This window comes from Macaca thibetana, chromosome 10 (assembly GCF_024542745.1).
Source record: "Macaca thibetana thibetana isolate TM-01 chromosome 10, ASM2454274v1, whole genome shotgun sequence".
NCBI classification, from domain to species: Eukaryota; Metazoa; Chordata; class Mammalia; order Primates; family Cercopithecidae; genus Macaca; species Macaca thibetana.
The window spans coordinates 17,805,189-18,946,726 of record NC_065587.1 but is presented as its reverse complement, the minus strand read 5'-3'; the positions used below and the strand labels follow the sequence as shown (position 1 = coordinate 18,946,726).

Below are 1,141,538 nucleotides of genomic sequence, written 5' to 3'. Positions count from 1 at the left end.
TATAAAACCACTGTGATTTTGCCACCACTTAACTAGAACTTTTTGGTGACTTAAACTTCAAAAATCTTAGTTGCAGCCTACATGGTCCTGCACAATCTGGTCCTGTGGGCTGTTCGTACAGCCACCCTGGCCATCACACATTCCCTGGAACATCACAAACTGTACCAGCTCAGATGCTTTGCACTTGCTGTTCCCTCTGTTCCATCTGCCTAGAATATTCCTCCCTCCATGCCTGCTCTGTCTCACTAACTCCTGGTGGTCAGCCATCAGCTCTTAGCTCAAATGTCACTTCTCCAGAGAAGCAGAGTTGGTGGCCCTGTTACATCCGCCCACAGCACCTTGTACTTCTCCAGCATGGTGCTCAACACGTTTATACTCTACCATGGCAGAAGCTTCTCTCTTTTTTTTTTTTTTTTGAGATAGAGTCTGGCTCTGTCACCCAGGCTGAAATGCAGTGGTGCGATCTCAGCTCACTGCAGCCTCCACCTCCCAGGTGCGAGTGATTCTCCTGTCTCAGCCCGTGAGTAACTGGGATTCAGGGGCCTGCGACAGAACCCAACTAATTTTCCTATTTTTAGTAGACACAGGGTTTTGCCATGTTTGCCAGGCTGATCTCGAACTCCTGACCTCAGGTGATCCACCCGCCTCGGCCTCCCAAAGTGCCCAAGGTGCTGGGATTACAGGCGTGAGCCATCACACCCAGCTTTTTTTTTTTTTTTTTTTTTTTTTTTTTTTTTTTTTGAGATGGAGTCTTGCTCTGTCCCAGGCTGGAGTGCAGTGGTGCAATCTTGGCTCACTGTAACCTCTGCCTCCCAGGTTCAAGCAATTCTCCTGTCTCAGCTTGTGAGTAGCTGGGATTACAGATGCACGCCACCACAACCAGCTAATTTTTGTATATTTTAGTAGAGACAGGGTTTCACCATGTTGGCCAGGCTGGTCTCGAACTCCTGACCTCAGGTGATCCACCTGCCTTGGCCTCCCAAAGTGCTGGGATTACAGGCATGAGCCACTGTGCCCAGCCAAAGGTTCTCTATTTTGTTCATCTTTTTGGTGTCACGTGTGCATGATAATAGTAGATGTTGGAGAAATGGTTGTTGACTGAATGTATAGTAAGTGAATGAACTTCGGATTCCAGGGGTGGGCACTGGATTTTTTTATTTTATTTTTTTAAGAGACGGAATCTTGCTCTGTCACCCAGGCTGGAGTGCAGGGGTGTGATGGCTCACTGTGACTTCTGCCTTTGGTTCAAGCGATTCTCCTGCCTTAGCCTCCTGAGTAACTGGGACTACAAGTGCACATCACCATGCCCGGTTAATTTTTGTATTTTTAGTAGAGACGGGGTTTCATCATGTTTGCAAGGATGGTCTCGATCTCCTGACCTCAGGTGATCCAACCTCCTCGGCCTCCCAAAGTGCTGGGATTACAGGCGTGAGCCACCGTGCCTGGCCTGGGCACTGGATTTTACATCTGAATCTGCACCTTCCTAGCTGGGCTCCTTAATTACTTCACAGAACTTGAACTTATTTAGAACTTAAAACGCAGCTATGGATGCTGCATGTAATGATTTTGAGAGAACAGGTTTATTAATACATGTGAAAGAGCACTGGATAATTCCTGGAAATAGAGCAGGACTTTGATAAAAACCTGTTTTCTTTTCCTTTTTCACCTTCCCTTTTCTCAGATATGCCAATCCCCTCATCTATGAAATGGGAAGCTATCTCCCCGGGTGGTTGGAGAATCAGAAGACACATGTAGTTGGGCACGGTTGGCCCACACTTGAAATCCCAACACTTTGGGAGTCTGAGATGGGAGGATCGCTTGAGCCCAGGAGTTTGAGATCAGCCTGAGCAACATAGGAAGACCCCATCGCTACATTAGCCGGGCGTGGTGGCGGGCGCCTGTAGTCCCAGCTACTCCGGAGGCTGAGGCAGGAGAATGGCGTGAACCCGGGAGGCAGAGCTTGCAGTGAGCCGAGATCGCGCCACTGCACTCCAGTCTGGGCGACAGAGCGAGACTCCGTCTCAAAAAAAAAAAAAAAAAAAAAAAAATTAATTAATTAATTAAATTAAATTAAAAATTAGCTTAGGGCTGGGTGCAGTGGCTCACGCCTGTAATCCTAACACTTTGTGAGGCCGAGGTGGGCGGATCATGTGAGGTCAGGAATTTGATATTAGCCTGGCCAACATGATGAAACCCCATCTCTATGAAAAATACAAAAATTAGCTGGGCGTGGTGGTGTGCATCTATAATCCCAGCTACTCGGGAGGCTGAGGCAAGAGAACCATTTGAACCCAAGAGTTGGAGGTTGCAGTGAGCTGAGATCATGCTACTGTACTCCAGCCTGGGCCACAGAGCAAGACTCTAAGAAAAAACAAAAGTTAGCTGGACATGGTGACTCGCACCTGTCTTCCCAGCTACTTGAGAGGCTGAGGTGGGGAGATCTCTTGAACCCAGGAGGTCTGCAATGAGCCGTGATTGCACCACTGCACTCCAGCCTGGGTGACAGAGTGAGACCCTATCTCAAAAAAGAAAAAAAAAAGCCACGTATATGAAAAGTCTTACCAAAAGAGAGTAAGCAAATGTCTGCTCTCAAACAGCTGAACAGCTGCTCTCACATTCCTGGATGGGAGTCTCCATTGTGCTGTCAAGCCATTGAGTGATGGTGCTGGACAAAGCAGCCACTGGCCTGTTCAGATCACATACGAACTGAACAACCACTTGCGATCCTCAGTGTCCCATGTGTAAAGACAACAATTGCCCCTGCAATTGCCCAGCAGAAGGCCCAGAGAATGATTTGGTGGAAGAAGGGGCGGCTGGTGAGTTAGGATGCTGGGTCACTCCCCCAACAGAGCGGAACCTGAAACTCTCCTGCCCATGGGCCCCAGTGTCCTGCTGCCTACTTTCCTGATTCCTCCTCTCTCTGGTGGGCACCTCCTTCCACCCACTTGTCCAAGCCAGAATCTGGTAGTCAAACTCGATGCCTTCCTCCTCCATCATCCTCCAGTCCTCCCATCCATTCATCCCACCTGTCTCTCAGACCCATCCACCTTTTTGTAGGTACAAAGCTCAGCCCACAGGGAGTCTGGTTTGGTCAGACATGGAGGACATGTGCATGCTGATCAGGAGCCTGTCACCAGATTATATAGGCCGGATGCAGTGGCTCACGCCTGTCATCCCAGCACTTTGGAAGGCCAAGATCACCTGAGGTCAGGAGTTTGAGACCAGCCTGGCAAACATGATGAAACCCCATCTCTACTAAAAATACAAAAGTTAGGGCGGGGTGCAGTGGCTCACGCCTGTAATCCCAGCACTTTGGGAGGCCAAGTGGGTCGATCACCTGAGGTCAGGAGTTCGAGACCAGCCTGGCCAACATGGTGAAACCCCATCTCTACTAAAAATACAAAAGTTAGGGCTGGGGATGGTGGCTCACGCCTGTAATTCCAACACTTTGGGAGGCCAAGGTGGGTGGATCAAGAGGTCAAGAGATCGAGATTATCCTGGCCAACATGGTGAAACCCTGTCTCTACTAAAAATACAAAAATTAGCTGGGCGGCCGGGCGCGGTGGCTCACGCCTGTAATCCCAGCACTTTGGGAGGCCGAGGCGGGCGGATCACAAGGTCAGGAGATCGAGACCACGGTGAAACCCCGCCTCTACTAAAAATACAAAAAATTAGCCGGGCGCGGTTGTGGGCGCCTGTAGTCCCAACTACTCGGGAGGCTGAGGCAGGAGAATGGCGTGAACCCGGAAGGCGGAGCTTGCAGTGAGCCGAGATCGCGCCACTGCACTCCAGCCTGGGCGACAGAGCGAGACTCCGTCTCAAAAAAAAAAAAAAAAAAAAAAAAAAAAAAAAAAAAAAAAAAAAAAAAAAAAATTAGCTGGGCGTGGTGGTGCGTGCCTGTAGTCCCAGCTACTCAGGAGGCTGAGGCAGGAGAATCACTTGAACTCGGGAGGCAGAGGTTGCAGTGAGCCGAGATCACGCCACTGCATTCCAGCCTGAGCAACAAGAGTGAAACTTCATCTTAAAAAAAAAAGTTAGCTGGGCATGGTGGTGGGTGCCTGTAGTCCCAGCTACTTGGGAGGCTGAGGCAGGAGAATCCCTTGAACCTGGGAGGCAGAGGTTGCAGTGAGCCAAGATTGCACCACTGCACTCCATCCTGGGCGACCCATCTCAAAAAAAAAAAAAAAAAAAAAAAAAAAAGGAAGGAGTACATAATGTATGCCAGAGACTTTGTGCAAATCCGTGTGGGCTTGCTGAAGCAGATAGGAAATACTGGGACGGAATGCTGAATAGAAGCCAATTTACAGGCCTCTTCAGTTACCCAGAAAACTTGAGAAAAACACAGAATAACAATGGTCACTCCATTGAGTGTTTCCTGTGTCCTGGGCAATGTGTCATACACCTTTTCATTGCGTAATCTATTTTTTGTTGTTGTTGTAGTTGAGACGGAATCTTGTTCTGTTGCCCAGACTTGGAATGCAGTGGCAGAATCTCGGCTCACTGCAACCTCTGTCTCCCAAGTTCAAGCAATTCTCCTGCCTCAGTCTCCCCGGTAGCTGGGACAATAGGTACATGCCACCATATCCAGTTAATTTTTGTAATTTTAGTAGAGACAGGGTTTCACCATCTTGGTCAGGCTGATCTCAAACTGCTGACCTCAAATGATCCACCTGCCTCAGCCTCCCAGAGTGCTGGGATTACAGGCGTGAGCCACTGCACCTGGCTCACTGCATAATGTTATCAACATACCAGCTGAGGGGTGGAAGGCTCCAGTAAGTAGGGTCCACGCCCATACACTAACAAACAGCTGGGCTGGGAATCAGGTTCATGGGAATCAGCCCAGTCACCACCAGTTGTGCTGCCTCCTTCGCCTCCTGGTGGTGCTGTGTCGATGAGATGCCACCCACTGCTCCATCCTGGGTTCCTGCCTGGGGACCCCTTCGTTCCTTTCAACTGACTGCCTTACATGTATGGTGAAGCTACAGGGGTACAGATGTGGTGTAACATGGTCTCATATACAGGTTCTCTGGTAGGGAATGGGCAGTGACTCAGTGACTTTGACACAGGACCAATGGCCTTTCCTCCCTGCCAGGCTTCTATCAGGAAGGCACTGTGTGTGCCCTCTCTTGTGGTCTGCAGCTGTGGCTTCAGCCTCCAAGTGCTTCAGGCAGCTCCTGGCCTTCAGACTGTGCCACACACTTGCCCTAAACCTGACCTGAAATGCCCGGGATGTAGCATTTGCGTGTAGCGAAAGCTGGTGCCAAGTACTCAGTCCTACCAGCCCTCAGATTTGACCTCCATCTGCTTCTCTGGCTGGAGCAAGATTCCTCTGTTTCCTCAGTGAATCAGCATATAGTCCTTCCAACAAGAAAATCTATTTTCGGCCGGGCGCGGTGGCTCAAGCCTGTAATCCCAGCACTTTGGGAGGCCGAGACAGGCGGATCACGAGTTCAGGAGATCGAGACCATCCTGGCTAACACGGTGAAACCCCGTCTCTACTAAAATACAAAAAAAATTAGCCGGGCGAGGTGGCGGGCGCCTGTACTCCCAGCTACTCGGGAGGCTGAGGCAGGAGAATGGCGGGAACCCGGGAGGCGGGGCTTGCAGTGAGCTGAGATCCGGCCATTGCACTCCAGCCTGGGCAACAGAGCTAGACTCCGTCTCAAAAAAAAAAAAAAAAAAAAAAAAAAAAAAAAAAAAAAAAAAAGAAAATCTATTTTCCCAAGGGGATGAGGGGAGATGGGGAATTGCTGTGCAATCTCTGGAAAAGCCTTTTCTCTCTGCGCCCCAGAATTTTCATCTGAACTCATCTGGGAGAAACATTGGGGACCACAAGATTATAGACTTTCTCCCTTCTCAACCAACAGGATGGATGAGTGCTGAGGGGGGAATTCCAGTCCGTTTCAGTCCCACAGTTGCCACTGGAATGCAGTTTCTTTCTTCCTGTCTGTGCCCTTTTTTTGAGACAGGGTCTCACTGTGTCATCCAGGCTGGAGCACAGTGGCACAACCTTGGCTGACTGCGATCTCCACCTCCTGGGTTCAAGCAATTCTTGTGCCTCAGCCTCCTGAGTACCTGGGATTACAGGCATGTGCCGCCATGCCTGGCTAATTTTTGTATTTTTTTGTAGAGACAGAGTTTTGCCATGTTAGCCAGGCTGTTCTTGAACTCCTGGCCTCGAGTGATCCTCCTACCTCAGCTTCTCAAAGTGCTGGGATTACAGGCGTGAGCCGCTGTGCCCAGCCTCTAGTGAGTACTTCTAAAAAACCTACAATGCTCAGGATAGACCTTACAGCAAAGAATTATCCAGCCTCCAATGTCAATTGTGTCAGCTTCAGACACCATGAACTAGACTGTGGTCAGATAAGAGGTTTAGAAGGGGACTCCCTCCCTCCTGTGACTTTGGAAGAAGAGGCATCTGCCACTTGCCCCTTCCTGTGATCTGAATCCAATGGCAGCCCCATCGTCAATTTACAGCAATTACTCTTGCTGGGTTCCAAGGCCAGAGTGGCTAAGAGGCCTGCTTAGAGGCATACAGCAGGTTACCACAGCACCAGGATTAGAATGCTGGCCATATGGAATGCTCGCTTGCTGGGACATGGCTTCTGTGTTTCTCTTCCACTTTACTTGTTCACATAGCTTGTCTCTCCCATCGAATGTAAGCTCTTTGAAGGCAGAGAACACATCTTGCTCATCCTTGTATCCCCCACGGCAAGTGCCCATCACACATTTGGCACTTATTTAGAATTTATTGAATTCATTCATTCAGCCAACATTTATGCAAGGTTGAACCAATGTGGGCCTTGCCCTCCTGGTGGAGGGAAGCAGACATGCAAAGCAGCCACCATAGCACTCTAGAAGAGGTCTCAGATTGGCTCTGTAATGCAGTACAGAAACTGGCCGGGTGCTAGCCGAGCGCGGTGGCTCACATCTGTAATCCCAGCACTTTAGGAGCCCGAGGTGGGCGGATCATGAGGTTAGGAGATCGAGACCATCCTGGCTAACACAGTGAAACCCCGTCTCTACTAAAAATACAAAAAAATTTAGCCTGGCGTGGTGGCGGGCGCCTGTAGTCCCAGCTTCTTGGGAGGCTGAGGCAGGAGAATGGCATGAACCTGGGAGGCGGAGCTTGCAGTGAGCCAAGATCATGCCACTGTACTCCAGCATGGGCAACAGAGCAAGCCTCCATCTCAAAAAAAAAAAAAGAAAGAGGCCGGGCGCGGTGGCTCACGCCTGTAATCCCAGCACTTTGGGAGGCCGAGGCCGGCGGATCACAAGGTCAGGAGATGGAGACCACGGTGAAACCCCATCTCTAAAAATACAAAAAATTAGCTGGGCGCCGTGGCGGGTGCCTGTAGTCCCAGCTACTCAGGAGGCTGAGGCAGGAGAATGGCGTGAACCCGGGAGGCGGAGCTTGCAGTGAGCCGAGATCGCGCCACTGCACTCCAGCCTGGGCGACAGAGCGAGACTCCCTCTCAAAAAAAAGAAAGAAATTGGCCAGTGTGATGGCTCATGCCTATAATCCCAGCAATTTGGGAGGCTGAGGCAAGTGGATCACTTGAGGTCAGGAGTTTGAGACCAGCCTGGCCAACATGGTAAAACCCCATTTCTACTAAAAATACAGGAAGAAAAAATCAGCCAGGCATAGTGGTGGGTGCCTGTAATCCTAGCAACTCGGGAGGCTGAGGCAGGAGAATCACTTGAACTCGGGAGGTGGAGTTTGCATTGAGCCAAGATCGTACCTCTGCACTCCAGCCTGGGCAACAGAGCAAGACTTGGTCCCAAGAAAAAAAGAAATAGAGGAGAGGGCTTCATTCTGTGTAGGGGAGCTGGGGAAGACTAGAGAAAGGGGCATTTGGGCTGGGACTTGACAGCTACCTAAGAGTCCTCCTAACAGGTGAGGAGTATAGGGTGGGGAAGGGGATGATGGAGGGCTGGGGGGCTTTGGCAACAGAACAGTCAAGGGAAGACGACTAAAAACTGAAAGAACCACAGAGAGAGTTCCCCGACCTGCCTCACCCAGCCTGCCCTTTCAACAACTAGAGGTGAGTGCTGGCAAGTCCCAGGGTGCACACTGGAGCCAACAAATGGCCCATTGTCTGGAAACCCTGAGCCAGCCTGTCCCCTGGGGTCATGCCACATGGGGCCTTGATCACCTGTCAGCCTTTGCTCTCCCTGGCCCCAGATCTAGGTAGAACAATGGCCTCTGAACACACCCAAGCTCCACAGTGGTGGCTGGTGTCTCTGATAGGACAAGTAGGGAAATGATCTCTTTCATGTTCCCTTTCATGTTCCCTTTCTCTTCAGGGAACCAGAAACCCTGTGCCCAGGTTCAACCTGCTATTTCTTCACCAGGTGACCCTGCATAGCCTTTTGAAACCACCCTGACTGACCCTCGTCCGTCTAGTGACAAGATGGGAATCATCAAGACTTCATTACATAACTGGAGAAGTCAATGTGAGAACCTGGGAGATAAGGGTTGTTGGGCTGGGCGCAATGACTCATGCCTGTAATTCCAGCACTTTGGGAGGCCAAAGCAGGCAGATCACTTGAGGCCAGGAATTCGAGACTAGCCTGGCCATCATGGCAAAACCCCATCTCTACTAAAAAACCAAAACTTAGCCAGGTGTGGTGGTGCATGCCTGTAATCTCGGCTACTCGGGAGGCTGAGGCTGAGAATCACTTGAACCGGGGAGGCGGAGGCTGCAGTGAGCTGAGATCGCACCACTGCACTCCAGCCTGGGTGACGGAGGGAGACTCTTTCTCAAAAAAGAAAAGGGTGGGGGGGTTGTGACGGCCCTTTGAGAACTAAGTCTGAGGAAGAGTCATTGTTACTCTTGTCTGATAGTAGTGCCCCCTGCCTGTGATCCTGAGCAAGTCCAGTCACCTCACTCGACCTCAAGTTTGAGGGTGCAGTGATGACGGTATTTTCCCAGTTTCCTTCGAGGGATCATGGTGGGGACCCGATGCAGTCGGCTTTGCAAAGGTGTCCGAGTGGCGCAGGGTGCTCCTTCATTTTAAGGCAGTGCTAAAAATGCTCCCATAACGGAGGCCAAACATTCTGGTTTTCTATTTTATTTTATTTTCAGACAGGGTCTTGCTCTGTCACCCAGGCTGAAGTGCAGTGGCATGTTCACAGCTCACTACAACCTCTGCCTCCCAGGTTCAGTTGATCCTCCCACCACAGCCTCCCCAGTCGCTGGGACTACAGGCACATACCACCACACCCTACTAATTTTTTGTGGAGACAGGGTCTCACTATGTTGCCCAGGCTGCCTCGAACTCTTGGGCTCAAGCAATCCACACACCTTGGGCCTCCCAAAGTGCTGGAATTACAGGTATGAGCCACCATGCTTGGCCTAAACATTTTGTTTTGAACGTGACCAGAAGGTGTACAAGGAACATGATATACCACCAGCTAGTCTGAAGCTTGGGAAAAGAGAGAAAGAAAGCAGAAAAAAGATAATAGCAAGAGCTTACTTGTATATTGAACCCCAAAAAAGTGTGTGCCCACCAACCTGCTAGGGCCTGAGGACAGCCCTGATGGAGGTGAGTGGGTAATGGGGACCCCCACTTCTCAGAGGAGAAACTGAGTCTCAGGGAAGTTCAGGACTTGCCTGGGGTTACTGAGCGAGCACACAGAGCAGAGGAGGGATTGAACCTGTCTGCATTCTCCCGACCCCTCCATCCCCCCTAGCCAGGCTGGGCTTTTCCTCACAATGAGATGGGGCGTGGGAGACAGAAACCCAGTGAGAGAGGCCTCTCTGGAGGGGCAGCCATGCAAGGAAGGAGGCAGGGGAGGGCCTGGGGCCAAGCTCCCTGCACAGCCATGAGAGCCATGTCCCTGGTCCCAACTCCCCAGGGTCTCCTACTCCTGGTCACTGCACTGTTGGTGGTTGGCCCTGGGAGAACAGGAGCACTCCCTGGGTAGTCTGACACACAGGATGTGTCTCGCCTCAAAGCAGAAGTGAAACCGGCACAGTTCTCCTTGTGAGACACCCCCTCACCACCTTCGTGTCTCTTCTGCAGGAACCAGGAGAGTGGCTGCCACCACTTGAAGCCAGATTGGAGGACAACAGAGAAACTGGCCAGCTCTGGAGTCTGACCTATGCAGGGAGCTGGGTGTCCACCCCGCACTGCACACATCTTAGGATTGCTTTGTGCATGCCCCCTTGGGCTGCCTGTCACAGTGATGGCAAGATACTGTTCCTATCAGGTTTTATGATGTAGACTCTAAGGGAGCTGCCCCTTTATACAAGTCCCTGTGTCCCAGTGGAATCGCAGCCAGCCCATTGCCACGGGAGGGAGATTTGTTTGTGGTTTACTCACTCGTTTGTTGTTCACAGGTTCAGTCACCATGCTGCCCACACATATGTATTAACAGTCTCCCACGTGCCAGGCATCGTGTAGATGCAGGAGGAAGGATATTAAACAAAAAATTACACAAATAACGATTTTTAGGGTTGTGAAGTAATAAGTATAGTTGTGAAAAGTGCTCAAAAGACAAAGTAGAGGCCACTGTGAAAGGTGTAAGGGGGACCAGGCGCGGTGCCTCACGCCTGTAATCCCAGCACTTTAGGAGGCCGAGGAGGGCGGATCACGAAGTCAAGATATCAAGACCATCCTGGCCAACATGGTGAAACCCCATCTCTACTAAAAATAGAAAAATTAACTGGGTGTGGTGGCATGTGCCTGTAATCCCAGCTACTCAGGAGGCTGAGGCCGGAGAATCGCTTGAACTCAGGAGGTAGAGGTTGCAGTGAGCCGAGATTGCACCACCACACTCCAACCTGGTGAGACAGAGCGAGAGTCCGTCTCAAAAAAAAAAAAAAAGCCAGCGTGGTGGTGGGTGCCTATACTATAATCCCAGCTACTGGAGAGGCTGAGGCAGAGAATTGATTGATCCCGGGAGGCGGAGGCTGCAGTGAGCTGAGATCACACCACTGCACTCCAGCCTGGGCGACAGAGCAAGACTGTCTAAAAAAAAGAAAAAGAAAGGTGTGAGGGGGAGCCTGACCTATTCTGGGGCCCAGGGAAAGCTTCTGAATGTTTCCGTGGAGACCTGATGGATGGCCAAGGGAGAGGAAGGGGCAGGTGCAGCAGGAGAAGGAAGCAGAAGCAATTGCGCAGGACCATGTGTGCTGCGGAAGGGTGTCCTCTCTTTGTCTTGAAAAGAATGAACGTCTGGAAGGCTGGGTGACCTTAGGCAAGCCTTCCTCTTCTGTTGGCCTCAGTTTCCTCATCTTTTCAGTAGGGACATGTTTGCCCTCCTTGCAGGGTTGTTGAAGAGCCCTTCAGTTAAGCACCTAGCACAGCACCTGCCACCTTGGAGGTGCCCAATAAATGGAGCCATTAGCCTAATGGTTGTGACAGAGGCGGGACAGGAATCCAGGCTGCCTGCCCAGCTTGCCTTCCAGCAGCTGCCCCTGCAGTCCCTGCCTTCTTCCAGGGCTGCTTCTAGGAGACACTGAGCCAGGAGCTGTCACAGGCTGAACACATTGGCCCGAGTTGCAGCTCACTCTCTGTATAGTGTTCCCCTGCTGTCATATCACTGCCCTTTGCCAGCCAGGTTAACGCAACCTGGGAAAAGGCTGGGGTGAGTCTACAGCTATGGTCAGCCTTAGAAGCTATTGTTCTCCCTCCCTCCTCCCACCTTCCACAGTGCCCCAGGTTCCAGCTAGATGACCTAGTCAGTCTTTGCAGATCCCTAATTCCTGTGGTTAGCTGGGTAGCTATGTGTCCTGCAAGTGAGACGCAGGGTAGCACATAGCTGGCAGCCCCAGGCTTGACCAGCAGCAGGACTACATTATTCTGAGAGTGAAGTCAGTTTGGACTCCCTCTCTCCTGATTCAGGAAAGGAGTCTTCCTAAAGCAGGAAGGAGCTGATCGTTGATTGCATGCATGCCTAGAGCCATGCAGGATGCTTTGCTTGCTACCTGGCTTAGTTCTTTTTTTTTCTTTTTTTTTTTTTTTAATGAGACAAGAGTCTCACTCTGTTTCCCAGGCTGGAGTGCAGTGATGTTTTCTCGGTTCACTGCAACATCCACCTGCCAGGTTCAAGTGATCCTCCCGCCTCATTCTCCCAAGTAGCTGGGACTACAGGCACATGCCACCATGTCCAGCTAATTTTTGTATTAGTAGAGATGGAGTTTCACCATGTTGGCCAGGCTGGTCTTGAGTTCCTGACCTCAGGTGATCTGCCTGCCTTGACCTCCCAAAGTGCTGGGATTACAGGTGTGAGCTACCGTGTCCAGCCATACCTGGCTTAGTTCTAACAACAGACCATCGCTGTAGGTCTTATTTGCATTTTACAGATAAGTACCTGAGGCTTGGGGGTCACCAAGCTGGCAAGTGACAAAAAGGCTGGATTCTATTCCAGGTCACTATGACCTTACCCAACCCCAACTCTGAGTGGCGGACCTTTGGGCTATGTTTTGTTGTATTTGGGATTTCATTCAGTCCCATTGTACGAGTCCTGGAAACAAGATGGGGGAGCCTGAGCTTTGATTTCTTCCTGTGGCAGGTGGCTTCAGGAACTGCTGCTGCTGTTTCTCAGGAGTGTCCCAGAATGATCAAGCTGGAGCCACCTCAGTGATGAATATGGCTATCCCCTTGTCCACATAGGGGAAACTGAGGCCCAGAGAAGGGAAGCAACTTGCCTGAGGTTACAAGGTTGGTCAGGGGAGCTGGGGCTCTCCCGGGGCCCTCCTCCTTTGGCTTTCTGTCTCACCCTCCATTGCTGGCCTCTGTGCAGCCTCCACACATTGGAAGATCCCAGTCTGTGGCTCTTGGACCTCTTTTCTTCATTGCATTTCCCCAGTGACCCAATCCTGAGATCCTAATTACCATCCACATGCCCACAAGTCTGAAGATCTCTAGCCCACCCCACCTCTGAATTCCAACCTATCAGTCCAGTTGCCTTCTTGGCCTCTCATTAGAGATCTAAGAGGAACAGTGAACTTGATGTGTCTAAAACACAACTCTTGATTTAGCTCTGTACCCAACCCCCAGCTCCCACCCAAACCTGTTCCACCCACAGTCTTCCCGGATTTAGTAACTGTACCATCATCTACCCAGTTATTCAGGCAGAAAGGCTTGGAATTATCCTATATTTCCCCTTCCCTCATCCCCCACATCTAACCCATTAGCAAAAATATATTGTAATCTGACCCCTCTCCCCATCTCCACTTACGTCTGATGCGACACGTTAACTGTCCTCTTGCACCCTCCTTTGACTTCAGGAATGTATTCTCTCTTTTTTTCTTTTTTTTTTTTTTGAGACGGAGTCTCACTCTGTCACCCAGGCTGGAGTGCAGTGGTGCTATCTCGGCTCACTGCAAGCTCCGCCTCCTGGGTTCATGCCATTCTCCTGCCTCAGCCTCCCGAGTAGCTGGGACTACAGGCGCTCGCCACCACGCCCGGCTAATTGTGGTTTTTTTTTTCAGTAGAAACGGGGTTTCACCGTGTTAGCTAGGATGGTCTCGATCTCCTGACCTTGTGATCTGCCCGCCTCGGCCTCCCAAAGTGCTGGGATTACAGGCGTGAGTCACCGCTCCCTGCCCAGGAATGTATTCTCACAGCAACCAGCATGCCCTCTTTAAAATACAGAACAGGCCGGGTGTGGTGGCTCACGCCTGTAATCCCAACACTTTGGGAGGCTAAGGCAGGCAGATCACCTGAGGTCAGGAGTTCAAGACCAGCCTGGCCAACATGGCGAAACCCCCATCTTTTTTTTTTTTTTTTTTTTTTTTTGAGATGGAGTCTTGCTCTGTCGCCCAGGCTGGAGTGCAGTGGCGTGATCTTGGCTCACTGCACGCTCCGCCTCCCGGGTTCACGCCATTCTCCTGCCTCAGCCTCCGGAGTAGCTGGGACCACAGGCACCCGCCACCACGCCCAGCTAATTTTTTGTATTTTTAGTAGAGATGGGGTTTCACCGTGTTAACCAGGATGGTCTCAATCTCCTGACCTCGTGTCGTGATTGCATTTCCCCAGTGACCTCGGCCAGTGACTTTGGGAGCCAGTGACTTTGGGAGCCTCGGCCTCCCAAAGTGCTGGGATAACAGGCGTGAGCCACCACGCCCGACCAACAAAACCCCATCTTTACCTAAAATACAAAAATTTGCCAGGCATGGTGTCACGTGCCTGTAGTCCCAGCTACTCAGGAAGCTGAAGCAGGAGAATCACTGGAACCCAGGAAGTGGAGGTTGCATTGAGCTGAGATCACACCACTATACTCCAGCCTGAGGGACAGAGTGAGACTGTCTCAAACAAACAGACAAGCATAGAACAGGTTGTATCATTCCCCTGCTTGAAGATCCTTCAGCGACTTCCCATCAATTCAGGATGAAACCTCAACTCCTTGCCAGGGCCCATAAGGCCCTGTGAGGCCTGCCTGAGCTTCTGGAAGTTTCCATTCTCCAATCTCATCTCCTCCTACTCACTCAGAATGATGCAGCTTTTCCTGTTTTTTGTTCCGTGAACACCCCAAGGTTGCTCCTGCTTCAGGGCCTTTGCACGTCTCTTCCCTCTTCTTGAAACCCTCTTCCCAAGATTGTGACTTGGTTGGTTCCTCATTGTGGGTGTCACTCGTTGCCTTCTCAGAAAGGCCTTCCCTGACCACCTTGTCTAGAAAGCACCACCTCTGTGTCCTCTTGTCTCTTCCCCGTAGCCCTTAACATCATCTAAAATTTTCTGCATTATCTGCCTGCTTCTGCATTGTCTTGTCTTTTTTTTTTTTTTTTTTTTTTTTTTTTTTTTTTTTTTTTTTTGAGACGGAGTCTTGCTGTGTGGCCCAGGCTGGAGTGCAGTGGCGCGATCTCGGCTCACTGCAAGCTCCGCCTCCCGGGTTCACGCTATTCTCCCGCCTCAGCCTCTGAGTAGCTGGGACTACAGGCGCCCGCCACCACGCCCGGCTAGTTTTTTATATTTTTAGTAGAGACGGGGTTTCACCATGTTAGCCAGGATGGTCTCGATCTCCTGACCTTGTGATCCACCCGCCTCGGCCTCCCAAAGTGCTGGGATTACAGGCTTGAGCCACCGCGCCCGGCCCTGCATTGTCTTTTCTGCTCGCTGGAATGTAAGTGCTGGGATTGGTTTTGGTCCCTGCTATAGCCTCAGTGTGCCTAGCATGTAGCAGGCACTCCATGCATGCATGCTTATTGACAGAACAAACCACATGGATTAAGGGCCTAAGTTACAAACCAAGTTTCTTTCAAGTTGTTGTCCCTCAGACTCTTTCTTTTTTTTTAGACAGAGTCTTGCTCTGTTGCCCAGTCTGCAGTGCAGTGGTATGATCTCTGCTTACTGCTATCTCTGTCTCCCCAGCTCAAGCATTTCTCCTGCCTCAGCCTCCTGAGTAGCTATGATTATAGGCGCCTGCCACCATGCCCAGCTAATTTTTTTTTTTTTTTTTTTAGACAGAGTCTTTCCTGTCGCCCAGGCTGGAGAGCAGTGGTGCAATCTCAGCTCACTGCAACCGCCACCTCCCGGGTTCAAGCAATTCTCCTGCCTCAGCCTCCCTAGTAGCTGGGATTACAGGTGCGCACCACCACGCCTGGATAATTTTTTGTATCTTTAGTAGAGACAGGGTTTCTCCATGTTGGCCAGGCTGGTTTCAAACTCCTGACTTCGTGATCTGCCCACCTTGGTCTCCCACAGTGCTGGGAGTACAGGCCTGAGCCACCGTGCCCGGCCTAATTTTTGTATTTTTAGTAGAGATGGGGTTTCGCCATGTTGGCCAGGCTGGTGTCAAACTCCTGACCTCAAATGATCCACCTGCCTCAGCCTCCCAAAGTGCTGGGATTACAGGGGTGAGCCACCACACCCGACCCCAAACCCTCTTTCATAGCACTTCCCTGTCCTGTGACTTATTTAAGAGAGTAATTTTTTAGGTGCCCAGAGGTCACTCACTTATCTGCCAGCTCTACCATCTACTGTGTGACCTTGGGTGAGTTTGTCTGTCTGTGCCTCAGTTTTGTCAGCTGTAAAATGGGAATAACAATGTCCACTTCATCGTATATAGCATTTAGTAACATGACCTCTCTCTTATTTTGGAGACAGTCTCACTCTGTCGCCCAGGCTGGAGTGCAATGGTGTGATCTCAGCTCACTGCAACCTCCACCTCCGGGGTTCAAGCATTTCTCGTGCCTCAGCCTCCTAAGTAGCTGGGACCACAGGCGCCTGCCACCACGCCCAGCTATTTTTTTGTATTTTTAGTAGAGACTGGGTTTCACTGTGTTAACCAGGATGGTCTGGATCTCCTGACCTCGTGATCCGCCCGCCTCAGCCTCCGAAAGTGCTGGGATTACAGGCGCCCAGTCTAGTAACATGAGTTCTCTTACTATTATTACTACTATAATTAATTTTAGAGAGAAGGTCTCCCTCTGTCACCAAGGCTGAAGAGCAGTGGCATGATCGTAGCTCACTGCAGCCTGAAACTCCTGAGCTCAAGCAGTGCTCCTGCCTCGGCCTCCCAAAGTGCAGTGATTATAGGTGTGAGCCACCTGTGCCCAGCCACTTATTATTTTTTAATCATTATAGTTTTGTTCTGTTTTTGAGACGGAGTCTCGCTCTGTCACCCAGGCTGGAGTGCAGTGGTACGATCTTGGCTCACTGCTAGCTCTGTCTCCTGGGCTCAAGCAATTCTCCTGCCTCAGCCTCATGAGTAGCTGGGATTACAGGCATGCACCACCATGCCTGGATAATTTTTTTTATTTTAGTAGAGACAGGATTTTGCCATATTGCCCAGGCTGGTCTCAAACTCCTGACCTTAAGTGATCCGCCTACCTCAGCCTCCCAAAGTGCTGGGATCACAGGCGTGAGCCACCACACCCAGCCAATCATTCTTTTTATTACCACCACTATCATGATCAGTTTGACTTCTGGAAGAGGCAGCTGTTGTTTCCTCTCTGCCTTAATGCCACTTTTCACATTCAGTGCCCTTCAGTGGCTTCCTGTTTCACTCAAGAAAAGGAGAAAACCCCACCTACCTATCCAGCAACATGTGAGCCTCCACCTACCTCTCCAGCCTCATCTTGCATGCTCTTTCCTATTGCTCACCGCCCTGCAGTCATACCAGCCTCACTGCAGTTCTTCATGTGATTTATGTTCATTCCACACCAAGCACTCTGCCTGGAATCTGCTTCCCCTCCTTCTTCACCTGGTGAATGCATACTCTTCCTTCTTTCAATCCCAGCTTGGCCATTACTATGTCAGCCTTCCATGACCACCGACTAGGGGAACCCTCCTTATATCACACTCTCAGAGTAACATGTGCCTCTTCTGTAGCCTTCATCACAGCCATCAGTTTACACTTATTCCTTCAACTTGAATTAATGTCAGCCTTTTCTAATCAATGCTAAGCTCCATGGGAACAAAGACCAAATCATTCTTTGCTTGCCTTGGTACTCCTAACATTAGAACAGTGCCTTGCACATAGAAGATATTCAGTAAATATTAAATGAAAGAACGAGTAATGAGAAAGCCTTTGGGTTAGAGGGTCATCCTTCAGACCAAGCCCAAAACTTCCCCAAGAGAAAATCTGCTGCCTTTGAATAAAACCAGCTTTTCTCACTGGCCTCCTGCCATGGGACATAAACAGCCTTCTTGACTTCCAGTGAGTTCTGCTGGCTAGAGACGTGACCTTGGGTGGTCACAGGGTACCCGTGGAGTAGGAAAAACCTTTGCCCCTCTAAGCTGAGATAGAAACTGGATATGAAACCACAATGCAATGGAGAAGTCTGTCTCACTTCCTGAGCTCAGCCATTTCTCAGTGCCAGGCACTTTCAGCTCTTCCTTCCCTCTTCAAACAGGGTCACTTACTGTGTTCTGATGGTGGAATCCTCTACTTTGGGTTTTCTGGCCAGCAGTGTTTTCTTTAATGGGTTGAAGCAAAGGTTCTCAAAGGCCTACAGACCTGGGCCAGTCCCCCACAGAGTCAGCACCAGGACATGGTGAAATGAGAGGAACAGGGACAAAGTCAGGAATTTTCATAAAGATAAATTAATTCTGAAATTGTCTGCCCTACTTTTTTCTGTGTCAGGATGCCCTTTCTTTTATGAAACAAGGGTGCTAGGAGTTGGCCATTTTTTTCAATGTCCTTATTTGTCAAAATCACCTATTTAATTTTCTTTTGGAACTTACTGGTCTGTGGACAGTGGCTAAGCCAGGATGAGAACTTGGGTTTTGTAGTTCCAGGTTCGTAGTCTCTCCCCTCTCCTGCCCCTCTCTGGAGAGGATCAGATGCAGGGGAGACAGGAGGGCTGGCTATAAATTATTGACAGGCTGCCATGTGGAAGAGGGGAAGTACTTGTTCTGTAACCAGGGAGCAGAGTCAGGGTCACTGGGTAGCAGTTTCAGAGGGGCATATTTCAACTGGGTGAGAATAAACTCTGACAGGTAGAAATTCAACAATAGAATGGGCTACCCCACCCAGTGGTGGTCAGGCATGGGTGTAGCAGCCATATTTGGGCTGTTGGAGGGACTATCCCAGCCTGGGGATAGTGGTTAAGGATTTTGGCCTTGGATTCAAATCGACCTGGGTTTCAGCACTAGTTTTACCACTTTTTATCTGTGTGACCCAGGGCAAATCAGTTTCCTGCTATTTAAAATCGGGGTAGGCCGGGCGCGGTGGCTCAAGCCTGTAATCCCAGCACTTTGGGAGGCCGAGACGGGCGGATCACGACGTCAGGAGTTCGAGACCATCCTGGCTAACACGGTGAAACCCCGTCTCTACTAAAAAATACAAAAAACTAGCCGGGCGAGGTGGTGGGCGCCTGTAGTCCCAGCTACTCGGGAGGCTGAGGCAGGAGAATGACGTAAAAACCCGGGAGGCGGAGCTTGCAATGAGCTGAGATCCGGCCACTGCACTCCAGCCTGGGCGACACAGCAAGACTCCGTCTCAAAAAAAAAAAAAAAAATCGGGGTAAATCACGCTTCCCTCAGAGTCCTGTGAGGATTGAAAGAAGAGGTGCCAGCCGGGCACAGTGGCTCACGCCTGTAATCCCAGTGCTTTGGGAGGCCAAGATGGGAGGATTGCTTGAGCTCAGGAGTTTGAGACCAGCCTTGGCAACATAGTGAGACCTCGTCTCTACTAAAATAATAATGATAATAATAATAATAAACTGGGCATAGTGGCACATGCCTGTAGTCTCAGCTACTCAGAAGGCTGAGGTGGAGAATTGCTTGAGGCCGGGAAGTCAGCTGCAGTGAGCCAAGATCGCGCCACCGCACCCCAGCCTGGGCGACAGAGTGAGACCCTGTTTCAAAAATAAAGAAAAGAAAGAAGGGGTGCCCACGCCACAAAAGGGTGTTTTGTGAGATGTGGACACATTCCTGGCACATGTGTCTCTAGGGAGTTTACTAATTCCTGGGGAATAAGGAATGCCACTCTCTGGTGGAGAGGAAGAAACTCAGAGAGCCTGGGTGACAGAGCAAGACTCCGTCTCAAAAAAATGTATACATAGAAAAAGAAAAAGAAAAGCAGTTTATGAGCAAAGACCAGCAAGAGCACCCCAGACTCACATGCTGGGGCAGTTCTGAGGATGGGAGATCAGCCAAGGACTGACTGACCAGGGAGGAATCCTTGGAGGAGGCCACACCGAAGCTGAACTTTGAGACACCATCAGGCTTCTGGTTTCTTCTACTGGATTAGTAGACAAAAAGGAGTGAGAGCTTCTCAGGAGAGCCTACCGTGGTCTCTGGCACAGAGTAGTAAAACAATTTTTTTTTTTTAGACAGGGTCTCACTTTGTCACCCAGGCTGGAGTGCAGTGGCATGATCTTAGCTCGCCACAACCTCAATCTCCCAAGTTCAAGAAATCCTCCTGCTTCAGCACCCCCAGGTAGCTGGGACTACAGGTATGTACCACCATGCCCAGCTAATTTTTGTATTTTTTTGTATAGATGAGGTTTTGCCATATTGACAGGGTTGCTCTCGAACTCCTGAGCTCAAGCGATCCGCCGTGGCCTCCCAAAGTGCTGGGATTACAGGCATGAGCCACTGTGCCTGGCCAAATAGTAAATGTTAATTGGAAGTAGCTGTTATTATTATCTAAGTTTCAAGGGTGTTTCAAGGCATGGAAATACCTCTTTCTTTGGGTTCCCACAGCACTGTGGGCATATTCCTGGCACATCAGATATGCTTGGTGTATATTGAATGAACAGGTGGAAGGCTAGTGGGCCACAGACTAGAGGGAGATATGGTTAGATCTAAGTAAGCTAGGAAAAATGGGAGCATCCATCTCTCTATACACCCATCCATCCATCCATATATCCATCTCCATCCACCCACACATTCATCCATCCACCTATATATCCAACTCCTTTTCATCCAAACATCCATCCATCTAGCCATCCATATATACATCCATCTATTCATTCATGCATCTATACATATATATATTCATCAAATTCTTGTCCATCCATCCATCCACCTATTTATCCAACTCTTATTCATCCAAACATCTACCCATCCATCTACTCATCCATCCATTCATCCATGCATCCATCCATCCATATATATATATACCTACATACACTCATTCACCCATCTATACATCCATACATCCATATACCTATTTATCTAATTCCTGTACATCCATGCATCATCCATCCATTCATCTACCTATTTAACTCCTGTTCATCCAAACATTCATTCATTCATCCATATACCCATCCATCCATACACCTACTGATCCAACTCATGTTCGTCTAAACATCCATCCATCCATCCACCCACCCACCTATTCAACTCCTGTCCATCCACCCACCCATCCATCCATCCATCCATCCATATTTCAAGCAAATAACAAGGTAAAATCACTGCATTCATGAAGTGTGAGGCAGAGCTTACAGATATAAATCAAATAATGGTAAATAAGAGTAAAATTGTAACTATGATAACTGCTACAGACAAAAAGGGCACATGGTGCTGGGAGAGTCCATCACAGGGCAATCTGACCTAGTCATGAAGGTCAGCAAAGGCTCCCCAAGTGACCATAGAACTGAGGGCTACAGAGTGAGCAGGATTAAACAGAAGAACTGGGGAGGAAAAAATGTTCAGGAAGAAAGGGAAGGGCATGCACAGGGCAAGATAAAGTCAGGAAGTAGGCCTGACCATGCAGTGCTCTTGGGCATGCTGAAGATTTTGATTTTTATTCTTAGAGGTTCTAAGCAAGGAGCAGGTGACAGGATCAGATTTGTATTTTTAAAAGATTATTTTGGCTGTGGTTATAGAATATGGAAGCAGGGGATGGGATGAGCAAGTGTGAAAGCCGGAGGCCTGTGGGAAGCCAATGTAGATGTCCAGGAAATTCATGATGGAACCTTGGACTGGGGAGGTGATGGGGGAGGGGAGGAGTGCATGGACTTGGGGGCCATTTAGGAGATAAAACAGACGTGATTGGGCCATGGGTTTTATGGGAAGGATAAGGGTGAGGGAGTTATCCAGGATGACACCCAGGTTTCTGGATAGAACTGTTGCCAGGCAACAGAAAGAAAGCCAGAAGGGAGTGGGGAAGGGGTGGGACACACTTTCCCTTGCAGTTGTTTTTATGCCCGTGTTTGCAAAATAAAGGGTGTTGGAGGTGTGGGCGTGTACAGCTCCCTGATTGCCCACCCAAGGATGATAAGACTGGTTTAAGAAGATTGCATGATGCAGGGTAAAGGGATCTAGGTCTTCTACTCTGGGCTCTGCATGCAGGTAGCTGTGTGACTACAGTCCCGTGGCCCGGGGCTCTGAAACAGACATCCCTCCTTGTCTGGCAATTTCATGGCAAAAAGCAGCCTGCGTCTTATTTGTCCACTCATACTATTTACAGGACTCCTCCTTGGGAAGTTATTTCTTGTAGATCCACTTTATCCAGAGCCTGAAGGTGAAAAAGCATCAAGTCTAGAATGTGAGATCTGAAAGGAATCACAGAGCCCATTTTCCCAATCTTCTAATTTTACACTGGGGCAGCCCCTGTGTCTGCCCCATGTCTCTATGCTACTCCACTACCTTGCCTGCAGGAAGAGAGATTAAGGAGTTTGTCCAAAGCCACAAAGCTATTGGGCATAAGGAGGTGACCCCACATTCCTTTTCTTACTTTGGGGGTGGGGATTTTTCTGCAGTCTGCAGTTATTTCCTAGGACAGATGGGGCTAGGTAGAGCTGTGGGGATGAGCTAAGATCATAAACACAGGTGATGCTGAGCATCTGGGGGAATAATTCATCTGAAGCTGTGCCCTGCTGAGTTTGAGTCCTTTCTGACTCTTCAAAGGTTCTTCTTGTTATGCACCCCATCGTGACTCCTGAATATCCTCTTGGGGTTGCAAGATGCTCTTTGCAAAAAAAAAAAAAAAAAAAAAAAAAAAAAAAAAGGAATGCAGAAAACCCAGCCCACCTCCTGAAAATGAGACATAGAGACAAAAAACATGGTTTGAACCTCACTGCTGAGCTTTCCATGGTGGCTCCACTCTGCTGCCCTTCCCATTGGCTAGGTGTCCTGCTCCAGCTTTAGCAACAGAGACTCAGATACTCATCTCCTTCCTGATTGGCCAGGCTGTGCTGCAGTGCCATGGTAACAGAGGCAGGGGGACCAGTCCCTGCAGAACAACTTGAGTCACCATCTACCTGGGGTGGGCTGAGATCCAGAGGACTGCTTGTGGGGGATGGAAAGAGGAACAGGTAGCCCCCACCTAAGCTCACAGTCAGGTGGGGACCTCCCCACCACCGGTTGCCCAGGGGTTTTAGGGGCTGGTGGGCTTCTCCTCCTCATCTTGTCTACCCTGTATCTTGTAGCTTCTTCCAGCCTTTTCTTGCTTCACAGGTCCTGTGTCTTTCAGAAGAAAAATCATACCACTAGCAGTGCCAGGGGTTAACTCATTTGCCCAAAGTCGTGCAAGTTACTAATAAAAGCCAGGGTTTGAACTCATATTTATATTGCCTGGTTTAAAGGCTTTAGAGGGGCTTTGCTAGAGAATCCAGGAGTCCTTTCAGTTTTAATATATATCCCCTTTTTATTCACCAAACAGCAAATGCATTTCAAAGCACTCTTTCATCTAAATTAGCTCATCAGCTCAACAACCCTATGAGTTCGGTAAGTCAGAGATGAATGACCCATTTTATAGATGAGGACACTAGAGCCCGGAGAGGGCAAATGATTTGTTCCATGTCACACAGCACATTAGTGCCAGAGCTGGGCCTTTAACCCAGGCCTTCTGAATCCTTGTCAGGGCTCTACCTCCAAACCACTGACCTATCTATACCAGTGGGGTTCCAGGAGGATTGGAGGCCCTCTGAGGGCTTCTCTGAGTGGTCATCTCATCTGTTAGAGAAGCCAGTTAGAATCAGGCAGTCTATTGTGGACCAAGGATTCATACCATAGTCCTAGTCTCGGCCAGGCAACCCCTAAATGTGGCCCTGGTCTCCAGGAAGGGTCTGCATTTAACTGCAAACCTTGCTCTTCCCCTCAACCCCCATGTGCCAACAGGTGAAGAAGTACTCATAAGCTTACCTACAATCGGTTTTACTGTTTCCGTGTGCGTGAAGTTGTGCTGGGCATGCATGCTCTCATTAAATTCTCATCACAACCTTAGGAGTTTGGCCTTCACTGTCCAATCCTAATAGATGCAGAAACTGGTGCTCAGGAAGGTCAAGTCACATCCCCAAGGTCACACAGTCATGGAGACGTAATACCAACACAAGTCCACCTAACTTGAAAGTAGCCTGGCTTGAACCATGGTGATGCTCTCTCTGCTCCTACAGAATGCAGAATGGTAGCTTAAAGAGGTACCCGGATCATACCTGTTATCCCAGCACTTTGGGAGGCCGAGGCAGGTGGATCACAAGGTCAGGAGTTGGAGACCAGCCTGAGCAACATGGTGAAACCCCGTCTCTACTAAAAATACAAAAATTAGCCAGGAGTGGTGTCACGTGCCTGTAATTCCAGCTGCTCTGGAGGCTGAGGCAGGAGAATCACTTGAACCTGGGAGGTGGAGATTGCAGTGAGCCAAGATCGCGCGACTGAACTCAAGCCTGGGTGACAGAGCGAGACTTCGTCTCAAAAAAATAAAAAAAGAAAAAAAAAAAAAGGAGAAAAAGAAGGCACCCGGGAGCTGATTCTTTTTCTCTTGGGTATGTATTTTTTCCTCAACTGAAGCTGTGGCTGCTGGACCAATTCCTTGGCACTGGAAAAAGCAGACTCTGAGGACTCTGAGGGACTTGGAAATAGTTGGCCCGTGGGAAGTGACTTGGTGTCCCCAACACTCCCTCCCATTGCCCAGTTTCTCAGCTTGGTGATCTTGCAGAAGGGCGTGGCTGGGCTGCTGGCAATGCGCAGCTGACCTGGAGGAGAGAAGCCCTAGTAACTTCCTTGGCCTGAATCTAAGCCCGTGCTGAAAAGGAACATTTTGGCAGTTTCCTTTTCTTTCTATTCAACTTGGGCTCCCTGAAGCTTTTGCCCCTGAAACAACCCAGCCACCCGGCCTGCCCTCCTGCCCTCCCAAGGGCACCGGTTTTGGAAGACACGACCAGGCAGGAGCTCTCACCTGCCACGCTGCTCCCCCAGGCACCACAGCAGCAAGGGGCAGGCACACGATCTCTCTATCAACAACAATTACAGCAGCTTCTCTGTGCCAGACACCACACACACAGGCTCGAGGGAGATGGCAGGGAACAAACCATTCTGGCCCCTGCCCTCATGGAAATTGCAGCCTCATGGAAATGCACTGCAGGTCCATAAGTGAATACATCATGGTTTCAGACAGTGATAAATGCCTTGGACAGGATGAAACAGGATAATGGCATAAACAGCAATTGGCGGGGGTTTGAGCGCGGAGGGAAGGGACTGAAGGGAAAGGGAGCAGGCACCTGAATGAGGAGGCAGTTGTCTTGGTTATCTATAGCCGCCTAACAAACCCCCAAACTTAGTGGCTTACAACAACCATTTTCATGAGTCTGGTTGGCCTGAGTGGTTCCTCTGCCCGTTTCTCCTGGTCATACTTGCAGCTGCATTCAGTTGGAGTCACAGCTGAGCTGGAAGGTCCAAGAAGGCCTCGCTCACACATCTGGTGGCTGGCGCTGGCTGTTGGCCAGGGTGTCTCAGATCCCTATCACATGGCCTCCTATCCTCCAGCTGGTAGACCAGCTGCCTTATGTGGTGGTTTAGGAGCAGCATTCCAAGAGGGGGAAGGCACAAGCTTGCAAGGTCTCTTGAGGCCTAGGCTCCTGAACTCATAAAGGGTCACTTCTGCCACATTCTGTTGTCAGAGCAAGTCACAAGCCTGCCCAGATTCAAAGGGCAGGTAAAGGGATGCCACTTCTTGATGTGGCGGTAGCAGCAAAATATTTGTGGCCTTACTTATGGGACATGATCAGCCGGGTGTGGTGGCTCACACCTGTAATCCCAGAACTTTGGGAGGCCAGGGTGGGCAGATCATTTGAGGCCAGGAGTTCAAGACCAGCCTGGCCAACATGGTGAAACTCCATCTTTGTATTTTATAAATTTATAAATGTATATTATATTTTATATGAAAAGAGACATCATCTACATTGCAGATAGTAACAAAAATGATTTTGAAGTGTACCAAAGTTGTGATTAGTATGAAATCTTTTTTTTTTTAATTTTTTGAGACAGGGTCTCACTCCATTTCCCACGCTGGAGTGCAGTGGCACGATCATAGCTCACTGCATCCTCAAGCTCCCAGGCTCAAACAGTCCTCCTGCCTTGACCTCCTGAGTAAGCATGCACCACAACACCGAGTTAATTAAAAAACTGTTTTTGTGTAGAGATAGGGTCTTGCTCTGTTGCCCAGGCAGAACTGTAGCAACACAATCATAGTTCACTGCATCCTCAAACTCCTCAGCTCAAGCAATCCTCCCACCTGAGCCTCCTGAGTAGCTGGGACTACAGGAGTGTGCCACCCTGCCTGGCTACTTTTTTCTTATTTTTTTTTGTAGCAATGGGGTCTCACTATGCTGCTCAGACTGGTTTTGAACTCTGCCTGGGGCTGTCCTCCTGCCTTGGCCTCCCAAAGTGCTAGGATTACAGGTGTCAGCCACCACACCTGGCCTATGTGGCCATCTTTAATCTGCGACATCATCCATGTCAAGATCTCTGGGAAGAGTGTTCCAGGCAGAGGAAGAGCAGGTGCAAAGACCCTGGGGTAGGATGGCATCCAGAGACCTGAGCCTTGAACAATGGTGTGATGGTTGATACTGACTGTCAACTTGATTGGACTGAAGGATACAAAGTATTGATCCTGGGTGTGTCTGTGAGAGTGTTGCCAAAGGATATTAACATTTGACTCAGTGGGCTGGGAAAGGCAGACCCATCTTTAACCTGGGTGAGCACCATCTAATCAGCTACTAGAATATAAACAGACAGAAAAAATGTAAACGAGAGACTGGTCTAGCCTCACAGCCTACATCTTTCTCCTGTGCTGGATGCTTCCTGCCCTCAAACATCGGACTCCAAGTTCTTCAGTTTTGAAACTTGGACTGGCTCTCCTTGCTCCTCAGCCTGCAGACGGCCTATCGTGGGACCTTGTGATCATGTGAGTTAATACGTAATAAACTCCCCTTTATATATACATATACATACACATACATATATATACACACACATATACATATATACACATATACATATATATACACATATACACACATATACACATATATATACACATATATACATGCCAGTAATTATGTCCCTCTAGAGAACCCTAATACAAATGGGTTCCTCTACTCCCTTAGTTTCCTGTCCTATAAAGTGGGAACTAAGGATGTCTCCCTGCCTCCTTTATAGGAATACAGGATGTAAGATGCTTTGCTTCAGGGCTGGGTTAGGATTTTGGTTATTGGCCAGTGGCAGGGAGGAGAGGCCAATACAGGAGCTCAGCTTGGCTTCCCCCAAGCTCACCAGCGTTTGTTGAGAAGCACTGTCTGTCAGGAAGACACAGTGCTCACCACCACAGGTCATAGCAGGGGAGTCTGAGGGTTGCTGATCTTGCCAAGCTTATGGGATAAAAAGATTGTTTGCTGCCCCAGATGCGACTGAGACATACCAGATGCATCTCAGAAGAAAAGAGCTTCTGAGGGAGTCCTCCCCACAGGGAAGTCTATGGGGCTCAGGGAAGGCCTGGAGGAGATAGGGTTCCAATAGGGCTTTGAGGGGCACACAGGATTTGGCTGAAGGAGGGGAAACTGTTGATAGGAAAAGTGTAAGGGGCTGTGGAATTTAGTAATTCACTGCAACAAATGTTTGCGGAACCCCTGCCGTACCTCACGTGAACAGGACAGACAGAGAGAGGCACTCCTCCACACAGAGCAGATACAACACAGGCCTCGAAAGGAAGTGATGATGCTTCAGAGGCCTGAGGATGAGTCAGGTCAAGCACTGTGGGGCACTGGGAGGAGATGATACCAAGAGGGTTCCAATGAAAGGACATCTGCAAAGGACAGAGAGGGGGAGGAGGGCTTGAGTTTCTCAAGTAAAGGCAACAAGCTGTGTCTGAAGCAGAGGGTCCATATGGAAGAGAGCGGAGGGATGAGCTCAGGGCCAAACTGGTCTCATGGGCTAACTAAAGACTTCATCCTTTATCCTGGCCAGGTGTGGTGGCTCACACCTGTAATCCCAGCACTTTGGGAGGCCAAGGCAGGCAGATCACTTGAGGCCAGGAGTTTGAGACCAGCCTGGCCAACATGGTGAAATTCTGTGTCTACTATAAATACAAACATTAGTTGGGCATGGTGGTGTGCGTCTGTAGTCTCAGCTACTCAGGAGGCTGAGGCAGGAGAAATGCTTAAACCTGGGAGGCGGAGCTTGCAGTGAGCCGAGATGGTGCCACTGCACTCCAGCCTGGGTGACAGGCTTTTGAGATTCCATCTCAAAGAGAAAGAAAGAAAAAAAAAAAAGGCTTTGTCCTTTTTCCTGAGGGCAATGTATGTAGGAACACCAGATTTAGCAAATTAAAATATAGGTTGTCCTGTTAAATTTGGATTTCATATGAACAACAAATAATTTCTGTAGCATGTGTATGCAATATCTGGGACATTCTTATACTAAAATATTATTCATTGTTTATCTGAAGGTTTTTTTTTTTTTTTTTTTTAAAAGACAGGGTTACACTATGTTGCCCAGGCTGGCCTCAAACTCCTGGCCTCAAGCGATCTTCCTGCCTCAGCCTGCTGAGTAGCACTATGGGTGTGTGCCACCATACCCAGCTTGAAATTCAGTTTTAACTGAGCCTCCTGTATTTTCTCTGGAGACCTTAAGTGTGGGATCATGGAAAGGTTTTAAGCAGGGTGAGGACAAGGTCAGATTTACATTTTGGGAAGCTCCCAGGATTCATGGGAAAATAGACTGGAGAGAGACCAGGAAGGGGCGGGGGATGAGGTTCCTCCTATTGTCCAGGCCAAAGAAGTGGAGGTCACCACCAGGAATGGGGCCATTGCATCATGTCTTCCAACACATCTGCCTCCCCAGCTAGGCATGTGGCCTTGGATAAACCCCAGCTAATGAAGCCCCAGAGGGCTGCAGGCCAGTGAGACCCCAGCTCTGCTGTGTGAGCCACCGGCATGGTTTGCTCCCTCCCGGATGCTCATCTGCCGAAGGGGCCAGAGGATCAGAGAGATTGTCCATGAGGGCCCTTCTGCTTCTGCTTCCGGGGCCCTCCGCCCATCCTGGGGCCCCCCGCCCATCCTCTCTCTGATACCTCTCCTGGCGTGGGCCCACCAGGGTGAAAAGTCCAAATCTGAGATGCCTGGCTCCCAGATCATCCTTCCTGTGCCTCCTTGCTCCTTCTTCCCTCCCATCATCACTCTGCCCGATGAATGCCTGAAAGGGCCCCGCATCTCCTCTCTCCAACCTCAGGTGCCAGGCTTGGTTTTGGAGAAGGGTCTCAGCCTGTGTTGACAGCCTGCGATGTGTGAAGCTAGGTCTTCAGCATCACTCGTTTTACTGAATCCTCACAGCAGTGCTACGAGGAAACCATCATCCCCATTTCACAGATAAGGGGGACTGAGGCTCAGTGGTCCATTTGCTGACCCAGTCACACAGCTGTGCAGGGGGCAAACCTGGAGTGGAGTCCAGGTCTGGCTGGCACCAGTGCTCTGCCCTCCCCCTGTCTCCATGAAATGTACCCAGGAGCCCCTAATCCCCCATTGATTTAGTGCTCGGGCTCGATCAGCAGTCTTCTTGTTCCACTGCAGGCATGTGCAGCCCCGGCTCTTTCTGAGTTAAGCCAGGGACTGAAATGGGTCAATGATGCTCATCTGTTGGGAGCTTTATGGTTTATGAAGCCCTTTCCCATTTGTGCCCTCCTCACAACCCCACGGAGACTCTGCACGGCCCCTCCAGCTCTTGGAGGCTGCATTTTGCCGCAGTGAAGGCCACATAAAATATTAACAGGGCAGCTCCTGGCCCCGCTGTGACGTCAATTACGGGGCTGCTTGGTGAGGGCTGCGGATGCCTTTCCAAGGTGAAGCGGTGACCGGAATTCAGCTGGCTCAAATGGTGTCCCAGGAGGCTGGCTGTCAGGACTTGGAGAAGATGCTGCTAATGTGAGGCGTGGCAGGAATCCAAAAGCTTTCCTCTGATCTTCCTGTCTCCCTCAGGGCCTGGTGGCATCCTGAGGCTGGCGAGATGCATTCAGTCATTTGGCAGGTATTTACTGGGCACCTGCTGTATGCCAAGCACAGTGCGAGGCTCTGGGGAGACGGCTGTGAACGTGATGAGGTCTTTGCATAGTGGTGCTCCCTGTGTGGTTGAAGAAAGGGAGAAACCCAGCTCTGTGGGCTAGGGCAGGTGCCCACTCCAGCCTGAGGCCAAGGGATCCTTCCAAAAGAAGTCAGGGTGATACTGAAACCTGAAGAAGGAGCCCAAGTTAGGTAGGGAAAGAGGAGGGGTGAGAGAACAGACATAGAGAATACCTTTTGAGCTCGGATCCTGGTTCTACCTGTTCCTAGCCATTTATCTACAAATTAGGTTCCCACCACGCAGGGTTGTTGTGAGGACCAAATGAAGCCGTTGCTAGCAACAGCACAGTGAGGTGCCCAGTGGCTCAGGGGTAACTGCTGTGAAAATAGCTCCGGGCCACGCATGGTGGCTCACACCTGTAATCCCAGCACTTTGGGAGGCTGAGGCGAGAGGATCGCTTGCATCCAGGAGTTCAATACCAGCCAGGGCAACATATTGAGACCCTGTCTCTATAAAAAATAGAAAATTAGCCAGGTGTAGTGGTGCACAACTGTAGTCAGTCCCAACTACTTGGGAGGCTGAAGTGGGAGGATCACTTGAGTCCAGGAGGTCAAGGCTGCAGTGAGCCAGGATTGCGCCATTGCACTCAGCCTGGGTGACACAGGAAGACCTAGTCTAAAAAAAAAAAAAAAAAAGGAAGGAAAGAAAGAAAGGGAAGGAAGGATGGAAGGAAAGAAAGGAGAAAGAAAGAAAGAGAGAGGGAAAGGGAAAGAGAAAAAAAGAAAAGAAAAGAAATAGTCTGTGTTTTATATGATTCCTTTGCATTGCCAGGAATTCTTGCCCTCATTTTGTAAGCAGAGAAACTACTGAGGCTCAGAGAGGTCAGAGAGGTGACCCGACATGGCCAGGGTTATACTGTGGATTAGACCCCAAGTTGGACATGTGACCATAGGCTCTGACTTGGGCTTTTTGCCATACTCTATCCACAGGCAACCCAAGCAATTGTTTCAGCTCAGTGAGACACAGAATCCCACTAGTGCTTCCCAGTATGAGTTCCTTGGCTGCATGTCCAAGGGTAGTCTCAGCCTTCTTTGCGGTAAGGCCACAGCTGTCTGATGCTTAGCCCAGGGTTGGGCTTTGGGAGGCCTGGGCATAGGCTTGATTTCACTAACCTGCTGTGTGACTGTGGGTGAATTACTTTCCCTTTCTGAGCCTTAGTTCCCACAGGGCCAACTGAATGACCAGCTGTTATTGTCTGGGTCTCTGATCTTCCCAGTAGTGCTGTGGCAAAGGAACTACTTTAAATTCCATATTAAAGATGAAGAACCAGGACAGGCGCGATGGCTCATGCCTGTAATCCCAGCACTTTGGGAGGCTGAGACAGGCGGATCACTTGAGGTCAGGAGTTCGAGACCAACCTAGCCAACACAGTGAGACCACGTCCGTACAAAAAGTACAAAAATTAGCCGGGCATGGTGGTACATGCCTGTAATCCCAGCTACTCAGGAGGCTGGGGCAAGAGAATTGCTTGAATCTGGGAGGCGGAGTTTGCAGTGAGCTGAAATCACGCCACTGTACTCCAGCTTGGGCAACATGCGAAACACTGTCTCAAAAAAAAATAAAATAAAATAAGGAACCAGTGGTCTGAGATGGACAAAGTGGCATGCACAAGGCTACACAATTACCAAGTGGGGGCCAGGATTTGGGGATAGCCCGTTGCTGGCAGAGCTGGCCATCAGTCCACCATGCTGTGCTGCCTCTTGGAGTAAGAAAGCCAAACTGAATTGTCTCCAACATCTTTATTATGGGCCTGTGATTCTGTGAGTTCCCTGCTGCCCCAGGCCTTCAGGGCTCAATGACTTCATGGGGAAGCCATTTCAGGTTAAGCTGGTCCTCCAACTGTCCCCATTTAAAGTAGGTAACAGCCCAGTAGTCAGCACTCCCTCCCTCCCTCAGACACAGCCTCATTCCTCCTGAATGAAGAGGTCTAGCGAGGACAGTGACATGCCCTTTTTATTCTCCCCCACCCCCCTCCACCCCGCCTCCGACATGCCCATTTTATGGAAAAGAAAACTGAAACTCAGAGAGGTCCAACAACTTGCCTGGGTTTCCCCAGCTACTATAGAAGAGCTAGATTTGAGGCTGGGTCTGGTAACTCCATATCTTGTACTCTGAATAGCTGCAAGCTGGCCAGATTCAACAGGACAGCCCTCCTCCTTCTCTGGGCTCCCTCCTGGCTCCTGCAATCCTGCCTGCCTTCCCCCTTGCTCCCTCCCTTTTCTTGCCTTTCACTCAGCTGTCACTTAATGTTAGCTGTCAGCTGATTTCAGGTGTTCCCCTTCCTGGGGTGGAAGGGGAAAGGACAAAAGATCTTGGCAACTCACAAAGGGGGCTCTGGTGATGGGAGTTTTGTAATACGCAGAAGGTGTAACTGAATTCAATTTAGCATTCATGGAGCAGTGCCTGGATCCAAGACACTCAGCCAGGCATCCCAGGGGCTCAGATGGTGAATGAAACACAGGCCCCATCCTCCAGTGTTTACAGTCTATTACAAAGGACAGGGCTGTCTCCTAAGGAAGTGGGAAGCAGAAGATGTATGTAACAAAGAGTGTGAACCTTATAGTCAGAAAGACCTGGGTTCAAATCCTAATTCTTCATTTAATAGCAGCGTGACTTTGGGTAAGAGGATGCCTCCCTGAGCTTTAATTTTTCCATCTGTTTAATGGGTGTAAGAGGAATAGCTCCCATGAGGATTAAATGAGACCTTATACTACATTAAATGACAAAACATAGTGCTTGATGCCCAGTAGCAAGCCACAGACATTCCTACCAGCGTCACTCTAGGCAGACAATGGATACCAGAGTCACAGTGGGAGTAGGTGGAAGGCGAGAGCACTTCTAAGTTGGAGAAACTTACCTCCTCTTTAGAGGAGCTAAGATTTCAGTGGGTATTAAAGGAGTGTAAGAAGCAGAGAATGAGGTGGAGGGATGGGAAAGAACATTCTGGAAACTCATGGGCAGAGTCTGGGAACCTGGTGGGCCTAATGTGTCCAGGAAGTGGGTGATGACCTTGAGAAGATGGGCCAGGGGCAGGTTATGAAAGGCCAGGTAGAGGAGTTTGTATCTTTAAAGAGGGAATGGGTCCTACCCACGACCCCAGGGGCAGCTCAGTGCTGTCTCTGCAGAGGCCAGCCAGCCTCCTACAGGAGTCGGCGTTCTCATGTGGCTATGGTCCTCTCAGATCTCTTTATCTCCTGAGTCGGGGCCAGCCTGCCACCATTATCTACAAGAAGACAGAAGGCTATAACAATCTGCTTGCCTCCTACTAACATACTGGGGAGAAAAAGATGTTTTTTAGCATAGTTGCCTGGCAGAGAACCATGGTGAAAATTCAGCGACCCTCTCCCTTGCTTCCCAGGGTACAGTTTCAGCAGCAGCTGATGACAGTTATGCTGATAGCTCAACAGCTAAAAGAATGTTCTCAGGCTCTCTGCAGGTCAGGGGCAGTGGTGGGAAGAACGGTGAAGATGGAGCAGAGCCCCTGCTCTCTGTGCTATAGCTGGGCAAGACACTTAACCTCCCTGGGACTCAGTTTCCTCATCTGTAAAATCAAAACAATAATACTGACCTTGCCTTAACCAAGAGACAGCATAGTAGCAAACTGCTGGCCCATGGCCTGCTTGCTATGAAGTAGGAGTTCATTACCTTCTTCACTCCAGGTCTTGACATGGTCCAAACACTTGTCTTTTGAAGCAACCCTGTTGTATCCTCTTGAGTTGTCATGACATTGTCTGCTGGTCTTCCAATGGTGAAATATCCTAGACACTCAGAGCTGAAAAAAAAAAAAAGGTACTTTGCCATTCATCATTGCAGCCTCTCATTTCACAGATAAGAAATCCAAGGCTCGGGGCGAAGGAACAGCCTTCTCCAGCTTTCCCGGACTATGCACAACAGCCCCTCCCACCCCAGCCCACCCAGTGGGAACCATGTGAAAGCTTGAGGCAATTATTCAGATGGTTCAAGCCAAAAGATCTAGAAAATTCTTGCTAAGAAACACAAGCTCCCAGACCATCTGCAGAACTGAAACAAAAGCCTCTTTCGCCCTCATTTTAACTGCAACTCAATAGGTGTTGGCTTTGCCTTCTCCCCCAGAGCTGAGCTCCTCTGAACAAGCTGGTGGGGGGCGGGCGCTGGGACTGGGGCTCTGAGCTCCACCAGCTCATAGAACCAGCTCACAGATTGCAGCTAACAGGACATTTTCGCACTTCTTAATGCCAAAAGCTGCCTTGGGTGCTGGTTTGCTTCCAAGGCGGGCTTTGAAAGAGGGTTGGAAGGTTCTAGATGATCCTGAAATCTCTGCGCTCAGGATGCTCTTAGTTAAGCAAGGGGTGAGATTTGGTGTCAGCAAAAGGATATTGGGGTCAAAGTAGATAGCGCAAAATGGAGTTGAGTGGGGAAGGCTTCAGATGACTGCAAGAATCCGACTCTTCTAGGCCTCAGTTTCCTCATCCATATAGTGGGGCTAACAGCCTCCTTCCAAGTGAGGATGTGGGGAGATAATATGAGAGTAAAGTGTTCATCCTCAAATCAGGCAGAGGGTAAGTGATTAAAAAACAAGAGCTGCTGTCTGTCTGTGTTATTGCTGGTGGTTTTATTATCATTGACTGGGTCAGTAAGGTCACCTTGACTGCAGGTGGCCTACAGTGGGAGAAAAAGTTAAAATCCTATCTGGGTGACATTAATAATTTGTGGACAGGCGGCTACTCCAGCTCAAGATGGTAACCATGCCAACATTGCAAACGCCATCTCTCCAGAACAATATCATGTCTCCTTTGTAATAGGTCCCTTGGTGTGCAGACTTCTCAGCAGCTCAGAGTGTCTCAGAGTATCCAAGAGGGGGGAAAAAAAAAAAACCAGGACGTGCCTTTTCTGGGTCATCTATTCACTGGGCTCTGGTGGAGGGTTCTGGCAACGCTTTAGAAATGCAGTCCCACGTGAAGAGCAGTCCTGACCACTGGCTCTGGGTGGGATGCAGGTGAAGAATTCTTTTTTTTTTTTGAGCCTTGTTGTCCAGGCTGGAGTGCAATGGCGTGATCTTGGCTCACTGCAACCTCTGCCTCCGGGGTTCAAGCGATTCTCCTGCCTCAGCCTCCCGAGTAGCTGGGATTACAGGTGCCGGCCACCACATTCGGCTAAATTTTTGTATTTTTAGTAGAGATGGGGTTTCACTATGTTGGTCAGGCTGGTCTCAAACTCCTGACCTCAGGTGATCCACCCACCTTGGCCTCCCAAAGTGCTGGGATTACAGGCGTGAGTCAATATGCCTGGCTTTTTTTTTTTTTTTTTTTTGAGATGGAGCTTCACTCTGTTGCCCATGCTGGATGGAGTGCAATGGCATGATCTCAGCTCACTGCAACCTCCGCCTCCCAGGTTTATGCGATTCTCCTGTCTCAGCCTCCTGAGTAGCTGGGATTACAGGCACATGCCAACACACCCTGTCAATTTTTGTATTTTAAGTAGAGACGGGGTTTTGCCATGTCGGCCAAGGTGGTCTCAAACTCCTGACCTCAGGTGATCTGTCCACCTTGGCCTCCCAAAGGGTTGGGATTACAGGCATGAGCCACTGCGGCTGGCCAGTTTTTCTTTCTTTTATTTTTTTTGACGGAGTCTCATTCTGTCGCCAGGCTGGAGTGCAGTGGTGCGATCTCGGCTCACTGCAACCTCTGCCTCCCGGGTTCAAGCGATTCTTCTGCCTCAGCCTCCCAAGTAGCTGGGACTACAGGCGCCCAACACCACGCTCAGCTAATTTTTTGTATTTTTAGTAGAGACAGGGTTTCACCATGTTGGCCAGGATGGTCTTGATCTCTTGACCTCATGATCTGCCCGCCTCGGCCTCCCGAAGTGCTGGGATTACAGACGTGAGTCACTGCGCGCGGCCTAAGTTTTTCTTTTTTAAAAATATTTTTTGTAGTCCCAACTACTTGGGAGGCCAAAGCAGGAGAATTGCTTGATGAACCTGGAAGGCAAAGGTTGCAGTGAGACGAGATCATGCCACTGCCCTCCAGCCTGGGTGACAGAGAGAAACTCCATTAAAAAAAAACACACAAAAAACCCCCTATGTGTGTGTGTGTGTGTGTGTGTATATATATATAGGGTTTTTTTATATATATAAAATATATATACACATATTATATATGTTATATAAATATATATGTTATATAAATATATTATATTTATATAACATATATAATATGTGTATATATATTTTATATATAAAATATATAATAATATAATATATTTATATATGATATAAATATCTCATATATGATATATATTTATATATAATATAAATATATCATAATATATGAATTATGATATATAATATATGCAGGACATTTCGCACTTCTTAAGGCCAAAGCTGCCTTGGGTGTTGGTTTGCTTCCAAGGCGGGCTTTGAAAGGGGGTGGAAGGCTCTAGATGATCCTGAAATCTCTGCGCTCAGGATGCTCTTAGTTAAGACACAGGGGTTGAGATTTTGTGTCAGCAAAAGGATACTGGGGTCATATCATATATTATATATATAAATATATAATATATAAAAGTATATCATATATATGTAAGCATATATGTGTGTGTGTATGTGTGTGTGTATATGTGTGTGTGTGTGTATTTTGTTTTTGTTTTTTGTAGAACTGGGGTCTTGCTATGTTGCCCAGGCTGGTTTTGAACACTTGGCCTCATGTGATCCTGCCACCTCAGCCTCCCAAAGCTCTGGGATTATAGGCATGAGCCACTGTGCCAGGCTATTGATCCCTTTTTACAAGTGACTTGCCTGAGGGTCCTCAGCTGGTGCACTGGCAGAGTAGGATTTGAACCCATGACAAGAACCATGTTCTTTCTCAAATCACACCACACACATGTGTTCAGGAACCCAGGGGGATTTTGTTCTGTTCCCCGAATGATACCGTGCACTAGGAGAAGACACAGACTTGGCTTCTCTAGTGGGGACCTGCTCTGAGCCCTGAGGCAACAAAGTGTGTTTGACATTAACCATTGACCTCCCTCAGCTCGCTCAGGTGCTCTCTTTGAAGTTGTTCAAAGGCCCTGTTTATCGATAGGAGGTATAGCCTTAGGAATAGGTGACCTGTCCCAGGTGGTGACCCTGGTTTTTACTGATGAGGCTCTTGGGCGTTAGCAACTCTCTCCTAAGGGCAAAGAAGATGGGTGCTGGTAAGAGTGTGTGGGATGCTCGGTGGGAGGCTTATGTATTCTTTGTATAATCTGAGTGACCCCAACAGGGGAGTCACACTTTGAGCTCTTCTCAGCTGACATCAGGGGGCAGTGTGAGGCCCTCAGACTTGGGCGTCTGACGGACCTGAGTTTGAATCCTTGCTTTGCCCATTCCCAGCTGTGTGACTTTGTTCAAACCATGGAACAGCTCTGTGTCAGTTTCCTTCTCTGTAAAACGGGAAAGGAGGCCGAGCTCAGTGGCTCACGCCTGTAGTGCCAGCACTTGGGAAGCCGAGGTGGGTGGATAGCTTGAGCTCAGGAGTTCAAGACCAGCATAGGCAACATGGCGAAACCCTAGCTCTATTAAACAAATTAAAGAAATTGGCTGGGCGCAGTGGCTCACGCCTATAATCCCAGCACATTGGGAGGCTGAGGCAGGAGGAACATTTGAGGTCAGGAGTTAGACACCAGCCTGGCCAACATGGTGAAATCTTGTTTCTATTAAAAATACACACAAGGCTGGGCGCGGTGGCTCACGCCTGTAATCCCAGCACGTTGGGAGGCCGAGACGGGCGGATCATGAGGTCAGGAGATCGAGACCATCCTGGTGAACACGGTGAAACCCCGTCTCTACTAAAAATACAAAAAAATTAGCCGGGCGTGGTGGCGGGCGCCTGTAGTCCCAGCTTCTAGGGAGGCTGAGGCAGGAGAATGGCGTGAACCCAGGAGGCGGCAGAGCTTGCAGAGAGCGGAGATCGCACCACTGCACTCCAGCCTGGGCGACAGAGCGAGACTCTGTCTCAAAAAAAAAAAAAAAAAATACACACACAAAAATTAGCTGAGTGTGGTGGTGCATGCCTGCAGTCCTAGCTACCTGGGAGGCTGAGGCAGGAGAATTGCTTGAACCCAGGAGGCAGAGATTGCAGTGAGGCAAGATTGTGCCACTGCACTCCAGTCTGGGCAACAGAGCTAGACTCTATCTCTCAGGGGGAAAAAAAAAAAAAAAGACTAAAAAATACATTTAACAGATGAAGCATAAGAGTTTAAATAATTTTCTCTGAAAAAATTAGCTGGGCGTGGTGGTGTGCGCCTTGTAGCCCTTGTAGCTTTTTAAAATAAACGATTTTGTTTTTTGAGAAAGGGTCTCCCTCTGTCACTCAGAGTAGAGTGAAGTGACATAATCATAGCTCACTGTAGCCTTAACCTCCTGGGCTCAAGGAATCCTCCTGCCTTAGCCTCCTGAGGATCTAAGCTACTTGGGAGGCTGAGGCAGGAGGATCGCTTGAACCTGGGAGGCAGAGGTTACAGTGAGCCAAGAGAGTACTATTGCACTCCAGCCTGGGTGACTGGGTGAGACTCTATCTTAAAACAAAACAAAAGAAAAGCAAGCAAACAAAAAAACAGGAAAGGAAATCGGACCAGCCTTACAGGGGTATCTTGAGGGAAAAAAAATGCCCAGTTCTGCAAAGCACCTTGCTTGGTGCTAGGAACGTGGTAGATGGTTCCTTAGAGTGCATGAAGATGGGGTCACCAAGGATAAGGCAGTGTGTGAAGAGGGCTCGGGACAAAGCCCTGAGGAACCCTAGTATTTCCGGGTAGACTAGAAGACAAGCCCACATAGCAAATAGAAGAGTAATGGCTGGAGCAGCAGAAGGGAAGCTGGGAGAGCCAGTCAAGGAAGGGTGAGCAGTCATGCCCAGTCCAGCCAAGAGGGCCAGGGAGGTGGGCACTATGAAGTGTCCTTGGCTTTGACAACAAGGAGGGCTCTGGTGGCCACACTGGAGGAGTGGGGACAGGGCCAGAGCACACTGAGCTGATGGGTGGGTAGGAAGTGAGGAAGAGGAGATGGGGAAGTTTGGTGAGAAGAAAAGCTTCATGGGAGAACCAGAGTGTCATTTACACATGTCAGAAATCAATTATTTAGAATGTTCCAGCTCTACCTAATTTTCACTGTTTTGAAATCAATCTTAGTCCAACCTGATCAGAAAAGCTGGAAGGGTTCTAACCCCTCTAAGAGCTAGAAGGAACTGAGGAGGTGCCCCCATCCAGGGCTGGCCCTCCTCCCACCTCTCACTGGGACCCCATCCTTCTGGGGGGTGGAGTGGATGATTCATTACTATCTAGAATGCTCTTTAAATATATTCACTAGGGGAAAGATCAGACTGGTTTGTTAACCTCGATTCCAACAGCAAAGGTGACTCTTCAAAGCATGGTGAAGCCTGGGGTGGGTGCCTCCTCCCAGGCCCACATTCAAATCCTGTTTCATGGGCCCCCAAAAGTGTGATCGTTTTAGCATCACAGCAGGAAGAGGAAGGCCTGGGAGGCAAGAGACCTGGTATGGAGGCCCCAGCTCTGGTCACTCGCTGTGCAAACTAGGGCCAGCCCCTCCTTTCCCTCAGACCTCAGTTTCCCCTTATTCAGGACAAGGGGTTAGATAGGGGTGATTCTAAGGGTCCTGCCAGCTCTGACATTCCAGCATGTGGATATCTATTCTTTAGTCCTTGAAACAGTTAAGTCTAATTCTCCAGATGGAAAACAAGTCCAGAAACGGCCTAGTCTCCAGTTCCCTCCCTTCTCCTTTCAAACACGTCTTACTCTCTAGAGCAAGATTCCAGGCCTGAAATATGGCTTCTCAATTACCTAAGGATGAAGCCTCAAATCTTCCACCTGGCATTTAAAACATTCCGTAATCTTGTTTTACCCAACCTCACTTCCCATTGTTAGGCCTCTCTTCTCACCATCTCCCAGGTCACTGCCAAGCCTTTGCCCATGCTGTACCCCAGGCCTTAATCTCTTTCCTGACTCTACTCCAAGATCCAGCTTATCCCTGCGGGCTGAGCATGCAGTAGATGCTCAGTAAATTCTCAGCGAGCCCAAGGCCCCTTCTCCTACACTGCCTTTGGCATGTTGGAAGTCAGTTGGGGCCCTGTTTTAAGCATTATATTCCTAGCTTGTCGGGCAGCCCAGCCCAGGGCCTGGCACAAGGAACCCTCAGTATCCAATGCCAGCCAGGATTGGGAGGGGCTCAGTGACCAGCCAGTTGGGCCACCCCAGCTCTTTGCCACAAGAGGAAGTCCAGCCTGGGTTTGGACTCAGATCCTGGCCCCACCACTTAACAGGCTGTGTAAACTTGAGCAAGTCACTACCTTGCTTTTCCTCAGGTTCCACATTTTAAATATGGGGAGACCAGCTGTGTCCACGTGGGCTGGGTAGTGAGGATTAAAGAGGAGAATGCTCGTACGGGACTAGCCCTGGGCTGGCTCCTAATGTGTCCTGAATATTACTTGTCTCGGCCTGGTCATCCAGTCCCCTCTGGTGGAAGGCACAAGCCTGCCCAAGGCTATGTCTCAGGATGTGTGCGACTGCATGTGTCTGTGTGTGTGGCGGGGCCGTCCCCGAGGGTCGGACTCGATTCTGCCCGGACCAGTGCAGACCCAAGCACAGGGTGTGGCCTAGCAGAACCCACGGACAGGCAGGGCTCGGGGCGGGCGGGACGGCTGGGGCGGGGCGGGGCTGGGCTGACCCGCCCCTTGGGGCACGCGGCCTCCCGGCTTCTCCGCGGGTAGGTTTGCTTGCTTTTGGGGCCCTTCTCAAGCCACATCGCTAACGTGGTTGAAGTGGTGCGTTTCAGGGTGGCGCTATGACAATGCACTCCCCGTGCAGCCGCCATCACCGCGCCGCCTCCTCCGGCTCCGCAGCCTCCTGCCTGGCTTTCCCTTCTCCACCTCCATCTCTGCGGCGGTAAAATGCAGCACTCGCAGAGCGCCTGCGCGGCTTTCAAGCGGGGCGGCGGCGGCGGCGGCTATTTATAGTAGGTGACGTCACCTTGAAATAGACCGTTAGGGCCGGCCCGCCCTTCCCCCCTCCCACTCCCGCCGCTCCCCGCCGCCCGGCCTGGCCACTCTCACTGCGCAGGCGTCGTTTCGTCCTCCCATCCCCCAGCGCGACCGCCTCTCCTCCCTTGGCGGTGTCCGCGGCGCGAGCCACAGCGCGCGGGGCGAGCCAGCGAGAGGGCGCGAGCGGCGGCGCTGCCTGCAGCCTGCAGCCTCCGGGTCGGCCGGCGAGCCAGTGCGCGTGCGCGGCGGCGGCCTCCGCAGCGACCGGGGAGCTGACTGACCGGCGGGCGGGCAAGCGAGCCAGCGGCGTGAGGCGCGAAGCGAGGCCGAGCCGCGAGCGACATGGGGGACCGGGAGCAGCTGCTGCAGCGGGCGCGGTTGGCCGAGCAGGCGGAGCGCTACGACGACATGGCCTCCGCCATGAAGGCGGTGAGCGCGCCGGGAGCCCAGGCGGCTGGCCGGGGAGGCCTGGCGTTGGGGAGGGACGGGGATGGCCGCGGGCGGCGTTCCCCTCCCGGCCATGGGCGACCCCACGACCCGGCTGGGCGTGGCCGCCCGCGCTTCCCGCTCCCGCTGGGCGCCCCGCCACTTCCTGAGGCTGGGCCCGGGCTGGGGGATCCGGGAGGGTGCATCTCGGGGTCGCGGCGGCAGCCCCGTTGGGGGCGGGCGGGCCGGGGTCGCCACATCTTAGTTCGGATCCCGGGCGGGGGCAAAGGGTGCCCTAGGGGTCGTGAAGGAGCCGCATTCCTCCTCCTAGAGCGTTTCACCGGACCCGGGGGCTCCCCCTCTCGTCTTCCTCCGTTCCCCAACTTGGAATAAAGAATCACCTAGTGAGTGGCGCCCTGTCTCAGCTGGTTTTCTCTGCTACGACCTGAAGTCTGTAATTCCGATCTGTTTTGCTCTGCTTGTTCGAATTGTTCTGGTTTCATCTTCCCACTCCTGGGGGTCTGGCTTTGTGTGCGAAGACCCCTTTCCTGCAGTCTAGGCGTGGACGAGGGCGAGAGAGGGGGCGGAGGGTGTGGGGCCCATCACAGCCCCAGGTTTGCTGCTGCGCTGTCTGCCTGGAGATTAAAATGAAACGTGACTTCTAGGTGAGACTAATCTGTGTGCCTTTGCATTCCCGAGACCCTCATAAATCGATTCTGCAGCCTCTTCTCCGGTGGAGGAGTCGTGCCCAGCCACACCCTAGCAAAATACCGTGGGTCACACACCACCTGCATTTCTGAGTTCCGGTTACCATCTCACTCACTCTTCACGTTATTTTACGTTTTCTCTAAATGAGTATTTCCTCTCACTGTGTCAAGGTCACACAGTGATAGAACTACAGCTGCGGCCACCATCCTGCTATGTTCAGTGTACAACCTCCTGAGACCTGGGAGGAGCCCCTTGAACCCCGCCTTAGACCTACAGATGCAGAAATTCGGGGGTGAGACTCATATCTGCATCGTAACCAGCTCTCACAGGCGATTTTTAGCTGGCTTAAGTCTGAGAATTACTGCCCATGACTATAGTAAATGTATCCTTTGCTGGCCTTTTGGAGGGAGTTGCGAAAAAACTGCAAATACAAAGGCTCCCTAAAATCTTAAGTCATTTGGAAAGCTCATTTGAAGGCTGTTGACCTTAATGTCAGACAAAATATGTAGTTGGGGCTAATATTTAGGATTGTTCAGGTAAGAAAGGTACTTGAAGAGTTGCCTTTCCTGTGGTGTCCTTGTTACACACAACTGGGTGTGTTTGGAGACCAGCCACACTGTTGCCCGGATGTTGATTTGTGGGTGATCTTGACTTCAGCACTATTAGCATGCTGTTTTGGTGAGGCAGGAGGTTTTCTTCCAAACCGGGGGGCCGTCTAGGTCTGGAGGCTGAACTTCATGTAATTCAGGGGGTCCTTTAAAAGAAAATCTAAAATATAATTTTTGCATATTGTACAGAAATGGGACTGACTGAATGCATTTCCTTGGAAGGGATCCCGAACTTTAATTTTCTTTGGGATACAGCTGCCTCTGTCCACAGCAGGTCACACTTAAAACTCTCCTCCCCAGTTACTGAGTGGTGCTGGGATTATGCAGGCTGAGGCCTCGCCACACATTTTCATGAAGTGGTTGCTCACCCTCTTAAGTGAGACGTAAAGACTGCAGTGTTAGGAGCCCTTTGGGAAATAAATGTGGTGAAAAGAAAGGAGGGACAAGGTTTAAATGAAGGGGAATGGAGGTGAAGGAAAAATGGCTAGAAGGTGCGTTCTGAAACAATCAGAAACCTGAAGCAACTTGAAATGGGGGAAAAAGGCAAGAATGGAGAGATGTTACCAGAACAAAATCTAGTTTGAGTAGAGAAAAAGATTGGCTTTCTAGTAGGCTTGTAAAATGCTTTCCTGCAGCTAGCTACTAGTGTCCATAGATCTTCTCTGGAGGGTTAAGGTAGCCTTTTGTAAACCAAAGGAATCTATAATATCTATATTTGAAATAATGAGTTGGAAAAGCCAGCCAGCATTGAAGAGTCAATCCAAGCTTTAATTCTGCCATCTCAGAATTGTGAGAAACCATTTCTCCTCCATCATCTAAATGTAATATATTGTGCTTATAGATATTTTCTTTAAAAGAAAAATAATATGTTGGAAAGGACTGGCAGGAGTCACTTTCCCTGCTAAATTGGTGTTTGTAGATTAAATTCTTAATGTTACTGGGATGACTCAGTCTCTATTTTATTAATCTCTTTTGGAAAAGGTGTAAATTTCAGTAACCCTCTGGGTTTACCTGGGCTTTGTTCAGAGCTGTGGAGGTAAGTAGCCTGTTGTAGGGAGGATGGAGCAGGACACCTGTGTTGAGGATATATTCTGATGCCACCACTCTGTAACCTTGAAACTTAATCTTGGCTTTAGGTCCTCTGAAGTATAAAAGTAGTGATGTTATTAATAAGTCAGTTTTGCCTTCGGTCTTCTAACTTGCTTTCTGTTTCCTTCACAATTAAAATGCTCACCTGATAATATTGCCTTCCTGTAATGATTGATGTTCCTTATTCTACCAGCGTCACCTGGAGGACAGTGTTGGTAAGCTTGAAGAAAAATCGTGCATATTGGAAACAATGGTCTTGCCTCAAACCTGTTGAGAACTTCTCTTCCCTGCTTCTCTCCATAATTTGAAGAAGCAAGAAATGTTTCTGAAGTGAAGCATAAAGGAGTATCTTCAAGCTCTCTTTATCTTATACCTACCAGCTTGCATAGAGTATAATAGTGGGAAGAAACATTGTGAAAGATTGTAGAACCTAAGTCCTTTCTAGGCTAGGCTTTGAATGACCTTACCCAATTTGTAGTCTCTGTAAGTACCGTTTGATAACTGAAATAAACCTATAAAGTGGGATTAAATGTTAGTCCGGAAAACTAAGTGATTTAAGGAAAGAGGGAAAATAACCAGATAGATTTCTGGTGGATATTCATAGACATAATTTCATCATGTCTTATGGCCCTAAGTAATCTATTTTATATTAAAACATAGGTGGTAATTGTGAAGTTATCAAATGTAAAAATTACTGGAATAGCATGGTGTTTTAACACTGATAAATCAGTTGATTACAGTGTTGACAGAAAACGGGGAGAAACACATTTGAAGTACTTGCAGAATATATATATAGAAATCTTAAGTGCAGGAAACAAAACTACAGTTTAAGGAAACAGGAGTCGGAGAGGAAGGGCACTTGGCCCAACTACTGGCAAAAGGCTGTTGTTGCAACAGCTGTGAGATTCTGGGAAGTAGGGAAATGAGCAGGTGCTGTGTAAAAGTGCACCGCTGACTGCCCCAGGTGAGACAGATCAGTGTCACAGTAGGAGGATTTTGAGGTGTACCAAAATTGTGATTAGTATGGTTTTTTTTTTTTTTTTTTTTTTTTTAAAGAGATGGTCTCGTTCTGTCGCCCAGGTTGGAGTGCAGTCGTGGGACTATCATAACTTGCTGTAGCCTTGAGCTCCTGGGCTCAAGTGATCCTCCTGAGCAGCTATGACTACAGATGCATGCCACCATGCCCAGCTAATTTTTAAGTTGTATAGACAGGTCTCTATATGGTGTCCAGGTTGGTTTCAAACTCCTGGTCTCAAGCAGTCCTCCTGCCTCAGCCTATCAAAGTGCTAGGATTACAGGAGTGAACTACCACACCCAATGAGTATGAAATCTTAGAGCCACATTGATACTATAGTTTGAAATATGTAAAAACTAGGGAGCTATGTTTCCCACTAGGCATTTAAAATGTAATCGTCTTGGAGGAGGGAAGAAGGCCCTGGAATTGTAATAGTTTGAATTTAAAGGGTCTTTCAGGTGGGCCACCAGCTTACATGGCTTTCTTGCTCTGAAGTAGGAACTGTGGTCCCCATGTGGGTTTGGGTCCCTGAATTATCCCCAGAAGAACTTCCACAGGCCAGAACTGACTCCCTTAAACCAAAAATGTATTTTCTTTGATGGGGATTTTTTTTTTTTTTGAGACGGAGTCTTGCTCTGTCTCCCAGGCTGGAGTGCGGTGGTGGGATCTCAGCTCACTGCAACCTCCGCTTCCCGGGTTCACACCACTCTCCTGTCCCAGCCTCCCGAGTAGCTGGGACTACAGGCGCCCGCCACCATGCCTGGCTAAGTTTTTGTAGTTTTAGTGGAGACGGGGTTTCACCGTTTTAGCCAGGATGGTCTCGATCTCCTGACCTCATGATCCACCTGCCTCGGCCTCCCAAAGTGCTGGGATTACAGGCGTGAGCTGGGGATTTTCTTTAGTTGGTCTTTGTCTGGGATTTTATATTAGTGACAGACTACAGTGTCCCACTTTTCCAGAAATGTGGTTTTGGAGAGGGTACCCCCAATTTTTTTTTTTTTTTTTGAGACAGAGTCTTGCTCTGTGGCCCAGGCTGGAGTGCAGTGGCGCGATCTCCACTCACTGCAAGCTCCGCCTCCGAGGTTCAGCCATTGTCCTGCCTCAGCCTCCCGTGTAGCTGGGACTACAGGTGCCCGCCACCGCACCCAGCTAATTTTTGTATTTTTTTAGTAGAGACAGGGTTCCACCGTGTTAGCCAGGATGGTCTTGATCTCCTGACCTCGTGATCCGCCCGTCTCAGCCTCCCAAAGTGCTGGGATTACAGGCGCGAGCCACTGCGCCCGGCCTGTTTTTTTTTGTTTGTTTGTTTTGTTTTGTTTTAATGTGTGTTACATTTAGCAAGTTTATAGAACTTATTTTACTTTTTTTTTTTTGGAGACAGAGTTTTGCTCTTGTTGCCCAGGCTGGAGTGCAGTGGCGTGATCTCGGCTCACTGCAAGCTCCGCCTCCTGGGTTCACGCCATTCTGCCTCAGCCTCCCGAGTTGCTGGGACTACAGGAGCCCACCACAATGTCCAGCTAATTTTTTGTATTTTTAGTAGAGATGGGGTTTCACCATGTTAGCCAGAATGATCTCGATCTCCTGACTTAGTGATCCGCCCGCCTCGGCCTCCCAAAGTGCTGAGATTAGGGGCGTGAGCCACCTCGCCCGGACTTCCGTATTTTTTAGTAGACAGGATTTCACCATGTTAGCCAGGATGGTCTCGATCTCCTGACCTTGTGATCCGCCTGCCTCGGCTTCCCAAAGTGCTGGGATTACAGGCGTGAGCCTTTGCGCCCCGCCTTTTTTTTTTTTTTTTTTTTTTTTTTTTTTTTTCCTTAACAAAGTATTGAATTTGAGTTTCTCCTGAGTTAAGATGTGCAGGACTATGGGCCGGGCGCGGTGGCTCAAGCCTGTAATCCCAGCACTTTGGGAGGCCGAGGCGGGCGGATCACAAGGTCAGGAGATCGAGACCACAGTGAAACCCCGTCTCTACTAAAAATACAAAAAATTAGCCGGGCGCGGTGGCGGGCGCCTGTAGTCCCAGCTACTCAGGAGGCTGAGGCAGGAGAATGGCGGGAACCCGGGAGGCGGAGCTTGCAGTGAGCCGAGATCGCGCCACTGCACTCCAGCCTGGGCAACAGCGTGAGACTCCGTCTCAAAAAAAAAAAAAAAAAAAAAAAAGATGTGCAGGACTATGTTACATTTTATTTGGGGTATTTTAAGCAATTATTTCATATTCTTTTTTTTTTTTTTTTTTTTTTTTTTTTGAGACGGAGTCTGGCTCTGTCGTCCAGGCTGGAGTGCAGTGGCCGGATCTCAGCTCACTGCAAGCTCCGCCTCCCGGGTTTACGCCATTCTCCTGCCTCAGCCTCCCGAGTAGCTGGGACTACAGGCGCCCGCCACCTCGCCTGGCTAGTTTTTTATATTTTTTAGTAGAGACGGGGTTTCACCGTGTTAGCCAGGATGGTCTCGATCTCCTGACCTCGTGATTCGCCCATCTCAGCCTCCCAAAGTGCTGGGATTACAGGCTTGAGCCACCGCGCCCGGCCTATTTCATATTCTTGACACCAGTTGTTTCTCCATATTGCCTTTAATGTATTTTTCTCCCTGCACCCTTTAGTATATTTTTATGCAGGCCCCAAAATTTCTGTCTCTAGGTTGCTGGTAAAATTCCTCCTAGTGTCCCAAGTGGAGGCAGCTTGTCTTCTGCCCCAGCATTTTGGTGCTCCTCCCACCCTACTCCTGGCTGCAGTGGCATTCCTTTCTGCGGTGGTGAGTGTTGGCACTTCCAATGATCCGAACCTGGCACAGCTTCTGAAGCCTTCAATTCTGATGCCTCTAGGGACAGTAGCATGCAGTAATGCCATTCAGATGCTGTTGTATTTAATCCTTGCCAGTCCCCATGAAAATGTTCAATTATGTCAAAAGCAAGGCAAAGGCAGTCTCTTGACTATACTAGGGCAGCTGTTTTATTTGACTAAAATTTAGCTTAGAGTGGATGTAACTTACCTGAACTTGCCTGCTCTGAGCTTGAAGTTTAGCCTATAGTAGCGTTACAGAATTGCAGCCTCATCCTGATAAGGATAAGGGGCTCAGCCTGACCCTGGCTGGCGATGTTCTTGCACAGTGGCCCATAGGACTTGGTCTGTTGGTGGATATCTTGCCAGCTTGGGGCCAGGCCAGGCAAGATCCTCACTTCCTAAGCATAAACTTGGGAAAGAGCTCAGCAAGTTTTCATCCCTCTAGCTCACTTTTTTTTTTTTTTTGAGACAGTGTCTTGCTCTGTCCTCCAAGCTGGAGTGCAGTGGCACAATCTTGGCTCACTGCAACCTCCACCTCCCAGGTTCAAGCGATTGTCATGTCCCACCCAACTAGCTGGGATTACGGGCACACGCCACCTTGCCTGGCTTATTTTTGTATTTTTAGTAGAGACGGGGTTTCTGTATGTTGACTGGGTTGGTGTCGTACTCCCTGGCCTCAAGTGATCCACCTGCCTTGGCCTCCCAAAGTGCTGGGATTACAAGTGTGAGCCACCATGCCTGGCTCCTCAAGCTCACTTTTAACACACACACGTACACACGTACTTCTTCCAAAGAAGCTTAAAGATTTTATGATGTGGTTATGTTTACTTAATCGTGAGAATCATTTACTTACTCATATCAAAAGCAAGCTGGTTGGTGTAGATGTGGGTAACTATAAAGGATGAGCCCATAGCATATGTGGAGCTGTGAAGGATGGCAGCATGTTTGAGTGAGGTGACATTACCCCTAACTTAGGCAGCTATGGCCTGGCAGCTTGGGGGTGGCATTTTGTTTGCTCAGTGTTACTTTTGATGTTGGGTGTTTCCAAGATTAAGAACTTTAAATTTTCCTCAATAGTCCCCGTACTATTTTTGGCGGTGGATCTGTTTTTACTCACACACACATAGTTGTTTGCCTTGTGAGTAGTGGGAGGAGGCCTGCAGGGGTTTTTGGGTAAACGAATAGTGTCATAGGAAGATAAGTGAATGATCAGCAGGCCAGGTCATTTTTGACATTTAGCAATGTTGGGTAGTCCTGGAGCAGAGAAAATGTGAAATGAGTGCCCTGGGGTGGGGACTAGGTGTAGCCAAAGGCTGTTTGGTCAGGACATTAGTAAAACTAGCTGGCAGGGAGTCCAGTCCTTAAAATAAATGGAGAGGAGGGCCTTTGTGCATGGGAAGAGCTCATCAGTAAGTTTGTCATTCAGGAAGGGTGTAAGTAGGATTACAGAGGGTGGGAAGGCAATCAGGACACCTAGAAAGCAGAGAGGCTGTGAGCAGAGGTGGCAAACCCCCTGGTTTGTGGCCAGTTGAAGACTCAGTGCCCAGCGTGGCTACACTGAGGGAAGGTGCCATGTGGCAGAAATGACTGTCGTAATCCTGGTGTTAAAGAGTGGAAAGAAGGCTGAAAACTATTGTCTAGGCCTGTCTCTAAAATTGTATGTCTTGTTTTTGCTTCATGTTCCTGATTTGTAGAGATGCAATAAATCATTTCATTAGGTTTTGCAGCTGGTCATAGGTGGCATGGTTGCGACCTGGAGAGCATCCATTACTCTGTGTTGCCACCCAGTGTTTGCCTCTGTTAGTACAGTTTATGACTGAACTTTTCATTAGTTCTCCTGGCGCCTGTATTTTGGTATTTGATGTGTTGGGAACTGGTTCTAAGTATCATCTATCAAGATTGGCTATAAATCTTTTTGTTTTAATGGACCATCTGATTTTACATGGGTCTATAATTTTCCAGTCTGGGAAAAACTCAGATTTCTTTAGTTATCTGTTCAAGTAGTAAGCCATCTTCATTTAATGTTTCCTTTTGTCAACTGAATTATAACCCAGGAGTATTAAAAAATACTGTATTTAAATATATCCAGTTATTTCCTAGTTAGGCTCTGGCTGGGGTATGAGGAACAATATTTGCTTGCTGAGATATGTTAGTCACCCTTAGCTAATGCTGATAGTGATTCATTCAGACTGGCAGGCAACCAGATGATTGTTACATAAACACTACTACTCCCAGTAAATGATTTTTCTTGTGAAGGTGTCATAAATACTGCCCAGTAGCCTTTTTGGCAGTTCAGTCCTGAGGGAGAAAGAATACTCTTACAGATAACACCCAAACTTCACATTAGTAGGATCAACTTCATCATGCTGTGCCACACCTTTTATTGGTGCACAGGAAAAATGAAATCATGGAATGTTGGAGCTGAAGGAGGCCTTGGAGATCATTTGGGCTAATCCTGCTTATTTTACCTTTGATGTCCAAAAAGGTTGTGATTTGTTTAAGGTCACATAGCTAGCTCAGACTAAACTCCAGATGTCTTGGGTTTAATAATTATACTGCCTTTTGTGTTATGCAAGCACTCATACATACGTGTATTTCAGATATGCACTCTCTTTAAATGACATACTCTGGGAAGTTACCTTGATGTATCTTTGCCAGTTTCACAGAAGCAGTTTTGTTAGTCACAGGAGGAAGTATATTGTGACTCCTTATGGATATTATTTGCATTTTAATGCCAAATGGCCTTAGTTGGATTTAATTACTACAAGAGCAAAGGAGCTCTCCAAATTCTGTTATTGTCTCATGCTTTATTAAATGTTGCTCTAGAAATGCAAGTCATTCTAGAGGATTCAAGCATTCTGAAATTTATCAGAATATTTGGGATGGAATTTTGATTTAGAAGTGTGGCTCCCTTAAAAGACTAAGTAGTTATTCATCTTTTTGTAGTTAATAAGTGTGATGATTGGGTTTTGACATGCATGTGTGAGGTGTGCCACCCTCAAACCTTGTTACGATGTAGACACATGACCCTCTGATGTGGGGAGAAAAAGACTAAGTTATTAAATATTTACAAAGTCTATTTTCTTTTTTTTTTTTTTTTTTTTTTTTTTTTTGAGACGGAGTCTGGCTCCGTCGCCCAGGCTGGAGTGCAGTGGCCGGATCTCAGCTCACTGCAAGCTCCGCCTCCCGGGTTTGCGCCATTCTCCTGCCTCAGCCTCCCGAGTAGCTGGGACTACAGGCGCCCGCCACCTCGCCCGGCTAGTTTTTTGTATTTTTTAGTAGAAACGGGGTTTCACTATGTTAGCCAGGATGGTCTCGATCTCCTGACCATCCGCCCGTCTCGGCCTCCCAAAGATGCCCAGTCTACGAAAGTCTCCTGACCTCGGGCGCGGTGGCTCACGCCTGTAATCCCAGCACTTTGGGAGGCCGTCACAAGGTCAGGAGATCGAGACCACGGTCCCCGTCTCTACTAAAAATACAAAAAATGCTGGGATTACAGGCTTGAGCCACCCAGCGCCCGGGAGCCTACAAAATGTCCCGGGAGGCGTTGCAGTGAGCCGAGATCGCGCCACTGCACTCCAGCCTGGGCGACAGAGCGAGACTCCATCTCAAAAAAAAAAAAAAAAAAAAAAAATGTATGTAAGTGTTTAAAGGCACTTACTAGAGGAGGAAACTAGTCGGGTTATAGGTGTTCAACGTGATTTAAGGGGAGCATTGATTTTAGATTCATGGTAGACTGGAGCGGATCACAGTGAGAGGTATGGAGACTACTGATGAATATGTGAGGATGAATAATGAGAACCCTGGCTTGACGGGAGTGGAGGCGGCACCCCTGGGAATGGTGAGGATAGCTGTTAGCCAAAGACCACACTGAAGAAAGAAGTGGGGTTTGGTTGATGGGTAGGCAAAGGAGAGACTTAATCCTATGTTTGTAGCAGAAGAGTAGGGGTTCTGGGGACAGGGAAATGGAGACATTAAGAGTGAGCTGGTATTTTTATTTTGTCTGGGGCTTGGGGGTAGGGAGGACTCAGACAATTGCTTGTTTTACTTTGTAAGAACTTGGCACAAGTTTTCTGATTTTTACATGTAATAATGATTACACTTGCTGCTTATGTCCTTGAACCACTAATTCCCCAAATAAACCATCATTGTTCAGGATTTCTGATACTCCACTGCTCAGTCTTCTCAATTCATTTTAAGTGTGTCTATTTGAATATGCTATTGATAACTTTCCCCATTGAACTTGGCTTTTTCCCTCTATTGGAGGTTCTGTCCTTACAGACTGGTTTAAGTAATACCTTTTTTGTTTAGTGTTTTATGGTTTCCTAAATGCTTTGCTTTCCTTTTTTTTTTTTTCAGTGTTAAAATTAAAGACCTTTACCAGTAGGTCATACTAAGGAATCCCTCTACTTTATAGACGACACACCATCTTTTAAGGGCTTGTGAAATGTCCTGGGTCAATTTAGCAAGTCATTTTCTGTGCTTGGGCCCAGACCAACTCTATTAGGAACTCTATTAGGAAACTCTGTTAAACAGTTTCCTAGGGGTTGCTGAACCTAGTACGACAAACTGGATAGCTTAAAATAATAAATTTATTCTCTCGTAGTTCTGGACGCTAGAAGTTTGAAAGTGAGGTGTAGGCAGGCCACATTCCCTCTGAAGGCTCTAGGGAAGAATCCTTCCTAGGCACTCTCCCAGCTTCTGGTGACTTCTGGCAACCCTTGGTGTTCCTTGGCTTGTAGATGCATAACTCCAGTCTTTGCCTCCACTGTCACATGGCATTCTTCCTGTGTGTGTGTGTGTCCAAATCTCACTATCCTTATAAGGACACCTGTAATTGCACTTAGGGCACACCCTAATATCCAGTATGACTTCATCTTAACTAATTACATCTGCAAAGACCCTATTTCCAAATAAGGTCACAGTCACAGGTGCCTGGGGTCAGAACTTCAGCATATCTTTTGGCGGGGGACACAGTTCAACCCACTGCAAAGTCTAATAATGCTCTTCCTACTAACTGCATAGCTAGTTCACTTGTAGCTGGCATCAGGGAGAACGAAGGGAAGTTAAAGCTTGTGAAATTTAACTCTCCCACTTAAAATAATTGATGCTTCCATCCTTGATGACCAGAGTTTCCTGTGAGGTAGGTCAGAGTACAACTTGCTGCTGAGTAGCTGTGCTTCTTTTCACCTGGAGCTGGGGGCACTTTCATGTCACTAATGAATTCTTCTTCATTTTGGTTTGGGAGAGGGCTGGGAGTATCAGTCAGGGTTCCATGTGTGGCCACACAGGGTGAAGCTCTGGCCACTGGATCTGTGTGATGTTCATCTGATCTGTGGAGCCCCACCACCTGTTAATGTGTATTTGAGGAGTGGTTGGTTCTTTCCAGAATGTAAAGCTGGAAGCAGAGTCTGGAACACTTCCAGTCTGTCGTCTTTGAATATCTGACAAAGGGACCGCATGATCTTACTGTTCCGAGTTTTTTTTTTTTTTCTTTTTTGAGACAGAGGCTCACTCTGTTGCTAGGCTGGAGTGCAGTGGCGCAATCTTGGCTCGCTGCAACCTCTGGGTTCAAGCGATTCTCCTGCCTCAGCCTCCCAAGTAGCTGGGACTACAAGCGCACCCCACCATGCCTGGCTAATTTTTGTATCTTTAGTAGAGATGGGGTTTCACCATGTTGGCCAGGATGGTATCGATCTGTTGACCTCATGATCTGCCCGCCTTGGCCTCCCGAAGTGCTGAGATTACAGGCATGAGCCACCGCGCCCGGCCTGTTCAGAGTATCTTTTGCAGAGTAGCTGAAGCTTGAGGTTTTCTTCATTGTGTACTGCTGCTGTACAACCTTTTCATAATTATCCTGAGTCCCATTCCTGTACCACCATGAAAGCAACATCTTATGAGACCTCATTTATGAATTTCTCAAGCCCCTATGATTTTCTGTTTTGGGTGCCAAGTATTTATCTCTTCTATTAGACTACAGTCTTTTCTTCACATAGGATTCATGTCTATATTGGTTTTGTCCATGGGTGGTTTTTATTCTCCAGAGTGACTGACTTGTTCATAATCCTGTTCTTGAGAAGGATTGTTGATTATGTTGAAGGGAAGGCTTCTTGCCAAGATTTTCAGATTTTCCTTTCAATGTTTATCTTCTTGGGGTTTTGCAGGTGACAGAGCTGAATGAACCTCTCTCCAATGAAGATCGAAATCTCCTCTCTGTGGCCTACAAGAATGTGGTTGGTGCCAGGCGATCTTCCTGGAGGGTCATTAGCAGCATTGAGCAGAAAACCATGGCTGATGGAAACGAGAAGAAATTGGAGAAAGTGAAAGCTTACCGGGAGAAGATTGAGAAGGAGCTGGAGACAGTTTGCAATGATGTCCTGTCTCTGCTTGACAAGTTCCTGATCAAGAACTGCAATGATTTCCAGTATGAGAGCAAGGTGTTTTACCTGAAAATGAAAGGTGATTACTACCGCTACTTAGCAGAGGTCGCTTCTGGGGAGAAGAAAAACAGTGTGGTCGAAGCTTCTGAAGCTGCCTACAAGGAAGCCTTTGAAATCAGCAAAGAGCAGATGCAGCCCACGCACCCCATCCGGCTGGGCCTGGCCCTCAACTTCTCCGTGTTCTACTATGAGATCCAGAATGCACCCGAGCAAGCCTGCCTCTTAGCCAAACAAGCCTTCGATGATGCCATAGCTGAGCTGGACACACTAAACGAGGATTCCTATAAGGACTCCACGCTCATCATGCAGTTGCTGCGAGACAACCTCACCCTCTGGACGAGCGACCAGCAGGATGAAGAAGCAGGAGAAGGCAACTGAAGATCCTTCAGGTCCCCTGGCCCTTCCTTCACCCACCACCCCCATCATCACCGATTCTTCCTTGCCACAATCACTAAATATCTAGTGCTAAACCTATCTGTATTGGCAGCACAGCTACTCAGATCTGCACTCCTGTCTCTTGGGAAGCAGTTTCAGATAAATCATGGGCATTGCTGGACTGACGGTTGCTTTGAGCCCACAGGAGCTCCCTTTTTGAATTGTGTGGAGAAGTGTGTTCTGATGAGGCATTTTACTATGCCTGTTGATGTATGGGAAATCTAGGCGAAAGTAATGGGGGAGATTAGAAAGAATTAGCCAACACAGGCTACAGTTGATGTTTAAAAGATCCATTTAAAACAAGCTGATAGTGTTTCGTTAAGCAGTACATCTTGTGCATGCAAAAATGAATTCACCCCTCCCACCTCTTTCTTCACCTAATGGAAAACTGTTAAGGGAAGCTGATACAGAGAGACAACTTGCTCCTTTCCATCAGCTTTATAATAAACTGTTTAACGTGAGGTTTCAGTAGCGCCTTGTTTTTGCCTCTTTAAATTATGACGTGCACAAACCTTCTTTTCAATGCAATGCATCTAAAAGTTTTGATACTTGTAACTCTTTTTTTTTTTGGTTGCGATTGTTTAAGAATCATGGATTTATTTTTTGTAACTCTTTGGCTATTGTCCTTGTGTATCCTGACAGCGCCATGTGTGTCAGCCCATGTCAATCAAGATGGGTGATTATGAAATGCCAGACTTCTAAAATAAATGTTTTGGAATTCAGTGGGTAAATAAATGCTGCTTTGGGGATATGATCTCTGTGTATGGTCTTGATTTTCCCTCTCAAGGTACTGTTTAACCAGTCACAAATTGTGGTTTGAATCTCTCAAACATGAAAGCATTTGTAGTACTTTATCCAAGTTTTCCTGCCCTCTGATTTCATTACATATTTTGCAGCATATACATAGGATTCATAGATTTTAAATAGTTTTCTGTGAACCCAGCTAACATAGTCTTTCCGATCAGTTTTCCTGGTAACTGGTACTTTTTAATGAGCCTCACAGAACAAAATGCAGTCTTCCACAGTATAGCACCTCTGAAAGGCTGTGGTCTCTGTTTAACTTGAGAGTGTATTTAACGCTGAAGGTAAATACTGAGCTTATACATGTCCTCAAATTTTCTTAATGTAATAAAATATTAGGGGCACAACTTGCATCCCTGAAATCTTTAGTGATTATTGTTAAATGGTTAGTATTCTTTAAAATAGAAAAGCAAACCTCACTGAGTTAAAAGAAAAAGCCTAACCTACCCCTTAAATACTTGCTTGCCCCCAAGGTGTCTCTCTTGAGACTCGGCATCACTGGCCGACTGTTCTTGAGTGAGGTGGTTTCCTGCATCTCACGATTTTAATCACCTGCAGAGTGGCACCTAGGAATAACCATGTTTGTTAGGTAAGTTGGTTCAGTAACACAGAACCCTTAAACACCTTTTTCTGTTTGTTTTTTTGAGACGGAGTCTCGCTGTGTCATCCAGGCTGGAGTGCAGTTTCATGATCTCAGTTCACACGCAGCCTCCACTTCCCAGGTTCCAGCCATTCTCATGGCTCAGCTTCCTGAGTAGGTGGGATTTCAGGCACCCACCACCACACCAGGCTAATTTTTTTTTTTTTTTTTTTTTTTTTTTTTTTTTTTTTTTTTTTTTTTTAGACAGAGTCTCGCTGTGTCTCCCAGGCTGGAGTGCAGTGGCCGGATCTCGGCTCACTGCAAGCTCCACCTCCCGGGTTCACGCCATTCTCCCGCCTCAGCCTCCCAAGTAGCTGGGACTACAGGCGCCCGCCACCTCGCCCAGCTAGTTTTTTTTTTTTTTGTATTTTTAGTAGAGACGGGGTTTCACCATGTTAGCCAGGATAGTCTCGATCTCCTGACCTCGTGATCCACCCGCCTCGGCCTCCCAAAGTGCTGGGATTACAGGCTTGAGCCACCGCACCTGGCCACCAGGCTAATTTATATATATTTAGTAGAGATGGGGTTTTGAATGTTGGCCAGGCTGCTCTTAAACTCCTGACTTCGTGCGATCCGCCCACCTTGGCCTCCCAAAGTGCTGGGGTTACAAGCGTGAGCCACCGTGCCCAGCCTTAAACACCTCCTTGACTAAAGTTTGGCATTAGACTGATGGAAATGGCCATGACACAATCTCTGTCCTTGATTTTGTGGAGCACATAGCTTGTAAGCATGTAAGTTTAACCTATTTTCTTATTTTGAAGTAGAGTATGAGCCCCCCATGTGCCGATGAACACTGCTCAGGAAGCCTGTTTCAAGTTGACCTAATTTTTTTTTTTTTTTTTTTTTTTTTTTGAGACGGAGTCTCGCTCTGTCGCCCAGGCTGGAGTGCAGTGGCGCGATCTCGGCTCACTGCAAGCTCCGCCTCCTGGGTTCACGCCATTCTCCTGTCTCAGCCTCCCGAGTAGCTGGGACTACAGGCGCCCGCCACCGCGCCCGGCTAATTTTTTGTATTTTTAGTAGAGACGGGGTTTCACTGTGGTCTCGATCTCCTGACCTTGTGATCCGCCCGCCTCGGCCTCCCAAAGTGCTGGGATTACAGGCTTGAGCCACTGCGCCCGGCCAAGTTGACCTAATTTTAAGATAAAGTGGTTATTGAGTTTCACTTCAGTTAGTAGGTCAGGTGTTTGAAAGTCAACAAGCTTTACATGGCTAAGACACTTGGTTTTGATAAACATGTAGACAAAAGGTTGCCGGACTGTGGTAGTGTGCGCCTGTAGTCCCAGCTGCCTGGGAAGATGAGGTGGGAGGATGGAGTCCAGGAGGTCCATGCTGCGGTGAGCTGTGATTGTGCCACTGTACCCCAGCCTGGGAGACAGCAAGACCTTGTGTGTGTCTCTCTCTCCTCACACACACACACATACACACACACAAATAATTGCTCTTACATTTTTTTTTTGTTTGAGATAGGAGTCTCTTGTCACCCAGGCTGGAATGCAATGGCACGATCTCAGCTCACTCTGTGCCTCCCAGGTTCAAGCAAGTCTCCTGCCTCAGCCTTCTGAGTAGCTGGGATTACAGGCACCCGCTGTCATGCCTGGCTAATTTTGGTATTTTTGTGGAGATGGGGTTTCACCATGTTGGCCAGGCTGGTCTTGAACTCTTGACCTCAAGTGATCCTCCCACCTCAGACTCCCAAAGTGCTGGGATTACAGGCATGAGCCACCATGTCCGGTCGCTTTTCCATTTGAAATGTCCTTTGCAGTTGCTAAAGCATTTACATTTACATTTCACAGCTGTCTTCTGAAAGGTTTCGTCCCACTTCACAGATGAGGAAGCTAAAGTGTAAAGGTTGTGGATCTTGAGAATTTATACAGCTGGTAAGCTACAGAGGACAGCTTCCACCCAAGATTTATTCAGAATTTTAACGGCCCTCTGGGGGGCCTGGGGAACCTTGGCAAGTCATGCCACCTTTGAGGTTCAGCTCCCTCGTTTTTTAAGCGTAGGATTTGGGTTATATGTTTAAATTTAACTCTTAAGTTCTTTGTGTGTAAGGCACCGTATTTGGGAATGAGGTATGGGGAAGTATGGACATGCATGATTAATATTAGCCACACAGGCCGAGTGCAGTGGCTTATGCCTGTAATCCCAGTACTTTGGGAGGCTGAGGTGGGTGGATCACTTGAGATTAGGAGTTCGAGACCAGTTTGATGAACATGGTGAAACCCCGTCTCTACTAAAAATACAAAAATTAGCTGGGCATGGTGGCTGGTACCTGTAATCCCAGCTATGAGGGAGGCTGAGGCAGGAGAATCACTTGAACCCAGGAGGCGGAGGTTGCAGGGACCCGAGATTGTGCCACTGCACTCCAGCCTGGGCAACAGAATGAGACTCGGTTCAAAAAAAAAAAAAGAAAAAAGGATGTCAGCCACATAAATAATAAATGAGGCTCTTTGAGAGGACCTAAGAGGGAGCTATAAATTACATGTGGCATAAGCTTGGAAGTCTTCACTGCTGCATGGTTTTTTTTTTTTTTTCCCAGTTCTACTTAAAACGTTTTAAAACTTGTCAAGATAACTTTCTCAAATAGTTAAGAAGGGGTCATTGCAATGTTACAGCACGAGAAACTAAAGTCCAGAAAAATGAAATAGCTTTCTAGGTCATGGCAAAATTGGTGCATCTGGAGTAGCATTCAGATCCTCCCTGGTTCTTTTTTTTTTTTTTTTTGAGACGGAGTCTCGCTCTGTCGCCCAGGCTGGAATGCAGTGGCCGGATCTCAGCTCACTGCAAGCTCCGCCTCCCGGGTTTACGCCATTCTCCTGCCTCAGCCTCCCGAGTAGCTGGGATTACAGGCGCCCGCCACCTCGCCCGGCTAGTTTTTTGTATTTTTTAGTAGAGACGGGGTTTCACCGGGTTAGCCAGGATGGTCTCGATCTCCTGACCTCGTGATCCGCCCGTCTCGGCCTCCCAAAGTGCTGGGATTACAGGCTTGAGCCACCGCGCCCGGCCCACTCCCTGGTTCTCTTAACTGCCATGCTCTTTGGGTTGAGACTAGAAAGAAAATGAATACGACACATCCCATTCTGAGGACACTTTCAGTGTTTTTAATGTTTTCACTTAGAATGGAAGAAATTATACTTGAAAAGGGATGTTTAAATTTATTGTTGCTGGCCGGGCGCGGTGGCTCACGCCTGTAATCCTAGCAGTTTGGGAGTCCGAGGTGGGCAGACCACCTGAGGATGGGGAGTTCGAGACCAGCCTGACCAACATGGAGAAACCCCGTCTCTACTAAAAATACAAAATTAGCCAGGCGTGCAGGCGCCTGCCTGTAATCCCAGCTACTGAGGAGGCTGAGGCAGGAGAATCGCTTAAACCCGGGAGGCGGAGGTTGTGGTGAACCGAGATTGCGCCATTGCACTCCAACCTGGGCAACGAGAGCAAAAACTCTGTCACCCGCCAAAAAAAATTATTGTTGCTATTGCTTCAGATTTCCAGTAGCTACTCAAACCCTGCTCAAAAGTCCATTTCTTTGAGTTGGGGGAAGGCGTAGGATTCTTGATAATGAAGCTATTGTTGAGTAAATGCTTAGCTGTCTTAAATCGTTTGGGATCAGGGAGCTAGGATTCCGCTTGACTCTGTAAGATTAAATAGGCTGTACATGGGCCATCAGGCCCTCCATACCTTCCTCCCATATACCCTTACAGTCTGTCTGCCATGCAGAGACTGAGAGGGTCCTCGTCTTAGGAGATGTAACTATCAGACAAGCACAAACACTATAATTCAGAGCTGGGTGTGACACGTCATCTTTCATTTTAAAACCCAGTCATTAGACTGGCTAATAAAAATTACCATCACAAACACTGTGTTCTGGGCACTTCAAGTGCATGGTCTGAATCTTTACAGCAGCCTTGGAAGTTAGAAATGTTAGTATTGTTAACAGATGAGGAAACCAGGTATTAGGTGATATAAGGTACATAGCTAGTAAGAGGCAAGGTTGAGACTGAAATAGACTGTCTTACTTTAAGGTTCTTTCCACTACGCCATGGATATTTTGATCACCAACTAGAGAAAAGGAGTCCTAGAAACGTTATAACAGGCGTGGCACGGTGATTCACACCTGTAATCCCAGCACTTTTGGAGGCCGAGGTGGGAGGAGGATTGCTTGAGTCCAGGAGTTTGAGGCCAGCGTGGGCAGCACAGTAAAAGCCCATCTCTACTAAAATTACAAAAATTTAGCTAGCTGTGTTGTTGCATGCCTGTAGTCTCAGCTATTTGGGAGGCTGAGGTGGGAGGATTGCTTGGTCCTGGGAGGTTGAGGCTGCAGTGAGCCCTAATTGCACCACTGTACTCCAGCCTGGGTGACAGAAGGAGACCCTGTCTCAAGCAAACAAACCCGAGGGAATCTATTGTCAAGTTCATTTCCCAAAGTTCTACTCCCATGCCATTCTGTACCAGGAAGGGGAGGGGAAATAACATTTGCTGTCTTTCGTGGGTGAGTCAGTCACCCGGCTAAGTGAAGCTTTATATACATTTTTATTTAATTTTTGAGACAGAGTTTCACTCTGTCGCCCAGGCTAGAGTGCAGTGGCACACTCTCAGTTCACTGCAACCTCTACCTCCCAGGTTCAAGTGATTCTCCGGCCTCAGCTTCCTGAGTAGCTGGGACTATAGGTGCATGGCACCACACCCGGCTAATTTTTATGTTTTTAGTAGACAGGGTTTCACCATGTTGGCCAGTCTGGTCTTGAACTCCTCACCTCAAGTGATCCTCCTGCTTCAGCCTCCCAAAGTGTTGGGATTACAGGCATAAGCCACTGCACCCAGCCTTTTTTTTTTTTTTTTTTTTTTGAGACAGAGTCTTGCTCTGTTGCCCAGACTAGAGTGTAGAGGCACGATCTTGGCTCACTGCAACCTCCGCCTCCCGGGTTCAAGCGATTCTCCTGCCTCAGCCTCCTGAATAGCTGGGATTTCAGGTATGCGCCACCATGCCCAGCTAATTTTGTATTTTTAGTAGAGACAGGGTTTCTCCATGTTGGTCAGGCTGGTCTCGAACTCCTGACCTCAGGTGATCCCCCCGCCTCGGCCTCCCAAAGTACTGGGATTATAGGCATGAGCCACCACACCCAGCCAATGCCCAGCCTACATTTTAAAGTTCAAGCTAATAATCTTGTGAATTAGGTCATAGCTCCACTTCAGCAGCTCAGAGAGGAAAAGTGACTTTCTATGGTCACATAGCTGAGGAGTGTTAGAGCATGTCTTTGCGAAGGGCCTCAACATACTTTTCATGATGTCATGTTGTCTTTAGACAGGGGCTGAAAGCCTGCCACTCCAGGTCTTCCTTGGTAAGACCTCTTTCTTTCTTGACAGCCAGCCTTTGTTCAATCACCTTCTTTACATTTGCCTTTTAAGCCAGATTGGTCTTTTTTGCTGCCCCACCCGCATCTCCAGGCAATCTGGACCTCAATGTGCTTCTTACTCCTAAACCTTGGAGCTCCTTCACTTTAAAAAGTGAGGTACTGCAGTTTACAGTATAACTCAAGAGATGGATCAAAGCACCAATTGGAATCTTTCCAGCTGTACCCAGTTTGTTCAGCCTGCTCTTACTTTTGCTCAAGCCGTTACTCTCCCGTCTGGCTTTCTTCTCTTGCCCTATTCTAATTCTATTTATGAAATCTTACCTCCTCCCTGTCAGCTACTGCAGTCCCTTCTTTGGGATCCAGTACTGTGGGTCTGTACCACACAATGGCATTTATCTGTCTTCATTCATTCAACAAACACATTGAAGAGCTGCCACTACAGGGTAGACACTGAGCAGGTGGCTGGAGAGACCTTAATGAATTACACAGACATGGACCTTGTCTTTGGGGGACTAACCCTAGTGTTAGAGTGGGGAGATACAAAAAAAGTGGGAACAATACATTAAAAAGATATAAAGTAACTGTGAAAATGTCACTCACGTTCCTCTCCAGGCCTAGCACATAAACTCACAGTAATTAATTCATGAATAACTCATTGATTAGAGGCCAGAATTTTTAAAAAGAAGTGACTGAGACTGGGCATGGTGGCTCATGCCTGTAATCCCAGCACTTTGGGAGGCCGAGGTGGGTGGATCACGAGGTCAGGAGTTCAAGACCAGCCTGGCCAACATGGTAAAACGCCATCTCTACTAAAAATACAAAAATTAGCCGGGTGTGGTGGTGCACACCTGTAATCCCAGCTATTCGGGAGGCTGAGGCAGGAGAATTCCTTGAACCCAGGAGGTGGAGGTTACAGTGAGCCCAGATTGTGCCGCTCCAGCCTGGGCAACAGAGCAAGACTCTGTCTCAGGAAAAAAACAAAACAAAACAAAAAGAAATGGCTGAAAGGAATCTTTTATTCCCCCATCCAAACCTGAGAGTCACGCAGCCTTGGGCTTGGCTCTAACGTTACCTGCCAACTGGTGGTGAGACCTTGAGCAAGTCCTGGCCTCTCAGCAGCCTCTGTAAAAATGAGGTTGTTGCATTTAGTGGTCTCTGGGGACCTTTCCATTTCTGAGATTCTGTATATTATTTTCAACTGCTCTGGGATGGTCCCCTTCCTCTTCCTGGTTTTTTCCTGCATTCCTCCCCCTCCCCCTTTCCTTCCGCTCTTCACATTTGTCCCTTCTGTATCCGCCCTCAGCCCCCATTTCCTGGCCACCCCCCAATTCCACCGAGATAGTTACCATGGAAATCATCTCCTGGAATTGACATCACACATCTCCTAGGCAACTGTTTCCAGGACAGTGACATCATTTGATCGCCATGGCAACCCTCCAGAAGGCCACTTCTGCAGTGAAATGGGCAGACAGAATTTTTATGTTTTTCTGGAGATTGAGGGCAATGCAGGGAAATATTAACAACAACAACAAAATCTCAGGAGTTAGAAGAAAAAGCTTTGAACTTTGCACTTGTTGGAGGCAAGTGGGAAACCAGTGTGGGGCTGGGACAGAATAGAGGCTCGGGGCGAACCCCTTCTCCTTTCCAATAACTACGTTGATCTTATGTCATCAAATTGGGACATTTGGGAGTGAACAGGACACCATTATTATTGTGTGGGAAAGACAAGTGAGCCTGGCCTCCCCAAGCAAACCAGGGCATGTGGCTCCCTGCCCATAATCTTCCTTCAGCTATGGCTCATCCAACAAGCTTTGATTCAGTTCCTCCTGTGTATGGCTACTGGGGATACCACAGTGAGTAAAACAGCCCAGATCCCTGTCCTCATGGTGCTCAGGGTCATGCGTCTGTGGTGGGGTGAGGGTGATCCCACAGTCACCCAAATGCACACAGTGGTATGGACTGGGCACGGTGCTCAAAAGGGAGGGCACTTGAGGGACATGTGTTTTTTTTGGTTTTGTTTTGTTTTTTTGACGCAGTCTCTCTCCGTTGCCCAGGCTGGAGGGCAGTGGCGCAATCTTGGCTCACTGCAGCCTCCGCCTCCCAGGTTCCAGCAATTCTCCTGCCTCAGCCTCCCAGGTTCCAGCAATTCTCCTGTCTCAGCCTCCCAGGTAGCTGAGACTACAGGTGCTCACCACTACACCCAGCTTTTTTTTTTTTTTTTTTGAGATGGAGTCTCACTCGGTCACCCAGACTGGAGTGCAGTGGCGCAAACTTGGCTCACCGCAAGCTCCACCTCCTAGGTTCACGCCATTCTCCTGCCTCAGCCTCCCGAGTAGCTGGGACCACAGGCGCCCGCCACCGCGCCCGGCTAATTTTTTGTATTTTTAGTAGAGATGGTGTTTCACTGTGGTCTCAATCTCCTGACTTTGTGATCAGCCCGCCTTGGCCTCCCAAAGTGCTGGGATTACAGGAGTTAGCCGCCATGCCCGGCCTAATTTTTGTATTTTTGTAGAGATGGGGTTTCAGTATGTTGGCCAGGCTGGTCTTGAACTCCTGACCTCAGGTGATCCACCCACCTCAGGCTCCCAAAGTGCTAGGATTACAGGCATGAGGCACCGCGCCCGCCTGAGATTTTGTTTTAATGCAAACAGGATTGTTTCTCCCACAGCTCAAAACATGTCCACAGGGCTTCCCAGTGCTCAGAAGATGGAGGCCTCCAAGGTCCCTGCTGCCCTGCCCATGTCACCTTCATCTCAAATTCCTCTCCAGCCTGTTTCCTGCTGGCCGCCAGCCTCCTTTCCACGCCTGATACTTTCCGTGCTCCCTTTGCATTCCAGTGCGCACCACTGCGCTCCAGTCTGGGCTACAAACTGAGACTCCATCTCAAAAACATAAAAAAAACTCACCTGGCTGTTGTGTGGGACAGGTGGGAGAGCAGTTTGCTCCAGAGAGAGCTTGAGTGGCAGGCACCTATGTGGTAGTTGTAAGATCGAGGGACATGGTGGATACATATTTAAGAGGTAGAGTTGACAGGATTTGCTGAAGGACTGAGTTTGAGGGTTCGGGCAAGGAAGGACTCAGGCTACCCAGGTTTCTGTTGTGAGTAACGTGGCATGGGGAGGGATGCTGCTCTTCTTTCAGATAAGGCAGGGGTGCAGGGCTGGGCCTAAGGTGTGCAAGAGAGGTGCCTAAGGCGCAACATATATATATTTGTTGTTGTTGTTTGAGATGGAGTCTCACTCTGTCATCCAGGCTGGAGTGCAGGGGCACAATCTCGGCTCACAGCAACCTCCTCCTCCAGGGTTCAAGCGATTCTCCTGCTTCAGACTCCTGAGTAGCTGGGACTATAGGCGAGTGGCACAACGCCTAGCTAATTTTTTTTGTATTTTTAGTAGAGACAGGGTTTCACCATGTTGGCCAGGCTGGTCTTGAACTCCTGACCTCAGATGATCGGCCCACCTCTGCCTCCCAAAGTGCTGGGATTATAGGCGTGAGCCACCGTGCCCAGCCCATGACATATTTTTTTAAATTTTTAAATTTTATTTATTTTTTTAAGAGACAGGGTCTCACTCTGTTACCCAGTTTGGAGTGCAGTGGCGAGATCATAACTCACTGCAGCCTGGAATGATCCTCTGACCTCAGCCTCCCGAGTGGCTAGGACTACAAGTGCACACCACCACAACCAGCTGATTTCTGTAGAGGTGGGGTCTTGCTATGTTGCCCAGACTGTCTCAAACTCTTGGGTTCAAGCAATTCTCCCACCTAGGCCTCCCAAAATGCTAGGATTACAGGCATGAGCCACCATGCCAAGTCTAGGGAACATTTAAGGAGGCACACACTCTCAGGGGTGGTCTTAAAAAGGGGTACCTTTTGCCGGGCATGGTAGCTCACGCCTGTAATCCCAGAATTTTGGGAGGCCAAGGCAGGTGGATCACGAGGTCAGGAGATCGAGACCATCCTGGCTAACACAGCGAACCCCGTCTCTACTAAAAATACAAAAAAGTTAGCCGGGCGCCACAGCTTGCGCCTGTAGTCCCAGCTGCTAGGAAGGCTGAGGCAGGAGAGTGGCGTGAACCCGGGAGCAGAGCTTGCAGTGAGCCGAGATCGCGCCACTGCACTCCAGCCAGGGTGACAGAGCAAGTCTCCGTCTCAAAAAAAAAAAAAAAAAAAAAAAAAAAAAAGAATGCCTTTTTCAACGCTGTACCTTGAGAGAAGCAGGTTTTTGGATTTTTTTTTTTTTTTTTTTTTTTTGAGACAGAGTCTTGCTCTGTCACCCAGGATGGAGTGCAGTGGCACGATCTCGGCTCACTGCAAGCTCTGCCTCCCGGGTTCACGCCACTCTCCTGCTTCAGCTTCCCAAGTAGCTGGGACTACAGGCGCCCGCCACCACACCTGGCTAATTTTTTGTATTTTTAGTAGAGACGGGGTTTCACTGTATTAGCCAGGATGGTCTCGATCTCCTGACCTCGTGATCTGCCCGCTTCTGCCTCCCAAAGTGCTGGGATTACAGGTGTGAGCCACCGCGCCCAGCTGGGATTTTTTTTTAGAGGGATTCGGGGTTGTGTCTTTTCAGCAGTAGTAATGACACTCTTATGTTAAAATGGGGGCTTTCACTTTTACCAGCCCCCTAAGAAAGGTGGAGAGAGCATTGTGTGCCAGCTGTGTTACTGTCCCCACAGGAGCTCTGTGAGGGGGCTCTGCACCCACTGGCCCATCTTTTTTTTTTTTTTTTTTGATGGAGTTTCACTCTTGTTGCCCAGGCTGGAGTGCAGTGGCGCAATCTCGGCTCACTGCAACCTCCGCCTCCAGAGTTCAAGTGATTCTCCTGCCTCAGCTTCCCGAGTAGCTGGTAATACAGGTGTGCGCCACCACGCCCAGCTAATTTTGTATTTTTAGTAGAGACAGGGTTTCTCCATGTTGGTCAGGCTGGTCTCAAACTCCCAATCTCAGGTGATCCGCCAGCCTTGGCCTCCCAAAGTGCTGGGATTACAGGTGTGAGCCATCACGCCCAGCCATGGCCCATCTTACAGATGAGGAAATCAGGCTCTGATAGGTTCCAGAACTTCCTGAAGGTCCCATAGCTTGCAAGTGGGGGCACCAGGCCTCAAACTCAGGCTTGCTGACTCAGGAGCCTACTCTCTTCCCACCACGTGATGTTTCTCCAGCCTCCCCAGTTTCCTGGTGAAAGGAAGATAATTCAAGAGCCCGTAAAGTCCCAGGTGCTTTCAAGCTGGCCAACTCCTTGTTGCTCATTGCCATCGAGTGTGCAGAGGAGCAAACCAAGGGTCTAGGAAGTGACGAGACCTCTCAGCTCAGCAGAGCTTCATCATGACAGCCACTTTCTCTCTATTACAGGTGCTCTCCACCTGCCTTTAAAGTTCTGCCCGGCCAGGTGCGGTGGCTCACACCTGTAATCCCAGCACTTTGGAAGGCCGAGGCGGACAGATCACGAGGCCAGGAGATCGAGACCATCCTGGCTAACATGGTGAAACCCTGTCTCTACTAAAAATACAAAACAATTAGCCAGGCATGGTGGCGAGCACCTGTAGTCCCAGCTACTCGGGAGGGTGAGGCAGGAGAATGGCGTGAACCCAGGAGGTGGAGGTTGCAGTGAGCCGAGATCACACCACTGCACTTCAGCCTGGGCGACAGAGTGAGACTCTGGCCCCCCCCAAAAAAAGAATTAGGGCAGGCGGGCAAGCGGTGTTTGTGCATGACACATGAGCCTGTGGGGTAGAGGTGGGAGAGGCAGGGTACAGGGACATGTGGGACTGATTGTTGCTGGGGGAGAAGCCTCCTCCTCACCAGCTGGTTCCCAAGGACAGCATGCTTTGTAGCTCTCTTTTCCAGGCCTACATCGAGCCAGGGAGAAGAGGGGAATGAGCAGGCACATCCATGAAACTGAGGCCTCAGGGGGCAGGACTGGTGGAAGGGGCCCTCTGCCCCTAGCTACCTCATAGCCCAGCCCTACCAATAAATAACCATGGTTTTGCTAGTGCCTCCAAGTACTGGACCTCAAAAGTCACAAACTATCTGGAGCTTAAAAAGGAGTGAATAGGCTGGGCACGATGACTCACACTTGTAATCCCAGCACTTTCGGAGGCCGAGGCAGGTGGATTGCTTGAGTTCAGGAGTTCGAAACTAGCCTGGGTAACATGGCAAAACCCTGTGTCCATAAAAAATACAAAAATTAGCCAGGCCTTGTAGTTCCAGCTACTCGGGAGGTTGAGGTGGGAAGATTGCTTGAGGCTGGGAGGTCGAGGCTGCATGTGCCAAGATGGTGTCATTGCAATTCACCCTGGGCAACAGAGTGAGACTGTCTCAGAAAAAAAAAAAAAAGAAGTGAATAAACATGAAGATTAGGCCCTGTGACTCCCAACACACACACATGCACACGCACATGCACACGCACATGCACACGTGCACACACACACATTCTTTTTTTTTTTTTGAGATAGAGTCTCGCTCTGTTGTCTGGGCTGGAGTGCAGTGGTGCAATCTCGGCTCACTGCAACCTCCGCCTCCCAGGTTCAAGCGATTCTTGTGCCTCAGCCTCCCGAGTAGCTGCGATTACAGGTGCGTACCACCATACCCGGCTAATTTTTGTATTTTTAGTAGAGACAGTTTCACCATGTTGGCCAGGCTGGTCTCAAAACTCCTGACCTCAAGTGATCCGCCTGCCTCGGCTTCCCAAAGTGCTGGGTTTACAGGTGTGAGCCCCTGCGTCCGGCCACACTGCTTCCTTAATGTATTAGTCAGGGTTCAACCAGAGAAACTGTACCAGTAAGGGGATACAGATGAAGAGATTTGTTACAAGGTGATTTGCGTGATTGTGGGGTTGGCAAGGTAAGTGCAGTAAGTGCAGGCTGGAACTCTTGTCACGGGCTGAAGCTGCTATCCACAGGCAGAATTTCTTCTTCAGGAAAACCTCATCTGATTTTAAGGCCTCTCAACTGAGTCTATCAAGCCCACCTAAATTATCTAGGATATCCTCCCTTTATGTAAAGTCAACTGATGATGGACTTTATTTGCATCTACAAAATAACTTCACCAAAACATCCGGTTTCTTGCTGGAATAATTGGGGCCTTCAGTCTAGCCAAGTTGACACAGTAGAAGGACATCACACTCAGCTGGGCATGGTGGCTCACTCCTGTAATCCTAGCACTTTGGCAGGCCGAGGCAGGAGGATTGCTTGAGGTCAGGAGTTCCAGACCAGCCTGGGCAATGTAGAAAGATGCCATCTCTGCAAAACATGAAAAAAGATAAATTAGCTGGGCTCCATAGCGATGCCTATAGTCCCAGCTACTCAGGAGGCTGAGGTGGGAGAATCACTTGTGCCCAGGAGTTCGAGGCTGCAGTAAGCTATGATCATGCCACTGTACTCTAGCCTGGGTGACAGACTGAGACCCTGTCTTGAAAACAAACAAACAAAAAACAGTGGAACATTGATTTACATATATTAGAGCACTTACCACATGCCCTGTGGTGATTTGCATGCAGCATCTCAGTTAATCTCAAAACATCCCGTGACGCAGGTATCCTTCGTGTCCCTAATTTTACAGGTCAGGAAATGGCCTCAGAGAGTTAAGGAGACGCCCACAGTAGCGTGGTGTGGTGCACCTGAGTTCTGAACTGTTACTTGCTATGGCGTCTCCCTGTGAGCCTCTCTTTACTCTGCCTTGTCTCCTTGTCCTGGGGCAAGAAATTAGGGTTTAAGACCCTTTGGGATATGAGGATGTTTCTGCCACTCTGGACCTTAGTTTTCTCCCCTAAGTGGCTCTGTCTCTCCTGGCCTTTCTGAGTTTGGAAGGGAGGCGCCATTCTGGTACGACTTTCTCAGGCCTGTGCTGCCACCTACGGGGCTCGAAGGTGCTCGCCACGCTCCAGACCGACCACCTGGCAGGCAGGTGAGCTTGCAAGTGTTAAGAGCAGCGGGATGCGAGGGAGGGAGCAAATGGAGTTGAGGGCTATTTCTGGGCCTAGTAACCAATAATGCAAATATCGGCTCTTATCCTCAGCTGCTCGCTCAGGCCCCCCAGAATCCTCTAGCATTTCTGGGGATTAAGAGGGTGGTGGGGTTTTCACCTCTATCACGTCTGCTGCCAGCCTGGCGCCCAAAGGTTCGGCCGTCACTTGCCCCAGCGGGTCCCTGGAACCGTCGGGATGCCCAGGCTGCCAGGGAGTCTAATGGGAAACTGGGAGTTTTTTTCACCCCATCAGGCCGCAGGATAGGTCTGCAGTGCGACTCAGGCTCCAGCGGGGACCCGCCCACTCGGAAGCGGGAGGAGGAAGAGGCTCCAGAGACGAGCCAAGGAGGCTGGGAAGAGGAGCCGCGTCGCGGGAAAAGGGATGCGGAAGCTCCCGCCGACGCTCCACCTGTAGCCCCGCCCCTGACCCCGCCCACTTCCCAGCCCCTCCCTTCCAGGCGCATCCTCGAGGTGGCGCCGTGGAGCAGCGCCGGGGCTCTGACGACTCTCTGAGGGAGCTCAGTCAGGCTCTGTGCGTTTTGGTTCAGGCGCCGGTTAGTGGCGGGAAAGGCCACGCGGTGAGTTGGCTTGAGGCAGAGGCAGGCGGAAACCGAGGCTAAGAGGCTGGCTGTCGCCGCCACCCCGCAGCAACCCCAGTGCAGCCGGTCAGTCAGTCGGGTCCCCAGCCCGACTCACAGCGCTCCTCCGTCAGTCCCTCAGTCAGTCCCTGCGTTTCCTTTCTTTCTCTTGCCTTTCTTTCTCTTTTTTCTAGTCTTTTCTTTCCTTCTCTCTTTCTTTCTTTTCCTTCCTTCTCTCTGTCCCTCACTTTCTTTCTCTTTCTTTCCTTTTTTCTTTTTTTGAGAGGAGTCTCCTCCCTACGTCACCTAGGCTGGAGTGCAGTGACGTCATCTCGGCTCACTCAGATTCCACATCCTTCCACACATTGGGCTCAAGCGATCCTCCCGCCTCGACCTCCCAAAGCTCTGGGATCACAGGCGGAGCCACTGCATCGATCCAATCGTTGCGGTTCGTGTCAGGTGGTCGGCTGGCCATCACCGTGCCCTTGTCACCTGTGTCCCCGGGCCCTGCACACCGTGAGGGTGAGCAGAGTCCATGGAGGATGGTGAGGGGAGGGAATATGTGGCGCCTAGGCCTTGCTTTTTCCGTTTGTTTTTTTGTTTGTTTGGTTTTTATTTTTTTGTCTTGCTCTGTTGCCCAGGTTGGAGTGCAGTGGTGCCATCTTGGCTCACTGCAACCTCTCCCTTCCGGGTCTACACGATTCTCCTGCCTCAGCCTCCTGAGTAGCTGGGATTGCAGGCACTCGCCACAATGCCTGGCTAATTTTTGTATTTTTAGTAGAGGCAAGGTTTCACTATGTTGTTCAGGCTGGTCTTGAACTCCTGGCCTCAAGAGTCCGCCCGCCTCGGCCTCCCAAAGTGCTAGGATTACAGGTGTGAGCCACCGTGCCTGGCCATTTTTTTGCTTTTGGTCAGAGTTACTTGTCAAAGGGCCTTGGTTTTTTTCCCCTCAGGATCTCCCAGGCCCTTAGGGGGCAGAGGGGACAACGATGCCAACCCACTCCTGAGGTGGCGCTGGGCCGGCACAGCTGTCCCTGGAGCAGAAGAGTGGCAGTGGAGGGGCCAGAGCCCTGGCTCTCAGTGGCTGTACTGAGAGTTACTCCACATTCAGCCCTTCCCCACCCGACCCTGATTGGCTGTGGGCTGGGCCTGATCCTTCCCGTACCTGGAGCAGCTATAGGCTGGGCCTGATCCACTGACCGCCTTCTGTGTCAGAGCTGGCAGCATGGGGGCCCAGACCCAGGTCCTTCCAGGAGGTGCCAGGGCAATGGGACCCGGCCCTGAGCTGGAGAGAGCATTCCTGGGCTGGTCATGGCAGTGCTTCCACCTCACTGTGTGTGCCTGTGCAGGTCACTTCACCCAGGCCTTGGTGTCACCATGGACAGCTTTCAGAAAGGGGAAACAGCCTGGACATGGTGGTTCACACTCATAACTTCAGCACTTTGTGAGGCCAAGGTGGGAGGATCACTTGAGGTCAGGGGTTCAAGACCAGCCTGGGCAATGTAGTAAGTAACCCCATCTCTAAAGAAAAAAAATTAGCTGGACATGGGAGGCTGAGGTGGGAAGATGGGGCTTGAGCCCAGAAAGTCGAGGCGGCAGTGATCCTCGACTGCACTCCAGTGGTGCATTCGATTGCTGGGTGACAGCGAGGAGACCCCTCTCAAACAAACACACACAATCCCCCTGAACCAAAACCTGCCACCTACTTCCTTGCCCTGCCCGGTACTGTGGGTTTGGAAATATAACCATGGAGGTGAAAGCCCAGGTGTGAGGAAGTTATAACCTGACCTCTCGTGGGCTTCCTGATGCAGGGGAGGAAGAATGGAAGAAAGAAATGAGAAAAGGCAGAGGTGGCCTGAACTCCTGGGCTCCAGGGGACACTGTGTCTGTTACCCCCACCCACAGGAGCCTGGGGTTCTGGCCTTGGCTGTATGACCCTGGGCCTGTCCCTGCTCCTCTCTGGGCAGTGAAGAGCTTAGGTTCCATGATCTCTAAGGCTTGAAACTTGAGTGGAAGGGTTTCTAACAGAAATCCTGGGGCCATGATGTTCGGAGTGCAAGAGCTAAGCTGTCTGGTACAATAACCACTAACCATATGTTGCTGTTGCACACTTGACATGTGGCTTCTATAATTTCAGGTGTGCCCAAGGATATTGTAGAACTCTCTAGCGACAGTGTGGGGATGGGAGCTCCCGCCGACAGACTCTTGCTTTCTGGCTTGGTAAGTGGGAACACTGAAGTCCTGGCTGTGAGCTCCACCCATTGGTGTTGGGATAGGTACTGGGGAGGGTGGCAGCTGGGTCAGAAACCCTCCCTCAGCCCAACCTGGGTGGACTCCTGGGACCCTTGTTGGGAAGAGGGATCTGATGACCCTGGGGGAGGGAGGGAGGGAAATTGGCAAGACTCAGATGTATACTCTGGGGACAACGATCCTCTCTTTCTGCCCCAGTCTTGCTCCTTTCTTTGAAGCTGGGGTGGTCAGCTCACATCATGCCCAGGCAGCCTCAGTGTTCCAGTAAGGCGGGAGCTACAGCTCCTGGAAATCAGAGGTGACCAGGGCGAGGCAGATTTTTTGTAGGGACTTGGTGGGATACTCCCAGGGGATTGTTCTCCTGGGCAGACCTGGGAGGTCCCAGGAAGAGTTAGTTATTCATTCACAACCGGTGTTTATTGGACATCCACCACATGCCAGGCTTTGTGCTAGGCAATGAGTGACAGGAGTTAACTGTATAGACATTGACCCTGTTTATGGAGTGCAGAGTCTAGAAGTGGTGATAAGGGCAGTGAGAGAAGACAAAAAAGAAAGTAAACGAATTGGTTAAAGTCAAAATTGTGAGGCCCGGTGCAGTGGCTCACACCTGTAATCCCAGCATTTTGGGAGGCTGAGGCGGGCGGATCACCTGAGGTTGGGAGTTCGAGACCAGCCTGACCAACATGGAGAAACCCCGTCTCTACTAAAAATACAAAATTAGCTGAGTGTCATGGCGCATGCCTCTAATCCCAGCTACTCAGGAGGCTGAGGCAAGGGAATCGCTTGAACCCGGAAGGCGGAGGTTGTGGTGAGCCGAGATTGTACCACTGCACTCCAGTCTGGGCAACAAGAGCGAAACTCTGTCTCAAGAAAAAAAAAGTTAAAATTGTGGTATGTGCTATGAGGGTAGCAAGGAGAGTACTAAGATAGGGAACAAAGCAGGCCATTCTTGGAGGACTCTCTGAGCAGGTGACACTTAGCCTAAGACCTGAAAGAGGAGGAGCCAGCCATGGAATGGAGAGAATGTTCCAGACAGAGGGAATCACATTCATCCACTCACACACTCATGCATGTGTTACTCTGTGCTAGATGCTGTTCTGTTTGCTCCAAAAACAGCGATGAACAATACAGGAGAAATGCTTTCTGTCATGGAGCTTATGTTGTACTGGAAGAAGACAGAAAGCAAATAACCAATTAGATAAATAATATCAGGAAGTGATGAATGCTCTGGAGAACGTAAAAAGATGATGGGCTAGCAAATGACTAAGGATGAAGGGACTATTGCAGATAAGGTGGAGAGGGAAGGCCACTCAAGAGACCCGAATGATGAGAAGGAGCCAGGCATGGAAGGATCTGGAGGAAGAGCATTCCGGAGAGAGGGACCAGGAAGTGGAAATGAGTTTAGCAGATTTGAGGCATATGGCCAGTGGGAGAGTGATGGGCAGTGAGGTGCAGGGAGCAAGTTGTGGAGGGTATGGCAAAGCTAGGCCAGGAGTTTGGATTTTAGTAGAAGGCATCAGGAAGCTGGTGGAGGGATGTGGGTAGGGGAGTGGTCCAGTCCCTCCGGCTGCTCTGTGTGGGTGTGGAGTGAGAAAGTGGGAAGGTAGGAATTAAACTAGTTAGAAATCATTGAGGCTGGGCGCGGTGACTCATGCCTGTAATCCCAGCACTTTGGGAGGCTGAGGCGGGCAGATCATGAGGTCAAGAGATCGATACCATCTTGGCCAACATGGTGAAATCCCGTGTCTACTAAAAATACAAACATTATCCAGGCGTGGACAGAATTGACAGGACTTTATGACCATTTGGATGAAGGAAGAGTGTGACTCCTTGGATTTGACTTCTAGCAACTGGGTGGACTGTGGTGCCACTGACTGAGTTGGAGTGGGTTGTGGGAGATACATTTTGGGGAGGAAAATACAAATGCAGTTCTGATGAACTTACAGAGATTTCTGTAAGACAGGAAAGTGGAGATGACAAGCAGGAAGCTGGGTCTCCGAGCTTGGAGCACAGGGAACAGGACTGGCCTAGAGATAGATTTGGTTCGGGGCACAGGCAGCTCTGGTTAGGCCCACAGAGACGGTACTGTTCAAGGGACAAGCACCACAGAGACAGTACTGTTCAAGGGACAAGCACTAAGTTGTCTGGCACAGACACTAGGCTCTCCAGCACAGTAGCCATGAACCACATGTGGCTGTTGGGCACTTGACATGTGTCTTGTCTGATTTCAGGTGTGCTGGAAGTATAAAGGACACGCTAGATTTTGAAGAGTTAGCATGGAAGAAAGAATGTAGAATATCTCATTAATAATTTTTTTACTGGGCCAGGCATGGTGGCTCACAACTGTAATCCCAGCACTTTGGGAGGCCGAGGTGGGTGGATCACGAGGCCAGGAGATCAAGACCATCCTGGCCAATGTGGTGAAACCCCGTCTCTACTAAAAAATACAAAAAATCAGCTGGGCGTGGTGGTGTGTGCCTGTGGTCCCAGCTACTAGGGAGGCTGAGGCAGGAGAGTCACTTGAATCCGGGAAGTGGAGGTTGCAGTGAGCCAAGATTGTGTCACTGCATTCCAGCCTGGGGACAGGAGAGACTCCGTTTCAAAAAAATTTTTTTTTTTTTTTTTTTTTTTTTTGACGGAGTCTCACTGTGTCGCCCAGGCTGGAGTGCAGTGGCGCGATCTCGGCTCACTGCAAGCTCCGCCTCCCGGGTTCACGCCATTCTCCTGCCTCAGCCTTCAAGTAGCTGGGACTACGGTCACCCGCCACCACGCCCGGCTAGTTTTTTGTATTTTTAGTAGAGACGGGGTTTCACCATGTTAGCCAGGATGGTCTTGATCTCCTGACCTCGTGATCCACCTGCCTTGGCCTCCCAAAGTGCTGGGATTACAGGCTTGAGCCACCGCGCCCGTCCAAAAATTTTTTTTTTAATACTGATCATATATTGAACTGCTAATAGTTTGTATATACTGGGATACATAGAATACATTAGTATTCCTATTATTTTGTAGAGATGTGGCCTTATTATGTTGCCTAGGCTGGTTTCAAGCTCTTGAAACCAGCAAGGAGATCCTCCTGCCTTGGCCTCCCAAAGTGCTGGGATTACAGGTGTAGGCCACTGTGCCTGGTCATAAAATAAATGTATTATTAAAATTAATTTCACCTGTTTTATTTTTCCCTTTTAAAATGTGGCTACTAGAAAATGTAAATCATATTTTTTTGTGGTTTTTGTTTTCTGAGACAGGGTCTTACTCTGTTGCTCAGGCTGGAGTGCAGTGGCGTGATCTCAGCTCACTGCAACCTCTGCCTCCTGGGTGCAAGCAATTCCCCTGCCTCAGCCTCCCGAGTAGCTGGGACAGGTGTGTGTCACCACACCCAGATAATTTTTGTATTTTTAGTAGAGAAGGGTTTCCCCATGTTGATCAGGCTGGTCTCGAACTCCTGACCTCAAGTGATCCACCCGTTTTGGCCACCCAAAGTGCTGAGATGTATTTCTTTTCTTTCTTTCTCTCTCTTGTTTTTTTTTTTTTTTGATACGGAATTTCTCTCTTGTTGCCTAGACTGGAGTGCAATGGCGTGATCTCGGCTCACCACAACCTCTGCCTCCTGAGTTCAAGTGATTCTCCTGCCTCAGCCTCCCAAGTAGCTGGGATTACAGGTGCATGCCACCACGCCCAACTAATTTTGTATTTTTTTTTTTTTTTTAGTAGAGATGGTGTTTCTCCAGTTGCTCAGGCTGGTCTTGAACTCTGACTTCGGTGATCTGCCCGCCTCAGCCTCTTAAAGAGCTGGGATTACAGGCATGAGTCACCGCGCCCGCCCGTTGGGATGTATTTCTAATGTTCCATAGGGTAGGGCTGGTGGTGTGTAGTAGGGTATGGCAGATGAGGGCACCAGGGGGCAGCAGTGGCTAGGAAAAAGAGAGGCATTTCCGATGAAAACAACCTAAGGGAAACCCAGAGTAGGGGTTGGCCTGGCTCTCTCTGGCTCCCTTCCTGACACCTTGTCAGAGCACAACCGTGGCACACCGCTTCAGACTTCCCAACCCCGTGGCTGTCTCAGTTGGAGTTGAGGAACAGGTAGGAGAGGTCCCCATGAGATGGTAGCATCAACCACTCAAGAAGCTGCTGGTACTTCAGCCTCTGACCTCATTCTCTTCCTTTAACTCCAGCTGATATCACTGTGCTAGGGGAACATTTCCACCTCTTGGGCTGAGCAGGGTATGCCAACCAGCAGCTGGGTAGTCAAGGCGACCAAGGCAATAAAGCTCACAGAGGTTCATTTATATGAAATAAATGTGGCTGTAACTGGTTTTCATCCATTATAATTCTAAACATCATGTTCAAATTGCCTGTAGTGTTTTTAGTTGGCAGGAAAACTGACATTAGGGAAAAAAGAGTAGTGGGATGACTGGGGGCGAGATTGAATTCACTTCAGTGGGTTTGGTGTGACTTTTGTGAGTGTCGCCGTGTGACTTTTGTGAGTGTCACAGTGTGCCAGACTTTTGTGAGTGTCGCAGTGTGACTTTTGTGAGTGTCACAGTGTGCCAACAACCAGTTGGGTTGTTCACTGTGCAGTCCTCAAGGAATATATGTCTCAGCAGTTTAATACAGGGAGAAATGTGTAGAGGGATAAATAGAGACCCATGAGAGCTCAGAGGAAGTGCAATTAATGCTTGTGCCTGGGTGTGTGAAAATCTGAACTCAGAGAAGGTACTAGGTAGCATCAGAGCAGAGAGTCAGGATTTAGCCATGCAGTGGAGGGGTGGAGAGTGGGTTCTGCAGGCACTGGGACAGCAGGAAAGGACATGACTCAAAGAAGGACAGGGAGATTTGTTTGGCCATGTGGAGCAGGGTCCTAGGAAAACAAAGATAGTGCCAGATCTTGAGAGGCCTTGGTTTCCAGGTTAAGGAAATTGAATGACTATTTTATTTTATTTTATTTTACTTTATTTTATTTTATTTTCTCTCTTTCCATAATTCAGAGAAAGAGAATGGACTTTGGATTTGTAGGTACTTAAGAGCTTTTGAGGAGGGCCTGAGCTGGACAACACCGTGCTTAGAAAGAAGAAACCATACAGTGCTTCAGTTTTTGTGGAAATAAAATAAAATATGAAAAAAGAAGAAAGCATTTGCCTTTTTGTTACTCAGAGGGCAGGGTAGGAGAGGAAAAGGAGCTTGTGTGTTGAAAACAGGGAGGTAAAGAGCCCCTTTGGGATTAGTCAGTTGGCAAATAAGGCAGAGTGGTGGAGCAGTTGGGAGTATTTGTTTTGGGAATGGGAAGACCTGGATTTGATCACGAATCCTATAATTTTTTTTTTTTGGTAATAGCTTTCTTGAGATGTAATTCACATGCCATATAATTCACCCTTTAAAGTGTACAATTCGATATTTAGTAGGTTTATAATTACACAACCATTACCACAATAATTTTCCTTTTTAAAAATAGAAATTCAACTCACATACCATAAAAGTCACCATTTTAAAGTGTACAATTCAGTGGTTTTTGGTATATTGATAAGGTGGCACAATCATTACCCACTGTCTAATTCCATACTATTTTCTTTTTCTTTTCTTTTTTTTTTTTTTGAGATGGAGTCTCGCTCTGTCGCCCAGGCTGGAGAGCAGTGGCGCAGTCTCGGCTCACTGCAATCTCTGCCTCCAGGGTTTATGCCATTCTCCTGCCTCAGCCTCCCAAGTAGCTGGGACTACAGGCGCCCGTCACCACACCCGGTTAATTTTTTTGTATTTTTAGTAGAGATGGAGTTTCACTGTGTTAGCCAGGATGGTCTGGATCTCCTGACCTCATGATCCACCCGCCTCGGCCTCCCAAAGTGCTGGGATTACAGGCGTGAGCCATCACACCTGACCTTTCCAGACCATTTTCATCACCCCAAAAAGAAATCTTTACCCATTAGCAGTCACCCCGTCGATTCCCTTTCCTCCCAGTTCCTGACAACCGCTGATTTACTTTCTGTCTCAATGGATTTGCCTATTCTGGGCATTTTCTATAGATAGACTCATATAATATGTAGCTTTTTGTGGCTGGCTTCTTCCACTAAGCATAATGTTTCCAAGGTACATCCATGTTGTAGCATGTATCATTACTTCATTTCTTTTCATGGCTGAATAATATTCCATTGTATGGACAGACTACATTTTGTTTGTACATTCCTCATTTGATGGACATTTGGCGTGTTTCCACCTTTTGGCTATTCGGCTATTATTAGTGATGCTGCTGTGAACATTCTGTACAGGTTTTTTGTGGACATGTGTTAAATTTTTTTTCTTTTTTTTTTTTGAGATGGAGTCTCGCTCTGTCCCCCAGGCTAGAGTGCAGTTGCCCTATCTTGGCTCACTGCCAGCTCTACCTCCCGGGTTCACACCATTCTCCTGCCTCAGCCTCCCGAGTAGCTGGGACTACAGGTGCCCGCCACCATGCCCAGCTAATTTTTTGTATTTTTAGTAGAGATGGGGTTTCACCATGTTAGCCAGGATGGTCTCGATCACCTAACCTTGTGATCCACCTGCTTCAGCCTCCCAAAGTGCTGGGATTACAGGCGTGAGCCACTGCACCCGGCCGTGTTAAATTTTTTTTTTTAAATTATGTATTTCAAGAGATAGGGTCTCACTTTGTTGCCCAGGCTGGAGTGCAGTGGCGTGCACTGCAACCTCGAACTCCCAGGCTCACAGGATCCTCCTGCCCTAGCATCTGGAGTAGCTGAGGCCATGGGCACGCACTACCATGCCCCACTAATTAAAAAATAAATTTTTTTGAGATAGGTCTCGCTCTGTCACCTGGGGTAGAGTGCAGTGATGTGACTATGGCTCACTGCAGCCTCAACCTCCTGGGCCCAAGTGATCCTCCCACCTCAGCCTCCCAAATAGCTGGGACTCACATATCACCACACCTGGCTAAATTTTTTATTTTTTGTAGAGATGGGGTTTCGTCATGTTGCCCAGGCTGGTCTTGAACTCCTGACCTCAAGCAATCCACCTGCCTTGGCCTCCCAAAGTGCTGGGATTACAGGTGTGAACCGCTGCACCTGGCTCCTTAATTTTTTTTTAAAATAGAGATGGGGTCTTGCTATGTTTCTCAGACTTGTCTTAAACTCCTGGCCTCAAGTGATCCTCCTGCCCTGTCCTCCCAAAGTGCTGAGATTATGCGCATGAGCCACCATGCCCAGCCCCCATTTTTATGTTGGAATTATTTATTTATCTTTTTATATTTGAATTGTGGGAATTGTTCGCCCCTGCCCCCCGTGCCGAGATGGAGTCTTGCTCTGTCACACAGGCTAGAGTGCAATGGCTCCATCTCGGCTCACTGAAACCTCCGCCTCCCAGGCTTAAGCGATTCTCCTGCTTAAGCCTCTGGAGTAGCGGGGATTACAGGTGCATGCCACCACGCCCAGCTAATTTTTGTATTTTTAGTAGAATCGGGGTTTCACCATGTTGGCCAGAATGGTCTTGAACTTCTGACCTTGTGGTCTGCCCACCTCGGCCTCTCAGAGTGTTGGGTTTACAGGCGTGAGTCACCACATCTGGCCAAATTGTGTGAGTTCTTAATGTATTCTATATACTAGACCCTTATCAGGTATGTGATTTGAAAATATATATTTTTTAGTTACTTGTGCTTTAGGTGTCAGAGCTAAGAAACCATGAAGATTTACATCTATGTTTTCTTCTCAGAGTTTAACGGTTTTAGCTCTTACATTTAGGTTTTTGATATATTTTTAATTAATTAAAAAATTTTTTTTTTGAGATGGAGTTTTGCTCTTGTTGTCCGGGATGTAGTGCAATGGCATAATCTCGGCTTGCGGCAACCTCTGCCTCCTGGGTTCAAGTGATTCTCCTGCCACAGCCTCCCGAGTAGCTGGGATTACAGGCATGTGCCACCATACCCAGCTAATTTTGTATTTTTAGTAGAGACGGGGTTTCTCCATGTTGGTCAGGCTGGTCTCGAACTCCTGACCTCAGGTGATCTGCCCACCTCAGCCTCCCAGAGTGCTGGGATTATAGGCGTAAGCCACCACGCCCAGCCTAATTAATTTTTGTATATAGTATGAAGTAGGGGTCTACTTTATTCTTTTGTTTGTGGATATTTAGCTGTGCCAGTACCATTTGTAGAAAACACTATTCTTTCGGCCGGGCGCGGTGGCTCAAGCCTGTAATCCCAGCACTTTGGGAGGCCGAGACGGGTGGATCACGAGGTCAGGAGATCGAGACTATCCTGGCTAACACGGTGAAACCCCGTCTCTACTAAAAAATACAAAAAAAAAACTAGCCGGGTGAGGTGGCGGGCGCCTGTAGTCCCAACTACTCGGGAGGCTGAGGCAGGAGAATGGCGTGAACCCGGGAGGCGGAGCTTGCAGTGAGCTGAGATCCGGCCACTGCACTCCAGCCTGGGCGACAGAGCGAGACTCCGTCTCAAAAAAAAAAAAAAGAAAAAAAAAGAAAACACTATTCTTTCCCCATTGAATTTTCTTGGTACCCTTTTCTAAAATCAGTTGCCCACAAATGTATCCCTGCCACTTTTTTCCCCCCAATCCTTCTTCTTCTATAACCTACCACTTTTTAGCTTTGTAATTTAAGCCTCAGTTTTCTCATCTGTGAAATAACAGTAGTATCCAGGACTGACTCATTCATCAGGCACAAGAGGCTCACTATTCTAGGTCCCATGGTACTTTTAAGGGTCCATAAAAATGTTTTAGTTATTTTTTGGCCAGGCACGGTGGCTCACGCCTGTAATCTCAGCACTTTGGGAGGCCAAGGCAGGCGGGTCACCTGAGGTCAGGAGTTTGAGACCAGCTTGGCCAACGTAGTGAAACTCTGTCTTTACTAAAAATACAAAAATTAGCTGACATGGTGGCATGTGCCTGTAGGCCCAGCTACTTGGGAGGCTGAAGCAGGAGAATCACTTGAACCCAGGGGGTGGAGGTTGCAGTGAGCCAAGATTGTGCTACTGTTCTCCAGCCTGGGCGACAGAGTGAGACTCCCTCTAGGAAAGAAAAAAGAAAAAAAAAAGGGTCGGATGCGATGGCTTATGTCTGTAATCCCAGCACTTTGGGAGGCCAAAGCGGGCGGATCACGAAGTCAGGGGTTTGAGACCAGCCTGACAAACATGGTGAAACCCCGTCTCTGCTAAAATTACAAAAATTAGCCAGGCATGGTGCTATGTGCCTGTAGTCCCAGCTACTCAGGAGACTGAGGCAGGAGAATCGCTTGAACTCAGGAGGTGGAGGTAGTAGTGAGCCGAGATGGCGCCACTGCACTCCATCCTGGGTGACAGAGTAAGACTTTGTCTCAAAAGAAAAAAAAAAAGATAGTTTTGGTTACTTTTCACATCTGAAGAAAGAAACGAAAATGTAGGTCAAAGAAAACGTCTTGATATATTAAGACATTATTAAATATACTTTTATCAATGCAGCTGTAAAATATAATTTTTAGTATTTATTTTTATAGAGGAAGGGGCCCACAAAAGCAACGGTGTCTCAGATCCACAAAAATCATACTGTGGCCTTGACTTGACACCGTCTGTTTCATAGGGTTATCATGAGGATGCAATGTGATAATCATGTTGAATCCCATGTACTGTGCTGGCCCATAGTAAGCCATCAGTACGTGGTCAATGTTTATGGAGCAGCAGAGAGAATCTCCCTCATCAGCCTGGGCCCCTTTAGCAGGAGAGCAGTAGGGGGCTTTTCTGTCCTGCTAGCACCTTGGCAGGCTGGTGAATTATTGACTGTGCAAACCCATGAAGCTCACTTAGTGAGCTCGAGGAAAGGTCAGTGCTAAGGAGCTGGCCCTCTGCCCCAGTTTCCTGTCCTGACACCTCTGAGGGTTCAGGGGCACCTGTGGCAGAGAGAGAATTGCTGAGGTGGAGAGGAGGCAGGCAATGGAGGGGGTCTGTGCCTCAGTGCCTGGCAGGGTTGGTAAAGCTCCCTAGCTGCAACTCCCTGCCTTTCTTGGGCAGAGAGACCTGGTGTCCACCTGGGTGGAGAAGGCAATGACCATGAGTGACTTAAATGGCTCTGATAGCCAATATTCATTTTTTTTTTTTTTTCTTTTTGAGACAGGGTCTCACTCTGTCACCCAGGCTGCAGCGCAGTGGCGCAATCTTGGCTCACTGCAACCAATGTTCTTCTTTTTAAAAAAAAATAAATTAAGATGAAATTCACACAACATAAAATTAACCATTTTATTTATTTAGTAGAGATGGGATCTTGCTATGTTGTCCAGGCTGGAGTACAGTGACTATTTACAGGTGTGATACCTCTACTGATCAGCACAGGAGTTTTGACCTGTTCAGTTTCTGGCCTGGGCTGTTCATCCCTCCTTAGGCTGCTGGTTGTCCCTCGCTCCTGGGAGGTCACCATACTGATGTCAAACTCAGTGTGGATGCCCAACTGGCAGAGTGCATTATAGCCCAGAACTCATGGACTCAAGTCAGCCTCCCAAGTCCCTGGGACTACAGGTATGCACCAAAATTAACCATTTTTAAAGTGTATGATTCAATGGCATTTTAGCACATTTATGATATTATGCAACTATTACCTCTATGTAGTTCCAAAATATGTTTATCATCCCAAAAAGAAACCTTATACTCCTTAAACGGTCACTTACCATTCCTCCCTTGCCTTAGGCCCTGGCAACCACTCATCTGCTTTCTGTCCCTATGAGTTTACCTACTCTGGACATTTAATATAAATGGAATCATACAGTATGTGACCTATTGTGTTTGGCTTCTTTAACTCAGCATAATATTTTTTTGTTTTAAAATTTTATTTATTTATTTATTTATTTATTTTGAGACAAAGTTGTGCTCTGTCGCCCAGGCTGGAGAGCAGTGGCGTGATCTCAGCTCACTGCAACCTCTGCCTCCTGGGTTCAAGTGATTCTCGTGCCTCAGCCTCCCGAGTAGCTGGGATTACTGGCATGTACCTGTACACGTGTTTCATGTGCTTGTTACCTTTGTTTACTATGCCCAGCTAATTTTTTTTTTTTTTTTTTGAGACAGAGTCTCACTCTGTCGTCCAGGCTGTAGTGCACTGGCGTGATCTTGGCTCACTGCAACCTCTGCCTCCCAGGTTCAAGTGATTCTCCTGCCTCAGCCTCCCAAGTAGCCTGGGACTACAGGCATGTGCCACCATACCTGGCTAATTTTTTTGTATCTTTAGTAGAGACGGGGTTTCACCATGTTGGCTAGGCTGGTCTTGAACTCCTGACCTCAGGTAATCTGTCCGCCTCGGCCTCCCAAAGTGTTGGGATTGCAGGCATGACCCACTGGGCCTGGACTTGTTTGTATTTTTAGTAGAGATGGGGTTTCACCATGTTGACCAGGCTCAGGCAATCCTCCTGCCTCAGCCTCCAGAAGTGCTGGGATTACAGGAGTGAGCCACCGTGTCTGGCCCAGAATAATGTTTTTGAGGCTCATTCATGCTGCAGCATGTATCAGCATTTCATTCTTTTTGTAAGTTGAATAATAGTCCATTGTGTGGAATATACCACCTTTGGTTCATCCATTCATTAGTTGATAGACTTTTGAATTGTTTCCACCCTTTGATGATTGTGAATAGTGCTGCTATAAACATTTTGTATGTCAGGTTTTGTTTAAATACCTGTTTTCAGTTCTTCTGGGTATATACGTAGGAGTGGAATTGCTGGGTCATGGGATTACTCTCTGTTTCACATTTTGAGGAACCTCTAGACTGTTCTTTAAAGCAGCTGCACCATTTTACATTCCCACCAGCAATGCATAAAGTTTCTTCACGTTATCATAAACACATTATTATTATTATTATTTTGAGACAGGGTCTTGCTCTGTTGCCCAGGCTGGAGTGCAATGGCATAATCATGGCTCACTGCAGCCTTGATCTCCTGGGCTCAAGTAATCCTCCCATCTTAGCCTCCTGAGTAGCTGGGACTATTCCACCCCAACATGGCATGCACCATCATGCCCGACTAATTTTTTGATTTTTTGTAGAGATGGAGTCTTGCTATGTTGCCCAGGCTGGTCTTGAACTCCTGAGCTCAAATGATCCTCCCACCTCAGCTTCCCAAAGTGCTGAGATTACAGGTGTGAGCCCTGCACCCATCCATTATTTGCTTTTTTGATTACAGCCATCCTAGTAAGTGGGTGGGCAGTGGTATCTCATTGTGGTTTTGATTTGTGGTTTCAATTTGTATTTCCCGGCCAGGTGTGGTGGCTCATGCCTGTAATCCCAGCACTTTGGGAGGCCAAGGCAGGCAGATCACCTGATGTCAGGAGTTCAAGACCAGCCTGGCCAATATAGTGAAACCTCGTCTCTACTAAAAATACTAAAATTAGCCGGGCATGATGGCGGGTGCCTGTAATCCCAGCTACTCAGGAGGCTGAGGCAGGAGAATTGGTTGAACCCGAGAGGCTAAGGTTGCGGTGAGCTGATATCATGCCATTACACTCCAACCTGGGTGACAGAGAGAGACTCCGTCTCAAAAGAAAAAAAAATTTTTATTTCCCTAATGACCAATGGTGTTGAGCTTTTTTTCATGTGCTTGTTACCATTTGTTCTTTTTTTTTTTTTTGATCTATGCCTGGTGAATTCTCCACCAGTCCCTATAAGAAAACCTTGCCCCGGGAGATGGAGGTTGCAGTGAGCCAAACTTGCGCCACTGCACTCTAACCTGGGTGACAGAGCGAGACTCTGTGTCAGAAAAAAAAAAAAAAAAAAAAAAAAAAAAAGAGAAAACCTTGCCCTGTAGGAGTCCCCTTCTCTGGGCAACAGCTGGCCTTAGATGTTAAGTGCCCTCTCGGCCTCACGTGCTCTGCAGACTCCTTCTCTACCTGGCTCATCCCGGATCCTGCCCTGGGTCTTGGGCCTTTCCTGCTGGCCTTAACATTCCCAAAGGGGTGACAGTTGTGTCTTTGGGAGCTCTCCTCTTTTGCCCTGACGAATTCCTTATTGTTTGTTTATCTGGAACTTGTTCATTGTAGTCTCTGCCCACTTGGGCCTCACTGAATTCTTCTCTCCACCTCCTACTGATTCTTGCTTATCTTAGATTCTGTAGCCTCTGATGTTTTCTAGACTCTCCCCCTTGGTCCTGGTGGACTCTCCCTAGTGCACTCAGTTGGCAAACTTTCCAGCGTTGGGGGCCCTGCTGTTCTGGCACAGCTAGGGAGAAGGGCAGGAGGCTGGCTGGCCTCTCTGAGGGTATTGGGGTGGCAGATGATTCACACTTCACTTCTCACCGGAGTGGTGGGGAGGCCTCTGGAGGACCCTGGCTCTGGAGAAGGAGGGGGTTGCCATGCCAACCCTTGTGGCAGGAGCATAACAGTGGTAAAAACCCACATGTCGTTTGTGAGGTACAAAGTCCTGGTCTAGTTTGGGCCCAGGGATTTTTCCTTTCTGCAAGACGGCTCTCTCTCTATTCCATCTGTTGCTCACTCGCGGACTCACTGACAACATACATTTACTGAGTGCTGACTCTGCAAAGCCCTGTACTGGGCCCTGAGACTAAAAAGCTCAGCATTTGAGCCCCTCATGGTGTACAGAGATAGACAAGATAAACGCATAAATGCAGTATGATGTGGTGTGTGTGATAGCGGGGTATGTATGAAGGCAGGGGGAACCCAGCTGAAGTAGGAATCATTCTGCCTTGAGAGAAAAAAATGGGTAGCTTGAGCTGCAAGGAAAAGGTGACATTTGAGCTGGGTCTTGATGGAGGAGAGACTGACATAGGGGAGAAAGGCATTCTAGGTAAAGGACTCGGGTTCTTCAAAGGGACTCGGCTCAAGAGTGATTTGGGGGGAAACTCAGAAGTCCACTGCATTTCCTTTCATCTTTCTCCGCAACTACACTGGGAACACCTTGAAGTCGAAAGACCCAGTCTAAGGCCAGGTGTGGTGGTTCACACCTATAATCCCAGCACTTTAGGAGGCCAAAGTGGGTGGATCACTTGAACCCAGGAGTTTAGGACCAGTCTGGGCAACATGGTGAAACTCTGTCTCTACAAAAAAAAAAAAAAAAAAAAAAAAAAAAAAATTAGCCAGGCATGGTGGTACACACCTGTAGTAGTCCCAGCTACTCAGGAGGCTGAGCTGGGAGGATCATATGAGCCCTGGAGGTTGAGGCTGCAGTGAGCCAAGATCATGCCACTGCACTCTAGCCTGGGTGGCAGAGTGAGTGAGACCCTGTCTTCTCTGGCCTGGGCCCCAGACTGTCTCTTGTCCTCCATATAAGTTCATCTGTCCTATGTTTCCAGATGCAAATGACTGATGAGATAAACTCACTCATGTTTTGTGTTATTGGGAACGGATGGGTTTTTTTTTTTTTTTAATTTATTTGAGACGGAGTTTTACTCTTGTTGCCCAGGCTGGAGTGCAATGGCACGATCTCGGCTCACCACAACCTCCGCCTCCCTGGTTCAAGCGATTCTCCTGCCTCAGCCTCCCAAGTAGCTAGGATTACAGGCATGCGCCACCACGCCTAATTTTTTTTTTTATTTTTAGTAGAGACGGGGCTTTTCCATGTTTGTCAGGCTGGTTTCAAACTCCCGACCTCAGGTGATTCTCCTGCCTCAGCCTCCCAAGTAGCTAGGATTACAGGCATGCGCCACCACGCCTGACTAATTTTTTTTTTTTTTTAATTTTTAGTAGAGACGGGGCTTTTCCATGTTTGTCAGGCTGGTTTCAAACTCCCGACCTCAGGTGATCCTCCTGCCTCAGCCTCCCAAAGTGTTGGGATTACAGGTGTGAGCCACCGCACCCGGCCTTTTTTTTTTGTTATTTTGAGATGCAGTCTTGCTCTATCGCCCAGGCTGGGGTGCAGTGGCGCAATCTTGGCTCACTGCAACCTCTGCCTCCTGAGTAGCTGGGACTACAGGTGCACGCCACTATACCCGGCTAACTTTTGTATTTTTGGTAGAGATGGCGTTTTGCCATATTGGCCAGGGTGGTCTTAAACTACTGAGCTCATGTGATCTGCCTGCCTTGGCCTCCCTAAGTGCTGGGATTACAGACGTGAGCCACCAAGCATGGCCGAGGTTATTTAATTAATTCAATAAATAATTATTTCACCCAGCATTAATTTAGGCTTAGTATGTGCGAGGCATAGAAAAGATTATAGTGTGGTGCTTAAGGGACAGGCTTAAAATCAGAATGGCTGGGTCTGAATCTTATTAATTAGCTGGGAGGTCTCATTCAAGGTAGGTACTTAACCCCTCAATGTTCTCCTCTAGAAAATAGGAATAATAACGCTCCATAGTGTTGTGGAGATTCAGTAAGAGAGCCCACATGTGAACTCAGCATGGTGCCCAGTATAGTAAATATTAATTAATGGTGGTATATACAGTATAGTATATATGTCTGTGTGTGTATATATACACATGCACACACATGTATATTATAAATATATAAACAATATATAAGATACACATGTAGTATTTACATATAAAGTATAAAAACATATACACGTACATATATGTATATGTACTGTACATATACACATGTACATATATTACTAGGTAGTATATGACATATATGTGTGTGTTTGTGTGTGTGCCTGTGTGTGTGTATGTATATGTATGTATGTATATATCCATTCTTATTAGGGAATTTAAAGACTTCAAATGGGAAAGAAAACCACTCAAATAACCAGAAAATTATAATGTATTTTTCCCAGGTGATGTATTAGCGTTTGAAACAGTGACTTTCTGGAGTCATTAATCAAAGGACAGTTATTCTTAGGGAGATTCTTTTTTTTTTGAGAGAAATTAGGATTGATGAATGGAAGGAGGTAGACTTTTGTCTCAGTATAAAGGAGACATTTTTAACAGAGCATCTTGCCGGGCGCAGTGGCTCATGCCTGTAATCCCAGCAGTTTGGGAGGCCGAGGTGGGTGGATCATCTGAGGTCAGGAGTTCAAGACCAGCCCGGCCAATGTGGTGAAACCCCATCTCTACTAAAAATAAAAAAAAATTAGCCGGGTGTGGTGGCAGGCGCATGTAATCCCAGCTACTCAGGAGGCTGAGGCAGGAGAATCGCTTGAACCCGGGAAGCGGAGGTTGCAGTGAGCCAAGATTGCACCATTGTATTCCAGCCTGGGCAACAAGAGCGAAACTCCATCTCAAAAAAAAAACAAAAAACAAAAAACAAAAAAAGAGAGCATCTTGGAGGTAGTGAGCTCCTCATGTCCTGGAAGGTGACCAAGCACAGGCTGGCTATTGGTAGAGAGGCTTCCTGGATTCTTTAGGAGGTTGTATAGGGGATTCTAGGCTCCTCAGAAGCATTTTGCAAAGGGCTGTCTTTCCCAGCCATGTTCCTGAAAGCCTTTTCTCTCTCCCTCTTTGGATACCTCCCTCCTTTGGCAGGACCTGGAACTCCGTACATATAATGGTGCCTGAGGCAGCTACCAGGGCAGGTGCTTCGTGCAGGTGACCTGGCACCTTATCTCCCCTGCCCCCGTCTCTCTCCTGTCTTTTCTGGCTTAACTCTTAGAGCAGAAATAACCCAAGGCCAAATATTAACTGTGAAACCATAAAACCATGTGAAGGCCAGGTAGCTTCCAGTGGCCTGGACTCTTGGTGCCCTGTTATCGAGAAATGCTCTCTCACCTCTCAATGGGTGGAGAGGGTGGAGTGGCTGGGATGATGATGAGGGACCCAGAACTTTAGCCTTCCACCCAAGTGGAATGGTGGGCAGAGGCTGCCTCTGTTGCCTGAGGCTTCCAGGGGGATTGTTGGAATCTGTTCCTTGGGGCCTGGGGAGAGACAACCGCAGCATCTTTTAGCATCAACAGATGCTAAAGATGCAATCAGGAACTCTCTTAGCTTGTACAAAGTTTTCACAGGCACCTACATAGTACTGGAATACGCATCTACCCCTCATGTACCCTGGTATATACTCATCTGTATACTGTGTCTTACTCATCTTCAGAACTTGGCACAGTGCCTGCAACACCAACCCATCTTTGTTGAACTGATGAGTGAACAGTGAATGAACAAATATTTGTGCCCACCCACACACTCATCCACACATGTAGATATTTGCAGGAGGGTACCTGTAGATACACATGCACGTTCACATTATACCTACACAACATGCACACACATTCAGACCAAACACAATAGCATAAATGTACCTGTCCATACACACCAGCACAGAACAGTCACATGCATATGAATATGTATGTAAATTTACAGATTCCTGAATGACCCGGCAGCATGGCAGAGGTGGTGGCTACTGATATGGCTCTGATGACGGGAGGAAGACCAGGGTCCTTGGTCTTGCGCCAATGTAGGTAAGTGACACGGACACACATGGAGTAGTTTTAAGGAGCAAAAAGTTTAATAGGCAAGAAAGAAGAAAAAAAAGAAGAAAACGGCTTCCCTGTACAGAGACAGAGGGGGGGGGGCTCAGAACAAAGAGGAACCCCATGTGTGGCGGAAAAAGTGGTTGCTTATATTGGGATGCTGGAGGAGGAGGTGTCTGGTTTGCATAAGGCCCAGGGGATTGGTTTGGCCAGGTGTGTCATTTACGTAGCCCGAGAAAAACCTGGCCCTCCCACCTTAGACCCGAATGCGGGTCGCCATGATGTTCAAAACATCATCTTTCGACTGGAAAGACCACCTGTCGGTTGTATGCTGGGAAGCCTGCACACACTCTGTTATGAACTGAATTGTGTCCCCTGTAAAATTTATATGTTGAAGTCCTAACCCACAATACCTCAGAATGTGACTATATTTGGGGAGAGGTCTTTTAAAGAGATTATTAAGGTTAAATGAGGTCACATGGGTGGGCCCTGATCCAGTCTTACTGACATCCCTATAAGAGGAAATTTGGGCCAGACGTGGTGGCTCTCACCTGTAATCCCAGCACTTTGAGAGGCCGAGGCAGGCGGATCATCTGAGGTCAGGAGTTCGAGACAGGCCTGGCTAACATGGTGAAACCCCGTTTCTACTAAAAATACAAAAAATTAGCTGGGCGTGGTGGCGCATTCCTGTAATCCCAGCTACTCTGGAGGCTGAGGCAGGAGAATTGCTTTAATCTGGGAGGCGGAGGTTGCAGTGAGCCAAGATCGTGCCACTGCACTCCAGCCTGGGCGACAGAGTGAGGCTCCATCTGAAAAAAGGAAAAAAAAAAAAAAAAGAAGAGGAAATTTGAACACACAAACAGGCATCAAGGATGCATGCAGACAAAGAAAGACCACGTGAGGATCTGTGAGGAGACGGCCCTCTGCAAGCCAAGGAGAGAGGCTGAAGGAGAAACCAAACCTGCTGCCCTTAATTTTGGGCTTCTAGCTCCCAGAACTGTGAGCTCATACATTGCTTTTATTTAAGCCATCCAGCCTGTGATATTTAGTTATGGCAGCCCTAGCAAAGTAATACATACTCCAGAACTTTCATCTCTCTCTTCTCTAGATTTTGTACAGCAGGAGGAGGGACGGGGCTGAGGAGACCTCACCACTACAAGTAGGACCAAGTTCAGTGTCTCTTGGCTTCTTGCAATCTCTTGAAGAAAATGTACTGGGCTGGCTGGAAGCTGCCCTTGGCTGTTGTTTCCTTAAAGAATCATGATAGGGCCAGTATGGTGGCTCATGCCTGTAATCTCAGCTCTTCGGGAGGCCAAGGCAGGACAATTGTCTGAGGCCAGGAGTTTGCTGCCAGCCTGGGCAACATAGCGAGACCTCATCTCTACCAAAAAATAAAAAGCCAGCTTAGGAGAGGTGGTTGGTGCATGCTTTTGTAGTCCCAGCTATTTGGGAGGCTGAGATGGGAGAATCACCTGAGCCCAGAAGTAGGAGGTTACTGATCACACCACTGCACTCCAGCCTTGGAGACATAGTGAGACTCTTGTCTAAAAAAAAAAAAAAAAAAAAAAAAAAAAGATCGATGACAATAGGCGGAGGAAAACAGTCTTAAATTCTAAAGGGGTGAATCCCCAAGCAGGCTGGAGCCAGTGTGAAGATATTTATGAAGTGTTTGTATGTGCACATGTTGGTGTGGAGGCAGCCCCAGCCTGCAGTCTTTTTTCTTAAAAAGAGGGTGATGCTATGATTTCACTGTGTGCTGCGCATTTCAAAGTCGAGGACTGGGAGGCAAGAACTCTGGCTTGAGTTTTGGGTTCTACCACCAACTTGCTGCATGGACTTAAGCAAATTGCTTCACTTTCATGGACTCTGGATTCTCATTTACATGGTTGCTTGTTTCATGGGGTTCCTGTAAAGGATCCAAGGAGCTAAGGGAGCTACAGGCGCTTTGAAGAGTTAAGAACATTAAGGACTTTTCCTAGCAGCCAGGACTTACTTTTCAGTTGGGTGAAAAGCATTTCAAATAGTCCGGCATCCTCAAAAATGAACCTGTGCCGAGTCCTGTGACGTTCATACAATAAAGGGCTAAACACAGCATACTTTCTGCTCTCAAGGGGGTAGGCCAACCAAGAATACCCACAGAGGCTGGTCACTATGACCCCAAGCAGTCAGCCGTATACCGGGATAGAGTATAGTATAGAGAGGTGCTAAGGATGCTGTGGTCTTGGGGCTTTGAGAAGTCAGAGGAAGTTTCATGGAGGTAGTGAGGATTGGCTGAATTTGGTTGGGTAGATGGTGGGAGTTGGAGGTAATGGAGTATTCTGAGTGGAAGAGTCAGGATGGCCGTTGGTCCGTGGAGGCAGGAGAGGAATGATGCCACATCAGAGTTACAGGTAAAGATTAAAAGGGAAAACCAGAGTGATGAGGTTAATTTTTGAGTCCTTCCTGGAACTGCCCCAGCCCAATGGTTAATCTTTTTGGCCCCTTGGACCCTGTCCCAGGCATACATACACACAACCTGGGGATCCAGAGCAGCCCAGGGCAGAGCTGAGGGGGAACTTGGAGGTCACCCTGCTCAAGCCTGACCCCATTCCAGAAGCAAAACAGAAGATAGAGGGACTGGGGTTTCACAAGGAGTTAGTTGGTAATGCAGAGATTTGAGCTCAGGTCTCCAGAGACAGTCTAGTACCTTTTCTAGGTGATCACCTGGGTCTTAAAAGTGGACTGGGTTTCAGAGGCTTTTACCTAGTGTTGGGGAGGGTTGCGAGTTTGGATCCTAACTTGTAAGCGTAGCTGTATTTGTTGATTGTTTCTGGATGCAGAGCCTAGGATTGCACACTGGATAGGCTCCTGCAGGTAACTGAGGTAGGCAGTTCCTGTGCCTCGGGACTTCAGGAGTGACCAGCAGGCCCTCCGTGTTCCTGCCTGGCTAACTGATAGCTACCATTTCATTAGAAGGGCTTCATGCCCACAGCTGGAGGCTTTGATCTTTTTCACAATGCTATTTTGCTCTGGGAGGGACATTCATAGCAAACTTTGAATCAGTTGATGATATAACTCAGTGTAAAGTGTGGTGTGGGGGAAGGAACAGATCCTTTCCTGAGAGCTAATTTTGATGGGGAAAGAAAGCATGAAGGTATTTAGTGCAATGAAAAGACAAAGGCAGCCAGGGAGGCCTGGCCTTTAGGATCTAGTCTGGAGGTTCGGAGCTTGGTTTCAGAATTAGGCAGATTTTTCTTTTCCTTGTTAAAAAAGCAGTATCACCTAATTACAGATTAATCAGAAAACACAGAGAGCAATGATAGCAGAAGAAATAATCCCTACAGTCCCATTCTCCCCTTCTCCCTTAAATGGCCATTATTAGTGCCTAAGTATAGTCCCTCTAGTCCCTTCTCTATGCATATTTTATGTATGTGTGTGTACATATATAATGTACATGTGTGAGTTTCAGATTTCGAACCACCAGAACTGTGAAACAAGAAATTTCTTTTTCTTTTTTTTTTTTTTTTGAGACAGAGTCTTGCTCTCTTGCCCAGGCTGGAGTGTAGTGGCGTGATCTTGCCTTACTGCAACCTTTTCCTCCCAGGTTCAAACAATTCTCTGCCTCAGCCTCCTGAGTAGCTAGGATTACAGGCGCCCACCACCACACTCGGCTAATTTTTGTATTTTTAGTAGAGACGGGGTTTCACTATGCTGGCCGGGCTGGTATGGAACTCCTGACCTCGTGATCTGCCTGCCTTGGTCTCCCAAAGTGCTGGGATTACAGGCGTGAGCCACTGCACTTGGCCAGGAAAATAAATTTCTATTGTTTAAGCCACCGGTTGTGGGACTTTGTTATGGTAGCCCTAGCAAATGAATGCAAGTGCCCTAGAGCTGTGGTTCTTAGGTTCTTGGACCAACAGCATCAGCATTACCTGGGATTTGTTCGGCAACGTGTGTATATACATTGATATTATTTATATGTCTACTATATGTATGTGTATATAAGTAAAAAGTAGCATATAACCTTGCTTTCACTCTGATCTGGAAAGTTTGCTGAGCTGTAGACTGGGCAGCACGTGCTTGTGGACATCTCAAAGCAGGTCCCTCTTGTGCCAATTTGTTTTTATACCCTCTTCTTGTCTCTCTTCATTACCTTCTAGAGCAAGCGTTGGTAAACTTTTTCTGTAATAGGCCAGCTAGTAAATATCTTGTTTTGTGGGCCATATGGTCTCTGTCACAATGACTTGACTGCCATTGTAGCACAAAAGCAGTCATAGATAATATGTAAGTGGATGATCGTGAACATGTTCCAGTCACACTTCATTTACAGACAATGAAATTTGAATTTCATGTGATTTTCATGTGTCATGAAATAGTCTTCTTCTTATAATTTTTTCAACCATTAAAAAAATGTGAAAATCGGCTGGGCATGGTGGCATGCAATCTGTAATCCCAGCACTTTGGGAGGCTGACCGAGGAGGGTGGATTGCGCGAGCCCAGGAGTTCAAGACCAGCCTGGGCAACATGGTGAAAGTCCATCTCTCCAAAAAAATATACAAAAATTAGCTGGACATGGTGGTGACTGCTTGTAGTCCCAGCTACTGGGGAGGCTGAGGTGAAAAGATTGCTTGAGCCTGGGAGGTGGAAGCTGCAGTGAGCAGAGAGTGCACCACTGCACTCCCTGTCTCAAAAAAAAAAAAAAAAAAAAAAAATGAAAATCAAGCCGGGTGTAGGTGGTGTGTGCTTGTAGTCCCAGCTACTCAGGAGGCTAAGGCAAGAAAATTGCTTGAGCCCAGGAGTTGGAGGCTGCAGTGAGCTATGATAGCGCCATGGCACTCCAGCCTGCGTGACAGAGCGAGACCCCATCTCTTAAAAAAAAAAAAAAAAAAGTAAGTAAAAATCATTATTAGTTTATAGACAACACAAAAAACCATGGTGGGCTAAGTTTAGCCCATGGGCCATACCTAGTTGATCCCTGCTCTGTAGTAGTGATGTCTGATAGAACTTTCTGTTCTGATGGAAATGTTCTATATTTGTGCTGTCAAATACAGTAGCCATGAGCCATATGTGGCTACTGAGCACTTGAAATGTGCCCAAGGTGACTTGAGAAACTCAGGTTTCAGTTTTATATCATATTAATAAATGTAAATTTAAATAGCCATTTGTGCCTGTGACTCCTGTATTCAATAGGGTGTTATTTTCTGAGGGCTGCTATACCAAATTATCACAAATTGGGTGGCTTAAAACAATGCAAATTAATTTTTTCATAGTTCCAGAGGCTATGAGCAAATAAACCAGGTGTTAACAGAGCCATACTGCTTCTGAAGGCTCTAGGGAAGAATCCTTCCTTGCCCCTCTTCCAGCTTCTGGGGGCTTCTGGCATCCTTGGTGTCCTTTAGCTTGTGGATACATCACTCCAGTCTCTGCCTCCATTGTCACATGGCATTCTCCGTGTGTGTGTGTGTGTGTGTGTGTGTGTGTGTCTCTAAATCTTGCTATCTTTATAAGCACACCAGCCATTGGATGTAGGGCCCATCCGAATCCAGTATGACCTCATCTTTACTAATTACAACTGCAAAGACCCTATTTCCAAATAAGGTCACATTCTGAGGTTCTAGGTGGACATGAATTTTGGGAAGACACCAATCAACCCAGTATAGCTAGAGTAGCTCTAAAGCAGTGGTTCTTAAATTTAGTGTGCATCAGAATCACTTGAGGACTTGCTGAACCATAGCTTGCTAAGCCCTATCCCCAGACCTTCTGATTGGTAGGTCTTGTTTGTCTAACAAATCCCATGTATTTTGATGCTGTTGGTTCAGGGACCACACTTTGGGAACAATTGCTATAGTACTCTTGCATTCATTTCTAGGGTTACTATAACAAAGTCCCACAAACCTGGTGGCTTAAACAATAGAAAGCTATTTTCTCACAGTTCTGGAGGGTAGAAGTCTGAAATCAAGGTGTTGGCGGGGTTGGTTCCTTCTGAGGGCCTTGAGGGAAGATCTATGCCAGGCCTCTCTCCTTGGCTTATAGATGGCAGTCTTCTTATTCGCATGGCATTTTCACTGTGTGTGTGTCTCCGTGTCCAAGTTTCCCCTTTTTATTAGGACAACAATCACATTGGATTAGGGCCCACCCTAATGACCTTATTTTAATTTGATGACCTCTCTAAAGACCTTATCTCCAAATAAGGTCCCATTTTGAGCTACTGGGAGTTAAGATTTCAGCATGAATTTTTTTGAGGGATAAGACACAAACGCATAACAGAGCTTGACTATGCTTTTGGCACCTTGAGCTAAGGGGTACCTTCTTGGAGCTCCTGTGTACAAGATAACTGTGCTTCTCTTGTCTTTGAACTCGGGATAGAAGCTGGCCTGGATGAAAGTTTCTAGGATGAGGAGGCAGGAATCTTGGCTTTGCTCTGCTGACACCTGACTGGGGACTTGGACAAATAACTTGTCTCGGGGACTTGGACAAACAACTTGTCTCAAGGTCTTAGTATATCCTTGGTCTTTGGTGAGCTCTGATAATCTGTGATTCACAGGTGACAAGACCAGGTTAGTTTTTGGTTCATTCTTGGCCTCCGTTCTGTCTGTAGGCCCTCAATTTGTGCTAGTGAGACCAAGGCTGGGAATTTGATCCTTTCGGGCTCATTGATTTTTTTCTATGCTCACTTTATCAATATTTTACTCATTCATTCAACAAACACTTATTGAGCATCTCTTGTGTAGTAGGCATTGTGCTCAACAGGACAGGGTCTTGGCTCTTCTTAGCTCAGTCTGGTGGTGAGAGACATATAACCAGATAATCAGCAATACTTTTTTTTTCCTTGAAGAGATAGGGTCTCCCTGTGTTTCCCAGGCTGGTCTTGAACTCCTGGGCTTAAGCGATCCACCTGTCTTGGCCTCCCAGAGTACTCAGATTACAGGCATGAGCCACTGTACCCAACCTGAGAAACACATTTGATGAGTGTTATGGCTACTGTTAATTTTTTTTTTTTTTTTTTTTTTGAGGCAAGGTCTCACTCTGTCACCTGGGATGGAGTGCAGTGATGTGATCATGGTTCACTGCAGCCTTGACCTCCTGGGGTTGAGTGATCCTCCCACCTTAGCTTCCCTAGTAGCTGGGACTATAGGGCCATGCTACCACATCTGGCTGATTCTTGTATTTTTTTAAGAGATGGGCTTTTGCCATGTTGCCCAGGCTGGCCTTAAACTCTTAGGCTCAGTCAGTCTGCCCACCTTGGCCTCCCAAAGTGCTGGCATTACAAGTGTGAGCCACTGCACCCAGACAAAATTTTTAATTGGGAAGCCACTAGGCTGACATGGCTCCAGCATATTAAGTCCCAGTGTAAACAGTAAAACATAATTAGAGAATTCATCAATCAGAAACTTCTAACTAACTTCTAAATAGGGACTTTTTGCTCTAACCAAATATGTTTTCTTTGTCTTTCTTCCACAAACACCTTATGAAAGTTTCTCACCCCCATCCCCCAGTGCAGTGCTAAATTGCTTGTGGTCTGGTGCTGCCTGATTCGTGAATCACTGTCTGCTAAAATAAACTCTTTAACACTGTAATATGCCTAAGTTCTTTTAACATTATGTGATAAACATAATGTGCTATGGGAACTAGGATGGTAGGGTGGGTAGTTCTGCCTGGGGGGTGTCAGAAAAGGATTTAATGAAGAGATGAGCTGTATTATTATTATTTTTTAAGAGATGGAGTCTCACTTTGTCATCCAGGCTGGATTACAGTGGCGTGATCATAGCTTACTGCAGCCTCAAACTCCTGGGTTCAAGTGATCCTCCTGCCTCAGCCTCCCAAGTAGCTGGGACTACAGGCATATGCCACTGTGCCAAGCTAATTTTAACATTTTTTTGTAGAGACAGGGTCTTGCTTTGTTGCCCTGGTTGGAATGCATCTTAAAGGTTGAATCATAGTTCTATGGGGACAGAGGGCCAAGAGAGGAATTCTAAGAAGAAGAGGAATTCTAAGAAGAAGAGGAATTCTAAGAAGAAAGAACAGCTTGTGCTATTCCTGGCAGGTATGAAGAGTAACTGGGTATGTTTGGTGCTCCAAGACATGTGGACTACTAGTGGCAGATGAGGCTGAAAATATGGTTTCAGAACAAGGAAGGATGTTATATGCCAGGCCAAGGAGGTTAGACTTCATCCCGAGCCAAAAAGGAACCGTGAGGGTTTTTACACTGGGGGAGTTACATGTTCACATGTCTGTTTTGAGAAGCTGTGTCTGGCCTGAGGAGTCTAGAGGCAGGGAGGGCAGTTAGGGGGTCAGTCCTATGGCTCAAGTGACTGATGACGAGGTCTGAACCAAGGCGGGGGTCATGGTGGTAGAGAGGAGAGGACAAATTCAAGAAGATGTTTAAGGTCTTTAGCTTGGGCGACTGCGTGTTTGGTTGTGCAGTGGCTGGCCAGGGAAGAGGAGGAAGAAGGTTTGGGTGGAGAGAGTAATGTCTTGTTTTGGACATACGACATTCAAGGGGTCTGGGCACCACCCAGGGAGGTGTCTTCAGTCAGCTTGTGAACTGTAAGTCTGGAGCTCCAGAGAGGGACAGGGCTCATCGCAGGCATCTCCTCCTGCTCATTGCTCCAGCCACGCTGCCCTTCTCTTCCTTCTTAGATCATTCCAGCCAAGTTTATTCCACCTTAGGGCCTCTGATATGACTCTTCCTCTGGTTTTCCACATGGCTGGCTCCTTTCATTCTTTTTTTTTTTTTGTAATTTTTTTTGGAGATGGAGTCTTGCTCTGTCACCCAGGCTGGAGTGCAGTGGCACCATCTCGGCTCACTTCAGCGTCCGCCTCCCAGGTTCAAGAGATTCTCCCATCTCAGCCTCCCAAGTAGCTGGGATTATAGGTACCTGCCACCACATCCAGCTAATTTTTGTTTATATATTTATTTATTTATTTCAGAGTCTTGCTTTGTCGCCCAGGCTGGAGTGCAGTGATGTGATCTCAGCTCACTGCAACCTCCACCTCCTGGGTTCAAGCGATTCTCCTGCCTCAGCCTCCCCAGTAGCTGGGATTCCAGGTGCGCTCCATCACTCCTGGCTAATTTTTGTATTTTTAATAGAGACAGGGTTTCACCATGTTGGCCAGGCTGATCTTGAACTTCTGACCTTGTGATACACCCGCCTCGGCCTCCCAACGTGCCGGGATTAAAGGCATGAGCCACTGCACCTGGCCAATTTTTGTATTTTTAGTAGAGGCGGGGTTTCATCATGTTGGCCAGGCTGGTCTAGAATTCCTGATCTTAGGTGATCCACCCACCTCGGCTTCCCAAAGTGCTGGGATTACAGGTGTGAGCCACTGCACCTGGCCTCACTGTTTAGCTCTCAGCAGTGTAAGGGCAGAGACTTTATTTTATTTGGTGCTCTATCCTCAAGGCCATCTGCTATGTGCCAGGAGCTCAACGCATATCTGTTGAATGAATAAGTGATTGGCGGCTAAAGTCTGGGAGTGAAGCAGGGGGAGAGGATGCACATTAACATTAGAGGGATCTGGCTAGGTGTGGTGGCTCATGCCTATAATCCTAGCACTTTGGGAGGCTGAGGCTGGAGGACCACTTGAGACCAGGGGTTCGAGTCCAGCCTGGGCAACACAGTGAGACCCCATCTCTACCAAAAAATTAAGAAAATTAGCCAGGTGTGGTAGCATTCACCTATAGTCCCAGCTACTTGGGAGGCTGAGGCAGAGGGATCACTTGAGCCCAGAAGTTTGAGGCTGCAGTGGGCTCTGAACACTCCAGCCTGGGAGATAGTGTAAGAGTCAGAGTGCCTGAACTCAAATTCCCCTCTTACTAGCTGTGTTAACTGAGACCAGTGCCTCAGCTTCTTCATCTGTAAAATGGGGATAATAATGGTATCTACCACTCTGGGTTGTTTTAAGGACCAAATGAGACCTCTCATGGCATGTTCAATAAGTGTTAGCCATTATTATTAATTAAATACTACCTTATGCCAGATAATATGCAAGGGACTTCCAATGCAATTTTTTTAATTCTCACAATAACCTGTTGAGATAGGAATTTAAAAAAAAATCCATGTTTTACACTCAGAAAGAGGAAGTCACGGAATCACACATTTACCAGTTGAGAAGTAGAGGTACTGGAAGTTAAGCCCGGGTTTGTTTGACTTTAATGCCTGTGCTCCTAACCATTACACTGCTCTCATCTGCAGATGTGACCTTGGAGTCCTGGTGTGGTAAAGTGAATCGGCTGCAGAGGCCTGCCAGAACTCAGAGGTCCTGCCTCCTAGAGCCTTAGCTTCCCTAATCCGGCAGAGATCCTCTCCAGAAAGGGTATCAGCAGCACAAAGGCTGTCTCAAGATGAGGTGCACCCTGAGATCAGTCTTCCTACCTCTGACTGGGAAGACTGGCAGCGGACCCGGGATGCCTTGTGAAATGCACAGCCTGGTGATCCACACCAACCTACAGACCAGAATTTTTATGACCAGTCATCACATTTCTCTCCAATATCTAGAACCTTTGGGTAGGATAAGAGACTTCAATTAAAATGCAATCTTCCCCTTTGACCAATTACTCTTTAATTATCTTCCTACTCACTAACCTCTGCTGATACCATGATAAGTAAGAGAAAATGACTTTTGAATTAGTTCATTGGTGACAAAGTCTTCTAAGGAAACAGTGTTTTATATATATCCATAGATACACATGCACACACCTGCTCAGCTGCCCATGTGCAAACACGTGCCTGCCATGGAGCATGTATCTACATAGGTCTACATATTCCCTAGAACACAAATAACCTTGCAGAGAACTTGCTACATGTGCCAGGGTTCTTATCTACCCAATTGTGCATACATAGCAAAAACAAACAAAAAAACCCTAATACAACCACACACCCACAAGACAAAACCAAAATCCAAAACCAAACCCCAAACCCACCAAATCCTCAGATGACTCTTAAGTTTGGAGGGACAGAGATTAAGCAAAAAATTAAGAATATTAGTTTTTGGCCGGGCACGGTGGCTCATGCCTATAATCCCAGCACTTTGGGAGGCCGAGGTGGGTGGATCATCTGAGGTCATGAGTTTGAGACCAGCCTGGCCAACATGGCGAAACCCTGTCTCTACTAAAAATACAAAATTAGCTGGGCGTAGTGGTGTGTGCCTGTAATCCCAGCTACTCTGAAGGCTGAGGGAGGAGACTCGCTTAGAACCTGGGAGGCGGAGGTTGCAGTGAGCCGAGATCACGCCACTGCACTCCAGCGTGGGCAACAAAGGGAGACTCTATCAAAAAAAAAAAAAAAAAGAATATGAGTTTCTATTCATTGCTCGCTCACTAAATGCTCAAAACTGTACTAAGCACTTTACATATACTGTCTCACCTAGTCTTCATAACAACCCCATGAATCAGATATTAGCACTCCAATTGTTTCTTGCAGGAAGACTGAGGCCATGGTAAAGTCCCAGTACCCCAAGGGATTATAGGCACATCAGTCTTTTTTGTTTTTTGTTTTTTAATTTTACTTTAAGTTCTGGGATACATGTGCTGAACGTGCAGGTTTATTACATAGGTATACATGTGCTATGGTGGTTTTCTGCAGCTATCAACCCATCATCTAGGTTTTAAGCCCCACATGCATTAGGTATTTGTCCCTTCCCTTTGCCCCTACCTCCTGACACATCAATCTTTTTGATATAGCTTGCCAAGGTCACATAACTGGCAATTCACAGAAGCAAACTTTGATGTGCAGCTGTGTTCTGACTACAAAACCTTTGTTCTTAACCACTAGGATCTTAACCATTTGTGTTTTTTAAGAAAAAAAATCCAATGACACTGGTTAAAGCACTGTAACGAAGACTTTTTTTTTTTTTTTTTTTTTTTTTTTTTTTTTTTTGAGACGGAGTCTCGCTCTGTCACCCAGGCTGGAGTGCAGTGGCCGGATCTCAGCTCACTGCAAGCTCCGCCTCCCGGGTTCACGCCATTCTCCTGCCTCAGCTTCCCGAGTAGCTGGGACTACAGGCGCCTGCCACCTCGCCCGGCTAAGTTTTTGTATTTTTAGTAGAGACGAGGTTTCACTGTGTTACCCAGGATGGTCTCGATCTCCTGACCTCGTGATCCGCCCGTCTCGGCCTCCCAAAGTGCTGGGATTACAGGCTTGAGCCACCGCGCCCGGCCACGAAGACTTGATTTTCAAGACCATCATGATAGGTATAAAAACAATGGGATATTGTAGTGGGAGGGAGAGAAATTGTGTTTAACTCTGAATATAGCATGAACAAGTGGGAATTAGTGGCCAAGGGGCAGGGTGGGGGGCCAGTGAATGGAAAATTACTAAGAGGAGTTATTGGGGGAAGAGGGATTCTGGCTAAACTGACCTAACAGGATTCCTGCTGAAGACAGGCCAGGGTGATCAGTCATTACCTGACGGATGGTAGAGGATGAGGAACCTGATCAGATATTGAGGGTGATCAGATGTCAAGGGTGGGGGTGTTCTTGCAAAACTTGACTTAGTAGGGTTCTTTGCTAAAACTGTATTTTATGAGGAAGTACACATATATCGACCTAGGAGAAGGTTCAGGAGCCTGATTAAAGTTTGGTCAAAGTCGGGCACGGTGGTTCATGCCTGTAATCCCAGCACTTTGGGAAGCTGAGGCAGGTGGATCACCTGAGGTCAGGAGTTCGAGAGCAGCCTGACCAACATGGAGAAACCTCGTCTCTACTAAAAATACAAAATTAGCCTGGCGTGGTGGTGCATGCCTGTAATCCCAGCTGCTTGGGAGGCTGAGGCAGGAGAATCACTTGAACCTGGGAGGCGGAGGCTGCAGTGAGCCGAGATCGTACCATTGGACTCCAGCCTGGGCAAAAAGAGTGAAACTCCGTCTCAAAAAAAAAAAAAAAGTTTGGTCAAGCAAACCGTCTTTGTCAATTTCTATGTCAGGCCTAGAGAGAAGAAATAAATTTATTTTTACTTTTACTCTTATTTTTTGAGTGAGAGTCATACTCCGTCACCCAGGCTGGAGTGCAGTGGTACCATCTCAGCTCACTGCAACCTCTGCCTCCTGGGTTCAAGTGATTCCTCCTCCAGAGTAGCTGGGATTACAGGTGCACACCACCATGCCCAGCTAATTTTTTGTATTTTTAGTAGAGATGAAGTTTCACTATGTTGGCCAGGCTGGTCTTGAACTCCTGACCTCAAGTGATCCGCCTGCCTAGGCCTCCCAAAGTGCTGGGATTACAGGCGTGAGCCACTGCACCTGGTGTGAATTTAATTTTTAATGAATAGCAGCATGAGACATCTTCCACCGCCATCATCCTCAATTTAGAAGGAGAAGCTAGCTATTTAAAAAAAAAATTATAGCAAAATATACACAATATTAAATTTACCTAGTAAACCATTTTTTAAGTAAACTCAGTGGCATGAAGTACTTTCTTTTAAAAAATTATTTTCATTGATACATGATAATTAGACATATTTAAGCCAGGCGAGGTGGGATTATGCCTGTGATCCCAGCACTTTGGGACCCCGAGGCGGGCAGATCACGAGGTCAGGAGATCGAGACCATCCTGGCTAACATGCTGAAACCCTGTCTCTCCTAAAAATACAAAAAAAATTAGCCAGGTGTGGTGGCAGGTGCCTGTAGTCCCAGCTACTTGGGAGGCTGAGGCAGGAGAATGGCATGAACCTGGGAGGCAGAGCTTGCAGTGAGCTGAGATTGTGCCACTGCACTCCAGCCTGGGCAACAGGGGGAGACTCCATCTCAAAAAAAAGATACATATTAAAGTGTTCATGTGATATTTTGATACAGGCATACAATCTGAAATGATCAATTTGGGAGTAATTAGGATATTCATCACCTCATTTTTTTTTTCTTTTTTTTTTGATACAGAGTCTTACTCCAACACCCAGGGGCTGGAATGCAGTGGCATGATCACGGCTCATTGCAGCCTCAACCTCCCAGGCTCAGGTGATTCTCCCACCTCAGCCGCCCAAGCTCTTGGAACTACAGATGCTCACCACCACGATTGGCTAATTTTTTTTTTTTTTTTGAGACTGAGTCCTGGTCTGTTGCCCAGGCTGGAGTGCAGTGGCATGATCTCGGCTCACTGCAACCTCTGGCTCCTGGGTTCAAGCGATTTCTGGCTAATTTTTGTATTTTTACTAGAGATGGGGTTTCACCATGTTGGCCAGGCTGGTCTTGAACTCTTGACCTCAAGTGATCTGCCCACCTCGGCCTCCCGAAATGCCTCATTAGGCATGAGCCATGAGCCACCGCACCCACCCGTGGCTAATTTTTTGTATTTTTTGTAGGGATGGGGTTTTGCCATGTTGCCCAGGCTGGTCTTGAAGTTCTGGGCTCAAGCCATCTGCCGGTCTTGGCCTCCCAAAATGCTGGAATTACAGGCATAAGCCACTGTGTGCAGCCTCACCTCAAACATTTATTGTTTCTTTGTGTTAGAAACATTTCAAATCTTCTAACTATTTTGCAAAATACGATGTTATTGTTAACTATACTCACCCTATTGTGCTATTGAACACTAGAAATTATTCCTTCCATTTAATTGTCTGTACCCATTAGTCAACCTCTCTTTATTCCCCCTGCTACCCTTTCTGGCCTCTGGTATCTACCATTCTAGTCTCCACCTCCATGAGATACCTTTTCTTAGCTCCTGCATATGAGGGAGAACATGTATTTGTCTTCTGTGCCTGGCTTTTTTCATTTAACATAATGGCCTCCTGTTCCATCTAGGTTGGTGCAAATGACAGGACTTTATTCTTTTTTGTGGCTGAATAGTATTTCATTGTGTATATATACTACATTCTCTTTTCTCATTTATCAGTTGATGGGCACTTAGGTTCCTTCCATATCTTACCTTTTGTGAGTACTGCTGCAAGAAACATGGATGTGCAGATATGTCTTTAATGCACAATTTCCTTTCTTTTGGGTATATACCAAGCAGTGGGATTGTTGGATCATATAGTAGATCTATTTTTTTTATTATACTTTAAGTTCTAGGGTACATGTACACAATGTGCAGGTTTGTTACATATGTATACGTGTGCCACGTTGGTGTGCTGCATCCATTAATTCATCATTTACATTAGGTATATCTCCTAATGCTATCCCTCCCCCCTGCCCCCACCCCACGACAGGCCCCAGTGTGTGATGTTCCCCACCCTGTGTCCAAGTGTTCCCATTGTTCAGTTCCCACCTATGAATGAGAACATGCAGTGTTTGGTTTTCTGTCCTTGCAATAGTTTGCTCAGAATGATGGTTTCCAGCTTCATCCATGTCCTTACAAAGGACATGAACTCATCCTTTTTTATGGCTGCATAGTATTCCATGGTGTATATGTGCCACATTTTCTTAATCCAGTCTATCACTGATGGACATCTGGGTTGGTTCCAAGTCTTTGCTATTGTGAATAGTGCCGCAGTAAACATACGTGTGCGTGTGTCTTTATAGTAGCATGATTTATAATCCTTTAGGTATATACCCAGTAATGGGATGGTAGATCTATTTTTAGTTTTTTGAGGAACCTCCACACTGTTTTCCACGGGGGCAATACTAATTTCCATTCCCACTAGCTTTTCCCTTTCTTTGCATCCTGACCAGCATCTGTTATTTTTTTGTCCTTTTGATAATAGCCATTTTAACTGGGGTGAGATGATATCTCATTGTGGTTTTAATTTGTATTTTACTGGTGATTAGTACTGTTGAATATTGAGCATTTTTTCACCTCTGTTGGTCATTTGTATGGCTTCTTTTTTCCTTTTTCCTTTTTTTTTTTTTTTTTTTTTTTAAATACAGGGTCTTGCTATGTTGACCACGCTGGTATTGAACTCCTGGGCTCAAACCATCCTCCCACCTCAGCCTCCCAAATATGTGTGTCTTCTATTGAGAAATGTCTATTCAGATCCTTTGAGTGGTGTTAAGTACTTTCATGAGGTTGTACAACCATCATTACTATTTCCAGAACTTTTAAATCATCCCAAATGAAACTCTGTATCCATTAAACAATTCAACTTCCCATTACTTCCCCTTCCCCCAGCTCCTGGTAACCACTAGCCTATTTTCTGTCTCTGTGAATTTGCGTGTTCTGGGTACCTCATATAATGTTGAATATTTTCAAGTTTTATCCATGTAGTAGCATGTAATGAGGTGTAATATGATTGGATCTTGCAATGAGGTGATCCTGAGAGGCATTATCTGACCGGATCCTGCTCTGGGGTGATACCAGAGCTCCATCTGATTGGGTCCTGGATCCCTGCTATGTGGTGTCCACTTTTATTTATTTTTATTTTTTTAGAGACAGGGTTTCACTCTGTCACCCAGGCTGGAGTGCAATAACGTGATCATAGCTCTTCATAACCTTGAACTCCTAGGCTTGAGTGATCCTCCTACCTCAGTCTCCCAAGTAGTGAGGACTACAGGTGCATGCCACCACACCCAGCAAATTAAAACAAAAAAAATTGTAGAGAAGGGTGTCTCACTGTGTTATCCAGGATGGTCTCAAACTCTTGGGCTCAAGTGATCCTCTTGCCTGGGCCTCCCAAAGTTCAGGCATGAACGACTGTGCCCAGCCAGTGTCTGCTTCTCAATTCAGTCCCTGCTCTTGGGTCTGAGCAATTAGATTCCCCCTATAGTTGCACACTTCGTTCATCTGGACATGCTCAGGTTACGTGATCTGAGGGTCCATGGCAACTGAAAAACAACTCACAACTTTGTTACATAAAAGTTGAACCAGATTGGGAAAAAAAAAGTTGAACCAGATTGGTCCAGTGCAGCTACATCTCAATAAATACATGTTGACTCAAAGAAAGAACTAAACCAGACTCGAAAAATTATAAAGTCAAGCCAAGTTTCCTTCTGCCTTTTTTTTTTTTCTAATGCCTTTCCCCACCTCTGTGATGCCCTCTTTTCTTTCCCTCCTCTGTTTCTCCAAGAAAACATTCTTAGGACAGGACCTAATGAGTAGAACAGTAGAAGGAACCCTGGACTGGAATCAGGATACCAGGGTTTCACCCTGGCTTTGTCACTGCATAATCATAAATTCTTCTCTCAGGGATTATACTCTCCATGAATAACAGAAGAGGATTTGCTTGGCTAATCTTTAGGTTTCTTTCCGGTTCTGGCTTTCCAGATTTCAGGCTACACTCAGACTAAGATGACAGGGTTATTTCTTCCAAGGGTATTTTGCACTGAAGCACAGGACAGAGGAAGAAAGGAAGAATGGTGAAATTCTAGGCATCCTCATGTGGCTGGGAGAGGTATTTTCCTGTCATCATGCACCCTAGGAAAGTAGAAGTAAGGCAGATCCTTATCCCAGCCCCTGAAACCTGCCAACTTGTAAATTCAGCATTGACTCACACTCAAGGAAGTAGCAGAGGACACTGTGGAGCAATTCCTGGGAGCAGGGCACTTGCCTGGTTGGTGTGAATCCCTGTGGGCAGCTGGTATGAATGGGTCTGGTCCTGGACACTCCCTGGGACTTCATTAGGAATTAGTAGGCCATTTAGGTACGCTGGTCATTGGAGAGGCAGGAGAATTGGGGTTTAGTCCGGAGCCTGTCACTTGCCAGTTGTGTGGCTTGAACAAGTCTTTTCTCTCTGGGCATCAGTTTCTCCATGTACCACATTAAGGAGTTAGATGCTATGGCCTCCCTCCACACTCTGGCTACCTGAACCTTCCAGTTCCTCAGACACATCATGGTCTTTTCGTGTCCTGGGCATTTGTTCACCTGGAACACTCCCTCAACTCCATCTCCTACCCAACTCACCTGATTCACTCCTTCATGGCATGTCCTTCAGGTCCAGGCTACCTCCATACGAGAGTGTATTGAGTGGAATACAATGTGGAATGGTGGGGACTGTGGAAAACTGCAGACTGTATATTCCACTGAAGCTATTCAAGTACTTAAAAATTATTTTCTTTCTTTTTTTTTTTTTTTTTTTTTTTTTTTTTTTTGAGACGGAGTCTCACTGTGTCTCCCAGGCTGGAGTACAGTGGCGTGATCTCGGCTCACTGCAAGCTCCGCCTCCCGGGTTCACGCCATTCTCCGGCCTCAGCCTCCCAAGTAGCTGAGACTACAGGCGCCCGCCACCACGCCCGGCTAGTTTTTTGTATTTTTAGTAGAGACGGGGTTTCACCATGTTAGCCAGGATAGTCTCGATCTCCTGACCTCGTGATCCACCTGCCTCGGCCTCCCAAAGTGCTGGGATTACAGGCTTGAGCCACCGCGCCCGGCCAAAAATTATTTTCTATTGTAGTAAATACACATGATATACAATGTAGTATCTTTTTTTTTTTTCCTTGTGAAACAGTATCTATCTCACTCTGTTGCCCAGGCTGGAGTACAGTGGCATGATCATAGCTCACTGCAACCTTGAACTCCTAGGCTCAAACAATCCTCTCACCTCAGCCTCCCGAGTAGCTGGGACTACAGGTGTATGCTACTATGCCTCACTATTTTTTTTTTTTTTTGTAGAGATGGGGTCTTGCTATGTTGCTCAGGCTGGTCTTGAACTCCTAGCTTAATGATCCTCCCACCCTGGAGTCCCAAAGTGTTGGGATTATATGTTTGAGCCACTGCACTCAGTCTTCACACTTATATATTCTTAAACATTTCAAAATTCTTCAAATCTGTGTTCTTATTGTGAGGTAGGCCTAGAAGGCATAATTATACTCATTTTATAACTGAGGAAAGCAGAGACTCGAAGTTAGAGTTACATAGAGCTCTATAGCAATATAACCTTCTCTAGGGTATATTGTTACTCCTCCCTTTTAAACCTGAGAATGATGTCGTAGTCATTAATGGCCTTCTTTCCGCTGATCCAATACTCTGTCCCAGAATCCTACTTATCACAATGTTCTAGTTAGCTACTACCAATTAGGTGAAGTTGACACTTGAGAGAAAAACTATTTGCCATCCATCTGTGACTGATGTTCCTTGCTTTTGCTATTAGGCAGTTTTAAATATTTTCTTTCTTTCTTTCTTTCTTTCTTTTTTTTTTAATTGAGACAGAGTCTTGCTCTGTTGCCCAGGCTGGAGTGCAGTGGCGCCATCTTGGCTCACTGCAACCTCCCTCTCCCAGGTTCAAGTGATTCTCCTGTCTCAGCCTCCCAAATAGCTGGGATTACAGGCACACGCCACCACGCCCGGCTAATTTTTCTATTTTTAGTAGAGATAGGGTTTCACCATATGGTCAGGCCGGTCTTGAACTCCTGACCTCAGGTGATCCACCTGCCTCTGCCTCCCAAAGTGCTGGGATTATAGATGTGAGCCACCATGCCTGGCCAGTTTTAAATTTTTTTAAAAAGTTAATGTATTTTTCTTTTTCTTTTTTTTTTTTCTGCATCAGGGTCTTGCTCTGTCACCCAGGCTGGAGTGCAGTGGTGTGGTCATGGCTCACTGCAGCCTTGACGTCCTTGGCTCAGGTGATCCTCCCACCTCAGCCTCCCAAGTAACTGGGATTTACAGGTGTAAGCCACCATGCCTGGCTTTTCTTTTTAGAATTTTCTGTGGTGATGGGGTCTTCCTATGTTGCCGAGGCTGATTAATGTATTTTTCAAGAAGGTCCGAGGCTCACAGATAATAAATTCTACTTTATTTCCACTACTTGGACACACGTGTATACTACTACTCCTGTTTTCCCCCATTAACTTGACTTTTAGGCTTTCTGATTTTTGTTTTCTTCTTTTTTTGGAGACAGAGTCTCACCCTGTTGCCCAGGCTGGAGTGCAATGGTGTGATGTTGGCTCACTGCAACCTCCACCTCCCAGGTTCAAGCGATTTTCCTACCTCAGCCTCCCAAGTAGCTGGGATCACAGCTACCTGCCACCATGCCTGGCTAATTTTTGTATTTTTAGTAGTGGTGGGGTTGCACCATGTTGGCCAGGCTGGTCTCAAACTCCTGACCTCAAGTGATCCATCTACCTTGGCCTCCCAAAGTGCTGAGATTACAGGCAAGAGCCACTGCGCCCAATCAGGTTTTCTGATCTTGAATGTCCTGATCTTAACTGAAGTATGTTAGAAAGAAGGGAGGCCACCAGTACTCCAAGGGAGCTCCAGAACAAGGCCTTCTGACTCTCGGTCATGTCTGTTCTTTACTGTAGCTTGTAGCTTAGCTTTTTTTCTTTTTCCCATTGAACTTTGTGTTAAATGGAGTTCATGAAGAAACAGAAAATCTGAATAGACCAATCATGAATAAGAAAAGTGAATCAGTAATAAAAAGTCTTCCATCAAAGAAAAGCCCAGGACCTGATAACTTCACTGCTAAATTCTACCAATTATTTAATGAAGAAGTATACTTCCCAAACTCTCCCAAAAAATTAAAGAAGATGGAATATTTCTGAACTCTTTTTATGAGGTTAAAATTACATGGTACCAAAGCAGTAGAAGGATACTACAAGAAAACAAAATTATAGACCAAAATCCCTGATGAACATAGATACAAAAATCCCAAACAAAATACCAGTAAACCAAATTCAACAGCACATTGAAAAGATCATTCACCATGATGAAGCGGGATTTATCCTTTTGATGCAAGGATGGTTCAGCATATGCAAATCAATAAGTGTGATACGTTGCATTAACAGAATGAAGGACAAAAAATGTATAACCACCTCAAAAGATGCAGAAAAGGCATTTGACAAATTCAACATTCATGATTTTTTTAAAACACCTCTCAACAAATTAGGTATCAAAAAATGTATCTCAACACAATAAATGCCATATATGACAAGCCCACAGCTAACAAGATACTTAATGGTGTTCTTATAAGATCAGGAACAATACAAGGATGCACTCTCTTGCCACTTCCATTCAACAGAATACTGGAAGTCCTGGCCAGAGCAATTAGGTAAGAAAAATAAAAAATAAAAGCTATCCAATTCAGAAAGGTAGGAATTAAATTCTCTGCTTGCAGATAACATGATCTTATATATATAAAATCCTAATGACTCCACCAAAAAACTGTTAGAACTAAAAAATTTAGTGAAGTTGCAGGATGTAAAATCAACATATAAAACTTAGTAGCATTTCTATACACAAACAATGAACTATCTGAAAAACTGAGAAAACTGTCCCATTTACAATTGCTACAAAAAATAAAATAGTAATAAATTTAACCAAGGAGGTAAAATATCTGTACACTAAAAACTATAACATTTAAGTGTTCTCACCACAAAAAAATAAGTATGTAAGATAATGGATATGTTGACTAACCTGATTTAGCCATTCCGCAATGTGTATATATATATCAAACAACATGTTATACACCATAAATATATACAATTTCTATTGTCAATTAAATCAATAGATGAATAAATAATCATAAAGACCAGAAGATATTGGAATAACATTTTCTTTTTTTTTTGAGATAGAGTCTTCCTCTGTCTCCCAAGCTGGAGTGCAGTGGCGCTATCTCGGCTCACTGCAACCTTCACCTCCCAGTTTCAAGTGATTCTCCTGTCTGAGCCTCCCGAGTAGCTGGGATTACAGGTGCACACCACTAATAGAGACAGGATTTCACCATGTTGGCCAGGCTGTCTCAAACTCCTGACCTCAATGATCTGCCCACCTTGGCCTCCCAAAGTGCTGGGATTACAGGCATGAGCCACCGCACCCAGCTGGAATAACATTTTAAATGGATGAAAAAAAGGAACCACCAACTCAGACTTTTTAAAATAAAGATGGGGTCTCACTATAGTCTCACTATGTTGCCCAGGCTGGTCTCAAACTCCTGGTCTCAAGTGATCCTTCTGCCTCAGCTTTCCAAAGTGCTGAGATTATAGGCATAAGCCACCATGCCCAGCCAACCCAGAATTTTATATCCAGTAAAAATATTATTCAGGAAGAAGGTGAAATAAATACATGCTCAAGCTATGGAAAGTTACAGAAATTTGCCAGCAGACAGATGCTTGGCTCACTGCAACCTCCGCCTCCTGGGTTCAAGTGATTCTCGTGTCTCAGACTCAGAGTAGCTGGGATTACAAACGTGTGCCATTACACTTGGATAATTTTTTGTATTTTTAGTAGAAACGGGGTTTTGCCATAATTGCTGGGATTACAGGCGTGACACCTGGACCACAGAACAAGACTTCGTCTCAAAAAAATTTGTATATATGACTTTTGTGTATATATATAAAATATATATGTATATGTAAAATTGTAAAATGTATATATATTTAATACAGATTACACCTATAACATAAAGGAAAAAGAGTAGATGAATCTATATGGTGGTAAGTTTTCTATCCTTTACTAAAATAAAACAGACTGTGAAAAGTATGGTATGTGTATTATAATATCTAGAAAATTCAACATAAAAAAGATGTCAGTTCTCCCAAATTCAACATTACCTATAGATTTAATGCACTTCCTCCAATATTTTATATAGACAAAAATAACCCCATTCAAAAATTTATAGACACAGACCCTAGAATAGCTAAAACAAAACAAAACAAAGAACCAGTCTTAAAAGAGAACAAAGTGGGAAGAAACTCTACCTGATATGAAGGCCTAACTATATAACTAAGTAATCAAGAGAGTATGGTACTGGCAGAGGTATAGTGTAGAGATTAATGGAGCATAACAGACAACCTGAAAATAGGCCCACATAAATATGCCCAACTGATTTTCCACAATGGTGCAAAAGGAGGAAAGATAGCCTTTTACACCTCTTCAACAAATGGTGCTGGAGGAAATAATAAGCTGTTACAACAAGGTTATAGAATACAAGGTTAATATACAAAAGTCAATCACTTTCTCATATACCAGAAAACAAGTAAAATTTAAAATTAAACACATAATACCAATTTATATTAGCACACCAAAATGAAATACTTAGGTATAAATCTAACAAATTATGTACCAAGAACTGTATGAGGAAAAGGACAAAACTCTGAAGAAAGGAGAACTAAATAAATAGAAAGACTCGATATTGTCAAGATGTCCAGTTCTTCTAAGCTTGATCTATAGATTTGATGCAATCTCAATCAAAACCCCAGCAAGTTATTTTGAGCTATCAACAAACTGATTTTAAATTTTATATGTAGACAAAAAACCTAGAATAGCCAACATATTGAAGATGAAGAGGACTGACACTATAAAGCCATAGTAAGCAAAACAGTATAGTGTCATCTGCTTCCACTTATATGCATTTTTAAAGCACCAAAAACTGAGTGAACACAGTGGCTCATGCCTGTAATCCCAGCACTTTGGGAGGCCAAGGCAGGCAGATCACTTGAGGCCAGGAGTTCAAGACCAGCCTGGCCAATGTGGTGAAACTCTGTCTCTACTAAAAATACAAAATCTAGCCAGGCATGGTGGTGTACACCTGTAGTCCCCCTACTTGGGAGGCTGAGGCATGAGAATGGCTTGAACCCAGGAGGTGGAGGTTAGAGTGAGCCAAGATAGTGCCACTGCACTCCAACCTGTGTAACAGAGTGAGACTCTGTCTCCGTAAATACATAAATAAGGCACGAAAAACTTTATCAATGTGTGTATGTGTTTTATGGATAGACAAAGACAGAAATAGAAGGTTCATGGGTGCAAACATATGTAGAAATGAAGTATGAAATGACCATAGAGATGATAAGTGGTAACTTCAAGATAATAGTTACCTCCAGAGAGGGAGAAAGGTTCAAAAGCAGAATGTTTATTAAAGCTATACAGTGGAATTAATTGTTAAAAAGGACAGAGAGACAGCCAGGCACAGTGGCTCACGCCTATAATCCCAGCACTTTGGGAAGCCGAGGCGGGTAGATCATGAGGTCAGGAGATGGAAACCATCCTGGCTAACGCAGTGAAACCCCGTCTCTACTAAAAATACAAAAAATTAGCTTGGTGTGGTGATGGGCGACTGTAGTCCTAGCTGCTCAGGAGGCAGAGGCAGGAGAATGGCGTGAACCCGGGAGGCGGAGCTTGCGGTGAGCTGAGATGAGACTCCTCTCAAAAAAAAAAAAAAAAAAAAAAGGACAGAGAGATCTACACTAAAAGGCACACACAAATAAGCACAATACAATACAAGGAGTGTGATAATCTCAGAACAGATGAAAACAGAGACAAAGAGAGAGAATAATGGACCTGGGAAGCTCTAGGAAGATTTCTTGGAGGGGGCAGCTTGGAACTGAGCCTTGAAGGGTGGGTAGGATTTCCGTAGGCTGAAATTGAATGAGGGAGAGATGAGCAGCGGCATAGAGATGTGAACACAGAGGCAACTGGAGAAAAGCAGGTCATACCAGCTAAGGTGAAGGTGGGAAGAAAAGGGGGTGAAGGGATCCTCCCCATGGGTAAGAGGACTGTTACACTCTTTTTTGCTAGAAGGCTTCCCAGAAGGTATTATGAGCCACCTGAAGGCCAAGCCTCACCTTTTCATGACCCCACTGCACATATGACAGTACTTTACATATACATATACCAAACATCATAAAAGGATTGAATGAGAGCAATGTCATCTAAGGGGAAAGAGGAATTTAGGATTCCTAGAGTCTTGTAATAGAGTCTGATTGCAATAACCAGATTATTGCCTCCATTGTGCCTCTTTTACAAAGAATTTATAAGAGGGAACCTAGGGTGTAGCAGAAAGTTGTGGGAAGTTCATATGTATAAAGTTAGGGTTAGGATTTACAGCCCTGCCCTTTCTAGTGTAACACATTGCCATTATCTTAGAAGCACTGCAAGGACACAAAACTATTTGTAACTGTTTGAAATCTCACAGAACTTGAAATAGGATAGTCAGTTACATCATCTGTTGAAATTGTGGGCCAGGCCCAAGGCTCCCAGCACTTTGGGAGGCTGAAGCGGAGGATTGTTTGAACCTGGGAGTTTAAGGCCAGATTGGGCAACATAGTGAGAACTCATGTCTACAAAAAAAAAAAAAAAAAGAAAAAAAAAAGAGCCAGGTGTGGTGGCACACACCTGTAGTCCCAGCTACTTGGGAGGCTGAGGTGGGAGGATCACTTGAACTGGGGAGGTTGAGGCTGCAGTGAGCCGAAATTATGCCACTGCACAGCCTGGTTAGTGGAGTGAGACCCTGTCTCCAACCAACCAACCAACCGACAAACAAAAACTAAAAAGAAAAAGAAGGCTGGGTATGGCGGCTCATGCCTGTAATCCCTTTGGGAGGCTGAGGCGAGTGGATCACCTGAGGTCAGAGAGTTCGAGACCATCCTGACCAAAATAGAGAAACCCTGTCTCTACTTAAAAAAAAAAAAAAAAAAAAAAAAAAAAAAAAAAAAATTAGCCAGGCATGGCGTATGCCTGTAATCCAAGCTACTCGGGAGGCTGAGGCAGGAGAATCACTTGAACCTGGGAGGTGGAGGTTGCAGTGAGTCGAGATTATTGCTATTGCACTCCAGCCTGGGCAACAAGAGTGAAACTCTATCTCAAAAAAAACAAAAATCAAAAAACAAAAAAAACCAACTGCTTTTGTCGTATCTTACAAATTTTAGTATATTGTGTTTCCATTTGCATTTGCCTCAAGATATTTAGAGTTTCCCCCTTTTTTGAGCCATTGGTTCTTCAGAGACATATTGTTTAATTTCCATATGTTTGTGAATTTTCTGAAATTCTGTTATTGATTTCTAGTTTCATACCTTTCTGGCCAGAAAAGATACATATTTGATACGATTTCAATCTTCTTAAATTTGTTAAAATTTTTCTTATGACCTAGCATGTGCTCTATCCTGGAGAATGTTCTATGTGCACTTCAGAAGAGTGTGTATTCTACTGCAGTTGGGTGGAACGTTGTGTACATTTCTATTAGGTACATTAGGTATATACAGTGTTGTTCAAGTCTAGTGTTTCCTTATTGATTTTCTGTCTGAGTAACCTATCCATTATTGAAAGTGAAGCATTGAGGTCTCCTACATATTGTTGCATTGCTATCTATTTTTCCCTTCAGATCCCTTAATGCTTCTTTTATATATCTAGGTACTGTGATGTTGGGCACATATATAATTGCTGTATCTTCCTATTGAGTTGATACTGTTGTCATTGTGTAACGACCTACTTTTCACTCTTGACAGTTTGTTTGTTTTTCAGATGGAGTCTCGCTCTCTCACCCAGGCTGGAGTGCAGTGGCGTGATCTCAGCTCACTGCAACCTCTGCCTCCCGGGTTCAAGTGATTCTCCAGCCTCAGCCTCCCGAGTAGCTGGGATTATAGGTGCCTGCCACCACGCCCGAACAAATTTCATATTTTTAGTAGAGATGGAATTTCACCATCTTGGCCAGGCTGGTCACGAACTCCTGACCTCAGACGATCCTCCTGCCTCAGTGTACCAAAGAGCTGGGATTACAGGCGTGAGCCACTTGTGACAGTTTTTGACTTAAAAGTCTATTGTGTCTAGTATCAGTTCCCACAGTTGCTCTCTTTTGGCTACCATTTGCATGGGCCTTTTTCCATCCCTTCAATTTTAGACTGTGTGCTCTTATATCTAAAATGAAACTCTTGTAGATAGCAGGTAGTCGAATCTTGTTTTGTTTTTTAAAATCCATTCAGCCACTATATGTCTTTTGATTGGTGAGTTTAATTCATTTACATTTAAAAGTAATTATTGATAGGTAAGGACTTACTGCTGTCATTTTCTTGTTTTCTGTTTTGTAGATTCTTTGTTTCTTTTCTCTTACTTTCTTTTTTTTTTTGAGACAGAGTCTTGCTCTGTCACCCAGGCTGGAGTGCAGTGGCCGGATCTCAGCTCACTGCAAGCTCCTCCTCTCGGGTTCACGCCATTCTCCTGCCTCAGCCTCCCGAGTAGCTGGGACTACAGGCACCCGCCACTTCGCCCGGCTAGTTTTTTGTATTTTTTAGTAGAGACGGGGTTTCACCGTGTTAGCCAGGATGGTCTCGATCTCCTGACCTCATGATCCGCCCGTCTCGGCCTCCCAAAGTGCTGGGATTACAGGCTTGAGCCACCGCGCCCGGCCTCTCTTACTTTCTTTGTGATTTGATGTTTTTTTTTGGTAGTGATACACTTTGATTATTTCCTGTCAATATTTTGTGTATCTACTGTAGGTTTTTTGTGTTTACCCTGAAGCTTGCATAAAATATAGTTATAACAGTTTATTTTAAAGCTGACAAAGTTATTATTATTATTATTTTTTGGGGCCAGAGTCTTGCTCTGTCGCCCAGGCTGGAGTGCACTGGTGTGATCTCAGCTCACTGCAATGTCCACCTGTTTGGGAATAGGGAAAAGAACCGAATCCACTGTCAATTGTCCCTGATCCCTGGGATTTTCTAAGGGTCTTAGGCAAACTCCTCAACAGGGTTTTTCCAAGTTTGGGAAATCTTACCAGGAAATAAGAAAAGAAAAGAGGAGTGTCATTCTCATTACCTTGAATGACAAAGAGCAACAATCAACAGCCTGGGGCGTAGCCTAATGTATCCAATTAATCCTTTAATCTCAACTTTAACGTCTTCAGAGATGCTTCCTAACCTGCACTTCACCCCTAACCTAGATATCTCAAAGATCCCTGTTCTCATCCTTCCTAAACTTTTCCTAATTTTCAATTTACATGTATTTGTATAACTATACTTTTAATATCTATGCTCCCCGCTAAACTATAAGCTTCATGAGGACAGTGCCAGGTTATCTTAGCCATCGCTGTGCCTAACACTGGGCTAGCACATAATAGATGCTCAATAAATATTAGCTGTGTGAATAAATGAATTAAAATAATGAACATAAACCACTATAATGTGATAAATGCTGTGATAGTGAGACAAGGTGAGGCAGAATATACCTAACTTGTCTAACATGTCTTGCTGTGGGAGGTGGAGAGAGATGCAAAAGAGACAACCTTTAAGAGAGAATATTTGCACTGAGTCTTAAGGGGTAAGTAGGACTTTCTGAGTCAACACAGTTGGGAAAAGGTATGAAGATGTCAGAGCATGTGGTTTACATATTCAGAGAACTGGAAGTGCTTGTGGTCTGCATGGCTGAGCAGAACAGCAGGAGATAAGGCCAGAGATGTGGGTAGAAACTGAACCACCAGGGAGGTTGGGCAGTGTGCATACTTGAATTCATCTGATCGAACACTTGACTAGTGAGCCAGAAAAGCAAAGGTTTCTAACCTAAGACTCATGGATGGACCCCCTCTGAGGGGGTTTCAGACATTCATTTACCCCTAAAACCATATGCACAATTGTCATATTTGTGTTTTCTTGCAAAGAGGGTCTATGGTTTCTATCAGATTCTCAGAAAGATCAGTGACCCCAAAATAGGTTAAGAACGACCACCAGCCAGGCACAGTGGCTTATGCTTGTAATCCCAGAACTTTGGGAGGCAGAGGTGGGCAGATCGTTTGAGCCTAGGAATTCGAGACCAGCCTGAGCAACATAGTGAAACCCCAGCTCTACAAAAAATACAAAAATGAGTCGGGTGTGGTGGCACACACCTGTAGTCCTAGCTACTCAGGAGACTGAGGTGGCGGGCCCATTTGAGCCCAGGAGGTAGAGACTGCAGTGAGCCGTGATCATGCCACCACCACCTTCCTTGGGCATCCTAATTAGCAAATCCCATCCCCACCCCAGTCTGTGACTTTCATAGTACTCATAACAAAATATAAATGTATTGTTTATTTCTTTGCTTACTTGTTTATTGTCTGTTCTCTCCACTATAAGACAAGCTCTGTGAGGTCTAGGACTTTTTCTTATTCACTGCTCTATTTCCAGTGCCTAGCACACATGGCGTGGAACTTACAGAAGCTCAACAAATCCTTGCTGACAGTAAATCTTATTGTAGGTTTTTTTTTCATTTTGGTAAAATACACATAACATAAAATTTACCTTCATAACCATTAAGTATCTACTTCAGTGGCATTAAATACATTCATACTATTGTGCTACCATCTCCACCACCCATCTGCAGAGCTCCCTTCATCTCACAAAACAGAAACCTATACTGTTTAAACAATACCTATTAAAATAATAACTCCCTAATCTCCCACCTCCACCCTGCCCCAGTTGCCCTAGTAACTTTCTGTCTCTATGACTCTGACTACTCTAGGTACCTATTATAAATGGAATTACATAGTATTTGTTTTTTTTTTTTGGGACGGAGTCTTGCTCTGTTGCCCAGGCTGGAGTGCAGTGGCTGGATCTCAGCTCACTGCAAGCTCCACCTTCCGGGTTCACACCATTCTCCTGCCTCAGCCTCCTGAGTAGCTGGGACTACAAGTGCCCGCCACCAAGCCTGGCTAATTTTTTGTATTTTTAGTAGATACCAGGGGTTTCACCGTGTTAGCCAGGATGGTCTCGATCTCCTGACCTCGTGATCCACCTGCCTCGGCCTCCCAAAGTGCTGGGATTACAGGCGTGAGCCACTGCGACCGGCCTCTTTTTTTCTTTTTTGAGACGGAGTCTCGCTCTGTCACCCAGGCTGGAGTGCAGTGGCACGATCTTGGCTCACTTGCAAGCTCCACCTCCTGGGTTCATGCCATTCTCCTGCCTCAGCTTCCCGAGTAGCTGGGACTACAGGCACCCGCCACCACGCCCAGCTAATTTTTTGTATTTTTAGTACAGACGGGGTTTCAACGTGTTAGCCAGGATGGTCTCCATCTCCTGACTTTGTGATCCGCCCGTCTCAGCCTCTCAAAGTGCTGGGATTACAGGTGTAGACCACCGTGCCCGGCATCCATATTAAAGCATGTATCAAAATTTCCTTCCTTTTTGAGGCTGAATAATATTCCATTGTATGTATATACCACATTTTGTTTATCCACCTGTTAATGGACAATGGGGTTGCTTTCACCTTTTGGCTATTGTGAATAATGCTGCTATGAACATGGGTGCATAGGGATTTTTAGTCCTTTTTGAAAGCAAGGTAATCACAGAATTGGTGGATGGATGGATAGATACATGATTAGATGGATGGATGATAAATGAATGGATGGGTAGATGGATGGATGGATGGATGGATGGCTAGATGAATAACAGATGGATAGATAAATGAAAACACTCTGAACCGAGAATTAGGAGAGCTGTTTCCTGTACTGGTTGTGATACTTTTCACATGTATAACACACCAGGCATTAGAGATACTGTGAGGTAACAGTGATCCCATTGTAACTATGGTAGTAGTAGTGAGTTAAAAGGAGTTTCAAAATATTTATAAAGATGAGTAACTCTGTGATAATTCATGATCACAGTTGGCATGTGTCAGTAAAAGGATTGTGTACTAGAACTAAAGGCATTGCTGACTAAGGAGAATGGGGTTTCCCTGTGTGATAACCCTGGGAAAGAAGAGAGTGACTCATGTTGGGTAGAACCACATTCAGTACCAAGTATAGAACAACTGGAACATTAGTCAAAAGAACATAAACAGTATCAATGAAAATTCAGGAGCTTGCGCCACAGAGGATACTGGCAGTGAATGAGTACAAATTCCAGAGAAGCTTGTATAAATGAAGAGTTCAGAGAGAGGAGATCTTGAGGATATTGAGCTCTGTGCTGAACTGGCCCACAGGATTTGCTCAAACATAGTCTCACCATCCACGGCAGCTATAAGAACCAATCTCAACAGAAAAAGGAAAGAAAACAAAGTTCATATCGAAGGAAATACAAATGGCATAAAAACATATTGAAATACACCAAATCTCTCTCTAATAAGATAAATGCAATCAAAACTACAGTGAGATACTATTTTTTACTTACTAGGCTGGAAAAGATCATAAACAACTTGATGACACATTATGTTGTGAGAGGAAACATGTACTCCCACACATCACTGTGGGGAGCATCAATTGGTACCACCTGTAACAGTAATTTGAGACCATCTATCAAAATTATATCAAGGGAATGAGAAGATAAGCCACAAAGTGGGAGAAAATATTTGCAAAATATGTACCTGACAAATGACTGTTACCCAAAGTATGCAAAAAACCTCTTAAAACTTAATAATAAGAAAATTAACAACCTAATTTAAAAATGAGCAAAAATCTGAACGTCTAGACACCTCACCAAAGAAAATATATAGATGGCAAATAAACATATGAGGAAATGCTCGATGTTACATAATTACAGAATTACAAATTAAAACAAAAATGAGATGCCACTATACACCTATTAGAATGGCCCAAATCCAAAACTTGACAACACTAAATGTTGGCAAGGATGTAGAGCAACAGGAACTCTCATTCACTATGAGAATGCAAGATGGTACAGCTACTTTGAATAAAAATGTGGCAGTTCCTTACAAAGCTAAACACAGTCTTTCTGTGCATACAATCCAGCAATCATGCTCCTTAGTAAATGAGTTAAAAACTTATGTCCACACAAAACCCTGCACATAAATATTTATAACATCGTTATTCATAAATGCCAAAATTGAAGCAACCGAAATGCAAAATGTCTTGCAGAAGGTGAGTGGATAAATATACTATAGTATGTCCATACAATAGAATATCATTCAGTGCTTAAAAGAAATGGTCTATTAAGTCATGTGAAAGTGTGGAAGAACCTTAAATGCATATTACTAGGCGAAAAAAGTCAACTGGAAAAGGCTACATACTACATCATTCCAACTATATGACATTATGGAAAATATGAAACTACAGAGACAGTAAAAAGATCAGTGATTGCTAGGGGCTAAGTGGGGAGGACAGGGTGAATAGACAGAACACAGAGGATTTTTAGGGAAGAAAAGCTACATTCTGTATGATTCTATAATGATGAATGCACGTCATTATACATTTGTCAAAACCCGTAAAATGTACAACATCAAGAGTGAACCCTAATCTAAACTATGGACTTTGGGTGAGAACAAAGTGTAAATGTAGATTTATCAGTTGTCAAAGGTACCATGCTAGTATTGGATGATAGTGGGAGAGGCAGGGCATGGGGTGGGCAGGGGTATATGGGAACTCTTTTTACTTTCCACTCAATCTTGTTCTGAACCTAAAACTGCTCTAAAAGAATAAAATTCATTTTTTAAAAATTATACATTCACATATCCTTTGACCTACCTATTTTACTTCTAAGAATGTATGCTACAGGCCAGACATGACGGCTCATGCCGGTAATCCAAGCACTTTGGGAAGCCAAGGCGGGCGGATCTCCTGAGGTCAGGAGTTTGAGACCAGCCTGGCCAACATGGTGGAACCCCCTCTCTACTAAAAATACAAAAATTAGTCCAGTGTGGTGGTCTGTGCCTATAGTCCCAGCTACTTGGGAGGCTGAGGCAGGAGAATTGCTTGCACCCAGGAGGCAGAGGTTGCAGTGAGCTGAGATCGTGCCACTGCACTCCAGCCTGGGCGATAGAGCAAGACTCTGTCTCAAAAAAAAAAATAAAGTTAAGTGTGTAAAGCAACATATAGTATGCTAACATTAGTGTAGAACATGAGGAGGTAGAGGAAGAATATAGGTACATATTTGCTTATATGTGCATTTAAAAATCTCTTGAATACACAAGAAATTGACAAAATTGATTGCCTTCAGGGAAAAAATTTGGATGACTGAGAGGCTTTCTTTCTATATATGCTTATGTACCTTATGAACCACGTGAATGTATTATTTACTGCATCAATAGATGGTAGGAGAAACGGAGGGGAAAAACAATAAAAAGGGAAAGAAGAAGAACGAACGCGACTCTAGGATCACTGGCTATCCGAGCAGTAAGGGACCTTAGCAATCTTCTGGCTTGACTCCATAATACATTCACTGACTCCACAAATATATCTTCAGTGACTCATATATGCCTGACACTTCCAGGTGCTGTAGATAGCAAGATGCAAATGTATAGAGGTAAACAATCTAATGGAGAAAGATCTTACAGTTTATTAGTAAGAAACTGAAGCCCAGAGAAAGAACAGGCCTTGGCCAAGATCACCAGAGACTTGGTGGGAGAGCTAGGGCTGAAACTCAGGTCTGCAGTCTCTGTTTGGTTTTATTACCTATTCTGGGCTTAAAGTACAGCAAAGGAAATGGACCTGATAATGCAGTCAATGTTTATGAGCATAATGATAACTGAACCACAAAACTGGCTTTCCTCTCCTACATCTACTTTCTAATCATCATAGTCACAGCCAATGGAAAGACCTCTCAGTACTAATTAACACTGTTTCATCCTCCACCTACAGAAACTATTATGTAGACGTCATTATAAATAAATAACGCATGCACACACACCTTTCTGAGTGATGGTTCATCTGTCCCTGCTGAGACACGAAAAATGGTAAGACAAAGCATTAAGGCAGATACTCAGAGAATGATCTTCTGTTTGGGAATAGGGAAAAGAACTGAATCCACTGTCAATTGTCCCTGATCCCTGGGATTTTCTAAGGGTCTTAGGCAAACTCCTCAACAGGGTTTTTCCAAGTTTGGGAAATCTTACCAGGAAATAAGAAAAGAAAAGAGGAGTGTCATTCTCATTACCTTGAATGACAAAGAGCAACAATCAACAGCCTGGGGCGTAGCCTAATGTATCCAATTAACTTTGATTTCAGTATTACATAACACACATGAAAATGGAATCATATACACACAAACACATATATAAACACTCCTATAAATATATGCCCACTTAGACATGTACACAAATATCAACTACAAAACACAGAATAAAAGTCTGAGATGAAAAGCCATCAGTTCTAAAGCCATGATGATCCAAAATATGAAATCGTAAAATCTCTGTCTTTGGAGCGATTCTATTATTGGAGAAGGGGCTGCTGATTGAACTCTAGCTTCAGTTTGGCTCTGAAGGGTAGGGGTAAAGAGGAATAGATCCTTGCTGAGATATCAATTGCTGATGGGAGAGAGAAGATGGTTCAGGGTTGTGCTTGAAAAGAGCAAAAAAGTCAAATTGAGGTTTTTTCATATGGGCTTAGGCTGTGCCTTCCCCCGCACCACCTCCCCCCCATTTTTCTTAGAGATAGGGTGTGGCTCTGTCACCCAGGCTGGAGTGCAGTGGCACAATCATAGCTTACTGCAGCCTCAAACTCCCGGGTTTAAGTGATCCTCTCACTTTAGCCCCTCAAGTAGCTGGGACTGCAGGTGTGTGTCACCATGCCCACCTAATTTTTTTATTTTTTACTTTTTGTAGAGACAGTCTTGTTATGTTGCCCGGTTTGGTCTTGAACTCATGGCCTCAAGCAGTCCTCCTGCCTTGGCCTCCCAAAGTGCTGGGATTATAAGCATGAGCCACTTCGCTCAGCCAAGCCTCATTTTTAATGGAAGACCACTTGCAAGGCCCATTTTCTCTGCTTTCCAAACAGAAGTCATCCTGGGTCTCAGTTTAATCTCTTGTTTTGACTCATCCTGAGTCACTCACTGCTTGCTTCCCACTCCTAGTCCTTGAGAAAGCACCTGATCTGCAATGGCTTCCTTCAGTGCAAAGTATACTCCAAAGTTACTGTTCCATGTGAAAGGCTATGGGTTCTATGGGGCAAAGGCCTCTTTAAATTGCAACTGTTATTAACATTGTGATTACCCCCACACATGCCTGATATGGGAGAACTGTTTGTACTTCTTGAACACAGGTAGCTGCTGGTGAGGGGCCTTGAGGGCCAGTTCCTCTAATACCTGAGTCAGGCATACATCAGGTTTTGGATTTCCACACCTCCAAGAATAACAGACTCTTCACACTTAAAAGGGTTAAGAGCATTCAGCCAATCCCCTCATTCTGCAGTGAGGAAACTGAGACCCAAGGAGTAAGAGTGACTTGTCCACGTGTATGCCCTGGTCTCAGAGTTCCTAATCCAATGCTCTGCCATCTCTGAAAACATTGTTCATCACACCTGTAATCCTAGCAATTTGGGAGACTGAGCTGGGCAGATCACTTAAGCCCAGGAGTTTGAGACCAGCCTGGGCAACAGAGTGAGACCTCATCTCTATTTTATCAAAAATAAAAGTAAAAGAAAACATTGTTAAAAAAAAAAAAAAACTCCTACAATTTCTTCTAAATCTTAACCTACATCCCCTTTGACTCAGCCTTTCCACCCCTAAGTATTTACTCAGGAAAAATGAAAACATATATCCACAAAAGACTTGTACACGAATGTTCATAGCAGTTTTATTCCAAGTAGTCAGAAACTAGATACAACCCAAATGTTCATTAGCAGGTAACTGGACAAACAAAATGTAGTGTATCAACTCAATGGAATACTACTCATCAATTAAAAAACAGAACAAGCTACTGATGCATACAGTGTGGACGAATCTCATAGATACTGAATTGAGAAAATAAGTCAAACATAAATGAGTACACACTGTATTATTCCATTTATATGCAGCTCTATAACAGGCAAAACTAATTAGTCTATGGTGATAGAAAACAAAGTAGTTGTTGGAGGCAGGAGAGGGATGATTGGCTGCAAAGGGGTATGAGAGAACTTTATAGGGTTCTGTCAGTGTTCTACATCTTGATCGAGATGGTGGTTATGTGGGTATATTTGTCAAAACTCACCAAACTGGGTGTGGTGGCTCGTACCTGTAATCCCAGCACTTTGGGACGTTGACGCAGGCGGATCTCCTGAGCTCAGGAGTTCAAGACCAGCCTGGACAACATGGAGGAACCCCATCTCTACAAAAAAGTAGCCAGGTGTGGTGGTGTACACTTCTTATCCCAGCTATTTGGGAGGCTGAGGTGGGAGAATCGATTGAGCCCGGGAGGCCAAGGCTGCAGTGAGCCAAGATCATGCCACTGCACTCCCACCTGGGTGACAGAGGGAGACCCTGTCTCAAACAACAACAGCAACAACAACAACAACAACAACGACAAAACCCACAAAACTATATATTGAAGAAAACATTCTTGTATATTGATAACTGCCTCATTTTTTTTTCCAGTGGCCACTACTATTCCATGGCATGTATGTGCAATAATTGATTGTGACATTTACCTACATATGGGCATTCAGATTGTCTCCAGGTATTTCGTTTTGTATTTTGAGACAGTCTTCCTCTGTTGCCCAGGCTGTAGTGCAGTGGCATGACCAAGGCTCACTGCAGCCTGGACCTCCTGGGCTCAAATGATCCTCCCACCTACCAGGCCCAGCTAATTTTTAAATTTTTGGTAGAGATGAGTCTATGTTGCCCATGTCTATGTTGCCCAGGCTGGTCTCAAACTCCTCGGCTCAAGCGATCCTCTCACTTGCCCTCCCCAGGTGTTCTTTGAGAAGAATGACAACTCTGTTGGTGAAAATACATGTGAACTAAATTGCAGTGAACTGAACTGAACCAAACTGAAACATGGACAGTACCAGGTTGGCAAATATTTAAAATAATTCTTTAAAAATCACACAAAAAGATGGTTGTCACTAATTATTAGGGAAATGTGAATCATAACCACAATTTGATCCCTTCTTACACCCACTAGGATGGCCATTTTAAAAAAAAGCACAGAAAACAACAAGTGTTATTGGGCATGTGAGAAAATTAGAACTCTTGTATGCTGCTGGTGAGATTGTAAAATGGTGTAACCACTCTGGAAAACAGAATGGCAGTTCCTTGAAAAATTAAAAATAGAACTACTATAGTATCCAGCAATTCTACTTCTGGGTATATATATTCAAAAGAATTGAAAGCAAGAACTCAAACAGATATTTGTATACCCATGTTCATGACAGCATTATTCATAATAGCTAAGAGGTGGAAATAATCCAAATGTCCATTGACAGGTGAACGGCTAAACAAATGTGGTATATACATACAATGGAATATTAGCCTTAAAAAAGGAAGGAAATTCAAATATATACTACAATATGGGTGAGCCTCAAGGATATTAGGCCCAGTGATATAAGCCAGACACAAAAAGACAAGTTTTTTTTTTTTTTTTTTTTTTTTGAGATGGAGTCTCACTCTGTTGCCCAGGCTGGAGTGCAGTGGCACAGTCTTGGCTCACTGCAACCTCCACTTCCCAGATTCAAGTGATTCTTCTGCCTCAGCCTCCCGAGTAGCTGGGATTACAGGCACCCACCACCACACCCAGCTAATTTTTTGTATTTTTGGTGGAGATGGGGTTTCAATATGTTGGCCAGGCTCAAACTCCTGACCTTGTGATCTGCCCGCCTCAGCCTCCCAAAGCGCTGGGATTCCAGGCATGAGCCACTGCACCCAGCCTAAAAAAAAAAAGACAAATTTGTATGATTCCACTTATATAAGATACCTAGAACAGACAAATTCATTGAGACAAAAAGTCAAATAGTAGTTACCAGGGACTGAGGGGAGGGGAGAACAGACAGTTATTGCTTAATGGGTACAGAGTCTCAATTTGGAATGATGGAAAACTTCTGTAGATAGATAATAGATACTGATGATTGCACAACAATGTGAATGTACTTAATACAACTGAATTTTAAAATGGTTAGAATAGTAAATTTTATCTTATATATATTCTACCACAATGAAAAAAATTCCATCAAAATGAGTGTCATCTGGGACAGTCACCCCACAGGGCAGTTTGATGACATATATCAGTCTTAAAAATAGTCAAGCCCTTTGATTAACATTCTGTACTAGGAATTTCTCATAAGAAAATAGACGAGTGTGGGCCGGGCGCGGTGGCTCATGCCTGTAATCCCAGCACTTTGGGAGGCCGAGGCGGGCAGATCACTAGGTCAGGAGATCGAGACCATCCTGGCTAACATGGTGAAACCCCGTCTCTACTAAAAACGCAAAAAATTAGCCGGACGTGGTGGCGGGTGCCTGTAGTCCCAGCTACTTGGGAGGCTGAGGCAGGAGAATGGCGTGAACACAGGAGGCGGAGCTTGCAATGAGCCGAGATTGCGCCACTGCACTCCAGCCTGGGCGGCTGAGTGAGACTCCGTCTCAAAAAAAAAAAAAAAAAAAGAAAATAGACGAGTGTTAGAGGGACATTCATCTCAGCAATATCTACAATAATACCTCTAGCTGCCCTAAATGTCCCAAAATACAGAATTTATTAAGAAAATATAAATATATCAATATGCTAGAATAATTTGTAGTCATTTAAAAATACGTTGTAGATCTACAAAATTCAATGCACAGTGCAATCCAATTTTGCAAATATGTGGTGCTTATTTATAAATATATATTAATGTATGTAATATATAGCTATATTATATTTTATATATTTGGTTTGTTTGTTTTTTGACATGGAGTCTTGCTCTGTTGCCCAGGCTGGAGTAGAATGGTGTGATCTCAGCTCACTGCAACCTCTGCCTCCCAGGTTCAAGCTATTCTCGTGTCTCAGCCTCCCGAGTAGCTGGGATTACAGGCATCCACAACCGCGCCTGGCTAATTTTTGTATTTTTAGTAGAGATGGGGTTTTGCCATGTTGGTCAGGTTGGTCTCGAACTCCGGACCTCAGGTGATCCACTTGCCTCGGCCTCCCAAAGTGCTGGGATTACAGGCGTGAGACACCGCGCCTGGCCTTTTATTTCATATATTTTAAAATCTGAAAGAACATATATTCCAAATGTTAACAGTGACAATTTCTAAAATATGGTCTTAAGAATAAGACTTTCAGCCAGGCATGGTGGCTCACACCTGTAATCCTAGCACTTTGGGAGGCCAAGGCAGGAGAATTATTTGAGACTAGTTGTTCAAGACCAGCCTGGTCAACATAGCAAGACCCCATAAAATTTTTTAAAAGAATAAAACTTTTTTATTTTTGGCTTATCTATATTGCCTTCTTGGGTTTTTCCTCAAATAAAATAATATACTTCAGGCATAATTAGAAAAAAAACAAGTGAATTTGGGCAAAACTCACATCTAACCTTTCTTTATAATGCTGGATGTCAAAGAGGCTATCTGTGAAACAAGAGGTGACTCTACTGGCAAGTTTTCCCTTGGTTTGTTTTTTTCTTTTTTCTTTTTCCATTCAACAAGAGGATAACTTGACATTTTGGCTTACCAGTTCAAGGTTGCAATTTTTATAATGCATTATAAGAGATGTACACCTCCATAGTACAGGTGTAGGTGGGAGATGACAGTAGCAGGTGATTTGGTATTCTGAGTTTAACACGTCATTTAGCAGTATCTTCTTCTTTTTTTTTTTTTTTTTTTTTTTTAAGAGAGAGATGGAGTCTCCCTCTGTCACTCAGGCTGGAGAGCAGTGGCAGGATAGTAGCTCACTGCAGCCGCCAGCTCGCCTGTAATCCTAGCTCCTTGAGGATTGCTCAAGCAATCCTCCCATCTCAGCTTCCTGAGTAGCTGGGATTACAGGTGTGTACACCAGTCCCAGCATTATCTTTGAAGAACCAAGAAAGGCTTTACAGAGGAAGCAACAGTAAAATGCCCATTTAATATATAAAGCCTCTCTGACATGACAGAATGAATTGCATGGGCAAAGGCAGGGGAACCTGAATGGTCCAGTTTGGATGGATATTTACTATATCTATTCATACAATTCAACAAACAGTTATTGGACATTTAAGTGCCACACATGCTCCTCTAGGCACTAGAGGTGCAGCAGTGAAGAAAACAGTCCCTATTCTGATTCTAATTGTGAAAGATAGGTTTTAAAAAGCAAGCAAATGGCCAGGCGCGGTGGCTCACGCCTGTAATCCCAGCACTTTGGGAGGCCGAGGTGGGTGGATCATGAGGTCAGGAGATCCAGACCGTCCTGGCAAACATGGTGAAACCCTGTCTCTACTGAAAATACAAAAACTTAGCCGGGTGTGGTGGCAGGCAACTTTAGTACCAGCTACTTGGGAGGCTGAGGCAGAAGAAGGGCGTGAAGCCGGGAGGCGGAGCTTGCAGTGAGCTGCGATTGCACCACTGCACTCCAGCCTGGGTGACAGAGCAAGACTCCATCTCAAAAAAAAAAAAAAGCAATCAAATAAGAACATGATATGTTCAGCAATAATAAGTGTTAGGAAGGAAAATAAAGCAGAATAAGGAGATAAAGAGGGCCAGGAAGAAGAAAGGTGACCAAGGAGGGTCTTTTCTGATGGTGTCAAAGGAAAGAGAAATTAGTTAAGCCACATGGATTTCTGGGAGAAAGGCCTCCTAGATAAAACAGCAGGTACAAAGGCCCCTGACGGGGAAGCATGAAGGGAATGAGAATGAAGGTTGGAGAGACAGACCTAGGACTGTGTGATTAAAGTCCTTGGATGCCAATTAATCTAGCCACAGGAATTCTTCTAGGAATATAAAGGCAAGAACACTGGCCTAGGAATCAAGATTTCTGGAATTAAGTCCTGAGTCTGCTACTAACTTGCTTTGTGTCCTTGGATGAGTCACTTCAAGTCCCTGGGACTCAGTTTCCCCATGCATCAGGTGCCAGCAATCATCTTTACTTATCTATCTTCAGGTGAGGCTCAAAGGAAGGTGGAAGATGTGGAAGAGTTTAGAATGTATGCCGTTCTCTTCAAGGGGGAAGGAGTATGACTGTTACGTCCATAGAGGGGCTGGGAGAACAAGGGGCCCTCACTGTGTGGAAGGAAGCACTCTAGAAGTAAGGTATTGAACAAGGGAGTTGGCTATCCTAAAATTGGGAAAAAAGAGGTATCTTGGGTACCCTGAAAATCACTTTGGAGTCCCCTCCCAAGGTCAGGCAGAAACCAGGCAGAATGAGAGGGATTGTCTTTGGAAACCTCCTTCCAAAAAAATGCCTACATGACCTGAAGGTGGCTTGAAGCTCTCTCAATTTGACACTTTGTGAGTGTGTGTGTGTGTGTGTGTGTGTGTGTGTGTGTGTGTGTTAAGGGACAGAGTCAGGACAAGTCCAACATGGTGAGGGAAGGAAAGAAAGTATACAGGACAGTGGAGCAGGTCCAGGGAAGAGGGCGAAGTTCAGGACTTTGCACCAAACCTTCTCTCCCTGAGACCAAAGCAATGGTTCTCTGAGAGACCATTGTTAGAAGAAGAATAAAAGAGCTATCATTAATCAATTCCTTGCTAGCATTTATAGAGCATTGCAGGAAGTGCTTTGCAAGCATTATCTCCTTTAATCTTCACAAAACCCCTATGACATAGGTGCTATCATCCTCAGTTTGTTGATAAGGAAACTGAGATTTAGAGAGATTAAGTAACTTGCCCAAGATTGCACAGCTAATGAAGGACATAACTAGATTTTGAACCCATTGCTCATAAATGCACATTAAAAATATGTGTTGACCAGGTGTGGTGGCTCATGCCTATAATCCCAGCACTTTGGGAGGCTGAGGTGGGTGGATCACTTGAGGTTAGGAGGTTGAAGCACCAGTGAGCAGTGTTCACACTCCAGCCTGGGCTATAAAGTGAGACATATATGTATACATATATATGTATATGTGTATTTTTTAAACATATATACATATATATTTATTTACATATGTTTATATATTTACATATATTTTTTGAGACAGGGTGTCACTCTGTACTTATACATACATATACACATACATTTACACACATATGTGTATATATATGCCCAGAGAGGGTGTCCTCAGGGAAAGAAAGAATAAAGAAACATCTGAGAAGGAATTCAAAAACTCTAGCTTCCAGTCCTTGTTTCACCTGACACACTGTGTCACCCTAACAAGTCCCTTCCCCTCTCTGCTTCTCAGCAACCTGCCTCCACCATCTTCCTAATTTCTCAGCCCATTGGCCTTTAAACTTTCTGGGGTTCCTGCATCATGCTACTGGGGCCTCTTGCCACATCTCCAGCTGTGTCAGAGTCAGGTTCTGGATGGAACCTGAAGCCTTGATGGCCTGTGGGTGGAGGAACTGAGAGGAGACTCCAGGGAATTCTCTAGATTTCTGACACTTTAGATCTTTCTCTGGGACCCTTTGCAAGTCCCGTAACTTGAGCCTTATCGACCAGTGGGTTGGTACTTTGAGAAGTCAAGAAGCCACACACTCCCCTCTCTGGAGGTACACAATTTAGGCAATAACCTAAGTCATGCCAACATACCTCTGCTGCAAAAAATGCTTAAGGGAGCAGAGCAGCTAACACGGTTATTGCAGTTTCCTGACTATCCATATATAACAGTATACATGGATACTCAGTTACCTCACTGAGTTAGAGAGGAGAGGAGCCCAGAGAGGAGCTCACAGAGGAGCCCAGAATCAGCTCACCACCCCAAGGAAGCCAGCTGGTCTGCACCCCCAAAATCTGCTTGCCTCAGTCACAACTCGCTCAGCGTCTTTTGAAGACCAGGAAATTAGAGAGTACTTTGAACATAACCCCTGGAAAAGCCACTAGACATGGCATAACTCATCCCCTACCTTTCACAAGTGGGACAGGGAGGCCCAGGGAGGCTGTGTCACTCAGCTGGAATCAGAACTCAGGCCTTCTGACCCCATGCTGTTTCTTTGACTCTTGCCCTCATTTCACCCCTTACCAATTTCTGGACCCCATGGAGTCTTCCTTTGGAACGCTTCTCCTAGTGTTTTTCTCGTCACTAAGCCCAACAGCACCTCAGGCCAGGCCACATCATCCCTCCCTGGATTATTGCAACAGTCTCTTCTGGTCTCCCTCCTCCAAGTCTCCCCTTCCTTCACTCATCCTGCATAATGAGCCATGTCACTCTGACCCAAATTTGTCAGGGGCTCCCCACCTCCTCCACTGAAGAAAACCCAAAGGCCCCAGCCTGACATTCAAGGTCCTCCACCACCTGGTGCCAACCTGCTTCTGGCTTCCCATCCCCCCACCTCCCCTCCTCACACATCTTTAGTCCAACCCAGCTGGACTGGTTGCTGTTCCCAGGATCTCCCTTCTCCTGCATTTCATCAGTGCTGTTTCTTCCAATGAGTTCGCAGGACTACCTTGCCTACTGCTCCATCTGCCACCTTTACCTGTCCGAATTCTACCATCCTACTTGGCTGGGTTCAAATGCACTCTCACACCATGAAACCTCCTCACACTCCACTCCCAATGGAAGAAATTGCTCCCTTCTCTGGACCTCAAAGCACTATTATGACCCTATTATGGGTGGATCTACATTAGGCCTTAGTATTTATGTACCTGTTTCCTCATTTAGCAGGATGCATTAGTAAAATACATAAACAACTGATCTGTATGCTTCCCATAAGCCCAGTATGGTGCCTTTTGCTCAGTGATTCATTCCTTCTTTCAGCAACAATTTCTTGAACAGAGACTGGATGTGTTGGCTCACACCTGTAATCTCCGAGTTTTGGGAGGCCACAGCAGCAGAATTGCCTGAGGACAGGAGTTTAAGACCAGTCTGAGCAAGATAGCAAGACCCCATATCTCCAAAAACTTTAAGAAATTAGCCATACATGGTGGTGCACACTTGCAGTTTCAGCTACTTGGGAGGCTGAGGCAGGAGGATCACTTGAGCCCAGCAATTCAAGACTACAGTGAGCTATGATCATGCCACTGTACTTTAGCCTACACAGCAGAGCAAGACCCTGTCTCTAAAAAATAAAAATAATAATTATTAAAGAGAGTTTTAGAGTCCAATAGACCTAAGTATGAGTCTAAGCTCTATCACTTGCTAGTAGTATAACCTTGAACAAATTAACCATTGTAAAACAGGGGTCACAATATCTATTTCACAAATGTATTGTAATGAATAATGAGATAACATATGCATTGTGCTAAGCATATACCATATGTTATATCATTAGCATGTAATAGTGTTAATAGTATTAACTACTAATATTGGCTTATTAATTGGATAATATAATTATCTCATTAGCATGTAATAGTATTACTAGTATTAACTATTACATATTGGCTTATTAATTGGATTGTTATGTTATCCAATATTACTATTAAATAATCATGCTCCTACTATGTGCCTGGAATTGTGCAGGGGCAACCCGGAAGAGCCAGACAGAAGAACTACACAAGACAAGGAGCACAGAGGCAAGTTGGAGCACCATTGCACCCTGAAAACAGGTGGTGCTTGGTAAGTTATTTGCCAAATAAGAGGGAACCTGTGGTGCAAAGCAGAACCCTGGGAGTCTCTGACACTGTCATGACCTGTGACCTTGAGTAAGACTCATCTCTTTCCTGGGCTCAGTGTCCTCAGATGATCCACTCATCTGCCCCAGTTCCGTAATTCCAAGATATGGGAAGTAACACTGGGCCTTTGGATGATATTCCTTCATTCCTCCAACTCAGGCAGGAGCATGTTTTTACCTGCTCAATTCAGGAGTTTGGCCCACAGAGGCTGGTACCACCCACCGAAGAGGTCACACCTGTCTCTGAAGCAAGAAACACTAATCACTCTACAAGGTCCTGCCCTGTCATCCAGGCTGGAGTACAGTGGTGCCATCATAACTCACTACAGTTTCTAACTCCTGGGCTCAAGCGATCCTTCTGTCTCAGCCCCCAAAGTGCTGGGATTACAAGTGTGAGCCACTGTGCCTGGCCTGGTTTTTGTGTTCCTGGAATCCCAGCCTCACTGGTAGGTTGACTGAAGGGTGGTCAGCTGGCAGTGTGGGGGATGAAGCTCACAGGTGAGTGCCATGGTGAGGTCCTCAGCAGTACCTGCAGGCCTGTGGGCCACCTCCTGTCAGGAGCTCCTTCTCTGCCTCATCTTACATTGCAGAGGGAGCTGAGGTCCATGGGGTAATAGTCACACTGAGGAATGGCTCTCAGAGAGCCGACTTCTGCAGGTCCTGAGTGACATCTCACCTTCCCACTCCACCTGCTCTCATCCTGGGCTCTGAGTTTTCAGAAAAGCAAGGTGTTTGGCAGACAATGATGCCTACGTTACACTGCTGACTTTTGCCTGCATTTTTAATAATTAATGACTCATTGAAATACCTCAGACTTTCGTACAGCTGGGTCCAAGTGTCAAACTGGAGGTGAAGTGGGAGAAGGGCTAGAGGGATGCTGGTTTTGGAGTAGCCTCAGAATCGGGACTAAGGCTTCACTTCTCCTTGCTGTATCTCCTCCTCTTCCTCCCCTCTGCACTAGTGGCTTTGGTACAGGGACTTGAGCGCCAGCTTGGCCATTTACCAGCCGAGGGATCTAGGACCCAAGTAACTTAACCCTTTTGAGTCTCAGTGCTCTTGTCTGTAAAATGGGGATAGCAATAGGGTCATTGTGAAGACTGAAGCTGTACCACTTGTCATAAGATATAGTTCATATATTCTTTTTTGTGTCTGTCTCCTGCTCTATGAGGTCAGGGCCCCAGCTCAAGACTCCATCTTTGAGTCTAGATAAGGTGACAATAATAAGAAAGATAAAAGTGAATCATTTTGTTGAACATTAAATATGTGCTTAGCAGTGTGCCGAAACATTTTCCATATGCTGTCTCATTTATCTTAAATGTTATTATCTCCATTTTGCAAATGAGGTCCCCAGAAGTTACATAATTATTGTGAGGTTACCTAGATAATGAGAGGGTGAGCCAGAATTGCAGCCAAGTGTGCCCAACTGTGAAGTCCCTGCTGAGTCTGTTGGGTGATAAGTGTTCAGAGAGAAGCTTGCTGCTCTACCAGCAATGGTCATGTTCCCACTTTGTGTTTTTAGAAATGGTGGTGAGCAATAGGAAATGTCATCCTTGGGGCTGGCAGATATAGTAGGGGATGAGACTTAGGATGAAGTAAGATTGACATGCACCTATCCAGTGCTTATTGTCCCCAGTGAAATAAGCAATAAATGGAGGCCCAGAGAGCTTCAGGAGCCTGGTTAGAGTCAAAATTGGCACCAGGATCCTTCTTAAGAGACCAGCTGGTCAAGTTCTGCCAAATTTGACAGGTGCAGAGACAGTTTCAGAGTGATCTGCCTAAGGCCAGAGGAACTGGCTCTTGAACCCAGGCCTCCGACTTCCAGCCAACACATTCTTCCTGCTGCCCCAGATTGAGAACAGTGTTGAGGCAGTTCCCTGTAAAGGACTCTGGGGAAGGTAGGCTGGGTGTCTTGCAGCTTCTCACCCCATGGCTCCTCTCTGAAGCCAGTCTGGGATTTGAGATCTAGAGGAAAGAGCTATAGGAAAGATCTAGAGTTTGAGGCAGTTCCAGTAACCTGGGTTCTGGTTCCAATCCAAAACTGACATGCATGACAGGCACTAAGCAAGCCTTTATTAGATCAAATTTGATCCCCACTGTCGAGGTGATACTCAAAGAATACAGAGGACTTGCCTAAGGTCACTCAGCATGTCAGGGGCTGAGCTGGGGCTCAGATCCTCCAGAGGTTAACCTCTTATTGACTTCAGCTTTAGAGGAAGGGTCAGGAGCACTCTGTCTCTTTCAGCTTTCCATCTTCCTTCTTCACTGCCCCCATGCCTAGACATCAGCTTCCAAGGGTAGCCTGAGGCCAGCTCAATAGTTTCCTTTTCTGGCCCCTCTCTTTACCTGGTAACCTTTTGGCTGTTACCCATGGACCTGGATTCACCCCCTCCAGCAGCTCCTTCCCCTACTTCAAAGCATCTCCAATTCTGCTTTCTCCAGCAAATCCTTCCCCATTCAGATTTCTGACTGTAATAGCCTTGAGCTGTCCACTCAAGGATATCAGGTCCTAATCCCTGGCACCTGTAAATGCTACTGTGTTTTGAAAAAGAATCTTTGCAAATGTGGTAAAACTAAGATTTTTTTTTTTTTTTTCCAGATGGAGTCTCATTCTGTTGCCCAGGCTGGAGAGCAATAGTGTGATCTTGGCTGACTGCAACCTCTGCCTCCCGGGTTCAAGCGATTCTCCTGCCTCAGCTTGTAGAGTAGCTGGGATTACAGGCACCTGCCACCATGCCCAGCTAATTTTTGTATTTTTAGTAGAGATGGGGTTTCCCCATGCTGGCCAGGCCGGTCTCAAACTCCCAACCTTAGGCTATCCGCCTGCCTTGGCTGGCCTCCCAAAATGCTAGGATTACAGGCGTGAGCCACCGTGCCCGGCCTAAACTAAGAATCTTGAGATGAGGAGAGATCATCCTGGATTATCTAGGTGGGCCCTAAACGCCATCAAAACTGGCTTTATGAAGGAGAGGCAGAGGGAGACAGACAGACACAGAGAAGACGGTGATGTGAAGACAGAGGCACATTGTGACTCCACTCATAGGAGGTACCTGGAGTGGTCAAATTCAGAGAGACAGAAAGTAGAACAGTTGTTTCCAGGGGCTGGGAGGAGGGGGAATGGGAAGTAAGCATTTACAGTATGGAGTTTCAGTTGGGGAAGTTCTGGAGATGGATGATGGTGGTGGTTGCTCAACATTGTGAGTGTACTTAATGCTACTGAACTGTACACTTAAAAATGGCTATTATGGTAACCTTTATGTTATGTTTATTCACCCACCCCCACAGAGGCAAAGATTGGAGTGATATGGTACAAGCCAAGGCATGTTGGCAGCCACTAGAAGCTGGCAAGGAAGGACTGTCCCCTAGAACCTCAGTAGTGTCACTAGAAGCTGGCAAGGAAGGACTGTCCCCTGGAACCTCAGTAGTGTCACTAGAAGCTGGCAAGGAAGGACTGTCCCCTAGAACCTCAGTAGTGTGGTTCTGCTAACACCTTGCTTTCAGCCCAGTGAAACTGATTTCATACTTTTGCCTGCCAGAACTATGAGAGAATAAATTTCAATTGTTTTATGCTGCTGAGTTGATGGTAATGTGTTACAGTAGCCAAAGGAAACTAATGTAGCTGTGTACTACCTAACAATGTTTCCATCAATGATGGACCGTACATGCAACAGTGATCTCATAAGATTATAATGGAGCTGAAAAATTCCTGACATTGTAGCTGTCCTAGTATGGCAGCAGGACACATTTCTCACATTTTTGGTGATGCTGGTGTAAACAAACCTATTGTACTGACAGTTGTATAAAAGTATTAGAAAAATGTGGAACCAGCCCAAATCCCCATCAACGAACAAGTATATAAAGAAATTGTGGTATGTATGTATATATATGATGGAATACTACTCAGCCATAAAAAGGAACAAATTAATGGCATTCACAGCAACCTGAATGGAACTGGAGACTATTATTGTAAGTGAAGTAACTCAGGAATGGAAAACCAAACATAGCATGTTCTCAGTCATAAGTGGGAGCTAAGCTATGAGAATGCAAAGGCATAAGAAAGATACAATGGACTTTGGGGACACGGGGGAAAGAGGGGTAGGGGGGTGAGCAACAAAAGACTACAAATTGGGTTCAGTGTATACTGCTCGGGTGATGGGTGTACCAAAATCTCACAAATCAACAATAAAGATCTTACTCAGGTAACCAAATACCACCTGTTCCTCAAAAAACTATGGAAATAAAAAATAAAGAAGTGCATTTGCACATTAAAAAAGTATAACACATAAAATTATCTATAGTATATAACACTTGATAATGGTAACCAATGACTATGTTACTGGTTTATGTATTTACGATGCTTTTTTCATTGTTTTATAGTATACTCCACTTATAAAAAAAACAGTTAACTGTAAAACAGCCTCAGGTAGGTCCTTCAGAAGGTGTTTCAGAAGAAGGCACTGTTATCACAGGAGATGACAGCTCCTTGTGTGTTACTGCTCCCTGAAGACCTTTCAGTGGGGCAAGATCCTGACCTTGTGCAGACCAAGGGTAATGTGTGTGTTTGTGTCTTCATTTTTAACAAAAAGTTGAAAATGTAAAAAAAAATTTAAGAGAGAAAAGCTTATAGAATCAGGATATAAAGAAAGAAATTTTTTTGTACAGTGGTACAATGTGTTTGTGTTTTAAGTTAACTTATTACAAAAGAGTCAAAAAGTAAAACAAAAGATTTGTACAGTTAAAAAGTTATAGTAAGTTAAATTTATTATTCAAGGAGGAAAAGTATTTTAAAAATAAATTTAGTGAACTTAAGTGTCCAGTATTTATAAAGTCTACAGTAGTGCACAGTAATGTCTTAGGCCTTCACATTCACTAACCATTCACTCACTGACTCACCTAGAGCAGCTTCCAGTCCTACAAGCTCCATTCATGGTCAGTGCCCTATACAAGTGTACCATTTTTATCTTTTGTTTGTTTGTTTGTTTCAGGGTCTCGCTCTGTTGCCCAGGTTGAAGTGCAGTGGTGTAATAATGGCTCATGGCAGCCACGACCTCTCAGGCTCCCTCCCTCCCTCCCTTCGTATCACCATGCCTGGCTAGTTTTCCTTCCTTCCCTCCCTCCCTTCCTCCCTCCCTCCCTCCCTCCCTCCCTCCCTCTCTCCCTTCCTCCCTCCCTCCCTTCCTCCCTTCCTTCCTTTCTCTTTTCCTTCCTTCTTTCCTTCCTTCCTCTCTCTTTTCCTTCCTCCCCTTCCCCTTCCCCTTCCCTTCCTCTTTCTCTCTCTCTCTCTCCCCCTCTCTTTCTTTTTGTTTCTCAGAGATGGGGTTTCACCATGTTGCCCAGGCTAGTCTTAAACTCCTGGGCTCAAGCAATCTTCCCACCTTTGCCTCCCAAACCGTTGGGATTGCAGGCATGAGCCACTGCTCCTGGCTCCATTTATTGTCTTTTATACTGTATTTTTACTGTACCTTTTCTGTGTTTAGATAACAAATCATTACTATTATGTTACAGTTGCCTACAGTATTCACTGCAGTAACATGCTGTACAGGTTTGTAGCCCAGGAGCAACAGGCTAGACCATACAGCCTAGGTGTGTAGGCTATCCCTCCCATCTAGGTTTATGTAAAGACACTCTATGATGTTCCCACAAGGATGAAACTTCCTATGACGCATTTCTCAGAACATATCCTGTTGTTAAGTGACACATGACTGTATGCTAATCAATAGCCTGCTTCTCTGGGCTTTCCACACCTGAACTCCCAATGAGAAAAAAGGAAAGAAGAAAAAATTATAGCAGCTCTCTTCATCCCTCATCTTTGCTGGTGTCTCACTGTCAATGAGACCCCTTCACACCCATCATATGAGAGAGTCATTGCTGTCAATGCTGTATTACAAATGTTCGAAGGGAGGGTTGCAAATGCCAAGTGAGCTGTCAATGGTCTACTGCTTATTGGTAGCTGAGCTGACAATCGAACTAGCCAAGTAGCTTCTCTCTTCAACCCTTGCTTCCCTAAACTCAAAATCTCTGCACCTAGGGCGTTGACTTCTTTGTGTGACAAGAGTTCAAGAGCTGGCCATTCCACTGTGGGGTCCTTTGCCAAGAAGCACAGTTCAACCAGTGAGAGGTGGACACTGTACCCTTGGGACCTTCTCGGGAGAAGCTCCCAGGCTGGCAGGAGAGGTGGGACCCCCAAGGGTCCTGGACAGATGAGTGTGGAGGGAGGAAGAGGAGACAGGACAGTTCCTACTTAGTGATGAGTCCTTACCCTCCTAATGCTGGGTTCTCCTTGTCATCTGTAGACACTAGTGACCTCAGAGTCACTTGAATATTTGTTCTTCTTCTGACAGTCAGATACAGCTGTGGCTCTGTGGGCAAATGTCTTTTTAAATGTGGAACCCTCATCTGACCACTGATTGTAAACTTATGTATACTTGGATAGGGAGGGGGCTGCTTCCTGCTCTCAGCTCTGTCTTTCCTTATCAGCCTCATCTTTCCTATGGCCTGAGTGTCTGGCTGACTTTTTTCTTTCTCGGGGGTTCTGCTAACAAGGTCCCCTTTAGTGACTAGATCCTGGTTTTGATTGGCACCCATGAGGGCAAGAGAGAGTCCAACAGGATCCTACCACTGAGCAGTGGCCCAGCAGCTCAGGCCAGCTGCATGGGAGCAGGTGCATGTCACACTGTGTTCTCCTGGAAGCATCCATTCGGGGCAGTGGGTTTAAAGTGTCCTTTTAGAAGAGACCAATGAAAAAGAGAGATGGCAAAAGGGCCTCAGGCAGCCTGGGGAATGACTGTGGTAGGGAGTTTCTTACAGTTGACATCCTTTTTATATATGTTTATTTGTAGCCCCTGCTAGTCCCTCCCTAAATATTGTAACCCCTTCCCTACTCCTCATGCTTGTCGTCTTCTGGAATGTCCCTCACTCCCACCTTACCTGGCTTATTCCTCCTTTTCTTTCAGGTCCCTGCTCAAACCAGAGCTTTCACAGATCTTACTCTAACCTCACCTTATCCCCAGGTCAAATTCCTTGGTAGGCATTTGGGGTATTAGTATTTCTCCTTCAAAGCATGTGTCACAATGGTAATTTCATAGGTAGTTGTCTCATCTTTGATGCTGATCTATCTCTGTCATTGGTCAGGAAGCTCTGTGAGGGAAAGAGCTGTGTGAGTCTTTTCATAGTGGTATTCCAGGGTTGGCACATATGACCTGGCACATAGAAGCTGCTCTTTTGTTGCGAGAATAAATGAGTGCATGAATGGATGCATTTTCTGACCTCTACCTGGGCCCCATCCTTTCCTTTCTTTACCCATTTATGTTTGGCTCTCCTAAAAACATCAAAGAATGGCTCTGTCCCTCCTTTGAAGTCTTTTAGTATTTCCATTTCTCTCTCCTGCTCGCTTCACTTTCTATGCCTTGTACTTTTGGAACTTGGCATGGTCTGGCTGCCTGCACCTGCATCTGTGTTCAGGGCTGGACTTTTCCTGTGGGTGTGTTCACTTCCAGACTAGAACAGAAGCTTCCTAAGGGCAGGGACTCTTCCTGGGATACATCCAGGTGAAAAAACTGGCTGAATGCAGGAACGAATGAACACAGGCAAAAGGCGAGTTGCTCCAAGCTGCAGCTGACAGCTGAGCTCTAAGTCTTGGCAGGCATTCACAGCAGTGAGCACCTGCTTTCAGATTCCTCGGAAGAATTCCTGCTTCCCCTGGGCAGGCATTATACTGGCCCCAGGACATAGCCTTATGTAGTTTGCAGTCCTGGGGGATGTGTGGGGGAAATGGGGAAGACCTGTGGGGATGATGTCCAAATAATGATTCTTCGTCTGCAGCTTCGGTGGGAAGAACAGGTGCTGATACGGAAGGAGGGGAAGCAGACCTCTGAAGCACTGAGTGCAAAGGAACAGGATGCTCACATTTGGTGAGTGGGTGGTTGTCTAGCAGTGGGCAGGGAGGGCCTGAGGCAGACCAGAGTCCTGGCAGAGTTTCTGTGGCCCCCCACCTCCCTGCACCTCTCCATCAGAGCAAGGCCCCCCTCTTTGGGAACAGCCACTTCTGGCTGCTCTGTGGCCTCTAGAGCCAGCCCCTGAGAATACCCCACAACCCTCCCTCTGAACCCTGGTGTGGGCTGCAGGGCCAGCTCTGCCACTGGCTTACTGTATGACCTTGGGCAGGTCATGCTTCCTCTCTTGGTCATCTTTGTTCTGAGCCCTGGCTTGCGGTTTAGACATGTGTTTCCAGATGGGTGAGCTGAGTCCCCAGGAAGGTCAGGGTTTGATGAACTCCTTGGAAAGAGTTCTCTAGTATCCCTTCTGCTGCCTCTGGAGGGCCCTGCATCATTACTGGGAGAGGGACAGGGCAAGGAAATAGCTCGCAATGAGATCCCTTTCCTCAGTCTCAGTTTCTTCCTCTTTACAGTGGGCATAACAGTGGTCCTGGGGGCTGCAAGGCTGTGGAGGGGGAGTCAGGAATGTGGGTGGGTGGGTGGCTGTCCTAGTGGCCAAGAGATTAGGATTGTGCTGATTTTCTTCCAGCGACAACCAGAAACTCTCTATCCTCTCAAGAATGTTCTCCAGGGAGAACAAGACTTGACTGATTCCTCAGAAGAGTGCTGCACCCATTTTACAAGCGGATAAGCCAAGTCCTTAGAAGGCCTGGGACTGGTCCAAGGATGGGTGGCAGGTGATCTGAAGCCTCTAGGCCCCCAGCCTGAGGTGGCCTGTTCCCTCAATGGAGCCACTCCAGCTCTGGCAAGGGCAGGTGTGGTGGCGCTGCTTGTGCCTGCTGTGGGAGTACAGTGGGCCTTTGTGCCAGGCAGGCACCACCCCCTGGCTGGCCCCTCCCCATTCACAGGACAACTCTTACCTGCCCAACCGCCGCCCCAGCCAACAGCTCAGCCAGCTGCTCCTTCCTGGGCTCCACGCCCGGAGCTGCTTCCCGACGGTGCAGCCTGCAAGGCATCACAGGGGCCCCACGCTACTGCCCTGCTCCCTCAACGTCCCAGGTCCCCTCCCCCAGTGCTGATCATTAACCAGGAGGCCGTATAAGGAGCTAGTGGCCCTGGTGAGAGGGAGGGACACAACGCTGCCACCATGGACAGTAGCACCTGGAGCCCCACGACCACCGCGGTCACCCGGCCTGTTGAGACCCACGAGCTCATTCGCAATGCAGCTGACATCTCTGTCATCGTTATCTACTTCGTGGTGGTGATGGCCGTCGGACTGTGGGTATGCAGTGGGTCCTGGGACGCGGGCGGGGAGGGTGCTCACGGAGGAGGAGCAACAGCCTCGCTGAGCTGCAAAGGGCAGTAGGCTTAAGTGTCAGTGGAGGGGAGAGGAAATGACTTGGAAGCACTTTAGAAGCACTCAGAGGCACAGCATGAAGGGAGGAGGGCAAGCAAGGATGAGCAGAAGTGAGAAGGGTGCCCAGGGCAGCCTGCCAGGAAGGACCAAGGAGGATACCTGGGCCTGTGAGCAGAGGAGGAAGGTGGGGGTTTGAAGAGACCACTGGAAAGTGTAAGGAGCAGGGAAGGGGCCACTTGGAGCTGCAGCGAGGGCTCCGGGGCTTGGGAGATGAGCCTCTAGCAGGTGACTACTGTCCTACCTTTTAGTCATCCAGTTTCAGATGGGAAAGAAACGGTGTGGAGTGGGAAAGCCACAGCCTCTGCCAGCCCCAGAGATGAGGATGCTGAGGTGGCAGACAGTGGGATACTGACTCCATGCCCCCATTCTGGGAGAGGTTAACCCAGAGGCCTTGTGCGTGAGGATCCCAGGGGCTGGAGCAAGTTAGAGAAGAGAAAGATGGGTGGAAAAGGAAGAGGAGGAGAAGGAGGAGGAGGAGGAAGATCTGGGGGTGACCTGGCACTGGGGAGAGGGAAGTGTGTGTCTCCTTTTGGGACTCTGGGGACACAACAAACCAGAGAAACTTGTTCTCAGCCACCTGGAACATGGACATTTCACTTATGACAGACTCTGGCACGCCCAACAACTAGAGGAGGAGATGTTTTAAAAGTGTGCAGGACCGAGTGTGATGGCTCACTCCTGTAATCCTAGCATTTTGAGAGGCCAAAGTGGGAGGATTGCTTGAGTCCAGGAGTTCGAGATCAGCCTGGGCAACATTCTGAGACTCTGTCTCTACAAAAAATAAAAAAATTATAAAAAGTATAAAAAGTTTGCAGATATTCCAGCCACTCTCATGATTGTTATGGAGGTGGAGGTGATAAGCCCAGGGAGGCTGCTGTACCAGCTGGTAATTGTGTTGAACTCTTTTGACTTAGAGGAGAGGAAGATAGGCATGAACCCTTCTGTGGACACACAGCTTTTTCAGGGACAAAAGGAAAAGGAAGTGTTTTTTTTTTCAAAGGAATTATAGAGACTACATGTGGCAGAATGCCTCCCAAGTGTCACATGGGGTTAGTATGGCTGACTTTCCCTCAATACTCTCAGCTTCCCAGACATAGTGGAAACTGACCAACTAGGAGCCAGGATACTCAAGGTCACTACTGGCTTTCATATGGTTCGAATTCTGCAACACTGGGTAACTTCCCTCAGCCTCCGTTTACTCAACTTTAAAATAGGTACACTCTTATCTATTCTAATGACTCCCCCATGGTTGTGGTGAGGATATGCAGAGGTGAATCTGAAAGCTGTTTACGGATTCTGGGATTAAAAAAAAAACTACTATTGTCATTTACCTTCCATGGTATGATCTAGACTCTGAACAATGTTTGAAAATGGGCAGCAGTGGTCAGGTGGGTAGTATATTTTTACAAAAGCCACAAGACAGGGAAGGCCAGAATGCTAATCCCCATTTTACAGAAGAGGAAATTGAAGCCTCATTTGGTTGTGATTTGCTTAAGGTTACAATCGATGAAATTGTTCTTGGAACTCAGATCTCTTGGCTCCTGATTTTTTATGGTACCAGGCACTCTGCCACTGTGACTGATTTCCTCCTCCCACCCACCCCAGCTTATAAGTGCTGGAGCCAATGTGTGAGCCTGTCATCTGCTGGCTATACAGTACTGCCTGTTTCCCAGACAATCTCTGATAATCTCGGTTCTCTTAACCAATCTCATTTTAGCCCTGCCAGTCCAGTAGGTGTTTATACTTTTTAAATGGTGTTTACATGTTTCAAGTATCTGTGAATCAGTATCACTTGTCCTGCTAAATGCTACTTAATAGCTTGTTTAGTATTTGTCTATGTTTAATATTCCCCCATTAGACAGTGCCTCTGGACCCTGGTCATTTAATGCATTGGATTTCTTCCAGTTTGTCCTCCTCTGTTTGCTGTTAAAGTGTCAAGAGTGACTTGATTCAGGGGTGGCCATTCTGACTCCTTCATGATCTCTGGGCTGCACAGGCAGAGTGGTCCAGGCCCATTGTGTTTCTTCAACTTAGAAAAGACCTACACTTGAGTCAATGTCCCTCTGTCACCTTCTCCATGTCTTCCAACATTATTTGGTTCTGTTTTGTCCTTTTACAACTCTGCCTCCTCCAATCATATTTTAGGCTTTGGCTTATTGCTTCTTCAGAGTTAATTTCCATTTTTCTTTCACCACCTATCAGTTTGTTTCTTAGGGAATTTTATATCCTTTTAAGCTGGATCTCTGACCTTATTCTTCCTGGAAGAGTTCATCAAGCTATCCTGAAATTCCCTCAAGCCAGGGGTTGTTAAACTATGGCCCATGGGCCACATCTGTCTCACAGCCTGTTTTTGTATGGTCCATAAGCCAAGAATGGTTTTTATACTTCTGAAGGGTTGTGAAAAAGAAATAACAAAACAAAATATGAAGAATTTGCAGCAGAGACCCTGTATATTCCACAAAGCCTCAGTATTTACCATCAGGCCCTTTTTCTTTAAAGAAAAAAATATTACTGACCCCTGTCTTATGCAGTCATTTGAACTGATAGCATCATTGAATGACTGAATTGGAATGGCCCTTGAAGGAGCCCAACCTTTCTGTTTTACAGATAAGGATCCGAGAGGGTGACCAGAAGTCATTCAGATGAATCAGTCCCAGAGCTGGGACAAGAATCAAGGTCTTATGATGCCAAAGCCAATGCTCTTTCCACTATTCTACCTTTCTCACTCCCCAAGACACTTGCCTTTCTGGGAATACTCTCTCCATGGTCCTTACTGTCATTGCATTGTTGTGACAGTGTCCTGGTGGTGCTGAATTCCTTTGCTTTTTTTTTTTTTTAAGTTGATGCTGTTCTTTAGATCATTTGACAAAATCAACTTTAGACTAGTTGTCAACAGCCTTCACTTGAATACTTCCAGTGGAAACTCTCCTAAGTGGCTTTATTCCATCTCTGGACAGCTCTGACAGAGAGGATATTCCTTTTGGCTGTGGGCTCAGACCTGATGTCCTGGAACTTCTGTCATTTTGTCTGGTTGTGTCCTATGTGGGCCACACCAAGCATCATGTCTGTCCCACTTTACATTTCAGAAGACAATAGGCTGCATTTGAGGCTTCTCTTCTCCAGGCCCAACATCCTCAGCTTCTTAAGTTGTTCCTCTTCTGGAAAGAGGCCTAAAGTTCTTCCTTTCTGCTCAGTGCTCTTTGTATTCCGTGGAGATAGAACCCAAGTAAACCCCAAACCAAAACATTGTGGGTCAGTAATTGTCCTTCTTTTACCCCAGCAGCTTGGAGTTGTGAGTTCATTCTCTTCTAGTTGTAGAGTGGACAGGTGAATGTAACACTGTGGTTTACAAAGTGGTGTCTGGAACTTTTAAAGTTATCCTTTGAGCATCTCATGCTCACAGAACAGTGATTTTCTGTGCACAAAGCATTATGCCCAAAGCATTATGGGAAATTAAAAATTTGTAATATGGTAACACAAAGTAAAAAAAAATTGTAATGGCTGTGAACAAGGCATAAGTGAAGTCATCTGGGTGTTCAGACACTTTCACTTGGAGAAGGGAGGAGGCTGTAGGGAAGGAGGAGGTTTCCATGGGGGAGTGTCAGGTAGGGTTTCATGGGGGAAATGGATTTTGAGGGGCCTTGAAGAATGAATAGGTAGTGTCTGGGCTTGCATGGATGAGGGGATGAAAATTCCGAAGAAGAAAAGCCTTGGTGCACACACACCTCTCTTCACCTTTTGTCCATCCCCATCATCTTTCCTGAATTATTTCAGCTCCCCACTCTAGTCTCTGCCCTCACATTCTTCCTCTAAGGTCTTCATTTCTGAGACCAACTGGGGATATCAATCTTCTTCAACTTCACAGTGGCCTTCAGAATGGCTTTTCCTTGGTCAGTTGCTATAGCTCGGGTCCTTGGGATTTGTTTCTGTTTTGGCCCTTAGCTACCTTTTCTGATTCTTAGATCTCTTGCTATTCCCAAAAAAACTGCTACAGAGGACTTCACAGTATCTCCTATGGGAGGAAGGACCCTGCCAGGAGTCCAGAAAGACCCAAGCCATGCTCTCCCGGGTACTGCCCAGCACATGGGGGAGCTCAGCAAATCTGTGTTGACTGATGGGACACAATAATGGCCCTGCTTCCTAAAGGACTAAGTTCAATAATACATTGTTGAGTCTGAGCACCTAGCAACATGTTATCTGTCTCAGGCATGTTTGATGACTAAATTACAAGTGTCTAAGTGCCTGAGATGTCACCATCAGGGGTTAATGCCTTCGGAATAGTGATGCTTTTTAGCTTAGTGGTCACCTATGAAAATGCAGACATCGGCCGGGCGTAGTGGCTCATGCCTATAATCCCAGTACTTTTGGAGGCTGAGGCGGGCAGATCACCTGAGATCGGGAGTTCAAGATCGGTCTGGACAACATGGCAAAACCCTGTCTGTACAAAAATTAGCAGGCGTGGTGGTGTGTGCCTGTACTCCCAGCTACTCAGGAGGCTGAGGCATGAGAATTGCTTGAACCCGGGAGGCGGAGGTTGCAGTGAGCCGAGGCTGCACCACTGCACTCCAGCCTGGGCAACAGAATGAGACTCCATCTAAAAAAAAAAAAAAAGAAGGCACCACCTCTGACACAGTTAAGTCACTATCAGCTACTAACATTTTCAGGGAGGTTAGCAAGTATCCGCTAAGAGGAGCCAATAACATAGAAGAAGAGGGAAGATGGCCAGGGGCCAGGAACAGAGGCACTGACCCTATTTTCTGCTGGAGGACTGGCCCTGGGCCTGAGCTGGACCAGAAATAATCTGAAGGCTTGGAGGCAACATCCCAAGGGATCTCTGGGAGGTGCTAGTCATCGTATATTGAAGATGCATGTCATTTTTCTCCTCATGAACCCTCAGTGGCTCCCTACTGCCTATGCAATAAAGTCTGCACGTTTTAGCCTGGCATTTGACTGTGTGTTCTGCCCCACTTCTCACCACTTTCTCCATTCAAATGCCTCAGCAAAGCTCACCAGATAACACTGTTCGCCATTCTCTCCTTCTCCATGCTGGGTGAGGTTCCACCTCTAGATCTGCTGTTCTGGAATATTACCACATTCCTCCCTCTTCTCTAATAAAATTCCATTCTTTCTTCAATCAAGATTTGCTGAAATGCTGCTAGCTCTGTAAGCCTTTCCTGGCTCCCTGGTCTGACAGAGTCCTCTCCTTCCTCTATACTAACACTATAGTCATAATATATTGGCTGTGTGTGGTGGCTTACTCCTGTAATCCCAGCACTTTGGGAGGCCAAGGCGGGCAGATCACTTGAGGTCAGGAGTTTGAGATCAGCCTGACCAATATGGTGAAACCCATCTCTACTAAAAATACAAAAATTAGCCGGGTGTGATAGCACATGCCTGTAGTCCCAGCTACTCAGGAGGCCGAGGCACGAGAATTGCTTGAACCCAGGAGGCAGAGGTTGCAGTGATCTGAGATCATGCCACTGCACTCTAGCCTAGGTGACTGAGTGAGACTGTCTAAAATATATATAATCATTCTACATATATGATGATGATTCCAGCAACCTGCTACCTACACCCTCAGAGAGGAAAGACTTGAATTTGTCTGGTCTTTTATTTAATATTTAGTACAAATGCCTTGCATTCTTAAGAGCATTTTTTCACTTTTCTGGTAACAAAGATATCATTCATATCCCATATGGTACTTTAAAAAAGTATGATATTTCTTTTTCTTTTTTTTTGAGATGCGTGTTGCTATGTTTCCTAGGCTGGTCTTGAATTCCTGGGCTCAAATGATTCCCCCACCTCAGCCTCCTGAGTAGCTGGGATTATAGGCATATGCCACCATGTGGCTGTAATCCCAGCTACTCAGGAGGCTAAAATAAATACAGCATGCATTAGGCACCTCAATATGCTTGTAAGAAAGGCATAAAAAGCTCCATTCCTGCCGTTTAACAGACAAGCAAGCAGATCCAGGTGGAGTGACTTGCTGGAAGCTAATTTTGCACTAGCCCTAGAGTAAGCTGTATATGTCCTCTGAGCCTCAGTTTCCTTGTCTATCAAACGTAGGTTCCTGGCTCCTTCATCTTAGTCTTTTGAGGCTGCAGGGGAAGAAGGAATATGAAAGTGTTTCACAAAGTGGAGTGGGTAGAAGAAGGTGCACACATGGGGAGGTATATTCTTTTGGCTGGCAAAGCCACTCTTCTAGTTTTCTATTACATTTTTGACCCTTTCCTCCTCAGGCTATGTTTTCCACCAATCGTGGAACTGTTGGAGGCTTCTTCCTGGCAGGCCGAAGTATGGTGTGGTGGCCGGTAAGTTTTCTCTGAAATACTATTTGCATAACTGCTTAACTGATGAGTTCCTTTAGGAACTCATTTTCTTCTTGGCTTTGGGTGGTGGTGATTCTAGGATACAAAGATCCCAAAAAGATTCTTGACAGTGAGTCTCATGCTCATCGGGTCTCCTGGGCACCCTTAATCTCTTGTCGTAAGGGAATAGCCTTTAAATAAATCACCCTTAGAGTCCTCCAAGGAATAAATAAAGGAAGAGACTGCACAAGGTGGGTGGTCAGAGGAAAGAGCACACAGACCGAGGTGATCTTGGGCAATTCTTGAGTTTCCATTTCTATAAAAGGGGGATTTACCTTCCAGGAATGTTATGAAAAGTGGAGACCTCTTATGTTTGTGGGGGAGCTCAATAAATAGTGGTTCTTTTGCTACCATGTTCCTACTTTAAGTCCCATGGAAAAGAGGTTTTATCTGTCCTACTTCAGAGCCTAACGAAATGCCTGATACATGGAGCCCCTAGATACTCATTTAATGGATGAAGGAGGTGCCCCCTGCTGTTTCCAATTACAGTTTTCCACTGGATGAGGATTCCTCTCTCTTGTTGGATTTTGTGTTTTGTACATGGGTGGAACTGTCACAATCAAAGGACATGTGCATGGGTGGAAGAGAAACCAGGAAGTTCCTTCCATCATATCTCAGGGCTCTGGCCAGTTTACCAATTCAGCCCCATGACCATTTTGATTGAGTTCTCATTTAAGTGACTGGTTGAACACATTGGCCAAACCGTGCAATTTCTTGGGCTTAAGATACAAATAAGACTGGCTGGTGAAAGCATAAGATGATGAAAAGTACATACAATGAGAAGGGAGTGACGGCTGTGAGCTGGCTGAAGGAAGCAAGAAGGTAAAGAATGCCCCTGTCAGGGTAAGTACAGCCAGAGAGAACTGTACCAGGAAATCATGCCACATCCTGCAGTTGGCCTTTGATCAGCTATTTTGGGATGAATTTTTAAATAACTGGCATCTTCCCAGTTGCTTGGGTTATCCTTGAAGTCATTTCTATTGTTAAAAAATTTTAATTTTTTGACAACTAAAATTTGTATGTATTTACAGTGTACAATGGAATGTTTTGATGTATATACAAAGTACAATGATTAAATTAAACTAATTAATGTCTCTATCACCTCACATACTGCACTTATTTTTTATAGTGAGAACATTTAAGATCTAATTTCTTTTTTTTTTTTTTTTGAGATGGAGTCTCGCTCTGTTGCCCAGGCTGGAGTGCAGTGGCCAGATCTCAGCTCACTGCAAGCTCCGCCTCCCGGGTTTATGCCATTCTCCTGCCTCAGCCTCCCGAGTAGCTGGGACTACAGGCACCTGCCACCACGCCTGGCTAATTTTTTGCATTTTTAGTAGAGACGGGGTTTCACCGTGTTAGCCAGGATGGTCTCGATCTCCTGATCTCGTGATCCACCCATCTCGGCCTCCCAAAGTGCTGGGATTACAGGCTTGAGCCACTGTGCCCGGCAAGATCTAATTTCTTTCTCTTTTTTGTTTTTTGTTTTTTAAAAAGAATTGAGATGGAGTCTTGCTATGTTGCCTAGGCTGATCTCAAACTCCTGGGCTCAAGCAATCCTCCTGCCTTGGCTCCCAAAGTGTTGGGATTACAGGCATAAGCCACCAAACCCAGCCTTAAGATCTAATTTCTTAGCAATTTTCGAGTTTATGACATATTATATTAACTATGGTCATGGGGCTGTAGAATAGATCTCCAGAACTTAAATCAACCTACCTGAAACTTTGTACTCTTTAGCCAGCATCTTCCCATCCCCCTCCACCCTCTTCTGCCACAGCTCCTGCCACAGCTCCTGGTGGGCACCATTCTACTCTGTTTCTATTGTTTTGTTTTGTGTCTTGAGACGGAGTTTTGCTCTTGTCACCCAGGTTGGAGTGTAATGGCACAATCTTGGCTCACTGCAACCTCTGCCTCCTGGGTTCAGGTGATTCTCTTGCCTCAACCTTCTGAGTAGCTGAAATTACAGGTGCCCACCACCATGCCTGGCTACTTTTTGTATTTTTAGTAGTCACAGGGTTTCACCATGTTGGCCAGGCTTGTCTTGAACTTCTGAATTGTTTTGGTTTTTAAGGTTCCACATAAAAAAGAAACCATGAAACCATTTCTATTTTATTCTTAAGGTGGCCAAGAATATTGGACAGATGCTGACTTCTGTGGTTGGCCCCTCATGGTGGTCTCTCCTGACACCTTGCTTGGTAGAGGCACATATATTTGGATGCCTCCTTTCAGTTTTGCGTCAGAGCTTTCTGTCTTCTCAATGCTTTGGACTTTTGTGGTTTCCCAAAAGCTGGTGTTAAAGAAGTATCCCTTATCCCAAAGTTCAAGACAAGACTGAGTAGTCTCTCTAGAGCTGTGCTGTCCAATATGGTAGGCACCAGCCACACTGGCTGTTTAAACTAAAATTAAAATTAGATAAAACTAAAAATTTCCTTCCTCAGTCACATAGCCATATTTCAAGTGCTCAAAAGCCACAGGTGGATAAGTAGCTACCTAGAGTGCAGATCTAGAACCTTTCTATCATTATAGAACATTTTATTCAACAGTGCCAATCTGTGGATTTCAGATCTAAGGTTGGCATGAAATCTCAGTGGACTTGAGATTTACTGAATTAGAGAGCTGAAAAGGACCTTGGAGTTTATTTATTTTGAAAACAATGCACCTCCCACCCCATCGAATGCTTCTGTGCCCCCTATAGCAGGCCTCCTAAATGCTCATCCAGCCTCAGTCTGCACCTAACTCCACTTTCTCCTCCCTACCCTACCTGATAGGAAACTCACTACTTTTAAGACAAACTATTCCATTTTCAGACAGGCTATTTTTCCATCCATTGACTATAATCAAGATGAAAACTTTTAAGGTTGATATACTGGGGGTAAGATTTCAGCTTCCAATTTCTGTGTCTTGGAGAAGAACAATGAGACAGGGAGGCATGAAGCAGAACCACTCTTAGGAGATATGCATTTTGGGCTGGGCCTGAGAACACATCACATCTTAACTAGAGATGATTTTTTTCTTTCTGATAGTGCCCCAGTCTGGATCTGGGTTGAGGGTTTGTTGAGGAGAGGGACTGGTCCCACCCAAAGCAGATAGGGTTTAGTGGTTTACGTAAAGTTTCCTGTAGGTGTTTTCCTTATGCATGCATGTCTCAGTATCAGATTTTTCTAACCAACAGAGAAACATGGCGTCATTTTTCTTCTTTTGTGCAGAAATCACTGCTTCCTTGATGAGGCTGACATTTGACTCTATTTCCTCCAACCATAGTTTCCATCTAAGGTTTCACAAGATTACGTTAATAGATTCTAAACCTCTCCATGTATTAGAATCACATGAGACAATGCATGTATAGCACTCAACACTGCCTACTGAATGATCAATAAATGGGAACGTTAAGAAATGGAAGGAAGGATAGGAGTGCCGAGGCAACCTCTCCAGTTGCCATCTGTCTGGTGCACAGTACTTAGTAGTGCTCAGTGAATGGAAGCTGGCGTTTACCTGAAGCTACTGCTGCTGATTCTCTTAAATTTAACTTTCAAGTTGACTGTGTGAATTCACATGATTTATATGTATATTTATACTACTGTAAATAATCAATTCTAGCTACACATTGACCATCTTTTATCATCTCTGAAATCGGGTCAATCAGTGGCATTCAGTGGCAGTGTTTTTCTTTCTTTGTGCTGCTTGGTATGTCTTACAATAGTTCATGCCTTAGATTAAATAAAGTATGGTTGGCCAGGTGTGGCGGCTCATGCCTGTAATCCCAGTACTTTGGGAGGCTGAGGCAGGCGGCTCACAAGGTCAGGAGATTGAGACCATCCTGGCTAACACGGTGAAACCCCGTCTCTACTAAAAATACAAAAAATTAGCCGGGTGAGGTGGAGGGCGTCTGTAGTCGCAGCTACTCGGGAGGCTGAGGCAGGAGCATGGCGTGAACCCGGGAGGAGGAGATTGCAATGAGCGGAGATTGCAGTGAGCCGAGATCGTGCCACTGCACTCCAGCCTGGGCAACAGAGCGAGACTCCGTCTCAAAAATAAAGAAAGAAAGAAAGAGAGAGAGAGAGAGAAAGAAAGATTATATTCTAAAGTAATTATTTTTAAACTATTTTCCCTACAACTCTGGGGCTCTGCAGAAGTGCTTCTAGGGCTGTTCTCCTTTCTCTAACCCCATCAACCCAACTGTTATTTATTTTATACAAGAGGAATCTACTAAGATTTTCTTTGAAAACAAGGTTCTGCTGACTTGCAAAGTTTAAAAACTGATAATTTAAAAGACCAATAAGCGTGGTGATTTCCATTCTAAAATTTAAAATGATTTAATAACAACATAGCAATGCATACCTGGAAGAAGAAATCAAAGGAAAACACAGCATGAAAGAATCTAAGCACTTTCCCTCCAAAGTTAAAAAGATTTGAAACCACATCGAAAGTTGCTTCTAGATTTCCATTTGAAATAAAATACAAAGTTGGTTCAAAGCCTATCATTGGTCCATAAATCCATAACCAGAATATCAGTTCTCAAATGTGCTGGCCCAAGGTACATTTCACAGGGGTCAGAGACTCTGCACTGCTGACATCTCTCTTGCCCTTTGCCAGTCGCTTTGTGCCATAGGAAGAGTGGGCAGCAGAGAAGCTTCTGCAAGAGAATCCTGCGGGATTTTAGGAAGGAACGACTTGTATTGACCTGTGTTGATATACCTGAGACAGGGAGGATTTGGGTTGTCACCCACAAGAAAAGTAGGAGAAAGTCGGAGCTCATAAAGTCTGAAAACATATTGGACAGAGGAGAGGCTGGTTTTGGGCATTTCTGGGGCTTAGGGGGCTTTGAAAGGAATGGTTATGACCTTTCCTTTCAGATGAAGATACAGAAACTCTGGAAACAGACTCTGTTCCTGAAAACTGAATGAAGCCCAGACAGAAAAACTGTTTTGTGTGTTGGCTTGAGGATAGAAGCGAGGGACAATCAGAGGGAAGGAGCAAGGACTCCAGGATTGAAATTACAAGAGGAGTCAGCTTACGTAGGGATCCAGGCGGGGAGGTCCCCGGAAGCCTGAGTCATGCTTGAGGCAAGCCAAGGCAACTCATCTGAGTAACACGAAACCATGAAACTGTACCTTATGTAACTGGGCTGGTTGGTGGCCCAGGATTCCCTTTTTCTGTGGCACCAGGGTTTGGCGCCCTTCACTCACAGCTGTCTGTGTGGAGATGCGAGGGCAGGAAAGCTGTGCAACTCAGGGGCTGCGCTTTGAAGGGGAATTCCCCACTCTTTGGACATTGGCAGCAGAAATTACACAGAGAAGTGGGGCCCCAGGTACATAGCCCAGTGAGAGACTCTTGTTTTGGAAGAGAGTTTGATCACACCTACCAGGACTACTGGCAGAGCCAGTTCCATGAGAGCAGCTCCCTTAGATTCAGGAAGAAGTATTTCAAAGAGCAGGGAATGGGAAATGCACACAGGATTTAGCTTGTTCCAGCTTTGTGACATTGGGCAATTCATTAATCTCTGAGTCTCTGAAAGTCTCCTCTATAATGTGGAGATGGTCAGAGAAGGAATCTCAAAGGCTCTTCCAGGACTAAAATTCTGAGTTTCAGCTAGGCACGGTGACTCACACCTGCAATCCAGGTATTTTGGGAGGCAGAAGTGATAGAACTACTTGAGCCCAGGAGTTCAAGACCAGCCTGGGCAACATAGCAAGATCCCATCTCTACAGAAAAATTAAAAACTAGCTGGGCGTGGTGGTGTGCACCTGTAGTCCTAGCTAATTGGAAGGCTGAGGTGGGAGGATCACTTGATCTGGGAAGGTCAAGGCTGCAGTGAGCCATGATTACGTTACTGCCTTCCAGCCTGGGGGACAGAGTGAGACCCTGTTTCAAACAACAGCAGCAACAACAACAACAACAAAAAATCAAAACCAACAACAACAAAAATCCCAGACCCAACAACAACAAAATAGTTGACAAACTTTTTCTGTAAAGGGCTAGATAGTAAATATTTTTGGCTTTGCTGCTATGTCATCTCTGTCACAACTACTCCACTCTACTGCTGTAACACAAAAGCATCCAAGGAAAATGGATGAATGAATGGATGTGGCTGACTTTATTTGCAAAAATAGGTGGAGGGCCAGATTTGTTGTTTTGAGGACACACACACACAGTCTCAGAACAGAGCCTGGCACACATGAAACTCTCAGGTTTAGCTCTTGTTCTTCTTTGCAACTGAAACCTGTTGAAGGACTGTCATATCACTTATCTGATTGAATCCTCAATGATCTAGTGAGGTAAGTACAGTGAAGATGATGATTAACCCCATGGGTTGCCCACGTTTACACAAGCTAATGACAGAGCTAAGACTTCCTCTGATCTTCTGGTTATTCAGGTCTCTTTCTCCTTGTCTTTTGAGATGGAAATTTTTGAGGCAATTGGTGTGGCCTAAAGATTGGTCTGAAAACCAAGAAATTATTTCATTTAGGGCTGACCAGAGACGCTGATGAAAATTTTCCCTGAAGAAAGAGGACAGGTTCTCAAACTTTTCAAGTCCTCTTGGATAAAATATATCTGATTTTATCTTTATGTTTCTAAAACCTAATGATCAGATCAAAGTCCAGTCACTTATGATGTCACCAGAGGGGCCAAAGGGTGTCTTAGAAAAACCTGGTAGTCCCAATACATGGGTGGGAACTCACGGATTGGAGAGGAAGAGAGGGAACCAGGCAGCTGGACATGGGAGAGGCAGGGATGCACCCCACGAAGAAGTGAGAAGGAAAGATAAGTACTTGACTCTTCATAAGCCTGGGGGAAGCAATTCCTGCCTCCTCTGGCCCAGGTCCATTTGGCCCTCTCTCCCTGCTCTACTCGTTTTTACCTGCATGTGCTCTTATTTATCCCAGTGCCCTGTGATGAAAGCCAGGCCTACACTTTTCTTAATTTTTTTTTTAGGCCTCACAACACCAACGCCTTGCACTGCAAGAAGGCACTTGACAAATATGGGCTGAATTAAAGAGAAAAGAGGGAGGAGAGGGACATGTCCCCAGACCCTCATGCTGGTCTCCCTTGGTGGTGTCACCTGAGACCTGAGTCTATATTCTGGCTCTGATGCAGGGGCCACACAGTGCATACAGTGGTAAGAATTCAGGCGGTTAGGAGGGTGCTGGGTCTAAGTCAAAGCCTGCCTCCAGCAGTGCTCCAAATTTCTGTTTTTATGCACAGAGGAAAACTGTTGTTGTTTAGGCTCATGGGAGTAAAACTGGAAAAGCAAGCCCTAATCAGAGTTCCCAATTTCAGCCCACATTGGACTCCTTGGTAAAGTTCAGTGTGGCTATCTTTCCTCACTCTCAGGCCATTTGTTTTCTCAGTTTGAGTCGAGGTTTTGCAAAACTTGGCAGTTCCCCATTGTATTTTGGGTGGGAGCTTTTGGGTTATCACAGCAGTGTCTGCTTTGCTCTCTCTTCTTCCTCCTTCTTTTTCCTCCCTTTTCTTCTCTTCCTATTACTCATTCTCCTTTTCCTATTCCTCCACCTTCTCTTCCTTTTTATTCTCCTCCTCCTTCTCATTCTTTCCCTCCTTCCCTTTCTTCCTTCTCTTTTCCCTCTCTCTTCTCTTTTCCTCTTCCTCTCCCCTTCATCCTTCTTTCTTTTTTTTCTTTGATGGAACCACTTCCCTCCCATTCTTCATGGCTTAGTCTCTCCTCTGAGTAGTTTCTCTGATTAATATACAGCCACTCAGCACTTCATGTGTTCTTGGTGTTTCTAGGCATCAATTGATTGATGTGTAACCAAGTCCCTGCCATCTAGTTGGTACCTAAGCACCTGGCTTCTCCTTTCTCACTGGCTGCCTTCCCAGCATTTTCTTTTTTTTTTTCTTTTTTTTTTTTTTTGAGACGGAGTCTCGCTCTGTCGCCCAGGCTGGAGTGCAGTGGCCAGATCTCAGCTCACTGCAAGCTCCGCCTCCCGGGTTCCCGCCATTCTCCTGCCTCAGCCTCCCGAGTAGCTGGGACCACAGGCGCCGCCACCACGCCCGGCTAATTTTTTGTGTTTTTTAGTAGAGACGGGGTTTCGCCGTGTTAGCCAGGATGGTCTCCATCTCCTGACCTTGTGATCCGCCCGTCTCGGCCTCCCAAAGTGCTGGGATTACAGGCTTGAGCCACCGCGCCCGGCCCTTCCCAGCATTTTCTAACAGATTAGTGCTTCTGTAGACAGAGAAAAAAATACATTTTTATAATCCATATTTCTGGTTGGTAGAAATCAGAAGAGGCAGAAAGGTGGTGAAACTATCAGTTAAAATGAATTCGTTGGATTATTCATATTAGAAATATATCTGGGATTAAATTAGTTAATACATGTAAATCTCTTAGGACACTATATAGTTTAATGCTGTCCGAGGGATGGCTATCATGATTATGGTCATTATAATTGTTTCTCGGCTGGGTGCAGTGGCTCACGCCAGTAATCCCAGCACTTTGGCAGGCCGAGGCAGGCAGATCGCCTGAGATTGGGGGTTCGAGACCAGCCTGGCCAACATGGTGAAACCTCGTCTCTACTAAAATTACAAAAATTAGTTGGGCGTGGTGGTAGGTGCCTGTAATCCCAGCTACTTGGGAGGCTGAGGCAGGAGAATCGCTTGAACCCGGGAGATGGAGGTTGCAATGAGCTTAGATCGCACCACTGCACTCCAACTTGGGCAACAGAGCAAGATTCCATCTAAAACCAAAAATAAAACAGTAATTGTTTCTCATCTCCAGCTTCTCCTCCTTAAGCTGTGAATTGAATCATTCATCTATTTATGTAGTATTATTCTTTCATTCCACAACTGCATGTTGATACCTACTATGTGCCAGACGCTGTGTAGGTGCTGGTATATATCTGTGTGCATGTGTGTATGTGTCCCTCACATTCTTACAAAATACATGTAAAATTAATAATAGTTAAGTGTCCAGAGAAAATATATTTGAGTCAAGGGTGAGGTTCAGTGGGAGGGAGAAGGGTCTTCCTTATTCAACACAGGCTCAGAGAGGGCCTTTCTGAGGACTGAGCATTCAGGTTGAGCCTTGAATGATCAGAAGGAGCCAGCCATGTGAAGATTCTGGGATGAGCAACCCAAGCGGAAGGAACAGAATGGCCAAAGGCCCTGATGTAGGAAGAAGCTTGGGATATTTGAAAAACTGAAAGGGGGCCAGTGTGGGGTAGAGATGGTATACATATTTATTTATTTGAGACAGGGTCTCACTCTGTCGCCCAATCTGGAGTGCAGTGGTATAATCTTGGCTCACTGCAACCTCCACCTTCCAGATTCAAGAGATTCTCCTGCCTCAGCCTCCCTAGTAGCTAGGATTACAGGGTTGTGCTACCATGCCTGGCTAATTTTTTTGTATTTTTAGTAGAGATGGGGTTTCACCATGTTGGCCAGGCTGGTCTTGAACTCCTGGCCTCATGTGATCTGCCCACCTTGGCCTCCCAAAGTGCTGGGATTACAGGTGTGAGCCACTGCACCTGGCCAAGATGGTGTATTTAGATCAGGTGCTTTGAATGAGTGACCCTGAATTGCTGATGATTTCAAAGACGGGCTCATCTCGATGAGAGGATGGATTGGTCTTCAGCCTCCTGAACCTCTAAATGCCAGCGGAAGACCTCACCTGTCTTTTGTGCCAAAAACTGGTGGGAAAATGTCAGTGGTTTCTTGAGTTCCTGCCCCTTTGGTTCTTTGGGCAAGGAGAGAATTTCATGAAGGTAATGAGTGAAAGAGGACCATTGTCCATGGGAACAGGAGTTGGCCGAGTAAATAGAGACTGTGATGACTCTGGAGCAAAGCCTGTGTCTAAATATTTACTAGAGTCTCAGAAATAAAATATTCTGAATATAGGAGCTCCATCTGATTTTCTGTCCCAATCCAGGAAGTGTGATCCTTGAGATGGCAAGGATCCAAGATTAAATCTTTTCAAACTCCCTCTGTGAAAAGAGAGCTTACTAAGGGAGACACTAATCATGATGAAAGACAAATTCCTGAGAAGGTGAAGAAGGAATATGAAAACATGATACAGATGAGCACGTGCCACTCCTGAGTTTACGGTGGGATGGGTAAGAGGGTCTCACCCCACTGTGCCCCTTCAGGGACATTCAGAAGGGAATATCCCGGGAAAAACCAGAAAGTCAGTGTGTGCCACAGCCTCTCCCTGTGCCCCTGGGACTTCAGTCACCTTTGGCTATAAGACCTTGGGCAAGTCACTTCAATCTTCTGATCCTTATTCTCATCTGTAAATGAAGATCAGAATAATACCAACCTCACAGAATTGTAGTGGGCATTAAAAAAGAAAAAGCAAATGAAATACATGGCCCAACCCTTGGCCCAAAGGCGGTGCTGTGAAAGTTAGCATTCTCCTCTCCCCTTCTTATTCTCCCAGGATGGGGCTCTCAAACTGTGGTACCCAGACCAGCAGCATCAGCAGGACCTGCACTCTTGTTAGAAATGCAAAATTTCTAGCCTCAAACCAGACCTAATGAATCACAAATGCTAGGAAATGGGGCCTAGTAATCTGTGTGGTTTTTTGTTGTTGTTGTTGTTGTTTGTTTGAGACACGGTCTTGCTCTGTGGGAGTGCAGTGATGTGATCATAGCTCACTATAGCCTTGATCTCCTGGACTCAAGCGATCCTCCCACCTTAGCTTCCTGAGTACCTGGGACTACAGGTGCATGCCACCACGCCTGGCTAATTTTTGATTTGTAGTAGAGGTGAGAGCTCGCTATGTTGTGCAGCCTGGTCTCGAACTCCTGAGCTCAAGCAATCTTCCCCCTTTGGCTTCCCAAAGTGCTGGGACTACAGGTGTGAGCCACCATGCCTAACCAGTCTATGTTTTAATAAGTCCTCCAGGTGATTCTAATTAGGGTTGCCAGATTTAGCAAATAAAAATACAGGATGCCCAGTTAAATCTGAATTTCAGGCAAACAATACATACCTTTTTTTTTTTTTTTTTTTTTTTTTGAGACGGAGTCTGGCTTTGTCACCCAGGCTGGAGTGCAGTGGTGCGATCTCGGCTCACTGCAAGCTCCGCCTCCCGGGTTTACGCCATTCTTCTGCCTCAGCCTCCCGAGTAGCTGGGACTACAGGCGCCCGCCACCTCGCCCGGCTAGTTTTTTGTATTTTTTAGTAGAGACGGGGTTTCACCGTGTTAGCCAGGATGGTCTTGATCTCCTGACCTCGTGATCCGCCCGTCTCGGCCTCCCAAAGTGCTGGGATTACAGGCTTGAGCCACCGCGCCCGGCCACCTTTCTTTTTTTTGTCTTTTTTTTTTTTTTTTTTTGCATAAGTATGTCCCATGCAATATTCGGGACATACTTACACTACAAATGTATAAATAATGAATGTATTATCTGTGAACCTGCATATTCAAGATAGGCAGATTTAACTGTATATCTTGTATTCTGGTTATGTTAAAGTTTAAGGACCATGATTGGAGGATATCCCAATGCAGGAGTCTAACACAGCCTAGAGAAGGGATGGAGAAGAGGCCCTGGGATCTCCCGATATCCCTTAAAGAGAAGGACAAAAGCAGGGAGCAGAAAGCCATCTCCAGAATTCTGGACATTCTGGGTCTTAGATGGTTCATTAACAAAGAAAAAGGTTTCCTGAAATTGGCTGAGTGCATTTTCCATTTGGGCTACGATGACCTTGTTTCCTCAAGGAGAAAATGATGACTCTGTTTCTTCCAGGAAATTCAGGGTAATCTGTGAAAACATGGGCTGTGTAAAAGCATTAATATTTCTTCAGAATAGCATGTCTTTGTGGAGCAAAACTTTCTTAAATTTTGTCACATCATTAAAGTTCAGTAACACCCTTTAGGGTAGGCCAAAAAAGATTCTTATCCTTGGTTTATAGTGGAGGAGACTGAGACTAAAAGCAGTAAAGTGACTGCCTCAAGGTCACATAGTTTGCTATGGCAGAACCAAGATTAGAACCAGGTTGGAAAGTTCTCAGTGTGCTTTGAAGGAGGGGAGGAAAAGGATGTCCATGCCACTTAACTGTACTTTCAAGTATGGTTATTGATACAGGATCCTTTTTAAAAATCCCCTGGCTGCCTCTGATTGTGAAGCCAGTTGTCCATTGCCCTGGGCAATTCTTTTCATTGTTTTTTTTTGAGATACGATTTCATTCTGTTGCCCAAGCTGGAGTGCAGTGGTGTGATCACAGCTCATCAAAGCCTAGACCTCCTGGGCTCAAAGGATCCTCCTAGCTCAGCCTCCTGAGTAGCTGGGACTGTAGACAGTGCCACTGCACCCAGTTATTTGTTATTTTTTTGTAGAGATGGGGTCTCACTATGTTGCCTAGGTAGGTCTCAAACTCCTGGATTCAAGTGATCTTGCCACAGCCTCCCAAGGTGCTGGCATTACAGGCGTAAGCTACTGCACCCAGCCCCCAGGACAATTCTTGATGCCTGGATTTGTGATCCTGAGTGTGCCCATGCTGCCTTACTGTCCTTAGGGTGTGGAAGTAAAGATAAAATTAATGTGTAAATGTGAATCACTTTCTTCCTCTGGGCTACAATTTTATTTTCATTGGAAAATAGCAAGGTCAGCTGTAATCATTTCCAAGGTAATTCCAGCTCTAACATCACATGAGCTGGATTAAGATGTCAGTTTTCTATTTCCATGCACACAAAACATAACTGTAGTTAGCACTCGGTGACATTTTCATGTCTTTTTCTACATCCCCCCTCAACAAAAACACATAACTTACATGCCTACTTTGCTTTCAGTCCTCAGGCTCTGCTAGTGAATCTGAGACAGCTCTAGAATTATTGTCCCTTATTCTTACAGATTTTAAAGGATTTTGTTCTGATTATAAAATTATACAAACCCCTTGTGAAAAAATTGGAGAAATATTTTAAAAATGCACTCACATTGTTTTGTCTTCCCAAGATAATCATTGTTAAATTTGGATATATTTATGTATACACAGGTACACACACACACACCCCCCCACACCCTTATGCATATATTTAAACATTTTGGGACTCATATGGCATATAGGTTTGTATCTCCTCATGTCATAATAAATTCTTCAAAGCTATAATTTTAATGGCTGCACAATATTCCGTCATATGGCTGGGTGCAGTGGCTCATGCCTATAATCCTAGCACTTTGGGAAGCCAAGCTGGGAGGATAGCTTGAGGTCAGGAGTTCGAGACCAGCCTAGTCAATATAGTGAGATCCCATCTCTACAAAAAATTTTTTTAAATTCCATCATAAATATGAACTTGAATTTATCTAATTGTTTTTCTATTGTTGGGCCCTTACGTGGTTTCCAACATTCCTCTGTTGTAAATGACGTAGCAATGAACATACTGATGAAATCCTTATATCTAAATCTTTGTCTGCATCTGTGATAATTTGCTTAAAACCGAGTCCTAAAAATAGGGTCGTATAAGTGGAAGGAGACAAACTTTTAAATGATTGTAATGTGTACCAACCAACAACTTTCCAGAAAAATGGTATCAATTTACATCTCTACCAGAAATATGTGGGAGAGCCTATTTACTTGCCAACACCAAGTATTTAACATTAAAAAAAGCCTATTTGATGGACTAACCTATAAGGTCAGTTCCCCTTGTGGTCTTGTTCTTATGAACACTGAGCTTATGGGTTGCCTGACTGACATTTCACAGAGCCACTTCATAGTCTCCAGTATACCCTGCTGTTCTTATGGACCCTGGGTAGGCCTGGCAGGCTAGGTTTATTGCCTCTTCTTCCAGAGAGAGTGGTCCTTGGCATGTCCCTGAGAAGCATCCTTACTCCATGCCCCAGTGGGAACAAATGCAACTCTCAAGACATTTGGTTGCTATGGTTTTTGTTGTTTCCCCAAGTGGAACGTTCAAGGATTTGATATCACTTACTCACTCAGCAGAACTTTACTGAGTCCTTGCCATGCACAAAGAATGTCCTCTGTTAAGTGGAAGCAGGACTGGATTGCAGAGAGCCAGGAGTACCTGAAATTCGTCTTCTGAATTTCATGCCACAGCTGAGAGGCAGAGGTCACAGTGAGCTGAGATCACGCCACTGCGCTCCTACCTGGGCGATAGAACAAGACTCTGTCTCAAAAGTGGGCTCTTTGAAGGCTAGAAGGTATTTGGGGCAATAGACCTGTGTGGAAGCAGTTATCAAAGTGGGGACGTGACACACACCAGGAGAGGGGAGCAGACAACATGTGAGGTAAGAGATGGGAGGATGGAGATCGGCTCTGGATGGTGTTAGTGGAGAGGTGGGACGGGGCTTCATTTTGAAGACGAGGGAAGCATTTTTATAGACAGAGCTTGATGAAGAGGGCATTCCAGGAAAAAGAAAAATCTCATAAACGAAAGCAGGAGGCAGGAAAGCACAGAGCATATCTTGGAAATAGAGCCAGTGTGGTTTTGCCAGAGTGGAGGTGACATGGCAGGGCATGACAAGGCTGCTGAGATTGGAGAAGGTGGGACTGACTTTATTGCAGAGAGCCTGGAGTGCCTGTAATACCTCTTCTGAATTCCATGCCACAGCTGAGAGGTAGAAAAGTGCTCTGGTCAATAACCTTTGTTGTCTCTGGTGGTTGAGATCACCTCTGAGAACTCTCACAATCCCATCTCTTGAGGAGATAAATTGTTTGTGGAAGGATTTCCCACCAAGCTTTTGAGTGGCTTCAGTGGATTTCCAGTGGAAATATCTTTGCTTTCATAACTTTACTGCGGCCTGATGGTATCCTGGAAGTCTTGATTCTACCAAGCCCTCCAGTTCTGAGGTCTCCCTGGTGAGATCGGTCAAAGTTTCTTTCACTCCATGTTCTATATATTGGCATGTGGTTGAAGTGAAAATGCCACCCACTGGGTAGCACAGGTGCCATGTATACCTGTGTATACATACATAGGTGTGTATACACACACACACACACGTAGATGTATATACAGACACACACACACACACACACACACACACACACACATATATATATATATATATATATATATTTTTTTTTTTTTTTTAAAGAGATGGAACTTTGCTCTTGTTGCCCAGGCTGGAGTCCAATGGCACGATCTCGGCTCACTACAACCTCTGCCTCCCAGGCTCAAGTGATTCTCCTGCCTCAGCCTCCCGAGTAGCTGGGATTACAGGCGCCCCCCACCACATCTGGCTAATTTTTTTGTATTTTTAGTAGAGATGGGGTTTCACCATGTTGACCATACCTGGTCTCGAACTCCTGACCTCAGGTGATCTGTCTGGCTCATCTCCCAAAGTGCTGGGATTACAGGTGTGAGCCACCGCGCCTGGCGGGTAACAGAGCTTTAAAACTCTGGCAGTTAAGCAAGTGATTTTGGAGAGAACCTCTTTCACTTTTTGCCCTCCAGATCTTAGATTTTGTTTATTTTTTGGTGGGGGACATGGTCTTGCTCTGTCCCCCAGATTGCTGCAGCAGCATGATCATACTCACTGCAACCTTGAATTCCTGGGCTCAAGTGATCCTCCCACCTCAGCCTTTAAAAGAATTTAAGTGATACAGCCACTGTTTTGTTAAGGCAAACCAAATTGGTCTTTTCAGTAATCTAAATTGCATCGGGAGGAAATCTGTTCTTGCTGAATGTTCCAAATAACAGAGAGGCAAATTCTTTAATAGTGATAGCAATTAGAGGGACTGGCCCAGGTCCTCCGTACTGCCAAGAACTCATGGCTGAGTGACAGGTTTCAACGGGGATTTGAAGGTGGATGATGTTAAAATCTTACGGGAAGTCAAGAGGGGCAGCTTGCTTCATTCTAGATGGCTCATGTTTGGAATGTTAAAACCTTACCGGAAGTCAAGAGGGGCAGTTTGCTTCATTCTGAATGGCTTATGTTTGGAATAGTCTATTCAGGTCTGAGGTCCACTTTGGGGACAGAGATGGGACTCAGGGAGCAGAGAACAACAAGGGTGATGAGAATCAAGTCCATTGTCAATGAGGAACAGACACATAAGAAGAGGAACAGACACATGAGAAGTCTGGGGAAAATTTAAGCAGGGAAACCATCCCTGTCCTCAGATATTGGAAGGGCTAACTTGTGGAAGAGAAATTTGACTTGTTCTGTTATACTCTAAAGGGTGGAAGTAGGACTGATAGGTAGACTTCAGCTCAAATAAAGAATGACTTTTTTTTTTTTTTTTTTTTTTTTTTTGAGAAGGAGTCTCGCTCTGTTTCTCAGGCTGGAGTGCAGTGGCGCGATCTCAGCTCACTGCAAGCTCCGCCTCCCGGGTTCATGCCATTCTCCTGCCTCAGCCTCCCGAGTAGCTGGGACTACAGGTGCCCACCACCACACCCGGCTAATTTTTTGCAGTTTTTAGTAGAGACGGGGTTTCACCGTGTTAGCCAGGATGGTCTCGATCTCCTGACCTCGTGATCCGCCTGCCTTGGCCTCCCAAAGTGCTGGGATTACAGGCGTGAGCCACCGTGCCCGGCCAAGAATGACTTTTTAACAACTAGAGTTGTTCCACCACAGATTCAGCTGCATTGTAAGGTAGCGAGTTTTCTGTCACTAGAGGTATGCATTAAGAACTGACCATCACTTGGGAGGTGTTGCAGAGGGGACTTAAGCTGTGGCATCCACAGACCCATTCTACTCTGAAAGATTCAATGATTGTTTAATTTCTCCATACATCTCCCCTCCCACCAGCCTTCCAGGATAGGACATCTAGGTAGTAAAATGTGACTACAAATTCCCTAAAGTCAAAAGAATAAATAGCCTTTCTGCATTTTGTGATGTGACATTATGTTGTTTTCCCAATTCCCATGCTCTCAGACCTTCTAGGTTTGGTCAGACTCAGTTCATCTTGCACAACAAGCAGCAAAAGTATCCACATACTTGTAATGGCCTTTCGAGTCCCATCAGAAGGTGAGGAGGGTTGGGAAAGAAGTTAATGAGAGGTGAGGTCAAGTTGGGGAAATTTTAGATAAAGTCTGAAATCCTGAATTCATAGGAACGCGGGGGGAAATTCTAGAGAATTACAGAGAATGGTGATTCATGGCACTGGGTCACTCCCTGCATGGGAGTGGTGCCAATTCTCAAATGGGCATGAGCGTGGGTGAGGAGTGGACAGAGAAAGTGTTTGGGAAATTGGCATGATGAACGCATTGTTGGTGAGCTCCAGCAACAGGAGGAGCAGCGTAAAAACCTGGCAGGGGAGTACAGGCCATAAAACAATGGTGTCTGTCTTAGTTGGCTCAGGCTGCCATAACAAAATACCACAGACTGGGTGGCTTAAACAACAGAAATTAATTTTCTCATAGTTCTAGAAGGTAGAAGTCAAAAATCGAGGTGCCTTCAGGGTTGGCTTCAGGTGAGGCTTCTCTTCCTGGCTTGTAGATGGCTGCCTTTTTGCTGTGTCCTCATACATGGCCTCTTTACTGTGCATGTATAGGGGGAGAGACAGACAGAGATTTCTGGTGTCTCTTCTTATAAGGACACCAATCCTATCAGATTGGGGCTCCACCCTTATGTGCTCATTTAACCTTATTATCTCCCTAAAGACCCTATCTCCAAATACCATCACCTTGGGGGTTGGTATTTATGAATACCAACTTTAACATATGAATACAGGCTTTAACATATAAATTTTGCGGAGAGGACACAATTCTGTCTATAACAGTATCCATTGTAGCTCTTGCTAATTGTCTTTGCCGGTGAAGTAATTATCCTCTTGGAAGGAGAAAGGAGGGAAGGGACACTGATAAGAATCAGCTGTGTCAGTCACAACTGGTTCATAATTTCATTTGACTCCTGCACCAACCCTGCCATGAGAGAAGACAGAGGCTTGTAGATGTTCTAATCACCCAGATAGTAAGAGGTCAATAAATCATTCAAACTTGAGTTGTAAAGCTCATGCTGTCTTTGCACTTGAGGGAAATTTACCTTGAAACCTTGCTATATTCCTAAGACTGTTTTTAGGCCTGTAGCTGTCAGAAAGACCACTTGACAGACCCTTTTGGGTGTCCAGGAGAGTCTCTGAATAGGTCAGTGTTATGATCAGAGTTGTGCTTTGGGGAGGTTGCTTGGCCATGTGGGTGGGTGGGGAGGTGACTGATGAAAAGGAGAGAATAGAGATCCTCTAGCAGCCCGTTACTTGGTCCTGTTGAGAGATAGTGACAGGCAGCAGAAGGGTCATCTAGAAAGAGCTAGGTGGCCATAATATTGTGAAGGCAGAGTCAGGGTTTCGGTAAATGATTAAGTGTAGGTCATGGGGTAAAGGGAGGAAGTCCAGAATAAGGAAGGTGGTTCCCCTAATAAAATGAACAGAACCTGGGCTCAGGTCATTCTGGTACCCCGAGCTCTCCTGGCCTCATTCCACTGTCTTCTCAGATAGTGAGTGGGGACTTCAGGACAGCCTGACATTGCTTAGAGTACAATGTCCCTGTTTGGGAGAGAGATTGGAGAGGACTTTCTGAACTTATGACTCATCTAATGCAGTTAATCATTTCTGGTAATTATGTCCTTAATAGTACAGCATTAGGCTTAATTATTTATCAAGCAAGAGGTGATAAATGAAAAGATAGTGGGTCAGGGCAGGTAGGCCACTTGCAGAACAAAACTTTTGATTAAAAGTGGACTGTTAGGCCGGGTAGGGTGGCTCACACCAGTAATCCCAGCATTTTAGGAGGCCGAGGCAGATGGATTGCTTGAGACTAGGAGTTCGAGACAAGCCTGGGCAACATGGCGAACCCCCATCTCTACAAAAAATACAAAAATTAGTCGGGTGTGGTGGTGCGCACCTGTAGTCCCAGCTACTTGGGAGGCTGAGGCTGGAGGATCACTTGAGCCTGGGAGGCAGAGGTTGCAGTGAGCCGAGATGTGCCACTGCACTCCAGCCTGTGACAGGAATAAAACGCTGTCTCAGAAAACAAAACAAAACAAAAAAGGACTGTTATCCCCATCAAGCTTTGAGTAGAAGGAGGTAGATGTCTCTAAACACCCTGCCTTCCCCTAGTGTCCCCTTCTTAATGAATGGCATCCACCCAGTTACTCAAGTTCCAAATCTAGGAGTTACCTTTGATTTTTCTGTCCCACATTTCCCACATCTAACCTATCAACAGAGCCTGCCAACTTTGTTTCTAAAACACACTTCCTAATCTCTACCCTTGCCTTTGTCTCAACTGCTGTCACCCTAGTCCAAGCCACTGTCCTCTCTCACCTAAGCCAGTGATAGTCTCCCACCTGGTTGTTCTATTTTCTCCCTTGCTCCCAACACTGCACTCTACACACAACTTACAGCAATTTAAAAAAGTAAATTAGGTGCTGTCCCTCTCCTGCTTCAGATCCTCCAGTGGCATCCCATCTCACTTAGAATAAAACTCACTTTTTTTTTGAGTCAGGGTCTCACTCTTACTTTGGCTGGAGTGCAGTGGCATGACTGATCATAGTTCATTGAAGCCTGCAAGTCCTGGGCTCAATTGATCCTCCCTCCTCAGCCTCCTAAGTAGGTAGTACTACAGGCATGCACCACCATGCCCAGCTAAGTTTTTACATTGTTTTTTTTTATAGTGGCAGGGTCTCACTATGTTGCCCAGGCTGGTCTCCAACTCCTGGTCTGAAGCAATCCTCTTGCTTCAGCCTCCTAAAGTTCTGGGATTAGAAGCATAAGCCACCACACCCAGCCTAAATGACTCTGTTTTAAAATATTAAGATCACAAATCATTATCACATATCAACCTTCTTTTTGCTTCTCAACTATGCATATCTTTCCCACTTGTGGGGTGTCAGGGGGTCTTTGCTTAGTGGGAATGCTATTCCTGTGGTCTCTGAATGATTAACTTTTTTGTCATCCAGATCTCAGCTTAAAGGTCTGAATTATAATAGTAATTCTTTAATATTAGAGAAAGTCCATAGAGTGACCTTCTCAGACTCTTCAATCTAATCACTCTATCACACCCTCTATTCTCTTCATAGCACTTACCACTCTCTGATCATTGTTTTTGTCATTTATTTATTTATATTTACAGCATTTGAATATAAGCTTCTTGAGACCAGGGATTTTGTCTGTGTTATTCACAGCTGTTATTAGTGCTTGACACGTGCAGTAGATGGCTAAGTTAATATTTATTGAGCAAATGTACTAATGCACCTACACCAACCACTGTCTCCTCATTGTCATTCTGAGAACTTCTTCTGGCTAGGCCTTCAGAAATCTCTCTCTCCCCTGACTTAATATTTGGCACTAAGCACCAGCTGCCTTATACTGGTAATAGGGGCTGGTATAGTTAGAATAGTTTCTTGGCGTAATCTGTCTTTTGGGAAATAAGCGTTTTGTTCCAGGTTTGGACCATCTTTGGGACATTAGATAAATAACAACAAGCCTCTCCCCATCTGCTTAGCAAGAATGAGGATAATTACACTTGTTTGATTCTTATCAAATGCTGCTGTACCTTCTCCTCTTGGATACAGAAGGACGTTAGAACTTTCTGGAGTTCTTTTTGACCTCAAATGCAATTGAGTTGCTGACACAGTATTATGATTGGTTAGTGCAAGATCCCTCCCTTGCTTTACCTGACATTTTCTTTTTTTGTCTCCCACTCACAGTCCTATTCTCCTTTCCCCTTCCAGTCTTCCACTCCTGGGTATTTGATATATGTGCTTCCAATCTGTCTTCTATAATCTGTATTTAGACATGTGTGTATCCTTGAAAAATGCACTGTTTTGTGTATGTGTCCGTGTAGTCCCTAGAACTTTTGTAAAAATATCAATGCTACATGATCTAGAGAATTATTATTATTATTAATATCATCTGTTACTTGGGAGTTCATGGAGTCACATAATTTAACAGCTAGGAATCACTTGCAAATCATTGGCTCCACGCCGCTCCTTATTTGACCAGGTAACTAAGGTCCAGAGGCTTTCTTTGAAATGATTTCTTTCAAGAAAATTCTCAGTGTTTACTGAGAGCCTGTATTGGGCAAGACCCTAAGCCACCAGGCATGCTGGGGAATATGGAGATCAAGGACTCATGTCCTAGGCACACAGCCTTGAAGGAGATTTTTAGAGAGGCCTGGTGGCTGTGGGACTTTCCATATCTTCTTCAGGACTGGACACAGGGCCCATAAAAGACTCACAGATGATCTGGTTTTGGGATACATCCCACTGCTCCTTCCCCAATCCTCTCCTTTTCATCTTTTCTATTTTCTAAGTTTCCACATCTGCCTTCTGAACCAACTGTCCCTTATGATTCCAGAACAGTTGTGCTCCCAGCCTGCCTCTGCTCTTTCTTGTCCTTCTCTTGACTGACATGTCTCTTCTCTCTTTGACCCACTCTGAGTGACCTGGTGGAACACAGAGCCCTTACCTGACTTTCTTTTGCATTTCCAGATTGGAGCCTCCCTCTTCGCTAGTAACATTGGAAGTGGCCACTTTGTGGGGCTTGCCGGGACCGGAGCAGCTTCAGGCATCGCCATTGGAGGCTTTGAATGGAATGTGAGTAACACTGCAGCCATGGTGCACTGGGGCTGGAAGGAGTCTTAGCAGTCAACCAGTTCAATCTATGCTCAGAGGAGCTGAAGGTGTTAGGGAACCCTTCAGGGTCAACCCAGGGTGCAGACAGAGGAGGGGCATGGCTACAGGAGCCTCAGGGCCCTGCTCGCCTTCCACCAGAGTAGCATGAGAAAACCACTGGTATGACAGCAATAGTATTTTTTCTGTTTTCCCTTCATGTTAAAAAACCAAGGCCCTTCTAGTCCTGTTTGAGGTTTGGAAATGCTTACCACCAGATTTCCATTATTATTATTATTATTTTTATTATTTTATTTTTAGAGACAGGGTCTTGCTCCATTGCCCAGGCTGGAGTGCAGTGGTGCAATCATAGCCTACTGCAGCCTCAAACTCCTGAGCTCAAGCGATGTCCCCACCTCACTCTCCCAAATAGCTGGGACTACAGGCATGTGCCACCATGCTTGGTGAATTTTTTAATTTTTTTAGAAGCAGGGCCTCACTATGTTGCCCAGGCTAGTCTTGAACTCCTGGCCTCTAATAATAATAGTAGTAGTAATAATAAATGTAATTATTTATTATTACTATTATTGTTGTTATTAAAGCTCTCTAAATGGCATTTTACTCTGTGTAAACCAGGGAAGAGGTGAAGGAGAACCCAGTGCTCTCGCTGTGGCCCAGGGCTGTGATGGTGATGAGCAGCCTCCTGGGCTCCTCTCTGCTGTTTTCTAACTGCTATTTCCATGGGTCAGTTAGGCAGCCAAGGCCTCCTCCAGTCTCTAATGGCTCCTTAGGGGAGAACATGCTGGGTAATTTTTCTGCAGCAGCTGAGGGGCCCTTCAGGTGGCAGGGATGGGCTAAGGTTCCTCCTAGTTTGAGTCCACCTTTTGTGTTCATTTCAGGCCCTGGTTTTGGTGGTTGTGCTGGGCTGGCTGTTTGTCCCCATCTATATTAAGGCTGGGGTAAGTATCTGCTCTGTTATTTCATTTCCTGCTGGCAAATGTATCTGTCAGCTTGGTCTTCCTAGAGGGCAGAGGAGACATTATGGGATAAATGGCAGAAAAATCTGTGGATTGGCTTTCACTCCCAGGTTATAAAATTTCTGACTGTCTGCAGTGGCATTATATATATATATACCTCCTCCAGGGCAAGGGTCTGGCTCCTTACTGATGCCCAGTGACAGGTTTATTGGGCTGGGATAACATCTAGCTACTCCTACAGTGGTAGGGCATATGGGATTAAAATTAGCAAATGGCTGGAGGTCAGGGGCCATCTGGCCACCTCGCAGACTTCCCTGGCTAGCAAAGGTTATGAATCCTTGACCACACTTCTGTGGCTCGTACACCAGGATGGTGTCACTGTTCTGTCTGCTCTGGGCCCTCTGGTCACTGTGGCTGGCAGTGACTTCCCTCACACCCCATGCAGGTGGTGACGATGCCAGAGTACCTGCGGAAGCGGTTTGGAGGCCAGCGGATCCAGATCTACCTTTCCATTCTGTCCCTGCTGCTCTACATTTTCACCAAGATCTCAGTAAGTCCACAGCCCCGGGGAGCTGGGCTGTCTCAGAAGCTGCCACTCTCATTCCTCATCACATGCTGCCCACCAAGAGGTGGCTCTATACATTTCTTTCCTTTTTTTTTTTTTTTTTTTTTTTTTTTTGAGACAGAGTCTCGCTCTGTCGTCCAGGCTGGAGTGCAGTGGCCGGATCTCAGCTCACTGCAAGCTCCGACCCCTGGGTTTATGCCATTCTCCTGCCTCAGCCTCCCGAGTAGCTGGGACTACAGGTGCCCACCACCTCGCTCGGCTAGTTTTTGTATTTTTCAGTAGAGATGGGATTTCACCGGGTTAGCCAGGATGGTCTCGATCTCCTGACCTCGTGATCTACCTGTCTCAGCCTCCCAAAGTGCTGGGATTACAGGCTTGAGCCACTGCGCCCGGCTGGCTCTATACATTTCTATTAACTTGGCCCCTTAAGCCTTCTTGCGCCTTGGAGTAAAGTCCTATTTCTGCATTGAGGAGCCAACGGAGTTCAATGGAAATCTGTCCTCCACTGTGGTGCAGGCTGAAAACACAAACAAATTTGTGACGGTTCAGGGAAAGCAGTTCTTAATAATAAGATTAAAAGGGAGTTAGGGATAGAACTCTGTATGATCCAGCAATCTCACTACTGAGTATATATCCAAAGGAATTGAAATTAATATATCGAAGAGGTATCTGCACTCCCATGTTCATTGCAGCACTATTCACTACAGCCAAGATATGGAATCAACGTAAGTCCCGTTAACAGATGAATGGATAAAGTATACGAGGTATATATACACAGTGGAATACCACTCAGCCTTAAAAAAGAAGGAAATGCTGTCATTTGCTGTGAACATGCTGTCCATGTTCATAATGTGGATAAACCTGGAGGACATTATGCTAAGTGAAATAAGCCAGGCACAGAAAGACAAATACAGCGTGATCTCACTTGTATGTGGAATCTAAAAAAGTTAACTCAGAAGCAGAGTAGAATGGTGGTTACCAGGGTCTGGGAGTGGGGGGTGGGGAGTTGGGGAGATGTTGGTCGAAGGATACAAAATTTCAGTTAGATAGGAGGAGTAAGTTCAAGAGATCTATTGTACAACATGGTGACTACAGTTAATAACAATGTGTTTTGAAAATCACTGAGAAAGCTGGGCGTGGTAGTGTGTGCCTGTAGTCCCAGCAACTCAGGAGGCTGAGATGGGAGGCCCAGGGGTTTGAGGCTACCCTGGGCAATGTAGTGAGACCCTGCCTCTTAAAAAAAATGATTTTTAAGTATTTTCACCACAAAAAAAGATAAGTATTTGAGGTAATTTATATGTTAATTAGCTCAACTGAGCCATCCTATAATATATACATATTTAAAAATATGTAGTACATGATAAATATATATAATTTTTATTTGTCAATTTTTTAAATAGGGGGAGTTAGGGATATCTAAGGGTTGGCCCCAACTTTAGAGGCAGGCATGGGCCTTTGTGCCCTGCCAGTGTATAATCTGACTCTATGTGATACTTCTCACACACTTAAACACAAGCAGCCAGTACCAAACTGGAAGGCGCTGCTGAGATTCTGTCTTCTTTTATGGACAGATAAATGAAAACCCTGGAGTTGGAACGAACCTCTGAATCAGGAGTAGAACCCAGGTCTCCGATTCTCAATTCACTGTCCTTTTCTCTGCACAAGGCTCCTGCTTTTTCTTGGAATCAGCTGTCTGGGCCTTTAATTGCTAACTCTCTGGGGAATTTTTACTCTCTCTTTCTCTCTCTCTCTCTCTCTGAACCCAACCACTGGGGCTGCCCCTCTACCATTTAGCCTGCTGTACTTGCCAACCTAGAGCTGTAGGCCCACTTTGCAGAACTGAGATTTCTCAAGGATTGGAGGGCCACTGGGGTACCTTTGAAAGCTGGGCAGAGTTCTTGGCTGACCTACTGGAGCAAACATTATGTTTCTCCTCCTCCTCTTTCCTTCCTTTTCCTTCTTCCTTCTTTTTTCTTCTTCCTTCTACTTTCTTCTTCCTTTTCTTGAGAGAGGGTCTTGCTGTATTACCCAGACTGCCAGACTGGAGTGTGTGGCATGATCATAGCTCAGTGCAGCCTTTACCTCCTGGGCTCAAGCGATCCTTCCACCTCAGCCTCTTGTGTAGCTGGGGCTACAGGTGTGTTCCACCATGCCCAGCTAATTAAAAAATTCTCTTGTAGAGATAGGGCCTCACTGTGTTTCCCAGGCTGGTCTCAAACTCCTGGACTCAAGCAATCCTTCTGCTTCAGCCACCTAAAGTGTCGGGATTATAGGCATGAGCCACTGTGCCCGACCTTGTGTTCCTTCTTTACTTCACTTTTTCTTCCTTGAAAGTGTTCAGGTCAATTCCTCTTGATTGCAAAACAAAACAAAGCAACAACAACAAAAAACACACAAAACAACCAGGAAACCACTAAACTTCTGAGATATCTTTCTGACAGCCCAGAAGATGGAAGGAAGAGAAGAATTTGCTTATAGATTTCAGTGTGCATTTTTTTTTTTGTCCCCAAGGTGACTGTCAGTCTGCTAAAGGTGAAAGCAATGGTATAAAAAGAAAAAGAAAAGAAAATGTAAATGATAAGGAATAAGAGAAAGAAAATAGGACTTTGGTAAGAAAACTACCTTGGAGAATAATTGAAGAAACTGGCTCCTAGTCTGTTCCCCTGCCCACACTAGCGGGTGACCTGGGGCAAATGTCATAAAAGCTCTTTAGAGCTTAGCTTCTTTATGAGTAAGATGGGGATAATAATTTCCGCCTTGCCTGGATCACTGAGTGTTGGTGAGCATCCAGTGAATTTATTTGAAAGCACAAAGTGTTCTTGAAATGTAAGATATAATGGTAATGAGGCCGGGTGCAGTGGCTCATGCCTGTAATCCCAGCACTTTGGGAGGCTGAAGCATGACGACTGTGTGAGGCCAGGAGTTTAAGATCAGCCTGGGCAACATGGCGAGACCCCGTATCTACAAAAAATAAAAAATATTAGTGAGGAATGGTGGTGTGCACTTGTTGTCACAGTTACTCAGGAGGCTGAGGCGGGAAGATCACTTGATCCCAGGAATTCAAGGTTGTGAGCTATGATCGCACCACGGCACTCCAGCCTGGGTGACATAGTGAAATCTTGTCTCTAAATAAATAAATAAATAAAGATATAATGATCATGAACATGGTTGAGAGCCTTCAGCACTCTCTGCAAGCAGCTCTCTGGGTTGCAGCGGGGCGGAGAGAAAGGTGGTGTTTTCTGAGATCACATAGGGAGTAGCTCCAGCTTTTCCCCTTAGCCAGCAGTTGCAAAGTGCTCATTGCTCTATCAAAAGGGTTGTCTTGTTGCCTATAATCAGTTTTTCTCCCTCTTGTTGTTCCCCCCTATCCTGCACCCAAAGGCGAGATTGGTCCAATCTCAGTATCTTGCAAAAGATCTGCCCTGGCTGAGATGTGAGTTGGGTTGGATCTGAGTTGAGCCATCTACTCTAGCTAGGTAGGGTTCTGAAAATACAGTTGCTAGTGTTTCTATTTTCCTGATTACGTAAAGTTGAGACAACAGCAACATTAAATAACATTTGCAATTTTTTTTTATTATGGAAAATTTCAAACATACGTCAGCAAAGATAGAATAGGATAACAAGCACTCATGGACCTAACACTGATCACTTAGCTTTAACAATTATCAACATTTTGCCATTTTTGGTTCATCTATCCTCTTCAAATTTTTTCCCCAGTAGTATTTTGTTTTATTTTATTTTTTCCAACTTTTATTTTAGGATCAGGGGTACATGTACAGGTTTGTTATATGGTTAAATTGCATGTCACGGGAGTTTGGTGTATAGATTATTTTGTCACCCAGGTCATTAGCATAATACCCGATAGTGTTTTGTTCCTCACCCTTCTCCCATCCTCCGCCCTCAATAAGCCCCAGTGTCTATTGTTCCCTTCTTTGTGTCCATGTGTACTCAGTGTTTGGGTCTCACTTATAAGTAAGAACATGCAGTATTTGGTTTTCTGTTCCTGCATTAATTCTATTAGGATAATGGCCTCCAGCTCCATCCATGTTACTGCAAAGGAAGTAATCTCATTCTTTTTTATGGCTGCATAGTATTATGGTGTGTATGTGCCACATTTTCTTTATTCAGTCCACCACTGATGGGCATGTAGGTTGATTTCATGTCTTCACTACTGTGAGTGGTGCTCGGCAGTATTTTAAATAAAATCTCAGATACCACGTGATTTCACCGTAAATTCTTCAGAATGTACCTTTGACTTTTAAAAATACAACCATTGTGCTATTATCATATCTAACAAAATTTACAGTAATTTCTTAATTTAGGTAGTTTAATACCTGGCCCATATGAAGATCTTCCTAATCATCTCAAAAATGTTTTCTTACAGTTTGTTTGTTTGAACCAGGATCCGAACAAAGTCTAGATCACATTGCATTTGGTTCTTTCTTTAAAGGAAATATACATATATAAGTCTTCAGCCTACTACAGTTATTTTTCCCTTTTACATTATTACCTTCCTGTCCTAGCCTACATGAATAAACTATTTTTTATTGGGTTACATGTCTATTTGTTGTTCAGTTGTGAAAGTTCTTTATATATTCTGCATGCTAGACCCTCATCAGATATATGACTTGCAAAATTTTTTTTTCCTATCCTGTGGGTTGTTTTTTCACTTTCTTGATTATGTCCTCTGATGCACAAAGGTTTTAAATCTTGGTGAAGTTCAATTTATCTATTTTATCTCTTGTTGCTTATGCCTTTGGTGTCATTTCTAAGAATCTATTGCCAAATCCAAGGTCAGGAAAATGTACCCCCTTGTTTTCTCCTTAGAGTTTCATAGTTTTAGTGCCTATATTTAGGACTTTGATCCATTGCAAGTTAATTTATGTGTATGGTATGGCCATGTGCTACCATGCCCAACTTCATTCTTTTGCATGTGGATATCCAGTTCTCTCAGCACCTTTTTTTTGAAAAAATGATTGTTTTCCCACTGAGTGGTCTTGCACATAAGTTTTTACTGAACTTGGTGAAAACATGCTCTTGCTGATAATGCTGTTAAGGTTTTGTCTTGGAGTTGGGGCCAACACCTAGGAATAGTGCTGCCTCCTTGTGTAGCTTCCTGACTCACACTGCTTCTGCCCTTGACCCATGCCTTTGTGCTTTCTCCACTAACGTCATGATTCAGCCTCATTTACTTTATCCTTCTCTGCTTCAGGGTTGGTGTTTTTGTTTTTGTTTTTTAGATGTAGTTTCACTCTCGTTGCCCAGGCTGGAGTGCTGTGGCACGATCTTGGCTCACTGTAACCTCCACCTCCCGGGTTCAAGTGATTCTCCTGCCTCAGCCTCCTGAGTAGCTGGAATTACAGGCACGCAACACCATGCCCTGCTAATTTTTGTATTTTTTTTAGTAGAGATGGGGTTTCACCATGGTGGCCAGGCTGGTCTCGAACCCCTGACCTCAGATGATCCACCCACTTCGGCCTCCCAAAGCGCTGGGATTACAGGTGTGAGCCACTGCGCCCGGCCCCCAGGTTGGTTTTTAGTTGTAAGATGAAAAGCCTGGGCTTTCCCATTTTATTTGATTAGAGATCCATGTGCAGAGCCTGGACTGGGAAATGCTGGGAAGGCTAGAGAAATAGGGCTTTGGCCTCCTGAGGAAGGGCAGTGCATCCATCTAAGAATAATAAAAGGTAATGTGAGCAGGAGGGTGAGGAAGTCAGACTGCAATGAGCAGGAGGGTGGTACCTGTCTACTGTGCACGTAGAGAAGGGTGCTGGGCCTCCCCTTCTCCCAGGCAAGTGTCCTCCAAGTCCACAGTTCAAGCAGGTGAAAGTCTGTGGACTGCAGTTGCCATGGTAAGAGCACTCTTTGTCCTCAGAGCTGGTGCAGGGGTGGCAGGGGTGGTCATATAAATAAATTAGGTGCCCAACCTCTCTCTCTGCCTTCTCTATCACCTCACCTATTTTTCAAGTTACTGATTAAACCTTCTTGGACTTGGGAGCCCCCAGGGAGCCGAGGGACAGCCTCTTTTAGCTCAGATCCGGATGGAGCCCATCCCCCAGGAGCCTGCTTTTTCTAAATTTGGCTTTTGAATTATATCTGTTGTGGGCTGTTCCCTGTGTGTGTGATTTTTGGGGCTCCTTACCCTCCTCACCCTCCTGCTCACATTCCCTTTTCTCTTCTTGGACAGACGCACTGCCCTCCCTCAGGAAGCTAAAGCCTGATTTCTCCAGCCTTCCCAGCATTTCCCAGTCCAGGCTCTGCACACTGGTCTCTAATCAAATAAGACTGAAAAGCCCAGGCTTTTCATCTTATAATTAAAAACTAACGCTGAAGGAGAGGAGGAGAAAGTGAAGGAGGCTAAATCATGATTTAGTGGAGGCCATGACCAACATTATACTTACTCCATCCATTGCCTAAGACCAGGGATCCCTTGACAAACACATAAGAAGTTTGATAGCTGCCCTCTAGTTAGTGCCAGTCTCTTCATTTAGTCTCCAATAGGGGTTTTACTTACACCTTCTCCAGTTCTCAGAAGAGTACAGCATGGGTAGAGATTTCTATTATTTGTTTGTTTACTGAGATAGGGTATTGCTCTGTTGCCCAGGCTGGAGTGCAGTGGCATGATTATGGGTCAGTGCAACCTTAAACTCATGGGCTCAAGTGATCATCCTGCCTCAGCCTCCTGAGCAGCTGAGACTACATCCATGTGCCACCATGCCCAGCTATTTTTTACTTATTTTTTTAGAGATAGGGTCTCACTGTGTTACCCAGGTTAGTCTTGAACTTCTTGCCTCAAGTGATCCTCTTGCCTTGACCTCCCAAAGTGCTGGGATTACAGGTGTGAGCCACCACATCTGGCTGGGATTTTTATTTTATTTTCCATTTTATGGGAGAGAAAACTGAGTCTCAGAGAAGTTAGGTAATTTCCCCCAAATTACACAGCTGTTATGTGGCAAAGCCAGGACTTGGACCAGGGTCTCTCCAGTGCCAAAGTCTGTCCTCAGAGTTCTGCCCTGTGCTTGGATGGGATGAAGGCATAGAATGAGGGGATGGGATAGATCATGTGGTCTTATGTCCTGCATTTTCATTTTACAGATGGGGAAACTGAGGTCCAGACAGGGGAAGGGACTGTGAGGGGCTAAAGAAGCAGAACTGGGATGAGAGGCAGATTTGTGACCCTGAAATCTAAACCTTTTGACATTATATGCCCCCTACCTTCTAAGTCTTTCATTCTTCCAGTACAGAGTAGGTTAGCATTCAAGACCCTGGGAAAAATGAAGACAGCCAGTTAAATGAACCTCACAATATAAATGAGTTGCCAACAGTAGGATTTGAGAGGACTGTGAGGAGAGAACATCAGCTGCACACTGGGTATATGAAGGATCTGAAGGAGGAACATCTGGACAGAGGGTAGGGTAGGGAGGGATGCAGACAGGCAAGGCTTTGTCTTTGTAAATTCGGCTGGTTTTAGGTTCACCTTGGGTCACAGAGCATGAAATTTAAAAAATAATTACATCGATATCAACTGTACTTTCTAGAAGCTCACTTCAAGACGCACAGGAATGCAGGGCTCATGGACAAAAGAAAATAACTGTTCATTAACAAAATATGGTGATAAGGCATTTATATTGCACACAAACCAAGATTCATCAATTGTATGTGTGTGTGGAAGGACACGGATGGTTTGTGATGGGTGAGAAGAGAGGAGGGATGGTGTGAGATTCCCATCCAGAGAGCAAACATCCAGGGACCTGCCACGAAGGCTTGGGAAGAATGTAGGGATCCAGTGGGGGTGTAATTAATGGGAGAGAGGAGAAAGTACAGGGCATTGTAGCTGCAGAGCCCAGATATGGCCCAGACCACTGGGCAGCTGTGATGTGGAGCCTTGGCTATGGCTACCATCTTTTGGTCACATATTTTTGGGCTCCGAGACTCAGAACTGATTGTCCTTCCATGAGCTCCTGAATTTTATTGGCTCCCTTGAGCGCCTGCCTTATCAAGCTCTGAGAAGCATTCCATTCTGTAAAATTTCCTGACATGTGCATCTTATGCAAATGTGCACAATCCCTGGCGATAAAGCCTCAGATTTTATGACTTACACGTGATGACTGAATGTTCACGTCCCCGTCTGTGTTTCCTGGGGCTGTTATCACAGATCACAGCTACAATAAATGTTTACAGCAATTCTGCTGTCCATTTTGGATCCTTGGGTGAAAAGAAGAGCTTTGGCTTTTGCTTAAGATTTGAAGGCTCATTCCCAGGGCCGCTCACTTTCACAAGTGGGAAGAGAAATGTGAGTAATGGGGCTTCACCATCTGAAACCTCGAGGCTAGGCAGGATTTATTGAGTGCTCAAATACATCTTGGTTAGGACCAGAATGGACAGCAAACACACGCATATAAAATCACTGGATCTCAAAACATCAGAGCCAAGGTGAAGCAACATGCCCAAAGCTCCCAATCAGAGACTCAGTTACTTGCAGATGCTTTCCAACTGGGGTCTGTATTTTTATTCCCCATGAGTCCCATGGACATTGTTCAGCCAAATTTTCAAAGTGATAGGAACAACACCCCTGGGCTAAATCCAACACATGATCTATTTTCGTAAGTAAAGTTTTACTGGAGTCCAGCCAAGACCATTGTTTGTGTTGTCTGTGGCTGCTTTTGTGCTTTAATGGCAGAGTGTGACAGAGACAGTAAATGCAAAGCATAAAACATTTACTCCCGGGCCCTTTACAGAAAAAGTTTGCCAATCCTTGACCTAGAGGACCGTAATTTTTTATTTCACTTCAAGTTGGTTTTGCTTACAGCATTGTAGACATTTTCTTCTTTCCCTTCCGTCTCCTCTTTCCCCCTCTCTCTCCTTCCTTCCTTCCTTCCGTCCCTCCCTCCCCTCCTTCCCTCCCTCCCCTCCTTCCTTCACTCCCTCCTTCTCCCCTTTCTCTCTCTTCCTCTGTTACCTTCCCTTTCTTTCCTTCCTTCCCTCCCTTCCTTCTCTCCCCCTTCCTTCGCTCTCTTGCTTTCCCTTCGTTTCCCCTTCTTCCTTTCACTCTCTTTCCTTCTCTCCCTTCCCTTTGCTTTCCCTCCCTCCATCCTCCCCCCTACTCTCTTTTAAGGACTAACATTAGTTTAGGGAAAGAGCAATCTGGGATAAGCTGTGAAACAAATGGTCTCATAGGATTACAGGACAGTTCTTTTATATCAAAGGTGGTTCTGTATTCTTTATACAGTCCCCTATTTTTATAAATAAAAAATTTAATGAAATACTTCAAACATACAGGAATGCAGAAAGAATATAGCAAACACCCTTATATCCACCACTCAGATTTTATAGATCTTAACAATTTATTATCTGTAGAAAAGAAATATAACATTACAGATATAGTTGAAGACCTATTTATACCCTTTCTTGGTCTCATTTTCCTCTTTCCTGAAAGGTGAATGCCGTCTTGCACTTGGTATGGATTCTTGTAGTCTATGTTTCTATATTTTTACTACATATGTATGGGTACCCAGATAGCAGTAAAGAATATATTCTGTTTTAAAATTTCTGCTTCCTGCACTTTTGAAACTGTAGGAAAAATGTAACATTGGCATTTAAAAATCTTGGGGTGGGAGATGCCCACTGGAACTGCAGTACCAATATTTTCATATTTTGGCCTTGCTCAAATTGTGTGTATTATTTCACAAAGTTGCAATGAGAATATGCGCACCATTTTGTTGCCTTCTTCCCACCCCAACCATCAAATTGTAAACGTTTTCTAGTTTCAATTTTCATAATTATTATTTTAGGGGCTGCAGAACATACTGTTGACATATAATTTTTAGAAAGCCATTTAAAAATCCTCTCATGGACAAAAATCTCTTGACAGTGGTCACTTTTGGGCTACTTTTACTTTTCAGTGTGTAACTTCTATGGTTTCTTTTTTATTTTTTTATTTTATTTATTTTTGAGACAGAGCTTTGCTCTGTCACCCAGGCTGGAGTGCAGTGGCACAATCTCGGCTCACTGCAACCTCTGCCTCCCAGGTTCAAGCAATTCTCCTGCCTCAGCCTCCCTATTAGCTGAGACTACAGCATGCGCCACCACGCCTGGCTAATTTTTATATTTTTAGTAGAGACGGGGTTTTACCATGTTGGCCAGGCTGGTGTCTCAAACTCCTGACCTCAAGGGATCTGCCTGCCTCAGCCTCCCAAAGTGCTGAGATTACAGGCATAAGCCACTGTGCCTGGCCTGTGTTGTTTATTTTAACTCCCCCCCATACATTATTTTATTTGAGATTTTATTTTAAAAGTAAATTAAAAACTTTTTCATTGTTGTTAAAAAAGACCTTGCTGGCTGAGCATGGTGGCTCAGGCCTGTAATCCTAGCACTTTGGGAGGTTGAGGTGGGTGGATCACAAGATCAGGAGATTGAGACCAGTCTGGCCAACAGGGTGAAACCCTGTCTCTACTAAAATACAAAAAAAATTAGCCAGGCGCGGTGGCACATACCGGTAGTCCCAGTTACTCGGGAGGCTGAGGCAGGGGAATCACTTGAACCTGGGAGATGGAGGTTGCAGTGAGTTGAGATCGCACCACTGCACTCCAGCTTGGCTAACAGAGCAAGACTCTGTCTCAAAAAAAAAAAAAAAAAAAAAAAAAAAAAAAAAAGACCTTGCTCTCTGTAGAAAATATTCCAGAAAGGAGGTCCCTTACTTGTCGATGTTTTGAGGATCAAAATAATGCATGTGCCTAAAAGTCCTTGGTAAACTGTAAAACTCTCTGAACATGAAGAAAACAAAAATACGAAAAAAAAAAACCAAAAAAAAAACCAAAAAAAAAAACACCCTAGTGGGTTTGTTTGGCAGCTAGGAAGAACCAAAGACTAATGTCAGAGCACCCAGACTGCAGTGGCCTTGCTCAGCTGGAGTCACCTACATGAGCTTAGCTAAGGTATTCCCAGCCTGGCCTTTGGCATGCCAACGGCAGAATTCTTCTCTGAAGCTAGAATGACTCATGTGAGGAAGAATTTGTCCTAGGTTTCTTCAATTCACCAGGGAGCTTTCCTTAGAATTCTTTATCTGGGCCGGGCACGGTGGCTCATGCCTGTAATCCCAGCACTTTGGGAGGCCGAGGCAGGCGGATCACAAGGTCAGGAGCTCGAGACCATCCTGGCTAACTCGGTGAAACCCTGTCTCTACTAAAAATACAAAAAATTAGCTGGGCGTAGTGGCGGGGGCCTGTAGGCCCAGCTACTTGGGAGGCTGAGGCAGGAGAATGGCATGAACCCGGGAGGTGGAGCTTGCAGTGAGCCGAGATCGCGCCACTGCCCTCCAGCCTGGGCGACAGAGTGAGACTCCGTCTCAAAAAAAAAAAGAAAAAAAAAAAAAAGAATTCTTTATCTGTACTGTTAGAAGGAAATAGAGTATCATAAAAACAAGATTTCCATTAGCCCAACACTTTACAGACGTCTTTGAGGTCCTTTATAGCATTATCTTAGAACTTACGTGTTACTTCTTTGTGACTAATGACAGCAAGGCACGTATTAATGAGGGTATCACAGTCTACTATGGCGTGTTGTCATAAAGCATTAAAAATTAACTACTCTGGAAAATAAACCAACCAAGGGCAGTTTAAAGGCAGTATCAGCTTTGTAATCTTTTCCTAGCTTATTTACACTTATTAGCTAATCCACCAAATCAAAAGGGTGTGCATTTAACAGAATTTCACTGCAATCAGTGAATGGGACCCCTTGAATTTAAGAAACTTTATGGGACTGTATAGAGGCATGAGAGGAGAGGGACCAGCATTATACATACTCATTACAATTTCAAGTGACCCAGTGTGCAGAGTCAAGAAGAAGTGGCCATTTCACCTTTGGCAAGACTTATGCACCACAGGGGACCCTTCCTCCTCTTGGGCTACTGCAGAGGGCAAGGCAGAATGGAAGCGGTCCAGGACCCAGGAGGAGAATGCTTTCCTCACTGCTGACCTTTCCCACTTCCACCACTGAGAATCACAAGCCCCTGGAGCCAGGACTTCCTGCATAAACACAAAGACACGGAGAATTAGAGAGGAGAAATGTTTTACCCAAAGGCTTGCAGGCCTAGAGTGGTGGCACTGGGGCTAAAATGCTGGTTATTCTGACTGCTAGCTCCAGGGAGAGAGGAGTTTCTTTCTAACTCACCATCTCTCCTCCCACCTCCTGGCTCTGCCTCCCCTCCTTCACCAGGGAAGACAGTGATATTCGGTCCCCTGGGTGAGAGAATCTTCAGGGGAGGTCTGGGCAGAGGGGAACTAAGGCATCAGGTCCTCAAAAGACCCACCTTGGGGGAGGGGGTCGAATCACCCTCCAGGGCTCACGTGTTAGCTCAGAAGCATGGAGTTGGTATTAGATGTGCTCTCTGCTAACTAACCGAGGGAGGGAATAGGAGATTCTCATAGGAGGGACAGGCAGGTGTAGGGGGAAACCTTAAACACTGGAGGGCCCTCAGGAACAGCAATGTGATGGGGACTGGGAAATGGGACTAGAGAGGAGATGCAAAGTGTAAGAGGAGATGTGAGAAGTGAGAGTCCAACCCTACTGGCCCATCCCCAAGGCTCCGTCTGGGCGCTGTTTGCGTGCCGTGAAATGTTAGGATTTGTGCAGTGAAACAGCTTGTGCATTCATTCCATCTAGGGGAAGTCCAGTTTCTTCCACACCTGGAGATTTGGAAACAAAAGACTCAGCTGGGCGCAGTGGCTCCACCTGTAATCCCAGCACTTTGGGCAAGGCAGACAGATCACGAGGTCAGGAGTTCAAGACCAGCCTAACCAACATGGTGAAAGCCTGTCTCTACTAGAAATACAAAAATTAGCTGGGTGTGGTGGCACACACCTGTGATCCCAGCTATTCAGGAGGCTGAGGCAGGAGAATCGTTTGAACCCGGGAGACAGAGGTTGCAGTGAGCTGAGATCACGCCACTGCACTCCAGCCTGGGCGACAGAGTAAGACTCTGTCAAAATAAATAAATAAATGCAGTAAATAAAAAAGACTCACCATGATCATCCCTTAATACGACCCTCCCTGGTATTGTTTTGGAGATGACATGAACCTGTATTTGGGGTGACCCTGGTGCTCTCTGCTGGTTTATATGAGCAACTGCACATTCCCGCCAGGTAGAAGGTTCATTAAGACAGGAAGGAGGAGAAATGGTGAAAGTGGAAGAACTGCATCAAGAATTCAGGAGTGAAGAGGGAGCAGTTCTCCCAAAAATTACATGAAATAATCTAAATAAAACCAGCAAGTACCAAGGCTGCTACATAAGAGGTGCTTGGTGATGTTCTGGTTGTGTTTGAGTCAAGATGGACTGCATCTGGGTTGAGGAGTTAAAATTACAAACTTGCTAAGTTTCTCCCCACTCCTGCGGGGGCTGGTGTTTCTCACCAGGACTCAGACTTGCTTTTGGGAATGAGTTCTGATAAACCTGTGTACACTGAGGTGCAAAAGATGGACAATAGCTCAGAACAACAGTCTACAGGTGACTTGCAAGGAACATCTAAGTGTTAATAGTTGTTTCTTGGCAAAAATAGTTCCATAGTTCAATGAGTTTGTGAGATGTCATGTACCATGTTCCCTCCCTGGGGATGACCATACATGGCATATATTAAAGGCTCAGAAAAGTTGTGTGGCGAAGAAACTGCCTTAACTCTGTTTAGCATTTTACAGACCTTTTTGACCATGGAATTCTTTTTCTCATAGAACACCTATTATCATCTTGAATGAAGCTTGCTTGGAAAATCAGGAATAGAGAGACCATAGGCCCTGTAGGCAGCTGACCTCCCTCCCTCCTAACTCTGCTTCTCCTCTCTTTCCAGGCAGACATCTTCTCGGGGGCCATATTCATCAATCTGGCCTTAGGCCTGAATCTGTATTTGGCCATCTTTCTCTTATTGGCAATCACTGCCCTTTACACAATTACAGGTGAGTTCATTCAAATAAACCAGCACCTCAAACCCAGTTCGGGATTAGGCACTAGTGAAGGATAAAGGGAAGTAGGAGAGGTGTTTTTTCCTCCTGAGGAGGAGACATACACTCAGGTAACAGTTTGGGATTGCGGTATTTGCTTAGTCCCCACTCACAGACCCTACAAGTTATACGAGTGGTTTCAGAAAGCTGTGGTGTTGGCTGGGATAGTCAGGGCAGCTTCTCACAGGAGTGCATGCAGAGCTGGGCCCTGTGGGTTGCAGAGATGACTTAGCTAAGGTGGGAGAATCAGGGCAGTGGCAGGTGCAAAAATAAGTGAGCACAAGGGGAATGGAGGCAGGTTGGGCACGCAGATGCTCTTGGCTGGAGGAGGGTGGCCACTGAAGGATCCTGTGTGGGTTTGGGGGGACCATACAGCTTGATAGTTCAAATGAGGTCACAGTATAGGGGCTCTGAAAGCCAGACAGAGGCCTTGGATTTGATGTGTCAGGGACTGGGAACCCCTGTAGGGAGGGAGAAAGGAAGTGACTCACATACAGAGGTTTTAGAGGAAGACTCAAGTGGTGACCCAAGAAGCTGGTGCTTGAACAGCAATCGGGCTCCTTTGCAGAGGGGTCACTCTGCCTCCTTGGCGGGGGTGGGAAGGATCAGCTTTAGCACTTGCTGCTTGACTGGAGCCCCACAGCTTTGGGGACTAATAAAAAGGTAGACATAGAAGTGGCCCTTTGAAATGTGCCAATTTGGTGATGTCTCACCATCTCCACAGCTAGCTCTTTGCTCCTCCTTGCCTTGTGTGTGGAAGATGCTTCCTCTTACCACAGAGGAGCCATCTCCTTTGAGCCATCTTCTGGCTCAAAAGGGTCACACCAGACTCTTTCCCCTCAAGTAGGGAGAAGCATTCGCTACTTCTATGACAGGTGGAGTTGTGGGAACATGCTGAGTAGCAGAATACTGTAACAGGACGAGAGGGTGAAGGAAGGAAAGGCAGACGGACGACTGCAGGGGTGTTCTCAGAAGGCCAGCAGGAAGTAGAGGGTGGAAAGTGGGGAAGGAAGCAGGTAGACAGGTTGCTCTCCACACGAGGTCAGATGTGTTGTCTTCTTGCCTGCTTAGGGGGCCTGGCGGCAGTGATTTACACGGACACCTTGCAGACGGTGATCATGCTGGTGGGGTCTTTAATCCTGACTGGGTTTGGTAAGTGGGGCCAGGGCAGGCTGAGGAGGTGGGAGCAGAGGTAGAGGGCCTCAGGAATAGAAAGGCAAGTCCAGCCTCTCTACCTGTTGCCAGACTAGGCAGTGAGCTGAGGAGTGCTCTGCCCTTCCAAAGGGAGGGTCCAGCCCAGATGGGCTGTCATAGTGAGTATGCAGGGTCAGTTTCCTCATCTCTGGAAGACTGAGGTTGGGTCTGGTCCTGGGTTTTCTGCTGCCCTCTTTCACCAGTCTGGGCTAGTGGCTGTGCTGTGAGCCTGTGATAACATGGTGTTCTGTTTGCAGAGAAACTGGACAAAAAAAGGATAAGGCTAAATATCCATCAAGCTAAATCTATTCAAATGTTGTGTCTTCAATCTTAGGCTGTATCTTATCTACATTTTGATGTCAAATGTCCTTTTATGAATTGTTGATAGTGGGTGATAATGTTCCTTTTAATGCCCTTATTTGGCAAAATTAAAAACTTGGCTCCTCAGTGTTGGCCCTCCAATTAATTTTTTCTTTTTTTTTTTTTTTTTTTTTAACTCGTCTATGAAATCTTAAAGACAAGACTAGAGAACCTAGGTAAGGGTACTTATTATGGGAGGATAGAAAGTACATTTTATTTCTAGGTGCTCAAGGCCCACTTTGTATCCTGCAAAGACTCGTATTTGCTCTTCTCTCTTCTGTTTTCTAAGGACTTTCATTTGGTTTTCCCCAACAGGCCCTGGGTGTTAGCAAGGCAGGCAGTGGAATGACTTATTCAAGGACACACAATTGAGAGGTGGCAGGTTCCGGATTTCTCACCCATTCCCTGTCCATCCCACCACACTGCTGGGTCCAGGGGTGGTAGGTGTGAGTCCGAGGTCCCAAAGGCCACTGTGTGTGTCTAGGTCTGTGTGTCTCTATGTCTGAGTCCAAGGCTCCAAAGGCCATGACTGACAGCAGAGGGTGAGGGAAAAAAACAGAGTCTTTGTATGTGGTCCCAAACCAAGGTCTTTCTTTGATTAATGAAAGTCCCTTCCCTTTTATAAAGAGGTTTACAGTTGGAGCACTTTTACAAGTTATTGCTTTGGTCCCCATAATAGCCCCCGAGGGGGCTAGGCAGGGCTACTAATCTCATTCTATGGATGAGAAAGCTGAGGCCCAGAATGGGAAGGTGACTTGCCCAAGGCCACTCAGTAAGGGCTCTGTCCGTGGGTTGGGTCCTCTCAGTTTCTCAGGCATCTATGGAAAGAAGCTGCTATGAAGAGCTGAAGGTTTCAGAATGTTCATTTCTGTACCAATGTTTTCCAGCTTTTCATGAAGTGGGAGGCTATGATGCCTTCATGGAAAAGTACATGAAAGCCATTCCAGCCATGGTTTCTGATGGCAACAGCACCTTTGAGGAAAAATGCTACACTCCGAGGGCCGACTCATTCCACATCTTCCGAGATCCCCTCACGGGAGACCTCCCATGGCCTGGGCTCATCTTTGGGATGTCCATCCTTGCCCTGTGGTACTGGTGCACAGATCAGGTACCCAAGCTGGATGTGCGGGACGGACAGAGTCTTCCCCAGGGCGCTACAGGAACTCCTGTCTGTCTGTGGTTTGTAGGGTTGGGACAGGGAGGGGAGAGCTCAGGTGGTTTGTGAGTTGCCATGCCCCAGTGATACAGGAGTGCCAAGTCAAGGACCTAGGATGGCGAAGCTGGGAAGTGCAAGAGTGTCACAGGGTCTCTGGTCTGCATACCTCCCTTACTGGGCTTTTTCTGGCAGGTCATTGTGCAGCGCTGCCTCTCAGCCAAGAATATGTCTCACGTGAAGGCCGGCTGCACCCTGTGTGGGTACCTAAAGCTGCTGCCCATGTTCATTATGGTGATGCCAGGAATGATCAGCCGCATTCTGTACACAGGTAATAACTTCTGCTGGACCCACAGGCCGCTCTCCCTTTTTCTGTCTCCAAGTCACTTCTAAAGCTCTATAGCTTCCAGCTTCCTTTTTTTTTTCTTTTTTTTTTTTGAGGCCAGGTTTCACTCTGTCACCCAGGCTGGAGTGCAGTGGTGTGATCATAGCTCACTGCAGTCTCCAACTGTAACTCCTGGGCTCAAGTGACATTCCTGCTTCAGCCTCCTGAGCAGCTGCGACTACAGGTATGTACCACCATGCCTGCCTCATTTTTTATTTTTTTTGTAGCGATGGGAATTTGTTATGTTGCTCAGGCTGGTCTCGAACTCCTGGCCTCAAGTGATTCTCCTGCCTTGGCCTTCCAAAGTGCTGGGATGATAGGCATGAGCCACCATGCCTGGCCCTCTAATATATTATGGTCATATCCAAGCATTATTGTTTCTGTGCTAGACAGTGAGCAACTTGAGGGAACTTTTGGAATTGTCTTTCCTGGTCTCTTACATTGACAACTGTTTTCTCCTTTTTTTTGGTTTCAAATCTCCTAAAGTTATGACATGCCTCCAGGTCACTTCTCCCTAATAATATTTGCTCAACTGTTGCTCAGTCTCTTGCTCCCTCCCTCCCACCCTGAACGGTTCTTTGATTCCTTTCCTCCTTTTCCTAGAAATTGTCTTTCTTCCTTAGTCAGAGCTCATCAGTGTGTCAGGGCCAGCAGGGCGGGGCAGGCACCAAAGGGCTCTGTGGAGAGCTGCACTCCCATGGAACCACTTCAGGGCCTTGGAAAGGAATATCCTGTTTGAAACCTTGTTTTAAGAAGGTGAATTTTGGAAATATTTCCCCAATGTCTGCTTGCTGACATGGCTCTTCATCTCTTCCCAGACAAAATTGCCTGTGTCGTCCCCTCAGAATGTGAGAAATATTGCGGTACCAAGGTTGGCTGTACCAACATCGCCTATCCAACCTTAGTGGTGGAGCTCATGCCCAATGGTGAGAGTCTTTCTTGGGAGGCTGGTTGGATTTAGGCACCACCTAGATTTCTGTGGACCTTCTGGGCAAAGCCATTTCTTAGTCGGGGGGTTACGAAGGAAAGCATCATTGTGGGTGTCCTCAGTTTTTGGACATGTCCTTTCTCAGTGGGAAGGAGACATATGACTTGGTTGGGTTCTATGAGTTCTGGGACTTGCCCATCAGTCAGGCTTGGAAAGGAGATGATCTGAACACTTGTTAGAGAAAAACATGACTTTTCCATACTCATAAAGAAGGTCTTTCAAAGCTCTCCAACAGTGGATGTAAATTAGCACACTCTTTATGGAAAACTGGATGGTAGTCCCTCAAAAAATTAAAAATAGAACTACCATATGATCTAGCAATCCCATGACTGGGCATATAGCCAAAGGAAATGAAATCAGTGTTTTGAAGAAATATCTGCTCTCCCGTGTTCACTGTAGCATTGTTCACAATAGTCAAGATGGGGAATCAACATAAGTGCCTATCAATGAATGAATGGATGAATGGATAAAGATGTAACATACAGTATATACACAATGAGATACTATTCAGCCTCAAAAAGAAGAAAATTATGTCATTTATGACAACGTAAATGAACCTGGAGAACATTATGTTTAGTGAAATAATTTAGACTCAAACAAATGCCACATATTCTCACTTATATGTAGAGCCTTAAAAAGTCAAATTTGTAGAAGCAGAGAGTAGAATGGTGGTTACTAGGGGTTAGGGTGGGGATCTGGGAAGATGTTGGTCAATGGTTACAAAATTTCAGTTAAGAGGAATAAGTTCAAGAGATTTATTGTACAACATAGTGACTACAGTTAATAACAATGTATTATACACTTGAAAATTGCCAAGAGTAGATTTTAACTGTTCTCACCACAAAAAATGATAAATATGTAAGGTAATGCATATATATGCTGATTAGCTCAATTGAGCTAATGTACAGATATTTCAAGACATCATATTGTATACCCTCAATATATACAACTTTCACTTGCCAATTAAAAAATATTTTTAAAAAGCCCTCCAACAGATGTTAACATGAAGGCTTGAACTAGGTCCAAGGGGTTTTACCTGGAGAATGAATTGACTTTTATGCTCTTCCAAGGAAACACATGGGGAAAGAGGCAAGATTTCAGCTCTAGGATGAGGGGGTCTGAGGCAGTAGATGGATGGGATTCAAGGCGGCTTGTCACCATAGAGAATCTGTTTCCCTAGGAGATTGAGTGAGTACTTAGCTGTGACTCCCAAATAGCTAGAGTTTTGTAGTTGACCTGTGGGATTACAGTCATGTTTCAGAAAAATCTCCTAATTCTGGCTCAAGGGATACAAATCTGGCTAGGGGATTAGGTTAGGGGGTTTCAGGAGCACAAAACTTCAAAGTTATTACTCAGAAAAATTTAAGATAAACCTATAAAATTGTATTACTGAAAAGAAACTTAGAGACTAGTCAAATCCCTTCATTTTACAGTGGGGGAAACGGAAGCCAACAGAGGGGACGTGAGTTTTCCAGGGCCAGGCAGGAACGTGGTATCTGGCATTTGGCCTGCTTAACGCTGCTCAAGGCTGGAATAGAGGAATTCAGGAGAGTCTTTTAAAAAATTAAAAAACTACAAACTTCATGCATGACTTTGGGCAAACCACTTGCATTTCAATTATATAAAAATGGGAGCAGTAGTTAACTAGTCTACTGAGCTGGGCTGCTTATTCATTAAGGTTACAATTAGCAGGAGTCATAGTGACTCTTCTAAAGCTCTGGCGTGGATTGCACTGGCCTCTGTGGAGTGTTTATGTTATTCCTTTAGGTGGGCAGACCCTCCTAGTGAGGACTGGAGCTCTAAACATTATGCGGGAGTGTACTGTGCACAACAGAAAGATGTGTGGCATGCAGAACAAAATGCTGTACTTCCCTGTGCCATTGCCAGTCCTTCCTCGTGGCTGTAATCTGGCTTCAGTAAATACTGCATTCCTTTTTTTTTTGAGATGGAGTCTTGCTCTTATCACCCATGCTGGAGTGCAATGGCGTGATCTCGGTTCACTACAACTTCCGCCTCCTGGGTTCAAGCAATTCTCCTGCCTTAGCCTCTGGAGTAGCTGGGATTACAGGCACCTGCCACCACGCCCAGCTAATTTTTTTGTATTTTTAGTAGAGAAGGGGTTTCACCATGTTGGCCAGGCTGGTCTCAAACTCCTGACCTCAGGTGATCTACTTGCCTCAGCCTCCCAAAGTGCTCGGATTTACAGGTGTGAGTCACCACACTCAGCCTACTGTATTCCTTAATGACCTCCCTGTGCTAGACTAAATAGATATTTTCCATTTCTCACCTTACTGGACCCCTCAGTGGCATTCAGCATTATCGATCACTCATCCTTCTTGAGCTGTTCTTTTCTCTTGAATTCCATCATACTGTATTCCCCTGTTTGTCTTTTTAAATTTTCCCTATCCTCTCTGGCTGCTCCTTTTCATTCCATTTGCAGATTGAGCCTCCTCCACTCAGCAAGTAGGTGATCCTCCCACCAATCCACATCAGCTTGTGTCTATTTTGTCTCCTAATATACATCTCTCTATTTTTTCTTCTGTAACCCTAGTCTGGTAGACCATTATCTTTTGCCTGGACCACTGTAAAATTATGTTCAGCAAATATTTGTTAAGTAAATAAATGAATGGAGTCTGATAAGAGTGTCATACAGAGTGGAAAGTTCTATCCCAGCTTACCAATTTCAATGCAAAGTAACCCTGAACAAATGGCCAAGCTAGGGCTGAAAGCCCTTCCTACTAACTCCTTGAAATGGACCTTTATCAACTGAAAAATGAGATAATTGGACTTGATGATCTTTATAACTTCTGTATCTCTGATAGTTTGTGATCTACACTACACAAACTCAGAAACAGCCATTTAAAAAAACCTCCAAACAAATGACAAAATAATTAGAATAGGCAGCATTTATACTTCATCTTGCAAGGCTGTAAGTGAGACCATAAATTATTAAAACATATAAAACCTAGAGGAATGACAGAATCATGTTCCAAAAAGATCTCAAGAGGCACGAATGCTGACTCAGATCTAACAAGCTGAAGTTTAACAGAGGTGTAAGTGAAGTTCTAAACATGTGAGTCTCCTAAATGCAGTTAGATATGAATATAGAGAAGAGAGAGTTGAAGGGAACATGAGTTGTCTTTGAATATGTGAAAGATGGCAAAATGGATAAGGGGTAAGACCTGTTCTGTTGGGTACCATGAGGACTACATTTGATGCTACAGAGAGGTAGATTTCAGCCTACTCAGAACTGTCTGAGGGCAGGTTCCCTGTAGGGTAGGAGATTTCCTGTTGCTGTAGAGTTGGGCAGCGGAAGTGTTGTGGAAGGGATTCATGTATCAGATGGATGATAGGTCTAGGTGATCCTAAGGTTACTTTTACTCCTGAGACTGTAAAACTCTTGTTAGTGGGTCCTCAGCTTGGCCTGGCCTTCTAGCCCCAGCAGGTGCCCCCCTTGCACTCCTTGGTATGGGAAGAATAGTAGAGATTATAGCCAACCAGGCTTGCCATAATTGGGAAAACTTTAATAACAAGAATTCCGTATTCTGATTTGGGAAGGTATCCCTGTTTAACACGTCAGAAATGAGGCCTAAAGCTTGATGTAACTTGCTTAGGATCAGAGTTAGAAATACAGCCTTGTCTTAAAAACAAAAACACTTAATTGAGCTTAAATTCACCTACCCTACAATTCCCTCATTTAAAATGTACAATTCAGTGGCTTTTTAAGTATATTCACAGAGTTGTGCAAGCATTGCTGAAATAAATTTTAGAAAATTTTTGTCACGCCATAAAGAAATCCTATACCTGTTAATGAAATGAGCAGTCTCTCCCTATTTCACCCCAACCTCCCAGTCCTTGGCAACTACTAATACACTTTCTGTATTCCTAGATTTGCCTATTCTGGATATTTCATATAAATAAAATAATATAATATGTGTTTTTTTGTGACTTGCTTCTTTTATTTAACATAATGTTGGCAAAGTTCATCTGTGTCATAGCATGTATTTTTATGTCATTCCTTTTTATTGATGAATACTATTCCATCACGTTTACCCATTTGTCAACTGTTCATGTATTTTGTTTATCCACTTATCATTTGGTGGACATCTGTGTTGCTCCTCCTTTTTGGGTATTATAAGTAATAATATTACAAACATTAATGTATGAGTTTGTAAGTGGACATATGTTTTCATTTCTCTTGGGTAGAGAGAAATGAAATTCCATCTAGGAATGGAATTGGTGGGTAATATGGTAGCTGAATGCTTAACCATTTGAAGAACTGACTGACCCAGACTATTTTCTGCCGTGGCTGTACCATTTTACATTCCTGCCAGCAATATATGAAGGTCCCCATTTCTCCACATCTCCACTCACACTTGTTATTTCTGTTTTATAAAATTTATTATTATAGGTATACTAGTGGGTACAAAGTATTAACCCACTATGGCTTTGATTTGAATTCCCCTGATGTTAAGCATATTTTCATGTCATTATTGGCTATTTGTATAGCTTTGGAGAAGTGTGTATTCAGATCCTTTGGCATTTTAAATTGGGTTATTTGTCATTTTATTATTGAATTTTATATGTTCTATATACTAGACTCTTATCAGATATATGATTTGCACGTCTTTTCTCCCAATCTGTGGATGTCTTACTTTCTTGAGAGCCTGATCTTTTGAATCACAGTTTAAATCTCTGTTATATCATAAATATTTCGGGTGAGAGACCTTATAAAAATCCCCTCAGATGGAAACACACATACATTCACTCTCACACACACACACCCCATCACCTTCACCATCACCACCATCATCATCATCGTCCAGTTGCAAAGTATTTACCTCAAGTATGTTGTGTCTCCAGCTCTCTGTGGCTGCTGTGGGCTTATAATGGGCTAATAAATGTAAAGCCATAGACCACTTTTTAAAGCTTCTAGTCTTTTGGGGGAGATAAATTGGATAACATGGCATGGTTTCAGAAGGCCAGCAAACCTTGAGTCCTCATATATTTTCCAAGTACGAAAGAGCTGAAGGTGCTGTATGTGCCACTCAAAACTCTTTCTCTTCCAGGACTGCGAGGCCTGATGCTGTCAGTCATGCTGGCCTCCCTCATGAGCTCCCTGACCTCCATCTTCAACAGCGCCAGCACCCTCTTCACCATGGACATCTACACCAAGGTCCGCAAGAGAGCATCTGAGAAAGAGCTCATGATTGCCGGAAGGTAAATGTGGCTTCCCCCATGCCACAAAAGCTTGAATGATCGGAGAGGTTCCATCTGTGTTACACCTCAAGCTAGGGAAGATTGGCAGATACCTGGGTAGAATGGGAATAATTTCTGTGGCTGGTTATATTTGCCATTTGGTGGCATTTAACTTTATTTATTCTTTTATTCTTTTTAAATTTTTTATTTCCATTCATGTTTGGGAAACAGCTGGTATTTGGTTACATGAGTAATAAGTTCTTCAGTGGTGATTTGTGAGATTTTGGTGCACCCATCACTCGAGCATTATACACTGAACCCAATTTGTAATCTTTTATCCCTCACCCCCTTCCCACCCTTTTCCTGAGTCCCCAAAGTCCATTATATCATTCTTATGCCTTTGCAACCTCATAGCTTAGCTCCCACTTATAAGTGAGAACATATGATGCTTGGTTTTCCATTCCTGAGTTGCCTCACTTAGAATAAGTCTTCAGTTTCATCCAGGTTGCTGCGAATGCCATTAATTCGTTCCTTTTTATGGCTGAGTAGTATTCCATCATATGTATATATACACCATAATTTCTTTATCCACTTGTTGATTGATGGGCATTTGGGCTGGTTCCATATTTTTGCAATTGTGAATTGTGCTGCTATAAACATGCATGTGCAAGCATCTTTTGTCTATAATACCTTCTTTTCCTCTGGGTAGATACCCAGTAGTGGGATTGCTGGATCAAATGGTAGTTCTACTTTCAGTTTTTTAAGGAATGTCCGTACTGTTTTCCATAGTGGTTGTATTAGTTTACATTCCCACCAACAGTGTAAAAGTGGTCTTTTCACCACATCCACACCAACATCTATTATTTTTTGATTTTTAAATTACAGTCATTCTTGAAGGAGTAAGGTGATTATTTTTTCCTTGCTAATTTGTTTGAATTCTTTTGTAGATTCTAGATATTAGTCCTCTGTTGGAAGTATAGATTGTGAAGATTTTCTTCCACTCTGTGGGTTGTCTGTTTACTTTGCTGACTGTTCCTTTTGCTGTGCAGAAGCTCTTTAGTTAAGTCCCACCTATTTATCTTTGTTTTTGTTGCATTTGTCTTTGGGTTCTTGGTCATGAAGTCTTTGCCTAAACCAATGCCTAGGAGGGTTTTTTCTGATGTTATCTTCTAGAATTTTTATAGTTTCAGGTCTTAGATTTAAGTCCTTGAATTATCTCGAGTTGATTTCTGTATAAGGTGAGAGATGAATATACAGTTTTATTCTCCTGCATGTGGCTTGCCAATTATCCCAGCACTATTTGTTGAATAGGGTGTCCTTTCCCCACTTTATATTTTTGTTCGGTTTGTCAAAGATTAGTTGGCTCTAAGTATTTGGGTTTATTTCTGGGTTCTCTATTCTGTTTCATTGGTCTCTGTGCCTATTTTTATATCAGTACCATGCTGTTTTGGTGGCTCTGGCCTTATAGTATAGTTTGAAGTCAGGTAATGTGATGCCTCCAGATTTGTTCTTTTTGCTTAGTTTTGCTTTGGCTATGAGGGCTCTTTTTTGGTCCCATAAGAATGCATTGTTTTTTCTAGTTCTGTGAAGAATGATGGTGGTATTTTGATGCGAATTACATTGAATTTGTAGACTGCTTTTGGCAGTATGGTCATTTTCACAGTATTGGTTCTACCCATCCATGAGCATGGGATGTGTTTCCATTTATTTGTGTCATCTGTGATTTCTTTCAGCAGTGTTTTGTAGTTTTCCTTGTAGATGTCTTTCACCTCCTTGGTTAGGTATATTCGTAAGTCTTTTTTTCTTTTTCTTTTTCTTTTTTTTTTTTTGCAGCTATTGTAAAAGGGGTTGAGTTCTTGATTTGATTCTCGGCTTGGTCACTGTTGACGTATAGCAGAGCTACTGATTTGTGTACATTAATTTTGTGTCCTGAAACTTTGCTGAATTCATTTATCAGTTCTACAAGCATTTTGGAGGAGTCTTTAGGGTTTTCTAAGTATATGATTGTTCATCAGCAAACATTGACAGTTTGACTTCCCCTTTACTGATTTGGATACTGTTCATTTCTTTCTTTTGTCTGATTGCTCTGGCTAGGACTTCCAGTATTATGTTGAATACAAGTGGGTAAGAGTGGGCGTCCTTGTCTTGTTCCAGTTCTCAGAGGGAATGTTTTCAACTTTTCCCTTTTTGGTATTATGTTGGCTGTGGGTCTGTCATAGTTGGCGTTTATTACATTGAGGTGTGTCGCCTGTATGCTGATTTTGCTGAGGATTTTAATCATAAAGGGATGCTGGATTTTGTCAAATGCTTTTTCTGTGTGTTGAGACGATTATGTGATTTTTGTTTTTACTTCTGTTTATGTGATGTATCACATTTATTGACTTGCGTATGTTAAACCATCCCTGCATCCCTGGTGTGAAACACACTTGATCATGGTGGATTATCTTTTTGATATGTTGTGAGATTCAGTTAGCTAGTATTTTGTTAAGGATTTTTGCATCTATGTTCATCAGGAATATTGGTCTGTAGTTGTCTTTTCTTGTTATGTCCTTTCCTGGTTTTGGTATTAGGATGATACTGGCTTCATAGAATGATTTAAGGAGGATTCCCTCTTTGTCTATCTTGTGGAATGTTGTCAATAGGATTGGTACCAATTTTTCTTTGAATGTCTAGTAGAATTCAGCAGTGAATCTGTCTGGTTCTGGACTTTTTGTTGGTAATTTTAAAATTACCATTTCAACTTTGCTGCTTGCTAATGGTCTGTTCAGGGTATCTAATTCTTCCTGATTTAAGCTAGGAGGGTTGTATCTCTCCAGGAATTTATCCACCTCCTCTAGATTTTCTGGTTTATGCACATAAAGGTATTCATAGTAGCCTTGAATTATGTTTTGTATTTCTGTGGTGTCAGTTGTAATATCTTCTGTTTCATTTCTAATTGCGCTTATTTGGATTTTCTCTCTTCTTTTCTTGGTTAATCTTGCTAATGGTCTATCAATTTTACTTATCTTTTCAAAGAACCAACTTTTTGTTTCATTTATCTTTTGTATTTTTTTTTTGTTTCACTTTCTTTTAGTTCTGCCCTGATCTTGGTTATTTCCTTTCTTCTGCTGGGCTTGGGTTTGGTTTGTTCTTATTCCTCTAGTTCCTTGAGGTGTGACCTTAGATTGTCTATTGTGCTCTTTTAGACTTTTTGATGTAGGCATTTAGGGCTATGAACTTTCCTCTTAGCACCACCTTTGCTGTATCCCAGAGGTTTTGATAGGTTGTATCACTATTACCATTCAGTTAAAAAAATTCTAAAATTTCCATCTTGATTTCATTGTTGACCCAGTGATCATTCAGGAGCAGGTTATTTAATTTCCATGTATTTGCATGGTTTTGAAGGTTCCCTTTGAAGTTGATTTCCAGTTTTATTCCACTGTGGTCTGAGAGAGTACTTGATATAATTTCAGTTTTCTTAAATTTGTTTAGACTTGTTTTGTGGCCTATCATATGGTCTATCTTGGAGAATGTTCCATGCACTGATGAATAGAATGTATATTCTGTGGTCGATGGCTAGAATGTTCTGTAAATATCTGTTAAGTCCATTTGTTCCAGGGTATAGTTTAAATCTATTGTTTCTTTGTTGACATTCTGTCTTGATGACCTGTCTCGTGCTGTCAGTGGAGTATTGAAGTCCTCTACTATTATTGTGTTGCTTTCTATCTTATTTCTTAGGCCTAGTAGTAATTGTTTTATACATTTGGGAGGTCCAGTGTTAGGTGGACATATATTTAGGATTGTGACATTTTCCTGTTGGACAAGGCCTTTTATCGTTATATAATGTTCCTCTGTTTGTCTTTTAACTGCTGTTGCTTTAAAGTTTCTTTAACAAAGACAACAAAAGTTGTCTTTTTCCACCCTTTTGCCTTAAGTTTATGCGAGTCGTTATGTGTTAGATAAGTTTCTTGAAGGCAGCAGATACTTGCTTGATAAATTCTTATCCATTCTGCAATTCCGTATCTTTAACATTAGTATTGAGATGTGAGGTATTATTCCATTCATCATGCTGTCTGTTGAAATACTTCTCCAGTGATCTGGACCTTCAGGTTCCCCAGTGAGGGTCTGTGTTTTGGGGCGATGATCCCCCTATCCCACGTTCACAGTTTGGGCTCTCACAGTATTTGGGCTGTCTCCCGGGTCCTGCAGGAATAATCTGCTACCTTCAGAGGGTCTGTGGATCCTCTTGCGCTTTTCTGGTATATTCCTGCAGTAGTTCTTGGAGCAAAAGTTCATGATGTGAGTCTCTGCATGATGCTCTGTCCATCTGAGTGGGAGCTACAATTTAGTCCTGCCTATCTGCCAGTTTTTCTAGATCCTCCAGTGGCAATTTAACTTTAAATTGGAGATCATTGAACAATGCCCCTCTGGAGTTGGGACACTTAATTTACCCCTCAGGCTGTCATTTGGGTTGAGGCTCATCCTACCTAAATCCAAACTGTCCAGACAGTGGCAGAGACAGGACTGGAATCTGCAGCCACTGAGCCCTTGTCCAAAGCTCTTTATACTGCTACACACTGTCTTCCTCAGCCCCTCACACTGCAGCTCTCCACACTGGCTGTCTTTGAGGCCCACATGCCTCTGATTCCTCGACCCCTTGACGCAACATTTTGCAGAACCATTGTGAAGGCTCAATTGTGCTTGTGAATATACTCTGTAGAGCCTAAAACACCAAGTGCTGTGCACATTTCTTGTTGTCAGATGGGCTAATAGATGCAATAGGGTCCTGAAAGCATTAAAGTATCAACACCTGGGTCAGGTGTGCTCATTATCATGATTATCCATGGAGCAAATGCTCTGGACAGAGGATCAACAGGACCCTTGCTTGTTCTTCTATGGGGCTAAGGCAGGTCAACCTCCTTAGGGCAGGTGGACCAAGTCCCTGGGATGTCAGCCAAGGGAAAATTTGCCAGTGAGTGCCGGAGGGATATGGGCTGCTACCTCATAGGTCTCATTTTCAAGATTGGAATGAAGGAAGAAAAGCAAACATGGTGGGCCACTTTCAATTAACAAGATACCTGGCACCCAAAGGAGATCTGACTGTGCCAGAGGATCTTTACTCTGAGCCATAGAAAGTAGCACTGTTACCTTGATTGATTTTTCCTTAGAAAGGCACTTACTGACTTTTCCAGTTATTTATGTGGATCAAATGCAAGATGCTAAAGAAAATATTTTGTTGCCTTGTGTAGGGATGAATCCCATGGCACTGAGACTATGTTGGGGCTCACATTTTTGTGTATCCTATAACTACTGCCCTGGGGCTTGTCCCAGTCCTGGATGAGCTCACAGTGATGTGAAACCATTCCAAACTCTGCTGTGGGGACTGTAAGATCACCCAGGGGCTCAGATAAGGGAGTGATGAGTGTGGCATGCGTGGTTGGGAAAGGCTCCTGGGGAAGGGAGAACCTGAGCTGAGTCCATAATAGTCGGTGGGATATGGAAAAGGGGGACAGTTGAAAGGCATTGCAGAGGGAGAAATGTGTGAGTGAAAGCATTGCCTTGTGGAGGTCAGTTTAAGTTACAGGTAAGTGAGAGAGGGAATCACAGTCATCTTTCTCATTCTATCAAGAGCACAAGTAAGAAGAGCTTGCAAGGACATCTCCGATCTTTTCAGGACTTGAAGTGAAACTCAGCAGGAGGAGAGGTGGAAATACCTGGTAGCGTTTCTTCCTATCTAGACCATTCCTTTATAAAATCATCTTGCCTAGTGTTTTTATTAATAACTTCATTATTGTGAAGAAGAAGACAAAAGGGAAGGAGAAGGAGGAGAAGAATAAGATAATAATAATAGTTTTTACTATTTGTTGAGTGCTGCTATTTGCAAGGTTTTACTCTCACTTAGTTAACTATCACTTAGATTAGTTTTGCTATCACTAATTCTTTTTTTATCGGAATTTAAAACTTCTGTTTATCAAAGACACCATTAATCAAATGAAAAGGGAGAAAATGTTTGTTAAACATATATCTAACAAAGGATTTATATCCAGAATACGTAAGCAGCTCAATAATAAAATAACCAAATTAAGAAACAGCCAAAAGACTAACAAAGCACATTAAAAAGTATTCAGTGCCATCACTAGGCATCAGGGAAATGGAGATCAAAACCATACACACTAGAGTGACTAAAATTTAAAAGATTGATATCAAATGTTGGTGAGGGTGTAAGTCAAACAGAATTCTTATACATAGCTGCTAGCAATGCAAAACAGTACTGGCACTTTGAAAATCAGTCAGGCAGTTTCTCATAAAGTTGGATGTCCATCTACCCTATAATCCAGCAGTATCTGTCCTTGATATTTACACAAAAGAATGAAAAAATATGTTTGTAAAAAACACATGAATATTCTTGCTTAAGTGTACTGCTGTAGATCTTAGTTTGTACTGTACACATGATCATATATGGCCTTGTATTGAGGTCATTGGGGTGTATGTCTTGTGACTCCCACAGAATATTCAGTGCATGTGTGTTTGTATCACTACTACTGTCACTAATTCTTATTCCCACCTTGCAAGGTCAGTCCTATTCCCAGTTTACAGATGAAGAACTTGAGACTCAGAGAGGTTAAGAAATGTCTCCTATGTCACACAGAAATAATAAGAATTTGAATCTAGGACTATCAGGCTCCAAAATTCATACCTTGTTCCCATACTCTTGCCTCTCAAAATGAGATTGTCTTATGGTGGTGGGTGGGCCTAGGCTACTATTGAAAGTCAAGTGTGTTTCACTAATTCATAGGTATGAATGATTTTCCTATAGGCAAAAAAATCTTCAAGCATACATTTTCTAATTATTTTTTTCTTGCTGTGGTCATATTTGCTGGTGGTGGTGGTGGTGGTGGTGGCAGTGTGTGTATGTATGTATGTATACATATAATACATGGCAATATCTACTCATGTAGAGCTACTTATTGACACTTTGTTGTGGGGGCTTTAATTTCAGGTTGTTTATCCTGGTGCTGATTGGCATCAGCATCGCCTGGGTGCCCATTGTGCAGTCAGCACAAAGTGGGCAACTCTTCGATTACATCCAGTCCATCACCAGTTACTTGGGACCACCCATTGCAGCTGTCTTCGTGCTCGCTATTTTCTGGAAGAGAGTCAATGAGCCAGTAGGTATCATCTGGGCATGTCCAGAAAAGTCATGCTGGCAAAGAAGTTTCCATGTGGGTTTGCATATTCTCTGTGGGAGGGAGTCTATTTCCCAGAGATCTTGAACAGACACAGATGTGCTACTGAGGGTTTATAGGGAAAGCCTCCAGGGATCATGGGGCTCTCTGTTGGAGTGAGCTCCTCGGGAGTTGGTATGGGGGTCCACATTCTCTCTGTCTCCTCTGTCCAAGATTAGATTTTCTTATTTTTTTTTTTTAATAGAGGTGAGGACTCACTGTGTTGCCCAGGCTGGTCTTGAACTCCTGAGCTCAAGTGATCCTCCCACCTTGGCCTCCCGAAATACTAGGATTACAAGCCAAGATTAGATTTTCTATCTGATCTTGGTGATTTTGACCTGACTGCATGGCACTCCCTAGGAATTCTGTAGCCCCTAGGTGAGCGAGAGAAAGTCCTAGCACAACGTACCTCCAGCACTCTACTGTGAACTTGGCTTTCCAGCCAGCACCTCTCAGCACTCAGTGAAGACAAAGTCCTGGCGCACAAGCAGTTTATACATACAACAAAGTGCGTAACAAGTAAGGGATACAATACAGCACATAATATGAGCAGGAAGGGATTTAGGAAAGACTTTATCAGCAGGGGCTGAAACTGTCAGGGAAGGCTCCTTGGAGCAGCGGGAGCTGGAAGAATTTGAAGTTGGAGAGGGAAGACATAACATTCAAGTCAGAGAATAGTACTGTCCAGACCTTTCAGGCAGAAGTAGGATAAGAGTGAGGGTGAAGGACTTGTATGGAATCTCGCCTGGCTCAAGGGGAGTTTGTGAATGTGAAAGATGAAAGTGTGGCTAGAAAGGTAGGTCAGGGTTTCATTAACAGTGACCCCTTTGGTGGAATCTTTAGGTTTTTGTAAATATGAGATCATATCATATGTAAATGAGGCCAATTTGACTTCTTCTTTTCCAATTTGGATGCTCTTTTTCTCTTGCCTACTTGTTCTGTCTAGGACTTGCAGTACTATGTTGAATAAAAGTGGTGAAAGGGTATATGAAAAAATTTTGAATTTTTAAACATTTATTTCATGGCAGATTTATTGACTTTTTTTGAGACAGGAATCTCACTATGTTGCCAAGGCTAGTCTCAAACTCCTGAGCTCAAGTGATTCTTCTGCCTCAGCCTCCAAAGTAGCTAGGACTACAGGCACACCCCGTGCCCAGCTAAGCAATAATTTTTTTGAGTGAAATAGCGTATGGGGGATGAATAGGGAACATATTTTTTCTTTTTCCTTATTTATTTCTTCATCTAGAAGTCACTTCCAGATGCCAGCATAGGGTGAGGCACTAGCAACACAAAGTTAATGAAACCTGCTTCCTTCCCTGGGCAACCCCCCAGTCCACACTGGGAGACAGAGAACTATTGTGATTCCATGGCAGTGGGGTTGGTGCTGGCCTGGATCTGTGTCCACAGTGCTGTGGCCACAGGGTGCACAGGGTCCACCCACCCTGTGCAGCTTTTTCTATTTAAGCTAGAACGAGGTTACCAGGAATAGAAGAGCCCATATTCTCCCAGACAGAATGAGCTGTACAAAGACCTGGAGACAAAAGCACATGTCATGCCATGTGTGGAGGATAGCTGATAATTTCATACACTTGGAATAGAAAGTGTAGGGATACCAATGGCTAGCAAAGGGGCTGACCAGCACCTGATAAAACTGTGAAAGCTCTTTTGGGCCACCCTTCTAAGAGCACATTCTACTTTGTCACTGGCCTGCCAGAGTCAAACCTAGTCCTTTAGGTGAGGACTTACCTAACGGAAATATAGAAAGGAAAAAAGGAAAGAGGGAAGGAAGGAAAGAGTAAAAAAAAAAAAAAAAAAACCCTGAAAAATCATCCCCTCATGTTTCTGGTCTCTTCAAGTCTTCCATATTCTAATATACAAACCCAAAATTTAATGTAAAAACACCGTATAATTTTATGTTCTCAAACTAAAAATAGTTCATAAAATAAACTATAAAGAGGGCTAAAAAAGTAAATGTTATTTATATTTTGATGGAAGTTTCTTTCTCCTTCATTTTCCAAAGACCCAAATTCTTTTCCCACGTCTTTGTGAAACACAAATTACCTCACAAGTAATTACTTTTCATCTGAATATGCCTAAATCTGGAGATTGGTATTGATAGTAGCTGCAGGTGGAAAGGCTCAAATTATTTTTCAAATTAAAGGGAATTTTTGGAATCAAGCCTGTAGGTTGACATTCTATTCCGGTTATTAGACACTTTACCCCATTATGTTATGGCTCCTTGTTTAATGATCGAGGTGAAATCATGTTGCTGAAACATGATAGACAGACACACTGAAGGTCTTCCATAGCACTCCTAGCCATATTCTGAACTTCAGTGTTCTGGGTTCAGACAGCCTGGAGCTACCACTTCTACCTCTATCCCTTTGCCTCTGCCTATGCCTCCCTGAAGAATGTTAGAAAGGCTATCTGTGTTTTGTGTTCACCATGAGTTAACCCAGGGTTTTCTTTCACAGGGAGCCTTCTGGGGACTGATACTAGGATTTCTGATTGGGATTTCACGTATGATTACTGAGTTTGCTTATGGAACCGGGAGCTGCATGGAGCCCAGCAACTGTCCCACGATTATCTGTGGGGTGCACTACTTGTACTTTGCCATTATCCTCTTCGCCATTTCTGTCATCACTATCGTGGTCATCTCCCTCCTCACCAAACCCATTCCAGATGTGCATGTGAGTATCCATTTAGGGGATCTGTCCTTGTTTCATGTTCATACTGCAATGTTCTTTAATTTTTAAAAATCTTTTCATTATTATGGGTACATAATAGTTGAATATAATTATGGGGTACATGTAATGTTTTGATACAGATACCCAGATTTCATCAAATCTGGGTAATTGGGGTGTCCATTGCCTCAAGCATTTATCATTTCTTTGTGTTAGGAACATTCCAATTCCACTCTTAGTTATTTTAAAATGTAGAATATGGTGGCTTATGCCTGTAATCCCAGCACTTTGGGAGGCCAAGGTGGGAGGATCGCTTGAGTCCAGCAGTTTGGGACCACCCTGACAACATAGTGAGACTCTGCCTTTAAATTGTACGCATATAATAAATTAAGTATAGCTACCCTATTGTGCTACCAACTACTAGATCTTCATTCATTCTAACAATTTCTGCACCCATTAACCATCTCCATTCTGTCCTCCATCCACTGCTACCCTTCCTGGTCTCTGATAACCATCAATCTACTCTCTATCTCCATGAGTTCGGTTTTTAAAACTTTTAGCTCCCATATATGAGTGAGAACATGATAAATTTGTCTTTCTATGCCTGGCTTATTTTACTTAACATAATGGCCTCCAGTTCCATCCATATTGTTGCAAATACGGGATCTCATTCTTTTTATGGTGCAATAAAACTCTATTGTATATTTGTACAACATTTTCTTTATCCATTAATTGGTCAATGGACACTTGGATTGATTCCATATCTTGGCTATTGTGAATAGTGCTGTAGTAAATATAGAAGTACAAGTATCTCTTTGATATACTGGTTTACTTTCTTTTGGATATATATCCAGTAGTAGAATTGCTGGATCATATGGTGGCTCTATTTTTAGGTTTTTGAGGAACTTCCATAGTGTTCTTCATTGTGGCTGCACTAATTTACATTCTCACCAACAGTGTTTCAGGGCTCTGCTTTTTCCCCAACCTCACCAGCATTCATTATTGCCTTTTTGATAAAAGCCATTTTAAATGGGGTGAGATGATACCTCATTATAGTTTGATTTGCATTTCTCTGATGATTAGTGATGTTGACATGCCACAACATGCTTGGTTGGCCTCAGCAAAATTATACCTCTTACATTCACATTCACATGACTTGCCATTGGTTTCATGTGGAAGGATACATGCCAGGAAACATGGTGTGCCAGCAGGCTGATATCAAGCCCATGTCTTTAGTTGGAATCCTCACAGTTGTACACCCTTTATTCCAGGGCTTATTCTCTGAAACCTGCTCCCCAAGTGCAGGCTCAGGTGCACAAGATCACATGGGTGGTACAGGGCTACCTGGCTTAGAAGCCTATATTTTAAATAGAAACTGGTATTTCTCTTGACAGTCGTGTGGTCAAAGCTTTCAAAGGTCCCAGCAAAGCACATACCTAGTTACAAAAATCAGTCTACTCAGGGATATCCATAATATAGTTTGCCTCTTGATTTTTTTCCAAATTAATCCACCAAAAATTGACCATAGGATGTAAAACATTTCTAACAACATCAAAGCCTAATTGATTCAAGACTTCAAAAGTTGCAATTACTCTTCTTTAACTCTAGATGCCCCCATTGGTTTAGAATTCATTCATAGCTCTCCCAATTTAGATAAAGATGACCAATTATGAGCCATTTTTATTAGTAGTCTGCTAACCCAACACAGATTTCCAGGTTTCCAAGGGAACAGAGCCAGAAAGTTAACCCAAGGTCATATTTATTCCTAGAGAAATCAGAAGGATTTTGTTAATCCTTTACTTTACTCATGCATGCCCATACAAGTGCCTGTGGAATCCCTAAGAGACCTTCAACTTCATTGCCAAATTTTTAAGAGCTGTTACAAACCTAATGTCAAACAAAGGCTGCTTTTGTAGCAGCAGAACTGCATCACATCTGTTGGCTGGACCTGTCACAGACTTTCTTTGTGTGGTATCAACTGCTTCCTCATGTCTCAAGTCTTTGAAAGTATTATACCCCAAACACATTTCTAGTTCATGCCCTAGACCAAGTTCATGCTGTAGATGAAGTTTTTGGTTCATGCTCTTAACTATGTCAATAGAAACTGTGCCTTCAGCTCTACTGTATTCTATTAGGGCTCATGATTCTAGATTCTTGTCCACATAATGTGACATAGTGCAAAAATCTAAACTTACACTCCTAACCTGGAGAAATGGCTTCTTACTGCCAGTGCTAAAAGGAACAAATTATTTATCACACACATAAAAGAGTTCATTCAACAAGCATTTCTATATGAGGCAGTTTTTTGGCTCTGAATATGCAAATATCATAGAGGCTAGTGTATACATGTACATTACTTTCATCTAAGTTACCAATGTTTTTAGAGATAATGTTATGGATGGGAATGTTGTGTATGTTCTTCTTAGTACTGAGAGGCCACATTCCCTTCCCTTCCTTGATGCATATCTCTTTGCCACCCCCCAACTTCTTGTCCCAAGATGCTATTTGGATCTTTCTGTTGACCTGTTCTGCCTTCTCTGCAGCTCTACCGTCTGTGTTGGAGCCTGCGCAACAGCAAAGAGGAACGTATTGACCTGGATGCAGAAGAGAACATCCAAGAAGTCCCTAAGGAGACCATTGAAATAGGTGATTTATGACCCAGAGCAGATCCTAAACCATAAAAGTTACTCCTACAACAACAAGACAACTTTACTGAAGCCCTTCCCTAAATGACTTTAACAGAGCTCAGATGTCCCCGCTCCAGGGCAGTGAGGAGCAGGGTGGGGATGAGATGGATAAGTGGGTTTGGGGAAAGTTAACTCTTGAGTTCAAGGGGAGGAAAGGGTACAGAATCATTCAAGCTCCCTGACCCCTCATATTTAAAAAAAAATTTTGTGGGTACATAGTAGGTGTATATATTTATGAGTTACATGGGGTATTTTGATGCAGGCATGACAAGCACATCATGGAGAATGGGGTATCCACCCCCTCAAGAATTTATCCTTTGAGTTGCAAACAATTCAGTTGCACTCTTAATTTTTTTTTTTTTGAGACTGATTTTCACTCTTGTTGCCCAGGCTGGAGTGCAATGGCACAATCTCGACTCACTGCAATCTCCGCCTCCTGGGTTCAAGCGATTCTCCTGCCTCAACCTCCTGAGTAGCTGGAAATACAGGCTTGCACCACCATGCCTGGCTAATTTTATATGTTTTTAGTAGAGACAGAGTTTCTCCATGTTGGTCAGGCTGGTCTCGAACTCCTGACCTGAGGTGATCTGCCCGCCTTGGCCTCCCAAAGTACTGGGATTACAGGCATGAGCCACCGCACCCGGCCTTGCACTCTTAATTTTAAAATGCACAATTTAATTTTCATTGACGATAGTCACCCTGTTGTGCTATCAAATAGTAGGTTAGTCATTCTTTCTATTTTTTTTGTTGTACCCATTAACCATCCCTACCCCATCCCCAGATCCCCACTACCCTTCCCAGCCTCTGGAAAACATCTCCATGTCCATGAGTTCAATTGTTTTGATTTTTAGATATCACAAATAAGTGAGAACAGAACATGAGATGTTTGTCTTACTGTGACTGGCTTATTTCACTTAACATAATGATCTTCAGTTCCATCTATGTTGTTGCAAATGACAGGGTCTCATTCTTTCTTTATGGCTGAATAGTATTCCATTGTGTATATGTACCCATTTTCTTTATCCATTCATCTGTCGATGGACACTTAGGTTGCTTCCAAATCTTAGCCATTGTAAACAGTGCTGCAACAAACATGGGAGTGCAGATATCTCTTCAATATACTAATCTCCTTTCTTTTGGGTATATACCCAGCAGTGGGGCTGATGAATCATATGGTAGCTGTATTTTTAGTTTCTTGAGGAACCTCCAAACTATTCTCCATACTGGTCATACTAAGTTTCATTCCCACCAATAGTGTACGTCCTCACCAGCATTTGTTAATGCCTGTCTTTTGGATATAAGCTGTTTTAACTGTGATGAGATGATATATCATTGTAGTTTTGATTTGCATTTCTATGATTGATTAATGATGTTGAGCACCTTTTTAAGTACCTGTTTGCCATTTATATATCATCTTTTGAGAAATGTCTATTCAAATCTTTTGGCCATTTTTGATTGGATTCTCACCCCTGATATTTGACAGCACTCAGTGAGTAAGTGTGGGTGAGGAACTTGCCACCTTGCCTTGATTTGAGGAATGGCAGGGGACAAGAGAAGAGTTGGAGCTCTTCTGACATAGCCTGTGAACTAAGGGCAGATGGAGCCAAAGCTATGGTCAGTTCTAGTGACATCAAGGTGAGGGGATAGAGGCCCTTGGGATCTTATGTCATACTGGCTTACAATATCAAATGTAGAAAATCAAATTTCTCTGGAAGACCAATGAAATAATGCTTAGTCAGTGCCTAGAGACTTATCCTGTAAGTTAACACTTTCTTCTACTTCAGTATTGCAACTTTTCCTCTATGTGGGAAACGTGCACACGTGGAGGATGGTTGTGGAGGTGTGTGGTGTGCAGGGCTATGGGGGCTCAAGGTCATATGTGCTTTACCTGGTGCTGGGCTGGAGGCCTCATCACTCCATCTGAAGGAGAGCACAGGTGTGTGTAGCTCAGAACAAGTTCTGAATCTGGCCATCAGGAATACCATAGAATCCTAACTCGGGAAAGAGATCTAGAGATCATTTGGTCTTATCACCTCATTTTATAGACATGTAAATTGAGGCTTAGGGAGGGAGACGATGTGCCTAAGGTCTCAGCTTTGTTACAGTCTGCTCTTGATCTTCGGGGACCTTTCAATTCTCAAATTTGTGATGCTGCAAATACTGGAGGGAGCCTGGAGCCTCAGGAGCTGGCCATGGTGCTGAAAACAGCCCCTTCCTGCTTCCCTGGAGCAAGCAGGCAGGAACATGCCCTCTACTTCTCCTACCTCCAAAAATGTCTCCACACTGTGTGAGAATATCATAGATTTTAAAGGGACATGGATTAAGAGTATTTTGAGTGTCAAAAGGTCTTATTATGGAAGAAGAGATTATTTTTATGCCAGAGGGCAGACTTAACACTGGTGGGTGAAAAGAATTCATCCAATTTTAACTCAGAGTAAGGAGGCAAGGTAGTGCAGAGACAGACTGTGAGATTTGGCATCAGGAAGAACTGGGATTGAATCATGAATTCTCTTCCTACTACTCTGGGAAAGTGATTACATTGTTCTAAAGCTCAGATTTGTCATATTAAAGTACTCTAAATGAAAACCCATGCCTCTTATACTCTGCTATAAGAATTGGCTCTAATTACCACCATCATGATTGCTTTGAAGGAAGAGTTTTCTAATTGAGTTGGTCTGGACAGGGATGAGCAGTATGTGTACATCTGTCAAGGATTCTGTAGAAGGGACTTCCATACTGGCTAGAGATTTGACTTAGTGACTTATGAAGTTCACGGCAGCACTCAAATTCTGTTGTGTCTTCAAGAACTTAGGGTGAAATCAGACTGAACACCCTACGCTATTAAAGCACAATAAACTAAGCTCTCTTGAGGGCTTTTACAGACCATAAGTGTCACATTCACCATGTGAATGTGACAGCAACACAAGGAAGCTTTGCAGGTGCATCATTGTCCCTTTATCATCATCCTCACCACCACCACCACCATCATCATCATTGATAACAGTATGATCATAACATATTTTAATTGCAGACACTTTAGTGATTCATTTCAGCACTGCGTCATCCTCTTAAGGCAGATAATGCAAGTAAAATTCTTCCAATTTTCCTGCCTCTCCAGAACAGGAAAATGTGACACAGAGAATTTCCTAAGATCATTCAACTTTTTTTTTTTTTTTTGAGACAGAGTCTTACTCTGTCAACCCAGGCTGTAGTGCAGTGGTGCAATCTCGGCTCACTTCAAGCTCTACCTCCCGGGTTCACACCATTCTCCTACCTCAGCCTCCCGAGTAGCTGGGACTACAGGCACCCACCACCACGCCCGGCTAATTTTTTGTTATTTTTTTTTAGTAGAAATGGGGTTTCACCATGTTAGCCAGGATGGTCTCAATCTCCTGACTCGTGATCCACCCACCTCGGCCTCCCAAAGTGTTGGGATTACAGGCGTAAGCCACTGTGCCCGGTTGGCCATTCAACTTTTTATTGACCCACAAAGCCATGTATTTCTCACTTGAGGTGGTCAGTGATCCTAGCCTCTTAACTCCTTCTTCCCCACTCTGCTATTTCGGTGGAGTGAGTCAAAGGGGAGAGGTGTGAGTGTGTGAGACAAAAGAGAGAATGGAAAGAGACTTACACTTTTTGACATCTACTGTGTCAAGGGACACGGATTAGGAGTATTTTGAGTGTCAGAAGGTCTCACTGTGGTAGAGGCTGTACCACAATAAGAGCTAGAGGCTCTCTCATTAAATCATTAAATTCTTCGTTAGTACAATGAAGAAGGTATTATTTATCCAATTCTTCTGATACCTGAAGATAAGGGAGGTAAATTAACAAGACCATAAAGCTAGGTTTTGGCCCCAATTCTGACTCATGTGTGAATTTGGTCACTGGGATTCTTTCCAGTTCTAAAATTCTGTGACGTTTTAAAATTCTGTGATGTTTTAAAGCTAAAATTCTGTGAGGCTGGGCATGACTTATATCTGTAATCCCAACACTTTGGGATGCTGAGGTGAGAGGATTGCTTGAGTCCAGGAGTTCAAGACCAGCCTGGGCAACATACTGAGACACTCTACAAAAAGAAAATTTTAACTGGGCATGGTGGCACGCACCTGTAGTCCCAGCTTAGCTACTAAGGAGACCGAGTTGGGGGGATCATTCGAACCCAGGAGTTCATGGCTGTAGTGAGCTATGATTACCCCACTGCACTCCAGCCTGGGCAACAGGGCAAGACTCTGTCTCTTAGAAAATAAAGATAAAATTCAGTGACTTGTAAAAATGGGAAAGTGCTTTGCAGGGTCTGTGACTGTGGTGCTGAAAACACAGTGGGCTTGATCTCTTATCTAGTGAGTGGCAGAGTGGGCATTTAAAACCAGGTTTGTCTACCTCCAGGGCCACACCTGGGCTCAGAGGAGGGAATCAGTTCCCTTGGTGGGTATTCACTTTGAGCATCAGGGCCAGGTGTGGACAGTTTGACTAAGCAGTGTTGATATGTGACATTAGATCCTAAGCCCGGGAAGTATTGCTCATTGCTGCACTGCATCAGGAGCTGTTCAGACCAATTCTTATCACCTGGCTGGGTCTGTTGTGAAGCCTTAGAACTGACAGATATAACTAAAGCATTCCTGAGTCATGCCAGCCAGCCAGATTGCTTTCTGGTGATGTAGTGAACAGATACGAGATTTTGTGTTTCAGAGTTGAGTTTTCCTTCCTATGGCACAATTCCTCAGTCTATTATTAATATGCCTTTATTATAAACTATTATTTGATCTGACTGTTCCAAATCAAAATGAATTTGCACTGGGCCTGACAGAGATAAAACTTAGGCTGGCTGATCCTAAGGATGTAGACAGTAAGATCGTTTTGTCATTAAGTTTATCGGAACATTTTCTACCATTTTCATTCCTTAAAACAAGAAAATATGGGGGAAATTTTGGGAAATTTTTCATTTTTGGGAAATTTCTGCAGAATAGCAGATACTTCATGGTATGGCATCTCCTCTGGAAACTTTTCTAATCCGTCCTGCTTCTGTGTCCAATAATTCTTCTATGCCTTTGACCAGACACAGAAGTTCCTGAGAAGAAAAAAGGATTCTTCAGGAGAGCCTATGACCTATTTTGTGGGCTGGAGCAGCAGAATGCACCCAAGATGACTGAGGAAGAGGAGAAAGCCATGAAGATGAAGATGACGGACACCTCTGAGAAGCCTTTGTGGAGGACAGTGGCGAACGTCAATGGCATCATCCTGGTGACCGTGGCTGTCTTTTGCCATGCATATTTTGCCTGAGTCCTGTAGATTCACCATGGCTGGACTCTTCCTCACCTCCCTTTAGTCTCGTCCTGTGGTGTTGAAGGGAAACCAGCCAGTTGTAAATTTTGCCCAGGTGGATAAATGTGTACATGTGTAATTGTAGGCTAGCTAGAAGAAAATCATTAGTTTGCTGTTAACTTATGCATTTGAAGCCAGTGTGATGCAGCCATCTGTACCCACTGGAGCTGCAGAAGGACAGTCCACTCAGTCACATCCAGAAAAAGGCAGACTAAGAATCAGAAGCCATATGATGTCTGATGTGAGTCTGTCTCAGGTAGATTCCGGGTGTCAGTGTGGTTTATAATCCTTGAATATTGTTTTAAGAACTTTGGTCTCCCTGGTTCCTGCCACTTTTTCTGTCCATCCTCCTCCCCATTTTTTTTAAAAAGAAAACTATTTTCCCCCATCATATCCCTCTCGAGTTTTGCCTGGACTTTCCCTCTCAAGTGTGTCAATCGGATAAACTGAGGAATGCATGGAAGCTGAGGATGGAGCTTGATGGGCTCCCTGTCCTGGGTGTTTGTTCTTTGAAGTGGAGGCCTGAGGAAGTTAGTACTTCCACAAAAGGGAGGGACTTGGGTCCCAGCCTCAAGCTAGTTGGGGAGGCAGATAGCCTGAGTCCAGGGAATTTTCTGGGCTTCTTAAAATGTCCATTGTGAGTTTCCTGTGTTTGGGATTCCACTCATTTTGGCATTCACAGTGCCTGGAATGTCTTAGATTTTCAGCAATGCTTGTTGAATAAATGAATGACACAGGCATTTATTTATGAATCTTTGCTTTCTTTTTACATAAGCCTGGCCCTTAGTTAACCTTTTTGTGGCTACACAAAATACGCCCACTGGTTACTAATGACTTGGGATGCATTTGTCAAACTGATTATATCAGTTTTCTAGGGGTGTCATAACAAAGTAGCACAGACCAGATGGCTCAAGCAGCACACATTTATGTTTTCACAGTTCTAGCCACTAGAAGTTGGAGCCCAAGGTGTCAGCAGGGTTGGTGTTTACTGAGGCCTCTCTCCTTGGCTTGCAGGTGGTCATATCTCACTGTCTTCCACAGCCTTCCTTTTGTGTCCTAAATCTACTCTCTTATAAGGACATCAGTCATATTGGATTAGGACCCATCCTTCATTTTAATCACCTCTTTAAAGCCCCTACCTCCAATACAGTCACACTGTGAGAAACTGAGGGTTAGGAATTCAGCAAGTGAGTCTTGAGGAGATAGATATTAAACAAACCCACAACACAGATAAAGTATGCATTTTGGGGATTTCCAAGTCAGAGGCTCCCGTTAAAAAGGTAAACTGAGGCAGATATTTTGCAGCAAAAGGAAATAGAATTACAAACTGAACATACATGGGTGAGGCAAGGCGGGGGGTGGGGGGCCAAGGCCTTTGGGTAGGCTGATCACAGGGTTTTTCAACAATAAATCATTGGGAATGCGTTTGTTGCTCCCAGGACCCTGGCACCTTGACTCCGGGACTATAGCACGTCAGCAAATACAAGTAAAGCCCAGCACTCTGATTTGCACTTATGCCAATCTGAAATATCTGGTGTTTAGTTTGATTTTTTGAGTGCAGGTTCATTCAAGGACCAGCCTTCCCTTGTGCTCAGGGTGAAGTAGAACCAGAAAACATTATTATCCATTCCCAGAAGTCTTGGAAGAGCCTTAGTAGAAAAGCAGAAGCTGCTTTGACTGTGAAAATATTTGATTCCTATCAGTTTTTGGTCAGAAGATATCCACCTAGACCAACCTGAGGAGAAGGCTCAGAGTACAGATATACTCCGAGCAATGTGATCAATGTCCCTGAACCTTCATTTTTCATCTGAAAACAGAGATATAAATGCCTGACTCACAGATTTAAATGTTATACATTGATAGCATTTATCAATATAACATTTATTTAAATAAGTAGGTGCTCAATAGATGTTGGTCTTCTAACTTTCCATCCCCATTCCAGGGTCTTCAGAATTGAAAGAGAGATGTTGTATCACTGTTAGAAGGCTGCCTTGGGAAATTCTGCAGCAGGGAGGAGTGATTCTCAGCCCCTGCACCATGACTGCCAAGTTCCTCACCTTGGCTGAGTCCCTAAATCCCTCTGAACCTCAGGTTCCTCCAAGCACAATGCAGACTTCACAGAGCTGTTGTAAAGATTAGATGAGGTCAACTGATACTGCTTAAAAGGCCTGGTCCATAGAAGATGCCCAATAAACATTACTGCTTTCCCCCTCACCCTACTGCCTGAAAAAATATACCCGTGAGACTGACTTTGAGGACCAGTGTGGGCAAGGGGTTGCGCATATAAAATATTTGATGAGTACCAAGCACAAAAATCAAGCTGGTAAAATATCAGGCCTTGCCCCAGAAAGACAAATACCACATGATCTCACTGATATGTACAATCTTAAAAAGTCAAACTCAGAAGCAGAGAGTAGAATGATGGTTATCAAGGGCTGGGGGAGGGAGGGACTGGGGAGATGCTGGTCAAATGATACAAAGGTTTAGTTGGGTGGAATAAGTTCAGAACATCAATTGTACAATATATCAGTTATAGTTAACAGCAATATACCACATACTTGAAATTGCTGAGAGTAGTGTAAGTGTTCTACCACAAAAAAATGTGCAGTAATAGATGTTAATTACCTTAATTTAGTCATTCCACAATATGTACATATATAAAAACATGTTGTATGCCATAAGTATATGTAATTATTATTTGTGAATTTAAAAAATAAAAATAATTTCCAAAAAATGTGACAGGCATTGGACATGTAGAGGAGAGGCCAGAATTAAGCAGATGGGCCCTAAAAGTCAATGGAGTCAGATTTTTCTTTCCCTTGGTGTTATAACGTGCCTCAGCCATACCTACACACCTTTGGCTTCAGAAAAGACTTTTGGTCCTAACACAGCTCTACAAATCTCAAAGGAGGAACTGGGGAAAAGGTTTCTCCATTCTTCCAGTGTTGGTGAGGAAATGTAGCCCCTTTAGAAGTTAACTGTATATAGTGGTTTTCAAAATGTGATCTTCAGACCAGCAGCTGCAAAATCATCTGGGAACTTGTTAGAAACGCACATTCTCAGGCCCTATTCCAGACCTACAAAGTAAAAAACGTCAGGGGAGGGGGTGCGTCCCCCAAATCTGTGTTTCAACAAGCCCTCCAGGGGTTCTGATGCAAGCTATAGTTTGAGAATCACTACTCTAAGCAGCCCTTGGTCTGGTTCTGAACTGCATGTGTGTGTGCTGCCAGCACTCTTGTGTGAAGAAGGCCCCTTTATCAGATGGGTTTTTGCTACCAGTTTTCCAAGCATGGGATAAATGGTATTAAATTGCCTGTTTTTTCACTGAGTGGCTCTCAGGACTTCAAAAGCTGGCTGGTTTAAGGATGCAACTTGGGGCTCTAGGGCTGAATGGTACTTATCTGAGTCCCTTGGAGCCAGTCACACAACACTGGCCCCACCGACCTCATCCACACCTCCCTAATCCCATCCCCACCAAACTACCAAGACAATGCCACCTCACTGAAACAACTTCATCCGTCAAATTATAATTTGGAGGTCAGGTGAGATTTTCTTTGGACAGGATAGGACGGATGTTAAGAAGCCCCTCTCTTCCAGGCAAGCACACTTACACTTTTCTCTTGAGGTTCACTTTTGTGAAGGAGGACAAGAAAACACAAGCTGCAGCACCTCTTTTAGGAGATGGTGACTTTAGCACTAGGAAAGAGTGTTCCAGTGAGTTCCAGAGTAGGAATGTCAGTGAGGGAACAGCAATGCCTGGCACAGCTACACACAAGCAAAGCAGTGGTCTCAGGTAGGTCAAAGGCCCCAGGACCAACTTCACTCTGTAGCGACAGAGGCCTGGCTTTGCATTTTGAGAGATTCCTTTTGAAATAGGCATCTATAAAGATTTTGCCTGATAAGGCATGATTTTTCAGTTCTATAAACTGAGGATTGATAAGCAGTCATTCAATCCCATATAGAATACCATCATCTTCTTTTTTTTTTTTTTTTTTTTTGAGACAAGAGTCTTGCTCTGTTGCCCAGGCTGGAGTGCAGCGGTATGATCTCGGTTCACTGCAACCTCCGCCTCCTGGGGTCAGCAGGGGTGATTCTCCTGCCTCAGCCTCCCAAGTAGCTGGGATTACAGGCATGTGCCACCATGCCTGGCTAATTCTTTGTATTTTTAGTAGAGACAGTGTTTCACTGTGTTAGCCAGGATGGTCTCGATCTCCCCATGTCATGATCCACCCACCTCGGACTCCCAAAGTGCTGGGATTACAGGCGTGAGCCACTGCTCTCAGCCTAGAATACCATCTTCAATTTGAGGAAATGAATAGTGCCCCTGAAATTATTGTAGCATAATTAATCATTTGCTCACCATAAGTAACTCAGTATATTCTAATGGGGCATTGTACAGGCAGTTACTCACCTCATGTTTACTGGTGGCTCTGCAGTTGAAATAATCCCTAAACTTACCTATATTTTAAAAAATTGTTCAAGTTGCTAGATCCAATTATCAACTATCCTGGCCTCCTGCTTCCTGACCCATATCTTGTGCTAACTAAGCTCACCATAGATATATTTAGTATTTGTCTAAAATCTCTGGAGAACAGGGAATCAGGATGTTATGGGGTTTTAATGTTTTTATTTTTATCAAAGGAATACATTTTAATTTATGGGACTATAATGCAGGTTAATATAGCATCTGCATGGCATCTTTCGTGTATGTAGCTCCCATCCCGTTTTCAAAGAGTCCTCATCACAACCACGAGGTAGGGAGATGCTACAAGCACCAAGGTCCTCATTTTTCAAAAAACCAAAATACACAGTTGAGACAAAATAATTTGCCAAAATATACACAGCAAATCATTGGCAAAACCAGAAACCGAATCCAGGACAGTCTAGATATTTTCCACTATCCACCCCTTCCAGTGGCTTTCCTTCCTCTCCCTTTCAAAACTCAAAACATAACACAAGCTTCATGTCAGATCCAGTCCTCCAGGGAATGCCAGCCATGTGAAATTCTTCTCTTTTCCCTCTCCTCTGCCTCACTTCAGGAGACTGAGAAGGCACTACAAATAGCGCTCTGTGGTTTCCTTCCTTCTATGAGAACAAGCCATCCCTTTACCTCGTGAACCATATTTATATGCAGGAACCACTCTCAGTTCTTTTCTAAGTTCTCCTGAAACCAGCCAATACTAACATCATGATTTTTTCAATGGGATTATATTACAACATAATTGAGATTTCACAAGTGTAATTAAAAGAATGAATTAAATTTAAATGAAAGAATTTCCTCCTAAGAAAATGGTTCAACAAAAAGTACACATCTGTCAGCTAGAAGTGTTAGGTGCTAACACTTGGAACAGAGATCACCTACCCTAATCTTTGTCAAACTGATTAGATTCTGTTCTGTGTTTTCTTAAGATTCTGTATTTGTCCAGTTGGTATCAATTTATCACACGGCCAATGAACTCTATTTATTATTTTCTTGATTCTTGATGCTCTGGTATTTCGGTGATCATGCAGACTCAGGGAAAGACTGCTTTTCCCAGCAGCTTCTGCTTTTCTACCTTACAGATGTTAAGGTCTGCTTTTCTATCTTACGGATAGGAAAGAGCTTGCCTGGGAGCGTGTCTTTCGTATACAAACCAACCAGTCCCAAGTCTATCACCCCAAATCAACTCCATATCCAACTTCCACACACCAAGCCAGTATTTCCTCTGCACTGAATAATCCTGGGACCAGGCACGAGGCAACTGGAGACCAATTCAATAGTCCAAAGCCCACTGGAACTGTTCAAACTAGTCAATCCTAAACCATTTACTCTGCCCTGTTCTGCCTTTCCCAAGGAAACTCCAACTAAGGTGCTGGCCCATTCCTTTACTCCTTTCTGCCTCCTAACGACACCAGTGCTTTCCCTATGGCCCTATGTGGCATATGACTGTCCCCTCTCTGGGATCTGAGAGTATAATAAACTTCATCCTTTCAGACCTTGTTCTCTCCTCCTGGGGCCATACCAACTTGACCATATCTTACCCAACACCTACATGCTTAGAACAAAATCCCTTCCACTTCCTATAGTTAGCTCAAAGGGCTGCAGGACACCGTCAGCGTGTTGATCAGGAATTGCACCATCATTTCCTTAAAAGGCCATCCATCTCTTTCTCAACCTTTCTTCTGGCCCCTTTACCTTCTCTTATTCTCTCTTTGTGCCCATTCTTCTCCACTCATTCCTTATTTCCTGGTCCAGTTACTTTATGGACCTCAGTGAACATACATCACCAGTCTCTACCTTCACTTTTCATCCCTTTCCTCCCATATGCTGCGGAGCCCTCTGAAATTATTCAAACTAGCCAATCCTGCTTACCTTGCTTTATGCATGTCTTCGCACAAAGCCATAATAAATGCCCTTGTCCATGTTTTTCTCCCATTCCCCTGCCTCCTGAGCAACCCTGGGTCTTCCCCATGTGGACTTTTGTGGTGTGGTGTGCCCCTTCGCCTTAGGAACTATAAATTACAAACTATCTTTCCAATGGCAATTGTCTTCTGATCTGTTGGCCTCACCATACCTCAATAATAGCAAAAACTACATTAAAAAAAGAAATGGAGTTCTCTATGCTTTTGAAGTTGATAATTTAAAAGAGATTGTGGTAACTTTAGGATGTTAAATCGAATCCCCATGGTCATCACAAAGGATATATCTAAGATTATACATAAAATGAAATGAGAAAATAAAAAGTTTACTATAAAAAATCTAAACACAAAAGGCGACAGTAATGAGGGAAATAGACTAAAAGGTATAACATATAGAAAACAAATAGCAAAATGGCAGAAATAAGTTCTTTCTTATCAGTAATTTGTTTGTATGTAAATGAATTACATCAAAAGGTAGAGATCATCAGAATGGGTAATAAAAACACGATTAAACTGTGTGTTATTCATGAAGCATCCACTTTAGATCCAAAGACAGAAATAGACTGAAAGTGCAGGGATGGAAAAAGAGATTCCATGCCAATGGTAACCAAAAGAGAGTTGAGCTATATCAGAAAAATTAGGGCCGGGCACGGTGCCTCAAGCCTGTAATCCCAGCACTTTGGGAGGCCGAGACGGGCGGATCACGAGGTCAGGAGATCGAGACCATCCTGGCTAACACGGTGAAACCCCGTCTCTACTAAAAAATACAAAAAACTAGCTGGGCAAGTGGCGGGCGCCTGTAGTCCCAGCTACTTGGGAGGCTGAGGCAGGAGAATGGCGTGAACCCAGGAGGCGGAGCTTGCAGTGAGCTGAGATCCGGCCACTGCACTTCAGCCTGGGCGACAGAGCGAGACTCCATCTCAAAAAAAAAAAAAAAAAAAAAAAAAAAAGAAAAATCAGAAAACAAGACCTTAAAAACGGTTAAAAGAGGGCTGGGCGTGGTGGCTCATGCCTGTAATCCCAGCACTTTGGGAGCTGGAGGCAGGTGGATCACTTGAGGTTAGGAGTTCGTGACCAGTACGGCCAACATGGTGAAACCCCATCTCTGCTAAAAATACAAAAAGTAGGCAAGCATGGTGGTGGGCACCTGTAGTCCTAGCTATTGGGAGGCTGAGGCAGGAGAATCACTTGAACCTGGGATGTGGAGGTTGCAGTGAGACAAGATCCACTCCAGCCTGGGTGACAAAGTGAGACTCCATCTCAAAAAAACAAAACAAAACAAAAACTGCTAAAGGAAACAACAACATTATATATATTGATAAAAGGGTCAGTTCATTAAGAAGATATAACCATTATAAACATATTGATAAAGATCCTCTCAAACAAACTTTAGTCAGGCTCCTCTGAGCCCTCTGTTTGACTAGGCCCAAGATTTGGGCTTCCATGTTCATCTTGGCATCACCCAGTTTTAGCAAGAATCCTTTCAAGTCGATTTAGCCAGACTCCCCCATCCTCAATATCAGATCACCTTTGATATCTGATCATCCTCCTCATCTCCCACCGTTCTTCAGGTGATATCTGACTACTTTGGCCTGTCTTCAGCAAAAATCCTGTTTGGTTAGTTTAGCAAGCATCACCTTATGTGCTTAGTAATTTTCCATCTACTAACTCTCTAACCCTCTGTTCCATTTTTCCTTGTTGTATTTAAAGTTGAACCCAATCTCTCCCCTACTGCAAAAACCCATTGCAGTAGTCACTACACCTATTGCAATAGTGCTAAATAAGGTCTGCTTTACTGTTTGAACAAGTGCCAGAATAACATTTTTTCTTACACAATGTGCACCAAACCACAGAGCTTCAGCACACATGAAGCAAATATTGATAGAATTGAAGATGATAGAAGAGTTAGATAATTCTACAATAATAGTTGGAGACTTCAATATACCACTTTCAATAATGCACAGAACATCTAGAAAGATCAAGAAGGAAATAAAGGACTTGAACAACATTATAAACCAAGCCTAACATATATTCAGTCTAACAGCAAAATGCACATTCTGCCCAAGTGCACATGGATATTCTCCAGGATTGACTGTATGTTAGGGCATAAAACAAGTCTCAATAAATTTTAAAAGATTGAAGTCATCAAATTATCTTTTCCAACCAACATGGAATGAAATTACAAATTAATAATAGAAGAAAAAACTCAAAAATTCACAAATATATGGAAATTAAATAACATGCTCTTAAATGACCAATGTGTCAAAGAAATCACAAGGGAAATTAGAAAATACTTAGAGATGAATTAAAATGAAAATGTAACATACCAGAACTAAAGGGATGCAGCTTAGGTAGTGCTCAGAGCACAGCTACTCAAGTATCTAAATATTTATACAACTATTTTTTTTCCTCATCTTTAAAACAATGATGGGCTGATTATTTTTAAAATACAACACACTGGGCAGGGCGAGGTGGCGCACGCCTGTAATCCCAGCACTTTGGGAGGCTGAGACGGGCAGATCACGAGGTCAGGAGTTCAAGACAAGCCTGGCCAACACGGTGAAACCCCCTCTCTACTAAAAATACAAAAATTAGCCAGGAATGGTGGTGTGCGCTTGTAATCTCAGCTTCTCAGGAGGCTGAGGCAGGAGAACCGCTTGAACCCGGCAGGCAAAGGTTGTGGTGAACCGATATGGCACCACTGCACTCCAGCCTGGGCGACAGGGCAAGACTCTGTCTCAGGGGAGGGGGGGAATACAACACACTGACAAGTGGTCTATTTTAAACTCAGTTCTGGATTGTTGTCTGTTAAGGCTATTGCTTGGGATAAAAAAAACAAAGGGAGGAGGAGAAACAAGAACAGATACAAGAAATAGAAGCAGTAGCATAGGAAAATGAAAAGAAACAAGAAAATAATGACAAGCAGAAGAAAAACCAGACTGGAAAAAAAAGGAAAAAGAACAGGCAAGGAAATCAGGAGGCCTATTCTACATTTTGTCCCCTCCCTGATTCATGAAATTTGAAAAAGTCCAAGACTATCCCAACAGAAAATAAGCAAAAAGATACACAAATACCCCCTCCTCCAAACTTTAATAATGACGCAATGCTGCCACTGACACCTGTCTCAGGCCCCAGCAGGAGAAGGGCGTCCTCAGGGAGAGGAGGACCGCGCCTCTCTTGGAGACCATCGCTGTCACTAATGCCTCCATCGCCCACCACCGGCAGTGCAGCCCCCGATAGCGCCCCATAACTCGTCCCCGCCTAGGACACTGCAGCACCCGATTGCGCCTGCAACCTGCCCCCTGCCACTGGCAGTGTAGCCCAGGATAACGCCCTCAACCCGCTCCCTGGTGTTGGCAGTGCAGCCACAGATAGCGCCCCCAACCAGCCTCCTCCCACGGGAAGTGACTTCCTGGATAGCGCCCCCAAACAGACTCCCGCCTCGGGCAGTGACACCCGGGGTAGGTCACCCAACCCAGCCCCTGTCGCAGAGAGTGCAGCACCAGATAGCGCCCCTAACACGCCCCCCGCCACGGCGGTGTAGCCCAGGATAGCGCCGCCAACCCCCCACTCGACGCGGCAGTGTAGCCCCTGATAGTGCACCCAATCTGCCACCCACCCAGCAGTGAAACCCCGAATAGCGAACCCAACATACTCCCTGCCGGGCAGTGCAGCTCCCTAATAGCACCCAACTCGCCCCCCAACCCCCGCCACTGGCAGTCCGCCCCTAATAATGCCCCCAACACATTCCTGGCTGTGGGCAGTGCAGCCCATAGACAGCACCCCCAACCAGCCTCCAGCCACGGGCAGTGACACCTCGCATATCACACCCAACAAGTTTCCCGCCATGGGCACTGATGTCCCAGGTAGCACCCCAACCTGTGCCCCGCCGCCACCAGCGTAGCCACGGATGGCACCCCCAACAAGCTCCCCACGCCACTGCGGGAAATGACACCCGGGATAACGCACCCAAGCCTCCCACGCCGTGGGCAGAGCAACACCCACTACTGCCCCTAACACACTCCCCACACAAGATGGCGCCCCCAATACTCTCCTTGCTTCTGGCAGTGTAGTTTGCGATAGTGCATCCAACCCGTGCCCCCTGCCCCCGCCGCCCCTCACCCCTCGCCCCTCGCCCCCTGCTGCAGGCAGTGCGCCCTGGATAGCTCACATACTCCACCACCTTTCTACCACTGTAGCTGCACTGTACTCTCCCTCACTGCCACCAGCTGCAGCCAGGAGAGCCATGCTGTTGCAGGCTCAAGCCTCCAGCGTGCAACCGGGGATGACTCCTCCTCTAAGCTGGGGTCGGAGCAGACGGGTGAGCAGAAGGAGAAAAACCCGGACTGGCGAGACTCTCTCTTACCAGGTTATGCAAATTAGGTTTCTGGACTACATGTTCTGATTGGATGAGAGAAAACTCTTTAGGTCTACTATGATTGGGCTTTATTTTCATGTTCTGACTGGATGAGAGGAAGTCTTAGGATAACCAATCAGAACATGATAACAAAGTCCAGAATCTGGGCCCATATGTCAAAATAATAAGGTTTTTTGGAACATTGATCTGTCTTTAACAAGAAAAAAAATTGTAAAGAGTTATAGTTACGAAAATCCTACCTTATAGTCAAATTAATTAAAACTGGATAGATTTATAAATTTTATTAAAAAGTAACTTTAGCATTAAAGATGCATTAATGCAAAAATAAAATTTAGTTTTGTGTTGAATTCTTTCTTTTGAGAAATCCAAGAACTCTTTCTTGGGGTCTGGATTAGGACCCCTTTGCAGTAACACCGCCACCCCCAGCCCTCGCCTCCTTCCTGGCCTCCACTGGGAGGCGCTCCCCTGGAGAAGCAGCTGCCGCTGGCCCCCACCAGACTCAGCACTTGGCTCTCTGGGTCTGTGGCCAGTAGCCACAGAGATGGAGACTCGGTTCCTTCAGCAATGTGTGTTCCTACTGTGCGTCTGGCACAGAGCGAGGTCCTGGGGGTGGGGCCCTGTCCTCCAAGAGCTCACCCTAAGTCACAGAAGCCCATTTTTATGGAGGATTTACTATGCAGACTGTAATTCTTACCACAACCCAGTCATCAGTGCTGTTATTATCCCCATGTGAAGTACCCAAAAAACAAGGTCCAGAGAGGGGAAGGGATTTGTCCAGGTTCACACAGCTCATCAATGTTGGAGCTGATAACAAATCCTCTGAATTGAACCATTTATTAATAGGCATTGATGTTCTTTTTTGTTTGTTTGTTTGTTTGTTTTGAGACAGAGTTTCGCTCTTGTTGCCCAGACTGGAGTGCAATGGTGTGATCTTGGCTCACCACAACCTCTGCCTCCAAGCGATTCTCCCACCTCAGCCTCCCAAGCAGCTAGGATTACAGGCATGTGCCACCATGCCTGGCTCATTTTGTATTTTTAGTAGAGATGGGATTTCTCCATGTTGGTCAGTCTGGTCTCAAACCTCCAATATCAAGTGATCTGCCGACCACAGCCTCCCAAAATGCTGGGATTACAGGTGTGAGCCACCGCGTCAGGCCTGGGCATTGATCTTCTAGAGACAAAATAAACCATGTTGTCTTCAAGCATATTGAGTTTGCTGTTGATCACCACAGCTACATCATCTTTCTGTTTCATGAGTGATTGCCTGGCATATCTGCCCAACATCTCTGTGTATTTATACTGACGTGTGTCTTCTATAGTTTATCCAATCTTCATTTCTAAACTCTTCTGTGAAGTCCACAGAAATTAAGTATGAGTTTCTTGTACTATAGAAAGTTCGGCATTCCTTGGGTAGGTATTGTTTAGGTGCACTTGCTTTTCTGGGTCACCTTTTGCTGAAAAGTGTCAGTCTTTGAGAGGAGGGGGGTGTCCTTTCCTGCCAGGGTGTCTTTGTGTAGATGGAGACGCAGACAGTGTTGTGTGACGGTGAAGGGTCACAGTGGGCTGCAGAGGTTTAAAGGCGACCCACAGGCAGGTCCAGCCAAGGCAGAGGTTACAGAAAGGACAAGCAGATGTGAGCAGGTCCCTGGGGCATCATGAATACAGTGGCCCCTTCATCTACTCCCTTGGAAAATGGATTTATTCCAGGATAGACCATGTCTATCCAAAGGCAAAACAGTCAGTAGTTCTAGGTGCCCCCAACCAGTCCTCAGTGCCGTCTATGGAAGTCCAGTGAAAAGAGCCTATGGGGACAGCGCTTGCCCATCTACTCATGTGGACGAGGACTGGGTGCTTTGTGAGGAGCGAAGAAGACAGTATGGAGGAGTTCATGGAGTCAGAGGGACTCGACATGATCATATTCCATGGCTCAGAGCAGCCACACATGGGACATTCAGCATCTGTAAGGGGACCATGCAGCAGAGGCTGACAGTGGAGAGTACAGTACACACAAAGACACGCCAGTGTTTGGTGAGAGCGACTTGATCCAGATCAGCAAAAGAGAAGTGATCGATATACACAGCAGCATGCAAATGGCGACTATGGGATAGCAATGGCTGATGTCAGGCTGCTGGCAGAGAGCGCAAGACATGACTGAAACACCATTGGCCACAAGTCCACAGAGGTCTTGGAGCTGACCTGGATGCTTCCTTTGAAGTTGGTAAGGTTGTACATTTATAACTATGATATTGGCTGCTTTTTTTTTTTTTTCTTTGACGGAGTCTTGCTCTGTCGCCAGGCTGGAGTGCAGTGGTGTGATCTCGGCTGACTGCACCCTCCGCCTCTGAGGTTCAAACAATTCTCCTTCCTCAGCCTCCCGAGTTGCTGGGACATCAGGTGCACACCACTACGCCCAGCTAATTTTTATATTTTTAGTAAAGATGGGGTTTCACCATGTGGGCCAGGATAGTCTTGATCTCTTGACCTCATGATCCACCCACCTCCGCCTCCCAAAGTGCTGGGATTACAGGCGTGAGCCACCATGCCCGGCCAAGCTGCTGGATGCTGTTATTATCTGCAGTTATGTCCCCACTCCCACAGGTGCAAGAGAAGATCTGTTTGCCTACTGAGAAGACCCGATACCTCCTGAGAGGCGAACAGAGGTGCTCAGGCTAAGCCAGTTTGTGACACAATAAGCATATCCACATTGGTGAGAAGATAAGAAGAGCCCAGTGGATGTGGAGCTCCATGGAGAAGGAGACCAAGGTCAGGTCAGGATGGGGAGGCTTCCCATGGGCAATAATGTGCCTGGGGCCACCCCCTGTGCTCATGGCAGTGGGGAAACAATTCTTGCTGTCTCACACATAACACTGTGCACATGGTAACACACGCACTCGCTTGATCACGGCATCTACTGGGACTGACCAAGAGGCTGAACAGCCACAACCATAACACTAGAGGGCCACATGACTGTGCTTGCAGGAACTGAGATGATGCAGAAACCCTGTTGCCGAGACTTCTGGAGGTCCAGGATTGTCTCAGCCTTGAAGATTAGAGAAGACACAAAATGAACAGGGCTGTGGCTAGAGAGTCTCCCAGCTCAAGTATGAAGCCACAAAGAAAAGGAAGAACGGGCCGGGTGTGGTGGCTCACGCTTGTAATCCCAGCACTTGGTAGGCCGAGGTGGGTGGATCACGAGGTCAGGAGGTTGAGACCATCCTGGCCAACATGGTGAAACTCCGTCTCTACTCAAAATACAAAAATTAGCTGGGCGTGGTGGCATGCTTCTGTAGTCCCAGCTACTCGGGAGGCTGAGGCAGGAGAATCACTTGAACCTGGGTGTCAGAGGTTTCGGTGAGCCAAGATCGCGCCACTAGCACTCCAGCCTGGCAACAGAGCTAGACTCCGTCTCAAAAAACAAAAACAAAAAAGAAACAAAAAAAAAACCAAACAGCTGCCTGAGGCCGAGTGCGGTGGCTCATGCCTGTAATTCCAGCACTTTGAGAGGCTGAGGTGGGTGGATCACTTGAGGTTAGGAGTTCGAGACCAGTCTGGCCAACATGGTGAAACCCCATCTCTACTAAAAATACAAATATTAGCTGGGCGTGGTGGCACATGCCTGTAATCCCAGCTACTCAGGAGGCTGAGGCAGGAGGATTGCTTGAGTCCAGGAGGCGGAGGTTGCGTAAGCCAAGATTGAGCCACTGCACTCCAAACTGGGCAATACAGCAAAACTCCATCTCAAAAACAACAACAACAACAAAACAGGCTGAGTGCATTGGCTCACACCTGTAATCCTAGAACTTTGGGAGGCCGAGGCGGGAGGATCACCTGTGGTCAGGAGTCTGAGATCAGCCTGCCCAACATGAGGAAACCCCATCTGTACTGAAAATACAAAAATTAGGCGTGGGGGTGCATGCCTGTAATCAATCCCAGCTACTCGGGAGGCTGAGGCATGAGAAACACTTGAACCCAAGAGGTGGAGGTTGCAGTGAGCTGAGATCACACCACTGCACTCCAACCTGGGTGACAGAGCACGACTCTGTCTCAAAGACAAACAAACAAGCAAAAAACCAAAACACCTGCTGTAGTGGAAATGGATTGAGGGCCTGGAGCTTCACCTGGCAAGCTCCTCTTTTCCAACCCCCATCCACTCCCAGTAGCCTCAAGGAGATCAGCAGGAATCCCCTAGCTCTGAGAAGCACAGCTGATAAGCATTGAAGTGAGCTGCTGTTGCTGGTAGACAGGGGCTGCTGTGTTAAGAAGCTGGGAATGCTTTCTATGGCTAGGCACTTGGAGCCAGGTCTTTCTTGTTTTTCTAAATGGCAGGCACACTTGGTTTTGTTGCAGTTTGCAGAGGAGTCAGCAGGGTGAGTGCTTGGAGTGGATCTCGTTGCAGCTCCAGACCCTGCCCATTGGGTCATATTCCTTTCAGGATATTTGACCTCTGACCAGCCAGCGTCATTAGCCCACTGCCCCCTGGCCTGTGAGCAGCACCCCCAACCTCTGCCCCTTCTTCCCTCTCAACCAGGTGGTGGCCAACGCAGTGGCAGCGCTCTCAGAGATCGCCGAGTCTCACCCCAGCAGCAACCTGCTCGATCTGAACCCACAGTCCATCAACAAGCTGCTGACAGCCCTGAACGAGTGCACCGAGTGGGGCCAGATCTTCATCCTGGACTGCTTGGCCAACTATACACCCAAGGACGACCGCGAGGCCCAGAGGTGAGTGGGCTGCCTTGCTTGCCAGCCCAGCCTGAGGACCCTGGTTCTCAGGGGCTCCAACCAGGCACTGGGCCTCAGGCCTTAGTGAGCCCCTTTCTAGTGCCTTGCCCCACAACCTACCCTCAGACACACCTAAAGGGAGGCCTGCCTGCTTCCCACCTCTCCAGAGCCAGGCAGGCAGGAGAGCTGCCTTAGGCAGTCAGCTCAGTGCCTGCTGTGGGCATAGGCCTGGCCTGGGAGCTCGCAGAAGCCCTGGGCACCTCTGTTGAGTTCAGTAGATGGGTAGCGCCAGAGCCACTGCCCATTGAATTCTCACTGGGTGTCTGGGGCTCTGCCGGGTGCTTTCCACACACTAGAGTCTTTAATGCAACTTTCATCATCATCCTTCGCTTTCTAGATGAGGGAGCTCCAACTTAGAGAGGTGGAGGGAATTGTGCAGGTCCCCCAGCTGGGGCTCACCTGACTCATGGTCTTAACCACAAGATACCCTCCAAGTCGGAGGAAGTGGGGAGTTGGCATCTATACAGTATGTACTACATGCCAGTACTGTGCTTGTTCTTTTTTTGTTTGTTTGAGGCAGGGTTTCTGTCCCCCAGGTTGGAGCTGCAGCCTCAACCTCCGGGGCTCAGTTGATTCTTCCAGGTAGCCGGGACTACAGATGCATGCCAATATGCCCAGCTAATTTTTATATTTTTTGTAGAGGCAGGTTTTCACTGTGTTGCTCAGACTGGTCTCAAATGCCTGAGCTCAAGCAGTCCACCCACCTCACCCTCGCCCGGCCTTGTTTTTTACATGCGTTATGTCAGTTAAGCTCCTAGCAACCCTGCGAACTAGGCATCACCATTTGATTCTATAGATGAGGAAACTGAGGCTCAGAGTGATTTGAACCTGCTGGGGGTTAGTTAGCAGGCAGCAGAACCAGGATTTAGATCTTTCTTCTACAAAACACTTGTTTGTTTTTTGTTTGTTTGAGACAGGGTCTCGCTCTGTCACCCGGGCTGGTGTGCAGTGGCACAATCACAGCTTACTGCGGCCTCAAACTCCCTGATTCAAGTGATTCCCCTGCTGTCAGCCTCCCGAGTAGCTGGGATTACAGACACGCACCACCATACCGGGCTAATTTTGTGTATTTAATTACAGATGAGGTTTCACTATGTTGGCCAGGATGGTCTTGATTTCCTGACCTCGTGATCCGCCTGCCTCGGCCTCCCAAAGTGCTGGGATTACAGGCATGAGCCATCACGCCCGGCCGATCCTCAGCCTCTTAAAGTGCTGGGATTACAGGTGTGAGGTACTGCACCCGGCCTCCAAGCTTCCAGCTTGTTAATTCCTGCCCTAACAGTCGTCCCTCACTGTTGCCTGGCCCACCGAGGCCAGGCGCCTGAAGCTGCCCTCACCAACAGCATAGGATGTCTTACGTGCCTCCCTCTGGTTCTTCTGGAAGTTAGATACCGGGAATCGTCCCCTGCCAGGGTAGGGAGGGATCGCTCATGCCTCCTTTCCTTAGGGGAGATCTTCGAGCTGAAGGCAGAGCTCAACAGTGACAAGAAGGAGAAGAAGAAGGAGGCAGTGAAGAAAGTGATTGCATCGATGACCGTGGGCAAAGATGTCAGGTGTGCAGGAGCAGGCCTGGTGGCAGCTGGAGGCGGCTGACAGGGGAGGGTTTACAGCTTGGGTCCACTTCAGTCTCTGCCTTCGGGTGTCTAGGGACCCATGTCTCCCCTCATACAGCCCCCTTCGTAAAACTTTCTTCCCCATCGAAGGTTTTGTTTACCCGGGAATCAGGAGCCCAGATGCTGACAGTCAGGTGGTGATGGAGTTAACTGGAGTAGGTGGGAAAGGCAGCAGGGGATGGAGTGGGTGTGGCATGAACCCTTTCAGAAACTCCAGAGGATCATTACTGGCTGGGGAAGAGGACCCAGTGTGGCCAGGTCTTCTGGTTTTTAAAAAGAACGGGAAATCTGGGTCAGGCGTGGTGGCTCATGCCTGTAATCCTAGCACTTTGGGAGGCCCAGGTGGGCAGATCATGAGGTCAGGAGTTGGACGCCAGCCTGGCCAATGTGGTAAAATCCTGTCTCTACTGAAAATACAAAAATTAGCCAGGCGTGGTGGCGTACGCCTGTAATCTCAGCTACTCGGGAAACTGAGGCAGGAGAATTGCTTGAACCTGGGAGTCGGATGTTGCAGTGAGCCGAGATTGCACCTCTGCACTCCAGCCTGGGTGACAGAGCGAGACTCTGTCTCAAAAAAAAAAAGGGAAATCTGAATTTTTCATTTTAAATATCCCTGTCTTAAGTGGCCAGATGATAGTAAACACTGTGCGGTGTGAATAAAACACACGTGCAGATTGGATTTCTCCTAATGTGTCACCGGTGTGCAGCCTCTGTTGCACCTGATGGCTAAAGCAGGTTGTGTGTAGAATGGCTGCTGCACCTTGGCTCATGCTTCCTCTGTGGGAGCACCCAGTGACCCAGCTTGTCTGCCCAAATCTTTAAAAACCCATTCAAGGCCAGGCACGGTGGCTCACACGTGTAATCCTAGCACTTTGGGAGGCCGAGGCGGGTGGATCATGAGGTCAGGAGTTCAAGACCACCTGGCCAAGATGGTGAAACCCCATCTCTACTAAAAATACAAAAATAAGCCAGGCGTGGTGGCAGGCACATGTAATTTCAGCTGCTCAGGAGGCTGAGACAGAGAATTGCTGGAACCCGGGAGGCAGAGGTTGCAGTGAGGCGAGATCACGCCACCGCACCCCAACCTGGGCAACAGAGCAAGACTCCCTCTCAAAAAAAAAAAAAAAAAAAAAAAAAAATCACGGTCTGCCTTCCCCACGTTCCTGCCTTCCCTCATCACCCCAGCCCACTATCCCAAACTCAAAGCATTTGCTTTCTGTTCCCATCACCCAGCACTAAATGGAGACTGTTGTCTTGTTATGTGTGCTTGTGTTTACCTGCTCACCAGATTGTAAAATCTCAAAGGCAGAGACTGGATTTTACAACAGTTTAATATTTGCACAGTATTTGAGAGTCTGCACAGAACATTTTGAGATTTGTTTTCTCAGTAGTTCCTTACAATTCCCATATTGTAGGTAAGGACAGTTTTACTGCCAAGGAAATAAAAACATAAAGTGACTGCCTAAGAGTCACATGGTTTGTGGCAGAACTAGGACTCAAGCCCAGTTCTTCTGAAATCCAAATCCAGGCTGCTTTCACTCACGGCCTCGTGGTGCCCAGCCTTGTGCCTCATAGTCCGGGTGCTGAGGTGAAGCAGCTGCCGTCCGGGTCCCAAGATAGGCTCCCACTGCTCCAGACGTCCCCATGGATTGCCCCCCAGCAAGGACCTCCTGCCAGCAGCTCTGGGAAGGAGCTCTGCAGAGAGCCCTTTGGAAGCCAGAGCAGAAAGGGAGCAGGCACCTGCTGGACAACTGGGCCTCCTTCCAAGTCAGATTCCTTCCAGGACAAAGCTGCTGTCCTTCACCCAGAACACCACTGTCACCTCCTCACAGAGGAGAAACATCTTTGTTCCTCCATCTCAAAAGAGCTGGCTTTGCTGATACGACGGGCCCCAAAGAGCGAGTTGGCCTCATCAGCGGTTTTTCCTCCTCCCTCCTCCCCATTCTTCCTGGGGCATCATCTTCCAAGGTGATACATTTTGGCTTTGGCAGGACTCCTGCCTGTTGGGGCTCAGGAAGTTCACTTTGTCCTCCTAGGTCTCTACGTTGACACGTCCTTGCCTGTAAACACATAAGAATTGAGAGGGGATATGATGATTCCAGAGACAGAAAATTGATCTCTAACCAAATTTCACATCTGAAGAAGGCCTGTAACTCTGGGACCACGGGTACCACGTGGCTATGAGCACGGACCTTGTTCTCGGGCCTGGCTCCTCCAGGCAGGTTATTTGATATTTATGAACCTCAGTATTCTGTGAAATGGGGATCATCCCCTGACTTCTAAGGGCAGTTAAATGAGATCAAGTATGCAAGGTTCTTAGCACCAAGCCTGGCGTATGGTGTGTGCTCCATGCATGCCGTGCTGGTTCTTACTGGGTGCCAGAGCTTGTGGTGAAAGCAGCGTGAACCATCCTGCTTCCCTGCGACCCTCCAGAACCAGCAGCCCAAGGTAAGGGGCCACGTTAAGTATCAGAGAGGGAGAAAGGATCGTTTTCATTACTCAGTATCTCTCAGATATCAAGGACCAGATACTTAAGTATGTTGTCTCATTCAGTTATCATGAAGGCCCTGTGAAGTGAGTTTCTGTTGCACCTTTCTTTAGGATGGTCAGATGGGTCTCTGCTAAATATCAAACACTGTGACATAGGCTCATACAAAAACTACTCCCTACAACTCCCTGTGCCCCCCTCCCCAGCCCCCACCTGCCACTGTGATTCAGGAAATCGGAACCACTGACTCCGGCGGGCATTTGCTCAGCAGAGTGTCCACACCCCTGCCTGCCCTTCTCAAGCTGAGATGAGACAGTCAGCCCCACACACGCAATGACGGGACATCTGGAAATGCAGAGGCCCAAGGAAGTTCGTGTCTGGATCATGTTTTCCCTTTAACTGTGGCCCAGGAATGGGAATGGGCTCCTGGGAGGGCGTTTGCTTCCCTAAGGAGGGAAGTGGCATGGAAAGGGACAGGAATTCTCTACACTACAGGGTAGTTGTAACCCTGATCTCTTGCTGTGACCACAAAGTAAGAGCAGGGAGGCATCCTCAGGCGTCCCCAGTGCCCCAGAGAAGGGACAGCTTGTTCCAGAGTCTCAGCAGCCATGGGAAGGTCCAATCTGACCACAACACAGCTCCAGGGGTCGCCCTTCCATCCTCCCTGGTGGTGTCTTAGTTTGGGATGGGTCTCGCCAGGTGTAAGGAAGTCCAGCCTCAACCTCCAGGGAGAAGTTGGAAGCAAGCTCCTATCGCCCTCTCAGGGTCTCGTGTCCATTTTGGGTGTGTTTGGGGTGTCTGACTCAAAAGGGCTGTGCGAGTAGCAGCCCGAGTGTGATCTCTAAATGCCGCTTCCCACTTCAAGGAACCGGTCCACTTGGGGTTAATGGGTAACTTCAGGCATGAAGCAGGAGAAAGATGGCCCAGAATGAGGACAGAGGCCATTCCTCTTACTGTCTCCTCTCTCCAAAGAAAAGGAGGAAGTAAAAACTGAAAAATAACAGACTGATCGGGGCCATTGGCCAGGCCTGTGGGCTAAAGATTAACCCCCACCCTAATCACTTGTGCTATCTGTAGATCACGTACCCACCTGGTCATGTACCCCAAGCTTGCTCAGCCTATCACGACCCTGTCACGTGGACGCCTTAGAGTTGTAAGCCCTTAAAAGGGCCAGGAACTCTTTCTTCAGGGAGCTCGGTTCTGTTCTTGAGATGCAAGTCTATCGATGCTCCTGGCTGAATGAAGTCTTTGGAGAGCTCAGTTCTGTTCTTGAGACGCAAGACTGTCGACCTCCTGGCTGAATAAAGCGTCTTCCTTCTTTAACCTGGTGCCTGAAGACTTTTGTCTGTGGCTCATCCTGCTACATTTCTTGGTTCCCTGACCGGGCAGTAAGGCAGCCCCTTAGGCGGCTTAGGCCTGTCCTGTGGAGCATCCCTGCAGGGGACTCCGGCCAGCTTGAGCTACGTGGATCCTGAGCATGCTCCTGGGCAGGCATTTGCCCTGGTGGAATGCCTCGTCAGAGCAGTGCACTGCAGGCCCCCGCGGAGAATCAACACACTGGTTGAACACCGGGAAGGAACCGGCTCTTGGAGTCCAGATATCTGGAATACAGTAGGACCGGTCTTGGGAACTTGCCCACTCCATTTGAGTGGAAGCGTGGCCCGATCACCCATAGCATGCCTTTATCGGCACTTTTGGGTTTTTTGTTTGTTTGTTTGTTTTTGTTTTTTTTTGAGACGGAGTCTCTGTTGCCCAGGCTGGAGTGCAGTGGCCAGATCTCAGCTCACTGCAAGCTCCGCCTCCCGGGTTCACACCATTCTCCTGCCTCAGCCTCCCGAGTAGCTGGGACTACAGGCGCCCGCCACCTCGCCCGGCTAGTTTTTTGTGTTTTTTTAGTAGAGACGGGGTTTCACTGGGTTAGCCAGGATGGTCTCGATCTCCTCACCTCGTGATCCGCCCGTCTCGGCCTCCCAAAGTGCTGGGATTACAGGCTTGAGCCACCGTGCCCGGCCCTTAACTGATTTTTAAAAAGAAATGGTTATAAGTCTTTATAAGTCTTTTTTTTCTTTTTTTTTGAGACGGATCTCACTTTGTCACCCAGGCTGGAATGCAGTGGCCGGATCTTAGCTCACTGCCAGCTCCACCTCCCGGGTTTACGCCATTCTCCTGCCACAGCCTCCCGAGTAGCTGGGACTACAGGCGCCCGCCACCACGCCCGGCTAGTTTTTTTGGTATTTGTTTAGTAGAGACGGGGTTTCACTGGGTTAGCCAGGATGGTCTCGATCTCCTGACCTCGTGATCCGCCCGTCTCGGCCTCCCAAAGTGCTGGGATTACAGGCTTGAGCCACCACGCCCGGCCTGATTTGGGTTTTGATTTTGACTTGGTTTGAATTGCTTGACAGGACCAGTCTTGGGAACTTGCCCACTCCATTTCGGTTGACGTGTGGCCTGATCACCCATGGCGTGCCTTTATCGGCACTTTGGTTTTGGTTTTGATTCTGATTTGGTGTGAATTCCTTGAACCCAGTATCCCACAGATGGTTCAAATGCATTCAGTCTGTAGCGGCAACTGCTTTGCTAACAGAAGAAAGTAGAAAAATAAATTTAGAGGAAACCTAATTGTGAGCACACCTCACCAGTTAAGAAGTATCCTAAGTTAAAAAGAAAAAAAAAAAGAAAAGAAAAAAAAAGAAAAAAGGTAGCTTACTAACTCAAAAATCTTCAAGTATAGGGCTATTCTGTTAGAAAAAGATGATTTAACATAAACCCCTGAAAATGCTCTTAACCCAGCAGATTTCCTAACGGGGGATTTAAATCTTAATTGCCATACAAAGGTCCGACCAGACCTAGGAAGAACTCCCTTCAGGACAGGATGATTGACAGTTTCTCCCAGGTGACTGAGGAAAAAAAACCCACAATGGGTATTCTGTAATTCAGTGAAACTCTTGTAGAAGCAGAGTTAGAAAAATTGCCCAATAATTGGTCTGCTCAAATCTGTGAGCTGTTTGCACTTAGCCAAGCCTTAAAGTACTTACAGAATAAAGCCATCTACACTAATTCTAAGTTAATTTGGACTAAACAAAGTCTTGTTAATACAAAGGATAATTGAAATCCCACACTTAAAAGTTTTCAACAAAAGTAAAGTTTGCTAAAAGTTAACAATGTAACATGTATTATAGTAACTTCTAATCTGTGGCCTTAGACAGTCTAGTCCACAGATATGAAGGAAGTCTGCTTTGCAAAAGAATGGTTATCATCTTTGAAAACAACAACAACAACAACAACAACAAAAAAGGGGGGGGCAGAGTTTATATAAAAAGGAATGTTATATGGAAAATTCTGTTTTCCATATGTTATATGAGGCATGTCGAAGAATTGTCTGTGAAAGTCATAAAAAAAGTGTCAGAAAAATTTATGAAAGAAATGATGTATAATTTAAATTAATCCTCCTGAATGTAAAACTATTGAAGAAACAGTTTATGTGCAAAGTGTATAAGGAAAGTAACATATGCCTTTGGTAAAAGGATTATAAGGAGGCAGAAGAATGTTTATTTTTACTTACATTAAAAGGTTAAAAATTGTTTTGAAGGTTTAAGCAAGTTTTGAAACATTAATTATAAGGAAAATTCTGTGTGTAAACATATTGGCTACAGTTAAAGGGGTATCATCCAGTTTTTCTGTGAATTGGACATTAAAAGAAAAATACAACGGGTTTTTCTGAAAGCACTAGCCTGCTCTTTGACAAAAATTATAAAAGGTTAAAAAAGTCTATAAAAATCTTATCTTATGGTCAGACATTAAAAATTGAATAAATATGTTTACAAAGTTTTATTAAAACTAAGTTGAACATTAATAACACTAATATAAAGGTGAAATCTAGCTTATCTGGTATAAACATACAGGAAGCATTGTCAAATATAAAATGGTGTTTGGATTTCTTTGGTCTTAAAAACTAACAAAAAAAGATGCTAAAGGAAATTTCTCGGTAAGAAGGCCCCAAGGACTATAAAGTTCACTGCTGATGTCCCCACATTTAAAACAAAAGGTCCATTTCTTAAAAATTATATACTTGATTTGATCTTTCACTTTCCTTTCCCTCAAAACTAAAAGTCTTTTAGCACATGTACCACCCCTAGAATTTCCGGTAAACCAGCGCCAGCCTGAAGATCATGTTCTCATCAAAGGGTAGAAAGAAGGAAAAGTCGAGCTGTATAAACATGTGGCTGCTGGGCCATTGCATGGTGGCTGTTGTGATGAGGTTCTGAATTTTTAATTGTATATATTTAAATTTATTTAACCATGAAGAGGCACATATATGACTGAGAACCACACTAGACGGGACAGCTCCAGAGATCCAGAAATGAGGAAGATATGACTCCCTTATCCTGGAGTTTTTCGTTTGTTTGTTTTTTTGCAGAATCATTTGCTGCTCGGATTCTAGCCTACATTTAAGGTTACTTCCTGGGCATCTGCACAAGGGTCAGTCACTCTGTGGGGCTGGGGATATGATCATGAGGACAATATCCAGGTCCAGATGGATTCCAGCAGGGGGCGCTCTTGCACCCAGTGGACGAGCATGGCTCTGCACGCCCTGTTGAGACAAGATCAGAGCAGCAGGAGCAGAGGGGTAGGGGCATCTCGCCGTCCTCAGGAGCTCACCCTCATCTCCAGCGACCCTGACTCAGAAGCTGGGCAGGCTCCAGGATGAGTGTGGGGCTCAACAGGCTGAGAAGAAAACCCTTCCACACCTGCACTAGATCCCAGCCTGGGGGCGACCTAGAGCTCATCCTAGGGGGTGTGTTCATTAAAACATCCATGGGGCCTAACATGTCTCCCCCAGGACTGAGCTCTGGGATAAGGACAAACGAGGAAGAGACAGTCACTGCCCTGGCAGTAAACACCCATGGCCAGGGTTCCTCTTCCATCTGCGGGAAGACTCCGAGCGTGATACTGACGATGTTAAACTACCTCCAAAGTAAGTGGAAACTGAGGTGTTGCGGATTCCACAGAGGAGTTGCGAGGATGACCTGAACTCTAGGGTCAGTCCCCACGCCTTTGCTGAGCTCACCCTGTGCTGGATCTCATGTCTCTCCCCACCTCCCCTGCTACTCGGGAGCGCTGTCACTGCCCTGGCCAAGAACTGGGGGGCTACGTCTAGTTGAAACACATTTCTGGGCCAGAAATGTGTTTATATTATATATAATATAACATATATTATATATTTGTATTATATGTAATATATATATTATACATTTATATTATATAGTATATATACAATATATTATATAGCATATATAATGTTATCTACTATATTATATATAAATATATTTTTTGAGACAGAGTCTCCTTCTGTCTCCCAGGCTGGAGTGCAGTGGCGCGATCTTGGCTCACTGCAAGCTCTGCCTCCTGGGTTCACACCTTTCTCCTGCCTAAGCTTCCGGAGTAGCTGGGACCACAGGCGCCCGCCACCACGCCCGGCTAATTTTTTGTATTTTTAGTAGAAACGGAGTTTCACTGTGTTAGCTAGGATGGTCTCAATCTCCTGACCTCGTGATCCATCCGCCTCGGCCTCCCAAAGTGCTGGGATTACAGGCGTGAGCCACCGTGCCCAGCCATATGTATTCTATTTCTATTATATATATACACACTTACAGTGGGCTGGGCGCGGTAGCTTACGCCTCTAAGCCCATATATATACACACTTACAGTGGGCTGGGCGCGGTAGCTCATGCCTGTAATCCCAGCACTTTTGGAGGCTGAGGTGGGGGGGATCACTTGAGATCAGGAGCTCGAGACCAGCCTGGCCAACATGGTGAAACTCCGTCTCTACTAAAAATACAAAATACTAAAAATAGAAAAATAGCCTCATTTATAACACAAGCCCCCAGTATATTATGTTCCCCACGTCTTACCATGATTTCAAACAACTTTCAGATTTATTTTCAGTTCCTGATTTCTACCACTCAGACTGGGCTGGAGGAACTCTCAGAAACGGACTTTGTCCAAATTTGGGCTCCCCTTCCTCCCTCATGCAAACGAACTCTTAAAGATTAGTCCACCAAGTCTTCTAGAGATGTCTACACAAGTCTGAATTTTAGGGTAAAAGTGGCTGAGGTTTAAGTTGAGAGTCTGCATGGCAGGCTCCTGACTCTTAAAGGTTTTTAGTTTGAAGAAGATAAAATGCATGAATCATACTAGGGCAGAAAGAGTTCACAATAGGTGTTTTGGTGACAAAGCACTTGTCCTACATAGCCCAAGGGTAAATGCCAATGCATATTCAGAATGGAGCAGGGAAATTGAAAATAAATTTGAACCCATCTAATATAAAGCTTCTGTTTCATAACCTGGCTCTTAGCAACTGAGTGACCTTGGGCAAGTTATTTAACCTTTCTGAGCCTTCATTTTCTCACCCTAAAATGGAGGTAACAGTATTGTCCCTATCACTCCCAACCCCCTTACTGTTTGGTAAGAATTACATGAGATAAAAGGATATGTAACTAGTACAGTGCCTGGTACAAAATAAGGAGTCAGTTAATATTACCTCTTCTTTCTCCCCCAGCTCAGCTCCTTTCCTCTTCCTTATCCAGGAAACACAGAAATATATGGATTCACCGTAGAAGCTGGACCCAGCTCCTCAGATGCAGCAGATGGATGGGCACACCCTGTAATGACCCAGGATGGGGCGGGTGTTCTCCTGCAGGGTGACTGAGAATGTGAGCCTCAGAATGAAATGTAAGAACACCAGGCTCCCTGAGGACTGGCTACAGCCACAAACTGCAGGTCACTGTTCACAGGTGCTCAGTAGGAAGAGAAAGGGGTTTGCGATGTTTTTTTTCACCCAGATGGAAATATGCATTCATAAAATGATGGTAGCTGGGGGTGGTGGCAGGCGTCCCTGATCCCAGCTACTTGGGACGCGGAAGCCGGAGAAGTCCTCGAACCTGGGAGCTGGGGGATTCCTTGAGCCGAGATTCTGCCATCTCAGCCCAGCCTAGGGGAAAAGAACAAGGCTTCGTCTCAAATAAAAAACAAACAAAATACACACACACACACACACACACACACACACACTTACAGAGGTAAGCTTGGCGTCTCTCCTTTGCCTGCAATAGGAGAAAGGAAAACACTATGAGGATCAGATCACATGGAGTCCTGTTGGCACAGATCTTTTATTTTTTTTGACGGAGTCTCGCTCTGTCGCCCAGGCTGGAGTGCAGTGGCGCGCTCTTGGCTCACTGCAAGCTCCACGTCCCGGGTTCATGCCATTCTCCTGCCTCAGCCTCCCAAGTAGCTGGGACTACAGGTGCCCGCCACCACACCTAGCTAATTTTTTGTATTTTTAGTAGAGACGGGGTTTCACCGTGTTAGCCAGGATGGTCTCAATCTCCTGATCTCGTGATCCGCCTGCCTCAGCCTCCCAAAGTGCTGGGATTGCAGGCGTGAGCCACCACGCCCGGCCAGCACAGATCTTTTATTCACTTGGTGACATTACAAAACAACATGTCAAACAGTGATCAAGTCACTGGCCCCGTGAAGGAAGCATAGACGATGCTTGTGGAAAAGGCAATGGGTTTTCATGGAATATTTAGCAAGTCCATGTTGGCTGGCAAATACAAAATATTTTTCAAGAAGCAAAAGTTGCTACTGAGAAATATGCTCACTACAAGATAGTTTGTAAGTGATGCTGTCATTTTTGACCACCATCATCCAACAGGACTCAGTTGGTCATAAACTCCAGTGACCAGTCACTAGAGTCCATGATCAACTAAGACCTGATGGACGACAGCCATCAAATATGGTATTCCCTTGATATTCCAGCCAACAAAAAAATTGCATTTGTCTTCTATAATGTACTTGGTCAGATTTTTGTATCTTCATTTCATTAATAAGGCAAGAGGAACCAGGAGAAACATTTCTTCAGACAAAGAAATGCATCTTACCATCTCCGATGTCATGAGATCTTCAAGACCACCAGATGGACCCTCACTGAGATCTTCGACCAAATCTAGGAGAAGATAGAGTGACAGTCAGTGCATTGGTGCTGCTGAGGAATCTCACAAGGAGCCTTGGGGGCTGTGGACCGGGGCTGGAGTGTATGGAGGTGGGCCGTTGACTAACATGGACTGAGCTGCTGCTGCTGGACCATTCTCCTTGGTGTTGAAGGAAGGCAAAGGAGAGGGGCAGAAAGAAATGAAAGAGCCTTGGCTTTCTACCTAGGGCAACCTCATCAATGTGAAATAGTCACCTTAAGAACCGGTTAATACAGAAAGCCACTGTACTATAGAAACAGGAAGTAGATTCGAGGCTGCCTAGATCCAGGGGTGTGGGAGTTGGGAAAGACAGAGGAGTGACTACTAGTGGGGTTTCTTTGAGGGGGAATAAAGAGGTTCTCAGATGAGATTGTAACAATGGTTGCACAACCGTGTAAATATAGTAGAAACGCTGAATCACCTAATTTAAATGAGTAAATTGTTTTGCACGTCAACTACGTTTAAATAAAGCTGTTAAAAAAAAAAAGAATACGTACAGAGTTGAGACTGGGTTTTCGAAGTGCTCTGCAGTAAGAGAAAAAAAAAACAAAAAACAAAAAAACAAAACAGTAATCAGGTAACTGGCCCCGAAAGAAAGCATAGAGGATGCTTGTGGAAAACGCAATGGGTTTTTTTTTTTTGAAATATTTAGCAAGTGTCCATGTTGGCTGGCAAATACAAAACTATTTTTCAGGGAGAAAAGTTGCTACTGAGAAAGACACTCACTACCAAACAGTTTGTAAGTGATGCGGTCCTTTGACTGCCATCGTCAATCAGGCCTCAGTTGGTCATAACCTCTAGTGACCAGTCACTAGAGTCCATGACCAACTGAAGCCTGATCCATGATGGCAGTCAAAAATAATATTCACTTGATAGTCTAGAAGCCCCAGAAAAAACAAAAAACAAAACAAAAAAACATTTCTCTTCCAGAGAAAGAAATACGTCTTACAAGTTCTGATTTCATATCCTCCACGCCGCCATATGCAGGCTCCTGCAGATCTTCATCAGAAACTAGGAGAACACAGAGTGACGGTCAGTGCATTGGTATTGCTGAGGAATCCCACAAGGAGCCTTGGGGGATGTGGACCAGGGCTGGAGTGTATGGAGGGGGGTGGTTGACAAGCATGGACTGAGCTGCTGCTGGACCATTCTCCTTGGTGTTGAAGGAAGGCAAAGGAGAGGGGCAGTAAGAAATGAAAGATCCTAGGCTTTCTAGCTAGGGCAACCTCATCAATGTGAAATAGTCATCTTAAGAGTTGGGAAAGACAGAGGAGTGACTACTAGTGGGGTTTCTTTGAGGGGTAATAAAGAGGTTCTAAGATGAGATTATAACAATAGTTGCACAACTGTGTAAATATAGTAAAAACGCTGAATCACCTACTTTAAATGGGTGAATTATTTTGCATGTCAACTACATCTAAACAAAGCTGGTTTTTTGTTTTTAAATACGTACGGTCGTCATACTCAGCTGTAGATAATTCCTGCAAAAAGAGAAAAGAAAAAGAAACACCATGAGGATCAGATGATGCTGGGTTCTGTTGGCAAAGGCCTTTTATTCACTTGCTGAAATAAAAAACCGGACGTCAAGCAGTGATCAAGTCACTGGCTGCCAAATAAAGCATAGAGAATGCTTGTGGAAAATGCCGGGGGGGGTTTTTTGGGAATATATAGCAAGTGTCCATGTTAGCTGGCAAATACAAAATTATCTTTCAAGGAGAAAAGGTTGCTACTGAGAAACATACTCACTACCAGACAGTTTGTAAGTGGTGCCATCCTTCGACTGCCATGGTCAGTTAGGCCTCAGTTGGTCATAAACTCCAGTGACTGGTCGCTAGACTCCATGACCAACTGAGGCCTGATCCATGATGGCAGTCAAAAATGATATTCATTTGATAGTCTAGAAGCCACAGAAAAAACAAAAACCAAAACCAAAAAACATTTCTCTTCCACAGAAAGAAATACGTCTTACAAGTTCTGATTTCATATCCTCCACGCTGCCATGGGCAGGCTCCTGCAGCTCTTCAACAGGACCTAGGAGAACACAGAGTGACAGTCAGTGCATTGGTGTTGCTGAGGAATCCCACAAGGAGCCTTGGGGGATGTGGACCAGGGCTGCAGTGTATGGAGGGGGGTGGTTGACAAGCATGGACTGAGCTGCTGCTGGACCATTCTCCTTGGTGTCGAAGGCAGGCAAAGGAGAGGGGCAGTAAGAAATGAAAGATCCTAGGCTTTCTAGCTAGGACAACTTCATCAATGTGAAATAGTCACCTTAAGGGTTGGGAAAGACAGAGGAGTGACTACTAGTGGGGTTTCTTTGAGGGGTAATAAAGAGGTTCTAAGATGAGATTGTAACAATGGTTGCACAACCGTGTAAATATAGTAAAAACGCTGAATCACCTACTTTAAATGGGTGAATTGTTTTGCATGTCAACTACATCTAAACAAAGCTGTTTTGTTTTTTGTTTTTTTTTTTAAATACGTACGGTTGTCATACTCAGCTGTAGATAAATCCTGCAAAAAGAGAAAAGAAAAAGAAACACCATGAGGATCAGATGATGCTGGGTTCTGTTGGCAAAGGCCTTTTATTCACTTGCTGAAATAAAAAACCGGACGTCAAGCAGTGATCAAGTCACTGGCCCCCAAATAAAGCATAGAGAATGCTTGTGGAAAATGCCGTGGGGGTTTTTTTGGTTATATATAGCAAGTGTCCATGTTGGCTGACAAATACAAAATTATTTTTCAAGAGGAAAAGGTTGCTACTGAGAAACATACTCACTACCAGAGAGTTTGTAAGTGGTGCCATCCTTTGACTGCCGTCATCAATCAGGCCTCAGTTGGTCATAACCTCCAGCGACTGGTTGCTAAAGTCCACGACCAACTGAGGCCTGATTCATGACGGCAGTCAAACATGATATTCACTTGATAGTCTAGAAGCCCCAGAAAAAAACAAAAACAATTTCTCTTCCAGAGAAAGAAATACGTCTTACAAGTTCTGATCCCGTATTCTCCTCCACACCGCCATGTGGGAACGCCTGCAGATGTTCAACAGAACCTAGGAGAACACAGAGTGATGGTCAGTGCATTGGTGTTGCTGAGGAATCCCACAAGGAACCCTGGGGTGTATGGAGTGTATGCAAGTGGGCGGTTGACAAGCATGGGCTGAGATGCTGCTGGACCATTCTCCTTGGTGTCGAAGGCAGGCAAAGGAGAGGGGCAGAAAGAATTGAAAGAGCCTTGGCTTTCTAGCTAGGGCAACCTCATCAATGTGAAATAGTCACCTTCAGAACAGTTTAATACAGAAAGGCACTGTACGGTTCAGTGACAGCATCTCGTCACACCTCCTCCCCATTTGAAGGTCCAGGCAAATCCCCAGTTTTATGAAACGTTACCAGATCATTTAACTTCTGTGGATCTACATACCCTGCCACTATGTTTATCATCTACCCTGTTGTATTTTTCAAGTTGTACTAAAGCATACATCTTTATAATTTTAATTATTAAGTGTGCATTTTAATGAGATTACATTCAATGAGTTACATTCAGGATACTGTGTCAATAATCAGAAAAATCAATTCATAATTTATAATCTAAGCTTCACCTTAGGCAATGAGAGAAAAACAGCAGTGTAACATAGAACAGGTGATAAATAAATAATGATTGCAGAATACAATGGAATAGAAAACAGGAAATCCAGAGAAAATCAACAAAATCGAAAGCCGGTTCTTTGAAAAGATCAGTAACATTGATAAACCTCTACCTTGGCTATCCACAAAGGAAAGAAAGAAGTCACAGTATACTAATAATATTAGTTTAAGAGGAGTCAAATCAAAAACTAGTAAATAATAAAGGAATATTCTGAACACATCTGTGCTCACAATTGGATACAGTAGATGAAATGAGCTACTTTTTAAAATCTATTTTAGAGGACCAAAAGTCTTCTCAGGAGAAAGAGATCATCTGAATAGGCCTATATTTATTTTAGAATTTTAGATATTCAATCAATGATTAATATCTTTTCATAAAACTAAAACACTATATTCAGATGATTTCACTGGTAAATTCTACCAAAATTCTTACAAAGAAAAATATAGTCTTACCATACAAGCAAGTAATCATAATCCGAAGTATTTCCTCAGTTACATTTTAAAAATTATGTTTCCAAACAAGACACAGGAAGGTTTCTAATAGCTGTATTCATAATTGACCAAACTGAAAGCAAATGTCTAAACATTTGAGATGTCCTTTACTGTCAAAAGTGAACCCAGCCTGGGCAGAATGGTGAAATCCCTTCTCTACAATAACAATAATAATAATAATAATAAACTTGTTATAGTGGCATGTGACTTATGGCCAGCTACTTGGGAGGCTGAGTGGAAGGATCACCTGAACCTGGGGAGGTCAAGATCGCAGTGAGCTGTGATCGCACCACTGCACTCCTGGGCAACAAAGGAGACCTTTTCACAAAAAAATAAAACACTGAAAGAAAGAACTGTACTCTAAGTTGTCAATGTTACTTTACTTGTGTAATTGTGTCACCCATCATTGATTTAATGCATAAATTGGCACAAATGAAGTAAATGAAGAACATGACACAGCATTTACTGAGTTTCTCTAATGTGGGGCACTGAATGAATAAACTGGAATTATTTGCTTAAGTGAACTTAATGATTTAATTTCCACACTACCTTTATTTCCTACAGGCCAAATTTTGTTCCGTCTCCATAGTTTTGGTGTCCAGCGCTTGGGACGGGCGGCCAAACCTGCAAGGTAGAGCAGACTTCTTATAGATTCTAGGAAATGTATTATAATAAAGACAGCGCTTGACATTGTTGCTGGCAGAGGACAGCAGAGAAATTAGTAAAAACTTATGCCCAGATGGAACTTTTGATCCCAGTTTTAACCGTCTGCTTTTCAACTCTACCTGAATTAGATTTGGGTTCCAGGAGGATTTTGCAAGGTTCATTGCACTTAAAACGGACTGTATGTGCAGGCAGATACCTTTATTTAGATGAGACAATATAGAAAAGCAGCAGATGCAAGTCACCAAGAATGGCCTGGGTTCAAATCCTACTTAGAATCTGCACATACCTGGGAGAGTGAAATGAACCCCTCTGTGCCTCAGTTCCCTATTCTGAGATGTGGGAATGTTAGTAGATCTATGCTATAGACCTACTAAGATCTATTGGGCTAAAAACGATGAGACACAGATAAAGGCTTAAGAAGACTCATGCTTTGTAAATGCCCAGAAGTGTTCAATCATTCAATGTCTGGAAGGATAGTCCAGATACTTGGTAGTGGTGGGATACAGAGAGGGAGCGTGTATGGCTCCCAGGCAGGGGAGGGTGGAAAGTGACTTCACTGTTTCCATGGGCACGATGCTTTCCGGCTCGTGAAAGAAATCTGCCATTTCCTTGATCCCCAAATTATCCCCGAGGGATGGGCAGAGCAGGGGCTACAACCCGTATTTTCCAAGTCAATGAATTAAACCTTAAGACGTTTTGAGTGACTTGCCCAGAGTTACCACAGTGAGGCATGAAGATCTGGGGCAAAAATGTAGTTATTTCCCTGGGGACAGAGGTCCCTCAACACCTGAGTCCTCTAGATCATGCCTTGGACCCTGAACTGAGAGCTCTTCTCACAAGCTTTGTCAAATCCTGCTGCCCCAATATTTCTATGGGATGATTGATGCCCTGGAGAGGTGGCAGGTGGCTTACTGCATTTACTCACCTGCTCTATTATCCCTGTGTTGTCACTTTGATTAGCGTTATGACCCATCAGACAAACACATAAATTCTCTCAGTTGCAATGCACAGTCTGAGATTTTACCTAAATCCACTCTTTCCACCCATCAGGTGATTCTCATCTGCTGACCTGGAGGTGGCCTGCCATGTAAGAGGACACACAGCATACCGTGGAGCTGCTGCGTGCCCCAGTCCTGTGCACACTCACGCCTTGCTCCTGCTTTCCCAGCTCTGACAATCCCAATTCTGGCTTCCAAAGCAATCCTGTACTTCCCTCTCAGTTCTCAGACTTGCCTGAACTGTTCTACGTTTTAATCAATGTTGTAGTGACCATGACTGAGCTGTGACATTTGACATATCATAGTATATTGTTATCTACTGATAGATTTAACAGCATGTAACTTCATTTTTCAGACTTTTAGGAACATTTCTGGGCTAGGTGTGCTGGCTCATGGCTGTAATCCTGACATTTTTGGAAGCTAAGGCAGGAGGATTGCTTGAGGTCAGAAGTTTGAGACCAGCCTGGGCAACATCGTGAGGCTTCTTCTCTACAAGACATATTTTAAAAATTAGCCAGGTGTGGTGGTGAGCTCTGGTATACCTAGCTCCGTGGAAGACTGATGTGGGAGGATCATTTGAGCCAAGGAGTTTGAGGCTGCGGTGAGCTATGATCGTGCTACTGCACTCTAGCCTGGGTGACAAAGCAAGACCCTGTCTCTTAAAAATAAAAAGCATTACTGAGTTACAAGTATCTCCATTTTATTTCTCATTATCTAATGTTACTGTTTTAATCCTGAGGCTTAACTACTTTAATAAACTAAAGGAAAGATTTTTTTAAAAAGGTAGTATCCAAAGCAGCCCATATGTACCTTTTAATAAATTCTAGTTTTATATGCCCTATGTCTAGAATTTACATCCTTGATTTGACTCTTATTTTTTCAAACTTCAAAAAACTCAATTTATACTTAGAACCAGACTTCTCATGTGACACAAGTAAAATTCCCATATAACACCTAACTTAAAACATTGAGAGGATCAAATAATATGTAAGAGCCGTCTATATACTACATAATGTACAATCAATTACAAAGCAAAACTTTCTCAAATTAACTCAAAGGTCAAAAGTAAACAGTTAACATCCTTTAGAAAACCACAACAAAATAATATTTTGAGAAAATACGCACTTCGGCTACCCACTGAAGTTAAGGAGAGAAAACAGTCCCATCATCAAGAATGCCCCAGCGTTGTTTTTTGTTTGTTTTAATAATCACACATTATTCCCCCTGCTTTCTTCTGTGTATATTACTGCGTGTTCTCCCTTTTTCCTTTTCTGTATAACCTATCTTGGGAATCAGTCGGTAGCAGTAAAAAGACATCTTACCCTTGTTTACAGCTCCGTAGTTCTCCTTTAGGCGGAAGAACCAGTTAATTTTACTAGGCCCTTACTAGACATTTCAGTTATTTCCCATATTGAGCTACGGAAAACAATGCGACAAGGACTTTCTGCATAGGTTGTTTCATATTTATGGAGTATACCTTCAGGATAAAACGCCTCCAAGTAGTGTTTCCAGTTTAACTGTATCTGCAAGGTTGTGAGATTGTGCCAAATTCCCCTTCGTGGAGTCGAGCCATTTTGCATTTTCACCAGCACTATATGAATGCAACTTCCCTTACAGCCAAACCAAAGAATGTATTGCCGTGTTCTTGGAATTTCCCTCAATAGGAGAGACACTGCAGTATAGTTGTCATTTGCCTTTCTCTTATGTGTGAAGACGTGTTTAAGGATCATCTGCATTTCTTTTTCTGTGACTTGTCTATTTACCACTTTATTATCTTTCAGGTCCACTTGAATCTAAAGATTCTCAAGTCAGCCTATTTCAGGTCATTATTGTTTGTCTCTTCACTGTTGACCCTCACCTGAACTACCCAACCAGCCTCCTAGCTGGTCTCCCTGCTTCCACCCTTGCCTGCATTACAGTGTATTCTCACAGAGCCGCTGGTCAGTCTTTTTCTTGGAGAATTAACTGTGATCCCCAGGCTAGAATCCTCCAGTGGTCTCCCATCTCAACTAAAGTCCATATTCTTTGTCAGCGCTCACTGTGTGCACAAGGCCTTAACCCATCACATTCATTTCACTCTGCTGCAGCCACCCTTGTGTCTTTCTGTTCTTTGCCCAAAACAAGTTTGTTCCCATTTCAGGAATTCCATGGAAGATATTCCTCTCTGGAAGCCCCTCCCATCATCCTCACAAGACTCCCCCTCACATTTTTATTCATTTTTTTAAAACAAATAAGATGGGCTCTCTCTCTGTCTGTGAAGGTGGGGATCTTCTGTCTTATTTCAAAAAGAAAGGGAGGCAACAAGCTTCAAGAGGCACAAAAACAGTCCTGAGAGTGTAGTCAGAGCTTCTCATTCCACTGCCAGCTACCAACTGAAGGCTGCTGGCCCTGGCTGATGCTTTGTACCCACAAAGCCTCCTATGTCACCTGGTTACCAGGAAGCAACCAAGTCAGGCTACTGGCTCACAATGCCCCACCCCGCAGACCCACCCAATGGCTCACAATGCCCATCCCTGCTGCTGCCCACCTTGTGGCCACCCTGCCCATCTATGGTGAGTGCACTGTTCGTCCTGGGCTGCCTGAGCTTTCCAGTCCCGAGAAAAGTGCAGAGTAGGGGGGTTGTTATTGGAAGTCACCCTGGGCAATGAACGCAACAGAAAACCCTGGTTACTGAAGTCAGTTCCGTTAGCATCTCTGTTTTTCTGAGTCCGGCAGCTTTCATTTGCTCACAAATGTAGTTACACACAAATTTTGAACTGCTTTTGTAAGTAAATGCTTCTCTCCTGTCTTACAAGTGTTAGTTTTTGTCTTTAACTTGACCATAGCCACTCCCAGAGCCCTGGTCACACTGTCAGTAAACAGTGATGACTGTGACTTGAATGAAAGCCTAGGACACATGACACTTTCCGTTCCTTGTCTATAAAACAGGGACTAAACTGTAGCAGATCTGAAGAGACATTCATGTCAAAGTGGGAATTTTCAAGTCATCAGAGCTCCATGGCTAAACTCCTTTGGGTAAAACCAAAACAAAAACAACTTCTTTACGGCTCGGGCAGTAACATGTCATACCTTTCGGGGTCATTTTAAGCATGTCCCCCAATTTGTTTTTCTTCTTTGTTCAAATTACAATTGGAAGAAATAAAGAAGCTTCTGTCAATGTGACTCACTATTAGGAATAGCATATAGGCCGGGCGTGGTGGCTCAAGCCTATAATCCGAGCACGTTGGATGGCCGAGACGGGTGGATCACGAGGTCAGGAGATCGAGACCATCCGGGCTAAAACAGTGAAACCCCATCTCTACTAAAAAATACAAAAAAAACTAGCTGGGTGAGGTGGCGGGCGCCTGTAGTCCCAGCTACTTGGGAGGCTGAGGCAGGAGAATGGCGTAAACCTGGGCGGCAGAGTTTGCCGTGAGCTGAGATCCGGCCACTGCACTCCAGCCTGGGCGGCAGAGCGAGATCCATCTCAAAAAAAAAAAAAAAAAAAAAAAAAAGGAATACCATATAATCTCTTCCATGGCAAACTCTGTTTTGAATTTAAGAATTCTCCACATATTGGAGTCTGAATTATCCCAGTTATTAGCTTACCTTGAGGAATGGGAGAAAAGAAACAACTGGGCCCTTAACTGGCTCGTTCACTTAGGACCCAGACCAGCTGCATAGGTAAGGACAGAGAATGGGATGGGGACTCCAAAACTGGAGTATTTGAAATTTTACTGAGAAAAGGGAGGGACTAGGCCAAAAAGGCCTCAACTAAGAAGGCTCAACAACAAAGACAGAGGCAGAACCAGCCTTTGTCCCCCATGCCGAGCCCTGGGAAAGCCGGCTGCGGGCAGGAGGGAGCTGGAAGCTGAGGATGTCTCTGAGGGGGAGGGACGGCAAACGGGTGGGGGCGGTGGGGGCCAGAGAGACGCCAGAGAGCAAATGGCACCCATGGCTTCTTTACCTGTGGGGAGCTCGGGGTTGCTCTGGTCCTGCACGGGATGGACCTCCGTGGCTCCCAAATTCAATCTGGCAGGCTCTGCAGCGGTGGATGCTGGTGCCGCGGCTGCCACAGCCTCAACAGTCTCAGATTCATTGCAGGGTCCCACGTTCAGCCTGCAGCAGTCACAGCTGAGGCCACAGCAGGGGCCCATGGGAGAACTCAGTTTGTTCCCTATGGGGCACCTGCACTGCTGTTTCCTCTCTCCTTAGTCCAATGCACTGTCTTGCCCAAGTGGTGTGACCCCAGGCGAGCCTGGAGCCTCAGCCACCACCTCTCACAGTGGCTGCTGTGAGTTGGGGAATTTTCCTGGATTGAAGGATGTCAACCAAAAAATGCTAAGGGACACAAAAAATGCTGTCACAGAATATAGTCGGAGCTCCTCCTCCTTACCCTCCCAGCTACCGACTGAAGGCTGCTGGCCCTGGCTGATGCTTTGTACCCACAAAGCCTCCTATGTCACCTGGTTACCAGGAAGCAACCAAGTCAGGCTACTGGCTCACAATGCCCCACCCCGCAGACCCACCCAATGGCTCACAATGCCCATCCCTGCTGCTGCCCACCTTGTGGCCACCCTGCCCATCTGTGGTGACTGCACTCTTCGTCCTGGGCTGCCTGAGCTTTCCAGTCCCGAGAAAAGTGCAGGGGAGTGGGGGTTGTTGTTGGAAGTCACCCTGGGCAATGAACTCCATAGAAAACCCTGGTTACTGAAGTCAGTCCATTAGCATCTCTGTTTTTCTGAGTCCGGCAGCTTTCATTTGCTCACCAAATGTAGTCATACACAAATTTCTGACTGCTTTGGTAAGTAAATGCTTCTCTCCTGTCTTACAAGTGTTAGTTTTTGTCTTCAACTTGACCATAGCAACTCCTAGAGCCCTGGTCCCACTCTCAATAAAGAGTGATGACTGTGACTTGAATGAAAGCCTAGGGCACATCACACTTTCCCTTCCTTGTCTACAAAATAGGGACTGAATTAATCCTTCCCAGTTCTGAAATGCTAGGACCTACCAACTCTCTTTTCTCCCTCTGTTTCTTCCATGGCAGGGATATTCAGATATTTCTTTTACTAACAAGGCATAAGGCATGTTTTTCTTATACAAAATTGAGAACCACACAGTGGGATACCACTGTCCTCATTTGATGAAGACGAATAGTAAACGTCTGGCAAGCCTGACAGTGTTCCAACTGTGGCATACTAATTTAACCCCCAGAAACCATTCCATTTTATGGATTTTACAGAATCAATCTAAATGGAGAAGTTAAGTAGCTTCTCCAAGTTTCCATGACTGCTCAAGATGGGGCCACAATTTAATCCTGAGTAATCTGGATCCCCACAAGCCGATCACGATTATCAGAAAGTAAGGGCAGAAGTCCTGCTTGGAGGGGAAGTGACATAGTAGATTAGTGTTTTTTTTTTTTAAAAGAATAACAGTTTTTTTATGTGGATTTTAAAATGCCTCCCCTTCATTCAACATTAAGTGTCTTGTAAGTTCCAATACTGCACGTGTGAAACAGTCCCAACCCTCAGTGAGTTCAGGCAGATGAGCAAACAAAGGGTTTAATTGTCTGAGTCTACACTGCTGGACAGTGAATCAACCTGGAATAAAAACGCAGATCTGTCTGACCCAAAATTTGGTGCTGGGGTAGAGTTTGAATTTTATTCTGGAAACGAGAGTCACTGAACCACACAGGGGCGAGGAGTCTCTCTCAGATGTGTTTGCAGTGACGTCGCTCTGCACAATGGAGAGGACTTGATGAAAGCAGTAGGGCTGATTAAGAGACCCTATGTTCATCTGGAGAACAGTAAGGCTAAAGGCAGTGGCAGTGACTGAAGTAGAAGGAAAAGTTTTGTGGTCATTTGGGAGATAGAACAGGAAGTGCTTGGTGATTAGACGAGGAAGAAGAGGGGGAGGAAAAACAGGCTGCTAAGGCCCTAGTTTGATGGACTGTGTAAATGGCAGTGATTCTCCCCTAGACAGAGAATGTAGGAAGAGGAATAGGTGTGCGGAATGAGACAGTTTTGAACTCTTTAAGTGTCACATTGAAATGGACCCCTCAGGTTGAAAATTGGATATAAACCTCTGTAGGCTAAGTCCATGCTGTGACATCCCAACTCATGTTTTCAAAAGTAACACACACACAGTAACTCAAACCATTAAGGAAATTTCCTACAATTTATATACTAAGAATATGACAATTTTTTAGTGATTACTTTCTTAGGGAAACTTTGAATTTATGGTTGTACAAATGAGGTGTCGCGTAAAATAAAACTGTTATATAAGAACAACATTTAAATTCTATTGTCATAACAGCATATAGAAAACAATGGAAGCCATGGGTATGACCATGATTGCTTTAAAAAGCTGTGCCTAATAAGGGGAGGGGTTTGGAGAGAAAGGAGACTTGGGGAATGGGGAAATGTACGTGGCATGAAGTAAAGCCTGCAAATGTGGAAAGTGAGAGTCAAGGCACCTGAGTGTTCATCAGAAATGGCTGATCTGGTGAGTCTCATCAGAATGGAGGTGGTGTCTACTTCTCATTTCTGTGATGGCTGCACCTAGCGTAGTGCCTGGTCAGTAGGTACTTTATACCTAATACCCCAATGAACAGAGTCATATTTTGCCAAGAAGGCAGAAAAGCCCCAAATGCCATTGCCTGTGGCAACTCAGTGATTGTGGATGTCTGTGAGTAAGCTGAGTGTTAGCAGTGGGGAGAGAGTGAACCAGAGGTGAGAAAGTAAAGATATCAACTGAGGGCTTCTCCTCCTAAAAGTTTGGCTGAAAGGGAGATGGGGGAATAGTTAAAGGCAGATATATGGTTAAAAAAGCTTTCATTTCCTCCCACCCCCCACCGAATAAAGGTGAGTATACTTTTATGTTAAGTGGTAAGAACCAATAAAGAAAACATGTTTACAATTGGAAGAGAAGGGAGAATTAATAACACATCATGCCCAAGAACGCACAAGTTCATGCAATCCACAATGAGGACAGATTAGCTTTGGACTGATACAAAATCAAGAAGGGAGGAAGCACCGTGTGACTAGAGACATTTCTTCTAGAGGAGAGGTTTAGAAAGAGCTCTTTTCATGACCAGTTTCTCTCTGTTTCAATAGATTTTTCAGATAACTACTCTAGGAAAGAGGCAATTACGTATAGAGAAGTCTGCACTTTAGAAAAGCTTGATACACGGTACAAACCCCAAACAGTGTCTTTCCTCAAGAGTGAGTAAACTGAAAAGCAATTTGAGCAAAACCAAGCGGCTCATATACAAATAGGTGCATCACAGAAGTTGAAGAGGGGTCTAATTAACTCCCTCAGAGTTAAAAGAAAAAGCAACAACTGGGGGAAGAGTGAAAAATAAGAATAAAAGTATATGTAGTTGGAAAAAGTACGAATGTTTACAAACCCTGTGACCACAAGAGAGACCACAAAAGGGGCCACAGGGAGTGTGATCGCAGGAAGAAAAGGGTTGCTTCAAAAAGCAGAGGAGCAGGGCTAAGAAAGATTCCACTTAGTTGAAAAGATTTAAGTAAAGTTTGAGGACAGTTAGGTGACATGTTGAAATGTGGAAAACCACAGTGGAAGGGGAAAAGACCCGATAAAGTTCAGTTTCAACAACCAACATCAGATGAAATCCTCAGGACCCAGTGACTGCATTCTATGTAAATAATAATATTAGCTGAGGTCCCAGGAATGTCATTAGATACCATTTTGGATGATTCTTACGGACTCGAGGGGAGGTCTATTTTGTTACAAATCAGTACCTGCATTTAACAGCAGGCATACACAAAAATACTTATCCATGACCATGAAAATCTTACTATTTTCCCTAGCTCACACTTTATCACATAATAATGAATTTCTTCTTTAAAAAAAAGAGACCTAATTTTGGTCCGCTTTAATATGATTCCTTGGTTGTGTGTGGTGGATCCTGCCTGTATTCCCAGCGTTTTGGGAGGCCGAGGCGGGCAGATCCCTTGAACCCAGGAGTTTGAGACTAGCCTGGGAAACATGGTGAAACCCTGTCTTTACAAAGAATACAAAAATTGTGCTGGTGTTGAGAGGTGACAATGTGCTAGCAGCCCTCACTCTCAGCGCCTCCTCGGCCTCGGCGTCCACTCTGGCGGCGCTTAAGGAGCCCTTCAGCCCGCCACGGCAACATGGGAACCCCTCTCTGGACTGGCTGAGGCCGGAGCCGCCTCTCTCTGCTTGCCGGCAGGTGTGGAGGGAGAGGCGCGGGCGGAAACCCGGGCTGCGCGCGGCGCTCGCGGGCCAGTGTGAGTTCCGGCAGGCGTGGGCACGGGCTCGGCGGACCCCGCGCACCGAGCGGCCGGCCGGCTCCGCCGGCCCAGGGCGGGGAGAGGCTTAGCACCTGGGCCAACAGTGGCAGAGGGTGCACCGAGTCCGACAGCAGTGCGGGTGCACCGGCGCTATGCTCGAATTCTCACTGAGCCTCAGCCGCCTCCCCGCGGAGCAGGGCTCGGGACCTGCAGCCCGCCATGCCTGAGCTCCCCGCCCTGCAGTGGGCTCCCACGCGGCCCGAACCTCCCCGAGGGGCGCCGCCCCCTGCTCTGTGGCGCCGCCCCCTGCTCCGTGGCGCCCGATCCCAACGACAGCCCAAGGGCTGAGGAGTGCAAGCGCGGCTCAGGACTGGCGGGCAGCTCCGCCTGCAGCCGTGGTGCAGGATCCACTAGGTGAAGCCAGCTGGGCTCCTGAGCCCGATGGGGACTTGGAGAACTTTTATATCTAGCGGGAGGATTGTATGTGCACCAATCAGCACTCTGTATCTAGCTAATCTGGTGGGGACTTGGAGACCTTTTATGTCTAGCTAGAGGATCCTAAATACACCAATCAGCACTCTGTGTCTAGCTCAGGGTTTGTAAATACACCAATCAGTACTCTGTGTCTAGCTCAAGGTTTGTAAATACACGAATTGGTACTTTGTATCTAGCTAACTCTGTGTCTAGCTAACGTAGTGGGGACTTAGAGAACTTTTCTTCTAGCACTCTGTGTCTAGCTCGAGGATTGTAAACGCACCAATCAGCATTCTGTGTCTAGCTCAGGGTTTGTAAATACACCAATCAGTACTCTGCGTCTAGCTCAAGGTTTGTAAATACACCAATTGGTACTCTGTATCTAGCTAACTCTGTGTCTAGCTAACCTCGTGGGGACTTGGAGAACTTTTCTGTCTAGCGCTCTGTGTCTAGCTCAAGGATTGTAAATGCACCAATCAGCACCCTGTCAAAATGGTCCAATCAGCTCTCTGTAAAGTGGACCAATCAGCAGGATGTGGGTAGGGCCAGATAAGGGAATAAAAGCAGGCTGTCAGAGCCAGTCAGCGGCAACGAAGTTAGGTCGCCTTCCGTGATGTGGAAGTTTTGTTGTTTTGCTGTTGGCAATAAATTTTGCTATTGGTTACTGTTTTGGTTCGTGCTGCCTTTATGAGCTGTAATGCCGCAAAGGTCTGCAGCTTCACACCTGACAGCCAGACCACAAACCCACCAAAAGGAAGAAGCTCCAGATACATCTGAAGGAACAAACTCTGGACCCACCGTTTTTAAGAACTGTAACACTCACTGTGGGGGTCCATGACTTCATTCTTGAAGTGAGAGCAAGAGCCAACCAATTCTGGGCAGTGTGGTGGTGTGCACTTGTAGTCTCAGCTCATGTGAAGACCTGAGAGAGACTGTCTCAAAATAAACAAATAAATGTGGTTCCTTAATGACACTGGATGACTCAGACACGGGTCTTGTTTTTGGTTCATTTATTCTTTTTCTCATTACTGTTATGTTGACATGTAGTAACTCTACATAGTTATGGCATACAAAGTGATATTTTGATATGTGTGTACAATGTGTAATAAATCAAGGAAATGAACATCCATCACCTCAAACGTTTATTATTTCTTTATGTTGGGAACATTCAGAATCCTCTTTTACCTATTTGAAAATATACAATAGATTAGAGTGAACCCAATTTATTTCACAGTGCCACGGAACACCAGAAGGCATTTCTCCCATCTAGATATAATTGTTACTGTATTAAGTAACCAACCTCCCTCCATGCCCTTCCAAGCCTCTATACCCATAATTTTAATCTCTGCTTCTGAGAGCTCATAATGGTGTTTTTTTAGCTCCCACATATGAGTGAGAACATGTGTTATTTATCTAGCTTTACCTAATTTATTTTACTAGACAGAGACTCAGGTCTTGACCAAGAGAAATAAATAAATCTGCAGATACCAAAGGCTAAATGATTGATTTGTACTTAATTTATAGAATAACAGCTTTGTTTCAAATTTTAAATAACTTGAATATAATCTTACTATTCCCCCTTCCTACAGATACATAACATATTAAATACATATCCCATATATACAGAGAAGAAATACATTTTTAATTCATATATCTATAAACACATGTATATTTTTTAAGACCTGAATTTGGTCCTATTAAAATACGATGCATATTGGGGTAAAATGACTCCTTGGGATTCAATGTCTGAGCAGGAAACAAGGCTTGGGAGACGGTATTGTATGTGATTGGAATAAGTTGCATTCCGATTATAAAGGAATCATTTAGGGCTTACTTTTTGCTAGATTCAGAATGTAAACACAGAGTCCAGCCCTGATGTATTCTCTAAGTGAGAAAATCTCTTCCACAAACAGAAACTATATCCTGATGTAAAGACAGAGTCGATACCTGTTGTATTCACCAAGTGAAAAAATCTCTGCCGTTAACAGAAACTTGTTTTGCACTGGACACAATGTGAAACAGAGCAAGGATGACTTCACAAGATGATTCTATGAGCTATTCCAGGCAAGGGGGACAGAACAGACAGCAAGATAAATGTGTAGAAGAGGATGTGATGTCAATAAGACAGTGGTGCAGGTCAGGATGAGGCACCCTGAGCACAGAAATACAGCCAGAGTCACTCAGACAGGCCTGGGAGGGACTTGGGGCAACAGCCCAGAGAGGGCCTGGCTTCTGTGCAGCCCTTACCATGAGACAGCGTGGATGGGGAGGGGACAAGTGTTTGGGGTTCTGCTCTCAAGGTGCTCCCTATCAGAGGGTAGGGAGCCGTGATAAAGGGGTATCACATGGCAGTTATTTTGTGGTGATGGAATAGTTTTGTATCATGACTGTGTTGATTGTTGCACGAATCTATATACATGGAAGAAAATGCATAGCACTACAGATGCCCGCGCACACACACAGCGAACAAATGTGTGCCTGTAAAAACTGGTGAGAACCAAACAGGGTGTTTAGTGAACAGATTGCACCAGAGTCAATTTCCTGACTCTGCTAATGTGCTATAGTTATACAAAGTCATACTGGGGGAGCTGCCTAGAGTTATGGGGATTCTACTTACTATTGTTGAAACTTCCTCTGAGTCTATAATTGTTTCAAAATAAAAAGGTTTTTAAAAGGAAAGAAAAAAGAAAACCTCTCCTGAGCTCTGCTTCTCTGACAAGGTCTCATTCTGTTGCCCAGGCTGGAGTGCAGAGGTGCGATCACAGCTCACTGCCGCCTCGACTTCCCAGGCTCCAGTATCCTCCCACCTCAGCCTCCTGAGGAGCCAGGACCACAGGTGTGCCACCACACCTGACTAAATTTTGTATTTTCTGTAGAGACAGGGTTTCACCATGTTTCCCAGGTTGGTCTTGGATTTCTGAGCTCAAGCAATCCACCTGACTTGACCTCCCAAAGTGCTAGGATTACAGGCGTGAGCCAGTGCACCCGGCCAGAAGTGGGCACCTTTCTCCAGAGGAGCTGAAGTCAGAAAAATGCCCCTAACCCAGTGCAATTCCAGCCCTGGCTCTGAGATGAAGGTCCCCACAGAGTTCTTTTACTGGGATGAGGGTGAGGCAGTCAGGTCTTCTCACTTTTTTACATAGTATCAAAGATCTCTGACAGGATGTCCAATCTAAGTTCGGAGATGACGGAAATGTTCTCCATGCTGTTCAAAAGGAATGGAACCAGCCCCATGTCACTGTTGAGATGCAGAACTTAAGCATAACTGACTCCCTTTGGGTTTGGTCTGTTGGGAGCCCAGTACAGGAGCTCAGTCCAAGTCACTGGCCTCCCATAAATTGTATTTAACAAACCTAGGCTTATTGGAGTCCAGGCCTTGCACCGGGCACTGGGAATATGATGTGCTTGAGAAACCCACAGTCCAGTCACCACAGTCTCATAAAGAAAGTAGACAAGCAAAGAGGGTATGAGTCTAGATTTAAGCACCCCAGGGTGCTATGAATCCCCGTGCTGGTGACAGCGCTACAGGAAGGATCTGGTGGTTTTCTCAGAGATTGCCTGATTTGGACTTTGGATTACCTAGTAGATTAGTCCATTTTGACCCTGCTATAAAGAACTTCCCTGAGACTGGGTAATTTATAAAAGAAAGAGGTTTGGCCAGGCACAGTGGCTCACACCTATAATCCCTGCACTTTGGGAGGCTGAGGCAGGTGGATCACCTTAGGTCAGGAGTTCGAGACCAGCCTGACCAAATGATGAAACCCTGTCTCAACTAAAAATACAAAAAATTAGCTGGGCATGGTGGCATGCCCCTGTAGTCCCAGCTACTTGGGAGGCTGAGGCAGGAGAATTGCTTGAACCCAGGAAGTGGAGGTTGCAGTGAGCCGAGATCGCACCACCGCACTCCAGCCTGGGCAACAAGAGTGAAACTCCGTCTCAAAATAAAATAAAGAGGTTTAATTGACTCAGTTTCCACATGGCTGGGGAGGCCTCAGGAAACTTACAATCATGGTGGAAAGGGAAGCAGGAATCTTCTTCACAAGGCGGCAGGAGAGAGAAGAGCGACAGAGGAACTTACAAACACTTATAAACCACCAAATCTCTGAGAACTCACTCACTATCACGAGAACAGCATGAAGGAAACTGTCCCCATGATCCAGTCACCTCCCTCCCTTGACATGTAGGGATTACAAATCAAGATGAGATTTGGGCGGGGACATAGAGCCAAACCATATCACCTAGATTTTTCCAGGTGATGGAATCAGGTGTTCCTGGAAGCGCGAATGGCACAAACACCTGGATGCATTCATTAACAATAATCAGTACAACAATCACTACAGTTTCTGATCTGACATCATATTCATGTTCCTGATGCTCTCTGCTCTACAAAAGCATGCACCACAGCTAACAGGGCTTATGAGAAAGTGAGGCTGGGAAAGACCCCTCAAGATCTATGGAACTGGCTGGGTGTGGTGGATCATGCCTGTAATCCCAGCACTTTGGGAGGCTGAGGTGGGTGGATCACCTGAGGTCAGGAGTTCAAGACCAGCCTGGCCAACAAGGTGAAACGCTATGTCTACTAAAAATACAAAAATTAGCCAGGCATGGTGGTGTGTGCCTGTAATCCCAGCTACTTGGGAGGCTGAAGCAGGAGAATCACTTGAACCTAGGAGGCGGAGGTTGCAGTGAGCTGAGATCAAGCCATTGCACTCCAGCCTGGGCGACAACAGCAAAACTCCATCAAAAAAAAAAAAAAAAAAAAAAAAAAAAAAAAAGATACATGGAACATCAAAACTAGACCACTAACCAAACAATGATCATGATAAAAACTTCCTCCCCAGTTAAACCTCCACCAGCATTTGTACCTGGCCTCACAACGAGGCAATGTTTGCGGCTTTAAGCCCCAAGTCCTGATTCTTCCTTTGAGATGTAGGTCCTGGAGAGCTTTTGCTTTTAATAAAGACTGTTTTCATCACAATTAAAATCAGATCCAGGATGTAGCCTTCTTCATGAACCCACTATTTTAATACAGCAAGAAATGTCTTCACACTCTCCTCATCTGCACTCACGGTTTCACCAAAGAGTTGACCATCATAGAAGCTCAGAGGCTCTTGGAGGTGCTAAACCAGTCACAACTTACAGAGAAGGGGGCAGATGGGAGCTACTCAGGACTGTGGAGTGTCGGGAGGAGAAAGGTGGTCCCATGGTCCTGTAGACTGTCAACTTTGCCAAGTCTTTAAAATTAAGAGCCTGGGCACTAGCCTAGGCAACATAGCAAGAACCCATCTCTACAAAAAATAATTTAAAATTACCCAGATGTGGTGATCCACATCTGTAGTTCCAGCTACTCGGCAGGCTGAGGTGGGAGAATTGGTTCAGCCCGAGAGGTTGAGGCTGTAGTGAGCTATGATCTTGCCACTGCACTCCAGCCTGAGTGACAGAACGAGACCCTGACTCAAAAAAAAAAAAAAAAAAAAAAAAAAAGGGCAACTATTTGTGCTGCATTCACTTAGCACCTATTATATTCCAGACCTCCTGCTCAGAGCTAGTGATGCCCTGGGGTCTGGGGTTGGAGTGCAGGAGGAGCCACAGATGAGCTCAGACTGGAGAAGTAACTGAAGCTACATAGCAAGTTAGTTCCAGGACCGGGAGTAAGGCTTTGGGCTTGCGTGTCATCCTGGAGACCTCAGCTGGTTCCCCACAGGAAAGGAGGCTGGACAGTGGGTTATGGCTGGACTTGGGCTGTCCTCTGAGTTAGCCAGTGGAGGGATGGAACTGAGGTTGAGAATAGAGCCAGCCAATTTATTTCCTCTGTGTGATTTCTTTCTTCTTTGTTTCGGCCTCCCAAAGTGCTGGGATTATAGGCATAAGCCATAGTGCCCAGCCTTTGTTTGTTTGTTTGTTGTTTTTTTGAGACAGAGTTTCGCCCTTGTTGCCCAGGCTGGAGTGCAGTGGCACGATCTCTGCTCACTACAACCTCCACCTCCTGGGTTCAAGTGATTCTCCCGCCTCAGCCTCCCAAGTAGCTGGGATTACAAGTGTGCACCACCATGCCCACCTAATTTTTGTATTTTTAGTAGAGACAGGGTTTCACCATGTTGGCCAGGCTGGTCTTGAACTCCTGATTTCAGGTGATCCACCCACCTCGCCCTCCCAAAGTGCTGGGATTACAGGTATGAGCCACTGCACCCACTTGGCCTCCTCTGTGTGATTTCTGTTTCCCTTGAAAGTGGGTGTTGGATACTAGAGGGAGGGTCTGGTTACAGCTCAGTAACAGGGGTCCTTGGGTTGTCGGCGACCAGCATCACCAGAGGTGATAATAGCTGGATCTCACTGGCCAGTGATCCTTGGGGGATAGAGAGGAGGATGGCTTCCCTCTCACACTAAAGTAAAGCCTTTAAAGAAAGAAGTATTGTCCCCATTTGACAAAGAAGAAACCGAGACATAGGAGTTTCAGGTAACTCGTCCGAGGTAGAAAGCCTGCATCCAAACCCAGGTTTATTCGACGGCTCTTTTGGAGTCCTTGTTCCCCTGAGAATGGAGGGGGATGTGGGGGAGTGAGGATTCTCCAGGCTCGGCATGGGTTCCCAGACTACTTGGGGCATGATCAGGTGACCTTAGAAGGCAGCAGCCGTGGGCCATGTGCATTTCTCTGGGCACTTTGGAGGAAGCAAAGGAGGTAGAGGTAGGACATGGAAGACCGGACACCTGGCCCTTTATTCCAGTGGTCTGGTCCCATGGGAATGGACTTGGGTGACATCATTAATGTGACATGGGTTAGAACCGCCCCCAGGAACCTGCCCCCTCTCTAGGCTGCCCCTAGGGTGCTGTTACTAAGGCCTGACAAGGGAAAAGGATTTTTTTTTTTTTGAGACAGAGTTGCACTCTTGTTGCCCAGGTTGGAGTGCTGTGGTGTGATCTCGGCTCACCGCAACCTCCACCTCCCAGGTTCAAGCAATTTTCCTGCCTCAGCCTCCCAAGTAGCTGGGATTACAGGCATACACCACCACGCTTGGCTAATTTTGTATTTTTAGTAGAGAGAGGGTTTCTCCATGACGGTCAGGCTGGTCTCGAACTTCTGACCTCAGGTGATCCGCCTACCTCAGCCTCTCAAAGTGCTGGGATTACAGGCATGTGCCACCGTGCCCGGCCACAGGAGGAGGATTTCTTCTGAGATAAAAGAAGCCCAGAAATTGTTTCATCCATCTTGTCTCTGAGCACCTCCTCTTTCCTGCAGGAAAACTGAGGCTTTGGGAGAGGAGTGACTTGTCCAGGGTCCTGTGATGGGAGACTGAGCAGGTAAATTGCAGGACTCCACCTCTCTGGCCCTCTGTTCAGGCCTGTGAGGTGATGGGATTAGAAAGAGACTGTGCTGTGTGTCCCGAATGGGAAAGATGGCCCACGCTGAGAGGCTTGGGTGGGTGCTGGGTTGGTGGGAAGGATACGTTGCAGAGTGGTGTATGCAGCGTGATGCCAGCTTTGCAATCACAAGATTAAAAGTCAAACTGTAGGGCACATGTTCTCAGGATCTCCTGGAGCTATGTTGTGGGGAAAAAAATAGAAAATAAATTTTTAAAAAGTAAAAGAGAAAAAGTCAAACTATAGCTATGTGAGTGTAACTGTGGGAGTGTGAGCTTAGACCTCTGTGTTTGTCGAAACAGAGACAACCAGGCTGCTACAAGTGGTTGGGGACAATTAGTTGGGGATGGAATAGAATCCCATTTCTTACTTTAGAAACTTTGCGATTGGCCGGGCGACGTGGCTCAGGATTGTAATCCCAGCACTTTGGGAGGCCGAGGGAAGAGTACTGCTTGAGCCCAGGAGCTTGAGACCAGCCTGGGCAACAATGTGAAACTCCGTCTCTACAAAAAATATGAAAAATTAGCCAGGCGTGGTGGTAGGTGCCTGTAATCCCAGCTACTTGGGAGGCTGAGACAGGAGAATTACTTGAACTCAGGAGGCAGAGGTTGCAGTGAGCCAAGATTGTGCCACTGCACTCCAGCCTAGGAGACAGAGCAAGACTCCATCTCAAACAACAACAAAACCCCGAAAGCCCTACATGCTGTCCCTGAGGGCCTCCACTCCTCGAATGGCCTCAGCTTCCACCTCTGTTCTTGTTACACTTGTCTTTCTGCTTAGGTTTCTGTTCTGATCCCGTTTCGGTGTCCCAGGGGCCCCTGACTCCCCGCGTGTCCAGAAAGAGCGCCTTATCATGTGCCTCTCCCGGAAAGCCGACTCTCCTCCTCCGTCTGTGTCGCGGCTGACACATCAGTCATTCCGTTTTCTGAAACCCAGGTCTCTTGGTGTGTTTAGCTCTCGGCCCCTCCTTTACTTCCCTCACCAAGTCCTCTTAATTTTGCTTCTGAAATGCCTCATGACTCTGACCCTTTCATTTCTGTGGCTGTGAGCACAGTGGAGTGCAGGGCCCCTCGGCCCCATTTCATTCTTCACCTGGCGCCTCCCTTCCAGCTGCTCCGTTCTCTCTCTGCTGCTCACACAGTCCTCCAGCAAAGCCCTGCAGGTTACGGGCACCCCGCCTTGGGCCCCTTGGCTTCCTCCCTTTGCCCCTGAGAGAGAGTTCAGTGTGTGGCACCTTTTTCCAGTGTCACTGTCCACACAGCACGGTCACTGTTTGTCCTGTGTGTGCGTCACCTGTCTCAGGGACGTAACGATTTCCTTTAACTGGTTCAGGTTTTAAAACTTCAATGAACTTATTTCAGAAGGCACCTTTACGTCACTACCATAAAAGGAAAATCAGGGTGGCCTGCCACAAAGAGGGTCTCTGTCAAAGCTCAGTAAGTGACTACTACAGTGAAGACCACCCCAGGTGCCCTTGGGGGCCAGCAGGGATGCATGCATCCACTCTGGGAAGCCGTGGGCTGTAGGAGCTCCTCTGCAGCGGGCTCCTTCTCTTCCTCAGTGTAGCACCGTGGTTCAGACCGCGGACCCTGGAGCAAGGCCAGTGTCCAAGCCTCACTCCGCTACTTTCCAGCAACATGACCTTGGGCAACTTAACCTCTCTGGGCCTCATTTTCCCTGTCTGTAAAAGGGGTTAATACTATTTCCTTCAAGGCCAGGTGCAATGGCTCACATCTGTAATCCCAGCACTTTGGGAGGCCCAGGCAGGTGGATCATGAGCTCAAGGAGTTTGAGACCAGCCTGACCAACATGGTGAAATCCCGTCTCTACTAAAAATACAAAAATTAGCCGGGTGTGGTGGCGTGTACCTGTAATCCCGGCTACTCAGGAGGCTGAGGCAGGAGAATCACTTGGACCTGGGAGGTGGAGGTTGCAGTGAGCCAAGATCACGCCACTGCACTCTAGCCTAGGTGACAGAATGAGACTCCATCTCAAAAAAAAAAAAGAAAAAAAAAAAGAAAAAAAAATGTTTCCTTCAATGGATTGTGGGAATAAGTGAGATTACAGTGTACATGGATCACTTCACGCAGTGCCCTACCCCCCACCCCTTTTTTTTTGGAGACAAAGTCTCACTCTGTCGCCTAGGTTGGAGTGCAGTGGCATGATCTTGGCTCACTACAACCTCTGCCTCCTGGGTTCAAGCGATTCTCCTGCCTCAGCCTCCCAAGTAGCTGGAACTATAGGCACCCACTACCATGCCTGGCCAATGTTTTGTATTTTTGGTTGAGATGGGGTTTTGCCATGTTGGCCAAGCTGGTCTCAAATTCCTGACCTCTAGTCTCTCCTGGGCATCAGCGACACCGGTGGTCTCTCGGTCGTGCTGGTCACCTTCCTCCTTGTCCTGCCTCTGTGCCTCCCCTTCACCATTTCTCTCGCAGGTCACTGCTGGCCTCTTCTCGAGGCCTAGATCAGCCGTTGCCAACTGTGAGATCTCATAGCTGGTCTCCCAAGGAGAGCCAGCCCTCTCCTCCCTGTGACCTCTGGGCACTGATTCTGCATCTCTTGTTTTACCCCATAACCCCACAATTCATGTGTGGCACACGGATCTTTCATGTGGGTGTGCCGTGCTGGCAGGATGCTTTCTTGCATTTTCATCTCCTGCCCGGATCATTTTCTCAAGTGCTTGTGAATCGCACAGACGCCGCCTCCCAATGGGAGTCAGAGATCTCAGGGGGAAGGTCCAGCTCTCGTATTTTCTGACTCTGTGACCCCAGGTTCACACTGAACTCGGAATCTCTGCTGGCTTGGGCATAAATCATAAAGCATGCGTCAGTTCTAAAAGATGTTTGTCCAGTAAAGGCTTAATTTTCCCAGTGTGAGGATTTACCTATGTGGGTAGATTTGGTCCATCTCTCTGAGATATGTGCAGAGGAGGCCCAGACCCCCAACCAGAGGCCTGCAGAGGGGCTGCAGAGGTTCTCTGGGGTGGTCTGCCCATATGATCCTGTTCCTCCTGGCTCCTGCCCTTTCTCCTAGCCCTGGTCCAGTTAGGACTTCAAGTCTTCTAGGGAAGGACAGTGCTGTCCTCATCCAATGGACCCGGAGCGCAACTGGAGTGTCTCCTGAAGCTGCAGCCACAGAGTCTGGCCCAGGCCTCCCCTTGTGCCCACATGCAGCCTCATGGTCTTCTGGCATATCTTCCGCACATCCTGGGCCTCCTACTCTCCCTCTGCTCCATGCAGGGGACCTGTAGTCCCCTTGACCCCCTTTTTCTTCGGTCCCCTGGAGCCCGACTCGGGGAGGGCGGACGGCAGGAAACGCGGGAGGCTAAGGCGAGGCTGCTCAGCGGCGGCTCGGGCTGCCTCCAGCGACGGGGACTAGCCTTGCGCGCCCGACTCGGGGAGGGGAGGCCTGGCGCTGTGACGACCGCGGGGAGGGCCGTCTTTCCAGCACACGCACACACACGCCCCCGGCCCTCCGCCGCTCCGGCTGCCGCTGCCCGCTGACAGCTCACCTCCAGGCACCACAGCGCCCGGGAACAGCGATCTGGGAACAGCGACCGCGCACTGGCACACGCAGTGACCCCTGCCGCTCCGCCGAGCGCTGCCTGTAGCACTTGCACGGTGGTGTGGAACCGCTTCTCGGAGGTCTGGCTAGGAAGGTCTGGGCAGGTGAACGTTCCACGAGGGCATCCCAGAGGCATCTGCAGCCTGCGCTCTCCCGTTCTGCTCTGGCGCCCACGAGCCCCTGACAGAGTCCAGAGGGTCACCAAAGACGGCCCACCAGTGCTCGAATGCCCGTTGGTGCCAGGCTGCCCGGCCCTTAGCGCCTTGCCTGAGGACACACCTCTTTCCTCCCACCGGAAGGAGTGACCGCCCTTTGCCAAACTCAGGCAAAGCTGGGGTCCCAACATTAAGTGCGCTACTGCCCCCTCCAGGCATTTGACCTCCCCGCGTCCCCATTCTTGAGGAGCCCCACCCTAGAAGTCTTGCCGGGTGGGAGCACCATCCTCAGGCCAGGGCGGGGCTGTGGGCGCCCCTGGACTTGGCTCTCTCTCTGCCAGGTCTCACTGGCCAATCTTAGCCAAAGCAATCCCTAGCCAGATGTACCCGAGTGAACTGACCTAAGACCTTGGGTTCCTTGTGCCTCTGCATACTTAAAGAACGGGAATCGTGGTTATCAATCTATAAAGTCCCAGGGGCTGATTAAAGCGAGGAACGCAGTAGGACATCAAATCACAAAACATACTTGAGCCTGAACCAGGGACTGTCGGAGATATCGACGACCTTGTAACAAGAATGGGAGTTTGACCTTTGCTGAGTACTTACTATGTGCATTATAATGTAATCCCCACGACGGCCCTGTAAGCATACTGTGTTACTCACCCTTACTTTAGAGGTGAATACACTGATGCGCAGAGGTTCTGTAGCTAGTGGAAGCACACAGAGCTACTAGAGGACCAGAATCCAGAGCCAGAAGGAACTCCGTGCACAGTGCAGTGGGAGCCAGGCATGTGGGACAGCAAGTCTCCTCTGCAGCACTGCCCTGACTCAGTTGCTCTGGACAATAGTTCCCTCCTGCATATGGTGAGGGATTTGGAGTGGATGATGGCCACACACTAGCTCTACTGGAGTGAGGCAAGGGCAACCCTGAATCCAAGCGGAGTTACTAGGAAGCATGAAGATAAGATTGGAGGTTGAGCAGAACTACTAGAAAGTACCTTGGACAGCGCCAGGGAAACCAGGCGGAATTCTCCTCTGCCCTAACTTCTCTTTCTAGGTTTCTGTAGACACCACCTCTCCCGGCTCCACTTGGCGTTTCCTTTTCCCCAAGCTGGAGGGTTTGCATGAGCAGAGCTCACCTGAGCGTCTCCCCCAGGAAGGGAGGAAGGAAGGGAGGAAAGGAGGGAGGAAGGGAGGGAGGGAGGGAAAGAAATGGTCCAAAGGACAATTGTAATCCCCAGATATTTGCTCAACTGCTGTCTCACTTGACATCACAAATATCCTCTAGTCATAGGCTTCTGGCACCTGCCATTCTTCAAACCTCAGCTCAGGTTTCTGAATGAACATTGTCACTTGTTTTTTTCATTCTTTCCTTTAGTCATTTGTGTTCTCCTTGCAAGCTGTGCCAATATAGAGTGTCCACTGACACTTACACCTGGGAATAAGTTGAAAGCTGGTAACTTTGCCTGACATTTACTAAGGGGATAAAGGCTCTGCCTGACATCCTGCCCTACAGCCCCTCTGTCTCCACTTATGGTGTGGTGACCTGCCCCAAGATGCATGAGCTGGCATCTGCCCTGACCTGGAGGGCACCAATCTCACTCTCCATCGGCATGGCTCCAGGCCAGTCTCTGATCTCAGAGCCCACTCCTGATGCCTGGGCATCCCTCTGGTTCCAAGATCTTATTCTGGCCTGGTGTTACAGTTTGAGTAACTGGGTCCTTGATGTGCTTCCTGAGTCTGAGCTCCTGCCTCAGTCACCAGCCTAGAATGCACGTTCCTCCAGAGCTGGGGTCCAGCCTCTTGCTTTATAATAATCATTCATTCCTTCGACAAGTGTTTTGAAGGGAATATTACCTGCTGGGCAGTGTCCTAGGAGCCAAAGATATAGGAAGGAAAAAACCAGACCAAAATCCCTGCCTTTGTAGACTTGACATTCTAGTGGAGAAAGAGAGACAATAAGATAAGACAATAAGGAAGAAGATATGTTAGTATATCTGTTTATGAAAAGTGCCACGGTGAACAAAAACGCAGGAAAGAGGATTGAGACTGGCAGTGTGGGGCTGCAATTTGAAATAGGGAGGTCAGGGAAAGACACACTAAGGTGACTTCTCAGCAAAGACACAAAGAAGGTAAGTAAGAAAGACAGGCGAATAGTGTTCCATGCAGAGGATCAGCAAGAGCAGAGGCTCCGAGACAGGAGTGTGCCTGGCATTTTCAAGGAACATGTGGAAGCCAATGTGGTGGGGCAGAGTGGGCAAGGGAAAAAGGAATCGGACCCAAGGTCAAAGGTAGGTGGGACCATGTGGGGCCTCAGCACTGGGAGGACACACGAAACAGGAACAATGGGAGGCTACTGGGTAGAGCAGTGCCATGATCTGATGTATTTTAACAGGATCACTCTGGCTGCAGAGTGGAGAATCCTTAGTGGAGGAAAGAGTATGAGCAGAAATACCAGTTAGGAGACTCTACCACAATAAGCACATTTGGTGGCCAACCCAGGTTATAAGCAGAAGAGAGGATGAGAATTGGCTAGAGTAATAATTGTGCTTCTTATCAATGGGAATAAAGTGCATTGACCAAGTCCCAGGATGTGGAAAACACTTGATTCCCATGAACACATCTACCTTCTAAGAGATGTAATAGAGACCTAGAAAGCAACGTGCTCAAGTTGCATCTCCAGGAAGTGATTCAAGATCCATGTTATCCCAGGTCTGTATGGCTCAAATTATTATCTTGTTTCCATAATCCTGTTTCCTTAGCAGTCTTTTCTCCCAAACCCTCTGCCTACACACAGAAGTCAGTCTCCAAAACCCAGCTCAGAGGTTGAGAGATGGTGCTCGCTTCCTTTCTGGGGATTCTGGGGCTCCGTGGTCCATCTGGCTGCCTGTCAACAGGACACTCCATCCCTTGGAACAGGATCCTGTCCCTGGGAAGCTAACCAGGCCTCTCTCTGCTGTCTGCTGTCCTTCCTCATTGGGCTGACACACCCTGCCACCCAGAGCTGCTCAGATCTGCCCTCCAGAGCTACCTCCTCCCAGGAACTGGGTCCAGTTTTTAACATCCTTTTCCCAATTTGATTGTTATCCATGCCTGCCTCTACTCTAACTCCTAACAGCAGCAAGGTCTTACCTTACTTTCTTCTTTAAAACAAAACAAACTACACATACACACGCAAACATATTTATATATATATATGTGTGTGTGTGTGTGTATATATATATATGTGTGTGTGTGTGTATATATATATGTGTGTGTGTATATATATATATGGTTGGTGAAAAAGTAATTGCAGTTTTTGCCACTGAAAGTAGTGGCCAAAACCGCAATTACTTTTGCACCAAACTAATATATAGTCTTGAAACTGGCAGGGTGGAGCTGCAATTATGTCCCATGGTTTCACCCATATTTTCATACATGCCATCTTTGCAGACATCTTCCATGTTATTTCTCATTCGTGCATATATGGAAATGTTTCTTTCAACCAAGTAGTTGGTAGCCTATTTTTTTCTTGAAGTACATTATTTGTTTTCATTTCTTTGCTTTTTTTAAAATGGTAAGTTATGAATGATGGCTCTAAAAAAGACTAGCTGAATGAATCTAAGTTACATATCCCTTTTCATAAGGCATGTTTTTTAAACCATAAAGGTATGTTTCAACATCAGATGTGTTCTAGTGACACAACTTGAGTAATAACAGTAGCTACCATTTATTAAACACTTACCTACTCTGGGCCAGACGCCTTGATATGCATCATCTTAATCTTCACATCTGCCTAAAAAATTGGTGTTAGGATCCCAGTTTTGCAAATTAAGAGACTAAGGTCCAGCTTGATGAAATGGTGTACCTAATGATACTTGGCAGAGGCAGTGAGGTGGCCCAAACCCAGTCCTGTCTGACCCCAAATTCCTGCATTTGTCTCTGCTCCACTTGCCTTTTCTTGATGATGCCTTTATAGAACTGAATAGACAGCCTTAATGAGGCAAAGAACATTGCTGAAGGTTCAGACCAGCAAGAAGTGAAATGAGCTGGCCAGGGCACTCCACTGGATTAAAGAGAATCTGGATCTTTTGGTTTATCAGGGAGGAGAGTGTCTGGCCTGGAGAGTCTGTGACTAAATCCTTCAAGAGTCAACGGCAAGCCTAGGGCAGTCCAGCAGAACCTGGAGCCTCCTCTCTCCATACTCCTCATGTGGTTTGAGAACTGTGGAAGACTGATTCAGGTCAGTGGGACTGGTCCTGAAAGATCACAGAGCGGGCATTTCGCTTGTAACTGGGTGGTCTCCAGAAAAGCACAGACTGGCAACAGGGATAAAATCCCCTCTCATTTACAGGCTTCAAAAACAATCAGATTATTAACAAAGGGGACCAGGATGGACAAGAGGCGCAGTTTTAGAACAGAGCCTTAGATGAAGAACAGGCTTAGGAAGCCTCTGTTCCTACCCTCTCCAAACATATGAGTCCCTTTTTACCCTTTAGGGACAGTGGTACGCTTTGGAGTCAGGCAGCCCTGGCCTCAAGTTCTGGCTTACTAAGTATTAGTGGTGCAACTTTGAGCAAGTCACTTAACTTCCTGAGCTTCACTTTCTCCATCTGTAAAATGGGGACAATAATGGCTCCTCTTTCATAGGGTTATTATGAAGATTTGATAATGACAACAGCTAACACATAGTGCACATTCACCTGTGCCAGACACTGCTTTAAACATTTTACATGTAATTATCTCCCTCGCTAAGTAAGATAATGCATATAAAGTTCCTAACACAGTACTGGGTACTTATTAGGCATGTGATAGATAATTATATTACTGCTAAAGATGACAAGATCAGTGCCTGCTGAGGTTCCCACTTCATGACTTGATTCATGAGGTTTTCACACATTTTTTTTCTTAGGCTCCACCAGTCAGTCTTCCTATAGCTTTTACCTGGCTTTAACCTGTAGCAGGAGTCCACAGTGCTCCCTCTCACCCATGGCAGTTCTTTCCCAGAGACAGTTCCTAGGCACCCTCCTCACTCTCCACCTCTAGCCAAGTCTTCCTATGTGGGACAAATGCCCCCATACTTCCCCTGGCCATGAGTCTAGAGTCTGCTTATGGCTCTCCTCAAAAACATTACCCAGAACCAACCACGAAACTCTCCACCTGGGCCAGGAAGCATGTAGAGTATGGCCGCCCCTCTGTGCTCAGACCTCTGGACTGCTGTCCCCACTGTTCTTACAGTCCAGATTTACCCACATTTTGCTAGCAGGCACATCACCCCTTTGGCTTATAGGAAGCTCGTGGTTCTCCAAGAGCCCTAGGTTTGTTTTCTATGGGGATATTGTTGCTGACGCTTCAAACGAACAGCAAGCCATATCTCTCTAACGTTACTTATAAGCTGTTTAATTTGGGGGCCTCTGAATAGGATTGAAACATTTCACCTTTGACCATGTCCTGATGTTGCAGCCTGTTGAAGGCATCCTGCATGGTGAGTCTGTTGTCACTCATATTCACCATCTCTCTCAGTTAATGCCATTGCCATTGCACAATCAGATTTTCTTTCTCGTCCTAAAGCATTATTCAAAATGTTAAATAGGAGAATGCCAAAGGTACAGCCCTGTGACTGCCCACATTAGGGATCATCTGCCCCCTCTGGTCCTACAATGAAACCTACTGAAAATTGCTCCCAGCTTCCACATTCTGCAGTCCTCATTTCTGTGTCTTGCACCCCCCAAAATCAAGAAAAGTCTTGCTAAACCCGTGCGGAAACCTTGATACATGCTATGTCCTAATTTCTCTGAGCTGTCAGATGAATAATTCCATGAATAAGGGTGATTGTAACTGGGCTGCCTCTTGGTGAACACACCCACTCTTAGGGAGCTCTGCTCTTCTTTGTGTGATCACACGTCGTTTGTACAATCAGCTCTTCTCAAATGCTGCTGATGATAAATACCCGAATCCCCTATTGCTGAAGTCACCGTTTTAGGCTCTCAGGAAACCTGAACTCTGCTGCATCCCCTGCCACCTAACCCTTCCCTTCACTTACCTCCCAAAGATCCTTCAGGTGCTCTTTCTGGATCCCAGCTACAGTGTCTTGCTGTCTTGACAGGTACTTACTCTGGCCCTGGAGACATAGGCTTATTGAAAGCATCTAGGTGCCCTCTAACAGTCTCCTCGTCTTTCATTTCATGCTTGTTCCACTATACTGTTTGCTGGTCATTCTCTACCAGTACATCCTGTGTGTCTCTGTGACAGACCTGGAGATGAGGAAGTTTTGCATTCTTTTCAACATCCATCCATGCTTTCTCCTAATGCACCACACGAAGTCCCTTTTGTGGTCCATGGCATTATCCCAACGCTTCAGCTTATTCTGGGATTGAGCATCTGCAGGGTCCAACAGCTTCCTGCTACCTCCATTCCAGATCCTGACTTCCAGTTTCTCTCCATGGTCCTAAATATGTTTCGTATATTGTATTGAAATATAACAGACAGTTCAGTGAATTTTCCCAAAGTGAACACACTCATGTAATCAGCATTAAGAACCAGAACATTACCACCACCTAAAAGTCATGTTGCTGTCCGGTCACTCACCTTCCCAAGGGTAACCACCATGCTGGCTGCTAACACTGTAGATTGGGTTTTGCCTCTTCTTGGGCTTGATATAAATGGAATCTCTGTCTGTCCTCTTCGTGTCTGGCTTCTTTCACTCAACATTGTGAAATTCACCCATATTGTTGTATATGATTGTAGATCTTTTATTCTCATTACCGTATGGTTGCCTTAACCTTTCAAAAATCTGATGTCATTACAAAGATCCGAGTGTATGGTTTTCTCTCCACCTACCCCCAACCTGGCTGGTTGTGGTCTACCTGTATTTATTCCTGTCTATCTATTCTTACACTTCTCCATGCTATCCTTCATTTACCCTGCCAAACTGACCTTTCCAAATCATGTCACCGCCCCCTCCAGCTCAATGCATTCAATGGCTCCCTATTACCTCTGGGGTACAAACTCCCATGCTTGGTATTATAAGCCATTTACAATGTGGCTGCAATGTTTCCAGCTTTAGCAACCAACTCTCTCTCCCCGCACCTTATTTATATTCTAACTACTTAGAATATATTAGCTGGCCCATAAACATGGACCCCTTTTCTGCCTCCATACCTTTGCTCATGCTATTCCTTCAGCTTGGAACGCTCTTCCCACTCTTTCTTCCACTGACAAAATCCTTTGAAACTCAGGTCAAATGTCACCTCCTTTGTGATACCTCCTCCAGTCACTCCAGCAGAAATAATTGCTACCTTTTCTCAGCATCCATAGTAAGGCTTGGTTCATGCTGAGACTTAATACTAATTACTTCTTTAAAAGTTAATTACCACATTTCACCATTCTAACACAGACATTCTTATTCACCTCTGGAATCAGGATGCACTTTGCCATTCGGTATCTTGTAGTTGGAAGTATTTTTTTTTTTTTGAGACGGAGTCTCTCTCTGTAGACCAAGCTGGAGTGCAGTGGTGGGATCTTGGTTCACTGCAAGCTCCGCCTCCCAGGTTCACGCCATTCTCCTGCCTCAGCCTCCCCGGTAGCTGGGACTACAGGAGCCCGCCACCATGCCCAGTTAATTTTTTGTATTTTTTTTTTTTAAGTAGAGACGAGGTTTCACTATGTTAGCCAGGATAGTCTTGATCTCCTGACCTCGCGATCCACCCGCCTCGTTATCCACCTGCCTCGGCCTCCCAAAGTGCTGGAATTACAGGCGTGAGCCACCACACCTGGCCGGAAGTATTTTATTTTCTTTCTTGTTGATACATAGAATAATGGTGTTTAAGATTCAGTGAAACATAATATTTCATTTTTATCTCAGCATATTCTAGGAAAGCTTGTCACACTGCATTGTACAGTTAGTTGTCTACAATTCTGTGTTCCTTTTCATGTGTGAGACCATAGACACACACAAAGCCAGCAATCTGTTGAATGAAAGAGATGTGTACCACGCACTAGTACCTGAACATTTACTAGGTCATGGGAGGCGGCGTGGCAGGGAAGACCTCTGAGTGTGGTTTTTCATGAGGTTCCTCACAAGGTTGAAAGAGTTACCCTTTCCTCCTGAGGTGCTGAGGCCCAGGAGACAGTGGTGGAGGGCTGGAGAGAGCCACAGAAGTCTCTCTTCCTTGTGGCTGGCTGTCATGTCAGCTTGCATCAGGGCAGGGGAGGAGAAGTTACATAGGATTAGTTTAATGCCCAATCCTTGATCAGCAAAGCAAGCTTCATTCAATTATAACATCATTCCTATTGGGTAAATAGGATTTGCTTCTCCGGGATCTGATTTATGGCCTGGTTTACTGAAGCATGCTGTGACAGAAAGCAGTAGCATGCTGTTGTGCCAATCTTATCCCAAGCCTCTCTTTTTGAGTAACAACAGTGAGTCTTTTTTTTTTTTTTTTTTTTTTTGAGACAGAGTCTTGCTCTGTTGCCTAGACTGGAGTGCAGTGCCACAATCTCTGCTCACTGCAAGCTCCACCTGCCGAGTTCATGCCATTCTCCTGCCTCAGCCTCCCAAGCAGCTGGGACTACAGGCGCCCGCCACCACGCCCGGCTAATTTTTTGTATTTTTTAGTTGAGATGGGGTTTCACTGTGTTAGCCAGGATGGTCCCTCGATCTCCTGACCTCGTGATGCACCCACCTTGGCCTCCGAAAGTGCTGGGATTATAGGCGTGAGTAACCGCGCCCGGCCAACAACAGTGAGCCTTTTCCTTTGCTTTTTCCTAAAGAAATCAATTATTTCTCCTGCCCCCACCACTCTATGTTTTTTTTTTTTTTTTTTTTTTTTTTTTAGACGGAGTCTCGCTCTGTCGCCCAGGCTGGAGTGCAGTGGCCAGATCTCAGCTCACGGCAAGCTCCGCCTCCCGGGTTCACGCCATTCTCCTGCTTCAGCCTCCGGAGTAACTGGGACTACAGGCGCCCGCCACCTCGCCCGGCTAGTTTTTTTTTTTTTTTTTTTTTTTTTTTTTTTTTTTTTTAGTAGAGACGGGGTTTCACCGTGTTAGCCAGGCTGGTCTCAATCTCCTGACCTCGTGATCCGCCCGTCTCGGCCTCCCAAAGTACTGGGATTACAGGCTTGAGCCACTGCGCCCGGCCCACTCTATGTTATATTAAATAACAAAGGACACAGATAGGCTGGCATCTGACTCTAGTGGTATTTCAGTTACCTTTTGCCCATTTCTTAATATTTCAGACTTTCAAATTTCGTAGGTGGTTTAGGTAAAAGCCAGTATGTTTGTCTTAGTCCATGTGGGCTGCTATAGCAAAATACCTTAGACTGGGTAATTTACAAACAGAAATTTACTGCTGGCAGTTCTAGAGGCTGGAAAGTTCAAGAGCAAGGCACCAGCAGATTTGGTGCCTGGCGAGGACCTGCTCCTTGTAGATGGCGCCTTCTGTGTTCTTACATGGAGGGCAAGACTCCCTCAAGCCTCTTTCATAAGGGCACTAATCCCATTCAAGAGGATGGAGCCCCCACGACCCAATCACCTCCTAAAGGACCCACCTCTTAATACCACTGCAGTGAGGATTCGGTTTTAACACTATTTTTTATTTTTTTATTTTTATTTATTTATTTATTTCTGAGACAGAGCCTTGCTCTGTCGCCCAGGCTGGAGTGCAGTGGCGTGATCTCGGCTCACTGCAACCTCCGCCTCCTGGGATCAAGTGATTCTCCTGCCTCAGCCTCCTGGGTAGCTGGCATTACAGGCACACACCACCACACCGGGCTAATTTTTCATATTTTTGGTAGAGACGGGGTTTCACCATGTTGGTCAGGCTGGTCTCGAACTCCTGACCTCAAGTGATCCACCACCTTGGCCTTCCAAAGTACTGGGATTACAGGCATGAACCATTGTGCCCAGCTGGTTTTAATACAAATTTTAGAGGGACATAAACACTGGGACCGTAGCAGCGTCCTATCGATTTTTCACACGCTTCTGAAATTTGGAATTACAACATAGTCAAATGCTTTGGGATGATTCACTTTATCTGATGAATGATACTCTCATATGTTGTGCAAGATACTACACTATCCTGCCTGCACAAGACCCCATGAATTCAGAAGAATCTGTGGCTGTGTTTCAAGGATTGGTTGAGGAGAAAGTTTGCTCCTGTGTTCATTAGGATTACTGAACAAGGTAACAGTTTTACAAGGTTTCCTCCAGTTTCAGGCTGGCTTTATAAAGAATCACTATATTTATCAGGTATTGCTTTCTGTTGGGTGGTTTTCCTGGGTATTTCAAGGGCATGGGGATTGCCAGACCTATGAGCATGATAAAGTTCAATTGCGTGGTCATCTGGACTTCCTCTGAGGAGTTTCTTTGATAGATATCTTTATTTTGTCAGGATCCAGGAAAGCACTTAATTCTTTCATATGGTGTTCATTATCTTTTAGCAAATTAGATGCCTCTGGGAATTTTCTAAATTCCATCTTCTCCTTCAGAAAATGGATACCATCGCTTGCAATGTGAAAAACACAATAAAAAGTTTCCTTCTGCCAAGAGTAGCAAACTCTGGCTAATAGGTCTAAGGATAAGGAATAACTGGGGTGGGGGGAGCAAAAACAGATTTATTTTTCACTTCATACCCTTCTATACTGTTTGAATTGTCTTTTACCATAGCATATATTTCTTTTTTTTTTTAAAGGTTCTTGTATCACTTTGCCGTTTTTTTTTTATTGCTTTTGTTTCCATTTTTCTCCTTTTTTTCTTTTCCTTTTCTGAAGTTTGTGCAAAGGATGATAAATTCAGTTCATTTAAAAAAAAATCTCCAACAACAAAACAGCAACCGACCCAGCATATTTGGTTTCTGTATTTACTATTGATTTTCGTGTTTCAGTTTTCTTTTTATCTCTGCTCTGGTCTTTCTCAATATTAGATTTACTCTTATGATAGAAATAAAATTATAAAAAAACGATGTCAGCATCTCTAAACTTTGGGAGGGGGAGCTGTTAGGAACGCTTTAGAGAATCTGAGTGGAGGGGTGGGGGTGGTAGCTCATACCTGTAATCCCAGCACTTTGGGAGGCTGAGGTGGGCAGATCACCTGAGGTTAGGAGTTTGAGACCAGCTTGACTAACATGGCAAAACCACATCACTACTAAAAATACAAAAATTAGCTGAGCATGGTGGCATGCACCTGTAGTTCCAGGTACTCAGGAGGCTGAGGCAGGAGAATCACTTGAACCTGGGAGGTGGAGGCTGCAGTGAGCCAAGATCACACCATTGCACTCCAGCGTGGGTGACAAAGTGAGACTCTGTCTCAAAAAAAAAAAAAAAGAAAGAAAGAAAGAAAAAGAAAAAAAACCCCACCTATTTCCTTCAATGGATTGTGGGATTAAATAGTGTATGTGGATCACTTCACATAATGCCCTAATCCCCTTTTTGTTCTTTTTTTTTTGAGACAAGTCTTGCACTGTCACCCAGGCTGGAGTACAGTAGCGTGATCTTGGCTCACCGCAACATCTGCTTCCTGGGTCCCGGGTTCAAGCGATTCTCCTGCCTCAGCCTCCCAAGTAGCTGGGATTATAGGCGCCCACCACCACACCTGGCCATTTTTTTTGTATTTTTAGTAGAGACAGGGTTTCGCCATGTTGGCCAGGCTGGTCTTGAACTCCTGGCCTCAGGTAATCCGCCCACCTCGACCTCCCAAAGTTTTAGGATTACAGGCGTGAGTCACCATGCCCCGCCCCTCCTGGAGACTTGCTGCTCACTTCCCGCAAACCTGGCCTGAGGTGATTTGGAAATGGGGCCCCTTCCTTGGAGAAGAGAAGAGAGGCTTGATGTGGGGTTAGGGCAGCTCCCTCGGCTCTCCAGCTGCCATGTGCTTGTCTGCATAATGAGGCTGTTAGATGGCATCTGATGCTTTCTCCCATGGCTGGTGCTCTCTTCTTCCGTGAACTCTGGGATTGAATTAGGAGTGGGGATTGCCATTTTGCAATTTCTAAGGAGTCCTTTTTTTTTTTTTTTTTTGAGACAGAGTCCTGCTCTGTCACCCAGGCTGGGTACAGTGACGTGATCATGGCTCACTGTAGCGTTGACCTCCTAGGCTCACTGTAGCGTTGACCTCCTCCCACGTCAGCCTCCTGCATAACTGGGACTACAGGCACGCACCTGGCCAATTTTTCATTTTTTTATAGAGATGGGGTTTCACCATGTTGCCCAGGCTGGTCTCGAACTTATGGGCTCAAGCAATCCTCCTACCTTGGCCTCCCGAAGTGCTGGGATTACAGGCGTGAGCCACCTCGCCTGGCCATCTGGGGAGTTTTGAATCATCAAAGGTCTAGAGTTGGTGCCCCAAATCTCTGGAATCCTCTTAGAGCGTGTGCTGGGATGGGCTGTGACCCCAAGGTCAGCCCTGCCAGGTGCGAACAGGTGAGCAACACCTGCTCCTTCTCAGGCCACCCATTCACTCCACCTGTTGGAGTCTTCGTTCCTGGATCCAGTGCCCTCTTCCCTCCCCAGCACTCTGCCAGGTCTGCTGGGCTCATGACCTTTCTCCCTTCCACATTGGCCCCAGCACAGGCATGAGGGTCATCAGGACTCTCATCTCCATGTCTGTCCCCTTGGAGCTTGGAATTGAGCCATGTGCATACACTCGGGGCCTGGTGGTTCCCACACTGCAGCTGGGCTCGCATGTCCCTGCCTCTCAGCTTAGCATCCATGGTATGTGGGGCAGCAAGTGCCCAGATCTGAAGACATCCCTGCCCCTGTCCACCTCTGCCTTCTGATCAGCTTTCTGCCTTGGCCTGTCCTCTTCCTTGTCCATTCTTCCAGTTGACTTGAGCCTTGGCAGCAACCACCACCCCCACAAGGTGACCAGCCATTGTGTTTTTGCCATGTACCAGGCACTGTGCTAAGTGCTTTCTGGGTGTTATTCTTAACACCCCATGAGGTAGGTAGTAGTCACACCGTTTTATAGATGAGGAAACTGACGCACAGAGAGGTGAGATAACCTGACCACGTAGCGAATCAGGAGTGGTGCTGGAGTGTTGATTAGCAGGAGCGTTGATTAGCAATTGCGTCCCATTCCCCTCTCCCTGCAGCCCCTCCCTGGCAACCACTTATCACCATTCTGTCTGTGGATTTGCCTGTTCTGTGCATTTCATGGAAGTGGAATCACACAACATGCGGCCTTTTGTGCCTGGCTCCTTTCACTTGGCATCATGCTTTCTAGGTGCATCCGTGTGTAGCATGCATCAGGACTTCATTCCTTTTCTTTCTGTTGTCTTTATAGTCAAACGCTATCATTGTTTATTTTGTTTATTTTTATTTTTGAAAACTAATTATTTTTACTTCTTTTTATGGGTGAACAATATTCCACAGTATGGAACAACCGAATTTCATTTATCTGTTTGTTGGCAGATGGACACTTAGTTTTCCCCTTTTGGCCATTATGAATCGTGTTTCTTGTTCCTTTTGGTTTGGTTTTCCCGAGAAACTCTTTGCAGTGCCCAGTTGTCTGTATTCCTCTAGCTTGGCTATTTGGAAAGCAAGAGAAAGCATAGCTGAGCGTGGGTGGGTGGATGGTTAGGAGGGGTGTGGGGAGGGATGCAGAAAAGGGGAGTTGCAGGCTTTGGGAGAACCCTGCGCTGGGGGGAGCCTTACACCTGGCCCCAGAGCCATCTGCTGCTAGGCGAGTGTTTTTCCTGTGGTTGATTATTAATTAGGGACCTGTCTTCATCTCAGGCAACTCTTCCCGAGCACAAACTCTGTCTTTCCACACACCTTGGAATAAAAGGATTGGAGAAAGAGAGTGAAGGGGTCCCTCTGATCAGTGGTCCAGGGCATGATACAGAGGTCTCAGTTGTTCAGGAATCTCTGTCTCTGGGGAAGCAAATTCATTTCCCCCCAAGATCCTTCACTCATTGGAATCGGATTCTGCAAATCACTCACCATCTCTAAGTGATACTCAATGCCCCCCACTGGAAAATCTGAGCGGCGGCCCCTCCTCTGCCCACCCTGCCGGGCTGATGTGGGGATTCCCGGAGATAATAGCAGATGTCCTCCAGAAGTTGTAAGGCAGCACACCCACGTAAAAGATGAACAGGGACCCATCCTCCACTGGCCTGGAGCCACCCAAACAGCCTCTCCGTGTTCAGCCACTACTAAGTGTCCAGCTTATTCCTTCCGGCATTTAGTAAACCCTTACATATCACTACTGAAGTTCTGATTCTCTTTCTTAATATTCTCCTACATGTAGTGATTTTTCTAGCCCCATACTGTGATATTAATAAGTAGGCCCTATGAACGTTTTAACATAACAGTGCAGAGATCTGAGGATCGAGGGATTGCATGACCTTCCCAGGTCCACGTGTCTCTAGTGGGACTGGGGTCCAGGCCCCCACTACACCAGCCCTCTGCCTTTCTGTATCGCCTCATCTATGTGAAGGCATCGCCCACGCAGTCTTTCTAATCCACGTATAAAGTGCTCACTGAACTCCATGATCTTCCTGAGACCCAACTTTGATTCAGATGACCCTGTTTGGAAGCCAGTAAACAATGGGATCAGAAGTTAGAACTCAGAACCAATGATCGCAGTTCTCCCTCTGGTCTTTCTGTCAGTAACATATCAGTGGCTCTCTGCATTGCAAAAAGATTAACCAGGATCTTCTCTGATAGAGACTTTAAGAAGATACAGCGTCTACACCAAGAGGCACGTGACACAACCTGGACTCTGGGCAAACCACCGGGTGCACCCATATGAAGGTACCGTGGAAATTTATTACATTGATTTAAGAATAACAATTGTGGATTATACCCAGTGTCCCATATGTAAGAGGAAGCTATGAATAAGTTAAGCCATATGTTCAAATGTGCCAGAGTTTTTATTTGCCTAGTCAAGAAGTATTGCTAAAATCACAAAATTAAATACACATTTAAAAGTCAATTTTCGTTCACATTTAATAGTAAGACAATCTTTCCAGCTAATGTCTAGACATGACTCAATTGTTGTACATTATTGTGAAGAGATCTCCCTGAAACAGTGATGCTATATTACAATTTAAAAAATGAATATGTTTCTTTAACCAAGAGTTTTAGACTGACATAAAGATTGAGCATGTGATATACAAAGTTCCCGTATTATTCTATTCTGTCACCCTACCTTATAATTCCACCTAACTTTCCCATCTTACATTACCGTGTTGTATTTGCTAAAATTAATGTGCAAATATTGATACATTCGTATCTAAAGTCTACCATTCACATAGTGTTCTTTCTTCCTATTACACAGTTCTATGAATTTTGAAATATTTGCCATGTTATGTTTACCATTTTGATCTCCAAAACTTCCCTCTTCTTTACTTATGAATCTCTGTCCTCTTTCTCCAGAAATCTTGCCAACTACTGATATTTTTACCATCCCCTTGGTTTTGCCTTTTCCAGAATGTCATATAGTTGGAGTCATATATTAGGGTGGTGCAAAAGTAATTGTGGTTTCCCCATTCTTTTAATGCCAAAAAGCGCAATTACTTTTGCACCAACCTAGTATTATGTAGCTTTTTCAGATGAACTTACTTCACTAATCAATATACTTAAAGTCACCCTGCTCTGCTGCCTTTCTGTATGGTCTCATCCACTTGAAGCCATGCCCTTACAGTCTTTCTGATACATGCCTTTGTCTTTTCTATGCCTTGATGGAGAACTCCTTTAAATGACAGAATAATATTGTGTTTTATGGATGATTATTTTTTTCATTCACCTCTTGAACATCTCGCTTCTAGTTTCGGTGGTTATAGATAAAGCTGCTGTAAACATTCCTGTACAGGCTTTGTGTGGACGTAACTTTTCATCTCAACTGAGTACATACCTAAGAGCACAATTTTTGGATTGTATTGTGAAAATATGTTGGGATTCGTAAGAATTTGGTGGATTTCATATGAGAAATCATTTGGTTCTGGTGTTGTCTTTTTTGGAAAGTTCTTAATGTTAATTCAATTAATAGGCAGAGGCTGTTCAGATGATCTGTTTCTAGTGCGAACTTGGGAAGATTATGTCTCTCAAGGAATTGATATATTTCACCTAGGTTATCAAACTGTGGGAATAGAGTCATTCATAACAGTCCCAGATTATCCTTTTAATGCTCAACAGTTTGGTAGACATGGCCCCTCTTTTATTTCTGATATTAACAATGTGTGTCATCTTTTTTTGCTTTGTTAGCCTGCATATTTATTAATTGTAACAATTACAATTAATAATTACAATAATTAATTGGGGGAATTATCATTGTTAATGTAGATGAACGCACATCCAGGAAAATGCTACCTACACTGAGCAATGATGGCGACAACTTGTCTTTTCAGTTCTGGATAGGACATAGGCATTTATCCAGCTCTCTGTTCAAATACACACACATGCACCACTCATGTATACACACACACTCACACTTTTACTATGAATAAAATCTATTGCACTCTTATCATTTATAAAATCACATAATCCGGCTGGGTGCGGTGGCTCACGCCTGCAATCCCAGCACTTTGGGAGGCCGATGCAGGTGAATCATGAGGTCAAGAGTTCGAGACCAGCCTGGCCAACATGTTGAAACCCTCTGTCTACTAAAAATACAAAAAATTAGCTGGGTTTGATGGTGAGTGCCTGTAATCCTAGTTACTCAGGAGGCTGAGGAAGGAAAATCACATAATCCATTAGGTGATATTCCAATGTTTATTTAACTCATAACTTCTATAATACATTAATTTGAACTTACAGAAATAAAAAAGTAAAGCATTTGGAAATTGATCCCAGAATACAGGACATTTCTATAGGAAATAAGATGTGAACATAAGACTCAATGAGTTGGATGGTGGCAATAATTAATACTTAGGACTCAATTTATAATCTAATCAAATTAGATTAAGTACAATCATGACATGTCCCGTATTTTTCTCCTATGACTTTGTATAATGCTTTTACCAAGTAGAAAGTTTCCAAGTCTACCCACCCAAGTAATTTTCTTACCCTGTTTTTTGTTTTTTTGCAGTGGGGGTTTGTTTGGCCTCCCCAGGATGGACTGGAGCATCAGTAGTGCCTGGGTTCATCACAGGACAGATACTCAAGACACCCTGATCACCATTAGGTGGAATTGAAGGAGCCAAAAACGGGCGCAGTGGCTCCTCAGCAGAGACTCTCCTGAATGTATAGACATGGGAACCACCTTCAGCATCAAAAAAGGAAACGTTCTGCATGCCCATATCCAGAAAAATCCCCACTCGCTGTAGCTTGCCATCTACGAAGAGGAAAGTCAGCGGCACCGTGCTGGCAGAGAGGCGGCTTCCAGCCCTCAAACTCACAGTCCAGAATCCATGCTCTGTGGTCAGCTGGATCCTCCCTTTGCGGTGAACAGATTCTCTGCAGATTCCCAGGTCCCATTCTGTGCTTGTTCCCACGTCTACCTCCCAGTAGTGGCGGCCACAGGTAAAGCGAGAGGAGCCCAGGACACAAATGGACAAGTCAAATCTCTCGGCAAAGTCTTGCCGATTCTGTCTGATGCGCCCACTTCGGACGCTCCTGAGGTCATCAGAAATGAGGAGGAAGTTGTTGGCTGTGTTGGCATCCAAGGTCATATCCACTGTGAAAAGGAAAAAAGGTTGCTCAGCAAATGGACCGAAGCCCACCCCATGCTTCTCCTCTACTTCAAAGGCCCAAATGTCTCTTGACTTTAGTTTCTTTAATTCTCCCCCAAAATCAAAACTTCATGAGGCAACTTCCTTGACTAGTTCAAATTCTCACAGGTATGCTTTGTAGCAATACCGACTCTTATTCACGGTAGCAATTCTTATTTTACTTTATGTCACATGTTTGCTTCATTGGACTTTTCTTCATTTAGAGTGGAGGGTCTCTGAAGGCAGACACCATGACCCCCTTTCTACCACCTTGATGCAGGAACAAATAAATAATAAGACAATGCAAGTGGTCGATATTAAATGATATTTGTTTCCACGTTTTATTGCTTCAATTTAAATAGTATCTAAAGCATGATTCCAGGCCTTTGTTTTCCATGTTTGTAAACAAATTAATTGTGCACAGTTCTGACAGCAGATGGGACATCTCTGCAGCTGACAATGTGATGACAGAGGAAGGAGGCGGTGAGATCTGGCCTAGAGAAAATTAATTGTCCAGAACATTCAGAAAAAGAAATCTACAGAACGTATAATCCTTCAAGTCAAAAAACTGATATGATCACCAATGTAGATTTTATAGATTACAGTAAAACTTGAGGGGATTGATTGCTGTTTGATGGTGAGTTAGGGAATGAAATGAATGAACATGGGCAAGGAAGGAGGAAGATGGTTCCAAACATGACTTGGCCAGGGTGAATGTGTCCTCCATATTTCAGCAGAGAGACAGGTACTGGTAGGTGGAGGAGTAGAGATTGTGTCAGGGCAGAAGCTACTAGTGTCAGGGACATCATAGAGGCCCACCACCATTTATAGGTGTAATTCTTTGCCCAGGCTGACCATAATCTGTTCATTTAAATGTCCCTTTTCTCCGGAGTTATGGAGAGTGATAGTATTTTCTGTAGCCAGGACCCCTGTTGAAGCCCATGGTGCATGGATGAGGAGACCAGCGTCTGCAGCTCTCCCCACAGTCACAGAAACCACAGGTGCTCCATTCCAAACTCTTCCCAACCCTGGGGTGAGGTTGTTTGGTGCAATGGATGCCAATATTCACTGTGCATTAGAATTACCAGGCCCATTTTAATGTCAGAGAAATTTACCTTTGCTAAAGAGAAATTCAAATTCAGTTGCTCTATGTTTTTGCTACTCAGCAAAGTCCCTAAGCCAGTGGGAACAATCCTGAGACCTCCTAGTTCAGAATCTGCCTTTTAACAAGATTTCCAGGTAATTTAAGCACACTAAGTTTAGAGAATCCCTTGTCTAACCCATGACATAGACATCGCGTTTTTGTTTGTTTTTGTTTTGGAGATCACCAGGTGATTCTGTGTGTTGTCAGGGCTGCGAATCTGATGATGAAGAAGCATCTCAATTTTAGATGCCAGACAGCAGCTAATCCCCATATGGAATGGGGGGCCAATTGCACAAATGATTTTTCCTGGTCTGGTCGTGGGAAGGGGGCAGGGTATATAGATTCCTTACCTTGGAACTTGCTCATCCTTGGGTTCATCTGCAGAATCTTCTTCAGCTTGGGCTCCAGTTCCTTGATGTGGGAAACCAGCCTCTCTAGCTGCCGATTGGGCCTGACTTTGTTCTTCTGAGAGACCGCAGAACAGCAACAGCAAAGTAGGTCCTCCCCACGGGGCTCCTTCTGCAGTGAGTTGATGCACTTGAGGCAGACGCTGCATCCACACTCCAGGGACATTGGTTTTTCTAGATAGTCTGAGCAGACGGGACAGCTGCTCGCTTCTTGGAAGAGTGCAGCCATGTCCACTGCCAGGGGAAAAGTGCACAAGGGAAGAAAATTTCCATGAGATGAAAGCCTGTCAGTTGTGACAAGTGACAACCTTTTCATGCATACAGGTATTGTGTTCCAGCTTTGTCACTCCTAGAACAAGGCCGTGAGTACAAACACTCAAGTACATCCCCCCACCCCCGTCTTCAGAGATCTGAAGTTCTACTGGGAAGGAAGTCACAAATCATCACTGTGCTCTAAGCTGAGGTGGAGGAAGGGTTCATTCTCCTGAGCCAGGAGACCCAGCAGCTGAGTCTGAGCCAGTGACACGGCAGCACCCATGTGAGGAGCAGAGAGCTGGGGTCACTTCACCTCCTCCTAGGGCAGCCCGAGCGAGAGACTGATTGATGAACATAAGAATTAGGGGTTGGGAGGCCAGGCGTGCCTGTAATCCCAGCACTTTGGGGGGCCGAGGTGGGTGGATCATCTGAGGCCATCAAAAGTTTGAGATCAGCCTGATCAACATGGTGAAACCCCATCTCTACTGAAAACACAAAAGAATTAGCCAGGCGCGGTGGCAGACGCCTGTAATCCCAGATACTTGAGAGGCTGAGGCAGGAGAATCGCTTGAACCTGGGAGGCAGAGGTTGCAGTGAGCCGAGATTGTGCCATTGCACTCCGGCCTGGGCAACAGAGTGAGACACCATCTCAAAAAAAAAAAAAAAAAAAAAAAAAGGAAAAGAGGTGCTGGATGCAGTAGCTCACATCTGTAATCCCAGCACTTTGCAAGGCCGAGGCAGGAAGATCCCTTGAGCCCAGGAGTTTGAGACCAGTCTGGGCAACACAGGAAGACCCTGTCTCTACAAATAATACAAAAATTAGCAGTGAGCAGAGATCACGTCAGGTCTCTCCAACCTGGACAACAGAGTTAAGACCCTGTCTCACCAAAAAAAAAAAAAAAAGAAAAAAGAAAAATTACATCCTTCTCCAGCCTTGGAAATGAATACCAAATTGACTGCCACCACTCCTAGACTGGGGATCCAGGGTGACTGGTTTCTAACTCTGAGGCAGCGCTCAGACAGCCCTTGTTGAATTCCTTACTTACAAATTTCTCTCATTCATTCCCCCAAGTCATAACCCCCATTTCTAGACATCTAAGGAGGAAAAACACACACAGGCATGGACTCACCTCTTCTGCTGGAAGCTCCTCTGTCCTCCAGCTGCTTCCACCAGGAGCTCAGGTCTTGTGGGGAAGGGGCACACGAGGGCCTTTCATTGGTGAGATTCCCACCTCCCACTGGGTCACACCCTGCCACGCCCTCTAACCTAATGAGGCTTTGATTTGATTATAACCGGGAGTTAGGTTTTTATTGGTAATATATCTCCAGTTCACTGTAACTTTACTAAATCCTCCATCCTGACAGTGTATTTTTCTTTCATATGAAGGTAAGATTAAATTGCCTTTATATTAAATTAGGCTTAATGTACTAACTTCAAAAGCTTATTTTAGAGATGTTTCCATCAGTTGTCAGGAAAGATAATTCCTGTAATATGTTGTAGGCTTCAAGCTTTGCTTGGAATCCTAAAGTATTAAGTATGATTGGATTTGCAATTTTACAAAATGGTTTAAATTCGTATACATCAGACTCAAAGGTAATAAGGGCATGCATCCCATTGAGGAAATTCTAGGTAATTTTTTTTTAATTTCCATTGGTTTTTTTCTGGTTTTGAAAAAATTTCATAATTCTTAGGAAAAAATTGGATAATTACTATTTTGACAAATGACCCTTAAGCTTCTTGGACCTTGAGTACTTCAGAAAGTGTTAGGATAAAAACCACAATTAAAAAAAAAAAAAAAAGATGATTTTCTGGTGAAACTTGAGTTCTCAAATAGAAATTGCTACCCGTGATGTGAGTTGTGCTTTCTTCCATTTGAATCAATCCCGAACCTTTTCCTTTTCATGCCTTTCTGTGTAGTGGGATCTTTACTGCTTTGTTTTCAAATTTCAAATAATTTGAATATAATCTTATCATTTTCCCTATCCTCTTTGGCACATATTAAAGGAATTTTCTCTTTTTGCATAATTAAAAATAAAGACCTAATTTTGGTCAGCTTTAAAGATGATCCCTCATGGGATTAGAGGACTCTGAGACACTCAGGTCTTGTTTTGGTTTACTTTTTTTCTCTTTACTTTCAGTTGACATGTAATAATCGTACATATTTATGGCACACAGTAATATTTTGATACATGCATAAAGTGTGTAACAATCAAGTCAGGATAATTAGCACACTCTAAACAATTTTTTTTTTTTTTGAGACAGAGTCTCGCTCTGTTGGTCAGGCTGGAGTGCAGTGGCATGAACTTGGCTCACTGCAACATCTGGCTCCCGGGCTCAAGGAATTCTCCTGCCTCAGCCTCCTGAGTAGCTGGGATTACAGGCATGTGCCACCACGCCTGGCTAATTTTTTTTTTTTTTTTTTTTTTTGTATTTTTAGTAGAAATAGGGTTTCACCATTTTGGCTAGGCTGGTCTCAAACTCCTGACCTCAGGTAACCCGCCTGCCTCGGCCTCCCAAAGTGCTGGGATTACAGGAGCGAGTCACCGTGCCTGGCCAACATTTATTATTTCTTTGTGATGGGAGCCTTCAGAATCCTCTTAGCTTTTCGAAAATATGCAAGCATATACAAGTAACCATATTTACCTAAACTGCAGTTGTGTTAGAGCCCATTTCTCCCAATTAGCTGTAATTTTATATCCAATTACCAACCTCTCCCCAAGCTCCCCTCCCCCTTACCCTTCCCAGCCTCCACCAGAGCCCATTTCTCCCATCTAGTTGTAATTCTGTATCCAATAACCAACCTCTCCCCAAGCTCCCCTCCCCCTTACCCTCCCAGCCTCTACACCCACGATTCTATTCTCTGCTCAGCGTTTTTCTTTTAGCTCCCATATAGGAGTGAGAACATGCGGTATTTATCTTTCCGGAGCTGATTTATTTTGCTTAACATCATGTCCTCCAGGCTGAGACTCAGGTCTTGACCGAGAGAAGTGATGAATCTGCAGGTATCATGGAAATGGCCAGGTTAGAACTTAATTTGTACTTAATTCATAAAATAATAGCTTTGTTTTCAAATTTCAAATAACTTGAATATAATCTATTTCCCCCTCCTAAAGTGTATCACATATTAAATGAAGAGTTTTTCTTTGTATATATATTTTTAAAAGACCTGCATTTAGTTCTATTAATAATGATGTACAATGGGACGAGATCACTCCTCGGGATTCAGTGTCTGAGCAAGAAAACAAAGCTTGGGAGACAGTGTGTAGGGAGCCCGGTGAACTTTACGTGATTGGAATGAATTGGATTCCGGTCATAAAGTAACCGTTTGGGGTTTGCTCTTGGCTGGATTCTGGGTCACTCCACATACACGTATAAAGACAGAGTCCAGCCCTGGCGTATCCTGTATGTGAGAAAAACTTTCTGCCAAAACCAGGCTGGATACAACGTAAAGAGTGTGAGAATGACTTATGAAATGAGTCAGATTCACAAGATGATCCTTTCAGCTGCTCCAGGGAAGAAGGAACAGACAGACAGCAAGATAAATTTGCAGAAGAGTTATGATGTCAGTGAGCCAGCGGCACAGTGCAGGGTGAGGCAGCCAGAGCACAGAGAGGCAGCAAAAGCCACTCGGACAGGTGTGGGAGGGACACGGAGCCACGGCCCATAAAACCCAAAGGACAACTGTAACAATACTTTTTAGTATTTAAAATGCAATTTCTTATTAATCTACTTCATTGACGTTCATAGTTTGAGATGTTCCATATTTTTCTGCTGTAATTTTGTTCCATTATCTTGTACCAAGCAGAAAAGTTGCTAGCATTGAGCATAAAGTGAGTGTCTAAATGGTTTTGTGGCTAAAAGTTTATTTGCCCTGCTCAGGAGAAACTGTAGATTTGTCAGTGCCAAGATTAATCACAGGACAGATACTCACGAAGCCTTGGTCATCGATAATTGAATCTGCAAGAGCAAAAAATGGGCACAGTGGCTCTGCAGCAGAAATCTTAGCAAATGTAAAGATATGGGTCCCATCCTTAATGTTATAAAAGGAAATCATTCTCATACCCATATCCAGGAAAACGCCTACCCTGCGTAGCCCGGGACTCACGCAGAGGGTAGTTAAAGGCACAGTGCTGGCTGCAAAGAGCTTTTCTTTCCTCACACCCACAGTCCAGAAGCCAAGTTCTTTTTTTTTCTTTTTGTTTTTACTTATTTTTTTATTATTATTATTATACTTTAAGTTCTAGGGTACATGTGCACAACATGTAGGCTTGTTACATATGTATACATGTGCCATGTTGGTGTGCTGCGCCCGTTAACTCGTCATTACATTAGGTATATCTCCTAATGCTATCTCTCCCCCCTGCCCCCACCCCACAACAGGCCCCGGTGTGTGATGTTCCCCTTCCTGTGTCCAAGTGTTCTCATTGTTCAATTCCCACCTATGAGTGAGAACATGAGGTGTTTGGTTTTCTGTCCTTGTGATAGTTTGCTCAGAATGATGGTTTCTAACTTCATCCATGTCCCTACAAAGGACATGAACTCATCCTTTTTTTATAGCTGCATAGTATTCCATGGTGTATACGGGCCACATTTTCTTAATCCAGTCTATCATTGATGAACATTTGGGTTGGTTCCAAGTCTTTGCTATTGTGAATAGTGCTGCAGTAAACATATGTGTGCATGTGTCTTTATAGCTGCATGATTTACAATCCTTTGGGTATATGCCGGGCGCGGTGGCTCAGGGTTGTAATACCAGCACTTTGGGAGGTCAAGGCAAGAGTACTGCTTGAGCCCAGGAGCTTGAGACCAGCCTGGGCAACAATGTGAATATATACAATGTGTGTGTATATACACACACACACTATATACATATACATACATATATATACATTATACATACATATATATATAGAGAGAGAGAGTGCAGGGAAGCCCAAGTCTGTTTCTTCCTATCCAAATCCAAATGCACTTCAACAATTGTGTTTGTCTTTTTCTCATTTATTTATGGGAGCTCTTTTTTTCATGTTTTGTAATATCTTTTGGACTCCACATTTTCAATTTCATTTGTGCTGCCTTTTGATATACAAAATGTCAATGGTTTATTATTTTTAGGTTTCCTGTTTTAAGAATGTTCCTCACCTTAAACCACCTGATAGAAAAATAGGAAAAGGTTATAAATAGGAAACTCACTGAAGTTAAAATAACTGATTAGTTAGCACTCCTGTGAGATAGCACTATATATATATATATATATAAAAGCAACAACTTTTGTTGCTACTGAGCCTACAGGGGAAACAGTCCTCCTGCTTGTTCCCTGTTGATAGGAATGTGAATTGCATCAACTTTTTGGAAAGTAACTAATCAGTATCTATTAAAAGTGTAAGTAAACATAGCTATGGCTGAGTTATACCACTACAAAGATTCTATCCTGTAGAAATGAAATCCTCCAGTGTGAAAGATGATAGCTACAACACTATTTGTAGTGGCAAAGGGTACTTAACCTGAATGTCCATATAAAGGGGAATTGTTGGCTGGGTGCAGTAGCTCATGCCTGTATTCGCAGCCCTTTGGGAGGCTGAGGTGAGTAACTTGAAGCCAGGAGTTCAAGATCAGCCTGGGCAACATGGCAAGATCCCATGTCTAAAAAAAATAGGGTGTGGTGGCATGTGCCTGTAGTCCCAGATACTTGGAAGGCTGAGGCAGGAGGATTTCTTTGACCCAGAAGTTTTTCTTTTTCTTTTAATTTCTGGCCTTACTGAATCACTGAGCCCAGAAGTTGGAGGCTGCAGCAAACTGTGATAGTGCTACTGCATTCCAGCTTGGGTGACAGAGCAAGAACTTGTCTTAAAAAAAAAAAAAAGAAAAGAAAAGAAAAAGGGGGATTTACTAAGGAAATCAAATACACTCAATATTATAAATTATTAAGCAGAAATTAAAATAAATACATTTGATCTACATTAGTTAGGCTTAGTAATGTCCACACTGCAGTATAAAGAGAAAAAAGTGAATTGCAATATAATGTAGGATTTCATGTATGTCATTTCAAACAAAACAAAGACAACAAAACCCTAAAAAGACAATTGAAAGTAAGTCACAAAACCCACAAGCCATAAGAAAATGAAACAATTTGACTAAATATAAATAAAAGCTTCTGTACAATAAAAGACAACATAAAGTTACAAGGCAAGACACAGACTTTAAGAAAAAATATTTGCTATTCATATACAAATAATATACAGAATATGTAAAGAATATCTGTAAATGACTTAGAGAGTTGGTAAAGGATATCAAGTAATTCACAGAAAAAGTATGAATAGCTAATAAATACATGCAAACATATACAATCTCACTAGTAAGTGGAGAAACACCAATTTAAAAAATGAAATTATTTTTCAATCAAGTTGACAAAAATTGACTACGATTGATAATATACCCTGTAGTCAAGCATGTGAGTAAATAAAAACTCTCATACACTGATGAGAATATAAATTGGCAAATCTTTTTTGAAACATAATTTTTAATCAAAATATTAATGCTTGTACCCTTTGCTCCAGTATTCTATTTCTAGGAAAATAGAGTTAAAGAAAATAAAACTAGCAAGTATGTCAAAAGATGAATATACAGGTATGTCTCTTTGAGTATTGTAGATAATAGCAAATAATTGAAACCAACATGAATGTTCCTCAGTAGAAAAGTGGCCAAATTATGGTGAACTATCCTATGGAACAATAGTGCAACTATAAGAAAAATGAGGGGGATCTATTTGTACAGATAGGCAAAGATCTCCAAGATATATTTTATGTGAAAAAGCCAGTCACAAAATAACACATAAAGGAAGATTACATTTTGTAAATGTATGTGTATGTTTACATATGTATATAAATGAATAGAAAAATTACTTACTAGAACGTATGTTTTAACCTGTCAACACTTCTTTGGGAAGTTAGTGACAGTAGATGAGAGGATTGGGTTGTCAGTGAAGAGTATTATATTTAATTCTACAGACCCAAGGGCATTGTTTGGATTTTTATAACAATATGATAGATGTGTTTCTTTAATTTTTATTATTTTTACCCAGGAAGAGACAGTCTCCAGCATGTGCTGAAAGTGCTCTCTGTTCCATGTTTTTTTTTTTTTTTTTTTTTTTTTTTTTTTTTGGGACGGAGTCTCACTCTGTCACCCAGGCTGGAGTGCAGTGGCACAGTCTCGGCTCACTGCAACCTCCGCCTCCTGGATTGAAACTATTCTCCTGCCTCAGTCTCCCGAGTAGCTGGGACTACAGGCGCGTGCCACCACGCCCAGCTAATTTTTTTGTATTTTTAGTAGAGACAGGGTTTCACTATGTTGGCCAGGCTTGTCTTGAACTCCTGACCTTGTCATCTGCCCACCTCATCCTCCCAAAGTGCTGGGATTACAGGTGTGAGCCACTGCGCCCGGCCCTCTTCCATGCTTCTTACGTAATTTATTAAAACATATTTTAGTTTGTTGACTTGCTTACAAAAAGGTGTTTTAAACCTCTCTACAATTCTACATAGAGATAATTGTCATTCACTGTGTTAAAACAGAAATAAAGACAGAGGAATACGTATATTCAAGGATGCCAATAGGATGTTAATATCTAAAATTAGATTTTGATAATTATTGGAAAACTCTGTGAATATATTAAAATACACTGAATTATATGCTCTAAATAGATACATTTTATACTATATGAATTATATTTTAATGAAGCAGTTAAAAATCAATGGTTTGATGTTTTAGTATTTAGTGACAAATGACTTTAAGATGTAAGCAATAATTTCCAGTATATTTAAAAGATATTTACAATGGATATTTCTAGTTCACCCCCATCAACTATTAGAAAATATTTTTATTTTTTAAATCCTTGAAGTAACTGAGTGAAAGTCGCTCCACAGGAGAAGTCACTGTTGTATAGATGAGGAGGTTACTAGGTGAGGCAGAGTTGGAAGAGGCATTCTTTTCAAATGGAAATCTCTGGAAACTTCAGAAGGCAAGCATGAGGTAGGGCAATTTGCCTGGTGTATTAGTCTATTCTCACACTGCTAATAAAGACATACCCAAGACTGGGTAATTTATACAGGAAAGAGGTTTAGTGAACCCACAGTTCAGCATGGCTGAGGAGGCCTCAGGAAACTTACAATCATGGTGGAACAACACATCCTTCTTCACAAGGCGGCAAAAGAAAGAAGTGCAAAGTGAAGCGGGGGGAAGCCCCTTCTAAAACCATCAGATCTCATGAGAACTCATTATCACAGCAGCAGCAGCATGGGGATAACTGCCCTCACAATTCAATTACCTTCCACCAGATCCTTCCCACAACGCGTGGAGATTATGGGAACTACAGTCCATGATGAGAGTTGGATGAGGACACAGCCAAACCATATCACTTGGTCATTTTCATTTTCAGGCTTCACATATAAGTGAGATCCTATAGCATTTGTCTTTCTGTGTCTGGCTTATTTCACTTAGCATAATGTTCTGCAGGTTCATCCACATTGTTACAAGTGGCAGGATTTCCTTCGTTTTTATGGCTGAATAGTATTCTATTATGTATATATATAACATTCTCATCATTCATCGATCACAGCACACTTAAATTGTTTCTGTATCTTAGCTATTGTGAATAGTGCTGCAGTGAAAAGTTGAACTCATCGAAGCAGAGAGTAGATGATGGTTGCCTGGGGTGAAGAGGTAGGTAACTGGGGAGGTATTAGTCAAAGAGTACAAACCTTCACTCATAAGATGAATATATTCTGAGGGTGCAAAGGACAGCATGGTGACTATAGCTAATAATACTGTATTGTGTGCTTGAAATTTACTAAGAGTCTCTCAGTTGTTCTTACCACACACACAGAAAAGGTAAACATGTGAGGTGATAGATGTGTTAACTTGATTGTGGTTATTGTTTCAGAAGGTATACATATATCAAATCATCACATCGTACATCCTAAATATAAACTATTTTCATTTGTTTACTGTACCTCAATAAAGCTGGAAAAATAAAATTTAGACCTGTGTGTCTTGTTTACACACGTAGAGGTCACTTCACAGTTTTATATCAACTCTTAGTGACACAAAGGAACAACAAAAGCAAAATATCAAGTCTGTAGTCATCTCATTGGATAAAATTACCAACTGCTGATTTTTTTTTGCCACCCAACATACTATAAAATGAAAATCACTCAAATTATCCTTTGGTTCATTATTAAGAATTATTCATTATTCTAATGGCTCAGATACAGTTCAGGCATAGTAGCCATAAATAAAGACCACCACAGCCAGGAGGAGGATGGCGTTGATGTTCACTATTGTCCTCCACAAGGGCCTCTCAGATGTGTCTGTGAGCTTCTTTCTCAAGGCTTCCTCTTCCTCCTTGGTTAGCTTGGGTCCCTTCTGCAAACCGCAGAACAAGTCATAAGCTTTCTTGAGGCATCCACGTGATTGCTCAGGATAATCTGGAACAAAGATAAGCAAATGGTTGCAGAAGATCTAGATCACAAAAGAACTAGAAATCCTTGTCAGTGTAGTACCTATGACGGTAAAAAATGATCACAATCACCTGGGACTGTTAAGAGGAATCCCTGAGAAAATGTAGATAAGTTTAATCATATAAAAACAGGCAACTTTTGCATGGCATAAAGTTCAATAAACAAAGTAAAAACAAATGACAAAATGGGGGAAACATTTGCATATTCTATTACAAAGGGTTTAATATCTTTAATATATAATGGGTTTCTAAAAGTCGGTAAGAAAAGGCTATCAACAGCTCATGTCAGCATATTAGAGAGATGAATAAACAGTTGAAAGAAAAAAGACACATGGTTCTCAAGCTCACTCAAAAAAGAGAAATTTAAACTAAACCTATACCACTTTCTCATCTATCAGTGGGAAAAATTCCGAGGTTTCACAACATACTATGCTGGTGAGTTTGCGTGGAAATTAGTAAGGGAATTAGTAGCATATTGCAAAATCATATAGGCATGAACCCTTTGACCCAACAACTAAACTCCACAAAATCTATCCCCAACTTATACTGGCAAAAATACAAAAAGACTCATATATATGGCTATCTGTTGCAGCACTAGAAAATTTAATACTTCTAAACTCGAATGTTTATAAAAATCATAAAGTAAGATTATACTTAAAAAATAAATGGTAATGAAAATTATACAAATTAAAAGCTGTGAGATTTAAAACAGTATTGCTTTGAGGAAAATTTATATGGCCTTAGTTATTTATATAGAAAAGAACAATCAAAGAAAAATCAAAAGAAAAATCAAATTTCCACAGGAAATGAATGAGTTAATATCCAACTTAGTAAAAAAAAAAAAAAAAAAGAGAGAATAAACCCAAATAATGTAAATGGAAGGGAATACAAATAAAAACAGGAAGGATGAAATAGAAAAGAAGGAAAATAATAGAAATGACAAAGCCAGACGTTAGTTCTTTGAGAAAAGTAAACTAGACAAATCTTTAGTAAGATTAAGAAAAAAGATAAATCACAAAATATACTAGAGATTGAAAGGGTAACACAACTATAGAGGCAACATAGATGGATAAGTAGACACTATGAATAACTTTATGCCAATATATTTAAAATGTGCACTAAATGGACACAATCCTAGAAATACATAATTTTCCAGAAGTGATTAATGATGAAATGGAAACTCTAAATCGTTCCATAGCCATTATATAAATTTGATCAGTAATTAAGATGTGCAACACACACACACACACACAGAGCCCTTATGGTATTATTGGCAAAATACCAAAATTCAATGGCAACATTATTTCAATCTTATTGAAATATTTTAATAAAATGGAAAAATGGGCTAATTTCTGATTCATTCTATGATAACTCTATAATCTTAATACAAAAACCAAAAACTTAGTACAAAACCAGAAAATGATAGGCCAGTCATACTCAGGAACACTGATATAAAAAATCAAAAGGAACAGAAAGCATTGACTCTTCCTTCACTTTGAAGAAACCAAACCAAAACAGACAAAGCAATTATTGTCCAGTTTAAGACAACATATTGTGAAGTGCTAAACCTTATCTGAGGTTTAAAAAATATTAGGTAAACAAAGAGCCACAGGGATGACTTGATGGAGAAATTTTCATGAAGGAAGTGAGATTAGAACTTAGTTTTAAAGAATAAGCATTTTTTCTCTTAGACAGGAGGTAGAAATATTTTAGGGAGCTTGGCACTTGTGGGGAAAAGTCAGAAAAGCTGTCTGCCTGGAATAGAGGGTATGTTAGAGAAAATACTGAGAAATAAAGTTGGAGAGAAGGTGGGGCTAGATGCTTATTTGCAGTCAATCAAGATTGAACACTCACTATGTAACTAGGAACAGGCGAGTCTGTAACTGATTGTCTGAGATCTCAGTAACTACGGATGGATGATGGGTGGACAAACCAATGGACAGGCAGATGAATAGACGGATTTAATAATATTGCCTTGATTTTTGGAAAGGTAAAAATTTAAAGTTTCAGTTTATCATAAATCTAACAGCCTTTTCAGAAGCTGGATTTAATGACATTAAAAGAAAACCATTAAAAAAGCCTGTGCACAGAGTTCCTACATGAAAACCAAATGTAAATCAAATATTACCTTCTTCAACACCATCATCTGTTTCTTCCTGACTTTTCTCTTCTGCATCTATATCGATTCGCTCCTCTGTACTGTTCCGAAGAACCCAGCACAGGCGGTACAGCTGAACAGGGACCATACGAAAATACATTAGTAATAGGCAAATGTTTGCAATAACATAATACAACGGTACCTTTGTTTATTGTCTGGTTTTTTAAAAAGTCAAACCACACAGGAGAATATAGATTGCAAAGAAAAGGCCTCCTACCACAGTCACTCACCAAAACACACTAATCATTTAAAAAATTTTTTTCTGTTTTTAATTCTTCTGGCTGCTATTCAGAACCTCAAATGATATACTTAAAAATACCTACTTCTGAATTTGTAATTTCAGCAAAGTTGAAGATTTAGCTAACCTACACTATACGCCAGTTTCACTCATTGTCCTTAACATCCAACAGTTATTAGCCACATCATTATTTCATCATTATTTCATTCAGTTTATCTAGTCTTTGCTTTTATAACTTTCAAACTATCTTCTTAAATTCATTTCTGGATTCATCACATTTGGCTGGTATCTATGTGCTATTCTTGAATTCCAGTTGCAATTAGTACGCTTACACACCCCTTTTCCTAACCCACCTCCAAACTGCTGTCAGCTATACCATCATTTTAAACTATTATGCTTTATATAATTTTTATTATTTTCTGTAAATATATTAAGATTTCCATAGTTAGTCTGTATGTTGATTTAAGCATTTGAAAATAAATAGAATTGATGCTGTATGTACCGATTGGACACAAGAAGTAAATAAGGAAATTGCTCTAAGTATCAATGGCTTTTTTCTGTTTGTTTCTTTTTAATAAGATGGAGTTTCTATCTTGTTGCCCAACTGGAGTGCAATGGTGCAATCTTGGCTCACTGCAACCTCCGCCTCCTGGGCTCAAGCAATTCTCCTGCCCCAGCCTCCCAAGTAGCTGGGATTACTAAAGGTGGACTGCCAGCATGCCTGGCTTATCTTTGTATTTTTAGTAGAGATGGGGTTTCACTATGTTTTTGACCAGGCTGGTCTCCAGCTCCTGACCTCAGATGATCCAACCACCTTGGCCTCCCAAAGTGCTGGGATGACAGGTGTGAGCCACTGTGCCCGGCCTATCAATGGGTTTTAAACCTTTATAATCGATCATATTCTAAGTTATGCCTCATTTTAATTTAGCTCATGACTTTCTTGTGCAAATTTACTAGAATTTGTAATTGGTTTTATTTGTTCTTGACATATGCCTTCACCTTCTCAATAAGATTCCTAATCATATCTTCATAAGCTCTTATTCACAGGATTTCTTGTACTAGATCCACTTTCTTTGTTAAAAACTCTCTTCTTGGGAGTCCTTCAACTTCTTTTTAACTTGCATAGCGTAATTACTAGTTTTGCTGAAAGACTATCATCCTGGGACATCTCATTTTTGCACTGTTAGGCTAGATTCACAACAGTTTTCATGGCTTTCTCTGAAATAACCATGATATTTATCGTCTATTTTGAAAGTTAAACCTTGCAGCATATTAATGAAACAGAAACATAAATCAGAAAAATGATCTCACTTGGTCCTTCAGACAATATTTTTTTCCTAAAAATTTTTTCCTAAAAAAATTTTTCCTAAAAAAAAAGATTGGTTATTTCTATCAGCAAGTAAGAATTTAACATATATATTTATTGAAAAACTGTGTTTTCTAGTGTTCTTTCATCTAACTCAATATTCAGCATAAATATTTAGTTAGGAATTTCAGTGACATGTCCTTGGTAAAACATTTTGAACTGTGCTTATTTCAGGTTTTCCATCCACACACAATCTACTGGCCGCTTCTCAGGAAAATACATAAAGAAGCATTGCTTCAAAAATAATGAGTGATACATTCAAAATATATAAAAGCTACACATATTTAGTCATAAATTCAAACAATTCAAACAATATTAGTATATAAGCAGTATTTATATTTTAAAAACAATTAATTAATATTTGCCAGGCCCCTATAGTGTCTCCCCACTCCCTGAAATGCCTCTTGTTGAAAATCTTAGGTGGATATGCTCTAAGATTTTTTTTTGTATACTTAGACAAACATCTATATGCCTACATGTGTTTTATTTCAGAAAGTGCTATTATACATTATATTATTCTGCACATATTTTTCCACTTAATCATATTATGAACATTTTTTTCAAAGCAAATAATAGAGCTCCCTCGTGTTTCTAAACAGCTGTATAACGTTCAATGCACTGTGTTTGTGTGCTCATTCCTTTTATGATGAAATCTGGATTTTCTCCCAGCTACTTCCTATTTGAAAACTTTTGCAGAGAAAATCCTTATACACATTTTTCCTACTTGAACAAGTATTTATACACAATAAATTCCTAAAACTGGGATTGCTGATTCATAAGTATTCGTAAGTATTTATCCATAAATACTACCCAATTGCTCTACTATCAATTATAAAATCTATGTACTTTCCAACAGTTTTGGACTGTGAGAATTTTCCCACAATGCTAATATTAACCACTAACATTAAATATTATTCATATTAAACATTTTTGCTAAATTGAAAGGCAAAAATGCATCTCATTATTCTATTCTTTCTTTTCCTGCCCCCTGGTACCTTTTACTTTCCCCTCATCTCTGTGCCAGTCAGTGTTCGTGTGGTATATGAAATCCTGTTGGCCCAAACAGGCACAGCCCAGATGACAGCCGTGCTGTGAAATCTTTCCCAGTGTCTTTGGAAACACCAATTATTCTCTTCCTGGTGTCCTATGACAATGCTGTAGATTGACTTACCAACTACACTGTGAAATTTACAAGATATAATGTCCATTTTCTAATCCCTTACTTTTTAATTCACTGCAATTTGCATAAACTAAGTGCAAACTTTTCTTTATTTCAATGACTGAATGAAAATCTTAGGGTTCTTCTAGCTCTAGAGGTACAGTAAATACATTTCCTGGAACTCATACACTAAAAGGTAAATAACTCTTATTTTAAAATTAGCATATATCCATTACTCATCACTCACATGTACATCAGGAATGGGTTTTGTTAAGAGGGAAATTCCCAGGACGACCAGCATGGACCCAAAAAAGAGAATGATGGAAAAGTAGAGATAGTGCACTCCACAGATAATCTTGGGACAGTTACTGGGAGCCAAGCAACTCGGTGTTCCATAAACAAACTCTGTTATCATACGAATGAGGCCCATCGCAAGTCCGACCATTAGACCCCAGAATGCTCCCTGCAAAAGAAGCAAGAAGAAAATCAGAATGTTTAGAAAATATGAGAAGCTTATTCAAGTAAGTCATAATTATAATCCTGCCTGCTTTCTCAGTTAAGGACCCACAAATGGCTAACCTTGGGCACAAGGTTACCGAAGTAGAGAAAATTGCAAATACCCGTGCTTGTTAGTTGGATGCTGCTTTCCATGGTCCTGAACTGTATATACCACTGCACCGTTGTTGATTCTCCAATACTAGGACACTACTGTCTACACTGACCCAAGCTGAAGTTTTCCTTGACTTTTGTTTCACAGTTAGATCAAAACACTTGTGATTTATTTGATAAAATAAGCAGAAGTATCAATTATGTCACACAATTTCCAGAGCTGGTATTAGGTAGTTTTGACAGTTCTGTGAAGCTCTTGATAATTTATTTCTGTGAGGAGTTGATGGGGATGGAAACATGTGTCTGTTCCTCTGCTCAAGATGTTATGCTTTAGAAAAACAGTATTGCATGGAGACTAATGGTATGAGCTTTGGATGGAAGAAGATCTAAGCCTGAATACCAAGATCCCACTTACTAATACTAAGTAACACGTGGAAAGCACATAGATACTAACCCCTCTGCGCCTGTTCCTCATCTGAAAATCATAATAGTAAGGCTAGTACTAAGGAAACATGTAAAGATTAAGGGTACATGATGCCCAATAATCAATTACTTACATATATCAAAATAGCAATGAACACATTTTGAATTCTTACTAGTGTGGTAGGTTTTCTTCTAAGAATTTCACATATTTTATCTCACTTAATCCTCACAACAATCCCATAGGATAGGTGCTATCATTATCTTCATTTTAAAGAGACTCAAGTAATTTGCTTAGGATCACAATACGATTAGGTGGTATAGCGATGATTGGGCCCTGGCAGTCTGCCTCCCAAACATGTTCCTCAACTCTGCACCGTGTATGTATGTAATACTTTGTAATAAACACATAAAGACTGTACTATGAATGTGCGCTATATTTTTATACTTTAGTAAGGATCAGGAATTGTGGCTGACCTCAACTAAAATTAAGATGGGCCATGACTTGCGTAAATAGGGTAGAAAGAATGTATTTTGATACCCCAGTGAAATAAACAATTTTTTCTCACTCCAGCAGGGAAATTTTTTTCCAGTTTTCATTTACCTGTTCATTGACTCTTTTACAGAAGATGGCAAGCACATAGACAGCTGCAATTGGAGGTCCAAGGTAGCTAGAAATTGATTCTGTGTAATGGATTAGCTGTCCATTTTGAGACACTTGTACCAATGGGACCCACACAATGCTCACAACAGTTAATAGAAGAACAAATATCCTGAGAAGAAAACAACATAATTTAAACATTAAACAAAAGCACTATAAGTACTTCCACTGTGCTTTAGTTCTAGAGTTCATTCTTGTTGCCATTCATTGATTTTCCAAACAAAATCAAGCTCCTTGACCATACATAAACCCATGCTGTGCTTAATGGTGATCTTTTAGTAAAATGCCATAAAACAATTGCCTGTCTATAATCAATCATAATAGCTTCATCTATGAGATTAAATATCTATTCATAAAAAGTTAAAATATCAGCGATTAATAACTCCAACACACTATATGTAGTATATCAATTGGAAATAAGTACCACACTATTTCTATTAACCAGCAATTATTTGTACAATAAAGAAAGCAGACTTCCATTTTTTGTTCTTTTCCTAGCTTGCAGGGAACAAAGTTGATTTGCATAGGTTAGAATGGAAACAGCCTCCATCTCAGAATGTTGAGTAAATCGGCAAGAAATGCTAACTTGTGCATTTTACTACTTGAGTACTTCAGCAGATAAAAAGCGTGTTAAAGGCTCCTGTTGTCCAGGGAGCATGACTTCTTCACCTTTCCAAACTCCAGCGTTGTCTGTGCTTGTTGTGTGAGTAAATGAACCAACATAATTTACTAGAATGTGCATAAAAGGCGATTCATCTCTCTTTGCTCACATGAAATAGAGAAGCAGTTGTGGGGCGGAGGAAGGAACAAGTATTTGGGCATTTAAACATTTAAAGGAGACAAATGTCTCCTTTAAATGTTACAAAATCACTGCATCCTTGCAACAACTAAATGTGATAAACTATGGGAAGTCTTAGCATAATGCCTAAACCACAGTAAGGATTCAATAAATTACACTTACTGTTGGTATTTATTTTTTATCACCATTGGAAGGCAAATCACGTGCTTTCCCAACTCATTCAGTTACAGTTTCCTATCACATGTAGAATAAAATCCTGTCTTGTTATGACTTCAATGGCCCTGCATGACCTCGCCTCCAGGCACCTTTCTGACCTTGCTCTTCACTCTCCCACTGGCTTCTCATGGACGAAACTCACTCCTGGTTGTTCTCAAACATACTACATATGTGACTGTAGGAGGAAAGCAGCCCTCATTGTTCCTTCCCCGAGAGCACCATGGGGTTCACTCCCACACTTCCTGCAGGCTCTGCTCAGACACCACCCCCTCAGAGAGGACTCTCTGAGCACCTGGATGAGGTTGCTTCCATCCTTTCTTCCTGCTTTGTCTTTCTAGCGCCTCTGGTCACCTGAGGTAGCACACCTTTATTATCTATCTTCCTGACAAAGGCATACATTCCATGAGGCAGGAATTTTAAAAGCATATGTGTTTTTTTCTTATTTGTGTTTTGTGAGATAGTAGGCATTTGATAACACAGAGAGAGAGGGGAAAAGAACAAGTCATTGTTTTATCATTGAGACTTAAGGAGGATGTGTGTCCAAGATCATATACCTATTAGTGGGACGACTGCATCTTGGGCCTCCTGAACACCAACCAGTACTTTCTCTACTACAGGTATGCTCCTGCCTTCCTGTACTCCCTCTCCTACAGCATTTGTCCAGAGTCAAGCTCTGGGCCAAGTGAGACCTTTGGGTTTTTCCCCAAGTGTTTAATTTGCTAAAGTTATTGTTACTGTCAACAACAAAGGACAGTCTTTTAAATAGTTGGTCAGTTTCTCTTGATACCAATTTCTTTGAAAAGACTAGACAAATTCTGATATCTGACTACAGCGGAACATCACAGAGAAAGAAAATGATTATACTACAACTACACATAGCAACACGGTTGAATGTTGCAAACATAACATGAGCAAAATAAGCCATATTTCAGCAGGTGGCAGTGGCTCACGCCTGTAATCCCAGGACTTTGGGAGGCCGAGGTGGGCGGATCACGAGGTCAAGAGATCAAGACCATCTGGCCAACATGGTGAAACTCCGTCTCTACTAAAAGTACAAAAATTAGCCTGGTATGGTGGTGGGTGCCTGTAGTCCCAGCTACTCAGGAGGCCGAGGCAGGAGAATCGCTTGAACTTGGGAGGCAGAGCTGCAGTGAGCCAAGATCGTGCCACTGCACTCCAGCTTGGTGACAGAGCAAGACTCTGTCTTAAAAAAAAAACATCGTATTTCAAGGGATACAAATGCAATTATTCTACTTATAATAGCATGAAGTTGGAAAAGACTAAGCTATAGCGTCACAAGTCACAGTGGTTAGCTTTGGAATGATGTAGACCAAGACGAACTTCTGGGTGCTGGCAATTTCCATGTCTTGACTTGATCGATGGTTACATGGTCCTCATTTTGTGACGCATCTCTGAGCTGTGCATCCATGTTTTAACTGTTTTCTTTATGTGTGCTGTACTTTGATTTTTAAAACATTTTACAAAATGCTACGACAGGCCAGGGGCAGTGGCTCACACCTGTAATCCCAGCACTTTGGGAGGCCGAGGAGAATGGATCACCCAAGGTCATATTTGTATTTGGGACCAGCCTGGCCAACACTGTGAATCCCTATCTCTACTAAAATACAACAAATTAGCTGGGCATGGTGGCGGGCACCTGTAACCCCAGTTACTCAGGAGGCTGAGGCAGGAGAATCGCTTGAACCTGGGAGGCAGCAGTTGCAGTGAGTTGGGAGTGTGCCATTGCACTCCAGCCTGGGCAAAAAGAGTGAAACTCTGTCAAAAAAAAAAAAAGCCATGATAATATAGGGTCTTCTCGAAAATTGTGAAGGGGAAGAAGGACATTCTGGTATCCATTTTTTCCTCATTTCCTTCCATCTCACTCCCACTATCTTCAAGGCCCCCAGGCTGCTCAGGGTCCCCTGGGTTGACTTAACTCTCCAAGCATCCTCTTGGAATTAGTCTCTTCCCTGCTCCTTTGTAACACAGCCCAATCATTCATGAATATGACTGATAAAGTCCTCTGTGTTCATGTGTAGAAGACATAATCTGTTACCTCCATGTGATATACACAGAAACTGCTAGAGACAATGCATTCACCTATCAGAGTAGGTGGGAATTTTACACCCCATTAAAATACTAGTGGACTTTTATGAAGATGTGGATAGGGGGGTGATGTGAGGAGGGGAAGAAATAAGAGCCATTCAGAAGCATTTGAAAGACCGAAAAAGTGATTATTTCATTTAAAGGTATGGTTCAAATTTTTGTATCTGGAAAGTGATCACTTGAATTCGATGTACTCCAATGTCTCGTCCCCGTATCCAGATGCTAGGATTACTTTCACCAAAGTCAAAGGCAAGGGAACTCTAGTTCACTTCTACATCTGCACTTCTCCAGAGGATTCTAGGTGGGAACTCACCGTCCAGCTATCAGGATCTCTTTCTCCGACGCTTGCTTTCGCACCTTGGTGTAGAGGTCAATAGCGAAAAGGGTGCTGGCGCTGTTGAAGATGGAGGTCAGGGAGCTTATGAGAGAGGCCAGCATGACCGAAAGCATCAAGCCTCGCAGTCCTGGAGCCGGGAGAGGGTACAAGCACTGGTTAGTGGCTGGACAGCGCCTTGCTAAACCAGAGAGCGTTGAAAGGTAAAAGCACCATCTGGAACATTGGTTAACTGATGTCTTTATCAATACACATCAGCATGTGGAGTTTCCTGCATATTTTCCTGGTCACCTGAGAATAATCCAGTATAAATAAGTCAGGCACAGAAAGACAAAACATCACATGTTCTCACTTACTTGTATCGTCTAAAAATCAAAAACAATTGAACTCATGGATATAGAGAGCAGAAGGATGGTTACCAGAGGCTGGGAAGGGTAGTGGGGGACTAGGGGTGATGGCGGGGATGGTTAATGGGTACAAAAAAGAGAGAAAGAATGAATAAGACCTACTGTTTGATAGCAAAGCAGGGTAACCATAATCAGTAATAAGTTAATTGTACATTTTAAAATAACTTAAAGAGTGTAATTGAATTGTTTGTAACTCAAAAAATAAATGCTTGAGGGGACAGATTAAAGCAAAAAGAATTTTAGTCCTAAACATGAACTTAGAGATCATCTACTGGAACCTAGTTTTAGAAGAGAGGAAACAACATCACACCATCTTTCTTCGGGTAGGGGCTGTTGGCTTCCTGAAGACTTAAGAGAACTGGAGAGGAAGAAGTCCAGTAGGCGGTTCTGCTAAACAAGTCTTTGGAGGGGCAAAGCCAAGAGTTTTGAGCCATGATGGGAACTTCATCCTCCAGTTCCCTCTGCCCATTAGTAATGGCCCTAAGCCTCCTAGGACAGAGTGTGTGTGGATGGGGAGTATGTGGTGTCATGATTGTGGGCCCTGGTCCCTTCCTCCCTCCTGTGTGTCAGGGTGGAGGAAGGTGGAAGAAGTGTAGCCAACTCTTGATGGGGTACGGGATCACCTGGTCAAGTCCTGAGCTCTGTACCCTGCTCCATTTCTGTTCACCACAGCAATGATCACCTTCTGGCATCCTAATAATTTATGTATTTCCTATGTGGTTTATTTTCTATCTCACACTACTAGATTTTGAGTTCCAAGAGGTAGGGGACTTTGTGCCTATTTCACTGATGTTTTGTTAGCACCAAAGCAGTGCCTGGCACTCAGTAGGCACTCAATAAATAGTTGCAGATTAAATAGATTGAGATCTATTATTTGGTTATCACTAGCCCCAAAAATGCCCTCCAAAAAGAAGGATAAATAGTTTATTCTATTTGGTTTATTTGGTTATCACTAGCCCCCAAAAAGCAGAAAAAATAGTTTACCTCTAGGTCTCGTGTTTACAAGTTTATGACTGTGCAACTCTTTTATTGACAAATGGATCATTTAATTTGTTCTTGGCTGCCTCAGAAAACAGTCTTGAATCTGAAGGAGTAAGAATTCTTCTAACAGTAGTTGTACCCGGTTCATCTCTGAAATGTTCAGGCCTAGCACAGAGCTGGTAGCCTGTGGAAGGTGCTCAAGAAATGTCTGATGAGTTGGATTGAATTAATGGAAGGTACAAGAATTGCACCATAACCCTTCCACGAGACCCATCTGTAAACAGGGCTCTGGGGCTGTCCCAGCAGGGACATTTTCCTACCTTGGGGCATCAGTTCCAGCACCATCGTTGGGTATGCATAGTTAGTGCAGCCAACATCAACGCCACAGTGTTTCACGCATTCAGAAGGTACCACACATGCTACCTTATCTGAGGAAGAATTCAGAAGTGAGTCCAATGAGGCCAAAATAGGCAAAACCAACAACCATTAAACAAAGAGAAAAGTTGTAAGATCATAAGGAAGGAAAGATATTTGCCTGGAAACTGAAGATTCAACTTTGAACTCCATACCACAGATCTGGCCCCTCTATTCCCAAAACACAACCCTAAGTATCTCATCCCTGTAGCCCCCTTACACTGACCAATGGGACAGGGGCTCTCTTGGGATGTGGCCTAGCAAGAGCATTTGAGCAAAGAGAGGGAGTGGACCCCATCCTCTGGGAAAACAGCAAAAAAGTCATTCTTCCAGGAACACAGAACTCAAGAGATTGACAAAAATAGCAACGGGAAGTTAGGTCCTGAGTGTAGTCACATTTAGCCTAGTATCTTTCACCTGCATCTAAGAAGAGGTGACACTTGTGATGGTCAGTTGGGTGACTGTCCCATGTGTCATGATGCCTCACCTCTGTGGCAGTTGCACAATACCTTGTTGGTTTTTTGTTTTTGCTTAAACGACATTATGACAACAGACAGGGAGGCTTGATAAAGAATCACCCAGAAAAATAACACCTCAGCACATTAGCTTCTTTTCACTACTTCCTAATCCTTTTCTATACAGAAATGTCTTTTTTGTAAAACTATGGTAGTTGTTGAGACATTATTTTTCAAGTTTCTTTTTACACTTAGCATCCTAACCTCAGCATTTTCCCAAGTTTTGAGATAGTCTTCAGTCTCCTGTTTTCATTTTTCCATAAAGGAGGTGCACAGTAATTTCTTTGGCCATTCCCCACTAGTTAGATACCTACGCTTTTTTTTTTTTTTTTTTTTTTTTGAAGAGATGGGATCTCACTTTGTCACCCAAGCTGTAGTGCAATGGTGCAATCATAGTTCACTGTAGCCTTGAACTCCTGGGCTCAAGCAATCCTCCCGCCTCAGCCTCCCAAGCAGCTGAGACTATAGGAACACACCATCATGCCTAGCTACTTTATCTTATTATTTAGAGATGGGATCTTGCTGTATTGCTCAGGCTGGTCTCAAAGTCCTGGGCCTCAAGCGATTCTCCTGCCTCAGCCTCCCAAGTAGGTGAGATTATAGGCATGAATATTCTTTACCCTTATAAAGAATATTACAAAGCTGCAATAAGAAGGATGCTGGTCCCTTGATGTTCACTTAACAATATTTCAGTGAAATCAACTGATGCCCAGTTGAGAAAACATGATGTGGATTTAGTGTTATCTGATGGATTACCCCGATAAAAATGATTCCTTGATAAGTCAAGAAAGATTTGGTTATATTCTCTTCACTTTTCATAATAAAGGAAGTTGAATTCAACACTAGCAGTTACTCTCAGCTGACTCAGAAATTTACATATCCTCAAACAGCCTGATTCCAAAGCAGTGAAAACTGATTCAGTTCTCCAGTTTTCTCAGAGGGACCAAGACCTTCTCAGTCAGAGATGTCACCAAACTCAGACGGTACAGCTCACTTGACTCAAATTAACCCAATCCTACCTCATCCTGCAGTGTCGTTTTGCCATATTCTCTGGACTTCCTTAAATCTAAGCAACTCATGAAGACAGAACTCACAGACTCAAATGTCTATGAGACAGGCAGATGGTATGACAAGGATAAAGGAACAGAGCATCCAATATGCCACATTTTCCTGCCTTTGACCGCTGTGCAGGCTGTGCCCTCCACCTGGAATTCTGCTTTTACTTCCATCCAGAATGGATTTTCTCAAGGCTTTATGACATTTTAAGAACACTTCTCAGAATACAAGCATAAAGAAAAGAGAGAACATACAGATTCAGGGCTTACCTGTGTACAGGATGCGGCTGATCATCCCCGGCATCACCATGAGGAACATGGGCAGCAGCTTCAGGTAAGCACACATGATGCAAGCAGCCTTCACGTGAGACATGTCCTTGCCACTCAGGCAGCGCTGCACGATGACCTGCCGGGAGAACGTGACACACTCATGAAACAACCAGGGGATGATTTCCAAGGCAGTGAGTGTCTCTTTCCAGAGTTTAATGTTGCAATAAGAAATGATGTGGACCAGTATACCAAAGAGCTATCTGCACTCCTATGTTCACTGCAGCACTATTCACAATAGCCAGCATGTGGAATCAGCCTGAGTGTCCATCAGCGGATGAATGGATTAGGAAAATGTGCATAATACACAATGCAAAACCATTGTGTATAAAACACAATGCAAAACCACAGGGCACACAACAATGAAGCCCTGTCATTTGCAGCAACACGGATGGAACTGGAGGTCATTACGCTAAGTGAAATAAGCCAGGCACAGAAAGACAAATATCACACATTCCCCACTCATTCTCACTTCCTGAGGCCTAGCTCAGGAAGATACTGAAGGCTTGGATTTGCCCCGAAAGACGGAATAAACGAAGAAAGAAGACAACTGGCGGTACTGGAAAAAGGAGAAATAACCTGAGTAGGGCAAAAATGAATTCCCAAAGATGACAGTGAAGGGGTCATTGGATAAGTTAATTGGGCACCAGAGGGAGTGCTGCCAGACTGTGAGAGGGCAAAAGACTCTAGGAGAACCTTTCATTCAATGAGTAATAATTAGCAAGAAAATTCAAAATGAAAAATTAAGAATTGGCCAGGTGCGGTGGCTGACACCTGTAAGTGCAGCACTTTGGGAGGCTGAGACAGAAGGATTGCTGGAGTCCAGGAGTTTGAGACATAGTGAGACCCTGTCTCTATTCAAAAAATAATGTTTTTTAAAAAAGAAAGAAAACAAGACTTAAAATTATTAATTCCAGGAACAACAACAACAAAAAAAGCTAAGGAAAAGTCAGGCAGTATAATCACATGGTTCAGCTGTGAATTACATTCAGGTAGTCACAAAAATGGTGGCACCGAATGCTGATCTCTCCAAAATTGTGATTGACAGCTATTGGGAGGATGGGGGAACAGGTGTGCTTGCATGGGGCTGGGAAGGGAAAGTTGAAAGACAGCTAAACTCTCATCCTTCATCATAGGGAAGCCAACAATAAAATCCTAAAACTAACAGGGAGCAACACAAGCATTTATCTGAATCACTTGGGGATCAAGTTAATGAGCAGATTCCAATTCAAAGGGTCTAGATAGGGTTATAGGGTCTGAGAGCATTTATTCCTAGTGAGCTCCAAGGTGATGTCCATGTTGATGGCTCACAGACTGCACACTGAGCACAAGGATTTAGGGAACAGAAATAAATGCCAAAACACTTACTTAAAAGAGCTGAAAGCATTTGCCTCTGAAGGACAAGAAATAGAGTAGAAAGCAGGGTACCGTGCAGCTGTTTTTAAATAACAAGTTTTGTAGAAGTGTTTGACTCTTTAAGCTGGATGTGGTGGCTCATCCCTGTAATCCCAGCACTTTGAGACGCCGAGGTGGGCAGATCACCTGAGGTCAGGTGTTTGAGACCAGCCTGGCCAACATGGTGAAACCCCGTCTCTACTGAAAATACAAAAGTTAGCCGGGCATGGTGGTGTGCACCTGTAATCCCAGCTACTCGGGAGGCTGAGGCAGGAGAATCACCTGAACCCGGGAGGTGGAGGTTGCAGTGAGCTGAGATCATGCCACTGCACTCCAGCCTGTGTGACAGAGTGAGACTCCATCTAAAAAAACACAAAAAACAAAAACGAAGAAGTATTTGACTCTTTAAACGATGTGTGTGCAAAATGGAAACTAAATGTTTTTCTATGAGACAAGAACAACAAACACATGTACACACACAGACACACACACAGACACACACACACACACTTCACCTGATTTGTGCACCAGTACCACAAAGCTGTAATGGGCATTCCAAATATAATTCCGGGCCATGGAATGTCCCCAGTCACAGGATCTCGGAAGATGTGGAAGGAGTCCTCCCGAGGTGTGTAGCAGCTGGCACTGATTGTCAAGTTGTCCCCCTCGACTACGGACGGGATGGCATTCATGTACTTCTCGGTAAAGCTCTCGTAACCTCCAACTTCGTTAAATGCTAAAAAGGCATCAGAGTAAAACGAGATGTCTTACTGAAATCTAAGACATCCAATGTTTATGATGACTACTTTTTGGTGGAGGTACACAATCACCTCCCATCAGCCCAGTCCAATCCTCAGTCACCCTCTCCCAGGTCCATGTCTTTCTGGTACCTCCACTGGCACTGGCTATGCTACCAGATTGACTTTCACGAAGTACAGAAAGCAAATACCTCTGACTTGTCTTCCTATATTGCTCTTTGAAATTTTGAGTTAGTGTCTCTTTTAAGGTAAAAACGAAGCTGTTATCCAACAGGCCGGCACTGATATCTCAGAACCATTTAGAGCATAAGCAAACTGGAAGGTGAACTAACAAAGTGAGCCCCATGAAATTATCCATCAGAAAGCCCCAGCTCCTCTGAAAAGATCAGGAGGCAAAGGCCTCTCTTCTTGACCCAGAGCTTGGCTCTTTTGATCTTACTTGCAATCTGGTTTTCTGGTGCAACACTATATTTTGCCTGTTACAATAAAAAAAATTGGAAAGATAAGAAGCAGAAATTGGGGGTGGCAGGTTAGATGTGACAAGGGAAAATGATGAGACTCAGCCTGTTCGGGTCTGGAAAGGCCAGTCAGGTGCAGAAGAGAATTGTGGTTGCTCTTAAAAAGCTGAGCCCAGGCATCTGGGGTAGCTTAGTATAGCTTTAAATGATGAAAAATTCATCAGAGTATTATACAATTGTAGGGTTGAGTTAACATTAATCTACTTCATTATTTAGCTGAAGGACTACTATGTGCCAAACACTGTGCTAGGATCATGTACAAAATAAATGTGCAAGGCAGGAACTTAGCCGAGTGGAGGATACAGACAATACGAGGAAGTTGCTTTGATTAGATAAATATGGATTGTAACAAAAATACATAGGAGACTCTAAGAGATGAGAGTCCCCCTCTTCATCCTAAAGATGGCAGAATTGAGGTTTAGAGACCTAATGCCAGGGAGTGCATCACTGAGGCCAGAAACCAAGGCACCATGAACAAGAACAGCACAGAAGTTCTAGATAACTGAATAGAAAGTACACAAAGAATTGGTGCTAACGACTAGCCTCTGGAGTGGCACTGTGCAACAGAAACATTCTGCAGTGATAGAACTGTCCTGTATCCATGCCGTCCAGTATGGCTAGTTTTCCTATGCAAAGATAAATACCATAATAAGAGAAAACAAATATTGGCAAGCTGTAAATTAGGTCAATATTGCTTGATGGCAATGAACTGAATGATACTAATAAGTGAGCATTATTAAGAAAACTCCAACCTGTATTTGTGTATTGTCACAATGCAATAGATTTCCATCCAAAATAGTCATAATGAGGTTACGGATGTTTTGGATGAAAATCCACTACAATACATTGTTTGAGTACACAAACATAGGTTGTGTATTCTATGTCTGTGTATGATTCAGTTGAACTAATATTCAGTTCTCAAATTTTTTCCTACTATTTAATCCTTCATTTCATAAAAATTCTATGTAAATGAAAGGTTTCTAGGCTTTGAATCTAATGTACAAATACTTCTGTAAAATTATCAACCCACTGCTACTGATTTTGTCTGTCCTTCACACAAAGAAATTAAGGTTAAATGAGATAACTTACCTAAGCAATAATTTTTTTTTTTTTTTGAGACGGAGTCTCGCTCTGTCGCCCAGGCTGGAGTGCAGTGGCTGGATCTCAGCTCACTGCAGGCTCTGCCTCCTGGGTTTATGCCATTCTCCTGCCTCAGCCTCCCGAGTAGCTGGGACTACAGGCGCCCGCCACCTCGCTCGGCTAGTTTTTCGTATTTTTTAGTACAGATGGGGTTTCACCGTGTTAGCCAGGATGGTCTCGATCTCCTGACCTCGTGATCCGCCTGTCTCGGCCTCCCAAAGTGCTGGGATTACAGGCTTGAGCCATCGTGCCCGGCCAGCAATAATTTTTAAAAGAAAGTAATGTTCTTTTCCCCACCATCCATTTCCTTATGCTGAGATAATAAAGCAAGAAAGAAGTCAGGCAGATATTTCAGTGATGGGGATTATATAAATGACGGGAAAGTGTGACGAGATGAAACTGGAAGGCATCCCAATAAGGAGCAGACAGACTGAACAGAAACAAGCCCCGTCACTTCCGGCCCCTGGGCACTGCACGCAGGGTCATCACTTACCAAACCCCATGAGAATAAAAGAGCCAATCAGCATGATGATGGTCTGGAGGGTGTCTGTGTAAATCACTGAGGCCAACCCCCCTGGTGAGAGAAAGAAAAGAACCAGGGCATTTTATCCATGTGTCCCCATGTATTTGCCTTCACCACTGGGTTCTCCTCCACCCAGAACCCTGGAAATGACCCAGTAGAAGACATCAAAAGCTCCTAGGTGAGCCACAAGCTTGTCCTGACATCATAATCTCCTCAGCACTGGTTCTCCTACTTCCCTTGCTTTGCCCTGATTCGAAGTTTCTATGAATTACAGTGAAGTTTCATCTTTGTGTGAGTTTTTGAATATTAAGCAGGGGAAAAGGCAGCACTTTAATACCATGAAAGTTTCTCTTAACAATCCCTCAATTTACAGCCATTCAGCACAGTGCACCTGCTCTAAAATATCTAGCGAAACCACTTTTGCTCTAGTGCTGGAACGTATTATTGTTTCATTAATTCAGTACCAGATATAGTTACCGTGTTTTGTGTTTTGCTGTAGTGTTGAACAACAAAAAATCCCAAACCCAGCTTATTTTTCAAGTCTAGACTGTTCAGTCTCAAAAAAAATCCCAAACCCAGCTTATTTTTCAAGTCTAGACTAACTAAGCTGTCAGTCTAGTTAGTCACCAGCACCTGCAACAAGATATTCCCTTTATGAGAGTGTCATGAGAAAATAAGATGAATCCTGAACACAGAATACTCATGCCCTTATCCCTCCCTTATTCGGAAACACATGCTCTGTGGAAGTGGTCTGTACCAAAATAGAGACACTTATGCCAAACCCTAACAAAATGGGGCTGGGAGGTCACGCAGGTAGGGCCCTCATACACCTATGCCGGTAACAGGAACTGTTGGAAGACATTATTATGAAGACTGTCTCCTAGCAACAGCCAGTACCACCAATGAACAAACACCAGCGCCTGCAAGAAGCAGGTGAAACAATCATCTTTGTTTCAGAACAGCTTACGTGGGCTCTCCCTCTCTGTCTTTAAAAGCCTCCCCTTTGCCCCAACCCCCTTGGAAGTCCTATGGTCTGCCATAGGACATGTATCCTGGTTTGCAATCCCTCACTGTTCCCCAAAGAAACTCCTCATTTTGGAGAGTTGGTCTCTCTGTCGCTTATTTTAGGTTGACAGTTCAAATGCACGGAAATGGCCCCAAAACTGTTTTGACCGTTCTAGCTGGTATTTTTCCTTACGTCTTCCAACTCAGCTGGTATACTTTAATTTTTATGTTAGTATGCATGAGAAGCATATCAACATACCTGGTTCATGAGAGCCTGCTTGGACTATTGTCACACATCGTCTCCTGCCAGCAACCCACTGCTCCAGTTCTCCTCTCTCAACTGCACCATTCACGGCCAACGCCATGCCCTGGCATCCTGTGTTCATTTGAACCTCACCTTTCATTTGCTAGTCTCCTATCTGAGCTGCTATTTCCTCCCAACCGTCTGTGTGGATGATATGCTAAATTCTAAGTGCCAGTCTGGGTACCAAACACATAGCTGAACCAAATGACCCGTTTCCCACCCCATTCCCCATATATTCCCTTCCATCAAGATGCTCACTTCTAATATCAAGGATTCTGTGTTCTATGCTGTAGTTGTGTTTCTGGTGCTGTGCTTGACTCTCATAGTGGGAATGAAATGGTGCCTTTACCTCGGCAGCGACAAGGCTAACACTGAGAATGCTAATTGCAGGTTGGGGTGGGATCAGCAAAAGACAGTCCGAGTGAGCAAAATATACAACATACTCACCAGTGATGGTGTAAACAGCAGTCATAGCCAAGAGGATGAAGATTGCCAGGTAAAGGTCCAATCCCAAGGCCAGCTTGATGAATATAGCTCCAGCAAACATGTCTGACTAAAAAGGGAACAGTCAGGATGAGAAAGAAACATGCATTTGAGGCCACTGGTTTCTCTGCTCCAATGTCCACTCTTCTTAACCCTTCTTTTTCTGATAGACTCCTACTTATCCTTCAAGAATCCACTGGGATGGCCCCAGAGTAATACCTTCCATAAAGCCTCAAAAATGATTTTCACTGTCTTCACTCTCTCCTATATTCTCATAGAAGTTAGTTCTTTGCTCAATTGAGGTGCTTATTACATGAGGTGACATGTCCTGAGAACTTTTTCTGTGCCATGAGGCTTAGAGAGGCTGAGTAATTGCTTATAGGAAGCTCCTCAACTGTGATGGAGTATTTAGAAATATATCTTCTCCTTGAGCCCGGGAGTTTGAGGCTGCAGTGAGCGGTAATTGGATAGAAAGTATGTACCAAGCGGCCGGGCGCGGTGGCTCAAGCCTGTAATCCCAGCACTTTGGGAGACTGAGGCGGGCGGATCACGAGATCAGGAGATGGAGACCATCCTGGCTAACACGGTGAAACCCCGTCTCTACTAAAATTACAAAAAATGGGCCGGGCATGGTGGCCGGGGGCTTGTAGTCCCAGCTACTCGGGAGGCTGAGGCAGGAGAATGGCATGAACCCGGGAGGCGGAGCTTGCAGTGAGCCGAGATCGCGCCACTGCACTCCAGCCTGGGCGACAGAGCAAGACTCCGTCTCAAAAAAAAAAAAAAAAAAAAAGAAAGAAAGAAAGAAAGAGTATGTACCAAAATAGAATACAACCAAAGAACATTGTTTCATATATATTCCAAATATATATGTGCTACAATGATTGAAAATTGGTTTGAATTGGGGGGTCAGTTATGATTATTTTTGAAATTGAGGGAAAAATGTAGAATTAATTTAGATTATGCAGACTGTGCTGTAAAAGCATGATGCTGGCTGGAATTCAATTAATTACATGTGTCTCTGACCCTCCTAGGGCCTTTAGGTCTAACCATAAAAAAGGGAGATTATGATCAACTTAGAAATCTCTCTAAGGCAAACATATTTCAGTGGGAAGTACATTTTCCTATCTACAATATTTGGCTCAGCATAATTAACATGAATAATTTAGGACAATTTCCTGCTAGTTATTATATGTGTGTGTATATATATATAAAACTAATAAGATATATGTTCTTAAAATTAGTATTCTTGTTTGCCAATGAGGATTTTTATAATTATCTGTTCGTTTTAATTTTCCTAAAATTATTAACAGAACTGAGTCCGTTTTTAAGAGACGAATTGGGTAACATTTTTTTCTCTGTTCTGGAAAAACTTAAGCTGCCAATGGATCATCTCTTCCTTGAAACCTTGACAGAATCCACCCCTACCCTTCTCCATGTCCCCAAACTACCTGTCAGGTAGGCATTATTGTCATCATTTTGCATCGGAGAAAACGGAGGCTTAGGGAATTTGTCCTGGATCACCCAGATAGAAAGTGGTAAGCTCAGGATTTAAACCTGTGTGGTGTGACTCAGAAGCTTACATGGTTAAGCACTTTGTTATACTGCTATGTGGAATTTTACTTAGTGAAATATGTGGGGAACACTTAGAGAAGTATAGACAAATTATTCTAGGAAGATGGTGAATGTGGCAGCATGGTTTGTGAACTTCCATGACTCTCTACATTAGACAGAGCAAGTTTATGGCAAAACCAACAAAATTAGATGACCGGGTATTTCCATGAGGCCCAAAAGGCAAGACAGCAGGTGCAAATCAACCTCAGCCGCAAGACCTGCATGACAGCAAGATCTGGGAGGAGGCAGAGAGAAACAGTAGCTTATCTGAAGGAACTTAGACATCCCCACAGAGCCACCAGGTGACCGCTGAGAAGCACAGTAGGACAATTTCAGAACTACAGCAGAGCATAGAAGAGGCTTTGCTTTAATAACCAGTGGGCAACTATAAACGCTACTTGATAAGTTCCAAAAGGGTTCAGAGTAGTCTGGGTCAAACAAGCTCTCAAAACCAACAGCCAAAGCTGCCTTTCAGAACAGGGACCTACACCGATGAGAAACTTCTAGAAAAGGCAAAAAAAATTGGCAAAGTGAGGAACACCATGTTTGATGATACACTAGTCTTCTGGTGGGGATGGAGGAGAACTGCAAATAAGTTCTGAATTCATTTTTAGTTTGTTTGTTTGTTTGTAACAGCATGGGTGAGGCAATTCGGAAATAATTTTCTTGTTAAAAATATTTACTTATTGGCCGGGCGCAGTGGCTCAAGCCTGTAATCCCAGCACTTTGGGAGGCCGAGACGGGCGGATCACGAGGTCAGGAGATCGAGACCATCCTGGCTAACACGGTGAAACCCCGTCTCTACTAAAAAATACAAAAAACTAGCCGGGCGAGGTGGCGGGCGCCTGTAGTCCCAGCTACTCGGGAGGCTGAGGCAGGAGAATGGTCTAAACCCGGGAGGCGGAGCTTGCAGTGAGCTGAGATCCGGCCACTGCACCCCAGCCTGGGCGACAGAGCAAGACTCTGTCTCAAAAAAAAAAAAAAAAAATTTACTTATTTTTGTTTCGGCCAGGCACAGTGGCTGATGCCTGTAATCCCAGCACTTCGGGAGGCCAAAGCGGGTGGATCACTTGAGATTTTTTTTTTAATTTATGCTTTTGTTATCTGTGGTTTTGAGGTCTTAGCCAAAAAAATCTTTGCTCAGGCCAATGTCCTGAAGCATTTCTGAAACCATTTTTGATGCATTATAGGATTGAGCAAACAAACTATATATATATGTGTGTGTGTGTGTGTGTGTGTATGTATATGTGTGTGTGTATATATATCTGTGGGTGTGTGTATATATATATATGTATATGTTGATGACTTAGAGGGCCAGGAGTCTCAATTGTGGAAGAAGGAACATATAAATATAGAATTGCAGAAGGCAATAAAATGCTCTATAAAGCTGGATTGGAATTGGAGGTATTCGTGTGAACTCATGATTTCTAAACTGTATATGTATGTGTATAGCTGCCTAGAAAGTATATGTATGTGTGTGTATGAATATATCTATTTCTGTGTGTGCATTTACATGTGTGTATGTATGCATTTATTTCCTAATTCTGTCAGCTAAAAGAGTCAAGAAAAAAAGTCAACCCAATAAGCACACTTAGCACCCAGATTTTTGTTTCTAATACCGTTCCCCACTAAAGGAGCCAGGGCTGTCCCAGAAAAACAGGTGATTCCAGGGCTGGAAAAGGGTTGGTACAAGACGAGTCTGAAACATTTCGTTAGGCCAGAATTTAAGAAATTGCTCAACAAAATGATGGGATCATGCTCCATCCTTTACACAGAATCCAGTTTGAGGAACTCTCACTGGCCAAATGTGGTATAAGTATCAAAATAACTGGCCGGGCGTGGTGGCTCATGCCTGTAATCGCAGCACTTTGGGAGGCCGAGGCAGGCAGATCACGAGGTCAGGAGTTCGAGACCAGCCTGACTAGCATGGTGAAACCCGGTCTCTACTAAAAATACAAAAAATTAGCCAGGCGTGGTGGCAGGTGCTTGTAGTTCCGGCTACTCAGGAGGCTGAGGCAGGAGAATCGCTTGAACCTGGCAGGCGTGGAGGTTGCGGTGAGCTGAGGTCGCGCCACTGCACTCCAGTGTGGGTGACAGAGTGAGACTCTGTCTCAAAAAAAAAAAAGTATCAAATAACTGCATATAATAATATTGGTAAACCACTGATAAATAGGAATGTATCAGTCCAATATCAGTAATAGATAAACAGAGAAGGGAAGACTCCTGCCCTCAGTAGCCTGCTGAATGCTGGCTGGGAACTACGGAAGGAGTGCTAGAGTTGGAAAATTATTATTTGGCAACCATCATAGTAAAGACTGGATCTAATAAGAATCATTTATGAATGTTAAATCTAGTGGAAAAATTTGAAGAGGAACTGGATATTTCAATGGTTTAAAGCATCTGTCACAGACCGTTTATTGGTTACAGGGGAAAATAAAACAGTAATTCTATAGTGGAGAAATTGGGCAATACTTTGACCAGGTGATTAAAATTAACATCACCATTGAGGAACAGATGGGCACTGAATACTTCTAGACAGGATACTTTTAGTAGGATATATCACTTATGCAGTATTCCAGCCAAGAAGAATGCATAACCTGAATCCAACCATGAAGAAATATCAGGCAAATCCAAAATAAAGATTGTCATATTAAGAAGGGTGGAGTAGGGACTCTATCCTTCAAAATGTCAGTGTCATCAAAGACAGAAAAGGGATATGGAAATATTCCAGAAGAAAGGAGGCTGAAGACCTTTGGCAACTGAATGTGGCACCTAACCCTAGACTGCATCCTGCACTGGAGAAGAAAAGATGATAAAAAGGATATTACTGGGTCAATTGACAAAGTTGGAATATAAATGGTAGATTAGTGTATCCATGTTATGTTTACTCGAGTTGATAATTCCACTGTGGTTTTGCAAGAAATTATCCCTGCTCCTAGGAATAACGATATACAGAGAAGGCTTAGTTTAAAAAAACCATCATTTTACAACTGCCACAGTAAAGACTGGATCAGGTAAAAATCACTGGATCAGGTAGAATCATCAATGAGTGTTAAATCTGGGGGAAAATTTACATTGAAATTTTTGGGGTTAAAGGGCAATGATATATATAACAACCTCAAATAGTTAAAAACATATGAGAGACACTTTGGGAGGCTAAGCAGGGTGGATCATTTGAGGTCAGGAGTTCGAGACCAGCCTGGCCAACATGGTGAAACCCCATCTCTGCTAAAAATACAAAAAAAAACATTAACCGAGCGTGTTGGTGCGTGCCTGTAATCCTGGCTACTAGGGAGGCTGAGGCAGGAGAATCGCTTGAACCTGAGAGGCACAGGTTGCAGTGAGCCGAGACTGTGCCACGGCACTCCAGCCTGGAAGATACAGTGAGACTCTCTCTCTGTTTCTTTGCAGAACTTGGGACTGGAAACAGGTGTAGCAGGAGACGGTTGTATTTTTCTCTAAGATTTGAAATAAAATCTGACATTTTATCATCCCACCCGATATTGATGTTGGCCAAAAACCTGTTCTTGATTTTCTGAGCCTAGATCCCAACTCACTTGTACAAATACAAAGTACTTTCTGTAACTCTATTGCACATTGGGGTTTTCCAGGAATACTAACTAATATCGAGGGAACATTTCACTTTTAAAAAAATGTTCAGCATTTCAGAAAGAGTGTTACTTGTGGAGGTGCCACACATGCATATCTGCCTCTGTCTGCATTTATAGCTGTCTTCATTCATACTGCTTTATCCTCATCCACAGAGGGGTGAGTATTACACCACAGCATTTTGACTTGATGTGTAGTTCTACTTAATCATTTTCATATTAAAACACACTATCTTATAATGGATTCCTTGACCTTTGTTTCTATTACATAGTACTATTAAGGAATTAAATCCATGGTTTTGAAATTATATATAAGTAGTCGACATATTATCAATGATTTTTTTTCTAAAGAAATAGGGACTACTCCAGGTCACTCAGGCTGGGGTGCAGTGGCATGATCTTAGCTCACTATAACTTAGCTCCTGGGTTCAAGTGATCCTTCTGCCTCAGCCAAAGTAGCTGGGAAAATAAATGTGTGCCACCACACCTGGCTAAATAATTTTTTTCTTTTTTTTTTTTTGTAGAGACAAGGGTCTCACTGTTTAGCCCAGGCAAGTCTGGAACCCCTGGCCTCCAGTGATCCTCCTGCCTCAGCCTCCCGAAGTGCTGGGATTGCAGGCAGAAGTCACTGGGCTCAGCCACCAATGACTTTTTTTTAAATTGTGGTAAAACATATATGACATAAAATTTACCATTTAACCATTTAAGTATATAATTCAGTGGCATTAATTACACTAACAATGACTGTAAAATATTTCTCATAATAAAGAGGAATTGCAAGGATCAGAATTTTCTTTTGCTATAAAGGACTGTATTAAAACGATAGTCAATATCTGAATAAAGACTGTAGATTAGGTAATAGTTTGTATCAAATCTCAATACAAATGTTATTGCAGTTTGAGAACCAGTGAACAAGATGATCTTTTCCAACCTGGGCAGAGGAGAGTTATGAAAACTGTACTGTCCTAATGTCTCATAACGATCTGTTTAATAAGTAACTAGGACACAATCCGTTATCACAGTGTAAGAGTACACAAAAGGTCATGTCTAAGGTTAATCATTATCAATGTCACTTAAGACATAAACTTGCAGGCAAGAATGGACTCCTGCTAAGGTGTCTTTCCAGCCAACCATGGACTCTGCACAGCCACGGACCCATACATGGCTTCCCTGCACCCACACTCAGATCACCAACATTCTGTCCCTCCCTATCCACCAGCAACCCTCCAGCCTGGGAGGTTGCATCCTTCGGGGGCCCCTTTCACTGTGCATTGTCCTCTGTTCTCTGTCTTCATGCCTGCTCATGCTCTTTTTTTGAAAAAAAATTATCTATTTACTTTTTTGAGACGGAGCCTCGCTCTTGTCGCCAGGCCGGAGTGCAGAGGTGTGACTTCGGTACACTGCAACCTCCGCCTCCCGGGTTCAAGCATTTCTCCTGCCTCAGCCTCCTGAGTAGCCAGGACTACAGGTGCATTCCACCATACCCAGCTAATTTTTGTATTTTTAGTAGAGATGAGGTTTCACCACGTTGGCCAGTATGGTCTCCATCTCTTGACCTCATGATCTGCCTGCCTCGGCCTCCCAAAGTGTTGGGATTACAGGTGTGAGCCACTGCCCCTGGTCTGCTTTAGAATCATAAAGCTGTAGATGTCAGCACCAGAGGAGAATTGGGAGATTAGCAAGTCCAACGATTTAAGAAACGTGTGAACTCTAAGCCCCTGACACCTGTAAGCTCCTCTGCTTCCCTCTGCCTCACCTAACCTTCCCATCCTGGGGAATACTTAAGTACCCTCTCCAAGAGTACGACCCCCAATGCCATCCATCAGGGAGTATCCTCTTCTCTGGGTGTGCACAGCACATTTTCTGTACTTGTCCGTGCACTCTAGTTCAGCATGTATTTTAGTACGTTTGCATGTATTGTCATACGAGACTAATTATTTCATGTGCAGAATTCTTATCTCCTTAGCCAGATGGTAAACTCCCATTGCTCAAGAATCTTTGCTACACTCACACACAGCTCAACAATATGCAGTCAGTGCTGGGCAATGCTCACATTGCATTGGGAAGGCTCATGCCATCTAATCTAAGCATCTAGTTCACTTCCAACAACGACTCAGCACAACAGAGAAGCAATAGGAAAGGTCAGCCTTTTCTCTCATGAACTCTCAGACACCTGCCTAGACTGTGAACTTGAGATTATTTTGTTAGTCACTGATACATGAGGAGCAAATAAGTTACTCTTTGTTTTTTACATGTGCTGCTGAATCTTCAGATTCCTTCTTTCCTCACTGATTATCTCCCCAAAATGTAACGTTTGTTTATTTGTTTGTTTTTGAGATGGAGTCTCGCTCTGTCTCCGAGACTGGAGTGCAGTGGTGTGATCTTGGCTCACTGCAATCTCCGCTTCCCAGGTTCAAGTTATTCTGCCTAAGCCTCCCAAGTAGCTGGGATTACTGGTGCGCATCACCATGTCTGGCTAATTTTTGTATTTTTAGTAGAGACGGGGTTTCACCATGTTGGCCAGGCTGGTCTCAAACTCCTGACCTCAAGTGATCCACCTGCCTCAGGCCTCCCAAAGTCCTGGGATTACAAGTGTGCGCCACTGCACCAGGCCCCCCAAAAATGTGACTTTATTTAAAAAGTACTTACAATGTACTTTAAAATTTTTTAACACTTATTTGTGACATATGTCTTACCATGGTGGTCTTAGATAGAGTGAACTTAAGAAAAATCAGTATAATAATACAAAGTACTTTCCTTGTGGTTCACGTGTCAGATAATCAAACTGAAAATGAAAATATAAATCTGGACATGGTCTGAGAAAGAATATAAAGGTTATCTCGCAATGGAAAAGGCAGGAGACCAAGTCCTTCTCTTTACTACTAAAGAGCTGTGTTTGGCATTTATACCAGTGCCATCCTCCACTGCCAGCCTCCCCAGATATACACAAGTTCTTGAATGAGACGTTTTGTTCTTTCTTTACATCCATTTTTTCATATCCTTGATAAGAGGGGAGATTTATACCCTAGAGCCGCTCACGACTTAAAAGTCTACCACTCTGTGAACACAGGATCTTGGAAGCTCCCTTTTTTCTCATTAAGGCTTTGAAGAGACACCCCTGCGAATTTAAGACATCCATAACCTTGACCCTTTAAAGGCTGTTGACAGTCTACACATCCAGCTTGCTGATATTAGCACTCTGGCCCCATCTGACAACCTCTTGAAGTTAAAATGCCAGGAGGCTCTGAACTCACAGCAATTAACAAAACCACACAGATGAAGAGGGAGAGGATGGAGAGGTAGACCTGGAGTCGCTCCCCACCAAACCGCTTCTTGAGATATTCCGGCATGGTCATCACCTGCAGAGACAGACATTAACAGGGACTTACCCTTAGCGCCCTGTGCATTCAGATTACTCAGCATTTCCTAAGCACCTGTGAGTGAAAGTGCTGTGTATGGCCCCTTCCTGGTGATGGAACCATGGCTTCTTATTCATAGAGGTACCCCTGATGCCAGGCACAATGACTGTGCCTGGCAGAGGGTGGGTGCTCAAACCATGCTTCTGAAGAGATGGACACTCCCATGGATAACTCCAGCCAAAGTCTCTCTCCTGACCCATCTGCAGATCTCACTTTCCCACTGCCGGCTGGGCATCTCCACCTTAGTGTCCTGAATGCACCAAACACTCATCCTGTTGAAAAGTGAAATCATCATTCTCCTTGTCATCCATCATCTGCCTCTGATCTGGAATCTTTGGCTGCATTAATGGTGGCCTCGTGTACTCCAACCCTCGAGCTTCAAGTCTTAGAGCTGATCATAATGCTTCCCCCTCCACTGCCTTCACCTTTACTCTGCCATCAAACCTGTCATCTCTGCTCCAGGGTCATTATGCAGGGGCACCACAGATTTCCCCGCTGGCTGCAGCCACGTTCTATACCAGAAACCTCTCTAGTCAAGAAATCTGATTTTTTTGTCTCTCTGTATATTTCTAGCAATAGGCCAGGTGAAGGGCAGGGACCCATGTTTCATGATCGAAGAGAAAAAATAAGTAAATAAATGAATGTCTGACAGATTTACCCGAACACTAAGGATATGGAACTGGCCCGGTTGTCCCACAGAACTGATGTCTGTGGTTTATTTGAATAAGCATAGAAACTGATCCTCCCACTGTTACAAATTGAGAAAGTTATCTTTGTCTTATCTGAGTTCCTCTCTCAGGAAATCAACCATCAGTTCTCCCAGATAGGGTCAAAGAGCTGAAACTCACTAGATCACCACACCTGGACAGTGAGAAGCCAGACCCCTCGCCCGTTATAATCGTCTAACCCACCACCTGCTTCCTGTTGACTGACTTCTCTTCCTTATCCCCACCCCTAATTCCTGTTTTCCTATATATGGTTACATATCTTCCCTGTAATATAAATCCCTAATTTTAGTCCATCAGGAAGATGGATTTGAGACTGAGCTCCCATCTTCTCAGCTGCAGCACCCAAATAAAGCCTTTTTTCCTGGCAATACTCATTGTCTCAGTGAGTGGTCTTCTGTGCAGTAAGCAGCAGTGCCTAGGACTGAACTCTGGCATTTTGGTAACAGATACTCACCCCCGACTTGATGTAGATGGGGACAAAGATCCACCCGAGAATTGGCAACATTACTGAGGACTACAAGGAACCAAAATAAGAGACAGTGAGACGTTAAAGAGGCTTGGCTTGTGGACCTTCTCCTTATATGACCTCTGAGTTTGGATATTAAAAAAAAAAAAAAAGTTGGCTTAATCCTGTCCCATTCAAACAATTACAATCCCGATATAATTGTGAGTTCCTTTTTTTTCTGTTTCTATGACTTAGGGGCCACCATTTTCTGGGGATTAAGTTGTGGTGAAAAAGGGAAAGAAGATAAGGGTTCTGATCCCAGTGGAACCCCTGGAAGATCATACAATCTTGGCCAAAGGGAATTTTTCTTGAGTTGCATAAATGATAAATGGAGTGACAAAGCAATGAGAAAGGAACCTGGAGATAGAAGAATATCACCAGTGCTCCCTAAGTCTTCCCACATACAATGATGATAGTAATACAATCTAGCATTAATATGCAACTTTTACAGAGTCTTCACATATATCACTTACGCTGCTCTCAGCCTAAGTGAGGCAGATATGAGAAGCACAGTTATTCTTATCTTACAGAGGGGGAACTTGAGCCTTACACCTTACAGAGATTAAGGGGGCCCAAGGTCACAGTGACAGGGGGAGCAGCTGAGTTCTCTGCAGCTGGCTCGTCACACCCACTTGGTCCATAGGTCATTCTGGTCACGCCTCTGGAGACTGGCTTCATTCTGGTGTCCATGGCACTATTAAAACAAAGCTCCAGGCAAGGGCCTATCTGGAGGTTGGGTCCATCCTGGACTCCTGGATACTACTGAAGTAAATGTAGGGGCAAAATCTTCAACAGTGGAGGGGCACAGGCATGTATGATCACTCAAGATCACTTTCTGAGTTCAGCCAGGGATGGTCTGTTTAAACTTTCACTATGATACAACTTTCCTTTAAATCGTTTCCACAGGCATCGTCTTCTGCCTAATATGCACATGCATGTAAATGAAAACACCAGAAAGAGTAAGACAGAAGAATAGAAAAACTCAGGCAGCTCAAGAGCTACTGGTAGCATATCCATCACGTGTCCAGCCATGTGCTAGAGCAAACTTGTCCAACATGTGGCTCAAGCTTGGTTTGAATGTGGCCCAACACAAATTTGTAAACTTTCTTTTAAAATAATAAGGTTTTTTGGTGATTTTTTTTTTTAGTTCATCAGCTATCATTAGTGTTAGTGTATTTTATGTGTGGTTCAAGACAGTTCTTCTTCTTCCAGTGTGGTCTAGGGCAGTCAAAAGATTGGATACCCCTGTGCTAGAGGATGGGCTGGACACATAGTGGGAACTCAGGGAGGAGAGATGAAAAGGAGAGCTAAAATGATCAAGTGAACATAGAGATCGAGGCATATAGAAATGACATTCCTGGTGGGAATAACTGCTTGAGAAAAATCTTAGAGGTGAGCAATAATGTGCATGGAATGGGCTAGGCAGAATGGGGCCACAGAAGTGCTGAAGGTCAAACAAGAGGTGGAGGCTGGGTGCAGTGGCTCACACCTGTAATCCTAGCATTTTGGGAGGCTGAGGTGAGAGGATCACAGAGCTCAGGAGTTAAGAGACCAGCCTGGGCAACATAGGGAGACTCCCATATCTACAAAGAAACAAAAACCTAGCTGGGCAGGGTGGTGCACACCTGTGGTCCCAGCTACATGGGAGGCTGTGGTGGGAGGATTGCTTGAGTCCAAGAGGTCAGTGAGCCATGATCCTGCCACTGCACTCCAACTTGGGTTACAGAGCAAGGCTGCGGGAGTGTAAATTAGTTCAACCATTGTGGAAGACAGTGTGGCGATTCCTCAAGGATCTAGAACCAGAAATACCATTTGACCCATCAATCTCATTACTGGGTATGTACCCAAAGGATTATAAATCATTCTACTGTAAACACACATGCACATGCATGTTTACTGCAGCACTATTTACAATAGCAAATACTTGGAATCAACCCAAATGCTTAACAATGATAGACTGGATAAAGAAAATGTGGCACATATCTACCATGGAATACTACACAGCCATAAGAAAGGATGAGTTCATGTCCTTTGCAGGGACATGGATGAAGCTGGAAGCCATCGTTCTCAGCAAACTAACCCAGGAACAGGAAATCAAACACCACATGTTCTCATTCATGAGTAGAAGTTGAACAATGAGAACACACGGACACAGGGAGGGGAACATCAGACACTGGGGCCTGTCAGGGGGTGGGGGGCAAGGGGAGGGAGAGCATTAGGACAAATACCTAATGCATGCAGGGCTTAAAACCTAGATGATGGGTTCATAGGTGCAGCAAACCACCATGCCACATGTATACCTATGTAACAAACCTGCAGGTTCTGCACACGTATCCCAGAACTTAAAATTGACGAAGAAAACAACAACAAACAAATAAGCGAAAAAAAAAAATCAAACTAAAGAGGCGAACATTCTATACAGACACCCAGAAAAACCTGGGATATGGCTTTCATTAATATGCCTGGATGCTATGGTTTCAACTTGGTGTACCACCAAGTTCATGTGTCAGAAACTTAACCCCCAATGCAACAGTATTGAGAGGTTGGACAATTAAGTGGTGATTAGGTCATGAGAGCTCTTCTCTCATAAATAGATGTTTGCCATTATCAAGATAGTAGGTTGGTTATAGTAGGAGTGGGTTCCTGAATTTAAAAAATGAGTTTCACCCTCTCCTCTCCTCTCCTCTCCTCTCCTCTCCTCTCCTCTCCTCTTCTCCTCTCTTCTCTTCTCCTCTCTCTTTCTTTCTCTCTCATCCTCCATCCCTCTCTCCCTCTCTCTCGTGCCCTATTGCCCTTCCACCTTCCACCTTCCACCTTCCACCGTGGGATGACGAAGTAAGAAGCCCTTGCCAGATGTGGGTCCCTCAGCTCTTGCACTTGCCAGCTTTCGGAGGTGTGAGAGACACATTTTGTTCTTTATAAATTACCCAGCCTGTGATATTCTGTCTTAGCAGCATAAAACATCCTAAGACACTGGATATGGTTTTGATTTAAAGGAAAAAGCCTATGATGTCACTTACAGTCCATTCAAATGTGACAGTGGCGACTCCTGAAGCTGCTCCTGTCCCAGCCAGCCCCACATAGTGGTTGCTGCCGATGTTACTGGCAAAGAGAGAGGCGCCCATCTGGAATGCAAGAGAACAGACCAGGGTTGGGGTTAAAAGATCCAAATCAGACTTCTTGAAAATAGATGCTGAGATGTTTCAGTCACCACTCCTCAGAGCAGGAGTCAAGCAAACGACGGCCGCGGGCTAATCCAGCCCATGGTCAGTTTCTGAATGGCCCATGAGCCAAGAATGTGTTTTTACATTTTTGCATTGTTAAATAATAGTTAACAATCTAAATAAGCAAAATATTTTGTGAAATGTGAAATTGTAAAAATGTGAAATTATGTGATTCAAATTTCATTGTCTGAAACACAGCTACGCTCATTGGTTTTCCATACGGACTTGGGCTGCTTTTTGTGCTACAATAGCAAGGTTCTGTGGCTGCAATAGACGATATGGCTAGAAAACCCTAAAATATTTACAATCTGGCCTTTTACAGAAAAGCTTGTTGGCCCCTGTCTTGGGAGAGCGTTGGTCAATCTACTAAAATGCTCTGAGTTGAGCCTGTCCTTGGCCAAGCACTGCCAGATCTCCCATCAACTCTTGTCCCCTTAATCATATGTAAAGACCCCAAGCTGTCTAGGAGGGAATTTCTCTCCACCCTCCCAGCCACGGGACCCTCTTTTCATTCATCCCCTCACCATCACAGCGCCTGCTGTTCTAAAGACCCAAAGATCAAGAGAGGTCTCTTGAGTGGGCGTGGATGAGCACCAGTCCTGGCAGAAGAGAATTGGGGTATGGCTCTTCCCACTTTTTAAGGCCTCTGTAAAATCACTTTCTCTACTCAGCTACATGGGGCCAGAGGATGGGATTCAGCTGCTTTTTGGTTTCAAGATCGCTTGAGCCTCCTTGTGTGTTTCACTAAACAGTCCTAAAAATGCAATGTCTGATTGGATGCCCCAAATAAAATTCATTTCAAACTTCCAGTTGCTCTGCTTCCATCACCCCAGCCAGGACAGTTGCCCATCTCCACTTCCCCTCATACCATTTAGAAAATGAGTCAGACCTGTGAAGGAAGCATTTGCCAAGCACCCACTGTATAATGTGATGCCGGGCTGACACTCTCCAGGTGCAGAGGGGAAGATGCAGCCTCTGCTGCAGTGGGACCCTGGCTGAGGGGGCCGCACATCAAAACCCCACAAGAACACCCACTGGGCACGAATCAGGAGGCATCAGCATTAGCACCATCACAGGGAACACAATCAATAACTGCACGGGACGTAGGGACCCATGGGGAGAGCTGGGCGGCTCCTCAGATGAGGAAGGGCTGAGGTGAGGGATTGAAGGAGGACAGCAGACAAGGGAGGGCCAGTCCTAACGAGAGGGCCAGCATCAGCTCAGGACTGGCAACAAAGCAGGAATGTGCAGAGCTCATAAGCCAGGAGAAGACTCTTGATAAGGAGCAGAAGAAAAGAACATGAGGTGGCGCTGGACTGGGGTCCTTCAGTGCCAGACTGAACCTGCTGTCATAATAGGTGACATATTGTCATGTCCTGGAATTACAGAGAGGAGCCATGAGGTCAGGGATTTAGGAAAGCAGTCCCAGCGAGGAGGCAACTAATGTACGTCAGAACTGTTCAACATTCCCAATGTTTTCTACATTCACTGTTTTTTTTTTTTTTTCTTTGAAATGGAGTTTCACTCTTGTTGTCCAGGCTGGAGTGCAGTGGCATGATCTAGGCTCACTGTAACCTCCGCCTCCCAGGTTCAAGTGATTCTCCTGCCTCAGCCTCCTGAGTAGCTGGGATTGCACACATGCACCACCACGCCCAGCTAATTTTTATATTTTTAGCAGAGGTGGTTTCACCATGTTGGTCAGGCTGGTCTCGAACTCCTGACTTCAGATGATTTGCCAGCCTTGGCCTCCCAAAGTGCTGAGATTACAGGCGTGAGCCACTGCGCCCGGCCTACATTCACTTTTAAGCACACACTCAGGAAATTTATCTCCAGAAAACTTCGGTCCGCTTACCGGTCCAGAAAACTTACCGGCCACCAGGCCACATCACGACCAGCGAGGAAGAAGCCTCCTATAGTACCTCGGTTGGTCCTCAGCATCGCCTGAGTGGAAGGGAAGAGAGATGAGGGTCAAGCCACAGCAAGTGCACCCAGATACCCCAGAGGCTCTGGCCAGGGTGCTGACGGGGGTGACTTCAGTGCTCCTACAGAGAGAAGCATTTCGCTGGAAAGTGTTCTACAGCATCAAGTTTTAAAGGACTTCAAAAACAATCGCTCCGTAAAAACCCAGAGCCGGAAGAACTTTAAAAAAAAATCATAATCCTCAACTTCTGTCTTAACTGCTGTGATTATTCTCACTTACAAAAACCATGTGAGGTATCACTGAGCCATGCTTGCAAGAAAATTTGCAGTCTCAAACTTATTAAAAAGAAAAAAAGTCAACGTAAATGAAGAGTCCAACTCACTAAATCAGAAAGTGAGCAAACAACAAAAGAAAGTGAAAGAAATGCAATAATAAAAAATACCATCTTTGTCCATTATGCCAGGTGTTGGGGATGCAAAGTAAATCTGAAGGTCCCGGTGCTGGCTCTGTGCACACGATGGGGTCGTTAGGAGAACACATTAGCTCATTGTAAGCATTATTTATGCAACACACAAGAAAATGATTCTGATACTAACACGACATTTGTGAAAAGCTTTGTCACGACCTCACCCCTCCCCCCCTTAAGATGCCCCCTCCCAAACCTTGTGCCCACCCTAAAAGCCACTGGGATTCCACCTACCCACAGCCCAACAGCCATCACCACCAGAAAATAGATGACAATGACTGAGACGTCAGCAGCATTTCGGATGCGATCAGACAATGGAGGTGGCTCTGGGGTCTCAGTCGTGGTGCTGGGGCTAACCATACTGGCCATGGCTGCAGGCAGTGCTATATCCATTCCACAGCATGAGCCATCTTTATATAAGTTCTGGGTTAATTATCAGCCTCAGGCAGGTGGGGCGAGATATCAGAGCCAGCTCCTGGGTATGGAGACCTTTAAACCTCTCCTCCAAAGATATGGCACCCTAGCCCTCCACCAGTGAGTGCTAGCCTAGGTAGAGTGTGAGAATGAGGGATGCAGGGCCAGAAATGAGGGGAGAATCTGAGGTGGAGCATGGGGCGTTCTCTCGAGTGCAAAGACAGGGTCTTTAAGGAGATCTGACCAGGTGGAGGCGGGATTTGAGAGAAATGAAGACAGACAAGGAGGGGAGAAGGACAGAGGAGAAGGAACCAGAAACCAACCAGGAGAGGCCGAATGCAATGGTCCCTCAGAGAACAGATACAATTTCTGACCAATGAGCTATATCCCTTGACAATGAAGTGAATTATGCCTTTCATGGATTCCAAAGTCCCACATTTCTCTGAAGTGAGTTTCATATGCCACAAAAAGACATTGGTGGCCTGTATAGGAAAGGAAGTGGCTCTTCAGGCACCATATGTGGAGAGTTGAGGGCAGAGCTGTGGAGAGCGCTGGGTCAGAGGGTTGTACAAGAAGTGAATCAACCTGGAAGCATGTGATGGGGATCACGAGGACTCAGGAAACAAGACCCCTGGACCACAGCTAAGAAGAAGTTAGAAGTAAAGCCTACGTGGTGGCTGACACCTGTAATCCCAGCACTTTGGTAGGTCAAGGAGAGAGCATCACTTGAGACCAGGAGTTCGAGACCAGCTTGGGCAACATAGGGAGTCTTTGTCTCTACAAAAATTAGCTGAGTGTGGTGATGCATGCCTGTGGTCCTAGCTACTTGGGAGGCCGAAGAGGGAGGATCACTTGTGATTGGGAGGTCAAAGCTATAGTGAGCCATGATCATGCCACTGCACTCCATCCTGGGCAACCAAGTAAGATCCTGTCTCAAAAAAACAAAACAAAACAAAACAAACAAAAAAACTGGAAAGCCCAGAAATTCTTCTTTTATAGTTCATTTTTTTATTGTGGCAAAATATACATAGCATAAAATTTACCATTTTAATCCCTTTTAAGTATACAACTCATCGGCATTAAGTACATTTACAGTGTTGTGCAACCATTACCACTATCCATTTCCAGAACTTTTTCATCATCTCCAAACAGAAGTATGTACCCACTAAAAACTAATTCCCCATCTCTCCCTTTCTCTATGCCCTGGTAACCTCTGTTATTCTTTCTTACTTATATAAATTTGCCTATTCTAGGTACCTCATACAAATGACATCATACAATATTTTCCTCTTTGGTTTATTTCACTTAGTAAAACATTTTCAAGATTCATCCATATTGTAGCACATATCAGAATTTCCTTTCTTTTTAAGGCTGAATAATATTCCAGTACATGCATAGGCCACATTTTGTTTATCCATTCAACTGTTGATGGGCAGTTAGGTTCTTTCTATACTTGGCTATTATAAGTAATGCTGCTGTAAACATTGGTGTGCAAGGATCTGTTTGAATCCCTACTTTCAATTATTTTGAGTATATATGTAGAAGTGGAATTGCATGTGACAATTCTGTTTAACTTTTTGTAGAACTGCCAAACTGTTGTTCATAGCAGCTGCACCATTTTACATTCTTCCCACAGTGCATAGGAGAGTTAATTTCTCCATATCCTCTTCAATACTTGTCATTTATCTTTTAATTATAGACATGCTAGTAGATATCAAGTGGGTATCACAATATAGTTTTGATTTACACTTCTAACACAATCGCTAGTAATGTTCATGATTTTTCATGTGCTTATAGCCTTTTGTGCATCTTCTTGGAGAGATATATATTCAACTTCTTGGCCCATTTAAAAACTATGTTGTATTCTTTTTTATACCGCTTCTTGTGGAGCAGGACCAACTCATAGGCAGTCTGCGCAGAATAGCCTTATGTTGTGTTTTTGTTGTTGTTGAATTGTAAAATTTCCTTTTTATTTCTCAGAGACAGGGTCTCATTTTGTCACCCAGGCTGGAGTGCAGTGAGGTAAGCATGGCTCACTGCAGCCTCAACCTCCTGGGCTCAAGTGATCCTCCCATCTCAGCCTCCCCCGTAGCTAGGACCACAGGCACATGCCACCCATGCCTGGCTAACTTTATTATTTTTTTTTAGAAGGGGGGATCTTTTACTATGTTGTCCACGTTGGTCTTGAACACCTGGGCTCAAGTAAGCCTCTTGCCTCAGCCTCTCAGAGTACTGGGATTACAGGCATGAGCCACTGCACCCAGTAAAGTTTTCTTTTTCTTCTTTTTTTTTTTTTTTGAGATGGAGTTCGGCTCTTGTGCAATGGCACAATCTTGGCTCACTGCAACCTCCATCTCCTGGGTTCAAGCAAATCTCCTGCCTCAGCCTCCTGAGTAGCTGGGATTACAGGAACATACCACCATGCCCGGCTATTTCTTGTATTTTTAGTAGAAACGGGGTTTCATCATATTGACCAGGCTGGTCTCGAACTCCTAACCTCAGGTGATTCTCTTGCCTCGGCCTCCCAAAGTGCTGGGATTACAGGTGTGAGCCACCATGCCCAGCTAAGGTTTTCTTTATGTATTCTTTATTTTATTTGTGAGACAGAGTCTTGCTCTGTTGCCCAGGCTGGAGGGTGGTGGTACAATCTCCACTCACTGCAACCCCCACCTCGTAGGTTCAAGCGATTCTTCTCCTGCCTCAGCCTCCCGAGTTGCTGGTATTATAGGCATGCGCCACCATTTCCAGCTAATTTTTGTATTTTTAGTGGAGACGGGGTTGTGTCACGTTGGCCAGGCTGGTCCTGAACTCCTGATCTCATGTCATTTGTGAATAGAGATGATTTTACTTCTTTTCCAATTACAATGCCTTTTAATTATTTCTATTTCTTACCCGCTTATTCTGGCTGGGACTTCCAATACTCTGTTGAATAGAGGAAGTATGGTTGATTCCAAAATATAAAAGAATCACCCACAACTCAATGGCAAAAACAAAAAAAATTAATAAGCCAATTAAAATGGGCTAAAGACTTAAATAGACATTTCTCAAAAAAACACATACCAATGGCCAAGAGGTATATAAAAAATTGTTCAACATCACTAATCATTGGGAAAATGTAAATCAAAACCAGTATGAAGTATCATCTCATACCTGTCAGGATAGCTATTAATTATTAAAAAAAAAAAAAAAAAAAAAGACAACAAGTGTCCAGGATGTGGAGAAACTGGAACCCTTGTACACTGTTGGTGAGGATGTAAAATGGTGCAGCTCCTACGGAAAACAGTAGGAACTTTCCTCAAAAAGTTAAAAATAGAACTACCAAGTGATCTAGCAATTCCATTTCTGGGCATGTATCCAAAAAAACTGAAATCGCCATCTCAAAAAGATGTATCTGCACACCCATGTTCTTAAGTACTATTCACAAAAGATACAGAAACAACCTAATGTCCATCAGTAGATGCATGGATAAAGACTATGTGGTATATGCATCAATGCAATATTATTTAGCCTTTGAAAGGCAGAATATTCTACAATATGCGACAATGTGCGTGAACCTTGAGGACATTAACGCTAAGTGAAATCATCTGTCACACGAAGTCAACTATTGTGTAACTCCACTTACATGAGGTACTCCAAATGGTCAAATACATAGAATTAGTGAGTGGAAAGGCAGTTGCCAGGGAGCGTGAGGGTAGGTAAATGGAGAGTTGCTAATTAACAGGCAGAAAGTTCCAGTTAAACAAGATGAATAAGTGGCAGAGATCTGCTGTACAACATTGTACTTATAATTAAAAGTACTGTTTTGTACACTGAAAATTTTGTTAAGGGGGTAAAGCTCATGTTAAGTATTCTAATTGCATAATTTTTTATTAAAGTCATGAAAGTGGACCATATGGTCTAGATCATAATCTCAGGGGAAAAGCTTTTAGTCTTTCAGCATTGAGTATGATATTAGCTATAGACTTTTCATATGTGGCTTTATTATGTTGAAGGAGTTTTCTTATATTCCATGTTGGTTGTTTTTTATCCAAAAAGGGCTGAATTTTGTCAATGATTTTTCTGCACCAGGTGTTTTTTTCTCCTTTGTTCTATTAACGTGGCTGCTTTTCATATGTTGACTGATTTTCTGATGTTGAACTATCCCTGCATTCTGAGAAAAAATTCCCCATGTTCTTGGTGTATAATTTAAGATGCTGCTATATTAGGTTAGTATTTTTTAGATGATTTTTGCATTAGTGTTGATAAAGGACACTGCTCTGTATTTTTCTGTTCTTGTACTATCTTTGTCTCTTTTTGTTATCAGGGTCATGCAAGCCTCCTGTAATGAGTTAAGAAGTGTTCCTTCCTCTTCAGTTTTTTGGAAGAGATTAAGGTGGATTGGTGTTAATTCTTCCATAATTGTTGGGTAGGATTCACCCAGGGAGTCATTTGGTGAAGGGCTTTTCTTTTGAATTTTTTTGAGAATACACACCAAGTTTTATTGGGAGAAGGGAGTACTCACAGGAGTAGGTAAAAGAAAGGAAGTCACACAGGGTGGAACGGTGGGATGATTGTGGGTACAAGGTAGACAGGGGAACACAGAGCAACGCCTGCTCCCACCCCAACCCCAGGAAGGGCAGGGGAGCAGTGAAGGCCCAGGAAGATTGAGGCCGGTGAAGGAAAGCAACAGGGTCCCTGGGCTGGGGACTCAGGAGCTAGTAAACACTGACCACTCTCAGAAGGGGATGAGGGTGGGAGAGGGCTCCCCCTATACTTCCTCACAGGGTTAAGGCCTCTCCAGGTTCCTGGGCCCCCTAACTCCGATGTTTCTTAGCTGGAGGTAAAGAGCAGAAAGAGACAGGAGGAGTGCCCCACTTCCTCTACATTGGCTGCAGCAGAGCTGGGGGTGCTTACATTCAGTCACAACAGGAATCTCCCCCACACCTGGCTAGGGGAAAGGGGGAGCTGGGGGCGGCAGCAGCAGTCACTACCCCCGGCTGTTACCCCTTATTGCTTTAGAGAAAAGATTGTCTTTTCATGGACAAATGCTAACACTGTCGAAACCAGGGAGAAACGGTGGAGGAGCGCTACCACCCAAGGCCAGCTTGAACCCCCAACACCAACCCAGTTGCCACTTTGGTGGGGAAAAAAAAAAAAAACCCACAAATCACCTTTCTAGGATAGATAGGGAAAGAAACAAGCCACTCTCCATATCCCCAGGGCAGGAGGGAGAAATCTGTTCACGGAGGGTGGCAGTGGCAGAACCGTGCCCTAACAGTGCACTCTGAGCAATGCGGTCTACGGGAGGCGTTAGATGAAAAACCTAAAAGACAAAACAAACTATCACAAATCTGAAAACGGATGGAGACAAATCCAGGTATGGGACCAGGAATAAGAAGTCATGAGGCCGGGCACGGTGGCTCACGCCTGTAATCCCAACACTTTGGGAGGCTGAGGTGGGTGGATAATCTGAAGTCAGGAGTTCGAGACCAGCCTGGCCAACATGGTGAAACCCCGTCTCTGCTACAAATACAAAAATTAGCCGGGCATGGTGGCAGGTACCTATAATCCCAGCTAGTCAGGAGGCTAAGCAGGAGAATCGTTTGAACCCAGGAGGCAGAGGTTGCAGTGAGCTGAGATCACACCATTGCACTCCAGCCTGGGCGGCAGGGCGAGACTCTATCTCAAAAAAAAAAAAAAAAAAAAAAAAGTCATGAGCACTAGAAAAGGCAGCCTCCCCTGACCCAGGAGACCCACACTTCTCTTCACCCCACCGTCAGCCAAGGCTAAACAATGCATCAATATGCACAGGGGAGAACACTCGCTCCTCTCCCGTTTGGTCAGTGGAGGGGTCATCTGCAGAGTTGGGTGGCCCACATCCCAAGAGCTGGCTGCAGTTCAGGTCCTGGGTCAGAGCCCCCTCTGCCATTGCAACCTTAAGCTGCCCACTCCTTAGCCTCTGAAAGTCCATCCTCCTGCCCCCTTCACAGGCCCCTACTCAGTCCACTTAGCTTTCTCTCTGCAGCCCCCAAAGCAATTGTCCACCCGTTGTTCCCAGGAGTGAGACAGGAGCGAGGCATGAGCAAGGTGGGTGCTTGTGGTGCAAAGAATACATTCACATGGCAAGGCAGAGAGCTGGAACTTTCAGGTCCACACCCAGAGCGTTCCACTAAATGGCATTGGTTGGGGAAGCCCCTTAGCAGAGGCAGGGTCAGAGTCCTGCCGCCCCGAACTTCCAGCCAGATGAAGTTGGCACAGCCTGGCCAGCACAGGATGGTCGCCCAGGGTGCTGGGCCACTAGTCCAATTTGTACAACTCTCCCCCAAAGGAGCAAAGCCAGGGGGCAACTTTGTGTTTGTTTTTTAACGTACACTTAAATTAATATTGACTCTAGTCACCCTGTTGTGCTATCAAATAGTACGTTTTATTCATTCTATTTTTTTGCACCCATTCACCATCCTCACCTCCCTCCCAGCTCCACAATACCCTCTCCAACCTCTCATAACCATCCTTCTATTTTCTATGTCCATGAGTTCAACTGTTTTGATTTTTAGATCCCACAAACAAGTGAGAACGTGAGATGTTTGTCTTTCTGTGACTAGCTTATTTCACTTGACATAATAATCTTCGGTTCCATCCATGTTGTTGCAAATGACATGACTTCCTTTTTTATGCCTGAATAGTATTCCATTGTGCATATACATCACATTTTCTTTATCCATTCATTTGTTGATGGACACTTACGTTGCTTCTACATCTTGGCTATTGTGAACAGTGCTGCAATAAATACGGGAGTGCAAATATCTCTTCAATACACTGATTTTCTTTCTTTTGGGCATATGCCCAACAGTGGGATTGCTGGATCACATGGTGGCCCTAATTGTAGTTTTTTGAGGAGTCTTCACACTGTTCTCCATAGTGGTTGTACTAATTTATATTCCCACCAATAGTGTGTGAGGGCTCCAAGGGACTACTTTGGCCCCACCCCAAGACACCTCTGCCAGTCACAGCCACAGCCACAGGTTGCTGCTCACAGCAGGTCTGATGAGAGGGACTCGGGGGGGCCTCACTGTGAAAACTGATGGCTGGCAGCTTCTAGTTACCCTGATGGCCCACCTTCTGCAGGCAGGTGGGTAAATGCAGCCTCGGGGGCCAGGCAGGACAGGTCCAGGGGGCCTGTGTCCCCGCTGAAGGGCTCTTCTTTATCAACAAGTTTTTGATTATCGACTCAGTCTTCTTACCAGTTCCAGGTCTGTTGTTTCCTTCCTCATGACTCACAGCTGGTGGACTGCATGTTTCTTTTTTTGTTTATACTTTAAGTTCTGGGATACATGTATAGAACGTCCAAGTGCAAAAAACAAAAGAAAGTTCAAATTCCTACAGTCAGAAATAAAAGTGCATACATTACTGCCTTTTTTTTTTTTTTTTTTGAGACGGAGTCTTTCTCTGTCACCCAGGCTGGAATGCAGTGGTGTGATCTCGGCTCACTGCAGCCTCTGCCTCCCGGATTCACGCCATTCTCCTGCCTCAGCCTCCCGAGTAGCTGGGACTACAGGTGCCCGCCACCTCTCCCGGCTAGTTTTTTGTATTTTTAGTACAGACGGGGTTTCACCGTGTTAGCCTGGTCTCAATCTCCTGACCTCGTGATCCACCCGTCTCGGCCTCCCAAAGTGCTGGGATTACAGGTGTGAGCCACTGTGCCTGGCCCTACATTTTTTTTTTTTTTTTTTTTTTTTTTTTTGACAAAGTATCACTGTCGACCAGGCTGGAGCACATGCACAGCCTGCTGAGTAGCTGGGACTACAAGCATACACCACCATGCCTGGCTAGTTTTTGTGTTTATTGTTTTTTGTTAGAGACAGGGTTTCACCATGTTGTTCAGGCTGGTCTCAAACACTGGGTTCAAGTGATTCAGCCTCCCAAAGTGCTGCGATTACAGGCATGAGCCACTGAGCCCTGCCTCAATACTGATTTTATAAAAATTTAAAATATTTTAAGAGAATACTGTAAACATTTGTATGCCAACAAGTTGGTTAGCCCAGATAAAATGAACCGGTTCCTTAGAAACATGCAGTCTACGCATTTATGCGGCCAAGAAACATATGAAAAAAAGCTCATCATCACTCGCCATCAGAGAAATGCAAACCAAAACCGCAATGAGATACCATCTCACACCAGTTAGAATGGCAATCATTAAAAAGTCAGGAAACAACAGATGCTAGAGAGGATGCGGAGAAATAGGAACACTTTTACACTGTTGGTGGGAGTGTATATAAGTTCAATCGTTGTGGAAAACAGTGTGGCAATTCCTCAAGGATCTAGAACCAGAAATACAGTTTGACCCAGCAATTCCATTATCGGGTATATACCCAAAGGATTATAAATCATTCTACTATAAAGACACATGCACACGTATTTTTATTGTGGTACTGTTCACAATAGCAGAGACTTGGAACCAAACCAAATGACCATCAGTGATAGACTGGATAAAGAAAATGTGGCACATATACACCATGGAATACTATGCAGCCATAAAAAGGATGAGTTCATGTCCTTTGCAGGGACATGGATGAAGCTGGGAACTACCATTCTCAGCAAACTATCGCAAGAACAGAAAACCAAACACTACATGTTCACACTCATAAGGGGAGTTGAACAATGAGAATACATGAACGCCGAACATCATATATGGGGGCCTGTCAGGGGATTGGGGGTTGGGAGAGGGATAGCATTAGGAGAAATATCTAATGTAGATGATGGGTTGATGATGGGCACAGCAAACCACCATGGCAAGCGTATACGTATGTAACAAACGTGCATGTTCTGCACTTGTATCAGAACTTAAAGTATAATTTTAAAAAAATTTAAAAAAAGAAATTGCCCTGAAAGCACTTAAAACTGGATGATGACCTTTCTTTTTTTGTATTAGAGAATACAATAGAACTAAGAAATCTCAACCAGGTGTGGTGGCTCACGCCTGTAATCTCAGCACTTTGGGAGGCCAAGGCAGGAGGATCACTTGAGCCAGAGGTTCTAGACCAGCCTGGGCAACATGATGAGACTCCTATCTCTACAAAAAATAGAAAAAATTCATTGCGCATAGTGGCATGTGCCTGTGGTCCCAGCTTCTTGGGAGGCTGAGGTGAGAGAATCATCTGAGCCCAGCAAGTTAAGGTTACAGTGAGCCATGATTATGCCACTGCACTCCAGCAGCAGTGGGTGACAGAGACCCAGTCTCAAACAAAACAAAGCAAAACAAACAAGAAACCAGAGAAAAAGAGATAAAGAAGACATCTATTAATCAGACCGAAGTCCCAAAAAAGAAATAACATTTAATCAGACTGAAGTCCTAAAAAAGAAATAACATTTAAAAAGCAGACATCTAGAGTTGTAATAAATCATATCCCACGTGTTTTATCCAAGCCTAGAATTCATATTAACACAAAAATATTACTGATGGCTGTTCTACACTTTTTTATAGCCCTTGTTAACACTAAGAATGTATGTATTTTGAACCTGTTGTTGGCTGACAAAATGTGTGAACCCCACATGTTTATAGTCTGTTGAAAGAATAGACCTCAAATATAGTCACTGTCTCATATTTTCTTTCTTTTTTTCATCGCAAGTTTGGAAATGTTTGAAAAGCACATGTATAATGAGAATTGTAGTCTCTTTCTTCTCAGAAAGGAAATCACAAATAATTTACATAGAATCTTAATATTTCCACTTACTGACGTACTACAACTCAGATACACTTCCTTTGCGTTAGTCTTTGGATGACGTAAAATCAAATTTGCTTCCTTGCCAGGTTTGGTGGCTCACACCTGTTATCCCAGCACTTTGGGAGGCCAAGGTGGAAAGATTGCTTAAGACCAGTTCTGGCAATATAGTGAGACCCTCATCTCTACAAAATAGTTTAAAAATTAACCAGCCTTGGTAGCACACACTGGTAGTACCAGCTACTGGGGAGGCTGATGCAGGAGGATGGCTTCAGCCCAGGAGTTTGAGGTTACAGTGAGCCGTAATTGTACCACTGCACTCCAGCCTGGGCAACAGAGCAAGATCCCCTCTCAAGAAAAAAAATTTGCTTCCTTAAATTATGTTTTTGTTTTAGATGACCTCCAGAGAATCATGAAACTGCAAGGAGGATGAAAAGCAAGAGGAAATATGAAGGAAACCAGATTGATTAAATTATATATGGATCCAATAGTAATTATTTGTTGTCTATTTTTTGGTAAATATTTTTCATATTTCATATCCAAAATGTAGGCCACACACTTTGGGAGGCTGAGGTGGGTGGATCACTTGAGGCCAGGTGTTCGAGACCAGCCCAGCCAACATGGTGAAACCCCCTCTCCACTAAAAATACAAAAATTAGCCAGGTGTGATGGCACACGCCTGTAATTCCAGCTCTGCGGGAGGGAGAGGCACGAGAAACGCTTGAACCTGGGAGGTGGAGGGTTCAGTGAGCTGAAATCATGCCACTGCACTCTAGCCTGGGTGACCGAGTGAGACTCTGTCTCAAAAAAAAAAAAAAGAAAAAACAAAACAAAAACAGAACAAAATGTAGGCCACAGACACAGCTCTCAACTGTCTCTTTTAAGACCACATCAATACAAATAAGAATAGTAAGAGATTCTGTTACAAGTGTTTATAAATTGTCAGGGGAGAACAAAAGAGAAAGGATCCGCCTTGGGGCAAAAGGAAAGGCTCCTACAGGAAGAAACCCTTCATCAGCGCATTGGGTGCAGGGGAGCTTAGCCATTTAGCCATGTCATTCAGGGATAAAGGTTTCCAGGGAGCAGGAAGGGGGAAACTTTGCCTTTGAATTTAAACTAGTATAATTTGTAATGATCTTGTGGGGAGCAGGTAGTCAGGATATCCTCAGCTATTAAAAAACAGAAATGATGACTAACCGAGTGGTCATGAGATGCCAGGGGTCCGTGGCTTTTGGTGGGCATTTCAGAAAGTAGAATGGGAACAGAAAGCTTGAATCCGGACCGGGTCTCTTCGTAAACTTCCACCCAGCGTCACCTGGAGACAGAGAAGAGGGAGGCAGCTGAGAGAAAACCCCAGGTAGTTTCACTATCACTTCACTCATCAAATGTGGTTAAATATGTCTGCAAGAGTCATGCAAAAACTAAAACCTATTCACACTTCACAGATTAAGCACAAGCTATTTACAAATATAGGGAGTAATATTAATGAAATTAAATGTACAGGAATGATTTTGTCTGAAAGCAAAGAAAAAATTATAAATATTGGCCACAGGTAATGTCCTTGAGATTTTTAGATACAGCTAACCCTTAAACAACGTGAGTTTTAGAGGCACTGAGCCCCCGGCAGTCCAATATCTGTGCATAACTTTTGACTTCCCAATAATAAGGATGAATTGGAAGCTTTACCATAATATCAAGTCAGTTAACACATATTTCGTATATGTGTTATATACTGTGTCCTTACAATAAAGTAAGCTAGACAAAAGAAAATGTTCTTAAGAAAATCATAATGAAGAAAAAATATATTTACAATGTATTATGTGGAAGTGAATTCAACCTCTTCTAAACGTGTATCTTTACAAGAGTAAGTCCTTTTTGATAAACGACTGGTCTAATGAATGTGGTTTTCTCTGAGTAAGTTTGACTAATTTTCTTAATCAAACTATGAGTTTTTATTTTCATGATCAAAAACAATTTGAAATTAGCTCCATTCATAACAATTTTGATGCCAAATATTTTGTTTGAATAGTTTCAATCCCGATCCCAAATCTTATCAACACCCACCATATACAAGACCTAATTTAGAATTATGTGGCAATATTTGTCCATATCACCTTTGAAAACCTTTCAGTGAGGATGATCTCCTTTGTGGCAATCTGCTTATGACTTCAGTAAAAATCTAATATATGGCATAATTAAATCAAAATCTGATTGGATTAAGAATGATAAGCAGGATGTGAATAAGGTGGGAGGAGGGATACTTTACACAAAAACCCCTTGTAAGTGGAGCTCCCTCCAACTGAGTTGTCAGTGGAAGCAGTTGGAGGCCAGGGGACAACCTAGCAGAGCAGAGGTGAGAATAAATTAAGAACAAAATTAAAATTTTAACACAGAAAATGTTATTTCAGCATGAAATCCATTTTAAAATTGTTTTTAAGAGACAGGGTCTCCCTCCATCACCCAGGCTGGAGTGCAGTGGGACGATCACAGCTCACTGTAGCTTCAACCTCTTGGGCTCAGGTGATCCTCCCGATGTAGCCTCCCAGGGAGCTCCCAGGGTGCTATAGGCACATGCCACTGCACCCAGCCAACCTTTAAAAGTTCTTGGCTGGGCGTGGTAGCTCATGCCTGTAATCCCAGCACTTTGGGAGGCCGAGGCGGGTGGATCACAAGGTCAGGAGATCGAGACCATCCTGGCTAACATGGTGAAACCTGGTCTCTACTAAAAATACAAAAAAATTAGCCGGGTGTGGTGGCGGGCGCCTGTAGTCCCAGCTACTCGGGAGGCTGAGGCAGGAGAACGGCATGAACCCGGGAGGCAGAGGTTGCAGTGAGCTGAGATCTGGCCACTGCACTCCAGCCTGGGCAACAGAGCGAGACTCCGTCTCAAAAAAAAAAAAAAAAAAAAAAAAAAAAAAAGCAAAAATAAAAGATCTTAACAACATCCTTTACATTCTCTATTTCTCATTACATTTTCCAAATCCATTGTGCATTTTACGCTGAAAGCACATCTCAATTCTAGATGCCCCATTTCAGGTGCTCAAGAGCCACATGTGGCAGGACAGTCCAGTATAGACACTTTTACCACATCAGTTTCCCAAAGAAAGAATCCAGTCCTGGCCGGGCGCGATGGCTCATGCCTGTAATCCCAGCACTTTAGGAGGCTGAGGGTGGCGGATCACGAGGTCAGGAGATCGAGACCATCCTCGCCAACACGGTGAAACCCCGTCTCTACTAAAAATACAAAAAATTAGTCGTGGCGGGCGCCTGTAAGTCCCAGCTACTCAGGAGGCTGAGGCAGGAGAATGGCGTGAACCCTGGAGGCGGAGCCAGTGAGCCGCACTGCAATGGTGGACAATGACTACAGCAGACAGTGCTGCTTTGTGGCCATCTTGCTGACATCACGTAGAAGGTGCACCCCATCATCTGGTCCCTCACCAGCTACCCACTGACTGCATGCAGGCTCTGGCCGTGCCCAAGTCCATAGGTGGGGTGGTGGTCTTTGTCGTCAGCTTGCTATTCTGAACCAGAGAGTTCCCCCATAGGGCGTGGCTCTCAACAGCCTCACCACAGGCGCCATGGCTTTCCCACTGCACACCCAGATGGCTGTGCAGATCATCCTGGACTGTGCCCAGGCCACCTTCATCTTCTATGACAAGACGGTCATCTCCTTCAAGCACGGTGAGATCTAAGTGCTGACCCTCATCACCGATGGCATGTGCAGCATCCAAGCGTTCCACTTTTGACAAGGCGGTGACCAGCGTCCTCACCACCAGCATGGTCACCATGGAGCCTGTGTACCTGTTCCTGGGTTCTCACCTGGGCAACTCCCTCCTCCTCAAGAACACGGAGAAGCTGCAGGAGCCCCCGGCCAGTGCCATCTGTGAGGCTGCTGACAAGGAAGAGCCTCCCTCAGAGAAGAAGTGAGTGGACACACCGTCAGCTGGTGAGCCAGGGACAAGTCCCTGTCACAGGACGACGTGGATGAGATTGAAGTGTACGGCAGCAAGGCCCAGTCGGGCACACAGCTGGCCACCTACCTTTGAGGTGTGTGACAGCATCCTTAACATCAGACCCTGCACCAATGCCGCCACGGGCAAGGAAAATAAGCAGCCTATCTGAGGCCATTGTTTGCAGACCCTTGATTTCAGGCATTTTGTGATGTGCTGGGTCAGTTTCACTTAAGTATGGTAAAAGGGGCTTGACAAAAACTGGCATGCAAAGGGGCTCTTGGAATAACACACACACAAAGACATACACAGTTTACTAACCAACTGGGCATTATTAAAATCCTCTACTTACCACAGCGTCGTATCACCTGTTCTGTCCCATACCTTCTCAATGAGACACTCAACTGGACAATTCCTTTAGAAAATATGGCACTACCTATGTTAAGGGACTTTTATACCTCATCAATGGTCTGTTTGATTCATTAGTTCTGGAAATGTGAGGTGAATCAGCAGTGATAGAGATTTGCACTGAAGTGGTTCACCTCCTGAAGGGTTCCAACTTTTCATGACAACACTCTTGCTTTTATCCTAAAATTTTTACTTGACACACGTTTTTGAGGGTTTGTCAATCAACTTCCTTATAGCTCATATCCATGATCAGATCAATAGAATGGCTGTGACTACACAGAGAAGTATAAACCAGAGCACAAATTTAATTTTGGAGTTTGAAGTTATCTAAATCTCTCCATTTAAAAAAGCATCCATTATATGTTTTCGGTCAACCCACAGGTGAATGCAGAGGGACTATTCTTTTAAATTACTCAAGGAATAGCCAATATTTCACATATACAACGCAATAGAGATTGCTAAATTAAGTCACAGGAATTGAGGAAGAATTGAGTACACAGATTTAGTTGCATACAAAAATAAAACAGGCACTATATATATAGGTGATGAGTAGGATTTATATAATTTCATAATTCTATTCTTACAGAAAGACACTAAGTTTTAAAAATTTAGTTTATATTACTTTTAAAAATTTAGTCTGGCACAAATTTTACACTGTTTGATGTAGAAAAGTTTGATAACTCAGGAATAGTAGAAATGAGGGGGATGGTATTTCTAATCAAGAATGGAACCTCTTTTTTTTCCAACATGCTATCTTTGTCCCTTTTCACCCTGAAAATTTCATTATCAACTGTATATGAGGAGCAGGTCATTTTTTTTCTGTTGTAATTGATTTTCATAAACAGAAAATAACAATGTGTGGGCTTGGGGTTCAGGCTTTAAAACCAAACATGTACTCTTATGTGACATAATTGTAAATGTAAAACTACTACACCTGTTTAGATAGCAGCAGTTGGACCCCCTAGTGTGGTGTGGTGTGGTGTGGCCTCTAGTGTGGCCTCTGTTCACTTTAATATTCTGTAGGACCTGTTGCCATGGTAATGTGGGGGGTATACCTCTTGCCTTCCATTTCAACCGTTACTCTTGAGAGTGGAGAGGTTGAAATTCATAGCGATTGCAGAGCTCTCAACTTTATTGATGGGAATTGCGGTGCTCTCAGCTTTATAACACGATTTCTTCCAGATGGGCCATCTAAATTGCTGATCGGGAGCTATGGCCATTTTGATCTTCTGACTGCTGTTTCTTCAGATGGGCCAGTTACCATGTACTCAATATATTTCAAATTTTTTACTTCCTCCTTCAACATTTTGTGTATAGATTTATAAATGTGTTTTATAGTTTTGTTGGATTAATCAATTTGTATTTTTAAATCTTCCATCAAGTTAGTTGCCTTCAATTTAGAAAAATGTACTATTTCCTAATGCCAACTTTGTACACACTCTTCTGGAGAACAGGGAACGGAAGAAACACACCCACATTGCCTTCATCAGATCAGGAGAATCTTGATACGAAATGCAAGGTAGACTTTCCAGGAAAAGAGAATTAGAGGCCAAACTCTTCTGAATGTAGATGTCAACCTCTGAAGCCACATGTTACAGCAGTCTGAGTCTAGAGAGTTTTAGAAAGGCAAGAAACTGGAATTTCATGGCAGAATTACCACGGGGTTGATGACAACAGGATCACTGGCTCTTTGAGTGATGCCTGGGAAAGTGGTGAGAAGGGACAATGCCATTGGGTTAGTGAAATGGACATTTGGTGACAGAGGAAAGGAGGGCCTGACTGGGCCTCAGGAAGGTCCTGGGATGGGTTCTCCAGGCTGTAATGATGTCCATCTAATAAGAAAACGGGCTCTGCCCTCTACCTGGGCAGGGCCTAGGGATGCATGAGGACCTTGAATAGTAGAGCCTGAGTCTTAGTGAGAAAGGACATGAGCAGGAAGGTGCACAATCTGTGCTGGAGCAACTGCCTCCCATTCTCAGCCAGGCCTTAGTCCAGGCTGCTCACACAGTTGCTGAGATCAGAAGTCAGTGAAACAGTGGGGGTCACAGACTCAACCCATTAAACCACATAGCACCAGTTCAGCAGGCCACATCCCAGTTAATTTCTATTAACTGCTCATCCAGGCTTGGTCAGTGGAAGGGAAGTTAATTCTTGGCACGGCCATCCTGTGGCAGTTGGTTTGTAATATCCTCAGTTCTGAGCCAGCTTGGGACCTAAGCCAAACAGTGGTCACTTGGAGTGATCAGCTAGCTGATCATGGGGAGGCTCCCCACGAGGCAGCTGATGGTGCAAAGATGCTGGGGAAGGAGGTCACACAATTGAACTTGCCATTTTGAGAGGCTTTGTTTGAAGAAAACTGTCAGATTTTAGGGTAGGGTTAGAGACCTGCAGGCAAAAGGCTGTGTTATAATTTGAGATTTTGCCTCTGCCCCCTCCTCCAGGGCATCAACCTTCCTGAAGAAATATTGGGGCAGGAAGATTTGACAAAGCTTTCAGAAGCATTCCCAGGGAACCAGCTACATTCTTTTTTGTTTTGTTTTGAGATGGAGTCTCGCTCTGTCACGCAGGCTGGAGTGCAGTGGCACAATCTCGGATCACTGGAACCACTGCCTCCTGGGTTAAGGTGATTGTCCTGCTCAGCCTCCCAAGTAGCTGGGACTACAGGCGTGCACCACCACACCCGGCTAATCTTTGTATTTTTAGTAGAGATGGGGTTTCACCATGTTGACCAGGCTGGTCTTGAACTCCTGACCTCAGGTAATCCACCCGCACTGGCCTCCTAAAGTGCTGGGATTACAGGTATGACCCACTGCGCCCGGCCTAACCAGCTACATTCTTATCCCATATCCATCACTCCTAACTGTTGTGACTCTTGGCAAGTCACTCAAAATGTCTACATTTTAATTCACTGATCTGAAAAATATGGGTTGTAGTCCCTGCTTTGCCTATCCTTTGGGGCTAGTGGGCAAAATTACCACAAATTCCTTTGTGGGGATCACAGGAAATCACAGATATTGTCCATGAGCTGGAAAGCATTATGCCCACAAAATGAGCGAAGTAACCTTCCACCCTCCACTGCCCTGGAGCTATGCAAGCTCCCTCTTGTATTCAACCACTACCAAGTATCTGGTTTATTCTTCCAGACACTTAATAATTGAGCCCTAAATGTCGTAAGACATTCATGAAGCATGCATCTTCTTAGGGCTTTATCTGTATTGATTTTTGACCCCATACTATAGCATAGACCATATTAACATTTCCATGTCTCAGAATAGGGAACTGAGGCACAGAGGCGTTCACATCACTCTCCCAGGTATGTGCAGATTCTAAGTAGGATTTGAACCCAAGCCATTCTTAGTGTCTTGGATCTGCTGCCTTTCTGTATTGCCTCATCTAAATAGAGGTATCTGCCTGCACAGTCAGTCAGTTTGGTTTTAAATCCAACCAAACTTTCGAGATCTTCCTATGGCCCAACTCTGATTCAGGTGGCTTTGCTATGCAGATGGTGAAAAATGGGATCAAAAGCTATGTCTGTGAATAAAGTATCACTAATTTCTCTGTGGTCTTCTGCAAGCAAGATATCAACAGCTCTCTTTATTATAATACATTCCCTAGGATTTTTCCTCAAGAATATGAGGCTGTGTCCTCAGTGTTCCAAAAGATCTGCTGCCTGCCCCAAGCAGTGGATGAAGAAAAACTGCATCTGGACACAAGAGAAAATCCACCATGGTGGACAATTCATTGATGGTCATGTGGAAATTCAATTACTAAGTTTATTTAAGCAAATGATTCCACTTTACTCTGTGTTCCATGCTAGAGTCAAGAGTCTAAAAATGGTATGTCATATTCCTCTTTTATTTAATGAGTGCAAATTTAACTATATTAAGTCAACAAATAGTGGTATGATTACACATTGAGAATTAAAATTTTGGTTAACTTCTATGGTAAAGTACATCTCAAATGTTTAGAATTTGCTTTCAGTTTGGGAAATTATCAATATCGCTATTATAAACCTTTCTGTGCAGTTTTTTTTTAACATAAATTTACTTACTGTAACTAAGCAAACACTTAGGTTTATGATTACTTGCTAAGTGTGATAAGACTATGTTTTCCTTGTACAAATTTGATGGAATTTCCCAGTGAAGCCATTTAGACTCAGTGGGTGTTTTTTGAAAAGTTTTTATTGATTCAACTTCTAAAATAGGTATGGATTTATTCATTTTATCTGCTCCTCCTTAGAAGACTTTTGGTAGTTTCTGCCTTTGAAGGAATTGGCCTATTTCATCTAAGGTATCAAACTGTAAGCATAGATTTATACAAACTATTTCTTTATTATTATTTTAATGTTAATAGGTTCAGCAGTAATGACTCCTCTTCAACAGATATTATTAGTATATTGTGACTCCTTTCTTTGCTTTGTTTGGTAAGCCAGGGTAGAGGTTTAATAAGTAGAGTGTACTATCTGAACTTTGCTGTATTTGGATCCATTCCGGCTACTATGAGAATTTTCTTGCTCACAAAACCTGTTCCTCTTGTACATGTGAGAAATGAATAATGAACTTATATTTATCACCAAAACCTCTTTGATTCATTATGAGGATGGATTACAGCAGCTTCAAGGAGACAATACCCAAACATGAATACTAGGTTTATCTAAACTAAAAAACTGAAGACTTTAAAAGAAGCCATTAAAGTGACTGAAGAATGTGGAACATTATTATTAGCTTCTGATGGAACAGGAATTTATAGAACACCTGGAAAATTCTCATCAAAAATGGCACCTAAAAATGTCATCATGATACCCAGGATGGAACTCATTAGTCACAATGACACACATACTGTATAACCTTGATCTCTCGACTGCCATAAAATCTTTCTTGCATGCAACTCAAAGTATTATTCTGTAGTTTAACTTCTCCATTTATTTCTGTGCTCTTATTAAAAATTTAGTATTTTTAAAAATGTGGTTGCAAAGGGTTACGAAATTTCATTGTGATTATTCTTCCCTTAAGCGGAAAATCCCTAATCTTTCCTTAGAGATTTGGAATAGACCGCTACTTGCCTATCAATAACAAATTGTTATTGCTGCATTGGTCACCATAGAGATATGATTATGGTTTTTCTTTGAGTCTCCCCGATAGCCAGGTATGGCCATATGACTAACCTTTAAGCCAATGATTTGTAGGCATTGTGCTTTATGGAACTTCCACAAAGTCTTCCTTCTTCTTCCTTTCCTCCATCCTGGTATCTGGAATGAATATACGAAAGCAGACACCCTAGGCCACAAAGATAGCAGCACACTGTCTGCTGACTCCCTTACTAGACAAGTTACACAAGAACAGAAATCTTGTTTATCTTGGTCAAAGCAACCTCCACAAGACTTCAAAGTGTGTGTCATGTGCTAAGGATGCAGGTATTGAATGAGTATTGAATGGATGAATAAATGAATTTACTCCAGACCCACTAATAAATAAGGTCTCAGCTTCCTTCACAGAATATAACTCTTGATTAATTTAAGTCACATTACTTCTATTTGCCTTCCTTTACTCTGCCAAACTTGCACCTGCCATAGAAGGATAGTGTTTTTTTTAAATGTGCTCCGAAATTTCCCTCAAAAAAATGTTTTAAAATCTATTTTCATAACAGTGCTTCTCAGTATATTCCTGCTTAGCAAGTTTTAAATTCTTCAGTTTTCATGGTCATGCATGCGTATTTTTGTGTATGTCTGCTGTTAAATGCAGGCACTGATTTGTAACAAAATAGACCTCACCTCAAGTCCATAAGAATCATTCAAAATGCTATCTAATGACATTCCTGGGACCTGAGCCAATATTATTATTTACATAGAATGCAGTCACTGCATCCTGAGGATTTCATCTGATGTTGGTTGCTGAAACTGAACTTTATCGGGTCTTTTCCCCTTCCACTGTGGTTATCCACATTTCAACATGTCACCTAACTGTCCTCAAACTTTACTTAAATCTTTTCAACTAAGTGGAATCTTTCTTAGCCCTGCTCCTCTGCTTTTTGAAGCAACCCTTTTCTTCCTGCGATCACACTCCCTGTGGCCCCTTTTGTGGTCTCTCTTGTGGTCACAGGGTTTGTAAACATTCGTACTTTTTCCAACTACATATACTTTTATTCTTATTTTTCACTCTTCCCCCAGTTGTTGCTTTTTCTTTTAACTCTGAGGGAGTTAATTAGACCCCTCTTCAACTTCTGTGATGCACCTATTTGTATATGAGCCGCTTGGTTTTGCTCAAATTGCTTTTCAGTTTACTCACTCTTGAGGAAAGACACTGTTTGGGGTTTGTACCGTGTATCAAGCTTTTCTAAAGTGCAGACTTCTCTATACGTAATTGCCTCTTTCCTAGAGTAGTTATCTGAAAAATCTATTGAAACAGAGAGAAACTGGTCATGAAAAGAGCTCTTTCTAAACCTCTCCTCTAGAAGAAATGTCTCTAGTCACACGGTGCTTCCTCCCTTCTTGATTTTGTATCAGTCCAAAGCTAATCTGTCCTCATTGTGGATTGCATGAACTTGTGCGTTCTTGGGCATGATGTGTTATTAATTCTCCCTTCTCTTCCAATTGTAAACATGTTTTCTTTATTGGTTCTTACCACTTAACATAAAAGTATACTCACCTTTATTCGGTGGGGGGTGGGAGGAAATGATGAAAGCTTTTTTAACCATATATCTGCCTTTAACTATTCCCCCATCTCCCTTTCAGCCAAACTTTTAGGAGGAGAAGCCCTCAGTTGATATCTTTACTTTCTCACCTCTGGTTCACTCTCTCCCCCCACTGCTAACACTCAGCTTACTCACAGACATCCACAATCACTGAGTTGCCACAGGCAATGGCATTTGGGGCTTTTCTGCCTTCTTGGCAAAATATGACTCTGTTCATTGGGGTATTAGGTATAAAGTACCTACTGACCAGGCACTACGCTAGGTGCAGCCATCACAGAAATGAGAAGTAGACACCACCTCCATTCTGATGAGACTCACCAGATCAGCCATTTCTGATGAACACTCAGGTGCCTTGACTCTCACTTTCCACATTTGCAGGCTTTACTTCATGCCACGTACATTTCCCCATTCCCCAAGTCTCCTTTCTCTCCAAACCCCTCCCCTTATTAGACACAGCTTTTTAAAGCAATCATGGTCATACCCATGGCTTCCATTGTTTTCTATATGCTGTTATGACAATAGAATTTAAATGTTGTTGTTATATAACAGTTTTATTTTACGCGACACCTCATTTGTACAACCATAAATTCAAAGTTTCCCTAAGAAAGTAATCACTAAAAAATTGTCATATTCTTAGTATATAAATTGTAGGAAATTTCCTTAATGGTTTGAGTTACTGTGTGTGTGTTACTTTTGAAAACATGAGTTGGGATGTCACAGCATGGACTTAGCCTACAGAGGTTTATATCCAATTTTCAACCTGAGGGGTCCATTTCAATGTGACACTTAAAGAGTTCAAAACTGTCTCATTCCGCACACCTATTCCTCTTCCTACATTCTCTGTCTAGGGGAGAATCACTGCCATTTACACAGTCCATCAAACTAGGGCCTTAGCAGCCTGTTTTTCCTCCCCCTCTTCTTCCTCGTCTAATCACCAAGCACTTCCTGTTCTATCTCCCAAATGACCACAAAACTTTTCCTTCTACTTCAGTCACTGCCACTGCCTTTAGCCTTACTGTTCTCCAGACGAACATAGGGTCTCTTAATCAGCCCTACTGCTTTCATCAAGTCCTCTCCATTGTGCAGAGCGACGTCACTGCAAACACATCTGAGAGAGACTCCTCGCCCCTGTGTGGTTCAGTGACTCTCGTTTCCAGAATAAAATTCAAACTCTACCCCAGCACCAAATTTTGGGTCAGACAGATCTGCGTTTTTATTCCAGGTTGATTCACTGTCCAGCAGTGTAGACTCAGACAATTAAACCCTTTGTTTGCTCATCTGCCTGAACTCACTGAGGGTTGGGACTGTTTCACACGTGCAGTATTGGAACTTACAAGACACTTAATGTTGAATGAAGGGGAGGCATTTTAAAATCCACATAAAAAAACTGTTATTCTTTTAAAAAAAAACACTAATCTACTATGTCACTTCCCCTCCAAGCAGGACTTCTGCCCTTACTTTCTGATAATCGTGATCGGCTTGTGGGGATCCAGATTACTCAGGATTAAATTGTGGCCCCATCTTGAGCAGTCATGGAAACTTGGAGAAGCTACTTAACTTCTCCATTTAGATTGATTCTGTAAAATCCATAAAATGGAATGGTTTCTGGGGGTTAAATTAGTATGCCACAGTTGGAACACTGTCAGGCTTGCCAGACGTTTACTATTCGTCTTCATCAAATGAGGACAGTGGTATCCCACTGTGTGGTTCTCAATTTTGTATAAGAAAAACATGCCTTATGCCTTGTTAGTAAAAGAAATATCTGAATATCCCTGCCATGGAAGAAACAGAGGGAGAAAAGAGAGTTGGTAGGTCCTAGCATTTCAGAACTGGGAAGGATTATTCAGTCCCTATTTTGTAGACAAGGAAGGGAAAGTGTGATGTGCCCTAGGCTTTCATTCAAGTCACAGTCATCACTCTTTATTGAGAGTGGGACCAGGGCTCTAGGAGTTGCTATGGTCAAGTTGAAGACAAAAACTAACACTTGTAAGACAGGAGAGAAGCATTTACTTACCAAAGCAGTCAGAAATTTGTGTATAACTACATTTGGTGAGCAAATGAAAGCTGCCGGACTCAGAAAAACAGAGATGCTAATGGACTGACTTCAGTAACCACGGTTTTCTATGGAGTTCATTGCCCAGGGTGACTTCCAACAACAACCCCCACTCCCCTGCACTTTTCTCGGGACTGGAAAGCTCAGGCAGCCCAGGACGAAGAGTGCAGTCACCACAGATGGGCAGGGTGGCCACAAGGTGGACAGCAGCAGGGATGGGCATTGTGAGCCATTGGGTGGGTCTGCGGGGTGGGGCATTGTGAGCCAGTAGCCTGACTTGGTTGCTTCCTGGTAACCAGGTGACATAGGAGGCTTTGTGGGTACAAAGCATCAGCCAGGGCCAGCAGCCTTCAGTCGGTAGCTGGGAGGGTAAGGAGGAGGAGCTCCGACTATATTCTGTGACAGCATTTTTTGTGTCCCTTAGCATTTTTTGGTTGACATCCTTCAATCCAGGAAAATTCCCCAACTCACAGCAGCCATCGTGAGAGGTGGTGGCTGAGGCTCCAGGCTCGCCTGGGGTCACACCACTTGGGCAAGACAGTGCATTGGACTAAGGAGAGAGGAAACAGCAGTGCAGGTGCCCCATAGGGAACAAACTGAGTTCTCCCATGGGCCCCTGCTGTGGCCTCAGCTGTGACTGCTGCAGGCTGAACGTGGGACCCTGCAATGAATCTGAGACTGTTGAGGCTGTGGCAGCCGCGGCACCAGCATCCACCGCTGCAGAGCCTGCCAGATTGAATTTGGGAGCCACGGAGGTCCATCCCGTGCAGGACCAGAGCAACCCCGAGCTCCCCAAAGGTAAAGAAGCCATGGGTGCCATTTGCTCTCTGGCATCTCTCTGGCCCCCACCGCCCCCACCCGTTTGCCGTCCCTCCCCCTCAGAGACATCCTCAGCTTCCAGCTCCCTCCTGCCCGCAGCCGGCTTTCCCAGGGCTCGGCATGGGGGACAAAGGCTGGTTCTGCCTCTGTCTTTGTTGTTGAGCCTTCTTCGTTGAGGCCTTTTTGGCCTAGTCCCTCCCTTTTCTCAGTAAAATTTCAAATACTCCAGTTTCGGAGTCCCCATCCCATTCTCTATCCTTACCTATGCAGCTGGTCTGGGCCCTAAGTGAACGAGCCAGTTAAGGGCCCAGTTGTTTCTTTTCTCCCATTCCTCAAGGTAAGCTAATAACTGGGATAATTCAGACTCCAATATGTGGAGAATTCTTAAATTCAAAACAGAGTTTGCCATGGAAGAGATTATATGGTATTCCTTTTTTTTTTTTTTTTTTTTTTTGAGATGGATCTCGCTCTGTCGCCTAGGCTGGAGTGCAGTGGCCGGATCTCAGCTCACGGCAAACTCTGCCTCCCAGGTTTACGCCATTCTCCTGCCTCAGCCTCCCAAGTAGCTGGGACTACAGGCGCCCGCCACCTCACCCAGCTAGTTTTTTTGTATTTTTTAGTAGAGATGGGGTTTCACTGTTTTAGCCCGCATGGTCTCGATCTCCTGACCTCGTGATCCACCCGTCTCGGCCATCCAACGTGCTCGGATTATAGGCTTGAGCCACCACGCCCGGCCTATATGCTATTCCTAATAGTGAGTCACATTGACAGAAGCTTCTTTATTTCTTCCAATTGTAATTTGAACAAAGAAGAAAAACAAATTGGGGGACATGCTTAAAATGACCCCGAAAGGTATGACATGTTACTGCCCGAGCCGTAAAGAAGTTGTTTTTGTTTTGGTTTTACCCAAAGGAGTTTAGCCATGGAGCTCTGATGACTTGAAAATTCCCACTTTGACATGAATGTCTCTTCAGCTCTGCTACAGTTTAGTCCCTGTTTTATAGACAAGGAACGGAAAGTGTCATGTGTCCTAGGCTTTCATTCAAGTCACAGTCATCACTGTTTACTGACAGTGTGACCAGGGCTCTGGGAGTGGCTATGGTCAAGTTAAAGACAAAAACTAACACTTGTAAGACAGGAGAGAAGCATTTACTTACAAAAGCAGTTCAAAATTTGTGTGTAACTACATTTGTGAGCAAATGAAAGCTGCCAGACTACGAAAAACAGAGATGCTAACGGAACTGACTTCAGTAACCAGGGTTTTCTGTTTCGTTCATTGCCCAGGGTGACTTCCAATAACAACCCCCCTACTCTGCACTTTTCTCGGGACTGGAAAGCTCAGGCAGCCCAGGACGAACAGTGCACTCACCATAGATGGGCAGGGTGGCCACAAGGTGGGCAGCAGCAGGGATGGGCATTGTGAGCCATTGGGTGGGTCTGCGGGGTGGGGCATTGTGAGCCAGTAGCCTGACTTGGTTGCTTCCTGGTAACCAGGTGACATAGGAGGCTTTGTGGGTACAAAGCATCAGCCAGGGCCAGCAGCCTTCAGTTGGTAGCTGGCAGTGGAATGAGAAGCTCTGACTACACTCTCAGGACTGTTTTTGTGCCTCTTGAAGCTTGTTGCCTCCCTTTCTTTTTGAAATAAGACAGAAGATCCCCACCTTCACAGACAGAGAGAGAGCCCATCTTATTTGTTTTTAAAAAAATAAATAAAAATGTGAGGGGGAGTCTTGTGAGGATGATGGGAGGGGCTTCCAGAGAGGAATATCTTCCATGGAATTCCTGAAATGGGAACAAACTTGTTTTGGGCAAAGAACAGACAGACACAAGGGTGGTTGCAGCAGAGTGAAATGAATGTGATGGGTTAAGGCCTTGTGCACACAGTGAGCGCTGACAAAGAATATGGACTTTAGTTGAGATGGGAGACCACTGGAGGAATCTAGCCTGGGGATCACAGTTAATTCTCCAAGAAAAAGACCAGCGGCTCTGTGAGAATGCACTGTAATGCAGGCAAGGGTGGAAGCAGGGAGACCAGCTAGGAGGCTGGTTGGGTAGTTCAGGTGAGAGTCAACAGTGAAGAGACAAACAATAATGACCTGAAATAGGCTGACTTGAGAATCTTTAGATTCAAGTGGACCTGAAAGATAATAAAGTGGTAAATAGACAAGTCACAGAAAAAGAAATGCAGATGATCCTTAAACACGTCTTCACACATAAGAGAAAGGCAAATGACAACTATACTGCAGTGTCTCTCCTATTGAGGGAAATTCCAAGAACACGGCAATACATTCTTTGGTTTGGCTGTAAGGGAAGTTGCATTCATATAGTGCTGGTGAAAATGCAAAATGGCTCGACTCCACGAAGGGGAATTTGGCACAATCTCACAACCTTGCAGATACAGTTAAACTGGAAACACTACTTGGAGGCGTTTTATCCTGAAGGTATACTCCATAAATATGAAACAACCTATGCAGAAAGTCCTTGTCGCATTGTTTTCCGTAGCTCAATATGGGAAATAACTGAAATGTCTAGTAAGGGCCTAGTAAAATTAACTGGTTCTTCCGCCTAAAGGAGAACTACGGAGCTGTAAACAAGGGTAAGATGTCTTTTTACTGCTACAGACTGATTCCCAAGATAGGTTATACAGAAAAGGAAAAAGGGAGAACACGCAGTAATATACAAAGAAGAAAGCAGGGGGAATAATGTGTGATTATTAAAACAAACAAAAAACAACGCTGGGGCATTCTTGATGATGGGACTGTTTTCTCTCCTTAACTTCAGTGGGTAGCCGAAGTGCATATTTTCTCAAAATATTATTTTGTTGTGGTTTTCTAAAGGATGTTAACTGTTTACTTTTGACCTTTGAGTTAATTTGAGAAAGTTTTGCTTTGTAATTGATTGTACATTATGTAGTATATAGACGGCTCTTACATATTATTTGATCCTCTCAATGTTTTAAGTTAGGTGTTATATGGGAATTTTACTTGCGTCACATGAGAAGTCTGGTTCTAAGTATAAATTGAGTTTTTTGAAGTTTGAAAAAATAAGAGTCAGATCAAGGATGTAAATTCTAGACATAGGGCATATAAAACTAGAATTTATTAAAAGGTACATATGGGCTGCTTTGGATACTACCTTTTTAAAAAAATCTTTCCTTTAGTTTATTAAAGGAGTTAAGCCTCAGGATTAAAACAGTAACATTAGATAATGAGAAATAAAATGGAGATACTTGTAACTCAGTAATGCTTTTTATTTTTAAGAGACAGGGTCTTGCTTTGTCACCCAGGCTAGAGTGCAGTAGCACGATCATAGCTCACCGCAGCCTCAAACTCCTTGGCTCAAACGATCCTCCCACATCAGTCTTCCACGGAGCTAGGTATACCAGAGCTCACCACCACACCTGGCTAATTTTTAAAATATGTCTTGTAGAGAAGAAGCCTCACGATGTTGCCCAGGCTGGTCTCAAACTTCTGACCTCAAGCAATCCTCCTGCCTTAGCTTCCAAAAATGTCAGGATTACAGCCATGAGCCAGCACACCTAGCCCAGAAATGTTCCTAAAAGTCTGAAAAATGAAGTTACATGCTGTTAAATCTATCAGTAGATAACAATATACTATGATATGTCAAATGTCACAGCTCAGTCATGGTCACTACAACATTGATTAAAACGTAGAACAGTTCAGGCAAGTCTGAGAACTGAGAGGGAAGTACAGGATTGCTTTGGAAGCCAGAATTGGGATTGTCAGAGCTGGGAAAGCAGGAGCAAGGCGTGAGTGTGCACAGGACTGGGGCACGCAGCAGCTCCACGGTATGCTGTGTGTCCTCTTACATGGCAGGCCACCTCCAGGTCAGCAGATGAGAATCACCTGATGGGTGGAAAGAGTGGATTTAGGTAAAATGTCAGACTGTGCATCGCAACTGAGAGAATTTATGTGTTTGTCTGATGGGTCATAACGCTAATCAAAGTGACAACACAGGGATAATAGAGCAGGTGAGTAAATGCAGTAAGCCACCTGCCACCTCTCCAGGGCATCAACCATCCCATAGAAATATTGGGGCAGCAGGATTTGACAAAGCTTGTGAGAAGAGCTCTCAGTCCAGGGTCCAAGGCATGATCTAGAGGACTCAGGTGTTGAGGGACCTCTGTCCCCAGGGAAATAACTACATTTTTGCCCCAGATCTTCATGCCTCACTGTAGTAACTCTGGGCAAGTCACTCAAAACGTCTTAAGGTTTAATTCATTGACTTGGAAAATACGGGTTGTAGCCCCTGCTCTGCCCATCCCTCGGGGATAATTTGGGGATCAAGGAAATGGCAGATTTCTTTCACGAGCCGGAAAGCATCGTGCCCATGGAAACAGTGAAGTCACTTTCCACCGTCCCCTGCCTGGGAGCCATACACGCTCCCTCTCTGTATCCCACCACTACCAAGTATCTGGACTATCCTTCCAGACATTGAATGATTGAACACTTCTGGGCATTTACAAAGCATGAGTCTTCTTAAGCCTTTATCTGTGTCTCATCGTTTTTAGCCCAATAGATCTTAGTAGGTCTATAGCATAGATCTACTAACATTCCCACATCTCAGAATAGGGAACTGAGGCACAGAGGGGTTCATTTCACTCTCCCAGGTATGTGCAGATTCTAAGTAGGATTTGAACCCAGGCCATTCTTGGTGACTTGCATCTGCTGCTTTTCTATATTGTCTCATCTAAATAAAGGTATCTGCCTGCACATACAGTCCGTTTTAAGTGCAATGAACCTTGCAAAATCCTCCTGGAACCCAAATCTAATTCAGGTAGAGTTGAAAAGCAGACGGTTAAAACTGGGATCAAAAGTTTCATCTGGGCATAAGTTTTTACTAATTTCTGTGCTATCCTCTGCCAGCAACAATGTCAAGCGCTGTCTTTATTATAATACATTTCCTAGAATCTATAAGAAGTCTGCTCTACCTTGCAGGTTTGGCCGCCCGTCCCAAGCGCTGGACACCAAAACTATGGAGACGGAACAAAATTTGGCCTGTAGGAAATAAAGGTAGTGTGGAAATTAAATCATTAAGTTCACTTAAACAAATTATTCCAGTTTATTCATTCAGTGCCCCACATTAGAGAAACTCGGTAAATGCTGTGTCATGTTCTTCATTTATTTCATTTGTGCCGATTGATGCATTAAATCAATAGTGGGTGATACAACTACACAAGTAAAGTAACACTGACGACTTAGAGTTCAGTTCTTTTTTTTTAGTATTTTATTTTTTTGTGAAAAGGTCTCCTTTGTCGCCCAGGAGTGCACTGGTGCGATCACAGCTCACTGCGATCTTGACCTCCCCAGGTTCAGGTGATCCTTCCACTCAGCCTCCCAAGTAGCTGGCCATAAGTCACATGCCACTATAACAAGTTAATTATTATTATTATTATTATTATTATTATTATATTGTAGAGAGGGATTTCACCATTCTGCCCAGGCTGGGTTCACTTTTGACAGTAAAGGACATCTCAAATATTTAGACATTTGCTTTCAGTTTGGTCAATTATGAATACAGCTATTAGAAACCTTCCTGTGTCTTGTTTGGAAACATAATTTTTAAAATGTAACTGAGGAAATACTTCGGATTATGATTACTTGCTTGTATGGTAAGACTATATTTTTCTTTGTAAGAATTTTGGTAGAATTTACCAGTGAAATCATCTGAATATAGTGTTTTAGTTTTTTGAAAAGATATTAATCATTGATTGAATATCTAAAATTTTAAAATAAATATAGGCCTATTCAGATGATCTCTTTCTCCTGAGAAGACTTTTGGTCTTCTAAAATAGATTTTAAAAAGTAGCTCATTTCATCTACTGTATCCAATTGTGAGCACAGATGTGTTCAGAATATTCCTTTATTATTTACTAGTTTTTGATTTGACTCCTCTTAAATTAATATTATTAGTATACTGTGACTTCTTTCTTTCCTTTGTGGGTAGCCAAGGTAGAGGTTTATCAATGTTACTGATCTTTTCAAAGAACCGGCTTTTGGTTTTGTTGATTTTCTCTGGATTTCCTGTTTTCTATTCCATTGTATTCTGCAATCAATATTTATTAATCATCTGTTCTATGTTACACTGCTGTTTTTCTCTCATTGCCCAAGGTGAAGCTTCGATTATGAATTAAGATTTTTCTCATTATTGACACAGCATCCTGAATGTAACTCATTGAATGTAATCTCATTAAAATGCACACTTAATTAAAATGATAACTATGTATGCTTTACTAAAACTTGAAAAACACAACAGAGTAGATGATAAACGTAGTGGCAGGGTATATGTAGATCCAAAGGAGTTAAATGATCTTGTAACATTTCATAAAACTGGGGATTTGCCTGGACCTTCAAATGGGGAGGAGGTGTGATGAGATGCTGTCGCTGAACCATACAGTGCCTTTCTGTATTAAACTGTTCTGAAGGTGACTATTTCACATTGATGAGGTTGCCCTAGCTAGAAAGCCAAGGCTCTTTCCATCTTTCTGCCCCTCTCCTTTGCCTGCCTTTGACACCAAGGAGAATGGTCCAGCAGCATCTCAGCCCATGCTTGTCAACCGCCCACTTGCATACACTCCATACACCCCAGGGTTCCTTGTGGGATTCCTCAGCAACACCAATGCACTGACCGTCACTCTGTGTTCTCCTAGATTCTGATGAACATCTTGAGGAATCTGCACAGAGCGGTGTGGAGGAGAACATGAGATCAGAACTTGTAAGACGCATTTTTTCTCTGGAAGAGAAATTTTATTTTGTTTTTTCTGGGGTCACTAGAGGTTATGACCAACTGAGGCCTGATTGACAGTGGCAGTCAAAGGATGGCATCAGTTACAAATTGTTTGGTAGTGAGTGTATTTCTCAGTAGCAACCTTTTCTCCCGGAAAAATAGTTTTGTATTTGCCAGCCAACATGGACACTTGCTAAATATTCCCAAAAAAAAAAACCCACTGCATTTTCCACAAGCATCCTCTATGCTTTCTTTCGGGGCCAGTTATCTGATCACTGTTTTGTCGTTTTTTTTTTTCTCTTATTGCAGAGAAAGTCGAACGCCCAGTCTCACCTCTGTACGTATTCTTTTTTTTTAAACAGCTTTATTTAAACGTAGTTGACATGCAAAACAATGTACCCATTTAAAGTAGGTGATTCAGCGTTTTTAGATCTACTAACATTCCCACATCTCAGAATAGGGAACTGAGGCACAGAGGGGTTCATTTCACTCTCCCAGGTATGTGCAGATTCTAAGTAGCATTTGATCCCAGGCCATTCTTGGTGACTTGGATCTGCTGCTTTTCTATATTGTCTCACCTAAATAAAGGTATCTGCCTGCACATACAGTCCGTTTTAAGTGCAATGAACCTTGCAAAATTCTCCCAGAACCCAAATCTAATGTAGAGTTGAAAAGCCGACGGTAAAAACTGGGATCAAAAGTTTCATCTGGGAATAAGTTTTTACTAATTTCTCTGCTGTCCTCTGCCAGCAACAATGTCAAGCGCTGTCTTTATTATAATACATTTCCTAGAATCTATAGGAAGTCTGCTCTACCTTGCAGGTTTGGCCGCCCGTCCCAAGCGCTGGACACCAAAAATATGGAGATGGAACAAAATTTGGCGTTTCGGAAATAAAGGTAGTGTGGAAATTAAATCATTAAGTTCACTTAAGCAAATAATTCCAGTTTATTCATTCAGTCCCCCACATTAGAGAAACTCAGTAAATGCTGTGTCATGTTCTTCATTTACTTCATTTGTGCCAATTTATGCATTAAATCAATGATGGGTGACACAATTACACAAGTAAAGTAACATTGACAACTTAGAGTTCAGTTCTTTCTTTCAGTATTTTATTTTTTTGTGAAAAGGTCTCCTTTGTCGCCCAGGAGTGCACTGGTGCGATCACAGCTCACTGCGATCTTGACCTCCCCAGGTTCAGGTGATCCTTCCACTCAGCCTCCCAAGTAGCTGGCCATAAGTCACATGCCACTATAACAAGTTTATTATTATTATTATTATTATTGTTATTGTAGAGAAGGGATTTCACCATTCTGCCCAGGCTGGGTTCACTTTTGATAGTAAAGGACATCTCAAATGTTTAGACATTTGCTTTCAGTTTGGTCAATTATGAATACAGCTATTAGAAACCTTCCTGTGTCTTGTTTGGAAACATAATTTTTAAAATGTAACTGAGGAAATACTTCGGATTATGATTACTTGCTTGTATGGTAAGACTATATTTTTCTTTGTAAGAATTTTGGTAGAATTTACCAGTGAAATCATCTGAATATAGTGTTTTAGTTTTTTGAAAAGATATTAATCATTGATTGAATATCTAAAATTCTAAAATAAATATAGGCCTATTCAGATGATCTCTTTCTCCTGAGAAGACTTTTGGTCTTCTAAAATAGATTTTAAAAAGTAGCTCATTTCATCTACTGTATCCAATTGTGAGCACAGGTGTGTTCAGAATATTCCTTTATTATTTACTAGTTTTTGATTTGACTCCTCTTAAACTAATATTATTAGTATACTGTGACTTCTTTCTTTCCTTTGTAGGTAGCCAAGGTAGAGGTTTATCAATGTTACTGATCTTTTCAAAGAACCGGCTTTTGGTTTTGTTGATTTTCTCTGGATTTCCTGTTTTCTATTCCATTGTATTCGGCAATCATTATTTATTTATCATCTGTTCTATGTTACACTGCTGTTTTTCTCTCATTGCCCAAGGTGAAGCTTAAATTATGAATTAAGATTTTTCTCATTATTGACACAGCATCCTGAATGTAACTCATTGAATGTAATCTCATTAAAATGCACACTTAATAATTAAAATGTTAAAGATGTGTGCCTTACTACAACTTCAACAATACAACAGGGTAGATGATAAACATGGTGGCAGGGTATGTAGATCCACAGAAGTTAAATGATCTTGTAACATTTCATAAAACTGGGGATTTGCCTGGACCTTCAAATGGGGAGGAGGTGTGATGAGATGCTGTCGCTGAACCATACAGTGCCTTTCTGTATTAAACTGTTCTGAAGGTGACTATTTCACATTGATGAGGTTGCCCTAGCTAGAAAGCCAAGGCTCTTCCAATTCTTTCTGCCCCTCTCCTTTGCCTGCCTTCGACACCAAGGAGAATGGTCCAGCAGCATCTCAGCCCATGCTTGTCAACCGCCCACTTGCATACACTCCATACACCCCAAGGTTCCTTTTGGGATTCCTCAGCAACACCAATGCACTGACCGTCACTCTGTGTTCTCCTAGATTCTGATGAACATCTTGAGGAATCTGCACAGAGCGGTGTGGAGGAGAACATGAGATCAGAACTTGTAAGACGTATTTCTTTCTCTGGAAGAGAAATTTATTTTGTTTTTTCTGGGGTCACTAGAGGTTATGACCAAATGAGGCCTGATTGACGATGGCAGTCAAAGGACGGCATCACTTACAAACTGTTTGGTAGTGAGTGTATTTCTCAGTAGCTACCTTTTCTCCCGGAAAAATAGTTTTGTATTTGCCAGCCAGCATGGACACTTGCTAAATATTCCCCAAATAAAACCCACTGCATTTTCCACAAGCATCCTCTATGCTTTCTTTCGGGGCCAGTTACCTGATCACTGTTTTGTTGTTTTTTTTTTCTCTTATTGCAGAGAAAGTCGAACGCCCAGTCTCACCTCTGTACGTATTCTTTTTTTTTTTTTTTAACAGCTTTATTTAAACATAGTTGACATGCAAAACAATGTACCCATTTAAAGTAGGTGATTCAGCGTTTTTAGATCTACTAACATTCCCACATCTCAGAATAGGGAACTGAGGCACAGAGGGGTTCATTTCACTCTCCCACGTATGTGCAGATTCCAAGTAGCATTTGATCCCAGGCCATTCTTGGTGACTTGGATCTGTTGCTTTTCTATATTGTCTCATCTAAATAAAGGTATCTGCCTGCACATACAGTCCGTTTTAAGTGCAATGAACCTTGCAAAATTCTCCCAGAACCCAAATCTAATGTAGAGTTGAAAAGCCGACGGTAAAAACTGGGATCAAAAGTTTCATCTGGGCATAAGTTTTTACTAATTTCTCTGCTGTCCTCTGCCAGCAACAATGTCAAGCGCTGTCTTTATTATAATACATTTCCTAGAATCTATAGGAAGTCTGCTCTACCTTGCAGGTTTGGCCGCCCGTCCCAAGCGCTGGACACCAAAACTACGGAGACGGAACAAAATTTGGCCTATAGGAAATAAAGGTAGTGTGGAAATTAAATCATTAAGTTCACTTAAGCAAATAATTCCAGTTTATTCATTCAGTCCCCCACATTAGAGAAACTCAGTAAATGCTGTGTCATGTTCTTCATTTACTTCATTTGTGCCAATTTATGCATTAAATCAATGACGGGTGACACAATTACACAAGTAAAGTAACACTGACAACTTAGAGTTCAGTTCTTTCTTTCAGTATTTTATTTTTTTGTGAAAAGGTCTCCTTTGTCGCCCAGGAGTGCACTGGTGCGATCACAGCTCACTGCGATCTTGACCTCCCCAGGTTCAGGTGATCCTTCCACTAAGCCTCCCAAGTAGCGGGCCATAAGTCACATGCCACTATACCAAGTTAATTATTATTATTATTATTATTGTAGAGAAGGGATTTCACCATTCTGCCCAGGCTGGGTTCACTTTTGATAGTAAAGGACATCTCAAATGTTTAGACATTTGCTTTCAGTTTGGTCAATTATGAATACAGCTATTAGAAACCTTCCTGTGTCTTGTTTGGAAACATAATTTTTAAAATGTAACTGAGGAAATACTTCGGATTATGATTACTTGCTTGTATGGTAAGACTATATTTTTCTTTGTAAGGATTCGGCAGAATTTACCAGTGAAATCATCCGAACACAGTGTTTTAGTTTTCTGAAAGGATATTAATCATTGATTCAATTTCTAAAATAAATATAGGCCTATTCAGATGATCTCTTTCTCCTGAGAAGACTTTTCGTCTTCTACAATAGGTTTAAAAAATTAGCTCATTTCATCTACTGTATCCAATTGTGAGATAGATGTGTTCAGAATATTCCTTTATTATTTACTAGTTTTTGATTTGACTCCTCTTAAACTAATATTATTAGTATACTGTGACTTCTTTCTTTCCTTTGTGGGTAGCCAAGGTAGAGGTTTATCAATGTTACTGATCTTTTCAAAGAACCGGCTTTCGATTTTGTTGATTTTCTCTGGATTTCCTGTTTTCTATTCCATTGTATTCTGCAATCAATATTTATTTATCATCTGTTCTATGTTACACAGCTGTTTTTCTCTCATTGCCCAAGGTGAAGCTTCGATTATGAATTAAGATTTTTCTCATTATTGACACAGCATCCTGAATGTAACTCATTGAATGTAATCTCATTAAAATGCACACTTAATTAAAATGATAACTATGTATGCTTTACTAAAACTTGAAAAACACAACAGAGTAGATGATAAACGTAGTGGCAGGGTATATGTAGATCCAAAGGAGTTAAATGATCTTGTAACATTTCATAAAACTGGGGATTTGCCTGGACCTTCAAATGGGGAGGAGGTGTGATGAGATGCTGTCGCTGAACCATACAGTGCCTTTCTGTATTAAACTGTTCTGAAGGTGACTATTTCACATTGATGAGGTTGCCCTAGCTAGAAAGCCAAGGCTCTTTCAATTCTTTCTGTCCCTCTCCTTTGCCTGCCTTTGACACCAAGGAGAATGGTCCAGCAGCATCTCAGCCCATGCTTGTCAACCGCCCACTTGCATACACTCCATACACCCCAGGGTTCCTTGTGAGATTCCTCAGCAACACCAATGCACTGACCGTCACTCTGTGTTCTCCTAGATTCCGATGAAGATCTGCAGGTATCTGCACAGAGCGGTGTGGAGGAGAACATGAGATCAGAACTTGTAAGACGCATTTCTTTCTCTGGAAGAGAAATTTTATTTTGTTTTTTCTGGGGTCACTAGAGGTTATGACCAACTGAGGCCTGATTGACAGTGGCAGTCAAAGGATGGCATCAGTTACAAATTGTTTGGTAGTGAGTGTATTTCTCAGTAGCAACCTTTTCTCCCGGAAAAATAGTTTTGTATTTGCCAGCCAACATGGACACTTGCTAAATATTCCCAAAAAAAAAAAACCCACTGCATTTTCCACAAGCATCCTCTATGCTTTCTTTCGGGGCCAGTTACCTGATCACTGTTTTGTTGTTTTTTTTTCTCTTATTGCAGAGAAAGTCGAACGCCCAGTGTCAGCTCTGTACGTATTCTTTTTTTTTAAACAGCTTTATTTAAACGTAGTTGACATGCAAAACAATGTACCCATTTAAAGTAGGTGATTCAGCGTTTTTAGATCTACTAACATTCCCACATCTCAGAATAGGGAACTGAGGCACAGAGGGGTTCATTTCACTCTCCCAGGTATGTGCAGATTCTAAGTAGCATTTGATCCCAGGCCATTCTTGGTGACTTGGATCTGCTGCTTTTCTATATTGTCTCATCTAAATAAAGGTATCTGCCTGCACATACAGTCCGTTTTAAGTGCAATGAACCTTGCAAAATTCTCCCAGAACCCAAATCTAATGTAGAGTTGAAAAGCCGACGGTAAAAACTGGGATCAAAAGTTTCATCTGGGAATAAGTTTTTACTAATTTCTCTGTTGTCCTCTGCCAGCAACAATGTCAAGCGCTGTCTTTATTATAATACATTTCCTAGAATCTATAAGAAGTCTGCTCTACCTTGCAGGTTTGGCTGCCCGTCCCAAGCACTGGACACCAAAACTATGGAGATGGAACAAAATTTGGCGTTTCGGAAATAAAGGTAGTGTGGAAATTAAATCATTAAGTTCACTTAAGCAAATAATTCCAGTTTATTCATTCAGTGCCCCACATTAGAGAAACTCAGTAAATGCTGTGTCATGTTCTTCATTTACTTCATTTGTGCCAATTTATGCATTAAATCAATGATGGGTGACACAATTACACAAGTAAAGTAACATTGACAACTTAGAGTTCAGTTCTTTCTTTCAGTATTTTATTTTTTTGTGAAAAGGTCTCCTTTGTCGCCCAGGAGTGCACTGGTGCGATCACAGCTCACTGCGATCTTGACCTCCCCAGGTTCAGGTGATCCTTCCACTCAGCCTCCCAAGTAGCGGGCCATAAGTCACATGCCACTATAACAAGTTTATTATTATTATTATTATTATTATTATTATTGTAGAGAAGGGATTTCACCATTCTGCCCAGGCTGGGTTCACTTTTGATAGTAAAGGACATCTCAAATGTTTAGACATTTGCTTTCAGTTTGGTCAATTATGAATACAGCTATTAGAAACCTTCCTGTGTCTTGTTTGGAAACATAATTTTAAAAATGTAACTGAGGAAATACTTCGGATTATGATTACTTGCTTGTATGGTAAGACTATATTTTTCTTTGTTTTTGGTAGAATTTACCAGTGAAACCATCTGAATATAGTGTTTTAGTTTTTTGAAAAGATATTAATCATTGATTGAATATCTAAAATTCTAAAATAAGTATAGGCCTATTCAGATGATCTCTTTCTCCTGAGAAGACTTTTGGTCTTCTAAAATAGATTTTAAAAAGTAGCTCATTTCATCTACTGTATCCAATTGTGAGCACAGGTGTGTTCAGAATATTCCTTTATTATTTACTAGTTTTTGATTTGACTCCTCTTAAACTAATATTATTAGTATACTGTGACTTCTTTCTTTCCTTTGTGGGTAGCCAAGGTAGAGGTTTATCAATGTTACTGATCTTTTCAAAGAACCGGCTTTTGGTTTTGTTGATTTTCTCTGGATTTCCTGTTTTCTATTCCATTGTATTCGGCAATCATTATTTATTTATCATCTGTTCTATGTTACACTGCTGTTTTTCTCTCATTGCCTAAGGTGAAGCTTAGATTATAATTTATGAATTGATTTTTCTGATTATTGACACAGTATCCTGAATGTAACTCATTGAATGTAATCTCATTAAAATGCACACTTAATAATTAAAATTATAAAGATGTATGCTTTAGTACAACTTGAAAAATACAACAGAGTAGATGATAAACATAGTGGCAGGGTATGTAGATCCAAAGGAGTTAAATGATCTTGTAACATTTCATAAAACTGGGGATTTGCCTGGACCTTCGAATGGGGGGGAGGTGTGATGAGATGCTGTCGCTGAACCATACAGTGCCTTTCTGTATTAAACTGTTCTTAAAGTGACTATTTCACATTGATGAGGTTGCCCTAGCTAGAAAGCCAAAGCTCTTTCAATTCTTTCTGCCCCTCTCCTCTGCCTGCCTTCGACACCAAGGAGAATGGTCCAGCAGCATCTCAGCCCATGCTTGTCAACCGCCCACTTGCATACACTCCATACACCCCAGGGTTCCTTGTGGGATTCCTCAGCAACACCAATGCACTGACCATCACTCTGTGTTCTCCTAGGTTCTGTTGAACATCTGCAGGCGTTCCCACATGGCGGTGTGGAGGAGAATACGGGATCAGAACTTGTAAGACGTATTTCTTTCTCTGGAAGAGAAATTGTTTTTGTTTTTTTCTGGGGCTTCTAGACTATCAAGTGAATATCATATTTGACTGCCATCATGAATCAGGCCTCAGTTGGTCGTGGACTTTAGCGACCAGTCACTGGAGGTTATGACCAACTGAGGCCTGATTGATGATGGCAGTCAAAGGATGGCACCACTTACAAACTGTCTGGTAGTGAGTATGTTTCTCAGTAGCAACCTTTTCCTCTTGAAAAATAATTTTGTATTTGTCAGCCAACATGGACACTTGCTATATATAACCAAAAAAACCCCACGGCATTTTCCACAAGCATTCTCTATGCTTTATTTGGGGGCCAGTGAGTTGATCACTGCTTGACGTCCGGTTTTTTATTTCAGCAAGTGAATAAAAGGCCTTTGCCAACAGAACCCAGCATCATCTGATCCTCATGGTGTTTCTTTTTCTTTTCTCTTTTTGCAGGATTTATCTACAGCTGAGTATGACAACCGTACGTATTTAAAAAAAAACAAAAAAAAAAAAACAGCTTTGTTTAGATGTAGTTGACATGCAAAACAATTCACCCATTAAAGTAGGTGATTCAGCGTTTTTACTATATTTACACGGTTGTGCAACCATTGTTACAATCTCATCTTAGAACCTCTTTATTACCCCTCAAAGAAACCCCACTAGTAGTCACTCCTCTGTCTTTCCCAACCCTTAAGGTGACTATTTCACATTGATGAGGTTGTCCTAGCTAGAAAGCCTAGGATCTTTCATTTCTTACTGCCCCTCTCCTTTGCCTGCCTTCGACACCAAGGAGAATGGTCCAGCAGCAGCTCAGTCCATGCTTGTCAACCACCCCCCTCCATACACTGCAGCCCTGGTCCACAGCCCCCAAGGCTCCTTGTGGGATTCCTCAGCAACACCAATGCACTGACTGTCACTCTGTGTTCTCCTAGGTCCTGTTGAAGAGCTGCAGGAGCCTGCCCATGGCAGCGTGGAGGATATGAAATCAGAACTTGTAAGACGTATTTCTTTCTCTGGAAGAGAAATGTTTTTTGGTTTTGGTTTTTGTTTTTTCTGTGGCTTCTAGACTATCAAATGAATATCATTTTTGACTGCCATCATGGATCAGGCCTCAGTTGGTCATGGAGTCTAGCGACCAGTTACTGGAGTTTATGACCAACTGAGGACTAACTGACCATGGCAGTCGAAGGATGGCACCACTTACAAACTGTCTGGTAGTGCGTATGTTTCTCAGTAGCAACCTTTTCTCCTTGAAAGATAATTTTGTATTTGCCAGCCAACATGGACACTTGCTATATATTCCCAAGAAACCCCCACGGCATTTTCCACAAGCATTCTCTATGCTTTATTTGGCAGCCAGTGACTTGATCACTGCTTGACTTCTGGTTTTTTATTTCAGCAAGTGAATAAAAGGCCTTTGCCAACAGAACCCAGCATCATCTGATCCTCATGGTGTTTCTTTTTCTTTTCTCTTTTTGCAGGAATTATCTACAGCTGAGTATGACGACCGTACGTATTTAAAAACAAAAAACCAGCTTTGTTTAGATGTAGTTGACATGCAAAATAATTCACCCATTTAAAGTAGGTGATTCAGCGTTTTTACTATATTTACACAGTTGTGCAACTATTGTTATAATCTCATCTTAGAACCTCTTTATTACCCCTCAAAGAAACCCCACTAGTAGTCACTCCTCTGTCTTTCCCAACTCTTAAGATGACTATTTCACATTGATGAGGTTGCCCTAGCTAGAAAGCCTAGGATCTTTCATTTCTTACTGCCCCTCTCCTTTGCCTTCCTTCAACACCAAGGAGAATGGTCCAGCAGCAGCTCAGTCCATGCTTGTCAACCACCCCCCTCCATACACTCCAGCCCTGGTCCACATCCCCCAAGGCTCCTTGTGGGATTCCTCAGCAATACCAATGCACTGACCGTCACTCTGTGTTCTCCTAGTTTCTGATGAAGATCTGCAGGAGCCTGCATATGGCGGCGTGGAGGATATGAAATCAGAACTTGTAAGACGTATTTCTTTCTCTGGAAGAGAAATGTTTTTTTTGTTTTGTTTTTTGTTTTTTCTGGGGCTTCTAGACTATCAAGTGAATATTATTTTTGACTGCCATCATGGATCAGGCTTCAGTTGGTCATGGACTCTAGTGACTGGTCACTAGAGGTTATGACCAACTGAGGCCTGATCGACGATGGCAGTCAAAGGACCGCATCACTTACAAACTGTTTGGTAGTGAGTGTCTTTCTCAGTAGCAACTTTTCTCCCTGAAAAATAGTTTTGTATTTGCCAGCCAACATGGACACTTGCTAAATATTTCAAAAAAAAAAACCCATTGCGTTTTCCACAAGCATCCTCTATGCTTTCTTTCGGGGCCAGTGACCTGATTAATGTTTTTTTTTTTTTTTTTTCTCTTATTGCAGAGCACTTCGAAAACCCAGTCTCAACTCTGTACGTATTCTTTTTTTTTTTAACAGCTTTATTTAAACGTAGTTGACGTGCAAAACAATTTACTCATTTAAATTAGGTGATTCAGCGTTTCTACTATATTTACACGGTTGTGCAACCATTGTTACAATCTCATCTGAGAACCTCTTTATTCCCCCTCAAAGAAACCCCACTAGTAGTCACTCCTCTGTCTTTCCCAACTCCCACACCCCTGGATCTAGGCAGCCTCGAATCTACTTCCTGTTTCTATAGTACAGTGGCTTTCTGTATTAACCGGTTCTTAAGGTGACTATTTCACATTGATGAGGTTGCCCTAGGTAGAAAGCCAAGGCTCTTTCATTTCTTTCTGCCCCTCTCCTTTGCCTTCCTTCAACACCAAGGAGAATGGTCCAGCAGCAGCAGCTCAGTCCATGTTAGTCAACGGCCCACCTCCATACACTCCAGCCCCGGTCCACAGCCCCCAAGGCTCCTTGTGAGATTCCTCAGCAGCACCAATGCACTGACTGTCACTCTATCTTCTCCTAGATTTGGTCGAAGATCTCAGTGAGGGTCCATCTGGTGGTCTTGAAGATCTCATGACATCGGAGATGGTAAGATGCATTTCTTTGTCTGAAGAAATGTTTCTCCTGGTTCCTCTTGCCTTATTAATGAAATGAAGATACAAAAATCTGACCAAGTACATTATAGAAGACAAATGCAATTTTTTTGTTGGCTGGAATATCAAGGGAATACCATATTTGATGGCTGTCGTCCATCAGGTCTTAGTTGATCATGGACTCTAGTGACTGGTCACTGGAGTTTATGACCAACTGAGTCCTGTTGGATGATGGTGGTCAAAAATGACAGCATCACTTACAAACTATCTTGTAGTGAGCATATTTCTCAGTAGCAACTTTTGCTTCTTGAAAAATATTTTGTATTTGCCAGCCAACATGGACTTGCTAAATATTCCATGAAAACCCATTGCCTTTTCCACAAGCATCGTCTATGCTTCCTTCACGGGGCCAGTGACTTGATCACTGTTTGACATGTTGTTTTGTAATGTCACCAAGTGAATAAAAGATCTGTGCTGGCCGGGCGTGGTGGCTCACGCCTGCAATCCCAGCACTTTGGGAGGCTGAGGCAGGCGGATCACGAGATCAGGAGATTGAGACCATCCTGGCTAACACGGTGAAACCCCGTCTCTACTAAAAATACAAAAAATTAGCTAGGTGTGGTGGCGGGCACCTGTAGTCCCAGCTACTCGGGAGGCTGAGGCAGGAGAATGGCATGAACCCGGGACGTGGAGCTTGCAGTGAGCCAAGAGCGCGCCACTGCACTCCAGCCTGGGCGACAGAGCGAGACTCCGTCAAAAAAAATAAAAGATCTGTGCCAACAGGACTCCATGTGATCTGATCCTCATAGTGTTTTCCTTTCTCCTATTGCAGGCAAAGGAGAGACGCCAAGCTTACCTCTGTAAGTGTGTGTGTGTGTGTGTGTGTGTGTGTGTGTGTGTGTGTGTGTTTTGTTTGTTTTTTATTTGAGACGAAGCCTTGTTCTTTTCCCCTAGGCTGGGCTGAGATGGCAGAATCTCGGCTCAAGGAATCCCCCAGCTCCCAGGTTCGAGGACTTCTCCGGCTTCCGCGTCCCAAGTAGCTGGGATCCGGGACGCCTGCCACCACCCCCAGCTACCACCATTTTATGAATGCATATTTCCATCTGGGTGAAAAAAAACATCGCAAACCCCTTTCTCTTCCTACTGAGCACCTGTGAACAGTGACCTGCAGTTTGTGGCTGTAGCCAGTCGTCAGGGAGCCTGGTGTTCTTACATTTCATTCTGAGGCTCACATTCTCAGTCACCCTGCAGGAGAACACCCGCCCCATCCTGGGTCATTACAGGGTGTGCCCATCCATCTGCTGCATCTGAGGAGCTGGGTCCAGCTTCTACGGTGAATCCATATATTTCTGTGTTTCCTGGATAAGGAAGAGGAAAGGAGCTGAGCTGGGGGAGGAAGAAGAGGTAATATTAACTGACTCCTTATTTTGTACCAGGCACTGTACTAGTTTCATATCCTTTTATCTCATGTAATTCTTACCAAACAGTAAGGGGGTTGGGAGTGATAGGGACAATACTGTTACCTCCATTTTAGGGGGAGAAAATGAAGGCTCAGAAAGGTTAAATAACTTGCCCAAGGTCACTCAGTTGCTAAGAGCCAGGTTATGAAACAGAAGCTTTATATTAGATGGGTTCAAATTTATTTTCAATTTCCCTGCTCCATTCTGAATATGCATTGGCATTTACCCTTGGGCTATGTAGGACAAGTGCTTTGTCACCAAAACACCTATTGTGAACTCTTTCTGCCCTAGTATGATTCATGCATTTTATCTTCTTCAAACTAAAAACCTTTAAGAGTCAGGAACCTGCCATGCAGACTCTCAACTTAAACCTCAGCCACTTTTACCCTAAAATTCAGACTTGTGTAGACATCTCTAGAAGACTTGGTGGACTAATCTTTAAGAGTTCGTTTGCATGAGGGAGGAAGGGGAGCCCAAATTTGGACAAAGTCCGTTTCTTAGAGTTCCTCCAGCCCAGTCTGAGTGGTAGAAATCAGGAACTGAAAATAAATCTGAAAGTTGTTTGAAATCATGGTAAGACGTGGGGAACATAATATACTGGGGGCTTGTGTTATAAATGAGGCTATTTTTCTATTTTTAGTATTTTGTATTTTTAGTAGAGACGGAGTTTCAGCATGTTGGCCAGGCTCTCTCGAGCTCCTGATCTCAAGTGATCCCCCCCACCTCAGCCTCCAAAAGTGCTGGGATTACAGGCGTGAGCTACCGCGCCCAGCCCACTGTAAGTGTGTATATATATGGGCTTAGAGGCGTGAGCTACCGCGCCCAGCCCACTGTAAGTGTGTATATATATAATAGAAATAGAATACATATGGCTGGGCACGGTGGCTCACGCCTGTAATCCCAGCACTTTGGGAGGCCGAGGCGGGTGGATCACGAGGTCAGGAGATTGAGACCATCCTAGCTAACACAGTGAAACTCCGTTTCTACTAAAAATACAAAAAATTAGCCGGGCGTGGTGGCGGGTGCCTGTGGTCCCAGCTACTCTGGAAGCTTAGGCAGGAGAAAGGTGTGAACCCAGGAGGCAGAGCTTGCAGTGAGCCAAGATCGCGCCACTGCACTCCAGCCTGGGAGACAGAAGGAGACTCCGTCTCAAAAAATATATTTATATATAATATAGTATATAACATTATATATGCTATATAATATATTGTATATATACTATATAATATAAATGTATAATATATATATTACATATAATACAAATATATAATATATATTATATTATATATAATATAAACACATTTCTGGCCCAGAAATGTGTTTCGACTAGACGTAGCCCCCCAGTTCTTGTCCAGGGCAGTGACAGCGCTCCCGAGTAGCAGGGGAGGTGGGGAGAGACATGAGATCCAGCACAGGGTGAGCTCAGCAAAGGGGTGGGGATTGACCCTAGAGTTCAGGTCATCCTCGCAACTCTTCTGTGGAATCCGCCACACCTCAGTTTCCACTTACTTTGGAGATGGTTTAACATCGTCAGTATCACGCTCGGAGTCTTCCCGCAGATGGAAGAGGAACCCTGGCCATGGGTGTTTACTGCCAGGGCAGTGACTGTCTCTTCCTCGTTTGTCCTTATCCCAGAGCTCAGTCCTGGGGGAGACACGTTAGGCCCCATGGATGTTTTAATGAACACACCCCCTAGGATGAGCTCTAGGTCGCCCCCAGGCTGGGATCTAGTGCAGGTGTGGAAGGGTTTTCTTCTCAGCCTGTTGAGCCCCACACTCATCCTGGAGCCTGCCCAGCTTCTGAGTCAGGGTCGCTGGAGATGAGGGTGAGCTCCTGAGGACGGCGAGATGCCCCTACCCCTCTGCTCCTGCTGCTCTGATCTTGTCTCAACAGGGCGTGCAGAGCCATGCTCGTCCACTGGGTGCAAGAGCGCCCCCTGCTGGAATCCATCTGGACCTGGATATTGTCCTCATGATCATATCCCCAGCCCCACAGAGTGACTGACCCTTGTGCAGATGCCCAGGAAGTAACCTTAAATGTAGGCTAGAATCCGAGCAGCAAATGATTCTGCAAACAAACAAACAAACGAAAAACTCCAGGATAAGGGAGTCATATCTTCCTCATTTCTGGATCTCTGGAGCTGTCCCGTCTAGTGTGGTTCTCAGTCATATATGTGCCTCTTCATGGTTAAATAAATTTAAATATATACAATTAAAAATTCAGAACCTCATCACAACAGCCACCATGCAATGGCCCAGCAGCCACATGTTTATACAGCTCGACTTTTCCTTCTTTCTACCCTTTGATGAGAACATGATCTTCAGGCTGGCGCTGGTTTACCGGAAATTCTAGGGGTGGTACATGTGCTAAAAGACTTTTAGTTTTGAGGGAAAGGAAAGTGAAAGATCAAATCAAGTATATAATTTTTAAGAAATGGACCTTTTGTTTTAAATGTGGGGACATCAGCAGTGAACTTTATAGTCCTTGGGGCCTTCTTACCGAGAAATTTCCTTTAGCATCTATTTTTGTTAGTTTTTAAGACCAAAGAAATCCAAACACCATTTTATATTTGACAATGCTTCCTGTATGTTTATACCAGATAAGCTAGATTTCACCTTTATATTAGTGTTATTAATGTTCCACTTAGTTTTAATAAAACTTTGTAAACATATTTATTCAATTTTTAATGTCTGACCATAAGATAAGATTTTTATAGACTTTTTTAACCTTTTATAATTTTTGTCAAAGAGCAGGCTAGTGCTTTCAGAAAAACCCGTTGTATTTTTCTTTTAATGTCCAGTTCACAGAAAAACTGGATGATACCCCTTTAACTGTAGCCAATATGTTTACACACAGAATTTTCCTTACAATTAATGTTTCAAAACTTGCTTAAACCTTCAAAACAATTTTTAACCTTTTAATGTAAGTAAAAATAAACATTCTTCTGCCTCCTTATAATCCTTTTACCAAAGGCATATGTTACTTTCCTTATACACTTTGCACATAAACTGTTTCTTCAATAGTTTTACATTCAGGAGGATTAATTAATTTAAATTATACATCATTTCTTTCATAAATTTTTCTGACACTTTTTTTATGACTTTCACAGACAATTCTTCGACATGCCTCATATAACATATGGAAAACAGAATTTTCCATATAACATTCCTTTTTATATAAACTCTGCCCCCCCCTTTTTTGTTGTTGTTGTTGTTGTTGTTGTTTTCAAAGATGATAACCATTCTTTTGCAAAGCAGACTTCCTTCATATCTGTGGACTAGACTGTCTAAGGCCACAGATTAGAAGTTACTATAATACATGTTACATTGTTAACTTTTAGCAAACTTTACTTTTGTTGAAAACTTTTAAGTGTGGGATTTCAATTATCCTTTGTATTAACAAGACTTTGTTTAGTCCAAATTAACTTAGAATTAGTGTAGATGGCTTTATTCTGTAAGTACTTTAAGGCTTGGCTAAGTGCAAACAGCTCACAGATTTGAGCAGACCAATTATTGGGCAATTTTTCTAACTCTGCTTCTACAAGAGTTTCACTGAATTACAGAATACCCATTGTGGGTTTTTTTTCCTCAGTCACCTGGGAGAAACTGTCAATCATCCTGTCCTGAAGGGAGTTCTTCCTAGGTCTGGTCGGACCTTTGTATGGCAATTAAGATTTAAATCCCCCGTTAGGAAATCTGCTGGGTTAAGAGCATTTTCAGGGGTTTATGTTAAATCATCTTTTTCTAACAGAATAGCCCTATACTTGAAGATTTTTTAGTTAGTAAGCTACCTTTTTCTTTTTTTTTCTTTTTTTTTCTTTTTAACTTAGGATACTTCTTAACTGGTGAGGTGTGCTCACAATTAGGTTTCCTCTAAATTTATTTTTCTACTTTCTTCTGTTAGCAAAGCAGTTGCCGCTACAGACTGAATGCATTTGAACCATCTGTGGGATACTGGGTTCAAGGAATTCACACCAAATCAGAATCAAAACCAAAACCAAAGTGCCGATAAAGGCACGCCATGGGTGATCAGGCCACACGTCAACCGAAATGGAGTGGGCAAGTTCCCAAGACTGGTCCTGTCAAGCAATTCAAACCAAGTCAAAATCAAAACCCAAATCAGGCCGGGCGTGGTGGCTCAAGCCTGTAATCCCAGCACTTTGGGAGGCCGAGACGGGCGGATCACGAGGTCAGGAGATCGAGACCATCCTGGCTAACCCAGTGAAACCCCGTCTCTACTAAACAAATACCAAAAAAACTAGCCGGGCGTGGTGGCGGGCGCCTGTAGTCCCAGCTACTCGGGAGGCTGAGGCAGGAGAATGGCGTAAACCCGGGAGGTGGAGCTGGCAGTGAGCTAAGATCTGGCCACTGCATTCCAGCCTGGGTGACAAAGTGAGACTCCGTCTCAAAAAAAAAAAGAAAAAAAAGACTTATAAAGACTTATAACCATTTCTTTTTAAAAATCAGTTAAGGGCCGGGCACGGTGGCTCAAGCCTGTAATCCCAGCACTTTGGGAGGCCGAGACAGGCGGATCACGAGGTCAGGAGATTGAGACCATCCTGGCTAACCCAGTGAAACCCCGTCTCTAATAAAAAAACACAAAAAACTAGCCGGGCGAGGTGGCGGGCGCCTGTAGTCCCAGCTACTCGGGAGGCTGAGGCAGGAGAATGGTGTGAACCCGGGAGGCGGAGCTTGCAGTGAGCTGAGATCTGGCCACTGCACTCCAGCCTGGGCAACAGAGCGAGACTCCGTCTCAAAAAAAAAACAAAAACAAAAACCAAAAAAAAAAAAAACCCAAAAGTGCCGATAAAGGCATGCTATGGGTGATCGGGCCACGCTTCCACTCAAATGGAGTGGGCAAGTTCCCAAGACCGGTCCTACTGTATTCCAGATATCTGGACTCCAAGAGCCAGTTCCTTCCCGGTGTTCAACCAGTGTGTTGATTCTCCGCGGGGGCCTGCAGTGCACTGCTCTGACGAGGCATTCCACCAGGGCAAATGCCTGCCCAGGAGCATGCTCAGGATCCACGTAGCTCAAGCTGGCCGGAGTCCCCTGCAGGGATGCTCCACAGGACAGGCCTAAGCCGCCTAAGGGGCTGCCTTACTGTTCGGTCAGGGAACCAAGAAATGTAGCAGGATGAGCCACAGACAAAAGTCTTCAGGCACCAGGTTAAAGAAGGAAGACGCTTTATTCAGCCAGGAGGTCGACAGTCTTGCGTCTCAAGAACAGAACTGAGCTCTCCAAAGACTTCATTCAGCCAGGAGCATCGATAGACTTGCATCTCAAGAACAGAACCGAGCTCTCCAAAGACTTCATTCGGCCAGGAGCGTCGATAGACTTGCGTCTCAAGAACAGAACCGAGCTCCCTGAAGAAAGAGTTCCTGGCCCTTTTAAGGGCTTACAACTCTAAGGCGTCCACGTGACAGGGTCGTGATAGGCTGAGCAAGCTTGGGGTACATGACCAGGTGGGTACGTGATCTACAGATAGCACAAGTGATTAGGGTGGGGGTTAATCTTTAGCCCACAGGCCTGGCCAATGGCCCCGATCAGTCTGTTATTTTTTAGTTTTTACTTCCTTTTCTTTGGAGAGAGGAGACAGTAAGAGGAATGGCCTCTGTCCTCATTCTGGGCCATCTTTCTCCTGCTTCATGCCTGAAGTTACCCATTAACCCCAAGTGGACCGGTTCCTTGAAGTGGGAAGCGGCATTTAGAGATCACACTCGGGCTGCTACTCGCACAGCCCTTTTGAGTCAGACACCCCAAACACACCCAAAATGGACACGAGACCCTGAGAGGGCGATAGGAGCTTGCTTCCAACTTCTCCCTGGAGGTTGAGGCTGGACTTTCTTACACCTGGCGAGACCCATCCCAAACTAAGACACCACCAGGGAGGATGGAAGGGCGACCCCTGGGGCTGTGTTGTGGTCAGATTGGACCTTCCCATGGCTGCTGAGACTCTGGAACAAGCTGTCCCTTCTCTGGGGCACTGGGGACGCCTGAGGATGCCTCCCTGCTCTTACTTTGTGGTCACAGCAAGAGATCAGGGTTACAGCTACCCTGTAGTGTAGAGAATTCCTGTCCCTTTCCATGCCACTTCCCTCCTTAGGGAAGCAAACGCCCTCCCAGGAGCCCATTCCCATTCCTGGGCCACAGTTAAAGGGAAAACATGATCCAGACACGAACTTCCTTGGGCCTCTGCATTTCCAGATGTCCCGTCATTGCGTGTGTGGGGCTGACTGTCTCATCTCAGCTTGAGAAGGGCAGGCAGGGGTGTGGACACTCTGCTGAGCAAATGCCTGCCGGAGTCAGTGGTTCCGATTTCCTGAATCACAGTGGCAGGTGGGGGCTGGGGAGGGGGGCACAGGGAGTTGTAGGGAGTAGTTTTTGTATGAGCCTATGTCACAGTGTTTGATATTTAGCAGAGACCCATCTGACCATCCTAAAGAAAGGTGCAACAGAAACTCACTTCACAGGGCCTTCATGATAACTGAATGAGACAACATACTTAAGTATCTGGTCCTTGATATCTGAGAGATACTGAGTAATGAAAACGATCCTTTCTCCCTCTCTGATACTTAACGTGGCCCCTTACCTTGGGCTGCTGGTTCTGGAGGGTCGCAGGGAAGCAGGATGGTTCACGCTGCTTTCACCACAAGCTCTGGCACCCAGTAAGAACCAGCACGGCATGCATGGAGCACACACCATACACCAGGCTTGGTGCTAAGAACCTTACATACTTGATCTCATTTAACTGCCCTTAGAAGTCAGGGGATGATCCCCATTTCACAGAATACTGAGGTTCATAAATGTCAAATAACCTGCCTGGAGGAGCCAGGTCCGAGAACAAGGTCCGTGCTCATAGCCACGTGGTACCCGTGGTCCCAGAGTTACAGGCCTTCTGAAGACGTGAAATTTGGTTAGAGATCAATTTTCTGTCTCTGGAATCATCATATCTCCTCTCAATTCTTACGTGTTTACAGGCAAGGACGTGTCAACGTAGAGACCTAGGAGGACAAAGTGAACTTCCTGAGCCCCAACAGGCAGGAGTCCTGCCAAAGCCAAAATGTATCACCTTGGAAGATGATGCCCCAGGAAGAATGGGGAGGAGGGAGGAGGAAAAACCACTGATGAGGCCAACTCGCTCTTTGGGGCCCGTCGTATCAGCAAAGCCAGCTCTTTTAGGATGGAAGAACAAAGATGTTTCTCCTCTGTGAGGAGGTGATAATGGTGTTCTGGGTGAAGTAGAGCAGCTTTGTCCTGGAAGGAATCTGACTTGGAAGGAGGCCCAGTTGTCCAGCAGGCGCCTGCTCCCTTTCTGCTCTGGCTTCCAAAGGGCTCTCTGCAGAGCTCCTTCCCAGAGCTGCTGGCAGGAGGTCCTTGCTGGGGGGCAATCCATGGGGACGTCTGGAGCAGTGGTAGCCTATGTTGGGACCCGGACGGCAGCTGCTCCACCTCAGCACCCGGACTATGAGGCACAAGGCTGGGCACCACGAGGCCGTGAGTGAAAGCAGCCTGGATTTGGATTTCAGAAGAACTGGGCTTGAGTCCTAGTTCTGCCACAAACCATGTGACTCTTAGGCAGTCACTTTATGTTTTTATTTCCTTGGCAGTAAAACTGTCATTACCTACAATATGGGAATTGTAAGGAACTACTGAAAAAACAAATCTTAAAATGTTCTGTGCAGACTCTCAAATACTGTGCAAATATTAAACTGTTGTAAAATCCAGTCTCTGCCTGTGAGATTTTACAATCTGGTGAGCAGGTAAACACAAGCACACATAACAAGACAACAGTCTCCATTTAGTGCTGGGTGATGGGAACAGAAAGCAAATGCTTTGAGTTTGGGGTAGTGGGCTGGGGTGATGAGGGAAGGCAGGAACGCGGGGAAGGCAGACCGTAATTTTTTTTTTTTTTTTTTTTTGAGAGGGAGTCTCACTCTGTTGCCTAGGTTGTAATGCGGTGGCGTGATCTCGCCTCACTGCAACCTCTGCCTCCCAGGTTCCAGCAATTCTCTGCCTCAGCCTCCTGAGCAGCTGAAATTACATGTGCCTGCCACCACGCCCGGCTTATTTTTGTATTTTTAGTAGAGATGGGGTTTCACCATCTTGGCCAGGTGGTCTTGAACTCCTGACCTCATGATCCACTCACCTCGGCCTCCCAAAGTGCTAGGATTACACGTGTGAGCCACCGTGCCTGGCCTTGAATGGGTTTTTAAAGATTTGGGCAGACAAGCTGGGTCGCTGGGTGCTCCCACAGAGGAAGCATGAGCCAAGGTGCAGCAGCCATTCTACACACAACCTGCTTTAGCCATCAGGTGCAACAGAGGCTGCACACCGGTGACACATTAGGAGAAATACAATCTGCACGTGTGTTTTATTTGTACCACGCAGTGTTTACTATCATCTGGCCAGTTAAGACAGGGATATTTAAAATGAAAAATTCAGATTTCCCTTTTTTTTTTGAGACAGAGTCTTGCTCTGTCACCCAGGTTGGAGTGCAGAGGTGCAATCTCGGCTCACTGCAACATCTGCCTCCCAGGTTCAAACAATTCTCCTGCCTCAGTCTCCCGAGTAGCTGAGACTCCAGGTGTATGCCACCACGCCTGGCTAATTTTTGTATTTTCAGTAGAGACAGGATTTCACCACATTGGCCAGGCTGGCGTCCAACTCCTGACCTCATGATCTGCCCACCTGGGCCTCCCAAAGTGCTAGGATTACAGGCATGAGCCACCACGCCTGACCCAGATTTCCCGTTCTTTTTAAAAACCAGAAGACCTGGCCACACTGGGTCCTCTTCCCCAGCCAGTAATGATCCTCTGGAGTTTCTGAAAGGGTTCATGCCACACCCACTCCATCCCCTGCTGCCTTTCCCACCTACTCCAGTTAACTCCATCACCACCTGACTGTCAGCATCTGGGCTCCTGATTCCCGGGTAAACAAAACCTTCGATGGGGAAGAAAGTTTTACGAAGGGGGCTGTATGAGGGGAGACATGGGTCCCTAGACACCCGAAGGCAGAGACTGAAGTGGACCCAAGCTGTAAACCCTCCCCTGTCAGCCGCCTCCAGCTGCCACCAGGCCTGCTCCTGCACACCTGACATCTTTGCCCACGGTCATCGATGCAATCACTTTCTTCACTGCCTCCTTCTTCTTCTCCTTCTTGTCACTGTTGAGCTCTGCCTTCAGCTCGAAGATCTCCCCTAAGGAAAGGAGGCAAGCATGAGCGATCCCTCCCTACCCTGGCAGGGGACGATTCCCGGTATCTAACTTCCAGAAGAACCAGAGGGAGGCACGTAAGACATCCTATGCTGTTGGTGAGGGCAGCTTCAGGCGCCTGGCCTCGGTGGGCCAGGCAACAGTGAGGGACGACTGTTAGGGCAGGAATTAACAAGCTGGAAGCTTGGAGGCCGGGTGCAGTACCTCACACCTGTAATCCCAGCACTTTAAGAGGCTGAGGATCAGCCGGGCGTGATGGCTCATGCCTGTAATCCCAGCACTTTGGGAGGCCGAGGCAGGCGGATCACGAGGTCAGGAAATCAAGACCATCCTGGCCAACATAGTGAAACCTCATCTGTAGTAAAATACACAAAATTAGCTAGGTATGGTGGTGTGTGTCTGTAATCCCAGCTACTCGGGAGGCTGACAGCAGGGGAATCACTTGAATCGGAGTTTGAGGCCGCAGTAAGCTGTGATTGTGCCACTGCACACCAGCCCGGGTGACAGAGCGAGACCCTGTCTCAAACAAACAAAAAACAAACATGTGTTTCGTAGGAGAGAGATCTAAATCCTGGTTCTGCTGCATGCTAACTAACCCCCAGCAGGTTCAAATCACTCTGAGCCTCAGTTTCCTCATCTATAGAATCAGATGATGATGCCTAGTTCGCAGGGTTGCTAGGAGCTTAACTGACATAACGCATGTAAAAAACAAGGCCGGGTGAGGGTGAGGTGGGTGGACTGCTTGAGCTCAGGCATTTGAGACCAGTCTGAGCAACACAGTGAAAACCTGCCTCTACAAAAAATATAAAAATTAGCTGGGCATATTGGCATGCATCTGTAGTCCCAGCTACCTGGAAGAATCGATTGAGTCCCGGAGGTTGAGGCTGCAGCTCCAGCCTGGGGGACAGAAACCCTGCCTCAAACAAACAAAAAAAGAACAAGCACAGTACTGGCACGTAGTACATACTGTACAGATGCCAACTCCCCACTTCCTCCGACTTGGAGGGTATCTTGTGGTTAAGACCATGAGTCAGGTGAGCCCCAGCTGGGGGACCTGCACAATTCCCTCCACCTCTCTAAGTTGGAGCTCCCTCATCTAGAAAGCGAGGGATGATGATGAAAGTTGCATTAAAGACTCTAGTGTGTGGAAAGCACCCGGCAGAGCCCCAGACACCCAGTGAGAATTCAATGGGCAGTGGCTCTGGCGCTACCCATCTACTGAACTCAACAGAGGTGCCCTGGGCTTCTGCGAGCTCCCAGGCCAGGCCAGGTCTATGCCCACAGCAGGCACCGAGCTGACTGCCCAAGGCAGCTCTCCTGCCTGCCTGGCTCTGGAGAGGTGGGAAGCAGGCAGGCCTCCCTTTAGGTGTGTCTGAGGGTAGGTTGTGGGGCAAGGCACTAGAAAGGGGCCCACTAAGGCCTGAGGCCCAGTGCCTGGTTAGAGCCCCTGAGGACCAGGGTCCTCAGGCTGGGCTGGCAAGCAAGGGGCAGCCCGCTCACCTCTGGGCCTCTCGGTCGTCCTTGGGTATATAGTTGGCCAAGCAGTCCAGGATGAAGATCTGGCCCCACTCGGTGCACTCGTTCAGGGCTGTCAGCAGCTTGTTGATGGACTGTGGGTTCAGATCGAGCAGGTTGCTGCTGGGGTGAGACTTGGCGATCTCTGAGAGCGCTGCCACCGCATTGGCCACCACCTGGTTGAGAGGGAAGAAGGGGCAGAGGCTGGGGGTGCTGCTCACAGGCCAGGGGGCAGTGGGCTAATGATGCTGGCCGGTCAGAGGTCAAGTATCCTGAAAGGAATATGACCCAATGGGCAGGGTCTGGAGCTGCAACGAGACCCACTCCAAGCACTCACCCTGCTGACTCCTCTGCAAACTGGAACAAAACCAAGTGTGCCTTATAAGAGACTTAATGTTAAGTGAAGGGGAGGCATTTCAAAATTCACATCAAAAAACTATTATTCTTTTTTAAAAAAACCTATGTGACTTCTACTATGTGACTTCCCCTCCAAGCATGACTTCTACCTTTACTTTCTGATAATCGTGATCGGCTTGTGGGGATCCAGATTACTCAGGATTAAATTGTGGCCCCATCTTGAGCAGTCATGGAAACTTGGGGAAACTACTTAACTTCTCCATTTAGATTGATTCTGTAAAATCCATAAAACGGAATGATTTCTGGGGGTTAAATTAGTATGCCACAGTTGGAACACTCAGAGGCTTGCAGACGCTGACTATTTGTCTTCATCAAATGAGGACAGTGGTATCCCACTGTGTGGTTCTCAATTTTGTATAAGAAAAACATGCTTTATGCATTGTTAGTAAAACAAATATCTGGCCGGGCGCGGTGGCTCAAGCCTGTAATCCCAGCACTTTGGGAGGCCGAGACGGGCGGATCACGAGGTCAGGAGATCGAGACCATCCTGGCTAACACGGTGAAACCCCGTCTCTACTAAAAATACAAGAAAAATTAGCCGGGCGAGGTGGTGGGCGCCTGTAGTCCCAGCTACTCGGGAGGCTGAGGCAGGAGAATGGCGTGAACCCGGGGGGGCGGAGCTTGCAGTGAGCCGAGATCGCGCCACTGCACTCCAGCCTGGGGCACAGAGCGAGACTCCGTCTCAAAAAAAAAAAAAAAAAAAAAAAAAAAAAAAGAAATATCTGAATATCCCTGCCATGGAAGAAACAGAGGGAGAAAAGAGAGTTGGTAGGTCCTAGCACTTCAGAACTGGGAAGAATGAGTTCAGACCCTATTTTGTAGACAAGGAAGGGAAAGTGTGATGTGTCCTAGGCGTTCATTCAAGTCACAGTCATTACTCTTTGCTGAGAGTGGGACCAGGGCTCTGGGAGGTGCTACAGTCAAGTTAAAGACAAAAACTAACACTTGTAAGACAGGAGAGAAACATTTCCTTACAAAAGCAGTCAGAAATGTATCTATAACTACATTTGGTGAGCAAATGAAAGCTGCCAGACTCAGAAAAACAGAGATGCTAATTGAACTGACTTCAGTAACCAGGGTTTTCTATGGAGTTCATGGCCCAGGGTGACTTCCAATAAAATCCCCACCGCCTGCACTTTTCTCAGGACTGGAAAGCTCAGGCAGCCCAGGACGAAGAGTGCAGTCACCACAGACGGGCAGGGTGGCCACAAGGTGGGCAGCAGCAGGGATGGGCATCGTGAGCCATTGCGTGGGTCTGCGGAGTGGGGCATCGCGAACCAGTAGCCTGACTTGGTTGCTTCCTGGTAACCAGGTGACATAGGAGGCTTTGTGGGTACTAGGCATCAGCCAGGGCCAGCAGTCTTCAGTCGGCAGCTGGTAGTGGAAGGAGGAGGAGCTCTGACCTCATTCTGTCATGGCAGTTTATGTGCCTCTTGGCGTTTGTGTGTGTCTTTCTTCTTTAAACAACACAGAAATTAACCACTTTCATAGACTAGCCAGTTCGAGAGGTGGCGGCAGAGTATGGGCTGAGGCTCCAGGCATGTCTGGGGTCACATCACTTCTGCAAGTGGGGGACCACCCAAACTAGTGTGGTTGCTAGAGCAGTGCAGTCCGTTTGATTGAAGGCTCAGGCAGGAGGCAAAGAGTAGTAGTGAAGGTGCCCCATGGGGAACGAACTCAATTCTTGCATGGACCCCAGAATTAGCCTCAGCTGTGACTGCTGCAGGATGGACGTGGGACCCTGTGATGAGTCTGAGGTTCCTGAGGCTGGGGCAGCCGCGGCACCAGCATCCACGACTGCAGAGGCTGCCAAATTGGATTTGGGAGTGTGTCTTTCTTCTTTAAACAACACAGACGTTAACCACCTTCATAGACCAGCTAGTTCGAGAGGTGGCGGCAGAGTATGGGCTGAGGCTCCAGGCCCGCCTGGGGTCACACCACTTCTGCAAGTGGGGGACCACCCCAGACTAGTGTGACTCCTAGGGCAGTGCAGTCGATTTCATTGAAGGCTCAGGCGGGAGCTGAAGAGTAGTGAAGGTGCCCCATGGAGAACAACCTTAATTCTTGCATGGGCCCCAGAGTTAGCCACAGCTGTGACTGCTGCAGGCTGGACGAGGGACCCTGTGATGAGTCTGAGGTTCCTGAGTCTGTGCAGCCCCGGCACCAGCATCCACCGCTGCAGAGGCTGCCCAGTTGGAATTGGGAGCCACGGAGGTCCATCCCGTGCAGGACCACAGCAACCCAAAGATCCCCAAAGTTAAAGAAGCCATGGGTGCCATTTGCTTTCTGGCATCTCTCTGGCCCCCACCGCCCCCACCCCTTTGCCTTCCCTCCCCCTCAGAGACATCCTCAGCTTCCAGCTCCCTCCTGCCCGCAGCCGGCTTTCCCAGGGCTCGGCATGGGGGACAAAGGCTGGTTCTGCCTCTGTCTTTGTTGTTGAGCCTTCTTCGTTGAGGCCTTTTTGGCCTAGTCCCTCCCTTTTCTCAGTAAAACTTCAAATACTCCAGTTTTGAATTCCCCATCCCATTCTCTGTCCTTACCTATGCAGCTGGTCTGGGCCCTAAGTGAACGAGCCAGTTAAGGGCCCAATCTTTCTTTCTGACATTCCTTAAGGTAAGCTAATAACTAGGATAATTCAGACTCCAATATGTGGAGCATTCTTAAAATCAAAAGAGAGTTTGACATGGAAGAGATTCTATGGTATTCTTAATAGACGGTTTTAAGTCACATTGACAGAAACTACAGGGAAAAACATTGGGGGACATGCTTAAAACGACTGCGAAAGGTATGACATGTTACTGCCCGAGCCATAAAGAAGTTGTTTTTGTTTTGGTTTTACCCAAAGGAGTTTAGCCATGGAGCTCTGATGACTTGAAAATTCCCACTTTGACATGAATGTCTCTTCAGCCCTGCTACAGTGTAGTCCCTGTTTTATAGACAAGGAACGGAAAGTGTCATGTGTCCTAGGCTTTCATTCAAGTCACAGTCATCACTGTTAACTGACAGTGAGACCACGGCTCTGGGAGTGGCTGTGGTCAAGTTAAAGACAAAAATTAACACTTGTAAGACAGGAGAGAAGCATTTCCCTACAAAAGCAGTGAGAAATGTATCTATAACTACATTTGGTGAGCAAATGAAAGCTGCCAGACTCAGAAAAACAGAGATGCTAATGGAACTGACTTCAGTAACCAGGGTTTTCTATGGAGTTCATGGCCCAGGGTGACTTCCAATAAAATCCCCACCGCCTGCACTTTTCTCAGGACTGGAAAGCTCAGGCAGCCCAGGACAAAGAGTGCAGTCACCATAGACGGGCAGGGTGGCCACAAGGTGGACAGCAGCAGGGATGGGCACTGTGAGCCATTGGGTGGGTCTGCGGGGTGGGGCATCGTGAGCCAGTAGCCTGACTTGGTTGCTTCCTGGTAACCAGGTGACATAGGAGGCTTTGTGGGTACAAAGCATCAGCCAGGGCCAGCAGCCTTCAGTCGGCAGCTGGTAGTGGAAGGAGGAGGAGCTCTGTTCTCATTCTGTCATGGCGGTTTATGTGCCTCTTGGCGTTTGTGTGTGTCTTTCTTCTTTAAACAACAGAGAAGTTAACCACCTTCATAGACCAGCCAGTTCAAGAGGTGGCGGCAGAGTATGGGCTGAGGCTCCAGGCATGTCTGGGGTCATATCACTTCTGCAAGTGGGGGACCACCCAAACTAGTGTGGCTGCTAGAGCAGTGCAGTCCGTTTGATTGAAGGCTCAGGCAGGAGCGAAGAGTAGTGAAGGTGCCCCATGGGGAACGAACTTAATTCTTGCATGGACCCCAGAGGTGGGGTCAGCTGTGACTGCTGCAGGCTGGACGTGGGACCCTGTGATGAGTCTGAGGTTCCTGAGTCTGTGCAGCCTCGGCACCAGCATCCACCGCTGCAGAGGCTGCCAAATTGGATTTGGGAGTGTGTCTTTCTTCTTTAAACAACACAGACGTTAACCACCTTCATAGACCAGCCAGTTCGAGAGGTGGCGGCAGAGTATAGGCTGAGGCTCCAGGCCCCCCTCGGGTCACACCACTTCTGCAAGTGGGGGCGGGAGACGAAGACTAGTGAAGGTGTCCCACCCAGACTAGTGTGGGCCCCAGAGTTAGCCACTGCTAGAGCAGTGCAGTCCGTTTGATTGAAGGCTCAGGCGGGAGACGAAGATTTGGGAGTGTGTCTGTCCAACACAGACGTTGGGGAACGAACTTAATTCTTGCATGGGGGACCCCAGACTAGTTAGCCTAGAGCAGTGCAGTCCGTTTGATTGAAGGCTCAGGCGGGAGCTGTGAAGGTGTCCCAGGCTGGGGACGAACTTAATTCTTGCATGGGACCCTGTGATGAGTCTGAGGTTCCTGAGGCTGTGGCAGCCGCGGCACCAGCATCCACCGCTGCAGAGCCTGCCAGATTGAATTTGGGAGTCTCGGAGGTCCATCCCGTGCAGGACCAGAGCAACCCAGAGATCCCCAAAGGTAAAGAAGCCATGGGTGCCATTTGCTCTCTGGCGTCTCTCTGACCCCCACCGCCCCCACCCCTTTGCCGTCCCTCCCCCTCAGAGACATCCTCAGCTTCCAGCTCCCTCCTGCCCGCAGCCGGCTTTCCCAGGGCTCGGCATGGGGGACAAAGGCTGGTTCTGCCTCTGTCTTTGTTGTTGAGCCTTCTTCGTTGAGGCCTTTTTCGCCTAGTCCCTCCTTATTCTCAGTAAAATTTCAAATACTCCAGTTTTGGAGTCCCCATCCCATTCTCTATCCTTACCCATGCAGCTGGTCTGGGCGTTAAGTGAACGAGCCAGTTAAGGGCCCCATTGTTTCTTTTCTCCATTCCTTAAGGTAAGCTAATAACTGGGATAATTCAGACTCCAATATGTGGAGCATTCTTAAAATCAAAAGAGAGTTTGACATGGAAGAGATTCTATGGTATTCTTAATAGACGGTTTTAAGTCACATTGACAGAAACTACAGGGAAAAACATTGGGGGACATGCTTAAAATGACCGCGAAAGGTATGACATGTTACTGCCCGAGCCATAAAGAAGTTGTTTTTGTTTTGTTTTACCCAAAGGAGTTTAGCCATGGAGCTCTGATGACTTGAAAATTCCCACTTTGACATGAATATCTCTTCAGCCCTGTTACAGTTTAGTCCCTGTTTTATAGACAAGGAACGGAAAGTGTCATGTGTCCTAGGCTTTCATTCAAGTCACAGTCATCACTGTTAAATGACAATGAGTCCAGGGCTCTGGGAGTGGCTGTGGTCAAGTTAAAGACAAAAACTAACACTTGTAAGACAGGAGAGAAGCATGTCCTTACAAAAGCAGTGAGAAATGTATCTATAACTACATTTGGTGAGCAAATGAAAGCTGCCAGACTCAGAAAAACAGAGATGCTAATGGAACTGACTTCAGTAACCAGGGTTTTCTATGGAGTTCATGGCCCAGGGTGACTTCCAATAAAATCCCCACCGCCTGCACTTTTCTCGGGACTGGAAAGCTCAGGCAGCCCAGGACGAAGAGTGCAGTCACCACAGATGGGCATGGTGGCCACAAGGTGGGCAGCAGCAGGGATGGGCATTGTGAGCCATTGGGTGGGTCTGCGGAGTGGGGCATCGTGAGCCAGTAGCCTGACTTGGTTGCTTCTTCGTAACCAGGTGACATAGGAGGCTTTGTGGGTACAAAGCATCAGCCAGGGCCAGCAGCCTTCTGTCGGTAGCTGGGAGTGTGAGGACGAGGAGCTCCGACTACATTGTGTCACAGCACTTTTTTTTGCCCCTTAGCGTTTTTTGGTTGACTTCTTTAAATAGCAGGAAAATTTCCCAACTCCATAGAGCAGCCACTGTGAGAGGTGCTGGCTGAGGTCTGCGGGGTGGGGCACTTCTGCAAGACTAGGGCAGTGCAGTGGATTTCATTGGACTAAGGAGAGAGGAAACAGTAGTGTAGGTGCCGGATGGGGAACAAACTGACTTCCGTGGGCCCCTGCTGTGGCCTCAGCTGTGACTGCTGCAGGCTGAACGTGGGACCCTGCAATGAATCTGAGACTGTTGAGGCTGTGGCAGCCGCGGCACCAGCATCCACCGCTGCAGAGCCTGCCAGATTGAAATTGGGAGCCACGGAGGTCCATCCCGTGCAGGACCAGAGCAACACCGAGATCCCCAAAGGTAAAGAAGCCATGGGTGCCATTTGCTCTCTGGCATCTCTCTGGCCCCCACCGCCCCCACCCCTTTGTTGTCCCTCCCCCTCAGAGATATCCTCAGCTTCCAGCTCCCTCTTGCCCGCAGCCGGCTTTCCCAGGGCTCGGCATGGGGGACAAAGGCTGGTTCTGCCTCTGTCTTTGTTGTTGAGCCTTCTTCATTGAGGCCTTTTTGGTCCAGTCCCTCCCTTTTCTCAGTAAAATTTCAAATACTCCAGTTTTGGAGTCCCCATCCCATTCTCTATCCTTACCTATGCAGCTGGTCTGGGCCCTAAGTGAACGAGCCAGTTAAGGGCCCAGTGTTTCTTTTCTCCCATTCCTTAAGGTAAGCTAATAACTGGGATAATTCAGACTCCAATATGTGGAGAATTCTTAAATTCAAAATAGAGTTTGCCATGGAAGAGATTATATGGTATTCTTTTTTTTTTTTTGAGATGGATCTCGCTGTGTCGCCCAGGCTGGAGTGCAGTGGCCGGATCTCAGCTCACTGCAAGCTCTGCCTCCCAGGTTCACGCCATTCTCCTGCCTCAGCCTCCCAAGTAGCTGGGACTACAGGCGCCCGCCACCTCACCCAGCTAGTTTTTTGTATTTTTCAGTAGAGACAGGGCTTCACCGTGTTAGCCAGGATGGTCTCGATCTCCTGACCTCGTGATCCACCCGTCTCGGCCTCCCAAAGTGCTGGGATTACAGGCTTGAGCCACCGTGCCCGGCCTATATGGTATTCTTAGTAGTGAGTCACATTGACAGAAGCTTCTTTATTTCTTCCAATTGTAATTTGAACAAAGAAGAAAAACAAATTGGGGGACATGCTTAAAATGACCGCGAAAGGTATGACATGTTACTGCCCGAGCCGTAAAGAAGTTGTTTTTGTTTTGGTTTTACCCAAAGGAGTTTAGCCATGGAGCTCTGATGACTTGAAAATTCCCACTTTGACATGAATGTCTCTTCAGCCCTGCTACAGTGTAGTCCCTGTTTTATAGACAAGGAACGGAAAGTGTCATGTGTCCTAGGCTTTCATTCAAGTCACAGTCATCACTGTTTACTGACAATGAGACCAGGGCTCTGGGAGTGGCTGTGGTCAAGTTAAAGACAAAAACTAACACTTGTAAGACAGGAGAGAAGCATGTTCTTACAAAAGCAGTCAGAAATGTATATATAAGAACATTTTGTGAGCAAATGAAAGCTGCCGGACTCAGAAAAACAGAGATGCTAATGGAACTGACATCAGTAACCAGGGTTTTCTATGGAGTTCATTGCCCAGGGTGACTTCCAATAACAACCTGCTCCCCCCACTCCACTGCACTTTTCTCAGGACTGGAAAGATCAGGCAACCCACGACGAAGAGTGCAGTCACCACAGACAGGCAGGGTGGCCACAAGGTGGGCAGCAGCAGGGATGGGCATTGTGAGCCATTGGGTGGGTCTGCGGAGTGGGGCATCGCGACCCAGTTACCTGACTTGGTTGCTTCCTGGTAAGCAGGTGACATAGGAGGTTTTGTGGGTACTAGGCATCAGCCTGGGCCAGCAGCCTTCAGTCGGCAGCTGGTAGTGGAAGGAGGAGGAGCTCTGACTTCATTCTCATGACTGTTTATGTTCCTCTTGGAGCTTGCTGCGTCCCTTTCTTTTTGAAATAAGACAGAAGATCCCCACCTTCACAGGCAGAGAGAGAGCCCATCTTATTTGTTTTTAAAAATAAGCAAAAATGTGAGGGAGAGTCTTATGAGGATGATGGGAGGGGCTTCCAGAGAGGAATATCTTCCATGGAATTCCTGAAATGGGAACAAACTTGTTTTGGGCAAAGAACAGAAAGACACAATGGTGGCTGCAGCAGAGTGAAATGAATGTGATGGGTTAAGGCCTTGTGCACACAGTGAGCGCTGACAAAGAATATGGACTTTAGTTGATATGGGAAACCACTGGAGGAATCTAGCCTGGGGATCACAGTTAATTCTCCAAGAAAAAGACCAGCGGCTCTGTGAGAATACACTGTAATGCAGGCAAGGGTGGAAGCAGGGAGACCAGCTAGGAGGCTGGTTGGGTAGTTCAGGTGAGAGTCAACAGTGAAGAGACAAACAATAATGACCTGAAATAGGCTGAGTTGAGAATCTTTAGATTCAAGTGAATCTGAAAGATAATAAAGTGGTAAGTAGACAAGTCACAGGAAAAGAAATGCAGATGATCCTTAAACACGTCTTCACACGTAAGAGAAAGGCAAATGACAACTATACTGCAGTGTCTCTCCTATTGAGGGAAATTCCAAGAACACGGCAATACATTCTTTGGTTTGGCTGTAAGGGAAGTTGCATTCATATAGTGCTGGTGAAAATGCAAAATGGCTCGACTCCACGAAGGGGAATTTGGCACAATCTCACAACCTTGCAGATACAGTTAAACTGGAAACACTACTTGGAGGCGTTTTATCCTGAAGGTATACTCCATAAATATAAAACAACCTATGCAGAAAGTCCTTGTCGCATTGTTTTCCGTAGCTCAATATGGGAAATAACTGAAATGTCTAGTAAGTGCCTAGTAAAATTAACTGGTTCTTCCGCCTAAAGGAGAACTACGGAGCTGTAAACAAGGGTAAGATGTCTTTTTACTGCTACCGACTGATTCCCAAGATAGGTTATACAGAAAAGGAAAAAGGGAGAACACGCAGTAATATACACAGAAGAAAGCAGGGGGAATAATGTGTGATTATTAAAACAAACAAAAAACAACGCTGGGGCATTCTTGATGATGGGACTGTTTTCTCTCCTTAACTTCAGTGGGTAGCCGAAGTGCGTATTTTCTCAAAATGTTATTTTGCTATAGGTTTTGCAAAGGATGTTAACTGTTTTACTTTTCGCCTTTCAGTTAATTTGAGAAAGTTTTGCTTTGTAATTGATTGTGCATTATGTAGTATATAGATGGCTCTTACATATTATTTGATCCTATGTTTTAAGTTAGGTGTTATATGGTAATTTTTCTTGTGTTACATATGAGAAGGCTGATTCTAAGAGGTATAAACTGAGTTTTTCAAAGTTTGAAAAAGTAAGAGTCAGATCAAGGATGTAAATTCTAGACATAGGGCATATAAAACTAGAATTTATTAAAATGTACATATGGGCTGCTTTGGATACTACCTTTTTAAAAAAATCTTTCCTTTAGTTTATTAATGGAGTTAAGCCTCAGGATTAAAACAGTAACATTAGATAATGACAAATAAGATGGAGATACTTGTAACTCAGTAATGCTTTTTATTTTTTAGAGACAGGGTCTTGCTTTGTCACCCAGGCTAGAGTGCAGTAGCACGATCATAGCTCACCGCAGCCTCAAACTCCTTGGCTCAAACGATCCTCCCACATCAGTCTTCCACGGAGCTAGGTATACCAGAGCTCACCACCACACCTGGCTAATTTTTAAAATATGTTTTGTAGAGAAGAGGCCTCACGATGTTGCCCAGGCTGGTCTCAAACTTCTGACCTCAAGCAATCCTCCTGCCTTAGCCTCCAAAAATGTCAGGATTACAGCCATGAGCCAGCACACCTAGCCCAGAAATGTTCCTAAAAGTCTGAAAAATGAAGTTATATGCTGTTAAATCTATCAATGGATAACAATATAGTATGATATGTCAAATGTCACAGCTCAGTCATGGTCACTACAACAGTGATTAAAACGTAGAACAGTTCAGGCAAGTCTGAGAACTGAGAGGGAAGTACAGGATTGCTTTCGAAGCCAGACTTGGGATTGTCAGAGCTGGGAAAGCAGAAGCAAGGCGTGAGTGTGCACAGGACTGGGACACGCAGCAGCTCCACGGTATGCTGTGTGTCCTCTTACATGGCAGGCCACCTCCAGGTCAGCAGATGAGAATCACCTGATGGGTGGAAAGAGTGGATTTAGGTAAAATCTCAGATTGTGCATTGCAACTAAGAGAATTTATGTGTTTGTCTGATGGGTCATAACGCTAATCAAAGTGACAACACAGGGATAATAGAGCAGGTGAGTAAATGCAGTAAGCCACCTGCCACCTCTCCAGGGCATCAACCATCCCAAAGAAATATTGGGGCAGCAGGATTTGACAAAGCTTGTGAGAAGAGCTCTCAGTTCAGGGTCCAAGGCATGATCTAGAGGACTCAGGTGTTGAGGGACCTCTGTCCCCAGGGAAATAACTACATTTTTGCCCCAGATCTTCATGCCTCACTGTGGTAACTCTGGGCAAGTCACTCAAAACGTCTTAAGGTTTAATTCATTGACTTGGAAAATACGGGTTGTATCCCCTGCTCTGCCCATCCCTCGGGGATAATTTGGGGATCAAGGAAATGACAGATTTCTTTCACGAGCCGGAAAGCATCGTGCCCATGGAAACAGTGAAGTCACTTTCCACCGTCCCCTGCCTGGGAGCCATACACGCTCCCTCTCTGTATCCCACCACTACCAAGTATCTGGACTATCCTTCCAGACATTGAATGATTGAACACTTCTGGGCATTTACAAAGCATGAGTCTTCTTAAGCCTTTATCTGTGTCTCATCGTTTTTAGCCCAATAGATCTTAGTAGGTCTATAGCATAGATCTACTAACATTCCCACATCTCAGAATAGGGAACTGAGGCACAGAGGGGTTCATTTCACTTTCCCTGATATGTGCAGATGCCAAATAGGATTTGAACCCAGGCCATTCTTGGTGACTTGGATCTGCTGCTTTTCTTTGTTGTCCCATCTAATTAAAGGTATCTGCCTGCACCAACAGTCCATTTTAAGTGCAATGAACCTTGCAAAATCCTCCTAGAACCCAAATCTAATTCAGGTAGAGTTGAAAAGCAGACGGTAAAAACTGGGATCAAAAGTTTCATCTGGGAATAAGTTTTTACTAATTTCTCTGCTGTCCTCTGCCAGCAACATGTCAAGCGCTGTCTTTATTATAATGCATTTCCAAGAATCTATAAGAAGTCTGCTCTACCTTGCAAGTTTGGCCGCCCGTCCCAAGTGCTAGGCAACAAAAATATGGAGACGGAACAAAATTTGGCCTGTAGAAAATAAAGGTAGTGTGGAAATTAAATCACTAAATTCACTTAAGTAAATAATTCCACTTTATTCATTCAGTGCCCCATATTAGAGAAACTCAGTAACTGCTGTGTCATGTTCTTCATTTATTTCACTTGTGCCAATTTATGCATTAAATCAATGGCAGGTGATACAACTACACAAGTAAAGTAACACTGACGACTTAGAGTTCAGTTCTTTTTTGTGTGTGTGAAAAGGTCTCATTTGTCACCCAGGAGTGCACTGGTGCGATCACAGCTCACTGCGATCTTGACCTCCCCAGGTTCAGGTGATCCTTCCACCTCAGCCTCCCAAGTAGGTGGCCATAAGTCACATGCCACTATACCAAGTTAATTATTATTATTATTATTATTATTATTGTAGAGAAGGGATTTCACCATTCTGCCCAGGCTGGGTTCACTTTTGACAGTAAAGGACATCTCAAATGTTTAGACATTTGCTTTCAGTTTGGTCAATTATGAATACAGCTATTAGAAACCTTCCTGTGTCTTGTTTGGAAACATAATTTTTAAAATGTAACTGAGGAAATACTTCGGATTATGATTACTTGCTTGTATGGTAAGACTATATTTTTCTTTGTAAGAATTTTGGTAGAATTTACCAGTGAAATCATCTGAATATAGTGTTTTAGTTTTTTGAAAAGATATTAATCATTGATTGAATACCTAAAATTCTAAAATAAATATAGGCCTATTCAGATGATCTATTTCTCCTGAGAAGACTTTTGGTCTTCTAAAATAGATTTTAAAAAGTAGCTCATTTCATCTACTGTATCCAATTGTGAGCACAGGTGTGTTCAGAATATTCCTTTATTATTTACTAGTTTTTGATTTGACTCCTCTTAAACTAATATTATTAGTATACTGTGACTTCTTTCTTTCCTTTGTGGGTAGCCGTGGTAGAGGTTTATCAATGTTACTGATCTTTTCAAAGAACCGGCTTTTGGTTTTGTTGATTTTCTCTGGATTTCCTGTTTTCTATTCCATTGTATTCTGCAATCATTACTTATTTATCATCTGTTCTATGTTACACTGCTGTTTTTCTCTCATTGCCCAAGGTGAAGCTTCAATTATGAATTAAGATTTTTCTCATTATTGACACAGCATCCTGAATGTAACTCATTGAATGTAATCTCATTAAAATGCACACTTAATAATTAAAATGGTAGATGTGTGCTTTACTACAACTTCAACAATACAACAGGGTAGATGATAAACATGGTGGAAGGGTATGTAGATCCACAGAAGTTAAATGATCTTGTAACATTTCATAAAACTGGGGATTTGCCTGGACCTTCAAATGGGGAGGAGGTGTGATGAGATGCTGTCGCTGAACCATACAGTGCCTTTCTGTATTAAACTGTTCTGAAGGTGACTATTTCACATTGATGAGGTTGCCCTAGCTAGAAAGCCAAGGCTCTTTCAATTCTTTCTGCCCCTCTCCTTTGCCTGCCTTCGACACCAAGGAGAATGGTCCAGCAGCATCTCAGCCCATGCTTGTCAACCGCCCACTTGCATACACTCCATACACCCCAGGGTTCCTTGTGGGATTCCTCAGCAACACCAATGCACTGACCGTCACTCTGTGTTCTCCTAGATTCCGATGAAGATCTGCAGGAATCTGCACAGAGCGGTGTGGAGGAGAACATGAGATCAGAACTTGTAAGACGCATTTCTTTCTCTGGAAGAGAGATTTTTTTTGTTTTTTCTGGGGTCACTAGAGGTTATGACCACCTGAGGCCTGATTGACGATGGCAGTCAAAGGACGGCACCACTTACAAACTGTTTGGTAGTGAGTGTATTTCTCAGTAGCTACCTTTTCTCCCGGAAAAATAGTTTTGTATTTGCCAGCCAACATGGACACTTGCTAAATATTCCCAAAAAAAAAACCCACTGCATTTTCCACAAGCATCCTCTATGCTTTCTTTCGGGGCCAGTTACCTGATACTGTTTTGTTGTTTTTTTTTTCTCTTATTGCAGAGAAAGTCGAACGCCCAGTGTCAGCTCTGTACGTATTTTTTTTTTTGTAAGCAGCTTTATTTAAACGTAGTTGACATGCAAAACAATGTAGCCATTTAAAGTAGGTGATTCAGCGTTTTTAGATCTACTAACATTCCCACATCTCAGAATAGGGAACTGAGGCACAGAGGGGTTCATTTCACTCTCCCAGGTATGTGCAGATTCTAAGTAGCATTTGATCCCAGGCCATTCTTGGTGACTTGGATCTGTTGCTTTTCTATATTGTCTCATCTAAATAAAGGTATCTGCCTGCACATACAGTCCGTTTTAAGTGCAATGAACCTTGCAAAATCCTCCCAGAACCCAAATCTAATGTAGAGTTGAAAAGCCGACGGTAAAAACTGGGATCAAAAGTTTCATCTGGGAATAAGTTTTTACTAATTTCTCTGCTGTCCTCTGCCAGCAACAATGTCAAGCGCTGTCTTTATTATAATTCATTTCCTAGAATCTATAGGAAGTCTGCTCTACCTTGCAGGTTTGGCCGCCCGTCCCAAGCGCTGGACACCAAAAATATGGAGATGGAACAAAATTTGGCGTTTCAGAAATAAAGGTAGTGTGGAAATTAAATCATTAAGTTCACTTAAGCAAATAATTCCAGTTTATTCATTCAGTGCCCCACATTAGAGAAACTCAGTAAATGCTGTGTCATGTTCTTCATTTACTTCATTTGTGCCAATTTATGCATTAAATCAATGATGGGTGACACAATTACACAAGTAAAGTAACACTGACAACTTAGAGTTCAGTTCTTTCTTTCAGTATTTTATTTTTTTGTGAAAAGGTCTCCTTTGTCGCCCAGGAGTGCACTGGTGCGATCACAGCTCACTGCGATCTTGACCTCCCCAGGTTCAGGTGATCCTTCCACTCAGCCTCCCAAGTAGCTGGCCATAAGTCACATGCCACTATATCAAGTTTATTATTATTATTATTATTGTTATTGTAGAGAAGGGATTTCACCATTCTGCCCAGGCTGGGTTCACTTTTGACAGTAAAGGACATCTCAAATGTTTAGACACTTGCTTTCAGTTTGGTCAATTATGAATACAGCTATTAGAAACCTTCCTGTGTCTTGTTTGGAAACATAATTTTTAAAATGTAACTGAGGAAATACTTCGGATTATGATTACTTGCTTGTATGGTAAGATTACATTTTTCTTTTAAGAATTTTAGTAGAATTTACCAGTGAAATCATCTGAATATAGTGTTTTAGTTTTTTGAAAAGATATTAATCACTGATTCCATTTCTAAAATAAATATAGGCCTATTCAGATGATCTATTTCTCCTGAGAAGACTTTTGGGAGCACAGGTGTGTTCAGAATATTCCTTTATTATTTACTAGTTTTTGATTTGACTCCTCTTAAACTAATATTATTAGTATACTGTGACTTCTTTCTTTCCTTTGTGGGTAGCCGTGGTAGAGGTTTATCAATGTTACTGATCTTTTCAAAGAACTGGCTTTTCGTTTTGTTGATTTTCTCTGGATTTCCTGTTTTCTATTCCACCGTATTCTGCAATCATTATTTTTCATCTGTTCTATGTTACACTGCTGTTTTTCTCTCATTGCCCAAGGTGAAGCTTCAATTATGAATTAAGATTTTTCTCAACATTGACACAGCATCCTGAATGTAACTCATTGAATGTAATCTCATTAAAATGCACACTTAATAATTAAAATGATAAATATGTATGCTTTACTACAATTTGAAAAATACAACAGGGTAGATGATAAATGTAGTGGCAGGATATGTAGATCCACAGAAGTTAAATGATCTTGTAACATTTCATAAAATTGGGGATTTGACTGGACCTTCAAATGGGGAGGAGGTGTGATGAGATGCTGTGGCTGAACCATACAGTGCCTTTCTGTATTAAACTGTTCTTAAAGTGACTATTTCACATTGATGAGGTTGCCCTAGCTAGAAAGCCAAGGCTCTTTCAATTCTTTCTGCCCCTCTCCTTTGCCTGCCTTCGACACCAAGGAGAATGGTCCAGCAGCATCTCAGCCCATGCTTGTCAACCGCCCACCTTCAAACACTCTATCCCCGGTGCACATCCCCAAAGGCTCCTTGTGGGATTCCTCAGCAGCAGCAATGCACTGACCATCACTCTATGTTCTCCTAGGTCCTGTTGAAGATCTGTAGGAGTCTACACATGGCGGTGTGGAGAATATATCAGAACTTGTTAACACATTCTTTCCCTGGAAGAGAATTTTTTTTTCCTGGAGATTCTAGAATATCAAGTGAATATCATGTTTGACTGCCATCATGAATCAGGCCTCAGTTGGTCATGGACTCTAGCGACCGGTCACAGGAGGTTATGACCAATGGAGGCCTGATTTACGATGGCAGTCAAAGGACGGCACCACTTACAAACTGTCTGGTAGTGAGTATGTTTCTCAGTAGCAACCCTCTCTCCTTGAAAAATAATTTTGTATTTGCCATCCAAGATGGACACTTGCTAAATATTCCAAAAAAACCCAATGCATTTTTCACAAGCATCATCCATGCTTTATTTTGGGGGCCAGTGACTTGATCAGTGTGTGACCTCTGGTTTTTTATTTCACCAAGTGAATAAAAGGCCTTTGCCAACAGAACCCAGCATCATCTGATCCTCATGGTGTTCCTTATTTTTTTTCTTATTGCAGGAAACATCTACAGCCCAGTACCACCAACGTACGCATTTTTTTAAAAAACAGATTTAGTAGTTGACATGCAAGACAATTCACCCATTTAAAGTAGGTGATTCAACGTTTTTACTATATTTACAGGGTTTTGCAACCATTGTTACAATCTAATCTTAGAACCTCTTTATTCCCCCTCAAAGAAGCCCCACCAGTAGTCACTCCTCGTTTTTCCCAACTCCCACACCCCTGGGTCTAGGCAGCCATGAATCTACTTCCTGTTTCTATAGTACAGTGGCTTTCTGTATTAACCAGTTCTTAAGGTGACTATTTCACATTGATGAGGTTGCCCTAGGTAGAAAGCCAAGACTCTTTCATTTCTTTCTTCCCCTCTCTTTTGCCTGCCTTCAGCACCAAGGAAAATGGTCCAGCAGCATCTCAGTCCATGCTTGTCAACCTCCCCCCTCCATATACTCCAGCCCTGACCCACAGCCCCCAAGGCTCCTTGCGGGATTCCTCAGCAGCACCAATGCACTGACTGTCACTCTATGTTCTCCTAGGTTCTGATGAAGACCTGGAGCAGGGTTCAGTTAAAAGTCTGGAGGAGATGACATCAGACATTGTAAGATGCATTTTTTTGCATCCCCCAAGGCTCCCAGTGGGATTCCTCAGCAGCACCAATGCACTGACTGTCACTCTCTGTTCTCCTAGATTTTGTAGAAGATCTTGATGAGGGTCCATTTGGTGGTCTGGAGGACAAGATATCATCTGACATGGTAAGATGCATTTCTTTGTCTGGAAGAGAAATGTTTTTTCTGAGTCCTCTTGTCTTATTAATGAAATGAAGATATAAAAATCTGACCATGTACATTATAGAAGACAAATACAATTTTTTTTGTTGGAGGGAATATCAAGGGAATATCATATTTGATTGCCATCATCCATCAGGTCTTAATGGATCATGGACCCTAGCAACCAGTCACTGGAGTTTATGACCAATTGAGGCCAGTTGGATGATGGTAGTGAAAAATGAGAGCATCACTTACAAACTGTCTGGTAGTGAGCATATTTCTCAGTAGCAACCTTTTCTTCTTGAAAAATAATGTTGTATTTGCCAGCCAACATGGACTTGCTAAATATTCCATCTCGAACTTCTGACCTCAGGTGATCCACTCACTTCGGCCTCCCAAAATGCTGGGATTACAGGCGTGAGCCACCGCGCCCAACCCACCATAAGTATATTTTTTTAAAAAAACAGCTTTCTTGAGACATAGTTGACATGCAAAACAATTCACCTATTTAATAAGGGTGATTTAGTGTTTTTACAATATTTACAGGATTGTGTAATCATTATTACAATCTAATTTTAGAATGTTTTCATTCCCCCTTCAAAGAAACCCAATAGCCATTAGTAGTCAATTCTTTCTTTTCCCCAACCCCCACACCCCTGGCCCTAGGCAGCCACTCATCTACTTTATGTTTTTCTAGATTTGCCTACTCTGGCAATTTATTTTAAAATTTAATTTCTACTTTAAGTTCAGAGATACATGTACAGGATGTGCAGTTTTAAAGATATTTTGCTTTCCTGATTTCTTTTCTTCTCAATTAATTTTGATATGAAAATCTGACAATGCACATTATGCACAATATATACAATTCTCTTTGTGGGAGTAAAATTCAGTGGGAGTGTCTTCCCAACTAATACGTGATACACTGAGAGGTTTTTAAAGGACAGCATCCATTATTGGCTGTAATGCGGAGGCATTTTCTTCAACACGTTTTCCTCCTTGGGTTAAGCATTGTGTGTTTGCCTATTAAATCAGCATTAAAGGTAAATTCTGTGAATAAACATCTTATTTTTCCATAGGCATCCTCACAGTTTTGGAGGATGTTGACCTATGGCTCAACCACCCTACCGCTTCTGGTTTTCTAACATTGTCAAGGGAATAACAGATCTGTGGGAAGTACACAGCAGAATCTGCTCCTCACAGCGTTTTCCTCTGTGTGACTGCAGCTAACATCGCATGGCAGCAAATGCAGTAAGCACCACGAAGTTACTTCACGAGGGACAAACGTGTTGCTTGAGTGTATAGAAACCTGATTCTGGGATCCTGCTGGGAAGGAGGATTGGGGGTCTCACGAGAGAAAGTGATTTTGCTGGTATAGGACTCTGGCCAGAGAGGCTGTAGGAAGGTTTGTCAACGCACAGCAAAGACCAGGGGATCATGTGTGAGGCAGCATGGCTTCAGCTGCAGGAGGAGGAGTGGGTGAGTCACTCTTTCTAATCACTTGTACTGATGTTTTTGTTTCTAAAGACTTGTTTCTGGGGAGCCTTAGCAAAGAGGACGACCCTCCAGGTAGGGAATGATTCCAGGTAGCATCTGATGGGAAAGGGTTCCCAAGGGCCTTCAGGTTCTCCCTGCTGCTTGAGGGGCTAAAGGAGGGGATATGAAATCAGAAACAAAATGAAAATATGTGTGAGGTCTGGTTTGCTCTTCTCAAAGTTTCTTGGCACAATGGTAAGCGGCTGTCTCTAGGGGCTAAAAGGGTGCTGTGTTCATAAGGGTACTTTGCAGTACGCCTGCTCTCCTCTGCCCAGTGAAACATCCAGACCTTTGGTTTGGATGAATCAGCACTCCTTGGGGTTATGAACAAGGGGATGTAGGGCTGGGCACTGAGTATCATCTGTAAAGAAAGGACTCTGTGGGACACGGCTCTCTTACAGGCATTTACTTGAACTTAGAGAAAAAGTTCTTCTGCTGCATGCCAAGGGGAAGCTGGTAATTGCCCTCTGAACTTTGAGGACTTTGATCTTTGGAGGATCCTCATTTTACATAATGAGATATAAAACTAAGTGGGTACGGCACCCTCTATCCAGTCTGGGGCACTTCATTAGACCCAGAACTCTGAGTTTGATGCTGCCTATCATTTGCTTTTCCTCATGAGACCCCCTCTGACTACCTAGGCATCTCTAGCACCTTCTTTATTAGAGACCCTCAATCAACATCAAGGTCCAGAAGAAAACATCAGAGAGGGTGAGCTAGAGCTCCCCTGTGAAGACATGTTCCCTGAAGACAGACCTGGTTCCCTGAAATTTCTCTGACACCGTTAAGTCTACTTCTTTCTTAAGGTCACTACTCTGATTGCTAAAGAATTGTTTAGGCTTCTGCAGAGATCTAGGCTATTATGCATAGAATAAGTTAATATGTATTTCTTTGTGTCTGGCTGTTTTGCTCATGTCATGATTTTGAAATTCATTCAAGTTCTTAAGTGTAACTATAGTTCTTTCATTTCCTTGTTGCATAGTATTCCACTGTAGTCAAATATTATAATGTAACCACTCTACTGTTGATGGACATAATTCTTTCCTCCTTCCGATTCTAGGCACTTCAGGTGGCACAGCTTAAGGTGTAGATCACACCACCCACAACCAGTCCCGAAAATGGCCCAGAAATGGTATCAAGAAACCCTGATCAAAAGATATGAATCTCTTAAGGGGGTGGACACCAAGGTCCTGAGGGACATGCGCTTTGCCAAGAAGCACATGAAGAAGGGCCTAAAGAAGGTGCAGACCAACAATCCCAAAGCCATGAGTGCATGTGCCGAGGCTATCGAGGCCTTTGTAAAGCCCAAGGAGGTTAAGTCCAAGATCCCAAAGGGTGTCAGCCGTAAGCTCGACTGACTTGCCTACATTGCCCATTCCAAGCTTGGGAAGTGTGCTCATGCCCGCATTGCTAAGGGGCTCAGGCTGTGCTGGCCAAAGGCCAAGGCCAAGGATCAAACCAAGATCCAGGCTGCAGCTCCAGCTTCAGTTCCAGCTCGGGCTCTCAAAAGTGCCTGAGGACAGAAGGACTGGTGCGACCCCACCCTCGGGCTGCCATCTGCAATGGGACTGGGGTCATCATGTGCTATTTGTACAAATAAACCTGAGGCAGGAAAAAAGAAAAATAATTTCTTTTTTTTAATAATTGTGGCTATGGCAAGTAATGGTGCTTTGAGTATTTTTGTCAATGGTTTTGGAATACTACTGACACTCATTTCTTTGAAGTAGATTATTAGAAGGGAACATATCTTTTATTGTCATGAATAATGCCAAATGTTTTTCAAAATCACCATGCCAATTCATGCTCATGTAGTAGCATATGTGAGCAGACATTTCTCCAAATCCTTGTGGACTCTTAGTTTTATGTCTCTCTAAAAATTCCATCACTGTGGCTAGTCTTTCATTTGTATAGCATTTTACTTTTAAATTTTAACCAAAAAAATCTGTTTTAATCTAATGATGCAGCACAGTAGGTTTGTTTACACCAGCCTCACCACAGACACATAAGTAATGTACTGCGCTGATATTACTACAGCCATGAAATTACTAGGCAAGAGGACATTTTCAGCTTTCTTATAATCTTATGGGACCACCATCATATATGCAGTCTGTCATTGACCAAAAAATGTCATTATGCCACATATGACTGTACTTAATAAGCAGCTGCTTAAGTTATAAGAATCAAAAGGATAATTGATATAAATGGAGAATTGGATACTATATGGGCACTTCTCCATGTTGCCTCCTTGAAGCATCACAATTGCTTTGAGGCATAATTAGTTCGGTTATATTCATTACACAGATGAAGAATGTGAGTCTCAGTTAAGTAAAGTATTCACAAGACACACCAAGAGCTGGATCTCTCTGACACCGAAGACCAACCTATAACCTAACATGCTACACTGCCTGTAGTGGTGAAGTAGACTCGCCATAAGATGAAGTTTGCTTCCGCAGCTGGGGGTGTGAGCTTAGTGGGGTTGGTGTTACCAATCATTGCTGCATGGGTTCGAAATTGGTCTTGCAGAAACCCAGATGGAGAAGCTCTTGGCTGAGGGAGTGAAAAATTACTGAAAGGATATACGAGTGCAACTGAAGGATTATGCTTCCATAGAGCATGTTGTTGAGCCTCTCGGAGTAAGAACATATAAACAGAATCACCCAGTCTTCGGTTGTACCATTCGATAAGCATTGGCATGCCATGCTCAGTGCTGTGTTGCTGGGACATAAAATACATCTCAGGCACAGCCCCCCCGAAATGGACCATTTTAAAATGCACTGGGAAGCAATGACTAATATGAGTGTCCCAACGATCAAGTATAAAACACAGTAAGCCATTGTGTTTAGTTGTGCGCTAGTGATAAATATTAACATTAAAAAAAGACTGGCCAAGTCCATCTTAATTCTTGATAATGGCATCCAAATAAAATAAACTTCAGGAGCTGGTGGAATACACTATTTAATATTAGCAATTATACCTCTAAATAAGTGTATATTCTTTACTTAGAAATTTAATTTTAAATTTGGGTATTCAGGTTAGTTCTTTTTGATAAGTAAACTCTTATAAAGTAAGGAAATAGTTTTTTTTCTTTTAGAAATATACCATATCTTACACACCAAAGTGAATGTCGTTCTTCAAATAAGTCACTCTGGGAACCCATGCACACAGAATTTTTAGTTTTAATTTTCAGTAAACAAAAGGGGGCCCAAAGAAGTACTGGTCACCTTCGGTTTCTCACTTCCACTCCCCAGAGACAACTAATTTTAAACATTTTTGTGTATAAACTTCCAAAGATATTCTTCCCATATATAAACTTTTAAAAATGTATAATATGTATGCATTTAATAGAATCATAACATGGTACAGCCTTTTTTTTTTTTTTTTTTTTTTTTTTTGTAACCACTGGTACCGGATCATAGATATCCATGTCAATGAATGAGATCAATTACATCCTTTTTCACTTTGTATTTGTAATAAGTGTTTTACTGAAAAGTGCACAAATCACAGTGCAAAGACAGATGAAATATCACAAAGTGAACACACGCTGGTGAGCAGTACCAGGTCAAGAAAGGACCTATTGTTTTCTTCCTTTCCCAACTTTCAACTTTGTTTCTTTTTCTTGCCTTGTTACACTGGTCAGGATCTTCAGTGCAGCTTTGAGTCGAAGTGGAGGCATCAGGCCTTCTTCCCCCATCCCCAGTCTTAGCGGGAGAGCTCTGAGTATTTCAGCACTAAATATTTAATGTCAGTTTTTGTAGCTACCCTTTGTCAGAGTAACAAAGTTTCCTTCTAGTCTTGGTTTGCTAAGATTGTTTATCACGAATGGTTTGTTAATTGTATCAAGTATCTTTTTCTACCTCTACTGAGAGGATTACATTGTATTTCTCCTTTTCTCTGTTGATGTTGAATTATACTGCCTTGGTTTTAAACACTAATTCAATCTTGCATCCTTGGAATAAGCCCAGCTTTGTTGAGACACCACAAATTATTCTCCAAAGTGACAACGACAGCTTACATTCTCAGCCATGTATGAGAACATGTTTCCTAACTGCCCCAGCCAACACTTGATGTTTTAAGACTTTAAAAATATTTTCCCATTTAATAGATTAAAAATTAGATACAGTCAACCAAGCTGGATCTTACTTTGTTAAAAAAAAAAATGTTTTTAGACAATGATAGAAAAAAGAAAGGAAAATAGTTCCTGTGTTCTATGTGGGATTGTGAGAGAAACTGCTTTTAAATATAGGATTTCTTATGAAGTTACTTAGGCAATAAGTAAAAATGGAAGGGAAACTTGACAACACAGAGTTGCCTGTGGATTCAGACAGTGGCAGGCCTGGAATGCAACAAGGACCACCAGTTCCCAAGGGCAGTCAGTTCAGTGACAGCATCGCTAATTACCTGATCAGCACCCCAGTAGCACATGGAGAGGACAGGGAGGCCCAAGATGAGTGCAGGCCAGGGGAGGTCTCCAGTGATGGGATGTGGCTTGGTGGTCCAGTTTCCTTTGCCAGTCTTACTTGGTATGGCAGAGAGGTACATACGCAGCAGCCCCTGGTGTCTTTCCACTTCCCTAAAGGGTTACATGCACCAAGATGTTTATCAGTCTTTTAAAGAGCACAATAGCACGTGACTGAAGAACCAAGATTGCAAAGAAACGCCTCGTTTCCTGGAAACGTTTCCGGTGGGGAAGTGGTGAGGATCCACTGAAGGGAAATGCTCATGGCTGAAGAAAGATGAAGCCTGATGACTGGCGGTTGGGTTCAGCCACACAGAGACCACATTGTGCCCCGCAAGAGCAATCTGGTGGAGTGGTGCCAGAAAAGGGAGAGGGCCGGGGTCAAAGAGCCTGTGCAGGGATTTGGAACCAGAGGGCTCCTCAGAATGGGTGCAGGAGATGGTCTGTCAGGACCTGTCTAACTCCAGTTAGGGTTTGAGGGGCAGGAAGTGAGGAAATCAGCTCTGCACAGCAGGACACCCAGGGTGGGGAAGCAGGTCTCAGGGAGGACTAGGTTTCAGTCCAAACAGCAAGGGAGAGAATGTTCCAGGGAGAGGCTGCCCTGGGTCTCCTGAGGGCTCAGAGGAAAGGTTTCAGCAGATGGGGTCAGAAAAGGAGTGTTCAGGGCCATAGTGGGTGGGTGACCTGAGCTTCTCGCAGCCCCTGATGTAAACAGGGATAAAGGACATATGAGATTAGTCTGGAATCTGAGGCAGAGAGTGATGAGGAGGCTGTGAGTTTGGGGTAGGGAGGGAAAAAAGGGCCTGGCTGAAAGGAAGGCAGGGTCCTGGGCTCTCTACAGTCCAGCCTGGGAAGGACAGAGCCCAGGGAGACCCAGAGCTCCCTCCTGACACCTGCACAAAGAAGTGTAGTCTGGCCAGACAGTGCTCTGTAGACTGCTGTGGGGTTGGGGAGTGGCTTCTCCTAGGTACAGGACCTCAGGCACCTGCAGGATGCAGGGCTCCAGGGTCCCTCAGATGCCTGTTGATGGCTCTCCTCTGAGGGGGTGTAAATTGGCTCGTTGGGTACCCACAATGGGCAAGGCACTTGCTCTCAGTATAATGCACTAAACACTGACAAATTCACACCCATTTATGATAGGCACAATTACAATTGCTATCCCCATTTTAGAGCTAGGGAAACAGACATTGAGCAGTTAACTTGTCCAGGCTCCGTAGATAAACAGTCAGGGTACAGCTGGGGTCTCAACACAAGCAGGCTCCCTCCACAGTGTGAGCTCCTAGCTACTGGCTGTCCCCCTGCCCTTGTCCAGCCTTGGCTGTCTGGGGTGGCAGTTGTGCCTTTGGGCTGCAGTTGAACGACCAGTTGCCTTTTCCAGACCGGCTCCCCGTTGCCCCACTCCCACTAGCAGCCTCTTAGGTCCCAGAAGCTGATAATGGTGTGACAAAATGGGCTTTTGAGAATGGAGACCAGGGTGTGGGTGAACTGAAAAACGCTGAACAAAGGGATTGTCCCCTCCTCATCCAGGGTAAACCATTTCCAGGAGCTGACCAGGGTGCTGACCCAAGGTGAGCAGGCCCCAAGGGGCAGGCCCGCATGTGCTACAGGGACATCTCAGCAATGTTCAAGCCCCACAGTTAAGCATTTTCCCTAATGTGGCCTAGAGAAATGATGGCGACTTTCCTGTGCCTTCCTGGGCTTTCCTCTTGGACCTCACCAGGAATATGCATGTGAGGTTCCAGGGCGAGCCTTACTATGGACCAGGCTGTGAAACTGGGAGCTGCCTTGAGAAGACATTCCCCAAGATGTTGCCAAAAAGAGTGGTGTTTATTTCCATGACTGAAGGGGCTGCTTCTGTCCTCCTGATCAAGGGGATGCAGGGGACATGCTCAGAGGATCAGCGACCACCTACCCTAGACCTATGGAGACAGGCGAGGGTGGCGTTGCTGCAGCTCCCCAGGGAGGCCTGTGCAGCTGTGACACCACCTCCATCACCCACTTGAGGGCTCAGCCGGCTCCATACTGATCCCATGGTGCTCCCCATGCCCCTCACCCCAATCTCTGTTGTTTCTCTGAGGAGGGTTGGAGGCATTCCCTAGCCAGGCACTGAGAACTGTCCTTTCATATTAGGAGTGAGCCTGTGGGTCTTCATACTGCACTCAAGGAGGATGAGATGTGAGCCCCTACAAGGGCTTCCCTCCTGTGCCATGGCCTGCCTGTTCCCTGACCTTTGCCTATTTCTTCTATCCTTGACTATTTTAGATATGGTCTGTGGCCTGGAGGCACAGCAGGGCCCCACAGTGGCCCCAGCAAAGGCAATCGAGGTGGAGGAGCGGATGTATGGGGAGTCACAGAGGTGCTGGCCCCGGGAGAGGCCACCGAGGGGGTGGAGGCTGCTGAGGAGAGGAGGGAAGGTTCAGAGTGGGATGAGATATCAGAGAGGTACCCAGCCAACAGCTAACTGAGCCTGATGCCTGAGCAGTAGGGAGTTTTCCCTGGACAGTGGGTCCTGGGGTGCGGTTCTTGCTCACCTGGGAAGGATGTGGAGTCTAGTGAGGATACAATAGTGGCCCTGAGAGGGGCATCAGGGAAAAATGAGGAGGGTTCCAGGAGCTCTGCTGTGGGCTAGAGGCAGAAAACCCTTCAGCCCAGGCCATAACCCGACCAGGAACAGGGATGAATCTCCCAGTCCCATCCATGAACTCTGTTAGAGGACCATTTACTCGGTGAGGGGGTCCATGGTTGTGCCATCACCAAGGGGCATGAAAAGGCTGGAAAAGGGAACACTTCCATGTAGTTTTCAGTTTTAAAATGCACATTAGCTATAAAAGCTACTGGCAAGTCCTGCAGTTGGAAAACAGTTAATTTTATATAACCTTTAAAGTCAATAATTCTATTCACTGTCCCAACCAACTTAGCAAGCCCTAGAATGCTCCTTCAAGACACTGGTGCTCATGTCGCTAGTGCTGGGACACGAGGCACACAGGTGATCCACTGTGATTAAAAGGATCAGGCTCAGTGTTGACACCAGCCAGGCCAGGGACAGAGCATGGGGCTGAGATCTCAACCTTGAAGAGTATCCAATTCTAAAGACAGGGTGCAGGGTACAGTTAGTGTATGGTTATGGCTGGAGCCATCATGGCCAGCCTGTGTGAAGTTAGGACTCAGGTGGACTGGGTCAAATGAGAAAGGTGCCATCCCCATCACAGAATGGGCATCCATTGGTTGTCTGATGGAGGCTGTGTCAGAATCCTATTCCGTTAGGAATTGGGGCCAGGTCACACTAGGTCAAGGCAGGGTGAATGTGACTTGAGGGCTACAGGCAAGAACAGGCTTTCACGGGACTCAGCTACCCTAGACCCCAACTCACCAGGCCCTACTCCCTCCCTCACTCATGTGGCTCAGCGCCCCCATGTGACAAGGCCTTGAGCCAGTGTGGGACACAGGAACCCTGCAGAAGGGAGGAGGGAGGGGAAGTCCCTGGACTCCAAGGGGCTGCAGGAAGGGTCATCTAAGGACAGGGCTCCTGAGTCTGCAGGACACACTCCCTTCCTTCCACACAAGAATCCCAGAGGGGACAAGGGGCAGGGTACATAGCGTAGACCTCTGTCCTATGACCAGGTAGCTGGAGGGCAGCAGGGAGAGGACAGCAGAAAAGACCCTGTAGAGTAAGAGAAGTCCAGGACAAACTCTCTGGTCCTCCAAGGCCTTTACTCCATAGGGAGGCTCCAGGACCCACATTTGGGTAAAAGAGACCTGAAGGGCAAAGGCCTGAATCCCTCAGAACAGAGGAGTCAGGTCACAAATATGCCCAGCATAGACCACAGCAGAGGATCTAGGAGATCGGGGGGCAAAGAGATCCCAGATTCCCTGTCAGGATGTCAGGAGGTGGCAGGGGCAGATGACTGAAGGTCCCCTGTGTGTGTGACAGGTCAAGGCCTACGAGGGTCTCAAAACAGGCAGGGGCCGGGCTCTGGAGTTCTCAGGACTGGCAGATTTGTTTCAGGAACACTCTGAGGCACCCTCCTCGGGGACATTGTGGCCCACATCTGAAGTGTCCTGCACTGGAACTGGGGGCCTGACCCCTGCTACACAATGAGGTCAGGGCTCCCTCCATGGAAGCTCAGCCTCTGATGTCCTGTCCCTCCTACACCCCACAGGATAGCCGAAGGCCACCCACACAGTCACTCTGTTTCTGCCCTCCTCTGAGGAGCTCCAAGACAACAAGGTCACACTGGTGTGTCTCATCAGTGACTTCCCCTCAGGTGCTGTGATGGTGGCCTGGAAGGCAGACGGCACCCCCATCACCCAGGACATGGAAACTACAAAACCCTCCAAATAGAACAACAAGAAGTACGCAGGCAGCAGCTACCTGAGCCTGACCAGTGGAGGTCCCACAGAAGCTATAGCTGCCAGGTCATGCATAAGAGGAGCACTGTGAAGTTGACAGTGACCCCTGCAAAACATGCTCGGGCCCCCGACTCTCACCCCGTCCATAGGGTCCTGGAGCTGCAGGATCCCAGGGCAGGGGTCTCCTCTCTCACCCCAAGGCATCCAGCCCCTCTCCCTGCATCCAAGTAACCCTCAATAAATATTGTCAATTAGAAATCCTGTTCCATCTCATTATTTTTTATCTCATGTTCAATTTGCTACCTCCAGGAGAGGCTCTCATCTATCTGAGACATCATCCAAAGAGGCTCTTCCTCACCTGGTCACCCCTTCCCTCCATACTCCACTGTAGCCTGGAGGCCTGCATGGCATCTTGCTCAGGCCAGGCAGATCTTGCAATCCCCCCGCCACCCCGCCCCCAATTCTGATGACAATGACCCACCGTGCCTTTTCTGGTGGCCCCAGGATCCTCCTGAGAGAACCCAGTAGACCTGGCTTTCTGTTGTCTGTTCACATTCTGTCCTGGGCGCATCTTCCTCCTGCTTCATGCCTGAAGTTGGTCATTAACCCCAAGTGGACCAGTTCCTTGAAGTGGCAAGCGGGATTTAGAGATCACACTCGGGGTGCTACTAACACAGCCCTTTTGAGTCAGACACCCCGAACACACCCAAAAAGGACACGAGACCCAGAGAGGGTGATAGGAGCTTGCTTCCAACCTCTCCTTGGAGGTTGAGGCTGGAATTTCTTACTAACACCTGGCGAGACCCATCCCAAACTAAGACAACACCAAGGGAGGATGGAAGGGAGAACCCTGGAGCTGTGTTGTGGTCAGATTGGACCTTCCCATGGCTGCTGAGACTCTGGGACAAGCTGTCCCTTCTCTGGGGCACTGGGGACACCTGAGGATGCCTCCCTGCTCTTACTTTGTGGTCACACCAAGAGATCAGGGTTACAACAACCCTGTAATGTAGAGAATTCCTGTCCCTTTCCATGCCACTTCCCTCCTTAGGGAAGCAAACGCCCTCCCAGGAGCCCATTCCCATTCCTGGGCCACAGTCAAAGGGAAAATCTGATCCAGACACGAACTTCCTTGGGCCTCTGCATTTCCAGATGTCCTGTCATTACGTGTGTGAGGTCGACTATCCCATCTCAGCCAGAGAAGGGCAGGCAGGCGTGTGGACACTCTGCCGAGCCAATGCCTTGTGTCCCTCCGAGGATTCCATCATTTCAACAGTCTGTGAGCCTGTGTCACAGTGTTTGATGTTCAGCATCAAACCTGCAAAGGCTTTCTTAAACAGAAAGGTTTACTGAAGTTCAGCATGATTTTTCATCTAATGCCAAGTTAAGATTGCCTTTCTTTGTCTGAGACAGCAGTGTTGCTTTATCTTTTTTTTTCTTTATCAGTTGAATTCAGATATGAAAACTCAATCATATACATTACAGATGTTAGTGACAGTTTCCTCTTGGGGCTAGAAGGAGAGTCTCTTACAAACTGATCCCTGATGCAAGAGGACACTCAGATCTGGGAGTATCAGGTTCTAAGCTATTGATAGGGGGCCTTTTCCTCAGTTGCAATTTTTCCCCCTTGGGTTAAGATTTTTGCATTTGCCAACCAAAATAGATGTGAGAGAAACATCCCCCAGAAAAAGTGTGTGTCCTTTGGCACAGGTAGATTTTCTCTGCTCTTGCTTTTATATTCCCTTGACTTGACCACCATTTCCCATCTTGTTTTTACAAAGCCACCAAGAAGGCCTGTACAAACAGTACATAATATGAGCTGATTCTCACAGTGTTTGTTTTTCTGTAATTGCAGGTAGTCTCAGAAGAAAAAAAAAAAAAGCAAAAAAAAAAAAATTAAAATCATGCGTATTCTGGTAAAGTCACTGGACCAGATTTTGCTGAGGAAAATCTAGATGATATGCCTGAGGGGTCTTTCTTTCTGACTTTAGTCTAGAGAGCCACCCTGACTCTAGTTTTCTGAGGGGAATGAGGATTGGTGGTGTGACAGGAAAAAAATATTTTCTAGGCACAGCACTATGTTCATGTGTTGACAAGCAGCTGTGTTCCCTCTCGATGCCATGTTTGTGTACATGGACAGTGGGGTGTGTCTATATGTGAATTTAAGTGGTGTGATTGTGTGTATGTCTGTGTTTCCCCTAGAGTTATATCTCCCTTACACAGCAAACCTGCAAGGGTCAGCTTCCTCCATTAATAATCCCTTCACCATTGCTCCCTTGGGCATATCTGTCTTCTAGCTGGGTGTACTGCAATTCGGTTCTGATGATCACCACACAGTCTGTATCTGATCCCACAAGTCCAGGACAAAACCTTCCACCTGACTGCCCTTACTTGAGACACCAGCTGCACTTTAGGGATGTGCAGGCCACTATGAATTCAGAGATTACCAACACTGCCACCCTAAGACTCAATAATTCACTAGAAATACCTCACAGAACTTAGGAAAGCACTACCTTTACTATTTGCTTATAAAGGACTCACATAGGGCAAGGTGTGTGGGGGGAAGGTGGCAGGGAGCAGGGTCTTGGAAGCATAGCTTCCACATCCTTTCTCCTGGGAGTCACAGGGTGTCTCCCCTTCAGCCTATCAATTGTTCATAAACCTGGGAGTTCCACCGAGCTTTGGTGTTCAGGGTTTTTATTGGGGTTTCATTGTAAGTAGACGTGATCGATTAAAGACTTGGCTATGTGACTGAAGTCAGTCTCTAGTCCCCACCCCCACCTTTCTGAAGGTTGGTTGGCCCAAACAACCCTCTCATAACGTGGTTGGTCTTTCACTCTCATCCGTAAGCTGTCCAGGGCCCACACTGAGCCCCCTCATTGGCATAACAAAGGCAATCTTATGCAGGAAATTTCAAGGGGTTTCAAAATCTTGTGACAAGAACTGAAGACACAGACTGGCTATATTCATTATTACACTTCAGGATGTATGACAAAATTTATCAAATTGTACACTTTTAAGTATGTGCAGTTTATTGTATGTAAAGTATAAAGCAAAAATAAAATTCTAAGCCTCTCAACTGACTGAAGAGATTCCCCTTCTTGGCCAAGGACATTCAACAGTAAATCTGAAAAATTAATTCAAGACATGATGGGATTGGGGATGGGGGTCAGAGGTGCCTCATTTTACCCTCCTCCCTTTGGAATCAGGCACAACTGACCGGCATTACTATTAAAACATAAATCTTAAGACTGAAAAACAGACTCTTTGTAGCAATAAGATACTAAATTCCAACCTGACACTACTATAGCATCACATGACAGACAGCAGGTCCTGAAAGCAATCTAAGTATTCCAAAATGTTTTATCTGACATATTTAAAAATGGCCCTGGCAAAGCTGTCTCTTGCAGAGAAAATCTACATCCTATAGAGATTCCCCTTCCCTTTCCAGGTCTTTTCCTAACCCAGAAGAGTTTAAGAGTGTTGTACCTTTTTAAGTTTGATCAGACACATTTATCATCTATTCTCTCTGAAGCCTGCTATCTGGAGGCTTCAGCAGCACAATAATCATGATCTCCATGAGCCCTTATGTTAACCCTGACATTCCTTTCTATTGATTCCAGGTCTTTAGATAATAGCTCTTTCAACCAATTGCCAATGAGAAAATCTTTGAATCCATCTATAACCTGGAAGACCCTACTTTGAGCTGTCCTGCCTTTCTGGACCAAATCAATGTATACCTTACAGGTATTGATTTGATATCTGCCTATAACTTCTATCCTCCTAAAATGAATAAAATAAAGCTATAACCCAACCATCTTGGATACACATTCTCAGGACCTCCTCGGGCTGTGTCATGGGCCTTGGTCACTCATATTTGGCTCAGAATAAACTTCCTTGAATATTTTACAGAGTGAGACTCTTGTCGTTGACACAAGTATACATCAATAAACAAGGGGAAAAAATACTGTCACCATCCAGGAAAATGTTCACAGCGTTCTAGAAGAAAAGCTGTGTGCCAGGATTCCTATTACTGGCTCAACACCTTCCATTCACAATAATTTCACTTCCAAGTAGGCCCTGACTGTTTCTTGTGGAAGTTTGATTGATCGTAGAAGAGAATCCGTAACTCCTTAGGTGACTTATGAGAAAAAAGAGGCTTGAGAATGTGGACAACTTATGCAGAGTTGCACATCCAGCAAATGGAAAGGGAGTCCCTTTTAGATTCACCCTGTGATTCCCAATCCCATGCACTTTCTTCCCACCTTTACTTCCTGGGAGAGATCCTAGACTTCTACTATGAGTTTGGCATCCATTCGGATTTTTAATCCTTGTTCCTGAGTTTCCTGGCCTAGGGCACTTTCCAGGGCAAAGACTGGAGGAATCTCAGAGCCCCTGTCCCCTCAGATAACTTTTAGCATTTCAAGGGATATTTTCCAAATTGATGCTTCACTCCTGTACCTCTCTCCGTATTCCCCAAAGGCATTATTATTACAGGAAGCCTCAAAATCAATTTTCACCCCATGTTAAAAGCAACGAGTCCTAGCCAGGGCTCCTTCCTTTTTCAGGGAGCCCCTAGTGCAGTCATCCACCACCACGAGTTCCAGCAGGAATCTGAGAAAGGAGGGGTCTCCAGGCAGAGTCAGGTACATTTTCCTTTAGCTTCTCAGTTGAGGTCTAATGTTTCACTGAAGAAAATGTTGCCAGGAATATGAAATCGCATGCCCATGTGGAAAATCTGCCTCCCATCAACTATGGCAGCCATGGCTTCTGTGTGGCAGGGCAACACACACTATGTAAAGTGACAAGGGGCTTCTTCAGGGATAGAGCATCAGGGTGGGCACATGGCTCCCTTCCTGAGGAGGAGGACATGGTAGGTTGTGCACTGCAAGGTGGGGAAAGATAAACATGGCCGTGCAACAGAAGAATCCCTACTCCAGTTTCTGCCAAACCTTCTGGGTGAAACAGGTTCCTGCTGGCTTCTGAGGGCCTTTGCAAGGAAACAGGATTCTGGCTTCAGCAAAGGTAAAATGAGGCAAATTATGGCTTGAGGAACCTTTGGGATCATAAACACCATGTGAAATGCTTTGTATTTTCATAGAATTCCATTGCCCTACAATTGAGTTCTTAGTATTTTTCCCCACAAAACAAAAAGATGAGACCGCTGAAAAGGGTAACTTTTTGCCACAGAAACACGCTTCTCATATCAAGATTCTCCTAGAAATTTTTCTTCTCTAGAACACAGATTCCCAGTGGTGCTTGAGAAAAAAAACCTGAGGTGAGAGACCAAATGCTAAAATGAGTGACACCAAGACCAAGGGCTCCAAGAACTCCGAGACAGTCACCCAGTGAGCTCTGCGGGAGAAAGCAGGACTCAGGGCCCCAGGCTTGACCTTTAGAGGAGAAAATATAGAGTGGCAGATGGATGTCACACACTGCCTGGGCCAGGCAAGGATGAGGATGGGGGAAGATGAATCCCAGGATTTTAATATCGGGATAATTATCACATCATCATCCTGAGTCCAGTGATTTCTCTGCTCCTTCTAAGTGGGAAAGAGCAAGGAGTGGCTGTTGTGGCTTGAGTGAGCTCAGCATAGACATCTCTGAAACTTCTCAGGACAGGGGGCTCCTTCCTGCTGAAGCTCTGTGACAGGAGCTGGGGGCTGGCGTCTTCATCCTCCTTTGTGACAAACCAGGCTTTTCCCATCATGGAAGCTAATGAGGGGCAGAGAGCAGGAATCAGGTTTCCAGTCCTCTGAGCCAGACTGGGAGGACATAGGTCAGCAGGGACAACCTCAAGGTCAGCCCAGACACAGAGAGGTTCCCAGGCCGGATCTCCCTGGGCCTGGGCAGGGATCACATTCTTTCACCTGCTTCCGGAAGTTGCCTGTCAACTGCCCTTGTGTAGACAGTGCTAGCCAAGGATTGCCCAGCTCAGAAGCGCATTGAAACTGAAGGCTGTGTGGCACCCCCTGGCCACGGCGTCTGCACTCACTATAGCTGTTGGGCAGGGGGGTGGGCACCAGCTCCCACGCAGAGCCAGCTCAGCAAAGTGAGGGAGGCTGATCCCAGAACCTCAGGTCATCTTTGTTCCTCCCTTTTATCGCCCAGAGGACATGCATTTAAGAGTTTCTCTGAAATGGTCTTGGAGTCCTCAGGCCCAAACTGTGTCCTCCCACTCATGGGGAGAGGAATTCTGGCCACGGCTGGTCAGTGTGAGGGCAGGAACTCTGCCCTCGCACTTCCTCTCATCATAGCACTCGGCCCTGGGCAGCCCATCTTAGGCCCCATGAAGGTCTCATGAACACACCCTTAGCTGGGCTCTAGTCAAGCTTGAGTGGGCAAAGGTTCCCTCCTCACCCTGTCCAGACTGCGGGACCTCACACTGGGAGAGGTATTTTCCCAGGGTCTGACCCAGGTCAGGGGAGGTGAGGGGTGTGCCTCTGCTCTGATCTGGTCTAGACAGGGTCTGCTCCTCCCCTCTATGTGCAGGTGCACTCCCTCACTCCCACTGGACCCCTCTGGGCCCTCTGCTGTCTTCACTGTTGTGTCCCCAGGCCTCACACAGTGCCTGGCCCTTGTGCAGGGGCCCAGAAAGCACCCATACATGAATGATTGGATCAGAACCGCCAACTTTTCTGCAAGGAAATACCTGGGGAGGAGAGTCACGTCTTCCTCGTCTTTGTATCTCTAGAGCTGCACTATCCAGCATGGGAGCGTCCCTACCTGGAGGTGCTGTTTATAACTAATTAGTGCAGTTCATTGAAATAAAATGAGACATTCCACTCATCAGTCACACTGGCAACATATCCGGTGCCCCAGAGAGTTACGTGCTGCTGGCCACCATATTCAACAGCAAAGAGAGAGCATTTCCAGTTGCACAGAACGCACTCTTGGGAAGCTGTTGGAATGGGGTCTCTTCATTGAACTCATCTAATTAAGAAGCCTGTGCATCAAAGTTGGAATTTCAGGTTAATGAGACTGGAGGTGAGAGCTATAATCCAATAGAAACGGGGAAGTGGGAAGATAAAGGCGGTAGATTTGGGATTGCGTTTAGAAACATTTATTTTTAATGCTGGAGGCTTTATCTACTAGTAGCTTTATTTTAAAATATTTTATATAAAAAATAAATATATAAATATGAAAAGCAGCCTAAACAAAGGCAGGCCTGGATGGACTGTTCTGAGCACTACACTTGGTGCAGTGGTCGCGTTTCCTTCCGTAGAAGCCCAGTGATCTCGGTAAGTTTCTCCTGGCTTCCTGGCCCTGTCCTCAGACTTCCTTATGGAAAGTACCCCGCACCTCTGTTGGCTTTTTCCAGCTGTTCTGCTCTGCCCCCCACCTTCTGCGGATACTGCCCCACTCATTCTGTGCTAATCATATGTCTTGTGCTCAGAACATACATGGAGTAACTAGTTTCTTTCTTAAACCCTGATGTTAGGTGTGATTCCCATCCCCACCCATAGCACACTGCTAGGGTACTGTTGACATTCTGTGTGTTGAACTGGGGGTTAGCAACAGACTTGTTCATAGAAGTCGTAAGGCTGTACACTTCCTATCTGTGCACCGTACCGTAGGTAAAATCAGCATCGATTTAAAGACAAAATATAGCAAGAATAAAAATTTTTTTTTGCCACAAAGCCAACCTTAGGCACAGGTTGATTTCCTCTGATTCCTACCCAATGTTTGAGGTAGAAAGAATGCCAGGTCTCCTACATACTCTTCCAGAGGGTAGATGTCCGGGGACTCATCCACGCTGCCTTCAACAGATCAAGAGACTCTTGATGCCACCCTAGCAATGAACACTGCAGGGAAGGGGAACGAATCTCAGGCCAAAGGCTCCTGAGTGTGTCTAGCAAAATCTGACGCCAATCTTCAGCAGAGTCTCGATTCAGAGATGTCTGGAAAAGAAAGCAACTGAAATCTCATGGTGGAATTTGCATGGGATTAATGAGGACAGGACCACTGGCTGTTTAGGTGCTGCTGGGGTGAGAGATGAGGAGGGACAGTGCCACTGGGTTCGTGGAGTGCACATTTGGTGACAGACAGGAGGCAGCCCTGGGTAGTTCTCAGGAAGGATCCTGGGATGGGGTCTCCAGGCTATGGCAATGGACGACAGATCCCTCTAAGAGGAGATGAACACTGCCTCTGCCCCCACAGGGTCTAGGTAGGAAAGAGGAGTTTGTAGAGACTGAGCTTTGGTGAGGAAGGACGTGAGCAGAGAGGCGCCCGCTCTGTGTTGGAGCAGCCATTACCGTACCTTTTCAGCCAGGCCCGAGTCCGGGCTGCTCAGACAGCTGCTCAGACCTTTAGTCCATAAAATCTTGAGAGCCTGTAGGTTACTGTCACTGAGTCACCCAAGCACCAGCCCAGTAGGCCTCTTCCCCAGTTAATTCACCTTCACTGCTCATAACTTTGTCAGTTGCAGTGAAGCTATTCTTTGTGAGGCTGTGTCCTATGGGTGTGTCTGGCTTGTGTGTCCTGATCTCTGAGCCAGCTGGGAGTCAAGCAGGCCACTAGTCACTCAGGGTAGTCGCTGAAGCACTGGAAACCTCACTTTGAGGCAGCTCACGGCGTGAAGGTGCTGGGGGAGGAGTGACACAGATTTGGACAGCCTGGTTCTTCAAGGGACCTTTGTTCGGGGTCAGTTGCATCATATTTTGGGCAAGAGATTAAAATACTGAGGCAGAAACCTGGGCCAGACAGCTCCTGCAGGACATCACCTTTCCCCAAAGCAATCTTACAGCAAGAGGATTTGGGAAATGGAGTGAGAGAAGCCCTGGTTCAGGGGCCCAGGGAATGATCTAGAGGACTCCAGGCTTGGGGATCTCTATCTCCAGGAAACCAAATACATTCTTAGCTCAGGCCCATCCCTCCTCAGTTTTGTGGCTCTGGGAAAGTCACTTCACCCCTCCAAATTTCAGTGCCCTCAACTGTAAAATGTAAGTTACAGCCCAGCTCTGCCCACCCCACAGGGCTCATGTGAGGGTCACGAGATGACAGCAGATCCTCTTGAAAGGCTATAAGGTATCCTACCCATCTAAAGGCTGGAAACTGACCTTACACCTTGCATGACTTGTAGCCATCCAGGCTTCTTCTCTGGAGGCAGCCATTGCTACATGTCTGCCTCATTCCTCCAGACATTTCATATTTGAACACTTTTGTAGCACTTAGGAGGTCATTCTTATTCAGGCTTAATCTGGATCTGCTTAGAGTAAGTTTCATAACATAATGCTAATAGGCAGGCCCCATTAACATCTCCACATCACGTGGCAGGGAACTGAGCACAGAGAGGTTAAGTCACTTTCCCAGGGTCACACAGCTTCTAGCTGGTATCTGAGCCCAGGCCATCAGGCACCTTCCTTTTGCTCTGGGTCACTGAGCTCAACTGCCTTCTTGAATTGTCTCCTCTCATTAGAGTAACATCCCCATGCAATCAGCCCATTGTGTATTTTAAGTGCCGACCACACTGCAGGACCCCTCCTCCTAAGCCCAACTTTGACTCTGTCTCTCCCTAGGCCGCTGGTGACCACAAGTGTGACCTGGGAAAGATGAACACTGGCCCATGGTCTCCTGCCAGCAGCCTATCAACAGAGGTCTCTACTTTGAATGTATTTTTCTCAAGCTCATGGCTCATGGACACAACAAGAGATCATGAAAGATTCAAACACAGGATATGCCAAAAAATTGATCTGGGGTCAAGGAAACCTCCTGCCTATCCCCAGAAGCATCTCAATCAGCACCTGACCAACAGCAGGTGGAACCTCAGATATCAACCGCTGCCAGCTTCTCCACTGAAGGTGCTGCGGACCTGAAACCATCAGGAGATTGGAGTCGTTGTTGTGGTTTATACAGTAGGGCCTGAGTCTTGGTAGGAAGGGCAGGAGCAGGGAGCCGCCCACTCAGAGCTGGGGCAGTTACTACCCCTTCTCAGCCAGGCCTGAGTCCAGGCTGCTTGAGCAGCTGTTCTGGTCAATAGGCATTGAGAGCCTGGCAGCTTGTAGGCTTCACTCCCTGAGCTGCCCAAGCACCAGCCGCACCAGCCCCACAGGCCACTTCTTCAGTTAAGGAATCTTAACTGCCCAGCACCCTGGTTTGGTCAGTTGAAGGTGAATCTGAATCTGAGTCCAACTGTCATGTGGGCAGTTGGCTAAGAACATTCTGCATTCCAGGTCAGTTGGGAGTCAAGGTGGCTACTGGTCATTCAGGGTGATCGCCCGACCACAGGGAAGTCTCCCCACAAGGCAGCTACAGAGTAAAGTTAGGGGGAGACAGAGACAAACTTGGACTCCCAAGCCTTCAACAGGGCTTCATTTGGGTGAAAGTCTTGCATTTTGGGTAAGGGGTTGAAATGTAAAGCCGGGAGTTGAGTCAGGATTTGGGCCCTTCTCTTGAGCCAGGCACCTCCTCCAGGGCATCAGCATCTCCCTGCAGCAGCCTTGGGGATGGGAAGATTTGGAAAAGGAGTGAGGAGGGGAGGGTCCTTGCTTTGGAGTCCAGGGCGTGGACTCCTGGTCTCAGGCATTCAAGAATCTCCATCCCCGGGGAACCAAGTAAATTCCCTGCCTTAGCTTCATTACTCATCAGTGTTGTAACTCTGAGAAAAGTCACTGAATCTCTCTAAATTTCAGTGCCACGAACCATAAAATAGGAGTCAGTTCCTACTCTGCCCATCCCATATCACAAGAGATAAGAAATTTTTTTCCATGGGCTGTAAAGCATCGTGCCCATGCCAATGTGGAAAAGTGGGGCTTTGTCCTTCCTTGACCTGTCGCCTACATGTCAGGCACAGTCCCCCAAAATGAATCATTTAAAAAAATGCACTGGGAAGCAATGACTAATTTGAGTGTCACAACTATCAAGTACAAAACACAATAAGCCATTGTGTTTAATTGTGTGCTAGTGTTAACATTAAGACAACCTGCCAAGTCCACCTTAAAAGTGAATAATGGCAAATATATAATGATAATATCTGTGTCTAGGACAGTTTATCTACCAAAACATAATTTAAAAACATATTTTTGTGGATTATTCAAAATTCCCTATGTACAGAGATATCAATAATATGCTTTTACCCAACCTATTCCTCTCCTCAGAAGTAGGGAATACACAAATCAGGTCTCCTGTGACACTACACAGAGCACTTTTCCAAGGCTAAGCTACGGTCATCTCCATAACTTGGCAACAGGCTCAGTTTGAGCCACTTTACACTGAAGAGAAATAAATCATACAGGAATAGTATGTCATATGCTTAGGACCTTCCACGATGGTAGATAATTCTCCTCCCCAAGTGAACTGGTGTTGATTCCATTTGACCAGGTATCTGTTGATCTTTCATCAGGTCACCGCTTCATTTTGTAGACAGCGTGCACTTAAATTTTTTTTTTTTTAATCTTTTTCAGAAGTAGCTACTGTATGGAATCAGGATGTCACAAAAAGCATTTTTGACACTTGTATCTCATTCTTTTGGCACAAGGTTAGAGTTAAGTTGAACTGATTGTTTTTGGACAAAGCAGCTGTGCATCATGACATCACCCCTAACTTGGGAGCTTATCTCTTGGATTTGCATGCAGCTCTGGAACTTGCTAAGCTGTGAGAGAAGCAAGTCAGTTCTCCTTTAGTTTATCCTCCTGAAGATAGACAATGCACACTTTATTTTCATTAACCCATTCAATCCTCACTACAGACCTCACCTAAGTAGTGGTTGTTTACTATTCACACTCTCCTTGGATGGAGAAACTGAAGTGCTAATGAATGTGCCAATGCTTCTAAGCCCCTAAGGGAAGGAGGCAAGATGCAAACCTAAGCATGTAGCCCTAAAGTTGAACTGATAATGAATGGTTGAGCTGCAGTTATTACCCCGAATTACCCTGAGAAGATCAACCCTACCATCACATGTAGCCATAAGGTGGTTCCCTCACACATGCAAGTCCTAGATTTACATGAGTCTACGGAGATCCCAAGCACTGTCTATGATTACAAAATGGTGGCTGCAGCAGTCACGTAGCTTAGGGCAGACATCAGTGAATAAAACTGCAGGATGTGGCACAGCCATTGATGTGAAAAGTACGGAGATGGCCCCAGATACCTCTGACAACAGGGTCGAATACAAGTTCTGAATATCAGGAAGCAGTACTTAGAAATATCGATAAACTCCTTTCAGTGCTGGGAACATTCCTCAGCAGTTGGCCGCAAACATTTTAAGATGAAAAAGATATTTTTGAGATAGTTGAAAACTCTATCAACACAAGACCTAGGAATGATCAAATCCTGCAAGCTACATACATTAGACACAATGACAAGACAGCAAAAGAGCATTTGGTTATTAGTTCACCACACTCATTGCAACTCTCTGCACTGCAGTGTTAAAACACATCAGCATCCAGTCTATGTCTCCTTCCTTGAAATAAACTATGCTCAATTGACTGGCAAGTACAAGGACAGATACTCTCCATAGGCAATTAGTACACATGCATGACAAAGGAAAGGTAGACTGAATAAGGAAATATCACGATTAAAACCAGTTATTTTACAGGATATAATTTCAATATTTCCAATTCTTCCATTGACTATAACAAAGGATCAGTAAATACAATGGACTGTTTTGCCTAGAATTGAATCCATCTGTCTCAACTTAGCTTTCATTCAAGAATTCAAAATCCAGCCGGGCGCGGTGGCTCACGCCTGTAATCCCAGCACTTTGGGAGGCCAAGGCAGGCGAATCACGAGGTCAGGAGACCGAGGCCATCCTGGCTAACACAGTGAAACCCCATCACTATAAAAATACAAAAAATTAGCCGGGCGTGGTGGCGGGTGCCTGTAGTCCCAGCTACTCAGGGGGCTGAGGCAGGAGAATGGCGTGAACCCGGGAGACAGAGCTTGCAGTGAGCCGAGATCGCGCCACTGCACTCCAGCCTGGGCGATAGAGTGAGACTCCCTCTCAAAAAAAAAAAAAAAGAATTCAAAATCCTAAAAACAGAACTGCAGTCACAGCCAGTGTGAATCCATAAATGGAAAAAATGTTCTTGAGACTTAAATCATACAAATATTGTTATTTCTCATTGACACAATAAATCCCTAGTGTCCTCTTCTAAAAAATAACACCCACCATGATTACACATTGTAAACCAAAGAGTTATCTGAAGCAAGTCTCAATCAATTTAATTAATTTGAAAAGGTTAAGGACATGCTGGTGACACAGTCTCAGGAGGTCCTGAGTACATGTGCCCAAGGTGATTGGGCTACAGTTTGGTTTTCACATGTTTTAGGGAGACATAAGACATCAATTAATACATGCAAGATGTAAATCCATTCAGTCCAGAAAGACAGGACAACAGAAAGTGGGAGAAGGGTGGGCTCTAGGTCATAAGGAGGATTTCAAGATTTTCTGATTGTCGATTGGTTGAAAGAGTTTATCTAAAAGCCTGCAAACAATAGAAGAAAGTGAGTTCAGATAAGGGGTTGGGGAGACCCAGGGTTTTATCATGCAGATGACGGCTCCAGGTAACAGACTTCAGAGAGAAGAGATTGTAAATATTTCTTGTCTGATTTGAAAAAAAATGCCAGACCTTTAGTTCTTTCCCGGATCAGGAAAAAGACCCAGAAAGGGAAGGGTATTCTCTACAGAATATAGGTTTTCCCCACAAGAGACAGCTTTAAGGGGCCATTTCAAAGTATGTCAAGGAAATATATTTTGAGGAAAAAAAACTTTGATTTCTTTCAGGGCCTGCTTTCTGTCATGTTGGTATCTTACTGCTGCTACAAAGCATCTGAGTTGTCAGCCTTAAGGTCTCTATTTTAATGTGAATGCAGGTGAGTTGTGCTTGAATTCCAAAGAGAGGAGAGTATAATGAGGTGTGTCTGACCGCCCATTCCCATTAGGGCCTGAACTAGTGTTTCAGGCTTTCTTTAGAATGCCATTGGCCAAGAGGAGGGGTCCATCCAGTTAGCTGGGCAGTTTACAATTTTACTTTCAGTTTTCAATACTCTATATACTTTAATTCATTCAACCCTTGCCAGAGCCACACCTGGAGTTTGACTTGTTATTCCCACTGCTCAGGTGGAGAATATGAAGTGCCAATATGAGTGATCCAAGTTCTGGAGTTCCTGAATGAAAAACTCAAAACATGAACCCAGGCACATGGTCCAATGCTGATGCTCTCAACTCCTGACATGCATTTCTGCCTCAGCCATGGGGTTTTAGTCTCTATGTAGAGAGTTCGGCATTTCCCTATAAGCCTTAAGGCACTGAGCCTAAGAGATCCCAGACACTGACCATGGTTATAAAGCAGGCTTTGTAAACATAACTCAGAGTCATGACAGGTACTTTTCGCACAGACAGATGCATAGTCATTAGTGTTAAAAGCACAGAGACACCCAGATGTTTTCTGTCAGCTCAAGAGTCTAAGAGGCATCACATAGGCCTGTGGCCCACCTCTGTCAGTTCTGAAGTTACTTGGCTCAGCAGCTGACCAAATCCTGTAAGGATCAGTGATCTATTTTAGTATATTTTGTAATATGACCTCCATTGGGGAGAAAGTGCTGAAATCCTAAAATGCTGAAATCCTGACAGCTAAAAGTGGTGAGGAGAGTGACAAATGAGAACCCAACGCACCACTTGGTTATTAGGCCTGGGTTCCATCATTTTGTGGCAACTTTCTTGTACATCTGAATCGCAGATGTTCAGCCTCAACTCATCCCCTTCCTCCACGATGAAAAATCTCCCCCTTGACTGCCTAGTGTCACCTGGACAGCCATCAGCCCGATGGAAATGAAATTTAGCTTGGAAGCAAGTATAAATCTCATGCAACAGATAAATGCATAGCAGCATGATCCTGCAACCTGTGAGGAAGACAATGGCAATTTAACTCAAGCCAGGTAGGAGGAATGAGGGAACCCTGTCACCAAATCACAGCATATAGTTCAAGACCTTTTGGAGACGATTTTGTGTTACATTAGGTGAACTTTGGCTACTAAGCCAAGGACTCTGTTTCTCATTTCTTTCCTGCTCATCTTTGTCATCCTTCTTCCACAAGGGAAGATAGCATAAACAGAAAGAAATTTCCATACTAATCCTCAAAAGTTATGTAGTTTATTATCATCCAGGTAATGAAATGCAATCTTCTCTGTGTGCCTGACCAGTCTTCTCTCTGTGTTTTTATTTCATAAATATATTTGTAATTTTTTATGTGCTAGATTTTTTTGGAGGCCACAAAGTAAATGAGATATGATCTTTATGTTGACAGTCGGTAAGTTAGATTTAACATGACTGATGTTTTTTATAAACTTGTGATTTTTTATACCAATATTTTGTATGTCTGAATGAATAGGCATCCAAAAACATCTTGTAAGCTAGTTGAAAAAAAAAAAATCACCCCCCACGCATGGACAATTTTTAATGAATTGATTCATTGCTATTTTTATGCATTTCCTCGTTTCAGTGGATAACATACAGTTGAACCTGGAAACTTATTCTCATTGCAGAAAGTATTCAGAGTCATGTCCCTCCGCTTCACTGGTGTAGGCAGAGCAGGCTCTGTGAGCCTGGCCTGTTTGAATGAAACCTGATGTTTAGGGATTTCCTCAGCAAGAATGACACAGAAGTTGCTGGAGCCTCTGATCACAGGGACCCAAAAAGGTACGTGTGCACACACCATGGTTCCACAAGAGGACTTAAAAAAGGAAATCAAGACGATTCTTAATTGTAGCATTTTAGCATTTAATTTTTTCATGACCTGTATGAAAAAGAATGTGTGGTAATTAGAATTTGGCTAAAATTGAATCAATTTCAACCATCAAGTAGCCTTTTAATCAAGTAATAAATTCTTTGAAACAGATGCTATGAATCTACTTCCTGTTTCTATAGTACAGTGCCTTTCCGTATTAACCTTAGGGTGATTATTTCACATTGATGAGGTTGCCCTAGCTAGAAAGCCAAGGCTCTTTCATTTCTTCTGTCCCTCTCCTTTGCCTGCCTTCAACACCAAGGAGAATGGTCCAGCAGCAGCTCAGTCCATGCTTGTCAACTGCCCACCTCCATACACTCCAGGCCCGGTCCATAGCCCCGGTCCACAGCCCCCAAGGCTCCTTGTGGGATTCCTCAGCAGCACCAATGCACTGTCACTCTATGTTCTCTCCGGTTTTGTTGAAGATCTAGACGAGTGTGTATTCTGTAATCAAGAGAAGGCGAGTCATCCGACATGGTAAGAGGCATTTCTTCGACTGGAAGAGAAAATTTTTTTTTTCTTTTCTGGGGCTTCTAGAATATCAGGTGAGTATCATTTCTGACCGCCATCATGGATCAGGCCTCAGTTGGTCATGGACTCTAGCGACCGATCAACTGGAGGTTACAGCCAACTGAGGCTTGAATGACAATGTCAGTCAAAGGACGGCATCACTTACAAACTGTTTGGTAGGGAGTGTATTTCTGAGTAGCAACCTTTTCTCCTTAAAAAATAATTCTGTACTTGCCAGCCAACATGGACACTTGCTAAATATTCCAAAAAACCCACGGCATTTTCCACAAGCATTCTCTATGCTTTATTTGGGGTCCAGTGACTTGATCACTGTTTGACATCCGGTTTTTTATTTCACCAAGTGAATAAAAGGCCTTTGCCAACAGAACCCAGCATCATTTGATTCTCATGGTGTTTCTTTTTTTCTCTTATTGCAGGAAACATCTAGAGCCCAGTACCACCACTGTACGTATTCTTTTTTAAAAATCAGCTTTGTTTAGATGTAGTTGACATGTAGAACAATTCACCCATTTAAAGTAGGTGATTCAGCGTTTTTACTATATTCACAGGGTTGTGCAACCATTGTTACAATCTCATCTTAGAACCTCTTTATTCCCCCTCAGAGAAACCCCACTAGTAGTCACTCCTCTGTTTTTCCCAACTCCCACACCCCTGGATGTAGGCAGCCAGGAATCTACTTCCTGTTTCTATAGTACAGTGGCTTTCTGTATTAACCGGTTCTTAAGGTGACTATTTCACATTGATGAGGTTGTCCTAGCTAGAAAGCCAAGGCTCTTTCATTTCTTTCTGCCCCTCTCCTTTGCCTTCCTTCAACACCAAGGAGAATGGTCCAGCAGCAGCTCAGTCCATGTTAGTCAATGGCCCACCTCCATACACTCCAGCCCTGGTCCACAGCCCCCAAGGCTCCTTGTGGGATTCCTTGGCAGCACCAATGCACTGACTGTGGCTCGATTTTCTCCTAGGTCATGTTGAAGATTTGCAGGAGTCTGCACATGGCAGTGCGGAGGAGAATTATGACATCCAAATTTTAAGATGTATTTCTTTCTCTGGAAATTTTTTTGTTTATTTTTTTCCCTGTGGCTTCTAGAATATCAAGTGAATATCATTTTTGACTGCCATCATGGATCAGGCTTCAGTTGGTCATGAACTCTAGCGACTGGTCACTGGAGGTTATGACCAAAGGAGGCCTCATTGATGGTGTCAAAGGACGGCGTCACTTACAAACTGTCTGGTAGTGAGTATGTTTCTCAGTAGCAACCTTTTCTCCTTGAAAAATAATTATGTATTTGCCAGCCAACATGGACACTCACTAAATATTCCAAGAAAACCCACTGCATTTGCCAGAAGCATCCTCTATGCTTTACTTGGGGGCCAGTGACTTGATCACTGTTTGACATCCGGTTTTTTATTTCACCAACCCCCACACTCCTTGACCTAGGCAGCCACTCACCTACTTTCTGTTTATCTAGATTTGCCTACTCTGGCAATTTCTTTTTTTTTTTTAATTTAATTTAGTTTCTACTTTAAGTTCAGAGATACGTGGACAGGATGGGCAGGTTTAAAGATATTTTGCTTTCCCGATTTCTTCTCAATTATGATATGAAAATCTGACAATGCACATTATGTACAACATATACAATTCTCTTTGTGGGGGTGAAATTCAGTGGGAGTGTCTTCCCAACTGGGAAGTTTTTAAGTTTTCAAGCAGCAAGGATAACCTGAAGGCTCTTGGGAACCCTTTCCCATCAGGTCCTACCTGGAAGTTTTCCCACTGGGAGGTTTTTAAAGGACAGCATCCATTATTGGCTGTAATGCGGAGGCATTTTCTTCAACACGTTTTCCTCCTTGGGTTAAGCATTGTGTGTTTGCCTATTAAATCAGCTTTAAGGTAAATTCTGTGAATAAACATCTTATTTTTCCATAGGCATCCTCATAGCGTTTGGGGATGCTGACCTATGGCTCAACCACCCTACCGCCTCTGGTTTTCTAACATTGTCAAGGGAATAACAGATCTGTGGGAAGTACACAGCAGAATCTGCTCCTCACAGCGTTTTCCTCTGTGTGACTGCAGCTAACATCGCATGCAGCAAATGCAGTAAGCACCACGAAGTTACTTCACGAGGGACAAACGTGTTGCTTGAGTGTATAGAAACCTGATTCTGGGATCCTGCTGGGAAGGAGGATTGGGGGTCTCGCGAGAGAAAGTGATTTTGCTGGTATAGGACTCTGGCCAGAGAGGCTGTAGGAAGGTTTGTCAACGCACAGCAAAGACCAGGGGATCATGTGTGAGGCAGCATGGCTTCAGCTGCAGGAGGAGGAGTGGGTGAGTCACTCTTTCTAATCACTTGTACTGATGTTTTTGTTTCTAAAGACTTGTTTCTGGGGAGCCTCAGCAAAGAGGACGACCCTCCAGGTAGGGAATGATTCCAGGTAGCATCTGATGGGAAAGGGTTCCCAAGAGCCTTCAGGTTCTCCCTGCTGCTTGAGGGGCTAAAGGAGGGGATAGGAAATCAGAAACAAAATGAAAATATGTGTGAGGTCTGGTTTGTTCTTTTCAAAGTTTCTTGGCATAATGGTAAGAACTGTCTCTAGGGGCTATAAGGGTGCTGTGTTCATAAGGGTACTTTGCAGTACGCCTGTTCTCCTCTGCCCAGTGAAACATCCAAACCTTTGGTTTGGATGAATCAGCACTCCTTGGGGTTATGCACAAGGGATGTAGGGCTGGGCATTGAGTGTCATCTGTAATGAAAGGACTCTGTGGGACACCGCTCTCTCACAGGCATTTACTTGAACTTAGGGAAAAACCTCTTCTGCTGTATGCCAAGGGGAAGCTGGTAATCGCCCTCTGAACTTTGAGGTCTTGTTATAGCACATTCATGCTTCTGTACTCACTGGGCGTTTAAAGGGATTTTCCATGGATGGATTGCAGAGTGAATATTCACTCCGGCCTCACTGGTAAAGCTCCAGTCCTCTGGGAAGGCAGGGGAGAAGTTTGACCTTGAGCACATTTCCAACCTCCACTTCCCATCCCTACCACAGATTCTGAGATGAGGCTTCTTTCTCTTCAGTTCTCTAATTTTTGGGGAAGCCAAGAGTTCCTTCCCACAGAAGATGGCATTACGCTAGTTCCCGTCTTCTAAAATTAGGCTTCATTTGTTGTCTAAGTTGGTATTTACAACTTAGGTTCTAGTCTTTTTATTCACGGATTGCTAAGACTTATGCAGGAAGCTCTACGTGATAAAATGTGCGGATAGCACAGAAGTGTGTCCATGCTACAGATGACATTGTTATCTTTAGAGGATCCTCATTTTACATAATGAGATATAAAACTAAGTGGGCACCCTCTATCCAATCTGGGGTACTTCATTAGACTCAGAACTCTTGAGTTTGATGCTGCCTATCATTTTGCTTTTCCTCGTGAGACCCCCCCCCCCGACCACCTAGGCATCTCCAGCACCTTCTTTATTAGAGACCCTCAATCAATATCAGGGTCTAGAAGCAAACATCAGAGAGGGTGAGATGGAGCTCCCCTGTGAAATGAAGACAGCCCTGGTTCCTCCCTGAAATTTCTCTGCAACCTTCAAATCTACTTCTTCCTTAAGGTCACTACTCTGACTGCTAATGAATTGTTTAGACTTCTCCAGGTTTGGACTATTATACATAGAATAAATCAATATGCATTTCTTCATGCCTGGCTTTTTTGCTCACATTAATTTTGAAATTCATTCATGTTCTTAAGTGTAACTGTAGTTCTTTCATTTCCTTGTTGCATACTAGTCACATAGTCAATGCAGTCAATATGTAGTCACATATTACAACGTATCCACTCTATTGTGGATTGACATAAGAATTTTTTTCTCCTTCAGTTTCCAGGTGCTTCAGGAGGCACGGCTCCCGAAGGTGCAGACATGGCCAAGTCCAAGAACCACACCACGCACAACCAGTCATGAAAATGGCACAGGAATGCTGTCAAGAAACTCCTCTCCCTATTTAGACCCCTAGATCCTCTGGTGTGGTCTATGCTGGGGAGATCTGTGACCTGACTCCTCTGTTCTGAGGGATTCAGGGCTAGGTCTCCCAGTTCCAGTGCAGGACACTCTACGTACCCCACAGGATAGCCCAAGGCCATCCACACAGCCACTCTGTTTCTGCCCTCCTCTGAGGAGCTCCAAGACAACAAGGTCACACTGGTGTGTCTCATCAGTGACTTCTCCTCCGGTGCTGTGATGGTGGCCTGGAAGGCAGACGGCACCCCCATCCCCCAGGGCATGGAGACCATCAAGCCCTCCAAATAGAACAACAGGAAGTACATAGCCAGCAGCTACCTGAGTCTGATACCTGACCAATGGAGGTCCCACAGAATCTACAGCTGCCAGGTCACACATGAAGGGACCACTGTGGAGTTGACAGTGGTCCCTGCAGAATGCGCTCAGGCCCCCGACCCTCACCCCATCCACAGGGACCTGGGAGCTGCAGGATCCCAGGGCAGGGGTCTCCTCTCTCATTCCAAGGCATCCAGCCCCTCTCCCTGCATCCAAGTAACCCTCAATAAATATTGTCAATTAGAAATCCTGTTCCATCTCATTATTTTTTATCTCATGTTCAATTTGCAACCTCCAGGAGAGGCTCTCATCTATCTGAGACATCATCCAAAGAGGCTCTTCCTCACCTGGTCACTCCTTCCCTCCATACTCCACTGTAGCCTGGAACCCTGCACGGCATCTTGCTCAGGCCAGGCAGATCTTATGCCCTCCCTGATTCTGATGACAATGAGCCACTGTTCCTCTTCTGATGGCCCCAGGATCCTCCTGAGAGAACCCAGTAGGCCTGGACTTTCTGCTCTCTGTTCACAATCTGTCCTGGGCACATCTTTCTCCTGCTTCATATCTAAAGTTGCCCATTAACCCAGAGTGTACTGGTTCCTTAAAGTGGAAAGCGGGATTTAGAGGTCACACTTGGGCTGCTACTGACACAGCCCTTTTGGGTCAGACACTCAGAATGGACACGAGACCCTGCGAGGGTGACAGGGTCTTGCTTCCAACTTCTCCCTGGAGGTTGAGGCTGGAATTTCTTACTAGCACCTGGCGAGACCCATCCCAAACTAAGACACCAGAGAGGATGGAAGGGAGACCCCTGGCATTGTGGCTGTGTGGTCAGATTGGACCTTCCCATGGCTGCTGAGACTCTGGGACCAGCTGTCCCTTCTCTGGGGCATTGGGGACACCTGAGGATGCCTCCCTGCTCTTACTTTGTGGTCACACCAAGAGATCAGGGTTACAACAACCCTATAATGTAGAGAATCCCTGTCCCTTTCCATGCCACTTCCCTCCTTAGGGAAGCAAATGCCCTCCCAGGAGCCCATTCCCATTCCTGGGCCACAGTCAAAGGGAAAACCTGATCCAGATACGAACTTCCTTGGGCCTCCGCATTTCCAGATGTCCCGTCATTGCGTGTGTGGGGCTGACTGTCTCATCTCAGCTTGAGAAGGGCAGGCAGGGGTGTGGACACCTTGCCGAGCAAATGCCCGTCGGAGTCAGTGGTTCAACTTTCCTGCATCACAGCTGCTGCTGGGGGCTGGGGAGGGGGGCATAGGCGGTCCTAGGGAGTAGTTTTTACATGAGCCTGTGTCACAGTGTTTGATGTTCAGCAGATGGACCAAGCTGACTGTCCTAGGCGAGTCCCTTCTTCCCCTTCCTTCCCTGCTCTTGTCAAGTTTTTTGGTTTTTTTTTTTTTTTTTTGCTGGTTTTCATCTTTTTCTGCGACTTCTCACAGTCTGTGGCCTGGGTTTCCTTGTGGACCTTGGTTCTGAGAGGCTGACCTCTCCTCTCCCTATTTAGACCTCTGTATGCCTCAGCTGGTCACTGTGACCCCTTCACCTCTGACCCCAGAGGCAGGGCATTCAAATGGTGACCTCTTGAGACTCTTCTGTCTGTCTGCCGGGTGCATGTGGGTCCCCCAGACTCGCTCTGTTCTGTGTGCCTCTGTCTGGGCTCTTGACAGACCAGATTTGCCTGTGGGGTGAATTGGGGCCTCATGTCATGGAAAAGAAAGTGATATTAAATCCAGTAACAGGTTAAAAAAAAATCCACTACCAGGTAAAAAAAATCCACTACCAGGTAAAAAAAGTTGGTTCTTAACATCATTAATCATCTCAAAACTGCAAATAAAAATTACAATCAGACACCACATACTGTAATTAGAATATAACCAAAAAAGAAACTACCATTTCATCTAGAAATTCCAATAGTGAGTATATGCTTAATGAAAATGAAATCAGTATATTGAAGAAACTACCATTCTATCTAGAAATGTCAATAGTGAGTACACGCTTCATGAACATGAAATCAGTATACTGAAGCAATAGTTGCCTTCCCAGGTTTAGGGAAGCACTACTCCCAATAGCCAAGGTATGAAATCAACCTAACCTGTCCATCAACTGACAGAGCAATGAAGGAACTTCGGCACACAGACACAATGAAAGATGCCTCATCTTTAAAAATTCATGGCTTGATGTCATTTACAGCAACCTGGGATGATCCTGGAAGTCATAAACTGAGTCAGCTAGGCAGAGAAAGACAAACACTGTATCATCGGAACCATGTGGAAGCTAAAACAAAGTATCTAATGGAAGGTGAAGGTACAATAGTGGTTAGCAGAGGCAGCAGGGAGGAGAGGGAAGGGATAGTCATTGGTAATGGGTGCAGAGCTGCGGTTCCAAGGAAGGGATGAATTCTGTTGAGGCAGAATTCTCCACAGCAGGGTGACTGGTGGTACCAATATGGCAGCCTCTTTTTCAGTAGAGCTAGAAAGAAGGACAATGAAGGTTCACAACACATAGAAATAAAAACTAGATATGGGAACAGATGTGAGGAACACCCTGATTTCATCATTCCTCAGTGTATACAAATAGGAAAAAATCCCACTGCGCCCCCTAATTTTGGACATGTATTACAAAACAAATTTTTTTTTTTTTTTGAGATGGAGTCTCGCTCTGTCACCCGGGCTGGAGTGCAGTGGCGTGATCTCCACTCACTGCAAGCTCCGCCTCCCGGGTTCACGCCATTCTCCTGCCTCAGTCTCCAGAGTAGCTGGGACTACAGGCGCCCGCCACCTCGCCCGGCTAGTTTTTGTATTTTTAGTAGAGACAGGGTTTCACCGTGTTAGCCAGGATGGTCTCGATCTCCTGACCTCGTGATCCGCCCGTCTCGGCCTCCCAAAGTGCTGGGATTACGTGAGCCACCGCGCCCGGCCTGCACAAAACAAATTGTAAAACTATAAATAAGCAATATTTTAGAAAGAAAAAAGAAGAGAAAAAGAAAAAAGAGCAACACACCACAACAGAACAAACCCAAATCATGTAAATGGAAGGGAACACAAACGAAAATGGAAAGTAATGAAAGAGCTCTTCCTGCTGAGCCCTCCGTGAGGTACGGTGGCAGGGGAATGGCCAAGGGGCACGAAGCTGAATGATATGTCAAGCTGGCTGCCCCAGACACGTCTCCCTGTGACCCCAGATTCCTCTCCTGGGAATGCTAATCTGAGGTCTCCTGAGAAGAAGGCTTTCTTCCCACCACTGTTGGGATATGGCCCAAGCCTTCAGCGCAGCACCAGGTGTGGACAGGGATCAAGAGCACAAATTGGCTCCCCTGACTTGAGTCTCCAGAAGCCTCAGGCGCCTTCCCAGGGGCCTCAAACTTGTAGGGTTCACATGAAGCTCCCTGCCTCGGTCTTCCCAGCCCACATCAACCCTCACCTGCTGACATCTCCTCTTAAGGGAGCCTCCCCGCCACTCATCTCGTGGAACTCGGCTCTGGAGATTACAGCAGCCCACAGTGGCCCCAAGGCTGTCTCTGTGGGACTGTTAAATGCCACTTACCCCTGAGCTGAGATAGCAGGAGAGCAGAAGCTTGGACAGGGCCTTCCCAGCAACGGATGATCTGGTCCCCACAGCTCATCTAGAGGGGGACGCCCTTGCCAGTGTGGGTACTGGGGCTGCTCTGTCCAGCTCCCCTGCCCACATTGCTTGCACATGGAGCCTGGAGTCCCCAGCTGAGCACACAAGCAGATGCAGGGTACTCTTCCCAGCCTGTGCAGTGGGCACCAGGGCTCTGGGCAGTACTGTCCAGTCTGACTCTGTCACTCAGCCCAGGTGAGGCAGGGGCAGAGGGAAACCCCCAGATTCTTCGGATCCTGCCTGCTTGGCCTTTGGAGCAAGGTAGGGTTGGGACCTGGGGGCCTCAGCCTCCAAGCGCTGACCACAGACCAACACCTCCCTACCCTAAGAGCGTCTTCTCTCTTCTCTTAGCACCAGAGTCACTCCTTCCCGAATGGCATCGGTGGGGGCCCCTTCTTGGTGCAGAGCTTGCTCAGGCCCATCTCCCGCAGCCTCTCTCAGGGTTGCCAGATGTAGTCCCCATCCTGGCCCTTGAGAGGGCCCACTGGGCAGTTGGGGGCAGACTGGAGTCCAAGGAACGAAATTAGAGGAAATGCTCAGTGGTCCTGGCTACAGAAAATACTAAAAGTCTCCATAACTCTGGAGAAAAGGGACATTTCAATGAAGAGGTTATGGTCAGCCTGAGCAAAGAATTATACCTATAAATGGTGGTGGGCCCCTATGATGTCCCCGACACTGGTAGCTTCTGCCCTGACACAATCTCTACTCCTCCACCTACCAATACCTGACTGTCTCTCTGCTGAAATACGGAGGACACATTCACCCTGGCCAAGTCATGTTTGGAACCGTCTTCCTCCTTCCTTGTCCATGTCTATTCCCTAATTCACCATTAAACAACAATCAATCCCCGCAAGTCTTACTGTAATCTATAAAACCTATATTAGTGATCATATCAGTCTTTCGACTTGAAGGATAATATGTTTTGTAGAAATTTTTTTCAGAATGCTCTGGACAATTAATTTTCTCTAGGCCATATCACACTGCCTCCTCCATGAGAACTGGTGGCTTCACCTGTCAACCACATACCCAATGCCTTACATTATTGACCTTTGTATTTGCTGCCCTTATTCTCTGCAATCAGTCGGTTATGACAAACAACTTTCAAATACCTTTCTCCTGGCTCCAAAATTTACCATTGCTTTGCTTAAGGTCTCACCTCCCATGTAGAATGGAAAACATTCTTTCATCTAAGGCCCCCTCCTCCTCCTGGCCTTGGAGCCTCCTAATGTCCAGGATCGGCACCTCTGTCATCACACCGTCAGCTGCAGAGATATTCTATCTGCTGTCAGAACTGGGCACAGTTAATTTGTTTACAAACATGGAAAATAACAAAAGCCTGGAATCATGCTCTATATACTGAATTGGAGTAATAACATGTGGAAGCAGAAACATATTTAATATTGACCACTTGCGTTGTCTTAATTATTATTTATTTGTTCCTGCATCAAGGTGGTAGAAAGGGGGTCATGGTGTCTGCCTTCAGAGACCCTCCACTCTAAATGAAGAAAAGTTCAATGAAGCAAACACGTGACATATAGTAAAATAAGAATTGCTACTGTGAATAAGAGTCACATATTGCCACAAAGCATACCTATGAGAATATGAAATAGGGAATATTTCTCATAAAAAGTTTTGATTTCGGAGGAAGAAACAGAATTAAACTAAAGTCAAGAGATATTTGGGCCTTGGAAATAGAGGAGAGACATGGGGTTGGCTTCTGTCCATTTGCTGAGCAACTTGTTTTCCTTTTCACAGTGGATATGACCTTGGATGCCAACACAACCAACAACTTCCTCCTCATTTCCGACGACCTCAGGAGCGTCCGAAGTGGGTGCATCAGACAGAATCGGCAAGACCTTGCTGAGAGATTTGACTTGTCCATTTGTGTCCTGGGTTCCCCTTGCTTTACCTGTGACTGCCACTACTGGGAGGTGGACGTGGGAACAAGCACAGAATGGGACCTGGGAGTCTGCAGAGAATCTGTTCACCGCAAAGGAAGGATCCAGCTGACCACAGAGCGTGGATTCTGGACTGTGAGTTTGAGGGCTGGAGGCCGCCTCTCTGCCAGAACGGTGCCGCTGACTTTCCTCTTCGTAGACCGCAAGTTACAGCGAGTGGGGATTTTTCTGGATATGGGCATGCAGAACGTTTCCTTTTTTGATGCTGAAGGTGGTTCCCATGTCTATATATTCAGGAGAGTCTCTCCTGAGGAGCCACTGCGCCCGTTTCTGGCTCCTTCAATTCCACCCAATGGTGATCAGGGTGTCCTGAGTAGCTGTCCTGTGATGAACTCAGGCACTACTGATACTCCGGTCCATCCTGGGGAGGCCAGATAGGCCCCCACTGCAAAGAAAACAGGGTCAGAAAATTACTTGGGTGGGTAGACTTAGGAACTTTCTACTTGGTAAAAGCATTATACAAAGTCATAGGAGAAAAATATGGGACATTTCTATAATCTGTATTTAATCTAATTTGGTTAGATTATTGAATTCTAAGTATTATTGCCATAAATATTGATACTAAAGTATCAATATTTACCCATTAATTTTAGCAAATGTAACACAGTAATGTAAGATGGGAATACTAGGTGGAATTATAAGGTAGGGTGAGAGAATGGAATGATATGGGAACTTTGTGTATTACATGCTCGATTTTTATGTCAATCTAAAACTCTCTTGGTTAAAGAAACATAAAATTATAGCTCCACTGTTTCAGGGAGATCTCTTCACAATAATGTTCAACAATTGAGTAATGTCTAGACATTAGCTGGAAAGATTGTCTTACTATTAAATGTGAACCAAAATTGACTTTTAAATGTATATTTAATTCTGTGATTTCAGCAATACTTCTTGACTAGGCAAATAAAAATTTTGGCACATTTGAACATATGGCTTAACCTCCTCTGTAGCTTCTTCTAACATATGGGACACTGAATATAACCCACAATTGTTATTCTTAAATCAACTTAATAAATTCCCATGGTACCTTCATGTAGGTGCACCCGGTGGTTTGCCCAGAGTCCAGGTTGCGTCATGTGCCTCTTGGTGTAGACGCTGTATCTTCTTACAATCTCTGTCAGAGAAGATCTTGGTTAATCTTTCTGCAACGCAGAGAGCCACTGATATGTTACTGACAGAAAGACCAGAGGGAGAATTGCGATCATTGGTTCTGAGTTCTAACTTCTGATCCCATTGTTTACTGGCTTCCAAACAGGGTCATGTGAATCAAAGTTGGGTCTCAGGAAGATCATGGAGTTCAGTGAGCACTTTATACGTGGATTAGAAAGACTGCGTGGGCGATGCCTTCACATAGATGAGGCGATACAGAAAGGCAGAGGGCTGGTGTAGTGGGGGCCTGAACCCCAGTCCCACTAGAGACACGTGGACCTGGGAAGGTCATGCAATCCCTCGGTCCTCAGATCTCTGCACTGTCATGTTGAAACGTTCATAGGGCCTACTTATTAATATCACAGTATGGGGCTAGAAAAATCACTACATGTAGGAGAATATTAAGAAAGAGAATCAGAACTTCAGTAGTGATATGTAAGGGTTTACTAAATGCCGGAAGGAATAAGCTGGACACTTAGTAGTGGCTGAACATGGAGAGGCTGTTTGGGTGGCTCCAGGCCAGTGGAGGATGGGTCCCTGTTCATCTTTTACGTGGGTGTGATGCCTTACAACTTCTGGAGGACATCTGCTATTATCTCCGGGAATCCCCACATCAGCCCGGCAGGGTGGGCAGAGGAGGGGCCGCCGCTCAGATTTTCCAGTGGGGGGCACTGAGTATCACTTAGAGATGGTGAGTGATTTGCAGAATCCGATTCCAATGAGTGAAGGATCTGGGGGGGAAATGAATTTGGTTCCCCAGAGACAGAGATTCCTGAACAACTGAGACCTCTGTATCATGCCCTGGACCACTGATCAGAGGGACCCCTTCACTCTCTTTCTCCAATCCTTTTATTCCAAGGTATGTGGAAAGACAGAGTTTGCGCTTGGGAAGAGTTGCCTGAGATGAAGACAGGTCCCTAATTATAAAGCATTGTTTTCCTCTGCCTTTCAAATCTTCCACCCCAAATATCACACAGTTGTTTTTAAAGGATGTCATCTGTGGGACCTTTGGAAGCACAAATGCGTGGCCTTCCTCCCCCACTCCCTTCACCCTGTCAGCTGTCTCTCAGTAACTGTTTCCTCCGGTGACCACAGTGAGGGGCCAGTGTCTGCCTGTCTCCAAGACTGCTCAGGCCTTATGCAAAACATCTATCACAAGCTGCTTCTGCAAGTAACTTCTCTCCTACTTATCAAACCTCAATAAGTATCTGATGCGAATTAACTGAAAAAGTGGCCATCTGGGCTGGTGCTTTGGTGGTTTAATGAATTTAGTCTGCCTCTCCCACTTTCTCCTTGACTGCTGATCTGAGCCACCTGGAACAAGATGTGGCTAAGAATGGGCAGCACGTGCACCAGCATGGAGTGTGCCCCTTATCAGCTCATTCTTTCCTCATCAAAGATCACTTTCTATTTTACAAACTCCACATTCATTCCTTGACCTTGCTGTGGCAGGGGACAGTCCTATCTCCTCTCAGAAAGACCCCTCTGGCAGGGTGCAGTGGCTCACGCCTGTAATCCCAGCACTTTGGGAGGCCGAGGTGGGCGGATCACGAGGTCAGGAGCTCGAGACCATCCTGGTTAACATGGTGAAACCCTGTCTGTACTAAAAATACAAAAAATTAGCTGGGCGTGGTGGCGGGCGCCTGTAGTCCCAGCACTTTGGGAGGCCGAGGTGGGCGAATCACGAGGTCAGGAGATCGAGACCATCCTGGTTAATATGGTGAAACCGTGTCTGTACTAAAAATACAAAAAATCAACCAGGCGTGGTGGCGGATGCCTGTAGTCCCAGCTACTGGGGAGGCTGAGGCAGGAGAATGGCGTGAACCTGGGGAGTGGAGCTTGCAGTGAGCCGAGATCGCACCACTGCACTCCAGCCTGGGAGACAGAGCAAGACTCTGTCTCAAAAAAAAAAAAAAGGCCCCTCCAGAGCCACAGCCTGGAAACTCTGCCCCAGGACTCTCATTCAGGTTCACTCTGATCCCCCTTTCCCTCTGCCTCCAGATGTCCCTTCCATTAACCCAGTGGCTCTGCCTCTTCTCCCAATCCTTCCCTAGTGAAAATCCCATTTATTCTCTCTAGTGAGCCCTATGAAAGTCCTCTCATAAAATACCACTGTTCATCCTACTGTTTTTTTAAGTCCAACTCTAGATCACTAACATTTGTTTTCAGATTTTGGGTTCTACATTCAGAGGAATGTTTCTGTCCTTCCCCTTTGCCAGTCAAGTCTATTATTGCAGGAGTGGAATCAAGATTCTCCTAAAATGATGAACCACTATGGCTGTGTTTGCTCTGTGTACTCTCTGGAAGTGTGTGCCCAGGACTGCCAGTCTTTATTTTATTATTTGGTAGAAATAAAAGTAAGTCACACGGTCCTGATATTTACATTTTGAGTTAAAAAATTTTTTTAAATTGTTTTCATCAAAACTCACTTTAGATATTAATATGTTCATCTTGGTATTTTCTTCTAAATGCTGTAAACCTGTGTTTCCCATTATTTATTTCTCTTAGTGATCTGTATCCTTCTGTGAACCCCTGCTTGCTCTCAGAGGGATCCTACATACAGAAATGGAGATTTACATTCCAGTTTGGAGAGATCTCATTTTCCGTTCTCAGAGCCTCCTATGTGCCTTAGAGACCACCGTGTCCCTGCTTTAACCCTATGTAATAGAAACAAATAAGATCTTTATTCTCAGAAAGGTCAATAGTCTTCAGAGGAACCCCATATTCTTACACAACTCTGTCATCCAGGTCTCAGGCAAAGCCCTCATAACTTGGCAGAATTTAAGGTGTCACAACTTTACAGGCTTCTGTTTGTTATCACAAAGATGTGCCCACTTTTAGTAGAGATTTTAGCAGCAGTGGCCTAGTTATTAACAAAAAATAGAAAGTACTAGAAGAAAGCACATAAAGAACACACTGTGTAAAATTTGACCTAAAAATGACCAATCTTACAGGGACACACAGAGCAGAACAACACACACGGGGCCTATCAGATGAGGGAGGGTGGGAGGAGGGAGGATCAGGAAGAATAACTAATGGGTACTAGGCTTAATACCCAGGTGACAAAATAATCTGTACAACAAACTCCCGTGACACAAGTTGGCCTATGTAACAAACCTGCACATGTACCCCTGAACTTAACAGTTAAAAAAAAACTGGTGGGACAAAATGAGACACCAATTCACACATCAGAATGGCCATTATTAAAAAGTCAAAAAATAGCAGATACTGGCAAAGTTGCAGAGAAAAGGGAGCACTTACACACTGTTAGAGACAGTGTAAATTGGTTCAGCCATTGTGGAAAGGAGTATGGTGATTCCTCAAAGAGCTAAAAACAGAAATATCATTCAATCCAGCAATCCCATTACTGGGTATATACCCAAAGAAATGTAAATCATTCTACCCCAAAGACATCCACACATATGTTCACAGCAGTACTATTCACAATAGCAAAGACCCACATGCCCACCAATGACATATTGGATAAAGAAAATGTGGTACATATACACCATGGAATACTATGCAGCCATAAAAGAGAATGAGATCATGTCCTTTGCAGGAACATGGATGGAACTGGAGGCCATCATACTTAGTAAACTAATAAAGGTACAGAAAACCAAATACTGCATGTTCTCACTTATAAGCAGGAGCTAAGTGATGAGGACACGTGGACACAAAGAGAGGAACAACAGACTTGGGTCTACTTGAGAGTGGAGGGTGGGTGGGAGGAGAGGATCAGAAAAACAGATCCATTGTATACTAGGCCTAGTACCTGGATGATGAAATAATCTGAACCCAAACTCCTGTGACACAAGTTGACCTATATAACAAACCTGCACATGTACCCCTGGACTTAAAATAAAAGTTAAAAAATAAATGACCCATCTCATTCACTAACCTCACCACAGTCTTATGGATTCAATTAGCCTGTTCAATTCTTTGTTGTGTTTACTCCATCAACTTCCCATGTAACTGTACTTCACAAGGCATATAACAGAACCACTGAACAGAGGAGGCAAATCAGGTCTTTTATCCTCCCCTTCAATTGTCTTACAAAACTCATGGCTGAGTTTAGAGCATAAGTCATAACTTTAGTCATAAGTCTTATGACTTCCCAAATGAATGCTTTAACTGCAGCTACAGCACATATCATTTGTTGAGTAGCACTTCTCATGTGCTTTTAAGCAACTCTTTATTGAGAGACAAGATTCAATATTAGGGAAATATTGGTATTACATCATTAATTTCATGTTACAGAGACAATAGATTATTGAAAATGTATGAATAATGAAGTCCAGTCTCACCTTCATTGAGTGTGCAGACCCCTTAAGCTTGCACCCACCTGTGTGTTGGACACACATTCACAAAGACATCACAGACCTACACACAGACACCTTCTACCTTGGTGCACACAAATCCACACCACCTAAAGTGAATACGCCTGTTTCCAGGGATTGCACGTAGGTGACAAGAGTTTGTCACCTGCAAAACCAGTTTTAGTCCACCTCAAATTCTCATTCTTTCCAGGTGTCTTGGATCACAGAGATTCTCTAGACGAAAGTCAGCAATTAACTTCCACATTTCTTATACATACACTTTTTTTTTTTTTTTTTTACACCCAGTGAATGATTTCAGAATACACACCATTAATTGTGTTCTTTGGAGTCACCTGCAATTAGAAGAAAGAAAACACTCTGAGGATGAGATCATACTGTGGGCTGTTCGCACAGGTCTTTTGTCCTCTTAGGGGCTCTCGGTAACCAAGATGGGAAAGAATGTTTAAGTCTAAAGTCCCAAAATCTAGAGTAGAGTTCATATGTAGAAAGCACAACAGCTTCTGTTGAAAAATATCTTTGTCAAGACAATTTTGGGGTGGCAGTTACAAAATTCTTTTTTTTTTTTTTTTTTTTTTTTTTTGAGACGGAGTCTGGCTCTGTCGTCCAGGCTGCAGTGCAGTGACTGGATCTCAGCTCACTGCAAGCTCCACCTCCCGGGTTCATGCCATTCTCCTGCTTCAGCCTCCCCAGTAGCTGGGACTACAGGCGCCCACCACCTCGCCCGGCTAGTTTTTTGTATTTTTTAGTAGAGACGGGGTTTCACTGTGTTAGCCAGGATGGTCTCGATCTCCTGACCTTGTGATCTGCCCATCTCGGCCTCCCAAAGTGCTGGGATTACAGGCTTGAGCCACCGCGCCCGGCCACAAAATTCTTAAAGTGGAAAACTTGTTGCAGAGAAAGTGTCCCCTGGCCGGGCACGGTGGCTCACGCCTGTAATCCCAGCACTTTGGGAGGCCGAGGCGGGTGGATCACGAGGTCAGGAGTTTGAGACCAGCCTGACCAACATGGTGAAACCCTGTCTCTACTAAAAATACAAAAATTAACTGGGCATGGTGGTGCACACCTGTAATCCCAGCTACTCAGGAGGCTGAGGCAGGAGAACTACTTGAACCCAGGAGGCGGAGGTTGCAGTGAGCCAAAATTACGCCATTGCACTCCAGCCTGGCCAATAGAGCGAGACTCCGTCTCAAAAAAAAAAAGGAAAGTGTCCCCTAACATGCCGTGTGTGACCCGGCCCTGCCAGTTCAGGATTTCCTCTTGAATCAGGTGTCAGTGGGTGAGGTGCACCCCCTCCATCCCCAAGGAAACATTATCTAACACCTACAACGCACCTGATTATTTTTCCCTGATATCAATTGAAAAATGAAATAACCAAGAAAATAACACATATTTTAGGCAAAGACAGGCTACTTTACCTTGGTAATAGAGAAGGAGTCCTCACTTGCCCAGTCTTTGGAATCCGCCTTCTGTTGATCTTCTGGGGAACCTGAAAGGATGCAGCATGACTGTCAGTTCATTGGTGGTGACATGAACCAAGGGCTAGAACTTATGGATGTGGTTGGTTAACCAGCATGAATTGAGTTTCTCCTGGGCCATCCTCTTCCATGGACCAGGGAAGACAGAGAGATGGGCAGAAAGGAAATGAGAAATAGAACCTTCGTCTTTCCAGGTAATAGCAAATGAAAGCAACACGAAATAATCAAACTACAAATGAGCAAATACTAAAATACATGCTAGCATTCAACCACAGAGTCCTGTCACTCCCTCAGCCCATTTTAAAGTCCAGCAGAACTGCCACTGACTCCTTGCCATTGACCACCTCCCTTTCAGCCTCCACAGACCCCCATCCACTGCTGTAACATTTAACATCTTGGGTATAGGGTTCAGCCCCTGTTTATGTGTAAACTTTTATTGAGGAACTAAATTCAATATCAGGTACCAGGGTTAAATTATATGTATTCAATTCTTTGTTATAAATCAATTATTAAAAACTAGAAAATACTGAAATACATGTTAAAATGTCCACTGTAAATCGTACATTTTCCTTCTAGTCTTCCCTTCCTATCCCTTGTGTTTGCAATCATTGCGTGAGGGGGCCTAGTTTCAGCCAGGTCTAGATCACCTAGCAAGGTGAGGTCTAATTTCAGCCCAAGCTACCCACAGTGAGGGAAGGCAGGGTGAGGAGATGACCCGATATGAGCACCGAGGCTCTTTAACCCAGCCGTACAAGACAGTTGCCACAAGGGTGACACCTGAGGCTAATTGTGAAGCGGCATCTTGTGTTCTGTGATTCTTGCGCCTTAGCCCCCTGAGTAGCTGGAATTACAGGTGTGCACCACCACACCCAGCTAATTTTGCATTTTTAGTAGAGACAGGATTTCTTCATGTTGGTCAGGCTGGTCTCAAACCCCTGACCTCAGATGATCCGCCTGCCTCGGCCTCCCAAAGTGCCGGGATTACAGGCACGAGCCACCGCACCCAGCCACCTTATTTATTCTTAACAAATGTTAAGTGCCTCTAACTTTCTATTGTTTCTGAGTCATGGAAGCAACAACCTCCTTGAAAAGAACTGAGAATGATAAGTCAGGAGAACTAAGTCACACAATCCATCAAAAACAATATTAACAGTTTTTCAAAGCTACACTCTATATGCAAACGTCTACAATTATCATATTATTTTTAAAGGTATCTTTACGTATATGTATATGACCTATGGGTTTCCTGGTGTGAGTAAATCTGTATGTTCTTGGTTAGTAGTGTTTACCGATTCATTTCACTTCTCTATCTTTGTTGAAATATGAACTACTCTTTGGATGAGAAAAAATGATTATACTTGATTATATTTACTTTTGGAAAGGTAAGTAGGTTGGGTGATTGACTGTAATTGTTATCTCTATGATCTTGGATAAAACCCAACCATAAAAATAAAAGTGTGTTTTGTTTCACACACTAACACATAGACAACACACATTCTTTCTTCTTTTCAAAAAGTGAATATGTGAATATAAATGACATATTCCAAATTTACTAAACTGAATACACATTTCATGAAAAAGGAGGAAGGACATATTAAAAACAGGCCAGGGCCCAGTGTGGTGGCTCACGCCTGTAATACCACCACTTTGGGAGGCTGAGGCAGGTGGATTACCTGAGGTCAGGAGTTCAAGACCAGCCCGGCCAACATGGTGAAACCTCGTCTCTACAAAAATACAAAAATTAGCCGGGCATGATGGCGAGCGCCTGAAATCCCAGCTATTCGCAGGAGGCTGAGGCAAGAGAATTGTTTGACCCCGGGAGGCGGAGGTTGTAGTGAGCCGAGATCACACCATTGCACTCTAGCCTGCGCGACAGGGCGAGACTCCACCTCTAAAACAAACAAACAAACAAACAAACAAACAACAACAAAAGACAAAGATAGATACGCTTTGTTGTGTTAAAAGCCTCAAAGACATCTGCATCATTCTAGCTTTGCTTCTAGTTTTTAAAATTAATGATTTTAATAGGTTCTTAATTAGGTAAAAACTGCATTAAAACATACTTTGCCATATTTTTCCCAGAAGGACACCTAATTGGGCGGTTTGAGGGGCGCCAGATATAACAGGAAATAAGACATGTCTTTTAAATAAAGGAAAAGTTCAAAGGCATCCTGCTTGATACTAGACTCAAATATATAAATTGAGGAATAAAATATAACCAGAAAACACATGTATAACTGCGTATGAAAAATGCAGAGGAGAATTTTTTAATGAAATGTATTTTTAAATATTAACTAGTATATTGGAGAGGACAGCATTCACCAGGCCAATGTCAACATACCTTTAATGCAGGAACTCAGGTTCCCCATAAGAAAGACCAGAATCTGTGAAAATGACAGCAAGCATGTTCAACCTGCTATGAGCTTTGAAAAACTCAGCACCGACAGTGGCAGTTAGGACCGAGGGCAAGACATACCCAATCACATAACCATGGCGACGGGAGCATCATCAACGTCTCAGGGTAAAGTCACAATGCATATTGTGAGGTCCACTTTCTGCTTCACCAACAAGAGTGCTTTCACACGCACAGGAGTGTCATTAAAGATTAGGTGTTTTACTTAAAAAAAAAAAACAAAACAAAAAAAACCCAAGCTCATTAATTATTATTCTGTGCTTATTAAAATAAGTTTTAGGAGGAGAAATTGTGTACCCCAAAATATACTCAATGGCAAGAATTTCAAACTGAGCAGGGGCAAAACCAATATGTTAGTAACAACCAGAAGTTCCATTCTCAATTTGAAATTCCATTGCCAGATATTTCTACCATTCCTGAGTCATCTAGTATTTCTAGAACCAATAAGCAAACTGTTCAGAATTAAAGACAGCATAAATGGATATTCAGTTATAAAAGTCATATTTCTGTAAAAAGTGACATTTTTTAAAGTCACATTTTTGGAAAGTTGTAGTTCCCTAAAAAGTCATATTTCTACCATTCCTGAGTGATCTACTGTTTCTAGAACCAATAAACTGTTCAGAATTAGATAAAAGATAGTGTTAGTTGATATTGTTATAAAAATCGTATTTCTCTACAATATAATTATCAAACTTAATTTTTCCACTTATCTCTATATATTACTATGCAATTATTTATCTCCCAAGCTTTGTGAATTCACAGAGGAATTTGTCTACCGTTGTATATGTAAATGGCTGGCCATTCACTGAGTATTTAAAGCAAAAAAATTACTATATTTTCACCAGTGCATCTTCTCGGGGGGTGAACACTTTGGGTGAATACATATAATTTTTAAATTTGAGACAGGGTCTCTGTCACTCAGGCTGGAGTGCAGTGGTGTGATCACAGCTCACTGCAGCCTTGACCTTCCAGGCTCAGGTGATCCTCCCATCCCAGCCTACTGTGTAGCTGGGACTACAGGTTCTTACCACCACGCTCAGCTAATATTTCATAGAGACAGGGTTTTTCCATGGTGCCCAGGCTGGTCTTCAACTCTTGAACTCAAGCAGTCCACCCACCTTGACCTCCCAAAGTGCTGGGATTAGAGGCGTGAGTCACCACGCCCTGCCTAACACATATAATTAAAGTGTTTCTGAATGCAGAATTTTAGATAACTTTCAAAATGTATAACTACATGTGTATTCCAGCTGATAAATCAACACCCAATCACAAATCCTTTTATGATACGCTCAAGAGAACAAGCTGTTGAAAGGAACATGACCTGCCCTAACATAAATAGAACAAATGAAAATTTTAAGGTTAAGATGAGAGAGTTGCTATGTTTCAAAGAGAATAGGTACCCTTCATGATATAAATATTATAGTACAAATGTCTATCATTGTTAAGTACAAATTTCTAGAACAAATAAATAGGTCACGAATGACGTATACCATCTGCATTAATATAGATGATGCTATATTTTGTCCAGCAATTATAAAACAGAGGGTATAATGGGGGTAGGTGCTGAAAGGATAGGTCATTCTGTGTTGTTATAAACAGAAAATTTCAGTGGCTTCCAGATTGAACAAATATATGTATATACACAAATTATATATATATATATACACACACACACACACATTGATACTATACTTATATGTGTATTTGTATACTCAGAAATGCAGCAAAACTAAAAAAAAAAAAAGCAACAAACAGATTCACATTTCTGAATGCCCAATTGGAGGAGAAAATTTAAAAAGAAGTAGGAAATACAGTGAGAAAATGTACTCATCCTATTAGAGGAACTGATATCTTAAGTTTAGAGAGGCAGGCTAAAATACTTAAATGTTTAGGATATGAAATTTAATTGTACAAGTATTTTTTTCCTTGAATTTCCCAGACCAAAAACACATCATTTGATTAGGGTGCATTTTTACAGTACTTAACAATCAAGATTTTGAAATAAAACATTGATGATGAAGAATTTTGATAAATCCTGACATTGTCCTAGTTGAAAGAGGTTAATATGTTTTTATATGTGCTAAGAATTGTCTAATTTAAGAACACAATGATGTTATGACTCTGTTGATAAATTTCAAACAATAATTTTTGAAATTATATATAAAAGAATGTTTTTATTTGGCTTTTATTCCAGTTGATTTCAACAATGCTGAGTGAAATACATATATCAGAACAAAATCATGAGGATGTCACAAATGTTAACTATCTAATAGGTATTGTAGGTTAGACGTTTTGGTTTTTTAGTTTGAGACGGAGTCTCGCTCTGTCACCCAGGCTGGAGTGCAGTGGCGCGATCTCAGCTCACTGCAATCTCTGTCTCCCGGATTCACGCCATTCTCCTGCCTCAGCCTCCCGAGTAGCTGGGACTACAGGCACCTGCCACTACGCCCGGCTAATTTTTTGTATTTTTAGTAGAGACGGAGTTTCACCGTGTCAGCCAGGATGGTCTCAATCTCCTGACTTCGTGATCTGCCTGCCCCGGCCTCCCAAAGTGCTGGGATTATAGACGTGAGCCACCACGCCCAGCCCATTTAGCTAATATTTTAATGGTAGGATTACATATTATAGCTTTTCATTTTTCTCCATTATGAGAATTTCTTTATTTTTGGAGGAAACGATTTTTATCTAATTTTTTATCTACTTATAATAATCCTAGAATTTTTATAAACACTCTTGTTGCATAACAAAACAGTTGCTATCTCATGCCGTTTTATTCAAAGTCATGTGTTTCTGTTCACTTGCTGGTTAGAATTGTTTAATCATTGACGAATATTTGTGGCACACTCACTCTGTACCATGTACTCCTTTGTCAGGTGCTGGGTATACACTGATGAATGAAACAGACTCTAGCTTCATGGAACTTGCGTCTAGTGAGCTTAGAAGTAAATTTTTTGAGTGCGAGGATGGGGAGTCGAACTGAGGGCTCTTAGTTTTGCTAGCATTTAACATGTTGCTCTTACCAATTTTAAGAAATAAATGTAGTGTAGAAAGGTAATGTATTCCAAAAGAATCTGGTTGTTTTTTTGTTTGTTTTTTTTTGTTTGTTTGTTGTTTGAGGCGGAGTCTCGCTCTGTCGCCCAGGCTGGAGTGCAGTGGTGCGATCTCGGCTCACTGCAATCTCTGTCTCCCGGGTTCACGCCATTCTCCTGCCGCAGCCTCCCGAGAAGCTGGGACTACAGGCGCCCGCCATCACGCCCGACAATTTTTTTGTATTTTGAGTAGAGACAGGGTTTCACCGTTGTTCACCAGGATGGTCTCAATCTCCTGACTTCGTGATCCGCCCACTTCGGCCTCCCAAAGTGCTGGGATTACAGGCATGAGCCACCGCACCCGGCCAAGAATCTGTTTTTCTTAGTGAAGAGTATCCACATAGACATTCATAGCAAAAAAAAAATTATAAGATGCATCAGAGATAAATAAAATAAAATGTCGTTTTCCCAGATCTGGATTTAGTTTCTGATTTGATTTATTTTAACGACAGACATAAGAGATCACTTTATAATGAAGTAAAATTTCACATTACAGAAACAGAATAAAAATAGCTTCTTGAAGAAAATGCTAAATCTACTTTTAATCTCAAGGAAATAGGGTTGATCAAAGAGATCTGTTAGCATGTTACATATTAATAGACAACCTGCTGTGTAAAATTACTTAAAAGCCATCTTTTGCAAAAATGTTCTCCCGTTCTGTAGGTTGCCAGTTCACTCTGATTATAGTTTCTTTCGCTGTGCAGAAGCTCTTTAGTTTAATTAGATCCCATTTGTTAATTTTGGCTTTTGTTGCCATTGCTTTTGGTGTTTTAGTCATGAAGTCTTTGACCATGCCCGTGTCCTGAATGGTATTGAGTTAATGTCCTTTGCAGGGACATGGATGAAGCTGGAAACCATCATTCTTAGTAAACTAACACAGGAACAGAAAACCAAACACCGCATGTTCTCACTCTTAAGTGGGAGTTGAACAATGAGAACACATGGACACAGGGAGGAGAATATTACATACCGGGGCCTGACAGGGGGTTGGGGGCTAGGGGAGGGATAACATTTGGAGAAATACCTAATGTAGATGATGGGTTGATAGGTGCTGCAAACCACCATAGAATGTGTATACCTATGTAACAAACCTGCACGTTCTGCACATGTATCCCAGAACTTAAAGTATAATAAAAAATAAATAAAATTTTTAAAAAGCCATATTTTAAAAGGTTTTTAAAATTCACAACATACTCCATTTTTGATATAACTTCTAATATTTCTTCTCTGTGGTAGAAATTTGTTTCTGAGAAATAAGAGGCCAAGGATATTAGAAGAGCAAAAAAAGTTTATACAAATGTGTTAACATTTTAAAGGCAACTATATATGAAGAAAATTAAAACATTGTTAAAAATTATTGGAATAAATAATAAAATTATCAAGGTTATAATTAATAAGATCAAATATATTGCTTATGTAATTTTAAAAGTAGCGTAGAATGTTTATTATTCTAGTCTCGCTAAAAATGATAAACTTCAAACATATCTATAGGAGAATAATTACAAAACTCAGCAATTAACCCAGGAGATAATTTGAAGAAATGTTGAAATAGTTTCTTACATAAAGACACTAGGTATTTCTTTCATAAAGGACACTAGGTAAAAGTTCCAGCAACGGGTAGAGAGGTGATCTAGGTACATTTTATTATTGACTATTGAAACAGGTTTGAGAAAGTGCACAGTTGGGTATCAGCAGAGGAGACTGATCTAGGTACAATTTATTATTGACTATTGATACAGGTCTTCTCCTGAGAAAGTGCACAGTTGGGTGTCAGCAAAGGAGACAGCACAGGCTCCTCAGATGTCAAGGCAGGGATGCATCACTCATCATCATAAAAAGAGTGGCTATGCCTTCCTGTGTCAGGCTCTGTGCCAGCAGCCGCGTGCCCCGTCTTCCCTTCCAGGGTCCTGCCTGAAGTCTGTGCTCACTCAGCCGGCCCCACCATCTGGGATTAATGGTCACCTTCTTCTGTACCGGAATAAGCAGCAGAGTTAGGTGGACAGTGTGGCCTGGCCCTGCCAGCTCTCAGGAGAATCTCTCTCTCTCTCTCTCTCTCTCTCTGCAAGACAGTTAATAACAATAAAACCCACCTGGTCAACCCGTCTACAACACTCAGCTTTATCCCCATCCCTCTCTCACCGTTCCTCTAGGGACACAGTTACCCTGTGGTTTCTCCTGGGCTCTTTCTCCTTCCTCCTCCAGATCCCTGGGATCAACCATCAACCCTCCTGATAACCCCTCTCCTGCAATGGCTGCCTTCAGGCTCTTTGTTGAACCTGACACCAAAGGATGTCTTTCTAAACTGTCAGTTTCATCTATTCTGCCTCCAGTTCACAACCCGAAACAAACTCAGATAATGAATCAAACCAAACCCCTCACTCTGACACACAAGGACCTTACAGTCTGGACTCCAATGTCCTTACCTGACTTGACACTTACACTTCACTTGTTCAGTCTTCTCGTCCATGATGTATTCCGTCATCGCCTCAGCATGTCATGGCATTTAAAATGTCTCTTCTTTTTCCAAAGCCCTATCTCTCCCTAGTAATGCTGTGTGAGTATTTGTTCCAGAGCAGGACCCCACAACCCAGTGAGACCCAAGTCACAATCACCCCCTTCCCTGGCCTCCGTGGAAGGAGCTGCCCAGGACTTTGCTCCCAGAGCCCTCTGCAGCCTCCCTGCAGCCTCCTTTCATTGGATGGGGGTGATATTTTGCCTATGTCCTTCTGGTAACACAAAAAAAAAAGTATTGAAAAATGATGTTTTTCAACAGGTGCTGGAGAGGCTCTGGAGAAATAGGAACACTTTTACACTGTTGGTGGGACTGTAAACTAGTTCAACCATTGTGGAAGACAGTGTGGTGATTGCTCAAGGATCTAGAACTAGAAATACCATATGACCCAGCCATCCCATTACTGGGTATATACCCAAAGGATTATAAATCATGCTGCTATAAAGACACATGCACACATATGTTTACTGCGGCACTATTCACAATAGCAAAGACTTGGAATCAACCCAAATGTCCATCAATGACAGACTGGATTAAGAAAATGTGGCACATATACACCATGAAATACTATGCAGCCACAAAAAAGGTTGAGTTCGTGTCCTTTGCAGGGATATGGATGAAGCTGGAAACCATCATTCTCAGCAAACTATTGCAAGAACAGAAAACCAAACACCACATGTTCTCACTCATAGGTGGGAACTGAACAATGAGAACAATAGGACACAGGAAGGGGAACATCACACACCGAGGCCTGTCGTGGGGTGGGAGGAGGGGGGAGGGATAGCATTAGGAGATATACCTAATGTAAATGATGAGTTAATGGGTGCCCACACCAACATGCCATGTGTATACATATGTAACAAACCTGAACATTGTGCACATGTACCCTGGAACATAAAGTATAATACAAAAAAAAAAAAGATGTTTTTTAGTATCAGTAACTTGGGGCATGACCCAGGGCGTGGCCATGGATGCTTCCAGACTGACACTCACTGGGCTCTCAGGCCGACACCACTCACATGATTTCTACTGAGGGAATGCAGTCTGGTGAGAGAGCAGCAGGAGACACTACGGGTCTCTCCCAGGGTCTGTGCAGTGGGCAGCCACAGCTGTGCCAACCCCCTCCTACCCCACAAATTCCCCAGGGCTGGGCGTTGGAGCCTGCACTCACTGAGGCTGACCTGGAAGCTGTGCCCTCCCTGGGTGTGGTTCCAGCACCCACTTCTTCCCAGGTCTGGCCTGTCAGACTTCCCCGGTCCGCCAGCCCCTAGGACTTGAATAAATACACGGAGTGAGGTCGAAGCAGGCAATGTGGGAGACACATTGGCACCTATAACTCCTCCTCTGTGAGGTCAGTGGAGGGGATAAGAAAGGCCCGGAGCAGCCCACTCCAGCTCTGGACCTCAGAAGGGCTGTGTCCACCATGGCTCCTGTCCTCCTGCTGCTCCTCTCTCACTTCTCAGGTAGGGACAGGCCTCCCACGTCCAGGTCAGGTCCCCCAGGCTTCAGCAGACCCCTCTGGTTCAGATCTTTCAGCAACTTCATGCTGGTAGGTGAGCCAGCAGCCATGTGCGCCTGTGTCTGCAGGTTCCCTCTCCCAGCCTGTGCTGACTCAGCCGCCCTCCCTCTCTGCATCTCTGGGAGCACCAGCCACACTCCCCCGCACCCTGAGCAGTGGCTTCCATGCTGATTTCTATTGGATATACTGGTACCGGCATAAGCCAGGGAGCCCTCCCTGGTATCTCCTGAGCCACTACCAAAATGTACTTCATGACCAGGGCTCCAGGGTCCCGAGTCGCTCCTCTGGATTGATGGAAGGCTGGTCCAACAAAGGACTTTTGCTCATATCTGAGCTCCAGTCTGAGGACGAGGCTATTACTGTGTGATTGAGCACCGCAGTGCTTTGCACACTGACACACACAGGTGGGGAGGTGGGATAAAACCTCCGCCTGCTCGGAGTCTTGTTCTCTGACAATGTTTAGATATTAAAATAACTCACATATACAAACTCCACAGGGACGCACTTTCTGGCTCAGACAATACTCTCTTCTCAATTCTCCACGGAATGTTTCTGAAGTCTCAGGAATGCTGAAAACAAAAACAAACACCTCGAGATACCGCTGCGGTGTCGCCCGTTATCTAGATGAGCAAAACCCAGAGCCCGTGGAGCTGACTTTTTATTATTATTATTATTTGGATGAAGGGAAATGAGGCTTTCCTAGTTTTCTTTTTGGCCAGAGGCTGGAGAGCATTCAAGCAGATAGACAGTCTCTACAGCATGGACTCTGTCTTTGAGGGATCAGAGCAGAAACCTCTTTCCTCTCCAGTCACCTCTCTCCAACCCCGATCATCTGTGCTTGCGGCTGCCTGAGGCCCGCTGTGACCCAGGGATGAGGCACTAAGGTGAGGACACAGGTCCCAGAGGAGTTCCAGCGAGGATCTGGCCTGAGTCACTCACAGGTAGGTACGTGCACCTTCAGTGTTCAGGTCAGGAGGTGGGAGGCAGGGATGGGGGGAAATGAGGGCCCGAGGCCAGCAAACCTTTCTGTGGGGCGTGAGAACGTGAAGGGAAGGCTCCACCATTGCTGGAAAAACACCGTTGCCTGCTCTGGGGGAGTTGGGGGATGCTGATTCCATGGATGTGACTTTCCTACAGCTGATCCCACTCAGGACCGCGGGGACCCCCATGGGTGATTTTCTGAGATCACAGAAACTATCTAGTGTTTCCTCCTCTCCTGCCTTCTACCATTGGAGCTTTTCAACAGTCCAGGTGGCGGGGAGGGTTGTGGGACATCACGGAGCAGGAACTCCCCAACCTGTCCATGCAGAATTCCCCCTGTAAAGCTCTTGTTGTGCCCCAGACCCCGAGGTCACCTTCTCCTGCACAAGCGGCAGTAGAGACATCGGGAGTTACCATGGCAACTGGTACAATGGACTCGGGCAGAACCACTGTGTTTGTCACCTAGGACAGGGAGGATGGACCTTCAGAGATTTGAGCCTCATTACCCAGATGCCGGTTTGTCCATAGAACCCCTCTGTCCACCTCTGGACCCCAGCATTATGGGTGAGGCTGATTGTCTCTGGCATACAGCTGAACACAGCCTCATAAACAGAAAGCGCTCCTGATCCGTGGAAAAATGGGATAAAAATGTTGTCCCTCTCATCTTACCAGAATGTACGTGGGTCCAAATATTGGCCATGGCGCTGGATGTGTAGGTGGCAGCTGCAGAGCCAGAGGCAGTGGATGGGCCCGGGGGGATACGGCAGGGTGGGCGCTTGTGGGGTCAAGGTAGAAGTGGTGAGTGATGGCCCCCCGAGGTTGAACGTGTTTTGGTGCCCGAGGCTGGCTGGCCTCCCACAGCAGAGGTTGGGGCTGGACTGGAGTTGGAGGTGCCAGGCTTCCAAACTGGAGACAGTGGTCAAAGGCGGGGGTCTGTGCTGCTGCCCCTCAGGGGTCCCAGGTATGGGCTAAGCAGTGGCTCCAGGGTTAGTGGAAAGTTTCAAATTTGGGGTGGGGCCACAGAACCCCAGTGCAGGAAGGTGGTAGTGTCCTTGGCTGAGGCTGTGCTGCCACCTAGGGGTGTAGGAAGCGTCTGGGAAGATGGAAAGAGGCTCCCACTGGAGCTAGCAGGAGGCCCTACAATGAGAGGCTAGGAAAGGGGAGGGGTGTCTGTGGGGTGACAGTGGTGTCCACTGGGGAGCCAGTCCTGCAGATGTGCTGGCTGAGGGCCTGGAACTGGCTGCGCATGCAGCTACTGGCTGACCAGGGAGAGAGGGGCACTAGGACCCATAGGGAGAGACAGCCCCCGAGTGAAGAAGACAGGAGAATCCATACATATTTTTGGTGGGGTTGACTACTTCATTACAGGGATGCTGGCAGGTGTGAGGAAGGCTGAACTGGCACCTGCTGCAGCTGTGGCTGAGGCCGTGGGGCAGGCCTCAGATGTCTTGGGCAGACCCCAGCCTGGGTCAGTGCCTTCTGTTCCTCTCTTCGAAGAGCTAGACTTGTATCCTCGCTGCCTCACCCATGAGCACCTCTGTTCCTGGTTTGCTCTCCCAGTCTGCACTGAGTCGCTCACCTCCCTATCTTGATCTCTGAGAACTTCTGCGAGACTTGCCTGTGCCCTGAGCAGTGGCTTTAGTGTTGATGACTTTGTGACCACGTGGTATCAGCAGAAGCCAGGCAATCTTCTCTGGGTTCAACTGTACTCCTCAAGTCCACCGTGGGGATTAGAAATCCAGGGGCTTGGCCGGGTGCGGTAGCTCACGCCTGTAATCCCAGCACTTTGGGAGGCCGAGGCGGGCGGATCACGAGGTCAGGAGATCGAGACCATCCTGGCTAACACGGTGAAACCCCGTGTCTACTAAAAATACAAAAATTTAGCCAGGGATGCTGGCGGGCGCCTGTAGTCCCAGCTACTCAGGAGGCTGAGGCAGGAGAATGGCCTGAACCTGGGAGGTGGAGCTTGCAGTGAGCTGAGATCACGCCACTGCACTCCAGCCTGAGTGACAGAGCAAGACTCTGTCTCAAAAAACAAACAAACAAACAAAAAGAGAAATGCAGGGGCTTCGCTGAGTCCAAAGATGCCTTGACCAATGCAGGGGTTCTGCACATCTCTGGAATGCGACCTGAGGATGAGGCTCTCTGTTGCTGTAGTGGATGTGCGGAAATCAGTGATGTTTACGTGGCGCTCCAGACCCATGGGTAATTGAGGCTAAAACCTCCCATGTTCTCTCTGCCTGGTGCTGTCACTGCTGCACCAAGTCTAGATCAGCAAGTGACTGCTATTCTCATTTCTTCAGTAAACACCTAATTTCCCTAGGACACATAAATGTGAAAATGTCTTTTTGTTGTTGTTAAAATGTTAATTTCATACAGTACTCAAAGCTTCTCACCTGGATCATGTATACAGTGGCATCAATCAGTTCTCGGGGCTCAATATCTCTCCAGGGAGCTGATGGAGGAGGAAGGAGGTGCTGACCTCACCTATGCCAAGCCCAGGGTCTAGCCCTGACTCAGAGATGTATGTGGTATGAGAGTTTCTTGTTGGTCACTGGGTCCCATGTATCCCATCCCCAGCTCTCCTGAGCAGCTCTGAGAGTGAGGTCACCTCCCCCATAACTGCTCATTTCAGTCGGCCTCTCTGCAAACCGGGCTTCCCTCCTGAGACTCAAAGGAAGCAGATGTTTGTGACTCCAAGGATGTTGGACAAACAGAGAGAGATGTCCACAGTGAGATGTGACTGTGTTCATAATCTCCCAGCATGCACAGGACTCCCAGCATCAGGCTCCCTCTGCCTCCGAGTCAGGTCCTGTACTGGGCACCCTCTCCTGCATCTTCAGGTCATTTGCTGCTCATGCAGAGACTTCAGTGAGCCTGGGGACACTCAGGAATGAGGGACATCCTCAAATGAATAAGATCCATCTCACACAGTAGTGAAGGAGCATCATGGATTTGTAGGGGAGCTGTGTCCTCATGCTTGGGGTCTCAGGAAGCGACTCTGGGGGTACCCTGCACTGGCTTGACCTCCCTTTCTCCCCCTTCTCTGCACAGGTGAGTGACTGAAGGGTTTGAAAAGGGCTTGACAGGAGCTCCTTCACTGTTTCTCTTTTCCACCCCCAGAACAGAGTGGGGCCTTTGTATCGGCTTCGAATAATATAGAGAATCCAGCAGGACAGACAGTCTATGCGTGACTCCAAGGTCTCTCTCAGGAGAGAAGACATGAATTTGACTCACCGGTAAAAGTTTCTCAACATAACTCATTCTCACAAAAATGTGAATCAGAACCACACTCAGATACAGTCTCGTGCCACTTAGAATCTGAGCCAGATCCTTAAGAGACGAAATGAAAAAGAGTTTAATACAAAAGAGTTTGGGAACACTAAAAGTGTATGCATATAGTGAAGCAGAAATCAGTGAAGTGATTTAATGTTTGAATTTTTTCATATCATTATGAGGGATTAGGATAACAGATAAATAGGATATGGTTGAGATTGGATGATGTGTGCAGAGGGATTGTTGGGCTATTCTTTATATTTTGTGTAACTTCAAATTTTTCTTTTATACATACATACATTATATATATTATATATACACACAGAAAACCATATATATGATTGTGTGAACATATATATTGTATACATATATATATCATTCTCCATTCCCATCTGTGATGATATATGTACACTCTGCTATTAAGTGATATTCAAAGCTATCACAATATGTGCATTCAATCTGACCTGGAGTCGAAGCCCATCTCCTGCTAACAGGACAGGTGGATCTAGCCTGAAGGTCATAGAAGGAACAAGAGTTCAGGGTTTCCCAGGACAGAAACTTGACTGAGGCTAGAGAGACTGTGATGTTCCCAGTGTGACCCAGAGATGGTAGCTGGGGCTCCCTCAGATGGTTCTTTTAGATACATCTTTTCCTAAATGTGGGAAATGCTCCTGTGGGCATATGTATGTATGTTTTGGTTTTAGGTGTATATTTTCCCTCTCCCTGTAGAAGTTTTAAAGTTTTCCTAGTGTCGCATATTTTCTACTTACATATGTTAGCGGTGATTTTGGTGTCCAATCTCCCCACTGCTGTAAATGATTTGGCTCTCTCTCTTTCTGTCTCTCTTTCTCTCTCTCTCTCTCATATAGTGTATATGCATATATATAGTATATATGCATATACATATGGTGTATATGCATATATATAGATATAGCCAAGCCATTGCATTGTCTGTGGGCATAGTTCCCCTCATAACACACACATTATACACACACACAGATATGTATGTGTGTACATTTTCCTTGTGGCAGCGGGTGGAGGGGTTGGACACCAAAATCACCACTAACATACATAAATAGAAAACATGCGAAATCACCACTAACATACATAAATAGAAAACATAAATAGGAAAACATTAGAACTTCTACAGGGAGAAGGAAAAAATAAACCTAAAAATAAGGCATCCTAAAGATTGGGAGAGAATTATGGAAAATCCTATATCCAAAAAAGGTTGTTTTCTAACACATAAAATAAACTGACACTACTAAGTGAAAAACAACAAGGAACACCCAAGCTAAGAGGCCCTGAACAGACATGTGTGGAAAGAAGACATGAATCTGACTCACAGGTAAAAATTTCTCAACAGTAACACATCCTCACTAAAATGTGAATCAAAACCACACTCCGATATGGTCTCACGCCACTTAGAATGAATATTACGAAAAACAAAAATCAAAATTGTTGAAGGCAATGGCCAGAAGGCAATAGACTTGCAGAAAGGAAAACTCTTGTACGCTCTTTGTGGGAGTGTAAATTAGAATACACACTATGAAGGCCTGGTGCGGTGGCTCAAGCCTGTAATCCCAGCACTTTGGGAGGCCGAGACGGGCGGATCACGAGGTCAGGAGATCGAGACCATCCTGGCTAACACAGTGAAACCCCGTGTCTACTAAAAAATACAAAAAACTAGCCGGGCAAGGTGGCGGGCGCCTGCAGTCCCAGCTACTCGGGAGGCTGAGACAGGAGAATGGCGTAAACCCGGGAGGTGGAGCTTGCAATGAGCTGAGACCCGGCCACTGCACTCCAGCCTGGGCGACGGAGCGAGACTCCGTCTCAAAAAAAAAAAAAAAAAAAAAAAGAATACACACTATAAAAAGTACTTGTAGGTTCCTGAATATATTAAAAGTATAACTACCACTCCAGCTAGCAATCCCGCCACAGAGTACACATTTAGAGGAAATGAAATCCCGGTGTCTAAGAGTTATCTGCCTTCCCACGTTTCCTGAAGCACTAGTCACAATAGCCAAGATACGGAATCAACCTACCTGTCCATCCACAGATGAAGGGATAAAGGACCTGCAGTACATGTACACGATGAAATACTTTTCAGCTCTAACACTTCCAGACATCGTATCATCTGCAGCCATGTGGAGACACCTGGCGGACAATAGGTGAAATGAAATGAGCCTGGTAGAGAGAGACCCACACTGCATGACCTCAGGAACCTGGAATCCAAAAAACATTGACTCCTAGAAGTAGAACATCCAATAGTGGTTACCAGAGGTTGGGAGGAGGAGGGGGCCTGGGCAGAGATTGGTAATGGGTACAAAGTGACGCTCAGATGAGAGGAATCCATTCTGGCATTCTATACCACAGCAAGGTGACTCAGATCACAGTATCAAAGCAAATTTTTCAAAATAAGCTGGAAAGAATGGCTCAGAATGTTCTCTCCACAGAGAAATAATAACTGTGGGAGGTCACAGAGATGCCAGATATGATGATTTGATCATGAGGCTACATAAAAATATATCAAAATGTCAGGAGGCGGTGGCTCACGCCTGTAATCCCAGCACTTTGGGAGGCTGAGGCAGGCGGATCACGGTCAGGAGATCGAGACCATCCTGGCTAACACAGTGAAACCCCGTCTCTACTAAAATATGCAAAAAATTAGCTGTGCGTGGTGGTGGGCACCTGTAGTCCCAGCTACTCGGAAGGCTGAGGCAGGAGAATGGCATGAACCCGGGAATCGGAGCTTGCAGTGAGCTGAGATTGCGCCACTGCACTCCAGCCTGGGCAACAGAGCAAGACTCCATCTCAAAAATATATATATATATATATTTCATTTTATATATTTAATTATATATTCATTCATTTATATATTTCATTATATATATATTTTTCATTGTTATAGACTATAACATCAAATTCTATAACAATGAAATTGTCATCAAATATTGGTACTATTCATTCTATCTGGAGCGAGACAGTATCAGAGTATGGTTTTGATGTATGTTTTTGTAAGGATTTGTGATGTTGAGAATCTTCGCTTTTACCTTCTCTTTTATCAACCTCATGTCTTCAGGTCCTTCACCCAGTCTTACACATCAAAGTGAAACAAGTTCACAGTAACTCAGTAAACATCACTAATCATGAAAAAAAGAAAATGAAAACCACACTCACAGCACCTTACACTGGTTGCAATGAATGTTACCCCCAAAAAGATGAAAAATAGTAAAAGAAAGGCAATTACTGGTGTGAGTTTCCAGAGATTCCTCTCCACAGTTGGTGGGAAGGTAAATCGGTATACACATTACAGAAACAACTTGGACCTTCCTCCAAACCTTCGGACTACAACTACTGTTTCAACCAGCAACTCTCCTACTAGGTATACACTCAAAGCAACTGAAATCAGGACACAGAAGAGAGATCTGCTTTCCTGTATGAATTCCAGCACTATTCACAAGAGCCACGATAAGGAATCAACCTACCTGTCCATTACAGATAAGGAATAAAGAAGCTGTCCTATGCGTAGACACCAGAATGCTTTTCAACCAGAAAAGTATAAGGAAATCATGCCACGTGGAGCCACACGGTTGCACCCGGAGGACACGATGGTAAATGAGATGAGCCAGGCAGAGGAAGACAGAGAAAGACAAACTTTTGAGTCATCTCACTCATTCAGAATCTAAAAAACATTATCTCTAAGCCTTAGAGAGTGCAATAGTCATTACCAGACCTTGTGAAGGAAGAAGAGGGATGGCCAGGGAGGATATGGGAGCACAAAAATCACCACTACCATATGCAAATATAAGCACATGGGACCAGGTAAAACTTGATAATTTCTTTTCTTTTCTTTTTTTGAGACGCAGTCTGGCTCTGCGGCCCAGGCTGGAGTACAGTGGTGCAATCTCAGCTCACTTCAAGCTCTGCCTCCCAGGTTCACGCCATTCTCCTGCCTCAGCCTCCCGAGTAGCTGGGAGTACAGGCGCCCGCCACCAAGTCCAGCTGTCTACTGGGCAGCGCCGGGGCCGGCGGCAGAGGAGCAGGAGCCGAGAGCCGCGCTCCCCCGAGAGTTGGGCAGAGGAGCGCCCGCGCCCCCGCGGCGCCAGGGGCCCCCTCCCCGGGCCTCAGTGGGCACCAGCCGCGGCAACCCCCGGGTCTCCTGGCGCCTGAGCGGCCCCGGGGTTCTCCGGCGCCCCCTCCATCACCCTATTTTTTTTCCTGCTCTCGTTGCCGCTACCGCTTCTGCTCTCCGTTATGGCAACAGAGCCGCCAACCCCACCTCCGGGTCGAGGCCCCGGGTTCCCCAGAAATGCTTACCCCACCGGCGATCGAGGCCACCCCTGAAGGCACCCTGCGGCCGGCGGACGGCCGACTCCGTTTCCTAAACGGCTGCGTGGACAAAGTGGGTATACTGCAACATCCAGATGGCACGGTTGTGAAACAGTTACAGCCACCTCCAAGGGGCCCAAGAGCGCTGGAATTCTATAATATGGTTTATGCTGCTGACTGTACTGATGTTGTTCTTCTAGAGCTACGAAAATATTTGCCAAAATATTATGGTATCCAGTCACCTCCCACTGCACCAAACGATTTATACCTAAAACTGGAAGATGCGACCCATACATTTAATAAGCCCTGTATAATGGATGTAAAGATAACGGCAAAAAAGCTATAATCCTTTTGCCTCATCTGAGAACATTCAGCAACAGGTCAGCAAGTACCCATTAATGGAAGAGATTGGGTTCCTGGTCCTTGGCATGAGGGTTTATCATGTTCGTTCCCATAGCTATGAGACACAAAACTAGAATTAAGGAAGAAGCTTAACAAAAGAAACTATAAAGGATGGAGTCTCCAGATTTTTTCATAATGGGTACTGCTTAAGAAAAGATGCTGTTTGTTGCTGCTAGCATTCAGAAGCTTGAGAAAACTGCAGTGGTTTGAAAACTAGAAGCAGCTTAACTTTTTTCTTTTCTTTTTTTTTTTGAGACGGACTCTGGCACTATCGTTCAGGCTGGAGTGCAGTGGCGCGATCTAGGCTCACTGCAACCTCTGCCTCCCAGGTTCAAGTGATTCTCCTGCCTCAGCCTCCAAAGTAGCTAGGATTACAGGCACCTGCCACCATGCCCAGCTAATTTTTTGTATTTTTAGTAGAGACGGGATTTCACTATGTTGGCCAGGCTGGTCTCCAAAGCTTGACCTCGTGATCCACTTCCCTCGGCCTCCCAAAGTGCTGGGATTACAGGCATGAGCCACCAAGCCCGGCCCAGAAGCAGCTTAATTTTTGTGCAAGTTCATTACCGTTTATGAAGGTTCATCTCAGTCAACCACTCCAAAATTGAATGACAGAACTTTGGCAGAAAAGGTTTTGTCCAAAGGATAACTGCCAGACACAGAAGTACTAGAGTACAATAACTTTCTTTTTTTTTTTTTTTTGAGATGGAGTCTGGCTCTGTCACCCAGGCTGGAGTGCAGTGGCCGGATCTCAGCTCACTGCAAGCTCCGCCTCCCGGGTTTACGCCATTCTCCCGCCTCAGCCTCCCGAGTAGCTGGGACTACAGGCGCCCGCCACCTCGCCCGGCTAGTTTTTTGTATTTTTTTAGTAGAGACGGGGTTTCACTGTGTTAGCCAGGATGGTCTCGATCTCCTGACCTCGTGATCCGCCCGCCTCGGCCTCCCAAAGTGCTGGGATTACAGGCGTGAGCCACCGCGCCCGGCCTTTTTTTTTTTTTTTTTTTTTTTTTTTTTTTTTTTTTTTTTGATGGAGTTTTGCTCTTGTTGCCCAGGCTAGAGTGCAATGGCACGATCTCGGCTCACTGCAACCTCCACCTCCTGGGTTCCAGCGATTCGCTTGCCTCAGACTCCTGAGTAGCTGGGATTACAGATGCCCACCACGCCTGGCTGAATTTTTTTTTTTTTTTTTTTTTTTTTTTGTATTTTTAGTAGAGACATTGTTTCCCCATGTCGGTCAGGCTGGTCTTGAACCCCTGACCTCAGGGATCCACCCATCTCAGCCTCCCAAAGTGCTGGGATTACAGGCGTGAGCCACCATGCCTGGCCCGTGTGGATTTTTAGAGAGGGGGAATTCTTCTCCACACTTGTTGGGGAAGTAAACTAGTACCTATACTACAGAAACAACGTGAGGCTTCCTCCAAACATTAAAACTACAACGACCATTTCCACTAGCAACTGTACTGCTAGGAATACATTCAACACACATGAAATTGGCACATGGAAGAGAGAGGTGATGCCTTTTGGTGTGGACTGCAGCACTATTCACGGGAGTCAGGGAAATGAATCCACCTACCGTCCATATGCAGATGAAAAAATAAACTCCCATGTGTACACAATGGACGACTCTTCAGCCAGGAAAATTCAATGACATCACCTCATGGGGAGCCCTGTGGTTGTACCTGGAGGATGTGACGGTAAATGAAATGAGCCGGGCACAGAAAGACAAACCTTGTATTATCTCGTTATCTCACTCATACAGAATCTAAAAAAAAAAAAACTTTATTTCAAAGACCTAGAGAGTGCAACAGTGGTTACTAGAGCTTGGGGGAAGAAGGGGCGATGATAAGGGATTGGAAATGGGTGCATAGAAAATTACCACGAATGTATGCAAATATAAACATGTGGGACTAGGTAAAACTTTGGAATTTCTACAGAGTAGAGGAAACAATGAACCAAGAGTTAAGCACCCTAAAAACTGAGAGAGAATTTTGGAAGAAAATTCTATCTCTGAAATGGATTCTCATCTAACACGTACAACAAACTGACACTACTAAGGTGAAATAGACAGCAACAACAACAAAACGAAAAACCCCTGCAACCTCAAATACCCAATCCTAAAAGACCTGAATAGACCCTGTCTGAAAAGAAGACATGAAATTGACACAAATGAAAAGTTTCTCACAATCACTAATTCTCACAAAAACATAAATCAAAATCATACTCAGTTACTATTTTATTTCACTAAAAATACCCATTACCAGGCCAGGTGTGGTGGCTCATGACTGTAACCCCAGCATTTTGGGAGGCCAAGGCAGGTGGATCACGAAGTCAGGAGTTCGAGACCAGCCTGTCCAACATGGTGAAAACCCGTCTCTACTAAAGATACAAAAAATTAGCCAGATGTGGGGCCACGTGCCTATAATCCCAGCTACTCAAGAGGCTGAGGCAGGAGAATCGCTTGAACCCGGGAGGTGGAGGTTGCAGTGAGCCAAGATCGTGCCATTGCACTCCACCAGCCCGGGTGACAGGGCAAGACTCCATCTCAAAAAAAAAAAAAAAAAAAAAAAAAAAGCATATTACCAAAACAAAAGCAATAATTTTTGAAGGGGATGGCCAGGGCGGACGTGCAGAAAGGAAAACTCTCATACACTATGGGTAGGAATTAAATCACTCTAAACACTGAAAAACAGTTGAAGGTTTCTCAAAACTACCATTTCAGCTAGCAGTCCCACCACTGGGTATACCTTTAAAGCAAGTGAAATCCTCATGTTCAAAAAAGATATCTGCCTTCCCATGGTGACTGAAACACTAGTCACGACAGCCAAGGTACAGAATAAACCTATTCGTCTACCCACAGGCGAAGGGATAAAGAAAATGCCCTATGTGTGTGTGTGTGTGTGTGTGTGTATGTATGTATGTGTGTGTATATATATATATATAGAAATACTCTTCAGCCATAACACTCCAGGAAATCCTATCATCTCTGTAGCCCGGTGGAGAAAGCTGGAGGACATTAGGTAAACTATGAAATGACCCTGGTTGGAGAAAGATCTACACTGCATAATCTCAGGCATGCAGAATCCAAAAAATTTATCTCCTAGAAGCAGAAAGTTCAATAGTGGTTACCAGAGGCTGGGAAGATGAGGAGGCCTAGGCAAGGAACGGTGAGCCGAATGCTCCCCACTCCAAATGTATTTACTTGTCTAGAGACAGAGTATTGCTTTGACACCCAGCCTGGAATGCAGCGGTGCCATCATGGCTTACTGCAGCACCCACTTCCCAGGCTCAAGTGGTTCCTCTGTCCTAGCCTCCCAAGTAGCTGGGACCACAGAAATGTGCCACCATTTTCAGCTAATATATTTTTTAAAAATTTGTAGGGACAGGGGCTCCCTATTTTGCCCATGCTGCTCTCAAACTCCTGGGTTCAGGCAATCCTCTCACCTCGGCCTCCCAAAGTGCTGAGATTCTAGGCTTGAGCCACCATGCCTGATCCTATGTTTATATGTTGAAATTCTAACCCTCAATCTCATGGTATCAGGAGGTGGGAGGTAATGAGGTCCTGAGGGTGGAGCCTACATGATTGGGATTGCTGGTTTATTAAAAGGAACCCCAGAGAGCTCTCTTCCCCTCTTTCTGCCAGGCGAAGACACAACCTGAAGTCTGCAATCTGCCACTCAGAAGACAGTCCTCACCAGGGCCCGACCAGGCTGGCAACCTGATATCCAACTTCCAGCCTCCAGAACTGGGGGAAATACAATTCTGTCTTTGGTGAGCTCCCCAGGCTATGGCTCTTTGCTCTAACAGCCTGAACCAGCACAGAAGTGCTATCCCATCATCTGTGTTGTATTCTATTCAGAAGGGAGTCACTAACCCCTCAGTGCTGTGAGCCTTTGTGGATGCTGCCCACCGTAGGCTGAGATGAGGCACAGGGTCTGGTTTTAAATAGAATCAGAAGGCACTGGAAAGTGCAGTGTCAGAGGATGATGATGGCTGAATTTCCTTTAATCTCAACCTCTACTGGTGCAGCGTGGAAAACGAGGCCCAGAGCAAAAGTGCCTTTCCTGAGATCACACTGTGGACCCCAGGCCTGCTGGAGTTGTATTCTGTGCTACCTCTCACCCCTCACTCCTTGAAATTCTTCCGTCTCTAAGTGTGTCCAATATCTACAGGGGACACCAAAAAATGAGTTTTATAAGATTTATCTCAAACACACCTGATGAGTTCAGTAGGAAGGAGATGCTAGCATAACCCCATTGTGCATGTTGCAGGGCTGGGGAGGCCCCAAAACACCAAAAATTTCTCTAGGGTCACAGAACTGGTAAGGTCAAGGAGGTTTGGCCCAGCACTGTCTCCTCAAACCTAGGGCCTGAGTTGCCTCCAGGTCTTCCCAGGGTGATGAAGGGGCACTCTTTTTGCATAATTTGGAACAGGTAAGAAGTTGGTAAGGACAGGTAAGAACAGGGGGTTGGTGAGTGGTCAGAAGCCCAGTGGGGCCTTTCAGTAGGTCTTACGGAAGGAGGGAGCATAGGAGATGGGACCTGGAAGAAGCAAGTCTCCTCTCAGATCCTGGGCCTTGTGATGGGCTTTCTCCCACCCTGGAGTCTTCTGGCATTTTCCCCCCGCCAAGGGCTGAAATGGCCTTAGCTGTTTCTCCAGACTCCCTTTCATGTTAAAGGATGAAATCCAATTATATTAAGTCTAAGCGTTCTTCTCAAGGGTCTTCTCCTGTGCACTGTCTCTAAAATGGGGAGAGGATGAGGTCTCCCCAGGTCCTTTCCCTCCGTATCAGAAGTGGAATTCAGGTGGCCTAGAGGGGATTTCGTGTAGCCCTCCCTCTGGAAGATGCTCAGTTCTGACCCAGGAGCTGCTGCATGGCCATTTGACACCCAAAAGCCTGCGTCCCCTAATCTCTACCATGATGATGATTTTTGAGGACTCGCAGGAGTGATGCTCTTGTAGGCTAACTAATACAGCAGGTGCCGCTGCTCCACAGCTGACAAACACCGTGACAACGCCTTGAAGACACTAATGTTTTCATAATTTTTTTTTTTTTTTTTTTTGAGACAGAGTCTCACTTTGTCAGCCAGGCTGGAGTCCAGTGACACGATCTCGGCTCACTGCAACCTCCGACTCCCGGATTCAAGCAATTCTTCTGCCTCAGCGTCCCGAGTAGCTGGAACTACAGGCACATGCCACCAGGCCCAGCTAATTTTTTTATTTTTAGTACAGACGGGGTTTCACCATATTAGCCAGGCTGTTCTCGAACTCCTGACCTTGTGATTCACCTGCCTCAGCCTCCCAAAGTGCTGGGATTACAGGCACGAGCCACCGTGCCCGGCCCCATTCTCCAGACTTTACTTTGAAAGTCTAGAACCTTTTCTACCATGGGCACTCATGTCCTCCTCATCCACAAGTCCCCGAAGGGTTGGGGATTCCTTGTGTGAGCTCCAGATCCCAGTCCTCTGGTGGTTCATGGTGTTGTCAATGACATGTCTCTCCTTGTCACCCCAGTATGAAAATGAGACTTACAGGGTGCGAACATTCCAGATAGGTACAGGGAAGAAGCTGGTGAAAGCCCTGGTTTCAGCATTTCTGGGTAGAACCGTCTCCTCCTATGCCATCTGACTGGGCCCCTCCTGGGATTTTATCACTGTGCGGAGCTTCATGGAGGAACTGTTTATCAGGTGAAATGTCCATCACCTCCAACTGACAGTGGTGACTGTCTCCGACTAGCTGTGTCTTGAGGATGTCACCAGAGTCCTCTAAGCCTGTTTGCTCCTTTGTAAAGTGAAGTAGTGAGATGAACCTCATAGGGTTCTTGAAGGAACTAAATGGCCTAAGGCATGGCAAGCAGGTCCCAAGTGCCTGGCTCTGTGAAGGGGCTGCTGGGCATGCTATGGTTCACATTTATTATTCTCTTTCCCTTCAATGGAGTTCTGGGCATCCTGTCTCAATGGCCCATATACCTCTGTTTGGAAAAGCACACAGAAAGCAAGTCTGTTTTTGCATTTGTAAAGGATGTTTGTAATTCTTCTAACTGGTCTTTGTCCTTGACACAGACAGAACAGGGGTCCCTCGGGTCCTGAAGGAGGGGCCCTAGGCTCACTCAGGTATCTGGAGAGGTTCTGGTTGAGGTTCATTCATTCAACAGATATGTTTGAAAAATGTAATTTGTGCAGTCACTTTTCCAGTGGCTTGGCATAATTTAGTAAAGAAAGCAGATGACAATGCCTGGGCTTCAATTCTACTTGAAGCGTCAGATACTCACAGCAGACAGCATCAGCAGGTCATATCCACAGAACTTTACATGTGACAGCTTCATGGCCTCCTCCAGGTACAGTGGCGTCTTCCCAGGTTCTGACTAGGATGACATAAGCCCAGGAACAAGTATAAACTGGGTGGATTTAGGGTTCTAAAGAAGGGTCTTTTGACCCCCAAACATAGCTGGAGGAAATATGTGGACTGTAGCTGGGGAGAGCCTAAAAAATCCCTGGGTCTCATACCTCGTATTATTCCCATGAGAAAGTTGAGGTCTGGGGGCTTTCTCTGCAAGAGGAAAGGAGTTGTAGATGGGGCCTTAGGTCCCTAGCAAAATATAGGGGAGGCTGTGGCCAGGGCTGACCCCTAACAGAACCATCCCCAGCACAGTGGTTTCCTATCTCTGCTTCTCCCACATCTGCCTCTCCCAACCCAAGCACCAAGTGGCCCAGAGCTGGAGTTTTGATGAGCAACCTGCTCACAAATCTGCCTGGAGCTGCAGTTTTCCAGGTGCTCAGTGCTATGTGTCAGGGCCTTTGGGAAGAGAATGTCAGTGGGAAGCTGCAGCCCACAGGGGTCTGTACAGCCCTGCTGCATGGCCAGGCCTGCCTCTGCCAAGACAGCACAGACGCCTGGGGGTGGAGTGGAGCTGTCCTCTACACAGGCAGCAGCAGGCACAATAAAGCGCCCTGTGAGGCATGTGTAGGAGGGAGGCCAGGCCTCTGGTTCTGCTGCCCACCCAGCACCATCACCTACATTTTGTTCACCTGGCCCCATGGATTCAAAAACTCTGCCTTGTATTTAGAATAAGAAAGGTAGCAAGGCTAGGAAAAACAATTTTGTCTTTGGGCCTCTATTCCTCAAACCTCTACATACTCCCTCTTCAATGTGTTACACTATCTATTCATCTAACAGCCTGATTATAATCCCCTGGGTGCTCTCCAAGTAAGAGTGTATTTAGTAAGAGGGGTGGTGCCCAAATGGGTGGATGAATGGACAAACTGACAAAAGCAATGGACAAAAGTAAACATTCCAACACCTTATTTAATAGAACTTTCTTCATGACACCTCTCGGAATGTAAACAGAGCTTGGTGTAAAGAAGTTCAATCTGATGGCTAAAGATCTGTATGACTGCCTAAGGCAGTTTGACACCTACCCATGCCTAACAGATTTTCCTAAAACTCTGTGGAACAACCAAGGAGAAGGCATATTCCTCCCTTTCCAAAGGTGGGCGATGTGCCTCTTCCTGGAAGGTTATTTTATAAGCACAGGCCCCTGAAAGCAGCAGCCTCCGCATCAGCCATTTTGGCACGAGCAGTTACAGCTGCACACTTTGGAACTTGTCCCGCCTGGAGTCTGATGTCAGAAGAGCACGTCAGTCCACTTCCACTTCAGAGGGTCGGTGGTGTCTGGCAGCCCTGCTGTCCAAGGTTCTATCCTTTGATCACAGCAATTGGTCTCAGTTTAATGGCTTTCTTGCTGATTCCAGCATCATGGCAGGTATTCACCACATCTGTCACATTCTTATAGGACTCAGGAGCCTGCAAGAGAGGAATTAAACATTGTACAAGTCCACCAAAAACACAGTCTTTACAAGCACCAAACTTCACTTGTGATTAAATAAATGCACACTAAAATAACAGAGAGTTTTTTGCCTATCAAATTAGCAAAAATTTAAAAAAGGAGTAAGCCTGATGTTGGTCAGTGGTAGCTTCCAAAACACTTTCATCTTGTCTTAATTTTTTCTGTATTTTTCAAAATGTCTCTAAAGAACATGTATTACTTAGAACATGCATTACTACATGTATTACATTACATGTAGAACTAGGAAATGTAGTCAATGTAGTTAAAGAAAACACACGCCAGAACCTGATAGGAAGGAACGGCTCCAAACCATCTTAGGTTAGTAGTAATTATCTCTTGATGGTAGAATTACTGGCAATTTTAATTTTTTCTTTATATATTTCTGCAGTTATCAAAATTTCTGGAATGAACATGTAGTACCTTCACAGTAAGTGATAAAATTCATGTATGTATAAAACAAACTAAAACTGTGTGCCCGTGTGTATGTGGGTATATATGTGTACCTACACTCACACACAATTTATTTCTGTGACTTTCTAGCAACACTCCCACCCTTCCATCCTACCCACACTGCCTTGCCACCATTAGCACTAATTTCATCACACACTCACTTTATCTTCATTCCTGTCAATACAAGCTTAGGCCAGCCATGCTGATTCCCATATGGTTCTGTACATAATATCCTTTTCTATCCCATCTCCCATTCCCTTCCAGTTTCTGAAACTTTCTCACTGGGGCCTCTGGAACTCCTTCCAGAAGGAGTAAAATCCCCTCCTTCCCTTCTTTGAACGTTCCCTTCATCTTCCTGTTTTACTGAAACATGGATCTTTCCCGAGGACATCACTTTCACCTCCAACTTTCTGAAGTGGTGGCTGTTTTTTCTCCCAAACCAGGTCATGCCATTGGTCCCAGGAGTGGGACAGGTGTGCTCCTGGCTTTCAAGGTTGTTTCTATTCTCCCTTTCTCCCTAGGCACTCCCAGTTGTGAATCTTGCAGTCATTACATCGTACCACAAACTACCTTTGGCTGTAGTTATCTGTGGGAGCCTGAATCATTCCCCAGCATTACTTGACCATTTCTAGCTCCTGGAAATCAGATAAAATTCCACTGGGCCAATGACTATCTCTCCCCTAGATGAATATTTCATACCTTTTCTCAGATCCTCACTCTCACTTGCTGACGTATGTAATACACTGAAAAAAATAGCAGCCAGAATATTCAAAATGACACTCACTTTATCTTCTCCACATATCTGTATCTATACCTTTTCTCCTTTTACTTTTTAATGCTGCCCAAGGTTGAGTCCAGTGGCACAATCATAGCTCACTGAGACTACACGTATGTGCCACTGTGCCTAATCCTTTTATTTTTTGTAGAGATGGGGTCTTGCTTTGTAGCCCAGGCTGGTCTCGAACTCCTAGCTTTAAGCAATTCTCTCACCTCAGCCTCCCAAAAGTGCTGAGATTACAGGTGTAAGCCACTGTGCTCAGCCTCTTCTCTCCTTTTCTAAAGGATGAATTATCTATGCTTCCAGCAAATAGCAACCCCATACACTTGTACATCAGACTCTATCTCCTCTCATCTATTCAAGGACACTTCTCCAGCAGTTTCTTCCCTCTTTTCTGCATCATTAATTTCTCTTGTAGATTCTTCCCATCAACATGCAAACACATTTGTCACATCACGTCACTATTCTGCTCAAAATCCTCCAGCGTTTCTTCATTTTAATCAGAGTAAAAGCAAAAGTCCAAATGCTCTGGTGCCCCCTACCTCTCTGACTTCATCACCCTCTGGCTTGCTCTTCATGCCTGGCCTCCTTGCTGTTTCTTGAACACTCCTGCATTCGGCTCACAGATTTTGCACTTGCTGTTCTCTCTGCCTCGAAAGCTCACCTCCAGATGCCCAGGTAGCCTGTTTCCTCTTTCTCTTCAAGTCTTTGTTCTAGTCACCTCGCTGAAGTCTTCTCCAACCACCTGTTTAAAACTGTACCCTCCTCACCTTTCCTTACCCCCTTTCCTTGCTTCATTTTTATTTCATAGAACTTGTATGGTCATTAACACACTGTATGTTTTATTATTTGGAAAGCTCCACAAGGAAGTGATTCATGTTTCTTTCATTCACTGCAGTATCTCTAGCACACAGAACAGTACCTAACTATAGCAGATGGTTCATAAGTGTTCGTTGAATGAGTGAATGAAATAATCACATGGTGCTGATGAAAAAACAAAACCAAACCAAAAAACTAAAAATGCAAATGTTAACTGTACTTATTTCTGGCTGATTGAGTTCTAAATGTTTTCTGTTTTCTTCTTTGTTACCTTCCAAATCTTTTTCTTTGAGACAGAGTCTTGGTCTGTTGCCCAGGCTGGAGAGCAGTGGCGTGATCTCAGCTCACTGCAAGCTCCGCCTCCAGCATTCATGCCATTCTCCTGCCTCAGCCTCCTGAGTAGCTGGGACTACAGGCGCCCGCCACCGCGCCCGGCTAATTTTTTGTATTTTCAGTAGAGATGGGGTTTCACTGTGTTAGCCAGGATGGTCTCAATCTCCTGACCTCGTGATTCGCCTGCCTCAGCCTCCCAAAGTGCTGGGATTATAGGCGTGAGCCACCGCGCCTGGCCAGTATTTTCCAAATCTTTTAAATTAAACATGCATTCTTAAGATCATGGGAAAAATGAATCGTTATTTAAAAAAAAAAATAAGTCTTTGTCATACTCTGACTCAGTAATTCCACTTTTGTTTCCTTGTTTTTTTAGAGATAGGGTCTTGCTTTGCTGCCCAGTGCGGAATGCAGCAGCACAATCACATAGCTCACTGTAACCTCAAGATCCTAGGCTCAAGCGATCCTCCAGCTTCAGTCTCCTGAGTAGCTAGGACTACACCTGACTAATCTTTGCCCAGACTAATCTTGAACTCCTGGCCTCAACAGATCTTCCTGCATTGGCCTCCCAAAGTACTAGGATTACAGGCATGAGCCACCATGTAATTCCACTTTTGAGACTTTGTTCTAATTACTAAAACAACTGGAAAAAAGCTGCATGCATGAAGATAATCATTACAATTTAATTTATAGTAGCAAACATTTGGAAGCTACTTAAATGTCCACTACAGGCAGAAAGTAAGGTACTCAGCTGGTGGAATATTCAGCAATGATTTTAAAAAGTGACAAAAACAATTTTATAATAATATGCTAAATTTCAAAAATAACTACAAAATGTTTTTTAACTATAGTTATGACTAGTTTAAAAAAAAATTAGCAAAGGGCGGGCTCGGTGGCTCATGCCTGTAATTCCAGCACTTTGGAAGGCTGAGGCGGGCAGATCACGAGGTCAGGAGATCGAGACCATCCTGACTAACACGGTGAAACCCCGTCTCTACTAAAGATACAAAAAATTAGCCAGGCGTGGTGGTGGGCACTTGTAGTCCAGCTACTGGGGAGGCTGAGGCAGGACAATGGCGTGAACCCAGGAGGTGGAGCTTGCAGTGAGCCCGGATCGCGCCACTGCACTTCAGCCTGGGCGATGGGGCGACTCCATCTCAAAAAAAAAAAAAAAAAAAAAAAAAAAAAAAAAATAGGAAAAAACTATGACAATAAGTATTTTTTTCTTTTTTTGAGACAGTCTTGCTTTGTCATCCAGGCTGGAGTGCAGTGGCATGATCTTGGCTCACTGCAACCTCTGCCTCCTGGGTTCAAGTGATTTTCCTGTCTCAGCCTCCTGAGTAGCTGCAATTATGGGCGTCCACCACCATGCCGAGCTAATTTTTGTATTTTTGTAGGGGTTTCGCCATGTTGATCAGGCTGACCTCTATAACTCCTGACCTCAAGTGATCTGCCTGCCTTGGCCTCCCAAAATGCTGGGATTACAGGCATGAGCCACCATGCCCGGCCGACAATAGTAAGTATTCTAAAAGATAAAGTAATAACTGTGTTAGGGCATTGAGTTTCTGGATGACTTTTTCCTTTCTCTTAAATCATTAAGGAATTATATTGCTTTTAATTTAAATATGTACATATGTGTACACATATGTACAGAATTTAAACAAAATCTATTCTCCTGTAAGTCAAATAAAAGTTGCTTCAAACATTTATGTCTTCCTTTTTTTTTTTTTTTTTTTTGAGACGGAGTCTCGCTCTGTCACCCAGGCTGGAGAGCAGTGGCGCAATCTCGGCTCACTGCAAGCTCCACCTCCTGGGTTCATACCATTCTTCTGCCTCAGCCTCCCGAGTAGCTGGGACTACAGGCGCCCGCCACCACGCCCGGCTAGTTTTTTGTATTTTTAGTAGAGACAGGGTTTCACCATGTTAGCCAGGATGGTCTCGATCTCCTGACCTTGTGATCCGCCTGCCTCGGCTTCCCAAAGTGCTGGGATTACAGGCGTGAGCCACCACATCCAGCCTATGCCTTCCTTTTTCAAATTTGCTTTCAAATTGAAACCTAAGTATACAATTGTGCAAAAGCAAGAATCAGCTCAAACTACTTTTGAAAAACTTAGTATGTAGATGGAGACTATAAAATGAACAGTAAAAATCATTCTTAAGGACCTGGCTCATAATTTCAGCCAAAATAAAAGAAAATATAAAACTGAAATAAGCTAAGCAAGGAACATAAGAGAAAATTGAGGTCATAAAAAAAAAAAAAAAAACCCAAACAAACAATTTCTGTTAGTAATACCCTAAATTGCTATCTCTGTAGAATGACATAAATTACAAATGGGGGACAATAAATATTCATGTATCTATCAGAATTTCACTTACCTCTTCCATCACCAGTTTGGGTGAGGCAACACGGATTGCAATTCCCATATCTGCCAATTTGTCTAAAACATCCTGGAAATCTAAATTACGTCGAGATTTTGCTCGGGACAATGCACGGCCCTAGAATGGGAAAGGAATGAACTTCACTTCAAATCCTAAGATTATATGCCCTTTCCTTGATTTTCTCTTACACTAAAAAGGAGCTTTAAAAACCATCTTTTTCTACTTTATCAAACTGGTAGCAGGCCTTTTAAGCCTCACCATATCCTTTGAGATTCTGGACCAGAGAATTCTTTGTTGGGAGGCTGTGCTGTGCAGGGTATTCAGCAGTATCCCTGGCCTCTACCCACTAAATGCCAATAGCAACTCCCACTAAACCATGACAATAAAAAAAGCCTCCAGAAATTGCCAATGTCCCCGTGGGGGTAGCGGGAACACCTTTGTTGAAAACCACTGCATTAAAATTAGGAGTTGGGAGGCAGCTAGAAATGAGAAACAATCAGAGAAAAAAGTAGGATTAAATACATTTGTGAAGGTCTGTCCTAGAAGAAGGTATTCTGGACAGTTTCTCTTTCCCATTTCAACACTGGCTCAACACTCTGGATGGCTTAGAAAAGGGGCTGGCAAACTACAGTGTATGGGCCAAATCTGGCCCACCACTTAAGCGCTTTTTAAAATAAACTATTTTGTTTTTTGAGAAAGGGTCTCCCTCTGTCACTCAGAGTGGAGTGAAGTGACATAATCATAGCTCACACTGTAGCCTTAACCTCCTGGGCTCAAGGAATCCTCCTGCCTTAGCCTCCTGAGTAGCTATGACTACAGGTGTGGCACCATACCTGGCTAATTAAAAAAGTTTTTGTAGAGACAGTGTCTCGCTAATGTTGCCCAGTCTGGTCTTGAACTCCTGGCTTCAAGTGCTCCTCCTGCCCTGGCCTCCCACAAGTGTGAGCAACCACGCCTGGCCTAAAATAGTTTTATTAGAACACAGCATTGCCCATTTACACAGTACTTAAGGTTGCTTCTGCACTGAAATGGCATAGCTGAATAGCTGAATACCATCTGGTCCCAAAAGCCTAAAATATTTACGGTCTGGCCCTTTATGGGAAGAGTTTACTGACCCCTGGGCTTAGAAGATGAGAGGCCGTGTTTTGAAATGGGTGTGTGTGTAGACTGTACATGGGCTCTAATTTGCAAATAGGGCCTATCCTTGCAGTCCTGAGTGGGCCTACATAATAGGAAAGGGTAAATTAAACAAATGAGCAGGTTCAGCCAATCGCTGAGATCAACTGTGATATCTACATCCGTTAAAGTTCCACCACTTATAAACTAGTTACGGTAAGCTCAGCTAGTGTGACAATTTCCCAGTCTGGATTTTCTGGACTTGCAGAGATAAGAAACGGTCCCTAGCCCTACCAGATCTCCCTAAGGTAGAGATACTAGATGATCCCAGTCAGTTTACTAAATAGTATACATTATGGGGAACAATTTGAAGTACAAGACACGATAGACCCAAGTCTCAACTCTGTTAATGTTCAGTCGGCTACATTTACCCGTCAAAATGGAAAACAATAGCTAAACTGAAGAGAGCATTTCTAAGGAAGTTTCTGTTTTCCTTACCGCTCCATGACAGGTTGTTCCAAAGGTCTCAGTCATGCCCTGTTCAGTGCCAGTAAGAACATAACTACAGGTTCCCATGGTGCCACCAATGAGCACTGGTTGTCCAGTGAGCTGAGGATGCACATAAATGAAACATGTTAAAATTCAGAAAAGCATAAGCTTTGTATGCATAAAATTTAAATTTTCTCTTGCACTGTAGGATTGTAGGAGAAACCCAGACTTCTAAACACACGGCTTGTAAACTATATTAAGATAGTACTTTGATTCTTTGATAATTCGGAGGGGAAGGAAGTGGATGACAGTGAAAATATGAGGACCAGTAAAAATGCAGAAGAGTCAAAATAAAAGCAAAGCAAAATCCAAAAGTGTAGGGAAGTGTTGCTAGAACCACCATCCTGAGCAAGGTGCTTGTCTTCTCTGTTTTGGGTTTCTCATCTGTAAAAGGAGCGAGCAGACTATGGGGTCCTTCTAACTCCAACACAGCCAGACACCAAGAGGACAGGAGGAATGAAACAGACTGAGTGTAGTGTGTTCTGTAACTGAGTTAATCCTGTCTTCCACTAATTCAAAGGCCTCAATTCACAGGAGTGGAGTATGGAGTAAAATACACCTCCTGCAGCACTTTCTAGTTAGCACATGGCACCACTGCAAGCACAAATGATGGGGGGAGGAGCTACTGCTTCAGGGAAAATTGGGAATCACTGTTCTCATGGGTGACAGAGTGTTTTCTTTTCACAATTGCTGCTTTGTATTTTAAATATAATTCACATTTGTGACGATCTAAATCATGCTTCCACTGCTTAAAACTACAAATGCAGTGCTACGTACTTGGTAATCAACAGCTATGAGGGGATGGTGAGGAGGGAAGGCGCGGGTGGATCCCTTCCTGTGTACTAACAGTGTCCGCTCCTTCCCGTCCACTACATGCTGCTCCACTTTGGCAATGTTGTGAGAAACATCATAGATCACGTGCAGGTCCAAGTCATCAGGGGTTGTGTTGAAGACCTTGGCAAAAGCCTAGAAGAAAACACAGAAGATAAAAGCAGCCAGAACTTCAGGACTCATCTTCAGCTCTTCATGACTTATCTCACTGATTTCAGGTAGTCTGTTCTGAAGGGAGTAAAAGATTTAAAAGCTCAAAAGTAATCGTAAGATTATCTCACGTAAAGGACAAAAGCTAGTCTTTTAGACCACATAGCAAATGCCACCACATCATTTTCATCTTCATTTTCATCTTTGGTTGAAAAGCTGCCTGGCTACTTTTGATCCCACCTTTCAAAATTGCTTCTTCCCCAGCCTTCTGAATCTTAGTCAATGGCACTTCGATTCTCTATGCTGTTCAAGACAAATTCTAGGAATAATTTGGATTCTCTTCTCTCACTTCTCATGCTTGATACTCTGATGATTTAGTTTAAGATAACACCAAAACCTTGGACACTTCTCTGGTATTTTGAACATTAACTATGTGAATTTCCAAAACCAAACACCACAGGCTTTGACTGGACTGCATTATGTTTTTTCTTTTTTGGAGACGGGAGTCTCGCTCTGTCACCCAGGCTGGAGTGCAGTGGCACAATCTCGGCTCACTGCAAGCTCCACCTCCTGGGTTCATGCCATTCTCCTGCCTCAGCCTCCCGAGTAGTTGGGACTACAGGCGCCCACCACCACACCCAGCTAATTTTTTGTATTTTTAGTAGAGACGGGGTTTCACTGTGTTAGCCAGGACGGTCTCGATCTCCTAACCCCGTGATCCGCCCCCCTCAGCCTCCCAAAGGGCTGGGATTACAGGCATGAGCCACCACACCCGGCCTGGACTGCACTATGTTTTAAAGCACTTAACATCATCATGAATGACTTGGAACAGAAGAGCAATGTCGACTGTACCTGACGGGTTAAGAAGGTCATGGAAGACCGGTTGACCCAGGCATAGTTCCCAGCCGCTGCCATTCCCTTCAGGTAGTCCTGACCCTCTGGTGAAGCGATCCGAGCACAAGCCAACTGCCGATCATTGACTATAATCTTGTCTCTCTTCATGGCCTTCTCCATAGCTACCAGTGCATCTGGAACAAGAGCAGCAAAGTCCAAATGAATTAGCTTTCCCTGAAATGAACAGTTTAGATTTACTGCAGAAAGGCAGGCTACATTCAAATTCATTCCACAAAAAAGCCAAGTGAAAGCCAACTTTCCCTTTAATGTGTTTCTGAGTTCATCTATTTGCTCAGTCAAGATGTACTTGAGAATCGTTTAGAGTGCAGAGACAGTTTGTGGGACACAAAGTCAGCATTTGCCCTCTAGGAACTTGAAAGAGAATGGGATGTGTAAACAAATAGCCACAGTATGGTCTTCATTACTCCTTTCTCAACATGTGAATGAATAGGAATAGTAGTAGTAAAACACATTCTGTTGCCTTCATGATTAATCGAATCCAGGGGAGTGTTCTGAAACACTAGTCGATGCTTTATACATCTGCTAGATTAAATAGTCTAAAGGGTCAAGCTGGCACAAATTACTAAATTCTCACACAATACAATGCACTAGAGGCTGATCTATAACATGAAATTTAAAGCTTATAACAATTTCCAGACATCTGTATACCTTTTCATTTATTCACTGTTGGAAGCCGAAAGAATGGGGGTCGTGAACAACTCAGTATACCATGAGTAAACAGTAAACTGTTCTTAAGAATGCAGGATGTTGGCAAGCTGACAACTGTGTCTGCCGCCCAGAAGGAATGCTGAGGGCAGCCATACCCCAGGCACGTGTTTCTTGTGATTAGACACATGTGAAGCCTGTTATTAATATGAACCTGCGATCAATCAAGCAGCTGACCAACCTTACCTCCTCCTCCCTGCTTTTTCTACCCAATAAATACGAAGGGCTGTGGAAGCTCAAGGCCCTTGCTCACTAGAAGCAAGAAGCCCCCTGACTCCTTTAAAACAGTTTCTTTTGTTTTTTTTTGTTTTCATTTCTGCATTCGTCCTGCTTCATTCAGTCCTGTAGTAACTGTCACAATTCATACATTATTTCACACACTATCCAAAAGGACCTATCCAATATTTCGCTGCTTCCTGCTTTTGTTCATGCTGCCTTTGTCACCAATGTCCTTTGTGTGTAATTGTCCAAACTGTGAGGCTGAGCTCAACACTGGGTCCATGAAGCCATCTCCAAAATCTTTTTCCTAAATGTGTTTTGTTTGACTCTCCTATATTATTAATTGCTACCTTTTAATATTTATTTTTTCTTCTAAACGGACATGACCTTTACTTCATGAGACAATCTGAGTGCAAAGTATCAGCCTATTTCATCAGCAAATCCACCATAACACCTAATGTTGCAGAGCAGGTATACAATATGTACATTATCTGCCAAATGAATGCCTATTTCATAAATTCCACTCTTTAAATATTTTCTTGCTCTTTCTTGGCCAGATAGTAACTCATAAGAGTAAACATAATGATAAATGCAACTAACATTTATTGAGTGCTTACTAATGTCAGACACTGATTTAAGTGCTTTACATTTATTATTAACTTTCCATGATAATCCTATATGAAGTCATTATTATACTCATTTTTTTAGACAAGAAAGTTATGGCCCAGTGAAGTTAATTTGTTCAAGTTATTTGATTGTTGAGGACTCAAGATAAAACCCATGCAGTATATTTCAGAGTTTTCGCTCTTAAATTTCTATCTGGTTGCCCATAAAATGTACATTTTAGTATGAAGTCTAGAATATACCTGTGGCTACTTGGTGGCCCAAGCCTCTGCTTCCACTGTGGATCATCACACACACCTGTCCCTTATGGTCGATGCCCATTTTTTTAGCAGCGTACTCATTGAAAATCTCATCCACAACCTGGATTTCTGCATAATGGTTGCCTGCTCCCAGGGTCCCCAACTGCAAATGTAAAAATGTCTGGTAAGATAGTTTTGATTCCAGTTTTTAAAAAAAATCTATTTAAAAACCAAAAAGATAAAAACAAACTAACAACAAAATAACCATAGAAACAGTGTTTCTGTAACAAAAAAATTCCTAAGCTATAGAAGTGCTTCATTTACAACAATATTCTACACAACAAAATAACGTAGACTAGCTCCTAAATTGTATTATATCATGATATGCTTGGTATACACATATAAAAAACTAACACAGGAACAGAAAACCAAACACCACATGTTCTCACTCGTAAGTAGGAGCTGAACAATGGGAACACATGGACATAGGGAGGGGAACATCACATACCGCGGCCTGTCGGGGAGTAGGAGGAAAGGGGAGGTAGAGCATTAGGATAAATATCTAATGCATGTAGGGCTTAAAACCTAGATAATGGGTTGATAGGTGCAGCAAACCAACATGGCAAATGTATACCTATGTAACAAACCAGCACATGTATCCCAGAACATAAAGTAAATAAATTAATTTGTAAAAAAAGCTTCAGAAACAAACAAACAATCAAGCTTTTAAATGGTTCATGGGATATTTTAAACATCACGAAGAGTCAAATTTTGGGATAAATGTTGGTGAATGTTGACTCTTAGACAAGGTCCAATTCAAATGACTTTGAAACATCTATGAGTTCATGGACATCCACCATTATCTATAACTGAAAGAACATATACCACAACTAGAGCTAATATTAATAGATGATTTAAAGAACCAGAGAATGTCAGTGCTGGAAGAGTCTTTAGAGGTTGCCTGGTTTTAACCATCCCAGTTTTCTATAAGAAAATGAGATCCAGAAGAAGATAGCCTTGCCCACGTGTCACACTGAATTAGTGGCAAAGCCTTCACAACTAGCTGTAATTTCAAACATCTAGTATCTCATGGATACCATATGTAGACTGTCAAAGTATGTATATATATAATTTTGACGTATGAACCTTATAAACATTCTATTTTTCTCCCATTCACTTCTAATTCATTATTTCTTATTTTATTGAATATTTGCAAGCTCCTGATTGCTCTGTCACCCAGGCTGGAGTGCAGTAGCGTGATCACAGCTCACTGCATCCTCAAACTCCTAGGCTCAAGCAGTCCTCCTGTCTTAGCCTTCTGAGTAGCTGGGATACTTGCATTTGCCACCATGCCTGGCTAATTTTTTTTTTTTTTTTTTTAATTTTTGTAGAGACTAAGTCTCTTTATGTTGCTCAGGCTAGTCTCCTTTTTATCAAGTGATCCTCCTTGGCCTCCCAAAGCGGGTGTGAGCCACCGTATCCATCCCTGATGGTTTCTTTAGAATAAAAATGAAGCATAAACCAATTGTATTTTTTGATATACCATAACCAATTGTATTTTTTGATATACCATTAAAAAAACCTGGGAATATGTCTGCTAAATGTAAGATATAGATATTTCCCCCAATAAAAACAAAATATGAAAAATAATTAATATGTTGCCCCTCCAAAGTGAGTTACCTGAGGAAGGCCTCTTTTCTTAGCCCTTGCAGAAACCTTATTGGGGTCAGCTTGCAGCATCCTTCCATACTCCTCGCAGTGCTCCTTGTCTTCAGCCCAGGCATACCCTTCTCTTAAGGACCAGTCCACCCCCATCTCCAAGGCCTCCTCCAAGTCTCTGGATAAGTATAAAAGGTACTAGTCATTTCACAACCAAGGCAGAGCAAAACCTAAGGATGATCACATCTTAAAGGGCAGAGGAAAACTTGACATTTACTATCGCCTGTGTTTCAGGCCTTAAGTCAGATACAAAGTTTAAGCTCTCAGTAACTAGTTTTTTGAGGAATGCAGTCATATAAATAATTGCAATATAAAATGGTAAATGCCCTATTAGACATCATTGTAGTTCTACTTGACATTTATATGGCTACTTGTTAATTTTCAAATCTTTTTTATATTCAGTTTTGCCTCTCTGATCCTGAATTCCATGAGGTAGTTATTAAGTAGACAAAAAACAACAACATCAACAACTTTGTAACCTTAATCAGCTATCACTCTCTAACCACTAATTCAACCAGGTACCCACCTTAATGATTTATGAAGAATTACAGTCAAATAAATGAAGGTATCTAGAATCCCCCAGGTTAAATTTTAAGCTCTTTTCCCATCTTCACAGAAGTTCTGAATGGCTTACTGCACCTCCATTTTGAAGCTGAGGTACACGTACATTAGATCCTTAGAGGGTACAAGCTTTAATCTTCATCTAAAACATCTAAAACACTGCCAGGAAAAACTACACTTTTCCTGGATTGAGCATAGAAAGTGCTCCATAAACATTGGTGGATATGATGTTATTACAAACACATCCACAAATGTCGAAGGCTGTTACAACATCAGTTGACTTATGTCTCCAATAAATGGGCTGAACGTCATGCTTAAAAAAACAATTCTTACTACTTCCTGAAAAGTAACTGAACAATCCTCATCTCTCAAGTGTACTGCACTGGAAAGGAAGTTAAAGGTCATGTGGTTATTATCCCTCCCATATCATGTACTGGAAACATGTGCTCTTACTTGGCATTCATTGGGATGACACCTTTTGATCCCACCCCAACAGGAATGTGGTCAAACATAGCTTGGGCAAGTTGCTCCTTCACAGGCTGGACATCACTTTCATCTAAATTGGTTCTTAGCAAGCGGACACCACAGTTGATGTCAAACCCGACACCACCTACAAAATAGAGAAAACTTATAGCAAAACCAGCTGGTAAGGCATTGTTACCTGCAGTTTCTTGCCATTGATATAGGGCTATAAAGATACCCATTCTTTTTTTCTTTTTTTTTTCTGAGAGGGAGTCTCGCCTTGTCACCCAGGCTGGAGTGCAGTGGCGCGAACTCAGCTCACTACAAGCTCCGCCTCCTGGGTTTGCGCCATTCTCTGGTCTCAGCCTCCCGAGTAGCTGGGACTACAGGCGCCCGCCACCATGCCCGGATGATTTTTTGTATTTTTTAGTAGAGATGGGGTTTCACCATGTTAGCCAGGATGGTCTCAATCTCCTGACCTCGTGATCCACCCATCTCAGCCTCCCAAAGTGCTGGGATTACAGGCATGAGCCACACTGCACCCGGCCAAAGATACCCATTCTTTTACAGATAACTGTTTTTTGTTTTTTTTTTTTTTTGAGATGGAGTCTCACTCTGTCGCCCGGGCTGGAGTGCAGTGGCGTGATCTCCGCTCACTGCAAGCTCCACCTCCCGGGTTCACGCCATTCTCCTGCCTCAGCCTCCTGAGTAGCTGGGACTACAGGTGCCCGCCACCCCGCCTGGCTAACTTTTTATATTTTTAGTAGAGACGGGGTTTCACCATGTCAGCCAGGATGGTCTCGATCTCCTGACCTCATGATCCACCCGCCTTGGCCTCTCAAAGTGCTGGGATTACAGGCGTGAGCCACCGCGCCTGGCAACTATGCTTTAAAGTAGACAACAAAGTGGTTCTCTGCTGGGGAAAGCTTGATGACACCGAAATAATCTAAAATAACACACACACTAAAGGCACTTTATGGACCAAGGAGGCAGCAATGAACATTGAGTAACATGTAAAACAGAGACCAAAATGTGCCTCTCTTTTTCTCTTGACCACTGTTTTCAGAGGTTCATGAATTTTTTTTCAGTCTTTTCAGATAACCAACTTTTGCCTTTCTTGGTCCTTTCTATCATATAACTTTTCATTTCATTAATTTTACTCCTAATTATTTCCATCTTTCTACTTTCTTAGGGTATAATTTGTTGTTCTTTCTTTAGCTTTCTAAGATCACTGATATTCCAGCCTTTCTTCTTTCCTAATTTGTGCATTTAAGGCTGCATGTTTCCATTCAAAAAGGACAGTAACCTCAAAATTTTAGACATAAGTACTTTGATTTTTCATTTTTATTTTTGAGACAGAGTCTCACTCGGTCACCAGGCTGGAGTACAGAGGTGCGATCTCGGCTCACTGCAACCTCTGCCTCCTGCGTTCAAGTGATTCTCCTGCCTCAGCCTCCCGAGTAGCTAGGATTACAGGTGTGCACCACCACACCCAGCTCATTTTTTTTATATTTAGTAGAGATGCGGTTTCACCATGTTGGCCAGAATGGTCTCCCACCTCCCAAAGTGCTGGGATTACAGGCGTGAGCCACCATGCCCTGCTGGCTTTTATTTTTTTGAAACAGGGTCTTGTTCTGTCACCCAGGCTGAAGTGCAGTGGAGTAATCATGGCTCATACCAGCCTCGACCTCCCGGGTTCAAGCAATCCTCTCACCTCAGTCTCCTGAGTAGCTGGGACTACAGAGGTGTGCCACCACGCCTGGTTAACTTTTGTATTTTTTGTAGGGATGGGTTTTCACCATGTTGCCTAGACTAGTCTCAAACTCCTGGGCTCAAGTGATCCTCCTGCCTCCGCTTCCCAAAGTGCTGGAATTACAGGTATGAGCCACCGCGTCTGGCCCATAAGTATGTTTTAAATCATTTTCCCCCCAGCTTGAGAGCTGACTGGCAAATAAATGGTAAATAAAAACTGTATATATTTAGGTGTACACAATGTACATTTACATTGTAAAATAATTACCACAATCAAGCTAATTAACATATTTATGATCTCACAGTTACTTCCCCTTCTGTTTTCTGGTAAGAACACTTAAGATTTATTTTCTTAGAAAATGTCAAGTACACAATATATTATTTTAGAGACAGGGTCTTGCTCTGTTGCCCAGGCTAGGTCATAGCTCAGCTGAAGCCTCCAGCTCCCAGGCTCAAGCTATCTTCCCACCTCAGCCTCTCAATTGCCTGGGACTATAAGTATTAGGCTGGTGCAAAAGTAATTGTGGTTTTTGCCATTAAAAGTAATACAATATACTATTACAATATATTATTATTAACTACAGTCACTACGTTATGCATTAGATTTCCAGAACTCATTCATCTTAAAACTGAAATTCTGTATACTCTGACTGACATCCACCCTGTTAGCACCACTCTCCTCTCTGTGAGTTTAACATTTTTAGATTGCACATATGGGCAAAATCATGTCGTATTTTCCTTTCTGTGTCTGGCCTATTTCTCAGCATATCCTCTAGTTTCATCCATGCTGTAGTCAATGGCAGGATTCCCTGTCTTTTCCCTTCGATTTTAAAAGATTGATTTCTTTCTTTATTAAGGTTGAATAATGCATTCAGGCTGTTTCCAAATCTTGACTACTGTGAACTATGCTACAATGAACATGGGAGGGCAGGTATCTCTTTGGATACTGATTTCATTTCCTTTGGATATACACCCAGTGATGGGATTGCTGGATCATACGGATCTATTTTCAATTTTTTGAGGAATCTCCATACTATTTACCATAATGGCTGTGCCAATTTACACTCCCTCCAATAGCATACAAGGGTTTCCTTTATTCAACTCAATGTCAATTTTTAGACATAAGTATCTTCTACTTACATTAGTTTTTTCTCATTTCCATTGTTTTGTTTTTGACTCATGGGTTATTTAAAAGCATACTAATTTCCAAATATATGGATTTTCTTTTTTGAGATACTTTTTTGAGATTACGCCAGACTAGTGCAGTAGTGTATCGTAGTTCACTGTAGCCTCAAATTCCTGGGTTCAACTGGTTCTCTGGATTCAGCCTTACGAGTAGCTAGGACTACAGGTGTGCACCACCATACCCAGCTATTTTAAAACTTTTTGTAGAGATAGGGGTCTCCCTATGTTGTGCAGGCTGGTTTCAAACTTCTGGTCTTATGTGATCCTCCTGCTTTGGCCTCCCAAACTTTTTCTAGTTTTTTTGTTTTGAGACAGGGTCTCACTCTGTCGCCCAGGCTGGAGGGCAGTGGCGCGATCTCAGCTCACTGCAACCTCTGCTTCCCGGGCCCAAGTGATTCTCCCACCTTGGCCCTCCCAAGTAGCTGGCACTACAGGTGTATGCCCCCATGCCTGGCTAATTTTTTGTATTTTTTTTTTAGAGATGGGGTTTTGTCATGTTGCCCCTGGCTGGTCTCAAACTCCTGAGCTCAAGCCATCCACCCGCCTTGGCCTCCCAAAGTGCTAGGTCTAGTTTTTATTTAAATGATTTCTAATTTAATTCCACTGTGGTCAGAAAATACCCTCTTATATGAGTGGATTCTTTAGCATGGTCCAGAGACCCTGGGGTGGGGGCGAGGGGGAAGACCATTTCAGGTGTGTAAGATTCATTTTATAATACTCAGACATTATTTGTCTATTTTATTCATATTCTCCCATGACTGTACAGTGAGATTTCTCAGAAGCTATATGACATAACATCTTTGTTCTAATGGATAATGAGACAGGTATATATTCGTCTTAAAAACATTTGTTTTAATTTTTAATAAGATAAACATTGATAAGAGTCTGAGATCAATCCTCAATAATTTTTACTAAAGTGGTCCCGAGTGCGAAAAGTTTGAGAACTGCTGGTCTATATGATTTCTTTTTTTTTTCTTTCTTTTTTTTATTTTTGAGACAGAGTCTCGCTCTGTCGCCCAGGCTGGAGTGCAGTGGCCGGATCTCGGCTCACTGCAAGCTCCGCCTCCCGGGTTCACGCCATTCTCCTGCCTCAGCCTCCCGAGTAGCTGGGACTACAGGCGCCCGCCACCTCGCCCGGCTAGTTTTTTGTATTTTTTTTTTTTTTTGGTAGAGACAGGGTTTCACCATGTTAGCCAGGATGGTCTCGGTCTCCTGACCTCGTGATCCACCCGTCTCGGCCTCCCAAATTGCTGGAATTACAGGCTTGAGGCACCGCACCCGGCCTGGTCTGTATGATTTCAATGCTTTGAAATTTGATGGCCTGCTTTACGGCTCAGCATGTGGTGAGTTTTGGTAAACTGTGCATTTGAAAAAAATGTATACTCTGCACTGCTTGGCTGCACTGCAATGCAAGTGCACCACACACACACAACCACACATGTATATTAGAGGTCAAGTGTCAAGTTTGTTGTTGGATCATTCAAATCATGTATATTCTTATTGACTGAAATTTGCAGTCATCTCAAAACAGCCCTACATGTAGGGCTCACATATCTGGACCTTTTTCTTCTTTTCCTCTAGATGTTGACCTCGCAAATTCTTCCTGCCTTAGAATATTTTCTGTGCCTTCAAACAGATTTCAGAAAACGTTTTTTACCCAACTTTTCTCATTATTTTCAGCAGGGATTGGTCTGAAACAACCCAATCCACCACTGCTAGAAGCAGAACTCTCAAGATGTCATTTAAACTTCATTTCTAAATTCACACTCTTTAACAGCAAAGATATTTCTGGTATAGAATATTCATTGAAAGCACCCCATAACCACAGCAGAAGGCATGTACAGCCTTCTGTATATTCAATGTTATCACTAAATAACAATGACAATATTACTGAATATGTTCTATGTGCTTAGCACTGTTCTAAATATTTTACACAGTTAAACTCATCTAATCTACTAACACTCTATGGTCATTAACATTATTAGACATGATGTGTCCATGGGGTAACTGAGTTACAAAGATAAAAAAAAATTCCCAGTTTGTTTTGTAGCCAAAGCCTGAATACCATGATGTTTGGTAGGAGCCTCCCAAAATTTTCACTGAAAATATGCTTTGCTTGATGTTGTAATAGCCTCAAAGAAAAATGACAGAACATGATGAGACTCAGTCATGCACATGGAGAGAAGTGCTCTGTTTCACAAAGGCTATGGTCCATAGAGAGAAGCTACACTTTTTTTTTTTTTTGAGACGCAGTCTTGCTCTGTCACCAGGCTGGAGTACAGCGGCGCAATCTCAGCTCACTGCAACCTCTGACTGCTGGGTTCAAGTGATTCTCCTGCCTCAGCCTCCCAAGCAGCTGGGACTACACGTGTACATCACCACTCCCAGCTAATTTTTCTATTTTTAGTAGAGACACAGGGTTTCACCATGTTGGCCAAGATGGTTTCGATCTTTTGACCTCGTGATCCACCTGCCTCGGTCTCCCAAAGTGCTGGGGTTACAGACGTGAACCACCGTGCCTGGCCAAAGCTACACACTTAACAGCAGATGTGCACAGTAATCTTACCTGGGGATACCACTGCTTCAGAGTCATTCATATCAAAGGCTGCCATGTTCCCAATAGCAAATCCATATCCTGAATGGACATCAGGAAGCCCAATAGATCGCTGAAAGAGAATTAGAAAGTGAAATACAAGTGTCTTGACCTGCCACCCTGGTTGCCCTGATGGACCTGACACTGATTCTCAAAGAGGCTGCAGGCTGAAGCTTTCCTTAAATTAAGACTGTGGTTTCACAAAATCTTCTCTATTTAGGGAAATCGTAAGAACTCCTAATCACAAAGCTAAATACGGTGAGAAAAAAACCTTTTTATAAGATCTGAATGTTAAGGAAATCCAAAACAGAAAAGCCTCAAAATAACATGATACAGGAGTAACACATACTAAGTTTAATGTACTATTACATTTTAAAAATAATATTAAGACACTGACAAATGTTGGTTTGTCAGGTTAAGAGGAAAATAACTGATTTATAGAGGTCATCAGTTTAAGTAATCACAGCCAAATGTAATCCATTTGATGGTATAAATACTATAGACTTCCCATATGCGGAGCCTAGGAAAGGACCCTGACCCAGGAAGCATGCAGGTCAAACACAGCAGACATGCAGACACCCAGACACTAACAACTTCCTTATATACACAAGCCATACCATTTCATTCCCTCTACCAAGTGCCCAACATGGTAACTGGCATAAAGAAGACCTCAAAAATGTCTGCCGAATAGATCCATTTTCAACATCTACCTCTAATGATAGAATACGAATGTTAGACTGCTGGGGGCTATGCTGTCCTCTCTTCCTCCCCCTCAGTGCTAACCCTTAAACTCCTTGCCATTTCTTCTTCAATGATCCTCTGTATGGGAAGTGAAACTTACAACCAAATGAAACTTACATTGAAACAATGAAGTGAAACTTACAATGAAACTTACAATGGAGGTGCACTGATCCAGGAATAATGATGTCACCATGATAAAGAAACAAAACATAAAAACTACTTCAAAGGTTCTTGAACACTTACAGATTCTAACCAAAGGCATCCAGAAACTGAAATGCCATCCAGATTCAATTATTTCTTTAGGTCCATGGTTATTTATTTTTATTTTTAGGGACAGGGTCTCACTTTGTCGTCCACGCTAAAAGTGCAGTGGCGTGATTCATGGCTCACTGCAGTGTGGAACTCCTGAGCTCAAGTGATCCTCCCACTCAGCATTCTGAGTAGCTGGGACTACAAGCATGTGACATCACACCTGGCTAATTTTTTTTGTATAGACAGGGTCTTGCCATGTTGCCCACACTAGTCTTGAACTCCCGGGCTCATGCAATCCTTCCATCTTGGACTCCCAAATTGTTGCGGGTGGCATGAGCCACTGAGCCGGGCTTCACGGTTATGTCGGGCTGTCCAAAGGTCATTGTCTAAATGACACCATTATCAGGCATGGCCATTCATCCATTCAATGGACTTTAAGAAATATAAATGATTAAAGCTCTGAACTCGGACTTACATGAACAATTCCAGGCAGGGCTGCCACGTTGCCAATCTGTTTCATGGCTGGCAAGAAGCCACCAACACCTGAAGACAAAAATTGGGTATTAGAAAAGACAACACACTTGAGGTTTAGCATTAATTATATTCACGTTTCTAGACTGTATAACATGAAGAGGTAGTCATCAGGGCTACTAAGACAACAAAGTCTAGAAAGATATTTGAGATGCAAGGTGGAAGGGAGCTTCTTCAATAAGGAAGCAGACAAACAGGAAAGATAGCCACAAATGTGCTGTCAGTGTTCTGCATATACCATGAGAAGGCTGCTTGCAAATGTTGTACTGGGATGTAAAATACAAATACAAAATTTTACGTTATTAATATCTGAAAAAAATATATTTTTTTTTTATCTTGGCTCACTGCAACCTCCACCCCCCGGGTTCAAGCAGTTCTCCTGCCTCAGCCTCCTGAGTAGCTGGGATTACAGGCGTGGGCCACCACACCCAGCTAATTTTTGTATTTTTAGTAAAGATGGTGTTTCACCATGTTGGTCAGGCTGGTCTCGAACTCCCGACCTCGTGATCCACCTGCCTCGGCCTCCCAAAGTGCTGGGATTACAGGCGTGAGCCAGGGCACCTGGCCTGAAAAAAGTATTCTTTCAGTAGTTCCCTTGATAAAGAAAATCAATGCTGGTTTATTCTAAGTGACAAAGAAGGGCAATGTGGAAGCTCTGGAAAACACTGGATTGAGAATGAAGGGATACGGGGCTCCAGTCCCATTTCTGCCACTTGGCAGCTGTGTTATTTTAGACAAGTGAGCATACCCTGGTTGGGGAGGGAAGGCTTTAGTTTGCTGATCTAAAAAAATGAAAGGGGTAATTCTAGACAATTTCTTTTTTTTTTTTTTTTTTGAGATGGAATCTCGCTCTGTTGCCCAGGCTGGAGAGCAGTGGCTCGATCTCCACTCACTGCAAGCTCCGCCTCCCGAGTTCACACCATTCTCCTGCCTCAGCCTCCTGAGTAGCTGGGACTACAGGTGCCCGCCACCATGCCCGGATAATTTTTTTGTATTTTCAGTAGAGATGGGGTTTCACCGTGTTAGCCAGGATGGTCTTGATCTCCTGACCTCATAATCCGCCCACCTCGGCCTCCCAAAGTGCTGGGATTACAGGCGTGAGCCACTGTGCCCGGCCCAACACTAGATGATTTCTACACTATCACCATCAGATTATATAGAGCTTCACGCATTTTATCTCTAAATCTTGCTGCAGCCCTGCAAGATAGGTGTAATGATTCCTGTTTTATGGATGAGACAACCGAAGTTCAGTAAGCCTAATTAGTGTACTGGTTAAGAACACTGTCTTTAAAATCAGGCATTACTGGATCTGAATTCTGGCTGTCATCAAAAAGCTGTGACCTTGGGCAAATTAAAATTTAAAAATTTTTGTTATTATACTTTAAGTTCTAGGGTACATGTGCAGAATGTGCAGGTTTGTTACATAGGTATACATGTGCCATGGTGGTTTGCTGCACCCATCAACCTGTCATCTACATTAGCTATTTCTCCTAATGCTATCCCTCCCGTAGCCCCCAATACCCTGACAAGCCCCGGTGTGTGATGTTCCCCTCCCTGTATCCATGTGTTCTCAATGTTCAACTCCCACTTACAAGTGAGAACATTCAGTGTTTGGTTTTCTGTTACTACGTTTAACCTCACTGAGCTGACTTACACATCTATAAGCTGGAGATAATATCTTCCTTTTAGAGTTACTTCAAGTATTACATGAGATAATCTACGCAAAGCACCTAGTAAAATGCCTGGAATATAGTAAGTGTAAAACAAATGGTAGGTCACTTCCTCTTACCGTTCAAGGTTAGCTGAGAAACGAGTTCCACCCAGCTTCAAATCCTTTCTGTAATGCCAACTGGCTAACAATGTGATCACAAATAAGTAAGTTCTTTCGGTCTTACCTTAAGTTGTAATCACTCCCTGACAATATTTCAAAATTGTAATTGAGTTACCACTTTTTTAGGCCACAGGGAAGGCACTACTGTACTAATACAAGTGACACTCTAATGTACTTACCACCACCTCGACAGGCATTCCTTAATTCCTCAAACATCAATTTCTCCAGAGCATCATTCACGTAGAAAACGCCCTCAACCTGGTACCAAGGAAAGTGAAAAGCAATGTGTGAGTACATGTATGGCAAGTGTAGGCACTGGACAGAATACGCTGTATGCAATATTTACTGTGCTTTACTCTTTACCAAACACTTTCACATTACCTTAAGCATGCAGAAAACTTCCTATCAAAGGCTACAAGCTGCTCCCATCATAAAATATATCTTAAGAAAAATTTTGCAATGTTCACTAATTGTTTTAATTATTCTTATACCCTCAAAACCACATTTAAGAATTCAACAGATCAAGCATCTTTTTGTGTGATAAAGAAAAATCTTCCAACTATGCTCTCACAAAGCCCAAAGGTCTTAATCCTCAAGCTTCAAAAATATCAATGGATTTTTGAAAATTAAAAAAAAAAAACCCAGATCAATAAAAAACTCAAATTCTAAACATAAAACATAGTCATCTAACCTTAGTATATTTATTCTGTGTTTAAGCCAATAGCCAGTTACACTTTATTTTGCTCTAGTGGTGACTTACAAATCTCTAGTTAGGTAAATAGTGAGAAGAAAAATTTAACATACAGCGATGTAGCTGTGTGCTCAGTTCTATAAGCTATATAATTTTTTAAAAAATCTGCGTAATTTTAAAGCTTGACAATAGAGGCGGCACACAAAAGGCAATGGACGACATACTTATTTAACACTAAAGAGCAGGACATTTTTATCATAGGTCAAATATTTTGAAGGAGCTGTCCAGTAACGGAGAACCAAAGATTTAACACTTAATCAACTGAATGTAGTTTTTATCAGAAAGATGACTTCATGACCATTGCATAAATAACAATTAATACCCACTGATGGAAAATGTTTCCAGTACAATTTCTTAAGGGTCACATTTATTAATTCACCAAACATTAACTGAGGATTTACTATGCATGAAGCACTGTCCCGGGCACTAGGGGAGATACAAAGACTATGATAAAATTGATAAAATTGCTTTCAAGGAGCTCCCAGTACACCACAATACAGCTCTTATATTCTTCTTTCTTTTTTTTTTTTTTTTTTTTTTTTTTTGAGACTGAGTCTCGCTCTGTGGCCCAGGCTAGAGTGCAATGGCACAATTTCGGCTCACTGCAAGCTCTGTCTCCTGGGTTCACGCCATTCTCCTGCTTCAGCCTCCCAAGTAGCTGGGACTACAGGCGCCCCCCACCATGCCCGGCTAATTTTTTTGTAGAGACTTCGTCGTGTTAGCCAGGATAGTCTCGATCTCCTGACCTCGTGACCCGCCCGTCTTGGCCTCCCGAAGTGCTGGGATTACAGGTGTGTGAGCCACCGCGCCCAGCCAATACAGCCCTTATATTCTCATAAGAGTATCAGAGTGCAATGAAGCAAGTGCCATAACATTAAGTACACAGTGCTATGGAAGAATCTGATGAGGGAGTGCCTCAACAGTCTAGGGAGCTGGGAGAGGTTTCACAGAGATCCTGTAGAGCTGGCTCTTTAAAGACAAGAGACATCACTGGTGCAGCAGAACATTTAGGAGCCAAATGCAAAAATGACATAAAGATGGGAGGGAAGAGTTTTAAGGGAACAAAGAGAAAGTTTTAGTCCAACAAGTGGATGGTAGCCTTGGGGGAGAAATGGAGATTTAGTAACAGATGATTATCCGTGTGAAATTCACTGCTCCCATAAGGATGGAAGCACAATTCATGCTTAGAAGTCAATAGCGTTTGAAGAGCAATGCATCAACATTCCAAGTCTCTATTCCCAAAGAAAAGTTGGTAGTAAAGTGCTGTATACATACTTACACTAGAACTGCCTAGCAAAATTAGACTTGCCCCATCAATGAGCAGCAGTGTGTGCATCAAAGGCTAAGTCAGAACACCTGCCAGATAATGAAGGCTGTATTATTAGATCCTACAGATGATCATGTCATGGTGTTTTCTTTCTTTTTTTTTTTTTTTATTTGAGACTCACTCTGTCACCCAGGCTGGAGTGCAGTTTAGAATGATCACGGGTCACTGCAGCCTCGATCTCCCAGGCTCAAGGGCTCCCGCTGCCTCAGCCTCCTGAGTAGCTGTGGTGCACACCACCCCGCCTGGCTAATTAAATTTTTTTTTGGTAGAGACGCGGTCCCACTATATTGCCCAGACAGGTCTGGAAGTTCTAAGCACAAAGAATCTTCCCGCCTTGGCCTCCCAAAGTGTTGAGATTACAGGCCATGAACCACTGTGCTCCCCTTATGTTTCCTTCCTTCAGGGTATCGGTTTCCATACAAAGAAAGTGGCCAAACAGCAAATAGAACACAGATTTATCCCTGTGGGCTTTTTCTTCCCTCAGTGTAAATGACTTGCCAACAAGGGAAACTCAATAAGCTTTGATTCCGAATAAAAGAGGGGAGTGGCTATTGGGAGCTGTTTACCAAGACGTGAGACGGTAAACCTTTGAGGCATTTACTTGGCATCTTCAGGGATTTCAAAAACTATTTAAAAATACGTTGCAAAACTTCACAAACGTTTTCTTTTTTCACGTTAATGAAAAATATGAGCACAGATGGTGATGAAGGCCGAGAGATACAGAGCCCAGGCTTTTAAACTGTCTGATGATCCCAAGCCCTCAAGTCTCCATTTGGGACATCAGAGGAAAAACTAGTAAACTGGACATCAAGTCCTGGCTGAGCTTCTTCCTAGGTAGGTAGAGGAAACTATGTCACCGACAGATCCTCGAGGTCCTTCTGTGAAGTATTAAAATCAATCAGCCCTCCCCTGTGCTACTGCAAGAAATGACATCGTTTAATTAAAAACCAACATGGAATACTGAATGCTGAAAACTTGGTTCAGTGAACAAAGGTCTGTAAACGTTATATAAATAACCAGCATGACTCAGAGGAGATGAATTCCAGTCCTAGCAAATGAACCCAGGGCTGGCCATTTCCACCTTGAAGACCAGGAACGTAAACCAGCTCACGATGCGTTTATGAGACTGATCTGTGAAAACGCTTTGGAAACCCCAATTTCGTATTTATTTGGATTCCCCATATCCACTGCGCTTAGCTTCTCCTCGTGGTTCGGGGACCTCTCCTGGCGGGAGGTGGTGCTGGAACACGTTGGGCGGCCCCAGAACCGTGAGGGGAGAAGGAGGGGATGAGAGAAACTCTGCAAGGGGCCGGGGCGGACCCAGTGGTCGAGGGAGGTCCAGAGGGCGCGGTGGACGCCGGCCGGGCCGGGGACGGAGCAGGGAAGGCCCCGCCATTTACTCTCCTGACTTACCTGCATGTTGGGCACGAAGCCCTTCTTGATCCTCCAGCAGTTTTTACTGATCTTTTCCAAGAACTGCAGCTCATCATTATAGTTGCGACTCATGGCGGCGACAACGGTAGCGAAAACTCCCGGCTCGGCTTTCAAGAGCCGCTGCCGCGTTGTCCGGCTTCCCAGAGCACCGCCTTCCAACAACCAAAGCGCAGGCGCGACCAGCGCCGCAGCAGGATGAGCAACGGCAAGCGCCGAGGCTCGAAACTCTTCAGGCCAACGTCTTTCCTCTGGTTAAGCTGCATTGTCCTCTAGTGTATAGCTAGGATCTTTATTAGTCGATTTCCTCTAAGCTACAGCTAAGCGAAATCCAGGAGTTTAAATTCTAATGTAGTTATCTTTTGTTTTGGAGACGCTTTTCTGCAGCTTATGAAAACACCTTGAGTCTGGGTCAGGTCCGGTGTATCGGCTTGGAGTTTACACCCTCAGCTGGGAGGGGAAAAAGATACGCCAGCAGCTGAGAAAGAAAAACCTGTTTGAATAAATACCATAGCTGAACATTTATGTTTCGGAATGAATCTGGATATACATCAAATAACTTTTTTTTATCGGAAAGGAGCATCCTAAAGAATGAAGCATGGCAGCTTATCGTTTATTCTAACAAACATTTGTGGATGCATCTATTATGGCCAGACATGTACTACAAAATGATCAAATCACAGCCCTATGGATCGCCAGAACTCCTCAGTCTAGCATCCTTTGATCATCAAGACCTCTTTAATCATGCTTTTATACGCCATGTTTCTTGTTCATAGTGGTAAGTGAGCCTCTTGTTCATAGTGGTAAGTGAGCTTTAAGTGATTTCAGTTTCGAGTTCTGCCTCATGTCAACAACTGCAACTTTGGGATTAGAAAGACTTGCAAGATTCCATTTCTATCTGTGCCATTTACTGGCTTGGTGTGATTAACCCTTCTTATCTCTGTTTCATCATCTCTAAAATGGGATCATACTTCTTTCTTGAGTAGAAGGCTAAATGAAGTGACACCGGAGGAGTAATCAGCACAGGGTTTGGCACACGGCAAGCACTCTGTAAACAGCTCTCCTTCCATTCCCCCACTAGACTGTAAGTGCTGCAAAAAAAAAACAGTATGTAGTTTACATTCATTTATCGCATTACCTACACTGGTTCCGGTCTTCTTCTCTTCTGCCCCAATTTCTCCCCACTGATTAGGTGCTCTGACACATTGATATCATTCTCAATTATGAATTGTCTGAGTTTAGTACTCCACACTGCCATTTCACTGAATCTGTGATGGGTGAAAAATCCTAAAGCTTGAAGTGATGCAACTTTTAGAGTTTCCTGTGGTTACCCTGTTTCTTGGAAAGATTTCAGACGTAAAGAATTCTCTTTTAAAATCAAGCCTTGACGTCTGTGCAACCTTAGGTCTCTTCCCTTTTCTATTTTTTATTTTATTTTATTGAGACGGAGTCTCACTCTGTCGCCAGGCTGGAGTGCACTGGCACCATCTTGGCTCACTGCAAACTCCACCTCCCAGGTTCCAGCGATTCTCCTGCCTCAGCCTCCCAAGTAGCTGGGACTACAGGTTCGTGCCACCACTCCCAGCTAATTTTTGTACTTTTAGTAGAGCTAGGTTTCACCATGTTGGCCAGGATAGTCTCGACCTCTTGACCCCTGATCCACCCATTTTGGCCTCCCAAAATGCTGAGATTACAGGCATGACCTACTGTGGCTGGCCTCTTATTTCATTTTTTAAAAATTCAGGGCAGGACATTTCTCAAATAAAAAAACCAAGATTGAAGTTGATAGAAAACAATTTTAATTAAACACAGAAGACAGTAACAGTGAATATAAAACATGAAATCCAATATGCAGGTAGGGGAAAACCCCTAGAGGGCCTAAGGGATCTCCACTGAGAATGACCAATACAAATACAGACTTAAGAGTTTCTTACCCACCTGGTCAGAAGTACATGCCTAGCTCTTGTTCCTAGAATCTTTCTTGCCCCAAACAAACATAAACACAAGCACACGCGGCATGCATACACTCACATTCATACACCTCTATTTAGCCCTTTAACACATTCTGCCTTATTCTGGGTTCCTGAAGGCTTGAGAAAGAAAACCTTCTACCTAAGCAATTCACAAGGGCTTTACAATTCCAGTGTATACTGTCTTCCCCTTCTGGGTTTACAGTAGTTGTGGGGTTAAGGACCATTTACTTCCCGGGGTGAATTGCAAACTGGCAATCAAGGGGCTGACTTCCCCCTCCACTGTCCACTTATCAGGTTCAGACCTTCCCAACCATGGAAACTTGGCTGCTGCTTTGAGGATGTTTCATACTTCAGGTCGGTGGAAATCAAAAGGAAACCCTGGAAAGGATATGACAATGAAGATAACATCAAACCTTGGGCATGTCTGGGTTTGTCTGAGGAGTGAGGAACAGCTGGTTTCTTTTTTTATTATTTTAATTTTTGAGATGGAGTCCCAAAGGCTGTCACCCAGGCTGGAGTGCAGTGGTGTAATCTCGCAAGCTCCGCCTCATGGGTTCAAGTGATTCTCTGCCTCTTGGGTTCAAGTGATTCTTAGTCTCCTGAGCAGCTGGGACTAGAGGCTTATGCCACCACACCCAGCTAATTTTTGTATTTTTAGTAGGACAAGGTTTCACCATTTTGGTTAGGCTGGTCTCGAACTCCTGACCTTAAGTGATCTGCCCACCTCAGCCTCCCAAAGTGCTGGGATTACACACATGAGCCACCATGCCCGACTGAGAGATGGTTTCTTTACCAGGTCCTACAGAGGCAGGGCCTCCTCTACCCTTGCCCTGCTTTGTGAACGCCCCAGACAAAGGAAAGGCCATGTTGGAGTACTGTCACCTGATGTGACTTAGCCATTGTAGAAGCAGTGGGGGAGAAACAGGGAGATGGGAGAGCATATGGGGTAGTGTAGGGCAGCGGTCCCCAGCCTTATTGACACCAGCAACCGGTTTCATGGAAGACACTTTTTCCACTGACTGGGATTGGTGGATGGTTTCAGGATGAAACTGTTCCACCTCAGATCATCAGGCATTAGTTAGATTCTCATAAGGAGCGTGCAACCTAGACCCCTCACACACACAGTTCACTATAGGGTTTGTGCTCCCATGAGAATCTAATGCTGCTGCTGATCTAATAGGAGGCGGAGCTCAGGCAGTAATGCTCCCTCGTCGGCGGCTCACCTCTAGCTGTGCAGCCAAGTTCCTAACAGGCCACACACCCAGACAGGTCCTAGGCCTGGGTGTTGGGGACCCCTGGACTGTACAGGATTGGAGAATTCCTTTAGAAACATATTTCCACCTCCCCAAACAAACAACAATGACAAAAAGAAAGAAAGAAAAAAAGGTATTCTGAAGTGAGTTCATAATAATTAGCCAGAAAACAATTCGATTCCTGAACTCAGAGGGGTGTCTTTGGTTCAGGGGAAAGTCATCTGACTGCGAGAATCAGAAGAGCCAGTCCTGTCCCAGCCATGCTCCTTTCCAGCTGCCTGAGCCACTTCTCTATGAGTCCTACTTTCCTCATCTGTAAAATGGGAGTAATAATCCCAGCCTCACACATCGTCTTGTGGAATAAATAAAATAAAGTGTGCTAAAGGGCATCTTCTTGTACTGTGGATTTGGCTGCTAAGTGGAATTGATCTTGGTCTGATTTTTAAACTCAACTGTAAATACTTTCTGTTAATTGTAATTTAAGAGCTAAACATGTTTATAAAATTCCTTGGTCTGGGAAAAAGCAAAGCAGGACAAAAACAACAACAACAAGCAAAACAGGAGGAGGCTTAGTCTACTATAAAAAGAAATGAGTCAGTTAAGAGGTGAGATTTGCATTCTTACCTCAAGAACTTCAATATCTGAATTGACGAATGAGATTTTGTGCGGATTGGGCAGAGGAAATCCTTGCTGCAATTTTGCTAAAATATAGAACAAGACATAAAATAATTGGGCACAAGCACAGAGGTTTTAGCAAGCTTTTTAGTAAGAGACTGACTGACACCTTTTTTTTTTTTTTTTTTTTTTTTTAAGATGGAGTTTTGCTCTTGTTGCCCAGGCTGGAATGTAATGGCATGATCTTGGCTCACTGCAACCTCTGCCTCCCAGGTTCAGGCGATTCTCCTGCCTCAGCCTTCTGAGTAGCTGAGATTACAGATGCCCACCACCATGCCTGGCTAAGATTTTTGTATTTTTAGTAGAGATGGGGTTTCACCATGTCGGCCAGGCTGGTCTCGAACTCCTGACCACAGGTAATCTGCCTGCCTTGGCCTCCCAGAGTTCTGGGATTATAGGCATGAGCCACCGCGCCCAGCATGGATAGCTTTTTAATAATTGATCTTTTCATTCTCCCTGGTTCCACATTTGCATCTCTCTGATATGTCCCTAGAATTTTCCTGGAAGAATTGCTCATTAATCCGTGATTAATAAAAAATGCACTTACAATTATGTTCATTTGGACAGTAGAGAAATGCTGTCCATTTTTAGCCTGCCCAATGTGTATTTTGAAAATACCCAATTAGTGGGTTTTGAGAACATTTTGGTGTCTAATATAAAAAATATTTTAACTGGGCCAGACCCCAGATACTGCAGTTTATGAACAACTGCTATGCAAGGAGAAGGCCCAGGATTATCATTCTTGAAAACTGTGTCTATCCAGTTAGTGGTCCTTGCATAAGACCCACAGAGATATCCCGTAGGGAAAATAATCTCATTTCTGGTTGACTGGAAGGAGATTCTTTACTGCCTAAGGAGCATGGTTTCAATCTTCTTAACTCAACCAGTGTTAGCCGATCTTGCTGAGTTTGCAAATAGAATTGCTAACAGGGCTTGGATCTAGAATAACTAATTGTGCAACCACGTCATTGATGGTACAAACTTTGCAAATTCTGACGCTGGCCTGGATTCGTGATAACATGATAGAAGTACAAGCTTCAGGGTGAAAAGTCCCAAACAATCCCCAGTGCAGCTGATGCAGATGTTAGATGTTAGCCGACGTTACAGTCATATTGTTTACCAATAATCCCTTACCATTGGCCAGTGGGAGCACTCCAAAGTGAAGAATAGAGGACAGAATATTTTCAAACCTCAAGACCTAAAATAAAAGAGGAAATAGAATCAGTTGCCAGATTGGGCTTTTTTGTTTTTTTACTCTGTTACCCAGGCTAGAGTGCAGTGGGATCTTCTCAGAGGGATATACTAGCTTTGTAGAAAATCATATTTCAGGGTTTTCTAACTTTTTCCCTCTTGAAGATGGACACTTCTGCTTCCCTCTGCACTGGATTTTGGTGATACAAATTCAGAGGGACTACAAGGTGTCAGCAAACGTGGCAGCTCAGATATCTACCAAGACAATCAAGAACAACTATTAGATTTCCCAATTAGCAATCTTCCCTTACTTACTGAGAGTCTCAGCCACAGGAGTTCCCTTGCATTACATCATGCTCCAAAGCTAATGCCGTCCCCAGAACACCCAATTTATCTTTTTCTTTAAATTAATTTTTTTTTTTTTTTTTGAGATGGAGGCTCACTCTCGCCCAGGATGGAGTGCAGTGGGTATGTCTGTATCACCAGAGTGAAAATGGGCAGTGGGAATTCACTTTTGCAGTTTGACCTCAGAGTTTATGTATGAAACTATTATGCTACACTGCCTCTTGACATAAAAATGACAATAACTGAAATAATTATTGTAAATATGAAAACACAGAAGTGACAATAACTGAAATAGTTACTGCAAATATGAAAATAGTGACCACTGTTTCTTTAATGCCTACTATGTAGTCAATGTGCTAAGTGCATTTCATGTATAATCTCAGCTAATACTTTCAACAACCCCAAGGTTGGGCCGGGCGTGGTGGCTCACGCCTGTTATCCCAGCACTTTGAGAGGCTGAGGCGGGCAGATCACTTGAGGTCAGGAATTTGAGACCATCCTGGCTAACATGGTGAAACCCCATCTCTACTAAAAATATAAAAAAATTAGCCGAGCGTGATGGCGGGTGCCTGTAGTCCCAGCTACTCGGGAGGTTGAGGCAGGAGAATGGCATGAACCCGGAAGGCAGAGCTTGCAGTGAGTGGAGATTGTGCCACTGCACTCCAGCCTGGGTGACTGAGCAAGACTCCGTCTCAAAAAACAAAAACAAAAACAAAAACAAAAAAAACCCCAAGGTTGTAATTTCAGCTCCATACCTACTCACACTGCCTATTCCAATTTCTTTTTCTCTATAGTATTTTTTAGTAAAAACTATATTTGTTTGTTTTCTGCTACTCTCAGCCTGTCACGCACACATAAGCACAATCACACACACTCTGGAACAGGGTTTCCCAATAGTGGCACTCTTGACGTTTTGGGATGGATCATTCTTTGTTGTTGGGAGCTGTCTTGTGCACCGTGAGATGTTTAGCAGCATCCCTGGCCTCTACCCACCAAATGTCATTAGCATCTCTCCTTCCATCCCAGGATGTGACAGCCAAAAATGTCTTCAGACATTGCCAAATGTTCCTAGCTGAGAATCACTAGTTGAGAACCACTGCTTTAGAATGTAAGTGCCTTGAGGGTAGATATTTTATCTGTTTTGTCTAGAACAGTTCCAGGCTCAATAAGTATTTGTAAGTAAATGAATACTGCTAATACTAATAATTAACGTTATGTAGTGCTGCCCATGAACTAGGCAGTATTCTACCCGGGCATTCTTACACCAAAATCCACTTAACTTCTCTCTGATAGTGCCATCCATGGCACTATGAGGTAGTGATTTTGCTGATCTTCCTGAAGCTTGAGGGAAGGGGGATTCCAAGTCACATGTTGGGGTGTCCTCTTCCCATCAGAAAGTCATCAGGCTGGGAACCCCCCTCCCACAAAGGTCTCCATACAAGCAGCATTGACCTAATTTTAGGAGATGGGCAGAAAGTGTTCAAAGCGTAAACCTAATCATGGCTTAATAATTTACATATTCCTTTGGGATTCTCGTCTCTAACTGTAGAGGATTATTTTAATGAGAAAACGGGCATTCCCTGAGAATGCCTTATACATTGTCTTATACATTTTACTAATATGAGCGTTTTACTATATGAGCATTATATAATGTCTCAACAGTCTTTTGAGTTTTTAAAAAAGTATTTCTGCGTAAATAAAAGTAAACTGTAGAGTTCCTCTCTTGAATGGTTAATGAGCTCAATTGATGAGTAGCTGCATACAGAATTTCAAAGTCAAGTCCTACAATTATGCAGAAATCAAGGACTCCGAGGCAGAGAAAACAATTAACTCGGTATTATATATAGTAGGAGAATCCTTGCTCTTCCAGTGTCCGGTAACCCCAAGAACTCAGATTCCTACCTCAATATTGCTGCGATTGGACTCTGGCAAAGCAAGGCGGAATCTAAAAGAAAACAAGAAAAGTTTAAAGGGGGGTAGATTAAAAAAAAACAGCCATAGTAGAAAGAAACCAAAAAGTAAAAGGATATTTTCAGCTCAAAAGTCACTGTAAAAAAAAAAACACAAGGCCGAGCATGGTGGCCCACGCCTGTACTTCCAGCACTTTGGGAGGCCAAGGTGGGCAGATCACTTGAGGTCAGGAATTTGAGACCAGCCTGGCCAACATGGTGAAACTCCGACTCTACTAAAAAAAATGTAAAAATTAGCTGGGCATGGTGGCATGCACCTGTAGTCCCAGCTACTTGGAAGGCTGAAGCAGGAGAATTGCTTGAACCCAGGAGGTGGAGGCTACAGTGAGCCAAGATCACACTACTGCACTCTAGCCTGGGTATCAGAGTGAGACCCTGTCAAAAAAAATAATAGACAAAAATAAAACACACACACACAAATAAAATTGGGAAGACATCGAGTTCTATTACATCTTCTACCCCTATATTTTGCTGCTTAAGAAGCAGATCAGGAATAGCTTAGGACTTGGATTTGTAACCAGGGTGGGTTCCCCAAGTGCATTTGCTATACGGGACTTAATTTTGGCAACTTGGAATGTAGAACAATCTTAAGAAACAGTTTTCAGGTCTTCTGGCTCTGAACTCAGCCTTGTCACTTCCCTGAGCCCTTGTAATCCCAATCTACTTGATGCTAAATCCTGTGACCAGTCTAGGCCACACCCCTCAGAAAGCCACATTACTCACACCATTTTTTTAGCTGTTCAATCGTTGCACATAAGGGAAGTATTAGCTAAGAAAGCTATCTGATGTGAAAGGTACAGTGTAATTGTTAGTAACCCCATTTCTGCCTCTTTTTAACTCTGTAGATTTACTTAATCTCTCTGGATCTTAATTTTCTCAACTATGAAATATGAATAAGAATATGTGAAATGACTATAGTTAATAATAATATATTGTATAGTTTCAAATAGCTAGAGGGAAGATAGAACACCTTCAACACAAATAAATAACAAATTGTTTGAGATAATAGACACGCTAATTGCCTTGATCTGATCACTATACATATTGATACATATTGAAACATCACTAGGTACTCCATGAATATGTAAAATTATGACATGTCCATTAAACAATACAATTAAAAAAGAACAATACCTGCCTCACAGGGCTGTAGTGAAAATTGAATGAAATGATGCACATAAGATGCCTAGAACTGTGCCTGGCATATCCTTATCACTCTAAATATGAGCCACTTTTATTAGGAAGAGAAATGCTAACAGTTAGAACAGCACACAATGTCCTTGATGTTCTTTTTCAAATATCAACAGAGCACTTGCTGTAGGTCCAAGTAGAAGGGAGTCCTCCCCCCTGACCCCTCTCCCAGCTTGGTAAGGCTGAGTGACAGCGTGTCCTGTTGCTTGATATTTTATGGGAATTTTCATAAGAAAACTCAAGGCCAACGTTGTCTGTTTCCCAGTTTTGCCAAGAGCTGATCCATAAGTAGTCCTCCCAATATACACACTTGATTTTTCTATGCAATAATAATAGTACTATTAAGAAATAGTAATGAATAGAAAAGACTCCTTCATTTTGCAGATGTTTGAGAAACTGAGGGTCAAAGAGGAGAAATATTAATGGCAGATTTGTTACTGGGATTTGGATCTCTTGATGCCCATCCCGGAGCTCTCTTTTTCATATCTTGCTTTTCTTCTTAGCTTTCTATGGCTCACTTTTGCACAGGTCTAGAGCCCTACTTCTGCATCAGCCTTCTAACAAATCTCCCTGTTTCCACTCTTGACCCTCTCCAATCCATCTTCTATACCATCCCCAGGGGGAGCTATGTTCCAGGCATGTCTGATGGAGACACTCTCCTGATCAAAATTCTTTAATGACTTGTGATAATGTAAGTGTCTTGAGGGTAGAGATTTTATTTGTTTTGTCTAGAACAGTTCCAGGCTCCATAAGTATTCGTAAGTAAATGAATGCTGTTAATACTAATTAACATTATGTAGTGCTGCAATAAAGTCCAAGTCACTTATATGGCACATGAGCCTTCCTATACCTTGGCTCCCAGTTGCTTCTCTGCTCTCATCTCTTCATTCTCTACTTTGAATTTTATCCTCATTAACTCTGAACTGCTCAGTGCTATGCTGTTTTATTCATCAGGTGCCATATAGACCTGAGGTTTAAAAAAAGGTATTGGCTTCAAAACATATACCAAAAAATCCTGAAAAATTAACATCAGTACATGCCTACAAAAGGTAACATTATGGCCATGAGTCACGCAACTCAACCCCATCATAGTTAAATATAATTTATATTTAATGTGAACTGTATTTGAATAAATGCAATATATCTTCTGCTGGAGTCTCCATTCATTAGAGGGACTAGGCCAAAGAAGATCTTAACAACTGTGGGTATTTCTGTGCACATTTTATGATATTTCTGTCCTCTGTGCCTTTGCACATGATGTTCTCTTTTTATGGACTTCCCCCTTTCCCTTTCTCTTTGACCAGGTAACTTTTTTTTTTTTTTTTTTTTTTGACAGAGTCTCGCTCTGTCAACCAGGCTGGAATGCGGTGGTGCAATCTCAGCTCACTGCAGCCTCTGCCTCCTGGGCTCAGGCTCAGGCAATCGCAATCCTCCTGCCTCAGCCTCCCAGGTAGCTTTGACTACAGTTGTGTGCCACCATGCGTGGCTAATTTTTGTATTTTTTGTAGAGACAAGGTTTCACCATGTTGCCTGGGCTGGTCTTGAACTCCTGGACTCAAGTGACTCTCCCACCTCATCCTCCCAAAGTGCTGGGATTACAGGCATGAGCCACCACTCCTGGCCCTGGGTGAACTCTTTTTAATTCTTAAGATTTAACTCAGGGTTACCTCCTCTAAGAATCTTTCTGGGCCGGGCACGGTGGCTCAAGCCTGTAATCCCAGCACTTTGGGAGGCCGAGGTGGGTGGATCACGAGGTCAGGAGATCGAGACCATCCTGGCTAACACAGTGAAACCCCGTCTCTACTAAAAATACAAAAAAATTAGCTGGGCGTGGTGGCGGACGCCTGTAGTCCCAGCTACTCTGGAGGCTGAGGCAGGAGAATGGCGTGAACCCAGGAGGCGGAGCTTGCAGTGAGCCGAGATTGTGCCACTGCACTCCAGCCTGGGCGACTGAGCAAGACTCCGTCTCAAAAAAGAAAAAAAAAAAAAAAAAAGAATCTTTCTGTTACTGCATTTAAAAAGCGGATATTCACAGTAGAGATAAGATAGCTCTTGCTCAGCCAGTATCATGTTTGTATCAATTAGGCTTTGAGATTGCTTCAGAGTGATAACTGAGAATCAAAAAGAGAGACAGGTCTGGCAAAGAACAGAAAGACTATCAGTGGCATGGAGGCTCAAACTGATTGCCTTGGAAAATGAGCACCAGAATCTGTAGGGCATCCTTGAGGGCAGTTCTGAAGAAATGTGAGGGGACTCCTCTCTCTGGTTACACCACCTTTTATCATGGGCAAACCTATTCCAGTTTAGAAATTAGCCTACACCTGTGAGTTTCCTTTCATTTCTTTCATCCCAAGTCCAAGCCATGCCTGGCCACCCCAAGACCGCCTGCTATGGGTGAGCTTGTCAGGGATTTTCTTTGAACCAGGCTATCCTTTCCTCCTATGGACATATTAATTCTGTCTCTTTCCTAGTTCTCTAGGCACACTTACCATTTTTGAGTACTGATGAACGATTTTCACTGAATGCAGAGAAAGAGGCAGAGCAAAGAGTAAACTCTCCCAGCACCCTGGGAGGCCAAGGCGGGCAGATCACTTGAGCCCGGGAGTTCAAGACCAGCCTGAGAAACATGGCAAAACCCCAGCTAAATTTTTTTTAAAAAGTTAGTCAGGCCAGGTGTTGCATGCCTGTTGTCCCAGTTACTCAGAAGGCTGAGGTGGGAGGATTGCTTGAGCCTGAAAGGCAGAGGTTGCAGTGAGCCGAGATCACACCACTGCGCTTCAGACTGGATGACAGTGTGAGACCCTATCCCCCCCCCTCAAAAAAAAAGGCAAACTGTCCTTGCCCCTGGCGCTGAAAAACAGGGAAGCTCAACTCAGGCCACCAGGTGGCATCCAATTCCAGTCCTTTGACCTTTTAACCTCTGCCAGGTCCCTAAGCTATTACTTGAAGCCCTGCTACTGGGAACTGATTGTTACTGCAGAACCATGGAGTCACTGGGGAGGAAGGGAGCTCAAATAGCCCTACTTTGCAGACATGTAAAAGTGTAGCCGGCCCGGTGCAGTGGCTCGCACCTATAATCCCAGCACTCTGGAAGTCTGAGGCAGGGGGATGACTTCAGCTCAGGAGTTCAAGACCACCTTGGGCAAGATGATGAAACCCCATCTCTACAAAAAAATTTAAAAAATTAGCCCACTGTGCTGGTGTGAGCCTGTAGTCCCAGCTGCTTGCGGGCTGAGGCAGGAGAATTGTTTGAGCCCACGAGGTTGAGGCTGCAGTGATCCATATTTGCATCACTGCACTTCAGCCTGGGTGACAAAGTGAGACCCTCTCTCAAAAAACAAACAAACAAAAGCGTAGTCTATTTTTACTGTGCGCCATAAATATGTACAACTGCTATGTGTCTATTAAAACACAAAACTTAAAAAAGTTTTATAGAAGATTTATTGCCCGGATTGAAACCAGAGCTAAAGTGCAAACTCTTAAGCATGGCGAAGGCCCTTCATGATCTGGGTGAATATAGGAAATATGACCTAATGGTAACCAAGTGTCAAGGTTAAGCGTCAAGATCAAGTGCCACAGCGCTCACAGTGTTATTCCTCCAACTCTGTGTCCACGGCAGACGTTGAAAATCAATCCCACCACTCAGTACCCTTTGAACTTTTGTTTATGTCTTTGCCCCCTGACTCTGAACTCCGTAAGAGTAGAGATCCAGTCTTAATTATCTTTGTATTCTCAGGATTGAGAACTTGGTACATTTAGGCATTTAATGTTCACTTATTCATGGATTGAGTCATTCAGCAAATATTTATTATGTGTCAGTACTGGGACAAGTGCTAGAAATAGCAGCATTGTGAGCAAAACTAGACACAACCACTGTTCTCATGTAGCTTACAACCTAGTGGGGTGGCAGTCATTAATCAAATCATCCCACTAATTAAGGTTTAATTACAACTGAGATAAATGCTCTTAAGGAAATAAACAATTTCATGAAGTCAAAAGACAAAGAGGAACTTGATCTCATTTGGTAGATGTAGGAAGGTTTCCAGGGGAGGGCTGCTTGAGCGGAAATATGAAGGATGAGTAAGATTCAAAAGGCAAAATGGGGAAGGGAGTGGGGAGGGTTCCAGGCAGGGTTGCAAAAGTCCCAAGAAGGGAAATGATAGCTGGGAGAGCACAGCAGGGCACTGCGAGAGGCAGACGAGATTGACCAGGCTCAGAGCCTCTGGTTGTGTTACGATTTTCATCTTTATCCTCAGAGCAAGAAATCCAATGAAGGTTTTTTAAGAAAGGAGATGATGTCTGTGTTTTGTAAAGATCATTCTGGCTGCAGCATGGAGAAAAGATCAGCAGGCCAAGGGGCTACCCAGGTGCTCATTCTGTGCTCAGGAAAAGTGCAAGGCAATGTGAAAAATTTAACCTCTATCTATGATTATGAGGGATGGCGAGAAGTCATTTGTAGGAGGTGATTAGAGAACAACACAAAGCAACGTATACTCAGGTGCTTCTTCATAAGTTTATACACCACAGAGACTTGCTGCAGAGGCTCTAAAAAGGGTGTGAAGCCGGGCTCGGTGGCTCACGCCTGTAATCCCAGGACTTTGGGAGGCTGAGACGGGCGGATCACCTGCAGTCAGGAGTTTGAGACCAGCCTGGCCAACATGGAAAAACCCCGTCTCTACTAAAAATACAAAAATGAGTCAGGCATGGTGGCGCATGCCTGTAATCCCAGCTACTCGGGAGGCAGAGGCAGGAGAATTGCTTGAACCTGGGAGGTGGCGGTTGCAGTGAGCCGAGATCACACCACTGCACTCCAGTCTGGGTGACAGAGCAAGACTCCATTTCAAAAAAAAAGTGCAAAAAGATAAAGAAACCAGTGTAGGTTAGAGTTGTGTGTAGGTGTGTGTAAGCGTGCATGTGTGTGTGATATGAGGCATATCATGGGGGGAAAACAAGTTTCCCTTTGAGAGAAGACTCTGTAGACCTCTCTGGCATGCCCCTTGTCACCCGGTAGTGTTTCTCCCACCAGGCTGTGGACCTGGAAAATAGAAACCATTGTCCTTCTGTGTTAAAAACAGTGCAGAGCACATAATAGGTGCTCAGTAAATTCTTACTGGATGGATACGTGGATAAATGAGCAGACGAAGGACATGGGTTGGGGAGTGTTTGTTGGAATTGGGGTCCCTTTGAAGGTGAGCCAGTCTAAAGCAGAATGTTTGTTTTAGTGAGCTGAGGAAGATAAGGTTGGCTGGCTTGAGAAGCAGGACCAGCTGATGAAGAGCTTGAAAACCTCAGGCTGTGGATTTAATCCGATGATGAAAAGTTTTAAGGGGAAGAATGTGTTGAACCCATTCCACCATTAAAGTACCCTCTTGATGAGTAAGAGTTATCCAATGTTTGAATTTCATTGTTTCCTGCAGCCTGGAAATTCTGGAAGAAGCTTCCATTTGGGATTTCCTCCTCTGACAGGGGCTACCCCACTGTGGTATTCTTCTGCCATGGCTTCAAGAGTAGCTTAGAGGAAGGGTGGAGCTGGGGGTCAACCCAGGTGCCAAGTCTGAGCTCCAATGGCTTGTTCATCATTGGGAAATGTTTATCTGCCCAAGCTTGAGGAGTATAGTTAGGTAGTGATTCCATCTGCTTGTAGTCAGTTATATTTGCATTCTCGGACTATATTGCTTGGGAGGAGTTGTAGGGTGTGTGTGTGTGTGTGGTGTGCATGTGTGTTGATGGTGGAGTTCAATTTGGAATGTCCAAAGCCTCAATCAATGCAATGTCAAAAAACAAAAACAAAAAACCTCCTAGGTTATAAATGGTTCAACAATAACGTACATCTGATTGCCTTGAGCTTTGCATGGGATTAAGAGGGTTAGAATTAAGTCATCTGGATGAAGACCAAGGGAACGTGTCATTTAACTTGGCCTCTGAAGTAATCTAAAACATGTCTACTATGTGGGCCAAACTGTACTGAGGTTGCCTCCAAAGAGAAGTATGTTTGGAATAACTCTCAATTGTAGATGGAGCAGTGAGTCTGGTTTAAAACTCCACAGCTTTAAAAACCATCCTGACTTGTCATGTCTCTTGGGATCAATTTCTCCCGGTTATTTGGTCAAAATTTGATTTTAGAATGGGGAAAGAGAATGGAATACTAGTACTACTAGGAACAAATATTTCTTGATCAATGACTATATGCTGACTGTTGTGCTAAGTGATTTACATACATTATCTCATCCACCCATACAACAACCTATGGAGGGGTGTTCTGTTTTGCTGATGAGGAAACTGATACTTAAAGAGGCTAAGTAACTTGCCTGAGGTCACACAGGTAGCAAGTGGAAGAGGTAGAATTCAAATCCAGATATGCCTGACTCCAGACACTGTGCTTTTTTTTTTTTTTTTTTTTTTTTTTTTTTTTTGACAGAGTATCGCTCTGTCGCCCAAGCTGGAGTGCAGTGGCGCAATCTCCGCTCCCTGCAAGCACCGCCTCCCGGGTTCACGGCATTCTCCTGCCTCAGCCTCCTGAGTAGCTGGGACTATAGGGGCGTGTCACTACACCGGGCTAATGTTTTTGTATTTTTATTAGAGACGGGGTTTCACCACATTGGCCAGGCTGGTCTCAAACTCCTGACCTCATGATCCACCTGCCTCTGCCTCCCAAAATGCTGGGATTACAGGCGTGAGCCACCGCGCCTGGCCGAGACTGTGCTCTTAACTAGACATGCTCAAAGAGCTCAAGTGTGTTATTAGAATTCCTAGTTTTTTACTTTCTTTACCATTTTCTCCCCTTGATTCCTTGATATAATGAGAAAAGTGCTGTGTATTTTTTTCGATTTCAGGATAACCAGTTCGAGTATTTTCTCTTTCTTTTATCAATGCTGAATATTGAAAAAGGGCATGCTGCCTGTTTCAATTTAGCGTGACTCCATGCTCGTGGGTTTCCTCTTTCAGGCAAGGGTATTTATTTCCTGAATCTTAAGTCTTCTTTTCTTTCTTTCTTCTTTTTTTTTTTTTGAGACACAGTTTTGCTCTTGTCACCCAGGCTGGAGTGCAATGGCATGATCTCGGCTCACTGCAACCTCTGCTTCCTGAGTTCAAGCGATTCAACTGCCTCAGCCTCCCGAGTAGCTGGGATTACAGGCATGCACCACCACGCCCAGCTAATTTTTGTATTATTAGTAGAGACAGGGTTTCATCATGTTGGCCAGGCTGGTGTTGAACTCCTGACCTCAGGTGATCCACCTGCCTCGGCCTCCCAAAGTGCTGAAATTATAGGCGTGGGTCACTGCACTTGGCCTTCAGTCTTATTTTTTTTCTTTCTCTCTTTTCTTTTCTTTTTCTTTTTGAGATGATGTCCCACTCTGTCACCCAGGCCGGAGTGCAGTGGCGTGATCTCGGCTCACTACAAGCTCTGCCTTCCGGGTTCACACCGTTCTCCTGCCTCAGCCTCCTGAGTAACTGGGACTACAGGTGCCTGCCACCATGCCCGCCTAATTTTCTTTTTGTATTTTTAGTAGATACAGGGTTTCACCATGTTAACCAGGATGGTCTCGATCTCCTGACCTTGTGATTCCCCACGTCGGCCTCCCAAAGTGCCGGGATTACAGGCATGAGCCACCGCACCTGGCCTTAAGTCTTATTTTCTAAGTCGTAGCTCTTCACTACATCAAAGGCAGTATACTGTGGTAAGTAAATACTCACGGTTTTCAAAGTGGACTCACCCAGGTTCAAGTTCTGGCTCAGCCATTCAGTAGCTCTGTGACCTTGAGTAAGTTATTTAATCTCTACAAACTGTAAAGTGGGGATAATAGTACCTACCTCTAGGACCGTTCATTTAATCAACTGACATTTATTGAGCACTGTGTCAGGCCCTGGAGACACAGAGTTGGAAGATTTAAATGAAATAATACAAGTGTTGGGCTTGGCACGGGGCCTAGTAGACGATAAAGACTCAATAATAAAGAATGGTCATGAATTATGAAAAAAAAGACTATTTCTCCAATAGTCATGAATTATGCAAAAAAAGACTATTTCTCTCTTAGTGCTCCATGGGCAGGATACAGGGGAGTGAGGCGTGTTCTGAATCGGGGGACTCTGGAAATGATCTGCTACCACTGAGCACCTCCTTGTCCTGGCTGAGGCTAGCTCTAAATTTGAAATCATAGTCAAAGCCAACAGCTAAGAAATAGTCATTTTTTGGCCGGGCGCGGTGGCTCAAGCCTGTAATCCCAGCACTTTGGGAGGCCGAGACGGGCGGATCACGAGGTCAGGAGATCGAGACCATCCTGGCTAACACGGTGAAACCCCGTCTCCACTAAAAATACAAAAAACTAGCCGGGCAAGGTGGTGGGCGCCTGTAGTCCCAGCTACTCGGGAGGCTGAGGCAGGAGAATGGCGTAAACCCGGGAGGCGGAGCTTGCAGTGAGCTGAGATCCGGCCACTGCACTCCAGCCTGGGCGACAAAGCGAGACTCCGTCTCAAAAAAAAAAAAAAAAAAAAAAAAAAAAAAAAAGAAATAGTCATTTTTTGATACAGTTCATGACTATTCTTTTTTTTTCTTCTTCTTCTTTTTTGAGACGGAGTCTTGTTCTGTCGCCCAGGCTGGAGTGCAGTGGCGCGATCTCGGCTCACTGCAAGCTCTGCCTCCCGGGTTCACGCCATTCTCCTGCCTCAGCCTCCCGAGTAGCTCGGACTACAGGCACCCGCCACCACGTCCGGCTAATTTTTTTTTTTTTTTTGTATTTTTATTAGAGACAGGGTTTCACCGTGTTTGCCAGGATGGTCTCAGTCTTCTGACCTCGTGATCTGTGCGCCTCAGCCTCCCAAAGTGCTGGGATTACAGGCATGAGCCACCGCGCCCCGCCTACTCTTCTTTATTATTGGGTGTTTACCGTCTACTAGGTCCCATGCCAAGCCCGGTGCCTCTGTTATTTCATTTAAACCTTACAACTCCGTGTCTCCAGGACCTGGCACAGTGCTCAGTAATGGTCAATAGATTAAATGAATGGTCCTGGAGGTAGGTCCTATCCTCGTTTTATACTTTATGGAGGTTAAATAACTTATGCAAGATCACAGAGCTATTGAATGGCTACCACACACTTTACCTATATTAACTCTCATACTTCTCACAGCCTTCTCCCGAAGTAGGCTTTATTACACCATTTTACAGAGGAGGAAACTGTCCAAGAGAGGTTAAGAAACTTGCCTGAGATGCCACAGCTAATTAGTGGCAGCACTGGGATCAGAACCAGACCAGCCAGTCTGACTCCAAAGCCTGTGATCCTACGGTCTGTCTAGACCACCAACACTGGGTTTGTCTCTGATTTCTCTATTTTCTGTCTATGCAGCCAGCCCCGAGCAGCTCCAGGAAGAGGCATATTCAGGCAGGGGATAGTTAGAGAGGCCATGTTGTTGTTGTTTGGGGAGAGAAATTTGGAGCCCTCATGTTCCCTGGTTCTTCTCAGGAATGTTCCACAATCCCCACCCACTTGATCCTTTTCCTGCTGCGTCTCTCTGACATCACCCAAGACCAAACCAGCTCATCCTGAAAAGCTTGGGGAGCCCAGGAGTGGAGGAGCCAGCTGGGGCAGCCTGCATGGGAGGCAGGGCTAGGGATCCTACTGCCAGAGCCCAGGGCTGTCATTTCAACCCAGCCCTGACTCCTCTGCAAAGTCTTGCCTCCTGGTTTGGCTGCTTTAAACCCAGCCCACCTGCCTTGCCCCAGCCTACTCACTGCCTGAGGTTTGCTATAACACCCCATGCAGGAGCCAACCTCACTTGTGCTTGGAAGGCCCCTGTGCTTGGTTTAATGCCCTGACATCTCCATCTTGAAATTCTTGGCCGGGCACGGTGGCTCACACCTGTAATCCCTGCACTTTGGGAGGCCGAGGAGGGCGGATCACGTGAGGTCATGAGTTCGAGACCAGCCTGGCCAACATGGTAAAACCCCATCTCTACTAAAAATACAAAAATTAGCCGGGTGTGGTGGCGTGCGCCTGTAATCCCAGCCATCCAGGAGGCCGAGGCAGGAGAATCACCAGAACCTGGGGGGCAGAGGCTGCAGTGAGCCAAGATCGTGCCACTGCACTCCAGCCCGGGTGACAGAGTAAGACTCTTGTCTCAAAAAAAAAAAAGAGAAAGACATTCTTAATCCTTTTGAAAAGAGGCTCTGCATTTTCATTTTGCACTGGGGCCTGCAAATTATGTAGCCAGTCCTGCTCAGACCCAGCAAAGGCATCAGAACACCAGAAGCCTGCCCAGCAGAGAATCTCCAGGAGACTGCTGGGCAACAGACAACAAGCCAGGGGTCCTAATTTCAGGGTTCACATTCATGAGGTCAAAGAACTCTGTGGACTGCAGGAAGCCAAGAGAATGAATTCACACATTTCCGGGATAATGTAAATTTATCGGCTTAAAACAGTTTTTTCAGTTACTCTCATAAATAAACATAACAGCCGTTGAACGTGCTGTTGCTTACTAGTATTACAGAAACATAAGAGATAAGGATCAGTTTGATTTAAGCAGAAAAGTGAACCTAGTCTCCATGTTTCTTAAAATCTTTTGCACCTTCTTGCCACAAGCCTGAAGTTGAATCACGATTAAATCCTTCCTTGAGATTCTGCCAGTAAACCAGACACCTGCTCAGATGTAAGTGTTGTTTCTATCTTCTCTAGGAACCTTCTGCCTCAGTTAGCAGCCCTGCCCCTGCGCCCCGCCCCGCATCACTCCCCATTTCCAGCCTTTGCTTTCCTCCTGATCCTTTCCTCTTTGTTTTCCAACAGACTGAGCATCGCAGTCCCAATGCTCAAGCAATGCTATCCACATTCCTTCCTTCCTCTCATGGCCAATCTCAGATGCTGCCAAGTTCTCACCTTTGGTTCCTTCCCCCCTCACCCTCCTGCTCTCTGGCTTTCATCCTCAATATTAGAACTGCCAAATATCACACCTGTAATTCCAGCACTTTGGGAGGCCAAGGTGGGCGGATCACAAGGTCAAGAGATCAAGACCATCCTGGCCAACATGGTGAAACCCCATCTCTACTAAAAATACAAAAATTATCTGGGCATGGTGGTGTGTGCCTGTAGTCCCAGCTACTCGAGAGGCTGAGGCAGGAGAATCACTTGAACCTGGGAGGCAGAGGTTGCAATGAGCCGAGATCACGCCACTGCACTCCAGCCTGGGTGACAAAGCGAGATTCCGTCTCAAAAAACAAAACAAAACAAAACAAAAAGAACTGCCAAATAAAGATCACTCTTCATGGTTCAGAGTTTCATCAGCCTGATTCCCTAGAAATAGGGCCACTTCATGACTTCTAGAGGCCTGAGGCACTTTTGTCTTTGGGGGCCTTTCTTCTGTTAAAAAAATATTGAAAATTATATTTTATAACTCTTTTGGTATAAAGATAAGTATGATCAAATCTAAATTGTATTCATTTTTTAAAATTCTTGTTTTTAAATATATTAAAACATTTTCATGTGTTTTTTTTTTTTTTTTTTGGACAGGGTCTTGCTCTATTGCTCAGGCTGAGATCACAGCTCACTGCAGCCTCGACCCCCTGGGCTCAAGCAATCCTCTCACCTTGGCCTCCCAAAGTGCGTGTGCCACCCTGCCGGGCCTTTTGTGGGCTTTTTAAAGTATTGTAGCTCTAGGCACTGTGCCTATTGTGCCTAATGGAAGCTAATGAAGAAGTCAGGACTGCTTTGAAGGGCTTGGTAAATGTGAGTAAAGCCTTCATAAAAGCTTTTCTCTCTGGGAAACCATACTGGCTTTTTTTTTTTAAAGTTGTATTTCCGGGTGCGGTGGCTCATACCTGTAATCCCAGCACTTTGGGAGGCCGAGGCCAACGGATTGCCAGCGGTCAGGAGTTCAAGACCAGCCTGGCCAAAATGGTGAAACCCCATCTCTATTAAAAATACTAAAATTAGCCAGGCTTGGTGGCAGATGCCTGTAATCCCAGCTACTCGGTGGGCTGAGGCAGGAGAATCCCTTGAACCTGGGAGGCGGAGGTTGTAGTGAGCCGAGATTGCACCACTGCACTCCAGCCTAGGTGACAGAGTAACATTCTGTCTCAAAAATAAATAAATAAATAAATAAATAAAATTGTATTCCTTTTGTTGGAAAAACAGTATAATTACAAAGAAAATTTTAATGAAGCCCAGGCGCGGTGGCTCACACCTATAATCCCAACACTTTGGGAAGCCGAGGCAGGCAGATCACGAGGTCAGGAGTTAGAGACCATCCTGGCTAACACAGTGAAATCCCGTCTCTACTAAAAATACAAAAAAATTAGCTGGGCGTGGTGGCATGCGCCTGTAGTCCCAGCTACTCAGGAGGCTGAGGCAGGAGAATGACGTGAACCCGGGAGGCAGAGCTTGCAGTGAGCCGATATCACACCACTGCACTCCAGCCTGGGCAACAGAGCAAGACTGGCTCAAAAAAAAAAAAAAAGGAAAGAAAATTTTTTAAAAGAACCTCTCATAATCTCATATCCTAACACAACTTTTCATTTTCATTTTTGTGATTCACTTCCTTGTCCAGATGCAAAGCAATTTCCCTCTTCCAGATGCAAAGCTATTTTACACAAATAATGGCTGTTGTGTTTGTGCAGTTTTGTATTCTGTGTTTTCCATTTAACATAATTTTATTGAATACATTTTCCATTTTCCATGGTTTTTTTTTTTTTTTTTTTTTTTTTTTTTTTTTTTTGTTGAGATGAAGTCTCACTCTGTTGCCCAGGCTGGAGTGCAGTGGCACAATCTCAGCCCACCACAACCTCTACCTCCTGGCTTCGAGTGATTCTCCTGCCTCAGCCTCCCGAGTAGCTGGGACTACAGGCATGTGCCACCATGCCCGACTGATTTTCGTATTTTCAGTAGAGATGGGGTTTCACTATGTTGCCCAGACTGGTCTCGAACTTCTGACCTCATGATCTGCCTGCCTCATCCTCCCGAAGTGCTGGGGTTACAGGTGTGAACCACTGCGCCTGGCCATTTTCCACGTTTCCACAATAGTCTTCATAACTACCATGTTGACTTGTGGTCGATTTACTCCCCCTCTGCTGGTTTCTCAGATCTTTTCTGACTCTGCTTACGTCTGTTTCATTGCTTCCTTTTCTTCCTTGCATACATTTAGTCTGGGCCACCTGATCTTTCTGTAAATTCTCCCCCCAGGTAGTCTGATGGATGACTTCAACTTCCAGCTTTATAGGCCTGAGGAAAATGGGCTTTGCAGATGGTTCTGCCGAATGGCATTTCGTGTTCAGTGATCTACGTATGTGGCCTGCACATGGCCTTTCACCGTGCGTCACATGCATTTGACAGGCAGGCAGGCCACGGGGCAGATCTTGTTAAATTCTACGTTCTAGCAATGGGATCAGATGGTCAGTCTGAAGATACCTTAGGCATGATCCAGTTCAGCTTCCTTATTTACAGATAAGATAAAGATCTTTACAGGAAACTGAGGCTCAAGGAGGTTAACAGACTTGATCAGGGTCATAGATCCTATGAGTAAGAAGTGGAAACTTGGTTCCTTAACTCCCAAAGCTTTATGCTCTTTCCTCACTAGCATGCTCTATGAATTTGATAAAGAAGAACTGTAGTTTATATTGCTGTACCATTAGAATGTACACTTCTATTACAGAATTATATGTATATATTCTTTGTATATTTATATAAAATAAAAATAAAATATAGGAAATATATTTTATATATTTATATAAAACATTTTATAAAATATATTGTTTTATATATAGTATATAAAATATGTTTATTAAATATGTAATATTTTATGTACTTTAATTTATGTAGGTATATAAAATATACAATATAAAATATATGAGATATATATATATTTTTTGAGAGACAAGGTCTCATTCTATTGCTCGTGTTAGAGTGCAGTGGCATGATCATAGCTTAGTGTAATCTCAAACTCCTGGGCTCAAGCAATTCTCCCCCCCTCAGCTTCCTGAGTAGTTGGGATTACAGGGGTGCGCCACCATGTCTAGCTAATTTTTAAAAAAGCTTTCGTAGAGATGAGGTCTCACTTTGTTACCCAGGCTGGTCTCAAACTCCTGGCCTCAAGTGATCCTCCCACCTTGGCCTCCCAAATTGCTGGGATTACAGGTAAGAGCCTGTAAGATGGCACCTGGACATATTACACAATTATATTTGTAATTATTTTGTTCCCTATTTTATTTTTATGTTACTGTAATGGAAAAAAGAAAAGCTTGACAGTACAATTTTTAGTAAAGTACATACTTCAAAGTCATCTGGCCCATTACGGGAGAGGTGCTTAACTGACTCATGTTCACACGATGGTTAACTTCACTTTTTTTCTTTTTTCTTTTCTTTTTTTTGAGACAGAGTCTCACTGTCACCCAGGCTGGAGTGCAGTGGTGTGATCTTGCCTCACTGCAACCTCTGCCTCCCAGCTTCAAGTGATTCTCCTGCCTCAGCCACCTGAGCAGCTGGGATTACAGATCACTTGTTTTTTTAATGGTCATTTTGTCTCTGGTCAGTTGACTCATTTATTACTAAGGTGTCCCAACAGTCAAATTGATTGATCTTACCTGTTCAGAGACAAGGAGCAGACCAGTCTTTGTCCCAAAATAACCAGGCCAACACTGGTACTAGCAACCTATAGACAATAAAAGCATTTATTATTAAGATGAGAGAGTGTCAGTTTTGGCCACCAATATAATTTCCAATAGTTGAAACATTATAAGCCCAACTTTCCCTCTTAGTCTGAAGACATTGGAAATCTAAAAGACATTGGGAATAAATATCTCTGAAAATCCTGTCTTGTAAGTTAGGGAAGCTACCTGCAAAGACTTTTTGTTTGATGATCTCCTTTGATTTATTTTTTTTCTCCTAATCTCTCTTCTCTATGTACGTGTGTGTGTGTGCCTATGTGCGTATGACATTTTTGTTAGGTTTATTATATCCTTCTATCAGATTGCATTTGGCCTTCATTTGCTCAAGTAAAAATGAATTCTACCTTGATTGACTTATTTAGATTAAAAAAAAAGAATTCCAGCTCTCCATGTAACTGAGGTAGGTGGTGGAAAGAGTGTGCATGAAGTAGAGACTGGAAAGAGATTTTACAATGTATGAGAGTGTGAGTGCTGGCCTCCCATCCTGCCACACATACCCTTCCCTCAACTCCAACCTCACTGAGACAGGGTCTTACCCTGTTGCCCAGACTGGAGTGCAGTGGTGCAATCATAGCTCACTGTAGCCTCAAACTCCTGGGTTCAGAGCCACACTTCCACCTCAGCCTCCCGAGTAACTAGGACAACAGGTGCACGACGCCACCACACCTGGCTAAACAATTTTTTTTTGTAGAGATGAGGTCTTGCTATGTTGCCTGGGCTGGTCTCTAACTCCTGGCCTCAAGCAATCTTCCTGCTTTGGCCTCCCAAGACACTGGGATTATAGGCATGAGCCATCGCGTCCAGCCTCCATCCTCACTCTTAATCAATGGAGCATCCCCACCCTCTTCGAACTTTTCAAAGCTGCTGGCCAACAGTCCACAGCAGGAGCAGGATTGGCATCTACAGGCTGCTCCACTGTCTCCCCAGACTTACGAAGTCCATGGAAACGATGGTTTCAACTGTGGAGTTCTTGGGTTGGGTGAGCATCATGATGGAGGCAGGGATGTCCAGGGTGAAGTTGCCTGGTTGTAGATTGATCACGGGAGGCTCTGTGGCCATTATCCTCACCATGAAGGGCTGGGACAAGATGTAGATCTCTGCAATCTGCCCACATTCCAATAAAGAAAGAAAGATTGTGAGACGTGAGTTGATGAAGGGAAATCACAAGGTTAGGACGGCTTGTGGTGACTAAATCTTACATCGTGCAGTTTTAATAGAAAAACAGCTCTTTAATAATCATAATCACACACACAAATCAAACGATGATAACAGTTGGCAGTTACTGAACATAAGACTTGATACTACCCACTGTGCCCGGGGCTTTATGTATTATCACATTGAATCTTCAGAAAATCCCTGTGAGGCAGATTCTATCAGCATCCCTGTTTCATAGTGGAGAATGTGAGTCTTACAGAGGTTAAATGATGTTCTCAAGGTTCTAGGGGAATAAGTGGTAGAATTGGGATTCAAATCTAGGTCTGGGCTGGGCACAGTGGCTCACACCTGTAATCCTAGCACTTTGGGAGGCTGACATGGGTGGATCACTTGAGCCCTGGAGTTTGAGACCAACCAGGGCAACATGGAGAAATCATGCCTCTACAAAAAATAGAAAAAATAGCTGGGCGTAGTGGCTTGTGCCTGTAGTCCCAGCTACTCGGGAGGCTGAGGCGGGAGGATCACTTGAGCCGGGGAGGCGGATATTGCAGTGAACCAAGATCGTGCCACTGCACTCCAGCCTGGATGACAGAGCGAGACCCTGTCTCAAAAAACAAGCAAACAAAAACAAATCTAGGTCTGTCTGACTCAAGATCCTTGCTCCAAAACCAGGATGCTACATGAACATCTCTTTGCCCTCAAGGGCAATTCCTAGGCCGTAGGTTCATTATGTTCAATACTTAGTGTGCTACGAAGGCACAATATTAACGGTTGCTTTACTACAGTTACAAGTGTTGGCACTAATCCTTCATTTAAGAATCGAATCCTTCATTTACACTAATAAATCCTTTATTTAAACTAATTATTTCAAGTGTGGTAGAATATTGTGGAAGGCACAGGTGATTTATTTTGTGAACTTACAATTATACTCTAACTTGTATGTTAATTGCACTTTAAACTGTACTGTTCAGTAAATATTCGTGGATAGTTGATTAAGAGAAAAAAACTCCCAATAATAGACAGAGGGACTTATCCAAAAAGGAATACATAGAACCCACAAGTCTTCCAGAAGTAATTGCAACGGAGCCAAATACACTATCAAGACTCAAACCCCGGGCACTTACCCGGGAGAGCACATTGCCAAGGCCTTGAGAGTTTTGAACAAAATGGTTGGAAATCTGGAAAATAAAGTCCATTGTGTCACTGTTAGGATTTTACCTGGATTGTCTTTTCAGGGAAAATGTAGTGTTCCCTACAATTTTATGAATTGTGAAGCTGTTACACCATAAAATATTCAGTGTTTAAAGATGACCTATCATTTTATAGCCCAATCATAGGGAATCCGAAGTTCAGAGAAGTAAAGTGACTTGCCCAAGGTCACACAGGAAGTTATATTTCTTTTAACTCTGGGAACAATACAGTCTCTTGTTAATAACTGTAGAATATTTACACATGGATTGTACGTATATAGCACAAAAACTTTTATTTTTATATATATTACAATCTATGTGTACATATTCTTTATATATATTACATTCTGTGTGTACATATTCTTTATATATATTACAATCTATGTGTACATATTCTTTATTTATATATATATTACAATCTATGTGTACATATTCTACAGTCATTAACAATAAGCCTTGTGTTATTGTCCTCACTTTTAGGGATTACTGAGATACCAGATGCTTAAGGAATTTACATTCACAGATGAATGATTTTCAAGTCTGCAGCTAGAAGTGTCTAATTGTCAGCATTGTAAGGTAGCTGCCATACTTACCATTCTGAACATAAGCTTTATATCTACTTGTGTAATTAAGACATATAGAATGAGAAGATTCAAAAAGAGATGCTCAATAAAAGTTTTTGGTTGGCTGGCTAGAGACGGTGCTGTCATTATAAAACGGAGGTGCATGACAGAGAATCAATGAATATCTGTACTATTACTAATCATTGTAGATAAACCAGCTGTAATTACAGCCAGGGTAACTCTTTATGTTAGCATAATACAGGAAATAATGATGATGATGATGATGAGCAACAGTTATATCGCACTTATTCTGTGTTGGGGATTGGTCTGAATGCTTGACACGTATTTAAATCTTTTAATGCCCATATAAACTCTGTGAGTATGGAACTATTATTATCTGCCTTTTCTAGATGAAGAAATTCTGGCACATAGAAGTTATATAAATTGGCCGGGCGCGGTGGCTCAAGCCTGTAATCCCAGCACTTTGGGAGGCCGAGACGGGCGGATCACGAGGTCAGAAGATCGAGACCATCCTGGCTAACACGGTGAAACCCCGTCTCTACTAAAAAATACAAAAAACTAGCTGGGTGAGGTGGCGGGCGCCTGTGGTCTCAGCTACTCGGGAGGCTGAGGCAGGAGAATGGCGTAAACCCGGGAGGCGGAGCTTGCAGTGGGCTGAGATTGCGCCACTGCACTCCAGCCTGGGCGACAGAGCGAGACTCCGTCTCAAAAAAAAAAAAAAAAAAAAAAAAAAATAAGTTATATAAATTGAAATTACCTCTAAGGTCACAGGCAATACATGATGGAAAGGGGTCTTGGTATTATCTGAGATGAATCTAGTACAGTGGTGAGTGGTGAGGTATCATGAACAAACAAAGGTAGCAGAACTGGAAACTTGACAACTCACCAGCTAATACAGGTTGAACATCCCTAATCTGAATATCTGAAATTCAAAGTGCCCCAAAATCCAACTATTAAATGCCGACATGATACACAAAGGAAATGCTTATTGGAGCATTTTTGATTTTGGATTTTCAGATTAGGGCTGCTGAGCCGGTAAGTATATATAATGCAAATATCGCAAAATCTGACAAAATCTGAAATCCAGAACACTTCTGGTCCCAAGCATTTTGGATAAGGGATGCTCAGCCCATAACCGTGTTAATTCCACAATTCCTTCATTCCTCCACTGTCTTACTGAGAGTGATAACCCAGGAATCGAAATTATGGCGTAAAAGTCCTATAACAGGATACTTATAAAAAGGCTGAATGGTGGTGACCACTGACATCCTCAGTTAACTCTCCTCACCTCTTTGGTGGAGAGAGTGACATTGAAAGCCCCAGCTGTGAAATAAGCAAAGGACGCAGATTTAAAGAAATACTCGGCGATTCCAATGTAGAGCATGGAGTTGCTGCGTTCTGGGAGCACAAAAGGAACTGGTGAGAAGGGCGGGTCGGCGAGGTTTTCCAGTGGGTAGAATACGCCCTGTGGGAAAACAGGGAGAAAGACCAGTGTATCGGGTCAAAACTCAAATTCTAAGAAGGCTAAGAAGGTGGATCCTCTGAAATAGAACAAGAATTCCAGAAGCTCGGGCCGGGCGCGGTAGCTCACGCCTGTAATCCCAGCACTTTGGGAGGCTGAGGCAGGTGGATCACTGGAGCAATGGAGTTTGAATTGATTGAATGATTGTTTTTCCATGATCAACCTGGGCAGCATGGCAGGCCCTGTCTCTATAAAAAATACAAAAATTAGCCAGGTGTGGTGGCATGTACCTGTAGTTCCAGCTACTTGGGAGGCTGAGAGAGGAGAATCCCTTGAACCAGGGAGGTTGAAGCTGCAGTGAACTGTGACTGCGGCACTGCACTCCAGCCTCAGCCTGGGTGGCAGAAGGGGACCTTGTCAAAAAAAAAAAAAAAAGAAGAAGAAGAATAATCCTAGAAACTCAGTAATGCTGAAAAACTGTTAAGGCTTTCTGACTCCTTGACCAGTGACTATTTTTCAAAGCTCTTAGTATTCTTGGGCATATTTAGGTGTGTCTGTTCACCCCAGGGTGTAACCCAATGAGAACCCTTGTTCGAACTTTTCTCAGACAAAGAAGGAGGTGTATTTAGCTGGAAGGACAACTCTGAGTAAAAGTCGTTCCTGAGGTGCTGTGAAGTGGTGTCAAACACTTGACCTTCAAAATCTGTGTCTGCTGAGTACCTGGGGAATCATAGAAAGAAGCACCCAAGACTCCAAATGGTTTAAATCATTTTTGTGGCATTTCTAGCACTGCTCTCATTAGCTATAGGGCGTTATTACAAAATATTGTCTTGTCCAACATTGAACTGAGTTGAAAGACTCTGGTGAGTGAAGTATGAGCCCATATGCTTTTTAAAAGATAATGATATTAGCTTTGGAGCAAAAGGAAACATAAGCACAATGATCGTTTTTCCATGATCAGTGAACACTAATTCCATGTGCTCATGGCCCTGACAGAGGTCAGCAGCCCTCAGTTAAATCCACTAACCTGACACTTAGAAATGGAAGTGCCAACGTGTACCACCTACTGATATGTTAAGTTCCAATAAATACAGACCGCTCTACTTGCTGCCTCTTAGCCTCAAACCTAGAGGCAAAGACATATGATCCTTCTCCTGAAGAGGGCAGACATATGTTGTACAATACAATCATTTGCTTATCAACAAAATGTTCAAGAATCTTTTGAAAAGGTGTAAACATGAGGCAGTTGCTTGAAAGAAAAATTATTCAAAGAGGATGTATATATATTTCCTTCATATAGAATCATTATTTTTTATTTTTGTTTTTGTTTATTTGAGACAGAGTCTCATTCTGTCACCCAGGCTGGAATGCAGTGGTAAGATCTCGGCTCACTGCAACCTCTGCCTTCCAGGTTCAAGGAATTCTCCCGCCTCAGCCTCCCAAACAGCTGGGAATGCAGCTGTGTATCACTATGCCTTGCTAATTGTTTGTGTTTTTAGTAGAGATGGGGTTTCACCATGTTGACCAGGCTGGTCTCAAACTCCTGGCCTCAAGTGATCCACCTGCCTGGGTCTCCCAAAGTGCTGGGATTATAGTTGTGAGCCACTGCACCCGGTCCATAATCACTGTTTTCTAAATATTGGCTGTTGACAGCCAGGCTGAGGATTCTGATGATGATAAAGTTACCTTCAAGTTCAGGTCAAGGTAGTTCTCAGTAATTTCTGGAGAACTGATTAGGGAGTAATCCAACAGAGTGTAGTTGTCAATCTTGGTTAAAACTAAATAACCAACAAAGAAAAAAGAAAATCCATATTCATTAAAAGCATAGTATAATATATGAATGATGTCTATCTAGAACAAAATAACTTTAAATTCTCTGTTTAAAAGATCAATTCCTGCTTTTCATAAGGAATACATGTTATCTTTTGAAAACCCAGGAAAAGTAGATGAATCAAAAGAAGAAAGTGAACATTTTTTCCAAGTGAATTAATCTGAGAGAAGCATCACTAAAATTTGGGTGTGCAGTGGTGCCCCTTATCTGCAGGGCATATGTTCCAAGACCCCACTGGATGCCTGAAAGTGTGGACAGTACCAACACCTACATACACTGTGATAAAAGGAATGTGAATGTGAATGTGGTCTCTCTCTCTCTCTCTCAAATGCACATTGAGATATTGAATATTTTTAAACCGTGGTTGACCACGGGTAACTGAAACTGCAGAAGGCAAAACTGCAGATAAGGGAGGACTTTTGTATACCTTTTTAGGTATACACATATACAATCACAAAATGTATGTATAGCTTTTTTTTTTTTTTTTTTTTTTTTTTGAGATAGAGTCTCACTCTATCACCCAGGCTGGAGTGCAGTGGTGTAATCTTGGCTCACTGCAACCTCTGCCTCCTAGGTTCAAGCAGTTTTCATGCCTCAGCCTTCCCAGTAGCCAGGATTACAGGTACCCGCCACTACACACAGCTAATTTTTGTGTTTTTAGTAGAGACAGGGTTTCACCATGTTGGCCAGGCTGGTTTCAAACTCCTGACCTCAAGTGATCCATCCACCTTGGCCTCCCAAAGTGCCGGGATTACAGGCGTGGGCCACTGTGCCCAGCCCTATATAAGTTATTTTTAAAAAAGGAAATTAGTACAAACACAAAACTCATACCAATATTTAGCCATATATATTGGGTTGGTATAATGAAAGACTTTTCAGTTTGATGTTATAAATTGCAGTTAGAACTTCATTTTTTTTTTTACAAGGAGTATGCATTACTGTTGTCATTAGAAATATTTTTAAAAACAGATTGTGTGAGAGAAAATAAAGTCCACTAAATTGGAGAGGCCAAGGAAATTCTTAGGCACAGTGCTACTAATTCAAATAATTTTATGTATTATCATTTTCAGAATAAAGCAGAAGTCAAGAGGACCAGAGTACAGTGTTGGGTGAAGTTCTGGGTGAAGTTCCAGAAAGCACAGATTGGCCTGGGCGTGGTGGCTCACACCTGTAATCCCAGCATTTTGGGAGGCTGAGGCGGGCGGATCACCTGAGGCTGGGAGTTCGAGACCAGCCTGACCAACATGGAGAAATCCCACCTCTACTAAAAATACAAAATTAGCAATGTGTGGTGGTGCATGCCTGTAATCTCAGCTACTCGGGAGGCTGAGGCAGGAGAATCACTTGAACCCAGGAGGCAGAGGTTGCGGTGAGCTGAGATCGCGCCATTGCACTCTAGCCTGGGCGACAAGAGTGAAACTCCGTCAAAAAAAAAAAAATTAAAGCACAGATTTTACTGTCTGAAGCTAGTTGTATGTGCAGTGATGCAGGGCTCAGGTTTCCCACTTGGCTTTGGAGAGCTGCTTTCCTGACCACTGACATGTGTTCTACAATATGAAGACCTACTCCCTGTTCTAGAAACAGTTACCTGAGCATCACGTCTTCTCTCTTCTTGCATGTCATAGATGGAGATGAAAAGCAAGAAGAGATGAAGTGTCTTGCTAAGATTAAGGAACAATATTTTCCTAAGCCACCATAGTTTTTAGTTTTCACTTTTTTTTGAGACAGAGTCTTGCTCTGTCACCCAGGCTGGAATGCAGTGGCACAATCTCGGCTCACTGCAGCCTCCATCTCTCAGGTTCAAGCGATTCTCTTGACTCAGCCACCCAAGTAGCTGGGATTACAGGCCTGCACCACCACCTCTGGCTAATTTTTGTATTTTTAGTAGAGACAGGGTTTCACCCTGTTGGCCAGGCTGGTCTTGAACTCCTGGCCTCAAGTGAGTTGCTTGCCTCAGTTTCCCAAAGTGCTGGGATTACAGGTGTGGGCCACTGTGCCTGGCCATTGCCACAGTTTTTAAAATGCTTTCAAGTCGTTACTCGGAAGCACAGCAATCATTTCACAGACGAGGTGAGTGAGGCTCAGAGGTAAAGGAACTTGCTCAAGGAAAGCTAGAACATGGCAATCCTTGGCTACTTCTTTCCTCACTATATCTCATTTTCGTTCCCTACATCTCCAATCCATTCATTTTCTTTCATCCATCTGCATCCATTTATCCATCTAATATATACATTTTTTGAGACAGGATCTCACTTTGTCACCTAGACTGGAGTGCAGTGGCATGATCTTGGCTCACTGTAGCCTCAACCTCCTGGGCTCAAGTAATCCTCCTACCTCAGCCTCCCCGTAGCTGGGACTACAGGTGTACGCCACCATGCCTGGCTGATTAAAAAAAAAAAAAATTACAGAAACAAGGTCTCACTATGTTGCCTAGGCAGGTCTTGAACTCCTGACCTCAAGCAATCCTCCCACCTTGGCCTCCCAAAGTGCTGGGATTACAGGAGTGAGCCACTTCGCCTGGCCACAATCCAATGTTTCTTAACCTAATGGGCTGGGTGCTGCGCCTGACGCTGGGGGCACAGCGGTGAGTCAAACTTCCTGCACCCAAGGAACTCATAGTCTTGGGGAGGAGGCAGACATATCAATAGGATATTATAATACAACACAGCAAGGGCTGATCTAAACTGAGCTCCTCATGGTCCTGCTACAAACCTGCTCTTATGTTCTTTCCCATCTCAATAAATGTTAAATCCCTTCTTCCAATTTTCCAGTTGCTTAGAGTTTTACCCACCAAAGTCACCCTTCACTCCTCTCGTGACCCACATTTGATCTGTTGGACAAATACCACTGTCTTGATCTTCAAGGTATATCCAGAATCCCAACATGCCTTACCATCTTCATCACGCCACCCTAGGCCAGCCACCATCATTACCTGTATGGGTCACCGCACTCTTCTCTTAAGTAGTCTCCTTGCTTTCGCCCTTGGCCCCCTTCCTTCCTGTCTATTTTTTTTAGCACAGAAGCCAGACTGATCTCCTTAAGTTATGTCATGCCGGCCTTACTCTTCAAAGGCATCCCATCTTAGATTAAGAGGTGGGCTTTGCAGTCCCTACACATCCCTGAAGATCAAACCATCCCTTTTCCCTTTCTCTGGCCTCACTGCCTGCTGCCCCCCAACCCCCTGTTCCTAGTGTGTCCTTCTCACAGCTTCCCCAGCACACTTGAGATATTCAGCCTCAGGGCTTTTGTGCCTGTGGTTTCCTCAATCTGGACTCTTCATCTAGATTGAGCAGCAGCTCACTTTCTACTCCCTTTGGGTTTTTCTAGTAGAGTCATCTGCTCAGTGGTGGTTTTCCTGGTCACTCTGTCTAGAATGGAAATTCCTCTCCAGCTCCTCCACTGCTTTATTTTTCTTCTTACCACTTATCACTGCCATAGCATAGATTTTACTTATTTATATTGCTTGCCGTCTGTCTCTTCCCACTAGGCTCATGACGGCAGGTATGTGTGTTGCCTAGGAATACTGTTGCATCCCCAGCACCAAGAACGGTGCTCAGTCTGTTTCAGGTGCTCAGCGTGCCGTTGGTGAATGAATGGATGCAGTGCAGAGAGAGAGAGAGAGAGAGAGAGATGTCCAAAGTATCATGTGAGCACAGAGGAGGTGTAACTTTATGGAGTGGGGACTGTCAAGGTTTCCTGGAAGAGGCTGTGTCTGAGCTGGGTCTTAAATACAAAGAGGAGAGAACACAACATATAAAGAGAGGTAGAGAATGGAAAGGATTAAATCCTCCAGGGTTTAGCACAGTGCTGGCTAAGCTCTGCAGGTTTAGAAATGGGCACTCAATACATATCTGTTAAAGCAGCAGTCCCCAACCTTTTTGGCACCAGGGACCAGTTTAATGGAAGATGATTTTTCCATGGCCTGGGGTTGTGGGGGACGGTTTCCGGATGAAACTCTTCCACCTCAGATCATCAGGCATTGGATTCTCATGAGGCACATGCAACCTAGATGGTTTGCATGCGCAGTTCACGATAGGGTTCGCACTCCTATGAGAATCTAATGCTGCCGCTGATCTGACAGGAGGCAGAGCTCAGGCAGTAATGCTCAGTCACCTGCCCACTGCTCACCTCCTGCTGTGTGGTCCAGTTTCTAACCTGTCTATGGCCCAGGGATTGGGAACTCCCGTGTTAAAGGAATGAAAGGATGGAGGGGAGAGGAAGCTCTTCCAGGCAGAGAAAACAGCAAAAGCAAAGGCAAGGGGTGAGGAGGGCAGTGGAAACAGTTTGATTGCTGGGGCAGAGAAAGGTAAAGAGAAAGATGACGCGGAGAGAGGAAAGTAGGAGATGGGGTGTGGTGAATCTTGTAGTCCATGCTAAGGTGCGTGGACTTGATGCTCAGGGCAGCCACTGCAGGCTGAGAACCCCAGAATAACCTGGTCAAGATTAGTGTTAATCTCTCTGAAGAGAAGGGATGTAATGCCACTGCTTGGGTTAGTGCTTGTGAGGGTTTAATTCCTGAACCTACATCTCATCTCCCTGGAGCCGCCCCTCTTGCAGCAGTGAAGTTAGTTATTAGCCAAAGTGTGCATGCTCTATACGCAAGGCACGCCCTCCCATGCACCTTCCTGGGGCTCTAATTTGCAGAATGTGAAGCAGGATGCAGAGCTCGAGCTATACAGCCTTGAAAAGCAAACCCAGACAGTATCAGCTTTTGAAGGTGGAAAGACAACCATCTGGAAAAGACAGTTCTAAGACTCACCCTCCAGTGTGCTGAGGTTGGCATTTAGCGCTTTGACTTCACTTGCAATAATGGGACAGAGCTGGCCACAAAGGAATAAAAAGAAAAAAAGCAAGTTATCATGTTGTATTGCAAACCCTTATTGATAGGCCTAGACCCTGCAAACAAAGGCCTTCTGGTTAGCAGTCATTATCCCTTTGGTCATCGAGACTTTCTCTTAAATTTGTTGATGTCTATGGGCCTCGCTTTATGTAGATATGGGTGGTATGTCACTGAATGCCAGCTGAACTTCGTAGCAACTGGGACTACATCCAATCAGCCCTGTAAAGAGTGAGTGAGCCCTTGGCTTTTCTTTCTGTGATATGACAGGGCATGCGTCCCAGTCCGTGCTGTTACATCCGAGGAACCTGCTGCTGGGGCTTCTGTGTCTTTCCTGACTGCTGGGGGTGCCGCCAGCTTGCCATTTCCTCTAGGAGCAGCTGCCTGCCCTACCTGGAATGGTTAGAGCTGGAGCTTTTACCTTCCCCCTGGGCTAGCTGGAGAGCACATTATATCAGAGATCTACTTAGAGATCTATTTTGTTGCCATCTTTTTGGAATTTGAAAATTAGTCTTGAGTCAGATTAATATTTTTAGGAAGAGGCAGAGGTATCAGCACTGGTGTGCCTCTTGTGTGCTCATTGATGTGCTTGGCATAGCAGTTGCAGCACAGGCTTGGGTGCCTGGGGCCGAAGGTTGAATCCCTTGGCAAGTTACTTGTACTCTTTGACCTCAGTTTACACATCCTGCAACATTTGCACAGGGATGATAATTGTATCCACCTCATCACGTTGCTGTGAGTAGAAATGGAAGTAATCCATGTAAAATTGTCCAGCTCATAGTAAGCATTGAGTAAGTGTCAGCTGTTGTTGGTTTAACTCCATTTTACCTTTACTACAGCCTTGAGACGGGGGCATGACTGTCCCCTAATTACAGATGGGAAAACCAAAGCTTAGAGAGGTTAAGTGAGTTGCCAGGTGTTGCATAGCCAGGATTTGAACTCTGGTTTTACACAGCTAGACAGTTGTGGTCTCAGCATTCTTTTCTATCTTCCAGTGGCACAGAGAGAATCACAGAAGCATCTATTATCTTTAAGCCATATATCAATTTCAGGCAAACTTAATTATTGGCTTCTGTGGCATAACTCATTCTTCACTGGCCTCCTGTCAGAGGCCAAAGGACCATGCCTTGTTTCAAACAGAGGAATGATCAAGTTTGGGGTCCTTGAGAATGACAGTGCACTTTGCCAGGGACTCTCTAATGTGCACATTCATTGGCACTCAGCATCTGTCAGGGAATGATGGAGAAGGGCCACAAGGCTTCAGAGTCCTGGACAGCTGTGCCACCTCCTGGGATGAGCTGCTTGATGCTTCTGAGTGTTGATTTCCTTACTGACTTTCATTAAGTACCTAGTGTCTGTCAAGCACTGAGCTAAGCACTAGAGAGATGGAGGTGGCCACACACTGTCTTTGTCCCTTCTTTTCCAGAAGAGTCTTCCTTCTTTTCTAGTCCTTGTCATCCCTGTCCTTATCTCCCCCAAAATACAGATAAAGGGTTCAGGGAAGGTGTGGTCAGTATTGGAAAGAGAGTGCATAGCCAATTCCATCTTTCCCTTCTTCAGACACTGACTTCTGAGACTGGAATACTTACAGCTTTGGAAGGGATCTTAATTTATTGTATTTTCTTAACTCATTCCTATTGTATTTCCTGGAAATGCCTTTTCTTATCCTTCATTCCTTACATATACAAATCCTGCCTATATGTTAAGATCTAGTTCAAGTTTTGTATCCTTTAAAAATTATCTCCCGGGACACTTCCAGGCCCTATTTCTTTACAATTTTCCATTTCTCTGAAGCTGTCCTGTTCAATCTAATGATCATGTAACTGTGTACTAAGTTCAAGTACTCAGTTAGTTATTGTTTCACAAGCCCGAGTTTGCGTTTTTGAATAGACAAGTGTATCCCTCTTTCCTATTCCCAACAGACCCTAGTCCATGGTACCTGGGCATGCAATAATAGGCACATAATAAGTAAATTCTTGTTGGTTGTTTGCCCACCCTATGGTAAGAAATTTGAGAGGTGTGCTGTTGTTTTCTTTATCTCTGCATCCCAAGCACCTACCACAATATTTGGCACATAGTAGGGATTTGAGAAACTGTTATTAAGCTGCAAAGGATATTTAATGTGTGTGAAAGTGCCTTGGGTAGTACCTAGCACAGAGTAGGTGCTCAATAAAGTTTTCTTGATTAAGAATTAAAGAATTGGCTGGGTGTGGTGGCTCACGCCTGTAATCCCAGCACTTTGGGAGGCCGAGGCGGGCGGATCACGAGGTCAGGAGGTCGAGACCATCCTGGCTAACATGGTGAAACCCCATCTCTACTAAAAATACAAAAAAATTAGCCAGGCGAGGTGGCGGGCGCCTGTAGTCCCAGCTAGTCAGGAGGCTGAGGCAGGAGAATGGCGTGAACCTGGGAGGCGGAGCTTGCAGTGAGCCGAGATCGCGCCACTGCACTCCAGCCTGGGCAACAAAGCGAGACTCTGTCTCAAAAAAAAAAAAAAAAAAAAAATTAATTAATTAAAGGATGGTAGAACTGCTACTAATGGCATTTTACTGTGGCTGTCTAACCTCTAAAGACTCACCATTTCATTTAAGTTCTTTAAAATGGGTTTCTCCATGGGCTCAGCAAAGGAGTTATACAGAACACTGAGGAAAAAATGAAAACAAACAAAAAAGAAGTTACTCAGAGACCATAATCAGCCATTTATAAACCTTCCCTAGGCGATGCTTGAGTATCCAGCCTCTGATTAGCCACTGCCCAACCGAGGGCTCTCACTCACCTGAGTTCTCCGGAAAATGAGACATGGGCATGGCTCACTTGGGCGTAGCAATCTTGGAGCTTCAGTGTAGGATGACCAAAGTCATTTCGGGTTAGGATGATGATACCAGTAAAGTAGACTCCGGAGAGAAACAAATCAGCTCCTCCTGTGTCTTGGCTGTTTAGAGAAAAAGTGCAAGGTTATCCAAGCCTGAGTCAGGCACAGAGATGGACCTTGTTTCTCTGATCATCCAGAGACTGGGTAGCTCCTGGACTGCAGTGACTTTGTCATGTTCACCTCTGACTTCCTTGCACCTACAACAGGTAGGAGCAGAGTGCTGATTGAATATTCACAGAACAGTCGAAGTACTGAATATGTGAAAGCTAACAGCTATGGGGATATTCTAATGATTTCACCCTGAGTGCTCTAGCCCTGACAGTGATTGAGCTTGCATTGAGCACCCTTCATATACAATGTTTGTTTAGGGAGAGAAAAGCAAGGGTAAGACTGGCAACACTTTATTCAGGAGGGACATAGATGAGAAAGGGAGGCTTAGATGTAGTCTGTGAACTCCTTGAGGGAGTGCATTGTGTGTTACTCATTTCTGTGTCCCCAAGACTTAGCATGTGGCCTGACAGAGTAAGTACTCAATATATGGTTGACGAGTCATTGAATAAATAAATGAATACATGAATCTATGTTGCTGTGGGGAACGTGTCATTTCTCTACAATCTACAAGACTGGAGTTCTTGAGATGGGGGTAAATGCATAGTAGGCACTCAATAAATGGTTGTTGACTGACTTAGTGGATGAAAGAATGTGTTTTCCTGTGGCACCAACCAAGGCAGACCTAAACATTACGCCCAGAACAGTGATTTACACATTGTAACTGGCCTGTAAAAGTACTTTGAATCTGATTTCTTCCTTCTATACGAGGGTGCAAAGGCCCTTCCACTTGGGCTTGGGCTTACGCTGACTACTAACCTTCAACCTCTGTGTGAGGGAGAAAGGCTCCACTTCCCATCAGTTACTCTTGCGGATGGGGAAGTGTGTTGAATGGCTGGCTCAAGATCATACAGTGATTTGTGGGTGATCTAAAAGGTTGAGCATGCATCTGTTTCTCTGATAGTCAGGGACTTCTAGTTCTTAGAGAATCTTAAATGACATTTGATCATATGCTCTACCTTTAAGGGAAGAATGTTTTTCACCCCGATCCCCTAGCAGGGATTTCCTAATTTAAGCCTCACCTGGGAAAAAAAAAATTCTTTTGAGAAAGATTGTTAATAGTGAGGGAAATAAGTCTACTGCCAAAAACATTGGTGAATTTCTACATTTTCCATTTTTGCTCACGTTCCCCCAGAACAGCTGCAGACATTTCAGTGGAATACTCACAAAAGTGGAGACTCGAACTCCCAGTCTGTGCTGATGTTGGCAGTGCCGTGGTTGGTTAGCGCTTTGATTCCCACCCCAGGCACAAAAGCCAATGAGGTATTTGGAAATGAAAAGGCCCTGATTTTTATACTGTAAAACCAGAAACAGAAGTTAGGGCAACTCTTCCAGCTTCTCTCTTCAATCAAGCAAACTTGGGAACACAGTTGCAGAACTCTTACCATTGAGGCCATTGTGAATTCCTACAGAGAAAAGAACCTCCCGTCTTCAGGGCTGTCTCTGGGAACTGCCTCCTAATTCTCCTCAAACTCTTACCAGGAAGTCCCTTGAATTCAGTTGATGAGGGAAATGAGCAAGTTTAGAAATATATATATATATGTAATTTTTCCTCTCTCTCTCTCTTTTTTTTTTAGAGACAGGGTCTCATTTGTCACCCAGGTTGGAGTGCAGTGGTGTGATCATAACTCACTGCAACCTCGAACTGCTGGGCTCAGGTAATCCTCCTGCCTCAGCCTTCCAAATAGCCGGGTCTACAGGCATGTGCCATCACACTTGGCTAATATTTTTTATTTTTTTTTGTAGAGGCAGGATCTCATTATGTTGCCCAGGCTGGTCTTGAACTCCTGGCCTCCAGCAAGCCTCCTATCTCAGCCTCCCAAAGTGTTGGGATTACAGGCATGAGACACCTCACCTGGCCTAGAAATATATTTGTAAATAATCAAACAATATACTTGTTTAGTTTATTTAAAGACAAAAAGAAGGCACAACATTGCCATCATTATTTTCCTTCAGCAGTTCCAGTGTTTCACAAAAGGGGTGATATTCATATTTTGCATGACACAGCTATTTTTTTTCTTTTTCTTTTCTTTTCTTTTCTTTTTTTTTTTTTTTTTTTGAGATAGAGTCTCACTCTGTTGCCCAGGCTGGAGTGCAGTGGCATGATCTCAGCTCACTGCAATCTCCAGTTCCTGGGTTCAAGGGATTCTCCTGCCTCAGCCTCTCGAATAGCTGGGACTATAGGCACATGCCACCGCACCTGGCTAATTTTTTGTATTTTTAGAGAGATGCGCTTTCACCGTGTTAGCCAGGATGGTCTTGAGCTCCTGACCTAGTGATCTGCCCACCTCGACCTCCCAAAGTGCTGGGATTATAGGTGTGAGCCACCGCGTCCAGCCCTTGGCACAGCTATTTTTGTAGAGGACTGTCATACACATTACAGGACATTTGGTGCATATGCCAGTAGTAGTGTCCCTCCCCACCTGTCATTGGGACAATCAGAAATGTGCCTTCCTCCTATTTCCAAAGGTCCTCTATGTGGACAATATCTTTGTTAGTGGAGAAATTTAGAGAGTTGACTTCCCCTAGGATTCCCTGGGCTGTCAAAAGGGTAACTAGGAGGCAGTGAGTTGCATGTAATCTGCAAAGGTAGATGGCCACATGCATTATAAGAAATTATTATGAACGGCTGGGCGCGGTGGGTCACGCCTGTAATCTCAGCACTTTGGGAGGCTGAAGTGGGCAGATCATGAGGTCAGGAGTTCGAGACCAGCCTGGCCAACATAGGGAAACCCCATCTCTACTAAAAATATAAAAATTAGCTGGGTGTGGTGGTGCGTGCCTGTAGTCCCAGCTACTCGGGAGGCTGACGCAGGAGAATCGCTTGAACCCAGGAGGCGGAGGCTGTGGCGAGCCGAGATCTCCCCACTGCACACCAGGCCGAGTGACAGTGTGAGACTTTGTCTCAAAAAAAAAAAAAAATTATTATGAACATCTATTGAGTGATTGCTACCTGCCAGGCATTGTGGTAAGTGCATTACATGCATTAGCTCATTTTAACTCTCACAGTAATCCTGTGAGGCGGTTGCTGTTTTTGCAATCCCCATTTCAGAGATAAGAAGATAAGAAAAGTGGCTGAAGTCGTATATAAGTGGCAGAACCAGACCTGGAACCCTCCTCAGTCTGACTTCAGACTGTACGCTTCACCATGAGGCTATGCCACTTCACAGATTGCGCAAAGGGTGCTTGACTTGGAGCCAAGTTTAGCACCAGCTGTAAAAACTTGGGCAAGACACTTAACCACATTCAGTCAATCACTCAGAAGAAGTGCTACTGACAGGTAGGTGGGGGAGACAAAAGGAGTTCATCTGTGAATTATTGCACCCAAGAAAGGTACTGTTGTGAACAAAGATTAGGAAAAATTTAAAACATAAATGTGATAACTGATAAGAAACAATTATTTACTCATAATATTTCCTGTTCTATGCATCCTTTCCTACCTAGTCTCTGTCACACATCCTGAGTCCCACTGTGGGAGATTCATTTACTATATCTTGGAAATATTTTAATTTTGATACATGCATGTCTAACCAATTCTTTATAACTGCTGCAGAGTATTTCAAACTGTGGATGGATGTCCCATTTCAAAAAAAATCATTCCTATGTTGGTGGACATCTAGGTTCTTTCTAGCACTTCTGTATTATACACAATGTCACAGTGAACATCCTCATACATACTCTGCTTGTGTATATGTACTTCTCTCTCTCTCTTTTTTTTTTTTTTTTTTTTTTCTAGAAGGAGTCTCCCTCTGTCGCCCAGGCTGGAGTGCAGTGGCATGATCTTGGCTCACTGCAAGCTCCGTCTCCCGGGTTCATGCCATTCTCCTGCCTCAGTCTCCTGAGTAGCTGGGACTACAGGCACCCACCACCACGCCCGGCTAATATTTTTGTACTTTTAGTAGAGATGGGGTTTCACCGTGTTAGCCAGGATGGTCTCGATCTCCTGACTTTGTGATCTGCTGACCTTGGCCTCCCAAAGTGCTGGGATTACAGGCATGAGGCACCGCGCCCGGCCGTGTACATGTACTTCTCTAAGGAGGATGCTGAGAAGTGGAATTGCTGGGTCAAAGAGCATATAGATGGATGGATAGATAGATTGATAAGCACACACACACATATATACACATAGATACACACACGCACATATATATATAAGATTACTGTATTTTTACTGTCCCTTTTCTATGACTAGATATGTTTAGATATAAAAGTACTTATCATTGTATTACAATTGCTTACAGTATTCAGTGCAGTCACTTGTTATACAGGTTTGTAGCCTAGGAGCATTAGGCTATCTCATACAGCCTAGGTGTGTAGTTAGCTATACCATCTAGGTTGTGTAAATACACCCTATAACATTTGCACAATAATGAAATCACTTAATAAGGCATTTATCAGAACATATTCCTGTTGTTAAGCAATGCATGACCGTAATTTAAAATCTTGTAGTAATCACATTTAGAAAGGGGAAAGAGAGGTGAAATTAATTTTCTTAATATTTTTACTTAAGCCAATATATCTAAAACATTGTCATATCAACATGTGACCAATATAAAAATTACTACTAATGAGATATTTTATTTTCTTTTTTTTAAAAATAAATTTTCAAAATCTGGTATGTATTTTATAATCACGATACACCTTAATTCAAACATTGGCTTTTATGAGAGATACTGACCTATGTATGTTTAGCGTCCCAAATCCAAAATTTTTAAGAGCTGACATGATGCTCAAAGGGAATGCCCCTTGGAGCATTTTGGATTTTTGGATTAGGGATGCTGAACTGATTAGGAAGTATAATGCAAATATTCCAAAATTCAAAACAATTACCAATCTGAAATACATCTTGTCCCAAACATTTTGGATAAGGGATACTCAACCCGTATTTAGATTTGGTAACATTTTCAGTTGAAAAAGTAATCTTACAAAATTGTTGCAAACATACTTAGAAGCTTTTCAGTAGCCAAACTGAGCATCAGTTTTTATAATTAAAATTAATGAAAATTAAATAAATAAAAATGTATTTCCTCAGTTGTACTAGTTGCATTTAGTGTTTAATAGCCACCTGTGGCTAGTGGCTACTGTTTAGACAGCACAGGCCTAAAACTGTTGTATTGATTTATCTACCCTATCGAGCAATGCATGAAAATACCTGTTTCTACCCATCTCCACCTACACATGATACTATACAATTCTTCCTGTACTTTTCTGCTGTGGCATTATGATTGTAATCGAATGTTTTGTAAATATATATTTAATGTTCATCTCTCCCACTGGACTTTAAGGGCAGGTATGTTGTTCACTACAATATCCCCTATTGCTTTCTTTGTTTGAGACAGGGTCTCACTCTGTCTAGGCTGGAGTGCAGTGGCGCAATCATGGCTCACTGCAACCTTGACCTCTGGGGCTCCAGTGATCCTTTCACCTCAGCCTCCCATGTCACTGGGACTACAGGTGTGCGCCATCATGCCCAGCTAATTTTTTTGTATTTTTGGTAGAGATGGGTTTTCGCCATGTTGCCCAGGCTGGTCTCAAACTCCTGAGCTCAAGTGATCCTCCCACCTCGGCCTCCCAAAGTGTTGGGATTACAGGTGTGAGCCACTGCGGCCAGCCTAATATCCCCTATTCCTAGGACAAGGCTTGGTATGTAGTAGGTGCTCAATAAATACTTATTGAATGGCTAACTTTATACAGACCAGAGCATTAGCCAGGAACTTTCCCTAAGTCACCATCTCTCTTCCTTGTTGTCAAAACCTCTTGGTTTTGGGCTGGGTGTGTTGGCTCACGCCTGTAATCCCAGCACTTTGGGAGGCCAAGGGTAATGGATCACTAGGTCAGGAGATCGAGACCATCCTGGCTAACAGGGTGAAACCGTGTCTCTACTAAAAATACAAAAAAACATTAGCCGGGCGTGGTGGCAGGTGCCTGTAGTCCCAGCTACTCGGGAGGCTGAGGCAGGAGAATGGCATGAACCCGGGGGTGGAGCTTGCAGTGAGCCGAGATAGCACCACTGCACTCCAGCCTGGGCGATAGAGCAAGACTCCATCTCATCTCAAAAAAAAACACAACAACCCTCTTGGTTTTATCTTTGACAGCAGGGGAATGATCACTTCAAAGGGTCGGAGAGCAGGGAATTATCACTGGATTGTTAAAATCTTTAACAATTGGGGCAAATTGTGAATCACAGTCACACAGAGAACCCCTTAGAAAAGCTTGACTCTCCCTTGACCTTTAAGACTCAGCTCCAGATGGACAAAGCTACCCTCTCCTTATACGGCCTTTGGGGCTTTTGCTGGAGACTATGGCAGAGATTGTCAGTTGCTGTCTGAACTTCCAATTCACTTTCTTCCCTAAACATCCCTGATTTTATTGGGAATGATAAAGTTGTTTGGTTGGAAAACTAGTTTTCCAGTCTCCCTTGCTAATAAATGTGGCCATATAATTAAGCTCTGTCTATTGTTGGTTAGGCAGGATCTTATTAGGGTAGAGCTTCAGAAAAACTCATTAATAAAGAAGACTGACTCAGCTTTTAAGAACCCCTTTGCCCTTGTCTCTTCCTCCTTTTAGCTATCTGAAACATGATTTGATGGCTGGAACTGCAGTGGCCATATTGAGCCATGAGGCAAACTTGAGAATAGAAACCAGAGCTAAGGATAGCAGAACAGAAAAAGATAAGAAGGCTGGATTCTGATGAAATTGCGGGGCTTCCATAGGATTCCTTCACTGTTTCCTTTGAGTTTCTTATAAGAGGCAAAATGCTCTTCTCTTTTACTTACTTTGAAAAATTGTAGTTTACGTAATCAACCTTTAGAAATTCAAGAGACTCAGAACCCCTTAAATCTGGGAGGTTCTTTTCTTTTAGCATTCGCTCAATTATCTCCATTCCAGCTTGAACACCTGTGAAGGAAACAAGAAAGTATCTGTTGATAATGACAAAGATAATAACAACATAATAACATTAACCACACAAATACAATTTATTCAGTAAGACAAGCCCTTAGATAACCTAGAAAACGGCAACCCCACAAAGTGGGTATTATTGTCCCTGGTTTACAGATGAAAACTCTGGTTCTCAGAGAGGCTAAGGAACTTGTCCAAGACCATGAGAAATTTTCATTATGTCGGGAGGACTAGAGAGTTTTATCACAGGACAGTGTGAGAAGAAAAGTATAACATTTTCTTCAGGCCAGGAGCAGTAGCTCATGCCTGTAATCCCAGCACTTTGGGAGGTTGAGGTGGGAGGATCGCTTGAGCCCAGGAGTTTGAAACCAGCCTGGGAAACACTAAGACCCTGTCTCTACAAAAAAAAAAAAAAAAAAAAAAAAAAAAAAAAAAAAAAAAAGATTAATTAAAAATTAGCTGGGCATAATGGTGCATGCCTATAGTACCAGTGACTCAGGATGCTGAGTTGGAAGGATTGCTTGGTCCTGGAGATTGAGGCTGCAGTAAGCCATGATTGCACCGTTGTACTCTAGCCTGGGCAGTAGAGTAAGACCCTGAGCCTCAGAGAAGTTCACTGTTGCCCAAATCATATAGCTAAGAACTGGGGGAGCCAGTGGTCAAATTCAGACACTTTGGCTCCAGAATCTGTGTGCTATGGACAGTTCCAGAAGGTTATTCTACACTCTTCTTTCGTTTCAGATTCTTTAAGCTCAAGAATTTTTGGCCTGAGGTTCATGGGCTGTAGGAAACTCCTGAACCACCTGAAATTCTAATAAAAAACTGTGGGTGACTTGTGTGTGCATATGTGTCTCATTTTGGGGGGGAGAGAATCTACATTTTCACCAGATTTCTCCTGATATTTTTAAAAAGTTACTAACCACTGCTTTTGTTTCATCCTGGAATAACCCATCAGCTTCTTTGTATGGAAGCATCACAGAACACATTTCTCTGAGCTCACTGGGGAAAGGAGACCTTTCCCACATTAAAGAGCTTGAGAAAAGTAACTTCCATAGTTAATGAAGAACATTTACTTTCACCCTTTTCAAGGAGGAAATACTGCCTTTATCCCTTATTTTGCAGTTTAAGTTCCTTTCCAGTTATTCTATCCCTGTTGGGGATGACAAAGAGCAGGTTTTATCCTCTAAAATGCCAGAAAAAAATACTGCAATATGGTGATGCAAAGATAGATATAAACAGTGTGAAGATAGATACTACCAGAGAGCTTAGGTTCGAATCCCAACTTTCCCACTGAATAGCTTGTGTGACTCTGCAAGTTACATAGCTTCACTGTCCCTTACTTACTGCGCTGTGTTTGGACACTCCTCCCATCAAGTTGACTCTTTTTTAGGCAGCACTTTCTTCTCAGCCATCTTAGGAGTTTCTGCATAAGGTACTGGATCACCCCACAGTAGAGCTTGTCTCAGTCAGGAGACAGCCCAAGTTATGAGCTGTTGAGTTTGGGTCACAGACCCCACCTAGTGGGCCTGAGGTCTGGCTTCTGAAAGCATCCAACTCACCATAGTCAAGTGCCCTCTGAGTAATCCTTGCCTTGATTCCAGGGTAAATGGTCTGAGAGGATGAGAGGCAGAGATGCCACAGGAGGAAACATCCCCAGAGGACTGGGATTGTCTTTGTACACATCTGAAATTAACCAACAGTTATGGTTCCTTTATTATCCTTGACTTTCTCTTTGGTCAATGAAATCCAACATTTCTAGGTTTTCTCATTTTTATTGTTTACTTCCAGAATTCAATCCATCCATTCATCCATCCATCCATCCATCCATCCATCCATCCATCCATCCATCCATCTATCCTTCCATCCATCCATCCATCCACCCACCTATCCACTCTCCCAACCATCCATCCATTCATTCAGCAATCATTTATTGAACCACTCTCCCAACCATCCATCCATTCATTCAGCAATCATTTATTGAACACACCAGAATGTGTTCTAGGTGCTGAGGGTGTAGTGTTGACCTACACATGGCCCCTGACCTACGCTTTTCACAGACTAGTGGTGAATCTGCATCCTTCAGGGCCAGCTCCATGTCCCTCTCTGTGAAAACTTCCCTCACCAAGTCATTTTACCCTGGGCTCATCACACTCTCCTCTGGGATCCCACCACACTTTACACAATGCATATGCATCCATTAGAACATCTGACACACCATGTTGTCTGTTTGCAGGCAGGACTCCTCCTCTCACCCTGGTTCAAGCCAGTACCATTTCACATAGATTTTTGTGATAGCCTCCTTACTGGTCTCCCTGCTTTGGCCATTGCTCCTTTCTGGCCATTCTCCACATCACAGCCAGAGTGAGTCTCTTAAAATGAAAGTTAGATCATGTTACTCCCCACCCCCATTAAAACCCTTCAGTGGTTCCCCATCTTAGTGTAAACGCCAAAGTCATTTCATCAGCTACAAGGTGTAGAGGGCCTTGTAGCTGATGGAATGACCCTGTGCCTCTACTTCTTCACTGACCTCTGTCCTTAACACATACACCTGGCTCTCATGGTCCCAGCATCACTGGCTAACTTGATCTTTCTTTAATGATCTAAGTAGCCTGTATGCCAGGATCTTTGTATTTGCTCTCCTCTCTTCCTGGCCTAATCTTCCTCAAAGAACCAGGTCTTGCACTTCTTCAGATACCTCCTCAAGTGTCATCTCAGCAAAGTCTTTCCTAGCCTCTCTATGCAGAACACGGACACTTTCCCTGTGGCCCTGTTGTTATGACCACCATTGCTTTATTTTCTCCAAAGCACTTATCGTCATCTAGTGTAGTATCCAGTTACTGATGTGTGTATTGTCTGTCTCCTCTACTGGAATTTTTAGGCTTCGTGGGGAAGGACTTCGTCACTTCAGCACCCTGAATAGCAAGTGGCACACAGCAGCCATTAGGGAACTACTGAATGACAGACTGAATGAATGAATGAATGAAGTCTCTTTCACAAGCTTTGAATTGGGCCATGTGTGCCTTATGGGTTCTCCAGCATCTGGGGAAGCCCTTGATCTTAGTATACACCATCTGGTATTGTGACTGTCTTTTTACTTGTCTATCCCTTTGTCATGGGGATTGTGTCTTACTTCGATAACTCTGGAGTCCAGTACAATACCTGGCACATAGTAGGCACACAACAAATTTTTGGTTAAATAAACATTCTCTGCAGAGAGGGACCACATCTTCTTTACCATTATATCACCCATACCTGGCATACATGAATGATTAATGTAAGTTTGTTGAATAGACCAAACAAATTAATGCCATCACATTTTCTTGAGAGATGAAGCACAGGCCCCCAACAGCAGCAGTAATTTGGGTTTCTTTTAATGAAAATCAAGTGAGTAATGCATTCACAGGCCTTGTTTCTAGTTTGGAAGTTACAATCTGGGTAAGCTATCACTGCTGCATTTACACATGCAAAAGATTCACAGGTGGCAGGTACCACTGTGCTAACACACAAACATGAAACAAATCAAGGAAGGCCCAGGAAGGTGACCTTGTGGATGAGGTCAGAGAGGAAGAAGTAGGCCAGGTGTGGTGGCTCATGCCTATAATACCAGCACGTTGGGAGGCCAAGGCAGGAGGACTGCTTGAGCCCAGGAGTTTGAGACCAGTCTGGGGAACATGGCAGGACCCCATGTCTACAAAAAATAAAAAATTAGGCCGGGCGTGTTGGCCTACGCCTGTAATCCCAGCACTTTGGGAGGCTGAGGCAGGCAGATCATGAGGTCAGGAGATCGAGACCATCCTGGCTAACACAGTGAAATCCCATCTCTACTAAAAATACAAAAAATTAGCTGAGTGTGGTGGTGGGCGCTTGTAGTCCCAGCTACTCGGGAGGCTGAGTCAGGAGAATGGCGTGAACCTGGGAGGCGGAGCTTGCAGTGAGCTGAGATCGTGCCACTGCACTCCAGCCTGGACGACAGAGCGAGACTCCATCTCAAAAAAATAAAAAATAAAAATAAAAAATTAGCTGAGGGTGGTGATGCACACCTGTAGTCCCAGCAACTTGGGAGGGTGAGGTGGGAGAATTGCTTGAGTCTGGGAGGTGGAGGCTGCAGTGAACTGTGATCATGCCACTGCACTCCAGCTTGGGCAACAGAGCAAGATCCTGTCTCAAAATAAAATAAAAGAGGAAACTGTGAAGGCCATGTGTTTAGACAGAGGGTAGGGTCCGGCCAGGTGGCCAAGTAAGGATTCAGAGAGGACTAGGATTCAGGCACACCCTGGGTGAAGGAAAAGAGGTCATTGTAAGAGGTGGAGCACTTGGCCAAAGTAGGTGAGAGGTTTGATTACGGGGGGTGGGTAGGCTTTAAGGCGAGGCCATGGAGGTGGGAGTGGGGCAATGTAGACAAAGGGAATTTCTAGAGAATTTACTTGATAAGAACAGAGAAGTCTGATTAGGGATGGAAGTGTCCAGGCAAGGCCACTGCTAGCCTATTTTGGGCTTTTGTGTGAAATGGGAAAAGGTGCCCCTCTGGAGAGATGCCAGCCTCTTGGCACAAAGTAGAGCCAGTGGAAAGCATTTTAGGAAAACCCCACACCAGTGTACGCAGCTGGGTGGGAGGTGGAAGGGCTATCCTATGTACTCATTGGGCTGGAATTTTGTCTAGTGCAAAAATTCCCCAACTTATACAGGGGGCCTGTGCTCAGATTAGTGAATGCTCATGTGGGTATTTTGCTGGAGGCCAAAAGGTTTAGAAACAAGGTCTTAACCTGTCTGTGCATAAGTTCATCTTCAGGTCTGAGAAGGCTGGCTGGGTCAACCTAATTACATCCCTCACCTGATCTCCCAGGAGCCCCCTCTACACCCCACCATCCAGCCAAACTGAACTACTGGTCCTTAAACACATGCCATGTTTTCTGCCTAATGCTATTGCCTATGTTTTTCCCCTCCACCTACGTCTGCAGAAACCCTGCATATCCCTAAGGCCCATTTAAAACACTGTCTTCTTTCTAAAGCCATTTATGACTTCTCTGAGCTAATTTCATTTCCTCTTGAACCCTTGATAAAAATATATATTTTTTATGTGTGTGTTTTTTATGTGTGTGTGTTTTTTTATGTGTGTGTGTTTCTTCTTTGGTTTATTATTTGCCTTCCCTGCCAGAATATAAGTACATGAAGGCAGAGACTGCATCTGGTTTGGAGGTCCTAGGTCTGGCTCAGTACCTGGGATAGAGTGAGTGACTGTTAAGTGTTGGTAGAACGAATTGATGAATATAATAAATGAAGGAATATCCCTTACCTTACTCTATCATGTATTACACTTCTTCACAGAGATGGTAAACAAAGTATTTATGTACTAGTAAACTGCAGGCATCCATCAAAACAGATGTTGGCCACGTTCCTGGAGCAGGGGCCAGGAAGTTGAGTGCCAGATCTTGGGGAGGACAGGGGATGTCTTGCAGGAGGGGCCAGAGTAGTTGGGGGCACTGGGAATAGGAGGGGGACACTCAGAGTAATGGCTTCTTACCCTTAGCTGTTAAGGCATTTCAATATTTTACCACTGATATGGCCTTATGAATCCAGTGTGATATTTCCGCCCTGAAGAGTTGGTTTGGGTTCTACAGGACAAGCTACAGAAGGAACCTGGGCAGCAGTGTTGGGAGCAGAGCTAAGAAAGGATCACTTGAGGATGGTCAGAGTGCAGACAGCACTAAGGGAAGCACAGGGAAATGGGAGGGTTGAGAGCCGAGGGGAAGGGATTTGGGTAGGAGAAGACGATCTCTGGCCAAGCAATGAGTGATCTGAAGGTTGGAGGAAATGTGGTGAGTGGGATAAGGGGGTGTAAAGCCCTCCAAGTCCTGGAAGGCAGAGTGACAGTAACAGCATCTTAACACTCTGAATGGATGCACGTACCTCCTGCAGTTGCTAGGTCCAGTTGGTCTTCTGCTGTGCTGGGCCTTTCTTGATCCTTTAGTTGCCCTTGGGGGTTAGTCAAGGTGTCCTGGAAAGGGGGATAAGTAGAGATGAATTATGTGAGTGAGGAGAACACTTCTGGGACTCAGGTTAGTGGCTACTGACCAACTGGTATAGAAGCATTTCCACATTTTAACATATGGCGAGGCCAAACTGAAAAGCAGTCTTGCTAATATCACTGCTGGCTAAAAATTGTAAATGAGTGTGTTATGCCAAGATAGACATTAGAGAGATTTTTGTTTTAAAAGAGCAAAATAGGCCAGGTGCGGTGGCTCACGCCTATAATCCCAGCACTTTGGGAGGCCAAAGCGGGCAGATCATAAGGTCAAGAGATCGAGGCCATCCTGGCTAACACGGTGAAACCGTCTCTACTAAAAATACAAAAATTAGCCAGGCATGGTGGCGCCCGCCTGTAGTCCCAGCTATGCAGGAGGCTGAGGTAGGAGAATCGCTTGAACCCGGGAGGCGGAGCTTGTAGTAAGCCGAGATTGTGCCACTGCACTCCAGTCTGGCGACAGAGCGAGACTTCGTCTCAAAAAACAAACAAACAAACAAACAAAAAAAAACAAAATATTTTCATAGCAATGGAAAGCAATGGGAAAGAATGTTAAGACCAAAATGTTTGTACCTATTAGATTGTGTACAAATTAAGGCAGACATGATATCTCTGCCTGGCACATGGAAGAACCCCAATTAATATGTGCTAACTGATCAACTGAGTGACTTAAAAGATTCCAGTTAACTAAGAAGGGTTCTACAAATGGTTAGGAAAATAGAGGAAAAAACAAACCACCATATTTTTAATATAGAGCTCTCCATTTCCACAGTGAAAAAGAACATAATAAACCAAAGAAGAGATATTACTTGTGAATGGAATAACAACTAAAATAATAAATTTTTATTTCTTTACCCTTTACAAAACTCACACTTGTTTGAAGTAGATGTTATTATTATCTTACTCCCATTTTAGACACGTGGACGTGGAGGCTTAGAGAATCTGATGACTCGTCCAGGATCCCACAGTAAGTGAGGCACCTGGGAACCCAACCTTGTTCTTCTGGTTCCTAATTCTAGTGTTGATGAATTTATTTTTATTGAATGACTCTATATATGCTAGGGCTTTCATTTTCATCTGGGAATTTTAAATAGAAGTTGCTTGACGCCATTTTCAAGGTGGAAAAATTCAATAAGCATCTAGAAACGTTCAAGCATCACAGTGCAAATCCCTTCTTATTTTCTCGGACACAACTAGAGTTTTAAATTCCCTGCCAGCAGTAAAACCTGTTTTCCCTTTTTGGTTAAAAAAAGTTTCTGAAGTGGTACACTTTGATGGAGATCCAGGAATCTACCATTGCAGACAGGAAAACGTATTTTTCCTCTAGAAATTTTGTGAGTGAAATAAATTACTGGGGTGTGAAGGGGTGAATTGTACCTAACTTTTGGTTGAATTGTTCAGTTAGGATGATAACTTGTGGGCAGGGGAGGAAAGGAACCTTGTCAAGCAAGGTGATGACTACTAAAAGGTTAAGTAATTTGGCTGACAAGTGCAGGCAGGGCTAGCTGCCTGTTACTAGGATCCAAGATCACTTAAAAACCCTGCTAGCAAGTTATCTATTTTGTTGCTTCTGGGGCATTGCTTCTTTCCAAGATTCAAAATCTCAGTAGTCATTATTTTTCTATACAAATATACAGTCAGAATAATACTCTTAAATTAAATGGTCCTTGTGTGAGTCATCCTGACAACTAGGAATAAGAAAATGCCAGTCCAGTTTAGGAAACACCTGAAACTCGCAGATGGGCCTACTACTACTGCTCCTTGGCAAGAGCTTTGACTGACTCTGGAGAAACTGATTAAGGGAGTAATGAATGAGTAAAACGTAGCCTTCAAAACAGAGGTGCAGGTTGAAAAATTAAGTTTGACAGGTTTAAAGAAGTCTAGACGAGAAGGATATTCCAACATATTGATTAAGACAAAATGACTGTACCTAAGAAGTCTAAATCGATAGCTCCGGAATATGGGCGGAATATTTCAAGGGATCCAGTCCTCACATCTAGTTTTATAGCAACATCTCTAATGACAAGGACCTTGAGAATTCACACCACATCTTTTCCCCAAAACTCTGTGCCTAACACCAACAAGTCCAACAGTCCAGGCAACTGGGTGGCTAGTTTTGCTCTGGCAGGATCTAGGTCACTGATGTGCTTCAAGACCTGCCTTGAAAACACAGAGATTATAACAACTCCTTAGTCCTCTCAAAAACCATGCTGATTTTGAGAGACAAGATAGAATTTTCTGCCACTGTGCTGGGTTCCCCACTGAAATGGAGACAAAAATAAGTCCAGATCACTGAGCAACCCTCTTAACCTCGTTCCACGATACAAAACTAAGTAGGTGGTTTAAACCAACTCTTTTCTCTTTCTTATGGCTGTTTAGTTTTCACTAAAGCTTTTTGCCTAAGAAGCCTCCAGGTGGGACATCACACAAACAAAGATACAGAAAATTCTAGGCAGACAATAATAATAACCCAGGATATATGGTAGCTGCCTGTTTAAAGTGTCCTACCAAATCTGGGACATCTCCAGTTTGGAGATCGTGGCTGGCAGAGACACGAAGTTTGTTCATGATTCTTACCTCAAGCCGAGGAAGTATCCAAAGCTGGAGAGCACCTTCAATTCCCTCTGCCTTTGAAGCTGATGTGTTCTCCACCTTGCGCCTTAAACTCAGCTGCTGAAAAGCCAAGATAATTAAGTCTGACTCATCTCAGTGGTGAATTTTTTTAATGCCTCTTTCAAAATGTGATACATAATTGCTTCACTACAATTACCCAATGGCATGAATGAACACTACAGTATCTACCTAGATGAACAGACAATGCCACCTATGCAATAATTATCTTCCTGCAAAATACACACACACACACACACACAAGCACACACACACACACACACACACAGCTTGTGAAATTGTGATGGCTACTTTACCAAAATGATTGCAAACGGTGTTAAACTGAATTGGAAGAGGAAGAATTTTCCTGTCTGGAATCATAAGCTGGTTCCTTCTGGTCAGGGTGCCTGCAGTGGATGGCTCTGCTACTGCCCAGAATACCTTTGGGACTTGTGGTGGATCATCAGATTCAGTCTGAAAGCATGAGGCTTGACAATCGGGCTGACCTAGTTACCATCTTTATCATTCAGGGTAGGACCTCAGTTGGCATCTCTCAGTGTCCGTCCGCTCCTTTTCAGAATGTTGTTAATGACTTCCTGTTCCAGCACTCCTTAAACGTAAGTTGGGTGGATGGGTTCATCAACTATTACGCAACTTAACATTTTTAGATTCCAAACCCCAACGCTACTCTCATCTCCGATAAATGCATTTTAGTTAATGTGTTTAATTTATTTTTATTTTTATTTATTTATTTTTTGAGATAGAGTCTCGCTCTGTCACCCAGGCTGGAGTGCAGTGGAGTGATCTTGGCTCACTGCAACCTATGCCCCCTGGATTCAAACAATTCTCCTGCCTCAGCCTCCCTAGTAGCTGGGATTACAGGAGTGCACTACCACGCGCAGCTAATTTTTTGTATTTTTAGTACAGACAGGGTTTCACCATATTGGTCAGGCTGGTCTCCAGCTCCTGACCTCAAGTGATCCACCCGCATTGGCCTCATAAGTGCTGGGATTACAGATATGAGCTATCATGCCCGGCCATTCATGTATTTTAGATGGCCAGGGATTTGATTGTATGAAGTTCTTTTTTTTTTTTTTTTTAGACAGTCTCACCGAGGCTGGAGTGCAGTGGCGTGATCTTGGCTCACTACAACCTCTGCCTCCAGGGTTTAAGCGATTCTTATGCCTTAGACCCCTGAGTAGCTGGAATTACAGGTGTACACCACCAAGCTTGGCTAATTTTTGTATTGTTAGTAGTGACGGGGTTTCACCATGTTGTCCAGGCTGGTCTCGAACTCCTGACCTCAAGTGATCAGCCTGCCTCGGCCTCCCAAAATGCTGGGAATACAGGCATGAGCCACCGCACCCAGCCTGATTGCCTGAAGTTCTTATGACTTATCTACACTTTTCTGGGTAAGACAGGGTGACTAACTGTCCTGGTTTCCCCCAGAATGCAGGATTTTCAGTACTAAAACCAGGATAGTCCTGGGAAAATCAGGATGATAAGTCAGTCTGGAAGGAACCACAGATGCTTTCACTTGGCATTGTCCATACCTCTCACAGCTTTTCAGCGGAGTTATACCTTGAGTTATATTTACTGATTTGAACCGAGTTTCCTTAGGGTAAAGTGGGTATAGAAATAGTAACTTCCTTGATAGGTTCTGGTGAAGAAAAACATAATAACATGTGAGAATGTGCTATTAAAACTGTCAACTGCTGTGAAATTCTACTCATTAGCATGTGGCCGTATCAATAATGATACAGTGTAGAGACACTGTTCATGGAATCATTTATTGTCAGTCATCATAGATGAATCCATTCATTCAATCAACAGATTTACTGAGCACCTAACAATGTGCAAAGTTCTCTTCAGCAAAACAGACGAAATCTTTGTCCACAAGGAGTTTATGTTTTAGTTGATGGAGACAAAATAAGTAAGCAAACAATAAAATAAACAAAAATGTATAAATTGTGACATGTACTATGAAGGAAATAAGGGAATGTCGTTGGTAAGGTGGTTTTGTAATTGGTAGAGCAATGCACCTGGGGGAGATGGGCTTATTTCATCAGGATGCTCTGGTGGGCGTCTCTGAGGAGGTGATATTTGAGCTGAGATCTGACCCTTGGAAACCAGGCAGGCAAAGTGCTGAAAGGAAAAGGTGGAGGGAACTGCAAAGGTGAGCCAGTTTGTCTGAAATGGAGTGGGGCAGAAGTTATGGTATTCGACATCTAAATGGTGATGTCAGGTGGGCAGAGTTCAGGGAAGAGGTCAACTGGAAATACGAATGTCTAAGTCATCATCCAAAAGGTGGAGTTAAAGCCATAGAAATGAATGAGATCATCAGAGGCAGCTTCCCACGTGAATGTGCTACTGAAGGTGTGGAAGATGATTTCAGGCGCTATGCAGAGAAACTCTTGAAATTGTACTGTGCCTTAGAAAAAATACAGAGCTAGACATGGAAGACGAAGGACAATACGGAAGACCAAGGACAACATCACAAGCACTACATGGAAAAAAAGAAATCACAAAACACCTCTGCATCTTTCTACCTTTTCCTCACTATTTTCCCGAGTGGCAACATCAATTTCCTCCCCCGCCGCCTCTCTCTCTGTCTTTCTCCAGGGTCCTAGGTCTCCCCTTTCATTTCTCTCCTCTCCAAAGCAGCTTCTTGGCTCCATCTTCTTCCCTGGCTACCACCTTCACTGTCTGGTCCCTGCCCGGCCCATCCCCTGCTCATTCTCAATTCCTTTTCTCTGTTATAGAAAGAAGCCAACAACTGGCCAGGCACGGCGGCTCAGGCCTGAAATCCCAGCATTTTGGGAGGCTGAAGCGGGCAGATCACGAGGTCAAGAGATCGAGACCATCCTGGCTAACATGGTGAAGCCCTGTCTCTACTAAAAACACAAAAAATTAGCCAGGCGTGGTGGCGGGCGCCTGTAGTCCCGGCTAGGCTACTCGGGAGGCTGAGGCAGGAGAGTGGCATGAGTCCGGGAGGAGGAGCTTGCAGGGAGCCGAGATCGCACCACTGCACTCCAGCCTGGGCGACAGAGCGTCCATCTCAAAAACAAAACAGAACAAAACAAAAACAAAAAACCCAACAACTGTAAAATAACAGTATCTTTCCTGATGCAGATACTTTTTCTTCCTGTTACAAAAGACCTGAAAGTCTAACCATATCTTTGGTGAAACCCCCGAATCATTGCAGTGTATTCCAGGAGTCTGCCACAAGATAGAAGGGGGAGGACGGCTTGGATGAGAATGATGAGGAGAGACAGTGCAAGGTGTAGAGATTCGCCCTGCAGTCCTGAGGACTCTCGCCTGCCCTGGACCTGGACCTGCGCTACCCATTCCAACTCTGGGTCCTTGAACAATTTACTTCACTTCCAGGTCTCAGAGCCATCACCTCTAAAAGTGGAGCTCACATTTACTTTGAAGAGCCACTGTGAGAATTAAATTAGACGAGGCGGCACCTACGCTGTTTTCACACAGTGTCAATAAATTAGATGCATTTCATCTATTTTTATTTGAAGTCAATAATTACAAAGATATCTTAAACCAGTTTTGTTTTTAAGAAGTATACAAAGTTCAGTTTTCATGGTATTTACTTTTTACAGTTACCCTCTATTTGGACATTTAAAAAGTTTCCCCTTTATATAACTTTTCCGTTTTAAATGAGTTTATATACATTTTAGGAAGTGGGTTGATTTATGGGGAAAATAGTAAATAACAGTACAGCTCACATGGGACATAGAATACTTTTTTTTTTTTTTGAAACGGAGTCTCACTCTGTTGTCCAGGCTGGAGTGCAGTGGCACGATCTCGGCTCACTGCAACCTCTTCCTCCTGGGTTCAAGCAATTCTCCTGCCTCAAATCTGTTTAAAAGGAAACCCTAAAGAAGGATATCTAGAGTAGAGAAAAATAAGAGCTAACATTTATTGAGTGTTTGTTATGTTTTGGGCACCATCCATATATGAATTCACTAAATCCTGAGTAACTGGGATTATAGGTGCCACCACCACACCTGGCTAATTTTTTAATTTTTGGTAGAGATGGTGTTTTGCAATGTTGGCCAGGCTGTTCTCCAATTCCTGACCTTGTGATCCACCCGACTTGGCCTCCCAAAGTGCTGGGATTACAGGCATGAGCCACCATACCCAGCCTTAGGACAGAATAATTTTTGAAAAAGGGGCTCAAATAATTAGAGCCTAGGAAACAAAGATCTAAGAAGAGAGTGTAGCTAGTCTGTTGTCTTTTATTTGGAAGAGGCCTTAGAAATCAGCTAATTAGCCTTCCTAATTAGCTGTTTAGGGCACTTTTGCCAAATTCATCTTTAAAAATATCAACAACAAAAGCCAGCAGCACCCTATCCAGTTTCACTGTTTATTTTAGCTTTCCATATTTAACATAAGATTTGCTGGCAATGCCTGCTTCTTCAGCCTACTCACGATGGCAATCTAAAATGCAAGATTAATTATTACACTGTCAAATAGCTGACAGTGTGTTTGTCTTTGTAGATCGGGGAACACTCTTAATTAAGACTCCAAAAGAAAAATCATAAATAACTAGGTAGAAATACTGGTTCATTAAGGCGAGATGTCAAGAGACAGTGTTAGGGAACTGAGCATCCCCGTTCTTGGTTTCTAGAATGTCTGAGCTGTAACCATATAGAAAGAGCTAACTGAAGATCAAACATTTTTGAAATTGGAGGACAAATTATATTATTCTTGGTAGGAGACAAAAGTGGGAGGGAAGAGGGATTATGTGGATATGGAGGGAGGCGCCACATAAGGCAGTCTTGGGGCAAAAGACATTGTGAGTTCCAATCCCTTATTGCCCCCAATATTTGTGTTGGTGAAATCTAGTTAAAAGGAAACCCTAAAGAAGGATACATAGGGTAGAGAAAAATAAGAGCTAACATTTATTGAGTGTTTGTTTTGTTCTGGGCACCATCCATATATCAATTCACTAAATACTCTTTTCAAGACTGTATAAGGAACTAATGTTATTTCCATTTGCTAGGTGGGACAACTTGCCTAAGCTTAGACATTACAGCTGGTAAGTTGTGGAGCCAGGATTCAGGACCCAGGTGTTCCGTTTTCAAGGATCTGCCTTTTTACCACTATACTATGCTGCCCTTTTAGGAAGGTCACTAAAGGGCAACCCACAACCCAGGGTATGCAGAAGGTGGGAAGAGGGAAGGATGCTGTTGCTAGGCAACCCATCTGGTTTTCTGAGCTGCTAATTGAATCTGCACAGCACAGATTTATGTGTTTGTTTGAAATAACTAGTTGATTTCTAACCAGAAGCAGCTGCCTGGAGTTCATGTGGCTCTGGAGGTAATGAGTCATCCTACAGTTCACCCTGGGAGGGCTGGGGAGAAGTCTGGCAGAATCATCCTATCACCCAGCAGTAGCTCCTCCTCTTGTCCCCGCTCTGTCCCAGGCCACACACTCCATTGATGTCTGTGTAATGATATTTCTGGGTGGACATCAATGACTGACGTAGACTGTGACTCCTCACACCAGCCATGCTCTGGAACCATTTAGAGCGGTGATGCTCTCTTGGTTTTGACAAATGAACCTACTCACGTCGGTTCCTTCCATTGTTAACTAGTTATCTAGAAGGGAGTCACATTATATTATTGCAGTTCAAAATGAATTTAAATTCATGCTAAAATTTAAATGCATATATGTATGACTTTTTGAGATATGAAGGGTATTATGGAACCAAACAAACAAGACAGTGTGATATTACTCTGAAACATTTGGGAATCAGTGGTGTGAGTCCAATTCAAGTAGACCAGGATTTCCCTACTTCGGTCCTGCTGGCATTTTGAGCTACACAATTCTTGGTTGTAGGGGGCTGTCCTGTCTATTATATAATGTTTAGCACGCCAGGCGCAGTGGCTCATGCCTGTAATCCCAGCACTTTGAGAGGCTAAGGCAGGTGGATCACTCGAGGTCAGGAATTCGAGACAAGGCTGGCCAATGAGGTAAAGACTTGTCTCTACTACAAATCCAAAAACGAGCTGGGAAGGGTGGCACACACCTGTAATCCCAGCTACTTGGGAGGCTGAGGCAGGAGAATGGCTTGTACCCTGGAGGTGGAGGTTGCAGTGAGCTGAGACTGTGCCACCACACTCCAGCCTGGGCAACAGAGCAAGACTCCGCCTCAAAAATAAACAAACAAACAAACAAACAAATAAATAAATAAATAAAAGAACGTTTAGCAGCATCCCTACCACTACCTATTAGATGCCAGTAGCACCACAACTTCCTACCCAAATGTCTCCTGTCAGGCAGTCGCCACAGTTGAGAGCCACTGAAATAAAGTATATTCAAGTATTCTATCTAGCCCTTGCAGCAGAAAACAGCATTCCTCACTATGATCAGATGCTAATATTCCTAATAACATTTTTCTTAAGTATCCAATAAATACGTGAACACATTCTTGTGATAAAAGATTCAAATAATTACTGAAGTTTACAGATCAAATTGGGAAAATTCTTACTGCACCCCCCACCCAAACTTTGTCCCTCTCTCTCCCTCTTTTTATTTCTAATTTTAATTTTTTGAGATAGGGTCTCACTCTGTCACCCAAGCTGGAGTGTAGTGGTGTGATCACGGCTCACTGCAGCCTCAACCTCCCAGGCTCCAGCATTCTCCCGCCTCAGCCTCCCTAGTTAGCTGGGACCACCATGCTCGGATGATTTTTAAAAAAATCTTCTATAGAGACAGAGCTGGTCTCTAATCCAGTGGTTCTCAAGGTGGTTTTTCCTCCCAGGGAATATTTGGCATCTTTGGTTCTTACAACTGGGGAGAGAGAGTGTTCTACCTGCATTTTGTGGATAGAGACCATGGATGCTGCTAAACATTCTATGCACAGAACTGCCTCTTGCAACGAAGACTTAAGTGGTCCAAAATGTCAATAGTGCTGAAGTTGAGAAACCCTATCTATCCCCCACATCCTATCAAAATCTCTAGTGATAGATTCACATTACAGATCTGAGCCTGCCCCTAGTAGTTAGTGTACACCTGTCAGATTCAAGGCTTCCTACCATCTTTTGAATAGCCTTCCCTTTTTCGGGAGGAAATTCCAATATTCTACGTCTTGCCTCCCCGAGGAGGATTTCAGACCCCAAATTCCCAGTCTCCTTTGTAGCCAGGACTCAGGTGTGGGGCTCAGACTTCCTCAATCAGACACCCCTATGAGCTTTTGATGTGGAAGTGAGCGAGGGAAAAGGAAACAGGCTCTTTTGGAAGTTTGGCATTATGTAGGAGGCTGCAAAAGCATATGGGATTTGATGTTAACAGCGGCAGTGGCAGCCATTCCCCAGTGCGTCCCAGCAGTTGTGATGGCGGTTTCCTCCAGTAGCAATCCCAGTCATAGTAGTTTCCTTATCAGGCCAGTTTTCAGCTTGGTTCTGAGCTTCATTCTTGGAAGCTTAGCCTGGGGCCACTTCTGCATCCTCCCTAGAATTCCCTGAGCTATACAGCATCCTTTTAATACACACCTTTTCTGCTGAGCCAGAGTCAGCTTCTACTTAAGAACCCTGATAGTAAAGACCCCCTGCTACAAACTGTCTAGCGGCTTCCCATACATTCTAGAATATGTCCCAAACCCTGTGCTTAGCCCAAGGCTCTTCTTTATCTGGGATGTATCTGTGCTGTCCATCACTCTGTTCACACAGAGTCAACCTGGTCCTGGCACCATTCCTCGTTGCTCACTACTAAAGAATTCTATGGGCACGGCAAACCTCTATGTACACTCTTAAAACCAAAATTTATTCAAAGACCTGTGGTAACATTCTTAAATATCTGCTCGCCATAATAAAAAAGTCAATGTACTTTATGTTCTGAACTCCCACAATTTAGGCTAAATATTTGCCCTAACCTACTTACACTAGTCCAAACAAACATTAAGTCACAGCCTGTTCCTCTTCCTTATTTAAAGGGGTTTTTACCTTTCTCAACATTCCACAAGTTACTTCCTCCTTCTTTTGTTCTCCTCTGCCTTTGCCTCTTTTAAAAAGTTCTAAATTACTAGCCAATCAAGACAAATACAAAATATAAAGTCCCGTTCCAGCCAATAAAAACCAGACACAGCAGTAAAGTGGATGCGTCAGGTTATAAACGACCTGTCTCTTTTGTTCAGTGCGCTCTCGTGACAAAACCGGCGAGTATACCCTTTCCACAAAAAGTAAAAACGGCCTTGCTAAAAAAATTAAATTTATATTCAAGTGCTGTTTCTTTACGACATCAAAAAAAACAAACATTTCTAACAACTCCAATCCTCAGGTCTGTATGTCTGTCATAAAGCAGACACTTTTTACACTCTACTGCAAGAGCTGATTCACTCAACTGTAAACTTTGCATGGACAGAAACATGTCTTTTTGGTCTCTGAGTCTCCGGCATGTGGGGTTACCTGTCAAAAAGCAGGCAATCAATACATATTTACTTGCAGAATCGAGGGCAGGATGTGGACAAGTGCTGCCACCTATTGGGAGAAACTTTATTTGACTCTAAGGATTTGGACTATGGTTATCATACAAGGATGAAACTTGATACTCTCTCTCATCTAAGTTATCATTAATTAGATCCTCTCTGGTAGCCAGCCTCCAGGATGGCCTGCAGCGATCCCTGTCTGTTGGCATTCATACCTTCGGGTGGATCCCCTCACACAGAGGGTTGGTTTGTAAATATGACAAAAGCCATATGTGACCTCTGGAGCTAGGTCATAAAAGACATTGTGGCTTATGCCTTGGTCTCTCTGGGATCACCTGCTCTGAGGGAGACCAGCTGCCATGTCATGGGGACACTCAAACAGCCCTATGGGGAGGTTCACGTGGTGAAAAACAGGTCTCCGGCCAACAGTCATGAGTGTGCCATCCTGGAGGCCGATCCTCCGGCCCTAATCAATAACTGCTGCCCTGGCCTACACTTTGACTGTAATCTCATGGGAGACCTGGAGACAGAACCACTCAGCCACGTATCCCCAAATCCCTGACCTCTAAAACCTCTGGGACAACAAATGTTTATTGCGTTAAACGTTGGGGTGATTGTTACGCAGCAATAGAGTTCTAATAAACTGTCGAACATAGATTACTGGCTACAAATAGTTCTACTTTTTTTGAGACAGGGTCTCGTTCTGTGGAACTAGGCTGAGGTGCAGTGGTGCGATCACAGCTCACTGAGGCCTCAACCTCCGGGCTCAATCGGCCCTCCTGCCTCAGCCACCCAAGTAGCTGGGATCACAGGCAGGCGCTACCACGCCTGAGTAATTTCTTGTCTTTTTTGTAGAGATGGGGGGTCTCACCATGTTGCCCAGGCTGATCTCGAACTCCTGGGCTCAAGCGATCCACCCGCCTCGGCCTCCCAAAGTGCTGGGATTACAAGCGTGAACCACCGCGCCCGGCCAAGCCTAAGGATTAACCTAGGGCTTCTCAGAGCAGATGCCGCTGGAGCTGCGGGCCACAGAAGAAATGGGGTGACACTTGGTCCTGGGGAGTGGCGACTGTATTGTCTGTCTGCAGCATCCCTGTCTGCGCTACCGTTGTTCCATGCACACAGGGAGCAAATACAGGGAGTCCCAGCTACCGCCGAGGAAAGACTGGGACGCCAGGGAGCTGCCGCATCTCGGCGCCTGCGCACTGTGCCCGCACTCTCAGGCAGGGCCGTTGCGCGCCGAGTCATCGATCGGCCGACCCCAAGAGGCCTGGCTCCTTTAGGCCGCCTGCCCGCCTCCAGCTCTCGGGGTCCGCTCCAGGCGGCGCCCTCAGGAGTGGGGCGGGCGCTCATATTCCAGAGCCCCACCAGCAGGGCGGTCTCGGTGGCGGGGCTGTTTCCTCGTTTCGCCTCAGCAACCCCTCAGCTCCGGTAGTCGCCGGTCCGGGGTTGTAGCCGTTTGGGGCGAGAGCTGCTCGGCCCCGCCGCCGTCCCCGTCGCCGCCTCCGGGTCCAGGCCCCACGGGTCGCCTGCCGCCGTCATGAGGTTGCGGGTGCGGCTTCAGAAGCGGACCTGGCCGCTGGAGGTGCCCGAGGCAGAGCCGACGCTGGGGCAGCTGCGCGCGCACCTGAGCCAGGCCCTGCTGTGCACCTGGGGGTACAGGTACGCGGGGGCCGGGGCTGGGCGGCCTGCGGGGAGTGGGGAGTGCTGGGGGTGGGTGCAGGGCGGGTTGGCGTCATCTGTGGGCTGCAGGCGCGGGCGTGGCCGGGCGCTAGGCCAGGTGCGGGGACGCCGGGGGTGGGGGGACCTTCACTGGAGGCCTCGGCTCTTCCGGGCGTCGCGGAGCGGGGGGCGGGGGGGTGCCGGCGACTGGACGCGCGGGTGGTCGGCTGGGGTCCTGCTCCTGGAGAACATGGCGCGGCCTCCCGGGGGCTCCGGTCCCCTTCTGGGTGAGTCATGGCCTCTGGTCTTGCAGTAAACGAAACCGGGGAGAGGAGGGAACGCAAAATTCCCACAACTGGTTAGATTTCAAGTTGGAAATGATGAGCTTGGCTTGGGTTAAACCTTTCTGGACTGTCAGGGGTCCGAGTTAATTTCTTCAGCTGTTGGGAGTATTTCAGTGAAAAAGTTTGGAAATTGCTGGAAGTTAAAAATCTGCCCTCCATCCGAGGCCACCGGTAGCTTGTATGGCTGCTGTGAAGCGGCAGCAATTTTAGATTGTTATGTTCATGCGCCAGGCATCGCGGCGAGCGCTTGGACTTAGCCGCTGAAAAGTTTTAGAAAGTACAGCGTGTAGGCGTGTTTCAGCCCTTTGATTTTCTTGGGCGAAATGTTGCTTTTTTGCTAAAACTGAGGCAAAGGTTGATCTTGAGAGCTTGCAGTTTGGGGGCAGTAAAGTTGAGAAAGGATCATATTCTGTTATTGGTTTATGGGACTGCAGATGAAGCTGCTTTGTTTCCCTAAAAGATACTTTTTGGGGAACAACAATTTGGGAGTAAAGCGGCACGGTAAGAGTGGTCCTCTTCAAATACTGAGCTAGTGGATTTGAAACTTGAGTGTGCTAAGGACGAATAAAAATGATGTTCCCTGGGGATTTTTAGGTGAATTCTTCAAAAACAAAAACCTTCCTACATTTTCACCTTATTTTTAGGGAATTGGGTAAAATGAGGCCGTTATTCTGAATTTCTCGCCCTTTCATTTTTCTGGATAAAACATTATTAGATTGAAAGTAAGCCTGTTTTTTTCCTGATTAAAAAAATAAACCCTAAATAAGATGCTGACATAACTCCTTTTAAACATTATGGTAAGTGACATGCCTACTGTATTTCTTGTTGTTAAACCCGTGTGTTTCACATACTGGCATCATTACCAGTAGGTTATGAGTAGAAGATTGAATAAATCTTCAAACTTAATCTTTTAAAGGTATTACCATGCGTATATATTTATTTTATTATTTTTAAATTAGGCAGTCTTGAAAGGATGTGAAACTCAGTATGACTGTTTGCGCAAAAGGGCCCGTGGGTTTCTCTTTCAGATTTGTTTTTACGGTTGAGGCTGATTACCTGGACAGAATGTAAACTTCAGCTTGTGAAAGTAAACTCATTTTTTCTGAAAGTATTCTCATTTTCTAATAAATGTGCAGTTTTAAAATACGTCCATTTGATATTATTTTAAAAAAATCTTTACTGAGCAAGTGGAGCTAGGATTCTCATGAAATGCTTTTGTTTTGTTTTTGTTTTTTTTTTACGAGAAAAGTGAAAGCAAGTTTATTAAGAAAGTAAAGGAATAAAAGAATGGCTACTCCGTAGACAGAGTAGCCATGAAATACTTTTGAAAAGCCTGGAGTTTCTAGAATTTCATTTCCTAGAATTACATACTCCTCTTAACTCCCCAATTTCAGAGGTAGAATCCTGGAAAACTACATATTACTTTAGAAATAGCTTTTCCCTGTTTCTAAAGTGGGAGGAAAAGCTGATATATTTATTGAGCGGACCATGACCTTTTCTACAAACAGATATTTGAACGTACATTGTACTAGATACTGTTTTAAAAAGCAACCTTTTGCTGTGACAGATGACCCATAAACACATAGTTCTTTTGAGGTGTTTTTCCTTTTTCTGCCAAAGTTGGGGTGGTGTTTTTGTGGGCAGATGGTAGATTTTCAACATTTTGTTTATCAAAACATTTTGAAAACAGAAGCAGGGCCACTGTTTTCTAACAAACAGGAGTAGCTTCTATTTCAGTAATTTTAATTTCTCTACCAAGGACACTTAGAAAAAATATATTTACGAGTGAAATAAAAACATGAATTATTTGGAGCACTTTTCAAAATGCAGCATTGTGAGAATAAACAATATAATTTTTAAAGGAGTTCGTCTTTTGTTAACGTCCCAAAAAAGTAATGAAATTAGTATTGCTGAGTGTAAATGTTTTTAAAAATGTTTTATAATGTTTTGTTAGTTATTCCTCACCACTGTGTGATGAGAAACATTTTATTCTTCTAATGTCAAATAATCTGCAATGCAGAAAGAATGGGAGTTTGTTGCTTCAGGCTTATTTGAATTCTGAGCTTGTTTAGCAGTGAGCTTTTGGGTTTGTGCTGTGTTCCACTAAAAGGCCTCATAACTGACAGTCAGTAGAAGGGTGAATTTAGCTTGTCATCATCAGTAAGAGAGATGAATTTATACTCAGTCATATACATACACTCCCCTAACTTTTTGTGATTATGAATATATGGATCTGGTTTTTTGGGACCATTGTGAGTAAACTGTCCTGTAAGGATATTGAATAGACATCCTTGATTTCACACTCATCTTGATCTTTCCAACTAATGTTTGGTGGTTGCATTTATTTCACAAATACTTTATTTGCCAGTGTTGAAGATACGGTTTGAACTGTTCAGACATGATCCCTGATCTTATGAAACTGAAGTTCTAGTAGCAGGGGTAGGGTAGACAGATAATAGATAAGTAGATAATGACGTTTCCAAGTAGAGCATAGCAGAATAGAGAGTGCTGGAGTCTGAATGAAAGGCATCTCTGAAGAGGTGACATTTGGGCTGAGACTGGAATGATGAGGAGGAGTCAGTCATTTGAAGATCTGGAAGAGCAAATGCAGAGGCCCGAAGGCTGCAATAAAGTTGATCTACTTTTTGGAACTGATGGAAAGCTCATGTGAATAGAGAACAGTGAGAGAGGACGGATGGCATAGGATGCAGTAGGAGAAATGGGAAGAGATCAAACGTTGAGCTTTGGAAGTTATGTTAAGGATTCCAAATAGAAGCTATTAGAAGATTTTAAGTGAAGGAATGATGTGATCTAATTTGTATTTTAAAGGTATTTCATTGAATCTTACATGCTGTCACTTGGAAGACACATTGTTTTATGTAACAGCAGGGGGAAAATGCTGTCAGTTGATATGTGATTGATTCTAGGAAGCATCTTAATTTCAAAGATGTCAAAATACAAAAAAGTACATCTTAGAATTGAGGAAAGCATGGATTAATGATAGAGAATTACTGTATCCTGTCCCCCAGGTGGAGAGTTTTGGCCATTAGAAATCTATAGATTAGGCATTCATTGATAAATAATTTTGATAATTTTCTCAAAACTTTAAGCTTGGTAGGGTCATCTGTGCCTATAGTCCTAGCTCCTCTGGAGGCTGAGGTGAGAGGATTGCTTGAGCCCAGGAATTTGAGGCTGCCATGAGCTGTGATTGTGCCACTGTGCCACTGCACTCCAGCCTGGGCAACAGAGTGAGACCCTGTCTCTAAAAAACAAACAAAAACAAAAATGTAACTGGACATGGTGGCTTATGCCTGTAATCCCAGCAACTCAGGAGGCTGAGGCAGGAGGCTTGCCTGAGGCCAGGAGCTTGAGACCAGCCTGGACAACATAGTGAGACCTTGTCTCTTCATGACTTAGTTCTTCTAGGGTCATACTGTGTGCTTATGTATGCTTCAGATGTGCTGTTGAAGGTAACAGAAGTAGGTAGCTCTTACTGTGCTTATCCATCTTTCTTGGCAGTTCTGATACCCGATTTACAATTACATTGAACTACAAGGATGCCCTCACTGGAGATGAAGAGACCTTGGCTTCCTATGGGATTGTTTCTGGGGACTTGATATGTTTGATTCTTCAAGATGACATTCCAGCGCCTAATTTACCTTCATCCACAGATTCAGAGCATTCTTCACTCCAGAATAATGACCAACCCTCTTTGGCCACCAGCTCCAATGAGACTAGCATGCAGGATGAACAACCAAGTGATTCATTCCAAGGACAGGCAGCCCAGTCTGATGTTTGGAATGACGACAGTACGGTGGGTATTAAAGACCAATATATCAAATAGAGTAGGTGATAAGTCATATTGAACACCTCAGTTGAATTCTATTCCAGTCAGGATAATTATCATCAATAGATTGCACATTATTTTTCATATATTTATATATATATATATATATATATATATTTTTTTTTTTGAGACGGAGTCTTGCTCTGTCACCAGGCTGCAGTGCAGTGGCACAGTCTCGGCTCACTGCAACCTCTGCCTCCCAGTTGAAGCGATTCTCCTGCCTCAGCCTCCCAAGTAGCTGGGCGTAGAGGTGCACGCCACCACTCCCAGCTAGTTTTTGTATTTTTAGTAGAAACGAGGTTTCAGCATGTTGGTGTGGATGGTCTTGATCTCTTGACCTCGTGATCCTCCTGCCTCAACCTCCCAAAGTGCTGGGATTACAGGCATGAGCCACCGTGCCTGACTGCAGATTATATTTTTATAGAATATATTTTTTTAACTGCTAAATGCCTATACCAATATGGGGCTGGCATCCCAAAGTACCTAGTTTCTGCCTGTTTTGTTCACATACTGTCCTTCAGATGAATTATCCCTTGACTTCTATTACTGTTCCTAAGCTCATGATTCCTAGCCTTGCTTCTCTGATCTGGTCTGCTCATTAAGGCTATGGATGTGGTCCAATTATTTCCAAATGACTTGCAGGATATTTATACTTGCATTTTTAAATTGTCATTGCAGACTTTATATGTTCAACATAAATTTGGAAATATGTGTGCTCATGTTCCCTTCTTTGTCAGTGGCACTGCTGGTTTTCTGTGATTTTTGACTGCTTAAATCTAGCCCATTAATAAGCTTTGTCAGTTTTTCTTTTCCATTTCGGGTTCCAATGGCTTTATTCCTCAGTCTGTTTTCTGGGTTTGCCTTCTTCCTACATGGTTCTGATGCTGTTGTTCCCTTGCTGTCTTTCATTAACTCTTTCTCATAAACTTGTGCTCATAATTTTTTAGCTGAAAAATACCATGTATCTCTAGTTCATTGACCCTGTCATTTTACAGAAGAGGAAAATGACGTCTGTCCTCCTGTACCTGGTGCTCAAGGCTTTCTGAAAAGTTACTCCACTCAACTTTTTTAGGGGTAGTTTCTGTTCTTCCCTCCTTTAAACTGTCATCTCCAATCAGAACAGACCATCATTTCCCCCCGCCCCCACCAGCCAGCACATGCACCTGCTTGCATGCATGTGCATACACACAACCTGGTGACTGCTTTTGTGACTTTGATCTTACTGTTCACCCAGACTGGAACCTGTTACCTTTCCTCCCTCTCTTGTCTATATTTTCTACCCATCTTCCTAAGCCCTTGCCAACCATAGCCCAATAGTTTTCTTTAATTTCTTTGTATTGATTATCTGATTATCTTTATTGCCTTGTACATGCCTCATCATTTTTCCCACTTTTTTTTGTGTGTGACAGTGTACCACTCTCTCACCCAGGCTGGAGTATAGGGCATAATCTCAGTTCACTGCCACCTTACCCTTCTGGAGTCAAGTGATTCTCCCACCTCAGCCTCCCAAGTAGCTGGGACCACAGACACCACCATGCCTGGCTAATTTTTGTATTTTTGGTAGAGATGGGGTTTCACCATGTTGCTCAGGCTGGTCTTGAACTCCTGACCTCAAGTGACCCACCCACCTTGGCCACCCAAAGTAATGGGATTACAGACATGAGTCACCATGCCCAGCCTTTATCTGACCTTTTAATTGTTTGAATGGTGCAGATGATCACTTTTAGTTTTTTAATACCAATACACGTGCCATCTTGTTAATTGTTTTTTGTATGTACACTTATCACCTCAACTTAATTGCTGACCTTAAACATTTTTGGGTATAAGTATTCATGGTAACTTGTCATGGCATTAAGTATAGACATATTAAAAAATACTTTTTAATAGATTGGTAAGTTGTGAAAATTATATCCAGATATGTGGATTTTAGTTTATTTTTAAAATTATTGTTGTATCAGTGTGTTTCTGCCTCACAGAGGTAAACTGGGGAATGAGTAAGAATATTTTGCTGTATATTTAAATTATGTTTCTGAGTCTTTTTTGCTGATAGGCTTGTTCTGGGATAACTTAGTAGGGCCCATTACTTTTACTTCTGTGTACTTTAAAATTGTCTAGTAAGATGAAACTTTTCATAGTATTTGTGATAGTTTGCTAGTTTCCTTTTGGAAAATTTTGAGAAATTAATGTTGCTTGAAGTTACTAATTTCAGTTCTAAGATTTTGCATATTGTTTTGTATTCCAAGACCTTAAAGGGTGACAGGAAAACCTTAAGAGTATGGAAACTGAGCTCGAGATCTCATAAATAATGCTTTTAAGTACATTACACTCTGTAATGTAGAATGGAGCATTAGAAAAGGAAAATAGATGCGTAAAACTTGAAACCATAGGAGGTAAATTTTACTCTTGTAATTAAATATCAATTTTCTTATTTCGTCATATTTGGGAATTCATCCAGTACCTCTTGAGTCTTGAATGAGAAACGGGTAGCAGGTATCAGAATATAATATTAGCTCTCATGCATCTTAGTCACTTGTTTTAGTCTTTTGTAAATGACATATGGCAAAATGATCTGTTCAGAGAGGTGTGGTGCTCACCATTTTTTTTTCATTTTCACACATGTGAAGAATTTGATAAATACTCATATCAGAATAGCCCAGAGAATGTCAGTAGTTCCCATAGAGTAGGAGTAAGGTTTGACAAGCCCAGCAGGGGATTTTGATATCTCCCTCTCATGTACTTCAGCCTAGGGTAACTCTTTTTCATTTTTCCACATATATTCTGTCCCACACAACTGCCAATAAGTAGTAAGTGGCCAAAAGTTAGACATAGTGGTAAAGAAGCAAAACCTATTGTTCCATAGTTTAGCTTGATGTTAAGTGGTTTTTAATATAGTTGTTTCTATTTTCTCAGGAAATACGGAAATATTTTTGTGCCATACCTCATTTTTGGGTAGTGTGACTTCTCATTGGCCTCTAGGTTTTTACAAGTGACTTTGGATCTTTTCCATAAGCCACAGGTCTTGGGTCCTCAGAGATTTTGGAAGAACAGCTGTCACCTCTGGCTCCCTTACATTCCTCCAACCTTTTACATATACTGTGTAATTTTAATTTCCTTTGCCCCTTCTTTAATGGAAATGCAAACCCTAAAAAGAAGAAACTTATGCTTTGCATTAAGAGTTGGGCATATGCCTAGGAAACAAGCTTTCTGAGCAAACTTAATACAGGTAACTTAGGTTTTTTTTTTTTTTTTTTTTCATCTCAAAGTCCTGAGCTGCAAGTTTGGAGATCTGGGTTCGTTTCAAATTTTTATTAGTTGATAACCTTGATTATGTTATTTAATCTTTCAGATTTATAATTACAGGATCTATAAAAAGGCAATACCTGCCATGCCTGTTTTACAGGATTGTTATAAGGTACAAATAAGAAAACATTTTGAAAATAAAGACATTATGAAGTTGTAAGGTATTATCCTTCAGCATTTGTTCAGCAGACATTGAATACCTGCTTTGTGCTAGGTACTTTACTGGGGTTACAAAAATGGGTGACATGTAGTCTGTTTTTTTATAAGCTTGTAGTCATGGAAGGACGCAGATATGTAATCAGAAAATTGCAGTACAGTGCAGTGTGATAAGGTTAAATAATCAAGGCCGTTGTAAGGCAGAGTTGTGGTCTGTGTTACCTCTTTTGAAGAAGTGGAGAATATTGGGGTGAGTAAGAAGGCACTGGCAGAAAGTGAACTTAGTAATGAGTCAGAGATCAGGTGATGAAGGACTCTGTATGCGAAGGGAATTAGAAGTTTGGGCTTCATTTGTAGGCCTGCATTTCTCAGTGTCCTCTGAAAATCTAGTTTCGTGAGGTGGTGTTACAGGGATGCTGACTGGTGAAGACGGAGTTTTTTGGTAAAGTGTTATGCACACACTATTATTATTGTTATTAGACTCCTCAGTGCTTTTGTAATGCAAATATAGTATTTTGTGAATATGGAGGGTGAAGTTAGGTGGCTGCAGCATGTAGCATTTTCCACACTTATTCCATGTGGACCACCTTTTTTCCTAAGAACATCTAAGGCACAATTGAGGGAAATGCTGTTGTCTGCGTTGGGGAGGTACTGGTGAATTTTAAGCTGGGACATAGTACATGATCGGATTTTTAATTGTCAAGAAAACTCTGGCAGCAGGGGATGGGATGTATTGGAAGACAACAAAGTTGAAGAAGGGGTACTTGCAAGGGAAGCTCTTGCTGGATGTCAGGAAATACATGATGAGAGTCTGAAGTACCAATGGAGCAGGAAGGGGCAACTTTTAGACATGTTTAGGAGTTAGTTTCAGTGGAACTTTGAAGACTGATCAGATTTGGGACAAGGTTTAGTTAGGTAGAGGGAGGAGTCTAGGATGATTTCCAGGTTTTTGACATATCGGCTAGAATTAACAGGTGAGGAATTGAGGATGGAAGAGTAGGTCGCAGGCTTATTTATTTATAAGGACTCACTTAAAATGTCTCCCATTTCTGAACCCAGTGATGTACTTTGACTTTCAGCACTTAGTTCACGTTAGGATACAAAAAAGTATTGTGTAAAAATAAGTCTTTTTAATTAATTCGTTGTTTTGTTTTCCTTTTTCAGTTAGGGCCTAGTCAAAATTTTGAAGCTGAGTCAATTCAAGATATTGAGGATATGGCAGAGGGCACAGGTTTCTATCCCTCAGAACCCATGCTCTGTAGTGAATCGGTGGAAGGGCAAGTGCCACATTCATTAGAGACCTTGTATCAATCAGCTGACTGTTCTGATGCCAATGATGCCTTGATAGTGTTGATACATCTTCTCATGTTGGAGTCAGGTTACATGCCTCAGGTAAGTACTGCAAGCAAAACACAAACATCTTATAATTGCTCATACATGTGGATGGTTCCTGCTGTCAAGTTGCCCATAGTCTGAGAGTGGCAGAGATAGACAGAAATATAAAGCACTGTGCTATATTGGTGAAGTTCTGGGAGAGACATATTCATATATAGGATGCCAGGAATTCATGGAGGAGAACATTTAGAATATTGCTTCTCAAACTTTAATGTGCTTTGGAATACCTGGGGACCTTATTAAAATGCAGATTCTGATTTAGTAACTGTAGAATGGACCATGTACTTCTTCATACTCCTGCATAATACCAATGTTGCTGGTCTGAGAGCCATGTTATAAGTTAAAAAGATATAGAGTAATTCGGTGATCAGTGCACACCTGCAGCATGCCATGCACTGACCCAGAAATTAGGATATAAAAACATTGGGATATTTCCTGTCCTCAAGGAGTCCATACATAAATAGAGGAGAGAGACAAATAAAAAGATAATCAGAAATAACACAAGTAAACATAGATAATAATACAGTTGAAGTGTAACGGAAATATGAATAGACTGTTAGGGGACGAAAGGAAATGGCAAACAATTTTTCTTTGAAAAAGGCTTTACAGAGGAAGTGATATTTGATTATTTTGGAGTTTTAAATAATCATATGGTTTTGCTAGGCAGAGAAGTGAGTCTTGGAAGAGAGAGATCAATCCCTGTTTCCATATTGCAATTTTACCTGTTTGAACAAAAATTTTGATTAAAAGTGTTGTAATATATTATCCTACAATATAAAATATAATGGCAATATTAATGATGCATTGTATTAAGAGGACTATGTGGAATGATTATTTCAAACAAGTTAGGAGTCTTTTGGATTTTTAATCTTTTTGAGAGTAACACCTTTCTTCATTATTTGTTTCCCTTTCATTTCGTTCCCCAGGGCACCGAAGCCAAAGCACTGTCCATGCCGGAGAAGTGGAAGTTGAGCGGGGTGTATAAGCTGCAGTACATGCATCCTCTCTGCGAGGGCAGCTCCGCTACTCTCACCTGTGTGCCTCTGGGAAACCTGATTGTTGTAAATGGTAATTGAATAGCATAGTCATGGTTGCTCGTTTATGGATTCTTAGACGTTTCTTTCCAAATGTTTTATAGCCACTTCAGTGATTGGCTATCATGATACAGTTGTGAGTCCTTCTCAACTTTATTGAATTCCTAGACCACTGATAACATGTGTGTGGAAGATTATAGAGTAAGAGGTTGTTGGGTTGTTTAGGCCAGCACCTTTCACTCTTAGGGCATCCATTTTCTTGATGTCTTAATCTTTGTAATATTTTGCTCTGGGGGGTAATATTTAATATTATCCAATATTATCAATATTTGATAATATGAGTGAAATGAGCCTATTATACATGAACTCTTTGGAGAATACTTTTTCTTTATCCCTGTGGATGGCTTTATTTTTTTAACGAAGGTCTTGAACTGAGACATGGGGAACTAGAGCGGGGGTCACCATTTATCCAAGTTCGCATCTCTGTGGCCAGCAGTGCACGACAACAATGCTAAGTTTACTGAGGCCTTAGTAAGTGTGTGTTTTATTTACTGGGCCTCCCCCAACAAATGTCACTCTGCATAAATAACTTTTCCTGTCTCCTTTTTCATATTAATAAATTTCACTGGAATAGCAAGGCATTCCATCTTTGTGTTTTAGTTCAGATACCACTTTGGTTCATATCAACTCCTAGTAGTCTATCATAATCACACATCCTGGAGATCCATTTGAATGACTAGGAGCTTTCATTTTTATTCTGTTTTGTTTTTTGAGGTTTATCCTTTTAGTTAGAAAGATAGTGTGGCAAGATTGGGAGGGCTGCATTTGTTGTTTTGTTTATTCAGTATAGCTCATCTTTTTTGTTTAGCAAAGGAAGTTGCTTTGGTAAGCCTTAGGTCAAAGGTTTAGGTCAGGTTTTCAGTATGTTCTGCAGCTGCTCCTTTGCCTAGATGAAAGTTAGGTAGAAGCCTTATCACCACTTAAAGCAGCGAAATGTTTATCTGTTTCATTTATTGAAGTTTTGTGTGAGATTCTGTTTGAAAAAAATGGTGGTTGTTTTTTTTCCTGCTAAAATCTATTTTGAAAGCTACTGACTTATGCTGTCTTGATCTTTGAGATGTTGGATAGTTCTCATTCCCCTCTTACGAAGTTTCTTTTTCTTTTTCTTTTTTTTTTTTTTGAGACAAGGTCTTGCTCTGTCACCTAGGCGGGAGTGCAGTAGCCAGAGCGTGGATCATTGCATCCTTGACCTCCTGGGCTCAAGCGGTGTTCCTCCTTGGCCTCCTGAGTAGCTAGGACCACAGGCGTGTACCACCACACCTGGCTATTTTTTATTTATATTCTGTAGAGATGAAGTCTCACTGTGTTGCCCAGCCTGGTCTCGAACACCTGGGTTCAAGCAGTATTCCTGCCTTGACCTCCCAAAGGGCTGGGATTACAGGTGTGAACCACGCCTGGCCTCTTAAGAAATTTCTATTTCTTTAGTCATAAGATTCTTTGAAATGTTATTTAAAAGTCTCAAAACGTTAGGTTTTAATAGCTTTGGTGGTACTTCACGTTTGTCAGGACATGACTGTCTGATGACACTAGGACCTAGCAATGTCTATTCAGCAGTTCATCATAATTAGCAAATGTAGCTTTTAGTCTGGCATTCTTGTACACAGAGTGTCAACAGTTTCTGCCTTCATCTCATCATTCTGCTACATCACATCATAACTTGCAAGGTTGAAGTTACCAAATAGTAAATGTGTAGTTGCAAATTTTGCCTTGATTTCTTATAAAAGCACTTAATGACATGTATAATAACCTCTATTCATTAGATTCAGAATACTTAATATAAAAAGAATAACTACTGAATGTCTTGATGATTTCTTAATTTCTCATACTTTGTTTCTTTACTGTTCTTGGCAAATCAGCTCTTGGCAGACTTGCATGGCAGCCAGCCATTCCAGGATTGATTATTTGAAAAGAGCAGTGTGTCTTTAAATCTTTCCTTCACTCCAGGCATCCTGCTTGGTGCACATGTGCATAAGCACATCACTGGGCTCTTTCATGGAATGAGTTGAAGTGCGCCTTTGTATACATGATTAAAATTGAACCCTCTGGTGATGTCAGGAATATTGGTCCTTTGGGTCTGGAAGAGAGATGATGCTCTGAAAACTAGCAAGATTATTTTAATGAACAAGGGAAGACTCATTGCCAAGGGTTAAATAAAAGATAAATGGAGTTTTTAGTGACTTCATTAGAAATAATGATTTTATTGTGTTTAGTTGCCTCTGATTAGCCTTGTTGCGTATCTTTCAATTACTAATAAGCTGCTGCCTAGTAGATTTTATATAAAGATGCTTACTGTAGTTTTTAAAGGTGGTGTTGTAGAGTGATTTTACTTCATGTGATGCCAGGTTTACACTTTTGAACTTGCTGTCAGAGAAAGAAATAGGCGAAGAACAGTTTGTTTTATATAATGTGTCCTTAGTATATTAGGAGCAAGGAAATGCAAGCCCATACTAAAAAAGAAAGGCAGTTGATGAAGTGACAGAATTTTTTATCATCTTTCTTTTGTTTATTTACAGCTACACTGAAAATCAACAATGAGATTAGAAGTGTGAAAAGATTGCAGCTGCTACCAGAATCTTTTATTTGCAAAGAGAAACTAGGTAATATAAACATTATTTAACTTTTGGAGTGAAACTCGGTGAAATTCGTGTAAGAAAAAAATCTGAAAGATAATGTTCAAAAGACAGAAAATTTCTATGTGAGATTAAAGCATATGTAAGATAATGTGGTTTGCTTAAGAATGCAAAGGTTTAAAAAATGCGAAAGTTTTGCTTATAATTTGAGGAGTTTGTTTCTTTCCTGTTTTTCTTAGGGTCATAGAGTGCTGAATTATATTGTTATGAGATAACACTAGCATGTAATTTATTACACTCTGATGATAGTTCATAGTTTCTGTACTAATCTTTGGAGATCTCTCTGGTATCATATTTAACCAATATAGAGATCTGTGTTTCGTGGAAGTAATTCAAGTTCATTATTAAAGATTATTGGAGGAAAAACTGCAATCAAAATCTTTGTTTAAACCTACATAAATTTGATTGCTGTTTTATACAGATTGATACTTTACCAAAAGTTTGCATTCTAGATAAGGTTTTGCCTAAACTCTCTAAAATTATTAATAGATGCAAAGAAGACAGATTTTCCTTTTTATCATTTTTCAGTTAAACCAAACTGTGAGAGGCAGTTACAGGTGGTTGGAGGAGAAGAGATAAGGTGGAGAGGGGAACTGACATTTTTTAAGTGCCTGTTTCATTCTGCACTTGTGTCCGTACATATGTTATTCCATTTAATCTTCTTAGTAAACTTAGGAGGGTTTTAAGAGCCTAGTGGGAATGTTGTGGTACAGTGGGAAGATGGCATTTATAGCAGTCCTTTAGGAAAGGCTGGCTAGATTGACATTGTTGCTTTGAAGGTCTAAAGACTTATTCTTGCTCATTCCTAGGGGAGATCAGCCCTGAGAGATTGATTTATACTAACTAAAACTGATGGGAAAAGGAGACAGCAGAATACATATTTATAATGGTCTCTGGTTGGACGTAGAATCAGAACTTGGGCATTAGGTGAATTGAGCTTTTTTTTTTTTTTTTGAGACGCAGTCTCACTCTGTCGCCAGGCTGGAGTGCAGTGGTGCTATCTTGGCTCACTGCAACCTCCGCCTCCCGAGTTCAAGCAATTCTTCTGCCTCAGCCTCCCGAGTAGCTGGGACTACAGGCACACACCACCACGCTCGCTGATTTTTTTGTATTTTTAGTAGAGACAGGCTATCACCATATTGGCCAGGCTGGTCTCGAACTCCTGACCTTGTGATCTGCCCGCCTCGGCCTCCCAAAGTGCTGGGATTACAGGCGTGAGCCACTGCGCCTGGCCAAGTTGAACGTTTAATGGCAGACTAGGCCAGAGTTTCTCAATCTTTTTATTATCACTTCCCAAAGGAGCCTTCGGAGATTTTTCCCCTCGATTTCTCTCCTTCATGAAATTTAATACCACAAATATATTTTATTTATGTACTGTGACCCTTTGAAGGATCACAAACCAATATAATAGTTTTTAACCTGTCAAGGACCAGTTTTTGCCCCTGTTGAAACTGCATAAACTGGACTGATGAATCTGTATAGATGGCTTTTATCATTAGGGTCAGAAAAACTTGAAATTCCTTGGCTACGACACTCCGTATTGATCACCGTATAGGGAGGACCTTGTTATGGAGAGTAGAAATACTCTACACTCTTATGCCCATTTTCTAGATCAGGAAACAGATCTAGAGGAAGCTAAGTTACGTAAGGGTCACAGAACTAATCAATGGTGAAATACAGGATTGGAATAGATTTGGCTGACTCCCAGCCTTTTAAAACAACTTTTACAGGAATGTAGCTCAGATTGCTATTCTTTTTCTGCTTTTTCTTAGATAAGGAAAAAGGAAATGGAAGGGAGGAAGAATGTTAAATACTGTTAAATTACAACTTTATGGACTGTTATAATGAAGTATTTTTAATAAAGTCTTTTACGTTGAGTAGGAATATGCTGCTCATTTGGCAAGTCATTTTAATGAATTTTTACTGTGGCTGATAGCACCTAGTAACTACAACTAGGCACTGTTATTTATCCTTTTATTCATAAGTTTCTAATTAAATAGTTATATACCAGGTTGCTGAAGGAAAAAATTCATTTAAAGAAAATCAGTTTTCACATTTGAAAAAAGCCCTTGAGCCAAATTGATTTTTAAAAATTATACCTTGACAGCAAATTTCAGTTCAAGATTGCAAGTCACACAACAAAGATTTAGACATTAGCTGCGTGTCTCTTTCCTTCTTCTTATCGATCCCGTTATACTGAGTGTTTTATTTGTTATAGATAGTGAAATACATAAATATGGAATGGGGAAGGAGCAAGCATAAATTGTCTACTGATACACTAGGCACTGCTCGTGGAGCTCTCAATTGTAACAACCTTATCGGGTATAGTGGTGGCGTCTCCCTTAAACAGTTGAGCAAAAAGGTGAGGATCAGAGGGGCAGGTTATTTGTCCAAGGCTATACACTTGGTAAATAGCAAAACAAGTGGGAACCTCAGCTGCAATTTGGTAGTGCGTCCATACTTTAATATGAGTCACATGGGGATCTTATTAAACTACAGGTTCTGATTTGGTAGGTCTGCAGCAGGCCTGAGATTCAGTACTTCTAAACAGTTCCAGGTATTGTCAATTCTGGTGATCTGTCGCCCACATTTTGAGTAGCAGTGTGGTGGCTAAAAATGAGTGCTTTTGAGCCACATGGACTTGGGTTTGTGCACTGTTCTGCCACTAACCATGGGGCCTTGGACAGGCTTTCTGTAGCTTGACCTGTTTTTAAAATGGCGATAGTAATTACTTAGGAAAGAACTTCTGATGTGAAAGTTTGAAAAATGCTTGACACAGGTGCTGATACATAGTCATCATGTGATAAATGCTATTAATTTACCAGGTTCTAAGCGTTACAGGAGCAGGTCTCCACTGTGTCCTCAGTGCCCAGCACAGATTGATAGCTATTCAGGAAATCTTCCTGTGTATGAATCTCACACGAGCTTTTTCTACAATTGCAGCCTATGAGCTAGAGAGGTTGGGCACAACTCTACTAATTTGATAGCATGGAATTTTTAGCTTTTATATCTAAGATTCAGTTTTATCAAGTCTTGCACTGTACTTCTTCCATGAAGGAATTTGGTTCATGCTTATCTTTGTGAATTATTTGTGAATATTTATTTGCCATGTTGATTGTGTTTGGCAGAAATAGAGGACAGTTTTTCCACTTGATTTTGGGTTTTGATTTTTCATTAAAAAATATTCTAGGGGAACATGTAGCCAAGATATACAAAGATCTTCAGAAACTCTCTCGCCTCTTTAAAGACCAGCTGGTGTACCCTCTTCTGGCTTTTACCCGACAAGGTAAGAGATGAAATACTGTCTCAGTTCAAGGGACTGTAAAGAATATAAGTATACTTAGTATTCTTGGTGGGTATGACATCTGACTGCCCTCTTTTCTGCTCCTAGCTAAATGTTCCTCTTTTAAGACTAAGCTTAATATTCCTTAAGTGCTATTTACTTGCTCTTTGTATCTCCATGCTATTTTGTACATATTTTTATTATAGACTCTTTTCCATGGACTATAATTGTTGATATGATTTCTTTCCACCTAAGGTTGGGAATATCTCGAAGGTAGGGAATATATCTTACGTTTGTATTCTTGTGGTCTAGCATGGGGTCAGGTACATAAAAAATGCTCTTTCTCTCTATACACACATACATTTATATTCTGGGCTTTTGCCCAGAAATTATATGTCACTTCCACTCACATTTTATTGAAAAAATAAGACAAAAATGGCCAAGCCTGATGGTAGTGGGGTGGGGAAGTATAATTATGTGTAGGAAGTGATTGAGAACCACAATATTTATATATATATGAGAACCACATATATTTATATATATGTGTGTATATATATGTATGTGTGTATATACACACACATATAAATAATATATGGTCTGTAATTGGATCTGAGTTTTTTTTTTAAACCATTTATTGGAGGCTCTATGCAGGCACTTTGTTGGATATTTCACATGTACTCTTATTTACTGCTAATGACTTTGAAGTAAATTTTATGGTACTTATTTTATACATGATGAAATCATAATTCAGTAAGGTTTATAATTCACTCAAGATCCTTATATTAGCTTTCTCTTATTTTTTTTTGCAGTTAAAAAAATTTTAAATCTCAGTGACTTACAGTGAAATTTACTTCTCGCTCGTGTACATGTTGTGTGTGGGTTTGCTTTGGCTGAAGGAGTTGTCTTTATCTAGGACATGCTCCTCTTGTGGTGTGCCAGTGGCCCAATTATGTGTTGGTTCAACGCTTTTGCCCAGAAATTATATATGTCACTTCCACTCACATTTTATTGAAAAAATAAGACAAAAATGGCCAAGCCTAATGGTAGTGGGGTGGGGAAGTATAATTATGTGTAGGAAGTGATTGAGAACCACAATACAATCTACCACAATTCTCCAACTAGTAGGTAGTTTCTGACTTATGTGAACAGATAGTGGCTTTTATTTGCTCTCTGTGTGTAGAGAAGTAAGTAACATTTTTGGTGTCAAGTTGAATGGTGGCATGTCTATTATAACAGTAGTCTTCTCTGTAGTTGGTGATGAGGGAAAGGAAGTAATGTCAATTGAAAAACACATATAGATATGTCTTTGTTGGATTTTGATTATTTTTGCTAGTGGAGGATAGTATCACAAATATTTTGAAGGTGCTGATAACCAAAACATAATTTTCACTGAACTTGGAACATATTATTTTTCTTTTCCTTTCTTGGCTTTGTTTCTGAATTTATCTATCTCTTTTTAGCCTGCTAGACTTCAGGTAATAGTAATTTGCTAACACTTGAGTGCTTATGCTTGGTGTGCCAAACATTGTTCTAAGCACTTAATACGTATTAATACGTTTACTTGTCACAACAACTCATTGAAGTCGGTGGGATGTAATATTAATCCATTTTACAGATGAAATTAAGTTAGAGTTTAAATAACTTGTCCAAAGGCACACAGTTAATAACTGGCAGGGAATCAGATATAAAAGCCAAGAATTACTCATTTTCTGTAGTTGAATAAAGAAATACTGTTGTATTGAATAATGTTTGAGACAGAAGAGGCCATTGGCTAGAATTTAGCAATTGTTAGAGTTATTTGATTTATATTAAAAAGCATTTGTCTTTCTACTAAAACATCAAGGGAGTAAGGGCCTAGAGTTGCATGAGTTAGTAGTAATTATAGTCAAGCTGGGGTTAAAAATTCGTTGTAGATGATGCATACTTGTGTATAATTAAGAGTACCATCTAATTTTTTGCCACTTTAGAAAGGAACAGGTGGCAACTTTGTTGACTGTGTGGAGAAAGCCAGATGTTCTTTACTCAGTAATACCTGTTACTTCTCTTTTTTTCCTTTTAGCACTGAGCCTACCAGATGTATTTGGGTTGGTCGTCCTCCCGTTGGAACTGAAACTACGGATCTTCCGACTTCTGGATGTTCGTTCCGTCTTGTCTTTGTCTGCAGTTTGTCGTGACCTCTTTACTGCTTCAAATGACCCACTTTTGTGGAGGTTTTTGTATCTGCGTGATTTTCGAGGTGATTTCCATAATGACATATTCACAAGAAAAGGCTCTTTCTTATTGTCTTAATTACTCAGCTCACCAAAAGTTTTTAGTTGTAGGATTTTTCTGTTGCAAATAATTTTAATGGCCTTAAAGAGATTGACTCTAAGCTTCATATACCTTTGCCTGTGTCCCTAAAACCCTCTCATTTTTGTATTTTGCACAACACAAATCGCTCATTAGTGTAAGATTATTTCAGGATAGAAAAATGAAAGTAAGACAGGCTTATTTTCTCGCTAGAGACAATAGTCAGCATCTGACTTAGAAATGAGCTGGCATTTCTGAACTGCTTTCATGGTTGAGACCAGTGTGTAAGTTAAGAGAGTTTTGTTGACCTGTTCCATGTTGCCAGGGCAGCTTTATTTCTGTATGGTCACATTATGGTGACCTGGTAATTATTGTGGCACTGATGATGGTAGAACTTGTGCATCAGGATTTCCTGCTACAAGGCCAAAAACCTGATTGTGGAACTTTTTTTCTGCTGCCACCATTTTACTACATATTGGTGTTTTCAGATTGTTTGACCCTGGGGTGGGTCATGAAATCCATTTAATGGGTCGTGTTACAAAAAAACCCACAATGGAAAAATCCATATTTATTTTATAAATAGCATTCCTATTTATGTTTTTTTCTTTTAAAATTTCAAAATGTAAGAAGTGTAAATGACCTGGTTTGTTCCTTTCCTCTTCTTTGATTCCTGAGGTCCTCTTTTTGCTTTTTTTATGTCCCTGAATTTGACATTTAAAATGTTATTTTGTCTCAATTGGCAGCAAGAAAGCATCATCTCAAAAAATAATTTATTTTATTTTATTTTATTTTTTTGAGACAGGGTCTAGTTGTGTTGCCCTGGAGTGCAGTGGCGCAATCATCGCTCACTGCCACCTCCAACTCCTGAGCTCAAGTGATCCTCCCTCCTCAGCCTCATAAGTAGCTGAGACTATAGGCATGCGCCCCCATACCTGGCCAACTTTTTTGTTTGTTTATTTTTAGTGGAGACAAAGTCTTGCAGTGTTGCCCAGGCTGGTCTCCAACTCAAAAAAGAATTAAAAATATAGTAAAAAAGAAAAGGCAGAATTACTGATGTATATGGAAGCACTGAGAAAAAGCAGGGCATGATATAAATACTCATAAAAGGAACAAATATCCTTTCACTTGTATATTCAAGTTTAGGATTAAAGCACAATTATTCTTTAATTTTTAGATTGTGGCCCACAAGCTCATTTGTAAGCTGTTCAGATTTTTCTATACATACAATGTTACGGGGCCAGAGCTTTTATAAACCTTACTTCCTTGCTAATGTAGTAACTTGTAGAGAAGATATCATCATCTTTTGTCCAAACACTTTTGTATACTTAAAGTTGAATGGGTTTCTTTTTCCCCATTTCACATATTTCAAATAAAGAAGTACATTAAAAAATACTTAGTTATGGTCATGCTTCTGATAGCTGAGTCATTCAGGACATGGTTGGGAGAAAATAGTGTAACCGGAATATGGATGAAAGACTAAGTCAGCGTGACCTCCAGTAATGAACATGGGCTGTAATACAGAAACTCTGAGGTTACCCAGTTTGGTATAACATGAGACATTGGATTAGAAGCAGGTGACGCACCTAAATGAGATTAGGGGGAGAAGATACAGTGTAGAACCAGTTAATGTAGGAAGAGAGTAGCCACATGTTTCTCCATAGTCCCTGAGGAGTCACTGCATTGAATTACCGGGTAGCACAGAGCAGCGGTGATCACCCTTAACCATCAAGAAAGTGTTTGAATTAGATAAGAAAATATGAATGACATAGTGTGTGTTATATAAATGATTAGTTTTTATTTTCTTTTTTTCTCATGCTTAATGGGTAAGTTTCACTTTTCTTAGGAGAAAAACAAAACCCATTGTTTAATGCTGGATGAATGAAATGTTTTTAAATCCTTATTTTTCATTTTTCCTTTGCAGACAATACTGTCAGAGTTCAAGACACAGATTGGAAAGAAGTAGGTATTTTTAAATATTAAGGCTAATGTCCATAACACAGAAATGACTAGTGAATTAATATATTAAGGGTATATTTTCACTTTTATATGATGTAATGAAATCTGTTTTCATTTAATTTACACTAAATTTCAGTAAATGAAAATGTTTTCAACTTTTACTTTAGACTCAGTCCTTATTTTCTTATAATTATATGGAAAAAATGTTAACACAATGATTATTTTTCATCTTATTGTAAAACATTCTTTTGTTGCAACAAAATTTAAATGAATTGTCTTTGTGCTGGAGTAGTCATCAGCTGTTCAGCTAGTTAAAATAGTACCTTATGAAAAGAATATATTATACTGTTTCATAAGGTACTATTCTAATGTCTCCATAACAGAAACTGCAAGGTAGAGCAGCAAGTGCTGATGGAGAAGCTGCTGCAAGTTATACAGAAGATGTAGCTAAAATCACTGATGAAGGTGGCTGCATTACACAACAGATTTTCAATGTAGATGAAACAGCTTTCTATTGGAAGAAGACGCCATCTATTTCATAGCTAGAGAGAAGTCAGTGCCCAGCTTCAAAGGACAGGCTGACTTTTTTTTTAGGGACTAATGCAGTTGGTGATTTTTGAAGCCAGTGCTTGTTGACCATTCTGAAAATCCTAGGGCCCTTAACAATTATGCTCACTCAGGCCTTGTGCGGTGACTCACGCCTGTAATCCCAGCACTTTGGGAGGCCGAGGCAGGCGGATCACCTGAAGTCAGGAGTTCGAGACTATCTTGGCTAACACGGTGAAACTCTGTCTCTACTAAAAATAAAGAAAATTGCCGGGTGTGGTGGTGCGCATCTGTAATCCCAGCTACTCAGGAGGCTAAGCCAGGAGAATCACTTGAACCAGGGAGGCAGAGGTTGCAGTGAGCCAAGATCGCTCCATTGCACTCCAAAAGACTCTGTCTCAAAAAAAAAGAAAAAAGGAATTATGCTAAATCTGTGCCTTTGCTCTGTAAATGGAACAACAAAGCCTGAATGACAGTACGTAGTTTATGGCATGGTTTACTGAATATTTCAAGTCCACTATTGAGGCCTACTGCTTATAAAAAATACTCCTTTTAAAATACTGCTCATGGACAAATGCAGCCAGTCATCCCACATCTCTGACGGTGATGTGCAAGGAGATTAATGTTTTCATGTCAGCAAACACAACTGCATTCTGAAGCTCATAGATCAAGGAGTAATTTTGACTTTGAATCTTATTATTTAAGAAATACATTTTGTAAGGCCATGGTTGCCAGAGACAGTGATTCCTGATGGATCTGGGCAAAGGAAACTGAAAACCTTTTGGAAAGGATTTACCCTTCTAGATGCCATTAAGCATATTCAGGATTCATGGCGGGGAGATGAAATATCAACATTAACAGGAGTTTGGAAGTTGATTCCAATCCTCATGGATTACTTTGAGGGATTCAAGACCTCAGTGGAGGAGTGCAGATGTGATGGACCTAGCAAGAGAGCTAGAATTAGAAGTGGAGCCTAAAGATGGGACTGAATTGCTGCAATCTCACAGTCAAACTTGAATGGATGAGAACTTGCTTCTTATGGATGAAGAGAGAAAGTGTTTTTTTTAAAAAAAAAAAGTCGGCTGGGTGTGGTGGCTCACACCTGTAATCCCAGCATTTTGAGGGGCCGAGGTGGGCGGATCACGAGGTCAGGAGATTGAGACCATCCTGGCTAACACGGTGAAACCCCATCTGACCTAAAAATACAAAAAATTAGCCGGGCGTGGTGGCAGGCGCTTGTAGTCCCAGCTTAACTTGGGAGGCTGAGGCAGGAAAAAGGTGTGAACCCGGGAGGTGGAGCTTGCAGTGAGCCGAGATCGCGCCACTGCACTCCAGCCTGGGCGACAGAGCAGTGAGACTCCATCTCAAAAAAAAAAAAAAAAAAAAAGTCAGTTTTTGGGTTACAGGTGGTTTTTGGTTACATGGATAAGTTCTTTAGTGTGGTGATTTCTGAGATTTTAGTGTACCCGCCACCCAAGCAGTGTAAACTGTACCCAAGATGTAGTCTTTTAGCCCTTACCTCCCTCCCAGCCTTTCCCCTTAAGTCCCCAGAGTCCATTACGTCATTCTTATGCCTTTGCATCCTCATACCTTAGCTCTCACAAGATTTGGTTTTCCATTCTTGAGTTACTTCACTTAAAATAATGGCCTCCAGCTGCAACTAAGTTGCTGCAAAAGACATTATTTCATTCCTTTTTATGGCTGAGTAGTATTCCATGGTATACATATACCACCTTTTCTTTATCAGTGGTTTCTTGGAATGAAATCTATTCCTGGAAAACAAAGGATTTCGAATATTACATAAATTTAGTTGACAAAACAGAAGCAGGGTTTGAGAAGGTTGACTCTGATTTTGAAAGTTTTACTGTGGGTAAAATGCGATCAAACAGCACCGCATGTACAGATAAATCTTTCATGAAAGGAAGAGTCCGTCAATGTGGCAAACTTCACTGTTGTCTTATTTTAAGAAATTGCCACAGCCACTTCAGCCTTTAGCAACCAGCACCCTGACCCGTCAGCAGCAATGAACGTGGAGGCAAGACCCTCTACTAGCAAAAAGATTGCAACTTGCTAAAGACTCAGGTGATTGTTAGCATTTTTTATCAATAAGTATTTTTAAATATTTTTAAGTACATTGTCTTTTTAGATATAATGCCATTGCACACTTAGTATAGTAAACGTAGGATTTATATACACTGGGAAACCAAAAAATTTGTGTGACTTGGTTTATTGCATTGGTTTGGGACTAAATCCACAATATCTCTGAGGTGTACCTATAGATCTTTACTATGAAAGCAAATTAGAACTACAGGGAAACATCCAGATCACTTACCTTATCTTGTTCTTTTATTTTTCTTTTTTCTACAGCTGTACAGGAAGAGGCACATACAAAGAAAAGAATCCCCCAAAGGGCGGTTTGTGATGCTCCTGCCATCGTCAACTCACGGCATTCCATTCTATCCCAACCCCTTGCACCCTAGGCCATTTCCTAGCTCCCGCCTTCCTCCAGGAATTATCGGGGGTGAATATGACCAAAGACCAACACTTCCCTATGTTGGAGACCCAATCAATTCACTCATTCCTGGTCCTGGGGAGACGCCTAGCCAGTTCCCTCCACTCAGACCACGCTTTGATCCAATTGGCCCACTCCCAGGACCTAACCCCATCTTGCCAGGGCGAGGCGGCCCCAATGACAGATTTCCCTTTAGACCCAGTAGGGGTCGGCCAACTGACGGCCGCCTGTCATTCATGTGATTGATTTGTAATTTCATTTCTGGAGCTCCATTTGTTTTTGTTTCTAAACTACAGATGTCAACTCCTTGGGGTGCTGATCTCGAGTGTTATTTCTGATTGTAGTGGTGAGAATTGCACTCCCAGAAGCCTTTTAAGAGATATATTTACAGCCCTTAGGGGTGGTGTGACCCAAAGGTTCCTTTGTGGCAAGGTTGGCCTTGGGAATAGTTGGCTGCTGATCTCCCTGCTCTTGGTTCTCCTCTAGATCGAAGGTTGTTTTCTGATGCTGTTCTTACCAGATTAAAAAAAAGTGTAAATGACATGGTGGTCTTGATTTTTATTACAGAAAGATATGTAATAAATATTCAGAACAGATACACAATGTTATTTGGACATTTCAGAATTATCAGAACATAGCATAGGCAGATAATTTTTGTAAGGGGTTTCTGTTTTTTTGTTGTTTTTTTTTTTGGTTTGTTTTTTCATTTTAGCAGTGCTCTATCTTTTTCAAAGGCCTGATTTATGAACTGAATGAAAGCAGCTAGTTTGGTTGAACTGGACTTGGGGTGGGTGCTTTGGCCACACACCCACTCAGGTCCACCTCTTCTCTCTCTGCAGCTCTTTCTTGGGTTCTGTGGTGGAACTTTCTGGGCTGTGAAGCAATGTTGTTCAAAGGCCATTTGGTATTAGGGACTCCTGTTTGTGGCTCCTGGGATGAGGTGGTTATGATTTTGTTTTCCTTGTGTTTTGAACACTTAGTCCCTAATTTGTAATTTAAGTAGATGATATCTTTTAAAAAAGTTTTACTGCTGTGAGTGCTAATCAGGTATTGTTCTTCAAAGATAGCCTCTTATTTGAAGAACATTTTGCTTTTCAGACTTAAATACACAAAATTCAAGATTTATTTTTTCTACAACAAGAAAAAGGCCAAACACAAATGACTTATACAAACAACTATAGAAACATGCTATAGTGACAAAATCTGATTCACAACATAGGAATAAACCACTACTAGCATCTACAGAAAATAGGAATATTGCCAATGTCTTCCTGCTTTTTTAAAAATTGTTTTGCATATAAGGAAATGGCTTGGAATGTTAAGTGCTGCAAGAATATTTTGAGTCCTACATACAAGTGAATTTTTTTTTTTTTTGCTACACATGTATATTGAGTTTTTTTTTTTTTATCATCACAGTGAAGAAAATTCAGTCAATAATATGATTTTCTTGAGGCCTGTTACTTTTAGTAGCTTAATGTATAGTAAAGGATTGGAGTTGTTTACATTTGTTTCTGTGGTATTTTGTAATATCTGAGCTACAGGACAGCCTTTTAAAAATGTGTTCACTAGATGCCATATGGCTTTAATTGGGTCTAACAAGGTCCTCCTGAAGCTTTGTTGGGTCCATATACTAGTTCTCTGATACATTTCTTTGTGGCTTTGCAATGTTGTGTTGCACTATGCAGCGGATGTGTGTATGTGTGTAATGGGTGTGGGAGGACATGGTGACGACTAGAAGCACCAAATACTATAAAACAACAAGTGTTCAGAATGCAGTCTTTTTTGAGTGGCCCTTGAGAACTCCATGGATGGTGCTGGTGTCCTGTGGATACTGGTGCTGCTTTCCATCCTCACCTCAGACTAACTGGCAGACATTACAAATCTCGCTTAGTTTAGGATATTGGCAGTATGCCTAAACCTAAATTTGCAGATCTCTCACAATAGTTTTTTTTAATAATTCTTAAGACAATCCTCAACGCATTTCCTCTTGAAAAGCTGAATTTATAGTTAGAAGCTTGTGAAGTCCTACATTCTTGTCATTAAACTGAGACTGTTGAGCTGTATGTATTGCTGGTGTATAATGAGAGGAAAATCGTAGTTTCGCAGAAGCCTGTTCACTGCACGATTTTCTGAGATCACCTGGATGTATTGTAATGGAAGCAAGCAAGAGTTTAGAGTGCCACAGCAACGCATCTTAGTAAGATGTGGTTCGACATCATTGGTATGTCCTACGCCTTTCTGTAGCCCCTTATTTTCCCTTTACTCTTTTTTTTTTTTTTTTTTTTTTTGAGATGGAGTCTTGCCCTGTTGCCAGGCTGGACTGCAGTGGATGACCTTGGCTCCCTGCAACCTCTGTCTCCTGGGTTACAGCGATTCTCCTGCCTCAGCCTCCCGAGTAGCTGGGACTACAGGTACGCACCACCATGCCCAGCTAATTTTTGTATTTTTAGTAGAGACGAGGTTTCACCGCGTTAGCCAGGATGGTCTTGATCTCTTGACCTCGTGATCTGCCCGCCTTGGCCTCCCAAAGTGCTGGGATTACAGGTGTGAGCCACTGTTCGTGGCCTCCTCTTTTATTAACAGGAGCTTTCTCTGCCCCATTCCCCTCATTTATAAATGGAAGTTTGATGTGGCTGGGAATCAAATAATGGAAGGTGTCCTTCCAACTTAAGATTTTGATATTCTTTGTGTAAAAACTGTTGAATTCTGACTCTTGCTTGGGTCTTTCCAATTCCTGAGACCACTGCTTTGCTTATTACGTCTGTAATTCTTTCATGGAGCTGGACATTTCTTCTTTTGCTCACTATACTCAGGGCCCAGCACTAAGGCTTGCCTCTCTCCTACTCTAGGCAGTAGCGGCCCAATTACAGAGCTTCAGAGAGGAGCTGGGCGGGTCCCAGTGCTCTGCTGTGCCATATGCATGAGCAGTGCTTCTTTGTGTAGTCTTCAGTTGACTGTAGAAGATGACTGGATAAGATCATTGGGAAGTACTGGGTAAGTCACATAGAACAAGGATTTGATTTAAACTGACTAGCTTAAATATCACTCCTGAGATTCCCCAATAGGTTACAGCATTTAGTTTCTGCTAATCCATAGCAAAACATAGTACGTTAACTGAGTGCCAAAGAACTGTGATCTTGCTTCTGCTCTAGACTCAGTGAAAGACCATGGAGAGCAGACACTTAGAATGTGAGAGGATGGAAACAAATTACATTTGGGAAGATTAATCAGTGTAAAAACAATGAAAGGGATTTAGGATTTTCAAGGATTAAAATGTGTAGCCAGGTGCAGTGGCCCTCACCTGTAATCCCAGCACTTTGGGAGGCCTAGGTGGGAGGATTGCTTGAAGCCAGGGGTTTGAGACCTGCCTGGGCAATATAGCAAGACCGTGTCTGTATATATAAAAAAAAGTGTATTTTATACACATGTTGTAGAAAGAATGTTTAGTTTTAGATTGATTTCCCTTACAGGAATGCCCCACCAGTTCCAAAAAATATTTCCCAACCACTTTCTTCTTTTCCTCTTGGCCAGTGAATTCATCTCAATACAAGGTCTAAGTGTCCACAGCTCATCTCTTTCAGCTGTGTGGAAACAGCCAGTGCATGGAAACAGAAGGGAGCCTCTGTGTCTCAGGCATTGTGTTTGATAAATGGACAACTTTAACTTACTTGTTGCCCAGCCTTCCAGTTTGTCTCTTACCAAACCAAAAGTGCTGCCTTCTATTAGAGTCCAAATATTAGGCTGAAACACTTATATCAGCAGCAACTTAGGAGCCTAGGACAGCTTTTGACGGTATAATTAGTAACCAGCCAGCTTGCCCTCTAGGATAAAGGAAAAGCAGAGACTCGTGTGAAAGTGCTCTTAGGCAATGAGCTCTGCCTCCAGGATAATTAAGCTGCCACTTGTATCTGCAAGGCTGACTTACCGAGCTTAACCCGTGACCAACCTGCATCCTTTCACCAATTCAAAACACATAAAATGAGCCACCAGTGTTTTACGAAGTTGAATAAAGCATTAAGAGATTAGTCTGCCCTAGGGCACTGGAAGGGGCAGGTCCTGAAAGGACATGGTGTGCTCCTGGGCCGGTTCGAACTGAGGCTGTGCTGTTTGGAAACTGCTGTGTTTGTTGTGTGAAGCACAATCTGTGTACTTGCTTTCCTTGGTCCTGGACCTTTGCTGCCGAAGCTGTGGAGTTGTCCTGGTCTGCTCACTCCAGCCTCCCTGACTGATGCTGACAATGGCAACTCCCCTACGGCTCACAGCCCTGCAGTCACCTTACCTTCTTGTAGGCCCCGAGGAGCGGTGTCATGTTCTCGTTCTGCCTCCTCCCATCCCTCTTCAGATTCAGTTTAGAAGAGGTCTTTTTGAGGTGGAAAACCTGACATTGATTTTCTGCTGCTGCTTTCTCAATTATCTCATTTTATTGGGTTTTGGTTGGTTTGAGTCTATTCTTGGGCAAGTCACTTCCATATATTGATACTCTTAGAAAAACATCCTTTTATTTCATTCTTAATACTTTTGTTTGGATTTTATTTCATAGTTTTCTAGGAGGGCTGAGCTAAAACTTGTCCTGAACACCTGCTGGGTGCCAAGCAGTGTGCTCTGAGCTTCACTCTCTTGACCCATGCACAAGATACCTGCACTAGCTTGCCAGATGAGAACTTCCAGAAGGCAGTTGATGTTCAGTTTTATGGGGTTTGCTGCTGCGTTTGTTACCATGCGAGTGAAGACCTCTCATCCTCTTAAATTTTGGAAAGATAGAACTGAGTGTGAGTTCTATCTTGAATGTATCTGAATATTAGTTAATTCAGCAGGGACTGAATGTTAGGCTAGAGAATGTAGTAACGAAGAGAATCTAGGGAACTGATGGAAGAGAAAGGATATTCCACTGTTCTTGGAAAGCTGATTTTACATTTAACCAAAGCATAGTACCATTTTATCGTGCTGACGGGAGGAAGATCTGGAAGAACTTTTCTCTGGCTGGTAGAGCTGTCCACTAAGGCTGCGTTTTTAAATCCCTGTTCATTGTGCACAAATCAAATAGGTCTTTGTTGTGTTTCAGCTTCCCCGAGTCAGCTTGGAGGGAAAATGCTAGCCTTTCTCTGGCTCAAAGTTGCGAAACAAAGCAAAAAAACAAACAAAAAAAACCGAACATAACATTTTAGAGTCTATATAGCATGACTCCCCTCTCCCTCCTTTTTGCCCTTTCCCATTTCAAAATGTCACAATTACTAAAGGTTACATTTTTGGAAGGAACACGTGCTAGCCTGTGTGACAAAACAACCATTTTGGGGTCACCATGAGACCTATGTGCCCTTGGTTTCTATGTTCATACACAGACCAGTGGGGAAATTATTTAAACATGTTGACTATAAACTAGTGTTATGTCATGGATCTGGATATATCTGTGCATGGTTATAAAAATCAGGATGCCTGCTGATTTGGAGTTTGGAAGGAGTTTCTGCTGCTGTTGTACGCAGATACTGGAGTATCTGGGAGCTATCCTTTGAATGCGGAGGTGTGTCTGAGGACAAAGGACGGAATATAGGAATATGGGAGGATTTAGGCCATGTGGTCATTGTTCACGGGGCCACTAGTTTTGTTCACTAAAGGAGTGGGTTCTTAGCTGCGTTGGAGACTATAGCACACCCATACCAGTACTGTTTCTCATGCAGTGGCTTTCCCACACAGCCCAGCTTAGGTTGCTGGTCTCACTTCAAAGTGGACTCAAAGTGGGGACATTGACAAAGATGCAGGTTCTGGGTCCTGTGACCAGAAATTCTGACTCCTTTGGTCAGAAATGAAGCTTCATCTGCCTTTGTAACTAGCTCTGCCCATGGCCATGGCCCACACATTGAGAAACTTTGGCCAGCCTGTTACCATTCAGTTGTGTGTTTTGAGCTGTCTTTTATTACTAAGTGAAAATCGGGTGAGATTGTTGAAGAGGGACGATTGCCACAGGGGTTTCCTGTGTTCCTAATCTCCTGAAACTTGTGGACCTTGTGGTTACATCCTGCCCTACAGGTTTTCTTTTACCCGTTTATTCAGGATGTCGCACAGCATTATTTATTAATATTTGAAAGGTCTACCCCTGAGAAAGGAGGGTGGATATATTTTTGTGAAGTGGAAGGAACCAAACTTCAACTCCTGTAGCTCTCTGTGCTTGGATCTTGTAATAGGCTGCTCTTATAAGCAGTGCCCCATGTCCTTCTAATGGGGAAGCCTCACCTGCCCTTGTCAGGAAAGAAGGGGCAAGGGTCCAGGAACCCTCAAGTCTGAGAGGTTGATATTCTGGTTCTCTCATCGTGTGACTTATACTAGTGACCCCTATCTTCTTGGGGACAAGTCGGGAAGCCATTCTCTTGAAGCAGGTTTTCAGACAACTATGAACTGATCATGAGGTGACAGGATTTTAGGATGTGCATTTGTCAATTCCCAGTTATTATCCAGGCATGTATGTGTATGTGTGCGCGTGTGTGTGTGTGTGTGCGTGTGCGTGTGTGTGCGTTTAAGTAATGGGACTCCTAGAATCATTGGCTAATCATCAAACCTTACGTTAATCAATATTTATACTCTCTTCTGTTAGATAGATTTCTTTTAACAGAATAGCTTTAAAAGGTACCCGCATCTGACGTTTTGAATTTCACCTCCTGTCTCTTTTCCTCATGCCTCACTTGGCTTTCTTCAGAAGCTGCAAGGGAGCGGTGAAAGGGTTAAGTGAGCAGCAGCAGGAGGACGAAGCAAAGTTCTGCCGGATTATAAATGGTCTGATCTATTCCTTGCCATCACCTGACCTCCCCCAGGCATGACTGTGGGATATTGACCCCAGGACCCCCACCTCCACCCACCTTGGGGGTCTAGAAGAATGTGATGATGAGAGAGCAATGCCTGCAAAGCAGCAGCTTCATGTGTCTGACTGCCCACCGCATCATCTCAGCTGCCTCTGGATAGGATTCTGGCAGCTCCTGGCCAGACTATTCTGTTGCATTGAGCAAAAAGAAGGGAGATGTGTTACTGGGCAGAGGGAGCTCCAGACATGCAGGGACTGTCCTATAACACGGAACTCAGCCGAGCGTGGAGATAGAGTAAGGGTGGTGGGCTTTTGGGCACTAGAAAGAGTACAGGGCCTTCAGCTGTTCACTTCTCACCTCACACAATAGCTATTTTATTTGCTGCGGATCCTCGCCAGTGTTAATCAGACCTGCGCCTACCAGTCTCCAGCTGCCAAATTATGGCTCCCGATGGTCACTGGCAATTGACTTATCTGATCTTTCTTATGCCAGGTCTGCTACTTATTATTGAATCCCAGACCAAGGGTCTTGAACAAGAGGAGAGAGACGACTTCTGAATTTTCCTGGGGTCTCTTGCTCTTAAATCCAGACCTGATCATGAGTGAGGGAAGAGGGCAATGTGAAGAGGACCGCCCTAAAGGCCAAGTGGCTTTCTGGCAGCCAGGTGCACAGCTAGCACTTTCGATACTGAGCCAGTCTCCAGCCAATAACCTGTCAAAAGCCAGCTTGAAGGCAGGCTTTTCTGAGGTTGAGAGTTCTAAGTGACCCAATGCCCACAGAAGGAGAGGGTCTCTGGCCCTGATGTCACCACCCCAGTTTGGTTTTGGAGGACCAAAAAGGAGATGATTGCTTTTATGCTCCTGGGAACCTGGATGGATCTCGGCTGATTACCAAGCAATCTACATTACTTGCGCATAACTAGAAGCTGCTCCAGGCCAGAGCCACTTCCATTTTTACCTCCCTCTCTCCCTTCCCCGTGGACAGCAAAGGGAAGACGTATCTCGGGTTGCAAAGTGGGAGGCAAGGGGCTAACATAGCTATGTTCTAGTATCGTGGGCTCTCTTCGAGACCAGGAGGCTGCTTCTGGCACCTACTGTGTTTCTAGCACCAGGTGCTTGGTGATTTAGGTCACCTCTGAACCCTATCTAAGCATGAGGGGCAGGCTGGTATAGGGGAAAGAGCACTGGGAAGGGAGTTAGCCTACTTTTTCCAGCTCTGCAGCTAACTTATTGAGTCAAATCAGTTTGGATTTAACAAAGCTGATTTCTTTCCTGCAGGAATTCCAAAAGCCTTTGACATATATTATATACAATGCATCTCCAAAAAAGAAATACAAACAGTAGTTCCTAAACATATTTGACCATGGGGCCCGTTTTGAAATTGAGTAACCTGCCAACACCTTTCTGTACAGAGTTTGTGAGATGCCAAACTAGAAGTGACTGCCATTGCACTTCAGATCCTACGTCATTCATCTGTTGCTTCTCTCTGGTTCCCAACAGATCCGTAAAAAGGAAACGGCTTTCCTGGTGGGAGGCCAGAGAGACCAAACAGTGGTGTAACAGAATGGGTACAGGATCCTAACCTGACCCTTTCCTTGCGAGGTCCCGGGCCTCTTTCTCCTCTGTGAACTCGTCTTTATTCCTACAAGAACCTGTGATCTGCTCTCGGCTGTCCAAATAAGAATAATGCTCTGAGTATGAGTGGCATTACCAGGGCCCCTCTGTTTCTGTTGTGTTCTCCAAGACCCCACTTGTCATACAGGGTCTCATTTCTTTCTTGGCTTCAGGACCCCACTAGTGGCCAAGTGTGATGGGGGCCTTTGCCTGTCTGGTCTAAGGGCAAGTCTTGAGCATGGATGGAACTAGCGTGGGCAGGTGGCGAGTTCCCCTGGCTGGGATTTTCTCTTTTTTTGTTTGCAAAACACTGTTAAAAGATTATTGCCTCCTATATTGCTGAGGTCCGACTACAGTGTCTGCATTTGATGGAGGTAGGGCAAGGCCTAGAGGGGGCCTTTGCCCAAAGGTGAGCAAAACACTAATAAGGATGTGAAAACTAGCCACTCGCAGACATCTCACTTGGTTATCTGGCAGGGAAGCGGGGTATGTGGGTAGGCAGAGGGATGTGACGCCCATCTCTCAGGCCTGTTTTGAGGAACCTGGAGGCTCTCAAAGGCCCACCTCTCAGTCAGACAATGCTGGAATGTCACGGTAAAGGAAAATGGGAACAAATATAATCAGTTCCTGGGTCGAAGGCATTTAGAAAGTATGTTCTCAGGCCCTCCATTCTGTTCCCATCAGGAACCAAGGCTGAGAAGGAAGATGAGGCAGGAGGGGGACGAGTGTAGCAGAGCACTCTTCCCCTCCCAGCCTGGATGGTGTTAGTCAGAGAACAGGCTGGCAAAAGACTTCCTCAGGTTGCGGATGGTTTCGGCCTTGGCCTCGTCTTCACTTGGGGTCCCACGCTGGGAGGTGTCGGATGTGCTGAGGCTGTTAGTCAGGGACTGAGATTTGCTGAAACAGAAAGGCAAGGGGGTTGAGGAAGACAAGGCATAGACTATCAAATGGGTCTTGGGGGCTTGCCTGTGAGCCAGATGGGCTACCCCAATCATCATAAAGTTATTAAGGTCAGAAACCAGGCATTCCAATGCTTAACATGATGTTAGGTACATTACACACATAATTTGCAAGGTGGTTTGTTCCTCATTTCTTAGGTTCAGGAATAGGGGTTCACAGAGTCAATTAACTTGCTCAGGTCCTCACAGCAAGTAATGGGGGAGCACCCAGAGGTCACATTCTTTCCATTATGCCAGGCTGTTGAGGCAGCAGGCATTGCTGGAGTAGTAGCTTGGCTGCTCTCCTGCCTGTGGGTACAAACCCACTTTGTAAACTGCAATGTGCTGTATCAACATCAGGTTATAGTTATTTCCAGCACTAGTTTAGGTATCAGGAGGCCTGTATTCTAGAACCTTCTCTGCTCTTTGATGTCTGTGGCCTTGGGCAAGGAACTTACCTTCTCAGGGCTTCATTTATCTCATCTGTAGAGCGAAGGCTTCGTCCTGCTGACCCTCAGGCCTCATCCAGCTCTGACATTCTGGACTTCAATCCCCATCTCTTCTCCAATGTCTTTATGGCCAGTTCTGCCCCCCACCCCCTTTTGGAATTCTTTTAGTGCCAACTTTTTGAATGGCAGGTGCCATTCTGAGTGCTTCCCAAATGCCAGCCTGTAGCAACTGCTTGTTGAGCACTTCCCCCGTGCTAGGGGACAGGGGTGTAAGATGAATATGATTCAGGCCCTGCCTCAGGAGGCTCACAGTCATAGGAGGGGAGGCAACAGACATAGGAAGAGATGATGTAAATGTGTCAAAAGTTTAAGAGCTCTGCATGTGATGCGGTCATCACATTAAAAACGGGACTTTAAAGCAGGGACTGTCTTTTACTCCTTCTTACCCCTCGGAAAGTCTTATCTAGAACAAGGCACAGAGTAGGTATTTGGTGAATACCCGCTGACTTGAATTGAGCCAAATTCTTCAAAGCAGTAAGTCAGGAAATTTACGTGTTTTTAGCTAGAACACTGTAAGGTCAGTGACCAAACCTGGTTTAAGGCCCAGAGCCCTTGTCTGTCCTGTGATTAGCTGGACTGACCTTCTTATGTGGTGACAGGCTGTACACAGATAAGCCTCTATGGTGCCAGCAGCATTGTAAGCACCAACTGTACAGAAACTCGTTGCAATCCTTATAATAACCCCATGGGGTTATTGTCGCCATTCTGCACGTGAGGAAATTGAAGCACAGCGAGGTTAGGCAACTTATGTGAGGGCGTATCTTTTTGTTTGTTTGTTTGTTTGTTTGTTTGTTTGTTTTTGAGACGGAGTCTCGCTCTGTCGCCCGGGCTGGAGTGCAGTGGCCGGATCTCAGCTCACTGCAAGCTCTGCCTCCCGGGTTCACGCCGCCATTCTCCTTCCTCAGCCTCCCGAGTAGCTGGGACCACAGGCGCCCACCACCTCGCCCGGCTAGTTTTTTGTATTTTTTAGTAGAGACGGGGTTTCACCGTGTTAGCCAGAATGGTCTCTACCTCCTGACCTCGTGATCCGCCTCTCGGCCTCCCAAAGTGCTGGGACTACAGGCTTGAGCCACCGCGCCCGGCCAGTCATGTAGTTAAGTGGTAGAACTATGATTTGAACCCAGACAGTCTGACTCTAGAGTCTGTGCTGTCAGCTGCTATTCCATATTGCCAGGAGGGCCATTTGCTAGTGTCTGTCAAACTAAAAATACATTTATCCTTTGATCCAACAATACCGTGTCAGGTTATTTTCTCTAGAGTGAGTCTTGCAACTATGAAAGTATATGTTAAGATTTATTAATTGGCCGGGCGCGGTGGCTCAAGCCTGTAATCCCAGCACTTTGGGAGGCCGAGACGGGTGGATCACGAGGTCAGGAGATCGAGACCATCCTGGCTAACACGGTGAAACCCCGTCTCTACTAAAAAATACAAAAAACTAGCCGGGCGTGGTGGCGGCGCCTGTAGTCCCAGCTACTCGGGAGGCTGAGGCAGGAGAATGGCGTGAACCCAGGAGGCGGAGCTTGCAGTGAGCTGAGATCCGGCCACTGCGCTCCAGCCTGGGCGGCAGAGCGAGACTCCGTCTCAAAAAAAAAAAAAAAAAAAAAAAAAGATGTATTAATTGCAGCATTATTTGTAAGATCAAACCAAGTTTCTATTTGTGGTGGATTAGTTAGATAAATTATAGTACAACTGTACAGTGGAATACTATATGGCCATAAAAAATAAAATTCCAAGGAACTGGGTGCTCCAGGATTTATTATTAAACATGAAAAGCAGTGAGCAGAATGGTGTGGAGAGTGAATACTCCTGTGTGTGTAAGAAAATGAGGGCAAGGAGCTGAACATTTTTATTATTTATGCAAATATTTTTTATTTGCATAAGGAAGCACTGAAAGGACACATAGGAACTAACAAAAGTCATTTCTGGGGAACAGGGCAGCAAAGCACTGGATGAGAATCGGGCAGCAATGAGGCTTTTCAACATACATCTTTGATATCTTTTATTTATTTACTTATTTTTTGAGATGGAGTCTCACTTTGTTACCCAGGCTGGAGTGCAGTGGTACAATCTCAGCTCACTGCAACCTTCACCTCCCAGGTTCAAGCGATTTTCCTAGCTCAGCCTCCCAAGTAGCTGGGACGACAGGTGTGCACCACCACACCCAGCTGATTTTTGTATTTTCAGTAGAGATGGTGTTTCACCATGTTGGCCAGGCTGGTCTCGAACCCCGGACCTCAGGTGATCCACCCACCTTGGCCTCCCAAAGTGTTGGGATTACAGGCGTGAGCCACCGCACCTGGCCTGATATCTTTTAGATCTTTGAACCATGTGAATATATTACCTATACAAAAAAATAGTTGTTAACATGATCCCTGGACTGGATGTCCTGGGTTTAATCCCAGCTCTTTTAGTTATTAACTGGAACCTTTGGAAAGTTATTTAATCTTTCTTTGCTACTTATCTGTACAATGGGGATAAGAAATAGTTATTAACTCCTAAGCTTGTGAGAACTTAAAAAAACCCAAGTAAGTAAAGTGCTTGGCACATAGTAAGTGGACAATAGCTGTTAGCTGTGAACTGTGATGATCAACATTTGGCCTTGAAGGAAGGTAGAGCTTTCCAAAGAACAGTTACTTGGGACCTCTCTTTAGGACCTCAAACCAAGAGATAGGCCTGAGGGGAAACAGGATGTATATGCGTATTGTGATGGATGGCTTACAAAAATGACTGCAATGATTCCTCTTGTCCCTGTAGCCTGCCCTTTTGAGATGTGACTTCATGGCTCCTCCCACCAAGAGTTTATTTCCTACCTCTTGAATGTCGGTTTGGCCCTGTGACTTGCTTTGACTAAAAGCATGTGATAGAATAACACTTCATAACTCCCAAGGCTAGGCCTCAAGAGGCCTTGCAACTTGCACTCTCTCCCTTTTTAAAAGCAGTTCTACCATGTGAGAGAGCTTGGCTTAGTGTTGGGGAGGATGAGACCCCATGGAGAGAGAGAGGCCCCAGCTAACAGCCAGCACCAGCAACCAGATGTGTGTGTGAGGCCTTCCTGGACCATTCAGCCTCAGTGAAGCTGCCACGTGACTGCAGTTGTATGAGTGATCCCAGGAAAGTAGGGTTGCCAGATTTAGCAAATACAAATAGGAAGATAAACATGCATTTCAGATGAAAAGCTAAGACTTTTCTTTAGTGTAAGTATATTCCATGCAATGTTTGGGGCATACTTACACTCACAATCATCTGTTTTTTATCTGAAATGTAAATCTAACTGGGTATCCTGTGTTTTATCCTGTAACGCTATAGGAGACACCAGCAGAAGAACCTCCCAACTGAGCTATACTCAGAACAGACAGCTGAACCAAAAAATTACGAACAAAGAAAATGATTGTTTTCTTCAGCCACTAAGTTTTGGGGTGGTTTGTTATGCGGCAAAAAATAACTGATATGTGTATACATGGAGGGTCACGGTGGTGTCTAATCTATACTCTCACCTTCTTGGGCCTCCCCAGCAAATTCCGTCCTCTAGTCTTGTTTTTACCTATTTGAAGTCTAGGCAAGGCCTCGTTGGGTCTTCCTTTGTCTCCAAGTCCCTAACCCTGAATCAGCCAAGCCCTGCCTACACCCCAGCTCGATCCTATACCTTTTCCAATTCCCAAAGCACTTACTTGAGATGCGGATGGGGTGGTGCTGGCTTCTTGGACTCTTCACTCTGCTGGGAGGTGCTACGGCCCTGCACAGGGGGCCGGGGCTGTGAGGTGAGGGTGGCACCTGGCTTGGAGGCCTGGTTTGGGGAGCTGCCACTGGATGCCCGGGATAGCTGTGGAGAGCCTGGTGACCTTTGCTGCTGTGGAGATCCGGACTGGGGGCTCAGGGGCTGCTGGCCTTGTGGGGAGAGCCTCTGCTGGGAGGGGCTTCCAGATCTCTGGGGCTGAGGAGACTGAGCTTGGCGAGGGCCTCCTAAAGGGCCAGAAAAAAAAAGGTTCAGTTCAATTTTTTTTCTTAGGATAGATATGGCTGTACATAAGTAATGTTGCTTCAAGGAGGTTCATTACAGTGTTTCTTATAATGGTGAAAAATTGAAAGCCATATAAATACCTAAGCATAAGGAAGTAATTAGGAACATTAAGATACATCTGTATAATGGAATATGCTGTGGTCATCACATAGGATGTGGCTGACTAATATTAAATGACATAGGATACTGTTGATAACATATGCTAAATATACTGCTGAACAAAATAGCTTAGAATACAGTACATATGGTTTTATTTTGGCACATATGTAAAAACATATATAAAAAGGACTGGAAGATTGTACACTAAAACCAGTGTGTCTCAGACTTTAATGTGCATATGAATCACTGGGGATCTGGTCAAAATCAAGATTCCGATAGAGTGGGTCTTGGGCTGTGTTACGGACTGAATTGTGTTCACCCTGTCCCAATTCATATGTCGAAGCCTTAACCCTAACCCTCAATGCAATTCTATTTGGAGATAGGATCTTTAAAGAGGTAATTAAAGTTAAATGAGGTGATAGGGTGGGGCCCTAATCTGATAGGCCTGGTGTCCTTATAAGAGGAGAAAGAAAGATCAGGAGTGTCATGTACACACGCAGGCACAGAGGAACAGACACAGGAGGATACACAAAGAAGGCTGCCATCTGCAGGCCAAGGAGAGAAGTTGTACCAGAAACCAACCCTGCCAGCACCTTGATCTTGTACCTGCAGCCTCCAGAACTGTGAAAAAATGTCTGTTGTTTAAGGCCCCACAGTCTATGGCATTTTGTTATTAAGGTGGCCTGAGAAAACTAATATAGGCGGGGTCTGCGATTCTGCATTTCTAATGGGTTCCCAGCTTATCCTACTTTGAGTAATGAGACACTAAATAATCATTAAAGTGGTGAGATTATGAAGGATTTTAATTTCCTTTTTCTTTCTTCTCACGGGTATTTTCCACACTGAAGATGTGTTTCTTTGGAAACAATGACAAGAATTAACTCTTACTTTTTGGGTTGCTCTCTCAACTTTTCCAAGAACTTTTAAAAGCAACATATCACTCGATCTAGAGAGGTCAGTAGGGAAGATACCACTCTTCTCACCACATAGAGGTGGAGACTGAGTCTTATTAAGGTTTCCCAATTGGAAGAGGAGCCACAGAAAGCTCAAAGAGAATCTTGGTTTCTCTCTGTCACCGCACAGGGCACACAGGCTTTCACAAGCAAGCCAAGGGGCATCTAAGCTTGGGGATGTTGCAGCCACTCAGAAATGACTTTGAGTAGAATTCCAAGGCCCCCAACAATCGAGGTGCACTCTCCTCACCCTCAAATTCTGGGTGTCAGGGCTGTTGATGGTGAATTGCACTTTGCCAAAGCTGACTGTCTGCCCGCTGATCTCTTCTCCCTGCGACATGCTGCTGCTGGGAGAGTGGGGTTGGGCTGGGGTGATTCTTGCCACGTTTTTTTGAGAGCACTATGGGCACGTTAGGAGACTGAAAACTAAAAGGTGCTGGACCCCACCTCTGTGACTCTGTAACAATGGGGCTTCTACTGAGCACCTATTATGTCACCAGCTTTAGGACTGGGCAGCCTCACAACAGCTCTGTGGGTTAGGCATTATTTTTCATCCCCTACCCCCAGCCATGGCAGTGCTGTCCCTGGAACTCTAGAGAGAGCCACGTGTATAATTATACATTTTCTAGTAGGCACATTTTAAAAAGTAAAAAGAAATAGGTGAACATAATTTTAATAGTGTGTGTGTATGCATATATAGGTATGTATGTATATATATAATTTTTTATAGAAGAGATGGGGTCTCTGTCACCCAGGCTGGAGTGCAGTGGCATGGTCACACTGCAGCAGTGAACCTCTGGGCCACCCTCCTGCCTCAGTCTCTAGAGTAGCTGGGACTACAGGCCCAACACCACTTTTTCATCATCATCATTATTATTATTATTATTATTATTATTATTTTTGTAGAAATGGGGTGTCGCTATGTTGCCCAGGCTGGTCTTGAACTTCTGGCCTCAAGCAATTCTCCCACCTTGGCCTCCCAAAGTGCTGGGATTACAAGTGTGAACCACTGTGCTTTGCCCCATTTTTACAGAGAAACTGAGACCCGGATATATTGTGACTTGCTTGAGATGTCACTATGAATAAGGGGACAAGTCAAGATTCAAACCTAGATCTCTTTGACTCAAACGCCCTGTCTTGTTTCTTTTTCCTTTATGAAAACTACACCACGCAGGATCCCCTGAGTCCTCATAACATCTTTTTTACTAATTAAGAAAAGGCGGCTTCCTTCAGCGGAAGCAGCTCTGAGCCAGATGCCAAGGGGGCAAGGACTAGATTTCAGCCAGCCTCCCCTATCAGATGCCACATCAACTGAGCACATTTTCAGAGGACATGCCACCTGTGTAACCTCCATGACCTGTGGAGTCTGGTGGCCCTGACTCCACATTGGCACCAGGAGCCTCAGGTCCTGACTTAAGCCTTGCCATTAACTCACTGTGTGACCGTGGGTAAGTCACTCCCCTTCTCCGGGCTTCCGGGCCCTTGTTTGTAAAATAAGGCCATTGGACTGTACATCAAACATCCCTCCTGATCTGAACATTTTTCTGAGGTTGCGGAACACTAAATTGGATTAAACTGTGGTACCAGTTTAGCATGTGATTGTATTACATGGCTTTGATTCATTACCTCTTTCATGATTGTATATCCCAGTAGATGGGTGGTCACATTTATTTCAAACACCTCTAGGGCCAACCAGGTACGTAACTAAATAAAGCAGGCAAATATATGAAAAGTAATGTGGCTTTCAAAAATTTTCCCACTTGAGATAAAAACATTCCAGAGAACTATTTCTCTAAAGAGGTGCAAGCATACAGAACATAGCAATTACCCCTCACTGTCACTATAGAAGTGAGGAGTAGGGCTGGAGGCAAACACAGGAACCCCTAGGAGCCCTTGCTCTGATCAAGGGAGCCGCTGTTAGTAACGCCAGTAACGCTGTTAGTAACCGCTGTTAGTAACGCCTGTGTTGCTGTATAGAAACACAGGCCCATTGTTTCTAGAGCTTCTGTGCTATCAAGAGATACTGGAAATCTAGATGTTTAAGTAACACCTCCTGAATTTTTTTTTTTTTTTTTTTTTTTTGAGACGGAGTCTTGCACTATTACCTGGGCTGGAGTGCAGTGGTGCGATCTCGGCTCGCTGCAACCTCTGCCTCCCAGGTTCAAGAGATTCTCTTGCCTCAGCCTCCCGAGTAGCTGGGATTACAGGTGCCTGCCACCATGCCCAGCTAATTTTTTGTATTTTTAGTAGAGACAGGGTTTCACCATGTTGGCCAGACTAGTCTTGAACTCCTGACCTTGTGATTCGCCCCCCCACTTCAGCCTTCCAAAGTGCTGGGATTACAGGCATGAGTCACCGCGCCCAGCTCACCTCCTGATTTTTAAATGTTGGTTACTTTTGGGTTTTCTAAACCCACCGCAGTTCAAAGAAAACATTTGTTTTCTACTTTTATCTTCAGTTTGCCCTGACTCGCCCCCCTTCCCAGGTTGATATCTTAGAAAATCTGGATACTCGTTCATTAATTCAGTAACTCTTTGTTAAGTCCCTATCATACACCTGGGATTTATCAAGAGACACCGTAGTTACTGGATTCAGAGACCAGAGTGGTAACCATTACCACTGCCCTAGTTATTTCTTTCAGCTTCTTGGCAAAGCAAACAATTTAATATTTTTTATATGAGCACATACATACACAAAATATTGACTTATATATAGAAAGTATTTGCCTAAGCACAGAAATGAAGCTTATTAAAAGAAAATTTCACTTTTACTGAGTTGAAATGAACAGCAAGTTCAAAATAATAATGTGATTTGTTAATTGGGGAACTCAATGAAAGCGTTTTTAATTAGCCTTGTTATTTTTAATCTGAGCGTTAATTCACTGGGCATTTTCTTTAATTACCTTAATTGGTTTTAAATTGATTGTTTTTCAACTCACTAAAAGTGTGTTTAGCCTCATTTCCCTTAAAATAATATCTCTTTATCAAGCATGTTTTACTCTGGGCCAGAGAGGAAATCAGAATACAGTAGCTCTCTGTTTTAAAATGGCTCTGTTCAAATGTGCTTTTAAAAAGTAGGTCCCAGGGCAGAGGGGAAAGGAGGGTGTGGGGCAGAGGCACAGCCAGAAGCCTGGTAGAGAGAGGAATATGTAGTTTTGGAACACTTATTACTACAGAATTATTGCTGGGTAAGGGGGTGCTGCGTTAGTTATAAGAATTGTTAATAATAACCAAGAAAAGCAATATGGATAAGACACACATTATTAATAGTAAGCATTATGTCATAGTTATTAATAGTAAATTATTAGTAGTAAGAACTAACACCTTCTAAGCACTATCTCTGTGTCTGATACTTTGCTAATTGCTTCACCTGCATTTACATGGAAGCTGTTATTTCCTCCTTTACACTGAGGAAACTGAGGCCCTGAGAAGTAATGTGACTTGCCTAACGCTGCAAGGACAGTGAGACATGGAACTGGATTCAAGCACACTAGATCTGCCCGAAGGAGAATACTAATGTGTATTTATACAGGTATACCTTGTTTTATTGTGGTCCATTTTATTTCAATTTGCAGATACTGTGTTTTTTCTAAATTGGAGGGTTGTGGCGACCTTGCGTTAAGCAAGTCTGTCAATGCCATCCTTCCAACAGCATGTACTCACCTGGTGTCTGCATCACATTTGGCAATTGTCACAAATTTCAAACTTTTACATTATTATTATATCTGTTATGGTGATCTGTAATCAGTGATCTTTGATACTACGATTGTATTCGTAATTGTTTTGGGGTGCCATGAACCACACCCATATAAGACAGTGAACTGGTTGGGCGTGGTGGCTCGCGCCTGTAATCCCAGCTGTTTGGGAGGCCAAGGCAGGTGGATCATGAGGTCAGGAGATCGAGACCATCCTGGCCAAGATGGTGAAACCCCGTCTCTACTAAAAATACAAAAAAATTAGCTGGGTGTGGTGGTGCACACCTGTAGTCCCAGCTACCTGGGAGGCTAAGGCAGGAGAATCTCTTGAGCCCAGGAGGCAGAGGTTGCAGCGAGCCGAGATTGCACAATTGTACTCCAGCCTGGGCAAAAGAGCGAGACTCCATCTCAAAAAAAAAAAAAAGAAAAAAAAAAAAAAGTCAGTGAACTTACTTGATAAATGTGTATGTTCTGGCTGCCCCATTTACCAGCCGTTTCTTGTCTCTCTTCGTGTCCTTGGGCCTCCCTTTCCCCTAGACACAACAATATTGAATTTTGACCAATGAATAACCCAAAAATGGCCTCTAAATATTCAAGTGAAAGGGAAAATCACTCATCTCTTACTTTGAAATAAAAAACTAGAAATGATTAAGCTTAGTGAAGAGGGCATGTTGAAAGCCAAGACAAGCTGAAAACTAGGCCTCTTGCACCAAAAAGTTAGCTAAGTTGTGAATGTGAAGGAAACATTCTTGAAGGAAATTAAAAGTGCCACTGCAGTGAACACATAAATGATAAGAAATCAAGGCCGGGCGCGGTGGCTCAAGCCTGTAATCCCAGCACTTTGGGAGGCCGAGACGGGTGGATCACGAGGTCAGGAGATCGAGACCATCCTGGCTAACACGGTGAAACCCCGTCTCTACTAAAAATACAAAAAACTAGCCGGGCGAGGTGGCGGGCGCCTGTAGTCCCAGCTACTCCGGAGGCTGAGGCAGGAGAATGGCGTGAACCCGGGAGGCGGAGCTTGCAGTGAGCTGAGATCCGGCCACTGCACTCCAGCCCGGGCTACAGAGCAAGACTCCGTCTCAAAAAAAAAAAAAAAGAAATCAAAACAGCCTCATTGCTGGTATGGAAAAATTTGAGTGGTCTGGAAAGAAGATCAAACCAGACACAACATTGCCTTCAGCCAAAGCCTAATTCAGAGCAAGGCCTAACTACTTTCAGTCCTATGAAGGCTGAGAGAGGTGAGAAAGCTAAAGAAGAAAAGTTGGAAGCTAGCAGAGGTTGGTTGGCCAGGTCTAAGGAAAGAAGCTGTCTCCATAACAAAAGCTGCAAGGTGAAGCTGCAAGTGCCGATGAAGAAGCTGCAGCAAGTTATCAAGAAGATCTAGTTTAGATCATTGATGAAGGTGGCTGTGCTAAACAGATTTTCACTGCAGATGGAATAGCCTTCTATTGGAAGAAGATACTATTTAGGGCTTTCTTTTTTTTTTTTTTTTTTTTTTTTTTGAGACAGAGTCTGGCTCTGTCACCCAGGCTGGAGTGCAGTGGCCGGATCTCAGCTCACTACAAGCTCTGCCTCCCAGGTTTACGCCATTCTCCTGCCTCAGCCTCCCAAATAGCTGGGACTACAGGCGCCCGCCACCTCGCCCGGCTAGTTTTTTGTATTTTTAGTAGAGACGGGGTTTCACCGTGTTAGCCAGGCTGGTCTCGATCTCCTGACCTCGTGATCCGCCCGTCTCGGCCTCCCAAAGTGCTGGGATTACAGGCTTGAGCCACTGTGCCCGGCCTATTTAGGGCTTTCATAGCTAAAGAGGAGAAGTCAATGTCTGGCTTCAAAGCTTCAAAGGATAGGCTGACTCTCTTGTTGGGGCTACTGCAGCCGGTGACTTAAAGTGGAAGCCAATGCTCATTAACCATTCTGGAAATCCTAGGGCCCTTAAGAAGGATGCTAAATCTACTCTGCCTGTGCTCTGTAGATGGAAAAACAAAGCCTGCATAACAGCATAGTATTTACAATATGGTTTACTGAATATTTTAAGCCTACTGTTGAGACCTACTGTGCAGAAAAAAGATCATTTTCAAAATATTACTGCTCATTTACAATGCATCTGTCCACACAACAGTTCTGATGGAGATGTACAAGATAATTTTGTTTTCATGTATTTTAATACAACATCCATTCTGTAATTCGTGGATCAAGGAGTAATTTAGAATTTGAGGTCTTATTACTTAAAAAATACATTTCGGCTGGATGCAGTGGCTCATGCCTGTATGCCTGTAATCCCAGCACTTTGGGAGGCCAAGGTGGGTGGATCACGAGGTCAAGAGTTCAAGACCAGCCTGGCCAACATGGTGAAACTCCATCTCTACTAAAAATAAAAAAATTAGCTGGGCAAGGTGGCGTGTGCCTGTAATCCCAGCTACTTGAGAGGCTGAGGCAGGAGAACTGCTCGAACCAGGACCTGGGAGGTGGAGCTTGCAGTGAGCTGAGATTGCACCACTGAACTCCAGCTTGGGCTACAGAGTGAGACTTTGTCTCAAAAAACAAAACAAAACAAAATTTCATAAAGCTATAATGGCCATAGACAGTGATTCCTCTGATGGATCTTGGCAAAGGAAATTGAAAACCTTCTGGAAAGGATTTACCTTCCTAGATGCCATTAATAATATTTGGGATTCATAGGAGGAGACCAAAATAGCAACATCAGCAGGAGTTTGGAAGTTGATTCCCGTCCTTATGGATGACTTTGAGGGGTTCAAGACTTCAGTGGAGGAAGTAAGTGAAGATGTGGTGGAAATAGCGAGAGAACTAAAATGAGAAATGAAGCCTGAAGACGTGACCGAATCACTGCAGCCTCATGATAAAACTTGAATGGATGAGGAGCTGCTTCTTATGGATAAGCAAATAAAGTGATTTCTTGAGATGTAATCTATTCCTGGTAAAGATGCTATGACGATTGTTGAAAAGACAACAAAGAATTTAGAATATGACATAAACTTAGTTGATAAAGCAGCAGCAGGTTTTGAGAGGACTGACTCCAAGTTTGAAAGAAGTTCTATTATGGGTAAAATGCTATCAAACAGCATCACGTACTGAAGAGAAATCTTGCGTGAAAGGGCAGCTCAATTCGTGCAGCTAACTTCACTGTTGCCTTATTTTACAAAATTGCCTCAGTCACCCCTTGCTTCAACAACCAGTACCCTGATCAGTAAGCAGCCATCAGTATTGAGGCAAGACTCTCCATCAGAAAAACGTTACTATTCACCTAGGGCTCAGATGATTGTTAGTAATAAAGTATTTTATAATTAAGGTATGTACTTTTTTTTTTTCAGAGATAATGCTATTGTACACTTAAGAGACTACAGTATAGTGTAAACATAGCTTTTATATGCACTGAAAAATTTGTGTGACTCACTTTATTTTGATATTTACTTTATACTGGGGTGGTCTTGAACTGAACCTGCAATATCTCTGAGGTACGTCTGTACGCAGTTGTGTACAATTATACAATTTCTCTTTTCTTAAAAATATCTTCTGCTTTTTCAGAAAGAGAAACACAGACGAGAAAAATGAATGGGGCATTTTATCTAAGACCTGTGGAAGAGGAAGACATTCGGTGGCCAAGGTTGACTTTTCTTCAGGAAGTAATGAATCTGTTGCTTTTAATAATAGTGACTGGGAAGGCCACAATATGACAGTAATGCTTTCTTTCTGATATATATATATCTTCCTTTCTGATATATATTTCTTTCTTTCTGATATATGTATGTGTGTGTGTGTGTGTGTGTATATATATATATATATATTTCTTTTTTTTTTTAGAGTCTCCCTCTATTGCCCAGGCTGGAGGGCAGTGGTGCAATCTTGGCTCACTGCAACCTCCGCTTCCTGGGTTCAAGCAATTCTCCTGCCTCAGCCTCCCAAGTAGCTGGGATTACAGGTGCACACCGCCACACCCGGCTATTTTATTTTATTATTTTTATTTTTAGTAGAGAAGGGGTTTCACCATATTGGCCAGGCTGGTCTTGAACTCCTAACCTCGTGATTCACCCACCTCGGCCTCCCAAAGTGCTGTGATTATAGGCATGAGCCACCGCGCCCAGCCTCTGATATGTTTTTAAGAAGATCCTTAAAAGACTGCAGCGAAACTGCCTGCTTTGGTTTCTTGGTGCACAGGTGCTCTGAAGCTCCTGCTGGTGCCTGAGTGAGTGTGTTCAGGAGGTTTTGATTGCAAGAGAGGATATGGGGCGGATTTGTCTCCAGACCCGCATGCAAGAATACCAGAGCAGCTGACATTCTTTGAGAAAGTTAGCTATTGCCATGATTGCCATGATTGCTTTTCATCTTTTCATCAATAGTTTGTCCATTCTCTAATAAGTGGTGGAAGGCAGTAATGCTGCAATATATTCGAGGAAGAATTTCAATGGCCAAGGTTTTATAGATGATGTTCCATTTTTCTTTCTTTCTTACTCTAGCTGGTTGACTCACAAATCTATCATCAGGCACCACACATTGCTATGAATAAACGCTTTCTAGAAGGTCTGAAAGGCCAGACTTGTAAATCTACTATTTTCTACCTCCTTGGGCAAAGCCTCAACATTTACCTCGCTGTAAAAAGGCTCACGCCTGTAATCCCAGCACTTTGGGAGGCCAAGGTGGGTGGATCACCTGAGGTCAGGAATTTGAGGCCAGTCTGGCCAACATGGTGAAGCCCGATCTCTACTAATAATACAAAAATTAGCCAGGCGTGGTGGTGTGCACCTGTAATCCCAACTACTTAGGAGGCTGAGGCAGGAGAATCACTTGAACCTGGGAGGTGGAGGTTGCAGTGAGCCGAGATCACGCCACTGCACTCCAGCCTGGGCAACAGAGCAAGACTCTGTCTCAAAAGGAAAAAAAAAAAAAGGAAATACTGACGTTTATTTTCCCAGCGATGGCTGGGAAAATAGGTGGGACATTCCCTGGCACAGTGCTTGGTGCATATTAGGTTCTTAATAAATTAACCGTCTATTTCCCTTCTCCTTTCTAGACTTTTTAAAGAGGTTGACCAACCCCATAGTCTGATTCATTCTGTGGATAAAGTATTCAGATGCATTTTCCCGGAGCCCCTTGTGGGAATCACGTGTGGATCCTCAGTACATTTCAGCACCCTCACTGCATGCTTTCTCACAGTGGCGCGTCTGGGGTCGTACCTTGCGGAGGTGGGCGTGGCTGGGGCTGTCCTAGCTGAGGCCCCAGCTGGGCTTGCCCTGGGGATTTCGCTGATTTAATCTGTGGCGCCTAGAGCAGAAGAGAAAAGAAGCCTGTTGGTATCACCACAGCCCTTTACTTCCTGGGTGAGAGGGCAACATTTATGAAGATCTTTTTATCATTGAGAAGAGACTCGTACACATAAAGTGTACAGTTCTGGAGTGTACTGTGTAGTGAAGTTCTGTATGTGTATACATCGGTGTAACCGCTGTCCAGATCAAAACACAGGCCATTTCCCACGATGAAGCCTGCCTCATAACCCTTCCCAGACAGCAGTCCCCCAGTATAGTAACTATGATTCTGATGTCTGTTATCATAGATTACTTTCCATGGGGAAATCTGGGGTGGGAGGTGGAAGTTTGGGGACTTGCTTTTACATAAAGCTGAGGAGCTGGCAAATTCTTTGGACAGCAGTCTGGTCATCCATGGTGGGAACTGTGGAGGGGAGGAGTGACGTGAGAGCTCATCGAGGTTGGGGGAAATGGGAGACACAATAGCATCCATTGACCGGTTCCCTGGGAGCACACAGAGGGTTTGTGTGTCCATATGCTCTCGCACACGCACGCACACACATCCTGCTCAGGCCCAGCACCGAGGGCACAGAAGGGACAGCAGTCAATCATCTCTCCCCACAGTGCCCAAAGGCCAATTGAGACAAGATTGTTCTCCCCAGGATGGTGAAGAAGGGAGGGGGCCCCCGAAAGCCTCCTAAATTCACCCACTGGGGCAGGCTGTGGACGCTCTCCCTGATGTCTGGCCTTCACCCACACCCCCATTCCTTCTCCCCAAGGTGGTTTCTTCCTGGGAGTATCTCCTTTGGATCCAGGGGCTCCCCATTTCCAGACAGCCTGGCATTTCTCATGGTTATAAAGTCTGCTTTGATCACGAGGGTCTTACCCAGGGTCTCAGGGGCGAGGGTGCTGTGCCTCCTGGCATCAGGAGCTGGCTCATTTTGGAGACAACAAGGTCGGCCATCAGCTGTTTGTCCTCTTCCACATGCTCTCCAATCAGCGGCATTGAGCTGTCCATTACCTGTGGGGAGGACGGGAGAGCTGAGGGACCCCCATGCCAGGAGAGACTGGCCGTTGGGCATCACACCCCAGAAGTGGGGGCTCAGGGTTCAGGACAGAAGTGACCACCAGATGGCGATGTCCTCCATGCAAACCACCTCCAGCTGGGCCTGGCCGGCAGCGACACCAGCTCGCTTCGGTTCAGTCTCAACCACTCCCTGGATGTAGTTCAATTCGGCCCACGTTTGCTGGATGACAGCAATGCGACAAGGGCCAGGGAGCCTCTGCCGACCTTTTCTGTGCTTTTCTTTGGGGAGCCGCTCTCCGTCCCCTCCTTTCTCACCCTGGCCCCCTCCCAGGGTCAGGGCTGGCCACCTCTCCTTTGGCCCTAGCTCAAGGCTTTCCGCAAAGTAGAAACAGTAAAGGTGGGGGGCTTGATCATGACAAAAATATGACATAGAGTTGACCCAGGGTTCAGAGGAAAGAGGAAAGGTCTGTTTTCCGGGGCCCTGGCAAAACACAGGTGGGAGGGAAACGCGTTCCACAGGGAGCTGGGCTGTTCTCAAAGTGCTTCTATGGGGAGGAGCCTGAGGGATCCTAGTTTCCCCTTCTGCTCTTTTTACAAATAGAGCAACTGAGGCCCAGAGATGGGAGGGGACTTGCCCAAGGTCACAAAGGCCAATGCTCCACGTGATTCTCTGGGCATGGGAAGCTATGGGAGGTCTGGAAGGGGTGTCTGTCAGGCCTTGTCACCCTCTCTGCTCCACTGCAGGAGTCGGCGGCCTGCATTCACCCACACCACCCCATCAGACTCACCGTCTTGTCTCCCTTGTTCCCACGGTCTGGACTCCTTAGATTTTCTCTCTCCTCCAGGTTTTTTTTTTTTTTTTTTTTTTTTTTTTTTTTTTTTGAGACGGAGTCTCGCTCTGTCACCCAGGCTGGAGTGCAGTGGTGGGATCTCAGCTCACTGCAAGCTCCGCCTCCCGGGTTCATGCCATTCTCCTGCCTCAGCCTCCCGAGTAGCTGGGACTACAGGTGCCCGCCACCTCGCCCGCTAGTTTTTTGTATTTTTTTTTTAGTAGAGACGGGGTTTCACTGTGTTAGCCAGGATGGTCTCGATCTCCTGACCTCGTGATCCACCCGTCTCGGCCTCCCAAAGTGCTGGGATTACAGGCTTGAGCCACCGCGCCCGGCCTCCTCCAGGTTCTTAAGTATTCCCTCTACCCACTCCTTACCTGGCCAACTCCATTTCATCCAACAGGGAACCGCTAACTAGGTCTTCCTCGAGGAAGCCCTCTCTGATGGTGCAAGCTCTGACGAGCCACCTCGCATCTGTATCCTGCCGTCCTCACCTGGTTTCACACTGGACAGCTTATCCACAGCACTGTCACCCCCTGCTCACTATGTCTCCACCACCAGACTGGGAGCCCCCAAGGTTAGGGATGGACCCTGTGTCCTGCTAAACCGGTGTGCCCTCCACAGACACCTGTTTAGTGGAGGAATAAGAGGCCCTTGCGATAAGCCCGGCTCATAAGGATAAGGATAATGAGAAGCGCCGTAATTTATCGGGCACTTCGTATGTGCTATGCCCTATTGTAAGCATCGGGTGTGGAGGATCTCTCATAAACCTCAGAATAGCTTTTGAGGCAGGTACTATTATCCTCATTGTAATGATGAGGAAGCAGAGGGTCAAAGAAGTGGCAAGGTCAAGGACACAGCACTGGCAACCCATGGTCCTCCCACTGCATCAGGCTAATTCCCAGCAAGCATTGGAACAGCACAACAGGGTAGGAACTGGGAAGAGGGAACGTGGGTTCCAGGCTTGGCTTCTGCGGTGGACTTGCTCTGTGATCTTGGTCAAAGTTTCTTTTCCTCTATGGGTGTTTTTTGTTTTTCTCAACAGTGAACTGAGGGATCTGGGCAGCTGCTAAGACCCTTCCAGCTGGGACTTGTAGGGATCTGTGAGTTTAGCACCCACTTTGATTAGGAAACTGAAAAGCTAGCTTAAGAATGTGAATACTGCTTCCAGCAGGGTCCTGAGCTCTGCGCAAGTTGTACCTGGAACTGAGGTCTCCTGGATCCCAGTGCTCCGGGCAGGGACAGTCACTCAGTCACCACTGGCTGAGCTCTGACGGTGGAGTCTGCCCCGAAGGTACACAGGCGTCCTGCACCCTGCCTGTCCTCTCTCCCCCTGCCCCTGCCCACCCCATTTTATTCTGGTCTCTGTTTCCTACATTCCCTGCAGTGGAAAACAGCCACCACAAGGAACCTGAGGTTCATTTTGGAATCCCCACGGTAGACACAGCCAAAGGAAGTGGCCGCTCTGGTCTCCCCAGGGAAACATTTTCCAGTGGGCAATGTCATTCCCCGGACAAGGTCACAGAGGACAAGTTCAAGGGTCTTTTTCCCCGAGTATTTGACGGTGAGCCTCTTCACAACACATTTCACACACATTTTCAGTTCTCCCCGTAGAGGTGGCTGAAGAAACCAGTGTTTTGGGACCTCTTCTGCCTTTTTTTTCCCCTTACTCGGGGAAAACACCTTTTATATTTTTGGTAACAAGTTTCCCATCTCCCCTGACCCCACTCCAAACTCAAAAGCAAAGGAAACAACTCTGGAATGTTTCTGCGAGGAAAAAAAAATCTGAAAAGCTATCTTTCATTTTCCCTCTGGAACATTCTTGGGAGACATTGTTTTCTTGTTTTTTTGAAGTCCGAGCCCACTACTTTTACTTTTTTTTTTTTTCTATGTGAAAGGCCTTTCATCCCCAACCCTCTGAATGGCTGAAGGCAGGGAGCCTGGGCCCACGAGCACGGATTCTTTTTTTTTTTTTTTTTTCCCTAAGAGTGAAAGCTGAGACCCGGAGAGGCAGGGGCTCACGGGGGACAGAGAGACTGCTGGTGCAAGGGAGGAGCTGGCCTTTGGGGGTCAGGGGAGTCCAGGGGCTCTAGGAGACAGGGCCCCTGTTCTCGTGTTTGCGGTTGCACTGTGTCCACCTGGCTTGGGGGCTGGCTCCCGGAGCAGCGGCTCAGTGAATAAATAAATGAGTGCTTGTGTGCCAAATCTGGGTTCATGTCTGGTGGTCCCCGTGAGGGGATGCGGGGACAGGAGGACCTGGTGGGGTCTGAGGAGCTGCTGTGCTGGGGGTTCTTGCCCCACCTCTGGGCTGAAGCTCCCAGGAAGGTGAAGGATGAGCTCCTCCAGGGAGCAACTGTACAGGTCAAGGCATCTGTTCCCAGCCTCTTCCACGGCTCCTCCAAGTAGGGGCTACTTGGGGAATTTCAGGTTTGGTGGCAGCCAGAGGGAAGGTGTTTGCGGGCCTTGAGAGGAGAGCTGTTCTCAGAGTGGGACTGGGTCTGCCAATACAGACACAGCTCTTCCTGCTGGAGCTTCCTGGCCTTTTTGGGGAGGAGAGAGGGGCCATGTTCATCCTGGACTCCCTCCTCCTACCTCCAAGTCCTGGGCGTGAACACCCTCCTGGCATGACTGGGCTCCCACCCACTGAGTCACCTGGTCCTGCTCGGCCGTGGGCTCCTGGGGAGTGAGGCAGACATGAGGGATGGGAGGGCTGGCTGGCTCCTGTGGTCACCCCAGCCATGTGCTTCCCATTAGCCGCCCACACCCCGGGGAGGGGACAGCCGCAGGGCTGTCCCTCACGTGTCCTGGCCTTGTGTCAGCACCGCCTGTGGAAAGAGGGGGCTGAACGTGGCACTGGAGCTGTGAGTGTGGAGATGGGAAGTTATGGAGGACTCTGAGGCCAGAGGGGCCTTTTCAGGGGAAAGCAGTGGAGAGCCACGGGGCATGGGGTGGGGGGCAGGGAAGAGGAGTTGGGGAGGGGACGGGAGGGCTGTAGGACCATGAGAGACACCGGGAAGACATGGAGGAGAGGTGGGGGGTGGTGGGATACGGTAAGCATGGAGAGGAAGTGGCGGGGCTGGGAGGGCTATAGGATGGGGAGAGGCACGGGCTGCTGGAGGGTCTTGAGAGAGATTCCGGAACCCACAGCCCTCTGTGAACCCCCTCTTACCATTCTGCTTCCCTCCATCTTCCCCTCTATTCATGCCCCTGTACCATTCCATCCCCCTTCCAAATCCTCAGTGCTCTGCCACTGTTTCTCACCCTCTCCCCTGCCAGCCTGCACACCCCATGTCTATCAAGTCCATGGCTGTATCCCCAGAGCCACACCCATGCTTAGCCCATGGGAGCCCCCTAAGGCCATGTTTGTTGAATGAACAAATGAGGGACTGTCTGCATGGTGACCAAGGAAGGGTGCCCAGTTTACATGCTTGGACACTGAGGAAATGGCAGGGGCCCTATGGGACAGTGGCTTGCTGACCCTTGGCCAGGTGCCCTTTCCCTTTCCTTAGGCCTGTGGGTCAGGGAGGTTGTTAAACCTCGTGCCCTGAGGTCTCTCGACTGAGTTCCGAATCCCCAGGCATGAAGCCTTTCGATGCCTCTGAGGGTGGGAAGGAGCCTCCAGAAGCAGCTCACTGAGGCCTGGGCTGCGTGTGCCCTGGAGCCAGGACACAGCTGATGGCGCCAAAGATCATGCAGGGATTCCCTCCCCCTGGCACGCCTGCCAGGCTGGACCGGCCAGGAGAACTGCCTGCTTCATCCCTCACCTCGATGATGTAATCTCTGCCATCCTTGCTGTGGACGGCCTTGACGGCACAGATGTCCAGGCCACCAAACATTTCCGAGCAGCTGTCCACCCACAGCCTGTACCTGCAGGGACAGATGGACAGACAGTGAAGTGGCCTGGGAAAGTGGGGAAGAGGGTGGAGGAGAGAAGCGGATTCACACGGAAAAACACACAGGGAGAGACAGTGATACACACATCCAGACAGAGATGGAGAGGGACAGAGAAGCAGCAAGAGAGCCAGAAAGATGGAGAGCGTCAGAGTCCAAGACGCAGAGACAGGCAGGCAGAGAGGCAGGGACACAAATGACAGTGGGACAGAGACCCAGAGAAAGGACACGAGAGAGCCAGGAAGGAGGGGAGAGAGGCAGGGTGGGGGAGAGAAGGAACCAGAGTTGGGACAGGTCTCCCCCAACCCCAGGACTTGCTGGCCCTGCAGTAATGGGGAGCCTACCCTGCCCCCATCCGGAGTCATCCTGGACACCCAGCTACCCCTGTGTCCCTTTTCCCTTGGGAAAGCTGCTCCAAGGGCTCCAGAAATCCCTCCAGGCCGCCCTTCCAGTCCCAGCCCTGGCCGGACAAGAGGCTGTGGAGGACAAAGGGTGCATTTTTCCCGGGCCCGGGGCGGGTGGGCTGGGGAGACTGGCAGGCTGCTTCTGCCTCGCCCAGGGGGCCTGGCCCTCTAGACCCACTGCTTTTGTTCCCTTTCCAGCCACTTGATGTCTGCAAGGCCAGTTTGCTTTGCTGGGGACAGATCTCAGCGCTGGACTTTGACCCTGCAACAAGGAGGTGGTTGTATGTGAAGAAACCGTCCCGGCTTGCACTTAGCTTCCCCTGTGGGCTGGATTTGGGAGTCACAGGGGACTCTGTGTCAATGTTCTTGCTTCTCACTCTCCAGGGTCATGCAGGGCATGCCTACTCTCACATCGCTTTGCGTGTCTGAGCCATAAGTGCTGGGATGAGGAGGGACTGAGACTGGAATGCTCTTAGAATGGATTCTCATCTCATCCACCAAAGCCTACTGAGGCCCAGAGAGGGAGGCTGGCTGGTCCAGTTCACACAGTAAGGCAGTAAGAACACCAGGATCACCTCGATCTCCTTGACTCTCAGTCCAGTTTTCTCATTCAGCTGTAGCATGGAGCACGTGATATCATCAAAGTAAAAGGAAGGATGGAAACTCACACCCATGGAGCTCCTGCTATGTTCCAGACATTCTGGGCCTGGGGGCTGACTCCTCATCCCCTCGGATCCCAGCACAACTCTATGAGGAAGATTTTAACCCTCTTACTAATGGAGGAAAAGGCTCAGAGAGATGATTAAGTGACTGTGCAGCTTCCAAACCTAGATCCTGTCTGATTCCAGATTCCAAGCGAGCCACCCTTCCTCTCATTCTGAAGGTGCCCCAGAACATCCATTCTCACTCAGCATGGCAGACCAGGGACCTACCTTCTTGCTGTTAATTCCTTAATACTTTTGGCGAAGCCTCTCCCTCTTATCATAAAATGGGAAAGCCTAGATCTGATTCTGGTTGTACCTCAGAATCACCAGGAGAGTTAAATGCACAAACAGCCAGACTTGGGGCTCCGCCCTATGTTAGAGTAATTTCTGTAATTTTTGAAAGCTTTCCATGTGATTCTGCTATGTGGTCACGTTTGGGGACACCCTTGGGTCCTTGGAGCTTGAAGAGTCCTCTGGAATCTCTGATCAGGGTCCTCGTTTTCGGCCCCAGTGGCTGACTTGTGGGTGCCACACACTTAGGGTGAGCTGTGCCCTGAGACACACTCATAAATCAGGTATCTTCTCAATGGAACATGGAAATCTGAGCCGAGGTCCAGAGGCAGCTGTTTCCAGAGGCTGTTTTGAAAGGATGAACCTTGGGGTCCCCTGCTGGCTGCACCCCATAGGACACAGGCATCCCAGGGTCTAGGAAGGGGCTATAGGCGTACAGCAGCATGAGAGTGCTTGGAGAATGGGGGGCCCTGCTCTCCTCCTGCCAGGTGGGACTAGCACCAACCGAGTGACATCACTGGTTTTGCCCAGGAGTCAGGCCACCTGGCAAGCAGGCAAGCCAGGTGGAGGGCGGGGTCAGGCCCTGTGTATGAGTCCCTGTATGGATTTTGTTCCTGTGGGGATAGGACTGGGGAATCTCTCCCGCCCAGACCCTGAAGTACTGCCTGTGACTAGAAAAGGGAAAGTGGATTCCAGGCCTGGGCAGGCCCACTCCCATGGTAGGTTCCTCCAGGGATGGCCCATGCAACCTGGGACTTGGCAGAGCCAGGGATAGGTGGCGTGCTGGGGACATCTGTGAGTGGCTCAGGAGGCACTGGGGAAGGCTGGGCTCATGCTCGGGAAGGGCCATAGAGAAGACGGCCACGACTGTCCCGTGAACACCTGTTGGGGGAAGGAGGTGACTGCCTCAGCCACATGATTCAGTTGTGCCAGGTCACGAGCGCAGCCTCCAGGAGACTTATTAGCACAGGTGGGTTCCCAGGTTGAAGGTGGCAGCTGCCCCCCTGGGGTTGATGGGAAGGGCAGGTGCGCCTCCCTGCCGGGGGCCGGTTCTGGATTAGGTGCTTCACAGCCCTCTCTCATTCAGTCCTCACACCTGCACTCTGACTTGGGTATTACTGCTTTCATTTTGCAGTTGAAGAAGCTCAGAAATGTTCCTGAACATGCCCAAGGTCACACTCAGTCTCTATTGCTGTAGGGGGTGGTCCCACTCCAGTCTCCAGGGGTGCAGACCTGACATAGGCCTCCAATCACAGCGTTGCAGTGTCTTGGGCCATAGTGATTGGTTCAGGGATGGTCACGTGACCTAAGCCAGGCCAATCAGTACATATGGCTCAATTTCAGGCTTTGGTTGAAATGATTGGGAAAGAGAAATTTTCTTTCTTTTGAACGCACTGTGAGGATGAAAGCCTGGAGCCACCGTGTGCCACCATAAAATGAAAGAGCCTCCTGGATGAAGCCAACACAGAAAGAAGCTGAACTAGGGTGGGCAGAGGAGCCTCAAGGCCTTACCTGACACTGTATATCTGGAGTCATCAGTGACATGGGCCAGTAAATCCCCCTTTTTGTGCAAATCAATTTGATTTGTGTGGTAGCCCTTGCAACTGATACAGAGTTCTTAGAGGGAAGGATTGGATTTTTTCATCCTTTAGTGCTCAGCAGAACATGGCCTGCAGTAGGTACTCAGTAAGTGTTTATTGAACAGAGCTTTTGAGCTCACAGCCCACGCTCTGTCCACTGCTATTGTGTGGCTGCTGGCAGAGGTCACAGGGCATGCAGGCAAGAAGGTATGTATGTGGCAGGCCCTGAGACCAGCTGACTCGGCCCTTCGGCCCTTCCTTTTTTTTTTTTTTTTTTTTTTTTGAGACAGAGTTTTACTCTTCTTGCCCAGGCTGGAGTTCAATGGCATGATCATGATCTCAGCTTACTGCAACCTCTGCTCCAGTGATTCTCCTGCCTCAGCCTCCCAAGTAGCTGGGATTACAGGCATGTGCCACCACGCTCAGCTAATTTTGTATTTTTAGTAGAGATGGGGTTTCACCATGTTGGCCAGGCTGGTCTTGAACTCCTGACCTCAGGTGATCTGCCTGCCTTGCCCTCCCAAAATGCTGGGATTACAGGTGTGAGCCACCGTGCCCGGCCGGCCTTTCCTTAAGCGGGGCTGGCACAAAGTGTCTAAAGGGAGAAAGACCGAAAAAAACCTTCAGCCAGAAAGCATCCCTAAAATATGCACGATTCAGGGGACATCAACCTCTCCCTGTTCGTACTGAGATGGAAAGAAGCTTGAGAGAGAAGTGGACTCTCCAATATGCCTGGTCGCCTAATAACGCTTCCTTGCAGCTGTCAGCGCACAGGAGGGCTTGGCCAGGGCTTCCTGACCTCTTCCTATAGCAGCTGGTCAGGGCTGGAAAGACCCTGGACTTGGAGTCATGACAGCAGGGTTCTACTCTCAGCTGTGTCATTAATTAGCTCTGTGGTCCTAGACAAATCACTTCCCCTCTCTGAGCTTTCTTCTCCCCTCTGTAAAATGGGGTTATTTTAATGCCTGCCCTGTAGGCTGTTGTGGGCAGTGAAGATGATCATACCTAGAAAAGTGCTCTGTGGATGATGAGGCACTGGATGGAGGGCAGAGTGGCCTTCTTTTCAGGGCTGTTTGTTGCATTCCCCCTTCAGCTCCTACCATGGCCAGCACCTCTCCCTACACCTCCTTTGTCTCTTACCTCTCTGTCATGGCCACCTGCTCCAGCATGGCAGAGCCTGTGTTGGCCTTCCAGTTCCCAGAGATGGAGGTTCTCCTGTACCAGAACAAATAACACATTGAGGGAATTAGGGATGCGCATCCTGATCTGCTTTCCTTCTTTGCTTTGGCTGTCAGGAGGCTCTGACTCAAATGACTGGCTCACGTAATGGCATGTATTCTTCGGTACATACTTTATCTTCAACTATATTTTCCTATGTTTATTTCCCTTCATGCTGTTTGCCTTTTTTATTTGTTGGATCTTAGGTATTGTTTTCTAAGTCATCTTTGAAATTGAAAGATTGAATTCAAAAATGCCTACATCATCTGATGAAATCCCCCAAACTTTGGCGTGTTTTTTAGGAGAATGAGGGCAGTGTGTGTAGCCCCTGATGAGTCTGGAATCTTTTGAGGGCCCCAAAATGTTAGAAAAGTGACCCTTAGAGAGAAGTGACTACTTTTTTCTGGTAAAGATTAGGAATGCCTTCTGGTCTCTGACTGTGTTGCCATCCTTCTCTGTTTCCTTGCCTCTTCTGCTCCAGTAACAACCGACCTCTCTTCCGGTGCTCCGCTGCCTATGGCTCTTTCCCAGTGTCACAGCCTCTGCATGCCTTCTTCCCTTTACTCCACAGAGTCTTTGTCTCCATCTTCGCCTCCCTAAGTCCTGCTCATCCTTCAGGTTTCATCTGACATACGACTTCCTGACAGCCCACCTTCCCCAGCAAAAATAGACTGCCCGGTGCTACACCCTACACGAATGCTCAGGAATGCTCATCTCCCTTCTGATGACTGCGTTAGTGTCCTCTCTTCTCCGATGGAGGGGAACCCTGAGGGTAGGGGACATGTTTAACTTCATCCCCTGTATATCTAGTATCCAGTGGGACCTGGCAGGCAGTAGGTGCCCAGTAGGTACCTACTGGGTGAGGAACTGTGTACACTGGGGGAGAATCCAGACAAGCTACCTATCCCTAACGGTGCATCTGGCCTCGGCAAAGACTGAACAAGTTTAAGCACAGGGGTGTAGGTAAAGCTATTTGTCTTATGGTCAACGGAAGGTATGTGGTTGAGATCAAAGGGTGAACTGGGGAGAGGAATTGACACAAAACTGTATCATTGTAAAAGAGAAAATCAAATGTAAAAATGCTGAGAATAGATGACCACCAGGAGCCATAAGGCACCGCACCATAGTTGGCAAGGTTGTTTCCCATGAGGCTACAGGTGAGCAGTTCTGAGACTGGGCGCATCCACTGAGACGGAACCAGAAAAGTGGATAGATGGTGAGTGGGGGAGCTGGATTTTTCTCTGTTGGAGTGGGAAATTATAGATTAGCAACCAGGAAAGGCTAAAATGAACCAAGTGGTACCAGATGAAGGTCCGGGACATCCATAGGATTCTGTTCAGCCTCATAGGGATGTGGATGGGGATATGCGGAAATAATTATGGATATATATGAATACATGGGTAAGGATACACTCATGTACTTCCTTATTGTGTCTGCTAGGACCTAGAAAGAATGACAGCCCAGCAGCGACAAGCACAAAGGCGCAAGTACAAGGCAGGGAGTGGGGCCAGAGGAGGTTGAACGGCTGGGGAAATTCTACACTGAACTCTGACGTGAACCCCCTCCTTTGGAGGTGGGCCAGGCCAAGGTCCAGGAAACTCCGTAAGTCATGACAAAGTGGAGCTGTCAGGCCAGGGAGGCTCCGCAGAAAAAATGCGGCAATGAGGTAATCCTCAAGAACAACAACAACAAAAAAGCAGAAAAAAACTGGGACAAGGTGTCGTCAATGTCAAGTGGAAGCTGAAACAATGAAGAGAGGAGGGAAATGATATCATGACCTATGGCGGGGGCCTCAGGAATGCACTGGAACGGGCCATAACTCACGGTGGGCAGGGAGGAGGTGACTTTATCACCCCAAGGCCATCTGAGAGCAGGGGCAGGTCTGGCCTGCCTCGTGGGAGGAAGAGGTTGATTGGTGGAATAGGGCAGAGTTACTCCTTGAAAATGAGTTCCATCCCTTTCCTGCGAATACTTCCTTCTAGGGCAACTGCCTGCACCTCCTCTAGTTTCACAAACAATGACAGGGCGCAGTAGTTGCGACAGAGACGATATGGTCCGTCAAGCCTAAAATTACCACCTGGTCCTCTACAGAAAAAGTTTGCTGACCCTTGGTCTAGGCAATCCAGGTAGTGCCAAAGCAACCACAGGCAATCTGTAAATGGGTGTGCAAGGCTGTGATCAACAGGACTGTATTTAGAGACAGGTGGCAGCTGGATTTGGCCTGTGCTTGTGGTTTGCCAACCCCTAGCTTGAAGCACAAGCTACCCACACAGAAGCCTATGGATGGAGGGACCTTCCAGCTGTCCAGGGCTAACCCTTGCAGTCCTCACATATGGAGCCCTGCACACAGTCAGTGCCCCATAAATGCTTGTCAACCAGGCAGCGATTGGCCCTCTGGGGTCCCATCATTTCAAGTGGAACTAACAATAACATTCCAGAGTGAAACACAGAGAGGGCTTGGAGCGAAGAGCTCTCCCAAGGACGAGACAGTCCACCTACTCCAGAAGTCCCATTCATCCTGATAACCACAGCCCCATGTAATCCATCCTTTGTTGAACCACCCAGGTGAAGGCGGGCTGCTTTTTTCCGCCTGGCATTCTTTCCTTTTCCTTTAGATTCAGCACCTCTATTTCCACTAGGCAGTGGCCCTGCCCACACTGCATGCCTTCATGGTGGGACTCTCCATACTGCTTTTCTCTAATCAATAAAACACAGTCAAAGTTGGACTAATCAGTACTTTTTCCATGGAATCGCAATCTTGAGTTAAGCCCTGAAAATGACTAGGGCAGGTTCATTTACCGGTGGGGATGCCATGAAAATTGTTTATTATTATTTCTGGCTGCCCACATTCCTGGGTTGCTCTGTATCCTAATGCTTCCGAAACTGATAATTGAGTTGGGAGATTTTTTTGTTTGCTTTTTTTAAGTTTCTGATAACCCATGGTTTTCTAATAAATTCCCTTTAAAAAACCCATTAAGTTAATGATGTGTGGTTTCTGTTGCTTGCAGGCAGAGAAATCCGGTGTAACCTCCTCATTGGTCTTATTGGCTTCAGAGAAACCGTTTGGCAGCTCGCAGCCTCATGGTCACCTTTTAATAAACACAGATCCTTTGCTCAGAAGAGGAAAAAAAATCCAAAACCCTCAGCAAGGTATTCAAAGCCCTCCTTGATTTGTCCCCAAATTTCTCTCTCAAAGACATATATCCTGTGTGTATGTGCAGTTCCCTAGACGTGCCAAGCACCTTTCTTGCTCTGGAGGAAACAGCCCTTGCTTGGGTAGGCAAATATCTGCCTGGGGATAAGCAGTGACTGAGTATTAGCCCCTCGGCCGCACTGGCCAGAGAAGAAAGGCAGTAAGGAGATAGGATGGAGGATAATGATGCGCCCTTGGGTGCAGGAGACAGTGGCTGGACATGCACCTCTGGGCTCCCTTCCCACGCTCCCCCAGCCCCTGCCCCAGAGACTCACATGTAAGCCTTGTAGTTGGATCCAATTTTCTGGACGCGGATGTCGTACTTGGAGTCGATGAAGGCCTCGGTGGTGGCGTAGGTTTTGGCCATGGCGACCACGCTGGTGATGTCCTGGAAGTCAAGCTGGTTTTCCACTTTGATCTGTGTGGGAGGACGAGGGGGATGAGTGCCACCCACCCCGTGTTCACTGAGCCCACCCCATGCCAGGAACAAGTGCTCTGTCTATAGACATGAATTCCCTTCAGAAGGTCACCTGCTGGCAGGGAAGACAGACAGGGGAAGCAAATCATTCCACCACACACCACGCAAGCGGTAGAGAGGAAGGGAGCGATTCCGCTTGGGTGGTCGAGAAAGCTTTACAGAAGAGGTGAGCTCTGAACTGGGTTTGGAAGGATGAACACGTTTCAGATGGATGAAGTTGTGGGGCCATCTTCCAGAGATGCGCGAGGAACCCACAGTGGGGGAAAGGGCAGGTGGCGCGGGCTCACTGACGGGGGATGTTGCACGGGCCATCGGGGAACAGACTGGAGGGCCACCGTCTCTGGGAAGGAGCTAGGATTTTAGCCTGAATTTTCTGGAGAGCCGCTGAAAGAGGGAGTGGGGTTTAAACAAGGAAACGGCGTAGTTTGCGTTTTAACAAAATTACTGAAGCAGTTGTGTAGAGGATTGAATGGAGGGGTGTGATATGAGACACAGAGGGTCCAGTTAGGAAGAAGGGAGTGTGCATATGTGTGTGTGGTGTGTATGTGTAGGGAGCGTGTATCCTGGTGTGTGTTGTGGAGTTTGTGGGAGATGTCTGTGTGTGGTGTGTTTGCATGTGTTTGATGTATGCTATGTGTGGTATGTTCTTTGTGTGTTCACATGGTGTGTGTGTGTGTGTGTGTAGTGTGTGATGTATTTGTGTGTGGTGAGTTTGCTGTGTGTGCTGTGTGTTGCACATGTGGTGTGTAGTACGTGCTGCTTCTGTGTGTGTGTGGTGTGTGATGTGTGTGGTGTGTTTGCTGTGTGTTGCACATGTGGTGTGTAGTATGTGCTGCTTCTGTGTGTGTGTGGTGTGTGATGTGTGTGGTGTGCTTGCTGTGTGTGCTGTGTGTTGTATATGTAGTGTGTAGTATGTGCTGCTTCTGTGTGTGTGTAGTGTGTGATGTGTGTGGTGTGTGATGTGTGTGGTGTGTTTGCTGTGTGTGCTGTGTGTTGTACATGTGGTGTGTAGTATGTGGTGCTTGTTTGTGTGTGTGATGTGTGTGGTGTGTGATGTGTGTGGTGTGTGTGTGTGGTGTGCTTGCTGTGTGTGTTGTGTGTTGTACATGTGGTGTATAGTATGTGGTGTTTGTGTGTGTGTGTGTGTGTGTGTGTGTGCGCACACACAGCCACACACTGGAGAGGCTGGCTTTGCTAGGCCAGAGGCTGGGAGAGAAACTCACACTGTTGACTGGGCTGAGCCAGGAACACAGAGAGGTGTCCCGGGCTTGGGGAGGTGTCCCGGGCTTGGGGAGAGGTCCCAGGAGAGCTTCTAAGGCCAAGTGCAGAGGACGAGGCCAAGGCTCCGTGATAGTGATCTTAAGACAGAACAGAGGCTGACTCCCAGCGGCTGTGGACAGCTGGGCCAGTTGCTCCCTCCCACTGGCCGTGGGAGCCCTGCTTGTTCAGAAGCGGTTCCCTTCTTCCCTGTCACCCTCACCCCGACAGCAGAGGGGTTCTGATGCTGGGTCAGAGATGGGCAGAGCCCTGTGGAGTGGCTGGGCGCTGGGCGGTCTGCGTGGGGTTGGTCTCGGCCACACCCCATCTCACGTCCTTCCTATCTCCCTCTCAGCCCTTTTCTGCCTGCCCTTCGAGGCTCAGCACTGACTCGGCGACTCTGTCCCTCCCACAAGAATGCCCACTCACATTTGCCCAGCTGCGATGCTTACGCAGGGTATTTACAGCTCTCCGTGGGGTCCAAACAGGATTGTGGGCAGGCTGGGCACTGTTGTGGTCACTTAACAGATAAGGAAACTGAGATCTCTGGACTTGCTCAAGGTTGTAAAGCAGCTGAGCCCAGAGCTAGGCTTGAAACTCTGGACTCCGAAGGCACAGCTTTTCCTTGAACCATCTCAGGGGTCTGTGTATAGGTGCCTGCCTGTTCTACCATAACGGACACAAACAGCAACAGGAGAGAGGCTGGACAAGCCGTCTCTCTTCTTGGCTCTCCGAGTGATGACTCCAAGTCTCAATTTGCAGAGAAAATAAACATGACCAGGCAAGAGTTCCCTATTTTCCAGCCCTTTTCAAACTCAGCTACCCCACCTTCTTCCTCCCAGCTGCAGCGGTGGTGGTGTGCCTCCTCCCTTTGTTCTGGGTCTTCTAAGCCCTTGGTTTTAGCTGGGCACCTGATCTCCTCAGCCAGAGATTACTTTGCTGCAGTCTCTCTTGCAGTTAGATGTGCCCAAGTCTCCAAGCTCTGGCCAATGAAAACTGGGTAGCCGTGATATGAGCAACCTCTGGGTGGTGCCCTGAAGATGAAGATAATCTTCCCCGTCCTTTTTCCTTCTTTGCTCTGGCTAGGAATGTGAACATGATGGTATGAGCAGCAGCAGCCATCTTGGGCCATGAGGTGGAAACCGCATGTTGAGGATGGCTGAGTAGAAAGTTGGAAGGACCTGGGTCACTAGCAGTGTGAAGCTCGCTATTAGCCCTCGACTCGGACTCTTACATGGGAGAGAAAGAAACTTTAATCTTGTTTAAGCCACTGTTCTCTGTTCTCTGGGTCTTTTTTTTTTTTTTTTCTGAGACAGGGTCTCAATATGTTACTCAAGCTGAGTGCTGTGGCGTGACCATGGCTCACTGCAGCCTTGACTTCCTGAGCTCAAGCAATTCTCCTGCCTCAGCCTGCCGAGTAGCTGGGACTACAGGTGTGCACCACCACACCTGGCTAATTTTTGATTATTTGTAGAAACAGGGCCTCACTGTGTTGACCACTCTGGTCTCCAACTCCTGGGTTCAAGCGATCTTTCCACCTCGACCTTCCAAAGTGCTGGGATTACACACTTTGGCCACTGCACCTGGCCCCTATTATGTGGGTCTTCGTTAAAGCAGCCAAATGACATTTCTGCTCATTATTTTTAGTCTCTTGCTTTTCACCGATTCTTTATGCTTTGGATTAACGTGATCAAGAATCCACCATTCTCAACACGTTCCTGCTTTTCAGAACCTCAGTCTCCACTGTCTCTCTCTACATCTTCATTCCCCACTTGCCCTTCAACCCACTTTCTCTAGGTTTCACTCCCTACCATTCCCCTGCGACTGATTTGGTCCCCTCTTTGGCAAATCCCATAGAATGCCTCTGGTCCTTGCCCTGCATTGACCCTCTGTAGCACCTGAGATTGCTGAACTTTGGGTAATATGATTTCCATACCACTGTTTTCCCAGTTCTCACCCTTCCTTTCTGGCAACTTCGTCACAGTCTATGTTGCCACCTTTTTCTCCAGTGCCCCTCTGATGGTCCTGGGGTTTCATCTCTGCCAGAATCCAGGGTCAGGTGGAGAGAATTGGAATTGCCAAAATGACAGAATCGGGTGAGCGTTTGCAGGGACGGCTTGTTTAATTCACATTTCTGTCCTTGGTGGCTTTGGGAAGAACCAGAACTTCTTTAGCACCTTGGTTTCCTAGACAGCCCTGACACAGAGCAGGCTACCTGGGAGGTGTCTAGCTGCCCACAGCATCATTTTCTTGCTTTACAGTCATGATACACCCTGATATGGGGGGCATGTGTCCACCCAGGGTACACTTTACTCTCTCTCCTTTCCCTGGCATCTTCATACCACTGTGTGGCCACATTTTGGCCAACAAGATGTTAGCGGAAGAGGTGTACGAACTTCCAGGCTGTGCCGTTAAAGGGCAGGGGAGGGCTTTCTACTCCCCACTTCTCTCTCCTTGCTGGCTGGAGTGTGGACCATCTTTGACAGTGTAGCTGAGGGCAATACACCAGGGATGGATGATCCATAAGATGGAAGAAGCCCATGGCCGTGAAACCATGGTGGTTCCACGCCAGCCCTGGGCTGCTTTTGTGCAGAGCAGGGAAAGAAAGTCCTAGTTTGTTTACACCATTGTAAGTCTTTGTTATGGCAGCTGAAATGTATCCCAATTATTATATAAGCCCGAAGTAAATTTTTGTGGAATACATCATGCATTCTTTCACAGAGCAGACAAAGAGAGCAAAGGGAGAAAGCAGAGAGATAGTGGTTTAATTCCGGAGTGGGCAGCCACCCTCCGGGAACCCTTCTCTTCTGTCTTTGTTTGAGTGGTTGTGCATTGGGGTCCCATTCTGTTCTCTCCAACAGTGAGCATGGAACCCAGGTCTCTCTCTCTCTCTTTTTTTTTTTTTTTGAGACAGAGTCTCTCTTACTCTGTTGCCCAGGCTGGAGTGCAATGGTGCAATCTTGGCTCACTGCAACCTCTGCCTCCTGAGTTCAAGCGATTCTATTGCTTCAGCCTCCCAAGTAGCTGGGACTACAGGTGTGTGCCACCGTGCCTGGCTAATTGTTGTATTTTTAGTACAGATGGGGTTTCACCATATTGGCCAGGCTGGTCTTGAACTCCTGACCTCAAGTGATCCACCCACCTCAGTCTCCTGAAGTGTTGGGATTACAGGTGTGAGCCCAGGTCTCTTATACAAAGGCATTTCAAAGCTTCAGGAAAGGCCCTGGCGAAATGTTCCTTTTTATTTTATTTTATATTTATATTTATTTATTTTTTTTAAAGAGACGGGGTCTCACTCTGTCACCCAGGCTGGAGTGCAGTGGTGCAGTCATGACTTACTGCAGCCTTGAACTTCTGGGCTCAAGCATTCCTCCCACCTCAGCCACTTGAGTGGCTGGGACTACAGGTGCCACCACATCCAGCTGATTTTATGTTCTTTTTCGTTACGGAGGGCCTCCCACATTGTATGACACCTGGGCAATAAAAAACTGATTCTACCCCTGGAACCACCATTTCTGTCTCCCCGTTAGACTGTGAGCTTCTTGAGGACAGACGAGTGCTGTCCCCAGCTATTGCACTGGTGCCAGGAACATTGCACATGCTCTACACGAGTTTTCTGGATTGAATTTAAGAAGGCTGGATCAAGACCTGCTTATAATTTGGGAGGGGGGCAAGAAACTGGAAGGAAAAACAAGGGAGTTCTACAAAAAGACAAAGAAACTGTGTTTCAAGGAAACTTGTCTTTTACAAGGTGGATATTTCCGTGCATTCTTGGGTGGGTGCTGCGTTCTCTGAGGCTTTCTGCCTTCCTCACAAGTTCTTGAGAACCGGAAGGATTCCGGGATTCTGGCGAAGGGGGCAGGTGGTCTGGAACCTGGGTGGGTGGGTGCTGGAGAGGACTCTGGGATGGTCCTCAGGCCAGAGAGGGTAGTTGGGGTGAGAGGGCACTGGGGACACAGTCCTGAGGATGGTGAAATGGCTGCTGGCCTGGGCAGGGAGTCTTGGCACTCTGCTTTATTTACTGGCTGGAAATCCCTCCAAGGGTTCACAAAGACAAACTGAAAACAGGAAGCCCTCAATGAGCTGTGATTCAAGATTACCCATTCGCTGCCCAGGGGCTATGATGGGGCCACTGTGAACTCTCCAAAACAGACCCACCCACACCCTAGCCTCCCTCGCCCCTCTTCTCCCTTCTCTTATCTCCTCTCGCCTTCTCTCTCTCCTTTCTCTTCCTTCCTTGCCTTCTCACTGTCTCCTCCCTCCCCTTTCTCCCCTTTCCTCACTCCTTGCCTTCTCTCTTACTCTGTTTTTTTCTTTTTTTTTTTTTTTTTTTTTTGAGACAGACTCTTGCTCTGTCACCTAAGCTGGAGCGCAGTGGTGCAATCAGGGCTCACTGCAACCTCTGCCTCCCAGGTTCAAGCAATCCTCCACCCCAGCCTCCTGAGTGGCTGGGACTATAGGCGCATGACATCACACCTGACTATTTTTTTCTTTTTCGTATTTTTTGTAGAAGTGGAGTTTCCCCATCTTGCCCAGGCTGGTCTCGAACTCCTAGGTTCAGGTGATCCTCCCACCTTGGCCTCCCAAAGTGCTGGGATTGTAGGCATGAGCCACCATGCCCGGCCACTCTTCCTGTTACTTTTAATGTCATCTGTCTTCCTCTTGCACCTCTTTCCTCCTTGATTTTTCCTTGTTGCTTACTTCTTGTCTTATCTTTTTCCAGCCTCTCCCTTCCACCTCCTACTCTGTCTCCTTCAGTTTTCCTGACCTCTTTTCAATGTCGCCATTCTTCTCCTGCTTCTCATTTCTTCTTCATTCCTTCCTCTCTGTCTTTCCTGCCTCCTTCCCCTCATGGTTCCCCCATTCAGGTTCTCACACTCTTCTCCTCTCCTGCTTTCTGAATTGCTTTACCCTCTTGTGTGCTTGTGTGCACACATGTGTGTATGTGTGTGTGTATGCATGCATGTATGCTCTGTCCTGAGGCTGAGCAAGGAGGGAGAGTGGAGACAGAGGCAGAGAAACTGGAGAGAGGAGTCAGGATGCAATTCCAAATCTTCTGAATGGGTTTCAGCTCAGAGGTCTCCTGTTCCAAATTTCAAAATCCAACCCGGGATGGGGAAGTCATCCACATACTTAGTAGACTGTCTGCTATTTGCTTGAATATCTCCAGTAGCAGGAAGCTTACTATCACGCAAGGCAGCTCATTCCCCTTTAGGGAACCTCTAACCTGTTTTGCTGTATATCGCACCAGGAATGAATGAATGGCCCTCATTATCCTGTAGAGCAAGTCTTAGCCCTCTGCCTTGTGTCTGCACTTCATCCACTTGAATGGACCACCCAGGTGTGCACAAGTCATTCTTTCCCTAACCCATTCCTAATACGAGCTGCTTCCAGGCCCTTCACCATCTTGAAATGCCCACATTTGACAATCTCTTAAACTATGTGGTACCCAGAATTACACAACAGACTCCAGGTATGGTTTCGTCAGCAGAGATCAGATAAGACTGTCCCCTCCCTCTATCCAGAATCCACCTGACATATTCCTGCCTCAGGGCCTTTGCACGTGCTGTTCCTAGCCTGCACGGCTCACCTCTCTCTTAATTCAGGATCCTGTCCGGCATCAGCATCTCAGACCTGTCTTCCCCAGCTACTCTAGGTGAGGTCGCTCCTCCCACCCAGCTCTCCTTACTCCCTTCATCCCACTTTATTGCTAACATGGTGAAATCCCGTCTCTACTAAAACTACAAAAAAACTAGCCAGGCGAGGTGGCGGGTGCCTGTGGTCCCAGCTACTCGGGAGGCTGAGGCAGGAGAATGGCGTGAACCCAGGAGGTGGAGCTTGCAGTGAGCCAAGATCGTGCTCCTGCACTCCAGCCTGGGTGACAGAGCGAGACTCCGTCTCAAAAACAAAAAAAAAAAGAAAAAAAAAAAAAAGAAAGTTTTTTGTCAACAATTGGGCCATATTCTGTACTCTCAGAGGTTTATAGCTCCACCATAAGCCTTGAGGACAGGATGGAGTTAGATGAGATCCTGAAGACAGGGGTGGGCGGCCTAGAGGTGTGGATGGAGCTGGAGGGATGTTGGGATGGTCCTCTGGCCAGAGGAGGCATTTGGGATAAGAAGGTATCTAGGGCAGACTGCCACCGGGATGGTGCATTGACCGCTGTCCCACATGTTCCTCAGCAGGGGACAGCTGCATCCATGGTGCTGCATGAATACAATCGAATGCTTTGCAGTCACGAGAAGGCAATGAGGAGGATCTACATACTGCTATGGAGTGAAAAAAGTAGGGTGCAGAATAATGAGGATAACATGCAATCCTTATTTTTATTTTTATTTTTGAGACAGAGTCTCCCTGTCACCCAGGCTGGAATGCAGTGGCATGATCACGGCTTACTGTAGCTTCAACATCCTGGGCTCAAGCAATTCTCCTGCCTCAGCCTCCCCAGTAGCTGAGACTACAGGCATGTGCCACCATATCTGGCTAATTTTTTATTTTTTGTAGAGACAGGATCTCACCAAGTTGCCCAGGCTGGTCTCAAACTGCTGGGCTCAAGCAATTCTCCAGTCTTGGCCTCCCAAAGTGCTGGGATAACAGGCATGAGCCACCATGCCCAGCCAACATGCAAACTTTTATCAAGAATTTTTTTGTGGGCAGGGCAATGCACATATTTGATTAAAAAATACAGGCTGGGTGTGGTGGCTCACGCCTGTAATCCCAGCATTTTGAGAGGCCAAAGTGGGTGGATCACTTGAGGACAGGAATTTGAGACCAGCCTGGCCAGCATAGTGAAACTCAGTCTGTACTAAAAATACAAAAATTAGCTGGGCATGGTTGTGTGCACCTGTACTTGGAAGGCTGAGGGAAGAGAATTGTGTGGACCTGGGAGGCGGAGGTTGCAGTGAGCTGAGATTGCACCTTTGTACTCCAGCCTGGGCAACAGAGCGAGACTCTATCTCAAAAAAAAAAAAATGCAATGAAGGAATGAACCAAAAACAAATGAGAATGTTACCTATAGAGGGAAGGGAAGCAGGAGATGATGGGGATGGAAGCTAGTCTTCACTGTATATATCTTGTTTTTATAATTTTGACTTTGGAAGCAAGCAAAAGTGGTTATTAACTATAAAACAAAATAAATCAACTGGAGAAAAGAATTTCCTGCAAATAGAAAACAAAATAAAGTTATTCAGTCTAACAATATATCAAGCTGGTGGCTTAAACTTACAGAGAGGAATTATTTCAAGAGACTTTGTAACAGAAAGCTGAGAATGTGGATCTCTGTGCTATTCCATTTCTTAGATAAATAAATTCTTACTATTACTTATAACCCACAGTATTATGATATACTTACCTGACTGTCCTTCACACTAGAATTTCTTTCTTTTTTTTTTTTTTTTTTTTTTTGAGACGGAGTCTCGCTCTGTCACCCAGGCTGGAGTGCAGTGGCCGGATCTCAGCTCACTGCAAGCTCCGCCTCCCAGGTTCACGCCATTCTCCTTTCTCAGCCTCCCGAGTAGCTGGGACTACAGGCGCCCGCCACCTTGCCCGGCTAGTTTTTTGTATTTTTTAGTAGAGGCGGGGTTTCACCGTGTTAGCCAGGATGGTCTCGATCTCCTGACTTCGTGATCCGCCAGTCTCGGCCTCCCAAAGTGCTGGGATTACAGGCTTGAGCCACCACGCCAGGCCTAGAATTTATTTCTTAACAGCTTGATCAGTAATTGGCACATGTTTAACCAGATTAAAAAAAAAAAAATCAACACAACAGTAACTATATATCCCTAGCAGAAAATATCCAAAAGATTTTTAAAAACTGCTAAGAAATATAAAATTTTATTCAACTTGTTAGTAATAATAATGGTATTGCTATTTTAAAGCCATTATAATAGTAATAATGCTATTAGGACCCAATATTTTTAAATGTAAGAGAAAAGGGATACAATTTCAAAATAAAATAAATAAGTGTTGTAATCTAAGATTTGAATTCAAGATATCAGGATGAATTTATGATGCATTTTTCTCTTAAAAACATATATACATTTTTTCCTGTGTCTGCCAAAAAGGCCCAGAAAGGCCAAAAAAATAAGAATAAACGTATTTAGCATCCAGATGTGGTCTCTAAAAACCATTATGTTATTGAAAGACTTCCATGACTCCTTGGAGAAATGACTGATTCCAGGTTTGGGCAGAAAATGTACAAGATGAGTTCAAAACATCTTATGCTAGTAAAAGGAAAGCTACCATGTTAAGAAGACATATAAATCAACTCAGAAGGGCTCCTATTAGCCAAAGATGGGATAACTTAAGTATCAGAAAAAATAGTGACTTCAATAGATTGAAATATATTAAATTGTTAATAACCAATGACAAAAAGGTCATTGGTTATCTTTGGAGGATGCTAAGACACTATCTGATTATTCCAAAAACATGACTAAGTAACAGTGAAGAAGAAATGTTCTCTTTGATGATTTCTAGCTACTAAATGCAAAAGCAAGAGAATTAGAACATCATCCTTCTGCAGCCCCTAATGCAGTAACAGATTGAGGCAATGCTGATCAATACCAGGGCCACTGGGGAAAGGCTGATGGGAAACGTGATAATGTGTGGATCAGGCAGACGATACCTGAGCTCAAGGACCAATCTTAACATCTCAGCAGAGAGACTTGTCAGTCAGATGTGATGCAAGATAATAGCCCCTACCCCCACCCTGCACTAGGGAGGTATTCTTGCCAGAATCCAGAACCTGATTCAGATAAAAATCTCTGCATTTAACTACTAGTTTACAGGGAAGGCAGGTGATAGAGGAACAACATGGAGCTGCCATTGGCCAAATGAGCGTGTGGGAAATTCTACAGGAAAAATGGTCTCCCCCACCAATAAATAAATGACAAGAAAAAAAAAAAAAAAAACAGAGGAAAGGGAACTGTTATACATCATGAGAGGCTTATGTCATACTAACCACGTGAATATGAAGGCCCTGTCTGCATACAATGGAACACATCAATTAACAGGAGGCTATTCAACACTGATGATATACTAGATGATATTAAATAATTATTACTATGTTTTTAGGTCTTTGGCTACATTAGAGACCAAAAAAAAAAAGAAGCTTTTATGTGTTAGAAATACTCACTGTAAAATTTATGGGTGAAATGACTTGATATCTGAGATTTGCTTTAAAATATTCCAGTGATGTATAGAGAGAGGAAGCAGAGGAGCAACTGCCAAGGACTTGGGGGAGAGGAATGGGTAGTCACTGCTAATTGGCATGGAATGATGAAAATGTGCTAGAATTATATGGTGGTGATGGTTCCACCTTGTAGATAGTCTAAAAACACTGAAGGCCGGGTGCGGTGGCTCACGCCTGTAATCCCAGCACTTTGGGAGGCCGAGGTGGGTGGATCACGAGGTTAGGAGTTGGAGACCAGTCTGGCTAACATGGTGAAACTCCACCCCTACTAAAAATACAAAAATTAGCTGAGCGTGGTGGCGGGTGCCTGTAATTCCAGCTACTTAGGAGGCTGAGTCAGAAGAATCGCTTGAACCCAGGAGGCGGAAGTTGCAGTGGGCTGAGATCGCACCACTGCACTCCAGCCTGGGTGACAGAGCGAGACTCCGTTTCGAAAAAATAAATTAATTAATTAAAAAAAAACTGAAAACACTTTAGAAGGGTGAATTTTATAGCATGAGAATTAGATCTGAAAAAAGTATCCAGAGGTGTTTGAGAGGAAGATTTGAGATGCACATAGAACAAAATTGACCATCAGTGGATAATGACTGAAGTTGAGTCAAAGGTTTATTTATTTATTTATTTATTATTTATTTACTTTTTTTTAGTGTGAGCTAAAATGTACATGGGGTTCCAGTTTACCATTTTCTCTTCTTTTGTGTATATTTGAAACTTTTCATAATAAAAGGTTAAAAACAAGCAGGACTAAAGGAGAAAAACAAAGATGAGGACATAAAATTGTACTTAGACTGGAGTTAACAGCGGTTATGTCTGGATATAGATGTGACCCCTTTTTGTGTGTCTGTTGAAGAAAAGAAACTTTGATCAGTAATATGATTCAGTCTCCCTAAGAGGAAAAAGCACAAGGTATCTAAGAGAATTACAACCCATTCTTGCAATAAAATTGTATGGGTTTTCTCCTGAGCTCCTCCTATAGAGGACACTGTGATATGTAACAAATGTAAGCCTCAACAGTGCTCTCTGATGATTGGCTGTTTCCTATAATGTCACTTAGTTAGGCTTCTGTCTTACTCTACTGGAGCTACTATCACAAAGTACCAGAGACTAGGCGGCTTAAACAACAGACATTTATTTCCCACAGTTCTGGAGACTGGGAAGTCCTAGATCAAGATGCTGGCATGGTCAGGTTCTGGCAAGGGCTCTCTGCCTGGCTTGCAGACTGCTGCCTTCTTGCTGTGTCCTCATGTGCCAGAGAGAGAGAGTGAGCAAGCTCTCTGGTATCTCTTCTTATAAGGACCCTCATCCCATCATGAGGGCCCCACCATCGTGACCTCATCTAAACCTAATTACCTCCCATAGATCCCATCTCCAAATCCCATCACTTTAGGGATTAAGGTTCCAACATATGGGCTTTATGGGGGACACAATTCAGTCCACAGCATCTCATGTCTTCATGTCCTCTTCTTAAAGCATTATTCAAAGGAAGCAGTTTGCAGATGGCCAATAAATGCAATGCAGTGATCACTTTGATCCATTTTTAAATAAAGCTTATTATTTACTTGAAAAAATTATATATAGACATGGCAAAAAAGGTAAAATATATAAAAAGGAAATCTGGAAAAAAATTCTGTCTTACTCTAAACTTCAAGCCTCCTAGTGATAAGATTTCTTTGTACTTGTCTGGAAATATTCTATAAATATAATAATGTAAGGTGATAGAAAATTGGTCTCATTCTGTCTCAGTCTGAGATGAATCAAGAAGACAAAGTTGCTATTTCCCAAAGTGTGCTATGAGAGACTGCTATAGTCAAGACCTAGCCAACTCACCCATGTTTATATAACAAGGTTAGGTTGCTGGAGATAAGGGAAGTTTTTTGAAATGGTGGTTTCTTTAGAAAATGTTGTGCCAGCCTACTCTGGCCTTTTGGTGGATAGGTCTGGTAAGAGAGTCTATGGGACGCCCAGTGAGGTGGGGCCTGGTGGACTGGTACTGATCCCTAGGGCATCTGTAGGTGAGGATCCCAGCCTTTGGGGTTAGCCCACATCCCAGAGTTTATCCAGGCCCAGAATGCAAATGCTTCCTGTGGACTATAGTTGGGTTGTATGGGAGAAAGGCTGGCTTTTAGCCACTTAAAAATCGTACATGGGGGAGCAGCAGCTGAAGGAGAGACATCACCACCTCCACTGTCACCACCCTGGTCCACACCATCACCATCCCTCACTGGACCACGGCCATCATCTCCTTTGAAAATTCCCCTTGCCCAGGCCAAATTTCAGGCTGATTTCCTCAAAATCTTTAGAGGTACCAGTGTCTGTTGAAGCTCTGCAGGCAGATGTGTGCAGCCCAGGTTGGAGAGATGGTGTCTGGCCATCTCTCTTTTGCATTCAGCCAAACTTGGTCCTGCCTCAGTGCCTTTGCACTTGCTATTCCTGCTGCTTGGAATAATTTTCCTGAATATTGTCCATGGCTAGTTGCTTCAGGTTTCAGCCCAGATGATCCCTCCACAGGGGCTTTTTCCAAGTACCTGATATACAGTGGCCACTCCTCCCTGTCTGCTCTGGGAGGTCTCTACTGAATTCTCCTGATTTATTGTCATTTTTGTTACCACTTTCACCTCTCTGAAATTACCTGTCTGTTAATATATTTACTGCCTTTCTCCTTCACTAAAATATAAGCCCATAAGACTAGGAACCTTCAGTGTCTTGCTAGGGAGGCATCCTCCTCTATAGGGAGGGGTGTTTAAAAATGCAAGCTCTCTGTCCTTAGGCATCCTTAGTCACCTGCTCTGTAACTGTCCTTCCCGCCAAACTACTCACCCCACCACTCTGGGGTGTACTCCTGCTCTCTTTAAAATAGCCAATCGGAATTAGCTTAGTTCCTAATTCTTAGGTTGTGTGGTCCAACCCTAGCCAACAGAGGAAAGACACAGCAGTAGGAACTAGCTGCATTAGGAATAAGACCCCATTTCCCTCCTTTGTCTGGTGTGCTCTCACCATTGCTCCATCTGCGAGATGCACCCTTCTATAGAAGTAAAATTGCCTTGCTGAGAAAAAAAAAAAATGCAAGCTCAAATCCCAACTCCATCACTTATTTGCTGCATACCCTTGGGTAACTTACTTAACCTCTCTGTGTCTCACTTTCCTCATCAACAAAATGTGGATAACTTGAACACTGGATTGCTGTTGAGCCTTCAATGAGATACTACACGTAAATGCACTAAAAGAGCACCTGGCTCATCATGAATGCTGAATAAATGTTATAACTATCATTATTATTCCTTCTTATACCCCTAGCACTCAGCATAGGGCCTGGCACATAGTAGGTCCTCTATAAATAATTGCTGAAAGAATGAATGAAGGGGCCAGTCATGAGAACTGTAGAGAGAAGAGAGTCTAGGCAGAGGAAAAAAGGAGGTGCAATAGCCCTGAGGTTGATGCTGAAACTCACAAGCTTTAACAGAAAACTGGGTCTTAACATCTTTTTGTGAAAGCTGAGGGCTAATAGGGAATAATGCTTGAAGAGGGGGCATCTCATCTCTCCTGAGAGAGGAACACAAGGAGTGAGGCCAAGATCCTTCCCAGAAAGTGATTTGGAATCAATCCTGATACAGAGACACATGAGCAACTGAAGCTTATTGCCCTATTTCAGTCACCCAGAAAACATTTAAGGCAACCGTGACCAGTTGCTCACCCTGCTGAGTTTCTCTCCAGCAAGTCTCCAGAGAAGGCCCAGCTTGGAGCATGCTCCCTCCTGGTGTGATGGCCAGGACATACTGTTTTTTTTTTTAAATAAAGATAACTGCATGAGGTAATTTACTGAACCAGGTTATTTACAAATCAGCGAAAAGTCAGCAGAACACATACCAAAAATAATCACCATAGGTTCAGAACAGTCACTCTGTGGCCTTTCTTTCTGGCAAAAATTAGCTGGCAGGGCCAACTGGATGTTCAGGTCACTCCTAGTTGGAGATAATAAAACCATAACCCAGGCACACAAATGGATGCTTGTTTTCTTGTTTTTATAACAGGAAGGCATGCATCCAGCTCATTCCAAAGTGGTATCAGCTCATTAAGAAACTAGTCGGATGGGGTCAAGAGGGATGGACTAAATCTCTGTTTTACCTCCCCGGAAATTCTTAACCAGCCTGCATGTCCCAGACTCTCAAGACAGAATTAAGTATAAGTTCTGTGTGACTAATATTAATACCAGGTCATGCTCAAAGAGTTTCGCTCAGAATCAATTCCCGAGTTCACCGTCAAAGACTCAGAAAAAGCAACGGGGACTTGCAAAAACCCTAAAGCAGAGGTTCCCAAGCCTTCTTGGTTTATGGTGACCATCTCAAGAATTTTTTCACGGCATTCTTAGGGCCAAAGAAGTACTAAGCAGATTGATGGATTAAGCAGTTCGAGTGAAATAGCTTCGTAAGTGTTTACATCCTAACGATTTAGTAACCATTTGAAAAAAGTACAGAATGTTTTTATTTCATTCCTAAATAACTACAATTACTTACTAATGGGATGTGGGTGCTTGCTGGGCAGTGTACAAAATCCTGAACCTTAGAATCAGACTGGACACCATTTTCCTCATTTCCTCTCCCACATGATTTTCACATGGTACTTAGTTTTTGGCACAACCGCCACCAAAAACTCAGCTTCACAAAGATGCAACATCACTGAAGGAAACATATGATCTAATTTAGAAATGAAACTAGTTCGGCCGTTAATTTGCATGGCGTCTGACAGACGCTGAGAACTGCTATGTTTCCCTTGAAAATTAAAAAGTATATTGTGCTACCCCCATGAGTCTGTGGCGCTCCAGGACTTCTCAGTGTAGAGTTTGGGAACTGGAGCCCTAATGTGATGGCTTTTGGAGTTCCCCCCTAACAGTAAATAACAGAAGTCTCTGGTGGAATGTTCTGGGGAAAAAAGCCTGACTGCTCCTCATGTAAAACATAGGTCTGAGAAACCTATGGGGGCGGGTGGGGGGAGCAGGTATACCCCATGACCTATTCTATAGTTTTCTTGTATCTTTTTTTTTTAAGAGATGGGGTCTTGCTGTGTTGCCCAGGATGGTCTCGAACTCCTGGCCTTGAATGGTCCTTCTGCCTTGACCTCCTAAAGTATTGGGATTACAGTGTGAGTCACTGCACCCAGCCTAGTCAATCTATACTTTATTTTTTATTTTATTTTATTTTTTTGAGACGGAGTCTTGCTCTGTTGCCCAGGCTGGAGTGCAGTGGCGCGATCTCGGCTCACTGCAAGCTCCGCCTCCAGGGTTCACGCCATTCTCCTGCCTCAGCCTCCCGAGTAGCTGGGACTACAGGCGCCCGCTGCCACGCCCGGCTAGTTTTTTGCATTTTTAGTAGAGACGGGGTTTCACCGAGTTAGCCAGGATGGTCTCGATCTCCTGACCTCGTGATCCACGCGCCTCGGCCTCCCAAAGTGCTGGGATTACAGGCGTGAGCCACCGCGCCCATCACACTTTTTAAGATGGTATAAACTCTGTTCAAGACAGATGCATCAGGACCATGTTCTTAGTGCATACAAAGGTGGGTTAGTTAGTGAGAGTAAGCTCGCTCTTTAGAACAGTTCCTTAAACATATCTGAAAAGAAAATGTTGCTCAAATGCTGTATTAAAAAGATTATTAAGGTACCATTCCTATCATGAAGGAGTTCACAGTCCATGGGACAGGCAGATACATGAACAGATAATTCTATAGAGGGTGACCAGCACCACAATGGGCACGTGGCTGAGGGACCTTGATTCACAAGGGGAGGGGACATGGGCGCAGAAGGCTTCCCCAGTGAGGGGATGGAGTCCGCCTGAATTTTCTTGGTAATGATTATGGAGATTCACCTGCAAAATAATAATTTACAGTGGGTGCTGGCATGAGGCTTTATCTCATTTTCACACGCATTCTTTCAAGATCTCTTTCCTGCTTTTTATTGGGCATTAACTATGTGCCAGCAACTGTATTGCACAGTTTACATGTATTATCTCAGTTAATCTTCAAAACAACTGGATGGGCCTCTGGCCATGACGTATCCAGACAAGCCCTGTCTCTGTAAACAACCATAAAACTGGAAATAATTTATGAAGCAACTGTTTCTAGGCAGCAGAAACAGGCAATTCAAGGCTGTGATCCTAAGAAGAAGGGAACTGGGAGGGGAGTCTCGTGTTCACCCGGCACCTTTCCCAGCCTTGTCACATGCCACTCTGCCCTCGTCCGTGACACTCCAACTTACTGATCCGGCACTTCCTAAACAACCCAAACTCTTTCCTGCCTTTGGGCTTTTGCATCTGCTGTTCTCTCTACCTGGAAAGTTCTTCTCCATTGTTCTGTGCCTGGCTGGCTTGTTGTCACTTTTCATATGTTTTGTGTAAGTGTCACCAGGTCAGAAGTTTTTTCTCTGATAGTTCTACTGCGTTTTTCTCTCTTTTAACAATCTCTTCTTCTCAACAAGTAGTACCAAGTTGAGCTTCTAACTCATGTATTTATTTGCTTGCTTTTGCATTGTCTGCCTATTCCACTAGACTATGACTTCTCTACCCAGGGCTTAGCAGAGCACCTAGCACATAGTAGGTGCTTAATAAATAGCTGTTGAATGAATAAAAGAAAGAAGGATTAGATTGGCCCCTCTCCTTCCTGGAGCAAGTGAGGGAATGAGGAGTTAGGAGGAAAATTGGGAGAGAGGCAATTCCTCCTTCCTCTTTACAATGTTACTGAGGTTCAGAAACCCTGTAGGATATATCTGAGAAGGCTTTGTGAAAGATTAGGGATATGAAGACAGTGCATGTCCACTCAGTAGAGCCTCTTGGCAATCTTGGGAGGGAGATGTTGTCCTTCCTATTTCACGGATGAGGCTCAGAGATGTGGAGAACTTGCCTGAGGGCACCCAGCTAGTAAGTGGAGGAATGAGGATGTGAATCTGGGTCTGGAGAATTCAGAACCCCATGACCTGTCCACTTGCCCTGGTTTGAATGCAGAGGATGGAGGCAACTTTTCTCTTTCCCTATCTTTTCTCTTTCCTGTCTTTTCCCTTTCCCACTTCCCCTCATGTGGGTTTTTGCAAACTCCAGTGACAGATGGGCTTGAGATGGCAAAGTGCAGGTCTTGACAGTGCCACGGGGCAGGTGCTCAGTCCTGGAAGGATCCGGGAGGGCAAGCTGTACCAGCCAAACTCTATTGCCAAGGTATCCCCCACTGGAATCACAGCCCTGATGACTCAACTCAAGGGCTCCTTGGCCAAGGCAGCCTGTGCCAGGGGACCCTAACATGGCCGGGGCTCAGGGCTGACTCACAGGGCAGGCTGCCACCACCTGAATCACCCGCCCCACCTCTGGCTGGAGAGAAGAGGCTGAGGAGGCTGGGGTGGGGCACTGGTCTGGGACCATGTGACTCAGCCTGTGAATAAACAATGATGACAGGGATTGTAATAATAACAATGATGGACAGTGACAGCTACCTCTAACGAGTGCTTTCTATGTGCTGGGTGCTTGTCTACGCACGATATACAGTATTCATTTAGTCTTTATAACAATCCTATGAGGTAAGTACTATTATTCCCATTTCATATAGAAACAACTGTGGCCCAGCAAGGTTATGTCATTGGCTGCAGGACTCACAGCTGGAACAGAAAAACTGAGATTTCAACTAGGTCCGTCTAACTCTAAAGCCCAGACATTCATTCAATTAATATTTATTGAGTCCCTACTACAAGCCAGACACTGTTGTAGACACCAAGGAGACAATGGCAGGGTTGGGTGGGAAGATAAACAAACAGATATATGACGTATTAGGTGGAGATGACAGATGAGTACTACTGTTAGAGTAGCTAGTCAGGCAGACATGAGGAGGCTAAGAGGGCCCTTCCCCATCCACCAGAAATGTCAGGAGACTTTCAGGTGATCAGGCAGTTTTTAATTGTCTCTCTAAAGTAATAATTGGTTGCAGCTGGCACCAGGGAACAGCAGTCTCCCAATAGATAGAAAAACCTTGGCTGGGAGTGGTGGCTCACGCCTGTAATCCCAGCACTTTGGGAGGCCGACGTGGGCGGATCACGAGGTCAGGAGATCCAGACCATCCTGGCCAACATGGTGAAACCCCGTCTGTACTAAAAATACAAAAAATTAGCCGGGCGAGGTGGCGGGCGCCTGTGGTCCCAGCTACTCGGGAGGCTGAGGCAGTTGAATGGCGAGAACCCGGGAGGCGGAGCTTGCAGTGAGCCGAGATCGCACCACTGCACTCCAGCCTGGGCGAGAGAGCGAGACTCTGTCTCAAAAAAAAAAAAAAAAAAAAAAAAAAAAGGAAAAACCGTAAACTGGTCATCAGCAGCTTCCTGATAAGATCTCAGGAGTTGGGCGACTGGGCTCAATTATGTGCACTAAAGAGGCAAAATGGCGGAGTAACTGGTATATGACCTTCCTCCAGGAACACGCGACTGGTAAGAGGAAAAACGCCTCAAGTGAGCATGTGCACAACCTCAGTAAACACACTGTGCTTGCAGCCCCTCCCAAGTGCTGGCAGGCTACTGCACATGCAGACAGCCCACCCCAAGGGAAGAATCAGCGGAGAAGGAATGCAAGACCCCGGAAGCAACCCCAAGTCAAAGGTCAGACTGTGCACGTGATCTCTCAAGTTGCCCGACCGGCCCTCTTCCAAGTGTACTTTACTTCCTTTTGTTCCTGCTGTAAAGCTTTTAAACACAGTTTCACTCCCGCTCTAAAGCCTGCCTCCCTCTCTCCCTCTGCCTTAGGCCTCTTGGTCGAATTTAAGGCAAGAATGGAGGTTGCTGAAGGTTCCACTGCTAACAGTATGGGGAAAATAAATTCTGTAAAGTGGGGTAGGGATGACTGGGGGTCAGACTTGGGACACTATTTCTCATAGCGCAGCTGGAGTTCTCCCTAATAAGACGTCGTCGAGTAAAGACCCAAAGGAAGTGGAGGAACAAGTCACAGGCCTATCCTGTGGATTCCAGGCAGACAATAGCAAGAACCAAGGCCTGAGGTGCGACATTGGCGTGTGTGCTTGGAGAAGAGGCCGATGTGCATGCAGCGGAGTGGACGGAGGGCAGAGAGGTGGGCTGCAGGTCAGAAAGATGGGGAAGGGGAAGGTCATGTAGGGTCTCCGAGCCACTGCAACGACTTTCGTTTTTACTGCAAATGGCATGAGGAGCCACGGAGGGTTTCAAGCAGGGGGATCACATGACGGCTTGAAAGGATCGCTTTGTTGTGAGGAGACTAAAGCAAGGACTGAAAAGCAAGGGACCCGTCGGAAGCCCACTTTTATCACAGAATCCCCATGAGAAGGGACAGTGGCTTGAATGAGGGCGGTAGATTCTAGAAATATTTTAAAAGTAGAGCTGAAAGGATTTGCTGATGGGTAGGGTGTGGGGTGTGAGAGAAATGCAGGAATGAAGGATGAGTCCAAGGGCTTTGGCTGGAGCACTTTGAAGGAAGATCCTGGTTTACCTGCCCCTGCAGCCCACGCACAAATGGGAAAGCCTGTGGAGGAGCAGTTGTGCTCAGGATCACAGTCCTTGTGGACTGCCCCAATCAGATGACAGAGAAAGTCTCCCTTCAGGTTTCTCCGCCTCCTAGTGGGTGTGAACAGAGACCCCTGCAGCCCAGAATGCCACCTGCAGCCAGCGTAGGTCAGGGGAACTCGCTCAAGAAGGAAGCTGCCCCTGAGGCCAGCAGGCAGAGACAGACAGAGCCTAGGGCATCGGTGACGTCACCGAGACACTCATCAGCAGGCCTTCATGGTGTTTAGGCCAGTTTGGACTGGAAGTTTCTAGTATTTGTGGCCAAAATAATCTTGATACAGGGTAGGTGCCTTCGCTGGCTACTGGCTGCCCAAACCTGCTTTGCTTGCCTATGGGTGTGTTCTACATGGAAGGTATTTTTGCTGAGCCTCTAGTCTCCAGAATTTGTCACTCTGGAGGGACTTGGGGGGGTCCTGGCTGATTTTCTTCAACAGCAGAGGACCTTTCATTTGGGGGGATGATATTGGGGGTATCTCTTATTTCCAAACTCTGGCAGTTTCCTTCCATGTGGAGGGAACAACATCCCTGGCCTGTCGGCTGCCTGCCACTCACCCGTCCCCGGAGCAGGGGACATTCTGATCAGAGGGTTTGAAGGAGAAACGGGGCAAGTGTGGACCAGTTCATTCTTCTCTCCTTTCTCTTTCCCACGAAGAGCACGGAATCTACTCTGCTTCTGACTGGAGACTTTGCAGGCCAGACTCCTACGTGGGGAAGCCTGTAGAGGTCCGACGCTGTCTCCAAGCCTTGGGGGGCAAATCTGTCTCGTTCTGGGGTTCAGTCCTGAGGAGCCCATTTGCCTGCACAGCAAAGCCACATTCCTCCACATCTTGATTTCTACTAGGTGACCTATTTGATTTTGCAAGTCCCTTCCTCTTACGACACCCCAGCACAGAGCCTGCAATGTGGCTGATGGGTTGGAAGAGCATATCGAAGGAGTGAAGCCAAACATGAGGTGGGTTGAACGCTTCTTCCAATCCGAGATCCAGTGATTCCACTATCTGACAAAAAGAAGCACCCGGGTTCTGTAGAAGAGATAACTTCCCCCACAATACTTGATTCTGAAAGGCACATATTCAATGGTTCCTCATGAGACTTTTCACAATGGATAACAAATAGCACCATTACTGGTGGTTCTATAAAAGCTGCTGAAACGTCTCCAGCTGACTGGAACCTTCCTCCCGCCCTTTCCCACCTTCATTGCATGACCCCTTGGCTTTGTCAGGCTGAGGACGGGGCAGTGGGCTCCTCCAGAGCTCATTAAGATTTGCTTTTCTCTGGCTCAAAGTGATCCTTGGTAAATTTCCTCTTCAGGGTCTGAGAACTTGACCTTTAGTCAAGGAACCATCTGGGTTGGTTTGGAGGGACATTGCTCACCCATGAAATGATTGCCCTGCAGTGACCGGCCCTGACAGAGAGCTCCTCTCTGCCTGGTCTCTGCCTAACACTCCCCACAATCTGGTCTTTCACGGGGAGTGCCTGACAGCGGACTTGACCGGCTCTGCCCCCTGTCAGCACTTCCTCACTAAGCCGCTCCACCCTACTCCCTTTTCTGCCCAACAGAAGAATAAAGGAAGCATCAGTGCCTCCCAGGCGGGATTCCAGATTGTTTGTAATGAAAACAGACCAAGCCAAGCAAACAAAGCAGATGCTTGGCCTAAGCCCTGCTTATTATTTCAGTCTTATATGGACATTGCATTGCTTCGGGCCACGTCTGCAGGTGATTGGCCCAGGGCCCTTCTTTTCCATTGTTGGGGGCCTTCAGCCCGGGCTTTCATGGGAAGGACACAGGACCAACCAGGACAAGGGAAAGAAGAGCCAGGGGGCCCGAACTCTAATTGCAGCTGGGAAGAGACCACACTGGGTGACCTTGGGCAAGTAACTTTCCCTCTCTCAACTCTTAGATTCAAATTTCGACCATGCAAGCATAGGGTATAAAAGTAAATCAAGGTTAAGAGAGTGGCCTCTGGAGTCAGAGCATGTGGCTTTGAGTTCTGACTCACCGAATGCCATAAACTCATTGTGTTCCCACTCCTTCAACTGTACACTGGTTATTAGTATCCAGCTTAGAGGCACTATAGGTAAGAGGTTTAAGTAAATTAACTCATGGGAAGTTTTCCGGGCAGGGCCTGGCATATAGCATGTGTTCAATAAATTCATCATGATTATTATGAATAATCCTATGGAGATCACAGTCTGTAAGGGCAACGAGACATGCCAGTTAAGTCCACCAGTAGATTACAGACGGGACCCTAGAATTCTGCATAAGCACAGTGTGGATGCAAAGCAGGGAGGGTCATGTCAACTGAAGGTGTTGGGGAGTTCAGGAAACTCTTGAACTTGAGCCGAGTTTGGTCTTGATGAGGCCGACACAGGTGTAGGACACTCGTGGAAGATAAAATGGAGGGACAAGCCAGCGAACATGGAGCAGGCTTGCATGTTCCGGGATTGGAGAGTGGTCGGGTTGGCTGGAGCAGTGGGTGAGAAGAGGTATGTGCCGAGAGGACCCCGGAAGAGTTGATGGATCAGGGTGGATCCTGTAGGCTTTACCCTTGGATAACCTGGAGCCCTGTTGGTTTTTTGTTTGTTTGTTTTGAGACAGAATCTCACTCTGTCGCCCAAGCTGGAGTGCAATGGCTCCAACTCGGCTCACTGCAATCTCCGCCTCCCAGGTTCAAGCGATTCTCCTGCCTCAGCTTCCCGAGTAGCTGGGATTACAGGCATGCACCACCTTGCCGGGCTGATTTTGTATTTTTAGTAGAGATGGGGTTTCTCCATGTTGGTCAGGCTGGTCTCGAACTCCCCACCTCAGGTGATCTGCCTCCCTCGGCCTCCCAAAGTGCTGGGATTACAGGCATGAGCCACTGCGCCCAGCCCCTGTTGGGTTTCAAGCAGGGGAAGTGAGGTAGCCAGTTCTGGGTTTTAGGACCCTTGCAAATGGATGGGAGGGGCCACCCAGGAGGCCATGCAATCCTTAGGCAGTGATTGTTGCAGTTTAGACCAGAAGGGATGCAGAGCTGACCTGAGGCACCGAGAGCAGGGAGGCAGGAAAATGCAACCCATGCTTGAGCTGGGAGCACAGGACTCAATCATGGAGTGGCTGTGAGGACCCAAAGGGGAGCCAAATGATAGAACCATTTGCTGACCATGACTGCACGTCCTTCATACTGGGAGTTCTGCCCTGCTACAGATGAGGAGGCCCCAGGAGGTTTGAGTCACTTCTTCCAGGTCACATAGCTGGTGAGCAAAGGAGAAGGATGCCTACCGGGAATCTGGCTTCGCGGCTCCCAGCCATAACCCAAGGCTGCTTCTCTGTAACCATGGCCAGCCTTTGTTGAATGCTTTTCATATGCCAGGCATTGTTCTAAGTAACTTTCTGAAGGTCACACAGCTAGTAAATGACAGCGCTGTGATTCAAACTCAAGCAGTATTTCCAGACTGCACCCAAACAATGCTTCCGGACTGTACACAAACAGTGCTCCCAGACTGCACCCAAACAGTGCTCCCAGGCTGCACCCAAACAGTGCTCCCGGACTGCACCCAAACAGTGCTCCTGGACAGCACCCAAACAGTGCTCCTGGATTACACCCAGAATGCACCCAAACAGTGCTCCCGGACTGCACCCAAACAGTGCTCCCGGACTGCACCCAAACACTGCTCCTGGACAGCACCCAAACAGTGCTCCTGGATTACACCCAGAATGCACCCAAACAGTGCTCCTGGACAGCACCCAAACAGTGCTCCTGGATTACACCCAGAATGCACCCAAACAGTGCTCCCGGACTGCACCCAAACAATGCTCCTGGATTACACCCAAACAGTGCTCCCAGAATGCACCCAAACAGTGATCTCAGACTGCACCCAAACAGTGCTCCCGCACTACACCCAAACAGTGCTCTTGGACCACATTGCTTATCACTCTGCTGAGTTGCTTTGGGTGCCACAGTGATGCAGGTGAAACCATGGGAGTGGATGGGATTGTCTAAAGCATTGTCGTCTCTGGAACTCTAGTGAGAGTCACATGTATAATTACAAGTTTTCTATTAGCCACATTAAAAAAAGTAAAAAGAAACAGGTGAACATAATTTTAATAGTGTATGTATGTATGTACATATATATACACACATATATGTAGAAAATAGCTAGTTTACACACACACACACACACACACACATATATAGTGTATATATATATTGGAGACGGCATCATGCTCTGTGCCCAGGCTGGAATTCAGTGGTGCGATCCTAGCTCACTGCAGCCTGGAACTCCTGGGCTCAAGCAATCCTCCTGCTGCAGCCTCCCAAGTAGCTAGGACTACAGGCATGCACCACCACACCTGGCTAATTTTTTATTTTATTTCATTTTATTATTTATTTATGTATGTATGTATTTATTTATTTACTCGGTCTGTCCCCCAGGCTGGAGCACACTGGCATGATCTCGGCTCACTGCAAGCTCCACCTCCCGGATTTACCCCATTCTCTTGCTTCAGCCTCCCGAGTAGCTGGGACTATAGGCACCTGCCACCACGCCTGGCTAATTTTTTGTAATTTTAGTAGAGATGGGGTTTCATCATGTTAGCCACTATGGTCTCGATCTCCTGACCTTGTGATCCACCCGCCTCGGCCTCCCAAAGTGCTGGGATTACAGGTGTGAGCCACCACACCCGCCTATTTTATTTTTGTTAGCAATGGGGTCTTGCTATGTTGCCCAGGCTGGTCTCAATCTCCTGACCTAAAGTGATCCTCCTGCTTGGGTCTCCGAAAGCACTGGGATTACAGGTATGAGACATTGCACCTGGCCAGGATATTTTGTTTAACCCAATATAAAAAAGTTCTCATTTCAATGTGTAATGTATATAAAAATTATGATTGAGATATTTTATGTTCTCTTTTTTGTAACTCTAGTCTTGGAATTGGGTGTGTATTTTATACTCAGCCTATCTCAATTGAGCCACGTGTCAAGCAGTCAGCAGGTGCACGTGGCTGATGGCTACCAAATTGGACAGTGCAGGACGAGGGATCTGCGGACAATGAGGAGAATGGGGGCAAGGTCAGAACCGTAGTGCACATGGATGCTCAAGGGAAGGATGGAAGAGGAGCTTGCAAAGGAGCCTAGGAAAGCCTGGCTGGAGACAAAGGAGGAAAGGCAGCCAGCATGGTGTCCCTGAAGGCAAGGTAAAGTTTGTGTGTTAAAAGATGGGTACAACAGGCTGGGCGCGGTGGCTCACGCCTGCAATCCCAGCACTTTGGGAGGCCGAGGCGGGCGGATCATGAGGTCAGGAGATCGAGACCATCCTGGCTAACACGGTGAAACCCCATCTCTACTAAAAAATACAAAAAATTACCTGGGCATGGCAGTGGGCGCCTGTAGTCCCAGCTACCTGGGAGGTTGAGTCAGGAGAATGACGTGAACCGGGGAGGCAGAGTTTGCAGTGAGCTGAGATCGCACCACTGCACTCCAGCCTGGATGACAGCAAGACTCCCTCTCAAAAAAACAAAAAAATGAAAAAAAAAAAAAAAAAGAGAGAGACGGGTACAACAGCGACCCAACCCCGAGGTGAGCGAGCAAAACAAGGGGCTGAAGACTTTATCAGGATTTTCTATTTGGAGGTCATGAATTATCTTTGCCAGGCAAACTTTGGGGAGTGGTGGGAGCTGACTTAGGGAGCTGGAGAGAATGGAGACAACTACAGGCTCCTTTTTAAGAAACTTGGCTGAGAAGGCAGGGTAGACGGGCACAAGGGCTCAGCAAAGACTTATTTATTCTTTTCAAATCTAAGTGAGACTTGAACATGCTTTAGTGTTGAAAGATGCCCTTCAGAAAGCAACCTTGAGCGCCAGGAGTGGGGAGGAACGGACGGGGTAGCCAAGTCCCAGAGGCTATGATGGAAATGAGAGCCAGAGCTCAGAGGTAAAATGAAGTCTAGAAAGGAGAAAAGACTCCACTGAGGTGGGAAAGAAGGTGTGGGGGCAGGCAGAGGTGCAGGAAGATGAGCTTTGATACAGGGGACTGGATTCTCTTCTTTGATGGGAAGGACGTGGGACTTGAACAGAGCAGCAAAGTTCTGGAAATGCCACAGTGAAGACTGGGAAAGGTAACTGATTAGGGAGATGTAAAAGCTTCACCAGGACCCACAAGGGCCCTGCTGGGGTTGGAGATGAGCATGAGATCTCAGCAGCATGAGATCAGTGATGAAGTTTTCTTTTTTTCCTTTTTTTTTTTTTTTTTTGAGACGGAGTCTCGCTCTGTCGCCCAGGCTGGAGTGCAGTGGCGCGATCTTGGCTCACTGCAAGCTCTGCCTCCCAGGTTCATGCCATTCTCCTGCCTCAGCCTCCTGAGTAGCAGGGACTACAGGTGCCCGCTACCACGCCCGGCTAATTTTTTGTATTTTTAGTAGAGACGGGGTTTCACCGTGTTAGCTAGGATGGTCTCGATCTCCTGACCTCGTGATCCGCCCGCCTCAGCCTCCCAAAGTGCTGGGATTACAGGCGTGAGACACTGCGCCCGGCCCAGTGATGAGGTTTTCTCCAGCTGTGCTCAGCAGTGCCAGTTTAGGGAAGGAGAAGGTCCATAAGTGAACTGATTCAAGGTTGAGTGTTCTAAGGCAGGTGCAATAGAACGATGACGGAGATCTCCCTCCCTCCCTCCCTCCCTCCTTCCTCCCTCCGTCCCTCCCTCCCTCCCTCCCTCCTTCCTTCCTTCACCAAAAATGTATTAAGACTGCTCTATGCCAGGTACTGTGCTAGGTGGTGGAAATAGAACTCAGAGCCAAATGAGATTAAGATTCCTGCCTCCATGGAGCTTATGGCAATGGTTTTCTGCAAATTCTCAATTGGTCCTTAATATGGAAGGGGAAGAGGAGGGTTATGTATTGGTCCTCAGAACATTAGATGAAAAATTGGGATGGACTGATAGGTAACATTTCACATGTGGAGCTGGCATGGTCTACTGTGTGGTCGGGGAGAGGGTGACTACTTTGGACAGTGGATACTAATCTTGAGGTCATGGAAGTAGGGATTATCATCCACATATCCTGGGATGGGGCTGACCAGCCTCAGAGGCAGCAGGTGACCAGCCCGAGGTCACACAGCCAGGAAGTGGGAAGATTGTCTGGGCCCAGAGTCTGCTGTTTTTACTTTTCTATACTCCCAAGCTGATGAAATCCCAGGAAGAGGAGGTTTATTGAACTTGCGGATATAGGTTCCCTGCCTCCCTCCTTCTTCTCTTGCCAACCCTGGTTTGGGCCAGAGCCATGGCCATTTTATGCATTCATGTTGTTTGGAGGAGGAAGCTTGCTAATGAGGATGATCCCCAGTTCCAGAAGGGACCGGACGGTCACAGCTGCATAAAGTCCTCTGGATGATTAAAGCTCCCCATGGGACAGGCAAAGCTGTTAGAATCTTCCTGGAGTTGGCAGGCAAAAGCACAGCCAGACCTTTGCTCCTAGCTGCTGTGGGGAGCTCTGCCTCTGGGGGGTCCTGAATGACACCAACCTGGGCTCCCTGTACCTTTGCTCTTGTTTCCTTCCTGGAATGCTCTCTTTGCTCCTCTACCTAATTCCTACTCATTCCTCAAAACCCTAAAACTCAGCTCCTCCTCCAGCTCCCAGGAATTTCTCTTTCCTCCTCTGGACTCCCACAGGGCTTTGTATTTAGTCTGCAAATATTTATTGAGGGTACTGTGCTGGGCACTGGGAATACAGTCATAAATAAGACAGCTATATTCTAGTCAGGGAGCTGGAAAACAAATAATCAGATAGTGTCTTGGTCCATTGGGGTTGCTCTAACAAAATACTATAAACTGGGTGACTTATAAAGGACAGAAATGTATTTCTCACTGTTCTGGAGGCCGGGAAGTCCAAGGTCAACGTGGATTCAGTGTCTGGTGAGGCCCTGATTTATTCCTGTAACCTCACGGGATGGAAAGGACAAACAAGCTCCCAGGGCCTATTTTAGAAAGACACTAATCCCATTCCTCAGGGATCTGCCCTCATGACCTCCCACAGGCTTCACCTCCCAATTCCATCACCTTGGGGGGTAGGATTTTAGCATATATCATATTTTAACGTATCTGTAACAGACAGATAGGTGGATACCTAGCTAGCTAGGTTGGTAACGAATTGGTAGAAAATAGCTAGTTTGCACAGACTGTGAAAGACACAACCAGAGGGTGTCCTAGGGGATGTACTGCTTTGTATTGCCTGAATATTGAGGGACCTCCTGAAGCTGATCAGTCGGGCTGGGTTTGTAGAATTCCATTTGATGGGTGTTTAGGCTGCGCTATGACACATTCTTCCCATGCAAGTCACAAGGTTGTTAGAGAAATTAGAAGAAATTTTCCAGGCAGCACAATGAAAGTATATAGATGACAGGGTCAGGATGGTCTAGGTTCACATCCTAGCTTAGGGACTTACAAATGCCATGATTTGGAATGAGTTCTTACATCTTTCTGGGGTTCAATTTCCTCATGTGTAAAATGGAGATACTATTTATATTCCTTCTCAGAGAGTTGGGAGGATTAGAAATTCTATCTAATTCTTTCTTTCTATCTATCTATCTATCTCTATATCTCTATATCTAAAATCTGTCTATCTATCTCTAAAATCAATCAATCAATCAATCAATCAATCAATCTATCTCTATATCTAAAATCTATCTCTAAAATCTATCTATCTATCTATCTATCTCTCTATTTATATCTCTCTAACTAAAATCTATCTATCTATATCCATCTAAAATCTACCTATCTCTATCTAAAATCTATCTATCTATCTATCTATCTATCTATCTATCTATCTAAACTCTATCTATCTATCTATCTATCATCTATCTATCTAACTCTATATATCATCTATCTATTTCTTGTAGGTGATGGTTATTATTGCATGCATAAGAGTTTTAAAAATACAAAATACTCCACAAATGGAAGGTATGGCTTTGAGCATAGTTTGGGAGTCAGGCTTTACTACTTCCTAACTATGTTACTTTGGGAAATTTCTTAACTTCTCTAAACCTTAATTTTCTCATCCGTAAAATGGGGTTTGTAGTAGTACATGCTTCACAGAGTTACTGTGAAGATTTAGAAGTAAACTGGCCCAATGATTTGAACAGTGCCAGGCACAAAGCAACGAATGTTAGCTGTTTGTCATTAACTGTAAGCACCTTTATCAAAAAGGTATCTAGAGATTTTGTAAAGTTCAGGATACATTAATGGCATTAAAGCTATTGTCCTCATTTTCCTGGCCCTGATGGCTTATGTTTTCTGGGCATGGACACCTCTCTCCCAGTCCTCTGAAAAGCGTTTTAATACGTGCTGAAGGTGTGTTCGGTGCCACAATGGCTGGACTTATCTTGCTTACGCACAGCTTCCGAGGTCGATTAAACATGGTATTTAACCAACCTCCCTCCACACACACCGCCTCTTAGGGAGGACTGGAAAGCCTGCTGACTGTCCTGCAGGACTTGGGAGGTGCTTGTCTATATCCGAAAGACAGACGGCGGAGGAGGATGCTGAGCGTGGGGTCCCACCAGGGGATGGCTAGACTCCTTGTCTGTCTGGCTCCCTTGTGAAATACTGGGATATTACAGGTCATTGTAAACATTTCCCAAAAGCAGTAAAGATATTTTTTATGCAGAGAGGGATGTGACTCACTTTACCAAAGTTAAAGGGTCTAGAGCGTTGTGCTGAGGTTAGGAAGAACTGGAGGTTTTTGTTTTCTGATTAAAACACTGAATTTTAATTTTGGAGTTGAAGCTGTGCAGGTTTCTCTCCCAGGTAGATCTGGGAGTAGGGAAAAGGGGGTGTAGTAGGTTTGGGGGAGGAGTCTCAGGAGGGAGAGAGAGGGCAGGGTGCTGAGAACTGTGCTCTGAGTATGCCACAGTTAGCAACTCTACCCTCATAGAAGAAACAACTTAGAACCTCAGTGTGAAGGGGCCCAAGATGGCATCTGGTCAACCCTCTCATTTTGCAGCTGAGGCACAGAGGGAGGAGCAGGTGACTTGGATGGGGTTGCTTACCCGTGAGCCAAAGACCAAGACTGGCTTCAAGTCTGCTCAGCACTGGGGCGCAGACTTCTCTCTACTAGTGACCCACGATGCATGACACTGGTGGCCCACAGGATGATTTAGAGGGGACACAAATGAATATGGATAATTTTAACAGTTAGATATTTATTTCAATGCGTATTAGGAAAAATTATCTGGCCCCTAAAACTTGTAATGTATGATAGTGATACAAAACGCCATTTAAAAATATATTTAAGCAAAGCAAGAGGGAAGTGTGTGTGTGTGGGTGTGTGTCTAAAATGTTGGCTAAATAACAGAACTGGTGAACTGTAGGGTGTCCTAAATCATGACCACAGTCTACTCCATCTTTAGGGCTTTTGGTGATGCAGGGGGCAGCCTCAGGAAGGCCTTTCAGGCTCTCCTAGAGTTTTAAGTCTGAGAAGCAGCAAACTTCCCCAGAGCGCCCCTGCTCTCCTTCTCATTCTCCTTTCTTCTCCATTTCTCTCCTCCTGTGATGTTGTCTTCTTCATTCCCATCCCCAGTGCCCACAACAACCAGTGGGTAGTGGGAGTGGCTGGCCCTGGGTTGCTCTGGAAGGTCAGTATCTGTCTCACTTTATCCATTCCAGGAGCTTGGATTTACATGGGACCCTGGCCACCAGGGACCAAAGCCTCAGGCCTTTTGCTCATCCTATCTCTAGGCATGTTAAGCTCACACCATCTATCATCTTGGCAGGGTTTCCTAACCTGTGAAACAACCCAGCCTAAGCTATTAATGGGTTATAGTGGATAAATATGTAACCAGCCACCTCCTCCCACAGCCCTTGACCTATGGCGATGGTACCTTAATACACCTTCAATCCTTCTCCCAAAGTCATAGTTAAAAAATAAAACCAGGCCGGGCACGGTGGCTCACGCCTGTAATCCCAGCACTTTGGGAGGCCGAGGCGGGCGGATCACGAGGTCAGGAGATTGAGACCATCCTGGCTAACACGGTGAAACCCCGTCTGTACTAAAAATATAAAAAATTAGCAGGGTGTGGTGGCGGGTGCCTGTAATCCCATCTACTCGGGAGGCTGAGGCAGGAGAATGGTGTGAACCTGGGAGGCGACGGAGCTTGCAGTGAGCGGAGATCACGCCACTGCACTCCAGCCTGGGCGATAGAGCAAGACTCCATCTCAAAAACAAAACAAAACAAAACAAAACAAAACAAAAAAACTCTTCATGAAGGCATCGGCTTCGTTTTGTTACCACTGCATCCTCAGTGCCCAGAACACTGCCTGGCACTGGGTAGGGGTTTAACTGGTATTTGTTGAGTAAACTAATGAGCGTATCAGGCTGTGTGCTCGGTGCTGGTGCTCCAACTGTGCTTTCTGCCCTTAAGGTCTAGCCCAGAAGAAGAACCTGCAGATGGTGAGATGGTGCAATAAGAGGGGGCTGTGCTAGGCCCAGAGCTTGCTCACAGGAGGGCGTGAATCGCATCATTCTTGGGCAAGCAGAGGAGGCTCTAAGGTAGGAAGGTACTTCAGTTGGGTCTTGAAGGATGATTCTCAAGGGGAAGTTAGGCTATGGTGTGATCTGAGGTGTATAAAGTACAGGTAGGTTTGGGAGAGCTTGGCTTAAAGAGATGTTACCATTTCTGCCCCTGGAGTCACATTCTGGCTCGCTCCTTCCTTCCTTCCTTCCTTCCTTCCTTCCTTCCTTCCTTCCTTCCTTCCTTCCTTCCTTCCTTTCTTCTTTCCTCCCTCCCTCCCTTCCTTCCTTCTTTCCTCCCTCCATTCCTTCCTTCTTTCCTTCCTTCCCTCCCTTCCCTTCCACCTTCCCACTCTTTTCTTCCTTCCCTTACTCCCTTCACTTCCTTCCTTCCTTCCCTCCTCCTTCCCTTCTTTCCGTCCTTCCTTCTCTCCCTCCCTTCTCCCCTTCCTTCCTTCCCTTCTTCCTTCCGTCTTTCTCTTTCCTTCCTTCCTTCCCCTTTCCCTTCCTTCCTCCCCATTTTCTTCCTTCCTCCCCATTTTCTTCCTTCCTCCCCCTTTTCCTTCCTTCCTCCCTCCCTCCTTCCCTCCCTCCCTTCCTTCCGCCTTTCCTTTCCTCCTTCCTTTCCTTTCATCCTTCCCTCCTTCCTTTCCTCCCTTCCTTCCTTCTTTCTCCTTCCCTCCCTTCCTCCTTTTAAGGCATCAAAAAAGGACACTCAAATGTTGCACATGTATGAGCTGCCCGGGTGACCTTTTTGGTGCTGTCCTCAGGATAAGGCCTCTCCTTCCATCTTGGTTTATTTGGAGATTGCAGAGAAAGTCAGTAAAATACTGGTGATTTTGTCAACACTATGCTATTCAAGGACACAAAATAGAAAGGGAAGTTGAGTGCTGAGGCTAACATAGGACTGAGTTCATCAAAAGGGCCTTATTGTTCCCTTGATGGAGTCTATCATACATGTTGTACATGAAAAGTTACTGAATAAAATTACAGCTAATCTAATGCTACTTTCATCCATGATTTCAAGTTCCCTGTAGGATTTCATGTGAAAGGAGAGTTTTGAGTGGCCCAGTTCACTCATGTTTCAAAAGAGGACACAGAAGCCCCCAAGAGGGAAGTCACTCTGCTTTGGTGGTGCAACTGGAAAGGAAAAGGAAAGGAAAACTCACAGGGGAAGGGGGTAAGGAAGGGATTTTTTTTTTTTTGGAGACAGAGTCTCACTCTGTTGCCCAGGCTGGAGTGCAGTGGTGCGATCTCACTGCAACCTCCACCTCCCGGGTTCAAGCAATTCTCCCGCCGCCATGCCCGGCTATTTTTTTTTTTTTGTATTTTAGTAGAGACAGGGTTTCACCGTGTTGCCCAGGCTGCTCTCGAACTCCTGAGCTCAGGCAATCCTCCCGCCTCAGCCCCCCAAAGTGCTGGGGTTACAGGCATGAGCCACCGCGCTCAGCCGGGATTTTTTTAAGTTAGGACTCTCATCTGCCTCTCAGGGCCCTTTCCTTGATGAGGAAAGAAGTGAAAGTGTCCAAATTTCATTATTTCGGCAGGAAACAAAACCACTATCAAGAGCCGGGTACGGTGGCTCACACCCGCAGTCCCAGCCACTCGGGAGGCTGAGCAGGAGGATCGCGTGAGGCCAGGAGGGTAAGATCACCCTGGACAACATACTGAGACCCTGGCTCTAACAAAATAAAAAAAGTAGCCATGTTTGGTGGTGCACGCCAGTAGTCCCAGCTACTTGGGTGGGAGGATGTCTTGAACCTAGGAGTTTGAGGCTAAAGTGAGCTATGATCATGCCACTGTACACCAGCCTGGGCACCAGAGAGAGACTCTATCTCTTAAAAAAAAAATCACCATCACGTTTGATGCCAACAGCACCTGAACACAACCTACGCTTGCTAGTGTTTCATAACGTGCACCTACAAGGGCTAATGTGGTTTGGCCTTGCTGGTTTCTCTGACCTCATCTCCTACCACTTGCCCCCTCCCTCTCTCTTTTACTTCCTAGAACTCGCCAAGCCCAATGCTGCCTCAGGGCCTTTGCCCTTGGTACTCCCTCTGCCTGCAAAGCTCTCCCTGCAGCCAGTCCCATAGCTAGGCAGCCCTTCTCATGATCTGAGTAGCTAATGGATCATCCCATCTAAAGCAGCCCTTCTGTTACTCCTGGTCGCATGCTATTGTATTACTCTGTTTTGTGTTTTTCCTCGCACTTAGCACTGTCTCAAATTATTTTGTATTAATAGTTTTCTACACCCTCCAAAATAATAAGCAAAATACAGCCTCCACAAGAGTAGGGTCTCGGTCTTTTAAACTTGCAGATGTATTCCTTGCTCCTTGCACATTAGCAGATGTTTGGGAACAAATTACTGAATGAATAAAGGGATGTTGACCCTGGTACCTGGGCCCTCTTTGGACCTAAGCGGGTGGTTTTCAAACTGGATTCTATGGAGTGAATGGCGCCACGCCGGGAGACCGGCTGGGTGGGTCTCTAGCGCTCCTTTCTTTTTTCATCCAGAACAGTTCCACTAGGATCTGTTTAATATACTGAGTGTCTTCACTGCTCATTGGACAAAGGGCTCAAAGTCAAAAGAGCAAAGCCAGGTCCCTGTTGAGGAAGCATTGGGTGGAAGGCTGGATGCCACATCTTTGGAAGTCCTCTCTAACCCCAATACTTGTGAGTCCGTGAATGCGACACAAGTCGAATCAGCTTTGATACTGAGATGCGGTGGCAAGAAGAGAAGGACCACGACAGATGTGTTGTGGCGAGGGAGTGGGTGGGGGTTCCTCAGGCATGGGGGTGGGGGTCTTCAGGAGAGCGGTAGCCTGATTCTAAGTTCTCCCTGCAGCTGCCTCAGCTACCTGCCCCTGAGTCATGACCTGTGATGCACTGGCTGATGCTTTTAGCTGAGGCCACATTTGAGGATCCAGCATTTTCCGACCACAACTTTAAACATAATGTTTGCTCCTGCACTCACTAAGAGAGCAACGGTCTTGCTCTCTGCGGTCTCATTAAATAGGATTCTATTTTCACAGCACTCACTTTTAGAACATTCTTCTTTGCTGTTCCAGGCTCTCGGAGAGGCAGCCCAAGAGGCGCTGCTGCTAAAATGACTCTGGGCACGGTAGAGATGGGGAGATACGGAAATGAATAGCAGCTTTGTTTATTTGGCATGGGACCAGGCAAGAGGAGTTATATTAAAAAATAAATAAAGTTCCCCTTCTTTCCACAAGAAAAAAAAAAAAAACAACCAAAAAAACAAACCTATTCTGGTTTCATGGCCAACAACACAATTTCCCTCACAGAACAGAACAAATGTGAGTAGATTGAGATTAACTTTGTGGGAAGAAATTAAAAAAAATAAAATAATGACAAGTGGTCATGGGATAGGGCTGGTGAGGGGTTAATATCAAGAGTATTTGAGATGCCTTCATTAGGAAGCCGGAAATAAAACAAAGCAACGGCCTGAGTATGGGTCTATTGACATATAGACACACTCTGAGGCACCCACACATCCACAGGGCTCCCAAGTATTCCTGGTTCTCTCTCTTGCAGACCTGGCTTGAAGTCTTCCCACCATGGGGAGGAGATAATAACTATTAATATTATGGCCATTCTCTGGGCATTCATCATGTGCCAAGCTGTGTGCCAACTATCCCCTGCACACCATAACAGATATAATTCACCATTCCTCCCATTGGCTTCGCTTGTCTGAGCTTCAGTTTTCCCTTCTGTAAATGGGTTTAATCAGATTACCTACCCCAGAGAGCTGCTGTGACAACTGAGTAAGAAAACACACATGAAATACGAAGCACAGGGCCTGGCACCTAGTGTGTGGTCAATAAATACATGGTTCCTGATGGTGACTATTTTCCATAAGGTACTTCAAATTCAAAATGTTAAAACCCAAACCCATTCTCTTTTCCCTTCAAGCCAATTTTTCTTGATTGTACATTTCAGTCATGGAATCATGATAGTCTTGAGTTCTTTTCCTGCCTGGCACAGTTGGTTCCCAAATTCATTCAAGTCTGCTGTTTTTCATATCACTTGACTGCATCCTTATCTCATTCCTCACAGCCTTGCTTCCTGCCTGGGTACAAACCCTTATCATCTCTTCTCTGAACTGCCACCGTTTCTTCCTAACGGGACCCTTATCCCCTCTTTCCAACTCCCACACCTCTCTTCTCTTCACACCACTGCCAGGGCACCTTTTTCTCCCTTATGAATCTGACCGTGCCTATTCTTTGCTTGAAACCCACCAGTGGGTCTCTCTCACCAAGAAGATAAAGCCTGTATTCTAGAGTGCAGCATGAAACACTCTCATGGTCTGGCCCCAGTCTCACCTTCTCTTCCTGGCCTCACTCCAGCCCAGGGCTTGTCCACACTGGCTTCACACTAGTATGAGTGGGGATACAACAACACCAGTGTCTGGGCCTTACTCCAGCCAATCACATCAGAGTCCCTGGGATTCGGCCCCAGGCAGAAGCGTAATTTACAAGCTTCCTGGGTGCTTCGAATGCACTGCCAGGGTTAAGAATCGTGGCTCCCCCCATTCCAAGCAGCGTGCTTTATGCTTTTGTGTGTAGGTCCTGCTGTCTTGGACAGTTTTCTCTGCTTTTTCTACCTGCGATGTCTCCTTATCTTTGGAAACACAGCTCAAGTTTCCCACCTTTATGGAAGTCTTCCCTGGGACCCCCTGGAAGGGGCTCCTCTTGCCCATGACATTTCCTGCTATGACAATGTAATCATTTGCTTGCATGGCTAGATTCCTGCTAGAAAGGGACCCTCTTGGGAGGCCCAGTGTGCATTCATCTTTGGCTCCTCACACTGTTGTGGCTCTCTAAGTACAGTGTCTACACATGCTTACATTTTTTTTGATAAATGAAAGTATCATGGAGATTCGTCCTCCGCCATGACTGTAACTGGATTCTCAGCTCTTGGCTTATATTTCTGCTTCAGAGTTTACTCATTCTGCCTTGATCACAGTATGTTGTCTACATAATCTTCCTCCACCACCTGTCCCCACTCTGGGAGCTTATTTCCTACCACATTTTACCTCAAGCACTCACTCTTGCTCCACTGGCCTCCTCCCTCTTCCTTGACCACATAGAGTGGGTCCTGCCCCAGGGCCTTTGTCTGTGCTGTTCCTTCTGCTGTCATGCCCTTCCTCCACATGTCCACGTGGCTCACTCTCTCCTTCCTTTACATGGCACCTCACACAAAGGCTTCTCTGATCACATTCATCACACTCTGCCTCTTACTTGGTGTCTTTCTTTTTCAGAGCCCTTCTCGTCTCCTGACATATGGCAGATTTATTTGTTTATTCTTTTATTCATCTGCTTCCCTCTACAGCATGTAAGCTGCATGAGGCAGGAACTTGATTGTGTTTGATATTGCATCTCCAGTGCCTAGAATAGTGCCTGGCATGTACAAAGTGCCTGGCATGCTATAAATACTTCTTGAATACATGAATGAATGAAGATGATTTGCTTTCTAGTAAGCCAGTATTTTCTTTCTTTTCTTCCTTTCCTTTCCCTTTCTTTCTCTTTCTTTTTTCTTTCTTTCTTTCTTTCTTTCTTTCTTTCTTTCTTTCTTTCTTTCTTTCTTTTTTTTCTTTCTTTCTTTCTTTCTTTCTTTCTTTTTCTTTCTTTCTTTCTTTCCTTCTTTCTTTCTTTCTTTCTTTCTTTCTCTTTCTTTCTTTATTTCTCTCTTTCTTTCTTCTTTCCTTTTTTCTTTCTTTCTCTCTCTCTCTCTGACAGGGTCTCACTCTGGGGCCTAGGCTGGAGTGCAGTGGCATGATCATGGCTCCCTGCAGCCTCAATCTGCCAGATTCAGGTGATCCTCCCAACTCAACCTCATAGGTATCTGGGAGAACAGGTGTGCACCAGCACACCTGGCATTTTTTTCTTTTTTTTCTATTTTTAGTAAAGATGGGGTTTTGCCATGTAGCCCAGGCTGGTCTTGAACTCCTGGACTCAAGCTATCCACCTGCCTCTGCCTCCCAAAGTGTTGGGATTACAGGCATGAGCCACTGACCTTAGTCAAACCAATATTTTTCAAACTGTGAGTTTGAAATTGGTCATCAAATCAACTTAATGGATCACAACCAACATTTAAAAAAATAAAATACACTAGAACTGAAGATATCAGAATGCCTTGAACATAGTAAGGGCAAGTATTATTCTGTAAAACTTATCTTGGTCAGTATACTGTATCTAGCAATCAGGTGGCAAGGCAAAATGCATTCCTCATTGGGGTTTGTTGTACGCATTTTTGGAAAAGCATTGTGTTAGGCCAGAGACTGGCAAACGTTTTCTGTAAAGAGTCCAGTGGTAAATATTTTAGGCTTTGTAGGACATAAAAACTATTCAACTCTGATTTTGTAGTGTGAAAGTAGACATAGACATTATGTACACAAATAAGCAGGGCCATATTATAATAAAAGTTTATTAACAAAATCAGGTTGTGGGGCTAGATTTGGCCTGTGGGTGGTAGTTTGCCAAGCCCTGCACTAGACTGTTGTCTAGCCTGTGTCTATGTTTTATATGTGTAAATTCCCTTTATACAGGAGCTATGTCTTTTTCATCTCTGAATCTTAACCATGAGTGTGTCATCCCAACATTTAACCCATTCATTAAACATAACAACAAATGTTCTATGAAATGTTTGCCAATATATTCAATGAACATTTATTGACTCCCTAACTCCAAAGACCTGGGCACCAAATTCATCTGTATTTGTTGAATGAATGTAAGAGCCCTGTCTTAGTCTGTTAGGGCTGCTAACAGACTAAGATAACAAAATATCTTAGACTGGATAATTCATAAACAACAGAAATTTATTACTCATAGCTCTGCAGACTGGGAAGTCCAAGATCTAAGTGCCAGCAGATCAGCATCTGATAAGGGCTTTACAGATGGTGCCTTTTGTTGCATTCTCACACAGCAGAAGGGGCAAGGGAGCTCCCTCACACCTCCTTCATAAGGGCACTAATCCCATTCACATGGGCAGAGTCCTCATGACTTAATCACTTCCCAGAGGAACCACCTCTTAATACTATCACACTGGGTATTAAGTTCCAACATATGAAACTAATATGTTTAGGAAGACACCAACATTCAGACCATGGCAAGCCATTAATCTCAAATTCTCAAAAGCCCTTGCCCCTCCTCCAACCCTTCTGAAGACCAGAACTTAGAGCTCAAAGGTGTCCTTGCCGCAGCCGCTTGGGTCAATTGCTGCCAGGGGCCGGAAGGGGTGGTGGGAAGGTGATGGAAACAACAGGGTTTGATGGACTGTTTGGGGAACTGTCTAATTATCCTGCTTATCAGTGCTGGTTCCTTTCCTTAGCTCTTTCCCTTAATAAATGAAAACTCCTTCTGTTGTTATTGAGCCCTCGGGTCACTGATTCTTTGGAATCATATAAACCACATGTTTATAGAGTTACAGCGTGAAATTGAATGGAGGGGAAGGGAGGCACCAGAGAAGTGTCAGCTCTGAAAGGCAACACTTTCTCTTCCCAGGCTTCTGCTCATTGTGTAGGGCAGAAGACAGGCTTTCCGCTGTCCAGGGCCCTGGCCTAGGCGGGGAGGGGAGCTGAGGTCAGTGGGTATAGCTTGTGCGTCCACAGAGCTTACAGCCTGGTTGGGGAGGGAGACGGCCAGGCTCAGAGTTGAAGATGACCTAGATCATGCATCAACAAACTATGGCCTGAGGGCCAAAGCCAGCCCACCACCCGTTTTTGTACAGCCCATGGGTTAAGAAGAGTTTTAAAAATTTTAAACACAACAGTCTCCCCTTATCTATGGTTTCACCTTCTGTGGTTTCAGTTACTTACAGTCAACCATGGCCCAAAACTAGGTGAGTACTATACAACAGGACATATTGAGAGGGAGAGACCACATTCACATGACTTCTGTGATAGTAGATTGCTATAATTGTCCTATTTTATTATGATTTATTGTTATTTCTCGCTTACTGTGCCTAAATTTATAAACTAAACTATATCATAGACGTGTATGTATCGGAAAACCCAGTAAATGTAGGGTTTGGTACTGTTCCTGGTTTCAGGCTTCCACCGGGAGTCTTGGAATGTATCCTTTGCCAATAAGAGGGAACTACTGTAGTTGGGAAAAAAAAATCAAACAAAGAACAATATTATACGAAGTGGGAAAATGATAGGAAATTCAAATTTCAGTGTCCATGAGTAGAGCTCCAGTGGAAGATAGCACTGCTCATTCATTTACGTGTTGTCTGTGGTTGCTTTCCCACTACAAGGGCAGACCGAGTAGCTTCAACAGAGACCATGTGCCCTGCAAAGCCTCAAATAAGTACCATCTGGCTCTGTGCAGAAAAGTTTGATGACCTGGCTGGGCGCGGTGGCTCAAGCCTGTAATCCCAGCACTTTGGGAGGCCGAGACGGGTGGATCACGAGGTCAGGAGATCGAGACCATCCTGGCTAACACAGTGAAACCCCGACTCTACTAAAAAATACAAAAAACTAGCCGGGCAAGGTGGCGGGCGCCTGTAGTCCCAGCTGCTCGGGAGGCTGAGGCAGGAGAATGGCGTGAACCCGGGAGGCGGAGCTTGCAGTGAGCTGAGATCCGGCCACTGCACTCCAGCCTGGGTGACAGAGCGAGACTCCGTCTGAAAAAAAAAAAAAAAAAAAAGAAAAGTTTGATGACCCTAGCCTAGATCATGGTCTAGCAGCATTGATATCACCTGGGAGCTTGTTAGAAATTCAGAACCCCAGGCAGGCGGGACTGCAGATCGAGTGAATGAGAGCCTGCATTTTAACAAGATCCCCTGGGTGATCTGTGTGCACAGTCAGCTGCTAGAGGAAGCAAATCAACATCTCTTAAGTATCTACAATTTTTTAAGAGTGCGTTATCTCAATTAGTCTTTAGGTTAATCCCTTTTCTACTAGGGACATTTATTGGGCCCGTTTTATTTTTATTTTTTGAGACAGAATCTCGCTCTGCCACCCAGGCTGGAGGGCAGTGGCGCAATCTCGGCTCACTGCAACCTCTGCCTCCCAGGTTCAAGCAATTCTTGTGCTTCAGCCTCGTGAGTAGCAGAGACTACAGGCGCCCACCACTATGCCCAGCAGCTAATTTTTGTGTTTTTAGTAGAGACGGGTTTCGCCATGTTGGCCAGGCTGGTCTTGAACTCCTGATCTCAGGTGATCGGCCCGCCTTGGCATCCCAAAGTGCTGGGATTATAGGCATGAGCCATCGCTCCCGGCCAATTGGGGCTGTTTTACAGGTGAGAAAAACAAAGATTGCAAGTCAAGTGCTCGCTCAAGGTTATATAATTAGGAATTGGCTGAGTAAGATTTAAACTCTTAGGTTTGTACATCCTGTGGCCTTAACCATTAAGCTCAATGGTCCCCTGTACAGAGAGGGTAAGGCCAAACTCAGTGTCTTTTGTCTGAAGGTGGGGGCACTAAACTGGCACCCTAAGATACCCTAAGTGGGTGGCTGGCTGTTTTATTTGACGTATACAGTGTTTCAAAAGATTTTTAAATTAGTTGCCAATATTGATTCTTTTTTTCTTTTTCTTTCCTTTTTTTTTTTTTTTTGAGTCGGAGTCTCACTCTATGGCCCAGGCTGGAATGCAGTGGCATGATCTTGGCTCACTGAAACCCCCGCCTCCTGGGTTGAAGTAATTCTTCTGCCTCAGCCTTCCAAGTAGCTGGGACTACAGGCGTGCACCACCAAACCTGGATAATTTTTACATTTTTAGTAGAGATGGGTTTTCACCATGCTGGCCAGGCTGGTCTCAAACTCCTGACCTCGTGATCTGCCTATCTCAGCCTCCCAAAGTGCTGGGATTACAGGTGTGAGCTACCACACCCAGCCTGAGAATTGATTGTTACAAAAGAATCTGGAAATCAGGCTTCCCTGGCTGGGGCTAAGTTGTGACTTCCCTTGCAGGATAGCCTCAAACTCCCAGCCTGGGCTTCTGACTCATGGTAATGCCTGGTCCCTTGGGCATCTGAGTTTGCATCCCTTGGTCAAAACCAGTGGTTATGCTGAATAGCCTGCAAATCACCTGGGCATTTTGTTAAAAATGCAGATTCAGATTTGGCAGGTCTGGAAACAGGTCTGCATTCTCCCCTCTCCTTTTTTTTTTTTTTTTTTTTTTTTTTTTTGAGACCGGGTCTCACTCTGTTGCCCAGGCTGGAGTGCAGTGGTGTGATCACAGCTCACTACAGCCTCAACTTCCCAGGCTCTAGTGATCCCCCTACCTCAGCCTCCCAAGTAGCTGGGACCACAGGCACATGCTACCACAACCAGCTCATTTCTATTTATTTATTTATTTATTTAATTTTTGTAGAGATGGGCTGGGGGTGGGGGGTGGGTCTCACCATGCTGCTTAGGTTGGTCTTGAACTCCTGGACTCAAGTGATTCTCCCATCTCAGCCTCCTGAAAACTTCTGGGATTACAGGTGTGAGCCACTGTGCCCAGTCTACGTTCTGCATTTTTAAGGGGCTCCCAGGTGATACGGATGCTGCCAGTACCTCCATAGGGCACACTGAGTAGCAAGACTGTCAAGGAGCTCAGGACTGTCTGACTTCAGGGCCCATTGTCCAGATCGTCTGAATCGGTGCCCTTGGCTACTGACTGGAGTTATCTGTTGGAGCGGCCGGGGGCCTCTAGGTCCTTCTCTTCGGCTGTTAGCAGCCTCCTCCATCGACCTGCTGAGTTGTATAACTACCACTCTTTTCTAGGAGTGTCATGATGTGAACAAGACTGAGTAGCATTCACTGGCCCATCACAGTGCCTCCTTCGTCTTCCAGCTTCACTCCTGGAGGATGGAGCTATTGTACGGAGGTCTCTTGGGGCTGAAGACCAAGAGTCAAGCAAGAGATCAGGGTCGGCTACTAGTGTCCTATGGATCTGGAGGCTTAATAGAGGCAGATGTTTGTATTTTAGAAAGCTGCTTCCCCTGCCCCAAACACATGGGCACAGACACACACCCCAAAATGTAAAAACCCATGGTCTGCATCATCTCTGGTCTTCTCGGAAAACAAGCCTGCCATGGCCACCTGTCAGCAGTGATGCCAGCTTCTCCCCAGTACAGCTATTTCCAAGATTCCAGAGATGCGGCTGGTTTCACTTCCTGGAAGCTTTGCTGGAAGGCTGCTGGGCCCTGTGCCCCAGACCTCGGTAGGGCAGGGGGCCTCCCCTGGTTGTACGATCATGCTTCTCATGCCTACTGATGATAAGAATGGGCTGTGCCTGAGCATTTTGGCTAGAGAAGCCCTCAGTAGATGCACAGGCTGTGTTTCAAAAGGCCTGGTGGAACCCTCTGGAGTCTTACCTCCCCTGGCATGGATGCCAGAACCAGTGGAAAGAACGTGTGCATGTGATATGCGGCCCTGTGCAAATCATTTCTCCTCTTTGATCTCTGCTTATCTCATCTGTAAAATGAGTATTATTGAAACTGTCCTCACAGGGTTAACAAGAATTACATGCTGGGTCCTGTGCAGAAATACAGGTCTATTAAGCACGAATCAGGCCACACTTTGGCCCACTTCCTTGTAACTGAGAGTCAGGTAGCACTAGATATTGACCATCTGCATCCTTATTGTTCCTATAGGTAGGATTTCTAACCTTAGAATCATAGGTTTTTGTTTACGAATTGATTTATATCCCCATTGTTCCTATAGCTACAATCAGTGACAACGGACTTATAAGGCTTTATAAGGCTTTTTGTTTAAGAATTGCTTAAGATGTTCTTCAGATCCTGAATTCCAGCAGGACAGCTAATGCCAACCAGTTTGAAAACACCCACAGAGGAATCGAATCAGCATGAGAATGCGGTTTCTTCATTTCCCTGTCCCATGGCTTTACTCTGCACTCTGACCAATCAATAATCCGACACCTTGGCTCACTCCAAACCCCTTGAAATCTCTGGCTTCAAACTCCCAGGAGGGGTGGATTTGAGGTTTCCTCCTGTTTCCCTGTTTGGCTGCCCTATGATTACTAAACTCTTTCTTTGCTGCAATCCCTGTTGCCTTGGCTTATTGACTTGCTGTGCATCGGGCAAACCAACCAATTATGATTACATCATGATGCAATATCCACCTCAAAGGACTGCTGGGAGCCTCAAAAGTTTACAAATTTGTAAATTGTATGTGACTGTCTGATGCTGGGGAAAAGCAAGGAGCTTTTGGTGATTGGAGTATGGTAAATTATAATGTTCCCCACCCCACTGGGTGATGTGTGTCCCTCTTCTGTCTGAGGGTCTCCTAAGGAGAAGAATTCTCTGGCTTTTGTTAGATGCAATGTCAGGATGGCTCAACAGACATCACCAGGAAAACAGAAAAAAGAAAAAAGGAAATCTTAATGCTTTTCAATGTCAGTTAAAAAAAAAAAGTGATATTCTTTGTTTTTCATGGAGGGGGTCCTGTGCATCAGTGTTCATAAGAACAGGCAATTTATTTCTTCCAAACGAGTCTGTTCCTGGGCCTGTGTTCCTCTTGACAAAATGGGGCTTATAGATGGTACACACTGTCTTTAAAACACAGTGCCAGGGAGTGGTACTCTTTCTTTCTTCTTTTTTTTTTAATCATTCTTTTGAAATGAATGTTCTGGGTCTTGGCCTCAGGCCTGATGTGAGATCAGTTGACCAAAACACAAGAGCAGTTCATATGCAAAAGGTCAGTGCTGGTCTCAAAGGTACTGACATGTTTCTTGGGTGGGGCCTTGTGAAATTCTTTATAAATAAACTCTCCAATTAAGTTGGCTCCTTGCCTTGTACTGGGAAGAGATGATTCCACCAGGGTGTTCTTGAGAGTCCCCGGCAGCAAGTAGAAAAGGGCTGCCAATCTCAGTCCAAATTCTGCTTCCACCACTTACTTGTGACCTTGGGCAGAATGACTGTTGGTACCTCTATAAAACAGGGATTAGAAATACCTCTGGCATGCCTCTGAAGGTTAGAGGAGATGCACAAGGCACTCACTGTGGTGCACGGGCACTTGGGAATTGTTAATATCCTCCTTCTCTGTCCTTATTCATCCATGTAATCTGCTCTGAGTTATCCCAGAGAAGCTGAGACCCAGGGAAGTTAAGAAATTTGCTCAAGGTCACAATGCTGGCAAACGGTAGAGCCAAACTCAGAACCCCAGCCATCAGTTGGTTTTCACCAGCATCAGTCTAAGCCCAAAGCCCATACTCTCTTTTACTTATCTCCCCATCTCCTATTTCTATGAAGCTTTAGACTTTCTAATGCACTTTTACTCGCTAGCTGTCCCAAGTGATTGAGTGAGGAAAATCATGAAATAAGGGGAAATTGCATTTATAGGTTTAAGTGACTGGCACGGGTGGTTACTGCTGGTCCTAGGGAGTGTGAGGCTGGCAGGATGACCCAGATTTCCCAAACCTAGGCCAGGGCTCTTTCCAGTGAACTAAGGATGGTGTGTGGATGCAGGAGGTGGCAGAGGAAGATCTCGCATAGAGATTTTGGCTTTAAACCCTCGTTAAAAAATGACTTCATGATCCAGATGGTCCTGCCTTCAACAGGTGAACATCAGATTACACAGAAGCATACGATGACTGTTTCAGTTAGCTCTGCTTATGCCTAGAATCATGGCATTTTAGCTTTCAAAGGCAGGAAACAAATTTAAGGACTCTTTACAAGATGGGCATGTGTGTCTTTTGTATCTATATATATACACACACATACACACACATGCACACACATGCAAATATACACACGCAGTTGATTCTCATTATTAATGGGCATGTGTGTCTTTTATATATATATATACACACACACACATGCAAATATACACACGCAGTTGATTCTCATTATTAATGGGCATGTGTGTCTTTTATATATATATATATATACACACACATGCACACATATGCAAATATACACATGCAGTTGATTCTCATTATTAATGGTAGTTATGCCTTATAAAGTTGTGGTGAACACCCCATTGCTCCTAGGAGAAATACAGAGTTAGGTTCCTTTAAGCCTCTGGTCACAATATTTTCATCCAGTGATGAATATACAAACTTGCGTTATACGTGTTTCTGCTAAAAGACATCTTAATATATATTGTTGATTCATTGACATTAAACTCAATGCCAATGGTTCTATAACTCATGCCTGAATGAAACTTATCTTCAATGCCAATGGTACTATAACTCATGCCTGAATGAAACTTATCTAACACATGTATTTTTTTCCATAAAGAATATCACTTAGGAAGACCAGACATCACTTCAGCACTATACTTCGAGGGCATTTAAAATGAAAAACAGTGAAATCATCAACAAAAAGCACAAAAATGCATAAATGTGGCACCAAATAGACCGCAAGGACACCTGCTTATGGGTTGAGAGCTGAAACCAGGAGACAGAGTGTTATTTGACTCAAATTTTTCACCACTCTGAGCAGGTCCATGAATGGCCACAAAACCGCTGTGAGATTTCATTTTGGGCTACAAAGGAATTTTCACAAGTGGATGAATTGGCAAACATGGAGTCTGTGAATGATGAGGACGGACTGTGCATATTGCACTTGTGGAGAGGACAACTTCATTGCAGAGGCTGTGTAAAGGCAGCACAGTGCCTAAAGTCTTCATTAAGGTGTAGGGGACTGATGTATTCCCTCCCGAGGGCCCACTCTGCTCATGAGAAGCAGAGACTAGTTCAGACGCGGTGACTCATGCCTGTAATCCCAGCACTTTGGGAGGCCGAGGCGGGTGGATCATGAGGTCAGGAGATCAAGACCATTCTGGCCAACATGGTGAAACACCATCTCTACTAAAAATATAAAAATTAGCTGGGCATGGTGGCCTGCGTCTGTAGCCCAGCTACTCAGGAGGCTGAGGCAGGAGTATTGCTTGAACCCAGGAGGCAGAGGTTGCAGTGAGCCGAGATCGCACCCCTGCACTCCAGCCTAGGTGACAGAGCAAAACTCTGTCTCAAAAAAAAAAAAAAAAAAAAAAGAAAGAAAAAAAAAGAGAGAAGTGGAGAATAAAGGAGGCCGGTGGCCATCAAAAGGGAGTGGCGGGTGGGTGAAAGAGGACATAGGCAGGGAGGTGGGATTGAGAGGGAGGGCAGTGGGTGTTGGGGTGGGGGGTCCCTCGTGGCTTGGCTGGGCCCCAGAACTCCCCTCCCCCGAACACCTCGTGGGTGGGTGCCTCTCCTCTGCTCACTTTTGGCTGGACTTCTGCTGATGTGTGAAACACAGAAAGACTCTCCTCTCTGGCAGTCTCCCAGTTGCAGGGAACCTTTTGATTTCTTAACTGTTCGCCTGGGATCCATTCCTCTATTTGCTCATTTTCTAATACTCCCTCTTCATCACCGTGTTATTGGGCCACCGACTCCCACTCCAAAGGCCAACCATGCCCGGAAAGCTCATTAAGTGAGTCAGCCTAAGAGAAGGGATCCGAGTCCAGGTCACTTGGAGCTGATGACAGCAGTGAACCTGGCCAAGTCAGGGTGTGCAAGATGCCGGTGCTGCTGGAAACATCGCATGGAGGAGCGGCCCCCTCATCACCCGGAACAGTCAGGGGTGTCTGCAGAGGTTTCTCAACCTGTCGCTCATTATTCTAGGGTCTTCTCTGAAGGACAACAAACCCTGTGCCTGCAAGGCGGAGTGTTAGAATACCTGGCACCATGTCACTCCCCTGAGCTCAGCCAGACTGCCTGAGGGTTGTGCCCCACTCCTCCATTTACTGCTTGTGCCTCAGTTTCCTGATCTGTAAAACAGAAGTTCTAATAATATCCACCTCACAGGGTTGTTATGATGGAAACACTGAGGTAGGAGGCAGGTCTTTACTCCAGACCAGACTGATGACTGGCTGAACCAGGGAAGAGGCAAAAGCACCTTTCCATAAGACATGCCCACAGGTGCCATGCCAGTTTACCCTTGCCAGTAACTTGGAAGTTACTGCCTCTTTCCATGGAATTGACAGATCCACCCCTTTTCTAGAAATTTCTGAATAACCTGCCTCTTAATTTGCATGTAATTAAAAATGGGTATAAATATGACTGAAACACTGCCCCGAGCTCCTTTTCTCAACACACTGCCTGTGGGGTAGCCCTGCTCTGCAGGAGCAGTCACGGAGCTGTAACACTGCTGACTCAATAAACCTGTTTTCTTCTACCACTGGCTTGCTCTCTTGCTCTTGAATTCTTTGCTGAACAGAGCCAAGAACCTTCCCAGGCTAAGTCCCAGTTGTGGGGCTGCCTGCTCTGCATCAACATGATACTGTGCAATTCCTTTGAATGGACAGCTCATAACATTGGTTAAAACCACAGAATCTCATCATTGGAGGATAATGTAAGGGTCACCTCCGTGGTGTCTTAATTGGGCTGGTCGTAGGCGACTAATGAGAAGCTGAAGGAAGTTATGGATGCTTTTCTCCCAAAATGTTCATGTCACATCCACACATAAACACACATACAAGTTTGTCTCTATTTCAGAGGGTACAAACATCTCAGGCTAAGAACCTTACATAATACCTAATCTCTTGAAACTCTCAACAAGTTTCCTAACTCTCTCATCTTTGCTCCAGCTGTCCAGTGATGAGAACCTCTTACCTAAAGGGGCAGTCCAGTAAGATTTGCCTCTGATTGTTAGAAAGTTGCTCTTTCCACAGGACTGATATCACTGATTGGGTCCCAACTCTGCCCACTAGATGTTATGTAGAATTGGTCTAATCTATCTTCCTGTGACAATCCTCCATGTTTCTGAAGAGTCGGTCACACTGTCTCTAGTTCTTCTGGGGTATATGCCTCATCCATTCACTACTTGGTTCATTCTTCCATACATTAATTTGTCACTATCCCTCTCAAATACCCAAAATTGGTGCAACCCAGAACAACACAATCTTCTGGCTGTGGACTGGCCAGCTAGGTGCAGGGCTCTCATTTTCGTTTTGGGTATCATCTTTCCATTCATATATCCTAAGAGTGAACTATGTTTTTTAAATCTTATTTTGAAATATAGCACAACTATGAAGAAGGGCAAAAACAACAATTCAATGAACTATCACAAAGCTAATACCCACAAAACCACCCCCTAAATCAAGAACTAGAACTTTGCCCACTTCTGCCTCATCTCCATGACTATCCTCTCCCTCCTCTCCAAAGATAACTTCTGTTCTGACTTTTATGGTAATAATCTCTTGCTTTTCTTAGATGTTTTATCACCTAAATATGTATGTGAATTAATGCTATAGTTATGTTTTCCTGGTTTTCGAATTTTGTATAAATGGAACTATAGAAATAGTCAATTTTTTGTTTCTGACTTATTTCACTAAATGGTGCATTTGTGAGATTCATTCAAGTTGCTATATGTAGTTGTAGTTCATTTTTATTGCTGAAAATATTCCATTTATATGAATATACTGCAATTGATTTATCTATTCTGTTAAATGGACACATGAATTTTCAGCAATTATAAACAAAGCTAGTATAATCATGTGCATCAGTCACACATTCATGTATTTAGGTTGGCTATACCTGATATAGCTCCTGTGTAATCAGCTTAGTAGGCAATATGAAGCTATATTCCAAAGTGGTTGTACAAATTTATGCTTTTACAAAACATTTATACTTTCTGCGTGTGTGTTCCAATTGTTCCATGTTCTCACCAACACTTAACATTATTAATCTTTTTAATTTTGGCTATTCTCGTGGCTATAAAGTGGCAACTCATTGTGGTTTTAATTTGCATTTCCCTGATGACTAATAAAGTTGAGCCTATTTTCATCTATTTATTTGGCATTTGCTGATTAGAGCTTTTGGCAACCCAGTCCTCATCTGAGTCATACTAAACTTGTAGCCAAGTGAAATAAAGTCTCTGACATATGATGCTATTTAGTTGTATCTCCCCTACTGACTTCGGTTGGATTTTGGGTCCCCAGAGCAGGTCTGAACATTCTTAATGACGACAGGTCATATTTCTGGTGTGCCCACTTGTTCCAGGCACTGAGCTACGTGCTTGACGTACATAATGTCTCTTAATCCTCACAACCAGCTTATGAAGCTCATACTATTACTACGTTCATTTTACGTAAGAAGAAACTAAAGTGGGGGAGGCAACTTATCTAAGGTCTCACAACTATTAGGTGGTGTGACCTAGATTCAAATAAACACCCTTAGCCGCTATAATAACAATCTGCTTCCAAACATGGAGACATATGGCTGCATTTAAAAAAAACTTTAAAAATTGCTAAAAACTGAATAATAAGGCGAACAGGTCATTGTCAAAAGGAGAAAACAGTTCCAAAGTATGACAAAGCATTAATGTTCTTCAAATGCGAGATGTTCTTACAAATTAATAAAAGGACAACCATCTCAACAGAAAATGGCCAAAGGTTTCTGGAGTCAGATAAATCTGGGAATTTCTGCTTACTTTTCCATATTCTTATACCCTCACAATGTATATGACAAAATTTATGACTCTAAGAAGTTCTGCACTAAAAGCTTACTTTAATGCAGAGTTTTCCAAAACCTATATGACAAAAATATATTTTGGCATCCTGAGTAATTATAATTCTTCAGAACATGCTTTGAAACATGTTGAACTCTGTTGTCACCACGGCTTCCTCTGGTTTCTAGTCTGGTAAAATCTCCAAAAAAGGAAATGAAGTTAGTTTTGTCCAATGTTTCTCAATCTTGATACTCCAGTCGTCCCTTCTTATCTGTGGTTTCGGTTACCCACGGTCAACTGCGGTCCAAATACATTAAATGGAACATTCCAGAAATAAAGAATTCCGACGTTTTAAAGTGCGCACCATCCTGAGTAGCGTGATGAAATCTTGTACCATCCAGCTCCATTCTGCCTGGGACATGAATCATCGCTGTGTCCAGCACGTCTGTGCTGTATATGCCACCCACCCGTTAGCCACGTAGGAGCCATCTCAGTTACCGGATACATTGTCATAGAATGTTCAAGTAACTGTTATTTTACTTCATAGTGGCCCCAAAGTTCAAGAGCACTGTGCCTAATTTATAAATTAAACTTTATCATAGGCATGTAGAGGAATAAACGATATTCAGAACTATCTGTGGTTTCAGGAATCCACTGGGGGTCTTGGAATGTATCGCCAGCAGATAAGTGGGATTGACTGTATTGACATTTTGGGGCAGTACCATTCTTTGTCGTGGGAAGCTGTCTTATGTACTGTGAATGTTTACAGCACCCCTGGCTTCTACCTGGTAGATATCAGTACTACACCCTCACCGTCCCCAAGTTATAACAAATAAAATTTCCTCCAGACACGTCCAAATGCCTCCCGCCCGGGGGCAGATCATTTTCCTCTCAACCACTTGTCTAACCTGACTGACTTCTAAGGAACTTATGGTAGCCCCATGAATATGGACCACTGTCTAAGCACTCCCAAAATGGCATGAGAGTTTCACTATATTTTGATTTCTGTTTCTCATGATGTCCACTATTTTTTTTTATTTTAATACAAGGGGGTAATTGTTCCATCTCTTGTCTTCTAGTCTTTTTTGTTTGTTAGGATTTCTTAAATCTCCAGGCACACCCAACCGCATGCAGTTTCCCTGATGCCAGGTTTCCTCTTCCTAGTTGAGTTTTGTCCTTTCCTGGGCATGCTCTTAATCACCAGCACCAATGAAGGCCATGCACTTGTCTTTCTAAATCAAACCTCAATTCTCCTAGGATGCCTTTTCCATCTAGGTGGAATTAAGTTCTTTCCTCTAAGCCTCATACCCTCTGCACAGCCTTCTACCAGGCCCCAACAACACATGATGCATATTTATGCGACTATCTCTCCAATTCCTTGAGGACAGGGACTGGGTCCTATTGATTTTCTGATTCTCAGCATAGAGTAGGCACCACAAGTGTAAAAGAACAAGGGAGTGAAGTATAGTTTGGGATAGGCCAGCAATTCCATCCATGGGGGCCTGGGTAGATTTCAAGCAACACTGAGCTCATTGACAGCCTCCTTACCAGCTTTCTTCTAGGAATGTTCTCTTTGCTTGTCTCCAGGAGAACAATCTTCACTCTCAAGAGATGGTAAATGCACCACAGGAGGTACCAGCTTTGTTTTTCTCTCTCTCAGCTATGAACATGACATCATTTGCTTCGTCAACTTGGTCTAGACTGCTCCTGCAAGTTTTCTCATTCCAAACATAAGGAGAAAAGTCCTTTTCCCTTGATCTCAGCATTTTTGCAAACCTCAGTTTATTCTGGTCTGTGTCATTTTTTTTTTTTTAATCCTTGGAGTGCCCCCTCCTTTCCATGTTTTGGGAGGCCCTTCTGGACCTGAGTTTCTCATCTCTTTAAGTACTTCCTTCTTTTTATGTCATTTGGGGATTATTTTAAGCTTTAGGCACAGAGTTGAATTCTTGGGAATGCTTTGACTTTGCCAGAGCTGTCCAAGATGGTGGCAGTGGGTGGAGAGAAAGATACAGGTCAGAGAAACATTAACAAGGGGCAATTGACAAGACTTGGAGACCATCTGGACATGGAGGAGGGGGAGATGACTCCCAGATTTCTGTTTTGAGGCAACCGAATAACTGGTGGTTCCTGCTGCAGAGATGGAGGTCACAGGAGGAAGAAGAGGAGGAAGAGGAGGAGAAGGAGGGAGGTGAGGGTGTCTGGGAAGATGCTGAGCCTGGTATGGAATGTTTAGAGTCTGAGGTTTCCATGGGAGACAAAATAGAGACGTAGGGGAGATAACTGGATATAAGAGCCTGATGCTCTGGGAAGGCAAAAGGCAGCTCAGGAGTCTGTTGGCATGCAGATGGCAGCTGAAGCTGAGGTAGTTGACAAGAGCACTCAGGGATGGTGTGCAGATGGAATAGCCATGGTTACGCATGATGCAAGAAGTAAAGTTCTTGAAGGAGATGAAGAAGGAGTGGCCAGAGACAGAAAGGAGGAAAGCCAGAAAAGGAGCAAGCGCCAGAGGCCACTATAAAGAGAGTTTGGGACAGAAGGATGGCCAGCCACGTTAAATGATAGAGAGAGGGGGATTCCAATAAGGACAGAAAAGTGCCCACTGAATTAGCAACAGAGGATCACTGGAGACCACTGAGAGGACAGCTTTAGTGGAGTGAAGGGGGCTGGAGCCATATGCAGGGGTGGAAGAGGGAGTGGGAGGCGAGGGAATTGGGGGGCAGACATAGCATGATGGCTAAAGAGAGGTTCATTCATTCATCCACCCAAGCAAGAAGTAGGACACGGGGGCTCCTGTGTACCGGGTGCCACTCAGGGCCCTGGGATACAGCAGTGGAAAAACAGGCAGAACTTCCTGCCCTCAAGTTGTGTACTTTCTAGAGAGATATATTCTGAAGGGAGGACTCTTTTTAAAAGGTAGTTATTAGAATTATCGTTTGACTGATGAGGGAAACAGGAGAAGTTAGATGGTAACTCGCTCAAGTTTATGCAGATGTCCAAGCTGTGGGCCATGCCCTGACCTGCCGGATCCATCCCCCCCCCTTTTTTTTTTCTTTTTCTTTTTTTTTTTTTTTTTTGAGATGGAGTTTCACTCTTGTTGCCCAGGCTGGAGTGCAATGAATGGCATGATCTCGGCTCACCGCAACCTCCGCCTCCCGGGTTTGAGAGATTCTCCTGCTGCAGCTTCCTGAGTAGCTGGGATTACAGGCATGTGCCACCATGCCTGGCTAATTTTTGCATTTTTAGTAGAGACAGGGTTTTTGCATGTTGGTCAGGCTGGTCTCTAACTCCTGACATCAGGTGATCCGCCCTCTTTGGCCTCCCGAAGTTCTGGGATTACAGGTGTGAGCCACCATGCCCGGCTGACCCATTCCTTTTTAGACTGCCTGAAGGGAATGGAGTTTAGGCATACAGAAGGCATAACAGGGTGGGGATGACTATAGGTGTGAGAGGAAGAATTATTCATGTCTGGGTGGGCCTACTCAAAGCAAGGTGTCTACTTGGCCCCACATTGTTTAGCTCCAGCTGTACTTTATCTAGGATCCACTGTGTTAGGCATTGTGTCTGGGCTCAAGTCCCCTCCAATGTGAGTGACAGGTACTGAGATCCACATGTTCCCACTTGCTTCAGAGCCAGAGGCTTGAGAGGCAAACTGTGGGAGACCCAGTGCCCCCTTTCCTGTGGGACTCTGATGCATATGGTTTGACTGGGCCTAAACCATCTCTACATCCCATTGTTGAGGCCAAGCACATTGATCCAAACAAGGTTCCATGGGATTAGATATAGAGGTGCTGGACAAAAAGAGGGTCTTTATCCTTTAGAGATGGTGAGCTTAGGGACCAGGTTGGGTGGCTCACAGCCATTTAGACCATCTGAAGAAAACGCCAAGTAGAGATGAACAGAACCAAGAGATAAAGAGGGAGATCAGGCTCTATTTCATTTGAACTCCTGGATCCAGCTCTGCTCGAATCTACCAAGAACTATCTCAGACATCCTAATATCTTGAACGTTTTGGCACTTGCAACTGAAACAGTCTGACCAATACAGTTTGTCAGGATGTTATATGTGACTGTGTGAAATATAGTATATTATTGACTTTTGCAGTTAACTGACTCTGGGGGCTTCTTCCACGGAGCCAGATGTGTTTGTCATTTTCTAGGTGTCAGTCCTACAGTGATTGATATGGTTTGGATTTGGCTCCCCATGCAAATCTCATGTCAAATTATAATCCCCATTGTTGGAAGAGGGGCTTGTTGGGAGGTGATTAGATCATGGGGGCGGATTTTCCCCTTGCTGTTCTTGTAACAGTGAGTTCTCATGAGATCTGGTTGTTCAAAAGTGTGTAGCACTTTTAAACAGTGTGTGACCGGGTGTGGTAGCTCAGACCTGTAATCCCAACACTTTGGGAGGCCATGACAGGTGGATCACTTGAGGTCAGGAGTTTGAGACCAACCTGGCCAACATGGTGAAACCCAGTCTCTACTAAAAATACAAAAATTAGCCGGGTGTGATGGCACGCACCTGTAGTCCCAGCTACTCGGGAGGCTGAGGCATGAGAATCACTTTAACCTGGGAGGTGGAGGTTGCAGTGAGCCGAGATCAAGCTACTGCACTCCAGCCTGGGTGACAGAGTGAGGCTCTGTCTCAAAAACAAAATAAAATGTGTAGCACCTCCCCCTTCTCTCTCTTCCTCCTGCTGCAGCCGTGTAAGACGGGCCTGCTTCCCTTTTGCCTTCTGCCACAATTGTAAGTTTCCTGAGGCCTCCCCAGCCATGCTTCCTGTACAGCCTGTGGAACCATGAGCCAAGTAAACCTCTTTTCTTTAAAATTACCCAGTTTCAGGTATTTCTTTATAGCAGTGTGAGAACGGACTAATACAGTAATACAGAGGTAAGTAAGACATGGGCTTACAACAAGGCTGTGGAGATGATGGCAGCAACCCCTCACAAAAGAATTACAGTCAATAAAATGCTCTACATCCCTTTCTCGAGTCGCAATCATAGAGAATGATTAGTTAGCAATTCCAGGTAGGGTTTGGCAAGGATGGACCGAACTGGAGAGATGTTCTGTGCACCAGGAGCTCCGAGGAAGGTGGGCTGGGAGGGGAGGGAGATGTACTGTGGATTCTTTTTAACACTCTGTTCTGGGTGCCTGTGCTAAGGGGTTGACGGGGGACAGAGGGAGAGAGGAACAGGTAGTCTGAGGAATCTCTAGGTGTGTCCACTGTGAGTAGAAGGGCTGTTTCTCATACCTTTCCCATTCCAGCGTGGGCATGTCCCAGCTTGACCACCACCGGGAAGTGTGGGGCTGTGACCTGAAAGAGACAAGAAGAAGTCACTCTTAGCATCTCAGAGCATTGCCACCAAGGCTCTGGGTGCTGTTTGTTCCATAGAAAGATCCATTCATCTGATATGGTCGGAAATCCCCATAAGAATGCTTTGACAGATGGTCACCCTGCCATGGACCAGACACTCTCAGTGTCAGCGCTTTTGGCTTCCAAAGGAAGCTCTGAGTTCTTAAGACCAGCTTGTCTGGGGCACCCACCAAGCTGCAGAGACAATGGAGTAGGACAAACCGACTGGTTTCCAATCTTGGCTTTACCGCTATGCAACTTCAGGCAAGTCACTGCACTGACCCGTGCCTCTGTTTCCTCATTTGTTAAATGAAGATCATAATAATAGTATCCCATGGGGTTGCTGTGAGGATTGAGTTATTACATGTGTGGCACTCAGTGAATGGCAGCTTAAAGATTCCTAGCATAGTCCTGTCTTACATTATTCTTTTTTTTTTTTTTTTTTTGAGATGAAGTCTTGCTCTTATTGCCCAGGTTGGAGTGCAATGGTGCGATCTCGGCTCATTGCAACCTCCGCCTCCAGGGTTCAAGCGATTCTCCTGCCTCAGCCTCCCAAGTAACTTGGATTACAGGTACCTGCCACCATGCTTGGCTAATTTTTGTATTTTTAGTAGAGATGGGGTTTCACCATGTTGGCCAGGCTGGTCTCCAACTCCTGACCTCAAGCGTTTCGCCCACCTTGGCCTCCCAAAGTGCTGGGATTACAGGCGTGAGTTACTGCGCCAGGCCCATTATTCTTTCAAATAACACTTCAACCACCTGAAAACTTTCATTACTTCCCCTAAGCCTCCCCAGGCCACCATACGAGACTGCTTAACCATCGTGGCCATGCCTGCCTCTGGCACAAGCATTTATTGACTGCACCACATAGGCTCCGTGATGAGCAACTGCTCTGCGTCACCTCCCTTTTAGGGAGCCACACTTGAGGACAGCATCCTTGCCTGGTGGGTTCCCTGCTGCACCCCCAGCTCCTAGAACACGGCCTGATCCAGGGAAGGTGCTCGATACTGAATCTGTCCTTCAATCAGGCCTCTTAGCAAGACCTAGAAGGCGTGCTCGCTTCTCCCTCCGACACAAGTGAGACAGTTGGGCTGGGAGGATTGTTTACCTCCCACAGCCACCATCACTTAACCAGGGAGCCAGGAAGCCAGGACTCAGGTCTGAGCTTTGCTTTCCCCCTTTCAGGTTGTTCGTGCATTTTTTGAGAGTGTTTTCTCAGTTTCTAGAAGTACATTTTGCATTGCTTGAGGTCTAAGGTTATCCCTCCCAGTTATGTACATCACTTCCTTCCAAGTGGACCATTCCTAGCCGGGGCCATCCTGACCCCCTCTCCTTGGCTGTCCGTGGACAGCACTGTCTGTCCTTTTACACTGTGGGCACCGAAGGAACCCAGCCTTGTCCTCTTGATGTCTCCTGCCTGGTCTGTCCTGTAGTAGCTGCTGAGCCTCTGCAGGAGTCCGCCCATGCATCATGAAGCCATTCTGTAGCCCTCATCTTATTTTACCCCCACATTGGCCTCATGAGGCAACCAGGGAAAGTATTTTAATCACCATTTTACAGATAAGAAAATCGAGACTCAAGTCAGTTGCTGGGAAGGGGTGGAGCTGGGACTTGAACTTGGGTCTGTCTGACTCCTAGCTTGGTGTGAACAGTCCCCTTTTAAAGTCTAGCACTAGAGTGGCCTGCAGTAGACTTTAAATAATTTTTTTTTTTTTTTTTTTGAGACAGAGTCTCACTCTGTCACCCAGGCTGAAGTGCAGTGGCATGATCTTGGCCCACTGCAATCTCTGCCTCCTGGGTTCAAGCAATTCTCCTGTCTCAGCCTCCCGATTAGTAGGAATTACAGGCATGCGCCACCATGTCTGGCTAATTTTTGTATTTTTAGTAGAGACGGGGTTTTGCCATGTTGGTCAGGCTGATCTTGAACTCCTGACCTCAGGTGATCCGCCTGCCTCAGCCTCCCAAAGGGCTGGGATTCCAGCCCCGGAAGCCACTGTGCCCGGCCATAATTTTTTTTTTTCTTGATTTCAGGCTAAAACTTACCATACCCTGGTGTCTATGGTGAATACATACATGTTTAAAAAAACAGCAACATTTGATTTTGATTCCAAAAGCAATAAGTACTCACTATAAAAACTTTGGAAAATAGTCCCAGCTACTCGGGAGGCTGAGGCAGGAGAATGGCATGAACCCGGGAGGTGGAGCTTGCAGTGAGCCGAGATCGCGCCACTGCACTCCAGCCTGGGAGAGAGAGCGAGACTCCGTCTCAAAAAAAAAAAAAAAAAAAAAAAAGGCCGGGCGCGGTGGCTCAAGGCTGTAATCCCAGCACTTTGGGAGGCCGAGATGGGCGGATCACAAGGTCAGGAGATCGAGACCATCCTGGCTAACATGGTGAAACCCCGTCTCTACTAAAAATACAAAAAACTAGCCGGGTGAGGTGGCGGGCGCCTGTAGTCCCAGCTACTCGGGAGGCTGAGGCAGGAGAATGGCGTAAACCCGGGAAGCGGAGCTTGCAGTGAGCTGAGATCTAGCCACTGCACTCCAGCCTGGGCAACAGAGCGAGACTCCGTCTCAAAAAAAAAAAAAAAAAAAAAAAAAACCTTTGGAAAATAAGATAAGATTAATTGAAAGAACCTCATCAATGACCTTACTGATTGATATAGATATCAATTACTTTAAGTATAAAGAAGTCAATAAAAATCATCCTCAGACTTCTAACAGTTTTGGTTTATTATCTGCTGCTCTTTTAAAAAAAAATCTGTATTTGTTTCCCTTGATTTGTTCTGTTTCTACAAAATTGGGAGTATAGTGGATATCCAATCTTGTTTCCTGCTCTTTCCACTTAATATTATGTGATGAGAATACTCCTGGTGGTTATTACTTGTTAACTTAATAATAATTATGAAATATTTCACATATGGAAAAAGCCTTAAACAGCAATACTATGGACATCAGCTTGCTTAAGAAATAAAACATTGCCTAGACAGTTGAAGCCCCTGATTTACTTCTTTTTTTTTGAGACAGAGTCTCGTTTTGTCACCCAGGCTGGAGTGCAGTGGTGCGATCTCGGCTCACTGCAAGCTCCACCTCCCGGGTTCATGCCATTCTCCTGCCTCAGCCTCCCGAGTAGCTGGGACTACAGGTGCCCACCACCATGCCTAGCTAATTTTTTGTATTTTTAGTAGAGACAGGATTTCACCCTGTTAGCCAGGATGGTCTCAATCTCCTGACCTCGTGATCCACCCGCCTCGGCCTCCCAAAGTGCTGGGATTACGGGTGTGAGCCACTGCGCCTGGCCACCCTGATGTACTTCTTTCTGATCACTCTCTCATACCTCCCATCCCAGAGGTAACCATTATATAAATTCCATGTTTATTATTTTCTTGCATTTATTTGTAATTCTACTAGTACATATGATTCCCAAGCAATATATATTAGATAATTTTAAACTTTCTATAAGGTTGGGTGCAGTGGTGCATGCCTGTAATGCTAGCACTTTGGGAGGCTGAGGTGGGAGGATTACTTGAGACAAAGAGTTCAAGACCAGTGTGGGCAACATAGTGAGACTCCCATCTCTACAAAAAATAAAAAACAATTAGCCAAGCATGACGGTACCCACTTGTAGTCCCAGCTACTAGGGAAGCTGAGACAGGAGAATGACTTGAGCGCAGAAGTTGGAGGCTGCAGTGAGCTATGACTGTGCCACTGTACTCCAGCCTGGGTGATAGAGTGAGACCCTGTCTCAAATACAAACAAACAAACAAACAAACAAAAAACCTGACTCACAAATCTTTATATAAGTAGTATAAGAAATACTCTTGGCCAGGCGTGGTGGCTCATACCTGTAATCCCAGCACTTTGGGAGGCTGACGCAGGCAGATCACGAGGTCAGGAGATCGAGACCATCCTGGCTAACACGGTGAAACCTCATCTCTACTAAAAGTACATAAATTAGCTGGGTGTGGTGGCAGGTGCCTGTAGTCCCAGCTATTCGGGAGGCTGAGGCAGCAGAATGGTGTGAACCTGGCAGGCAGAGCTTGCAGTGAGCTGAAATCTGAGATCGCACCACTGCATTCCAGCCTGGGTAACAGAGCGAGACCCCGTCTCAAAAAAAAAAAAAAAAAAAAAAGAAAAAAAGAAAAGAAATACTCTTATACAACTTTTTTTGTGCACATAATGTTTGTAAGATTCATGTACATGGATATGTATAACTCTGATTCATCTTCATTGCTGCATAGTATTCCATTTCATGATTACATTACCACTTTCCATTTCTTGTTGATGAACATTCAGGTGGTTTCTATTTTTCCAGTTATAAACAATATTACTACAAACTTTTTTTTTTTTTTTTTCACCAAAGGACTTTTGTTATCTGGCTGAATCATCACACCCAGCCAACCTATGCAGACCTTAGGCACCTCCAGCAGTCCAGGGACTGCCTGGATCACTAAGGGAGCTTCACTTTCATCTCGTTTTAAGGTGGAGCTTGAGGTGAGGGGAAATGGGTTTTCTCTCTCTTCCCGTCTGTCCCCTCAAGTCTGATCATATGCTACCTTGGTGAGAACTGGAAAGGGCATGGTTGCGGGAGTGCCAGCAGCTCTGCCATTTACTCCCTATTTCATCTCAGGTTAGATATTTAACCTCTCTGAGCCTCAGTTTTCTAATCTGCAAAATGGGGATGATCATGCCTAACTCACAGGACTGTTTGGACAAGAAGAAATAAGGAATGTAAAACCACTTAGCACCAAATGGTGCTGAAACCTAAAGTGTAAAGTAGAAGGGAGGGGAGGAAGGAATTGACTCTGGCTTTGTGGGGGTCAGGGGAGAGGTAAAGGAAGACTAGATGATTAAGGAAGGAGAGAGAAGGCTCTGGCCTGGCAGCATCTGCTGACAACGGAGGGAATGAAATGAAATCAAACAAAGGAAAACCAGGAGATCACACCAGAGCACAGAGTCAGAGGGTGACAATAGGTTGGCGCTTTCAATGTGAAAGAACCTGATCAATTACCTTATGGAACCCTCATGCTACCGTGTTGTGGTAGGTGAAATTCTAGGAATAGCCTCGAAGGTATCACCCTGTGACCACTAGTGCCTGTGAGTGTGATGAGACTGTCATATCATGTTATGTTATATGGCACAGGTGACCTTAAAATAAGGATGGGCCTCATCTGATCACACGAGCCTTTGAAAGCAAATAGCTTTCTCAGGCTGGTGGCAGAAGAGGAAGTCAGAGCGGTTGAAATCATGTAAAAGACTCAGTATACCATTGCTGCTTTGAGAGGAATGGGGACCATGTGTTTAGGTGTGTGGACTGTCTGCAGGAGCTGAAGGTGGCCCCTGGCTGACAGCCAGTACGAAAATGGGGACCTCGGCCGGGCGCGATGGCTCACGCCTGTAATCCCAGCACTTTGGGAGGCCAAGGCGGGTGGATCATGAGGTCTGGAGATCGAGACCATCCTGGCTAACACAGTGAAACCCCGTCTCTACTAAAAATGCAAAAAATTAGCCAGACGTGGTGGCGGGCGCCCGTAGTCCCAGCTACTCGGGAGGCTGAGGCGGGAGAATGGCGTGAACCCGGGAGGCGGAGCTTGCAGTGAGCCGAGATCGCGCCACCGCACTCCAGCCTGGGCGACTGAGCGAGACTCCGTCTCAAAAAAAAAGAGGAAAAAAAAAAATGGGGACCTCACACCTATGGTCACAAAAAGCGGAATCCTTTCAGTGATAAGAATGACCTTGGAGGAGAATCGAGCTCCAGAGGAGAATGCACCCTGATTTCAGCCTTGTGGGAGCCTGAGCAGAGAACCCCGTTGTACCATCCGGACTTCTGAGCTACAGGACTGTGAGATGATAAGGCGGGAGGCGGAGGAGAGCGGTTCTTTTAATCTGCTAAGTTTGCAGTGATTTATTAGGGCAGCAATAGAAAACAAATACACATGTCTTCATAGAAACCAAAGCCCAAAGAGGGACGAGATTGTTTTTCAAGGCACACGAAGGCAGAACCGGAAGTCAAGTTTATGTGTCTTGACTCTCCGTCAAGCACTCTCTCTATCAAGGCACACTTTTCTGGGAATCGCATGCATATCTGAGGTGTAACAAATGCTTCCCCGCCATGATAGTGGTCAATAAAATAATATGAAATCAATTCTGTGGGCACGACTGAATGAGAACTATGTGACTTGTTCTGTTCTTGTGCTGGTTGGGGCACACCGAAGGTTGAGACAAGATTTCTGCCCTCAGAGGGTTTACTATCTGCTTGGACCCATGGGCTGTACAATGAAAGACCAGAGTGAGGCAGCATGGCAGGAAGGCGTGGGGGTAGGTTGCGGTCATGTGCAAGTCTCCAGAGCAGAAGTCCCAACATTTTTGGCACCAGGGACCAGTGTGCCACCGTGCCCGGCTAATTTTTGTATTTTCAGTAGAGACAGGGTTTCACCATGTTGGCCAGGCTGGTGTCGAACTCCTGACCTCAAGTAATCTGCCTGCCTCAATCTAGAAAAATCTGAGAATGTTTAAGTAAGATATTTCACAGAAAACATTTCAGAATTCATCCAAAGCAATGGATTTTCCTGATACTAGGGGAAAATTTCCTTTGCCATTTTTTACTTTGACTTGTTGGAAACAGCATTCTTTTTAGAACCACGCATGGGCTGGCAAGACTCCGGGCTAGTGCTGCGGACACAGAAGAGGTAATTTGGGGCCAGATTATTGGGGGCCTTTGAAACCAAAGAGGGGAGTTCAGGTTGCTTGGATGGACAGTGGGGAAGCAGGATAGTTCTGGAACCAGGGAGTGACCTGCCAGCTATGGGCAGGATGAATTTGTGCTAGGGGTGACTGAAGGGCCAGGGGCCAGTTTGGAATTGATTGTAAAGACACTAAATACCACCGGTTGGGCTTGGACTGGGAAGAGATGGTAGAGGGAGTGGGAGCACTCCCGGAGCTTTTCTTTTCTTTTCTTTTTTTGTGACACTTCTTTATTGAAATAATAGTATTAAAATGACCATAGAAATTCAAGACAAAAATTGTCTACAATCTCATCATTTAACCAAATCAGTGTTTGTATTGGTCCACGTTACCTTGTAATTTTTATAGGTCCAATAAAACCCCCAGGATACTTTATAACAATATTCGAGGTAGAATTTTGCATCTATCTTCTCACTTAATATTATACCATAAGTGTTTTCTTATTTTTGCTACAAATGTTTTTAGTTTCTTTTATCTTCTCCCACTCCCCTTCTCCGGACCAGGTAACTAATCTCACCTCCCCAGTGTGTCTGGGGCTTAGTCCTCCCCATCCCTCACCATGTGCAATCTTTGCAAACATGAATGCACGGATATGGCTGAGGCCGATGTCTGTATTTTTGAAAATAGCTCTTATCTCTTAACATCACACCATATACACCCCTCCTCCCGTGTCAATAAAGATAGTCCTATCCTGATAGTTTTTGTTTTTGTTTTGTTTGTTTGTTTTTTGAGATAGAGTCTCGCTCTGTCACTAGGCTGGAGTGCAGTGGTGCGATCTCAGCTCACTGCAACCTCCAACTCCCCGGTTCAAGCGATTCTCCTGCCTCAGCCTCCCGAGTAGCTGGGATTACAGGCACCCACCACCATGCCAAGGTAATTTTTCTTGCATTTTTAGTAGAGATAGGGTTTCACCATGTTGGCCAGGATGGTCTTGATCTCCTGACCTTGTGATCTGCTTGCCTCGGCCTCCCAAAGTGCTGGGATTACAGGCGTGAGCCACCGTGCCTGGCCAATCCTGATAGTTTTAAGAATAGCTGCACCATCTACACATGTACACATGCACTGGTTTCCTATTAATAGACATTTGTGTTATTCATTCTCTCTCTCTCTCTCTGCTACTATAAACAAGAGCTCATTAAACATTTTTGTACACATGTCCTTATGAGCTAGTGTTTTAATTCCTCCAGGTCAGGCCAGGAGATTTTTAAAGGGAGAACCAGCAGAATTTGCAGACATTCTTTTTTTTTTTTTTTTTTTTTTGATGGAGTCTCGCTCTGTTGCCCAGGCTTCAGTTTCTAAAGTCAGTTGTTAGAGCTCAAGAAATGAAAGTGGATGCCACGGCATTGCGTACGGGGTGAATCACCCACCATATTACCTCCAGGCTAAAATGACTATAGTTACTGTCATGTAAGGGCCAGGAATGGGACCAGGCACTTTATGGATGGTAGCATCCTTTCCCTCCCCCATGTTATAGATAAGAAAACACAGCGCTGGCCGGGCGCGGTGGCTCACGCCTGTAATTCCAGCATTTTGGGAGGCCGAGGTGGGCGGATCATGAGGTCAGGAGATCGAGACCATCCTGGTTAACACGGTGAAACCTCGTCTCTGTTAAAAATACAAAAAAAAAAAATAAAAAAAATAGCCGGGCGTGGTGGCGGGCACCTGTAGTCCCAGCTACTCAGGAGGCTGAGGCAGGAGAATGACATAAACCTGGGAGGCAGAGCTTGTAGTGAGCCGAGATTGCGCCACTGTACTCCAGCCTGGGTGACAGAGCGAGACTCCATCAAAAAAAAAGAAAGAAAAGAAAGAAAAGAAAAGGAAGAAAGAAAGAAAGAGAAAGAAAGAAAGAGAAAGAGAAAGAAAGAAAGAAAGAAAACACAGCCCTTTGCCTGAAGTCAGACAGTGAAGATGGTGCTGCTGCCCTGCTGTCCTCCTGCCACCCCCCACTTCCCAGGCTGTTCAAATGGGTGTCGAAGGCCATTCCCACTTCTACCCTTTTGCAACATGCCAACCCCTCCCCAAACACAGACAGGTCACAGAGGACAAAAAACATCTTGCTGGCTATTTTCTCTCTTCCCTTCCCAACAATAGCTTTATTTAGTTCCCCTGGGGATGCCGAGGTCTGCATCAGCCTCTCACAGCCTCCCTGTCCCGCTCACATGCCCTGGGCACTCCAGAGTGAAGCATGCCCAGTGGCGTAAGAGGCCTGACATCCTGTCAGAAGGGGCAGACCGATTTTGGAAAACAGAGATCCCCACCCAGATAAGGGCTTTATTCAAAAGAACTCAAAGAAACCAAAATAAGTGGGGGTAGCCCAGTGCCCATGATGGGTGTTCCCTTGGGAGGATTAGAGATGGGAGTGGAAGCCCAGGGCAGCCTTGTCACAGCTGCATCCTCAAGCCACAGAGTCAGAGAACCAGGACTTTGGAGTGACCCGTGCAGCCTCCCACCAAAGGAGGCAACTCCTCCTATGTTCTTGACTCTGGAGATTTACATAGGCAGAGTCTGGTCCTATGCAAGTGATGGGAAAATCAAGATCGAGAAGAATCTGGAGGAGGAAATCAAGGACTGAAGTCTGGGAAGACTTCTAGGAGGAGCTGGCCTCCATTTCCTGCCTCCAAGGCTCTGCCTGATCCAGCTCTCCCCCAAGCCTTCTGTTTCATCTCCTGTGTCTCCCTCCTCTTCCTCAGCCCGACTCCTACCTCCCAGTTACGTTCCAGCCCACTGGCCTTTCAGTTCTTTACTGAATGTGCCGCACTCCCTCCAGCCACGGTCTTTGCATATGCTGTTCCCCTTTTCCCTGAGAGACCCTTCCCCACAGTCTTTCCTAGGCCAGTCCCATCTCATACTCATGTCTCCGTTGAAATTCTGTCCCTGAAAAGCCCTCCCTGGCCACTGGTCTCCAGTAGGTGCTTCCTGTTATCTTCTCTGTCTCACTCTAAGAGTTCTCTTTTCCTAGCTCTAGACACCATTTAGAATTATACGTTCTGGCCGGGCGCAGTGGCTCAAGGCTGTAATCCCAGCACTTTGGGAGGCCAAGATGAGCGGATCACCAGGTCAGGAGATCGAGACCATCCTGGCTAACACAGTGAAACCCCGTCTCTACTAAAAAATACAAAAAACTAGCCGGGCGTGGTGGCAGGCGCCTGTAGTCCCAGCTACCCGGGAGCCTGAGGCAGGAGAATGGCGTAAACCCGGGAGGTGGAGCTTGCAGTGAGCCGAGATCGTGCCACTGCACTCCAGCCTGGGCGACAGAGCGAGACTCCGTCTCAAAAAAAAAAAAAAAGAATTATACGTTCATTTTTTTTTCAACTGTCTGTTTCTCCACTCTCCATAGGTGATCTGAGGACAGGAACCTTTGCTGTTTTGTTTACCACTGCATCTCTCAACTCTCCACAAGGCCCAGCACACAGTAAGCGTGTTTGTTGAATGGCTGTTAGACAAAGTCTTCCATGACACGTGGGAAAAGTCATATGCAAACAGGCAGAGTCAGGAGGAATGTGGGGGCAAGGAGTGGGTAAGGTCAATTCGAGTGGAAGGTTTGTTGGGGATGCAGCTGGAATTAGGGTGGACAGATCAGGAATGGCAAGCTTGTGAGGGGCCTGGCACCAGAGGTAGGAGTTTGAACTGTGTTTCATGGATATCAGGCAGCCGTCGAGGGTTTGGATGCAGTGGGGTAGACACCTGTAGAGCAGGCTTTACGAGAGTTCTCGGGAGGCTGTGGAAACAACAGCTCGTATCTCTTGAGCCCTTAGTGTGTGCCAGGCATGGGGCTAAGCACTTTATATATATCGCCCCACGTAAGCTGCTTGACACTTCTTCTATGAGGTAGCTCCTATCTTTATTCCATTTTACATACACAGAAATAAAGGCAAAGAGAGCTGAAGTTTCTGGCCTAAGATCACTCAGCAAGAAAGTGGAGGAGCTAGGATTCAGCCAGACCCGCCTGCCCCTGCTCCCTCCCGCATGGTACCTCCTTTGGACTACTCTGATCATCCAGCACTTCCCCTGCGCCCAGAACTAGAGCACGTGGGTGGAGGCCAGCAGACCTGTTAGGACAAGACTGGCTGCTGTCATCACCGGGCAGGGCAGGGCAAGGTGGCAGCAGCATGAACAGTGGTAGAAGGACGCCAGTTCACTTCTGGTTCCCACATTTACAGCTGTGAGCCCTTGGGCAAGTCACTGACCACTCTGTGACTCAGTTTCCTCATGCCCCAAATAGGAAGATCACTTGAATCCCACCAGATTGATGGGAGGAATGGACGTTATAATAGATTTCAGTCACTAAGGAGTTGGTCACTGGACGGTTGTTGCTAGTGGAGAGGCGCAAATGAACTTAGAGGATGCCCAGGGCCTGGCCTGGCGTAGGACGGCAGTCTGTCCTTGCTCTCATCTCTTCCACATCTATGATCTCAGGGGCACGGCAGCAAGGGTGGGCTGGGGGATGTCAAAGGCTGATCTGTTATTCCTTGGAAGCAGGAAGGGAAGGAAGCCTGAGGCCTAGGTTGTGAGCAGGGAGCACGTTATGAAGTCTTTGACAGAAATGGAGCGGTCCGGAAATGGGGTGTGTGGTAGACATTTAAAACAGACGCATGCAACAGAGAGCACGGGGGCATCCCCACAGCTGCTTCATAAAGCTTAACCTCGGTGTGTAGCATCTGACAGACTCTCCTTGGAATTTGAAGCACGGCACATAGAGACACTCCCATCAGGAGAAGGAGCACAGACAACATGACCTTTGCATCTCTTCTGTAATTCTGCCACATTGTGACACATCTACCTAGAGGAGTGAGACGTGGAAACGCAAATATGTGAAGACAAAACTTCACGGCCTACAGGGCTCTGTGTGGTCTGACCCCTGCCTTCTGCTCCAAACCCATCTTACCCACACTCCCCACGTCAGCGTCTCTGTCCAAGGCTCACTGGCTTTCTCCCCAGCCCGGATACTAACGCTGTCCCCTCTGGCCACAGGCCCTTCGCATATGCTGTTTTTAATTGCCTGCAGCGAAGTCCCTCCGTGCTTCTCTTCATTCAGCCAACTCTTCTGCATGCTTCAGAAGTCAGTTCCAATGTCACCTCCCCAAGCAGCTGGCTTGCATCTCCCGGCCTATGTCACAGCCTACTCATCTCTTCTTCTTTCTTAGCCATTTTAAATGGATCTGTGTGATTGCTGAGGAATGTCTGACTCCACGAGAAGGGTGGGGCAGTGTCTGTGGCTACTCAACATTGAACCCTCAGGCCTCTCCTGAATGACAGACCTGCCTCCTGACCCTGGCCACCAGGTGCTGCTGCAGATCTTGAAACTCAACATTTCCAAACAACTGCATGAATTCCCATCAAAAATGTGCTCTTCTCTTCCTGTACCCCAACCTTAGTAAACGCTGCCACCACCCCCCCAGGTGCCCAAGATAGAGATCCTGCCTGCCTTCTTCATCCTTATACCTGTTCTGACCCCGGTCAGGCACACAGGAGGGCCCAGGAGATGTTTGCAGAGTGAGGTCTGTGGTCTCCCTGCCCCGCCTGGAGCTCTCTGGTCTTCTAATCCTACCTCTGAGCTTCCTGCATCACCTCCTTCCACCTTTAGTGTGTCTTAGAAAAATACCAGTAGCATATTCAGAGAAATGAAACAAAACCTGCCCTACCAAAAAAACAAACATTCCATTCTCTTACATTTCCTGTTTCCCTGAGAAACGGAATAGTCAAAAATAAACAAACTGATAGGATGGCAGTATTTGTCTGCTTTTCTTGTTCTTGCCTGTGTGATGTTTATAGCATAGAACAGGCTCAGTCTCCCATGAGGATCCTCCTGGGTGACACTCACCATTCAGACAACATCTCCAGCAAACTGTGGCTCTGGGGAGGGTGTGAGTGACCCTAAATGACTGGGAAGTGAACACCACACTGAGCTCCATGGGTACAGGCAGCCGCAGGATCGCAAACCCTCGGGGCTTGCTGCTATCATTTATTTTTTTTGACAGTCTCGTTTCAGCTGCATCTGGAGATGGGGAAAAGCACCCCTTTCAAGTCAGATGACCCTTTACAAAAATTATTTATTTTTGAGATGGAGTCTCGCTCTGTCACCCAGGCTGGAGTGCAGTGGTGTGATCTCGGCTCACTGCAACCTCCATCTCCTGGGTTCAAGCGATTCCCCCACCTCAGCTTCCCGAGTAGCTGGGATTACAGGCAGGTGCCACCACGCCCAGCTAATTTTTTTTATTAGTATTTTTAGTAGAGGTGAGGTTTTGCCATATTGGCCAGGGTGGTCTCGAACTCCTGACTTCAAATGATCCACCCGCTTCGGCTTCCCAAAGTGTTGGGATTACAGGCATGAGCCACTGCGCCCAGCCCAAGTCAGATGATCCTTAATATGGGAATTACTGTTCTTCTAAGTTACTTCAGAAAATAGTTAAATAACAATTACTTCAGTATCCACATTTCTTTGCTTCAGTTGATGTTCACACATGTAATGTCTTAAGATTAAAGATAAATGTAAGCTTTTGTTTAAAAGTACTGTTGTCTTGGTATTGCATAGAAGAAATACTTGTTTGCTTGGGGCTGCAGGCAAAGGCATTTCATCTGGTTATGAGAAACTATTTGTGCAGTGCCATGAAATTAGCTGGAAGAGAGAAGGTAGGCTTTGAAGCCAGGCGGACTTGCATTTGAATATCGTTAGTGTCAGTTCCTATGGGGATACCCCTGGCAAGTTTCTTAGCCTTTCCAGTCTCAGCTGCTTTATCTATAAATGGGAATAAGCACACCCCAGACCGAGGTTGTTGTGAAGATTTGAGTTTTCATGTAAAATACGTGTTATAGGTATCTGGATCCTAGCCAGAAATTCTTTGGGGATAATTTAAACTGACACGCAGTTAAAATCAGTACAACTCCCCCTCCTTCAAATGGGTACTTGATACAGCGATGGCCATTGCTCTTTTTTTCTTCTCTTTTTAAAGTTTTCCTTTTTGTACTATTTATCATAAAAACATCTGCTTTGAAATTATTTTTAAAGTTATTAAATTGGGCTGGGCGTGGTGGCTCACGCCTGTAATCCCAGCACTTTGGGAGGCCAAGGCAGGTGGATCACGAGGTCAGGAGATCGAGACCACGCTGGCTAACACGGTGAAACCCCGTCTCTACTAAAAATACAAAAAATAATTAGCCGGGCGTGGTGGCGGGCGCCCGTAGTCCCAGCTACTCTGGAGGCTGAGGCAGGAGAATGGCGTGAACCTGGGAGGCGGAGCTTTCAGTGAGCCGAGATCGCGCCACTGCGCTCCAGCCTGGGCGACAGAGCGAGACTCTGTCTCAATAAAAATAAATAAATAAATAAATAAATAAATAAATAAATGTTATCGTTAAATTGAATAATGAATTTATCTGATATTCCTTATATAAGTAATGATCCTATGTATTTATTTACCTGTGCAGAAATATACTTAAACTCTAGTGATGACACCCTGCCTGGTGTTTTGTTTTGTTTTTTAAGAGACAGGATCTTTCTCTGTTGCCCAGGCTGGAGTGCAGTGGTGTGATCATAGTTCACTGTAATCTCAAACTCCTGTACTCAAGTAATCCTCCTGCCTCAGCCTCTCCAGTAGCTAGGACTACAAGCATGTGCCACCATGCCCAGCTAATAAAAGAAAGACAGAAAGAAAGAAAGAAAGAAAGAAAGAAAGAAAGAAAGAAAGAAAGAAAAGTGTTTTTTGAGGAGACAGGGTCTCGCTTTATGGCCCAGGCTGGCCTCAGACTCCGAGGCTTAAGCAACCTTCCCACCTCAGCCTCTCAAAGTATTGGGATTACAGGTGTGGCCGCTGCACTTGACCTCTGCCTGGTTTTTATCCTGTGAATCTTGCATAACCTTTTTATGTAATTCAGTGAAATCTGATCCACTATAGCTGCAGAGATGGTGCCTGAATTTTTAAACTGTTTAAAGCTGTTATTTTATGTCTTTATTGAGATACAATTCACATACCATAAAATTCACCCTTTTAGAAATGTGAAGGAAACTAGTCATAAAAGAATGTACAATTCAGGCCAGGCGCGGTGGCTCACGCCTGTAATCCCAGCACTTTGGGAGCCCGAGGCAGGCAGATCACAAGGTTAGGAGTTCGAGAGCAGCCTGGGCAATATGGTGAAACCCCATCTCTACTAAAAATACAAAAATTAGCTGGGTGTATTGGCGGGCACCTGTAATCCCAGCGACTCTGGAGACTGAGGCAGGAGAATCACTTGAACCCGGGAGGCAGAGGTTGCAGTGAGCCGAGATCACGCCACTGCACTCCAGCCTGGGTGACAGATCGAGATTCTGTTCCCCACCACACCCCCCCTCCAAAAAAAAGAAATGTACAATTCAGTGCTTGTAGGTTATTCACAGAGTTGTGCAGCCATCAACACTATCTAATTTTGGAACATTTTCATCACTCAAAAAGAAACCCGGTACATAGTACCAGTCATTCCCCATTTCTCTGGAGCCCCTTCCAGCCTCTGATGATCAATGCTCTACTTTCTATCTCTACAGATTTCCCTATTCTGGACATTTCAGACACATGCACTCACACAATATGTGGCCTTTTGTGACTAGTTTCCTTCACTTTGTATGTGTGTGTGTGCATGTGTTTTTTTGACGGAATTTCGCTCTTGTTGCCCAGGCTGGAGCACAGTGGCATGATCTCAGCTCACTGCAACCTCCGCCTCCTGGGTTCAAGCGATTTTCCTGCCTCAGCCTCCCGATTAGCTGGGATTACAGGTGCCTGCCACCACCCCTGGCTAATTTTGTATTTTTAGTAGAGACGGGGTTCCTCCATGTTGGTCAGGCTGGTCTCGAACTCCCGACCTCAGGTGATCCGCCCTCCTCGGCCTCCCAAAGTGCTGGGATTACAGGCGTGAGCCACCGCGCCCAGCCACTTTGTGTGTTTTCAAGGTTCATCCATGTTGTAGCATTTACCAGTGCTTCATTCCTTTTTATTGCCACACAGTATTCTGTTGTATGGATGGTTTCTGATGTTTAAATATATTTTAGAATAACCTGGATATGTATTTCCAGTGATTGCAGACCATGAAGGCAAATAAATGTCTAACAAATCTCAAATATATGGGTAATACTTTGGCCATGCCCTGGATCAGAAGTGATTTCTAAACCTAACTGGGCATCTCATGAATTTTTAACATTTGGGAAGAAGGAGGATTTTTACAGGTGAACCAGGGTCTCGCATCCTGTGTGAAACCTTTTCTGTCTCATCCGCTGTTGTATCTTTGGCCATTTGAGAGCAGAGGGCTTGAGCTAGAGTTTTTTTTTTTTTTTTTTTTTTTTTTTTTTTTTGACGGAGTCTTGCCCTGTTGCCCAGGCTGGAGTGCAATGGCACGATCTCGGCTCACTGCAACCTCTGCCTCCCGGGTTCAAATGATTCTCCTGCCTCAGTCCCCCGAGTAGCTAGGATTACGTCGCGCACTACCATGCCTGGCTAATTTTTGTACTTTTAGTAGAGACGGGGGTTCACTATGCTGGCCAGGCTGGTCTCGAACTCCTGACCTCATGATCTGCCTGCCTCGGCCTCCCAAAGTGCTGGGATTACAGGTGTGAGCCACCACACCCAGCCGAGCTGGATCTTTTGTACAATTATTGGGGTGAGCAAGATCTCTGCTTCTGGCTTATTCTTACTCACTTTGTCATCCCATGAGCAAGGTGATAAAGAGAAGGGCTAAGAAGCAAGAATGTTCAGGGTGCTGTGACATGGTAAGAAACATGCCTTTAGTCTGTGCTTCCAGTTCCTAAGACAGAGCTCCTAAAAGCCTTGTAATTTCCTGAGTGACAGGGGTGCTGGGAGCATCTTTTGTTTTAATGAGGCCACTCTTGGTGGGCGGGCTCCTGGATAGCTTCAGGATGGGGGCTGGTCACCAGATGGAGGCTTGAATCTTTCAGTCCCACCCTTCATCCTCTGGGAAGGAGAGAAGGGGCAGAGATTGAGTTAATAATGGTTCATGCCTATGTGATGAGGCTTCCATAAAAATCCCTCAACTACGGAACTGGAGAGCTTCCGGGTTGCTGAAAACCGCCGTGCGCTAGGAGGGTGGTGTGCCCCAACTCCACGGTGGCAGAAGTTCCTGTCCTTGGGACCCTTCTGGATTTTGCCCTATGTTCCTCTTTATCTGACTGTTCTTTATATCCTTTCTAACATCTCTTATAATGCACAATAAATATAAGTGTCTCCTGAATTATGTGAGCAGTTATAGCAAATTATCAAATATGAGTAGGGAGTTGTGGGAACTCCAACTTGTAGCCAAGTCAGATAGAAGTGTGGGCACCCTGGGCATCCAAATTTGCAGCTGGCATCTGAAGTGGGAGACAGTCTTGTGGGACTGAGCCCTTAACCTGCGGGATCTGTGCTAACTGCAATTAGTTAGTGTCAGAATTGAATTCAATTGCAGGACACCCAGATGGTATCCATAGAGAACTGGATAATCGCTTGGTATGGAAAACCCACACATTTAGTGTCAGAAGTGCTGCGAGTAGAAAAACAGTTTCGCTTTAGGGGCTAAAGAAGAAAGTACAGAGAAATATTGGAGGCCAAGCATGGTGGCTCATGCCCGAAATCCTAACATTTTCGGAGGTCAAGGCAGGAGGATTGCTTATGGTCAAAAGTTAAAGACCAGCCTGGGCAACATAGTAAGACCTTGTTTCTACAAAAGAAAAAAAACTAGCCAGGCATGGTGGCACATGCCTGTAGTCCCAGCCACTTGGGAGGCTGAGGTGGGAGAATCGCTTGAGTCCAGGAATTGGAGGCTGCAGTGAGCAGTTGCACCACTGAACTCCAGCCTGGGTGACAAAGTGAGACCCTGTGTCCTAAATAAATAAATAAATGATATGGTTTGGCTCTGTGTCCTCACCCACATCTCATGTTGAATTGTAATTCCCAATGTTGGGAGGAGAGACCTGGTGGGAGGTGATTGGATCACGGGGGCAGATTTCTCCCTTGCTGTTCTCGTGATAGTGAGGGAGTTCTCACAAGAGCTGATGGTTTAAAAGTGTGTGGCACTTCCTCTTCTCTCTCTCTCTCCTGCCGCCATGTGCAAATGTGCCTGCTTCCCCTTCACCCTTCCAACATGATTGTAAGTTTCCTGAGGCCTCCCAGCCATACCTCCTGTACAGCCTGTGGAACTGTGAGTCAATTAAGCCTCTTTTAAAAAAAAAAAAATTACCCAGTCTCAGGTAGTCCTTTATAGTGATGTGAGAATGAACTAACACAATACAATACAATAAATAAATAAATAAATAAATAAATAAATAAATATTGGTACGGGACACCATGAGCAGGGTAGGAGAGAGAATTATCTCTAGCCCTCCCTCCTCCTTACAAGGCTATTGCCTTCTCCCTTCTGAAAATGACCTTCATTTTTCAAGGGCTCTTACGCCATGGCTAACTTTGAAGCCATTCAGAGGGGAAGCTTTGAGGCCTGGAGTTAATCCTACCAACAAGGAAAGCTAAAGTTGGGTTTGCCCTGATATATTTATTTCCATGTTTATTTGAGTTTCGTGAGGGCAAGGATAGCGTTCATTTGGTTCATTGGCTGCCCAGCATGGAGTAGGTGCTCTGTAAGGATTCGTTGATGGGATTCATTTAAGGAATGTGGGCACACAGATTGCCGAGAGCACCGTAAACGTCAGGTGCTGTTGTTGTTACCATCATCATTATTATGTATTGACTGAACTTTTAGAGTAGTTCCGTCCCTCTCCCCTGTATCAAACCCTCTGCCATTCCAGGTGACTGGTGCTCTCTTGGTGTCTTTGTTGTTATTCAGCCCTGCCTAGGGTACACCATGCTTTCTTTAGCCTCTCCTTCACCCCTCCTTCCATCTATGGAAGAAGCTGCAGAACACAGTGAGCACTTAGAAAACTATAGGCTTTGAAGCCAGACCACCTGGGCTTGAATCTCAGCTCTACCACTGCTGAGCTGTGTGTCCTCGGGCAAGTTGCTTCACTTCTCTGTGCTTCAAGTTCTGCTCTCAGGGTTTAAAAGAGTTAAACTACACAAAGCCCTCAGCTGGGCATACAGGGAGTGCTGGCGTTTGGTATTACTACTGTTAACCCACCTGCATTCCTGCAACGGCTCTTCTGTCTCACTCCATTGCGCTCAGCCTTCCAAAGTGACATCCGACAGGAGGAATCGGGGCTTCTGTGGTGGAGGCTGGCTGGCAGGGATTTAATGGGCTACCTGTGTGCCATGTATCTGCAGCAGATGGATGTACGTGGGTAACAGGGAAGGCAGCCCTGAGATACTGACTCTGAGCCCAAAGAGAGAGATGGACAAGGGTCCCTCCAGCTCCTTCCTGGGCCTGGGGTCAGGCAGCTCTGTATGGACCCACTGGAGGGATGTGATGACCCCTTGAGGGTTATTTCAGCTGCCAAGACTCCTTGTCTTCTTCATTACACTATATCGGGGTCTCCCCTTGCGTGGACAGGGGGATGAACCCTGTCTGACCAGAGGTGGGGACGTGGGGACTCACAGGTCAACCAGGGCAGCAGAGCTCCTTCATCACACAGAGGAGGAAACTGAGGCCTGGGAAGCAGAGACTGTGGGCAGATCCCATTTCTAGTAACCATCCTTCAATCTCCACTTCATTCTGCATTTGTAGTTATTATTAACGAGATACAAAAGGCAGAAGGCATTGCCTCAACTTTATCAATAAGGAAACTGAGGTTCAAGGTTATCAAATGAAACTATGAAACCTGAGCCTTAAAACTCAAGAGTGGGGCCCCCTCCTCCGAATCCAGAAGTAGTTTCGTTCCATCCCCGGTCTTCTTCTGCACTGGAAAAAATTTTTTATGAAGCACATACTGTGCTGGCCCCATGGAAGCAGCTCCTGACTCCAAGGGACATTTTATTCTGCAAATTCCAGACAAATGTTCAAAAAAATGCTGCCAGTGGGGAAGAAGGGTTGGAAGCTAAAGGATTACCCCCACCGTGGTTGGGGGCCGACAGTGGTGGACACTCTGCTGAGTGCTGATGTGCATTTAACTCCTTCGATGCTTGCAAGAACCCTTTGAAAGCCTCAGATGGGGGGCCGTGTGCGGGTGGTTCACGCCTGTAATCCCAGCACTTTGGGAGCCTGAAGCGGGTGGATCACCTAAGGTCAGGAGTTCAAAACCAGCCTGGCCAACATGGTGAAAGCCCGTCTCTACTAAAAATACAAAAATTAGCCAGGCGTGGTGGCGGGAGCCTGAATTCCCAGCTACTTGGGAGGCTGAGGCATGAGAATCACTTGAACCCGGGAGGCAGAGGTTACAGTGAGCTGAGATCGCGCCACTGCACTCCAGCCTGGGTGACAGAGCGAGACTCCGTCTCAAAAAAAAAAAAAAAAAAAAAAAAAAAAAACCAGAAAACTACAGATGGGGAAATGGATTCAGGGAGGGGACAACAGGGGTACAGGGTCACAGTAATTAGCAGGGCTCGGCTCCATCCAGCTGTGCCTCATTCTGGAGGAGGTGGGAAAAGTCACCGGGCGGGAACACCACTGTTCTCAGTTTAGGGAGTGGGCTTTGAGGGAATGCACGCTCTAATAAGGGAATCACACTTGTTCTAAGAGGCTGGCCATGAAGCAGTTTTAAACGCACCCTAGTGTGTGAAACATCACTGCGGTGTTCGGCGAGATATAACACAGGCCTCTTTTTCCCAACTGTCTGCAGGGAGTAGAGATTTGGGAAGAGGAGGGCTGTTTTGGGGCTCGTTCACAGCATGGCTGGGCCAGAGGAGGTCTTTCTGGGAAAAGGGGCCTCCAGGTAGGACAGGGACAGCGTCTTAGCTACCAAGTGGAGGGAACGCAATGGGGGCGGAGTCTCCCTAACTCTGGCGAGTGAATGTGTGGGAATGGATTGGCTGAAAGCCAAGCTGCAAGACCTTCCCTGGGTCACAACTGGCCTGGCACATGGAGCCTTCCTAGGCACCTGAGGTTCCCAGGGAATGCGGAATGCCAGGAGTTCCCTGCCAGCTGCGAGGAGAGTGGGGCACTCCCTTGGACCCAGCCAGGAGCCGGAGTGACAGCGCTGAGTTTCTGTGTAGGAGCGCCCAGGGAACGGTGCAGAGTTCGCAGGGCCTGCTCTCCTGCATGGGGGCAGGAGGTGAGGGGTAGCAGGATCCTCGAGGTGGCGAGCTGGTCCACAGTCCTTTACCACAGGCTCAGCGGCCCAGGACCAACCGGGAAACCTTCAGTGTCTCTCACAGAGGGGAAGACGACCAGGGTCCAAACACAACTGGGGCCTTGTGCCGAGGGCGAGACATGTCTCTGGCTCAGAGGCCCCTTTAAGGGAGGAGTCGTTGCTAACACCTGGTGATAGAGGCCACAATTGTTCAGTGTCTCCTTGTGGCAGTCGGGCCGCGGTAGTTGCACAGACATGGGGCATTGAATCCACACGAGAGGCCTGTCATAGTGCTGAGTGTAATAGCATCCCGAGTTCACAAACAAGACACCGAGACTGAATTCAATAGCTTATCCAGGCGAGGCTGAAGCCAGAATCCACGCTTGGGGACAAGACTGCTTCTCTGGGGGACACAGAAAGGACCCAGACCCTACCCTCGAAGGGTTCCCAGGCTGGCGTGGGCAGCAGATCCATAAGCAAATGATTTCAACTCAGAAATATAAACATTCAGGAGAATTACGAAGACAAAATGCTATAGAAGCAAAGAACAGTGAGTGGTGACCTGTGGAGGACGGGAGGTTGTTGCAAGAGGTATCGTGGACAGTGCACAAGGGGACATTTGCACTGGGCTTTGCTGGTCATGCAGGAGTTTGCCAAGCAGAGGAAAGGACATTGCAGGCAGAAGTGGCCACAAGGGACACAAGGCACAAAGGTGTGAAAGTGGTTGGAGGATTCAGGAAACAGGGCCAACCACATGGGTGAAAGGTTAGTGGAAGGTACCGTGGGAGGGAAGGGCTGGCCAAGGCTTCACATTTAAGAAGGCCCTCAAATAGAAATCCTCCAATGGTTTCTCCAAATGAGGGTAGACACACAGTCACTGGGCCGTGTGTGTGTGTGTGTGTGTGTGTATGGATGTGGGTGTGTGTTAAAAACATTGGCTTGTTAAATGTGCACATTAAAACTGTACCACAAATTCAGTTATTCTGCCTGCAACAAACTTGGAGCCTCAACAAGAAAGAAGGACCCTCCTCATCTGTCAGAAATACATGCTGAAGTATTTTCAGATGAAAGGACATCGTGTCTCGGATTTGCTTTAAAATAATCCCGTGTGAGGTTTGGAGCGGGGATGGGTGGGGACGTGGAGGTGATGAGATTGGGCCTCTCCTGGAATTGGGCAATGGGAACACGGTGGCACCCCACATCACTGACTCTGCTTTTGCCTACATTTGAACATTTCCATAACACTTTTTTTTTTTTTTTTTAAAGAGAGAGAGCCCCTTGTTCTGAGTCATCCCGTGGAGCTCAGGATATTCAGCACAGGGAGAGAGAAGGATGAATGATGGGGAAGCGAGGTGGGACCCAGAGCTGAAAGGCAGATTTGGAGCCAAATTGTAAAAAGCCTCATAAACTATTCTGAGAAGTTTGGACTTAATCCTGCAGATAGTGGGAAGCCCAGTAAAGAATTTTTAGTAGGGGAATGACACCATTAGATTCTCATTTAAGAAAGAGCCCTTCTCTGGCTGGTGCCTGGAAGATGGAAGGGGTGTGTGGGAGGCAGGGTTAGGGAGAGGAGGGGTTGGGGTCAGGGAGAGGAGGGGTTGGGGTCAGGGAGAGGAGGGGGTGGGGTCAGAGAGAGGAGGGGTTTGCGTTAGGGAGAGGAGGGGTTGGGGTCAGGGAGAGGACCTTGCCCCAGGTTGAGGAGAGCTTGTCGGCTGTAAGTCTAGGTGGGCGACCTGCCTTCTCCTCTATGCTGTTTCTGGAGCAAGACCTCTTCTATCTCCGCCTTTCCAGTAGGCACTCTACTGTGATTACTTATCACAATAAGTAATTCCTTATTGCAATACACCAATGAGGATCACTTAGTTACTCTCTCTCTGGCTAGACTAGGTGTAGCCACATCACGCCTATCTCAGTCCCTTCTTATCCCCAGAGCCTGGCATGACGCCTGGTAATAAACCACTGTTAAGTGAATACACAAATGTGTAGCACAGGGCTGTCCCTAACCACTAAATCTTTGATGATCGAATGGACAGATCCAGCACAGTGCCTGACACACAGTCGTAGAGTAGCCCCTCAATAAATGTTCGGGAGCCGAACTGAGCTCATGTGAAATTGTAGGAAACTGATGCCTGAGTGGGGCGAGGAGGGTTCAGGTCTCCCCTTAGGAAAAAGCAATTTCCTCCCAGCACAAGAGCTTCCAAAAAGGCAGTGGTTTCCAAGCTGAAAGTGGATGGGAACAAACAAACCGGGCACAAGGTTTGTCTATGAATGTGTCAGCCCTCGAAACTTATGTCTCCACGTCTCTCTTGGCTCCTTGATGAGGTGCTTCCTCCATTTCAGATGGATGGTGTTTCTTTCCCACTTCTAAAAAAAGCTTCTAGATGCTTTTAAATTAGGCAAATGAGCAAGGGCAATGTTCATTTTCCCCCCTTTCATTCTGAAAATGTGTGGCGTGCCAAAAGGCCTTTGGACGGAATGTTCAGAGGCTGCATAATAGAACAAGAGAGGCTGCCAAGCTCCTAAATCACTAACCAGACAATCTCAGGCCCTGGGACTTAGAGACCCCTGGGACAACATCATGAGCTGAGTCCCCAACAACTGAAAAGATGGCCCACAGCCCAAGGTCTCAGCAGGAAAGGAAGCCCCTACCTTCAACAGCTGAAAGTTCAAAGCGGGCCACAGCTCCTTAAGCTCAGCTCTCTGGGAGTTGCCTGGTGATGGAGGACCTTGGAACCCCTTCTGTAAAACCTCAGGGAGTAGATCCAACGCCAACACTTCCTTTGTGAACCTCAGTTTACCCACTGGTAAAATGGGTCTAAGCTGAAGGACTGCAAACGAATAGGATTCTAAATGCAGGTGTTTCTACCTGTGACCTCCTCGCTATAGAATCTGTGAGATCCAGAGCCTTAATATTGAACGTTTGGTTGCAGGGCCAGTAGCATCAGCATCACCTGGGCTCTTATTAGAAATGCAGACTCTCAGGCCCCACCCCAGACATCCTGCTCAGATGCTGCATTTTCACAGCATGCTTAGGTGATTCATGAACATGCTGAGGTCCGACAGCACTGGCCTACCTAACCATATGATCGTGGCTAAGTCACTTTACCACTGGATTTTAATTTATTCATTTGTAAAATAAAAGTGATTGACTTAAACGGCACATAGACCTGAACTCTTATAAAGTTAATGGCCTGCTAATAAATACCAGCCTTTGATCCCAAAATGTACATAGGAGTTCCACCCCTATTCTGAAATACCAGGTTTTGAATTGGGTCAGATAATCAACAGTGGAGGTCACTGGGCCAGACTGTGCTAGAGTGATATGGAGGAATAAATGTGAACATTCATTCTGGAGTGTCCAGGACAAACCCAATTGAAATACTGTGTTACACCATGAACCCTTAAATCTCAAATAGCAGCTTCCACAGCATCAGACACAGTCCCAACTCATGTTAGATTGACTGCACTAATAGTATCAATTACTGACTTTCCCGTGTCCGTGGCCTTTACAACATGACTTTGCAGTTCCTTCCACCAAGAGATGGCATCTCTTTCCCCACCCTTTGAATCTGGGCTGGCCTTGTGACCTTCTTTGGCCAAGGCAGTGCAGCAGAAGTGTCCCAGTTCTGCCTAGATCCCCAGAGACATTGCATGTTTCAGCTCTCTCTGGGACCCCTGTCATCATTTTGTGAACTAGCCTGTGTTAGTTGGCTAGAAGTTGAGAGAATATGTGGAAGAGAGCCTTCCACATCTCAGATGAGGACAGCTAGGACTGGCTCACAGCCAGCTGACCTCCAAACACAGGACAGAACCCAGCCAAGATCAGAGCTACCGACATGACCACAGCTGACCACAGCTGACCACCGACAGATGAATAAGCCCAGCTGAGACTAGAAGTGCCACTTAACTGACTCATAGATTTGTGAGCAATAACAAATTCTTATTATTTTAAGTCATTGAGTTTTTGGGGTGTTTGTTACACACCAATAGCTAACTGATACATAAAACTTAAAGATCTTAAATCTGGCTGTAAAAAAATTACAAACTTCTAAGATTGCCTCTAGCTTGAAAATGCCATGGTTCTTTACAAAAAAAAGGTTTGGAATATGGTTGTTAAAAGTGAATGCCTTTAGGGGCTTTGAGTGAAGAGAGCCAGTGTGCTCCAAAAACTTTTTTTTTACATATGAATCACAAAAGGCATATTTTTCTACTTCCACAAAGAAATCTTGTGGCTTCCATTTTCCTTGAATCCTCTCAGTTTACCTTTTGTTTCTCCACTTTTGGTATAGACAAGGTAAATAAGACGCATTTTCTTTTCTCCTAATGATAAGACCAACCAACACGCAGCCTCAGCGTGGGGGAACCACCTGGAGTGGTGGGGACTGGGGCAAAATAAGGAGCATATACCCGGTTTCAGTGGGTCAACGGTTGTCTTAAAAGAAAGATGGCCCCAAATTGCCAGTTCTTCTCAATTTTCAAGAGAACCTGGAAGCCTGCATTTTTGGATATGAACTTACCTAATTTTCAAACTTCGGTTCAAATTGTTTTAAGAAGCTTAACAACCCAAACCAAACACTTTTTTTTTTTTTAAGACGGAGTCTCACTCTGTTGCCCAGGATGGAGTGCAGTGGCACAATCTCGGCTCACTGCAACCTCCGCCTCCCAGGTTCAAGCGATTCTTCTGCCTCAGCCTCCTGAGTAGCTGGGACTACAGGCACATGCCCCCACAGCCGGTTAATTTTTGCATTTTTTCTCGGTCTCCCAAAGTGTTGGGATTACAGGCGTGAGCCACCGTGCCTGACCAACAAAACGCTTTTGATGGCTGAAGCTGGTCAACAGCTAGAGACTCCTGGTGTGGACGGCTAATACAGAAGGGCTCTGGAGCAAGCGTGCATGACCGCTTAAGACACTTACCCCAGATCCCTCCATGCTCCCTTGGGCTCGCCAGGAGAGCAGCTCCAGCCAGGGAAGTCTCCTTTGGCTGGGCCACTTGTGTCAAATGATGGTACTGCAGCTTTAGGAGGGTCAGGCAGGCTAGAACAACGCTGAGGGCTAGGTAAAGCTGGTCCTGGTAACTTTTGCCTTTTTTTTTTTCCCATTTTAAGGGCCTCTCTGACCTGTGACTTCATGATCTCATCACCCCAGTGACTTCAGGAATGAACCAGGAACTTATGCTCCAATTTTACCCCTTATTAGGCATTTTAGAGGGAATAATGATCCACTGAAAGACTGGGGCTCTAATAGAAAAACCATCTCCATTGGAGGGTGGGCGGGACAGCTTGGATTTTGTGGCTGCTGTTTCCATGTGCTGTGTGGGTGCTGGTCTGCCCAGGAGCCCTGGGCTTGGGGGTAAGAAGAGGCAGATGTTGCCAAGCCGTGCACCTGGGGCTGGGAACTGCTTCTCGGCCTGAAGTGAGTGCTGCCTTTCCCAAATTTTCCTTACAGGGGGTGCCTTTTACCTGCCTCACCCAAGGTCTTTGTATGTGCTAATCTCTATTCCAGACAGAGGGAGAAAGACGTTATGGAACCTCCTCTGTTAAGCACTGCCTGTGGCATTTTGAGGTTAGGTAATATGGCCATTTCACAGAGAGGAAAACTGAGGCTCAGAGAAATTAAGGGACTCACTCACATTCCACGTTCACCCAGCTAAGTAGTGGAAGAGCAGGTGTCCCGACTCAGATCGATGTGTCCATCCCAATGCGCAGGTGAGACTTGCTAGGGCTGAGGGTGGTGGTGACAGATAGGTCACCACATGGTTTAACTCTTCTGCTTGACCTGGGCACCTCATTTCCTCCCCTACAGGAAGGGTGGAGTGAGCTCTGTAAGTACAGGCTAGGGGTGGGGAATCCGAACCCCACAAAAGGCCCTGTTTGCTTACAGTCCGCACAGCTGGGCTGGATTAGTCCAGCTTCGTAAATAGCTTTCAAAAACCAGCCGACTGGAAAAGTCCACTTTGTCCTGGAGAATGCACAGAGACCCCACCCACATTCATCACTGTCCCCTGCCCCGTCTCCCCAACGCTGACCTCTCTATCTTGTGGCCCATCGCCACCTCCTCCTCTGGGCCTCGGTTGAAAAAAAAAAATCTCAGCAGTTCCCCCACCCCAAAATCCCCGTTCCCACCTCTATCAAACTCTTGAAAGAGAGGACTGGAAGGAGAGGCAAGGAAAAGGAAATTCCTTTGAGGTCGAGCTGCCTGGATTTCCTTCTGCATCCTGCCTCATTTCCATGAAGCCTACGTTTATTGATTTGGGACCTGAGTCTTGAGGAAACTGGGGGCTGAATTTGGGGCCATTAGTGAAACCCAGGGCTGCTTCCTTCCTGAGGGGCAGCTGAGAGGGGAGCCCAGTGCTGGCCTCAGAGGAGAGCAGCTGTAACGTGTTTTCTCACAGCCACACTTCGGTTAACATTCCAGAAAGTCAGAGCTGGCAGGGGCTTCCAGATTAGCAAGTCCAAAAGGCTCTGACCCTGGGTTACCTTGTTGAGCTGCAAGGGGGCTGTGATCTCCAGAAATCAGATGCGAAAAAACGTTCCTCTGTACTAGTGAGGAATCGGATTTTTGCAGGGAGGGGCTCCAAGCTTCTTTTTCTTAAAGGGGGCTGAGACACTCTTCCTACAAGTTAAGGACACTGGATGTTTCTAGTTTAGCTTGTGTTTTATGTAGAAGGGGAAACTGAAGCCCAGGGAGGGGACGTGACGTGCTCAGGGACAGAGATGTGACTGAGTTCATTTGAGAGCGTAGTAGGAGTGTCGTTTAGAGGCGGGAGGGCGAGGGAGACTGGTTCTTCCTGAACACATTTTCCTGCAGTGGGGCCTTTTCAATAGGTTAGCCAAACAGCTGTTAAAAAAGCGACCAGACTTTAATGGAAGGAGCATGAAAGTGAGATTGTGAACCCCAGGGAGAAGGCTGTCACAGATTGTCAAAGGATAGTTTTTTTTTTGCTGTTTTTATTTTTATTTTTTTTCAGTTGAGACAAGATCTCACTCTGTTGCTCAGGCTGAACAGCTGGGGCATGATCATTACTCACTTCAGTCTTAAACTCCTGGGCTCAGGTGATCCTCCCGCCTTGGCCTCCATAGCAACTGGGACTACAGGTGCATGCCATCACACCTGGCTAATATTTTATGTTTTAGTTTTTGTAGTGATGGGGTCTCATTATGTTGCTCAGGCTGGCCTGGAACCCCTGGGCTCAAGTGATCTTCCCATCTCGGCCTCCCAAAACACTGGGATTACAGGTATGAGCCACCATGCCAGGCCAAGTTTTTGAAAATACGTAACGTGCACTTCCAGCAATCAACGGCGGGTCCTCCCATAACCCCAACCTGCCTCTCCTGCCTGGCCCGCAGGCCCAGCTGGCAAACCTGGATATGCTCCTGGATCCCTGGAATCCAGACGTGCCACTTCCCACTCCATTCCTCTCCTCATCATCCATTCAGCCAATATTTATTGATTTCTTTAACTCCGTAAGAGACGTTGGGGATACAGTGGTGAACAAAGTCCCCGTCTTCATAGGACTTATTCGAATTGAGGAAACTGGTGGCATTTTTATAATAATAAGAGGGGACTTGGGTCCAGGGTGGGGTGGCGGAACTCTGTCAGAAAGGCTTCTCTGTGAGCGCCGAGGTGTCCCCTCCCACCATAAAAGAAGGTTCTGACAGGAATCGAGGACACCAATGCTCATTTGTTTCAGATTCGACATTCTCCGTCTTGACAGGGTCCCCAAGGTTCTCCTGAGTCCAAGGACACTGCCGCCTCCCAGCTCATAACAAATGATGCTCACAAGCATGCCAGCCCTCTCCTTCTATGAGGCAATCCTGGGAGGCCCTTGCCAAGATCAACTGTTTGGACTTTTGCCTTGAAAGCTGATCCTCTTCCGAGTCCGATTATTGCTTTTTTGAAACATGGGGACAGTGACATCATCGCTCCCTCCCTGGCTTGGGGATTTGGTGGTCAGCATGGAGTCAGGGTTTGGAACGGTGCCTGTTCTCTGCCAATGCCCAGGGAGGCCTGGGGCGGGGGCTCTGGAGTGAATTGGGCTTGCTGGGGATGTCCCCAGAGACTGGGTGGGGGGCTGCTTTCAAATCTGTTGCCATCGCGGTGGCTCACGCCTGTATCCCAGCACTTTAGGAGGCCGAGGCGGCGGATCACAAGGTCAGGAGATCGAGTCCCCGGTGAAACCCCGGCTCTACAAAAAAATTTAGCTGCGCGGGCGGGCGCCTGTAGTCCCAGCTACTCAGGAGGCTGAGGCAGGAGAATGGCGTAAACCCAGGAGGCGGAGCTTGCAGTGGCCGAGATCGCGCCACTGCACTCCAGCCTGGGCGACAGAGCGAGACTCCGTCTCAAAAAAAAAAAAAAAACAAATCTGTTGCCATCATCTGGGTCTGCCTTGCAGTCCCCAGGAAGGGCAGCATTCTGAGGAGGGCTGAACTGATGGTTGGTGGATACACACCTGCCCGCTCATACCGCATCATCCCCATGAAAGGTTATTGAAATACTTTCATCTCATTGGTAATCATTCACCAGAAAACCTTCCTGCCACCTTAGCTGGACTGGCTTCTCCCCTGGGCCACCTCTCCATAACCCCTACCATCTAACACCTGTAGGGACCTGTCCAACAGTCCTCTGATTGCTGGTGCCTGCACCACACCCATGGATAGAGATTTTGGCGATGACTCCAGGATCGGGGTGGAACTGTGAGGACTTGGGCTGGGCCTTTGGTGGCTGGGCACCTGCTGGAAGGCACTGCCATGTGGAAGGAGGCAAGGTCCACATCTTAAGCTCCCAAGTCTGGGCCCTGCCAACAGGAATTATCTACTGCCACCATGGGACCCATTCGTCGCACAGTCATGGGTTAGCATTTCCTCGCCAGAGGCTGGAAGGCACCTCAGGGATATTCCAGTCCTGCCCGCTCATTGTACAAGGAGACTCTGCAGCTTAGAAAGAGGATGTCACTTGCTCAAGTCAAGTAAGCTGGTGACCGACCTGAGCCTTCTGCCTGCCCTCTGGGTCATGATTCTCAAGGCACGCAAAGATCCTGGCTTCAGAGACCACGAAGACTTTCTAAACCTTCTCCTATCCCTTGTCCACTGCCTTTCTGTACCCAGGGTTGGTTTATTGGCATACCCAGCATTTTCTCTGGTTGGGTGGATTTTAGAATTAGCTTCAGCAGGGAGCGGGTCACAGTCATGTCACTTCATAACCTGGCATGCACCTAGGTAGGAACCTCAGTCTGGCAGCCCACAGGCTGAATGTGGACAGATTTCACTGGGACCACTCAGTGTTGTTGATTTTTTCTTTCTAATGGAATAGATTGCCCACACTTATAAAGTGAGGGATTTCATATAAAACTCTGGATATGCAGCTTTTTGGAACAATGATTAGATCCAGTCACCCATGTGCCACATTTCTGCAGGCAAGGCCAGCTCCCTATAAATGGGACAGATGCTCTAGTTCGTCACCAGTCACCCCTTTCGCCCAGCTGGCTTTGGTCCTTTGCTGGCCCGAAGGCACCCAAGTTTGCCATCCCCAGCCCAGCGTTATCTCAGTACATGACACGGCCTTGCTTTTTCTTTCTTGGAAAAGTTGTGGTCCAGATGGAATACATAGACCACTTCAGCATCTTTCTTCTTTCTTCACACATTCAGGCCATTTTGGATAAGGGAGATGTTTGGGGTCTCAGGCTCATCACAGGGACAGTCATTGATTGACTACCTGGCTGTGACTTCCAAGACTCCTTCCTGGCCGGGCACGGTGGCTCAAGCCTGTAATCCCAGCACTTTGGGAGGCCAAGGTGGACGGATCACGAGGTCAGGAGATCGAGACCATCCTGGCCAAGACAGTGAGACCCCGTCTTTACTAAAAATACAAAAAGTTAGCCAGGCACGGTGGCGGGTGCCTGTAGTCCCAGCTACTCAGGAGGCTGAGGCACGAGAATGGCGTGAACCCGGGAGACGGAGTTTGCAGTGAGCTGAGATCGCGCCACTGCACTCCAGCCTGGGCGATAGAGCGAGACTCCGTCTCAAAAAAAAAAAAAGACTCTTTCCTTCTGCTCTTACAACCTCTTCCCCTGACAGTGGCATGCTCTCCAACCAGACTGCCCAACTCCTGACATTCCATGGCTGAGTTTTGCACTGAGTTGTGCAGACGCTTACTGAGCGCCTGCAATGTTGATGCCACGTGGGGATCCAAGCATGAGCAAGACACACGTTTGGATGCTTAGTCTTAAGGATCTAAGTCTTCTTGTGCAGAACAGATAACGATATCGATCACTGAAAGTCAAGGCCAAATATTCTGCATTATAGGAAAGGTTTCAAATCAGACAGAGCTCATGTCTACTGGGTGGGGAAGGAGGAACCAGGAAAGGCCTAAGGAAGGAGGAGGTGTTTGAGATGGACCTTGAAATGACTGTGATCTCAAGGGAAGGAAATGGTTGGGGGTAGAGGGAGCAAAGGGTGTTCCCAGTAGCAGAGGGAATGGCTTGAGAAGAGGCTGGGCTTGGGAGGAGACTGTGTGCTGGGGGTGCCCCTCGTGCAGCACAGCTTGACCAGCACTCACAGGCAGGACACACCACGCATCTTTTCTGGCACCCTCCTCTGCACCCAGGGACACATCTGCACCTCTCTGGCCAGGGACACACTCAGAAGCTGAGACTTCTGTACACCTCCCAAACCTGACAACTCTGTTGCTGAGATGTTAGGGATGATGTAGGACCTAAGGTCGCCAAGATGGGCTGCGGTCATTTCTGGGAGGGCTCTGCTTGTCCTGGTAGAAAGTGGCGTTAGAGTAAGGAAGGGAACCTGTTCAAGTGTAGACAAAGAGAGAAGAAAGGGTTCATGAGGAATTTACAGCTTTGAGTAAACAAGGACTGAGAATAGGTTTTTCAGAGGGGAGGAAGGAAGGTGGGAAAGGCATGAGCACTTGGGCAGAGCTGAGAGAGATGGGGACACTATTGACCTGCCCCATCCGGGGAATGGTGGAGCAGGGAGAAGTGTGGGAGCACAGACTCATGAACTTGCCACAAAAGAATCACAGAATTTCTGATGTGGAAGAGGCTTTGGTGCTACCCAGTTTAACACCCTCATGTTATGGAGGACACTGGCTGCCCCGAGTGGGGAGGTGGGGGAACCAATCCTGGGGTGGCAAAGCTGTGGTTTTATCTTCCACAGCATCTAACATATAGTAGGTATTTGGTGAATGTGCATTGAAATGATGAAAATGTTGATGTCTACCTAGAATTGACCTCGTGAAATGCAAAGTGGGGTCCCTGGACACCTGGTTGGTTGGCAATAATTTCCATGTAAAGGTGTTGTCTCCCTGCAACCCCAGCTTTGGAAGAAACCCCCAAATGATGCTCTTATGCCCCCACACAGAGTCTCAGTTCCCATGGAGGGCCTGCCACTGGCTGGGGCATCGGGGCGCAGCGAGCTGTGCGGTTCCTCCTTCCTTCCCACCCGCCCTCCCGGGCTCGCTGTGTAAGTGGGCGGTGGCAGTGCGGCGGGCGGGTAACTTCCTGCGACAGCGGCAGGGCTGGGTATCCGAGCTGGCACGGTTCAAGTGCACCGCAGCACTCTGAACATTTGGGAACACAGGAAGGGCTGCGTTTTTTAAGCTCCCTTTGTTTTCAAGGAGGGTCCAGAGTCCATGGGGAGGAAAGAAACAAAACCAGGAAAACAGATGACTTGCTTTGCAAAGATAGTGTGTACATGTGCTGCGGCTTCTGTGAGCCCTAATGCTCTGCTGTCCCTCTACAGTTATGCACACCTACACACCCTGACTCACACTCACGGCGGGACACACCACACATCTGTACTTGCACCTTTCTCTGGCACCCAGGGATGCAGACACGCATCTACCTGGGCAGGGAGACACCCAGAAGCCGAGACTTTGGTACGCAGAGACACCTCCCAAACCTAACGGCAGAGGGACATCCACACACACAGATGGGCAAGTGCAATCATACACACATGTAGGAATGTGAAGCTTCCATGCACAGACACCCAGACACACAGAGACATGCTTGGAAACTCCAAGACCCCCATACTTATAGACAGATCCAGACTGAACACACACACACATATGCAGGCTTGTGTACACACCCATCCCTTTTTCTTGAAGACCCTCCACCTGTACAAACACAGAGGATCGTTTTTTTTTTTCGTTTTTTTGTTTTTGTTTTGAGACAGAGTCTCACTCTGTCGCCCAGACTGGAGTGCAGTGGCATGATCTCGGCTCACTGCAAGTTCCACCTCCCTGGTTCAAGCGATTCTCCTGCTTCAGCCTCCCGAGTAGCTGGGACTACAGGAATGTGCCACCACGCCCAGCTAATTTTTTGTATTTTTAGTAGAGACAGGGTTTCACCATGTTGGCCAGGATGGTCTCAAACTCCTGACCTTGTGATCCGCTTGCCAAATCCCAAAGTGCTGAGATTACAGGTGTGAGCCACCGCGCCCGGCCAGAGGTGTGTTTTTACCAAGGGTCCAGGGAGCCTGCACACCTTCAGCCCTGCCCTTGGCTACCATCAGAGTATGGGCAGGCAAGATACGGTTCCCAAAGGCTCCACATAGAGGAGGCAATGAGTCATTTTAATTTTCCTCTTGCTCTTGATGTTAGTGTTTCTAGAAGCTTCCATGTAGTGCCCTCATTTAATTTACAAATTTGAATTCTTCTGTCACAAGGTAAATTGAAGACCATTAGTGGAAGTGAGGGGAAATGAGGAGGAAGAGGTCCTGGAAGGACATCTGGGACTGGTGGGAACAGCAGCTGGGTCACCTGCCCCTGCCTGGGGATTTCTCTACATTCCCAAGCTGGTGCTGACAAAGTGCAGCCCCAAAGAGTTTGGGTCAGAGAGGTTGGAAGAAGAGCTCTCAGGGGACTCCCACAATTCCTCTGACAAGAAAACGAGACAGAAAGATTAAAAGTCATTCAAATCTGGTCGGGCGCGGTGGCTCACGCCTGTAATCCCAGCACTTTGGGAGGCTGAGGCGGGCAGATCACCTGAAGTCAGGAGTTCAAGACCGCCTGGCCAACATGGTAAAACCCCGTTTCTACCAAAAATACAAAAATTAGCCGGGTGTAGTGGCAGGCACCTGTAATTCCAGCTACTTGGGAGGCTGAGGCAGGATAATTGCTTGAACCCGGGAGGTGGAGGTTGCAGTGAGCCGAGATTGCGCTATCGCACTCCAGTCTTGGGGACAAGAGTGAGACTTAATCAAAAAACAACAACAACAACAACAACAACAACAAACAAAAAAAGTCATTCAAATCTTTAGTTATAAGCTGGAAGACGCCGGGATCTCCCTCCTGTAAGCTGTGCTGGTCACTGGTCATGCTTCCAAGAAAAACACTTCGAGATCTGCGTGGCAAGGGGAGAGGTTTTCAATTTCCCTCATTGTAACTGATAACTGGGGGCCTTTTCTCTGCAGGAAGCGTCTCTAGTCTCCCAGGTGCCCTGCTGGGCTCTTTAGGGAGGGACTGAGACCCGGCAGGGCTCCTAGACCTGAGCAGGTAGAATTGCTCTGCCTGTTAGAAAGAGAATCTGGAGCTCTCTGGACAACCTGGGCAGGTTTATGAGCTCGGAGCCTGAGAGGTGAAAGGTGAAGCTGCTCTCCTTCTGCTCTGACCCTGTCGTGTGTGCTCCCCAAATATTTGGTGAAATCCATCCCACCCAGAAATCACTTCGGATTTGAGCATGGAATCTGGGTCCGTGATAGCACAGGAGCAGCCCTGGAAGTAGGAGCAGAGGCTTCCCGATCCTCTTGGAATTTGCATAAGTATACTAGGAGATTGTGAAATGAATGAAAGTCCAAGAAAATCACATCTAGATCGGTGAAGCAAGGAGAGAGGCCCAGATGCCATCTGGGTAACATATGGGAAAGTGTTTGCAAACTTCAACCACTATGTAATGCAAAGAATCATTTGCTATCCTTGTTATATACAAAAATCTTCATCAAAATGTTTGCATTGAGCAGTTGAACCCGATGATGAAAGACGCTTGCAAGAGCGGGCTGGTCGGGTCAGCCCTGGGACAGCCAGCCCAGACTTTCTCAGGCAGGCGGCATGGTGTGGACAGGAGGTTGGTGGGCAGGGATTTGCTTCCTGGGTCCAAACACCTCCTTTTTCTCTTACTATCTTTCTTGTCATTCACAGGTTTATTTAAAAGCTTTATAAACTTTTTTCTTTGTATTTTGCCAGAGCCACTCCCTGGGAGCCTCTTTGCAATCTTCCTTCTCATCCAGCTCCCAGCATCTCCTTCACATCTCCTTGAATCCTGATGGTGCCCTTGTCTGGGAGAGGCCACATAGTGGGGTGGTTAAGAGTATGTACCCTGGCGGGGAACAGAGCTGGACGATCAGGGCCAGGACTAGGGTAAGGAGGGTGAGACACTTACATGAAAATTCAATAAAAATGAAAATGAAATGAGATGAAAATTAAATAAAAATCTGAGAAGGTGCCTCCAAACTCATAAATCAAAATAAATATTTTAATATTATTTTATGTATGTATGTATGTATTTTTTTTTTTTTTGAGACAGAGTCTCGCTGTGTCGCCAGGCTAGAGTGCAGTGGCGCGATCTCGGCTCATTGCAACCTCGGCCTCCTGGGTTCAAGCAATTCTCCTGCCTCAGCCTCCCAAGTAGCTGGGACTACAGGCGCCCACCACCACGCCCAGCTAATTTTTGTATTTTTAGTAGAGATGGGGTTTCACCATGTTGGCCAAGATGATCTCCATTTCTTGACCTCATGATCCGGCCCCCCTCGGCCTCCCAAAGTGCTGGGATTACAGGCCTGAGCCACCACACCCGGCCGTATGTATGTATTTTTAGAGATGGAGTCTTGCCATGTTACCCAGGTTGGGCTAAAGTGATCCTCCTGCCTCAGCCTTCTAAATAGCTGAGGCTACACATATGTCCCACTGTTCCTCGTTTATTATTGTGACATTTAAGTAAATGAATATCAATGCAAATAAATTCATGACGAGTAAAACACTAATATTTTAATGAAGATAGGATACAGCCCTGCATTTGCATATCCCTGTCTCACTTGCCTGCCCTGATCTCGTCCTTTCTGAATTTGTATCTCAGCTCTGCCTCTTATTAGCTGGGGCACACTTTAAAAAAATTGATGTGTACATTACATACAGTAAAATACATACTTTTAAAGAGTACAGATCAATAAATGTTTATATATACGTGCACAGCTATGTGACCAACACTTAATCAAGACATAGTCCATCTCCATCTCTGCAGAAAGTTTCCCCTTAGGACTTCCTCTGCTTAAAACGCTTCAATGGGTGTTCACTGCTGTCAAGATAAACATCAAATCCTTTTGTCCTGGCCCCTTCACAAGCTGCAGGTGTGTTCCCTACTTTTCTATGAGAAGCCAAATACAGGTGTTTGACTTGAAAACACCAGTGTATCTAGCACATCCCACTGCTGAGCCCCTCAAAGCTGACCTTGGCCCTGAATTTAACAGCAACGCTGATTCCAACCCTAATGCTAACCTCAGCTAGAGGAGTATTTAAAAATACCTGCAGAGGGCTGGGTGCTGTAATCCCAGTACTTTGGGAGGCCGAGGCGAATGGATCACCTGAGGTCAGGAGTTTGAGACCAGCTTGTCTAACATGGCGAAACCCTGTCTCTACTAAGAATACAAAAATTAACTGGGCGTGGTGGCACGCGCCTGTAATCCCAGCTACTCAGGAGGCTGAGGCAGGAGAATCGCCTGAACCTGGGAGGCAGAGGTTGCCGTGAGGGGAGATCGTGCCACTGCACTTCAGCCTGGGCAACAAGAGCGAAACTCTATCTCAAAACAAGACAAAACAAAACAAACAAACAAACAAAAACCTGCAGAGGCCAGATGATGTTTGAGATGTTGGGTTTTTGTGCGTATTTTGAAATGCTTGTTTCTCTAGGCTCTTAAATCGTTGAGCGCATCCTCTGTACAGCTCTGCTTAAGGCTCAAGTCTTCCAATCCTAAAGTTCATTCAAGGGCAAGAAGGAACGAAAAATAAATTCGCCTGGAGTCAAGTAATTTCTCAGACCTTTAAAGCAGGAAGGACCTTCGGAAACCACCTGATACAACTCTGGGCTTTTGAAAACGGGCAACCTTAGAAGTACTGTGTCTTTCCTAAGGTTACAGTAATATAACAATTACACTTTTCATTGAGAAACCACTATGTGCCAGCCATCAAAATGCTCTACATTCAATATCTCTCCCCATCCTGTGAAGTAGGTACTGTTAAGGTTTTCTGCTTTACAGATGAAGACACTGAGGCCCAGAGAGGGTAAGTAACTTGCCCAAAGTAATACAGCAACAAGTGATGATGTATTATTTGAACCCAGCATAATCAGACTCCAGCACCTCCACTCTAAAGCCTGCATTGCCCAAGCCAGAGCCCTTTGTGTGTCACCCAAGGCAGGGAACAAAGAGTCTATGAGGTGAGGAATTTGCCTTTGGCTCTTAGATTGACTTCCTATAAAAACAAGTCAGAGAGTGAAGAGCCAGGATCTGTGGGTTTACTAGGCGCCAGAGGGATGCTGAAGGGGAAGATAGTGGCTGACCCAGACAGACAAAGGTCTTGTGGCAATTCCTGAACAGGGGGCCTCACTGCTTAATGCAGGGGTATTGGAGGTATGTGAGTGGTCCTGCGTCCATGTTACCAGGCACGGCGTGGAGTCCCGGGTGTTCCAGCATACACTGCCAGGAGGGGTTGGTGAATCTCCCAGGACGTTGCAGGCAGCAGTTTAGTGTTAGGAAGAGACTTGAACTGGCAGCCTGGACCTGGGGTTCTGCTCTCCACTGGGCAGGGTGCTACGGTGGTGAGAGCTCTCACCTGGGCATTTAGAATCTCAGTTCTGATATTTACTAGTATGGGACCTTGGGCAAACTACTTCCTCTTTCAGGGTGTCAGTGGCTCATCCACAAACAAGACCATGTTTGTGAGTGGTGCAGTGTTTGATAAATTCTAAACTAATGGGAAGTAGCCCTTGACCTTGGCCGAGACACCTTCCCTTTGGGGTCTTCGATCTTTTGTCTGTGAACTAATGGGAGATGGGCCAGAGAATCTCCAAAGTTCCTTCCTGCCCTAAGGTTTGATGACTGAGAATCTGCAGCTTGGTGCTTGAGGGTTTGGGGCAGGAAGCTAGGGGCAGAGCAAAGGTCCTTGCAGGCATTCAATAGCTGTTTGGCAATCCTCCTCCTTAACCTTTCCCTTCCTATTTACTTCTCAGCCTGGCTCAAGGTTTGACTGTATTACTGGTAGAAAAATTAAACCCAAACCCAGGGAAATTGCTGCTTCACTGTGTTTTCTTACTGTCATTTTCGATTTATGTGACGCATACAGGGTTTGCAAGACCCGGGGACTGCCGTGGACGCCTTTGGCTTCTACTTCCATTAGTTCATCGGGTAGTTATGGATAACAACACAAAGCCTGTCATTTGGCCAGCACTTGACAGTTTATATAGTGGCCAAGCGTGTTCATTCTGAAGTCACAACCCTCGGTTCTAACCCGGCTCCTCCACATACAGGCTCCTGACGTTAGGCAAATTACTTCACCACTCTGAACCTTGGTTTCCTCATTTATCAAATGGGAGGAATAACTGCACTTTGCCTCATAGGGCTGCTGTAAGGATTAAGGGATTTGACATCATATATGGCACTTAGCACCAGACCCATAGTAATAACCAAATTACCAGCTATTATTTTTACGAAACACTTCACATTCATTTTCTGACTTGTCACACCCATCACCTCCATCAGACTGGTGTGATTTTATTATCTCGACTTTTGAGTGGAGCAGACAGACTCCGAGGAGCAATGAGTTGTCCCAGCTCACGCAGTTAAGTGGCAGAGCCCCTGGGGTTCTAACCTGGGGTTCCTGAAACCTAGGCTGGGGCATGTTCCACTATCTCGCCCTGCTCTTCCCCCAGACCAAATTTCTCTGTAGAATAATAAGGCAATATTGGATGAAGTACCCCCCAAACAAGGTTGGTCCTATGTGCATAGGCATTAAGAAAAGAGGGGAATCCTAGTTGTTAGGAAGGCCTTTGGGCCTCAGCTGGTACGCCGAGGACAGCAGATTTTGACCTCCGAAGCAGAGGGAGTGAGGAAAGGGAAAATATCTTTTTTAAAATTTTGAGACAGAGTCTCGCTTTTTCGCCTAGGCTGGAGTGCATTGATGTGATCACAGCTCCCTGCAGCTTCAACCTCCCAGAACCAAGCAAACCTCCTTCCTCTGCCTCCCAAAGTAGCTGGGACCACAGGTGTGTTTTTCTCAATCTCACATTTTTTTTTTTTTTTTTTTTTGTAGAGAAGGATTTTTGCCATGTTGCCCAGGCTGGTCTTGAACTCCTGGGCTCAAGCAATCCATCTACCTCGGCCTCCCAAAAGTGCTAGGATTACAGGTGTGAGCCACCCCACCTGGCACAAAAAAAGGCATCTTAGGAGGGAACTGGCAGTGGCAAAGACTGTTTTAGAAATGGACAGCCTATTTAGAGGACCGTCAAGGGACTGCCACCTGGGACAGAGGGCTCTTGGAGGGAAGTTGTAGGAGATAAAAATGGAAGCAATACTTGCTAACATTTACTGAATGCTTACAAGGTACTGCTCTGAGCACTCTCTCTATATATGTAATAACTTATGAAAGTCTCATAACTGTTTTTTCCAGGTAGGAACCAGTATTATCCCTGTTGTATAGATAAGGAAACTGGAGGCACAGAGAGGTTTAAGTAACTCATCTGTGGCTACAAAGCTGATAAACAGCAGAGCCACCATTCAAACTCAGCAGGCAGTCTGGCACCGGAATCTATGTTCCGAACCACAAAAGAAGCACGATCACCCAAATCAGTTCGGGATTCTCAGCATCTTCTGCTACTTGCTGTGGCACCGAATTCAAATATATGTTCCTGTGTTCACAGAGGCAACATAGAGATCGTGCATATGGGAACGAGGGGTTGAAGGCATCCGTGAAAAGGATTCTCAGATAAGATCTAAAATGCATACCTGACCACGGCACTCTAACTTAAAATCACTAGACAGCTCGGCATCACCTCCAGAAATCCAAGTGTCTGTGCTTCCCTCCCTGTGAGGGGCTTCATGGCTTCCTTGGTTTTTGCTCATGCTATTCCCCTTTTGTCTTCTTCTTCATCTAACTACTACTCACCTGTGCCCCAGGAATCCCTTCTTGGTTTCCCCAGGCTGGGTTCCAGGCCCTTTCAGTGTTCCCAAATCCCGTGGCCACCTCTGCCTTCCCACCCTGGGAAGAAATTATCTCTATTGCAAGCATGTCCAACTTGTGGCCTGCTGGCCACGTGTGGCCCAGGACAGCTTTGAATGTGGCCGAACGCAAATCTGTAAACTGTTTTAAAACATTATGAGATTTTTTTTCGTGACTTTTTTTTAGCTCATCAGCTATCATTACTGTTAGTTTATTTTATGTGTGGCCCAAGACAATTCCTCTTCTTCTTCTAATGTAGCCCAGGGAAGCCAAAAGGTTAGACACCCCTGTTCTACTGGGAAAACCCTCATGATGTTCTCAACTCTGTGCTTGTTATCTGTCTACATCCTATCCAAATACTAACCAGGCCCGACCCTGCTTAGTTTCCAAGATCAGACAAAAGCAGTGTGTTAAGGATGGTATGTCTGTAGACTCATCTGTCTGTCTGTCTGTCTATCTATCTATCTATCTATCTATCTATCTATCTATCTATCTATCTATCTAGTCTATCAGTCATCCGTCTCCTATTTTCTATATGTATCTATCTTCTCTCTTCTTTATTTTCCATCTTCAGAATCTGGGGCTGTATTCGGCACGTATTTGGGAACCTCAGCAGATGTTGGTTGAACTAAATGGATCAGCATTTCCAGTGCCTATGATACAGGGAGATATTTATTCATAGCTGATGCTGAGTTAACCTACTACCTTCCTTTTTTTCAACCCAAATCAGAACATATCTGCAAACATTGGGGCCAAATATTTGAAATGGGGACATTGTAGGATATCAGAGCAAATATTTGACAGATGCTTTCAAGGTCCCTGGGTGCAATGCTGGGTTTCTGTGGATGGTGAATTTCCTGGCATCTGGCTTAGTACTTGCTGTAGTGCAGGTGCTTAGCTGGCATGTGCTGGATGAATGACGGAGCCACGTTAGACAGAAAACGCAGTTTGATGGTTGCTCTCTGGGAGTCTGCTCTCCAAATCAGACGGAGGCGATGACTAAGTAGACTCCCAAATAAGCCATGCAAATTTCCCGAATCTCCCAAACTAAACCCAAACGTTATTTTTGTTTTAACTGAGTTAACTTTTTTTCTTTAAAAAGATTTAAGAAAGAATGATAAAAGAAAAAGAAAAAATCCTTCTGATCCCTCCTTTACTTGAAATCATTAGGCAGTTGCTCATTGGAACAAAATAAGATTTTTTGAACTTGAAATTCTACATACATATTTTTCCCTTAAGTATTGATGCAGAAGGAATCTGAGATTTTTGTATGTTGTCCCCAAAGAAATGAACCTTATTTTTCATTCTGAGGAGCCTGCCAAGAACCCTGACAAGGACTGTAAGAAAATCAAAACTATTCTGCTGGAACTGCTGTTACCACCTTCACCAGTCATTGGTAAAGAGAGAAGATCCATCTTAAAAGTGACCGTCCCCATGATGGGCCATTGCTAGATGGACCTGACACCTTGACCTCTCGCCATCTGCCATCAGTGAGGTTCAGTAATGCTGACCTTGATCCTGAGGGGATAATCATGGTTGAACACTCAGTATAGTTGAAACTGGATGGAAAACTTGGCCTAGGATCTAGACACTCTGATTTCTGTCATCTTTCTTTGCCTTGGATATCTGACAGCCCCAGAAGGAGAAATAGGCTCTTTAAAGTGGTATCAGGGAATTTGGACCCAGGCATTGAAATGAATCCTGACATTCATTTGCTGTATGATCCTGCAATAGTCGCTCAAGTCTTCTGGGTTTCAGCTCCTCTATCTATAAAACGAGATGGTCAGATTAGACAGGTGGCTTTCAGTTTTTTCTTTTGAAGCAATGAACCTCTTTTTGAAAAAATAAAATTATCGCCAGTGTCCCAGTATATAAAACAGATAAAAGTGAGGCCACTCCACCCTGTCCCGCCTCCACCATAAACTGGACTCATCCTGCAGAGGGGGAGGTGCACAGTCCGAGAACCACTGAACTAGAAATGACAATAACAACAACAACAGCAATGAATCTTTACTGAATGCTCTTCTGTTCTACACAGGGAGTCCTTGCAGGGAGGAAGGCGGGTGTGCCTACAGTTCTAAATCTTACCAGGGGCAAAGCGAAGTGTTGGAGAACAATGTCTACAGCCAGACTGCTTGGTTTACATCCTGCCACTCCTGCTTGCTAGCTGTGTGATGCTGAGCAAGTTTTCTAACATCTCTGTGTCTCAGTTTCCTTAATTTCAAAACGAGGATGATGATGGTCCCACCGTCATACGGATGTTGTGAGGATGGAACAGAGTTATTATACCTAATGTGTTTAAAGTCTACAGAATACACAGTCTGCCTGGTGGATGTGTCAGGTATTATCATTTATTTCCACCTTCTCCCTGGGTTTTTGGTTTTGTTTTTTGCTTTTTTTTTTCCCCCTTTTTTAACGTGTCTTTTAGATTGAAGGGGCACATGTGCAGCTTTGTTACGTGGGTATATTGCATCATGTTGGGATGTTGAGATATGAATGATCCTGTCACCCAGGTACCAAGCAGAGTACCCAACAGTTAGGTTTTCTTTTTTTCTATTTTTTTTTTTTTTTTGAGACAGGATCTCCTGTTGCCCAGACTAGAGTGCAACGGCACAATGCCAGCTCACCGCAACTTCTGCTGCCGAGGCTCAAGCACGTCTCCTGCCTCAGCTTCCTGAGTAGTTGAGATTACAGGCATGTGCCACTGTGCCCAGCTAATTTCTGTATTTTTAGTAGAGACGGGGTTTCACCATTTGACCAGGCTGGTCTCAAACTCCTAACCTCAAATGATCCACCTGCCTTGGCCTCCCAAAGTGCTGGGATTACAGGCATGAGCCACTGCGCCCAGCAACAGCTAGTTTTTCAACCCTTGGTTCCCTTCCTTCCCTCTTCCCTTTAGTAGTCCCCAGTGACTACTGTCATCTTTATATCCATGAGTACTTCATGTTTAGCTCCCATTCATAAGTGAGAACATGCATTGTTTGGTTTACTGTTCTGCATTAATTTCCTTGGGATAATAGCCTCCAGCTGCATCTATGTTGCTGCATAGGACATGATTTTGTTCTTTTTCACGACTGCATAGTATTCCATGGTGTATGCGTACCACATTTCCTTTATCCAGGTCACCATTGGTGGGTGTCTATGTGATTCCATAACTTTGTTATTGTGAATAGTGCTGCAATGAACATGTGAGTCCGTGTGTCTTTTTGGTAGAATAATTTGTTTCCTTTTGGATACATACCCAGTAATCGCTGGGTTGAATGTTAGTTCTGTTTTAAGTTCTTTGAGAAATTTTCAAACTGCTTTCCACAGCGGCCGAACTAATTTACATTCCCACGGACAGTGTATAAACGTTCCCTTTTCTCTGCAGCCTAACCAACATCTGTTGTTTTTTGACTTTTTGATAATAGCCATTCTGACCAGTGTGAGATGGTATCTCATGGTGGTTTTGATTTGCATTGCTCTGATGATTACTGATGATGAGCAGTTTTTCATATGTTTGTTGGCCACTTGTATGTTTTCTTTTGAGAAGCATCTGTTAATGTCTGTTGCCAATTTTTAAAATGGGATTATCGGTTTTTTGGCTGTTCAAAAAACAACCTTATAAATTCCACATATTAGACCTTTGTCAGATGCTTAGTTTGTGAATATGTTCTCCCATTCTGTAGGTTGTCTGTTTACTCTGCTGATTGTTTCTTTTGTTGTGCAGAAGCTGTTTAGTTCAATTAGGTCCCACTTGTCAATTTTTGGTTTTGTTGCAATTGCTTTTTAGGACTTAGTCATAAATTCTTTCCCAAGGCTTGTGTCTAGAATGGTGTTTCCTAGGTCTTCTTCTAGAATTCATATAGTTTGAGGTCTTACATTTAAATCTTTAATCCATGTTGGTTAATTTTTTTATATGGTGAAAGGTAGGAGTCCAGTTTCATTCTTCTTCTTCTTCTTCTTTTTTTTTTTCTTGTTTTGAGACGGAGTCTCGCTCTGTTGCCCAGGCTGGAGTGCAGTGGTGCGATCTTGGCTCACTGCAAGCTCCACCTCCCGGGTTCACGCCATTCTCCTGCCTCAGCCTCCCGAGTAGCTGGGACTACAGGCGCCTGCCACCACGCCTGGCTAATTTTTTGTATTTTTAGTAGAGATGGGGTTTCACCGTCTTAGCCAGGATGGTCTCGATCTCTGACCTCGTGATCTGCCCACCTCAGCCTCCCAAAGTGCTGGGATTACAGGTGTGAACCACCACGCCCGGCCCAGTTTCATTCTTCTGTATATGACTAGCCAGCTATCCCAGCACCATCTAGTGAATAAGGGAGTCCTTTCCCCATTGCTTATTTTTGGCAACTTTGTCAAAGATTAGATGACTGTAGGTGTGCAGCTTTATTCCTGAGTTCTCTGTTCTGTTCCATTGGTCTATGTGTCTGTTTTGTACCATTACCATACTGTTTTGGTTACTGTAGCCTCTTTTCCTTCTTTCATGTTTGTGAATTAAGTTCTTTTTCTTTTGTTGAGACAGGTTCTTACTCTGTTGGCCAGGCTGGAATGCAGTAGTGTGATCATGGCTTAGTGGTGCTATCATAGCTCACTGTAGCCTCGGTCTCCTGGGCTCAAGTGATACTACCATCTCAGTCTCCCAAGTCGCTGGGACTATAGGTGCCACCACACCTGGCTAACTTTTAAATATTTGTTTTGTAAAGGCAGGGTCTTGCTGTGTTTCCCAGGCTGGTCTCAAACTCCTGGCCTCAAGCGATCCTCCCACCTTGACCTCCCAAAGTGCTTGGATTACAGGTGTAAGCCACCACATCCCTTTTACTTGGATGAGTGCTGTTGTCAGAATCTGTGGTTTAGCGCTGAATTGGATGACACTTTGTATGGCTATTGGATGTTATAAACTCCTATCCCCTTCCCATTTGATCCTGATCCAGTTCTCCAGTCTCATGCTCTTACTGCCACTCCTTTCTACAATCCTTAATTTCCAGAACTACAAAACTGTGCTCTCCACAAACACACAGGCCACTCTTGCCTATTTACCTTTGCACCTGCTGTTCCTCCAACTGAAATGCTTTTTCTCTCCTCCCTCTGCCTGGTGAACGACTATACTTGTCTTCAAGTTTCCATTGAGGCCTCACCTCCTCCAGGAAGCCTTCCTTGGTACCCCACAAGTCGCACTGGCTGCCTCCTCTGCCCATACTCCCAGGAATGAACCTCTATTTTAGCATTTATCCCATGCCTCCCTGCTAGATTGTTAGCTCCTTGGAGGCAGGGACTATGCCTTGTTTGTTGTGTACTCAGAATCGACCACAGTGCTGGCACAAGGTGGTTGTTTAGAAAGGGTTGATGAATTAATGAGACATTGTTAATCTCATTTAGATCAAAGTCTCCTTGAGAGATGACATTGGGCTCCTAGGCCAGTGGTTTTTAAACTGTGTTCTTCAGAGAACTAGGTCCCCTAAGAGGCTGCAGGAGTACTACTGGGATGGAGTAGGAGCTAAGCAGAGAAGACTCCAGCCCCCAACTCTCACAGTCTTCATAAATCTATTCATATTTGGCTGGGAGCAGTGGCTCACGCCTATAATCCCAGCACTTTGTGGGGCCAAGGTGGGCGGATCCCAAGGTCAGGAGATCGAGACCATCCTGGCTAACACGGTGAAACTCCGTCTCTACTAAAAATACAAAAACAAAATTAGCCAGGCATGGTGGCAGGCGCCTGTAGTCCCAGCTACTCGGGAGGTTGAGGCGAGAGAATGGCGTGAACCCGGGAGGCGGAGCTTGCAGTGAGCAGAGATCGCGTCACTGCACTCCAGCCTGGGTGACAGAGCAAGACTGTGTCTCGGAAAAAAAAAAAAAACTATTCATATTTGTCAGAGCACTTGGATTCATCTTTGATTTAGAAACAGAGTCACAGCGGTATTATAAATAAGCATCGGCTTCAAGTCAGAAGGCTCTGGTTTGCTATGCAGTTTAAGCTGGGTGTGCCTGGGCATTGGCCCAGGTCTCTGCTGCTGCAGCAAAACGGGGGTGACCAAACTAGCCTCATAGACTGATTATGGAGAGTAAATGTGGTCCTGTGGCATCATCATATATGAGAAAAACCGCAATACATTGTGCACGAATGTCAACAATGGTGATTAAATTACAGGCAGTCAGGCAGGGCTGGCCTTTTTCCAACTTGTGATCTGAACCATGGAGCTCACGTATTCAGAATGAACATCACCTCACTGGAGTTCAAGGCTCTGCAACTTGTATGTGCTTCAGAATCCCTGGGAAGCTAAACATTAAGATGTGAGTTCTGGGCTGGGCGCGGTGGCTCACACCTGTAATCCCAGCACTTTGGGAGGCTGAGGCGGGTGGATCACGAGGTCAGGAGATCAAGACCATCCTGGCTAACACGGTGAAACCCTGTCTCTCCTAAAAATACAAAAAGTAGCCAGGTGTGGTGGCGAACGCCTGTAGTCCCAGCTACTCAGGAGGCTGAGGCAGGAGAATGGTGTGAACCCGGGAGGCGGAGCTTGTAGTGAGCCCAGATCATGCCCAGGCGACAGAGCGAGACTCCATCTCAAAGAAAAAAAAAAAAAAAAAAAAGCCTAGGGCCATTGGGGTGTGGGAGGAGGGAAGGAGAGAAGGGGAATGACTGCTTAATGAGTATGATGTTTCCCGCTGGGGAGAGGAAACTGCTCTAAAATTGAAGGTGGTAATGGTTGCGCATATCTGCAAATATACTAAAAGCCACTTAATTGTATACTTAAAATGGGTAAATTGTATTTTAAGTGACTTGTATCTCAATAAAACTGTTATTAAGAAAACGAACAAGTGCCCCTTGAGAAGTGGGGGACCTCATTGTTTGAGAAACTCTTTTCAGGGGTACAGATTGCCCTTCCCCAGCCTCCAAAGATGGAAACCCCAACATTTCCAGGGCATTTCCTATGGAAATTCTCACACTGTGCTGGTTAAGTTTCTGGTTAAGGACCGGGCACAGTGGTTCACACCTGTAATCCCAGAACTTTGGGAGGCCGAGGCGAGTGGATCACCTGGGGTCAGGAGTTCGAGACCAGCCTGGCCAACATGGGGAAACCCCGTCTCTACTAAAAATACAAAAATTAGCCGGGCGTGGTGCAAGCGCCTGTAATCCCAGCTACTTAGGGGGCTGAGGCAGGAGAATCACTTGAACCTGGGAGGCGGAGGTTGCAGTGAGCCAAGATTGCGCCACTGCACTCCAGCCTTCGGTGAAAGAGCAGGACTCCATCTTAAAAAAAAAAAAAGAAAGTTTCTGATTAAGGATTCCCACCATTTTCTAGAAGGGTAATCCAAATCACAAAACTGTGAAAGGACTGAAGCCACACTCAGTGTCCTACCCCAAACTTTTTTATTTTTATTTTAGAGATGGGGGTCTCACTATGTTGCCCAGGCTGGTCTTGAACTCCTAAGCTCAAGTGATCCTCCCACCTTGGCCTCTCAAAGTACTGAGATTATAGGCGTGAGCCATCATGCTCAGCCCGATCCCAAACTTTTTTGATCAAGCCCCCTATGTAAAAAAGGGGAGGATGCATTTCAATATATGACGGGTTGTTTGTTTTTTAAATCTACCTAACAATTATACTTGTATTAATATGCTGATCTATATGGACATTATAAAATGTGCACACAATTTACGCTTAAAAAGATGAGCTTAAAAGAGTGATAGGGAAACCTTTTTCGAGGAATTTTGTTTGTGTGTTTTTTGTTTTTTGAGATGGAGTCTCACTCTGTTACTCAGGCCGGAGCACAATGGCATGATCTCAGCTCACTAAAACCTCTGCCTCCCAGGTTCAAGCAATTCTCCTGTCTCAGCCTCTCCTGAGTAGGTGGGATTACAGGTACATGCCACCATGCCCGGCTAATTTTTGTATTTTTAGTAGAGATGGGGTTTCACCATGTTGGCCAAGCTGGTCTCGAACTCCTGACCTTGTGATCCACCCACCTCAGCCTCCCAAAGTGCTGGGATTACAGATGTGAGCCACTGTGCCCGGCCAAGGGGGTGAGATTTGAGCAGGGATGTGAAGGAAGTTTATCTTCACACTTTGGTGTTGCTACCTAATCATGCCCCACAGGGGTCTACTTAAACCTTCTGCCGAAAGCCCAGAGAGTCCTGGAAATCACTAAAAGAGATCTCTAAGAATAATGAGAGGGCAAATTAGAAATGTGTGTGCGGGGAGGCAGAACAGACCCATAAAGGAAAGATAAATGGATAACAGAGGAGGGAAAAGAGAGTCATAGTAGATATAAATCAGAAGATCCCATGTTCAAATCTCAATATTTCAAAGCTCTAATATTTTATGATTGGTGTGAATTTGACCTTGAGTTTAGCCTTCTCATTTGTAAAACGGAAATAAGAATACTTCTCTCTTTTTTTTTTTTTTTTTTTGAGACGGAGTCTCGCTCTGTCGCCCAGGCTGGAGTGCAGTGGCGCGATCTCGGCTCACTGCAAGCTCCGCCTCCCGGGTTCACGCCATTCTCCTGCCTCAGCCTCCCGAGTAGCTGGGACTACAGGCGCCCACAACCGCGCCCGGCTAATTTTTTGTATTTTTAGTAGAGACGGGGTTTCACCGTGGTCTCGATCTCCTGGCCTTGTGATCCGCCCGCCTCGGCCTCCCAAAGTGCTGGGATTACAGGCCTGAGCCACCGCGCCCGGCCAAAGAATACTTCTCTTATAGGACAGTTCAGAACATTTACCGAGAGGATGTGCTTAAAGAAAGAGGTAAGGGGTCAGGCGCGGTGGCTCATGCCTGTAATCCCAACACTTTGGGAGGCTGAGGCGGGGGGATCACAAGGTCAGGAGTTCAAGACCAGCCTGACCAACATGAAGAAACCCTGTCTCTCCTAAAAATACAAAAAAATTAGCCAGGTGTGGTGGCAGGCACCTGTAATCCCTACTACTCGGAGGCTGAGGCAGGAGAATTGCTTGAACTCAGGAGGTGGAGGTTGCGGTGAGCCGAGATCTCACCACTGCACTCCAGCCTGGGCAAGCAAGACTCTGTCTCCAAAAAAAAAAAAAAAAAAAGAAAAAAAAGAGAGACAAGACTGATGATAGGAAGGAGCTATTCAGGGAGGGAGATGGTAGACAGAGTGCAGTTTCACAAACATATGCTGAATACCTATGAGTGCCAGAAACTGTGCTAGGCAGGACATACAAAATGGAATTTGACCCCATTGCTACCCTTTGGGGAGCCTGAAGTTTAGTAGGGAAACGAGACGTATAAGCAGAAAGTCAACCCTACATTCAGGGTTGGAGGATGGCAGTGGAGGGGAGGGGTGTGGGGTGGGGAAGAGGAGGAGGGAGGTGCTCTCCACCAGTCCCTGCAGCCACACTGAGGATAAAGGTCCTCCTTCTAGGTGCCAGGTGGCAGCTGTCCTGCCACGTGAGTGTCAGGGGCCCTGGGGATGGCCTTTTCAGCAGGCCTTGGCTCCATGTAAGCCTCCCAAATAAACGCCTTCCAGCCCAGACAAGCAGGAAGTGTGCTGGGCTGGCGGAGGGACTGACGCTCGCACACGCAGGCACATGCACAGGAAACTGAACTGCTGGGCAGGTTATTTTTGTTTTTCCCTTTCCACCACCACTGGAGCAATCAGTGACATTCCTTTCCCTCCTAAACACACAGGTTTGTGTACCAGAGCCTGGCAGGAAGTGAAGAAATCCCCTTTGGAAGAACAGCAGTGGCCACTATCCCGTGGCCTCCTTCCTCATTCCTGGGGAGGCTGCCTGGGGCCTCCCAGTTCTGTGGCCTTGGTGGCTTTTCCCCTTTTTCTGACTGTTCTGGGAAAGGGGAGGGATGGGGGAGAACCCGGTTCAGACCTCTTTTTGGAATCACAGTGCCTTTGACTCTCCTGTGCCTAGCTCTCCCCAGCCTCAGCTCAGTTCTTAGAACAACGTCGTAGCAGGAAGCCGTTGGGGAAAGGGTGGTGAGAGGTGGAAAGGGTGGTGAGAGGTGGAAGACACAGGAAGAGAGAAGAGGTTCCCAGGTCTGAGAGAAAACACCAGAGGGGAGAATCCAGAGAGGGCTCAGAGGCAAAACTGGGCCTTTTGACAGTGACGTTCCTTCCTTCAAAACACTTTTCCTAAGAAAATTAAGAAGGCAAGGACAAGGGACCCAGAATCCTCCCTAAAGCCAGACAATAATTAGATGAGAGCTAAGGGCCGAGGTGGGAGGATCGCCTAAGGTTGGGAGTTCAAGACCAGCCTCATCAACGTGGAGAAACACCGTCTCTACTAAAAATACAAAATTAGCAGGCATGGTGGTACATGCCTGTAATCCCAGCTACTTGGGAGGATGAGGCAGGAGAATCGCTTGAACCCGGCAGGCGGAGGTTGTGGTGAGCCGAGATTGTGCCACTGCACTCCAGCCTGGGCGACAAGAGCGAAACTCAGTCTTTTAAAAAAAAAAAAAAAAAAAAAAAAAAAAAAAAAAAAAAAAGCTAAGGGCCCAGGAATGGCAGAAAAATACCTCCTTGCCTCTTAAACTTGTCTGCTTTAATAATTTACAAGTAATATGTGCTTTCGTGTGTGTTTAAAGCTTGTGAGGCTGGATGATATTTCTGAAACGTTAATTGGTCATTTTTTCCACCTGGTATGTCCCTTCTCTCTTGAGACCCCTCTCCATTTGAGCCAGAGGGCTGTTCTGTGGGAACAGTACTGCTTTGGGAAAGGCAAGTAACTTCTCCCTGCCCTCTGCTTCTGTTTCCAAAGCCCAAGTTCTTAGGAAAACCAAAACAACTCTTGGCATAGGAGACCATAGATTTGGGAGGAATACGGCGTGTAAGAGCAGGGCTTCTCACCTCTAAGACGAGACAAGAATTCCCTGTCTGGGGGAAAGGGGAAATGTGGAGGTAAATCCACAAAAGGGGATATTTTGGGGGTTGGGGTGGGGAGCTGTACCCCACTTCTGGCACGTAAGCCTTGGGATAAGGAACAAGTCCCAAGGGGGATTCAGGCAAGGAGGGGACCTGCACATTGTTTCCTGGTAGAACTATGTCACTGGAGAAGCGGCAGGACCCTAGAGAGGAAGTGGCTGCTTGAAACCTCTAGGTGGATGGAGCCGCGGAAAGAATTTCCAGTGCCTACTGAGGTACGAGAATAGCAGGAAGATTCCTGTGAATCCAGGAAGAGCACAGAGCAGTGGAGATGTGTGGAATGGATCCCTGGCTCAACAGCAACCTGTGTGGACCCATTAGCTGAGCACCATAGTGACGGATGTCTCCATGAATGCCATTTGGATCAATAACCTTGCTGTTTCCTCCCACTGTCTTGGAACTAACTCAAGCTCCAAAAGTCTGGTGCAACTTTAGGAGAAAGGGAGGGAACCCCAAACTGACTTTTGTCCATGCTGGCGCTTAAAATAGAAAATGAACCTTAGAAAAATCCACTTACATTTCTTGCATCTGAGTTCCCCTGGGAAGGTGGATGGAGAACCTGACTCAAGGTTGCTTATTTAGTGTTGGCAGTTTCCATAAATATTTACAACTGAGTTTGAAACATCTGTCTAGCGCTTCTCTGTGCTAGATCTTTTTGGGGGTAATAGAGGGATAAAGACGGAGCAGATGGGTTATAAGAGGTGCTCCAAGAAGATTGCAAATACAGCGTTATGGGAACAGGAGGATGTTGAGAAAGTCTTTCTAGGCCCTGCAAACTATGAATAAGGGTTTTCTCGGGTTTGAGTGAAGGATTGAGGCACTTCTGATTCAACTGCCTTTGTGAGCAGAGACTGAGAAACAATGAAACGGTGGGAAGAATGGAGGTGGATATTGCAGAAATACAAGAACAGCAAATGACAAGTCCCCCTCTCCCTCTGGGGTTCTGTTTTGGATGAGACATTCCAGGTGGAGCAGCTGAAGTGAGTGGAGACCTGTTTGGCTTGTGGGAGAGGTTTTGGTTCTGTATGGAGAGTAAAAAGCCATCAGGTTAAGAGACAAGGGCTGGCTCCCCTAAAGACCCCTGCCTTCGCTGGTTGCTGGGAACCAAGTGAAACTCTCTTTAACTCAAATCAGCCCGAATACAGGTCGGTGTGTCCCTGTAACTGCCAAAGGCTTGGGGGCTGGTCTGGTCACCTGTTTTATGCATGTGGGTTTTGTCTCTTCTATTTATGCTCTATGTCATGAGAAAACTGGCCTTTGGTCTTGGAAGACACCACCCAGAATGCCCCTCTGCAGGTCTACGAGTTCCAAATCCAAGGGAGTCAGCAGAGGAGGGACTGAGGGATCCCCACAGGAGCCTACTGTGGGCTCCTCTTCCAAGGCTATAGGTATATGAGGTAGGGACAGAGCTCCCGGTGGCATCTGAAATGATGTTTGGTGATGCTTGAAAATATCATCAACAGACTGAACCATATGCTGAGAAAGTTATTTCCTTTTCAATTAATTTTCTAGCCTTGAGATTTTTTTTTTTTTTTTTTTGAGACTGGGTCTTACTCTGTAGCCCAGGCTGGAGTGCAGTAGTATGATCATGGCTCACTGCAGCCTCAGCCTCCTGAGTTCAAGTGACCCTCCTGCCTCAGTCTCCTGAGTAGCTAGGACTACAGGCGTGTGCCACTGTTCCCAGCTATTTATTTATTTATTTATTTATTTATTTAGATGGAGTCTTGCTCTGTTGCCCAGGCTGGAGTGCAGTGGCGTGATATCAGCTTACTGCAACCTCTGGCTCCCGGATTCAAGCGATTCTTCTGCCTCAGCCTCCCGAGTAGCTGGGACTACAGGTGCGTGCCACCATGCCCGACTAATTTTTGTATTCTTAGTAGAGACGGGGTTTCATCATATTGGCCAGGCTGGTCTTGAACTCCTGACCTTGTGATCCGCCCACCTCAGCCTCCCAAAGTTCTGGGATTACATATATATATATTTAATTTGTTTACTTTGTTTTTGGTAGAGATGGAGTCTCACTATCTTGTCCGGGCTTATCTTGAACTTCTAGGCTCAAGTGATCCTCTCACTTCAGTCTCCCAAGTAACTGGGACTACAGACACACACCACCAAATCTGGCTAACTTTTAAAAAAGTTTTTGTAGGGACGGGGGTCTCACTACATTGCCTAGGCTGGTCTCAAACTCCTGGCCTCAAGCAGTCCTGCACACTTCAGCCTCCCAAATTGCTGGGATTACAGGAGCCGCCACGCCTGGCTTAGCTTTTGAGATTTTATCAAGGAGAGTCTTACTTTGGTTCCTGTGCTCTTTTAACACCTCCCCAATATTTGCAAACCTCTCACTTTCTTGGAGAGCTTGGAGCCCATAGTAAGCAAGAGTATCCAGCACGAATTCAATAATATTGCTTTGTTCTTGTGTTTTTTATGGTTATTTTCTCTTGTTTATGACAGGAGATACTGGTTTTCCATTTATGGTAGTCATCAGCTTCTTTGAAAATATGTTTATTTAAGAGAAAACTTAAAAACATCAATAATTATATGAATTACAGTATACATAGTATGTAATATGGTAAAAATTGTAAAGGTTGTGACCAACGACTGAAGTTTGGGAAACCCGGACTTAAGTTTTGGCCCCAGTGAAAATCCTGCCCTTAGCAGTTTAATGGAAAGAGCACAGCATTGGTTAGAAATATCTGCATTTGAGAGTTGGCATTGTAAAGCCCTGTTTGGCACATATTAGCTGTATGACCATGGGCACGTTGATTAACCTCTCAAAGCCTCAGTTTCCTTAGCTGTAAAATGGGAACATACTACCTCTTGGGGTTGCTGAAAGATTAAATGACATCATGCACACAGAGTATACACTGAGCTCAGAGCCTGGCTCACAGCAAACACTAAGATGGACAATTATGATTTTTGTTATAGTCCGAGAAGCACCTCTTTACTCTGAGGTGCTACACAACAGTTATTGGCCGCTCATACCAATGAATGTGCGTTTTACATTTTCTCCCTGCAGCGAGTCTAGTTGCGCACATGGTGAAACAAAGAGGCCCCTGGATGTGGAGAAGCGTTGGACATTAGGAAACAAGTATCTCCTGACCACCTATTCTAGTCGATTGTATCACTGTTCCTAATTCTTCACCCCTCTCTGTATCAATACCTGTTGCCAGGTGACTTGATGGTTTCTTCCACTAGAGGAGGAGTATTCTTCCCTATCCCTAATTTTGGGCTTGGTCATGTCACTTATTTTGGCCCACGGAGTGGTAGCAAACATGACACAAACAGTGGCTTAAAATGTGCTTGTGCATTGGGGTATGACCCTCTTGTACTGCTGCAGTTAGCCACGTCCTGGCTAGCTTGCTGGTCTACTTGGCGCCAGGCCGAGAGCAGCCGATTCCCATCTGACCTGTGAGAGCAAGAATAATTATTTTTTGAGCCACCAAGCTTTGGGATGGTGTATTATGTTTCAAAATTGTGACAATAGATGTTAATGACCCCTAGTACGTACTGGGTACAGGCCTTTTCTTATAGTCTATTTAATTTCATCTTCAAACATCCCCATTTACTAATGAGGAAATGGAGACTTTGAGAAAGCCCTCCTGGTCCAAGATCACACAGAAAGGAAACAGCTGAGCTTGGAGGCAACCCTGTTCCGACTCCCAGAACATGCTCTTCTTAATACACCCTGGAAGAACGGGGGGATGGTGGGAGGTGGAACACAATGAAACTAGCTTCGCGGCTGGGCCCAAGGCTGGTCCCATCTAGAGTCATCTTTGAGACCACAAGAGCCAACATCATAAATCTAGGATTGTGACAACACAAGATGACTCAGGCAGGGGGTGGCTGCACAGGGAAGCCCTGGTAAGGGGCTGGTCAGTTATAAAACCTCAGTCTAAATAGGGACAGGGCGGTAACATTAGTAGACAGGGCTGGGCCACAGAATTGGGTGGTTTAGGACAAATAATGACTTGAAATTTATTTTGGAAAATATTTTCCCAAGTGTCTCACTGGGCCTTGTGGGAATGAGAAAATCAGTGGGGAAAAAGCCAGGAGAAAAAGCTGATGAGGCTGAGAAGGGGCTCATGACCAGTAGGCTTTGATTTCATAAAATTCAGAGCATCAGATGTTCCTGGAGGCGAACTCTTACTCATGCTTTAGAACTCTTCCTCAAGTTTCCCCGCTCTGTGAGTTATCCCATCATAAGACAGATGCAATCTCAAATTTTTCTATTCATTCTCCAACAATTATGACAATGGCCAGCATTCACTGAGCATGTACTAATTGCCAGACACTATTCTAGCTCCTTACACTTTCTTTCTTTCTCTCTCTCTTTTTTTTTTTTTTTTTTTTTTTTTTTTTTAAGACAGAGTCTCACTCTATCACCCAGGCTGGAGTGCAGGGGTGCGATCACGGCTCACTGCAACCTCTGCCTCCCAGACTCAAGCAATCCTCGCACCTCAGCCTCCCGAGTAGCTGGTACCACAGGCGTGTACCTCCATGCCTGGCTAATTTTTGCATTTTTATGGAGATGGAGTTTCACCATGTTGCCCTAGCTGGTCTCAAACTCCTGGGCTCAAGCGATCCCCTCGTTTCGGTCTCCCTAAGTGCTGGGATGGCAGGCCACTTTACACTTTTACTGGTCCTCTCAATCTTCACAAGAATCCTAAGCAGAAGATGCTCCTAGTCTTTTCCATTACACAAACGAAGGAGAAAAACAGAGGCCCAGAGATAGAAACTAAAAAAAGCCCAGGCTCACACAGCTGGTCAGAGGCGGGGCTGGAACTCTAATTTCAGAGAGTACGCTCTGAGTCACTATGCCGCGTGTTTACTGTACAGCGCTGTGATGATCCGAGTCTCTTATTAAATGAGATAATGCATGCCAAGCACTTAGCTTATGGCCCAGTATTAGAGTGGGCCAAAAATATTACAATATCAAGTATTCTTATGCTGATATGAATTTTATTTTATTACCTTACAACAGCTGCTTTCCCAGTCCTCCTTAGAGAGGAAAGTCTTTGTGGGGAACATACTTAGCCATTGGAATAGAAGATTAGTCTCTTGAGGGTCTGGGGTCAGCTGCAGTCAAGGCCTTATGGGTGGCAGGGACTGGGGAGAAGAAATTGGAGATCTTGGCCAACTGTAAGAGGTCTGAGGAGTAGAGATGGAAGAGCACAGAAGGCCATCAAGACAGACAAGGGCTCTGTATTGTGAGATAAGACTCCCTTCTTGGGACCTCACTAAAGAGGTCAGTGAGCCTACTAAACACACTGCTTTTGGTGGGAGACATTTTCGTTTGTGGTGGGAGAAGGAGAAGCCACTGAACTTGATGCCAGCATTGATGCATGTGGGGTGATGGCCATGAGGGAGACAGTGCCCCAAAGAAGGTTCAGAAGAAGATGAGCCCACCAGTGATTAGCAAGAATCTGAGGAAGGCCAGGGAATTTTCCTCGAGTCAGGAGGTCCCCAGCTGGCCTCTGGGTAGGGTTGTTATTTTCAGTGCTGTGGCTAACATTCCTGCCTCTCTCCATGGTATGCATGCTTCTGGAGCACGCAGTTGGGGTGGGATTGTTCCTCTGCCTCCCCCAGGGCCAGCTCAGTGCTGGGAAGTCAGCAAGCCTTCGACGCATGCTTGAAGGCTTTCAACGAATGAATGAAAACGCTTTAACCTGAGGATGGCCCGTGCTTGCTCAGATATACGTCAACTCAGCCATGCATGATATCTCATCATAAGAAGATGCTTTAGACATCTCAGTTTGCCATGTTCCTAACCTGCACCCTGCTTTCCAAACTACTGATGCTGCAGCCAACTCCATCTCTGGGTTGATCCTTCAGATTCACATTAGGGGATGGTGACATATGGGCCTTGTGGCTGCCCTTTCCTCTTCCTCACTTGGGCTGACATTAGAGCAGTGTGGTTCCACCGTGAGTCAATGTCTGGAGACATTCTTGGTTTTCACAATTGCTACTGGCATCTAGCAGGTAGAAGCCAGGGATGCATCTAAACATCCTAGAATGCGCAGGCTAGTCTCCTGCAACAAAGAATTAGCCTATCCAAAATGTTAATAGTGCTAGAGTTGAGAGGCTCTGCATTAGAGTGTCATGGTTCAGAGCACGCTCACTGGAATTTAAGAGGACTGGTTTGATTCCAGACTCTGCCACTAGGTTGAGACAGAGATGATAATTGTATTCACCTGTAGGGTCATCAAAATAATTAAACTGGGTCTGTCAACAACCAACTTCTGCCATCTCCTCTCTGCTAGTCCCCACCAAAATGCACACACTCAATGTAGAACAGTCACCCAGATTTCCCCATGGCCCAGGAACAGAACTCGTATGGATTCTCAAGCCAAGCAGGTTCTTTGTTCCATGAGCCATGACATGCTTCAGCCCTTCCACGCTAACGGCATCCTCCCCACACCTAAGTCTGCGATGCAAGTACCTTTGTTGGAAGTGGCTAATTGTTTTGCTTTCATCACCTCAAGTGGGGAGCTGGGTTTGAGGCCTAACGAAGTCTTGAATGCAGATGGTTATATGCAACTAGGCAAATGAGATTATATAAAAATCTAATTTTACTAAAGGAAACACTTTCTGGTGGGGGGTGGGGGACCCGCAGCTCAATTCTATGAAGCAGAAGCTCAGTTCCTTGGAATTTATGCTATAAAAACTTAATGCACATCCACAGAATGTCAGAGCAGGAAGTGATGTCAGAGACCCTTTTGTCAAACCCCCCTTTGAGAAACTGACGCCCAAAGGGAGGGAAACTTCCTCAGCGTCACTCCCTAGTTAGCGGCAGAGAGGAGATCAGAACCGAGAGGTCCTGACAACTCTGTCCAGGCTGGGCTCCACCCCCACAGAATTGCCTCTCCCTAAGGAAAATCCCTATGAGCTTAGGTGTCAAGGAAAAGATGACTTCTCCCTACGTTTTCAGTTCAAACCTCATAGTAAATAGGAATTTAATGTTCAGAATCATCTCTTGCAATGGGGCTTTCATTGCACGTGTTTTTTTCTTCTCTTGGCCTAGAGGCAATATTAAAGCAATTCCCTCTGTGGGTGCTTTGCTCCATATGTAAACACATGTCTACCATCTATACACAGGCACATGCATTTGTAATTTCTTCCTAGAATGACTTAAAGATTTCCATGTAACCAATATGTTGCAGCTGTTGGTTTCCTTGAGGCTGAAGCGCTCAGAAAATCATCAGTTATCAAATTGCTTTTCCATCACTGTTTTTCCCAAACTGGACACGTTTTCTCCCTCTTTCCTTAAAAGAAAAAAAAAAAAAAGGTATGATGGGCCAAGATGATGCCCCTTAGGCTTTAGAATTTTTTATCAATGGCAAAATGATGGCTAAAAAATCCCTATCAAGTTATTTTCTGAAGTTGATGTCTGCCTTACCTTTAAAACCAAAGGCCTGTGCTGCCAACCAAAAATGAAACAAACAAAAATGGTTTACAAGAAAAACATGAAGAAGAGGTTAGAAAATAAGGTAAGAAAAAAAATGCTAGGACTTTATTTCCAACCAAACCCAGAGTCAGTGTCCCTTATGGGAGGGGCTGCAGGGACCAGGCCCATGGTGTATTTCTGTGGAGGCTTCCTTTGGAGGAGAATTTTAGTTTGCTCACACATGGCAGCCAGCTTCCAATCAGGAGATGCCGGAGGTGAAAGGTTGGGGGTCAGGAGGTGGGACATGGCTCTGGGGAAGACAGTGTGTTGAGTCAACAGGATGAGGAAGACTTGGGTCCCAATTCTCACAGCCATTTAGTAGCTTTGTAACTTCGAGAAAATGGTTCAACTTCTCTGAATCTCAATTTTTTTTTTTTTTTTTTGAGACGGAGTCTCCCTCTGTCGCCCAGGCTGGAGTGCAGTAGCGTGATCTCAGCTCACTGCGGAACCTGGGTTCCCGCCATTCTCCTGCCTCAGCCTCCCGAGTAGCTGGGACTACAGGCGCCCGCCACCACGCCCAGCTAATTTTTTGTATTTTTAGTAGAGATGGGTTTCACCATGTTAGCCATGATGGTCTCGATCTCCTGACCTCGTGATCCGCCCACCTCGGCCTCCCAAAGTGCTGGGATTACAGGCCTGAGCCACCGCCCCCGGCCTCTGAATCTCAATTTTTAAACTCTACATACAGAGCCTTTTCTGATTGGGTAGTGAGGATTAGAACGAATGCCCAATAAAGGTATCTCCTCTCTCTCTCTGCTTCCTTTCCAGCCTTTTGAAGTCTGAACTCTGGCTGACAGAACGGAAGAGGTAGGTGTGTTCTGTGAACACGTGACACTGCATCGTTAGTTCCTGCCTGGCCTTGACCCCAACACGTTCTCTGCTTACCTGGACCAGGGGCAGCAGAAGATCTTCCTGCTATAATGCCGGGTCCCAGTACCCACACTGGGGCCTATGGTGCCCAAGGTGTCTCCTGCTAGGCCTAGGCCTGAGAGTTAAGAGAGGACACAGCAACCAGGTAAGTCAGCCCAGAGCAGCCTGGACCGCCAGGTTGCTAAAGCCCTTCGTGTCTGTTTCAATTCCTCCACCCTACTCTGACACCCACTCCCCTCCCTCCACTTTCTCAGTTCCTTGGTCCTGGCTGTTTTTCTTGTCTGGACTGTACTATTACTCTCAACTCCAGCCTGCTCACTCTGCCACATCCCTCTTCTCAGAGCCTGGCTCCAGTCACACCTGACTGTAAAACATAAACTTGTCAATGGCGACCTCCCCAAGTGACCCCCAGATCAAGTTCCTTGGTTCTGCCTCCAAAGCCTCCTGTGGCCTGGCCCCAGCCTTATCTTCTGCTGGTCCTTTTTGTGTCCCCTACATGCCACCCAGACAGGACAGCTTGTCCGCTGCCTACCTGGCTCAGAGCCTTTGCTCTGGCTGGGTCACTCTTGGAGGTACTTCAGTCTCTGTCCACACTGAGATCCCGTTCAGGTCCATATTCAGCTCAGGGATTCTCATAGAAGTGTGAACCCTATTGTGAACCACGCATGCGAGGGATCTAGGTTGAACGCTCCTTATGAGAATGTAATGTCTGATGATCTGTCACTGTCTCCCATACATGCTTCCCAGCATGCCTGCCTAGCCCCGTCCCACATCTTTGGCAGCCATTTGCTGCTGCTACTCTGGGCTGGGGCCAGGCTCCACCCCTTGATATTCTAGGTGCTTGTCCCTTTCTCTCCTGACATTTACCATGTTCTACGTCCTTTTGTAGTTACTTGTGTTTATGTTGCATTTCTTCTACTGTTGTCAGCTCTTCTAGAGCAGGAAAGGAAGCCTCATGCATTTTCCCCTAAGCTACAGGGCAAACATAGAATAATGGAAGAAATTAAGCCTTGAAATCACATGACCTGGGCTCAAAGCTGCTATGGTTTGAATGGATGTGTCCCTCCAAATTTATATGTTGTAACTTAAACCCCAAGGTGATGGTATGAAGAGGTGGGGCCTTTGGGAGGCTTCAGAGAGCTGCTTGGCTCTTCCATGTCTCATGCTATGTGAAGACACAGCGTTCATTTCTTTTATGCTGCTTCTGCTGCGTGGTGACACAGCAGGTAGTGCCCTCTTTGAAGCAGAGCGTCCTCACCAGACACTGAATCTGTTAGTGCCTTGAACTTGGACTTCCCAGCCTCCAGAACTATGAAATACATTTCTATTCTTTATAAATGACCCCGTCTGAGGTTATTTTGTCACAGCAGCAGGAATGGACTAAGACAGGGGTCTCTAACCCCTTGGCCACAGACTGTGGCCTTGTACCAACGTGGGACCTGTTAGGAACCGGGCCGCACAGCAGGAGGTGAGCAGCAGATGAGCCAGTGAAGCTTCATCTGTATTTATAGCCACTCCCCATTGCTCGTATTACCACCAGGGCTCTGCCTCCTGTTAGATCAGTAGCGGCATTAGATTCTCATAGAAGTGTGAACCCTATTGTGAACCGCACATGCGAGGGATCTAGATTGCGTGCTCCTTATTAGAATCTAATGTCTGATGATCTGTCATTGTCTCCCATCACCCCCAGATGGGTCCATCTAGCTGCAGGAAAACAAGCTCAGGGCTCCCACTGATTCTACATTAGGGTGAATTCTATAATTATTTCATTACATATTGTGATGTAATAATAATAGAAATAAGGTGCACAATAAATGTAATGTGCTTGAGTCATCCTGAAACCATCCCTCCCCATCCCTGGTCAGTGGAAAAATTCTCTTCCACAAAACTGATCCCTGGTGCCAAAAAGGTTGGCAATCACTAGACTAAGACAAAACCCCAGCTTCATCACTTCATGACTATTGGAGAACTAATCTCCCTAAGCCCAGTCACCCACCCTGCTTGTAAAACGGGGGTGCAGGATTGTTGTGAAAATGAGAGGATATGGTCTCTGGGAATGTCTGCTGTGTGGTAGATGCACACAAACCAGTAAGTGACCTTCCTTTAGCAAGGGGTTTTGAATGGCTCATAACACTACCGTGTGCTGTGTCACAAGTATATCCTTCCATCCTGCAAATTTCTGCAGGGCAGGTCTCACATCCCCTTTTGGCACAGTGGTTACGAGTCAAATACGTTGTGCTCCATTTCTCCATTTCTGACTCTCTCACATACTTGCTGCTTGACCCTAGGCTAAACAAGCCTCAGTTTGCTCATCCGTAAATTGGAAAAAGTAACATAATCCATCTTATAGACTGTTGAAAGGATTACGCGACATGCTGTATATCAAGTGCTTGGTTCGTGGTAAATGCTCAATAAATGTGAGTTGCTGTATCAGGATAGTGGTTTTGAAACATGATACAGAAAGAGCTCTCCTGTGCATCTCCTTGGATGGAAACTTTCTGCTACTTGCCCAGCATGTGCTTGTCTCGGGAAGGTTGAGGTTTGAGGTGTTAGCAAAGCGAAGAGTGGTAGCGGATCGATAGTCAATGTTTAACATTCAGAGTAGGAGTTTTTGAGTCTGTAAAAGGAGACTTGTCATAAGCAAAATCAGAATTTCTAAATTATTTTAGCTGCTATTGACTTAGAGGGAGCAGGAGATAGGTTTTTGTTTTTGTGTTTTTTTTTTTTTTTTTTTTGCTTGTTTGTTTTTTATTTTACTGGATAGAGCAGCTATCTCTTCTATTCAGGCTGAGCAGGAGGCTGAATGCCCATAGGAGGAAGACGGGATGTAGGGACGTCCATACCAGAGAGGACGAAGAAGAAAGCCTTTCACTGCAGGGCATTGTGGGAGGGAGACAGGGAGAGAGGGAAAGAGAAGCGAGAAGCCTCTGTGTCCATGAGGTCTCTGAGCTAAAGCATTAGCCAAGGGCACCTTGTTAGGTGGAGGAGAAAGCTGGCAAGGTGGGTGGGGAGCTTCTACCCCATTCTGACTTGGAATTCTGGGAAGAGATCCCCTCCTAGGCGTCCCCCTCCCTCTGTACTCGACATCAGTCTCAGCCTGAGAGACTCTGCATTTGCCCTCCTGCGCCACCCTCCTTCTTGTCTGACATGGAAGGGAACCAGAGGCTCCCATAAGCCACTGAGAGAGACACAGAAGTTAGCCGAGACTCAGACTGGGGTGCTGGCCGAGGAAGGTTGTTGCCCCAGTGCCAAATGGCCTTCGACCAGGGGCCACTCGCATTCAGGCTGCCCAGGCAGACCACAGCGAGGGTGGCATCACTCTGAGAACAAGGCAGGGCTTGGTAAGAAGGGCTGCAGATTGTGCTCCCTGGAGCCTTACCTATGCTCAAAGGACACAGCAGTCACGAACTGGGCTCCAATGTCACTCATCAGCTGAATGTTGGGACAGGATCAGGCCAGCAGCCCCTCCTGCATGCATGCCAGCCAGGTACAACCAAAGTGCAGACCTACAGCCTCCCAGTGGAGACTGGCCAAGGACCATGTCAGAAGACAATCACCCCCTGCCACCCTAAGTCTCTGGCATTGTGTTGGCACCTTCAACAAACACTCGTCTCTCCTCCTGTCTTCTTAGGACAGCGTTTGCATCTTATTCATCCTGAATCTCCCTCAGGGCCCTGCGGAGAGTAAGTGCCTCACACAGTGCTTGATGAGTGGATGAAGGAAGCCTTGTGAAAGCCTCTGGGATGGATTTAAGGACATTAAAGCAAGCTGAGGGGGAGGACAGAGAAAAAAGGAGGGTGGGCCGGGAGTCGGGAGGCAACCTTTCCATTCTTACTGTGAACAGGCCAAGTGAGGCAGAGGGAGAATAAAGGCAGAGCCTAGGGTGAGGGCAGTGGGGCTGCAGACCGCCCCCCACCAACAGAGCCCAGGAGAAACCAAAGGAAGGTGGTCAGGGACAAGCAGGTGGGAAATCCCTGAGTGGGCTCTGCTGGCAGTGCTCCATGCTCATAGCTGGTGTCTGACTTTCCCCAACCCCACTTTCAGGTGGATGGGCGAGAGAAGCAAGTGTGGCTCAGCAGGCTGCAGAGTGAGCCGGTGTCTGTGAGAGGCAGGGGTCCTCCTGGAGACTGGGCCTTGGGTCAGCGGTGACCCTACCTTGTGCAGGTTAGAAGTTGGACAGTCAGCAGCCCTTCCATGATGGCAAAAATACACATGCTCGTTGAAGGCTTTGTAATTTACACAGGCTACAGGATGACTGTGGAGTCGCCCATTCCATCCACAAGGCATTTCAGGCAGGTACCATGATCAACAGATGCTATTACACCCCCATTGGATGAGTGAGGATGATCAGGGTGACAAGGGATTTAGGGTGAACATGGGGTCGGTATGTGTACAAAGATGAAGATCACTTCCCTACTGCTAAAAAGGGGACATTGAGCTGGAACTTGAAGAATGAGCTGTTGTCCATCTGAGGGAGAAGGCAGAGAAAGGACATTTCAGGCACAGAGAGCATGTGTGAAAGGATGGGGGCATGAGGAGACATGTTGTATGTAGCGACAGTAACAGGAATGACTGCTAACATACATTGCGGGCATACCACATGCCAGGTGCTGTTCGGAGGACTTCATATACTGAGCTCAAATCAGTTCTCACAACTGCCCCATCTGGTAGATGCTAGTGTGAACTCCATTTCATAGATGAGGAAATGAAGGCACAGAGAATTAAGTGATTTCCTTAGGGTCACAATGAGAGCAAGTGGTGGAGCCAGGACTGGAACCCACTTGAGGGACAAGAGTCCAACAGTGTAATCAAGGTGGTAAGGGCTAGGCAGGAAGGGATGAAGTATGTGGCTACAGACCTGGAGTGGGGTGATGATAAGGGAAGGTATTTAGATTTTATCTAAGAGGCAATAGGGAGCCTTTGATGGTCTAAGCAGGGGAGTATTAGAAAGGTCCGTGTGGCACAGGAAAGAGGGTAAATTGAGAGAGAGAATAAAGCCACGAAGAATGTGCTGGGGAGGTAGCCAGATCCCTTGTTACATGTAAGCCAGACTGCTTTTTCCATATGGGTAACCATCACCCACTCTGGAGCTCAACTTCGGGACATGGGTTATAGTATTTCACAAATTCTTCCTGGGAGACAAGAGGTCCACCTGGACCTATGACATGACTGGTACCTCCCACGTCACATTCTGTGCCCCCAGTAACTGCATTTGGCTCTGTTTTCCTTGGATTGCTAGACATTCTTTACCTCTTTATTTAATGCACTAGCTGGTGTTTCTTTTCACCCTAGGAGCACGGGGTAGTATTAGAGTCCTTGAAAAGGTATTTCAGATATTCTCAGTGGGAATCTCTTCCACTGGGTGTGACCCTGGACAAATGCCTCCTCCCTACTTTCTTTGCTGCCTGCCTTGTTTCTCATATATGCATGGGCTGATTCTGCCAGGCAGCCAGGTGGCAAGTTGACCCGCCCACCAGTCCCCGTTCTAAAGAGTGGCTGTGTGACTTTGGTGAAGTCACTGTGTGTTCCTGGGATGCATCTGAGAGGAAGGAGGCTGTACTAGACAATACAGACAACACCTAAATTGTCCTCCAGCAAATCAAGTTTGCTGTTTCCAGAACCTTTACTTCCGAGAGTCTAATTTTATTCAATGGTTCAATGTATATTTGTAGAGTCAGGCATGGTGCTAGGGGACATGGGGGTGCAAGATAGAGAGAACTCTTGCTATTGTTCTGGCTGGTCATATTCAGTAACTGATCCCATTGAACATCCATTCTCTGAGCACCCATTACCTCCTGGATCTGCTGCTAGAGGCTATGAGAGGCATAGAGAAGATGAAGATACGGTGCCTGCTCTAAACTAACTTTTCCTCCAAGTCCACCTCCTTAAGAGGAGACAGCCAGCTGAATGTGAACAGGAGGACTCCTTAAAAGGTAAAGATGCTTCTTTTCCTCATTACCTATAACATTAGTCAAGTAAGTAGCCGTGTCAAACCTAGTTTCTTTTGGGCATGGCTTCCGGGTCAACGCGTCTCTGACACTTGCCCCAGATGCAGCAGTTGCGCAGTGGACACGGCTCCATGCGCCCACCAGGTGGCGGCATTCTAGCATATTCCCCAACATCTGGGGTCATTGAGAAACAGCACCTTGTGTTGGTGGAGGGGAGAAACCACTTCATCTCTAATCCAGGGCCCATTCATATTGATCTTCTGGAAAGTCCTGGGGTTAGGGGGCTTGCGGGGGAAGGAATGGTGGTTGTGCAAAGGAAAATGGCGCTAAATGCTCCATCCAACAAACCGGTCTGGCTGCCTTCTGGAGCTCCCCTTGTCCCCAAGTCTGCGTCTGCTGATAAATTTGCATCATTACTTATTTACTTGTCATTCTCTTTTGTCCAGTTGGCACCATGTCTATTTCCTCTTGGAATCCATGGTGCCTACACAGAGTCTGACCCAGAGTAAGGAATACGGCTCTTGGTCGAAAAAAATGAAGCTTATTTTAAGCAAGAACTTAAAACAGACTCTCACCTAAGGACCACCACCCAGGTGAGGGCTTCTTGGTCCACTAACATCCTTGACCTCAGAGATGGAAATTGCAAGATGGGAGACTGAGAGCACCGTTCAAAGTTCCCTAATGTGAGCCATTGGAGAAATGGCTGGGATCAACTTTCCTATCTCTGCTCAAAAGATGTCAACCTTGTCCACATCAGCCAGGATGTCAAGGTGGAAAGGACAGAAATTCCGGATCTGGCTGAGTCTAGTGTCCACCAGAGAAAACTTTGGCCTTTAATCTGGGATTTTATATCATTTGCACCTCTAACAGAGAGAGAGAGGGGGGCATGAGTTGGGTCCACCAATTGGGACAAGCAGGTCCAACCTGCTTCTCTGCTGTCTTCAATTCCATTCAGACCCCTATGCCCTGCTGCCTAGCACCTCCACCTTCCCCCCTGGGGCTCCAGCAAAGAGGAAGGCAGTCAGAGCCACTCAAAGGGTCCAACCTCCTTGCATTCCAGCCCTGGTCAAAGTCAGCCCGGGAACAAGTGGAGAGCCCCTCTTGAAGGAAGTGATTCAGAAACCATGATGGCCTGGCGGCCCGCCGTGACTCACAGCACATCAATGGGGGAATTGTCTGTGGAAGCTGAGAATTCCAAAGCTCTTTTCTTTCCTTTCTTACTTTCTTTTTTTTTTTTTCTTTCTTTCTTTTTGCCCTCCCCTTGGCGGCATTGTGCAACAGCAGGGCTGCCCAGAAACATGTGGTTTTCATCATTGGCTCCACAACTGCCTTAGAGCACAGTGGAGAAAATAAGATGGAGAGGGAACAGGATACAAGGGGACCTGTTGTGGTCAAGTGGGGTCCTTCTCTTTCACCCCACCTTTCTTGTCAACACCAACATCCTCAAAGAGCATCTGGAACGGAAGGGAATAGAATTTTGGATCTGGGAGAAAACTTGGAGTATGTCTCATCCAATAACTCTATGTGCAGATGAGGAAACTGAGGCCTCAAGAGGGGATGTACGTGGCTTGCCAAATGTCCCCAGCCAAGTTGCATCTTGCATCTTGCTGCAGCGACTGAATTTTCTTAGCCTCCAAGTCAGGAAATGTAGTTTGACAAAGGATACTTTTTTTCCATGGAATGTGACAGATGAAAAGTCATACCAAATTTAGTTATAAATCTCTCCATTGTCCCTTTCCTCTTATCTACCAGTCTAGGGAGTCTGTTTTACCCAGAATCATCTGTGGGGTCACGTGCAAAATCTAAAGGTCTTTTTGCAGTTGTCATCTGATTGGCCATCTGCGTAGTGAAATTAACGTGAAATTAATGCTCATGGGTTTCTAGGTATTCCCCCTATGCATCCACTCCTACCTCTGTAATGTCTCCTTTTCAGCATTCTTTTCTCCTTCCCTGGCTCTCAGATGCCTTAGTTCTACAGGGCTTTCTTGTCTTATCTCATGTCCATGTTCATGGTTTCAGTGGCTATCATTCAGCTGAGGACTCCCAAATCTTATCTCTAGTCTGTTCATCATTCCTGAGCTACAGACGTGTACACACAGCTGCCTTCTCAGTGCCTTTCTTGGATTCCCCAGACGGAACTCATCATTTCCCTCTGCAGCTCTTTGACTACTTTGATTTTATTACCAAGTAACTATGGGACCAATATAGTTAGTGTTCCAAAGCACGTGCTTTGGCGTCTTACTGACCTGGGCCTGAGTCCCAGATATGCCACTTAACTGGCTATGGGGCTTTGGCCAAGTTACTGATCTTTCCAAGTTCCTCATCTGTAAAATGGGGATAATAAAAATACCCACTTCATAAGGCTGTCATTACGAGGAAATGAGTTAATACAATAGCATTAGCACGATGCCTGGCACATAGTAAATACTCAGTTACTGCTAAGCTGTTATTTTTATTATGTACCTCAGCATCCTCCCGACTTGAGCCACACTGAATTCTTAGCATTTAAAATATTTACTGACCACATATGTGCTCCAAGCACTGTGCTTGGTATAGAATTACATGAGCGGATAAATGAATTTTCTGTTTTAAAATTGCCTTGCAAAGTATCCCCATTTTACAGATGAGGAAGACAATCATCACATTCTAAGAAAAGCAAACAAACAACCAAGAGACTCCCTCATATTCCTTCTTACTAGCCAACAATTTATACTGAATATGATGACATAGAACAAAAGAAAATGGTAGGCCAATTCATAGTTCCTTTTTTCTTTTAGTCCTTCTTTATTCAACAGTAAGCCTCAAGTAGAGGGGGTTGGAAGAATGTGTGTGCATCAAGAAGTGAAATAAAAACAGTAGAGTTAGTTTTGTGCAGTATTTGGACTATTCAGGTCAGAAGGAAATACATATGCATGTGATATGCATTTGATCAGGAAATACATATGCATGTGATATGCATTTGGTCAGAAAATACATATGCATGTGTCTTCACCCAAATCTCATCTTGAATTGTAGCTCCCATAATTCCCAAGTGTTGTGGGAGGGACCCGGTGGGAGATCCTTGAATCATGGGAGTGGTTTCCTGCATACTGTTCTCATGGTCATAAATAAGTCTCACGAGATCTGATGGTTGTATAACAGGAAACCCCTTTTGCTTGGCTCTCATTTTCTCTTGCTGCCACCGTGTAAGATGTGCCTTTCGCCCTCTGCCATAATTGTAAGGCCTCCCCAGCCACGTGAAACTGTAAGTCCATTAAACCTCTTTTTCTTTATAAGATACCCAGTCTTGGATATGTCTTTATTAGCAGTGTGAGAACTGACTAATACAGCATATAGGAACTATGAAATATGAATTGTGTAATTTTATTGATTCTACTTAGGAGTTGCATGTTTTCATATTTGCATTTAAAATTTTGCATTGCAAAATGTAAACGTAAATGGTAAAATCCATGCTGATAATGTAAAATTTCATTTATTTATTTTACCTAGAATGATATTAAATAGCAATTAAAAAAGCACTATGATAAGTCAAGAGAGAGATAGTAGAAGAAAAGAAAAAGCTTTATATTTAGTATCTTTAACAGCATCCTCCCGCCACCCAACACACTGAACGTTTTGAAAAAGGGATCCTGCCAATTATACAGCCATCCCTGACTGAGAGAGGGAAATGTCTTTGAATTTTAGACTTGAGGAGAGACTATGAAAAGCCTCTCAGAGAACGCTGCTCTGCTCACCACCCACCATATTGCATGTGAAGATGCTGAGAGCTACAGGGGGTCTTAAGGTCACACAGGGAGCAAGCAGATCAACCAAGACTGGTGCCCATGCCATCGGACTCCATTCCTTCCCAGTCTAGAATTCTTCACCTAATGTGTGCTCTTCCTTCTGTCAGAAATCCCACCTTAGGACGTGGAGGTAAGATTTCCCCTTTGCAAGTGAAACCATCCAGTCAGTACTTGGCTGATGATGTGCAATTGACATGCCTTCCATCCAAGGCCAGGGAGACTTGACCAGCACTTGGTTAAAAGTAATAAATCATTTTCAGGGGAAAATCAAGTGGTCGGTGTTTTAGTCCTTGTCTTTCCTGACCTGACAGCAGCATTTATTTATTTATTATTTATTATTCCCATAGATTTTTGGGGAACGGGAGGTGTCTGGTTACATGAATAAGTCCTTTAGTGGTGATATCTGAGATTTTGGTGCACCTATCACCCGAGCAGTATACACTGTACTCAATTTGTAGTCTTTTTTTTTTTTTTTGAGACAGCGTCTTGCTCTGTGGCCCAGGCTGGAGTGCAATGGCGCGATCTTGGATCACTGCAAGCTCCGCCTCCCGGGTTAACACCATTCTCCTGCCTTAGCCTCCCTAGTAGCTGGGACTACAGGCGCCGGCCACCAACCCCGGCTAAATTTTTGTGTTTTTAGTAGAGATGGGATTTCACCATGTTAGCCAGGATGGTCTCAATCTCCTGACTTCGTAATGAGCCCGCCTCGGCCTCCCAAAGTGCTGGAATTACAGGCATGAGCCACCGTGCCCAGCCTAATTTGGAGTCTTTTATCCCTCAACCCCTCCCACCCTTTCCTCCTGACTCCCCAAAGTCCGTTGTATAATTCTCTTTTTTTTTTTTTTTTTGAGACAGAGCCTGCTCTATCACCCAGGTTAGAGTGCAGTGGTGCCATCTCGGCTCACCACAACCTCTGCCTCCTGGTTCAAGGGATTCTCGTGTCTCAGCCCTCAATGTACCTGGGACTACAGGTGTGTCCCATCATGCCTAGCTAATTTTTGTATTTTTAATAGAGACAGGGTTTTGCCATGTTGGCCAGGCTGGTCTTGAACTCCTGGCCTCAGGTGATCCACCCGCTTTGGCCTCCCAAAGCACTAGGATTACAGGTGTGAGCCACTACACGTGGCCCATTGTATCATTCTTACTATGCCTTTGCATTCTCATAGCTTAGCTCCTACTTATGAATGAGAACACACGATGTTTGGTTTTCTATTCCTGAGTTACTTCACTTATAATAATGGTTTCCAATTCCATTCAGGTTGTTGCAAATGCCACTATTTTATTCCTTTTTATGGCTAAGTAGTATGCCACGGTGTGTGTGTGTATACACACATATATATATACACACACACACATATATATATCTCTCTCACAGATTTTTATCCATTAATCTCACAGATTAATGGGCATTTGGGCTGGTTCCATATTTTTGCAATCGCGAATTGCTAACAGCAGTATTTAATCACGCACTCTTCTGTCAAATATTCGTGTCTTTTGGCCTTTAGGACCCAACCTCCTACCTTGCTGGCTGCTCTCCCTTAGTCCCCATCACAGACTCTCCCCTGCCTTCCTGACTTTGTAACAGTGAAGTGTCTCAGGGGTCAGCTCTCAGACCTTTTCTCTTTTTCTGTCCATACTCATTCCTTTAGTAACCTCATGTCGCCTAATGACTCTTAACACTATCTATATGCTGATGACTCATCTGTTTATATTTCTAGCCCTGACCTCTCCCTGAATTTGTTCTAACATGTCCAACTGCTTGCTTGACATCTGTACTCTGATGTCCAATGGAATCACACACTATATCTGTAACTGAGTCCTTAAATCTCTCCCCCAGCTCCAAACTAAGTCCTACTTCAGTTAATGGCAGCATCAGGTCAAAATCCTGCGGCTATCTTGATGCTTCCTCATCTTTCACACCTCACACCCAATCCATGAGCAAATCCTAAAGCCTCTACCTTCAAAATACGGTCATTTTCCTCCACCGTGACTGCTTCACCTTGGCCCAAGTTACCTGCATGATGCCAGTAATCTTTGAATTGGCCTCCTTTTGGTCCTCATCTCTTTTTTACCCAGAAGGATCTCCTTGAACCACATGTCAGAGTGTGTCACTCCTCTCTTAAAAACCTCTCAATAGTTTCTCATCTTACTCTAAAAAATAGCCCAAACCAAACAAGTCAAGCAAGTCACAGAGCCCGACAGCATTCAGGCATTCAGCCCCCAGGGCCTTAGGACCTCAGCTCTCTTGTCCCCTTTGTCCCCTCTCTCACTCTTCTGGCCGTGTGGCCTCCTTGCTCTTCCTCCAACTCACTGAGGACTCTCCCACCTTAGGCCCTTTGTCCTTGCTGGCCTCTCCCTGCAATGCTCTTTCCCCAGAAATCTGGAAGGCTCCTTCTTTCACCTGCTATGGGTCATTATCAGAGGCCACTCTCTCATGAGGCCTTCTCTGGTCACCTTGTTTAACACGGCGGCCCCTTCCACTCCCCATGCACATTCCTGTCTCCCATCCCTGATTGTTATTCCCCATAACACTTATCTCCATCTAACATGCCACCCAGTTGACTTTATTTTCTGCTTATTGTCTGTTTCTCCCTGTTGGAATGTAATTGCTTATCTGTCTGTCTTGATGTATTTTGTTCAAGTATGTAAGTCTGCCTTGCGGTGGGCTGTGGTCTAGGGAACATTATGGCCAAGGAATAATGAACCATCTCCCCACCTTGACCAAGCTCCATGAATGTCTTTGACTCCATATTCCAGCCTCTACCTGGAATGTCCTTTGTCTGTTTCTCTGAATACCATGCCATCCTTCAAGGTCTGGTTGAAAAGTGACCTCCTCTTGGAAGCCTTCCCTGATCCTCTTCTTTCCCGACCTTGACTGACTTTGACTTTTCCAGAAAACTAAGTGAAATGCAGAAGGAGAGCGCTCTTTTTTTTTTTTTTTTTTTTTTTTTTTTTTTTTTTTTTTTTTTTTTGAGATGGAGTCTCGCCCTGTCGCCCAGGCTGGAGTGCAGTGGCGCGATCTTGGCTCACTGCAAGCTCCGCCTCTCAGGTTTATGCCATTCTCCTGCCTCAGCCTCCCTAGTAGCTGGGACTACAGGCGCCCGCCACCATGCCCGGCTGATTTTTTGTATTTTTTTTAGTAGAGACGGGGTTTCACTGTGTTAGCCAGGATGGCCTCAGTCTCCTGACCTCGTGATCCGCCGGCCTCGGCCTCCCAAAGTGCTGGGATTACAGGCGTGAGCCACCGCGCCCGGCCGAGAGCTCTCTTATATGATGCCTTATGGAGATAAAAATGAACACACACCAAAGTATACAGTGGTATGTATTTGCAAGGCAATCCAGCAATTTGGCAAATTAAAATGTGCACCCCCTTTGACCCAGCAACCCACTTCAAGGAACTTGAAGCAACTGAGCAACGATGCAGAGACATGTGTGCCAAGACTTTGCAACACTTTTGTATGGTAACCAGGGCTGGTTTAATAACCTTTAATACTATAGACTACTCCAGGTTGATGGAAAAATACGTCCAGATATTTTCCATCTTGAAAAAAACTAAGTGTCAAATGATATGCATAGTATGATCCCTTCAGTCTTACAGAAAGCATGATGGAAGGAAAGAGAGAATAAAGAAAAGGGAAAAGGGAGGGAGGGAGGGAGGGAGGAAGAAGGAATGAGAGAAGCAAAGCAAGGGAGGAAGGGAGTGAGTGAGTGAGGAAGAAGGAATGAAGAAGAAAGGGAGGGAAGGAGTGAGCGAGTGAGGGAGAAGGAATGAAGGAAGGAAGGGAGGAAGGAAGGAAGACAGATTGTATGTTACCCTGAGATTTGGCTCTAAAGTCTGCAGATAAAACAAAAAGGGGTATAACTTAGCCAGGTGTGGTGGCACATGCTTATAGTTCCAGCTACTCGAGAGGCTGAGGCAGGAGGATCACTTGAACCTGGGAGGCACATGTTGCAGTGCGACGAGATTGTACCATTGCACTCTAGCCTGGCAGCCTGGGCAACAGAGCAAGACTCTGTCTCAAAAAAAAGGGGGGGTGCGGTGCATAAGGTGAAAATTACCCTTTCTACAAAAGACAGTACAAAGCTCCACCATTTTCTCCAATATTGAAGCTCCACCAATTTCTCCAAAATCCAATGTTTTCCTCCAATATTGAAGCACATTTCTGGTGTTTCCACGGAGCACCAGATAAAGTAATGATTAGACTGCACTTCGGGGCCACGCTACATAAAAGACACCCACTGTGTTGTAAAGGCTAGAGCATCCTCGGTTGGTATCAGTTCCTGGAAACCCGCAGGTCCATGCCTCCCTTCTTGGACCTCCTTGGAACTGTGTGTTCACTGAGGAGAAGGGAAGGAGAAATTTGCAGTACTCCTTCAATTACTCATTTCTGACTCTCCATCTCTGTCTGTGTGTCCTCTGAGTATCCTGAATATGTGTTCTGCGTGACTCCAGTGGATCTATGCATGGCTGTTTTTTGGGGTTTTTTGGTCTTGTTTTGTTTTTGTTTTGTTTTGTTTTTTTGAGAGGAAGTGTCGCTCTGTTGTCCAGACTGGAGTGCAGTGGCGCGATCTCGGCTCACTGCAAGCTCCACCTCCCAGGTTCACGCCATTCTCCTGCCTCAGTCTCCCCAGTAGCTGGGACTACAGGCATGAGGCACCGTGCCCAGCCTGTTTGTTTTTTACTTTATGCTCCTTCACAGTGTTTGAATTGTATACAAGGACACTTTTACAATGAGGAATGAAATAAATGTTTGAAAAATCACATCATAGATGCAGAAATAGAAAGTATACACAAAGAGGCTGGGCGCGGTGGCTCACGCCTGTAATTCCAGCACTTTGGGAGGCCGAGGCGGGCGGATCACGAGGTCAGGAGATCGAGACCATCCTGGCTAACACAGTGAAACCCCGTCTCTACTAAAAATACACAAAAAATTAGCCAGGAGTGGTGGCGGCCGCCCATAGTCCCAGGAGAATGGCGTGAACCCGGGAGGTGGAGCTTGCAGTGAGCCCAGATCGCGCTACTGCACTCCAGCCTGGGCGACAGAGCGAGATTCTATCTCAAAAAAAAAAAAAAAAAAAAAAAAAAAAAAAAAAAAAAAAAAAGAAAAGACAGTATATACGAAGAGTGTAAATTAGCTTTTACTTTAAAAGTAATCAATTGTTTGGAAGTGTTATAAAGACACTGTGGATGAGAAATTGTTAACATTGTTACTAACTTCTCAGTGAAAATGACAATTGGTTTTGTTTCTCCTCTGTTCCCTCATTTCCCCCCTCCCTCCTCCCTTCACTCCTTTCCTTCCTTTCTCCTTCTCCTTCCCCTCTTCCTTCCTCCTCCCTCCTCCCCTCCTGCCTTCCCTTCTTCCTTTGTTGTTGTTGTTGGAAGCTGCAGTGTATTTCAAGGAGCCAGCAAAACCCTTACAGAACTGATGGAAAGGGACAAACAGCATGGAATTAGGGCTACCCAAATGTAGTGCGTGGTACACAAAAATGCTTCCGGTGAGTCTATTTGGGGATGAGGGCAGGGAGAAGGAGGAGAGGTTGGCTTTTAGCTTCACATTGTCCCTGTGCACTCCAGGACCTGCCATCTGCCCCATGAAAGGCCCCAGTGTTCAGATGCTGCTGCTGAAATTCCCCTTAGGATCCAGAGTGGGCCCAGGCTCATGGTGCCCTGTGTTCTAGGAGCCACACAACTTCACAAACTCACCCTTGCATTTGCTACATTCTTAGCGGGGCCCTGGAACAAAGGAGATGCTTAATAAAAACAGTTGACATTTATTAAGCTCTTACTATTATGTGCCTGACTTAGGTTACCTTTTATAATTTCTCAGAAATCCTATGAGGCAGGTATGCAAATTTATATTTTGCAGATAAGGAAACTGAGTCATAGACTAAGTAATTTCCCCAGGCTTGTAGATGTGGGATTTGAAACCAGGTTCTTAGACTCTAGGGCTAGTCCTTTAACTACACCTTTTACTGCCTCCAAAAATTATGCTGAATGAATCAGACTTGCTCTTATGTCCTGTCAGGAGATATTTTTCTCTAATAAAATAGAGATGGGAGGTGTGTGTTGGGGGAGCTTTCTAGCTTGTCATTCCTTACAGGCCATCAGGTTGGTGAGGATTAGAGCCAAAAATGTTTGGGGAAGAGAAAAATGGAACCACATGATCTGTTCCTGAATTCTCCAACAGATCCCTTTGGTCCCAACCTCCAAGTGAGATTCATTATATTCTCTCCTGCTCTACACACTAGTTTCTCTAGTTTGGAGTCATAAACACTGGTGTATGCAAATTAGGCATCAGAGAAAAGAGAAGGGCTCTCATTTGCCACAGTTGGAGTAACCACTAGAAAGATGGCAGAACCTGTAAAAGAAGACGGCATAACAGTGACAGTAATGGTGGGCCTGTTGTTCTCTAATGCCCATTCTCCCTTGTTCCAAGGTTAAAGAACTCCTAATTTGTAGTTTTATACATGATTGTCCAGAGTCAAGGCTATATTTTCCAGACTGTTTTCAAATTAGTTGTGGCCATATGATTACGTTCCGGTGAGTAAGATTTAAGTGGAAGTGTCATCCGACAACTTCTGGGAGATTTCCTTAAGGGGGAGCTGAGACATTCTCTCCCTTCTTCTTCATCCTTGTTTTTCTTCCTGTTGGGTGAAATGCAAGTAGGATGGCAGGATAGGGCAGCCATTTTGGGCCATGAGGCAGGTATAGCAACACCTGTACTTTTCAGATAAGAAAACTGAGAATGCAATGGAAGCAACAAGCTAGAAGGAGCTTGACTCCCTGAGGTCTTCATGGAACAGTGTCATTATACGAGCCCCAGACTGCTTACTTCTGGACTTCACTGCACAAGAAAATTAAACTTCTATCATATTTAAGGAATATTATTTTGGGACTCTGTTATTTATACCAATTAATATACCTCATCATGGCTTCTTGGAAAGATTTCAGAATTGGTAATAAGATTTGTTTTATTTCCATCTTTTCCCCTAACATATATGCTTCTAAATTCTCTTGTTCCCAATATAGAAATTAGAACTAGATATATCTCCCTCACATGCATTGATTTTTATATCATAGTAAAATACATTGCATAGAAAGGAGAATACAGATTTGAGGAGTGGATGCAAAAAAGTCTGAGGGGATCTGATTACACTGGTATATTTTGGCTTTAGGCCATAGGGGGAAGAGATCCTGCTTAATTAATTGATGTAAGCACAAAACAGAGACAGGATTAAACATTCAAGCTACAGCAAGACCAGAGATGACGCTGGGTCTCTGAAAAGCTGGAAAGAGGGATCCTCTGTGTTTCTTTTTTTTTTTTTTTTTTTTTTTTTATACTTTATGGTCTAGGGTACATGTGCACAGCGTGCAGGTTTGTTACATATGTATACATGTGCCATGTTGGTGTGCTGCACCCATTAATTCGTCATTTACATTAGGTATATCTCCTAATGCTATCCCTCCTCCCTCCCCCTACTCCACAACAGGCCCCGGTGTGTGATGTTCCCCTTACTGTGGCCAAGTGATCTCATTGTTCAATTCCCACCTATGAGTGAGAACACGCGGTGTTTGGTTTTCTGTTTTTGCGATAGTTTGCTGCCAAAGGATTATAAATCATGCTGCTATAAAGACACATGCACACGTAAGTTTATTGCAGCACTATTCACAATAGCAAAGACTTGGAACCAACCCAAATGTCCATCAGTGACAGACTGGATTAAGAAAATGTGGCATATATACACCACGGAATACTATACAGCCATAAAAAAAGATGAGTTCATGTCCTTTGTAGGGACATGGATGCAGCTGGAAACCATCATTCTCTGTGTCTCTTAACCCTACGTCTCTATCGTTTGGATTCAGTCTTCGTCATGGTGGCTTTGTGGCTTCTTCCACAAGGTGAGTTTTGTTATCTTACAGCATTAGCCATTGGAGAGGGATGATTCCCTTTCTTCACTCTGTTGTGAGGGCTCTCAGGGAAGAGCTCTAACTGGCCAATCTTGGTTCAGCTGCTCTCCCTAGAGACCTATCAGTCATTGCCAGGAAGCATACTGTGCAAAAGAACTGTTCTTGCAGAATGTGGCTATGTGGATTGTACATAATGAGCATGTGTGACTTTTATCGTAAGTGATGAGATGAATGTCTGGAGTAATGAGGTAAGTGTGGGACGTGGTAAGTAGGAGGGCATGGGGGGATGGGCTTCCTAAAAAGACAGCGCTGACAGCACACTCCTAGGTGACCACTACGGTGTTCAGGAATAGTGAGAACAATTCTATTGACAACGGAGCAAAGTGTGGTGGACCCGATGGAAGTCAAGAGACCCGGATTCTAGCCCTGGCCCCATAAAGGCTATTTGGCACATCTCTTTCTTCAGTGGGTTTCAGTTTACACATTTGTCAAGTGATGATGTTAAATCAGCTTGAATTAGCTCAGTTGTTTTCAAAGCATTTTTTAGTTCACAGAGGTTTTGCAGGGGCACAGGTTAGGGTGCTAGGGATCTTCACTAGATCTTTCCATTCTCTACAAACTCGCCCACTTTCATACACACACGCATTCATGTGCACTCTTACACACTTACACTCCCACCCATGCTCACAGACACGCACACATTCACACACTTCCTGTCACATACACCCATCCACATCCACACTCACTCTTATTTCCTCATACTCACCTGCAGTCTTCCACATTCATCGGCATCCTCTCACACTCATCTCACAAACACACACACCCGCCTATAAACACACCCTCCCTCACACACAGACATACCCACACTTACACACACGCTCTCACACAGGTGCACACACACACGCTCTCACACAGGTGCGCACACACACACGTTCTCACACAGGTGCACACACACATGCTCTCACACAGGCGCACACACACATGCTGTCACAGAGGTGCACACACACATGCTCTCACACAGGCATGCATACACACACTCTCACACAGGTGCACACACACACTCTCACTCAGGTGCACACACATATACGCTCTCACACAGGTGCACACACACTGTCTCACACAGGTACACACACACATATGCTCTCACAGAGGTGCACACACACACGCTCTCACACAGGTGCACACATACATGCTCTCACACAGGTGCACACACACACACAGGTGCACACACACGGTCTCACACAGGTGTACACACACACATATGCTCTCACACAGGTGCACACACACACACATGTTCTCACACAGGTACACACATACGCTCTCACGGAGGTTCACACACACGCACAAGCTCTCACACAGGTGCACACACATGCTGTCACACAGGTACACATGATCTCACACAGGTGCACACATACACATGCTCTCACACAGGTGCACACACACACGCTCTCACACAGGTGCACACACATGATCTTACACAAGTGCACACACACACATGCTCTCACACAGGTGCACACACACATGTTCTCACACAGGTACACACACATACACTCTCACGGAGGTTCACATACATGCACAAGCTCTCACACAGGTGCACCCCCACACACATGCTCTCACACAGGTACACATGATCTCACACAGGTGCACACACACACACTCTCACACAGGTGCACACACACACTCAGGTGCACACACATGCTCTCACACAGGTGCACACACACACATGCTCTCACACAGGTGCACACACATGCTCTCACACAGGTACACACACACACGCTCTCACACAGGTGCACACACACAGGCTCTCACACAGGTGCACACACACATGCTCTCACAAAGGTGCACACACACACATTTAGCATATGCAGAGTCACATTTGTTCTCCAGAGCTTGCTGGATTGGATGATCTCAAGTGTCCCTCACAAGTTCTCAGCATCGGTGGTTCCACTCAAATTGGGAAGTGTCCAAGGCTTTGAGCCCTAAATTCTGGAGAGCAGCAGTTGATACAGAGAAAAGTCATAATGAAGAGGGTCCAAACAACCACGGGAGACTTTCTACCCTCCCTTGCTCTTCCTCCCCCATCCATCATGGCCAGCAGCGGGATGTGTCCTTTCACTAGTGATGGAAGATAGAGAACATCTGTAGACTCCCAGGGAGCTGCACTTATGAAAAAAGGTCTGCATAGCCCTATTAATATACAATGTCTTGCCCATCCTTGGGTCCATCTCTACAGTACTGATCCATCTTTAAATACATGTAAAAATAAAATCCAAACATAAGACTATCTGGCAAAAAATGAAATAAAATAAACATATGTAGATGAGGAATAAAATTAAGATGCATGGTATGTTTTGGTTTGGAGCTGTTTTCTCAGTGAACAGTCACCAACATAAAGAAACTGATGGGTGAGGCTGGAGAGAAATGGATCGTCTTGGAGAAATCTCAGCGCTAAGTTTCGGGTCAGGCGTCTTCTCCCCGTAGGCAGGTGTGTGCTTCCAGTGTTCCTGTTGCTTGGGGCAGGGACGGCCCTGCCATCCTTTGCTATCTCTCTGATCTCTCCACAGGCTGCTATGTCCCTCTGCCTGGTGAGAAGGCAGACTCTCCCAAGCCCAAAGCCACGCTGTCTTGAGCTGGCACCTTCCTGCGTGGGAACCCAGAGTCACTCTCAGCAGCCCTTTCTTTCTCCCTGCAGCCTGTGAGCTGGGGAGGCGGCCAGCTAGGGTGGTTCCCACGTTGGGAAACTGGGTGGGGTCTGGGGAGCCCCTTGGCCTTGGTCAAGAAGCCAGACCCAGGTCCCTCCCTGGGAGTTCTATATAATGCAAACGTGGCGAGAGAAAGAGAGCTTTGTGGAGAGTCGCCTCCCATTGGGACATGGGCTGGTTGGCCACTGACACTAATGTGGGCTGAAAGAAGTGGCTGTTGTTTTACCAGGGCTAGCAGCTGGTTAGGACGAGGCCCAATCCCCTTTGGAGGGCCCCAGATGGGGTTCACGTGGGAAAAAATGGATCTCAGGGCAGAATCTGATGTGGATTCCTTTCTGGGTATGGAGAAAAACACAAAACAATAACTCTTCCTTCTGCCTCCTAAGAAGTAGAGTAGGTTCAGCAGGATGAAGGAGGTTTCTTGGGATTAAGGGTACGTAGGATGTTCTTTAGCAAAGGCGGTCATGCTTTGTAAAGGGGGGTGCTCTATGGAGCTGTGAGGGAGAGGGAAGAAGGGAGGTTCCCACATATAGGGTGTTGTGTCAGAAATGAAGAGGGAGGCAGCTTCTCCTTCCTCACTATCTCCAGACCTAGCAACAGGAGTCAAGGATTGTCCCCAACACAGCTGAGTAGGACCCTCCCCACTGTGGGTCTTGATGCAGAGCATGGGCCGTGTGGTCACTGCACATGGATGAAATGACCAAGCCTGTCTTCCATGTTTCAGGCACAATAAACAAAAGATTTCAAGAAGCTCACTGTGTACTAGGGAAGGCAGACAAGCCAACAGGCAGATCTGACATAGCACCATGATACTGGAAGGCTGGCAGCCGTGGGAGTTCCCAGGAGGGAACCCCATCAGGACTTGGAGAGCCAGGGATGACTTTCTGGAAGAAGCAACCTTTAAGCTGAGAGTTCAGAGATGAGCTGGGCTTAGTCAGATGAAGGAGGGGCAGAAGGCCTATTCTAGACAGAAGGATTTGTACGTGCAAAGGCTTAGGGATGAGAGAAAGATGGTGAGTTCCAAGAGTTCAATATGGCTGAAGGTTTTACCATATGTAAGTTTCCCCAAATGAGGTGATGTCAGAGAAATGAGCCTGGCTCTGATATGCAGGATGGTGCTGAGGAGTGTAGGCTTTCTCCTGGGGGCGAAATCATCTCCTGGGAGCCCTGATGGGTATGGAGCTCCAGAGTGGCATGATTGCGTGTGAACTACTCTTTGGAGGTGTGGCTACTCTGTGGGAGTTGGACTCAAAGGGGATAAAGGTGGGGAGGCTGTTGCTGAAACCTAGGCAAGAGATGACAATGGTGAGAGTGTGGACAGTGGCACAGGGGATGAGTGCTGGGCGGGAAGGGACACAGATGGAGGGCAGCCTAGATGTCGGGAGAGTGGGAGAGGGAGAAGGAGAGGTCAAAGGTGATGCCAGGTTTCTGGTTTAGCAGAGACTGAGATTTTTTTCCAGTTGTACCCTTCCAGCTCTGGGGAAGCCAGTTCTGCAGCTAGTCTTGTCTGTCCCTGAAGGATGGTTCTCGAGTTGGGATTAGGGGTGGGGAGGCACCTGGGACAGCAGTGTTCCAGTGAAGATAGTGGTTCTGATAGAAAGACTGGACTCTAGCCTGCGTATTTCTCATCTGACTCTGCCACCAGAATGTTCATGTCATGAAGGGAGGGGCTTTACTTCTGTTGCTCTCTTTTGTTGCTACAGATAATGCCTATCAGTGCTACCAGTTGCTGGAATAATGCCTGGCACACAGGAGATGCACAGAAAATGTTTGTTGAATAGGAAAATGATGGTGGCTACAGGTACAGGATTGGGGGGATTTACCATTCCAATCAGTGAAATGGGGACAACTGGATAACTTTGATATGTCACAGAAATGTCGCTCTGGTCTCATCATTCCTTTTGATCAAAGGTTGTCTAAGATGGTGCAGATGACCAGAATGGAGAGAAGAGGTATAATGGCATATGTATGCACACATAGGTATGTAAAGTACACGCCCTAGATGATAAACAAGGAAATACACCATGATGGCTTAATAACTTTCCCTGTCATCATCAGCATGGGTGTCATCACTAGCTTAGATTGAGACGTTAACGTGTACCAGACACCAAAACTCGCAGGCGCTTTATATCCATTATCTCATCTAATCATCACAGGAACCCTATGGAGGAGATCCTGATATGATTATAGTTAGACTCCTGCAGAGACTGAGACTCAGAGAGGTAACAGAGGTGCCCCTTGTCACACACCTCAGATGTGCCGGGCCAAAGACAACAACGTTCTGTCTGAATCTAAGGCCACTTTCCCTCTAGTCTGAGCTCTTATTTCATGGAAGAAACAAATGTGGTTGAAACAGAAACTGTGGGTAGAGAGAAAACTGGACAACGTCCCAGGAGGCCTCTAGGCCTGTTAAGAGTCCAAATGGACCGGAGAACTTGCTTTGGCCCCTGACCTGGCTGGACAGTCAGCAGGAAGTATCATCTTGTGGGTTTGTTAATTTACCATCCACCTGCAAGCCTTGTCATGTATCTTCCAGACCTGACAAAATACCAAGAGACCCTCACCTAACACAGCCCTGTCCCTGCTTAGTGTCTTTTCAAAACCAACCCCAACTCTGAGATGGGAGAGCCAGGAGCAGGTGCCTGCCACATCCTCTCCTGGAATCACAGTGCAGCAACCTAGGGCTATCGTCCAGCTGCCCAGGACATGGCATCTCAGGCTGGGGTGATTCTGGAGCCGCCAGGAGAATGGCTGGCATCTGGTGTGCGGGGCTGATGCTGGAGATGTTATTAAAAAGTGCTTTGTGCAACTCTGCACCCCACCTCAGCCCCAGAGTAATACGTTTATTCTCTTTCACCCAAGGGCACCCTCTAGAGAGATGAGTCACTGCTCTGGGGGAAGGAAGTTACTATGGAATCTGAAATCAAAGGTGCCACTTTTCTGATTATTTTTTTTTGAGATGGAGTCTTGCTCTGTCGCCCAGGCTGGAAATGCAGTGGCGCGATCTCGGCTCACTGCAAGCTCCGCCTCCCGGGTTCACACCATTCTCCCGCCTCAGCCTCCCAAGTAGCCGGGACTGCAGGTGCCCACCACCACGCCTGGCTAATTTTTTGTATTTTTAGTAGAGACGGGGTTTCACCGTGTTAACCAGGATGGTCTCGATCTCCTGACCTCGTGATCCACCTGCCTCGGCCTCCCAAAGTGCTGGGATTACAGGCGTGAGCCACCGTGCCCAGTCAACAGCTTCCATTTTTAAATGGCCAACAACTCTGATTATTAAGCTAAAAGCCAGCTAACCTGCATGAAGGCTGATTCAGTTGCCTGCTTATGTTGGTTTTCTTCTCACTGAAAACTTGACGAAAGTCTCCCTGAGCTAGCCAGTGGTGAGGGGGAGGCGAGATCACAGATAGGGATGCAGTGACGGGGAAGAATTTCCCCCTTTGCCCTAGGAGCCCCCTGATGGCCAGAAACCTAATTAGAGCCCAGGTGTCCTGCTGGTTGTTATTGCATGAGGACCACAGGTGAACTGGAGGAAATATTTGTCTTGAAGACATTGTTCAGCTCTCATCCAAACTGTCATTCTGTGGTCAATTCCCGATCCAGTGGTCCAGGGCACTCTTCCAGCCCCAGAATGAACTCTGAGGATGAAGACTACCTGAAAGGTATCTCAGATGATACTGGTCCAAGATCTCCCCTGAGGAGCCCTCCCAGCCCCTGCCCTTGAGCACCCATATTGAACTGTCTTTCATCAAGCCTCCTGCCTGCACAATACAGTGTGTCCACTTGGAGAGAAGTTCTGGGTGATGTCCACAATGCTGGTTCATTAAGGCGTATCCCAGGGACTGGAAGCCAGTCATCTCATCAGGGAAAGGCCTGGATATTTGGAAGGAGCTGGGCAGAGGCAACAGGTCCCAGACAGCTTGGCACCAGCAAGATTTATCCGGGCACTTGTCAGAACTGCCAGCTTGTCCTAGGGAGTTTCCCTCTCTGCAGAAGCCCGGAGGTGTGTGGACAGGACGCTGTGCCAATGCAAAGTCTCAATTTAGCCTCCTTCTCCAGGCACACACCAATCATAACAGCTTCCATTTTCTTTTCTTTTTTCTTTTCCTTTCTTTTTTTCTCTTTTCTTTTCTTTTTTTTTTTTTGAGACAGAGTCTCGCTCTGTTGCCCAGGCCGGAGTGCAGTGGTGCGATCTCGGTTCCCTGCAAACTCTACCTCCTGGGTTCACGCCATTTTCCTGCCTCAGCCTCCCGAGTAGCTGGGACTACAGGCACCCGCCACCACGCCTGGCTAATTTTTTGTATTTTTAGTAGAGATAGCATTTCACGGTGTTAGCCAGGAAGGTCTCGATCTCTTGACCTGGTGATCCACCCACCTCGGCCTCCCAAACTGCTGGGATTACAGGCGTGAGCCACCATGCCCAGCCAACAGCTTCCATTTTCAAACGGCACCCACGTGACAGGCCTTGTGCAGCCAGCTCTACATGATCTCCTCACATCCTTCTGAGAACCATGCACACTTGGGGATTATTCTTCCCCTTTACAGGTGAGAAAACTAAGCTCAGAGGCTGGTGGCAGAACCACGACAATTTGAAGTCTAGTCAGTATGGTTTCAAAGCTCAAATTCTTTGCGATTTAACTCAACAAATACATATTGGACATACATGTTGTGGCAGACACAATGCTAGACTCAGGGGCTTCAGAGATGGATAACACTGTTGCTATCCTCTAGGAGCTTACCGGAAGTTTTGACATACCCCTGAAAATGCTCTAGCACCTGGGATTGAGGAGGCTTAGAGGAAAGAGGAATTCACTCTTTCTAGGTAATTGGTGATGAGTTTTTCAGAAGCACTGATCCCCGATCCAACTTTTGAGGAGTGTGCCAGGGGAAGAAGACCCTTCCAAATGCACTAGTATGTAACACATCTGTACTAGGATGGTTACTGTACCATTGTTCATGGGAGACTGCAGGGCAGTGTGCATAGGTAGGGGACTGGTGGAATAAATTGTGGCCCAATCACATCAAAGAATATTTTGAAACCATTGAAAGAAACAAATTAGAGTCATATCAAAATGACACAAGAGCGACTGGGCGCGGTGGCTCACACCTGTAATCCCAGCACTTTGAGAGGCTGAGGCGGGTGGATCACGAGGGCAGGAGATCGAGACCATCCTGGCTAACATGGTGAAATTCCATCTCTACTAAAAATACAAAAAAAATCAGCTGGGTGTGGTGGCGGGTGCCTGTAGTCCCAGCTACTCAGGAGGCTGAGGCTGGAGAATGGCATGAACCCAGGAGGTTGAGCTTGTAATGAGCCAAGATCGCACCACTGCACTCCAGCCTGGGTGACAGAGCGAGAATCCATCTCAAAAATAAAATAAAATAGAAAAAAAAAAAAGACATAAGATTGAGTGAAAAGCAAGCTGGAGAGAAGTGTGTGTGTGTGTGTGTGTGTGTGTGTGTGTGTGTGTACACAGATAGCCATGTATGTTGATAGGAATTCAGAGCAAGGGATTCCCTGCAGAAGACACAGCATGGTCAAAGGCAAGGAGATGCAAATAATGTCTGGGGAACTACAAACAACTCAGTTCTGCTGGAGTGTCATGAGGAAGGTGAGGCCTCACAGGGAGGCATGAAGTTCCCAGGAGCTGAATAGTAGGTGTGGTTGGAATGAGAGTTTGATTTGGCAATTGGATAGGCATCTTTAGGAATTGGTCCAATCTGGGGAGACTCACGGCTGAATTCAGACTGGGATTGGGTGTTGTAATGGTCACAGCCCGACAGAAAGGGTGGAAATGAAATTTGGCTCTAAAATGGAAGTCCAGTCAATGAAGTGAAGCAAGAAAAACATTGGACAGGAGAATCCAGGTACCTGCGGCCCAGTCCAGTCTAGCACAAACTCACTATGGGCTCTCAGATGTCCCTTCTCCTTTCTGAATCTCTCCTGTCGATTCCCACCTCTCTCCAAATGTGTGCTGTCAGATCACACAGAACACCCCAGCCACATCCAGGCAAGGTCCCTCAACAATTAGTCTAGGCAGGACAACAAACTCTAACCACGTATCTGTCCCCACTGCTCCATGGGAAGTACCCTTACTAAGATCATCCCTGTTGTTGAAAGACCTTCCTCCTCCTCCTCCTCCCTCTTCTCCTTCTCCTTCTTCCTCCTTCGTCCCCCTTCCTCTTTCTCTCCTTCTTCTCCATCTCCTCTTCTTCCTCCTCCTCCTTCCTCTTTCTTCTTCTTTCATCAGAAGCATTTGACTAAGGAGCCATCCTCTCCTTTGCAAACACTTTTCATCTCAGCTTGTGTGACAGGACAACTCTTACAGTTTTTCTTCTCTTCCTTCATCTTCTTTACTGGCTCTTCTTTTTTAAACTCTGAAATTTAACTGCTGCTCTATTTCTTTGACTATTTTAGATGCCTCATTAAAGGGAATCATGTAGTGTTTGCCTTTCTGTAGCTGACTTATTTCACTTAGCATAATGTCTTCCAGATCGATCCATGTTGTAGCAAAATATCAGATTTCTTTCTTTTTATTAAGGCTAAATAATAGTCTATCGTATGAATATATCACATTTTCTCTCTCTTTCTTTCTCTCTTTCCCTTCCTTCCTTCCTTCCTTCCCTCCTTCCCTCTTTCATTCCTTCTTCCTTTCCTTTCCTTCCTTTCCCTTTTTTCCTTCCTTCCTTCCTTCCTTCCTTCCTTCCTTCCTTCCTTCCTTCCTTCCTTCCTTTTCCTTTTCCTTTTAATGGAGTCTCAATATGTCACCCAGCCTGGAGTGCAGTGGTGCAATCTTGGCTCACTGCAACCTCCACCTCCCAGGTTCAAGCAATTCTCCTGCCTCAGCCTCCCGAGTAGCTGGAACTACAGGCAGCCACCACCACACCCAGCTAATTTTTGTATTTTTAGTAGAGATGGGGTTTCAGCATGTTGGCCAGGATGGTCTCGATCTCTTGACCTCATGATCCACCCATCTCGTCCCCCCAAAGTGTTGAGATTACAGCCATGAGCCACTGCGCCCGGCAATACCACATTTTCTTTATCGATTCATCTGTTGATGGGCTTTTGTGTTGCTTCCATATTTTGGCTATTGTGAATAATGCTGAAATGAACATGAGAGTGAAGGTATTTCTTTGAGATCCTGATCTCAATTCTTTTGGTTATATATTCAGAAGAGGGATTGATGGATCAGATGGTAGTTTTACTTTTATTTTTTAAGGGAACTTCCATACTGTCTTCCGTAGCAGCCGCACCATTTTACATTCCTGCCAACAGTGTATAAGTATTTTAATTTCTCCATAGCTTCATCAACACTTTTTAAAAATAACAGCCATCCTAACATCCTCACAGGTGTGAGGTGATATCTTAGTGTGGTTTTGATTTTCGTTTCCTAATGATTAGCCATGTTGAGCATCTTTTCATATACCTGTTGGCCATTTGTATGTCTTCTTTGGAGAAACACCTATTCAAGGTTTTTGCCCACTTTAAAATTGGGTGGGGTTTGTTTTTTGGCTTTTTTTTTTTTTTTTTTTTTGCTATTGAGTTTTAGGAATTCTTTATATATTTTGGAAATGTACCCCTTACAGCTTCCACAGTAGTTTTCTTCATGCTTATTTTACTAAATTACCTTGATTATTTACCTTGTCTATATATTTCTTCTCTGTTTCTCCCACTAGAATATAAACTCCATGAGGGCACGGCCTAGTCTGGTTTATTTATGTCCTCAGCACCTCAATGCCTGGCACCTAATAGAGGTTCAGGAAATATTCTGTAATTGAATGAATAAATAAATAATTATTGATTTCTACTTCTAAAGGGTCCTTCTTTATTTACTTCTAAACTACAGCTCACCATGGTGCCTTGGATAAATCTCTCATTCTAGCCACATCCTCAGATATTCTGCTTCCTTTTCTGTGGCTCCAGCTCAAATTCAATTTTCTCCATGTGGTCTCCTTTGACTTTTTATGGCAGAATTATTCACTCCCTTCTCTGTGCTCCCATACCCTTTGCCTCTGCCTGAATTCATGCACTTGTTTATCCTACTTGATGGTACTGTTTGTTTTTTCCTTGCTTGTCTTCCCCAGAAGACTGTAAACTCTTTGAGGACAGAGGTCATGCTCTAATTTCATCTGTATTCCACAGCATCTAGTTCAGTGTGTTTTTCAAATCAAGATACCTTGTTGAATGGGATGGGATCTGGCTGACAGCACTTTCACACCATTGCTTGCACAGACTGGCCAACTGGTTTACCTGGTTTGCCCAACAAAGCCTCCTTAGATCTAGGTTGACTCCCTGTTCCAGAAGGCAATCCTGTGTACTCAACTTGCTAATGGGTTTCATCCTTTAGATTCAGAATTTCCTATTTGTTCAGACTTGTAAATTTCAGTGCCAAGCTACAAGTCCAACTCCTTCATTATCCTCTCTTTTATGTTCATGGCATATTTCAAAGTCAACATCTAAAGTCAAAAATCAAAGGATTTCCAAACTTAGTTTTTCCTCTCCCTTGAGGTTCCTTCCATATATCTAGGCTATTGCTAACATCAAATGTCCCAGCTCCAGAAATGTAGGCTGGGCTGACTTTTTTCTATTCTCTAGAAGAAAGCTGTGAAACTCGGCAAGATGTGATTCCTCCCCTTCTCCACATATCTTTACTTGTTAAATTCTACTTCTTATTTAAGGCTCAGCACAATCAATCTTTTCTATGTTTCACATATCACTTGTTATGATAAGTGAGGTGGGAAGCTTGCCTGGCAGGCTCAAGGAATGGCAAGAAGGCTGATGTAGCTTGGTGAAGTGAAGGAGGACGGAGTATGGGAGATGAGATGGCAGAGCCGACAGGGGTTGCAGAGGGTGTAGAAGAGTGGTTCTCAACTGGGGGTCCATTTTGACTTCCGGGGATATTTGGCAACATCTGGAGACATTTTTGGTTGTTACAACTCAGGAGTGGGAGGTGGGATGCTACTGGCATCGAGTTAGTAGACAAAGATCAGGGACAGTACCAAATGGCTTGCCTGGCAGGTCTGAGGGTGTGGAGGAGTGGTTCTCAGCCAGGGGTCATTTTGACTCCAGGGGACATTTGGCAATGTCTGGATATTTACCTTGTGCCTGGATTTGTTCTAGATACACTTTCACCTACATGCCCTCTCATCTTCTCAACAGCCATGGAACCCACATATGATCCCATTTACCATATGAGAAAACCACAACTCAGAGAGGCTGAGGTTCCTGGTCAATATGTGACCAGGGCAAGACTGGACTTCAGCTCACCTGACTGGGAAGACAGTGCTTTCTCCGTCCTACTGGGCTGTTGCAGCTGTTGACTCAATCCACCATTTGCAATAGTACCTCACTCTATTCAACAAATATTTTGCAAACACTTCCTAGGCACCAGGTGGTTTCCAAGCACTCAGAACACCATTAGTGGATGTAGCAAACAAAAGCCCCGCCTTCATAGGTCTATGAAGGCATATAGATAGTTACATTCTAGTTGTGGGAGACATACTAAAAACGATAAATAGATAAAACAAGTTATGAAGTACTAGAAAGTAAGAAGAGGTATGAAACGAACTGCAAGGCAAGTGGGATAGAGAGTCCTGGAGGTATGGGATGGTGGACACAGTTTCAAACACAGCGGTCACGAAGCCACATCATGAGGGTGATGTTTGAGCCGAGACTTAGCAGAGGGAAGAGAGTTAGTCACATGGGATTGGGGAAAGATGATGTAGCTTGGTGAAGTGAGGGAGGAGAGAGTATGGGAGATGAGGTGACAAAGCTGACAGTCTGTGGAAAGAGCACCCCAGACAGACAGCAGGTACAAAGGCTCTGAGGTGGGAGCTTGCCTGGCAGGTCTGTGGAATGGTAAGAAGGCTGATGCAGCTGGGGAAAGTGAGGGAGGAGAGGGCATGGGAGATGAGGTGACAGGGCAGCAGGGGTTGCAGAGGGTGCAGAGGAGTGGTTCTCAACCAGGGGCCATTCTGACCCCAGGGGATATGGGCAATGTCTGGAGACATTTTTGGTTGTCACAACTTGGGAGTGGGGATGGGATGCTACTGGCCTCTAGTAGACAAAGGTCAGGGATTCTGCAAAACATCCTACAATGCACAAGTTCGCCCCCACAAAATAGAATTATCCAGCTCCAAATATCAGTTGTGTAGAGACTGAGAAACTCTGATTGAGAGCCAAGATCTTTTGAGGATCTTGAACAGAGGAGTGACATGATTTGACTTATATTTTGCAAGATGCCTCTGGCTGCTGTATTGAGAATAGAGAGACTATACGGATAAGGGCAAGGGAGGAAGCAGGGAGGCCAGTCTGGAGATTACTGCAGTCACCAGGAATTAGATGTAGGACGACTCATCCCCTTCTAGGGTGGAAGGCTCTGGAAGCCAGGGAGGAAGGGCAGTAGCATTTATGGAGCACCCAGAGGGTCCTAGGCTTTCAGGTACATTATCTCTTTAGACCCCATCTGATGTTTATTAGTCCCGGCACTTAGATTGGAGTTGAGTTGTTTAAGTAGTTTGACATCACTGGATGTAAACGAGACTTTGAGTAGATAGAATGTTTTTATTGCACAGCTTTTGACGATTCAGTGTTTATTCTGGGTGATGTTATTTCTCCACGAATAGGCTGGATGCCTGGACTGCAGGTAGGCACATGCCCTTCTAAAGGCACACGAAGAAACTCTTGGAGAAGCCCAGACAGAGCTCTTCTGTGGTACCCGTTTGCTATCATTTAGCAGATATGCCCTTGGGAGGTGCCTTGGCAAGGCTAGCTGTGACACATTCCGTTAAGAATAAGCATTTGCATAGGGCACCTGAAGCCAGGCAGCTGTTGCCACTTTTCCCAGAAGAGCTAAGCTCTTGAAAATATCTACATTAGGGTCTTTCCCCCAAGAACTGGAAGGTCATCCATGCAAGAGTGGACAAATAGTTGTGAGAGGGGTTGCAGAGGAGCAAGAAGATCAGCCAATAAAATGCCAGATGGTGACTCACAGCAAGTGATGATGAAGCGAGCTTGTCTCTGTCGTGCCAGTGAAATAATTCATGATCGTATCAGTGGTGTGGTCCTGCTCTCTCTTCTGCGGGGAAAAGCAGGGTGGGGGCGGTGCAGGAGATGCTGTTGACGACATTTTCTGCGTCCTAATTGCCTTCCCCATTCCTGGGGTAGGTGATCAGGCTGACCAAGCCCCTCCTCCTTAGAACTCTCTCCTCTTTAGGTTTCCATGGCCATACTTTTTATGCCCTCAGTGCCTTCCTGGTGCCATGTCTTCTGCCTGGAATGCTTGTTTCTTGGGGCTCCTCTAGCTCTGCTTCACAGATCGGGTGGCTTAAAAACAGCAGAAATTTATTCTCACGGTTGTGGAGGCTGGAAGTCTGAAATAAGTAGGGGCTTCCTCTTCCTAGCTTCTGGCGGTTGCTGGTAATCTTCGGCATTCCTTGCCTTACAGCTGTGTCACTCCAATCTTTGCCTCTGTCACCACACGGTGTTCCCGTGGGTTTCTATTTTCACATGGCTGTCTTCCTATAATGACAACGGTGATACTGTGGTGACATCTATAAGATGTCCTCACGCTAGTCCTAATGCTCAGTACTTCGGAAGGAAGTATTTACTTGGAAATATGGTCCTTGCAGATGTCATCATCCTTACCTTTTTTTGTGTGGGGGGGTACAATTTAACCCAAAACAATACCCTCCTCTACTTTCCCCTTATGGTCTAGAAGTACACTAGCAAGCAAGCTCGCACCACAGTCTCTGGGAGAATTCTCAGGCTCTCTTGCTACTGGGGCCTTCACTGAATGGATGGATGCAGGTCTCTTCAGATTGTTGTTTTGCTGCATTTGTGGTCTTTTGGTCCACTAGTATTCATTCCTAAAAGGAACAATCCCTTTCCCACCCATGTGATCCTAATTGACCATCAAATGTGATGCATAGACTCCCAAACAGCAGTGGTTAATCAGAGTGCTGCATCCCTCCTGGGAACAATGATTGATCCAGTGGGGGAACATGACCCAAGAAGGGACGATCAGAGTTCTTCTATGAAATACCGAAATATGGCGTTAGGAGACTGGGTCTTCCTTTCTCTTGAACACAGCTGGAGCTTGCAGAAGCCTTCTTGTCTACCACATAAAGTGATCTAATCTAAATAATGAAGCAGGGACAAGCAAAACAGAGAGAGGAGACAGTGATAGAGCCCTGATGACATGATTTCAGGTCCTGGATCCAGCTGTGCCTGAAGCCATTGGCCCTGGAATTCTAAGAAACAAAAACAATGACTTTCCTTTTTCTCTTAACTACTTGGAGTTGGGTTTTCTGTGACTTGCATTTGAAAGAGTTTATTAATTCAGCTGCCTTCCACCATCACCAAGCTCTTTTCTTCTCTTTCTTTCTTTTTTTTTTTTTAGATGGAGTCTGGCTCTGTCGCCCAGGCTGGAGCTCAGTGGCCCAATCTCGGCTCACTGCAAGCTCCGCCTCCCAGGTTCCCGCCATTCTCCTTCCTCAGCCTCACGAGCAGCTGAGACTATAGGCACCCGCCATCACGCCCGGCTAACTTTCTGTATTTTTAGTAGAGAAGGGGTTTCACCGTGATAGCCAGGATGGTCTCGATCTCCTGACCTCGTGATCCGCCCGCCTCGGCCTCCCGAAGTGCTGGGATTACAGGCGTGAGTCACCGCGCCCGGCCACCAAGCTCTTTTCTAAAACTGCAACCACATCGTTGTCAAACATTGCCATGAACGCTAACTCTTCACAATGCCAGGCACTCTGCAAAGCACTTTCTTGCACTTGAAAGCACTGAATTAGGATTTCCCTTGCTGAACTTTGAGCCCTCAAGCACACCATGCATTTGGCAAAATACCTTGGATATTTTCTACATTCATGGCTTTTTTACTGTCATTGCTACACATTCATGAAAAGGGGTTCGTAATGCAATAAAGAGGCCGGGCGCAGTGGCTCAAGCCTGTAATCACAGCACTTTGGGAGGCCAAGACGGGCGGATCACGAGGTCAGGAGATCGAGACCATCCTGGCTAACATGGTGAAACCCTGTCTCTACTAAAAATACAAAAAATTAGCCGGGCGAGGTGGCGGGCGCCTGTAGTCCCAGCTACTTGGGAGGCTGAGGCAGGAGAATGGCGTGAACCCGGGAGGCGGAGCTTGCAGTGAGCTGAGATCCGGCCACTGCACTCCAGCCTGGGCGGCAGAGCGAGACTCTGTCTCAAAATAAATAAATAAATAAATAAGTAATGCAATAAAGAGAGCTCCAAAATAGAAGTCAGAAAATGTGGGTTCAAGTTCTGGCTCTTCCAATTACTAGCAGTGTGACTGTCAAAAAGCTACTTGGTTTCTCTGAGCCCCAGTTTCTCTATCAATGTAACAGGCACACTCATTTCCTGCCCTGTCTTCTTCTCAAGATTGTTGGGAGGACGAAATGAGATAAAGTAGGAATTGGCAAACTGTGGCTCATGGGCTAAAAGAGTCCACTGACTTTTTTTTTATAAATAAAGTTTTACTGGGACACAGCCATGCCCCAATGTTCACATATGGCTACATTCCTTTCACACTACAGCAACAGAGCCAGGTGACAGACTTTATGGCCAGCAAACAGAAAAGTAACATTATGTCAAGGATATTTTCCTATTCTATTTACTATCTGGACTTTACAGAAGAACTTTGACAATTCCTGCTCTACAAACTCAAGGTATGGTTTCTGTTGACAGCAGGGCTTCCTCAGGTGATTCCTATATCCCTACCTGGAAAGCTTCTTCAAGGAGTTTTTCGAAAGTGGTAACATCCAAAATTGGCAAGATATATGATGAAAATGAGAACAAACTTTCTGCAGGGCAATTTGACAACACTTCGAAAGCCTTAAAAATATAGTCGTGTGCCACATAACGACACTGTAGTCAATAAGGAACTGCATATACAACAGTGGTCCCACAAGATTGTAATGGAGCTGTCCTATACAGGTGTACCATTTTTTATCTTGTGGCCATACTTTTATTGCACCTTTTCTATGTTTAGATACACAAATACCACTGTAGTACCATGGCCTGCAGTATTCAGTAGTACAGTAGCATGCTGCACACGTTTGTATCCTGGGAGCAACAGGCTGTATCATCTCGCCTAGGTGTGTAGTAGGCTAGAATATCTAGGTTTGTGTAAGTGTACTCTGTGATGTTCATATAATGATGAAATTGGCTAACGATGCATTGCTCACGACATAACCCGGTCATTAACTGATGCAATACTGTATAACATTCGCCTTGACCTCAACCTCCCATTTCTAAGAAGTTGTCTTAAGAAATAATCAGAGTTGAGATGTATCTACAAATTTAAGAAATGATCCTGGAATAATTGCTTAAATTATTCAGCAAATTATATAGGCTTTCCAAATTATGTTTCCAAAGAATTTTTAATAGGATGGGAAAATGTGCCTGTTATAGTATTAGTGAGAAAAAAGTCATTAAAAATACATTTAATATGATCCCAATTTTATCAAGCAAAACTGGCAGGAAACACATCCCAATTTCATGGCAATTTTCTCTGGGTAGTGGAATTGCAAGAGGCCTTTTATAATGTTAATTTTCATTTTTCTTGTTCTTTTTTATTTCTTTTTAATCTGAAAAGGAATAATATAGCGAATATGGGTTAGATAAGCTTGAGAAATAACTGATGATTTGAGTTACCCTCTTATTATATAGAAAAAGGGTATTATCCTCAACAGGGGCCATGTGGGGCATATGGGTGAGTGGAAGAGGATGAGGGTCCTGGAGCAGGAGAAGTGTCTGTATCCCGCAGTGACAACTGGCACTCAACTCTGCCGACCATCGCCATGTGGGGATCTGATGTAGACTGAGTGTTGCACATCTTCTAGATCTCCTTTTTTTTTTCTCAAGAGAAGTCAGAAATTTAGATTGCTATGGGGATTTACCACACTGATATGTGTGGGTCAAATAAACCACTCATGCCGCCTGAATCCAGCTTCCCAAGTCACCCATTTGAAATGCCTGCTCTACAGATTGTCTAGTCCAGCTGCTCCTCCATTTTTTTTTTTTTTTTTTGAGACAGAGTCTTGCTCTGTTGCACCCAGGCTGGAGTGCAGTGGAACGATCTCGGCTCGCTGCATCCTCCACCTCTCAGGTTCAAATGATTCTCCTACCTCAGTCTCCAAAGTAGCTGGGATTACAGGCACCCACCACCACGCCCATTTAATTTTTTGTATTTTTAGTACAGATGGCGTTTCACCATATTGGCCAGGCTGGTCTTGAACTCCTGACTTCAGGTGATCCACCTGCCTCAGCCTCCCAAAGTGCTGGGATTACAGGCGTGAACCACTGCACCTGGCCCAGCTGCTCCATTTGATTTTGATGTTATGAAATGCCTTAGCCACAGTCACACAACTAAATATCAGCAGAGCTGGAACTGAAGCAAAGAGGAGTTGCTGCTTCTCAGACCAGAACTGACTGTTGCAGTGCCATCACCTCTTCCCTCCTCTAGCTTTCTCCATCTCAGAAAACTGGTGCCAGCACCACCCCAGGTGCCCAGGCTCAAGCTGAGTGTTCTCCTTGGTACTCATCAAACATGAAGACCCAGTGGGTCTGCCATCTATTTATTTATTTATTTATTTATTTATTTATTTATTTATTTAGAGTCTCGCTCTCACCCAGGCTGGAGTGCAATGGCGTGATCTCAGCTCACTGCAACCTCTGCCTCCTGGGTTCAAGCAATTCTCCTGCCTCAGCCTCCCGAGTAGCTGGGATTACAAGCGCCCGCCACCACGCCTGGCTAATTTTCTGTATTTTTAGTAGAGACAGGGTTTCACCATGTTCGCCAGGCTATTCCTGAACTCCCAACCTCAAGTGATCTGCCCACCTTGGCCTCCCAAAGTGCTGGGATTACAGGCATGAGCCACTGTGCCTGGCCGGTCGGTCTGCCTCTTAGATATATCTTGCCTTCATTCTGTTTCCCTCTCTTTCCATTGCTGCCTGCTAAGTCTAAGCCCCGATTAACTCTTGCCAGGCCCATTGCAATATCTTCCTAACTACCCTCTGGTCCTGTCACTCTTCTGCTTAAAACTTTGATTGGTTTCCAAAGAGGAGAAAAGACCCTGCTCCACTCCCCCCTCCCTCTTGAGTTCACCTTGTATGAACTCTCCCCATTACTATAGTCTTTCAACTCCTCGAACCTGCTGTTTCCCTCCCACCTTGAAGGACTTTGTCCATGCCTCCCTATCTGTCTGGCATTCTCTGTTCACATCTCTTCCTATTGTTAATTCCAAAGAATCCCTGTGGTCTCTGAATAGTGCTGGCCCATCCTAAGTGCCATGTAAGTGTCAGCTGTTGTGATTTTTACTGTTATCATCTCAGCCCAAATGTCACCTTCCCAGGTCAGGTCATCCTGTGATTCCCCTTCACAGCAATCGGCACAGCCATAGTTCAGTCATCAACTGCCCTTATTTGTTCCCCAGACACTGCTTCCTTGAGACTCCAGGGCACCTCTAGGACAAAGTCTGAGTCAGTTTTGTTCAACTCTGTATATCCCCAGTGGAGGTCAGAGTATATTTGAAAGCACTCAGTAAATATTGGTTGGATGCGGCTGAGTGAATGCTTACGTCTGTACACCTGTATCAACTCTAATGTCCAGTGGAGCCTTCAACCCCACTTCCACGTTGGGCACGTTCAGATGAGGAAACATAAAGTCAGGGGGTCATAAGTGACTCCATGGGTCTGTGGCTTATGAGAACATAAACTCCCAATCATGAGGCCTTAGTGTGGTGCTCTGGCCTGTGCTTCTGGTTCTACTGGCTGGGAGAACAGTTACTTCTGCTGCTTTCCATTCAAAATTGGTCAACATATATATTTTTCAGTGGCAGGAAGTCTTGCCTGAGGTGGGAATGTTACTGGGCTAATACCGGGGGGAAAGAGAAATATTTTTCCCTTTGTTAGCTGGCTCTGGGCAGCCTGAAAACTCTTGATCCTCACTGTCTGCTGCTTGGGACATAATGACCTGCTTTCAATCCCTTTCAATTATGGGATTTCTGATAGGAATTTGGAAAACAACCTAAATCCCAAAGCTTGGATGGTAGCCCATATTTCATTCCACGTCTCCGTACCCGGTTTTTCAAAGAGATTTTTTTTCACCTGCACCTCAGGCAGAGCCTTGTCCTCCACCATTCCCGTTCCTCCCAAATTCCCTGCCTGGGGGCTGTCCAACCATGCTTCTTTCTTGATTTCCTCACTGGATGGAAGCCTCCTTGTGCCTCCCATGCCGGGCTGTGTTTTTCGGTGCTGGTGGTTGTCCTGAAGCAGTCCTCAGCGGGTAAAATACTTACTCTGGTGTCTAGGGAGAGGCAGCCATGGGCAGGGGCTTGGGAGTGAGCAAAGCCCGCTTTGAATGCTTGCTCTTCCTTGTGTTAGCACTGGGGCCTTGGGCAAATGGCCTAAGATCCCAAACCTCAATTTCCTTAACTGCAAAATGGGAATAATTATATGTCTTTTGGGATTTGTGGTGGAAACACACAGCACATAATAGGCAATTTAAAAAATCATTTCTTTTCTCATCTAACTTTTGGTACAACTAGGGATAGTGGGGGTGCATTGAAGATTACAGAGATGGGTTAGGGAAGGGAGGGTCTCTGCGGAGATTGGGCAGCTGAAAAGTCTAGTCTAGGGCAGAGGCTACAGTAGTCTATGCCCTGCTGCGTGTCAGTATGAGTGGAAAGTGAGTGACCTCTGGACGTTGAGTCAGACAGACCTGGTTGAAATCCCGGCTTTGCCACCTAATGGCCAGGTGACTTTGGGGACTGAACTGCTCTGAGCCTTCGTTGCTGCATCTGTAAAATAGGGACTCCCATGTCACAGGGTACCATGAGAACTGGAGTAAGATACAGGAAGTCATTTATTCTGCCCAGTGACCTTTACTCTGTGATCTCGTGTTCTAAAGGAATGGGGCTATTCTGGCCCTGAGTTTCCTCCAGGGCATCTCCTGGGGAGGCACAAATAGGAACTGGAATTCTTACCTGCTTTCTTTGTTTCCTAAATGACAAAATTACAGCAGCTTCCTTTATTGGGCACCAACTGGTCTTAGTGTTTTTTAATAGTGAGAAAACTAGAGCCCAGAGACCGTGGCTTGTCCAAGGCCACCAAGAGGGTCAAGGAGAGAGCTGGATTCTCTGGTCCTCATGATGGCCTGAATGTTTATGTCCTCTCAATCGTCATGTGTTTAAGTACCAAATCCTAACGTGATGGTGTTAGGAGACGGGGCCTTTGGGAAGTGATTCATCATGAGGGCAGAGTTTTCATGAATGGGTTCTCAGTGCCCTTATAAAAGAGGCCCAAGAGGCTGGGCGCAGTGGCTTAGCCTATAATCCCAGCACTTTGGGAAGCCAAGGTGGGAGGATTACCTGAGGTCAGGAGTTTGAGACCAACCTGGCCAACATGGTGAAACCCCCCCATCTCTTCTAAAAATACAAAAATTAGCAAGGCATGGTGGTGGGCGCCTGTAATCCCAGCTACTTGGGAGGCTGAGGCAGGAGAATCACTTAAACCCAGGAGGCGGAGGTTGCAGTGAGCTGAGATCGTGCCACTGCACTCCAGCCTGGTTGACAGAGTGAGACTCTCAAAAAGAAAAAAAAAAAAAAGCCCAAGAGAGATCCATCTCCCCTTCTATCCTGTGGAGATACAGCTAGAAGATGCCATCTATGAACCAAGAAACAACCCCTCACTAGACACTGGATCTGCTAGTGCCTTGATCTTGGACGCCACAGCCTCCAGAATGATGAGAAATAAATTTGTTGTTTCAGCCTCCCAGTCTATAGTATTTTTGTTATAGCAGCAGAAATGGATTAAGACACTCACAAAGCACATACTCTTTCCCCACACCTACCTCCTCTCTGACTCTCTTCTCACCACTCTGAGCCTGGATTCCTGAGGCTCAGATGGACCTGAGCCAGCCATAATGGCTTTATTTGGATGGGGTCACTCTTATGGGAACAGTAGTTTCATCCCCTTTCCCTGCACTCAGGAGCTCCTTCCAGATATCAATGCCCCCAGTTTACTAACTACACTGTCCCCAGCATGTCAGGCAGGTGATTTTCGGGAGGTGGTAGTGGTGGGAATTCTCCACCTTCCCTGTATCCCTCCACCAGGCGGGAGCTGTGGCAGGAAGAAAGGCTGATCAGGTGCTCCCAGGAAGACAGGGAGGAAGTGGCTAAAGATGATCAAGGCAGGACATCAGGGGACAGTTCTGATTCTAGGGCAGAGACCAATTTACCTTCATTTCTTCTGCCCACGGGGGAAGGGAGGGCTCATGAGCCTGCCCCCTGCAAATGGGAGAGAGAAGTCCGTAAGCATCACACTCCAGAGGCAGAGGCTGGACTGGTAGGAAAGAGGAGGTGGCATTGAATTTGAGCCCCACAGGATGAGGTGGCTGTGGGCTCAGGCTGCTGGGAAAGCCAAAATGGGATGAAGAGGGAGCTTGGGGTGACACATTTGTGGAATAAGCCGCTCCTTTAAAGCTTGGTTTCTCAGTCCATGCTTGCCTCCCTTTTTTCTCTCCTACAGAACGTCACTCCTCTGCATTCTCCCCCCACTCCTGCAGTCTCACAGAGACTGACCAGTGGCCTTGCTGGGTGCCCCAGTCCCTTCACCCATACCCTGGGCTCTGTGGAACATCAACACAGCTTGATTCAAAATCAGGAAGAAGACTACTGCCAGGACAGCGCTGTGCTTGTCAGACTGGTCATGAGGATGCCAGCCATGAAGACTGAGCAAGAGGCAGCTGGTCACCCTCTGGAGCTCCTGGCTAGCTGTAAGGGAGAACTTCCCTTAGCAGGTGGATCTGGGAAGGAGTAGCCAGGGACATGGGCTGCCTTTACTTTTCTGGGGAACTTTTAAAAAGAAGCCATATGTTTGTGTGTCTGCCAGGATTTAGGTAAGGTCTTGCTTGACAGAAGAGAAATAGATGTTTGCCTTCCCGAAAAGTAAGGATACTTCTACATCCACCCTCCCATAATCTCAAAGCATTTCAATGAATCAGATGAGGGTGAAGACTGGGATTGGGAGACTTTGCAGGGAGTACTCCAGATCAGAGGAGAATGAGAGGAAAGTAGTTACGGGGGAGAAACGCTTGGCTAAGCCGCCTTCAGAATCTTGTGAGCTGGCTTAGTTCTGGGGGCGGCGGGGAGGGGAGAGAAAGGGCCAAGTATAAGTGAGGCATGGGGCAGAGAGAGAGGGGCAAATTGGAAGAAATGCAGCCACCTGCTAAGATGCCCACCAATAAAAGCAGAGTCTAGAAGACACCTGAAGGCCCTCACCACGTTTTCTGAAACTGTCTCTCGCCTCCATCCATGGAATGAGCTCCTGGGGCAAAAGTTTATTTTCCCTAGTAGGAAATACACTGGTAGCAGGTGGGACCAGGGTTGGACCCTGGAGTCCCATGCAAGCCAATCAGATTATCTCTCTTGAACATTTGGAACAAAAACAAGAAAACAACTGGGGTAATTGGTAGCCTTGCAGGAAGGAAGTGATGTTACTCTAGACCTGCTGTGGTCATTGTTTTTTGTTTGTCGTTAACACAGAAAAGAAAAAAAAAAAGACAAGAGAAAAGAGTGAAGCAGAGACACAGCCCAAAGAATCTTAATGCAACACATGAGCTAGTAGGTCCTTCAGTTCAGAAGCTGCTGCAAACAACCACTGCCTGGTCCTGATGAGACTCAGAGCAGCCTGGGAGGTGGGGAAACCCTGAGAAGCCACCTCTGCGTCCCCATTGGCCTGCTGGAGCTCAGAGGATGGCCAGCCTTTGGTCCTCTACCCAGAAATGACGTTTGCTTTCTTCTGCATCATTCCTGACCCCAGCACAGCGTGTCAATTAGCATGCGTTCAGGCCCTAGGATGAGCAGACCCAAGCCTCCGACGCAGGCCACCAACACACGCACTGTGGGCTCCAACCACCCCACAGGCCTTGTCATTTGTGAAAGACCCGTGTGCTTTTCTGTTTCCACTGCCTCTGCTTTGTCGGCTTGATCTGAACCTCAAAAAAAAGACAGCCATTCTTTAAAGTTCAGCTCATGTGTCACCCACTCTTCTGAAGCCTTTTCTAGCTTCCTCAGGCATAATTAGTCATAATTAGTTTCTCTCTCCCATCACTTCCCAAAGCCTTGTCTTTGTAGGGTCTGCCATTATGGCATTTTTCATACGGTATTATACACACTTGATATTTAAGTTACATTTCAAAATACAGATGTACTACATCTTTCCCGTATAAAGCGAAGAACAGAATCCCTCTCCTCCTCAAATCTTTCCAGCACCATGTCCCAAAGCTAATCACAAGTAGCAATACATTTGGAGGGCTTCCAGAAATTTCTATGTATAAGTAAGCATACATAAGGACGGATGGATGTACAGTAGCCCCATTATCTGAGGGGGATACATTTCAAGACCACCAGTGGACTCCTAAAACCTCAGATAGTACTGAACCCTATATATATACACTATGTTTTTCCAATTATATACATACATATGATGAAGTTCAATTTATAAATTAGGCAGAGTAAGATATTAACAGCAATAACTAATAATGAAATAAAATGATTAAAATAATATGTCAGTATCACTACCGTTGTGCTATGCAGCCATTATGAAGTAAAATCAGGGTGACTTGAACACAAGCCCTGTCGCACCACCACTGTCGATCTGATAACTGAGATGGCTGCTAAGTGACTCACAGGCAGGTAGCATAGACCGCGTGGGTACAGTGGACAAAGCATGATGCACGTCTTTGGGAGAACAGAGCTGGACAGCACGAGATTTCATCATGCTACTCAGAACGATGTGCAACTGAAAAATTATGAATTGTTTATTTCTAGAATTTTTCATTTAATGTTTTTAAACTGCGATTGAGCTTGGGTAACTAAAAACTGGGAAAAGTAAAACTGTAGATAAGGAGAATTACCCTGTATAGGTAGTTTTTTGACCCAAATCGGGTAATCTAACGTTATTTTTCTGTAGCCTGTTTTGTTTGTTTGTTTGTTTGTTTGTTTTTGAGATGGGGCCTTGCTCTGTCACCCAGGCAGGAGTGCAGTGGTGCAATCTTGGCTCATTGCAATCTCGGCCTCCCGAGTTCAAGTGATTCTCCTGCCTCAGCCTCCCAAGTAGCTGGGATTACAGGCGTAAGCCACAACGTCCAGCTAATTTTTGTAATTTTAGTAGAGACAGCATCTCACCATGATGGCCAAGCTGGTCTCGAACTCCTGACCTCAAGTAATCCAGCCTCCCAAAGTGCTGGGATTACAGGCATGAGCCACTGTGCCCGGCCTATAACTTGTACTTGTACTTTTATTGAACATCTTTATTTTTGTAGAAATGTACATTCTGTTTCCATTAATGTTCTGTTGGATATATTTGGTTGAAATCTGTCATCTTATTTTATCCTGTTGTTTAAAATGAAATGTTTGTTTTCTATTTTTTTGCTATATTTTTGCAGTTTCTGTTTTTTCCTTTGTTTTGTGAGCCTTTTATTTATTTATTTATTTTTATTTTTTAAATGTCCTCTCACTTTATAATGATTTGGAAGGTTTATAGTCTGGTTTTCATTCTTGAACTGGTTACCATTATGCTTTAAATAGTATACTGAAACATCTAATTGTTGATTTACCAATTTTATTTTATATCCACAGACTCTCGACTATGAAAGATGTAGAAACTGGGGCACGTATACCTTTCCCCATATCCCTTCCCCTGCCACAGATAAGTCATTTCTTTTCATTCTCTAGTGGTTTAGGATATTTACCTTCTGTTCTCTAACCAGGAGCCCCTCAGCTGTTTAGCCTCAGTTCTATATTTAAATAGATAAAATGTTTACCATCAATGAATGCTAACTTTCTACAGCTTTTCTATTCCTAAATTGGTAATATTGGTACAGTTGATCCTGGAACAACACAGAGTTGAACTGTGTTCGTTCACTCATATGTGGATTTTTTCCAATAAATATAGTTTGCCCCCCATGTCCCTTAGTTCTGCCTCCACAGCTAAAGGCGGATGAAAAATATTGTATTCTCAGAACATGAAATCATGTATAGGCAGGACCAACATTTTGTATCCACGGGTTCCAAAGGGCCAACTGTAAGTACTAAAGTATGCATGGATTTTAGTATATGTGGGGATCCTAGAACCAATCCTCCATGGATACTGAGAAATGACTATATATTTTTGGGGGGACTAGACTTCATTATCAAGTTGTCCACCTCCTCTATTGAACGTATGAATGCTATGCACTATTTTCTCTGAGTTTGTGCTGGTGAATGTCTTTCAGCTACTTTATACATGAAAGTCAACCAGACTGATTTTTAAATTTGAAAATGTGCTGTTATAATACCTTCAGAATTTTGTACCTATTCCTTTTGGCACCAAAGAATAAAGAGAAGTTGGAGGCCAGCTTTATTTTTCCTTCAGAATTTTGACTGAACATTCTCCATCAAAGTTCTTTGGTATATTAAGACCATTTTTAATTCTGTAGAGGCATTCCTTTAGTTCAGAAAAGTTTTCTTTTATAATATCTTTGAATATGTTTCTGTCCCATTGCTCTGTTCCTTTCTTTAGGAATGCCCAGCATGCATATTCATATTTCATAAGTATTATTTTTCATTATTTTATTTCACTGTTTTTATTATTTCTCCTTTTCTTTCATTAAAAAGTCTCTTATGTTAGTGAATCTATTATCAACTGAATAAATCCCACATTTTGCTGATGCTAATTTTCTCCTCTGTAATGGCTTTCATTATCATTTTCGTTTTTTCATCCCATGTTAGATCTTGTCTGTTTGTTTGTAGTTTTACTTTGGAAATGTCTTGTTCTGGTCTGTTATTTTCTCAGGGATGGAGTCAAGCTGGGGCTACCAGCAGATTCCCTTTGAGTTTGGTGTCTCAGAATTTATCAGATATGCTCTTCCCTGAGGACACATTTCCCCTGAGTTTTGAAGAATTCCCATGAGTATGAGGTCAGTGTGGGTCATCAGAAAGCCCCACAGATCTGTGGTTCTCCGACTGGTCATTTAATGTTTATGCATCTCTTCTGCTGATAAGCTTCAAGGCTGACTGCTGCTCCCTCTCTCTTCCACCTCACCTCTAAGACATTTAAGCAATTGAGGTCAGGGTTTGTACTACTGGCTATCCACATAGTGCCTCCCTATCCGTAGCCCTGTCTCCCTTGCCCTTTGCCTTACAGAAATGAGTCACTATAGGGAACTTTACTCTTCTGTGACTCACCTAATTCTCTACTCCTTTTTTTTCCTCCAATAAATGATTATTTATTTGGCCTTTAGGGATCTTTTATCTTACTTTCAAGAAAATCTGGCAACATATAGGACTCCTCTTTTTGTCTTCCTCTGATGAAACCCAAACTTCACTGAATGTGGCAGATATGGGTTTTAGCCTGTTTTCTTTAGAATAATATTAGCTTCTGTAACAACTGAACACACCTCCAAATGTCAATGGTTTAACATGTTATATATTCATTTCTCACTAGTGTAAGGGTCCAGTGCTAATGTTCCTGGTTAGCAGGCAGATGCCATATGATGAGTCAGAGGCCTGGGCACCTTCTCTTTTGATGGGTCTTGGAGTACCCTGAATTCTACTATAGGAAGGGCAAAGAGAGAGAGTAGAGAAGGTGTTTCCATCTCGTGACCATCCTGGCCCAGAAGTGACATAGATCACATCTGTTCACATTCCAGCTTTGAGAACTCATCACATGGCTCAACTATATGCAAAGGAGGGGCTGAGAAATATGGTCCCTTCCTGGGTAATTGTTCCTTACCCACTCCTCTCAATTATGGAAAGACAGGAATGAACTGTGGTGAGCAGTTAATCATCTTAACCCATAGCCATTTTCTAGTTGTATTGAAGATGGAATTTTCTGTTATATTTTCATTCTTTTTGTTGCTTTCAGTGGGTTTCAGAGAAGGGAGTACAGTAAACATCTTTTAACTTGTTTACAAGTGTGTCTTTCCCACCCATCTGTGATCTCCTCTAAATGGAGACCATGATTTAACTTGTTTTCTGTTTTCCAGCAACCAGAATGATGGCTGACACAGAGCAGATGCTTAATAAATGTTTCTTGGATGAAAAAATGAATGCATTCCTGTCCTGAGTGGGTGAAAACTGCTCTTCCCATCTTTCTTATTCTTAACTTACTCTTCCTATCCCCTCTCTCTTCTCTCTGTAGGAGAAAGGAGGAATTGTCAGGATGGCTCCATTCTCTTTTCTCTGTTTCCCCTTCCTATCATGGTTTGCCTTAAGGCTTGTGTCTCCTGTCTCCAGCACTGATTTACCTCTCCCCAGAATGAAATTTCATTCTAGCTTTGCCTGTGGTGCAGCAGGCTTCCTGCTGCCAAACCGTTTAACAATGTCCTCCTTGCAGCTTGGGGAAAGACACTGGGGAAAGAAAAAATCTCTCTCTGTCCATGGAACCATAACTCACCGGTGAGGGAGCCAGGTGCCCTATCACTCCAGCTGGTGTTAAAAGTCATGGACATTGACCAGGACTAGGATGTGGATCCTGCCCAAGAAGAGACCCTCTCCTGCTTTAAATGCCCTGATCTAAGTGGGCCACTCTATTAAAATTCACCTACAGTGGCAAGTTACTTTTCTAAAATAGACAGTTCTCAGGAGGAAACATCAACAGAAACGGAGGAGAATGAAGGAGCTCAGAGCATGATCCTTGGAATCCAACAGACTTGTGTTTAAATCCTGCTCTGCCATTTACTGGCTGTATGATTTTGGACACATTATGTAAGCAATTTGAGCTTCAGTTTCTTCATTCATAACACTGAGATAATTATATCTACCCTACTGGGTTGTTATGAGGATGAATTGAGTTCAATTCTATGCATGTAAGAGGCATTCAATATTTTTTGAATGAATAAATGCCAAATGTACATAAAGTTCCTAACGTAATGCCTGGCACATGATAAGCAATCCATATAAGATGGTTGTATCAGTAATGATAGGCTAGGTTGGCTAGGTTTACAAAAGTACCAAATTTCCCAAATCCCATGTCTTAAAACAAAGAAAGTCTATTTCTTCATGATGCAACATGTTCACTGAGGGTCAGCTGGGGACTCTGCTTCAAGTCATCCTGAGGCTGATAGAACAGTCACCACCTAGAATGCTACCAGTCACTGTGCATTCACAGTCACAGGCAACGTGTATTTTTCTAGTTCTTGATTCCAAGTCTGGTCACTTGACTTACTCTGGCCAGGGGGATTTGAAACAAATACAGACTTGAGCAAGCACTCACACATTTCTGCTTGAACTTTGATACTCTGCCATCAGCATGAGAGCATGCCTGAGCTAGCGTGCTGGAGCGAGAGAGATGCACGGAGCAGAGCTGAGATGCCCAGTCCTCTGGGCCATTCTAAGTTGACATCTAGGTGACCCCCAGCTACGTGAACAAGACCAGGCAAGATCAGAAGCGCCAACCCTAGCTGACCCCAGATTCATGAGCAATAAACACTTATAGTTTGTTGTATGTAGAGGTTTGGGGACTGTTTTGTTAAACACCATTATTGTGGCAATAGATAGCTGGTATACCCTCCGCTGGCTTCAAGTTCTGAAGTGTATAGAACTCTGCACCTCTTCACATTCCTCAGAAAAAATTCACATGGTAGATTCTACTGACAACTTCAAGGTGTGGTCTGAAGGCGTTTGACATCACATATCTGATGAATCTCTACTGATCACGGTTTTTCTCCCCCGTTTCTTTGCCTGAGATGCTAACCAGAGCTTCTCTTTCACTGTTACCTTATCAGAATTGTGCACAAAATTCTGCCAACTTATATCCACTCTATTCTCTACCTGTTCATCTCCCCCATAAAATCTCTTACCCTTTCTTTCACAGAACAATTCATCCTTGTCCCAGATATTCCAAACCCAAAAACGTGGCAAACTTGTTGTTGTTGTTGTTGCTGTTCTTGTTTGTAGGACCTACCTCCTTAGAAGCTAGTGTTTTATAAATAGTAACTCTTGTTTGTTTTTCTTCATTATTAGAAAGTCTGTAAAGGGCAATGATGGTGGATTATTAGTTCTGTTATCCTTAGTACCTAGCAAAGCTCCAGAATCATTGTAGGTAGTTAGTAAATGCAATTGGAAATACACATTGTTATTGAAAGAATTTTAGAGCATCTATATACCCTTAATGTCACCCTTTGGTGATTAACTGAGAGCTAACTATAGGAAGTAAATATTATTTATCTTCTCTGTACTTGAAGAAGATATGGGACATTAATTTCTGCAAGTACTCAGTGACATGGGATGGAGGAGAGTAGATAACGTGTTCCAGGATGGTGGGGTGACACATCGTCTTCATTCTATCTACACAAGATTGTGAGGCCCCAAAGGTCATCCAGGCCGAAAGTTAGAAAGCCAATAAGAGATTGACCGGAGACAAACATCTGGACTTACTCTCCGCTGAACCAGACATTCAGCCTTGGCGCTAGACACTCCGAAACTTGGCCGGGCTTCCCACAGAGCTTGGCCCAGGGTCTCCAATGGCTCCTTTGAGCTTGGCGGAGCACATTGAAAGAGCTGGCCCAGAAAGACTACAGGACAACACCCAAACTCTGCAGTGCTCCCACCATGGAGTACTTGTTTTGGGGGGCTTTACCTGATGGAGGGCAGGGTGTGGACAGCCCCTGGCATGTGGACTGAAGTTGGTTCTGACAACCCAGACCTCCACATGGGCCGTTGGGCTCCCCTGAACCCTGCTGGGCTCAGTTCAGAAGAAATGCTCTTGCCAATGGGCAGGGAGGCTTAGCATTCCACCCCTGCTCTTTTAATCCCCTCTGTGCAGGAATGTTCCACTGCAGAGACAGCAGAGCTTGCAGAGACAGGAGGTGGTGCCAAAAGGGAGAGAGTGGTGGAGAAACAGCTTTCATGAGATTTAGGGTGCTGTGTGTGCAGGGACAGGGGTAGGTGCTGAGTTAGGCTCTACCACGGACTCACTGTGTGACCTTGGCCAAGTCATATTCCCTCTCGGGGCCCAATTTGTTTACCTTCAAAAGATGAGGATAGACAAAAAAAGATTTAAGATTCATTTCTGGATAAAGCTGTAAAATTCTAAAAGCTGTTTTACTTCTGAAGTCCAAAGTAAGATTCTGTTTTTCATCTATAGGGCCTCTCCTCTAGAGAGATTTGTATACAAACGCATTTGTAGGAAACAGGGTGTCTGTCTTAATGGGAATATCAGAGTCAACCTTTCATCTCAGTTCTAGAATTTTAAGCACCTTGAGGCAAGGTCTATGACTCATACTGCCCAGGACACAGAATTCCTCTGAATGTAATAAATAGAAGAGCACTCTGAGGTCACTGAATCCAATCTTCTTAGTTTTAGATGGGGTAATGGGACCAAAGAAGGGAAGTTGTTTTCTCAGTATTATACAATGAATCTCAGGCCCACAACTCAGGTTCTCTGCTCCTAGAACAAAGCTCATTCCAACAATCAAAATTTGATTTTTTGATCCAAAAAATCAAAAATTTCTGCCCGAAATTTCATATAGTGTCTCTGAATTCCAAGCCTTCAGATGTTTCTTCTTTTTAAAATAGGCTTGACTCCTCCCTCCTTTGGGCAACTTTCAGGTTAACTCAGGGATTGACTATGGAGACTATGAGAGTCATAAGCTCATGTGAAGTCTGTGAAATTCCACACGCTTTAAGTATCCCTTGGGAATCAGCGATTTTGCCCAAGTAGCCCAAGCCTTGGACAGCAGCCTCCCTGGAAGGGATGTGGCTTCCTGCATTATCTGGTCCCAACTCCAGCTCCAGAATAGGATCTCTGAGCTGACATAATATGGCCCTATTGTAAACAAGGGAGGGTCATGACCCTCCACAAATGACTAGCATGCTAATTTGAAAAGTCTGCTGGGACTAGAAAAACAAACAAGAACAATGAAATTTAAGGCAACTTTTTAGACAACCAGGAGGCAATGGGAAACTCAGAAACATGGAAGAAGGAGTCCCCGACAGCCATTGTCCCTTTCACAAACGCTCACTAAGCGCCTGTCACATGCTAATCAATGCATCAAGCAACTTTGGAAGACACAAGAGGACAACACATCAAGCCAGCCCTCCAAGACCTCACAATTCTAGGGGATTAGACAAGCATTCATATGGCCAGTGCTTCTAGGCTGCAAATGAAAAATAGCTTTAAACACCATGTAATATGAAGCAGCCTCAGCTCAGATTTCTTTATTGAACTTCAGACCAGCAGCCTGCCTAACATCAACCACTTGGATGTCTCATAGGTAACACATCTTTAAAACAGAACTCATGGTTTTTCACCCCAAATTTCCACTGTTCTGTTAGAATAAGTGACACCATCATTTACTCAGTTGCTCATTCCAGAAATGGGAATCATCCTCGATAACTACTTCTCCCTCATCAGCTCCTCATATTCATTCAATCAATCCCAAAGTCCTATACATTCTAAACGTATTTAAATATGCCCTGTCTTAACTGCTGCTTCCCTGAAAGCAAGTCAACATAATCACTTTTCTCAACAGACTCAGAATTAGCCTTCTAGAATCCACTGTTGTTTCTACGTTCTCCGCAGAGTAATAGTAAGACTGATTTTTAAAGAAATACATAGTTGATTCAGTCACACTCTGGCTTAAAAAGCTTCAGTGAGGACTTGTGATTCCATCCATGAATAATTAGCTGTTACAGAAACTGCCCTCCCACTGATGCAATTACTTAACTGCTCATCAGAACAAAATCTAGTGTTCTTAAAATATACACAATGAAATCCACCATCTAAGAACATAAAATCACAATACCCAGCATCCAATAAAAAAAAATTACCAGGTATGTAAGGAAGCAGAAAAATATAAACCATAACCAGGAGAAAAATGAATCAACAGAATCAGATCGAGAAATTATTATGAAGGTTGAATTTGTAGACAAGGACCATTAAAAAGCTGCCATTAAGTCTTACAAATATGTCCAAGAATATAGAGAAAAACATGGAGGTGCTGAAGAAAGAGGTTAAAGATGTAAAAGGATGCACATAGAATTTATAGAGATAAAAAATATAATATCTGAAATGAAAAATACTTTAAGTGAAATTAAATGCAGATTATATACTACAGAAGAAAAGATAACTGAAGTTGAAGCTGTAGCAATAGAATCTACCCAATATAAAGCACAGAAAAAGAAAACAAAACAGTGCTGCAGTGAGCTGTGGAACAATAGCCAACAGTCTGACATTATGTGTTATTGGAATCCCAGAAGAAGAGAGGGGAGCACAGAAAAGATTTTGAAAATATTAATGAAAAAATGTTTCCAAACTTAATGGAAATTTTAAACCCAAGAAGCTCGATGAACCTCAAATAAGAAGAAAAAACACAAAGAAAACCATACTGAGGAACTTATTTTTGTGTGTGTGATTTAAGCATTTTCTTGATTTTCTTTAAAGAATAAATTCATGTATTTATTTTCAATATTTTGGTAACACATAATAGATATGGACAATGTAGACAGTAAACAACAAATGTAATTATTTATGTATGATCTTCTGAAGCACAGAGAATTAGTGACATGGATATCTTATCCATTGTTGAGCTCACTGATTCCCAAGACAAAAATAAAGTAATAGAAGCATAGGCCAGGCGTGGTGGCTCATGCCTGTAATCCTAGCACTTTGGGAGGCTGAGGCGGGCAGATCATGAGGTCAGGAGATCGAGACCATCCTGGCTAACATGGTGAAAACCCGTCTCTACTAAAAATACAAAAAATTAGCCAGGCGTGGTGGTGGGCAACTGTAGTTCCAGTTACTCGGGAGGCTGAGGCAGGAGAATGGTGTGAACCTGGGAGGCGGAGCTTGCAGTGAGCCGGGATCGCACACTAAATAAATAAATAAATAAATAAATAAATAGAAGCATCTAAATTAAAGTGGTTATTTTTCACCTATCTTGTCTGTACTATTTATCAGTGATTCTGAAACTAAGAGCCCTCAGACCTGAAATCTTTTCATGTTACAAAAGATCTTCTGATATCCACTTAACATACATTCACCTTTAGCATTTGACATTTATTAGTCATGGCTTTCAAATGAAGTACTTAATTAAAATCAAAGTGCTATTGTCTTTAACAATCCTGAAAGAACTGGGTATGAATTAAAATTAGAAAAAAAATGACAGTGGTTTTAAGAGTACTATAGTTCCTGTATGAATATTGCAGTTATTTGAAAAATTTTATAAAATATTCTTAATATCAAAATAGAATTTAAAGTTTAATGATGCAGTAAAGTTGAGACATTCACAAAGAAACAAGAATAATAGTAAAAATTTAGTCATAGCTAAGTGCAATCTAACTAAAATCTTCTGGTCAACTGGATTTCATTGTGCTAAAGATTGACAAACTACAAAAGTAATTAGAAATCACATATTAGTGAGTGTCTAGATGCTGGGGCTAGTTAGAGGCATTTTATGCTGCCAGATATTTTTTTAAATCACTTCTTCGGTCTCCTTAAATCAGGGTAGATAAAATTATTGCAATTTTTATTTTTCTTGAAAAAGTTCTCACTAGACTATTTAATACATGTGATTTATCCAGAATTTACTCTTTGCTCTTTTATTTTCCTTAAGAGGTAGGCTTTGCTTTGGGTTCAAAATCAATAAATAAATTAGAGCAGTTAAATGGTCTAACAGTGACAATTCACTGGGAAAATAAAATCTGGTATTATACACCCTCAGGATCTGTACATTTCTGACCCAATGGAGTTAATAAAGAGTTTTGCCATTTTGCCTATATTCTTAAGTCCCACCCCAAGGCGAAAAACAGAAGAAAACTGAGGGCAAAAGTCTTGAGGTGCTTTTCATAATGTCCTTAAATTCATCCCACCCAATGTAATTTCATCTAAACAAAGTTGTCTAAAATCAGTCTCCTCATCATAAGATTGGCTTTATTAGGAAGACTCATAGTCTATTTGTTTAAAATGCATTTTTGATAAAAATCATTGACATATTTTTGGTTTGAGGTACATAATTACACTTAACTAATGTAAAAAGCATACAACTTCTGTAACTAAAATAAATATTTAAATGTTATTGTATTATTTCAGGGTAGAAATGGTAATGTTTGTATTATTATAACTTATCCTTGAAACTGAAATTATATTAAGTTGCCTTTTTTCTTTTAAGATAATTTAAAAAGACTTTTAGGTTCGGGGTACATGTGCAGGTTTGTTATACAGGTAAACTCACATCATAGGGGTTTGTTGTACAGATTATTTTGTCACCCCTGTACTAAGCCTAGTACCTTGTGTTTATTCCTTCTGATTTTTTCCCTCCTCCCACTCTCCTGGCTCAAATAGGCTCCAGTGTCTGTTGTCCATCTCTTTGTGTCCATATGTTCCCATCATTTAGCTACCAATTATAAGTGAGAACACATAGTATTTGGTTTTCTGTTCTTTCATTAGTTTGCTAAGGATAATGGCCTCCAGCTCCATCATGTTCCTGCAAAGGACATGATCTCATTTTATTTTATGGCTATGTACCACATTTTCTTTATCCAGTCTACCATTGATGGGCATTTAGGCTGATTCCATCATATCTTTGCTACTGTGAATAGTGCTGCAGTGAACACATGCATGCATGTGTCTTTATGGTAGAACAATTTATACTCCTTTGGGTATATACCCAATAATGGGATTGTGGGGTCAAATAGTAGTTCTGGTTTTAGCTCTTCGAGGAATCATCACACTGCTTTCCACAGTGGTTGAACTAATTTATACTCCCACCAACAGTGTGTAAGTGTCTTGCACAACCTCACCAACATCTGTTACTTTTTGACTTTTTAATAAAAGCCATTCTGGTTGATGTGGGATGGTATCTCACTGTAGTCTTGATTTGCATGTCTCTAATGATCAGCAATGTTGAGTTTTTTTTATATGTTTGTTGGCTGTAGGTATGTCTTCTTTTGAAAAGTATCTGCTTATGTCCTTTGCCCACTTTTTAATGGGGCTGTCTGTTTTTCTTGCACATTTAAGTTCCTTATAGATGCTGGATATTAGACCTTTGTCAAATGCATAGTTTGCAAATATTTTCCCCCACTGTGGAGGTTTTCTGTTTACTCAGTTGATGGTTTCTCTTGCTGTGCAGAAGTTCTTAAGTTGAATTAGATATCATTTGCCAATTTTTGCTTTTGTTGCAATTGCTTTTGGTGTCTTCATCATGAAATTTTTGCCAGTTCCTACATCCAGAATGGTATTGCCTCCATTGTCTTCCAGGATTTTTATACTTATGGGTTTTACATTTTAAGTCTTTTATACATCTTGAGTTAATTTTTGTATATGAAGTAAGGAAGGGGTCCAGTTTCAATCTTCTGCATACGGTTAGCCAGTTATCCCAGCACCATTTGTTGAATAGGGAGTCATTTCCCCATGGCTTGTTTTTGTTGACTTTGTCAAAGATCAGATAGTTATAGGTGCACGACCTTATTTCTGGTCTCTCTATTTGGTTGCATTGGTCCATGTGCCTATTTTTGTACAAGTATCATGCTGTTTTTGTTACTGTAGCCTTGTAGTATAGTTTGAAGTCAGGTAGTGTGATGCCTCCTGCTTTGTTCTTTTTGCTTAGGATTGCCTTGGCTATTTGGGCTCTTTTTTGATTCCACAAAAATTTTTAAATAATTTTTTCTATTGGTGGTTTGATAGAAATAGCATTGAATCTGTAAATTGCTTTGGGCAATATGGCCATTTTAATAATATTGGTTCTTCCAATCCATGAGCATGGAATGTTTTTCCATTTGTTTGTGTCATCTCTGATCTCTTTGAGCAGTGTTTTGTAGTTCTCATTGTAGAGATCTGTCACCTCCCTGGTTAGCTGTATTCCTAGGTATTTTATTCATTTTCTGGCAATTGTGAATGGGATTGTGTTCCTGATTTGGCTCTCAGCTTGGCTCTTGTAGGTATATAGGAATGCTAGTGATTTTTGTACATTGACTTTTTTTTTGTATGCTGAAACTCTGCTGAAGTTGTTTATCAGCTTAAAGAGCTTTTGGGCTGAGATCATGGGGATTTTTCAGATATAGAATCATGTCACTGGCAAACAGGAATAATTTGACTTCCTCTCTTCCTATTTGGATGTGCTTTATTTCTTTCTCTTGCCTGACTGTCTTGGCCAAGACTTCCAATACTATGCTAAATAGGAGTGGTGAGAGAGGGTATCCTTGTCTTTTGCCAGTTTTCAAGGGGAGCATTTCCAGCTTTTGCCCATTCAGAATGATGTTGGCTGTGGGTTTGTCATAGATGGCTCTTATTATTTTGAGGTATGTTCCTCCAATCCCTACATACTAAGGAACTTGCAATTGAACTGCAGAAAACAGTGAAACCAAGACGAATTTTTCAAAGCAGCCAGAAAAAAATGATGCCATAAGTACAGAGAAACGAAAACAAGAATGACAACAGACTTCTCATCAGAAACTATGCAGGCCAGAAGATAATGGGATGGTGTATTTAAAGTGTTGATGCAGAAAATGCTAAAATTAGAATTCTGCACCCAACAAAAATATATCTTAACAATTAAGAAAAAATGAAGGCTTTTACACAACTATAAAAGCCGAGATAATCTACCACTAGCAGATTTGCCCTAAAAGCAATGTTAACAGGAATTCTTCAGGTAGAAGTGGGGAGACCAAGGTATAGAAAAAGGGAGACCATGGCAAAGAGAGGGGGCAACTGAGGGGCAGATGGAGGACCTGAGAAGGGAGACTCAGAAATAATTAATTTGCAGCACACTGACTTTGATCCAACTGGTTTAGACCCTTTTGGTTTTGAGGCTCCCTTTGCTTCCTGATCAGTCTCTTTCATATGTACCCCACTGTCTTCTTTTGTCTCTTTTCCAGTAGTCCTGAATCTTGTCCCAGGGCTGCTCCTTCTCCTTCTCTCTGTTCCTAAATTGCTCACCCCAACCCTACTCACTCTTCACCTTCTTCCTTGGCCCTTGGAACTCCCTAGAGGGCTGGACATTTCTCTCTGCCTGCCCACCTCCCCTCCCCAAGAGACCATCTTCCTCCTGTTGTCTCCTGTGTCATCATACCCACATTTAAATGCTTGCTCACCCTTTAAGATGATCTCCTTCTATGACTTTTACTGTTTGCTGTCCTCCCTTCAGTATCTGTTGAATTTTTCTCATGTGCATACATTGCCTCAATCATATTAATAATAATAATAATGATGATATTGATAAAAACCCATGATAGGTAATGAATGAATGAGAGAATGCATAAAGACTCTCAGTCCCAGACTATCACAAATGATGCAATCTTAGAGGATCCATGAGCGGATGTGGACATGTTTCCAAGTCTCCTCTGGAGCCAAGCGCACTTGCCACACAACTAATCAAGGACTCATTTTAGTGTAAGTCAGAAAAACCCCAGGCCGTATGGAGGAAACTTTAGTCATCTCTTTCACTCCTAGACCTCAACTTGTAGTCACTTGTGATTCTGAGAAGCATGGACCTCAGGCTTTCTTTTCCTAAACACTCCTTGCTTGGGTGCTCAGAATCTTCATGTCCTCCACAGCCAACCATGCTGCAAGGCTTCCCTTTTCTCAGGGCCATTACGAAAATGCATCAGGTGCAGAGGGTTAGACTCAAATGGACCAGGGTTTACTTTTGGCTCTGCCTCTTACTTGTCTGTGTACCTCCAAGTATACTTTATCTTCCTGGGACTTGATTCCCTTTCCTGTGAACTGGGAATAAACTCTTGAGGCATCTGAGAGGCCCAAATGAGATAGTAAGTGGGAGTAACCGGCATGAAATGGAGATGTTTCTCCCTTTTCCTATCTGTGTCAATTACCTCCAAGTGGTAATGCTTTGGCCTGCTGCCTCCTGATAGTCTGGTAGACAATGTCTTAAGCCCTGGTGCCACAGCAGACCCACGGGGAAGGAGCTTGGAGGCACTGTGTCTCCTTTCCATAAAGGCTCCTGGGCTGTTCACTTCACCTGCCTAAGCCTCTGTCTCCTCAACTGCAAAATGGGCATCATTGTGCCACTTCATAGGGCCAGTGTAAGAATTTGGAGGGAATTTTTGTGAAAACACTTCGTAATCTGCCAGTACTCTGCAGCACAGATCAGAAACTGAGACTTAGAGCCATTAGATGATCTACTCAGCATCTCCCCATCTACGACTTTACAGCTTAGCATTCACATCTGCAAGCTGGATTATTAGTGCGTATGAACAAGAGCCAATTACATAAAATTGTGAATATTGTCTAGTAATAAGAAAAGCACTATGACTAATGGAGTGTATGATCTGCAGCGGGCAGTGGTGTGGCCAGGTTGGGAGCTGTGGCGGCGGTCGACACGGATGATGGAGAGTATTTATTACTGGCATTGTTTAGAAACGGTGGTGCGTGGGGATAATACAAAGCAGCTCAGATTTTAGTCAGCTTTCTAATGGTTTTTAAATTATTTGCAGACAACGCAGCCCCTTCTTGCCTTCTCTCCAGGCGGCCCATTCCCATTATGCTATAGCAGGCAGTTTCAGAACTTTCTCTAAGGCTCTCACAACCCCGTGCAGGAGGTGCACGTCTCTGCTGGTTTACAAAAAAGGAAACTGAGGTGCAGTTGAAGACATTTTTCCAAGAAAGACACAGTTTTAAAACCATTGTTTCTCCCTGCTGAGGCTTAAATGGTCTCCAGAAAAGCCTCAAGGGCCAGGGTCCTCAATGAGCCCTTTAGGGATCCTACCTGGTGATTTGGGGAGACAGGGCTGCCCCGTTCATTTCACAGAAGCAGCTTGCCTGAGGCAGGAACCCTGGGATCCCATCTGGCCTTTATCACGCGTGCCTCCCTCTCCTCACCTTCACACCTTCTTTCAAGAGAAAGGCACCCAGGCCTCGACGCAGCCAGAGAGCACACCTTAAAAACCTTTAGAAAGGAGCAAGATGGATGTGCTGTTGGTGAGTAGCTCAGTTACCCCTCACGGGGCCCTTGAGCCAGCCATTTCCTGGCGCGGGAAGCCTGATGACTCCGTGCGGAAGGACTTTTGCCGCAGGCTGCCCAGCCCAGATGGAGCTGCTTTGGGGGCTGTGCACGGGCCTGGCATGGAAGAGAGAAGCACCCGGGCCCTGCGGGGCATTGAGGGGAAGTGGAGCCAGCTCCTGTCTTGCGGCAGCAAGCAGAGGCTAAGAGCACAGAGGAGCTGAGGTCCCAGGGCAGCGTGGCTCTGGCCACATTGTGGTTGGGGCCAACAGGCCTTCTGGAAACGTCCCAGCTGTGGCTTTGTTCTGTGCCCTGGGGAAAATGACCTCTTGCAGGCCCTTCCAGGATGAGACAGACAACAATTTTCTGGATAATTCAGGCTCCAAAATCTCTCTCTGCCTTCATTCCAATGATTCAGGGTTATTGCGGGAATTCTGAGGAACAACTTGAACGGCATCAAACCAAGAATAGGAACCAATGGTTCAAATGGCTGAATCCAGCACCAAATCCCAATATTAATTTTTCTATAAACGTAATACAAATGGAATCAAAGTTGTTTTTGTTTTTAAACAAAACCAAACCCAAGTGGATCAGTTGGAACTCGCATCAAACCTCTGTGTGTCCTAAAATTAACAAACCAGAACAAAATTGGAAAATAGAAACTTTTTTGAGTGAAAACACCATTTCATCAGGTTTGTTGAACCAGGATTTTTTTTTCTGCCCCTTTAAGAGATGGAAAAAAATTCCAAATGTGAAAGTAATAATCTCAGTACAAAACATTCAGAAAAACCCAACCAGTTTAAAAAGGAATATCACCTCCAGTCCCACCAGTGGGATATTTCCAAAGCTTTTTCCTTTTTCTTTTTTTTCCCCAACAACTCTTTTCAGTGCATCTTTTCTCTTTCTTTCCTTTTTACATAAATGTGATTGTTCTATAAGGGCTATCTTATCTTCTGCTTTTGTTCATTAAGACTATCTCATGGAAAAGTTCCCTATCAATATCTAGAAAGTCAAGTTATTATTCTTAATGTTTGAAAAGTTCCATGGACATATACTGGTTCATTTCACTAATCGTATTACTCTACAGGTAGTTATTTAGGTTACTTCCATTATTTTACTTTTACAAACAATGTTTCAGTGAATGGCTTTGCATATGAATCTTCATACCCTGGACTGATTATTTTGGATACAATACCCCAGAAAAGTGTTTCTAAGTCAAAGAAAATATATATAAAATCTATATTATATTATATATGTTATATAAAATATGTTATATATTATATATGTTTTATATACACACATATACACATAACATATATGTACATATATACATACATACACACACGTGTGTGTGTGTATATATATGTGTGTGTATGTGTGTATGTATGTGTGTGTGTGTGTATATATATATATTTACTTTTCATACATATTTCCAAATATCCCCTGACATGGTTTGGATCTGTGTCCCTGCCCAAATCTCATGTGAAATGTAATCCCCAGTGTTCTAGGTGGGGCCTGGTGGGAGGTGATTGGATCATGGAGGTGGTTCCTCATGGTTTAACACCATCCACCTTGGAGCTGTTGTCAAGATAGTGATTTCTCACGAGATCTGGTTGTTTAAAAGTGTGGGCAGGGTGTGGTGGCTCATGCCTGTAATCCCAGCACTTTGGGAGGCCAAGGAGGGCAGATCACCTGAGGTCAGGAGTTCAAGACCAGCCTGGTCAACATGGTAAAACCCTGTCTCTATTAAAAATACAAAAAAAGTAGCCGGGCGTAGTGGCACAAGCCTGTAATCCCAGCTACTCGGGAGGCTGAGGCAGGAGAATTGCTTGAGCCTGGAAGGCAGAGGATACAGTGAGCCGAGATCGTGCCACTGCACTCCAGCCTGGCCGACAGAGTGAGACTGTGTCTCAAAAAAAAAAAAAAAGTGTGTAGCACTTCCTCCTCTCTCTCTTCCTCCTGCTCTGGTCATGTGAGACGTCTGGCTTCTGCTTTGCCTTCTGCCATGATTGTAAGTTTCCTGAGGCCTCCCCAGGAACCAAGCAGATGCCAGCATCATGCTTCCTGTACTGCCTGCAGAACCATGAGCCAATTAAACTTCTTTTCTTTATAAGTTACCCCATCTCAGGTATTTCTTTATAGCAATGCAAGAATGAACTAATATACGCCCCCCATGAAAGATCATAACAATTTTCACTCTCACCGTCCGCAGATGAACATCCCTATTTCTCTATACCCTGCCTAACAGTGACATGCCAGAGATGCTCTTTACTCTGCTTCTCCTTCCACATCTCCAAAGGGAGCAGTCCTACCCACAGCTGCAGGGTGACTAATTGTCTCTGTTTGCCTAAGACTGAGGTAGGTCTTTGGACATGGGAATTTCAGTTTTCAAACCAGGAAACTCCTGGGCAAACTGGGATGGGTTGGTCACCCTACACAGCCCATGACAGCTAGGTGGCCAGTATTTTATGAGTGTACATGCTCCAGTGCTGAGTTTTGCCTCAACTGATTGAACCAGGAGTGGATACCTGGCCCTAGGATGTCTAATGACCTGGCATGGGGAGACAATCTGAACCAATTGGATTTATTCTCTTGGGAATTTGTTTTGGGAACAAGAAGTGAGAAATAGGTCTGAAAGGTCATTAACTAAAGGATGACCCAAAAGGTTTAAACACCAGCCAAAGGAATGGGGGAGGAGAAACTGAGGGTAAAGAAGAGGAGCTGTTTCTAAGTAAGAGACAGAGAGAGGGGCAAGCAGAGTAACTGTGTTGTGTTTATGGAGAAGAAAGATTCTTCAATGTTCCTGCCCATTCCAAGGCTCTCTTGTTGTCCTTCTCCAGATTCCTGTGCACCTGTCCTCAAAAGAACTGCCTATGCCTCTTCCTTCTTATCAACTTGCTATCACTGGAAGAAATCTCAATTCTTTGCAAGCCAAAATGTCTATTCAACACTCCTGGGTATAACCTATCACTTTCACCCTTGCCAACCAACCTGATTGGCCAGAATGGACTTCTTATCTAATTTTGTTAGAATTTGCATTTCTTGAATACCACCAAGTTCAAACATCTTCTCAGAAATGCTTGCTTCCAGGAGTTAGTCTATGGGCCAGGGGCAGGTGGAGAACGAGGTACAGGACAAGACTCGCTGGATGCTTTGATCAGGTGTCTCATGCCCTCTTTTCTTAACCTCAGCTTGAAAACCTGCCTCAGCTTTCCAGCACTGACTCTGGCCGGTGACCTGAGGGTGGTCACATGGGCCACGGCCCTACTTCTTGGTCTTTCTGGCTTTTTAATCCCAGGCTAACAACCTCACCAAGATTAAACCCATCTCTGCGGCCGAGCAGGAAGAACTTCACCTTGACTCCTCAATAAAGGCTGCCTTTGCCCTTGGTCTTTTCTCTGCCAGGTGTGTGCTTTAGTTTTCTCATGGCCACAGGCTCCTTATCATGTGGGTTTCAGCCCAAATATTAGCTCCTTTGAGACGGCTACCCTGACTCTCTCAACTAATGTGGCTTCTGCTTCATGCACTCTTCCTAATATTGATGTTTTATTTTCTGTATAGAACTTACCACTGTTTCAAAGCATATGATTCATTTTTGTTGTTTGCCTCCCCCACCAGACACAAGCTTCATGGGACTTGTCTAGGGTGTCTTGCTCACTGTATCCCCAGTGTGTAGGACAGTGCCTTGCAGGTGAGCTGGTACTGACTGCTTAACTGAACTAATTAATTCATGACAGGCAAAGAAGATTTGCTGCAGCAAAAGTGGCTTGGCCCCTTGTCATAATCAGCCTGAGTGGGGATAGCTCACAAGACCAGGTGATTCGGGGTTCTGATTTATTTCCCAGAAACTCTGGTGTGGCATTTCTGCTTGAAACTTTCAGTGGCTCTCCATTGCAATTGAAATACCAGGGCCTGCAGGGCTTGACCTCTGTTCATCTGCTCAGTGCCCTCTCCTCCCCTTTGCCCCTTTCTCACTCAGCTTCAGCCCCACTGGCCTTCTTTGAGATCCTTGAGTCAAGAAGCTCTGTCCGTCTCTGAGCCTTTGCATGCACTGTTCCCTCTGCCTGGAATGTGCAAATCCCTGTTTTATCTGCAGTCCAGAGAAACTTTCTGTGACCTTCATATGAAAGCTTCTTCCACTGGGCGTGGCCTCTGTCACTTCTACATGCTCACTTCCTTCATTGCACATGCTGTGATAGTTCCTTATTCATTTGCTTTTAGATTATGTGCCTCTCCCCATTTTCTTTCCCATGAATTTTAAGCGTCATGGGTGGAGACGCTGTATTTTCTTTCCCTTTTTTGGTCTATCACTATATTGTCAAACCCAAGACAGATGCTTGGCCATTATTTATTGAATGGATGGATGAATGAATGAGCTATTCTAAAATCAGAGCCAGCCACTGGAATAGGCCACCTCTAACATTTAACTGACTCATGGTTGATAATTCTGTATATTAAATTAATTCAGTTGCCAGAAAATTTCTGCATTCAGTCACCTTCAGGGGTACACCAGAAAGTTATAGGCTTAAGAATAAACACTGTAGGCTTTGTAGAAACTGTTTTATGGGCTTTAACTTCACCTACATTTTTAAATTTCTGCCCCTGGTTCCTCCGTGGCCGGGTACACTTTCAGGGCCTTGCTTTGCTCCTCATGTAAGCCTTCAGTGGGCTCCAGCTTACTGTTGAAGATCATGTGGGTTCTGTCTTTGGGTCATTTCGACTGACCTTGCCTTGGTGGCCTGTGCCTCCATTCAGACTTGACAATATGTCCTAGAAAACAGATATCCCAGGGAGCGCCAAATCTGCATCAACATCAAAGGAAACCATGACACAGAAAATAAAATGCTACTGGACAAATCCCCTTAGAGTGACCGTCCCAGTAACCGAGTTATGTGTGACTACGGAGGAAGATTCTTCCCAGATGAGCGCGAGGAACACAGAAGGAATTATGTGGCTTGATTCTGTATGCAGCTCAGGACAATGGTCTCCTTGCAAGGAGGAGCATCTTTTCCTGAATGCCCTTAGCTGATAAGGTTAGCTTTTCCATGGAAAAGTAGCCAAGCCTCAGTTGTCCAAAATGGGTTTGAATTTCAGCTGAAATCATATTTGTTTAGGCAGTGAGATCTGAAGGCCCCTCATGCTAAGTGGAGGGTACTATACAGGAGCCAAGAGACCCAGACTGTAGTCTTATCCTGCACGTGACTGTTATGTGACTCTGGTCAGGTCACTTCCGCTCTGTGGACCTCAGTTTTCCCATCTGTAAAATGGGAGTTTGTCTGGCTGGTCTCTAAGGACCCTTGCATAACAATTTCAGTGGTTCTAAACCCAGGCTGCAGGTTAGAATTGCCTTGGGGAGTGGGTAGAGCCGAGCTACCAGCATTTTTTAAAAGTGCCCAAGGGATTCAGAAGTCTGGCATATTCTGGAATGCCAGCCCATAGCAGATGACAAGACTGAAGACTGTGGACCAGCTGAGACTTCCAGTAATTTTCTATTTTTTTTTTCTTGAAGCGTCTCTGGCAACTCTAGATGACGAGATTCTAAGTATAGCTCATGACCTGCATATGAGCTATTTAACAAACTCTTCTAAAACGATTACCTAAATCTTGTTGCAAACGACACCCACTAGACATTATAATCTCCGATTAAGATAGGCTTTGTGCTGCTACTTCCTGGCTGTATGAAATTGGGAAAACTCTTTGATCTTTTGTTTCCTCATTTATAAAACGTGGGCAATATTTGTACCTCTTCTAGTGTTTCTGTGGGAATTACACGAGGCCAGGTACATAAAGCATCCAATATCATACTTAGCATATGGTAGATGCTCAAGGAATATAAGTTCGTCCCACTCATCTCCCGTGGTATTTAGTTTGGGTATGTTTGCATGGAACAACTTTCCCCAAAATATGTTCTGTGGAATATTACTTCCCTCAAGATGCTTTATACAAGATAATAAAGGAATTTTATGGTGAAATACATTAGGAAAACCTACGGGCCATAGTCTCTTCTTGAAGTGGTATTCAGTAATATGCTGGTATGCTAGCTCTCTGAAAAAAACAAAGCCACAGATAGGTAGTGTTTGCTTATTTTCATGGAATAAATACCGTCACCCTGGCCAAGTCCAAATTACCAAATTCGTGTCCCTGAATGGTAAGAGCTGGTTCCAGCACACTACTGAAGTAATTGTTGGCATTTTGTAGTCTTTGGTATGTCCTGTAATAAATAAAACTGTTTACTTTATTTAGCTCAGTGTTTCTCAAATGTATGGAAGCCTTTTGACTCCTAACACCTCTTGACATCCTATGGCACTGGTGTTTCCTGAAACACACTTTGGGAATTGCCGATGTGAAATAATGTACATGTTTTTTCGTTTCTAAAAATTCATCAGCATGCTACCATTTTTAAAAGTGAAAGGTGGCCGGGCACGGTGGCTCATGCCTGTAATGCCAGTACTTGGGAAGGTCGAGGTGGGTGGATCACGAGGTCAGAAATTCAAGATTAGCCTGGCCAAGATGGTGAAACCCCATCTCTACCAAAAATACAAAAATTAGCTGGGCGGGTGGTGGGCGCCTGTAATCCCAGCTACTCGGGAGGTTGAGGCAGAGAATTGCTTGAACTCGGGAGGCAGAGGTTGCAATAAGCCAAGATCGCGCCACTGCACTCCTGCCTGGGTGACGGAGTGAGACTCTGTCTCAAAAAAAAAAAAAAAAGGGAAAATCATAGTCTGCACAATTAGGGGCAGTGTGCAAGGAAAGACGTACAGAGAAGATATGAGACAGCACACACAACGTGACTGGTGAACAACAGCTGCGCTGGAACCAAGTACTCCATGGAGGCTTTGATTGTCAGTGCAGAGAATGAGCCCAGAAAGAGCTAGAGAATCCTGGAGAGCCTCTGGAGGAGGTGGCTGTCAGCTAAGCCTTAGAGCATTGGAGGGCTCGGGAGGTTTTGGAGAAGATCAACGGAGAGAAAGGATGCTGTAAACGGGTAGAGCCTGCACAAAGATCTGGATGGGACAATGAGGCTGTGTTTGGTGATCCTGCCCCAACCCCATCTGATTTCCTTCAGGGGCTTCCCTGGAGCAGCTGGTGTACCCATCTCCAAAGAGTAAAGTTCCCACTTGAGTACCTCATCCCTTCCTGTCTGCCTTCTTGGACGTGTGTCTGTGTGTGTCTTTCTGAAACTGGGCACAGATCTCTGTGTATGTGTGCTTGTCTGTCATTCAGAGGGCTCCCCAGGCAACCAGGTATGTGGGTAGAACCACTTGAGAACTTCAGTTTAATGCACTCGGGTAGGAGAAGCTTCTGGAGCTCACCATGGAGCCTAAACTCCATAATGAAGGAGGAGGCCGTTCCTCTGTCCAGCTGGCAAAGTTTTGATGTTTACCCGAGGGCCTCATGTGGAGCTGAAGGTGGCCTCATCAGGTAATAACACAGCTGTTACTTTCACTTGTTTTTTTGGGGACAGATTCTCACTCCGTCCCCCAAGCTGAAGTGCAGTGGCACGATCTCGGCTCCTTGCAACCTCTGCCTCCCAAGTTCAAGCCATCCTCCCACCTCAGCCTCTGGAGTGGCTGGAACTGCAGGTACATGCCACCACACCCGGCTAATTTTTTGTAGAGACGGAGTTTTGCCATGTCACCCAGGCTGGTCTCGAATTCCTGAGCTCAAGTAATCCACCCATCTCGGCCTTGCAAAGGGCTGGGATTACAGGTGTGAGCCACCATGCCCTCTCTGACCTTTTTTTAAAAAGTGTGGTAACATACATAACAAAATTTACCATTTTAAGTATTTTTAAGTGTACAATTCAGTAGCATGAAATACAGGACACTCAGATTGCTGTACAACCATCACCACCATCTATCTCCAAAACTGTTTCATCTCCATGAACTGAAACTCTACACCCAGTAAATGCTAACTCCCCATTCACCTCTCCTGTTATTACTTTTGACCACTCCTTGGGTCCTAGGCAGTCTTCTAAGAAACTTACATGGATCAACTCATTTAGTCCTGTTATAACCCTGGAAGGTAACTGTCTGCCCTTTACACATGAAGAAACCGAGGTTAAGCAGCTTGCTTGAGTCCCCAGAGCTAGCAAGTAGCAGAGCAGAATGAGAGCTCAGCTAGATCTCACCCCTGAGCCCATGATGCTATACTCCTGTCTACTTCAGGGAAGAGTCTGAACTAAGATTCAGTAAGAAGAAAGACCCCTGTAAGGTCCCTTGAGTCTCCTGGGTCGATGAAGGCTGGAAGCCCTCAGTGTTTGAGGCTCAACACCTGACATCACCCATCTCTCCCATATCAGGTGAATGAGGCCCCAGCAATGGTGATCTGGGGTAGTCAGGTCACCCTGAGCAGCGAGGGCTGTGCATGTGGCTGGAATAGATGCTGCTTCTCTGAGCTGTCAGCCAGACATGTCCAGGAAGGAGTGGGGGACCAGGCCTGGCAGTCTCAGCCTCTGAGGTGGCTCTTTATTCTGGGGGTGGTGGTGGGAGTTACGGGTGATGTCAGACTTGGGCAAGCTGAGGGCTGGGGCCAGGAAGCGGCTGGCAAGACAAGTTCTTGGCAGAGATGGCTCACTCTGCACTTGAAAACAGCCATTGCTGGGCTGACTCCAGCTCCCAAGAACAGTCAAGCTGAAGAGTGGGGAGAGAGGTAAAGGATTCTTGGCGTGGAGACAGACTGCTGGAGTCTGACTGACAAGGCCTGTCAAACACCTTCCACTGGGGATCTGACTTGACATGGGAGCTTTGGACTCAGTTTCTGCATGGAGGCCTGATATGGCCTCACCCCGTGGTGGCCTCATCTTAAAGCTTCCTGTTTGTGCATGCAAGCGTGCATGTATCTATGTGGGTTCAGCACGTTTAAGAATGAGGCTCTCTGTAGCTATTTCAGATCCAATCACGTCAAGCCCAGACAAAGATTTGAGGCGACTAGCTTGTGTTGTTTCCTGTCGAATTCCTTGGACTTCTTGGAATAAGACTCATAAGGTTAGTGTACACGGCCAGGATGTCTTTCCCAGCTGGAGCAGGGTGGGGTGGAGATTGATTGGTGCTGTGCTACTCCCAGTCTGGCGAGTAGGCAGTTACTATGGAGGGGCCCAGGCTGGGCAGTCTACGGCCTTGCTCCCCATATTCTCCCACATGCCCTTCTAGGGCCCTCCCTGCTGCCCTGCCCTCTCCATCAGAATCACCCCAGATTCTGCTCCACCAAGTCCACCATGATCTCTGCTATGTCCACTGCGTGTTTTAAAGGAACCCCGTCTCTGACCTCAATGCTCTGCCAAGGGAAAGACTCTAAACTGCTTCTTTGAGCAAGGGGTGGTCACTGGTAGGACCCGAGGTGGGCCCCTGACCCGGAGGCAGCCAAGCATACTATGAAACAAGCACCGTCTCATAGTCCTTTTTCAAGGACTGAAAAAAAAAAAAAGAAAGAAAATGTAGAAAAGGCAATCCATATATTGGCATTCTTAGCCATAGACTGTAACAATTGATTTATATGTTCAAGGAAATAAATGAAAAAGATGGAAAATTTCCACATAGAAGTGAAACTGACCAAAAAAAAAATCAACCAGAAATTCCAGAATTGAATAATGAAATAACTCATTTTAAGTGTCCAAGAGATAGGTTCAATATAACTTTAGACACAGATGAAGACAGGGTCAATGAACAGGAAGACAGAAAGAAAGATAAAATACATGCGTGACTGATCACACCCTTACAGGTCTCCGACAACTCCACATGACTTACCTACCGACATCCAGGGTTCCTTTTAATATTCTATTCTCCTGTCCCATTTCTCCTCTACATCCAACTTATTCTTTATCCACTTAAGAACGACTACTCTCTGTTCCCAAACATGCTATGTATATTCTTGCTTTTATGTCCGCTCCTCATTCCAGGAGGTCTTGACTTCCATTTTTATCTGGTGGACAGAAGATCAACCTCATCTTCCAAGGATCAGCTCAGACATCACCTTCTCTATGAAGCCTTCCTCAGGCTTCTCCTGGTTCTTCCCTCATTCCCTCTTTGAGGTCCTGGGAAGGCGGGGATTCCTCTAAAACAGTTCTTAGCACCACGTACTAAAATTACTCAATATGTCTATTTCTCTCCTAGCATAGGACTTCACCAAAGGTAAGGTACACGTGTTATTCATCTTTTGCATCTCAGTTCCTGGCATAATTCCTGGCATACTGTTGGTATTAAATATTATAAGGAATAACGCAAGAACCAAACTCTTTTAGAGCCCACAGATAAGTATCTTACTAACTTTTGATAAATGAATACTGGTGAAACTGTGGCTTGGTGTTTAAAATCTCATTTGTCCATTTGTTCATTTTCCCCACCACCCCACCAGAAGATAAGTTCCATGAAGATAGGGATTGTTTTGTGTGTGGCTGTTCTGCTCATCATTGCATCCAAATGCCCAGCATATAGTAAATGTTCAAGAAATGAACACTCTAACACTGATTGAGGCCAGGCGTGGTGGCTCACACTTGTAATCTCAGCACCTTGGGAGGCAAAGGTGGGAAGATCGCTTGAGGCCAGGAGACCAAGGCCAGCCTGAGCAACACAGTGAGACACCATTTCTCCAAAAAAAATAAGAAAAAAGAAAAAAAGCCAGGTGTGGTGGCATGTTCCTGTAGTCCCAGCTACTTGGGAGGCTGAGGTGGGAGGATGGCTTGAGCCCAGGAGTTTGAGGTTATAGTGAGCTATGACTGTAGCCACTACACTGGGTGACAGAGAAAGACTCTGTCTCAAAAAAAAAAAAAAAAAAAAAAAAAAGAGAGAGAGAGAAGAAAATAAATATTTATTGAATGAGGGAAATAGTCTTTCTAATACCCTAGAGGGGAAGGGGGGACAAGGGGACAGTTGGCTACCCAGTTTGGGCACTTTGAGTCTGCTGACAACTGGACCCTGGGAAGCAGGCAGATACCCAGAGCAGAGAGAAGCTGTAGAGAAACTTGGAAGAATAGCCTAGTAACTTAGCGCACACACTGCAATCCAGTCTTTTCAGTTTAAGCCCTGGTTTCAGCTATTTAAGGGCAATGGTAGTACTGGCCCCATGTGCTTTTTGTGAGGACACACTAAGATCTACATCACAGAGCGTGGGATATTGTACTCACTCTACTATTGGTTACCTTTTATTGTATTGTTTGAGTGTGAGTCCAGCCTGGGTTTGTCTTCTGGTTTGGTCACAGATTGCCCTGTTCCCTCTAAGGCCTTTGGGCTCCATCCCCAACCTCAAATACCTACTAAGTGCTAGTAGTTTATGTGTCTCGTCTCATTCGACCCTTGCTACATGCCATGAGGTTGATGTTATTGGTGCTACTTACAGTTAAGGAAACAGATGCTCAGAAATGCTCAAGTGACTTGCCCATGTGAGAAGAATCAAAATTTTAAGGTAAGACCTTTTTGTTATCCAAGGCCCATTGCCCCAGATCACACTTGGCTGAACCAAGGCTAGAACCTAGGTCCTCAGGACCTCCAAATGGTGTTGTTTTCACTGCCCAATGAATAGCAGTGTTGGGATTCTCACTGGTCACCACCACTGTGCTAACTGGCTGGAGGAAACTGAGGACCAGAGTCCACAAACAGCCCTTGTGGCCTCAAAGCCCGTGGCCTTTGCACTGTGCCACCCCACAGGTGGCACCTTGGCAGCTCTCAGTACCAGAAAACTGTTGTTATTATTATTATTATTATTATTATTAGGCATTGCCTGGCTTGGCTCCCAGGCCTAAAAAGAACTCTGCATGATTGGACGACCCAGAGCTCAGAAGCCCCCTCCCAAGGGCTCCTCTTAACTACCAGTGGGGACATTGCTCTTGCCTCTACCCCAATGGCAGGGGAATGGCTGCAACCCCTTCCCCTGCCATTGAAATAGCTCTGTGGCCCCAGAGAAAGGGGGAGGAAACGGCCTCTTAGTGCACATGTTCACATCCAGGTTCTTGGGGGCTTTCCTTTGTCTCCTGGGCTCTCAGAGCTGCAGCTGGAGCCAGAGAATCTGTTTCTCATTAGCTGTACTTTTGCTGTGAAATGAAGTGCTCTTTGAACCTGTGAGAGCAGGAAAGCCATTTACACCCTTGAGAAGACAGGGACGTCAGCTTTGCCAGCACATTCCTTCGGCTCCTTTCATCTCCTGGGTGGAGCTCCTGGTGGTGGGCAGGCAGCTGCTGCTGCCACCTCCCCTGGCGCGGCCCTGGGGAAAGGTGGTCTGTAGGGTGGGCAGAGAGGAAAGAGGGGATCATGCCTCTCTCTCACTTGGGGTAAAAGCAGCACATTCTGACTGGAGTTATTTGCCCCCTTTCCCTGACTCCATCTTGCTCCTGATACCTCCTCTGTCCCAGGTGTCTTCAATAAAACCCCCAGAAGTCATCCATCCATCCATCCATCCACCTATCCATCCATCCATCCCAAGGGCAACTTGTGGGTCTAGAGATCCAGAAAATGTGAGAACAAAGAGAATCCTTTGATACAACCCATTTCACTCTCCTTTATCAATGGGCAAACTGAAGCCCAGAGAGTTAACTTGATCCAGGACATAGCACACTTTTGGATTCATTCTACAACTATTTACCATGTGCTTTTTATGTGCCAGATTCCCCCCAGCCCCCAGTGGTGGTACAGTGTAAATATAGCTGTGAAAACATGCACTTTTCTCAGCCTTCATTATCACTCTAGTGAAGGGGGCAGATGGCAAACAACTAAATAATTAAATAAACATGACAATGTCAGATGATAAATCCCCTGAGAAAACAACAGAGGTGTTGAGAACAGTGAGTGGGAGCAGGGAATGACTTTAGACTGGGTGGTCAGGGAAGGTTCTGTGGGAAGGGGACAATCGAACTGGAACCTGACTGATGACAAAGGGCTCGCTCCAGGAACATCTGAGGGTAAAGCCTTCCAGGCAGGGAAGTGGCTGGTGCTACGGTCGTGTGGCAGGAAGGAGCTTGCTTAGCTTGCTTAAGAAGCAGAGAGAAGGCCAGGCGTGGTGGCTCACGCCTGTAATCCCAGCACTTTGGCAGGCCGAGACGGGCAGATCACGAGGTCAGGAGATCGAGACCATCCTGGCTAACATGATGAAACCCCGTCTCCACTAAAAATACAAAAATTAGCCTGGCGTGGTGGCGGGTTCCTGTAGTCCCAGCTACTTGGGAGGCTGAGGCAGGAGAATGGCATGAACCCGGGAGGCAGAGCTTGCGGTGAGCAGAGATTGTGCCACTGCACTCCAACCTGGGCAACAGAGTGAGACTCCGTCTCAAAAAAAAAAAAAAAAAAAAAAAAAGGCAGAGCGAAGACCAGCATGGAAGGAGCAAATGAGCGAGAGGAAGAGCAGTGGAAGATGAGGCCGGATGGTTCAATGCATCTCGAAGGGTCTGGAAACCATGTAAAGAGCTTAGTCATTGTCCAAATGGAAGCCATAGAGGGTTTTAAGCAGGGGGTTGATGAAGTATTTTCCCAAGGAGATGCCTCTGGTTGTGTCAAGGGGAGGCCGGGGGCAATGTACCCACAGGGTGGTGGGTTGGGGTTGCATAAGTAGACTAAATAAACAACAGTGGTGGCTACCAGCACTTCTCCCTTGACCCTTGATGATGTAGCAAGGTGGAGAAAAGAGAACAAAGTCAGGAAATAATTTGGAGATAGAATCAAAGAGTCCACATAATTTGCGCATGGCTTGGATACCAGCTGTGAAGGAAAAAAGGTGAATGGAGGGTTTTAGGCTGAGAAACCTGGGTCATGCCCCCTCACTGAGATAGAGAAGACTGAGGGAAGAGTATGGATTTCAAGGGGGAAATCAAGAGTTCTGTTTGGGTGGATTAAATTGGAGATGTCTCTTAGATACTTGGACAGTGCCAAGGAGTCAGGCGGATAGAAGTCTGGAATTGGTGGCCGAGGCCAATTTCCCACAGGGCTCCACCAGTACCCAGATGCCTCACAGGGGCGGGGAGGAAGTGTTGGCTCTCACAGGGCCGTCCACTCTGGGCAGCTGACTCAAGGCTGCTAATAAGTCACTGCCAGTCCCCCGAACCCCATCTCTAGGCCAGGAAGGTGGCTTTGGAGCTGTCAGCATTCCAATTGGACCTTCCTTCTGGAGTCCCTCCCTAGTAAAAGCAGACCTAGTTAATAACCCCAGAACGGAGGGCGGGAGTAGAGGATGCGAAATATGGGAATAATAATAAAAGCCTATGTTAGGAGACTGCTTGTCTTGGTCCTGAGTTTCTCCGTAAACCATCATCACCTCAAATTCCCTACACACTCTGTCAGAACAGCAGCATGGCTCCAACTAGCTCCATTTCATTGATGAGAAAATGGAGGCTCCGAAGAATTGAGTGACTTTCCCCAAGTCACGCAGATGATGACTCCAAGACTCAAACCTGAACCCTCTGAGATCACATGTACGGCGCTCTGCTCAATAGTAAGCCACCTGCCGCCAGAAAGATCTTATTTTGAGAGAGCCAGCAGCAAGGGCTCTGGAGCCAGATCACCAGGGTTCAACTCCTGACTTGGCCACTTGAAGGTAATGTGAGCATGGGCAAATTAGTCAACATCACTTGCTTCTGTTTTCCATCTATAAAATGGGGACAGGAAGAGTGTTCACTTCAGAGGATCAACATTTATAAAGTGCTTAGATCAGTGCAGGAAGAGCTACACATGTGTTGGCTACTACTGTGCTCATTACTTTCATATACACTAAACAGAGATGTGGCGACTGCCTAGAATCTGGAGAGAGGATCCAGCCCCCTCATGTAAGAGATGGAGAAACTGAGGCCCAGAGAAGGGAATGGAGGCAGCCTCTTAGTCAAGTTGGGCCCAAGAATCTGGCTGGTGGAGGAACTCTCCCTACTCTCTGAAAGTCACCCCAAGCCAGACTATTTTTTTCTCTAGGAGACGGACTTCCAAGCTCTATATACCCTTAATTCATGTGGAATTTCAGCTCTGGGCTCAGCTCCCAGGAGGAGCCCCTCCACCCCTTTATGAAAATAGAGCGGAGTCATTCGGCAAAACCTCAAGCTAATGCTTTTAAGGAACTGGCAGGTTGAAACAGGAAACTGTTCTAAGTAGAAACCACAGAAACAGCACATGCTTGCGGCTGCCGGCTGCTGCCTGGATCCTTGCCGGAGGCCCCTGGGATGGGGGAGCTGTAGGCCATGCCACGTGAGGGGGCCTCAGGAACCTAGCCCTGGTGCTGCTGACCATACGTGGCCATGTGACAGCAAATGCCACGTCTTGTGGGCATATTTAAAGGTCAAAGCAAGGTGGGGTGGTAACCAACAGGCTACCAGCATTAGACACACAGAAAGCTAGTGTCGGAGCAAACCTGCTCCTTTCTGTGAAAGCCCCTCATGTTGTAACTGTTGAAACTGAGGCCCAGAGAGGGCAAGCAACTAGTCCAAGTCATCCAGCAAAGAGTGGTGAAGCAGGATACGAAACTAGACTTAGAAAGTCTAGAAGCACCTAAGCCAATGTTATTTAACAACAGTCAGTATATTTCCTGCCACCCATCCATTCACCTCTTCCAATATAGGGTACTTTTTTGTTTTGTTTTGTTTTGTTTAGAGATAGGGTCTTGCTACGTTGCCCAGGGTGGCCTCAAACTCCTGGGCTCAAGTGAGCCTCCCACCTCAGTCTCCCACGTATCTGGGACTATAGAAGGGTAATTTTGTAAGAGCATAAATTCCAGGTCAGAAGACCAGAGTTCAACGAAGACTCTGCCAATTCCCAGCTGAGTAATCTTAGGCAAGTTACCTAACCTTTCTGTGCCTCAGCGTCTTCTTCTCCTTTTCCTGTTAATAAAATGGGGGACAGTAACACTACTTACCTAATAGGATTTCTGGAAGGGTTCAGTGTGATAATCTATATGAACCTCTCAGTATAGTGTTGGATAGATAGTAAGAGCTCAATAAAGTTTTTATTTTTTTCATGTATTAAATGCCCAGTAAGAGATCAGTCAATTGCTGGGGCCAGAGAGAGTAAATTTTGACATGTCTAGAGATGGCGCAAGAGAGGGAAGGATGCCGTCAGAACCCTGGCATCCTGAAAAACCTGGCCCCAGGGAGATGGCAGATGCTGAGAGGAGTGGGTGGGCCAAACGTTAGTCTGGGCCAAACACCTCTTCTGGGCTGAGCGTGGTGGCTCACGCCTGTAATCCCAGCACTTTGGGAGACTGAGGTGGGTGGATCATGAGTTCAGGAGTTCGAGACCAGCCTGGCCAACATGGTGAAACCTTGTCTCTATTAAAGATACAAAAAATTAGCCAGGTGTGGTGGTGCACACCTGTAATCCCAGCTACTCGGGAGGCTAAGGCAGGAGAATTGCTTGAATCCAGAAGGTGGAGGTTGCAGTGAACCAAGATCCTGCCATTGCACTCCAGCCTGGGTGACAGAGTGAGACTTTTTCTCAAACAAAACAAAACACCTCTTCTGTGCAGAGATGAGAACCCATGCCCAGGGGTTTCTTTCCACCACAGCAGGGTTTTTTGCTGCTTTGGAGGATGATCTCAGTAGAGCATGCCTGGGTTTCCCGGGAGTGGGAACACAATGCACAGGGTCATCCCTGCTCCAGGGCTGGGAGGCCAACTGAGGCCATAAAACAGGATTTAACTATTTTTTATGAAACTTGGCACCAACTTTTGCCTTCAGTTTTCAGAACAATTCCCCGCCCCTCCACTCCAAAGATGCCCACATCCTAATTCCCAGAGCCAGTAAATAGATCACTTTGCATGCCCAAAGGGACTTTGCTGATGTGATGAAGTGAACTATCTTGAGATGGAGAGATTATCTTGCATTCTACTTGTGGGCTGATGGGTCCGTGAAATTAGGAGGCAGAAGCATCAGAGTGAGAGGAGGAGATGTGATGACTGAGGCAGAGGTCAGAGTGACGCAAGGCAGGGGCCATGAGCCAAGGCATGAAGGTGGCCTCCAGAGCTGGAAAAGATCAGGAAACAGGTCCTCCCCTAGATCCTCCAGAAAGAACCAGTCCTGCTGACCCAGTTTAGACTTCTGACCTCCAAACAGGAAGATCATAAATTTGTGCTGTTTTAAGCCACTAAGTGTATGCTCTTTGTTATAGCAGCCTCAGGAAGCAAATAAGCTTAGTCAACATGTAGTCTGACACTGGTCATTGTAGCCCCGTTCTCCACTACGGTTAGTTTGAGTCTTATTTTTTGTATAATCCCCAAAATATGTAAAAGTTCTCCTGAGCATGACATAAAAGGCCCTGCTTGCTCTGGCTCCTTCCTGGTACATGCCTCCTTTTCATCTATTTTTTATCCTAGGAGAGGGTCTTGGTGAAAACAGGAATATGTAAGGTGTGCCATGTGAGCTCTAGTCTTCATATTTCCCATGAAATATTCAATAAAGTCTAGATAATAATAACTAGTAACCCAGTATAGTTTTTTTTTGTTTTTTGTTTGTTTGTTTTTGAGATGGAGACTCACTCTGTCGCCAGCTGGAGTGCAGTGGCGCCATCTTGGCTCGCTGCAACCTCCGCCTCCCTGGTTCAAGCAATTCTCTTGCCTCAGCCTCCCAAGTAGCTGGGACTACAGGCACATGCCACCACGCCCGGCTAATTTTTGTATTTTTAGTATGGACGGGGTTTCACTATGTTGGCCAGGATGGTCTCAATCTCCTGACCTCATGATCCATCTGCCTTGGCCTCCCAGAGTGCTGGGATTACAGGTGTGAGCCACCACATCCGGCCCCAGTATGGATTATTTTGGGGTACTCAGAGGGGATCTCAACTCTGTATCCATATTGGCTTTACAGTGTCATGCCCACAAAATGTGGCATTATGATCTGGCTGTTGATGACAACAGCTCTCATCTCCTATCTCTGCCACTCCCCAGTGCATCTGAATCAGCCTTCATTTTCATGTATGAGAGCTCACATTTTGCAAGGGGGAGTGCTGGGATATGGCATGGGCTGGAGAAAAGAAGCTTGAACGGGACAAAATGGATCTAGACTTCCCTGGTCTCTTTGTCTGCATTACATCCTCAAAGGCCAGGAGGGCATTAGAGGAAAAACCTGACGAAACTATTTATTTAAGGGCAATGGTGAGACTCTTGTTTCAACTGAACTGGCCTCTTAAGTGGTTCCTCAGCCTCTGTCCTTACTATCCCACAACCCATTCTCAACAAAGCACCCAGAAGATCTCCTACAGGTAGAAGATAGAATCAGTTGCAGTCCCTTCCCTGTCTAAAACCCTCCAATGCTTGCAGTGAAACTGGAATGAAGTTTTTTTTTTTTTTTTTTTTTTCCAACTGTTACTTTAAGTTCAGGGATACATGTGCAGGATGTGCAGCTTTCTTACATAGGTGGCCACGGTGGTTTGCTGCACAGATCATCCCATCACCTAGGTAGCAAGCCCAACATCCATTAGTTATTGCTCCTGCAGCTCTCTCTCCTCCCACCCCCACCCTCCTGCAAGGCCCAGTGTGTGTTGTTTCCCCCATGTGTCCTTGTGTGCTCATCATTCAGCCCCCACTTGTGAGAACATGCGGTATTTGGTTTTCTGTTCCTGCATTAGTTTGCTGAGGATAATGGCTTCCAGGTCCATTCATGTCCCTGCAAAAGACATGATCTCATTCCTTTTTATGGCTGCATATTATTCCATGGTGTATATGTACCACATTTTCCTTATGCAGTCTGCCATTGATGGGCATTTAGGTTGATTCAATGCCTTTGCTATTGTGAATAGTGCTGCTATTGTGAATAGTGCTTTGCTATTGTGAATAGTGCTGCATACACATATCTTTATAATAGAATTATTTATATTCCTTGGGGTATACACCCAGTAACGGGATTGCTGGGTCAAATGGTATTTCTGCCTCTAGGTTTTTGAAGAATTGCTACACTGTCTTCCACAATGGTTGAACTAATTTTTGCTCCCACCAACAGTGTAAAAGTGTTCCTTTTTCTCCACAACCTCGCCAGCATCTTTTGTTTTTTGACTTTTCAGTAATAGCCATTCTGAGAGGCGTGAGATGGCATCTCATTGCAGTTTGGATTTGCATTTCTCTAATGATCAGTGATGTTGAGCTTTCTTTCCATATGTCTGTTGGCCGCATGTATGTCTTCTTTTAAGAAGTGTCTGTTCATGTCCTTTGTCCACTTTTTAATGCGGTTGCTTGTTTTCCTTGTAAATTTGTTTAAGTATCTTGTAGATACCAGATGTTAGACCTTTGTCAGATGGATAGATTGCAAGAACTTTCTCCCATTCTGCAGGGAGATACCTGTATACCTACAACCATCGGATCTTTGATAAACCTGACCAAACAAGCAATGGGGAAAGGATTCCCTATTTAATAAGTGGTGCTGGGAGAACTGGCTAGCCATATGCAGAAACCTGAAACTGGACCCCTTCCTTACACCATATACAAAAAAATACACCATATACAAAAATCAACTCAAGACGGATTAAAGACTTAAATGTAAAACCAAAATCTATAAAAACCCTAGAAGAAAATCTAAGCAATACCATTCAGGACATAGGCACTGGTAAAGGTTTCATGATGAAGATGCTAAAAGCAATTGCAACAGAAGTAAAAATTGACAAGTGTGATCTAATTAAACCAAAGAGCTTCTGCACAACAAAGGAAACTATCATCAGGGTGGAATGAAGTTTAATTGCCTATTTCTCCATCTTTATCTGCCGTCATGCTCCTCAGTGCTTCCTGTGCTCTGGCCACACCAGTTGCCTCTAGGCCCAGCCCACATCAACTCCTTCCTGTCTTAGGGCTTGAGCTCCTGCTCCTCTTTTTGGCTGGAAAGCCCTCCCCTTCAGAACTTTGCATCTTGGTTGCTTCATGTGATTTGGATCTTGGCTCAAACATCAGTTTCTCAGAGAGGCTAACCTTGACCATGTATCTCAGTTTGGCTTCCTGCCAATCAGACACCGAAAGAGACTTGGTATAGGTGGATTATTTGCAAGGCAATATCAGAGAGCACAAGAGGTTGGGGGAGTCATGAAAATGTGACACAGATGGATGTGTTAACAGGATGTGTTACTAAGTTGGTTACCCCTGAGGGAAACTGAGGCTTAGTCTTGTTGGAGACCCCTGAGGCGTGGTGTGGAACATGCCTCCAAATTGTCCCACTGAGATAGAGGAGTTGAAGCATTTATCCAACGGGCTCTTGCCCTCGGGAGTTGAAGGTTGCCCTGGGGATGGGGTGGGTAGTCAGTCCCTATGCATGGGCAGAGCACACTCCTGTGGCACCAGAGAAAGCCTTCAGAAGGAGAAGAGGAGATGAAGGAAGGCGATGTCTGAATGCCTGGGAACTGACCACAGAAGGTGTGAGTGAGCTCAACGGTGGGTCCAGGATATGTGGGGTGGGGTTACCCCATCCTAACTAGTGCTTCTCCAGCCAGTTTTATTTATTTTCCTTTTAGTTCTGAACTCTGTCTGAAGTTTTCTTGCTCATTTATTCAGCTATCCATTTGTTAATTGTCTGTTCCCCCTACCCACAACTAGATGATGAGCTATACAAGAACAAGGACCTCTCATTCTAGTTCACCATCCTCTTTCCAGGCTTGAGAGCAGTGCATGGCACAAAGTGGATCCTCAATAAATATTAAATGAATGAGTGAGTGAATGAAAGAATGTACTACTTCATGGCGTGGGGGCAAAAGCATGATCCTTATTCAGCGAACAGTTGACTCCATGTGGATGATGGACGTGGATAAGTTGCAGGTAGAGCCAGCGGGAGAGGAAGAAGGGGGCTGATACCCATACATAATTACAGCTGATCACCTGCTTTGTGGGCAGATGGGAGGCAGCTTCAGGGGATCCTCCAAAGTAACTGGGACCTACAGTGATGGAGACTGAAGCCCTGCTACCACGTGTTTAGAAACTTGCAAGCCAGCAGTCACTGTATTAGTAAGAGTACTGATGTTTGTACAAATACTTCCTCTTTTAATAAATTAGAGTGGGTTCAAGGTTACCCCCATAATGACATCACTCTCACTGACTTGCAATCCAATCTATTTTCTTGAGTGGGAGAGAAAAGGTTGAATTTACAGCATGCACTTGCTCAGCAGGCGTGTGAGGCATGATCCATTTTCACCATGCTGCAGTAGGGCTTGTGTTGAAGGTCATTGGAATCCTTTCTCTTCCATTCACTTGCTGGGTGACCTTGGGCAAATGATTGTACCGCTTTGAGCCTCAGTTTCTTCTTTCTTCATCTACAATATGAGAGTGATAAAACTACCCTATAAGGCTGTAGTAAACCTTAGTAGTACTTAATAGTGTGCCCTAAACATAGGCAGTCGTTCATAGAGAATGACTGCTTTCTATACTACTACTACTAATGATCATGAGGTGGATGACAATAGTAAAGGCTTAGATTTTCATTGGGCAATGTGCAGACTCTAGACTATTTTCCTGGGTAAGTAATAATTGCCCTTGAGATCAGAGCACATCAGCACCATAGAAGTCACCTAGTCTACTGCCTTTAGACAATGACATTGCCTAAGACAAAGAATAATCATCGTAATGGTGGCTACCATTTACTAAATGCATATCTTGAGTATATTTCATCCCATTGGCCTGACTAAACCTACTGTGGGGTAGCTGCATCAGACCATATAACAGTGAGGTACCATTAAACACGTGCTTTAATTGGTTCCCATCACTTCGACACTCAGCTTACTGAGCAGCCACCTGGGTAAGCTGTGGCTTCCCATGTGTTTCTGCCTTTAGAATGGGCTAGACACGCAGATTCCAGGATCTTCCCATTTCAGCTAATTTTCTCATCATGAATCAATAGACCAGTATTCTGATCTCCATTTGATTTCCTACATAACTTGATGGGAGAGGATGAGTTGACAATGTGTTCGGGAGGATTCCGGTCTAAGTGTTACTTAAGGTTCTCATCTCACTTTTATAGACAATAATATTGTGTTTGCTTATCAAGTATCCCCACCTGAATGGTGTATTTCCTTAGGATTTGCTGAAAAATTCAGGTTCTGGCATCTCTTGAGGCACAGAAACTGTGATGTAGTAAGTGGGTGTTGTCTTGCAACGCTAAATTTGTGGTAGTTTGTTACGAAGCATACAGAGCTAATACAGATCTCAAAGCCTTCCGTGTCTTACCTTCACCTACCCAGCACATCCCTTGCTGCTCTCCCTTTTGCCATGTTTTGGTTTCTAGAGTGCCCTCTCCAGTTGCACATGCCATATCTCTGCCTGGAGCACACCCGCCTCACCTGAAAAACTCCGTCACCCTGTATGTATCACCACAAACATCACTTTCCAGGATGGCCTTTTCTGACCCCCTGGACAAGGCATGTCATTGGATGGACGGTCCCAGAGGCCCTGTGCTTTTCTCTCCACGACACTCACCCCAGTGGTGATTGCTTGTCACCTGGCTATCTTCCCTGCTGGCCTATGAGCTCCATAACAGCAGGACATATCTGCCTCATCCACCCTGGCATCCCTAGTGCCCAGCTCAGCTCCTGGCATAGAGTAAATGATCAATAAATGTATTTTCAGTGAAACAGTGACTCCAGTGCCATGCAGGGGAAAGAGTCTTGGGTTGAGAGTCAAGAGCTGCCCTTTGGTGTGTGACTTCAGTTCTCCGGCCATTACGGCTTCAGATGCCATGCCAGGACTGGGATTCAGGACACTTGGGGGTTGGGGGCATCTTTGCACCCAACTTTACTGGGTGACCTAGAAAAAGTGACTTCTTTCTGACACCTCCAGCTCCACAATCTATAAATCTGAGATGAAGCTGCCAGCCACAGTTTCTGGGGAAGCTGATGGAGGACAAGTGAGGTCATATCCAGGAAGTTCTCAGAAAGATACAGCTTCATAAAAGCCTATGATCAGGCTTTTAGATGCAGGACACAACCCAGGTTCTTGGCTTGGCCAGCAGTGATGTCAAGGCCAGTGGTGAGGTAACTGCCAAGGATGTGGGGCCTTGCCAGCAAGTGCCATGGGGTGCTGCTCCCCAGCCTACAGCCCAAAGTCTGTCTTTATGTCTAAAGTAGGTGCACGATCAAGACCAGGTATAGAGACTTGTGGGCTAAATCCTCCATGGTTAATGACAAAGCCCTTTACAAGGCTTCCAAATGTTTCTAAATATATCACCAAGAGGCAAACAACCAGAGGCAGTAGCATGATGTAGTAGAGGCCATATGGTGTGATATTTAGAACTCAAGGCTCTGAAAGCAGGCCACCTACATTGGAAAACCAGCTTCACTGCTCAACTAGCTGTGAACCAACAATGTCTCCAGGCCTCAGGTTTCTCATGTGTAAAATAGGGATCAATTATAAGGCCTATGTGCAATGTTTTGAGGCGACTGGGAAAATGCATGCAAAGAGCTTAACACAGTGATCAGCACAGAAAAAAATGCTTAATGCATGCTCATTACTATTGCTATTATTATGTGTTGTTTTGTTTGTACTAAGTCCCTGTAGACACGCAGCAATTTCACTTGCTTAATACTAATGGCGAACCTCTGTTTGGGAAGTACTCCCAATGAGATTTTATTCTCTCATTAGATTGTAAGGCAGGGACCCATTTGTGGCCAGATCATGGTCTTTCTCAAGGCTTCATCCTCAGCACTTAGGACAGTGCCTGACACACAGCAAGCCTGCTGAACCAATGGATTTAATCAGATCTACTCAAGAACTCTGGAAGCAGTGGTTGTTATTGGTGTCATTTTCCAAACGAAGAAGCAGAGTACCTTCACCATTATTGTCAAGTCAGATTCTCACCTGCCAAACTCCAAATCCAGCCCTTTCCACTACCTTCAGCTTCTTGGTGACTCCCTACACTAACCTAGCTCGGAAAGATGGCGCAGGCAGCAGAGTGAAGTGGTAGGACCATGGGCGCTGGAGCCAGAAGGACAGGTTCAAATCCCAACTCCACTGCTTCCCAGTTCTGTGACCATGGATGAGTCATTCAATCTCCCTGGGCATCCTCATTTCATCTGTAAGGCGAGGATTAACAGTGTCTTCATATCCTATGAGGTAAATCTTACTGCCTGCTTGACCGATTAAGATGTTTCACACAGGTGAGCCCAATCACTGAAGACCTTAAGGTTCCTGAAGGTGAGAACCATGTTCATTTACTTCGCCAGATGTACTTAGAACTTACAGATGGAAACCATATTTACTGAGCATCCACTAAGTGCCAGAGAATGCACCGGGGGTTTTACATATGCTGTTTCATTGAATCCCGCGATCAATTGATCAACTTTATAAAGCTATTTCCGTAAGTCTTATATTACCCTTTGGAAAAAATCAAAACAAGACAAAAACCTGAGGTTCAGAGAGGTAAAATAAATTGTCCAGGTCTTCACAGCTGATAAATGATTCAGACTCAGGATCGTTAAACTTGAAGGTCATGTCCTTCTCCCCATGCCATGGTATCTTTCAATAAAGTCTGCCCCTGGAGCACTTGGGGAATTGGCTGATCCCTTTACACGGTGGCTGAGTGTTGAGGGTAAAGGCAATGGAAGGAAGAGGCTCCCAGATTTTCAACTCTTGAGAAGTCTAAATCTAATGCCACAAAGCGAAGCTTGATTGAAGGGGATCACAGCAGCATCGGCATCAACAGAACTTTATCTTACCCAACCAGGATTTGTCAAAGGGTGGGGCGGAAAGAGGACAAACATATCACACAATTATGATGACGCATAGACCTTTCTTGGGCCTAAAATGCTGCTCAAGTCCCAAGGGGAACAGCATGAATACCTCATTGTACCCATGGAGGAGGAACTAACAAAGATGTCTTATCTTCCAGCTTCCTATTCCAGGATCAGAATTATCTCTGACATTCTGGGCTGTTGTGAGTTCTCCTCTGGCTGTCTGGGCCCAGAAGAGTGGTTCCTAGTAGCTGGCTCTTGGTTTCTATCTGATGTCTAACATGGCTGGCGCCTGGCGGAGCTCAGTCTTTGCCATATCTGTGGTCTTCTTAAGGCAACAGCCTTATCTTATTCATCTCTGTGTTCCAGTGTCTGGCATAGGGGTTGGTGTGGAGCCCAAACTCACAAAATGCTGAACCAAGGCCCAAGAGTTTGGCCAAGTACAAACAGCTGAAAGTTCATGTGATGCTCTTGAAGCTCTCAGTGTAGACATCTCAGATGGGCCCAGCCAGGACGCTGACTGATAAGAGCTGGGGGGTGGGGTTTTGAGGTAATGGGCAGTGGCCTTCATGAGGACACTCTGGACAAGGAAGGGCATTATAGGATCACAGGGCCACACTTACTCAAAGCCTGGTGGAGAGGACAGAGATTTACACCAGGGAAACCAAGGATTGACAATTATTCAAAAGGACCAAAAGCCAGGGCTGAGCCAAGAAAACAGCCAAGACTCTAAAGGAGATGCAATCTGAACAAGAAAAGGTCCAGAACTAAACAGACTGTCTAGGGCCATTGCTGTCATGGTCCGTGGGTATATTAAGCAGCTGAGTCTGCTGCTTTAAAGGGCCTGGGGTGGGTGGACAGAGGCGATCCGTCATCTGGTGTCTGAGTGTCAGCAGCTTGGAGGCCTCTTTGCATTTAGGGGCAATCGGGAAACTTCCTGAGCCCTGATTAGACTGGTTAACGGTGTGAGTGGATACACGCATGCGGGATATATCTTAGAGGGTGTTCTTAGGCTATGGGGCCAACAACCTTATCCGCTCTATCATCTTAACCACCACCTTCATCTCCAGGTGCAGGGAAGGTGGGGAGAGAGTATGGGCAGCTGCTGTTTTGTACACATCCCCGGTTGCCCCAGCCTTCACTCATGTGACCCGAGGGACAGGGGAAGAGACCCTGATCTAAGTTCAACCAGGTCTCTTCCCTGGGAACTTGGAATGGGTGATGGAGGAGCAGAGAAGAGGCAGACAGACAGACAGACAGACATCGCCCTGGGAAGCTGGCCCTGTGATGGCTGCCGTGCTTCCTGCTGCGTGGATTTAGGAAGCAACGGAACCCCATCTGCAGGGACAGAGAAGGAAAAAGACAACACACAGAGTGGGGCTGAGATCAGAGATGAAGAGAAAGTCCTGACAGTGTTTCCTGATTCTAGGATATTCCTGGATTTATTTGTGCCTCTGGATTGCACAAGACATTCCCCCTAGGTCTTGGGCTAAATCCGCATGGAACCATGCTTACACTGCTTTCCACTACTTGTTATCCAGGGGTCCTTCCTAATACTTTGTGTGTCGCTCATGGCCTTTGACTCTCCCCAATTCAGTGTTGCTTCTCAGGGTGGATACGGTCTTTGGCATCCCTTCTACTCTCCTTCTAATGTGCCTACCTGTTCTGGAGAAATCATAAAAAGCTAAACCCACATACCTAGACTTCTTGGGAGCTAAGGCTCCAGGTGTGATTTAGACTTCCCAGTGAGGGGCATTTGTGCAGGATTTGGGGGTGGAAGTGAGAGGCGGTTACACGCCATCTGCCTCCACTGCCACCACTGGGTTGTTCTGTGGAAGTGTTTCCTGAGACCCTCGTTTCTGGCCGCTGGCTCTGTGTGTGTTGAGGGGCAGGACACAAGGCTTTTGGCAGGCTCCCGGATCAGATGGAGTGGGTTCAAGCCCCACATCTGCATTTCTAGCTGTGAGACTTTGGGTAAGTAACTTATCCTCTCTGTGCCCTAATTTCCTCATCAGCAAGATGGGTATAGTGGTGGCACTTACACGACAGGGTAGCTGAGGTAATACACGTAAAGTGCTTAGGGAAGTACTTGGCACATAGTAAATTCTCAATCAATGCTAGCTATTATTATTACTATCACTACGATTAGCAGGTGAAACCCATAATGTTGCAGTAGGAAGCAAAATAATTTGTATAAATGACCTAGTGCAGGCTGGAACATCATTCCTGTTCTTTCTTTTTTTTTTTTCCCCTCCCCATAGCTTCCCTGCAAATCCAGCTCTGGAATTTGACAGCTTTGGAAATTCTGATTATCTAGAAGGGGATCTGTCTTATTCTCAATATGACAGATCTTCAAGCATCACCATCAGCCAGCTGCCCTGAGGCCTCCCACGCTGACTCCTGAATCACGGTCAGCAGTCTCTAGCAGCCAGAGGAGTCACTGGGTCCCCCAGCCCACAGGCAGGCTGGTGACATTTTCATCCTTTTATGAGCTAATATCTTGGCCTCCCACTCATGTCTGGGAACTTGAACCACTCCAGTCTGCACCCTTATGTTGGTTTGTTGACAAAGCAGAGCGCTTAAGCTGGCTGACCTGAGGGCAGAGAAAGGGACCAGGACTTGAGGAGGAAGAGGCCCAGAGGCAGGGGGATGGGAGCAAGGGGCCTCTGCCCAGGAAGCTCTCTTTGGTGGGAAGGGGAGGGGCTACGCCTGGCAGGATTTCCTAGAATCAGAGCTAAAGCTCAAATAGTTCAACCCTCTCATTTTATTGTGTTTTCATTTGTTTGTTAATTTTAAAATCGACTTTACTGAAGTATAATTTACATGCAATAAAGGCATCAGTTTTATGTGTTAAGATTTCACACATGAAATACTAATGGACTAAAGGATACACACATGGCACCACGACCACAATCAAGATATAGAACATTACTGTCATACACAAAATTCCCTGATGCCCCATTGTAGTCATCCCAGATCCCAGGCAATCCCTTATCTGCTTTCTGCCACTCTAGAGTAATTCTGTCTTTGCTAGAGTTTCATATAAAAGCGGACTTATGTGCATCTGGCTTGTTTTGCTCAGCATCAAGTTTTTGAGATTCATCTATATTGCTGCTTTATCAACAGTTTGTCCTCTTTTGTTACTGCATAGTGTAGAGTACTTACCCCATTATTTTGATAATATTATCCAACATCGTGGATTCATGTCAGACAAACACAGTGTTAACGCTTTGTATAACTTTTTTTCTCTGAGTCCCCACAACGATCTTATGGAGTAGATGGAAAAAACTGAGGCTCAGGAGAGATAATGTGATTGTCCCCAAACATGCAATGGGCAAAAAAATCAAAATCTACATTTGAACCAAGACAATCTGACTCTAGAATCTATGCCCTTAAGAATCATGCTCTACTGTCTCCCATTTTACAGACTGAGAAACAGAGACAGGAATGGAAACAATTTGACCAGCATTGTATTGTATTGCAGCAGAATATTTTGAGAATCTAAGGGCTCCGATTCCTGGCATATCATGTGACTTTCTTTAAAGGGGGCCTAAAGACCCCACCAACCCCTTCCTTACTTGCCTGAAGCCTGTGTATTCTTCAAATGCTCTCCTATTATTTTTTCACTAAACATTCACCAGCTCAGGGCCAGGCATACCAGTAAGCAAGCAGACAGACCTCTCTGAACATAAATCAATGGGTCCAAAACACTAGCCACACAAAAACAGAAAGAAGAGAACTGCAAACAACAGGATTTTTGTTCAGGATTTTTGTGTGTGCTGAGTTCAAAATGTTCAATGATGGTGTAGACCCAAACAGACAGTTGGAGCTGGGCTTGCAATCCAACTAATTTTTATAGAACAGTCTTAATAGGTCAGTTCAGTCTTACAGACTGTCATATTTATCACTCAAATCTCAAAACAACCCATGAGGTTAGGTACTCATATTCTCCTCATTTTGCTAAAGAGGAAACTGAGGGTTGGCAAAGCTAAGTGATGTGACTGAGCCATTCTTCTGGATCTTTTCTTTTTTTTTTTTTTTTTTGAGACGGAGTCTCGCTCTGTTGCCCAGGCTGGATGGAGTGCAGTGGCGCGATCTCGGCTCACTGCAAGCTCCGCCTCCCGGGTTCACGCCATTCTCCTGCCTCAGCCTCCCGAGTAGCTGGGACTATAGGCGCTCGCCAATACGCCTGGCTAATTTTTTTGTATTTTTAGTAGAGACAGGGTTTCACCGTGGTCTCCATCTCCTGACCTCGTGATCCACCCACCTCAGCCTCCCAAAGTGCTGGGATTACAGGCGTGAGCCACTGCGCCGGGCCTCTGGATCTTTTCTATACATAGTCTCATTCTCAAATCCTTTTCGAAGGAGGTGAGGGAGCCATATCTATTCCTGTCTGCCTAAATAATGGTTTCAGAGATGGTATTAACTACCACATCTCCCAATTCTCCTCTCCACTTCCCATCCTCCCTAGAGGTCAGGACCAGGTGCCTGACTCATTCTGAGAAAAGGACTATGAGCAAAGGGGTTGAGATGTCACTTCTGGGCAGGGCAGGTCAGAGCTGATGTGCCTCCTCCACATTGCTCTGCTTTCCTGCCATGATGATCATGGAGGCCATGCGCTCCAGAGGGTGTGGAGGCCAGATGGAGGAGGACTGCCTGACCCATATCAGATCTCATGTTGTGACATCTTCTTGTGGTAAGCCACTGAGATTCCCAGGGTTTGTCTGTTGTAGCAACTAATTATCAATTATCCTGGTAGTAATACAGTCATCATAACCACAGCTACCACCACTTGTTTAATGTTGAGCCCGTACCAAGCACCGTGCTAAGCACTCCTCATCTGCCAAGTCCTTAAATTTCAGTCGCTTACCTGCAGATGTATCAGATGTGTGGTTTCAAGGGGGCTCTGAGTTTGTTAATAACATATGAGTGAAAGACTCTAGGAGGCAGGATTCTCAGCCCTAAGCGACTCTACTACCAGAGATAACACCTGCAGTGGCACAACCTGCTTGTGCCTGCTTCCATGAGTGTGGACACGATGTCACTAAGTAGAATGCAGACTTACTTCAGCAATGAGCAAGAAACACAGCATTGAAAGAGGAAAAAGAAATGGACAGGTAGGATCCTCCCCCGTCCCCACTGGCAAATGCAAAGGGCCAAGATGAAGCTCCTGCTGCATGACTCTGAATTTGAAGAACGTGCTTCCTGATATCTGATTTCCTGTAAAAATGAATCCCCTCCAGGTATTCCCTGTTGGCTTCCTGTTGTTCCTAGGAATGACATCCTGGGCTCCCAGTTGAAGTTTGCAGACAGGGTTAGGCTTTGGAGGAGGGGATGTGTGAATCAAGTATTAATGCATGAGTAGGAATTTGTCAGCCAGAGAAGGGAAAACAGAACATTCCAGGATAAAAGAACAGCAGGCAAAGTCATGGGGTTATCAGAGGAGAGGAGTTAGCATTTTAAAAAATGATCATTAAAAGCTCAGTGTAGCTGAAACACAAAGTGTGTGACAGAGATCAGGCTGGAGACTGAGGTGGTGAGGGAGGCCCTCCTAGACCAGCACAGTCTGGGACCTGCCAGGTGAGTGGGTCTAATCCTGCATTCAGGTAGGAGCCTACTCACCTGCAGATATAAGCTGAATATTCCAGCCTAACTTTTCTTATATAATAAAGGTGATATTTTCTTTCCCATCTGCTCATTCTTTTTTCTCATTTCTTACTTGGTTCTAAATTTTGGCAGGAAAGAGGGGATGTTACTTATTGCGTCTGATATGGGTTTGGCTGTATCCCAATCCAAATGTCATCTTGAATTATAGATCCCATAATTCCCATGTGTTGTGGAAGGGACCTGGTGGGAGATCATTGAATCATGGGGGCGGTTTCCCCCATACTGTTCTCATGCTAGTAAACAAGTCTCATGACAGCTGAGGATTTTAGAAGGGGTTTCCCCTTTCACTTGGCTCTCATTTTCTCTCTTGCCTGCCGCCATGTAAGATGTGCCTTTTGCCTTCCGTCATGACTGTGAGGCCTCTCCAGCCATGTGGAACTGTGAGTCCATTAAACCTCTTTTTCTTTATAAATTACCCAGTCTCGGGTATGTCTTTATCAGCAGTGTGAAAATGAACTAATACAGTGTCCCTTCAAAGTCCCCAACAGTGGCTACTACATTCAACTCCATTTCACAGATGAGGAAACTGAGGCTCAGAGCACTGAAGTTACTTGAATCTGGTCGTATCCATTACTGATATCCACCTGGTTCACACAGATGTGGTTGTACCAGCTGTTAAAATATTCAGATATTGTGTGTCTGTTGCTAATTAGCTGCTACCCTGATCCCCTACCTCCACCTCTACCCCATGATCCAAAAACAAAAAGGATAACATCGGGCATGGCAGGGGCTTTTTGACTCTGCTCCAAAGCTATAATTGATGAGTTAGTTCCTGAACCATGTCAGTTGTTAAATATTTTGAGTACTACCCCTAATTACATGGCTGATGGATGCCAACATTAGTTTGAACCCATGTCTAGCTGGCTCTAATGCCAGTGCTCTTTTCATGCTATGAGCCATGTCAAGCCCAGAACAAGTGGAGAATAGTCCAGCTGCCCCCTACACATGTCAGACCACTATGAAGTCTAGGGTTTAGCTTTGGAAGACATACACTGAGAAAGATCCTAAATCCCTGGAATTGTCCAGAGAAGAGTGACAGAGGTAAAGAATGACTTGAAACCACATCGTATAAGAAAATGCTGGCAGCATTAGGGATGTTAACTTGGTGAAGAGAAGATTCAGGGGACTTGAGAACTGTCTTCTAATATTTGAAGGGCAGGTGTGTGAAGAGGGTTAGACTCAAAATGGAACTTGCACCAACAGGCATAACTACCAACCAATTTGGTGCTTGTTCATTCACTAGGTAAATACTTTCTGGACAACTGTTCTGTGCAGGTGCTAAACTGGGCCCGAGAGGTATAATGTTGAAAATGAATAAGGAGCTGCCACTCGTGGGGGAGATGGGCACATCAACAGATGATTACAGCACAAAAATGAGAGGTGCTGGAGAAGCTTGGGGAATGGAACCCTGAAGCCCTTTGAGGGAACTGGTCAGGCTCTTGGAGAATAAGGGTTTTGATCAGAATCTTACAGAATGTGTAGGAGACTGCCAATCAGAGAAGGGAAGAGAGATGGAACAGCATATGCAAAATAGCAGAGTTGTAAAAGGATGCACAACATTTAAAAACAGGTGAGACGCACAGTGTGGCTAGAATACCAGGCTTGGGGATCAGAAATGCAGCTGGAAATTGTGGACATCTTAGGAGTCTGGACATAACCCTGGGGTCAGTGAGGAAACACTGGAAGTTAACTAACAGGGAAATGATCTGATTGGGATGCTTTTACAGGCTCAGACTTGAGTTCAGTTCAAGAAGACCTTTTCTTGAATTACAGCCATTCAGAGATGAGGTGGGCTGCCCAGGAGGTGGTGAGCTCTCTGCCACTGGAGCATTCAAGGAGAGATGGGAGGTCCGTTTTGAACGGATGTTAGCCAACAGATTCCAGTATCCAAAGAGGGATCAAATGAAGTGATCTTGATGGTCCATTCCAACCTTGGGCTTCTCTGAGAACTGAAAATCACAGTCCTGTGGGGGCTGCACGCAATGGGGACAAAAGAAGGTTTGGGGCACAGTAGGGTGGCCACTGTAGCTAAATGTTACCATTTGGGCTCTGGCTTAATTTTATTTCCAGGTAGCTGAGAAAAGGGAGACACAGGATCAGGGCACGAAGAACAGGTTCCAAATGTCTTTCCCTCAAAACGCTGGGGGATGCAGAGTTGACAATAATAGGCTGGTATTTATAAACATGAGAACTGTTCTTAGCATTTTACCTTGCTCAAATCATTTAATCCCACATGCAGTCACACACAGTAATATTATTATCTTTATTTTACAGATGAGGGAACTGAGGCACACAGAGGTAAGCAACTTGCCTAAGATGCTAAAGCTGGGATTCAGACCCAAGCATTCTGGCTTTAGAGCCCAATTCTTAAACACGATACCATACCAACCTGTGCCTTTCCTCACAGGACAAGCTCTAAGAATTAGTAGAAACCTTTGTTAATAGCTAAATTAGTGGGAGACAGTGTTCACTTTATAGATCAATCTCTCATAGGGTCTCTTTAACTAGTATCTTCCCGAACATCTACTATTAATCAGATTATAGTCAAATGTCCCAAGCCAAAGGGTTCCAAACTCTTCCTTATAACTAAGATAAGGCAAAGAGGAAATTAGTTCTTTGACCCAGGTATTTACCTTTCTAGTTTAACACTTTCCATTTTTCCAGACAGGAAGTTAAAGCACCAAGTCCTGGCCGGGCATGGTGGCTCATGCCTGTAATCCCAGCACTTTGGGAGGCCGAGGCGGGTGGATCATGAGGTCAGGAGATCGAGACCATCCTGGCTAACATGGTGAAACCCCGTCTCTACTAAAAAAAAAAAAAAATACAAAAAAATTAGCCAGGCATGGTGGCGGGTGCTTTTAGTCCCAGCTACTCAGGAGGCTGAGGCAGGAGAATGGCGTGAACCCAGAAGGCGGAGCTTGCAGTGAGCTGAGATGGCACCACTGCACTCCAGCCTGGGCGACAGAGCGAGACTCTATCTCAAAAATAATAACAATAATAAATAAATAAATAAATAAAGCACCAAGCCCTTAGTCACTCAGCCCAGAATGACTCCTAGGTCTCAGCTTGGATTCTCATAGGGTCTCATGGAAATCTCTGGAAAAGCAGAGAACAGAAGGACAGAAGACCTGGATCAACTCAGAGCTTCAATACTAGCTGGCTTGGCAGTGGAGGCAAGGAAGAGAAAGGTTGGGAGAGCATGGGAAATGAAGGGAGGATCTTCACCAAGGACACTGCTATTTGAATACCTATTCTCTGCCAGGCACAGACATGTTCTTTCTCACTCTATAGACAAAGAAATAGAGGATCAGAGTAGAAAAGCAATTCACCCAAAGTCACCCAGCGAGGAAGCACACGAGGTGGGATGTGAATTTAGCTCTGCCTGAGTCCAAAGCCCATATTCTTTCCATTTTATGCTACAGCCTTCCCATTTCACCTCCTTGGGCTTGTTTTCTCATCAGCAACGAGAAGTCCACGTTATTAACAACTTTCTCCATCGTGCATACCATGCTTTAAAATATTGCATCTTATCACGCCATTAATAGTAACACTAGCAACAAAAACAGCTCACACGAATAGCTATCAGGTTCCTGGAACTGTTCTAAGCCTTTTATAAGTATTAGCTCATTAAATCTTCACTAAGACCCTATCACGTATGATCCCTCCATTTATAGGGAAGAAATCAGAGAAACTAAGTAACTTACCCAAAGTAACATGGTGAATTGCCCATTCAATAACAGGGAATAAAAACAAATCAATGAAAACCTTGAGGTAATCAAAGACTTCTCCAATTACCAGTCAAGTGATCAAGAAGAGATAATCAGCATTTTTTAACACTGGCTATTTCAGTTACCCCCTGAGTGAGTATAAATGTATGATCCACACGGGACTCTGAGAAATCTAGGAAGTTGCCAGTGGATGCCTAAGCCCTGGTGGGGAAGGGGGTAGCCTTGTGGGATGCCACAGTCATCTGATGCCTAATATCCTAGCTCCAATTCTGAACATTCGACGTCTCATCAGCAGAACGGAAATAAAGGAACAACCCTTGGTTGGCTTCTGCAGACAACTCTGGGCCATCCTGGTGCCCCGAGACAGCTAGTGGCCTAGAATCCCTTCTAACCAGGGGCAGTGGACACAGGGGAAGGAAAGAAAGGTTGGAGACAGAGGAGAGGGACGGAACATTAGGGAAAGAGGGAGGGAGAGGAGAGGCTGAAGGCTGAGACAGCTGTCTCTGCTGCCTGCTGCCCACCTGCTTGGGAAGAGGTAAGTCTCATAGGTTCCACCAATTTCACCAGCCACTTGCTCGCCTGAGCTAGATAGGGTGGGTGGTCTGTATCCTTGGGGCTCAGGTGACAATTGTCTTAAGCTATGTCTCCCCTTGGACTCTAATTTGCACAGATGAGCTTGAAGGTCCACCTGGGCAGTCAACGTCTCCTCCCTCTCCTGTTCCTTCCCTCCTGGAGACTGGGTGGCCTGAGGCAACCGCAGAAGGCAATGAGTTGGTCTTCCTGGGGTCCAAGCCTCCTTTTGGGGGCCCCTTTTTCTTCTTGGTGGCACCTGTTTCCCTCCAGAGGCTGCAGGTGTCATGGAGAACCCAGCTCAGGACTCAAATAGACCTAGGTTTGAATCCTGACTCATCACTACTACCTGCGTGATCTTGAGCGAGTAAATTTTCAGAGAGAATAAGAGGCGCCATACCAGCCAGGTGGAGGGATTATTCACGAGATGACCCCTTTCTTGCTCAGGCCACCTCTTGCTCTCACTCCCCCTTCTCAGTGCAAACCTACTGTAGAGAGTGGCTCGTACATCAGTGCCCTCAGGAGTTCAGAGCAGATGCTATGCTACCTTCTCTGCATTTCGATAGAGAACAAACAACCCTATGAATGCGTTTACCAGAAGTTTAAGCAAATCTCTTTCCCTCGTTGGGAACTCATTTTTCCCTTCAAAATGTGGAAATGGATGGCAGACCTAGATGATTTCTGAAATTATTCTGAGTCCGAGAGGCTAGGCACTCCCAGGAGCCCAGTCCAAGCTAAATTGTAATAAACAAACCACCAACAGGAAGCGATCTGTGAGAGCCATTCCATGTTATTGCAGCTCTACTCATTAATGCCTGCTTTATACCTAGCAGTATGCTGAGTACTGAAGGAGCTAACAGGCCGTGTAATAATAGCTAAATGTCACCATTCCTGAGGGCCGAGTGTGCTAAGAAATTTATCTATTTAATCTTCAGAACCCAGTCCTTCTCTCCTTATCCTCATTTCACAGGTTAATAAGTAAGAGATGGTCAAACGCAAATTTGGGTCTAGTGGAACCTGAAGTCCATGCTTTCACCCAATATGCTACTGTGAGTGTCTCTCTTTTAGTGCAGGACTCTGTCAACCTGGAGAAGCGGCTCACTGTGTCGGTAAAGAGACAGGATGTTAGGCAGAAACCCCGCTGAGAACTAACGCCACCACCGCCACCACCACCGCCACCACCAAGGGCAAGCGCAGGAACAATGATGGTGTGGGTGACTGCGGCAGAAAATACCCACAGAGACCGGCAGGGAGCAGAGAGGGGAGAGTGGGAGAGCTGGGGAGTCGGGCTTGTCCAGGAAGACTTTCTGGAAGGTGAAGGAAGGATAGCAATGTTGATGGGTTACCCGTGCTCACTCTGTGCTAGGCATTTCAGAGAAGTGATTTCATTTAACAAAATGTTAGGATGGCTCTGTGAGGGAAGAAGTGGCACTCTTCTGATGGGTTAGGAATTATGGGCTGGGAAAGGGAATCGGTGGCGCAGTTCACTGCTAGGAACCAGGAGGAGCCAGGATTTGAATCCAGCCAGCAGGGATGAGGGTCTCTCTTTCTCTAAACTCCGTGCTCTTTCCCAGCACCCAGCTGCCCATCCAGAGCAGATGGAGAGCCTGGACTTTTGCTTTCACTGATATTGGCTCCTGTTTCCCATGCACACCCTCAGCTCCCCCGGCTTAAGTGGGTTGTGAAGTCACCGCCTGTCTTTCCTGCCAGCTGCTTCAGCCTCAGGCCGCACATCTGGAGGGTGGGACTCCACCCTTCTTCAAACCAGATGTTCGGGGGCGGAAGGGGTGGATGGCGGACTGTCGCTGACCAATGCCTCCTGTTTGTCTCTTCTCTGGTAATCCTCTTTCCTTTCTTGTCCAGGGAATGTGCAGCTTTGGGCAGGGGCCTTGTCAGATTCCCTCAGTGGCCTCCCCCTCCCACTGCTCTGGGAACTGGTGACTGGAAACTCGAAGAGGTCTGCAAGACGCAGCCACTGCACAGCCCTGGGTTAGTCACAGCAAAGGTATTTGGCACCTCCAAGTACCTGAGAGGCTTCCTGGGAGGGGAAGGGGAAGAGAGGCGACAGAGGCAGAGAGAGAAACAGACATATATACCCAGATACAGCAGATAAAAACACAGAGGTGGGAAGAGAACAAGGGACAGAATGGAGGAAAAAGTAATATGGAGAAAGAAACACAGACAGGAATAGAGGCAGAAAGCCAGGAAGAGAACGAGGAGGACAGAGGCAGGATCAAAAGGCAGGAAAGAGACAATGCTCCAGCCAGCATGGTGCCGACCAGTCATTCCTGCTGCTTAGAAGGCAATTTTATAAAAGAGTAGAGGGCGAGGAAACAGTTACTCCTAAGTAATGAAATTGACTTTCCAATTTGAAGTTGGATGTTGACTCAGGGCTCTTTGACTTTTAAAATAAATTTTTCAGTTTCACAGTCACCTCTTAAGAATTGTTGTCCAAACTCAGGGACGATCTGTACAACAAGTTAAGTGACAGTCAGTTCACTAAGTTGCTATGAGGACTGAGTGGGTTGCAGGAGCCTGCATAGACTGTGACATGCTGTGCAAAGATCAGGTCCATGGTTGCAGCCTAAGGGGCAGAAGAAAAGGAGCTCCAAGAATCCCCCTTTGGGCTGACTTTTGTGACCAGCTGGTGCCCTTTCCCAGGGAGTTGGTCTGATTGGAAATGGATCTCCAAGAAGAAAACATTAATTTTCACATAAAAGACGCCGAATATTTCCAGCAGATCCAGCTGGGTAACCATGAGAAAGTCACTTCAGCTCTCTGGGCCTCTTTGAAATGACAGACAGCTGGACTAAATAATATTTTAAAGCTACCTTTAGCTTAAAGTGTGGACAAACCCATGACCACAGGGATGAGGAGGTGCTAGTGCAGTGAAGGCTTCACCATGGGATGAAGGCTTTCATATCTGGATGTCACTGGGTAAGGGTTGGGCTCTTCTCAGATGTCCCTTCCTTCTCTGATTCTTCCAGCACAGGTACAGTGCCTTCCTCTGGGGCCCTAGTCCAGTGCTACCCTAACATATGGTATGGTTGTCTGTGAGGCGACTGTTGCCTACCTGGACCATGAGCTCCTGAGGGCAGAGACTACCTTGTTCAGCCCCAGGTGCCCAGGGTCCAGGGCCTGGCATTAGAAGGCGGTCAGTGGATGCTTGTGGACTTGAATGGGACTGAATTGCCAGCCTACATTCTTTCCCATTAAGCCAGACATTTTCAAGGAGGAAGGGCTGGGGCCAGGCTTAGCCGCCGGAGGCTTTGGAAGCAACCTTTGGACAATTTGTGCTGTGCTCCAAATGCTTTCTGGGAGCCAACTGAGATTCCAGGGCAGCCGAGAGCCAAAAAGGGTGGGAGGTAGACTCCCTGGCTGGAGGGAGCCCGGGTGGGGGACAAGAAAGGGGAACTGTCTCAACACAATGGCTAGCATTTCTCCAGCATTTTCTACATTACATAATATTTCTACAACACCATTTTGTTTGAGCCTCATGTGAATCCCAGGGCTATAAGTAGAGCAGTTCCAATAGCACGACTTTTCTTTTTCAGACAAGTGGGACAAGATTGAGAGAGGCGAAGTGACTTGCCAGAAGTCACACAGCCAGATTTGAAGTTGAATCTCGAATCCTCAGATTTCAGGTCCAGTATTCTTCCAAGACCAAAAAAACAAAACAAAATAAAAACCCAAAAAACTTGGGAGGTGATGTCCATGGGTCTGTGTTATTTTCCCATTCACTGGTGGCTTAATGAATGGTTCAGTCTTTCTTATCCCATCAATATTTTAAAATTACTACAATTGGGGTTGCTATTGATGGGAAACTGGTAAAGTGCTTTGTTGTAAGTCCTTTATCAATATTATTATATTTAATCTCATCGATGACCCTATGAGACAGGTTCTATTACTAACCCTATTTTACAGATGAGGAAAGTGAGGCTCAGAAGGAATAAGGAACCAATTAAAAATCATAAAGCCAATGAGTAGCCTAGATGTGAACCCAAGAAGCCAGATTCCAGAGTCCGAGCTCTCAACCACCCACCATGCTGCTAAGATTTAATTCTCTGCACCAAAGCAATAATCATGCAGTGAGTGGGTTCCAGCACCCAGCGATGAGCTCATGCACCAGTGTCAGTGGAGAGGCATGTTGTTGGCCCTGTGTCTCCAGACTTGGAGACTGACCTGTCCTGGGCCTGCCCTGTCCACTCATTCCTGATTCTTGCCTGGACTTGGCCAGTACAGGTATACTGGCCACTATTTGCAAAGCTTGAGCAGCATAAAACTAATGAGACCAAGGGTGAAGCAAACAGAAGCCTTGCTCTTGGCAGCCTGAGCTCATCACCAAGAGTCCACCAGCCTGGACACTGCCTCGTGTCCTGGCATTGTGGAGCAGTGAAAAGAGCTTGGTGTTGGGGTCAAACAAAGCCAGGTTCCAACCCAGTTCCAAACCTTAGAAGCTGGATGACCTTGGGAAAGGCAGATAATCTCACGAAACCTCAGTTTTCTCACTTGTAACAAGGGCATAACATGAGTCTTATAATATGAGAATGAACTAGAACAACCTACCTGAGGTATCTGAATGCAGTAGCCAGCAGATAGTAGATACTTATAATTCTTCATTTAAGAGAGGGTGGCTCAGGAGAAAGAGCACGGGATTTAGGGTTAGACAGATCTGGTTTCAAATGCTGGTTCTGCCAGCTATAAGTTGTATAACTTTGTACAGACAGCAACCTCTCTTGAGTTCAGGTTTCTCATCAATAAAACAAGGCTGACAATAACTACCTTAGAGAAAATGGCAAAACCAAGAAAGGGTGTGGGGTGTGGGGGTGTGATCGGAGTTCAGTGAAGAGTATCTTACATCAACAGTAAAAAGCTGATTTTCCCCTCTTCCTTTCCTTGGAGTGGAACATGGGAGAATTCATTCATTATTTCATGCATCCAGCCAACATTTAGAAACATTATTTGCATTATGGGCTTTTGGTTTATTTCTGGGGTACCAGGATGAGTTCCTATGGCTTGCTATTTTTGGAAAGCAGACTAACTGCCATGTAGATAAATAATGATATAACTTGGAAGGTGGTTGGACTGAGCTGTTTGCTAAGTGCCCTTGCCAATCTGGGGACAGCGCAGTTGTGGGGAAAGGGACTCAGGCCTTATCCTCGACCAGAACGAAGGTAGCCCCTAGAAGGCATGGGGCCAACTACGATGGAACATTAGCAGCCCGCCCCTGGTCTCTGCCCCAGGTATCCCCAGTAGCACCTGTGGCTTCTGTCTCCCTCGGCCTTCCTGAGCCATCCCATGGCACGGTTCTGGCTTAGTGAGTGACTAAAACTTCATTCTGATGATACTCTTGGGTTCTGTTTCCTGGGCTTCCCTCTGGGGCTTATTGAAACTCTGGGACATTTTGCCCCCTGCTCCCAATTCCCTCTCTATTAATAGCTGACCCTGCTCGGCTGTGTTAGTCCACTTGGGTAGCTGTAACACGTTACCAAAGACTGAGTCGCTCATAAGCACAGCTTCTCACAGTTTTAGAGGCTGGGAAGTCCAATATTAAGGTGTTGGCAAATTTGGTGTCCAGGGAGGGTCCACTTTTTGGTTCATAGACGACTGTCTGCTCACTGTGTCCTCGAATGCCAAAAACAGCAGGCGATCTTTCTGGGGTCTCTTTCACAAAGGCATTAATCCCATTAATGAGGGCTCTGCCTTCATGACCTAATCACCTCCCAAAGCCCTCCTCCCCTGCCCCCACACGCAAAATCTATTACCTCATAGGTTAAGTTCCAACACACAGCCGTGCACAGTGGCTCACACCTGTAATCCCAGCACTTTGGAAGGCCTAGACGGGTGAATCATGAGGTCAGAAGTTCAAGACCAGCCTGGCCAAGATGGTGAAACCCCATCTCTACCAAAAACTACAAAAATTAGCCAGGCACAATGGCAGGCGCCTGTAATCCAAACTACTCGGGAGGCTGAGGCAGGAGAATTGCTTGAACCCGGGAGGCAGGGTTTGCAGTGAGCCGAGATCGTACCACTGTACTCCAGCCTGGGTGACAGAATAAGACTTCGTCTCAACAACAACAAATTCAACATGTATATTTTTTAGGGGGGGGACACAAACATTCAGTCTATGGCATTAGCCTTCTCTGAAGATCCCTGCTTTGCAGTACTGTTGGTCTAAACTTCAACCCAGCCCTCTCTGGCAATGATAAACATTCATTTGGTAGAGACTGAATTGTGGTTGGAGGAAAGAGTGAGGTGAGCAGTTCCAGGTCAAACTTAGGATGCCAAACTCCTCTGGATCGTAATGAGTCAGGGCTAGATAGGGGTCTGTTTGAATGAGAGTCTAATGCCTTCCCTAAGTGCAGTAGGAGTCAGGGCCTACTAGTAGAGTTCAAGGCCATGAGCCAGGATTGAAGGAGGGTAGAGGTAGGGTCAATATCAAGAGTGGTATCTTTTACAAATTCATTCTGTAAGTACCTACTAAGTGCCAGACCCTATTCTAGGTGCTAGGGACATGGTGGTGAATAAGATCTATAAGATCTATGTGGTTGGAGACAGGCAACAGACATACAAATACGTCACTATATAGTATGTTAGCTGGGAGATGAGCTACAGAGAAAAATAAATCAAGAGAAGGGGACAGAGAACGCCATGGGTTAGAATGGGTTCAAGTTTCAACAGTGCAGTCAGGGAAGCCCTCTATGAGAAAGCGAGATCTGAGTAAAAATCTGAACTAGGTGTGGGACAGAATCATATGGGTATCTGGGAGAAGATTGTTCCAGGGCAAGGGCAAGGGCGATGGCCCTGAACTTGGAGCACACCTGTTGTCTTCAGACGACAGCCAGGGTTTCATATCTATTAGAGCTCCTATCGCCTAAACCCCTTCTGCATCATGGGGATGAGGTCTGAGAAATAACAGGGTGGTGTACAGGTGGCAGCAGGTGTAGATCCTGTAGCACCTTGTCGGACATGGCAATGACAGACTCTTTGTGGGATGGGGCCACTGGATGGGGTGGAGTGCTAGAAGGGTGACCTACACTTTGCAGAGTCATCCTGCTCTGCTGAGAACATACTGAAACCAGGCAAGGGCAGAAACCAGAAAGCCAGCTAGAAGGTGGCTGCATCAAAGGGTGAGAGATGGTTGGATTCTGGAGGGATCTGGATGTTGGGATGACAGGGTTTGTTAATGGATTTGATCGGGTGTGAGGGCGGATAGTGAGAGAAGGGGCACACAAGGAAGACTCTGAGGTTTGGGGTCTAAGGCACAGTTGCCTAAGCTAACTTGCATGGGAAAGGCGGAGGAAGGCACAGGTTTTCGGACGGTGAGAAGATCAGGAGTTCAGTTCTGGAATGGTGAAGGTGAAGGCCTATCAGACATCCAGAGGAGACACCTCATAGCAGTCTCTGATATGTGAATCTGGGGTTGCGGCTTTTCAAACCATGACACTAGGTTAGAGCAACAAAGGAATGAAGGCGTGTGTGCGGGCAGGGAGGAAAAGAGGACCAGGAGCCCTGAGCCGAGCCCCCAGCCCCCAGCCGGTGTTGAAGCTGAAGGGGGACCCAGTGAGGCCAGAAGGGACCCTGGTGAGTGTGTCATCCTGGAGCCAAGCGGAGGCAGTGTTTCAAGGAGGAGCAATGGACCAGCTGTAGGTCAAATGAGGTAAGATGGAGCAGTGACCTATAGAGGTCACTGACCTTGGCAGGCGCAGCTGCAGTGCAGTGGTAAATGGCGGCAGGGCCCCTCAGAAGTGGCCTCTGCTCTGGCCCTGAGAAGTTAACTCGGAATTCCAGGGGTAAGGCAAAAGTGGTTTTTAAAGAAGAGGGGTGCGGTGGGGAAACAAGGCATGCTTCTCCAATGTTCCCCTGGGATCTGGGGAGTCCAGGTGCTGGGGGTCATGGGAGAGATCGGGGGACAGCTCTCTTGGGCAAGGTGTGTCTCTGACTCAACCACGGTCAGTCACACGCAGGCCTCCGTGGGCGCCCGGCAGAATTGGCCTGTGGGCAGTTTCTGGTGGTGACCTTGGCAGAGGGTGTTGACAGCAGTGGGATATCACCACCTTCAGTCAGAGTCGCAGAATCAGAACAGGAGGAATAATGCCACTTGTTTGCCAAGAGGACAAATACTGGGAGACCTTGTGACAGGCCCTCTCAGAGCTGTCGAGGAAAGGCTTGCAGGGGCTAAAATGCTTAAACAGCGGAAGCAGAGCCAAAGACATCTTGTTCTATGATGGTCATAGCGAGTGTTTACCCCCAGACTGGTGAGGCCAGAGCTAAAACAACAGGAAGCATTTACTGAGCACTTACTATGTGCCAGCTGGGCACTCTCCAAGTGCTTTATGCATGTTCTGATGTTTTAAAGCATAAATGATCCTTCCCTGAGGAAAAACACTGCATACTACATATTCTCTAGGTTGTTCATTTATTATCTGCTGCTCCCTCATTAGACAGTGACCTCTTGAAGGCAAGATTTATTGACTGGTGCATCCCCAACTCCTAGAACAGTGCCTGAAGTATAGTAGATGCTCAATAAATACTTGTTGAGTAAGTGCATGACTACGAGTCCTCTAGGCATTGAACTTGATGAGCCCTCACTGTGAATCCTTACTGAGGGTAAAGCTGGGAACAGCAGCCATTCTTTATTAAGCACCAACTCTGTGCAAAGTGCTAAGCCTGTGCCCTCTAAATATAGGTCCATATCCTCCAACCACTGAGGGCTGTGTTTCCTGGTCACTGACTCAGTTGAGAGAACATTTGTCTCCATCCTTCTCACCAAACATTTTGCCCTCCTCACTACCAAAATCTTGCTCATTTACGAGCTCTCATCCTCCACGGAGCCACCTCTGATGGTGCTGGCCTGCCTCTGGCCCCAGCCTCCCTTCAGCCTCCTCAGCACAAGGTTGCGGGTCTGAGTTGCGATTAAATTTAAATGACTCATTAAATCACAAAAACTAAAATATGATAACTGCTGCTGCTTCTAGGCTCACTGCATTTGTTCTGAGCACTTGCGAGGTGCCAGGCCTCTGCTGTCCCTGTCCAGGCCTCATCTTGTTTCACCCTCCCACCACCCCAGAAGGGCATCCTATTTCTTTTATTTTGCAGACAAGCAAGCAGCCCCTGCTCTTGGCCAGTCATCTGTCCTCCTTCTGGGGGATCTGGCTCCTGTGTCAATTTCTTCTGTCCCCAGGAGAGTTCCTGAAGCAGAGATGGCGGGGCAAGGCTGAAGTGCAGAGTGGTGAACTCCATGTTTTACCATGGGGAGCATGCATGGGGGGCTGGCTTCTCTGGTGGAAGTGTGTGGGAAGCAGAGAAATGGAGCGGGGGTGAGCGGAAGCCCCAGGATGCAGCAAGGGGAAAACCGAGCACTCTGGGGAGCAGCTCCAGCCTCCCTCAGAACCGCTGAAACTACCAGAAGGGTCAGGGGTTGGTCCCAAACAACATGGACTTCCTTCTGGCAGTGAACCAGCTGGAGAGTCTCAGGAGAGGCCAAGAAGAGCCTCAGGGGCCCCTGAGGAGGATGTATATGATGGGGGTTCCATCAGCAGCACTGCCCCTCTCCATCTCTGCCTGAGCTCTTCTTTCCTCCCAGAAAACCAAACAGTAGACTCTGCTGGGGTCAAAGGGTCAGGTTGTATGAAGGGTCAAAGGTCACGGGTCCTGCAGGCCTGTGGATACAGATCCCATGACTCCGAGTCAGGCCAGTGGGAGCTCCTTCCTAGTCCCAGGGAACAACCCCAGGGGCCCACACTTGGCCACCTCCAGAAATTCTCAACTCCTGACTCAGGCTGTCTCTAGAGGGGCTGCAGTTGCCTCCGGAAGACCCTGACTGCTCCATGACGATGACACATAGGGAGCTTCCTGAGGAAGGGCTGGCTCCACCTCAGAAAGGGCCCAGGCCCAACAGACTCCCCAGCAGGGGCCTACACACAGCCACCGCTGGGCCTCTTAGCCCACCAGAGACCTTCACTGGCTCCCCACATTTCACAGGAAAAGTCCCTGTTTCTGGCTTCCAAGGTTTCCACCACCCTTTCATTCTCGTCTATAGAATCTTTAAGAAGCCCACACTCCAAAGTTATCTTTATTCTTGGGTGTTGATTTATCCCAGACACTTAACACCCATTATGCCTTTCATCCGATCCCTCCTTCGGCCAACACAGACCAAGGGGTCACCCCAGGCCAGGCCCTCCAGGACTTGTCCTAATAGAAGCCAATGAGAGAGCCAGAGGCCTGCTCTCACGGAGCTCACGTGCTTGTGTGGAATTCTCATCCCCATTTTACATATGAGAAACTGAGGCTCTGAGAGTGTGTAGGCAGCACAGCGGTGATCTGCACACAGGCGTGTCTGACTCCGGAGCTCTTCTTTTAATCCCCATCCTTTCTCATAACCACTTGAGGCCCCAGGACCATGGTGGTGGTCCACACCTCTGGGTCTTTTGACGACTGCTCCATTGGCTTGGAATGTGTTCCTCATCTCTTCTCCAACTGATTCTCTCTCTTTCTCCCTTCCTTCCTCTCTTTCTTTCTTTCTCTTTCTTTTCTTTCTCTCTCTCTCTCTCTCTTTCCTTCCTTCCTCCCTTCCTCCCCTCCTTCCTTCTTTCCCTCCCTCCCTCCCTCCCCCCTTCCCTCCCTCCCTCCCTCCTTCTTTCCTTCCTTCCTTCCTTTTTCTCTCTCTCTCTTTCTTTGTCTTGCTCTGTCGCCCAGGCTGGAGTGCAGTGACGTCATCTCGGCTCAGCACAACCTCCGCCTCCCAGGTTCAAGCAATTCTCCTGTCTCAGCCTCCCAAGTAGCTGGGATTACAGGTGTGCACCACCATGCCTGGCTACTTTTTGTATTTTTAGTAGAGATGGGGTTTTTACCACGTTTGCCAGGCTGGCCTCAAACTCCTGACCTCAGGTGATCCGCTCGCCTCGGCTTCCCGAAGTCCCAGGGACTCGTCTTTCCCGTGCTGTTCTTGTGATAGTAAATAAGTCTCATGAGATCTGATGGTTTTATAAAGGGGAGTTCCCCAGCACACACTCTCTTGCCTGTTGCCATGTAAGATGTGACTTTGCTCTTCCTTTGCCTTCTGCTCTGATTGTGAGGGCTCCCCCAGCCATGTGGAACTGTGAGTCAATTAAACCTCTTTCCTTTATAAATTACCCAGTCTTGGGTATGTCTTTATTAGCAGCATCAGAACAGACTAATACACTCTCCCAGACACCTCAGGTTCACAGCCGTCCATAGGGTCACTCACGACACCATTAACCATCATCTTTGCTAGAACGTGGGCAGGACTATTTTCCCCAAGGTCTGAGTCACCAGTGCCCAGCAGGGGTGCTGGCTGGGGAGCACAGGGCTTGTCAGCTCACCCTCCCCTAATCCTGAGACACAGCCCTGGGACTCAGTTGGGCATAGTTGGCAAAGCACCCCCCTGGAAGGAAGTTTTGATTCCTGTTGAAGTAAAATGGCCTTGGGAGGAGCCGGCTGAGTCCCTCGCATCTCAGTGGGAACGAGGCTCCTGGAGTTGGCTTGCATAAGGAAGACCTCCCATCTGCAGGCTTTGCTGCTAAGGGTGCCCTATGGGGGCACTGTGGGAGGGGGACTCTCCTGTGGCAGATGCTTGGATCTCCTCCCCTTCCCTGCACTTCAGTCATCCTCCCAATCCTGGACTACTGAACACTGCCCAAGTCAACCAGACCATTCTCTCCTGTGGCCGCAGACCTGATATGTGAAGAGTTGGTCCTGAGCAAGGCAAACAAGATTCTGCAGAATCTCGCCTTGTCTTAGCTCCTCCACCTGGCTCCCCCTTCCCCTCACTCTGATCTGCACTGTAAATTCCAGCAAGTCCTCAGACGTTCCCTGAGCATACAATACAGTCCTACACCTTGATGCCTTTGCTCCTTTGGCATTTGCTGAAATGGAAGGTAAGCGTCTCCATGTAACGTTGGCCAAACCCTGGTCCAAAGTCTGCAGATTGAGAAATCACTTTTCTGTGCTTTTCCTGGTTTGTGGAGCCTTGGTCAGGGCCAGAGAGGCCTCCAGAAATTCTCCCTATCTTAGTCACATTTTTCCCCATGGGCCCCACAGCTGGTCCAGAGAAGGAGGTGGAAACTCCCTGGATAGGGACTGACTTCTAACCTCTGCTCCCCCTGCAAGGACAATGTGAGACTCAGCAAAATTCCATGTCCTTCCCTCCCAAGTCTGGCACTGGGACTGAGGGACTAGAGAGCAGAGCAGAGGGGCAGAGGCTGGGAACTGGTCTGGGGAAGGTTGGAGGAAGGAAACTAACATCGAACATTTACTGAGAACTATGGAGTTCCAGCACTTTTCACAAAGGTCATCTTGTTAAATCTCATCACCCCAATGAGGTAGGACTATTATGATTCCCATTTTATCTAGGCTAAAACGAAGGCTCAGAGAAATTAAATGACTGGTTCAAGATGGCATCTCCAGGTTCAAACCAGTGAATGCTCTTGTCACTTTCACCCCCTGCCTTCAGACCCACTGCACTGACTGTTCCAGAGGGGAAAGGAATCTTGAGAGCCCTTGAAAGCTAATCCTCGAAGCATTCAAGAGTTACACGGCAAGATTACCTAATTCTGGTCCAAGGGGCTCCCATGATGATGGAGAAACAAAGACCAGAGAGGTTTTGCCTGGTTTCAACATCTGGAGGTGGCAGAACCATGATTTAAACTCAGATCTTTTGACTCCGAACTCAGTGTTCTTTCCATTAGTTTATCTACTCTAAAGACAAACAACTTTCTTGCCCAGGAAATCATGCCCCAAGCCTACTGCAAATGCCATAAGCAGAGCTTCCACTCTTCTGTCCTCCCAGGATGAAGGAGGAAGAACACTTCGTCATTCTGTTGTGGGCAACCTTCATCTACCACGGTGGCCCCAGCCCCACCTTCTTACACCCCAATGCCGTTCTATGACAAATACCACTTAATGCCCCTTGTACTATGTTGAAATAAAATTCATAGTGAACCTACGTACACATTTTTTTTTAAAGTTAAGATGTGGCCCATATATACCATGGAATACTATACAGCCATAAAAAGGATGAGTTCATGTCCTTTGCAGGGACACGGATGAAGCTGGAAACCATCATTCTCAGCAAACTAATACAGGAACAGAAAATGAAACACCATATGTTTTCACTCATAAGTGGGAGTTGAACAATGAGAACACGTGGACACAGGGAGGGGAACATCACACACCAGGGCCTGTGGGGGGTGTGGGGGCGCTAGGCGAGGGATAGCAGTAGGAGAAATACCTAATGTAGATGACAGGTTGATGGGTGCAGCAAACCACCATGGCACGTGTATACCTCTGTAACAAACCTGCACATTCTACACATGTATCCCAGAACTTAAAGTTCAATAAAAAAAAAAAAAAAGTTAGCTAGAGTTCCCTAACTGTAACATAAAGGAAAAATCAAATAGAAATAATTTATAATGAAAATGGACAGTCTGATGCTTGCACCTATGCATAGAATTGCCATGCATTTTACAACTATACATGTGGACTGATATACTTGGGATATCCCCTTCAAATCTCATGTTGAGATGTAATCCTGGTGTTGGAGGTGAGGCCTGGTTGAAGGGGATTTGGTCATGGGAGTGGAGTGGATCCCTCATGGTTTGGTGCTGTCCTCAGTATAGTAAGTGAATTCTCTCTCATGAGATCTGGTTGTTTAAAAGTGTGTGGCACCTCCCTTGACCCCTGGCCCCCTCTCTCACCATGTGACTTTGCCTTCCACCATGAGTAGAAGCTCCCTGAAGCCCTCACCAGAAACCGAGCAGATGTCGGTGCCAGTCCTGTACAGCCTGCAGAACCATGAGCCAGTTAATTTCTTTCCTTGGTAAATTACCCAGTTTTGGGTATTTCTTTATAGCAATGCAAGAAAAGTCTAACACACTGACTGAAATGTTTCATTAGCAACTCAAATGCCAGAAGTGGGACTGCCATTGCCATCAGTGACTTGACTTTTTGAAATGATTAACAACTCTTGGAAATGTTTTGAATAAAATAAAGTATAATTGTCCCTTAGTTGACACAGTGGTTGCACTTTTGTGTGTGTGTGTGTTGCACGGGGGGTGGGGGGTTGGAGGAAAAGCAAATTTGAAAGTGTGTCCTGCCACTCACCATCACCCCTAGTGATCCACTAGCATGATTTTTGCTTTTGCTTCCTGTTCTCGCAGCATTACGTTCTGCTGGCACACAGGTCTTAGTTCCAGAGGGACGAATGCTGCCACCAGGAGACAAAACAGAGGTTCTATTACACTGGAAGTTAAGATTGCCACCTGGACACTTTGGGCTCCTCCTACCTTTTTTTTTTTTTTTTTTTTTTTTTTTTTTTGAGGCGGAGTTTTGCTCTCGTTGCCTAGGCTGGAGTTCAATGGCACAATCTCTGCTCACCACAACTTCTGCCTCCCGGGTTCAAGCGATTCTCCTGCCTCAGCATCTTGAGTAGCTGGGATTATGGCCGTGTGCCACCACGACTGGCTAATTTTGTATTTTTAGTAGAGATGGGGTTTTTCCATGTTGGTCAGGCTAGTCTCGAGCTCCTGACCTCAGGTGATCTGCCAGCCTCTGCCTCCCAAAGTGCTGGGATTACAGGTGTGAGCCCACCGTGTCCGGCCTGGGCTCCTCCTACCTTTAAGTCAACAAGCTAAGAAGGGAGTTACAGTGGTGGCTGGGGTGATTGACCTGGACTATGAAGATGAAATCAGTCTACTACTCCATAAAGGAGGTAAGGAAGAGTATGGATGGAATACAGGAGATCCATTAGGGCATCTCTTAGTACTACCATGCCCTGTGATTAAGGTCAATGGGAAACTACCACAGCTCAATCCAGGCAGGACTACAGGTGGTCCAGACCCCTCAGGAACGAAGGTTTGGGTCACTCCACCAGGAAAAAAAACACAACCTGCTGAAGTGCTTGCTGAAGGCAAAGGGAATACAAAATGGGTAGTAGAAGAAGGTAGTCATCAATACCAGCTACGACCACGTGACCAGCTGCAGAAACAAGGACTGTAACTGTCATGAGTATTTCCTCCTTCTTTGGTTAAAAAACATGTTTGTGCACTTACACACTTGTACTGAGAAAATATCTTCATTTTATTTTATTTCCTTTTCCTTTGTCATGCGACATAAGATTTACTGACTTCATATCAGCATTTAAATATTGCTAACTTTGTGTAATAGTATTTGGTTTGGGGATCGGTTTGTTTCCAGTTGTACAAAGGATAGTTGTATTATGTTAGGCATAATGATGACCTTATTACTGTCTTTATTTGAAGATTATGTATGATCTGAGGAGATGTGTATAGGTTCAAGTTAACAAGGGGTGGACTTTTGATGGTTAATACTGAGTGTCAACATGATTGAAGGATACAAAATATTGATCCTGGGTGTGTCTGTGAGGGTGTTGCCAAAGGAGATTAACATTTGAGTCACTGGGCTGGAAAAGACAGACCCACCCTTAATCTGGTGGGCACCATCTAATCATCTGCCAGCAAATATAAAGCAAGCAGAAAAACGTGAAAAGACAAGACTGGCCTAGCCTCCCAGCCTACATCTTTCTCCCCTGCTGGATGCTTCCTGCCTTCAAATATTGGACTCCAAGTTCTTCAGTTTTGAGACTCAGACTGGCTCTCCTTGCTCCTCAAGCTTGCAAACGGCCTATTGTGGGACCTTGTGATTGCGTAAGTTAATACTCAATAAACTCATATATATATATACACACACACACACACACACATACACACACATATATACACATATATATGTATATATATCTTATTAGTTCTGTCCTTCTTGGGAACCCTGACTAATACACTCCCCAAATACTTTGTGTTTGAATTGAATATTGAATTAGGTTCTAGGCTCAGATAATTATAAATGAGTTTTCACCTATATGATGTCTGGTAGGACCAAATCCAACAGTCCTGTGGGTAGGAGGACAGCTCTCGGCTGTGCAGACTATCCTGCGTGCATTCCCAGGCCCCCTGACTACCTGTCTGTAGTGCCCATTGCTTGTGATGATAACCAAGAGTCTTCCCACAGGTTTCCAAACTGCATTCCAAGGGAGGGTCCTGTCCCCATGGAGGACCATTAACCACACCCTTAAGCTTTACTCATAAGGTTATATCCCAACCTCTCAATATCTCTCTAAGTTCTTCAAGCCTTGTATTTAATTGTGGCAGCCAGATGGAAGAGGCAGAAGCAAGAGGAGGTGGAAGGAGCCCCGGAATTAGACAGGGAATCCCAGCTTGCATTTCTCACTGCTGTACTCCCAGGACTGGCCAGCACACATGAGGTGTTCAACAAATATTCATGACATGAAATTATTCGCCGTGTAGGCTTGGGGAAATTATTTCATCTTCCAGAACTGTCAATTCCCTCTTGGTAAATGGATGGTCACACCATGGGGCTCTTGAGAAGACTAAATGAGACCAAATATGAGAAAGCCCAGGACAGGTACAAGGTGCTCAACGACTATTAGTTGATCATTAAAATCGTGGTCCTGCTACCATTGGACTGGGATGAAATTCTCAATCATGGCACAGCTAACAGAACAGTGTTTTCAAATCAGCCTGTGACTAGATTACTTGACCTTTTGGAAGGTAATTTCTTCCAATCTTGAGATCTGGCAGTTCTGAGACCCTTGTCTTGACAGAGCTGGTGGTGAGGAGAAATGTCCTCATCCGCCCTCCACCTGCCTGCTTCCACATACCTACCCCCACCCAGCACCCACCCACCACTACCTAGCACCCACGCACCCCTAGCCAGCACCCACCCACCACTAACCAGCACCCACCCACCCCCACCCAGCACCCACCCACCCCCAGCCAGCACCCACCCACCCCCACCCAGCACCCACCCACCCCCAGCCAGCACCCACGCACCCCCACCCAGCACCCACGCACCCCCAGCGAGCACCCATCCACCCCCACCCAGCACCGACCCACCCCCAGTCAGCACCCATGCACCCCCAGCCAGCACCCACCCACCCCCACCCAGCACCCACCCACCCCCAGTCAGCACCCACGCACCCCCAGCCAGCACCCACACACCCCCACCCAGCACCCACCCACCACTAACCAGCACCCACCCACCCCCAGTCAGCACCCACGCACCCCCCCAACCAGCACCCACCCACCACCAACCAGCACCCACCCACCCCCAGTCAGCACCCACGCACCCCCAACCAGCACCCACCCACCACCAACCAGCACCCACCCACCCCCAGCCAGCACCCACCCACCACTAACCAGCACCCACCCACCCCCAGTCAGCACCCACGCACCCCCCAGCCAGCACCACACACCACCAGCCAGCACCCACCCCCACCAGCCAGCACACACCCACCAGCCAGCACCCACCCACCACCAGCCAGCACCCACCCACCCCCAGCCAGCACCCACGCACCACCAGCCAGCACACACACCACCGCCAGCCAGCACACACACCACCACCAGCACACACACACCACCAGCACCCACCACCACCAGCCAGCACCCACCCACCACCAGCCAGCACACACACCACCAGCCAGCACCACCACCACCAGCCAGCACCCACCCACCACCAGCCAGCACACCACCACCAGCCAGCACCCACGCACCACCAGCCAGCACACACACCACCAGCCAGCACACACACCACCAGCCAGCACCCACGCACCACCAGCCAGCACCCACCCACCACCAGCCAGCACACACACCACCACCAGCCAGCACACACACCACCAGCCAGCACACACACCACCACCAGCACCCACGCACCACCAGCCAGCACCACCCACCACCAGCCAGCACACACACCACCACCAGCCAGCACACACACCACCACCAGCCACACACACACACCAGCCAGCACCCACGCACCACCAGCCAGCACCCACCCACCACCAGCCAGCACCCACACCACCAGCCAGCACCCACGCACCCCCAGCCAGCACCCACCCACCACCAGCCAGCACACACACCACCAGCCAGCACCCACGCACCACCAGCCAGCACCCACCCACCACCAGCCAGCACACACACCACCAGCCAGCACCCACGCACCCCCAGCCAGCACCCACCCACCACCAGCCAGCACACACACCACCAGCCAGCACCCACGCACCACCAGCCAGCACACACACCACCAGCCAGCACCCACGCACCACCAGCCAGCACCCACCCACCACCAGCCAGCACACACACCACCACCAGCCAGCACACACACCACCAGCCAGCACACACACCACCAGCCAGCACCCACGCACCACCAGCCAGCACCCACCCACCACCAGCCAGCACACACACCACCAGCCAGCACCCACGCACCACCAGCCAGCACCCACCACCACCAGCCAGCACCACACCACCAGCCAGCACCCACGCACCACCAGCCAGCACCCACCCACCACCAGCCAGCACACACACACCACCAGCCAGCACACACACCACCAGCCAGCACCCACGCACCACCAGCCAGCACCCACCCACCACCCAGCCAGCACACACACCACCACCAGCCAGCACACACACCACCAGCCAGCACACACACCACCAGCCAGCACCCACGCACCACCAGCCAGCACCCACCCACCACCAGCCAGCACCCACACCACCAGCCAGCACCCACGCACCCCCAGCCAGCACCCACCCACCACCAGCCAGCACACACACCACCAGCCAGCACCCACGCACCACCAGCCACACCCACCCACCACCAGCCAGCACCACACCACCAGCCAGCCCAGCACCACCAGCCAGCACCCACCCCACCAGCCAGCACCCACACCACCAGCCAGCACACACACCACCAGCCAGCACCCACACCACCACCAGCCAGCACCCACCCACCACCAGCCAGCACCCACGCACCACCAGCCAGCACACACCCACCACCAGCCAGCACCCACCACCAGCACACACACACCAGCCAGCACCCACGCACCACCAGCCAGCACCCACCCACCACCAGCCAGCACCCACCCACCACCAGCCAGCACACACACCACCAGCCAGCACCCACCCACCACCAGCCAGCACCCACCCACCACCAGCCAGCACACACACCACCAGCCAGCACCCACACTACCACCAGCCAGCACACACACCACCAGCCAGCACACACCCACCCACAGCCAGCACCCATGAACCACCAGCCAGCACCCACCCACCCCCAGCCAGCACCCACGCACCACCAGCCAGCACCCACGCACCACCAGCCAGCACCCACCCACCCCCAGCCAGCACCCACCACCAGCCAGCACCCACGCACCACCAGCCAGCACCCCCCACCCCCAGCCAGCACCCACACACCCCCCCCAGCACCCACGCACCACCAGCCAGCACCCACCCACCCCCAGCCAGCACCCACGCACCACCAGCCAGCACCCACCCACCACCAGCCAGCACCCACGCACCACCAGCCAGCACCCACCCACCACCAGCCAGCACCCACGCACCACCAGCCAGCACACCCACCACCAGCCAGCACCCACGCACCACCAGCCAGCACCCACCCACCCCCAGCCAGCACCACGCACCACCCAGCCAGCACCCACCCACCCCCAGCCAGCACCCACGCACCACCAGCCAGCACCCACCCACCCCCAGTCAGCACCCACGCAGGCCTGAGACCCTTCCTTGACTGAGTCTAAAGGAAAGTCTCCCGCCATTCTGCTCCTGCCCTGCCCTTCGGGTGAAGGAGAGGAGAAGCAAACAGTTATTGAGCACCTCCTGCATGCTTGGAGCTTTATTTTTCCCCAAGTTATGCTGCTAAATCTCGTTCTCAAAGTGGGGTGAAGGGGAGCGACATCCCACACATGAGGAAATGGGGCTCAGAGATGGTAGGTAATGTCATGTGCCCAGGGTCTCAGAGTGGGCATGAGGTGGAAACTTCTGGAGTGGTCTTCCTTTCCACTACAGTCAAGGAAGGTTGACTGTGCAGGGCACCCCATGGGAAGAGCTCACATCACACCAGCCTCCCACCATCTACCCTAGCCCACAGCCACAGTGCCTAGGCTTCTGAAATTCACCACGCTAGCCCACACCCACAGCACCCAGGCTTCTGAAATTCACCAGGCTCTGAGGGTGGGGCTCCTCTGCCCTTCCCCACTGGTTCAGAGGGGTGGTGTAAAGACAGACAGGGACAGAAGATGAGGAAAATGTCAGCAGGCCTCGAATGCCAGGGGTACTGGGAGTGAGTTGGAACTGGAGCAATGGATGAATTTTTAGCAGGACCAAAGAGATACTTTGAGTATATTTGAGAGTGAGATGCTTTAGAAGACAATGATGGGCCAGGACACTTCGCACTGCCCAGGCAGCTGATCCAGGGTCAGGGAAACCTGGCGTCATAGATATTGTAAGGGGTTCCTTTCTTACAGTATTCCTCTCAACCTCCCATTTCCAGTCTGTTCCCTCTCGCAGGGGGAGCTCCCGGGATACACGGTGTCCCAGCCAGCTCTTCAGTCTAGAGGACAGCGGCTGCTGCCAGCCCCTGAGGGCTGGGAGGTGGGGAGTTGAAGCCCACCGTGTCATCTGCTGGTCAAATGCGGCAGGGGGCAATGCATCTTCAGTTCCAGTGTTAACCCTGCCGCGAAGGTGCTGTGTGACCCAGAGCCGGTTATTGCTACTTTCCTGGCCTCAGTTTCCATATTGTGAAGATGAGGGGACTGGACTAGTTGATTACCAAGAGCTCTCTGTCCTTTGGTTTTTATGATGAGCAGGAACCCAGGGAAGAAATAGGACATGAGAGAGAGGCAAGGGGGGCTGGTAGAAGCCATGTGCATGAGTCACGAGAAGGGGTGTGAGATCCCCAAAGGAAGCTGAGCAAATTTGCAGAATGTCAACACCCCAGGGCAGGTCACTCCTAGTCATTCACTGACCTTGGAAGGGAGTAGGGGGACAACAGCAAGGTCAGGCCTCCCAGAGGCCGTGGGATGCAGCCAGCTTGCTCCTGAGGGCTGGCAGCCCAGTTTTGAGCACCTTTTGGAGGTTGCAGGCACTGGGGCAGGTGCTTCCGGTGGGGGTGCCTCTGAAACCCCAGAATCCTGTACACTCCCAGAGAGGCCAGGTCCTGCAGATTTCTCTGGTGATAACAGCTGCTTTGTTTTGGGGGAAGGCCACAAAATTCCTTTTAAAGCTAAGATTTCCTTCCTCCATTTATTTATTTACTTTTCACCCAGTGATTCAGCGAAACAACCTCAAAACCAGTCTCCAATGGGAGGCAGGAAGAACCAAACCCTCAAACATTAGTGTCTCTGTGAGGTTTTGCCTGGTGGAACTTTCCTTAAAATAACTGCACCCGGAGATTGTCGGGTGCAGGATGGGGAAGGGGAAGACCTGAAAACAGGGTCCTGAGGGGCTTGTGAAGGACTCAGATGCTGGAGTGAGGACTCCCAGGAGCCTGCCCTGAGTGCCACCTGTCCTAACAAGGGCTTGGGTGGGTGATGGCATCAGTTTTCCCATCTCACAGACTCCAGAGGGTGCCATCTTCCTGAAAACAGAATGAGCCAGTAATTTGAACTTTAAGTGCAAGAGAAGGGACTCAAGGCAGCATGGTTATAGCAGTGGGGTAGGATTAGTGCCCCTTTGCTCCCCATCCATGTGTCCTTCCCCAGGGTTATAGTGGTGGGCTGGGACTGACACCCTCTTGCTCCCCGTCCATACATCCTTCCCCAGGGTTACAGTGGTGGGCTGGGACTGGCACCCTCTTGCTCCCCCTCCATATACCCTTCCCCTTCCCCAAGGTTATAGCAGTGGGCTGGGACTGACACCCTCTTGCTCCCCCTCCATACATCCTTCCCCAGGGTTATAGCGGTGGGCCGGGACTGGCACCCTCCTGCTCTCTGTCCTTACATCCTTCCCCAGGGTTATAGTGGTGGGCTGGGACTGACACCCTCTTGCTCCCCCTCCATACATCCTTCCCCAGGGTTATAGTGGTGGGCCGGGATTGGCACCCTCTTGCTCTCTGTCCTTACATCCTTCCCCAGGGTTATAGTGGTGGGCTGGGACTGACACCCTCTTGCTCCCTCTCCATACATCCTTCCCCAGGGTTACAGTGGTGGGCTGGGACTGGCACCCTCTTGCTCTCTGTCCTTACATCCTTCCCCAGGGTTATAGCGGTGGGCCGGGACTGGCACCCTCTTGCTCTCTGTCCTTACATCCTTCCCCAGGGTTATAGCGGTGGGCTGGGACTGGCACCCTCTTGCTCTCTGTCCTTACATCCTTCCCCAGGGTTATAGTGGTGGGCTGGGACTGACACCCTCTTGCTCCCCCTCCATACATCCTTCCCCAGGGTTATAGCAGTGGGCTGGGACTGGCACCCTCTTGGTCTCCGTCCATACATCCTTCCCCAATTCCTAATGCAATGGCTTTGGTTCCTTTAACTCAGTGGGAAGAACAAACAGAAAATGTCTTTCTCTTTGTTATAACACATCTGAATTGGAAAAGGTCCAACAAGATAAAAGGTTGTGGTGGAGATGGTGCCAGATTAGAAATTAATTCAGGATACCTGGGATCTATTCCAGCTTTGGTGTATTAAGCCATGGGACCTTGGGGAGGTCACTTCCTAAAGGGCATAAAGATGACCAGGGTCGCAGAAACCCAGTGTCTGCAACCAGGAAGTCAGGTGATATCGAAGAACGGGTCTGCTGACGGGCACAGCGAGGTGGGGTGGGCGCCCTTGCACAAGAGTCACATGGACTTGGGGGCATGCCCTGTTCCCACTTATTGATGGGATGACTTGGGGCAAGTCAACTCCTTCTTTCTGAGCCTCAGCTTCCCCATTTGTAAGGTAAGGAAAATAGTAATCATCTCAAAGGGCTGTTGAGAGAATGCACAGGGAAGTGCTTGGTAAGCCAGAAAGCTTGAGTCAAGTAGGAGATACTTTCATTACTCTAGACACTTAGGAGCAAGAATATTAATCACATCGTCCTCAGGGGGACCAACGCTAAATAACAATAGCTACAATAACAACAATCAGTATCTGTTATTGAGTGCGTACTATATGCCAGACACTGTTTGGAATGCTTTGAAGATGTGAACTCATTTCATCTTTTTCTTAAAGTGTAAGTAACATATATACAGTAAATTAGTAAACTGCTCTAATTTTTTTTTTTTTTTTTTTTTTTTTTTTTTTTTTTTTTTTGAGACAGAGTCTTGCTCTGTCACCCAGGCTGGAGTGCAGTGGCATAATCCCGGCTCACTGGAAGGTCTGCCTCCCGGGTTCACGTCATTCTCCTGCCCCAGCCTCTGGAGTAGCCTGGATTACAGGCACCCGCCACCACGCCCGGCTAATTTTTTTTTACTTTGCATCTTTTAGTAGAGACTGAGTTTCACCATGTTAGCCAGGATGGTCTCGATCTCCTGACCTCATGATCCGCCCGCCTTGGCCTCCCAAAGTGCTGGGATTACAGGCATGAGCCACCGCGCCCAGCCAAGTGCTCTAATCTTAAGAGTACTTCTTGATGAAGCTTTACATTGGTACATATCATACGAGCTCATTTAGTCTTCACGGCAATCCTACACTGTTTATTTCCATTTTACAGATGTGAAAACCGAGGCAGAGCCAGGACTCAAATCCAGACTGTCTGCATGCTGGTAGCCATGCAGTACTGCCCAGGCAATCCAGTAGATCGAGATGGAGAGAGTGTCTGGAGTGACTGGGAGTCTGACAGGTGAAGCCAATGGAGGATTCTGCCCTAGTAGGAAGCTTTTATTCTTTTTTGTTTTTGTTTTGTTTTGTTTTGTTACTTCCCCAGGTGAGGAAAGGCCAGGATCCGAAGCTCAGGGAAGAAAGTAGATGAAACTGAAAGGAAAGGGAAAGGATATCAGGGTATGGAAAAGTAGGCTGAGATAGTAGGGGAGGATTTGAGGGAAGGGAACAATTGCTGCTGATTACTGATGCCCCCAAAATTTGGTGTAGAAGACCCCTCCCTTTTTTTTTTTTTTGAGACTGAGTCTTGCTCTGTCGCTCAGGCTGGAGTGCAGTGGTGCAATCTCGGCTCACTGCAACCTCTGCCTCCCGGATTGAAGTGATTCTCCTGCCTCAGCCTCCCGAGTGCTGGGTTTACAGGCGCCCAACACCATGCCCAGCTAATTTTTTTTTTTTTTTTAGTAGAGATGGGGTTTCTCTAGGTTGGCCAGGCTGGTCTTGAACTCCAGCCCTCAGGTGATCCACCTACCTCGGCCTCCCAAAGTGTTGGGATTACAGGCGTGAGCCACCGCGCCTGGCAAAGACGCCATTTTTAACTGGCAGACAGAGGATCAAGCACAGAAACAAAATTTCCCCGTTTTCTGTAACTGCTAAACCACTCCCAGGCTGGGGCCCACTCATTTCCCCATGGATGTCACCCTCCACCCCCAACTTCACCCTTTGTAGAGAAGCAGGCAAAGGCTGCGTTGAGAAAGCAAGTCTGGAAGAGAAGAACCCAACAGACTCACTGCTGCGAGTGCTGGAGGAACCAGTGGCCTGCTTTCGGTCACGAGAAAACGGATCAGAAATGCAGCAGAAGGCGGCCTGGTGGCCTGAAAGAACACTGGGCTGGAAGGCAGGTTCTGGTCTTGGCCAGGGTTCCAGTGCTGGCTCTGGCTGTGGATTTACATAATCTCCTGCTAATACCCCAAACCTGGGGAAGTCACGTGATGTCTCTGAGTCTTGGTGCCTCCCCACTATGGCATTAGGGGCATTTAAAACTCAGCGCAAATTCTACCTCCTGACTGGAGACCCCAAGGTGGGAATCTGAACTCAGCCCCTTCAGCAGGTGGAAGTTCACACCTGTGAATATTGCAGTGGGGGGAGCAATGGCAGGCCTCCCCCATCTGTCCTCATTCTCATTTCTGCACATTCTTCCTCCCTCGTAGTCACTCTCCCCAAAGCTCTTAAGTAGGTTGTGAAATCAGGACTGAGGCGATCGACATCATCTCCTTATTTGGGCGGCAGGAAGTTGTTCCCCACCCCCACCCTCTTGTCCTTCCAGGGCCCCATCCTGCGCCCCCACCCCACCCCGCTGTCCAGTTTCCGGCTTCCTGAGGGTCTTTGAGACTTCGCCGTTTGCTGGCCTGGATGACAACTATTTTTCCCTGGTTTGAGAGCGAGAATGTGTGTTGAGTGTGGACTGTGTGCACCAGAGGGCCAGAGAGGCAGTGGTGAGGGTCACTCAGAACAAGCCAGTCCCAAGAAGCTAAAATTAGCTCTGGGAACTGGAATGTCAGGGTCTTCAAGGAGCAGCAGCTGTGAAAAGAAAGTACAAGGCGAGGAAAGAAAATACACCCCATCCCACACCCGCCACAAACCTCGCTCGCCCACTTCATCTGCCCTGGGGTCTCTGCACTTCTCACTCACTCCTCCCGGACTATCTCTGGCCAAGTCCATGAGGCCGGTCCATAGGAATTTCCCCCTGTATGCTGTCATGTTCTTCTCTGGTAACCACAGACCCAGGTGGCTGAGGATTCGTGATAGGACAAGGTTTCATTGAAAAACAGGAAAGTGGAGGACAAGTCTGGGGCTGGGGTGGTGACGATAACGAGAAAATGACAGGCGAGAGGGTGACAGTGGAGGAGGGTCGCATAGCAAGGAGGGTTCTCCACAAACGGAAATTCCCCTCCTGGGAGAGCTGGACACATGAGTGAGAGTTTGGGCACGACTGGCAGGAGCGGGAGGCCTGGGAAAGGCAGAGGAGGGGAGGGGGAAGGCTGGAGGACTGTGTGCCCCTTTGCACAGAGACAAAGATTGGGTGTTCAAAAAAAGATCACACGCCACTGAAGGCAGGGTCTTGTGTTTTTGAGTGGTTGGAGCTTGTGTGTCAAACTCAGGCTGTGCGGAAGAACCTCAGAGAAGGGCCAGGAGCCAATCTGAGATGGAGAACCCATAGGGAGTAATCCCTTATAAGCTGGGTCTGAGATTCCAGTCCTGTAAACCCAGGGGCTCTCCAAGCACTAGGCTTCCTCTTCTAGCTCCTTATCCAGATGAGAGAGGTTGGTGTTCAAGGTTTTTGTTGTTGTTGCTATTGTTCATTTGGTTTTTGTTTTTGCTGAAAAACCAGGTAGGTTGCACCTCTGTGGTTTGAGAACGGGAGGAGGTATTTGGAGCCATACAGTTCTGCCCGCCATGGGGAGAAAGACTGGGGTGTGCGTGAGATATAGAGCCTTTGGAAAAGGCACTTAGGGAAGAGGTCAGGTGGAAGTGTGTATGTGCTGAGCATCTTTTGCGTTTCCATGACCCCAGCTGTGTGCCTGCAGCCTTTCTTCTACTTCTCATGATCACCTAGAATAGAAGCTCTGGGAAGAAGGAACACCTACACTGTTCTTTACTGAGAAATTCCCAGCACTAGAAACAATGCCTGGCACATAGTAGGCCCCCCACAATAACCTGTTCAATCAGTGTGATACAGCAGTTCTGCAAGGTCACTGCTATTGCCACCTTTTATAGATGAGGGACCTGATGTTCAGAGAAGTGGAATCATTTTCTCAAAGTTCCACAGTGAATGAAAGCCAAGATTTGAATCTCCGCGCCCAGAAGGCCATACCTATTGCACGGCGCAGCCAATCCTATTCTTATGCACCGCTGTTTCACAACGCCACCTGATTTTGTCCTAGGCTCCTGTCCCCACCTCCATGAGCCCTTCTACTTTCATTACATCACTGAGAACCAAACATCTTGATGTTTTCCCCCAGGTACCCAGTCTAGGATTCCCAGATATGCTCCAATTCATCCTTCCTCTAAATAAATAAAGTATCAGTCCCTTGTACCCTTCAGAATGAACCCTTTCAGAGGTTTACTCTAGTTGAGTGGGAATAGGTCATAATAGACAGATCCAAGCTGAATAGTGCACTGACCGGACAACACTCCAGATTATAGAATTAGAAACACTGATACTAAAATACAGGACTTATGTGTGCAATTCTGATAGACAGTTGAGTATCCATAATAGACCATTTTCTTTGCCTTTCCCCACGGCCTCAACTTCCTTCTCGCCCCCAGCAATTCTTACATCTCTCTCTCCCTTCCAAATCTAAATCAGTCATAGGCCTGTGCCTTCCAGAATAGAATGAGTCCTATTCTGCAATCATCGGAATTGACTCAATCCCTACTGTGCATCAGGGATGCCACACATGTTATTTGTGTACTTTGCAGATCTGCCTACTCACAACTCCTTTGCCTCTGCCCACAAGCACACTTGGGGTTTTGCTTTCGTCAATAGAATAAAGTGTTCTTCTGACCCTCAAGTAGCCTTCTCTTCTTTTTGTCTTCACGTTTCTTAAAGGAATATTATCTGGTTACTGATTTTATATCCCCTGCAATCCAGTTTCTACTCCCACTATTTTCATAGGATTGCTCCTTCAAATGATTGCTGGTGACTTCACACACACACACACACACACGTACATGCACACACACTCACTTATTTGTATGATTTATCTTCCCTCATTTTGAGATCCGTGTTTTGACTGAATTTTCATTTGATAGGAATACATCTTTAAGTAATCTCACCAGAAAGGGCCTATGGATGGTATCCTAGGGTGTTAGAGCCCCTCTAATATGAATGGCATCATGACTAGGTAAGGGAATTCTAGCTCATATTCATGTCTCTCATTAGTAGGAGAACATTGTTCCACTGTCTTTGAACTTGCATTGTTGCAGACGAGTAATCTGGTATCAGCTTTCTTTTCTTTTATTTTCTTTGTAAGTAGACTGTAATCTTTCTTCCTCTGAAAACATTTAGGATTTTCTCTTTAGAGCTCAGAATTGTCACCAGATTTTGTCTTTGTATTGATTTTATCATTAATCTTTCTAGGACTTGGGGACTCTTCTCTATCAACACTGCCTTCTCTTGTTGATCTCACTCAGCTTCATGACTTTAAATATAATCTATGTGTTGACTACTCCCAAATTTACCTAGACTCAATTGCTTCTTCAGTATCTTCCCTTGGATGTCTAACAGGCATTTCTAGTTTAACATGTCACCTCTTTGATCAGACAATTTAGGTATTTCTTTAGTTCAGAGACATTTTCTTCTATTATATCTTTAAAAGTATCACTTCTCTTCCAGTTACTCCTCTCTCTCCTTCCAAAGTTCCTATTATTTGCACATAGCTCTGTTGGGTCTGTTCCTTCATGCCCCCTATCTTTTTGCTCATGATTTCCTTTTCTTTGCATTTCTGCTAAGTGCCCCGAGATAACCCAGCTCTGGCTTCCTTCTGGGAAAATTCAGCGGTCTTTCTCCTTCTCCTTAGTCTCCCTGAATAACTTTACACTCCTTTTCTTTGAATTGTCTCATTTCTAGGCTTCTGGGAAGACATGCTTCATCTACACGTTCGCCCCTTTCTCTGCCTTCTTTGATGGATGACTTTCCTCTTTTTACCCCTAAAATTAGGATGTTTCCCAAGTTTATGCCCAACTCTCTTCTCTTTATATTTCTTTCCTGGGAGACCTCACCTACATTCTCAGGTTCAATCGCCACCTCTTTGCTGATGATTCTACCTTTATTCCAGACCTCCTTCTGAGCTCCAAGCCATATATATATATAATCAACTGCTTCCTGGATATCTAATGTGTGTATCCCACGGGTACTTCAAACATATGTTCAAAACCGATCTTGCCTTTCTATATACTATAAACACTCTGTTTTATCTTATTTTTTCTCTCAGTTGCAAAAGTATACCACATCTGAACATGGTTGGAGAAAACTGTGACCATTAACTCCAGGACTCATCCCATGGTACTTCACGAGCCCATTCACTCTCCCACTCTTCCAGGCAACTATTTAACATTGCATCTTTTCATCTCACACTTCTCATATGTCCTTCTCCTCTAGATTCTCAGTGATGATTATTTTGTTTCATATTTCATTGAAAACATTAGAAGCAATAAGAAGAGAACTGCCAAAGCTCTCAGCACCGTATCTACCCATCTTTCAGTACCTATCCCCAACACTCTGCTTTCCCTCTTGCTGCTTTGCATGAACCCTGTGCTCCTGCTCCATGGAAACCCTTCACTTGTGCTCTAGATAGATCACCCTTTCACCGATTCTAGGACAATGCTCCCCCCATATCTCCTCTTTCTCCTGCATCCACTTGTCTTTTTCTAATGGATCATTTCCATTCATTTCAACATGCTATTGTATTGTCTTCCTTAAAAACAAAAACCCTTTCTTGACCCTATATTCTCCATCAATTACCACCCATTTCCCCCCTTGTTCTACTTTACAGCAAAAAGTCTCTACCTCTGGATTCTGTTCTCTCTCTTCCATTCTCTCTTGACCTCACTCCCATCCCTCCACCTGCCATGGTCATCAATGACCTCCATGTTGCCAAATAAAATGGCAGAATTTCAGCTCTTGTTTTACTTCACCATGAAGCTACACTTGACATAGTTGATCATTCCACCTTGGAAACACTTTCCTCACTTGGCTTCTGGGACACCACCCTCTCACTCTTGATTCTTACCAGGTGTTTGAACTCAGTCACCTTTGCCGATGGCTCCTTATCTCCCTGACTTTTTTTAAATTTTTTTATTTTTTTGAGACTGAATTTCACTCTCGTTGCCCATGATGGAGTGCAGTAGCGCAATCTCACTGCAACCTCCGCCTCCCAGGTTCAAGTGATTCTCCTGCCTCAGCCTTCCTGAGTAGCTGGGATTACAGGCATGCGCTATCATGCCCGGCTAATTTTGTATTTTTAGTAGAGACGGGGTTTCTCCATCTTGGTCAGGCTGGTCTTGAACTCCCGACCTCAGATGATCTGCCTCTCGGCCTCCTAAAGTGCTGGGATTACAGGCATGAGCCACCACACCCGGCCTCTCTCTGACTTCTAAACACTGCAGTACTCCTGGCTCTGCTCTTCTCTCTCCACACTCCCTCCCCTGTTGATCTCACTCAGTCTCATGACTAAATATCATCCATGTGTTGACAACTCCCAAATTTACATAGATCCAACTGCTTCTTTAACATCTCCCGTTGGAGGCCTAATAGGCATTTCTAGTCTAATATGTCAGCAGGCAAACCCTGACTTCCAGACCCCCGACTGCTCAATCTGCAGCTTTCCCCATCTCAGTTGATGGCAGCTCCTTTCATTTGCCCAGCCCCGAAACCTTGGAGTCACCCTTAACTAACTTTTTCTCTTGCACTCCACATCCAATCCATTAGCAAATTCTCCTTCAAAATAAAATCAGAATTGACCGCGTTTTGCCACGTCTATCGCTAACCCCTGATTCAAGGCGAATTCACCTCCACATGCTCTCTCTGTTTCTGTCCTTTCCCTGCAACCAGTCTCTTCTCATAGCAGAGTGCTGATGCCTTCAGATGTAAGTCAAATGCCACTGTCCTGCTCAGTGCTCTGCAGTGACTTCCCATCTCCCACTGACTAAAACAAACTCCTTACCATGAGCCACAGGGCCTGTGTGATCTGCCCTTCCCTATCCCCATACAATCTCTACCCTCATCTTCTGCCTCTCCTCCTCACTCCCTTTGCTCCCCGTGCTGCTCCTAGAACACCCAGAGTTTACTACCACCTCGGGGCCTTTGCACTTGATGTTCCCTTGTTCTAAAACCTCTTCTCCCAGAAACCCATGTGGCTCTCTGTCTCTGCCCTTTTCATGTCTCTGCTTCATTGGAGAGACCCTTCCTTACCCGTCTATATAATACAGCAACTACGTGGTTCCTGACATTCCATATTCCCCAATTAGCAGGTGTAGGGCCCTGAGTCAAGGCTCTTAACAGTTCTGCATCTCTGTTTTCTCCTCTGTAAGGTAACTATAGCAAGAGCACCCATTTTATAAGGATTCTGGGAGGATTAAATGGATCACTCAATATGTAGCACATGGAAGAGTGCCTGGCACAGATGTGTTCAATTAACACATATGTGTTCAGTTATTATTATTATTTATTTATTTATTTTACTTTAAGTTCTGGGATACATGTGCAGAACGTGCAGATTTCTTACACAGGTATACATGTGCCCTGGCACATATCAACCCATCATCTAGGTTTTAGGCCCCACATGCATTAGGTGTTTGTCCTAATGCTATCCCTCCTCTTGCCCTCCACCCCCCACCAGGCCCCCCAGTGTGTGATGTTCCCCTTCCTGTGTCCATGTGTTCAACTCCCACTTGTGAGTGAGAACATGCAGTGTTTGGTTCTCTGTTCCTGTGTTAGTTTGCTGAGAAGGATGGTTTCCAGCTTCATCCATGTCCCTGCAAAGGACATGAACTCATTCTTTTTTATGGCTGCATAGTATTCCATGGTGTGTAACCAGTCTAGCCCTCTAGAGTTGTCCACCATGCAGATGTTAAAATTCTGAAAGTTGAGTACCAGAGGAAAAAAGTTCAACCACAGAGCTGGCAACAGAGAAGGCACCAGAAGCCACCCCTGACCTCCCTGCCAGGCTCTTTGGGCCCCTGTGCACTGCACCTGCAACATAGCACAGTGAACCCTGACCAGGCTGGTGGGAACAACACTTGGTGAAGAATGGGCACCAGGACCAGGTCTGCACCTACTAGCTGTCTGACATTAGGCCAGTTACCTGACCTTTCTGAGCCTCCATTTTCCTTCTTTAAAATGGAGATAATATCTGCCTGCCTCCCTCACAAGGGAAGGTCATAGGACACACTGATGCTCAAAAACGTCTGCATCATATTCGGTGTACGTGACTGGCCATTTCAAATACCCTACAAAAGATGAACAATGCCCATTATTCATTTTCAAGCTTGGGGACTATATTAAACAATGCACACTGCACATGGGAGATTACCCGTGAGTCTATTTGGTATTCATTCATTCCCAAAGCAAACAGTCATTCATCACATTTGTGCTACAGTTTTACTGGCCAAGGAGGACACTCAGAAATGAACCTAGATCTCTCTTTCCATGGTAAAAATTAGAAAGGGGAGAGGGAGTACATTTCTTAGGCAGCTGCTGCTTGGAACCAGGTTTGTTTGAGGGTTGGGGAGCACAGCCGTTTAATGTGGGAAGGGTGGTTGTGTGCATGAGGCTGGACCAGGCTGTCTGGAGAGCAGTTTTAGCCCAGAGAGGATGGGGCAAAACCCTCCTAGGACATCTGAAAAAGCCATTAAGCCTCAAAAATAAGGCAAAGAAAGGATCCTACATTGGAAAATAGACTTTCTCTGCTAGAAACTTCCCTCATCCTTTCTGTCCCTGAGGATAGCGCTGGGCCACAGTGGGGGAAATAAAGCAGGACCAGAAGGTCAAGAAATGCTGCAGATGTTGGTGTTGTTTTGTTGTTCTTCTTTCTTTTTCTTTTCTTTTTTTTTTCAAGAGGAGGGAGGCAGGTATGAGGGAGACCAAGGCAGTACTAGAAAGTATCTAACAGACTGGGCATGGTGGCTCAAGCCTGTAATCCCAGCACTTTGGGAGGCCGAGACGGGTGGATCACGAGGTCAGGAGATCGAGACCATCCTGGCTAACACGGTGAAACCCCGTCTCTACTAAAAAATACAAAAAAAAAAAAACCTAGCCGGGCGAGGTGGCGGGCGCCTGTAGTCCCAGCTACTCGGGAGGCTGAGGCAGGAGAATGGCGTGAACCCGGGAGGCGGAGCTTGCAGTGAGCTGAGATCCGGCCACGCACTCCAGCCTGGGCAACACAGTGAGACTCCATCTCAAAAAAAAAAAAAAAAAAAAAAAAGTATCTAACAAAATGGGGAACCCTCATGTGACCCCAGATACAGATGTGGAGTGAGCCTGGGGCTTCCAGAAGGGCAGAATCAGAGGTGGGAACTCTCCCATCTCAGGGAAGCTTCCTTGTCCTTCTAGAACAAGGGTCACCTAAGCTTTTTGTAAAGGGACATGAGATAGGCTGAAAAGTGCTCCCCCTCCCTCCACCAATGATATCCATATCCTCAACCCTAAAGCCCATAAATGTTAACTTATTTGAAAAAAAGGGGTTTTGCAGATGTGATTATGTTAAGGATTTTGAGATGAGGAGATTATCCAGAATCACTGGGATGAGTCCCAAATGCAATAACCTATATCCTTAGAAGAGAGAGGCAGAGGAAGACTTAAGCCAAAAAAATGATAAGGGAAGGAGACCATGAGGCCAGAGGTTGGAGTGATGTGGCCACAAGTCCGGGAATGCTTGCAGCCAGGAGAAACTGGAAGACTCAAGAAAGGGACTCTCTCCTCAGGCCACCGAAGGGAGTATGGCACTGCCAACATCTTGCTGTCAGCCCAGTAGAACTGACTTCGGACATCTGGCCTCCATAACAGTGAGAGAACAAATCTTGCTTGTTTGGGGTTACCAATTCTGTAGTAGTTTGTTACAGCAGCCAAAAGAAACTAGTGCAAGCTAGACAGTAAATATCTGGGGCCGTATGCTCTCCCGCGCAACTACTCAGCTCTGATGTTGCCATGTAGAAGCAGTCATAGACAAGGTACAAATGAATAGGCGTGGTCGTGTCCCAATACAACTAGGGAGCGCAAGCCCTGTCCAAAGAATGGAGCAGTGCCGGGCGCAGTGGCTCATGGGTAATCCTAGCACTTTGAGAGGCCGAGGTGGGCAGATTGCCTGAGCTTAGGAGTTCAAGACAGGCTGGGCAACACGGTGAAACCCTGTCTCTACTAAAATACAACAATTAGCCGGCTGTGTTGGCATGAGCCTGTAGTCCCAGCTACTTGGGAGGCTGAAGCATAAGAATTGCTTGAACCCTGGAGGTGGAGGTTGCAGTGAGCCGAGATTGTGCCACTGCACTCCAGCCTGGGCAACAGAGTGATACTCTGTCTCCCAAAAAAAAAAAAAAAAAAAAAAAAAAAAATAGAATGCAACAGTGATAGTAGTGATTCAGCTTCAGTAGGTTCTTGCTGGCTGGGGATAAAGAGCTGAGATGGCCAGATCCTTCTCTTTCTCAAAGAGGTGAGAATTACAGATTTTTATGAGAAATTTTCTGGATGTAATTGTTGGTAGCTATTTTCAATTCTGGCTGATGTCATGCAGACTGAAGAAAAACACATCTGTTCAGCCATATCCAGCCCTTGGGCCTCCAATCTGCATCCAGTGGTCTACTGCATGCAGGGCTCTGGGCTGGGCCTCCAGGAGAGTGTCTGTTCATAAGAGGGTCATGGTCAAGTGAGGGAGACAGACACATTGACTTCAGCGAAGCATTACAGGGCCTGCAACTGAATTGGGTAGAGGGTACTATGGGAGAGGAAGGGCTGCTTCTATCTGAAGAGGAAGGAGGGAGAGTGAGGAAGGGCTGCAGAGAGAACCAATATCCAAAGTGAGTCTTGCAAGATGAGCTGGAGTCAGAAGTGGACAAGGTTTGGAACGGGACTGCTGGTAGGAGGGCTGGTAGCAGCAAAGGAAGGGAGACCCGGGGAAGCAGAATGTGTCTGAGGAGCAAGAAGTTCCAGTGTGCTGGTCCCAAGGACAGGAAAGGAAAGAGCGAGATGGGCTTGGAGGAAGAGGAAGGGAGGGTCTTGATGGGATAGCCATGAACGGATCTTGGATTGATCCTGGGGATAAGAAAAACCGTGAGCGTTTGTTATGAATTGAAAAATGTAACCTCCAAAAAGATATGTTCAATGCCTCCCCCTTGGTCCCTGTGAATGTGACCTTATTTGCAAACAGGGTCTTTGCAAATGTAATCGAGTTAGAATGAAGTCAGTGGATTAGGGTGGGCTTTAATCCAATGACTGGTGTCCTTATGAGAAGAGGAAGTTTGGACACAGACATACAGAGAATGCCGTGTGATGATGGAGGTAGAGGTTAAAATTGGGAACGCTTAGGATTACAAGCAACCACCAGAAACTGGAAGAGATAAGGAAGGACCCTCCTTCCCTCGAGTCTTCACAGAGATGTAGCCCTGCCGACACTCTGGAGGCAAGAAGACTGGGTAGGGTGCTGTTGGAACAGCACAGGCAAGAGTTTTCAGGAGCCTCAACTAAGGCTCACCCTCTCCTCTGTTCTAAGCTTTGCTTTTTTTTTTGACACGGAGTTTTGCTCTTCTTGCCTAGGCTGGAGTGCAATGGCACACAATCTTGGCTCACCGTAAGCTCCGCCTCCTGGGTTCAAGCAATTCTCCTGCCTCAGCATCCCGAGAAGCTGAGATTACAGGCATGTGCCACCACACTCGGCTAATTTTGTACTTTTAGTAGAGACGGGGTTTCTCCATGTTGGTCAAGCTGGTCTTGAACTCCTGACCTCAGGTGATCCACCCGCCTCGGCCTCCCAGCTTTGCACTTCTAAATGGGCAGAATGTTTAGAAACTGAATGGGGGTCTTGTCTGGTCATCCCTTCCACTCATTCAACAAATGCTCTCTGAGTGCTTCTGTGGAGCCAAGGCAGATAAGCCAAATGCCCGTCCCGAGGAAGGCACCAGCTTCCTTCCCTGGCCCATCTGTCTCAGCCTGCTTGGACAGCCATAAACTTAACAACAGATTTTATTTTCTCATAGTTCTGGAGGCTGGATGTCCAAGTTCAAGGCTTTGGCTGGTGAGGGCTCTCTTGCTGGCTTGTAGACAGCCACCTTCTCACTGTGTCCTCATGTAGCCTTTCCTTGGTGTGCATGCAGGAGTGTGGAGAGGTGGACTAGGGAGCAAGTTCTCTGGAGTTTCTTCTTATAAGGACACCAATCCTATGAGATCAGGTCCCACCTTTATGACCTTGTCTAATCTGAATACCTCCTTACAGGCCCTGTCACTAAATACAGCTGCACTGGAGGTTGAGACTTCAACATGAATTTTAGGGGGACATAATTCAGTCCTTAGCACCGTCTGAGCTACAAATACCTGTGGGATGCCAAGAGAGTGGTGACCTGGTCCTCCCTGTCCCCACTTCCCATAGCAGATAATTGTCGACGAGGAGGGCGAGAGAGGCAAAAGCACCCCTTCTCCTTTGCATTGCAGCAGGGAGTACATGTATCCTTAGCCTAATGCATCCTCCAGTCTGTGCAACCCAGAAGGGTGGCCCCAGTCACACAAACTTGGCAACCCACCAACCTCAAGGTATCATGGTAGTACAGCCATAAGTCCTTGGGATCAGGAGTTCTGCTGCCAAGGCTACATTCTGCCACTTCCTGTATGTGACCCTTTGGGATAATCCCGGCACCTCTCAGAGCCTCAGTTTCCCTTTATGTAAAACAGGGTGATTAACAATAATAGCTGTTTCTGAGTACCTGCTAAGGGCTTAGTATCTGTCATCAGCTGAAAAATGGCCTTCCAAAAGATATTCATGCCTAATCCCTGAAACCTGTGAATGTTACCTTTTGTGGCCAAGAAAAAGGAAGCGGCAGGGCGCTGTGGGTGGTAGAGGTTTACTAACATGATTAAGTGAAGGACCCAGAGATGAGGAGATTGTCCTGGATCATCCAGGTGGGCCCTAAATATCATCACGTGTATCCTTATACGAGGCAGGGAGAAAGAGATCTGGTGCCCTCACAGAGGACAAGGCCAGGCAGATGGCAGCAGAGGTCAGAGCTTTGTGTCCACAAGCCGAGGAACTCGGACAGTCATCAGAAACAGGAAAGGATCTCCCCTCAAGCCTCTAGAGGGAGCACAACCCTGGCGACACCTTTTTTTCAGCCCAGTGAGACCAGTTGGGGACTTCTGGCCTCCAGAAATGTGAGGGAATAGATTTCTGTCATTTTAAGCCACTCGGTGCATGGTACTTTGTTATGGCAGCCCAAGGAAAGAAACACACACCCATTATCTCGATAAATCCTCAAAGTCACTCGTGAGGCAGTAAGATATTCATGCCTTACCAGGTGCCAGGTAGCGTTCATTCAATATTCACAACAGCACTAGGAAGCAGATACTGTCAACATCCCATTTTACAGGTTAAGAATTGCCACCCAGAGAAGTGATGTAGCTTGCCTAAGGTCACACAGCGGGCACCTGTGCCAGGCTTTGAATGAGGGGTCTGGCTCCAAGTCTCTGCCTTAGGCCACCTTTAGGCGAGCTCTCTGCACCAGAGTTGATGCTCTGTCTCCTGAGCCAGCCACGCAGCCTTGAGCAATGGCTTACCATGTTCCCTCTGTACTATCCTAAGTGGCCTCTTCTTCTGGGATCCCATGAGGATCAGATGGGACAGAGGGCATGAAAAGCATTTTGTAAACTGGAAATTGCAGTGCAAGGAGGAGGCATAAAAATTCAAAGTGGAAGCAAACCTGCTTACCTGGCTGGGCATGGCGAGGCTACCCTGGTCATCACTGAGATAGGTGGGGGCACCAGCAGCAGGCGCCACCCCCTATCCCTTGAGCACACACAGGAAAGTTTCTAAGCCTGGAAGTGCCCATGGGTGACCTCACAGATGTTACCACCCAGAACCATGATGCTGACCTGACAGCATGATCACTGGATGTCATGTGAATTCTTCAAGCCTGAATCCAGCCTTGTACCAGCTCATCAAGCACCTCCATCTACCCTTCTCCGTGGGTTTCAAATTCAGAACCAATTCCTCCCAGAATCACTGAATTTCTTTAGCTGTAATGACTCCTTCATTCCACAGAGAAGAAGACAGGCAGCAACATTTAGTGACTGATCCAAGACCACACAGCTAGTATATTCTATCGAAAGCATCCTTCATGTCCTAGCTGTGGGTCTTGGTATTCTCAGCTCCCCATTCATTTCAGGCAGCTGGAAATTCTTTCTGGTTGGGAGAACCTAAGAAAGGGAAACCAGCATTTGGGCACATTAGATTTCATTTCATGGCCTGGAGCCAGTCCACTCCCTCTTTTTTTTTCCCCCAATTATTATCACACAAAAACCTGTTTAGGAAAAAAAGTCCTTACTTGGTGCAATATTGTCCCCAATATGTTGGGAGGCACTTTACTTCAGTGGATCTGTCAGAGCCCCAGACGCCAAGTCTATCCAAACATTCTGTCATCAGTTCATCATTTTTGCATCCATCCATCACTCATTCACTAAACTTACTGAGCTACTATGTGTCAGGTACCGTGCTAGACCCTGGGATATAAAGAATATCCCCCAAAGAACCCTCAGATTTACAGGGAGAGAGAGACAAGAAAATAAATAATTGCAGCATTTCTGAAACTCACATATTAGCTTTTCTTGCTTATGATTTTTGTCATTTTCTTGTTATAGTTTACTCTTCATATTTACTTAGTATTTTCTTTGAATTGACTCATTTTTTTCTGTCTTACTTAAATGCTAGCTTTGGGGTCACCCTAAGCAATAATATCCATGAATTCATGGGTTTAATTGGCTAGTTTTCTCTGACTACATGTTGTACTAAAAAGTTTAACTATTAAATAAAGAGTTCCTGGGATGCCACCTAAAACCATCCTGCATTTCAGAGGTATGTGAAGCTTTCACTGGGAAACACTACATTATTGCTAAGGAGGCCCCTACGTGTTAGAATAGAGTCTGCCAGCTGCCACTTCAAGAGGACAATGCTTTTATCCTATCAAGTGCTGGTTGGTAAGACATTAACAGTTTGATAAACAACATCTCAAGGCAGGACGTTCTATGGCAGGAAGCAGGTAAGTCTGTGCCTTTCATTCAAGGATCTCAGAAACATTAACTTCTGAGTTTTCACGCCCTCTAAGTGGGAGACAAGGCTATTCTCATGCCTAATTTTCTAGACCAGAAGCTACAGGCAAAGGTGATCTGTGATGTAAGACTGCATTTTAAAAAATTAATTTATTATTATTATTATTATTTTTGAGACAGAATCTCGCTCTGTTGCCAGGCTGGAGTGCAGTGGTGCAATCTCGGCTCACCACAACCTCTGTCTCCCAGGTTCAAGCAATTCTCCTGCCTCAGCCTCAAGAGTAGCTGGGATCACAGGCATACCTCACCATGTCCAGCTAATTTTTGTATTTTTAGTAGAGACGGGGTTTTACCATGTTGGTCAGGCTGGTCTCGAACTCCTGATCTTGTGATCCACCCACCTTAGCCTCCCAAAGTGCTGGGATTACAGACGTGAGCCACTGCGCCCGACCAAGACTGCATTTTTTAAATCTCCTGTTTCCATCACAACACAATGACGGGTGATATTCCTGTGGGAGCCAATCTCAGGGTTTACGCTTAGTGAAGCATAATCCCCAGGGCTTGGATTTAATTGCAGCCCCACCTAAGAAAGCACATCAAAATGCAAGCAAAAGAGGATGACATTATTTTAAAGACAACCTTCAACATACCTTAATGTATTTCTTAATAAGAAAGCAACACACAAACTCCAGGACTTTTACTATCAATAATAAAAACTGATTTGTAACACTTAGCTCCAAATAAATGAATATATCATTGTATTGGGTACTTCTCATTTCCTTTATTAATTTATTCCATAAATATTTACTGAGCACCTCTTATGTGCCCAGCTTGCTTTAGGCACTGGGGTTAGAATTATGGCTCAAGACAGACATAGTCCCTACCTTCATACTGCTAGTGAGGGACGCTGACATTAATCAAATAATCATCCAAATGAATGTAAAATGTGATGTGTGGCCACAGAGGATTGATAGCAATGGTGAATGATGGATTTAAAATATGAAGCAACGAGCCAGGCATGGTGGCTCACACCTGTAATCCCAGCACTTTGGAAGGCCGAGGCAGGTGGATCACTTGAGGTCAGGAGTTTGAGAACAGCCTGCACAACATGGTGAAAACCCATCTCTACTAAATATACACAAATTAGCCGGGCATGATAGTACACGCCTGTAGTCCCAGCTACTCAGGAGGCTGAGGCAGGAGAATCACTTGAACCCGGGAGGCAGAGGTTGCAGTGAGCCGAGATGGCGCCACTGCACTCCAGTTTGGGCGACAGCGTGAAATTCTATCTCAAAAAACAAAAACAAACAAACAAACAAACAAAATATGAAGCAACCATAGGAGAAACATCACTAGTCACCCCTCATTAAGTTTCTTCCACAAACTAGGTTGTCTCATTTAATCTTCGCTGCAACTCTCCGAAGCAGGCATTATTATTTCCACTTTACAAGAGAGGAAACCTTGGCTCAGAGCAGTGTAATGACTTACCCAAGGGCACTCAGCTAGTGGCAGAGCTGGGAATCAAACCTACGCTGTGCTTTTCCCCCAAATGCCCAGTCTCCCCAGGAGATGCATGAATAGGAAAAACAAGACCTTACATGCTTTGCAAGTTACTACCGTGATGTCCTTGCTAGCAACTCCTCCATGCTTTAGTACCATCGAGGGTCGAGGTTGGGCAAGTACTCGAACCTCCATTCTGCCCTGGGATAACCTGGGCAGAAAAACCAAACACAGCAGGGGAGCGGGAACAAAACGCTCCCTCTTAAGGTGAGACTGCGCAAGCCTCTGCATCTGCCTCCAGGCCTTGCCAAGGCCCGCAGAGAAATGGCCTGCCCTGAAGGTTGCAGTGAGCTGAGATTGCGCCACTGCACTCCAGCCTGGGTGACAGAGTGAGACTCCGTCTCAAAAAAACAAAACAAAACAAAACAAACCAGAAATGGCCTGCCCTGACTGAGCCCGAAGCCTTCTGCCCTGATCTCTGTTTTGCTTTGTGTATCTGTCTGGCTACAAAGGAAGCAGCTGCCAGCTCACTGGTGTGGGACGCCACGTCTGGTTTGTGCTTTGCTGAACTGTGCTGGAATTTCACAGGTTGCAGCTGGCCCTGGGGGGAACCAGGAGGTGAATGAGAGAAGTGTCTCAGGAGTGTTGTTCTTGGGGGGTAAAATTACAGGTGATCAGACAACTGCTGTAGGAGATGGAGAGAGAGCAGCGCCTGAGTCGACTCAAAAACCAGAGGGCCTCTGTGCAGTGCGCTGTCGGCCACTCTGCTTTCCTTTTCGCATCTCTGCAGCCCTTGGTATTTTCTACCTGTGTTATCAGAGAATCTCTGCCTGAGGACCCTGGAAATTTCTGTCCCCATCTCCACCCTTAGAAGCCTTTCCACAAAGAGCTTTGTAATTCACCAAGTACCTTGCATATGGGAGGGATTACACCTTGACCTCAAATATTTGCTGTTTTCATCACTGGCTCAGAGCCTGGGCACTGAAATGACACTGCCTGGTTGGAATCCTGGCTCCCTGACTTACCAGCTGCATGACCTTGGACAATCTACTGAACTTCCTGTGCCTTAGTTTCTTTATCCTTAAAATGGAGGTAGTAATAATATTAACCACACTGTAGGCTTGTTACTATGAGCATTAAATGATTTCATGTAGGTAAGGCACTTAGCAGTACCCAACATAATAAGCACTTAAAGAGATCAACTTGATATTATCATTGCCTGCCCGCCTGCCTTCCTTCCTCCCTCCCTCCTTCCTTCCTTCCTTCCTCCCTCCCACCCTCCTTCCTTCCTCCCTCCCTCCTTCCTTCCTTCCTTCCTCCCACCTTCCTTCCTTCCTCCCTCCCTCCTTCCTTCCTTCATTCCTTCCTTCCTCCCTCCCTTCCTTCCTCCCTCTCTTCCTTCCTTCCTTCCTCTCTCACACCCTTCTCTTCCTTTCTCTCTTTTTTCTTTCTCTCCCTTCTCTCCCTTCCTTCCTCTCTCTCATCCCCTTCTCTTTCTTTCTTTTTCTCTCTTTTTTCTTTCTCTCCCCTCCCTCCCTCCCTTCCTCCCTCTCTCCCTCCCTTCGTTCCTTCCTCCATCCCTACCCTCCCTTCCTTCCTCCCTCCCTCTCTTCCTTCCTTCCTCTCTCTCACCCCCTTCTCTTTCTTTCTCTCTTTTTTCTTTCTCTTCCCTCCCTCCCTCCCTTCCTCCCTCCCTTCCTTTGTTCCTTCCTTCCACTCTCACCCCCTTCTCTTTCTTTCCTTCTTTCTGTTTTTTCTTTCTCTCCCCTCCCTCCCTCCCTTCCTCCCTCTCTTCCTCCCTCTCTCCCTCCCTTCGTTCCTTCCTTCCTCCCTCCCTCTCTTCCTCCCTCCCTCCCTTCCTTCCTCCCTCCCTCTCTCTCTTCCTTCCTTCCTCTCTCTCACCCCCTTCTCTTTCTTTCTTTCTCTCTCTCTTTTTTCTCTCCCCTCCCTCCTTCCCTTCCTTCCTCCCTCTCTCCCTCCCTTCGTTCCTTCCTCCCTCCCTCCCTCCCTCCCCTTCATCCTCCCTTCCTCGCTTCCTCCCTTCTTCCTTCTAGCATCCCTCCTTTCATTAAAAAAAAACTTTTAAAATTGAATAAAGCACTGGAACTACCAAGACCTGCAAGGCTCAATAGCTCGTAGTCTTGTCCAAGGTTCCACAGACAGAAAGTAGACTCACTGGGAAGTTCTATCTTTTAGGAATTCACTCTTGTCTGACTCCTCTCTCATCTTCCCTCTCATCCTCATGGTGCCTAACATAGTACCTTATACAACAAGTACATCCTCAATAAATCCCTGAGAGCCTGAACAGACGATGGTGGTTAAGGACACAAAGCTTAGAGAGCAGAGCTACGTGGGTTTAAATCCTGACTCTATCACCAATAGGCTACATGGCCTTGGGCGAGTTACCTAACCTCTCTGGGTTTCAGTTTTCCCCACCTATAAATTGGCATTACGATAATGCACTTACCACACAGGGCTGGGCTGAAGCTTAAAGGAATTAATAATAAATACTTATATCAGTGCTTGGCACATAGTAGGTGTTACTTAGGTGTTTGCTATTATTATTTTTGTTGTTGTTGTTGCTGATTGGCTGAGCTAGGGCTGAGACACAATTTCTACTTAAGAGCCTCCCAGTTCATTTTCTGATACTTTTCTCCTCCAGGACTGCCTTAGGATCCTTGGGCACAGAGAACTGGATTTCTGAGTAGATTTACAGCAGACTATGCTTCTCCTCCTTTTTCATTCTCTTACAAAACAGTTTTCTTTTTTTAAACAGAACAGACAAGCAATGGCAAAGATTTCTTATTTCACAATGAAGTTTTCCTTCCATGTGTTCTCCTCTTTCTATCTTCTCAGAAGGTTGGTGTTTTTCCCCTTTGGAACTTTTTTTCTGAAGGAAAATTCCATAGTAAGAAGGAAACAAAATAAGTTTCAGGCTTTGTAAATTTTTTTTTTTTTTGACAAAGTTTCACCTTGTCACCCAGGCTGGAGTGCGATGGTATGATCTCGGCTCACTACGAACTCCGCCTTCCAGGTTCAAGCTATTCTCCTGCCTCAATCTTCCAAGTAGCTGGGATTACAGGCGGGTGCCACCACGCTCGGCTAATTTTGTATTTTTAGTAGACATGGGGTTTCATCATGTTGGCCAGGTTGGTCTCGAACTCCTGATCTCAGGGGATCCACCTGCCTTGGCCTCCCAAGGTGTTGGGATTACAGGTAAGATCCACCGCACCTAGCCAGGCCTTGTAATTTTTTTTTTTCTTTTTGAGGCAGAGTCTTGCACTGTCTCCTGGGCTGGAGTGCAATGGCACGATCTTGGCTCACCGTAACCTCCGCCTCCTAGGTTCAAGTGACTCTTCCACCTCAGCCTCCTGAGTAGCTGGGACCACAGGCACTCGCCACCACAGCCGGCTGTTTTGTATTTTTAGTAGAGACGGGGTTTCACCATGTTAGCCAGGATGGCCTCGATCTCCTGACCTCGTGATCCACCCACGTCAGCCCCCCAAAGTGCTGGGATTACAGGTGTGAGCCACCGCGCCCAGCCCAGGCCTTATAATTCTAACAGAGGATTTGGCTTCCCTCAGCCTATGGCTCTGGGCCCTGAAGGATGAGCAGGAGTTAGTGAAGCAATTCTCTATTGAACGGAGTTAGTTAAGCAATTCTCACTGAAGCATCCCAGAGAGCAATGAGACCAGAACCTGTTATTCCCATTAAACAGTATGTGAATTGAAGATCTGGGGAAGCTAGGTACTTAATCTTAGTCCACAGTAGAGAACTAGGCTCAATGACTCCCTTCTTATCTTTACTTAGTTTCTCGGACAGTCACTAAGACCAGGTTTCTCCTGTGCTTCCTCTCTTGATGGAGGTTTATATTGCCTGGATGCCTGACTTGGAAGTTCATGGTGCAGTTTGGAGCCTTGAAACAGGTGAGTATGACACATAACAGACCTGTGGCCTCAGTTGGAGAGACAATAGAGAAGGCTATCGACTGGGGCCAATTGGAGCACACTTGCTTCATCTAACCTGGACAGCTTCTTCTAAGCCCCTGCTAAGGAATTCCTTGCCATGTGGGCCCGGATCTTCTGGTTTTTCAGGAGAAGCTGGAAACTGGAATTATTGAAAATCTGAATTTTTCTGAAAGTTTGTGAATTATATTTTAAAATGCTGCATGAACCAAACAAAAGACGTCGGTGGGCCAAATCCAGCCTTGAGATTGCTAGTTTTTACCTGGTTTTTAATCTTCAGATTTAAGAGGGCTTAGAGGATGTCTTGTCCACCGTTCTTTATCATGCTGGACTCCCCTCTCCACCGTCTCTGAAATACAGTTGCTCAGCCTCCAATTCAAATACCCCTGCTCTCTACTGCTACGGGTTTGAAGTTCACCAGAACGCACAGTTTTACTTGCTCGTTATCATTATAACCCCCTAGTCCACCCCCTGGCAGCTTTTACCCTTTGGTCCTAGTGTCTTTTGGGGGAAACTACACAAACCAGTCTCATCTTTGGCATGAATTCGAGAGCCAAACTGCCTGGATTCGACTCCCAACAATATTGTAACTGTGTCGTAGTAGGTATGTGACTTGAACTATCTGTGCCTCAGTTTCCTTACCTGTAAAAAGAGGATGATAATGGTATTTACCTTACCAAGTTGGATGAGGTTTACGTGAGCTAATATACTCAAAAGTCCTTGTTAAGGCAATGTAAGTGTTTGTTATTTTTTCCTCTTTCTTGGGTTAAACTTTGCAAGTGCTTCCAACTATCTCCAGACCCTGTGTTTTCTGGGGCTTTTGCCATTCTCTTTACTCGGTTTGGGGGGTGAGCTAATGTGCCTCCCTTGATCCCTGACTCCTGGTGTTCATAACCTTGCCTCATCCCTCCACCTTGAGGGATGGTGGGGTTCGTGATATGCTTTTGACCAATAGAACATGGCGCAGGTGACAGGGCATACACGATTATGTGAATATGGACAACCATGTTACATGAGACTGGAATGCCTATCATGGGAGGAGGCACTTTTTCCTGCTGGCTTTGAAGAAGCAGGTTGCCACATGGTGAGCTGCCTGTGGAGATAATTGCATGGCAAGAGAATGAGGGTGAATTCCAGCTTGCAGCCAGGTAGAAACCAAGGAACCAAGTGTTGCCATCAATCAGGCGAGTGAGGAAGTAGGTGCCTCCTCAGTCAAGTTCCAGATGAAACTGCACCCCTGGCCAACATCTTAGTTTCAGCCTTGCAGAGGAGCCAGCTAAGCCATGTCCAGACTCTTGTCTCACAGAAATCATGAGAGAATAAATATATGTTATGGTAAGCTGCAAAGTGTATGGCAACATTGTCATGCAGCAATACATAGGTAACTAACAACAATGGTAACTCTCCCTCACCTACCTTACTTTGGAAGTTCTCTAATTATGTCAGTGTCCTATTTAAAATGGAAGTTCTGGAAGAGAATAGCATATCGCAGCAGGCATTATTTGCACACTGCATGAGGTGTGGCCATAAAATAATGTTGCTGATTTTCTACTGGGCACGAGAGAACAAATGCATGCAAATACTCCTGTTTATACCAGGGCAGGGCTTGAGCCTCAACTGTGTACAAAGCACTGGGCTGGATCTTCTGAGGAGAGGAGCCTTCTCTCCCCTTCTTGCCTCCAGGTATGATCACTTGGTACCAGTGATGGTGGCAGCTGATCTGTTTTCCTTCCTAATTCTCTTCCCTCTTTTTGTTACTTTTCTTTATTGAAGAGGAGGCAGAGGAAGAAAAAAAAAAGGACAAAAAAACATGTGAATGCATATGGTCTGTTACAGCTGGAGGGGATGAGAGCGGCCATTCAGTGTAGCTCCATGTTGTGGAGGGTTATACAGAGACTCCATGGCTCCTAAGTGCCAGAGCCACGGTCAGAATGCCTTTGACACTTGGCCTAGTGCTCTTTCCTTCAATTAAAACCTGTCATTTTTTTTCCTTGTGAGTACTAGGAAGTTGACACCATGCTTCCGCGTACAGTCTTGGGTGCTATATGTTGTCAGAGGGTCCCTCTTACTTTCTTTTTGTTCTTGGCCAAAGGGATTCCCTCCTCTGAACCTCAGTCTCCTCTATAAAATGCAGTCCTGGGGGGCTGATGGAATAACAGATGCATGACTCCCAGAAAGTGGGAGAGAAGCACTTGGCTTGCTCCCATTAGTGTGTTCTTCTGTGAGGATTTCAAATGCTCGTGCCTCCCACTGTGCACTCAAGTGTTGGGAAAACATTTATTGTGCCTGACACTTTCCCAGAGAGTGTTTTCCCAGATTAAAAGGAAGTAGTCAAACTTTCCCCTTCCCTGATTACCTTAACTAAAGGAGCCCCTATATGCTCCACGTCCCACAAGTTACTCTGTCTTATCATCTTCATTGCACTCATGACCCGCTGAGATGGTTTATCCATCTGTTTCCATGTCCACCATGCCAACGCAAGCTCTCTCAGCTCTCAGAACAGGACCGTGTCTGTCTTGCTTCCTGCTCTGTCTCTGTACCCAGAACAGGGTCAGGCCTGGCGTAGGGGCTCAGTAAATAAAGGCTGAATGAATGACAGAACCTGTCTTGCTTTTGCCTATGAGACTTGGCCTGAGAAGAAGAGGGAGAAATCCAAGGAATTCAAACCACTTCAAAGAAGAAGAAGAAGGAGAAAAAAAAATACAGCATTCTAGCAAGATACAATCCCATTTACTTACTGCACACTTTCCACATCCCAAGCAGTGCTTGGCCCTTAGGGCTCCCATTTAATTGGGATAGCTCATTTAATTCTCATATCTGCCATATGAGGTGGGTGCTGTTAGTGTCCTTATTTGTAGCCAAGGAAGCTGAGGTCCAGAGAAGCAAAATCTTCTGCATAAGAGCACACAGTGAGGTACAGTTAGGGTTTGGAATGCAGGCCTGTGTACCTCCAGGGCTGAACTGCTCCATACTGCAAAAGTTAATGGTGCCTTTATTTCTAGGAAGTACATAATGAAATATTCAGGGGCCCAGGGGCATCACGTCTGCAACTTATTATTTATTTATTTATTTTTGAGACAGAGTCTCGCTCTGTTGCCCAGGCTGGAGTGCAGTGGCGTGATCTCAGCTCACTGCAAGCTTTGCCTCCCGGGTTCACGCCATTCTCCTGCCTCAGGCTCCCAAGTAGCTGGGACTACAGGCACCCGCCACCACACCCGGCGAATTTTTTGTATTTTTAGTAGAGACGAGGTTTCACCGTGTTAGCCAGGATGGTCTCAATCTCCTGATCTTGTGATCCGCCCACCTGGGCCTCCCAAAGTGCTGGGATTACAGGCGTGAGCCACCGCGCCTGGCCCTGCAACTTATTCTTAAACAGCCTAAAGGAGGGGGGATTTAGTAATATGTTAACATTTGGGGAATCTGGGTAAAAGGTATCTGGTAATTCTCTGAACTATTCTTGCAACTTTTCTGTAAGTGAATTACATCAAAATAAAACACTTTCAAAAGCCCATGGTGGGAAGAAGATGAGACTCGTGTCATGGGATGAAGGGCACAGGTCCTGCTTGGCTACAATACGGGACGGGAATGGGAGGCTGGGGCAGACTCTGGGGGGCTGGAAGGACCAGGCTTCATCAGGGAGGCAGTGTTCAACATGGATAGGACCAGTGATGATACTGTGTCTTTAACAAAGTCTACCCATACTTCAGCATCCCCAATGTGCCAACTTCTATTTTTTTTTTTTTTCTCCCTCTGTTACTCAGGCTAGAGTGCAGTGGTGTGATCTCGGCTCACTGCAGCCTCCACCTCCTGGGCTCAAGTGATTGTCCTATCTCAGTATCCTGAATAGCTGGGATTACAGGTGCGCTCCACCACGCCTGGCTAATTTTTGTATTTTTAGTAGAGACAGGGTTTCACCATATTGGCCAGGCTGGTCTCAAACTCCTGACCTCAAGTGATCTGCCTGCTTTGACCTCCCAAAGTGCTGGGATTACAGGCGTGAGCCACTGCGCCTGGCCTGAAGGTGCCAACTTCTAAATCCAGCCTGTTTATTCCTGTAATTACCCACAGGCAAGCACAGAGGTGATTAGGAAGAGCATCTTTCTCCCACCATGTGGTTTCCCTCCAGGGTCCATGTACCCCACCACCCTCTCCATCCTGAGGCAGGAGGGGGGCATTGAGTGCTGGGGCTTTATGCACTTGTCACATAACTGTCCTTTGAGGAAGCGGAAGCAAACACCCTCGACACATGTGAGAAAGTGTCCGGAGAGGGTAATGAGCTTATCCTAGGCCACGTAGGTGGCAGAACTGAACTAGAACACCAGTGTTGTGATTCCCAAGTGCTTACTTTCTTATTTCTTTCTACCACCATCATTTCACTACTAAAAGACTCACAGTTAGCCTTGAATCCAGAGTCCTTCCCTTGTAGTACAGATACCATCTTTCTACTGTTTTCTTTTCTTTCTTTCCTTTTTTTTTTTTTGAGATGGAATCACACTCCCTAGCCCAGGCTGGAGTACAGCAGCATGATCTCAACGCACTGCAATCTCTGCCTCCCAGGTTCAAGCGATTTTCCTGCCTCAGCCTCCCGAGTTGCTGGGATTACAGGCGTCCACCACCACGCCTGGCTAATTTTTTGTACTTTTAGTAGAGACGGGGTTTCACTATGTTGGCCAGGCTGGTCCCAAACTCCCAACTTCAAGCGATACACCCGACTCGGCCTCCCAAAGTGCTAGGATTACAGGCGTGAGCCACCACACCCAACCCTTTCTACTGTTTTCTAGAGTAGCTGTCTGTGGGGGAAGGTTATACATACCCATCCTAAAATATGTGCTTTGAGATCATACAGACCTCAGTGACATCACTTCCTATTGGTGTCCTTGAGCAAGTGACTTAACCTCCCTGAGCTTCAGTTTTCTCATCTGGAAAATGAGGATGATGATGTCTACCCTCATTGGGTTGTTGTGAAGATTCACTATTTCAAAAAAAATATTTATTGAGCCTTGATCTGGGATACTGTGGACAGAGCAGTGACTAAGACAGGAGTCTTGAACTGTTTTCTTTGTGCAATTAGAAACACTAATTGTTGAGAATTAAAGGACAATTAACAAACATTTTAATAAGTTTTTTTCAGATACTGATAAGCCCAAAAAAGAAAAATCCATCTGAAAAATGAGACACTGGGAGGCGCCAGTGAATGGGGATGGCTGTGCTCCTCCGCTAGGGCACACCTCCCCAAGAAGGTAATACGTGAGCTGGAAGCTGCAGAGTTAGAAGGATCTGGCTGGCCACGGCAAGACCTGCGAGAGGCAGAGGGAGGGTCAGAGCAGTCCTGGAGTTGGGACTGAGTTTGGCTTGGTTAAAGGACGAAAAGGAGGCCAGTGTAGTGTAAACACAAGTGAGAGTGGGAGAGACATGGACAGTCACAGCAGGGGCAATGCCGTGCTGGGGCCAGAAGGCCAAGGCATTTAGACTTCATTTTAAGTGCATTAGGGATCCACCATAGAGTTTAGAGCAAAAGAGTAATATGATCTCATTTTTTTTTTCTCTTGAAATTGGATAATACAGTCGGCCCTCTGTATCTGTGGATTCCACATCAGGATTCAACCAACCATGGATGGAAAATATTTGGAAAAAACAAACAATAAAAAATAACAATACGATCATTAAAAAAAAAAAAAATCCAAGAATTTGGCCAGGTATGGTGGCTCACGCCTGTAATCCCAGCACTTTGGGAGGCTGAGGTGGACAAATCACAAGGTCAGGAGTTCGAGACCAGCCTGGCCAACATGGCGAAACCCCATCTCTACTAAAAATACAAAAAGTTAGGTGGGCGTGGTGTTGTGCACCTGTAATCCCAGCTACTCCGGAGGCTGAGGCCGGAGAATCACTTGCAACCAAAAGGTGGAGGCTGCAGTGAGCAGGGATCGTGCCACTGCACTCTAGCCCCGGTGACAGTACAAGACTCCATCTAAAATAATAATAATAATAATATGAATTTAAAAATACACTATAACTACCTACATAGTATTTACATTGTATCAGATATTATAAGTAATCTAGAGATGATTTAAAGTACGTGGGAGGATGTGTGTAGATTATGTGCAACTACTATACCATTTTCTATCAAGGATTTGAGCACCTGTGAGAGGCCTGGAATCAATGTTATTAACACAGGACCTGAAACATGGTAGATATTTAATAAAGAACAGCTTCATTATTGTTTGTCATTCTTAGGCATTGCCACTAGTCATTACGGACTTCTAGAAGGTGGGCAGCCTGTGCCTACCTTCATTCTAGAGGCATGCACCTTGGTGCACCCACCTGCCTGGGGAAAGGGGAGAGGAGTAGGAGCAACTTCAGACACCTCTGACTTCCTCCCTCCTCCTTGTCACATGCCCCCTCCCCCCGCAAGCCAGATGCCAGTCACCTCTGCCAGGCCAAGGGGCGGCCAGGGTAGGATCACTGGGCCCCCCTCCAGCTGGCTCCGGCTCCAGGCCTCTGAGCCGCCTTTACTTTGCCTTAAAAATGCAAAGCATTCCAGCCATTTTAATTACTGGGCGTTGCATAAGCCAGCAACCAGTTCATACAAAGGAGCAACAGACAAAAAATGATTTTTCAACATGCCTTCAGCCTCTCCCCTTCTTTCCTCCTGAAACCAGCCCCCAGTCACTGCCTCCCAGGCCTAGGAAAGCACTCCAGGTATGCACAATCTCTTTTCGAGTTTGTTGATGTGACATCAAGGTCTTTTTTCTCTAAATACTTGAGGCAAAAAGCAGTTCCAGCTACCTTCAAGTGTTTTGGAAAGTTACTGGTCATATTCCTACTTGACCCGCTAAGACAATCAGAGGACTCCATATTGTATACACTGAGAACTTTGTTATAAAACAGAGTTCAGTGTGCAGTGGATCTGTCCAGGCACCAATTCAGGGTGCTTTCAGTTCCTGAATGACCTTTCTATAGGGTACTCCTAAGAAATAAACTCCAAACAGAATGTTCCAGCAATGCTTTTGTGTGGAGAATTATTAATACTTAAATATTTATGTGATTGGGGAAGCTTCCATGTTTCCTAATTCTGATTTTTCAGTAGCCTCTAAACTTCCTTAACTAAATTTAATCCAACAATTTGTTGAGGACCTACTGGGTATCAGTATTGTGTTACATTCTCGGAAGAGGAAATCAATTAGCCCTGTCAATTAGCTCACTTTCTAAAGAGGGAAAGTTACACAGAAACTGACAATCCCAGTTCAGGGTGATGAACTTCAAGTCAGTTCATCTCTGATGGGTGCTTCCAGCTTGGGTGGGAGGGAAGGCTACTTATAGATTGTCTTAATAATATTGACAGTGGCCATTCACTGATTGGCTGGCTCTGTGCCAGGAATTCTGCTAAACCCTTTCCACATATATCATCTTGTTTATTCCTTGTAATTCTGTGAGGTAGGTGCTATTGTTGTCCCTGTATTACAGACCAGGATACGTAGGCACAAGAAGGTTAAGTTACTTGTCGAAGGTAACGCAGTTAAGAAAAGGCAGTAGTGAGCTGGTAAATATTTAACAAGTAGCTCTACAGTACAAAAAACCCTCATTTGCAGTGTTTGCCAATTTCTGTGGTGTAAATACTTCCATCATATACAATTTTAAGTTACCAAGGTAATGCTCCTGAATGCAGTAGCATATCATTATATAAAATTTCCATCATACAGACACAACAGATGGAAGTTACCCTGAAAGCATAGACAAGAGTATACGGTAATAAATAATTAGGGAGTGAGGAGTTTCAAGTGTTCGTTAATATAATTTATTAGTTATAACATATAATTAAATTAAACTTTATTTATTTTTGAGACAGAGTCTCGCTCTGTCACCCAGGATGGAGTGCGGTGGCATGATCTCGGCTCACTGCAACCTCCACCTCCTGGGTTCAAGCAATTCTTGTGCTTCAGCCTCCCAATTAGCTGGGACTACAGGCACGTGCCACCACACCTGTAGTCCCAGCTAATTGGGAGTACAAATACAAAAACTGGGAGTCTCAGCTAATTGGGAGTAAAAATACAAAAATATAATTTTTTTGTATTTTTAGTAGAGACAGGGTTTCGCCATGTTGGCCAGGCTGGTCTCAAACTCCTGGCATCAAGTTATTAACCTGTTTCCGCCTCTCAAAGTGTGAGCCACTGTGCCCTGCCAAAATTTTAAATAACACCTATGTTTAATGACTGACTTGCAAAATTCCCGAACGTATAACAATTGGCTCTGACAAGCCAGGGCGAGCCAGCGCCAGTGCAGCACTGGGGTCTCTAGAACCTTGCTCTTCACCATCGCAGACAAGTAAGGGTAGCTAGGAGAAAAGGTCCAGGGAACAGAATGGACAAAGACCTAAGACGTGACTACCAGAGAAAAGAAACACAATCACATTTAGTGTTCACAAAATCTTTTTAACTGATCACTAGAGTACACAGAGATAGTGAGGAGTGCAGGATGGGACGCTGAACTTGGAAACCTGGCTCCACCACTATTAACTGTGTAATCTTGGCTACATTACTAAACGCCGCTGTGCCCCAGTGTTCTTTTCCATAAAATGGGCATGATCATAACAGCCCCTACATCATAGAGTTGTGTGAATTACATACGTTTACACTTGCATATTACATAGAATAGGACCTGGCACATAGCAGCATTCAGTAAACGTTACTTACTTATTGTTTGATCTTTGCAGCTGCCTCTGTGAATTAGATGTTTGCCTTCACTTTATAGGGATTCAATTTATGCTTAGAGAGCAATGGAGGAGGCTGGGGGAGATAGGACTCAAATGTTCCGATTCTAACTTCGGCGCTTACCCCCAGGGCTGGAAGGCATATTGACCTGGCTGAGGACTGTTCTCCAAGAGGGGCTGCCGACAAACTCGATGCCCTACTAAGTGTCGCTTCTGATAGGGGCCATATCTAATTAATGGTTCCTCACCCTTGATTGGCGGGTACAGGCATTCTGCAAAGAAAGACCCATCTGGTTTCCGAAACTGGGCATCTGACCTTTGCATCCCTTCTTATTTTCCAAATGCTCACCTTCTGCTTGAGAAGGCAGGGTGGTGGCGTGGTTAAGAGGATGGGCTCTGGCTTCCGATTCCAGCACCGCAGCATACTGGCGATGTAATCTTGAGTAAGTGACATAATCTCTGTGTACCTTAGTTTTCACTGCTGATGGAAAGGGATGGCAATGGTGATCTCATCTACCTCATGGCTTTTACTATAAGAATTGGTACAAATTAATATATGCTAACTGCCTAGAAGAACACCTGGTACCCAGCAGGCACTCTATAGGAATTAGTTAAGACTATCAAGTGTTTTTTATTCTCTTTTGCCTCCTTTCTTCCAACCCTTCTTTGAGTATTAATTACAAAGTCAAAGGGGATATAAGCACATGCTCTTTCTTTATAAGCACAGGTCACTAGACTGTAGGCTACTTGAGGGCAGGAGCTGTTCTCATTCATCTTTATACCCCTGGGGCCACACCCTGGTATACATAATGCTCAGTGAGAATTTACTATGTGCCAGGCGCTGTGCCATGCATCTTATTCAGCTTACAGTGTTTGATCTTCATGAAAATCCTACGAGGTATGCATCTTTCCTCCCTTTTACCACGAGACAGCTGAGGCTCAGAGAGAGGTTAAGGAACTTGTCCAAGGTCAGAGTGAAAAAGCGAAGAAGGATTAAAACTCAGGCTTATGACATCAAAGGCCTTGGTTGGTTCCTAACCTCCCTGTTGGGCTGCCTTCTAGAATATTCCATGGGAAATTTTGAGAGATTGTTAAATCCAACCCACTTGGTTTTACATTTAAAGAAAGGAGTCATTGATTTACTCAAGGTCACACAGATATTTTATGTGGTAGGACTAGGATAGTAACCTGGTATATTGCCTCAATCTCATGTTTGAAATTTCAGGAGGAAATGAAGCCAGGTTCATTAGCTGTTAAAATAGACTGATGAGTATGCCACCAGCTTGCCTCTGGGTTCTGGGCCCTATCTTTGTAATACAAATGTAAATTTCCTATGGCATCTATCAAAATTTTGAGTAAGGAAGGACACGCCCACACCCCTAGAAATTGCCTGCCAAGTCACTTCTCCTGCCTTCTCTCCATTGCAAACCAAATGAAACAGAGATGCATCTCACTTGCCTGCTGATAAAGCCCCCTCCCTGGCCATCAGAGGTAGGTACTATACTTCTCTCTGCTTGGCTGCATCAAGAGCTCTGAGCACTCAATGAGAACCCAAAAGATAAAGAGAAAATCACCAGTGCTGCAAATGCCCCAATGAGCCTGTGGGCACATTCACTTTGAAGTCTTCAGAAAGAGTGCTGGTTTGGAAAGTGACCCCTGCATCTGAATCACAGCTCTGCCACTTCCTTGCATGTAAGAAACTGAACATGCAATTTAACTTCTTTGAGCCTCAGTTTCCTTAAAATAGGCATAATACCATAATACCTAGTACCTATTATTAAGGGTTGTGAGGATTAGAGGGAATACTGTATTGGAAGTGCCTTGTACATAGCAGGTATTCAACTAATGCAAGTTCTTCTCTTTTACTCGTCTTAGAAACATTTTTCAGCTTATCATTCCAAGGTTGACGAGTTGCAGAGCAGGGAGATAATTATTTACTGATTATCTCTCATGGACCCAGCACTGAATTAGAGCAGCCTGGAGTGACGGGAAGATGACGAGGACTAAGGGGTCTGATTGTTTGTTTGCTTCTGCCAATAATCTGGTGTCTACCTCTCTAGGCCTGTTTGTGTATCTGTAAAATGAGGGAGTTCAACTTGGTAACCCACAGCTCTCTCCTAGTTCTGACCTTCTGTCTTACCATGATATGAGTTCCTAAACACCTCCCTGCTGCCTGGTTGGATAGTTAGCTCTACGATCTCATGGCACACTTGACTATCCCACTGTAGTTCTTACCACCAACTATTATTTTCTTGTCTTTTTCTCCCAGAAGACTGGGAGCTCCTTGGGAACAGGTCTATGCCTTGTTCATGGTGGTATCTCCAGGGCCTAGCATGGAGTAATAGACATTCTGTCAATGTCTGGTGGATATCTAAAGGAAGGAGGGAAGGAAGGAGAGGACCCTGTCCCTTTCCTCCAAAGACTTGGTCATCACACTATGACACATAAGATGTGAGGCAAATGGAGATTGTCAGTGGAGGATTCATAATTAAGGGCACACCCAGAACCTGGAAACAAGGTCGTCTGTCTTACTGAAGCCATACACTCATGCACCATGCTTGTGCTTAGCCATCTGTGGTAGTAAATCAACATACAGCAAGGGCAGATTTGAAAATCTGGGAATACCAGAGCCCAAACAAGTTGACCTGGGGGTAATCTTTCAGTGGTGGCTTATATACTAAAATGTAGAAGCTAAATGACTTCCAATATTCTAAGTGCAAAGAAAGTGTTGCGGAAGAGAAGGATAGAGTGGCCAGCCTGGTGCCGAGAACCAAGAAGATCCAAGAGCCCGCAGTTGGCATTTGTGTGTCCAGCATTGCCACTGTTCAGGAAGAGAGGCTTTGGCCAGTGGTTGTGAGCACTGGCATTTCCTCAGCAAAGCTTTTGCTTCCAGGAAAAGGAGAATTCCAGGATATCTCAGCTGAAAGACCCTTCCTATGATGCCCTCAATTCCTGTGTTCTGAATCTACATACACCAAAGCAACCTTCTGATGAGAAACTAGCTTCACATGAAGCTCTTTGTGACGATCAGGAGGAAAATATGGGGGTGGTGTTGAGATGAGTCCTCTAGCCTATGTGACAATGAAATACCTCATGAGAAACAAGCCCAGTGGGATTGTGGTTGGTTTGTTGGGCTCTTAGAATCAGTCTGTGAGACTGATCAACTGAGAGAGCCTCATCTAGTTGAGTTTCTGGACCCAAGGAGCTGGATTTCAGAACCTCTGTTGGGGTGAATGTGTGAAGGCGATACTCTGACTCCTCCTTTTCTCCACTCCATTCATTGGTTAGTTTATTCCTTTAATATTTGTTAAGTGCCTACTATGTGCATATGCTGTGTTAGGCAGTCACAGAAGTACCTGGATTTGCTCAAAATGTAGAGGAGAACCAGGGATATCAACCACTAGGGGCAACAGAGTGTGTGAGGAGCCCAGCTGGAAGCCTGGAGGACCCAGTGTGGGTGGGAGGTGAGTGAGAGAAGAGGAGAGGCCTGAGAGGGGGTGGTCCATTCTGCTGGGGCAGAGAGAGGACCAGAAAATATTCACTAATTGGTGACTCTAGCTGAATCCTGAAAGATGAATATGTGATTCCTGGCAGATGAGGTGGAGGAGGGTAGGGGAATACACTGGCGGCGGCTGGATTCCAGGCCAAGAGTGCATTGTGAACAAGGCTCAGAGAAACCGATAGCTGGCATATAAAGGGTTGGAAGAGGGCAGCATGGGTTTAGAGAGATAAGCAAGAACAGGGCCTGCTGTTGTATAACTGCAGGGGCAGCCATCTCATTGTATTCTCTGTGAAGAGGGCCTCCTTCAGCTGTGGACCGTGGGGCCCTGGGGAAGAGCCAGATCACAGAGGGCCTTGTTTGTCTTTGGAGCTTAAGACTTTGTTCAGAAAGCCACGGAGCACAAGTGAATCATTTCAAGCAAAGAATAGCATGCTTTCAGATTTATATTTTAAAAAATGTACAGAAGCAGCAATGCAAAGTTGAAGTTGAAAGACTCTGGGGAGGGTAACCAATTATGTCACTATTGAAATTGTCAGGAAAGAATCCACAGGGGCCTGATCCAAGGTAGAAATGGTAAGCCTGAGAGGAAGGGATGGTTAGAAGACATGTGGATAGTGAGAATCTATAGGACCTGGTGAGTGATGGTGTCATCCTCCAGAATGGGTAACCCCAGAGGGGACTAGGGGAAAAGACAATGAGTTTTGGACACCTGGAGTCCGAGGAGGCCATAGGATCTCCAGGTGAAATTGGGCAGGAGGAAGCTGGAGATAGAAGACAAGCAATCAGATGGACACTGTTGCTTGCAGTTTGCACTCCAGTGCACATAGCATGGTAGAGACCATGGGGGTACTTGGGGTTGGCCAGGGAGAGTGTGGAGGCTAAAAGGGAAGGGGGGAGAGCCAAGAACAGAAAATTGGGAAAAAGCTACATTTTAATTTCAGGAAGAACCCGAGGAGTCTGCCAAGAAGACTGAGAAGGTACAGTTGGAAAGGTAGAAAGCGAAATCCCAGAGAGAGTAGGGTCTCAGCAGCCAAGTTTAAATAAGGATGCCATCAATGGTGTTAACTGCTCTTTGGACTGTCCCCACATCACAGGACAAGACCATGTCAGTTCCAGCAGGCTCCACTGAAGAGAGCTCATGTGCCTTGGAGAAACAAGACCTCCAGCCCAGTCTAACAGGAGACCAACCACATGTCCATCCCATTCCCTCCCAGGGCATGAGAGCGCCTGCCTGAGATGCTCATGTGTATTCTCTGTGTGAAGCTGTGCATGCAACCTTCAAAGAAACCACAAAGGAGCTACTCGTTTTTAAAGGAAAAACACATGAACTCCAGAGCATAAGGAAGACATTAAAACAGGGTTGGGGAGAAGTTCTTCCCCTTCCATTTCATATTATCCTTCACAGAAATAACTGACTGCTTGAATATATGGCCATTAGAACACACATACACACACATACATGCACATGAAAACAAGAACTGGAATATTTGACTCTGCTTTCCATTTCCCACCACCCTAGATAACACAGGATACAACACGGCTTTACTGCACACATATGTTTTCCGGCTTAAAAACACTGGGAGTAGATCCCTGTCGAAAGGAATATGAAAACCTCAGGATTCATGCGAATGTAGCCAGAGACTCTTACGGAGGGATCTTCACTTTGCTGGCAGGGCTGGGGGAGAGCTGGGGCGATTTTACTGCCATGAAATTGGCTCCAGATGGAGGCAAGGAAAGGTGTTTACCCCCTGCTGGTGTCAGACACAGAGAGAGCCTGCAGTACCTAGCATCTTAGGCTCAGAATTGCCCAGTGGTAGGCAGTAACCCCACTGAGGGTCTGGCCAGGGCTCAGAGGGATGGGTGGACCAGGCTGTCTGTTGCTTGGAAAAGGCCATTTTGAATATAATGACTTTCACATGGACTGTGGGGCTTGGGGGAAGGCATTGTGGCTAGGGTCTGGAGGGGAAGAGGGAGGAAAGCAAACAGGAGCTTCCCTATGAGGCAACAGAAATGACAGCACCTTCTCCAGGTTGAATTTCCAAAACCCAGCTCTGCCCTGGAAGAGTGGGACTGTGGCATCCTCTGCAGTGTTCCCAGACCACCCTAAGGCCCCCAAACCAATGATTCACAACTATGTTGCTTCCCCAGAGAGCATCTCCCCCTTTGGTTGACATGTGGCCAGCTCAGGGGTGGAGGAGCTCCGGCAGCCACGAACCCAGACGGGATGTTGACTGAGAGCTTTGTGGCCATGGCAGATGGGAGGGGTGAGCTTCACCCACTCAAAGGCACCCGCACCCCACCGATGAGTGTGGAATTGTGCTCTCCCGCCCTTGCAGTGAGACGACCGACCAGGTCTGCAGACTGAGCAAATGGGTGTTCTCTGGCTTATAGCGCCCCCTAGCACTGGCCAGAGGGATAGAGCTCCGTGAACTCTCCAAGGAGCCACCACCACCTGCCTGTCCGAATGCTGGAAAGGGGTCGGTGGTGCTGATCATTGGACCCATTCAACCCATACTTATTAAATTCGTTGTTACCAACACTTGATCCCTGTTTACTAGGGGCTTACAGTCCAGGAGGGGAAACCGGTGGGTAAACAATCACATTAGAGTCAGCTAAGTATTGTCGAAGAAGTTAATACAGGGTGTTGTGGGGATTCATGGGAGAGGAATCAGAGGAGGTTTCCCGGAGGAGGTGACATCTAAGCTGAGGTCTGAAGGATGTGGAAGAATTCAATAACTTCTGAAGACCAAAAAAAATGGAGATAAAAAAGACTCCTTCCTAACCTTTTAGTGCTATGATCCAAGAGACAAACGAGCAGGTGAACACACAACTACCCTGGGCTCCACCGGAAGCCAGACCCCATCTCTCCGAGGACTTTGGCATCACAATCGTCTCTGAAATTCTGTTTTCAGCATCGATTCTTGGGGGAGGTAGCAGTATAGGAACTCAGTGTTGGTTGAGAAACTGATGGATGGTCTTCAGTCTTGGGTACGTTCCTTTGTGTCAAACCTGTTTAAATGGCAGGACTCATCTCCCCTTCAGAAGCATTCACTTGTCCTTCAGGATTTTCCGTGGAACCTTGGAGTTTCTGAGGCGAGAGGGATCCTAGATACCACTGAGTTCTATCTTTCATCCAATAAACACAGAAGTCGACGCCTGGACAGGCAAAGTGACCTGACTAAGGCAGGTGCACAGCTATTCCGCAACACTGGGAATGAATCTCAGGTATTTTGATTTTTTTTTCCACTCTACTCTCTTTTCATTTCCCAGAAACAAAGTTTTCATGTGCCTTTCTATGGTGATATGTTTGGAATGCATTAGCTAGTAATTTAGGAAGGGAAAAAATAGATAAACCTGTCATAAGGATAAACCTATATTTCTTCTGATTGGCTCAGAGGGCGATTATTATCATAGTAGATAATTATTTAATCCATGTATGTAAAAGTTCTCTGTGGGCTGAGCACTGTACAAAGAGACTCACACGAATCTGTCTGCAGATCGGAAAAGCAGATACGAGATCTGTGAATGGCTGGGGTTTCCAAGGCCACAGTTCAAGCATGGGCCACACCTTACAGCTTGGAGGACTGAGCCCTGCAAATGGGCACGTTCCTTCACCTGTCTGAACCTTCTTTTTCCCACATTTAAAACAAGGATGGGTAGTTTCTGAGGTCCTTTTTATGACTTCTCTTCCCACAGACTCTAGCATCCTATAACTTGATACACAGAGGGTGGATATGAACTCACCTTTCCTAGAAAAGTTCCAGGAAAGGGAATACCAGGTCATCCTGGTAGGTGGGTAGACGGGCCAGATAGATCTTGAAACTTATTCAGTTCTTCCCAGATTTATAAATCTATCATTGTTCTTAGCTGTCAAGGGAAAGCAGGAGAGCCTGCATCTTCATTCTTTTTTTTGTTTTGTTTTTGTTTTTTTGAGATGGAGTCTTGCTCTGTCGCTCAGGCTGGAGTGCAGTGGAGCGATCTCCGCTCACTGCAAGCTCCGCCTCCCGGGTTTACTCCATTCTCCTGCCTCAGCCTCCCGAGTAGGTGGGACTACAGGCGCCCGCCACCACGTCTGGCTAATTTTTGTATTTTTAGTAGAGACGGGGTTTCACCGTGTTAGCCAGGATGGTCTCGAACTCCTGACCTCGTGATCTGCCCACCTCGGCCTCCCAAAGTGCTGGGATTACAGGCATGAGCCACCGCACCCAGCCTGCATCTTCATTCTTACCGTTAGCCTCAGGTTCACCCCACCTATCTTATTAAGTGGCATTGAATAAACAATTCTTACATTAGGCTCATGGACACCATGACATCCAGACTGATGGGTGCCTGCTGAAGGGGGTGACCCTAGCAGGAGGACTGCCCTACGCAAGGATTCATGGAGTTTGCTCTTTCTTTTCCTTACGGTGAGAACCAAACTGCCTTCACACGGTGGGCAGAGGGGAACTGACTCAGGTTAGGAATAAGAGAGAACATCCCAACTGAAAAGCTCTTGGAATTCGCTGAACTTCAAGACACTGTGTGGACCAGCTTAGGATCAGGAGTGAGAAGAAATTAACCGAAAGGTGATTTCATTACTTTTCAGCTGGAAAAAAGATCAGATTACACTTGTGCTTTCATAATTAAGTAGCTGCCGGAATAAAACGCTTCCGATGCTTTCTATGAGAAAACTGCTGCTTGAAGTTCAGTGGAAGTTATCTACTTGATACTTAAATTCCAGGCAAGGCCTTCCGTTGGAGAAAATATCGGCACTTTGGACAAAACTGTAAGGTGAAAAGAAAGAGAAGAGAGGGCCTCTATCATGTAAGATGCTTATCCAAAGTGGATTTGGTCTGGAAAGTCTTCTAAAACCTTCCACATGACTGTGGAATAAGTCATGTGGAGTACGGGGATAAGCGAATCTCTCAAATTCCGCCACGTACGCCCTCATTCAACCTGGATCCTTAGAGTGGCCTCCAGGGCACTCTTTGCTCAGGACTCAGTCAGCTGTTGGCCACACCCATGCTCTCCAGTCTCCTGAGACCCTATTTGGTTCTCAGAGGGCTAAAAGGCAGTGTGGTTAAATATCTCAGGACTCAAAGTATTCTTACTGTGGTTGGAGAAGTGATAGAATCACACCCCATAAAACAATGAAAACAGTGCTAGAAAAACGTCGAGAGACAGAAATATCTCTAAGAGTCAGGCCACAGTTAGAGTGAAGGCAGGGAGGGTTTTTAAAGCTGGGTGGTGGGCCGGGGCGAGGGGGACAAGTCAAAATCATGTGGAAACTGGTTTCCCTTTCCTATGGCTAAAATGCTCAAACAGGAGAAAGGAGTTTCAAAAATGTTCTTGGAAATAAAATACCATCTCTCACGAATTCTTCGGCCTCTGCTGTCCCAGTGTCACTTCTCTGAGATGTAAACAGAGGAGTTCTGAGAAACAAGCTGAACTTGCATTTCTCCCTGTTTCTATTTGTTCCAAACTTGTAGCATTTCTAACAGGATGAAGTGGAAGAGAAAGGAAAAGAGACGCAAGTGTAGAAAGATGGAAGATCCCAGCTGCAAATGGCCATTTGCAGTTAGATGGAACAGCTGCTGATGTTCAGGGAAATGCATGTCTCTCTTCAGATGGGAAGGGGCAGTGGAAAGGGGTGACTTGAGTTCCTGGCTGGCCACCAATCATCCCATCTTTCTGTGTGGGTTCCTCATCTGGAAAGTGGCAGTGATACTTGTGCTTGCTTTTCCTATCTACAAAGATTATTGTGAGAGCTATAAGGTGAGGTACAAAATCCCGCTTTTAAAAATACAAAGCAGAATCAAGATGTCAATAATAAGGATAGTAATTGTGTTAGTTATTTGCAATCATCCATTATAGTTAGTCATCTAGGATCCTGGATCATTCTCCTGGTTTTACTAGAGTTTTGGATCAGCTCACCCCCAAATCCCTTGCTGAAGGGTGGAGCCCTGTCAGCCATGGGCGGGGAACCACTTCCTCTTGCCTTTCTACTTTCTGTCTTCCAAACATGCCCAGGGCCTTTGCACCTGCTGTTCCCCCTGCCTGGTACCTCTCTCCTGTGGCTTGCCCCATAGCTGATCCTTCTCTTTGTCCACTTCTCAGCGAAGATGGCACTTCAGGGAGCCCTTCCCTTGCTGTTGCAGAGAGAGCAGCGCCCTCCCCAGTCACGTCCAACCCTGAACTCTGTTTTGTTTTCTTCATAGCCCTAGCATCATAGAAAATCACCCTGTGCATTCGTTGATGTGCACGGGGGCAAGGGCTTTGTGTTGCTTAACCCAGCATCCTGAACCGTGTTTGCTGAATCAATACAGAACCCTGTTTGCTCTGGGGGAGCATAGAAAAACAGTCTTCTATCATGTATCATAGCCAGCTGCAAAAGGCAGATGGCTTCCCATATCCCAGAGAGTAAGAACGAGAGAGAAAGAGAGAGACAGAGACAGAGAGAGAGAGAGTGTTTGGGTCTTCCTCCTCTGTCCCTGCTCGGGGTAGCAGTCAGCATTCCCCCACTGGTTCCACCAGGCTCAGTCAAGGTCTCTAGGACATGGCCACCCCTGACCTGTGTAAACGGTCCTGCTGGGGTGGGTGGGTGGTAGTTCGTTCTGGTTTGGGTCAGAGGCACCCAGTGGCCCAGGTGAGCGTGGGGAGAGGGCGCAGACGAGAAGGGGCACGAGGGCGCCGCTCGGAGGACCCAGCTGCAAGCACCGGTCCCGGGCGCGCCCCAGCCCACCCACTCGCGTGCCCACGTCGGTATTATTCCCTATAAGGATCTGAACGGTCCGGGGGCGGCCCCGCCCCGTTGCCCCGTGCCCCCGGCCCCGCCCCCTTTTTGGAGGGCCGATGAGGTAATGCGGCTCTGCCATTGGTCTGAGGGGGCGGGCCCCAACAGCCCGAGGCGGGGTCCCCGGGGGCCCAGCGCTATATCACTCGGCCGCCCAGGCAGCGGCGCAGAGCGGGCAGCAGGAAGGCGGCGGGCGCTCAGACGGCTTCTCCTCCTCCTCTTGCTCCTCCAGCTCCTGCTCCTTCGCAGGGAGGCCGCCCGCGGAGTCCTGCGCCAGCGCCGAGGCAGCCTCGCCGCACCCCATCCCGTCCCGCCGGGCACTCGGAGGGCAGCGCGCCGGAGGCCAAAGTTGCCCCGCACGGCCCGGCGGGCGAGCGAGCTCGGGCTGCAGCAGCCCCGCCGGCGGCGCGCACGGCAACTTTGGAGAGGCGAGCAGCAGCCCCGGCAGCGGCGGCAGCAGCGGCAATGACTCCTTGGCTCGGGCTCATCGTGCTCCTGGGCAGCTGGAGCCTGGGGGACTGGGGCGCCGAGGCGTGCACATGCTCGCCCAGCCACCCCCAGGACGCCTTCTGCAACTCCGACATCGGTAAGCGCTCCTGGTGCCCCGCCCGAGCTCCAAGCTGCAGCCGGGACTGCAGCGCTGCTGCTTAGGGAGGCAGGGCGAGCCCCACTCCTTTCCTCTGCCCCAGGAGAGGGGCAAATGGGGTTGGGACGGAGTGGAGAAACTCGATGTCCTTGGGCGGGGGCGCTGGCATAACTGAGAGGGGAAGATGCCCTGCAGAGGAGGCTCACAGTGGCTGAGTGAGCCCCTGGCCGCCTTTGCTTTCCTAACTTAGGGCGTGGGGTTCCTACTGGTCCTTTTGACATCTGGAAAATGTCCCCATTCACTACTAACGAGGAAGGGCTAGAAGAGAAGGGTGAGGAAAGGGTGGGTTCCCCAAACTTGGAATACTAACTAAAGTGCTGGGAAATTGAATAGTTTAAAAAAAAAAAAAAGTTGCCAGCCATGTGCACGGAAAGTTGCAGGAGAAACTCGGAGTACTCCGAGTCTGCATCATCGCCTGCGCCCATGAAATTCATTCTTTTCACTGAGACCCAACCCAGCTGCAGGCTTCCCAAGCAAGCGCTAACTGAGCTTCTGGGACTGCCAAGTTTGGGTGGATTTAAGGGGGAAAATGAGGAGAAAGCTGTGGCGTTGACCCACCCCCTGGAGGCACTGTGTTTGAGAGTGCTGATAGCCAGCAGAAGGTGGCGTGTGCGAGGGGTCACTTACCACATAGCTGTGAAAATTCACAGGAAGGCTATTTTTTTTTTTCCTTGAATGCATGTGGGGAGGGGGAGAATGGGCAGTGGAAAACAGATTTGTCACCAAAAGAACAAAGCTGCCAAGGGGTCACATCACGGTGACAGTTCCAGACTGGACTTAGTGTCTTGAGTAGAGAGACCCTGTAAAGAGTAGACCTCCTACTCCTTAGCGTGTATGGAGGGCCCCGAGAGCATCCTGGGAGGCTTGTCTGGGAGTGTTTGGGACAGTCGTGTTTGGATGGCCAAAGGCGGAGTGGCATCTGGGAAACATTTCTCTCCTCCTTTCCAGCCCATAAAGTATGCAAGTCCAGTGGCCCTCCTGGGAGAGTGTGTGTGTTTACGCGCTGGGCTGGGCGGTGGGGTGGGACAGCCTTGCCGCCCTCTGCCTGTGTCGATTCAGAGGTGAAGAATGGAGCGTGTGTGTTTTAAGTACAGTCATAAAGGAGAAGGAAATTTTCCACTGAGTCTTGGGTGAGGGACTCTACCAGTGTGTTGTGGTGAGGAGGGGGAGGAGGCAGGAGCTTGGCAGGGGAGACAGTGGAGGCCAGGAGGGGCACTGCTGGTGGGCTGGGCTGAGCCTAGAGGTCAGAGTGGGGGTGTGGTGACCAGAATGTCAGTGCAGTTGGCAGCTGAGGGTGTTTGTGTGACCTGAGGTCACCCTTGTAAGAGGCTCCCTGGGGCCTGCAGGGTACATCCTCCCCTCCCCCTCCGGGGGAACCCAGCTGGTCCTGGGTTTGTGGATTGCTTAGAAAGATCCTTTTGGGCAGCCTGAAGCCTGGGGAGGGTTTTCCTCCCTCTTCCCGTGACCACCTTCACCCACATTCCACTTATCCTTTCCCTCCTCATCCCAGTTGGTGATATTCCCACCTGATTAGTGTGGGGAGTTGCTGCTACGGCTGAGTTCCAGTTTTGCCCAGGGGGAGCGCACACATGCGGCCAGGAGGCTGGCAGGTGGAATCAGGGTGTGCAGGGGTGCAGCCCAAGTCTTTTTCTGCTGGAAAATGAGCTGGGTGGGTTCATCTATGTTTTTTTGGTATGTAGTGGGAGTGGGTCCCCATTCTTCCCCCTTGCCCTTTGCTTTGGGGTTTCTACCCTAGAAATTGATGACGGAAAAGTGCAAACAGCGTGAGTAGATCCTGCTTCCAATGGGGGCCTTCCCGTCTGTTTACTGCTTAGGTTTCCTGCGGTGGGTCTGAGCGATGCAGAAAGTTTCTTACAATTTCTCTGGATTGATTCAAGAAATAGCTCCCTTGCTCCTCTTCATAAATTTCCCAGAGAAAAGCTAAGTTACCAGGAAATACCCAAAGACCAGGAGATTATGGAATCTAAAAGAAAAAAAAGAAACAAAAAATCTTCGATGCTCTGGCACAGATCCCAAATTGTTCTGCCTGGCTTTGGTGCACTGCACTAGTGGCAGGGATGAGCTAATGCTTTTAAAATGGGAGGTGTGGGTGTGAGCTGCTTGCCTGCCGACCTCCCTCGCCTTGCACAGCAACCTGCTGGCATCCAGTACTTGGCTCCCAAGTTTCCTTGCTCAGAGCCTTTCTGGTTTCCAGTCTGGGTTGAAACTCTGTCCATTCTCTCCCTCAAAAAAATATGAAGGAGCTCCCCATTCCTTGGGACCTGCACAACCCCACCAGTCAACTTTGTAGCCCCCTAAAGGTGTTCATGCAAGCCTGTCAACTTCCTCTTTTAAAACCATCATGGTGGTTTTCTCTTCATGGCTTGGTGCCATGTTGGCCTAGCAAAAGGCACAGGAGGCCTGGCCCGGCCCTCTCCCGGGGGGCTGCCTGATGGCCTTTCCCTCTCTCTCTGCTCATCCACAGGTGTCTCTTTCTGTCTTTTTTTCCCCAAAGTCCTAGGGCCTGGCACGGCGTTCTGGGGGAGGAGGAGTTAAAAGGTGTTTCTATGGCAACTCCAGGCCCTGTACCCTATGGAAGTGTTTAGGAGAATAATAAACTACATGACAACTTATAAGACACACTGTTGGGGAAAGAAAGGGACTTGGAAGCAGGCAGGATGTCTGTGGCTCCCCCTCCCTGGCCAGTCATTGCCCCTGAAACTCCTGACAAAACCTTAACTCTAGAAGAGGAATGGGAGGGGGCTGGGGATGAAGGAGGCAGCCTCAGCCAGGGCAGATCCACTCTGGCAGCTCTGTCCAGCTTAGGAAGGGCTGGGCTGTGCCAAGGGCTTTCTGAAAATGTTCGTGCGTGAGTGTGTGTGTGGCTTCTGCAAAGGTGGCGGGCAGGCCTGAGGGGGGTGCAGCAGAGAGAGAGAATTTTGCTTCAGAATGCCAAGCCCTTCTCTCCTCCTCTCCGGCCACCTTTGCATGGGAGGAATGGGGCTGTAGGATAGAGCATGTTTGGGGCCTGCCTCTGAGCCTGTTGGGAATTTGAGCATGAGGCTCAGCTGGGGGGCCGGCTGCCAGCCCCAGAGGATGGCCCCTGGATATCTCCAAATTGTTTTGACAGGGGCCAGTGCCAGCAGATTTTTTTTAGGATCAGATCTGAAGTTGTCGTTTTAGCAAAGAAGCCATTTTCAAAGAAACCAGATCCATTCCCTCTCCCTCTCACACACAATGACACCTCAACACTGGGCTTTGCAACTTAAGGAAAATAGAAAGAGTCAGACTTTGGAGAGGTGCCAGCACTTGGTAGGGCAAGTCTGGGGGACCCAGGCTGTGGATATCTTGGGAACCATGGAAAGAGGAGAGCTGTTATCCGGCTGGAGGAAGGAAGAGGTATCTCTCAGGCCCCTCCTGGTTGCAAGCACTTCCCAAATGCCATCTCTTTCACCCCCTCCCCCGCCCAGCAACCTTAAGAGTAGGCATTGCACCCATTTTTCAGAAGGAAAACACTGAGGCTGAAGAGACTGTGCTTGCCTACGGCCACCTAGTTGCTAAATGATACAGCTAAAACATATTATCAGTTATACCATGCTTCAAAAATGTGTCAACTTTCATTGACACATGATATTCTAAGGTGACCAGGAGATGGAATGGATGGTTAACATTTGAAGAATGCCTTTCTTCTACATTTGGGTTTTCTTTAAAAATATGAAGACAGCCAAAATGGCCAGAGGTTTTAGTTAAACATCATCTTCAGGGAGGGAGAGCTTATTGTTACTCTAGGGCATCATAGAGGAAAACTCTAATGTTCTTTGGATATTAGAACTGGAAAAGACCCTTGAAGCCATCAAGTCTCAGTAATAAAAGGACCTGGTTTGTCTCACGGTGGCCCAGGGAGAAGTAAAGTTAATAGAGACAAGCCATTTCAGGGCTTCAAGACTTTTCACTTACAGGTGGGGACGAGTTAGGGGTCCCCAGGGGAAGGTACCCAGTCTGCCAGTGTGGTGGGAGGAAAGCCGGGGGGGTAGTCAGGAGACTGGGTCTCAGCTGGAGAAGGTGCCCCTCGGACAGTTCTGTGTCCCTTTCACAATCCCTGGATAGATAAGGCTAGAAAAGTGGCCACAGAAGTAGCTTGGGTTGAGGGATTTTTGTTTGTTTTGCAGGAACAGCAGGAATCATTCAGCTCCACTGCTGAATGGCACATTCCAACAGGTTCATTAATTAAAAACAAAAACAAAAACACAATTCTCCATTGCATTTGGCTTTTACCATTCCAGCCAGTATGGACAAGGAGGCCGCTTCTTCTACCTTTTGTCGTAGTCAACTCCTGGGTGGCCTTGAGAGGCAGGGTGGGGTGGTGGAAAGGCAATGGGGAGGGCGGATCCGAGCTCCACTCCTTCCTCTGAGGCTTGCTGGCTGTGTGTGCCTAGGCACATATGGGCAATCTTTGAGCTTTAGTTTTCTTATTTATACAAGGGGAATAACAATTTGTACCATCTTGGCCTGTTTTATCTACATTTTAAGAGCTACAAGTATATGCATGCATTCTATGTCCATGTATGTATCTCTGTGTATATGATACATTGCTAAACGATATATTTATGATCTATGATATATCCATTTCTATTTATCATCTATCTATCTATCTATCTATCTAAAATCAGAGAAGAGTAAAATCTTTTCTGATTACTTTTTCAGAAAAGTGTGTTACTTGTTGCACACTTTAGTTCCTTCTCCAAATCCTTTTCTTCCTATACATTTACATACATAGGCACCCATAGCAAATCTATAGTTTTTCTCTTAGAAACATGAATAGTAGAACACTAAAAATAGTGGAATACCACATAATATCACATATAGTATTCTGCTTGTTTCCCATTCAACAATGTGTACTTGAGATCTTTCTACTTAATATATTTATAACTGTCAGAGGGGCACCTTCTCCAGATGGTACCCAGTCTCCTGACTGACCCCTGGCTTTCCTCCCACCACACTGGCAGACTGGGTAGCTCCCCCTGGGGACTCCCAACTCATCTCCACCTTTAAGGGAAGAGTCTTGGAGCCCTGAAATGTCTTGTCTCTATTAACTTTACTTCTCCCTGGGCCACAGTGAGACAAACAAAGTCCTTTTATTACTGTGGATTGATGGTTTGGAGGATATATACATATATAAAAAATTTCTTTTATGTATTTCATGAGGTTATAATTTTAAACAGCTAATAAGTATAGAGTGATTACTATGTGCCAGGCATTATTCTAAGTCATTAACTTACATTAACTCATTTAATGCTCTCAGTTTTATAAAGGAAAGTGTGCTATTTTCATCTCCATTTCACAGCTGAGGAAACTGAGGCTTAGAAAAATGAGGTAACTTGTTTAAGGTTATACTGCTAGCAAGGAATAGAGCCTGTATTTAAGCCCCTTCACCCTGGCTCTAAAATATATTCAACAACTATACTATAGATCACATTATACTATATCATATTATATATGTTACTACATACTCTTATAAGTATATAATGTACGTTTTCCATTTTAATAGTTCCTGCCAATTTGGCCTCCACAGTGGCTGTGTTAACATAGTTCTTTTCATATATGCAACATGAGGGGATGGAGGAGTATTAGAGCCCTGTGCTTAAGAGACTTCCATGCTTCTCTCAAATAGAAAAACAATTTATAATTTTTATTGACTTTTTCAGTTTTTTTTTTCTTTTCCTTCTTTTTGTCTCCTTGAAAGGGAGCAAAATTAGGGCCATGAAGATCAAGTTAATGGGAGTATTTTCATAGGGCGAGGAAGGCTGCAATGCCAGGAAAGCTGTGGTCCTTGACTTGTTGCATGTTGGAGTAATTCGGTTGAAGATAGTTTTATTTGTGTATTTATTTTGCTTTCATAATAAGCAATGGACCATTTATTATACCAAGTTGTTTGACTTTGAGGACTCACATGGACTCAGGTTCAAAGGTATATGTGACTGTGTTTTGAACACACATACACAGGGTTTTGCTTTCTGACTCAAAGCTGTCCACTGGCGAGGCTCATGGTGGCAGCAAGGGCACTCACTGCTCTGTCTCCCTTCTTGTTGCATATGGATGGCGCTTGGGTGACAGCGGTGGGATGGTCACAAGGAGGAGGATGGACTGCCGAGAGGGAGGCTGGGTGGACCCCAGCCAAGAAGGACACTGGAGTCTCATTATTATGGGAGCTAGAAGGGCTGGTTTAGGAAAGAATTCCTGTTCTGATGGAAGCTCTTCAGTGGACTCTTAGGAAAAAGTATCATCAAATGGCTTTTACAAGGGCCAGTGTGGACCCTGCCCACCTCATCCTCATAGTCTCCCCACTGGTCTGTCCTGCTCCAGCTGTTCATACTCTGTCTCTCTGGCTCTTGCCCCGTGACACCCCCTCGGTTTTGAACACTCCTCATGAACTTCTCCTTCTCTAGGTCTCCTTTGGTTCCTTTCCCTGATCACTCCTTGGCATTGGTAGCAGATGAACAGTCATAAACCGTGCCCACATTTTAAGCATGCTTAAAAATGCCATCTCTAGTAAAAGCCAAATTCTCCAAAGCTGCATGGGAAGCTCCCAGAGGGGATCATTCTTGTGCTGGGAGAGAGAACTTAGGGCTGTGTGCCACCCAGAGGGATGCACCTAACCCACCTGAGAGGGAAAGCACCCACTACGCTCTCTGCATTACTTGATAAGTCTAGTCTTGTCTTCTGGTGGACATGATACCCTAGCACCCTCCCAGAGAAGCAAGTGGAGATTTCTAAATGCCAAGCCTGCAGGAGATCACAACATAATACTGTAATGACTTTTCACGGTAAGTATGGTGCACTTACTATGTGCCAGGCACGGTCCCAAGCTCCTTACTTGCGTATCAGTCATCCCAGCTGCCTGATGAGCCGTCTCAGGCTAGGGAAGCCAAATGGCTTGCCCCAGCTCACACCACTTGCAACCTACACTTGCTTAGCCTATCTCCAAAACCTGTGTTTCCAATCAGTCTCTTGTATAGACCAAGGGCTACAACTTTTTAGACTTGGGAAGATTCTACCCGTTTTGTGACCTCTCCACGTGAGTCTTTGGCTCCCCACTGTTGGGCAGCCCCCGTCAGTCTGCTTATCTTTGGTTTTCTTCCTCTCCAGATATGCCTTCCCTGCTGTCCCCAAATTTTATTACTGTATAGTCAGTTCTGGGATCCTAACATAACCAAGCCTCATCTCCTAACCCAGCACCCTTTCAACTGTCTCAGTGGTTCCCAGCCTTTCAACACTAAGGAATTTTTTAAAATTAATTTTTCCCTTCAATGAGTTCTGTGTTTGGAACAGTTATCCGTCACAATTTCATGTGTTGAGTGTTGATTAACTTTCCATTAAACAACAAATTAAAATATAACTAGAACTGCTGATACTAGCCAGTCATTCCTCTGACACAATCAGCTAATATACTAATTAATTACAGCCCAAAGCAAGGACCGGTTGGTGTTTTCGTAAGCCTGGGAAGCTTTCTCATGGGTTCCTGGGTGATTGCGTTGTCGAATTTGGGTTGACTTACTGATATGCCAAAAATAGCTCCTGCCTTCTTTGGTATATCGCTGTCCTTTGCCCCTCCTGAGAATGGTGCTTTAGTTTCATGCCAACTTAGCATCTCTTCTCCCCGTGGGCAGGTCCCATGCACTTACTGCCATTGTCACTTCTCCCTGTTACCCACAGTGCTGGCACCATGCCTGGGATAGACAGCAGGTCGCTGATGTGTCCTGGTTGAGGTTTCTATCCTTTCAGAGGAGGTGATATGAGTTCAGGTATTTTCCTGTGTTCATGTCTGGCATCCAGGGGTACACAAAGTATTGATTCTAGCTAAAGGACTTACTAAATACTGTTTGACAGGAGGTCAACAGGTGTCTCTCTGGGCTGCAGTGGAACTAAGAGGTCTTTTTGTTCAGTTGTTAAAAAATTAGTGTTTGTGGCTGCAGAGGGGCCCCAGAGAACCTTTCCTGATCCATTTAGAGGCCACCTATATGGCCAGGATGGCTTTGCTGTCACAGAAGGGACGGTCCACACTACCCAACACTCAAGTCTGATTTATGTTCATGTAAATCCGATCACCTAATGGTGGCATCCATGCCTTGGAGACAAGAAACTTTAAGTGTTTCCAGGCCTGCAGCCACCTGGCCTTTTGTGGGGGTGGGGAAGGGAAGGAAAGCTGTAGGATCCGGCCTCAGAGAGCCCAAGGTAAAGTTCAGTTAGTGGAAAAACAGAGCCCTAGATGATTGGGCGAGGCAGGGGGTGGGTGTTGAGGAGCGGAGGAGAGGGGAAGTCCTGAGCTGACCAAGCCTCCAAGAGCCATTCCGGAACCAGAGATCTTAAATATTACATGGCAATTATCCCCTCTGCCTCTGCCCATGAGGGTGCCAGACACAGGGCCGCCCGGCCGCCTGCAGAGAAGAGCTGTTTCATTCAGAAACTTCAGGGCTCCTGCAATCCCTGGATTAGGATGTGGGGATGGTGAGTTTCGCAACCAGGGTCAGATTTCACGAAGACTTACTTTCGTGACTTGAGGTGTTTGACTAAGGTGTTTGCATTTCATGTATCAGGAAGGGCTCCCTTTTGACTTAGACTTTATCATTATGAATAAACTCCCTGCCTTTTAGATTTGGAAACATAATAGCTCTCGTGAGCTCTGCTACTCCCAAGCTCGGGCGGGTTCTTTGCCTCAGTTTCCTCATCTTTAAAATGGGGGGACATATATTATGTACCACGTGGTAACTTCATTGGCAATTAAGTGAAATACTTCACGGAATGTTTAGCACTAAATATTCCTTAGTGTTGAAAGGCTGGGAACCACTGAGACAGTTGAAAGGGTGCTGGGTTAGGAGATGAGGCTTGGTTATGTTAGGATCCCAGAACTGACTACACAGTAATAAAATTAGGGGGCAGCAGGGAAGGCATGTCTGGAGAGGAAGAAAACCAAAGATAAGCAGACTGAGGGGAGGCCCAACAGTGGGGAGCCAAAGACTCACATGGAGAGGTCGCAAAGTGGGTAGAATCTTCCCAAGTCTAAAAAGTTGTAGCCCTTGGTCTATACAAGAGACTGATTCCTGGCACAGAACAGCTCGATAAGAATAAGCATGAGCTTTTAGTAGTAGTGTTGTTACAGAGCAGAGCTGATATTCTCACTTCACTTTCGGTAAGGAAAAGGGGGCTCTGAGGTGTGATGTGATGTTTTCCAGGGTCATATACAGACAGCTGAGCTTCAGAGTCGTGGTTTGACCCCCCCACCTCCAAATCTAATGTGTTCCATTTTGTCACGGTGCTTCCCACGGGACACAGAAAGAAACAACAAAGTTCCTACTCTATTTTCACAACTCTTCACATTTGAGAGTCTTAAGTCCATTTGATCTCATTTGATGACAACCTCCCAACAAGGAAAGCAGGATGGCATTGGGGGGTCAGTCATAGTTCCCAGTTAGTGGATGTCAGTACTGAGAATGGCGGGGTTCAGTGGCTTAGCCACATAGCCAATACGTGGAATGGGATTGGAACCCATGTCTTCCGAGGCCAAGCCCAACACTTGTCAAGGATCTGGTGCTGCCCTTCCCTCTTTAGACAGCTCCCACTGATAAGCAGAGGTAGAAGTCACTGGAGTAGCCAAAGAGAGGGCCCTAGAAATGGATTGGTGACAATGAACTTGGCTGAAGAGTCAGCACCTGCTCCCCTATCCACTGCCAGGGCTGGGAGTTGCAGTGTGGCATGGAGGAGGAGCACTGGCTGGAGTTAGGAGGCCTGAGGTCTAGTCCTAGTTCATCATCTGACTCTGGAGTCCCCTTGGTGATGATGACCTCCCTGGGTTTGGTCTCTTATCTGTAAAACAGCAGGATTGGCTCTATGTGGTGTGTATTTCACTGAATGCCTACTAGGGTCAAGTTTTTCTGGCTCTAAGTTCCCTTGGAAAGGGCTCTCTACTTTAGCTGATAACTGAGCACCTAAATCTGTCAACGACACCCTTTAGTAGGTAACTTTGTTAGAAATATGGTCTATTAAGATAAGAGCCAGGATTTCTGTGGTTGCAAAAGTGGATGCGGGCTCTGAACAAAACCTCTAATGAGCTGAGATACTTTATCAGATGACATATTTGACCACCAAACTTCCTGTTGGAGCAGGGCTGATTTGCCAAACAGATAGCAACCTTGCAGACTTAGTCGATGGTTAGAATTAAGACTCAAGGTCACTTCAGGGCCTGTCATTGATCGCGGGAGGGCTTGATAAAAATTGAACCTCATTAATACCACTAGAGAAGCTGATGGAGAAGAAGTGGGATTAAGACTCAATACTCATCAAAATAAGGCTTTCCTTATCCACAGTCTACCTGAGAAGTCCCTCACTCTGGAAAATGTGGTTCATGGCTCAGCTCAAACATTTTCTGCAGCTGAGAGGACTTCTCTGTGGAAGACTGGCTCAGATGAACACATGAGTGATCCGATGGAACTTTTGTTTAAGTGAATGAGGAGGGCGTTTGGAAGACACAGATCAAATGTGTGCCCCACTGGGCAGTCACTATCTGCTCCCTGATAGGGAGAAACCCCAGTGATGGGACAGAAAGCTCCAAAGATCCTGAGGAAGTTTGGAGGGTCAAACTTCACCACTGGAAGGACTGAGAGATCTAAGAAGCTCAGAATCCAGGTTGGTCTCCAGGCTGCAGTTCTGAACAAATGGGTGCAGTGGGAAAAAGCTTATACTTGAGGTGGGAAGGTAGGTGTGGGTTCCAGTTCCTTTTTTGGCGGATTCTCTTTTGGCCTGGATTTTCTCACTTGTCATCCAGGCCTTGTCACAAACCCAGTGCCTACAGGGACCAGGCACAGAAGCTGGATATTTGAGTATCAGACGTACTGGAATATTACTGACTCCTGCCAAATATGTATATGGTTCCCCATTCTCTTGGTTTCCATTTTGGAGAGTTAAACAAGTACTAAAAATGATTTCTTTGTTATAAGACAAGCAATAAAACAGTAGGCAAGTGTGATGATAAACAGCATCTGGGCTTTGGCTTTGGAGGTGGGGAGACAATAGAGAGTGGCAGTAACTGTGGTGAACCGTACAGTCTAGGTCCCTTCTGGAGGGGCAGCTGCTGTCCAGCTCCAGCCTATTAGGATGTGAGTCCAGTGATGCCAGATTTCTAGTCTCTTAGGATAAGCAAGAAATCCGAATGTTTAATGTAACATCTTCTGAAAAGACACACACACACACACACACACACACACACACACACACACACACACACACACGACCAAACAAAACATGTCCATGGGCCAGATTCAGCCTTATGGGTCACCAGTTTTGTGACCTGGAATCCATTTGATCTCTAGAATCGCCTTTCAATTCTCAGATCTCTGAGTGAGTAATACCCAATGTTTTTTTTTTTTTTTTTTTTTTTTTTTTTTCTGGCAAAATGTGTCCTACGCTTCCCACACTTTCTGAGCTGGAGCACAGGTTCTGGAGTTAGACCACTTGGCTCAAACCTTGGCCTCATTCATGGCTAGCTGCCTATCCCTGGACAAGTTAACTCTCTGGTCTCATTTTTCCTATCTGTAAAATGGAGAATGCAATAGTGCTTTTAACCTCATAGGTTGTGGGAGAATTCACTGACATAATGGAAATAAAAGGCCTGGCTTATTGCCTGATATGTGGTAAGGACCTGATAAATGTCAGCCACCATATTATTACTATGTGGTATAACTGCCTCCCCTTCGATGGGAGCCAAGTCTTGCTTGCCAGCTCATTGCCTGATGTTAGTAGGCATTCAATGAAAGTATCAATGAATTAATGAGAACATTTGAGAAAGATAGCATTCCAGCCTTTCCAGGCAATAGTGTACTCGTGTGTGTGTGTGTGTGTGTGTGTGAGAGAGAGAGAGAGAGAGAAAGGGAGAGAGAAAGAAAGAAAGAAAGAGAGAAAAAGAAAGAAAGAAAGAAAGAAAGAAAGAAAGAAAGAAAGAAAGAAAGAAAGAAAGAAAGAAAGAAAGAAAGAAAGAAAGAGAAAAGAGAGAGGGAGGGAGGGAGGGAGGGAAGGAAAGAAAGAGGAAGGAAGGAAGGAAGGAAGGAAGGTAGGCAGGATTGAAACATTGGGAGCTGAGCTTAATGAGAAAAAGCCATTCCTAACTGCTAAGCTACCGTATTAAACAGTGGCAAGCACCTTAGAAAATAAAACAGAAACCATTGCCCATCTTTTTCTAACGGAGAAAGACAAGAGATGGCCTAACCAGAGTGGAGATTTAGAACTTCAGGTGCTGATAAATATGGTAACATCATGGGGTACTTTGGCAGCTGGACAGGTTTTATTTATTCAGGGCTCCTTTAAGCCAGAGGAGATTTCCGAAGGCTGCTAAAATAGAATGCTCCACCTGGATAGTTAACATCTGGATTTTATTTTGTTTTAAAAAGTTAATTCCAAATAGTTTGAATTCCTTCTGGTATCCCTCTGAGAAGAGTTTCTTACTGGGTGGCTCACAAGCAGGGAGACAGAAAGGGGAAAAAAAAAAACTAGATTGGTATTGCCCAGGAGAAACAGGATTGTGGCTACATGTGAGCCATGTATGCAATTTTGAATTTTCCCATAGTCACGTTTAACAAAACGAGGAAAAAGTGAAATTAATTTTAATACTATACTTAACCCAATATGTATAAAATATGACCATTTCAATATGTAATCAATTTTACACTTACTAATAAGATCTTACATTTTCAAAATTAAGTTTTTGACATCCAATATGTATTTTACACTCATAGCATATCTCAGTTTGGACTAGTTGCATTTCAGCTACCTGTGGTTAGTGGCCACCACATTAATACTAACAGGTCAAGATAATGTTCGCAAAGGCAAGGCATCTTTCCCTCCCCATTTCTACTTGTTTCATGAACTGTGCACAGGGATGTGGGGCTGTTGGAGGTACATTTGGCTGACCAAGGCTCAGAGGCTACTGACAGTTTTGCTGCAAGTCACTTCTAGGCCGTGTGGGTCCCAGTGCAGGGAACCCATGTGCCATGACACTAGAGAAGCCATCTGATCCAGTTCTCTCACTTGACAGATGGGGAAACTGAGGTCCAAAGAGGTATAGCAGCTTGGTTTAAGAGCTAGAGATGGAACTGGAACAAAAATAATAACAATTTGATAATGTTTAACATTGATTGATTTGTTTTTATATGCCAAGACCTTTCCAAGCATTATCTCCTTTCAACTCTCATAACCACTCATTGAGGTAGGCGCTCTTATTTATACTTTGCAGATGAAAAAAATTGAGACTTAAGAGGAATTAAATATGAAAGCAGCTACCATTTACTGACAGCTATTTAAAGACCTTTATATACATATATACACATAATAAATTCTATTCTTTACTATAAACATACATATCAGAAATTATTAGTGTCATCATCCTCGTCCTCCTCATTCCACTTTGCAGATGAAAATACTGAGGCTCTGAGAGAGACTAGGTAACTTGCCTAGTATGTACCTACACAGTGAAGCCAGATTTGAGCCAGGCCTCCTGACTCCAGAGTTCAAGCTATCTCACCAATTCTGCCCACGGTCACCCTACTCTATGATGGCAGAGCTAGTATTTGAGCAGGTGTGTCTGTTCTGTGGTCTGTGGTCTTCACCACCCCACTAGACAGCCTGGATTTTTGTGCTCTTGAGTCCCAACACTTTCTGCCTTACTGTGTTGCTGGTAAAGAACAGAACAGGGAGGCTTTTGACTCCAGCACTGATTGAAGGGCCCAGGCAGAGCAGGCTCGTCTCCTCTGGCTTGGCTGGTTCCCAGGCTGCCCTAACCCATGAAGCCAGATTCTTGGCCAAGTTAAGCAGGGTGGGAAGAACACTTGTCCATTCCGCCTTCCCAGTTGGGCGAGGTCAGTGTACCAGGTTGGAAAGTGGTATGTGTCTAATTGCAGGGGCGGGGGGGCCCAGAGGATTAACACTCTTTAAATAGACATCAGAAAACTAAGAATAGCCTTGCTGCCTGGAAATTGATGGGCATTCCTGACTACGGGCCATCATACTCAGTAGGTGCTCAATAAACATGGGTGAAATACAGGAATAAACAAATACTGAAAATGGGTCATTGGGTGAGCACTTAGCCAGTAAAACTCTGCGCTCTATATAAAAAAAGAACTTTGGACTGAGGTTATATGAGTCTTCCTGCAGGCTGGAGACCTCTGTTACCTTCACTTCTCTACTTTTGCTGCCTGGAGACCAGCTTTTTTATTTTTGGCGAGGAGAACAGCAGGCAGTTCAAATGTCAGGGAAACACAAGTTCAGCTTGCTTTTTCCTTATTTCTGTCTTGTTACCTGCTATCCTGCCAGGTTAGAAAGATGGAATCACTCCCTTTTGCCCTATCATCAAGACTTTAGTGTTCCCTGGAGCACTGTAAATATGCCATCAGACTTGGATCATCCTCTAATACCAAGCTCCCGGGTGCTTTGTGAAGGCTGCCTCATTGTCTTGCTGAGAAGAATTAAGATCGCTTCCCTGGCAGGAATTCAGCAGCACCTCTTGTAAGTCATCAGGTGTGCTGTAAGGACGGGGCAGGCAACATTTCTTTGTACTGTGGGAAGGCCTAAGTCAGTGTTTCTCAAGGTGTGATCCTCATACCACCAATCTTAAGAAATGTTCTTTGGAGCCGGGTGCAGCGGCTCACGCATGTGAGCCCACCTTGGGAGGCTGAGGCGGGAGGATCACTTGAGCCCAGGAATTGAAGACCAGCCTGGGTCACATAATAAGATTCTCTGTCTCTACCAATTTAAAAAAAAGAAAAAGAAAAGGTGGTTGGGCCTGTAGTCCCAGTTACTCTGGAGGCTTAGGTGGGAGAATCGCTTGAGTCCAGGAGATTGAGGCTGCAATGAGCCATGATTGTGCCACTGCTCTCCAGCCAGGGTGACAGAGCAAGACCTTATCTCAAAAAAAAAAAAAAAAAAAAGTTATTTGGGAGAGCTGTTTATTGTATTCCCCTCTTGGAGATACATGTGGCTAGTAGCATAGTAAAGGCTCTGAGAAGTCCTGCTACATGGTGACCTGTTTAGCTGTTTAAAACAGTGTTCTCTGAACATATCTAGCCAAGGAACTAATTTTCCCAAGAAGCACCTACAAATGCAGTTGGTGAGACACTGCCCAGATGAGGATTCTGAAAACCCCCTTTGCCCACTTGCCTGCCATTGTGATTGCTGAGTAGGAAAGAAGAAAGTAGGAGGTATCATCTGCATTACACAGGGAAGCTGCTCTTCTAGGGTTGCCAAACAGAAATGGCTGTAGTGGTGCCAGTGGGTGTTTTGTAGGGACCAGAAGAAAAAGGAGGAAGCGAAGGGTGACCTTCAAGGTCACACATTTGCCAGATTTAAAGTTCCTTCCTGTGCTCATGGCTTGTTTTATAATCTTGCTTGGCTCAGTTCTGGGCACACATCAGATTCTTAAATCCTAGGATCTTGTTTATACCGTTAAGACATGACTGAAGGACAGTGGGTGAGTGTGAAGGTGAGATGTTTCTGATTGAAGGTCCAGGGGACAGGCACTCTGGGAGCAGGTAATGAGCAGCAGGGGACATACCGGTGCAACGCCACCCTGGTCCCCTGGTCATCTGGGCCAGATCTCTCCCCTCTGTTCTATACTTCTCTTGTATCACCGTCCTAATTAATTTACCAATAGGAGCACCTTTGGGATTCTGATTAAAGCTATGCATACAAATTTCAAGAGGTTCAGAAATTCTCCTAAAAGCTATCTTGGATCATTAGAACACTTGCCCTAGAGTATCACTGAGTCAATGATGGTGTTGAAACTAAACAGCAACAAAATCCCCCAAAAAAGGTAACCTAACTTAGTCTGAAATTGTCTGAAAATTAATGGCGCTGCCAGTTCAGTGGCTGCTCAGAGCGTTTTGGAGAAGAAATTGGCTGATGGATATTTTGCAGCAGTCTGTAGGATTTGAGGTGGGATGCCATCTTTCTGGACGTGGCTCTGCTGGGCAAAGCAAGGACAGGCACATCCAGCCTATGCGGTCCATCAGGGGCACTCACATTTGTACCGGAAGAGTCTTAGCTAGCCCGGGGACTGGGGGCAGCATGGTAGTGTAGTAAAAGGGGCCAGTGCTGGCCGGGCGCGGTGGCTCACGCCTGTAATCCCAGCACTTTGGGAGGCCGAGGCGGGTGGATCATAAGGTCCAGAGATCAAGACCATCCTGGTCAACATGGTGAATCCCGTCTCTACTAAAAATACAAAAATTAGCTGGGTGTGGTGGCACGTGCCTGTAGTCCCAGCTACTCAGGAGGCTGAGGCAGGAGAATCACTAGAACCCAGGAGGTGGAGGTTGCAGTGAGCTGAGATCACGCCACTGCACTCCGGCCTGGGCAATAGAGCGAGACTCTGTCTCAAAAAAAGAAAAAGAAAAAAAAGACAATGGGCCAGTGCCTTCGGAAAATGGGACCCCAGGCCTGGCTCTGCTCCTTCTGCTGTGTGATTCTGGTTGAGTGGCCTTCCCTTTGAGTCCTCTGGATGCAGTTAAGGAGAAGTCTTGGGTTCTCAAGTAGTCACCATTCAGACTCTCGCTTTCAGAGCATTTAAAGGAGGAAAGGAAACAGAAGGATAGGGCTGGTGGACTTGAAAAGCCGCGTGTTTGCTGCCACCCCATTCGCTCCCAGGGCTGGGTGTTTGTCCGTCTCCCCTCCAGCGCTGGGCCTCCTGCTTGGCCTCCAGCTTTTGTACCATTAACTGCAGTCAGAAAAGCTGATGTCACTGTGGCCGGCCCAGGGGGAAAGTCTCAGGATAAAACTGCTTCCACCTGGATCTAGAGAAGGGGAAGTGGCTGGCAAGAGAGCTGCAGGTAGGACTCAGAGACCAGGAGGAATCCAGGCTGGGTAAGAATTCTCTGTCACGGGGCTCTGAAGCCATGGGCCAGGCACGCAGGGGATTTCAAGTCAGCCAGCGGGGTCACTTGGCCCCTACAGCTACTCCTAGCCCCCTCCTGCGTAATTTCCTATTTCCTGCCTCCTCCTCCTCTGACACAGTTATAAATAACCTCGAGGCTGGCCTCTGCTCTTAAGTATAGGTGAGCCAGAGGAAAGTGGAGGGGATCAAGGTGGAGCTGGATCTGCCACTTGGCCAGGGGGTCATAGGGTTTCAGGTTGCGCAGGGGAATTTTGTTTTCTTATTTTTTCCACTAGGGAATGAGGTAGTGAAAGAGGAAATAAGCCGTGTTGGCATGGGGAGGCTTGGCCTCATGGGCGGGTGCTGGGTTTCACCTGCAAGGAGCTGCCTCTGCTCACTGCAGATCCCCAGGACCAAAGGTCTGGAAAGAGGCTTAGTGAGCAGGCATCTCAGGACACAAAGAGAACAGGGTGCCTTGCTCGTCAGGTCCTGTGGTCTCCTTCTCAAGGCCCAGCCTGGCCCCATATAGGAGGCCAAACATGTAGAGGGCTGCATCTTATTTTTTACCTTTTTTTCTCAACCACCAGCCAACTGCGGGTATGTGATTCCCAAGGATGTCCAATGACTCTAAAGGTCCCATTAATACATACGCTATGGACAGATTCATTCCTTGAACACAGGTTTATGGAGCACCTACCATATTCCAGGTGCTGGGCAGAGTGCTAAGGGCCCAAAGACGAATCAGCTGTGGCCTCTACAGCCTGTGCCCCTCTTGGCATAGATCTACCCTTCCCTCTCCGCAGTTTGGACAATCAAGGACCCGGGGGAAGCACACTCTAGGGCCATGTCTCCCAGCACATCTTTTGTTTTCAAAAGTTCAAAAAACAAAAGAGGAGGATTCTGAAACAGCCAACTTGCTGGGTTGTCCATAGCGTATATTAACTTGCTATCTTGCTATCTGTCCATAACTTGCTATCTGTCCATAGCATATATTAACTTCTTGGGAGCCCACTGACTGCCTGACTTCCTGTTCTGCTCATGGGCCCAAGGGAAGTTCTCCCATCCATGGTTTTCTGTGATATCCATCCTACCACATGGCTTCCTGAGAAGCCCATCAGCTTTTTTGTTTGTTTTGGAGCCCAAGGGAATCAGGGCCTTGAGGGGATTTTTTGGTGTGGGGTGTAATGCAAGCTTCCAACACCGAGAGTGGGTGCTTTTTTGATTCTGATGAAGGTGGAGTGTAGGTGTCGCTCCTGGCTCAGCAGAGCGGAGTCAGCCCTCTCACCCTGTTCAGGCCGTCTCTGAGGCTGGTTCCTATGCCTAAGGCCTTCCTCATACCCTCAGGGCATGATCACAGGGCATTTCCTTAGCATTCCTCCTTTCTCCTCCGTGTGTGTGTATGTGTGTGTGTGTGTTGTGTGTTCTACTCCATGTGTGTGCCCTCCTCCTCTGCTCATCCACCCATTCCACTGCAGCACCTAGCATTACCTAGGGGCCTGGAAAACCTGCATCTGAAATCCGTGACCCACGGGCACCTGGCTGGCTGGCTGGCTGGCTTTTTCCCCCTTAACCCCATTTACTTTGAGGATGGAGACAGTCTTTAGGGTCAGGCTGAGATTTTTCCTGACCCATGCTTAGCTGGCACATCTTGCTTCTGCAACATGCTTGCTTAGGGATGGGCAGGGGCGCAGAGAACACAAGTCGTGGCATCACCAGGACCTGATTACCCCCAGGCACCAAGGAGCACCTGGGACCAAGGGGAGGTTTGGGGCTTGGGATATGTTCTGGGGTGGAAGATCACAGAAGCTTGCTCACACCTGTTTGAGAGCCAAGTCAATAGATGTGGGTTCTTGGAAGGAGGAAAGGAGGTTAACTGCTTGCTTATTAGATCAGAAGTGATGTATGAATAATAAAGAGCAGAGTTTGCCAGATACTGCTAATTAATGCTCTCACTGCTTATTTTATGGATGATAAAGGATAGGGAGAGACATGTTCATTGGCTTCAAGGTCTCTGAGCCAAGCATGACCAATCTGAGAAATCCAGGTGGCTTCATGCTCTTTCAATGTGATCTCATCCCTGCACTAGAGAATTCATACTTTTGAGCATGAAAAATACCCACTGGTGCAGTCTCCTGGGCTCTTCTGAAGGGCTGGTTTTAGAGACAGTGGAGGATGAAGAAAGAGATGAACTCAGAGTCAAAGAAAGTAGAGATGGAATCCCATCTCTGTCTTTTACCACTGGAGTTAGTTGACTAAAATGTAAACTCTGAGCCTTCATTTTCCCAATTGCAAAAAAGGAAAGACCCCGTTTATAATGCAGGTGGGTGAGAGATGCCAGCAGGGACAGGGACTTTCAGTAAAGGCTGAGCTGAAGCTGAATTTGAAAAGCACATTCTTTACGTTTCACTGAAGATCTGCACTTCCTTTTCTACTCACCGCTAAGGTGTCATCAGTGCTGTGCTATTAAAATCAGAAGTCAAAGAAGGTGGGTGTGGCCTTCATAGCTAGAGTTTATAGAAATGGATTTATTAATATAACGGATGGTCCACAGAAAGGTGAATGACCTGGTGAACAGACAGAGATGGAGTGGAGACCTGTCTGCCCTGGTCTTCAGGCTGGTTCTGAAATCACAGAATTAAGATGATCTCAGCTGAGGGGCAAGGCAAATCGGATGGAAAAGTGGAGGCCCGGAGAAGTGAAGGCCTTTCCCAGTGTCACACAGCAGGTGGGGAGTGGGGGGAGGCAGCTTCCGGGGGTTGGATTCCTGAACCAGGTATTTGTCACAGTCCCATGTAGCTCCTCTTGTCATCGTATATCCCACTCAGTGGAGGGATACTTCCTAGGAGACAGAGGGCCTCATGGTTCCCCTGTCACTCACTGTCTTCCACTCCCTGCTTCCGATTATTCTGTAAGAAGTTGAGGCCAGGCGCAGTGGCTCATGCCTGTAATCTCAGCACTTTGGGAGGCTGAGGCAGGCGGATCACCTGAGGTCAGGAGTTCGAGACCAGCCTGACCAACATGGAGAAACCCCATCTCTACTAAAAATACAAAATTAGCTGGTCATGGTGGTGCATGCCTGTAACCCCAGCTACTCGGGAGTCTGAGGCAGGAGAATCGCTTGAACCTGGGAGACAGAGGTTGTGATGAACTGAGATCGCACGATTGCACTTCAGCCTGGGCGACAAGAGCGAAACTCCATCTCAAAAAAAAAAAAAAAAAAAAAAAAGAGGAAGAAGTTAGAGCTCTCTCTGTTTGTCCTTTCCCCAACTCCCCATCTCTGAGGCTGGCTCCTGTGCCCAAAGTCTTCCTCACTCTCCCTGGGTATGATCACAGGGCATTTCCCCTGCATGCCCTGCATGGGATGTGCTCCATGTGCTGATGCCTCTGGGGATTTCCAGATGATGTCCCTGGACTTGGCAGAGCAGCGCGGGGAATCTGGGACTTGCATTTCCTATCCTCATGGAGTCTGGTTTCTTACCTTCACAGGCCACTGAGAGGAAAGGCAACTGGTGTGACGTCTGGGGAGGGAAGTATGTTCCTGTGCATCAAAAGCCTCAAACATGTGCATACCCTTTAACTAGCAATCTTACTTCTAGAAGTGTAGTCGTAAGAAATAACTAGGCAATGGAGTCCACTGCTACATTATCCCCAAATTAATCTAAATGTCTATTGCAAATAGACTGCTTAGTTTATGGTGCGTTCATACAGTGAAGATCTGCACTTCCTCTTCTGCTAACTGCTAAGGTGTCATCAGTGCTGTGCTGTTAAAATCAGAAGTCAAAGAAGGTGGGTGTGAACCTCATAGCTAGAGTTGATAGAAATGGATTAATATAACGGATGGTCCAAAGAAAGGTGAATGAAAAAGTCATGAAAGATGTTGAGGTAGTGCTTTGTTGATGCCAAATAGCCCTATGGTACACTTTTGAGTAACAGAAGCCAATTAAAAACAAAAACAAAACAAAACAAAACAAAACAAAAAAAACAGAGAGAGAGATGAATGTGCATCCAGATGCTTAGAGAAGAGTCTGAATGTCTGTATACTAAATATCAACACTAGTTATTTCTGGGGTGTGGGATTTTGGATGATTTTAATTTTATGCAGTGTCTTCTGGAAAATAAAATTTCACTATGGTGACACATCATTTGATAATCAGATAAAAGAACAATGGTGGGAAAGCAAGGACTCAAGTGACCCCTGCTTTTGGGTCTAGAGATCATAGGAAGCTACCATAGCCCATCCCTTTCCTGGGCGCCACCCTTTGGCTCCTGGTGGGACTTGTAAGTCCCATGGTCAGTTACCTGATTGCTCTTACGGATCTGAAGCTGGAGTTCCTCTGTCTCCAAAGTCCCTGCAGGAGGTGAGACCTGCCACAGACAATGCTACAAGGGATGTTTCTGTTGGGAGCTGTGGGTGGGGTGGATGTCCTCTGCCTCTCTCTTAAATGGATGAGCCAGATTTGCACCTGGGGGTGGCCAAAGAGAGTCTCCTCTCAGAAACCAGGATTCTGTGGGACCTCTGTGTCCTGGCCCAAAAACAGCCAGGGTTCAGTGGATTAGCACAGAGCCAACCAGGCCTGGAGGGTGGTGGGCTGGGATTGGGTGAGCAGCCACCAGCAGGAATAGCAATTAGAGGGAAGGAGAAGCATTGCCAAGAGCAACTTAGGGGGCCGTGAGGGCAGGTTTCTGGACAGGCTGCATGGTAACTGGCTGAGGGAAGAAGCTTGGTGGGCTCACATGGTGCTAACAGACCGTGTAGGAGCAGGGGAGGCAGCGCCAGACTTGGAGTGAAAAGACGTGGGGTGCAGTCAGAATGAACTCCCCAGCCATCCAAGTGGTCTAAGGCAAGTCACTGTACCTCCAGAGCCCCATGTCCACTCCTATAAGATGGGGCATCCCCACAGTGCCCTGCCACAGGTGATTATAGGTGAAGGTCTTTTGACACCTATACCTCTAAGGGTCTTGGAGTGATGCCTTATGAAGTCAGCACATAGAAAGTCAAAACGCCCTTACATTCCTGTAAAATACAGTGCTGGCCAGGCGCTGTGGCTCACGCCTATAATCCCAGCATTTTGGGAGGCCGAGGCGGTGGATCATGAGGTCAGGAGATTGAGACCATCCTGGCTAACACGGTGAAACCCCATCTCTACTAAAAATACAAAAAATTAGCCAGGTATGGTGGCACACACCTGAAGTCCCAGCTACGTGGGAGGCTGAGGCAGGAGAATCACTTGAACCTGGGAGGTGGAGGTTGCAGTGAGCCGAGATCTCGCCACTGCACTCCAGCCTGGGCGACAGAGCAAGACTCCATCTCAAAAAAAAAAAAAAAAAAAAAAAAAAAAATACAGTGCCATCTCTCCATAACTCCACCTGAGCCAGCTCTTCCTTCAGTGTTGTGACAGAGCACTATTTTATTTTTGTTGTCAAGTACTCTCAGGTTGAGCAGCTGAGATGCTTTTAGGGAGTGAGACAATCTCAGGATCTGTCTTTAAACCCCATAGTCATATAGGGACTGGCATCACCAGAGACAACAGCAGATCCCTGTCTGGAGCTCACTGAAGAACCATGGGTGGGAGGAATTGCCCTTTTAAAATGAAGTGTATATATGTATGTATTTTTTGCATAATTAATTAATATGTATGTCATTGAATTCAGACTGGTTAGAGGCATGCATGTATGATATAAATTCCCTGTATACAAATAAAAGGAAGTTACTTGTATTCGTTGAATGGGTTGTTATGATGACTCCCTTCATAGGAAACATTTGGATCCATTTTCTCTGCTTTCGATGTTGTTCTTTTGCTTCCGAACCAGTGTTTGAGGCAGATGTCTTTGATACTGAGCAAAGACATAGCAGTTTGCATTCACTCTCTGACCAACAGAGATGCTCCTACTCATGCAGAATACTAAGATTACAATCCATGACAACCAGAGTGCTTTTATAAGAAAAGGAGCACACAGAAGGCAGAAAGGGACCTTGTTTGGGGAGGTGGCCTTGAGCAGTGACTTTATGACATAAACGATTAGGCTCTTCCTGGCCCTGCCTGTCTTGGGATGTCTACTCAGACCTTGGAACTTCGAAATCGCAGGCTGGGTCCAATGAGGGCAGAAAAGGGACAGGACTCAGGCTGATAGGATTTCTTTCGGGTTTGGTCAACAGCTGGCCTCTAGAGGTAGGGACGGGGCAGTGGGTGGGAGGACACGGGGGAGGGACCGGTGAGTTCGTGGGACCTGAGAAATTGTGTCTAGGGCCTCCTTAGTTATACTGGATGCTGCATGTAGAGGTCTGCAGGGTAGCCAGCTGATGGCTGGCAGAAGGTCTGCTGACTTGGATTCAGTTACTACTAAAATGACAGGTTTAGAAAGAGGAGATAACTTCTAGATCCAGAGGAAATAATCAGGTAAGTATGCTAAAATGTGTGTGTGTGTTAGCCGGGCATGGTGGCTCACGCCTGTAATCCCAGCACTTTGGGAGGCGGAGGTGGGTGGATCACCAGGTCAGGAGTTCAAGACCAGCCTGGCCAACATGGTGAAACCTCGTCTCTACTAAAAATACAAAAATTAGCTGGGCGTGGTAGTGCACACCTGTAATCCCTGTAATCCCAGCTACTTGGGAGGCTGAGGCAGAGAATCGCTTGAACCCGAGAGGCAGAGGTTGCAGTGAACCAAGATTGTGCCACTGCACTCCAGCCTGGGCGACAGAGTGAGGTTCTGTATCAAAAAAAAAAAAAAAAAAATTGTGTTTATGTGTGTGTGTGTGTATGCTTCTATATATAATAAATATTTATCTGTACATATGTGTATGTACAGATATAAACACACAAGGATGTTTATCATAGAGTTGTTTATAAAAGCATCCAACTAACATTTCTGTATCTATGCAATTGAAAACAACATAGCCATTCAAAGGGATGAAGCAGAGCTATATGAACTGATACAGTGGGATTGAAATAAACCAGATCACCAAGCATATTTTGTATGATTCTATTAGCGGGGGACATATCCACAAGTTTGTATTAGCACAGGGAAAAGTCTTGAAGGTAATATAAATATAAAGCATAGTTAGAACTGGACAGTGGGAGTTTAAGTCATTTACACAATTATTTTATAGGTTTTTGTTTGTTGACTTCTTTTTTTCCCAACCTTTCTTTAGTGAAATTGTATTACTTAAGTTTAAAAGAAAATAATGAGCCCAGCGTGGTGGCTCACGCCTGTAATTCCAGCACTTTGGGAGGCCGAAGCAGCAGCATCACTTGAGGTCAGGAGTTCAAGACCAGCCTGGTCAACATGATGAAACTCCATCTCTACTAAAAATACAAGAAATTAGCTGGGCGTGGTGGGGACACCTATAATCCCAGCCACTCAGAAGGCTGAGGCAGGAGAATTGCTTGACCTGGGAGGCGGAGGTTGCGGTGAGCTGAGATTGTGCCACTGCACAATAGCCTGGGAGACAGAGCAAACTCCGTCTCAAAAATAAATAAATAAATAAAATTTAAAAAGGTAATGTAAGCAAATAAAGACCATGGAGAAAGTAGAAAACCAGATAACCTCAGTCCCATTTTGTTAAATTTTGGGAAATTTCAGTATCTGCATTGTACAGATGACAGGCAGAATCTTGAGAAGTTAACACTTTAAAAGAAAAAAGAAAACGAACTAGATATTCACTATGTGTCATCATGTTGACTATTCTCTTCTCTGAACTTCCTGGCATCTTAGATAGCATTATAACTGAGCTGGAATAAAATGTACTACATGTCTTCAGATTCTGTGAACATTTACCAGGCACCAGGGCATCCACTGTCCAGTCCCAAGCCTGCCACTCGGAATGAGTTCATGGGGGAGTGAGCGCATGTAGCAGGCATTAAGCAGGGTTTTTGCATCCTGCTCTCCCGCTTGATCCCCATGACAACCCTAAGAGCCTGCTGCCACTGATCTTCTTATTCCACTTGAGGGAACCTAGAGGCAGAGACAGGATTTGAATCCAGGCCTCCAGCTCCAAACTCCAGCTGATGAAAGCAAGCTAGAACCCAAGATGCTTTCAATCCCTGCTGCTCTGAGCACCGAGATTTGCTCAGTGGAATGCTGGAGTTTTGCTGATCACTGTCCTCGCAGAGATCTGCTCTGAAGTTAAACATCCGCGAGTGAATAAATCTCCAGCCTCTCCTGCTCTTTTCTTCCCGGTTCTGAAAGTGAGGGCAGGAGAGATGAGCTTTGGCCAGGAATTCAGCGAGTGACTTTGCGTGGAGTGTCAGCTTCTCCACATTGCTGGGTGTTAGCTTACCCCTGTCCGGCACCAGCAGCAAAAACAGAGCCAGGCGTGGCCTATAGCAAAGATCCCAGTTTAAATATGTGAATTCATCTGGGCCTGGACAGCTGCATAGCTCAGGCAGGGCAGAAATCTGCCACCCTACCCCGTTTCCTTGAAATCTATACAGGAACACAGTTCCAAACACCCTGGTGCCAGTCTCTGCAAGCTCCTACTTGTACAAATGGATTTTAAAACATGTGATGATATCTACCTCCTCCCGTGCCTCTGGGCTTTTCTAGGTGTCAGCGGAATCTCATGTGAGCTTTACAATGATCCCCAGGGTAGATGGGCAAGGGAGAGGTGGTTATGACTATTATGAACTCCCTTGCTTTTACGCCCACTCCCCTACAGTCCCTTCTCCAACAAACAGACAGTGAACTTTAAAAAGTATCAGTCGCATCTCCGCCGATGTCCTGCTCAAAGCCCTCCAGTGGCTTCTTAATTCCTTACCAAGCTCTAGAAGTTTCTATGGGATCTGGCTTCTGTCTCCCTTGGCCTTGCTGTTGCCACACACTTCTAGCTATTCCTCAAATGCTCCAGGCTCCAAGTTTGTCACTGTCTTTTGAACTTGCTGTCCTCTCTTCCAGGAACACCTCATCCCCCAGATACTCACTGGCTGGCCCCTTCTCATCATGAAGGTCTCAACTCAAATGTCACCTTCGTAGAAAGGCCTTCCGTGCCTCCCTTCCCCTCCTACCAGCCTCCTTCTCTATTCCCCCTTGCCTCCTAGCACCTGCCATCATATTGGGTATTTGTTTTATTGTTTGGTCTGATTCCTCCTCCATTACTTAGGCACCAGGAGAGTAGAGACCTTGTTTGTCTTGTTCACCACCTAGAAGATACCTGAAACTCTAACATTTGTTAAATGCAGGAAAGAACGCCCTTTGACAGCTAGGAAATTGAGGCTTAGACAGGTGAAGTGTCTTGCCCTGGTTCCCCAGCTAGTGAGTGATTATGCTGGACTCAAACTTAGCTCCTGTGCTCCAGCCTTCAAGTGGGTGAAACTCAAGAGGGAAAGTTCTTACAGGGCCACTTAGGAGCAGACAGCTTCTCAGGTCAACATTCTTTTATGTTGATGTGAAGTAGCAAATCTTTCAGAGACACAGGCCTCTAAAAAATTCTGCCATCTGCCGGCTGCTGTGTTAGAGCCAGCCTCAGAAAAAGGTCAGAGATCCAGCCCCTGGCTGGGTGCTATGCGCCCGGGAAAGAGGGAGCAGAACTGAAAGAAGTCTTTTCTACTCTTCCAGATGAGCTTTCTAGACCACAGGCAGGGCATACCCATGCGCAGACTTTAAGGGCCTTTATTTGGTCTCTTTGCTTCCCAGTTGGGGAAACAGGCCCAGGGACAGGAAGCGACCTGCCTGATGCTACCCCATGACTCAGTGGTCCAGGCAGTTAGAACCAAGGTTTCCCCATCCAGCGGGAGTTCTTGCCTGCCCACTGTAGACTTCTTGGCCGGTTCTGGGAGAGACGGAGCTCTTTCCTTCCCTGTGTTTGCCTCATCAGCACGCTGGACTGAGCCTTCCCAGAGTCAGTGCTGGAGCCAGCGGTGGGGAGGGGTGTAGGGCTGAAGAGTACATCAGCCAAGCTTGGGGGAGACAGCCACATAAGGAGATTCACACTCTTCGCCTCTCATTGGGGGGCCCCGCAATGAGGAGGGAAAGACAAAAACAAGGATCTTGGGTACATTGGTCCTTACCTCCCCACTGCCCCAGGGGCAGGCTTGAGGGTTGGAGGAGACTACCAGCCTCCTCCCTATAGCGGACTTGAACTTGGCACATGGAACCAGCCGAAACTGGCACCATTTCTACCCTCAGAGGGTACCGCTGAAGAAGACGGGCAGGGATGAAAGAGGAACTGCTTAATTCAACTCGGCACTTCTTAGCAGCTCCCCCACCCCATTGCCGGCTTTAGTCCCCGGCCAGAGACACATAAGGTGCGTTGAACATTACCGATACCCTCTTTGATGTAAACCCTCCTTTCATGATCATGCCTGGTGGTTCAAAGAATTGCTCCCCCAGCTTACTGTTCCTGTTGGTGCCGAAAGAATGCCCGTAATTGTTACCAAACAGTGGACGCAGCAAGGAAACATGTCCCCTTTGCCCAGCTGGCTCCCAATTGGCACTTCATTACGGCAAAGACAGAGGGGGCGGGGGCCCCCGGGCCTTCGGCATTTCATTTGCACCCACATGTAGGCTCGCTTCTTGGCCTGGGAATTGATCGGTGCCAGATGCTCTATCTAGCCAGCATCCCCACTGCAGCGGGGCCGCCCGCCTCCTGTTTCGTGAAAAACGGCCCTGGTTTTCATCAGACCCTAATTGGCCTGGGTCTGGCCTTCACTCTACCCCAGCCTCTTCACAGACTGCTGGCCACTGGCTATTCCCTCCTCCAGCCAGGACAATGCCGGTCCCCGGGCACTGACCCTGGCCCAGGCAGGCCTGCCAATTCCATAGCTCTCGCTTCTCACTCTGCACATCAGTGCTGGCTTCCCACACCCACAGCTCCTCCAGAAGGAAGGTTTGTTGAGAGGCTTCACCATGCACTCTGACATTTTTGGCCCAACCAAACTAGACCCCACTCTTGGGTAGAATGGGACCAAGACGCAACCCTGAAGGACTTAAATGAGAAATGAGCATTTTCCAGTGACGCCTCCTCTCCCTGCCTCTTGCTGGGCCTCTCTCTGTACCGCTCTGGGGTGTTCACTGCACTTGGACTGATACCAGTCAATGTCCCTCGCTCCAACCTGACCTGAAACTGAATGCTCCAAACAAGAGTAAGTGGGGCAGCCGACATTTCAGGAGGAGGAAGGTTGGCAGCCAGGCTGCTGTGAGCTTGCACGGCCCCATATGGGTCCCAGCTAGTACTTTGCATTTTCTTTTCTCTCTTCTTGGAACCCCTTCGTCCTTTTTCCCACTGCCCTCTAGCCTCTTCACTGCCTTGGGAAAGGGGGCCTCTCACAAAACAGTAATCACCGCTGCTGTTCGCTGAGTGTTTACTTTGCACCAGGCACTGTGCTAAGTACCTCAAGGGGAGTATCTCCCTTAATGTCTGCAACATCCTATAAGCCTTGTATGATTGCATCTCGCTTTTCAAGCTGAAAAGAAGTTAAATGCTTTGCCTGACAGTCTATAGCTAGGAGGAGCTGGAGCTGAGATTCAACCCCAGGTTCTCTGGTGCCCAAATCCTCATGTCTTTGCCCCGTGTGCCCCTCTTTCACAGGAACAGAGCTTCAGCCAAATCCTGGAACGGAAGCTCTTGGGAAGCTGCCTGTGACCTTTCTTATTGTGTACCCTCAGCACAGGTCATGCACAGGCAGCTGGGAATAGATAGGCAAGTTAAAGGAATTCTCGTCGGAAAACACCAGAGGGATCCACAGCCCTCCCCCTCCCCGCCATCCCCCAACTGCTGTGTGTCTGCCCCCACAGGACCCTGGAATCCCACAGTTGTTTCCTGTACCCAGGCCTGGGGAACCAGCCAGTCACATGGACTGTGAGTGTATCCGCGTCACGCTTCTCTGTGGCCCCTGGCTTCTCCCAGTGGATTCCGCAAGGTGTTTCCTGCAAGTCCTGCTGATGGTCTTTGCTGGCACGTAGCAAAATCCACCCAGAACACCGCGATCTGCTGATGGTCTTTGCTGGCGTGTAGCAAAATCCACCCAGAACACCGCGATCTGCTGGCCTCAGCCTGGATGGGGTTTTGTTTTTGTTTAGCCTTAAAAAAATGTGTGTGTGTGTGTGTGTGTGTGTGTGTGTGTGTGTGTGTGTGTGTGTGTGTGTGCCCCCCAACCAGGGGCACAGGGGTGGGGAAAGAGGAGAAAAATGAAGGTAAAAATATTGACAGAGTGAAAAGTATTGAAAATAGCAGCTTCCATGGCTGGGATGCAGGCTGGCTAGGCTCAGGTTGGGCAGAGGTTGAAGTTGAGATCACGGTGGCAGCGTGGCACTTATGCCTGAAGCACGTGCTTCAGGAGGGTGTGGGAACCTGAGGCAGAAGAGAGCTCCTTCCTGTTTTAACAACACCTTTTTCTGGGGCTCTCAAAGACTGTTTGAAATCAGCCATCCAAGGTGCTCTGTCATTTTTAAGAGGGAGGACGGGGCTGGATGGTGTCCCTGGAATTGAAGGGACCCAGAGGAGAGGTGAATTGTTTAAAGTTAACTCAGAACATTAGAGTGGGCTGATATCATCTGAAGAGTCTACTTGTCTGTGAGAGCTGTTTCAGCTACTTGGAAGCCAGATGATCAGGGCAGCAGGGCTGGATTTTCATCTTCATGGCTGTGCACATCTCCACTTGATATGTAGGGGTCGGGGGGCAGTAGAGCCTGGTCCCCATGGAGATGCTATCCTGGAAGCATTTTTATTACCAAGGATTAGCATATAATTGGAATATTGAAGGCAGAAGCCCTCATCTTCTTGGCATTCTTTAGAATTCTTCTGTATGTAGATTTCAGAACAGGCAGAGCCAGAGCAAAAGACCTTACTTGGCATTAACACCAGGATCCACCTGCCCCTCCCTGCCTGGCATTAATGTCCAGTGCTTTCTTAATGCACTCTAAGCTGTGAAGTTATCCCAGGTTTGTTTACATTGTTACTAATTTACTCTTGGCTGGACTGTCAGCCTGGAAAATAGGATGTCACTGCCCCCCACCACCGCCACCAAAAAAAGACAGTGGCGAATGAAGAAAACAGATTGTTGAGGGGCACTAAAATTGAGGCAAGGAGCTGAATAATGAGCCCTCCTCAGGGGCAAGCAGGACAGGCATGGAAGGCTGTCAGCATTGTCACAGATCAGCAATGTCCCACTAGTTAGCAAATGGGCCCCTCTCAGTTTGAATATGCAGCTGATGGACCAGGTGGGGTGATTAGGGGCCCACTCTGTACTTGTTTCTGTCCCCAGTTTTGGTAAGTGCAGATCATCCAGACAGATCCCAGGCCAAGAAAGAGGCTGAAGACAAAGCTAGAAGAGGCAGCTGAAGAATCCTAATGTCTTACTCAAGTTTGACTTTTCAGAAATGTTATTTTTAGAACATAGCAAACAGGGAGCACGTGACAACTTGGACCATTACAATGAAGAGAAAGTGGAACACAGGCAAAATGCATGAGTTAGAAATATGAAGTGATCGGACTCTTAGATTCTAGGGTTAATTGGGACACTAGAATATGTCCGGTCCAACATGTTCATTTTGTACAATTAAAAACAAGGGCTCCAGGAGGAAATGATTTGTCAAACTCACATGGAAAATGAATGGAAAAAACCAGAAAGAGAATCTAGCTTCCAACTCCTGGCCCAGGGCTCCCTTGCTATTCAATACTTTCTACGTAATAAGCCGGGTTTTTTTTTTTTTTCCCAAAAAAACTATTGTACTTGGCCACCCAGATGAGTACAGTTATTTAGTAGAGTAGGTAGAATTATTTACTAAGTCACATCAAAGTTGGGAGACAGAATCTGGTTTGAAAACCCTCGGGTATTTTATTTTATTTATTTTATTTTATTTTATTGTGATAATACTTAACATGAGATATACTTGCCCCCCTTTTTTTCTGAGATGGAGTCCCACTCTGTCACTCAGCTGGAGTGCAGTGGCACGATATTGGCTCCCTGCAGTCTCAACTTTCTAGGCTCAAGTGATCCTTTTCCCTCAGCCTCCCAAGTAGCTGGGACTACAAGTACATACTACCATGCCCAGCTAATTTTTTTTTTCGGATTTTTCATAGAGACAGGGTTTTACCTTGCTGCTCAGGCTGCTCTCAAGCTCCTGAGCTCAAGGGATTCACCTGCCTCGACCTCCCAAAGTCCTGGGATTACAGGCATGAGCCACCGCGCCCAGCAAGATCTACCTTTTTAACACATTTTTTAACACTAGAAGAAGTATTTAAATAGATGACGGCAAAGTCTCAAGCTGTCCTACCAGCAGTAAAAAGATTCCAAGTGGGGAAGGTGAACTCTCAACCTTGTGTACTGATCAGTGGCTCCTGGGAAATTTGCATTTAATCCCTGACAAAGCAATTAGAGAGTCATTGGCCCCCAGCAAGACTGAGATGGTCGAAGGACATGGGACCATGTCATAAGCAGGGAGAGACCATCCTAATCTATGAAAATATTTACCCTGGATCTGATTTGGGAAACATGACCCTTCTTTTCAAATATCTTGTTTTTTTGTAAGCCCAAGATGTCACCTAGGTGGGAGAAAGCCACAGGGAGGCAGTCCAAAGGAGAATTTTTTTTAAAGTCAAAAAAATGGCTTGACATGGAACAGGCTGACCTAGGTCAGAGATGGTTGCACACCGGGCAGTTTAACCTTGGGATGGGACTGTAGAAGAAATTCAAAGGAGCTTACACTGAGTGACCCTGAAGGTCCCACCCAACCTAAAGTCTGTGGCCTGTGAAATGTGCCCATGCCACTGTGCTATAGTTAAACGTGTCCTTCTGGAAGGCAGGTAGGACCCAGAGATGAAAAGTAGGGGCTCCCAATTCAGGCTGCCCGGACTGGCATGCTATGTCCACCACTTCCTCATTAGATGATCTGGGGAGAGTCACTTCTTCTTTACAGGCCTTGATTTCTAAAAGATGGGCTCATGACAACACTTACTTTATAGGGCCTTAGTGAGGCTCAAATGGGAAAATCCATGGAAAGCATTTAGCACTGATCATGCATGGAAAGCGCCTGATAGCTAATGGCACCTATTGTGACTAATAACAGTATTATAATTAGTATTGTAATCATTGACAATAGGATTTTTATAATTAGGGAAAGTGGGGAACTACCCACATGACCATCCTCCTGCTTTCTGTGTCAGTGTTTGACCAAATGTGTTCATCCCTGGTACTCTCATTGCTTATCCTCCAAGAGCACTGGCATATAATGGAAAATGTATTCCAATTTGTTCCAGCCAGGAACAGCTAGCAACAGGGGTTGGAGGTGTGCTTCACTACATGAGCCTACCCTTTTTTTTTTTTTTTTTTTGAGATGGAGTCTTACTCTTGTCGCCCAGATTGGAGTGCAGTGGCACGATCTCGGCTCACTGCAGCCTCCGCCTCCCAGGTTCAAGACATTCTCCTGCCTCAGCCTCCCAAGTAGCTGGGATTACAGGCCTCCACCACCATGGCCGGCTAATTTTTTTTTTTTTTTTTTGTATTTTTAGTAGAGACGGGGTTCCACCATGTTGGTCAGGTTGGTCTCGAACTCCTGACCTCAGGTGATCAGCCTTGGCCTCCCAAAGTGCTGGGATTACAGGCATGAGCCACTGCACCCAGCCGAGCCCACCTTTTGATAGGAGCCTCCCATGGGCAGGCAGAGTCAGAAGTGTTACATGCGGCCACTGGTCACTTAGGCAAAACCCTGCCAGCTTTCAGATGTGCAGTGGAGGTGGCAGGGGGAGGTGGCTGGCGCTGTGTATGCTTTGCAGATACTTTGTGGTGTGGCGATTGCTCTAGAGGACCCTAGTGTCCAGAAGCAGGCATGTGCAGTTTTTCATTACAGTCCTCCTTCAAAGAGTACAGCTGGTCCTATGCTTTATGGGGAGAGGTGCACTCCGGGTGGCCCATAAACCCAGAAAACAGGATTCCTATCTGGTACAGGATACCATCCTGGCACCTGGAGAGGGGTCTGCGTGAGACCCAGAAATGACTGGATCCACAGCAGACCTAGTCTGTGGAACAGTCTTAAAGAATCCTCCATCCAAGCTTCTATCTGTCACCCAGGGAACTGGACGTTCCCTTTGGTCACAATGAACTAGTGGCCTCCTCTTCTTCTCTCCAGCCAGGGTCTTTGCAGTCCTCAGTCATGTGACCTCCGACATGCCAGGCTTGGTCTGATTGCTGTGCCCTTGTTTGTGCTGTTTCCATTGCCTGGACCATCTTTCTTTTCTTTCCATGATCAAAACCCTATACATTCTTCTGAGTCAGCTCATGCAACGGAATTGGCGTTGGAATGTTGCAGCTAATTGCACATACTTGGTGACAGAGTGCACAGTAGAGAAAGGCAGCGTGATAGACTCCTCTTAGGAAGCAATCAATAAGGGCCAAGATGGAAAAGATGTCTTATTTCACCCAGCAACTATTTACTGAGTACCTACTATGTTCCGGACACTGTGAGATGTTGCCGTTAGATACAATGGTGAGCAAAGCAAGATGTAATTTTGGCAAAATTTAGTGAATATGTGGGGGCGGGGAAGAAAGAGGATGAGACGTGATTCAAATGAATCTACAAACATATAGTTACATACACACTAGGACCCCTGAGAATACAAAAGAGGGGTTCTGTTCTAGTCTCATGTTTGCAGGAGGTGGCTGGGGATGGCTTTATGTGAGGGAGTGTCCTTTGATTTTAAATGTGAAGTATGAGTGGCAGTTGATAGGTAATGGGGAGCAGAAGAGGGTCTCATGCAGATAGAATGGCATGTGCAAAGGCCCCAAGGCTTTGCAACTGAGAGCTTTAGACCATGGCTGCCGATGCGACATCTAGAAAAGTATACTTGTTCGCCCCTTGCCATTCTCTTTGGTGCAAAGGCCTGAGTTCCCTGTCTTCAAACCATGGGGCTTGAGGTCAGTTACTGGACTTCTCTCTTCCTGCCCTTTGTCTGCAAGCCAAGGTACCCTCAACCTGACATTGAGAGCCCTGGGGCCCACCCAGTCTGTAAGTGGAGATTTGAATCCAGACTTCACCAGTGGATGACATTCTTAGACATTACAAGAGTTATGGGGAGTTAACTCCACCTCAAAGTTCTCACCATCTGTGACTTATACAAGCCCTTCTCTCCTAATTCAGACTTGGGAATCTTCCCTATCTCTGCATTTCCAATGCATTTGACTTGGTGGGGTGTTGCAGATTTGTTAAATGTTTAGTAGTAGAAAGAGGATGAGCTTTGCTGCTGGGCATATTTGGATTCCTAACTGTGTGACCTTTGACAAGTTTCTTAACGTTATATCCTGAGACTTGTTTTCTTTCTATGCTCAGTGGAAATAAAGCGACACATTTTGGGAGCTGGTTTTAAGAGTAAGATATACTGTTTGTAAAGTGTGTCTGTCTTGTTCACTTTTCTGTTTCTGCCACCTCACACAGTGCCTGGCACATAGTAAGCACTCAATGAATATTTACTGAATGAATAAGAGGTTTAGGCACCGTGATTGCAGACAAGATGTTCATAGAATAGATGGTCTTTTCCTTCTTTATTGATGACTCCATCTCCCTGTCACACTTCAAGGTCGGGGCAGGTGGTTCAGAAATACCAGAGGTTGGCTTTATAGTTCTGCCATTACCCACTTTGACCAAAGAGGGCAGCAGTTAGCATTCTTTACTTATTTATTTTATTTAAAACGAAGGTTTCCTTAAAAGGACTTGGATCTTATCTCTAATCATTCCTCCGTACCCTCAGTGTTATTGATTCCTGATAATGGTCTTAGGGCTTGAAGACCTATGAATGGGCTCATTTTTCTCATACCTGTTTCTACCTGAGTGCCCACTATGTGAGTGACATGGTTGTGAGCTGGCGGGGAGGTGCTGAGTGAGCCTGGGTAGGGGATACCTGCTACAGCAGGTGGGCCTTCCAAACTCTGTCCCTGGGCATCCACGACCTTCAAGCTTGTGGAACTTAAAGGTGAAGAAAGCCTACACTATTTTAAAAGCCACATGAAGGGTAAGTTATAGATGTACCAGGGTCTCCTTGGCATCTGTGCTGTGTAAACTCCAGGGACAGAGCAGCCATTGGCTCTTGTTCAAACCACAAGAAAGTCTCCTGCCCACTGCTGGTGCATTCTGGGAACAGATTTGCTGTCTGCAAAGACTGCATCTGCAGGTCTGGTGTGCAAAGGAGGGTGGTCCTTTGGCTAACGGTGGACCTGCTCCTAGGCCTATGCCAGAGTCCCTCAGCTCTCCTAGCACACCAAATCCCAATTAGGGGAAAAATAAAATGCTATAGATGGCTCCTGAGATGTTGCCAGCTGTTTGGGCTTCACGAATGCCCCGACCTGAAAGCTGGAAGTTCTGAGAACCGTTTGAGGGCATGGTATTTTTCTGGGCACTGCTTCAAAGAGGCTGTGGTTGAAGACCATGCTGCTATTCTGGTGGCCACTTGTGTGGGATAAAGTTTCCCATGGGCCCCTGTGGAGAGGCTGGACCACTCTCAGGGGATTGGGGGTGGTCTCAGCCCCCCTCACCGAGTGCACTTGCATGGCACTGAGCAAGTTGGCGCCTCTGACCCCTGAGTGGGCTTGAGCTTTTAAGAGGTCGGCATGCCCCCTTAAACTTGGTGTCTCCACAGAGCACAGCACAGATGCCCAGCCAAAACACCCAGGGCGAAACCACTCCAAGAGGTTAAAGGGCTTCAGGGGAGAGAGGGTACAGAGAGATAGAGAAACATTAAATATTAACTTTGAAGATTAGAAATGAGATGTGTACTGGAATGAGATCATTTGGGGGTCTGATGCAAAGACCCAGACTTGTTTCTAGGGGTTTCTTGGGGCTTCGGGGGCCTCCTATCAATGGACTGTTTGGGCACCCATTTGGATACATGCAATCCTAAAGGCTATGGGCAGTGACAGAGTAATAAGTCTTTATCACTAGCCTCAGGGAGAAGTCCACCTAAGAAATGTTACTATCCCATGATGGAGCAAGACCCAACCGACCAAGCTGGGAATTATCGCCTACTGCAAGGCACCCCTGTACTTTGTTGAACTCTCTGTTTTCTGTCTCGCCAATGGGCCGGACTCTCCAGCCTCCAGGCCTCTGCCTCTGCTCCAGCCATGACCAGAAGATCCTTTCCTTTCTCTTTCTCTTAACTGTCTCTAGTGATTCTCTAATCCCAGCTCAGGCAGGATGTCGCCCTCCGGCACGTCCAGGCTGGCCAGATGTGTCTGCTGCATGCTCCTGTGGCTCCCTGGACTATAACTGCCTATCTTCTTGTCTCACAAGAGTAAAATAAGGTTATTAAAGGTAGGAACTTTGTCTACCTGCTTATTACTGAATCCTCAAGACATGGCCCAGGATCTGAGATGCTTCCTGAAATACTTCTGAATAAACAGCAGACAAGTGAATCAATGAATTTCAAGTATATTTGAGGAGAAGGAGGAGGGGGGTGGGCAAAATAAAACAAACAACTAACAGTACGGCAGAGAGGGACACAGGACCTGGAGATGGGGCCTGAAGAAACAGTCTGCCACATATTTCCTGAGTGCTACCCCAAGGAAGAGGGGCAGCTGGAGGCCGGAGGGCCTGCAGAGGAGCCAGCAGGTCTAGCAAGGAGTGCCTTGGGTGGAGACTCCTGGGGCTAATTTTGGTGTCACCACTGACTTCCTTAGGGTGCTGAGCCTTGGGTTCTTCATCCGTTGGTAGCATTTGGGTGCTGTCCTCCCACAGACACATCAACAAGTTCATGGGGGTCTCCTGTAATAGGGTCCTGTGACTTGCCTCTTTTTGGAGGTTAGTCTTCAATATTTTGGAACAACGTCCATATTTGGCCTCTCTAGATCACATTTTTACTCTTCCCTTCCTTTTCTGAGTAACCCTATGGAACAAGGATTCCTGACCCAGCGCTCCAAGAAGCCAAACACAAAACCATCCCCGGCTTCGTTATTGTATACCTTTGGTGCCCTCCCACAGCCTCATTCATTCATTCATTCAACATTTTTGGGAACCCTGGCCACAATCTAGGCTCTATGCCAGGTGCTGGAGTCCCAGATGCAGTCCCTGCCATCTGGTAATTAGTGATGCTAGTGAGTGTCCAAGGAACCAATCATTAAAGAAGAACACGTGCTGGAAGAAAGAGAGGAAAACCAAGCAGAAGAGAGGTGGACTAGCTTGGCCTGGGGTGGACAGAAGGCTTCCTGGAGGAAGTGGCATTTCAGATGGGTGGGTCTTGCAGGAAGCCAAAGGTACAGGCAGATGCACGGGGAGGAAGTGATTCTCACCCAGGCAAGGGGCATCGTAAGATAGGTTCATATAGTGATGGGGGCTGGAAGCTTTAGAGTGATAGCATTTGAGGTATGGTCCCAGCTCTGGAGAGCCATATATATGTCACCTAGCTATGCAGAATAGTCCTGTAGATACTGCAAACCCAAGGGAGGTGTAGGTGAGGATGTAAATGAGGGTTGTGGATCCCATTCGTTCCTGGGAGAATGTGAGGGACTTATGGAAGAAGGACTGTGTTTCCCACTGTCTATCCTTTGGGGCTTTGACATTTCCCACCTGACAGCCCTTTGCAGAGTAAAAGCCTCAGTGATTCTAATCATGCTTGGTGAATGCTTTGGGGCAGTCGCCTCACTGGACCCTTAGAAACCCAGGTCACAGAAACACCATCACCCTTCTGAGATTCAAAGTCCTCCCTCCCCAGGTAAGTCGGCCCTCAATCCAGGAATCAGCCAGCCCTGGGACTTTCGCCCTGTCCCAGACCAAGGGATCTGTACCTTTCTCCCAAATTACTGGTGGCCCCAGGAAGAAATCAAGAGTGGCTGACTTTAGGCAGTTAGATTAAACATCAAATGCATTCATCCCAAGTCTAGGCATACACCTATAAGGAGAGACTCCTCTTAAATTTTGTCATTTCATTGTGTAAAATTGAGGTCGCCCCATAACACATGAACACCAGCATGGGATGCTAATTTTGTGCTGTGTTCTTTTGGGTAATCTCAAAGTTCCAGGAAGCCTGACCTTCCTGAGCCTGTGTTTCCTTCCCTCCCCTCCGCGGCCCCTTCATTTCATCTGCAACAGACGTCAGCAGGGGCCCTGAGTGTTTCCCAGACCGCTCAAGCAGAAACCCATCCTGCTCACAAGGTGAGGAGAGCCAGGAGCTCACAAAGGCCCCTCCTCCTCTTCCCCGAGAGGTCCAGGACAGGGCATCCCCAGGACAGACCTGCCCTGGGGACCCCGGAACACAAGGCAGGCACTGAGAAACAGGAGTCTCTGGGCAGGGAGGTTTTCATATCCTCCGGGTTTAATAGCTTTCCCTGAGATGGAAACTTGGGTTGAAATGATTTGCAGCTTTCCAGATTTTCTGAGTGTGTGTCTTTGGGTTTATTTTTAGCCACAGGCGTTCATTTCTTGCCAAAAAAACCTGCTTAAATAAAACCAACATTAATATTTTTACTTAACGGAAAGAGTTAGTCAGGACAGGCTTTGAACTGGGACTCCTTATCTTGATGGGGAGTGCATGTTAACGGTCTGGCCTTGGCTTTGACATCAACAAAAAGGGCCTTTGAAACGGACAAGAGAGAAGGGCCCTGGGGGACTGGGGTAGGATGCAGGAAGAGCCTATTTGTGGGACTTGTCTGAAGAGAGAGGAGAGTTCCTCCTCACTCAGGCTGCTCGCTGCTCCCCAGCCCCAGCCCCCAGCCCCCATGCTCTTGCAGTGGGAGTTGGGGGGTCATCATCTTCCTGGAAAGGCGGGAGATCGGCTCTGGCTTTGCTCAGAGCCCGGCTGTGATTCTGCCTTGTTTCCAGCTGCTGTCCTTACCTCCCCCTACCCAGATTGGGTCCAGACTTCTGCCTCCTCTGGATTCAGACGCAGCAAACTGAGTCTCTTCTGCAGGATGGGCTGATGCTCAGATCTGATGCCATCTCCAGGGCGCTTCCCTGACACCCCTCCTCTGAGACGGACTTCATCTCCTCTTGGCTCTATCCTGGCTTTCCATCCTTGCTTATATTACTGAGCCTGCCTTAGTTGAGTATCACTGCCAGTCTCTCTTACCTCTAGCCCTTGAGTTCCTAGGAGCCTTATTTATCCCTGTATCCCTATATATGTCTAGCACTCAAGCACCTTCCTGGTTGCTGAACAGTTGTGTATCTGACCCTGTGAACCGAGAATTGCTATTATCCCCTTCTGATTGAATAAGACTCAGAAAAATTGGTCATTTGGCAGAGCTTGCACAGTAGTTATGTATCTGTTTTTAAATCACCCTTTCTGTGTGACACTTTATACATGAAATCACACTTAGCTTCCCATATTCAGCAAATACATATGAGGTACCTGTTAAGTGCCAGGCACTCTTCGGGCAGCTTTGGCTACAGCAATAGGTAAAGCAAAGAACCTGCTGCCCAGGGGAGGCTTACATTTTAATGGGGAGAGATGATCAGTAAAGAAGCAAGTTAATGCATAGTGTCAGATGGTGGCCAGTGTCTGATGGAGCACAGTGCGGGGAGCCAAGCGATTGTGAGGTGGGGGAGGAATGTGCATGGATCAGGATCAGGGATCAGGGATCAGGGATCAGGGAAGGTCCCCCACCAAGTGAAGAAAGAGTGTTCCAGCAGAGGGAACTGCATGGTCAGAGACCCTGAGAACACGTTTGGGTGCCAGGGTGTGCAGTGCAGCGAGCTGTAATTTCCTGAGATTAAGAAGGAAAATCTCGGGAAATTGACCCATGAGTTGGATGGGTCGAATTTGAGATGTTTTATTAGACTTGCAGGTATAAATGTAGATTAAATGTAGACTCTGGGATATATAAGTAAAAAGGTCATCAGGGAGGGGAACAACATACACTGGAGCCTGGTGGTGGGTAGGGTAGGGGGAGGGAGAGCATTAGGAAAAATAGCTAATGCATGCTGGGCTTAATACCTAGGTGATGGGTTGACAGGTGCAGCAAACCACTATGGTACATGTTTACCTTTGTGACAAATCTGCACATCCTGCACATGTACCCCAGAACTTAAAATAAAAATACAATTTGTTTTTTTTTTTTTTTAAAAAGTCATGAGAGTTCTAGGTTGGCGGTGGCAAAAGTGTGGGAGCTGTCAGTTGTGCAGATGGTACTGAGACCCACAAGCTGGAAGAAAATAGCAGGACCAAGAACCTGCTCCTTGATGACTGGACTGAGCACCAAGAAGGTCATGGGTGACTTTGACAAGCACGGCTTTGGAGAGGTTTGCGGGGAGGCTGCCTAGGTTATTGTAGGCACCCTTGGAGGCTGGTAATTATCACCCACAATTTATCTGCTGGGATGGGAAGTGACTTGACCAAGGTCACACAGAAGCAGGGCAGCAGCTTCACCCAGACCCCACGCGCTCCATGCCTGTTTTTCATTCCAGTACGCCGTGATCACTTCTCTAGTTTTCTTGATCTGTCCTTTCAGCTTCTGAGTCTTTTGGGAGGATTTTTTTTGGGGGTTGGTATTGTGGTGATCAATAGGCTGGTAATCAGAGGGACCCGGTCCAGGCAGGCCCTTCAGGCCTCTGCTTTTCATCCTTAGTTCCGAAGGCCCTTTCCTCTCACCTAGACATCATCAAATCATCCCCAAAGAGGCAGCAGATACCTGAGAAGGACCTTGAGAAGCGTCACTGGAGGAAGGCTCTCAAGATCCTGGGGGGATGAGGAAATGCTGAATCACAAGAATCTTTCTGGATTCCTCTTGCTGTTTTCCTGTGATTAGTAAATTTAAGAATCTACAAGTAATCACCATCAGCAATATAACAGTGTATCATTTGTCTAGCTTCAGGGTTACAAAGTACCTTTGTACGTATATATTGTCTCATTTAATTAATCAATCTAATTAACCTCAGACTTCCAGTGTTGGGAGAAACCTGAGGGAGCGTGTGGTTTTGTGGTTTCCAAGTTATTTGTTTTTATTCCATGAAAGCCTTGCTGGGGAGCACAAGAGTCTAAACAGATGATAGATACACTGTTATATTGCTGATGGCGATGACTTCTAGATTTTTATTACTAATCAGAGGACGTGTGTTTGCGTAAGTGATTGGGAAGGGTTGTGGGTGGGTGATGTAAGGGATGTGAGGCTCACTGGGAGCTTATCAAGGGTCCTTCCTTTTAGGTATCAATCTTCTTCTCTGATCCTCTGCAGTGAAAGTGTGCAGTAAAATTATGAACTATTTTGCAACCCATGTGAACCTCATGTAAAGGTTTCTAGGTGGTCTGCTGTCCTGAGGACCTCCCTTTTTTTTTTTTCCCAATAGGATGCAAAACAGCTTACAGGCTACCTGATCCTCATCTTCCACAGTTGGAAAGTAGGGACATGAATAGCCACAACAGTAGCCACCTCACCAGGTGGCCATGAGGACAGCGTTAAAGAACATGCGCACGTTGCTTGGCACCTAGGAGGCATTTGATAAATGGTAGTGGTTGTTATCAGTATGTTCTAGTTCCCTTCCTTCTCCTCTAGATACACTGATGTGATGCTAAGAAAAGCAAGCAGTTTGCAGTTCTTGAATGAAGAGTGTGAGAGCCCGGCTCTGCCCTCCTTGGGCAGGCTGCATTGTGGAGTGTCCAAGGTGGGCAGGAAAAAGACTTGCTTGGCGGGCTCCGGGCCGAACTCCCTGTGGGTCCCTGACCTATTGCCCTTGCCGTGAGCACTCCGGCCTCAGCAAGGCCCCTCCCTTTGTCATCCTGTGGGAGATGATAAAATACACATGAAGGGGCTGTGAGACAAGCTGGGTGACAGGGATCCCTCTTTCCTCCTTTTTGGTGTGTTTTCATGGGGAGGGCATCATTCCAACATTTCCAGATCTCTCTTTTCCTCCAAGTCTAGGCCCAAGATGTGAGCCCATGGTCCAGGCTTTTCTTCTTACCTAGAGCCTGCCTGCTGGGGTCCCATCAGAAGAGCAGCCCCTTCCCTGGGATTGACACTAACAGTGACTTCTGCTTTTGAAGAAATGCAGTCTACCCGCTAGCCAGACGTCCCTTACTTATCCTTGCTGTCCTTCTAAAAACCATGCCTTAAACCAGCAAAATCATTCCATGGGGCCTTTGGAGAGACAGGAATGGGTGTGCGTGTGTGTGTGTATGCGTGTGTGTGTGCGTGTGTGTGTGTATGTGTGTGTGTGTGTGTGCGCGTGTGTGCATATGTATGTGTGTGTGAGCGTGTGTGTGTGCGTGTGTGTGTGCGTGCGTGTGTGGTGGCAGTGGTATCTCACCTGCTAGATGGCATGAATCAACTCCTAAGTCATGGAGAGGATTTGTACTGCTCTTCCCTTGATGCTAACATGGGTGGAACCCCGAGTCCTAAGTTAGTACCCATTAATTAGTTACGGGTCCTTGATCCCCAGACCAGCCAAATGGGTAGCATTGTTGCTCAGCCTTCTAGCCTGCCAGTAGGGAAGTCCAACCATCAGGTCGGGGAAGAAGGGTCTGGATTTGGTTGACAATGGTTGGATGGGGGATAGAAACTGAGAGAGGGAGGACAGCTCAAGGGTATCTTGCCCCACTCTGTTTATGCTGATGAACAGCACATGTGCAGTTTCTGGAGACGCACCAGTAAGCTTTTCTGGAAACTCAATCCCAATTGCCATTGGAAAATTATTCTTTGTTAAAACTTGTGCCACTGTGGTCTATATTGCTAGAGCTGGAGGTGGGGAAAGGCAGCATGAAGGTATATTTGTGGAAGAGGTGTGCCTTGTTTGCCTTGCTTTTGTAAACTCTTACTAGCACTCTTGCCCAAACAAATATTCAAAGGAAGCAAAGACAGTTCAATAGAGATACCCCTTTATGCCTGGCTCCTCAGGTGCATGATATATTCCAGAGGGCCCCATGTATATTTATAGATCAATGTGCCAATTACATAAGAATACACATCCTAGTTTCTTTGTAGATACTTTTACATTGAAATACTGCTTATTCCTTAATCAATCTCTCCCTTGTTTCCTCCTCCTCCTTCTCCTCCTCCTCCTCCTGCTCCTCCTCCTCCTCCTCCTTCTCCTTCTTCTTCTTTCTTTTTTCTTCAGTGAGACAGAGTCTTGCTCTGTCACCTAGGCTGGAGTGCAATGGCATGATATAGCTCAAGCAATCCTCCCACCTCAGCCTCCTGAGTAGCTGAGACTATGAGACTATGAATACATGGCACCATGCCCGGCTAATTTTTAAAATTTTTTATAATTTTCTATTTTTTATAAAGACAAGGTCTCACTGTGTTGCCCAGGCTGGTCTGGAACTCCTGAGCTCAAGTGATCCTCCTGCCTTGGCCTCCCAAAGTGGTGAGATTATAGGCATGTGCCACCACACCCAGCATCTTCCTTGCTTCTTTTGACCACCAGACCCCCAGAAGCTCAGATTCTCTTCCTAAGAGCAAAAGAGATTCTAGAGAGACAAGAGAGACTCAGAGGCTGAGATTCACGCTGAGCCTCACCTCTCCCTTCTCTGATTGGTGCTTCTGTACCTTGGAGACAAGTCCTCTAGCCATAAACTTTTAAAAAAAAATTTTTTTTAGACGGAGTCTCGCTCTGTCGCCAGGCTAGAGTACAGTGGCGCAAGCTCGGCTCACTGCAACCTCTCCCTCCTAGGTTCAAGTGATTCTCTTGCCTCAGCCTCCCAAGTAGCTGGGACTACAGGCAGCCCCACGCCCAGCTAATTTTTGTATTTTAGTAGAGATGGGGTTTCACCGTGCTGGCCAGGATGGTCTCAATCTCTTGACCTCGTGATCCGCCCACCTCAGCCTCCCAAAGTGCTGGGATTACAGTGGTGAGCCTCCGCACCCGGCCAGCCATAAACTTTTAAACCTTATCTCCCCACTAGACTAGCCATCAGTGGAAGCAGGAAATAGGACTTCTATTTCTTGTTGTCACCCTCACCAGCACCCAACCCAATGTTCCAGACACCAACCTAGTTCACGCCTGTGTTGGTTTGGCTGTTAGGGGGCACTGGGTAGACAGTGTAGGGGCCATACTTCAGCATGAATGGGAGTACAGACAACCTGTGTCCAGCCTGGCCCATCTGTAAAGCTGGCTTCCAGCCACCACAACAAGGTGGAAGGAGGCTGGACATACTGCCAGCTACGAGTTTGAAAAGTGTCTTCTGTTGTTGGAAAACCACAACCTCCCCCTACGCCACTTCCCTTGTTCCCTGTGGCCCCTGGGCCAGCGAATGCCTCGGGAGAACCCTGATTGCCAAACAGGAGAGTACAAAATAGCATGCATTTGAATTACAGAGGAGAAACTGGAGCAAATACAGACAGATTAATGCACAAACCAAATAGGTGGATCTGGAGTTGGCCAGCAATTCTACTTTGGAAGGACTCTGAGAATCTATTTTGAGGGTAGAATGTAACTTAATTGTAGTTCAGTTTAGTGAAGTTTTGTTTTTGTAAGGAAAACACTGGTGTGGCCTCTTCACTGGGCCATCTCTGCCTCAGACTTTTGGAACCATGACTGTGATCTTGTTTGGCTGGTCTTGGTAGGCCATTCTTGGGTTACACATGGGTGATAAGGTGGGATGGGTACAAGTGATGGAGTAGGCACTCCTGGCCCCCAAATACCTCCTACACTTGTTCTGACTACTCCATCTGTGCTTCTCCACCTCTCCCTGAAGTTCTGTAAGGTCAGAATATTTTTATGAGGTTGCCTTTCTTCTCATCCTAGGGAGAACTCCCAGGCCTTAGCTTATAGTGCATGTTAGAAGTCTGAAGATGGTATGCCCTCAGATGGAAAAAAAATAGACATTACGATAGTGGTGATAATGCTAATAACAGTGGTAGCAAACACATGAGGTTTGGGATGGACTACACACTGTTCTCGGTGCTTGTATTAATACGACCCTCACAGCAACTTTATGAGGCATTGTTGTCATCATTTCCATCTTACAGATAGGAAACCAAGGCATAGAGAGGTTTAGCAACTTTCTGAAGGTCACCCCGCAGCAAGGCTGGGATTTGAACCCTGGCTATCAGGCTCCAGAGACCAGGCTCTTTAATGCAATGCTATGTTGCTGGTCCAATCGTAATAAGCAAGTCACTTGTAAGCCACATGAGAGGCACTGGGCTAAGAAAGCCAGAGAGATTTAGGAGGAAAGAGCCCCAGAGAGATCAAACAGTAATGGTGGAACCCAAACTCCAATGCAGCTTCCTCACTACGAAAGTGTATCCTTTTCACTAAACTATCCTCAGATGAAAAGGTTCCAAGCTCAGGCCATTTGGGGTAAGGAAGGAGTTGGCTGGTTGTATGTGCAGAAGCTTCCAGCAGTACCTAGCTTTATAGGGCAGGTCTGCTTGTGACATCTTCTGTCTAAATCAAGTCAAGCCATTTTGGAACCAGGATGTTGCTATTTAAAGGAATCCCTTTTGCCTTGCCCCTCCCACCCCTCCCCAGCCAAGACTCACTCCCTTGTTTACCTTCTGTGTTAATGAAGCAGAGAAGATGGGTCCAAATCACTTCAGGAAGAATCAGTGGTAAAAGCTGGCAGACATGCCTCTGCCAGGAGGTGAAGCCGTTATAACCTGCCTGTGAGAGTTAATATGGAGGAAACAGTCCCCAGGGCCTCCGGGAGGCTGGCTTGTTGCCGAGAATGCTACCGCAATGTTAGAAACAGAGGTGGATGCAGGATCTTGAGAGACATTGGCCTGGGATCTTGCCAACCTCCCGTTTTTACAGCAGACTTGGAAACAACCACTCGCCTCCTCCTAATTTGAGCTGCCTCCACTAAATTGCTCACTTTGCCAATGACTCTGTGTATTGCCATCCCTGGCAGGGAAGGTCTGAAGGGGCCATTGATTCATCTGAACCCTGACTTGATGTCTGACTGGAAGGGTAGGATCCAAGCTCATTTGGAAAGAAACAAGACAGAATCCAGTAGGGATGAAGAATCAGTTCTTAGTAAAGATTTTTTTAAAAACAGACTGGAGTCAAAGAACTGGGATACATAGTGGAGCATCCACAATGAGGAAGGATAATGGAGCTACCAGAATGTGTGTGTGTGTGTGTGTGTGTGTGTGTAGGGTATTTTACTTAAGCATTTATTGAGTATCTACTCCTTTTGAGGCTAAGTGCAACTTGAGGTAAGAAAGAACGATAGGATCTCAGGGCTGAAAGAGTTCAATTTGTAATTCAAAGTATGACTGCATAAGCAAGCCCCATTCCAAATTCCTGTTGAGGTCTCAGCATGGAAGTATCCAGCACCCCCATCGTAACCCCTGACAGAGGCACTCCCTGCCCTGATGGCAGCCCCCCTGCCTTTTGTTGCTGGTTCTTATTATTAGATGATTTTTTTTCTTTGATTGAGCCAACGAATGTTACTCTCAGCAATTTCCAGTTTTTGTATTCAAGACCTGTCCATTTGCTCCTCCATGTGCCGATTTTACAAATACCTGTAGACAGCTCTTGGGTGCTTCTTTTTCACACAAAGCAGAAAGAGAAGCACAACCTTGTAGAATCTAAAAGTCAAGTCCTCTATTCTTTGTGTTCCCAGGGTATGTGGTAAATGCCTCTCTTTCAGCCCTCGACCCACTGGGTGTAATTACTTTTGTACTCATAGTGAACTAATATCTACTGGGTAACTCCTTTCTGCCAGACACTGTAGTGGGAAATTTCATAAGATTTTTTGTTCAATCCTGATTCCAATTCCCTGATGTAAGGAGAGTTACACCCTCTTTATAGATGAGAAAATTGAGGCTCAGAAAGGGGAAGTGGTTTCACTTCTTGGTCAGTTTCCTTATCTAGATAATGTGGATGCTAATACTGCCCTTGTAAGGCAGTTAAGAGAAGTAAATAAGTGAAATGTACATGGCACATAGTGGGTGTGCAATAAATGGGAGCTGTTTTCATTGGAGCAGTCCTTCCATGGTTAGCCCATTTCATTTTTGGTGATGATAATGATGATGATTATATTAATAACATTTGTCTAGTGCAAACTATGTTCAAGACGGTGTCAAATTCATCATCTTGACTAATCCCTTCAGTTCAGGAGATTGGTATCATTACGATTCCTGTTTTATAGAAGATGAGGCCAGAAACAAAGTCATTTACTTGCCTACAGTCCCAATAGCCATAAACAGCAGAGCTGAGATTGGAACAGGTCTGTCTGGCTCCTGAGCCCCCACTCCCAATTGCTCCTTCTTTACCACATCCCCACAGAGCTCAGACTCTATTGCATCCCTTGCTATCTAAGCACTGGATACCAAGGGCTCAACCAGAATGCTAACTGGGGGCACTGTGGGAAGCTGGGGTGCACCACAACCCTGTGGACATATCAAGATGTGGCGAATTAATGCATGCAAAGGAAGAGCCCCAAACGAAGTGGTTAGAAAGGAGTCCTAGTGGAAAAAGAACAGCTCTGGGAGACCATGGCATTGTCAGGTGGACAAGGAAGGGGGGACAACGGCTCTAACAGGAGAAGTAGATTTTAGATTATGGTGAAGTCACAAAGTCAAGAAAATCCCCAGGGTCAGGGCGGGGCCAAGGGATGACTATAGCCTAGGAAGTTCTGGAGCTGGCAGTTGTGAACATGTGGGGTAATTAACTTGAATGGTGGCTGCTTCTTTTTCCTCCAACCTCCCTCTCACCCCAGGGAATTCCCACTCTTATAAACACAATCATCTATTCCAGTTGGCTCCAAGGTAAGAGAGCAATTCCAGGCTCCACGGAGGCTAACATGCCCGCCCTGAGATGCTGTTCCTGATGTGGTTCAGGCCTTCCTAACCTCTTATTGTCTCCTCCTTGCTGTCTCTGCAGTGATCCGGGCCAAGGTGGTGGGGAAGAAGCTGGTAAAGGAGGGGCCCTTCGGCACGCTGGTCTACACCATCAAGCAGATGAAGGTAGGTAATGTCATCAGTCTGGCTCCAGGAAGGTTTCTGGGTTTTTGCCAGAAGAGTCCTGGCTGAGGGAGGCAAAATGGGTTGGAACTGGGGTGTGTGTCTAAGCACCAGCCAGACCCCGCCCTTGTGCCTGCTGGAGAGGGAGCTGCTAAGGCAGCAGAAAGGGATGCGTAGGGAGGGGGCATGGGGCTGCCTCGTCCAAGAGCCCATGCAGGTGGAGTCACTCCAAGGCACTTGTTAGGAGGCTGAGCTCTGGAGCCAGATGGCAGATAGCCTTGTTAGCTGGTAACCATGAGACCTTGGTCAAGTCACTGCCCCTCTCTGGGCTTTAATCTTCCCAATTGTGAAATGAGGGGGTTGGACTAGATCATCTCAATGGACTCTTCCGAGCTCTGACTATCTGGGATTCCACAGTGCTTACAGGTCTCATTTGGCCACTGAGGTTACAGCTTAACTCAAATGTTTACACGGAAACTGCTGATCACAGGAACCTCATCCTGAGGCAGGAACTTCATCTTCTTTCCCTATTTTCCCAGCTGATGGTCTTCTTGCATCCTAGATAGTTAGCAATGCTTGCTAAACATATTCTTATCATTAAACATATTACTGAGGATATGAACATCAGGAAGCACAGGAAGGAGGTACGCCTTAAGAAAAAGAACACCAGATTTGAAATCTAGAGAACCTGCTCCTAGTCTCAGCTCTACTCCTAAATAGCCTGCTTACCTTGGGCTTGTCCCTTTTCCTGGGCCGCAGTTTTCCCACCTGTTAACACTGTGGGGTCAGGCTTAGTGCTCCTAACATCCTCTCTAGCTCAGGCATTCTAAGCATCCTGGGATGCGGGCCGTGTTACTTGTAAGGAGGAGTGGGTGGTATACAATGGAAGGGTGTACTGGTGATTGCCTTAGCACAGAAGACTGGGGCTTCACCTTGAATAACTCAGCAACTGGTTCATCACCCTATATTTGTAAGCACCTCTCTACATGCAGAGCTCCCATCCAGGAGCCACGGAAGCCGTGAGGGAGATACAGTTTCCATCTTTAGGAGCTAGAGTCAGGTTGGGAGAGAAGAGGCATGTATGTGTGTGACTCATCAGAAGTTCAATGTGGGGTGTGCTGAGGTTCACAGGAACTGTCCAGCCCTTTAACTTATTGCTCATATTTGCATCCGTAGCAATTAGGGTAGGACCTGGCATGCAAAAGTGACTTGGTGAATGCTTACCCATCTAATACGGGCATGAGGGTGAGACCCCATAGGCCTGGAAACTCCCCGGAGGAGACAAGCCACAATGTCCAGGTAGAAGGGAGTGGGGCAGTGACACAGCCCATGGTGGTACCCAACCATCCCCGATGCCAACCTCCAGGCTTCCTTATTCCTGTGTCCTGAGGCCTGTGGCTGGATGTACTAATTTTGTGGAACCTGTTGCTTTGGATTCAATTTTGCAAACATCCACAGCCTTCTGGTTATGTAATGTCCAGAGTCAGCCCTGGCCAGTTGCCCTTGGCTGCCTAAGCTTGGTCATGAGACCAGCTTATGTCTTCAGACAGCCCTGGGGAGAGAAGAATGGGCGGGGGTGGGGAACCAGCAAGAGCAACAACAACCCAAAAAATCCACTTTGCAACCTCTGGCAGTCAGCGCAGGAATGCCAAAGCATATTAGACCAAAGCAGAGGTTCAGAGAACACATGAACCTGCCTGGTCTGGAACAATCCTCATTACGAGACACTTGGTGGTCAGCAGAGAGCTGAGAGGGAAATAGCTGGGAGGCGGCAATTCCTAAGCCTGCCTGCTTTCCTTCCTACCATCAGGGCCTGGAGACCAGGGTGACCAGAGGCCCTTCCTGTGGGCAGAATGTCCCATTTCCCCTTGCTGGTGTCAGACCAGCCACGGGGGTCTGTCTAGAGACCAAACATTTGCTAGCCCATCAGTTTCAGAAGACACACTCCCACTCCCAGTCTGGTGGGCTTAGGCTTTCTGTTCACCATCCTTCATCTGAGCTCATGAATCATGTTGCTGGAATTAGACGTAAGGTCCCTCGTCTCACTTCTGACAGAGGCGCAAAGGGGAAATGACTTACCCAGAGTCAAGCATTTAATTAAGGGGCAGATCTGATCCCCAAGCTGAGGCATCGGAATTTCTTCCCAATCCTGTGTTCTTTATGTGACTCCCAAATCTCCCTGCCATCTTACTTTAATCATCAGTCACCATCTCATGGCTTTTATTCACTCTGACCCTCCCACAGCTGGGTATCATGATCCATAGAACTGGTCAGTGCCCTTCTATCCAGGGATGCCACTGGAATCTGCTTGTCTCTAGGTACCAGCTTGCAAGTCAGAGAAGACACAGGCTAGAAGTAGAAGTAATAGTCCATCCATCCATCCTCTCATGCTTCCCTCCCACCCTCTCTCTGTGCTTAGTACTGTGCTATGAGCTGGGGATACAAAGATAAAACACTGCTTACAATTATAAGACTCTGCATCAGTAACATTTACTGAGCAGTTGCTTTGTACCAGGCATTCTGCTAGGTCTTTGCATAGATCAGTCCTTATACTAACACTGTAAAATAGATAACACCTTGTCCTCTGTTTGACAGGTGAGGCAACTGAGACCTGGGAGGTCATATAACAGTTAAGATCACACAGCTACAAAGTGGCAAACCTGAGTAAAACTATAGGGTCTTTGCCTATAAGGAGATAATACAGTATGGAGCAGCAGGCTGATTCATCATTCCTACCTGCTTTGGGGGATATAAATGCCTACTCCATATGTATTTAGTTCCCAGGGAAACAAAAAGAAGTCAGCTTGGGTTTGTTGGTTTATCATCCAGCAGTGTAGGGCTGGACTTATAATATCCTGCAAAGGATGTATCAGAAAAATCTTTGTAGGAGGGAAGGGGGAGGCCAGAGAGGCAAGCCTGCATGAGTTTGGCACTGGTCCCTGGGAGGCTTTGTTCTAGCGGATTAGAGAGTCTACCCTAGAGAGTCAGAAGGGGTGAGCAAGGGCTCCCTCAGAGCAGGACTAAAGGAACTGGGAGAACCTGAGACTCGGAGCCGCCCTGTCTGACCCCTCTCTACTCTCACTGATGAAGGGCAGGCAGACCTTCTCCCGTCTGCTAACTCTGGAGCCTCTGACCTGTCTCTCAGGAACACTTCAGTACGCAGAGACCTGCGATGTGTGTGTGTGTGTGTGTGTGTGTGTGTGTGTGTGTGTGTGAGAGAGAGAGAGAGAGGGAGCAAGCGTGTTAGAATGTTGAGAGAGCTTATTGCAATCCCAAACTTGGAAATTAGCTGGGGCTGAGGCCCTGGGCTGTGGGGTGAAGGTGAAAGTTTCCAGAACTGGCTGCTCTAAGCTGTGGGGACTTTATCTCCCATCAGGATCATGAGAAACTGATCCACTGTGCTAGGAGTTATTGTTTGTGTAGTGGAGACATGCTCTCTGGCTGGCTGCAGGGGACAGAACGTGGGGGACATTATGTCCCAGCTGGTCCTGGGAGGGTCCCATGGGGAGCCCCGCTGGTCATGTGCTTTGCATGTCCTGACTGTAGGCAGAGCAGACCTCCGGGGACTTCCTTCCTTTAGTGGTTTGTCTAACCAAATGAGCAATAGCAGGGTCTTGCCTTTGAAGCTCCAGCTGGAAGCATCTTTGACCCCCAGCCCACAGGGAACCATTCTTCTTGCAATGCCTGTGGCTCTTCCTGGCTTAGGACTCTCATCCAGCCCTCTGCAGATACTGGCTCCATTTCCACATTCTCTGCCTGTCCTGCTAGACAAATTGCTGTGTAGAGAAAGATCATGCCCCCGATAGCTTGGTCGGTCTGTAAATAAGAAGTTGTGGGTTTAAATGAGTCCATGATGTACGTACGCCAGCATCCAGAACAGTGTTGATCTCTGGTAGGCATGCAAGACATAGTTGGCATCATTGTAGCAACTCATGCTGTCAATGTAGAGTGAAGGCCAGACATTTCATAAGAAATGTGCAAATGTCCCCAGACTCAGAAACTTCTTTTTTACTTTATTTGTCCCTTCTCTCCAAGGGAAGCTAACATCTTGGAACTTTGCATAGACGCTACTTGTGTAGATGCTACCAAGAAGAGGGGCCTAGAGGCATGCAGAACCCAGCCAAAAAAGAACAACCCACTTATGTCTGAAGTTCTAAACCAGCTTTAACTACTCTTGTTAAGAGCTGAGGAAGGGACTTAGGAGGAAGGGGATCAAACTCGTTCCTCCTCTCCTTACGAATTTCAGTATAACTTGTTCTAAGCTAAATTTTATTGAATGTTGTGGGCTGACTGCTATTCTAAGTCATTTGCTTCTCTCAAACACCCTAAGAAGTAAGTGCTCTGACCCATTTTACAGATGAAAAAACTGAGGCCCAAAGAGGTTAAGTAACTTTTCAAGTGGCGAATAGGTGGCAGAGAAGATTCAAGATTCAACCTCTGGCTTTCAGCCTCCAAAACCTGAATTTACCACTGATCTCCATGGCATTGGTTTGGATTAGATTACCTTTAACATCTTTTCCAACTCTGAGATTCTAGGATTCTCTGATGTCAGGACATTATAAATCTATTATGACTCTCCTAAATTTGTCAAGTCAGTTCTAGATCTCTACGATTACAGACATGATAGTTTTAGAATCAATATTTAAATCAAGGTAGGATTATTATACAGAAAACACAACTGAGTAGAATTTACCTTTGCCATGTTGTTCTTTTCAGAATTGAACCTAAAACACAGCACTATGTTTGTCACAGCCAGTCATTTGTAATGTATCAGAATTTCAACTCTAGGCAAGTGCTAGGAGTTAAAATGCAGGTTCCTTCAAACTTCCAAGTAGCTGCAATGCCAAGCTGATTTCGATGAGTTTAGTTCTTACTGAGCAGTTCAAGTGACCAGACTGTAACCAGGGGCTTCATTCTCTCACTCACGAAGCACTAGGGCAGTGAAGGGGAAAGACTGACGCAGAAGGAATGAGGTTCCCATGGGCTGGGTCCAAAAGACCTAGAGCGAGTGCTTAGTTGAAACATTTGCCAAAACCTCAAGGAACACCCACACAAAAATAAGAAGTTGCTCGGCACAGAAGTCAGGGTAGGGGATGTTCTTCGAAGGCCACACTCCATGGCAGGCATACAGCAGCACACTTAAACATGGTTCCTGTTAAGGCTAGAGAGGCACCATTCACGTAGAAGAAGTCATCATCGTGACTCTACCCACCCCGCGCCCCCCCCCGCATAATTGAATGCTGAGTGCAGAGGGCATTTCTTCCAGCACTTGGCTGCGTGTCTGTGCTCAGTTGGCAAGCCTTGGGGGAAAAGAGGGGTTCAGAAGGAAGACCATCTGAGTCCATCAGAACAATGTGCGCTTTTAACAAGGCAGGGGCGCCCAAACTCAGTAGGTCCAACAGACCAAGTTATGCCGTGAAGGTCTTGTGGACCACCTACCCCCGCCAACCAGTCACCACTTAAAAGATGAGAAAACGCCAGTTCACAGGCCAAATGGGAGGCATTTGGAAGAGACACCAACGAAGTGATGTCTGGTTTTGTATTAATTACTGTAAGTAAATTAATAACACATGCCAGGAAGTAAAGTAGAGGCATTTTCCTATTATAAACCCTTGGGACAAGCCCAGAGACCACCAGCGGTCCAGGGCTTGTGTACTCTGAGAACTGAGGGGATAACAGAATTCTGCAACACCTTAGTGCCCCACCCCACCCTTACCAGATCCCACAGTTCACAGCATCGCCTTGGCACACTGGGCCTGTATAATACTCCTGGACTTGACCTGGAATCACAAAGAGGACTCAGCTTCTGTTGCATTCAGTCACCCCAGTGACTCTGAGCACACACTGATGAAGGAGGCACAGTGGCCATAAATGGAAATAGCATTTGCCTGCTTCTGGGGACCTTGGTCATAGGCTTCTGAGGCTTCCTGGGAGCCAGTCTAAGATAATGGGTAAGAGTATGGACTCTGAAGGCAAATTCCCCTGCTTGGAATCCTAGCTCTGCCATTTCCCAACTATGTGGCCTTAACAAGCTACTTAGCCTGCCCGTGACTCAGGCTCCTCATCTATAAAATGGGCATACTAGTTTCTACCTCATAGGGTTGTCACGGTGATTCGCGGGCTAATATTAAAGGAGATTTCTCAACCTCAGTATCACTGACATTTGGGGCCAGATAATTTTTTGTTCTGGGGCTGTCCTGAGTACTGTGGGATGTTTAGCAACCTCCCTACCCTCTACTAACTGTTGTGACAACCAAAAATGTCTCCAGACATTGCCAAATGTCCCAAATATTTCCTAGGGGGGCAAAATTGCCTCCAGTTGAGAACCACTGTATTAGATTATGTCGTAGATACAAATAGCCAAATATCAGCAATTTCATGTGGTTCAATCTAATAATTATAATAAAGTGTTCAACAGTTAAAAATCTTTGAACTTTGTAGATATGTTTATGTGCTTCATCTGGGATAAAGGATCCCAATGCTTTCATCAGACGCTCAGAAGAATAAAAAACATGGAGAATTTCTAACCTGAATTCAACATTCACCAGCCAAACAGAATTTCTATAAAGTGGAGTTTGTAATACATCCCTCCCAGGGCTCTTTTAAGGATACTGCAAGGGGAATGTGAGTGAGAATGTTTTTGTGGGCTGGAGAGTGTCACAGAGATAGCATGAGAATGCTGGCTGAATTCATGGGACTCAGGTCCTGAGGTTGACAAAGAAAAAGTACCCTTGTCACAGCTACTTCTCTGGATTTCTGAAAAGGTGCTGGGATGTGAGACGTGTAGCTGAAGGAGTGTTGTGGGCCAGTTGGAATGGGGGGTGTGGCTGGCTGCACAGGAAGGTTTCTTTGGGAAGGCACCAACCTGGGAAGGCACCAGGAAGGCTAGACAAGAGGATCGGTGGCTTCATCTGGGGTGAAGGGGGCCCTGGGTGGGTAGATCAGTGACAGGGCACTGGACAGCCGAATAGGGGAGCGAGATTCCCTCAGATCCAATGTCAGCAAGCCTTCTGGGTGCTGAGCCTCCTCTCCTGGGTTCCTTTTATTTTATTGATACATAATAAATGTACATATTTTGGGAGTCCATGTGGTATTTTGATATATTCAAAAATGTACAGTAATCAGGGATGTTCATAACCTTAAACATTTATCATTTCTTTATGCAGGGAACATTTGAATTATCCTCTACTAGCTATTTTGAGATATACAATAAGTTAATGTTTACTGTAGTCATTCTACTGATTTAATGAACACTGGGTCTTACTTCTTCTGCCTACTCGTATTTTTGTACCCATTAATTACATCTCTTTCCCCCAATCCCTATTACCTTTCCTGCTTCTGGTAACCACCAAATCCACTGTCTATCTTCATGAGATTTACTTTCTTAGCTCCCATATATGAGTGAGAACACGGTATATTTGTGTTTCTGTGCCTGGCTTATTTCACTTAGCAAAATGACCTCCAGTTCCAGTTGCGCTGCCACACATGACAAGATTTCATGCTTTTTTCTGGATGAATCATATTCCGTTGGGTATAGATACCAGGTTTTGTTTTTCCATTCATCTGCTGATGGGCACTTAGGTTAATTTCATATCTTGGCTGTTGTGAATATTGCTGCAGTAAACATGATAGTACAGACCCTTCTTCCATATTCTGACTTCCTTTCCTTTGGCTATATACCCAGCAGTGGGATTATGGATCATACGGGTGTCCAAATTGGAAAGGAAGAAGTCATGATGTTCCTTTTGCCCACAGATGTACCGAGGCTTCACCAAGATGCCCCACGTGCAGTACATCCACACGGAAGCTTCCGAGAGTCTCTGTGGCCTTAAGCTGGAGGTCAACAAGTACCAGTACCTGCTGACAGGTAATGGCCAACTCTAGCTTCTAAGGTCCACTGTTTCTTGACTTCAGAAGAACACACAATGAGTAGCTGACTCACCAAATGTCCAGTAAATCGTAAGGAGTCTCTAATGTTGAATTCATCCTACTTACCCAGTGCTAAGAGCTTGAGGCTCCTACACTTAGGCTCAACTCTGGAATTAGCTCCACCACTCACCTTGTGAGGCAAATCTCCTAATTTGTAGCTTCTCAACTTTACTGTAAATAAAAAGGGAGTGTGTGTTCCTCTCTACCTCACACTCAACCTGTTAGGCCTGCCTTTGAAAGTTATTCATCTTTAGGCAGTCAAGGTAGTAAAGGAGAAAACAAAAACACAAATCGTTATAAAGGGAGTGAAAAGTTGGCCTCTAGTCCTAGCTCCAGTATTTAATGGGCTTGGGACCTTTGGCAAATCACTTTACCTCTCCAAGCCTCATTATCCTCATCTGGAAAAATGGCGCTACAGTCCATTTTGAAAGGTGTTGGGGAGGGTGAAATAAAATCATGGGTCTGAAAAGTACCCAGCCACAGTGCCTGGGCTAAGTGGGAACATAGTAGGTGTGAATTCTTTCTGGGCTGGGCTCTGGACAAAACCCTCTCCTTGTTTTCTTCTTTCCTCCTGTAGGTCGCGTCTACGATGGCAAGATGTACACAGGGCTGTGCAACTTTGTGGAGAGGTGGGACCAGCTCACCCTCTCCCAGCGCAAGGGGCTGAACTATCGGTATCACCTGGGTTGTAACTGCAAGGTAAGCCCTGGGGTCACTGGGGGAAGGAGGGGAGATGCTGACTTGCAGCCCTAGAAACATCAGCTCCCAATGCATTGGGAGCCAGGCCCTCGTGCTGGGAAGGGTGTGCATGTGTTAGGCCAGGGCAGAGGGGCAGGTCTGAGCAGACACAGTAAGGAATGTTGCCCCAGGTGGGGCAGTGAGGAAGGCAGGGAAGGAAGAATGCCTTTCTGCTGTAATGGGCTGCCTCCATGATGACCACTTGCAAGCTGCTGGGGCATGAGGGCTCTTGAGTCCCTGGCCCCACCTGGCAGTTCAGGGCTGTAGGTATAGGATCCTGACAGTGGCAGGTTCTGCCAAGTGGTTTCAAGTGGGCTCACCCTGGTAGCTGACTCATAAGTCAGGTGGGCAAATGGGCCCAGGACTACAGAGACCAGATGCTACAGAAAGTCTTTCTTCAACCAAGCCCATCCCCCTGACCCAAGTATAGGGCCAAGGTACAGCCTTCCTGCTGTTGTGGGAAGTTGGGCCATTCTCTCATTTCATCTTCAAAACAATCCTGTGTGGTTTTAATTACTATGATCTCCATTCTGCAGATGAGAGCTCAGAGAACTTAAGTAACTAGCCCTAGATCCCACAGTTCACTGAATCTGGTTTCCAACCTAGGGCAGCTAGACTCCAAAGTTTATACTGTAACCTTTCTAATTCCTCAATTTCCTAAAACAACTGAGATCTCCTATCTATCTGAGATGAAAAAGCCCTCTCAATGGTCTAATTCTGCTACTTACTGGCTGTGTGACCTGCAGCAAGTTACTTAACCTCTCCGAGCCTCCTATTTCTTTATCTGTAAAAAGAGAGATAAAACTGTGATGAGAATTAAAGAGAATACTATCAAAGCACTTATCAGAATGTCTATTTCTTTATCTGTAAAAAGGGAGATAAAACTGTGATGAGAATTAAAGAAAATACTATCAAAGCACTTATCAGAATGTCTGTGAGATAGTAGGTGCTCAACAAATGTTCGCTAGTGCTATTTATATTATTATCACTGAGAGACTGACATGGCTAGGCTTCCCCTGCAGTGGCCCCAGGGTCTGAATCCAGGCTCGGCAGCCTCAGGCCTGGGCATACCATGGCAGATTCCATCAACTGCTGCCTGTTATCTAATTGCAGATCAAGTCCTGCTACTACCTGCCTTGCTTTGTTACTTCCAAGAACGAGTGTCTCTGGACCGACATGCTCTCCAATTTCGGCTACCCTGGCTACCAGTCCAAACACTATGCCTGCATCCGGCAGAAGGGCGGCTACTGCAGCTGGTACCGAGGATGGGCCCCCCCGGACAAAAGCATCATCAATGCCACAGACCCCTGAACACCAGACCCTGCCCCACCTCACTTCCCTCCCTTCCCGCTGAGCTTCCCTCGGACACTAACTCTTCCCAGATGATGACAATGAAATTAGTGCCTGTTTTCTTGCAAATTTAGCACTTGGAACACTTAAAGAAAGGTCTATGCTATCATATGGGGTTTACTGGGAACTATCCTCCTGGCCCCACCCTGCCCCTTCTTTTTGGTTTTGACATCACTCATTTCCACCTGGGAATTTCTGGTGCCATGCCAGAAAGAATGAGGAACCTGTATTCCTCTTCTTCGTGATAATATAATCTCTATTTTTTTAGGAAAACAAAAATGAAAAACTACTCCAGTTGGGGATTATAATTCCCACCCCTCTTGCTTCTTCCCCACCTCACCATCTCCCAGACCCTCTTCCCTTTGTCCTTCTCCTCCAATACATAAAGGACACAGACAAGGAAGTGGCTGAAAGGCCAACCATTTCAGGATCAGTCAAAGGCAGCAAGCAGATAGACTCGAGGTGTGTGAAAGATCTTACACACCAGGAGCTGCCACTGCATGTCCCAACCAGACTGTCTGTCTGTGTCTGCATGTAAGAGTGAGGGAGGGAAGGAAGGAACTACAAGAGAGTCGGAGATGACGCAGCACACACGCAGTTCCCCAGCCCAGTGATGCTTGCATTGACCAGATGTTCCTGAGTCTGGAGCAAGCACCCAGGCCAGAATAACAGAGCTTTCTTAGTTGGTGAAGACTTAAACATCTGCCTGAGGTCAGGAGGCAATTTGCCTGCCTTGTACAAAAGCTCAGGTGAAAGACTGAGATGAATGTCTTTCCTCTCCCTTCCCACCAGATTTCCTCCTGGAAAACTCTTTGGTAGATTTGGCCGGGAGCTTGCTTTTATGTAAATTGGTGAAATACACACATCTTACACTATCCACAGATATAGCCAAGTAGATTTGGGTAGAGGATACTATTTCCAGAATAGTGTTTAGCTCACCTAGGGGGATATGTTTGTATACACATTTGCATATACCCACATGGGGACATAAGCTAATTTTTTTACAGGACACAGAATTCTGTTCAATGCTGTTAAATATGCCAATAGTTTAATCTCTTCTATTTTGTTGTCGTTGCTTGTTTGAAGAAAATCATGACATTCCAAGTTGACATTTTTTTTTTTCATTTTAATTAAAATTTGAAATTCTGAACACCGTCAGCACCCTCTCTTCCCTATCACAGGTCATCTGACCCCTGTCCGTCTCCTTTTCTCTGCTTCATGTTTGGGGGCCTTCCTTTTAACTGCCTTCCTGGCTTGGCTCAGATGGCAGATGAGAGTGTAGTCACGGGCCTGGGCACAGGAGGGAGAGCTGCAGCGTCCTGCCTCGGCTGGAGGGACACCTCTCCTGGGTGTGGAGACAGCTTGGTCCCCTTTCCCTAGCTTCCCGGTGGGTGAATGCCACCTCCTGAGATCCTCACCTCTTGGAATTAAAATTGTTGGTCACTGGGGAAAGCCTGAGTTTGCAACCAGTTGTAGGGTTTCTGTTGTGTTTGTTTTTTTTTTTTTAAATAAAACTATAATATAAATTCTCCTATTAAATAAAATTATTTTAAGTTTTAGTGTCAAAAGTGAGATGCTGAGACTAGGTGATAATGTATATTTTACGGGCGGGGGGTGGTAGGATGGTGACATTGAACATGATTGCTCTCTGTCTCTTTTTTCAGCTTATGGGTATTTATCTTCTATTAGTATTTGTATCTTCAGTTCATTCCACTTTAGGAAACAGAGCTGCCAATTGAAACAGGAGAAGAAAAAAAAAAAAGCAGCAGACAACACATTGTAGTGTCTTGCACACACACAAGTGCCCAGGCAAGGTGCTTGGCAGAACCCCAGAGCGGGAAGACAGTACAGGCATCGGGTTTCCTTGGGATCAGTTTCATTACCATGTACCTTTCCCTCTTCGGTCATGCCATTTGGCAGGGGGAGAATGGGAGGCTTGGCCTTCTCTGTGAGGCAGAGGCAGTGTGAGCAGAAGAAGCTGAGGCCGGCGGGTCAGTGGTTTTGAAGGGATGAGCCCAGACTTGATGTTTTGGGATTGTCCTTATCTTCACCTCAAGGTCTCGCATGGTGGGGCCCCTGACTAACCTACACAAGCTCCCTCCCATGAGGGGACATCAGTGTCTTCTCTGTGGGGCATCTGGCCATTCACACTCCCTGGGGTGGTCAGCCCCTCTCACACAAGGAGGAACTTGGGTGAAGGCTGAGCGTGAGGCACCTGACGTTTCCCTGCAGAGTCGATAAATTAGCAGAACCACAGCTCCATCTGTTAGGCTTTGGTGAGGAGGCCCTGGGCAAAGAAGGGTCTTTTGCAAAGCGATGTCAGAGGGCGGTTTTGAGCTTTCTATAAGCTATAGCTTTTTTATTTCACCCGTTCACTTACTGTATAATTTAAAGTCATTTATGTAGCTGAGACACTTCTGTATTTCAATCATATCGTGAACATTTTATTTTGCTAAATCTTGTGTCATGTGTAGGCTGTAATATGTGTACATTGTGTTTAAGAGAAAAAAAAAATGAAACCCACATGCCGCCATTTTCCTGAATCAAATTCTACAGTGGAATGGAGAGGAAAATACTTCTAGGCAAGCAGCTAGACTGGTGAATTGGGGGAACTAGAAGGAACTAGTAACTGAGACTCCTCCAGCCTCCTCCCTATTGGAATCCCAATTGTTCCTGGAGTAGGAAAAATGTTTAAAGTACATTCATGTTCTTGTTCTGTGTCACCCGGCCCTGGGCAGTCTACCATTTACTTCACCCCAAGTCCTGTTGCCCATCCAGTTGGGAAGCCATGATTTTTCTAAGAATCCAGGGCCACAGGAGATACAATTCCAAGTTCTCGCTGCCTCCTTTGGGCATCTCTTCTGCCTGCCAATCGAAGCTCCACGCCCAGGCTCTCAGCTCTCAGGCCAGTGCTCTGCTCTGTCCAGGGTAGGTAATACCGAGAGGCTCCTGTCTTTTACCCTCCCCTAGTTCCAGACCAGCCTCATGGTGGCAACATGGTTCTTGAACAATTACAGAAACATGACTTTTTGTAATAGCCCTGTCTAGGGGAAACTGTGGCCTGCAGGAGACACTACCCTTCCGTGCCCCAGACCTCTGTCTTGCACGTGACAGCTGACAGTCTGGACTACCCCAAGATGGCTTCTGGCTACCTAAGGTAAACATGTCACTAGAGTATTTTTATCAGAGAGAAACATTATAAAAATCTGACGGCAAAAGCAAAACGAAATGGGGGAAAGTAGGGGAGGTGGATGTGATAACAACTTCCAAATTGACTCTTTGGAGGCAAGAGGAAGGGAAGAACTTGGAAAATAGGTTTTGCTTTGGGGGTAGGGGCTTCTTAGATTCTCCCAGCACCCGCCTTTCCCTTTAGCCAGTCTGCTGTCCTGAAACCCAGAAGTGATGGAGAGAAACCAACCAGAGATCTCGAACCCTGTCTAGAAGGAATGTATTTGTTGCTAAATTTTGTAGCACTGTTTACAGTTTTCCTCCATGTTATTTATGAATTTTATATTCCGTGAATGTATATTGTCTTGTAATGTTGCATAATGTTCACTTTTTATAGTGTGTCCTTTATTCTAAACAGTAAAGTGGTTTTATTTCTATCACACATCTGCTGTCTCTTGCCTTGTTGTGTTCTGACCGCCACGGGGAGTTATGTACACGCCAGCAGGCCTTGGAAGTCTGTCCCCAGCTCCAGGCCTGGACACGTCCCTCCCTCCATGCACTGCTACGGCCTGGCCCCACCCCGCTCCAGTCCTTTTCCCTTGCAGAAGGAATCTCAGGAGAGGTGCCCTGCCTTGACTTTGCTCCCTGATTCTATTGCTCGAGTCCTCCCTAGTTCTGCTGAATCTGGATCTATTAATACACCTGTACCTAATCACCTATTGGTGGTACAAGTACCCCCAGACTGGAGTCCTCACTCAGCTCTCCTTGTTTTCTTCCTAAGAATCCCAACCTGGTGGAGGTGGGGAGGGGTGGCCTGCAAACTGCAGTCCTTGATGTCAATTGCCTGCTTGAAATTCCAAGTATGGCTTGGCCTAGTTGGGAACACCAGGAACTCATGAGGTCTCACGACAGCTGGCGACCTTTTCCCAGAGCTTATAACAACCTCCTTTCAGAGTTTACAGCAGGGCCTGTCACTGTCAATGGGCTGGGCTGGCTGCAGACCCCTCGCCCGACTTTCAAACTGCCACTGACAATGTTCCAGGTTTTCACCCTTGTTTTAAAGCTACTCCTACCATAGGCCAGGTACGGCACTTTATACACAGGATCTCATGAAATCCCGACTACTCGATGAGGTTGCTCCACAATCAACCACAGTTTTTACCTGAAGAAGTTGGGGCTCACAGAGATAAAGTCATTTTCCTGAGACCTAGTGTGTAGACAGAACTGGGATTCAAATTCAGGCTGGTCTGATAATGACCTCTGAATTTTCCCCACTGTAAGGATGCATACAGTAAGGAAAATCCAGGGTTTCGGGATATGCTGGGTTTCACATGTGCCCTTCTTATCTCAGCCAGCATGTTCTGGATTCTGTGACTCTTGCCCGATCAGATATAGGGGAAAGATCATCAATAGAAAATTCTGCTTGGTTAGAGTGATTCCTCCTGCAACCTGCAGTCCTAACCATCAGTGTCTTCAAACAGGACTGTCTAGCCAGCAGCCTGAGCTTGGACTTTACAAACAGCCACAGTAAGTCCCCAGCTGGGACTATGGGATACCCTATTCATTATTCTGTTCCCAAAGACTCATTCCTTGCAAGGCCAAGCGCAGGGTCACGGCCTTGAATTCCTTTGACCAGTTTAAGAAGACCACCAACTATGCAAGCAGACATGTTTGCAGGCTCTTCCCTGCTGCTCAGACCTCCTCCCCACAACACTTTCTGGCTTCAGGTGGAGAACCCTTCACCTCATTCAAAAAGACATTCACCTCTTCCACCCAGGTATCCTCCAAATGGGAGGCTGTACCACATACTCTGAGCTAAGCCCTAAATGCTTCCCAGAGGAGAGCTCAGGTGCATTCAGAAATTGGAAAGTGAAGAGGACATATAAGGACACTGCCCTTCAACCACCAATGCAAATCAAATATTAATATTACTGCTTTTTATTAAAATATGAGTTGAAATCAGGTTCCACAAAAGGCTCAAGTCAAACAACATCTCACCTTGAAAACACCTTTTACCTTTATAACCAGCCTCTGGCTGCCCCCAGAACTTGTCCCCTGATTTGCGGAAAATCTCCAAGGTCCAAGGAATGTGGTACACCTTTGTCATTTGCCCTACTGCCCGAATTTCACCTGGAGAGATGATTTCCCTTAGGAAATCCAGGCACTCCCACAGGACACTGTGACTCCGCCTTAGAGTCTGCGTGGTCAGTGTACAACCCCTAGAGTCCACCTCCTTCATCCAAAGGGACTGAGGACAAGACATCTGTATTCACTCCACATCACGCAAAGAAACAGAGTAAAAAAGGGCACTCACCATTGGCTTATGGTTGGGGAAAAATGTTTGCTCCACAAGCGGGAACTTCTCAGGACCCAGGGAATGGAAGATCTTAATGAGTTGAGAGAACTAGGATAGAAGAGGAGAGAATGTTGATCAACCATTGTTACCCAGTAGGGCAAAACCTCCCACTTGATCTGAGGCCTCAAGCATCGACTGTTCTGAGCTGAGCTTCAGTAGGTGCTCCCTGCCTACAGGATAAAGACCAGATTCCTTGGCTGGACATTCATCCTCTCCATCATCCAGCCATGTTAACCCCTCCATTTCTGCCCAAGACCTAGTAAGTAGGCAGCACACTGGGTTCAGTTCAACCATATTTAATGAGCACTTACTACAGCCTCAGCATTTCACATAAGGTCCTTCTCCACCTGCTGATGTTCATGCCCTGCTCCTTGCTTGCAATGTCTTCTTTCTAGAGAGGCAGCTTTGCATGGTAATTGATGGTGTTAGATGTGGATCCAGCCTCCCTGGGTTCTAATTCTTGCTTTGCCACTTACTAGCTGTATAACCTGGGAAGTCAATTCAGGTTTCTGAGCTTTGGTTTCTTCACTTGTAAACTGGAGATCCAACCTCATGGGATTGTTGTAAGGATACAGTGTGCCAAAGGCAGTGCTTTGTTCACAGCAATGTTAAAATGCTAGGTGTTATTATTAATAAATATTTTCTCTGCTGTTGCAACCCCTCTCATTTCCAACAGCTCAAGCCACATTCCTTCCCACTGCTCTCCTCCTGCTTCAACACTTGCTTGTTTTGCCAGATATTAGCTATTGTCTCCAGAGCTCGAAGGTGAGCTCTATCACTATGCTTTATTATCGGAGCAACAAGCTGAACATGGGGGGCAAGGGCTGAGGGAAGACAGGCTGCAGGTGCATGGCTGTGATACTAATGTCTTGCTGGAGGGAAGCATAGTGGGTGATGGGACCTGGAAGGGGGAGAGAGTAGGGAGTCAGGATGATTCCCTGGAGCAGACGACATAAGAGAAGGAGAAAGGGCCCTCCAGGTGTGCACTGAGACTAGTGTGTGCTGGAGACCCTCTGCAGCTGCCATGCTGTGGTGTCAGTTGCAGGTGATGATGAGAGAGACGAGGTCAAAGCGTGATCCATCACGGACCACCGGCCTTAAAGGCCTGACCAGAAAGCTTAGAATTCACCCAGAAGGTGAAGGAGAGCTGCTGGTGGATATAAGCAGAGAAGAGCAAATCAGATTCTGAACAAGGTAAAGGAATCAACTGGAATTTGTGGTCCCATGTGGATGCCCAGTGGCTAAAGGAGTGGCCAAGCTGACTTGGAGGTCACTCAATACTAAGAGCCTGGACACTGAAAACAGAGTAACTAGGAACTTTCTGCATCCGCCCAGGACTGGTTTGCAAACCCTTGGGGGGTGGCCTTCAGATGCAGCACAACAGGGGGTCAACTTGGAAGGTTTAGGAGAACTCGGAAATATGGAAAATGATACGTGTGTGTGGGGTCCCCCATTTTGCAGACAAGGAAATTGGAGTCCAGAAAGGGAGAGTTATTCCACAGGTAAGCACATGAGTTTGGAAGAGGCCTAGCTCTACCACTTACTACTAGCTATGTAAGCCTCAGTTTCCTCATCTGTAAGATAGAGATATTAGCACTCCTACTCATAAGGGTGCTGAGAATTAAACACAATATGCATGTTAAGGGCTCAGGATAGTGCACAGTTAGTTCTGATGAATGGTGGTTGCTACTATCGTCGTAACTGCAGAAAAAGGTGGGGAAGGGCTAACACCATCTAGGACCCTTTCCTAACAGTGGGACTTGAAAATCTTGGATGCCATTGGCCAAAAAGCCCAGTTAGGGCAGAATGAGAAGGAGACCAGGGCCATGACAATAGTGGTAAAGTCTACCCATACCTATTAAATTAATGCATGTAGCCATTCAGTAAGTACTGAGCGTCCCAACTCTACATGGAACTTGTTTCAAGTACCGAAGGCAGTGATAATTTTTACCATTTATTGAGTGTGTACTTTGTGCCAGCCACATTCTAAGCACTTTCATCTATTAAATCATAACCCTACCAGGAAGGCTCTATTACTATCACCACTTTCTAAATAAGGAAGCTAAGTTCAGAGAGGTTAAGGGGGTTGCTCAAGGTAGCACAGCTCATAAGTGGAGAAGCCCGGACCTAGGAATCTGGCTTCAGAGCTCACACTCTCAACTACGACCCTACACCACCGGGTGGTCACACAGAGAGATAGCAAAACACCACAGACCAGACAGCTATGAGCTTCACAGAGCACAATCTACATACCCCCCAGCTTCCACATTACCCATCCTCTTTCCATCCTTGATCTTCCCCCTTGTCACTGATCACAGGACATATTGCATATGTATTAAAGCACCACACATGCCCCTGCTCACTAGAATGTAAGATCTACGGGGCAGGGATTTTGGTCTGAGCTGTTCACTGCTATGTTTCTAGGACTTAGGACAGTACCGGAAACACAGTAAGTGCCCAAGAAGTATTTGTTGCGTGAATGAATAACTTCTAATCATAGAGACAGACAATGTACAAACGAATGGATGAATTTATCATTCTAGGTGGAGATAAGTATCTAGGAAAAAAATAAAGCAGGGTAAGGGATTTGAGAGTACTCGAGCAAGTGGAGGAGTGGTATTTTTTTTTTTTCTCTTTTGAGACAGAGTCTTGCTCTGTCTCCAGGCTGGAGTGCAGTGGCCGATCTGGGCTCTCTGCAACCTTCACCTCCCAAGTTCAAGTGATTCTCCTGCCTCAGCCTCCCAAGTAGCTGGGACTACAGGCATGTGCCACCATGCCCAGCTGATTTTTATGTTTTTAGTAGAGATGGTGTTTCATCATGTTGGCCAGCACGGTCTCGATCTCTTGACTTCGTGGTCCACCTGCCTCGGCCTCCCAAAGTGCTGGGATTACATACATGAGCTATCATGCTGGGCCGAGGAGTAGTATTTTAAGAGGTCTTTCTTATAGGTAACATTTGGATGGAAACTCAAATAAATGAAATGAATGACTGAAACTAAGGAATAAAAGAAGAGAAATTAAATGTTGGGTGTTGGGGATAGATGGCTCAAGTTTTGGCCTCACCACTCACTGAGCAAGTTCCTTAACTGGCCTGAAGCTGAGCTTCTGTCTCTGTAAAACGAAGGGGTGACACTCACTTCACATGAAAATGACAGTATGAGTGCCAGGTAGCATAGTTTTCTGGGACATAGTGAGTGCTCAATAAATGGGGTCTGCTGTTAACAACAATAATGATAGAATGTTCATAAAACAATATGGCACATCTTTATGACTAATGTTATAATGTAACACTATATCATAATATGTTGTTATATAATAACATGTTTTGTTATATATTAATAGTATATATTGTATCACTGTATTATATATATTACAAAGATCAATTATTACATATATGTAATATATCATATGTTACATGTAACATGTATAATACATAATATGTATATATTAATATATATGTATGTATTTATTATAAAGTTTTTTTTTGAGATGGAGTTTCGCTATTGTTGCCCAGGCTGGAATGCAACGGCACGATCTCGGCTCACTACAACCTCTGCCTCCTGGGGTCAAAGGATTCTCCTGCCTCAGCCTCCCAAGTAGCTGGGATTACAGTGGGATTACAGGGATGCGCCACCACGCCTGGCTAATTTTGTATTTTTAGCAGAGATGGGGTTTCTCCATGTCAGTCAGGCTGGTCTCCAACTACCAACCTCAGGTGATCCGCCTGCCTTGGCCTCCCAGTGTGCTGGGATTACAGGCATGAGCCACCGTGCCCAGTGTATAAATATTTATCATAATAATATATAAAATATAACATTAATATAATTGTTAGGCAACAATTCTAATAAGAGCCCTAGGATAGTTGCTTAAATAAGAATTTTTACTACTGAGGTCTCCATGCTAGGGAGTGGGCTTGTCGCAGAGTGGGAGGCTACCCACTGCCTCCCAGATCCCTCCAGGTCAGCCTGCCCTGTCACCTACCACCCAGGGCTTGCTGCAGAAGTTGTAGACAGAGTAGAGAGAGTTGACAGCAGGCAGCCCTCCATACTGCAGGCCGATGACCAGGCTGCGGTAATCTTCCCCCAGGGCCATGCTGTAGGCGTGCTGGCGGACCAGGATGAAGTCTGGCTTGAAGGATCTGCTGAGAGAGCCAAGAGCCGTGTTACCACACTGGGGCACTGATGAAACACCAGGGCGTCCGGCCACAGCTTGCTGGGGATGATAGTACTGACTACAGGCCGGCAGCTTAGTTCAGAACGGGGAGAGGGTAGGGGATGAGGGCGGTTAGGTGCAAAGGCACAGCTACTCCACCATCAAGTCAAAGGGCTGGAAGCACGTTCTCTCTCTCTCTCTCTCTCTTAAAGGCTCTTTCCTAAATTCCCTACATTGAATATGTATTTCACTTGCAACCAGAAAAAAATATATCAAATAACTCAGTGAATCAACTGAGATTCTGCAAGGTACCACGCACTCTACTGAATGTATGTATTATCTATGGTGAGGACAACTGCCCTAGGAGGTGAGTGTTGTCATCAACTCCCATTTCACAAACGAGCACCCTGAGCCTCAGGAAGACTAAGTCACTCGTTCAAAAAGATACGCTGCAGAGAGGCAGTAGGGCCGGGTCTGTGTAGCCTCACAGCTCCAGCTCTTGTTCCTGCAGATCTCAAATCAACCAACACGTCTTGTTTTTTGTTGTTCAAGTAGCCACCTCTGGAAAGCAGCAAGAGTATGGATTTGATGGCCAAGTCCATGCCAGGCTATTTGCTAGGTCTCTCTACAGATAGGATCCTGACGAGCGCTCACAAACAGACTTGGGTAAAGGTCTGGACCATCTCCCTGTTTTATAGATGGAAACACTGCAGCCCAGGGAAATTATGAACTTTTCGAATCACAAAGCTCGGGAGCAGGAGAGCCGCATTTGAACTCAGGTCATCTGGCTCCAAGTCCACATGCTTTTGACTCCATCACAGGGCCCCAGGAGGATTCACACATTGTTTGATTCATACCGCCAAAGATCAAACTATTTTTGGATTCCTTACTTTTAAATCACACACAAAAAATCAGTCTCACTGTAGAAATGATGCTGACATTCAAAAGGGTATGACAGTATTCGTATCACTCTGTGGTTAGGGTTAGGGTTAGAATCTTGGAATTACAGCAACAGAGTGATGGAAGAAGGAATGAAGGGAGACTGTGGGTGTGTCCCTGACAGGCAATAAGGTGCACTTACTGCTTTCTATTTTGCAGAGACAGGGTCTGGCTATGTTGCCTAGGCTGGGGCAATAGGGAGCACTTATAACCATTTGCTATTTTTATCTGATTTTAAAAGTAATACACACTCCTTGTGCATAACAAAATAAAAATTCCTTGGCATGTACAAAGAAATAAACAAAGTACCCACAATTTTACAATGCAGAGGAAACTCCTAACAACCTTTGTATATACATTTTTGATCCAATGATCAATTTCAATGTATATAGTATGCATTCACATTCATAATTGCTCCATACTTTCTATTAGTTGATTTTAATGTTTTCCACATAATAGTATAGTATAAATATTTTTCTCTACTACCAAAAATATCTTCCAAAATATAATTTTTAATTTCTACACAATAGTTCACTGAATGATATATCATAATTAAGTCAACCAATCATTTACTATTATCATATAGGCTATTTCCAATATGTTACATACAAATCAGTGCCATTATTTTAAATTATTTTCATAAGATAGATCCTAAGAAGTGGGATTAATGGATTAAAGAGTATAAGCTTTTTGTAAGATACCCCAAAAAAGTCCCCTTTTTAAGGTACATCTCACAAATTGTTTTTGAGTGTCCATCTCGTTACAGCCTCACCAGCACTGCAGTTTTTGAAAAATACTGTTTTTCAATTTGACAACAGAATTTCCCCTCAAAAGACACCCTGTATCCTGCTATTGTTTGAGTTTGCATTTCTCCAATTCTAGTGAAATTAAACACTTTTTATTAACCATCTGCATTTTCTTTTCTGTAAAAGTCTGTTCACATCCTTTTCCATTCAAAACAAAATAGGGCCTCTGGTTTCCTACTGAGGTGAGTTCTGTGTATTAAGGATACTGCCCTTTATCCATCATGTGTGGCAATGTTTTTACTAGATGCTTGTCTGTTTTTTTTTTTTTTTTAAATGGATGTGCATCTTAAAAAACAACACATAAATACATTGTCCATGACCCTCGACAATGAGACTTCCACTCCGCCCTGGCAGCGTGGGTTCCATCACAGACAGCAGTGGCAGTGAAGGATAAGACATCCTTCTCCATGAGGAAATAATGAAAGGTCTCTTGCCTCCTATTTTTTCCCCCGTTGCTGAGAATTCATAAGAGAGACATGGGAAAAACAAAGAATACCAAACCTGGCTATCTAGAAAAGGAGGATGTCCTTCCAAGACGACCTTCCAAGAGGAGAATCCCATGACTTGTTTTGGGATGCTCGACTCTGGCTCCAGGTATTATGGTGCTCTCTCTCTCCAGGGCTTCCAAAACTCACCTCTAAATCAGAACCTTTCTGATTCCTCAAAATAAAAGTAGCAGGCAGCTCCTCGTTGTCTTTACAGATTTGGAAATCTACCTCAAGATCCCATATTCAAAGTGCTCTTGCAAAATTATACATCACTCCTCTGTTTTAAACCCTCAAAAGGCTTCTCTCTTTCTGACAAGAGATCATTAGCACCTTATCATGGCTACAGGGTCCCACATGGGTTGGCCCCTGCCTGCCACTCCATCCTCATTTTCTTCTCTTTTTAAAAAATTATTATTTTTTGAGACAGGGTCTCACTCTGTTGCCCAGGCTGCAGTGCAGTGGCGTCATTACACTCACTGCAGCCTCAAACTCCTGGGCTCAAGCAATCCTCCCATGTCAGCCTCCCAAGTAGCTAGGACTACAGGTACGCACCACCACATCCAGCTAATTTTTTTTCTTTTTTTTTTTGTAGAGATGAGATTTTGCTGTTACCCAGACTGGTCTTGAACTTCTTAACTTAAGTGATCCTCCTGCCTCAGGTTCCCAAAGTGTTGGAATTACAGGCATGAACCACCCTGCCCAGGCTTCCATCTTCATTTTCTATCTTTCTCCCCTCCCTCACTGCCACGCAAGCCACACTCACCACCCTCCCTTCCTTCAATTCCCTGGATGCTCTTCTCCCACACTGTGTGTAGGTGCCTTGTCCTCAAAGCCATCGTTCTATCTACTCTATCAAAATTTGCCCCAACCCTCATTTTGCCCTATTTTCTTTATTCATGACTCTGTGACAATTTTATTTCTCCTGTTTGTTTGATTAGTTGCTTAACTGTCTAGTTCTCTTCTCTAAAGATGTCAGCTCAATGGGAACAGAGGACTTGACTGTCTTGAACAAAATAGGCCTTAAAACTGTTTTTAAATGAATGATTGCATTAATAGATGCATATATAAACACATGAATAAATGAATGAACATGATGTGAAATGGCCACTGGAAAGGTGACGGATCACTTTCCCTGTGGTCCTAGAGAAAAAAACTAGACTGATAGACAAAGTAGCCAGGAGACAGCGAGTTGCCCCTTATAGGGCTGCCTTACAAGGTAACAAGTAACACTACGAAGAAATTCATAACCACAGGGAATTCAAGTTGGCTGCCATGACCTCTTAAGAGTATCAGATCTAACATGTGAAAAATAACCACTTCCCATGCACAATATATCAGGTCAAACCAGGCATGTGTTATAGTTTGAATTCTGCCATTCACTGCTACAGAAGGCACAGAGTCCTTCTTGAAAGTCTAGGGTATGATGGATTTACAATGCCCATAGAGAAATTACTGACTTGAGCTGGGCAACCTGTGGCATTCAGTTCCTCCCTCTGTACCCAGCATCCCAGGTTCTCCATCTGGCCAGGGGGTGGCCAAGTCCTGCAGTCACCCCAATATTTAAGGTTGTGACATCCAGTAGTTACCAAACCCTGACAGTGGGCCAAGCACTCTGGCAAAGGTTGGAGATCCCAAGATGACAGGGATGATTCCTGCTTTTAAGAAACTCACAACCCAACAGGAGTTGGGTGCAACGTGCCCTAAGCACTTTTTTTTTTTTTTTTTTTTGAGAGACAGAGTCTGGCTCTGTTGCCCAGGCTGGCGTGCAATGGTGCGATCTTGGCTCACTGCAGTCTCCGCCTCCTGGGTTCAGGCAATTCTCCCGTCTCAACCTCTGGAGTAGCTGGGATTACAGGCACGTGCACCCGCACCTGGCTAATTTTTGTACTTTCAGGAGAGACAGGGTTTTGCCATTTTGACCAGGCTAGTTTCAAACTCCTGATCTCAGGTGATCCGCCTGCCTCAGCCTCCCAAAGTGCTGGGATTACAGACGTGAGCCACTATGCCCGGCCAGCATTTGTTAAATTAACAAAGGAGGGAGTGAGTGGGTGAGTGAGCGAGTGAGTGAAATAACTGAGGCATGTACAAGGGGCAAAGGTGGCCCAAAGGATGGATTCAACTCTGTTAAGGGATGAGTGTGAGCAAGTGTGTGCTGGAAGGCTTGGTCTTAAAAGCCGAGGTTTGTCAAGTGGGTTGGGCTTGGAGAGTATTTCAGGCAGGGGGAAGACACCTGCGACTGAATGAATGTGCCCTCGTGGTTGGGGGTGTAGTGGACTGTGCTGGTTTTATCTGCTCTGTACCCCTCCTTTTTCTAGAAACAGAGCCCATGGGGAAATCCTCTCTGATCAGAGAACCACATTTTCCTGGGCTGTAACTGGTCTAAGGATGGAACCCCTGATGTAAAATGGGCCTGTGAGAACATTCTCAGGCGTGTTGTATCTGAGCTACGGAAGACAGGAGTGGCCAGCGACACTGAAGTAATGTAAGCTGGGCTGATGGGAGACCATTTTCTGTGACATGAAGAAATCCCATTTGTAGTAGAAGTGCCAGCTGGGAACAGAGGTAAGGAGGGAGGCAAGACACCTGTCAATATTAGATGAGCCAGCCAAATGCAGTGGCTCAGGCTTGTAATCCCAGCATTTTGGGAGGCCAAGGCAGGCGGATCACTTGAGGCCAGGAGTTTGAGACCAGCCTGGCCAATGTGGCAAAAACCCATCTCTACAAAAAATATATTTAAAAAAATTAGCTGGGCATAGTGGCGCACACCTGCAACCCCAGCTACCTGGGAGGCTGGGGCACAAGAACTGCTTGAACCAGGGAGGCAGAGGTTGCAGTGAGCTGAGATCATGCCACTACACTACAACCTGAGCGACAGAGGGAGAATCTGTCTCAAAAAAAAAAAGAAAGAAAGAAAAAGAAAAAAAAGAAAAGAAATCCCCCAACCCTTTAAGCCCCTTCCTTGTCTTCCTGCCGTGGAGTCCCACTGAGCCCATGAGCTGGGTCTCTCGTGCCTGGGTAAGGTCTCCTTTAATCTCACACAAACTGGCACATCCTGGCCACAAGCTGTAGCTGGGTTTTCTTGTTATATCACCTTTAACCTTAATATGAGCTATAATATTTGGGTTCCTGATCCCAAGTCTTTCTCAGAAGTGGCTGTTGACGCTTGAGAGGAAATCAAGGACAAGAAATAATTAACGGTAAAGATGGGACAGGTGACGCGTCACTGGGGGATTACTGAATGCTTCCGGCAGCGTCAAAAAGCTGGAGGCCAGAGGTGAAGTGACTCTTAACCATTGGAGAAGTGTAATAATTCCCCCAAATATGCTGAGGCCTGTGGTGGCAAGAACAGCTCTTGGCTGGGCTTTGCCTGAGACCTAAGTTAATGAGCAGAAGCCTCATTATTCTCAGTCACTTGACTACTATTTCGTAACTGTCCCCTGGTCCCCAAGAGCCAAGTTGGCAAAGGGTGATGTTCATGCTGATTTTGTTCACATGCTGAGACCCATCACACCCAGAGTTGATTCCAGCCAGGCCTGGGAAGGCTCCAGGCTTTCTGACGTCCATGTCAACTGGCAGAGAGACTTCACGTTTTCTCTTAACTGTCTCCACACTCTCCCTAACACGCCACCTTGGAAAGCGCAACCTTGGGTAGCAAATCTGGGGGGAAGGGGACACAGGGAACCAAGTAAACCAGCGAACGGGGATGGGGAATTCAAAACATTGAAACAAGCTCCATGCTCCTGCAGACTTAGGGTGATCGCTATTCTGTAAGGATCAAGCCGGGGAAATGTGCATGCTTTGCAGATGGAGGGGTTTGAATCGCCCATATGGAAGGACTTTGGGAATTAGTGATGCTTCCCGCCAGCCCGAGGACTGCAAGAAATTAGCCCAGGCCAAAAAGAAATTAGGTGGCAGCCAACCAAGAATCTGGTGAGGAGCAGACAACAGGATGCAGGAGGGAGGCCTGTGGGGCCCCCACGGCAGCTGCCAGATGCACACCGGTGGGGAAGGGGCCCGGTGGGGTTTACAGACAGCCCGGCTCTCTGTTGAATCCGGGGGCCCTCTTTGTAAAGTGCTAGGAGGTTAATAAAACACAGACACGAGTTGCTGGAGGAAGGAAGCTTCCTCGTCTCTTGTTTCAGCCTCAGAATCCTGGTATCTTTATCCTGGTCTCTTCCTTCCCTGTCACTTCAGAGACTAAATCCGTGAATCTCTGTCCTTGCTCTATCCTATTCCTCCTGGTCACCCTGGGAACCCCACATGTTATGGGTTGAACTGTTGTCCCCAAGAAGATATGTTGAGGTCCTAAGCACTGGTACCTGTGACTGTGACCGTATTTGGAAAATAGGGCCTTTGCAGATATAATCAAGTTAAGATGAGGTCAGACTGGAGGAGAGTGAACCCTAACCCAATGACTGATGTCTTTGGGAGAAGAGGGAAATTCAGAAACTGACACACACAGGGCAAGAGAAAGCCACACGACGAGGGAGTCAAGAGATTGGAGTGATGTGTCTACAATACAGGGAATTCCAAGGATTGCTGGTGACCTTCAGGAACTAGGGAGTGGCAAGGAAGGATCCTCCCCTGGAGCCTTCAGAGGGAGCATGGCATGGGAGTCTTGATTTCAGACGTCTGGTCTCAGAATAATGGGATAACGAATTTCTGTTAAGCCACCCAACCTGTGGTGCTTTGTCATAGCAGCCTCAGGAAACTAACACACTGCATGTGCCCACTATTCCCTTTTCTAGTATCTTTCAGGACTTGCTGGCTTCCTTTGTTCTGGTGTACAACCATGCATGGCCCCGTTCCCCACTTCCTAAAACAACCACCCTGACTTAGTCTGTTTGGGCTGCTAGAACAAAATATTATAGACGGGGTGACTTATAAACAACAGAAATTCATTTGTCACATTCTGGAGGCTGGGAAGTCCAACATCAAGGCACCAGCACACTTGGTCTCTGGTGAGGTCGCCTTCCTGGCTCTTCACTGTGTCCTTACACGGCAGAAGGGGCAAGGCAGCTCTCTGGGGTCCCTTTTGAAGGTCACAAATCCCATTCATTAGGGCTGATGACCTCACGACCTAATCGCCTCCTAATGGCCCTACCTCCTAATCACACTGGGGGTTAGGATTCAACATAAATTTTGGGGAAACACACATATTCAGACCATAGCAGACCCCAACCATAAAAAACCCTTCACTTCAAGGTTCCAAATTGACTGGCAGTTAAATCGTATTCATATTTACATAAAAGAAGGAGGAAGTCAACAAATTGATAAATGCATGGAGATTTGTTTGGATGGATGTTCACCAAAATGCTAGCCTTAAAGAGTGAGATGGGAAATGGGAACTATTACACTCTTCTTCATACTTTTTGGTACTGCCTGCATTGTTTAAAAAAAAAAAAAAAGGGCATAGAGCATTTTTACAATCAGGAAAAAAACAATGAGGTTATCTTCATTCTGGAAAAAAAAGGAAAATGTAACAATGAAGTCACATCATGGAAAATGCTTATGGTACAATTTCATGTGACATAAAACAATAGAAAAGAGGACCTGTTTTATGACTAAAGCACTGTCAAAATGATAGGCCTGGAAGGAGAGATGGAAAACCACTCATTTGTTAAGGTAGTCAGGTGGCAGGTGATTTCTCTTCTTTTGAAAATTTCCATTTTCATGATATCACAGTTTGTGCATTTACTAAAACTTTTGGTTGGTACACATGCATAAATAGATAAATAAGTAGATAGATGATAGATAAAGCGATGGCAGATAGATGAGAAATGATCAATCGATCGATAGACAGATGATAGAAGACAGTAGATAGATGATAGATAGATAGATAGATAGATAGATAGATAGATAGATAGATAGACAGACAGAGATGAGAAATAAGTCCCCTGCACTTGGCCTTGCAGCTCTAACTAGTCATTCCCCTTCCTCTGTCCATTGCTATGCCTGTTGGACAAGGCAGTCTGTGCCTACTGGCCCCAATTCCAATGTGCCCTCTGCACCTGGCTGTTAGCCCCTTTACACCCCAATACAATCGCTCTGAGGTCACTTCTAAGTGTGAAACCCCCAGATCAGATGGCTTCTTCTGTGTCCTTACCTTATCCAATTTCTAATTACAACTAAAACACAATGAGGCTCTAGTAAAATACAATGGGGCTCTAGGCCCTCTGTATAACTTCACTCATTTAAACCTAACAAGGAAAACCTACAATGAATCCGAGGCACAGAGCAGCTAAGGAACTCGCCAAGGTCACGCAGTTATTGGTGATGGAACCATGAGTCAAACCTCACAGCCTGTTGGCTCTAGAGTAGGGTTTCCCAACCTCAGCACCGTGGACATTTTCAGGCTGGATAATTCCTTGTTGTGGGGGGCTGTTCTGTGCCTTGTAGGATATTAGGAGCATCTCTGGCCTCTACCCACTAGATACAGTAGCCCTCCCATGCCCACTTGTGACAACAAGCAATGTCTCCCGCCATTGCCAAGTGTCCCCTGGGTGGAAATGCACCCTGCTAGAGAAGCCCTGCTGCAGAGCTCCTCTTGTTCTCTGTGGCTTCTGAGGCATGATCACTGTCCTCTTCCTCTGCAAACCTTTTCCACCTTGCCTCGAAGACACTCTCCGACCTTGCTTCCGAACTCCCAGTTCCTTCACTGTTTTCTCCCTTACTGCAGCTCTTCTCCAAGGCTCAGTCTTTGGTTCTCTGCTTCTTGGAATCATCTCCATTCAGGGACTTCCCTTACCTTGTCCTCAAAGGCAATAATGAAAGTGATTCAGATTTATAAAGCACTTCCTTGGCGCCAGGAATCATTTTTAGGATTTTACTTATGTTATCTTTATCCTCACGATGACTCTACAAGGTAGATACGATAACAAAAGCTTCATTTTTCAAGAAACAAAGGCATAGAGAGACGAAGCACAGCCAAGAAGGTGTCCACCTGAGACTAGAGTGCAAGTCTTTGGGCTTCGAAGTCTGTGGTCACAATCACCGTGCAACTAGCACCTTCCACCACCCTGAACCTCCCATCATCACCTCCAACTCAACGTGACTGGACCCCAAGTCACCAGCTTCCCCCAAAGTGGATCTGAGGACTTATGTTAAAGGTCTGTCATGCTCCCAGGAACTGGGCATCCATCACCCTGAAGTCATGTGCAATTCTTTCCCTGACATTCCTTAAGTAAGGAGCCACCAGAGCTGCTAAATCTTCCCTCCAGAAGTGTCTAGGATTGGTCCCTACACTCCCCATTCCTCATTTCCACTCTGGTTTTTTCCTCCAATGCCTCATGCCTGAGACACCTTAACAGACCTTCAGCTTCTAAATCCTCAACACAAATCCCTCATCTTATTCCTCGCTGTAGCCCGGGCCTAGTCCAGCGTCCATACTTCTGAGTGTTAAGTGTTATGTGATTTCCCTGCTACTACCCCAGGGGGCCAAGCAGGTACCATCATGGTTGAGTGAGGTGGGCCTCTTCGGTTTTCTCTTCTCACACACACTCTCTGTTTCCGTATAAAGCACATAAGAATATCGTTCATTTCCACAATGCTCTCTTCGACCTTTTTTGGACGCAGGCATATCCTTTCACGTGTCTTTCATTTTGCCACTCAATAGTATGAGGTATATTTCACTTTTCTGTAGGAGGGCACAACCACTAAGACAAAGGGCAGCTAATGGAAGGAAGCCTCTGTGGAGGATGAGGAGGGAGAAACCAGGACTGATGAATAAGCAAATGTGGGCCCAGTCTAAGGTCTAAGCCATTATGGCCATGTGGGAATGAGGGTCCTGCATGGCCCTTGTGACTTTTCAAAAGATACCTAAATCTGGATATTAATGTCACAGTCTCAATAACTTAAATGTTGACAATGCCTTAAAAATTTTTTTGAAAATCACTATACTGACTGGTTAAAAAAAAAAATAAAGGTAACCAACACAAACTTTTAAAACAGTAAAACGCTCTGCAATCACTAAGTGTCTTAGTCCCTTGGAGTTGCTACAACAAAATGCCATAAACTGAGTGGCTTATAAACAACAAGCATTTATTTCTCACATTTCTGGAGGCTGAGAAGTCCAGGACCAAGGCATCAACCGATGTGACGCTGGGGAGCTGGGGGGCCTCCTTTCTAGTTCACAGATGGCACATTCTCACTGTGTCCTCACATAGTCGAAGGGGGAAGGGAGCTCTCTCGGGGCCTCTCACTTACAAGGGCATTAATCCCGTCCATGAAAACTCTGCCCTCATGACTAATCACTTCCCAAAGGCCTCATCTCCTAATACCATCACCTTGAAGGTTAGGATTTCAACATTTGAACTCTGAGGAACACAGGCATTCACACCACAGCAATAAGGATAAGAATATACTTTTGTGACCCCTTCCTGAGTACCTAGCTGGTGTTAAGCACATAGTAGGTACTCAGGGGATCCACACGGAAATGGCTCCACAATGGAAATGGCTTCCCTTCTCAGAGTCCTGGTCCACATAAAGTCATCAACGCTTTTTTAAATAAAAGTAACTGAAAACAGAGGATCAGAAAGTGGTTAAAATAACAAGGGTGGTGGGAAAAATCAAGACATCTCCTAGTCCCAGCTCTGCTCTTGTGTCTTTTGAGATTGTTGCTTCTCCTCTCTCAGCTTCAGGTTCCTGATTGGTCAAAGGAGAGTTGGGCTATGTGACCTCTGGGGGACCTTCCTGGGATGACTGTCTCCCATGCCAGAACTTCGAGCCAAGGCTTTCGACTTCCACCTCCCACTGAAGCTGTGCGTCTGAGCTCCCCTGTTACATTCTGTCAGGTGTTACTGGTTTGTAAGAATCACGATTACCCACTATTGGGTACTTGCTGAGTGCCAGATGCTTGCAAAGGGCGTTTCAACATGATCTCAGAGCATCCTCACCCCAAATCCCTGTGAAGTAGGTACTTCTCTTGGGCTGGGTTCCCTAGAAGCGGAGGCTAAAGTAGGGATTTGCAAGCCAGTGATTCATGGAGGGAGTGCTCTTCAGGAAAACTGTAAGGGGTGAGGGTGGCACCACAAGAAAGGGGAAGAAGCCAAGGAGGGATGTTGTTTTAGAGAAGCTCCGGCCTTGACCTGGTCCACAGGGGGGCTCTGGGGCAAAAACAGTACCATGGAGGTGTCTCATTTTGAGGAAAGAGCAATGGGCTTCTGTATCCCCAAGAGCAATCAGCCACTGACCCCCTGATGGGTGGTGGTGGAGAGGGTTTACCCTCTCAGCTGTCTCAGGGATGCAGTTACCATCAGCCCAAGAAATGAAGAAGGCCACAGGTACAGCGTTACCATGACACCTGCAGCCGCTGTGGGCACTGGCTGGCAAAGAGGATGTGAGCAGAGAACCTACAAGCATTTACACTCCACTCTTACTAGCCCATTTTGCAGATGAGGATAACTGAAACCTGGAGTAGTCAGTATGTTCCTAAGAACTACTAAGTAGAGAGGTCTGTACTGCTAGGTACAAGTCGCGTGTCTCATAAACAGCCCTCGCCACGGAAGGACAGGGCCTATTTCTGAAACGCCTGTTTCCCCAGCACCCAGCATGGCAACTGCACCTAGGGACTGCTGAGATGTGCTTGGAAGGGCTGAGTTTGTGAGCTGCAGCTCACCAGGGCCATGGGGCCTCGGGTGGCATGTCTTCGGGAGGCAGAGGGGTTAGCTCTCACCCACGTGGGGGCCTGGGACAGCCCTGCTCTCCGACAGCTGCCTGAGCTCCAGTGCTGTCAGCAGTCTGCTCAGCGCTGGGGCGGGCCTCCTGCCAGGCTGCTGCTTGGGGAAGGGGAACATTATTCATCCGAGAGATAAGGCAGCCGATGAGAGATGGGCCTCAGAGCAGCTGTTCCTCGGCAGCGGCTGGAACGGATGCTGGGGGAGTGGAGGGGAAGAGAGAGGAGTAGGGGAAGAGGAAAGTCCATTTTGAGATGAAAAATGATGGTACTGCCGAGGGGTGATGGGAGAGCACATTTCAAACCCAGGCCAGGCGCTAATATGTACTTATACCCAAGGCCTTCCCCACACATATCTCTGTCTGACAGGTCACATCTGTGCTCTGTCGGGTTAACTGCTGAACTAGTCAGAGGGCTCACTTATCAGCTCGCTCAGCAGGAAATATCTGCCTCGTAGGGCACCCCTCCCAAGCCGCTTCCTCAGTACAAGCCTGAGAAGCTGGGCCCAAAAAATGCCGAACGCTCCTGCCTGGCCCACAACCCTAAGTCACCCATCTCCGCCTCCAGAGCACCCCGGTGGTGCTGATCTCAGGTGGCCCAGCCACTTCTCGCTGGTTCCCTAGGTTCTCCATCTTCCCTCAAAGCTAGCTGACACAGGATGGAATTTTCCAGGTTGAGGGGCAAGAGTGGGTGAGCTTTCTTTATTTTATCCATTGTTTGGTAGTTTTTTTTTTTAACGGTAAGGAGACGTGAAAAGGAACCTCGAGGCTGGGCGCGGCGGCTCACGCCTGTAATCCCAGCATTTTGGGAGGCTGAGGAGGGCAGATCACCTGAGGTCAGGAATTCGAGACCAGCTGGCCAGCATGGTGAAACCCCGTCTCTACTAAAAATACAAAAATTAGGTGGGCATGGTGGCAGGTTCCCGTAGTACCCAGCTACTCGGAGGCTGAGGCAGGGGAATCACTTGAACCCAAGAGGTAGAGGTTGCAGCGAGGCAAGATCGTGCCACTGTACTCCACTCTGGCGACAGAGCCAGAATCCGTCTCGAGAAAAAAAAAAAAAAAAGAACCTCGAGGGTTTCCTGGGAGACAGGGGAGGGCAGGATGTGTCGTCTGTCTGTGAAGGGACCTTGGCTTACAGGTGAAACGCCTGATGGTCTTCCCTGACAAGCTGCAGCTGCCTCTCCAGCCTCCTCCCCTGCCCATCGGTCGGGTCATCTTCCTTTCTGACCACACCAGAGGGTTTCCTCAGAAGCCAGGGCCTTCCCTGTCCCTATGTTCTAACAGGGACTTTCCCACCCTGACTGCCTGGCTAACCTTTTGTCTGTCATCAGTGTAGGGAATGGTGTAGACAGGAGTCCTTAAAAGTACCTACGATATTATATTTCTTTTCATTTAAAAAAATCTAAAACAAATTCGGCAAAATGTTAAGATTTGACAAGCTCAGTTGTGAACATAAGGGAAACAACAGTTAGCATTTAAGAGCGCTGGGCATTCGTATTTTTCGGAGCATTACCTCAATTGATCCTGACAGCTGCCCTTTGAAGTGTGTGTTTAAAGGAGACAGAGGTACAGAGAGGACAAGCAGCCTCTCCAATGTCACACGGCAGATGCAAGGAGCCTGGTTCCAGAGCGGCTGTCTTAACCACCTTAGTTTATGAGTGTTCGCTAAATTATTCTCTGTACTTTTTCTAGGCTTAAAATAGTTCAGATTTTTTTTTTTTTTTTTAGGATCTGAAGCAAACATGGCAAAATGTTAATATTTGTCAAAGTAGTGTGTTCAACTATCTATGTTTAAGATTACTCCGAACTTTACAATATGTATATGAATATTTAAAAAGAAAACAAGAAAAGCCTCAGCGCCATTACCACTTCTCCTCAGAAGCCTTCTGAAGCCCCCCCGGCCCCCCCAACCCACTCCTCTAAGCCCTCGCTTCTCTGAACCATTCTCCACCAGGCCCTGATCATGTCACATGCTAGCGGCTGATTTACCTCCCGTTTCCCACTCCAGGCTGTGAACTCCACCAGGGAGTGGTGATGTTGAATTTATATCTGAATTTCCAGGGTCTGGCCAAAATGCAAGGAATCTAGAAGCTCAGTAAAATTGTGACACTAAAGGGAGCTATTTAGGGAGCCCCCATGGGTGAGTATTGAGCAGCTATGTAAAGAGGCTGCGGAAGGTGCAGGAAACAAATGTGGGCCCTGCCCTCCTTGCTGGAGACATATGGCAGTAATTTTTAGGACCATCACCCAGTCAGGACTTCCAGCATAAATGCTTCCAGCTGCACCCTCCACTGTGGACAGGAACCTAGGAACCTCTTAAGACAGGATCTTGGTGGCTTCCAGCTCAGTTCCCATGCCCATCAAAAGCAGCAGAGGGTGGGAGCAGCTTTCTAGAAAGCCCTCTGGGTTTTACCCACTGTGTCTGGGGCTGTGTGTCTTTGCTGGTTTGGCAGTTGTCAGATCAACCCTCCTCATTCTAGCTTAGTGGCTCGCCAATCTTGGCTGTACATTGGAATCACCCAAGGAGCTCTCAAAACTAGTCCTTTCTCAACTCTGCTCTGCCCCAAGATATTCTGACAGAATTGACCTGAAGTGCCCACCTGGGTTTGGGAATTTTTAGAAGCTTTCTAAGTAATTGGAATGTGCAGCCAAAGATGAGAACTCCTGTTAGGTTCTCTCTGTAAAAAAAAAGATAGCTGCTACCAGGTGAACTGTGATTATATCTCCATTCAGTGCACATTTACTGAGCATCTCTTATGTGAAATGCACCGAGGAAGGAAAGGGGCTTGAGTTTCCTGTCCTATGGCGTAGCTAAGTTGATGAGAGGAATCATTTGGCAAGTTTTGGTGTGTACAGATCCAACAGCCGGCCTCAGAGTAGTAGTAGAATCTTAGTATCTCCTAAGCTCACGTCAGACATCACTGACTACAGGAAAATTTCCTGCTGAGTCCATAGTGGTGGCCAATCAATGGCTGCTGGACAAGAAAGCAAGGTGGTAACAATACTTAGGTATGTTTCCTCAAGTTTTAGCTGGGACTTATTCTTTCCCTTGCTAGGTGGGACTTCATATACTCATACCAGCCAAGAAACACATCAGCATGCAGCTATCATGTAAAACAAAGTCTGGCCAAACCTGGGAAACGTTTCTAAGCTAACACATTTCCAAACAAATATACTCCTAACAAATACTCCTAATAAATTTCTAACACTGCTGGAGCATGAACTACCCTTTGAGAACTACTGGTTAAGGCCAAAACTGGCTAAACACATATGAGCTCATTTAATTCTTCCAATAGCCCCAGGGGTCGATTAATTGCATGTTTAGAGCATGGACTTTGGGCTCATGCCCCTGTTCTACGACTAAACAACTGTAGGATCTCAGGAACACTAGTTAACAGTTCCATGCCTCAGTTTACCCATCTTTCAAAAAGAGAATGGTAACAATAACATGTACTTCAGAATGTTGCTAAGAGGATCACATAAGCCAATCCACAAAGAACTGAGGCAGTAAACTTCAGATGTTTTTCTATGTCCACAGATTTCAAGGTCTCCTGTACACTGTTCTAACTTGTTTTTCTTCAAAGTAGCATATCTTCAAAATCATTTCATGGCCGGGTGCGGTGGCTTATGCCTGTAATCCCAGAACTTGTGTAGGTCGAGGCGGGAGGATCACGAGGTCAGGAGATAGAGACCATCCTGGCCAACATGGTGAAACCCCGTCTCTACTAAAAATACAAAAATTAGCTGGTTATGGTGGCGGGCACCTGTAATTTCAGCTACTCAAGAGGCTGAGGCAGGAGAATAGCTTGAACCAGGGAGTCAGAAGTTGCAGGGAGCCAAGATCACGCCACCACACTCCAGTCTGGTGACAAAGCGAGACTCCGTCTCAAAAAAAAAAAAAAAAAAAAAAAAAAAAAAAAAAAAATTCATATTAGTACAAATGGAGATGATTCTTTATTTATAACTGTATCTCATTATATGGCTCTACCCTCATTTATTTAACCAGTTCCCTCCAGATGGACAGTTAGGTTGTTTCTAAGTTTTAGCTATTAACAAAGACTTCTGAGAATGAAACTAATCTTAACACTCACATACTGTATAATTTCAATTGCCTGCCACTAATTTTGAATGGACTGTCGTGCATAAAAGCATTCATAAGAATTTTATGCACCAGGGAGTTGGGTGCAAAAAAAAAAAAAAAGACTGTTGACAGTATCTGCTTATATCTTCTGAATATGAAGATGATTTTGGCTGCAAATAACAGTGATGACTAAATCAATAAAGAAAATGCATGAGCTGACATCACTGAGCTAGGGCAATCACAGGGCCAAGTAAATCAGAGGCTCAATGTCAGACTCAAGGATCGAAATGTTTTGTGTCCTTCTGACTCCCATTCTCAAGGATGGACTTTTGTTCTCATTCTGTTCCTTCATGTTATCAGGGAGTCACCCTAGCACCCCGGGCCATACCCTCATGCCTGTGAAAAACAGCCTCCTTCTTGTGTCGCTTTTAAGAAGCATGATGGATGTTCCAGAATCCTGCCAGCAGGTACCTCTCAGGCCTTCCTGGTCAGAACTGCATCATACTCCTTTTCCTTTTTTTTTTTTTTTGAGATGGAGTCTCACTCTGTCACCCAGGCTGTAATGCAGTGACGCAATCTCAGCTCACTGCAGTCTCCACCTCCTGGGTTCAAGCAATTCTCCTGCCTCAGCCTCCTAAATAGCTGGAATTACAGGCGCCCGTCACTACACCTGGCTAATTTTTGTATTCTTAGTAGAGACGGGTTTCACCATGTTGGCCAGGTTGGTCTCAAACTCCTGACCCCACGTGATCCAACCGCCTCCGCCTCCCAAAGTGCTGGGATTACAGGTGTGAGCCACTGTGCCCGGCCCATATTCCGTTTTCTAAACACCTTTCCCAGTGGGAACAGAATGACCGCAGCTGGCTGAAACGAACCAAGATTCACCTCATGGCACCAGAGAGGGGCCTATGTTTCCTTGAAGCACATGGCCACCCATCAGCTGAAAAAACTCAGGATTTGGCAAGCATGAAAGAAGGCGGGAAACCAACAGTAGACAGCACACCTTCTGAAACCTTTATTTTCATGGACAGTCATATGTTGTTCTTGTAAAGAACTGGCTCATAAGCTTATGTGTTTTCAAGAACAATATTGCTAAGTGTGTTTTCAATGACACACATGGGTAAACTTTAAAAATGCAACAGTAACTCTTAAAATATGCTAGAAGACTTTAATGGGGTCTGGTAACCCCTTAACCTGGAATCAGAACACATAAGCTTGAGAACTCAGTTGCTTCTGTGAGGTCTTGAGAATGTTTCTTTCGCTCCCCAAGCCTCGCTTTTCTCCCTTGTGAAAGTGGCATCTTCGAGGAGAATTAGGGGTGATACATAAAGGAAAAGAGAAGGGGCTTTGCAGTTAGACCTGGCTTAGGATCTCAGCTCCCCTAGCTGTGTGACTCTGGACACGCTTTGAGCTTCAGTTTCTTCATCAGTAAAAATGGGGATAAAAATGTGCAATTCATAGGGTCATTTAAAAATATATACTTTATAGAGGCATGATTTGCATAAAATAAAACGCACCTATTTGAAATGTACAGTTTGATTTGCTTCAACAAATGTAACACTCATATAATCATCATGCCAAATAAAAGATATACTTTTGTCACCTTCACAGGTGCCTTGTGTCCCTCTACAGTCAATCCCCTGCCCCTTATTCCCTTGGCCCTGGGCAACCACTGATCTTTCACAGTGGCTGTGGATTAGTTTCGCCTGTTCTAGAATTTCATGTCAGTGGAATCATGAAATGTGTACTCTTTTGTCTCTAGTCTTTTTCTCCTTAACATAATGGCTTTGAGATTTGTCTGCATAGTTATGTGCTGCGAAGTATGGACTGGAAGGCAGCCCACAGGACCCTGCTGCTCATGTTCAAGTCCTCACGTGCTTCTCCCCTGGAGGGAGTGGGATCTGTGACTGGCTTGCCGAATATGGCATAGGAGATGGGTGGGCACCCCATGATAACGCTACATCAGATAAGTCTCAGTCTTGCTTCCAGATGTATTCTCTTTCTCCCTTGCTTTGAAGTAACAAGCTGCCGTGTTATAGGAAGACCCATGGAAAGGCCCACATGACTCATGCTTGTAATCCCAGAACTTTGGGAGGCCAAGGTGGGAGGATCACTTGAGCTCAGTTCAAGACCAGCCTGGGCAACATAGCAAGACCTCATCTCTACCAAAAATAAACAATATTATCTGGGCATCGTGATGCACATCTGTAGTCCCAGCTACTTGGGAGGCTGAGGTAGGAGGATCACTTGAGCCCAGGAGTTTGAGGCTGCTGGGAGCTATGATCACTCCACTGCACTTCAGCCTGGGCGACAGAGCGAGACCGTGTCTCAGGGAAAAAAAAAAAAAAAAGGAACTGTGTACAATTTCCCGCTGACAACCAACAAGACGCCAAGGCCCTTAATCTCACAGTCACAGGAAAATGACTTCTGCCAACAACCCAAGTGAGCTTGGAAGTGGTTCCATTGCCAGTTGAGCCTCCAGATAAGAACTGAGCCCCAGATGACATCTTGATGTCAGTCTTACAGAAGACCCAGCTAAGCCATGCCCAGCCCCTGGCCCTGACAAACTGTGAGGTAATAAATATGTGTTGTTTGAAGCTGATAAGTTTGTAGACAACTAATATACATCTCTTAGTAGTTTGTTCCCCTTTATCCCCAAGAAGCATCCCCTTATGTGCATGTACCACATTTTGTTTATTGTTCACGAGTTGACAGGCATTTGGGTTGTCTCCAGATTGGGGCTATGATGAATAAAATTGCTATGAAGATTCTTATAAAAGTCATTTAGAGAACATATTTCATTTTTCTTGGGGAAAAGTCTAGAGGAGAATGGTTGGCTCATATGGTGCCTATATATTTAACTTTGTAAGGAACTGCCAAACTATTTTCCGAAGAGGCTGCACCACGTCACATCCCCACCAGCAATGTAGGAAAGTTATTCCACAGCCTCACCGACAGTTTGTACTGTCAGTCTTTTTAATTTGATACCTCATTAGAGTTTTTATTTTCATTTTCCTGATGATTAATGATTTTTAATATCATTTCACATGCTTGTTGGCTATTTTTGGATATCTGCTCTGTCAAGTGGCTATTTGAGTCTCAAGATATTGCCATCCCTAGGGATGTTTTAGGAAAGCGTATGTATATAATATGACTGGCATTTAGTAGACACTAAATAAAAGAGAACTATTAGTCTTGATGTTATTATTTTTAAGGTCACTTAGAGATAAAGTTATATGATTCGATAAAGGGCCCCACACAGTATGCTTTAAGAATCTGTTCTAAATCATGTTCTCTTGGGGAAAAGTCTAGCAGGGGAATGGTTGGATCACATGGTGCCTATATATGTAACTTCATAAGAAACTGCCAAACTATTTTCCAAAGGGGCTATACCATGTTACATCCTCACCAGCAATGGAGGAGGGTTACAGTTACTCTACAGTCTCGCTGACAGATTCAACTGTCTTTTTAATTTGACATCTCATTATAATTTGGATTTTCATTTTCCTGATGATAGTGATGTTTAATAGAGGAGAAGGAGAAAGAAGGTAAAGGTTAAATAACAGAGGGGGTGAAGCAGGAATGCAAGACACCCCCAGAATTTGAGATGGAAGACTTCATGGGCAGGAGGTACAGGTGCATCTCAAATCTGAAAATCTGAAATCCAAAATGCTCCAAAATTCAAAACTTTTGCAGCACTGACATGACACTCAATGAAAACGGTCACTGGAGCATTTTGGATTTTTTTCATTAGGGTTGCTCAACTGCTAAGTATAATGCAAATATTCCAAAATCTGAAATCCAAAACCCTTCTGGTCTCAAGCATTTCAGATGAGGGATACTTGATATGTATTACCCAGTTTAGGGGATGATGAGTTTTGCCTTAGCCACATTGAGGTTGAAGGGAAAGCTGGCCCTGCAAGTGGTCTCATCACTGGGCCTCAAAGTAGGGTGAGTGCTGAGGAGCCCAGCTTTGCCAGATGTGGCATCCCAAAGGGTGCCAAACACCTCTATTTAAAGCAGCAGAGATCTCAAGCATTTTACTACAATCTGAAGACTATTAGTGCATGTGTCAGCCCTGCAGTCACTGGGGTGGAGGCTGCAGGACAGAGCTAAGCATGTGCAAGAGGAGTATAGGGATCTTGGAATAACTCTCTATCAGGGAGGCTAAAATTAGCTCATCTCCCTCCTCACCACTCCTCTTGCCCCTACTGTAATTACTCACCTTTGCCCCCAGCTCCATTCCTGGGTTCTAAACACCCTTGCTTCAGGGGGGCCTCGGAAGGGTTTGCTTTCTAAAGCTTCCGGAATGGGGTAAGGGTAGAACGAGCTTCTCAGGGCCCAAGTTTTCCTCCACAAGGAAACAAGCAAACAAACAAACAAACAAAACCATTTATAGGAATTTTTCTGTTAATAAATGTGACATGTGCTTATTTAAAGAAAATAAAATCAAATAGCGCAGCAAGGTATAAAGAAGAGGGTAAAAGCAGTAGTCCCAGGATTTAAAGACAATGTTTACACTTCAATGTGTTCCCTCTCATATTTTCAATATGTAAACAAATCAATGCATATATTTGTAAATAAAACAGAATTATACCCATATGCCATTTTGTAATCTTTTTTAAACTGACTGTATCCAGGGATCTTTGCATACCAAAATATAAACTTTTAGATCCTTTTATTGAGGATCTAGTATTTCACAGTTGTTGGGCCTTTAGACTTTTAAAAATATATTACAAAGACTCCTGGGGAAAATGCCTCTATATCTCTTTGGATTTTCCTAACTTTTTATCAGAAGTCATTAGTAGGGAATTTACTTACTGAATCAAAGGCTTTGAATGTATAAAGGTATATTGTTCTCTCAGAATATTTGTATTAATTTCCATGTTTATCAATAACTTACTAGAAGGCCAGTTTCATCTACTCTGAGCAACATTAAATTGATGTTTAATATTTTTTTATTCTAAAAAAAATTTCCTGGTTTCCTCTATTTGTCCCTGGGTAATTACTGAGATTTAGATTTTTTTTTTTTTTTTTTTGAGACAGGGTATTACTCTGTTGCCAAGGCTGGAGTATAGTGGAACAAATATAGCTCACTACTGACTCAACCTTCCAGGCTCAAGCAATCCTCCCACCTTGGCCTCCCAAGTAGCTGGGACCACAGGTGTGTGTTACCTTTCCTGGCTAATTTTTGTATCTTTTATAGAGCATTTTCCCATGTTGCCCAGGCTGGTCTCAAACTCCTGGGCTCAAGCAGTCCTCCCACCATAGCCTCCCCAAATGCTGGGATTACAGGTGTGAGCCACTGTGCCTGGCCTGATTTAGCACCTTTTTTTTTTTTTTTTTTTTGAAATGGAGTCTCGCTCTGCTGCTCAGGCTGGAGTGCAGTGGCGCGATCTTGGCTCACTGTAAGCTCCACCTCACGCCATTCTCCTGCCTCAGCCTCCTGAGTAGCTGGGACTACAGGTGCACACCACCACGCCCAGCTAATTTTTTGTATTTTTAGTAGAGATGGGGTTTCACCGTGTTAGCTAGGATTGTCTCTATCTCCTGATCTTGTGATCCGCCCGCCTTGGCCTCCCAAAGTGCTGGAATTACAGGCGTGGGCCGCCGTGCCCAGCCAATTTAGCACCTTTTTAACCTATTTTTTCACAGGCCACTTCTTCTTCTTGGATATAAACAAGTTGCCTGTTTATATCCACTGCTTATTTTTAGATTAGGATATCCACCTTAATTGTTTTATAAGAACTATTTATATATATACATAAGACCTCCCCTTGTGTCTCCTGGGATGGATGCTCATTTGGCTGGCACTACACCTTCCTGCTAGTATGTCCTCTTGGACTGCAAAGGATGCAATGGTAAAAACTTCATTTCCTAGACTCCCTTGAAGCTGGGAGCCTAACAATAGCAGATTCAGCCAACTGGAAGCACTTGCTGGACTCTGGGAGGCAGAACTGAGACCACAATCACTTCCCACCTCTTTGGCTGTTCTCTGTATTCAGACAAGTTCCTGAAGACCTGACTGCATGGGATTGTGGTTTCTCCAGGGCCCTGCTCCAGTTTCTTAGGTATCAATGAGGAGCTGAGGTGGCAGCAGCTTCCAGACTTTGCTTTCTGAATCCCAGCTATGGCAGAGGGCTCTTGAATGGACATGCCGGCCATCTGGGGGGTCAATTCTGCAGGGCTCAGAAGCTTCCTGGAGGCCACTTCTCCAGTCCTTTTGATGACATTCTCGAAACCTAAAGCCATGTCTCAAGCACCTTTCTGCATAAAATCCCTACAATACTTTCTGTTGCTTATGCTGGGCCCTGATGGATTTTTCTCGTACTTCCCATGGCTTCCAAATCCTGTCACTTCTTTGTACTTTCCCAGGTCTTCCCACATCCCACTCCAGCCACTGAGTGATTCCCTCTTCTCTGTAAGGAGGCCTGAAGAGCCCTCAGCATTCTCTGAGGATTTACAGAATTCTTCACATCCAGATTTCTTTTTTTTTTTTTTTTTGAGAAGGAGTCTTGCTTTATCGCCCAGGCTGGAGTGCAATGGCACAATCTTGGCTCACTGCAAGCTCTGCCTCCCGGGTTCACGCCATTCTCCTGCCTCAGCCTCCCGAGTAGCTGGGACTTCAGGCGCCCGCCACCAAGCCCAGCTATTTTTTTTTTTTTTTTTTTTTTTTTGTATTTTTAGTAGAGACAGGGTTTCACCATGTTAGCTAGGATGGTCTCGATCTCCTGACCTCACGATCTGCCCGCCTCAGCCTCCCAAAGCGCTGGGATTACAGGCTTGAGCCACCGCGCCCGGCCCCCACATCCAGATTTCTTTGCAAATAATGTAGTGGAAACCAATGAGCTTGCCATCCGATTTCGATTCATATCCTGGACCAGCCATTCCTGCTTGAGCAAAGTGCTTAAACTCTCTGTGCCTCAGGTTGCTTATCTGTAAAAATTACACCACGGCGATGGCAATGCCTAATATAGGGACCTGTTTTCAGGGCCATGCACACCAAGGCAGGTAGCAAGTACTGAATACATACCTCCATATAAGTAATTCAGCTCCCTTTTCCTGTCTCAATGTGATTCTAAGAAAGTTACTAAGCCCTCTGAGCCTCAGCTTCCTTCCTTAATACTAGGAACCTTAATACCATCCTCACAGAACCGCTGTGAGGACCAGAGGAAATCAGACAATTGGAAGTAAATTCCAGGTCTATAGAAAAGGTATTATTTGGAGAACAGGTATTGCTTCAAGATTCTTTTTAGCTAATAATAATAATAATAATAATAATAATAATAACAAAAAGCCGCTGGGCACGGTGGCTCACACCTGTAATCCCAGCACTTTAGGAGACCGAGGCAGGCAGATCATGAGGTCAGGAGTTCGAAACCAGCCTGGCCAGCATGGTGAAACCCCATCTCTACTTAAAAAAATACAAAAAATTAGCCGGGCATGGTGGCACGTGCCTGTAATCCCAGCTACTCAGGCGGCTGAGGCAGGAAAATTGCTTGAACACGGGAGGCTAAGGTTGCAGTGAGCTGAGATTGCATCACTGCACGCCAGCCTGGGTGACAGAGTGAGACTCTGTCTCAAAAAAAAAAAAAAAAAAAAAAAAGAAAAAGAAAAAGCCAACCTGTGCAGTCATTGTCTTATTCAACAAATACTCACTCTGCACCTATTACAGGCAGTGTGCTGGGAGCTGAGGATACAGAGGTTAACGGGATAGATGTGATCCTTGGTTTTGTAGGATAGTGTGGGAACAGACAAAACCCAAAACCTATGTAAACACACACATGCTATTACAAATTGTGATGAGTGCCGTGAAAGAAACAGGAGACTCTAAGTAGTAAAAATCAGACACTGGTACTAGCATGGGAGATAGGGATGTATTTCAGATCCTTGAAGGTATAGTATTGGAGAGATCTATTTTAAAGAGGTGGTCTAGGAATTCATTTCTGCTAAGTGGACATATAAACTGGATACCACAGCCACCCACAGCCCCAGAATCACCTCCTACCCATCTCCCATCTCCAGTCTTCTGCTGCAGGTCTTAGCCAGGAAAAGGATGAAGAGTTCTTGGTCCCTGGGTTATCAGGGAGGCTTCATGAATACCAGTTTGCTGAAGCCTGGAGATTATCTGGGGGAAGTTGCCTATTTCTGGGGTGGGCTAGGTGAATGATTGAATTGTGAAAACTTAGAGAAGTAAATTTAAGGGAAAAAGAGAGGAGAAGCTTAGAGAATATGAGAATCAGGACCATAAAGAGAAGCTTGGGAGAAGAAGAAACTGGGAAATGACCAGGAATTCTGATAGCCTGGAATCTATTTCTGGACCCTATAAAATTAAAAAGATGAGACCTGCTTCCTCTGGAGACAACATGGTAGAATAGAAAGAATCTGAATCAGGGTCAGCTTGCCTGGGTTCTAGTCCAGTCTAGTCTAGTCTAGATGACCAGGGGCCCAACACTCTGACCCTTCTTCATCTGCACTTCCTCCATTCGTGTATGAGAATAATCGTGTTTGCTCTGCCCACCTCCCAAGACTCATCTATTCACTCCATTCCTCAACTACATATTGGGATTAATTGGATACCTGGCACTGCCCTAGGCACTGGACTGTGGAGATGCATGAGACACAGTCTTTGCTGTCACGGAGCTCATGGAGCCCTGGAAGAGACTCACATAGAGACAGACATTGCCAACATGGTAAGGGAAATGGTGAGTACGCCACAGGAGCAGAGAAAGGAGCCTGTGTCAGCTGACACAGTAACAGGGGCCCAGGATATAGTCTCGTGGAGGAGTCAACCCTTCAGTAGAGTCTTAAAAATCAGTACAGTTTGCAGTAAGTGGAAAGTAGGAATTAAGGAACTCCAATAAGAGAATACTTGTATAAGCACTTTGTAGCTGTGTGATTGTCCACGTGTAGGGAAGAGCATTTTCACTCCAGAGCCTAGTGAAGCCTGAGCAAACCCAACTGGTCCACACCGCCACATGCTGCATATGCTATTCCTTTGGACTAGAATGCCCTCCTCTATTTGTTTGCTTGGAAAATACCTGCTCATCCTTCTACAGTTGGCTTCAACATCTCCTTCTTTGCAAAGAAAGCCTTCTTTGAACATGGCAGTGAGCTGGCCTGTCCCTTGCTGGGCTTCACTGTATCCCATACATTCCTCTCTCATGGCCCTCAGTCCTTCAACGGTGCACATGTGTTTCCCAACTTGGTTTTCCACCAGGCTGTGAGCTCATCAAGAGCATAGATGATGGTACCTCCTTTCTTGCAACGTTATCACGGCCTATACTATGACAGTTATACAGTGGACACTCAATAAGAATTGGTTCAACTGGATTGAGTCTTGTTCTAGGGTAGACAAGATCCTGGGACCCTGTTACTGGCCTACTTGTGTGTTACTTATCCTCTAAAAGTCTTCACCTTGTAATACTTATGTCTTCTACACAATAAACTGAGAGCAAGGGCCTGGTGAATCACTGCTAAGAAACAGAAATTGGAGGAACAGTGGCGTAAAGGCTTCAGTCACCAAATTGTAGCCTAGTGAATGAAATGTCCTTCTCTTTCACATATTATAGAAAGAAGAAAACAGTCAAGGGTCCTAATTCTGTTCCTACTACTGATTTTGTGACTTTGCACAGGCTGCTCTGATAAATGCTGTGGGTTGGCTAACCCAACAACTCAACCTTCTTCTCTTTTATCTCTTTCTATTGCAGAGGGTGGAAATCCAGATATTCAATCTTGCCAGCCTCCCTTGTAACTACTGCTAGTGACATGTGACCCAATTCTGGTCAATGAGGCCAACATAGAAATCTGCTAGGAACTTCTGGCAAACTGTCTTAAAGGAGGAGGCCTGAGAGGAGAAGAGCCACCAGGCACGACCCTTTCTTCCTGACCTGACATTGACATGATGCCTCCAGGTTTGGCAGTCAAGTTGGGACAGCAAGATGGTTCATCTTATGTGTCAACTCGACTGGGATACAGGTGTTTAAACATCTGATTAAACATTATTCTGGGTATGACTGTAAGGATGTTTCTGGCTGAGATTTGCATTTGGATCTGTAGACTGAGTAACACAGGTTGCCTGAGCCATTCTGGGTGGGCTTCATCAGATCTGCTGGAGGCCTGCATAGAATAAAAAGCTGAGTAAGGGAGAATTCACTCTCCCTGCCTGACTGTTGAAGTAGGAGTTGTGAGTAGGAGGATAATGCCAATATTTCAGGTTTCTAGAAATGTAAATGATCCATAGTATAAACCTAGCCCAACGTGTAAGAAGAGGCAGATGAAAAATATTGAAGCATCGTTAGCATGAAAATAGCAGACCATTCAGCCGTAGTTTACATCTCAGCTGATATGAGTGACTGAAGAGAAGGCAGTTGAAGTGTCTGACGTGTAATGCATGGCCAATGTAATGATCTGGAGGATTAGGCAGGCACCAAGAAGTGAGTCGAAGTTTCATCATATAGAAATGTTAGATGGTGTGGGAAGATAAATGAATGAGTAATTAATAATTTGTATTAAAAGCTAGGGCATCAGTCTCCTCCTGACTCTGGACTCATACTGGGACTCACACCATTGGCTCTCCTGGGTCTCCAGTTTACCAACTGCAGATCCTGGAATTCTCAGATTCCATAATCCAGTGAGCCAATTCCTTATAGTAAATCTGTAGCTATACCTGCAGGTACACCTATTTATCTATTTACCTATCGTCTACTATTGGTTCTGTTTCTCTGGAAAACTCAGACTAATACAGATAGTGTAGTATTGAGCACGATAACAAAATGCCAATAATCTAAGAATGACAGGAAGGAATGGCAAAGACTGCCCTGATCTTTGACAGCAAGTCTCTCTTTGCACCAAATCTGGAAACACCTAGACTCTTGCTATGTGAGAAAAAGAAATGTCTTTATTGCCTATGCCCCTACATGTCAGGTTTTCTGTTACTTGCAGCTAAATGCATTCCTGACCCATATCTCCCATCTCTAAGCCGTATTTCTCGGGTTACACAATGGCCTTAAATGAAACCGACAAACATTTCCAAATGTCTCTCAGATGCAGGGCTCTGAGTGAGGGGTTCAAAGGGAGCCAGCAGAGTAGAGCTTAAAATTAGGAACTCTGGGGCCAGGCTGCCTGGCTTGGAAGCCCAGGTTCACCATCCCAGCCTGTTATTTAACCTCTCTGTGTATAACAAGGGTCATACTAGTACTATTAATATTTAATAGGGTTGTTGGGAAGATTAAATTAGTTAATCCATGTAAGACCCTTAGAATAGTACCCAGCACATAGAAAAATGCTCAATAAATGCTAATTATAGCTAAGAACTAGACATAGGTCAAGCCTTCTGGGAGTTTAGAGTCTAGCTTTCAAGTCGAGAAACATACACACACATACAAATATGATATTGAAACTATAAAGATACACACGTATAATTGAAAACAGAATCACTTTACTTATTTAATTCTAAAGTAAACGTAGCCTGTAATCCCAGCAGTTTGGGATGCTCAGATGGGAGGATCACTTGAGGTCAGGAGTTCGAGAGCAGCCTGGCCAACATGGTAAAACCCCGACTCTACTGAAAAAATACAACAATTAGCTGGGCATGGTGGCATGCACTGTAGTCCCAGCTACTCAGGAGGCTGAGGCAGAATCGCTTGAACCCGGGAGGCAGGGGCTGCAATGAGTTGACGTCGTGCCACTGCAGAGCAGCCTGAATGACAGAGTGAGACCCTGTCTCAAAAAATAAAAATAAATAAGGTAAACTTAGCAGCTCGTTATCATAAGCCATAAGGGCTAAAAACTTAACTGCCTCCAGAGAAGACTTAGATAAATAGGTAGATGATAAAACCATAATAATATGTTAGTCAAAGAAACTAGGCATTTTGAGGCTAGCCTCAGAATTTGAAATCAATTAGAACCAAATAAAATAGGAAAAGAAAACATTTCATAGCATTTTATAGTTTTTAAAGCATTTTCATGAATTCTAACAACTTTGTGAAGAAAGGGTAAACGTGAAATTTTTTCCACATGTGATCTCATTTTGGCCGTCACCTCATTCGAAGATGTACGTAATCCTCCTTTTACAGTTGAGAGGCCACGGGCTTATGGTGAGGCTTACCTCAGATGACACAAGTGAACACAGTCTCTAACTTTTTCTTAAACAGCTTCAAAAAATGCAAGACATTCATCACCGAGTGGTGGCTCAGAAGTCACGTATTCCTCAGTGATGTTTGGTAACCTATGCCCCTATTCCCACCCTGGTCTCCAGAAAAGGACTACGTCTCTCTCTCTGAGGCCTTGAGCTGTAGGAACTCACGTAGAGGACTCTTTCTGGCTCCCTGTGAGTATCTAAACTTACCGTTCCCTGGGGCCAAGTAGGTTGTGAAGGACCTGCTCCTGACTCCACCCCGGCCAGGCCACCTGCCCGACCACTGAGCACCTGAGGCCTCTCTAGAATGTGAGTACCTGGACTTGGCGCCCATGGGTGTGAGATAAGAGTACTGGTGGAACTGTTGTTTTCTTCTCTGAAGTCTCAGATTCCCAAAGCATGACTCTCCCTCTAATCTCCTGAGATCTAAGGTCCACACTTAGGGAGCCCCACACATCCAAGGAGGTGCTTTAAGAGCTGTGCTCCTCTCTCGGATGCTGCGTGCAGCTCATCCCTGCCTGGGAACCAGGTCCTTGCCTTCCTGAAGCAGATTCTCAGTCATGACAATCACAGTTACACACGGAGGAGGTTCCCAGGATGCCCAATGGGCAGACACTGTAAACCTGCTTCCCGGCTGGCCTCCCATTCTGCAGAGAAGGCAGCTGTGGACTCAGACCTGGATTCAGAGGGCTAAGAACACAGTGTCTATAGCTAGATGATCTGGGTTCAGATCCTGACTCAGTCACTTCTTAGCTTTATTATTGCAAGCAAGTTACTTTCATGGTCTGTGACTCAGATTCCTTGTGGAAAATGAAGATCATAATAGCGCTTACATCATAGAGTTGTTAAGAGGATTTCAGTGAGTTAAAGAAAAAAATGCCTGGCATGTAGTGAGTGCATGATGAATTTTAGCTATTTTGTTTTGTGATTTTTGAGCAAGTCTTTTTTTTTTTTTTTTAATTTTTATTTTAGGGACAGGGTCTTGCTGTGTTACCCAGGCTGGAGTGCAGTGGTGCGATCATAGCTTGCTGCAGCCTTGAACTCCTGGGCTCAACTGATCCTCCCACCTCAGCCTCCCAAGTAGCAAGGACTACAGGCATGGGCCACCACACCCAGCTATTGTTTTTTGTTTGCTTGTTTGTATTTGAGACAGAGTTTTATTCTTGTTGCCCAAGCTGGAGTACAATGGTGCAATCTCGGCTCACCGCAACCTCCACCCCCTGGCTTCAAGTGATTCTCCCGCCTCAGCTTCATAGAGTAGCTGAGATTACAGGTGTGTGTCACCACGTCCGGCTAATTTTTGTATTTTTAGTAGAGATGGGGTTTCACCATGTTGGTCAGGCTGGTCTCAAACTCCTGACCTAGTGATGTGCTCGCCTTGGCCTCCCAAAGAGATGGGATTACAGGCTGAGCCACTGCGCCTGGCCCCAGCTATTGTTTTTATTTTTTGTAGAGACGGGGTTTCACTATGTTGCCCAGGCTTGAGCAAGTCTTTAACATATCTGAGCTCCAGCTTTCTCATCTATGTAAGGGGGATAATTACATGTGTCCAGAGTTCACTCTCCTTTCTCCCTTTGGTGATCTCATCACACTTGCAGCTACTCATCTGTTGTCCACCTATCTGCATGTATCTGCAGCAAGGCACTGTGCCCATTTACTTCCATCTCCCAAGGCTTAGTAGAGGGCTTGACACATAGCAGGCGCTCAGTAAATATTCATCAAAAGAAGAAATGGCACTGTTGTCAGGACTGAATGAAACAAAGATAGCCAGTCTGATAGAAAAAAACAGTGAAATCCCTATATACACATATGCATGTGTATGCATGTCTTGGGGAAGGAGGAATTTGGACCATGGAGAAATGGGCTGGTGTCCTAACTTAGTCCTTATGACCTGTGTGACTGTAGGCAAGTAGCTGACCTCTCTGAGTTTCAGTGTCCTCAGCTATAAAACGAGATGGTAGGCCGGGCGCTGTGGCTTAGGACTGTAATCCCAACACTTTGGGAGGCCAAGGCGGGCAGATCATGAGGTCAGGAGATCGAGACCATCCTGGCTAACATGGTGAAATCCCGTCTCTGCTAAAAATACAAAAAATTAGCTGGGCCTGGTGGTGTGTGCCTGTAGTCCCAGCTACTCGGGAGGCTGAGGCAGGAGAATCGCTTGAACCAGGAAGTCAGAGGTTGCTGTGAGTTGAGATTGCGCCACTGCACTCCAGCCTGGTGACAGAGTGAGACTCCATCTCAAAAGCAAAACAAAACAACCCACAACAACAACAAAAAAATGAGATGGTGGATTGACGTGATTAGGAAGATTAACCAAGGTAAATTGTGGTCAGCATCAAGTACTGTGCCTGAATCCTAGCGGGTGGTTGACAAATGGCAGCTCTCCCTTCCCCACTTTTCTGATGCCTATAGACTGAGCCTGTGCACAATGAAAATGGCAATAATGAACACATATTGAGCACTTACTGTACACAGGGCACTGTGCTAAGAACTTTGCTTATATTCTCTACAGTGCAGTGCTTTTGAAATGGGGTTTAGGAGAAGAAATCCTTTTGTTAGCAGGAGTCAGATTGGGGAACTGAGGCGTTAATCACATGAGACTTTCATACAACTGAGAAAAGGTTAACTGCTCCCACCAAAGAAGGTGTGTGTGTGCAGGGAATGAGGAGTTGGTCCACGATGGATGTTATGGACCCACCAGTGGCCTCTATATGGCTTTATTTAGAGCATTTCTGAATTCATCCACATAAAATTTAATTAGGAAAAAGGGTTATTCTGCTTAAAATTAATAAGCTTAAAAGGCTTGGAAACACCACATATAATAAGGCCTGTAGTTAAAATGCTGGGTTCTTGTCCTGGCCCTGAAACTCACTAGCCAGAGACCTTGAACAAGTGAAGTTTCCCTCTTTTGAGCCTTCGTTCTTTTACAGCGAAAATGAGGAGGTCAGATGGTATGCTTCTGAGGCCTTTATTAGCTAAAATATTCTGAGAGAGTGTGACCTTCTAGTACTGTCTCCCATGGAACTGCCCTGGTGAAACCTAGAGACCAGCTGATGAAGATGGACTTGAGGCAAGAGAGAGCTGAAATGAAACTGGGCTTGAGTTGCCACTCAGCCCAGCCCCATCTTTTCAGATCCCTGTTCTGAAGCGGCAGACCCTCTTCATCTTTTCAGCCCTGAAGGAATCCCTTACATCCGGGTCACTGCCAAGTTCCAGGCAAATTTCCTGACAAACTCTGTTCATTTTTTAAAACCCATTGTAAATGTTATGGTCATTTGTTCGTTCAACAAAGATTTATTGAGTAAATACTCTGTGCCAGGTGTTCTTCTAAGGCATTTGGCAGTGAACAACAAACAGCAACAAAAATCTATGCCTTCCATACTTCAACAGAGACATCCTTTTTTGACCAACTGGCCTTTTGCACAGACTTTGAAAGTTGTACTGTTCTAATTGACATGTCAGCTTCCCTATTAGACTGTAAGTTCCATGAGGCCAAGAGCTGTATATACTCCTCACTTGATCCCCAGTTCCCCAGTGGAATACCTAGCAGACTGCCTGTAATTTTTTTTTTTCCCGAGGATTTAAAGACCTGGACATGTATACTATGGTCATTATCTCGCCATCCTAGCCAGGAAACTGACATTGATTTAGCATTTTTTTTCTGAGAAGACTTAGTGCCTAGTACTTTCCTACTTATATTCTAAGATGGCACATTTAATTATTTGATCAATATCTGCCCCTTGTCCATTAGACTATAAGCTACATGAGGGCAGAGAAAATATTTGGTTTACTGATGCAGCAACAGAAACCAATAGATGTATCTAGCACACAGGTAGCGCTCATCAATGTTTGCTGAATGAATGGGTGTTAGGACATGAAGAGGAAAATGTAGTGATACAAAATTACGCAATTTGCAGCCTTTGATGCTGATCAGTCTAGCTGGGTACCGCGAGCACGTAGATGGCGTAAACTTAAGAGCTTATGAATAGGAGTTGGGATTTTAATACAGTAACAAGTATTTGAACATTGACTAATACACGGTTGCGTGTGACGAAGTGCCACATTTCTGGTATAGATAAGTGCTGGAAAACAGGCTTTGGAGCCAGTGAGATCTGGGTTCAAATCTTAATTGTGCTTCTTAGAGGCTGGGCCGTTGGGTGATACTTAATCCACCTGAACATCAGTTTCCTCACGGGGACATGAGCACGGAATTAGCAAGTATATAGTACAGTGTCTGGCTTTTAGTTGATGCTACATAAATGTTACTGCTTCTTACTTCCTGCCACTAAAGAGAATCTTCTCCCTCCTTTCAGGCCCAAGTCCAGTTCCTTACTTTGGTGAACCCTTCCCTCACCGCACAGCTCACAGTCATCCTGCTTGTTTTAGAGCTCCTCTCATAATGATCAGCCTACATCCTGCTTCACATATTCAGCTTTCTAATTATCAAATACTTTCAATGTGCCTAATATGCACCATAGCCTCATGCAGATGCTTTACAGGTTTTAGTTCCTTAATCCCCAGGACAACACTGTGAAGTCAGTTGCCATTTTACAGATGAGGAAAGTGGCACCAGTGAGATGTCACTAACTCGCCCGAGGGCACACAACAGTCCTGCCAGTATTCAAACTCAGGCAGTCTAGCTGCAGATGCTGCATTTGGAAAGCCAAGGGCCACATGGCTTTTCTGCCTTACGATGTCAACCAATCATTGTTTGAGCTGGGCCAGTCTTGCTGGCTGGAGCTGAAGCTACTGGAGGGGAGGATTGCCTAGTTCCTGCCTCCCAACATCTCTGTTCTTCTGAGGAGAGCAGAGCCCCTCTTGGAAAGGGACCAGAGACATCTATGAGACCTGGGAGGCTGCACAGCATTGTCGGGCCACATGAGAATGGAACCAAAAGACCCCCAGCTCTGCACCCAATTCCTCACCAAGGAAAGGAAGTGGAGGCACCTTCCAGGCAGCCCCCTAGGTGGTGGCTGTTCCCAACGCACATTTATTTAGCATGAGCCTGGGGCTTGGTTCTGGGGATAAACTCTTAAGCAAGACAATATGAAACAACTGAAACAATTTGAAACAATATGATGAGCTTATAATCCGTGCAGCCCCCAAATTCCAGGCTGGGCTGAGTCAAGGGAGAACGTAGTCAGTGAGGGTTTCTAAGCACAAGTGAGCAGTAACAAGGAATCAGGAAGATGGGTGTGAGTTGGCCCTGCCAAGGATATTTTCTGGAGATGGGATGGCAACATGGGTATTCCAGGCAAGACTGGCTAATACCTCCAAGGTCTGAAGATAGAGGAAGCCGTTTGAAATACCTTCTCCATTCAATCTCCGCAATCTTGTAAAAATTCATTGGTTTTTTAATTAGCCTATTTTTCAGATGAGAAACTTGAGTCCCACGTAGTACCTTGCTTACGGTCACCTTGCTAATAAATGGTACAGCTGTTTACTCCAAAGCATTCACACCAGGTTCTGAGAATAGAGGCTTTCATAAAACAAGCAAATGCAAGGAGGATGGGATTCGTGGGCAGGTTCATGGGCCTAGGTTCTAACTGAAGATTTGGTACCGTCACTGACTATGGGAAAATTACTGGAACTTTCTGAGCTCCATTTTCCACATCTGTTGGCAAACAGAGAAGATCTGAATATGCCTCAAGTAGAGTTTGCAAACCAGTATACTGCATTAAGTATAACCCCTGGAGACAAAAAAAAAAAAAAAAGTTGGTGGTTCTGGATGTATTTTACCGAGGAGGACGCTGAGGTTTAGAGCAGTAAATAACTTTCCCAGTTTCCATGGCTAAAATGTGACAGTGCCAGAATTTAAACTATGGTGGTCTGGATTCAGTATCACAGTCTTAAAAAACATGCTCTCTACTGTTTTTCAAGTACAGAGAAATGATAACTGACGCTCAGCCCCTATGTCTGGGATACATTAGGGAGTGGTGGGGACTGTGGTGAGCTACAGAGTCCATGCTCTGACTAAAGGAACACTCCTCTGACTGACCTTGAGTAAGGCCAGTGAATGTTTGGTGCCCTAATTTTCTCCACCCTAAAATTGCTATAATTATCTCTTTATCTCATAGGGTTGCTTTGAAGACTAAATTAATTAACATGCCTGGCACATGGTAAACATTATATAAGTGCAAGCTGTTATGACCTGCGAGGTGATCTTTGTTTTAAACATGAGTTTTTTTAAAAAAAAAAAAACCCATCTAACAAGTTCTATGTCTTAAACATTCAAAAACCCACTTACACAGAGTACAGGGAACTGGGTACACCACTGATGATCAAGTTTTCACAGCTTCTCTGGGGCCTTTTCCTCCTCCTTCTGAGCAACACTAGAGCTTGTGGGTAGTGGGAGGGGGCTTGGGAAAAGAACTGAGTCTCTAGGCCACAAGCCATGAGCTGCGCACATCAGCAGTAGCCTCCATAGCTGGCTGCTGCAGCCCCTCACAGAGCTCATGGTTACCGTCGGCCTCCAGGCTGTAAAGAATGTGAGGTGCAATGGGCAGCCTTCCAGGGACCGAAGAAGGGAGGCTTCATCCTTTCAGGATGTCTCAGGCTTCAGATAAAACCCTTCCTGTGTTCCAGCTCATAGCTGGCAGGGGCAATCGGCAATGACTGATGACAATGGGTGACTTGTCGAAAAGATGTGTGTGTGAACCAAATGCCAGCTAGCTGGAGCAAAGCATGCATTCAGGAGGCTGGTGGGAAGACCATCAACTGCACAATGGTTTGTTTTGCACCTACCATGTACTGGGCCCTGGGCCAGGCCCAGTACATAGTAGTACATACATTTCAGGAGGTGGTGAAATTAATAATAATAGCAGTTCACCTGTATTTACTGCCTCCGAGCACCGCAACAGACATTATTTCTCTTGATCCTTGGCACAAGTCTACGATGTAAGCAGGACTCATTTCCTTGCTTTAAAGATGGGTAATAAATGAGACTTGTTTAAACTTATAAATTATGGTAGAGATATTTGGCCAACTTGTTTCCTTTTCCGCCTGGGTATTCAGCTGGACTACATTTCCCAGCAGGCCTTGTGGTTGAGTGTGGGCATGTGACTGAGCTCTGGCCAATGGGATGAATGGAATGCCAGTGATCCTGCTATATGGCTCTGCAAGGCCTGGCCCATAAAAATCTTTCCAAGCAATCTATCCTCTCCTCCTCCCTTGGTTAGCAGATGCAGATAGTCTGCAGAGGGCTCTGAGCACCTAACGATGGTGGAGCCACAAGATGGAAGGTGCCTGGTTGAATTCCTGAGGAACTCTGCAGAAGGTCATCTGCTGAATGCCACACTCAACTCTTGAGTGAGTGAGACCTAGGCTTCTTTTGTGTTAGACCACAAGTTTTTTTTTTTTTTTTTTTTTGTAACAGATAGCCTGCTCTAACATACATAGTAAAAGCAGAATTGGGGTTTTAGAGGCATTTTGCTTGTACATGTGACAGTTTTTTCTACCATCTTCCAAACAGGCAGAAAAATCTCCTTATGTATATAGAGTCTTGGGACTTCATAAAGCATTTGAACAAGTAATGGGACAGTTTCTTCCTTCTACTCCACTCAACACCTGGACTGTGACTCTTGTCCACTGTGGGAAGCTTTCAGGTGGGGTAAGATGTCTGGGCTAGCCACAGCTCTGGTATCATTTGCTCAGCCCTTCTCAATTGTCCTGGTAGAAAATAAAGTGTCAGTGTTGCAAGGCATTCTTTGCATGCAATGAATTAACTTCTCTCCTGTCCATGGATAATGGTACAAATTATATATCATCCTTCAGAGAACTGTGAAAATAGTAATCATTATGTGCTTTTGTGTTCTGTGGTTCAGATGAGAACCCCCCAATTGCAAGCCCCTTCCCCTCTCTGAGCTTCAGTTTTCTCATCTATAAAAGCACAGGGTGGAATTAAGTGAACTTAGAATCTCTTGCGAGCTCTAATTTGCTATACTCTCACAAAAAAGCAGTATTTTGTATGCGTCAGACACTTTCCCACATTATTTCACTTAGTCATGAAATGAAGCAGGATACAAAGAAGGTATTTTGGGGAAAATAATAGAGAAACTGGAATTGCCCACCTTCAGTTGTTTCCTCCAGAGTTTGTATTCAATAAACTTTAGGGGAGTGGCAAAGTGGCACACAGTATTACTCGAGTTTGCAACTTCATTGAGCCTCTAATCTAGGTGGAAGGACAAAAACCACATGTAGGGAACTAGTAAAGGTCCCAGAGCATAAGGCATAGAGTCTGCATGGTCAGGAAGACAAAGGGGGACAGAGGGAAAGAGACCTACCTTGGTTTGCCACCCTCCACCCCGCCTCAAGTTCCTGACTGCAGACAGTTACGCTCTGGGTACCTGCTGTGTGCCAGACACTGGCTGGGTGTTCTGCTTTCACACTGCATTTGATTCTCACAGGCGCACTGCCAGGAGGGCGATTCTATCTGGTTAAAGAAGTGGGACCTAAGAGGCACATGGTCAGTAAGTCACTTATCCAAGGCTCCCACATAGCTGATAAGTACATAGGGTTGTTTGAAGCAGGTCTGTGTGGCTGCAAGAGCCTGTATTCCCTCTACTCTGCCTCTGCCCTCCTGTAGGGGTAGCTCTGGCCTGAGACTCAAGCTGCACTCACTTCCCCGGGTCTTGAAGAAGAGATGCTGGCACCCCCTCTAAGGGCTTCATGCCCTTTCACAGTCACGAATCACAGAGTCAGGTATCCTGGGGAAACCTCAGCTTGCAGGGCATCCCAAGGCAGAGAGGTCGGACATTCACAGAGAGGTGCAGCAGGTTTGGTATCATTGGCAGAGCCCTGGATATTCTAACTGGGAAACTCTGGTACAAAAATTCCAAGGTTTGCACAGTTGGAGACCCATGGGAGAGACCGAGGAGCAGCTGAAACTAACTGACCCCACCTGGAAGCAGATCCCCTCCAAGGACACAGAGGGAAGAAAAGCAGCAGGAAGTAGCTGGTCTGGTTGTTCTCAGGAAGGCGCATGACCTGGAAGAGAGAAACGTCTTTCCCTGCAAACAACAATCTGGCATTTCTCAATGTGTGCTCCTGGGACCCTCTGCAACACAGCTCACTTAGCATGTTGAAAAAGGGGATTCTTGGGCCTCAAACATAATGAATCAAGATCCCTTGGAGTGGGGAACAGGAACCTTCATTTAGGCAACCTCGTCAGATAGTTCTAACACTCACCAGAGTTTAAAAATGGAAAATCCCACTTCTTTGAAATGATTCTACCTAGTTCTTCCTTAGATGCCCTATTCGTTTCTGCCATTTTGCCCATCAGTGACTCTTAACCCCAGGGGAAAAATAATAAATATATTCATATCTATTTTTTTTTAACTTGAAGTTCTGGGATACACATGCAGAATGTGCAGGTTTGTTACACAGGTATACATGTGCCATAGTGGTTTGCTGCCCCCATCAACCCGTCATCTAGGTTTTAAGCCCTGAATGCATTAGGCATTTTTCCTAATGCTCACCCTCCCCTTGCCCCCAACTCCCTGACAGGCCCTGGTGTGTGATGTTCCCCTCCCTGTGTCCATGTGTTCTCATTGTTCAACTCCCACTTATGAGTGAGAACATGCGGCGTTTGGTTTTCTCTTCCTATGTTAGTTGCTGAGAATATTAGCTTCCAGATTCATCCACATCCCTGCAAAGGACATGAACTCATCCTCTTTTATGGCTGCATAGTATTCCATGGTGAATATATGCCAGTCTTTTTCTAGTCTATCATTGATGGGTGTGTGGTTTGGTTACAAGTCTTTGCTATTGTGAATAGTGTTGCAATAAACATACATGTGCATGTGTCTTTATAATATAATGATTTATAATCCTTTGGGTATTTACTCAGTAATGGGATTGCTGGGTCAAATGGTATTTCTGGTTCTAGATCCTTGAGGAATCACCACACTGTCTTCCACAATGGTTGAATTAATTTACACTCTCACCGTTAATTAATAGATATATTAATATCTATTGTGTGCTTGTCATGTGTCCCAGATTCCTGTAAGCATTTTAAGTGAATTAAGTCATTTAATATCCTCACAACATCCTTCCAAGGAAGGTACTTTCACCAGCCTAGGATTACATATAAGGGAACCAAGGCACAGAGAGGCTAAGAAACTGTAAAAAGCCACACAGTAAGTGGCTGGGCCAGAACATGGACCCAGGCAGTCTGATTTCCAAGCTTGATGACCTCTAAACCCCTACAGCATGCAGACACTGTGGGAAGTTCCATTTATTGAAGACTCACTCTGTGCTAGGCCCCATTTCCAGGTACTTTCATGCATTCAACAAACATTCAGCAAATGCCTACTATGTGCCAGGAACTGCTCTAAGCTCTAGCCAGGCTGGGAGGTGAGTGAAGCACTCACCTTAGGAACTGAATCTAAGGTGGGAGTAGGGAGCTAAAAAATCCACTAATCGAGGGAAACAATATTTTAGTGCAATATTAAAAAAAAAAAAAATCAAATTAACAAGCTATGGCCCATGGGCTGGCCACCTGTTTTTATAAATAGTTTTATTAAAGGGAAATAAAAAACAATAAAGAATGAGATACTAAAAACCTTGCTCTAATGGAGCTTACATAAATGACCTTATCCATTTCTTACCATGCATGGCCCCAAAAGGCTGGTATTGATATCATTACAGGGTCAGATACACCACTCTCTCTATGGGTAACTAACAATTATAGAGGCTGACAATTATGGAGTGCCAGACACTATTTTTTAACTGCCTTAGAAGAATTATTTTATTCCTTGCAACCTCCCTATAAGGGAAGGATCATTATCATCCACATTTTACAAATGGTGAGACTAATGCACACAGAAGTTTTATAATTTGTCCAATGCCAACGCAGTCAGTAAGAGCTGGAGCTGGGATTTTAACCCAGACAGGCACACCCCCAGAGGCCATAACTTTTTACTTTTTTTTTTGAGGTAGAGTCTCACCCTGTCATCCAGGCTGGAGTGCAGAGGCGCGATCTCGGCTCACTGCAACCTCCGCCTCCCAGGTTCAAATGATACTCCTGACTCAGCCTCCTGAGTAGCTGGGATTATAGGCGTCCACCACCACGCCTGGCTAATTTTTGTATTTTTACTAGAGACGGGGTTTTGCCATGTTGGCCAGGCTGGTTTTGAATTCCTGACCTCAAATGATCTGCCCGCCTTGGCCTCCCAAAGTGCTGAGATTAGGGAGTAATCCACTGCGCCCGGCCTTTTCTTTTCTCTCTCTTTTTTTTTTAAGAGATGAAGTCTCTGTGTCACCCAGGCTGGAGTGCGGTGGTATGATCATAGGTCACTGCAACCTTCAACTCCTGGACTCTAGTGATCCTCCCACCTCAGCCTCCCAAGTAGCTACAACTACAGACACACTCCACATCTGACCCAAGGCCATACCTTCAAACAGAGTTTGACAAACTATAGCCCATAGGCTGTACCTGACTTATCATCTGTTTTTGTAAATAAAGTTTTATTAGGACACAGCTATACTTAATCATATGTGTACTGTGTGTGTCATGCCGTAATGACAGAGTTAAGTATGACAGACCTCGTGGGCTACAAAGCCGAAAACAGATTAGGACCCTGACCTCTAGGGTCAAGGGCTAAGCAGTTTAAGCTGGTTAATACTATGGATTTAGGTGGAGACCACTGAGATACTCTAACTAACTTGGGATAAGCAGAACACTAGGTAAAGAGAGAATTAAGGCATCCTAAAAAACCCTAAACCTGTCAATTAATTTAGGCTGTTAGGGCAGATTACCATGGCAATGAGACCCCAAGAGAAAGACTGGACATTCCCAAGTAAGGACCATCTAATTCTTTCTTTAGGCTTGATAGCCTCACCACAATATGATACACTGAGGTTTGTTCATTCATTCATTCATTCATTCATTCATTCATTCATTCAACATTTATGGAGCCCCTTCCCTGGACTAGGCGGCATGCTAAACCCTGGGAAAGAAGGACGCATGGGCACCCCTGAGGGAAGTACACAGCAAGATACAGTTGACAAGTCATGGTCTTTAGAGATACATCTGGGTTCATACCCCACCTCTGTTCTCTTCTGGCTGTGGCCATAACTCCACTCTCTGAGCTTCGGTATTGAACACTGGATATACCCCAGTGGTTAACGGCAGGTTAAATCCCGGTTCCTTCACAACCATTAGCTGTGTGACCCTGAGCAAGTGACTTTGCCTCTCTGAACCTCAGCTTCCTAATCTGTGCACTAGTTTACTTCAGGGACAGGATCTAGGTAAAGCTGCCCAGCACACAGTAGGCCTTAGTGGATGGCTGCAATTCTTTATTACGATGATGGAGACAGTTTAGGAGAGCTGTCTACAGAAAGACCCCAAATCTATTATGCATGTTTTATCTTTGCTCTCCCAGGGTCTTGAATAAACAATGTCTTCATCCAGTTTTTAAAAGACACTCTAATTCTGTCTCAGAATATACCGCCACCCCCGCCCCCCCCCGCCCCCTACCTCACCCCCAGCTGAAATTTGGCCGGCTCAGTGCCTGGCTGCTGGCCTGAATTTCCAAACACTGTTGGTTTAGTATTTCTCAAATGTATCCCATTAACACTATGAACCTGTCAGCCTTCTCTCCTCTTTCAGTTCAGGTCCGACCATCACGGCGAGAGACGGAGCCAGTAGCATGAGCCCAGCCTCCTAGACTCGCCTTTGTGAAGCAGTGCAGTGCCTGGGTCGGTCGGCCCGGGACTGGGGGCACCTGTCAGCATTTGCATGAAGAGTGCACCCCAGTCAGACGCACATACAGGCGGTGTGCTCGGAGACTGGGAGAAAGCGCATTGGAATGAGGGGCTCTGGGAAATGCAAGCAAAATACATTCTCTGGGTTGGCACTGGAGGGGAAAAAACAAGACCTTGAAGGAGGCTTAGCAAAAAGCCACTGCTCTGGGAATCAGGAAATAGCTCTGCCCTGGCACGGTCTCCAACTCACTCTGTGTGTCGTTGAGCACGCTACTTGCCCTCTCTGTGGCACATTTATTTTAAAACGAATGGGTTAGCCTAGTCCACATGCTTTTAAACTCTTGCCTGGCAGTGGAACTCTTTTCCAGAAACATTTTTACTTGGAATTTTAAGATATAAACAGATGAAAGTGGATCAAGGAGATGGGGGTGGGGAGAGGGGGGGTGGAATTCTGCCCACTCAGCACCCCATACCCCCAAAAAGCTCAAAGAAACTAGGAGGCACCTCTGTGGAACAGGGTTCGAGAGCCACATGACATGATGGATGATCTGTAGAATTGCCCCTGCCCTGGCAGCCTTGGATCCTGGTAGCTACAACTGCCACTGCTGATAACAGCAATGGCTATTATTTATTGAGTACTTTCTTTGTGCAAGGGACTGGACTTTACTTCTGTGTCCTTTACTTCAAGAGTTAGTAGACAGCTCTGATTCAAACCCCAGCTTCACCAGCTGAGCAGCTGTCTGTTGACCTTGGACAACTTATTCGGTTGGTGCAAACGTAATTGCGCTTTTGCCATTGAAAATAATGGCAAAAATCACAATTACATTTGCACCAACCTAATAGTTAACCTCTCAGTGCCTCAGATTCTTCATCTGGAAAATAGGTTGTTCAGAAGATTCAAGGAATGAATCTCTCTAAATGTGCTTAGAACAGTGGCAGGTACATAGTAAGTAATTGATGCTGGCCATTTTTATCATGGCTGCCTAGATTTTATCTAATCTTTCTAAGCACCATTCTGTTTCACAGGTGAGGAAGCTAAGGCTCAGAGAGGTGGAGTGAGTGCCCTTAGGTCACACAGCTAGTAAGTGATGGAGGGAGAACCTGAATCCAGGTCAGCTTAACTGCATGGCTTGTGGTCTTAACACCCTGCCTAAACTGCTTTGCTCTGGACCCAAGAAGTCACATGCAGATATAGGGTCATAGCAATTTGCACGAGGAGTTCCAAGTCTAGATAGAAGAGTTGCTAATGATGACTATAGTGATTTATGCTTATAGGAGCTCTGCTGTCAGCAGTCTGGGGTCTGGGCATCTTTGTAAATTCAGATCCCACACAAAAAGGAGGTATTTGGTTATCAGAGCCCAGGGCTATCCAATGTTCTTTCCTGCAAGCCACATTCTCCAGCCTTTCCTACTGACCTACAAGACATCTGTGCAAATTAGAAAAAGGGCAGAGGCGGCCCCAAGCTAGGGCACAGGTGAGCAGACATCCGGCTGATTTTCAAGCCCCACTTGGAGGACACTGTATGCCTTTGCGTGGTGCACAAGCTGTGCAACCTTATCCAGCCATCTTGACTCTTCCCCTGCCTCAGTGTTTGGTGGAGAGAAGTGCAGAGAGAATAAACACGGCCAGATGGGAGACAAAGAACGGTCTCAACCTTGCCCTGACGCCTGTAGGGGCCCGGGATGGGCGGCAGCAGGAGCATGGAGGCGGCACAGGCAGGAAGCAAATGCAAGCCACACAGTCACTTTATCTCTTTATGTTTCTTTCTCTCAGCTCCGAGGGTGGTAATAAAAGATGGCTGTATGGCTCTCCCCAGGAAACTGAACAGGAGCCAAACCATCATGTGGTGAACAAATGCGGTGATCGCTCAACTGCAGAGCTGCTGCTGCACCGTATTAAAAAGGTGACAACCTCTCCTCTGACCCCTGAACCATGGAAATGGGCAGTCACCAGCCCACCCACTCAGAAAGCCCCAATGCTCTGTCACCAGCAGAGGCCCAACACCCACTCCGACATCAGAAAAAGAAGGTGGCATGGTGTAGTTGTCAGAACTCGGACTTTAAATTCAGACGGAGCTGGACTCAAATATCAACTCCACCCTCAAAAGCTGTCGAACTTTGGGCAAGACACTGACCCTCTCTGAGCCTTGATCTCACATTTATAAGATGTAGCTTACCATATGAATCAAGCAGGGAGAATGTAAGAATTAGAAATAATACATGCAAAGTGCCCAGCACAGTTCCCCGACACAAAGCAAATGCTTAATACATGGGAGCTATACATGTAGTTCCTCCACTGACTCAGCAAAGATTGACAGCTGCCCGCAGAACTTTGGGCACGATGAAGGTCAAGATGAGAGGGCACCAGTGGTTTCTCTGAGGAGTGACATTTGAGCTGAGGCAAGGATGAGCAGAAGTTTTTTTAGGTGAAATAAGGAGGGAAGAGCTTTTCAGGCGGAGGAAACAGAGTATGTGGGGACCTGGGATAGGAAAGAAGAGACGAAGATTGAAGAGCTGAGAAAAACTTGATGTGGCTGAAACTGAGACAACAATTAAAGTTTTAAAATGCTTACTCTTGGCTGGGCACGGTGGCTCACACCTGTAATCCCAGCACTTTGAGAGGCCAAGGTAGGAGGGTAAATTGAAGCCAGGAGTTTGAGACAAGCCTGCACAACATAGTGAGACCCCCCATCTTGACTAAAAATAATAATAAATTAGCCAGGGGTGGTGACATGCACCTGTAGTCCTAGATGCTCGGGAGGCTGAGGCATGAGGGTCCCTTTAGCCCAGGAGATTGAGGTCGCAGTGAGCTATGATTGTACCACTACATTCTAGACTGGGCAACACAGCGAGACTCTGTCCCAAAAAAAGTGTCTCACTCTAACAAAACTATATACTGAATAATTCCAACAATATAACATCCTAGCAAAGGCAAAACTAGATGAAGTTTGTGAAAAGATCAGTGGTTGCCAAGGTTTGGGTGGAAGGAGTGATAAACAGGTGGAATGCGGGATGTTTAAGGGAGTGAAAATATTCTGTACGATACTGCAATGGTAGATACATGTCACACATTTGCCAAAGCCCATAGACTAAATAACACTACGAATGAGCCCTGATGTCAACTATGGACTTTGAACAATGATGGTGTGTAGATGAGGTTCAATTGTAACAACTATACCCCTCTGGTACAGAATAGTGAAGGAGAGAAGCTTTACACGTGTAGATGCAGAGGCCTATGCCAACTGTACTTTCTGCACAATTTTGCCATGAACTGAAAGTCTACTATTTTTTTTTTTTTTGAGACAGAGTCTCGCTCTGTTGCCCAGACTGGAGTGCAGTGGCATGATCTCGGCTCACTGCAAGCTCCGCCTCCCGGGTTCACACCATTCATTCCCACTCCTCCAGAGTAGCTGGGACTAAAGGTGCCCGCCACCACGCCCAGCTAATTTTTTTTTTGTATTTTTAATAGAGACGGGGTTTCACCATGTTAGCTAGGATGGTCTTGATCTTCTGACCTCGTGATCCGCCCGCCTTGGCCTCCCAAAGTGCTGAGATTACAGGCGTGAGCCACCGCGCCTGGCCAAGTCTATTAATTTTTTTTTTTTAAAGAAAAAAACAGAAAAACTCTCTGGCTCCTGTGTAGAGAAGAGACGGGGGGCAGGCAGAGGAGAATGTGCAACAGTTAGGTTTTTCCATTTTCTTGCTGGGCTCTTAGGGGCAAGTTACAGAAGCTCTGAGATCTTCAGTTTCTTCATCTGTGATATGGGGACAAGAATATAAAGTGACACAGTGTGTGGGGAAATGCCTCGCAGAAAGCCTGGCACAGGGCAGGCGTTCAATTCACGCTGGCGGAGTGGCGAAGAATGACAATGCGAAGAGCCGCAAAAGGTGTCAGGACACAAGAGCTCTTTGTGCGGGCACAGTGGGCATCCTGTGGTGCTGTTTTGTGGCAGGTCTCACTGTTTATTGACAGGAACAAATAAAAATAGCAAAAGTCTCGCTGTTTAACGAGAAAGGCGAAACAAGCATATGTTCCAAGCATAAAGTTGTGTTTTGTGCTTTGATGATAATCAATAATAATCATAGCTAAGATTTATTGGGTGCTGACCATATGGCATTGTTGCAAGGCATGCTTGTAAGCGCTTAAGGTGAATTAGCTCATTTCACTCTCCCAACCATAACTTAAGTTAGTTTCTGTTATTATCTCCATTTTGTGTTTGGGGAAACTGGGACACAGCAAGATTCATTAACTTGTCCAATGTAAGTGACAGTGCTGGCTTAAGAGAGAATCAAAAGATACAAACCCCAGTCAACAGAGGAAATGGGATGAGCGTGCTTAGACCAGTTTTGAAATAGCACAAAAAATAAGAGTCAGAGTCAAGGACTCAATCACATAGAAACCAGCATGGTATAGAAGTTAAGAGCATGGATTTAGAGTAAGCCAGCCTAGATTTAAATTCTGGCTCCTCCACTTTTTGGGTAACCTCGGGCAAGTTATTTGGCTACTCTGTGACTCAGTTTCCCAATCTGTAATATGCGGATAGTAACAGAACATACCACATAGAGATGTTTTGAGGATTAAGATGGAAAATCATGGAAGCTCTAGTGAGTGGAACCCAGAGCTTATCACATTACATGGCAAATCATAAGAACTTGATACATCTTTGAAAACAAAGGAAGGCTATAGAGGTTTCTAAAAGAGTCAGTTTGGAGCTTCAAGCAAGGAGTAGGGCTCAAACTAAGGTCCCAATCAACAGTCCTCATATAACCAGGTGCTGCAGCTGGTGGCTGCAAAGATGAAAGCAACTTAGGAGGGGGCCCTAAGATGGTCTCCCCCCAACTCTTCTCCCCAGAGGTCCCTGACCTCTGCCTACAGGGACCTGACAGTCTGGTGGGGGAGGGAGGCTCAGTGCAAATTATTTTTCTTAAAGCAGGCTATAAGAATTATTCATTCAATGAGAACACATGGACACAGGGAGGGGAACATCACACACTGGGGACTATTTGGGGGGTGGGGAGCTGGGAGAGGGATAGCATTAGGAGAAATACCTAATGTAGATAACGGGTCGAGGGGTTAATGGGTGCAGCAAACCACCATGGCACATGTATACCTGTGTAACAAACCTGCACCTTCTGCACATGTACCACAGGTATTAAAGTATAATAAATTTAAAAAAGATTTATTCATTCAACCCAAATAGTGCTATTCATTCTAGGTACTAGGGATGGAGTGAATTATTTACAAAACAGATAAAATTCCTGCCCTCAAGGGGCTTAGATTCTGGTGCCAGAGGTTGGGTAAGGAACATATAAGCAAGCATAGCAGTAGCAGTGAGGGCTGCTAAAAAATAAAGCAGGATGAGGGTATAGAGATCCACCTGTGTTATTTTGGATAGGATGGTCAGAGAAAGAAGTGGTAATATTTGAGCAAGGCCTAAATGTAGTGAAGGGGTGAGCCATGTTAATATTTAGGGGAAAAGTTTTCCAGGTTGAGGGAATAGCAAGTGCAAAGGTCCTGAGGAGAGAATACGCTTGACCTACATAGAACAGCAAAGGATGGAAGTACCATTGTGGGTAAGGGGGAGGAGGGCAGAGAGGCAGCAGAAGCCTAGATCGTATGAGGTTTTGCAAACCATAGTTAGGACTGTGAATTTCATTCTAAGAGGGATGGGAAGCCCTTGTAGGATTTTAAACATGCATTTGGCATCTGATTTAGTTTCAGAAGAATAACTCTGGCTGCTGTGTAGAGAACAGATTGAAGGGGGAAATGGTGGATTAGCATGTCTTCAAATTATTTGGCCCTCCTTCCACTGAGAGGTGGGGTGTCCCTAAACCTAGGTTTTCTCTGTGCCTGTCTTTGACTACTAGAACGAGGTAGAAATGATGCTGTGTGGCTTCTGATGCTGGTCCTTAAGATACCTGCAGCTTCTGCCCCTCTTGCAATGTGCCCTCTTGAAAACCAGTTACCACATGAGAAATCTGACTATGTTGAGATCGCATGGCTGTGAGGAAGCTCAATAGCCACGTGAAGGAGCATCAAGGTACCAGACTGAAGGTGAAGCTTACTTGGACCTTCCAGCCCAGCCAAGCTACAAGCTGAATGCAGTCAAGTGAGTCATCCTGGGAAGTACTGCATGGAGCAGAAGAACCACCCAGCTAATCCCTGCCCAAATTCCTGGCCCACAGATTGAAAGCAAATAAAACGGTCGTGGGTTTATGCCACAAAGATTTGGAGTAGTCTGTTCCACAAAAAACTTTATACAAATCTCCACTTTATAAATGAGGATACAGATCTAGAAAGGAAATAATTACTGTCAGTAAGTGGTTGAGCTAGACTGTGAACCTATATCTTCTCTAGGCAAGTTCAATTTTTTTTTCTTGGTTTATGACTGTTGCTAAAATTTCTACATTATTTTAAAACCACATAGAACAAAATAAAATCATACAACATGTTATTCTGTGTTTCAGTTGCCTAGATGCTGCTATTTTTTCCAGGATAGCTGTGCAATGGCTTTTAAAGTGGGGTCTGTAGGCCCCTGGTGTTGGAGTCACTTAGGTGAAGCTTAAAAACATGCAAACTCCTGGGTCTCAACCAGGAATCTGACTTTCTGGTACCAGGGCACAAGCATTTGCATTTTAGTAAGTAGGGCAGAAGTTTCCTAAATTATTCTCATCACGAAAGGTTTGAATGTCAATAAACTAGTGGATCAACAAGCCCTCAGGAAGCAGATGGACATTTTAAATGAAGATGGAGAGTCTGAAAACAGTAAATGCAAACTGTAAATGGAGCACTCCATCCCTGTTGTGGGGCTCTCCTCACTACACTGTGTTGCCTGGGTGAGAAGGGGGCCCTAAGATGGTCTCCCCCCAACTCTTCTCCCCATGAGGCTCATCTCAGGGAACCAGGAAGGGTGTACAAGACTAGTTGTGGGGTATGAGATGAAGCAGGGGTAGAGGGAACATTCAGAGAGCATTCGCTATATTTCAGGCACTAACAATTGAAAGACTTCCTTATTTAGTCCTCAAAAAGAGGCATTCTTTCCATTTTACAGTTAAGGAACCTGGGAGTCAGAAAGGTAAGATTACTTGTGCAAAGCCACACAAACAGCAAACGGGAAGTCAAGATTTGAACCCAGGACTGCCAGACACCAATGCTAGTGTTTTTTCCAGTATTAAGCTGTGCCAACCAGGTGGAAGGATCATGTGATATGAAATCATATCAGAACTGGAGTTCCACTCCTCCACTTGTCAGCTATGTGCCCTCAGAAAAACGTCATTTCATTTCTTTCAAAGGGAGGATGAAATGTCCTACCACTGAGAAGTACCGGGCACCCAACAGCCTTTTAGTAAAAGGTGATTGCTTCTGAATGAGAAGATACCAGGATGCCACGGCCAAAAGTCTGAAGTGGCCACAGGGCAATTTCTCCCACAGTGGCATGTGTCAGGGCAGGACCGGTTCCGGGGGTGGTGAAGTGGGACCCAGAGCTGGACTCATTCCGGGTGTGGTTCCAGCACGTGGGAAAGTGCGCAGGGTCGGCAGGGCGCAGCCAGTGGCCTCACAGTCTTTCCCATCCCCAGTTTCTGTGCTTCTGGGAATCAGGAGCCACACTGTTTTTCTCTGTCGGACCCGAGCTCTCTCTCCCAGGGGAGTTGGCAGATCTGCCGTTGGCCTGTTGGCTGGAGGTGCACAGCAGCGGAGCCTGGCATCGCTTTACAGGCTCACACTGCCTCTTTCTTGTGCTGCTTTCTTCCCGTTCCCACGCCCCACCTCTGCAAGTCCCCAGGGATCCTGCTTTCTCCGGCAGTGGCAAGGGCAGAGGCCCTGGGTGAAGAGATTAGATGGGGCCTTCCCCCTCCAAGGCTGCTCTGCTGGGCCCCTGGACGACCCCAAGTGCCTGGCCTTGCAGACCCCATCCCCTCCTGGGGACAGAATGCTGTGGGTGGTGTGCTGTCAGGAAGTCTGTGCCTGGTGCAAGCCAAGGCCTGACTCCCCTCAGCCGTGAGCTTTTCAGTTTGCAGAGTTGTAGGATTCTTATTCATGCAAAGAGTCAGCTGGTCATGAATGCCTTCTGCAAAGATTTAGGCATTGTGCCAGGTGCTGGGGCCACAGTTCGGAAAAACAGCTTAACTTGATCCTCAAGGAAGGTTCAATCCAGGGGGAGACGGGGGAAGTAAATAATAATTACCCTCCTGAACCAGTTATAGTACAGGAAGAGCAGTAAGACCAGAACACATAGCTGTTGGTGAAGGGCTGGTGCATTCCTTCTTTCACTGAACAAATAGTTATTGAGAACCTGACGTGTGATATGGGAATACAGTGGGAACAAAGCAATCTTTCTAGCTATCTAGACCTGTTCTAGAAAAGAAACAACAAAATAAATTATACAATAGCATATCTTATATCACTACATATTATTTAATGTTATATGTCTCTGTATTAGCGATCTAGCTATAATCATTTCAGGCAGTGATGTTTGAAGGAAAAAAAATGCGTAGTTGGGCCTAGAGAGTGCGGACAGTATGGTCTGGCAGGGTCTCCCTGAGGGGACATGAGATCAGAAACTCAGAAGGAGGTGCATGGGTGAGAGCGGTCGCATCCACAGAAATGTTTCAGGAAGAAGGAGAGCTAGCAAGTGCCAAACTGGTGCACCAGACACCATGGACATGCTTTACACATACTGCATCTATGAAGTGAGGACTCTGTCCCCACTTCAGGTGAGGAGGCCAAGAGCTAGAAACAGGGAGTGACCAACCCAAGGCTCTGCAGCTTGGAGAAGGCAGAGCCAGGATCCAGCCCAGGCGGTCTGCTTTGCCTACACAGGTGGCCTCTGTGTCATGAAGCCAGGCTGCCTACTCGGGCTAGTCCTAGACACTTTGTGAGCTCAGAGGCGGGCACCAAATTCAACTTCAGGGAGGGATGAGAGAAGCGGGCACAGAAGCACTATCTTGATGGATAAGAGTGAGGAACTCGCCAAGCCAAGGAAGTCTCTGCCTTTCTCTCTTCCCTCGATTGGCCCCCAAGCTGCCACTTACCTGTGTGCATGTCCACCCAAAGTTGAGAGAGGGGGAAGGTCCACTCCCCATACACACAAGGCTCACTCTGCTCACTCTGTCTCCCTCTTCTTCAAGTCAGCTCCTCAGGAGGCCTTCCCTGCTTCCCGCACCTCAAATACCAACTTCTCTGTATTCTCTTTTTGCTTCACCCGTTTCTCATGACCTGCCCTTAGCCCACTATCTGCTTACTTATTGACTGACTGTTTTCTGCAACTCTAGTATCAGCTCCACAGGAGCTATTGTCTGTTTCGTTCACCACTGTGCCTTCTGTGTCTGGCACATAATGAATGAAAGGAAGGAAAGGAGGAAGCAGCTTAACGCATACGGAAACATTTAGGAGAGACGAAAGGAACACTTTTCCAAACACACACAGGTACCTGGGAGTGAGTGCAGGAACCGTGTTCCATGTAATGTTTGCTGGAGCCTGGCACTTGGAATTTGCCTCTAATAAATTCTGTTGAATGAATGGATATTTGGAACTTGTCAGGAAGCCCAGAATAATCTGAGCAATTATGCATGAAATAAGGAGTAAAGAAATGTTATTACAAAAATTAAGTTTCTTGATGGGATGTTAGAGAGGTCCCAGGGTAGAGATTCAGGAGTCAAGGGCTGACTGTGGCTCAGGAGCTGATATGCTGGGAGGATTTGGAAAAGCCACCCTTCTCTCTTCCCCAGGCCACAGTTTGCCCATCTGTAAAATGGGGACACGTAGAAAAGTCTAAGAGGCTCTTCTGACTCTGGAACTCTAAGATTTTTATAGACCATCCCCTCCTCTGGGACAAGCCCATGCATCTCCCTCTTGCCCCACACATCCTCCCTGCAAACAGTAAGCCTTGGTGGGAGCTGGGGAGGGGGAGCATCTGAGAGTCTCTAATGCCTTTCCTCAAGGGCTTGCGTTACTGATGCTTCCTGGCTCCTGCTCTTCAGGCCTCTCTGAGGTCTGACCTTCTAATGAGCGGATGCACATTATCAGCCGCTGCGGTTTGAACGGGTGCCTGTAATTTAGTGTTGCCTAATGCTGGAAACTGAGAGTGGGACTTGCGTAATTAGATTGGGGCCTCATTAACGTCTGCCTCCTCGGGTGTTTTTCATTCTTGGTTTCTCCTGCCCTGTATTTGCAATCCCCTCTGTCTGTATAAACATGGCTGTCCCTTTTTATCTCTCCCTTGTGGAGCTAGGCTAGAATTTGGGACCAGAACAGCCAAGGTACCCACAAAGCATGAATTTTAACATGCCCCGGGATGGCCCCTGCTCTGCTTTCTAAATAGAGAACCTGGATGTCTGGGTTGCGCTTGAGCACCTCGAGCTGGCTGGCCGGCTACTCTGGGTTTGGGTTTGGACAAAAACCAGAAGAAGGAGGGCTATCAATGCAGCTGCTGCAAATACTGGTGATTTAACCAACTTGTGTACAATGCTTAGCCATTTACAAAGCACTCCTAGAATCTGACCTTGTAAGCAGGGACTTGCTCTGTTTTGTTTACTGGTCCCCTAAGAGATATTCTCTTTTTGTGCCCTCCTGACCCCACTCTATGCTTTTTCCACTCTTCTCTGCTCTGCTGAGCTACAGGAGATGGGTCCCTGTGGGCAGCATCAACTCAGCTCCCTTGTTGAATGGTTTCTGCTTGCCTTTGGCAAAATGAGGCCCCAGCAGGAGACTGGAAGGCAGAGGGAGAGAAGGGGGGTGGTACTTCTCTCTAGTGCCCACCGTGCTTTAGTGCCATGACTCTGGAGGTGGCTGAGTTCCTCCCCAGTTATAGCAATGACCAGCTCTCCTGCTCAAGTCTAGATTAAACCTACTAGATTTAGTCTAGAAATTCTATTTTCCCCTTTTGTCCCTTCACCCCTAGGGATGATAACGGTTTCCTTCTATTGTTAGATTCTAAATACCTTGCGTTCCCTTAGCCCCTTACACTCTTTTATAAGTTGCCACTTCATTAAAGTCTCTTTATTTAGACCACTTAGGGGTGAATTCTGTCTTTTGCCTGGTTCCTGTCTGATACAATACCCAATGTCTGAAGTGGTCCCTGGAACATAGTAGGTCCTTAATAAATGTTTGTGGAATGAAAGCACAAACTTTTCATAGATGACATCTCATGTCACCCTTACAAAAACTATGCAAAATAATATTATTACCTTTTACAGATTAAAACACACTGAGGCTCAGAGAGGTAAATTCTCGTACCTCAGCAATAGATTTTTAAGGGAGGGCAACGCTCCCATACTGTACCCTGAATGAGCTGTAGCTTCACTCTGCACCCTGGAGAAATCTCTACATACTGCTGCTTTCTGTACAGAGACTGAGTGTCCACTCACGCCAGCCTGGTGTGGGCTCAACAGGACCGGAGGCTGGCGGAGTGGACAAAGATTCGAAGACACTTGGAAATTCACTTGGTATAGACTCAGAGACCTGGGTTCAAATCCAAGTGGTGCTACTTTCTAAAAGTGTGATCTGGGGCAATGAAATCAATGACAATTATTTAATTGTCCCAGTTGTGACTCAGTTTCTTCCTCTGTAAATGGGGCTATAATTATTATTACACACTTAATTTAGTGATTATCCTGATCCAGGCACTGTGTTTAGCACTTCACATTATACTAACTCATGTAATCCTCACTGCAACCCTATGAGGAGGTATTGTTATTATTATTAGTAGTAGAAGTAGTAGTAGTAGTAGTATTGCAGATAAGTTACTGCCCACGGTCACACAGCTTCTGTCACCATGGCAAATCTGGGATGTCCATCAAGGCAGCCTGCAGCCTGCTCCAGAACTGAGTTCTTAACCTTCAGGCTATACTGGCTGTCTACATTATTATTAGACCATCTCATGGGTTCGTAACAACTAGATAAGACCGTCTATGATGAGCACTTAGCACAGCCCTGGTGCACCAGGTACCATTAATAGTGGTGACTGACTTTTCCTTGTGCCCCACCTAAAAGTCAGATGCATGGATCCTCTCCATATTTTTCTTCCATGTCGTTGTTCAATTGTACTCTTGCGTGGCATTCATAGTAGGAAACATATGGCTTCTTTAGGCAGCTCTGCCCCTTGCCACACATAGGCCCTGGAGCCAGACTGCCTGTGCTTGAATCCTAGCTTTACCACTTATTGGCTGGAGAACTGGATGTCATTACCCCGTCCATTGGTGTTTCAGCCTTTTGATCTATAAAATGGTGATTTGAACAGCACACACCCTATAGGACTGTTGAAAGGATGAAATGAGTTAATTCATGTTAAGGGCTTGGAACAGTGCCTAGCACGTAGGAAATGCTATAAAAGTGTTTGCTAAATAAATAAAAGTTCATGAATTTTGTATGTGCAATTCAAGCTGGCTTAAACAAAAAGGGATTTTTTTTGGCTCAAGTCTGGGGATGAGTCCGGATTCAGAGCCTTGAATAACATCATTAGGGCATCGTCTCTCTGCTTGGCTGTGCGTTCCTTTACCTTGGCTTCATTCTTGGCAGATTGTTCACTCAAGGAGAGAGATGGCCACCAGCAGCTCCAGACATACATCCCACCCTCAGTGGTCCCAGCAGAACACATGTGCCTTTCATCCAAGAGTTCTGGCATTGGCCTGGCTTGGGTCCCAATGAGATATTCCAATTGACTAGGGCCGGTCATGTGCCATCAGCTGCACACACTACACAGATTGCAAGTTGGGGAGGGGGTCACCTCAGTGGAATCCTAGGTGCTGTTTGCCAAAGCAGAAGGAATGGAAGCTGGAGAAAGCCAGCAATGGTCTTCTCTGCCATCCATCCTGGTCACCTATATTAGTCAGGGTTCTCCAGAGAAACAGAACTAAAAGGATATATCGAAGAAGAGATTCATTATGGGGATTGGCTCACATGATTACAGAGGCTGACAAGTTCCACGAGATGCTGGCTGTGAGTTGGAGAACAGGAAAGCTCATAGTGTGATTTGGTCTGAGTTCGAAGGCTTCAGAACCAGGGGTATCAACCGTATAATTTTCCAGTCTGTGGCTGGAGTCTTGAGAACTGGGTGGCTGCTGGCATCAGTCTTGAAGTTTGAAGGCCTAGGAACCAGGAGCTTTGATGTCCAAGGGCAGGAGAAGATAGGTGTCCCAGGTCGAGAGACAGAGATTTAGTTCTTCCTCTGTCTTTCTGTTCTAGTGGGACCCCCAATGGATTGGATGCTGCCTGCCCACATGATGAGGGAAGATCTTCCTTGCTGAGCCTACTGATTCAAACACTCTTCCAGAAATACCCTCATAGACGCACCAAGAAATAACGTTTTACCAGCCCTCTTGGCAAATTAACCATCACATCATCTTCCCTGAAGGTGTTCCTTGTGAGCAAGACTTCAGGAGATCTAGACCTTGGTCACAATGCATACTGGAAGTGCTTACAGGCAATTTCAATACAATGTCTACGCGTCTTTGAAAGAATACACAGCAAGTCAAGAGCACTGTTTAACATTCCTATTTTGAGAGACCATAGCTAGGATTTGCTATGGCCCTATATGCCTGTGAAAGATTCCACTGTTTTTATTTATTTGTTTATTAAACTTTTATTTTAGGTTCAGAGTTACATGTGCAGGTTTGTTATACCAGTAAACTTGTGTCACAGGGGTTTGCTGTACAGATTATTTTGTCACCCAGGTACTCAGCCCAGTACTCAATAGTTATTTTTTCTGATCCTCTCCCTCCTCCCACCCTTCACCCTCAAGTAGGCCTCAGTATCTGTTGTTCTCCTCTTTGTGTCCATGAGTTCTCATCATTTGGCTCCCACTTATAAATGAGAACATGTGGTATTTGGTTTTCTGTTCCTGTGTTACTTTGGTAAAGGTAATGGCCTCCAGCTCCATCCATGTTCCCAAAAAGATCTCCTTCCTTTTATCGCTGCATAGTATTCCATGTATATGTACCACAAATACATGGTGGTACCACATGTACATTTTCTTAACCAGTCTACCACTGATGGTCATTTAGGTTGATTCCACGTCTTTGCTAAGAGTGCTGCGGTGAACTGTCGCATGCATGCGTCTTTATGGTAGAATGACTTATATTCCTTTGGGTATATACTTCGTAATGGGATTACTGGATAAAATGGTACTTTGGAAGATTCTACTGATTCCCCCTGCTGCAGGACACACTGAGTCACAGGTTACTTGGTGTGTGTGCACATTCTCGTGGGTCTGACATCCTGCAACAAATCTTGCTAAAGCGAGCTACCTGGCTGAGGTTGTAAGCACCTGCATGAGACAGAACAAATCTCTACAGCCATATGGGTTCCTGAACCCAGATTTTTAGCTATACTGGTACCGTCTTCACAGCCCTGGCTACTTAAAATGTGATCTTCCAACAGCAGCACCAGCAGCATCTAGGAGCTTGTTCACATCCTTGCTGCTCAAACTGAGTCAGCAAGACCAGGTGCATTGGCTTCACCTGGGAGCTCAAAGAAAACTCAAAATACCAGGCCCCACCTGAAGACCTAATGGATGAAGATCTGAATTTTTTTTTTTTTTTTTTTTGAGACGGAGTCTCGCTCTGTCGCCCAGGCTGGAGTGCAGTGGCCGGATCTCAGCTCACTGCAAGCTCCGCCTCCCGGGTTTACGCCATTCTCCTGCCTCAGCCTCCCGAGTAGCTGGGACTACAGGCGCCCGCCACCTCGCCCAGCTAGTTTTTTGTATTTTTTAGTAGAGACGGGGTTTCACCGTGTTAGCCAGGATGGTCTTGATCTCCTGACCTCGTGATCCGCCCGTCTCGGCCTCCCAAAGTGCTGGGATTACAGGCTTGAGCCACCGCGCCCGGCCAGAAGATCTGAATTTTAACATGAGATCTCCAAGAGGTGTGTACGCACATTAAATTTCAAGAGGCACTGCTGTATTCATTTTCTAGGGCTGCTGTAGCAATGGACACAAACTTAATAGCTTAACACAAGAGAAATTTACTCTCTCATGGTTCTAGAGGCTAGAAGTCCAAAATCAAGGTGTTGGCAGGCTGGGCACGGTGGCTTATGACTGCACTTTGGGAGGCCAAGGTGGGAGGATCACTTGAGCTCAGGAGTTCGAGACCAGCTTGGGCAACAGAGCAAGACCCCATCTCTACCAAAAATTTAAAACTTAGACAGGCATGGTGGCATGTGCCTGTAGTCCCAGCTATTCAGGAGGCTGAGGTGGGTGGACCACTTGAGCCCGGGAGGCTGAGGCTGCAGTGAGCAGTGATCACATCACTGTACCCCAGCCTGGGTGACAGAGAGAGACCCTGTCTCAAAAAAAAATAATAATAAATAAATAAAATAAATGGTGTTGGCAGCAGAGTTGGTTCTTTCTGAGGGCTTGGCAGGGGATGCCTGTCTCCTAGCTTCTGATGATCGTCAGCAATTCTTGGCTTGTCAACGTATCTCCCCAATCTCTGCTTCCATCATTGCATGGCATTTTCCCCACGTCTAAATTTCCCTCTTCTTATAAGGACACCAGTCATATTGGATTAAGGGCTCACACGACTCCAGTATGACTGCACCTTAATCATCACATCTGCAACAATGCTATTTTCAAGTAAGGTCACATTCTTAGGTACTAGGAGTTAGGACTTTATCTTTTTCGAGGGGAACACAATTCAACTCGTAACAACTGCCTTCAAAGCCTGCCATTCCCGAATGCTGGAAGAACTGCCGATTAACAAATACCTGGCACATTTCTGTAACTTTATTTTTGTAAACAATGTTGTAAATTCAGGAAGAATATGGCAGGTCTAGAATAAGACTTGGAGAGGTCTATTTTTGCAAAGTGATTCTTGTGTTCAGGCAGCTTACCTAGGAGTGTCCTCAGCTTTTCAGCCCATCCTGCCCCAGTGCAGGGCCACCATGAGAACAATCTGGGGATGTTTCCTACTTTGGCTGCCACTAGAATCACCAGGGGAGCTTTAAAAATACCAATATCTAAATCCCACCCACAGAGATTCTAGTGTAATGCGTCTGGGACACTGCTTGGGTATCAGGATTTTAAAATAATTCGTAGGTGATTCTAATCCATAGCTAAATTTGAGGACCAACGGGATAGTTGTTCTTTTTATTTGTGGCAGGGTCTCAATCTGTCATCCAGGCTCACTGCAGCATCCACTTCCAGGTTCAAGTGATTCTCGTGCCTCAGCCTCTCAAATAGCTGGGACTACAGGCGTGCACCACCACACCTGGATAATTTTTGCATTTTTAGTAGAGACAGGGTTTTGCCACATTGCCCAGGCTGGTCTCGAACTCCTGATCTCAAGCAATCTGCCCACCTCGGCCTCCCAAAGTGCTGGGATTACAGGCGTGAGCCATCGTGCCCAGCCGGGATAGATGTTCTTGTTTCACCTGTTACAAATGAAGGAGATTCAGCCACTCTTCCAAATAAGGAAGTAGGACACAAGTACAAAAAATACCAAATATGAGCACAGATTCCTAAACAATGGCATTTTAGGCTTTTTACAGTTCTTGTATTCAAAATGAGGGTGCTGAGGAGAAGTACATGAATTTACATATTTAGCATTATTTTCCTAATCTCCAATAATCAGGAACTTCTTTATTTCTTTATTTAGTTTTATCCATTTTTGAAGTGTATCTTGAGGTATTTTTATATAGTGCTTATAAATTTAAAATTATTTCTTCTCAGTAAATGAATCTTTATCATAATAAATTACTTCCTTTTCCCTAGTAATGCTTTTCACCTGGGAGTCTATTTTCCCCCAGATATTAATGCAGTTGCATCTGTGAGCTTTCTTTTGCTGCACAGTTGCATGGTATATTTTTCCTCTTTCTTTAACTTTCAAATTTTCTGTATGCTTATGTTTTAGATGAATGTCTTGAATGGAATACATTTGGATTTTTTAAAAGTTACATTGATAACCCTTCTCTTTAATTAGTGCATTTAGTCCATTTACATTTAATGTAATTATTGGTATACATACATTGGTGATACAAATATTGAACAACTCCCAGGGTACTTTGTGGGGTTTGCAGTTCTCACAAATGACCATGAGAGGGCGACTCCAGAAGATGCACAGGCATTTATAGCCTTGAAGAGACGGGAGAAACCAGGCATTCACTCTCTGGGGTTCCACTACTACTTCTGAGGTTCTTCCCTACAATGTCTGGGCATCCTCTGGCCAGGGGAAAACAAGAATATGGGCTTGGGGACAGGAGTGTGGTGGACTGGGGGACACAGGAACAGTCCCATGGGGTTAGGGTGGCTGAAGGCACTCAGCAGGCTCAAGGCAATGGCTGTTTACCAACTCATATAGAAAAATTTCAATATTTTAATAACTAGCACTGCTGTATAAGCAATTCAGAATGATAGCAGCTCAGACCTGCTGATATACTGGGTGTTAATCAACCATTTACTTTGGGTTATTTATAACACCTGTGTTGGTTTTAAAGCCTGTTATTAATCAATATATTTACTTTCTTTTTTTTTTTTTTGGTTTTGTTTTTTGAGACAGGGTATTTCTGTCACCCAGGCTAAAGTGCAGTGGCATCATCATGGCTCACTGCAACTTTGACCTCCCTGGGCTTGATCGATTCTCCCAACTCAGCCTCCCCGAGTAGCTGGGATTACAGGTGTGCACAACCACGCCCTGCTGGGGTTTTTTTTGTATTTTTCATAGAGATGGGGTGTCACCATGTTGCTCAGGCTGGTCTCAAACTCCTGAGCTCAAGCAATCCACACACCTGGCCTCCCAAAGTGCTGGGATTTACAGGCGTGAGCCACCACACCTGGCCATGTTTACTTTCTTCCCTGACAATACAAGGGCCTCAGAACATCTTAATTCCATTTACCCTCAATCTCTACTAACTTATTGTTGTATATTTTAATCCTTCACATATTTTTAAATCCATAAAATTATTTTATTGTCTTTTGAAGACAATACCTATTAACACCACCTTCTTTGCCATTCACATAATCTTGCAGTTCTGTGTTAGTCTGAGATCACTTTCTTTTTGCCTAAAGTACATTCATACTTTATAGTTTCCCTTTGCGAAGGTCTGTAAATGTTTTTGTTTTGCCATCACTCATAAAAGATGTTTCTCTAAGGGAAGAAGTATAGGCTGGCAATTAATTTCTCTCAGCACACTGAAGACGTTTTTCCACCATTGTTCTCAGGAAGCTGCTAGTCTGTTACTTTAATAAAAGTACAGATGTTCCTTGACTTACGAAGGGGCTGCATCCCAATAAACCCATTGTAAGTTGAAAATATCCTAAGTTGAAAATGCCTTTATTGGCCGGGCGCAGCGGCTCACACCTGTAATCCCAGCATTCTGGGAGGCCGAAGCGGGCGGATCACGAGGTCAGGAGATGGAGACCATCCTGGCTAACACGGTGAAACCCCGTCTCTACTAAAAATACAAAACATTAGCCGGGCATGGCGGTGGGCACCTGTAGTCCCAGCTATTCAGGAGGCTGAGGCAGGAGAATGGCGTGAACCCGGAAGGCAGAGCTTGCAGGGAACCGAGATTGCGCCACTGCACTCCAGTCTGGGCGACAGAACGAGACTCCGTCTCAAAAAAAAAAAAAAAAAAAAAAATGCATTTATTACACCTAACCTACCAAACGTCATCGCTTAGCCTAGCCTATCTTAAACATTATCAGAGCACTTACATTAGCCTACAGTTGGGCAAAATATTTGAACAAAAAGCCTATTTTATAATAAAGTGTTGAAGATCTCATGAAATTTATTAATGTTCTGCTGAATGAGTGTCGCTTTGTATCATCATAAAGTCAAAAAATCATAACTGAAACCATCATAAATTGGGGACCATCTGTAATCTGCCTTTTTCCCTCTGGCTTTTTCTTTCTAAATATCACTATCGAGTCTTGGTGTGGAATTATTTTTATTTATCCTGCTTGAAATTTGCCAAGCTTCTGTTTTTTGTTACAAAACAATCATTTCTTCAAATACTGTCTCTGCTCTATTCTCTTACCTCTCTCTTTTGAGATTCTGATGAAATGAATGTTAGAACCTCTCCTAGGATCCAATAGTCTTTCCTGCACCTCCAATCTTTTTCTCTCTGTGCTTCGTTCAGGATAATCTCTTCAGCTGTACCTTTCATTTCATAAACACTTTTTCAGCTGTGTCTACTGGATGTTAAACACAATAATTTTGATTATTGTAGTTTTCATTTCTAGAAGTGTTGTGTGTGTGTGTGTGTGTGTGTGTGTGTGTGTGTTTTCTAACTGGTTATATCGGCTGGGCGCAGTGGCTCACGCCAGCATTTTGGGAGGCCGAGGCAGGTGGATCTCCTGAGGTCAGGAGTTTGAGACCAGCCTCACCAACACGGCGAAACCCCATTTCTACTAAAAATACAAAATTAGCCGGGTGTGGTGGTGCATGTCTGTAATCCCAGCTACTCAGGAGGCTGAAGCAGGAGAATTGCTTAAACCTGGGAGATGGAGGTTGCGGTGAGCCAAGATCATGCCATTGCACTCCAGCCTGGGCAACAAGAGCAAAACTCCATCTCAAAACAAAAAAAAAGAAAAAAACCTGGTTATATCACTTTTTGTAGTGTCCTTTTCTCTGCAGATATCTCCAAACTTGATTTTTTTCAATTTGATATGTATAGTTTTTAAAAATAATCTGTCTGATAATTCTAATGTCTTCTGTCTTTGAGGTTCTGTCTCCATTGTCTATTGTTTCTGTTTCACCTGGTTATCTTTGACTACATGCTAGCTATGATACAAAAAAATTATCTGAAGGATCATTTGAAGTCTAGCTTGAAAGTGCCTTCCTTTACACAGGATTTGCTTTTATTTCTGGCATGTCTGGGATCACCATAAACCAAGTTCAATGCTTGAGGTTTCCTGGAGGGCTGGGTTATTCAAACTGCAATTCAAGCTGCAAGTACTTGTGAGGGCTCACCTACTTGTAATTCTTGTTCACCTAGAAGGTATAGTCCTTTGGGGAATCTCAGCTTATTGTGGAGAGGGTCTACTGTTACACTCCCTATTCTGAGTGGCCCTGAGTGTTGATTTCTGTCTTCCTTGCCTCCACTAAGCTCTCAAAACCTGTTCCAAATTTGGCTGACCTAGCGAATACTCTCAGGATACAGGTGGCTTTGTACTTATTTACCTCTCTGGGTTTTCATTTTCCCATCAGTCTCTTCCTGGTAATTCTTTACTGTCACACCAACTCTTAGAAGGCCTTTAAAGATTGTAATTATTTAGTATCAGTTTTTAAGTTGTTTTCAGGGAAAAAGCTGGTCCAAATGACCTAGCCCACTGTTACCAGAAATAGGAAGCCATGTAATGTCTTTCATGGCATACAGTAGGTACTCAATAAAGAATGAGCTGAATTAGTTGAATTATCATAATTTCCCAAATGATATGGTTTGGCTGTGTCCCCACCCAAATCTTATCTTGAATTGTAGCTCCCACAATTCCCATGTGTTGTGGGAAGGACCTGGTGGGAAGGAATTGACTCATGGGGGTAGCTCTTGCTCATGCTGATCTCATGATAGTGAATAAGTCTCAAGAGATCTGATGATTTTATAAAGGGCAGTTTCCCTGCACAGGCTCTCATTCTCTCTTGTCTGCCATCAGGTAAGATATGCCTTTCACCTTCCGCCGTGATTGTGAGGCCTACTCAGCCACATGGAACTGTGAGTCCATTCAACCTCCTTTTCTTTATGAATTACTCAGTCCTGAGTATGTCTTTATCAGCAGCATGAAAACAGACTAATACACCAAACATCACGCACCTTTTTTTTGGATCTGTCTTTATTTGCAGAGGCTGTTTCCTACTCTTAGGATATATTTCTCTTTCTCTACACCCAGTCTGAGAATGTCCACATTCTACCATTGGACCAGGCTCAGAACAAATGTTACCTTTTCCTCAAAGCTCTTCCTGTTTTTCCTCCTTTCCCAAATCTGAATCCTATCTCTTCCTTCTCTAAACCCTCACAAGACCTAGTGTGTATCATTCTCTGGGTACTTAAGTAGATAGCAACGTATTTATGCACGTGCTTATCTCACCTATGGATTTACACATTCTTGTCATTTCTGGCTTCTGAATAAACCTCTCACTTGCTCTCCAATTCAGCATAAATTACAAACAGATTTTTTTGAACATATTATATATCTAGCGCTTTTAGTTTTGGTCTACTCGGAGAAGATTCTATGAACACTTAGTCTGCCATATTCAGGAAGCTGAATTTCATTTATTCTAATAAAGCCTTCCATTCGTACCGCACTTTAGAGTTAACAGGGTGCTGTCATATATGTGAGTTTCTGTAAACTTTAGCAGCCTCTAACTTCAGTGCATATCATCATGCTGCAGATGAGAAGCAGAGGACACAAGAGACTAAATAATATGCCAGAGCAGAGCCTCGAAGCCAGAATGGAACCCAAGTCTTTTCTCTCCAAGCCCAGGGCTCAGTTGGGGACACCACAGGCGCTGCCCCTATGATATGTGCCGCTGGTCATTACTACTGCAACCACACCTGGGAAGCAGACATTCTGTATAGGAAAGTACATGTAGCATAGGAGTTAGGTCGCAGGCAGTGGACGGAGGGGTGGACTACATGAGGTTCTACATATGCAATTCTCAGAAGGTTCTGCATATTTTAGTCCTACTTACCTCACCACTTTGGCCCCATTTCTCACGACCTGCATGTCCACCATGCAGCCCCCGGTAACATAGGCTGCTAGGTTCAACTCTGAGAATTCAGCCTGAAGAAGAAAGCAAAGCAAAAAAGGATTCATCAAATACCAATGGTGGTAACAATGGTTAACACATATTGGGTACTTAGAGGTGCCAAATACACCTTTAAAGCTCACCTCAAACTTGGGAAGTCGGTGACATTTTCATCTTTCTTTTTGAAAGATGAGGAAGCTGAGGCTCTAAGAGGCCTGGTGACATGTCCAAGGCAGCACAATTAATACAAGGCAAAACTGGATTGAAGCCCATATGTTTCTGATTCAAGGACCTATGCTTTTAATCCTTGCTAATTTCTGCCTCTTTGAAGGTGGAAGAAGCAACTCCAGCTCCAAGACTAGAACATGCCAGATGCTGTTCGATGGGACATTTTCTCTAGAATTTTTTACCTTCATGCTGTACAGTAGTATGGCATCATAATTCTGTGATTATTTATCTCTATTAATGGAGCCACCCCCCACCCTGGTCATATGCCCAGTTTTCTTTTCTTGGAAATGGCCCCCTCCTCTTGCTCTATCCATCTGGTTACAGCAGCAGCACCATGATTGTTCATTGACATACTGCCCTTTTGGTCACGGTTGATGAGGTAAGCATCTGACTCAGGGTGGAAGAATGAAATACTCTTCCCTGCAAGTTTGAAACTGATGAGTGAGTCATGCAGTTTCTTTCTAGGTGGTTGTATCTGTAATGCACAACCCTGGGTGCTATTTAGGACCATGTTTTCTCCCATTTGCACTGGCGAAGCACAGAAAACCAGGGTGGAGAAAGAGAGAGAGAGAGAGAGAGGAATGTCACAGTCACCAAGAGAGGGGACAGGGGCAAGTGACGGGAAGCCCACTTGATGTTTACGTGCCACCTACAGACCTACCTTTGGATTTTGTGAGTTCATCTTTTGGGTTGCCTATTGGTTTAAGCAAGCTTTCATGGATTTCTGTTGCTTACAACCAGAGTCCCATGGAATACATCCTTCTTACCAGATGACATGCTCCCTGGGATTTCTCACTATAATCTCACTAAGACATCTGTCTTAGTCTCCCAAGGTTGCTGTAATAGGTGGCTTAAACAGCATAAATTCATTCTCCACAGTTCTGGAGGCTAGAACTCCTAAATCAAGGTGCTGGTAGGGCTGGTTCCCGCTGAGGGCCGTAAGGGAAGGATGTGTTCCAGACCTCTCTCCTTGGCTTGTAGACAGCCATCTGCTCCCTGTGTCTCCTTACACTGTCCTCCGTCTATATTCAAAGTTTCTTTTCTTATAAGGTCACTGGTCATATACACTACCCTCACTTTAATGGCCTCATTTTAACTTGATTACCTCTTTAAAGACCCTATTTCCAAATAAGGTCACATTCTACTGTGGGTTAGGATTTCAACATATGAATTTTGGCGGTGACAAGTCAACCTATAATGCTACTGGCTAAAGTGCATAGCACCAAACTGTGCCTTATACACAGTAGATGCCAAAAGCAATTTATTTGGGTTTAATGGATGAACATAATCACTCACATGTATGAGGCACTCACTATGTGCCAGGTACTGGCCTAAGCATTTTACATATATGAATTCATTTAATCCTCGCATTTGTCCAGATGAGGAAATGGAGGCAGAAAAAATTCAAAAAATGTGCACAGCATCATACAGTAGGTAGCAGGGCTGGTATTCAAACCCAGGCAGTGTGGCTCTGGGGCCTGTGTTTTGTTGCTGCTGTTGTTGTTTTCAGATGGAGTTTTACTCTTTCACCCATGCTGGAGTGCAATGGCTCGATCCTGGCTCACTGCAACCTCTGCCTTCCAGTTTCAAGCAATTCCCCTGCCTCACTCCTGAGTAGCTGGGATTACAGGTATCCGCCACCATGCCCAGCTAATTTTCCCTTTTTTTTTTTTTTTTTTTAGTAGAAAAGGAGTTTCACCATGTTGGCCAGGCTGGTCTCAAACTCCTGACCTCGTGATCCTCCCGCCTCAGCCTCCCAAAGTGCTGGGATTACAGGTGTGAGCCACCATGCCCAGCCAGGCCTGTGCTTTTAACTGTCACGTTCCATGGCCTCCACTGTTCAGCCGAAGGAGGCATTAGGTGGATTATAACTGGGAATTTTAGGGACCTAAAAACAACCCATTTAAAGAAAAAACAAGTTTACATAGAAGGGAAATATCATTTCATGGCAACTTAACTGTATCTCCTTGGAGTCATCTAACAGGAATTATGACCAAAGACCCAGCCATTTCCCCAGACAGCATTAGAGCAAACTGGGAGTACTTACACCTTTTGCTGTAATTAATAACCTCATTATGCTGTGGCAAGGCGAAAAGAAAAGATCACTGTGAATGAGTCCAGGTTAGTAAATAGTGGTAATGACCTAGTTATTAAGTCTAATGCCTTAAACATTCAGTCCCATCATGTTCAAGATTCTTAGTTGGCGAGGTCACAAAGAAGAATTAAGAAGAAAAGTTGTTGCTTACGTGTGCAGATAAAAAGACATTATAAGAAAGTTACAAAACAGGATACCTGGTCACCAAATATATGCAGAGAGGGAGTGAAACAGAACCTTGGAAGATAGAATCTCTGACTCAGAAGTGGCGAGGACCCAAGGGCTGTCTTGCTGCCCAAATGGAAAGAGAGATACCTGGAGAGAAGTCACACTCAGGCTTGGATGTACAAGTTAGGGGTTCATCTTGTTCGGATGTGGGTGTCTAGAGTTATTTCTCAGTTGTGGTTTATGAATAATTACAGGAGATAACTGCCTGGGTTGCAAGGTAGCCAGCTTCTGTGGGATCAAGCGGAGAGCTGGCCTACCAAAGTAAAAGGGCATGCTTCTGTTATTTAACTGTCTAAAACCTTCAACACCTTCGAAATGAACACAGAGGTGTCCAAACCACCTTCCTTCAAGACAGCTTGATAGCCTCCCTGGTAGAATATGAAAGAGCAGCCATTTGGAAGACTCTCAGAGCTCTCATAAAAACAATAGTGAAATGAATTGTATTCCTCAAAAAGCTATGTCCAAGTCCTAACCTCTGATACCTGTGAATGTGACCTCTCTGGGAACTAGGGTCTTTTCAGATGTAATCCAGTTAAGGATATCAGATGAAATCATCTTAGATTGGTGAGAGTTTGGGGGGAGGCACACTAAATCCACTAGCAAGTCCTTAGAAGAGAAGAGATGAGGAAAAGACAGAAAGACACAGGAAAGAAGACCATGGGAAGACGGCAGCAGAGAGAGTGATGCTGCCACAAGCCAAGAAATGCCGAGAGTCACTAGAAGCTGGAGGAGCCAAGGAAGGATTCTCCCCTAGAGCCTTCAGGGGGTGTGCAGCTCTGCTGAAACCTCGATTTGGGAATTCTGGCCTCCAGAACTGGAAGAAAATACATTTCTGTTGTTGTAAGCCACTAAGTTTATGGTAATTGTTAGAACAGCCCTAGGAGCCTAGGAAATTAAAATAATAACTTTGGGAATTGAACGCAATTTCAGTATCATATTCAAAGTCACTAGGGCTTGAAGAAGGTCAATGTGGCCAGGTAAAGCTCCTTTATTCACTTCACCAAAAACATGCACATAGAAATCTGCACCCAGATTCATTCTCTCTCTCTCTCTCACACACACACACAAACAAAATAACACATTAGTTATTCACCTATATCGCAAAAAACGCTATTATCAGAATTACTTAAATTTTCTGCAAGAGCTAACCTTTTCACCACAAATTATTTTGACCTCTACGGTTTTTGGTATGATATCTTTTTTTGTTTGTTTTTGTTTGTTTGAGATGGAGTTTCGCTCTTGTTGCCCAGGCTGGAGTGCAACGGTGTGATCTTGGCTCACTGCAACCTCTGCCTCCCGGGTTCAAGCAATTCTCCTGCCTCAGCCTCCCAAGCAGCTGAGATCACAGGCATCTGCCACCACACCCAGCTAATTTTTGTATTTTTAGTAGAGACAGGGTTTCACCATGTTGATCAGGCTGGTCTCAAACTCCTGATCTCAGGGCGATCCACCCACCTTGGCCTCCCAGAGTGCTGGAATCACAGGCATGAGCCACCGTGCCCAGCCGGTGTGGTATCATTTTAATACTACACATTAGGCACTGTGGTATGGACAAATGAGTACTCCAAGAGACTATATTCATGTGTAAGCTGTTCAATATACTAGCTGATGAGTTTAGTTAAGTTACTGATTTAAATACCAATTTTGACACTTTTAAAATGGAGATAATGATATCAATAATATCTATCTTTAAATGTTTTTGTGATGATTCAAGACAATGTATATGAAACATCCAGCACAGGGCTGAGACTCAGTAAACAGTTGCCATTATTATTTTCAAATATTCCATTGTCTTAGTAAGCTTAAACTGAAAGCATCCAAACTGGTGTACCCGGAAAAAGAACAACTCCTTCAAGTATTTATAACATATACATTTAAAAAATATATTGAGGTGTGAAATGTAAAGACTTCTGCATATGGCAACAATGAAGTACCAGAGACTACATATACACACCCATCTTAAACAACAAGAAAGCCAGACAAACTACATGACGTATCAGTTTTCAGGAACTAGACGACAGGCATTTCAGGACTATGATTCCTGTAAAAAGGAAGCGAACAAAATTATCCCTATGTTTATCCTAGCTTACTGCCTACAGGCGGTTTCCAGGCAGCAGAACAGCATGGGAGAATACAGAGTTCATCAGTTTCACTGAGTTGAGGATACATAGATTGAAGTTCAGGGTAGCCATGGCGGCTAAAATTTGCAGGAGAGTATAGGGAAAAATGGATCTGCACAGAAAAAATAAAACAAACAGACAAAAAACCTCACAAACTCCAGGGAGATCTATGTCTTTCGCTGAGTACTAATTTGAACATACATGAAAGGAAAGTAATCAAGGCCAGGAAAAAGCCATCAGGAAACAATCTCCAGAATCCACAAAGCTGGGAATAACCCATGTGCTTACCAGCTAGAGAGTAAAGACCTTGTCAAATGGGTAGGTTACTCAAAATTTCATAGTGGGACTGAATTATCTCTGGCCAACAGCATGCTCTGGGTCTAGGATGACCAGCTTGTCCTGGTTTGCCTTGGGCTTTCCCAGCTTTAAAACCAAAAGTCCCATTTCTCAGAAACCCTTCGATCCCAGTTTTACAGTGAAAGTCCCATGTCTTGGAAAACTCCTTAATCCCAGAAAAACTAGAATAATTGATCACTCCATGTAGATCTGTCCCAAGAAAAGTTTAAAAGCAAGTCTTGAATGGATCAAGTTTATTACAAATAACTTAACCGCATCTCAGAACAAACTAAACCACTGTTTAAAGGAATCTAACAAAACCCAGCACCCAACACATCAAATTCACAATGTAAAAGTAGTGACATTCAATCATAAATTACCAGGATTGCAAAGAAGCAGAAGAATATGACCCAAAACAAGGAGAAATGAACCAATAGAAACAGACGCAGAAATGGAGAGATGATGGGAAGAGCAGAAATGGAAGTTAAAACAACTATTATAAAGAGGTTCTCAAGAATGTAGATGGAAACAACATAATGGGAGAGAAAGAAACATATTTTAAAAATTAAAAATGAAACTTGTAGAGATAAAAATTATAATATCTGAAATAGAAAATGCACTGCTAGGATTAACAACAGATTAGACACTTGTATCAGTCTGTTCTACACTGCTCTCAACTACCTGAGGCTAGGTAGTTTATAAAGAAAAGAGATTTAATCACCTCACAGTTGTGCAGGCTGCACAGACTTCTGCTTGTGGGGAAGTGTCAAGAAACTTACAATCATGGTGGAAGGCAAAGGGGAAAGCAAGCACCATCCTCATATGGCAGAGGAGCAGGAGAGAGAGAGAGCAAAGGGGGAAGCGCTACACACTTTTAATCAACCAGATTTTGTGAGAACTCTATCATAAGGACAGCAAGGGGGATGGTGCTAAATCATCAGAAACCAACCACATGATCCAGTCACCTTTTGCCAGGCCCCACCTCCAACAGTGGGGATTACAATTCAACATGAGATTTAGGTGGGGCACAGAGCCAAACCATAACACACTGCTGAAAAAAAAGTTCAGTTGAACTTGAAGAGAAAACCCAAAAAACAATCCAAAATGAAGCAGAAAGACAAAAAAACAAAAAAAAAAAAAAAAAAAAAAAAGCAAAGAAAGAAAGAAAAAGAGAGCAGAACCTCAGTGAGTTATGGGATAATATTAAACAGTCTAATATCTGAGTAATTAAAGTCTCACTAAGAGAAGAGGTAGGGCCAGAAAATTTTTTTTAAATGGCCAAAATTTTTCTACAGTTAATGAAAACTTGATCTAACAAGTTCAATGAATCATAAGCAGAAGAAACAAAGCAAATAAACAGCAGGGCATATAATAACTTATTAAAAACCAGTGATGAAGAGAAAATCTTCAAAGCAGCCAAAGGGGAGAAAATACATTTTACATAAAGAGAAACAAAGATAAGAATGATAAACAGCTTCTTGTGAGAAAACAGAAAACCAGAAGATAGTAGTAAATCTTCCTTAAAGAACTAAAAGCAAAAGAAAACTAACCAAAAAACAACTGTCAGTATAGAATATTATACCCAGTAAAATTATCTTTTAAAAGTGAAGGCATAGGACAGGCACAGTGGCTCATGCTTGTAATCCCAGCACTTTGGGAGGCCAAGGTGGGTAGATCACCTGAGGTCAGGAGTTCAAGACCAGCCTGGCCAACATGGCAAAACCTAGTAGTCTCTATGAAAAATACAAAAAATCAGCAAAGTGTGGTGGCACGTGCCTGTAATCCCAGCCACTTGGGAGGCTGAGGCACAAGAATCACTTGAACATGGGAAGTGGAGGTTGCGGTGAGCAGAGATTTCACCATTGCACTTTGGCCTGGACAACAGGGCGAGACTTTGTCTCAAAAAAAAAAAAAAAGTGAAGGCACAATAAAGACTTTTCCAGACAAAGAGAAGTTGAATTTATTATAAGTCCAAAATATGTTAAAGGAAGCTCTTCAGATAGAAGGACAATGATACCAGATGGAAATTTGTACCAACACAAAATAAAGAGTTCTAGATATGGTAAATATGTGGATAAATACAACACATTCATTTTTCAGTTTAAAAATCTTCCATAAAAGATTATTAACAGTTTAAAGCAAAACATTGCAGGCATCGTGGGAGTTTATAACCTGTAGAAGTAAAATGAACAATAACAAGGACACAAAGAAAGGGAATGAGAAATGGAAATATACCGCTGAGAGGTTCTCACACTATATGTGAAGTGGAATAACACTATTTGAAGGTAGATGTTGATGAGCTAAAGATGTATATTTTAAATCATAGAACAGTGCCTTGAAAAGAAAATATAGATAACATACAGTAAAGTACACAAATTTTAAGTTTTAGCTTGACGAATTTTAACTTATTTATGCTGTGTAATCAATCCTCGCATCAAGATATAGATCATTTCTAGAACCCCTGAATCCTCCCGCATCCTCATTCTAGCTGATCTCACCCCTACACCATGATGTTACCATTTTAATGTCTTCTATCTCCATAGATTAGTTTTACATGTTCGTGAACTTGCTATAAATGAAATTTCACAGTATATGCACTTTGGTATTTGCCTTCTTTCATATCTGTGACGCTGTTGTGGTTAGCAGCAGTCATTCTTTTTTTATTTCTGTGTAGTATTTCATTGTCTGAATATTCAATAATGTGTTTATCCATTCTGCCAAAGACAGACACTTTAACTATTTCTATTCATTGACTACTAAGAAAAGAGCTGCTATGCACCTTCTTATACATCTCTTTTGGTGGACATATACATTCATTTCATACCTAGAAGTGGAATTGCTGGGTCAGAGGACAGGCATACAGGATTTAGAAGATACAGATGGAGAATTTTCCAAAGCGGTTTTGCCAATTTACATATCCATTAGCAATATGAGAATTATAGTTGCCCTATGTCTTTTTCAACACTTAGTATTGTCAATGTTTTTAGTTTTAGCCATTCTTCAGGTGGGTGTGTAGTAATAGTACATTGTGGTTTCAGTTTGCATTTCTCTGATGGTTAATGATGCTGACCACCTTTTCATGTGCTAATTAACAATTTAGGTAATTTCATTTGGTGAAGTGCCTATTTAAGTTTTTGTTCATATTTGTATTCTTGTTTGCATTTATCTTACTAATTTGTAAAGGTATCTTAAAATATATTCAAGATAGGAGCTGTTTTCTGGATATATTCATTTAGAAATTTCTTCTTCCATTCTGTGGCTTGTCTCTTAACTTTCTTATTTTTTTAATGAAGAATATATTTATACACACATATATGTATATATGAAGTACAATTTGATTTATTTTTACAGTTAGTATATTTATTGTCTTTAGCTTTAAAAATGTTTGCCCACCCCAAGGTCATGGAGGCACTCTCAATGTTTCCTGCTAGAAGCTTCTCTGTTGAATATTTCACATTTAGGTCTGTAATCCATCTAGAATTTTTAAATATATACTATGTGAAGTAGGACTCAAGGCTCAATTTTTTTTTGTATGGCTATTCATATACTTTGGTACCATTTATTGAAATGAGCACTCTTTCTCAATAGAACTGCATCGGTGCCTTTGCCAACCACCAAGTCACTTCATAGGTGGCAGTCCATTTCTAAATCCTCTATTTTATTCTATTTATCAATTTATCTATCCTGTTTCAAGTTGTCACACTTAATGTAGCTTTACAGTGAGTCTTGACATCAGATAGTATAATAGTCTAAGACAGAAGTGACTCAAACAAGTCCCAGGGACGACAGGAGCAAAGGCAAGGTAGGATGACCACCCTCTCTGTCCCCTTAACTTCCTGACCAGAAAAATAGTCGTCTTATTCGCTCACTGCAAAACACGCATAGACACTGGTCAATCAGATGACCTCAAAGGCTCTGTCCTGAATAAACTGATTGGATGTTTCCCCAGCAATATGATTGACTAGACAGAATGTGTTCTATTCTTTACTTTGCAACCAACCCACCACTGCAGCCAGACCTCTCAAAGACCTCCTGAAGGAAATCCCCACTTCTCTTAAAGGTTAAAAAAAGGTTTTATTAATTTTTAAAAAACCTACAGTTCTTAACAGCTTGTTAGTACGGTCTGCTGGTTGAGAGGGTAATAAATGGAGGAGAAAGCACATCTATTCTTTTAGATCATCACCTATACTGAGGACTGGCACTTATGGCATCTCACTATTGACATGCTCACATGCCTCTAAAGGTTTATCTTTGCTTTATAATGAACGTTCGCATCTCAGCACAGTTTTAAACATTCTTTAACATTTTAACTTCTTTTCCAGCTTGTTGAAAGGTTGAGCCCACTCTCTCATTTGCATTATTTTTTGCACATTTGTTGCCAGCCACTGCATTTTTTAAAATTTCTTTTCCTTATTTTTAACAGAAAAAAAGACCCCATACCACAATATATTGCTTTAGAAAATGAAGATGGCTGCATGTAATTCTGATTGTTTTGTGGGGGGAAATAGCCATGTTATACATTTGTAGGAGATTACCTCTAGACATCATTAAGCACAAATGGTTTTAATTCTTTGGTCTCTAGATGAGGGCTATATATAGGCACAGACAGAGCTCTTAGTATTTTGCTACTCTTGTTAAACTAGTTGTGAGAGGTTTTCAACACTGATCTCAATGATAACTGAACATACTGGACTATCTGAGCTTTTCTGTTTGTGTATAACTCTTTAAACATGTACTTGGAGGAATGAATAAATAGTGGAAAAGGCATTGGCCTTGAAGTCTGAAGATCAGAGATCTAAATCTTGAATTTGACACTGACCTGCTGTATGCCCTTAAGCAAACCCCTCACTTTCTCTCTACTCTTAACTCTCTTCATCTTTAAATTAAAGAGCTATAATTAATTGAGTCAATGATGTCCCTGGTCTATTTAATTGTTATATGTCTGTCTTTTTCTAAACCAATGTCCCCTAACTGTCATCAAAGAAATCACCTATTATCATAGCATACTTTATAAGAAAGAAATGCCAGCCAAGTACGAATACTTTTTATAAGAAAGCTGTTCATTGTTTTATACCCAGCTCCTGGCACATAGTAGGTATTCAAAAATACTTATCACCAAAAGTTTTTATATTTTACGGATGAATGGATACCCTCACACATTAAGTAACTTGCCTTCTGAAACTGCATTGCCGGGGCCTCCAGACTGTGACAGCAAGGAGGATGTTTTCAGGCCGAGAGCAGGGGAAAAGCTCAACCTAAGTTTCCAGGAACAAAAGCACAGGTGAGAACAGAGGGCTGTGGGGCCAAAGGAATGGTGAGGTGTCATTTGTAGCTGGGACATGGAGTATCTGGAAGTACACAATAGAAGGCAAAGGCTGCTGAGAGACCAGTTCATGAAGATTTTGAGTGTCCTGTGAAGGAATGTGAATAGCATTCTACAGCATATTAGTCTTCTATTGCTGCCATAAAAATTATCCCACATTTAATGCCTTCAAACAACACAAACTTATTATCTCACTGCTATGTAGGTCAAAGGTCCAGGTTAGCTTGGTTGGTTTCTCTGTTCTGTGTTGCACATGGCCCAAATCAAGGTGTTGGCCAGCTGGGCTCTCAATGCAAGGCTCTGGGAGGAAGCCGCTTCCAGATTCCTCCAGGTTACAGGCAGAAGTCAGTTATCTGCAATGATAGGATTGAGGTCTTCGTTTCCTGGGAGAGACTCCCAGCTGCTTAGGGCTGTGTGTTTTCCTTATGACGCTGTACTCCCATCTTCAAACTAGTAATGGCACACTGAGTCCTTTTCACTTTTCAAATTGTTACTGACTTGTTGTCTGCCACATCTCCATCTCCAGTATGAGAAAGTTCTCTGCTTTAAAGGACTTGTGTGGTTTGATGGGATCTAGTTGGATACTGCAGAATCCTCTCCTGTCTTAAGGTCCGTAACTATAATCACATCTGCCAAATTCCTTTTGAGTAACATTTTCACGGGTTCCAGGGACTAGGGCAAAGACACTATAGGGGGCTACTAGGAAACACTAGGGGTTGCAGAGGAGGGGAGTAACTCAATTCCTAACAACAAATATTATGCAGCACGTTCGAAGTTCCAGGTTCCGTTATAGGTGCTAGATATCATTGGACTCATCCATTAAGAAAATCTCTTCGACATTCTCCTAGGTCAGAAGGAGATACAGGTTGAGTGTTCCTTATCTGAAATGCTTGGGACCAAAAGTGTTCTGCACTTCGGATTTTTTTTTTCAGATTTTGAAATATTTGCAGTATATATACTTACCAGTTGAGCACCTCTAATCCCAAAATCCAAAATCTGAAATGCTCCAGTGAGCATTTCTTTGAGCATCATATCACTAAAAATGTTGGATTTTGGCCGGGCGCAGTGGCTCACACTGATTTAATCCCAGTATTTTGGGAGGCCAAGGTGGCAGAAGCACTTGAAGCCAGGATAAGACCAGCCTGGGCAACAAGGTAAGACCCTTATATCTTTTTAAAAAAATTAGCCAGGGATGGTGGCGTGCACCTGTAGACTCAGTTACCGGAGAGGGGGCTCAGGCAGGAGGATGCTTGAGCTTTGAGTTCAAGGCTGCAGGGAGCTAGAACTGCACCACTGCACTCCAGCCTGGGAGACAGAGTGAGATTCTATGTCAAAAAAAAAAAAAAAGTTTTGGATTTTGGAGCATTCTGGATTTTGGATTTTTGGACTTGGGATGCTTAACCTATAAGCACCTGTTTGTAATTAAACTCGTGTCCAGTTTCAGGAACACACACACACACCCCCACACACACGCATGCATGCGTGCCTGCACACAGGAATAGAGGTGGAATGCATTCAATTTCCTGTAGGGTCTTTGGCTGCATTTTCGCCGGCACTGACACCTGACAAGTATGTAATGCCAAGCAGATAACATTACTGAAAGCATGGGGTATTCATGTCTAGTTACTAATAATTGCATTTGCAATGATAATCATGTTGATGACAGCATGGAAAATGGTGATTGTAATCAGCATCATAATACTAAGTTGAAGCATGTTACTAGGCCAACAGGTCAATAAGAAAGAACCGGAAATTGAGACGTGGAAGTGGATGACTGACTGGAATGTACACAAGAAACCAAGAATGTGTGGGAATGTGAAGGTAGCAGCTATCAGCTTTGACCTTGAAGCCTGACTGAGGGAGGATTTTGACACAAAGAGATGTTGTCCAGAGTTCCTGAGAAAGGCAAGATGCTGGCAGATAGATTTGTCTGGAATCCCAGGGTGACTGATAAGATACTGGGAATTCCTGTCAGTTGGTGAAGAAGTATCTGGTCCAGACTGTACCCTTAAACTCAATGCTTAGGCGTGTTCCCCTGCCCATGGCCTTGGGCACTCGCATATTCTGCAGGAGAAACAGAGAGAGAAAAAGAGACAGAGAGGAGACAGAGACAGACAGACACGAAGTTCACAGGAAAAAGTCAGTACTCTCAGCATTCTCCTAATGCCAGAACAACCTCAGACCCTGTGCTCTACCCGTAAGCTTTCTTACTGCATCTCATAAAGAGAAGCAGTTAGTCTACCGGGCAGGACATCACAATGCCACATTTGCTAGTAGGCAGGGTCATGGCCAGGGGTGATCCTGGCCTCCACATTCTGCGCCTCACTGTAGCTATGTGTCTGTTGATTTGGGTGGTCATTGTGTTAACTTCCTCTTTCCTGCTTGGTAAGTCCTGAAAGATGCTATCTTTAAGCATTCATCTTTCTCTCTGCAACTCTGTCTTCCAATCTATGAGTTGGCAGCCATAAACTCTGATTCCCGGGAGCTTCTTCTGATTCCCAGGAGGCCCGGATGTCCTTATTTTTCCTTAGTTGTCATTGTGAGGCCATGTGACTATTGAGTAAGAACAGCCACATATCTAGTTAGTAACATCCACAGATGAGGTCTGGCTTCAAGGGAGGGTAAGAGGCTGCACTGCTTAGTTCTAAAGCCTAAACTGAGGGATTCAGCCCAGATTTAGCAGAGAACCTGGAACTAGGGGTAGCAAATCTAGGGCAGCTAACGCTGGACTGTAATTTCAACAGTGATTTGCTGTTCCTTCTTTGGTTGTCAGCCACCTTAGGAACCTGGAATGAGGGGTGTAGCGGGGGTGGTGCTGGTGATTATCAAGGATTAGGGCATTCCTGAGCCCTCTGGCAAATTATCATCAAAATTCTACCCTAATTCCTAGCAGATTGATATGTTTACTCTTGGGAAAGAAACTGTATCATTAAATTCCTTTAAAAAACATCAGCAGTCTGCATGTATTACGATTCTCCTCACTTCCTAAATTCTTTCATAGCCAAAGACACTCATTCAAAAAGGATAAACAATAGCAGTGATAATAAAAAGGAAACCCAAACCCTACATGACTTACAAGGTCCCACATGATTTACTCTGATGCCTCCCACCATCCCCCCAGTTCCGACTCGCTCAGCCATTGCCACACTGTCAAACAACCAAGCAAGCTCCAGCCTCCTGTCCCCATCACCAAAGGGCTTCCTTGAGCCGGCAGCATGGCCGCCTTCCTCAGGCCATTCACAGTCCTTCTCAGTGGTGTCCCAAGCCGTATCCTCCCTGCAAAGCACCCTGCTGGGCTCCACAGTCAATTTCTTTGCTTATTCTTCCCCAAAGCACTCATCCCTAGGTGACATAAAGATTTACGTCCATCTCAATTAACTCTTCAATGGTCTACCTCTCTCACTTGAGTAGAAGCTCTGTGGGGCAGAGATTTTGTCTGCTTTGTTTACCACTCTATCTCAGCACCTAAAACAGTGCCTGGTATACAGCAGCCAGTGCTCCGTCAATACCACTCAATGAACCAATGCCCATTTTGCAGATGTCAAAGATAAGACTTAAGGAAGCACAGAGACTGTGCCCCAAGTTCCACTCTGGTAATTATGTCAGCTGGGACGCATACCCAGGCCAACGTGCTTCGCAAGTGTGATTTTCTGGTGGGCAGGAGGTGACATCAAGTGCATGCCAGTTATTTGAGGTGAATCCCATTGGAGTGCGCAGAGTTGGGTCAGCTCGGGCTCGGCTTGTGGCCTACAGTCGCCCTTGCCTTTCACCTTCCCGGTCTTGTGCACACCAGTTTGCAGCATCTGTCAGCGAAGCCCATGGGCCCCCGCCCCTCCTCCACTTGGCCTCTTCTGACTGCTCCACCGATGGCAGACACTTGGCAGGTGGCCCGAGGCCTGCAGTCGGCAAGAACTGCTTCCTGTCCACTTCCCGGCACAGGCTGTATTTTTAGCTTGCTGGGCTTGGGGGGGAATCAGTGACTTCCTTGGCTGGCATCTCAGGGCTGAGCTCTTTCCCACCAGTTCAGACTCACCTTGCAGACAAAAAAGGCTTTGAGAGTCTGCCCACTCACCTAGCAGCCCATTCCAGATGAGGAAATCTTGCTCAGTAGAAGCACCCGGCATCTCAGTGAAGGCCTGGCCCCCCAGAAAAATCATAGCATGCCTGTGTGTGGTGTTGGTGAATATTGAGTGTGTGTGCACATGCATGTGAATAATGTGTGTGTGTGTGGACAGGCAGGGTGGGGAGGGATAAACACATTAAAAATGTCCAAGTAAATATAAAAACACAGAAAAAATAAAATAATAAAAACCTACATTCCTAAATGTTCATGTATTCGAATATTCAAGATTAGGACAGGTTTGCCACATTATATTTGAAAAATCAGACTGGGCTCGGTGGCTCACACATGTAACTTCAGCACTTTGGGAGGCTGAGGCAGGAGGATTGCTTGAGCCCAGGAGTTCGAGACCAGCCTAGACAAACATAGTGAGACCCTGTCTCCACAAAAAATTTAAAAATCAGCCAGGTGTGGTGGTGCATGCCTATCGACCTAGTTACTTAGGATTTGAGGCGGAAGGATCACTTGAGCCCACAAGCTCAAGGCTACGGTGAGTCATGACTGCACCATTGCACTGCAGCCCAAGGAACAGAGCAAAACCCTATCTCAAATAAATAAATAGATAGAATTTAAAAATAAACAGCAGTGTTTCGAAGTTTACAAAATGTTTGGTGTAACATAATGTTTTCCGGAATCAGACCAAATGAGTTTGAATCTGATCTCCACCCCTGCCTTGCTGTACAACTTTGGGCAAGTTAGCCTTCTTTTGCCTTAGTCTCTCATCTGTAAAAAGAGGCTATGGTGCCTTCATAGGGCAGTTGTGAGCATTAAATGAATTAATCCACTTGAAAGCTCTTAGCAAGGTGCCTAGGTGAAAATAAATGTGTAATGAATGTAAGCCATCAAGATTATATTAATTAACTTGATTATCACAACAACATTGATAGAAGCATAGGTATTAGCCTCCTCATAGTTGGTGAGAAAACTGGAGAGCAGACAGTGTGCAAATGACTTGGCTAAGATCACAAAGTTATTGCGCCAGAGAGCAAGGACTTGAACTCAGGTCAGTCTGATTCTGTTTGTATCTATTTATTCATTTAACACATTCTTATTGAGTAGCTGTTCTGCCAAGGCTAGGGGCTGGTGACACAGCAGTGAAAGTTACAGACAAAATTTCCGATCCTCACCTTATATTCTAGTGCAGACCACTAACAGTAAACATAAATAATACATTGGGAGAGGAAAGAGAAATCCTGGCAAGAAGATAGAGTGCCAGGAGTTGAGTTTTGTGTTAAATAAAGGGCTCAGGAGAAGGTGAAATTTGATCAGTGATATGAGCAAAGTTAGGGAGCAAAACCTATTAATAAGGGGCGGGGGAGGGAGCTTTCCAGGCAGAGAGACCAGCAGGTGCGAAGACCCTGAGGCTGGAGTATGTGTGCAGAATTCAAGGAACAGCAAGAAAGTTGGTGTGGCTGGAACAGGGCTAGTAAGGGGGTGAGGAAAGAAGATGATATCTGAGAGGGGATGATGGACCGGATCACAGTCAGGGTTTAGGATTTTTTCTGCACGAGATGGGAAGATGTTGGCATCTTTACCATCCTTATCACCAACATCATCATCTCCACTATTGTCAATGAAGATAATGATGGAGATGATTCTCCTCCTCATCCCCCTCCTCTTTCTTCATCAACATCATCACACTTGGCAATATAAGACATCAGGGAGTCAAGTTTGGGAAAAATCACCAGTTAGACGTATTGTTCTGATTTTTAAGGAGTTTCTTAACCGCAAAGTTTTGATTCCAAAAACCTAGATGTACATTTGTTAGAGATCGAGGTGGGGTTCTGGTGACTGGAAGCCAGAGGACCAGGTATGCCCTAATTCTGTCCTAATAGTCGCTCCTTCCTGCTCGGCGTTCCCGAGTTGTACCCCCTGCCCCCCCAAAAAAACCGCACCTGAAAATCAAAGTAAAACACCACTGCCCTTTGCCCAACGCCGGGGGAGACTTCAAGGTTGGGGAGAGCCTTTAATAATGTCCCTAGGACAGGAAGGATGTTCATCGAAGGGGAGAAAGAAGGGCCTTTAAGGGGAACAGGATGGTGAGACCACCACAGCTTCATCTCTCCCCACCTCCAGAGCTTTCAGAAGGTCAAGAGACCTAGAAATAAATTTTGCTAACTGCAAAGAATTTTTGCTACCTGCAGTGGATAGGGCAAATGTTCAGAGATTTTAAGACCACAGCTCAGCTACAAAGAAAAGAACAGTGGTTAATGTTTCCTTGACATTTACGTCTCATTGCTGCGAGCTGGGCTCCACATGCTTAGACACCATTCTGCCGAATGCTCAGCAAAGTGTGAGAAAAGTCTCCTCACAGCCCTCTGGCTCTCCTGATGGATGGGTTCTGGGCACTTTAAGATGGAGATGTGGAAGCACAGTCCATCGTTGGGGGCTAACACTCAGTAGTCCCACAGATGAGTGAGAAACCACAAGAGGAAAGCGGTCCTGGGAAGAGAGGCTGTTTGGGGTGAGAAGATGCTGCTGAAGCTGGGCACTGTGGACTCTAATTCTGCAGACCATAGTGAGGAGACATATTGAAGGAGCTGAAGCGGGGCTGGTACAATTATATTTCTGTAAATGTTTTTTTTTTTTTTTCCAAATGGAAAATTCAAAGTTATAATGTGATGAGAGGAACATCTTGTTCATCAAAGCTCTAAGAAATTCAAATGCCTTTTCCGTTTCTTTTTTTTAAATTTATTTTAAAGGTCCAAAATCTTTCTCAGGATTGTAGGAAGGAAAAAAGGCACTCAGACTTCCTTTTCTATTCTCATTGCTACCCATAGTGCAGACCTCGCCTTCTTGTTTTAGAACTGCTGTCTCCCTGTATCTCATTTACCCTCCATTTGATCCAATCTGCACATTCAGGGGACAGCCCTTCACCCCCAGGTGAGGACCTAGCACTTCCTACTACTGGGACCTCCAGGAATATGGCCACCATTGAACCCCAAGCACAGAGACCCTGCTGTTCCTATCGCAGCTCCAGCTGAGCACCAGACACTTCGAAAGGCCAGCGGGTTCAGCACTCAGGATGCTAAATGCTGCGAAGAAAAATGAGGCAGATAAAGTGATAGAGAGTGATGGAGAAGTGTGCACGGAAGTGCCATTTCAGATGGGGGATGAGGGGCAAGCATTTCTGAGGAGGTGACATTTGGGCAAAGCACCTGAATACAGTGAGGGCATGAGCCATGAGGACGCCTGGGGACCAGGGGGCCGGGTAAAGGCCTTGATGGAAGATGCGCTCACTTGATATTTAAGGTTTTTATTTTTTTCATTGTGGTAAATCATATACAACATAAAATTTACCATTTTAATCCTTTTTAAAGTGTATTTTTAGTGGCATTAAGTACATTCATGGTGTTGTGCAACCACCACCGCTAACCATCTCCAGAACTTTTTCATTACCACTTGTGACGGTTAATACTGAGTGTCAACTTGATGGGACTGAAGGATGCAAAGTATTGATCCTGGGTGTGTCTGTGAGGGTGCTGCCAAAGGAGAATAACATTTGAGTCACTGGGCTGGGGAAGGCAGACCCACCCTTAATCTGGGTGGGCACCATCTAATCAGCTGCCAGTGAATATAAAGCAGGCAGAAAAACGTGAAATGACTAGACTGCCCTAGCCTCTCAGCCTACATCTTTTTCTCCATGCTGGATGCTTCCTGCCCTCTAACAATTGACTCCGAGTTCTTCAGAGTTGGGACTCAGACTGGTTTCCTTGCTCTTCAGATTGCAGATGGCCTATTGAGTGAACTTGTGATTGTGTGAGTTAATACTACTTAATAAACTCATATATATATATATATATATACACACACACACATATATATATCTCCTATTAGTTCTGTCCCTCTAGAGAACCCTAATACACACACACACACACACACAAATGTTATACAGAACTCCCCGTCCCCTCCCCAGCCCCTACTAAGTTTTTTTTTTTTTTTTTGGAGACAGAGTCTTGCTCTGTCACCCAGGCTGGAGTGCAGTGGCATGATCTCAGCTCAACGCAACCTCCACCTCCCAGGGTCAAGTGATTCTCCTGCCTCAGCCTCCCAAGTAGCTGGGATTAAAGGTGCCTACCACCACACCCAACTAATTTTTGTATTTTTAGTAGAGACAGAGTTTCACCATGTTGGTCAGGCTGGTCTCAAACGCTTACCTCAAATAATCCACATGCCTCGGCCTCCCAAAGTGCTGAGATTACAGGTGTGAGCCACCTCACCCGGCCACCCCTACTAACTTCTATCCTACTGTGTCTCAATAGATTTGACTACTCTAGGTACTTCAGACTACTGGAATCATACAATATTTGTCCTTTTGTGTCTGGCTTCTATCACGTAATACCATGTTTTCAAGGCTCATCTATGTTGTAGCATATGCCAGAATTCCTTTTTGGGGGCTGAATAATATTCCATTGTTTGGACATACCACATTTTGTACACCCATTCACCTGCTAATGGACATCTGGGTTGTTTCCACCGTTTGGCTATTATGAACCATGCTGTTGTGAACACGGGTGTGCAAATATCTGTTCAAGTCTCTGCTTTCAATTCTTCTGGGTAAATTCCCAGAAGTAGAATTGCTGGATTGTACAGTAATTCTACGTTTAATTTTTGGAGGAACTGCCATACTGTTCTCCACAGCGGCTGCCTCATTCTACATTCCCACGTCAGTGCACAAAGGTTCCAATCTCTCCACCTTCTCACCAACACTTGTTATTTTCCATTGTCTGATTTTAAGGAAGAGCAAGACAGCCCGTGTGGATGGATCGGAGTAAGCCAGGAAAACAGGGTCAGGAACAAGGTCAGGGCAGACTAATCAGGAAGGGCCCTCAGGTAGTGGGAAGGACTTTGGCTATGGCTTGGAGTGAGACTGGCACCTCTGGAGAGATGTTTTTCTACCCACAGAGGGGCATAATCTGATTTACAATAAGGAAGTTAAGCCCAATGCTTCTAACTCCAGAAGCACAAGGGCTCCAAGACTAGCACAATCCTCTTTTCTCCCAAGCTGCCCAAGGGTTAAGTAAACGCAAACACGGGTAAATTCAGTGAAAGGAGATACTTCCTTCCCCTGGCTGACACACCTGATGCAGGAAGCAGACTCGGGCTCTCTGGGAATGAGAGGCCTGGCCGGACTTGTGCTTCCACGAGAGAACGAACATCGCTGGGATGCGGGATGGCTTAGCACTTCTCATGTGAGTTTCTGAGAGCTACTGAACAGCCTAAGGCCCCATCTGTTTTCAATCTTGTTAAAAGGGCCTCATGTGCTGGCGCCTATTTAAAATAATGCACACATGGAGTTTTTAAAATGAAGAAGAAAAAGCCCCGTGCTCTCCCCGCCGGCACAGCTTATGTGTTTATTTTGGAGCAAGCTTTGGAGCAAGACACAGCTAATTTCTCTTCCCGAGGTTGATTTGCAAATCCCCATAGGCTTTTGCTCCAAGCATTTAAGGCAGCTTGGTATGAACTGGTCACCCTTTCAAAAGTCTGCTGTGAAATAGCTCCAAGTTAAGGCTGGGCTCAAGAAAGGAGGGAGCCCAAGCACCACTTTGCTCCTTGCAAATGTTTCCCTGATCCCTTTTCCCTCAATAGAGACTCATGTTTCTAAAGGCTGAATTCCTCTTCTTCTCAGATGCTCATTTTCTTCCTAAGGGGCTACCAACCCAGCATAACCCAGATAGAACTTCGAGTTAACCTGAACCTAATCTCCAAAATGGGGACTGCAAGGGACAGTGTCAGGGAAAAGAACCCACCTGTGGCCAATGCATTCTGCATCAAGAAGCAAAGGCAAGGACGTCTCTCTGTCCACATTCTGAGGAGCACACAGGCCCTCTGCACTTTTGAGACAACAACATGCTCAACTCACAATGACATTCATATGTCCAGTGTCCACAAAGAGCTGTAATGGATCATTTCCAACCCTGCAGGCTCCGAGAAAACACCTCGTAAACGTAGCATCACTTCCACGACCTCATCAACAGCAGCTCCACACATCTTAGGGACTTCATAAATGACTCTCCCTAGACCCAGAGCAAGGGAAGTGCAAACAGGATATAAGCAAAACAGGGTAAGTGTGTCCAGAGTGGCCCCCCACTGATTACTCATGTCGCTTTCTGCATCTTCACACTTGAGTGGTAGCAATGCCCAAGGGTGGTGATGCCAATAGTTATCCCAGCCAGTACATTAGTAGGAGAAGTAGTGGTTGGAGTATTTGGAGAGGTAGATACAAAAATGGTGATACTAGTAGTAATAGCACTAGATATAGTAGCTGTATGAATACTATTCGTAGTTCCAGTGACAATAATTATAATATTACATACTATATTTATATTAGAATTAAAATCTATCATAGTTTATTTATTTATTTATTTATTTATTAGCACTTACTATGTGCCAGGCACTGGTCTAAGGGCTTTGCATGTAGTAATGAATCCTGACAGTAACCTGGTGAGATAGGCCTTATTATCCCCACTTTAGAAAGGGGCACTGAGGCATGATGAGATTAGTATGTTTTATGAGAACACATAGCAGGGAGGTGACATGCAAACATGAGTCTGAATCCAGGGTCCCTGCTTTGGACTGTTTCACTAGGCTCCTCCCAATATGCGGCAGAGTCCAAGGCAATGGGAGCAGCAGGACGATAGAACCCCAGTGAGGGAATTACTTCTCGGAGGGGCACGGTTGCTCACCCCTGTAATCCCAGCACTTTTAGAGGCTGAGGCGGGTGGATCACTTGAGGTCAGGAGTTCAAAACCAGCCTGGCCAACATGGTGAAACCCTGTCTCTAGTAAAAATACAAAAAATAGTAGGGTGTTGACATGGGTTGGCTGTGTCGCCACCCAAATCTCATCTAGAATTGCACTCCCATAATTCCCAGTGGGAGATAATTGAATCATGGGGGCAGTTTCCCCCACACTATTCTCATGGTAGTAAGTCTCATGAGATCTTATTGTTGTATCAGGTGTTTCCGCTTTTACGTCTTCCGCATTCTGTCTTTGCTTGCTGCCATCCATGTAAGATGGCACTTGCTCCTGCTTGCATTCCATCACGATTGTGAGGCTTCCCCAGGTATGTGGAACTGTAAGTCCAATTAAACTTCTTTCTTTTGTAAATTGCCCAGTCTCAGGTATGTCTTTATCAGCAGTGTGAAAAGGGACTAATACAGGTGTGGTGGTGCATGCCTGTAATCTCAGCTACTTGGAAGGCTGAGGCAGGAGAATCACTTGAACCCAGGAGACAGAGGTTGCAGTGAGCCAAGATCATGCCACTGTACTCCAAACCCTGGGTGACAGAGTGAGACACTGTCTCAGGAAAAAAAAAAAGAATTACTTCTCAAGAAGCAGCCTAAGGAGAGGCCTTAGACACTTTTTTTTTTTTTTTTTTTTCCCCCTTGAGACTCTGTTGCTCAGACTGGAGTGCAATGATGTGATCACGGATCACTGCTGGCTCGGCCTGCTTTGGCTCAAGCAATCCTCCCACCTCAGCCTCCCCAGTAGCTGGGACTACAGGCGTGTGCCACAATGCCTGGCTAATTTTTTAAATTTTTTGTAAAGACAGGATCTCACTATGTTGTTGCCCAAGCTGGTCCCAAACTCCTGGGCTCAAGTGATCCTTCTGCCTCGGTCTTCCAAAGTGCTGAGATTACAGGCGTGAGCCACCATGCCCGACTTCAGATACATTTTTTTGAGGTTCAAAGGGTTCAGGACCTTCCAGCTATGCATCAAGTAGAGCACTAATTTTAATTTTTTAATCTGCTTAAATATTGGGTTTTACATAAAATTTAATTGGAAACAAAAACATTCTATTTTGAAAAACTGTTAGAAAGCAGCAGTGTGCTGAGGCTTTGGAGTTAGACAGGTATCATAACTATGTCTTTCATTGTCTGCATTCTGATGCTTTGATCCCTCGGCCTTGCTGGCCCTGGAGGGACTGCCCTTCCTAGGTTAGTCAAGTCTTAGAGATACCAAAGAGCTTGCCTGGAGCACGCCCTCTGAATGCAAACCAACAAATGCAGGCTCAACCTCCTCTATCTATGGGGTTCTCACACTGCAGGGTACTGCCCACCCGCCCTGAGGGACAGGCACGAGACAACCAGGGACAGCCCCTACTCTCCAAGCCCGGCTGAAATAATTCAAACTCACCAATCCTAAACCTGTTTCCCCTGCCTTGCTCACTCCTCCCCACAAATCCACAATAAAAGCTCTTGCCCACTCTCCCCATCATTCCCTCTGTCTATGAACAACCTCAGTGCTCCCCTGTGCCCCCCACCTGCATGTGGCATGGGGTGCTGTGCCTCCTCCTTCTAGGGGACTGTGAACGTAAGAGCTCCTTCCTTCATGACAGTCATGCATCTGACTGCGCGTCTTGCATGCTCAACTAAAACAAATCCTGGGTATGTTTAAGACAACAGGCTCTGACCAGCTTCCCCCACGTCCCTCAGGACTTTTGACAGGTGTCAGACCTCTGCTGGGTTGCCGGGCACAAAGCCTGGGACACACTGACCGGTGTGGATCATGTCACAAACAGTGCTGAGTGCGGGGTCAGACGGACCTGGGTTTCCACTGCCTTTCTAGAACTTCCTAGCTCTGGGATCTTGGGGAAATCACAGGACCTTCTGCCTCAGTGGCTCTACCTGTAAAAACAGGGCATAAGGTCCTGACCCTGTCGCTATCCTGAGGCTGCTAACAGGAACTGCAGGAGAGAGTAAAGGCGAAGCTTCTCCAGAGTGAAGCCCACACCACCGTAAACTGTCTTTAGGTACCCAAGGGCTTCTTGCACAAAGGTGTGTTTTTGGGCTGTTCAGTCTAGAAGAGGGTTTCTCAACCTTGGCACTACTGACATTTTGAGCTAGATAATTCTTTGTTGCAGGAGGCTGTTTTGTGTATTGCAGGATGTTTAGCAGCATCCCTGGCCTCTACCCACAGGTGTCAGGAGATCTCCCCTGTTGTGACAACCAAAAATGTCTCCAGGCATTGCCAAATGTCTCCTGTTGGGGGGAGTGGGGCAAAAATCACCCCTGGTTGTTAGCTACTAATACAGAAGAGGAGACAGGTTAGGCTAAGCGTATCTTCCTCTTTCTAGCATCTCTCTCTCTCTTTCTCTCTCTCTCTCTCCCTCTCTCCCTCTCTCTCTCTCTCTCTCTCTCCTTCCAAGGATGCCTAACAGTTCTCAACTCCACCTACCTCTGTGGTACACTAGGGTTCTAAGGAGTATGGTTGGAAAATAGTTGTTTTAGTGGACACTCTAGGCTAGAAAAAGTAGAGTTGTGTTGTCAGTGGGTTTTGGTTTCACCCCCATCATATATTTACCAACTGAGCTCATCTCATGATCCAACCACCTTATCCATAATTTACCATCCTGTTTAACTAGCCTGGTAGCAATCCCACAGAATGTGAGAACTGCAAGTTCTTTTCAGGTCATCCAGTGGGTTTGGTCTTGCTGCCAGCTCTGGCTGCTGTGCAGAGAAAGATAATGAGGCTGCCCCTCAGCTGGGCTGGAAGGCATTGCCTTCATTGAGCAGTGGAAGGCCGGGGGTTGCACATGCTCTGTATATTTCCCAGTTCCTCTTTTTACAAACGAGTCAACTTACATCCAAAGTTCCCTTAGTGTTAACTAAAACAGACCAAATTCTCAACGTGTGCTGGACATAGTAGTGTTGCGGTTACTAGCTGCATTCTGTGAACAGAAAAACAGTAGCTTGGAACCTTGAACCACTTCCTTGAAGTCCCCCAGGTAACAAGAGGCAAAGCCACGATTCAAGCCCTTGTCCATCTGATCCTGGGCACAGCTCTGTCCATCAAATCAAAGTGTCTCAAAATACGGCTTGTTCCTACTGAGGCAGGAAAAAATGTTCCTCTACACAAATAAAATACTATAGAGAAGTCAGTGAGAAGGAGGAGCCTGTTTACTTTACTTTTAGAATCCTTGAATTTTTTTTTTTTTTTTTTTTTTAAAGACAGAGTCTTGCTCTGTCGCCAGGCTGGAGTGCAGTGGTGCGATCTCAGCTCACTGCAACCTCTGCCTCCTGGGTTCAAGCAATTCTCCTGCCTTAGCCTCCTGAGTAGCTGGGACTACAGGCGCCCGCCACCACACCTGGCTAATTTTTGTATTTTTAATAGAGACGGGGTTTCACCATGTTGGCCAGGATGGTCTCGATCTCTTGACCTCGTGATCCGCCTGCCTTGGCCTTCCAAAGTGCTGGGATTACAGGTGTAAGCCACTATGCCCGGCCTACTTTTAGAATCTTAACGTAATTTCCCATTAAATACATGCAGAGCACAGTTAAGGTTAAGACTGAAAAGAAACCCAAAGCCACGCAGAAGCAGCGTGATGGAGAAAGCGGATGATATCCCAGGAATGAGGGGGCGGAGTTAGCTGTGGGAGTGAGGAGGACACAGTGTTTTTTTAGAGCACGGGCAGCTTGGGAGTCAGATGGACAAGAGTTCAAATCCTGGCTCTGCCAATTCTAAGCTGCGTTGCTGGGCCTCTCAGAACTTTAGTTTCTTTGTCTGTAATAGTAACAGATAACTCACAAGGTCACTGTAAGCAGAAAATTGGGTTATAGATAGTAAAATCTTGGCAGAGTATCTGGCATCTATCTATCTATCTATCTATCTATCTATCTATCTATCTATCTATCTATCTTACCTACATACTTATCTACCTATCTCTCTCTTTATATAAATATTTATCTATCAATATAGATAATAATGACTCCTAAGCAATTTCTCTCTATATAGGTATAAATGTATATATACATATACAAATCTGTATATGTATATAAATATACAGATTTGTATATGTATATATACATTTATACCGAGAGAAGGAGAAATTGCTTAAGATTTTATTATTATCTCTATCATTGACATTATAAAATACTATTTTTTTTTTTATTTTTGAGACACAGTCTCACTCTATCACCGAGGCTGGAGAGCAGTGATGCAATCTCGGCTCACTGCAATTTCTGCCTCTTGGGTTCAAGCCATTCTCGTGCCTCAGTCTCCAAGTAGCTGGGATTACAGGCATGTGCCACCATGCCTGGCTAATTTTGTTTTGTATTTTCAGTAGAGACAGGGTTTCACCATGTTGACCAGGCTGGTCTCAAACTCCTGGCCTCATGTGATCTGCCTACCTCAGCCTCCCAAAGTGCTGGGATTACAGGCATGAGCCACTGTGCCTGGCCCAAAATACTAAGTTTAATGAAGGTGTTTAGGGGAAGGAAAACCTAATTCTGAACTGATTAGAGACCACAAAAACAAAAGCCTGGACAGAGTTAGGTTCTAGAGAGATGTAGAAAGCATAAGTACACGGATGGATGGATGGATGGATGGATGGATGGATGGATGGATGGATGAATGGATGGATGGATGGATGGATGAATGGGTGACTGAACAAATGGTCACATGCATAGATATTCATTATATAGAAATAACATTTTTGGACACCAACATATAGAACTTGAGAGAAAGCCACCATAAACAAGAAACCTTATAAATTAATTACTTGCCTCCTCCAATATCTCTCATGGGGACCACGAAGCAGAGAGAGGAAAAGAGAGGTGGTGAGAAAATGAGGCTGGTGCCAGGTTAGGAAGGGCCCTGGTGCTGCCTAAAGACTTTGGCCTTCATCCCATAGACATTGAGGAGCCTGCACCGTGGAGAGCTAAGGGAGCCAGTGAGAGACCAAAGCAATTGTACAAGAATAAGCAAATTAAGATGAGTAATCAAAATCTGGTTCTGTCCAATGAATGCACAGTTTGGGGTTTCTGGCACTTGGCTGGCCCAGCAAGGGGAGGTTCAGGCCCCTCTCCTTTCCCTTGCTTTTCCTGGCAGCACTAGAGGGGGAGAGCCTTCCCGTCTCCTCCCTGTCTGGACAGAAGGCAGGCCCCGAGGTGAGCTGGGTGGGGAGGGCACCGGTTCAGTTCCATTTTAAACAGGCCAAGAACTCACCCATTAGCTCACGAGATGAACCTCAGGGCTGTTGCTTAGGGAAGAAAGGAAGGTTCCAGCAACATGGCTTAAGAAAGGTCAGAAGACCCAGAGAGACTGTCTGTGGTCCCTGAGAACATGGATCTGAAAAACTGCTTTAGGCTGTAAGAAGCAGTCATTTTTCAGGTCTGGCTGGACAGCAGGTGAGTCAGGGGAAAACACGCAGACACAGGTTATGATCACAGTTCTGCCACTAACGAAGCAATGACCTATTTAACCTCGCCAAGCCTCAATTTCCTTGTCTGAATAATAATGAGCCTTACACCTCAGGAGTTGCTGAAGGACAAAATATGTTGAAAAGTTAAACGCATTAGGGCAATGAAAAGCACATCACTGAACTAACAGTTTCTTTTCCTTCTTGACCATGTACTCAGAACTCCCCAAGTACAACCCTTGATGCCCCACGATAGAGCTTAGCTCCATTTCCTGTCTGGTGCTGACCTTTTATCACTGCCAAGTTCTTCCCCTTCAGACGTCTAAAGTCAGACTTGGCAAGGGGGAGACAAAGGCAGCATGACCCAAGCAAGGAACTGCACCTCGAACAGTCCCCATTCAACAGATGAGACAGAAAGGTGGTCAGCGCAGGGCTCAGTGGTGTGGGCTCTGGAGCATCTGGGTCCACATCTCAGCTCTGCCATCTCCTAGCTGTGATGCCTCGGGCATGACACTTAACCTCTCTGAGTCTCAGTTCCATCAGTACTCTGTGGGGTGGTGATGAAAATTAAATGTATACAGATAAACTGCTTAGAGGGTGGCTTGCATTGTGTAAATGTTCATGTCAAATCTTACTTTACCTGCACTGTACTGTAATGTATCAATGACTTACCTGCATGATTCCTGCAGGGCTAGTGCTCTGTTTGTGTTGTTTACCATGCAAAGGGATCTTTGGGATCTTGCAGTACACTAAAGCTTTTCTCCTTATCTTCTTTCATTTTTCCCTACTTTGGATAAGTTTGAGAAATATATACTGAACATAGATTAGGTATTTGGGTCCTTGGAGCACCCATTATGTATGTGAGTAAGTGCCCTATCAACCTCCCCATCACATTCCACCATAGCACTGTGTACCCTACTTTCACAGCTCCTAACAGTTTGTAATTATGGTGTGTGTAAGACAGAGAGATAGATAATATGATTAACTTCTGTCCCCTGCCATTAGATGTTAAGTTCCATCAGGTAGAGATTCCATCTGTTTTTAATCACCATTGTAACCTGAGCACCCAGCATATAGGCAGTCAGTAAATATTTGTAGAATGAATAAAGATACCATCCCTATTCCCAATGAGCCCAGAGTCTAGAGGGAGCAAGGGCAGGTGAATTAGCAAGCTCACAGTCATCTGGGAAGTGTGATGGTAGACACAGGTATGAGGTGCTGGGGGAGTACAGGCAAGAGGCACCTCACCCTGCCTGGACGGAGCAGGTGGGCAGAGGAAGCAACGCAGACATCATGCTGGAGCAAATGTTGAAGAATCTATGGCAAAATCTAAGAAAGGATGTCCCAGGAGGAGGGACTTGCATAAGCAAAGGCATGGAGATGTGACTCCAAGATGGTATTACCGTGGGTAGGCGATGGTGAACCACAGCAGTTTGGTGAGACTGAAAGTAGAGCACAGGAGGAGATGAGTGGGGAAAGGCAGACAGGGGCGAGCTCACGGAGCGCCTGGTGTGCAGAGCTTGAGACCCGCAAAACAAGTCTAATGCACAAGTCAGAACTTTGTGCATGAGAGGAAAGTCACCAAGCCTTCCCTGGATTTTATTTATTCAGGATACACCTTCCCAGATAAGCCAGCATAAACATTAAGAACCATAAACAGGCCGGGCACGGTACTTCACACCTGTAATGTCAGCACTTTGGGAGGCCAAGCTGTGGGGATCGCTTGAGCAGAGGAGTTTGAGACCAGTCTGGGCAATATAGTGAGACCCTGTCTCTACAAAGTATTTTAAAAATTTTGTCGGGTGTTGTGGTGTGCACCTGTCATCCCAGCTACTCAGGAGGCTGAGGTGAGAGGATGACTTGAGCCCAGGAGGTTGAGGCTGCAGTGAGCCATGACTGTACCACTGCACTCCAGCCTGGGTGACAGAGTGAAACCCTGTCTCAAAAAATAATAAAATAAAATAAAAAGAATCATAAACACAGACTCTGCAGTTAAACTGACTGTGAATTCCAGCTCTGCCACCTGTATGCTGTGTGGCCTTGGGTGAGCCTCAGGTTCCTCATCTGGAGAATGGGGGAACTTACAGTACCTGCTCATGATAGAGTCATGATGAGGATTAAACACACTAATCCATATGAAATGCTCAGCATGTGCCTGACACTTAGTAAGCATGTGATTAGACACTGGCTATGCTCATTAATCCCTTCAGAGCCCAGGCTGTACAGCAGTCAGCTGCCTCATGCACCACCAGTGGAAACTCTCTCATGTCATCCTCTAAAACTTCCTGAGATGAGAGGGCCAAGACTGGACCAAGACGGGTCCATTAGGTTGAATTCTATTGTAAAGTAAATAGTGTCTTAGAACTACTAAAATCCTATGGGATATTAAAGATAGACATTGTAGGTTCTCCAAAACAGGACACATCATCTTCCTCTGCGCCCACCCTACTCCTCCCTAATTCTCTCTCTCTGACATTGTAGGGCACATAAACTCATTCTCTAACACCGGAAATATGCGCCCTAACTGTGTATGATCCAAAGGAAGCCATTTCAATGCATAAGTCCTGTTGATATGTCGGCCCACTCCCCTCCTCAGGAGACTCTGCTTAGAGTGGGCTAGGAGACTCCTTAGACAATCTAATAGATTAGTTTCCAGTTTAGCATAACAGCCAGACAGATTTTTGCGGTGAAGTCATCCAAGTCAATTAAAAGGCATTTTTCCCTGCTGTGAGTTCAGAAGTCTCTTTGGTTCATTCCAGTTTTCTGGGATGTTTCATAATAGGTTCCACCCTAGGTTAATTAATAACCCTTGATTCCCACTGAAATGCAAAGGCTCAAATCCAGTGTGTAAGCACATCCAGGCAGAGGCTGCTGGCAGGGCCGGGGTGAGCCCAGTGGGGGCTCCTCTCATCAGGGAGTGGGCCAGACCCCAAATGGTAGAGACAACAGCAGAGCTGGCAGAAAATGTAGACTAGCCACACAAAAGCTGAAGGCCATGCTGGAGAAGTGGTGTAACCGGGGGCAGTAGTGCATGGGGAGGGAGATCATCAACAGACGAAGGAATCACAAGGCTGGGGATTAGGCAGATTGGGAGCAAGTTGAAATGTGCAGTGTGAAATGGGTTACTCCAAGTGGCTGGACTAAGGTGGTGAACAAGAGGAGGTTGGCAATGGCTCACTTTCAAGAAATGCCAGCTCCAACACATCATGTGCGTTTGACTCCATCCTGTCAGTCTTGAGAAAAATAGATCATCTCTTCTCTTCTAGTTTCAAATACGAATTGCAGGTATGAGAATGGCTCAAGTGGCTAAGGAACACAGTGGCAAGGATGTACATGCATTCACTTAACACTTATGAAGTCCCTTAAATGTGCCTCCTACCCAAGCATCATATTCAAGGATAAGGTATCTTTTGCACCAAATCCAGAGCTGAGTTTTTCTGCCTCCAGTCTCAAGCCACCATTCCTATCCAGCCAATCTTCTAAGACCACTGTCAGCCTGTGCATTCTAAAATGAAATCACGGTTGCAGCACTCCGTGGCTTAAAAAGTCTAGTACGTACATCCTGCCTCTAGGACACAATTCTTACTTGCATGCCTTGCACTAATGGCCCACCCTGAATAGATTGCCCTCCACCTTCTTTGTCAGCCTCGTCTCCCACCTCCTTTCTCATGCAGGGCATACCCTGGTCATTTGCCCTGTATGTGACAAGCTGAGACTTGAATCATGCTCTTTAGCTAAAAGGCCCAGTGTGCACATGTGCCCACTCACCCTCACCTAATTCTTGTCCCCAAACCCTGCTGGACATCAGCTTCTCTGTGAGGTCTTTCCTGAAAACATCCCAAGGTTAGATAAATCTCTACAACAGCCCTCATCACAACACATTATGGCCACTGCCTTCAATGTCTATCTTCCCACCAGATAAAGAACTCTTTGAGTGTGGAGGGCTCTGTCATTAGGACAAAGTACAGAGCAGGTGCTCAGTGACTGTTTCTTGAATGAAGGAACAGGTTCAGATAAGACAAACTCTGTTTGTTTTGTTTGTTATACATCCTTCAAGAAGTGAAAGGGCTTACTGAGTTCTCTTTCAGAATGTCCACTTCATTTCCCCTGGAGTCTCGTTTATCAATGGTACTAACAGGGGCCGTGCTGATGCTGATGAAGTGGTGTGGCAGTAAGGAAAGGTGAATCCAAACATAGCAGCTAAAGGCTAAGGAACTCTGAGCTGGGTTTCCTAGTGCAAGAGGATGAACTCCCTTTGACTCCCATCCCTCCTTCCTTCTCATCTCCAGTGCGGGTGCTAAATGGTGCTACCAAACCAGGATGCTGTACTCTCCTCCAGCAGAAAAGAAGAGGAGAGTCTAAAGGGTCATGCAACGGGCAACGCTGTCCTTGTTGTGTTTAGAATCAGTGGGGCTCATTCAGCCTTGGTCTTGGCATTCCCAAGCCCTCACTGCTTGGAGCTCTCCTTTGGCTATCAGCTATGGTTCAGCACTCTATCCTAGGTTCCTCCCAAGAAGAAGGCTTCTCACAAGTAAATGTGAAAAATATAAACTTCATTTGTTTTTGCTATTATTTTCTTGCTATTAAAACCATCAGAAGGGACTAATGGCTTCTTAAAAGGGAAAAACAAAAGATGCCATGGGCAGGGGGAGAATTGTAGTAGGAAAAGCAGTGACCTGGGAGATGAAAGCTAGTGCTCTCCACATTTTGGGCTCCAACAATAATTTCACGTGTGTGCTAAGTCACTTCCACCCTCTGAACCTTTCAGCTGTTAAACAAGGGAGCAGGATTAGACAGTCTCCTAGGACACTCCCTGGTTCTATCCTTCTATGACTATGTTACACCTTCAACTCACTCACACAATCACTCAACAAACATTCATTGCATTTTTTCTTCAGGTCCAGAGTCTGTGCTATCTACTATCAAGAAGTTAGAAATGGATGACAGGTGCCATCCAGAAATGAATGTTGTGTATCAGTGGGAACTATGATTGAACATATGTGTAAATAATCAACACACACAGAGAAACATGAGCTTTTTATGTTTTTTTATCCCAAAAACTGCACTGCAAACTTCTTTAGTGCATGGATTATATCCTTTCTATTTCTGCATGCTTCAAGAGACTAAAGCCTAGAAATTACTCAGGCAAATGTGTTCAATGATGTGAAGCTGATCATAAAAACAGTTATAATATTTACTAAGCACTTTCTATATGCTAGGCTCTGCTTCAAGTGCTTCATGCAGTCTTACAGTAACCTATTTCAGTCTCACAACAACTATATGGGCACTTATTATTATTTTATATCAGGAAATTGAGGCATGGGGCAGTTAAATTACCTCTTCAAGGTTACTCAGGAAGTGGTAAAGCCAGGATTCAAACCTAGGTGATCTGGCTTGAGAGTCCAAGCTATTATACTATCCAGATAATTTAAAAACATAGAGCTTAGCTGGGCGTGTTGGCTCACACCTGTAATCCCAACACTTTGGGAGGCCAAGGCAGGAGGATCACTTGAGCACAGGAATTCAAGACCAGCCTGGGCAACACAGAAAGACCCTGTCTCTATTAAAAAAAAAAAAAAAAAAAAAAAAAAGATATCGAGCCACTGCACTCCAGCATGGGCGATAAAGCGAGACTCCGTCTCAAAAAAAAAAAAAAAAAAAGATAAAGATGGAGAGCTACATTTAAAGACAATAATGAACATCAACCCTTCGGGGAAAACAATGAAAAGAAACAGAATTGTTAACAGAGAAACTATGCAAGAATAAGCCAGAAACATGAAATGATGAATAAGAACCATTGGGGTTAGTCAAGAAAAGAGGACTGTTTTGCTGGGAAAACATCTCATATGAATTTGTAATTTACCCAGTAGATCAAAAGAGTAGGGTGAGATAGGAAGATACTGTGGGCTATGTACTCAAGCTGAGAGGGGAAAGGCAAAAAGCTTTGTAAAGACAAGTTCATGACCAGCATATATTCTGATAGATGTACTCTGGTTAAGAACTAGGACCTTGGAGTCGGATAGACCTGGGTTCAAATCCCAGCTTCACTGCATTCTTACTAGCTGTGTCACATGCCTGGGCAATTTACTTAAGCTCTCTGGGCCCCAGTTTCCTCAGCAACAGGCATACCGTGTGGATTGAATGAGTTACTGCATGGAAAACACTTAATGTGGCACCTAGCAAATAGTAAATGTTCAATAAAGTTTGCTACCATCATCAATGTTATTGTTTCTCCATTTTCTGTAGACTTCTTAAGTTGATGAGCCTAAAGGTAGATCCAGGAAGCTGATAAACCTACAATAATCAATGTCACAGTTAAGAAGGGAAACACTCGCTCCTCTAATGAGTTATGTTTCAGCTAATGGGCCCTAGTATTCCACCTGCTTTTTTTATCCCCCCAGCTGGTTCTTAGATTTGAAAAGAAAAAGGCCTCCATGGAGACCTGCACGCTTTTAAAAATAATACAAAACAGAACGTCTGAGGTCAGGGTAAGCCAAGCCAAACAAATAAATCTTGCAGGATTGTGTTAACAAAACAAGGCTTAGTGGATCAGAGCGGGTAGAGTTCCGTCCGATTCAGTCCTGCAGAGAAACACCAAGCTCTGGTGAATTTCAAACACAAGGAGGTCAAATAGGAAGATCAAATTATGGAGCACTTCAGAGTTCAGCATCCATGCCTGGGCTGTAACCAGGAGAGCATTCTGTGCAGGATGGACTCCAGAACTCACGGGTCACGTACAGTCCCAGAAATCAAGACCAGAAGAGTCTTACAGATGAATTCTATATGACCTCTTTGGAGAGTAATTTTGCAATATCTATCAAAATTATAAATGTGTTCTCTCAGGTTGGGTTCTCTGGAAAGCAGACCCTGGGATGGATATTAGCCTTGGGGGAGGTTTATTAGGGAATTCTCTGGGATCTCCATCACTGGAAGGGGGAAGAAAAGAAAGGATGCAGGACTGTGAGAATTTGGGCCACACAGCCATCTCAGCAGAGGTCTCCGGCAACTCTGCAAGAAGCTCTGAAGCTGGATAGCCGTTCAGAGTTCTCCCAAACTGGGGTGATGGGGACAGGGATTTATTATAGCCGTCGACAGCCAGTCATTGGATGTAACTGCCACCAGGAAGGAGATGTGACCTTGGGAGAGGCAGCTCTCCTCACCTGAGGCACTTTCAAGGAGGAATGACAGAGGAAGGCTACCTTCTGGTAGCAATTCCAGCAGCTGGAAGAAAAGTCCTTCATTCCTCAATGTGCATTACAGCGTCCACCACCTGCAATGTTTTTGGAACAAGTTATCCTATTTTTAGAAGTGAATCCTACAGATTGATTAATAAATGTTTGAAATGACACAAGTTTAGCATTGTCTATAATAGAAAAATTACAGAAAACAAATTATGGTGTATCCACATGACAGACCCCAGGCCATCATTAACAAGAATGAGGCAGGTCTGCATATACTCTCGTGGAATAAACTCCAAGAAATATTAAGTGAATAATGAGGGTGCAGAGGAGTGTGGATAAGTAGAAAGGTATGTGTAGATGTCGAGCAGCCAAAGGGGTGGACTGTGCCAGTCACTGTCTATTGCCACTCATCCTTCTATAGTCTCTCCTGCACTATGGGAGCTGAAAGCCTAAAATCTGCATTCCCCAGATCCTTTAGCCACATAATTTCAGCTCATTTCTACCAATGGGAGGCATTCATGCAGGAACTGAAGGTACAAAGAAGGCAGCAACAATTCTGCTTCGGGTGGGTTACAGAAGCTTCACCAACAGCTACAGCAGCTTGAACAGGTGGTGGCAATTCCTGCAGCCTCAGTGAAAGCACAGGTTTGGCCAAGTATAGTAGCTCACACCTGTAATCCCAGCACTTTGGGAGGTCCAGACAGGAGGATTGCTTGAGCCCAGGAGTTCATGACCAGCCTAGGCAACATCGCGATTCCTTATCACTACAAAAACTAAAAAAAGAAAGAAAAAAAAAAGCTGGGCATGGTGGTGCACACCTGTGGTCCAAGCTACTGGGGAGGTCGGAGTGGGAGGATCACTTGAGCCAAGGAGTTCGAGGTTACAGTGAACTGTGATTACACCATTGCACTACAGCCTGGGTGAAAGAGGAGGACCCTGTCTCAAAAACTAAACAAAACAAAATAACCACAACAACAAAAAGAGTACAGGCTCCTGATTCCTCAGTGACAATAGTGACCGTGATAAACAGTGAATGTAGGACGGTTGTGCCCGTGCCTCTGGTAAATGATTTCCCCTTTTGATCCATTTGTAATCAATTCTCCTTATTAAATTGCCTCTGAAATATATAGCATGGTCAATGTTTTTCTGACCAACCACCCTTTGTGAAAAGCATGTATATGTATTTGCTCATTGCATTTAAAACTTCTCTGGAAAGCTGCCCAAGAAACTAGTGATAACAGTTAAGTACACGGAAGAGAACTAGATTGGTGTAGGCAGAGTGGGAGGCAGACTTTTCACCACATACCATTGTGTAGCTTTTCAATTTTTAACTATTTGAATATACTACTTCCCCCCCCAAAAAAAGAAAAAAGATTAATAAAGGTTATCTCCTACTAAGTACATTAATTTCCTGTGAAATATTCCCCAAGTTAGCCACCAAGTTTCTGCCACAGCATTTCCAGCACAGGAGATACCTTAACTACCAAAGGGGCATGGCCCATTCCTCATTAGTCAACACTACTTAACAGCTTCTGTGTAGACCAAGTTGAAATCGATCTTCCTGTAGGATTGCACCAATAGACTGAATTCGAACCCCAGTGAAACAATAGAGGGTGGTGCTCAGCACAGAAACCTGGGTTCAGATTCCTCCTCTATCACCCATTTCTTCTGCTTGTTTAACATCTCTGAGCCCCAGCTTCTTCATCCGCAGAAGGGGACAGTCAAAGTACCCATCTTTTGTTTGTTTGTTTGTTTCAGATAGAGTTTTGCTCTTGCTGCGCCCAGGCTGGAGTGCAATGGTACGATCGTGCAATGGTACGATCTTGGCTCACTGCAACCTCTGCCTCTCGGGTTCAAGCGATTCTCCTGCCTCAGCCTCCCAAGTAGCTGGGATTACAGGTGTGCGTCACCACGCCTGGCTAATTTTGGTATTTTTAGTAGAAACAGAGTTTCGCCATGTTGGCTAAGCTGGTCTTGAACTTCTGACCTCAGGTGATCCACCTGCCTCAGTCTCCCAAAGTGCTGGGATCACAGGCACGAGCCACTGCACACAGCTCAAAGTACCCATCTTAAAGAGGCATTGTGAGGTTGAAATAAGACTATGCATATCAAGTCCTTTAATCAATACTTTTGGTTATTGTTCTTGATATTTACAACACTGGAAGAAAAAAATATATATAGTGGATAAGAAGAGGACCCTGAAGTCAGACTGGCTGGGTTCAAAAACAAACCCATGCCACCTATTAGTTGGGCAACCCTGGGCAAGCCACTTACTCTCTCTGAGTCTCAGTTTCTAAAAGATGGAGGTGCCTACTTCAACCATAAAATGCATTTAGCTTTATCTCATAAGGACTCAACAAATGGTAACTCACTTTATCAACCATACTTGTTCAAGAGGTACATATTTGTAAAGAGTAAACTGGGACTTATCAGAGACCTTTCTTCCTCTGGACTAAACATCTCCAGCTCCTTAAACGAATCCTCTTTCCTTATTGGCCTTAGTTTCTCTTACTCCAAACCCTTTTCAGAAGGCATTCCAGGTTGCTGCGACCCCCTTCCAGTGTGACACACAACTGGATGTTTTATTAGAGTGTCTCACTAGCATTGTGTGTGTGCGTGTGTGTGTGTGCATATGAGAGGGAGTGTATGAACTATCACCTTCCTGCATTCTCACTGCTGTGCTTTGATAGTGCAGCCTGAAGTGATATCAGGTTTTAGGGGAGTAGCAAAATCTCAACTGTAGTTTATTGAGCACCTAATACATGTGCCAGAAACAAATGCTCAGCATATTACATTAACTCATTTTTTCACACAATAACTCTGGGGAATAAATTTATTATCATCATTTTTAGGTGGGGAAATTGATTTAGAGATGTTTTAGGTAAAAAGCAAACACAGCTAAAATACGACTGAACTGAGATTATATCTTCAGTCTATCTTACGCTGGAGCCACGATCTTAACCCCTACACCACATTTCCTCCCGCACATATTAAGCTGTGCTCAACTCAAATGTTAGGTCTTTTTGGTTTTTCTCATGTGATGTTAGTAAGATAGGTCTCCCTGGCTGGGTGCGGTGGCTTATGCCTGTAATCCCATCACTTTGGGAGGCTAAGGCGGGAGGATCATGAGGTCAGAAGACTGAGACATCCTGGCCAACATGGTGAAACCCTGTCTTTACTAAAAATACAAACATTAGCTGGGCCTGGTGGCATGTGCCTGAAATCCCAGCTGCTCAGGAGGCTGAGGCATGAGAATCACTTGAACCCAGGAGGCAGAGGTGGCAGTGAGCCGAGATCGCACCACTGCACTCCAGCCTGGCGACAGAGTGAGACTCTGTCTCAAAAAAAAAAAAAAAAAAAAAAAAAAAAAAAAAAAATCCCTAATCTTGCTCCTTCACAGCTGAGTTTTTGAACTCAGCCCATCAGCTTGAGGTCATCAGTCATCTTTTTTTAGTTTTGTAGAGACAGAGTCTCACAACGTTGCCTAGGCTGGTCATGAACTCCTGGGCTGAAGCAGTCCTGCCTGGGCCTCCCAAAGTGCCGGGATTACAGGTGTGAGCTACTGTAACCAGCCGAACCTGCACTCTCCTGCACTCTCACTGAGGCTGCAGGAATTGCCGCCACCTACTCAACTTTGTATTGTATTCCTATTCAATTTGATCACATCAAATTTAATCCTGCGTATTCTCTCTCCCGTCTAGTTAAAAGTCATTAGCATATATAATTTCATAAGTCACTAGTAAGAAGGAGAACAAAGCCAAGTACAAAGCCTTTTGGCAAGCCATTAGATTTCTCCCAAGGTGTATTTATTTCTATCAAGTAATCATTTCCTAACGAGGATGATGTTCAACCTGTCACCAAACCACCAAACTGAATTAACATCCAACCTCCACTTCTCTATCTTGTTGACAACTGTTTCTTGAAATATAGGTCTTTATGGTCAGTATCTACAGCTAAGGTCCATTCTAAGAAATGTTGTCCCAGAAAGAATTGTGGGTTGAAGGCTGAAGTGCATATAAAAAAATATAAATACAGGGTCTGCAGTGTTTAAAATATTTTAAGGGGAATATCTCACCTTTCCATTCAGAAGACATTGATGTTAAATATATAAAGGGCAGAAGATGAACAGTCTCCCAACAGCAGCCTCCCCTGGACAGCTTCCTAACCCCAACCCAACCCAATATTACACAAGGACAGTACTCAAAGGAGCAACTAGTATTCATACGTAAATCCATGGGTCATCTGGCTTCCTTCATCGGGCTGGGAGTTGCTCAAGGGCAGGTATAAACCCTTCTCTTGCCTTTTTCTCCGCCTGCTAGAGCAAGGCATTAGTGTTCTTTCTGCCTCGGTACCTCCATTAACACGGAGGAAAGACTAGCGGTGGTGATTTCAGTCTTCTCTTAAAAATCAGAGACTGAGGTTCTACCTTAGCAAGTCCTAGCCCACTGATGTCCCAGAACTGTGAGTCTACTTAATATTAATCCATTCATCAACCTCATTGCTTGGTCCCACAGAGGGGTGACTTGTGCCTGTGGAGAAAAAGACCCTTTACTTCAAATATAAACAGAGGAGAGTTTGACATGCCAACCATCCTGGCCTGATCCTCTCAGACCCTACTAGGATACTGCTGTGAGGGCCCTGCAGAGCCAGTAGGGCATTCTGGGTAACAGAATGCAAAATGATGCTATCTCCCCCACGGGCCTCCCTAGGGTTTCTTGATTCCTGGCTCTGTAAAAGTTGAGGCAAGCAGTTTTTAGACTCGGAGGGGGGGTGGGGGAAGAGGATGGAGAGAATGGGTGGAGGCTTCCTCTAGGCCAACCACAACTAACTCATTCGCTCTGTCCAGCAAAACCCAGACAGTGCAATTATCTGGTTAATTTGGCCCTTGGTTGGGAGACAGGATCCCAAAATGTGAGGCCAGCTCAGACTAAACAGTGGCTTCCGTCCTGAGACTTTTCCCAAGTGCTAAAGGATGCATGTGAGATTCCTGGGGGGGTTACTTGTGTGTCCCGCCCATTGATACAGATGGGCAAAGACAAGTGATTCTGATTCCAAGATGGATTTGGAAAGGTATGTCTTCTGGGGAAAAATGCCCAAATGACCTGCTAATTGGTTTCCTGGCTAATTCACCTTTTGGCTTTCACAGAGGGGCATGGCTGGAAATCAGAATGACTCTAAATTAGCCAAGGTTTTTCAGTGTGATTGTAGACCTCATAGACGGGCCGAGGGGCCCCAGAGCCCCGGGGTGAGTTATTCTTAGGGCAATTCCCTGATGGTCCTGCTCATAGATTTTGTACCTACAAGTTGGGCCAATGGCATTGCTGAGATAAAAGTGGAAAATTAAAACATGCCCCTGGGGTTTCCACAAATGGGATGAGGCAGGGTGAGCTCAGCTGGCAACCAAGTATTTACCAGATGGCTTATGGAAAACCCAGAGTTTTGAGGGGAGATTAACAAGTGGTGGCTGGGCACGGTGGCCTGTAATCCTAGCACTTTGGGAGGCCAAGGCTGGCGGATCACGAGGTCAAGAGATTGAGACCATCCTGGTCAACATGGTGAAACCCCATCTCTACCAAAAATACAAAAATTATCTGGGTGTGGTGGGGGATGCTTGTAGTCCCAGCTACTTGAGAGGCTGAGGCAGGAGAATTGCTTGAACTCGGGAGGCAGAGGTTGCAGTGAGCCGAGACTGCGCCACTGCATTCCAGCCTGGCGAGGGGGTGCAACTGTCAAAAAAAGAAGCGGTGAATGGTGACTTATCGCCCTTGGAAACTCACAAGCAGCCTGGAATCTGTAGAATCTATCAGTTATTCATTCTGCAAATATTTCCTTCAATTCTCTTTTGTGCCAGGCCCAGTGCTACTTAGGGTGAGATCCAGACAGTCATGGTCTCTACCCTCAGGCAAATCATCCCACTCAAAATGTATGGCTAAAAACTCAGATAAGGGCCAGGAAGGAAAAGTTGAGGAGCTATGAAAGGGAATAACCAGGTTACCTGATATAAATCTGGAAAAGGCTCAGAGAAGGAGTCTTTGAGGAAAGGATTGTAAAGCTAACACTTCAAAGGATCTAATCTGCTTTTTGAGGAAGATCACTCTAGCTTTGGTATGAAGAATACATTGGAGATGGGTTGAAAACATGACGTTGTGAGGCTGTTGATGAGGAAGATTGGACAAGAGTTGAGGGTGGTCCAGCCAAGGATCTAGGTGATGGGGATGAAGGGAGAAGTGCAGGGACTAGGAAATATCAGATGTGGAGTCAGCAGGATCCAGGCATTGAATGGGTGCAGTGGTACAGGGAGAGGGACACATTCGGGAGCCGGAGCAGGTTTCTGGTACAAGTGGAAGGTAGATGGTCACACTCTTTACTGAGAGAGAGAATTAGGGAGGAGTAGGGTGGGTGCAGGGGAAGATGATGTGTCCTGTTTTGGAGAACCACACTGCATTCCCTGTCACTCCATACCCTGTACTTCTGGTCTCCTTATCTTTGCTCACACTGCCTCCTCCATTCACACACTCTTCATGCCACCATCTCCACTTGTTGACATCCTATCCATCCTTTGATCTATTTCAAACACCACTCCCTCCTCGAGGCCACATCTGAGTCTTTCAGTTGACTGTGACCTCTGCTGCTGGGAGCGCTAAATTTGGACCTCTCATCCCTGGTTTCTACCTGTAAGTTCAAACCCCGGCTTCACTGCATTCTTACTAGCTGTGTGACCTGCCTGGGCAATTTATTAAGCTCTCTGAGCCCAAGTTTCCTCAGCAACAGGCAAATTGTGTGGATTGAATGAGTTATTGCATGGAAAACACTTAATATGGCATCTAGCAAATAGTAAACGTTCAATACAAGTTTGCTACCATCATCAATGTTGTTGTTCTGTAGGCCAGGTGCGGTGGCTCATGCCTGTAATCCCAGAACTTTGGGAGGCCAAGGCAGGCAGATCATTTGAGGTCAGGAGTTCGAGACTAGCCTGACCAACATGGTGAAACTCCATCTGTACTAAAAATAAAAAAATAAAAAAAAATTAGCCAGGCATGGTGGCACATGCTTGTAGTCCCAGCTACTCAGGAGGCTGAGGCAGAAGAATAGCTTGAACTCGGGAGGCAGAGGTTGCATTTCACGCCACTGCACTCCAGCCTAGGCAACAGAGTGAGACTCCATCTCAAAAAAAAAAAAAAAGAAAGAAAGAAAAAGAAAAAGAAAAAAGACTTAGCTCACCTCTCCTCCTAGACCACAGGCATTTGGAGACTGGGCCTCTTCTTCTATATACTCGTTCTCCACATATTAGCTAGCTAGCATAGTAGACTCTTGACAAATATTTGCAAAATGAACAAAAATAACCTGTTCTCTGCCATGGAAGGAAAACCAGGAGACATTGGGTTGACTTGAAAGCCACAGAATCAAACTGAAATTCAAAGTGTAGGTGTTTTAATATTAAACCAACTCAGTTTGATGCTTAGGAGACCTTTCTGTTTCTCTGACACACTAAGCTCAAAAAGTGCAGGGAGAAGAACAGTCATACTCCCCTATTTTAAAAATTGTATTTTGAAATCATTTTTACAGCAAGGACCTTGTCTATGTTAGTTACTGTTTGCCTTTGATGAGGAGGAGGAGTAGGAGGAGGATAACGAATAATGATGCTGATGATAAATGGGTAACATTTACTAAGTGCTCAGTATGTGCCAGGTACTGTTCTGAGCACTTTTCACAGACTAACTCGTTTGATCCTCACAGCTCCCTATGAACGCAGGCTGATGCTATTATTGCCCCAGTTGGACAGATGAAGAAATTGAGCTGGAGAGAGCATAAGTCACAAGGTTAGTAGCGGGTGGTGTTGGGATTCAAATCTGGAGTATGGCTCCAGAGCCCAGGCTCAAATGTGCTCTCCTAAGGCTGAGCACAGTGTTTGACAGAGAGGAGCTCCTCGCTGAACGAATAGGAGAAAGCTTTGATCTGGAGCCAGGAACCACACCTTCTACTCCTGATTCTGCCACTGCCTCCCTACACAGCCCTAAACAAATCCGTGTCTCTTTCCACATAAAATAAGGGACTTGGATATTGATATTAATAGCAATAGCAAGAGATAGTATTTGCGGTTCTGATCCCTTCTGAGGTTTTAAATAATTTAATCCCCACAATGATACAAGGAAATCGAGGCAGACAGAGATTAAGTCACCTGCCCAAAATCTAGAAGATGAGAGAGGCAGGATTCAAGGCGCTTCATTATGTTCCTAAACCATGCTCTCTAGCCCAGGTGGCTGCAAGGAGATGCCCCAGGGGCCAAAAGGAGCAGTATGGAACAGACAGACGTTGGGCTCCACCTGCCTATTTCCATCAAAGCAGCTCTACGTATCTCTCTTTTGTAGAATGAGTTCCTATTTGACACTTCCCTTGAAGAAAGGGTCTCTGCTAAAACATAAAAGGTTGAAAACCACTGGCCCAAATAATTCTGAAATTTAATGAGACTCCCAGGTATAAGCTTGGACTTTTCTGGTAATCTTAGCTTATTATGACCACATAAGATGGGGACCAAGATTGCGTGTAAGAACAGTCCCAGCTGCAGAAAAGGTCAGACAACACTGCTAAAGACAAGCTCCCACCTACCTGCTCCACTCGGATCTCAATCTCTCCATTCACCTTCTTCCCATGGAAATACTTTGACCTGTAAAGGGGAAGAAATCAGCTGAGTAAGGATGCAGGCTGTTTTACTCTTTTCTCCCTTCTCCCACAGGCCTTACCCCAGAGGTGCATATTGAGACACATCCTCGGCCATCCTACTGTCTCCTCCCACCTTCACTGCTGATTTTCTCAGTCTTTTTTTTCTTTTTTTTTTTTTTGAGATGGAGTTTCACTCTTGTTGCCTAGGCTAGAGTACAATGGCCCAGTCTCGGCTCACTGCAACTTCCGCCTCCCAGGTTCAAGCAAATCTCCTGCCTCAGCCTCCCAAGTAGCTGGGATTACAGGTGCTCGCCATCGCACTCAGCTAATTTTTGTATTTTTAGTAGAGATGAGGTTTCACCATGTCGGTCAGGCTGGTCTCGAACTCCTGACCTCAGGCAATCCACCCATCTCGGCCTCCCAAAGTGCGGAGATTATAGGCGTGAGCCACCGTGCCTGGCCGATTTTCTCATTCTTTATAGGTGGTGTGTGGTAGAGGGGAGAGGGTGGATGAGAAGACTGGAGGCTCAAGTTCTGGTTCTGTCACGTCACTTGACCTCCCTGCATCACAGTTTTAGCATCTGTAAAAGAATGATATTAATAATTGTGCTACAGGCCGGGCGCTGTGGCTCACACCTGTAATCCCAGCACTTTGGGATGCTGAGGCAGGTGGACCACCTGAGGTCAGGAGTTCGAGACCAGCCCAACCAATATGGAGACACCCCATCTCTACTAAAAATACAAAATTAGCCAGGGGTAGTGGTGCATGCCTGTAATTCCAGCTACTCTGGAGGCTGAGGCAGGAGAATTGCTTGAACCCAGGAGGCAGAGGTTGCGGTGAGCTGAGATCATGCCACTGCACTCCAGCTGGGCAACAAGAGCGAAACTCAGTCTCAAACAATAATAATAGTAATAAAAATTGTGCTACATATTTCTAAGGGTTACTTTGAGGATTAAATAAGAAAAAGGATCCCACATAAAAAGGTTTGAAATGATGGCTGTGCTAACTATCTTAATCTAATCATTATACATTACATGTATCATAACACCAATACGTACCCCATAAATATGCAAATTATTGTGTATTGATTTTAAAAGAACGAAAGGATGTTTATAATGTTTTATCCATATTTATCTTAAATTCATGATTCTCATCATGTTATCTTCACATATATGTTAATCCTGTGTCCCCTACCCTTTGAAGGCAAAACCACAAATGGTTTACCTTGGTATCCTCCAACCCTCCAATTTAGTCTTCAGAAATATGTTGAATGTATAAAACAATGATGATTGCTAGAAAGTGTGTAATTTAAAGTCTTTAGAAAATACAGTTTTGTTCGATCCAGTTTCATTCTCAAGTATATATTTTTGTGTTCTTTTAACATTAAAAATGTTATGGCATTTTAACTCTTAACAAAAATCAATGTTTTAGTGATGCCCATTATCCATATCCAAATCTTCTAACTATCCAAAAAAGAGAATCCTACATAAATAATGCAGTATTGTTTTATTGAGTTTTACCTATATACCCCATATACTCCACCAAAGACTTATTATTGATCTATCCACTCTCACCCATTTCTCTATTTTTCTGTGTGTCTAATAAAGCAGTCCTCATTCATTCCTTTGTCCATCTGCCATCCATCCATTCATCCATCTGTCCATTCGTCCATCCATCTATCCTTTCTTCCTTCCTTCCTTCCTTCCTTCCTTCCCTCTTTCCTTCCATGGACTTTCTTCTACATCCCTGCCTCCATCTTCTCCATCATCAATACATGATATCCCTATCTACCCATTGCTTAGACATCATCCCTGTACTCACTGATTCTACATTTTAATTATTTCTCAAATTCATTTGCCTGGTCATTTTTCTCCATAAGCACCCTAATCCTGACCTATGATTCATCTCTCTACTGAGAGTCTCTTCGTATTGTTTTCATACTATTTATTACAATGACAATTAATTATAATTCATAGCTGGGTTTAATGCCTGTGTACCACTAAACTACAACACAGCTCCTTGAGGTCAGAAACAACCTATCATATTCATCATTTTCTTCCTCACACCTACTAGAGTGCTTAACACATAGTAGGAGCTTGACTAATATTTGTTAGATGAATACATGAGTGAAGAGAATGATGAAAAAACCCTTGTTGAGTATCAACTCTATCAAGCCAGAAACTCTGCTATAGAGTTTAACGTACATCCTTTCTCATTAGTGCTCACAACCACCACCACAAAGTAGACGTCGTTATTTCCAACTTACAGATGAAGAAACTGAAACCCAGAGAGACTAAACACTTTGCCTAAGGGATTTGAACCCAGGACTTCTAATTCCGTATCTGTGCTTTTGCTCAACTCTGAAAAATAGCAGTGAAAATTGGGGTCTTTATGGGTTTGGATATCGTCTCACAAAAAGTAACAAAATTTCCATTTTCTCTTTCTGATTATTGGTATGATGACACTAATAGTTCTTGGTGACTTGCTGTGAACTGGGCATTGTGTTAAGCATTTCCATAAACTTCTTTGGGACAGAGATAGCTCTTTGCTTCCTAATACTCATTCTCCCCTTTTTCCACAGTAAGAGAGTTGACAGAGTGGTACATAAAAATGTGCACCCCAACTCTCCCATCGGCTGGGTGCAGCCACAAGATTGATTTCTAATGGATAATTTTTTAAGCATTAAACAACCTTCTTAGTCTCCTATTCTTTTCCTTGGAAGATGGGTGTCATCACCCATTTTTTTCAGCCTTCCATTTGTGAAAGAATCCTTTTTGCGAATTTACTAATAGCTTCAGTCTGTCTGCTTCCAAAGTCTCTCTACCTACTCTTAGCTGATGCCGGTGAAGTTAATCTCTTCCCAAGACTGACTGACAGTTCTGATATTAGCACCACTTTTTCTTACATCCTGATGGGCTTAGATGTCAACTAGGCAGTACTTTAGTAGGAAAGGAACTATTAGTGTGACTCGAAAGCAAGATTTTGATTTTTTTCTCTCAGCAATGGTCTTCAAATAAATGCCTGTGTGGACAGCCTCATGCAAAGAGAATCTTTTCATATAGTTTGTGAATTTTAGCATGAATCCTTAAAGGTGGTATCGGCAAATTCCAGACACAAGGACAGGCCCATGTCTAGTATTTACAGCGCCTGGGGCAAAGTGACAAATGGAAACCTGTGTGTCATACGTCTAATATTTAAAATTGACAAAATCAAGCCAGCAAACATTTAAATAAAAGATATCTGTCCACCAGGCATGGTGGCTCATGCCTGTAATCCCAGCACTTTGGAAGGCCGAGGCAGGTGGATCACGAGGCCAGGAGTTTGAGTCTAGCCTGGCCAACATAGTGAAACCCCATCTTTACTAAAAATACAAAAAATTAGCCAGGCGTGGTGGTAGGTGCCTGTAATTCCAGCTACTCGGGAGGCTGAGGCAGGAGAATCGCTTGAACCCACGAGGCAGAGGTTGCAGTGAGCCGAGACTGTGCCATTGTACTCCAACCTGGGCGACAAGAGTGAAACTCCGCCTCAAAAAAAAAACAAGAAAGAACAGAAAAAGAAAAAAAAGACGTCTGTCTCCCTTCCTTGGCAGATACAACTTCATAATGACCTTAAAGATTCAGAATGTAGACTTCTGAGAATTCTTTGCGCTCTACCCAGCACAGGGTAGCATGAGGATTGCCAGCTCTTGGTTCTCAGACCTCACCCAAGATCCTCCTTAATTCCCCACCCACTCTCCTCTGTCCTGCATCACTGAGGCTCCTGGTGCGGGTATGTGGATGACCCAGACCACGTGGCTAAGCTTCATCTACTCCCTTCCCCTCCCCAAATGGTTGTCCTTTGGCCACCTCTTGGAAGATGGACCAAGAAATTGGCCTATATAGGCCCTGAAGTTGGGTTAAGGTCCCTTTGAGGAGGGAATTCTAGAGTTTGGGTACCCAGGGCATGGCTTAAGAGTGCAATTTGCAGGGTCTTGGTGGGAATATCCCCTCAGTCCTAACTCCTCTGCCTGTCAAAAGAGGTGTGGCTAATAAAGACCAGAGCAGGATCCAAGGTAGGTGTTCTTTGTGGATTTAAACAAGTCATTAGCTTTTAAATCCAAGCTCCAAATTTAAAAGAAGTATTTGGTGGGCCTGGGACCGGGAATGGTAACCTATGATTACAATCACCGGCATACTGGAAAAAAAAAAAAAACAAAAAAACATGGATTTGCAATCACACAGGCTTGGGCAAAATCTCAGCTCTACTACTCATCCACCATGTGTTCTAAGACAAGACACTTAGCCCTCTGGGTCTCAGTTTCCTCATTTATCAAGTGGTGATAGTAACTACCAGGGAAGAGTGTGGTGAGAAACTCACATAATCCTCTATGCAACAAGGCAGTAAAGTGCAATGGCTTCAGGGCAGACAGCCTGGATAGGACCCCCAACTCCTCCACTCGCTTGTGCAAGCTTGGGTAAGCCAACCTCTGAATGCCTTAGTTTCCACACCTGGGAAATGAGGATAATAGCAGTAGCCACCTCTGAGGGTTGTTATGAGGATTAAATGAAACAAGACATACAAAGCACTGAGAATAGTCCCTGGCACATAATAAGCTCCAAAGTGTATAGCCCACGGCCTGAAACAATGCACAAGAGCAAAGAGCTATCCAGTGTTTACCCTGTACCTAGTGGGTGCTGCATGGCGGGGACCCACAAATAAAACAATCTGACCCTCTTGGGGGTTACAAAGCAGAATTATGACTCACCTTGATCTGTCTCATAGGTGCAAAGAGTGATGGCTGGTGATGGGGACAAAGAGGTGGCCTTGGTCTATAAGGACAGCCAGCCCCTTCACATCCTTCCTCCTATTTGACCCTCATGCCAACCCTGAGGGGTGGTAGGACTGGGATCACTCCCCACATGTTCCAGATGGAGAAGTCTCTGCTCAAAGTCACACGAGTGATCTGGGTACCCAAATCCTAGAGAGAAGAATTTCCAGCCTTTCCTGGAGACACTAAGTGGTCTTTCAGATTTTTTGGATCCAGTCCAGAGCCCTGGCGTCCTTCATGATCTGGACCCTGCTGACTGGGGGTCTGCTTCCCCTCCGGTTTGCTGTCTATTTCATGGTCGCATCCAACTTCCTGCGCTTCTCTAAATACTCCCTGTGCTGTCATGCCTCTGAGCCTCTGCACAGGCCATCCCCTCTGCTTGGCGCTTCCTTGACTGTCTCTGTCTCATGTTCCAAGATCCCATGAGTGATATCTACTCTGTTGAGTTTTCCCTGACAGCACCCCCTTCCCTGGCTGGGCTGAGCGTCCTCCCTTGGTTCCTACAGCACGCTGCACTTACGACCATTCCAGCCCTTATCACTCCACGTTGTTATTACACATCACCTATCTGCCCTCTGCCCCCAAACATCTAGTCTGTGAGCTCCTGGAAACCAGAAACTGAGTCTCCACGCTCACTGTCTCCAGTATCCAGCACGATGAACTAGGGCACAGCGCACAGGCTTAACAAATGTTCCCTGACCGGGTAAGGAGATACTGTCTGTAGGCCGGCCTTTCCTGGAGATACTTGACTGCCATCTACTGGTGCACCATTGTGATACATTTACAGATCTACAGCCACTGCGATGTGGGGGCATGTACCAGGCCAACCTGCGCAACTGGCATTCCTCGACTTGATTCTAATCTGGAACCCAAAGCACTTTGCACTACCCCAATACCACCCAAGCAGCTGTGGTCTTAATGAGACCTCACCTTCCCAGGAGAAACATTTGTTTTGCCCATCTCTGGAATGTTTACTGCAGGGCCTGGCAGACGGACTGGGGCTGAAGCTGAGGGTCAGGGAGTCCATCCCCCCGCCTGGCTGCAAGTCAGAAGTCTGTCTCCTGATGGGCCACACAGACTGCTGCCTCCTTGCCGGGGGCTCATTCAGGCTTGAGCCGCCTCTGAACGGCTCTCTGGCAGAGGGAAGGGTAGGGATGGTCTGGAATTCTAGATGCCTTTGGGGGCTGGGGTTGCTGCCTCTGTAATTGACTGGCTGTCTGACCTCAGGCAAAATGGATGGACCCGCTGTGCCTAAGGGCTCTGTCTCTCACGGCTGCTGCCTCCTCCTCACACCCTAGTATGTTCAATCTCATAACGGGCTCCCTGAATACCTCAGCCAATCAATCAAGTCCTTGGCCTGGGGAAGAAGGTGGGGAGAGCTCTGGATTCCACGAAGATTCTGTCTCTGTGGGTGGTCTCATATTTTACTGCCACATCTGAGGCCCCAGGAAGAAGAATATTATAAAACTGGTGCTGCCTGGGATGGGAAATGCCTAGTTGGGGGAGGCGGGAAGTGTGCACAAGACAGATTGATGAGGAATGGGTATGGTGCTCTTTTGTGGCTGCAGCAGGGGCAGAAGAAGGGGAATTCATACAAACAGGATCTGTCTTCAAACAGGACTTTTTTTCCCAATAAATTGATCCTGTATGTAGAGTTAACGCAGGCAGGGCTTGGTGATGGACCTTCCAAGGAAGGAGAGGTTGGGAATGTCCTGTCCCAGGGACAGCTGTCTCTCTGCAGGTCACCCCCACTGGGGGTGGGATGGAGATAGAGAAAGATTTTCATGTTTCTGATGCAACACGTCGGTTGCTGATTTGTGGCCCAGGCAGAAGTAGGGGAGACAGTCAATGGGCCATGCAGAAAATGGTTGAAGGCAAAACATTCAGGCTTTGCCAGTTAGCAGGAGAGTCACGTGGCAGGCTGGATGGGCAGAGATGTGGGAGAAGAAAGACCTTGGAACACAGAGGGACCCAAGATCTGATGATTCTAGCTCCATTATTTTCTCCTGAGAACAGCTCACCCTCCTGGCACCTTCCCATTGCCAGATAGAGGGACTCCCCCACCCCAAACGATGGTGCAGCCTCTCAGTCCTCCATGCAATTAGCAAGGTCCAGTGAACCAGGAAGGGAAGGAATGCTCTAAGAGTGATGAGACTCCCTACACCTGTATGGGGATCTGCGGAGGCAAAAGACTGAGACATAACAGGGTCAGAGGATGTGACAAATGATCGCCACCTTTCACCTCTGAGAACAATAGAGAAGGAGACTTTTGTGGGAAGGATCTGATCACAGTTGACATCACTTATTCACTCCCTCATTCGATCACTACTTATTAAGCCTTAGGTGGACTAGGCACCACACCAGACATAGGAGTAGATACAGCAGATACAGTGGCAGATGTAGTCCTTGTTCTTGGAGAGCTTACATGCTCATTGAAAAGACAAAAGTAAATAAATAAATAAACAGATAAAAAGAATGAGTACTATGAATAAAATGCAAAATCAATGGAATTGAGAATAAGACGTGGGGTGCAGGGGAGATTGGACTTCAGTTGGTAGAAAAGGCTTCTTTGAAAGACACTGAGGCTGGGAGCAGTGGCTCATGCCTGTAATCCCAAAACTTTGGGAGGCCAAGGTGGGCGGATCACGAGGTCAAGAGATCGAGATCATCCTGGCCAACATGGTGAAACCCCATCTCCACTAAAAATACACAAATTAGCAGGGTGTGGTGGTGCATGTCTGTAATCCCAGCTACTTGGGAGGCTAAGGCAGGAGAATCACTTGAACCCAGGTGGCAGAGGTTGCAGTGAGCCAAGATCTCGCCACTGCACTCCAGTCTGGCAACAGAGCGAGACTCTGTGTCAAACAATAATAATAACAATAATAATAATTTAAAAATAAATAGATAAAGAGAAGAGTACTATGAATAAAATGCACAACCAATGTGATTGAGGATAAGATGTGGGGTGCAGAGGAAATTGGACTTCAGCTGGTAGAAAAAGTTTCTTTCAAAGACACTGAACATATACAGATAGACCATCTACTATGTGCTAGAGTGTGCGGGCTTTAAGGAAACAAGCACAGAGACAACATAGCTAGCTCTTGGCCTCAGGGGGCTTACTACCTAATGGGAGGGACAGACACAAAAATAGAAAATGACCACACAGGGCATTCACACAAATATTACTCTCAACTCACAGAAAAAGCAGCCAACTCAGCCTGAAGGTCAGGGGTCACTTTCCTGAGGTCACGGTCCATCCATCCATCCAATGTTTGGTACCTAGTCTTTGCCAGGGCTGCAAAGGTGAGTGCAGCAGGATCTGGATGTATGTGTCTGCTGAAAGCACACAGGCAAGGACAAAGGAGGTAGGTACACCCTGGGGGCACCCGAGAGAGAGATGAATGTTCCTGGGTATGTCCTTTAATGTACAACAGGCACAGAGCAGAAGACCTGGGTTTGAGTGGGCAGCTCTGGCACCTGCCGCCTGATTTTGGACCAGCTTCTGCTTCCTATTCTGTAGATGGGGATAAGAATATCTATTCACAGGGTTGTCAACAGGATTATATGAAGACACAGATTTAAGGGCCTCTGTAACCTGCCAAGAATGTGCTAGCAAGTGAGCTGTTCCCCGGTGGGCTGCAGGGGTAGAACTTGATCTCCCCAGGTAAGGAAGTGCATGAGCACAACTCGCCTTGGAGACAAGCCCAGGTCCCATTCAGCTATTTATTTCCTAGTGCTGCCTCAGGCCAGTGTCAACCTTCCTGAACCTTGGTTTCCTTATCTGTAAAAATAAGGACATTACTACATCTGCTGTAAGGACCCCATGAATGATACCCCTGACACATGGCAGGTGTTTAACTAATGTTCACCTCTTTCCCTCCTGTGCGTCAACATGATGGGTGGAGGGTGGAGACTAGCTGGGTATGTCCCTGAGAACATGACAGGACATTTTCTCCCTCAAAGAGGAAGAAGATGGCAGTGTCTGCCTTGCTCTAAATGAAATCCTACTTGGTTTTGAGCATGATGGAGACCTTCCCTGTCTAATCCCTGGGAGCTCCCTTCCCCTCCAGCATAGGCCTTTAGGGTAAATAGAGTCATCAGGGCCAGGCAAGGTGGCTCATGCCTGTAATCCCAGCACTTTGGGAGGCCGAGGTGGGTGGATCACCTGAGGTCAGGAGTTCAAGATCAGCCTGGCCAACATGGTGAAACCCCGTGTCTACTAAAAATACAAAAATTAGCCAGGCATGGTGGCATGAGCGTGTAATCCCAGCTACTCGGGAGGCTGAGGCAGGAAAAACACATGAACCTGGGAGGTGGAGGTTGCAGTGAGCCAAGATCAAGCCATTGCACTCCAGCCTGGGCGACAGAGTGAGACTCCATCTTAAAAAGAAAAAAAAAAAAAAAGTCATCAAACACCCACTCCCTGTGACTGCAGAGGACAGGCTAGAATGTCATCCCCCAGTCTCTACCCCTCTCCTCTCTAAAGACACAACACTATATGACCCTCATTCCTACAGATGTCTGCAAGTTCACAGTCTTCGTACCACAGAAAGGGTTAACATTTGGAAGGCTACATCATGCCTTCAGCAAACACTTATTGAGCATCTACTAAGGTCCCAACTGAGGAAATCCCCACAGGAAAAGTAATATACTAAAAAGTAATTCATACCAAGGTGCAAGTGACTAATATCTGATCATTCCAGAAAAGGGTTTTTGATGGCATAAGGAAGATAAGGGGATCATGGGGATATTGTGTGTCTTGTTTGGCAAGGGAATGTGGAGCCTGTCAAGGTGAAAAGTGCAGAGCACCAAAAGAGAGGCTAAGAGCATTTATTATCTGTTCATCCACCCAACTACCCATCCATGAATCCATCCAACCATCCATCCATCCATCCATCCATCCATCCATCCATCCATCCATCCATCCATCTATCCATCCATCCATCCACATATTCATCCATCCATGCATCCATCCATGCATCCATCCACCCACCTACCCACCCATCCACCCATCCATCCATACATTCGCCCATCCATCCACATATCCATCCATCTAGGATATACTATATTCTCAGCACTGTGTTAGATAGGCCCTTGAAATTGCACTGAACAAAACAGCCCCCTTGCCATGCTGGTTTTTACTGTCTAGCCAGGAGATAGTCCCAGAAGAGGAACTAGACCAAATAGTTACTCTGACGCCTGTCTTCTTTATCAGAAGTTGCTAACTAGTAGACCTCATAGAATCCACAGTCTTGTTTTGTTGCACTTAAATTGTATAATTTTACTTTTAAAATAGAACATTCGCTAGCAAGGTGACTCACGCCTGTAATCCCAGTACTTTGGGAGACTGAGGTGGGCGGATCACTTGAGGTTGGGAGTTCAAGACCAGCCTAGCCAACATAGCGAAACCCCATCTCTACTAAAAATACAAAAAAAAAATGGCCAGGCGCAGTGGCTCACGCCTGTAATCCCAGCACTTTGGGAGGCCAAGGCAGGCAGATCACAAGGTCAAGAGATTGAGACCATCCTGGCCAACACAGTGAAACCTTGTCTCTACTAAAAAAATACAAAAAATATTAGCCGGGCGTGGTGGTGTGTGCCTGTAGTCCCAGCTACTCAGGAGGCTGAGGCAGGAGAATTGCTTGAACCCAGGAGGCGGAGGTTGCAGTGAGCCAAGACAGTGCCACTGCACTCCAGCCTGGGCGAGAGTGAGACTCCGCCTCAAAAAAAAAAAAAAAAAAAAAATAGCCCGGCATTGTGGTGCACACTACTGGGGAAGCTGAGGCAGGAGAACAGCTTGAACTCAGGAGGCAGAGGTTGCAGTGAGCCGAGCCTGCACCACTGCACTCCAGCCTGGGTAAGACAGTGAGACTCCATCTCAATAATAGTAATAATAATAATAATAATAGAACATTCATATAAAAATTCGTATCTCTGACTTTTCTTGAAAATCAGTAACTCGACAACACCAGGCCCTTATTCCCATATGGCAAAAACTGGCTGCATGGCCTGCAGCTGCTGCCTCAGAGGAGGCATCAGTTCTCACACCCAACACAGTTCCCAGTGCTCCCTGTCATCTCTGCAGCCGAAGCCAAGTGGCAGATATCATCTGTCATAGAGCCTATGCTGCTGCTTTTCTTATAGCAGGGAAATATTTCTCTATGCCTGTGCTTTTTCCTACCACCTGCCCCTTCACTCACAGACTGATTTGTCCCCTCTGAGCAGCTGCACAGGCAACCCCTAATTTCGCTAAGCCTATTCTGAAGATGGCAATTAGCTCAGCGCAAATCTTCAGGAAACCCGCACTCCTGTCCCTCCTGCAAACCCAGGGCAGGAAGTCAGGAAAATGGAAATGAAGCACCATCCCTTCTCCTGCCGTCACAGATGGCTTCTCTCCTGTCGAAGATGCACGTCCCAGGCAGGCCTCCACAGGCCCCAGGGCTTCCTAGACGTTCTGTAATGAGGCTGGCATCTGCCCAGAGCCCTGCCTCCCCCAGGGCAAGGCTGTAACTCAGGCAGAAATCAACTCCACCCCAGGAGTAGCTATTGCTCAAGAAGACTCGTGCATCCAAGGGACTCTTTGGAAAGAAGGTCACTTGGAGGGCCTGGGCCAGAAAGCCAGGTTGTGGAGGATAAAACACGACTCACAAGTGAAATGCTGAAACTCCTCAGAGTTTGCCCAAGGCAAGGGCATGAGAAGTGACTAGAGAAGACATCAGAGAGAAAACAAAAGGTTTCAAGTCCGAGCTTCCTTTTTAAAGGCTTGCAGCCTGACCCCTTCATGGTCTAAGCCCCATTATTTTTCCCAAATGGGTAGCCAAGCTGTGTCTGAACACCTGCACGTGATGGGGAGCTCATTGCCTCACCCGGCAGCCCACTCAGTCTCTGGATGACTTGGTCAATTAGATGAATTTTCTGTATATTGAGCTGAAATATGTCTCCCTCTTTGTTTTCCCCCATTGGTTCCAGTTCTACCAGGTGGAAGCCTCACGAAACAAGTCCTCTAGCTGGGGGATTTCTAAACTTGGCTTTACATCATTTAAAAAATTCATCTCAGCCAGGCATGGTGGCTCACGCCTGTAATCCCAGCACTTTGGGAGGCCAAGGCGGTTGGATCACCTGCGGTCAGGAGTTCAAGACCAGCCTGACCAATACAGTGGAACCCCATCTCTACTAAAAATACAAAAATTAGCCAGGTGTAGTGGTGGGCATCTGTAGTCCCAGCTACTGGGGAGGCTGAGACAGGAGAATTGTTTGAACCTGGGAAGCGGTGGTTGCAGTGAGGTGACATCACTCCATTGCACTCCAGCCTGGGTGACAGAGCGAGACTCCATCTAGGGAAAAAAAAAGAAAGTTCATCTCCTGAGCTCCAATCTAGATATTCTGATTCCATCATTGCAGGGGGACATCTCAGTGTGGCCTGTCCTGTATCCATTCTGCCTTCTTCTGGTAACAGCAGCTCTATTTGCATTCGCATTGATGGAAGCAAGGCATTTTTTTGTGCAGTCCTGGTGCGACTGTCCCAAAGTGCCCGCAGAGCAAGGAGTGGAACAAGCCGGGCTTGTTCTTCCCCAGGAATTTGATTTTTGAACAGAGAGAAACAAGGATGAAAGCAAGCAGGAGCTGATTTATCCCGAGATTGTTCCTGCCACCTACATCTGTGGAGGGGTCTAGGGATCCAGGGACCCAGCGGCCCCATCTTTCTGACACTCAGGTCTCCCTGTTTTCCTTTGCTTCTGAGAGCTTCCCCATACATTTTCAATAAACCTCTTTTGTTTGTTTGTTTTGTTTTGTTTTGTTTTGAGACGGAGTCTTGCTCTGTTGCCCAGGCTGGAGTGCAGTGGTGCAATCTCGGCTCACTGCAACCTCCACCTCCTGGGTTCAAGTGATTCTCCTGCCTCAGCCTCCCAAGTAGCTGGGACTACAGGGTCCCGCCACCACGCCCTGCTAATTTGTGTATTTTTAGTAGAGACGGGGTTTCACCATGTTGGCTAGGCTGGTCTTGAACTCCTGACTTTGTGATTCACCCGCCTCGGCCTCCCAAAGTGTTGGGATTACAGGCGTGAGCCACCACGCCCGTCCCAAAGTCTATTTCTTTTTCGTGCAAAGAACTGTATCCAACACAGAGGGTGTAGATGGTGCCTGGGAATCTGAATGTCATTGTGATGGAAAGTCTTTTGGGGGCCATGCTCTTAGTCCATCCTCACTGTTTAACATAGGAGAAACAGAGGCCAGAGAAGGTGATCCCTCAGTACCAGCCTCAAGACCCCACAGCATCTGCAGAGTTCTTTAGAAAGGCAGCCAAGAAGAGAGAAATTTAGGAAGAAACAGCACCCATCAGATTTCTCCCCACACTCTCTTCTGCTCAAAGACATTTCCTCCAGATTTTCTAGCTCCTATTTCCGAGGGTGAAGCTCTCCCCCAAGACTCCACTAGGACGGGGGTAACAACTCTTCACTGTTCCCCCCCTCCTCCCCAAAAGAGCTGGGTAGGAAGCAGCAGAGGCACCAGGCCGCTGGATTGGATGGCGTGTAGACCTCACGGAGAGGGGTCAGCACTTGAAAAATTCCTCAAGTCAAAGGGCTCGGGGCTTGGGTGCCGCACAAGGCCCTCACTGTGTGCACATTGTCTCCCTGATAAAAGGGGCCGGGCCTGGGAAAACGGAGCCGTCTCCAGGCGACGGGGTAGGCTGCTGAGGAATGCCCAGGACCCCTCCCTCCCCCAGACACCAGGGCCAGGACGGCGAGGGGGTAGGGAGGGGCAGGGGGTGCAGCGTGGGTGCCCAGAGGGAGAGGAATGAAGTTCAGAGCCCCTCCAGGTGGTGTTGGGTGGTGTGTTTGAGTCATGGAATGAAGCAAGCAGAAAGTGACAAAACTCCCTTCATTAGGCCCTTCCTATCTCCACCCCCAGCCTCTCCAGCCATCCCAGAAACTCCTTCATTTCCCCACGCAAACAGGCAGGGCCTGCCCTTGTTCAAGGAGAGCCTTAGGGGTAGGGGAAGCGGTGGAGAGAGGCACAAGGATTTCGTTCCTCAGAGCCAAGTGTCTTCAACAGAGAGTTGTGTGTCTCCACTCTAAGCCTCTCAACCAACTCTAGGAGGAGGGGACTGACTTGGAGTCGGCACCTCATCCTCCCAGCGAAGGGACTGCCAGCCTGCCAGGATCTTGACACCCTCCTCTAGGGCTTCTGGAAGACGGCCCTCCAGTACATCCAGCTGAGCTGAGAGGCAGGCCAAGTGGCTTCCTTCCCCCTGGCTTCCACAATGATTATATTCACAAGCAATTAGTAATTGCAATTAATTGTTAATAACAGTTACCATTTCAGGGCCTCTTAGGACAGCCTAAGCCATGTACCAGCTCCACCCATGTCATTATCTCTAATCTTTCCAGTTACCCTTCCAGGAAGATACTCCATGACCCTGCCTTCCTGCTGAGGAATGTGAGGTTCGGAGGTTGCATTTGCCCAAGGTCACATAACTGAGAAGGAAAACAGGGACCAGAGCCCACAGTACCCAGACCGTCTGGCTCTGGACTGTCCCTTCAGCTTTGCTCCCTCCCTCCTTGCTGGTGACAGACAGTCCTCGTCACAGGCAAGGAAAGCTACTCTCTGAGAATGGGGTCAATAGGGGGATCTGGTTTGGCTCTTCCAGCCAGAAAACAAAGCAGCTCTAAGGCCAACCTCTCACTGACCCCATGGTAGCAGAGCCAGCAGTGTCTCTTATTGCTGCCCTCCATAAGCAGAGAGGCCAGATAAAATCCAGGACATCCAAATTTTCCATCCAATCCAAATTTCCAATGAACAATACATCATTTTGTAGTATAAGTCTATCCCAAATATTGCATGGGATATACTTAGACTCATTCATTGTCTATCTATTAACTGGGTGTCTTGTATTTTTATTTGCTAAATCTGACAACCCTACCCCTAAGCCACTGCTGGTGGTGCCAGCTCTGAGTTCACCCCCCTATCCTTCCTCCAGGTGGCACAGGTGGATGCAGAATGTCCTGATCATCACAGGGCTGATCAAGCCCAATACAGTCCTCACAGGGACAGGCCAAGATGCCCTGCAGTCCTTATGCCTTTGGTCAAAGCAGCCTGAAGCTGCTTTTTTTTTTTTTTTTTCCTGAGATGGAGTCTCCCTCTGCCGCCAGGATGGAGTGCAGTGGCACTATCTTGGCTCACTGCAGCCTCTGACTCCCTGGTTCAAGCGATTCTCCTGCCTCAGCCTCCTGAGTAGCTGGGATCGCAGGCATGCACCACCACGCTCAGTTAATTTTTGTTTTTTAGTAGAGACAAGGTTTCACCATGTTGGCCAGGATGGTCTCGATCTCCTGACCTTGCGATCCGTCTGCCTTGGCCTCCCAAAGTGCTGAGATTACAGGCATAAGCCACCGCGCCTGGCCCTTTTTTTTTTTTTTTTTTTCCTAAAGGAAATGCTGGCCTCTGAGTTACCAGCTGCACCAGAAGGAGGGGAAGCTTTGTAAATAACATACAAGTATCAGGTGCTCTCCTTGAATTCCAGGGCAACTGAATATTTTCTAAGGCTCTCTTCCAGGGCATCCTTAATCCTGAACTTTCCCTTTAATAGTAACAGCATTTGGCAAGAGTATCCATTCATTCCTTAAATCATCCATCTATCCCGGCCTCCCATCCATCTATCCTAGCCAGGCACTGTGCTAGGCTCTGAGAGTCAGGGGTTGCATAGGAAAGGCATAAACTCTAACTTTGAGTCAGAGCTGGTCCAATATGGACCAAACAAAGTCACTCACACCTACATTGAAAAATGGCCGTGGAGGAGAGGAACTCAGCATTCTCACTGGACACTCATAACATCCCTGCGAAGTTAGTGGTATAGGGAAGATGATGGCATTGTGATCCCACTTTACAGACAAAGAAACTGAGGTGCCGAAAGGTACAGTATCTTGGCCAAGATCACAGAGATAGTGAGTGGCAGAGCTGGGACTTCAAGCCCATGCTACCACCTGCCTAGAGTTCTCTTGAGTATTATCTTCTTTCCCATTTAACTCTCACGAATATGTCTGATGTGTGTTAGGAAATCACATCTTTACTATCTAAACAAAGGGGAAAGAACAGAAAAGATCTTGCCTGAGATCCCTTGGTGCTTTAAAAAGAGGAAAATATTCTATGCACATCCAAGGACAATTTCTGTAGAAGGTCCAATTTGCAAACCTGAACTCGTAAGTATGTGTATGGCTAAAGGAATTCCCTTTTCCCTGGACACCCTTAATGCTCTGGCCTCCCGGAGGGCTCCAGCAGGGCGGGGCCGCCTGGCTAGAGGTGGGGCGCCTTCCTCTGAGGGTGAGGTCACCGGAATCCTGTGCTTGGCTTTGCACTGTAACATGGAGTGCTGCCACCCATTGCCTAACACTGCTCTCAGATGCTGGGTGTGTGCCGGGGTGTGAGGCCCCAGGGTCCTGCTCCCCAAGGCCAATGTCCTCAGGAGCAGTACAGGAGGGGCTGAGCTTCAGGTGGGAGAGATCAGGGAGTGGCATAAGAACTGCGGTGCCCAGGCTGGTCCTTTGGATGGGCCTGAGCCAGATCACAGATGTTACTGGCATTTGCTTTGATTTTGGACTCAGAGCCTCAGTCTTCCTTACGTATACAATGAGAATAGTATTAGGGCCCCACACAGTTATTGGGAGGGCTAAATTAGAGAATCTGTGAAAGCCATTGAACCCCTGGTCAGGGGAAGTGCACAGATGCTTGCCAAAAGATGATGATGCACACATGACCCCATCCTCAAAGAGCTCTGTCATTCATGTGCTTGTTCAGTCATTCGACCAACACTCTTCAGCATCTATCTCGTGCCACACACTGAAGCAGTAGCAGTGGTCAGCAGGAGAGTGGCACCATCAGAAATTCCTTTCACGAAGTTAGCCCAGTTCAAGTTCCAGCCCAGCCCCCCTTCTGTCTCCTTGAGCAGGTGCATGGTTTCTCTATGCTCTGCCCCCCTCACCTTTAAATGAGCCGATAGTCAACTCCTGCTCATTGGCAAATGCTTAACAACCAGTTCTCTGGATGGGGGAACAAAAAGCCCTGCTTTCTAGCATTTGCCAATTTCCACAGTGTAAATGCTCCTGCAACAGCCAATGTGACTTTCGGCTGGACTGAGTCAAGGTGAGAGGGAAAAAGAGAATTTTAAGAATGCCACCAATGTCATTCCTCAGTTTCACTGTCACACCCCCAACCTTGTCATTGCCAGTAACACACCACCTCCCAAATTCCTCATTCAGTCAACAGGCATTTCCTACGTACCTATTATCTGCCCTGTTCTAGGCATGGGCAAATAGACACCATGTAGAAGTGGGTGGGCAGGTAGTGCTGAAGGGCACACAGGTGATGACCATACAGCGTAATAACTCTTGGAATATCTAGAAATGCACAAGGTGCTTAACAATGGGCATCATTAATCCTTGTTTAGTAGGAAAGTGTAGTCTGATATTCCTCCACCAGATAGATGGTAGCTGGGGAGGGTTTCGGAGGGTTTCAAACCAAGGACACCCTTTTTATTTCTTACCCAACAAATAAAAGAAAAAAGAAACCATTGGGAAGGGTGGGCAATAAAAGCGAAGATAACAATAGATCATTGTGGAAATGGAATAGCAGATATTCTGAGAAAAAGGCTACCAGCAGAGTAAGAGGACGGGAGAGCCAGGGCTCCAGAGGCCACCCAGGCAGGACTGCAGTGAGCTGGGGAGGAAGAGCTTCTATCCACCGCTCCCCCAACACCCCTCCTCCCCATTCTATCCAGGCTCCAGAGACCTTGTAGGATAAACTGAGGGCGGGGAGGTACACCAGCTCCACCTGTCTTTTTTATTTTTTGGGTCATGTTAAAGGTTTTGATTTTGAAAATCAAACCTGGGGTTCTGGTACATTCTATAAGAATAGTTAAAAAAAAAAAAAAAGTCCCTCCATCCCCCTTTTTAAAAACAATTTCAAATAGCAGCCTTACAGTGACTCTGGCATCCTGGTAAGTAAAGAGTCAAGATTTTATACAGAGGTGAATAAAAATAGAAATTCTTCCACCGTGTGTTCTGTGTTACTGATCCCTAAGGTGAGGTGAGTTTCAGACTCCATTATGCACAGGACAAGTTATCCTGCTTGGACGAGGGTAGGGCAATGACGTATGATAACTGAACAGTTACTGTGTGTTGAGCTCCAGGAATATTAAGAAGAGTAAGAGACAGGCCTTGTTCTTGCAGAAGAGATGATTATAATACAGATACAGGCCGGGGGCAGTGGCTCACGCCTATAATCCCAGCACTTTGGGAGTTCGAGGCGGGTGGATCACAAGGTCAGGAGATCGAGACCATCCTAGCTAACACGGTGAAATCTCGTCTCTACTAAAAACACAAAAAATTAGCCGGGTGTGGTGGTGGGCGTGTGTAGTCCCAGCTACTCCAGAGGCTGAGGCAGGAGGATGGTGTGAACCTGGGAGACAGAGCTTGCAGTGGGCAGAGATCACGCCACTGCACTCCAACCTGGGCGACAGAGCGAGACTTCATCTCAAAAAATAATAAAAAAATAATAATAATAATACAGATACAGTGTGGTATGTGTGCCCACAGCATAAGGAAGTATGTTTTAAGTTACTCGAGGGAGGTCAATATTAACACTGCAGGGTGGGGGGCGTCAAGGAAGACTTCTCAGAAGAGGGGACACCTGAGCAGGATTTCAAACATGAATGGAAACTGGCCAGGTGTACAAGATAGGGAAGGGTATTCCAGGTAACAGGGAACAGAATGTACTAAGGCGAAAAGGTGTGTTTGAGAACTACAAGCTGTTTACTCTTCCTGCAGAATAAACAGCACAGGGCCAGGCACGGTGGCTCACATCTATAATCCCAGCACTCTGGGAGGCCAAGGCAGGCAGATCACTTGAGGTCAGGAGTTCGAGATCAACCTGGCCAACACGGTGAAACCCCATCTCTACTAAAAATACAAAAATTAGCTGGGTGTGGTGGCCCGTGCCTGTAATCCCAGATACCCAGGAGGCTGGGGCACAAGAATCGCTTGAACCCCGGAGGCGGAGGTTGCAGTGAGCCAAGATTGCACCACTGCACTCCAGCCTAGGCAACACAGTGAGACTCTGTCTCTAAAAAACAAACATAAAACAAAATAAAAACAAACAGTAATAGCACAGGAAGCAGAGCTGGAGGCAGAACTAGAGGGAGGGCAGGGCAGGCATGCTTATGACTTTGACTTTGAGGGCAACGATTCCACCACAGGATTATATTAATAAAAGGAGATGCATGGGGAGGGGGCAGGCAGAAGCAAAGTGAAACTGGTCAGATTTGTGTTTCAGAAAGACGACCCTCGGGTGGTCACATGGAAGGTAACCAGGAGGTGAACTCAAGATGGGAGGCTTCAGACCAGTGAAGCTGCTGGAAAATTCTAGGCAAGAGAAGCAGTGGAGTGGCAGCGGGGCTGAAGAGAACTGAGTTTGACATCAATTAATTATAATTCTCCTTTCCCTTGTGGTTCTCAAAACCGACAGATCAGGCCGGGCACGGTGGTTCACACCTGTAATCCCAGCACTTTGGGAGCCAAGGTGGGAGGATCGCTTCAGCCCAGGAGTTCAAGACAAGCCTAGGCAACACAGTGAAACCCCATCTCATTTAAAAACAAACAAACAAACAAACAAACTGCTGACTGTCCCCCACCATCCCAGAGAAGAGTATCACCTTTAGTTCAGACCTACCCGGAGCCGGGCTAGCTTAACCAGGCTCGTCTCCTCAGACACCCCCAACAGGAGAGAGTATCTTTAAATGCCTGGCCATGAGTTCTCCCAGCAAAGATGGCTTTGTGACCCTCTATTTCTCCTGAAGATGAAAGGTCTTTCTCCAGGTCACTGGCCAGGTTTTGGATCGTCCTCAGGGGACCCAGGCTGGCTCAGAGTCCACAAGCTGGACACATCAGGTGGGGGACAGTGGTATCCTGCAACTCCCCGACCTGTCCACAACGAAACCTGATTCTACTGGAAGGCCCTGGACCAGGAATGGGAAGACAGAGAAATGTCTGTCTTCCTGAGAAGAGATGAGAAGGGTAGAAAAAGGGGCAGCATCATCATCGTTCCTGTTGGGGTGGGGATGGGCTCACTGTCTGTCCAGAATGCAGTTCCTCTCCTGCTCATTATCATCTGAAAGGGGAAAGAAGGGGGCCTGTGAGCTGGCTTCATCCCTTTAACCACTTCCTCCCCTGGGAGACCACTCACACAGTGCACGAGGGGCTGGAGAGGGGGCTGACCCAGAGGCATGGAGGCTCTGCAGAACCGCCCAGGCAATGCGGAGCTGCCCCGCCACCTGCTGGCCGCTCCTGGTGGCAGGGGACAGGCATTTTTCCAGGATTCTTCAGGGCAGGACTGAGACTCTAAGGCAGCCAGCATCAATTTGGAGAAAGCCAGGAAGGTATTGAGATTCAGAGAGGTTAACAAGTTCATGAAAAATCTAGGATGGAGTTCTGTAAGGGAAGCTGGTATGTTGGCAGTAGGAAGTCTCTGTCACAAACGTCTAATAATTGCAGAGCCAACTGCCAGGTGAGTTAATGAATCTTAGTTTCTTCTCCCCTTTTTCACCCACTGAGGGGCAAGAACACCATAAACCTAAGATTGTCAAGTCCTAATTAAAGTGTGGGCATAGGACGTACGATTGAAATACATTGGGAAAAATTCCTCTGACCAAAGCTGTGTCCCCCGCCATGCACATAGCCTAAAATTCACTCACTGGTCCTTCCTATGGATTAGACAGACTGAACAGCAAAATCAAAATTTAAATGTTATGGCAGAGGCCATTCATTGCATTTCAACCTCATTCACTATTTCCCTACCCTACTATACACCACATGGACACTGGAGGGACAGAGATTAATAAGACCCAACTTTATCACCTAGGACTCACGGGAAGAGTAACCAACAGACGAACGGGTTAAATAAATAGTACAATGGGATAAATCCTAATCCTGACTGCCCAGCATATTTGGCATGAAGAAATTAAACAGGCATGCCTACAAGGGGCTACTGTTAAGATGATTAATGTTGCACAGGAAGGATCATGATAGTCTGCAATAATAATACACACTTATGCAGTACTTACTGTCTACCAGGCACATCCTATGCACTGTTACACTAACTCAGATCTTAACTCCACTTACATATATTAACTCTACGACATAGGTACTATCATTATTCCCATTTAGGTGCAGTAACTTACAAAGGTTATATAGTTACTTCAGAGTAGAGATGGAATTTGAACCCAGATAGCCTAGCTCTGATGTCTGTATTCTTAACCACTGCACCGTACTGCCATTTATTAAGATCAACCTCCACGCAAAGATGTAACTTCCCTGACAAACAGCTGAGCCAGGGATAACACAGCCAGCAGAGAACACTCAAAATCAAAGTCAAATGTTGGGTTCAAGAGAGATAGAAAACTTCAAGGGTCATGTAGGCATTCTGACTACCAAGCAGATAGGCATTGTTCAGGGCAGAGGGCCTAAAAGCAACACCCCGGCAGATATCAACCCCTAAGCTCAGAGCCTAATAGTGATGCTTTACATAAACACATAAGCAGAGACAAACAAAGTTTCATGATAAATGCCCTTAAGCAAGCAGCAACACCTAAGATGATTCACATGGGATTGGAACACAGGTGATTCACACGACCACTCCAGTTAAGAAGAAGCAATTTCTGAGCAGGAAAGTGGAGACTGACGTCTGAATCTGCTGAACATACTTTAATGTTGACTTTATATAGAGTAGGCATTAAAAACTATAAAGAGCACCAGGTGCAGTGGCTCACGCATGTAATCCCAGCACTTTGGGAGGCCGAGGTGGGCGGATCACGAGGTCAGGAGATCAAGACCCTCCTGGCTAACATGGTGAAACCTCGTCTCTACTAAAAATACAAAAAAATTACCCGGGCGTGGTGGTGGCTGCCTGTAGTCCCAGCTAGTCGGGAGGCTGAGGCAGGAGAATCACTTGAACCCGGGAGGTGGAGGCTGCAGTAAGCTGAGATCGTGAAACTGCACTCCAGCCTGGACAACAGAGCGAGACTCCATCTCAAAAAAAACCCAAAAACACAAAACTATAAATAGCGAGGCATAGGTTTAATCATTCCCAACCTGTTAATGTCTCAAGGAGTGAATGTGCGTATATACATACACATTGGACTAACAGAGCATCTGGCACATTTAATGAATGGGATACATTCATTTATTCAGTTAATACATGCTACTTGGTACCTACTGATACAGTTTGACTGTGTACCCACCCAAATCTCATCTTAAATTGTAGTTCCCATAATCTCCATGTGTTGTGGGAGGGACTCAGTGGGAGGTAACTGAATCATGGAGGCAGTTACCCCCAAGCTGCTGCTCTTGTGACAATGAGTTCTCACAAGAGCTGATGGTTTTATAAGGGGCTTTCCCCTTCACTTGGCACTCATTCATTCTCTCTCCTGCTGCCCTGTGAAGAGGTGGCTTCTACCATGATCGTAAGTTTCCTGAGGCCTCCCCAGCCATGTGGAACTGTGAGTCAATTAAACCTGTTTTCCTTTATAAATTACCCACTCTCAGGTAGTTATTTATAGCAGTGTGAGAATGGACTAATAAAGCAAATTGGTACTCCAGAGAGTGGGATGCTTCTGTAAAGATACCCAAAAATGTGTAACTGACTTTGGAACTGGATGACAGGTAGAGGCTGGAACAGTTTGGAGGGCTCAGAAGAAGACAGGAAAATATGGGAAAGTTTGGAACTTTCTAGAGGCTTGGAGGGCTCAGAAGACAGGCAGACATGGGAAAGTTTGAAACTTCCTAGAGACTTGTTGAATGGTTTTGACCAAAATTCTGATAGTGATATGGATAATGAAGTCCAGGTTGAGGTGGTCTCAGATGGAGATGAAAAACTTGTTGGGAACTGGAGTAAAGGTAGCTCTTGCTATGCAAAGAGACTGGCAGCATTTTGCCCCTGCCCTAGAGATCTGTGGAACTTTGAACTTGAGAGAGATGATTTAGGGTATCTGGCAGAAGAAATTTCTAAGCAGCAAAACATTCAAGAGGAAGCAGAGCATAAAGTCTGAAAAACCTGCAGCCTGACAATGTGATAGAAAAGAAAAATCCATTTGCTGGGAAGAAATTCAAGCCCACTGCAGAAATTTGCAGAAGTAACAAGGAGCCAAATGTTTCTCACCAAGACAATGGGGAAAATGTCTCTAGGGCATGTCAGAGACCTTGCAGGCAGCCCCTCCAATCACATGTCAGAAGGTCTAGGAGGGAAGAATGGTTTCATGAGCTGGGTCCAGGGCCCCAACTCCTGTGTGCAGTCTCAAGACTTGGTGCCTATGTCCCAGCCACTTCAGCTTGGCTAAAAGAGGTCAAGGTACAGCTGAGGCTGTTGCTTCAGAGGGTATAAGCCCCAAGCCTTGGCAGCTTCCACGTGGTGCTGGCCCTGCAGATGCATAGAAATCAAGTACTCAGGTTTGGGAACCTCTGCCTAGATTTCAGAGGATATATGGAAACACTTGAGTGTCCAGCCAGAAGTTTGCTGCAGCGGTGGGGCCCTCATTGAGAACCTCTGGTAGGGCAGTGGGGAAGGGAAATGTGGGGTTGGAGCCCTCACACAGAGTCCCTACTAGGGCACTGCCTAGTGGAGCTGTGAGAAGAGGGCCACTGTACTCCAGACCCCAGAATCGTAGATCCACTGACAGCTCACACTGAGCCTGGAAAAGACACGCAATGCCAGCCTGTGAAAGCAGCTGGGAGTGGGAGCTGTACCCTGCAAAGCTATAGGGATGGAACTATCCAAGGTCGAGGGAGCCCACCTCTTGTGTCAGTATTACGTGGATGTGAGACATGGAGTCAATGGAGATTATTTCAGAGCTTTAGGATTTAATTACTGCCTCACTAGATTTCAGATTTGCATGGGGCCTGTAGCCCCTTTGATTTGGCCAATTTCTCCCATTTGGAATGCGTTTATTTACCCAATGCCTATACCTCCATTGGATCTAGGAAGTAACTAACTTGCTTTTGATTTTACAGGCTTCTAAGAGGAAGAGATTTGCCTTGTCTCAGGTGAGATTTTGGACTTGGACTTTTGGGTTAATGCTGGAATAAGACTTTGGGGAACTGTTAGGAAGGCATGATTGCGTTTTGAAATGTGAGATTTGGGAGTGGCCGGGGTGGAATGATATGGTTTGGCTGTGTACCCACCCAAATTTCATCTTGAATTGTAGTTCCCATAATCCCCATGTGTGATGGGAGGGATCCAGAGGGAGGTAATTTGAATCCCAGGAGCGGTTACCCCCATGTTGGTGTTCTCAGGGCAGTGAGTGAGTTCTCACAAGAGGTGATCATTTCATAAGGGGCTTCCCCCTTCGCTTGGCACTCATTCATTCTCTCTTCTGCCACCCTGTGAAGAGGTGCCTTCCACTATGATTGTAAGTTTCGTGAGGCCTCCCCAGCCATGTGGAACTGTGAGTCAATTAAACCACTTTCCTTTATTAATTACCCAGTCTCAGGCAGTTCTTTAGGCAGTATGAGAACAGACTAATACACCTACTACGTGGTCACCTTTGGAGACATGCACATGCAACCCTGTTCTCCATCCCAAAGGCCATGCACGTGTCCACTGTCAGACATTTCTGGTTCCCATCCATGTATTCCTCTGCTCTGGGTGCAATGCTTCCATCTCCATGTTTGGGGTTACCCCCTGATCTGCAATTTCTTTTTTTTGAGACAGAGTCTCGCTGTCTCCCGGGCTGGAGTGCAGTGGCGCAATCTCGGCTCACTGCAAGCTCTGCCTCCCGGGTTCACACCATTCTCCTGCCTCAGCCTCCCCAGTAGCTGGGACTACAAGCGCCCACCACCATGCCTGGCTAATTTTTTGTATTTTTAGTAGAGACGGGGTTTCACCATGTTAGCCAGGATGGTCTCGATCTCCTGACCTCATGATCCGCCCGCCTCGGCCTCCCAAAATGCTGGGATTACAGGCGTGAGCCACCGCACCCGGCCTGAACTGCAATTTCTATGTCTCCAGCTAGACTGATAACATTTATCACCTCTGAGTACCTAACAGCTGGGATAGAGACTTACTCTCCAAATGCAGCTCCACATAAGCAGGAGCCTGTTCCCCACTATACCCATGCATCTCAGCTATGCCTGGCACCGAATCAGTGCTCAGTAAACTACCTGGTGAATCACTGCTACAGTGATCTTGACACAGGTGTCAGGTCTCTGCCACTGGGGAACTTACCAGCTAGGGGGCACTGCCTGAGAAGAGGCTGGCAGTGGTCACTTCTGCCCACCTTTGGTGTTCAGAAGACAGGCTCTGGAGCCAGACTGCCAGTATCTGGAAGAGCTGAGATGTACACTCAGGCACTCTGATCCCAAGGGTCTGGGATAAGGACTGTGGACTTGTATTGCTTTCTTTTATCCTCATAATAAGCTCATTTTATGGAAGGAGGGTGGCTGAGGCTGACAGGTTAATCTGGCAAGTACCACCAGATGTATTTCAGATTTTAAAAGTTTTCCATTTTTAGGAAGGTAATATGGTGAATATACCATATTTTATACAACACTTCTAGCAGGCTCTGAACTATGCTCCATATCAAACACATTCAGATGCTTGCAGCAAATCATATGAACAAACACACTTAGTATAATTACAGCCTCACTTTCCTGCAGATTAGGCTTTGCTACCAAAAGAATTGCAAAATATTTTCTAGTTTCCAGAGTGTGTTGGATTTGGGATTTGCAGGCGAGAGACTGTGGACCCGTAAATATAAAGCTGTTAGAAGAGAAAGTGGCACTGAGTAGGTGCTGTGGGCCTAGCATGCAGCAGCCACTTGGTACATGTTAGTTTCCTTCTCTCCAGCCAGGCTCTGATAGCACCTGAGCCTCTCATAGCACTCCCCTTCTATTTCCCCAAGAGATGAGATAATCCCCACTCCTCTCTTGCCCCAGAAGGCAGTAGAACTTGCAAATTCCTGCTTACCAGTCTGTATGGGCATCATCGATCACCAACAGGATCCTGGGTCTTTGAACAATGGGCGTGGAGGGACCTGGAGGCTCCATCAGTCCTGAGGTGGCCTGAGGGGCCTGCTTCATGGCACTGGAGAGGGAGCTAAAAAGGCTGGATCCTGGAGAGGAGAAGGAGGCAGCCAGGGGCTGGGGGTGCCTCCTCTCCATGGCCGGGGAAGCAGGTGAGCTGGTGGAGCTATCTGGGCGCTGCAGGTCCGTCATATAGCCATTAGGCAGGTTGGTCACGAAGCTGCTGTCAGAGAGACGTCGCCGGAGGAAATTCATGGCTGTGGATGGATGGAGATGACTGGCTCCTACCCGGACGTGTGTAGGTGAGGCCCAGAGGACAGGCTGCTGCCAGGTACAGGGAGTGGTAGGACTTCCGCCAGAAGAGCCAGGGGGATTTTGCACAACCAGCAGTCAGCTTTAGCTGCCTTTGTTTACCTGCTGGAAATAAGCCAACAAATACATAAGTGGAAACGACCTCCACCCCCTTAAAAGCAAACAGATACAGCACTTTCCTGCCCCACTGCAGGTGGCAGTGTAAATTAGGACATCCTTCTGGAAAGGAATTTGGCTACATGTATTAGGAGGATAGCTTTTTAGCCTACAGTTTCCATTTTCTGGAATTACATTGCAAAGAAAGATTCTAAGTTACAGAAAAAGCTTCATGCACAAATATGTTAATCACAGGTTATTTACACTAGCAAAATACTGGGAAGTATCTCAACATTCAACCACAGTTTAACGAATAAGTCAACTACAGCACAGTTACTCAATGAACCTTTTGTGGCTATTTTTAAAGGTGTCTTGAAGGAGGGATTTTGGTAACAGAAACAATTTCATGTTTTAATGACAAATTTAAAAGATAATGATTCAAAATTATAGGAACCAAATGACTACAAAGATGTACAAGTTGAAAGAACAAAACTTTGGAAATAAAAGAAATCAAAGTGTTAACAGTGATTATATTTTGGTAATCCAAGTACATGCCTTTTTTTCTTTTTCTTTCCACTTACTTATATTTTTCAAATTTTTTAGAATGCTTATTATTATGGACTGGCCTGCCCCCCACCTCACCAAACTTATATGTTGAAGATAATGCTGAATATGATGCTTTGGAATTGAGCCCTTTGGGAGGTAATTATGGTTAGTGGGGTCATTAGGGTGTGCCCCACGCAATGGAAGCACAGCCCTTATAAGAAAGGATGCCAGAGAGCTTGCTTTCCCTGCACTATGTGAAAGCGAAGGTAAAAGGCAGCCATCTGCAAACTAGGAGAGGGCCCTCGCCAGAACCAGGCAGAGCTGACACCCTGACCTTGGACTTCCCAGCCTCCAGAACTGTGAGAAATAAGTATCTGTTGTTTAACCCACCCAGCCTATGGTATTTTGTTATGTCAGCAGAAGCAGATAATATACACATCCATTGCTTTTCTAAACAGAGTAACATAAGTGAAAAACAACCCACACTGTTCATTTGAGATCAAAACATCCCACTGAGAACAATGAGTATTTAAACCATTAGACTTTATATTTTTTGTTAAGATTATTATATACATTTTTTTTTTTGAAACAGGGTCTCACTTTGTCACCCATGCTGGAGTGCAGCGGCATGATCTTGGTTCACTGCAACCTCTACCTCCCAGATTCGAGAGATTCTCCTGCCTCAGCCTCCCAAGTAGCTGGGATTACACGCACCTACCACCACACCCAGCTAATTATTGTATTTTTAGTAGAGATGAAGTTTCATCATGTTGGCCAGGCTGGTCTCAAACTCCTGGCCTCAAGTAATCTGCCTGCTTTGGCCTCCCAAAGTGCTGGGATCACAGGCGTGAGTCACTGTGCCCAGCCAGTATTTTTATTGTAGTAAAATTTACTTAAGATTGAAATGCACAGTTCTTAGGTATATACTTCTTTGAGTTTTGATAAATATATATACTGGTATAATGTTTATTATATTTCTATTACCTCAGAAAGTTCTTTTGTGCCCCTTGTAGTCCATCCATACCCCCAACAGGCAAACTCTTCTGATGCATGTCACCATTTATTAATTTTATCTGTTCTTGAGCTTCATATAAATGTAATCAAATATATTATGCTTTTGTTAATAACTGCTTCCCTCAATGGTTCTTAGATGCAATATGTTGTATAGCAGTCATTCTATTTTTAAAATCGCTGAATATCATTCTAATGGATGGATAAACCACAAATTGCTACTCTGTTCTCCTGTTGATGAAAATTTGAGGTCAGGCATGGTGGCTCACACCTGGAATCCCAGAACTTTGGGAAGCTTCAGCATGATCACCTGAAGCCAGGAGTTTGAGACCAGCCTGGCCAACATGGCAAAACCCCCTCTCTACTAAAAATAAAAATAATTAAAAAAAAAAAAAAAAAGGCTGGGTGTGGTGGTGTGCACCTGTACGCCCAGCTACTTGCGAGGCTGAGGCATGAGAATCGCTCGTACCCAGGAGGTGGAGGTTGCAGTGAGCCAAAATTACGCCACTGCACTCCAGCCTGGGTGACAGAGTGAGACTTTGTCTCAAAAAAAAAAAAAAAAAAAAAGAGAGAGAGAGAAAAGAAAAAGAAAGGAAAAAGAAAAGAAAAATAAAATTTGAAATGTTTCCAGTTTTCAGGAATTATGAATAAATTGCTGCAAGAAATTTTTATTTAAGTCTTTTTGTGGAGATAGATAGATGATGAATGGATGGATGGATAGACAGATTGAGAAGTAGATCTTTTCTTTGAGGAAATACCCAGGAGTTAATTTGTTGGGTCACGGGGTAAGTGTATGTCTAACTTAATAAGAAACTGTCAAAAAGTTTCCCATAGTGGTTGTTTGATTTTGCACACTCCATTTGAGAATTCCCGTTCCTCCACATCCTTTCTCACATTTGGTTGTTGTCTTTTTCATCTTACCCGTTCTAGTGGGTGTAGCACAGTACCTTATTGTGTTTTAAATTTATTTTGTCTGCTATTTAATGAGACTGAACAAGTTTCACAGGTTTACTGGCCAATGACATATCTTCTTTTGTGGAGTATCTATTCAAATCTTTGGCCCACTTCTAAAAGGCAAGTTGTTTATCTTTTTATTTTTGATTTGTAGGAGTTCTTTATATATTCTAGATACAAGTCCTTTGCCAGACACGTATATTCTAAACATCTTCTACCATTCTGTGGCTTGCTACTTCATTTCCTTCATGAGCAGAAGTATGGCAGAATAAAACAACTCTTAAAAAAGTGAATTATTTGAGATAAAAGCATCCCAATAAGAAAAAAAATCATACCATAGGATGAGATCACACTGGTATTGGGAATACTTTACATATTCTTTCATATATATGTATCTAAACACACACATATATATATGTATGTAATATAAATATATATACATATATAAAGTCTATTATACATATCTGCAGATGTTTTGATAAACAGAAACTTTTATTTTTATTATTTTTATTTTTATTTTTTTGTTTCAGACGGAGTTTTGCTCTTGTTGCCCAGGCTGGAGTGCAATGGCACGATCTCAGCTCACCACAAACTCTGTCTCCTGGGTTCAAGCGATTCTCCTGCCTCAGCCTCCCGAGTAGCTGGCATTACAGGCATGCACCACCAGACCTGGCTACTTTTGTATTTTTAGTAGAGATGGGGTTTCTCCATGTTGGTCAGACTGGTTGCGAACTCCCAACCTCAGTTGATCTGCCCACCTCGGCCTCCCAAAGTGCTGGGATTACAGGCATGAGTCACTGTGCCCGGTCAGAAACTTTTATTTTTATGAAACCGAATTTATCAAATTTTTCATTTATGGTGTTCCTGTATCTGTTCTTAAAAATCTCTGCCAGGCCGGGTGTGGGGGCTCACACCTGTAATCCCAGCACTTTGGGAGGCTGAAGTGGATGGATCACCTGAGGTCGGGTGTTTAAGACCAGACTGACCAACATGGCGAAACCCATCTCTACTAAAAATACAAAATTAGCCAGGCATGGTGGCGCATGCCTGTAATCCCAGCTACTTGGGAGGCTGAGACAGGAGAATCACTTGAACCCAGGAGGTGCAGGTTGCAGTGAGCCAGGGTCGCGCCATTGCACTCCAGCCTGGACATAAACGAAACTCCATCTCAAAAAACGATAGAAAAAAAAATCTGCCTACCCCAAGATCACAGTCATACCGTTCTGTAACGTCTTATAGAAGCTTTATAGTTCTACCTTTTCTATTGAGGTCGGGGATCCATCTAAACTTGATTTTTGAGTGATATGAAGTAGAGTATGAAGTTCCTTTTCACCCCCGTTCATTTATCCAGGTTGCCAGCACCATTTATGAAAGTATTTTTCTCCCATTGAATTGCTTTGGTGGCCTTGTTGGCACCAATTGGCTGTACATGTGTGGGTCTACTTCTGGACTGTTTAATACACTCCACTGATCTATTCTTATATTTATTGATTGCTATGGCTTTCCAGAAAGTTTTAAAATCAGGTAAAGTGAGTCCTCCCACCTAAATTTTCTGTCTTAAGATTGTCTTAAGTATCTTAGGTCTTATTTTCATATGCATTTTAAAATCAACTTTTATGAAAAAGTCTGTTGGAATATTGTTCAAGATTGCACAGACTGAGCAGAATTGTCACTGAACAATATTGGTTTTTCTGCTTTATGAACACAGTGGACCACTATATTCAGAAAGTTTTTCGTGATTTTCAATATAGAGATCTTGCATACACTTTGCTAAATTTATTCCTATTTTGTTTGGGGGTTTTTTGCATGTTTTTAAAATGACACTGTTTTCTAAGTTTCACTTTCCATTTGTTTGCTGCCAGTATAATATTATTTTCAATATATCGACATGCTAAATTCAAGTGTTGTTGCTACTAGTTGTTTATAGATTCCTTAATACTTTCTACTTAAATAATCACGTAATCTACAAAGCGAGATATCTTTACTTCTTTCTTTCCAATCTAAATGACTTTTACTAATTTCCCTTATCTGATTGTCCTAGCTAGGGCCTCCAATATTGAACAGAAATCATGAAAACACACACCTTACTTTGTTCCTAATCTTAGGGGAAAAACACTCAGTATCTCACCATTAATGTGGTGTTAACTGTAGGTTTTTTGGTAAATTACTAGATTCAGGCAGTTCCCTTTATTATTATTTGGATGAGAGTTCTTATCATGAATGGGAGTTGAATTTGCCAAGTGATTTACTAAATGTATTGAGAGGATTATGTGTTTTTGAAACCATTTATTTGCTTAACAATGTGGTAAATTACATTGATTGATTTTTAAATGTTAAACCAAACTTGCATTCCTGGGATAAATCCCACTTGATGATAGTGTATTACCCTTTTTATATACTGGTGGATTCAATCTGTTAACATTTTGCTATTTTTTTGTCTATGTTCATGACAAACACATTGGTCTGTAGTTTTATTTTTTGGCAATGTCTTTGCTAGGTTTTGGTATCAGTGTAATGTTAACCTCACAAAATAGATTGGGAAATAGTCCCTCCTTTTCTATTTTCTGAAAGAGTCTGTGTAATATTGTGGGTTTTTTTCTTAAATTATTCGCAGAATTCAACAGTGAAACCATCTGGGGTTGGTTTTTCTTTGTGGGAAAGTTTTTAATGATGAATTGAATCTCCTTTATAAAGCTATTCATCTTTTGTTTTTCTTTTTATCTCAATTTTGACAATATGGGATTTCGAGCATTTTGTCCATTTCATCTTGGTTGTGATACTTACTGGCAATAAAGTTGTTCATAATATATCCTTTCTGTAGGATCTTATGATTCCTCCTGATATTCCTGATATTGGTAATTTGCTTTTTCTCTCTTTTTGACTGATCCATGTTGCTAAGAATTTATAAATTGTATTACTCTTTCAGGGCACCAACTTGCAGCCTTTTCAACTTCTCCATTGTTTGTTTTCCATTTCACTTATTTCTGTTTTTTATTACTTACTTTCTTCTCCTTACTTTTGGTTTAAGTTTAATTTGCTGTTCTGTTTTCTAGAGTCTTGAGCTGGGAACACAGATCATTAATTTTAAACCCTTTTTTCCACCAATAAAAGTATTTAAAGCAATGTGCTTCCTTCCCAGAAATTCTCACATGTTGAATTTTCATTATCATTCATTTCACATTATTCTGTATATCCCTTATAATTTTCTGACCCATGTATTACTAAAACATGCATTTAATTTTCAGATTTCAGTGCTTTTTAATTATTGTCGTGTTAATGCTTTTAATATAAATCATTTGTGATTCATGAACATAGTCTGTAAGGTTTTAAATCTTTGCCATTCATTAAGATTAATTTTGCCGGGTCAGGTGGCTCATGCCTGTAATCCTAGCACTTTGGGAGGCTGAGAGGGCGGATCACGAAGTCAGGAGATCAAGACCACCCTGGCTAACACAGTGAAGCCCCGTCTCTACTAAAAATACAAAAATATTAGCCAGGCATGGTGGCGGGCGCCTGTAGTCCCAGTTACTGGGGAGGCTGAGGCAGGAGAATGGTGTGAACCTGAGAAGCAGAGCTTGCAGTGAGCCAACAGTGCGCCACTGCACTCCAGGATAGGGGACAGAGCGAGACTCCGTCTCAAAAAAAAAAAAAAAAAAAAAAAAAAAAAAAAGATTAATTGTATGGTTCAATATAGTCTATCTTGATGAATGTTCCAGATGCACTTGGAAAGAACACGTATTTTGCGGTTGTTGGGTGTAATGCTCTGCAAGTATTACTTAGATTGTTTTCAAGTCCAATTCCCCAGGTAGCTGACAGTCCCTTGGTCACTTGCAAGCAGGAAGTTTATTAGGCAGTGCTTCCATCCATGGTCAACAACTGTGGGCAGGAATGAAAAGCAGATGTGGGCTGAGAGACAGATAGACCCATCAAAGGTTCAACAGAAGCATCAGTTGATCCTAGTGGGCACATGGACCTGGGGCATCTCTTTCGATGTCCTCATTTTCCAGCCACTCTGTAAGCTTATACTCTGACCACTGATTTGTCAAACCAGCAAAGCTGCAGTTCTCCACTTTAGTTCCAGCTGCTCCATGCCAAGTGGCCTGGGAAGAGCCACCTAAATGTATATTTCACTAAGTGGGTGTGGTTTCCTTCCCTCAAGGGTCAAATCCTGTCCACATCCTATTTTTTTGTTTTTCTCCAGCAACCTCAAATCGTTTGAAATATTTTGTCCAAAGTTCATCATTATCATCTGTGAGAGGTTTAGTCCAACACAGGCTACGGAATCATTACTGGAACTGAGCCTCTTACATTTTTCAAATACCAGACAGAAAAGTTAACAAAATGTTAGGGTTGACGGGATCTTCAGCGTTTATTTAACAATTCTTTCTTCAGGAACTCTGGTCAACCTTTCATTGGTAGGAATTCCCTGATTTTGAAAACAATCACCTCTTGTAATCTTTTAACCTACTCCAATGTTAGTCAAAGGCTTCTCGGGTAACTGCTGCCCACTAGGGGCCCCAGTAGAACTTATAGGCTGGCAAAGGAAGGCCAATCGTGAACATGCAAACAAACATTTATGGTTTGGGGTAAGTGCACATAAGGAATACACAGAGTGTGGTCATCAAAATTCACCTGGGGCAGGACTTCTGCAGAGAGGATGGTTAGGGAAGACCTCTCTGAGAAGGTTACTTTTAAAAATTTCACTTTAAATTGACAAGCAATAATTATATATATTTCTGTAATGTTTTGCTATGTTTACATTGTGGAATGATTAAGTCAAGCTAATCAACAAATCTATCATCTCACATACTTATCATTTTCTGTGGAAAAAAACATTTAAAATCTACTCTTTTAGCAGATTTTGAAATATACAATGCATTATTTACAATGCATTATTTACAACGCATTATTCTGTGCAAAAGATCACAAGAGCTCATCTCTCATAACTGAAACTTTGTACTCTCTGACCGACATGTCCCCTTTCCCCATTCAGCCCCCTCTCCAGCCTTAGGCAACCACTATTCTACTCTCAACTTCTATGAGTTTAATGGTTTTAGATGCCACTTACAAGTGAGATCATGTGGTATTTGTCTTTTTGTCCCTGGCTTATCTCACGCAGCATAATGTTCTTCAAGTTCACCCATGTTGTAGCAAGTAACAGAATTTTCCCCTCCTTTTTTTGTGTGTTTGAGATAGGGTATCACTCTGTTGCCCAGGCTGCAGTGCAGTGGTGCGATCATAGCTCACTGCAACCTCAACCTCCCATGATTAAATGACCCTCCCACCTCAGCCTCCAGGGTAGCTGCGACTACAGACGTGTACTAAGATAACCAGCTAGTTTAAAAAAAAAAAAAAGAATTCGGGGAGGGGGAGGTGCTATGTTGCCTAGGCTGGTCTCGAGCTCCTGGCCTCAAGCAATTCTCCTGCTTTGAACCCCAAAGTGCTGGGATTACAGGCATAAGCCACTGGGCCCTAGCTTCCCCCTCCTTTTAAGGCTGAATAGTATTCCATGGCGTGTATATATATACCACATTTACTTTATCCATTCATCTGATGATGGGCACCTAGTCTGGTTCCATATCTTTGCTACTGGGTATAATGCTGCAATGAATATGGAAGTGCAGATATCTCTGATATATTGATTTCAATTTATTTGAATACATACCTGGAAGTGGGATGGCTGGATCACATGGTAGTTCTATTTTTAGTTTTCTGAGGCCCTTCCATACCATTTTCCGTAATGGCCATATTAATTTACATTCCCGCCAGACGCGGTGGCTCACGCCTGTAATCCCAGCACTTTTTTTACGGGGTGGCTCACGCCTGTAATCCCAGCACTTTAGGAGGCCGAGGTGGGCGGATCACCTGAGGGCCGGAGTTCCAGAGCAGCCTGACCAACATGGAGAAACTCCGTCTCTACTAAAAATATAAAATTAGCCAGGCGTGGTGGCACGTGCCTGTAGTCCCAGCGACTCGGGAGGCTGAGGCAGGAGAATCGCTTGAACCCAGGAGGCGGAGGTTGCAGTGAGCTGAGACCGCACCACTGCACTCCAGCCTGGGTAAGAGCGTAACTCCGTCTCAAAAACGCCAGCTTCGCAGTCCACGGACAGAGTCATAGAAACGGTCGAGGCTTTTACGGCTCCGGGCTCCGGCGTGCCGGAAAGTGCGTGAGTGCCGCCGCCGCGGAGTTTTGTTCCGTTTCCGGGATCCTGGGGTCTGGAGGCAAAGTACGTTATGCATAAAGGTGGATAATTTACATGATAAATGAAAATGGCCAACTCTTTCAGAGGAGAAGTATTAAATCTTTATAAAAATCTGCTGTATCTTGATGAAACCCTTTCTCCACTAAAAATACAAAAAAAATTAGCCGGGCCTGCTGGTGGGCGCCTGTACTCCGAGCTACTCGGGAGGCTGAGGCAGGAGAGTGGCGTGAACCCGGGAGGCGGAGGTTGCAGTGAGCTGAGATGGCGCCGCTGCACTCCAGCCTGGGCGCAGAGCAAGACGCCCTCTCAAAAAAAAAAAAAAAAAAGGCCAGGCGCGGTAGCTCAAGCCTGTAATCCCAGCACTTTGGGAGGCCGAGACGGGCGGATCACGAGGTCAGGAGATCGAGACCATCCTGGCTAACACGGTGAAACCCCGTCTCTACTAAAATATACAAAAAACTAGCCGGGCGAGGTGGCGGGCGCCTGGAGTCCCAGCTACTCGGGAGGCTGAGGCAGGAGAATGGCGTAAACCCGGGAGGCGGAGCTTGCAGTGAGCCGAGATCTGGCCACTGCCCTCCAGCCTGGGCGACAGAGTGAGACTCCGTCTCAAAAAAAAAAAAAAAAAAAAAAAAAAAATCTGCTGTATCTTGGACGAGACTATCCAAAAGGACCATGCGATTTTTAAAGGCGTTTGAAGAACATTTTCCTTGAAAACAAAGACATAAGCCGGGCGCGATGGCTCAAGCCTGTAATCCCAGCACTTTGGGAGGCCGAGACGGGCGGATCACGAGGTCAGGAGATCGAGACCATCCTGGCGAACACCGTGAAACCCCGTCTCTACTAAAAAATACAAAAAACTAGCCGGGCGCGGTGGCGGGCGCCTGTAGTCCCAGCTACTCGGGAGGCTGAGGCAGGAGAATGGCGTAAACCCGGGAGGCGGAGCTTGCAGTGAGCTGAGATCCTGCCACTGCACTCCAGCCCGGGCTACAGAGCGAGACTCCGTCTCAAAAAAAAAAAAAAAGAAAACAAAGACATGAAGAATCCAGAGAAGAGCAAAGAACTTACTGCACAGGGCGAATTGGTAATGAAAGCTAGAAGCCTTAGACTTCATTAGGAAATACAAAGCTATGAAACAACGCTATTATTCAGATACCAACAAAACTAATTGATCATTACTACTTTAATGTAGCTGACAACCAGGGCCAGCTGTTTATGTGTACCAGATATTGTAAAATAATTCTAACTTAAAATGGGAAGATATACATGTTGTGTAAATAAATCCTTGAGCTGCCCTGCTGAACTAAATAGGTTTCAACTTCTGTTCTTACTGAGAGATTTATCAGCAACTTTATGCTCAATTTTTATACAAAGATAGCAATTTAGCTATACTACCGATTATAAATTAATGAGCATCCAATTTTGAATGAAAATATAATACATTTAATCCTATAACTTAATAGGACTTAGCCAATTATTTTTAGCTTATTTCTCCATTTTACTGACAAGAGAATGCCATTTACTAAACATTTAATAGGCAAAATAATTTCTTACATACTTGTTTCTTTGAACTTTTGAAATTAATCCCTTATTTTTTCCCCCAATTTGGTACATTAACAGCACATATTCAAGGTTCACTATAAAACAAGCAGTTCCTGGTAATGATTTAAATGTAGTTATAGAAATAATAATATGTATGGAGTCATTACTGCTGAGCTTGAAATAGCCTGCTGGTGACAGGCATTACACACATATTTCCATTGTTAATGTTGCTGCTGCTACCTTTGGGCCTGAAACCAAGTCTCGTATTGCGTATCAATTAACTTCTTTGATAAAAGGAAGTAAATAATGTTATTCTATTATTTTATCCTAAAGACAAAAAAATTTACATTCCCACCCATGGTGCACAAGTTTTCCCTTTTCTTTACGCTGTCTCCAACACTTGTATCTAACATCTTTCTGATAATAGCCATTCTACCAGGTGTGAGGTGAGTTCTCATTATGGTTTTAATTTGCTTTTCCCTGATGATTAGTAATAATGAGCATTTTTTTATGTATCTGTTAGCCACTTGTATGTCTTCTTTTGAGAAATGTCTATTTGGTTTCCTTGCCCATTTTTTGACTGGGTTATTTGTTTTCTTGTTATAGAGTTGTTTGAATTCCTTATATATTTTGGATATTAGCCCCTTATCAGATGTATGGTTTGCAAATGTTCCTCCCAGTCTCTGGGTTGCATCTTTATTTATTGCTGCTTTGCTGTGCGGAAAGTTTTTAGTTTGATGCAATTCCACTTGTTTATTTTTGCTTTTGTTGCCTGTGCTTTTGGAAACACTTGGACAATGTCCAAGAAATAATTGCCCAGACCAATGTCATGGAACTTTCCCCCTTTGTTTTCTTTTAGTAGTTTTATAGTTTCAGGTATTATATTTAAGTCTTTATCCATTTTGAGTTGATTTTTTTTGTATGATGTGAGATAAGGGTCCAACTTCACTCTGCCTATGGATATTCAATTTTCCCAACATCACTTATGAAGAGACTGTCTTGTCTCCATTGCGTGTTCTTGTCACCTTAGTCACCTTAGTCAAATTTCAATTGAGTTTATTTCAATTGAGTGTGTGAGTTTATTTCTGGGATCTCTTTGCTGTTCTATCAGTCATTGTGTCCTTGTCAGTACCATGTTGTTTTGATTACTATAGCTTTGTAATAGATTTCAAGTGCCTCCAGCTTTCTTCTTTTTTCTCAAGATTGCTTTGACTATTCAGATTCTTTTGTGGTTCTATACAAATTTTAGGATTTTTTTTATTTCCATGAAAAGTAACATTGGAATTTTGATAGGGATTGCATTGAATCTGCAGATCATTTTGGGTAGTACGGACATATAATTCTTCCAATCCATGAACACGGGATACCTTTCCATTTATTTGTGTCACTTACAATTTCTTTCACCAATGTTTTGTAGTTTCCAGTATGAAGATCTTTCACCTCCTTGGTAAAATTTACTCCTAAGCATTTCATTTTTTGGTGCTATTGTGAATGAAATTGATTTCTTAAGTTCCTTAGCAGTTAGTTTGTTGTTAGTGTAAAAAAATGCTACTGATTTTTGCATGTTGATTTCGTCCCCTGCAACTTCACTGAATTCGTTTATTGGTTCTAACAGGTTTTTTTGTAGACTCTTTAGGATTTTCTATATTTAAGATCATGTCATCAGCAAACAGAGACAATTTTACTTCTTTCAGGAGTGATCTTTAGGCTGAAACATAAAGGATGGGGAGAGAGAGGTATATAAGCAAAGGCACTAAGGTAGGAAAAAGCAAGGCACATTTGAAGAACAGAAGGATGGCCAGCTCCATCAGGAAGTTAGAACAAGATTCTTGTAAGAGAATGTTTCGAAAAGCAGAGAGGGGTCAGATCATGAAGGGCCATGTTGAAAACAATTTTGATTTGAAGCCAATTGTGAAAGTAAGCCATTGGAGGGTTAGAGACAAGAGGGATATCTGGTCTACCTGGCCACTGTGTAGAAATAGACCTAGAGGATGTGTCTATGAAAGGAGCCAGACAGGTTAGAAGGCCGTTGTAGTCATTTTGGTCCACAGGTGTGAAAGTGGGGAGCTGGGTTATGTAATTTTCAAGGTCTTTTCCTCTTGAATCATTAGGATAGGACACAGGATATCACTTCAATGCCAAACTTAATCTGATGGCAAGACAAGGTGCGGATGAGAGGGATTCTGGTGAAGGTCTAGGAAAAGATGGGCAGGAAGACAGGCTGGGATAAAACCCAGTAGGCCTGCTGGGTACCCAGCCCCGTGCTGCCCTAGCACTAGCCACTAGAGGGCAGGAGTGACCATACCAGACAGAAAAAAAGACTTTATAAGGCAACTTTGCAAGCTTACTTCTTGGAGGCTGTGACATGAAGGAAAACTTCATTAGGAAAGATTAAAGAAAGTATGAAAGACTTTCCATACTTGGTGGTGAAGCCAGAGCCAGAAGTAAGGTGAAAATCGTAAGGACAGGTTGTGCATCAAAGCAGGAGGAATGAGAGCTGCCCCACAGTGGCAACAGCTACTTTGAGAAGAGATGAGCCACTGATCAGCCTGGACAGGAGAGTGGACATGTCTGCCTGGGTGCCTCATCGACACCCCAAACTTGTTTCCTTGCTCACCCTCAGATGAGTTTATGCAGCTGAGTTCCCCATTTCTGGAACCCTGTGAACCCAAGTCTCACACTTTGCTCCTCCTTAATTAATCCTGCCTTAACCCTGGTGAGTTTCAGCCACTCAGTCTCCAAGTCCTGTCATCTCTGTCTCCACAAACATCTTCAGCATCATCCCCTCCTTTCCATCATTCCTACCATAGACTTGGTTCACATGCTGCTAAAGCTCTCTCTCCCCTTGCCTATTACAACAGCCTCCTAATCAGCTCCCTCCCTCTAAGCTCATTCATTCAGTCAACTTTCCACAGAGCAGAGAGAAGAGAGCTTTCCAAACTACAGCCCTAACCAGAGGAAGCCTCCTCATGACTTTCCACATATCCCTAGGATAAAGGACACACCCTAACCCAGAAAGACCTTAATCATTGCCATCTTCTTCAAAGTTTTCCTTGCTACTTTGGTCATGCAAGATGAAACTCTTCTAATGAGTCATGCTCTTCCAATAGTCCATATCCTTTGTATATACTTTGCCCTCTGCCTGGAATACTGCATCTTGTTTCCTTTTTCCTTCACTGTCTAGATACCTAGAGAGGCCATGAAACCTGTAGCTGGGAACACAGGTTTCAAAGGCAGACAGACTCTGGTTCCAATCCCAGCTCTGCCACTTACTCATGTAATATCTGTGAGAGTTTGGAGTGGCTTATTCAACCTCTGTGCCTCAGTTTCCTCATCTATAAAACAGGAATAACAAATAATGGCTACTTTACAAATTGATGTGAACACTGAACGAGATGCTGTCCCTGATTCCCCCTGTCCCCGATTCCCCCTGTCCCCCATGTAAACACAACACGGCTCATAAATTCTCCACTCGATGAGGGCTAAAACTACTGTTATTTATTTATTACAACTGATTTTCTTGTTGTTGTTTGTTTTTTGTTTTCCTTTTGTTTTTGAGACTGAGTCTAGGCTGGAGTGCAGTGGCGCGATCTTGGCTCACTGCAACCTCTGGCTCCTGGGCTCAAGGCATCCTACCGCCCACAGCCTCCCAAGTAGCTGGGACTACAGGCACATGCCACCACCCCCAGCTAATGTTTGTATTTTTTGTAGAGGAGGGGTTTCACCATGTTTCCCAGGCTGGTCTTCAACTCCTGAGTTCAAGTGCTTGGATTGTAGGCATGAGCCACCACGCCCAGCCCCACTGCTTATTCTTACCAATCCACATGAAGCTATTGGGAAAATCAGATGAAAGAATGCACAGAAGTGCTTTTGAAATAATGAATGATTATACAAATAATAGTAATGAAACATTGTTTTAAGTAGTGGTATCTTTACAATATCATCAGGATGCACAATTGTTATTCCTGACTTCAGCCATCACAGAGTCATTAATGCTTAGAGACTCCGTGAACACAGAGGCCCCACAGTCACACAGAAGCCCCAAAGCACTTAACCAAACACCTTCAGGTTTAATTCTTCCAGAGGAGAAGTATTCAGTTGAATAGTTAACCATGGAAACATGTTTGTTCACATAGATCCAATCTTAGGAAAATGGAGAAAGTGGTGAGGTTTATTTTCTGCATCATGTACCTCTTTCAAAACCCATCTTCCTCACTTCTTCCTCTTCTCAATACCTCACCCCTAAGATCACTTCTCTTGGCAGGACCTTGTCATTGGAGCCTCTAATGCAGAGAAGCCTCAGGACATAGGAGATGGGGTATTTAAGAATAAGAGAGGATATCTGAAGAGGAGGACAGGCCAGATGCCCAGCCCAGAGTACCAGCACCTCAATACAATCACACTATTAAAATGATTCTTCCAATGGTATAAGGTATAAGGCCTGAAAGCAGTCTTTTTGCTCAGTCTTTAAGATTCAATGAGGTGACTCTAATGATGATACTTCGGGCACCATGACAGGCAAAATGGGAGAAATTTCTTCTGCAAGATTGGGTCATACAAAAGGTCTAAAAATCCCAACCTATACCACTTTGAAAACAAATCCTATATAAAATGGACTCTTCAAGTGCAAGCCCCCTCCCAAACCCAGGCTAAGGACCGCAACGGCCTCAGCACTCTGGTGCTGGACAGAGGTAGACAGAGCCAGTAAGCTTGAAGGTTAAGCTCATGGATCCTGGGACCAGATTGCTTGGGTTCCAATCCCAACTCTGCTACCTACCACCTACAAAGCCTTGGGAAAGTTACTTAGCCTCTCTGTGCCTCAGTTTTCTTATCTGCAAAATGGGTATAATAGTACATGCCTCATAGAGTTCCTGCAACTTAATATACGCAAAGTATCTAGAACAGTGCTTGGCACATAGTAAACAATCTGTGTCAGCTGCTATTATTATTCCGATTTCTTTTTAGACAATGTGTTTCCCATTGCCAGAAAGTCTGACCGTGTGGTTAGTTTGGAAGGCAACATGGCAGGTGCAGTATTTATATGAGAATGAGCTTTGGCATGGATCTGACTTTGAGCCTCACCTCTGCCTCTTGCAGCTCAGTGACATGTACGCCACAGGTTCTTCATCTGCAAAGTGGGGATACCAATACCCTGCCCTTCCTAATTCACAGGTCTTTGAGCAGACCAAAATAAAATGCACTAAAATGCTTTTCCAAATGTTTATTTTTTAAGTTAACATAGAATAAAATCGACTTTTGGGGTGTATAGTTCTATGAATTTTAGCACATTCATGGAACCACCACTACCAAGATATGGAAGAGTTCCATCACCGCCCCCCCCCCCCACATCAAGCTTTTTAATCTTGATGACATAGTGTTTCACAGCCTAACACCTGGCTCTCCTACAATGATACATTAGATAGGAAATATTCAAGGCCTGGCACATTTCTTAGATAACAAAGAAAGAAGATGAATTCCAGTGATTGAACTTCCTGCACAAAAGTTGCCTTTGCACTGGTTGTTCCTTCATCTGGAACTCTCTTTCTACAGACACATGCATGGCCCACCCACCTCTCCCTCAGGTCCTGCTGAAATGTCACATTCTTGGTGAGGCCTCCCCTCTGACTGCCACTGTCTGGTACTTTGGATCCTACTTGTTGTTTTTTTCCATAGCATGCACCATCTTCTATAAACTATATATTGTAACCTATTTTTTTGCTTATTGTTCATTTTCTGTTCCCTTTCATAGAATGTAAGCTCCCCAGGGAGAGAGACTATTGTCTGATTTGTCCACTGATGTATTCTGATTTGTCCACTGATGTAAGCATCTAGAACAGTGCCTAGCACATAGTAGAGGTTCAATATATATTTGTTAAGTAAACCTGTTTAAAACAACAAGGATGAAGTTAAACTATCTTCACTTGTTGTTTGGGAAGATTAAATCTGTGGTTATACAAAAGAAAGCAGCTGTCACAGTGCCTGACACATAAACGTAAGTTGAACGAAAATTGGAATAATGCAAAGGACTATCTGATTCCCCCTGTCCCCCATGTAAACACAACACGGCTCATAAATTCTCCACTCGATTAGAGCTAAAACAATTTTTTTACTTCCCTATTAGGAATCAGTATTTGGGTAATTAATCCTGAAATGCTAAAATCCCCTCTGCACAAGCAGAAAATTTAAAAATTCATGGAGACAACATAACCTGGGGTTCATCAATGTATTAATGAGCATAGGCAGTGAAGTCTAGGAAGAGGCTGAGAACCCCAGACTGTGTCACTCCAGCTGCAAAGCTAAGAGATGCTTAACTTCCCGAAAAGCAGGTCCAACATGCACCTGCTGAGGAAGCAGCTCCATCCTGCTCCTTTCTCACACACAGACCTGCTGGCCCTTTTGTCCCCAAAGCTCTTTTCCAGCCATATCAACATGAAAACATTGCACTGTCTTTGATGAGTTCAAATCCACCCACACAGGCCTTGATCTCCTGTGGGTGGCAACATTGTTCTCATGAGTGGGACACCGTGGGTCCCCAGACAAGAAGAATTTGGGCTTTGGAAACAGGATTTGTAGGTGAGTGAGCCTCCTGCACAAACAACTCCCTCCTCTGGTTGGAGAACACCCCAGGGTGTCAGGAAATTTTGTGGGAGAGGGTCTCCTCGAAGTCAAAAGAGGAGATGAGATTCTTCCATTTATTTGCAACCACTCACACAATTGAAATATATTCAAATAGAGAAATGCCAAAACAAGGTCCAAAAAAAATTTTCATGTAAATGAACACTTACATTTAGCAAATTAAAGCATTTAATCTCCTAAGATTATAAGGTAATAATAACTGAATTTCCCAAAAAATATTCACAGGATTTATTTACAAACAGAATTTATAGAGTCCTACAGGCAGCACTAGCCAGGCCTGGGGCCCAAGTTTTGAATTATCTAACAATCATGCTGGATTGCCTCTAGCTTATCAGGACCCTCATCTGAAGGTCATGTCAAAAATCTAAGTGGCCAGGCATGGTGGCTCATGCCTGTAATCCCAGCACTTTGAGAGGCCAAGGCAGGAGGATTGCTTGAGTCCAGGAGTTCGAGACCAGCTTGGGAAACACAGGGAGACCCTGCCTGATATGGTTTGGCTCTGTGTCCCCACCCAAATCTTACCTTGAATTGTAAAAATCCCCATGTGTCATGGGAAGGAGCCAGTGGGAGGTAACTGAATCATGGGGGCAGGTCTTTCCCATGCTGTTCTTGTGATAGTGAATAAGTCTCATGAGATATGATGGTTTTATAAAAGGGGAGTTCCCTTGCACACACTTTCTTGCCTGCCGCTATGTAAGACGTACCTTTGCTTTTCTTTCACCTTCCACCACTATTGTGAGGCCTCCCCAGCCATGTGGAACTGGAAGTTCATTAAACCCCTTTCCTTTATAAATTACACAGTTTCAAGTATATCTTCGTTAGCAGCATGAGAATGGACTAATACACTGTCTTTACAAAAAAAATCAAAAAATTTGCCAGGGGTGGTGACACATGCCTGTGGTCTCAGCAACTCAGGAGGCTGAGGTGGGAGGATCACTTGAGCCTGGGAGGTCGAGGCTACAGTGAGCCATGATTGTGTCTCTGCACAATCTGCATGATTCTAGACACTCTGGGTCACAGTGAAATGCTGTCTCAAACAAACAAACACACACACAAACAAAACCCAAATGGAAGCCCTTGATAAGCTGAGGTCTGGAGCTCAAGTGTCACCTGGGCCCCTCTGTGATTGCTGCTCAAGATGAACCCTTCAAAATAAATTTCAATGATTTTTAGCAATACTCACCTACTCTAAAATCAAATCATATATATATTCTAGTCTATTTCACAATATTATTTCTGGATTTTTTGGTTCCAAACTGAAGCTGGAGAGGTGTCCGCCTTGGTGATCATCTAGAATGCTGGCCCCTCTCGGCTAGATCCTCTCCTGAGTGTGGACACATACCATACGTTCCCTGAGCAAGGAAGGCGCTCTCTCAATGACAGCTCTTCCCACAGGCAGCAACGTCTGCCGGGCACAGCCTCCTCCTCTTTTGTGGCATGACTAGGTCTTGTTATTTCTCAGAACTCAACTCCTGTATCAATCATTCAGAATGGCTTTCCTGACCACCCACCAGCACCCTCCAGGCTGGGTATGGTGGAGTGGAATTCCAGTGTTCTTAGAGGCCACTCTTGAGCTTCTTTCCATCACAGAGTGATAGCTTTTTTGATTTATAAGTATCAAACTCTAATATGCACCCATATCATCTGGGGAGCTTTCTAACCAATACAGATTCCCAGGCTTCATCTCCAGAGGCTCTGATTCCACAAGCTGGAAAAGTAGTAGCCTGGAATCTGCATGTGATCAAGCTCTCTAAATGACCCAAAGGATTCACTGCAGCTGGTCTTGATCTCCAAAATGGGACACTTGTCCCCTAGGGATTTCCAAGATGATACATTGGAGTACAGGCGAAAATGCTTAGCACTTTCATTCCAATCTTTGATCTCACCCTTAAATTTCTTTTTGGCATGTACATTTTCTGGACACCATATATTAGTAAAGTATTGTCAATCTTAAAAATAAAAAGACACTAGAGAAAAGTCTCTCTAGCTATGTTGGGTTTGCCCTGGAATACAACAAAGATTACAATCCGGAATGCATGAAATGACAAGCCACCAGTGCACTCGATGAGAGAAGGATAAAGGGGAGCTTTTATAGCAATGAGAGATTTACATAAGCTGCTTAGAAAGACAGTTCATTGGTTCCAGAGGCTGTTGTTAGTTCATTGTGGGGAGATGCCGTTACTGGGCAAGCGTTCTTCTGAGAACATCTTATCTGAATTACTGCAGTCCTAAAGAATGTCTAGTGATTTATCAAAGCAAGAGATGCATGAAGGACATGAAAGTGATTTTAGAAAGTCCTTGAAAACAGTTCTCATCTCAGACATGTGAGTCTCCTTTCCTTCCTGGCCCCATTTTGTCTGAGTCTGACAAAAATGATTTCACCGGGCGTGGTTATGCCTGTAATCCCAACACTTTGGAAGGCCGAGGCAGGCATATCACTAGGTCAGGAGTTCGAGACCAGCCTGGCCAGCATGGTGAAACCTGGTCTCTACTGCCAGGCACAGTGGCTCACGCCTGTAATCCCAGCACTCTGGGAGGCCAAGACCGGTTTATCATGAAGTCAGGAGCTCAAGACCAGCCTGGCCAATATGGTAAAACCCCGTCTCTACTAAAAATACAAAAATTAGCCAGGCATGGTGGCGCACACCTGTAGTCCCAGCTATTCGGGAGGCTGAGGCAGAAGACTTGCTTGAACCCGAGAGGTGGAGGTTGCAGTGAGCCGAGCTTATGCCACTGCACTCCAGCCTGGGTGACAGTGCAAGACTCCGTCTCCAAAAAAAAAAAAAAGAAAGAAAGAAAAAAGAAACCCGGTCTCTACTAAAAATACAAAAATTAGCTGGGCGTGGTGGCAGGCGCCTGTAATCCTAGCTACTCAGGAGGCTGAGGCAGGAGAATCACTTGAACCCAGGAGGTGGAGGCTGCAGTGAGCTGAGATCACGCCACTAGGTGACAGCCTGGGTGACAGAGCAAGACTCCGTCTGGAAAAAAAAAAAAAAAGATTTCATCCTGGTATCTGCATGACTACTTTCTCAGTATTCATGATTTATAAATATGTTTATGTTGGGGAGGGCAATTTACAGTTTGAATTATTAGCCACAATTCTTCATCGCCCCCCCCCGCCCAAGGTCTACACAGTTTGCCAAGTGAGTTTTCAGTTCTCTCAGTAGAAGCTGAGTGACTCTCCTGCCCACTGACTTTGGGTAGTCATGTGACCAGTTTTGATTAATCACGGGAGCCTTGATAGTGACCAGTTTTGAACCATGGACTAAAGAGACATCTCATGTGTCTACTTGCCCTCTTGCACCTCTGTCACTGCCATGAGAACAGCATGTCCTGGCTGTCCCACGGATCCAAGTGAGAGGAGACCTGGACTCAAGATGCACCTTAGAACTAGCTAGATGGCTGCATACAGAGCCCAGCCAAGAAGAGTCAACTCCCAGCCAACCTGAAGGCACATGAGCAAAACAAATGCCTTTCATTCATGCCTTCGGGGGTCTGTGTTGTTTATTATAGTAACTCCTGATAGTGAACATTGGTTCAGGTCTCAGGCTTGCTGACAGTGTATCTGTATTTCAGCTTTGAACCCATAACCCCTTGTAGGCCCTTAGTTAATAACAGAATAAATGGAGGTTTTCTCCATTTTCTGGGAAAATTCTGATTGATACTCTCTGTGGCCCTGTCTGAAAGGGCTGATGATCAAATCACTTTTCCAAAATCAACCACCAGGGCTAAAGCTCCTGGAGTGCTCCAGATCACCTTTTCTGCCAGTCAGACTCAGAGCTTGGTGTCCAATGGTACCCTGGGCTGTTGCATTATCTTCAGGTCAAAATACTACCCGAAAAATAAAATATCTGAGTGAACCAACGGCTGACCTTAGCCTGGGTTCCTCCTTTTTCTTTGACCAGTTGGGCTCTCAGTGAAGCCAGTTCCCAGTAATCCAGTGAGTCCCAGGGTCTAGGCTCTGCCTTGAATCTCACTCCTTGACTGGGATCCTGTTGCCCCTGGGAGGACCAAACCCCCAACTCCTAGGAGAGCATCCAGAGTTCCCAGAGCTATGGCTGCCAAGCTCATCGACCTGGTTGGGAACCCACACCCTAGCCATTTCCAGAATCAGGGCTGAAAATGCTCCCTCAATCCCTGACAAAGAAAACCCAGAAAGCATCGGTATCCTGATTTTGTTGAGAAAACCTGGCGACTGTATACTGCACAAACTTCATCTTTTCTGCTTTTATCCCATTAGAAAAGGGCACTTCACAGGAGGCTCGTTCCTGGGAACTCCATCTTTCTTTCCTTCTTCCCTTCTTTATTTTCTTTCCTTCTTCCCTCCTGCCTCTCTTCTTTATTTTCCTCCTTCTTGGTTCTATATCTTCCATTTCTCCATTAAATCAGAGCTGCTTTTTCAGGAACTAAATTTGAATCTGAAACAGACTTGAGAGTTGATGTGATTTCTTACTCAATATAGAACTTCCCTCTATAGTGTTTCCAATGTCAAATTCATTGCTGTCATTTACTGAGGACCTATAAAGTGCCAAACACTCTGATATATATCTATCTACATACTCATATATATATATGACGTATATATTCTAATTCAGATATTAACCAGAATCTGTCATGTAGGTATCATTTCCTTTAAACAAATAAATTGAAAACTTCAGGCAGGGCGCGGTGGCTTACACCTGTAATCACAGCACTTTGGGAGGCCAAGGCAGGCAGATCACCTGAGGTCAGGAGTTCGAGACCAGCCTGGCCAACATGGTGAAACCCCGTCTCTGCTAAAAATACAAAAATTGGACTGGCATGGTGGCAGACGCCTGTAATCCCAGCTACTCCAGAGGCTGAGGCATGAGAATCGCTTGAACCCAGGAGGTGGAGGTTGCAGTGAGCCGAGATTGCGCCACTGCACTCCAGCCTGGGTGACAGAGTGAGACTCTGTCTCAAAAAACAAAAAAAAAAAAAAAAAAAAAAAAAAAAAAAGAAAAAAAAAAAAAAGAAAGAAAACTTCAGTTGGGTTAAGTTCCTCATCCAAGATCAAACAGTAGGTCAGTGGCAAAAGCAGAGCTCACTTCACAAATTGTTGTGCCTAAAATTCTCAACTAGAATCTTCAGAGGATCCAGTTCAACAACATCATTTCATAATGAAGAGACAAAGAGCTGAGCAAAGAGAGGTGAGTTTTATTGAACATTGGTTCACTGCATCCTCATAACAACCTTATGAGATGTATGACTACAAAGGCTTATCAACACTCTTTGCATCTAACAGACGTGAAGGCTGAGGCACAGGGAGATGAAGCATCTTCCCCAAGGCTGTGTCTGGTTCAGTGGTGGAGCTGGGATTCAAATCCAGGTAGTCTGGGTCCTGGGTCCAGTTTCAATTACAGAATGTTGCCTTCCAGATCAGAAACAGACAAGGACAGAGCAGAGAGGAATCCCAGCCTGTGGTTCCCACAGTCTGCCCTTTCCCCTCCAGCATGCTGGCTCCAGTCTCATCATCAGTGAGGAGCACGAGTGGAAATCCAATTCCACATAAGTGGAGGGAGCAGAGAGTTGGACGACCTCAGCATTTCCCCGGATTTAACATAGCTCCTTCCTTCTCAGCGCCTAGCCCTGAAGCCATCTGTGGGGAATGCTAATGCACACCAGCTTCAGAGAAGGCCGTGCTGCTGGCCTTTCATGTGGCTTAGGGGAAGGCTGAGGAAGCAGCTGCCTGCACAGCCAGCAAAGCATTTGAATTGCTGCTGCCCAGCAAAAGGCAGATCATCTTTCCAGGGCAACCATGGCCCAGATTTATAGCCTGTAATTTCCAGTCTCCAGGCTGGATGATCCATGATGCTTGCTGGGCTGAGGAAGGGAGTAAGCAGCAAGGAGGGGCTGGCAGAGCCCACTAGGAAGTATAATAAGAACCATGATGGTAATGGTGGTGCTGGTGGCGGTGGGGTTGCTACCATCAACTGAGCCCCTTTTAAGAATCAGGCACTGCTCAGACAGTTCCTAGATGATCCCCAAATCTCACAACAACCCTGGTCAGGAAGTCAGAAAGTACTATCACCTCATTTTACTGATGAGGACACTGAGGTCCAAAGATGACATTTTTGTTAAGAGACAGGGTCTCACTTTGTTGCCCCGGCTGGAGTGCCGTGGCACAATCACAGCTCACTCTAACCTCAAACTCCTTGGCTTAAGCAATCCTCCTGCCTTAGCCTACCAAGTAGCCAGGACTACAAGTACAGGCCACCACCTCCAAGATTTTTTATGTTAATTTTTATTTTTGTAGAGACAAGGTCTTGCTATGTTGCCCAGGCTGGTCTGGAACTCCTGGCCTCAAGCGATCCTCCCACCTCAACCTCCCAAAGCTCTGGCATTATAGGTGTGAGCCACCATGCCCCACCCTAAAGATGATAAATAACTTACTTATGGTCACTCAACTTGTATACAATAATTACAGCTGTGTCAGGCACTGCTCTGACCCCTGAACTCATACCATCCTCCCTCCAGCCTTAGGAGGTAGGTGTGCTGGTATTACTCTCCCTTACAGATGGGAACATTGAAGCCCAGAGAGACAGATAGTGACGGAGACAGAGAGACACAGAGACAAATAGACACAGAGCGATAGAGATGGAGACAAAGATATATAGAGGTACAGAGACAGAGAGACAGATATACATAGACAGACACAGAGAGATAGAGACAAACAGAGACAGAGATGTAGAGAAACAGAGATAGAGACAGAGAGACCCCGGCACAGAGAACACACCCTGCTGAGCGCCAGCTGTGGATGCGGTAGCACTCAATCTTACCACCTTCAGTTGCCCACGGCCCCCTGCCTAAGGCAGGGCAGATGGCCAGCTGGGCGGTACTTCTGGCGGCTGAGTGCTGCCCTACTGAGTAATTTGGCGCGTTCCCTCTGGAAAGCAGAGAAAGCAAAGTGAATAGGTGTCTGAAACTCATCACGTCCAAGACAGAACTCCTGGGTTCCTGCCACCCCCATTGCAAACTGCTCCTCTCCCACCCTCCTCATCTCAGGAAATGACCCCACTAAGTGTTCAAACTAGAAATGTAGGAGTCTTCTAGGATTCCTCCCTTCCTCTCACCTCCCAGACCCCTACCACCACCAACCCTTCACTTTAAAACAGCCCCAGAATCCATCTCCTTTCAACTCCACGGTTATCACTGGGAGCCAAGCCACCGACATCTCTCCACTGGACGAAGGCAGCTCTCCTCTGGCTTCCCGCCTCCGCACAGGTTCTCCCTGTTTACTCTTCACAGGCAGCTGCCCCCTTCTAATCCTTCTGTGTCCCCCTGTCCTTTGGGTAATTCAAGCTTCCTTCATAGCCTGAGGGCCCTCTTCCCCTTCTCATTTTCCACATCCGAGCTGTCCTTCGTCTTCTCAAATAAGCCAACCCCATTCCCCCAGCGCCCCTGTCCCCCATGCCCTTCTCAGGTCTGTAAACCAAAACTAAAATCCTAAGCCCCCAACCAACTGGTTGGATCCTTTCTTGGCCAAGAGGACCCCAGAAAAACCTGAAAAACTGAATTCCTGGCTGTGATGGGAAGGCAGGCCAGACATGCCCCATTCTACGCCCTCCATTTTGGAGTTTAGGCACAATTGACCAACATTAATGTTGAAAAAGACATCACTGGTCAGGCATGGTGGCTCACACCTGTAATTCCAACACTTTGGGAGGCTCGAGGCAGATGGATCACCTGAGGTCAGGAGTTCGAGACCAGCCTGGCGAACATGGCGAAACCCCATCTCTACTAAAAATACTAAAATTAGCAGAGTGTGATGGCGAGTGCCTATAGTCCCAGCTACTCAGGAGGCTGAGGCAGGAGAACTGCTTGAACCTGAGAGGTAGTTGTTGCAGTGACCTGAGACTGCACCTCTATACTCCAGCCTGGGGGACAGAGCGAGGCTCCATCTTAAAAAAAAAAAAAAAAAAATGCCGGGCATGGTGGCTCACACCTGTAATCCCAGCACTTAGGGAGGGTGAGGCAGGTGGATCACATGAGGTGAGGAGTTCAAGACCAGCCTGGCCAACATGGTGAAATCCTGTCTCTACTAAAAATACAAAAATTAGCTGGGTGTGGTGGTGGGTGCCTATAATCTCAGCTACTTGGGAGGCTGAGGCAGGAGAATTGCTTGAACCTGGGAGACGAAGGTTGCAGTAAGCTGAGATCGCGCCACTGCACTCCAGCCTGGGTGACAGAGCAAGACTCCATCTCAAAAATAAAAAGTGGAAAAAAAAAAAAAAAAAAAAAAAAGATCATTAGAGTAACAAAATCTAGTCTTTGTGACAATAAGCTACCAAATTATAAACAAGACCTGAGGCCATGCAAGGCAAACATTAAGTCATGCCCTACAAACCATAACATCCTTTTAATTTTTTTTTTAATTCATCCCATATAAGGTGGCTTACTTTCCAACCTGACTCTGGTATCTTTACTGAGGCATTCCTTTAAGCCTTTAGACAAAGCTGGACTCTTTCAACCAATTGCCAACTAAAGAATCCCTAAAACCTACCTACGACTTGTAAGCACCCCAACACCACCCACCCCAGCTTCAAGATGCCCTGTTTTTTGTGCTGAGCCAATGTGTTGATTTATGATTTTACTTATAGTTCCTGTTTCCATGAAATGTATGAAACCAAACTGTAACCTGATGGCCTTAGGCACACGTTCTCAGGGCCCCTCGACTACTCTCTAGGCCATGGTCACCCATGTGTGCTCAGAATAAACTTTTTTTTTTTTTTTTTTTTTTTTTGAAATGGAGTTTCGCTCTTGTTGCTCAGGCCGGAGAGCAATGGTGCAACCTCAGCTCACTGCAACCTCTGCCTCCCAAGTAGCTGGGACTACAGGTGCCTGCCACCATGCCCAGCTAATTTTTTGTATTTTTAGCAGAGACGGGGTTTCACCATGTTGACCAGCTTTCACCATGTTGGTCAGGCTAATCTCGAACTCCTGACTTCAGGTGATCCACCCACCTCAGCCTCCCAAAGTGCTGAGATTACAGGCGTGAGCCACTAGACCCAGCCCAGAATAAACTTCTTTAAAATATGTTACAGAGCTTGGTTTTCCTGCTCACAGGCCTTTGTACCAGCCGTTCCCCTGCCTGGAATGTTCTTTCCTTGCTCCCTCCTTGTCATTCAGGACCCATCCCCAATGTCACCTCCTCAGAGTTCTATTGTAACCCCCAACACCTCTCAGCCTTAACTATGCACTTCTTCTGTTATCCCATGGTATTTTCTGTTTAGCAAGAAGTGCTCTATTTCCTGTCAGACTCCCCCCATGGAATGGTCTGGGAGCCTTCTCACTCAGCCCCCTAGTCTCGGTGCCTCACCCAGGGCCTGCACACAGAACTCACAGGGGGCAAATGTCTTGGGGGACTCTGGGTCTCCAGGAGGTCATGGGCTCTGGGCTGGCAGAAACACAGTTTCTGGGAGAAAGATTCCCGTGGAATAACAGCACTGCGCCCTGCGGCACACCTGCTCCAGCTTCTGCAACCCTGATTGGCCGAGGGGGAGACTAGGCGCAGACGAGGGAACGGACTTGTCCAAGGTCACTCAGCCAAGCAGACGCAAGGTCAAAGCCACAACACAGATCTCCAAGGTACAATTATCACAATCAAAAACCATCACAATTAGCCGGGCATGGTGGTTCATGCCTGTAATCCCAGCACTATGGGAGGCTGAGGCAGGTGGATCACCTGAGGTCAGGAATTCAACATCAGCCTGGCCAACACAATGAAACCCCCATCTCTACTAAAAATACAAAAATTAGCCGGGTGTGATGGTGCACACTTGTAATCCCAGCTACTCGGGAGGCTGAGGCAAGAGAATCGCTTGAACCCAGGAGGCAGAGGTTGCAGTGAGTCGAGATTGTGCCACTGCTCTCCAGCCTAGGTGACAGAGCAAGACTCTGTCTCAAAAAAAAAAACAAAATCACAATTAAAAGACAAGATTCTCAGGATATCAGTGTGTACTACTTTCTTTCTTTCTTTCTTTTCTCTTTTTTTTTTTTTTTTTTTTTTTTTTTGAGACAGAGTCTTGCTCTGTTATCTGGGCTGGAGTGCAGTGGCACGATCTTGACTCACTGCAACCTCTGCCTCCTGGGTTCAAGCAATTCTCCTGCCTCAGCCTCCTGAGTAGCTGGGATTACAGGTGCCCGCCACCACACCCCCAGCTAATTTTTGTATTTTAGAGAGATGGGGTTTCACCATGTTGGCCAGGTTAGTCTTAAATTCCTGACCTCGTGATCCGCCCACCTCCGCCTCCCAAAGTGCTGGGATTACAGGCATGAGCCACCGCGCCCAGCCAGTGTGTACTACTTTCTAGCCACTCACTTCACCCTCTCTCCAGATGGGGAGCATTTTTCTCCTAAATAACTAAATATTAAGAACAACCATCATGTGGCTGTTTACTCAAGCACTGAGCTAATTACAAGCACCATATCATTATTCCCCACACAACCCCGTAAAGCAAAAACTCTTTTTAACCCCATTTTACAGATGAGGAAACCGAAGCTCAGGGGGCTTCAGCAACTTGCAGAACATCATGCACCAGGTATGTTGCCTCTGGATCCATCTAGTCTATCTGAAGATGCAGCCCTTCAACCACTATGATATCCTGGTCTACTGCCCGGCCCTTTTGTCTCCTCTCCTGGTGCCAAGATCAATAGAGTTCTCTTTGATACCTGATGCCTTCTGGGCAGGACTCTGTGGCAGCCACTGCAGTGCCCTTCACCTTGGAGAGCTGAATCTGGTCACTGGCTCAGAAAATTCCATCAACAGCAGGCTCAGTGGCAAGTATGGGGACACGTTCCCCATTTGTAGGCTAGGCACAGGCAGCTTTACTGCTAAAGGAAAGGAGCAGTGTGGGCATATTGTCACTAAAGGAAGCTGGGCGGTCACCGGCACTGACTTGCTATGTGATAGTAACAATAATAATGATGATGATCATAGTAATAATTATAATGATAATAATAGCAGCTATTCATATGATGTTTCCTAGGTGCTAGGTACTATTTTAAGTTTTGTTCATATATTAAACCAATTAATCCTAACAGTTGTAGGTGGAAAGAAAAATTAAAAATCTCGGGACCCCCCCAGCAAACTTCTTTTGCAAAAGGGTCAGTTAAGCACAGCAGCTGAGTCATTGCAACACCCTCTTCCAAATGAATAGCTGTTACTAACATCATGCATCAGCCAGGTCCCCATGGAAAGGTGGAAGGCCTCAGGCATCTGCAAAGGATTGCCCCCAAAGATCATCCATAAGTGACCTTGGCTGGCCTCCCCTAAACAAGGACATGCCAAATGCAACTTTAGGTCCACGAGCTAAATCAAGGTCTTTATTTTTATTTGAGACATGGTCTTGCTCTGTCACCCAGGCTGGAGTGCAATGGCACGGTCACAGCTGACTGCAGACTCATACTCCTGGGGTCAAGTGATCCTCCCACATCAGCATCCTGAATAGCCAGAACTATAGACACGTACTACCAGGCCCAGATAATTTTTTTATTTTTTATTGTAGAGACAGGGGTCTTGATATGTTGCCTAGGCTGATCTCGAACTCCCGGCCTCAAGTGATCCTCCTGTCTTCTGTCTCCCAAAGTGTTGGGATTACAGGCATGAGCCACAGCACCAGCCTAAGTCTAACTCTGATTCTACATTATGATAAGCTAATAATGTTGACGATAAGTTTATCTTCCCAGGTCCAGGACAAAGTCAAGACTCACTCTCCATCCACCCAGAGACATCCATAACTCACTCTTCCTTTTCTCCTTTTTTCTCTTCATCATTCACCTTATCTTATGTAAAATGGAGATTTACAGGGCACTAAGGAAAGTCCCATGGGAGTATAACCATTTGCCTTACCGCCTACCTGCCCCTCTTCCTACATGCCTTCCTCCTGTTTAAGAAAATGTATAAAGACTAAATTTCCGGAAAACCTCTTTGGAAAAGCAGCCTCAGATGTGTCTGTGGCTTATGTTTTTCCCAGACGTGCCCTGAAGCTGCCTTCATAAACCTCAATGATTGAGGCTTATGCCTCAGTCACTCATTTCAGTTGTCATAGGGGACCAGAATACGCTATCCCAAAATATACCACTTTGGCATAAGGATTATTTTGAGCTGAAGGCAGTTGAGAAGAAGCAGATATAAGAAAAGCTCTCTGCCCTCCCTGTGTTTGCCTAAAAGCAGGACAGAAATTTGCAAAGCTTATCCCCCAAACCTCCAGCAGAAAGGATAGAAATTAATCACTGATAACTTTAAACCTTCATCAGCCCAAGGCACCAGGGGCATCTATATAACGAACTTTACTGGCTTCTATCACTTTCCCCGTATATTTATTTTCCACAATTTGCTGCCCTGGAAATTCAAAATCCTTTTCCTTTGTCTTGTCCCTTCTCTAAAAATGCTTTTTTTTTTTTTTTTTAAATGCTATAAAGTTTGTTTTTTTGTTTTTTTTGTTTTTTTTTTTTTGAGGCAGAGTTTTCACTCTTGTTGCCCAGGCTGGAGTGCAATGACGCAATCTCGGCTCACCACAACCTCCGCCTCCCAGGTTCAACTGATTCTCCTGCCTCAGCCTCCTGAGTAGCTGGGATTACAGGTATGCACCACTACGCCTGACTAATTTTGTATTTTTAGTAGAGATGGGGTTTCTCCATGTTGGTCAGGCTGGTCTCGAACTCCTGACCTCAGGTGATCCACCCGCCTTGGCCTCCCAAAGTTCTGGGATTATAGGCATGAGCCACCATGCCCAGCCAAGCCCAAGTTCTAATCACCCCTTTGAGTTACTGAACTCCAAGCACGTCCACGTGTATGCACAGCTGCACTTAATAAATTAAGTATATGCACCTCATAAACTTCTGTTTGTTTTTCTCTTGTTAATCTTTCATTAGTTTAATTTACAGGGCCTTGGACAATGCACCTAAGACAAATAGCAGAAAAAGTGTATTTTTTTTCTCGCATGTATGTCAATCCTTTGTTATTATCTCTGCTTCACGTATGGAGAAAACTAAGGCTCAGAAAGGTGGCGTTACTTGCCCACTTGCCACGGCCATAGGACTGGGCCCAGATGTTTTGGCTTCAAAGTCTGAGCTCCTTTCTCCCCATACAACCTACCACTGGGCTTCTCTTCTTTCCTCATTTGAAATTGAGGGGCTCAGTCCTGAAGAACTCAGGTGCCTACCTTGATTCTCATTTTCAAGAGCAAGAACCAGATCCAGAAAAGTATTTTATTTCTCTATTTTCCTTTATCCTGATTTCTAATAGTGTTTGTCAAACGATATTAATCAGTCTGTTGCACTCTTGCTACATGCCAGGCACTTGACTAGGCAGTTTCCCTGCACTCTCTCTAGCACTTCTAGCAATCCAATGAAGCAGCTCCTGTTATCCTGATTTTATACTGAAGCATCTGAGGCTCAGAAAGGTTCAGTAACTTGCCCAAGGTAACCCAGTGAGGAAGCCGCTGGTGGGACTCCAGCGTCTAGAACTAGCAGGCTCTTAAGTACTAGTCCTGCCTGCTTGCCTGTTTCTCTCCCCACATTCCCACAGCATCTGAGCTCCTCCAGAGGGAAAGGAAGGTGTTACCTGCACCTCCAGCTCTTAGCAAGAGGCTGAGAAAATGCTAGATGGATTGATACTGAATTAACAAATAAGTAGATGAAAGTCAGGAAAGAAAAGGAGAAGAAAGAGAAAAAGAAAGAAAGATAAAAATTAGGATGGAAGTAAAGAAGAAAAATGCAGTGAATGAATAAAATAATAAGAATGAATGAAGTAAAAAAATTAAAAAAAAAAAAAAAAAAAAAGGAATACAAACAAAAGATCCAGAAAATGAAACAAGAAACAAGAACTAGATTAAAAGAATACCCAGGGAATCCAGTGCCCTGCGGGCTCCCTTTCTCATCAGGGGCTGCCACCTCCCAGGCTCCCCACCAAAAGCTGCTTCCTGAGCCCTGGGAAGTGGCTGGGTTTTGCCAAGCAGCAGTAACACCCCCTTAGGCCAGGCACCAGGATCCCTAAGGGTGATGGTGCACCACAGGCAGAGGGAAGCAGAGTCTTCACATCCTGGCGGCAGCTTTCCACCAAAAGATCCCTAGCTGCTGTCACTTGCAGGCAAGGAAGAGATTTTTCACAGCCAGGATGGGGATGACTGCCGCGGCGCTGCCTCCTCCAGCTCTGCAGAAAACAGTCATCCCTGCAGCACTGGCTGGTTGAGCGGCTGAAGAAAAGCCAACTTGCCTTCCAGCCCACCCACGCTCTCTTAACCTCCACTGTGAGCTCCAATTGAGCACTTCTTACATCCTTTCCCCCAGGGTCTGGACCTGCTTAGGGACACAATCCTCAGAACTGCAGAAAAGCAAGCTCTGGGGCCTTCAAGAGAACCTCTAGGGCCACAGAACTGGGCATGACATCAGGACCCGTGACTGCCCCATCCCCAGCGTGCTGCTGCAGCCTACTTTATTAAAGAGGCAGCCAGGAGTGGAAGGAGAAATCCAACGATCCTGGAGCCCCGGCCACCCAACCCAAGGCAGCCAGTGATCCAGTATTACAGAAGAGTCAGGTTGGAAATCTTGAGTAAGAGTCAGGTTAGAACTGAGCAGCTCTTGCACTCCTAAACTGTGCCATGATTAGCTGAGGTAGTGCTCTATGAAACCCTGGCCTAAGGATCACTGAGCTGCGGGTAGAAGCCCTGGGGCTGTTCTGGGGCTTCTGTCTCTCTGCTCCAAGTCCCTGGCACTCTGTTCTACAAAACCTGCCACAGCAGAGCAGAGAGCCCTGGGCAGGAATTCCTGCTTCAAAGTCTCCAGGGCTCATCTCCCAGGGTCCCTTCTCCATAAAGCCTTTGAGATGCCTCCACCTGACTCATCCTCAACATTCTGAATATGAGCTATTTAGCGAGGACTCTGTGTGCCAGGCTCCTGCAATCCTGGGAGATGGGTATCACCAATCCTATTGTATAGATAATGACATCAACGCTCAACGGGGTGAGAAGGCATGTCTAAGGTCAACTGGGCAGTACGGTGTGGAGCCAGCGTTCAAATTTAGGTCTGCTTAACCCTAAAGCCCATGCTCAAAGCTACTACGCCATGATGCCTCCAGGAGGTGTTTTAGCCTCTATATTTTTATATTTATGATAACATTCTCTTACTTCCTTAAGTTCTTTATTCAAATGTCACTTTTTTTTTTTTTTTTTTTTTTTTTTTTTTTTTGAGGCAGAGTCTCACTCTGTCGCCCAGGTTGGAGTGCAGTGGTGTGATCTTGGCTCACTGCAACCTCCGCGTCCCGGGTTCAAGCAATTCTCCTGCCTCAGCCTCCCAAGTAGCTGGGATTACAGGCACCTGCCACTGCACCTGACTAATTTTTTTGTATTTTTAGTAGAGACAGAGTTTCATCATGTTGGCCAGGCTGGTCTTGAACTCCTGACCTCATGTGACCTCATGTGATCTGCCCACCTCAACTTCCCAAAGTGCTGGGATTACTGGCATAAGCCACTGCGCCCGGCCTCAAATGTCACATTTTTAAAGATGGTAGCCCTCCCCTCAACACCCCTCTCTCATTCCCTGTATTTTCTTTGTCATACCCATTATCATCTAACTTATTACATATTTACTGTTGTAGGGTATTACTTCTGTGCCCTCCCAACTTGTATGTGACCTCCACAAAGACAGGGATTTTTGCTTATTTTTCACTGTCATACATCCAGCACCTACCAGAAAGGGTTGGCTCATAGTAGATGGTCAAAAGATATTTGTGAATCAAAAAAACTGAGTGACTCCATCTCTTGTATTATCACTGGTTTCTTAGATGCCTTTAGATTACACCCTTTTTTTTTTTTTTGAGACGGGGTCTCGCTCTGTTGCCCGGCCTGACTGCATGATCCGCCCACCTCAGCCTGATTATACACTTTTTAAGGACAGGGATCCTACCAAATTCACCTCCATCCAGCCCCATAACAGAGAACATGAGTTTATTCTGAGAGTGTGGACGAATGAAAGGGATGCTTTGACCCTCCCTTAATCTCTCTCAATCCCTAGCTCAGACATGCATCATCTCTTTCACGGACCACAGCAAAACTATGCACCCACGGCTCTCCACGCATCCAATTAGTTCTCCTTCAAATCCATTTCCATATCACTGACTGTCACATTTTTTTTTCAAACATAAGTTTAACCACATTGTTCCCTACTGAAACACTACAGTTGCTCCTTGATATATGTATGGTATGCTTAGTGTGTCCTCATCCAAATCTCATCTTGAATTGTAATCCCCTATAATCCCCATGTGTCAAGGGAGAGACCAGGTGGACGGAATTGAATCATGGCGGTGGTTTCCCCCATGCTGTTCTCATGATAATGAGTGAGTCTGACAAGGTCTGATGGTTTTATAAGCGTCTGTCATTTCCCCTGCTTGCACTTCTCCCTCTTGCTGCCCTGTGAAGAAGGTGCCTTGCTTCCCCTTCCACCATGATTGTAAATTTCCTGAGGCCTTGCCAGCCATGCTGAACTGTGAGTCAATTAAACCTCTTTCCTTTATAAATTACCCAGGCTTGGGTATGTCTTTTTTTTTTTTTTTTTTCCCCCTGAGACAGAGTCTTGCTCTGTCGCCAGGCTAGAGTGCAGTGGCACGATCTCGACTCACTGCAACCTCCAACTCCCTGGTTCAAGCGATCCTCCTGCCTCAGCCTCCCGAGTAGCTGGGATTACAGGCACGCACCACCATGCCCAGCTAATTTTTTTGGTATTTTTAGTAGAGATGGGTTTTTACCATGTTGGCCAGGATGGTCTCAATCTCCTGACCTCATGATCTGCCTGCCTCGGCCTCCCAAAGGGCTGGGATTACAGGCGTGAGTCACCGTGCCCAGCCTAAGTATGACTTTATTAGCAGCATGACAGTGGACTAATACAATGTCAAAGCTCCCATGTAGCACTAGGAACTCTTTCTTTCTTTCTTTCCTTCCTTCTTTCTTTTTTTTTTTTTTTTTTTTTTTTTGAGATGGAGTCTTGCTCTGTCGCCAGGCTGGAGTGCAGTGGGGCAATCTCGGCTCACTGCAAATTCCGCCTCCCAGGTTCACGCCATTCTGCTGCCTCAGCCTCCCGAGTAGCTGGGACCACAGGCACCTGCCACCACGTTCAGCTAAGTTTTTTTGTATTTTTAGTAGAGACGGGGTTTCACCCTGTTAGCCAGGATGAGTCTCGATCTCCTGACCTCATGATCCACCCATTTCAGCCTCCCAAAGTGCTGGCATTACAGGCATGAGCCACCACGCCCGGCCTGCACTAGTAATTCTAACTTGTGCCAGCTTCCTCTCCCACTAGGGCATCCTTGCACAGTAGCTCCCTGACACTTATCCTCTTACCTGTCATGCATATCATGCCTCTGCACATGCTATGTCTGCTTCCTGGAATCCCATCCTTTTTTATTCACTTCAAAATCCCTCCCTACCCCATTGGATTAATGAGCTCCATGCAGCTTTCAAAACCTAGTTCAGATATTAGCTTGCTCAGGAAGCTTCCCAGGTACTCCCTCTCTCCCTCTGCCAAAGGAAAGTTCAAACCTCTCTCTCCCAGATCATACTATACTCCTGCATTACCTGGAGGAATTCCGTGCAGCAAACTCAACCACTCAGCTGCTGAGGACTGAATGTGTGTGTCCCCCAAATTCATATGTTAAAACTGCAATCCCTAATGTGATGGTATTTAGAGATGAGGACTTTGGAAGGCGATTAGGTCACAAGGATAGAGCCCACATGATGGGGTTAATGCATTTATAAGAAAAGACACAGAGCTCGTTTCCTATCTCATCTGCAAACTAGGAAAAAGGGCCCCCAAGCAGAACCTGACCAGTCTGGTACCCTGATCTCAGACTTCCCAGCCTCCCGAACTGTCTGTTGTTTAAGCTGTGGTAGTTGTTATAACAGCCCAAACTGACTAAGATACCAACACAATTGAGAACTTGAAAATAAAAGTGTGGGGGTCGGGGGCAGGAAAGGCCTCCAGGCCCACCTGTCTACAGCACCTCTCTCTAAACCTTACAAAAAGAAACAAAGCCCTTTAGTCAGATAATTCTTCCTTAGTAAACAATACACGTATATTTCGTCATTTGTTTTCCCAGACTTTAGCCCAATGGACGTGGTAAATTAGAAAGAATCTTGCTGGAGGAAAGTATACCAGCTGCTTGAAGCAAGAGAAGGTGGAGAGAAAGACAGATTTTGTTTCTTTTTTTTTTTTTTTTTTTTTTTTTTTGAGACGGAGTCTCGCTCTCTCGCCCAGGCTGGAGTGCAGTGGCCGGATCTCAGCTCACTGCAAGCTCCGCCTCCCGGGTTTACGCCATTCTCCTGCCTCAGCCTCCCGAGTAGCTGGGACCACAGGCGCCCGCCACCTCGCCCGGCTAGTTTTTTTTGTATATTTTAGTAGAGACGGGGTTTCACCGTGTTATCCAGGATGGTCTCGATCTCCTGACCTCGTGATCCGCCCGTCTCGGCCTCCCAAAGTGCTGGGATTACAGGCTTGAGCCACCGCGCCCGGCCGAAAGACAGATTTTGAAGAACTCTAAAAACATAGTAATCCAGGGCCCTTTCTCATAAGAGCAAACAGTGTCACACAGAACAACCACCCTAAAGGCTGGTTGACACTGGGTCGCACCTGCTCCTGTCCCCAGCATGCTGCAGCACCCTACTTTACTAAAGAGGCAGCCAGGAGTGGAAGGAGAAATCCCATGATCCTGGAGCCCATGCCACCCAACCCAAGGCAGCCAGTCATCCTATGTAACAGAAGAGTCAGGTTAGGAATCTTGAGTAGGAGTCAGGTTAGAACTGAGCAGCTCTCCCGCCCCTAAACTGTGCCGTGATTAGCTAAAGTCGTGCTCCATGAAGCCCTGGCCAAAGGATCCCTGAGCTGCAGGTGGAAGCCCTGGGGCTGTTCTGGGGCTTCTGCCTTCCTGCTCCCATGATATTCTCATACTTCCTACTGCTCTTTCAAGTCTCACAGGCCATATACCCTTTTGTTATTAACTAGACGAGAAGGAAGAAAAATAGAAAGTTTCAACCCAAGGACTAACATCAAAAAGAAAAATCTTTAGAACATAAAAGTGTATTACTGAAATAGTCCTTACCGGAACTAACTCTAAGAATAACACATAAGCCAGTGACTGGTCTATAGTAAGTACCTTATGTATGTTGTTGCCGCTGCTACTACTTCCCCTGCTTCTCATTCTCTAACAATGTCCCTACAAGGTTAGTGCAGCATACTGTTTAAAAGCACAAGCAAAATCTGGACGCAGAGGCTCACACCTGTAATCCCAGCAGTTTGGGAGGCTGAGGAGGGCGGATCACCTGAGGTCAGGTGTTCGAGACCAGCCTGGCCAACATGGCCAAACCCCATCTCTGCTAAAAATACAAAAATTAGCTGGGTGTGGTCGCAGGCACCTGTCATCCCAGCTACTGAGGAGGCTGAGGCAAGAGAATCGCTTGAACCCAGGAGACGGAGGTTGGAGTGAGCTGAGATCGTGCCATTGCACTCCAGCTTGGGCAACAAGAGTGAAACTCCATCCCAAAAATATATATATATAAAATAAATAAAAGTACAAGACATGAAGTCAAAACTACCTGGGTTAATATCCCAGCAATTCTGTTTCTTAGCTCTGTGACATTGGGCCAGTCATTCATCCTTCTGTGTCTTTGTTTGCTCATCGTAAAACAGGTATAATAATTCTAACTTATCGACAAGCTTGTGGTGAAAATTAAGTGAATTAAGCCACATAAAGTGCATTGAACTGGGCCAGGTGCGGTGGCTCATGCCTGTAATCCCAGCACTTTGGGAGGCCAAGGCAGGCGGATCATGGGGTCTAGAGATTGAGACCATCCTGGCCAACATGGTGAAACACCATCTCTACTAAAAATAGAAAAATCAGCTGGGCGTGGTGGTGTGCGCCTGTAGTCCCAGCTACTCGAGTGGCTGAGGCAGGAGAATCGCTTGAATCTGGGAGACGGAGGTTGCAGTGAGCCGAGATTGAACCACTGCACTCCATCCCGGCAACAGAGCGAGACTGTCTCAGAAAAAAAAAAAAAAAAAAAAGGTGCATTGAACTGTGCTTTGCACACAGTGAGGATGCAACAACCTAGGAGTTAGGCCACAGGAGATGTGGCTGCAGCATGCTCGGAAAGTGGGCAGGATGATGTACAAAAAGAAGATGTAGAGTCTTTGAGCTTCAAGGAAGGCCCAAAGCAGTACTAGGTACAGTGCGTTCTTCCACCAACCTTCTGCCAACACAACACCTCCAGCCAGCTGGTTCACCGTAGCAGTAGCTTTCCTCAAACATGCCTAGTCACGTGAGACTTTGAAGGCATAACAGACGTTCTGTCCACCTGGCTCTTGGACTGCCTGGGTATTTCACCACGGCAGGCCCCCTGTTAATAACTGAGGAGCTGATGAATTGCTTTAATCACTTTAGACTCACAGACTCATTGAGCACAGGCGGTCAAGTGACTCCCATCCCATCCCTAAACAGACACGTGGTCTTCGATTGGTCATCATCACCATCACCCAACATAAGCTTATTCTAGCCTCTAGCCATTCTCTAACCTTATTCCAGACCTTTGCTTCTGCTTGTGCCTCTGCCTGGTTGTCATTTCTCTAACTTTCTCCAAGTCAGAATTCCTACTAAACACCGAAATCCCATTTCAAACATCATCTTTTCTGTGAACTCTCCCCAGCTCCCCCTAGGGTTTCTCATAGTGCGTTCGACCAATCACCTACACAGAATTATTTCTGGTGTTTGCTAACGACAGGTCTCCTACTTGAGGGATCAGGGTCTAGCCACTTGCATTTTTAACAACTTTCCCAGATGATTCTTTTTTTTTTTTTTTTTTTTTTTTAATTGAGACGGAGTTTTGCTCTTGTTGCCCAGGCTGGAGTGCAATGGCATGAAAATACCAACAATGGCAACTACTGATTTCAATGCAGAGCAACTGGAACTTTCATACGTTGCTGATGGAAATGCAAAATGACATGGCCACTCTAGAAATTAGTTTGGAAGTTTCTTATAAAGTTAAATGTAACCTCTGCCTCACTGAAACCTCTGCCTCCGAGGTTCAAGCGATTCTCCTGCCTCCACCTCCTGAGTAGCTGGGATTACAGGCATGCGCCACCACACCCGGCTAATTTTTGTATTTTTAGTAGAGACAGGGTTTCTCCATGTTGGTCAGGCTGGTCTTGAACTCCCGACCTCAGGTGATCCACCTGCCTTGGCCTCCTAAAGTGCTGGGATTACAGGCATAAGCCACCGCGCCCAGACCCAGATGATTCTTAAACACATTACAGTTTGAGAGCGGCTGTCCAGACATCTAGCCTTGCAAACCTGACACTTAGTAATTTCGCCCTCACCTCTGCTCCCCTGATACTTTGCACATGACCTCTGACAGCACACCTGGCTGTGTTCCAGGTGAACTGTTTACAGTAAATCTCCTCTCTGCAGACTGGGAGCCATTTGAGGATAGAAACCTTGCCTGATTTATATTTAAATTCTCAACATCTCCAGGTGTGTTACTATTCTTGCCTTCTATTTTCCCTCATATTCCACATCTCATTCATCAACCAGGTCAGGTGGTTCTACTTTCAAAAAAAAAATTTTTCTTAACCACTTCTCACTTCTTTCACCCCAAGGACCTTAGTCCAGCCCATCATCATTGCTCCCCCATGAACTACCACAACGACCCACTCACTGATCCTATAGCTCCCACCTTTCCCCCACTACGGCTCTCTTAACACACAGCATTCAGAATGATTCTTTAAAAACATGTCAAATATTTGTAAGTCACATATCCAAGAAAGTACTGGTATATATCGAATACTAAAAACTCAACAATAAAAAAGCAATTTAAAAACAAACAAACAAAAAACATGTAATAGACCTGAACAGACACTTTGTCAAAGAGAATATAGGCATGGTAAATACACACTTGTAAAGATATTCAACATAATTAGCAAGTTAGGGAAATGCAAATTAAACTATTGAGATACTACTAAACTATAAAGATGGCTAAAATAAAAAATACCAACAATGCCAACTACTGATTCCAATGCAGAGCAACTGGAACTTTCATATGTTGCTGATGGAAATGAAAAATGACATGGCTACTCTAGAAATTAGTTTGGAAGTTTCCTATGAAGTTAAATGTAAACTTAGCATATGTCCTAGCAATCCAACTCTTGGGTATCTACCTTAGAGAAGCAAAAACTCACATCCACACAAAAACTTAAATACAAGTGTTTATAGCAGCTTTATTCATAATCCTTAAAAACTAGAAACAACCTGACTGGGTGCGATGACTCACACCTGTAATCCCAGCACTTTGGGAGGCTGAGGCGGGCGGATCACCTGAGGTCAGGAATTCGAGACCAACCTGACCAGTATGATGAAACCTCGTCTGTACTAAAAATCCAAAAATCAGCTGAATGTGGTGGCATGCACCTGTAATCCCAGTTACTTGGGAGACTGAGACAGGAGAAACGCTTGAACCCAGCAGACAGAGGCTGTGGTGAGCCGAGATCGCGCCACTACACTGCAGCCTGGGCAAAAAGAGTAAAACTTCATCTCAAAAAAAAAAAAGTAAGACCGGGCGCCATGGCTCACGCCTGTAATCCTAGCACTTTGGGAGGCCAAAGTGGGCGGATCATGAGGTCAGGAGATCGAGACCATCCTGGTTAACATGGTGAAACCCTGTCTCTACTAAAAATACAAAAAAAAATTAGCCCGGCATGTTAGTGGGCGCCTGTACTCCCAGCTACTAGGGAAGCTGAGGCAGGAGAATGGCATGAACCCGGGAGGCAGAGCTTGAGGTGAGCCAACGTCGCGCCACTACACTCCAGCATGGGCGAGAGAGTGAGACTGTTTCAAAAAAACAAACAAACCAAACAAACAAAAACTAGAAACAACCCAAGTGTCCATAATCCCTTGAAACAATCCAAGCAATAGACGGACAATCCATGGTACATCTCTACAATGGAATACTAGCCAGCAAGAAAAGGGAATGACACACAGCAACACGGATGAATCTTGAAGACATTATGCTGAGGGACAGAGGCCAGTCTCTGAAAGTTACATACCGTGTGATTCAATTTATATGACATTCTTCATTCTTTTTTTCTGTTTTTAGAGACAGGGTTTCACTCTGTGGCCCATGTTGGAGTGCAGTGGTGCAATTGTAGCTCACTGCAGCCTCAACCTCCTGGCCTCAAGCAATCCTCCCATCTCAGCCTCCAAAGTCCTGGAATTACAGGCATGAGCCACCACATCCAGCCTAGATGGCATTTGTGAAAAGACAAACTATAGTGATAGAGAGCAGAGTTATCATTGCCAAATGTTGGAGATGGAGAGCTTGTGACTAAAAGCACAGCTGGAGGGAGTATTTTGGATGGTGGAACTGTTCTGTGTCTTCATTGTGGTGGTGGTGGTTGGATACACGTATTAAAAGTCATAGAGCGATACACCAAAACAAGGTCAATTTTACCATATGACAATTTAAAAGATAAAATCAATTAAAAGCACAATTCAAACTATGTAACCTCCTTGCTCAAGACCTCCAACATAGAATAAAATCCACACTCCTAGGCTGGGCGCAGTGGCTTATGCCTGTAATCCCAGCACTTTGGGAGGCCGACGCTGGCGGATCACGAGGTCAGGAGTTCAAGACCAGCCTAGCCAACATGATAAAACGCTGTCTCTACCAAAAATACAAAAAATTAGCTGGGCATGGTAGAATCTAACACTTTGGGAGGCTGAGGCGGGTGGATCACGATGTCAGGAGTTCGAGACCAGTCTGGCCAACATGGCAAAACCCTGTCTCTACTAAAAATACAAAAAATTAGCCTGGCGTGGTGGCAGGCGCCTGTAATCACAGCTACTCACTCGGGAGGCTAAGGCAGGAGAATAGCTTGAACCCGGGAGGCGGAGGTTACAGTGAGCCGAGACCACGCCACTGCACTCCAGCCTGGGCAACACAGCAAGTCTCTGTCAAGGAAAAAAAAAAAAAAAAACCAACACAGAGAGGACTCAGGTCTGTGTTGCCTTCAACTCCATTCTTTTTCCACTTTGGACTTTAGAGCAATATTCAGGGGTATAAGAATGAATAGTGTCAGGAGGAGGCAGGCAGAACATCCCAACCTCAAGTAGAAAACACTAGCCAACACCTGGACACTAGTGGCCAGTTTCTTCTCTAAGATGTTTCAAAGACCAGCATGGACTGGGTGCAGTGGCTCATGCCTGTAATCCGAGCACTTTGAGAGGCCGAGCCGGGTGGATCATGAGGTCAGGAGTTCGAGACCACCCTGGCTAACATGGTGAAACCCTATCTCTATTAAAAATACAAAAAATTACCCTGGCATGGTGGCGGGCGCCTGTAGTCCCAGCTACTCAGGAGGCTGAGGCAGGAGAATGGCGTGAACCTGGGAGGCAGAGCTTGCAGTGAGCCAAGATCGTGCCACTATACTCCAGCCTGGGCGACAGAGTGAGACTCTGTCTCAAAAAAATTAAAAAATAAAAAATTTTTTAAAAAAACCAGCATGGACCAGTCTGCCGAAGCAAGATGCTGATTACCTACTTTTATTGAACACCTACCATGTAGCAACAGTTCTTGGCTGGAGGTTTCCACATATATTATCTCATTTAATTTTCATTATCATTAAAAAAAAAAAAACTATTAACATGTGATATAGTTTGGATGTTTGCCTTCTCCAAATAGCATTAGGATATGGCAACACTGCATCTTATTCATTCTTTAGGTTCTAAACCCATAGTATGGTGTGAAAATCGTGTGGAGCCAAAAATACCCTCAAAAATATTTTTGAAATGTGATCGCCAGTACGGGAGGTGGGGTCTGGTGGGAGGTGTTTTGGTGATGGGGTGGATCCCTCATGAATGGCTTGGTGTCCTCCCCTTGGTGATGAGTCAGTTCTTGCCCTATGAGTTCACACAAGAGCTGGTTGTTAATAGGAGCCTGACACGTCCCCCTCTCTCTGTTGCTCTCTCACCATGTGACATGCCTGTTACCCGTTCACCTTCTGCCATGAGTTAAAGCTTCCTGAGGTCTCACCAGAAGCTGAGCAGATGCTGGTGCCATGCTTGTACAGCCTGTAGAACCTTTAGCCAAATAAACCTCTTTTCTTTATAAATTACCCAGTCTCAGGCATTCCTTTATAGCAATGCAAAATGGACTGAAACAACATGTCTGAAGGTATTAGAGGTTGTTTATCCAAACTGAATGACAGAAACCTTGCAAGCAAGTAGGCACTCCTAAGAACCCCATGCCCTAGAGATTTGACAGTTACCTTAAAAACACAGCAGCATGAAGATGCAGACAACTTCTTTTTTGACCTTCTTTTTCTAGTTATTTTGCTGTAGGCCAGAGTTTTGCACACTGGGTAGCACAGGGAATTACTATGCAGGGTTTCATACACAAAAACCATGTATAATGCAACTTTCTGGCAATTAAAATATTTTTAGGGTATTTTTGGCTACACATGATTTTCACACCATACAATGGGTTCAGGGCCTAAAGAATAAGTAAGACACAATGTTGCTGTACCCTCAGCTTCCTCTAATATACTCCCGCTTGATAGATAATCAAAAAATGTTAGATCTAAAAAGGAAGTTACAGATTGCCAAGTTCCACTCCTTGCCAGGGCTTCAGTGATGACAGGGCCTTGGAAGGTGGGCTCCCCCTGCTGGACAGCTCCACCACCAGCACTTTCTTCCTCCATCTGCTCTCTGCTCCTCTCCAAATTCCACTGCTGCAGCTAGCTTTGCCCTCTAGCCCTGCAGAATAATTATAACTCCTCTTTCCTACGATAATAATTTGAGTTTCTGAAGCCTGTTATTTGGGTGATACTTTTTTAATGCTATAGTGATCATGAAAAGGGTCAAGTATCTGCATTGTGCTTTTTAATAACTACTGGATGGTTTTTATTCTCATCCAAGCTATTGACACCCGCCTCCCCATTAGGCAGCTCCACCAATTAATTAAATTCAGTATTTTGGGAGCTGTGATCTGGAAGCGTGCCTCTTAGTCAGGAAGACAAAGAACAAAAACCACACATCATGTGGCAAGTGCTCTTATAGTGGCACAAATTGGGTGCCAGCCGCGCGCAGGAGGAAAGGTTCAGGGTTTCGGCCCATCCATCGGGAGGGACTGCTAACCTGTGAGCTAGAAGCCCCCAGGAAACACAGCCTGAGCCTGCTCAAGAAAGTGACCGGGTCTCATACTCAGCTTGCCTGTCGCCCTCTGTGTCTCAGACACCAGCCACACAGCCAAGCAGAGGAGGTGTTCCATAAGCCTACTCCAATCTTTTCGCACTGGAAAGGGGCCTGGAGGTGAGAATAACTAAATGCAACTCACTCGCCCCATGTGTCTCAAAAAAATGAGTGCTGTTTTTTTTTTTCTTTAAAAAAAAGTAGGCCGGGCGCGGTGGCTCAAGCCTGTAATCCCAGCACTTTGGGAGGCCGAGACGGGCGGATCACGAGGTCAGGAGATCGAGACCATTCTGGCTAACACAGTGAAACCCTGTCTCTACTAAAAAATACAAAAAACTAGCCGGGCGCGGTGGCGGACGCCTGTAGTCCCAGCTACTCGGGAGGCTGAGGCAGGAGAATGGCGTAAACCCCGGAGGCGGAGCTTGCAGTGAGCGAGATCCGGCCACTGCACTCCAGCCTGGGCGACAGAGCGAGACTCCATCTCAAAAAAAAAAAAAAAAAGTTATAAAAATACAACTCCAAACACTTAAGACAGGGAGTCTTTGTGTTCATTTCTTCCCATCTGTCAACTCATCAAGTGACGTGAAACAAATCCCCTAACTTCTGTGGACCTCCATTTTCTCAGCTACAAATTGAGGGGTTTGGCCAGGCACGGTGGCTCACGTCTGTAACCCCAGCACTTTGGGAGCCTGAGGCAGGTGGATCACTTGAGGTCAGCAGTTCAAGACCAGCCTGGCCAACATAGTGAAACCCCATCTCTACTAAAAATACAAAAAATTAGCCGGGTGTGGTGGCGCATGTCTGTAATCCCAGCTATTCAGGAGGCTGAGACATGAGAATCTCTTAAGCCTGGGAGGTGGAGGTTGCAGTGAGCCGAGATCACGCCACTGCACTCCAGCCTGGGTGACAGAGCGAGACTGTCTCAAAAACAAAACAAAACAAAACAAAGCAAAACAAATTGAGGGGCTTGATCCAAAGAACTGTAAGGTCCTTTTCAGACCCAGGGTCCTCCAATCTTTTGTGGTCCCAGACAGTGAGTGGATAAGCTACAGTGACCTGGCTGAGCTAGTTTATCTCAAAACCAGCACATGACTTCTAGTACAGAGAACAGCATGCAAGGAAACAAAGGCAGACAAAAGATTCCTGCTCCATCCCCACCACTATCCTGCCATGGATCCCTCCCTCAGTACATCTACCTGCACAGGTCTAAATACCAGCTCTGCCACTGAGCAAGTGGATCATCTTGGACAAGTCACTCAACCTCCTTTAGCCTTGATTTTCACATCTGTAGAATGGGGTTAATTTTACCCACTCCCAGTGCAGTTGGGATGGTGAAATAAGTTAAAACCCGTGTAAAGCACCCAGTACCTAGAAGACATATGCTGTGTATCCCTTTATTCAAACATTCTTTACCCATTGGGCCCACTTCAACATATTCAAATTCCAAAGGCTTATAGCAATCTGAAGCCCAGATGGCCAGACCTAGAAGGGCTGCAGAAATTAGCAAGCCCAACTCCTCTCTACCTCTGCGATTTACAAGTGAGGGAGCTGAGGCTCAGAAAGGTTTGGTGACTTGCTCAAGGACCTACATCAGCAAAGCCTGGCCTAGAACACAGGGTGGCAAACACCAAGGACCACACAACACACAAAGATAACCCTTTTTAGGCTCCATTCTCCAAAACTGAGGACCCCTCACTTATAATCCAATTCGGAAAAAATAAAAATAGAAGGATTTTCTATTTCTGTATATTTTTGGAGGACCACCAGAGATAGCCAGCATCGCAGCGTGTCTATCAAAAGCAAGGATTTCTTGAATTACTTATGAAATGAAGGTCAGTGTTTCTTGCTAGCAGTTTTCCCCAGCTGCTCTGCTCCCCTCTCCCTTCCCCATATCTACTCATTTCAATTTACATCTTGAGACACACGCGCCTACCTTGGGACCTTTTCAGGACAAGGTGAGAAGTTTTAGGCAGAGGCAATAATCCATGTCCCATTTAACACAAACAAACAAACAAAAATCACAATTATGCTATCCATAATACAAAAAGAATTCCTCTCCCCAACCCTAAGAGCCCCAGCCTGGGACACCTAGAAAAGTGCCCAAATATATTAAGGCACACCAACAACTCAAGGGTCAGGGACCCAAAGGTTCCCCTCAAATGACATGATCAAAATCTGTGAGACCATTCAGGAGTTTCTGGAGAAACCTCAGCCCAGATTCTGCAAGGGCCACTGGAATGAGTTGGAGTGCTTTAGAGGGAGCTCAGACAATATAAGGAGGAACCAGATTAGAACTGGTTTCAGAGATATAGAGATAACGTGACCAGCTCCCCTCCTGCCCAGATTCCTGAAAGAAAGCATGTATCTTCAGGGAGTATCTGACAGAAAGCTAAAGCTACACCAAGAACATGCTTCCTTATAGCTCCTGGTGAGCACACTCCCTAGACAGTGTCTGCTAAAACTTGCAATAGGAGGGCCCTAATCCAAGCCTCACATCATGCACTTTAGCAAACAGACCTGGAGTGGGAGACCACCCTGCCCAAGCTTATATCACTAGCCAGTGGCAGCCACTGGCTTGAGCTTGCACCTGACCTTCAGTCTAGAGCTAGTCCTCCCCGCACCGCACGGCTCCTTCCCACCCGGCCCACTCCCTCTTCCAAAACCTTGGGCTCACCTCCTGGTTCTAAGGATTCTGCCAGGTTGAACAACACTCAGAAGCAGGTGGCAGTTTAGCAATTCATTCAGAGGGACCTGGGGCTGTGCCCATCCCCGGTGGCAAGGAGAGACTGCCGTAAGAGACTGCAGCATGGAACTTTGAAAGGGCTCTCTTCTCTAAAGAATCCTTCTCCTCCTCTTCCTTCTCCTCCTCCTCCTCCTTCTCCTCCTCCGTAGTACTACGGACACATGTGCTCTGCTTGGGAGGAGGTAAGGAGGACAGTGTGGATGTGTAAGGAGAGTGTGGATGTTTATTGGAAGGAGAAGGGCAACAATCTGCAGGGCCCTGCTGTATACTCACACCTAGCAGAAGAGGAATGAAAAAGAGAGAGAGAGCTCTAACTGCTTCCACAAAATTATTAACCCTTGTGCTCCAGCTCTGCTCCTCGAACAGCTGAAGCAAGAGAAACAATACACTTAACCAATGGAGCACCAGCCAAAGACATTACATCATCGGTCAGCACCGTCATTGGCTAATAATTCCTAGAAGGCAAAATTTTGCTTCTAGGTGCTTAACCCTTTCATGCTCATCAGAGCAAAGAGGATTTGATCTAAATCAACACTTCCTGAACTTGCTTTTATCAGAATCATCCAGGGTGCTTTTTAAACATACAGATCATCATTTTTTCATTTCAAGCCATCTAAATCAGAACCAACAAAGAGAGCATGGATAACTGTATTTTAAATAGTGTACAGAGCGTGGCAACCACTGATCAACTCAGAAAGTCTTCCTCTCCAAACAAGATAACATTTTTCTGAGCATTTTTCACGTGTCCAGCACTTTGCTACATCATCTCATTTATTTCCTGCACTGAACAATGGCTCCATATCCCAAGTATACAAAGCCAGGTTAAGAGCGGATAAGTCGCCAGGCGCGGTGGCTCACGCTTATAATCCCAGCACTTTGGGAGGCCGAGGCAGGCAGATCACCTGAGGTCGGGAGTTGGAGACCAGCCTGACCAACATGGAGAAACCCTATCTCTACTAAAAATATTAAAAAATTAGCCAGGCATGGTGGCGCACGCCTGTAATCTCAGCTACTCCGGAGGCTGAGGTAGGAGAATCGCTTGAACCTGGGAGCCGGAAGTTGCGGTGAGCCAAGATCACGACATTGTACTCCAGCTTGGGCAACAAAAGCGAAACTCCATCTAAAAAAAAAAAAAAAAAAAGAGAGAGAGAGAGGATAAGTACTCCTGTAATCCCAGCACTTTGGGAGGCCAAGGTGGGCGGATCACCTGAGATCAGGAGTTCAAGACCAGCCTGACCAACATGGTGAAACCCCATCTCCACTGAAAATACAAAAATTAGCCGGGTGTGGTGGCGGGTGCCTGTAATCCCAGCTACTCCAGAGGCTGAGGCAGGAGAATCACTTGAACCCAGGAGGCGGAGGTTGCAGTGAGCCAAGATCACGCCACTGCACTCCAGCCTGGGTTCGACAGAGTGAGACTCTGTTTCAAAAAAAAAAAAAAAGAGAGAGAGAGAGAGGATAAGTCACTTGAGCAAGGGATGGAGCCTTGCTTTGAAAGATGGGCTGTTTGGACCTGACCCTGCTACCCTTTTGAAGCTCCCGCTCGAAGTCAAACCAAGCCATTTATTTACTTATTGCCTCTAGAGTTACAGAAAATATACACTCTTGAGTTGGAAAATGCCAGGAGCCTGGGAGGAATGGGGAAATGAAGACAATGGTGGATTATTCTCTTTCTTGGGCTCATTCCCTCTGCTTCTGTTGCAAATTCAGCTTAACCATCACTGTCTCTTGGAAGCCTTCCCCAACCACCCGCCAACCACCAAACCAGGGATAGATGCCCCTGCTCTGTGCTCTTAAGGTCTCCTGGAGTCGTGGGCTGCAGTTACTTGTTTACTGAATAAACCCCATGAGATTAGAGCTATGTCTACTTTCTCCACTAACATATACCTGGACAGCGCCTGCCACGTGCGAATACTCAATCATGACTGAAAGAAGGGAAAGTGTTTGCCAAAGTTCTAAACAGCATCACACTGAGATGGGAAAGACAAAGGATTGGAAGTCTGGAGACTCACAGCAACAAACTGATTCTGGGCAAGTTCGTTTGGACAGGGGAGAGGGGGTTGGTGTCCTTTTCTAAAAATGAGGAGAATAGCACTCTCCTATGAATAGTTATAAAGATCAAATTAAAGAATGATCCAGTCTCTGATTTTCTCCTTCTCTCTCTCTCTCTCTCACACGCTCAAACTCTTCCATTTTATTGGCTGACATCTAAGTGCTGACAATTGCCATATTTATATCTCCAGCCCAGACTCCCCTCCTAGACTCCAGACTCACAGCCAAAGCCCGTCTCTATGTGGATGTTTTACGGGCATCTCCAAGAGAGTATTTGAATTGTATCCCCTAAGCACAACCTGCTCCTCGCCTAGTCTCTGTTATGTGAATAATCCTCCCATCCACCCAACCGGTTTTTGTTTTTTTTTTAACTAGGTGAAATTTACATAACTCAAAGCTAGCCATTTTAAACTAACAATGTGTGGCATTTACTATCCTCATGATGATGTGCAAACTGTCACCTCTATCTAGGTCCAAAACATTTTCATTACTCCAAAAGGAAACCACTGAGCCATTAAGCAGTCAAGCCCCAGTCCCACTTCCCCCTCAGACCAGCACAATCACCAATCTGTTCTCTGTCTCTATGGATTTACCTCTTCTGGATGCTTCACATAAAGGGAATCATACAATATATAACCTTTGGTGTCTGGCTTTTAAAACATGCTTTCACATAGTATTTTTAAGGTTCACCCACATTGCAGCACATATTAGTACTTCACTCCTTGTTATGACTGAGTAACGTTCTATTATATGTTACATTACATTTTATTTATTCAGTCACTTACTGATGGAGCTGCCAGACTTTCAGTAGCCAACGAATCTTAAACCATAAGGCTGGCCATCACCCTTCATCCCCTCCCCCTTCCCATATTCCCTGCATTTAAAGTATCAGCAAATCCTATCCATTTTGCTTCCTAAATAGAGCTCAAATCCTTTACTTTTCTCCAACACTATTGCTGTCCTTTAGCCCAGACACCAATATATCTCTCACTGAGCTTCCAACTGTGACAAGATCTCATTCTTTCTTCTCTCTATTCCACTTCTCACCTGGTAGCTGAGATGGGCTCATTTCAAAACATAAACCAGATCATCCATTCATTTAGGCAATATTTACTAAGCACCTTTCTTCAAGGAGTTTGCCTCCCAGAGGCATAACAGACAACACACAAATATACACTATTATATCAGGTTTAAAATCCTTCAATGATTCATTGCACTTCAGATAAAAATCTAAGCTCAGCATGGCCTCCAAGACTTCATCGCCTTCTAACTCATCTCAGGCCACTCCACACAATCTGCCCACTATGTGCTCCAACCACAGTGGGCTCCATTCCTCCACCTCATGGTCTTTGAATTTAAGCTGTTCTCTCTGCCTCTTGATCTTGGCATTGCTGGATCTTTCTCGTCCCCCACATCTCAGTGTAAATATCACTCCTTTGGGAGACCTTCCCTGACTACCCTGTTAAGCACATCCACCCTTCATTCATGTCACTCATTTAAGAAATACGTGCTAAACCCTGTGGTAGGCTCCTGGGATGAAGCAACATATGATTCCCTGGAGTCTGCAGTCTAAAGGGGAGGACCAACAATAGGAAAGTAAGTGAAATAGATAAATGACTGTTACGAAGGGAGAATAAAAAGGAGGGAGTACAGAAGGCCTTTCCGAGAAGGTTATATTGAAGCTGAAAGACAAGGAGTCAATTGGACAAAGAGCCTGTTATTCTCTATCACATCCTGGCTATGCAGTGCAATGTTCCATCCCTCAACGCTTGCTTTTGATGAATCCAAGTATTTAATGTCCATCTCCTCTAACAGACTGAGCTTTCTCCCCAGCACCTACGACAGCACCTGCCCCTCAAGAGGCACTCAACACACATTGATTGATTAATTAGTGGATGAATGAATGATTAATCAATCAATCCACCAATGAAAGCACTTTGGAAAGTGTAACAAATCACAGAGTTGTGAGTGATTGTTCTCACTATTATAATTATTATTTTGTGGCAAAAGAACATCAACTCTGTTGGGTTTTGGAAGAGACTGGGTTTACTTTAAAATAAGAATAAAAGTACCTAAGTTGGAGTATTACTGGACAACTAGGAGAGAATGTATATACATAATAGACACTCAAAAATGGGAAGCAGTAGTTTTTGTGGCTGTTATTAAAAGCTCCTCACAAAAGCTGACTCAACTCAAATTCCAAAACTCATTTTCAGGTGCAGTCACAAAATTTAAAGGTGAGAGAAATGAATACTTTTAAGATAAATACTACACACCAGGTACAGTAAAAAGCACTACCTCATTTGTGAGGTAGTGTAGCGGATGCCCTGGGGAAACTCTCAATCCCCCTTCAAGACCAAGACACTCATGACTTCCCCATGTCCAGCTGCCAGAGTGTTGGTTACTCCAGCTCTCAGCTGAGTACCTAGTCAGGAGCTGGCCTGCTGAAGGGACATCCTAGCTCCCTTCCTAGGGTCAGCCTGCACCCACTGGCTGATCAACATTCAGCTTCAAAGGCCTCGTCCCTTTGTCTCATGGGATGGATTGAGGCCTCTCTTGCACTACACCATAGATCAACATCTCCCTCTGCCCAATCCTGCTTCCCTTATCTGCACACAAATCTCAGAAGTGCCAAGTCTTTCTCCAGGGAACCTGACCCATGACAGATGAGTATGACGATTTCCTTTTAAATCAGAAAAAGAAGGTTCATGAAGGTTACTAATGTCCCCAAAGCCTATGGCTAAAGTGACATTCTAGTCTGATTTCCCAGCTAGCCCTTGTTCTTTCTACTACACCAATCTACACACAGCCTTGCCTCCAATGGCTGAGACTGGGTCTCTGTGAAACAGAAAGGGGAGCCCAGGGAGAGCAGAAGGGCACACAGAGGGCCTGAAGATGAGAAAAGAAGAGCAGAGGCACCCTTCAGAGTCCTGATGACAAGACCGAGGTCACAAGGCTCCAGAAACAATATCAAACTGATGTGCAGGCTGCAGAAGCAAGCATTACACAGACAGCATCTCTTCGCCTGAATCCATGTCCAGAAGCCAGGGAGCAGGGCTCCCGGGCAGAGGGGGCTCCCTTAGGCGGGGAAGAGCATTTGCAGCCAAGGTCCAAAAAGTGCTACAACTTACCAGCTTTCTGATGCTCCGGTCTCCATCCGTTGTCCCCAGAGCTGCCAGAGAGACCTGATCACTGATCAGAAATCTTCCACGGCCCTCCTTCATTCCAGGATAAAATTCTAAATATTCTAAGGCTGCACTTTAAGGTCTGTGCATGTTTTAGCTCCCTGCCATGTCGACAACTTATTTCCTACCTATAACAAGACCCGGTCCTACTCCATTATCTGCTGTAGAATTATCTGATGTTCTAGGTCAGGACACCGGACCTTTTCAGTTTCTTTACCTTTACACAAGAAAATCCACCTGGAATTCCTGCTCCCCATCAACTCCGAACCCCAACACACTTTTCAGCCAGGCAAAACCTCCGACTTCTAGTCAATGGTCACCTACTCTCTGAAGCCTTCCTGGCTTCCTCACCGTCCTCTTCTCCATCTCGAGTCTTCCGCACTACCCTGCACTGCAATTGCTCCTCCTACTGTCCCTCTTAGCCCCAGGAGCTCCCCAAGGCCATTCTTCATGCTGCTAGGGCTTGGCACCGTGCCTGGCACTCAGAAAGAGCCAAGTAAGTGCTGGATAGATACACGAGGTGCTGTATCCAGAGCTATTCTCTGCTTCTAGCTTGGCCAGGGAACCACTCTGAGATTTCGTCCTGCCCCCAGGCTGACTGGAAATTGGCCACAGCGTGACAAATCTGACCCCCCAAACCCAAGGCAACAGATCATGAGGGGTCTGGGGACCTAAGGCAGGTCCTAGGAGCCGGCGCAGAGCAGAGGTCCAGCCGCTGCGGTTCCTGGTTTCCCGCAAGCTCTTCCCCGGGCCGGGCGCTGGGTGGAGGCAGTCTTAGGATCCACAGTCTTGCGCGCCCCCGGCTCCCGGGCCCGGCAGACGGCCCCCGCACGCCGATCTGTCTGTCCCAGGGACCGGCCCAGGGCCCCGGCAGCGGCAGCCTGGGGAGACACCGTGGAGCGCGGCTCCCTGCCTCCCTACCTGCCCCTGCGTGCGCCCGCATCCCGCGGACACAGAGCCGGAGCTCCAGGGGACGCAGCCCGACGCGAGAACGCACCAGCAGCCCCCGCTCGGGGTGGGGTCTCCCGGCTGTCAGAACCCTACAAAGTCTACTTTGCGGCGGCGCGCCGCTTACCGTGCGAGCCGCCAGGAACTCGGCGCCCGGTGGTGCCTCGGCGCGGCGCCCGCCAGTAGATCCGCTCCGGGTCCCGGGAGTTCAGCCTCTGCCCCTCACCGCGCGCGAGCGCCCCCGCCCGGCGGCCCGGCCTCCCCGCGCCGCGGCGCCCCATTGGCTCGGGCAAAGAGGCCCCCGGACGGCCCCGCCCACCCGCGCCCACTCCCTCGCCCACGCCTCTCCCCTCCGCCCTGCCGGATTCACCTCTCCAGGCTGGGAAAGTTGCTTCTAGACTCTGAGCTCTCACCGGGCTGAGGAGCCCAGTTAACTAATAATTCTGGGTCTCAGGAGTGTCTAGACGCCCCTCGGGGAGTACGAAGACTGCAGTGTCCTTGGAATCCACCTTCGGGAAAGTCAGCTGACCTCCCGGACCTCAAGTGGCACCTCAGAGAAACCAGGGCCCCTGGTCAGCAAACGTCCCAGACTGTGGGCTAGGTCCTAGGGCCAGAATGCAACAGGGAGCAAGACAAAGTCTATCGTCCTCGTGGACTTTGCATGGGGTGGGGGAAGGGGTAGGTTATATACAACAAACGAAAAAAACAAGAGAATGTCGGCCGGGCGCCTGTGGCTCACGCCTATAATTCCAGCACTTTGGGAGGCCGGGGCTAGTGGATCACGAGGTCAGGAGTTCCAGACCAGCCTGGCTAAGATAATAAAACCCCGTCTCTACTAAAAATATAAAAATTAGCTGGGCAT

At 45.3% G+C, this 1,141,538-nt stretch overlaps 13 protein-coding genes, 2 long non-coding RNA genes, 1 other non-coding gene and 2 pseudogenes across 29 annotated transcripts; 10 read left to right on the top strand and 8 right to left on the bottom strand.

The window, feature by feature from the left end:
* Positions 1–29,161: 29,161 nt before the first annotated feature.
* Positions 29,162–42,628, bottom strand: LOC126963951 (putative uncharacterized protein YWHAH-AS1). The gene is given in 4 exon segments (XM_050806771.1): positions 29,162–29,848; positions 33,308–33,362; positions 33,364–33,511; positions 41,573–42,628. Coding segments are annotated over 3 exon segments (486 nt in total). The 5' UTR covers positions 33,463–33,511; positions 41,573–42,628; the 3' UTR covers positions 29,162–29,516.
* YWHAH (tyrosine 3-monooxygenase/tryptophan 5-monooxygenase activation protein eta) lies at positions 40,895–55,001 on the top strand. 2 transcript variants are annotated; one of them, XM_050806763.1, is made up of 2 exons: positions 40,895–41,174; positions 53,539–55,001. In XM_050806763.1, the coding sequence occupies exons 1-2, from the start codon at positions 41,088–41,090 to the stop codon at positions 54,190–54,192; spliced, it is 741 nt and encodes a 246-aa protein (XP_050662720.1). In that variant the 5' UTR covers positions 40,895–41,087; the 3' UTR covers positions 54,193–55,001. The 2 variants fall into 2 exon arrangements, with proteins under 2 accessions (XP_050662720.1, XP_050662721.1); XM_050806764.1 differs by lacking the exon at positions 40,895–41,174 and adding an exon at positions 42,985–43,791.
* LOC126929943 (small nucleolar RNA U13) lies at positions 50,309–50,411 on the top strand. The gene has a single exon (XR_007717374.1). It is a non-coding gene; the product is annotated as a small nucleolar RNA U13 (small nucleolar RNA).
* An 86,723-nt stretch (positions 55,002–141,724) lies between the features above and the next one.
* Positions 141,725–213,538, top strand: SLC5A1 (solute carrier family 5 member 1). Its single transcript, XM_050806953.1, has 15 exons — positions 141,725–142,138; positions 148,513–148,584; positions 169,971–170,075; positions 170,990–171,049; positions 171,513–171,617; positions 185,471–185,576; positions 186,693–186,773; positions 188,063–188,283; positions 188,524–188,659; positions 189,532–189,639; positions 194,771–194,921; positions 201,880–202,048; positions 204,580–204,795; positions 207,333–207,435; positions 212,533–213,538. Exons 1-15 carry the CDS (start codon positions 142,004–142,006, stop codon positions 212,754–212,756), a joined length of 1,992 nt encoding a protein of 663 aa, XP_050662910.1. The 5' UTR covers positions 141,725–142,003; the 3' UTR covers positions 212,757–213,538.
* Positions 213,539–238,835: 25,297 nt separating this feature from the next.
* LOC126964153 (uncharacterized protein C22orf42-like) lies at positions 238,836–245,874 on the bottom strand. The gene is made up of 10 exons (XM_050806958.1): positions 245,171–245,874; positions 243,473–243,537; positions 242,969–242,996; positions 242,455–242,516; positions 241,939–241,966; positions 241,435–241,496; positions 240,983–241,010; positions 240,396–240,460; positions 239,531–239,558; positions 238,836–239,446 (listed from the first exon to the last, which is right to left on the bottom strand). The coding sequence occupies exons 1-10, from the start codon at positions 245,310–245,312 to the stop codon at positions 239,361–239,363; spliced, it is 594 nt and encodes a 197-aa protein (XP_050662915.1). The 5' UTR covers positions 245,313–245,874; the 3' UTR covers positions 238,836–239,360.
* A 36,901-nt stretch (positions 245,875–282,775) lies between these two features.
* LOC126929865 (ret finger protein-like 3) lies at positions 282,776–286,083 on the bottom strand. Its single transcript, XM_050746546.1, has 2 exons — positions 285,222–286,083; positions 282,776–283,693 (listed from the first exon to the last, which is right to left on the bottom strand). Exons 1-2 carry the CDS (start codon positions 285,592–285,594, stop codon positions 283,080–283,082), a joined length of 987 nt encoding a protein of 328 aa, XP_050602503.1. The 5' UTR covers positions 285,595–286,083; the 3' UTR covers positions 282,776–283,079.
* Positions 286,084–294,748: 8,665 nt separating this feature from the next.
* Positions 294,749–353,874, bottom strand: SLC5A4 (solute carrier family 5 member 4). 2 transcript variants are annotated; one of them, XM_050806871.1, is made up of 17 exons: positions 353,590–353,874; positions 350,050–350,133; positions 341,725–341,842; positions 329,898–329,969; positions 327,825–327,929; positions 324,754–324,813; positions 323,407–323,511; positions 314,898–315,003; positions 313,112–313,192; positions 310,718–310,938; positions 308,751–308,886; positions 306,817–306,924; positions 305,088–305,238; positions 301,597–301,765; positions 300,211–300,426; positions 297,171–297,273; positions 294,749–295,010 (listed from the first exon to the last, which is right to left on the bottom strand). In XM_050806871.1, the coding sequence occupies exons 3-17, from the start codon at positions 341,767–341,769 to the stop codon at positions 294,799–294,801; spliced, it is 1,890 nt and encodes a 629-aa protein (XP_050662828.1). In that variant the 5' UTR covers positions 341,770–341,842; positions 350,050–350,133; positions 353,590–353,874; the 3' UTR covers positions 294,749–294,798. The 2 variants fall into 2 exon arrangements, with proteins under 2 accessions (XP_050662828.1, XP_050662829.1); XM_050806872.1 differs by lacking the exon at positions 350,050–350,133 and having other exon boundaries at positions 294,755–295,010.
* Positions 353,875–353,939: 65 nt separating this feature from the next.
* On the top strand, positions 353,940–373,092 carry LOC126964041 (uncharacterized protein C22orf42-like). Its single transcript, XM_050806903.1, has 14 exons — positions 353,940–354,426; positions 359,406–359,480; positions 361,118–361,182; positions 366,699–366,726; positions 367,212–367,286; positions 368,921–368,985; positions 369,461–369,488; positions 369,940–370,001; positions 370,489–370,516; positions 370,959–371,020; positions 371,433–371,460; positions 371,983–372,047; positions 372,885–372,912; positions 373,007–373,092. Exons 1-14 carry the CDS (start codon positions 354,237–354,239, stop codon positions 373,090–373,092), a joined length of 885 nt encoding a protein of 294 aa, XP_050662860.1. The 5' UTR covers positions 353,940–354,236.
* Positions 373,093–421,635: 48,543 nt separating this feature from the next.
* Positions 421,636–432,521, top strand: LOC126964006 (uncharacterized). Of its 3 annotated transcripts, none has more exons than XR_007729287.1 (7): positions 421,636–421,832; positions 425,384–425,472; positions 426,400–426,537; positions 427,144–427,297; positions 428,333–428,360; positions 428,879–429,150; positions 431,783–432,521. It is a non-coding gene; the product is annotated as an uncharacterized LOC126964006 (long non-coding RNA). The 3 variants fall into 3 exon arrangements; XR_007729285.1 differs by lacking the exon at positions 421,636–421,832 and adding an exon at positions 421,850–421,998; XR_007729286.1 differs by lacking the exon at positions 421,636–421,832 and adding an exon at positions 421,850–421,998 and having other exon boundaries at positions 426,339–426,537.
* A 2,779-nt stretch (positions 432,522–435,300) lies between these two features.
* Positions 435,301–438,207, top strand: LOC126964040 (ret finger protein-like 2). Its single transcript, XM_050806902.1, has 2 exons — positions 435,301–435,344; positions 437,520–438,207. Exons 1-2 carry the CDS (start codon positions 435,301–435,303, stop codon positions 438,205–438,207), a joined length of 732 nt encoding a protein of 243 aa, XP_050662859.1.
* Positions 438,208–441,539: 3,332 nt separating this feature from the next.
* LOC126929480 (uncharacterized) lies at positions 441,540–447,274 on the bottom strand. The gene is made up of 4 exons (XR_007717187.1): positions 447,132–447,274; positions 444,731–444,801; positions 443,623–443,647; positions 441,540–441,635 (listed from the first exon to the last, which is right to left on the bottom strand). It is a non-coding gene; the product is annotated as an uncharacterized LOC126929480 (long non-coding RNA).
* A 15,563-nt stretch (positions 447,275–462,837) lies between these two features.
* Positions 462,838–463,990, top strand: LOC126929476 (inositol polyphosphate multikinase-like; annotated as a pseudogene).
* A 6,607-nt stretch (positions 463,991–470,597) lies between these two features.
* On the bottom strand, positions 470,598–496,588 carry RTCB (RNA 2',3'-cyclic phosphate and 5'-OH ligase). Its single transcript, XM_050745869.1, has 12 exons — positions 496,380–496,588; positions 493,068–493,146; positions 491,002–491,069; positions 489,507–489,606; positions 483,995–484,151; positions 482,942–483,098; positions 481,265–481,424; positions 479,412–479,587; positions 478,356–478,544; positions 477,528–477,638; positions 475,911–476,030; positions 470,598–471,114 (listed from the first exon to the last, which is right to left on the bottom strand). The coding sequence occupies exons 1-12, from the start codon at positions 496,470–496,472 to the stop codon at positions 471,007–471,009; spliced, it is 1,518 nt and encodes a 505-aa protein (XP_050601826.1). The 5' UTR covers positions 496,473–496,588; the 3' UTR covers positions 470,598–471,006.
* A 1,585-nt stretch (positions 496,589–498,173) lies between these two features.
* Positions 498,174–558,817, bottom strand: BPIFC (BPI fold containing family C). 2 transcript variants are annotated; one of them, XM_050745867.1, is made up of 18 exons: positions 558,528–558,817; positions 549,178–549,273; positions 546,486–546,573; positions 542,138–542,261; positions 540,455–540,575; positions 534,846–534,974; positions 533,475–533,630; positions 533,277–533,340; positions 530,621–530,681; positions 525,717–525,808; positions 523,857–524,033; positions 521,919–521,972; positions 520,573–520,743; positions 519,556–519,623; positions 503,737–503,779; positions 501,433–501,496; positions 500,248–500,324; positions 498,174–498,748 (listed from the first exon to the last, which is right to left on the bottom strand). In XM_050745867.1, the coding sequence occupies exons 4-18, from the start codon at positions 542,259–542,261 to the stop codon at positions 498,626–498,628; spliced, it is 1,524 nt and encodes a 507-aa protein (XP_050601824.1). In that variant the 5' UTR covers positions 546,486–546,573; positions 549,178–549,273; positions 558,528–558,817; the 3' UTR covers positions 498,174–498,625. The 2 variants fall into 2 exon arrangements, with proteins under 2 accessions (XP_050601824.1, XP_050601825.1); XM_050745868.1 differs by lacking the exon at positions 558,528–558,817 and having other exon boundaries at positions 498,182–498,748; positions 549,178–550,701.
* Positions 558,818–559,008: 191 nt separating this feature from the next.
* On the top strand, positions 559,009–583,209 carry FBXO7 (F-box protein 7). 4 transcript variants are annotated; one of them, XM_050745863.1, is made up of 9 exons: positions 559,009–559,318; positions 563,182–563,476; positions 568,130–568,357; positions 569,287–569,428; positions 571,968–572,051; positions 575,275–575,370; positions 577,427–577,603; positions 579,578–579,615; positions 582,526–583,209. In XM_050745863.1, exons 1-9 carry the CDS (start codon positions 559,197–559,199, stop codon positions 582,910–582,912), a joined length of 1,569 nt encoding a protein of 522 aa, XP_050601820.1. In that variant the 5' UTR covers positions 559,009–559,196; the 3' UTR covers positions 582,913–583,209. The 4 variants fall into 4 exon arrangements, with proteins under 4 accessions (XP_050601820.1, XP_050601823.1, XP_050601822.1 ...); XM_050745866.1 differs by having other exon boundaries at positions 559,231–559,318; positions 563,334–563,476; XM_050745865.1 differs by lacking the exon at positions 559,009–559,318 and adding an exon at positions 559,397–559,605.
* Positions 583,210–584,083: 874 nt separating this feature from the next.
* Positions 584,084–1,140,905, bottom strand: SYN3 (synapsin III). 6 transcript variants are annotated; one of them, XM_050745857.1, is made up of 14 exons: positions 1,140,804–1,140,905; positions 1,088,154–1,088,626; positions 1,062,286–1,062,343; positions 1,019,850–1,019,941; positions 957,225–957,384; positions 953,202–953,291; positions 675,280–675,342; positions 619,960–620,102; positions 616,414–616,488; positions 612,168–612,270; positions 607,433–607,567; positions 606,478–606,565; positions 596,190–596,481; positions 584,084–591,971 (listed from the first exon to the last, which is right to left on the bottom strand). In XM_050745857.1, exons 2-14 carry the CDS (start codon positions 1,088,462–1,088,464, stop codon positions 591,839–591,841), a joined length of 1,743 nt encoding a protein of 580 aa, XP_050601814.1. In that variant the 5' UTR covers positions 1,088,465–1,088,626; positions 1,140,804–1,140,905; the 3' UTR covers positions 584,084–591,838. The 6 variants fall into 6 exon arrangements, with proteins under 6 accessions (XP_050601814.1, XP_050601818.1, XP_050601816.1 ...); XM_050745861.1 differs by having other exon boundaries at positions 957,225–957,381; positions 1,140,804–1,140,899; XM_050745859.1 differs by having other exon boundaries at positions 1,088,154–1,088,623; positions 1,140,804–1,140,899.
* On the top strand, positions 889,505–951,329 carry TIMP3 (TIMP metallopeptidase inhibitor 3). Its single transcript, XM_050745870.1, has 5 exons — positions 889,505–889,984; positions 937,623–937,705; positions 945,458–945,569; positions 946,209–946,330; positions 947,483–951,329. Exons 1-5 carry the CDS (start codon positions 889,864–889,866, stop codon positions 947,678–947,680), a joined length of 636 nt encoding a protein of 211 aa, XP_050601827.1. The 5' UTR covers positions 889,505–889,863; the 3' UTR covers positions 947,681–951,329.
* Positions 1,097,393–1,098,643, top strand: LOC126929479 (electron transfer flavoprotein regulatory factor 1-like; annotated as a pseudogene).
* Positions 1,140,906–1,141,538: the final 633 nt, after the last annotated feature.

What these genes read in the sequence shown, in the direction of transcription:
- YWHAH (XM_050806763.1), top strand. Translation starts at nt 41,088, where the DNA reads ATGGGGGACCGGGAGCAGCTGCTGCAGCGGGCGCGGTTGGCCGAGCAG. An exon ending in TGGCCTCCGCCATGAAGGCG is followed by an intron (nt 41,175 to 53,538) that starts GTGAGCGCGCCG and finishes GGGGTTTTGCAG; the next exon opens with GTGACAGAGCTGAATGAACC.
- SLC5A1 (XM_050806953.1), top strand. Translation starts at nt 142,004, where the DNA reads ATGGACAGTAGCACCTGGAGCCCCACGACCACCGCGGTCACCCGGCCT. An exon ending in ACATTTTCACCAAGATCTCA is followed by an intron (nt 171,618 to 185,470) that starts GTAAGTCCACAG and finishes CTCTCTTTCCAG; the next exon opens with GCAGACATCTTCTCGGGGGC. An exon ending in CAGCCGCATTCTGTACACAG is followed by an intron (nt 188,660 to 189,531) that starts GTAATAACTTCT and finishes ATCTCTTCCCAG; the next exon opens with ACAAAATTGCCTGTGTCGTC.
- LOC126964153 (XM_050806958.1), bottom strand. Translation starts at nt 245,312, where the DNA reads ATGTCAAGCGCTGTCTTTATTATAATACATTTCCTAGAATCTATAAGA. An exon ending in TTGGCCTGTAGGAAATAAAG is followed by an intron (nt 243,538 to 245,170) that starts GTAGTGTGGAAA and finishes GTGTTCTCCTAG; the next exon opens with GTTCTGTTGAACATCTGCAG. An exon ending in ATCTCATGACATCGGAGATG is followed by an intron (nt 239,559 to 240,395) that starts GTAAGATGCATT and finishes CTCCTATTGCAG; the next exon opens with GCAAAGGAGAGACGCCAAGC.
- LOC126929865 (XM_050746546.1), bottom strand. Translation starts at nt 285,594, where the DNA reads ATGAAAAGGTTGTCACTTGTCACAACTGACAGGCTTTCATCTCATGGA. An exon ending in AAGGATGAGCAAGTTCCAAG is followed by an intron (nt 283,694 to 285,221) that starts GTAAGGAATCTA and finishes TCCTTTTCACAG; the next exon opens with TGGATATGACCTTGGATGCC.
- SLC5A4 (XM_050806871.1), bottom strand. Translation starts at nt 341,769, where the DNA reads ATGCCCACCAAAAGCCACGGACCCCTGGCATCTCATGACCACTCG. An exon ending in TTTTATTCTCATGGGGTTTG is followed by an intron (nt 310,939 to 313,111) that starts GTAAGTGATGAC and finishes ATGCCTTTTTAG; the next exon opens with CATTTAACGAAGTTGGAGGT. An exon ending in CAGCCGCATCCTGTACACAG is followed by an intron (nt 306,925 to 308,750) that starts GTAAGCCCTGAA and finishes ATTCTTCCTCAG; the next exon opens with ATAAGGTAGCATGTGTGGTA.
- LOC126964041 (XM_050806903.1), top strand. Translation starts at nt 354,237, where the DNA reads ATGGGCCCCTGCTGTGGCCTCAGCTGTGACTGCTGCAGGCTGAACGTG. An exon ending in AGAATACGGGATCAGAACTT is followed by an intron (nt 368,986 to 369,460) that starts GTAAGACGTATT and finishes CTCTTTTTGCAG; the next exon opens with GATTTATCTACAGCTGAGTA. An exon ending in ATCTCATGACATCGGAGATG is followed by an intron (nt 372,048 to 372,884) that starts GTAAGATGCATT and finishes CTCCTATTGCAG; the next exon opens with GCAAAGGAGAGACGCCAAGC.
- LOC126964040 (XM_050806902.1), top strand. Translation starts at nt 435,301, where the DNA reads ATGGAAAGTAATGAAAGAGCTCTTCCTGCTGAGCCCTCCGTGAG. An exon ending in CCTGCTGAGCCCTCCGTGAG is followed by an intron (nt 435,345 to 437,519) that starts GTACGGTGGCAG and finishes TTTCGGAGGAAG; the next exon opens with AAACAGAATTAAACTAAAGT.
- RTCB (XM_050745869.1), bottom strand. Translation starts at nt 496,472, where the DNA reads ATGAGTCGCAACTATAATGATGAGCTGCAGTTCTTGGAAAAGATCAGT. An exon ending in TGAAGCAGTGGTATCCCCAG is followed by an intron (nt 484,152 to 489,506) that starts GTAAGATTACTG and finishes TCTATTTTGTAG; the next exon opens with GTGGTGTCGGGTTTGACATC. An exon ending in CCAAACTGGTGATGGAAGAG is followed by an intron (nt 471,115 to 475,910) that starts GTAAGTGAAATT and finishes CCTCTCTTGCAG; the next exon opens with GCTCCTGAGTCCTATAAGAA.
- BPIFC (XM_050745867.1), bottom strand. Translation starts at nt 542,261, where the DNA reads ATGTGTACAAAGACAATCCCAGTCCTCTGGGGATGTTTCCTCCTGTGG. An exon ending in GTAAACTACAATTTTTCAAA is followed by an intron (nt 534,975 to 540,454) that starts GTAAGTAAAAGA and finishes CTGGTTTTACAG; the next exon opens with TATAAAAATCAGGGCCTTTT. An exon ending in TCACTCTCTCCACCAAAGAG is followed by an intron (nt 521,973 to 523,856) that starts GTGAGGAGAGTT and finishes TTTATTTTCCAG; the next exon opens with ATTTCCAACCATTTTGTTCA.
- FBXO7 (XM_050745863.1), top strand. Translation starts at nt 559,197, where the DNA reads ATGAGGTTGCGGGTGCGGCTTCAGAAGCGGACCTGGCCGCTGGAGGTG. An exon ending in AGTCAGGTTACATGCCTCAG is followed by an intron (nt 568,358 to 569,286) that starts GTAAGTACTGCA and finishes TTCGTTCCCCAG; the next exon opens with GGCACCGAAGCCAAAGCACT. An exon ending in AAGACACAGATTGGAAAGAA is followed by an intron (nt 579,616 to 582,525) that starts GTAGGTATTTTT and finishes TTTTTTCTACAG; the next exon opens with CTGTACAGGAAGAGGCACAT.
- TIMP3 (XM_050745870.1), top strand. Translation starts at nt 889,864, where the DNA reads ATGACTCCTTGGCTCGGGCTCATCGTGCTCCTGGGCAGCTGGAGCCTG. An exon ending in ACACCATCAAGCAGATGAAG is followed by an intron (nt 937,706 to 945,457) that starts GTAGGTAATGTC and finishes TTTTGCCCACAG; the next exon opens with ATGTACCGAGGCTTCACCAA. An exon ending in ACCTGGGTTGTAACTGCAAG is followed by an intron (nt 946,331 to 947,482) that starts GTAAGCCCTGGG and finishes ATCTAATTGCAG; the next exon opens with ATCAAGTCCTGCTACTACCT.
- SYN3 (XM_050745857.1), bottom strand. Translation starts at nt 1,088,464, where the DNA reads ATGAATTTCCTCCGGCGACGTCTCTCTGACAGCAGCTTCGTGACCAAC. An exon ending in CAGGTGGCCATGACAGAGAG is followed by an intron (nt 612,271 to 616,413) that starts GTAAGAGACAAA and finishes CTGTCCCTGCAG; the next exon opens with GTACAGGCTGTGGGTGGACA. An exon ending in GCAGAGATTACATCATCGAG is followed by an intron (nt 607,568 to 612,167) that starts GTGAGGGATGAA and finishes TCCTCCCCACAG; the next exon opens with GTAATGGACAGCTCAATGCC.